This window comes from Lineus longissimus, chromosome 4 (genome assembly GCF_910592395.1).
Source record: "Lineus longissimus chromosome 4, tnLinLong1.2, whole genome shotgun sequence".
Taxonomy (NCBI): domain Eukaryota; kingdom Metazoa; phylum Nemertea; class Pilidiophora; order Heteronemertea; family Lineidae; genus Lineus; species Lineus longissimus.
Window position 1 is genome coordinate 6,116,823 of NC_088311.1, and position 1,120,895 is coordinate 7,237,717.

The 1,120,895-nt window shown below is 40.7% G+C and overlaps 62 protein-coding genes, 3 long non-coding RNA genes and 1 other non-coding gene across 100 annotated transcripts; 33 read left to right on the top strand and 33 right to left on the bottom strand.

Moving 5' to 3' along the window:
- Window positions 1-32,480: 32,480 nt before the first annotated feature.
- LOC135486197 (forkhead box protein D3-B-like) lies at window positions 32,481-35,744 on the bottom strand. The gene has a single exon (XM_064768842.1). It carries the CDS (start codon window positions 35,556-35,558, stop codon window positions 34,341-34,343), a length of 1,218 nt encoding a protein of 405 aa, XP_064624912.1. The 5' UTR covers window positions 35,559-35,744; the 3' UTR covers window positions 32,481-34,340.
- A 6,735-nt stretch (window positions 35,745-42,479) lies between these two features.
- Window positions 42,480-152,476, bottom strand: LOC135485861 (zinc-regulated GTPase metalloprotein activator 1-like). 3 transcript variants are annotated; one of them, XM_064768195.1, is made up of 13 exons: window positions 152,030-152,476; window positions 83,969-84,093; window positions 83,479-83,565; window positions 83,079-83,175; window positions 82,571-82,722; window positions 82,333-82,370; window positions 81,985-82,118; window positions 81,718-81,762; window positions 81,305-81,364; window positions 80,889-80,955; window positions 76,787-76,921; window positions 55,290-55,416; window positions 42,480-42,918 (listed from the first exon to the last, which is right to left on the bottom strand). In XM_064768195.1, the coding sequence occupies exons 2-13, from the start codon at window positions 84,072-84,074 to the stop codon at window positions 42,857-42,859; spliced, it is 1,110 nt and encodes a 369-aa protein (XP_064624265.1). In that variant the 5' UTR covers window positions 84,075-84,093; window positions 152,030-152,476; the 3' UTR covers window positions 42,480-42,856. The 3 variants fall into 3 exon arrangements, with proteins under 3 accessions (XP_064624265.1, XP_064624264.1, XP_064624263.1); XM_064768194.1 differs by lacking the exon at window positions 152,030-152,476 and adding an exon at window positions 84,613-84,698; XM_064768193.1 differs by lacking the exon at window positions 152,030-152,476 and adding an exon at window positions 84,658-84,745 and having other exon boundaries at window positions 42,481-42,918.
- On the bottom strand, window positions 71,210-71,281 carry Trnap-agg (transfer RNA proline (anticodon AGG)). The gene has a single exon. It is a non-coding gene; the product is annotated as a tRNA-Pro (tRNA).
- LOC135485998 (uncharacterized) lies at window positions 84,946-95,086 on the top strand. Its single transcript, XM_064768438.1, has 20 exons — window positions 84,946-85,033; window positions 88,051-88,161; window positions 88,388-88,491; window positions 88,749-88,871; window positions 89,006-89,140; window positions 89,445-89,571; window positions 89,671-89,780; window positions 90,156-90,342; window positions 90,647-90,739; window positions 90,998-91,146; window positions 91,439-91,594; window positions 91,878-92,036; window positions 92,237-92,321; window positions 92,622-92,809; window positions 92,898-92,981; window positions 93,251-93,588; window positions 93,777-93,914; window positions 94,127-94,208; window positions 94,433-94,553; window positions 94,752-95,086. Exons 1-20 carry the CDS (start codon window positions 84,946-84,948, stop codon window positions 94,964-94,966), a joined length of 2,793 nt encoding a protein of 930 aa, XP_064624508.1. The 3' UTR covers window positions 94,967-95,086.
- Window positions 95,367-97,756, top strand: LOC135486690 (nucleoside diphosphate kinase 6-like). The gene is made up of 5 exons (XM_064769726.1): window positions 95,367-95,560; window positions 95,803-95,905; window positions 96,202-96,241; window positions 96,816-96,976; window positions 97,317-97,756. The coding sequence occupies exons 1-5, from the start codon at window positions 95,492-95,494 to the stop codon at window positions 97,532-97,534; spliced, it is 591 nt and encodes a 196-aa protein (XP_064625796.1). The 5' UTR covers window positions 95,367-95,491; the 3' UTR covers window positions 97,535-97,756.
- Window positions 106,637-108,523, bottom strand: LOC135485866 (transmembrane protein 234-like). Its single transcript, XM_064768201.1, has 5 exons — window positions 108,357-108,523; window positions 108,020-108,171; window positions 107,720-107,786; window positions 107,486-107,578; window positions 106,637-107,278 (listed from the first exon to the last, which is right to left on the bottom strand). The coding sequence occupies exons 1-5, from the start codon at window positions 108,361-108,363 to the stop codon at window positions 107,202-107,204; spliced, it is 396 nt and encodes a 131-aa protein (XP_064624271.1). The 5' UTR covers window positions 108,364-108,523; the 3' UTR covers window positions 106,637-107,201.
- LOC135485864 (calmodulin-like) lies at window positions 109,267-112,967 on the top strand. Of its 2 annotated transcripts, none has more exons than XM_064768200.1 (5): window positions 109,267-109,420; window positions 111,083-111,122; window positions 111,377-111,520; window positions 111,842-112,084; window positions 112,367-112,967. In XM_064768200.1, the coding sequence occupies exons 1-5, from the start codon at window positions 109,409-109,411 to the stop codon at window positions 112,399-112,401; spliced, it is 474 nt and encodes a 157-aa protein (XP_064624270.1). In that variant the 5' UTR covers window positions 109,267-109,408; the 3' UTR covers window positions 112,402-112,967. The 2 variants fall into 2 exon arrangements, with proteins under 2 accessions (XP_064624270.1, XP_064624269.1); XM_064768199.1 differs by lacking the exon at window positions 109,267-109,420 and adding an exon at window positions 110,059-110,345.
- LOC135485862 (RNA/RNP complex-1-interacting phosphatase homolog) lies at window positions 113,515-117,631 on the top strand. Its single transcript, XM_064768196.1, has 8 exons — window positions 113,515-113,794; window positions 114,066-114,179; window positions 114,813-114,912; window positions 115,355-115,437; window positions 115,559-115,599; window positions 116,027-116,134; window positions 116,391-116,463; window positions 116,929-117,631. Exons 1-8 carry the CDS (start codon window positions 113,697-113,699, stop codon window positions 117,059-117,061), a joined length of 750 nt encoding a protein of 249 aa, XP_064624266.1. The 5' UTR covers window positions 113,515-113,696; the 3' UTR covers window positions 117,062-117,631.
- On the bottom strand, window positions 120,396-166,133 carry LOC135485863 (GTP-binding protein Di-Ras2-like). 2 transcript variants are annotated; one of them, XM_064768197.1, is made up of 2 exons: window positions 166,052-166,133; window positions 120,396-124,476 (listed from the first exon to the last, which is right to left on the bottom strand). In XM_064768197.1, the coding sequence occupies exons 1-2, from the start codon at window positions 166,121-166,123 to the stop codon at window positions 123,847-123,849; spliced, it is 702 nt and encodes a 233-aa protein (XP_064624267.1). In that variant the 5' UTR covers window positions 166,124-166,133; the 3' UTR covers window positions 120,396-123,846. The 2 variants fall into 2 exon arrangements, with proteins under 2 accessions (XP_064624267.1, XP_064624268.1); XM_064768198.1 differs by lacking the exon at window positions 166,052-166,133 and adding an exon at window positions 131,435-131,608.
- A 3,218-nt stretch (window positions 166,134-169,351) lies between these two features.
- On the top strand, window positions 169,352-173,315 carry LOC135486330 (uncharacterized). Its single transcript, XM_064769039.1, has 2 exons — window positions 169,352-170,390; window positions 171,550-173,315. The coding sequence occupies exons 1-2, from the start codon at window positions 169,461-169,463 to the stop codon at window positions 172,597-172,599; spliced, it is 1,980 nt and encodes a 659-aa protein (XP_064625109.1). The 5' UTR covers window positions 169,352-169,460; the 3' UTR covers window positions 172,600-173,315.
- Window positions 173,316-177,287: 3,972 nt separating this feature from the next.
- Window positions 177,288-178,886, top strand: LOC135485871 (uncharacterized). The gene is made up of 3 exons (XR_010446643.1): window positions 177,288-177,347; window positions 177,603-177,799; window positions 178,821-178,886. It is a non-coding gene; the product is annotated as an uncharacterized LOC135485871 (long non-coding RNA).
- Window positions 178,887-184,229: 5,343 nt separating this feature from the next.
- LOC135485922 (endoplasmic reticulum metallopeptidase 1-like) lies at window positions 184,230-200,518 on the bottom strand. The gene is made up of 14 exons (XM_064768309.1): window positions 199,945-200,518; window positions 199,415-199,542; window positions 198,975-199,080; window positions 198,430-198,576; window positions 197,372-197,464; window positions 196,723-196,935; window positions 196,023-196,252; window positions 195,516-195,699; window positions 194,905-195,095; window positions 194,507-194,662; window positions 193,793-193,989; window positions 193,431-193,552; window positions 192,288-192,472; window positions 184,230-186,734 (listed from the first exon to the last, which is right to left on the bottom strand). The coding sequence occupies exons 1-14, from the start codon at window positions 200,516-200,518 to the stop codon at window positions 186,567-186,569; spliced, it is 2,694 nt and encodes an 897-aa protein (XP_064624379.1). The 3' UTR covers window positions 184,230-186,566.
- On the bottom strand, window positions 200,374-207,821 carry LOC135485923 (mucin-2-like). Its single transcript, XM_064768310.1, has 10 exons — window positions 207,625-207,821; window positions 206,711-206,995; window positions 206,005-206,157; window positions 205,436-205,591; window positions 205,137-205,214; window positions 204,513-204,779; window positions 204,022-204,183; window positions 202,578-203,705; window positions 201,890-201,971; window positions 200,374-201,585 (listed from the first exon to the last, which is right to left on the bottom strand). Exons 1-10 carry the CDS (start codon window positions 207,698-207,700, stop codon window positions 201,459-201,461), a joined length of 2,514 nt encoding a protein of 837 aa, XP_064624380.1. The 5' UTR covers window positions 207,701-207,821; the 3' UTR covers window positions 200,374-201,458.
- Window positions 207,822-209,034: 1,213 nt separating this feature from the next.
- Window positions 209,035-221,873, top strand: LOC135486414 (dihydropyrimidine dehydrogenase [NADP(+)]-like). The gene is made up of 20 exons (XM_064769178.1): window positions 209,035-209,136; window positions 211,007-211,117; window positions 212,109-212,191; window positions 212,506-212,593; window positions 213,126-213,287; window positions 213,608-213,804; window positions 214,014-214,095; window positions 214,451-214,643; window positions 215,033-215,202; window positions 215,538-215,748; window positions 216,068-216,252; window positions 216,400-216,615; window positions 217,026-217,259; window positions 217,599-217,682; window positions 218,084-218,204; window positions 218,480-218,742; window positions 219,050-219,229; window positions 219,566-219,790; window positions 220,086-220,197; window positions 220,387-221,873. The coding sequence occupies exons 1-20, from the start codon at window positions 209,104-209,106 to the stop codon at window positions 220,539-220,541; spliced, it is 3,105 nt and encodes a 1,034-aa protein (XP_064625248.1). The 5' UTR covers window positions 209,035-209,103; the 3' UTR covers window positions 220,542-221,873.
- A 369-nt stretch (window positions 221,874-222,242) lies between these two features.
- On the bottom strand, window positions 222,243-224,289 carry LOC135486711 (MRG/MORF4L-binding protein-like). The gene is made up of 4 exons (XM_064769770.1): window positions 224,208-224,289; window positions 223,475-223,596; window positions 223,115-223,235; window positions 222,243-222,918 (listed from the first exon to the last, which is right to left on the bottom strand). The coding sequence occupies exons 1-4, from the start codon at window positions 224,287-224,289 to the stop codon at window positions 222,479-222,481; spliced, it is 765 nt and encodes a 254-aa protein (XP_064625840.1). The 3' UTR covers window positions 222,243-222,478.
- Window positions 224,290-224,482: 193 nt separating this feature from the next.
- Window positions 224,483-231,439, top strand: LOC135486143 (probable ATP-dependent RNA helicase DDX43). Its single transcript, XM_064768688.1, has 16 exons — window positions 224,483-224,937; window positions 225,217-225,376; window positions 225,693-225,748; window positions 226,056-226,302; window positions 226,594-226,756; window positions 227,046-227,146; window positions 227,465-227,639; window positions 227,833-227,943; window positions 228,207-228,348; window positions 228,784-228,884; window positions 229,177-229,264; window positions 229,421-229,551; window positions 229,650-229,823; window positions 229,966-230,040; window positions 230,314-230,401; window positions 230,595-231,439. The coding sequence occupies exons 1-16, from the start codon at window positions 224,575-224,577 to the stop codon at window positions 230,817-230,819; spliced, it is 2,400 nt and encodes a 799-aa protein (XP_064624758.1). The 5' UTR covers window positions 224,483-224,574; the 3' UTR covers window positions 230,820-231,439.
- Window positions 231,440-231,714: 275 nt separating this feature from the next.
- LOC135486109 (myosin regulatory light chain sqh-like) lies at window positions 231,715-236,497 on the top strand. The gene is made up of 5 exons (XM_064768637.1): window positions 231,715-231,792; window positions 232,302-232,502; window positions 233,564-233,725; window positions 233,980-234,047; window positions 234,338-236,497. The coding sequence occupies exons 2-5, from the start codon at window positions 232,322-232,324 to the stop codon at window positions 234,431-234,433; spliced, it is 507 nt and encodes a 168-aa protein (XP_064624707.1). The 5' UTR covers window positions 231,715-231,792; window positions 232,302-232,321; the 3' UTR covers window positions 234,434-236,497.
- Window positions 236,498-236,819: 322 nt separating this feature from the next.
- Window positions 236,820-238,918, bottom strand: LOC135486110 (uncharacterized). Of its 2 annotated transcripts, none has more exons than XM_064768639.1 (4): window positions 238,733-238,918; window positions 238,074-238,223; window positions 237,241-237,353; window positions 236,820-236,965 (listed from the first exon to the last, which is right to left on the bottom strand). In XM_064768639.1, the coding sequence occupies exons 1-4, from the start codon at window positions 238,849-238,851 to the stop codon at window positions 236,892-236,894; spliced, it is 456 nt and encodes a 151-aa protein (XP_064624709.1). In that variant the 5' UTR covers window positions 238,852-238,918; the 3' UTR covers window positions 236,820-236,891. The 2 variants fall into 2 exon arrangements, with proteins under 2 accessions (XP_064624709.1, XP_064624708.1); XM_064768638.1 differs by lacking the exon at window positions 238,074-238,223 and adding an exon at window positions 237,872-238,021 and having other exon boundaries at window positions 238,733-238,917.
- Window positions 238,919-239,866: 948 nt separating this feature from the next.
- On the bottom strand, window positions 239,867-246,683 carry LOC135486129 (GPI ethanolamine phosphate transferase 2-like). Its single transcript, XM_064768664.1, has 13 exons — window positions 246,628-246,683; window positions 245,775-246,174; window positions 245,190-245,399; window positions 244,717-244,905; window positions 244,461-244,608; window positions 243,920-244,129; window positions 243,543-243,763; window positions 242,808-243,077; window positions 242,076-242,539; window positions 241,708-241,896; window positions 241,226-241,562; window positions 240,770-240,954; window positions 239,867-240,535 (listed from the first exon to the last, which is right to left on the bottom strand). The coding sequence occupies exons 2-13, from the start codon at window positions 246,156-246,158 to the stop codon at window positions 240,349-240,351; spliced, it is 2,994 nt and encodes a 997-aa protein (XP_064624734.1). The 5' UTR covers window positions 246,159-246,174; window positions 246,628-246,683; the 3' UTR covers window positions 239,867-240,348.
- A 183-nt stretch (window positions 246,684-246,866) lies between these two features.
- On the top strand, window positions 246,867-252,765 carry LOC135486021 (fizzy-related protein homolog). The gene is made up of 13 exons (XM_064768474.1): window positions 246,867-246,939; window positions 247,272-247,458; window positions 247,650-247,757; window positions 248,128-248,262; window positions 248,536-248,595; window positions 248,901-249,002; window positions 249,258-249,413; window positions 249,619-249,684; window positions 249,911-250,013; window positions 250,148-250,269; window positions 250,425-250,721; window positions 250,979-251,083; window positions 251,498-252,765. Exons 2-13 carry the CDS (start codon window positions 247,375-247,377, stop codon window positions 251,630-251,632), a joined length of 1,473 nt encoding a protein of 490 aa, XP_064624544.1. The 5' UTR covers window positions 246,867-246,939; window positions 247,272-247,374; the 3' UTR covers window positions 251,633-252,765.
- Window positions 252,766-253,708: 943 nt separating this feature from the next.
- On the top strand, window positions 253,709-258,702 carry LOC135486351 (inositol hexakisphosphate kinase 1-like). Of its 2 annotated transcripts, none has more exons than XM_064769074.1 (6): window positions 253,709-254,052; window positions 255,754-256,020; window positions 256,330-256,498; window positions 256,737-256,843; window positions 257,067-257,242; window positions 257,588-258,702. In XM_064769074.1, the coding sequence occupies exons 2-6, from the start codon at window positions 255,786-255,788 to the stop codon at window positions 258,167-258,169; spliced, it is 1,269 nt and encodes a 422-aa protein (XP_064625144.1). In that variant the 5' UTR covers window positions 253,709-254,052; window positions 255,754-255,785; the 3' UTR covers window positions 258,170-258,702. The 2 variants fall into 2 exon arrangements, with proteins under 2 accessions (XP_064625144.1, XP_064625143.1); XM_064769073.1 differs by lacking the exon at window positions 253,709-254,052 and adding an exon at window positions 254,859-254,958.
- Window positions 258,703-260,493: 1,791 nt separating this feature from the next.
- On the bottom strand, window positions 260,494-265,713 carry LOC135486972 (inositol hexakisphosphate kinase 1-like). The gene is made up of 6 exons (XM_064770196.1): window positions 265,604-265,713; window positions 264,328-264,556; window positions 263,899-264,139; window positions 263,475-263,662; window positions 263,136-263,311; window positions 260,494-262,939 (listed from the first exon to the last, which is right to left on the bottom strand). The coding sequence occupies exons 2-6, from the start codon at window positions 264,503-264,505 to the stop codon at window positions 262,331-262,333; spliced, it is 1,392 nt and encodes a 463-aa protein (XP_064626266.1). The 5' UTR covers window positions 264,506-264,556; window positions 265,604-265,713; the 3' UTR covers window positions 260,494-262,330.
- An 83-nt stretch (window positions 265,714-265,796) lies between these two features.
- On the top strand, window positions 265,797-270,247 carry LOC135487308 (uncharacterized). Its single transcript, XM_064770930.1, has 8 exons — window positions 265,797-265,983; window positions 266,465-266,618; window positions 266,886-266,954; window positions 267,392-267,454; window positions 267,739-267,811; window positions 268,072-268,119; window positions 268,433-268,638; window positions 268,948-270,247. Exons 1-8 carry the CDS (start codon window positions 265,926-265,928, stop codon window positions 269,120-269,122), a joined length of 846 nt encoding a protein of 281 aa, XP_064627000.1. The 5' UTR covers window positions 265,797-265,925; the 3' UTR covers window positions 269,123-270,247.
- On the bottom strand, window positions 270,200-272,895 carry LOC135487307 (alpha-ketoglutarate-dependent taurine dioxygenase-like). Its single transcript, XM_064770928.1, has 5 exons — window positions 272,697-272,895; window positions 272,001-272,260; window positions 271,413-271,552; window positions 271,053-271,208; window positions 270,200-270,808 (listed from the first exon to the last, which is right to left on the bottom strand). The coding sequence occupies exons 1-5, from the start codon at window positions 272,822-272,824 to the stop codon at window positions 270,629-270,631; spliced, it is 864 nt and encodes a 287-aa protein (XP_064626998.1). The 5' UTR covers window positions 272,825-272,895; the 3' UTR covers window positions 270,200-270,628.
- A 497-nt stretch (window positions 272,896-273,392) lies between these two features.
- On the bottom strand, window positions 273,393-275,306 carry LOC135486849 (DNA polymerase epsilon subunit 4-like). Its single transcript, XM_064769953.1, has 4 exons — window positions 275,115-275,306; window positions 274,652-274,736; window positions 274,336-274,377; window positions 273,393-274,111 (listed from the first exon to the last, which is right to left on the bottom strand). The coding sequence occupies exons 1-4, from the start codon at window positions 275,304-275,306 to the stop codon at window positions 274,095-274,097; spliced, it is 336 nt and encodes a 111-aa protein (XP_064626023.1). The 3' UTR covers window positions 273,393-274,094.
- Window positions 275,307-275,987: 681 nt separating this feature from the next.
- LOC135487305 (uncharacterized) lies at window positions 275,988-286,805 on the top strand. Of its 3 annotated transcripts, none has more exons than XM_064770925.1 (12): window positions 275,988-276,088; window positions 276,526-278,046; window positions 278,331-278,439; window positions 278,642-278,820; window positions 279,131-279,185; window positions 279,606-279,690; window positions 279,852-279,920; window positions 280,241-280,300; window positions 280,509-280,676; window positions 281,182-281,286; window positions 281,620-281,729; window positions 282,065-286,805. In XM_064770925.1, the coding sequence occupies exons 2-12, from the start codon at window positions 276,531-276,533 to the stop codon at window positions 282,222-282,224; spliced, it is 2,616 nt and encodes an 871-aa protein (XP_064626995.1). In that variant the 5' UTR covers window positions 275,988-276,088; window positions 276,526-276,530; the 3' UTR covers window positions 282,225-286,805. The 3 variants fall into 3 exon arrangements, with proteins under 3 accessions (XP_064626995.1, XP_064626997.1, XP_064626996.1); XM_064770927.1 differs by having other exon boundaries at window positions 275,989-276,088; window positions 276,779-278,046; XM_064770926.1 differs by lacking the exon at window positions 275,988-276,088 and adding an exon at window positions 276,126-276,164.
- A 4,643-nt stretch (window positions 286,806-291,448) lies between these two features.
- On the bottom strand, window positions 291,449-298,316 carry LOC135486255 (serine/threonine-protein kinase RIO1-like). Its single transcript, XM_064768924.1, has 17 exons — window positions 298,195-298,316; window positions 297,831-297,886; window positions 297,405-297,569; window positions 297,257-297,300; window positions 296,744-296,840; window positions 296,326-296,404; window positions 295,727-295,913; window positions 295,243-295,304; window positions 295,037-295,117; window positions 294,620-294,706; window positions 294,123-294,260; window positions 293,695-293,798; window positions 293,266-293,438; window positions 292,884-292,976; window positions 292,613-292,666; window positions 292,132-292,308; window positions 291,449-291,898 (listed from the first exon to the last, which is right to left on the bottom strand). Exons 1-17 carry the CDS (start codon window positions 298,248-298,250, stop codon window positions 291,785-291,787), a joined length of 1,767 nt encoding a protein of 588 aa, XP_064624994.1. The 5' UTR covers window positions 298,251-298,316; the 3' UTR covers window positions 291,449-291,784.
- Window positions 298,317-301,223: 2,907 nt separating this feature from the next.
- On the bottom strand, window positions 301,224-319,335 carry LOC135485950 (uncharacterized). Of its 2 annotated transcripts, none has more exons than XM_064768378.1 (3): window positions 316,512-319,335; window positions 306,910-307,181; window positions 301,224-304,867 (listed from the first exon to the last, which is right to left on the bottom strand). In XM_064768378.1, exons 1-3 carry the CDS (start codon window positions 316,537-316,539, stop codon window positions 304,409-304,411), a joined length of 759 nt encoding a protein of 252 aa, XP_064624448.1. In that variant the 5' UTR covers window positions 316,540-319,335; the 3' UTR covers window positions 301,224-304,408. The 2 variants fall into 2 exon arrangements, with proteins under 2 accessions (XP_064624448.1, XP_064624447.1); XM_064768377.1 differs by lacking the exon at window positions 316,512-319,335 and adding an exon at window positions 312,205-312,385.
- A 792-nt stretch (window positions 319,336-320,127) lies between these two features.
- Window positions 320,128-328,130, top strand: LOC135486497 (uncharacterized). Of its 3 annotated transcripts, none has more exons than XM_064769316.1 (3): window positions 320,128-320,257; window positions 322,403-323,018; window positions 326,776-328,129. In XM_064769316.1, coding segments are annotated over exons 1-3 (1,050 nt in total). In that variant the 5' UTR covers window positions 320,128-320,256; the 3' UTR covers window positions 327,209-328,129. The 3 variants fall into 3 exon arrangements, with proteins under 3 accessions (XP_064625386.1, XP_064625385.1, XP_064625384.1); XM_064769315.1 differs by lacking the exon at window positions 320,128-320,257 and adding an exon at window positions 320,269-320,472 and having other exon boundaries at window positions 326,776-328,130; XM_064769314.1 differs by lacking the exon at window positions 320,128-320,257 and having other exon boundaries at window positions 322,048-323,018; window positions 326,776-328,128.
- A 7-nt stretch (window positions 328,131-328,137) lies between these two features.
- Window positions 328,138-330,690, top strand: LOC135486498 (thyrotropin-releasing hormone receptor-like). The gene is made up of 2 exons (XM_064769318.1): window positions 328,138-330,241; window positions 330,429-330,690. The coding sequence occupies exon 1, from the start codon at window positions 328,509-328,511 to the stop codon at window positions 329,553-329,555; it is 1,047 nt and encodes a 348-aa protein (XP_064625388.1). The 5' UTR covers window positions 328,138-328,508; the 3' UTR covers window positions 329,556-330,241; window positions 330,429-330,690.
- A 3,513-nt stretch (window positions 330,691-334,203) lies between these two features.
- Window positions 334,204-628,619, top strand: LOC135487302 (tyrosine-protein phosphatase Lar-like). Of its 8 annotated transcripts, XM_064770915.1 has the most exons (40): window positions 334,204-334,333; window positions 397,000-397,120; window positions 401,375-401,395; window positions 419,413-419,494; window positions 431,352-431,457; window positions 514,273-514,572; window positions 556,117-556,293; window positions 558,412-558,495; window positions 559,044-559,058; window positions 561,421-561,531; window positions 564,047-564,106; window positions 575,025-575,294; window positions 579,790-580,077; window positions 584,832-584,932; window positions 585,843-586,044; window positions 588,989-589,006; window positions 591,886-591,906; window positions 599,914-600,201; window positions 603,102-603,413; window positions 606,786-606,818; window positions 609,057-609,368; window positions 609,606-610,190; window positions 611,844-612,131; window positions 612,680-612,786; window positions 613,017-613,233; window positions 613,502-613,677; window positions 613,935-614,114; window positions 614,271-614,449; window positions 615,354-615,413; window positions 616,597-616,724; window positions 617,028-617,425; window positions 617,636-617,755; window positions 617,898-618,052; window positions 618,403-618,688; window positions 619,024-619,117; window positions 619,577-619,653; window positions 619,839-620,099; window positions 620,444-620,598; window positions 620,785-620,920; window positions 623,317-628,619. In XM_064770915.1, the coding sequence occupies exons 5-40, from the start codon at window positions 431,391-431,393 to the stop codon at window positions 623,386-623,388; spliced, it is 6,333 nt and encodes a 2,110-aa protein (XP_064626985.1). In that variant the 5' UTR covers window positions 334,204-334,333; window positions 397,000-397,120; window positions 401,375-401,395; window positions 419,413-419,494; window positions 431,352-431,390; the 3' UTR covers window positions 623,389-628,619. The 8 variants fall into 8 exon arrangements, with proteins under 8 accessions (XP_064626985.1, XP_064626981.1, XP_064626983.1 ...); XM_064770911.1 differs by lacking the exons at window positions 334,204-334,333; window positions 397,000-397,120; window positions 401,375-401,395; ... (1 more) ...; window positions 431,352-431,457; window positions 559,044-559,058 and adding an exon at window positions 478,764-479,228; XM_064770913.1 differs by lacking the exons at window positions 334,204-334,333; window positions 397,000-397,120; window positions 401,375-401,395; ... (2 more) ...; window positions 559,044-559,058; window positions 564,047-564,106 and adding an exon at window positions 478,765-479,228.
- LOC135486590 (uncharacterized) lies at window positions 435,773-438,914 on the bottom strand. The gene is made up of 5 exons (XM_064769508.1): window positions 438,782-438,914; window positions 438,244-438,437; window positions 437,901-438,051; window positions 437,430-437,557; window positions 435,773-436,859 (listed from the first exon to the last, which is right to left on the bottom strand). The coding sequence occupies exons 1-5, from the start codon at window positions 438,843-438,845 to the stop codon at window positions 436,545-436,547; spliced, it is 852 nt and encodes a 283-aa protein (XP_064625578.1). The 5' UTR covers window positions 438,846-438,914; the 3' UTR covers window positions 435,773-436,544.
- On the bottom strand, window positions 438,925-443,693 carry LOC135486591 (uncharacterized). The gene is made up of 4 exons (XM_064769509.1): window positions 439,923-443,693; window positions 439,513-439,661; window positions 439,141-439,225; window positions 438,925-438,941 (listed from the first exon to the last, which is right to left on the bottom strand). Exon 1 carries the CDS (start codon window positions 442,727-442,729, stop codon window positions 440,219-440,221), a length of 2,511 nt encoding a protein of 836 aa, XP_064625579.1. The 5' UTR covers window positions 442,730-443,693; the 3' UTR covers window positions 438,925-438,941; window positions 439,141-439,225; window positions 439,513-439,661; window positions 439,923-440,218.
- Window positions 628,620-636,893: 8,274 nt separating the features above from the next.
- Window positions 636,894-641,317, bottom strand: LOC135486565 (kelch-like protein 24a). 2 transcript variants are annotated; one of them, XM_064769440.1, is made up of 6 exons: window positions 640,932-641,317; window positions 639,736-640,490; window positions 639,227-639,416; window positions 638,380-638,489; window positions 637,895-638,015; window positions 636,894-637,601 (listed from the first exon to the last, which is right to left on the bottom strand). In XM_064769440.1, the coding sequence occupies exons 1-6, from the start codon at window positions 640,978-640,980 to the stop codon at window positions 637,144-637,146; spliced, it is 1,683 nt and encodes a 560-aa protein (XP_064625510.1). In that variant the 5' UTR covers window positions 640,981-641,317; the 3' UTR covers window positions 636,894-637,143. The 2 variants fall into 2 exon arrangements, with proteins under 2 accessions (XP_064625510.1, XP_064625509.1); XM_064769439.1 differs by having other exon boundaries at window positions 640,859-641,317.
- Window positions 641,318-641,386: 69 nt separating this feature from the next.
- LOC135486106 (poly [ADP-ribose] polymerase tankyrase-2-like) lies at window positions 641,387-650,571 on the top strand. The gene is made up of 2 exons (XM_064768632.1): window positions 641,387-641,468; window positions 645,773-650,571. The coding sequence occupies exon 2, from the start codon at window positions 645,781-645,783 to the stop codon at window positions 649,957-649,959; it is 4,179 nt and encodes a 1,392-aa protein (XP_064624702.1). The 5' UTR covers window positions 641,387-641,468; window positions 645,773-645,780; the 3' UTR covers window positions 649,960-650,571.
- Window positions 641,389-644,606, top strand: LOC135486107 (RNA-binding protein Ro60-like). Its single transcript, XM_064768634.1, has 2 exons — window positions 641,389-641,800; window positions 642,133-644,606. Exons 1-2 carry the CDS (start codon window positions 641,718-641,720, stop codon window positions 643,760-643,762), a joined length of 1,713 nt encoding a protein of 570 aa, XP_064624704.1. The 5' UTR covers window positions 641,389-641,717; the 3' UTR covers window positions 643,763-644,606.
- An 11,403-nt stretch (window positions 650,572-661,974) lies between the features above and the next one.
- Window positions 661,975-664,602, top strand: LOC135486390 (uncharacterized). The gene is made up of 5 exons (XM_064769153.1): window positions 661,975-662,084; window positions 662,717-663,060; window positions 663,371-663,524; window positions 663,927-664,225; window positions 664,363-664,602. The coding sequence occupies exons 1-5, from the start codon at window positions 662,033-662,035 to the stop codon at window positions 664,528-664,530; spliced, it is 1,017 nt and encodes a 338-aa protein (XP_064625223.1). The 5' UTR covers window positions 661,975-662,032; the 3' UTR covers window positions 664,531-664,602.
- Window positions 664,603-668,972: 4,370 nt separating this feature from the next.
- LOC135486218 (uncharacterized protein C6orf62 homolog) lies at window positions 668,973-675,139 on the top strand. The gene is made up of 5 exons (XM_064768876.1): window positions 668,973-669,473; window positions 669,687-669,773; window positions 670,233-670,448; window positions 670,724-670,918; window positions 671,282-675,139. The coding sequence occupies exons 1-5, from the start codon at window positions 669,336-669,338 to the stop codon at window positions 671,342-671,344; spliced, it is 699 nt and encodes a 232-aa protein (XP_064624946.1). The 5' UTR covers window positions 668,973-669,335; the 3' UTR covers window positions 671,345-675,139.
- Window positions 675,140-676,368: 1,229 nt separating this feature from the next.
- Window positions 676,369-680,695, bottom strand: LOC135486385 (ATM interactor-like). Of its 2 annotated transcripts, none has more exons than XM_064769147.1 (5): window positions 680,624-680,695; window positions 680,046-680,224; window positions 679,586-679,720; window positions 678,952-679,172; window positions 676,369-678,666 (listed from the first exon to the last, which is right to left on the bottom strand). In XM_064769147.1, the coding sequence occupies exons 2-5, from the start codon at window positions 680,217-680,219 to the stop codon at window positions 676,779-676,781; spliced, it is 2,418 nt and encodes an 805-aa protein (XP_064625217.1). In that variant the 5' UTR covers window positions 680,220-680,224; window positions 680,624-680,695; the 3' UTR covers window positions 676,369-676,778. The 2 variants fall into 2 exon arrangements, with proteins under 2 accessions (XP_064625217.1, XP_064625216.1); XM_064769146.1 differs by having other exon boundaries at window positions 680,046-680,261; window positions 680,624-680,686.
- A 192-nt stretch (window positions 680,696-680,887) lies between these two features.
- Window positions 680,888-683,814, top strand: LOC135486458 (eukaryotic translation elongation factor 1 epsilon-1-like). Its single transcript, XM_064769252.1, has 6 exons — window positions 680,888-680,979; window positions 681,161-681,251; window positions 681,536-681,639; window positions 681,806-681,901; window positions 682,252-682,311; window positions 682,656-683,814. Exons 1-6 carry the CDS (start codon window positions 680,893-680,895, stop codon window positions 682,740-682,742), a joined length of 525 nt encoding a protein of 174 aa, XP_064625322.1. The 5' UTR covers window positions 680,888-680,892; the 3' UTR covers window positions 682,743-683,814.
- Window positions 683,815-687,125: 3,311 nt separating this feature from the next.
- Window positions 687,126-695,829, bottom strand: LOC135486369 (transmembrane protein 65-like). 2 transcript variants are annotated; one of them, XM_064769116.1, is made up of 8 exons: window positions 695,486-695,829; window positions 694,692-694,778; window positions 693,177-693,227; window positions 691,391-691,458; window positions 691,110-691,164; window positions 690,780-690,822; window positions 690,522-690,627; window positions 687,126-689,751 (listed from the first exon to the last, which is right to left on the bottom strand). In XM_064769116.1, the coding sequence occupies exons 1-8, from the start codon at window positions 695,802-695,804 to the stop codon at window positions 689,611-689,613; spliced, it is 870 nt and encodes a 289-aa protein (XP_064625186.1). In that variant the 5' UTR covers window positions 695,805-695,829; the 3' UTR covers window positions 687,126-689,610. The 2 variants fall into 2 exon arrangements, with proteins under 2 accessions (XP_064625186.1, XP_064625187.1); XM_064769117.1 differs by lacking the exon at window positions 694,692-694,778.
- Window positions 695,830-696,046: 217 nt separating this feature from the next.
- Window positions 696,047-700,146, top strand: LOC135486039 (palmitoyl-protein thioesterase 1-like). Its single transcript, XM_064768503.1, has 10 exons — window positions 696,047-696,175; window positions 696,502-696,611; window positions 696,819-696,946; window positions 697,203-697,273; window positions 697,608-697,695; window positions 697,889-697,903; window positions 698,142-698,232; window positions 698,531-698,629; window positions 698,731-698,802; window positions 699,190-700,146. Exons 1-10 carry the CDS (start codon window positions 696,055-696,057, stop codon window positions 699,310-699,312), a joined length of 918 nt encoding a protein of 305 aa, XP_064624573.1. The 5' UTR covers window positions 696,047-696,054; the 3' UTR covers window positions 699,313-700,146.
- An 856-nt stretch (window positions 700,147-701,002) lies between these two features.
- Window positions 701,003-704,904, bottom strand: LOC135486403 (ribosome biogenesis protein BRX1 homolog). Its single transcript, XM_064769163.1, has 10 exons — window positions 704,761-704,904; window positions 704,204-704,315; window positions 703,942-703,985; window positions 703,629-703,699; window positions 703,330-703,379; window positions 703,033-703,106; window positions 702,687-702,737; window positions 702,316-702,451; window positions 701,917-702,011; window positions 701,003-701,544 (listed from the first exon to the last, which is right to left on the bottom strand). The coding sequence occupies exons 1-10, from the start codon at window positions 704,866-704,868 to the stop codon at window positions 701,413-701,415; spliced, it is 873 nt and encodes a 290-aa protein (XP_064625233.1). The 5' UTR covers window positions 704,869-704,904; the 3' UTR covers window positions 701,003-701,412.
- A 202-nt stretch (window positions 704,905-705,106) lies between these two features.
- On the top strand, window positions 705,107-715,715 carry LOC135486256 (polyadenylate-binding protein-interacting protein 1-like). 3 transcript variants are annotated; one of them, XM_064768928.1, is made up of 10 exons: window positions 705,107-705,501; window positions 706,638-706,870; window positions 710,820-711,056; window positions 711,253-711,371; window positions 711,783-711,885; window positions 712,064-712,186; window positions 712,476-712,588; window positions 712,914-713,037; window positions 713,424-713,581; window positions 713,920-715,715. In XM_064768928.1, exons 1-10 carry the CDS (start codon window positions 705,234-705,236, stop codon window positions 714,005-714,007), a joined length of 1,566 nt encoding a protein of 521 aa, XP_064624998.1. In that variant the 5' UTR covers window positions 705,107-705,233; the 3' UTR covers window positions 714,008-715,715. The 3 variants fall into 3 exon arrangements, with proteins under 3 accessions (XP_064624998.1, XP_064624996.1, XP_064624995.1); XM_064768926.1 differs by lacking the exons at window positions 705,107-705,501; window positions 706,638-706,870 and adding exons at window positions 708,255-708,500; window positions 708,818-710,267; XM_064768925.1 differs by lacking the exons at window positions 705,107-705,501; window positions 706,638-706,870 and adding an exon at window positions 708,528-710,267.
- A 3,616-nt stretch (window positions 715,716-719,331) lies between these two features.
- Window positions 719,332-723,958, bottom strand: LOC135486872 (leptin receptor gene-related protein-like). Its single transcript, XM_064769991.1, has 4 exons — window positions 723,204-723,958; window positions 722,788-722,862; window positions 722,129-722,327; window positions 719,332-721,725 (listed from the first exon to the last, which is right to left on the bottom strand). Exons 1-4 carry the CDS (start codon window positions 723,209-723,211, stop codon window positions 721,612-721,614), a joined length of 396 nt encoding a protein of 131 aa, XP_064626061.1. The 5' UTR covers window positions 723,212-723,958; the 3' UTR covers window positions 719,332-721,611.
- A 1,894-nt stretch (window positions 723,959-725,852) lies between these two features.
- On the top strand, window positions 725,853-764,843 carry LOC135486141 (protein patched homolog 1-like). 2 transcript variants are annotated; one of them, XM_064768686.1, is made up of 29 exons: window positions 725,853-726,091; window positions 727,172-727,282; window positions 728,874-729,066; window positions 734,440-734,626; window positions 735,400-735,469; window positions 735,687-735,784; window positions 739,912-740,020; window positions 740,316-740,408; window positions 740,738-740,859; window positions 741,031-741,178; window positions 741,784-741,924; window positions 742,124-742,282; window positions 746,371-746,469; window positions 748,165-748,290; window positions 748,462-748,580; window positions 750,540-750,739; window positions 750,953-751,134; window positions 751,559-751,732; window positions 752,005-752,143; window positions 752,277-752,422; window positions 752,632-752,803; window positions 753,084-753,367; window positions 753,642-753,779; window positions 754,145-754,287; window positions 759,701-759,800; window positions 760,141-760,395; window positions 760,633-760,735; window positions 760,997-761,103; window positions 761,324-764,843. In XM_064768686.1, exons 1-28 carry the CDS (start codon window positions 726,029-726,031, stop codon window positions 761,098-761,100), a joined length of 3,978 nt encoding a protein of 1,325 aa, XP_064624756.1. In that variant the 5' UTR covers window positions 725,853-726,028; the 3' UTR covers window positions 761,101-761,103; window positions 761,324-764,843. The 2 variants fall into 2 exon arrangements, with proteins under 2 accessions (XP_064624756.1, XP_064624757.1); XM_064768687.1 differs by lacking the exon at window positions 725,853-726,091 and adding an exon at window positions 726,894-727,011.
- Window positions 764,844-765,609: 766 nt separating this feature from the next.
- LOC135485999 (probable lysosomal cobalamin transporter) lies at window positions 765,610-771,945 on the bottom strand. The gene is made up of 14 exons (XM_064768439.1): window positions 771,870-771,945; window positions 771,361-771,537; window positions 771,079-771,142; window positions 770,862-770,956; window positions 770,572-770,639; window positions 770,100-770,194; window positions 769,675-769,748; window positions 769,380-769,505; window positions 768,821-769,041; window positions 768,311-768,518; window positions 768,015-768,158; window positions 767,564-767,594; window positions 767,146-767,249; window positions 765,610-766,641 (listed from the first exon to the last, which is right to left on the bottom strand). The coding sequence occupies exons 1-14, from the start codon at window positions 771,927-771,929 to the stop codon at window positions 766,528-766,530; spliced, it is 1,581 nt and encodes a 526-aa protein (XP_064624509.1). The 5' UTR covers window positions 771,930-771,945; the 3' UTR covers window positions 765,610-766,527.
- Window positions 771,946-772,244: 299 nt separating this feature from the next.
- Window positions 772,245-776,559, top strand: LOC135487104 (DNA primase large subunit-like). Its single transcript, XM_064770485.1, has 11 exons — window positions 772,245-772,464; window positions 772,897-773,018; window positions 773,321-773,418; window positions 773,530-773,650; window positions 773,808-773,903; window positions 774,170-774,307; window positions 774,689-774,832; window positions 775,090-775,278; window positions 775,470-775,679; window positions 775,986-776,139; window positions 776,352-776,559. The coding sequence occupies exons 1-11, from the start codon at window positions 772,302-772,304 to the stop codon at window positions 776,528-776,530; spliced, it is 1,614 nt and encodes a 537-aa protein (XP_064626555.1). The 5' UTR covers window positions 772,245-772,301; the 3' UTR covers window positions 776,531-776,559.
- Window positions 776,560-776,866: 307 nt separating this feature from the next.
- Window positions 776,867-790,485, bottom strand: LOC135487103 (uncharacterized). Its single transcript, XM_064770484.1, has 30 exons — window positions 790,348-790,485; window positions 789,852-789,997; window positions 789,432-789,556; window positions 788,882-789,013; window positions 788,404-788,727; window positions 786,981-787,072; window positions 786,523-786,757; window positions 786,079-786,225; window positions 785,555-785,875; window positions 785,181-785,266; window positions 784,851-785,067; window positions 784,601-784,704; window positions 784,202-784,379; window positions 783,729-783,864; window positions 783,377-783,441; window positions 782,941-783,095; window positions 782,430-782,517; window positions 782,086-782,159; window positions 781,698-781,832; window positions 780,895-781,014; window positions 780,314-780,468; window positions 779,985-780,120; window positions 779,691-779,840; window positions 779,221-779,275; window positions 778,983-779,011; window positions 778,574-778,696; window positions 778,310-778,405; window positions 777,856-778,004; window positions 777,541-777,679; window positions 776,867-777,289 (listed from the first exon to the last, which is right to left on the bottom strand). Exons 1-30 carry the CDS (start codon window positions 790,483-790,485, stop codon window positions 777,206-777,208), a joined length of 4,134 nt encoding a protein of 1,377 aa, XP_064626554.1. The 3' UTR covers window positions 776,867-777,205.
- A 2,308-nt stretch (window positions 790,486-792,793) lies between these two features.
- Window positions 792,794-803,702, top strand: LOC135486691 (RNA exonuclease 1 homolog). 2 transcript variants are annotated; one of them, XM_064769727.1, is made up of 14 exons: window positions 792,794-793,025; window positions 793,453-796,148; window positions 796,483-796,569; window positions 796,826-796,963; window positions 797,294-797,503; window positions 797,750-797,899; window positions 798,368-798,620; window positions 798,924-799,064; window positions 799,835-800,022; window positions 800,289-800,402; window positions 800,672-800,787; window positions 801,162-801,300; window positions 801,542-801,662; window positions 801,999-803,702. In XM_064769727.1, the coding sequence occupies exons 1-14, from the start codon at window positions 792,923-792,925 to the stop codon at window positions 802,088-802,090; spliced, it is 4,548 nt and encodes a 1,515-aa protein (XP_064625797.1). In that variant the 5' UTR covers window positions 792,794-792,922; the 3' UTR covers window positions 802,091-803,702. The 2 variants fall into 2 exon arrangements, with proteins under 2 accessions (XP_064625797.1, XP_064625798.1); XM_064769728.1 differs by having other exon boundaries at window positions 797,318-797,503.
- Window positions 803,703-815,635: 11,933 nt separating this feature from the next.
- Window positions 815,636-830,437, bottom strand: LOC135487231 (uncharacterized). The gene is made up of 6 exons (XM_064770733.1): window positions 827,867-830,437; window positions 819,167-819,364; window positions 818,317-818,418; window positions 817,590-817,919; window positions 817,191-817,274; window positions 815,636-816,897 (listed from the first exon to the last, which is right to left on the bottom strand). The coding sequence occupies exons 1-6, from the start codon at window positions 829,160-829,162 to the stop codon at window positions 816,634-816,636; spliced, it is 2,274 nt and encodes a 757-aa protein (XP_064626803.1). The 5' UTR covers window positions 829,163-830,437; the 3' UTR covers window positions 815,636-816,633.
- A 717-nt stretch (window positions 830,438-831,154) lies between these two features.
- LOC135487232 (thyrotropin-releasing hormone receptor-like) lies at window positions 831,155-837,741 on the bottom strand. 2 transcript variants are annotated; one of them, XM_064770735.1, is made up of 3 exons: window positions 837,532-837,741; window positions 832,239-832,444; window positions 831,155-831,977 (listed from the first exon to the last, which is right to left on the bottom strand). In XM_064770735.1, exons 1-3 carry the CDS (start codon window positions 837,636-837,638, stop codon window positions 831,478-831,480), a joined length of 813 nt encoding a protein of 270 aa, XP_064626805.1. In that variant the 5' UTR covers window positions 837,639-837,741; the 3' UTR covers window positions 831,155-831,477. The 2 variants fall into 2 exon arrangements, with proteins under 2 accessions (XP_064626805.1, XP_064626804.1); XM_064770734.1 differs by lacking the exon at window positions 837,532-837,741 and adding an exon at window positions 832,665-832,916.
- A 3,580-nt stretch (window positions 837,742-841,321) lies between these two features.
- LOC135486187 (trafficking protein particle complex subunit 13-like) lies at window positions 841,322-890,414 on the bottom strand. Of its 3 annotated transcripts, none has more exons than XM_064768827.1 (11): window positions 890,367-890,414; window positions 849,855-850,023; window positions 849,532-849,616; window positions 848,191-848,321; window positions 847,832-847,904; window positions 847,376-847,420; window positions 843,964-844,094; window positions 843,411-843,618; window positions 843,117-843,217; window positions 842,775-842,928; window positions 841,322-842,322 (listed from the first exon to the last, which is right to left on the bottom strand). In XM_064768827.1, the coding sequence occupies exons 1-11, from the start codon at window positions 890,407-890,409 to the stop codon at window positions 842,218-842,220; spliced, it is 1,245 nt and encodes a 414-aa protein (XP_064624897.1). In that variant the 5' UTR covers window positions 890,410-890,414; the 3' UTR covers window positions 841,322-842,217. The 3 variants fall into 3 exon arrangements, with proteins under 3 accessions (XP_064624897.1, XP_064624898.1, XP_064624896.1); XM_064768828.1 differs by lacking the exon at window positions 890,367-890,414 and adding an exon at window positions 854,394-854,531; XM_064768826.1 differs by lacking the exon at window positions 890,367-890,414 and adding an exon at window positions 850,534-850,744.
- LOC135486128 (sodium/bile acid cotransporter 4-like) lies at window positions 855,352-881,636 on the top strand. Its single transcript, XM_064768663.1, has 4 exons — window positions 855,352-855,608; window positions 869,071-869,984; window positions 872,522-872,693; window positions 873,332-881,636. Exons 2-4 carry the CDS (start codon window positions 869,223-869,225, stop codon window positions 874,045-874,047), a joined length of 1,650 nt encoding a protein of 549 aa, XP_064624733.1. The 5' UTR covers window positions 855,352-855,608; window positions 869,071-869,222; the 3' UTR covers window positions 874,048-881,636.
- Window positions 884,129-885,507, top strand: LOC135487304 (uncharacterized). Its single transcript, XM_064770924.1, has 2 exons — window positions 884,129-884,180; window positions 884,633-885,507. The coding sequence occupies exons 1-2, from the start codon at window positions 884,153-884,155 to the stop codon at window positions 885,373-885,375; spliced, it is 771 nt and encodes a 256-aa protein (XP_064626994.1). The 5' UTR covers window positions 884,129-884,152; the 3' UTR covers window positions 885,376-885,507.
- A 5,702-nt stretch (window positions 890,415-896,116) lies between the features above and the next one.
- LOC135486270 (uncharacterized) lies at window positions 896,117-938,767 on the bottom strand. Of its 3 annotated transcripts, none has more exons than XM_064768957.1 (2): window positions 936,416-938,767; window positions 896,117-901,111 (listed from the first exon to the last, which is right to left on the bottom strand). In XM_064768957.1, the coding sequence occupies exons 1-2, from the start codon at window positions 936,422-936,424 to the stop codon at window positions 900,089-900,091; spliced, it is 1,032 nt and encodes a 343-aa protein (XP_064625027.1). In that variant the 5' UTR covers window positions 936,425-938,767; the 3' UTR covers window positions 896,117-900,088. The 3 variants fall into 3 exon arrangements, with proteins under 3 accessions (XP_064625027.1, XP_064625028.1, XP_064625026.1); XM_064768958.1 differs by lacking the exon at window positions 936,416-938,767 and adding an exon at window positions 933,135-934,347; XM_064768956.1 differs by lacking the exon at window positions 936,416-938,767 and adding an exon at window positions 910,463-910,685.
- Window positions 938,768-957,639: 18,872 nt separating this feature from the next.
- Window positions 957,640-1,009,510, top strand: LOC135486396 (uncharacterized). Its single transcript, XR_010446691.1, has 5 exons — window positions 957,640-957,865; window positions 964,238-964,276; window positions 979,506-979,563; window positions 993,779-993,814; window positions 1,006,181-1,009,510. It is a non-coding gene; the product is annotated as an uncharacterized LOC135486396 (long non-coding RNA).
- Window positions 1,009,511-1,025,620: 16,110 nt separating this feature from the next.
- Window positions 1,025,621-1,030,407, bottom strand: LOC135486680 (uncharacterized). Of its 3 annotated transcripts, XM_064769687.1 has the most exons (8): window positions 1,030,030-1,030,247; window positions 1,029,181-1,029,258; window positions 1,028,851-1,028,931; window positions 1,028,585-1,028,665; window positions 1,027,972-1,028,045; window positions 1,027,626-1,027,725; window positions 1,026,890-1,026,976; window positions 1,025,621-1,026,480 (listed from the first exon to the last, which is right to left on the bottom strand). In XM_064769687.1, exons 1-8 carry the CDS (start codon window positions 1,030,220-1,030,222, stop codon window positions 1,026,476-1,026,478), a joined length of 699 nt encoding a protein of 232 aa, XP_064625757.1. In that variant the 5' UTR covers window positions 1,030,223-1,030,247; the 3' UTR covers window positions 1,025,621-1,026,475. The 3 variants fall into 3 exon arrangements, with proteins under 3 accessions (XP_064625757.1, XP_064625758.1, XP_064625756.1); XM_064769688.1 differs by lacking the exons at window positions 1,025,621-1,026,480; window positions 1,030,030-1,030,247 and adding an exon at window positions 1,030,254-1,030,407 and having other exon boundaries at window positions 1,026,879-1,026,976; XM_064769686.1 differs by lacking the exon at window positions 1,025,621-1,026,480 and having other exon boundaries at window positions 1,026,879-1,026,976; window positions 1,027,626-1,027,724; window positions 1,027,974-1,028,045.
- Window positions 1,030,408-1,045,931: 15,524 nt separating this feature from the next.
- On the top strand, window positions 1,045,932-1,046,624 carry LOC135486003 (class E basic helix-loop-helix protein 22-like). Its single transcript, XM_064768444.1, has one exon. It carries the CDS (start codon window positions 1,045,932-1,045,934, stop codon window positions 1,046,622-1,046,624), a length of 693 nt encoding a protein of 230 aa, XP_064624514.1.
- Window positions 1,046,625-1,052,538: 5,914 nt separating this feature from the next.
- On the top strand, window positions 1,052,539-1,053,733 carry LOC135487136 (uncharacterized). Its single transcript, XM_064770554.1, has 3 exons — window positions 1,052,539-1,052,671; window positions 1,053,126-1,053,260; window positions 1,053,537-1,053,733. The coding sequence occupies exons 1-3, from the start codon at window positions 1,052,587-1,052,589 to the stop codon at window positions 1,053,647-1,053,649; spliced, it is 333 nt and encodes a 110-aa protein (XP_064626624.1). The 5' UTR covers window positions 1,052,539-1,052,586; the 3' UTR covers window positions 1,053,650-1,053,733.
- Window positions 1,053,734-1,073,234: 19,501 nt separating this feature from the next.
- On the bottom strand, window positions 1,073,235-1,075,999 carry LOC135486004 (homeobox protein aristaless-like). The gene is made up of 4 exons (XM_064768446.1): window positions 1,075,904-1,075,999; window positions 1,075,401-1,075,535; window positions 1,073,953-1,074,251; window positions 1,073,235-1,073,541 (listed from the first exon to the last, which is right to left on the bottom strand). Exons 1-4 carry the CDS (start codon window positions 1,075,997-1,075,999, stop codon window positions 1,073,235-1,073,237), a joined length of 837 nt encoding a protein of 278 aa, XP_064624516.1.
- A 3,011-nt stretch (window positions 1,076,000-1,079,010) lies between these two features.
- Window positions 1,079,011-1,081,182, bottom strand: LOC135486452 (ankyrin repeat domain-containing protein 66-like). 2 transcript variants are annotated; one of them, XM_064769246.1, is made up of 4 exons: window positions 1,081,002-1,081,182; window positions 1,080,413-1,080,570; window positions 1,079,793-1,080,021; window positions 1,079,011-1,079,474 (listed from the first exon to the last, which is right to left on the bottom strand). In XM_064769246.1, exons 2-4 carry the CDS (start codon window positions 1,080,555-1,080,557, stop codon window positions 1,079,381-1,079,383), a joined length of 468 nt encoding a protein of 155 aa, XP_064625316.1. In that variant the 5' UTR covers window positions 1,080,558-1,080,570; window positions 1,081,002-1,081,182; the 3' UTR covers window positions 1,079,011-1,079,380. The 2 variants fall into 2 exon arrangements, with proteins under 2 accessions (XP_064625316.1, XP_064625315.1); XM_064769245.1 differs by having other exon boundaries at window positions 1,080,413-1,080,586; window positions 1,081,002-1,081,169.
- Window positions 1,081,183-1,082,936: 1,754 nt separating this feature from the next.
- Window positions 1,082,937-1,087,841, bottom strand: LOC135486201 (nuclear transcription factor Y subunit gamma-like). The gene is made up of 10 exons (XM_064768846.1): window positions 1,087,766-1,087,841; window positions 1,086,460-1,086,619; window positions 1,086,088-1,086,159; window positions 1,085,538-1,085,651; window positions 1,085,318-1,085,413; window positions 1,084,763-1,084,910; window positions 1,084,539-1,084,606; window positions 1,084,113-1,084,298; window positions 1,083,583-1,083,744; window positions 1,082,937-1,083,397 (listed from the first exon to the last, which is right to left on the bottom strand). The coding sequence occupies exons 2-10, from the start codon at window positions 1,086,490-1,086,492 to the stop codon at window positions 1,083,281-1,083,283; spliced, it is 996 nt and encodes a 331-aa protein (XP_064624916.1). The 5' UTR covers window positions 1,086,493-1,086,619; window positions 1,087,766-1,087,841; the 3' UTR covers window positions 1,082,937-1,083,280.
- Window positions 1,087,842-1,089,506: 1,665 nt separating this feature from the next.
- Window positions 1,089,507-1,103,527, top strand: LOC135485961 (uncharacterized). 2 transcript variants are annotated; one of them, XM_064768393.1, is made up of 18 exons: window positions 1,089,507-1,089,663; window positions 1,092,136-1,092,255; window positions 1,092,403-1,092,467; window positions 1,092,790-1,092,902; window positions 1,093,786-1,093,854; window positions 1,094,375-1,094,515; window positions 1,094,711-1,094,843; window positions 1,095,143-1,095,260; window positions 1,095,916-1,096,164; window positions 1,096,553-1,096,700; window positions 1,097,886-1,097,972; window positions 1,098,515-1,098,679; window positions 1,099,035-1,099,203; window positions 1,100,910-1,101,169; window positions 1,101,424-1,101,558; window positions 1,101,811-1,101,889; window positions 1,102,009-1,102,120; window positions 1,102,399-1,103,527. In XM_064768393.1, the coding sequence occupies exons 2-18, from the start codon at window positions 1,092,179-1,092,181 to the stop codon at window positions 1,102,466-1,102,468; spliced, it is 2,190 nt and encodes a 729-aa protein (XP_064624463.1). In that variant the 5' UTR covers window positions 1,089,507-1,089,663; window positions 1,092,136-1,092,178; the 3' UTR covers window positions 1,102,469-1,103,527. The 2 variants fall into 2 exon arrangements, with proteins under 2 accessions (XP_064624463.1, XP_064624462.1); XM_064768392.1 differs by lacking the exon at window positions 1,099,035-1,099,203 and adding an exon at window positions 1,099,297-1,099,471.
- A 605-nt stretch (window positions 1,103,528-1,104,132) lies between these two features.
- LOC135486407 (uncharacterized) lies at window positions 1,104,133-1,105,943 on the top strand. The gene is made up of 2 exons (XM_064769167.1): window positions 1,104,133-1,104,382; window positions 1,104,595-1,105,943. The coding sequence occupies exon 2, from the start codon at window positions 1,104,600-1,104,602 to the stop codon at window positions 1,105,713-1,105,715; it is 1,116 nt and encodes a 371-aa protein (XP_064625237.1). The 5' UTR covers window positions 1,104,133-1,104,382; window positions 1,104,595-1,104,599; the 3' UTR covers window positions 1,105,716-1,105,943.
- Window positions 1,105,944-1,109,507: 3,564 nt separating this feature from the next.
- LOC135486232 (uncharacterized) lies at window positions 1,109,508-1,120,179 on the bottom strand. The gene is made up of 8 exons (XR_010446674.1): window positions 1,120,089-1,120,179; window positions 1,117,718-1,117,785; window positions 1,117,514-1,117,582; window positions 1,115,935-1,116,621; window positions 1,115,230-1,115,359; window positions 1,114,407-1,114,529; window positions 1,112,462-1,112,833; window positions 1,109,508-1,109,838 (listed from the first exon to the last, which is right to left on the bottom strand). It is a non-coding gene; the product is annotated as an uncharacterized LOC135486232 (long non-coding RNA).
- Between the last annotated feature and the right edge of the window lie 716 nt (window positions 1,120,180-1,120,895).

Here is a 1,120,895-nt window from a genome sequence, read left to right on the forward strand (position 1 = left end):
GGATACAGTGAAGAATGTTTTGGTGCCTGAGGTCATGCCGAGTGGTTGCCGCTTCAGCAAGCTTTTCAATAAATGTCAGTGCGCCTCTCTTCTGCAGTGCCATATGGCAACGAATTCCAAGAGTGTCGAAGAAGAAGTAGAATCAGCGGGATGCCATGGTTCAACCGCATTTGAAACTGCTACAAATGTTGTGCACAGGTTGTCACAGAAAGCCTGCCTGTCCCATACGCCTCATGGTGTTGGATTATATTTGACTGAAAAGAATGAGCAACTCAAAATACCACCAACATAGGTGTCTTTTTAAATCGCCATGGTATACTCGGTTGTCCTTCTTGCCTTGTAAATACCACCAACATAGGTGTCTTTTTAAATCGCCATGGTATACTCGGTTGTCCTTCTTGCCTTGTAAATACCACCAACATAGGTGTCTTTTTAAATCGCCATGGTATACTCGGTTGTCCATCTTGCCTTGTAAAATGTAAGGGTTGAAGGGGAGAATCAATAACAGAGATCATTACAAAGTCAACTCGTTGGGGGAATTATATAGGTGAATGGCCAATTGATATGCCATCGGGGAAAATACATCTTGATCAGGTTACGCTGCATCATTAATTAACCATGCCATGTAGCAGAGTCGTGACCGTACCAGATTCCTTCCAGAACAACCAACATTGCTATTCAGAATAGAAACATTTAGGCTATATTGATGTTTGAGAGGGTTACGATCAGGAAATATATCATCTTCAAGGCTTTTGACCGAACTTGCACCCTTGTTTACATTTTTACCCCATGTGGCAGAAGATATGTAGGCTAACGAAAAACGGATATTGGATGTTTCTTAAGGTACCTAAAATATCAAGAGTTTTGGAGAAGGTGATGGTCCATCTCGGTATGACTCTTACAAGAAGAGTAACAGAAATGATTGCAGAGTCAACTCGTTGGGCGAATGATATCAGGTGAATGGCCCTTTGATATGCCATTGTGGAAAAGACGTCTTGATCAGGTTACGCTGCACTATTAATTAACAATGAGGCAGATTTGTGGCCGTTCAAGATTTCTTTCAGGACAACCAACATTGCCCTACGAAACGAAAACAGATCCGTTTACGCTGGAGAGAGGGCAACCATCAGCAAGAATTTCATCTACAGGGTTTTGTCACAAATAGATTACGCTGAAAGAAATTGAAGACATTGACTTGACAGCAGTTGTAGGGTAGCCCCTACGTCAGCTGCTCTGTGCATCGCCATCAGATGATTCGGTAAAGTAGTTACCAAACAAACCACAAGTCACAGGCTCAGCTCCCTGAAATCGCGGCAATTGTCTAAGACTTGACTTCTCTTCCCGAGTGCCACCAGAAGACAGTCATTGTCCTCGTAAATCTGGCCACTCAGATTTCTTGTCTCGCCTCTCATCGAGTCTTAAGACAAGTGTTACATCCTCACGCTGTATTAAACCCTAATGACTTCTCATCGCAGGCGCGTGGTGGCCTATTGTACACCGTATCCAATTCTGGTGGCGGTTTTGTTGCGGTGATATTACCAAATCATGGGAGATACTCGGCTCCTTTTGTCACACTCGAACTTCCTCTCAAGATGGGACGGGTAATTAACTCGTAATCTAAGACAATTGAGGTATTTTGTGTAACAAAGGTCTGCTACAGACGTGACAACATTAAATAATCATCTCAATTTCTGCGCAAGCAAAATTGGTCTATTATGTGATGGAGCTGACCGCAGTTCTTTGGAAAATAGAATCACGGATGTAACGGTTTGGTAGCGTTGATGGATTAGACCTAAATCACGTTCAGGATATTCCTGGTAAGAATTTGACATTAGGGCACTACTCAACTTACGTTGCCAACCCCAACAAAGGTACAATAGTCACAGGCGGAACCTATTGAGTGTAAAGATGCACTGTTCACAAAATTTGCCTTGCATTTGAGATTCAGTGTGGTTTGGGTACGTGTGGGGAAACACATGTTTTCTACAAGCGATATTTCTGCAGTTGACTGCAAAATAAAATGTTTGCTGCCCCTTTGTTTGTCACAACGGGGAGGATTTCAAGCGGTTGGAGGGTCATCGAAACTTCAGATATCAGGGGATGGCTCGGCCACACACAGTCTACACCCTCAGCCGTCAAGATCCAAACAATAAAATGCGAAAAGCAAGAGAGTATAAATTATATACAAAAACATGTCTGGTAGAAAGCAGCATACGGACACGATGAATCCATTGATGTCAGTACTTCGGTCAGAAGCTGACAGAAAATCTACCATTGACGCCAGACTATTGACAAGTTATGTTGACAGTTCCAGGACAATGTTGATTATCATTTGAAACATTTGAAACATGAAAATAATGAAGTGGCATCTACTTGATTTTCATTGTTAGCATATCGACACTGCCTCATTCAGCCTTTGTCAGATTTAAGTACAATGTAAGTCTGAGTGATGTTCCTCAATTTATGAAAAGCTGGATATATATTTCAGATTTCTTTGTTTCTCTACTTCCAACATTCGGAAATGACATTCGAAAAAACAGCTTGGCTCAAAGGTTTTTTGGCAGCTCAAAAAGAAAAAAACGGTATCTGTCAACTTCTAAAGAAAGAGAGGCCGTTTAAGATCTTGGCAGCTTAAATTTGAAATTTTACAAGTACATACATGCAATTACTGAAAGTAGTCATGCAAGATCTACATGTACTCTAATTGTTGTGATAAAGTAATTGTTACTTTGTGACAAAAAAGCTCTATGGATATCTATAGGTGTAGTTTTCTCACGACATTACGTAACAATGTCCAAACTATACATAATAAATTTGTCAATTTAACATTGTCTACACAATAACCAGCCAGGTGAAATGAATAGCAACTACATGTATATATTATTCGATTTTAGGTACCATATTATGATACTTCCTCCTCTACTAGAATAACATTATCGAAAACATAAAAATATCGGGAATAATTAATAGAAATTTTAGCTGTCTTCACAATAGTCAATACTTGTGGGGTATGAGTGAGCTAACTTTTGGCTTCCTATGAAAATTCTTCGCAGTCTGACTTTTTATTATGTGTGGATTATCGTGAATTATTCAAAAGCTTCATGACCTGTGTTTATGCTTCATCGGCTCTGTTTTTCCACTGACCAGCGTTTCTTGTAACTAGTTGACTTATTGGTTCCCCCTGTGCAGAGAAAGCACCTGCCTGCGCGACTAAACTGACTTTGTTAATCGGCGTGAGAATAGGCTGTAGTTTGAAACCTTGTTCGAAGCTGCCACTGTAACTGAACAGTGCAAACTCAAATATGCACCCCTAATAGAGGTTTTCATCAGCGAAAGGTTCTTGTTTCCAAAAACATCAAAATCTCTTCGCTGAACATTTTTCTTCGTTAATTGAAAAGTTTTTATTTCTAAGAGTATATATAATATCCTGTTTTTTTAAAGAAAAGTATAGAACCGCTTGATTGTTTACATGTATTTAAGCCACTGCTATCAGTTTTCATCATGTAAACCAAATGTCATATTGTCCATCCTTGATCCCTTTCATCGTAATGTTAGATACTAAAGGGAGAATGTCATCCATCTGTCTTGTCTTGTCTCTCGTCGAGTCCTCCCGGCGTGAGACCCCTCCCCAGCATTCCCCGCGCATGCCATCTCATGGAACTCCTGGTTACGGCTCAACGAACGGAATCCAAATATTGCCAATTTCAGGAACAAATTGATAAATACTGGCTTTTTATTTGCCTCAAATTGTTGGATACTGGGACTGTAGCGCAGCAAATGGGAAAATATTTTCTCTGAATGTATACTTAACTTGAATAATGACACTGACAATCGTAGAATGCGGATAGATCAAATTTGTCGCAATTAATTTCCCGTGGTGCGTTTAATCCGCGGGATTTTTGTACCAGGCGACAAACATTTGAGTAAATTAGCTAGGAAACCGCCTGTGATTGTCTAAACGCGCTAACCGTGGTTTGTAACAACATAAAAGACACTTGAAAATAGGCAAAATCGCACAAATAGACAATTTATTATGGGTAATCCGCATCAGTGCTTGGCAACGCCTGCATTATGGAATCCGCAATATCCTTTACCGGACGAGATAGGTATCCATTTAGTGTTGTCACACGACAATAATTGATTGGTTTCTTTGTCAGGTTTAATTTACCAAATACCTAATCGCCATTCGATAATAATTTGTATTAACGCACAAATCGCAGCCGCCGAGGAGAAGCGCTTTGAGATCGGGAAAGCTAATTCAATATGGACAGGAGATGTCGCATTAGCCAGTCATCAAGCAATGAAAAACGTTTTGAATTTCGTGGCGCGGATACTGCGGCAGATTATATCCCCGCAGATCCCCTTTCAAACTAGCAACTTGAGATAGACAACAAATGAAATTACCTGCGAATATAATTTAATAAGAGCGACAATATTTGTTGCGAGGGCCCCAGGCGCTCTACAATATAATCATAACGTGGATTGCCTGATAGGAAAAGTCTTGAAAGCCAGCGAACATACAATTTACTGAATTAAAGTCGGCGTTGGCATCTTCAAAGTTTAATTTACACTCAATTCACTCTATTATCTGGATAGCATTATGAGAGTGGTGGTAATGCCATTGTTATTAGGCAGATTGATCCGATTGGGCGCTTTTCATTGCTATTTAGCTGATATCGAGCTACTAGAGATAGGGGCGGTTCCGCTGTAGCATCATAACCAGAGGCTGAAGAGGAACGGCACAATACAGCCACTAGCTAACCAAGACAATTGTAGTCACTTTGGGCGATAATTTTGAGAAAAACCTGGCATTTGAGCGAATTTACCGCAAGTAATTGTAGCAATCTTGCGGTGTTATCGGCAAGAGTAGCAGAAAAGGAAACCAATTTCTGAATAATTGAGAACATTAATCTCAATATTGTTTCATTTTTGCCAAACAGCTGATGGATGCGGCTCTACTTAAAGGACAGCACTCGGCGAAGAAAGTCAAGCTTATTCATATTAGCCCAAAGTGCGGAGATGATGAATAACGTATCACGGATGCTGCGCGCGTGAAGAAATCTACCGTTGAAGATCCACGATGGAAGTCTGGTGCAAAAAAGGATGACAAGTCCGTCGCTTTTTTCCTCAAGAAATGGCTGTAACGTATGAATATAACGTTGAAGAGCGTTTTCTTTCCATACAATTTGAGTAGTTGGCCGACCTTGACCCATGCAGGAGCATCTTCTATCACTTTGGTCTCGAATCCTGGCTTGCACTTTTTGATGTACGGATGGAGACACATTGCCTTGCCAAACAGCATCATAATAAAAAAAATATTAAAAAAACCCATAATCCCAGTAATTACAGAGACGTGCTGCCTCCCCTGTTATTGCAGGCAAACTGTCACAAAATCTGAATCAAACATGAGAGATATAGCCCGGGGACATCTCACCGACAGGTCAACGAAAGAAAACTTTAATTTGTCACCTTTTCTTATCAGATACAAAGAGATTTCCGCTGTTCATTTGAACGTCAAAACTGTACGAAGACTACTATTCTGTCAATAGAAAAATTCGCGGTATTCATTGGACAATTTTTCTATTCAGCCCGGGACTGTCGTGATTTCAAGACCGGGTTGTTTTCAATTGGGTGCGATTATTAAGTTGACTCAATGTGAGAACCATACAATTCATGTTTACATAGGTTTGTTCAAAAATATCATGATTGTCATCGCAAATGTTATCGTTTTCGATTCACTAGTGTTGGAATTTAAATAGGCTTTATACAAACAAATTTCCGCATTTTTCAACTCATATCAATGGTGATATTGTCCTAAATGACCACGATGAAGTTACAGTCTATCAAACTACACGGTCCAGTTAGCCCGTAACATAAAGAATCGCAATCCTTTTCACCAGAATCTTTATAACAACTTGGCCGCGACGGCGGACTCGACTCTTTCCCCTCAGTAATGAAAGGCTTGGCAAACTCCTCATTGTCTCGTTATATCATGTCATTTTTGATGACGGTCAGTGAGAAAACCTGAATGAAACTAAACGAAATATTGAAATGAAACGGTTGAAATCTCCGAAATGACCCAAGAGTGAACCTCGCAACACGGTTATTATGATAAATACGCGTGGTAAAAGTGACAATCCCTAGCTCCCTCGAATTCCCTTCCTCACTAACATTATTTACTGTAGTGGACGATTCTACTTCAATTCGGATGAGTGCATGTCATTTCGTTTCGATCATTTCCTTCCGTGTTTTATCCCAAACCTCTCGATGACCCCCAGTCATTCTGATTGATATGTGTCATTTTCCCTCACTTTCTGGAGTGCTTGCAGCTGCTTTTCCTTTTGATTGTCCGATCCTTCCTGGGCCTCATTAACAAAATCTTCTCCTCCACAAGGTCAATGGAGTGGACATTAAAATAACATGACCTAAAAGTTTATCCCAAATTAAAAGGTGACCAAATTTCGCTACCTGGTAATTCACTGTTCGTTGGGAAGTCCTGTGGAAGTTCTTATTAAAGAGGAGGTTGGCGATGAAGAAGAAAATTACGATGTGGGCCTGGGCGCTCGACGTCATGAATGACATATTCTTAAATAATGCTTTGCAATGTCACCTCGGATTGAATGTTTTTGAACATTTTCGATGTGATATCACTACCCGTATCATCAACATTGAATTTAGCGACATTTAAATGACCAATAAACATGAAAGAGAGAGAGGAGGTTAGGGTGTCTGATGTCTTCATCGGGAGATCTTTGATGCTGGTTATAGGGAGGGCCGTTGTCATCTGATAAGGACGCCGGGTTCATCAAAGGTCCCTAAGTGCTGGGCGGCTAGCCCCCAATGACATGAATGAATATCGCACTGGTCTTTTCAAGGGTCTTTTTGTGAAGTTATCCGAAGAAACGCAAAGATGGGTCGTCTCCGGTTCAAATTGAGACTACTGGTATTGTGCTCCCCACAGTATGGGGCCTTTAGAATCTAATTGCAAAGATAAGTTATTATCGGAGTAAATAGTCGGTACATTACGGATCAGGGGACTGGGACGGGCTCGAAAAGAATGTAAAACTATTTGAGAGATGGATGACTTGAGAATACAACCCGCCCCTAAACGCGGCCCAAAGAATTGCGGTGTTCTGAAAAAGAACTCACAGGTGCCAGTGCAGTTCAGGAGCAAATCTAAAATTGAATTTCTATACGAATCGGCTCATTTTCGGTAGGCGGCCAAACTAAATCCTGGACAAACTTTTGGAACGTTTTAATGAGGATGTCTTCCAAATTTCGCTTTCAAAAGGTCGGTGGAAGTATTGTGACCTTTTACTAACAGTATTTGTTGAATTGAGATAATATTTTAGGAAGATGTTGTTATTTGAATAAAGGCGATTTCTTACCAATTGTAGGGAACCCAATTGCGAATAAAAACCGATTTCATTTCAATTCATATTGCTTCTCACGGTAATGTGCATTTCTTTAGACCACCATAGCACAAGAAAATGGCAAATAAAAGCACCTGGGTGCATTTTCTTGCGGGTCATCGGAGAAATATGAAGAAGGATATTGCACCAATTTAGCACTCAGTAACACCAAAGTTTCTAAAAAATAACATCAAAATTGACTGTCTGCTGCCAAATCATGATACCTTGTTTATTTTCACAAAACAAGCGCATCATCTCTAAAAAAACATTGTTTTGCTTGAAAGGAAAATCACACCATCAGTTGAGCGAACCAATCTCCAACCTGACAGTCAGATTGAACGCTTGTCATGCTGTTAGCCCGAGATGCGTTCATCACCGTTTGGAGCCTGCCAACATTTGACTCGCGCATGCTCACATTTTATATGTTTGATTTTCCCGTCAGCCACCCGGTATCGTTCAGGGGTGATGGGTAGGTAACATTTGGAAGCGATCAGAAATCAATGTCAAGGTCTGAAACGACAGCATATCTGTGTCTTCAGCTGTTCTAGACAGGGTTCAGCTGGATAGGTAGCATTTGAAAACAGAATCATCACATTACCCTGTCGGATACATGTTAGACTAACAAACCGTGGCCACACACCCGGCCGTAAGGTATCCACGGAATACCATCATACCGAACTGATAAACTAAACGCTCTCAATAACACGATAAGGTGTGAATGGGAGTAGCAATTTGGGTGAGGGGACGACAATGCCAAAGATGGTAAAGGCAAGAGCAACGACTTCTGCCAATGGTAAAAAGCAATGGCTGTGTGCGGGAATGACAATAGACAAAGGTAAAAAGCAATGGTTTTGATTGAAAGGTAGGACAATAGCCAATGGTAAAGAGCTCTATAGTTGTGTGCAGGAATGAGCAGAGCCAAGTGGTAAAAAGCAATAGATGTGTGCGGGAATGACGATAGTCAAAGGTAAAAAGCAATGGCCTTGCGAGGGAACGACCATTGCCAATGATAAAAGTAACGGTTCTGTAAAGGGAAGACAAGATATCAATGCTAAAAAGCAATGCTTCGGGGCAAGAATACGTTCCTGGTAAAAGGTTATTACAATTCATCAGTGCATGTTTGTGTTGCTGTCACTGATTTACGCTGGGTTTATGAACCTTTTACTAGTGTTACACGAGGAGATTAAAGGCTTCTAGAGACTTACCAATGTGTAGAAGAAGTAAAAACCATTGGTAAGTGAATACGTGTATTTACAACGGACCATCTGTCTTAGTGGTAGTGATGGCACATTGGGTCTTGGTTTCGCTTGGTCATTCCTGGAGCTAGAAAAATAGAATCAACCTTGATTCGTGTTTGCCATGATTGCATGTTTCGGAACTCCGAGTTATTTACCTCGTGGTTCATTCTGAAACTGGCGGGCATTGATGTATCTAGACATAACATTCTCTGTATCATATCGTTCCTGTAGAATGATAGAAATGAAACTGCGACGGATTACGACCTCCCGTGTGGATGGTATTGCTTCATAAAGCAAAAAAAAGCCAAAAGTTTACATAGCAATGTTGTTCATATCGCTCGCAGAGTAAAGAGAAATATAAGATGAAAATCCGAGCATATCTCTCCTCTCGAAAATCATACCCTTTACCTAGTGCAACTATTGAGAGAGAAAATACTACCACCAATCTTGATATTTTCATTTCGTGGTTAAAATAAACGTAACGGGTTCAATAAACAGTTGTAAAGAGCAATATTTTGAGTGTTCGATTTCGGAAACATCTGTAGAGTGAGGTGGTATCAGCCATTCGATAGGCCTATATCGATATCTTATGCTTACATCGAAAGCGCCGGTGGTGGTCCAGACTGTGAAATCAGGAGCTGATTTACGCCTATGGCCAAGTCCCGAGGATAAAGTATTCAGTTATGTACTTCCAAAATAAGAGCCTACATTTGCACCAGTTTTCAGTGCAGAGTTATTTCTTTGCCGCAAAATACTATCTTGGACTTTCCAGTGTAAATCGCAGAGGCCGCGAGTTCTTCGAGGAGCAACCAACTAAAATTAGCTTTACCATCCTAATTCATTCAATGTCACCGTCATCCTATCCGGCGCAATAGAAGCCGAGATGAAAGCAGGGATTCAGTTAATTCAACAGATGGATTTTTCACCAACAGTGACGAAAATGCAAAAAGTAGTTTCGTCTGAGTAAACAATGTTTGATTCAAACAGGTTCCACATCACTGGTACCATGACAACGGGAATGACAACGTTGAAGAAAGCACCACACTGGTGCAAGGACAGGTGCAATAGGCAAATAGATTACAATTGCTTAATTCATTGCGATTGGGGTGTTATTTTACTTTGAAACAAAAGCAATCCTTTGAAACGATAAAGGCAAACAGTCAAGGCATCCATTAGAGGGGAGAGACTCGACTCATATCACAAAAAAATCTTTCTGAGCAAAGAAATCGTCTCGGCTCGGTTGACAGATCAATGCAGATAGCAAAATTACAGAACGTAAAAAACAAATTTGGTGCAATTTACAATGTACAAATGTACATGTATAATGACTGATTAGGTCTAGTTATACTTGTACAGCGGAAGGATGATAGATAATGTCGAAGAGCCCACCAGTCCATTGTCATTGTCAAGTCGTTGTCACCACCGCTCCTTCCAGTCCCTGGAGCTGCCCCCTTCTGGCATTGTCTGGCAAGATTGCGTTGTGATAGGGACAGAAAAGTAACCTTTCGAGATATCCATCTGACTTGAAACGACTTGCTATCAGTGAGCCAAAGGCAAAATCATCGTATGGCAGCCAAACAAGTACAGCAACGGTGGAAGTTACGGGAAAATTGTTATCTACCCTGGGGCCCGGCCGAAGGAAAGGTCTATCCAATCGCTGCAAAGTGTTTAGACTGGAATGCGATAGAATCTGATGACAAGCGTTGCGAAGAGATATGTGATGAAGCCAAGGAAAGTCAAAGAGTTGACACTAATGTAAAGGAAGATGAGGAAAGTACCGCGATTAATGTGGTCCGGCCACGTGTCATCACCTGCAAAGATCTCTTGGTGTCATCGCCTTCTGAAGGAAAACATAATAGTTATTTGCCGTAACAGATATTTGAGATACCAGGATGTATTGTCAGCATCAAAAGTATAAATGGCTGCTGTTACTAGACGTATACCATTACTCTTTCTTCGTGAAGGTAATATTCGAATTTTGAGTAACACCATCTGCAGTGAGATAGAGTATAATAAAACAACGGTGATCCTTTATAACGCTTTCTTTGTGCAGTGTGCATTGTGTGTAATCCGATAAATGTTGTGCCACAACCGTGGACGATGACTGTACATCTCAGTATAAGGCTATCATGTCAAAGATGAGAAGAAGGGATTTCTAATCTTATCAATCAGTTGATGAGATGGCCGTTGTTGGATGACAATACGCTGAGGTTTGTAATTCAATAAGGTTTTATAATACGGCATTTTAATCATCTTGATGAAGAGGTGCTGTAATTAGCAGGCAAGGCGGGGACGACCATTTATGCGACTGATTAAAGATCAGTTGGGGTCCCCACCGCGGCAGAGAGATGCTGTACGCCTATAACACAATCGATGTCCTACAGTAATCCGCGTCTGTGGCTGAATTGTCTTAAGAAATCGATTTTGATAAACTTAGTGCCACCAATGAGCTTGATATCACCAAAAGGTTATCATGAGGATACATGTAGTTCGATTTTAAGGGCCGATGAATGAGCCACAACAATCGACATTTTCGCTTTGCGTGAGTTTGAGGTATTTTCAGAAATCGCATACTATCGGATTTAAGGGTTAAAATAGGCGTTTACTAGCTGTACCCGTATTCGGCATCAGGCAAGTCAGGGTGGTGCTTAGGTTGGACATCAACAAATATTCGGAGGGGTGGATAATCAGACTGACAGATGCCAGTCTAACAAATCAAGTGCTGGACTTGCCAATAGGACCAATCGTTGAGAACCTATCAACAAATTGTTCAGGACGATGTCAACCTGAGAGAAACAACAACGCTCTATTGTTGTCACTGCAATGCGTATATCAAAAAAAATGACACCTGAGTGGGAAAAGGTTTACATAGGCCCCTGTTTGTCATTTCGAGGACCATTCGAGCAATGTTTGGTACGGCCACTTCACAATATAAATGGTGACTTATTACAATGGCAAACCGATACATTGGTCTAACATCTGTTTGCTATTCCATAGGCGATATATCACCAATAGATTTAAATGTACTTCACTACTGTTTTTTTCTTCTCAATCTCGATGTATATAGTCGGCATCGGAACACTGTAAATGCATGTTTGCTCCAACAATATTACATTCAAAATACTACATTTTGTTCGTCTGTGTAATTCTTGATCACAGAAAATTAACAGTTAAGTCTTTAACACTGTGATAAACAAAAAAATCTCGCTCGACTGAAAATAATTCTTTCGACATGGATCTGTTGTCTGCGCTTATTTGATACAATAGGCACCTCTTCAAAAATGCAATCCCATTCTGCATGCCTTGTTTTGAGAATTGGAAGGAATCATTAGATGCACCCTCGGCTCCAAATTCTCACTATTCAAAACGTGGCTCCCATCTTCTTTGGAGTGAGAAAAAAACACACAAAATGTCCAGTTATGTTTAATAAATACAAGTTCAGTGTATTGTTAAGTTGAAGCATCGAGGAATACTCGACCTAGCTCCAAGATGGCCGCCGTTGGCCACACACGTCACTTTCTCTCCTCAACAAGTTACTAGGTAAACTCGCAATGGAAAACAAACATCTCATCGGTGTTTGCCGGCTGACATTGCGCCCCTTGAACGGTTCCCAGACCTGCCTGTCACCCCATTGCAACCACTCATGATACACAACTATAAGTGACTGGCTATTGTACGAGAGTAATAGAGAAAGCGATGTATGTGACATACAGGGCAATAGCTCTCCGTCATTGACCGTGTATGACGTGAGGAGACTGTAAACCCTGGCTTGTACTTTAGCGTCAAAACCAATGCTTTCAGCTCTATAGCACCCTTGATGGCACCTTGATACACCATCGACACACTAGGTTTCATTTCTGTGAACAGCCATTGAAGTCATGTGGTTTTTAAGGTCAATCAAAATGGACTCCGTATTGACAATTGCGCCAGAGCATTGATTTAGACTTACATTTATAAAAAGTAGTACAGTTCTATCAGTAAACATGTACATGTATATTCTGGGACGTGATTTATGATGCAGATACTTATCATGGCATCGAACTAGTACACACACACACACACACAATGAGAGTAAAGTAAACTGACTTCAGGAAGATACAATCTTAGCTCCTGTCGTCTGCCTTGGTCCATTGAGATCAATCAAGGCATATCATAGATTCCAATCGAGTGATTCTGCAACCAATGATGACTGTAGGGTGCTCAGTGAAGACCGATTAGGACAGCTCTTAGATTCCAACCTCGCTGCCGAGGAATTTCCTTCTCCGTGTTCTGTGTAGGAAGGCGGGAATCCACGAGGCAATTCGGGTTTCAGTTCGGCAAATGAAAAGAGAGTGCAAATCAATCCCAGGAAATCAGTATCTACGACCATTGACAGGTTTAGTAAGAAACCATTGCTCTACAAGTTTGTTAATCATCAATGACTTCTGAAAGGAGCAAACACAATGGCTGATATGAATAAAATCTAGCAAATGCTTTTACTTCAGTTTTGTACAGAAAGGCCTGGTGCAAATGTACATGGACTTTCAGATAAAAACATTTGCTAGTCTTTATTCATATCACCAAATATCTGCTAACTACATAAAGCAAAAGCGCGAGGTGACATTGTCCGAAATTAGGATGATGTTATCCGACAATCGATAAAACAACGTCATCTTGTTTACACGTATTTTCGAGGCCTGCTCCATTTAACTCTGGGAACGAGGTTGCCTGGATTCTTCTTGCGGCTCATCATCACACCGTAGTAAGATAATGACAAATATTAGCGCGGGGAAGAATAACAATTTTCCCATCTGCCTCTCATCCATCCAGATCGAAATGAGGAAACGATTGGAGGGGTTGATTCGCTTGTTCTATTCACTGAAGGAGCGCGTGTCAAATACCAAGGAATCTACTTGAGCCAGTGGGGGAGTGCTTTAAGCATCCACAATGGTCAGCGTAATATGACTAGTTATGTTGAAATTGATCGGGAGTTTGTACGACAGCAAGCAGATGGACTACTCATCTCGAATGAATCGCTTCTCCCTATGTTTGCTTGCCTCAAAGAAAACACCATCAACCCCTACCCAAAATGATAGCATACACTTGTTTTAAATATCTTCCTTTCTTTTATGCTGGATTAATTGCCTTTGGAAATCGTTTCGTGTCCAAAGAAGCCTCTTTTATATTTCCATAGTCTACTAACAAAGTACTTACTTTGAGCACAAACATAAAGAAGAAGTACTTTGCTATTAACGCCAGTTGACAAACCATTTTGAAGGAATATTACTACATGTATTTGTAATCCGACCCACAGATTCGTCCTCGGAGATTTACCCTCAGCAAACTTTTTACGGGCTGTCCCTATACGTTTCTTTCTTTTCTTAGGAATGCAAGTTAACTTTTTGGTTAATTGGCCATTTTTTATGACATCAGACCTTCATCCGAGATTTACAATGCATCCACCTATTGTACTGTAGAATCTTGTCCGGAATTAGGATGCATGACACAGTTTTGAGACTAAAAATCCAAATTTTACGATCCACTTCTCGCTTTCAGCCAATTATGAATAATACATAAGGAAATAACACCATCAATAAACTCTTCTTATCAACCGTTTAAAGCACCTTGCAGCTTAATCTTGTATTTTCTATGCAATAAAGGTTAACCTGGGGGACGCGGCACCGCAACTTAACCGCTTTCAACAGCATTTAATTGTTCTGAGACTAGCTTAATGACCAAGTTGATAAGACAATTTCTTCTCACTTTTCTCATCAGTATGACAAGCTGCGAATACCTTTCCCTCATCTGTTTAGATTTCTACAATAATATTATACCCTGTCAGCAATAATCCCAAAATCGCTTAATGACACTAAAGAATTCCCTGAACTGAGTTGCATCACCCCGACAACCACGTTGACAATACATCTGACTGGTAATTGATAGTCAAACTCTGTTGTAACACCTCGATATTGCTTCGAGATTTATGGACATTGAGGAAATAACTATGCGATGTAGTAGTTCTCATTACACATTCAAAATAATCTATCCTTAAGGGGTCATTAAACGTGGATTGCCTAAATGTTTTCAAATGAACACAGTCTCTATGGAGAACATGATACATCATACGAATCCGTATTACAAATTAATTTGTTAAGTTTGTGGAGCCTCATATGAAAGAGTTGAAAGTGGCATTTTTCTTAATAATATAAGTGTTTTCCAAAAGGAATCTTAAGAAGTGACTGCAAAAGTTCGAGATGTCTTTGGCTATCACATCGATCTACTTAATTCACGCATCCCATTTCCACCGAATTATAAAGTACAATTCATCTCAATCATGCACTGCAGCAAAGAATTCTGACACAATTTCAAATGCTGCTGGAGCTGAGAGAAGGCATTGGTAAAGACACCGTTTGGTTGGTATTCCTAAGGATTCCAACAGGCAAGCCGTATCTAGAAGTATTCAACACCAGAAAAACCCGACCAACGCCGTCCGATAGAGGCCGCCAGTGTAATCAGTCACGTGCCGCCATTGACGAATCAGCTCGCAGCAATCAATCACAATGGCAGCCTCAACGAGACGGGGTGTATTCAGAGAATTACCTTCTGTGTGAGGACACCTTTGAGAGAGGACAGCATTATTTGGTCCCTTGGTCTAAATTGATATCGTATTATACCGCGGAGACACAATGTACCTCAAAAGTACGGCTCGCAGTATGTTTTGGCTAAACGATCGTACGTCTTGTGTTCGAGGACACAGGTGATCATAATCAGGACACCTCTTTATTTAGGACAGCGTCCCTGATGTCCTTGTTTGTATGCTCCCACCTGATATGACTGTTCACCAGAGGATCTAACAAATTTGCAATCAAATTACTGGAATGCCTACATCAATTTCAAACCTGGATGCCAACAAGACCAACCTCCACCCCACCCCACCCCCACCCCACCCCCACCCCCAAGGTAGGAGAGGCCAAGACCACAGTACACCCCACACAAAATGCCCAACTTTTTTACATTAGACAATTAGATATAGGAAAGCTACCATCAGTAATAAACTTTGGGTGCAGGGAAACTGGACTCATGCAGTCATGATTAGCATGATCATCAAGTGAAAAATGAATTTTCAAACTTCATTTAAAATCTAGAGTGAAAAATTTAAATCTCAGTAGTATCAGAATGATGGTGTTTCACATTAGCATGAAACAAGCACGATTTAAAACTAGGTATATTGCATAGATCAACCCCCCAAGCTCCCTAGTGACCCCCTCGCAATGACCAATTCAATTTTTTGCTGTCACATCATTAAAACCTCCAATTTCGGCATGGAAGTGGACAAAGAAAAAAATGTTCCAAAACACCAGAAGCAGTGTTATTATGACTCTAGATGGTATTGCCCTCTCGCGGATCTATCGGCAACTAAAATATTATCGCTAGAAATGCCAGTTTTTGAGCCGTAAAAACGCCTCAAAGGCTTATTTTCCTGATTTTCCCTGTTTGAACTTCATCAATGCATGCAAAGCGGCGGTACAAAGGTGGACAAAGGATTTTTTTGACTAAATTCACTGAAATTTCGCACAGTATTAGCTAGACATTAGAGGAAACCAATGGGCTATCGGCAAAGTGCGTAATGCTCCCCACCGCCTGATTAACTCTTCTTTTTGAGATTGCCCTAAGCTAAGCGCACTACTGCGTTGATCGGCCGAGATGGTAATTAGTGCGCATGCGCAAGTTCGAGGTCGGGGATTTCTGGTATTGTCCAGTTAATCGAACTGGTGATGTACCGTCGATGCCATTTCCAATGTGTTGATGATGATGATGATGATGGTGATGATGATGATGTACAGGTGTATTTATGCTGCATCAATTACGTAGACTGGACTAATCAAATCGAGATGCAGAACCATCCTATGTAGCATTGGTTGTTTGTGGAAACGATTTAATAAAGTTCATTCAATTCAGGCACGTGCCATGTGGAGACTATACTCTGGGCAAGAAAGGAATGATTCCTCAACGAAAAACAACGTATTTGCAGGCCAATTTAATTTTCTTAATATGTTAGTCAGAAAAAGTTTTTTTGATAGTTAAACGAAATGATGCATCCTAATTTCGGACAAGGCATCCTAATTCCGGACATACTGTTTTGAATTTCAGGTATGATCCTTACTTCGGAGAGAGTGTCAAGTACAACAATTGTGTGACAAAAGCATAATCAGACATGACTACAGAAACAATCTACAGAAAGTCACTACAACTTCAAAGCCCCTCCATTATCGGACAGACTTTTAGGTATAGTGCCTGGCCTGCCAGTCATGCCAGTGCTACTGGCTACCAAAAGACTCCTGCTAGTCGTTTCTGGAAACGGTACATCGGGATACCGTTTTTTCTCGATATTTGTTTATTGCTACAGCAAATATCCAAAAAGCACTTCTTCTGCCATTTATTTTACCACCTCTTTCAATGATCTTCAAAACGATTGATGCGGCACCTTTGGCAAGTTTTTTTACGACGTAAACGAAGTGAACGTGAGGTGAGGCAAGTTTACATATTGCGGAATAACTCGGCTTATCTCACAAGAGCGCTAGTGTCTGACTGTTTACAAATTTGCCATGTCAATTGGTAAACTAGAGGCACTCTCTGTATATTTGCCATTTTGACCTCCGTCCGGCTTCTTCTTTGATGTGTGATGTGTCCAGGTCAGCTGAATTGATTTAATAATCGCACTTTCTATTTTTGCCAAAGATGATCGATGAAGCACTGCAACCTTTGTGATTCAGTCCCCCTCTCAGCAACCTCGCCACCAGAGGTCATGTGACCGGAATGTGCAGAAACTACCAATATAAATGGCTATCATCTCGTTGCTGTTGTAGTTGTCACCGGACTTTAGCGTTTGTGACAAACAGGGGAAGATGACTTCACAGTCTCGCTGGCGGCAAGGAACATGGATATACTATAACTTATAACTGGACCAACATAAGAATTAGAACAGCTAACAAGTGATTTCGAACTTTCGCCTCTTTCAAACCCTCTCCATGGCAGATTAACATCCATCATTTCAGACGCTGTTTAGCCTGCGGCTTCAAACAGCTTCATTCTCCATGAGATGCTCCTACTTATAACATTATAATATTAGATTTATTGAGACGCTAAATCAATTATTGTCTTAGCTAGATCTTGTTAGCGATGTCATTATGCGCGTATCGGCGGCTACTGGACCAATTTTACGCTCATTGAATAAATGTTTAGCTCTGATCCATCTCATGCGATCTATTTCATTAGGAATTTCGTGGATCATTTCAACCATCTGGGGACAGTCGGATATACCAATTGCTTCGTTTTTTCCCTCTTTGGTCCTCGCCGCGATTCTGGGCCGCAGCCGATTCTGAAGAAAAGACCTAAAATGGACGTTAATGTAAATTCGCTCAGGCGGATGTGAGCTAATGTAATAATTGTTTCAAGTGCATGAGAGGGCTACGGATAATATCGTTAATTATGACGGAAAATGAATCGGTTTCGATGGTACTGAGCCAATCATGGCGAGAATGATTGTATTATTTGAAGTGACACATCTTGGTTATTTTGAATTATCGTGAAGGGCCGAGGAGAGATGAAAAGTAGGAGGAAGTCATTTGCTGTGCGCCAATCAAAGCTAGACTTTCCTTGAGCACGGCAGTACGCATTTACTTTCTCATCCACCATAAATCCAGGAGTGCTGACAGTGTATAGATGGAACCAAATCTTACGTTACCGAAAACACGACGACCCTCTTCTCCCTGGAAAGAACGGCTTTGTTTCGCTTTGCTCGGAAAGTTCGAAGGTTGCGTACCCTTCTCATGAACAACAGTGCATCAATAATAACATTGTCAGCAACTGCAATCCCATACCAGGTTCCAAATCACTCCTGGGGACGAGATTTGCAGGAATACATGTAACGTCACGGACAGCAGACCGGCAATATCAATCAAAGCGAAAATATCAATAACCGTCGAATAAGATGCGTGCCCGATAGAAAAGGTCGGCTGTTTGTTTGCTCAAAATTACAAACTTTCCTTGCTACTGTAAACCAGTTTGTTTTGACAGCCAGTTTTAGGTGTTAGATGTTAGGAAACATGAGAAATTGCTTCAACAACTGTCATGGACATGTGGAGAGGATTCGATCTCATTAGAGAGCAGCTTGTGTTGCGAGGGGCAATTTACTAAGTTACCGTCCTTTGCGGTACCGAACATTTGCTTACAGCATTGCCAGGTATAGCCTAGTGCTACGGTATCGCTTGAATCAAAAGCCTAATAGACAGAGTTGTTTGCGCTTGCAAATGGTAACCGGAAAAACGCCGACCGACCGACCGACCGACCGACCTACTCGCCGACTCTGACAACCTCACTTACGGCATCCCATTCGCGCCTCATAGCCCGGTAACCGGAAAAACGCCGACCGACCGACCGACTGACCTGCCAACCTACCGTCATATGCAGTATCCCTTTCGCTTCTCTATAGCACATGTATCTGTGTAGTGCCCAGCGGAATGGACGTGATGGAGTCCGACGTGTCTGACAGCAGCATCACCAGTCAATTATACCGGGAAAACGAGCCCACGCGGTAAGGAACTGATAACGATACTCTAAAGATATGCTTTGTCTACATGGTCGGTGGATATAATGAATGATTTGGGCCTAATCTATGCACTGTAGTTTTTCTACTCGAGTGTCTCGACCGATGCAATGCATGAACTGCAACTTTGTTGTCATTTGACCAGCGCACGTGCGCTTGTTTACAATTTCATTTCACGTGACCTGCTATCGTGGATTGGATATATCACATTGACTTATGAGACCTGCGACTGAACTACGAAACTCCTTGGGTTGGTAGGTCGGAAGGTCGGTCGGTCAGTCGGTCGGTCGGTCGGCGTTTTTCCGGTTACCCTTGCAAATTACTCAATTGAGTCATGATTGAAAATATTATCCATTTTGCTTTTGCGGTGAAGGGCAATGTTTGTCTCAAAGAACCTCCTTGAGAGCCGCATATGCAGAAAGAGTTGGTTACAGCTCTTTCCTTGACCTCAGTACTTGACTTGAAACTTGTACTCCAAGTGGAGCATAGATCGTCAACAAGATTCCTGAAATTCCTCCAGTCTTCTTGTCATCTTTCTGGGACTACCTTTATAAATTCAAATGCCATCTTCAGATATTGAGCGGCGGATTGATATCAGCTATCCTTATTATCAAAATAATATCATATCGTGTCCGTATAGAAATGTATCCAAGTTAATAAGGAATGAAATAGATGTAATTTAGGAAGGTAAAGCGCCTGCCGGTTGAGCGGGCCAACCACTTAACTAGCGGAGGAAAGCAGCAAACTGGATTACCGCCACAAAGCAGTTGGATAATGAAGGCAAAATGACATTAGCTGGGTCGGCGAGGTTTCTTGGTTTCCCAGGCGGAAAATGGCCTACACTATTTGTTTGGGTGTGGACAAATACCAGAGCCGATTTTCACAGATTCTTTAGTTTGACTGACAAATAAAGACAATTAGAAGAGGATGAGTGGATTGATCATTTGGCCGCGGATAGGGTTCTTGATTAAGGAAATGAGGAAACAGATTCTATTTCCCTTGTCACTTGCCAGTGACAAAGAAAGGTAAAGTGATCGCAATTCGATTAGACCTACCATCAGGCTCCAAGGGTACCAAGTCGTGTCTTCAAGTTCTGCGCACCATAAAAAAATTCAGACGTAAACCCCGGCCGGCCGTTCTCTAGATTTCGGAATGAGATGATGCTGAACGACAAAGAACAACCCATATTTTCACGTCAAGAAACATTTCTGCATGAACACTGGCAAATAGTAAGACAGTTGATCATTGAAATCTTGGGAAAGATTTCGCGTTCTTTCAGAGAATTCTCTTTATCAAATCAACTTCTTCATCCGTCGTACTATTTCGTCACATTTCGCCATCATGAAGTCATCACTGCAGCTCGAGGCTTTCTAAACATTCCCCGCGCATGCCATGTGACCCCGACACGCACATGTTTCTTTCAAGATCAACCTAATGCAGGAGTCAAGTCATTCCCTAGAAAAAGGTCCACATGGACAAACAATCTGTTCGCCATTGTCTTTACTGATGACTGTCACATTTCTCATCGCTACGTGATGTTTTTGTGGTCATCATAATGACTCCCAGTCTCTGCCAGGTGCTTGCCAGCAAAATATATAGAAATATGACATAAAAACGTGCACTTATACATGTACATGTAGTAATGCACTTCAAGTCCGTGATTCCTGTAGGGCCAGAGACTACGTTGTAGCGCTTTGAAAATCGGGCATTAGCTCAGTACAGGTGTCATTGAAACCAGAAAACCCCGGGGGAATATGAAGACACCACCGCATAGGCATCCACACTTCATTCTTCAAAAGCCCACGCGAATATTTGAGATAATCTTTATCCTTTTAAAAAAAGAAATTTCAAATCCTGCCATATCGCTGATGCATACGATCTATCGTGTATAAATATTGCGAATTATACGGCTTTATAACCACAGGGGCAAAGCGGGAGAACAGTTTTATTAGAAACATTTCATAGTAAATGCTCTTGACCTGAAAAAGCGGGATCTTCTTAAATGGACATACTCGTACCATTTTGGTTCACCCTGTTACTTTTCCACTTTCTAATATGACCAACCTTGACATTAGTGCACTCTCACACTTGTTTTGAGGGGAAAACTCTCATGATTAAAGAGTGACGTACTTCACGTTGGCAGCCGTCATCAAGCGAAACTACAGTGTACATACAAATGTATTTACGGTATTCATAATGGACATTTTTTCCATCATCTCATTATTTTTTTATGAACACCGTGTTTTTTTGCATATCAATTCTGTAAAGAAATAAAATGTACAAAAAAGAAGTCCGTCGCTGTGTCAACACCATCAACAGTTGTTCAATACACCAAACCTAACAGTGAAGGCGTAAATGAATATAAAACTATACTCTTCACTGACCTCGACACTTTTCCAAGGTCACCAAAGCTCAATGTCATGTCTCCTTCAGGCGCCTGCAGTCTAGACATAGAAAACGATTTTTCCCCGAAATCGTGGCTGCGTAAATAAATACAGCGACAATTTCAATACAAAGCTCGCGTTTTTACTCGTTACCAGCTAAGACTCTCTTCAAAAATCGGAAACTAGCGGCTCAAAGTTTTTATCGTGCCAAATTTAATGAGATAGCTCTTATAGAAAAAATGAGAGTTGATAAGATTAAATGAGAAGAAAAAACGTCCAAGCAGTTTCATTCGCATATTTTTATCAAATTTTGTTGTTGATTACCCAGTATCTCTTATTGCTGTAACTTGCACGACTGGATGCGATTTGAGACATACGCGCGCTCAGATGTCAGAATAAACTGCATAGACAAATTAGTGCAAGTTTAGATGCCCCCCCCCCCCCAAAAAAAAAGATAAACTGTAGGTATACAACCCGAAACATGAGTATGTTGCCCACCAAATCATAATTGTAGGCGTGGTCTTCCCTTGATTGATATCTGTCGTGTCGATTGACATCTCCAAGTACATGGATGTCACCCAGTTGACCTTACATAAAGTTTATATCAACAGAACATAAAGATAACTAAACACGTTTCAATATGCCCTATTGTAATCAGGAGGAAAACATCTTAGTGATTATACACATCGGAATCCAGCTATCCTACGTATGCGCATGCGCGTACAAATCCTCCCGAACCCGATGATTTAACCACAAACTTATATAGGCTCGCGAATGTGACATGGGGACGAGAAGCTCATTGATGTTTTCATAAAGCAAGAATGAAAGATATGTGGTTCGAATCCCAGTCAAGGCAACTTAATTTGTCTAGGAAACGTGATTGGTCTTCAGTTCTTTCATTCTTATGTTGTATGAGCCGGCATCAGGCATTTCACGAAGTGCAGCTGTTGAAAGTGATGTATCTAAAACAACATTACACTGTACACGTACCTTCAACACTTTTTATCCACATCTGATAACACATGTAATTTGATGACTCGAATTTGATACTTTCGAATTTGAGTCATTAAAGTACAATTGGCCCCTCACCCAAGTAAGTTCAGATCCCGAGTGAAGGGTAGGTCACATGCCAAATTTTATTACTACAGAGTATTTGACCTTGTTTATATGGGTTGGCTCTCTCGGTCAAAACAATTTGGTCAAAGTGATAAGGCACAATAACGAATTTCATTGTTTCTCGTCTTACAGATAGAGGACCTGCTGTCACTTGCCATTTCAGTGAAAGGCAAGAATGGCATTGGGATATCAATACCAGCAAAGGATCGACCCAACCACGTTGGCCGAGGACAGCTTGAAAACACGGCTCATGTTCTGCCGGATCCTTGATACTTTTGATGAATCCAAACGTCCTGTACCGGCAGCATGCCCGACTGGTACAGGAAAGGATTTTTCATGCAAAAAGCTTGTTCAAACAAGTTAGGTGTTGCCTAATATGGCGTTAAATGTAACTTGACGCTATCTGCATGCAATGCAACAAGTACATTAGACCTAACGCCAAGACATGATAAAGTCACGATCGTGGCCAACTTCTTTTGAGCAACCGCGCCCGATTGGTTGAAAGGTTTGTGGCACAGTAAATTGTTTTCGAACGAGTTTGAAATCCTTTGAAATAAACTCAATTTTTAAATTTAATGGTCTTCGACATCGTAAAATCGTTAAATGGTTGGTTTATCTTGGTAATAAAAACATAAAAGATAAAGAAGCTATAAAGAAGATAAAAGAATAAGGTGTAACAGTACATCATTGTAATCATCAGATAATAGTTATTGCTACTTGTTTATTTAAACTCTAAAGGTATTTACTCTCTTGAAAATATCACTGAAACATCGAAGTGTTCAAAGTGCCAGCGGCGGCGATCCGAAGTCAGGTCATGCAGTATACTTTAAGAGATCACGTGCCTCTCATTATCTGTCCCGGTCTACCACCAGGCACTTTCAGGCAGGAATTATTGATAGAAGACCCACTCATTGATTAAATGGTGTATTTTCCCCTCATTCCGTCCCCGCCATTTAGTTTGCCCCGTACACAATGCGTACGCCAAGTCCATGTGTAGGAATTCGGTCGAATTACAGTCACCAGCAACAGTCCACCATTGAAAGGCCAATCGAGTCGCTCAAAGTAATGACGTCATTTCTACCTCAACCAATCAGATACCATCATATGGTGTTGTTTTGCTGCAGTCCCATCAGCAACTGGAAAGATACTAGTTTCGCTTTCTTACTTCTTCCCCGACCTCGAGGTTGGTTAGCCAGAGCACTGCGATTTTTTACACAAACGAGACCCATGAATGTCGTCTGCTTCCGCGCACTTTGTTTTATGATTGACATTCTGCGAATGAGAACTGTTGCCAGGATCCGCCACGGAAGAAAGATCGAACACTTGAATGGAGCAGCCATCGATTATGTCTGGAGGTCCTTGCACGTCTTCCAATGGTACATGTACAGCACGCTACGGCAATCTCCACTCAGACAGATTTCTTACTTGATTATTCTCTCTGCAACGGCTCTCTACTCCCAAGATGGCTGCCAACAGGTTAAGGTCGCTGCATCATTGTAGCAGCCAGATGCAACAAGTCGAGCATATTGATTGATCAGCATCATCGACGACTATAACGACAGAAAACAACAAATACAAACATAAACATGTTAAACATAATACAAACAACAACAACAACAACAATAACAATAACAACAACAACAACCAGAGATTGGTATGTATGAGATACAGAATGTCGTGTACAGTTCGAGTACATGAAACCTCGCCTCCCTGGTTTACAAGGAGAATAGCATTGGTTTAGACACTTGATTATCCTTCAATTCCAGGGACCTTGTTTTCTAAAATTTCAACAACCTATTCAACAACAGCTGATTGCCATCAGGCTCAATACATCCACAGAGCGTCTAAGAATGACACTTTGTATTTCAAATCAATTTTGTAATGAATAATTTGATCCTTGACTCAATAGTTCATGTTAACATTATTAACGCTGATCGGAGACTGGCGGTAATGCCAAATGCCAAATGCCAAAAAGTTACCTGAACCAGAGTCTAAAAAAGGCTCTGCCTGAACTTTCCACCATTTCATCATTGACACGTAGTCTCTGCCCAGCCAGGAAACATCAACCATTGTCCCCATTAACGCGCCCAGAAAAGGGGCTGCATGTAACTGTTGTGCTTAGAACATGTTTACCTCAAGGACAACGTTTAAAGCTATCCAGTTTGATGTCAGTAAACAGTAAATGTAATGTACGTTCCCCCTACCATTCTCTCTGCGACTATTGATTTCAGCTAATAACACGCTAAACCTGATACGATTCTATGCAGTACACCTTTCAAGTAAAATACGTCGGCTTCTCAATTACATTTGTAGATGAAAGGATTTACAGCTACAATACATGGCCAGTTCAAATATGATTTTATCAAGAGAGTTCCATTTAGTCTTTAAAGCTCTTCACAATCCTATCGCAAATACATAGTTTAAGTAAAATAAAGTTGTAAGTAAGTTACTTATAACTTTACTCTCCTTAAACTATCTATTTGCCATGGATTTCAAAGAATTCATTACTCCTCGAACCCATACACTTCTCACTTGATGACTTTTGTCAATATTGTCAATATTGAGTAGGTTTTCACGACTGAAGATGTTATTCATGCTTCGACTTTTAAATTGAATCTCACTTAAAATTCAAAATAAGTTCGGAGTAAACTATTCTTAATTGTGTGTTGATATTCTCAGTCATCTACATAGTAGTTTAGTTATGTACTCCCCATCCAGTTACAATAAAAAATATCGTATTTTACGCCAACTGTAGAGAGTAGCCTGAAGGGCCCGCTTTATGTATTTAATAGAATAGACGTGTCTGTGTCGATCTGAAAAGCTTTTTTTGAACGGAGAGGCACAAACACGACAAACATCATATACTCCAGTGACATTGTCCTGAATGGGACGGGAAACAGCTCGTTCGACAGTGTGGTAAAAAACACTAAACCACTTCACCATTGTCTCTGGCGAGGAGAAGCGTATTTACCGTTTGATACATACGGTGTGGCTTCTTTTTAACAACTTGATACTACAGAATACACATTTCAAATTTCACCTACCACACAGGGGTCATTGTAATCATATCAGCCATGAATACCCTCCCTTTTCGGACTGGAGCGGCAGCAGTAGCAGCAGCAACACTTTATGATCATCGCTCCCTCATCGGTTGTAAAGGAATGTAGTGAAGTATGCAATACTACATGAAGTATCAGCAGTGTATCATACATTGCTGGTAGTGTTTATAAGCAGAATACGACTACTTACCGAAACTACGCCAGCGATACCAGTGTTGCTTACATTCAGTGCCCTGTCTCAGGATGTAGTGACGTTCTGAACATCATCCGATGAATGTCCGGCAATACGCAGTGGGACATCTAACAAACACAGTTGTGAAAGTTGTTACAATTGACATTATCAAAAAGGATTTGAAACAACTGTTTATCCTCTTGCAAAAAGTGGTCAAGTGCCATTGTTTCCAATGGCTAATGAAAAATGCATTAGAGGAGCCAAGTTCAATGCTTTACACTGGGTTATTGGAGAAGGCTACGTTGCTATAAACATGGCAGTTGACCAACTTCTTGAATTGACTGTTATCGCCGTCCTCATGAGATCTCAGGATGATGTGTAACGATGCACAGTAGGACACTGTGTATCAGCAACAGTCGATTTGACTACACCTTTTATAGTAACAGAAAAGTTGATATGAAACACAATGATTGTCATCTCAATCAAATCGACAAAAGGGACTCGCATTTACTTGAATGAGTGTATCAATGGGGCTAGGTTTTGGCCACTGCATGGACCTTGTTGCATAGTAGAACGTGTACTAAGTACATTGTATCTACGCATCATCATCTTCATGGTGTGCAGCTTGTTGGTATGATGTTATCAGAGGAATACGCCCAATCTCGTGTGACCAGGAATGCTGTAGTTTCTTTTATACCATGAACAATGTGTAATGGTTCGCCCTCCCGCCACCCACATCCTCGACACCTTGTCCTCGAATACCTGGGTCAGTGTTATGCCCCTTCCCCTACACTAAATCTACTTCCGGCCAAGCAAAAGTGGTGAATCCGTGCACCTAACATGTGTTAGTGACAATCTTGGGATTGGTAGGTTGCCGCCACACGTGCCGGTTTGCACCCTTTCGTGGTGATCAAAATCAAAATTAGGAAAAATTAGATAATTAACTGGAGGAACCAATTTTGTCTGCCTGCTGGTTCTCCCCAGGTGATCCACGCTGGCCAGCCGCTACAGGGCAATCTGGTACACTGATGACAAAAAAATATATGAAAGCACGTTTTATAAATATGGACATAGAGTTATGAAATCATAAAGCACACGTGTTCACTATTATCATAACCATAGAACTGAAATTATGGAAAACTGACCAGGCGCAAAACAAATTGTTTATCCAATTCTGGGCCGTCATCAGGAATTCAACAAGTTCTGCGCAGCCTACAGTTTACCGATCTTAGGCCGGTTCTGAATATTTAATTCAAAGCACAAGATTGTTCATCGGCAGTTGGATACTGAGACAATTGAATGGTAACAACAAATAGTCCTGGTCATTATGCTGGGGTCCAGGCAGGCCCTTACTTCTGTTTCGTAGGAAATACTCAGCCGGTCTTAGGTCTGTAAAACAAGAGTAGATGCATTCTCCTCCCCGAAATAATTTGGAGAATGAAGCCGAAAAGACGGATTGAAAAACACGTCCAAAAGCATTCCTATCCCTCGTGATGAATAACATCCGCCGACTCCCATCGAGTTGAATGAATTGCCGTCATCATCAAGAACGCTTGTGTTATTGCTGGTATACAACTTTGGTCTTTATTTGATGAGTATATTCCTATTTCTGCTGCTGAAGAGTTTACGCCTAATAGGAAATAAGAAAAGTAAACATTATCTTAACAAATGAGAAAAGTATAATAACATGGAGTGTTTGCGTCTGTAGAGCGAGGTTTAGGTTAAATATGTCATTCGGTTATAAAAGTCAAGGTCAATGTATCATCGGTTGGTAGATCCCGGAATACGAATTCGAATATGGCAACAAAGGCAACGACTAATATGTACGATCGTATTCTAAGGTACATGTAAGATCCTTGAACAACAATGGAACAATAGGTGGAGACCTTGATTCCAGTGGGACTTTTTGTGCTGTCACACCGACATCGTCCAATTAAAAAGGAACACGTTCACAAAATTGGGATCAGTATTGAGCAGAGTGTGGTTACGACATCTGGATTCAGTCACAAACAGAGTCCCTGTAAAAAAATCGAGAGGCCGAGACCACCAGCCGGCCGAGATGGAGTACGGTCCCTTGCCCATCAACCGGGTGGCCTGTTCTTACTGCAGGATGAGGCAGGCGCTGGGCTCTTCTGATTGTGTATGTACACTACGTGACAATTGTATGTTCTATCGCGGCTTCCGACAGCTGAGAGGACGACTGGGCCCCTTCACGGGTTTGAAGAGGTCTATTTCGGGCGAGAGGTTTTGACCAATCGTGTTGTGCCCAAACATCGAGAAACACTTCGTGCTGGCACTGGCTCAAGGAGGCAATGATCATGAGGTCATAAACATAGTAGGCCTACGACAGAGATTCTGAAGGCATCGATAAAGTTAAATGACGAAAGGCACAGCAATTTATCCATCCTCCTTCCCATCCACCTTCCTTCAGGCCAGGGCATCAAATCTATTCACATACTGGTATGTTGTAACAACACCGTCACTATGTAGGGTATGATTCTGCCAACAATTTTTCCTCACTAAAGCTTTAGAAACGCATGTATCACGATATACATGAACAAAATGCTGTTCTAATGCATCAAATTAGCTGAGATGGTCGATATTTTAGCATGCAGATGTAGCACCTTGCAGTGAAGAAACTTGAGCAAAATTCCATCCCAACCTCTAGTTTATTTTTTAATGTAAATAATGTACTTTACCGGTAATTAAAACGATACTCTAATAATCGGCCTTGAGCCAGCGTGCCACCACAAAGGCCATCTCAATCGATCGCCCGGGCACTGCAACCCGATACCGTAATGTCGGAGTCATGGATGTGTTTTAGAACTGCAGGTACTGAATATGTGCGGGTAAAACTTCAATTTGCAGTATTTCAATTTGCAGTGTGCAGTTTTGATCGGTTTTTATGTTTTAGCACGAACCTAAATATACATAGGTGAGTGTTGTTAGTGGTATCTCACAAGTTAACATAATTTTACGAAGCGCATACTGTAAAAAATCGAGATACCGGTACCAGTCTGAATGATTCACTTGTGTATAGTCCGTGATTCAGGCAATCACCAAATCACGATCAGCTGTGGACACCCTATTGCCTATTCTCGGCTAAAAAAAATGACCAATGGCCGACAAACAACAGTTTCTCATGTCTGTTATATGTTATGAAAAAGCATTATAGTATCCCCAAAACACAAGCTGGTGGTTAGATTATCTCGGGTACTTTTGTCGCAGGTGCAACGATGAAATGCAGCTTAAACCAGGAAACGTGACATAATAATTACTACATGTCCACTTAGATGTAAATGTAGTTAGTAATTTCAATCAAGTGTACATTGTACTGGTAATTAAGTGTAATTATATCTATGGAAAAGTCTCGTTCCAAAAGTCTAACCCGCTGAGTGAAAATATAAACACAAGCTGGTCCAGAGTAACTTTAATCAAAATGTCTTCCAGGTGCAACTCTAATTCCTGGACTTAATTCCATCCTCGTGGCATTCTTTTGTAATGGTGCAGAGAGCGGCATGATTTAAAAACAATGAAAATAATGCACTGGTTGCTTCAGGTAGGCCTAGAAATTTTGATACCAATGAAGCGTCAACCTCGGACATGCAAGCTGGTAAATAATTCTGTCTAATTACGAGTAATCATTAAATAGACATGTAAGATGTTGGTACACTTATAGATAATCTTATTACAGAAAGGGGGTTTGTGGGACTTGCTTTCGGACGCAGTGGGGAGGGGCAGGTTTTCTTTACTGCGGAAGTGGAATATTAGGCGAAACCTGCAGATGTGGGGGTTAATCTCGTGCGGCTGTATGGGTTAATCTTCAGGTGTTGCCCGCTAGTGTGATGCCCGCTGCGATCGACCCCAGCTTGCGTGAGATTCCTCTAGTTTCCTCACCTCGAGGTCTTGGGTGGGGGCCGGGCACCAGCCAGTTCGTATACTAAAGGCCTCCGTCGCACGTGGGTGATGGAGGAAAGACGGATACTTTGCAGAGTGGGCGTTCTCTATCATAGATCGCGAAAACGAATTCGGTAATTTTTCATTTCAAATGAGAATCGTGCACATAATGGTCCAGTTAAACCAAAATTAACCTTAGGATGGATCGTGGACCCAGAAGGCTGGCGAAAAATTGTCAAACGATTCAAAATATAAATTTATGCCGGAAAAATTTAAATTACTTGGCATATTGACGGTTGTATAGAATATTAATAATTTTTTGGTAATACATGTACGTGACTGAGTTATCGTTAAGTTCGTATCTTCTTAGTATTAAGCCTTACGACAATCATATATTTATCTCAATTTGAGAGATTTTGTCAGAGTGCATTTTGCAAATCCTTTCCAAAAGCCGCGTCGATTTGCACTTTTAGATTCCCGGGGTTGGTGTAAAAAGATACACTGAACACGACTACATGCCGTAACAAAATTAATGCAGGATGGAACTTTAGGATTGCATTTTATTCAAATAATTCAAATAATAGAGAATGAATTGTGGTCTGCGTGAACGGGTTTAAACTCATGTCACTTTGTTCAGCATGAATTGACAATTCATTCAAATTTCTGTGCAGAAGCAGCGCTTTGTACGCGATAATCCGGTAATATTATAAAAGCTTTTGTGGAAACGCATGTTGGATTTATTTTATTTCTCATAATAGTTATTTTCAAATTTCATATAAAGAAATGGGAGGGCAAGAGAGAACTAGTTTGTAAATAACCATGGTTGTCAAGAACTCGCAATATCACTTACCAGTTTGCTGTGGATTAATCCAATCATTAATCCTTGAATTGGTCCATAGACGACGTTTTTGGACATATCAAAAACTGACGACTAGTGTTAAGGAGTGAACAATTACACCAGGTCCATGAATACATTTTACATGATAAAATGTTTCTTTGTAGCATTTTTAAAGCAACTATAAGCTTACATGTAGCAAGTTATCCTTTTCCTTTTCACGAAGATTCGTTATTTTTCATTTGGAGTTAATTGATGTAACGTACCTACTTTTCAGATAATTGGTGATCACAGTATGTAAAGATTGTACAAAACGTCGATTTGTTATTTTACGAGACAATTTACTGTCTTAGTTGTTTTCTTCAATTCAAACACCGCTCCGAGAATTTCACAAAGTTCGGGAGATATACAAAATACAGTTGAAAAATCTCACCCTGGGCACAACCACGGGTGCACCATCTGAATACTTGCAGCAATATTCTCCATGAGAAGTTTTGTAAGAACGCTTTTCTCTCCTGGAGTGATCTATCAACCATATCTTCAAAGAAATTCCCCCCTCCCAGCGCGTGCAGGTTGGTGAGAATCTCGCGACAATTAGCGATATCGCGGCCATTATCTGACGTTATCGTCTCAATCTGAATCCGCTTCCTGCGGCCGCCCCAAAGGCTGAAGGCCGTGTCGTGGTTATCGGGCACTGACATTAAACGCTAAGGTGACACTGATTGACTAATGATACAAATCGACGAGTGATAGACAGCTAGCTTTTAACACTTTCAGGCAAAGTAGGAGAAGACATGTACTTTTTCAGGAGTAAATGTGACTGTTTCGTGATAGTTGCATGTAGGTAGTCAAGACATAATAGGTCGATGAATTGACAATCTTCACAAATTCGCAATTATTACATTGATCACGTTACTTTATTTGTTATAACTAAATGACAAATAATCTATGATATGATGCCAAATTATTTGTCTTCAATAACTACCTTGTAAATAAGAATGTTTGAATCCATAGGAATGCTCAGAAATATTGTCTATTTCCCAATTTGATCAAATTTAATGCCGCGTCAGAAGCTTTTCGGATTGAATCAGTATCGGTTGAATCCCTACCGTATTTTCTTATAAGAAATATGCACATTTCTTCAAAAAGTTCCCATCTGTGACAAAAACTAAGCTGATGAACCACTTTGGAAGCTATGAAAATTAGAACATAGAATTGGTAACGCTTGGTTTCTCCGAGAGCTGCCGCCCATAATTGGTTGTATTACGACGGAATATATCTCCCTAAAGGTCAAAACCGTCCTCCGTGGCAGGGGTTAAAGCACCGTCAGTTCATCCTCATCTGTCCTTTTTATCCCAGCCTATGGGACATTGTCCTTGTGGGAGTTCAGGTCTCGGGGGGTGGGGGGGGGGGGGGGGGGGGGGGGGTGGGTGGGGAGGGGGCAAGGGCTTTATACACAGCTTTCAAAACATCTGGTTGAGTTTTACAATGAATAATTATCTTAAATGCGGATCCCAAACAGAGGAACGCGTATGAGATTAATTCTGATTTAAACATTTTGCAAACGCAATCATGTCAATTATCATGCGACATTATTCAAAAAAAATTACCAGCAGATGTTTTCAAGTTGTAAAACGCGAACGAAAACGTACAGCGAATTCAATTCTGGAAATACTAGCAATGGGGTCTAGCACTGGCCAGTCATTTTGCCGGGGTATCCATCTGAACTGTGTCTAAAATATCATGCAACAGTTTGAAATAAATACAACATCTAAAATTAAATTTCATAGACAAAATATATTTTACACGGCATCTTTACAATACACATTATATTATAATCCACATATACTTTACACCATACTGCGTCACATCACCAACAAGGATATGATCAAATTTTACACACAATAATTTTTGCAAAACCTTTTAAAAATCAAATCTGAGAATCGTCCTTTTTTCATACCCGGTAATAAGAGATTTACAGCAAACTTAAGAATATGGCAGCACATTCGGTCTGATCGGTCGAATAGTGTAGATGGGTCAATTAAAATGTTTTTCAAGGTTAAGGTAATTTATGAGAACAGTCGTCAAATGAGAGCAGCAACTGGGGTTGCTAAGATTATTAACTTGAAACAAATTGATATTTCCAAAACTAAGGGACAAGACTTTGGAAAAACACATTTGTTCTTTCTTGTGCAAGACAAATAATTTAATGCCCGAACTTCACCAGAAAGGGATCAACGCAATGACACCGGATACGGAGCAAGGTATATCAGGTTAGAAGAGTAAGAACTTATTTTCAGAAAATGACATTCTTCCCTTCAAAATGCAAAACCAAACATAACCGCAAAGTTACAAAATTTCAATTCAGACACAGGCTAATTTTAGAATACACAGTAAGTTGGTCACAAATAGTATGGTCACATCTTTATTATTATTTCTAGCACTAACGTCAACTGACACACTGTTCGTCAAAAGTATTCTTTTTAGTATGATTCGTGATCATACAGTCAAAATTCTCATAGTGAGATTGTTGTAACAACATTTATCATTAAATGATGGCAGTTATCACAAACTCAGTAAATGCCAGGACTAGTGTTGTTAAAACAATCAAACTAGAAGTGTGAAGTGTGGCAAACCCACCTCCAAGGTAATCAAATATAAATTATCAAATGTACAAATCTTACATATTGAACTGCACTATACGAAGACACAGGGTAATTTCATATTAATTCGAGGCAAGACTAAATGGTACATGTAAGTTGCTATAGTGTTGCTGCTAAAGTCGAGAATGCGATGGAACCGGTGAATTTGAAATGACTTTTATCAATATTTCCAAATCTGAAGCCCCAATACAATATTTTGAAGAAACGATTTGCTCTCTTTTGATAAGTAAGCTAATAATCCAAGGGCTACAACACAACATAATGATTTGGAATCGTTAGAACAACAAAAATGACAGCCCAACCTTTAGATTTAAAAGTACATACAGTGATGAAGAGGCGTATTAAACTTTCATAGGGGTATGTTTGTCATTGATTTAATTTTTAAATTCGCAACTCTGGGGAAGCATTTCATGAGCCTGTTTCATAGTACTGGCGTCCGACGTAATAATGCAGGACCTGAATCATGGTCAGAGGAAAATTCCTGAACGCACTGAACAGAGAAAGCAATGAAATTGAGATTGATATAAATGTCATCATGACGTGTGCAATATTGGTTTAAAAGCACATACATGTAGGGCCTAAAGTAAATAACCATTTATCATGTCATTACACACGGGAAGCTTTGCTTAGCTTTTGATTTTCACTTCATTGATGTAGAAAAGTACAAAATGCAAGAGACACGTCCGCAGTTCATCGTGGGTTCGACATCGTTTTTTGGTAGTGTCTCACCTAAGGGGCAAAGTTAGTGAAAGCTCATACCGGTATGATTCGACTATACCGTGAATTGAAAGTCCTGCATTTACCCACCTTCGATTAGGTTATTCCTATCTCTGCAAAGATTAAGATGGCATCGATTTACTGCTCACGAATGTATGTAAACACTGTACACGGAATGCTGTCCTCCATTGAAATGACTTTGTGACTTCATATAACACAGTTCATACACAGAGGGTCGACAATGGCCCGAGTCCGTGTTGCCCTACCGCGGCCATCCAGCAGCAGCCATGCTACAAGATTGCACATATTGCCGATATTTTTCCAAGTCCATTGCTGTAATCGCTGGCATCGTCATAGGGAATGGAGACGTAAAAGCACTGACACTACTGTTCGTGGGCCTCGTTAGATCCAGGCTGAGATAGGGCCTCAAGGAAGGAGGGAGACCCGTCGTCATTGCTGCTGTCACAGGGGGTCGAAATGATGGGATTGTTGATGTTTTTGGTTCACTGGACGTGCCAATGATAGAGTCTATGGAGAAGCCTCCGCGACTAGGAGTATTAGGAGTAGTTGTAGAACTAGATGATGATGATGATGATGATGATGATACTTGGGCTTGAGAAAGTCCGCCAAAACTTAACGGGTTTAAGGAGGTTACCCTACTGAGATCGTTCCCGTGACTGGGATGCAGAATGGGCAAGGGTGGCGGCATGGGTGCCATGTAAGGGTACGGCAGTGAGTGATGATGCGCAAGGTTGCCAAGAAGTCCATGATGACCGTACGGGTCGGCCATAAACGATACCTGCTGATGATGGGCAGCAGCCGCCGCCGCCATTTGTAATTCATGCATACGTTTGAAGCGCTTACGTCTCCGTAAGAAGCTTCCGTTATCGAACATATCCTCACTTGCGGGGTCAAGGGTCCAGTAGTTGCCCTTACCAGGGTTTCCAGGCTCACGGGGAATTTTTACAAAGCAGTCATTGAGCGACAGGTTGTGTCTAATACTGTTCTGCCACGCTGGGAATTTCTCTCGATAGTATGGGAATCTGCTCATGATAAACTCGCAAATTCCGCTAAGCGTCAGTCTCTTGTGCGGTGATTGTAAAATCGACATAGTAATCAAAGCAATGTAAGAATACGGAGGCTTTACGACACTGTTTTTGCCTTTCCCGGTCGAATGTTCATCCTCGTCAAGTTTATCACTGGAGTCCTCGAGATCCCGAGAGAGATCACCACTGCAGTCAGAGTCCGAATCGTCCCGAAGACAAACCTCCAACTTATCTAAGCGTCCCGTGTCCGATCGGATGCTATCCATTCCAGGATGATCATCGTCATCCTCTGTAACGTTCAATATATCGGGACTAGCTCGGTCCACCAGCTCCGTTTTGGGCGAACCAGCCATGAACTTCTTCTGGTCCTCGTAGTAGGATGCCGGTGCGGCTACCGTCTCGACGTAACTGCTCCCGTTTTCCATGTAACGCATTGTACTGATCCAAAAACAAAATCACAAGTAAACGTCCGGATAAATGTTAGCTCAGAGATTGAACCACATCTCACGTTAAGGTATAATGTTTGTCCTCTTTACACTTTAGTAGCAGCGAAAGTGTCTAAAATGTGTGTTTTCGGTGTACAAGTAGTGATGGCCACCCACGTTTGGTCTGTCGTTTGCAGCAACACCTCACCATATGACTTTCAAACCAAAGAACCTGTCAATAAGAACCCAAAGTGGTCACATGACCGGCGCGAGGCTGCCGTTCGCGGCATGTCATTTCCATATGAACACAGCTGTCAGTGAAATCCCGCCTCCCGATCTGAAGAGCTGGCGCGCACTCGTTCTATAAGCTCCGCCTCTAACAGTGTAAAAACATCATATTTTCCGCTTCTTGAACATCTTTGGAAAGAAAGGGAGAAAACTGAACAGCTTATTAAAAGGGGAACGAATAAATCGTCTCTCACGCTGTTGACGGGATTGTTCCCTGGCGTTCGTTAATTCGTTGCGCTCGATTAGGGGGGAGGCGCTCGATCAACTCAAGGCAGTTCGCTCTTAAGTGGCGCAGCGCTTGTTGTATATCACCGACAAATAGGGCTGGCCAACCAATATCATATCCGGTCATCAGAATAATGTGGTCTGATATTTACTAAATATTTCTCGTTGTTATGAATGAATAGAACGCTATAAATTTTTTTTTTCTATGAAAATATTCAGTTTTCATGGCGGTTCATCCAGCATGTCCGCCGGTGGATCTTATATGGTGTCAGGCGACAATCAAGTATTTACTTCACATGTACCAACCAAGGATTGCCAGTGGCTTTTTGTAACACTTCTTGAATATGATATGTCACACGTTGACGAAATAGTTTTCGCCGGCTGTATGGAGATCCACTGGAAGGTCTAGAGTAGCCCGGTGATGGACTGCCGTGTAGTTGGGCGTTATCAGAGGGTGTAAGTCCATGGCGTATATGTACGACGGACGAGAAAATGTCCAATGTCCGTGTGTAGCGAGTTCTACAATCCGGACTGTGCTCGAAATCGACCCCCGGCTCCTAACGGTCCAGTCCTTCTCTGTATATGAGACTTAGAATCCTCTCATCATCAATGCAATACTGTGTGAGAACACAGCATTGCATGAAGGAAAACCGATGATCTTTGGATCCCGGAGTATGCCGGTGTAACATCTGTGGTTGTTTCCCATGTGTCAGTGTTTCCAAACAATAGGCAGCTAGAGAGACCATGACTTTTTAATAGGGGCAAACACAGAAAAACTTGTCAATCTATCTTTTAGCGTTCCCAAACAATGAGGGGAAACACTCAAAAATAGAAACACTCAAAACCATTACACCGGGTTCCCACAGAAATGGGTGACATACAAATGTGCTGGTGAACTATACCCCTGGAAAACCTCACTTTTCCATTTAGATAACATTATTATAAATCATGATTCACACTCTGATTATACAAATGTCGCACCTGATATTATATGCATTTAGCGCATCACCCATACGTGTTCGGCGTAATGATGGGACGGAATAAAGAATTCTCCCAATATGATGTGATAACGTCTTGTGACAGCCAAGTGAGAATGCACCAATAATTATTTCAAATAGATAGGCAGGTGGAATGCAAGGACATCGGTTTCTATCACCAAACTCTGTTATTGGAAGGTTGGGTCTAAATAATGATGAAGTCGGCGAGCCTGTTTGAACCCACAAAAACAATAAATTGGACTAAAGGACGTGTAATGTCAAAGAAGTTAGAAACCTTAGTGCCAAAACCAAAAGATTAACCAAAGTTCTTTTAACTGCTAATTACCTTAACCAACCCTTTCTTAGGGGTCTTAGCCGTATATGCTTTTGTGTTGGTCGCATTTAAGGCCTCTGAGATTATGGGCTGTTTTGATGGGACTTCGGTCTGTTTAGAGTGGATTGGAGTTCGTCTCGGGTCTCCTCAAGACAGCCCCGTGAAACTCCGGAGTTCCTCATTTGTGATCAAGAGAATCACAGAATTCGTGTGGCAATTTTTCTCAAGATGTCTGTAAAACTCCCGAGTTCCTCATTTGTGATCAAGAGAATCACCGACCCTCCTTTATAGTACTAAATAATTTGTGACAGTAGTGATTATACTTAACAATAACGAAACAAAGAGAGTCAGGTCGTATCAAGCATAGATCACCCTCTTAATCAGTCTGTGCTTTTGCAATTGTACAATTAAGACGGAATTGTTAAAATTGTAAATTAAGATATGATGAGTGTTTCTGTCGTAAAAACCGTATTATCAAATACGCTATTACTAGTCCAAAAGTGGGTGGTATAGTGTACTTCCAGATAGTCTGTGAAACTCCAAAGTTCCTTTTCTCTTGTCAATTAGGAACCAAGCGATTAAAGACCTTTATTTTAGATGTAAATATTTATTTTGTTAGTCACCACGTCTGAAAATCCGCCATCACTTAACGACGTCTCTCATACGATGATAATTCACATACATGTAGCTCTCTGTACCACTCACGGTTCTGGTATCAAACATAATACAGGTCCACACGTGTCTGGGTCGGTGCGGCTTCTGTGTCATTGATCAGAAATCGAAGCAATAAATTATCCGTATCTTGTGTGAATACTGGGCGGTAGGCGAACCAAACGCATCCACCTCGAGAAATTCATCGAGACATCATCTGGTCAATGTATTGAAAGCAAATTGTGTTTACGTTTCTTACTCTACTTCCGTTATGATAATATAAATGTACAGGAAAAGGACTTTTTAAAGGTTTTTTTTTCTTCAAAATTGGAAGATAATATTAATATGTTTCTGGATGCTATAACAACCATTTTAGGTAATCTGTATATTTGGTCAAACAAACGTGTCCACTTCATGAGTTGTGATAGCCGCTCCCCGGCACGTCATCACCTGTCTGATCGAGTTCAAGAAAATTCGTTATTTTCAAAATTGCAAAAATAACAACAAGGATTGAAAAAGCATCAAAATAATCATGTTAAGAGTACATTTATGTATGCCCATTGAGGTGTAATCAGACAATATTAATCAGTTGTTGGTGAAGTTTAGTGTTAATACTATTGTGATTACAATAATTATATCAAGAAGTAATTTTGAAATAAATGTTGATAATTAATTTTAATTACACAAAATCACCACAAGAAATAATCCTGACACGAGCTGATCTCTAAATTTTTGATAAGAGTCGCAATAACTAATTTCATAAATTGCTGTTTTTATTAGAATACGCCAAGTTAACACCTCAACTTCCGACAAATTCCGGCATGTCCCGACAGCCTCTGGGCAGTTCCGTCAGTCGCAGAACAAACAGGAGACTCCAGCCGCCGTGAAATGCCCCTTCTCCAGGACAAAGTGATCCTCTAATAAAGCCACAATGCAATCTCACCCGGGGAAAATTGAAAATCATTTGGCTTGATTATAATGTATTAGCTAGACGCTTCTGATGATAATGCTCATCATATTGATATTGATAACATAATAGAAAGATAATTGTATGAAAAGGGCGGAGGGGTCTCCCTCCTGGGCACGGGAAAGGGTCAGCACTTGAGACTGACATCATGAAGTTATCAAAGGGCTCGGTCGCGTATCGCCGGGTGGCTCTCTACCAGCAATAAAAAGGCTGTTGTCCTTGTCCTGCTGGCGATTCAGCTTCATTATCTCTGGCTTGGTTGTCGAGGTGGTTTCTTAACCCCTTGGTCGAAGCTGGAGCTGGGACTGATTTTAGGGTCATGAAAATGAGCTTCCTGGCTATACCCAGCATAAGGTCTGGAATGGTTTAGGAATTGTTTCTACTGTTCATCTATCAACCGGGCTGAGTTTTGGTAAGACACACCAACCTTTTAAACTTATCCATCAGAATAAATTGTTGGTTTAAACTAGTAATTAACTTCTGCCGTCGAAAGCCTTCAAATCAGTGCGAAAACCTCGAATAAAAGACCCCTGGCCAGCGCTCTGTAATCACGCCGACGAGCTCACTCAGAAAGGAGCGAAAAAGGCGGGAAATTAGCCTACTATTATTGAAACATCTTGTCGATAATTCTTTAACAATCACTTAATTAGTACTCTTCAGAACGTCAAAGAAACCGCCTCGTACAAAAAGGTATTTTTTGGCCGGAAAACGTGTAATGCGGTGTTCCGTTTTAGTGTACCGTACATTGTGTAGCGTACACTCGATCATTGAACGGTGCATTCCGAGCGTCCACACCTCACCATTATGCCCTAAACAAGATCACCACGGGATATCTAAAGGGCCAAATAATTTCCCAAATTAGAAGGGTGCAAGGGATTCTGAAGCCGGGGTTTACGAAAACCTGATAGCTTAATGCGGCCAAAACGACAAACTGTTTATGTTTCACCTTTGTCTATAATGACTGTAAAATTGATACATATAAACCAAGATTATCCTTTCGGTGAAAAATCCCCCTGTCCTCTGATTTAGCTATAGAAATGTCTCTTATTACGACAGGCAATAATCACTGCGGGAATGCGAATCCCTACTGCGAGAGGTCTTTTTTTGTAAAGACCCTTAAAGCTTATTTTGGAATGAAGCTTTGTTAAACAAACCGGTTTAAATTAAAATATAAACAAGATTTACGGATCTGTTTTGGTTTTTTCGTACTTGTGTAGCAAGGGTCGTCATCAAGGGCGGGGTCTTTGTCCACACCTGCACCGGACGCGGGTACGGGTAAAGTCCCGGACCTTAGGTGCGTGGGACATTTCCGAAAAATCCAAAAATCAAAGGCAATCAAAATTCTCGAATATCAGGGATGGTGAATTTCATTATTTCACGGTGTACACCACCACAGCTACTGCCCACCTAAAAGACAAAATGCAAGGTTCTTGCGTGATATTTTGCTCAAATGTGAATAACCTTATATTACATCGCGCCGGCCGGAAACTTTGATTACACTATAGCATGGGCAGACACAGAGATTGCACTCTTTCCAAAATAACTAATAGGAGGATAGAATTAAATGTAGGAAAACTATTATTTCATCAGGCGTTCGAATACATTAAATACAATCATTACAAAATACAACCCAAGAAAAGATTTATTTGATCACATTAATCATTACTTTGAAGTTCTTTTTAAGCGCAGAATTATTCTTAGCCAATTAAGGTAAGCTTGGATTTGTCCAAGCCTTAAATCCGGATGCGTCTCCCGTAAAATAACGGAACAGCTGGTTTTCTAGCATTATGCTAGGTATGGCGGGTCGTATTGTATTCAGCTTTAAACCAGTTAATTCCTTCGGCCAGAACACTTATTTTGTTCTAAACGGCGGGATTTACAGAGGCAGGTGGATGCCGAAAAAATATACAATTCCGAGATTTTATCCTAGGACTTTAAACACCAAAAACTCATCTCGTATAAGCAAAGGCCGTCCTTGAAAGGGCTCATTACATAACATCTGAGATACGACCACATACACTTATTGTCTTTACATGTATCAAGATTTAGATTAAAAAAAAGTAAGGTAAGACATGAAAGAGACTCCCAATCACTGCCATCTTCGAGATAGTAATTCCATGCAAGTTGCCATTGATGCTATTCTGGTGGGAACGAAACACCGGAGAAACATCCGGACGGAACCTCGGGTCACTTGAATCGTAGCGAAAACCACCCGAAGAGCACTCGTCACTGGTGGTTTGCATTATATTTATGATGGTGCGCCCTGTCATACCGGACACCCTCCGCCCCCTCTCCAAGTTTAGTTGCGCGATACAGAAGGTTTGCTGACAACAACTTAGACATGTTTACATTATTGGATGAAAACATGTGGCAGTCGTTGAAAAATTGCACACCAAAGTGATCTAAACGGTGCCTTGCGAAGAGTCTTTACCAGAGGAGTTGCTAAAAAAATGCTTATGAGCCAATATTTTGGCTCCCGTGGTCTTGTCCTTTCCAATTGAATTTCGTTCATGTCTAACTTATTTTTATGTTCTTATTGTAGGGATACCCTCATTATAGCTTAGCCGTCCAATGATTGCAGACTTGGACGAGTATTGACGAAACTGTCCGCCGAAGATTCCCGGAGGGCCTCAGCCTCCACCCGACCCAGGTTGGTAGGACTGACAAAAGAAAGTATCTTAGGAATTCCTGGGTTCTCTAAATTGAACGACTTAGGGAACAAACTCGCATAGATGTCCATTAAATCAATTTAGTTTAAGCTTAATTCCATTATTTACCCATTGGAAGAATGACCCGCACAGAAATAAAACACGGGAAAAAGCCAGCTCAGCCCACTACAATAAATGTTGTTGTTTAACATTTCGGTGGAGAGAAAAATAACCAATTTTAGGTCCATAATCTCAGATTCCACCCAAATCATTAAGGTCCTTCATATCATAAGTGGATAAACCGTCACGTGCATTTTACAGGCAATAATCCCTTATTCTACCATTTAGGGCAAACTGTGTCGGACAATTGAAACCAATTTGGATTATGTCGCTGGGAATCAGGCGAATAGAGCCACCGACTGGAATGAGATTCTTGAGGGGATCGGTGGCCTGTGCCGCTTGGCAGATGGGTTGTCCCCGGACAAAGCACAGTGACCAGGGCGTTTGGAATGAGTTCACTTTCTACAGCAGTCGGACTTGGAAAGTGCCCTGGACAATGACAAGAAAGCAAACTTTCACTTTAATTAGGATACTACTCTAACTGAAGAGGTTAAGGTAAATCCATCTGGGGTTAGCGTCAAACGAACAAACCGTGTGATGAATGACATAGCGGTTCTTTAGTTATAACTGACCATTTGATATGACTTGCAATGGCCGGTACAAAAAAAGGAAATCGCCCAAGGAATGCTCATTTCGATACTTTTGTATTCGCAATCAAGATAAAGGCGCTAACGTGTTTACTGAAAATGGGCAGACTGGTCCGATTTTGGTAGTGCGACAGGAAAGGGTGAAATCAATATCGTAGGAAAACTATAAAAATATCTACATGTAATTAAATTAACCTTAATTCTTTATTAAATACATTACACGTTTTATAGTGTAGAAACACAAGTGGTCTTAACATGATACGTGTAAAAATTGATGGGCGCAGCAACCACGCCCCCACTCATGCATGCTTGACGGCAACCTTTTGATTACCATAGAGCAATGTCGCGTGATGCCACTGGCATTGTACGTTTTTGAATGATAAATATTTCGTGAAAGAACAGTGAGAGCGATTTACGAACTGATGCCTCTCATAAACTTCACTTCATCCAAGTTGCACAGGTCACAGTCAATTACCAAGTGAATTTCACACTGAAAATCTTCTTGTCGGTTCAAATGTCCGTCAAACATTTCTTGAATTCTTCATCGAGTCTGTTTCTATCCAAATATCGACCTGAAAGTACAAATGCAACTTTTCTTTAATGCAATAAAGTCGACACTGATTCTGAGCTCATATTTTCTGTGATTTACTTCTGACATTTTACGTTGTCATCATGAAGATTTCCAACAAGACAATACAGCCATAACTATATACAGAATATAAAGACAATTGCAATGCTTATATCTTTCATGTCTGTATCTGTATTGTATTTCGCTTAGTTTGCCAAATTACATTCGATCCATTCACAAGTAAGTAGCTCTGTCAATGAAACTATACCGAGAGAGCCGAGTACCTAGAGTAGCCTTAAATACGATGGGACATTCAAATAAACTCTTGAAAGCACTCAGACCGTTCCATGTCTTCCTAGTCCCGTTTTTTTACTGTTGATGTTTCAACAATATCAAATGCATACCCTGTAATAACAGTATGCAAACGCATCGATTTTCATGGATATCATACACATATCGCAAGAGAGTAGTCGAAAGGTCAAGGTCACTCAAATCTAGTTGTTATGACGTGAAATTTACAAATAAGGCCAGCGACTTGCTCGAAATATTGATGGTAACTTCCAATGGGAGTCAAAATTTTGCATTTTTTTAAAAGAACATGTTTTCGGAGATTCAACAGCGAGGTAAAAGTTAAATGTAACCGTAGAAAGTGTCTGCACGGTGACGGTTCTACAAGACCATGATCGTCAATATATCAGAGATTTACAGAATCATTTGTCTTAGGACATTTCAAACTTCACATCCGTACGAATAGGGCATGGATGCCTGCTTTGCTGTCGTGCCACGAAAGCTTCCGATAATTGCCGTGACGTTTCTAGTGAGTGAGAATGACGCATCAATGCAAATATTTACCGACAGAGTGTTTCTGCACACTTGAATGCAGAAGTATTGACTATACATGAACATGTCTGGCATATTATTGGGCAGTCAACTACATTTGACTCTAAATATGCAAACTCATTGTAAACTAATTTCGAGATATCAGTAACCTGGACGCCTGTTGGTGACGCATGAAAAGGAAACTCTGCAAGTGGTGACCCTGAACCTCGTCCAAAGTTGGACAACTGCATGTGGAAGGCGTTAATGTTCCGTGTTTTTCAGTGAATGTAACTTCATGCGATAAAACTAGCCAGAGTTATTTTGCTGAACATGGACAAATATAGGGCTGTAAGGCAAAACGACCATATGACCAGCGGCTGTTGATTCATTTCTGCATATGGTTAGGTCGTTTAACCTTGCAGCCAAGCCATTCTATAGACATTGAAGTGCAAATCACTTCGAAAGATAAAAACATCTCATAACAATGTCTTAAAAATGTATTTGTTTACGATTTGTGAACTTAATGAGGTTTAATGTGCTGATTATTCATTTATAACACACCATATCAATAAAGTTATTACTTGAACAAAAGATAACGAGTCCCATGATGATATCCTCGCAATGACCTCGATTTATTTCGGAAGCTGTAAAAACAAGTCAACAGGCAATAAAAAGGAAAAGCTAACTTCGATATGATAATGAAATTTTAATGACTATTCGATAGAGTAATTAATTTAAAGGTATAAATCTATATCGCAAATATATTTGGATATGTAAAATATTTCATTTGTAAGAGAAAGTAAAATTATGTAGAGCTTGCGCTCTTCAACGAAAAAACAAAGTTCCAAAAAATCGTTAAATTCAGTTGTCACTGACAATTTAGAATTGGAAATGACAGACAGTACTCCCCGGGAAGTAATATTTGACGGCTTTGACCAAAATGATAAGAGATGTAGGCCTGCTGCTAATATAGAACTCAATATTTCAAATCACATATCATTTTGAGAAAATCTGGAGTTACTAGAATGGTTAGTCGCAGTTAGGTTCAATATGTTTTCATAATCATTATTCACGTTTACTCTACTCACAAAGGCGCCAGGAAGTCGTAAATATTATTGAACTGCAGTCATATGATTATTACGGGAGTAAGTACATGCATTGTCATCCGAGAGGCCTATATTTTTTCAAGTGTTTATTTCCCGAAGCAGGTAATGACAACATGATTATTACACTGCCCCCGCAAATATAATTTATACAACAAATCTCATTCCATCTACATGTGACATGATTTTAGTTGAAGCAATTACTTTTACTCAAGCTTGGAACGAAGCACTAAAGAAAAGAATCATTCAAAATTCATAGCAACATACATGTCGGCCTTTTTTGTGGCACAATCGCAAAAGGCAAATATCAACTCTTTGCCACTCGGAGTTGCCCGCTGAAAATCATGAACTAACTGAATCAAATGATATTTCACACCCAGCGCTGTCACAACGGCTTATACCTTGGCAAACTTGACTGATTTCTGGGTATCATAAAATGGCTGATGGTCCCGGAAGGCGATGATAGTAGCCAACATACATTTTGGGTTTCCTCTTTGTATATAAATATTGAATGGGAAGGTGTGCTTATTTTTCAGCTGATCCCCAACAAAATGCTGCAAATAAATACTTAGGTCAGTTATGGGATCAGAAGATGCTAGAAATTAGCTATACACAAACATACTCGTAACAGAAACAAAATATGAAAACTTCCTAGTATCACTCTCAAAACAAGGCTTTATGAGAGCTGGAGGTTCGGAACTGAAGAGGTGTATATGTTAGGGTAAAGTCATGTTGCCAAGGATAATGTAAGATGAAATTCCGAGGGAATCCTAAAATTAGGTTAATTATCCCTAGCAGTATGCTGGGCAAAAATATTTAGAACATTTAATAGATAGGGGAGTTTGAGGTGTTTTCGGACATAAATATTGCATATAACATAATGTAAAATGCAATAAACCAAATGTAACCAAATCATTTGCTGAAGCACAAATGTTTCAGATCTGGTAATGGGTAGACCAGCATCCAACTTGGCCCGAAGTTGTTACGCGAGGGGTCTGGGATTGGAAATAATTACCACACAGTGCGATTTTCAAATGTGATAACCTGTGATATGATTGGAAGTCCCCCTTAGAAATAAATGTTTTTGAGCTTTTAAACTTAAAATTTTTTTCCGGCCAGCAAAAATGTGCACCCCGTGAGAGGTTTTTCGGCGAAATAAAAAAACTTAATGGTTTTTGACTGAAAAACCACCAAGTGCTTTTCATTGATACATGTGTACAAATCTTATGTGACCTATATCTAATATAAGTTGGCCACACGAAGGGCCCAAAATCTCACCTGTGGCACATTTAAGTACGACTACGTCCAATAAGAAAGATGTGTTGTAGCACCGAAATATAGTTTAAGAATGGAAATCGACGACAAATCCCTGAAACCCATACTGTTATCACTTTCGTTTGGAATGGGAAATAAGGGAATGAATGAATTAGTATTTGCAGAATCGTGCCTTCTCGGGGTGACAAGCAACATCAGGAATTTGATCATGGGCTTGCTTGTGTGGCGTTGTACTAAACTGGCTGCATTGAAACGAAAACGTGAAGTATTTCCAAACACACTTCTAGGTGACATCAACAAGTATATTTAATAAATCCTGTGGATTTTATTGTTACATCCAAGTGACAATGCATTGAGAAACAATATGTTTTACTGGCGGGACTTGACAACATACATGTAGTATGCCGGCGACTGGAAAAACACCCAGGGTGGGCCGGGTGAAGGACCCCAAGGTCTCCATTGCCTCAGACATGTCAGATGGTTAGCGCGCTCGAGAGGTCCTCGCCGCGCGACCTGACACAGCGTTGACGTGACATGATATTTGCAAACACCACTTATACTCAAATCTTTCTTTATCTCATTGAACAGTAAGGCGTGGATTGCAAGCAGAGCCGTTATATAGCACTACAAATTCTCGGAAAGCGGAGACGCCGTTTTCGCCGACCATCGACCCTTGGATCATGTATATAAACAAAAACCACAGCGACGCGGACAAAAGGAAACATCTTGAGAAAAACTAGTAGTATGTTTCCCGATCTCTCCAAGATCAACTTAATGGCACTTCTCATCAATCAAGCAGAAAAAAATCTCCGCGAGAGAACAACCCCACTGTGACTTTTCTCGTCTAAAAAAGACCTCTTCAGGTATACCAAGCGCAAACAAAAACCTGAAGCTTTTAGTGCAATCATTATGGCCCGCTACTTGAGATTTTCGAACATTTTCGAAATGTCCCCGATCTAAATTCGGACTCCAGGCCTTTTGCTCATCTTGAGGGCGGACCCTAGGAAAAAGGTCCAAATTAAGACTGGTCATGTGAAAAAAAGCTCTCTGGTGGGGCCCTGAGGTACAGTTGAGGTCAGAAGTTTACATACACCTGGGTCGAAAACATTCAACTCAAATTTTCAGAAGGTTTCATGGTACTTACAAAAACGATTTTGATGTGATAATATACCTCAGAGGTCTACTTTATTTTCTTACTGCATTCGTTTATTTCAGTTTCTTTATTTCAGAATTATTTGACATAGTTTGATATCTCTATTAAAGCCAGTGGGTCAAAAGTTTACATACACCAAGTGAAACTCTAAAAACACAACCTTGAATCATCAAGAAATTGACATCTATGGCCTCACAGATGATTTCACAGGCCATTGGCCACTACAGAAATTATGTAATAACCCAAGCATTCTTTAGGGGCTATATAAAAAGGCGTTTCTATAGTGTATAGCCCATTCCAGTGTTCACAAGCATTGAGACAAGATGGGTAAATCCAAAGAGCACAGCCAAGACCGTAGAAGACGTGTGGATGATCTTCACAAGGCAGGGTCCTCACAAGGCCACATTGCTAGGCAGTTGAATCTACCCAGGTCTTCCGTTCAGACCATCGTCAAGAAGTACAGGGACCTCGGGACCACATTAACCAAGCCAAGGAGTGGAAGAAAACGGAAACTGACCCTCAAAGATTGACAGACCGTGGTGCGCAAGGTGAAGATCAACCCCAGGTCAACAAAAAAGCAGATTTGCAAACATCTGCACGATGCAGGAGTGAGTGTCTCAGGATCCATAGTGAAGCGCATTCTTCATCGAGCTGGACTGAAGGGATATCGCCCCAGGAAGAAGCCACTGCTTAAAGATCGGCACCGAAAAGCAAGACAGGAGTTTGCAAAGAAACATCAATACAAACCGACAGCATTTTTGAGGAATGTTATGTGGTCTGATGAGACGAAAATGGAGCTGTTTGGTCATAATGACCAGCGGTACATATGGCGTGATTAGGGTGAAGCCTTCAACCCTAAAAACACCGTCCCAACCGTAAAGCATGGTGGTGGCAGCATTATGCTTTGGGGTTGCTTTGCTGCATCAGGAATGGGAAGACTCCAGAAAATAGATGGTATCATGAAAAACGAACACTACATCCAGATTCTTGATGACAATGTCAAGGCCTCTGCCCAAATGTTGAAGCTTGGTCGGGGTTAGAGTTTTCAGCAAGACAATGATACCAAGCATACGGCGAAAGTAGTCACCAAATGGTTTAAGGACAACAAGGTGAAGGTTTTAGAGTGGCCTTCACAAAGACCAGATTTAAATCCAATCGAAAATCCTCAGACTGAACTTAAGAAGCGGGTCAGAGCAAGGAAGCCAACAAATTTGACTGAATTACTTAACTTCTGCCAGGAGGAATGGCCCAAAATTCCCCAAGAGTATTGTATGAAACTTGTAAGTGGCTATCCCAAACGTCTGAGTCAGGTGATTGCTGTAAAAGGTAATGCTACCAAGTATTGAAGTATTACTGTATGTAAACTTTTGACCCACTGGTTTTAATAGAGATATCAAACTATGTCAAATAATTCTGAAATAAAGAAACTGAAATAAACGAATGCAGTAAGAAAATAAAGTAGACCTCTGAGGTATATTATCACATCAAAATCGTTTTTGTAAGTACAATGAAACCTTTTGAAAATTTGAGTTGAATGTTTTCGACCCAGGTGTATGTAAACTTCTGACCTCAACTGTATATCTGGCAGTGTTCGGAGCCTGCTTCATCTATAGTAAGCATCATCGGAGGGGTATATAGCGAAGGCATGCAATTGTTTCTTGGTTATCGCCGGTTGAAGCAAGGTCATAACGGAAGAGGAAAGATAAATAGGCACAGAGTCATCCCCTCCCCCACGGCAGTTATGTTTCAGTTAAACGGTATGAATATTCGGATAATGGCGCATGCAGCGCCGCCACTACATGTATGTACGTATGCCCCGGTAAAGGTTTACAATCGATTTTGAGTATTCGATGGAGACTTTCGAATGAAATTTGCATAATATTGAAATATGTGCCTACTTCAGGACTGTTTGTTTACAGCGAATCATATCGTAGCAAAATTTGATTAGGGGATATTTTCCCAGCATAAATTACATAGTATATGCACGGATCTGTACTTTATTCTGAGCGATTTATAGCACGCTCAGTGAAAAAATCCGAAATTGCATTACGTTGATGGCCTTGCCTTTTAAAAGTTCTACTTTAAGTTACATTTCCCTATACTAAGTTGCGGATGTTATTTCAGGATCTTTCCCAGAATCCAAACACACCAAACATTACATATACGAGAAGAGGAAAAACTGGTATGATTAAGGTGATGACCAATAGTCTCACTTATTAACAGCACTGTGTTCAGAGTAATTGTGGCTCTTCATATCGAAGAGTTTTAACTAGAAGATACACTGTTATTATTCAATATAATCTGTTTTTAAAGCAATCACTGAGACAGTTGCAACTTGGTTGCTACACAGCATGAGTGCGAACGAGCACTTATCATCTACTGGCCATCCTCGTTGAAAAAGCAATTCACGAGAACATCGAGCAAGGGTCGGATCACTGGAAATCTGCGAAGGACGATGGCGGACCAAAATACGTCTGTGCGTGATACCAGTATAGTGTAGGCCGGTAATACACTGCTGGTGATACATAAGTATAAGACAAAATTATATTTTCATCTGAAATGATAGAGACTATTTGATAGATTTCATCGCAAAGACATAATGACTATAGTAATATCTCAAATAGCAGATTTGTTCCTTCTAAATATATACATAATTTGAAGTGATAAAAGAACAAATGAATTATGTTTATATAAGTAGTGCAGAAAATTTGTTTTCGTTCGCCAAGTGTTTCCGATTGCCTGGCCAGAATTTATTGCTAAAAGATTTATGGTATCCACATCAGATGAATTTAGCATAGTGGCATCATGCAATCAACAAGCAGAATTTATTAATCCGCGCGTAATCTTGGTAGGGGTGAAGAGAAAAACATAAATTTACCACATTACGCGAAATTAACCAAGTTTGCAAACAGAGGCACGTGGGGTTATACTTCAGGAATCAATATTTATATACCTGGCTGCAAATCACCCCCAATTATCCATCATTGCAAATCAAACTCTCATTAAATCACGGAGTATCACGTGACGTAATCTCATTACGCCACTGGAAGGGCAAAGCTCTACACTAAAGCCTAATAAATAGGATGATTCCCCGCCTTAAAACAAACACGCGTAAACGGGGGTAAACGTTTAGAGATGGGTGTTTCTAAACATCATTTAGCTTCGTAATGCTACTCAAGTTGGATGAGGGGGTATCCTGGGGTTTATTAATGTTTGGAGGGTCTTAACACCTTGAAAATAACGATATCATAACATGTAAGGGCTCTCCGTAAAACTATTAAGGGCCATCGCCTTCTGTTGCCAAGTTCCAAGGCAGCGCTTCCCAGCATGCTTGCTCATGGTACAGCCAAAACACTTTCCAGCAGACCTGCACTGGACAGGGCCCATCACGCCTCCAACCAAGCTTCCGTGAGGCATTTTACAGGGAGCTGATTGTGGCAGTTTTAGTGTAATATATATGTAGAACTTTCATGTTTCGGTACATGGATGGTCCTAAAGTTGTGAATGCCCGAAGAGTACTATCCATCCTTCAAATAAAGCGATCCAAATTTTAAAATAGGCGCCCACCCAATGTAGTCTAAAATAATACAAAGCACAAAGATATCATATTGACAATAGTCGAAACAAACTCGAGAGCTCATCTTTTCGTGAGGGGTAAATTGCATGTTTGGTAGAGCCAACCTCTTGGTACAAGGGAGCAAAGTGCATGGCAGGCTCTAATTATCCACCGCTAGAATTTCGTGAAAATTCGAGTTTACCCAGGCGTTAAGCGCAACAGATACAAAACCTTCCAAAGAATGACGTGGTGAAAAAACAGCTCAAATAGCAGAAACTAAGATTTCACGGTACGGTACTGTTAACATGATCGCTGGGCCTTGGGGCGAACCGTTTATCTAAAACGTTTCAAATTGGGATGTCCAATTTCTTAATTTGATGGGGCAGATATGCACGCGATGTCATGCTGCTACCATGAACTGTTGATGGGGTCGAAATTGGTCTATGGCAGTTTGGCAAATACTATAATTAAGATGATACGGGTTGATAGGCTACAAATTACAGGCGGTGGCTGCTCAAAGTTGTGCCGAAGTGCGGTTCACTTTCAATGGGGAGGTCGGGGGACGATCAAGGCGCACTGACCGCAGTCAGTGCCCAGCATGGACTTCTGACCACTGACCACAGGGAGTCCAAGGGACGCCAAGTCAACAGAAATGGACACAACGGGTTTCCAATTTTAGATCATTGCATCCAGAACCTGGCAAGAAAGCAATGGCGATGTTGACATCCATGGAAGCGTTGCGCTGAACATAAAACAATCGTATTTAGGCTATGAACTCAAATGCTTGACGCCACCGCATCTGAAGACTGAATATGTATACATTAACACATTGATGGTAAGGATTGCCAGGAGGGTGTCTAGAGATGTGTCTGCCATTGCAGAATGCGTTATTGACTCAAAACTGAAAAACTTGGGAAAAGTCATTTTTCATATGAAAAGCTACATCATTTAACAGTACCATAATGTGACATGTAGAAAGAACACTTTAGTAAACTCCTTTTTACAATTACCATTCCTCTTTGGTTTTGAGAACCATTCGGGCCTCTTTGGTTCCATTCCTGACTGGTGCACATGGCCTATTCGGCATCATCAGCAAAAAGACGAGGGTCGGAATGTGCCGCAACAGCGTTACCCGATGACTTTCAAAGTGAGGGTACTGAGCCTGACAATGACCTGAAAGGGACAGTACATTACCTTTCCCTGCGTCTACCTTCAATAAAACGACGATACAAAGTAAATGTCAAATGGGACCACGACCTCCATGCGTGAAAGTGGAGCCTTTAAAGCTCCATATGTGTCGGGACCCTCCGCTGCGACCAGTCTGGCCACTTCATGGTCACAGTCACTTGCAGAATGTTCCCGTCCCAAAGTCGGTATCGTTATTAAAGGATGGGTAAACATTTTCCTACGGCGGGCTTGGTAGCAAACGGGCCGCTAATGGAGGGTTTACCGTCGTGCGCAAGTTAAAGGCAAAGGTTTACGCTGACTTCTTAGCTGTGATTGTTCGGGAAAGGTTAATTATGCTTTAAGTCGACTGGACATCGGGCATGCTCAGGAAGTGGAAAATCATCAGTTGGTGTTCGCTGCCTCATTTCGTTGTTTGACCGATGCCCGACTATAATTTCGTCTCTTGGTTAAGAGTAGTGTGCAGTGGGTCGAATGCAAAACGCTTTAGTGAAATCATCGCATTGTTCTCTTCATTGGAGCGGTAGTCTCCCTTGGTCCCGATCCGAACATCGGACAGGATAGGACGATACCGCTAAAAACCATGACATTTGTTGTCAACTTGAGACAAACGCGGCGCGATGAACAACAAGGGTGCTTCATTTAACAGAGGACAAAAGCAGAGTTGGCCGGATGACAAAAACAGATAAACTCTTGTCGGCATTACCGAAGAGCATGCAACCAGGAAAAACATGATTTGACAACCATAATTGACGAGTTTAAGGCTTCAGTAAATGATTTACTTTGTCGTGAAAGAGTTGAATTATTGACTGTCTCGATTCACTCGCTCGTTTAGACAAGACAAATTGGGAAATCTATTACATAATTCAAAACAAATTAATGACAGGACGATCTAGGAACATCTAAGCGTTTTATCAGGTCATAATGATAGGCTTGGGCAGTATTTAATTTCAGGTGCTTGCTCGATGGCAAAAACAAAATTTTTGGCAGAATACCTTTTCTTGTTGCCACGGCAGTTTAAAAGAGAAAGGTCATATATGTTAAAGCTATATTGTACAGCACATCTTTTGATACAACCAAAGCATGGTGTTGGGTGGGTGCAATCATAAGATTGGAAACCAGCGAACAGGAGTTCAACTTGCAGGTCAATACTACACTCCAGATGCTTTGTATCGGCCTCGTCAGCGGTCACATCTACATCTACATGTATATGGACCTCCTAATGGACCACTGCGTTGTTTGTGTTGTACAAATAGTTAGCACTTGGCTTACTGCCGCAGCTCATCATGTGGGCGTCACAGAACTAATGTAGGGAATATCTGAACAAAATTTGAAGTAATCCTACGACGGGTTCGTAAGCATCATGAACCAGTGACTTTGGAATCTCGGGTGGCCTAGGAAAATACACAAACGTGGCTGCGTAGCATTGCTATGCAGCTGTCTCAACAAGGCACAGCAAGGAAGAGAAAAGGTTGCCAACTTCAGCCGGGCAATTACCATTCCCAAGGAATACCAACTCCTGGAGTTGTTTCCAGGTCGGGGTAATGTGGCAGGAAACAAAAACAAACCCAGTTTAATTCCCATCTTTACGAAAATGCTTCGGAAACCGGTGCAACTCACGGTGTCACTGGGTACCCCGTCAAAATATTTGGCTTTTTTACATACCAACAAAAATTCAAAACAAATTCAATACCGTGTCGGATGTGCGGCCGAGTGTGTTTCCATTTACTGACATCTTGGCCACAGGTTTTCAAGATTCACAAGTTTACTTTGCGCACCATGAAAAAAGTAATGGTTTCCACCACTTTTCTGAAAGAGAGAGGTTAGAGCCCACCGAGTACGAAATGCACCCATTCACACCAACCCTATGTTTGTGTCTTTTATGATAAGACTTTTTGCAACACGAAGGAATGATAATGGGAACCTGCCAAAGCTTTTCCACAAGGATAGGAGTATCGTAGTCAATGTTTCAGACAAAAATTGTTTTTCTGGCAAAAGAACTGGGCTATCAACTCCTTGATGTTGGGTGCGGAATTTCGCGGAGAAAAAAAATGGTTCGCTTGTCGAGCAGACCTTAGCAAACTCCTGATGAGGGTTGACATTAGAGTCAGTGATCTTAGTTTCGACACGAAAGAAGAGTTTTCCCGACGTCCCCGTCATCTCCATTGTATTCGTACTCTAATCAACGGGCTCACATACAGTTGCAAGTCCACGCGGGCGCAATCCCGTTTATGGCACTACATGTTTCCGTAAACTGTTTGGGATGACAACCACACGCCTATAATATTACATCCACAGCTCCAATATCGACCTCTCATTAAAATTGGTAAAGCCTGCTCTCTAAACGAACAATAAAATTCACCAACAGATCATATCGAAAGCTAATTGATCCAGGCAACTAATGCATGTTTTGCCATACCGCAGGCAGTCAGGTATCAACTTCGCGGCTAAATGCGAAAAACAGACATGCCCGTTTCAGCAGCTGTGGCTTCAGCGTTACAGTAGGATGAAAGTTAGCAGAGCAAAAAACGAGTTAGGAAAAACGAGCCGGGTAGACAATTTGCTCGAGTAAACTTCAGGTAACTCAGTAAATTGCCAAGAAATATCCACAGCGTGGCATCTGTAAGAGCCATCACCTTCTCTCTGCCAATCTGGATGGGATCATCTCCAAACGAGAACTTGTAGATAAAGTTACAGTGTGTTTTTAAAGGATGCTACATTACAGTAGGTTTTAAAGGATGCTATATGTTTTACAAACGTACGTACATGTTTGTTGCTATCACCAACACTGCATTCGCTGTCACAAGTTGGTCATGTCAAGTTACACCATCGGGTTGTCCACGTAAAATATTCAACATTTATACAGTGTGTTCCCAAAATGATTCCCAGGTCTCACTTGGTTAATACTTACCTTGATGGCATGACGTTTGTAGTATAACCTATGCTCGAACAACGACACTTTTAATGAATCAAGCCTTGATGATCGAGGTTCGAAGATATGCGCCAAGGACAACACCACCCGCCGTGGACAGACAGCTTACAGCAGTTTTTTCCGGATACTTACCATATTGTGCGTACCATTACCAAGTGGTACTCCCCCCCCCCCATTAATTTCATCATTTTCATCATGAGATGAAATGATGCTGCGACCTTTTAGTAAATACGCGGTACTAAAGATCTATGAGTAATCGCACGAGGACGTGCAAAATAAATCATCATAGCATTTCCATCGTCAATAACACGGTTCACCGCCAAAACAAATCTTCCTCGATAGCTCAGCTTACCTATAAAAACCATTCTATTGAGGCGGGTGTTATCCTGCTCCCACGCAGTTGTGTCCTGTCGATCATAGAGTTCATGCACCGCTTGTAACAGGACTCGTCTTGGATTCCCGCGAACAGACACCACGCCCTAAAAAGAGAAGACAAATAAAAGATAGTTTTGTGTTTTTGGTTATTCCTTCCGATTTGACTACTAGTAATATGCAATAGCACAACGTTTCCCGTGCTTTTTTTACTAACTATGTTATCTGTACGTCATGCATTAGAATGCAATAAATAATGGTACTGAGTGGAAGCAGGCCAAATACTCCTTCGAAACCGTCCACATGGTAATTTTGGGTATCATCATACAAGCATGAAGAAACTGGGACCGAGGTTGAGTCGCGTCTGTTCGTTTCGTTCCGCAAAATATCATTCGCCCGCCAGTGACACTGGGAAGAAAATCCGTGTTTCCTTTGCGGGAAGCCACCGCTTACGATCAGGCGCAATTAGCCACCAGAGGGTTGACAAGCCTGCGAGACCTTGAAGGTCACATTGGATCCATTGAAAAACAAACCACCCAGGGTTCGGGATAAGGCAGCCTACAAGACAAATTGGTCGAGATAGCATCAGTCAACAGTCACCAACTCTCCACGTGGGGGACACACTCCAACCGGAACGTAAACTACGAATGTTGGGGGACAATCTCACCCCGTATTCTGAGCAAAGATTGCGACGGTTCAACTTTGCGCGATCCATATCTATACGTGAAGAGCTGTTGGGACTACCTAACTTGTTTTATCCGCACTGGCCACCCGGCTTGGCCTGGCGAGTCGAATAAGAACGAACCAATCAGGAAACGACCTCCCGTCGAAGGACCTCTGAAACGCCCCCGGCTCTCCGCTCAAAGTTTGCAGTGAGGACTTTATCGCAGATCGCGATCAAGCGATAACTGCAACGTAAACCGGTAACTTTCTTATCGACAATCGCCACAAATTGAAGAGTTAACTACGCGTGAAGTCATCCTGATAACATCGCGGCGAAACAACCGCAAACAGTTCAGAGCAGGTGGACCCAAACATCAGCGGAAGACGACACGATGAATTTTCCAGAGCGCCTCTCTTGGCAGAGATTGGTACTATTTCTATAGCTCGGCATCCTCGGTAGACCGATATTTGGAAAGCTCAGAACTCCTAACTTAACACCAGCTTTGTGGTGATCCCTGACCAAGGGGGATACATGGTGTACATTGACCACTGCAGTTTGGGCACTATTGACCATATAACTGTAGCAGAGGTAAAAACCTCTGGAACGGATTTGTCGAACAAATTCATTAACACATCAGGTTTCCTCCCTGGAGATTCAATACCTGGTAAAACCTTGTCATCACCGACAGGGTATCCATTAAATACCCCATCAGCATGGTGATAGACAAGTCGAAGAGATGATAAGCCCGACGAAGAAGCAACGGTGTTAAGTTTAAGAAAACATGTTTTGGATTCAAAGTCAACAGCCTGAGCCCAGGTGCGAGGAGTTGGCCACACCTGAGGAAGAGCAGTCTCACCTGAACGAAATTTGCAAGTGTCGGCCATATTGCGCGGGAATGTTTGGTAGGTGGCGGCCATATTGCGTGTTCAGGTGAAGTGTTCACTTTTTTACCACCAGGTGTCCCGTTTCACACAGTCGCACAACCAGAGGCGCTACCTTCTAGGTATTTGGGAACTAAACAAGTTGTCACTCGCCTGTGTGGTCGCTTTCTAACAAGAGAGCTGCGTCGAGGTCCGAGAGAAGGAGGAAACAACGGGACAAGAGAACCTTCTCAGTCAACACAAACCGCGTATGGGTCAGGGAGTTTTTTCGAGACTACAAAATCCTGTCACCAGCACAAAACCCAAAGCCCCAAATCAAATCAGAGCTGATCCATTGACCGCAAGTTTCGACAAGATGCCGGGATCGATGACTCAAGTGGTGGCATTTTATAAAAGGCCTTTACGGATCTTAGGTAAACTTACACGTCAAAAGCTTTTCAACAAAAACAACAAAATTAAAAGAAGATTTTTATCCTTTTTTCTATTTGACTTGAGCAATACAAACTGCCCTGTTGAGTAGTTTTTTCGCGATTTGACTCACTTTGTCTGTGCGCAGCGGTGGTCAGAAGACGTTACGCCGCTACGGCCAATTGACTTGGGTATGAGGGTGAAATGACAGGCCGCTACTCAAAGAAGTATTCCCTCTTGGTTTCACCTTTCGCCACGGTCTAGTCAAGATTATTGATAATGACAAGTCAGTGGACAGTCCCTTTGTTATTGACCCATCCACAAACATATTGGTCTGAAGAGCTGGTCGGCTATCTTAGTCTAAATTACTTCAGCGACATTTAAGGGCAATGGAGGAGAAACTAAATTCTTGAGTGTTTTATAAAGATTGATTCAAGAGGACAATAAAAAGACCCAAAGGGCCCTTAAACTGACTCGAAAGTGTGCTATCCATTTGTTTTGTTGGCATCAATGGATATTGGCACCTCTAAGTAAACGTTAAGTATATATTTATGTGGCATATCTTACTTAAATGGGCCCAAGGGAACATCGAAACCCTCCAAACCCCAGGCGGTGGGGCCTGATTTTCACTGATCATCACCAAACCACAATGGTCAACAACCCGAATGTCGTTAGAGCTGACCCAGTCGGTCTAGCGAAATCATCGAACAGACATGGGGATTTTCTTAGGTTAATCATACGAAAAATTGGTGATGAGACGACCTCCCACAAGTAACACTGAACTTGGCAAGCTGGACAAGGGTCAGTGCCTCACACTGGACAGTGGTCAGGAGAGAAAACCCCGGAATACCGGAACATCTTCGGTGGTCTTTGGTATGATCGTGACGATACGCATTTGATAACAAAATGAACGACTTCAATAAGGACACCTAAAATCAGCACCATGAGGGATGTCATTAGACTAAACTGACAAAAGAGACAGAAGGAAATCAAACAAGTCGGCGCGCAACTGCTTCAGTAGGCCGGGAATGTTCCTCACAAAAACACAAATATTGACCATCAAGGCCAAATATTACCAACACGAGTTGCTTCGGCAATGACATGATATCAATTAATCACTCGGCCAGGAACCATGTGATACACTGACCTACATGTACACTGACAAAAGGTAGGTCACACCGACCTAAATTGTGTAACCAATCAACTTTGATATTTTACCTTGTCTTTGCCGTCGGTAATGGAAAAAGGAGGAAAGAGTAATACCAGACAGCGCGTGAACAAACTTTTGACAGTTACATTCAAAATGCCATCAACCAATCTGCTATGACAGGCGCCATTTTTGAACATGAATATAAAAACAAATAGACTAAAAGTAATGCCATCAGCTGGGTCAGGACGGCAAGAAGCTAAGGGCACAGATTTTACCATTTATGAGGAACATCATGCTTTAGCTTTGATTGTCCTCCCAAACTTCACGACACACCTCATCATCATACGGAGGTTAGAATGCCTCGATGTCTCATCATTGATATGAATATGAATCTAACCATTACGCCAACACAATGGCGTCTTTGATTCCATCTTCTGGGGCCGAATCACCAGCGCCTCCTTTCTCGTTGAGAGAGATTAGCGCGGGGATAGTAGAAGAAAAGACAAATCACGCTTTGCTTGTTCCCTATTCATAAAAGCTATGATATAAAGCTAATTTAAATGAAATTTATTGAGAGGTTATTTGCAGTGCCGGGGGGCTGCTGCATTCAGTCGACACCACCATCTGTTAGCTGATACAATAAGCACCGGGCTTTATTCCTGGCCGTCTCAAGGGTCGCCAAATATAAAACACCCGTAACAATATCTATTACACGAACACTTTGTCGCGCTAGAGGACGCTCTTAGGGGGCGTCTCAAGTTACTAGAAATAGGGGAGGGGAGGTCCAGCAATCAGTCGGGGCCTTTTGGCAGTTTTCGTCTGTTTGCCGACATTGATCGGAGGGGGTTTACGTTATTGTATTTAATTTCAGTTTCAATGACAATTTTTAAGACTGTGATGAAGACGAACATGGGCACAAACCATGTGGCGATTCACGTGACAGACAACGTCTTGTAAGTTTTTCCGACACCGACTGAGCGAGCCCCCGCATAGATGGCCCCCAACTGGGCCGAGTCTTCCTATTCAATTGTGTCCATCATCACCGGCCATCATCCCTTCCATCCACAAAGCCAGCAGAAAATCAATTATAAAGGATTTACTTTCGAAATTGAGATATTTTCGTTAACCGGGTAATCATATTTGCGTTTCTCATATCGCGACAAAAGACGGAGTTTAGATATTTCATCTATTTGGAACAACGCGAAGTTACGCATGTTTGGCCGGCTAAATGCTACATCGAATAATACGGGAATTAAAAGGCCGGTCAAAGCGGGTATTTTGCCACGGGTCTCGAGGACACATGTGATGGAGGATTACGGCAAAGCAATGAATACCAGAATATTAAACATTGTTTACCATCCCATAGTGAATCGTTGTTAATATTCACACACGGCTAAAGCGGTGGGGGATTACGATGTTTTAATAAAACAAAATCGTTTTTATTGCTGGCATTCTGCCGGCGGGGAAAATGATGTTGCTCGTTCCGCCTTTTTACCAAGGACCGTCATGTCCCGGAAAAGGCAGCGTAGATGCGCAGACTGCTGGCAACGCTCAACGCGCGAAAATCAAACTGGTCAGGAGCGGCCGGGAGATGACCAATCTGTCGAGTCCAGGTAACGCCTCTTGCTTTGCGTTGAAACCTACCTCAGCTACGACAGGGCCACAACTGCAACCCTATTATCTGTAACCTTCGTGTTCCATCGAAATCTCACATTAATCACTGATGACCCTAACTTCAACCGGCTTGTGATCCTGCATTGAAATTCTCAGTGACCTTGATCCCTGCGAGAAGTCAACATATACCCCCAGAGATCAAGGATGGGAGGTATGCAATTATGCAACAGAATATTCAACGCAACATGAAAACGAAGTTCACGGTAATGAGGTGGCCGAGTAAACGAAGTGTTATCGGCACGAAGTCAAACAACTCAAATCACTGGGCGTGGCGGCCATGCTGAATTTCAGTCAAGGTCAAGGTCAGAATTGGGCGGCCATGTTTGTTGCAGAGATCTTAAACCAAACATGGATCACATTGAATACATTTATCGGCTTGTGGCACAATGGGTAATTATGGGTGGTTATTGGTATCAGTTACGGGTGATTTTGTGCCATGTGTTACAGAAGTCATCCAACATTGTCCACGGGGATTGGAAAGCCACTAAACCTGTCATTGGACACAAAACAAATGCCTCTACCCCATAACACGGCGCTATCAGATTCCCGGCCAGTAATGGCCGATATCCAATAACTGGCATCACAAAGATGACGTTATGAGTCCACTTTGGGCTGCAGATTATTTAACACCTAGCACGCGACCGAAAACATGAAAATTGAGATTTGTGGTAAGTTCCACGGATGTCTCCAACATGATTATTGTCAGATGATCCAAGAAAGGAAGGTCGGGTTGAGTCTTAAACGTGAGGGCGGAGACCGACCTCACAGCCACGCGTGTTTAGTGGTAATACGGAGGTCGAAAGTAAAAGTCAAATGAAAGTATCCTGCAAGATTGAAGTATCATGAATCGTGCAAGTGGATCGGACAACAGCAATTTTCAAACTGTAACTGCTTATTGACTTATAGAGATCACTAGTCCGGCCGAGACTGAGGAAGTCAGACAGCACTAACCCCTAATTATAGCTGAGCGCCCAATTCCATGCCAATAGCTTCACTCTCAGAGTGATGTACTAATTAATCACCAGCAGCAAATAAGCCTGTATGATCAGACATCAAAAGAAATTATCACAAGTTATTAAAGATCGTTTGCCCTTTGCGCGATCTAACGGCTTGAAAATTAGCAAATGTCACGAAGAAGTCATCAGAAGAATACTGAAAAGAATGGTCCATTCATTAGATTCTCTTTACATAAGACACAGACATAAATATCTAATTTGTAACAGCGCGACAAGGTTAATCAATTGTGTTTATGTTGTTCACGTGGCGGCATAATCGAACAAATATCAATGTTTTCATCTTGATAATAGGCTATTGTCAGTAAACGGCAATGTTCCGTCTTTCCATCTGATGGGACGCTTCCCAAAGCGACAAATATCAATGTTTACACCGAAAGATTACCCATTCTTGCCTATCCGCTGAGAGACAACCCGTGGATGTCCCGACATACCAACAAGGGCTAATGACTAAAAGCCAAGATTAATTTACCGCCCACGCCTCGATCCATCAACATGTCCGTGGAGTTGCAGCCAAGATAATTCAAATTGTCTTAATTGATGTTGGGTTACGGAATTAATTGCATTTCCCATGCCCGAAGCCAAATGAGTCGTCAGCCACCATTTCAGAGTCGATTTCGCCATGAAGACGATATGCCTGATGCACCATTGGCGTCGCAAATCTACACTTCAATCATTCTTCCAATGAAAGTAAAATGCGATACTTATACACTCTGTAGCATGACCATGTTTTCTTCATTTGAACAAAAGTGGCCACTTATGGCACACCAGGCGGGAGTAAGGGGATTATTTGTGCAGGGATTGGCAAATCATCGTGCACTAGATGCCACAGGGAACGCGTACCCTTTGGCAACAACTTCTTCATTTACCAACTCTCTCGCAGACAATCGGCTGCCCTTTTCTACCACTGCTGCATGTGACATCACCTTTACACAAGTCTCCCAAAGACTCGAACAAGCATTGGCAGTCAATCTCAAGTTTGATCCCCAAACAAAACATTATACCTAGAGAACTGCGAGTTGACAAAGCTAGTCAACCGCATTGATTGATCCCTTTGTTACTTTAAGTCTATGATATCACGTCATCGTAAACGGGCAACTTCGATTCCTCCTTGGGCGGGTGGTGTCCATTGTCTGATGAAGAGGACACTTCCAGGATGCTGCAGGCTGTTCAGGTGTGTGTGGCACCCTCAAAGGTTTATTTCGGCTCGTCCGCTTGGTCCAAACACTGACCTACAGCTCCATGGGAACACTTTTGTTGGCAATCGATTGGTTAAGGCAAAGTTATCCCAACGAGGAATATCTTTCTCAACATTGACATGGGGGCTACTTCCTTAGGCTGTGACTTACAAAATTGGCCATGAAGAGCCCGCCGTTTAACTTTCCTACTGATTAAAACATATAATTATGATAAAAACTTAATGACTGTGGCCGTGCACCGAGATTCGGTGGTTTTTCTGAATCGATAATGTCAATGGTCTATCTAGGACACAGACACAACCAGAATGGCAAGCAGTTTATTTTAACCGTATTAGTTGGTAGGTTTATACTGCTATACATGTGTATGAGCGAAACAGGGCACGACGCGATTCGGGCTCATCCGACAACATCTACAATTTCAGTCAGTTTAATGCAGCTTCGTGTCATCTTCCTAGTTTTACCAATTAGGTTAGCTATTGATCACATCACGATCGGCCGAGTCTGTCAACTGCCGCAGAGTAAGTGGTGGTTTAGCTTTATTGTAAACCAAAATATTATCAGTTACCCTCCTACATTTCACTGGAGTCGAAACAGCACGTATTGTTCTGTATTTGCACTACCTGATGAATTACTTTATTTATCAACTGATCAATAGAGGATGACTTGCCATATTGGTCAGAATCGCGAAAATGTGACAAATAACTGGATCGAGCTGAATATCACGCTTTACCATGGCACCAAATCCCCGAGAGTTCGATCTAGTGCAGACGCATGCATGTAGCTTTGTTTTAGAGGGACATAGCAGTGAGAAGGCCAAAATAATCGGACTGAGAATCTTCACCGATCTGTCGCATCTTCCCCGAGACAAACCTAGTAATTTCCAATAAAATTCCTTCTCGCTAACGCCTGTCACTATCTCGACTCATCCTCCTTTCAAAAAACTCGACAAAACCTGGCCATGTCCCCTTCCAGATGGCGTCTTATTACGACCCCCAGTTCTCTTGTACCTCGGGCGGCTATATCCCGAAGTTTCCGCCAGGATGCTCATACCTCCGCCCGGACAAACTCCGCAACAAACCAAGGGAAAAAACTCGGATTAGCAACCTCTCTGATGTGAATATGCCGAAACAATATTTTGAAAAGAGGCAACCGAAGCAATCATCCTTTATCGGCTAAAGTCCTTTGTTTGTCCTTGGGCAGCCCAGGTGGAAACTAAATTTATCTTCGCCCTAAAGGTTGGATATACTCCGGCACGAGTGTTAGGGTACCCCTAATCCGCTGGAATAACCAAAGGAAGTTGGAGACACTGTAAGAAAACCAATAGAACCATTGCTTTCTTTTCCAGAGAGGGACTTAATGTGGAAGTGGTTAGAGGCAATTCGGGACCTTGGTCATTGGATGTCAGGCAAAGGTAGGGCAGTCGAGTAGGGGAGTTTTCACCGGGCTTCATCGGGGTGGCCGCTTGGATCGTTTTAATACTATACCGCCCCGAAACCCCTGCGGCCACAACGACACTCAATTTTCTCCAAAATGAAAGAGGTTCCCCAATGATGTTATGGCCAATTAGAAACCCATTAGTAATCGCACATCCCACTTAAAAACCCGGGGAGACAGAAAATTGACGGATAAAGCATCGGTGGTAAGGATTGTATGGGATGCTTACGGACATTATCGGTGCCTTTGTAATGTGCTTATAGATTGTGAATGTATCTTGGGCGGGCTGCATCTTTCCCATCTGTGGTATGAACAGGAAGCAAGTCGTCCAGAAACAATTGGTGATCCACTCTAGAGCGGGGTGCTCAATGACAGGGGACACTCACGTTATGATAACTGTTATCTATGAATCTTCGTTTTCTACCTATCACTTGATGCCGACTGATTAAAGTGTTTCCCATTTGATCAGCGACAATCCACTTCGGGATTTAAATAATTGATTTGACCACTGTATCTTTTCATAGACCAGTCCGGTCATTTCAGGAAGGCTTCAACATAAATGCTTCCGACCACTTCCTGGCTTGGAAAGACAAGTATTTCACGGAAAGCTAGCCTGATGGAGGATGCTTCATTCACCCTCTCCGAGTGATTATTTAAGTGTGTAGTCATAGCCATTTTGAGGACCTGTGACGACAGAGCATGCCGTACAAGATCGCTTGCTCATTTTTGCCGACTATCTGAATCCTTTTGAGACACGATGTCAAAAGTTGGAAAATCACGTATTAGGTGGGCAGGCTTTTTTCAAATGATTAAAACCATCAGTAAATCATGAACGCGCTGGGTTCAAGAAGCTATAGCCCCCAGTGACTTGTTTCGTGATGCAGGCCTGTCAGGCGAGGCAGTTTCGCTGTCACATCCCGTCGCTTAGTGACGACAGGGCAGCTCCCACAAGACTTTCAGCGATTAAATGTTAATTTCTATAACACCAGCGACACTTGCAGAAGGTGTTTAACAAGAAAATTAATAGCTTTTGATCAGATTTCATCGAGGGCATATTTCAGAATTCATTAATTTCTAAATGAGGTGTCTATGGGTGTGAATTTATGGTCGTAAAAAGGGCAATGAAAGCCAACTGATTTTAGTCGCGACAGGTGCGGGCGTTTGCTTGCTACCCCCTTGTTTGCTCTGCGTCGCCGGAATGGTCCTTCCACGTGCTCCCCACTTGGGTACGGCTATAACGATGTAACCTTACAATAGCCTGAAACAAGGATCGGAAACAGAATGATCATATCGTTGACCAAACTACAATTTTAAGTTATGACCTGCACGTGCTCTCAAATAGCGGAGGTTGGATTTTATGAACTTTCAGTCGCCGCTCTTTAGGACAGGCCCTATCAAACAGCTATATCATCACCCGAGATGAAATGAAATGGAGGACATTTCTAAAGATTAAGATGGGCCATCTGTGATCAACCCGCCACTTTCTAATGTCTATGACCCTCTTAAGGAGATGGTCAGGAGCAGGGTTCAGGACCTTTGTAGCTGTATGATGTTGGCAGCTCCGACCCTATAATGTTTGGCCCCTTTGTCAGTGCCGCGTTTGCCAACAAAATCACCAACACCCAAATTGTACCATACAGTTAGAGAATCTTCAAAATCGTTGGCAGCAGCAGGAAGGACTGCAATTTTGACAGACTTGACTGTCATAGATACGCCATTATGAAGTTGAGCTTTTCAAACTTGTTTACATGTATCCCCGCGCCAGTCCATGCATCTTGAGACGACGGGAGAAATACACCCATACAATGCCTCAAGTGACTCAAGGTTGGCCAGTAAATGGATCACAGCATAACTGTGATTAAAAGACATTGTATCAATCCAGTTTTGATACCATTTCAAATTTGGTATAAAGGACGTGGCACTTCCTTCCAAACATCTGTGAAATTTCCAGAACGTCATTCACTGGCCTTAGCGTACGATCAATCTTCGAAGAAACACTCAAAAGACTGTCAGCCATTCAAAAATAATCATCTTGAAAACTTCCAAAGAATTTCAGTCAAAAGTTTTCAAAACGTCTCAAATATAAACTTTTAAATGGTACAGCATCGACTTGACAGGATCCCAACTCCCCGGGTGCAATATTAATATTATCAACTGCTAATTCTATCAGGGAATTTGCGACATCCCTAACAGTTATCTCATCAATCTAGTGTTTATAGCTAATAAACGAGCAAACGAGATAATAGCTACAAATATCATGGGGCACCAGTCACCCATCCATAATATTGAAATAACCTTTGTAGCTCTCTAAACGAGGAAGGTCATAAGAAACGCGGGTGAAAACAGCGCGAGGTGAGATGGTTTACGTCACCCGAGGTGCCCGATCTTTCACGATAACGACCGAGTATTCCCGAAGGTAATCTCGAATCGGTAAAGGGCAATCATGGCCCAGTAATATCATTTACCAGCTTCGCTAAAATAAAATGTGACTATTAATATTAATGAATTCGAAAGTGGCTTCAACCGGAATGGTTCTGATCCGTATTGGTCCCCTGGGCGCGACAACGAGCCGCGCTTTCTAAATTGCTGTTAAACACTTGTGAATCAGTGATCTTGGTCAATTTCTCAACGCTTGGAGGTAAGTGCCGGTTTGTCAAAGTCATAAACCTCTGATTCTGTGCGATATAGGGAGGGCCCCTGACGACATGTCAGGGAGCAATGTCCCCATACTACGCTTTACATCATTTCAACTCGGAACCCAGATGAAAAGCCAAGGAAAACGGGCCTCACGAACGCTCAGAGAAAAAAGATTTTCGGGAAATTTTGAAAGACAGCCGGGTTCATATTGGTCACTGATTCTATCACCATAACATCCTATACATATTCAACTCAGATTCGCAGCTCAATCAAGTAGCACAACAAAATAGAGAAATAAGTATACCGCGAGTGTCAGTAAGAAAATGGTTTCGTGCATGGAGAGCTTCAACTTAAAACAAATCACTCCTTTGGGTACATGAGGACTGAAAAATAAAACAACGAAATTAAAAAGAAATTAGAGGCGACAACTAATCGAGTGAAAGCAAATTACTCCTCGCAGGGTACACAATGACAGCTATGAAATTAAGCACCAAAAACTGAAATGACGATTCGAAAAAAGAACGTAGTAAAATTTGTTCCCAGTTGGCCTAATAAGTTAGGAGAGGGGATGCGGCAGATTACGCCATGTTTTGCATGACTGTTTGAATATAACGGGGCATTTCGACTAGTTTAATTAGTAGAATAGGATGTTGAATGGAGAGATGAGATGATGCTATACATTTTTCATCACAATGAAGAACACAGAGAGACTGGTCTCAGAGGATGGGTGGTATTGTATCCGATGATTGCTGCCGAGGATCTTCAGAAACATGCATGATTGAATGATCACCGCCCTTTGTCGCCAATAGATAATATTGGGGGAGTCTTCTCTAATGGCAAAAGCTAATCTTAGACTAAGACTTGGAACATTCTGATGAAGCTTGAATAAAAAGCCAACACTGTCCGATCGACAAAAGTTAAAGGCAGAAGAACCTCAGTGTCATGTTTTCGATAAACAACAGAAGGGCATCGCTGATTAGAGAATTACTGAATCCTCTTCAATGACCTACGAAGAAGTCTTGACATAACTGGTGTTCATATGACGCCATGATATGGCCGATGACCACACTTGGCCAGTCTCTCTTTGTGAAGCAGTCGCAAATCGTACAAAGTAGGTCAGTGCTTACTCATTTCATTTCCGACTAGACCCAAGACTCTTGCACGAACGTACAGAAAAGGCGATGCTCAACATGACCGCATGTCGAAAGCTGTCATGGCAAAACCCAAAAAGACTTTCGAATGTGGCCAAAGCACTTTTTAAGAGACCGTTACTCCATATATTGATCTTATGGGCAGTAAACGAAGTCAGTCACGACACTACTGAGAAATGGTCATTAATTATTTATCCATGATTCAGATTTCCGGGAGGTCGAGAGGTGACGAGATTAGCCATGGATTTTCATGCAGAAATATTTTCCCCTTGACGACAATAAGAAGCAAGATGCGTCAACTGAAACCAGATCTGACCAACACTGACCCTTAATCGGTCGCTGCAGCAACATCTATCCGAAATTGTTGTCCACTTGTGCTTATTTTGCAATGTTTTTTAACTATTGAGAAACCAGGCTATCAGACGATACTGCAAAAATGCGATTATGCCCATTGGAAAAGTGGCAATCTGCACAAATGTCAATTGTATCTGAAGTTTTGACATGCCATCACACTTCGGATTGATGCATACTTCATGTAATGTGATACTGCGTGAAGATGGTCAGCAAGCAGTGAGAAAAGGACATGTTTGTGATCACGGCAGTTTTGAGAAGCCATAACACTTATAACATCGATGAAGCAATACACATGTAACACGATACGGTGTGATGATGGGGCAGAGAAAAAAAGCAGAAATAAGAAACGATATTTGTGATCATTCGAAAGCGGTAATCTGAAGCGTATCCAAGCGTGGACATGCCATACTGAAAGTTGATGCAGTCAGGTGGAGAACAAAAACAGCAGCAATGTGAAAACGACATATTTTGTCATGAAGAAATTTGAGTCTCGGTGGCCAATGAGGATAGGCAATCAATTGAAGGAAAAGTCAAGAGGCAACACGAAATAACGTTGGTGCAATGCATTTCCAAATACAGATGAGTGGCATTCATTTGATACCGTTTTTCCATCTGCAAAACGTTTCAATACGAGTTTGGTGAAATAAGACACAGCAGTGATAAGGTTACCATCACCAATATCGCATTATCACCAACAATTCGTGACACGAAAATTGCACGAGCTTTGCAACATGACTAAAGATTTAGAGTTTTCGCTCATTTTGATGTAGAAATCATAAAATCGCTCAACAGGTTGGTGATATCATGATATGGTGTATCGGATCGTGCGACGATTTCCCTAAGGGACTTCTCACACCTGGGCCGCAGCAGCGGGGGAACCAAGTGACCGTCAACCACTCTAACAGTGCCCGATAGATCATGATCAATCGGCTAGAGCTTGTTTGCAGTGTATCACACAGGGAGATAGAAAGAGACGAAAGACGACACGCAGAGATCGACCAGTAGGGTCCAGGGCCTCAAGTCATGGCAGGGGAGTCCGCGAACTTCACTGCCCAACTGAGGAGGACCGCCCGGGAACTTGAATTATCCACCTATTTTCGTCCCCAGCGAGAATAGCGCACTCTGGGTTTGAGATGTTCCCCCTGGGTGTCGGACAACTGTGGTGAAGCACCCTTTGTGACGCAGGCGGTCGCCCCCTGTGGGCGACCTGAATCACCTAACTGGATGATGTGGTCATCACCAAACTCACACCTGTTTTTGTCACAATGAGTTTGTGAAAATTGAGCGCGGTTTCCACGAGAAATGGTCAGTTTGATAACCCGTGGCAATGGATTTATAAAAGAAAGTAAAAGATTTATTTAGGTCCTTTATCCCAGTACCACCTGTGCCAAAAGTGTTACCACGTTTAAACGGTAACCACATTCAGTAAAACAACATCCTTTAGTAGATAGTTAAGTTTAGAAGCGGGAGATTCACTAAGCAAGTTTGGTACAATAACAACTTAACCGTTATAACAGGACAGTTATGTTTAGAAACAAGGGGTAAGTTTAAGATATGATAGTTTTGGAATCTAAATGGAGAAGGTTGGTAAGCTCAACCTCTCCTGCCAAGCTTGCAACTTTCAAGAGGGTAGTGGAATCGCAGCAGATGAATCGAAGTAGCTTTCGAAATGAATACGAATCGACAAAGCCAAGGCAGGATCCTCGTGAATGGGTAGGTCGTGGTAAGCAAATGACTGGAACCTTGGCTATTTTTTTAAACAGTAAAGCTAATCAAAACATCAAACTAACTAGGGGAGCAGAAGCGACGTCTCGGAAGAGGATAAACCTCAACAGTTGGTCAGGATCAATAGAAGCCCCGGTCTAGTAGCTGCGCATCGCGTGCGCGAACTCTGTCCAAATTAGATCAAGAAAACAGAAATCATCACGCGAATGCAATGACAAAATATTCAAAGAACGCCATAAAAAGACGGGGGTAAAAAGCAGAAAATGTAATCACGGCGTGGGTCTTACCACGACAAAACGGCGTCACAATTTGAGAGATTTTTGTAAGCTTTTATCCGCGTTACATCGGCCGAATATCTATTTGATTAGGGGTGGTTCCGCACTTTATTGTAAATCGCCTGGAAAATGACACATGTTCCTTTTATTATTTTACGAAAACCGGGTCCATGATAAGATGGATGTGTCTTCCAGCTTACCCAAGTAGATTCGGGATTTGCTTATGAAGCTCGATGTTAGTGCATTCAATCATTCAGTTCATAGAATAACAAGGCTACGGAAAAACTGGGGGAAATAAGGACTTTGGCGTAAACCGCATTTTTAAATATCAAGTAGATTTCGTCCAACCATGCAACGGTTGCTTTACGTGACCAAGATGCACGGCCAAATCAAATTTCAAAATCTATTGACATAAAAAGTTATAGTCTGTGAGACTGTGCAGAGTAACTCTTCAACAGATCATAAAACACACCACCCGTATTTCACTAAATCAATGGAAAACTTGTGTTAATCCATTGCGCCACCCAGTCTCATTCTGCATGCACAAGGGCAGTAAATATTGTCAGAAATTTACAAAACAAACACAGTCATTGAATTACACCAAAGGAAACGGCTGACAGAGATTCTCAGCAAATACACCTAACAGGAGGTGAATGTGCTGAGGTCCTAAATTTGGCACGAATTGAGGAGTTGTTCTTCTAAATAGTTTGTTTAAGGTCCATAAGTCATGACCGGGATTAAACTAACAGTTACAGTTGTAGATTGAAGGCAAAGAGCAGAATTCGATAACTAACATCAAATCTGTGAAAAGAAGCAGAGAGACAGTTGATGCGCCCGCTGTGAGATTGGCAACAATCGAACAGCCCTTCATCACCTGGTCATGTTCTTACCCTGGGTAAATATTTTCACATCTCCGATGCAAAAAGCAAAGATATCATTCTAATAATCCCATATTTTTGCCGCAGTTTGTTTAGGACATCCGTAAATCACTCTGCTCAAATACCGGGTGTTTACCCTTGATTTGCCTGTCTACGCACGTCAGAAAGTGTCTCCGATGCATTTTTTTGTCGATTTCATATCAGGCGCTTGGTGTTCTTTGTATCAGGTCATTTTGCCTCCAATTCGACGTGCGAGTGTTGAAAGAAAGCTACTCGGAAATGTAGGGCCGGACAACTCCGGTATTATCAAACCAAAAACAGCCCTGAAGATTTCCCACATTCATTCGCAAAATACAGAATGATTCTGTAAAATCAAATGTTCCGATATGATGGCTTTCATACAAAAGCAGAAAATACGGCCGACAAAAAAAGGTACTTGTATGTGTATTTTTAAAAAGGGCCTGTCCGGGAGTTGAACCCGGGACCTCTCGCACCCTAAGCGAGAATCATGCCACTAGACCAACAGGCCAACCGTTCAAGACAGCGCCACGAGCTCATGTCACCAAAGTTTGTATCGATCCTTTGTGTCGATCACTTGTTAATCACGACTAATAGGTCCAAACCACACTGTTGGCAAGAAACAAAAAGAACTTCTCCTCTAATACTAACAGCATGATGATATTTTTCAGACAGATATATATGAATATTGGGAGGACGCTCAAGGGGCCAAGTATCGTCTGCAACAATAACAGTTGACTTGGGTCGCTAGGGGGTGATAGTTAGTCAACCTCCCTATTCAAGAAGAGACACTCAACACGATGTGATCAGAAATACGTTGGTTCACAGAGACAATCTGGGACCGAAAGAAGTCGAAAATGCTCTCGCTAATAGCAACTAATCCCTCTTGATCGTGCGAAAGAGCTAATGAGTCGTCTGCCCATCTCAGAGGACAATCAGCAGACGGATGAGTCTTTTTATCGACCGTGCCGCACTAATTGTCATTTATCCAGCAAAAATCCTCACGAGAACGTTTCTTCTATTCTGTTGACTTTATTTGGCAGACGGTTATCAATGGGTGAAGACCAACCAATCTTCATCCCCGCAGCTCGAGATCGCCCGTTTCTCATTTGAACGACTCCTAGAGGACTCGCCAAGCCTTTGAGTTTTCAGTCTAATATTCTCCTCTATACAAGTAAAGCCAATATTGAGAAATACCGGATTAATTCTGCTAATCTCTCCGGGATAAGGCTATACATCTTTTAGACGAAAAGCAGCCAAACTTGTCCATCTTTGACAAAAGAAACTGAATAAAAGAGATACAGTATGACGCATGAACGCCGAGTCAAGAACTCCGCAATCCCAAGTCCATCCTTGGAGAAATTCGAATTTTGTTACGAAATCTGTCACTCAGTCAGGTCTTTTTTGATGAAATGAGATCTTGCTGTGGATACATTCGTCCAGAAATAGATAGTCAATTCCATGTCGGACAACAATAAGACCAATAAGTATAACATCGTCGTCAGGACCGATGTATTAATCAACCCAATTGGTTCTTTTAGCAAGTTTTGCAGCAGTAATCGCAGGCGATAACCTATTCAAATTCAAAGCCGTATCTACAAGGATTTCAGAGAACTACCAGTTATCGATGCAAAAATAAAGGCTCCAGTTCCTGATAAGAAAATGGGACAGTCAGAATGAACGGTCCCCCGGGATGGGGCATAAGAATGCCAATATGACACAAGTTTTTAATCGGTGAAAGATGCCAAAATATAAAAGTCGAATTATCAAGAGTCTGAACAGGATCGCCAATGATCTTAGGCCTATACGTCTGATATTGGTCAACTCCAAAAAACTCGCGATTACACAACATTCGATTATATCAGGTGTGAGGTCGAGCAGCACATTCCAGGCTCATCATAATTTCCGCATCTGTATCACGACACATCATGATAAAACACTCGTCAACATCTCCAACCGTAAACAATGATCCCAAACAAAATCGGAAAACACTGCCAACATTCCTTGTCATTGTCAAAGCCCTGACGAACTGTCTTGTGGGTGTCATCTTACCCATCCTTCATGCCACTTGACAAGCCAAAATGAGAAGCGTTTTTACACGCCAGCGTAAACTTACACCATTTCAAGCGGGTTCGGTCCTCAAGTGTTCGTTTTGGATGTCCACGGACCAGCCCACCGAAGGAGAGGATCACACCTGAACGTTCCATTCACTGACGACATCTTCACACCGTCTTGACCACAAGTGTCTTCGACATGCCTAATTTGGAACCACTTGCCATTATCGTCAAATAGTTCATTTTAGAACTACAACTAAAGTTATTTTTTTCCTTGTGATTGTTTCTGTACGGTGTTGTGTTTTGAGTGGTTGGACGCTATGTGAGGTCGACCTCGTTATACGCCCAGCTGCAATCCCGCGGATTCATCCATGTCTGTCTAAAAATGATAGACTAATGGGTTAGAATATAATTGGTTGATCTATCATGAATTATATGGCAAACGGGAAACGAAAAAACAACAATTCGGTTAGTTGATACAATGCATTAGACTTCTCGAATATATAGACCACTGAGGTTGACAAGGAGACGGGACACTGTCGGATTTACGGTAGAGCCTCATAAACAAACAATCTGTCAGACTGATCCACATCACCACCTTCACGGACTGGACCAATGTTATTCCATCAGGTTTTGGTACACAACCCCAACAGTTCCATTTTTAGACAAACAACACTACAGATATCGACTAAAAACTCGAGATGAACGCATCTGCCAGAGGTTAATATTTAAACAAGGAAAACAATGGTTTTGAAAACGATGAAACTCCCAAGATGCGCACTCGGCAGTGTTTATTTTTCCATCTCTGAAAGCGACTACCCACGGTATCTAGTTGTGTGGTATCTTCTTCCTATTTACTTACAAAAAAGAACTATAAGAATTCCTGTCTATGACGCCAGGCAAATATACCAAACGGGCGTTATGAGGTTATTCATTCTGCGTTTTCTGGTCCTTTGGTTGAGGAGGAATATTAAAGCAAGCCAATTAACACAGAAACTAGACGTATTTGTATCCTCTGCCTTAAGTTCGGAGCAGCAAGAACTCTGCTGAAATGGGGTGAATCTCAAGCCCAGCAGTGATGTTTGATAGACCAGACTGTTGTCGGATGAAAGGTTGACTGACTTACTGGAAACATCTAAATGCAAATAACCGTTGTAACATCTGCGGCCGTTCCCAATATTTCAGCGTTTCCATATAAGAGATAGCGAGAGAGATCATCAATTATATCACGTACATGAATATCAATAAGGGAAAACACCGAAAAACGTGTCAATCTTTCATTCAGCGTTCCCGATTATTGAGGGCTCTGACGCATTGAACAAAAGTCAATGATAAATGTGGTGAAAATAACAAAATTGTAATCAACATGCATAACAGTAGGAAGGATTTGCATGCAGGAAACCATCATCAGATGTCGGAAACAAAAAAAGACTAGTAAAATAAAGCAATTAAAGGGACATTATCAGGGGTAATCGAAAAAGCTGGATCAGTGGACTGTTAGATTTACTGGATTGTGACTCATAGATCACCACCGCCTGAATCAATTGCCAAATTCCTAAATCCCTAACTTTTCCCACTATGTGCTTAAAGTGCACACACTGGCACTGCCGTTATGGATTCCTCTGTCTCAGACTCTTCACCAGGGAAATCGCTGGGCTATAACCCGCGATGCTACATCAACATGAACTACAAAGCTGACAGAAAGTTGCTTCCGAAGTCAATGCGTGAATGAATGATTATGTAGGCCTACTTTAGTCGGGGTATTTGATTCGACAGTTGTGATAATGACAGCATGAGGCTGGGAATTGCAACAGGCACGGTAGGCCTACCGGTATAATGCTACATACAGTGCATCATGCAGTGCCAGCTACATCAGCTGCGGCTGCGCATAAAAACATAGGCCCACATTGTACACTTTTGACATGTTTGAATGCATCAGTGCAAGTCGTTAGTTTTGTATCGACGAGGAACCAATCTATATACAGATGAATATCATATCCCATTTTCCTAACAATCCCCAATCCAGGTGGTGGTGATCCTTGAGTCACAATCCAGTGAATCTAGCAGTCCAGTGATCCAGCTTTTTCGAATACCCCATAATCAGGCTAATAAAATTCGGCAACAGGCAAGTTTACCTACACTGTCCCTTTAAAGGTGGACTACGGGAAGAGCTTGGCATGCAAGGGTTCCAATTCTTGATCTCAAGGTGACAAAGCTGAACAGTTATAGGATACAGATTTGGTTAGACTCTAGTGATAAATATATTTTGAAGCCTCCTTCAAGCACGAATATTGTGCTGTGAATGTATAGTGAGATTTATAGTAAATGAGTAGAGACAACTATCAGTGACTTCGTTAAACTTTATCTGGCCAACCCAACTTCTGCTTGTAATTTTTTCTTCAGGGAAACCTCAAAAATGTTAAAACAATCAAAGCGGTGATTAACAAATATAAATAAACCAGCAGTAACGAAAGTTATGTCATATACTTTTACGTCTTCAACCAAATTGTCTGAAATGAAAACGATGGAATGAGTATAAAGATGACGAATCAAATTGAGCATGATGTAAGACACTTTTGGGGCAAAGACTGACATAACATTACTCTCTCAAAATGATGAAAAACATGATAACCCTATGGTTTAGGCCTTATAACAGGGATGATGATGGAATAAGCTCTTCGCCAGGTACTCATTTGAGTGATGGACAGTGACACGTGTCTAAAAAATTAAGAGCTTTACTATGTAAAGAGAGTTGCACTGACTACAAAGACAACATTTTCATGATACCTGTGTTTATTTGCTTTGGCCTGGGGGGTTGTGCATACCTTCGGTGCCATATGGTTAAACCATTACTATCTCTGAGTTCCGCTCATCTTGATGATCCTGATGAAGTTTACCATGAACAGACCATAACTTTTTCATTGTTTGTTTTACAAAAATATTTGTGGGACACTTCTTCATACCTCAAAATGAAGACTATCGAGGTTCGGTCTTAACACACTCCCTTTATTATTGAATGGTCCTTTTGGGGATGCCAGAAATGATTAACAGGATTTGGGATGGAGGAAAAAATCATTTGGTTAGTCTTAACACACTATCTTCATCAAAAACTATTTTTTAAGCCACTTCTTCTTTTGAGTGACTGTGATAAGGTGCGTGAATGTGCTATACATAGGCCTAAAGGATGACAACTGGAACCTAACCATGCATGTAAAAATCTTTTAGGCAGTTGTAGTTGGTAGGGGCTGCTGACAACTAGCAATACCTGCAGTAAGATTAAAAAACATCTCAATGATTCACTGAGGGTAAAATGATGGTACCAGAGAGATATTACTACTAATTTATCATTGCTCTGGTAGCAGTGAACCTAGACTGTGAAACTCTAAGGCCTAGGAAGTGAACAGAAGGCACAGTTTCTTCGAACATTGCCCAAGGATATCTTGTTTATTTACTTATCTTGATTGGATACAAGAAAACGATGTTAAAAGGTGTTAAAAACCTGTGGGAGATCCAGGTGGGACGTCTGCTTGTTTCCTGTCAAGAGGAGCACTGCTTCCATCATGACCAGCTGTTCCTGGCACGTTTCTTAAAAACTGTCATGGCAACACAGGTGCTATGCTTTCAAAACGTCTTGCCCTTCATATTCAATATATTACACAGACCTACCATGTAAACTGTATCTGGAGAGTGTGAAGCAACTCAAAAGAGCAATTATAGAACAGTTACATAAACCAGATCATTCGTTCCTACTTCATTTTGGTTTCATTTCTTTATTTCTTGTTTAAGAGAATGCCAACCAGATCAGGCAGTCCTGCAAAATACCAGGTAAGTTAGTAGCAGAAAGTAGGGAGTAGGCGGGACATGCAATGAAAGTCAGGATGAGACAGTAATGGGAGTCTCTCATGACAGTTCTTCATGACAGGCATACGAGGAAAAGTTTACAGCTTGAAATGAGTCATTACCTTTAATCTGTAGATATTGATGGTATTCCCATCAGAGTCTTGTAACTCCTTTTCCCACAGGAGATTCTGTAGAAACATATCAAGCTTGTCTGGGTCCACATCACCTTCTGTTTCTAATGTTATTGTAGAGACTGTCTGAATAAAAAGAAGATCATGGTGTGATGACACACTGGGATGATTAGAATAAGACATATGTCCATGTTTCAATCAAGTGATTGAGAAACAACAAATATCACAAGATTTAAGGAGGGACTAACCCTACAGCACCAAAAGGGTATGGAACAGGAAGGCCTATAACTTGAGTATTAGTAAGAGCTTGACAGATCCCACTAAGAGTCAGGGATTGATCCAAGGCCTAAGGGCTGGGGAGGAGGGGGAGGGCAGCAGGTGAGCACCTCCCTCTAACTTAAGAAAAAATCACTGAAACTAAGGAGGGTTTTGAGTGTGAATAGCCAGGGCGCCCCCTCTTTCTCCGAATCCTGGAACCGCGGCCTGGGTGTAGACACGGATGTTTAGTTTGTGGGTCCATGGTGTCGACAAGAACACTCCCAGTGGATGACTAAAGAAGCAACTGTACATATCCAGGAAACCAAGTCAGCCTGAATCATGCTACTTTTACCACACAGTTGTTTTACTCATCAAAGCAGTTTGTTTAGCAAAAGCAGATGGGAGCAATTTCTCGAGTTTCATGGTCATAAATCGCCTTACTTACACTCATTACTGAGCAAATAGCTTTAACGAGGCAACTTCAACTTAAATTCTTGTTTCCCGTTACAACTACATGTATCACCAAACTAATGATGCTTTTAGAGGAACATATTGAAGGATTGGCAAGGGATGAGAGCAATGGAGTACAGAGAAGTTGACAATGTAGCAGCTTCTCCACTAATGAGGAGATTTCCACATTGAAGATATCCGGGTCACAGTGCCAAAAATCTATATAAAATATTCCCTCGGTTTAAAAAAGGACATAATGCAGGCACATATGCTGGCCTCCGGAAATCTTCTAGAAAATTCTCATTTGAAAAATGTCAAATTTCGGTGTAAACCAACAATTTGTTTCACCTCGCCACGTTAATAAATTGCAGAAGGGAAACATTTGTCAAACTTTTCACACCCATCTCACAGCTAAACAAAACATTGAGTCAAGATCAGTAAACTTCACCACATTTGTTTACAGTTGGAAAGGAAATGTTGCAGAAGGTAAAAGCAGATATTTGTGTCTTAATTTGACAGGGTCGGGTATGATAAATCATTTGTTGCTTATATACTTATCTGCAGCTGGTGGGAGGTAAACAGTCTTAGTATTTTTTCAATGTTTTTGCCCAATTTGTCACCAGTTTTCATAATTGATTCCATCAGTGATTTTTTTCCTGTCAGAAAGTCACTGGGTAATAACTCACACTACATACTATCATTTAGAACAAGGTTACCATCTCAAGTTATATTTCATTAACATTTGGATATATAGGCAATATTTCTGAATGGTTCATTTGCATTTTGGTTCATCTTAACAAAATTTGGGCGTTACTATGACAAAAATACCATTGCATACAAATGTACCTACAACTTTCTATTTGAAATCTACATAGGGTATGTGTCAACTTCAGGTAAAATGAACAAGGCAGCATGTGGGTCTGATCAGCGCTCGCCACATGGTGAAGAAGAACATGACATGAGGATTGTAACCCAAGTTATTGGTTCGTAATTGACTGTGTAGCGAGGTCAGGTGTTTGAAGTGGGTTATCATTACAGTTTCCCATAAATTCTGTCATCTTTGGCTAAATTTTGTGTGCTTTTCCAGTGTATCCTTAACTGGACCATATGTTTGGTTTCATCAGCATTGGCTGTTCTGACAGCTGTATCAGTAATCAATGAGGATACTTCTGAATATCTTTCAGGCCAATCTTATCCACATTTCCTAATCGCACCAAACAGTGAAGTACAAAGTGTGGAACGAAATCCTACAACTGGCAAAGGCATAGGCAGAGGCAAAGGCACTGGCAACTGGTGCTCCACATGATAATTTACAAAAGGGTGTATCCAGGAATTCAAGTTTTTTTTATGGTATTTGGTCAAATAACTTTGTTTCTCGAATATGAAAGAGTCTAAGTTTTCCTTTTTCCCCCAACAAAACAACCTCACAACTACCTCTCAAGTAGATGGTAGAAAATTTGAAATATTCCAAGTCATGGAATCAATTTGTAAAAGAAATATTTATTTATTTTACTTTGATAGAATAGGCCAATGCAGCCAACCTCCCAGAGGCAAAAAAGTGATGTTGAAGTATTTGAAAGATAAGTTCAGACCAATGAGGTTGAACATGTGTTCGCCCTCAAGTTTGGGATTCTTTACAGCTGGTGCTGAGGCTCAGGTTTGGCATGCTAATTTAGACCGGATCTTTCAGATGGTGGCCAGAGGTAGGAATATCATCAAGGGTGGGTCCAGGCATTTGAAAGAGGGGGCACCAAAGGTACTGCATGAAGAAAAACCTAAATCCCTTTTAAAGACAGGGGGAAGGGGCAGATGGTTAGTAGAAGTATCAAAAGGCCTGGTGAAAGGGAAGCAGATGACCAGCAAGATGACTAACTACTGTCTCTTTTAATTCTAACTCACCAAAATTTACATCAGCAAACCAGTTCCCTTAAAGTTGCCATTACTAAAAGAACGTCATGCGTCACCACAGAGCATGTTTGCATTTCTCAAATTTGTCAAAATACCACACAACAAAGCCTCCAGTCTTAAAACGGTTAACCATAACATATTAGTCTTTCGAAACATAACATTTTCCATATGACACCATGCCCCATGACAGCTGGGTTGACATGTCATGATCAAACCAACATAAACTTGACTAATAGTTAACACATTGAGTTTAGTGGCCCACACAGCATGCCCAGATGGTTGTCCTCATTGCCTACACCTGGTCACTATCTTGAAAAATCTCGATACATAACACATCTGGTTCTAGTTGTCATACTCTACATTTCTGAACAAGCGAATGAATATCATTTACTACTGTGTTACTAGGTACATTGTATACTAGTTTCAAGAATTTTTCTGTAGAACAGTCCAGAGTTTTTTAGGAAATAGTAGGAGCCTATCTGATAGAGGTAGAGAGAAACCCAATGTATGTTTTTTTAAAATACCTCCACAGCACTTCCCATCGGATAAACTTCTGGACAAGTGCATGAATATCATACCATTTACTACTGTGTTAATAGGTGCATTCATCAAGAAATAATAAAAAGTCTTGGTACAAGACTCAAAGTAAATTTAAACTATGCCAACTGCATTTACCAATGAACACACATCTATTCTATTCAGTGCGAAATTAACATATATTTGTACAGTTGTAAATGCTTCAGGTTTCTGAGAATCACTGATGAGATGGACCAATCCTAGAGAATTTGCTGTATATGTGTTTAATTACTAACAAGTGTTAAAACTTTAGGCCCGATATGTTTGTAAACAGAAAACTAAACTGCTCGAGAAGACAGGAGATAGGCTTAGTCCTTTAGGCTGTTTAAATAATACAATTTCTAATGATGTTCTTAGATTTTACCACACTCAAACTCAGATAATGATGCAAAATCGACAATTTGGCCAAGAAACTGTGTACACAGCTTAAAAATTAGTTATGAGGAAGTATTTACATCCTAACTTAGCAACTTTATGTAGTATTTGCGGACATTTTCAACAGATCTTTCAGCAGTGTCATCAATTTTCTTAAGTTGTTGCACCTGTTGTGAGGACCTGGTGAACAAAGATGGACTATTTAGCTTCAGAGGATGGATCTGGTTAATTGTGTTGCCATGCTGTCATCCTCAAAGGTGTCTGTCTCATGTGAGAGTTGCGGATTTGTTTACTAACCAATGGTATGCTTGAAACTCACGTCATACCAATGGATGGAAATTTGTCAAGCCCTGTTCTTCATATAAAGTTAATAAATGGCACTCAGCTGTTTAATTAGGAATATACTCATTTTGGACACTGTTTGACGAGAAATGTACTCATTTCTGAAGTACCATCCATCTCAGTATTTATCACACCTGCTCAAAGACGAAACAGAGCTGCTGGCAAATATGGATACAAAACTTACCTTATCAATGTGACTACCTTCTGCTTTTGATTCAACAAATGATGGCACTCTTACTATTTCATCATTGCTGAAGTTATGAAAAAGGTTTTCATTATCTTTATTTGTTGTAACAACAAAACGGAGACAAATCCCATTCCAAACATAAGGAATTTATTGTATTCCTTTGTAAACGATCTGATTTCTCTTGAAACCAATAACTAATCAGGTTCATCAGAAATATCTTTTGACTGGTTTAATTTCTAAAAATATTGAGTTGAGAGAGGATGCAAGCTCCAAGATTGCTCCTTTGCGGTTTATACAATATTTTTGTGATTGGTATTGCAGGAGGAAACCGGGCACCCAGAGGGACAACTATCATTCATTAGCGCAATAAACTTCTCATCCAATCCAACAAACAATGGATTCTGAATCCTCACCTTTCTTTAACAGTACCAGCAGCGTAAGCATTGAGGTCCAAAATTCTATCCAAATCAACCCTGAAAATGGAAACACAAATTTGAATAGACACATTTTTAAGGATATATTGATATAGGGGTATAGGACATGCCATGACTGAATTTTCTAGGGAGGTTTACTGATAGGATTGCAATGAAAAGGACTGTACTTCAACTGTATCATTGATGTGCACCCTCATAATAATTTGACAGATTTGTTTGCTTTGCGTACATTGACAAGGAGGTGGCAGCATCTTCGAGACATGCAAGAAAGTATCTTATTCATTTGCATCTGGTTAACAAGATGGCAGCACCTCCTGATAAGCTTCAGCGCGACAATAGGATTGACGATAACCCCATTTCAATAGACTACTTTACTGAATCATCATACGTACTTTGATTTTTCTGTCTTGATAAGAATTGCAGCACTATTGATTGATCTGAAATAAGACATCTTGTGGAGTAATAAAGATCATAAGATGAAAATATGTATTGAACAAACTAACTTGTGCAGGGTGTGCTACAAGTCACAGCATTAGCACTGCCATCTATCATTTGGTAATGCAACTGGTTATGGCACTCGGACGGTCTTTCCTCAGACAGGTCCTCCCATTACCACCCTCATTCAAAACTCAAATATGTCAAACGTGGGATCCCCTCACCTTATTTGTGATTCTAAATGACTGAGTTCCTCATTGGTGACCAGATCTAGTTTGTTGATGATCAGGACGTCGGCCAAAGCCACTTGTCTTGCACATTCATTCACTTCTCCATTCTCTTTCTTCTCATGAAGATGCTGAAGTAGTATGAAATAAAAACATTGTATGTCATCCACTTTTTTCAAAAGGGTACACTTTCCTAATGTTTGACTTTAAAACGCCAACCCAATAAACCAACATAGTGCCAATCATTGATTGGTAGTTGGGGACCAAAGGTCCAAAACCACGCTACTACAGCTGAATGATGATGATGATGATGATGATGACGATGATGAAAACGTTAACACTGACCTGCAGACAATATTTTGCATCAACCACTGTGATGATACCTGAAAGCAGAGATTTATAGAGACAGTAATGGGGACATTGCTGAGCATTTGCTGAATGATATCCTTGACATTGTGTCCTGTACATGTAACTGTAATGGAGCTCGAAAATAAGCAAAGTGCATAGCACATGACAGTAGGACAAACAGCAGTAGTAACTGCCGGCAGTAATAATGGAGTATAAACAAATGAATGAAGCGTACCATCAAGAAACAGATCACTGCACAACTCTTCATCCATCCAGAATATAGCTGCTATAGGTCCAGGGTCAGCCAGCCCTGTTGTTTCAAGTAAAATGTAGTCAAACCTTCCTTTCTTTGTCATCAGGTTCTCAATAGCCTTGACTCCATTATCCCTGAATTAGAAAAGGAGATACTATAATTTTGTCTATCTTGTGATGAAAGAAAAGCCAATTTCTTGCAGCTGTAAGGGTGTTTTCTTCATTTTGATTCACTCTCCTATGAGGACACGTATAAAGTCAAAATAGGATCCCAGTCAAGACAAAATTTGTTTTTTTCTGCATGTCTTGTAAAGAAATCAATGATAGTGGCACACCTTTGAAACTGTTGCACTCTCTCTGTCCATAATTGAGAGGTTACTTGATTAAAGTTGATGTAGATCAAGTTGAATTAACCCGTTGGAAGCTGAACCCATCATTGATTCCGATAGACAGTGAGATGTGTTCAATGCAGAGGTCTCCACTTTACTTACTTGACAGAGCAACAGAGGCATCCATTTCTGAGTTCCAACCATTCCTCAAACAGTTCTCCCTCTTGGCCCACAGACATGGACTTTTCCATAGCACTACCTGAAAGAAAGGTTTCAGAAAATAGGCAAAGAGGCAAATCACAACAGTGATAAGAGGCTTTAATGATGAAACCTTAAATCAGTTTCCTGGTCAGAAAATGAAATTTTGCCTTCAGCCATTGATTTTAGCTTCAGTTTTCTTATAGCTTAGTTGATTCACTGATTGATCCAAACTTAAAATCCTGATTTTCTTTCTTAAGAGGTTTAAATACCAAATGTCGCAGTATTATTCTGAAGAAGTTGAATAAATCAGCAAGAAGCCCACTTAGAAATTTAAAAATTTTTTTTTTAGAAATCTACAAACCTTCACCAAATTCATTCAATATCACTGCAATTTTCTTTCCATGCTGTTCAGTCAGGATGTAATTCAAGAGCGTTGTTTTGCCTGCTCCTGAAAATTGAAATTGAAAAGAGACTAAGAATTGGGATAATGAATTATAAGAGAATATCTGCTATTTACCAGCATCAGTTCATTTTTTCTTATCTGGGGCCAATGCAACAAGTGAGGTTGAGCTCGAAATTTACACTGATTTGGTCGAGGTGTTGCAAGCAATGAGTCCCCATACTGATGAGTTGAATTAGTACGACTGTCAAGCTACAAGTAAACTCTAAATGACAAATCTGGAAACAGAGTATACATGTAGCCCATTACATTGGGGGAGAGACATTAGTCACAGCCACAAGCCCATTTGGCAGATTGGTTTACCCTAGTTCTTGTTCACAGGAGAAGTACCTGGTAAGTCGACATTTACCCTAAATACCCAGCGTCACATCAGTCTTCATTGGATTCTTACCAAGAAATCCAGTGATGACTGTAACTGGCACCTTTGCCATTGGTTTAAGGATTTGATCATCAATAACTGGAACCAAATCTGGTATATCATCTTCACTGTCCGACATCTTGTTCCCAGATCTGAAACTGAATCAGGGTTAACATTTTTTATGACTAATACTAGGCCCTAGTACCAGATACGCCGGTACCACCTAGGATCAGACCAACAAACCGACTTTACAATAGATCTTCACGGTCAAGGACGCCAGACAATGCCTCTCGAGCCGTTGTCTGGCGTCTTTTACTGTGAAGATCTATTGTAAAGATGGTTTGATGGTCTGACCCTAGGTGGTACCGGCGTATCTGGAAAAGGACCTATGATTTGACCATAACAATCAACTTAACACCCACAAACTGGCTCTCAGGCATGACAGCGCTTGGGGGTCATCCGAAACAGAGCCCACCAATACCCACCAGCGTCCACCAGGTTTAAAGTCAGGTATAAAGTCATAAAAATAAAACTTAGTAGCCATAAACCTCATGACATAATACATGTTTGAGGAGTTTGTCCTAGACCTAGGGCCGGGGCCTACTTAAAGTTGTGACAGAGTCAGAAACAGGCTCTAAAAAATCAAGTGACAACACTGACCCCAGCAATGTAGATACCTTCTGAAACTACAAAAACTAATGATTCTAGCAATACCGTCTTACAGAACAATAGACAACCCAAAGTGCAGAAAGCAGTGTTAATTTAGAAGCCGAATTCGTGTTTGTTTACTTCTTGAAAACATGTGCAAATTACCGGAAGTGGTTGAACGGAGCGAATATTTGTGTTTATACTTTTGATTCTGATATCTAATACTAAATTAAAAACCATGAGTATATAGATCAAATATAGAAATTGTTTAAACATGACCGATATTATCCAATAGAGTTATGTTTGTATTTTTAATTCGTTTAAATCTTGAAGCCTTTACTGCAGTCCAGTTTGTAAACAACATGGCGGACGAATTCTCAAAGTTTTGGAAATTTGACAAGATATTTGCAAATGTTGCCCTTTTTAGTGCATTGATCTTGATAACAATTGGTAAATATTTAGTTTATGTTGGAGTTTAATATATGCTGCATAAGTAAATAGCAAGTTTTGGGACGAAACCTGCAAACAATCAACTGGTTACCCGAGTGACAGGCTTACCAGTCAGAACGGCCCCTGGTCAAAACGGCCCCCGCTTTAATAGAGTCAAAACGGCCCCGAGTCAAAACGGCCCCGGGTCGAAACGGCCCTGGGTCAAATGGGCACCTATAGCGGCGGAGTGTAGGGTATCGTGTGAAGTGGGCGGGTATAGTTGAGTGTATAGTTGAGGCGGTTTAGGGATAAGTATTTTTAGGGGTGGGAACTTCGATCCTGTGATCTAGACCTCAAGAATTTGTAGTCTTTATTCATTCTTAGTACTGTTTGCATGCTTGGCAATGTTTATTCAGAAGTACTTAGTAGATCGAGGGGCTTTTAATTTGTCTGGGCCACAGTCATGCATGCCGATCAACCGTCGTATATCCATACTTCTAAATGAGAAAGAAATGAGAAGACTTTAGGATCTATATGAACCGCCGGTTAGTCGGCATGCAGTCATGAATTGCATCATCATTCATAGTCAAATTGAAGACAAATCAATACGGAATACCTGTTTCGTTTTAACTCATACTTAGTAGTTTATTATCAATTATACCGGTAATGATAACATTTACATTCAGTCGTCACTGTTACAGTTCATCAAATCAAATCAAAACATATAAAATACAGCCAGAGAATAAAACCATATCACACTTGTTCATATGCACTTGTTATCTTAAAACAATATGTTTTTATTACCAAAATGTAACCATCATTCCATGACTTAGACGACAGAGTCTAGAGCAAGCGCATGAAAAAGTTCAAAGCACATTCCATTTGACCGTTTTACGTACTTGGGGCAACGAGATGTGAACACGTACGAGTTTTCCCTCGATTTGGCGGTATTGGGCTCGTTGCCTACGTTTCAGTTTGGCGGCACGCACAAGACGGACTTGGATCCCGACGAGACTTGCTTGTTCGTGGAGAAGCTTAACCAAAACGTAGAACGTGATATTTCCCCGACGTGCGTGTCGATTCAGGGCACCGTGCCAACCCTCGCAGTCGTTGTTAGTGCGAACGGGTTGGTTGAAGACACTCCACGTTTTAGGGGTCCATTGTGTCGTCTCAATCCAGTTTCTACGAATGTAGTCCACGAGCGTCGCCAGGGTTTCTGTTGTTGCACGTTTTGCCAGCTTTTCAAAGAGTGGGCGAATGTGTTCGTGGGGGAGGTAAGGCAAAGCGAGTAGTTCTTTGCAGAGTTGGTGCGTGACGTCATCGTGGAGGTATGCGGGTGCCAGACCGATCTCTTGAATCTTGCGCCAGATGCATTGGGCCCAGTGGAACGAACAACCTCGTATCTTGACCTCGGGTAGCACTGTTGGTATGGCTCTCCACATCGCGCTCTCGAAGTCAATGACGATTTTCTTGAGGGAATGATCTGGTGTCAGGCGCTCCGTCAGGGCTCCTTGACGACCTTGAATGTACCATCAATGTACCAAGTTTTCGACTCCGTCAGCAACTGGATCATCTGCGTTGTTGCGAAAATGATGTGCCGCTTTCCGTCTACTCGAATGATGATGACCCGTAACGTGGAAGTGTTTTGCAGTGACAATCGTGTGCTCTCGCCCTGGGGCTCCCCAACACTAAGGCGGCTGTAACTTCTTGCCTGACACCGTTGGCACCTCCAGCTGATCGCATTCCCCAGCTTGACAGCGGCACGGTACTCTTTCTGGCTGATACCCGTGTTGCAGATTCGGTGTTGCCACTGGTCACATCCTTCGCACTGGAGGCCATGTTGTCGTCTCTTCACTTGCTTGCGGCAGGAGATGCAGGGATCCTCTTCTGTCATAGTAAGGTGTTGATGAAAGTAGCGTCGAGTTGTAGCAGCAATGAAGTCTTGGAATAAACTGATGAAGATCTTGAGAATTCTGGGGGTTTATATAGTCATCGTGACGAGATGATAAAATGAACAGTACTCATTCTTGAATTAGGTTCCGTCTGTAATTAGTAATCGTTCCTTTATTGTTAATCGAAATATCAAAGAGACAGTGAATTCGCATCACCTTTGGCATGTGATTAGTGTTCGCAATCAGCTCTAATTAGCCGCAAGATCAAAGAGACAGTGAATTCGCATCACCTTTGGCATGTGATTAGTGTTCGCAATTAGCTCTAATTAGCCGCAATATCAAAGAGACAGTGAATTCGCATCACCTTTGGCATGTGATCACTGTTCACAATGAGCTCAGTCACAAGATTAAAGAGACAGTGCGACCCCTCTCCACTCTATATGTATTTGGTCAGATGTAAAATTATTGAACAAAATAGATGTCTAGAAGTTAAAGGTAAAAGGAACCTCAGCAAATATCACGAAAAGTAGCCTTGATTAATTCCCCTTGCTTAATTAATGATCTTATATTTTTCTGTGTGATCACGGACCTGAATAAAGTTCGATGGTGTAGACCTACATTAGCCCTACATATAGAGAATAATGTAGAGAAGATTAATAATAATAACAATAATATGGGCGAACAGGCCAAAAACCAGATAACGCAACTTCTAAGTTTTAAAAGTGCATAACATCTTCTTTCTTATCTCGTTACCACTGGTTACACGCACGCAGTAAAAAAAGTTATCTAGTTCAGATAGGTTACTACCACTAAACTACCAAGGGCCGTTTTGACCCAGGGCCGTTTTGACTCGGGGCCGTTTTGACTCTATTTAAAGCGGGGCCGTTTTGACCAGGGGCCGTTCTGACTGGATACCAGTGACAGATGTGAGAGGGTTTTCTGTGTCACTTACAGTGTGTGTCCCAAAAAATGTTTCCTGATGTCACTTTGTCAGATCAAACCCACCAGCTTGGTTGGCATTTGTAAATCACTGCATATGGGGCATTGGCAAGCACTGGTCAAGCTCTCCCTGAGCCTTACCGACAATGACATGAGAATGGCCTAATGTAAAGCCAAATAGTACCATTTACCATTTCTTCATTTCAGCACCTGGCATCGATTCTGCCCTAAAGGATCTACCACCTCAAGTTTTATTGAGGCACATCAAATCATCCAGGCATCTACCAATCTGTGTTTTGTTCAGAGGAGATGAAAAGGGTAAGCCTAAACCGTAATCTTGTTTCTTGACTAGATGCTGGATAATAAAGTTTCAATTATTTACAAGGAGATGCACTGTTGTCAGTGGTCACTACACCACAGTTCTTCAGATCCTGTTTAAGTAAAGGCATGATTTTGTTTCCATAAGATTTCATTTATCCATCATCACAGGCAGATCTACATGTACATGTACAGATGACATGTCATTCTATTCTTTCTCTTTCAGAAAAAGAAACAACCTTAGAACAGAAGCTCACAAAATTCTGGGGAAAAAGAAATAACACTGATTCATATCATTCCTGGCAAATAGGTTCCTTTAATTCCAAAAAGGTAACTTGAATTTCATGACAACTACTGCAGATTTTGATCATAATGTTTACTGCTGGTTGCAAGGGAGTTCAATGTGGGGATCACCGTTGTTTAGCTTTTTGAAGTAGGCTTACCGAAAGGTAGTGAAATACAGAAAGTTTGGAACCTCAATGCGCAGAATGTCCTCACATTCACAATCACTGTTATAAATCTGACTACAAAACTACTAATCCTGATCTCTATCCCCTTCTGACTACGTAATTTAACTTGTTTTCCAGTTTGTGCTTCCACAAATACCGTCCAGTCTTCCAATTGTGAGATGCTATCTTGGTTATGCCTCGCCGTTCGACTACACTGGAAAACCACTGCTAAAGTCATTCCAGAGATGGTTTGGAAAATTAGTAAGTATGACCCATTGATATGTACAAGCATGTAGGCTTTCTTCAGTGAGGGTTCAGTGTCAAATTAGTCATGTTTGCTTTCTACACCATATCTATTGGTTGTCATGTAAATCCTTGATGTTTTGTTCTTTCAGATGAAGGTTTATGGCAACCAGCTCAAAGAAGCCAGTGTTTCATTATTTGAACAAAAGCTTTCTACAAATAAATTAACCCTGGTTGGTTTCCCGGGACCTGATCAGCACTATGAAGTGGAGGAAATCTTCTACGAAGTAAGGACGGAAGATGCCTTCTGTCAGTTTTATAAGAGGAAACATTCACTTATTCTAGTTTAAGCTCTTTGGAAACTAATTGGAGCTAGGCTAAAGCATCAGGGCCAGGAAATGTGATTCAATCAATGTCAGCCATGATGAGGTCTCTTTATGACAGTTGCAGGAGAAGACTTCATAATTCCATCAGAAAAAGAATCATTATGAAAATCACTGCATCCTCTGCCAAAACTGTTTATCGGGCCCAAAGATGACCTGGAAAGGGAAACTGAATTAAATATTTATCCAACTTATTCTATCATTACAGGTCAGAAATCAATGGGAGAATGATATTGAAGTCCTGCTGGTGCATCCACATTCTCCTGAAGTCAAAGACTTGATGAAGTTGTTCATTTTGAGGCACCAGCCTGCTGTGATATTTGTCAAGGGGAAAGGTACATATAAGCTAGTTCAGTGATGAGGTTTTCGTAGATGTAAATTTGTTATTATTAGAATGACCATTCTTTAACCCTGTCCCCACCAAATTTTTCCAGATGAGGGAGGGTTCACCATAGTTAAGAAACTACTGCAACATGACGTGTCCAAGCTGAAAATGAACATGATCGTTGCAGCCAATCTAGTCCAAGCAGAGCATTTCAATCAGGTGAGTCAGTGAAGTTTCTCTCGGGAGCATTTTAGAAACTAGCAATTTGAGCCATCTGTATGGGCTGTGGTGTAGGGGGTCATATTGTACCAGTTTTTTGTATACATGGGGTAAGTGTTCCTGAAAATAAAAAAATGGGCCTACGTAATTGAAGTTTTTCTCCTACGGTAATTGCTTATGCTGATAATGTCCTTATTGATAGCATAGCTCAGCAACTTCTTCATTTGACCAGCTCCGGACTAGCATGCAATATGGCATTTGTTTGTGTCCCAGCTCAAAGTCCTACTCTTGCTCTGTCATGTTCACAACCAGAGAGACAACATTGTCATTCTATAAGTCTAGAGTATAACTTTATGGTCATTTGTGTATCTTCAGGTCACATTTGATGAGAAAGTCACCAACCCATACAGAAAGTATGTACCAGTTTTGATCTACATGTACACATTCTGGACTCCGCATGCTGTGAGTTATCTGACCATGTACCAACGTGCTGTTGCTCACCTGAAGAATACTGGTATCCAACTTCGCTTTGGTGTCATCGATGCATATGAAGAACAAAATAGTGAGTATCATTTTCCTGTTCCCCTTTAGGTTGGTTCATCAGTAAATAGACATTTTCAACATCAACAAGAGAATTGCCTTTTGGTCTTATTTCATCACCATATCCCTACCACGAAGCAAGACCCCAAGATGTTAGTAGGGATGTGAATTCAAAGGGGCCGAGTTCTTGCCATCCTGGACCAGCCTCATACTTAGAGTCATCAGGACGACAGACGACAGCATTCGTCATGGGAACAGGACTGTCCATTGAAGATGCAGAACGCAGAAGAAAAAAAGTAATATATCGTCTTCTCTATCTCTTTTAGTTCTCAACAAATATTTCGATGACACTTATGCCGCTGAGTTACCCCTGCTCATCCTCTACTATCCAATCAGGATGGCGCATAACAAGAACATAGGTAAGACTTGCATCTTCCTGTCCAATCAGGATGCAGCATCTTCCCATCCCATTGATGATTGATAGAAATATGTTCTTATAGAGTAGGTCACATCCATCGAATTTCACCCCTGTATTCCTGACTCCTCTCTATTGAGGACAGCACTCAGTAGCTCAAAGGACATCCTTAAGGTAGGGAATTGTTGCCTGGTGATGTCGTTCTACAAAGAATAATGATTACAATGTTGAAAAACAACGCCGCTTTTCTTCATCTTCACAGTCAAGGAACTCAAGAAAGTGATTGTCTCTGGGAAGAGGCCATCATCAACTACTGTCTCCGAGATGTTAAAGTCCTCTGGTTTAAACTTCACCAATATTGCTGGGAAAGATTTTGTCTTTGAGGAGGAGGAATGCCAAGTATCACTGGAGGTAAGTCATATGTCCTGATGAGAACTCTACGTCTCAAATCTCATGCCAGCCCCTGCATTTCAACCAATAACTCAAGTGCCTGGCCAAACACTGAATCACTTGGCCAGGTGATGTACCATTGGTTATGTAACATTGATACATGTAGTTTAGGTTATAAGTATGTTGGATCATAATGGAAATGTGAGTCTTTGATTTAGATTAGTGAGATGAACATAACCTTCATAGCAGCTGATCCTATCTCTAAAAATCATGTTGGCAAATTTTAAAATGATCTTAAAATGATTTTTTTCAGGTCTCCGCACTGTATGAGGGGCCGCATGGAACTATGTGTTCAGTTACATCCCACAATGAAACAGAAAATTACCCTGCTCCTCCGGTCATCTGGCGGTTACCTCCAAAAAAGATCCGAAAGAAAACTGAGAAGAAATGGGATGATTGGCATACACTTGTAAGTGAGATTTATAGTCAAGGACAAATGTAAAGAATAGAACTGAGTATGGGTTAGCATGGTTTTACTTTTTGTATTAGGCAATTTGGCTACGAGATTCAATGATAAAAATTACTGAGAATGGCTTGGAGCTAAAAGGAGATACCTGCCTTCATGGCCAAGGGTGATTTAAGAATGGGCCAAGACCAATGAATGTTGCTTACTTTCCTCTGAAATTTCTCTTTTTAATATTTGTGCTACAATGTCGTGGTGATAAGATGTTATAAACTTTGTGTTTCCGTAGCATGGTACAGAGAAGTTAGAGAAGAAGCTGAGGAAGTTGGATGGCATCCCCGTTGTTACCGACGCGACCTGGAAAGAGGTCATAGAACAGTCACACGCTCCTTTTCACCCGTTCGTCTCCAACAGCAAGTGGGCGGGTGAGGTCACCAAAACAAACCTTGTAAGTATGGTATCAGACAAGGAAGGTCTGTGGCTTAGTGGTTAGATTGCCAGGTCCATGATCAGGATGTCGTGGGTTCAGCACTCGGAAGGATCACCACTGTTTCGTCTCAGTGGCCTTGAGCATGATCCTCAATCCTGAACTACTTCGAGATCTTTGTATTATTTAGCGTATTTTACATCGCATATTTTCAATTTTAGGTTGTCTTCATCATGGCGGACTGTGGCAGTTGTCGGAGGAACATGGACACTTTCAAAAGACTTCATCAGTCCGTGAGCTTCATCAGTATGTACCCATTCCATTTGACAGTACAGGGGGAGACCAACTCAATGTGACTTAGTCTTGAGTCAATTCATAATACCCATAACAATTCTGGAATCTTCTCTCTGTACAAACTTGATCATGCACAGATACAGGGAGGAGTAAATCTTGTGGGGGTCCCTCTAATAATGGCGAAATATTTTGAAATTGACCGGTGATTTTGGGAAATTGACTTTAAAACTTGTTTACCAGAGTCCCCCTCAGACTCTTGGACCACCCCTGATGACGAAAAGCTGACTCAAACTCTCACCATTGTCATTTCAGCTGGTGGCTCTATGTACATCATGAACTGTACCAGAGACCAAATATTTTGTGAACAGAATGGAGTGACAGGCTTCCCCACGATACAGGCGTTTAGAGGGCTGGGGTGGTTGACAGGTGAACGGTGTGTCTCCACCAAGGCAGCTGCAGAACCCCAGTATGTTCGACTGGATTACCACGGTGTGATTCAGGTAAGAGGTCAAACATGATGACATATACTTCTAAATAAAATGACCAGGGCCAACAATAAAAACGTGTTCAATCTATTTTTCATTGTAGGTCAGTAACATCATGGAATGGTTTTCAACTGTTGCCTCCCCAGCTGTATCTAATGTCGGCTTCAAGGATCACAGTCTTGATAAGGTAAGCTGGTACTATTAGTGATAATGCTCTCATAGCATGATCCTCGCTTGCACAGGTTGTGATGTTGTCTCTAGGATGGGCTGATTGTGGTGTCCTCCAGGAAGGACATGTTGCACAAAATCCTGCAAATTTTGATACGAAATGCCCGGGTATATTTTATTGAAATAGAAGCATTCATGTGCTGCTTAGAAATTCCTTATGACAACGACTGAATTGATTTGCTTGAAAAAATACTGATAATATTCAAGTTATGTCATTTTTATTTGCAGGCTGATGTGCAGTTGCTGGCCACTTTGACGCCTAAAGCCTCCAACCTGCTCCCATATATCCCAAAGTCAAAGCTGGGGACAGAATTCTTCTATCCGTATGAGTGCTTCCGTCTGGCTTGCGAGCGTCTGTTTGGCCGTGTCTCTTGTAAATCTCGATACAGCCTGGACATCTCCATGACAGAGTTTGAGGATGAGGATCAAGACATGGTTGTAACGGAGGTGGTGATGGAGCGGGCTGATGGTGTTTCTGCAAAGGTGACAGAATTAATGAAGCCGTTGATGAAGACAATGCAAGATGAAGTTGATTCAGCCATTCATCAGTTCCACAAACCACACAGGTAGGCAGAAGAAAGAGAAATTTACATCTTAAATGTGCAACTGTGATGTGTTTGAACATAAGACAATGCTCTGTCTCCAAAAGTACTTTTCTAAGTCTTTTTGAATGAAATGATTGAATTCCATCATCGGGGATTATGATCTGATACCCCAGTATAAGGATAATGATGATGATGCGTTTCATTTTCAGATACAATCTGAACCCTGTCCAGCGATGTGAAGATGACCATGCCTTCTGTACTGACGTCATCACCGAGTTCTCCCTGGACCATGGGAGGCTTGCTGTCCAGCACATGAATGAAGCTTATTTTCACATGGGAAAGGGAAAGTGAGTCGTTCAAACTCTTTGCACACGTTTTGTAAACTGAATTTAAAGGGTCTTGTCTCCTCATTCAAGCATCCACTAAAGTGCCGTTTTGTGGTCTGTGAAAGTGTATAGATATTTCCGTCTTCTTCGATCCTCTTTCTCTCTCAGTCAATTGCGATGTGCCCCTGAAAACGTAATTCAAGTCATTGCAAACTTTCACTCTGCATTTTCAGTCTTCTAGTACCAGAGGAGTTGCCGGCACTGGTTGCTCTTGTTCACACAGCTAATGTTACACAGGAGGCTAGTTTAATGAAGGTGAATATAAAGATGCGTTACCTCTATGACTTGGGTAGGTGCAGTAATGGAAGAAAGTTTGGAGTAGCCTACATAGTTACCAGTAATGACCAATTATTCTGTATGATTTGACATCTAAACGACAACTTTGAGCACATGAACACCACACAGCCACCTTGTAATTTGGGAGCAATTTGGTACCTATGACTGCCCTCGTTTAACTCTCTGTTGGCCTTACATTTCAGACCCTTACTGATGTTGCCTTGAGTTTTTACAATGACATCTCCATAGTGACATTAGATGTGGACCAGTACCCATCATGGGTGGGTCAGTTTGTACCAAAGGATTTCAGAAAGATTGCCAGTTGTAAGTATGAACATTTTCTTTGAGGACTCTGCAATTCTTTCTTTCCCAAGGGAGGTTCGACTGGACTGCAATTAACTTGTAACTTTATGGGCATTCATACTCTAGAGCTTGGATGGAAAGTGACTAAATCAATTTTTTAAAATCTACCTCAAAAGACTTTTTTAAATGTGCAAGGGTCCCTCTCTCTTTTCTTTTCAGATCAGACAGACATCCCAGAACTTTACCACTACCCAAGATTATGCATCATCAGATGGGACGACCACCATCACGCTGCGTTCTATCCAAGTATTAACATCACATCGATGCAACCCGAGTCGTTACCATATGATTACACACAGGAGGAAATCATACACTTTATACGGCAATTTTTAAAGAAACCTGACGAGAGCATGATAGAAACAGAGACATTTTAACTCTTGAGATGAGGAAAGTTATCATTGTGTTACTGGGGGGGGGGGGGGGGGGTCCCGCAATATGATTACGTATTTTGATTGTTATATCAAACTAGTCTTATAATTGTGTAGAGACAATCAAGTAACAGTATTTTGTTCTCATCTAAGATCTTTTCGTCCGATATAATAAGGCTGGCTGGTCCAGCGGAAGCTGATATATACATATAGTTGTACTTCATTCATTCCAAATAAATTTATTTGTTTTTGATATTTTTTCTTAATTGTTTGTCCTCGCACTGACGATCCATTCTGTTGCAGAAATATTTTTTCAACACACTGAGTAAAGGACAATATTTTCTTTATTGCTATCAGAAAATGAGAAATCAGTTGTCAGGAGACCTTTAGTGGCCACGCCCACATCCCACCTTTTGGGGTTAAGCTGAACTAAAGCTCTCCACGTTGAAGGGTTGGAAATAAATTTCTGTTTATTTTCATGATTTTACTGCATACAACGTCCATAAATCATTGCTTAAGCTCAGTAAAATCATGGCGACATTACAGCTGACCCTTGCTATCCTCAAACCAGATATTGTTGCAAGACCACATGTTGTGAAAGTGAGTTTGAAAGACTTGCCACAATCCCACGAGTAGTGGACTGCAGGGACACTGTAAAAGCGGTCAGGAGCAGTTGCGACTCGATTCATTAGACAAAATGTGCTCAGGCTCGCTTTTGCATTGTTGTTTCGATTCATCTCAGATACTGAATCGATGTAACAATTAATTCGGTAGCCTATGACTCCAACTCTTACTGGCATGTTGGTTTATAGTCATAGAATTTTTTACTTGATCAATTTCAGGAAATCAAAGACATCATCCTTCAAAACAGGTTTCTGTTTGTGAGAAGCAAAGTGATGCATCTGAATAAAGAACAAGCAGGTAGCTTCTATGGAGAACATAAAGGTTTGTACCATTTTCATTTGTTCTCATCTTTTTGAAGAGAATTAACTTCTTTGCTCTGAAAATCATCCTGTGATGACGGAATATCTGTTGGATGTGACTTTTTCTTTAAGATCGTCATTGTCCTTAAATCTGTTGGGCACTGACCCTACTGTAAATGTCTGGCAGTTCATTTGATGTGACTGAGTCCTTTGGGCGTGTTGGTCCACTCTCCCTGCATTTGTTATACCAAATATCCAGATTTCAGCCTTCTGGTGGTAAATCTATTTCTAATATGAAACACATTTAATTTCTTACAGGAAAGTTCTTCCATAATCGACTTGTAACATATATGTCTGGGTAAGTATTACATTGTATTGTAATTAAGGGATAGTTGGATACAAAACGAATTCATGAGATTTATGTAGCACTAAATCCACTGGTTCAGTCTTTGAAAGTGCTGTACATTTTGGCCTGTACATCCTTGCTATAAGCTCCGTTAAAATCCTTGAGAAAGATGCCATCCCAGTGTCTAAAAGTAAAACTAATTGATCCATTTGAAGCCATTCTTCTCATCAGTTGACCATGTTGACATTGGAGTGAGTCTGATGGTTCAGTCATTCAAAGTGCTGTACATTTTGGCCTGTACATCCTTGCTATAAGCTCCGTTAAAATCATTGAGAAAGATGCCATCCCAGTGTCTAAAAGTAAAACTAATTGATCCATTTGAAGCCATTCTTCTCATCAGTTGACCATGTTGACATTGGAGTGAGTCTGATGGTTCAGTCATTCAAAGTGCTGTACATTTTGGCCTGTGCATCCTTGTTATAAGCTCCACTAAAATCCTTGAGAAAGATGCCATCCATTTGAAGCCATTCTTCTCATCAGTTGACCATGTTGACATTGGAGTGAGTCTGATCGTTGCTCGTTTCAGGGGACCGCTCAGTGCCCATATCTTAGCAAGGGAAGATGCTATAAAACACTGGAGGACACTAATGGGACCAACCAAGGTTTTTAAGACGATCCATGAAGCTCCTGATACCATTCGAGGACGATTTGGCCTGACTGATACAAGGAATTCCACACATGGCTCGGGTAGGTTGTGACCAAGGTGTCCTCCTTTTAAGGTCCTTGACAACTCCAGAGAACATCAAGGACAATGGGTGATATGAATAAAGTCTAGCAATTGCTTTTACTTCAGTTTTGTACAGAAAAGCCCAGTGTAAATGTACATGGAGTTTTAGATAAAAGCATTTGCTAGTCTTTATTCATATCATCCAATAACAGGTTGTTCTTTGTGATTCATCTGAACATTTGGAGCTCGTTGTTCGCTATAAGTTAGGTTTGAAAGGTTCGTTTTGAGATACTTGTTTATTTCTAATATGTTAAGTTTGGAAATCAGTTGTTGAAATATCTTAATTAATTGTCTTTTCAGATTCACCGGAGTCTGCCAAAAAGGAGATCAACTTTTTCTTTCCTGAGTTCTCATTCGATGGATGGCACCGTAACGAGGCATTGTTCCAGAATGCAAACTTTGATTTTGACGTTGAAAGAACAATCCATGTGCTTGATCGAGCCATTAATCTTGACGTTTCATTTGAGGAAAGATTTTGGCATAAAACGGACAAGTTACCAATGCCTCCTAACTCGTGATGGAGATCTATGGACATTTCCTTCTGAACTTAACTGTCTTCCTCTTGAGGAGTACGTGTGTCTCATTGTAGATGAATCTTCTGCTCTGTGGCTTATTCCTGCATTCTGATTGAGACGTTGTCCTCAAAATACCAATTTACTTACAACTGTTTACCATGGAATCTCTCGACAACAACTCTGAAACTGGAGAATAATGTGTAACCATTAAACTTAGTTTTCCAATGTATTTTTCGAGTTCTTTATTTGCTTGGTTGAGACATTCAGAACAGTGTGACGGCTGTGACAATTTCTTCAGTGTTTCAGAACAATGTGACGGTTGTGACGATGGGTGATATGAATAAAGACTAGCAAATGCTTTTATCTAAATCTCCATGTACATTTACACTAGGCTTTCCTGTACAAAACCGGAGTAAAAGCATTTGCTAGTATTTATTCATATCACCCAATGTCTGCAATGTTTGAGAACAACGGGATGGTTGTGACAATGTCTGCAATGTTTGAGAACAACGGGATGGTTGTGACAATGTCTGCAATGTTTGAGTACAACGGGATGGTTGTGACAATGCCTGCAATGTTTGAGTACAACGGGATGGTTGTGACAATGTCTGCGGTCATTTCAAAATTCTCTGTGAAAGAGCAGGCCACATCCTCCTGCTATACTGGCCACAGGTTGTGAAAGACGGGGACCTATTCCTCCTGCTACGTACACCAGTCACACGTTGTTCACAACGTGTGGCACACATTGTAAAAGACGGACTAAACCTTCTGCTGCACCGGCCACTAGTTGTGAAGGACAGGCAGGGGACCACCTCTTTCTACACCAGCCACACATTGTGAAAGACATGGGACTATACCTCCTGTTACACCACCCAAGGGTTGTGGGAGACCGGGGTCTATGTCTCCAGCTTCACCAGATAAATGTTGTACGGACTGGGGACCAAGTTGTGAAAGACAGGCCGGGGACTATTCCTACTGCTACACCTGCCGTATATTGTAGAAGACAGGTAGAACTATACTACTGGTTGCAAGAGATCGGAATTTTACCATCTGCTTTACTAGAGCAGGCCAGGGGACTGTTCCTCCTGCCACACCAGCAACAACATATGAAGGAAAGGGCACCTCCTCTTTCTACACCAGCCACACGCTTAACAAGGCAGGAGACTATACCAGCTGCAAATTGCTCACAACCTACGGCAGGTGTAGCCATCCTTTCGCTAAACCAACCACACACTGTGAAAAGACAGGGCACTATACCTCCTGTTACACCAGCCACGGGTTGTTGAAGACCTGGGCTAGTCGCCAGCTTCACCAGCTGCATGTTGTTAAAAGAACTGGGGACCACGTTTTAAAGACAGGCCTGAGGACTATTTCTCCTGCTGCACCATTGTGAAAGACGGGGTACACACTGTGAAAGACAGGCGACTATACCTCCTGTTACACCAGCCACAGGTTGTATATCTCTAGCTTCACCAGCTACATGCTGTACGGACTGGGGACCAAGAGGTGAAAAACAGGCCGGGGTACTATTCCTCCTGCTACACCAGCTGCATGTCGTGAAAGACGGGATAGTACTATACTACTGGTTGCGGAAGACCGGGATAATACATCATTCTACACCAGGTTGTAAAGGACAGGGGAATATTCTTCCTGCTACACCAGCTAAAGGTTATGAAGGACGGAGGACCTCTTCTTTCTAATTTGACTGTAAAATACCAGGAGACTATGCCTCCTGATTCTCTAGCTTCATGTTGTAAAAGGGATGGGGACCAAGATGTGAACGACTGAGGACTATTCCTCCTATTACACCAGCCACAAGTTGCGAAAGACATTGGGTGATATGAATAAAGACTAGCATTGCTTTTACTTCAGTTATGTACAGAACAGCCTAGTGTAAATGTACATGGAGTTTTAGATAAAAGCATTTGCTAGTCTTTATTCATATCACCCATTGGCTTTTCCAACGCCACCAGCTGCATGTTGACAAAGACAGTAGACCATTCCCCGTCCTATTCCCCAGCCAGTTGAAAGACACCGGATCCCAAGACAGCGATACGAATGGGTGGCCCATTTGAAGTTAATGACGAGCATCAGATGCATGCTGCCTGGGTAGGTTGTTCCATTGTCTAGCAATACAGGCTGTGACATTGTCGCATCTCAATGAACCACTGTTTCTGTTTTCCAGACGCATAAAGAAGAAAATATGGCCTAGGTGTGAGGCAGTGATAGCATGGTGGGGTGATGACAAAAACTGACTACGGATGGCTGTGGAATGTACCCAGAGGCATTTCAGCCTCTCAGATTCTAATTCCACTGACCTGTTGAAATCTGTTCGTTCGTTTACTTTAGTTAGAAATGCGAGTCATCTCGGTACATTGTAAAATCATATTTGTTTGTTCAAAATAACGCGGCCATCAGGATGGGTGGTTTATCAAATAACCCCTCCAGCGATGGTGAGCTTCATCTGTCACCGGGTTTCAAGATTGTCTACATTTTGTGTTGTGTCCGGTGCTGAGACGGAGGACAAGGGCCTGACTTGCACAATCAGCTGTTTTTATAACAAGAAGTGTTGTATATAAGAGGATAAGATAAGGCTTTAAGATGGGTTGATTTGTGTTGGGAAAATTGGCTGAACTAGCTCCGACGGAATCCTCGATCAGAAGACATCGCTGTTGTTTGGGCTTAGGAGGTCGTGAGAGGATTCTGATGCACATGGATGCGATTGATAGTGCACGGCAACTGTATGTGTATTTATACTATAATGAGGACAACAGGTAAACTCGCGATGTGATATGAAACTATTTCGAATCGGGTTGGAAGACACAATTATGATTAAAACGAGGATGTAATATGCCAACAAGACACAAATAATTCTTAACTGCCATTGAAGTTAACAAGGACGTAGACGTGGATGTGACAAGTATTAAGTCTTGCCAGAATATAGTCTTGTTGAATTTCCACCAAATTTCCACCAAAATGTCCAACCGGCCGCCAACACGGATGGGGAAGACAAAAGAGAAGCTATCCAAGATAAAGGACCTAGCAGGGGAGTATGCTGAAGACTCGAACGTGGCTGGGTTGAAGCAGATCTTCCAAGCTTCAACTATTGTCGCAAGGTTACCCACAATTTGCTCATTTGCTTACATTTTGTACCCAGTTGCGAAAATAAATCACCTCACTAGTCATCAGATCCTTTATGAATAAGTGAGTCCGAGCGAGACCATCAACTTGGTTGTGACATAGCCCGGGATATGGGACAGTTGCTCGCTTACGTCAAAGACAGTGACAACCGCCTCGGTTGTGACACTCAACGATTGCGTTGCTTATCACAGCATGATAAAGAAAAAGTCACATCGAGACGACGAACTTCGTGGTTGTGACAGCATCGGACAAAGGTTTTAAAACATACGCCAGGAAGCAGTCGAAGAACCATCACATCGGGGTGAAGACGAAATTGTTGGCCAATTGAAGGTACCCAGAGTGAGAGTAGTTGGGTCGCTTCGTCAGCTGAATATCCACTTTACATTTATCTACTTGCTTTATTTTCAGAGGGATCTGGTCACTGCTATTTATCATCTGTCTCGTTGGGTTCGTCTACCAGGTCTATGACCGAGTGCTGTACTTCATCACTTGGCCAGTAAGCGTCAACATCGAGGTCACAATCAACGAGACGGTAATCTTCCCCGCCATAACATTTTGCAACACTAACAGCTTCAGGTAAGCGCTTCAGAAACATTGAGACTGGACTATTTGCAGGGTATACTGTCGTCGTGATCAACGAATGCCACGCAATACAAAAGCAATGATATCTTCATTTACTTTCAGGATAACACAGGCAGAGAAGACTGGTCTCTTCAATAATCTGACAGCATTCTACGAGCACGGCATCACTAATGGTAGCGGTCCTGTCCTGATGTATCCGTCCATGTTTAAGATGATGGGGAAACTAGCGCACAGTAAATGGGATATGATATACTCGTAAGTTCTGGTTCCGGTTCTGGTTCTTCAGATGACGTGACAAGACAATAAAGTAAAAACGCACATATAGACTATTACGAAATAACCAGTGTAGAAGTATATTGTGTCATTTGTTGAAGTGTGGGTCTCCCGAGACAGCTTTACTAAGAATATTTCTTTCTCGACACTGTTACGGAGTAAGTTCGGCTGCTGAAGAGGAGGTTGAACAAAATGTGGGGGAAGTGTAAGGAGAAGGAGGATTTTTCTTACATTATCTATACATGGCCGTGTTTTATCATATTCTTCCCACCTGCTTTCAGATGTAGATGGTTGGACACGAAGTGTTCTGCTGAAAACTTCACTGAAATGATAACAGATTATGGGTTGTGCTATTCGTTCAACTTAGTACAAGATCCCGAGGCAAGACTGAATGTATCTGGCACTGGGTCCAAGTACGGCTTGGAATTGGTGTTAAATATCGAGCAGTATGAGTACATGGCGGGCCCGCACGATTCTGCTGGGGTACGGGTGCTGGTTCATGACCAACATGAGATACCTCGGGTGAAGGACTTGGCTTCCTCTGTACCGTCTTCGATGAACGCCTTCCTCGGGATACAGGTTACCAAGGTATGCAACACGGAGCTCCACTGAGTTCGTAAATGTCATCAACATGTCATGACTCTGCGTACAGCTCGTCTGATGAGAATGTTAAGAGGGGCGCCGTGTCAGCATGCTTGCAATTGTCAACTCTGGATCGAGTTGAGGATTCGAATCCCGGTCGAACCACGACGTCTACCAGTGCGAGGCTGGTTTCTCACTCTGACAGCCAAAGATTCCGTCACGGATCTCCATTTTCCTGCCCTGTGACTCTAGCAAAATTCGCAAATTCTCTATACGGAATTCTTTGAAAGAATGTCCTCCGCTGACTCAAATAAAACCATGTTCCCATCACTCCATCTTGTAGGTTCATAATCTTCCGCCGCCATTTGGTCCTTGCGCAAAAAAAGAACTGGAGCACCAACAGTTTTACTCCCAAAGTTTGTGTCAGGATATTTGCATTGGCAAGAAAGTGGCGGAAATATGTGGTTGTCGGGCCCCGCATATGAATTGGCGGGATGGAAATGGCACAAACCAAGTCCCAGTCTGTTCGGTCATGGGGTATTACTCCTGCGTCAAACCGCTCATCGGTAGGTACTGTATTTTTGGTGATAGAAGTCAGAACCGAATTATTTTATCACAGGGAAGCAGGCAGCTGGTTTTCTATCAACCGGGTGTGTGTGGAACATCTTAGAGTAGTCGTCTGTATGCTTCAGTACAACCTACCCATGGTCTTATGTGTCGGTTTTTTGGTTTCAGATCAGTCAGGCAGATGGAGGAATTGCACGAACATTCATACCTGTCCCATTAAGTGTCTCCAGACGGCCTACACAGCTCATGTGTCCTACACTGCAAGCTCTGATGCTGAACTCCACAAGAAAGTTAAGGTTCTTAAACAGAAAACAAACTTGTTACAAAAGTTCGTTCGTGCGCAAGTGGCTAGGCATAGGATTGTCCCAGAGTACTACCTAGAGGACCAGGCCATCATCGGCACCCTGTTCAACAGGAGTAGGCAGGTAATGTGGCAAATTGGCCAGTCACCTTCGCAAAGTCTTGTCCGCAAAGGAATCCATAGATTGAACTTCACGCTGAATGCGGAACTTTTACCAAAGGCATATGCGGATTTGGGAACTCTGTCAAAAGCTTTGGAGATCCTACGCAATAACTATACGGATCGTTTGAACACGGAAGCGTTGAACTACTATTTGCATGCGATGTCCTTTAACGTTAAAAGTCGTTCTATCGTTCGGTATACCAATATGACCACAATTGATTTGTTTCACCAGATCAAACTGCACGAGAAAATAAGGAAGAGGAGACGACGCAGCGCTGGTGGAAAACCGGGGGGTAGACAGAGACGGAGGGACAGGAAGGGAAAGAAGAAAAGAAGAAATAGAAAACAATGGAGAGGACAGAACCGGAAGAAACAGAATGGACAGAACGGGTATCCTCGTACTCATCCCCGGCAGAGTGTGAACACAACGCTGGAGATTTGGAGCGGTCAACATCGTTCCCGACGGAGTGTTGATACAACTACTCTAGACTTTGGTAGCGGCCGTCCTCCTCCTCGACAGAGTGTGGGTTCAACTCTAGACATCGGCAGCGGCCGTCCTCCTCCTCGGCAGAGTGCCGATGCAACTCTAGACATTGGCAGCGGCCGTCCTCCTCCTCGACGGCGTACGGATACAACTCTAGACAACGGCAGAGGTCGTCCTCGTCCTCGACGAGACGCGGACACAACTCTAGAGATCGGGAGCGGATTGGGGCCGAGGAGGGCGTCCTCCTCACCACCTCAATGGATGATCCCGATGTACGACAAAATTAGAAATAGAAACGGCAACCAAAGGCGACGTCCGAAGAAGAGAAGAGGGCGGAAGAAACAGAATTTTGGGTTTGGTGGTGGTGGGTGGTTGAAGGGACCGGATGACATGGGCGGTGGCACGGATGATTTTTCTATCGGCGAATCGGAGATTTCGGCTTATTCAAGACTTGCCCGCAGTCATAAAAGCCAAGGATTTGACTTTGGTGGCAGAGGAAAGAGGTCAAACCGACTGATGAACCCCAGGAGGGTTCGAATAAAACTCATGGTGCTGGCAAGGGCGTTCAGCGAATACAAGCTACCGCTGATCATGGTGGAGGAGATCCTACGTGACGCTATTACCCTGTATAAAATCAACAAGGACACAAATCTGGCTATTTTGAGGAATTCGGAGTTCAGTGGGCTCCCACTTGAACAGATGAGAAAGAAAGCCAATGAAGTGCTTGTGGAGTTAGAGAAATTTTTGACTGTCGTATCGTCATTCCAAGACAATATAACCGAATTTGAGGAGCTTATCAACAATGCCACTGGATGGTTTTGGCATCGAGATAAAACGATTGTGATGCCGAAATTATCGAGGGTGCAAAAAATACTTGTATACATTGGTGACTTGTTACCCAAGCTCCGAGGACGAGAAGTCACACGAATCCTCCAAAGCGTCTGTGATGACCTGAACCTAGGAATCAGACAGGTCATGGACACCAAAAGCGTCCTTGACCGCTATGGAGTGATAATCGCGCAAGGTCTCGGCACACTGGAGCGAGATATTGCCAAAGGGAGATATCACTTCAAGGACCTTTATCGTATAGCGGACACCTTCCATTATTCACTCAGCAACTGGGCTAAGTTTTCAAAAGAGGACCTGTTCTTTTTACTGGAATCAAATCAGACAATAGCATTTGACGTTTTCAGAAAATACGGCACCGCCACCTTGGACGGTTTAAAATCTATAAAGGATGAGTTAATTGATTTTGAAAAAGATGCGCTAAGTAAAACGAAAACTTTGAAACAGTCTAAACTTAATAGCATGGCGTATGCGAGTAATTCAAATGGGCTCTTGCTGCAGTTGGAGGATACGATGAACGATTTGACCGCAGCAATTAATGCCGTGGAGAAGCTGATTGTGCTGTATGAGGAGACATTTGGAGGTTTCAATGCAGCGTTCGTTGACCTTCGTCGGAGGGGACAACAGTTCAAGGACAGCTTGGAGATAAATGATCACTTCGTTAGGTATGTAGATATAATATGTGCGGTTAGTTTGTATATTACAACCAATAAGAGAGGAGACAGTCCAGTTTTAGAGGACGTTACGTCCGGAGACAGAGATATGTTTTGAGAGGACATTACGTCCGCAAGCCAGAATATCTCAATCTCGTCCAGTAATATTGGTACCTGAAAATATCAAGACCTGGTTTCAGCGGACCCTACGTCCAGGAGCCTTGGTTGCAGGAGACATTCTGTAGTTCCTGTGGCATGTGCACGTTTCATTTCAGGCGTAACTTCATGAAGGTGAACGTTTTCTACCAAAGGCTGAGTTATCAAGAGATCACGAAACAAGAGGCTTACCAGTGGTTTGCTTTGGTTTGTAAGTAAAAATACTACCACATACTGACATCCGCTGGTTAGTTTGCGTAGGGCCCGCCTAACCAATGAGAACGAACGGACAGTACAGTAAGACCGGACTTGAAAAGGACACTACGTCCTGTGACAAAGACCTGTTTGAGAGGACATTAGTTTTGTTGCACCAGAGACCTTATACCTCTACATTTCGACGAAGATTTGCAGTTTTTGATGTACTGTTTCTGTTGTTCTCTCTTTTCTAGGTGACATCGGTGGATCCGCCGGCCTTCTGCTTGGAGCTTCCCTTCTCACCGTTGCCGAGCTCGTTTACTTCGTCATCAACCAGTGCCAGGCCTCGAAGCCTAAGAACGACCAAGTGGACACCATCGACACGATAGTCATGCCCGTTTCATACCACCCGCAGCCTGAGCTCAAGCAAAAGAAGAACAAATGGGATGATGTCATGAATGCTTGGTGAAACTTTGACGGGAATGATCGAAGATTGTGTGTCGTTTAATAGCACGCGCTAGCTCGTGGTTGCTCATGGTTGGACCATCGTCAAAGCATCAAGGCTTATATACATGTCGGAGCCACAGTTATGTGCCAATGGTGTCACATTTTGTCAATGCATGTAGGCCTGTGATTGTGACATGTCTTCCGCTTGTTACTATTCCCTGGCTGATTGTGAAATTGTCTGCGAAATCCATTGTACTCATTCAAATGGTTGCGACAATGGGCGATATGGATAAAGACTACTAAATGCTTTTACTTCAATTTTGTACAGAAAGGCCTAGTGTAAATGTACGTGGAGTTATAGATAAAAGCATTTGCTAGTTTTAATTCATATCACCCATTGTCTTTGATTGTGCCAATCATCGTTTTGAAGTTAGATACAAGCCGGTTTTTCTGAACAGTGTCATCCATGCCGTTCACTTTCTTGATGGTTGTGACGATGCATTTGATTGGACAATATTGGTTGTGACAATGTCTTTGACTGTGTAAGCAATTGGTGTCATCCTTGGCTAATTGTGAAATATCTCTAAACGTAGTAGTCCCTCGCAGTTAACTTACTAGTACAGATGCACAGGTACATCTGATGGACTCAACTACGCAAAAATAAATATCAAGAATAGTGTGCTAATAAACAGTTTATTATCAAAATTGAATTGAATTTAACATAAATTAAGTCAATCAATTAGCCAAATGAGCTGAGTGATGGTATGGTCTTTGTCAGCCTTCCTGGTTAGGTAGGTAATCAGTTAAACTCGAAGGTACCATCTTAGCCTGTTGGCATATACAAATGCGAGTACACTACAGGCTACTATCAACATGTGCTGTCTTTAGTTGCCCGGCATAGACATCAGACACAACGGACTATGGCTTATATTGTCTTATCCAATCTGGACGGTGAAACACTCTTGAATAAATAACTTAATACAAAATCTGCACACAGGTTTAAAATGCCATTAACATACAGTGTGAATCTGATGCATTAGACATAGTGTAGTATTACTGCATACCAAGTCTTAATCCAAGTGCCAGATAAATTTTGTTATGGCAAGGTGCCATCCCAAATATTCACAAATTCTTAGGTAATACCTTCTGGCCGCTCTAGTTCTTTCACCAGACTAAAAGCCAATGTCACACACAAAAGCATGCGAGATATGGAAGCATATTGTTCTGAATGTCCTGCAAAAATCCATCAAGTCTTTGCATACACAACCACTATTGCATTCCTCATGATGATGCGGCGACATTCCCACACGCACATAAGGTCACGCCTCCCAGCACCAGTAACATTCCAACAAGCGTCTCTGAAAGATTGAAAGTAATGGTTCAATTCACCTATCCAAGTGGGTCTTTGTTGTGACATTGTCCTCATAAGACCGATTTTTGATGAATGGAAATTATTATCAAACTCAACGGAATCTCTCACAGTGCAACATAGTCATTCTAAGAATGAATGACAGACATGTATCAGTTGGTTTTAGTTGTTACATTTTGAGCTGAATAGATCTTACCTGTACTTATTTTTTCTTCTAAAATAACTTTGCCAGCCACGATAGTAAATATAAATGTCAGGGCATTGGTAATGGGGACTGCCATGGATAAATCTGCAAGGGAAACAATCATTGCAAGAGATCCATGTCTTGAAAACAAAGACATTCTACAAGCTTTTAGTATAGGGTTTTTTTAATAAGAAAACACAACCGTGTTGAAAGAGTAAAAATAGAGTGGCCTGAATGATTACTTACTGACTGATGCTAAACACAGGAAATATATAATGGATCCTGACTGATTTATAAGGAATGGGACCATGTACTGAAAAGAGGAAAGACACTTTCACAAGTATCTAAAGCTATATCACAATAAAGTGGAATCGACAAGTCGTTTTGTAGACCATTCTTGATTAAACTACTACTAAAATTTCCCACTGAAAAGAACCATAGAGTTTCATTAGTGAAAGTTATTGATTTACCCTTTCAAGAAAAGAGCAGATCAAAAGCTAATTTTGTGATTGCCGTGGATAACCTGTTAACATGAATCACCCTTACCTTCCAATTTGAGACCAAGAATTGCACCTCAGCAAAGAACTGGAGTAGGGCATTTCTTTTCTTGATGTTTTCAATACCTGCACCGCCTTGCTTGATCATTGGGTTGGTGAAGCCCCACAGGAATGCAACCAAGATCAGATACAGAGTTTCTCCTGTAAGAAACGCCAACAGGTATCAGTGACAGACAATGGACGAATGGATGGTCATGGATGCAAGTACTCTAGTACTCGGTAATCTATCTACCCAGGCCTATCAGGTAAATGACACCGAATTCTCAGCCCATGCAAGTTTTCTAATGACGTGGTCACAGACTGAACAATACAAATACGAAACGCACCTTCCATTTCGCAACTGGCATGAAATAATCGGTGTTTTTGATGAAAATGTGGTCAAGGAAAAACTCAAAATCCAGAGACGGCCATTTTGCTATATTCGAGTTCTGCTACTACCACAAGTACCATATCCAACCTCGAAAACAGGCCTTGCAAGACTTCCTGCAATCGAGTTTGAGGCGGGAATTTTAAATGGGCGCATGTTTGCGTTAAAATATGTGCATAGGCTACACTTGTGTTACCTGAATCTTTTTAATTTCTTTCCAGCCATCGTTGGTCCTACCAATGAGGCCCTACTCCTACTGTTTAGTGTGACAGATTAAAAACCATTTAGATTTGGTTTCGACGTCGAGGAGTAAAAACTGGTTCTAGTGGACATTGCAGCCTCGTGAACTTTGTTGTTTTGTACGAAGCATATATTATGCATTTTCAAAAAAATTAAGCACAGACCAATGTAGCGACGACCAAGCGATGTTGTATTCCTTTGGGGGAAGATTGTTCTTAGTAATCAACGATAAGTAATCAGAACCAGAACCAGTCAGACTCCCTCGGCAGCCCATTGCGGGCGTCATCCTAATTTGGGCTCCTTTTGGGTGAAGAACGAGGCCGGTCCACTGCGTCCGGAGTGTAGAAACCAGTGGGTTGTAAGTCGGACTACCCTACACTCCGGTACATTGTAGCAGTATCCAAAGCAGTGGCCAACAAAAGTATCCTCTATACATTTCTTTTAATCGCAGTTTAATATAATTTAATAATTTTAGTAGTGTAATGTCCGGCCAGCGAACGCGTCCCGCAACTATTCTTGTCGTCGCAGTGACCTCTCCTTTTGAAACTAACACAAAGCAGAGCATGGCGTTTAACTGCGATGATGTTCTCATCTTTTCAACTTATCTCGACAATGATGAGTATCTGGGTTATTTTATTATATGGATACAAAGAGACTGATTCAGTTGTAACGTGCCTTAAATGTTTATGACTCCATAAGACGCCTGCCTGCTGCAGTCTGTACAGTTTTAAAAGTCAATCTGTCGTTTTGGGTCCAGTTGTCTTGCTTAGAATGATGGAACCGGTAAGTAAATACACATGCAGTACGAGACTGTCTGTGGGTGACAGCCTGCGCACAACTATTGTCGCAAATTGGTACAAAAGGAGAGGTCAGATCAGACTATAAGATCTTAGTACATTCATTTTATAATGGATGTTACTCGTTCATGTATTGAAAAAGACCTCGCATGTAGTGTAAAATTCTCACGTTGCGCTATTTTGTCCCTACCTCCCAGCTATAAGGATTAAGACATTGTCCAATAAACGCTCCCTCCGCTCGTGCCTGGACCTAAAATCCCATTGTTCTGTATGGTCTTGTCAAATGGTCATCAGGGCAAATTTTATTTTAAACGCCAATGCAATTGAAATGTAGAAGTGTTTCATAAGCGTGTTATATCAGGGTCCAATATTATTGTGATACCCAGATGGCAGAGGCAATGAGCAAATGAGAGACCCTACACGTATCAAGTTCTCCGTAATAATTGATACCCGTTTTATCCCACGGACCCGTACATGTAGAACGTCCGTATACTGTAATACATACATGTACATGTAATAAATGTTGTTGTTTTTTCAATCCTGTAATAATGTTAACAAATTACATCCTCCATTGAACAAAGCATGCGTTCTGGCCAGCAGCTGATACAATATCAATGACTATCCATATAAAATAACCAATATAGCCATGAATTTAAATGACTCAATAAGTTGAATTCGCTTTGGCATATGTTGGTAGAAAATCGATAAACTCAGTGTTATTGCCAGTGGCTTAACAATAATAGCTACATTGAGACGCTTGTGAGACCCACGGCCACCTGTAGAGATGTATTTCCTTCCAATAGGATGCTGATATTGCTGTAAACATGGAGATCCTTCTTTGAAAAAAAATGTGCCTTTTGACAGAATTGTTCTTTTTCTGTAGCAATGATACCACCGAATATAGTGAGGAGGTAGGTCTGTAGGTCTGTGGCCCCTCCACCCCCCGTTTGACAACTGGGTGTGAGGGACTTGTTCTGCTATCCAACACCTTTTCTGCCTCAAGGCAGGGCCATTCCACGTCCGCCCGAGGGCATCCTTTCCAATGCTGTCCGCCCCAGGGCATCCCTGCCAATGCTGTCCGCCCCAGGGAATCCTTTTCAACGCGTCCCCCTCAGGGCATCTTCGGCTTTCAAACTGTTCACCCAGGGCATCCGTTCCAATGCTGTCTGTCACAGGGCATCCTTTCCAAAGCTGTCCGACCCGGGGCATCCTTTCAAATGCTGTCTCTCCCAGGACATCCGTTCAAATGCTCTCTGTTCCATCATTTTTAACGCTGTCCGCCCCAGGTCATCCTTTCCAATGCTATCCTTGCTAGCCAAGGACATCCGTTCCAATGCTATCTCTCCCATCCTGTCCAAAGCTGTCCGCCCCAGGGGATCCTTTCAAATGCTCTCCGTCCCAGGTCCAATGCTGCCATCCTTAGGGCATCCATCCGATCCTTTATAGTGCTGATCCTCATGATAAGTTCCTGTTATCACTGAGGCGTAGATGTGCGTCGATGGACTAATTGCGAGTATCTGCTCGATTCGAGCAAATCAGATGTATGTACTGTCTTAGTTTTGAGCCACAAGTTTCATTCAAAAGACCCACGTATAAACAATCTGGCGTCTTGGTGTTTTAACCATTCTATACTTCTTTTGTCTTTTAGAATGGTAATAGAGATTCACTTACAGAAGATCAGGTTGCAGGTATGCTAGGCCAAATATTCACGAAGTCCGTTTACTAGTAAACGTTATCATTAACTTAAGTGTAGTTCGACTGTCCTCTGGTAACAAACTGTGATCATTTATACATTGTATTCAGGCTGGTCAATGTAATGGCAAGAACACCAGTATATTCTCCCCCGTCATAAGAAAGGATTGCCCCCGACATCCCTACAGTTACCTACTTGTCATGTTGACGACATCTAGTGGATTATCCTGATTTCCTCCATCTCCTTCAGAGTTCAGAGAAGCTTTTGCTCTCTTCGACAAGAACGGCGATGGACAAATATCTGTGGGAGAGCTTGGTATAGTGATTCGGTCACTTGGACAGAACCCTACTGATAAGGACCTGCGTCAGATGATAAATGACGTCGATGCTGACAGTGAGTACCATGTGGTTCATCATGATCACTAAAGATCGTCTGATGCGGATCCTCGGATGATAACTTGTAGCTCCAATTGGTAGCGATTTGGTTGAAGACTGTAGCTTCAATCTACCGAGGCATCACCTTCATGGGCTTACACAACCGTTGGCCGTAATTAAAAGAGGTAGCCAGGAGCACCAGCTACTAGCCATTCTGTGGTTTATGCCGTCACATCCTTCCCAGAGAGTAATGGGGCAGCGATGTAAAGACCTTGTTGTAGGTCAAGATTGCTGACTACCAGCTCCATCAAATGATTCTGTATCTTGATCATACTTTTAGGTAGTGGTACTATAGACTTTTCCGAGTTCCTGGACATGATGGCCCGTAAGATGAAGGATACGGATTCTGACGAGGAACTCAAGGAAGCCTTCAAGGTGTTCGATGAGGACGGGGACGGAAGTATCAGCGCGGCGGAGCTCCGGCATGTTATGCTGAACCTCGGGGAGAAGATGAGTGACGAGGAGGTGACTGATATGATCAGGGAGGCCGATCTGGATGGTGACGGCCAGATTGATTATCAAGGTGTGTTGCCTCTGGTTGCGAGTGGCTGCGTTGGTGGGTGAAGGGGGTTCGGGCATGTCATAATGAATCTCGGGGAAAAGATGTGTTCAAGTGGTGAGTTGACAGAGATGAAGCCGATGAGACCGGAAAAGTCGATCGAGGATTAATACTGATAGAGCGAAGTGATGTCCTTGGTCCAAGGCATGCACCCGAGTTTCTTTCAACGCATGGTTAATAAGAGAACGTTGTAACGCGGCGTGCGTGACCAGTACTATAAATATGAACGATTTTTTTCCATTTCAGAATTTGTCAGTATGATGACGGGAAAGTTAAAATAGTGTTGTGGAAACCTGCACTCGGGATCGGAGGTGTCAACTCCAATGCTCATACTAGAAATACTGAGGATTACAAAACTCGTTTTACTCGAAAATTGATATCAGTCTTTGTTGCCAGATTCGTATGGCTTTTTAAAGTTCGACGATATGGAACGCGAGTGCCAACCTAGGAGTGTTATTTAGACGTTGATCCTCGGAGGTTTGACATTTGTAAGATCGAGGGAAACACTGCAGCAATGTTTTCTCGGATATTGAGTGAAATTCAATAGGCTATACCGCTCTCCCCTCCGTGTATTTTCGTGGGCTTACTGACCATTAGAATAGTCGACAATACTCGTGGGTTGCCTTTACTGTTGCCTCTAGTTTACCTTGTTGCAATTGACAGGGCGACAGGGATATTCATTGAGACGCGTTTGAAAGAAAATACCATTAATGAGACAAAATCAAAATGTCGTCAATGCGAATACGTATGCACCCGACCGGACTGCGCCCGGAATCTGACTGGAAAGTGTTGCTTGTTCATAATGTATGCATTTCACAATTGAAGAAAGAAAACCTCTGTAGACTGATGTTTGTCGATTCTTTCATCTATTCCTATCTATTCCTGGCGGCGCTCCTTTTGGTGGAAGTAAAAAAATCGGAGTCTCGATCTGTCGACAATTATTTGATAGTTAGGCCTGCTTACGCTGCCTACGCCGTCTGCACTGCCTATGCTGCCTCGGAATGGAGGACCCAGTTTCGATGATACTAGACTGGAATTTCCCAAGATTCGCAATTCAGCGAACACATACTGGAAAAACTCGAGGACAGATTGCACCTGCGGTACTGAGGCTGCAGCACACAGTATATATCATCATGAAACCAATCAAGTACGATTCTGTGTTAGTGTGCTGTCAATGATATAGTATGAAAAGTATAGGCCTACCTAAATACTATAGTATACATGTAACTGTCTACACTATTTCACTATCGTTAGGTTTTTAAAAATACTCGCACAATGTGAACTCACCAGATGATTGCCAGTTGGCAATCGGTCAACAGATATATCTGTCATGAAACCGAAAGTATCGGCCGGGGAAACCCGAGAATTTCAAAGAAGTGGTTCGCGTCTAGCCGTGCACGATATAAATCGCTGTATTGCGCCTTTGAGCTCAGATCAGACATTGGAAGTCGGGTTGTCAGCCACAGACGAGGTAAGGCGTCGTCCTTTACGTTGATTCCTGTATTTCCAACTTGCCAGTTTTGGTCGAAATTGATAGTTTCCGTCCGTTATCCCGGTTCCTTTGTTTTAATTCGGGATGAGTAACTATCGTGGAAGGGGTAGGCGTGGAAGAGGTGGCATTGGAGGAAACTGGCGCGGCGACCAACGAAGAGGACCAGGCCCTGTGCCAGCAAAGTAAGTCAATAATATATGGTGTTGTTTTTTATAATTAAGTGACTCTTGCCGGCTAATAAGCAACATTATCACAGAACAATCGGCTGCGGCGATGACACTGTTTCAAACATTATCAGATTTATAGTTGCAACTTCCATCACTATCGATAGCCTGTAGTTTTGGTTTCGAAGAGAAAGGCTATTTTCATGGAGTCAGGCTTCTCGATAAACCACGGTTAAGTTTTGAAGAAAGCGGATTGCACATTCTCCATCAAAGCGATTGCACTTTTCAGGTGGTTCGACTACAAGAAACTGGGCGAAAGGATGGAGGGATCCCAATTTATCATTTTCAAAACTCCCCTTAAGGATGACATCAACCGAGAAAATAATGTGCCAGAAGACCAAAGGTTTGCATTATCAATTTTTTGGAAGTGACTACTTGGCAAGCCCGGTGTAGAAGTTTAAAATGTCCTAGGATAAAATGTCCGGGAACAAAGGATTCTATTATGCCCTTCAATCTCTGAGCTATTGACTGTCAGTGTCTCTATAGAACCATATTGCAGAATACAATAGGGCCGGACACTTTTTCCAGGGGGGACACTTTTTACTTTTACACCGGCTTACCAAACAGCGACTTTTTCTTGTCCTGAATGGAGAGCCGAACTCATTAATATTAAAGTAAAGTCTCCAGCTCGACAAACATGGTAGATTTTTTACCTGTTTGGCAAGCCCGGCTGGCCGAACAGGGTGGCTTTTTAGTGCTGTTTTGCAAGCGGCTCTCCAAACAGGACAATAACAGATGCCTGTTCGGCGAGCGGCTTGCCAAATAGACCCGGCCTAAATTGTTATTCATCATCATCATCAAAACCATATTAGCTTCACGGTCCAGATTTAAGACGTGGCCATTTCCTGCAGCCTATCATGATACATGTAGTTTTAATTTGAAACTCTGGATGAATGTGAGCACTTAGTTTAATTTGATGAATTCTTGTCGCTTTCCCCTAGGTATAGTTTGATCAATTCGTGTCGCTTTTCTTCAGATTCACCCCATCTGACCTGCTGAGGATGGCCGCTGATAAAGGGTATGATTTAGGTCTCGTCATAGACATGACCAATACCAAAAGGTATTATCAGCCCACGGTGAGTAGAACAGTGTCTATATAGCTTCTACAGAGGATATTATTTCAGTCATAATCTGCCAGTTTCCCTTGGATTCAATACAGAAGTTACATTTATCAGTATTTCACTGTGGATGAAGGTATTACCTGGTATTTTGTCTCTGTGTAATTGTTTCCTCATTTCCTCTCAACGGTCAGCGCATATTTTTTAACAACCTACCAATGAGACGCGCTTCGTTTGCCTCCTAAACCGGAGGAGATCAAATGTACGCTAGTACACGGTGAAAGTATCACTTGGCAACCGTTACTAATGGCGAGACTAGAAGTTTGATTTTTTAAGGTAAACCGACACTATATCAGCATTTATGAGTAAACGCGAACGCTGGCAATACCGACCTGCAGAACCTATAAGACCTTACTCTAACTTTTTCCAAAAAAAGTGGTTTGTATTTTATCCTTAACAGGAATTCACAAGCAAGGGAGTAGAATATGAGAAGATGAAACTGGAGGGCCACGGAGTCGTTCCATCAGAGGAGGAAGTACAGAGGCAAGTTACACACGAAATTAAGATTTGTGATGCTGGTCCATTTTTCTTTGGTAATGCACTTATTTTCATTAGGGTGTTGTTTTATCTAATTCTAACAAATGTGTTTTTATGTCCGTTTTAGCTTTCGAATGACAGTGGATCGATTCCTCTGCAGGAAATACAGTAAGTACCATTATTAAGCACAATTACTACGATTTCGCTTATTGTGTCGCATATTCACTGCTAAAGCCTCATCAGATATCAGATTCATCTATAACATCTCTTTCAACCACTGCGTGGGAGGGTAGTGTCGCTCGTAAACATTGAATCGAAGCCAATGTTTTATAATCATCGTGGCTTTGTGGACCCATTAGTAAGCTTTTTCAACAGAAGCCTGAGGAGGTTTGCAAAGTTTCCCCTGCCATGCGTGCACGCTCTCGGAGACGCCTCAAATAGCAAGAACAACCGTGTGTTTGAACCATGAATCTATCAAACGCTTCATAATTTCTGTGTATACAGTGATTTTTTGCTCACGGCCACACCGTCTGTTCGCTCCTATATGTGCTTGGGATGATGATATTTTTGATAGAGACTTGGGAATTGTTTTCAGATAAGTTGATAGGCGTCCATGGCACAACCAGCACCAACCGCCCCGGCTATCTCATATGTAGATATCTTATGGAAAAACAGAATGTGGAACCATCAAAGGCAATTGAAGGTAAGGAAGATGACAACATTACCCATGCCCCACTGACAACTCCCCACAAAGATCGTAGCTCTCTGTTTAATAGCCTTAGAAATATCACCATGAAGTGTGCTTGTTCGGAAATTTCCAGTAAATTTCTACTCCTTGTTGTCATATTCATTTGTTCTGAGTGGTTATAATCCCCGGTGTGGAGTGAAAAGTCTACCGACCTTTTCTTGGACACGCAAACGGTTCTTGGGCATTGAAGATTTATCACCTCTCTTTGCAGACTTCAAAACGGCGAGAGGGCATCCCATTGATGAGCAGTCTTACATTGATGCGCTGATGTCCTTTGAACCTGTGTAAGTAATTATAACCAGATGTGGTTCATCATCTGATCAAACGCCAGAGCACAACCACGAAGACAGTTCCGAGGGACAACCTAGAGGACAGTTCTTGATCACCGAGGGAAAGCGTGCATGGCCAGAACACACATTATATATTTAAAAAAAAACTTATGTGGAGCAGATCTAGACACTTCATGTACGTCACACTGTCCATGCCATTGCTTGATACGAACACTGAGAGTCAAACTCGGATGAAGAAACCCAGCAGCCGACTGGCGACCGCTACTTCATACGTGTTTAATCATTTAACAGTCTTAGAACCTGACTGTCAGCACATGAATCCAACTTTTCATCACGAAGTCACCATTCTTACCCGTTTCAAATTATGCATTTGCATCGGGCTCTTAGTTTTCAATTTCGGTATTGTCCATTTACCGTTCTCATTTCACAGCAGCTTTGATTTATCTTGTATTTATTCAGCGGCAGAAAATCAAAAAGCAATGGCGATGAAGACGAAAATGTCCTTCACGGAATGGCAAGTGCATCCCTAAACAAACAAGATTGTGACGAGAGGAGACGAGACGGATTTACTGAGGATGATTACCGCTATTAGTACAGTAGACAAGTCAGAACTGTATGTGTTAGTCCACTGTGCAGACGGGGGTGCGTCTGATATTTTCTGCTAGGGCATTGAGGTTTGGTGACGTATGTGTTAAGAGATCAGGGGCCAACTTGCCTTCACCCGCATTGGACAAATTCCTTTCGGTTGACGATTGGTGACGACGACATACAAGAAGATATAATATACATGTACGATACCTCGCATAATGTCGGGGGCCAGTTCTCCGTGTTCTCCTGTTGAAAAGTCGTATTTCTAGCTCCAGTTATCTATTTCATTTAGACCATAGTGATGCAAATCGAACTTGCCTGGAAATTGCACGAACATTTTTCCACGTTTTCTTAAATCATACTTTTCCATGTTTTTTAATCATATCAAAATTTTATTTTAAAGAAAGTGTACACTCGGCGGTGTGCCGAATTTCATATATGTCGTTTGTTTCAAACTTTTATATGAGATTCCATGTATGGTCTTGCTCATAAGCTGATGCATAGTTTGCTATTGTTTCTCGAATGTACAATACAACAATTACAATGTGTCATTTTGAATACAAACTAAAGCTTTTTTAGTAGTTTTCGTTTTAGTCACTTACACGTCGTGTACCCTGAATATATGCCTCGATATAGTGACAATTTACTCCACTAACACAAGGGTCAATTTCGTTATATGTTGATTTCCGTGGTATCTTGGCCAAGATGATTACGTAAATTTCAATCAAGGCCTCACATGTTCACGTTAAACCAAAAACCAGCCAGATACTGACTGAGTTCCCTCTTCATTCCGCTTGCATACGGAACTCCCTATTGAAAGGGAGCCTATATATGGCACCGCGGTGTCTTACTGTCCTAAACATTCTCGGCATTCTGGCAACTGAAGGCAACTGAAGGCAAAATAAAGGATCGTGTTTAATTCAGCACTTCCTATACAAGCCTGATTTTGATATACTGTCAGATGGGACAGACCTCTATTAAGTGATATCATCTGTCAGGCTCTTGCCTAGAGTCTTCATTTAATGAACTAGCTGGTGCGATTTTTTAATGTTAAAAGGGTTGTTAACGTCAGTGTGCGCGTATAGAAACGCACACACAAAAACATCAGGGATCGGTTGTTCAAAAGCACAAACGTCACGTTATCCCTAACGGTTACGTTAAGTAACCTTAAGGACGTTATCACTTTCAGTTAAACCCATCAAAAATGTTCATGTTAAGACTTATCGGCGCCGTTTAAGCTAACGCGGTTTTGAACAAGAATGCTGCCTATGGTAACAGAAATGTTTCATGCTCTTCTTAGGACACCTCAATTCAAATAAAATCCTCAGCAAATTACACTGAAGACCAACCAAGCCATAGGCGGGGGAGGGGGGAGGGGCGGGGGGCATCGCCAATCAAATGATACTTGTATGTAACTAAAGCGCCGCGTAATTGAGGAATTTAAATACAAGCGACCTGCGAATATAGTTGCTGCTGTGTGTGACAGAAAGCTCGTATATGTGGGTAAAAACATCGGTTATTCCGCTGCAATCATCGCTTTTGGGCGCATGCACGTCCCCGCAATGACCAGCGCAAACGAGCATTTTTGCAGCACGCCTGTTTGCACGGCGATTAACTGTAAATGAATAAAGATAGAAATAAAAGACATTGCTACAAAAACATCGTTTATTCACTCATCTGATTATTTTATTTAAAAAAATAGATAGTAACGTTTGTAAATATATAAAAAATCTTTGTTGAAAAGATAACATAATTATAATCTGCAGCGTTCAGTTTAAAATTGCGCAAAATGTTTAGTCGCGACGGAGGAGTCTTTAGCGACTCCTTAGTTGGCGTCCTTGGCTTTTTCTGAGTCATGACGTAAGCATTATCGTTTACACAATTGATGTTAAAAGTTCGTAATAATAATGTTTCTTTATATACTGCGTCTATCCAGATTTGAAGAGCAAGATTGCGACTTGTCCCAAGTAGAAATAGATAAAGTGTTTCGTCTCGTGTGTGACGTAACTTCCGAAATTCCTACCCACAATGCAATGCCACGTGGGGTTGTACTTCTTGTCGAACTCCTTCTTTATGTAGGCAGCGATGTCTTTTTCGATGTTGAATTTCTCGAGGGCCTGAGTTGCGCAATCGATGGCGTCCTGCTGCATGTCCTCGGACATGTCAGCATTCTTAATGACCGCCTTCCTCTCAGACATATTGCTGGAAAGAGAAAAAAGCCTATGGTTAAAGGAGAAGTGTCTCGAAGATCAGAGAGAAATGAGTCAGACAAAATCGTTGGTGTAGATAGATTTGTAAAAGATTGTTATACTGTGTCGATGCAATAGTTTTCCGTTGCTCATACATCAATGAAGGTGACACACACATGAATGGGAACAGGCGAGGTCAAAGTCAAGTTCCGTCCTTCGCCCGGCGACTGCCTTTCGACAAAATTTGATTTGATATATATAACGGATATGACCGATTTTGCGTCAGCGTTTTCACGTGTACAAAAGTTGTGACGACGACCAACTCTGTCCAAAGGTCCTATCGTTAAAGCCTTTCCCAGTCACATTGCACTTTGACAGCACTTCACGCGGGATATCTCTCAGGGTCTTTGCAATTGGACAACGTAGCGTAAAAAGAATTGAAAGTTCACGGGCGATATGCACCGTCCTGCATTACATTTCAAAAACAAAGTTAGGATACGGCTGCTCTCTAGGAAAGAGGAGAATACGTACCGTTTTTACCTCAATGTCAAGATGAGTCGGACAGAAAATGTACTTGATGTATCACCGCCAAGAGCGAAATATCATGTGAATGTTTAATCTTCGTTGGTTGTTATGTTTGCCGACAAGATCATAGGAACCATCTGATACACTGACCCACGCAAGGTTTGATTGGTTACTTATGGCTGTGCCACAGTCACTTATCACAGTGAAATATATCACCCTATTGATTAGATATGCGATATATACACTGTCCGATGTCAATATTCAACAATCGACAGAATTTAAATGACCCGTTCCCCGATATCAAAATTTGAATATATATGAAGATCAACTGGTGATCATTCATGCTGTTTTGGAATGTTATTGTGGTTACTGTACATATAGGTCAACCAGCGAAACCGGTTTGTCTCCAGCATGTCAGGGGGACAATGAGCACGATTAATCGGTCATGGGTCAAGCGCACCCCGTACGCCATCCTTCCAGTGCGGAATTCTACCTCGTCGAGTAGTAATAGTGGGAAGAGCCTTCTCGGCCATTGGGAGAGATCGATATGTATTTCAATTCTGTCCTTCAATGAACGATGTATATAATGGATGACAAGAATGAACAAGAATTCAACCCAAATCGTTCAGTTTTAGAATATTTATTCAATATGATGATAATATACAGTAAACTTCCCGTGTCTGAGACCCATCCATATGACCAACGCACAGGCTGGTGCGAAAGACACTACATAATTGGGAGTATTGCTTATCAAAATGGGTGCTAATCTGTATAAATGCAGGAGTAAGACAATCATGTAGTCATGCGTGAATTAAGAGTATTCAAGAGGATCGTATTAACAAATTTGGGACACCCCACCACGAAGTGCAGCAATGGTCCTTGTAAAAACAGCCCAAAAAAACAGAAGGCAACAGTAATTATACATGTAAAGTGGTACAATTATAGCTTCGGTACAATTATAGCCTCTACTACAGTGTACAAATACCTCGAATTGATTACTTTACAAGATAGCACGAGCTGCTCTTCAGAGGCATTCTCCCTCAAAGACCAATTAAGTCCATCATTGACATGTCAGCTACATGTATGCAGAAATCATTACTGATTTAAAACAAGCAGGGCTTTTACAAAAAGAGATTGGTAAATAACGACAGTAACACACCCCGTAACAGACTTAATAGAATTGCTCGGTTAGTGTATTTCAATTCACCACATAGACACTATAAAGATGGCAGCACTACTTTTGGTATTGGTAGTCGTGCATATACTCTTGGCTGAATAATGTCTCCATCATCATTATTTTTAGCGATGCACAGAGTGTCCTTCACAACAAAACCAGGACAACGAGTCCCAGCAAAGAGTACAGATAGAGCGAATTGGGTATATACAATTCAAGAAAATTAGGCCTGCTGACTTGTTACGAAATCTGCCTTATGTTATAATTCAGTTAATTTTGATCACTTTCATTTGAATTCGCTTACTAAGTTATCTTTTGGCCTTCGAAACAAACATTTAAGTTCTAGTATACTTGGCTATTTTAATGATTCAGTGATCAATTGATGTAAACTTCTCTGTGGCCAGTGACAACTATGTCTACACTCAGGCTGGGATATTACACAACAAGCAAACTGAGTACAATGAATTCCGTTCTCCCCGCCACAAGGCATTACTTATTTATGATACTCCCACGATAGAAATGCTTTTACCGAAAGCCAGACAAGCAATGTACCAAGCCACACTAAGTTTGTACACAGATGAGATAAGGGGTTAGAAATTCAGGGCCATTCTCTGTACATAATTACAAGGCGCAATGTTGTGTACAAGGGGGCGTAAAAAGTCGATCATTTTTGTGTACATACAAAAACTAATGAATGATCCAAGATTTTAATTATCTACATGTGGAAATCTATCATTTAATGCACCAAAAATCACACGGTTATAAACAATACCAGAATTGACAAAATGAAATACGTTATCTGTAACGCATAAGCAGAATACTCCAGAATTCTGAGGTATCAATACATTTCACCCAAATCTGTACATCATCTTATCTCAAATCTGGCGTTTACATATAATTCACATTGTGCTTTTTCACGGTCACATGTCACCTGTCAAGTTCTCCAAGCTTGTTCGTTAATTGACTTAGGCTGGAACACGTGACATGACATGAAAAGATATCCTGAAGCACATGTACTCTCTCTCTGAAAATGACATGTTCGTTTTCGAAAGTGATAAGTTACACGTGACAAAGTGAACTCCATGTAACACCAGCCTAACATGGTATCTGCACCATGCATGCAGCGCAATAATTACATGATAGCAGTAAATCAAGTGTATATATTATTTTCATTATCCAATGTCATTAGATGATGAAAATTAAATAACACCTCCATACAGGTTTTTTTTAAAGTCTTAAGTTACTCTATTGTGTTCTTTATAAGCCTTAGCAGATATTCTTTGGAAATGGGGATAAGGAATTTAAAAGGATGTGGACGGCACTATTTCCATGCATGTTTTTGAAAATGCAACAACCTGTCTTTGGTTTCATTTACAAATTCTAAAAACCCAATGTCTCGCAAATTCGAAAAAGCTTCGACCTTAGAAATGAACTCGTAGTGTATTCCTTTACAAACGTTCTCACCGATTCTGAGAGTATGGAAAATTTCTGGTAAAATGGCCAATCCAAGCAATTACAATCATCGACTGCCCACGCGCAATATACAAACTTGTACATTTCAAAACTGAGTAGCAGTACTGCAGTACCCATCACGAGGAATTTCACCAGAGTTGATGTCAGTACCTTACAGTACAAGCTCTTGATAGATCTTGCAGTGAGAGCAATAGGCCTGATTTACATAGGATTCACGTTGCCGCTTGTCATGGTTCACGTGTGACATGTCATTTGTCATGAGCATGTTCTTTTATCGCCTTAAAACATGACATGATAGGACAAGAGCCTGCGAATTAACATTGTGAATCGTATGTAGCTCTTCGAAAATGGCTTGTTTGTTCTTAACGTGACACATTAGAAGTGACAAAGTGAACTCTATGTATACCCTGCCCAAGATGCGTTTCAGCACACTAATAACTGTTCTGTATATAATATGTAAAGAAGCTAATTAACATCAACAGCAAAACAAAAGCACATTTGCTTTGAATCGGGTTCTCCCTAAATAACGCCATTAAAAAGTGACCTATGGGAAAATCCAAAATAGGCAATTTTTGGCAACACTTGAGGAATTGCAGAAACAGTTTGCCGTGCAAATTCCCACTGCAGATGCATTACAAATACCACGACCACTGAGGACGCTCAACAGTTCGCTGCTTGCTCAACAATTCGCCTATTCGGGATTTCCTTCTTCAATAAATACTGTGACATTAAAAAATGTGACTTAAATTCACTCTCATATATGAAACAATATACCGTAGATATCATCTTAACTACCCTACCCAAAATTGAGTAACTTAGCGTAACAGTTGCAGAATGGCAACCATGCCATTGGCCAAACAGTATATTTCCATAACATGTTAGTTCTATCAAACAGTAGGGCTACAATCCAGCAGCAGACATTGTCATCGACAACTCCTTCCAACAGGAGACGTTGCCATCAAGAACTCCGTCCAACAGCAGATATCGCCATCAACAACTCCTTCCAACAACAGACGTTGCCGTCAACAACTCCATCCAACAACCGGCGTTGCCGCCAACAACACCATCCAACAACAGGCGTTGCCATCGACGATGCCATCAAACAACAGATGACGCAGTCCAATCATCAAATCACATTATTCCCTGTTTTATTCCTTGTAATCCTTCATCCTTCACCTTTCGAACAAAGTGAGTTGTGAATCCAACAGTATTTCCTTCCGACACATGATCGATTTCCTCTAGGATTCTAACAACCAAACAAGTATCCTCTAACTTCCATTTAGGATCCATCTGGACTGTTGCCAGCTGTCATCCACCATCATGGACACTGAAGACATCTTTGCATATCAGTATCCAAAACACACCGTATGACTTTTCCCATCTCGTTACCTTAAGAATAAACCACTTTAATTACACGTCATATGAAAATCACATTACCACGCACTTTCCCTTTAACTTCTCCTTCCGCTTCTGTGCTTTTGACTTTTTTGTTTCGAGCTGTAAACTCATTGTCCGCCGCTTTTCGAGCTGCAAAAGCTCCTGGAAGAGTTCTTTAACATTATGATTCGTCTTGGCAGAGGTCTCAAGAAAAGCACATGACCACTTTTTAGCTAACTCATTCCCCTCGCGCTCTGTAACTTCCCGCGCATTTTCATCACATTTATTGCCAACTAACATAATCGGAATACCGTCAACGTCGCCTTTGATTTCTAAAACCTCATTGTATATAGGTTTAAGCTCCTCCAAGGACTGCCGGCTGGTGATGGAAAACACCAATATGAACGCATGCCCTTTCGAGATAGATAGTCGTTGCATTGCTGGAAACTGATGACTCCCTGTTGTGTCCGTGATTTGTAACGTACAAACTTGCTTGTTGCAACTGATGACCTGCCGGTAGGTGTCCTCTATCGTTGGAATATAACTCTCCCGAAAAGTGCCGCGCACAAAACGCAGTACAAGCGAACTTTTTCCGACGCCTCCTGCTCCAAACACGACCACCCTGTAATCATTACTCTGTTCCGGCATCACTCGCAACCTGATCGACCGGTCCTTCTGGATCTGAAACGAGAAGAACAATACCAAGTTCATTAATATCAAGTGAAGGCAAAGATAGAACTTTGTTGTTATTAAGCATTGATTGCTAAAGTTATTGAAGTTCCAACCTATTCTTTTGGCAATTTGCGAACATTCCTGGAAAAAAATCACCTTTTTTGATTGGCAGCGTATTACGAAAATGTATTTCTTCAATCAAAGTACATTTTGGCGATTTTTGTTTGCGAATCGACTATACATGTAGTTGCATTCGCAAAATCAGTGAAAATAAAACACCCGCAAACGTTTGGCAGTTTATATTACTAACTGTACCTGCATTGCCTTCCTGAAACATATATCTTTCTTCATTATCATCGTCATAGGAGATTCCTATTTATGTAGCCCATTTTCAACAATTTCTATTAGTCATTTCTCTATCATCGTTACCATAATTATTCCTTCATAAATTTGATATGGCGGCATACGCCAATTGATTGTCGTGGAAAGCCTAAGCATGGATTGTAAGTGAGCATTGATTGGGAATGGAACCAATAAAACCACCAAACGGTCGGATTTAGTAAGGGCCACTCCCACCCAGCTTTATCTCCCTTGTCAAGAGAAAAGAGCAAACGAAAATAATCACTGTCACAAGAACATTATGAATAAAAAGGGGAGATCTGACTGATGTACCATATTTCCCCTCAAGATATCACCTGCCACTTGGAACCGTAAAAACTTAAACTCAGCCCCAATATAACATGCCAACATGCAACTGGATTTGTAAGCCCGTAGTGACAAATAAAAGATAACAGTGGAAACTGCGGTTGCTGCCTCGATTTCCTCAATTCTGTGATGTCAGCTGGCACCTGGATTAAAGAAACGCTACACCAATATCTACTAAGACACGTAACGGGCAACCAGCTTTCAGATGCAGTAACCAGTCAGCCACTAAGGTAAGAATCCCCGTTTAGTGACTTGTCGGCAATCCGCGGAGTTGTCGCCAATTTGGTGGGGATTGAATGTATTGGTGTAAGATGCATCACTCCACCGCCGAAATCCTTCTCTCATGCAGTTCTTCCCTAAAAACGACCAAATATTGAATAGAAGGAATACATGTAACTCCTTAACAATTGTCACTAGTCCTCTCAATAAAGGGTTAATAACAACTTCTGATTCTGGTATCAATGGAGCTTCATCAATTATCTTATTTTTCAAACATCACCAAGACGGTGCCATGAAATATAACTAAATGTAGTATCCACCCATCACATGCACTTCTCAAAAAAGTGCCTCCTACACCCCTTACCATCACCCAGGTACTAAAGATCATAACGAGTTTGTCCAACGTCTACTGATCAGCTTTCACAGAAATCTTTGCACTTTCACATTCAGATGAACTCTAACATTCAGAAATTCTGAGCCTTGGTCACATTGTATCGCTGGTTGATCTTATTTGTGAATTCGAAACACTGTCAAGGCTATCAAGTTCTTGCGTGGGTGGCATATGTTTCTGCCTCTCTTCCTCGGAGACAAGCACACAAAGGTAGAGTTAGTGTCATCTTACCACCAGAAAAGCAGCACTTGGAGCTTGACTACGCAATGAAAGAAAGAAAATCGAAGAATGAATGAGGGTCCTTTGACTTGGTATCTATCCATTATTGGAAAGTTCATTGTTCCACATCAATGACTACGACATAATATCTACCTTTTGTTGCAGTGAGATGACTAATTATTGATCATTAGTGTACGCCTGAAAGCAATATGCAACAAGAGGTTTTTACCTTTGACCTACTGATACTGATGACAGGTAACCTTAGGTGTCCTTACCGGGAGAGGTACTTTTTTCCGTTTTCCTTTTTCTGTGAAGTTGTTCTGTTGCACATAGCTCGATGTCTTTTTACCCCTGCCCCATACCTAACACTCTAAAGGAGCTGTAATGGTAGCATTTGCTACCACTGGACTTAGTGTTGAGTAACTGGGAGTGGTAATATTTGCTACCAACTATGATAAGTCGATTTACCAGTGTTGCGTAAATGAACACGCAGAGGGCTTGATGACACCACAACCCTTTGTATTTCGTTATTCGTAAGTGTTGCAAAACTTGCGTTATATCTTGGGTTCAGTCCTGGAGCGACTGTATAAACAATTCACTACCATTTCCTCAGCGTTGGTTTGTTCCACGAAATAAGAGGCATTTGTTATTAGAGTAAAATATGACAGTAACCCAGTCAGGCTAGAATTGGTCCTGTTATCCGAATTCCGAAAACGGACATAAAAATCACCATTTGCGAGGGCATTATACGATAACCCATCCCCAAGGTTGCATCCAACGAACATCCACGTTGATCAAAAAGCCCCAGTAGGACCCGTTCATTGCATTCCTTCCCTATCACTGCAACAAGCATAAGGCAAAGAGATCTCTCCTATTGATTTCCAAACCATATTGTCATGTGTGTGTTCATTACTAAGTCCATAAATTACAAGGAGGGTATAGCCATATAGACTACATGGGGATGTTGTTAATATTGACCGGGAAGCTGCTCTCTAGGTGATGGAGTGGGCGGTATAGCAACGTCAAGGCCAACAGAGGCCGAATGCTGTTGACATTGAATCCGAGTCGGACTCTTGAAATAGATGTTGCTGAGCCGTTCGAGTGAATCATTCGAGCATGATTTGGACAAGCTGACATGGCTGATGATCGAGTGCGTATGTGGGCGGGGGGGGGGGGGTCGTACAACATGGCCCAATGTTGAGAGTTAGCGCATTTTGTTTACTTCCGCTTAAAGTAGCAAGGCTTCACCTTAACCAGCAGGTGACTGACAAGTAAAACATGGCCAGATATCGTTTCGCTCGTACATTTCACAAGGGTGTTGTCCAGTTGGTGATGGAGTACAGTAGGTTAACAGTGGTGGGTATACTGTTTAGCTTTGCATTGGAAAATAGGTCTTGACAATGGTGTAGCTAAGCTCGGATAGCATGGCAATGGTTGACAGTGGCCGAACGTTGCTGAGCTAGGCTGAGAGCAACAGATCTTGACAAGAATGTTGCTCAGATGGTGAGTGGTTGGTAGACCATGTCCAAAGTTAACGGTGGCCAAACGCTGCCGAGCGTGGCCTAAGAGCACATTAGATCTTGACATGGATGTACTTCATTGAAATGGATGTGTCGTACGTAAATGTACTTCTCTCTTGGTAGAGTACTTTGGGTCGGGGGAAAACGAGGTTCGTGGCGTTGTCGACGAACTCAACATCACCTGGGCTTGCGGTATGTTGTTCTGATCAACCATGGCCTGTCATGGTGATGCAGAAAAATCAATGTAGCCTGGAATTAGTGTGTAGTGGATACGACGTGCATAGAGAGATTCTCGCGCGGATCAATCAAGGGGTATTGATCGGAATTCAGAGTGTACCGCTAGCATTAGGATGCCTTGTGGTACCACATCTGCAGGATGCCATTCATGAAGTGATAACGTCACTGCCATTGGCAGCCAAGTGCATCAGTGATAAAAGCAGCCATCATGTACAAAAGAGTGCTGTCTCATGAGACGTACCGACCAACGAAAAATAACTGGTGATTATGCGGTGGCAGCGGCAGTTAGTTCAAACAAAAAGTAAAAAAGGTGGTTAGTGACCATAAATCTGAGCCCTAAATAGACCAGGAAATGGGTTTTTGGTTTCTTCATGGAACCCATTAATAAACTACTCATATTGATGGCATTACGCCTACACACCAAGCAAGGGTTTGGTCAGTCTAATGGTTACAGCAGTCAAGAGGCGACAGAAGTCGTCACCGTAACATGAAGCCTCGGTGGTTCAGTGGGTAGAATGCTGGGCTTTCAATCTGGTGGTCACCGGTTCGACTCCTCTTCATTTTCCCTTTTTTCTCTCTTTATTTTGTTGTTATTCATGTACATATATTATTATTATTATTATCATTATTAGTATCATTGCCATTATTGTCTTGGAGAAAACCACGAACCCGAACTTTACAAACTCAGAAACAGGCCAAGTGCACGTAGTCATGACAGTAGGCACTGTGACATTTCCAGAGGCAACCAAATCCAATCAACTCTAATCATCAATTACACCACACTGCTGTTGTTGACCTCTCATGTATAATCGACTAACGCAGTCATCATTGCCACGGAAACAGAAACACAATGCCATCGAAATACCGTCTAAACGTTACAATTACGACCAGCAAGAAATTATTCGATACTGTATTTCATTTGACATTTTTCTTTTGCATAAGGAGGGTAAACTGATGACGCAATTCACTTTTTCTTTCGTCGTCGTGAAGGGCGTGGGAAATGCTGATTTTTCAGTCGAAAAGGCTTCCAACAGTGCCGTTACTTCTCCATATAAACGGTTAGCTCTGTATACACTGACAACATTTTCGGTAACATTTTCGGAAACATCTCGGCAACACACCTGGGCAACAAAAATTTGGCCCTGTATACACATGACAACATTCGACAACATGTTGGGCAACTTGTTATCGGATGTTTCTGAGAAAACGAGGATTTGGGGCGGAAATTCATAAACAATGGAAGATTCCAAGAGAAGAAGATGTATTGTCGGGGGCTCTGCCATAATTTTACGTGTCCTGATTGAAAGACGGCAAAGAAGACGTAAAGATGAGAAAAGAATGTGGACAAGACCATGGATATATATGAGAGACCAGCATGGGGCCTACCACTGTCTCCTGTCTACTGTCATCCCATAAACAGGCACAACTTTCCCATACTGCGATAAGTTGTTCCACTTCACTCAATAACCATTCCTTGCTGGAGGCTGCTATTTTGACTACATCACATGGCTTCAGGTAGATCATGTGATTTGTGGCCTATTTCTGATTGGATAAAACTCGACAACACTCGGCAGTAAAATTGATTTTGTATTATTTCGACAACATTTGAGCAACATTTGGCCAACATGTTACCGAATGTTTCCGAACTGTACACACCGCCAACATTTTCGATAACATAGCACCTGGACAACATGTTGGCCAACATGTTTCCCAAAATGTTGTCAGCGTGTACAGAGCTTAGACAGAAAGTCCACCATATCATTGTCTAATAGTAAGTAGAGCATTTCTTTACAAAGGGTGAGATAATTTTTTTTTGGAAGAAGTGGGATGATGTTTTAACACTTGTGTGTAAAAAAACGCTGAATTTAACGTTTAAGTTTTTCCTCAAGGCCTTATTCTGTAGATTAAAGTTCCTAAACCGAAAAAAAGGTCAAAGGTCAAAGGAAATACGGAGGCTCTCCGCCAACAAATCACTGATACTTTTTAATAACCTACGCAATGTTTGCTATTGGAAAAATGAGAAGAAGCACTCATTGTGTTATTGAAATGTTTTTATTTACTTAGCCTGGGGACCGTTACACCGCGACAGAATGCTACTGTTTTGATCGAAAACATATTCACGTGGGAAAATGTCAACGTAATGACATCACTAACAACAAAGAGTGATGTGTCGCAATTTATTTGCCAACAACCATACGAAGTGTACAAATGCCACCTAAGTGGGATGATGCCCACTTCCATTGTAATGTGGGCTTATCAATTATTCAGATACTGAAAGAAACATTTTTACTGATTGAATTTACTCTCTTGGAATCCACTTTTCATACTCGTACTTTGATATTTATTTGTTTATTTTTATCAAAGGTCAGATTAGCATTGACTTTCCGGAAGATGATGATGCCAAGAGCAGTATCTGAATATATGCCAAACTCCTATACATATCAGCAGAGAAAGAGTTAGAACAATAGCATTTTGGACATGCCATATTGTCGGTTTGGAAAACTTTACATATATATATATATAGCAGATAACAATTATCATTTTGGGCATGCCAAACCAGTCTTTTTTACATGATGTAACGTAACGTATACAATCACTAACATGCTATTGCGTGTACATATTGTTATATTTTACTTGTGTATTCATTACCAAGAACTCTGACGATGACACCATTAGTTGTATTATTATGATAATCATCCCTATCGCAATCACATCAATGATAGAATGGCTCGTTTTTTTTGCTCTTAGCTAGAAGTGGATGTTACATTGATCGCAAGATATTAGTATTGAGTATTAGGCGTTTCTCAAAATATTAGTACATCAACCTACTACTTATCGACTTTCGCAAAAATAGAAATATGTATACAATTCCTGATGCGATTGATGAGGATGGCGAAGGTGACAATGTTTGTATTCAATAGTTTCGGAAGGATAGCCAAGAATAAGGTGCCTATTCTGCAATTATAACTCCGAGATGTAAAAAGTATCTAAGCCATCTGACAGAATAAGTGATTTTCGTCTTCTTGTCATCTTTTTTATCCAGTCCTGTATCATTAATTCAGGGTAAATATAGGACCAGTAACAATCATTTGTATAGCAATGAATAAGGTAAGGTCGTACAATTATACGGTCATGTGTACACTACCATCGGTTTTCTACATGGTATGGGGTATAATTTTGTTTTACCAATTTACCTTAACTGCGCTACGACACAAATGATGCTGGGGCAAAAAAAAGCAATAACGGCACCAGACAGTCTCAGACTACCAGAGCCGAAGCGGAAGGAATTCGGATTATATAAATCTTAGTGTTTTATCGTAACGCGTCACTTTTTGGGTTAATCCTGTTTTATGGACTGTTTTGTGACAGACTGCCAAATCCCAAAGATGGACAAGATAGAGTATCATTCCCGATGTATTTTTGGCTTTCTATTGGTTGGCATTTTTTATACAGATATGACACTTTTGCTACTTATGCTACTTTTTTTCTGGGATCAGCGAAGATTTCTCTAAAAAATCACCAGATAACAAAAAAATGTTACGTACATTTTCTGATACGGCGGTTCACAGTAAATGTCTGTGTTACAGATTTACACAATATTCCTCAGTCGCATTATCCTGAAGCACGCAACTAGCATTAGTATAAGCGAAGCAAAAAAAGAGTACTACAACTATACCTTTAAAAGACTACTCATTGTATATCAATGGTATCCGTGTCACGTGAACAATTTGTGGTAATTCCTGATGCACAGCAAGAATCAAAGCGGAATGCGCGCGAGTTGCGCTACTCCTTCATGTCTCCGCTACGGATGGTACCAACTGTCTACTCTGCACCCACTTTCCACAGGCTATACAGAATTAGCTGGCGATAAATTATCTGAGTACAGGTCTGTCGTGCATGTAACCTATCTATCCACCGCTCGCCAATCAATAATTGGACAAATTTCTCCCACACACTACAGTTCCTAGCAACCGACGGTTGGAAACTGAATCTGATTGACAGCGATGGTATGCATGTACCAGCAGTATGTACTGATAGAGATATTTTTGGATTTAGATGCAAAAAACTTTAAAAGGAAATTGTCGGTTTGTAAAGAGAGCCTCAAATGGGTACGCGCCACTCGTATCTACTAGTGGGTCCGGAAAATATGCAGAATGCCGCCTAGTACAGTTATCAAAGTACACGTACTGTACATGTATGCAACTTTACTTCAACTTGAGATTAACAATACTGCTCCTCAGCGATGCTTACACCGAGCCCCATTTAAGGCAAAAGATGACAAGACGTATTTCCCGCCCGGTAAACGTGATATTTAAAAACTTTACGAAAGCATCGGCCTATTAGCGTTCATCAAAGACATTGCTAATGAAATATTTTCCTTCGCCTGAACGCCGCATCAAGGTGCAAAAGCTTTTGAACGTGTCCTGGACACCTGACACCGCCTCTTCCTTTGCTAGACAACCTAACTGAGAAATCCTCGAGACTGCACAGCTTCTAAAGAGTCTCCTCATTATTTTTGCCCATGCCACAGGGATGAACTTAATTTTCTTGTCAATTTTGGATTTAAAAGGCTGCAGTTCGGGTTGTCTGCAGGGCGAGTTTTTAAAGGTGACGTGGTTAAGTGGACCTGCGATGAACTAGTGTTTTATAAGAAAGTCATCATGGGCTACAGGGGTTGCAGATATCAATCTTTTTCACTATACGTCAGAGCATTTCTTGTAAAACACCATATTTGGCAATGAAGGAAGGAGACATCCGCCTTATTGGCCAAGAGTAAAGTGCCTACTTACTGAGGAGAAGTGCAAGTTTGGATAATTTTTTTGGTACTTTCTCTGCATCCTAGAACCCCTCTCGACAACAGAACATTAAATCCACGCGGCCCGCCAGCTGAACTGTTATTCCCATTTGCGGACACTAGCTGTTCTACGATCATCATGCTCAAGTATGTACTGATAGAGCGGGTACAATTTGGATATCGTTAGGGTGTATTTGGGTAGCACCAGCATGAGAGTATAGCCACCAACAGTGTTGGGATGCTGAGCCTTAAACAGTGGTACTGAAAAATATGATGTCAGGATCAATCCGGAACTATCGTGGGGAATTATTTTCGAGGTCAGGCAGTAACTCCGGTTTCGCTCTTTCTCCCTTCACTATAGCTCATACTTTAGGAAAATACGTAGAGATAACTGTCAGAGTAGTTCTGGTATGAGAATGTATGCTTACACAGGCGTAGCCAGAGCGCTGTCGGGGGAAAATCTTTGAAACCGACCAGGAACAACGCCCTAGCTGAAACTCCGTTCAAAAGTGACCATGACTTTCCCCTGTTTATGTCTGCAAAACAGCACGACCCTTCCTGGAGATCATGGCTAGTACGCCTACATGTTTTTCGCATGAACAGTCTTCATTGTTTATCCAGATGCCAGATCACGAACATGTTATGTAACACTGACTCCTATGGGACAAATTAGCTACAGCAAAAATAGTAACATCTTGTGATAAATGTCCTTAATAAGCCGCACATCAATCAATAACGACATCAACGGCAGAATAAAGCTGTAAGTATCAAGAAATAATGACATTACAATGCTTTTACGTCAAGATTTTGTAATGTGCGTGTTCTCTGCAAATCGAGTCGTCTAAAAGAGACGTTTGGGACGAATCGCTACAGAGATAATAACGGCGAGAACCTCTCTAGTGGCTGTGCATCTCACGCTGGAAGATGATATTCAAAATATGGAAACAAGTTCTTGGAAACGCCAACGCATCATCTTCTGCCGCCTCTTCGTTAATATAATGCTGATACCCCTCGTTCCTCGCCATGTTTGTTACTTGTCTTGCATTTTTCTTCAATCAATCGTTAAACATAGCCAAGATCTATCCGGTACATCGAACTCTATATAGAAGAAATAACGGTTACTGACCTTTTCAAAAACCTTTAATGGTTTTACTACTGCCACCTTGGACCACTCGAAAGGCAGACTGAAGCATTTTAGTGGCTGGTCTTCTATTTCAAACATTTCTATTCATAAATGCGAGAAAAAATCTGTCTTCCCAATTTCCTCGGCCTACGCTCAGTCTCAGTCTCCCAAGGGCAATTTCCATTCGAACTTGGTAAATGTATAAAAAAACGTAGTCATGATGGCGAGAAAGTAATTTGGCGACAGTGAACCCATATAGGTGGTTCATATCACATCTATAACGTTAGCTCTGAACCCCTCTGGCGGCTATTACATTCGCAAAAGCAACTTTCGAATGTTTGGAATTGAATGACTTCGGGAAAAAAAATCATGTTCCGAGTTCCGTCGTCTCTTTGGGATTGGAAATGATAAAATTTAGATGTAACTCCTGGTTCGTGACGAAATTAAATTTTTGTTCAGATTGACCCAGACGCAGCAGCGTAACCTTATATTGGATCTGGCGTGATGTTGTCACATTCGTTATTAGTAACATGATGTTCCTTCTTCGAACTGCGATCAGAAGATGCAAGCTATTATGCAGTGATTGCGCACTAATGACGTCACCCGCAGTTCAGTTGTGGTGAGATGACAGCGTAGTGGTAGAGTATAGGCTAATATAGATCGTGAGCAGAGGATTGCTGGGATCTGGAACTCGGTACATGTACAACAACAACCACAGTTTCTCTTCATCCTCTCAGAGGACAACAACTCCTAAGAGCGATCTCTGCCAATGTTTGGCAATATGTCTGGTTTGAAAAGTCAGTCGCGGTATAGCTCCAGCTCCCAGTCAGAAACGTTACAATGCTTTTCTGCCTATCCATCAGCCCAGAGATATTAAGTTTGCAAAAATAATCTGACTTTTAGGGGACAGCAAGGATGATAGTAATAATCTTTGATGATCCAGTCCCGTGACAGCTATATCCGTTGATAACGGCTATTACGCTAAAGATACGCCAAGAGAATGATTCTTCACACAAACAGTTCATGACAATAATTTGATGGGCCACGCCAACTGAAGCGGAATATCTCTTGAAATTACTTCGAAAGTGTAATACGAATGAAATGATAGTAACCGAAGCCAAAGTTTTGACCAGTTCTGCAAGTTATAAGCTTTTCTGTCTTTTCAACAGCTTTACATACTACTGAAATGAAACGAATTTATTTGCCAAACACAAGATTGTGTATGAGGCATAAGATCCTGTGCCCTAGTCTAAGTGGCTGCCCAAGGATGTATATAAAAGACATATTATGACCGATACAATAGCCTATTGTTTGGGCTTATTTGTATTTGACAATGGAACCTATTGGACAAAGGAACATCACTGACAATGGCCAGGAACCTATTTCACAATGAAACCTTTTTCACAATGGATCATCAATTTCTTTCACCATTGGGTTACCCATTATCAGTGGATCTGGATTATTCACGACGGCGTACGTCTGATTATATTAGCAGTATGTTGCGTATGCCTGATCGATTTCATGGATTGAGTGTTAAGAGTCAAGACAAAGGTGTTTCATCTCACATGTGGTAATTCCATCATAGTCCATTTTCGAGATAGCTGGTTATTCCTCTCCTGCCAATTAATTGGTTGGCTCCATTTCGTAATGACTTTCTATTTATAGTGGACATCTCAATATACTGTATTGATCAACTTGCCATCGAAGTACAGTTTACATTACCTGATGAAGACACCAACAGCAGCTGCTTGAAGTGGAGTGTTGAGTACCTCTTCTCCTTCTTCTTCTGCGTTCGAAATTTTTGAGATGCAGGCCAGACTCGGTCTGGTTTCCGTATACGAAGTGGGCTGTCCAGGAAGAGTCGCAACAGAGCCCCGCTGCCAGAGTTCTATGGTCAGGTTAATGCCATTTGCCCAGCATTCGGTACAAACCAAAATAGGACATGTCAACCTTAATATGACACATGGTCCTCGGTGTCCAACAAAATCAATCATTTGAACTTCTGTAATCAAGAGAATGCCGCCTTGAGTGAATACGGCGGAGAGACATCTATTTGAAGACACCAGGCCCCAAGACATAATATTTTCTTTGATTTAGTATACGACAATTCAAAGAAAGAAGACACCTGAAACAGACAGCTTTGACATTGCAAAGAGTCTCATTACATTCTTAAAGGGTCTTTTTGGACCCGAGATCAAAAACAAGTCGGTAAAATCATTAACAGCATCATTAGTTTTGGACAGAACACAGTCGCAGGAGGAAAAAAACAAGAAGAAAGGCGTATTGGGCGTATTGTTACATCCCTCTAAACGCTGTTAGAATGCACATATTTATTATCTTATGGCTGAAACCACATTCACCATCAATTCCGGGTATCAGTGTATCAGTACCATTAAAGTGACTAGGAGGGTGCTGGTCCATCAGGTTGTCCAGTTCGTGATTCCGTGTAGAAATCAAACAACTGCATGTCCTGTTCACTGAATCACACTCCTGAAAATTATGTAAACTGCTTTCAGCAAATGTCCATCGGATATGACTGCAGTGTCTGCTTAAGAATTCTATAATTTTTCCTACTTGGAAGTAACACTACCCGACACACTGCACAAGGCAAACTTACACCCCCTCGTGATATACATCGTATTCTGATATTGACAAATGAAGGCGTGAAGGAAGTATCTAGCAAAAAACAGTACAGCAACTGTTATGAATGGTTTCGGCCTTTGTATTTGAGCTTTGCTCTCTTGTATGAAAGTCATAAAGTCTCCAGGCAGAAAGTAAATGTCGTCTTGTATAGCGCTCATTCCAAGTGCACTGTCCTGCTGACAGGCCGTATAAGCTTTGTATCAGGAGAAAATGAAACAGAATAATCATTATAGTTCTCCCTGAACTAAAAAAATACAGGTTCCATGGATACTTGAAACAAACCTTTCCAACGCACTGTTCTGGCTAGCCCGCTTAAACTATGATTTTGATGGATTGCGTTCTCTAGTCGAGGAGGACTATTGATCGACATCGGGAGAGATCTCTCCGCGTAGAGCGATGTACAGCCGGGTCTGTAGAAGATGCTAATAATGACACTCCGGCACGAGAGGCACGTTCGTGGCCTGATCCATGGTAATGCTCTAAGCGTAGCTTATCGCTGGACGACGAGTGGTAGAATTCAAAACATTGGCAAATCAATGAGGGATGAAGACTTGGCTGTAGTAGCCACTGGTCATATCTCTCCGACATAGCGATGCACGGCCGGGGTCTGTTGAAGATGCTAATGATGACATTCGGATGCGTTAGGCACGTCCCAATCCTCAACAACATGACTCCTCGTTATGCCGCATGTTTCCAAATAAGGGAGTAAGTATGCCGTATCGAGTTAAATGGCCTGATATGTCAGGATGGCATATGGCCTGATCCATGTCAAATGCTGATGGCTCATGGCTAGACGGGTTTTCAAGCTTCTTGTAATCTAAATTAGAAAAGATTCTTACAAAAATCATGTAACGAATGTACACGCACATGATCCACAAAACTGAATAAGATCTTAACTAAGATTTTCGATCAGGTAAAGTTAACATCATTTTCATGATATCCTTCCTTCTCTTGCCTGCTCAGACCAATATCGTTAAAAATAATTACCACTGAAACAGCCCACTATTCTTCACAAACCATCAAACAATACCGATAAATGAACATGTTTACAACATCCAAAATACCAGTTAAAAATAAACAACATTAACATAAGGTCGCCTATAAAATGTCTTGCTCACACCTTAGGGATTCATAGAGTGTTATATTTTAGGGCAAACCATCAATAATGTAGCGGTACATCAAACAGAGAATGTCAACGCGCAAGATCAAAGGCACCGAATCAATGAGAAAATACGATAAGGCAAAACGAACTGCCTACATCTTATTTCTTTTACCATTCGGCATTTACTAAATTAACGCAAATGTGCAAATGCAACCTTGACGGTACATATGACCTTCTGGCAACATGCATGTTTTACAGAGATTTGGTCCTGTTAACCGGATTGGTTCATCATTTATTTTTGTATATAGGACTGATGTATTTTTCATCGACAAACCGTTTTAGCTCATATTTTTGGCATGTGTAATGATGAAATCGCGTGTTTTTACCACTAAGATCGCACGGCCCCGTGTATAAATTGAACGGGGGTTCCTATACTTTGAAATAACTGGTTATTGAGCAGAGATTGGTTAAGGGCGATACTGAAAATTGTCATGTATTGTCATAGCCTAATCATTGCTCAAAGACTGATATTGTTGGGCTTGAACCTCCCATTTCTGGTAAAAACCACATTAAAGGCCTAGGCCGTTTGTATACATTGGTGGTCGTTTCCTAGTTCAGAAAAACAGGTCAAAGGAATTCTCATTTAAGCAATACAATGTTCATGATTACGTATACTGAAGGATGAGTAGTAGTAAGATGTAGATAACGAAGAAGAAGATGCATGTAAGAAAAAACAGAAGAAGACACTAACTTTTCCTCAAAATATATACAAATAGCAACATAAACCATTGTTAGGAATATTTGGAATTGAGATATTACAAATGAATTGTGAAACGTGATAGGGTTATGCCAGTCTTTGCCATTCTTCTTGTTTACTATAATAGACAATAGGAGAGACCATAACGAATGAGTATTCAAAAATCTGGCAATATAATGAGCCGCCCACAAAGTCAGCCAATACAAGCGACATCCTAGAGTCTAAATTAGGACCATCAGGGGGATTGTGGAGACACAGATAAAACGCCGGAGATCTTTTTGTGACGGAGACGTATTTCCGCTATTTAGATATTTCGTCTGGATCAAACGACTACCATTGAGACCAGGAGATCATTAGAGCTGAAGTAATTCGGTTTTCATTGTGGTTATTGTAAGATACAGGGTATCAGGTCACAGTCGATTGTTCAGTTGTAACTATGTGTACTATCAATCACAACTAGGCAACTGCTTGGATATCAAAAGGATTTTGTTACCAGGGAAGTTATTTGGATGAATCGATAATTTTCACTTCAACAATTTCGATTATTTTATTCCAATTCACTTCGTTCCGGGTTCATCAGTTTGCCCCTATACACTATCAAGCAGAAGACAATCCCTTTCTGCGAAAGGTGCGTCACAAAGTAAGATCTGTCGCCATCCCTTCCACATTTTGATACTCTTAATCGTGATAGGTCAAACAGCCTGCCTTCAAAATGTCAATAAGTCGATCACTATCGACAACAAAAGAATGAGTTTTCTGCCGCAACCTTTAGCCAACCTTCAAGAGATATGACTAAAAACCGACCAATATTAGCGCGAGTTTTTTATTCGCGGATTTAACGAATGACCTCGATTCGCGAAAATAAACACCGCGCATTCCGTTTATTTGCGCTTGCCGATTTAGGCCTTTCGACGACCCTGAAAGGCGTTTCGAGGGGATCGATGTTATCCAGATTTGGTCTGATCACCCTCTGATAAGACTGTAGAATAACGGGAATTTAGGTGCGAGTGTCATACATCAGACTTTAGGTGACTTTTTAGGGGAATTCACTGCCCGGGTTTTATATCACTTTTCCTTCTCCTATAGGGAGGTATAATTTTGATCAACTGATTCAGGAAGAAAGGTTACCGAGGCATATTGGTAAGAGAGCTGTCTGATCTTCTAATTCATTTAGCTCAGGCAAGCGTGTAGGTGGAGATATTCTGCCTCTAGCCGAACTGCAATACCAGGATCAAACACTTCAAACATGGTGCGATGGAAATTCGATTAAGTGTATGTTTGGAGGGTTATTCACCGCCAGATGTTAACACAGTCAGCGAGAACTGCTTCAGGATTTACAGAAAAAAGATATAAAACGCACTCCCGAGGCTGTTTTAATAAAATCTTAAGTTAAATTTACTACTTTTTCTGCAGTGTAGAGTGGTTGCGGTAGAAAACGTAATATCATTTTCGAAGGCCAGAATAAAGTTATGCTTTTCAGTGTTTGCCCTGATTTAGTAAAAAAAAACGGCAATTTTTTACAAAAAATTAAAAGGTAATCCACTTTCTCCAATCATCTATTGAATACCTCAAGAGAAGAAGTGATGTGGAGTCGCCAACAACAGCTTTGCAACCCATTCCATTAAAGTAAAGCACAACTTTGCAACCATTTCCATTGAATAAGGTACAGTTTTGCACCCCATCTGATTGAAGAAAGAGTAACTTGCAATTTCAAGGGTTAAGGTCCCTGGATGAAAATTGAAAGGTCAGTCTAGTTTGTAACAAGTTTCATATTGAGTCTGTCTCATCTGACAACCAAGGGTTTTTGTGTGGGATGAGCTCGTGTCACGTATGAAAGGCTGTGACTCAAGAAGAAACCTCGATCTCCACACAGACAACATATTCATAGGAATTTGTTTTGTTCCCTGTGTTTTTGTTGAGTCCCGGTCATCATATGAAGTAGTAAATTTCATATTATCATGTTCATGTTTAAACCATCTGATTGGAAATGAAGTCGATTGTGGTTATTGTCGTTGAAGTTTTCCCACGTACACGTTCTCTCCTTCTGCGACATTTAAAGCTTATATGTGTTTGCCTTGATTGCCATTTATGCCTGACAATAGCAAATATCCCTCTGGCATTCACCGACATATTTTTACTTTGGATCTTATTATTAGCGATGTATCTCGCTTTATTTCTTCTGCTGGAAGAAGATGGTCTCTACTATGGATCAATTTTTCGATAAAGCTCCGATGTTAGTCATTTATTCCGAGTCCCATCAAATGAAAGTTTTCTTTAATCTATAAAAGTAATTTATATCAAGATCGTGATATTGGCGAGAATGCATGCATGAGATTTGGTATTGACATTTCGTTAAATGAAAAATAAATCGCTTAAGGTAGACTTACGACTCCCACTGCCTAAAGAGCAAGTTTATGTTATAACGGAGCCCGATTTCAAGATTGTCAGGAGGAAAAAAATCAATTTGCTTCGTACAAAAATTCCACTTCAACCTGGTCCTCTAGAAGCGATCTTTGGCCCTCAGTTGCCAGGAGAATCGCATTTAAGGTGTCTGTAACGACAAACATGACCTTGGTAGGAACCCCAAACCCGGCCAGGTATAGGGCTTGGTGTCATTTGCAGGTTTTCGCCCCTCCAACCCCGCCCGACACCACCATCACTCCATCTACTTGGGTCCAATGAATACGCTGGCAGAAGTCCTTATCCACAGCTAATACAACTGTGGACAATAATATTCAACTCTGCTTCATACTTGATACAGTGTACGCTACCAAAAAGTGGAAGTCGTCCATTTTGTTGCCAGGCAGTAAAATGATGCATGCAGACAGTGTTCTGTGATCAATACTCAGTGTGTGGGTAAGTGCATACAAGTTGATGGATTATTCTGTCTATCGTCCGATATCACACCACAGACGCCATACGCGGGCCAAACGACATCCATATAGTGCTCGCTATACGTTTAGCCTAGCGGGTTATTGAAGGGCAAATATATGGCAACTGCATGGCCAATAGGGCCAATGGCGATATTAAAGGGTAAACAAGATTGTTAAATGTATCAGGTAATAAAAGGAGGCAATAACGGTATTTACATGCTGTCTACAATTGTCCAACTTTTGAAATTTCTTAGGGCCAACGGGAATATGGTTTTCGTTGTGGAGAACTTTTTGGCGAATTCATGAATGAAGACAGAAAAAAATTGGAAAAATAAGAACTTTGCATACCGCTTTGTTATCATATCTTCTACAGGGAGCAAAATCCACGACCACAAGGTACTGTTTCTAATTTGAATATGCTCTAGTTTTGCACATTAGACATTTTCGTAAATCACACAAATGAGGAGGGGCGAATATTTGTCACTTTAAGTAATAATCACGGGAGGTGCGTGGCCGTTACTTTGCGTCTCCTTGTCCATTTGGCGAAATGAATGTGACAGGAAGCCTCACCAATAGCTCGATTGGTGACAATCAACTTATCATGCGGATTGCCATCTCCGATTGCCGATTGGGCAATAAGGAAGGATGTCTCACTAAGTGTCAATTCAGAGGAAATTGGTTACTGTTATACAAACTGACAAGATACCTGCAAGATGAATCATGATATACCCAGCCTACAGCCCCCGGCAATACATTCCAATAACCTAAAATGGACCTAATCTGAGGTACCCCACTCTGATTGAAATCTGAAACATAGAACTGACAAACCATTCTTGGCGCTCCATCCCTCAGGGCCACAGTCAGCTTTCGATCTGCTAGCATGCCCTTTACCCTCCAGCTTTTCCTTGACCTGGTTATGTTAGCAACACAAAGATGTGCATCTTAGAGGTTTTTCAGCCGATTAAAAACTTTCTAACGGTGTTCGATATTCTGAAAACCTTTTAGAAGTCTTCACTGGGCTGAACTACCTGTATGGGGATATATTTGTGAAGGTCAAAAAACCTCTTCAGCTTATTCATCAGCTCAGGAAAACATTACTTCCGAGAGGATGTAATCTATTTTCGTCTTCTCCCGGAGCCCTTCCTTCGAATAACAGATCATAACGGTATCATTTTCACCTCCTTCTTCACGTGGATCACAAGTACCCTCTCTTACGCACCGCTTGCCTTCTATTGTAATCTCCTATTACCAATAACCGTCACAGCCTTGCAATCAATGTCTCAGCTTCTTTTTTCACGGTGCAATAATGCAGTCAAAAGCTATGAGAGGATAAGCCACATTACCAGAGAGATTAGTAGCTGCAGGCTATGGCCAGGGATGCAGTTACACCGGGGAAAGAGATTGGTGTGAACGGCCGTGACTCTAGTGATTAAGATATGATTGCCTCTTTCACCAATGGCGAGAGTAATGCCCCAGGCTCCACTGCGGTATATCCGTATCAACTTTTATGTCTACTTCTTCTACTCTTAGAATGATGGCATTTTCGAAAGAGCATTTTAAAAATTGACTAATCTTAAAGGAAATATACTGGGTAATGAGAGGTTCCCGGAGACAATGAGCAAGGGATCACATACGATTCAGCTGAGAGGACCAATTAGCTCTAGAACAGATTGGCCAGAACTTTCATGACGTGGATGATTCAGACATCATGCCTATGTCATCTCTGCGTGATTGCAGTGGCTAAAGAACTTTTTCGGGATAATACCTCAATATTTTGTATTATAAAGTCATATGGTTTTGTTTTTGCTTTTAGAATGAGAACATTGCAGTGTAGAAAGGTCTACTACTATGAAGTCTTTATCGTGATCTGAAAATTAAGGTTCTAGATTACCATAGTTCATCATACTTTGTTGCTAATTTCAGATCCAGCTACAGATTAAGGAACTTATGGTTGCTTTGGTGGGAAAAAATTCCAGTGCATCACCAAATTAAATCCTATCGAATTCCTGCGGTATAGTAATAGCTAGGAGCCTCTCCTGCACTCAATTTCATTAAGATTAAGATTGATTATTATTGATTGCTTCCAAATGACATTCATTTACAACTAGGATAGGAATGAACTCATCTGTTTGATGCTGTTTGTGCGAATCCATTGGTGCTGAAACCAGTTAAACAAGTTTAATGGTGCACACACACAGAATCCTTAAAGTGTTCCAAATTCCTAAATTAATTGCTTTGCCATACAGAGCGGTGCAGCATGTCATCTTTAATACCCGCTCCCGAATCAAAATGAAAAATTGATGAAGCTTTTATCACACAGTACATGGAAATCTGAAGTAAGCGAAGTGACATCATAATATTTGAGCATGGCCAGGTGATGGATACACACTAGAACTACATTTTTACATAAATATTCCATATAATCGAGATTTATCATTTAGGTTAAAATCTCAAGCATTAAAAGTATTGTTTTACTGCGAGTTAAGAGATACATGTACATCCACAGTAATATCGAAATAGAATATCAGAAACAGATTTTTCATTTGTTTCATTTTCTAACTCCTTCTACAACTTTGACAACAACCCAAAGCGGCCAAGTAATCTGGTGATCAAAGAAAGAACATGTTAGACAAATTCAATTTGAAACTGAAACCAGCAGCTACTAATTTCCTATGGATGCTTTGTTGGGTTTTTTTGTTTCACCTTGAATAGAGTAATTGGATTCAGATATCTCCGGGATATATAACCATGCACAGCTACTTTGCTTGAAGGATTAATGTGGTCGCGGTACATGAATTAAAATTTTTAAATAGAATATTACAAAGGTACACATTAAAAGTACGTTCTGGACAGGAAGAATAGTGTTATCAAACTGTACGTTATTATCTGCACTGACGGATTGGGTGATTGGTGTGTAACTGAAAGACCTTAGCAGACTATGAACCTACCAGCTCTTATAAGCCAGTCCCACAAAGGTTACATCACAGTGGGCCATGATACTGCTAGCTCTTGTTTGCCAGTTCCCTAAAGGTTAAACTACGGTAGGCCATGAGATGGCTAGCTATTACAAGTCAGTCCTTCATATATACTTATATATACTTTAGTAACTAGCTCTTGGACGCCCCAAATGATATTAAAACCACAGTAGGCCATTTGACTGCCCGCTCAGCCCTAAGAAGCCAGTCCTTCCACGGTTAAACTAGAGCAGGCCATGATATAGCTAGCTCTCAGAAGCCATTCCTCCAGTGGTTAAACCACAGTAGGCTATAAGATTGCCAGCTCTTGGCAGCCATCAAGTAGCAATCAGTGGCCAATGCCCACAGGAATCAATGATGAATACAGACTGCGGCTGTGGTTGTCGGCTACAGCAACGAGACAGAATTCACAGCAGATAATACGTCTCTACAAGCTTGGCATAGCTGTGAAAATTGCAATGCATTAATCGAAGGGAGGCTGGTCAAGCCAGTGTTCCACAATTACTTATCACAAACAATATGAAAGGCAGATTCAACTGATGATCCGGCTTAGCCTATGTCATAGTGCACTGAACAGAGGATTTTAATGCTGAAGTAAAATCAACTGAAGCTGACTGAATTTGGATCTGACAACCATTCAATGATGAGCGTACACACCACTAAGAACGACTTCAAGTACATTACAATTAGACTGTGTCCTGATTTGTTTGTAGAAGAACTCATAATATTCATTAAATTACAAACTGCCTTCTTTTATCAAAATATCAAGAAATAAACTCGTTGACGTCGAAACAACTCAGTGTTTGGCCCCAAAGCTAAATCAGCAACATCGTAACACACAAATACAAAGAATACAAATCTAGCTTAGGCGTGTAAAATCAATTAGTTTCGAGTAACTATCGCCGATACCGATCAAATTGTTACAATACGAGGTAATGTTCTACAAATGTCACCAGGTGAGAAGAGTGGTGCGAAATGATTGAATAAAATACTCCAAATGTCAGGGTTCGACCTAGATCGGTCCTCGCTCCCGACACAACCTGATAAATGTATATGTCAAAATGGAACTGCCAGCTTTTCACGAGGCCACGGTCTTTTCACGAGGCCACGGTCCACCGTAAGATGGCTGGAACGGAGACTGAAAATTGTGTCTACGCGCGAAGTACTGAAGCAACTTCTTTCATAAGCATGTCATAATGTTCAATGCAGTGGCAGGAGGTGTAATTCAAATTGATCGAATAAAATAATGCAGATTATCAAGGTTTTAGATTAGGTGTTGGGAGGAATCAAAACTGCCACCGAGGTGCTCAAAAGCTAAAATACTGTTTGAAAAGCCAAGGCCGTGGGCATCATACATAGTGCAGCACTACTAAAACAATCACACGCCAACTATACATACCAGGTATGGACACAATATAAACTAAATGAGTCATGTAGCTAATCACCACGTGCAAGTAAGTAGCAGAGTGGTCACGTGACAGAAGTCATGTTACCAGCTGCAAGTAAGGAGCAGTATAAACACAGTCATGAGGCTTATGTCATGTTACCACCTGCAAGTATGTAGCAGAGTGAACACATGTGGCATTGTCATATGTTACCACGTGCAAGTACGTAACCGTATGAACACAGTCATGAGGCTTATGTCATGTTACCACTTGCAAGTATGTAGCAGAGTGAACACATGTGGCATTGTCATATGTTACCACGTGCAAGTACGTAACCGTATGAACACAGTCATGAGGCTTATGTCATGTTACCACTTGCAAGTTTGCAAGTATGTAGCAGAGTGAACACATGTGGCATTGTCATATGTTACCACGTGCAAGTACGTAACCGTATGATCACAGTCATGAGGCTTATGTCATGTTACCACTTGTAAATATGTAGCAGAGTGAACACATGTGGCATTGTCATATGTTACCACGTGCAAGTACGTAACCGTATGAACACAGTCATGAGGCTTATGTCATGTTACCACTTGCAAGTATGTAGCAGAGTGAACACATGTGGTATTGTCATATGTTACCACGTGCAAGTACGTAACCGTATGATCACAGTCATGAGGCTTATGTCATGTTACCACCTGCAAGTATGTAGCAGAGTGAACACATGTGGTATTGTCATATGTTACCACGTGCAAGTACGTAACCGTATGAACACAGTCATGAGGCTTATGTCATGTTACCACTTGCAAATATGTAGCAGAGTGAACACATGTGGTATTGTCATGTTACCACGTGCAAGTTAGTAGCATAAGTCGTGTAACTCAACTTGTCTGTCATGAAAAGAAATATAAGATTGCAGACATTGACGTAGCACAATAAATTAAAGATACTTGGAGACTTACACCACCTTGCGACCTAGCTTTCCAACATATCACTCACCTGAAACGACTGAAATAAGATAGGATCCAACATAATTTCTCGTAAACAAAAGTAAGTACTGTAAAAGTTGGAAAATAAGGAAGTTAGCGTTACCAGCATTGTATATAAACGTTTTAAAATGGATACTAACTTAACTGAAACTAAATTGCCGACTCGCAGCAGTACATTATATATAGCTAACCAAGCTGAAACTAACTGCCGTAAGGTAGATCAAGGTACTCGGTTTAAAAATATCACGTCAATGACCGTGAGGATCATGCGATGACATTAATCCTAGCTATGATCAATGTCTTTATCATGGACATCTGCCTATTGTCTCGCGGTCCTATAGCAACCACACCCTAGAAGATTATTCCTTCATCCTCTTATAAATAGGCTGTAGGTTGTTTCCAAGTACAGATTCGGGTCACTGAGTTATTTATACACCATCATGTTACTCCCGATGCATCATGTGCACGTGAGTCAATAAATGACGTTAAGGTTCTCTGATCAAATAGGAAAGTACTAAAATAAAGATATGGCCGAGATTACTAGGATGCAGGTGAATATGAAACTGATCATCAAAACAGTGCAGTCAATACCAACAGGTCAACAACAAACATTTATAACTGATCGCCCATTTTTCCTCAAAACAGTTAAAAACCTTCCGCAGCTCCTGTGTATGAAAACCTATGAAATATTCACTAAGTCTGATGGAAATGTGTTGTAAGCTAAAAAAAATAAGCTTATCTTATAGAATCGTCACCGTTAGCTTTACATTATTAATTTTAATTTCAATAAGCCCAGCCTACACAGGATCAGCACCGATTTATCAAAATGAAGTTTTAAATTGGTTATAAATTTCCAACTAAAAATATCAATGAGCCATTTTCATCTCAGGTAAAATGTTAAATCGTCAAACAGCGGCAATTAGTGAGCCTGATGCGTTGCGGTTTTTTTACAGAGCTATTTCTTCTATACGTTTTTTCATCCGCTTCTGTCTTCTTATCGTTACATTCTGAGCAGGTTGTTGCATTTTGTAAATGGTGGTAAGTCCATGTAGAACCCAAATCATGTTTTCAACGCTGCTTCCCCTATGTGTGGGATCATTTCCTTGTCCTACCACAAGAGACACCCAGGTACCGTACACGGGATCATCTTTTCGTCTAATTCAGCGGACGAAACAGTTGGTTTAAAATTACTTGCCAGGGGTATGAAACTCACTCTATTCAAATTACATGCAAAACAAGAACAGTCATACTGTTTTTCTATAAAAAAAGCCGATATCTTCTAGTTACCCACATACTCTGGTTTCATCGATATAAGACCGCTTTACTCATGACTAGGGAATCAATACAAAAGCCAAGCCAGAATGACGTTATGACCGTCGGTCAAATTGGTGCCGCAAACCCATTGCCAATCCAAATTAAAAATCTACCGTTACCCAAATATTAAGAGACGATCTTAGATCAGGGAAAGAAGAGGATTCGTCAAAGGTGTAGGTTTTTTTCCGAGTGTTTGAACAATACCCATATTTATTGCACTAAAAAACGTATTAATCAGAACCAACTGTAGAAAAATCAGAAAATCTACGGTGCAGCAATATTTTTGAATCGCCTCTAGCCAGGAGCTGCTCGACTATGGTTTAATAAGAAATGCCTGGCGTCTGATTCAAAGGAAAATCATATATTAATATTGGTATTGGATCATGACTGGAGTTGTCATGGTGATGACCCCCTTCGATGACACCAGGGAGCCGATTATCTAGATACGATCATTTGGTGATTCTCACCGAGGTATTATCACTGGTTGCGCGTTTAATAAGAAGTTGTTACGTGAATTCTTGTTAATGCAAAGACCAAAAGACCCGACTTCTTCAAAGAAGTACTGTCTTCAACATGTCAGCCACACATCCTTTAAAATGCTGTAATCAGCAGGCCGGACAAAAAAGTCTGGGTGTTCATCATCATTGTAGACGGAATGCCCCCAGCTCACAGTAATATCACTGCATTAATTTACTTTTTAAGTATCAAAGCCTAAGGCCAAGGTCCTTGCAAGAAAACATGTTCTGCCAATCTTCTGTTATTATCAGCAGGCCAGATAATAATATGAGTGGATCAAGAACATACTTAAGTAACCTTATGTATACAAACGATTTCATCATGACGAAAGTTTCAAAACACAAAAATGAATGTCTTTATTTCACCACAACGAGAAAAAAACGCCAATGCTACAAAAAAGCTTTAGTTCTTTGATAAGTATTAGGCCTATTCAAATTTGCCTATACTACCCTCGACATGAAAAACGTTCACCACGTCCATCGATTCCCCTCTCTCGATGCAACTTGAAAAGATATGATGCCTCCGAAAGAGTTTCTTCTTTTCTCCTCGGACAAAGCCAAACAGACATGACAGAGGCAACTCACAGGACAAGAGTAGGCCTCTCCGCTATACGCTAATATTCCTCATTTCTTTTGTAGTAACATTCAAACCTTGAAATGTTCTTGGCAGACTACCCCAGATCTGAAAATGTCACCCATCAGTTGACATGCAACCTGTCATAAGACATGTTCCTTTCTTCTCTTATTCCTGTCCCCGGACAAAGCCAACTCATGAAAGGGAATACGACTACCGTTGTACGCAAGATTCCGTCACGGCCATATCTTCCACACAAGAAACACAATGAGCTGCTCAGATACTGTATATCTGCCAGAGGTGATAAGCCGCTTATACCAACATCAGCACAGGAAGTGACACTGATCCTTTGATGGGGGACTTTCAAGCATCTTAGCTATAAATCATCCCATAAGCATTACATTCACCGATTGATATTATTGTGACAGGTTTGGCGGCTTCTTACTAAGGGATTTGGTGACAGATTTGATTTACGGTGATATATTTGTGTCAGAAAGAATGATATTCGGATTTGTGTTGCAAAATAACGATGACATGGCTCTGCGGGATATGACTTGTATAGTCTGAGGCTGGGGATATAGATTGATGCTTGCTTCCTGTACGGCGTAGCAATCTTTCATACCACAGAAAAGACATCTTAAAGAAATGATTAAATAAACAGATAAAGGCATGTCACTTGCCAGATCAGGAAGCAGTACCCACTGGAAACAAGTTCTACTTCCCTTGTCACCACAATCATGTGAGGTTGCTTTCATTCTGAGTCAAGTATTGGGCTCAACTTCGCCGTCTCGGGCTTCGTTATACCAAGTGTAGATTACATGGCCGTTTCTAACCTTTTGGTTCGGGGAGGGGGTATACAGTAGCCGTTCGATGGGAGGGGAGGGGGCAGAACGGCCCAAAACGAGGGCACCCCAACCCCCACTAAATATGACCCTGGATTAGAGATTCATTCCACACTTGGTTACACCAACATGGGGTGGAGAAGTCGGCTACGAAGTGGACTAGAATACCTGTGGAAGATCAGAATGCATTTTGACCAGAAACTAATGCATCAAGGAGCCGAGGAGACAGTCAGGTTGACCAAGCAATAAATCCACTTTTCTTTTAATGTCACACGGAAGACCTTCAAGTATGCCTGTTGTATGAAAAATATGTTGCTCCTAATTACTCCCAGAACATGAAAAGAGGCTGAGAACACCGCCAAAGTATTGTCCGTTGGCTCGTACATAAGTCGTCATGGATACTCATACATTAGCCCCTATGTAAGACGGAACGTTCATCACCATTCCTTTTCTTTCTTCAGAGTACATCATCCCTTGGCAGAACGGTGAAAATTGGTAGATTGGAAGCCTTAGAAACAAGACCAAGAAAGGAAGGCCTCTAAGTGTATCATTGTCACACACTGATTATTCTGCGTTCTCAAGCGATGGCTCACCATCAACAGGAGGAAATTCTTAAGATAAATACTTGTTCACGAATGAATAGCTGGGCAGGGTTTATGTGACAAGCTTCAGTTACATGGTTGGTTAGAGTCCCCTGTGCTACACCCATTCGGATATACGCCAATAGGAGTGGAAACTCTCAAATGAAATATATCGATTGTGCCCATATAGATATTTCGTTTGACTGTAAAAAGCTTTAAACGTCATAGATATCCATACATCTCTCTCTTTATCAGACATTAGTTTTATTCTTCCCCTTTTATCTTATTTTTTACCAGTTGTTTTGACCGACAATTCACCAATAAGGAACACATCGGTTAAGTGTTAATACCTTAGAAACAAGACTATCAGCCAAGGTCTCTATCGTACAACACAGTTTCATATTGGTAATCGTGTTGAGCGAGTTCTAAGGGTTTTTACAGCGGCCGTGGATATTCTTACAAGACACTACATGGTTTCTTTTGCAAGATATTTTCTTTCGCCATGCAGGTGGTTATTGCGTTTGGGCTTCAAAGAAGGAGGGTTGAACTGGACCACCACACACCAGGGATGATTTTAGAATAAATTTGTTGCCTGAAACTATCATAACATTTTGTGAAGATCAGCGCTTTCAACCCGGCCCTAATGGTTTCACACCATGTATATACTTTCATCGTCAGTCTTTGTGGCTGTGCCACAGTGATTAGGGCTCCACGGTAGGGCACTCTGTAGATAAAGGTATTGTCAAGATATTTTGCAGTTGTGTCACGATCAGAGTTGGTGATGGATGGAGAAACAATGGTGTTTTAAAGGGACGAAAGGGAACCTGCTTAATGGTTAACTGATGATAAAAAAACAGGCATTGGGTTAGACTGAGCATCTACATGTAGCTATTGTCTTAAATAAATATAAGGGCCGTCAGGTATTTGGCGGGGGAAAGGGGGCAATTCGTACCCCAGACATCTCCGAAAAACGTGTGCTTCATGCAGATTTTGGACGAAAGGTTTTCTGCACACCCACACCTCGGCCAAGGTCTGACAAGTTGATAAGATACGGCTCTGGTAGCAAAATATGGCGTGTTGAATACTTTATGTGATATAAGAGTATAAACTATCTAATTACATGTAAATGAAACACTGATATTAGTTGCAAAAAACAAAAAGCTGGAATACCATACATGGTTAACAATTATGTATACCACTGGCCTATATTACGATAGTTATTTAATATATCAATACTGTTCTAACATGTCTATTGTATATGTACTCAAACGCAATGACTTTCTCTCGGCCATCAATCGATCAAGCTACTGGCACCAACTCGTTAGTAAACAGTATAATTATCGATATGAAAATAACCCTTCCAGCAATAAATCAAGAATTGGCTTGGCTACACTTTTTTGATCCAGGGTACTATTATCTGGTAAGCACTTGGCCAAATGATGATACACCATTAGGCAGGATGACAAAGGTTATTAACAAATGTTTTCCTAGTGAGCCATTGAAATATTACCAAATGCTTCTGATCGAAACAGCTTATAAACACTACTATAGCACCACTTTGGTTTAGTACATTTGCTCCAAAGGCAAAACACTTATTACCTACTTCGCATCCATATATTTGCCAATATACCTTTTTTTATATCAGATGCCTTTCTCAAAGCAGTTTCACCATCTCTCAGTAATGTACGGTGCTTAAACACAAATATGGATTTCGCCGTCACTGCAGTAGAATCAGACTACATTAAACATAATAGTCTGCTCCCGTTGCCAGACAGACGATCAAGAGCAGACGATAAAACCTACCTTAAAATCTCCCAGATGGTCCGTCATGGTGACAGGTCAGCCTCCAGTATCAGTAAAACACGAGATAATCCTAGACTAGCATAGCCAGATAACACTGTCGGAATTTCTCCTCATCAGTATGGCTCAGTCGTCTTACATCACATTAACCAAATGAACTAACTAGAGTAATGAAACTCATTGACATCTCCATACGAATGCCACTGCCATCAAATAGCTAAAGCGACACAGCTCCAGTTCAATGACATATGTTGCTGCCGAGATACCAGCAAGCAGGCTAGCGGAGTGATGGGTACGATACGATGGGATGATCGCGAGAACATTCAATAGCACTTGGATCTTGAGCCTAGCGACCTCCCCCTTCGCTGTTCGACACGACAGGAATAATTGAAAAGCTTTGGCAGCGGATTCTCCTGGTACAGAGATGCTGAACGGGTTGGCTGGTGTATGTTTTCCCCCAGCAGCTCTCGTCTCTTCAATAATTCACTCACATTTGCATTGCGAGAGGAGTGATTACCTGTTTCCGTTCATTGCTCGTTTTACCATTAGTTTGTATATGATGGTGTACGTAATTGTGTATGTATTATAGGCAAATGAGGCTGGAACCAATTATCCTACATGTAATATTTAGTGGGTCAATACTACAACATCCGCTTGCCCAATTTTGACCACAATGATGATTGAACAACTACCTTGCAAACATTTGTATTGTCAGATTTGTAATTGCATAACATGAAAATAAGAGCAGTTATTTGGTGATGGTCTCATATTCGATATTGGTACCACAATGGGATTAACCATTTCAAGCTGGCCTTATATTCAAATGTTTGTTCTACTAACAAATCGGATCACTTATTTGGAAATCAATTTATCAAAGGTCATCATCGGCGTCCATATTTTTTGCACACACTTAGTCAGTAACTGGCGATATGCAGCAGCAAGAGTAAAGAGAAAGTATGATTCCTGCGCATCTTCCAAAAGCAACATTTTGCCCAAAATTACAAACATGCGCAGTGAACGGTTTTTGAGTGCGTAGAGTAATTGGCATGCAAAAGAACCATAAGGAAGAGAGAAATTATTGGCAGAAATCTAGCCAAAATCTGTCATCGCAGATAAAAAAGATGACAGATTCGCTTCACCATTTGACCAGCGTGAGATGTAACTTGAACTGCCTAGTACGAAATATAAAGTTTCATCAGTTCAAAGTTTCATGTGTTTGTTAAAACACATGTTTTCCACGACTTTACAGTGTCATCTTTCTGCCCTTCACATGTGATTGATGTTCAGCTATTTGATATTTCAGAATGTCAATTCTGCTAGTAAGAAAACGACCCCCAGCAAAAATCATTAACAACTGTGAGAAATATAGAGATAAACGAACAAGAAATATGATAGCCAGTCCAACAACAATTTCCTGGTCTTCTTGAACTTTTTTCCTGAGATGCAATGCAACTGAATGTCAAAACCACCCCCAACTGAGATCATAGGGAAATAATGATAAGCCTCACATAAAACATGAGGAAAAAGAGGATAAACCCAAAAGAAATTGATACCTTCTTCACGAGTGCCGATCTTTATACCATGATATTTCTGGACACAGATCGAGAAAGTGTGTTGCATTTCAATCAATATCATTCTGTCCAGTTAAGGTCATCATCGATCTTTCAGTTGATTAAATTTGCGGCCAATTTGAAAAGACTGATCAGAATACGGAGAGGTCGGTCGTGTCGATTCCAGAAGCTATGACGTCATCAGTACCGCACTCCATGTTATCCTCGTCAGTCACGCCTGATGGCCACGCCTGATGGCCACCTGATGTTGTTTGCTGTCATCGGCATTCTGTGAAAGAACAGCCACTGGTAAGTCATCGTGACGTCAGTACCTTGAGGGTCAAGGCCAAGGTCAAATTGATGGATAGGCTGAACTCTAAATAATCAATTGATCAGTAAGTCCCCGTCGTTAAACCAAGGTTCACTGGATCAACAGGTTAAACAATTTAATTGAATCAGAATCTAAAGGTCAATATCAAAATAGCCATTTTTCTGGCCGGTCTTAAGGCTGCATAAGGGCGATGGATAATCCTGATTACCCGTGGGACACGTGTAAAACAGTGTGCACGAGCGAACTGTTCCTTTAAAGTAGAAATGGTTGGCCAAGGCTCTAAATAGCTAGTTGAACTTGAGGTCATCTCAATGTCTTAACTATGATGGATCACATCTCTGAACAGGTGGTCGGCCATATATACCTTCCATCTGGTCCCTCAATAACCATCAAACAACAACTTGAGTCATTTACAAAACGAAGCACCGGAGTTCCTCCAATGACGGATCTCTGAGCCTTACTGAATAAAGGACTGTGATAAATTTTGCATAAGACGCAAGTTACTCCAAGTAAACTGCTCATATATTCATAGACCTGTTGGTTACAGTTAACGATGTTCGCCTTCGAGGCATATTAATAATCATGGTTCCATCGCCAATCGTTCATACACTTAGATTATTTTCTCATTCCCATCGTTGCTGGTAGACACCTCCGGCACTCATCCCAATTTGTCACATATTCTCTGACAATTAACGAGAACATGATCACAAGGGTGGCAAAGCTAGTTGGCCTCAAGAAAAGCAAGTCAAGAATCAATGGTTTTCCCTTTAATTGAGGGAAATAAGAGAGCATATGTTGAGAGGGAAAGAATGGTTCGTGTGGCACCTTTATACAAAACAGCTCCATGGGCCTATTGATGTAAAACTGATCAGCGAAGTTCTAGGTATCATTATATCAACTAATGTCAAGAGGAACAGCCGAGGAAATGAAACCGGACGAGGTACCAACGAAAAGGTCTATCATGCCGTTTCCATACCATTATTTGCCATAACCACCAAGAAACAAGCTGGATTCCGCCTGAAAATCGCCATCAATTGAAAATAACACATGTTCCACAGGGACGTGACCATGATAAGTACTCGTCCCAGTTCATCAAATATGCTTCAGCAATTAGCCGGGAACCTGATCACAGGATGGTATATCTAGCCTCAAGAAAACCAAGTGAAGAGTCAATGGCCTTCCCTTTAATTAGGTAAAATGAGAACAAATGTTGAGAGGGAACTTGAAGTAGATGGTCCGGAGGGCACTACTACGAAATGGCTCGGGCTCATTAAAGTTAAATTGAGTTGGACGACGAACTGTTTGTATGCCTAGGAGGAAAACCAAAAGCCCTCGGTGCATGGAGCCAGAGGAAGTAAACCTTACATAACCTATCTATATCTTTACTTTAAACGACGACAACAACGTGATGGGCGAGGCTCATTGCGCAATAACTGGCCAGTTGTTTTGGTAGACACTCTGCACTCGGCGGCACTCGTGAAAGTCCGGAAAGCCGAGTCAAACCTTACACAGTTGTTACCTCTACTATATGGAGAAAGGCAAATGACTGTCCAGTCCAATCATTACAATTACAACATCATTGACTGTAGCGAAGCACTCAGAATATGGTGAAAGCTTTCTTGGTAAAGTACATAATTCTATCAAACTGCCAAATACCATGTGGGTCCACACGATAATCTTGGCTACAAACAAAGTGCAGCCCATAAATTAGCCAAGTTAACCAAGCATCATTTCTGTCCATTTGAATGAAATCATTCAGCAAGCTTGGATGATGTTTATGGTAATTGAATGGCTAATTGTGGCGCATTGCATGAATTATGTACAGGACCAATATGATATGTACTAATTTAATCAGTCCAATAAACTGATCCATTAGTTTACATGTACATGTAGTTCAACATTTACGATCTTTATACTGATAATAATGAAATGATACCCAAACGGCAACTTTAACCTGAAACGCGGGCACGATTTCGGAGCAAAACAATTGTTGAAATTGTTGCGTAGTTCAGCCCGATCAGCCATGTCAACGCTGGTCTCTTCTACTCAGCAAGACGATTGTTTTAGAGCCTTCCATTATGACTGATTTTAGACAAGTATGTTCGATGGCTGATTGGTGTATCAACAGATTCATGTCAGATACTGTGGTGAAATACAGTCCAAATTGTATCAGAATGTTCAAATTGCATGACGAGGAGCATAATGTCAATCAGTCGCCTTGGCAACATGATAGTGTTCGATTATTTGATTTGCGACCATCGAAAACTTAATTTTGATGGGCTGGTGACTCAGTATTTGTAACAACAACAATGCCGGTAGTGCCGTCGCTTCCGTGATGACAGGCCAGGCTGCAATCTGGAGCAAGCTGTGCATTTGCCAAGGGGGGATTGCTATCGTGAATTAATACACTCCCTGGTACGATTAATAACCCACCACTCCTTATCAATATTTTGTATAGATGCTGGGTATGACACAGGAAATGAGTGTTAGTTGTCAATACTAGTATATCATTAGCAAGGTGTTCTTTAGGAATATTCGGATAGGAATAGAGGAAACGAGGCATAGTATCTCAAAAAGCACCAAGTCTTTTTTCACTCTACCGAAAAACTTCTACGGTGTGCATATTTGTGATGGCCGAAAAACCTTTGAACATGTTTCTGAGAATTCATACATCACCGGATAGATTCTCTCAAAGTCTGCTGAGTACAGGCGAATGCATGCACTGCCTTCGGACGTTCAACGACGCCTCGATCTATTCCAGAGGGAGGGATTTTCAATTTCTAGATCTGACAGACAAGAAGAGATAAGATGCAGTGATTGATGTATCTTTCCCAGGATGCCGTTCTGAATGATGGCACAAGTCATGCGGACTGAGGCAAAGCCGGATCATGGCACAGATATCTCCGCGTCCTTGCGAGGATCATCAACAACAAAATCTTGTCAACAAAGACGAGGTCAGTTGTTTTTCCACAAACACAACGTCATTGCTTTTCCATTTCACTCCATCAATATTTGGCCCTGTTTAAATAGTTGTATTCTGAGAGATTCATTCAAAGGTTTTAGCACTCATTTTGACTTCATGTATAATGGCATTGTGAAGTAGATAAGGCCAATATACTGCCTTAGAAATTTTGAGAATGAGCTCACGGCATGGCCACAAACGCCAACACCAACACAAATATTGAAAAGTAATAAATGTTTGTTACCGGTTTTTGAGCGTGTTTAAAACCCTTCAGGATGTGGTAATTTAAAATGCAACATTAATGTAGACTGTGGAGGTATTCAGTTCGTCCAGAAAAGCATCCGGCAGACATTCAGACAGTTATTTCCATAGCACCTATCATGAAAATTGTACCGTCTCTTCTACAACAAGAGATAATGGCAACGACCTCATTACGCCACCTATTGGACCCTAGGGAACATTCTTATGGCGCCCATATCCATAATTGCACACACGCCACATCCATCATTGGGATGACGTCAGATAGCATCAGGTGAAGAGCCCCTTGCCTCACTCAACAGATCGTGGCGCATGTGATGCTGACAGGATGCTGCGCAGTTTGGGAACGAAGGAAGCATTTTTCAAATTTAAACTAATACATGTCTTTCATAACCTGATTATACTCATCACACAAAACATTAAACATATTTCCCTTGATACATGTAACTGACAAAAGGCTCACATTTTTTGTCGTATCACCTTATACTCTAGGCTAAAGAGATCTCGGATGATCCATCGGCAGAATTTTACGACCTTGACCTACTTTAGTTTGAAATTAGGTCACGATGACTTTTGATCCAATTAAAACCTTGCTTCAGTTCCAAATTATCCACATTTGCAGGAGTCAGCACACTAGAATGTTCATATAATATCATTTTGTTGCATTATATTCAACGATATTATCTCGATACGGATTTTGCGCACGTTACAAAATGCCTGGGTAGGGATATTCCCGAAAGAAGTTGAGCACCAGACGGTGTAAAAAATCATAAACAAACCCTGTATTACTGCAAGAACATTTCTATCATAAAAAGGACTGAAATTCAAACCTGTGATTATACATCATTAAAAATATTCGTAAAGAGATCTAAAGACGGCGATCACACAAATAGTGCCTCTGGTACAGCAGCCAGAAAAACATCATATCTTATTTCAAATCAATACTCGAGGGTGCAGTTAACACTTTACTTCCCTTTTATGGCAGCTTTTGCCAACAATATGAGGTGGTCCTATGTACGCGCTGACAGTATGTGAATCGGGTTTACATTAATATTAAGGTCAGCGAGGCAGTACATGCAATGTAAAGGTAAAGTTTGTTTTAGGATGAATGTATTTCCAAAATAAGCCGGATGAACTGTCATCCTCTTTTTTATAGCCTAGCAATTAAGTACATGTATTTTTAAAAAAGCCATCGACCGTAATGGGTTTCACCGTTATCTACTGATGACGTCAAACGCGAGATGAATGTTCGACTCCGTGACTTATTCATGTGGACAAGCTATTTCTGATCGATCGCTCCAATCAATAGCGCGGTCATCTCCCCAGGGAGATCGGAGCCAATATCAAATCATCCTCAGGGTAGACCAGCCTCTTATTGGACATACACGTTAATATAATGGAGGTTTTCTGTTTGAAAAGCCGATGGGAACTCAGGAAGACTGGCTCAATATCCTGGTGGAGGGAGGACTTGGGTCTGCCTGCCTTATACGCAGCCAGCGGCGGTTGGGTTATCCATCACTCTACCCTTTCTTTCTTTCTCGACTAGAACATCTCTTATTTTAGCGTAACTATTTCTAGCATCTTGTATAGTGATGAATGGCTGGGTTCTTCCTTCTGCTGAATTAAAAAAATTCAGGAAGAATAAACAACTCCAATTTGTCAGACTTTTGGTTTGACTCAGGCAATTCGCTTACTGCGGCCTTTAAACCAACCTTTAACCGAAAAACATATGAGGAAGGCTTACAGACCTTCTTTTAAAAGTCATAATTCCCCTCTCCCTGTCTATGGTGATAATCATTTAGTCTGTTCAACATCCACTATTCCAGCAGCCCATTCCACGGGCTTGTCGCCCTGATTCCAACATCAGCGATACTCAATATTAAATCTATAACCAGGCAACTAATTCTAATCAATAGTCCCATAAATCAGTTCTGCATCGCCTGGTACAGAAAGGTTGTCAGCTAAAAGCAGTCCATGGATTGAGAATAGGTTTGTTTTTACAGTAAATGGTTTCAATCCTCACCATAAACTATTGAGACTCGGTTGAGATGCGATTAAAGGTTTGGCGCTTGTCGCAACTAACTACAGTGGTTGTGCATGGTTGTAGGTTTAATTCTTGTCTTGACAGTTTGCCTCTCTCTTCCGAGGGGTAGATGGGTAGAGAAGCAGGCTAGCAAGGCTAGTGAAGGACGGATCCAAGCGATCCCAAATATCGGACTATAGCTTCCTCGCTTATCCATTACTGGTGATCGACTCGGCCAGCCCAGCATCCAGTGGTTTGTCCTAACATACATTGTGGTCTTTTTTCTCTAATGGACAAATTACTTAATAACCTCATTGGGTAAATCAAGGCGACATTATACAAACATGAACGTTTGGTGCCCATAACCCATATACCCAGTATCAAACCAATCAGATTGACTGAGTGTTAATAAGTAAGGCAATTTGGTTAACCACTATTCACCATTAGGTTCACTTGACAATTTCAAAACGTTTCTGTGCAATTAATGATATGATTGATATGGTAAAATACTCGGAATGTGCACCGCACTACGGTGGCCCATTAGGGACATCATGTTTTTTTTTAGATTCAAATACGATTTTTTTTTCTCGAATTTTCTCCACGGAATTAAGTATTTTCTCCACGGAATTAAGTATTTTCTCCACGGAAATAAATACTTTTCTCCACGGAAATAACATTTATCTCCACGGAAATAACATTTATCTCCACGGAAATAAATACTTTTCTCCACGGAAATAAATACTTTTCTCCACGGAAATAACATTTATCTCCACGGAAATAAATACTTTTCTCCACGGAAATAAATACTTTTCTCCACGGAAATAACATTTATCTCCACGGAAATAACATTTATCTCCACGGAAATAAATACTTTTCTCCACGGAAATAAATACTTTTCTCCACGGAAATAACATTTATCTCCACGGAAATAACATTTATCTCCACGGAAATAAATACTTTTCTCCACGGAAATAAATATTTTTCTCCACGGAAATAACATTTATCTCCACGGAAATAAATACTTTTCTCCACGGAAATAAATACTTTTCTCCACGGAAATAACATTTATCTCCACGGAAATAAATACTTTTCTCCACGGAAATAAATACTTTTCTCCACGGAAATAACATTTATCTCCACGGAAATAAATACTTTTCTCCACGGAAATAAATACTTTTCTCCACGGAAATAACATTTATCTCCACGGAAATAAATACTTTTCTCCACGGAAATAAATACTTTTCTCCACGGAATTAAGTATTTTCTCCGCGGAAATAACATTTATCTCCACGGAAATAAATACTTTTCTCCACGGAAATAAATACTTTTCTCCACGGAATTAAGTATTTTCTCCGCGGAAATAAATAATTGATTCCGCTGATATGATTGGTCCTGCATTTTAGAGGACGAGGTCAAGGTGAAACTATTAACCCTTAAACCCCAACCTTGCGGTAGGCTCGGGAACCAAGCTGTACAGGCGCTGCCCGCTGGAACACGAGGCCGCTTGTCAATCCCGTTTGACATTGTCAGATCTGACTATACGTGTATAGTGTTGGCATGAAGACTGTGGAAGATGTAAGTAACACGATGATTGTCAGATTTGATACGTTTTGAATCATAAAAATGCAGTTGGTAGCATCTTTGTAGAGTGGCCTAGTATCAGTGAAGAAAACGGTACGTGGAGACCCACTGCCGATGTTATGTATAGCTAGCTATCGCGCGCAGTAGCTAGCTATACATAACATCGGCAGTGGGTCTCCACGTACCGTTTTCTTCACTGATACTAGGCCACTCTACAAAGATGCTACCAACTGCATTTTTATGATTCAAAACGTATCAAATCTGACAATCATCGTGTTACTTACATCTTCCACAGTCTTCATGCCAACACTATACACGTATAGTCAGATCTGACAATGTCAAACGGGATTGACAAGCGGCCTCGTGTTCCAGCGGGCAGCGCCTGTACAGCTTGGTTCCCGAGCCTACCGCAAGGTTGGGGTTTAAGGGTTAATAGTTTCACCTTGACCTCGTCCTCTAAAATGCAGGACCAATCATATCAGCGGAATCAATTATTTATTTCCGCGGAGAAAATACTTAATTCCGTGGAGAAAAGTATTTATTTCCGTGGAGAAAAGTATTTATTTCCGTGGAGATAAATGTTATTTCCGCGGAGAAAATACTTAATTCCGTGGAGAAAAGTATTTATTTCCGTGGAGAAAAGTATTTATTTCCGTGGAGATAAATGTTATTTCCGTGGAGATAAATGTTATTTCCGTGGAGAAAAGTATTTATTTCCGTGGAGAAAAGTATTTATTTCCGTGGAGATAAATGTTATTTCCGTGGAGATAAATGTTATTTCCGTGGAGAAAAGTATTTATTTCCGTGGAGAAAAGTATTTATTTCCGTGGAGATAAATGTTATTTCCGTGGAGATAAATGTTATTTCCGTGGAGAAAAGTATTTATTTCCGTGGAGAAAAGTATTTATTTCCGTGGAGATAAATGTTATTTCCGTGGAGAAAAATATTTATTTCCGTGGAGAAAAGTATTTATTTCCGTGGAGATAAATGTTATTTCCGTGGAGATAAATGTTATTTCCGTGGAGAAAAGTATTTATTTCCGTGGAGAAAAGTATTTATTTCCGTGGAGATAAATGTTATTTCCGTGGAGAAAAATATTTATTTCCGTGGAGAAAAGTATTTATTTCCGTGGAGATAAATGTTATTTCCGTGGAGATAAATGTTATTTCCGTGGAGAAAAGTATTTATTTCCGTGGAGAAAAGTATTTATTTCCGTGGAGATAAATGTTATTTCCGTGGAGAAAAATATTTATTTCCGTGGAGAAAAGTATTTATTTCCGTGGAGATAAATGTTATTTCCGTGGAGATAAATGTTATTTCCGTGGAGAAAAGTATTTATTTCCGTGGAGAAAAGTATTTATTTCCGTGGAGATAAATGTTATTTCCGTGGAGATAAATGTTATTTCCGTGGAGAAAAGTATTTATTTCCGTGGAGAAAATACTTAATTCCGTGGAGAAAATACTTAATTCCGTGGAGAAAATTCGAGAAAAAAAAATCGTATTTGAATCTAAAAAAAAACATGATGTCCCTAATGGGCCACCGTACCGCACTGAGGTAATTTGCCTTTATCTATTACCAATTCTGATGAGAGAAAAAAAGATGAATGCTGTTGTGCAGCGGTGGATTTTGCTTGCTTAAACGAATGAGTTGCAAATTGTGCATATACCCTTCGATGATGCGGGGCGGAGTAACTTTACAGAGGATAATGAATTTGAATGTCATCCTAAGGGAACTGGAAGATTCCCCTTCCACGGCAGGCCTTTGGAACGCTTCATGGGAGAGTGACAAGGCCGGCCCACTGCGTCCGGAGTATCACAAAGTTCCGAATGCTCATTTATTTTACAGAGAGATGAATAGTACAAACCACTGGGAGCCTGCATGGGTATCTCGAGCGTTGGTTATCAAGAGGAGCCAACTGCGCTCCGACAGCATCGTCAGTTCACAATGACAAGCAAAACGAACAGAGGCTGTCGTGTATATTCCTCCTAAAGAACAAGCCACTATTGTCTTATATCTTGCCTTGACATAATTCTATCATTAAATACCTCATATGGTAAATTAATGAACGCTATAGCTGTCAGACATGGCATTAAGGTTCCGGTGCTGCCATGACAAGGATTAGCCTCCGACTTCCCGCACGTAAATCATCACGTGATAATCGGCTGAAGACAGGAAATAAATTACATAAATGACATAAGATCATAGCATCGTATTGCAGCCCTTTACTTATACAATGTATAGAAGTTGAATCCTTAAAAACTCCGTTGCTCGACTGGAATAAATCAATACAGTGGGAAAGAACCGATTTTGTTTCCTAAATATTGGATGCAAGTGCTTTTAGGATACTGTGTTTTGGGTCACCCAAGGCTTGTTCAAGGGTAAGCAGTCATTGGCCTGTGGGGACAAATTTCCAAATTTTCTACTCCAGTATGCAGGAACTCCAGTATGCGCAAAATAGACAAGAAGCACTGAACTGCTAGAGACCACAACTCACTAGCCTGCAGTCACTTCTGTGACACAATAAAACCACAAAGAATAATAACATCCCGTCTGCAAATGTCAGTTGTCCTCATATGAGGATGAAGTAAACGTTAACCCGATAAAAACATAATTTTAACGCCTGAAAACAGCGCATGATTTAATAAAAACGAAACCATTCGCGTTCAGCCACCCACTCTCACCGTTATCTAACACAACTTCTTTTCTCATCCGCTAATTTAACAGTATCACCTGATTTTCTTTTCAAGGCGTTTGTCTTCTTTTGGTCGTATAAGATTACTAATGACTTTTGCGGCCGGATTTAAGCTTGCCAATTTTGAACAAAGGGGATGGCCTGAGAACTTAAAAGTTTGGAAAGGTGATAGACAGGCAATATTGAATAAGTTGTTAAATCCAGACGACCTTTTCAAAATCAGGATAGGAGGGCATGTATGTGGGTCATCAAAGTGACCGAAATGTCGTTCAATTTGAAATGTAGCTGTCGAGAAGAAGTCGCTATGATAAACCACCGAAGGCCGGCTTTTACATATGGTTCACGAGCATGTTACGCTTGAAAACATGACGTGATATAACACGATGATTAAATTGACTTCGTGAATCATATGTCGCCCGCTTTTTGGAAATTACTCGTTCGTTCTTAGAGTAACATCTTACAAGTGACAAGGTGAACCCATCTGTAATCCCAGCTTTCAACGTAAATATCTGATAGCACTCGGCTTAGATAGGCAATGATAAAATCAGCATACCAAGCAAGATACATTCTCGCTACTGAGGACAAGGCTGCTTATCAAATTCATGGAAACCCTCCTTGTTAGCATTGCAGATTCTATCTGGTATATCGGTTTATGGAGATTTAAGGCGTCGTCCATAATCATTATTTTCTCTAAAGTACATTCAGTGGATTCTTTGGATACTGTGTTTCATGCAGTCTACAACTGGGAGAAAAACTGACCTGACCAGTTTCAGCAATTTCTGCATTAGCAGTATACGCGCCGTATGACCATACGCCCTGCTTCTAACAGGCACCAAGGAACTTTAAAGGCGTTTCATCTTCAAAAGCTGTGACATGTAGTACCAAATAGACCAGGTACAAAGTACTTCTTTCTTGGTTTCACTAAAACGTACCGGCTTTTTGCTTTTTCTGACATTCACAGCCAAAGACGGCTAATCGACTGAGAAATACTAACGGTAAATACCTTTGATCGCCACGTGACAATTAGAGTGAGCACACTCTTGCTTACTTGACTGATATTTGAGTTGTTCCCAAAGTGTTCCACTAGCTTAAGGCAACACCTTTTTATCGCTCTACTATAAAACTAAATTCCTCTCTAACATTTCTGCTAGTTTCAAAACTGAGCTGCCTCAGATGATTTCGCGGCCATCTTGGCTATGGTTCTTTTATGTCCAAGGTGGGTTTATAAAGACTGTAATTGAAAGAGTCTCAAATACCTGAAGTCGGTATTTGAGGAAGTCGTACTTGCATGTCGTCGCGTATGCCGTCATCATTAGTTAATAAAGATATCCTGACATTTGAGATCTCTTGATTTAATGACCTCATTATACCTCGATTTAATCAGAAAACAGAGCAGTAGCGACACCTGGTATTATACAGGGAACAAGACTCAAATACAGTTACAACCATCTCAACCAGCACGCCATCCGTTCAGCAGACCAGTATTGATTGCCATAAAGCTTCTCGTGTTGGAACATTGGAAGGAGAGCTGCCATCTCATAAGAGAATACTGAACCAACGATTGTCTCCATTGCTACAATTGAAGCATGACTACAACCGCCACAGGAAATGATGGAGGGAGCGCCCCCCGGGTCGTCCCGGTGATTGGCATTGCCGAACTGACGAACATGCGCAAGAGAGAAATCTGTAGCGGGCGTTCTTGTCGGTGAGAAAAGATTGGTTAGAACCGACAATCACAAGTGGCCGCGGAATAAGATAGAATAACCACCGGTTCTTCAAGGGTGCCCGTGAAACGTTTTAGAGTGTTTCCGGTTATGAGTACTTCCACTCGCTGAAAGACAAATTTTCACGTCTTTCTGTGTTTCCCCTATATATACTGAAACGTTATGGCTTCTCTATTTCTCTATTGTATGGAAACACCGAGGTGTGTTGATCAACCAAAAACGTTACACCGGTTACCCTCGACATTACCCTCTTAAATAATGTGTAACCTCCTTTCACACACAACCAGATAAAAGAGAATTAGCTTACCTCATCATTGATGCGCTTGCCCGTCGCCTTGGAGTTGGACCGTGTAGACCTGCCCGATGCCATGATTGTAAAAACTTGAATTTAGTATCAATTTCCTCTTCTATTCAGTTTTAAGACATCCCGTATGATTTTGGTTTGAATCGAAATCGCCCGCATATTTTGAAGGAAAGGCCAAATCACTTTTACTATCATGTAACTTTTCCTGTCTGTATCGCCAGCCTGGTCGAGCTCCTGACCAGGGTTGGTTACTAGAAGCCTACCGACATGGAGCTCTGCCAAGACGAAGATACCCGTCACAGCCTCCCCAAGAATGGAAAAAGCGAGCATTGGATTAGAAAATAGAGCTGTCGGGCACTAACAAAACAGCTTAGTTTCTTAGCTGGCAGATGAAGTTGAATCTGATAGTGGCAGACCGCAGAGTTCGTTACAAATGAGGACAAATGAGGAAAAAGCTGCTTTTGATCATACACGAGTTTGTTACAACCGAGGATAAAGCTGGTACAAGTAGGAATAGACCATATCATCCCGTGAAGCCCCTTTCAGAGACCAGCTAACGATAATGACCGACACCAACAAGATAAAGGGAGTTGGCTTACCTGTATCTCAGCATTGATGCTCATCCCCGTCGTCTTGGAGTTCGACCGTCCAGACCTACCCGACGCCGCCATGATTACACTTCCCAGCACTGAAAAATCGCGATAACATGTTGTTAGTCACTGTCATCTTATGGCACCGACCCAGACTAAACATCGTCCCACGTGCATTCTCAAATTCCTAATAGCTCATCTCGATAGCCTTCGCCGCCTAAGCAGCCATCAGACATGATTTACGGGAGTCAATCTCGCGTGAATCAGTTCGTTCCGGAGGCACATTGGTCCACTGCGTAAGTTATTGACGGGAAAGGGTGAAAACAAAAAGAAACAATTATGAAATTACATCTTTTTTACGGTAAAGGACACTGAAGAAACTGGTACTGTTACACTGGAAAAGACACCAGCACTAAATACCAGTATAGAATGTTGGTAAAAACTATTTAGAAAACAATGGTAAAGACCATTGGAAAAGAACAAGACACTGGTAAAGAACATTTGGTATCCGGTAAAGAACGTTTGTAACTGGTAAAGAAACATAGGTAAATATTGTTTGTGTAACATTGGTAAAGAATGTTGGTAAAGCAAAAGACACTGGTAAAGAACATTTGGTATAGCTCGTAAGGAATATCGGTAAAATACAAAACATAAATGAAAATATGACACGGATGAAAAAAAATTGAAAGAGAGGGTAAGAAAAGTGATCCGTTGAAAAGAAGTTTGAAAGGAGATAAGGCGTACTGGTATACACCACGAATGTGCTAAAAGAAGATGCTTCAAGAAAACGGGAGGCAAACAAGGAACTGGTTAACAAAACGCTCAACCTGTACCGTTGAAGACACTGACTATAAAAGACACTGAGGCTATTTAGAAAGACTGTCGCATAGTTCCATTTTCTCTCTCGAATCCCGTCTCCTGTCGTCATCACTTACCACATGTGGTTCAGGGTCACGACGACATGAGCTAGCAATCTAAGCTATTTAATCCAAAAATTAATTGCCTTTCGCCCAGCAGACGGCTGTTCCGGAATATTGGTTGCCCTAGATCGCATGGCTTACAGTCATCTGTGGCAGCAGTGGGTCCCCCTATTGTCTGATCAGGGTTGACGGAGAAGCCGCTGGTGGTGTTACTGGTTATACAGTCACTTTTCTTATCATTCATGCCCCAAACACCCGTTTACCAGTACATATATATTGGGGCTTTTAGAGAAGGACCAACCTTGGAGACTTGTCGAGATGTGATAGAGAAATTAGACTTGATATAGACAGTGACATCATCAATTGCATATTCTAAAGAATGCCGGGGAGGCTGGAGAGTACTGTATTGCGTTGATATTCAAGAGGCAAGGTTTATTTTTCATGCACAGCAGTATATTTGCTGACAAGAACATCAGATTGGTATCCCTCGGATACCAATGACAATTTCAAGCTCCTGAGTCCAAGAGACTCTGTTACCTTGAGTTATCTTATTAATTTATAGAATTGCGCCGGTGTAACAGTAACAAATGCCCCCCTGCAAAAAGTGTCCGGCCCTATTGTATTCTGAAATATGGTTCTGTAGACCCTGACCATCAGTAGCTCAGAGATTGAAGCGCATAATAGAATCCTTTGTTTCCCGGGCATTCTATCCTAGGGCATTTTAAACTTCCACATCGGCCTTCTACGTCTTCTACGAGTCGCCCCCGTATAAAGGGGCTTTAGCAGTTGCAACCAAAGAAGACATACAGTACATTGCTTCATGATCAAACCTTACCTTGAAAGGTTCTTCACCTGCTTGCGATATCATAAAATAGCGATAAACGCCAAAATATAAAACATTACGGTTTATCACCGATAGACACATCTAGAGAGTAATTTGGGCAATCGTGATATGTGATATCCATCGGGTGCATGCATGGCTATGACAATTCGGGGGCAAATAATGTTATTCTCATTTTCCGTTGAAGCATTCTTGAAAGCTTATTTCAGAGACCTTGAGTTCAGGGCAACGGGAGTAAGAAAGTACCTTCAAACAGGTGTAAATGGGAATTCCATCCTCCGGTGAGAGTGTCGAGGAACAAAAGTAAAAAGTAAAAACGCATAAAGGTGCATTTGACCTTCTGTTCTCGCTGGTCTGGTAATGTACGTTGCTCACAAGTCTTTGTCTCTCGACCGTCCAGTAAACCTTTGTCCATCGGTTAATTTAGGAGAACTCATGAGGGGGACTCACTTCATCAACTTTTCCTAGGCTTATCGATAGTGTTCTTACCTTTAAATGGGAGTTACCATGCTATCTGTTGGCCTTTCGTCAGTCAACTCTTTTTCGTTCTCCTTCTTGTTTGTTTCCCCACTATATAGGACTGAAATATCCGGTTAACTTTTAATGAACTTGCTGGTCAAAATCATCCGCGTCTAGTATCCTGAACCCCGATTTCTGATTGAACTTTGGAGAAACGTCCAAATATTACGTCATTGGTACAGGTTTACTTGTACAATTTCTCCTAGTCTATTTGCTCGAATTACCCAATTCTGATATTTGTTTTGTTGCATATACATTATGCCTAACTAGGTTTCCAAACTTCTTCCGAATTGCACCGTCAGATCAATACCCAATCGTAAATAGTTAATGAATTATGTACTTAAGCCTTAGGGAAGCATGTTATGTTTTCGCGAGCGACCGACGGCCGAATCCAACAAAATGTTTCCGCAAAAATAGCTGCTCCTAAGCCAGATAAAATTGACGTTGAAACCCGAAAATACCTTCAACTGCTCTGAACCAAAGAAAACGTTTAGTTAATGAGTTGCCTCCTAGGTGGCAGGACTAAAGGGACCAGGTACGTCCCCCTAGGAGTGAAATGATGTACTCAAAAACGGCTCCCAGAGTTGCATGGTATGCTCATGATTTAGGTTTGTATGTCCGATTAAAGTGCCACTTTTTTGTGAGAATATATAATTATGCGATGTCACCACCTAATTCATTTTTACTTTGTCCCCTGAAATGTTGTGACGATTAACAGCTTTTTGGAAAGCCCACGGCCAGCCTCAGTTTCACCCGGGAAGAAACCCACGAAAAAGAAAATTGTCTTCAAAATAATTTAAGTGTAGAAAACAAAACGCATGTACATGTATCGGTCACTGCAGAAAATGGACTGCTCTCAGCGCAACAAGGTCAGGATATCAGTATATCAACCAATAGTAATGTATGTTTTGGGTTTTCCGTCGAGTCAAGGAGTCACAATGAGTTGACTTTGATATCGGTATGATCTGTTCATGTGCCATTGGTGAATGTCAATTAGGCCAGTTGTTGGACTATAACATGTCGGTATAGTTCAGTTCTGATAGTATTTGATATCTACGGCAGCGTCTTATCAATCAGCTGTGTCTGGCTTCGGGCAGGTTGGTCACACAGTGACACCTTGAAGACAAGAGTGGCGAAAATGGCGGGGGGACGGGATGTCCATCTTGTCCCGATGATGAACACGGATTTCAAGGAGTTGGAACGCAGGCATCTCAACCGCGTGAAGTTCTCACCAATGGAGGAAGAGTATCTCTCCAAGTACTTACTCTATGTGGACGAAACGCAGCGCGTGTCGCGTGAGAAGTGCGATCCGATTGTTGCCGCAGTCGAAAGGACCATGCTGTCGATGCAGGCCCGGCTACAGGAAACTCCCGCATTCTCCAACGGCTGGTTGACGGAGTGTGGTAGTTTCTTTGAGGACACGAAAGTCGGTGAGGCGAATGAGTTTGATTACATTTATTTGGTATCCCGACAGGATTTTGTGGCGGAAAATGTTCAAATCAAACTGACAAAGCCTGCAAAATCAGACATAACAGCAAAGGCGTTTTATAAACTCTACATGAACCACGGGCTGAATTCTGGTAGCTTTACGCGCAACGTGAGTGCTGTTGGTGGGCCACCTTCACCATTTTTAGCAGCTGCTGGGGCTCCGGTAGACGACACTGAGATCCACGCTTGGAAACTTCACCACGACTTCTACAAAGTAATTGAAGAAATTATCAGGGACATGTTTGACTTGAAAGACGACACGAGGACAGTGGTGTTAAAAAAGGCTGGACCTGCTGTGAAATTGGTTTTATTGATTCACGAAGGTGATAAAAAGAGCGAGATCAGCCCGAGGTTTGTAAAAATTGACATAAGCCTTGCCCTGGAAGCGAACGCAAGGAAGCTATTGGACGACAAGACTCTTCGTTCGTACGCCTCGTTCCTCCATTCAATGGACCAGCTGAAATGCCACTTCGTGCCCGCCCACGACTACTGGAAACTCTCCTTTGCCGCTATGGAGAGGGACCTCATGAACAAGACATCGGCCAAGGACTATAAGGGAGTTTGTTATCGTGCCATTAAGGTAAAATGTGTTGCTTTTCATTCTTATAGGGGGTATAGCCAGCTGGAGCTAGGTGGTCAGATTTGTAGTCCACAGTATGCTTAGCTAAGATGACTCGTATGCTCAGGGGCCTGGCCAGGGGTTTCGTTTGATTCTATACGCCGTATTATCATATTCCTCCCGCAAACGTAAATAGTTGCCGTGATGTACTGTAAGATAGGAGAGACCCCTATCTGTGACTTCTCAAAACTTGATTTGAACTACCTGGCTCGCACATAGTGTCTCTCTTTTAAACTAAATTTATGACAAAAATGAAATACTGCACATTGCCAAAATGACAACAACCAAACCCTACGATTTACATTGTATTTGGTGAAAATCACATTTTGTTAATTATGCATTACAAACAAAAATACGTGATATATATTGTAGGATCTCCTCCAAGTGTGACACACTTTGAGGAAATCACACGACACAAGTGGTAATTGGTTTTCCACTAATTGGCGTAGAATTAACAAACTTCCATCCTTTGTTTCTAGTCCATTGACCTGGTGTGCGGATCTCGGGTTTCCGAATGTCGCAATACAGTATTTTCGAACAGTATATGGTTGAGGCATATCTTGGCATATCCGTTCTTGGCTCTGGGCCACTCTCAGATCACCAGAAACCCTGATGATATCATGAGCAAAATGATCGTATGAGTTCTTATGTGTTCATTCACAATTGGGAAAGGGCAAATCAATGGTGGTCAAGATGAGTGAGACGTAAAACTGAGATCCCTTGCACCTGGTGTCTGTGCTAGAGGTCAGGCAAATTACCCCATGCAGGCGGAAAGTAGCTTGCTTGCGATTGACTCTTTCCTCTGCAATGGCCGGAACCGCGGTTGCACACGAAGACGTTCCGCCCGCCTTTGATGAGGAATTCTCTCTGCAGAAAACCTCCTCCAAGTGCAGAGCGAACGCTGAAGAATACACCAGGCTCAGAAAAGATACTGATGTGAAAGCAATGGATGTCTCAGTTACAGAATGCCTCTATAATATGCTAGCGGTTGGGTTAGTGATATCAGAAAATGCCATTGGATTGGGACCTGTCTGCAATCCTGGCTGACATGCGTTTCCGTCACATGCCTGGGAAATCATCGGCCGGGTCAAAATAACAATATTTCCGTTCATTTTTTTAGATTCTCCGGGACCAAGTTGACGTGAAGGATACACTGGGAGATGGCATCCTCTCCTCCTACCCTCTTAAAGTCACACACCTGAAGAAGACCCTCTCGGCGTATATCAAAGACGAAAAAGACACTTGGACCAGAGACAATATCGGGAGGAACGTTGTGGCAATCGCGCGCGCGGTTGACAAGGACGGCGAAAGAAACAAGCTGAGTGGCCTGTTCCTGCGTAACGACAACATCATCTCGGAATCTGATAGGTCGTACTTGGAGAGTAGGCGTATTTTGACAGAGTTGAAAAACTTGGCGACTGACTACAAAGTACATGGTTGTCTTCATACTGTTTCTTGGTTGATTCTGTTGTTGTGTTCTATTGGAATCATCAGTATTGAGACAGTGACTTGGAATGTGGTTGACTGGGATCAATTTCACAATGATTGCGAGGCGTACTGGCACAACAAAACTGACTTTGCGATAGTTCCTCACGATCCTATAGATGTAACCTTCCTCTTCGTCTACTCCATCCTTAGCTGGCTGTTACTCCTAACCAATCTTATCTCGCTAAGCTTGGTGCACATCTTGGCGTTCAAAATGGACAAACCTCTATTTAGAGTACTGCCAAACCTGAGGGCAATTTACGTCGTGACGACACTCGCAGCTGCAGCGCTGTGCGCATTCGACATTTTCATCATCATCGATTTCATCAAAGACAATGGATGCATCCACCTTGGAGAACCACTAACCTTGACGATTTCTGCTTGGACGATCCGCTTTCTTGCAAGCGTTCCCATTTTTCTGTTACTGATTTCTTTCGTTGTCAATGCGATATACTACAGAGACAGACGGACATGCACGGGCTATGATGTCATTTTCTTCTCGTGTCCATGCTGTGCGAAAGGAGGCTCCACCTGTACCAGCAGTGAAACTGACGCAAGAGAGGACCCTTACGTCGATGTGAATGGGAGATCCTTTCGGTCCCGCGCCTTTTCATTTCCTTCCATCCTCAATGTACATGTGATTCCCACCGATACACTTAATCCCCCTGACACGGACGAGGAGTGAGTGGGAGAAAAGAGGCACGTCCTCGGCTGTCGTGCCTATCACTCTGGGCTGGGTCGTTCTAAATAGTGTTAGTGCTAATGTCGGTGTACGTGTTAAATCTAGTGCTTTTAGTAAGTGTAACGACTTGGTAGATTGGTGACGAACAGTTCGACTCCACATTTTGAGCCTGGGTTCGTGGCAAGTTCAGCGCTTTTATAATAGACGGCGACTGTCGAAGTATTGAAGTGGTACTTCGTTAAGTGACGCGTGCATAACTGGGGGTGTGTAGCAAACCTCAGCCAAATCATTTAATAAAAAAATTTAAAGAAATAAGTACTCGGTCACCTCCCAGATTTTATTTCAAATGCTGAGCTGAAAAGACTCTTTGGGCTTAGGAGACCTCTGCCCGTTACATTAAATTGAGTCCTGTATCAAGATTTTTACAGTTTGGCATAAAATGACAAAACGGCGTATACATGTACTTCTTCATCAATGTCATCGGCATCATCGGAATCATCGTCATTAACCATACATCTTGTCATGAACCAAATATCGAATACCTTCCAATGCCAATTTATTATTGACGCTTGCACGGGAAGATTAGGCTTTGTGCATACCAACAGTAACCCGAACCTGAAAGCCTGCATTTTATGCAGTGAATGGTCCTCAAATATTGAAATACCCCAGTAAAGGAAATCTCAAAGTGTAAATCTGAGGATAGTTTACTTAGTTAATAAATATTGGCCATGGTGTTGTTCAAAATTTCGGCTATTCCACTGGCGCGGGTGTGTTGTGGTGTTCCTTCTGTATGTGCTCTGGCCTGGGACCTAGTCCAAGTTGTGTTCGATTTGGATGTACTTTGCAATCCTATCCGAGGAATTTTCATGAGTTCCTCAACCGAAATAGCAAACTAGGGAACCTTAAACTGCTTGTAGTTCAAGCTATGGTAGGTTAAAGATGCTGTCCTCTCGGTAGTTAAAGCGTTATCATCCCGCAATGCGAACATTACACCGTTGCCGCCATGTGGTCATTGCTACCTCCCACGAAGAGAGATTCTGAGGTGTTAGAGGCAAAACCGCGGCCTGCCAATTCTGCTCATCCACCTTACACGGTCACCAAGATCCAGCCAAGATATACGGGCATTTTATGCTGGTGATGATTCGAGGAAAGGTGCGGCCCCTTCCCATGCCGTACCCGACATGCATCTCACTTAACCATCTCTTGAAAGGTTTCAAGGACACTTTTACCTTCCCCTCAAAGTAAAATGATGTCAAGATGGTGCAGAATGGTCGGGCGGGGATATTGGGTACACACATCTCTGTGCATTTTGGCATCGCGTTTGAAAATACGTTACACATACATGTACATTATTCAAGTGTAGCGATTGGCACAGCCTGGTTTTTCAAGTCTAATAGCTGCCTGCGGGCTTATGCTCGGCCATCATGAAAGAATCCCCCATTTGCTTGAAAACGGCATGGCACCTGTCAGTGTGTCGAAGCAGCGGTCCTATGTCTTCGCAAGTAGTGTCTTAAGTCAGGATAACTCCTGATTTAGCCTGGGTTTCTCATCGCATCTTTTCTAAAGTACTTATTGTATGACACCCAACAATTCCAGGTTCTAACTTGATGAATTACAAATCTTCATTGCGCAATTGCATACATACTAAGTTCCCAGGTTAGATTGATTAACATCAATATTTATCCCGTTTGTTCATCTTTCTGACATGGATTTGCCCGAACCCTGATGGAACCTTGGCACGGGCCTTGACATCCTACCAATCAGCCTTCGACACGCCTTCATCCGCCGTGCGAGCGCTGCAGGCTACATCGATCCAACGGGAAATGAAGAACTATAGCCTACAATCTGATTTATCATACATTTACAGACCGATGATGCTTTAGGAAAGTTGCAAAAAGTAAGCCTATACAAAGCAGTCTGGGAGATTTGCTGTAATGATGCAGAATAGCCAAGAGGAGGGCGGAATGTGCGCTCCTTGATTTCAACAGAAAGATTTCTGAATTTGGATTTCCATGAAAAGGAGACCGAGTTTGATGCCTGATGGACCATTTGCCAGCAGATATGGTATTATAAGCCAGCCGTGCCTGCTTGAACTGTGATGTGCGCTTATTGGCATAACGAATCCACGGTTCTCACTCCTCTTGAACGATCTGCTTGCATTGCTAATCGAAAGCTAATAGAGAAGAGGCAATGTTTATTCACATTACAATAAGAACAGGCAATTTAATGCCTGCTAAATGATGCTCACTTTGTCCGAATTCATGTCGGGTAGATCCCTATTGTGGCGGGAACAAGAGGAGACATGAGACGGGATAATATCGCACGGCTCCGGGCAGGATGGGCGGACATTTTCCCAGTTCAGAACATCGGGACGCTTTCTGGTGTAGCCTGGTGTGGAGGAGACGAAGATACGCCCAAACAATTTTCTAGGAATAAATGCGGTGTTTGATTTTATTTTAAAGTATGGGTAAGTCCCATGGGGCGAGTCCCATGTTACCATTCTGCGTACATCAAAAACCTAATACCTCCGACAGTTGACATCATCATCAATCATTTCCAATAAAACACAAGCTTTGAAAGCAATATGTACATAGATACATGTATTGATCAAAGCGTTTCAAATCTTTGAAAAACAGTACCAATAATAATGTTAATTTGTCATCATGATACATGTGTCTAAGGAAGACTAGCCAGGTTGATAGCAACAAACTCAAATAACGGCCAAAATTTTGAAATCATTTGTACGTTTCCGATTCACAAATTTCAAGGGTTATCATTGAGGGTGAAGATGGTGATCACTAACAGTAACACCTCGGGAAAACTGGCTTTGTTGGCTATCAATTCGAGTGTCTGATCGACTCATTTGTTATGCTTTTAAAACAAACTATCGTCAACGATCAAACCATAGCCCCTTTTCTACTACTCACGAAACTTGGAACAGTTTTAGAATAATCAATCGAATTGATCAATACGCTTTATAAAAATACTATGAGGAGTAGAATATTCAAAACATCAAACGCTTTGAAGAATTAATCTACACAAAGCTTCTATCCACATAGGATGGGCTGAGTTACATCTAGGCCTAGACAAAGAGCCGGGAGCTACATGTAGGCATCGATTTTCACTTCAGAGTGAATGTTACAAAACCGAACACGTGGGGTGTGACACAAAATGGGGAATGCCGAAGATAATTTAATTTGGTGATACATGTATTTGTGTAATATTTGTGGTGATTGGATGAGACCGTTCCTAAATTTCAAAGTGGTTTGAAAATTAATTGCTGAAATGTCTTTTGGTATTTGAGTTTGTGTTTAAATCTATTTCATATAGATGAATCGTTTCTCTACTTGAACGATTTTACCAGGTGATATATAGTGTGTAGACCGACTGACCTTACTGAGAGCCATTACGAGCACTTTCGCAGGCCTATGGGAGACATTCACGCATCTGCACTGCGCATATCAAGAGCACTCCAAAATATGAACGACGGCCGCCATTTGAAAATAAATCTTGTACAAGATGGAGACTATGATGTGGAACTTGCCGGATGGTGGGTGGTAGGTTGAATTTGCACGGATACGGGTTACACAAAATATGCCAAAGGAAGATAGGCTACCGTAAAACGTGCTAATCTCTGCGGCTAAAAAGTTAACTTTGCCAACTCTTGAAATATCTCCAAAACGACTAGTATGTTTTGCGGTATGTAACGCCAAAGGGTTCACCCCTTACATCGAGCATTTCTGGAAAGATTCCTCAAACGGTTCTGAACTTAATGAAACAAAACGAACGCCATCAATTAGGAAAAAGCAACATCTAGTAACTGATACTAAAATAAGAAAATGTCGTCCGTTGTGCTTTGACCAATTACTTTACAATCTTCAATGAAAAATTACGTTATTCTAAGTGAGACCTTTATGTTTATTCCTGTATGGTACTGAGAAGGTAGGCTACTGGCGTATTTCTTCCACACTTTTTTATTTGCGAAAAGGCACGATTCTGTCTTGTGTAAGTATATACATGTACATGTAACTGCTGAAATAATTATTTCATACACCTATACATGCACACTCAGTGTTAAATTCTCGCGTCACATAATGTCAGGCCACTGTCACAACTACAAAAATACCTTTTACGTCAAAAGAACAACTATTGGAGTTACATATATGTATATTTTAGAGGTTACTGACAATTTACAACAAAGGACGCAATTTTAGAACAAACTGACTTGACCTCACTTAACATGCAGGTACAAGGAAAACTATGGCGACCCTGTCTCCTCCAAAGCGCCGCCTCTCATTATCATAAACGGTCGGCGTTCTCATTCGTCCTCAACCTCATTCAAATATTGATGCCAACTTGTTGAGCAACCATAACGAGGCTGGCATATACAAATAATACACCAATTATAATCAGTCTGGCCCCAAATTGTGATGTGTACGGACTTTCATTAGTACAACTACGTATGTAGTTTGAATATCAAGTTGTGTCTCTTCTCACTATCACGAAACCACCGATGGATATTGTCTCAGGTTGTGTAGGAATCTTGCATGAGCTGTTATTTGCGCATGCGCAGTTGTCTCCACTTACAGCGTTCCTGATTGAGATGGAGGTGTTCAAAATTAGCTGCATCATGCATTAATCTCAAACCTGGGTGAAACTACGTACGCAGCTCAGGATAAGGGTGTTACATTCAGAAGACGCATCAATCTGTCTCCACTAAAGACATCGAGAAAGACGGAGACGTTAGGAAGGTGACTGTTACAGTTGATTCTGTTATCAAACTCTTTTGTCTTCCACTCACCTGTTGCGAAAAATAGTGAAATGGTATCTAGAAGTTATCGTGATCTTTAAAATGGACTTGTAATGGATATACAAGGCAACGTTTTGTACGCTTTGCCATCTTTCTTGACATAGGAGAGATGTCCACGACGAAACTGAGAACGAAGACATTAGCATTCGTTTATAGGGGAAAATCCTCAGAATATTCTTTTTCTTTTTCTTCGCAGGCCGGGATATTTCAATGAAGGATGCTGCTCATTGGCGACCCAACTATGTAGGACCTTTCACCAAAACGGACCAACGGAGTATCTGACGTGACCGTCCTTCGACCAGGCGAGAGCTGCGGATAACGATGCAACGTATAGTGATATTCCGTTCCCAGAAGTCAAACAAATATCCAGACATTGCCTGTCTCAAGAGGGTGGTAAGTATGATAGCTTTCTAGCACAGACATGACAGAACCGCCAAACATATGGGCAACTCTAGAACCGGTCGCTAATACAGAAAGACGACCTGCGTAAGGACATTCGGGCGTTTCTCTAAAGTTACTTCTATATTGTAAAGTAATTCTGGACCCTACTGATGCCAATAATATTAAAGTTGATTACACCATTCAGTTCATTGCGGAATAGATCTTCGTAATGAACCGCGTCGTTCTTTATTTTTAAAATGGCTGCGCAATTTGATATATACGACGGTATATCTTCGCGTTTTTTCATCAACAATTACCAAAAATTTTATTTCAAACCAACATTCGTATTGCTTTAAAGATTCTTGATAATGCCAATACTATATGTCTTTTCGAGTAATGTTTCGTGTTTTACTGTGGAAGTCCACGGACAATACTGAAAGAAATGTTGTAATTCCTATTAATATAATGGAAGAACATGTAGTGGGGTATTTTGTTGACGGTATTTTGTCTTTATCCATTGGTCAGTCATGTTGTTGGTCTTCCCTACAGAACACGGCAACATTCCTCCGTACTGCGATTTGATGAGGGCTGCAAGTCCAGCAACACGTTTAAAGGCAATAAAGTGAATATTATCAAAAGGTCGAAATTCTGCCCTTAATGTCAATCTGATGGTTCAACGATCCTTGGTCGTTCGCCTTCTGAAAGCAACATAGCTTAGCCAGGTTGTATCATTTGAAATGCATCACAACCGCCTTTATTTTCAGAAAGCAATAATTGTGTACCTATGACTGTTTCTAGATATCATTTTGCAGTACAACCAAACTAATCAAAAGTAAAACCATTGGAACTACTAAGTACTGTTCGAGCCAAATATAAAAATCGGGTCTATTTCGTGTCTAGCCTATAAGTTATGATTGCACTAAATTGTTGTTTCTAATTACATTTTTGTACACTCAATCACAGTTCTGTCAGTCGATAGTTAGGTTGTGCTGCACAGATTATTCCTAAGGTTAACCATGAACTTTCATTACAGTTGGGGAAAAATGCAGGCAACGTGAATATACGGTATCGTATTCTAGCGCACGATTTTCGTTTTGAAACGGTTCTCAATTCAGGTCAGTTGATCTTACCATCATGTCTACATCAACGTCCATAACCATAGAAATAAAGGTTTTTAGCTTTTAAAAACATGCAAACCCATACAGGTATTTAGGTAAAACGAAAAACTCCGAATGGTTCTTGAGATGCCAAAAACTTCTTGGGGTTTTTCATTTTACTGGCTCTACCTACATGTAAGCTCAAAATTCTATTTAAAAGGTTTACACAAATTCTTTGTACGTTCATGGACCTTTCGTCAAAGTGAAGATTTCAAAATTATTTTAAAGTTGTAAAAAGGATAAAGTGCTTTAAACTAAAGCATTGATAATGGCAGCATGCGATATTCCAGCAACATTTGAGGTACACACACCGTATTTGGAAACCAGACTGATAGAAGTTAGTGACTTATTTTAGTTTTAATAGAACTGACTTTATTCCGAGGCTGGAAAAGTTAATTAGTACTTTGATTGAGCTTCCACACCAGTCATCACGTCAGTGTTGGAGGTGACTGTCCTATTTCTTAGAATGTTCACATTGAAATTCGTCGTAAATATCGTCATCTATCATTATGCTGTAACCTGGAAACGCTGAATAACAGAAATTCGCACAGAGACGGCGGTAGATGCTCTTATTGTGTTCCAAGTAATTTAAAAAAAGTAAATCTGTCAAACTGAAGGAAAAATGCATCGATTTGATATGAAAAAGTACATCGCATCGTATTCAATGTTTCGCACTCCCCAATATTTTCAACTATTCGCACTCTCAAATATTTATGGTGTACATGTATAAAACGCCATATATATATTTTTTAAAGAAATTTACAATACTGGATAAATACAGTAATCCAAGGGACAGGTGACTGGTCTTATTTGCTTTCAAGTGTACACTGGCTGTACAAGACTCCGTGGATTACACAGGCCTACATTGTCGAATGATGGCATGAATAAACTAGGCATTTGGTTGCCATGAAGACCATCTAGCCAAAGTTGTTGAAAGACAATCGATAATGGCGTATTTTTATAAAAATGTGTATTTGTGTCGTCGCCGTGCCGTAGGCCTTGTCATTGTCCTTGAATATACGGCTCACACTCGCACGCCCTGGGCACCTATATTGCAGTGTATATACAATGCCATTAAATTTACCCCTGAGTATCAGTGATGCACGGTTTGGAGACTAGACAAAAACCTAGAGTGGTGCGGACACAAGTCCCTTGTCTGCCATGTTGATCCTAACGCCGACCCGGACTTTTTGGGAGGCTACGGACTGAGCACGCGATAGTTCTGATTGTTGTCTCTGTCCTCATCCTCATCCAGGCTTGTGCATTCGGCGACACGAAACCCGATTTTTTTTTTACCACGAGATTTTCAAAAAGAGTCGCGGTACTACTGATGATAGAAATCACTTTCAATACAGTTGTTGACTTTCAAATGTTTTTGTGCATCGAACATATAGAATTTGCCTTGTGAAAGCCTGGATTCTTTTCTACCAGTAATAAAGGAAAATGTCGCCGTTTATAGTTTGGCGTTCACCAAGTAGCTGTTGTTATTGGCGTTGATTGCCATCGTTTAGCAGCGACCATAATCTGTGAAGACGAAAGTGTCATTGCGTTGCTGTTCATGAACAATTTGACCTCAGATGAAACAGAGTCTTTCAATAAAATTGGAAGACTCTGGATGAAATAAGAAAATTCCTTTTGTGGGTGGCGCTCAGAGAAACCTTTTTTGGATGGCTTAAGTGTAGGAGCTACACAATCGATACGTTTCTTTTACATTCCGCACGAAAGCTTCGAGCGAAATCACTGACTACGTGCAGACCTTCTCGACCCCTATCGTTAAGTTGACTGATACCAACGCCGACATTAGTGATAACAGTGTTTGGACAACTCTCTTTTGTGGTTGAGCCATTTCTTGACAATCCGTCACATATTTTTTTCAGATCTCAACCGGCCCTCAAAGCCATTTTGGAATATCTGCTCTCGACAAGCCTGGAGTTTGAGTGTCATTTATTCTGGACACGTCCGTACATAGTGAATAATACAGGAATATTTATGTAGAAGATAAGTAAACTATTTGAGACTATATTTGACCTGGGAATGGGCGTCGCCCGTGGCATGAGTTGTTACTAAGATACCGCGGTAATGGCACAGACGCCGTGCTTTAAAACCGGTGTGGCTCTGTTAGTTTTTGCCAATGGCGAATTCAAATGCGATCGTCTTGTTGGTTTGGGAGTGTTTGCCGAAACAATACGTCATGTACCATAACGATATCGAAATGGAAAAAAGCATTTTCGAGGTCTGTTTCTACTATTTAGGTGGTGAAGGCTGATGAAAAAAAGGATTTGTTGTTTATAGGATAGGCTTTACACGCATATGCGGGCGTCTCTTCTTTCCTCTTTTATTATACTTTTCAGGATAACTTACCGTCAATACCAAGCTACAAGTGTCCATCACAAGTGAGTTGTTTTTCGTAGGTCTTTGGCATCTCCAGGCTTAATTTCATTCGGGAGGGTATCAAAATTAACAAAAATACAGAAATTTCCTTTGATTTTGTAATACATGTATAAACTTCGTTCTCTCAGTAATCGTTTGTTGCGAAGCGAAACCTGAATATCATTGTCCAGGCAGTTTGTTGTAGTGGAGTGGATTCAGCAGCCTCTTCACGCCAGACCAGTCTGTCTTTGGTCGTGTTATCTGGCTTGCCACCTTCTGTTGTGAAAGCGCCAACGCCCAATAATTAGAATTGAGGGGCTGGGTGGGACGCGAGGAAACCTGTTCCACTTATTTGAAATTAAAATGAAGACTGAACATGTAAAGCCCTTATGTTTGCAGATGGATCAGCATGATATCTGACAACGTGGCATCCATGATTTGCTGCCATGTTGAATCTCGTTGACACGTGATTTCATAACTGAGCATTCGCGCCTTTTGTATGGTATCAGCCGGCGGGGCAACACGACATTCAAGTTGCTTCAGTGACCTTTCCTTTCCGATTTCAATTTGGATTTGAGCTGCTTTTCCTTTTCTTCTGTTTCTTAATGCTATTGGAATCGTTACTTTAGTAAATGGGATCGCTTTTGGGAGATCATCGTCGGAGATCATCCTCTAAAGGTTAGGTTGAGAAACTGTTAAGGTCTATCATACTGTTAAACATCATTTTTAATATTTTCGTCAGTAGAAAGCGTTATGAGTATAATGATAAAGTCCAAACTGCATCAACCATACGGCTGGTGTCATCTTTTGGTTAAGCATGCCAAGGTATCTTGATACCATAGGACGAGTCCTAAGTTGACTATAGTTTCGTCAATTTTGTGTCGCTCAAATGTGTAGAGCTTAAATGTCTCTATGTTGGGTTCATAAAGTTAGGAATGGGCTCTGTAGGCCTACACCCAAGCAATAGTAGTTGCAGGCAAAGAAGCGGCTGCTTTCACGTACACGGGCGTTAAGTGTTCGGTAGGTCCATGTCAGTTACTAGGTGCCCATGTAAGTTCTGGAAAGTACTGCCAAACAAACAGAATTTTACGAAGGAATAGTTTTTAGTTCGAATACTGTTGTGTCAGTTGGACTACAGGAACGTTGCGGCATCCGACTCTGCATTCTCGAAACCATCGCGGATAGGGATCTTTTAGCCGACATTTGGATAGGCCCTTTTTATCAAAGATTTAGGCAAGACTTGGCTACTTGGTAAACTGAATTTTCGAGGATGATATAGTTTGGACGGTTAATAGCTTAAAATTGTCACCAGACCACTTTCAAGTGAAGGATTATACTCCATATATATGAGCGTGATGGAGCTAAGAGAACAGTCGGGAACTCACGTCACCATAGCAGGAGGGCTGGTTCTCACTTGATGTAGGATTGCTGTGACCAGGACAGGAACGCAGTTGTAAAGGATTAGGGAAAGGAGCGCAACAACCTCAGCTACAAAACTTGTCAGTGAAGAAAAGGGATTCTCAGCCAAGATACGGTTATAATCAGAGACTGCTGTGCAACCCATCTCTCATTTACTTCCCAATACCAAACCAGGAAAAACTCGTTGGCTCCTTGTCACATGAACATATGCTTTATGACACTGCTGTGAAGCCCTTCCTTAGATGACGAAAAAGTTCAAATCACCATCAGACACCATGCTCCAGGAATAATTCACTCGCCGAAGGCAATGGAAGGCAAGAAAGCTGTCCACCCACTTCTGCCCACGGTTGCCGCTTTACCGTCATTCCGTTAGACATGAACTCAGATTAGGCAAGATGTTGGCATAGCTGAGCCGGTTTTCATAACCTCAGCTGTACCCCATATTGCCACCTTTGGGTTTATAAATTCAACATATAATTCCTCTCCACTGAAGCTTGAAGGGTCATCGTCTCACCAAGGAGGAAAGGATCGGAATACACCATGCTACCCTCATAACTTTGTGGCGGATTTTATGGATTTTCGTAATTCAGTAGACTGATATTTAGGCTTTAATGGAACACTTTATAGGGTGTTTTTTCTCTCAAAATACAAGCAGATACATAAGGCCCATAATCGTGATGACTTACAAGGCTTAAAGTGGTCTCGCTGTCCTCAGATCTCAGAAAGTGTAGGCCATTTTATCAATATTATAGAAGTCGATGTGTTTCTTTCTCGGTTGTAGACCAGATTCTGAACCAGGCTTTGGCCGGCGTGCAGGACTATATTATTGCAACTTCCATGTTCTCTGTCTTTTTCTGCCTGCAGAGACCACTTCGCAGATTCAGTCGATTGGAGAATCATTAGGCTGTATTTGAAGAGGCGGATGAAGGCCGTGTTATCGCCTAGCGACCACGAAACACAATATGGCTGTTCCTCTCGGAGCAAACATTTTGTGTTTTCCAAATTTGCACAGGGTTGAGTGTCCCTCTAAGCAACGTCTGCTAGGCTACATGTAGGCTCAAAACTCGGTTTTATGTTGAAGGTTACTTCAGTTTGTGAACAGAGCTCTGCATAATCAGCTAATGAAAGTGTGTCAGTCTTGTAAACTTAACCTGTCCAAAGTTGTTGCCTATGTGAAATGGCGCCGATACTCACCTCATTGTCCACGGTGACCTCCCAAGAATAATGTGCAATGATGACACCTTTAAATCCAGAGTGCATTTCAAAATACATGTATAATTTGCTAGATTATTGCTATAGTTATTGCAGGAATGAAAACGACCAAATCCCATCAGATACTAAGACTCAGTGACAGTAAAAGTCATTTGAAAATATCCTAAAAAACTTGGAGCAGTGTTGACTGTGAACATAATGAGACATACCGCTACTCTCACTCACAGTGCAACACAGTAAACAACAGAACTAAATGAAAAAGACTTAACACTTGTTTTACAAACATGAAGTTTAATTTGTCAGTGGAGTATGTAAAGGGAAGCAAAAAGTTGCAGAACAGGACAAGAGAAGAGTTTAGATGCAAAATGTTCAAACCACCAAAGGTAACATATTTAGGTTAACATCCCTTTCTGATTACTTTTTGTAAGTAACCAAAGTTATTTGAATTTCCACTTAAAGCAGACAAACATGTAAACCCACATTGGGGACACTTGAAAATATTACTTTTTTACAAAAGTCCAGAAGTCTGAATGGTTTGCTGCCCTTCTCAAAATTGTGCTATATGAATGTGTTGTTTATCATTTTTTATCATTATTGAGCATTTTGCATTTAATGTTCTCACCTCAACTGTGATGAGCATTTAGTTAGGAATAAGCCGCATAGTCACACACAGTGAACATCTAGAGAAATGTTGAAGGGACTCTTATGTCAGTCAGGCCATGAAATACTTTGCCTGACCAACTCCAGGGGTGCCAGAATCTTACCCAATATACAGAATGCAAATCACCCAACAACATTACGATAATTGTAAATCTATACCAGGTTAGATGCTTGTCTTGACATAAGAGTCCCTTTGAGACGAATTGTGTAATACTTTGTGTTATTAAAGAAAATACAGCATCATTTGTTTTATTTCACAAAAAATAGTGATCCTGAGTAACGAGTTCACATATAGTGTACCATGTTCACAACAACATGATTTTTCTTAGGTCAGGGGTCAATATTTATTCTAGAAAATGTCCGATAGTAAAAATGTGAAAAAGATTTCCATTAAAAAAGGCCAAATACACACATCTCACACATTTAAAATTCTTCTTTTACTTCACTAATATCATGATATAAATCAAATGAAAGAATCTGGCCCAAAAAACACCAAAATCAGAATTTGACAAACCAACACCTTAAAACAGACACTTTTCAATTGTTTTATTCATTTCAGTTCACTACACTAAATATCATTGCTCAAGGTAACCAGTCAGTCAGAACCTGCTGCAGTTTAACAAATGTTATTATGCATTTGATATAATGCAAAGAAATAAACTGAGATCATGAAATAAAACCAGTACAGCCTAAACCAAGTTAAAAAGTCTATGGTACTATTTCCTACCTTTTTTTTGACAGTGTGACACCAATACATCACCATGTATTTCAAGTTATTGTGTCTCTTTAATATGATCAAGACTGTACATGCAAGATATCAAAAACAATATCACAGACAGATATGAACATGTTTCTGGAATGATTGGGGATTGAATTTTAAAACACTTGCAGCCCTCATACACTATCTGCTTAATCACCTGTCAGTATATAGTACTTTTCTATATCTATCTATCAACTGTGAACCCTTCAATACTAATGGCCCTTAGTGTGGACCTTCATGTTAGTACCGGTAGTAATATAAGTCGTAAGCCCTCTAGCAAGAAATCATGAAAACAAATGAGTTTACAGTACCTGTTAATCTATCAATTCTTCATTATCAGTCTTCACCAAATACATGGCCAAAAATCAACTCTTTTTCAACACAATACAAATGCTTCGTTGATCCGAATAAAACATTTAAAACATAAAATAAAGCACATACATTAATACATTGTACAAAAAACTTACATTGTTCTTGGTTATCTCAAGGATTTCACATGCAGGCATACTCATGCTACAAGTCCTAGTTTACACAATGGGAATTGGAATATATTGAAGTTTACCTTCTGTGCATATAATTTACACAACTAAAATTTGTTCAAATTCAAATTCAAATTCAATTTTTTTTGACAAATGAAGTAGGCCTTAAAGAGATATAAGGGAAAGGAGTGAAACACCTTCAACTTATGGAGGTTTACTAACCTAATGCTGCCAGTCTCCATGAAGTGAGGCTAAAGTTTGGTTTTATGATGTCTAATGACGCAAGAAGTTGCTAACCCCTCTTACCTAATGACTACCGGGGTGACACATATGCATATATATGGAACCAGTGGACTTACTGCTAAAAGCACTCGGGAGTTCGGACTTAGGAAAGCTGTCTACCTGGATGTCAAATCGTCATGAAGTAACTCCTAACCATGGATAAATGATCACAGTAGTTATTATTTTCATCATAATTGTTTAATACTTTAAGAGTGAAACAGGCAGCCTTGGGAGTGTAACATTGTTCGTGCAAGAAGAAATGCAGAAATTCAGAAGTATGCCTAGTCAGGTGAATAATACTGTATACTTTAATATAAAAGTGTTCCTGAAATTCAGGTGTGAATTTTGCAACAATACGTCTAAAGTACTATAAACAGTCTAAGTATGATAAACTGGGGTGAAACTTTTCAATTGAAAATAAAATTGCCCCTTTTCCATGTCTAGTAGGTGTAAACATCATATGTTGAAGACCAGAACAATGGGCTGACCCATTTTGGAATTCGGTCTTCAAAGGTTTTGTGGAAGTCGGTCACCTCGTATTCACCGTGTAGGAATTGGCCAGAGAAAGATATCTCCATCACTGGTTCATCCTTGCTGCTTGATGTTGTCTGAAAAATACAAGAAACAAACCACATTTTCAAAAAAAAGTAGCTTTGACAGCCTGCATGACTGTTTTATACTTGGATGTTTCTTGCTTTGTGAAAGTAGTTCTTTGAACTTAGAGAATTTAGAGGGGGCAGGGAGGCGTGCCTGGTCCTCCAAACATCGCAGAAAAACTAGTTTCTCATGCAGATTTGGTACAAGAAATGGCCAACAGTTGCGTCCTCCCCACCACCAATGATCAAAATCCTATAAACCACCCTGATTAAATGACATCCACTAGATGAACCAACATTTTCTCTTCTGTGCGTGGGCGGGAAATATTTGAAGAGAAGTGTCTGAACTATGTTTGACCAGTGGTCCTGATGATTATATTCAACATACAACCCAAGTAGTTTTATTATAAGGCGAAATGAAAATTCAGTTTATAAGGAACCACACTCTAAGTATATCTGAGGAGAGGGATGAGAATTTTGAAAGGGGTCAGTTACATATACCTGTACATTTCATTTTGAACCTATTTTGGCATAAAGTGGGAGAGGGGGGAATGTGTGTCCGCCAGTGCCTGATGTACGACCCCGAACGAAAACCTAATCAGAGGCCCAAGACCCAATAAATCAAAGACTGAAAAGTTGAGCCTATAGCTTCTAGCAAAGGAACAGCAGTACAACTGACAATCAATAAAAATTGTGCAACAAAGTAAACTCTACTGTAGATTGGGTGTTTACTTTCAATTAGAAGCGAGTTTACAGAGCTGATGAATAATCCGACTCTGGAGTAGGGATTTTTACCAAATAATGCAGAACCATATACACGGATAAAGACTTCTAAGTTATCAGGAAGTCATAATTGACCAACTGATGCAGAAGTTAACTTGAGATCAGATTCGATTGCAATAACCATCAGGTGACTACAAACCACAAAACAATTTGTGTCATTTAGTTTGTCAATTGAGCCAAATTCAAGATGGCCGACAATGCCACCATTTGGATGCAGTACTGGTCATGAAAAATCCTCCTCTTGTTGAGCCAAATACTGCAGAATACCAAGGTGGACAGCAGAAACTAGTTCAAGTTGGCCATCATTTGTTTTGTCCCTGGCTGTCGCTTCTAGCAACTTCAAGGACAGAACTGATGTTAGCGCAGATTTGCAGTCGGCTCTATGACGAGACCAATGCTAGGAGTGCTCAAGAGGCTGTTGTACATACAGACGTTTGGGACAGACAGCAGAATACACAGCATAGGACATCCGACATGTCCAATGGTTGGCACGAGTTCAGATCAGTTCAAACCAACTCAAGGAGGAAGTCGTAGACACAATCAATATGCAAAAGTACAGACCCAACGCATGCACTTCTCTGATAAGTAGTTTTGAGTCAAGGCGACACAAGACTAGAGATACCAAAGGTCAAGACATGCAAGAACTTGGCGAAAATGCATCATGATGCTGATGATGATGGTTCAATGTGGTGCTATTGATGATGATGCCCTAGTGTGGAGAAAAGACATGGCCAAACTAGCAAACAGTTGTGAGTCAACTGGTGTCTCAATTTTGGCAATTTAGGGCCAATCCTACTTGCGAAAACCTTCAACTTTCAGAAGTTTGCCTTACTTATTTTTGGTTCTACCTTGCGATATCAATCATCTGATTGATCATTTTCGAAACCTTAATTTCCCTTCTTTAGCACCAGGTTAATCTATTGTTCTGCCCCACAGTATATCCCAGTGAAATGGTTACCCAGGCAACCCGATAAACATTCACTTCATTTTAAACATTCTATTTGTTAATGCCATTATTCTATATTCAGAACAGTTCTCAGCAAGAAATATGAAACTTGATAAATATTTATTATTCCTATATTCACTTTCACTGTCATGCATTTGATGAATGAACTGCGGGTATTTATACTCTCAGACAAAGCGAAGCTCAATCTTACTTCAATTGTGATCAGACTAATTCAATTTCTAATGTAACAGGCCAAGAAAACTTGTGACCCTGGGCATGTCACTTTGTCGATACCTGTGCCAGCCAGGGCAAGCCAGATGCATCTTAGTGAAAATGACTCCTCCTTTCTTGACGACTGGCCCGGGTCAAAGTTTCAGAAAAAGTCTATTATGGTAGTACAGGCCAAAAATAAGTCACACACAACTACAAATGAATGAAAAAGATAACTTTTTGGGTCTTAAATCGAGATTGCATGTGCTATCATTTTGGGATGAACTCTGAGTCTGACCCCTGAATAGGAGGGTCAGTGAGGCAAAAATCGCAATTGGCATCCTACTACTGGTATTTTGGCATGCAACACTGGGTGAATGCATTAGAAGAAGAATTAACCCCAACAAACATTTGCGCCATTTCCGATAAGATTTCATGCTAGTCGGCCTGATCCTTCATAGTGTACAGATAGGATCAAGTAGTATTATGGTTAAGGCAACCTCTTGGCCATGCCATCAAACCTTGCTGGACATGATTGATCATGTTGACTTACAATATTGACCTGAAGGTAACATCAACATTCTAATGCCTTGATCAGCAAGGAGTTGACAAGTGGATTTGCGCTTGCTGTTGCAGTGGTAATGGATTACTAGGCCCAAAAACTGCATTTCAGATGGTCAGCGTTTGTCCTGCCAACCTTTTCTCATGATACTTTTGGTCTAGTTTTTTTTTGTCCAATAACCTCCAGTTCAGATTACAAATCTGAAGAACAGGGTTGGCTCTACTGCCACGACATAACTGGCCAATTTCGAATTGGAAAATGATTTGGCTGCAATATTCAACTGGGAATTGTAAGAGAAATTATTACCAGAATCACTGTCACCAGAATTTTTCTTTTTTTCAAAGTGTTCTGACTTACATTGCACAAACCATGCAGGTTTTCTTCATAAAAAAATTGCCAATACTTCTTTCTCGAAAGAAAGTTTCAAAAAGGCACCAAATGTTCATTCTGGCCGACAGATTTCTGCAGTATGCTGGTAAAGGAACACCCCCCCTGGGGTGGTTTCAACTTTCCATTTAGGTCACCTCAATGAAGCGCAAACGAATATTCGGCAGATCCATATTTGTTCTCCGAAAATATCTTTTGTATAAGGTGGCTTGTTTACATTAGAGGAAAGTGATCTGCATTTTGATGAATTGGCTTGAAAGAGGCAGATATAGCGCAGAATAAGTGGGTTTGGGTATTTTAGGTTTTGAGAGAGCGAGGTCAGACTAAATAAATGTTGCATGTGAAGAGGGTCAAGCTGTATACAGTTGAGGTGGGAGGCCCTAATTGTATTGGAAGAGAGGACCAAGGTGCCTTCTCGAGTCCTTTCTCTGCTGATGTTAATAAGGCAAGGCAAGACAAGGCTGGACAAAAATGGTTTATAATCTCCTTTCTTTAGAGCTAAAATTGTTCCTTAATGACGCTCAACTCAATACTCAAAATATCTGTAAAAAGACCACGCCATAAGCGTAACTGCAAATTTATCATATTCATAATCAGAAACCCTTAAACATTTTGTTTAAGGTAAGTGTACATGTTTGTGCAATCGAGTTTCAGACACCTGGGGAATACTGCATTAATAAACGGCCTAAGTGGCCGATTGTCATGAATTCCAGCAATGCAGAGTCAATAGACAAAGCGAAATGCGTACATCCTAGAGTATACTCGACAAAATCTGTTCTCACTTGTCTCTACTCGAGCTGGCACTACTTCCAGCTTACCCCTATACCTGGGGCTCATTAAAGCTTACCAATTCAGGAATATGTACACGTTTCGCTCGGATGGTGCAGCTACAATCGTGAGTGGGCGCATGTAAATATTCAGGAACCCAGCACATCGATGAATCAATGCACATGTGCGACTGTCATTCTGATCCACCCATTTTCTTTGGATATTCCCGGCTTCAAAGTTACAAGACACTACATCTTTATAATATTCAGCACTTTGAAAAACGACATAAAGTGGTATTATCAGAATCTAATACGAAACAAATGCGGTTTTTTTTATTGTAGGAAGAAGCAGGACCCCCAGATTGGCTCACAGTGCCACCTACTATAGGAACCGAGCTTATGAGGAATACTATTTCAGCATAAATGAGGCGCTGCAGCTGCCCAAGTTTGCTTATGAATAGAACTGGAACTGGAACAATCTGGAATTGTCCTGAATGTTTGGGATAATTTTATATATGTCTGCTTGGCAACAGTAAACAGCAACATTGCGTATTCTGCACAGAAAGAAAAAAATCCATTATTCGTGTACTTTAAGATATCTTTTTCACACGTTATTTGCACTTTTTTTCAGATGAACTTTAACGTTCTGTTCGACTGCTGCAGTTTCTGCGTGAAATCACCAAAAATACGAGTGACATTTTCTCGTGAAAAAGACTATAGAAGAGGGGTGAAACGTTTTATTCATGCTATTATTAGTATTTTGGTCTATTTTCCAGCAGTGCAAATTGGACAACTGTAGTTCAAACTCTTTCACTTATGCGCACTGGAAAGCATTTACACTTTTTTAGGCCACATCAGAAATGGCAAATATTCAGGACCCATTTCAATAAAACGTAAAAATTGTAACACAAATTGAAATATCTGAATATGGTATGAAGTGGACCAATTGAGGCTAAGTGCAGCTTTTTAGCAACCTCATTTTCAAAACCACTTATTTGCATGCATAAGCAATGGAGACCGTCATTTAAAGACAACCCGAAGTTTCCATAAAATTGAAAAGATCAAACTGCATTCTTTTTGGGACACTCTCTACAGCATTTTGTCCCAAATGATGTAGAAATTATCAAACAGATGGAAAGCAGCATGTTATGAATCATTAGAATTCTTGTACGAGATGAACTCGCTGCATAACGACTAATTGAGAGGAGCTAATGAAGGGTCACCAAGCATACAAACACGAAAACAATAGCAATGGAATATTTTAATGACTAGTTGATGATTGGTGCACTGAGCTGAAGTTGTAATCGATACTTTTAGGGGGTTGGGGAACAATGCATTTGGTATCCCATGCACACTCTCTGCCAGATTTGCAGGTTCTTGGAGAATCCTAATGAGTTATTTGATGAACGCACGAAATGGAACTAACAGATCTCAAGTGCAATTTCCATGGTGATATTAACCCTACAGGTTGTAAGTCTGCCTTTTTTATCATCAAATATGGAATTTTCATTCTTCCAGATCTGGTGCAAATGCACAGTGGCTCAAACAGTATTGAAATTTATACCCTTCAATTACCCAATATTTTACGAAAGTACATGTAGATGGTGGAATTTCTGGACCACGATCGAGTAATTGCAGCTATGTACTAAACACTATGGAAGAAAGGTGATATTCTCAAGGGGTCTGGCTTACTCTCTGGAGTTCTTGTTAACATGCAATTACCCTTGTTTAACCTAACAGTTGCTGCGGTCGACCACCAACCATTTCATGATATTCTACATCTAGCAATCAGACAAGAATAGGCTGGGTTTGTAAGAGGCAAAATATTTCTGAACGAAACCTCATGACAACCAGGCATTGCCATTGAGCACTGTACTCGCCATAAATGGCCCCCACAATTTGCTTCTCACCTGCAGTTCGACCCAAAACTCCCAAGGTTTGGAGGGCTTCGTTCCATAGGAATAGTAAACCCAGTAGGTGTCTCTCTTGATCTCGGCAGGAACTTTGGTTGGATGCGGGTGGCCATTCCCGATAGACCACTTGGTGATATTCACGCCTTCTCTAACCTCGAAAACTATGCCGATGTGATCAGGGCCTGGAAGAAGACAAAATATGACAATGTCTTTATCAACTATTTGACCAACTATTATTTTTCTGTTAATAGGGGCTTTATCATATCAAATTACAAATGTGCTTAGTGTTGGGCTTGGTGTGATGATAGGTTGCATAGATTTTACCACTGAGCATACCTCAATAGATTCAGCTTAAGCAACCTGTCTCCAAAACTGCTCAGAATACGTGGCCAGTTACAGTATGGCTCACATTCAGGCTTTTCTGATGACTTGGTGCCACAAAAAGACCATTTGTGGAACCAAACTTCAGGACTCCTGCTAATTGAAACTCCCAGGTTCGCTGCATCAAGTGCACATGTGAGTGTGCAGATCTGTTACAAGATGACCCATTTTTTCTAATTTTTCCTTCAAGCACAACACACTTAGCTCATGCATCACACCGTATCGAGTACTGTATAGAACCTCTCTATTACAGACACCCATGGGACTAAATATGCTGTCCTTAAAGGAGGTGTCCTGATTACAGAGGTCAAATAGTATAGAAACAACCCATTTAGGACAGCCACAGTCTTTTTAATAGAGAAGGTGTCCTGCCAACAAAAGTGTCCGCCATTGGATGTTCAATTGTACCGCATGTACACTAACAGTGGCCGACAAGCCGAGAAGAATTAAAGTGGCACTACAACACACACGGGCGACATGTAAATTAATATCATAATAAATTTCGATTCCAAACGACAAGCATACTTGACAACGCTTGAAGATAGGCGTGAACGGAATGCGAAATTTACATATGATGACATGCACATATACTGCCATCTATTGTGTGTCGTAAAACTATATGTGTCGTCTGCGCTACCAGTATTCATTACTGAAGAGTGATTACGGACTACATCTATGAATCTGAATGGGAACTACACGTACACCTGTCGGATTGAAATGTCAGACATCAAAAATAACGTAGATGTTTATCCAACCTACCTGTAACTGCCAACTTGAGTAGCTGCTTATTGCCTTCCAAGAATTTTCTATCGGTGAGTTTGACAATAACGCGTTTTTCTGGAGGGATGGTTAATTTTGGACCAGGAACATACCAAGTTTTCCTAGAAAAAGAGAAATTCAATGTGAAAAACAAGAAGTGTAGAGTAAAGGAAAACAATAACAAGGATAAAACCTTCTTAAGTTATGTAATATACTATCACTCCAAAGCCTCTTCATCATTTTTTAAATCACCACAAGCATTATTGAATTCATAAAGGGTCATCAAAGGAAATGGTTGTTAATTTCTATTCTAAAAATGTTAATTGGGCATAGTCAATAACTTCAGAGGGATATGGACCTACCTCATCATTGTGAGCATTGGTAATAAATATGGCATTCCACAATAAGGGCCATCACATTCATGTGGTTTTGCACCCTCCAACTCTTTGAGGTATGGAATTAATGCCTCTGTGCCGACAGCATCAAACGGGATGAACCACATGCCCGAATCTGTCTTCGTCACCTCTCCTTCTTTGTTGTAGAAGTGACGTTCAATATGCTGAAAAATAAGAAAAGGACTGATAAACAATATAATAATAAATAAATTATTATTTGTAAAGCGCCTGTATCACTTGAAAACAAATGTTCACCGGCGCTGGTGAGCTCTATTGAAAAGAAGGGTCTTGAGTTCTTTGCGAAAGGTTGAGACATCCGATGTAGCTCTCAGGGTGGGGGAAAGAGAGTTCCACAGTTGAGGTGCTAAAGTGGCGAATGTTCGACCAAGGACTAAGGAGTTTGTTTCGAGAGATGTTTGAATATGACACAAGAGTTTGTTTAGATCATCTACATCCTATAGACATAGTTTCGGAAAGGAGGAGTTCCCTGCTAGTGGTGTTTCTAAGTTCTTATTGAAAGTCTACAATAGTCAGACCTATAAAGGCCCATGAGGTGCAAGCTCTACGAAGAGTAAATGAGGGCGTTTATGATGTGTGCTACAGTATGATAAACAAGCAATTGCAACGAAACCGGCCAGGTTTACCCACATAGAAACCCAACAGTGTGACCGTTATACTCACTGAAACAACATGTCGCTGGGTTGTTGGACCGGCCAGGTCGTACCGGTACGGAAAGCCCAACGGTGTGAATAAGACAACAATGAATGTTGCCAAGAAGATGCTACCAAGACACAAAAGGGTGCGCTTCATGGACCTTGTGACGTACACGACACTTGACTGGAAAAAATACATAATATGTTAATGAAAAAAAACCCTGAAAATAATACACCAGTCTACGAAAGTATGAGCTGATTAAAGGAGCTGAGCTGTTATTTTTTCTCTCCTACTTATTCTGGACGAATTTGGTTCCAGTCAGCTTTTAATCAAATTTTAGGGTTATATCATGTGTGCTGGTGCATCTAGTTTGGAGACAGTCACAACCCTGGAGAAACACCACAAAGAAAAACAGCTTTCCTTACCTGATAACTCATATGAATGATAACCACACCAGCATTGACCAACCCTATGAATATATCTGTGTTGATCTCTGTACCAACCCGACCCATCAGTGGGACAAATAACACATAGACATTATAGATGAGATATGAGATGGCGAGGCTTGGGAATGCTTGAGATAGGAGATGAATCACTATGTACATGACCCTTGCATCTGAAAATATAGATGAGACCAACTGAAAAGTGATGATAAGGACCCTGATTAGAGACTGTAATTTCAAAGTGCCAACAGAATCAAACTTATGTCTGAGATGAGTACCAATGCTGGATTCAAAATGTCAAAACGTAGTCCTAGAGAACTGCTTTATCATATATCAGCAGGTACACGTTCCACCAGAATGAAGAGAACCCCTATGATTGCAATAATCTGTTTCAAATTAATAGGTAAAGTATATTTCTAAGTTTTGTATTGGCAAAAATTTGAAAATTCAATCGATTCTGCAAAAGTGATGTCGCACATCTGTCAACAACATCTTGACTTATCATTTGATCAACAGTACCAAAGGACAAATCAAGGAAAATTTAGCGCAAAAGTTGCACAAGATGCCCTTAGTTAAGGCCTTAAAGTACCTACCCTGATATCGTAAACCCCAAATCTTGACACCCCTGTCTTTTATCATTAATGGAAGGAGTACAAGGAGAAGCACAAGAAAAGCTGAACCAATCTCTGCATATGTCATCACAGTCATTATGGTTGCCATGATCACCAAATTAGCATCGAAGTATAATCCCTCTATATGCCACATATTACCAAATCTCTGAAAGAAAATACATACACATGTAAAGGGCAATGATCTGTTCTCTATTACTTGCAATTGCAAAATATTTCTTAATTTTCAATTCTGAAAATATCATGTCACTTGTGACTATGAGCAGGTCACTTCACTGATAGGCAAAATCTGATTCTTTCCAACTGGGTCTGTGTAAAAACCAAAGCGTTCAACGGTTCAGGGAAAGCAAGTAAACCAAAGTGGGAAATGGATGCCTTAGGCCATAATTAGTACTTAAATGAAGTGATACCATCCAAGCCTAAAGCAGATGATGAAGAAGGTGACTAAAGCCTGAAGATAAAGTTTCTCACCTTATAAAGATATTTTTTGGCGACTATATGTACCGTGAGATTTGCCATGACAGCAGGGATGATGTACAGACCAATGACATTGAAAGTATGCGTATACCAAGACATTCGCCTCCCCATTGCGATCAGAAGTAGTGCCACCAAAACCACGCCAAGTAACGTAGCAATCCAAGCAATGAACATTACAACAACGGCTTTTACGAGATTGCTGAGGTACGTGGTTCCTGTCAGGCCTGGAGGAAAAGCAGACGGACAAAACAATCATTTGATGTTGATTGGAATACGAAATGTTTTCCTGATACAAAGACAAAATAATGGCACTTTATAGTATCCTTGATATCTCAATGATGGACTGATTGAAATCTAACAATGGAAAGTGATTTTCATTGAAAATAGAAGCAGATGTATTGATCAAAGATAAAAGAAGAGAAAGTAGATCCCATCATGAGTTTTTTTAATACTGTTTACCTATGAGACACCATCAAGATAAATTACAACTTGCCAAATTTATGTGCTGAAATATTGCCACATGAAATTCATCCGGCATTTAAATTGGCCGTTCAAGGGGTGAACATCTCGGCACCAAAAATCACCTCGGCCATGTTGGAAGAAATGATGTCACATTATGGGGAGATTTCTTCATCTGGGAAAAAAGGGTCTATACAGAAAACAGATTTGAATAAAAAAATTCAGCCACTCTTACCGTTTGTCCTAAATCCAGCTGTTTTTTTAGCAATGCCAATGAAAACGATGATCGCGGTGATGTAATTGACGAATCGGCCAACTCTGTCTGGGTACATAATGAGGAACTTGCCAAGGATATCATAGAACACCATATTTCCCTTTGCCTCATTTTTGGGGTCTTCCAGCTTGGGAGAGCTTGCAAGTCTTTTGACCAAAGCCAAGAGATTTTCACCTAAATAGAGAAAAGTGCAATGGAGTTTGTTTTTTGAAATATTTTGTTCACATGTCCCAAATGTGTGATTTGTGAGGTTCAGCATTGTTCCTCTAGTTCACAAATACAACAAAAATGGCTTGGTAGTACACACTACCATCATAATACTCTGTAACCATACAGAGAAAACTCGACTGGCATCAAGGCATACTGCCTGGTGTACATCATTTTAGAATAGAAGTAATGGCTTCATGACCCGATTGTGTCTTTTCCCAAATTTGCCTTTTCATGATTAAGGCTACAAATTTGGTCTCAATGCCAGTTAATTTTACCTGAGGCAAACCATCATAGAGAGGTTCTAATAAATGGTTGTGGAGATATAGCAGATTTAGTCGCAACTTCAAGGTGAACTCTAGTCTAAGTTTGAAAGATTAGTTATTGTTTCATTACTCTTTACCTCCTCGTTGAAGGCATCCTTTAGGAATCCTGTCAGCGGTATCGAATTCTGTATGATAAACATAACCATTGTTGATGTAGGCTATGTCAATACCTGTAATTATAAGGGCACTTTGAGCTGCTATCCAGTGGAAATGTATAACTGATGCTGAGCATTTACTGGTCACACTCAGTGCAGACACAAACTAACTGAGCTTCGTTGAGGAGTATACACTGTAGTGTATAGAACGGAAAATTTTCGCAGCATAAAATTTTCGAATGATATATATATATATCTGCGACAGAATATTTTTGCGAATCAAGAGATTTTCTTCTGATGAAATTTAAATTGTCTACATTGACATAGCGCTCTTAGTGAATAGGCGCTGTAGTGCATTGATGGCTATATCAGAATCCTCAAATCCACTGTCAACAGGTCTCCTTGTGACCAGTGATTGATTAGGCCATAGACTGACATCTGGGCAGTCATTGACGCATTGAGACATTTCAACTTCAAAAGCTATTTTTTTAGAGGTCCAAATCTGAGACGGTCATATATCACCCTCTAATAGAAATCCACCAGATTCTTATAAAAAGTGGCTCTTAACAAGTCATAAACATCATACAAGTCATGTATTTCAAAGAGTTGAATCACAAAACATATTCATCCTTTGGTTTATGGCTTCACATACAACCGGTCGATATATAGGCCTACTTGTTATTATCTCCAGTCACGAAGGCTGTCTACGGGAGATAAAACAGTCTTTCCTCCAATTTGTTTAATCGGATTCAGGAATGACCTCTTGTCCAACGGCAACGCTGACAGTTTCTCTGGAGGTACCAATCATTCAGTTTTACACTTTTGATAATCGTCTTTTGATTGAGACATGAATGAAACAGAATGTCCTCCAAGACTGAGAGTCAAGGCAAGAGCAGGGCAATGTTTCCATACATGTATGAGCTAAGTATGAAACCTGCAATGAACACAGAGACACCAGGCACCAAAAACGTCATAAGCCTTTAAAGTGGGTGCCAACAAGAAGAAATCACAGCTATGCATAAAAAGAACTCTACCCTCACCTGGAATGTTGCCAAAATCTCTATAGATTCTGAAGTCCGTATCGGAGGGGATGAAGCCACTCTGAAATATCTCCTGGCCAACGATTGAGGCATACGGATAGACGGCGGCTTCAGCATATGCTTTGACAAGCCAAGGGTTCTCTGGACCTTTAACAAGAGGATACACATTAAGAAGGATGAGCCAGGTTAAACACATACCCGGTATTATCAATATGATAACACAACATTTAATTTTGTTTAATTCTAGTTGGCAAAATCTAGCCACATTGAGACAGCAGATTTGAAGTTATCTATCATTATAGTAGGACTTCAGATGATTCAGGGCCGATCTTCATCCCATTTTGATGGATCACTCACTTATTACTTTGAATCGGCAGAAAATTCCAGATTTTATGTCTGGTTATGCATCCAATGAGAATCTGGGAATATATTTCATTTTCTGTTGATTGTGGTAATTTGAAGTCCTAAAACGAGCATGTGACACTGTCCTGATGGTATTCCCAGTGAGTCAATACAGGGATCGTTCACTTCTTCCTATCACTCACCAGTTTGAAAGACAAGTTCTCTGCCTCCTGACCCCGCAGAATCCAAATTAACAAAAGCCCTGATATTCTTAGCCCATTTGTGCTTGGTAATGAATCCATGGCTAGCCTGTCAGAATAAAGTAAAAAAATTATCATCAGGGAGACCCTCTCTTATAAAGACACCGCATTTCGTACCAATTTGGTCATTTCCAATGAATTTGACCTCTGTAATCTGGACAGCATGTGTCGTACATGAATTCAACATGAAGTCAGAAATCTTATTCTTACATGAAAAATGTGGATTTTTTATAGCACTTTTCAGAGTACACAGCCCAGTATGCCTCAATTCCTAGCCAGCTCAAAGCTTTTCATCCTTCACAATTTGTCCACTCTTATCCAGGACAATATGACTGCAAACGACGACATTCTACTCTAAGCACCAATCTGTAAATCATCATTACCTGCAATATATTTTCTTCCGCACCATTGAAATTAAAAACAATGTTATACTTGAATGGTCGCTCATCTTGAGATAATATCCGCAGTGCTTCTAGCATGAGTGCACAGCTAACAGCATCATCGCTGGCACCTGAAAAAAACAAGAGTGTCATTGTGTAGGTGGTTCCTGCAGCATGTCTTTGACTGTTCCCAGATTGTGATTCTACATGAGGTGTGTCTTATGCTGTAATCAACCAACAGACCTAACCAGGGAGTTGCTTTCAACTCTTGACATGATGATGTTCCTAATAAGTAAATTGGTGCCACACATGTCTTCCAGGCTTGGTTGTGACTGATGGTTGTGACCATCTTGATCATTTCAAGTTCATGAGTCTTCTGTAAACATGATATTTCACTGTATTACATGAGTTCTGTGGGCAAAGGCATGATTATAATCCCCCCCCCCCCAAACTGCAGATCTGCAGATCTGCAGAAGGAAATTATTTGGGCCAACTTCATTGGCCTCCCATCAAAATATATCAACTCAACTCACCTGGGCTTCCAACAATAGAATCAAAGTGACAACTGACAAGCAGGGCATGTTCAGCTCCAGTCTTTGGTCCAAACCTCACCACAACATTCTTAACCAGGTCATAATAACTAGAAAACTCGCCGAGGAACTGCAACGTGAACGTCCCTGAAACTGTCTGAAGATCGCTCTCAATCCAATGAACAGATTGTGCCTTTTTCTGAATATCGGCAATTTGGTCCATCAGGTACTTAACAGTGTTCTTTTCATTTGCAGGTGAGCCAACGATTCGTTTGCCCCATTTTGTGATGGCCAACAAATCTTGATATGCCCTCTCAGCAACAAACATGCCGGGTTTGGCGCTCCGTAGATCAAGTGGTTCGGGCAATTTTCCATTTTCGTGGTGCACTATGCAAAAAAGCATAGCAAAGAAGGCAAAGATAACGATCCACATATATTCCCTGACCAAAGCAGAATCCTTGGTCGCTTTCTTGCTGTCATTTGATTCATTTTGAGCTGACAGCCCATCGTCATGTTTAGGCAAATTCGGCCGGTGTCGAACAGTGGAGGCCATTTTTATGGGAAGCAGTATCAGCATAAAATCCTACGGCGATATCGCCTAATTGACCACGTGACGTCGATTTTATTACACGTGACCTTGTCAATCAGCGGGACTTTCAAATGGCAGATTTCTCAGTGACATCACGCCCAGTGTGAACTGGATGCTAATAAGTAGTTTTAAAAATACCAGATAGAGTGTCCACTCCTCTTATTCATAGTCCTACGATAAATCAAGTGTTTCGTAGAATACACACGTAACAAAGGCCAGATGCCAATCGTACATACACCGCGACATTCAAATTAGGGACGGACGGCACTGCTCGCTGTAGTATCAGTCATATTCGGGACGGCTCCTGGTTTTGCAGTAGTTAGCTAATTGAAAATGCGGCCCCGCGACCTTCGCATCAAGACAATCGTTTGCACTCTTGAGCCGTATGTTTTATTCGTGAAGAATATCGAAAACAAAACTGATGAAAACAATGTATTCTAAGTTAAGTCCATACGCACCCTGTGGTGAGGGGAGGGGATGGGGCTATTGTGAATCATTGAGAATAAATGATAAGGAGTAGGCCCTTGGATCGGGAGTGAAATCAAAATCACGATGATAGGTCTCATCACGACGCTCAAGGGTTGCGGAACCTGTCAATGACATAATATATACATGTAGACAGTAGTGGAACATGCGAATGCAAAAACAAACACGTGGAGACGCATCCGCAAAGTCTTTGACATTGCAAGTCTGCTCATACTGGGATCCCGGGACTGGGATATTAGCTATTACAAGCCACAGGGAGGACACGAGACGACAATAAAATCATTTTCGTAAAAATTACATTCGAAATCAAATCAAATCGAAATACAAAAACTGCCCCAAAATCCATACAGTCGGGGGAACTGCCATATAAGAGAAACAAACGCTTCACCGATCACCCAGAATTTAGGAATGTTTGTTAGAGTACCGGCTTTTAATTAGTGATTTAGCCTTCGTTGAAAAATTTCACCGGGTCATCTAATTCACCGTCCGCTGCGTCTACTGGGTCGTAACCAGCATTAGAGAATTCATTCGAATGATCGAGTCCCTCGTACTCCTTTTTCTGCAACATTCTGAAAAGTTCAAGAGTATACATAACGTATTAAGACAAACGATTGGAGACAGTGAGTTTTCTCCAAAATTACACACCAATATTGTGAGAGGTGCAGTGGTTAATAGTGTCCAGGTGGGGGAAGACTTGTGTTTGAACGTCAGTAGTGCCGCTCACGTTTGCTTCTCTCAAAATGATTTCGCCCCGAAATAAGAGATCCATATAACTGAGTATAGAAGTTACTGGGCCGAGAGGACAATATTGATTGTCCTATCAAAAACGAAAGTGGTGGCAGCAAGTGCGTGCAAAGTGGTTTTACAATTTACCTTCGCCTGACCATATAGATTACTGCAAACAGACCGACGGCAATCAGGAATATAACCAACACGGAGATACCAATTGTGACACCTGCAAGAATTATCATGTTCAAGAGCAATTCAATTCAATAAAAACCGGTTATCTTATCTCATTCTGGTGTAGTAGTAGAAAACGTCCCCCAATACACCGGCTTTTTCTTCTTAAAGGGACAATATAGGCAGTGCAGCTAAACAGGCAAGATAAAGTTACACAAAGTCACAAATAGGGGTCTCTCACATCTCACAGTACGTCGAAATGATTCACGATTGTGCGAGGAATATATTTAGTGCCGAGTCTGCATGGCCAAGGCCCTTTACTGTGTTTACTAGGCACTTGAAGATGGCCAAATTAGCCCCTCTGCTGCTGCCTATCTATAGTGCCCCTATGACTGAGACTGTCAAATAAGAAAAGAGCCAGGTGGGCGGCCGAGATTATGTTACTCTAAGTCGCCGGTGGGGGTCTCCACACCTCACGCTTGTTCCAGGAATATTTTCTGATTACTCTACTTCTTCACTACCGGACCCAGGTCTTTTTAAGTGTGCATAATTATAAGGTCATTAATTGGCCCATGACCCTGCCTCTGTTTCCATGCCAAAGTTATGTTCATATGCTACCCTTATGAACTTTACCTTAAAGCGGTCAATGATTTTACTTTACCTTGTGACAACAGCGCCTGCGGCTCATCAACGACAGTTCCGTTTGCGGGGGTTGTTTTAATTTGGAACGATCCATTCGTCGACCCTTGATCAGTTGGTGGCGTATGCGTCTGTGGTGTCATGGTTACACTGAATGTCGAACTGTCATTACCACCTTCTGTTTGGCTTGGAGTTACGCTTGCTGTTTGGCTTGGAAAGGTACTAGTAGCACTTCCTGTTGGAATACTTGCTGTCATGCTTGGAGTTAGAACACCAGTTGTATGGCCGGTTGAAGCTGCAGTACTCGGTGTTTGATTTGAAGTTGTAACACTTGGCGTTAGGCTTGACGTTTGACTTGGTGTAAGAGTTGGAGTTGTTATACCTTTCGTTTGGCTCGGAGTTTGAACAATATTGCTGCTTGGCCTTGTAGCACTTGGTTTCAGACTTGGACTCATTGCCGCACTTTGTGTTGCGCTTGAAGTTGTAGCACTACGACTGGGGGATGATTCACTTGAACCTTGGATAGCGCTTGGTGTTTGGACAAGAGTATGACTTGGTGTTTTGTCCAGAACTGCAACACTTGATATTTGGCTCGGTACTGTACCAATTATTGTTTGGCTCGGTGCAATGACACCTGTTGTTTGACTTTTGGTCGTGGCACTCGTGGTTAAAACACCCGGCGTTAGACTTGACGTTTGACTTGGGGTTAGACTTGGTGTAAGAGTTGGAGTTGTAATACCTTCCGTTTGGCTCGGAGTTTGAACAATATTGCTGCTTGGCCTTGTAGCGCTTAGTGTTTGGACAATAGTATGACTTGGTGTTTTGTCCAGAACTGTAACACTTGATATTTGGCTCGACACTGTACCAATTACTGTTTGGCTCGTTGTTATAATACCTGCCGTTTGACTTGTGGTCGTTGCACTCGTGGTTAAAATACCCGCCGGGGAGGACATCTCCGTACTCGCAACAACTGTCGGCGGCAGATTAGTAACATCTTTCTTCACAAACTCGCAAATATACCCTTTGGTATTGCCACAGTCCTGGTCATCCCATGTCCAGCTGGCGGGGGACCACAACAGCACACAGAATTCCGTGATATTGTGATCCTTTGATGGTTGGTCCGTTGCCCAAGCAGCAAACGGAAGTTGTCCTGAAAGCAGAGTCGTGACAACATGACTTGGTACCGAGTTGATGCCTTACTCATCACCAAGGTTGATATTTTGTAGTTTATACTGTAAAATTAGGGAGCATAAAACCAGGAGAGTCAGACGAGTGGATGTCTGTTCCACTAAAGAGAGATTTTCAAAGGGTATTCTTCGTATTTCTTTTCAAAGTTTTTGAGTTGTCACAACAAAGTTTTTTAGCTGTAACTAAAAGTTAATTTCTGTGCCTCCCAAAGCAATATGTTCGATTTGGTCAATCTTTGCCCAATATAATTTACGAAGACGAATATTTCATTCAGATACCGTTATTGACGCTGGGGTAGTAACACCAGGGTCCAGTTTCGTTTTTCGATAATGTCTTCCAGCAGCATCCTAGGTTTGTACAGCTCTGTTCGTCGGCATTGTCATGCTTATGACAGTCGACCCGCATGGTGCTGGCAAGATCTGGGCTGCACTGTGTTGGCCCTACAAGAAAGGCTGATAGTTGTAGCTTACATTCTACAAAGCGGACATAATATTCAATTCGTTGAATCGCCTCACAACACTATAATGTCACAGCACCGGAGTATGATAGATGTATGATATCTTAGCCTCGTTGGGCTATTTCCGACGGTGTTGTGCATAGACTCTCACAGTTAGTCACAACGAAACAATCTCCTTTAGTCGGATGACATTTCCACGGTGACACTTTTCGTGCAGTGGGCAAAAATGAGCTTTCGGGGTATTTTATTCATATGGTCGGATATCACAAGACAGCAGGACGAAAAGATGGAACGCTTAGTCGTCAGTCTTACCGTCTGCCCAAGTAAAGTATTCCTGCTCATGGTTGTACGGGTAGAGTCCAACCCAAAAGTCCGAGTTCTTAGCAGCGGGAATTGTACCAAGTTCTTGAACCAATGTCTTCTGCGTAATGTTGTCTTTTATGGCTACCAGACTTCCTCCTGCTGTCCGGCATTTCTCGTACGCGGCATTCCATGACAATGCATTGAGGACAACATCATAGCAGTATGATTTGCCTTCGATTACATCGACGGCCGTGGAGATTTGTTTCTCACATGAAACTGAAATAAACCGAAAAAAGGTTGGGATAAAGACAAGGAAGTGAGTTACATAATAGAGAGGTTCAGATTTTGATTCGAGAATGAGAATGCGAAAACGCAGGCATTTTGGCGATGGATATCGCGTTGCCTGAAATGATAACTTTGAAAAGATCAAATGATTTGAAATCGCTCAGAAGTTTTGTGTTCTACTCAAACGCTTAAGACGACGGCGACTCCCCACAGACGGACAATTTCTTTTCGCATTGATTCCATGAAACTTGCTGCTGTGCTCTTTTGTGGCGTCTGTGACAGTGATTGCGAATCAACACAAATACCATATCGGCATGACCAAAGATTTTTCACTGCCGGAAGACTTACCACCGGTCGTTGGTCTTGTCGTCGGAGAGACGGCCAGGGCAGTCGTTGTCTCCGCCGTCGAGATGGTGGGCGGAATAACTGCAAAGGTAAACCGAATCAAATTATTTTCACTGTTTTCTTGAAGCAACTTACAAAGTTTAGAGTTTTTACCAGCGAATCCGTTTATCGAGAAAAATCCTTCTTCCGAATCATGTCGCAGCATAAAGGGAATAAACATCTACTCATTAGGTGCCCAGAGGCTGTTCATGTTCAGCTGGGTAGAATGAAAAAAAAGTGTTAGTACTCCTGTTTTATCTTACCAAACTGGCAGATGTAGCCAATATCGCTGTGGAAATGTGCCACATCACAATTCTGATCATCCCACTTCCAACCATGGTCATGCCACAACAGAGCACATGAGTTTTCCGCGTCTCTACTGGGTTCATCGGGAGCCCAATCATCAAACGGGAGACGTCCTAGAAGTAAAGGTTGCAAGTCTTTCCTGTCACCATGGATTAGAAGCGGGTGTAAATTTCCTTCTGACAAAACCGTCTGCATACCCAGGTTCAAGTGTAAAAAGACTCGCAAGCACAAGTGCCATTGCGAAAGATCGGAGTGTGATATATCATGTGATGGGGGCAGACGAGGAGTAAACAAAAACTAAGGAAGATTCTCCTACAACTGGATAAACTTGTTAGCCATTGTCACATTTTTGTCATCAGGTGGCGCATTCACAAGAGGTTCCTAAATATTCGGTGGTGTTGCAATTGTGACTTTGCCTATACTTAGCGGTTGAGAGATACGTCAGAGAGGTTAATCTTGTGATGTGAGAAAAGACCAGTACGAGTGTGAAAGAGTATTCTGTCATCGTTGTCTTCGTTCCGCTCACCTCTCTCTACGGTCGGGTAGTAACACCAAGGTACGCCTTCAGTTTTCGATTCTTGATAGCAGCATCGTGAGGTGTTAGTGCAGTAAGCTTCGCCGTTGTCAGGTTCGCAGTCAACCTTCCGCGTATCTTGCAGCTTGAATGAACAATCGCCACCTGTGAAAATGAACTGTCGTTTTCAATGCACTGTCGTTTTCAATGTAGATATTGATAGGCGCAACCTTCCATGTTCGCTCGGACATGTCCATCCCATTTTTAAACCTTGATATTTGATAGGCACAACTTACCGTGTTCGCCTCGGACATGTCTATCGTATTTTTAAACCCTGATAACATACTACATGTATATAGTTAAAGTCTAGGCGTATGTGTGGGCTGTTTGAGGTCAGATTGACTCGTGGAAGGTTGTCTGGTTGATAAGTTTGATGGATCAATAATTTTCCCGTCAGTCACACCCAATCAAGACAGATTGACGATTGTGCTTGTAAATTGTACGATACGACTACTGATAAATCGGCTCTGACTGACTGAACTGCCAAAGACTGCATGATAGTCTGTCCACCCGCCATGTATAAATGTACAGACTGGTTATTGTTTAAGCTCGGATGTCGAGTGGATATAGGCATACCGCTGCAATTCATGTAATCAAACCACCAGATTTGGCAGTTGGTTGAGATATAGCCGAGTTTACAGCAATCGAATAGGCTTACCATCTACCCAAGTAAAGTGATTGTTGTCAGAAGATTGCTTTAAGGGGTAAAGCCCTATCCAGAAATTCCAGCTCGAAGCAGCATTGATGTTACCAAGTTGTCCTAACAGCATTGCCTGGGTACTGTTATCATGGATGGTTACCAAGTTCCCGCCGGCCACACGGCAGACAGAATGCGCAGTCTGCCATTTCGTCTTTTCCAGCACCGTGTTGTAACATAGAGATGAGCTTGAGAATGTATGGACGAGATCTGGTTTAGATGCAGTCAGGTAATTTGGACAAGGAGCTGAAAAAAGACGCGGGGCTGAAGTTGACAATGATAACGCTATTTGTTTTACTCACGATCCATCAGCGAAGACAATTGTGATTGAGTCACCACCTAGCGACACCCAGTCTTGTAATCAACCAAAACACTAAACTGAGCTACATAGCTTTTCCAACACGAACATGGAGCAAATGATCTGCTTGACACGAGAACGTGTGGACACGGTTTGGTGTTGTTTGTAGGTGATTTGGACTCGGAAGCAGACGTGAAGACGACAGATCTTACTTATGAAGAGTTGACAATGATAATGTGTTATTAACAACAGTTTTAAGTTTCCCCTTGAAAAGATACGTCTACTATCGAAGGGTGAAGGCTTATTGTATAATTCTAAAGAAACCCAAGACCTTCAATACCTCAGAGATTGAAAGTGTATTATAATAGAATCTCTTATAATATCCCAGGACATTCAAAACTGTTACACCGGTGTGCTGGAGACGTACAACTGTCTTATGATAGAGTGAAGCCTCATTTGAGTTCTACAGAAAGGTTCTCGCGATAGACCGCGGGTTAAGTTGTGAAGTCGAATGATAACCTTTGCCATATTTATATCAGACCATAAATTCCAATTCAAAATAGTGGGCAAGACATACCTGATGGGTCCGCAGCGGAAGAGACGCCGGCGAAGACAAGAAGAACGACGACATAACTCGGCATCATCATGGTCATTTTATTAAGTCTATCCTTTTACATTCTTTGCCAGCATTTTTTTGTTTAAAGTGCTCTCGATAACAGCCAGGGAAATCATTTTGAAAACGTACTTGACACAATGGCCTTCTTTCCAGTCACAATTGATTATTGCTCAAGTGGGATTTTCTGGTGATATCCATAATAAACATGAATAGGCCTATCTATCTTGGCAGAAGCGACAAGACCACAATTGATTTTTTAAGCCTTTTAGCAGTTAAATTGTCAATGTTTGACCGCGACGCATCAAAGAATGCGTGGTGTTGTGAATCTGAAATTTAGATTATGTTATTCCGGACAGTCGGGCAAGTAAATGGTGAAAAATAAACTGGTGATTGACCACGGAAATTTTTTGATAATCGACAATTAGACAGACTTTGATATTTCCACTCTTTTCAGCCAACTGACAGAAAAAACTCAAAACACGCCCCCTATTACCCAATTAGCAAAATTCGAAATTAATTTTTTCATCAAATAATTTCTTTATATCTGTAGACTTGCCACAACAAATATTTTTTCAATACCTCTCCAAATATGTACTTGAGAGTAAAAAAAATGCACTCGTCTAATAGATAGGCCTCCAACCTATGAATATTCATTAGTGGTCTTGTCTCAGAACAAAGACTGGTGTGGAGGACGACATGACGACCCTCACCCAGTGGTTGTGACATTGTCTTGTCCTGGAGGAGACACGGCCGGGGGCAAGGGCCACCCAGGAGTGCAGTTAGCTAGTCAGGGTGTCGGCTTACGATCAATGGTGGTGCTAACCTTGACAAATACCCTTTCTCACTTGGAGCTCAATTGGATAAGCCAGGCGGAAAACCGTATGTGCCGATGTAGAGGCAGAAAACTCCCCCTGGTAAAAGTGTCCGGTGTTGCAGTCGTAATCTTTCCCCTTGAAAAAGTGTCAGGCCCTATTGTATTCTGACGGATTATGGGTCATTGTTCTGTTGAGACCATGACCAGCATTACCTCAGAGAATAAAAGCGCATAATCCTTTGTTCCCCGGACATTTCAGACTTTTACGCCGATGCAGAAGTTTGAAATGTCCTAGGATAGGATGTGGGAAAAGGATTCTTACTATGAGCTTTGGTCTCTACTGAGGTACTGACGGGCCGGCATGGCCTCTCTGGAGCCATATCCCTTAGTCTGACAGATTACACCGGTTCTATAAAGAGGCCATAATGACTGTCAATAGCTCAGAGAATAAAGCGCCTGATAGAATCTTTTGTTCCCCGGACATTCTATCCTTGGACATTTTACACTGGGGACACCTGAGCTACTTGTCGTCATGATAGGTGGCAGCAGCGCACAGTACTCCGTTAGTCTATTGCGAGACGGTCCGATTGATAAGGTGATACCGATTTGTTAAGGTCGTGGCAGGCATGGCGCTCAGTAAAGATCTTCCCGATATAGAGGTACGTTGAGGGTTTTCTTTAAAAATCATTGGCTAGCACATACCGCAGCTGATTTAGAGCAGTGCATTATGCTGTAGCATGTATCATAATCATGGTCAGCACCAGGGACAGGGACCCGTGGGCCGTTAGCCCTACTCTAAGCAGAGACTGACGGTACTGGTCGATAGCGTTCTTTCTTGATATCTAATATACAAAGTCATTATATATGTGTCTTCATATATGCTACCATGTCAAACACGCTGGCTGTGTACGGGTGCATTTCGCGCTATAGGGCCTAGTAGGGCCGGGAAAGCACAAATGACTGATACGGTGCGATGACAAAATGATAACCAAATTCAAATTCAAATTCAAATTATTTATTTGCACAACTATCACAAGTACAGACAGTATGGCATAAACATGCATGAATATTACACAATAAAAGACATTACATTAAAACAGCTGGAAGAGTGGTAAGCCGGATGGATAAATGATAACCAACTGGAGGAGTTTTTGGTGACCTATTTTAGAAAAGATGTGTTTTATTGTCTCTTTGTAGCATAGATGGCTAGTATTTCGTGACTTGAATTAAAGGGTATAGCCTATAGGCCTAGGCATATTGCAAAGGGGCGGTTTTATTATCAAAAAGTGCCATTTTGCTCAACATTTTGACTAAGAGTAAGAGATGTGCTTATAATAGTATATACAGTAGAACCTCCCTTAGCGGACACCTCTCTATTAAGGACAACCTCTCTATTAAGGACAACCTCTCTATTAAGGACAACCTCTCTATTAAGGACAACCTCTCTATTAAGGACAACCTCTCTATTAAGGACAACCTCTCTATTAAGGACAACCTCTCTATTAAGGACAACCTCTCTATTAAGGACGTTAGTTTTGGTCCCAAATCGGTTGTTTCTATTAAATTTGACCTCTCTAATCACGACACCTCTCTATTAAGGACAACACTTGTCAGTCTCGAAGGTGTCCTTAATAGAGAGGTTCTACTGTTTTAGTTTTTAAGTCCCCCCACCCAAAGAAAAACCCAAATAGGTTTAAACTACATGTAAAGGTACTTAGAGGGCCTTAAAGTACCTCTATGCTTGGAAAGAGTACAATGTACTTTCCCCTTTAAGGACTGCAGGTCACAGGACATGGTGAAATAAGAACTGATTTCTAAACTTTGCTCAGCATTACATGAATGGTTATTTGCCACTTAGGATTATATGAATTTATTGGTTATTTGCCAAGTTCAGAAATTAGCTTCAAATAGTTTATGTTGAAAGAAAAAGTGTCTCCTTAAATTTGATAGAAGATGTGGTACAGTGGAACCTCCCTTAGGGGACACCTCTCTATTAAAGACACTAGTTTTGGTCCCAAATTGGTAGTTTCCTTTCAATTTGACCTCTCTAATCAAGACACCTCTCTATAAAGGACAGTACTTGTCAGTCCCGTGGGTGTCCTTAATAGAGAGGTTCTTCTGTACTTCTACTAGTGTCTCAGATTTGCTATGCCATGTGAACTGTACCAAAGCTCCACCTCCCCCCCCCACACAAATTCATTCTGACAATTTTGTAGTTGTTGTTGATGTTGTGGTGGTGTTGACGGGGGGGGCTTATACGTTCTTTTTCAAGACGCAAAGGTGATTCATCAATGTGAACGAGTTCTGGTACGCAGTTGATTTCAAGATATCACTAGATGACAGTAACTGATAATCAAAGGCAAGTCGGAGTCCGAGTAGTAAATTTCATCTTAACCTCAAAAATAGTTTCTTGTCATAAGAGGCTCATCTTCGTTTGAGGTGATATCTAATAATTTTTCTCTGTACTACAGTCCGAAATAAACATATATATATATAATAACCCTGACCTTGTCCCAACTATCTTTTCAGAATTTGCTTGCTCTAAACCCTAGGCCCCTGCAACATGCAAGCCTCGTTCCAACTGCCACGACTAAGAAAAGCAGGCAGCATTGGAAGAGAAATGCTGACAAAGGATGCTCGGTAAGAAAATTATGTCAGTCCTAATACATGATCCATAAACCTATTTATTTTTGCGAGCCTAATATTTTTTTGGAAAGGGGGTACAGTGGCAAACTTCTGGGGCGTGAATACCCTTTTTATCACAATTGTGCACAAATTCTGTTCATGCAGAATCTATGAACTGTATGAGTACAGTTGTGACTTACTCTAGCCTTGCTGAAAGCCTGATGGATTGGACTCTGTGAGTAGTAGTTGAACGAATATATTGTGTCCACTCCGATTGAACATATCTCACTGTCTCTGGCCTTTGAAAACCTTTACGCACACTTGGATAACAATGGCCATTGAATTGATTTTCGATAAGAACATTTGTAGAACTTGATAGAGTTGTAAAAGTACATGCCCATAAGCCCACTGGTTTAGTTATTGTTATGTTGACTTCTTCTTTTATGACAGCCTGAGCCCTTAATTATTCATTCTTTTGAATACTGCGAGATTTGCAATAGCCAATGTCACAAGATTGCTTTCATCTTTTTAAAAATATGAGCTCAACATCCAGGCCATAGTGGTGAAACCGTCCTTGGTAAATAGTTCTAATGGCTGATTGAAAAATTTCCATTGTGTTATATATGGGGTCAGCTGCTGTCTACAGCTGGGCCAGCTTTTAGTACATGTACCTGCATCTTGGATTTGCTCTTATTGTATCAGCAGTTTACATTATTACCTTCTCCAAACTGCTGGCCATGAACATTTACCCCCTTGACCTGGATTTGACTGGGCCAGTGTACTCATATGGTGGATGGTAAAAATATATGATGATAGTGTTCATGGTATTTATAATAATGATGATGATGATAATAGGACTTGAGGAATTTGAACAGTGGCCAATTGTCATAGCAGTTTGTTACGAAGGCCATCTCAAAGTGTTAACAGAGCTATTATAGGGCCAATAGCATTGTGCTAGTATTCAGTCTGAACAGTAAGTGAAATAAAAATAATCTTTATTTTTCAGACATGTGTACCAAAGGAGAAGAATTTCAGTGATATCAAACACACAACCCTAAGTGAGAGGGGTGCTTTGAAAGAGGCAGCTAGGTGGGTTGCTATGACAACGTTTAACTCTACATTAGTACAATGTACTCCTGCCTCATCAGCTACTCAGAATTAGATACTGTTCTGCTTGGTGAGAGCAGTGTTGACGGCCTTGATAAACGGTGTCTTTGAAGAGAGCTGTGGGAGAATCACTGTGTCCTTGTGCAAGACACCTAACCCTACATTACTTCTCTCCACCCTAGTGTATAAATAGGCACCAGGTATGCATTCATTGGAAGTTTGTTAACCTAAGATGGACCGGCACAGTAATCGCGTGGAATAAGCTTGTTCTATCATCATTGATTCATTGCTTTCAGGTGTTTGAAATGTGCCGATGCTCCCTGTCAGAAAAGTTGTCCAACGCAACTTGATATCAAGTCATTTATCACTAGCATTGCCAATAAGGTATGGAACAAAATCGAAAAAAACACTTCTGGTCCATCTGGTATTTGTATTCGTTTTGTTATATGGTTTGCCTTGTGTCTCGCCCTGGTATAATGAGATTCTGGATTATGTCTGACAAGGTAGTCAAGTGCCTTGTCAAAGATTACTTGTGAACTGGTCAGTGCTAGAATTTAACTCGCAACCTCGTAATCATATGACGGCTCACGTTATACTAGACAATGACGCACTTCAAAATTATGACCCTGCTACCGGCCTCATGGCATATTATATGAAATAGACTACATGTATGCTGGTATGAAACCGATGGAGTATACATGGTGACCTTCTGCTATCATTATCACATAACAAAAATTGCTTTCATATTACCCAACATGCAGTCATCAAAAAGGTTTATGAAATAGCTGAAAAACTGTTGGTACAAAGCCAATGTCCTACTTGGAAATGATCATCGGTCCTCGGTGGCCAGCTCCGCCGTTCGTTCAAAAAATTAAAAAAGTGAAGTCTTATAATCTTTTTGACTTGACTATTACAGAACTACTATGGTTCAGCAAAGGCAATCTTCTCCGACAATCCCCTGGGTCTCAGTTGTGGTATGGTGTGTCCAACCAGTGACCTGTGTATGGGAGGCTGCAACCTATATGCCTCTGAAGAAGGGCCTATTAACATTGGAGGACTACAGCAGTATGCTACAGAGGTAAAATTGTGTACAGTACAACATCTCTATCTGATTACAGAAGCCAAATTGCAATGAAGCAACCATTTCTGATAAAATATAAAGAAGAAGAAGAAACAACCGTTTCTTCTCAAACGTTTTCATCCATTTTCATCCATGTTTAAGAGGTTTTGATATACCTCCATGCATTAATACAGTGGGTGTCCTGTGTCTGTGGCTAAAAGTTTTATTTAAAAGCAATCCTGATTTACATGGGTCCAGCATGAAAATACATGTACAATGAAGTTCAATAAACTGACAGTTTACCTTCGTCATGTTAGTACATTTGCTGTTCCCTTTAGGTTTTCAAGACTATGAAAATCCCACAAATCAGGGACCCAAGTCTTCCATCGGTTAAAGACCTTCCCGAGAGCTACCAGGCAAGGATAGCCCTGCTTGGGTGTGGACCAGCCAGTATCAGTTGTGCCACGTTCCTGGCTAGGTTGGGCTACTCTGATGTCACCATCTTTGAAAGGGGCAAAATCATAGGTGGACTGAGGTAGGTTGGTTCACTTCCGGTAAGAGTTTGTATCCTCAAGTTACCTGTTCTCAGTTATGATCCAATATTACCATATTTGAGTTATGATAAAATATACAGCTTTATACTACCCAAATGCCAAATTGGTTTGATTCTTTTGTATTGGATATTTTGCCTAGTGGAAATTCTCGGCCATCCATCTCTCATGGCTAAGAGCACTTTCATTTCAGTTCTACTGAAATCCCACAATTTCGTCTGCCATATGAAGTGATCGATTTTGAAGTTGAACAGATGAGGGATCTTGGTGTCAAGGTAATGTCACTTCCCCATATAACTCTCAATAAAATTTAAAGCTTTAAAAGAATGGTATCCGCACTGGTCTTGCAAACACAGTTTTGTCTTGGTCTTGGCCTAGTGGAAAAGGTCCCAGCCTTTTGGTCGAAGGGTCATTGGTTTGATTCTTGGCTCTGCCGTTGGCAAACTAGAGCAATTTGATTTTGTAACATCAATTTCTTCATCCTAATACTCTCTGTAGAATAACTGAGTGCAGAGCAAACGCTGAAGATGGAGGAATTGAAAGTGACAGACCATTCAAGTTTGATAAAGTTCTTGGCAAAGTTATTGATTGGCAGCTGACACAAATGAAACTGATTGTTTCGCTTTCCAGATCCAACTTGACACAGCACTTGGTAAGGATGTCAGCTTAGAGTCACTGAAGAAGGATGGATATGAAGCAGTCTTCCTTGGGATTGGACTGCCCAGTGCCAAAAAGATCCCCATCTTTGAGGATCTCACTATGGAAATGGGCTTCTATACGTCTAAGGAGTACCTTCCCTTGGTAGCAAAGGCCAGTAAGCCAGGTGAGTGCTTTATTCATTGTAATAATAGTGGTCCATAGATAAACCTGTTTCTGAAAATGATGCAGGCATGGAGAAGTGCTCAAAGTCTGAGGTCTGACAGTTCTTTAGAAGCTCTCTGTCAAGGACACTCCTGGGGCTGAAAACACTGTAATGATTACACAGGTCACATCAAGTGGAAATGACCAGTTTGGGACCAGAATCGGTGTCTTTTATGGAGAAAGTGTCCTGCTATTAAACTGGCCACAAAGAGCCTTCTACTGCTGTATTCAGTGAATCTCTAAAATACTATTTTCCAACGTGGACACAGTTTTGCACCTCTCAGTACTTTTCTTTTGAAATAAAGGATCACAGTACCTATATTTCAAGATGCAAAATCTATTCTTTTTTAGGAATGTGTGCTTGCAAAGCTCAACTTCCATCGCTGAGGGGGAATGTAGTGGTCCTCGGAGCAGGAGACACGGCATTTGATTGTGCAACATCGGCATTGCGCTGTGGAGCGAAGAGAGTGTTCATCATCTTCAGGAAGGGTTTTACTACCATCCAGCCAGTACCGGAAGAGGTAGGTCTAATGTAACGACCGTATCTTGACCTTTGGGGTCATTGGTAGGAGCTGAACTGGATGTATCTATTAAGGACGTCTTAGTACATGTACTAAAGAAGATGACATTTTGAACATGTGAGGTAAAAAGACCTCCACCACCACCACCACCACAACAGTTCCTGTCTACCACCAAGTATGTTATTGAAGTCAGGAGTCAGTTCATCTGATTAGAACCTGATTGGGTCATTATCCCTCAAGTGTCTTGAACAACCTGCAATAACACCCAATGGTTTTTCTGATATTTTTTTATCTATGGTGACTCAAGGAACCCTGTTATTTGACTGTTGATACAGATGGACTTGGCTAAAGAAGAAAAGTGTGAATTCCTACCGTTTCTGTCTCCAAGTAAAGTGATTGTGAAGAACGGAAAAATCACCGCTATGGAGTTTTTCCGGACGGAGCAGGATGATGATGACAAGTGGATCATTGATGAGGAACAGCAGATCAGATTGAAGGTTGATTTCATCATCTCCGCATTTGGATCCGCTCTGAAGGACGATGTTGGTAGGTCTTGTCTTCCCGGCGTTGTCCAAACCAGTATCGGCGACCACACCCTGTTCCAAACTGTTCATGAAACAGGTTATGTATTTCTGCTTTGTCCAATGCTGGGCTGGGCCTCGGTCATGGTCACTGTGCCTTTTTGACACCCTGCTATTGCAGTGACATCACTTCCACGTAGGAGTAAGCATGGAAAGTGAAAAAACATACTGCCTTTCTCTTTGCTAAGTGTGTAGTGTCTGTTTATTTTGTCAGTGTTGGTGCTCAGTCCTTGGATCTAACGCAACACTTTTTTTCTCTCACCACTTTGTTGCTTAAATTTCAGTTCGCAAGGCAATGGAGCCTCTCAAATTCACCAACTTTGGACTACCAGAGTGTCACCCGGAAACCATGCAGTCGAGTGAGCCTTGGGTGTTCTGTGGTGGTGACCTTGGAGGTGTCGCCCAGACGACAGTTGAGTCAGTCAATGATGGCAAGCAGGCATCCTGGCACATGCATAGATACTTACAGGTAATTATCCAAAAAAAGTATGATACATTCCAAAATTAAGTCATTGCTTTGTCCTTGACAAACATTTCAAATAGCAGTTGTACTGATTTTGTTATGTATTAGTTTCTCTGTGTCACTGATTTGAGTTTACTCATCGATCCTTTCCAGTCACTCCATGGGCTTCCAGTCCCACCAGAACCTAAGCTCCCACAGTTCTTTACTCCAATCGACTTGGTTGATATCAGCGTTGAGCTCTGCGGACTTAAGTTTGAGAATCCGTTCGGCCTGGCCAGTGCCACTCCTACAACGTCTAGCCCAATGATAAGACGAGCATTTGAAGCTGGATGGGGTTTCTCATTGACCAAAACTTATTCTCTTGATAAGGTATGTGAAAGAGAAAAGGAAAGATGATATTTACATTGCAGTTCAGCAGTTCAATTCTAATTTTTTTATCATTCCCCAGTTTTCTGCTGTTTACCAGTGGTGTCTTATTTTGTCAAAGAATGATTGTCTTGCAGTGTCTCCTCCAGGGTTGTGAGTGACATGGAGACCGTCTTCTTATTAGATATGTCTCACAAATGTCTAATCAACAGACCTGACCGGAGCGTTACATGGGTCGGGGGACCCGACCACTTGGATGGTCCTTGACCACCAAAGCTGAGAGATCAGTCGATGCACCAAGGTTGATCAGATTGTAAAGGAAGCCCTTTACCTACACTGAAATGAAGAAAAATGACATAATCAGACACTCAACTTTCAGCAGTTTAGCGCTTGATTGATTTCTTGTCTTCCAGGACATCGTCACGAACGTCTCCCCACGTATCGTGCGTGGCACGACCTCGGGTCATATGTTTGGACCAGGACAAGGATCCTACCTCAACATAGAACTCATCAGTGAAAAGACGGCCGCGTACTGGTGCCAGAGCATCAGAGAACTGAAGAGGGACTTCCCGACCAAGATCGTCATTGCCAGCATCATGTGCGCTTACATTAAAGAGGACTGGGTAGAACTTGCTAAAATGTCTGAGGTGAGTGATTACAATCCTTGTATCGTGCAGGAGAGCAGATGCCTTGCCACATCTTTCAAAAAGTGCCTTCTGTCGAAGCACAAACTTGAGTAACAACTAACTACTGAACTTTAATGTTCTGATTACCAACTCATATATCTTATGAGCTTTAGGGTGTTATATATGAAATCTGATATTCTGATCATGACAGCTGTTGCAAATATCAAACTTCGAATAATTTTCAGGGTTTTGACATTGAACTAGTTAATTTTTTACTGGAAAGTTAGCTGTATTACTGTCTGTGTTTCACACCATAGTTTATGCCTGGAATGTCAACTCTGTACATTATGCTGCTTTCAGGATGCCGGGGCAGACGCCCTTGAACTGAACTTGTCTTGTCCTCACGGAATGGGAGAAAAGGGCATGGGCTTGGCGTGTGGCCAGGTAAGAAAGATACGTGGGGGCTTCTCTCTTGAACTACTTCATTAGGAATAACTCAAGCCAACTGGCTGCACTTGGTCTCAGTTGGCTTATACTTAGAAATAATAACAAACTAATCACTCAGGTTAGATAGCTCATGTTTCAAAGGTACTTTGAAAGCAGTTTTGTTGTACAAAAGTTTGGTTGTACACTTTAATTGATAGATAATTGGTCTATGTAGCCATGCATCTTGAATACATAGTCAGCTTGAACGATAGAATAGGACATTTTGTCCAAGGGACACTGATTCCTGTTACAAATGATAGAAAGACCCATGGCCATGTACATCAGTTTTGTTCAATAAGGTAATTTGTAGATCTAACCTTAGATATAATAACAATCCTTGGGGCCAATTTCTTTATTAGGATGCTGAACTAGTGCGAAACATTTGCCGCTGGGTGCGGGAGGCGGTAAAAATTCCATTCTTTGCAAAGCTTACGCCAAATGTAACCAACATAGCTGTCATTGCCAAGGCTGCTTATGAAGGTAAGAGTCAGATGTCCGCGGTCATGAAAACTATTTGTGGGATCTCAAGATTTCAGATATATCCATATGTCTATTTGATATTAATATGAAACTGAACAGGGTAGTCGAATCGCAGATAGGTTTTGCCAGGGTACCTAAATATGCAGAGGGACTGCAGTTGCGACAGTGTCACAACACTGAGGGAGGGGGTTAATCTATATATATATATATATATATATACGTAAAGGCACCAATTATTGAAGCGTTTTAAATTGAAAATGGTATTTTCTCTTCAGGAAAGGCAGATGGTGTGACAGCAACAAACACTGTGTCTGGTTTAATGGGCCTGAAGCCAAGCTCAGTAGCGTGGCCAGCTGTTGGCAAGAAGCAGTTGACTACGTATGGTGGCGTGTCTGGTAATGCCATTAGACCCATCGCTCTCCGGGCTGTGTCATGCATCGCTAAGGAGATACCAGACTTCCCAATCCTTGCAACTGGTGGCATAGATTCTGCTGAGGCTGGACTGCAGTTCCTCCATGCTGGGGCTTCGGTTCTCCAGGTCAGTGTAATGATCCATAGGATACCATACGATTTCCGTATACGTGTAGATTTAACAGTCCATGCTTTGAGCCAGAACTTGTGTCACTGTGGTGTCTCTTCGGTGCCAGAAGTAACCTGGGATTCAGCAGATGTTTTGAGATATTTGCGCTTAATGTCTAGAAATGTTTGTTGGTTTTTTCATTGTCACAGTTATCATCTGGTGACATCCCCAGTAATAGAGAATACCTGCATGACAACATAGCTGTGACAAGTCCCCGATCAGAATGACGAAGACCAATGTTCTACTTTCTCCTATTTCACTTCAGGTTTGCAGTGCAATTCACAACCAAGAATACACCATTGTTCAGGATTACATATCTGGTCTTAAGACTTTGCTGTACCTGCGAAGCGTCGAAGGACTGGAGGACTGGGATGGTCAGAGCCCTCCCACTGCTGCTCATCAGTTAGGGAAACCTGTCATCAGGGTGGCCGATATCATTGGAAAGGTAAGCTTAACTGTAGCCCAATGCAATTTTACAGACATGGGACTGACCAGTTGTCTCATCTGTTGCCCAGCTATTGAGTGGACAGTTTTATCCAGACAATTCGAGAATTCATCAGGGACCACCTATGTATGTAAATTTTTCACTGCAAGTTTTTGTGACTGTTATCTATTTGTGTTTGTATGAATCGCCCATTGAGACGATGTTCCCAGGTGTATCCACCAATGGGCCTACAGTGAGGGACAAAGTTTCTGACTCAATGTCTTGGTCAGTGTTGTATCTCAAATAGAAGTCTCGTGTTCTATGTCTACAGTGTAATGAAGTACTGATTCCTTTCAGAGCCTTCCTAACTTTGGACCATACAAAGAAGAGAGAAATGCCCTAATCAGCGAGAAGATTGTCTCCTCTGACCTGTTGGAGAAAAAGCTTGCCCCGGTCCGACCAGCCAACCCAGTCAAGAAGTCTGTGCCTGGAGTCAAGGACATGATTGGCCTAGCTGTGCCGCAGATCGGAGCTTATAATGATCTCAACAACAAGGAACAAGTGGTGGCTTTGATTGATGAGGTATTGTATCAAATGTTATCTTCAATAATTTTGAATACGGTTGACTATTCAGTGAAATGACATGACGTTTTAGGGAATAATGTGTTGCCAAAAGCCTACAGTACTTTTGGGTGGTTTTAGGACTTATCCTATTACTTGAGAGTTGTCAATTGGGACCTGTACTGTAACCTGCAGCGGAATGTTCTTGTGTGCGTCGACCCAATTGTTACTTTCAGGTCCTGTTGCTTGAAGCTCATTCAAACTCAAAACATTACGTTCAATATTTTGCTGAAATGTTGTTGTCTTTGTGTTCCAGGAGATGTGTATCAACTGCGGGAAATGTTACATGACATGTAATGATTCAGGATACCAGGCAATCACCTTCGACCCACAGACCCATCTTCCCCATGTCACAGAGGAATGCACTGGTATTTATCATTTTATCCGATGACTTTTTCGCCATGACGTCCCGAAAATCCTCTATTGTACTAACATTTCTGAACCAGGTTAAAGTGAACTTGGACATCTTTTCAGAATCCCCGTATATACAGCACCATACATTACCCACATTATGAAGGTTTGTCAAATTCTTGACTGTATCATCATCTTGTTTGCAGGTTGTACCCTCTGTGTGTCTGTCTGCCCCATCATTGATTGTATCAAGATGATTGATAGGACGACCCCTTATGTACCTAAGCGTGGTGTACCACTTGGTGTGACAGCTCAGGAGGCGTTGAGAAATAGGGCAAGTGCTGTAATGGTCATGCAGTAGGAAGGACACAAGGTCACAATTTGGCCTCAAGGATGTCAGTGAGATTGGTGGATCTACCTTAAACCTAGTCTGTATGTAGCTACATCAAGAAAATGGTCACAATCTGGCATCGTCTCATCGCATCGAACTGCTACAATTTCTTCCAGGATAGATACATGTCCATGCATTTGCTTGTCAATATGTTGAATTACAATGTTTGTACTCGCAGATTGGCATGCTAAAGATTTTTTGTTTTGTTTTACTGTAAACTCAGTTAAGAGTCATCATGACTTCCGAGGTGCAACACCACTGCCTCATAACAATTCCTTCTTAGATTACCTCAGGCACTGCCAGCAAGACAGGATGGCTCTTATCTGAGTTTACAGTAAGGATACACATTAAAGAAATGTCAAAATTTGTTGAAAGACAATTATCGGATTAACAGTTTTTGTTGTTGCAAAAACTAATGGGACCATAATACTACGAAATAATAAGATACTGTTTGATCCACAGATTAGTAGATGGTGAATTATAGACTATAATTGGATATATGTAGTGCAGTGTACTTAAAAGTATAGCTCCCATATAAATTATACTGTCAATCAGTTTGTATTGGAGGTGATGGGTCAGGTGGCTAAAGTCCAAAGACTGCAGTGATTGACTGTCGTTACGTTTTACTACTGAATTATTTCTATTACAAAATCAAAATTCCTGAGCAGTTCCCTTCCAGTCAAGTTTATCATAGGCATAGCCAGGCTTTCCAGAGAAGGGGTTGTTTTCGAAAACAGTTCATGGGTAGTTTTGAAAACTATTTTAAGCTCAAGGAAATGACCATTGTCTTAAAGTATGCTGTCATTGGTTGTAGGCTGTTGGATTACAACGCCGGTGTTAATTGACTGCCACATGATTAATGGAATGACAAGACTCATGATTGATGTGATAAATGTATGCTAAATATCAAGTACGCGGTAGATTAGAGATGCTTAAAATTTGTACATGTACAGTGGAATCTCCCTTCGCGGACACCTCTGTTTGCAGGATTCCCTCTATATAGAGTGATAGGCAGAGTGATTTTTGTCACAAATAGGTTGTTTCTATACTATTTGTTCTCCGTTATCAGGAGACCTCTCTTTTAGTCATTTGTTGGTGCCAGGGGTGTCCTTAATAGAGAGGTTCTACTGCAATAGCTTATATATTTGTTAATAAACTGTAGATTTAGATTTACGAAATCCAATCGGGGATGTTTTACAATGAGCATGGCATTCACTATGGCATGTAAAGAATCAAAATACATGTAGTCATAAAGCTATTTACAAATGTATGTATGAAATAAAAATATTTCTGTGTAGAAGATTTTGTTGTATGTGTTGCTTTGCAGTTTTCTTCTCCTGAACGTTCAAGGAAATATCCTCTGGATTTCATTTCCTTTGCCGTTTTTTAGAGTTTGAGATTGTTAATCCCCTTGAGAAGAGCGAGACCTTTCAACGTGCTTATACATTGTAGCAGTGCTCTTGCAGACTTGATCCCAACCAAGAAACACCTGACTGAGTGACATTTTCTTCTCTTCTGCACTGTTGTGAGTGACTTGGTCCCAAGTCTCAGCAGTGCTCTGGATAAGATGTCCCAATGACATCTTTTTCCACCTTGAGACAGTGCTTCAGTTGTTAACAGACAACGCACAAAAACAAAGTTATGACAAAATAGAACAAATTTATTTTATAAATGTTTGACATTACTGAAAGTGAAACATCTTGAGGAAATGAATACATTTGTGACATTTCCAAACACAACATGAAAATGTCATACAGAAATCAAGAAGGTTTGGAATCCAGCATCATGAGGAAATCGAGTATTTTAGGGCACCTCAATTTCACTGATTCAGACACTACAGTGTTATTACTGAATTTTCAACTTGGCCAATGTCTGTGGTTACAATAAAAATAATCGACATAACAAACTCAAATTCTCCGAGCCCTTTTGGGAGTTGGAGCACCTTCCTCTTTTAATTTTGGAACTGGCTCAGGGAGATTGCGGGTTCTTTTGCGTGATCCTTTAGGGGACGAATCCCGATCCCGCTCCCTTTTACTCTTAGAACTAGACCTCTCTCTGTGTCTGTCTCTGTCCTTTCTACTTTTCTTATCACTTTTTGCCGATTCCTTCTCTCTTTCATGTTTATCACGCAGAGATTCTCTCTCCTTATGTGAATCCCTGTCTTTTTCTTTGTGTGACTCCTTGTCCCTGTGACTGTCTTTATAAGTGTCTCTATCCTTTTCCCTGTGGCGGTCCTTATCTTTGATTGAATCTTTCTCTCTGTGACTATCCCTGTCTCGGTCCTTCTCCTTGTGACCCTCTCTCTCTTTCACTAGTTCTTTATCTTTTTGCTGGTCTTTAACATTCTCTGAAACAAACGTAACCAATTGATCAGACATATTCTGTTGACACTGGCTTACAGCTAAACCATGGACGGTATGTCCGTGATATAAGAGATAAGTCATTCACTGTGCAATTTTTCAACTTCATGGAAGTTTTAAAACTCTGGGAGAGGGGGGGGGGGGGTAAACATCCCGGCCATGCCCATTCATCATCATACTCACCATGACGTGCAACTGGATTCTTGTTGGATGAAACCACCTTGGTAATCAACATTGAAAACTCAGTTTCTGGAAGACTGAAATCTACTTGCTTGTTTGGGAATGGAGATATTTCAGATTCATTCTGAAAGTCAAACGATGTTTGCTAAAATTTTATGCCAACATAGATCAAGAATAAAGAACAAAATGCATTGCAATCAGCTTGAAATTTTTCCTCAACAATCAATGTTCATGACACAAAGTAGAATTATTAAAAAGTTTACAAACTACCAATAGTTTTAAAGGCCTTAGGCCTATCACTGCAAAGAAGCCTACTGGAGTCATGTAAAGAGCAGACCCACCCGGTCCAACCCACCGACTCACCAATGCCTGGAGATCATAGAGTGTGCTCAGTTTCTCCCAGATCTGTTTGCAGGTGATCCTTCTATTGATGGAACTGTTGAGAATACTGTAGATGAAGGCCATCTGAAAATGTCGATTTACACCTGAAATACACAAAATGAAATATTCTCATGACATAATCTACGTCATTCAACTTATCAAAGGGCCTGGTGCTAAATCAATTTCTCGTAAAACTATCAGTGATTGATGGTAACAGGTAAGGGCAGAGAGACTGATCATGTCGCAGTCTTGATCCTGGGTCTGGGTCGCATGATCATGATCAACTCAGGGTTGATTGGCTGTGCCATTGCGGCTTGCCTCTCTGCTCTAGGTAGGTGTAGCTATTTAGACATCAAACTCGAGAGCATATAGACGATAGACCCTTTTATTTTACACCACGCGGAGGAAGCCACTGTGCTGGCCCAAACAAACATAACTATAGGCACATCGAACGAAAGAACATGTGGTGTGCGACCATGCGGTCTTTTGTTTGCTGCTTGTTTGTTGTGGCCAGCAGTGGCTTCCTCTGCCTGGTGCAAGGGCCTCTATTCATTGTTTTGATGACAACTGAGCAGGAGGCGTATAGATGGCGCCACCGTGACAAGGTAGCGGTCAAGTCAAGAAAAGACGCTAGCTCGGCGGTTAATCAACAGCTTATAGTGAAGTTATAATTTTCGGATTCGTAAATATTTGAAGAATTAAGTAGTTTTCTTACCGACAGGTTTATGCTTTTTCATCGCATGAAAAAGGCTCACTTCTAAATCGACATTCCATGCAACTGGATCTTGATCCGCCATGTTTTCGGCTATTAATTAACAGCTCTCGATTCAATCTTGTCCTATCGCTTCTACTTGAAGTCTCATAAAATGTATCAGCCTAAGATTGTTTTTAAATAGTTTTCTTTTTATGAAAGAAATAGAATGGTTAAAAACGTCCGTTGCAGCATTTACATTAAATTCCGATCGCGAGCTTGTACTCTCGTCGCCAAATTTGATGCATGGCGTGCATGGGAGCCGGGAAAAATAACTTTCTTATTCGATTTATTGCACATTTTTCCATGCCAGTTTCTTCTTTTCTCAACAATGTCTTTCCAAATACCCTGCTCTGAAAATTGGGATGATGACGATCAATGTGTAGCACCTGTACATGTCCCCAGGCCGCCAATGAATGGTTATGACAGCGGGCAAAATAGCATACAAACTCAAGTTTTCCAAAACAGCTCGTCAGGTTTCGGTTTCGGTCGAGGACGAGGGTCGTGGGCCAAAGACTCTTCTGACAGTTTTAGGAGTGATAGTTCAGGGGGTAGGGGTAGTCGTTCCAGGGGCGCTGGAAGGAGAAACGACAGTAATGGCTTCAGGAACGATTCTTCAAATAGATCCAAGGGCGATAACTGGAGATCGCAAAATGATGATGCAGCGAGAGGAGGTGGTCGTGGAAACTTCGAGGTGTGTGTCATTTCGCCATTTAATTGTAGGGCCTATGTTGTTCAAATCGTCAACTTAAAGTGATGAAAACTGCTGAATGAAATAGAATTGCTGGCCGCTGAACATGTGTCCCACTAGAATTAGAAAGGGTTTTGCATGTTGTATGACCAGACCATAGACACTTCTACTTCCAGGCGCGCTGTTAGTGTTATGGGGTAGGCCTAGTATGTAAATTCAACGATATTTTGTGCATGTGGAGGTAGTTTTCTTTATCATATCATCTCCTTCTTTCCTTTGCAGGACTCTGACAACGGCTTTGGTGGCGGGCGAGGGCGTGGTGGCTTTGGACGAGGAAGACAAGGGGATTCAGGTTTTGGTGGCAACCGAAACAACTCGGGTGGAGGAGATGGAAATGCCACACGAATTCAAGTGCCAAGTGGAAAAGTTGGAAAAATCATAGGTCAGTTGAGTAATGGAATTGCCCAGATCAAAATAGTATATAGGGATTAGGACATGTTTTGATGTTATATGCCCCTTCAGATAAAAGTAAGCCTTATTCAGCATTGCTATCAACTGCTCCGCACATGAAGTGATGCAGTTAGTTTCTCTCATCTTTAAAATCTCGAACTCAAAATGAAAAATATGTTTTTTAACTTGGCACATGTCACATGTGATGTATTTGGTATATAAGATTATTTATCAGTCAAATCAAGCATTGATTAATGGGACATTGCCCTTTCCAATAATCTAATTGATGGAGATGGTCATTCTTTCAGGAAAAGGTGGTTCAAAGATACGAGAATTAGAAGAAAGTAGTAGTGCCTCCATAAAGGTATGTGTAATAAGTGATGATATTTTGTGCATTCGATTACTGGCTCTGCACTTGCAAAGCACTTGCAAAGCAACAGATGTCGCTCATAGAGGCACATGTCTAGTGTGGTATGGACACAAACTCTCTAGCCAGGCAAAATAAGGACTCTTATGTACGTGATAAGAATAGAATTTCTGTTGTTGAAACACTGAAATAAAAAGTATGTTACAAGTAAGTAAGTTGCGATTTCACGCAACCATTTAGTCCTTTAATTAAAATGGCCAACAATATTTCCAGACTTACAGTATCTAAACCTAATTTGTTTCAGGTAAAGAGCAGTGAAGCACAGGCTGATGAAACGCCTGTAGATATAAGTGGAACAGAGGAACAAATAGCAAAGGCTCAGGAACTTATCAACGAACTTCTGGAGGACTCAAGTTATCAAAGGAAGCCAAGGGATGGCGGGTTTGGTGGTGGTAATAGAGATGGTGGGTTCAGTGGCAATAGTGGATTTGGTAATAGTCGTCACAATGACAATGACAGCTTTCATGGCAGTAAAAGAGAAGAGAAAACAGGTATGAGAAATTTAACTCTTTACTACAGAAGCCATTTTTTGGCCTGTCCCAGGCTGTGCGCAGCAGTTGATAGCAATGCTTAACAAGGCTTTCTTTTATCTGAAGAGGTAAAGAACATCAAAACATGTCCTCATCCCTAATATTTTGATCAAAGTTATGTTTCCTTAATGTCTACAACCTGAGAGAGTAAATATGGCAACCAACTCTTACTTGTCTGAACAGGCATGCTCCCTCCCGCCATGCATTGCACCGAAACTGTTCCAAAATATATCCATGATGTGTTCTGTTCAGAATCCACGTATCAGCGTCCAAAGATCAACTGGGCTGAATTGTCTGCTCAAAATGAAGTGTTTACTGCGGAGAGATGGAATAATGCCATGCCTATGATCAAGGACTTCTACCACGAGGACCCAGAAGTCGCGAATATGCATCCAACACGGGTGGCTGAACTAAGGTTGGTAATTGAACATGAAATAGGTGCGACTTTCTTCAAATTAAAAGATAACTCCCCTAGGGGCCTATGCAGGCCACTTAGTTTGTCAATTATCCCAAAGACACACTGTTTAGAGGTGAGCACCCCTAAATTATGAGGCATCCAAATCCTTGAAGCGTTTCTGGGCATCAAATCTGCCCTCTTACTACCTTTTCAAAGTGACTTTACTAACTAATAAAGTCGGACACTTGATCATGCAAAATAATGTCCGATTTTGTGAAATCTTTTCTGAGTATGTTTGTCTTTTCAGAGCGGAGATGAACAACATATCAGTCAAGGCTTACGATGAAGGTTCCAAAACAAAAATACCAAACATACTCACAAGGTTTGATCAAGCATTTGTGAATTATCGTAAGTGTACCCTCATGTGTTTGGATAGAATTTTTCATGATATATGCTTTGCACCTACCGACAAAATAACTTGCCTAAAGTGAAATGTTTAATGTGTGCTTGCATAACATAAAAAAGGGGGGGGCAGGGGTTATCTAAGATTGCTCAGGTGGCAATTTTTGTCAGCTGGTGGTAACCACCATTTTGTCTGAGAGTGTATTGCTGTGATGGTTAGAAGATTAAAGAATTGTTATTTCACCATGATTTGCTACAGACCTTGTGCTGCACTGGGCTTATGTCCGAAGGAAAAAGTAAAGGTATCTGTGAATTCATTTTTAGCTGATATCATGGATGAAATAGAAAAGGCAGGGTTTACTCAACCGACACCAATCCAGTGCCAAGCCTGGCCTATCCTTCTCCAAGGCCTCGATCTGATTGGGATTGCTCAAACTGGTACAGGGAAAACTCTTGCCTTTTTGCTGCCTGCCATGATTCACATTGACAATCAACCAGTGTAAGTATGTTATTGTATGCAAGGTCTTGGTTAGCATGCTGAGACTGTTGCCCATTGAGTTGCTAACATTCAGGTCTTTGTGTCTAACTAACCTGTGGTTAAAAGGGGAACTTGAACGAGAGCTGGGGTGTTCGATTGGTGGTCATTTGCTTAAAAAGTCCTGACTCATGTTCTCTGTCTCTCCCACTTTCAGGCCAAGAGAAGAACGAGGTGGTGCTAATGTCCTTGTTTTGGCCCCTACCAGAGAGTTAGCTCTCCAGATAGAGAGAGAAGTGAAGAAGTATCATTACAAGGGAATCCGTAGGTAAGCAAAACATAGGAGTTACCAAGTCGACCACAGGTATTTTTGTGTGTCAGTCTACCATCCTGTTCTGCGTCAACCATCGTCAATGTCTTGTTGGCAAAACCATGATAATTTTAAAGATTGAAGGAATTGTGAGTTTCTGAATCTGACAAAAAATCACAAAGAAAATGGCATTTATTTCTGAAATTTCTCTGTGCATGCTTCTTCTTTAAAACTTTAGTAAATCTTTTTTAGTCTTGATTTTCCTATTTTGTATGTTTCAGTTGCTGTGTATATGGCGGTGGCAACAGACGCGAACAGATCGCAGCGGTCGAAAGAGGTGTAGAGATTATTATTGCGACACCAGGACGACTGAATGACCTTGTAATGAATGAGGTTGTTGATGTCAAGAGTATAACATACTTGGTAGGTATTAAGAAAAGATTGTAAGAAGTTTGTCAGCTTTTGTTGGTTATCTTTCTCATAGTCAGGTTACACAAAGTTGGATTATTTCTTGTATTTTGAAATATTTGTTGGGAGTTTTTGGCACGCCACACACTGATGACAAGTGGCTTTCCTCTAATACTGACATTAGCCATATATCAGCTGTAGACGCCTCCTAACCTTCATGACAAACAAGACAGGACTATTTCCAGTTGCCCTGTACAGAGTTTCCAAACACCTATGGTATGCAATGCTAACACTTGTGCTGTGAAAACTACAAGTCTAGCACTGTACAGATCTTTACTTGAAACAAAACGCCTAGCATTGGGTCGAATCAAAAAGATGATTGACTTACTTACGCCCCATTAAAAAGCTTTTGTATGACATGATTCATAGTAGGGTTTCTATTTTCCATAGGTGCTGGACGAAGCTGATCGTATGTTAGATATGGGTTTTGAGCCACAGATCATGAAAATCATGTTGGATATCCGACCAGATCGACAGACAGTTATGACAAGGTATGTTGCATTGTCATTGGTTGTGTGATTACGTTTTCCACTAGGGTGCCATTCGTGTGTCTTTATCTGACTTGCGGGTTGTATGCCTCAGCTGCATTAGCCTCCCCATGTGGGCCTCCGCTGTTCTTGGTTCCTTTTGCACTTTGGTGTCCAGTTCAGGGCAGTGCCAGTGCTGAAGATGCTGTATTGTTCTAGTTGGAGTACGTGTCCCAGCCATGAAGTCATCATAGCACATCCATTACATGTACTCCATATCGTTATTTTCTCTAAGACTTTAACTCTTTTTCTTTAGTGCGACTTGGCCAGAAGATGTCCGGAGATTGGCCAGGAGGTATATGAAAGATCCAATGATGGTTTATGTGGGAACACTCGACTTGGCTGTGAGTAAAGTTATGACATGACAACAAACTAATCATTTCAGTTGAAGTACATTTTGTTATGGATATCGAGGGTTGAGATGACATTTTTCACACATTTGTGCAGATAGTGATCCATTTTCAGCTGACTTTATCTAATTACAATCCTTTTGTTTTCAGGCGTGCCACACTGTGACCCAAATAGTAGAAGTGCTTCCAGAAGAGGACAAACGGGACCGATTGTACTATTTCATTGAGAATGAGATGGCTCCAGAAGAAAAGGTTCTCATCTTTGTTGGGAGAAAAACCACGTGAGTGAAGCAGTTTGGTGCTTGTTTCAGAATCATATTAGTGTCCCATATTTCTTTGTGCAATTTATATGAAAAAACTTTATTTTATGTTCTTCTAGCGCTGATGATCTGTCCAGTGACTTCGCCTTGAAGGATATTGTTTGCCAGTGCATCCATGGTGGACGAGAACAGTATGATAGGGAACAGGCTCTCCAGGATTTCAAGGACGGAACGGTGAAAATACTCATAGCAACAGATGTGGCATCCAGGGGTCTCGATATTGAAGATATCACGTGAGTTTCATTCTTTGTCTGTTTGTTATGTGGGTCAACAGTTGGAAATTATTTCTCTGTGACGACCTCCGAGGACTGTGACATTTAGCTCTGTATCACATTCATGTATACTTAAGATTATTATGTAATTGTAATATTTCAGATATGTGCTCAACTTCGACTTCCCACGTGATATGGAGGAGTATGTACACAGAGTCGGACGAACAGGAAGGGCTGGGTAAGTGGAGAGCTACATGCTTGATGGGGTAGCAGTTGCGCAGTAGATGACCATCGGCCACATTATCGAGAGGTTGCTGGTTCAACTCCCTGCCAAGTCATTCCCCTTCAATTGAGCGCTTTATAGCAGCATTTGAACCCCCGGATTCATGTCTGGGGAGGCTGGGATTGTCCTCTTTGCCCAAAAACACTAGTCCGTTAAAAGACAAGAGCACAAACTGCAGTCCCATTTCTATCACAAACTCTAGTCTTTTTCTTTATTGGATAATTTCAGAAAATCGGGCATCTCTCTTACGCTGGTCACAAGAGAATCTTGGAGGAATGCTCAGGCTCTTATTGACATTCTAGTTGAGGCGCATCAGGTTTGTACTTTGTAGAGTGTTTTGTTATACCTTATGGTGTCATAAAATGAGGTGTGAAGCAAATTGTGTACAACATTTCGATGGTACATTTCTGACCCTGATCTAAACCATATTGGAGAGCCTTAAACTTGTATTACAACGGTTAAGTGTATCTCTTACATGTATTTTATGCCTGCACTTATCTTGTATTTAGGAAGTTCCACCAGAGTTGGAGGAGATGGCTGAAAGATATGAAAAGATGAAGGAACGAAGGCGATTGGAGGGTCGAGATGATGGACCACGTCGTGGAGGTCGTGGAGGCTGTGGTGGTGGCCGTAGTTATGGAGGCGGTGGCGGTTTCGGAGGTGGCTTTGGGGGCGGAGGCAGGAGAGGTGATCGTGACTCTGGAGTCAGCAATTTCTTTGATGGAATTTGTTGAATTGGGGCCATAGAGATACTGCAATGACTGTGTTCAATTTTGGATCGAACTTAGCAGGATTAAATCAGTTTTTGGGGACTACAATGTAGAATGTATGTAGTTCACTTTCTGTTTGATCTGTTTACATGTGAGTCTACACTTGCAAAGGAAATGCCACTAGTTATGAACTTCATGTACTAAGGAGAGAAGCAGAACTTTGTGGAATGTTTTTCACATCAATAGCAATAACATGCAGGCTTCACTCTCTGGTTAAAATTTATAGAATACACTTAATTAGGTCTTAAGGGCATTGCTCTATTAAAGATTCAAGTGATAAGTACATTTCACATTGTATATAAAAAAAGAAATCCTGTGTTGAATACTTTCTAGTCAAAGATTTAAACAAAGGGAAGTCTTGATCTGGTTATCTTGCTTGTATGACTCATTATCGTTACTGACGTCAATAAGTAAAAAATCACTCTGCAGCAAAAGGGTTGTTAACCAAGTTTGTCATCGTAAAATATTTTGGCTCAATACTTGCTTGTAGGTCATGGAAAGTCTTCAAGATATTTAATGTTAAGTCAACTCATGGCTGGAAAATGCTTCTATTTTATTCAAATGAATAAAGAAATTTATTTGCATATTATTTGTTTTTCTCTGTGATGCACGTTTTGACAATATTCAAGACAATATAGTTCTGAGATATGCAGAAAGCTTCATTAAATGAGGATGTATATCATAAATAATTAGTTCAGGGACGTACAAGAGGACACAACAAGTTTCTGTGCTTGTTGCTGGAATGTGACAATCATGGAAGACTTTTTACCATACGTTTCAGTTCAAGTCACAACCTTGTGCTAGTCTGTCCTCGAGACGGACGTTAGACGGCTTTTACGCATGCGCAGAGTACGTATCCTGGTGAACTTCCGCCTGAGTCAGTTTGCAGCATTTCTAAGATTTCCCGTGTGATTTTCCTCTTTTTCTCCGTGATCAGGCAAGTATTTTCTAATTACTCCAGGTCAATTGAAATTTCATGTAGCATAGAGTTCATTGACGTCAGTGGTAATAGTTAATCGACGAAATTGTAAGGATTAGAGGTGGCGAAAGATGATTTTTCGTCCAACTCGGCACTCCCATTTCCTGATCAGTCATACAAAATGTACACGCGCGTACATGTATGCAGTGTATTTCACAGTTCTGACAGTGTAGAGTAATGATGACGCGTGTATCCTGTGTCGGTTAATATTGACTCATTGCATGATTGGTTTCTGGAGCTTGGATGTATCCTCTTTGCTCTTGTACTTAGTTGTAAACGATTATAGATGTTAGAATTTTTACAAGCAAATCATGAAATGACGCCTTGACAACCCAAAGGAAAGGCCAAAAATGGCAAAACGATCTCAGTCATCAGTTACCGTTGGGCACAGTTGAGTTGAATGATCCATATTTGTTTTCTTGTTCTAGTATTGTAGATCTAACCTTGTGATTACTGTTATCTTTCAGATCCCATAAAATCACCCAACATGTCTAGCCGTAAGACCAAGAAGATGGTAAAGAAGAGGGCCCAGCGTGCCACATCGAACGTGTTTGCCATGTTTGATCAGGCCCAGATCCAAGAATTCAAAGAAGCATTCAACATGATCGATCAGAATAGAGATGGTTTTATCAGCAAAGAAGATTTACTTGATATGTTGCATTCCTTAGGTGAGTTACAAATATAACTTACTTGGACGAAAAATCTTTACTTCTAGAGCAACCAGACCTAAGGAAGGATAGGATTTTAACAAAATTTAAGTCCAGTTCCCAAAAACCAATTGCAAATACTTGCATCTTTCTACATGTCGTTGAAGTATGTTTAAAATTGCAAGTCGAGAAAAGAATGTTCTAGATCCTTTTTTAAAAAGGTTTGCATTGATTGAGTCCCGCTATCTTCTACTACCACCGTATAATCAATTAAAGGAATGAAAATAATCGGCAGATTAGAAATTCCCGCTAGTCCTGTTAATCATCCTGTCTAGTCTATAAAATCAATATGACATGAGTCACGAGAGAGCTGACTGCAAAAATGATGGATGTTTCCTGGCTGAATTCACTTCAGAGATGAGAGCTATATAAGGCATGACTTGGAATGAATCTCATTCTCACCAGTAGAGAATTGCCTGGGTTGCTATTTCCAGCCAGGATTTTGGGAGGTTCCCCAAAATTAGGACATGCGTTTGGAAACAATATCAATTTTCTGTCTTAGTATTACATGTACTCTTAGTACTGATACATTTGAATGAATTGCATTCAAATGAACAAGAGTCAGAATGTCATAAAATGTGTCTGACCTACATACATCTCGTAGAAGTCATGGTACATGTAGTGATTGTGTATATACTGGTGTCTGTTTAGAGTTTTAGGCCTAATTACTGATCTCATTGTACATAACAAAATTGTGCTCTGTTTCTGTCATAGATAATTAGATAATTACCTTCTTGTCCTGATAGATTGTTGAACCAGTATTTGGATTGGAAATGACAGGCATTGGCTTATTTACAATCTCTGCTTCTGAATGATGTCAAGGACAGTTAGTTTGCTACATGTATTACTTGTAATGCTGGTTCTCCCTTATTATTAGTTAGTGAATCTCCTAGTCCTACCTTCAAATTTTTCTTCTCCTGCCACTGCAAGTAAAATAAAAGCCCCCAAGCTTCAAACTGTTACTGTTTACTATTCTGTACTTAGTGAAATCTTTAAAAAATTTCCCTCCTGTTAATGTTCAGGTAAAGAGCCAACAGATGATGAAATTGAAGGTATGATCTCTGAGGCAGCTGGACCTATCAACTTTACCATGTTCCTGACCATGTTTGGTGAGAAGTTGAATGGTACTGATCCTGAAGACGTGATAAAGAATGCATTTGGATGCTTTGATGAAGAGGGATCTGGTAGGTTGCTCCTTTAAACTTTAAAAGGTCCAATGGCATTATTAAGCCACTCTTTCATTTAAGATTATAATTTGCCTTCCCCCACCAGTGCAGATGGATTGATTGGCTACACTTTCAAGTTCCAAACATGTAGTTCTGTCACTCTGGATTTCAGTGCATGACTTAAGGATGTACTATGGCATTTGTAGTTGATTGAGGCCTTGAAAGACTTTACTTGATTCAACTTTAACCACCCCTTTCTTGTCATAATTCAGGACAGATAAATGAAGACAGATTACGAGAGCTGCTGATGACAATGGGGGATCGATTTACAGAAGATGAGGTGAGTGCAGTATATGATGGCAGGATTGATGTTATCAGGTGTTGAGTAACATCATTTTGGTCGCATTGTTACGGTACATGATAACATGTGTACTAATATTTTGATATAAAGAGGTAGATGGGCTGCTTGACATTTTCTATGGTGTAGACACAATATGTTTGTCATCGAAGTGTTCTGTAGTATTCTGCAAGTGTAACGAAAGTTGGCCATGAATTTGTAACTTTGAAATGTCTTGTTGCACCCAAGTGTACCATCTTACTTTATATACAATTTGTTCTCATTGGTTTCAGGTTGAGCTCATGTTCCGGGAAGCACCTATCAAGAACGGTAATTTTGACTACATCGAGTTCACTAGAATCCTCAAACACGGCAAGAAAGACGAATAATACGCCTGTCCGCTCTTGGTGCTAATTATAAACATGTATGCAACACTGACTGTCTCCTGGTTTGTTGGAAATGAAAAATCGCGAGTCGAGGACGAGGTGGACAGAAAATGGACGGTTTTGCAATGACATTTATTTCAAATGCCACATAATATAATATTCAGAAGGTACATAATGCAGTTTTAACAGAAGTCAATATTTAGTTGTTTTGGTCAATATTTTCCCGCAGCAGAACTTTGGGGCAGTGAGTTTGAGGGTGGAAGTCTTTTGTATATTTTGCTCTGTAAAAGTGTGATTTTCTTTCTAGAAAACATTCTAAATCAAAATATTCCGGATTTGATGTCATTTGATATGAAACAGTGTGATGTACTGTTCAGTTTTGAAAAGACAGTTTGGAACTGTCCTAACTGTACGAATTATATGTTTGCCATAGTTTACTCTGTGTACAAACAGAAGTGAAAATTCAAATATTTTTCAGTTGTCAGCCAGAGGTTTGAACCAAGGGAAAAATTCTGTGATACTTTCACTCTACTGGAAATGCTGTCTCTATGTTTCTGTATTCTGTGTTGAATACCCCTCTCCACCCATTATATCGTATAGAGTCTCATCATGCAGCATTCCATTTTGACAAATCCTGACAACTTTGACAGAATATGTTACATTTTCAAGGCCTATGAAGTTCTAAACATTTAGGTACAGTGAATATAGTACACATTCCATATTCATTTGTAATGCAGAGCTAACCAAATTTACAATAACTGTTTTAAGGATCATTTATATGATTTATATTTTTTTATGTTCCAATGTAAAGTTTGTGTCATTTCAGCATTCATGTGTAGTGTCGTGCATTGCATGAATGATCTTGCAGTAATCATGCGATGCAGTGAACTCCAGTGTTTGTTTTGAGTGCAGTTCATTTTTTTCCGTGGTGGTGCAACATTGCTGACTCCTTCAAGTAAGTCCAACTGTAGAAAATACACTTCTGAAATCATGTTGACCATTTACGTCACCTAGAGAGCCTTCAGCAATGAGCCAAGTTGAGGAAAATTTGAAAGCCCTGTCAATTTTTTCAAAATTATTGATTTGGCTAACATTTGATAATGGTGTTGGGTATGTCTAACTTAGAGTGTAAAGCGAGAATGAAATGGCATTTCATGGAGATAACTGCCTGGCCATGTGGCTGGCTGTCCACTGCATTGGTTTAATGAAACACTTTCTCCGGCCTCGAATTTGTTAAAAATTCTGAAGGCACCCATGGAGAGCCATTTTTTGGCCTTGGGTATTGGATAATGTGGAAAAAGGGTGTTCAGATTGTCTTCCGAATATTCCAATGCACTAATCCTTCTAGGACTGATAGTGGGTGTTTTTTTACAGCATGCCACCAGTTAAAGAGAGGTGGGTGCATTAAAATGTATGTTAGTATACCGGAAAAGTGGATTTTCAGTCAAGTTTTAAACTCTACACGCATCGTTTTGTTGCCAAAGGTCACCACCAGTCCTAGAAGGGTTAGTGCTTCTCATTCAATTATCATAATCGTATAATAAGTTGTATATAATTTAATCAATCAATATACTTAATGCTAAGCTTATTTCAGTTACATTTAATGATGGTTTACAATGTACTACAATAGTTCTGTGTGAATGGCCACTTGCACAAGTTAAAACAGGGCATTTTAACACATAAAACATATAAAACTTTCACCAAAAACTTAGGAAACCTCCTTGCCCCAACTCTCAATCCAGTTTTGTCCTTTTTTGGATTCTTTTGCATAGGCCCTACTACTTCACGAAAAATGTTCTATCGTTTTGTTGATGCAAGGTTTGTTTTTCCATGACGATATTACAGTAATAAATGAAAGGGAAACGAGCCTACTCCACTGATAATGGGGTTCCAGTTAAAACTGATTTTCTGGGATAAAAATGTTGCTCAGAATAAGTTGAAACTTCTCCACATTCCTTGATGAATGTTTGGCGCGTATTTTCCTGGAAAACTTCTTTTTACGCTTCACTTGTATTCCAATGTAGAATCTTATACTGTAAGTAAATAAATATTTTCAGGTAACCAAAATTATGTGTCCATTCTCATTATTAGTGTTCTTGCACTGGCGGAGTTATCTTGTGTGGTCAGTTGGGGTTGCAAAAAGCTCGTGCATGCTCTTTGCAGAGCTCCAGATGAAAAGCCCTCCTCTGGCAAACCCGGATAAACTTGCAGTTTGGACTTAAAAAGTGAAGGATTCCATTGCATGCTTGGGTTGTATCATGGTTATTGACTGGATATCAGTTTAACTACTGGTGCATCATAGTGGATTACTCTAACAATAACTATGATCTCTTTCTGCACAATACCAGCAGATGAGGCCAAGACAAAACAAGGTAGTAGACTTCTTTTTTTGTTGCATACTTTTATTTGAACGACCCATGAAATTTTATGTTTTGTTTCAACATTTCGAATGGAGAGCTGTTTAGTTCTCTTCCATCAGCTTGGACTTGATGAGCTCTTCGATAGTCATACCACTCATGGAGATTTCCTCCAAACCTGAAATCATGAACAGAAAAACCATAAAGTATTTGTTGCAGCATGTCAGGAATAACCAGATATTGCAGAAGCTAGGTACATATTCATATTGTCTACACTGCTGGTCTTGAGAGGAATGTTTCAATGATGAAGTGTCTTACTGGTCTTACTTAGAAGTGTTTCACATTGTTTGCTGCTGATCTCGGCCCCTATTTTACTGCTCTGTGGCTGCCCAGTCCCCAAAATATTGCTTGAAATTACCTTGGCACCACATGTTGTGACAAGAAAATACTTACTGAGACAGTTTCCAACGATGAGAAGGAATCCCTTACAGCATTTTACAGCTTCGTCAGGGCAGGCCTCCTTGTGAGGCACTGCGTAGTACTCTGTAGAAAACTGAGGCTCCGTCCTGCAAATACAGCAGCTTGTGAAGTTAAAAATGTCCTTGTATTGCACAGTTTTTCTGGGTGGAAAATTGAGGGTTTTTTCCATTGACAATACATGAGGTTGCTATGAATAAAACAGAGTTTCAATAGCACAAGATATTGGCACTGTACTCACATGAAGTACATGTCTGGAAGTAGATGAGAAATGCTCTGATAAGGACACCATTGTTGATGGAGATTGTCCTCAGTGTATGCTTTCAGGTGGTTCAAAGTCAAGTCAGTCATTGTTCCATCTGCATCATGAACTGCACCGTTGATTAGAATGCCATCATATTCGGTCCTTTGTCGCCTCACAAACACTTGAGATGAGTAATAAAATGCGAGATTCTGCCACCAACTATCTTCCGTTTTTCAAAGCTGAAGTTACACTTCTGCATCTTCACCCATCAAGTGTCACAATCACTCTGCCCATCAGATGGTGCTCTCCTAGAGCAGTCCCGGATGATACTGATTGCAAACCTTGATGGTAGAAGATGCATACCTGTATATCAACTCGTACTTCGTGCATGTAAAAAATATTTTACATGTTTCTGATCCTGTCTTGATCTGTTCCGTTACCTTTATCTGCTCAACTTTGGTGCGTGATCTTTTGATCATGTTCACAGGTGTGTCATCCTCACAACACCAATTGCTGTGGAGAAATAATCAAATCAGCCAAATACATGTCAACAATTCATACATACCTATAAACTTGCTCATAAACAGAACAAGTGCTCATTAATCTACAGGGTTGGACTCCAGTCTTTATTGTCTCAGACACCGTCACGTATTCAACTTTAGTGCGAGATCTTTTAATCATATCAACGGGCATTTCATTTTCACAACACCAGTGACTGCAGAAAAAATGATAAAAAAAATTGGAAAAACTGTGTTTGCGAAAGGTCCAACTGTATATTGCGTCAGAACCTAAATAATTCCCTTGAAAAATTTGTGATGTAAGAAAAAGGTGAACCCGAGAATCATGATGTGATCAAGGTGATCTACATATTAGCAGACACATCATTACTGCCACGTGATGATGACCATCTATCCTGTTGGTCCAATGGTTTTGGTGCCAGCAGAAACTGACACAATCCCTATAAGTCTTGATCTGGCTCAACACAGAAATGATTATGTGGCAAAACGATTTCCGCGGCTTTTCATCCCGACTCATATCCTGTCAGCTATAAAGCAGAGTTCCCCGTCCCACGAAGTTTTCTTAAGCCCATTTGGATGATGTAACAAGTTGTCAAGATGTGTAACAACATTGTCTTCTTGTCATATACTGCATACATTGGAGTGGTACACCTTCTTATTCAGGACCTTTTCGAAAATAAAAAACCTCGTCAATTAGAATATTTACCTGTTGTCCCCTGTCCTTCTTTGCCTATCAACGACCTCCTGAAGGGCTTTAGGGAGCTTATTCCCATGTATCATTACCACAAGAGCGGAGATGAACAGGACAATTATAAGATGCTCCATTTTCAAGAATTCAAAGACTGGAAGTCTGATAATTGTTGTTAATAAGCTCAAAATGGACGAGTTGAATTGCAAATGAGAGGGATATCCTCCGAAAATTTGATAAAATCTTGATTTAGGTTATCAAGATAATTTATTGCATTAATTGTGAATTTAATTTGAAATGTCTACATGCTCAGGCCATTGGAATGAATTCTTAGTTGGTGTTCATAAGGAGGTCATAATCTCTTTTGATGCCTTGGTATGAGCAAGCACAAGTTTCACCAACATTCAGTTTATGGAAAGTGTGGGGACAGATTCCAGAGTACAGTCATCAAGAGAACTGTTCTCTATTCCAGAGGTAAGGTGTACTGCCATTGATTTGAAACAAGGACATGAAGTTGGCCCGGTATCCTAACGCGAGTCCCTCACAACAGAACAGGACATCAGCGCATGGACAGAAGCAAAGAAAATAACAAGATATCTTCTCAAAGGGTGTTGTCCTTTCAAAAAAACCAACGAAATGATTTTGTTTGGCCAACAATTTTTGAATGGATGTGTTATCAGCAATACGACAGAAGCTGGACATCTGGGTAGGAAGGTATTTAGTAATGGATCCCCTGCCAGGAAATGGGCAGGAAGTGCTGATAAAAATATCTATACTGCTGTAACAGTCTGGATTCAGTTTAAGGACAAAATACTTTTGTCAGCGGGATCGAAGGGGTACAGCAGAATATTCCCCAGCAACATGGACAATAGATGTAGTTCACCACATCTGAGTAATTTTTAAGTCAGTTGGACTGCAGTAACAAGAGCTGGGACTAGGTCAAATTAGTCTCTTTGGCAAGTTGGTCTTCTTCTGCAAGTCAGTCTTGAGAAGTGGTATCTTAAGGCATTCTAGTGGAGTGGTCTCTTCTACGAAGTGGTCTCTTCTACGAGGTAGTCTCTTCTACAAGGTAGTCTCGTGAGGTTCATTGCAGGGCCCAAGTCCAGTATTGAGATTGCAAGGTAACGAAGATTGAACAAAGTAACAAAGATATAAAACAACAACATGTATTTGCACTTTGTCAAAAATGTTGAAAAGCATATACAACGTGTATAATAGTACAATTACAAGCAATCTGATGATACACTACAACATCAGTATCAGTATCAGTATTTTGGCGCAGTGTAGGCTACTGATGTTTTACATCAGTAAAAACAAGACAACACTTTTTTTTGTTTCCACCACTCTGATAGACAACAAAATCAATATGCAATACACAAAACATTCAGAAATAAATGTACATGACATACCTGAACAACAAAAATTTTCATATGAAATTGACAACTTTGTTTCGCGATGGCAGTTTTATTGAAGTGACATTTTAAGCATTACACAGTGTTCAGCCAATGGTACAATCCCAAAGGCTCTGTAACATTCGATTGTGATTACTGCTACATATCAATCCACCCGATTGTCAAAGATGGTCTCTTCAGAACTTGAAGTAACAGCTACTATAAATAGGAGCTACAATACGTTTATAAAAGAACAATGAAGATTATTGTGATTACTGAGCACATTCCTTCATACAACAGTTTGGGTGAGAAGACGCTCCACACAAACAGATGATAACGCAATGCTGCGGCCAAGACAGTGTAGATGGCTAGCGGCAGGGCGCGGCTCAAACCTAGCGTGAAACAGACGTCGTAAGTAGCGGCAATGTACCTGAAAATAGACGAATGGTGAAATACGTGAATAGGGTTGTCCAAGATTGCTGGAATACCTAGGGAACTGGTTTTTTTCTTAAAGAGGCTGTGTCCTGAAAGAATGGCTGCATTGTCTGAATCAGGTTTCACACATCCAAAACATATAGGCCAGAGAGCTGATTATCTAACAACTGAGACATCTTAACGACTGCCTCCGATCAGCTGGGGTACTGGATAAATTAATAACACCTACCTCTCCTCTCCATCCTGCATGCCGACATATTTCTCACAGAGCACCGATATCAGACCCACCAACCAAAATACCGGAGAAGCATACGTCGCGATGGCCATCAGCATCCCGATTATACCAGGGTTGTAACTATCCAAGCCGACATAACCAGCTGATACATCAACGGTTGCCAAGCTGTTTGAGTTTCCCTGCAAAGAGTTTGTGCGATTATTATCAGGCTAGAAAAATGTATTTGAGCCTGGTGAGATCAGTTTTTTGTCTTCACATTTGCATTGAGAGTTACATTTAAAATCTTGAGAAGTGTATCACCAAAGAATGAATTAAACAGAACAATCGATATTTTCACAAGAGTGACAACATTATGGGCTTCGTACATTTTCTTGATTCCAGTTTCCAAGATTATTAGATCATATTTTTTCTCCAAAAACATTCTGACAGCAAGGTCATAGATGGTCTTACCTGGAAGTAAAATCCTGCCTGTCCAAACCAAACGTAAAGCAGAGTCATAGCTGAGACACTGAGATTCATCCGAGGTACCAGGTGCATTGAAATGAAGTATTCCACCAGTACAATCATGGCAAATGCAACGATATTATGGGGTCTGACCAGCAGCATGATAACTAATGTCAATATGGAATGTACTCGTCTTGGCAATGTGCTGCTGAATGTCTTGAAGTATGCACCGTGCTCCGTGTTATCTTGATGTAGTGTCATTTTAACGTAGATGTACCAGAGGAATGTGTAGATTATCACCAGAGCAAAGAGGCCATAGACGGCTTGAGCTTCTTTTGCACCACTGAAATAAAGATATAAGCTTACTAGTATGAGTTGTAATTTGTATTGGTGGTGAAGTAAACCACATTGGCCAAGGACATGAAGGGTCCAAGATGCCAACACAATGATGATTACAAAAGTAGACTGAAATTATTTCTGAAACTTACTTGTTTGAGTTTTCATACATTCCAGAAACGTGAACAGCACCGTTTGCAGCTCGGAAGAAATACACCCCAATTGCAGCACCAGCCAACGCCACCCGGTAAAATTGGTCTTGATGGGTGATCCATTGGATGATAACGACCAACATTAAAGAGACAGCAACTAAGTATGACAACACCATCTTCTGCTCTGGCCTGAAAGCAGAAAAACCATACTACAAATACAATCAAATAGATAATGGAACTAACATCTACCAAGAGTCTCTTCACAAGCAAGAAGAGAAAGTACATGCAGTTTGGGTTTTGTTTTTTTTGTCAAACTTAATGGACAAATTGTGCAATCGTTTTACTTCACAATATTTTTCATCTCTTACCTGACAAGCCAGTCACCAACGTCAGGAAGATGAGCCCATTTGTCCCCTGTCTGATTCCATGACCTAAGAATCCGACACACACAAACACAAATGAAAGATAGCACCACGAATTTCCAAGGATTGACAGATTCGCATGAAGATTCACCAGATGTCTCAGGCGGGCATTCAGATGAGCTTGACTGTCGTAGCCGTCGTCTCCTCTCTCGATTAGAAAGGCCAGACCCACCGAACCCCTTCGAGGAATCCTCCGCCTTCTCCCAGGGCTTTTTCCGCCGAGAAGGATTATAGTAAGCATGGGCAGCTTCGGCAGAGTATTTGATGAGAATGATCAGGTTGATTGTCTGCATGAAGAAATACCACGTTTGGTGCTCCTCTTCTACGAAACTGCTCGACAGGAGGCTGAATGTGTGACCGACTGTTCCCAAGATAAGGAACAACTCCAGAGGTGTCTTTGAGGATAATGACTGAAATAGAAATAGTTTGGATCTACACCACAGTTATCATTCTTAACTACTCATTTGAGAACTTCGAATAAGTCGATGACATCAAGTATATAAAGTCTATGCTTGATGACATGGAGCTGACACAATTTCACTGCTTCTTAGTCTCACAGCAATGAGAAAGACACATCAATGCGCCCAGCTATCAATCCCCAATTCCCTGGTCACCAGAAACTAATTTGTTGAACAGAATTCCATGACTAGAACACAGACACAGACACTAATTCCTTACCTTATAGTACTGGACAATGGTTTTTCTAGACGTTGTGAAGATTATGAACCCAGTCAGAATGATAAGAGCAACGTAAGTTCCTAGCGAAAGGAAGACTCGTAACAAGTCGATACCACAGAGGAGATCACTTCTGTTGGGACCGGTACAAGTCACAAAATGTGCTGTGGGAAATCCAAAGCTAAATGCGATGAAGACTGCAAGTGATCCTGTACTGACTTCAAGTGACATGATATCTCTGTTGACATGGCAGTGAAGAAGTGAAAGCAGCACCTACATGGAGAAAAAAGTTGTTGGCATCAACACCATGCAACAATTCATTCAATTTGTTTTGGGATTTATTTTCCAAGAAATCATGGAACTATTCAGCTTGCCTGAGGAAGGATACACTGTAGGTTGTGAACCCATCTTCATCATCATGCTGCCTACCTAATCGCTGAATGAAAAGTCCTTTTCTAATCGCAGAACTGGTTGACAACAAAGGACAGGGCATTCATTGACCAAATGTCATTTGCACACCCCTCATATATAATTTTCAAGTCCACATTCACTAACTAATGTATCTTTAAGACTTATTCGCCGATGATATTTCCTTTGGCAGCAGTGTCCTGTCTTCAGCCTCTGGCTCAAGAAAACTTTCTAGAATGTGAATACTGACTTGCCCCGAGTTAAACATGTATTAGCAATCTTCCTCAGTTGATTCAAATCTAGCTGGGTAAATTTTGTTATAACACTTACCATCCAAAGAAGAAGGACACCAGTAACCAAAGCCTGTACATCATATTTCGAGAGTGAACTTGCTAACTTCCCTCTCATGCCAGTCATAGCCCTCAGATACTGGTTAGCCACCTTGTCTCCAAGATGCTTTGGATCGATCTCAACTTTTCCTTCATCAGCCAGCAGCCTCAACCATTCTGAGTGGGCACCAAGGGCCCGTTTGTACATAAGGTAATTGTCGTCTGAAAATAAGTTACCTAATATAAAATTTGTCACAAAACAAACTTATTTTGGACCAAGATCACAGTCACTTTAGAAAAACAATGCCACTCTTCGATGGCAGGGTTTAAATATCCTCCAATATCACCAAAACATATGTTGCACTTATGTTAACTTACCTGATTTGTAACTGGGTACATTCTGCCGGTAAACTTTTGCAAGTTGGTGTGTGTTAATCTGCATTGCATGGAGCTTCATTCGGATTGGCAAGCCGTGGAGTGCTCCTGGTGAGGCAGCCCCAAGACTGTTCTGGGGAATTGGCAAGCCAAGAAGAAGGGACAGTGTAGGAGCAATATCGATCTGGTAGATCTCTTCAATCTTCTCATAATCTGAAGAAATGAAATAGGATACATGGAGATTATATCGTAAAATGAAAGTAAATAGACTAATGTTTACCATGCTTGAACTGAGGAACCATATATTCGACTCTGTCACTCCTTCCAGCTGACCCTCAATTTAAAGTCTAACAGGCTCCCACTCATTGCCCACCAAAATGAATCGTTCTTGTTCTTTCATTTTCAAAGGAGACGACTCAGACATGTACTAGTTGTCTGAAAGCACAATTCAGTGGTACAAAACATCATATGGTACAGTCTTCCAAAGTAAGAGCAAACACCTGAACCTAAAGACCACATTGCCCCTCTCCTTCTAGCCACTCACCGATTCTCTTTTGTCCCTTGATCTGTGAGCTCAGCATAACGAGAGGAGTGACCGTCTCACTGATGGATGCACCTCCATGGCTGCCCTGGTCACTCATGCCATGGTCTCCACACAGGACAAACAAGCTGGGCTGCTCCTGATAAGCATCCTAGAATAAAAACCATGTGTTAACTAGGTTATTTTTAAAGCGACCAATAACAAACTACTTCAGTGAACCTAGAACTAGAAGATGAAAGATGGCGCACTGCATTCATACCTGTTTATTCAACGCTGTGTGTATTTTCTGGATAATCGCATCCATCTCTTTCAATTTCGGCTGAACCAACGGACTCCCTGGGCCAGCAAGATGTCCAATATGATCAAGACCCAGGTAATGGAGAATCATAACATCCCAGTCATTGTTAACCAACTCAGAATCAATGTGCCGACTCACATTGTAATCCACCTGGAAAATAACAATAAAGCTACTACCAGCAAATAATCTTTTGGTAAGCTTACAATCATGTAAGTAGCTTCAGCACATCAAGATGTGAATTTGACAAGTCAAGTTTGTAAGAGAACCCATTTCAAATAGCCCAAACCCAGGGTATTACGACAATACTTCTAGGAAAAGATTTGCAAAGGCTGCCAGCCTCTATTTGTGCTAGAAAATAGTTCACCCACTTGTGGCAACAAACTAGAAATATCAATATTTTGCACAAGAGTTATCATTCCACAAACATGACATACCTCCGTATAATCAGTCACAAAGAATGAAGTTGTTCCATCCGTCCTTTGGAAGTGATCTGGAAACAATCTAATCCACGTGTCATCACCGTAAAAGATGATCTTCCTTCCAGAGTGACGCAGCTGGGTAATGAGATTGTCCTCTTGCAGCTCACTGGAGTCAAAGTTTAGGACAACATCTACAAAACCTGGGATTCCACCTGTGGCAAGAGCCTGAAAATGGGAAGAAGTCTAAAATGAAAAAACAACCAAGCTACTCTTGATAATTTGCATTAGGGTGGCCCTTTTGCAGTTCAAAACTGAATTGCCAATGCATCACTCAATAAACTCAAGGCAAATTGAGAAAATGAAATGGTGTTCTTCTGTCAGCAATAACAACCGCTTCATTGATGAAAATACTTTCAGTTTTATTTGGCAAGTGGTTCCTAAACTGAAAGTGAGTTTCTCTACTAAACCCGATGGCTGTTCCTTGATTTTGTGAATGGACTTTGCTATGAATGATCAGACAAAGACTGGACAAATAGTACACTTTTGACACCACAGACTAAAGGGAATGAGTCTAGATCTATTTTGAACATCAATAATCACCTTGATGCGTGGCATTGTGACCGTAGGTGGATGAGCTTTGGCAATGAAGTTCAAGCTTTGTCCATTCTCTAGTAATCTCCTGGTGTACGGCATCCAACGACCAGCATCACCAAAGACAAAATCTGCCCTCAGCGCATCAATCAGCATGATCACAAGTCTCCCATATGTCGGTCCCAGACCAACTATACTTGAGGCGTTGTTTAGTTTTGTTCCATTTAGAAGGTCTTGTGTGTTGTCTGCTGATGGTTCTGGTGGGGCATCTTCCCCCACGGCAAAGCCTGGCACAACTTTTTTGACTGGGAAGTATCCATAGAGAAAGACAAGCAGTCCAACCACTTGTAAGAGCAGGCACAGGTAGAGAAATAAAGAAATGACGTTCTTCATTTGAACAGGGGTCAACCTGAAAAACAGGCATCATCATATCAATTATCCAGTCATGCATCACACCATCATCATTAGTAAAGCTAGCTATAGCCATCATCATACAACATAACATAACATAAGAGGAACGTAAAGTAAGTAAGTGTGGCATTCGCCCCCCCCCCCCAAAATGAGTCGTAGGCATGATGAAAGGAACACTTGAACAATTGGCTAAGTGAGATGAGATGTTCTCTCCGAAAAGAACCAAAGTTTGTGAGGGACCGAGTTTCGTCCGAAAATAGATAACTGTTTACACACAAATGCCGAAATGGCAATACAGGTACACGTCAACGGGTCATTGTCGGACGAAAGTTCGCCAAGAAAATCAAAGGAATTGAAGAATTCATTGAACTCATCAACACACCATTAGTTTTCAGTAAAGTCCAGCCTAGATCACTTTGGTATGTAGAGAGTAAGATTACGATTAACTCACGTGAAAGCTTCGGAAGTGGAGTTGTCAGATTGATTTGGGGCGCAATAACCTAGCGACCAATTAGTACACTAAGATTTCTGTGATATGACTTTTGAACACCCACTTTCACGGTTTTGCCGATGGAGGCGCCACTGTCTAAAAGGGAAAACGATGTATTTCCCGCGATACGGACTGACGCATGACGTCATCAAAAAACCATGCTGATGCAAATGGTAAAATCGCATGGTATTTCGAAGTTTGGGTAACTCGCTTGTGGACGTTGAGATTTTTGAAAATTTGTCTTCACAAAAATCAATTTTCATCTATATTCTGGTGAGTATTCTCTTTTTGACTAATAGTTATGGGATTTCAGATAACTTGCTCTAAACGCAAAGCGTATTACTATTTATTTAAAAGTCCGTGATTTTGAAATATTAGAGGTAAAACTCTGAACTGCCCTGTTTTTGTTTTTCTTGGCTTTTATGCACGTACGGGCAAGTACACACAGGACAATGCATGGTGCACTGACTGTTGTTTTGTCATGTTTGTTGTGAAAAATCAAAAAGGGCAGACCAGTTTGAGTTTGTCGTTTTGCTGACCCGTCATATGACTGTTATTGCTACAATTTGTCACATGGTGAAACATTCTTCATTAATTGCTTTCAGGTACCAGTTCATAATCTCATTATTATTGACATTAATCATTGTCAAGTATTTGTGAAGTCTTTTTGGGATCCCAACATTAACAAACAACAAGAAAAGCATCATCATGGATCCTGATTTTGAGAGAAGACTTCTCCGGCAACAGAATGGACAGACATCACCCTATGGATCAGTGTCACCATATGGTTCAGTAAGTTTATTCTTCCACTGCAGGTCGTGCTCTGGTGTCCAAATTATCCTGAATAAACCCAAAAGAAGAAATTATATTGTTTTGCAAATGCAACAGTGTCCTTTTTGTGTCACATACCATAAGTTTTGAGTGAAGAAAGTCACTTTTGTTCCCTTCACTGTCATGTAAAATTCCTGTTTCTTGTAATTCAGCCGATGCAGACAAGTCCAGCCTCATCTCCAGGCAAGGACAAGTATGGTGATCGATTCATTCCTAGCAGAGCCGGTGCTAACTGGAAGATACATTTCAACCTACCGCAGGTATGTCTCATCTTTATGGCTTCCTTTCTAATACTTAATAACCACCATAGATCAGGAACCAGCCAATCTGCAATTTCCTTAACCAATATTCACTTAAAAACCTTGATTGTACACATAATATCAATTCAATGAATGATCAGCATGATTTTAAGGTTCAAAGTGGTATTGAACAGATTGGTTAAAGTCAATTGCCTTTTAGTTTTAACAGTGTGTCTCACCACACCCATAGGCTGACAGTGGAAAAAATCAGTGCCTGTCACGTCCAAGGTCCCGGGTTTGATTCCTGGTCAGTCCTGATAGTGATATACTCAGGTGATGAGAAGGGGACTCTCTAAAAAACGTAGGTTTCACACACTCTTTTTATTTTTAGGATGGTTCAACGAGTCAGTCTCCAAGTCAGACAAGAAAAGCTAAAGAGCCCACTACTGATAACACCAAGGATGGCTTGGCTTACAACTGCTTGCTGAAGAATGAACTACTTGGCGCTGGAATTGAAGACATCAAGGTAAAACCATTGACAATTGAATTGATACTTGCATTGTCTAGCCATTTCTTTTAATGACATGAAGTGCATTGGTCTCCGCAACCACAAGTTTTGTGATGTAACCATGTTTTGATAAAATTTGGGTTGACTTTATTTTCATTTTGTCCAGGCTGGCAGCAAAATCAGTCAGTAGTATATTAGGATTTTGTTTTATTGGCTCATTGCTTGTTTTGATCAGGTCATCTTTTTTATGTTAGCTTGTTTCAGTACATGTATGTCGCATCGTATTTTCAGGATCAGCAACCCGACGAAAGGAGAATTCTTGTTCCAAAAGAAAGTAAAAATATGTTTACAGTAAGTACATGTGTACCTGCTCTGCCCTTCCAGGTTTTCACAATCGTCACAAAATTTGGTAGCAGTAAAAATTCTTATCTAATGCCTTCATCTGTTCCCTTGATTGCTGATTTCCCTGAACTAAGAAGGCCAACTTAGAAAGCTCTGTTATACTGTATATAAATATTGTCATGTCTCAGGTTCTGTTTTGAAGTGGTGTTGCTCAAGAAGTTTCTTACATTTATGAGCATATTATCCAGTGTTATACCTGGTAGTGATAATCATGAAGCCTGTTTTCAGAACAGTGACATCTTATATTTTTTCAGTACCGGGTACCGAGGAGAAGTTTAGAAAGTGGTGACACGTCTCCTTATTCCTTATCACCTGTCGGCAACAAGAGTCAGAAACTACTCCGCTCTCCGAGAAAGGTATTCTTCTGACTATTCATTCCATCGGAAGGACAAGCAATTCACCCCAATCAATTCCAAATATAACAATAGCTCTTGGGCTTCCATCAAGCAAAAAGTCTTTAGAGTTTACACTTTAGTCTACTATGCATGAGATTTTGAAACAGAAAAATTAGATGAATCTCTCTATTTTTCATAGTGGCTCGACTAATGATGTGTTGTTTGGTTCCTTTCACCCAATATGACACATTTTTTACACTGAAATCATGTTTTCAGGCAATTAGGAAAATCTCTAAGATTCCATTCAAAGTTCTTGATGCCCCCGAGTTACAAGATGATTTCTACCTTAACCTGGTGGACTGGTCATCCACAAATGTCCTCAGTGTTGGTTTAGGAACTTGTGTATATCTTTGGAGTGCTTGCACAAGTCAGGTTAGTATTCTAGATTTTCCTCTAGCTATTTGCTATGTTTTGTCTTCTCTTTTTCCTAGCATAAGCCTTTTCCCAAAATTCATATATCGTCTTGGATATGCTCATTCTCCTGCATACTGACAGTTTAGTGATTGTTAATCATGAGGAAACCCATTTCATATTGTGTTCAACTCGTCTCCTTCTTACATTGTACATTCTTTTTCAGGTTACCAGACTTTGCGACCTATCTGTTGATGGAGACTCGGTCACGTCCGTGTCATGGGCTGAGCGGGTGAGTTAATAATAGACATGTTACACACCCACTTCCAAATCCCTCTTGGACATCAAGTACCATGTTAAATTACACATGCACAACCTATGTGATTTGATATAACAAGGGGATCAAGAATGAAGCTAGAGTTTTGGGCATTTTCTATTCTTACCATTGCCCCTGCAGCTCTGAGGTTGGATGACCTCCTCCTACTATTCATGGCATCTGACTTATTGCTTTCATTCAGGGCCACTTGGTAGCTGTTGGAACACACAAGGGTGATGTCCAGATCTGGGACGTAGCAGCAGGCAAAAGAGTGTCCTTACTAGAGGGTCATTCAGCAAGAGTTGGTGAGTATCGTATACCTTTGTCTGTCGATTTTTCTTGTCCTTAATCTAGGAATGACCCGCAGCAAGGAGATCAACCACTGGTACTTTGTTGACGTCCCTATAGATGTTTGAATATATTGTCTTCTGTTTAAAAGGTGCTTTGGCATGGAATGCAGATATGTTGTCCTCTGGTAGCCGAGACCGCCTCATATTACAACGAGACATAAGAACGCCAACCTCAGTGACAGAGCGGAGACTCACTGGACACAGACAAGAGGTAAGAACATTCCTCCTCAATCATCAAGGTCATAAGACACGTAACTGGTGGTTGCTAAATCACCGATCGCTGTTGGTTACTTCGTCCTGTTAGCATTAGGTACCCCTTATAACAGCCTCAATCGACTAACTTTATTTACTGTAACTCTTCTTCAGGTGTGTGGTTTGAAATGGTCACCCGATCATCAGCATTTAGCGTCTGGTGGGAACGACAACAAACTCTTTGTTTGGAATATGACAAACCTTAGCCCGGTGCAGACGTACACAGAGCATTTAGCTGCTGTCAAAGCGATTGCCTGGTCACCACATCAACATGGACTTTTAGCAAGTGGTGGTGGCACGGCCGATCGGTGTATTAGGTTTTGGAATACGCTCACTGGACAGCCGTTACAGTGTGTTGATACCGGGTCTCAAGTGTGCAATCTAGCCTGGTCAAAACATGCCAATGAATTAGTAAGTGCTTAATTTGTTCTTCATTTGCTTCATTCAAGCGCTATTCAATACCTGTAGCACGGTGGCCTTGGTGTATTAATCTATAACTGAAATGCTTGCTTTTCATATTTGTATTCCAAAATTATGAAAATATTTCGAATGTGAACCTCTGAATGTCCGTGAATATGACATATTGGCAAGGTTAGGCAGTATTTTCAATAAATCTTGTATGTTCCACATATCTAAGTGATTCCTGATGGAAATTGTGCTCATTTCAGGTTAGTACACATGGTTATTCACAAAATCAGATCCTGGTCTGGAAGTACCCATCGCTAGCTCAAATTGCTAAATTAACAGGACATTCCTACAGAGTGCTATATTTGGTAAGTGAAGACTTATGGTGTTTATTCGTCTGAAGATGTTGGTCCAGTATTATGTAAACTACCCTAAAGATGGGAAGGTCTGCTAGAACAAATGTTCTGTGATGATGATAGCCCTCCGTAAATTCCGTCATTGGAACGATGAATGTTCATGAAAACTGAACTTGGGGACTTGTTTTATCAGAATTACCTGTTGGAATTGTTGGCAGCACCCCTCCTCATCTCTAGGAAAGTTGTTGCTCATGGGGAATGCAGTTGAAGAGTGTTGGACAATGCTCAGATTCAGAAGGTCGTTAGCCACTCTAGGAAATGGAGGGGTCGGAGACAGTTGCCTTTGTGTCCTCACCTTTTGCCTAGGTGCCTTTGAAATGTCTTCCGTCACTAGTTTTAACTCTCATATCTCTGTCTCTTATGCAGGCTATGTCCCCCGATGGTGAAGCAATAGTCACTGGTGCTGGAGATGAAACTTTGAGATTCTGGAACGTATTCAGTAAAACACGATCGACGAAGGAATCAAAGTCTGTGCTAAATCTCTTCACTCGGATTCGGTGAACAATTTCAGATCTTCCCACGTAACGGGTTAAAGACTTTTAGTACGTTTCATATTTTAAGGAAACTAGTCATGTTGGGAATGTACACTAAGACTAAAGAGTTTTTATGAAAAGGACAATGGAACCTCTCTATTAAGGACACTGATTTTGTCCCAAACTGGTCATTTTCATTCAGTTTGACCTCCGTGATCAGGACACCTCTCGTTAATGGACAGCAATTCCCAGTCCCAGGAGTGTGCGTTTTATGACAAAAATGACGAAAAATGTCAATTCTATTTTGCAAGATTTTTTATCTACACTTTGTTTTATTATACCAAATTACTCATTTACTAAAAACCAATCATGTAAAATTAAATAATATCAAGGATGTGTACACATTTCTTCATGAACCTCATTGGACAATTGGAGCCTCGTGTATATATTTTTATTGAGGAAAGTCATACAAATAAGGGCAATACATGTATGTTATGTCATTTCTCCTAATAGCCAATGTCCTACATATATAGCCAATTCAATTTGTTTCTGTTTGGGTGAGTTCTTTTAAGATCAGTTCAAGCTGTGTTGAACAGTTTTGTGTCTATTTTTAGTTTCCAGTGAAGACCAATGCACTACCCAGATATGTTGTCAGAAAGGTGTGGGAATATTTTCATTTGCTCGCATGGTTATATTTTTAATTCAATGTGAAGTCAGTTTTTATGTGAATCATGCATAGAATCTCATGTTCATGTAATGTTTTAGAAGGAAGAGGATGATCAAAGGGTTTTTTCCAAGGCTTGGGTAGATGAGATGGGCATTTTTTTTTGGGGGGGGGGGGGGTTAACTACATGTACAGGGATAAGATCAACGGGTGATCAGATGTATAGTAATTTTCAAATGTAAAGACATTTTTATTTTAGTGGTGCACACTGCAGTAAGATTGCCAGTGTGGGTGTGAGTGAGAATATTTATTTGTGCGTGTGAGATTCATTTTGTGTTGTGGTAAAATCATGTCGGAAATGACTGTATTCTGTAATTTTTTTAAGTTCTTGTAAAGAAAGGTATATCATGCTCTATTTGAGCATCTTATATAGAAAATCTAGTTATGTACATGTACATTTAGTTTATCATCGAGAAATAAAGAGGTCATGTAATTAATGAAGTCTTTTTTATGTTGCCTGTGTGAGCCCATGATCATGATGTTAGACCTGTGGAAGTAGACAAAGACAAGGTTGGAGAAATCGTGTTTATTTCGAAAAAGACACCACCTTAGCTGGGAAGAGCATTTAAAACTATAAGAAATAAGAGGCCTTAAAGGGACTACATATTACCCCAACAGTCATACATCTAGATCTGCGACAAGTACATGTATTGCACCCTTCCCATTTTGGCCTCCAGACCTTGCTGACTGACAAGACAACCGGTTGTGAGAGGATGGCCAGTTGTCAGTCTCAGCTGAAATGGACAGGATGGTCAGTTTGATGTAACAGATAGGCAGTGTGCAACACCAACTGAAACGAAATTATTCTGTGAAGTGCCATTGCAAAGCTCGAGGAGTATTGATTGGATTTGGATAAGGTAGTCATGCCCCTACCATCCAGATCTGTTCAGACGTCCTGGGAACTAGATTGTGATAAGCCCTGTGCCGTGGTGTCTGTTTTGTGACAGGTAAATTATGTCCTGTCTGGTCCCCAGATCTTAGCTCTCACAAGATTGTGATAAGGCCTTCTGCAGCTAGCTACAACAATATGGCAAAAGCAATCACATCTTCCTCGTCCATGACTAGCTACCACGAGATTGTGACGAAGTTGCCAGGCCTTGGTCTTTCGTACCAGCTTTCCAAAGATTGTGACGATCTTGGTATTCTGTGTCTGGCTGTCACGAGATGGTCCGATATCGGGCTAATTCGTTGAATATTAGTTGTCACAAGACTGTTATGGAGCATTAAGACATAACGTCCTTATTAATATGATAATGTGATTTGCAAGTAACTAAGGAATAGCATTCGATCGTCCCAGGTTTAGGATAATACAAGCCACGAGCCGCGCATTTCTATCGATCGATGACCACTGACCGCTGACCTATCGATAACTGGAACATTAACATGCAAGGTTGTGTCATTATTAGTTTACATCGAGAATTGCATGAATATCAATTTGCTAGCGTCAGAGGTGACATAAGCTCTAGCTCTGCCATTTTCGCGTCGTTTAGATTGGGCCAACTTCCAGCGGAGTTATTCGATATTTGCCCGACATAGGTTCGTCGTATACATGAGAGGCCTCTTGGTCGGACTTATGTGTGGAATACAACGGTTGGAAAAACCTAAACCTATATAGGCCTGTATTCGTCGCAGCTGTGCCCTTACATGTCCTCAAGTCCTACTACATGTGTAGAATATGCTCGTGGTAAATTTTCAAATGCAGGGCAACAGGTTTTAAATATCTGGTAAGTTCTACGTATTGTTTTCCATGAGATCTAGGTAATGATATTATTGGGCAGTTTAATTTGTATTTCATTTGAGGTGTGCCACGATATGACGAGGATTGTAAAACGGTCAGGGGCCGTTGTGACTGCCAATAAGTCTTATTTTCATGCTCCGACCTGTCCTTAAGGTTGTGACGGCACCTGGCTGAGTTTGCAGCATATTATTTTCATATTTTGTATATACATAATAGTTTTTGACTCTCTAGCCCAATAGGACACGTCAATAAAATACTCTGAATTTGATACAGATGATAAGGGATTGCGAGTAGCTGAAATTGATTTTTCTGGCCGGGGCCTCCAGTTCCTCAGCGAGGTGCTTTGCGGGCCGTCCGAACTCTGACTGGTCATGTGGTCTCCGAGTCTTGGGCTTTACGATAGGTTGTGACATAACTATGGATGGCCCACCGTCGACAAAAGTGTGTGTGTGTGTGTGGGGGGGGGGGGGGTGATGAATTCTGGGGATGTTGATGGACAGTGGATATCTCCTTAACCCCAATTTTAAGTCACCACCCGTGGTCGCCGTAAGTTTGAGATGAAAAAATTCTACCATCTTGATGGATGGTGAGAGACAATTGGCACTGCATGCCCCAGCTCGTCCTGTGGGTATACCCCTGCTGGTTACGCGTGTTGTCTCTGTTGGCTGACCTCATAAAGCTATATACAAACATAGTAGAGGCATTCTTTGTTCTGGCGTGACATGCCCAACGAATATCTGTGTAAACCATGGGCCGGGCATATAACTCATTCTCAGGACAACAGTCAAACAATAGGCTGTTTGAGAGTTTTTCGTATTCGGTCAACATGGCTGGCAAATATTGCCCCGTATAGCAATGGAAAGCATACTGACTGTGCTGATTTGATCCATAGGTGAGTTCAAATGCGGACAGTCTACGATACTGGTGGCCAACCATCTATAGACTCCCGGGGCAGTCTATTTCGTCATCCTGATCAACTCTTCTCCAACGGGCGACAGGACGGGTCCGGGAACCAATCTCTTGACCCGCTCGTACTTGGCTGGTGGTGAAATCTGGTTTTAGGTTAACTCTAACTTGCCGGGATCCGACATGGCTTGTCAATTCCTGTGCTCTCCCTTTAATTTAAAAACGTTTGTCCGGGGGTTGATGGTGCAGGGATATGGATCATTGCTGATTGGCTGTCAGAACGGACCATGCACTTTCATGTTGCTTGCCGGGGACGGTTAATGACTAAAGTTAAACAATCAATAGAGTTTCCATCCCTCGGTGAAATCCATTCGCTCGACGTATACACCGGAACCATTGAAAGATTCGGAACAAATGGCCTGACATTAAGCTCGCTCGGAAATCAAATTGTCGGCGCTTTCCAACGTGTTTATATACCGCCGGTTCTAGATATTAATGTACCAAACTTCATGATGTAGGCCTAGGACATGACCTTGTTCACCCTGATCAAAAACTGAAATTATGTACTTTGTCCACCTAATTCTCTCTGACACAGTTTCACATAATGAAGTGTTTGCTGTACACATTCAAGCAGAGCTCTATATGCACTCCCGAGGCAGTGGTCTATTCGTCATCCTGAAGATTTGACGCGAGGGGCGAAATTCACTGCGTTTCGAGGTTGGAAAGTAGCCTGTAGCTATATGGTCATCATTATAGTGGGTCAGAACGTTTGTGATTGCAGGTTGATAAAAGACACGTCCCCTCGATTCAAAAATGACGAATGGAACAGGCGACAACGATAGTGAAGGTGGCCCAGCATCCGATGTTCCAGTGTCTGATGAAACTGGTGGCCCGACGTCGTTGCAGCCATTCGTCCACCAAGTTGGAGGCCATTCTAACATGTTCACCTATGAAGGAAACACAATCTGTAAGCCCTTGTTCGAGAAGGAATACGACTTCTACCAAACCATGCCAGAAGAAATGAGACCGTTTACTCCAATTTGTAAAGGTAGGTTGACATGGGCGGATGACTGACCTTATTTGGTCCTCGGCAAGAATGGTCGCCATGATGACGAAATGGACTGCACGGGATTCTAAAGCGCTCTTGCTGCTGTTCACTTCTGAAGCAGTTATTCGTCATCTAAAATCTTTCCTACATGTGCAAGGGACCGGATGAGCGGCTATATTCATTTTTCCGTCGCTAACTAAATCTAGTTGGTCGGGTATCGTCATCGTGTCAGCATGATTGTCTCTCTCTAACGCCGACTGTCTCCTCGGGGAGAAGTTACAAGTCGACACTAATTTCCCCTTTATTTAGGTAATTTGGACGTTATGTTCCACAAAGACGCCAGCAGCCAAGTGCACATCAGTATCGTGTCTCCTGTCCGACCACTTCGAGGGGAAAATGGGATAATTTTAAAGACCGACGAAAGTGATGAGGAGCCCGAAAAGGAAGACCGTCAGCCGCTTGCGGACCAAACGGAAAGGTAATGAGAAAGTCGGGACTGTCCATGCAAGCAGACCGTGGGATGTCCTGAGTCTTATCCCAAAATGACTCGGGAGTTTGGACAGAATCGTCACTTACCCAAATAATATCCACGAAAGACGGCATTTGTATATTATACTGGCATCTTACCACAAAGGAAGGACGTGATAGAGTGACCTTCCTTCGCCGACCTTTCTCTTACCATGCTCATGCTTTTTCGATTCTGTATTGCTCTTCAGGTCTTCGGCTGTGATTTCAAACTCGAACTTCGAGAAGAATCCGTGGAGTGAGCGGTGTCACAAGAGGATGTTAGACCAGATGACATGTGAATCAGAGGGACCAATGAGTATCCTTGTCCCACTTAAGGAACGGAGTCAAAGAATGTTATGCCCGTCCCAAGAATCTTTTTTATGCAACTCTAAGGGCAGCTACTCATGTTAATCTGTGGATGGGGTTTCGTGTTTTGATTGGACTGCAGAAGGGTGGAGGTTTCTCTCGACTTTCTTGCTAAACGTGCTTTGCTAAACTTCTCTAACGTGCCTGACGAAATTCCTTAACAAATTAACCAGAATACATCATACTTGAGAACGCAGTCATTGGTTTCAAGATCCCGAGTATCCTCGATCTGAAAATGGGGACCAGGCAACACGGACTAGATGACAATGAGTTCAAGACAGATTTGAAGATATGTCGTTGTTTGTCGTCAACAACTTGTACCCTTGGGTTTAGAGTGGGCGGAATGCAGGTAAGACTGGTGATGCGGGTATTGGTGAACACGTACGAGTCCGGAGCACTACTGTCCGGAGAAGCCTTTATGCCTTGTTCTGACTTCGTCAGACCGTTGCATTGTCCTGAGCAGTCACACAGATCGTCGGCGGCCAACTGACGTGCCTCGCGCTCCAGACGCAGTGGACCGGCCTCGTCCTGTCGCTCGGAAGAGGACGGTCAGGACGAAATGGACTGCATAGGAGTCTAACGCTACCATGCAGAGTTCGACTTCAGTATTGTCTCCGATGCTGTCGGAGTATGAACTGTTTATTTCACTAATACAAGCCGATGTAATGATACCATAGCACTTCTACTTTTTCAGGTGTATCAAAAGGACACTGGTGAATTCCTCCGTTATAATAAATACTCGGTTGAAACAATCAACAGGGACACGATCCACGAACCAGTTTATAAATTTCTGTACAATGGTGTTAGATTAAGATTGGAACTGGTTGATTTGATAGTAGAAAAATTGCGAGCGATTTCTCTGGCGGTGGCGAAAAGGAATGACATTCGAATGTTCTCGAGCTCATTGATGGTTATGTATGAGAGTGTTGAGAACCCAAGTGCGACGGATGAGGATACCGCGCTTGACTGTGAGAAGAGTTGGGAAGGTAACTTGCAAATTGACAGCTCGGACTCGGTCTCGCAATCGCCGCTGTCCGCTACGAGTCATTCTATTGCCAATTCAAGTATGAACATCGCCTCAGGTTTAACGAACTCAAAGAATAAGGATGTCTCCGATTTGAAGGTTGATATTAAGATGATAGATTTCGCGCATTCATTCCACACAGCTTCAAGAACTGATGTTAAATTTGTCGGACCTGATGCTGGTTATATATTCGGCCTCGAGAATCTTATTAAGATTTTCCTTAACGTTAAAGAAAGGAATTCCGAATCTTGATGTTTAGGACGACGTTGCATGACTGCATGCCCTAAGTCAGTCGCTTTGGCGAAGAGACACTTAACTCACAATTTATTGAGAACATCAACGCTGTGTTCGTTTAGGTTCGGAAGGTGTCAAGTTCTCATGGGTGAACAATTTCCATCTGATCGATTGTAAGACAGACTGTTCGGGGGTGACAGAATACTATGCGCCGTTGTCCATAAACCTCCGTGGTGACATGCTTTCGACTACAAATGCTAGTGGGTGATGGAATAGCCTTCTTGCACTGGGATGGAAGCATTGCCGGAAATGTTCTTAAGTTTCACTGCTCTTGGTAACGACGCGCACACTTGGTTAATCTGCCCGTGTGATGTCGTGTGGCCGCAACGACAATGATACGCCGGGTATCATATTCTGTATAGGAGTATTTTGTATCGCCGTTTTCCGCTTGCAAGGTATTGGAAATAGGTTAATAGGCCTACTGCATGTATATACATGCATACGTACTAGTATCAAAAACATTAACATCCTATAACTATTTGAGTAATAAAAAATTTCTGTATGCAATATATATATAGATAATTGTTTTGGTATTTTTGGGTCTTCTATCCATCGCAATATGCGGCATCATGTTCAGATACTTTGAGGTTTTGACATTGCTCATTTGGGAGTTGCAACTATATAGCCAGCTGATAGCCGCCGAGCTCCTTCGCACTCCGGACGCAGTTGACCGGCCCGTCGCCCGGTGCATCGAGGAAGACGAGTAGGATGACGAAATGGACTGCACAGGAGTCTACTGTTGTATAGTAATTGTAAAACCTTTCTTATGAGTAGCACTGTAATGTGTAATTCTTGGAATTAAGTGTGCGAGATTATTGGAATTGGGTATCAGATAAGATACCTGTGAAAATTCCCACGGTCTACTTTTAATCCTCCATTCTCCCCAGCGTGATCAATTACGTCAGCATTGATGCGGCTCCTCATTGGATGGAGACGCATCAACGTTGCCCCCTGATTGGTGCAGACAAAGCTGCGCGTGAATACAAAACAGCTGTCCGCACGCTCTCGGCAGAGAGAGAGAGAGAGAGAGAGAGAGAGAAGAGAGCGATAGAGAGTTATTCCAGTCTCCCGAGTATTTTATAATCACGTGCACGAATCGTTTCAGAACTTATTACGTTTGTAACCTGTGCAAATACAACACTACCCCTCTTCGAATTCGATACTGGCCTCCGCACCACGTGTGAACGTTTGGCGCGCTCGCAGGCTGTACGCACTGGCAGACGACAGAGCCGGCGAACGTTACCAGAAATGTATTTCCGTTTGAATTCTTTAACGAAATAAATCGGTTATCAAAGTCTTTATCTCCGAGATGGGTATCCCCTGCTGCCGAATTATCTTCAAAATGGGAATCCTTCGTCGACATTAAAGATCTAAAGTCCTGCTTCCCAAATCAAAGATTCACCCCTACTTGTCCCATCCATGCATACGAATGGCCGGTCGCAGTGGGCGCACGTTTCGTCCCCGGGGTTTAGTCTAGCAATCCGACAAGACCGGCCTGGGCCGATCGGAGCCTATTTCAATGGGCTTTAATCCGACCAGCGTCCTTCCTCCGTCGTTGAAATACGCCGGGACAGTGACGACAACGTCCGTCACTTTCTGGTCCAAGAACGCCGAGGTCCACTTGATAGTCATGAACTGGCAAATGACCCTGGTATGCGAAAACAAACCTAATTTTCAATGTTCCGAAGCCCAAGGCTTGGCAGCCCTGCTATTCCCAAAATACCTCAAAGAGAAACCATTTCCCATTTCCTCCCGGACAAGCCAAAATTGATTCCTTTTACAAATAGAATTGAACAGCAGACTCATGATTCAATGGATCCTTGCCCACTGCGGCATTCCAGGAAACAACAGAGCTGATCTACTTGCCAAAGGTGGAAGCCAACAACATCAGGAAGAATCTGCTACCTCCTACAGGGAAGTGAAGCAGTCCTAAAACAGGCCAACCAACCACCTTGCAGGAGAGAAGAGGGGACCTTAAAAGCAACACGACAGAAGAGAGGCGACTACTACCTTCCGTCCTAGGGCAGGTCACTGCAGACGAAGAGGAGAAACATGGAAGTCTGGAAGGTGCCAGCGCTACGCACCACATTAGACACCAGAGGATGTGCTCAAGAACTTCCCACTGGGACGCAGAGAGATTGGTTACATGGCCAAACAATGCTTCAACAAGACAATACTCTAGGGGACAAGGGTGGAACAGGAGTCAATGGCCAGGTTTCTAAGAGACACAGGCCTGTTTAAAGAAAATCAAACACTTAGAATAATAATACTGGTAACAATAATTTCACAATTAGTTTTATTTTCCCAATGCAATGCTGACCTACCCAAAATTGCCACAAAGCATCTAACATTTCCAATAACGATATTTTAAACTGCATGTAAGCCATGAATGTATGTACCCACAGTTATTATACATTATACATTTTATCAAAGATAAGAATAGCTTAGTCAATTAGTAACTGTACCCACAGTTATTATACATTATACATTTTATCAAACATAAGAATAGCTTAGTCAATTAGTACATATGTAACTGTCAGAAGCATACTTTTTTGGGGGGTACGCACTATCGTATTTAATTGTGGGTCAGAAACAAAGAAATGTAGTACACATACACTGTTCAAATGCCCAGCTATCTGCATACAATGTGCCCATCCACACTGCCAAATACAGGCTTCCACTGCTGTACATGTTGGGTAACTATGGCAAACTAAATACAACAAGCCCTAACAATATAATTAAATTACTGATATAGTTGCATGTCGTGTTGTCTACTGTTAGTGCTATTGCATTGATGGTAGACCAATCACAAAACTTCTGATTTCTAATGCTATACATAAATTGCACCAACCTCGCGTTTTACTCGCAATACAAAAATCAGAGGATGGCCCGTACCAATATTGAACAATTGCAATAATTTAAAATCACATTAAAATTACAAACAACATAAATGAAATGCTTTTCCTATATATATCAGTAAGATTTCACACACCATATTTGTGGGGAAAAAGCCCCTTCTCGACTCATATTTAATTCTTGGTCAAGCTTCAATTTCCCATTAGAGGTCATCCAGTCAGTAAATGGATGTCATTTACTAGTATGTACCAAATGGATCCCCATGAAAAACGGTCCCATACCAATCTTGATAAATGAAAAAGCAAATACACTAAGCATATAAAGAACTTGGGTGGCGAATTTTGCGAATAACCTGGATTCACAAAAATAATAGTGAACAGTGGTTTTTTTACTGGAAAAAATTAAATGGTGCAGTTTCCAGTATAATTAAACAATTGATCACATAGAATAAACAAGTGCAGTAATACAAGTAGCTAAACTCCCTTTAGCTTACATATCCAATATTGACTTGGGCTAGATATCGACCTCAGTTCTTTACCTTTAGCCATGGAGAGAAACTTGATACAAATCTGGCTACTGTTATATGTTGTAACTACCACCACCACCACCACACCCCAGAAACATAGATTACCATGCCTCGCTTCTACACATTACTTTTTAAATCATCAAGATATAAAACGCACAGCTACAATATACAAACAATGGACATAGATATTTACAGATACCTTCAAGATTTAGTCTGGTAGAACCCAGCAATGAATTACATCACATAAACCCTTTCACTGCGACAGCCATCTTTCGGCCGGTACCACCCCAAGCAAAGCAGTGGATTCTAATGCTGTACAGTGTTTACTGCTACCTGAATGGGCAACTTATGTCAAAAGGTGTCGCCATGTATAAAATTTTCAATCTGACGAATGTTTCCTGAGCATGTTAGGCACATTTAGACTAGAGAGGCTGCAGACAAGTGCTGATGACTTAAGATAACAGTAGGCATGATGTGCTGTATGCGTCACCCTCACGTGCAATATGACGTACTATGCATGTCCCCTGCAGCAAAAGGGTTAACTTCTTAGGTGCCATTCACAATAAACTACATTTTTATAAGGGTACAAGAGATTTGTTTTTAAAGGGAAGGGGTGACAGGACTTTTTTGAAACCATATCCTACTTCATGAACACTTTGGTCCCAATATCGCCACATTTGCTTCAAAATCAGAATCTCTTGGCAATTTCATTAGGGGTAGGGAATAATGATGATATGCTAAGAGTTTTGATCTTTGATTTCCTCAAATATCTTGATGAGATTTGTCAATCCAAACAGATACCCTGTGTCTGGTCCGCTGCGTTGTCTGTCGTGATGGAACCCTTGATGTGTCGTATGAGCAAAGTCTATCATACGCACATCAACTAATCGATGATTAGTTTCTTGACGTGAATTCTTCCCAAGCGAGTCATGGCTTCGAGAATGATCTGGGCTGACATGTTTCACCGGATCACTGCGCTTCTCCGATGTCCGGGAGGTATGCGACCAGTCAAGATCCTCCGTGATATTTTTCTTCCACGTTTTCGCATTGCTTTCCTTATCATAAGCAGTAACACTTGCAGTTGGTGTCCTTGCATCTGTTGTTTTTCTCTCTTTTCCATCGTACATAATCAATAATGAACTTGAATAGAATCGAAACGAGTTCTGCTTAGAAAGCAGGGAATAAAGCTGTTTTAATCTCTCTAAAATCTGATCAATCAGGTCGGTACACAAACAAACACCATCATTGAGAAACTGATAGAGAGCATCTCGGATAGTTTCCGCAGACAGTTTTCTACCCGCATACTTGTTTTGACAAATAAACTGCCGAGTATCCCGCTGGTAGATCTGAAGAACAGAAAAAAATACGAATGGTTGTAATGGGAAAGCAGAAAACCACCTAGAAAATTGGACACAGACAACCGAGAGTGGCTGATTTTACTTCTACCTGCCGGACCAATTTATTACACCAATAAAAACTACACGGTTTCTCCCTTAAAACCTGCTACTCCTTCATCTTAATGATCTGTTGGTTACCCCATACCTGCATGCCACAAACTCTGAATCCAATGGATGAGGAAGTGGTCGTAAGGCAGCGTTTAATTTTTTTCTCCCGCTTTTCATCAGACTCATCATCACCATGCTGCCTTGTTCCCATCTTGAGGTCAAGAATACAGGGATAATGTAGCTGGGATACCACATTCTCCAACAGGATGAATTCTTGAGAAGTTAAGGAGGATAGCAAGACAACGAAGATTAGCTTGGGTTGGTTTGGCAACATTTGAACCATCAGCAGAAATCAGTAAAATAGTAAATTGGATAAGCTTATGCTAAAAGCTTTCAAAAGACACCAATCATTTCAAGTCTGTTGAAGAAAGGATACTTTTTGGTCCTAGTCCAGAACTTGCTTCCCGCATTTTATCCATCTCGCGCTTGTGAAGACGCATATGCCAAGGATTGGGCGAACATTTTGATTTGCTCTTGCAGGTTGATTTTGCTTCACCATCTTTCAGCTCAAAACTTGTTTGACCAGAGTCAATATGTTGTCTGCTTGATGTTGCTGCATGTACCCTACAAAAGAGAGAACTGGTTATTTTGTTGTTTTACACCAGGCAATACTGTGTACTGTATTGAAAAACCTACATGAATGGAACCTCCCTCACCAGACACATCTGTTAGCAAGACATCCTCTCTATATAAAAGGATACTCATTCTGTACCACAATTGGCCATTTCTGTTCAAATTGACCTCCCCTCAGCACACCTGGTGTCTATATTGAGAATATTATTTATAGATTGTTGACCTACCGAGAAGAATCATCACTTTTTGTAGCTGCCTCAGCTGCGACTCGTTTTGGACAGCAGTGATTAGAGTCGGAGTCGGAGTCGGACTCTTTACCTTCCCCTCCACTGGAACCTGGCGAATTCCCAGATTTGTTGAACACCTTCCTTTTTCCGTTCTTGCCATAGCTACCACCAGTGGGCGTGCCGGCTAGTGTTATGTTGTAGTAACCATCACTGTCCTCGACGAAGGCCACCTCCACAACACCTAGGAAATAATCACACCTCAAGTCATGCATGCTACTGAATTAGATACATCATAGTTTTTGTCTTCATCTATGTGGCATGCCTCAAGTTTAATCAATGACACAGATTAATTGGCAATACAATGACAGTGTAACCAAAGTGTTTTTTTCTTCTCTACTATGCCAACAAAATATTTATTCTTAAACTTACCTTTAAAGTCTGGCATAAATTCCTTCAGACATTCTGGTACAGTCTGATAGAAATGGTACTCGCGCTCGTTGAGAGGTTTACACACAGTTGTACTGTCGTATGAGAACATGTGTGAGCTGCCACCCACTTGATGAACAAATGGCTCGAGGCAAACCGGTTCACAACCGTATTTTTCCATTCTTCAGACACTTCTTCAGCCCATTGGAACAGCTTCCCATCTGTCACTCGACTGTAAAGAAGAAGAAATGAATCTCACAAATTAGCTATAAAAACTGTTCCATCATCCATTTGGTTGCATTTCTCATAAAATTTGCTTTCCATTGACACCACAGGTTCTAGTTTCATTAGAGAACAGTCAGGTGGTATTATGGGACCTAGCTTCAAGTGCTTCAAATCGAATAAAGAGACTGTTCTGTTAAGAAATCATTCCGCAGACTCATTTTTGGAACACTACATTTGCCGAGATATCAGACCTCTGAACGAGCGACAGCGATGGTCTCAAGATTGAGTTCAGTAAATGATAGCCAATCAACTTCAGTCGAAAATAGACTGCATATAAATGCATGCTATTGCTTTATTCTTTATCAAGGTCTTGACCCCGTGTTGTCTGGACATTAGCTGAACAGAGCAATATCAATACATTGAGGGTCAAGATGGTGCCAACTAGTGATAACACAGTTCACCACATATGTCATTGTCAGTATTGCCATGTTGGAGGGCAGAACAATTATTTGTCATGCCCGACTTAACTGAATTAGTGAATAAGTGAATCATGAGTGTGTCATGGTCATTTGGACTTGCTTTCTTTTGTCTGTCCCTCCAATATGGCAGGTGATGACCTCAATTAAACACTCTATAAGTCTATTGGCTATTTCTATTATCTTTACCCTGGGACAATAGGCCTATCTCATCTGATTCTGAATATGCCGGTGTAGGGCCTATGCCACTGTATTGCCTTGGTGAGAGGAACAGCGAGTGACAAACTAGGCCAGTGCTGGTTTTTTGTTTGTTTATCATTTGGCGTGAGGTTGAATTCCTTTGAATTGATATACCGCTGACATCTCCGAGGATACAGACTTTTTATCATGATATATCATTGCAAGACCAAGGGACGCCTGCAGCACTGCAGTGTATTCAGTAAGAGTGTATTAAGGGCAGTGGCAAGTGCACAAACCTAAATTATGAATATTGAAACCTTCACAAAATCAAATCCATAAGAAAATCAGACAACCGTGGTATCTAGTAATGTACTATCATGTTTGAATAAACATCTTACCGACTGAAAAATACCATTCAGCATCAATTTTATCGAATTTGGCGAGCGTTTGAACGCTAGAATAACCCAGATATATTTGAAGCAAATTGGGCCTTCATGCCCAAGGTCCCATAATCTAGCCTAATATCATTAGGCCCCGCGTGGTGGCGCTGAGGCGGCCACCCCTGGGCCACCCCTCCGATAGAACAGCCACCCTACCAGTGCCTCCAAATTATCAGCAGGATTTTCATGAATACTTATTTTGCCATTGTTTTTTTTATGCTGCTGTTGATGTTTTCTCTGCCCTAGGCCTTCGTTTCGAGGCCGTGGTGTCCCAGGTGTCATGACTCACAATGAAGAAAGGTCACATTGGGTAAAGGAAGGGACTATTGGGCTTGGAGGTATGCTGAGACCTTTCTACTTAAAGGGCTTGTGGCTGCATGCAGCATATGAATCAATCATATGGTAGACTAACTATACATACCAGGCCTACGTACATAGCCTACACTAAAAAACAACAACACTGGACATGTCACATACGGTACACCTTGGAAATCAGTAGTGGACTTGGACTGGTCCTTTGGCAACACACTTGTCTTGACTTTTATCCCATGTAACCCTCTATTGTAAACATGGGAGCAACTTCGACGTACTACCTCTTCCCAAAAAGAGAACCAGAGGTCAGTTTGAGAGACGCAACGAGCCTTTGCCTGTGGGGTGTTTTTTGTAATTAATATAAATCAGGCGATCGACCAACTGATATTTTTAAGCAACAGGCATGGACAGATTTTCAGAAATTGCTTCTTTGTACCAGACTGTTGATTGTCCTACCGTCATGACCGTTGTATACAGTTTGTAAGTTGGATTTCTGTTTGTCTTCAGTGGGAATTCTGTATGGCGTCACTAATGTCTGTGTGGGACATCCGTTCGATACAATCAAAACCAAGATGCAAGCTCAAGCTGGATTTGAGAGGAATGGTATGGCGCAGACCTTTTTGAAAACATTAAAAACCCAGGGCCCTGTTGGCCTTTACAGGTAAAGTACATGCCCTTTGTAAGCCTCTTTGTGTGTTTTAAGTAAAGTACTGACTGAGTCATTGCTCATAAGAAAAACCTAACACCATCTATTAAAAAGGCGAAGAAGATTCTTTTGAATGTAATGTTGGAAGGGACTCCAACTTCCAAGATGTGCCAAGATAAGACCCCCCCCCAACTCCCTAATGGTGAAATATTCCAAATAGATCTAGTTAGTGTACTGACTACTGGTGTTGAAATTTCAACATCTTCAAACATTCCATTTCAGAGGGTGTATTCCACCATTGTGGGGTTCAGGACTCTTTAGATCAGCCCAGTTTGCTGTGTTTGAAGGAGTGTAAGTATGGGACAAGGTTTATTTTACCAATCTGCACCTCCAGTAAAAACGTGAATATTCTTCAGCGAATACTAAAATAGCTGATAAAAACATATCATATTGTTAATGGTGTACATTGTCCCCGATTCTGTATCATTGAATTTGCTTCAAAAGGTCACAGTAGTCTTTGCTAGAAAAAGGGGTGCTTTTGCCAATTTTGAAAAAGGGCACATTTCAAATAAAAGTTAGTGAGGAAAAAGTTGCCTTCATGACGGAAGAAATTTCAAGGGCACCATAAGGCAAAGAGGGTGGGGACAAAGGCATTAATTTCCTCCATTGCTCCTGTGAATTTCAAGCCCTGATTGCGTTGAAGACAGGACTGAGCCCCGAGTTTCAGAACTGATTAGGTCATTGTAAAAAACTACAGCTGCTTCACAAAGTTTTCTCTTTCCTTTTAGGTACACTTATCTGGATAACAACTTTGGAAAGGCTGAGCTCCCCCTTACAGCTGGTTTACAAGTGTATGTATCATTAATTCATAATGTTGAAATTTGGAAACAATCAATGTGGGACATCAGCACAAAACAAATTCAAAACCAAATCTGGAGGTTTTTTCTATATTTTGAGAGTGAAGCACCTATTTTTCTGAGTCCTGGGCCCGCAGCTGTGTGGTATGATTAAACCTGAGGAGCATTATCTGATTTGCCTAAGGAGGCAGGCTTGTCTCGTAGCCAAAACCCTTGTTTGACCTTTTTTTTGGAAATTCTACTCTACTGTTGGTTATAATATTATCTTTTTACTTCAGCCGTGTGGTTCTTGGAGGAGCAATTGCATCGACATGTAGGGCTATAATTGAAACACCATTAGAATATGCCAAGGTGAGGCAGGGTTTGGCAAGGATTAAACTTAACGGTGGGACAAAAAATATTCAAATGAAATGTGGCCCGTCCAAATGGTCTAACTGGTGATTTGCTCATTGGCTGTTAAAAAGAGAGGGATTGGTTCAGTTATCATATTTCACAATATTCTTAACTTTTCTCTAACGTGAAGCAGTCCATAATAAAGCCATTGGAACAATATGTAGGCATTTTTTGTGTTGCTCTCCAAATTACTAACGTTTGATTGAATGTTCTTTCAGATTAGGAGACAGACACAGCAGAGTTGGAAGTTTAGAGCCCTGTATACGGTAGGTTGACAATGATGTTGGCATCTGTTGGGTCCTCAGGTTTATTAAAGATGTAGGCCTGGTTTTGTATTGTTTATAAATGTAAATCGAATGCCAAGAAGAAGAGTTGTAAATATCTTGGCACTGTTTTGTTGGAGATGACAGAAATAATTACTTGATGGAGAGTCCTGCCGAGCAATCAAACATGTGATTTGTTGATTTTCAATTGAATGGGAATTGGGATAGGTACACATTACGCCCTCTATGGAAATCTTCAGCAGCTTAATTTGTTATTGTTGCGACACATCAATACATGTGATCTTTCTCTTTACAGGGATTTGGAGTAACATGGTGTCGCACTATGGGTCTCATGGGAACCTATTTCATTCTACTGGACAGTAGTAGAAGACATTGCTCAGAACTATTCAAAAGACCACTCCTTGGTCCGTTTATGTTATCAGGAGTAGCAGCAACTCTGGCTTGGTGGATTGTGTGGCCACTAGAGTATATGAAATCACAAGTTCAAGGAAATTATGGAAAGTGAGTGACAATCACTAAGTAAGACCTCATCAGAAAGTGGCCAATGCTGCAGTTATGGCAGCACCTTCTTGCAGCATCCGGTTTAATCTCAAGAAGGGGGCTTTCCAAAATGTAAGACTGACAAACAACACTGACAAATCAGCATGACAAGATGTTGTCTATTTGAAAACTGATGTCTGGACAGATTAGATACATACCCCCTTACCCCTCAAACGGAGATATACTCCTGGCCCTTCCCCCCAGGTATGACCTAGCTGTCCTTCACCTTCAAACCAACACGTGTACATTGTTTATATTCTTCTGTTACAGAAACATTCCAGTGGTAAAGAGGATGCGGTTCGTCATCAAAGAAAAGGGAAGTTTCTTGGCGCTGTACCGCGGACTGTGGCCCGGAACGATACGCAGCTTCCTTGCAAATGGGACAAGTATGATTGTGATGCAATGGGCCCAGCGGAAGGTTTCAAAACTGGGTTTACGGGACTAAGAGGATTCAAAGCTCAATAGTTTGGTGATAGGTTTTAATTTCATTTTAGTTTTCTGCATACGAAATATTGCCACAGCTGGAATTCCAGGTACAATTTACAGCTTTCTTGCCATTTTGATACAAATTTTTGCATGAAGGAGGATACAAGAGGTGCATAATGGCCGAGTTCATATGGTGGATGAAGTGGTTGAACACCTAAAATTCATCACAATTTCTTCCTCGTGGAATGAATCGGCAAATAAGTTACGAGTAACATGCTTTATCATGCACTGAAGAAGCCTAAGCGAGTCACCTGCGATTATGTAATCACTAATACAAAGGGAGTTCATCCAGATCAGTGCAAGAACTGGTATTGTAGTAGTAGTGAACATTGTGACCCTTTGTAATTAGAAGACTCTGCAGTATGAAGCCAAGGTTACCCAAATTAGTCAATAGCATTCCGCGAAGTTACTATTTATAGCTCACAAGGTCATTTGCATAAGATATTGATGACGTTTTAGTCACGTGACAGTCGGACATTGACACTTATTTCTACGCATTTGAGCATATTTCAAAGTCAATTATCTTTGATCCTGCATTGTTTTTAGCATGAATGATACCATAGAGTCAGAGAGAGAAATATTCAGAACAATTATGTAGTATTTCCAACACTCGGACATGTGCCAGATTGAATCTAACTGCCCTAGTTAGAAAGCCTGAATCCATTACGAAACCGCATGTTTGTCCGACATTGCCTGTAATTCAGCGATGGGGAAATAGAGGGCAGCAGCTGCAGTGACGTCATCTTCGCGGAATGCTATTGGAAGGGGTGGAGCGCTGCAGACTTCACCGACACCATTTTGCTTTCACTTGCTTTTGTTAACTCTCTTAGTCTTTATGGAGGACTGTCTCAAAATATTGTAATGTCAGGCCAACACTGAAAAGTTAACATGAGCGTTCATGAGTAGAGTGTGGTTCTGTGATGTATCAGAAATTTTTTATAAACATCCTACAAAACGTTCATTGAAATATACCTATTGCAATATTTTACCACTGCTTTATCTCACAACACTTATAATAATAATAATGTCACTTGTATACATTCTATGCATTTCCTGTAAATAAAAGCACAAAAAAGTGGTTAGATTTACTTGTTAGTTTTTATTGAAGACAACAATCAGATAATCGAACTGATGACGATCAAACTTTGAAGAATCTGTCTAAAAGACAGAAGAACACCTACGTGCATATATGAGGAAGCTGGCACAAAATTGTCAATGTAATTTTGTTCAGCCCACATCCCAAATCTAAGCCCCCACTTGTTCTTGTTCATTTTGCGGTCAAGTTCTTTGAAGCATATGTCAGGTCTGGGACACGACTATCACAATGATTATATGGCATCTATTTATGTGAAAGTCTACCCTCGTACTTTCACCCATCACAACTCTACAGTGTACTGGTACACTTTCTCATTGCTAGCACCATAGCCATTTTCACACAAAGCTTTTAATTGTCGTTGTCTATGGTCTACAATTCTTCCTTTTCTCTTGGAGGCCAATCGTAGTCTTTCTTGGGAGCTCTTGTGCCCTTTATTGTCACTCTATGAAGTACCCTCAATCCAGCTTCCTCGCGTGGTAGTTGTGAGTGCGGACTGGCTTCGTGTGCCACTGCGAGGTTATCCGAGAAGATAAAGTCACCGGGTTTCCACTGAAAGTGAGATTGAACAATATTATACACTAAAGACTGGAATCTATGTCTTAGCCCTGTCCTCAAATTGCGGAGCCTTAAACCCATGACCTTCCGATCACAAGTAGGACGCTCCCGTCTGCTGTGCCACCATGCTTCGCTTTGTTCTGATAGGTTGAAACTTTGCAACAGGAAAATTGGTACTGATAAATCCTGAAATCAGACAATATACAGAATCAGAAAGTAGAAGTTTTTTTCTAAATACCTTATGTGAATACTGAATGGCTCCATTATCCTTGACAAATTCATGGTGAAGCTCCTTCAAAATCTGTATGGTCTCTTTTCGACTTGTGTATCTTTCACCATCCTTGCCATAATCGTAAACAAAGCCATCAATCATGCCAATATGGAAGCACAGGGTCTGAAAAACACGAATGAGCATGTGGAAACTACATAGATAGTATTTCCTTCCTAACCACAAGACAGGGACTGAAGTGAAAGACGATGTCACTTCCAAAGCCTGAATGTTGGAAAAGATACATAGCAGATATATAACTTTCCCTTATTGCCTATGTACTAAATGAACGTCCCCTTATCTTCACGTAAGAGCACTTATAAATCTCACCCTTTTTCTTGTTACTGGATGGGAGTAGATAAGAGGGTGAACGCTATTCTGTCTCCGATCACTCATCATCGAGAGACGTTCCCAATGATCACGTTTCTCTGGTGGTAATCCTTCAATTATCTCGTTCATTGGTGCAAACACTGAAAACACAAAATTGGCACATCTAGCTTCTCTGCAGACAAAATCAAGAGTACTTCACTTTGAAAGTACAGTAGGGCTTTTCTATGAACAGCCTTGGGATTGAAAAATATAAGTCATGTAAGTGAAAGGCTTCCTGATCTATACATGAGTCAATTTAATTGAATTGACTGACCACAAGTCTGTGAAGAATTGGCATGCTGTCCTTAACTGAGAGGTGTCCTCATTACAGAGGTCAAATTTAATGTAAAAGACCAATTTGGGACCAAATTCAGTGTCCTTTATAGAGAGGGTGTACTTAAAATGGAGAGGTGTCCGCTAAGGGAGGTTCCAATGCATATAATGTAATGCCAAGTTGTGGCGACTTCAGCCTGAGATATATTTGTCAAGTTTGATAAGACGGCTTTCTATTATTGTTTGATATCACAATCAGCATGAGATAGGCTTTACCTGTGTCTCCGGTCTTTGGAATTGCAACCATATGATACAAAGAATAGGCAAAAGGGGCTGGCTGGAAGCTGCCATCAATGTGCCATCCAGTCCGACCGACTCCTGTGCAGCCCTCGGCCTCATCGTTTGACACACGGAATACATCTGGATGTGGAGACTTGGGGTGCTTGTAAAAGGTTGACTCTGGCTCACCAAACCATCTACCTATTTCAACATGCCGACTCCCAGATAATATTCCTTGGTCTCTAAATACCATCAACCTAAGAATTGAAAAATTCTAGGTAAAATTTGTCTGATTCAATTGAACTTCCAGTTTCTACTGGATATCTACTGGACTTCTACTGGATATCTACTGGGCATCTGGGTGGCCCACTGGAAATTACGAAGACTTTCTCTAAGTGGCCATGGAAATAATAATAGATTTACAGAGGGTGGTCAATTATTGTGATGCATGATATTTACTGGGAGGCTGACTGAAAATGGTACTGGATTTCCACTGGGTGCCATATCATGATACCACATACAGAGTGGTCAATTTTAAAATCTACATGATTTAGATCACACGATATCACAACATAAATAACTTCAGTTGGTAGGCCTAGTGATATGACACTGTCCACAGGGGCTGTGGGGGACTATTGAGCTCTTATTTTCACGTGCCTGTGGGCTAAGTCTATTGAAGCCTACCTCACCTACCTGAAAGTATGCACATCTTTCTTCAGCTGCTCAATAACTTCATCAGGAACATCTTTTGAAAGATCTAGACCACGACATTCAACTCCTAACTTTAAAGGCTTGATGGTGTAATAATTATGAGATATCATCACGTTCCGAATCGGTGGGATTGACAATACAATTATGGAAAGTTTTAGCAGTCGACGAACTTTGTCCACCATAATCGGCAAAATGCTTATTCATCAAGTTGCATCGTCCTCAACTAGCCAGTAACAGTTCTATAAATAGAAGGTCAGCAAAAAGCCATCTGAACGGTAAATGGCAATTGGCGTCGAATGGCAAATGATGATTTCCAAATGAAATGGACTCTCAATTCTTTTCCACATTTGACCTCACCAGTAGGCATAATCTTTCATATGATTTGTCAATATTGTTTTACTCTTAAAAAGACAAAATACCGTGTTTCTGAAGCTTAGCAAATGAGATGGTATAGAAACACCATCCACATTTTTCATAGATTAACCCTAATGCTCTTATCAACTACATAAGTAAGCCTAACTCCACAAGTACCAACCAAAATCAACTATTTCGTCTCTATTCATATTTCTCCGTGCTGCAACTTTGAAGCCATCGATAACTCGCCAAGATGAACTAAGGATTGTCTGATAGTATTATATACACTGATCAGAGCAAACCTCATTACTATTTGGGAGTCTCTTTCCTTCTCCATCTTTTATTTCCTAGTTTTCTTGTTTATACATTTTGTACATACACATATAATATAGACAATACAACACAACAACAAATTTTCAGAATGGGTCCTGAAATAGCACATGTTGGTAATGACATCGACTGCCACTTCTTCAAACTCCTTTAGTCTCTCCTCATAATATCTAAAAGACTGGCAAAAGGTTAGGCAAGAACCCAGGGCGACAAATTATCAGAGGTATCAAATTCACAGGCAATTCCTTCAATATCCTCTTTGTTACCATGGTGCCCCGCAAAGCCGATCTTCCTCAGCAGGTTTTCTTCAATAATTTCAATGCGAAGGGTCCCCAATTCTTATTTTTTTAAAAGGGTGAAAGCGCCCTTTATGGCCCAAAGATGCATTGCCCCTCTGACAAAAGAGAGTTCTAGCCCTGTGTACAAGTACTTTTCAATCATTTATACCTGACTAAAGTTCAACAAGGAAGGGAGATGTACTACAATTTGTATACAATCAAATAACAAAGTTTTTCAATCTTAGATGTACTTCAATCCACAACGAAAACACTTGTGTTTCTTACACATTTTGTCCGATTATCGTACCTGATGAACATTTTAGAGAGAAATCAAGTACTTAAAGTATCTGTTTTTCTTTCTGCTCCAAATATCAATCTCATATAATCATAGCCAGTTTTATCAATTTCACTCAGATCTTCAGGTATCAATTGTTCCTGAAATGAATAATTCAGACATTTACTATACAACAGAGCCTTTGACACTTTGTTATTTATTCCATTTTTTACTTAATTCTCATCCATTGGGCATAAATGGGACATGCCATGACCAAGTGACTGTGTTGGACTGACTATATTGACTGGAGTCATTATGAATAGCACAGTTTGATGTGCTACAATGTCGCATAGTTTGGGGAAGAGAAGAGAATAAAATTGCATACCCTCTAGGAAAGCCAAGGCATCGATTCCTACTATTGCATTATCTGAAAAGAAAGACAAGCATCACTTTATCAATCGTCATTGTTATTTATGATTTATCACATTTTGAAAATTCGTGGGTTGCGCACTCTAAAGAAAAGTTATTTATACCGGCGAAGAGACGATGAGACAAAGATCCTGGAAGGCCACGATGCTGCCATGATGATCGAGATGACACGATGATGAATGGTTTATGATACACCAGAGCAAAAGATGGCATTTTTGCCGGTCTGCAGATTGTCATGAATTTATTGAAAGTTGGAACAGGACTCAACTTACCAACATCTTTTCGTTGCACAGTTTTCCTTTTACCTTGTGCAGTAAATGTATACGCCTCTTTTGCCATGTCATTGATAAAAATTTCCTGAAGAACAAGAAAATGAAGCTGGTTAGCCTGGTTTATGCAAACACTATACATACACAACCCTTATAGTTTTATACTGGTATTTATGTCTCTCCACAACATGAGTTAAGTTATGACTGGTCACTCGCTCTTTCGTTGACCGCTGACTTTCGTGTTAGTCTTTGAGTCTAATTTAGGGCCTATTTTTATGTCCAATAGCACAATTTTAATACTTGTCTGACAGCGTTCACAAAATGGGCGTACGTACTTATTCTAAGCACGAGCACATGCATTTTTTAGCAGTGCTCTATACCCGGACAACCTAGATACACACGATTGCCATTGGCTTCCTCAATACACAGACACTCATTTGTCGGACAAACAATTTAGTGAATTTACCGTCGCTTTTGCAATCAAAATAACTGCATCCTGGCTAGCAAGGGTAACATCAGGGTCCATTTTCATTATTGATTTGATCCTTGTAAGCGGTAGCTTCACTATTTTTTGGGATTTGTTACTTTCTTGGTCGTGATTATCATCATTTTGAGCAGTGGTTTCTGTTGTCGAATCAATGTCTGTATTTCCCGCCATCTTGTGAATTCATGAATGAATGACCGAATTTTCCATCCAGAGCTATACGTAGCACTGGTTAGCCGTATTTTCTGTTGGAAGAGCGGTCGGTCCTTGGCATGGGTCCTTGGGCAAATGGCCCGGAACGAAAGGTACTGGGTTGTGGGTGGGTAGTGGGTGGCGCATGGGTAGTGGGTAGTGCTTTAAGGGGGTGCCACTCCCTCGACAGTCCATTGCGTCATCCTAATTGGATCTCCCTAGGGTTAGGGACGAGACCGGACCACTGCGTCCGGAGTGTACTTCAGCTTCCTTGGGTAAGACACTTTGTTCTATGCAAGGTTCGGCCTACTTACTGTCTCTCCTTGGCTTTAGCCACGATGTATTGTGACATATTCAACCATTTACAATATCCCGTTTCAATTCGTTTGTGAAGTGCACTGTGTTTGGTACTCGATTACCAGGGTCAGTCTTATCTTAGAAGATAGAGTAACCAGACTTGTCTGGTTACTCTAAGGTCGTATCTCTCCTTCCCTCACACGTGACACGTCGAGCTCGGTCAAAGCCCTGAAGTTCAGTTCAGGATGCTTGCGATCTCCTGACGCCAAACGCCAGTTATTTTCTTAGTTTTGTCGCAACCTCAAGGTGCCCGCCGAATAGACTCGTTCTCTATCGTCCACGTACATTTTAGATGGTTGGCACGTTGGCAGATGGATAAATGTGCAAACAGGGACCAGGAATGTCTGTTGTGTTGCAGGTGTCATGGCCGACGAGGTTTAATTTAGACGGTTAGATCGTAAACAAAGGTAAAATTTACCTATTCTGCATTAAAATAGACGCCCAATCATGAATCATACTCTAAGAATAAATGTTTTCCTTTAGGTATTTAGTATTTATTTCGTAATATGATTTGTAGTATGGCTGTTTTGACCCTGGAAAATTTACCTGTCATTTCGGAAATATTCACAAATCTTGCATTGTAATACATACTGTTATAGTAATACAATGGCAATGCATTGAAATGCATATTGCGTGCATATATCATCATGTCGACATGTGTGATGAGTTGCATGAGTTGTCTGTCATGATGATGTGCACAGTGTTGAAGTTGTTAACAAAATAATGTTGTTGCTCAAAACCTGATCTCTCTTAAGTTTAAAGTTATTTATTTATGGGGGGGGGGGGGCTAGTAGTAGATAGTAGGCGGCATGCGGCAGGCCTATATTTTCTGCTTTCACTTCAGAAACTATGGATGATCGAGGCGGGGTGGAAGGTGCAGAAGACATGTCCCAGTTCTGCAACCCCAACTTAACCCTGGAGCAGCTGCTTGCAGGGGTCAAGCCCTCAGATCTAGATGGGGTTGATGGTGGCGAATACAGGACATCTGGAACTGGCACAGGTTATCAACCATGGTCAACCTACACCGATGACGACCCTCTCAATTTGTCCTGGGCACACTTGGGCGACTTCAACACTAATTCTTTCTCTGACTATAGCCACAGTGGTCATACTTCACCAACATTTTCAAGTGGACAAACATCCCCGACTAATTTTGCCAGTGGCGGAGGCCAGATACCAATGTTCCGTGACTTTGCTCCCCAGGTAGTTCCAGCCGATTCTAATTCCGAAAATGGTTCTGAGAACAACTCCGTGTTTGGAGGAAGGCATGATGGTTTTTCAGCTGGCATTGATTTTAATGATCCATTGAAGAGAGGCAATGTCTTCAGCAGTGTCATGAACAATAATAGCAGTCATAGTAACTGGACTGACTACATGCCGCAATACAATCCTTTTGGTACTTCGACCGTACTACAGGAATTGGAAAAGAACAGACCCGGACCTAAACCGAAACGCAGCTATTCGGATGTTGCCAAGAATAGGCCAAAGTCAACGAATGGTCAGGAAGAGCATGAGGGGCGGGAGAAACGAAGCAGTAGTTTATCTGAGGATCTGACATTGCCAGTTGGGCCGTCTGGGTTCAAAGGAAAGAAAAAGGCTCCAGTCAAGTCACGTGGATTCACCTCTAAAAGAGGACAATCAAAAGACAATTTATGTAGTAACATACTGCCTGATGCTAAGTATGGTCTGGATTCATTTGATGAGCCAGTATCCGGGGGGGATAGAGAGGGGTCTGAGAGAAGTGATTCTACTGACAATCTGAGTGAGACTGGGAAAACTAGCAGTACTGCCAGTGGAATTGATGAAATTCACCTTTCAACCAACATCAATGCTTATGGTGGATCTGGATCAGTGCGCATTGCAGGATCCCGATATGACCCAGTTCTTGGTGATATTGATGTTGAGCCCGAGGTGGTTCATAACGATGAGAGGAAACCTGAAACGAAAGCCTTCTTCGACCCGAAAAGAATCTTTGCTCCGAGACCAAACAATGCACCAACAAAGAAATCGACAAAGAATTCAATCCCGAATAACCGTGACAACAGCAAGTCCACCTATTCAAATGATGAAGAGTTCATCCTCAATAATGGGAAATGTCGTTCCAACTTCAACTCATCTACCGCTCCTAAAACTGCGAGTTACATCAACAATGATTTGCGGGACCGCTCTGAGCCACGGAAGCAGACCAATACTGAGGCGAAACTGAACCATGATCGCGTGAACAGCTCCTCGGGGAACCATGCCGATGGCAGTGCAAATTGTCGCGTGAATAAACAGAAGTCTCATGAAGGCCAGGAGAGGGTGAACCATGGTGAATCTCAGAGGGCAGCGAAACAGAAAAAAGTGCAGATGGGATTGGGCATTGGTAAGTTATTTATATAAAACTTGGTGAAAAATAAAGGTGAACTCATGGGTGGGGAAGTTTGAGCTGGGACAATTGAGTAACTGCAAACAAATTTAGTTTCAATGACAACATGATACATCTGATTAGTATACCTTTTTAAAGCATACCTGCCTCTTGTAGAGCCTGGGTGGTATAGGCCATATCAGGTGCATTTGGCCAGTGTCTTAGATACAAATACTATTGGGCACCTCTTGACAATAGACCTTTCATAAATTAAAATTCCTTTTCATTTTGCTTTGATACAGGGCGCCTATTGGAGATGATGTACCTTTGGATGAAATGGTGTGCTAAAGATGTGGTTGCGGCCATGTTTCTCTACGTAGTTGCAGTGACATGGAGGGTTGTAACACTTCTGTAAGTATACCTAAACTCATTTGAGCCCAGACAGGCCTCTCAATTGCATGCTCTTTTCACCCTTTATAAGCCTAAATTTGCAGTGTAAAATGGGATGTATGCTGACTATCAGAACTCATTGTTGGTTTCACTTTGTGTTAAAATGGATGTAGGGTGATCAATTCATGCCATTAGGATTTAACTTTTCTTTTCAACTTTGCAGGACTTCCATTGTGAAATTTTATACGGTATCAGTTTGTAGCTCGACATACTCATGGATTAAAAATCGGCTGCAGTCCCTTTTCCCGCAACGTTACAAAACTGGTAGGACTTGGTCTGGGATGCCTTCATATCAACAACAATCATATGGATTAGAAGAAAATATACCTTTGCCGTCTACAGGTGTGTATTGTTATTATTATATATTGTAAACGACACATATCTCCCTTTCCTTGAGGAAAACTGGTTGGTAGAGTACTTTGAGTAAACTTGTCTGTTCCAGCTCTTTCATAAAATCTAAATCACCAGTATTACAGGAGTGTACCAAGACGCGTACATGTGCTGGTATTCTTACTACTTGATAACTGTTATGTATCTGAGCCTCTTGGATTCACTCAAACATTCGTGTCTTGGTATAAATTCCATACTAATTTTGCTGCTGTTGATGAACTTGACCTTGTCCAATACATGTATGGTTCCTGTCTTCTTTTAGGGGATGAGGCCATGAAGCGATTACTGTCTTGTAGTAGAGGAAAAGACCCATACAGGTTGGTATTGTTACTGTGATATCAGATGCTCACATTAGTTTCTAACCTGGCGTCCTCTCTTCTCTTTGTGTGATCTAGTCAGTCGGACCCCTTTTTGTTGCATACTGTACACCATTTTTTAACAGCAGCATGTTTAGAGAGGCAAGTACATCATGTGCTGTGCACATCCTGGACCTGAGGGGATCATCCACAGCAAAAGGGTTTAACTTGATGCTTCAGAGTTCAATGGTACTGCTACTGGGTGGTGTTATTTATGGGGCTATCCGACCAACTTTAATCCAAAATTATGAAAAATCAAAGAGAATGGTTGAAGCACCTCCTGATCTTTCATCTGTAGAATTCTCGGGAAGTATCCTTTTAATTGGATATGCTTTCCAAAGATTCATACCTTTTTTAAAAACTTTAAATTTTAATTTACAGCATTTTAGGACTTCGATCTGACTGTTCAGATGATGATATAAAGCGGTATTATAGAAAGCAGGCTGTGTTAGTTCACCCTGACAAGGTTAGTATTATTAATGATTAATAAATTTGTGGCAAAAGTTAATTGTAGGAGATACACGACCTCTTGTTTGCCTTCGTGTGAGTGGTCTTTGCTGTGTGATGTTTCAACTTTCCATTGGGTTGGAGCACATTTCAATGTACTACATTACACTTCTTTTCTAGAACTCCCAACCCGGTGCTGAAGAGGCGTTCAAGATCTTAGGACATGCATTTGAATTGATCGGTAAACCAGTAAGTATCTCATTTGTGATCTCCGAAAACCAATGTGGAATGAGATGTTGACAACCTATGATAAGAAAATATCTGCTGTTTATTGCGGTCTTCTCCACTTGATTCCTATTGTCAGGTGGTAAGCTTAGATTTTGTTTACGTTGAAGTTTTCCCCAACTAGAGCTGGTGGTCTGAACAGTTTTATTGGAAAAAACCATTCGGCTTCAAAGATGATAATCTGGTGATGTGCTGTTATGGTATGGTTGTGGTGATTGTAAAATTCATTCAAGGGCAGCAGAGAACACTGGGTTATGTTTATAAGTATCCTTGTTCTTTTTCAGGAAAAACGACTAACATATGACCAACAGTGCAAGGAGACTCGTGCTGCTGAAGAGGCTATGGTGAGTTTAAACACTCAAAACCAAAACCAACATTTCAGACGTGGCCACAATTGTTGAGGCAAGATAAACCATGTCACAAGGTGCAACAGGGCTGTGACGGGAAAAAAGTTACATAAAATGGCTGTAAAATGTGTGTGAGATTTTAATCGACGATATTACGGATATTGTGAACCATGATTGGGTACAAACTCTCATCTTTAATTTGCAGCAAGAATTTGCTGATCTGCTGACGAAACTTCAGGAGAAGATGCAGGAGGCTGCCAATATGATGCGTTGTGATCACTGTGGCGGTAAACATCGCCGAATCCCTGTTGACCGTCCATGCTACAGTGCTAGACAGTGTGATAGGTGTAATACAAGGCACTCGGCTAAAGAGGTAAGTAATGTCGCCCTATTTCACTAATCCAAGTGAACCTGGCCTGTTGCTTGATATGAAATAAAATGGGTGTTATGTCTTTTTGGGTTTTTTTTATATACAGTAGAACCTCTCTATTAAGGACACCTTGGGAACTGACAAGTGTTGTCCTTAATAAAGAGGTGTCCTGATTAGAGAGGTCAAATTGAATAGAAACAACTAACTTGTGACCAAAACTAGTGTCCATAATAGAGAGGCTGTCCTTAACAGAGAGGTGTCCACTAAGGGAGGTTCCACTGTAGTTTCAACACATTTCCTAAGTTCCTAAAAGTGGGGTTTGGTGGCTTGATCCAGGGTGCGGATGGGCTTGGATTCCTATGGTATTACTATGCATCTATGGACAACAAGATCTTAAACATTACCCATGACCTCATTACCATTGGTGAGCAACGCGAGGCACAACATCACCACTGCTTCTCCTGTGTTATTGACAGTTATTTGATCGTCATTTCGTTTTCTTCTCCAGGGTGACGTATGGGCGGAGAGTTTAATGCTAGGATTCCTATGGTATTACTATGCATGTATGGATAACAAGATCTATGACATTACTGAATGGGCTGCCTGTCGTCAAGTATGTTATCTGAGCTGCCAGGTTTGCAGCAAATCACGTCACTTGTGATGTCTTACTTTGTTACATGTTGTGTGTGACATGATGAATGAAAAGTCATTTCCACGGATCAGGATTCAAGTTGTCACTTTTAACCGTCATGTTGTGTCATGTTTGTTCGTGACAAGTGGCATGAGAGCGTGAGCCATGACACGTGACAACAAGAATCATATGTAAACCCAGCCTAATACACCTATGGTGAAGACATGGGTATAAAAGTTACATGTATGATAGAACTTGAATGAATATTTCTAGCATATTTCTTTTCTAATTGTAATCGATGTGATCCTGTTCCAGGGCGACTACTTCAAACATATGTTGGCGAACTCTCATCATGTGATATACCGTATGGCTGTAAACAGCAATCGTCATCAACATCATCATCAGGGCAGGCAAGGTCAAGGAGGGTATGTCGATGTTGCGGAAATCATTTTCACAATTTATCAAAGTTTTGTTATAGTTGATAAAGTTTTGGGCTTATTTTTCCGATATCAGAAATGTGACTATCATTGCTTGTGTCTTCATCTCGGCCAACCTTAGCTTCAGTGCAGAGGGGTTTTTTTGTTTCAAAGTGATTGAATAGAAAGATGTCTGATAAACTTAAGCGAAAATCAGATGTGTGGGCTGTTTAACTGGTGTGTGGTGCAGTGATACAAATGCCCCCAGCAAGCACTGAAAACAATTACCTCATGGCTGGAAACACAATTGACTGATATCAATGCATTTTCTTTTTTCTATCCAGGAATGACGGTGATCTCGAGGACTTCATCAACCACCTGTTCACCAAATCTATGCAGAATGACCAAAAGGACGGTTTCAGCGGATCACAGCAACCCAGTCGCCCTGCATGGAACTCTGCCAACAAGACCAACAAGAAGCGAGGAAAAAAGAAGAAGCATTAAGGATCTTGTTTTAGGATGGCCATGTGGATGGAAATATGTATTTCATTGCTCAGTTGTGTCACGTGTTGTAGTTTTACCACACTCACTTTTTTGTCCGGAGTATCAAACTGATAATAATGAATTCACATCGGCCCTTCAGAGCTGTTGAGACACAGACTTGTATATTTTTGCTTCATTATGAAAATCATCATGATTACTTTTTGCGCTGCACTTGCCCATTCCTGGGTGGGGGGGTTAATGTTATGGTTTTTTTGTGAGTTTTTTTTCAGAAAAGCAAGATATTTCTACAAAAGATCACGAAGTAAACCTATTCACCTTTTTGATTGGGCTGGGGAAAAGTCTCAGTATTTTTTATTCGCCTGCCTTAAAACATTTTAAAAACCTGTTGTTCAACTCCCTTACAAGGCCAGTAAATTTTGATATGACCGTTGAATGAAGTCTGTCTGTTTAAAAATTCCAGGGCAATTAAGAAATAAACCTAAATTAAACCTTACAGACAGACATACAAGCAAATATAGATTATCTATGTGTCTAGATTTAATCTAAGCTTATAGATTAATCTATACTTGATACAAGTGTGGTGCTACAGATATAGAAACTAAAACAGTAAAAAAAATTTAATTGATGTGACTAAATGTGAAGTGGGCTGCTATGCAGTTCAATGGATTTTGCTTTTGGTGCTTTGAATGAGGTAACCAGTTCCTAGATTTGACACATTTGATGCTGGGTAAGAGAGTTCTCAAAGTCCAAGCAGATGTACAGAGGTTGTGAAGATAATTGCATCACAAAAAAAGCCGCCATTTTTGACATCAAATTCACGTCATGTGGCACATTTTGTCCCCTGTGTAACAGTATGCAGTGGTGAGGTTTGGCAACACGGTCATTGACATGGATTGTATCCAAAGTGGATGTAGCAATGATGTCCGTGCTCAATCTGTTAAGATGATTCCCAGGACGTAATGGAGGATATGACTTCTAAACACACGGGTGGGTCCCAGGCGATGGTCCATTCATGACGTCCGACAGGGAGAACTCTCATCAAAACTAGCCACACCAGCCAAATCACTGTGGCATTAAAACATGACTGTCGGCCTGGGAGTCCTCTATATGCTGTGTTGTACTTGTGGCGCAGTTAAATTTGTACTATGTTGAAGAATTTTCAATTGATAAGACAATCAATTCACAGTATGATGTGTTAAACGACTTAGACTGTTGGAGGGTGAGTGAGGAGTGCCACTTGTTCTACACTTCCAACTGGAACCTCTTGATTCAACCCTCATTGGCTTTGAAATGTTCTGCCAATGCCAAGTTGAAAACCTGGAAGGAAAAGGTGTTGACATTTGAGGTCTAAATCATGTAGCAGTTGGTATACTCAGTATTCAGACAAATAAATGTTCTATGTGATTTTCATCATTATTACTGATAGGTCTCAATTATTAGTTTGCGTATATGTAAATATGTGATGAGTTTGTTAGCTGTATCCACTGGCCTGAATATATAACGGTATTATATTGAATATTCATACTTAAATGTACTATACAGTGGGTCCAAATAAGTACAGTTACCCTTGCATCTATCAGACTCGACTGGACCAGTAATTTTTGTTTGTTATATATCGAAAATCTTTTTGCCATTTTGACTCGGGACTTGTTACTTGCAAAGATATGGTTAATGCGAGTCCGATATATGCAGTGTTTGCTTTATCTTGTTCAAGTGTCAGTGAGAAAACTATTGAATACAGCGTGGCAACATGTTTTCAAAGTAGTACTTTGTGGTCACATTTTCTCTCCTGATTACAACACCCTAACACCACTAGCCTGATTTTTTAGGATGACCGGACAAAATACCATTGTTGCAGCCCAGCCACGACACAGAACAAAGAAAACAATTGAAATTGGTTGAAACTGAACTTTGTTTAGAAAGAGTGTGTTAACTACAACCAAAGATGACCCAATAATCTTGTCTCAGTCATACAGTACTTTTCTCACTGATTTGGTTTTCATATAGGCTGGCTGTATTAGGGAACTCCTACACGTCCAAATGTACAAACTGGACCCTGGGTGGTTAACGTGCTTAGTGCTCATGTGCACGCCATAATTATGTATTCTCATGGCTGCGGAAACTGAAAATCAGATTGTATATGGATGTTTTTATGTTATCAGACCAGGTGAAGCATTTCATTTCGAACTGGTCGCTGTTTTTGTGGCTTCCTTCTTTACATCCTTCCGCCTTGTTCAGATTATGAACTTGCCTGGAACACGGCCCGTTTTTTTCCTGATGGCTATTTTGAGATGGATATCGAATAATGAGTAGAGTCCGAAGTCTGATATATTTGGTATTGTGAATTAAAGACGAATCATGCCAACCCATTCCTATCAATGAATATAGTTCCATCACACAAAAAATGAGGCGGACTTCAATTGCCATCTCAAGCTTCAAAATCTTGGTGAAGGTGTTGAGCTGTTTTTTGGAACACACTGTAGAGTGAAATTCCTGTTGGTTTGATATATAAATTTGTATAAGTTCAACTACTGGGCAATGTGCGACAATTTTGACATCCTGGTCATTGTTTCGGCATGGACTACATGTGTAACATTATGTCAAACTCCTCGCAGATGGGGGACATCAATATATATTTATGTACCGTAGTTGGGGCTTGTTGTTCATAACTGTTTGTTGGCTGTATGGGTATTAACGGAGAATGACTCTGGGTCTGTCTTCAGAGAAATTCTATAAAGCTGCTCAAGGTTATCTTCTCATATCGAGCTTTTGTCCCGAAAATATTAAAGGCCTATGTCATTCTTTTACAGTACTTTTCATCTTCTCTCTGTCCCTCAAATTAATTTAAAGAAACATTGCCAATATAGAGTAACCAGGCTTGTCAATGTGAGCTGTGAGGAGCGACCCACAATGAGAGTATTTCTATATCGTTGTACACATCTGCAATGTTAAAATTTGTATTCAGTATGTGTTTAGATGACAGATATCCCAAATTAAATTTCAAATTCAAATTTTGAATGAATGGCGAGGGCCTTTTCGGTACATGTAGGTGCTTAGGCCTGTGGTAGATTTTTAGTAACGTTCCTAAAATGACGTTGATATAGTTTCAGCTACTGAACTATTCATGGGGGGAGGGGGATCAACCTAATCATGAAACCAAATTGGGAAGAAGTTATGAGTGTCTTCTTGCAAGCTTAAGTTTGAAAGAAATAATGGTCACCCAAAATTTATATGGCTAAAAATGATGTTCAGATCAGTGTATGTTTCACTAAAAATTCTTTGATTTGCTGAAAAATGATATTCTATTTTGAGAATTCCATGTACCGGTGAGCGTAAATTGTTGGGGTGCAAAATGTTACTCACTCTACAAACTGAGCTAAAGGGAAATTTTTCAAAGCTGGGCTAGTAGGAATGATGCCGCCATTTTAGAAGATCAAAATAAAATTCCAAAGACGTTTTGCATTCTTGTTTGAGACGCAACAAGTAAGACCCATCCTACCAGTAGGCCTATGCGTTGTTCATGATGTTAAGACCACAAGCGGGACCGTTTCTAAAATATCAGGTTTTGCATTCTTGCCTGAAGCTGATCCCAGAGATATCTTGGTTTGCCATAACCAGCCAACCCACCTGAGTATATCAATGCGGACCCAGACATTATTATTGTCAGTGTTGTTCTACTTCTCTTTATTTCGACCAGGAAGTTCACCGAGAATTATAAAGATAACCTTTTCTGCGACCACCATGCCACGAAAAAAAAACCCCTTGAAAATTATGGGTTGTGTTATGGCAGGCAAACAATTAAGGTCAGTCAAACAACTCGAAGTTCTTAAAGCGCAATTATAACAGTATTCTTTACTGTATTATCAGACTTAAACTATTATTGTCTTCCAGACCTGGAAACTACAACGACTTTCAAATTGTGAAATTTTGTGAACTAAATCCCTTGTTCTGAGGTTGAAAAATCGCGAAACTTCCTCAGTAAATGTGTCATCAAGTGAAGGTGATAGACTTCACCGATTATGAATTAGCTCATCCCAACAATGAAGCTGTCCTCTACATGTTAATCATATGTTTACTACATTCTCGTACGATGTACTGTAAACTGCTTAGTTTTCACAGGCGTTTTATTTTTCACGAAAAACCCTAGATTTAGGGAGAAAAAAATAATGTTAATGGTAAAAAACGCAGGAAATTCTGTAATTTGCCCCCAAAAAACAATAATATTCGCAAATCACAAAAATGTAACTGTGCCAAAATTTTGCAGTTAACAGTGGGTTGAGTGGACTACATATCGCCCTTAAAGGGTTTCTATTGAACAGTCACTTCCTCTCAAAGGTAGTCAGGTATTTTTTGAGGTAAACCAATATCTTTATTCACCATCAGATGTAAATTGATTTTCTTCCTACACATGTAGTAGTAGTTGATTGCTTGTGTTAATTTTAGAGTAGTCGAAACTGGTATGATTCATGAACAGCCATATATAATTTTTCATATCATGTTCAGAGTACAGTTATGAAGTATGTGTTGACATTGTGTTAACTTCCAGAATGAAAAGCAAATAAAGTTATTTTGGCATTCTAATTCTGGTTTTCTATTAGCTCTTCCTATCCTCTACCCCGCCCCTCCTTCCTTTGATTCATTTCAGCTGCTATCGTGCCTTGACAACTTGTTTCAAGTTGTGAAAGACAGGGGACTACTGCTCCTGCTACACCAGCGGCAAGTTTTGAAAGACAGGGGGCCACTGCTCCTGCTTCAGCAGCAAGTTGTGAAAGACAGGGGCCACTGCTCTTGCTTCAGCAGCAAGTTGTGAAAGACAGGGGGCCACTGCTCCTGCTACACCAGCCGAAAGTTATGAAAGACAGGCCACAACTGTTCCTGCTACACCAGCCGCAAGTTGTGAAAGACAGGCTACAACTGCTCCTGCTACACCAGCCGCAGGTTGTGAAAGACAGGCTACAACTGCTCCTGCTACACCAGCCGCAAGTTGTGAAAGACAGGGGACAACTGCTCCTGCTACACCAGCCGCAGGTTGTGAAAGACAGGGGACTACTGCTTCTGCTACACCAGTCGCAAGTTGTGAAAGACAGGGGACAACTGCTCCTGCTACACCAGCCGCAGGTTGTGAAAGACAGGGGACAACTGCTCTTGCTACAGTCCGCCGCAAGAAGTGAAAGGCAGGAGGTGCCTGCTCCTGCTACACCAGTCGCAAGTTGTGAAAGACAGGGAACTAATGCTCCTGCTACACATGTCACAAGTTGTAAAAGACAGGAGGCAGCTGCCCCTGTCACAAGTTGTAAAAGACAGGAGGCAGCTGCCCCTGTTATACCAACTGCAGGTGTGGAAGACAGGCTACACCTGCTCCTGCTGCACCAGCCGCAAGTTTCGAAAGACAGGGGACAACTGCCCCTGCTACACCAACCGCAGGTTGTGAAAACAGGGGACAACTGCTTCTGCTACACCTGCCGCAAGAAGTGAAAGACAGGACGCTCCTGCTCCTGATACACCAGTCAAAAGTTGTGAAAGACAGGGACAACTGCTCTTGCTACAGTCAGCCGCAAGAAGTGAAAGGCAAGTGGTGCCTGCTCCTGCTACACCAGTCGCAAGTTGTTGAAGGTCGGAGGCTCCTGCTCCTGCTACACCAGTCGCAAGTTGTGAAAGACCAGGGGACTACTGCCCCTGCTACACCAGCCGCAAGTTGTGAAAGACAGGGGACTGATGCTCTTGCTACAGTCAGCCGCAAGAAGTGAAAGACAGGAGGCTCCTGCTCCTGCTACACTAGTCGCAAGTTGTGAAAGACCAGGTGACTAATGATCCTGACACACCAGCCTCAAGTAGTGAAAGACAGGGGACTACTGCTTCTGCTACACCACAGCAAGATGTGAAAGACAGCGGACTACTGATTCTGCTACACCAGCAGCAAGATGTGAAAGACAGGTGACAACTGCCACGGCTACACTAGCTGAAGTTGTGAAAGACAGGGGGCCACTGCTCAGAGTTGTGAAAAACCAAGGGACTACCTCTCCTGCTACACCAGCCGCAAGTTGTGAAATACAGGGGACTGATGCTCCTGCTACACCAGTCACAAGTTGTGAAAGACAAGGGACAACTGCTCTTGCTACAGTCAGCCGCAAGAAGTGAAAGGCAAGAGATGCCTGCTTCTGCTACACCAGTCGCAAGTAATGAAAGACAGGGGACTGCTGCTTCTGCTACACCAGTCACAAGTTGTGAAAGACAAGGGACAACTGCTCTTGCTACAGTCAGCCGCAAGAAGTGAAAGGCAAGAGATGCCTGCTTCTGCTACACCAGTCGCAAGTAATGAAAGACAGGGGGCTGCTGCTTCTGCTACACCAGTCACAAGTTGTGAAAGACACGGGACTACAGCTCCTGCTACACCAGCTGAAGTTGTGAAAGACATGGGGCCACTGCTCAGAGTTGTGAAAGACCAAGGGATTTACTGATCCTGCTACACCAGCCGCAAGTTGTGAAAGACAGGGAACAACTGCCCCTGTTACACCAGCCGCAAGTTGTGAAAGACAGGGGACAACTGCCCCTGTTACACCAGCCGCAGGTTGTGAAAACAGGGGACAACTGCTTCTGCTACACCTGCCGCAAGAAGTGAAAGACAGGAGACTCTTGCTCCTGCTTCACCAGTTACAAGTTGTGAAAGACAGGGACAACTACTCTTGCTACAGTCAGTCGCAAGAAGTGAAAGGCAGTAGGTGCCTGCTCCTGCTACACCAGTCGCAAGTTGTGAAAGACAGGGAACTAATGCTCCTGCTACACATGTCACAAGTTGTGAAAGACAGGGGACAACTACCCCTGTTACACCAGCCGCAGGTTGTGAAAGACAGGGGACAACTGCTCCTGCTACACCAGCCGCAGGTTGTGAAAGACAGGGGACAACTGCTTCTGCTACACCTGCCGCAAGAAGTGAAAGACAGGAGGTGCCTGCTCCTGCTACACCAGTCGCAAGTTGTGAAAGACAGGGGACTAATGCTCCTGCTACACCTGTCACAAGTTGTGAAAGACAGGGGACAACTACCCCTGTTACACCAGCCTCAGGTTGTGAAAGACAGGGGACAACTGCTTCTGCTACACCTGCCGCAAGTTGTGAAAGACTGGGGACTACTGCTTCTGCTACACTAGTCGCAAGTTGTGAAAGACAGGGGACTAATGCTCCTGCTACACCAGCCGCGAGGAGAACTGCTCCTGCTACACCATCTGCAGTTGTGAATGACAGGGGGCCACTGCTCGAAGTTGTGAAAGACCAAGGGACTAATGCTCCTGCTACACCAGCCATAAGTTGTTAAAGACAGGGCCCTCATGCTCCTGCTTCACCTGCCACAAGTTGTGAAAGACAGGGGACTACTGCTTCTGCTGCACAAGCCGTAGGTTGTGAAAGCCAGCGAACTAATGCTCCTGCTGCACCAGTCGCAAGTTGTAAAAGACAGGGGACTAATGCTCCTGCTACACCAGCCGCAAGTTGTGAAAGACAGGGGACTACTGCTTTTGCTACACCAGTCGCACGTTGTGGAAGACATTGGTTCACTGCTCCTGCTACAGCAGCTGTGCCTGTCTTCATATATCCACTGATATAGAAGCTCTACCAAAGGCTTCGGAAGGGTTGTAATGTTGTTCCAGGTACTTGAGCTACCTCAGATATGTGAGCTACTTCAAGTAAGCAAGCACAATCGTCCCTGAAATAGGCTATTTGAGTTGTCTCTAAGGTCAGGTTGTGCCAAGTCAAGTGTACAGTGAGACCCAAGCTCTACCAAGGCTGCAGAATGGTTTTGATGTTGTCCCAGGTACATGAGCTACCTCAGATACTTGAAATAAGCAAGCACAATCGTCCTTGAACTAGGCTCTTGTATCTCAATGATCAGGTTGTGCCTGTCTTCAAGTGTGCAGTGACGCAGAAGCTATACCAAAGGCTACAGAAGGGTTTTAATGTTGCTCAAGGTACATGAGCTACCTCAGATACATGAGCTACTTTAACTAAGCAAGGACAAACGTCCTTGAAGAAGGCCACTCGAGTTGTCGCAATGGTTAAAGTGTACAGCAAGGTAGAAGCTCTACCAAAGGCTTCAGAAGGGTTTTGATGTTGCTCAAGGTACATGAGCTACCTCAGATACGTGAGCTACTTTAACTAAGCAAGGACAAACGTCCTTGAAGAAGGCTACTCGAGTTGTCGCAATGGTTAAAATGTACAGCAAGGTAGAAGCTCTACCAAAGGCTTCAGAAGGGTTTTGATGTTGTTCTTGGTTCATGAGCTACCTCAAATATTTCGAATAGGCAAGCACAAACGTCCTTGAAGTAGGATGCTTGAGTTATCTCAATGCTCAGGTTGTACCAGTCTTGGAAGTGTGCAGCAAGACAGAACTTCAGAAGGGTTCTGATGTTGTTTCTGGTACATGAGCTTCAAGTTGGCAAGCAGGGGGCAGTTGTCCCGTCTATCACAACTTGTGACAGGTGTAACAGGGGCAGTTGTCCCCTGTCTTTCACAACTTGTGACAGGTGTAGCAGGAGGATCAGTCCCCTGTCTTTCACAACTTGCGGCTGGTGTAACAGGGGCAGTTGTCCCCTGTCTTTCACAACCTGCGGCTGGTGTAACAGGGGCAGTTGTCCCCTGTCTTTCACAACCTGCGGCTGGTGTAACAGGGGCAGTTGTCCCCTGTCTTTCACAACTTGTGACAGGTGTAGCAGGAGCAGTAGCCCCCTGTCTTTCACAACTTGCGGCTGGTGTAACAGGGGCAGTTGTCCCCTGTCTTTCACAACTTGTGACAGGTATAGCAGGAGTAGTAGTCCCCTGTCTTTCACAACTTGCGGCTGGTGTAACAGGGGCAGTTGTCCCCTGTCTTTCACAACTTGTGACATTTGTAGCAGGAGCAGTTGTCCCCTGTCTTTCACAACTTGTGACAGGTGTAGCAGGAGGATCAGTCCCCTGTCTTTCACAACTTGCGGCTGGTGTAACAGGGGCAGTTGTCCCCTGTCTTTCACAACCTGCGGCTGGTGTAGCAGGAGCAGGAGCCTCCTCACAAACGTCCATAAGTAGGTTACTTGAGTTGCCTCAATAGATTACTTTGGGTCTTGAAGTGTTCAGCAAGAGAGGAGCTCACTCCAGAGACACAACCTGGCAGTTTCGTATGTTGATAGTTGTCACACGATGACAGTTCAACCAATCAAGTCCACCAGAGGTGGTGTTAGTAAAATGAAGAAAAATGACCTTGTGTTTTTATCAAGATTTTTTTATTATAACCCAATATTGGCTATACTATTCAATCAGCATGATAACCTTTTATATATTACAGCGTAAATCCAAGGAAGACGAACAGTCAATACCAGCAATTTACTCAATATGTAAGAGAGCCCTATGACTACCATTCCTCCCAAACCTATCTCCAAAATACTGATTCGCGGAATTGAATATTCATTTGTACAACTCCATAAACAAGTCGGTATAAATCAGTTGAGTTAGCACCACAAAAACTGTCCATCAGCAGGAAGATGTCTCAAATGCAATGTAATCAACTTTTAACAGTCACTGAAATTGTCCACGACAATCACTTCTTTCCTTTTCCCGTTTTTGAAGTTTTCTCCTTCCTCTTCTTGACGTGTTTCGGCATCTTGTCCTTCCGCTTCTCTCGCTGGGCATCCTTCACTACTTTCTTGCGTTCCTATCGAGAGAAAAACACGTGCATCATAAGGGCAAAAATCACCATATCACAATAGCATCTCCAACTTATCTTTATATAGTTGTACATAATCTTTCCGGCAGACATACATGTAGTCATATTCATACTGTGCTGGATGTTAAGAAGTTAATATCTAGATCATAGAATCAGACCAACATTCTTCAGCCTTAATGAACTGGCTTCATGAGGGAGGGCACAAGTTACATTTTACTCACTCTTCTCGTATTTGGCGATTCCCCTCTGATTCGGGTATTGTTTGTTTTGGAGTTGTCTGAGTTCTCTTCCTCGCTGTCATCTTCACCTCCCGAATCCGACACTGACCACGCTTCACTTTTAGAATCTTCATCATCGCCCTCGCCTCCACCTGAAGATGCTTCCAGCAGAGCAGGCGCCTGAAATATTGATCACATAAATGAAGTTGTGGTGATTTGAATCTGCCAGGGGGCACAGTCACCAATGTAGCTTTTTAGTTCTCACAAGGAGGTTGGTTCTGAATTCCAGAAAAGAAATTAAGTATTAGGTGAGTTGATTTCAAGTTCTGTTGACCTAAGTATCTGACCTTGTTATAGCATAGAATTGGTTTCTAAACTGTGCTAGATAGTATCAACGTTGTTAAAATATCTCTTAGGGCTGGGGCCGAACTGTTTCTGAAACTTTCCAACGGTTGCAACGCTGAAAGAGAAAATATTTGCTTACCTCTTGGGTACCCGTTAAATTCTGTTTCATTCCAGTGACAGTGTGATATAGGATCTGGAAAAGAAAACCAAGCGCATCACAAAAGAACAGCTATCCACCTGATGCCCAGTGCCAACTAAACTACCAATACTTGCTGACTACCATTACCAAGGCAAAGGCTTGTAAAGAACAAGGATGCCAAAATGATCAAGCGGCCATGTCTCTCTAGACTCTTACAGCTGATAAACATGTTTGGATCAGGATTGATGACAGACACAGCATCAGTACTTACGTCTCCCATTTGACCTTTCTGTGCTCTCTTTAGGTCTCTTTCAATGTCCACAACATCATCAAGGGTACGGGGGATAAACGAATGCTTAAAAACCTGAAGATGACAAGAAAGACACATGGATTTGTATTGCTCCTGAATTGAGTTAGACCATAGTGAAAGGGCCTCCCGGTAACATTATTAGGAAGGTTATACTTCAGACAGGCTGAGCATACTTAAGCATAAACTCATCACTATACTTAAAATTCGTTCATTTTCGTTACCCTAGATATTAGCAAAAATGATCTTCTCAGACATGCAGTATTGCAAAACAGACTACAAGAAAGAATGAAGAGGTCAATAACAATTTTGCAACTGAAACATGGCAGTGACTAGATTTTCTTACCTCTTCATCAATTTTTTCCTGTTCAGTGATATCATCTATTGTTCTATGTGAGGTGACCTCCATGATTTTATCAAGATAGTCGTCAGCGTTATCAGTGGTTATACTAGGGTCGGTAATGTAGTCAAATAATTCTCTAACCGTCATTGTGGAGACACCGTTCTTTCTAAAATAATCTGAAAGGGAAGTATGCTTTGAGTGACTGATAGCTTACTCACTTTCAAGATACTAAGATCGCTCAGGCATGTCTTCCAAATTAAGCAAGAGAGCATCCAACGGACTGCCCCAAATGTGGGACGGACCCTTGACTGCCCAAAGGCCACATGTCAAAGGAACATGACAACTGATTAATCACACATAGACTAGTTCAATTTACAAACTGGCTACTATCAAATTAAGCCATGCCTGAAAAGAAATTGAGGATTGTCTTACCATTTATATTTGTGCAATCCTTCCTGAGAAATTCCAAGGCACATGGATGGTCGTGTTCCACCGACTGGGAGACATCTATCACATACAGTTTACCCTCATGATACCTGAAACAGACCAAGGAATGGTTATGTTCTTTTGAAAGGTGGAGCTGTATCATCAAACTCTAGCGGTTGAGTTGTCATACTATGATCCAAGCAATTGTGGTTCAATATGAGCACACGCCACCTATGATTGTGGTCAGATACGATTGCTCTTTAAAAGAGGCATTTTGCTTGTAGCCTCAGCCACAGAAAGCAAAGACCCCATCCAAGTAAGATTTATGAGCAGCTTATAACAAACTCCTCCTTCCTGATCTTAGACCAAAGATGAGGCCCAATTGCGCAAGAGTGTGGCAGTAGAGGTTCTCTTGAGGAAAGAGGGAAACTTACAACATGTTATATTCACTGAGATCCGCATGGACAAGTCGACATTCATGATACAAGGTCCTCATCATCTGAATACAGTCAAGATATAACTCCCTAGACTTTGACTCTGATATATCGACATCTTTTAGTAATGGAGCTGGCCTGTGAAGAAAAAAAGTGTCTAAGTGTTCATATCTTTAATTAGTGCACTGATTGCTGTATAAACGATGAGGCACATTTCTTAATGTCTGCTCTTTGCAAAGCCTTCTTTTGGAATGCTCACATTTCAAGGGAACCAAAAAGCTGTGGGAGTTGGAGCAGGGCACTTCCACTTTTCTGCGCTAACAAAGTCCTGGTTTGTCTCCTCACCACCAAACACTATGCTTAAAATCAGTGAGTAATCATGACTGATACTGATATATAGGTTGCAGTAAAAGGCTAGTGAGTGACATAATGTCGAATTACAAGCACCTGGGGAGGTGTCTGAGGGAGTGAGTTCCCCCATATCTACCGGTACTCACCAACCCTCAGTTCCTATAAAGTCCATAACAAGAACATGACTCCTCAGTATCACAGGCTCTGGACACAGTATGTGAGACTGGTGAATTCTGCAACGAAGAAAGAAACAATTCAACAATGATCCACCAAATCGCAACCCAGAGTCCATGATAAACTGCCGATGACACTTAGTGTAATTTATTGGTCAAGCTTTATCAGACCAGGCCCCGCAGACTGTTTCAGTGACGGCGGGCAAGAAACTGGTCAGTTGATTTTGCTTTCAAATCAGTAAAATATCCTGTGGGCTTCTTGACCCTCATGTTTTTTTACTCAATTACTGTACTTAGTCTCATACTTTGATAGGGGCTGTTCACATATGACATACACAAGAAAGGGGCAAGGTATATGTAAACTTTAGTTACTGAAGAAAACTTATTTACCTCATAAGATTCCGCATTTCCTTTTCTGCCCACGTTCGCACCATCTTCCGAGGGTTGTGCTTACAGTAACCATGTCGGAATCTGAAAACAAAACAGCCAAGTAACTAACACACCGAGCTTCGTTAGTGAATAATCCTTGTCATTTTGAAGCCCGACTTCCAGGGAGTGTAATAGATGTTGGTAGTAAGTGTAGAATGGCACATTACCTGAATTCACCGCTAACATATTTATCCCTGTCCTTGAAAACTAAAATGGAAGTCTTGTAAACCTGAAAGAAGAGACCGACTGAATGAATGTGACATCATACAGAACTCACAGGCTGTGTTATGCAGTTAACAGTCCCTCAACACGAGCTCCGGGTCCACACCATTTCTTTGCTGGTCCACATTTGACACTTAGGTCTGGCTGCAAAACACGTCCCCCTTTAACTCTTAATACATGTACTAATACAAAGGTCAGGAACCTCACTTTGCAGACACCTCTCTAAGGACTCCCTCTCCATCAAGGACACTAGTTTTGGTTCCAAATTAGTGGTCTCCATTTTAATTTGACCTCTCTAGTCAGGATATCTCTCTTTTAAGGATCGTACTCGTTAGTCCCAAGGGCGTCCTTTAAAGAGAAACACTACTGTACTCTTATAGTCACAACAGGACTTGGAAATTGCAACAAACTCGTAAAATGTAGACACACCTTGACAGCCCTGTCTTTCCCATCTTTAGAGGTAGCGTGATAAACGTTGGCCTCTTTCCCAGTACTTATACAACCATTGATTTCCGATATCACACCCCGGCTGATCAGTTTGAACAAGATCATTCTTGTCCTCGGGTCCATCACCTGTTCGACTGTGGCACGATCAGCCTTATCACGACTACGATACCTAGAAAGTAAGAATCGTTAGAGCTCTCTACTCTGCCTTTAGTCCGGGTGCAGCACCTGGAAACGCTGCATGGTTATAGACATTCATACAGTACAGGACTGGGCTAGTTCTCCTTCCTAGAAATACTTGTTTACTTTGGTATACAATGCTTCGATTCAAATGCAGTTAGTTATATTATGTTCCAGATACGGTTATTTCTACGTCAGAATTCCCTCTAGGGTTGTAGGCCAAATGACTGATTGCATTGCGAGGGTTTTTAATCACCGATGATCCTCAGGTACAGAGAATCTAAGTCATGAGTTTCATTCAATGGTCTGTGAAGAGCCAGGAATACCCAAACTACCAAGACACACCATAGTGACTACAATTACAAATCGCCAGCTATTTAAGGATAACAAAGACATTGCTGTACCTGTCAGCATCAGCTTTCTTTGAATTTTCAATAAGTTTACTCGAAGCAGAACTTGACATTGTAGGTCCAGCATACTTCTCTGGAAGATAAGATATACATGTAGGCGACACAAATAAATCTTCCAATTTCAGAAAAGAAGTACAATTTTACATTGGTATGGTAATAACATTGGTCTATATAGTTTAACAGTGGTTGTTAATGTTATTTCCCAGTGTGCCAGTAGACCTGCACTTTTGGCTTCATTCTTGTTCAAATGTAAAGGATGTTAGAACTTTGCACTACTTATGGTTCCCACAAGGACTCAACATGCTCAATTTGCATCAATTTTTCCAACAAATGATTTGTATCAAAAGTTTATTAAGAAGAAATGACAGCAATATAAAGGGGAATAATAGTTGGAATCAGAGTGGATACTCACCAACATTAATTTTTTGAGAGAACTTGCTAAAGGCTTTATCATTTGGCTGATACTTTATTGAAGACTTCTTAGACATGCCACGTGCTTGGGAATTAGGCTGCAATGAAATACGACAAGACTGTCTAGGTAAGTATGAAGAAAGTCAAACAACTGACAGGCCCCTATGCAGAGGTGTTCAAATCAGTCGAATTGCTATTCCTACACAACTGGTAGGATATTTAGGTCACTGGCCAGGCTTACGGTGACATCAGGTTTACTATGACAGGGCTATCAAAACTATCAGCAGTAGGTCACAGGCGGCAGGGGGCAAGCGGTCCTATATATTGTAACCTCCTACTTTGCCCATGGCATAATGGGAATCTATTTGAAATGCACTAGCAGGAGAGAGTGCCCTGTTACTTTGTCAAGAATCACCCCCACACCCTTAAAACATTTGTGACCCCTGCTGCGAGCATCACTCTAAACAAGTGTTACTAATTCTGTTACACTTTGATATTGCACAAAAAGCCTTACCTGTGGGGTATGTGAAACAGATGCATTGTATCTTTTTGTGAGATCTGAAATCGACAAAACAAATAAGAATAAATCAATAAAACCAATCCACACCCTAACAAATATAAGAAATTAAAACTTATTTAACTGAAAGAGAACACCGATTTACCTCCTGATCCTGACATGCCTGAAGTAATGTCCCAATCAAAATCATCATCGTCATCATCATCCAAGTCGTCACTACCTTCACTACCACTGATGTTACCACTTTCACCACCAACAGAATCAAACACTAAGCTGTCGCTGAAGTCCTCAGTAAGCGATGGCATGTCCCCTGGAAAGAAGATGGAAAATGAAAGGCGATTTGTGGCTAGAAATGCATGTAAACATGATCATGGTAATGTCACTTTTCATGTCTAATCCTCAAGTAAAAATTGAGTGGATACAGGACAATCACCTGAGTAGCTTCATGAGTTGCATCTGGTTAGAGTTACAGTTCCAACCAAGTCGCAAATTGAGCAGAGCTAAAGTTAGACCAGGTCCAGAGTACATGTAGGTAATTGCCTACTGTTAAGTTTTTTTTATTTGTGCTCACCATCATCTCCCTGTGGTGAATTGTAAACTGACACAAGTGCAGGTTTGGCAGTTGTCCTGAAAGAAAGAACAGCAAACATTTTTTAAATTTAAGCTACAAACATTCTTAATCGAATTCCAGGGAGTTGTATAGATAACATATATTGAGAAAAAAGCGCTAGTATACCATATCCCATGTAGGTCTCAATGATTTTGGCCTGCATGGAATGGTGTAGGGCATAGGCGTAAGCCTACATCATCGACCATGACATGTACAATGATTTTCTGGGACACCCTGTCTTAAGTTAATGTCTGTGAAGATTTGTATTTCACTAAATCAGGCCAAATTATAGCACATCATTACAATAATATCATTACACACGTACTTGTCATCATCAGCATCATCGAACTGGCCGGCTTCCAGTGGTCTGATCATTTCCATCGCTCCGAAATCAGATATTTAAACGCTTGTTTTGGTTCTTCTAGTTACACATGTTGGGCAAATTAGGATCAATTCATTGAATGACATGCAAAGCTCAACCAGAGTTGTTTCTGTTTTAGCCGCAGTTCCGTTTTGGCTCTTCCAACAGGCGATTTATTTTTCACACCAGGCGACGCAGTTTGGCACACGCGTCACGAATGAGGTTATGGGAATCCCCATTTCGTCGATCAGGGTTCGCCAGTCTACCTCTCTGGCTGGGCACCACCTCCACAGCTAGGAACCTCTCTGACCAGGCACCACGGATGCGCATGCTCCGTTTGGATCTATTCCGTTTCCGTTTTGATCACTTCCGGTAACGCAGGCGCATTGAAGTTGAGGAAAATATGGTGGTGCCTGGCTGTGGAGGTAACCTGCTATCGACCATTTCAGGAGAAAAGACTATGAAATGTTCTGTTATTAACACAGTTTACCCAATATTGAACAGACTCAAAGTTTTATTTGTTCAAGTAATCAAATGTATAAGGCCAGGGACACATGCAATGCTTTTTTCACTTGGTGGTGCCTGGCTGTGGAGGTAACCTGCTATCGACCATTTCAAGAGAAAAGACTATGAAATGTTCTGTTATTAACACAGTTTACCCAATATTGAACAGACTCAAGGTTTTATTTGTTCAAGTAATCAAATGTTTAAGGCCAGGGACACATGCAATGCTTTTTTCACTTGGTGGTGCCTGGCTGTGGAGGTAACCTGCTCTCTACCATTTCAAGAGAAATGACTATGTTATTGTTCGATTATTAAGGCAGTTTGCCCAATATTGAACAGATTCAAAGTTTTATTTATCAAAGTTATCAATTGTATAAGGCCAGGGACACATGCAATGCTTTTTTCACTTGGTGGTGCCTGGCTGTGGAGGTAACCTGCTTTCGACCATTTCAAGAGAAAAGACTATGAAATGTTCTGTTATTAACACAGTTTGCCCAATATTGAACAGATTGGGTTATTGATCAGTTTGGAAGAAACTTCTTTGAAACATTCAATATTGGGTGGATTGTGGTAATAACTTTATAGTCATTTTACTTAAAAAGTCAAGAGTGGTATTCATTGATTGTAGTCACAGTGTAAAATGTTCAATTCTCATCAGGTGGTTTTTATTAATAGATATGCGAATGTGTCCACTGAACAAAATTGTTGTAATTCAAATGATGTCTATTGATTGATTAATAAATACATCTTTAAAACTAAATCGTGTGGTCATTTCATTACTTGGACCCTTCAGCCTGGAAATTCTTCTTCTTTGTGTTCATTTCCATCTAACAGACTCTCCAGACTTACTAGTAATCAGAAGCGGAGTTGGTGTTCGTCAGCCGGTCAAGTCTCCCTCCTCAACGCTGCAAGCGTTGGGCATCTTCCCAGGATGTGCTCTACAGTCATTGGCTCGATCTGGGGGGTATCGCTATCTCCCTACTCCTAGACAGAAGCCTGGAACAAGCTGGACATCGGGCAGCAAACCCAATATTAATGTGCTCCGAACACTTCTCAAGTAATTAGTGTTTCAGAGTGATCTATAGCCTATACCTAATACAATAGTGATGGTTTCGGTCAGGGCTTAGATGAGGCTTAGAGTAACGAGACTAGTATATAGCAGGCCCGGGAAAGCAGGGGCGTAGGTAGCAGAGGGGGGGGGGGCAAATGCCCCCTCCCCCGAGGTCACCAAAATATGTGTTTTTGGCCAAAAGATTTCATAAAGGGTCATTTTGTCCCCCAGAGAGCCTTTTGCCCGCCCACCAGACCAAAAAGCTAGCTACTCCCCTGGCCCTGTAGGTGTATAGTATCATTTACTCTAAGTAAGGGCAGGGCAATAAGGAAAGGTGCTATGCTGCATGTAGGCCCTATTATATTCTATAACAAAGAAACCCAACATATGATTTAAAGGTGCCGGTGTAATAGAATCAGATGCCCCCTGATATTAAATGCCCTCAACAATAGAACACCGGCACCATTCAATAGGACTCTAAAGAGGCCAAGACCCTTCATCCGAAGAAGAACAATACAGGCGGGCATCAGGAAAGGGAGGGCATTTGATTCTATCACAGCGGAACAATATATCTCCCTTTTCCCACAAGAACTAATATTCCTCACAAAGGAATTCTAGACTGGACTTAGATTCATGGGGACCAGCATTTCTTTTACACCCGCAGGCGGAGCATGAGCTGAGCTACTACTGCACGCCAACATATCAACCAACAGCACCGCCATTTCTTCAAACGGTTGGAAATGATACTACCAGTCACGTGTGGTTCCTGGTCAGAGAGGTTCCTAGCTGTGGAGGTGGTGCCCAGCCAGAGAGGTAGGCTGGCGGAGGGTGTTGATTTCGTCTCGCATGTCTCAGTGAGTGCAAGCTTAGAGGCAACAGGCGAACGAGGTTGACAGAGATAATCAAGACTAGGTACCTTGTCTCCAGGTAGCCTACTTTAGCCAGCGTTCACACTGGATGACCTACTGGAGCGGTTCTTTTGTTTTAGCGCGCAATTTTTAGTAACATTTGTCCACCCGCTGCATCAAGCACATATTTAAGCCGTAGCGTCATTGCATGTAGAATGTACGTAGATCGAGGTCTTGTGAACGTCTCTTGTACGACTTTACAGCTTTTACATCAGTGCTGCCATCTGCTATAAGTCATGTAAACTATTGTATTGCAACATCATTATGCACCCATGCTATTCCGGTTCCGTTCGAGTATGCGCTCTGGTCTTCTTCTGATGAATAAAAACGTGTTGATCTCTGAACTTTATTGTTACATAAAATCCTTGATCATCTCTGGACAAGGTCCGCTCTGGTTGGCAATCCGGCTGTGTAATGAAAGACCGGAACAGTTTGCACCTCGTCGCTTGAACTTTCGCGGGCGGGCCTCCCATCACAAAATCCATTTGATATACTCTGCATCTTACGATAAAAGTAATCACGTACACATGTAAATTTGATAGAAATAGTTTATTTGCATGACAGACAATAAACTGTTATTACATGCTAATACATATGAATAATCTAAGTTCGTGACGAAATAAGAATCATGAATGTTTCAACGCCTTGATATAGCACATAGGGCCTACTGTATTTACATTGTAGTGGTTAACACTGCTGGCTACCACGCAATAGGGCGCGGGTTCGATCCCGCGTGGAGAGCACGTACATGGATTGTACTGGATGAACTGGCGTGGCTACGAGGGAACTGAAATTACTGGCTCTTCACAACACGTATACAATGTATAAAACAAGAGTCTATCGGATGAGACGAAAAGCTGTGGTCCCTTGAACCTGTCTGTCTATGCCAGGAAAAGTATAAGATCCCACCTACATGTATATGAAAAAATAAGAAATGGAAAGCTTTGATTTTTTTATCTCATGAATACACTGTTAAAGAGTAATGTAGTAAGAGTATACAGTACATGGAAATAACAAAATACTTATATTGTATACATGTTATGTTGTGCTCTGATAGCAAAAACGTTGGTGAATTTTTATGATTCTTAAAGGTTGAATTAATTTTTAAGTATCCATGATCAAAAGCACACTCAAGCCAGTGTTTGTTTTGTCAGCATGGTTGCTTTTGAGTTTGACTCGGCGTGAGGAGCCAGATTTTCACCTTTGCTGCTTCTTACTCATAATATGCAGCCTGTTGAACAGTTGAAACGGAAATATTATTTCGTTTGCTAACATCCCTCCCATGACTCATTTGATTAGCATCTGTTCTTGATGATCAAGCAACAGTATACACAGAAGAGCTCGCTACATTACTTTCTAAGCGGTAGACGGAGCAGACAGAACGTATAGAGCAGTATACATATATTCCTTTACTCCCCGTAAACGCCTTCCCGCGGCGTACATGTATATCGCACAAGTGGGGCGTATGTCCGCAGCCAACGAGACATGGCAAATGCTATCGATATACGTGGCACGAAAAACTTATGTTGATATTTTTTACAAATGAAGGTACCTAATATTAATAAGTTCAAGTCAAACCTTTTGTGAAATAAGATTTCATATTGAAGGTGCTTGAGGTACAGAATAAGATTTAAAGGCCTCGAAGACTTGAATAGTTTGTCAAAGATCGAAAGCTTGAAGTCAAAGATGAGGGTAGAATACCTCATCTGCACAGATTAATGAAAGAAAGCACCCCCAGCAAATGAAGTTTCCAGTGAAAAATGAAAAAAGGCTAAATGTGGCTAACCGGACCTATTACATGAACATGAAACTATGACTTGGTCAGCAGAAAGTTGATTGGATGATATTAGATACAAATTTATGTTGTTTTGAAAATGTTACTTCCTGGGTGTGTTCCTTCCTGATGTACATTTAGGTCTATGATGTATAGAAACAGGCCGGCGAACTCGACCCCAGCCTGAGGTATTATGCGCTTTGAGTCGTCTCATGACTTTATGATGCATGGTGAAGGTGAGGTATTTTTGATATGGAACAAGAGTGCCAAGTTTTTTTCAAATCACTAATGGACCCTTTTGTCTCAAGCTGAGGTAAAGAGATTTTGTTCTCTACGAAAAGGCGACAAAATGGTCATTGCAGAGCAACACTCAAGGCATGCACATGGGCTGTGAAATTAACCCTTTCCTTGGTGGCCAATTTGTCGACTGCACTGAAATATTTTGTTAGTGGGTTAGCAAGCCGAATATAACTGCATTAACTACCTATTCGTTTCGGACACTGGGAACTGTCACTCTCTTGTTTCTGAAACCTAATCATAATTTTCAGGTGTAGAAATTGACAATTACCATAATTATACCAACTCCTGTCTAAATTTGACCATCATGGACTTCAACGTGCATTTGACTGTTGTGGACCACAACGTTTGGTTTCTAAGCAAACATAGGGCCAATGTTTGTTGTTTCTAAATAGAGATAGTTGTAGCCAAAAATATCAAAGTTATAAAGAACGTGGCCAAATATTCCCGGTCCGAAATGAATAGCCGGAAGCAGTTTACGTCATAACTATCATGAATTATAGACATTAAATGTTATACCTCTATTTCTGTCCCTGTCAGGCTTATATCAACTATTTATTAGTACACGTAATTACTTTTAGTGATGATTGTACCATCACAGTTCCGTCATGGTGTTAAGTAGGCTATAGGCAAGATATATATTACTATATTCTTGGTAGAGGGGTAACCATCCTAATGTCAATTATACATTGCGTCAAAGAAAGTCGGACTATATGACTATATCCTTTTTATAGCACATGACTGTTTTAAAAATCGAGGAGGTGATCATGCACCTGACATCGGGGAAACTCATAAACCAATGTTTTTAAGACGCACTTGTGACATACTGATGCAAACAAAATGAAAATAGGAAATTTGCATTAAAATGTACAGGCGATCTTATCTAGTTTTTCCGTCATCTAACATTTCTACTTTTTAAATCGTCATTACAGCAGTCAATATTTACACTTGACACTGCTACAATCGTAACACGGATGTAGAGCCGTGATCGCAACTACAACTATATGCGCTTTTAACGCTTGTCGAAATAATTTATACGAAAGTGTAACATATTTATACAACCTTTGAAGCACTATCAGAAAATCGCGGTGAGGTGTTGATGACGAAACCAAATCGACGTATCGAAATATCTTGGTAAATGGGAAAGGGTGATACGTTTTTGCGAAATGCTTTTCCAACATGGTTTTATTTGTTCTATGAAGCTTTTTTATGAAATGTTGTCATCGAAAATGATTTTGTTCCTACCCAAATTATGTTCAACACATCACAGCGATTGATTCTACAATGTATATACTCTTCATATAGCAATTTCTCGAGTCTTTCACAATGACTGTTTTCAAAGAATGTCCTCAAATAAATACTGGAAACATCAGCTGTGTTGTCTGTCGAGCACGACATCTCGCCGAGGTGGCCACTGGTCTTTGGTCCATCACGCCACCGAAGCCGTCGTTCGAGGTGAAATAAGTAAAAGGACTCCCGGGTGGGCGTTAAAAAGATAAACAAAGCACTTGGACCTCATTGGTCTTTCCTCAGGTATACCTTGAGAGGTAATTGCACGTCCCACAATCATAATGAGATAGGGCCTATTAGACTGTTCCCATGAATAACAATCGTCATAAATTAGTCTCATGTCGCCCTGGACTCTCAAAACACCTCTTGGCATTGATAGTTTAAGTCCCCACAACCCGAGTCCAATGAATTCTGCGTGCTATGGTATCCTTTCTGGTCCACCATCACATTAGAAACAGTCAACAAGGGAACTAATTTGTCCATTTTCATTTGTACGACATTACATTCTTTTGATTTTTCCTTTGCGTCCTTTCCTTTTTGTTTCGGACACGTCTTGCACGTATTGTCAAATAAGATTTTCATATTGTCTACACTAGGGGCGCTTTCATACCCCGAAAGTCCGCTGTCCTCTGATGGTATAGAAACAGTACTGGAGGCGAGTGTACAGTTACTGTCAGTTAAGGATTCGCGTGAACACAGGGACATGGACATTGACATCGAAATAGGAGAAGACTGCCACTTGAGGTCTTGTATAGTGTCATTCATCTTAAGAAGCTGTTCCATCAAAGCTAAGTCACGTTCCATTAGACTGGCCTGTAACGAGAAAAATAACATATTTGATAAGTTTGCGGTTGCTGCATGGAATACACTACTTTAAAGGCACACTAAGTTTGACTTAGTTCTAGTGGCGGCTCAAGCTATCGATCTGTTGTCGAGAACATTGATAACCTGGGAACACTGAGCCATTATATAGGCCTATACACCGGTATGGTCGAGGCAAACGTTCAACTTGAAAATAGTTCTCCGGAAATAAGAGCTTCCTAATGTCATGGAATGATGAGTAGGCATCTTGGTCAAGTTACTGGTAACTAGTAACATATATACAGGTGCTTCAGCGTAAGGTCACGTTAAGAGTCATACATGTAGTTTGAAATATCGCTTGGAAGTTGATATGGTCAACATGCCCTTCTAGAAGTGTTTCTTTTCTCCCAGTCAACGATATCCGTCAAGATTTCATTACTCTCCATATTTTTGCATGGACCCTTGTACGAAAAGATATGTGATTGACAGTAGCCAAAAGGGGATATTTGGTGTTTATTTTGTTTCATTTGAAGAAGAAAAAAATTCTTCATATTTTTCATAAGCTTTGGTCAGTCTTTTCACAACCATAACCTCTCATGGTCAAGTCATCTGATTTATTCATCTTATCCAAGAAACTTGACTGAGTTCCGCTAACTCCGGATTTATCAAGTGCTTTCCCGGTTCAAGAAGTTGACAAACTTATGTGAAGCATGAACGGAAGGAACACGGTTGATGGTCAAGTGATACGAGTTAGTTAACCTAAAAACCATACGGCATGTCCGATATCAATTTATTTTGCAAAATACACTCTTCAGAGTCATTTTTTTCCTGCAAGCCTTGTACTCACATCTCAATGCTTCAACTGCAATAGAAGGTGTATCAAGTATCGTCCCTAAATGTTTTTCGAATTTTGTTCAATGGGTGATCAAGGCCGCTATACATCATTTCGGAAGGAACATTAACGACTGAGAATGGACTCGATACACCTCTCGGGTTTGTGATATATAACTTGTGCGTTGACCAAACTTGACCATTAATCTGTCTGGTAGTTGACGCAGGTTGATGATTCAAAGTTAAATATTCAGACAACAACACATTCCGAGCCGTCAATGACGTACCGGTATTTGGCGAAAGTGAAGTAATAAGTCCCAAACTCAAGATAACCGTTCCAAGGTCTGGATAAGTGCGCAATTCTCATATAAGTCATCATATATCATTTAGAGCATTGTCAATCCTATAGAGAAGAACGTCAATAATCGAAGTCAACGCGTGCACATCACAATAAGATATATATGATAATATTTCGTGTCATTTTTATCTGCATGGGTATTGTCACAAGAACTGGGCCATCCTTGATTGAACCCGTCTGCCAAGAACACTAGACCAAGAAGAGCCGTAAAACCAGCTCTTATATCAATCCCTGCAGACTATAGTATCACAACGAAATCTTCTATCACCAAGAATAGTATACCATGACGAAGTCATATCAAAACAAGGAAGTTAGATCAAAAATCGCTCCAAGGAAGTGAAATCTCTAAATTTCCAATTGCGTAACGATTTCCAGATCAAATATGTTAATGGCATTCGACGATTAATTTTGCCTTTCAGTCCCTAGCCAACTGTATTTAGTAGTTGTCACCCCATGAGACCCAGCTACTTCAATGGTTGTGGAATGCAGGTAATGTCAGAAATGTCGAGAACGCAGGGCAAACACCTTTCAAAAAGTTCGGGCATTTACCTCATTTGCAGAGACCGCCCTAAGCCTATGGGATATAAAGCAATAATGGCTTTTTCGCCCACTTTACATTGATTTACACTTCAATAAACACAAAATCTAATACCGAGGTACTTCCGATTGATAACACTGCATGATTCCAGGACCCTAATTTTCATACCATGCGTTTCTTTTAGGCACTACTGTAAAGTAGCCACCCCCATCTCTTGTATCCTATAAGCTTAAGAAAGGATCGGCGTTAACCTTCTTCAAACAAATTTAAAATCATTCAAATGTCGTGCAGTCCAGATTAAAATGAAATTACTTCTTTCACACTCACCATATCTTTTCGTAGGTCGGCCATCATGTCGTCGAGATTTGAATGTCTCACTGAGTTCCTGTCTTGTTGGTCTTCTCGCAGCCTCTCCTTAACCTCTTCCGCTCTCCGCCGCCGCGTGAGGTAAAACTCCCGGCATTCATTTGCTAAGTAATCGTCCATCATTTGGTTGTCTTCTGTTAGCACTGTTGTTGAAAGTGTCCGTCCTATTTGCCCTGTACTTCTGGCTTTCCACATGCCACGATAACTCTGTTTGGTAACCTGGGTATCAGGCACTGAAGATAGAAACAAAGAAGCTACATGAGACTTACATGTTTTGGGGACGGACGAAAAAAGAACTCTCTCTGTGACTGCCTCTTGGGCCAACATGTGATGCAATGGATACAATAGCAAGCGAAGCAATGGTTTTGGTCAACAACAGGCATGTATATGGGATGAATGGCTTCTATTGAAAATGCAAAGTAGAAGCTAGCAATACATGTATCCAACTTTCCAACCGCGAAATGATACGTTTGCATGGCAGTGCGCTGCTGAAAGAACGTACTCTGCAAACAAAGAAACGAGCAAGAAAGGTGGCATGCTGATACATCCTCTGCTACCATGACGTGGAACCAATGATTTAAAACATATCCGAGAAAGAGATTATAGCACAATTTGAAAAAGTAACCTTGATCCAAAAGCACACTGTACATTTTACCTTATAAAGAATTAGCTTTGGAAATATGTTGGCCAAAGAAATGACTGTAATCCAGTGTACTCCGCACGATATAACGGTTTCCGCCGATTCAGTGGCCGATGTAAGATGCCAAAATTTCAATATACAAGCAAGTAGATGAAGTCACGCATCGAAATGATGCTACTGATAAAATGACAAGCTATCCTTCTATGCATTTACATGTATCAACATACTTTCTATGACATGTCAATTAATGTTGACAATGACGCAGAAAACAAACTTTAGGTGTATTGATCGACTATCTGTCTAGATATGTTGGCAAGGAGGCTTGAAGTTTGCCGGAAGAGGTGCGACACGTAATGAGGTCGAGAATGACTCATGTTGGTTTTCCCTTATTTAATGTTGGTCTATTAACTGTAATTAAGATGTAATTGATATCGGCATCCGGGCATTGAATGTTTGTCTGTTCTTGACATTCACGACATCATCAAGTTAATGTACATTGGCCTTCTCTTTTGATATAAGAAGATGATGATATGTCTGCCAGGGCTTCATGTAGGCTCACGTTACCTAAGCTTTGTCAGGGTTTTTTCTGTCAGCATTTATACTGTTCATCTGCATTCCTATGTCCATTTATTCCAACAAAATCACATAACCGCAATAAAACCGCGATGAAAATAATCAATGGGGTAGGTCGGTTATCAAACCTCAAGTGTCATTTTCGTGGTCTTTTCAAAGAGATCTGCAGTAATTTCAAAGGGTACCAAAAAAGTGGTAAGTTCAATTGTCCTTGCATTGGTGGTAAAACATGGAGCTTTGTTAGACTTCGTTCCCCGAGCCAAATAGGCCTCTGTAAAGCCTTTCATCATCCTGGAGCCTTGCCAACGTTGTGTGGGTTTCAAACATAATGTTCAGTGTCTAATGTATGATCTGTCAGCGGTTGTATTCAAAATTATGAACTTAGGCGAATAAGACTAATAGCACTGCCTGAGCATCTTCAATGGCTGTATTATACAACTCAAATAATAGTATATGTCCTATGTAAGATGTATTTATAGGCCTGTGGCAAATAATGCACCTGTATGGACGTTCAATAGCAGTAGTGTGGAACCTCATTTAGCGGACACCTCGCTGTTAAGGGCACCCTCTCTATATTAAGGACACTGAATTGGAACCAGATTAGTTGTTTCCGTGCAGTTTGATCTCTCTAATCAAGAAACCTTTCTATTCTGGACATCACTTCTCGGTCCTGGTGTCCTCAATAGAGTGGTTCAGGTACTGTTTTTCATGGTGAAGGACGGGTGGCACCGTATGGAAATATTGATACGAATCGCATGTTTACAAACTAAATATTCCTCAGGTTGTAATTAAAGTTTTGAAAGGCCTAGGGGAGAGAAAATAAATGTGAAACAACTGTAATAGCCCGGGTTCCGTTAAGTTGTACTTGAAACTGCTGTTTTACAAATTTTGGCAATCTGAGATGGTGCATTGTAAAAGGCGTTGACCAAATGCTGGCCATACACCAAAATTTACAAATATCATAATCTACGCCAACTTTTCTTTTGATACTGGAGGAGCAGTCACCACGAAGTTTCATTATTATTCCTCAAAACCTTTCTGTAGGCTAATATGTCGAATATATTTCTTTGGTGTGGGCGAATAAAATAAGCAGACAATGATTCAAATGGGCGATGAAAATATACTTTGTACTTATAAGTTTATCATTGTCACCATTTCATAAAACGTATATACTGCATGCACAATGAACAATGAAGAATCAAATGTTATTTCCAGATCTTTAGAAATGAATTCAAAACCTGTCATTTACCTCTTGGTCAGCTGACAGATCAATCTTTATTACTATGATATTGAGCAAGTAGTGCCATTGGCATTTGGCAAGGGGCACATCTAATGGAAGTCACGTCGGGGTAAACGTCGGCGATAAAAAGGAATTGTAAAGTTTTCTAGTCCACAGATTAAAAACGCAAAATAGAATCCCTTGTTCCTGGACAATCTACCCTAGGACATTTCAGAGTTCTATATTGGCGTGAAAAATATGAAGTTTTGAATTTATTGTGACTATTGACTGTGAAATCGAATATCAAAGCTCAAGTACAATTTGATTTCGTGTGGATTATTCATTGGAAAGAGAGACTATCTTTCTCTTTAGAGAATTTTAACACAACATACAATATATCACAAAACATTATGTCGTATTTTTTAAAAGTGGTTAAACTGACGAAATTCGATTTTGTCATGATAGTGACATCTCGGCGACGGACACGTGTCGTTCTGATTACGGAAACTATGCCTTTTAAGTATTATTTTCATATATTTTTTAACAAAACAATGTATTTCAATGCAAGATGACAAATTAATATAACGCAATAAGAATGCTTAAATCACATCAAAAGTTTTTTAAATATTAATAATGTTTTATTCCATCCAATGTAATGAGTGGCTAGAACGTTCCAAATCTATGACGCCCTGGCGCCATATTGTGATCACCCCAAAGATGAATCATGTTGTTTATTTTGATTCCGTTTTATAAAGAGAAATACTCTATTTTTGTATACCACCCGTAAAAACGACTTTATACTTTGTACCACCTTTACAGGGCAGGCACACGACAGGATGCTGTCCGGCAGCACAGCTACAGAATAGAACAGAACACGGAGAGACACACTTCCCATTTTTAATGTTTACAAACGACCAAAACGGCGCCTAATGAAAGCAATTTCACGACGAGATGACTATGAACGAGTACTTCCCAAAATTGTTCCGTTCCACGGGGTGATTATGAACCCTGTCATATATTGGCTACTCTAATAAAATCTGCTTTCCGGAACATTTCAGGTCGTGGACTTCACAGAGGCCCAGAATTCAGGTCTATTTATTGTTTCCCCCCTGCTCTGTACGTAGGATGTATACCTGTGGCACCAACCAAGCAAAGGAAACGAGGCAATGACCAACCTGTCGTCGCAAATTGCAGTCGCAGGAAATAATAAATATAGGCTTGGCCAACATACCTTAAACCACTTAATATTCAAACCCATTATTGAATCATTAAGCACTTTGAGTGTCTTAATGCTACTCTATCTGATTGCCCGAACTTCATTCAGATATGTCTACAAATTGCTTTCGTTCAACCGCCAAGTTGTCCTGAATGGGGAATTCTTTTCCACTTGTTTTTTATGGTATATAAGTTCACTAAACATTACATTCATGATCAAGAGCGACTGTCAAACGAAAAGGTGAGCCTATCCCTGTTTTACCCTTTCAATGAAATTGATGAGAAGCGATGTGAGAAGGGCCATGGGATATCAGAGTTGCTGAGCGTGGCGGCTAACGGAGAGGTAACCAAAGTCCAAAAACGTCTGCTGGCCGGTGGGCGAGTAAAGCGATATATCAATTTGTGGAATAAAATAATGGTTTTGTATCACGGAATAAGCGCTCAGTTAGAATATATCTTCTTGCTTGCTCGTAATGACTGGTTCTAGTCTGACTGCCTCCGAACTTTTAGCCATTCACGAAGTCAGAAAGAAAAGAAAATATTCAATTTCCACAGTTAGGCCGTAATATTCCTCAAAACGTCCAGGAATGTTAGAACAACTATCAAGATTATGTGTAAGTAAATGTACAAACCATTTGTGAATACATAATTGTAAACAAAATGTCCTCTTCGCTTTTAAGTCTGTTTCATAGCAGTTGGGATAAAATGTTGTTCCTTAGGTATAGGAAACCGTACATAAATATATGGGACATTTTTGTCAATCTTGAAATGATACTACGGACACTAAAGCTCAGGACTTAACTGGCATTATGGAGGGCAAAGGCAGTAAATGCCTTTAACCCGCATAGCGCCTACCTGTTGATGTAACAGAAGCAACTATTTGTTTTTCCACTGGCGTCTTCAAAATGCAGATTTGTTGATATTGACTTTGAACTTTACTTAAATACTTGAAATCTGAAGTTATGTAATGTGTTTATTGCTCCAGGCAACAGAAAACATTCAACATGATTATTCATAATGATATCATAGATTTATTTGTCATTTCACGTTGGTCACTAAAGTTATGTGTTGCTTTTGAAAGGCAAAGCACTTATCTCCCACGAGAGATTTACCACTCACCGTGATGTCATTAGTGTTAGCGATATTTTTTTGAAATTTGATTACCTTCACACACATAACGACACAACTTAAAATATCCAGAACTCGAGTTTGTTATGTAATTCAACTTTAATGTCACTTAAAAATAGCGTTCTATACGTCGTAAAAAGAAAAACGATGATATTTTTCAAGAATAGTTGAAGAAACGAAAAATGAACGCTTTTTTTAGTTATACTTAAAACAGGCATGAATACCATGTCCGACACAAGACCAATTACAAGAATCTCATAATCGTATGCTTAGAACTACTGCTACCAAATACTCAGTTAAAAGCTTTCTTTTGAAGACAGACATTCTAACTCGTTTGACTATATATTCATTCATTGATACCATCAAAAAAAATTTCTTGGACTACAACTGTCCTGTGACGACAATCGCCCCCCTTTATCTTATAGTAAATGAAAAACCAAATGAAAATACGAGAAGGCTTTTTCAATCTCGATTGGCCTACCTGTCAAATACTGCTGATCATCATCTCTGTCTCTAGAGACACCCGCCTCATAACTTGAAGTCCCTTTTTGCAGACACGTACGACACATGTCCTTGTCAGTAGTAGTCACCAAGGTGGCAACGTTGTCCACACTAATCGGCGCCATAAGGCTATATTCTCTGCGGCTAGTCTCGTCCGCTGCGTCAAAAGCTTTGCCTAGGCCTTTGCTTAGCATGCTCATAAAAGCAGGTCGCGGTCTGTTTATCAATAATAGAAAGCTTTAGCCAATCAGGGCATTTCTTATGCACGTGGTTTTTCCCACTAGACTTGGGTGTTATAGTAATTTGCGTCTAAAACAGACGGTTGTGATATTGGTATAGATGGGACTGTTTTAGTCATTTCAATTAAATATGCCATCTTAAAAGAAATTGATATCTTAGGGCCGTTAGAAATTAGATATTTTTCTGGGATAGCTTGACTAGTCCATCGGATACTCCAGGATATTTCTAGGAGATGCACAATCCAACCTTGCGTCAGGAATTGGCGGAGGCGCAATGATTTGGGACGAGGCTGGGGCGGGGCAGTTCCACCGCCATCTACACCGGAAGTAATTTCGACAACAAGAAGAGCAGTCCACAGGTTACGTCATATCCCACCAGACCGAGGATTTTGACCGTGCCCTTCTAACTCCCCAACCAGTGTGAGCACCTTCTGGTTGAATAATATAGCAACTTGGTAACTCTATGCTGATCGTGTGGACGAAAACGACGATTAGAACAACAAATTCTAATCACCAATCAACTATTAAGATCCATGCAACTAAAATGCCACTGTAACGTAGACATAGTGATAAGGAATCTTGCATTCCAGTCATACCCGTTTAGTTTTAATCGCTAATCAAACGTTCTTCAAATTCGACATGTTTACCACCTCAAAATTAACTTTAACTTAAAATACTATACAGGTGTAGACAAAAATGAAACACATGTGACAAATATTGTTTTAGGCTAAATGGAGGTGGCGTTTGGTAAAAACAATTTAAAGCGGATTTGAAAAGCCACAGAAGTGAACATTTTCTCAATTTCAAACCGGAGGCCTGACATCCCTGGGAAAGTATTTTCGTAAGCGAACAACTACGACACGAAATTTCTTGGAAAGAATTACGTGAGTTGAAAGAATCATTGAAAATATGCCAACGATCTTAACGAAGCGGAATGGACTGATGCTTGTCCGCAAAACAACAAGTCCATGTTAAGACCTTGCGTATCGCTGACGAACCGCCCGGCCCGCGAATTTTTTTTCCTGAACCTTTTGGGCACAAAAGTGTACTTTTGTACAGGGACTTTCAGCCAATCAGATTTCGACAAATACATGGCTTCAGAAGTCTTAGAAACTTTAGAGCAATTGGTAGAGCGCTCGTCAGAAATGGCAGAATACGATGTTCAATCCAAAGGTCGCGAGTTCGAATCCGGTTGTGGACAACATTTTTCTTTTTCTTTTTTATTCTTTATATTTCCGACCTCCTTGAAGCATAACTGTTGATGAAGCTGAATGTCCGTAAACTCTTTTAATACCAGCCGGGACAGACGGGGTCCGCCTGTTTGTGTAAGCGGACAGGAGTGTTTCTCCTTGCGCAAGTAAACACTTGGTACTTTTTTATACCCCTAAGCCATCAATAATTTCATTGGACATACCTGCCTTATCCACATGTATCAGGAAAATCGCATTTAAATCATTTTAATAGCCAGCCAGTTTTAGAAGTTATCTACTGAATGCAGACATCATAAAACAAACACTGCTGAACGACCTGGGATGCTCAAGCGGAGTTTTGAACTTGCGAAACCGTGGCAAGCAGTTCAATTTATAGGTAGAAGTCTAGTCGTTGTTTGCCGGAATCTTCCGACTGTTTGAGAGTTCTCTGACACTGAACAGTAAAGGAAAAGGCCAAAGACCATTGACAGAGACAGTGACCGAAACAGCTGAGAAAGGACAACAACTCAATAAAGACTTTGCTGAAAATGCGCTGAGGGAAAAGGTATTTGAATTGTGACTGGTAGTAGTAGTAAGCTATATGATTGAAACATTTCACTCAAAAAACCAAGGATGAATTCTGGGCCTACCTATCAGAAGATTATGGCACTCGTTTATTCCGCCTCTTTCCTCACCAAGGGGTCGATCTCGGGAATTACCCGAGGACTAAACTTGAAAGGTCTCACCTTCCAAACCTTCTCAATCAATCGAATAAATATTGAAGGTGAGCCTGATTTGGTTCCAGATCGGGTTGACTGTCTTTCTTTGCATTTCCGTACGTACGATGCATATTCGATGCACAACACAGCGTAGTCAAGTAACGCTGAATTTAGCAGCAGGTGCTTCCTGTATTCCTGTCAAAAGAACTTGTTTACTTCACATTTTCTGACACCCGCGAAGCTCTCGTCTGCTGGCCTTAAGTTTCATGAAGATACGAACATATTCTCTACAATTCTGTTCTACCCAAGAACTTCATGCTATCGTACAGATTTATGAAAACGAGTACCTGTACATAGTCAGATGATCAACATTTCTTCGTTTGCCAGTTTCCTATCCATTAACCTGAAATGAACCTTCAACCCATCCACCCACACCGCAGTTAAATTTCTTTCTTCCAGCCAATCAACCCCTCTTCAGGCTGATTAGCCCGAACAACAGATGGCTCCTCCTCGCCAAGGTGTGATGTACGGTCTCTAATCACGTGGTTTAAATAATAAATTTAAGATTTTGGTTGAAACCGGTTTTTTTTCAAACGACATATGTTTCTGTACATGTAATTTCACCCCCAAAATGAGTACAAATCTGACTCCACGGCCATTTTATGCCATGTTATGTGCAGTGACCAATACAACATGGAAGCAAATGCTTTCGGAGAGGATATGCTTGAATATTATGTCTGCCTTGGAGAATGATGTCTTATGATGGGTTATCATTTATAAAAGCTACCCGGAACCCCTAATATACGTATACGAAGATTCAACGAAAATAAGGTTTATGCCTGTTTCGCCTATTCCTGTTTCGCCTATTCCTGTTTCGCCTACAAAATTCCTGTTTCGCCTATTCCTGATTCGCCTATTCCTGTTCCGCCTATTCCTGTTCCGCCTATTCCTTTTTCGCCTATTTCCTGTTTGGCCTATTTCCTGTTTGGCCTATTTCCTGTTTGGCCTATTCCTGTTTCGCCTACTTTCCAGTACCCCTACAATAAATCGACTCTCCCACGGGGAACCTGAGGGATGCATGTCCATTTTATGGGGAAAATGTGAGGGGACAATTGGATGATGTTAACGATGTGATGACAATTTGACTAACTTTGTTAACAAACCATGCCATGACCGTTTTGAAAGAGTCACCTTGAAAGCGGGGACAGTCCGGGACTTATTTGACCATAGGACCATAGGACCATACTGACACACAGTAAAAACTAATAGATTAAGTAGAGTAAAGCAGTCGTTTATTTTATGAAAACTGAATTCATGAGTTTTTGATAAAAATACATAATATTGTACATTCTCACAATTATTTGATCAAAATCAGCGGTAAAACCCATGTCATAATATACATGTAGGTACAGCACATATAAAGTCAAACAAGGTGGAAAATACATATCATGATATTATGTCAGACAAGGTAACTGATAGCATCAACGTAACTCATTATGTCCCTCTCTCCATTGACGTATTGTTCTTTGAGGCGTAACATGCGTTCGTCAATGCGTACATATGTGGCTCTCCTCGGGTTTGGTCGGTCAGTAAGGGACGGTTCATATTCCTACGTCTGTGGGGAGGTTAGCAATACATTTGAATAGGCGAAACAGGAATAGGCTAAACAGGAATTAGGCGAAACAGGAATAGGCGAAACAGGAATTAGGCGAAACAGGAATAGGCGAAACAAGAATTAGGCGAAACAGGAATTAGGCGAAACAGGAATAGGCGAAACAGGAATTAGGCGAAACAGGAATAGGCGAAACAGGAATACACCGAAAATAATAGTGTGACTTGGTGGATCACCCGGCGGATTATCAAAGGCGCTCTGTTGCTGAATGCATTCAATGGACATTTGGGGGAGGAAGAGAAACCACTAATTGGATTAACCCCCCCCCCCCCCCCAAAATGGTAGCAGGTTATTTGGAAAAACCATGAAAATGTATAACTTGAGGATATTTCGAAACCGAATAAAAAGCTTTGAAAATGCTTCCGGCTAACCCTATGATTTTAATCATGTAATCAGTGCTATTGTATATAATTTTATCTCTCGCCTTAATTTTCAGTGAAATTGGAAATATGAATTGCTTTACTTACATTTGGGTGGAGTGGAAGCCCAACGCATTCGCCTCTCAGCCAGTTGCCTTAAAGTGAGCAACTAGTTTGCTCAACACGGCATGACACTGACGGAGTGCGCCGTGCTAACCTTATCTTTTACCTGAATTGAGTAATTGATGCCCTGCAGCACGGTAGGCAGCTATTTACAAGAGAAATTTATATACATAGCACTGGTTGGTGAATAAGATCGAGCGCAAAAAAGAATTCCCATCGTGACGGACGAACGAAGCTCATCGCCAGGTATTTTGCGTATAAAAGCTTGCTCAAGCTTCAACATGGAGGAAGCATATGTAATGTACCACACAAGGTATTTGTATTTGGCGCCTGTTGCCAATCTACTTTTAGATACGCGGCAGGTCAGTGCTGCCGCCTGGTGTTTGTTGTGGTAGAATGTAGATAGTTTTTCAGAATAAAAGACGATCGAGATCCCCGTTTGTTTTTAACTTATTTGTGTGCAGATTACGAGGCCACGCGTAGACGCCGAGTTCTACGCAGCATAGAAATCATTGCTTTCGGTTTTGGTATCCGCTATCTTAGTGTACCTATACCAAAAGATTGACGGACTATTTAACCGTTTCGTCAAATGAAGGTTCTTGAATAAATGCTTTGTTACATGTCAGGGCTGCATAGAGAAACCAATCACCCCGTTTTCTAGCGTTCCCAGAATAATGAGGGCAAGCATTGCCACTGAGAAAAAGGAGTGCTCGGAAAAACTGCACGAAGCCCAGTCGTTGGCGGATTTCAGACGGCAGAACTGGTCTTACAATGATATGTATTTCATCGTTGGTGTTCGTGTGTGTGTTGTTGTTGTTGCTGTTTATTGTTGTTGCTGTTGTCCATAATCGCCAGTGCTGCCCTCTCGAATCGGGCATCAGAACACAAGAGACTCTGAACTTCAGCAAAATACAGAACACTAATAGTCGCGAAGCTAAGCTAACTGTAGGCCTACCCACTGATTTGGGCGCACGCATCGCAATGTATTTGTCAGTCGTGCAGACAACGCACTGCCGTAGTCGCGGTGAGTCTTGGCTGAAGATGGCTTTGAAGCTGGGGGTTGAGGCGAAAAAGTTCTGTCCTTTCGTTTAGTAGGCAGCATATCCGTAGTGTGGTAACTTGTCATAGGCAAGTGTTGATTTTTCCTACCCCCCATGTGATTTTCAACATCGTACATGTACACATCGGTTTGCTCTGCTGGCTTTTCCAAACACGCCTCTTGCTCGTCCTCTGTTGATTTGGTCACTTGCTAGGCTTCAAGGTCGTTACCCTCTGCGCTGTTTGACGCCCGACGTGCGGACCTCCCTGGTTGTTTACCGCGGGCGACTCCCGCACTCTCGTCTCTTGAATACAAGTGGTCCGTGATCATTACAGGTGATGCACACCGATCTAACCGATGACCAGATTCTGCCCTTGTTTTACGCGCCGGCGAGCTCCGACTTATCCCTAGACTGGATTCTGCCCTTCTTTCACATGCCGATGCGCTCCGACTTATCTGGGGACTTATCCCAAGACTGGATTCTGCCCTTCTTTCACATGCCGATGCGCTCCGGCTTATCTGGGGACTTATCCCAAGACTGGATTCTGCCCTTCTTTCACATGCCGATGCGCTCCGACATATCTGGGGTCTTATCCCAAGACTGGATTCTGCCCTTCTTTCACATGCCGATGCGCTCCGACTTATCTGGGGACTTATCCCAAGACTGGATTCTGCCCTTCTTTCACGTGCCGGCGCGCTCCGACTTACCCCAAGACTGGAATCTGCCTTTTTTTCACATGTTGCGATCCGGCTTATCCCAAGACCCGAGTCTGCCCTTCTTTCACGTGCCGGCGCGCTCCGGCTTATCCTGAGACCCGATTCCACCCTTTCTGCGCATGACATGCTCTTATTCGTGACTGTTTGACGTTTACGTTCCCTGACAATCTCAATTAACCTGCTGTGATCCCGCAAAAGAAGCCTCTGGTCGATCTTCATCTTATTCAGCATTTGCTTTTTCTCCCGTTCCATAGCTGATAACTTTTTTATCAACTCCCTTTGGTGGTTGACGTTTTTCACTTTAACGAAACGGAGTGTCTGTGTTCCAGTTATTGCGAGCATACTCGCTGGAAGTTCATAGTCTATATCGCGAATCTCCATGATTGCTGGACAGATTTGAATTACATTGCCATTATTCCATTCAACCTTCGAAAAGAAAATTCGCCGACTCCCCGAATAAGCCTTTGTGATGGCGCATTCCTAATGACGGCATCGGAGGATGATGCCGAATTAAACACTTTTGATTAGACAATGTCAGGTGGTTTGCTGTACTCCTCTCTTCCACTGCCTTTACGCCTCCACAACAAACTATTCAAAAAAGCTTCAAATCCTCTCTTTTTCTTGAGACAGAAACACGTAGAAACACACTCGGAAACCCCCGAAAGACGCTAGTTCCCGCAGGCCATATTCTCCAATGAAGAAAACAAAAACAATGTATTGCACTGGCCATTCGTCTACAGTGATTTTCAAGATTGGATTGTTACAAAGTATCACGAAAAGCAACAAGGGTGGTGTCCGGTAATCCGTATATACTTACACGATACTGTCGTACGATTTAATCAATGAATGAGACGTTAGATTAGGTGCTCTCGCTTGAAATAAAAGCTTTGGCGCCCCTGAGGTACAACAATACATGTCACCAACGTTTCTTCAGAGGTTTGCTGTATCCGCCAAAAATTTCTCAATGTCAATGAATCTCATGGATAGCCGGCGTCGAACAATAGCGAATGAAGAAGAATTTCAACCTTTGTCCGTAAATGTCACACGGTGCATGTACTGGGGAAGGAAGGCAATAGAACGTCCAGAACCGTGTCAGGCGTGTTACTTTCATATACACTAAAATATTGGTCAAACTCTGAGGACCACTTAAGATAAATGTACGCTCGATTTATGTCACCGCCTCTGACGTGATGGCCCATACTGATAAGACAACCTAGAGTTTCCATTGCTTATTTTTTGTTGACTAAATATACGTGGGACTGGTCGATATTCGTGAGGAAGATACACTTTCTTAAATGGCAAGTGATAATGATGCAATAAAAGGTGTATAATTTTATAGAAATAAGATCTGTAAGAAATCGTTTTATAGATGACTTGATATGGTATAGATGTCATGTCAGACGCTTCGGGAAATGGTAGTATGTACAAGTTGAACGACCCAAAATTAAACCAGCCAAACAAAACGAACTAAATAAACATTCCAAACATGAAATTGAAGATCACGTTTAGATGTATAACGATTGCAAGCTAATGTTTGCTATGGTGCACACGGTGCAATTTGTGAAGCCATTCGTTTAATCCATTTCATATAATTGTTATCATGTCTCTTGATAGATACATGCATCTGAATGTCTTAATATGGCTAACCACGCCTTCTTACCAATTGGAAAGATTTCATGATGGCCTTCTTAGCTTATGACACTTCTATTCTTAAAGTTTTCACAATTCATATATTTGTAATCATACCGACCACTAATTAAGTGATTATCCCTACTACATGTAGGTCAGGTTAAGCGGAGGATTAAATTCTGCAGTGAATGATCATCCGTGCATGTAAAGGATGATCCCTCAGATAGAAAGATCTAGCTAAGGTCTTACGGCAGATTGGTGTATGTCATTGGTCAATGCAGGAGAGTGAACCACTGACCTATCGTCAATTTCTGTATACTCAGCTGGGAAATAGGAGCACGATGAAGTAAATATATCTTCAAAATCCTATTTTTGATAGAAAATTGAACGTTTTTGTTGGCATCAGTGACATTTTGTCTTCTAAGTCATAGATAACACAAATGACATTCGGAGTGCCCCTATAGCTTAGGGATAGACTGTGGAGGAACATGTATCTTTTCCCGGCTTATAAAACCAGGAGGATGCAGACGATAGAGGAAGGACTTGTTTTTACATGTCGTGGTAAGTGGTCATCTTGTTTATCTGTATGTCCATCAATACCTTACCCGCTTCTTCCAATAATGCGACCATGCAGTTGAATTCTGATTATGTCCGTGTGACCTTAACGGGGTAGAAATAGTACCGGCGTATTTGCACAATTGAAAAAGAAACCTCTACTTGAAACGCACACAGTTCAGATGGTATTTTTCTTTCTTGCGCCGCGCATTGATGGGTGAACGGTTTACCTGTCAAAGATTCTTTTTCTTTTTCCTATAACTTAAATCCTCTTTAACTAGCAAATTAAACCACTTTTTTCTTCATTTATTATTATAACCTGTAGGCCTTTCGTCCCTAAGTAAGAACCTTTGCTTGTTGTCCAAAGCTAATCGGTGGTAAATTCGCTTAAAAATTCATAGGCGACTTCAGCGCTGGTCGGTCGAAAATGGATGGGTGAAACAAATGTTCAAAATTCCTTTTCAAAATATTTTTCGCTTTATGTAGTATTTTTCTATCCGGGAAATGTCCAACCTCAATTTTTATTCACAGTGTCACCAAATCTGAGAAACTGGTTAATCAGTAATGCCCGGAGCAATGGGTATAACTTGACATCAAACACAACCCGTTAACATATAGGTCCGTTCTAGCCCGGGGTTTTTGAGGACATTATTATCTGTTTAAACCAAGTAAATACATATTGAGATCTGTCGGATTAATGACATGGTACACACAAGCAAACACCTTGATCTATTTAATACAGAGGCTTTGTGAATTGATTAGAAATAGTCCAGTATGGTGATTTCTATTTAGATTAGTACACATCATTACGATATCGGCCTATACTTGGGGTTAAGCATTGTAAAATTTCCATGAAGGATGATCAAGGTATGGAGCAAGAAGGAATCGATGTAGCCGCATAGGGGTAAATCATTGAAATCAGCAGGGAAAGGCATGAAATCCAAGAAGTCATATTTAGGCTTCGTCCCGAAGATTATTTTACGACCTCATCCGTTCCCGTCGGATTAGTTACAATTTATTTTCCACCCTATGTATGAGTGAATGCAACAGGGATGCAATACACTGTGTAAACGCAGAAACAGTCTGTTCGAGCCTGCGGTCAAACACATTTCTTTCGATGTTTCGTTGACTTTGAAAATTACATGTATCTGAGCCGTTGAATTGACAAGAGTGTGCTATTGGTTAGCCCTGGTTGACGATGAACCGAGCCACGCAACATATCGTTGCTAGGGGTGACAGACGGATGTTTTCAGGTAGACCACATGACACATCACATGACAGCGAGCGAATCCCGTTCTCATTTGTATAGTGCGAGATCGGAGATCATTTGCAAGCAAAATCAATAGAGACAAATCAAATGATATGTTCCATTCGCAATCGGCGTTTATAACTGTGTAATGCATTGAAAGCTTAAATACTACGAAGCCACTGGGTGAGACGAGGTCAGTCGTGCTTGGATAATGTTAAACCTGTTAAGAAAGACCTTAGAATGGATCAGTGGCCACCAAACAAGTAACTTATAGGCCTATGCGAGTAAATCTTTACCTATTATATGAACACCACCTATTGGGTATATTAGCTCGTTGACAAGAAACGTCACAGATCTTGCCCGATTGAATCGACTCTCCATATTGATTAGGGATTATTTGCGAATAACATACATTGCCTTTGACAGGGAGACACCGTTCATTGTGTTACTGGAGTGTTAGCGACATATCATCATTTCATTTTTCTTAAACTGGACTTACTTCTGGATGTACACCCATTATGATACTTGAAGCCATGCGGACTAAAAGTCGTGAGAGACCGCCGAGCAGTTTGGCGATGTCTGCGAAAGAGCGATACGATCCCTTGCTTTGGCCAGAGCGTGCGAAGCCTGGTGATATTGAGACATGTGCTAGTAGGTTGAGTAATGTGACATTTCTCTCCCTTCCAGTGGGCAAGTGCCCTCTAGATGACTACCCCATGACCGTGGACCGCGGCCAGGTTACCAGGACCATGTGTGATGTACGCCGGTTGAAACGCAAGGATCAAAATAATCTGCTGAAAGCTTCCCAAGTGAGTGAGACTCTGTACCGGCACAGTCGACGGATGTTCAACTATGCGCTGAGTAGGGCTGGGGAAATTGACCAGGTGGATTCGCCCAATGCGAAAGCTACTCAAAGCCAGTGCTTCTCAGGCCCGACCAGGGCTGGTAGCCCTATATACTATAAAAGGATCCAGGTCATGAATGACATCAGAACCAGGCCCGTCACAGTGCCCCCTGATGCCAAGCGGTTGATGCATGAACGGGGCGGAAAGATGCTGCCAGTTATCAAACGAACATTGGCACGAAGCAACGAGGACTTCCGAGTTCAAATCATCCCCATGCCGCCGAGATCTGCATGTCCGAGCCAGATGTCTAGTCACCCAGATGTGCTGCTGGTGCCAAATGCATCAATGGTCGAGGACAGAGAACAAGAAGTTGCAGACGACATGAACGATGACGCCATGAAAGCTCCCGACTCCGTTGAGGAAGAACCTGAAGTGATTCCAGTTAAATCCAAAAAGAGGTGAGTGAGGCAGTATTTTTTTTATCCGACTGGAACAGTAGGCCATTAAAACTACTCATACGGCTTCTTTGTGGTCATCTCTACCTTGCAGAACCACTTGGTAACTTCTACAGGTGTATGGTGTTACAGAAAGAACCTTCGATTTCACTTACAGTTGACCACCAAAAACTATATTTTAGTATTTGATTAGCGCGACATCGTGAATAGTCCTCCAATGAGAATTTACGTGGCTTATTACTCGGATTTTTTGTGGCAAGGTTGCAATAACTCCAGAGATTTAGACTCTAAGTCCGTGAAAATAACGTACTGATCCGGGTGGATAATCGCGGGACTATATTTTTCGAAACCAATCTTATAACCAATTAAGGGTTTTGAAAAATGAAATTGATTATCTTCTTGCACATGCTGTGTAAAGAACAGAGAGCGCTTTCAAAAGTAAATGTATTTCCCAACAATGAATAATTAGCTAATTGTAAGTTAATTCAACTTTAAAACATACCATAATTTCTATATTTGTAACAAAATGAATACATACATGAAAACGAGAATATCGGAACTCATAGAATACTTTTAATAGTATGCTTTCAATATGCTCGAATGATGTATGACTATCATTTCGGACAATACATTTTAGGTCTATCCCTCGCCCAAATGAGATATGCCTTGCATGGCTGTTGATATTGTCGCTAATAATCTTATTGATATCGCCTTGAATGTCTCGCTTCACGTTACCTCTACCCAGGGGTTCTCCTTTAAGTCTTGTTCGCAAGTACGGATTCCATACCGTTTGATAGATATAATGGGCTCGAATTCAGCCCTTTTACAGTCACGCGGTTGGACCGAGCCCCTAACATAGACCATCAGAAGAATAGTAATATGATCAAATAATCCAATTAATGAATTCCTGGTCGTTTTGAAGGTTAGTATCAAGCTGTCTGAAGGCGTCACCATGTTGACAAATAAGTAAAATTCAATGTTAGAGTTTCTTTGACCACCAATCTCAACGTCAACACGACAGTACATGGACATCTCAGGGGTAAACATTGTCAATGCTGATAATTCACTGCTCTATCGTATACACCAATTTTAGTGCTGAACTCGCTATCCAAGGTAGGCGTCATATCTCTGTGCTTCACGGGAAGGGATAGTCCAACCTGCAAAATGAAAAATTTCAAATTTTTTAGGGCAGACTTCGTAATGTGAACTGTCGAAAGGCACATTTAGTAAAAATTTGGCCAGCAACGATGCAAACATGACGTGGCTCAGCTTAAGTTAACTTTTCTTCAAAACCCAACTTTTCACTGCAGTCACTGTTTTTAGAAACAACTTTAATAAACCACTTTTAAGTGTTCAATAATGAGCCCCAAGTGACTCACTGAGACCTTTAGTCAACACGCACAGCTTTGTTTCGCCCGCTGGCCTGATATGAGGTACCAGTTCATTTCTACTGACGCTTTCTCCTTCTTTCCATATCAATATTGGTCTCCACTTCCCAGGTAATTATATCGGTGCATACCTATAACGAGATCAATATTTGAATTCGGATATCAAGTTATGGCATAACTTCGCGCTGGTGTGTGTTCCCTGTCGGCCAGGTCCTACTTTCTTAATGGGTTGAAAGCAAACATGACGAATCGAGCCTCGAGCGTATGCGATCATGTAATTGGTGATAGAAACGGCGAATGGGTGTTTTGCCGTTGGTAGACTTCTTTTTAACCCAGTAGCTGTTTTCGTTCCCTAGGGGTTTCTCATTATATAATGTTAGTGCCTTGCAAATTCAAGGTATGTATTGTGTCGTACTCGTTTATGACATTCGCATCACCGTCGACACATCAGACATGGACAGCATGTCCTCTAGCTGCGTCACAGGCTTATGTCGGAGTATGTAAATTCTTCATGCGATAATCGTTTAGATATTTACAATCATTGTTAGTATCAAAATGATCAAATCAAATATTTGCATCTGGTGTAAGTTATGAACATTGAATTATTAACATTGATTCGCCGGGGTGATCATCGGATTGACATTTCCTTGCGCTGAGTATACAACTCTCTTAAATACATGAAATATTCGACTACCTACACCCTTTCTAAGTAGGCCTTCACCTGTTTATGATTGTCTGGATTGGCATTGTATGGTGTATATCTGCCCTACATCATTCAAGGGACTGTCTGTCCACCATGAAAGAATTCCATGGCCTCGTGCTCTGCCAGTGACGCGCTTGTTCTTTATTGACTAAACATCGTTTTAAAACCGCATGCATATATCAGATATATCATACTGCCAATAATCATATTGAAGTGAATTGTGCTGGCGCATAAATTTTTTATACGCAGGAGAATATTATTAGCATTACGCTTTCAGCTGAATTGAATGATGTTTCGACATTTGTTGACAACCCAACCGTCAGCTACCTAACCTGGGGGAATTTTACGATAGCCTGGAAGTGAGAAATCACTTTTAGCAGATAGTTAATTTTGCCTCGAAAGGGTTTCGGTACTGAGACAGTAAACAAGACCATTCTGATATCAGACACGTTTTCTTTGAGCTTTGTCTACGACCACAGTGCTCTCCACAATGATAACGAAGAAATTAGAAGTTACTTCCGGCGATACCAGAGTATGGTTGCCAGTCGCACACGTGATTTGAATGTTGTGGATTCTCATTGGTTGGGAAGCTGAAGCGCAGAATCTCATTGATTGGGCAACTGAAGGGCGAATTCTCATTCGTTGGGCAGCTGAAGGGCAGATTCTCATTGGTTGGGCAGCTAGTGGCGGATTCTTATTGGTTGGACAGCTGAAGGGTTGGTGTCTGGTTGGGCACAGTATTTTTAATGGTATTCAGAATCATTTGTTATACGAGTGAGAACTGAGAAGCACATGTGACAGCCTGCGCTCAGATACTCATTAGACCTGGTATCAAAGCTTAAACTTTCGCCAACTTGCGGGTAGATATCAGTTTAGGAACATGATTTGGCCTACAATCGGCTTAAAAAATAAAGTAAGCTCGAGATTTAAATAGGATCACGTATCGGACTATTCACATAATCCTTAACTGGCCCTGGTTTATGTTCAGAGATAACAATACAGTGTACGTTTTTTTATATGTTTTTTAATTCTCGTTTTATTTTATTTTTGCTGTGGGAATAAATCTTTCATTTTGGTTGAGAGCAAAATCTAGTAGACCAACAATTTGCGGCCCATGTAATAGGCTTTATGACCTGACCTAGGGCGACCATGTTTCTTAAAACTCTCTTCATTATTGATATATTAAACCAATGTTGACACAAAAAGAATTCAACTTGCAAACAATTAAACAAACCATAAACCGCGTTTAATGTCTAAACGACCCTTACCGCCCGTGGAGCTTAATAGTGACTCAGTTCTGGACCAAGGCAGAAAAGGTTTCGCGATAGGTTATTAATGGACGGAAACAACCAAAACCTGTTGGCAAACGTCCATCTGCATGTAAATAGTCCAAAGTTTGCCTTTGGGAAGAGTATAGGGTATACAACCAAGGACGGAGAAACAGTTATATTGTAGATCGATCAAAAGTTCCTTGGTATGAGCATTGTGAAGATCGATATACATACATGTATTGATAAATAAAGATCAATGCCGGTCAGTGATCTCTTAGTCGGATGTAATGTCCACTCAGAGCCCTGGTGACGCTCCCCGGCAGGTTCTATTGTCGGACCCTAAATCAGAGACCCCCGGTCAGAGGCATAGTTTACTATTTTCAATCCATTTTTTCCAGTTTGTCTACAAAACATGGCGGTGGCAAACGACGGGTAACCAAACATTGGGTTGATGAACTCACAGTGTCCAGTGATGGGTCAAATCGTGACCAGCAGGACCAAAAGACAGCAGGACAAACGACACAAAACCAAGGTCAAGGTCAAGAAAATGCAAATTCGGTCGAGAGAAAACTAAATGGGGAAGTCGAAAATGTGAACTTAGACAATGCGTTTCAGGTAAAAATGGGTGAGAATGGTGAAATAAGAAGTTCCGATGCACTGCCAGACAGGGATAATTTTATTCTGACTCTTCAAGAATTACAAGAGAAACAGTTGACCCTCCCAGAGTTCAAATGTCCCAGCTCCGAGGAGAAGTCGCGTGAATATGCTATTCGAGAATGGTTAAAACACACCTCGTTCACGATTGGAAATCGTAATGTGCCACTTTTTTAACCAATGATGTATATACGTATAACGTCAACTATTATTCATATCGAATTGGGAGGTTTATGGGGTAACTGATAAATCTCGAAATAAAATCATGGAAACGAAACGAAACGAAATCATTTTCTCTCCAATACGCTTGGATTCAGGGCTTTTTCGGAAATTTAAAAATTACCCGGCGGTGCGTTTTGATGACACTTCCCTTCAACCAAGATAAACTCGTTGTTTCCAAAATTTTAACTGTTAACATGGTGAATGCCGTAATTGATACTGAGATCAAAATGGGCAAAATGTTAACACTGGGGTCTCATATCTGTATCCATTGGCATTTGTCGAATTATCAGCTCATTCAATGATTACGAGGTTGACATTCTAATGCAAGCCTGAGGTGCACGTATAATGTTTCTAATTTCATAGAACTGCACGTAAATTGTACAGGACTCAATACGTTTGCACATACGTGCATGCCATAAACATATAAAATGTAACTACGCTAAAAATTATAATGTTTTTAAAAAATTGTAGTTCTTTTTTTGTTTTCTGGGTTCCTGTGTACAAATTGGAGTAAATTCTTTTTTCAGCCTAAAAGGTTTGGAGGATTGCAATTTCCTGTTAATCTGTCGTAGATATATTAGCTCGACACACATGCCACAAGTACATGGACATTTTACATGTATAGTAAATATCATTTGACAATTTTTACCCTTACCGGATAGAATGTAAAAATAGCTTTGTCGCCTCTCAATTCAGAAAAAAGCACGAATCTGATTACACCTCTCGAAATAAATAGCCAGCACATCATAGATCTTTAAAATAGAAAACTTAAATAAAGACACCCTTAAAACCTTTTTACATGAGTGGTTTGATATCCTAGTAATTAAAACAGGAATAATTTTGCTCTAGACATATTCTTAATGATTTAGTCTAGTACTTTATAGTTATACAAATGTACTGTATGTCATTTCTACAACTTAACTTTGAGGAAGATCCATGCGCTCACTTGGCTGAGCATTTCAACAGTCGAGACGACACCAGTCGTTGGGAACTTACAGTTTCAAGACGTTGGCTTGTTAAATAAGATCGTGTGAGCCGGCCTTAACGTAATATTACCATTCAGCCGTACAGTCGGAATAGTGTAAAACCAAAACTGGATTCTACGTTACTGCTAGAACACTTCGATGAAACTGATTAGAGGTCATCAAACAGCGGCAACGGATAACTGGGTGTACATTCGCTACACACGGATGTCCAGCTCCGTCATCCTGATGATATCAGTCGGCGGATTCTTGTCTCGCACCTATTACACGTCATGGACCGAATGGAAACAACAGAATCGTCTTCGGCGACAGGCCTGCCCGGGTCGGCGTATGCTGCTCTCATGCAGCAGATTCTTGATGTTACTCAAGGGTATGTAATGCTTGGTATCTATCTCATTGGTTTCTTCGGGAATACGCTCTCACTTGTGGTTTTCTTCAGGCTGAGGAGACGGGAAGATGCGTGTGTCCAGTATCTCAGTTGCCTCGCCGTCTCGGACAATGGCGTCATAATCTTCCTAGGAGTGAGTGACTGGATTGCTGTTGGACTGAAATTTCTTACTGATGGTGCAGTTTCGTTCAATTTTATGTCACACACAGGACTGACGTGCAAAATACAGCAGTTTGTATCACAATATTTCATGTGCGTTTCTGCTTGGACCATTGCTGCATTTTCTGCAGAGCGTGCGTTTGTAGTTTTGCATCCACTGAAGCGAGTGAATATTACGGCCACATTTCGACGAAAGGTTATCTGCCTGATATGGTTTTCCGCAGTCACAGCTGGTATCCACCATCTTGTTCTCATGAATACCATTCCAGGCACGCCGGTCCTATGTTACTATGATGCTGAACCTACCACGGCAGCTATTTTGTGGCTCATGGATACCATACTCTTCTGCTACGCCCCAAGTTTTTTAATATTTGTATCAAATATTCTAATTCTAGTTGCTATATTCAAATCGAGAAAGTCAAGTGGCCGGACAGCCCGCCAGACCCATCAAACATCGAATGAAGGGAGGTTACTGGTGTCACTAATGCTCGTCTCAACTCTCTTCATCATTTTTGTGTTGCCTGCCAATACGACATTTGCCTATCTAGCAGATATGCAAGAAAAACTCACCGAAGATGAAGCTCTCTTTCTTTATTATATTGTCAAATTCCTAACGCTAGTCGCCGTTCTCAACTACTGCATCAATTTCATTATTTACGGCTGTACAATGCCCGAGTACCGTCAGGATGTGTCCAAGATATTTTCCGGTGTAGCAAACTGCCTCATCAAAACTATATTCAGGCAATATCGAAACGATTCACACTCAGGCTGATAAAAATTGTGAAGTGGACTGCATGGCCCGATTCTACTAGAGTGGTTTGTTAAAAACCGCGCTTCGGAGCAACGGGAAACCGGAGCGGTTTCCCGCTGTGGTGGAATCAGTCCTTTCGGCTCAACAGTGACAACTGGTGGCCATGGCAGAGACAACCAACAACAGAATGAGGAGTTTTCCATGCTGTCGCACAACATATAGCAAATAGCAGCCTACCAGTATTTGGTGATAACATGCATTTCATGCTCGACGTATGGTTGCAAGGATCTCAGGAAATTGATATCATTGTATTAGCAAGTGGTCGTCGATACATTGTTTAAAGATCAAGTCTATTTTTCAAAATAAATGGTATGAAAAATACCTCATGCCAATTTTCAGATACTTATATCACGGCAGAGTAAAGATAAATTCGTACATCGCTTTAATCACCAAGCCACCATTCGAAAATAACCTTCTGCCTCAGATCGCGAACATGATCCTCCCATCATAAACCCTTTTTACGAATATTGTTATCACGGACAGCATAAATTTAGACGCTGCCACTATTCCTGATCGTTATTCTTGGTCACGACTTTTTTCTCGATGATTTCTATATATATTTGTGAATTGAACGTATCACTTCCGATTGGTTATGGAACAGATTGCTGGCTGCCTCCTTGTGTCGAAAATTCAGTCGGAAGGAATCTGTAAGTCATCATGGTATGCTTTTGGAACACTATACATGTACTTGTATAAACTTTCGGCTTAAAGACTGCGTATTGCATAATGCTGATCAGAGTGTACAACCTGCATCACCAAGTAGGCAAATCCTACAGGGTGTTGTTGCATTGTGCGTGTAAAGGTTTGTCATGTGTTATTACATTCCATATTTAGGGCGATGCCAAGTAATGGTATTATTTTAGCGATACACACGCCAATGGACGGACAGGAAGCAACATACATTCTTTCGACGACAAGCCAGGCAAGTTCGACGAATGCTGTTCTTATGCAGCAAATCCTCGATTTCACCCAAAGCTATGTAGTTCCTGGAGTTCTTTTTCTTGGTTTCTTTGGGAATACACTATCACTGGTGGTATTCTTCAGACTGAGGAGACGGGAAGATGCGTGTGTCCAGTATCTCAGTTGCCTCGCCATCTCGGACAATGGCGTCATACTCTTCCTAGGAGTGAGTGACTGGATCGCTGTTGGACTTAAATATCTCACTAATAGCGAAATCTCTTTTAATTTCATGACGTATACTGGACTGACGTGCAAAATACAGCAGTTCGCAACACAGTATTTCATGTGTATTTCTGCTTGGACAATTGCTGCATTTTCTGCGGAGCGTGCATTTGTAGTTTGGCGCCCACTAAAAAGAATCAATCTTACCACGGTCTTCCGTCGGAGGATAATTTGTTTGATATGGCTTTCTGCTATTACTGTTGGTATCCACCATCTTGTTATTATGAATACCATTCCAGGAAAGCCGATCCTATGTTACTATGACGTAGATCCTACGTCGGCTGCCATTCTGTGGCAGCTGGATACCATACTCTACAGTTACGCCCCCAGTGCGGTAATATTTGTATCAAATATCCTTATTCTGATTGCGATCTTTAAATCAAAGAACACAAGTGGGCGGACAGCTCGGCAGACCCATCAGACATCAAATGAAGGAAGGTTACTGGTGTCTTTAATGCTGGTTTCCGCCATTTTTCTCATCTTAGTCTTACCTATAAATGTCTGCTTTGCCTATCTTGCAGAAATGCAACCAAAACTCGGCGAGGACGATGCCTTGTTTCTTTTTTACATTATGAAGTTCCTCACGCTAGTTGCCGTTCTTAACTACTGCATCAACTTCATTATTTACGGCTGCACCATGCCTGAGTACCGGCTGCATGTGATCAAGATATTTTCTAGTGTAGCAAATAGAATATGTCATCAAAATACTAAACCATTCTCCAAACCATAGTTGCAAATGCACGTACGGTTATATATCTTGTGAAATAGGAAACAGTATTGAGTTAACATTTCCAAATGTGGAAGATCGTGAATTGTGTAGTATGAGGGCATTGCTTGATGTATTATTTCACTGCATAGCTGTGAATTTCAAAGCAGCAATTTCACTCCCTTGGTTTAATGTTTATCTTTGCGTTCAGTTTCCGGGACTGAAGGAAATAACGCCAGGTTAGAACAAAAACTAAGCTAGTGACTCAACTGAAGGAGATCACGCGCAAGAAAGCACACTAAAAACCAGATTAGTCGTTTACCAAGAGTTAATGGTCCTTCAACGTATTCTTATGGCAGCAACATGATGATAAATAATACCAAGAATATATAACTAAAAGTAGACAGCAATGAGATATTTCTGACCACTCTGACTTTGATGGATATGATACACTCAGTTGCAATAGGCCAGCCGCATGACGGGATCGTTGTTCTTATACTCAGCGTATTGTAGCAGCTACGGGTAGATCTATCATCTTTGCTTTTCGCTGGATAAACGTAACGACCAGAGAGGTAACCTGCTTGCATCTGGTTCAACCTGTTGTACTACAGAGCGCCACCAATTGTATATTTGCATCTGAGAGAAAGGAAGGATAATCCGGGTGTGATGTCAATCAAAACCGCTCGGAATAGATATACTCATCCGTCCAACATTTGTCCATCGCGTTGGTTCAATCATTAAAACATGGCCGTGTTACCTCAGTCAAGTGTCATGGAAGGATTAGAAACAACGACATACTTATCTCTACCAACAATTCTGGAAGGCTCCACATACGCTGTTCATATGCAACGGATTCTCGACTTCACACTTGGCTACATTATGCCAGGTGTCCTCTACCTTGGTTTCTTCGGGAATACGCTCTCACTTGTGGTTTTCTTCAGGCTGAGGAGACGGGAAGATGCGTGTATCCAGTATCTCAGTTGCCTCGCCATCTCGGACAATGGTGTCATAACCTTCCTTGGAGTGAATGACTGGATCGCTGTTGGACTTAAATATCTCACGAATGGTGAAATCTCGTTTGATTTTATGTTACACACAGGATTGACTTGCAAAATACAGCAGTTTGCAGTACAATATTTTCTCCGCGTTTCTGCTTGGACCATTGCTGCATTTTCTGCGGAGCGTGCGTTTGTAGTTTTGCATCCACTGAAGCGAGTAAATCTCACGGCCGCATTTCGACGAAAAGTTATCTCTCTGATATGGCTTTTCGCAGTCATAGTTGGAATCCACCATCTTGTAATTTTGAAAATCATTCCAGGAACGCCGGCCCTATGTTACTATGATGTTGAACCCTCGACAGCAGCCATTCTTTGGCAAGTTGATACAATACTCTACATATACGCTCCCAGCTTTTTAATATTTGTATCAAATATCCTCATTCTACTTGCAATTTTCAAATCGAGGAAGTCAGGTGGACGGACAGCTCGGCAGACCCATCAAACATCGAGCGAAGGCAGGTTACTGGTGTCGCTAATGCTTGTCTCAACTCTCTTCCTCATTTTGGTTCTGCCTGTCAATACGACATTTGCATATCTCGCGGTAATGCAAGCAAAACTTACCGACGATGAAGCTCTTTTTCTTTATTATTTAGTCAAGTTCCTAATACTAGTTGGAGTTCTCAACAACTGCATCAATTTCATTATTTACGGCTGTACAATGCCTGAGTACCGACAGGATGTGACCAAGATATTTTCCGGTGCAGCCAACTGCCTCAGGAAAATTATATTCAGGCAATATCCAAGCAAGTCACTCTCAGGCTGATAAGAATAGTATGATGATGAAAGTTTCTCCAAAATGTGAGAATAAATTGTCAGTTATATCGAAGTGAGGACACAAATGACACATACATATTGCCATTGGCATTATACAACACGTATATCTACTCGCATCAACCGGCAGCACACTATTACGGCTAAACAGCCTCACAATAATACGTTTTTCGGCCTCCGAATAATCAACAGTACGATTTCGTTCAGGGTTGTCCATGGCGCAGACTGTCACAAACTGGGCAGAACGGTGAACGTTTCAGCACTATACCATAGAATACCGCGCAATCCGTGCCCTCATATTTTCCTAGTTCCAAAACCTAAAAAGGAATTGAAATAGATCTCGTGGTGATGGATATTTATAGACCAACCTTGGTGCAAGGAAAGGGCCTACCGTACGTGGTAAAATCGTTACCGATAGCCTACCAGTGCCATGGACTACCGGCGCGCTAACAGCGTTTGGATTCGGCCACTTTACTAGCGCTGGTACACTATCTGGTTGATAGGCGTTGTTAAGGCCACTATCGTCGGCCTCACTATCGGAGTTTCGATTCGGTCGCCCCCAAGGCTAGCCCCTGGGCTTTTGTGCCCCCAACCCACTGTGGACAAAATGGTACAGTTGCTTTGTTACTGGAAGGAAGAGTCCTTTTACTGTGTCATTAGTTCTTTTTAGGGGCATCAAGAGCAAAAACTAACTTGGATAGAACATAACCGCTAACCCTGGACGAGTTGCGTTCTCATCTTCGTGCACCCAACCGCATTGCCACAAAAGCTGCTTAGCAATAGCAGTGCCCATGAACGGCAGCAGAGTGGTAGCACTCTCTAATGTTGGCAAGAGGAACTATTGATCTTGGTTTCAGCGCTAATGCTAGTGCCTGGTACATCTATCGCGACTAGCATCAGCTCCACGTAGGCGTTCTGGTTAGCTATAACGTTGAGTTCCAGGAGGATACATGTGCACTTGTTTAGGACTGTTGTGGATATCAACTCGTTTTGAAATCAGTAAGACGAATAAACGACTAAAGGTAGGAAATATTTTATCGTTACAAATTAAGAAGTAAGTTACACACGATGTTCTTCTGAAGGCGCACTGAGCACAGTCCCTGTGAGTGGCCTCTCTAACAAGACACCCACTGGTCTCGCTAGCCACATACCTTTCATTGACAGTTTAGCCTTCTGACATCGTTAAGGCCTCGTCGCAGCGGCCAATATCAATTCCAAGTCTGAAATTAATGAAATACACATGTCCATGTGAAAGGATGATATACTATCTTTCATGTTGTTATATGTAATACATAATGTTCGTGCCATCAAATATGACTACATCTGAGGAAATGTGACAATTCGTTATGTGTTGTAATGTCATCCGAGCAATTAACCCCAGTGGAATAGAATGATGTCAACAATTGAAGGGAAAGGTTTTCTGCAGTCTTTTTCGAAAGGATCTTTCGGCTGCATGCGACTTTCGGCTGGAACGAAGACTCATGTTCTGCTTCGACTACCCGTGAAGCAGCTAACCGACTGATGCCGTCGTGAGCGTTTCAATTAAATCATAAGTCATTGAGAAATAATAGCTTCTTTTAGTCATATTAAAATACATTATACCTTTTAATAATCTGACACAATTGATATGTTATTAAAACAAGCAGGCCCTGTAAGAGTGCATACTCAGCCTGAATCATGTTTCAATGGCATGACTCGATCTCGTACACTTATCTTTTCAGCCAGTTTCTCCAAGCACTTGTAAGAGAGATGCTGCCGGGGATGGTGTGTTTCCCGGGTGTGTTACTTATAGTAATATATAAAACCCTGGTCGGGATTTCCTTTAGAACCATGCTATCGGCAGTGAAACAATTATGAGGCATGGCCCATACACCAGAGCTACATTGTGTATACAGTTATTCTCCATTAAAACACGATAAAAACCTTTGCTCCATACCGTTGCTGCGCATATAAAATAGTAAAACTGCGGTAACCGTGCTGGGACTCGACGTAATTAAATGATCCCTCAACGGCGATAAATTAAATTTAGAGGTAAACTGCATTTAATTTTAATGCATTCGTAAAGCGGGTATTTTTGACAGATGATGATGAATGCGTGTATTTGTGAATATACATTGTATATGGTTGGACGTCAGGTTTTTTAATGATTTTGTAAAATATTTGGGTATGATAGGCCTAAAAATGCAACTGAAGTTCTTGTAAAACGCTGTTCCATAGACCAGCTCTCTGCCGCTCACTGCGCTGCCTCTCGAACTGCAAATGCTCTTATGAAAAGCCATGACTTAATTTGGCCTTCTCTCATACTTAGAGTAACCTACTCTAAGCCCCACGCAAATATTCCTTGCTTCTTCTTCGGCTTCTTCGCTTGGCTTAGAAGGAGCCCAATCCATTGTTGTAACGAAAAAGCATAATCTAGCTTCCTTATTAGAATCCGTTTGTTAAATCTTTTTCTTCTTCTTTGCGTTCGCTTGACAGTCACTTCCGATCTGTTGATAAATTCAGTCGTTCTTCGGAGAGCTATTTTTTTGTCCCCGCACATCTGGATATGGAAGACAATATTGACGGAAAACCGCCACTTTTGCAGTTTTTTTAGTAAGTTCCTTTGCATAGGAATACCTTCCTTCGTTTGGAAATTATATTCTTTAGAAAGCCAGTGCTATCGAGTATCGTCCACCCCTCGTTGGACTAACCGTCTCACTAACAAATGCGCTATTACTTTATATACATATCGATAAAGTGTAATAACGATATTCGATTATGGTTTATTGGTTTTTGATGTATTAGACATGTTTTGTTATCAGGTAGGCACAATGTCTATGGTTACCATTAGTTGGATTATATTACTGATAGTTAAGGTTACACCTCGATTTAAAAAAAAACCACTCATGAGAACCACATCGATCGATTTCGACGTAAACAGGTTAGAAATAGTACGAATGTGTAATTCAGCTGCCAAATTGTTTATTACAGCCTTCGGGGCTGTACTTTATAGCGACCTGAATGCTCATGTAATTCTGGTTGCATTCGAGTATTAGCGCGCAAAATTCTTGTTACGACGACTTTTTGATTATCACGGACCGATGCGAATGATGAGTTCCAATGCAAATGACTCGCGTCATCAGTTGATTTTAAAACTTTGAATAGACGCTGACCCACGCGATCTCACTATCATCATGTTACCAGAAGACGAAGTTGTGGTGTGAGTTGGTCTGCCGATTCCTTGGGACCGTATCAAATAATGCCCGTGATTGGATTGGACATTGGTGTGGTCTAGTATGTCAGATAGACGAGCCGAGAGATCCATTACGGCTAAATGTCTCCTGACCATTGCCGTTAATAGATTCTTTAGGCAGAGCTCAGTACCAAGATTTATTTACACATCTTTGCACCATTTTGACGCCAGGTGTTTAGGTGATTATGATGTTGCTCACTTTCTCCGTCGCGCAGCGATTCTATTGGCTGAAACAATTTGCAATCCAACACTTGGTTTATCCAATGATTCACTTCAAATGGTCGTAACCAAACCATGAGAAATCCAAAATATAATGCCGACTTTCAAAACAAGACTTACTCGGCACTCCGCCAAATTTATGCTTTTCAGCGGAAAAACCGAAAAACATCGTTAGAAATGTTCGCATATCGTAAAAATAAGTACTTGACCGTATACCCACTCTCCCTCCGAAAAAAATGGCCGTAATGAAACAAATAATACGTGTTTTGTGGCCTGCAGCACATTATCCGGTGACAGCTTTGGAACATATATTCACTGGTCTGTTGTCACACACTGCTAGCTTCCCGGCCTAGAGGGGATGGTAAATATTATGCTTTTAGTAGAGACATTTCATAAATATGGAGTTTTTAGAGCTTTTGTGCATAGGCAGCATCAAATACTGTGAAACGCTCATTATAGATGTTTTTGTTTATCGGTCCATTAGAATTCTCATTGTGAATATGTCATGACCGTGGCAACATCAGCAATATATTACCACGACTTAAAAACCGTGAACAGCACCGCGCAGATGAAGATGAAACAACAGAATAACACTACCGGATTCACCAGTTAATTTTGATTTTCATCATCAAGAAAAGGTTCTTATAAAACATTCAAATTAAACTTTCATTCTGCACTTGCACATTACTGAGGTAGAATAATCCACTTGCTCCCAAGAGGAACTGAAATATTTATTTCTTTGCACCTCTTATGACTTAGCGTCACCTCTATGGACCCATTTGGCAATATTCCTCATTTATTCGGTATGATGATATCGGGGAAGTGTTACTTTTATGTCAGCGGTGTATCACGCCTAAATGACATGGTGTAATCACAACGCCTGCCCAGCTCAACATGCCTAATTATGGATCATATTCAGACCATGTATTTCTCCCGCACTTCCTTTTGGCATCGGTTCAATATACTGCTTGTTGCTCTTCTAGAATATTCTATGAGAGAGTGCTACTGATATACGAGTTAGATTTTTGGACGGACCTTGTCGATGGTTGATGGTGCAACAGTTTGTATGACTGGTTTATCTTACATACTGTGATTCAGACTTTCAGACACTGTGTGTACCAAATCACGAGTACTAATTATGCTATATTGACCACTTTTCTCAAGAAGCAGTTTAATCATCCCAGAAAGTATGGTTTGAGTATCAAGCTCGTCTGAAAGCTTTATAAATGACCTCCAGATTTCCAAACATGCTGACTTAGGCAGTAACTGCGAGAAAGCTGTATATATATATTTGTTATTTCAAGCGGGGCACTATATAATAAATAAAGTTCATTGCCAACTTGGCTTTATCTGGTCTATATTCTAAGACCTTCTTGGCGGCACTTGAAAAATAGAGTGATGTTCGGTTTTATAAAGTTCAGGGACAATTGGGTCTAACTGGTCAATATTCTGAGAGATCTTCCTGACAGCAATTAAAAAATAAAATGCTGTTCGATTTTGCTTAAAAGGATGCATCTCCCCAGTGCCAGCAGTTCAATATCTTGGTCCGAGAAGACGCCCGGTATGACAGCAAGTGATCGATCACCTCCTAGATTAAATTGTCAAAAGATGGATAACTTCTTAGCCGTCTCTATGTGTGCCGCATCAGCTTCTTAGGACTGGCACTAGCTCTTGATACCAAAGATGGATAACTGCTTGGCCGTCTCTTTCAAGGCCGTATTAACTCTTTAGGACTTTCGCTAGCTCTTTATACCAAAGATGGATAGCTGCTTGGCCATCTATATCACTGCCATCACGGACGCCCATATAATACTATATAGAATGCAAAAAGGAATCACTTCGCACTCCGAGTCGGAGTCGGCTAATCCTGTCAATTATCAATTCCTCAGTTCTGCGTCATCTGATTGGTTCATTCCAAATCCGGGTTTTTTCAATACGGTCAAATCAAGTAGACTGAAGAGAGCAAATTGGTCATTGATTTGAGCGTTTGTCGGAACCTTATATTGTTATCATTGATTATTCGTGGAACTTGACAGAATTTGTCCACCGTCAGTACAATCCCATGGGTTGCATGAATCTCTGCGATGGAAGAGGCTCCCCACATTGCTTGTAAAATAGGGCAGCTTCGATATGTATACGGTTATCGACTGTAAAGGCAAAGCTATGGGTATGAACAGGAAGTGCATCTCTATAGGTTTATTAAAGCTTAGGGAAGATATCCTGAAGATCCTTACCTCTTGGCTCCCTACCCCAAAAACGTGATTTGAAAAACATTTTCATCATTCAAAAAATCTACAATATTTCAGCCAACATCTTTCTGTGGGGTTCTCGCCTAGCCTGTTGCGTTGGCAAACACTTTAAACATGCCCCGCGTGTGTTATTGATAGAAACGGATCAAAGCTAATCGGATTTGTCAATTGCAGCGATGTAGATGCCCACTTATTATTGAAGTTGATGCAATTGACAGCCTCTCAGTGCTGCGGGCGAAAAAGAAGTTCATTCGAAAGACAAGGCGTGGAGCAGTCGACTAGAAATAGATGTTTTAAAAATATAAAAATATTTACTTAATTTGTTTTAAAGCAGCAAGCAACAGTACATGCCGGAGCAAATTTATCAAGAAATCCCAATTTTGAATGAAAATTATGACATTTCTGTACATTTCCTTTAGAAACACGATTACATTTCCTCATGGTGAAACTTCTCTGTAGCGGTGTGCAAAGCCCAAAGAAAAACTTTTATCGTCCTCCATCACCTGTCTGATTGGTGCTGCTATCTTCTCCTTGGCTCTGAACTAACCAACCTTAAGACGGCGATTGAACAAGCATTGGTTGGATGAGCATCAAGTTGAGGCGATCATTCAACCAGAACTAATGGGCTTACACATTACAACAAGACTTCATCTTTCATGATTACCCCTACACTGTGACGGATAATACGGGACATCAAGTTCAGATTTCAACAACCACACAGTACTTGTACATTGATGACATGATATGCCATCCTGCATGAGGAACGGCGTTGCTGACAATTAACCCCATAGCAACTTCGTTCAGATCCTGACAGCCGCAAGACTTGCTGTTGCTTTATATCAGTTTTTCGGCGTTACATGATCTGTGAATGCATTCAGCGGTTAAACTTGGTGACTGTGTATAAGTCCCTCGATGACAATGTTCCAGGATATCCGATGCAATTTGATGTGTGATATCACTCATAACCGATACGAAACCTAAATGCTCTCGTCATGGGATGGTTGTTATTGAATAAACATGCGTGCATACGAAATGACTTGGGGCGATGTTAGACCGTCATCATATTTATTGGAATTGCCCGCCTCTTGAGTGGTATGAGAGTCATGTATGTAAATGACTGACGGGATACACTGTATTGAGTACAATATATGCATCCGCCCAACCCAGTATTCCGCTTTTGCAACTATAATATAATGCGGTACTTACTTCGAATGTGTTGGGTTTTTTTCTGGGACAAATAATGATAAATATCAAAATAATCCGCGCTTTTTTATTATCAGTAAAGCAAAGAGTGAAATACGATGCTCTAAAGTAAGTCAGTTTAGACAATGAGTGATCTGAATAAAGACGAGCAAATGCTTTTTTCTAAAACTCCACGTACATTTACACTAGGCTTTTCTGTACAAAATTGAAGTAAAAGCATTTGCTAGTCTTTATTGATATCACCCATTGGGCGAATGACGTTTCATTCTCCCGGCCTATTGATGTTGGCCGGCTTGACGAGTTCAGCGCTCGACTTCATAATCCTTTTCTGCCAAGATCATGGTGAAATATGTACAAGCTAATTTCTTCAGCATTGTTTTTTTTGGTCGACTCTCTACTAATTGTCAGAGGATGATATATTTTCGGCTAGTCAGTCCGGCCTGTAGCGTTGCTGTTCTTCATGTAGGCGATATCTGATAAAAACAGGAAGTCGAGTTGGAAATACGTACTTGATTGTCGAGAATGAATAGTCCAGGATGAATTATCATCCACTCATATTTTGGTGAATCATAATCCAAGATGATTGCAAAATTCCAGTTTGTTCAAAAAAATCAGCCAACCAATAGACCATGAGATACATTTTTACCCCGTCTGTCTTCGGCGAATGTCTCCAGCTCTCTTCCCGGGATGAACCCACGGCAAGCCTCCGCAAAACTGTTAGAGGTCGCGCAATTCCTTGTTGCGACCTCTAACAAGGTAACAATCTCTCCGAAGGGTCGCGAACGTGTGACAACACGAAATTTAGGTCAAATTTACGGCTGGACGTATCATGAATTATCCAGTATTCCCAATGCAATCTGCCGTTATATTCTGATAACATTGACTATCCGTTACTCAGTTGGATCAACCAAAGGGTTGATTAAATGAGATTGATATCATGCATAGTCATGCACTTTGTAGCAAGTCATTTAAATGAGCTTTGATATTTGAATGGCAAGTGGTCGATTTGAGTGAACCGGGGCTGCCATGGTGATGGGATGAGTTGCGGATTTCATGGAAAACCGCCTCGGATAATGTTGTTGCTAGCTTCACTGGTTAGGTTTCTGTTGGTCATCTCGATTCCCTCGTAGTATGGCCACTGTAATTCGACTAAGAGTCCCTTCATCGGGAAGAAATGCATATATCAGTATATTTTGTACAGTCACTAACGCCACAATAGAGTCTTTTGATTGGTTCATTTCTTATGAGCACGCCGGGACTGAAGAATTCGGTACTTTTGATTGGACTATCCACCGGAGTCACCTTTGATTGGACAGTACACCGGAACTATAGAAAACACAACTTGCTGTTTTTCGGCCAACGCAAATATGAAAAACGCTACAAGTTATTGTCAATTTATTTTGGCAGGCGTGAAAATCATTTCCAGCAATTCCAATGGAATTTAGGCGGGGTGGCTGATGCAATAACGATATATTCTAAACATCAAAAACAATGTGTGTTTTTTTAACATCCTTTTACGATCACGCGGAGTTAAAGAATGTAGGCCTACCCAGATTAATTTAGTAATGTCACTGGCATACTGAACAGCGACATAACTTAGCAATAGCCTCTGGACAAACACCTACCAGAAAGACTTGTTTAGACATGATACTTTGTTAACGTGGAAGCTTCCTTCGACTGTAAAACCATACCACACAGAGAAATGACTGGAGGGAATAAAATTGTGTTAAATTCAGCGGTTGTTTAATTTATCAAATGACTGATTTCAATTGGTTTTGGATTGCACATGGTCTCAGGCGCATTTCTGCGAAGTAAAATGGCTTTTTCAAATTTGAAGAAGAAAGCAGGGAATCTAAATGCACTGCGTCATATCAGATGGAGAAGTTTTGTGTTCTATTAAATGGGAGGGTGCGGGCTTTTCGGTCATACTCTCAGAAAATATTACGAGAATCAGAACCAGATTTTGGTGAGGCTCTAAATCCGTCGTGTTTCATGTTTTCCGGTCGTATTCTCAAAAGAAAATATTACGAGAATCCGACCAAGGTTCTAAATGCATTTTGTTTTCATGACTGTCTGACTAGATGGATAATGAACAATACTCGTGTCAGACTCTTTGCAGGACTTTCCTCATCAAACTCGTCAGCATCGGGTTGTTGATGAAATCACGTATGGTATAGTTCCAGGAATATTTGCCAAGCTAATTCTGTGGCGAGACTATGCGTGTATCTGGTGTCATTAGCCTCTGGCTTACTGATGGCCCAATTAGTCCACCAAGACAAAGGGAATCTTCACCATCTATTACGGGGCAATGAATGTGCACTGAATGGCAAATCCATTAACCCATCCATGATCAAGCCCAAGTCTACATATCCCAATTAATTTTTCGCACGGTTGGTGTTTACCCGGACGTTTTAAAAATGGCTGCACGGCATAACTGCGTTGGCTGAAAAACCTTTAAGGATTTTCAAAAGCTCAATGCAAAAACCTTCTTAAATATCTCAGAGTGCATGCATTTGTGTCCTCGACTCCCCGTGAAATCACTACATTTTTCTCTTCATTTTCCAGTTATTTATTCATTCATGTACATATAGTCCGAGCCCATCTCAGACGAAGTGTGTTCCTAACTTGTAGCCGAATTAAGTGAATTGGAAATAAACAGTTCTGCGTTCGATAATAATAGAACTTTGAGCAAGATCGAAGAAATTTGCAACTTTTTTCAATACACCCAGTATAGCACATGGCCCACACATCGAATATGTCACGTCACCGGAGTGATGTTTTGTAAATGGTATATACTTTGATCTACTGTAAGAAGAACGATCAGGTGATATCGGTGCTCGCTTAAAAATCGATGGTGACATTTTGTATTGTTCTTTATTTTCATTCATGTTATCATATACAAAGGGTATTTGATGGTAGGATATCAAAAAGAGGTTTGGTGAATTAAAGGTCCCATCGCAGGTTGAAAACAAGAACTAAATTTTCAGATAATAGGTAACATTAGACTGGCGCCAATTTTACGTGAATGGCATGGAAATTGGCTTAGTAGTCTCCGTTAGAATGTACATATATAATTGAAAATATCAAATTCAAACTATGTATTATGGTCAACCTTTAAGAAAGCAATGGATCGTTTATGCTTTCTCGGAACACCCTCCTGGGGTCAATATATGAACACCCGAGACGCTTGTGGCCAACACCTGACTCGCTTTGAAATAACTCTTCCATTGATACAGACAGTGCACTTCCATTAATCCCCTTACACGTATTGATCCGTCCAATTTTTTTCCAGCAACAGATCAACTACTGTTTCTGTGTAGTTTGTGATTATTTATGCTACAGGCAGTGGCAGTGTAGTATGAATATGATGACTGAGGGTATTTCTGGTGCAGATCAAATATTAAAACGTCATGTCGCCTTTATCGTGCCACAGCCTTGATTGTTTTTAGTTGTATATACCTCGGCCTGCTTTTAAATGTCAAGTGAATATCAGATCAGCTGACGCCCACTGACAGTTCCGCAATGGTTCTCGTTGATTGGAAGCTGTCGAAGTAGTCCCAAGACTTGCTGTTAGAATGCGAGAACAGTGTCGGGGCCAATGTGACCAAAATTTGAAGGAGAAAAAGTTTCATTTTGGTATGACAACTGCAATATAGGTGAAAAATCCCCTTTTTCTCCATTTATTTGGAAACTTGTGATATGTTAAATTCGAGGTCCATCTAACAGCGAATTGTGTAACTCTGCACTTGGAGCGCGACCAGTTAATCGAAACCTTCACCGTTTCTCGTCTGCGCTACTCGTCTACTGCAGCTCCTATCATGGCCTTCAAATCAAAGGAGTCAACATCTACCGTCTGCTGGCTGAGCTTTTCCGATCCGTATTATTTCAGCCTCCTGTGATCATATTGATGCAATCAGCAGGAGACATTGAGTCAAAGACCACATATCCGCCATTCATAAATAGCGCAATTACAAGCAAAGCAAAGCAAGATATTGACAACGGAGCACCATGATCCAAGGAAATTGTCCTTTCCCTGTGTTCGACCAGCCGCCAAAAACCGCAGGATATATGTTCAATTGCTGAGATAACAACCCTTGTCTTTGTGACAAATGATGGAGTTCGAGAAAGAGATCGTCAAGAGTAGCTTGTCCGTTGCCATGACGACTGAGATAAATTTCTGGTATGTTAGTTATCTACCCTTGGAGTTGAAACAACGCTTTTGTCTGGGAATGGTTCGGAAAATATCCCTCAGAGAAAGAGATGGCAAAATTCCTGAGAGAAGCTGTAAACATATTATGAATAGTTTCTCCGTTTGGTTGTTGTCCTAAGAGATAGAACCCTAAACATCTTCGATGAGATCGGCTTCGGCGGTTTCCTTATCAGAGCAAGAGAGCCGCCATCCTGAAGAAATCGCTCCTTTGTCCCAGTTCGTGTGCTGGGACAGAGCAGCATGCATTAACCCCCTGGAGTCCACAGAATGAAGATGTACGCGACCAAGACAACTCTCACGCAGGGCTTTGATGAAAGGAGATGTCGTGTCCTGTCTTAACTTTGAATCTTCATTATTTATGTCATGTTTTGAAAATACTGATAAAAAATTATTTTTCACTGTCGGCTGACTTTCAAATTGCGATGCTGATTTGTTGCTGAGAATATCAAGAGGTAACACTCAATTTATTTTTCGAGGATATCCATGATGTAGAACTAGAACCAAGACAGTCTAATCTGTTCATATGGCCGAGAACAGATCAAGTGGTATTCGAAAACGTCTGGCCTAATGTAGTAGATCCTTGCGGCGATTGAGGGGTTTAAAGTTCCATCATTGGGGGCTGCTGTTGGCGACAACCCAATCTTCATGCAAGAGAAGTCATTAGCGCCAAATTCTCGGTCACGTCTTCTCTGTGTATTCTTGAATATACATTGGCTTGCCTTGTCTCTTAGGCAGTCGGATATTGATCCCGATTGGGCAGACTAATGACACTCAAACATGCAAAGCGATGGACGCTGGGGCTGTCTTAGCTGCTCGGATTGCTTCGAAGGCAAGCTAATTTCAAGTAAATTCTCCAAAAGCCTGTTGTCTATTGGCTATTAGTAGGCTACACATGAAGACTTCTCTATTTAGGGCTTCTTTGGGTAGAATAGAATCAGTGCGCTATGTGATTGGAAAGGGCAAGAGACAGCGTTATGTCATCTCCCTCTTCCATTGAATGCTCTGCCATTTAATAATAGGCCTATAAATGTAAAGTTGTGTTCCATCACATTAGACTGGTTGGTAAAAAGTGGATACAAAAAGAAGCAGCCGCCATCAAATGGATCATCAATGAATGAACTCCCATCTCGGTCGTTTCTTGCAAGAGATATGCCCATTAATGGCAATCTGTCAATTCTGCTTCTTGCTTTCCAAGTTCTTTGAAAGCTTGTACATGAGGGAGACAAGAAGATGACACACATGTCCTTTGTACGCTTGTCACATATGCCAATATTATAGATCCAAGTTGGTTATACCCTAGCTATGATGTGAAGAGTCTCTGCGGCCTATGGAAAACCATCTTCTTCTTGATATAAAGAGCTCTTTGGTGCTTCAACAAAGTTGCTATTGATTTGTTTGGTATTCTGCCGGTCCTTTCCATAGCCAACATGTTTTGAATCTTGATAGCCGCCTATTTTCGAGTAGGACCAAGCTACACAGTACATGCATTAACAATATTTCCAACTCCAGCTTTTCTTTTATGAATGTTACCCGTCGTGGTTTGTACGGGAATTCACATCTGCACGTCGATTTTTTGTTATCAACACCACGATATGTGGCGGTAATTTGAGAAGAGTGAGTTTTCGCAAAGCCTCCAAAACGCCAACGCGAACATCGTTTGAAATCCTGGTCTCGTCTGGTACACACATTTGACGATAGAGGTGCTACACGCGATTCCGGAAGCAGTTACGTCATGTTTTACACAACAGATGACGAATCACAATGTTGAACAGTTGACATTTCGGGGCTTCGGGAAAACTCCTTATTGTAGTTTAACTAGGCAACCCTGGATCACTAATTGATGCCAGAAGACAAGCTGAAGGGGCAGTAATGAAAATGGACCAACCAGAAGGGGCTAGTATGCCAGTGTGATTGATAACAACCGGCAAAATAGTGAAACCTAGTGCAGATCGAATTCCTAACCTTTTACATGCACTATGAGATAGCGAGCCCTGTTCCTTGTTGTCTCCTTGGAAGCTGAATAGACGAGTCGACCTCAGTATCGACCTTGATGATACCACTCTTACAGGGGGTCAGGACACAAGTAATCAATCACTAAATCGAGAATCCCATGACCAGATAGATTACCAGTTAATCAATTACTCGATGGATGTGCAAAGTCTGATTTTCAAATAGCATTCTAGGTAATGTTTATGGGAATCGTTCTGGAAGTGGAAGATACGCGCAGATAATACCCTATCACGAAGACTAGGAAGATAGCATGCTTCTTCGTTAATGTCCTTGATCAATATCTCCGACCAGGAATAAGTCTTTTCTGCCAATTCGGACGGATGACGTTGTAGCCAAGCGACAGCCTTCATCTGTTTCACTTTCCTTTCCATCCTAGTTTCCAGTTCAACTATGTCCCAAAACCTCTCGAAATCGTGCTAAGCATAGCCGTTACTGATAGAATCAGCCCCAAATGGTGACCATCCAGTGGTGGCCGCTGACAGTTGTGCAGCGACATCCTTTGTCTGTCTCAGTTCCCGTTCCATCCTAATTTCAAGCTCAACCAAATGACCCAAAAGCACCCAAAATCTGACTGAGCTGAGCACTTACTGATATAATCAGCTCAAACTGGCTACCATACAATGATTGACTGGCTGTTCATACTGGTGTAGCAACATCCTTCATCCGTGTCTACTCTCCATGAATAAATAAAGAAACGTCGACACCAGCTCGGGCAGATTAATGACTTGTTCGGGATGTAACAGGGCGGGGTGGCATGTAGTAGGCTAGTTTACTGCGGGTATACGAGTTGTCACATAGCTAGTGTACCTGGAACTATTACAGGGTGGTGTTCAGGTCTTACGTGATTAGTTTTGGAGGTAAATTCGTTTATAATCAATCTAACTGTTTGGTTTTCATTACCATTAGGAGCTGCTGGCGATGAGTTTAATGGTCCAGGGACCATTTGTTCATTAATGCTCTCTTTCTGATTGATTCACAGTAACTCATTACCATCAAGTGAATTCACTATTAACGAGAAAGAGAGGTCTTGGTTTTTGCAGGATTGGTGTTGGCATTCTTCGAATTTAAGGTATGAAATCATTGAAGAACATTGAGCAACCGGCCATTGTTCGCGAGCTGATGATTATCACAACCTCGATGGTGTTGAAGAAAGCGCATCAGATATTGGCCAAAAAATCGCACAAAATGCTGCTCAAGAAACTTCAGAATCGTGTCACCATTCATAGTGGTTTTATCTCCTGCCTGTGAGAGACAGAAGCGGTTAATGAGGACCCGGCGGCCATATCTCTCAAGTGCAGCTCATCGTGCTCGTGAGAGTGAATGATCGCCGCCAAATGACACGAAAGAAAACAATAGTGCAAAAATCGGTGCCAAAGGACATGGATTTCTCCATTGAACTGCTGTTTAATGCGGTTCTGGTAGCAGCCAATTTCTCATTGACAATGAGTTAAAGACTGATTTGGATGCTGGATGTAGGATTCATTTGGCGACACTTTAGAGATATGTACATGTATATTCAGTTATATCTGAACCAATCACAAGCGCTAACTTCTGCATCACCGGTGTAGTCATTCAAAGTGACCCAATCACAAGACTTTCCTGAAAATATTCGGCACATTAAAAAAAAGGTGCATGTAAGTCCGAGAGGAAATGATTAAGTACGTTGTTTATATTTTTATGATGGTTTAAACGAACTACTTTTGTTGTTCCGGTTTGGCTCCCTGGTTATATTTCACAATCGCCGGGCAACTCTTTTTTAGCAACCTAATCAACGAAAATCCGTTCTTTTACAAAGTTCTTTGATCCTTCATCAAAGTCAAATTGGTGAATCTCATCTTCTGGCGGAAAATAGAGCATTATTATGTTCATAATAGCTGCGGGAAAAAGATCTAAGATTTGAGTGATAAAGGATGTTCTTGAGGTTTTTCCAAATAGTCCTTCTCTCTGATGAATTACCATTTGTCCCGGGAAGACATTGTCTTGTTTTGGAACATCTAAGCTAAATTCACAATATCCGACACATTAAAGGCAGTTAGGACAATGAAGAGTCGATGATGACACATTTCTCATTAATCGTGTGGTATTTTTAACTGGCGAGCAATGCCGTGCCTTGTATATTTTTTTGGACCAGCGGTGTCGATTTCATTGCGTATAGCGTGAACGGACTTAAAACATATTCATCATCCGTATGTTTCTTCCAAAAAAAGATGGATCTACCGGTAGTCTCGTGCGAAAAAATCTGTTTACAACGATGGTACGATGTCTCCGGCGGCTCTTTTTATATACCTACCTAAGCCCTTCGCTTCTCTGGAAGCATAGGCTGCCAGCACCTTTCCTCCAGGGCTTTTTTGTTTTCTGTGCCGAGAATGGTGTCTGTTTACGGGCATCAACGTTCTGGGCCGGTTTTCTCTCGGGGTGGGTGTCAACAGAATCTAAGCCCGTTTACCTTTGAAATTGGAGTGCTCTTGCAGCAACCATTGCCTGTCTATCTATTTTACACGTACATATTTAAAAGGATAACTCCTTATGATTTTGCCCTTGTGCGATAGTCTCTGCCGTTCACAGCATCACTATGATTGCCCTAAGAAACAACCCGTCGGGCTACCGGAACATACGTCATTCAAACCATAATTGGGCCTTGAGGCCGACTTCAACTATTTCTCCTAATGGCGGATTTTAAATCGACCTTATAAATGTCTTGTTGATATATCCCTGCAGGACGTCCCTGGCTCTTCCGCAATTAAGACTGTCTCCTACCACGCGTTGTCATTATTCCTTGATAGGCCAGGCTGTGTTGTTCCATTTTGCTTGAATTGGGGTTACAGTTGGGAGAATTCATGAGGCAATTGCCGTTCACGCTAGTATTTGCAGCATAGATATGAAAGTATTGAGTACAGATATCTCCTTACTATCCAGACCTGACATGAAAGGTAGAACAATAAAATCATGAACACATCATGTCTCCCGAGACCGCCCAATCTATCGGCAATTCGAATTTCGTTAAGACCTGAACGTCTGATAAGTGATTTCGTTAATTAAGTTAAGGTTTTTGGTCAGTAAGTTTCCACCAGCCGAACGGAATAAGCCTTATAAGAGAGTCCAAGTCAAAACAACATACTACAGTAAGACCAAGGCCGCTCATTGCGTCCCATCATCACAGAAATCCGTCTTCAAATGCACGAAGTTCACCGTACAGTGTTCATTTGACAGTTTCCGTTACCAATTTGTAACCCTATCTCTCCTGAACTTGCTCCACTCCGTCTCAACGATATTCCTCCATCTGATCTGAAAAACAGTAAAACCATTAAGTAAATCCGATGATGTACGGCGTTCCTTTGCTTTAAATGTTTAAACATAACCCGTCTTGATAAATGACGTTTTGCTACATTAACTTATGATTGCCAAAGATCTTTCCCCTCTGAGATATGAATCAGGCATGTTATCTTCATTGTAAGTAAAGGCTGGGATTACTAAAGTATCTTTCCTTCAATGGATTTTATACTAGGTGTCAGTTAAAACATGTCGTTCTTTTGATATTTTACACAGTGGCTCTTAGATGTGTTGGTGTCTTTGTGTGAAAACACAAAGGAGTTATTATGAATCAAAAGTATGACGTTTTTGTTGACACGCAGTAGCTACAAGTTTCCTAAGTTTCTTCTTAAGTTAACGGATACAATTGCTCAGGGTATTTTGTTGTTTGTACCATGGTTGTTACTCTTGGTACTATCAAAGGTTTGGATGGGAATGTATTGCTACAGGGAATCGGACATTTTCGAGACTAGATAACACACTTTAAACACGACGCTGCCTTTCAGAAGGAATCACAAAGGATTAATTGGGTGGAAGAAACAAAAACAGAACAAGAAGGGGAATTCTCCCTGATGGATCCAAAGTGTGTTTATCAAAATGTGTAGTGACAAAAGTATATAAGGTGAGCCGATATCTTTGTGGAATTGAGAATAATGTAAGTTGTTTACTTGGGTAGGACACACCAGCTTAAGGAGTATTTATTCCCCATATTGAAATATTCCACCGTGGCGTTAACGCGGGGGTTATCCGTAACACAATGTAACAAATGTTCAACAGCACAAAAAAACTCTAGTAAAAACTCACGCAATGCTTGTCAGTATTGAACATTAAAAATCGAAAAGGCATATATCAATTTTGCATTGTACGTGAATTGAATTTTCACATTTTTTTCGAGATAAGCTAGTTAGGCGTAACTTTTCACATTAGCGCTATTTGTAGTAGTAATAAGAGGTCAATAAAAACCACCGGGTTTAACTGCATGAGTAATCTCAATTAGCAAGAAGAAAGACCCCCTTCTGTATGTGAATAATGGATATTATATGTGGTATTACAGTTTAATTGGGTCTCCAGGGGGGTAGTGCAAGAAAGGATGGGCAAGCGGGGGTGTAAATATTTCATGATTGAAGATGGATAGCACGTAATATTGAAAGAGAATGAAATAATTGAAGCAGTAATTTGTAATTTGCTATCATTGATTCAAGAATAGCCTAGAAGAATTCAATGTGTGATTTTGATGCGTGTGGTTTTGGTCGCTGGTTGTTGCATTTTAATAGAACGTTCTTCTGCAACAACACCATGGAACCTTACAGGCAAACCTCTTCTTCCGCAACAGAAAGGACATTAGTGTTTACTAGCAAGCCAGCTATCCCCTACAACATCCAAGTCGTGTACTCCTTCATGATTCATCTATTATGTATCGTAGAAAGTGCTGAGACCATGTTTGTTTGATTCATCAGGAGAATGAATTTCAACATCCTGCCAGTAATTGGAACCATGGCAGTCTATCATGCAACAAGAGTGATGTAGATCTGCATTATTGAGGCACGCTGGCTAAATCCTCTCCGAGATTGGCGCTGCTGAGGAATGTAATCTCCTTTGTCAATGTCAGTGATTGACAACCCTGATTTCTGATCAGAGGCTGGGTATTGACTTTCAATGTCAGACTCAGCACTAGGATCTTATTTTTTCCGCCATTGTCATTTTAAAACGAACAAATATGGAAAATGGGGTGGATTTCGGGTGAGGCTGGAACTTAAAATGCGAGTTGTTTTTTGTAGCGACTGGAATGGCATGTTAGTGCAGAATGCCCCCTATCACCTCACACCAATCACGACCCCCATGGATCCCATTTTTTCCCGCCATTGTCATTTTAAAACGAACAAATAGGGCAAACTGGGATGGGTTTCGGGTGCGGCTGGGACTAAAAATGCGAGTTGTTTATTGTAGTGACTGAGACAAATCTAGTTTGATGTTCTGGATACGACCAATTGAGTTCAGTTACAAATTTCAAATTTCAAACGATATAGGCGATCGACAACACGGTGTCGAGAGTTTCTTTTGCGCATTGGTTGACATTTTATGTATGTCGCTTGTAGCAGGAATCTGAGTAGACTTGGTATATATATATCAGGAGAATACTGCCATAAGCTAGAAAATCATATCTGGCATTGACATTTCATGACATTCGTATGCCGCGTATTTAACATACACCGCATGACCTTTGCAGAAACGGGTGCGTATTCTAATACATTTTTAAACGGTGAATTTCTGCTAGATACTGTTAAAACACAAAATCAAAGTGTTCAAAATAACTTCTTTAGAAGTTTTATAATAACTGCGAAAGGAATTACATTGCACTTTGGACTGATCCATGGAAAGCTACTGTTTTATCATTTTCGGAAATAGCCAAACAATCGTACTGATGAAAACGTCACTGGTGCTTAGCGTTGCCTTTCCCCCAACAAAAACGGATGTCGAGTCAACTCTTTACGTTTCAAATCTTTCTCAGTTACTTGCTTGTACTCTAAGCCAGTTGTTGAATAGAGCTTGGTAACTATACATTCTGTTCGTTGTTATCAGATATAACCGGTAAAATACGCCTTATACAGTAGTTAAATTAAAGAGTATAGGCACCCCGCGGCCAGCTTAAATTCTTTCGTCAGTGTGAAATAGCCCCCAAATTTGTGAAATTTGTCTGCCTTAGTATAGAGGACAATCTAAAGTTATTTCGAGAAAAAAACGATGGTACACCATTTTCACTTTTACCAAGCGGTTGGTGCGATCATTCAAATTCATATTCCCTCGACTTATTTGCGGGAATGATGAAGGTTCCTACACATATAGAGTAGCACCTTACCCAGGAGAGTCATGGGAAGCCGCTGTAACTTGATTATTATGCCTACGTTGTGGATTAAGTTATTCCATTAGGTCTAATGTCATTTACGTTCAGACTACGTACACATTTTCATTTTGGTAATGGCGTTAATGTCCATTTAAGTTTTACGTCTATTCATCACCTGACATAAACACCTTCGGGCAACAAATGGCGGTACACTTGGCTAGGGCTGGCCATCGCAGCGCTGTGAACACCGTTCGTCGTGTGGTTGCTCCAATTATAATGGTTTTGGTGTCTCAGCCTCAGATAAAGACTAATTCCTTAAGTTTTTGTCCCACCTACCGGAGAGGTGCATACGCCCCCTTCCCACAAGCACACACAGGGTCATAACAGCCTAAACCTTTGAGTCCAACAATAGAATGTACTTCAAAATATTAAGGCGATATCTGGGAAATGCACAAAGAATAATGGGCAAGCAGTTAATTTTGATAATTACAGTACAGCCTATCACCCCCGTATATCATTGAAATTCATTTGTATGGTAATCTAACTATCAAATAGGTATTAAATCAAAGCTGCACGTATTCTTCCAGGAACTGTAAAACTGATTAAAAGTTTCCTTCTGGAAGGCAATCTTTCCGAACATGCACAAAAAGGACAGAAGAGATCAATTTCCTAAGTGCTTTTTGGGGGATCTTTTTTTGCTCATAAAGGAGAGAGAAAGTTAACCAACGTAAACCTGAACCAAAGAGGGGGTGCAGTGAATAGGTGAGAGCATCAAGGAAAGGGTTCTATCGACTTGTTGTTCTAAAGCGTTTCCCAGATTGACCATGAACTTTGAGGCTGAATTTAAGCTGCTCGGTTCTCTAAAGTACTCCTGCTCGAGGTGGATTCTGAGCTAGTTTCATGATTCAATGGTCTGGAACAGATTCATCCTGGTACACTTAGAGACGAATGCCGGAGCTTTGGTTGTACATACATCCTGAGAATATCTTAGGCAGATTCCAACCATTGATTTTCTCAAGGCCGTGACTGAGTCGACTCCCAAGGTGTAAGGATTGCTGTTAGCCGGGATGATGTAAGCCACAACGAGGGCTGGTTGGGTGGGCCGGCCAAGGGATGGTTCGGATGGGACTTGCCTTGTACTCTTGATGACTGGAAAGACAAAAGAGAATGACATGGGTTGTTTACCAATCTATACGATTTAATTTGATTTTTGTCAAGGGAGACACGTTCCTACATTGATTTTCATTAGGGCATAACTGATGAGGAGGTGAAAAGGATAACTGTTGGTTGGGATGCCTGATCTTAGAAATGAAAGTTTTCGAGCTTTCTTGAAAACCTGTAAGGGTACTCTGAGGAAAGGCAACCATCACACATTTATTGAGGTCTAACCGGAACTGTAAAAGGACATTGGTCATAACCACAGGCGAACCACAACTTCGCAGAATACTAACCAACCCTTTAGAAATATCGAATCCATTTCCATAGTCATCAGCATTGCAGACCGGCCTAATGGAAGAAGCAGCGAATTCATAATCGACCGCGACACTTTTGGTGCACGGCTTCCCCCGCGGGGAGGAAAGGCTTGACACGAGCGCGCGGAGGAAGCACAGGATACTATGCCAACCCTCCAGGATATTAATGACAGAAATCTTTATGGGAAACTTGTCGTATTATTGAAGATATGTGTTCAGGTAATGGTACAGTGCTTGCGGATTTGAATAATGGTGGATTGGCAAGTGTAATGCTGATGAATGTCTGAGAGAAATGTACTCTACATTTTGGCTGTGATACAGCCGTGTTGATTTATTAGTGTACGAGTACACATATACAGATATAAAATATTGATAGTCGTTTTCTTCCAAATATCGTGCGCTTTCGGTATTCTTTTAAAGCACAACTTAAGCAAGGTGTAAGCGTAGGCGTATCCTGTAAATGATGACAGTGTTTCGTAGGGGCGAGTTGGGACGATTAATCACAAATATTTGTTTATTTATGTGGCAAAGAAGGAACTTTTTAAATTGAGAAGATTGTGAATTGAATCAGCAGGCGTGATTAGCCTTCATCAACAAATCTTGTTTTCGTTTGTTTCATGAACCACGCGTAGTTCACTCGTAAACCAACAGTCAGTTATTGCTAAGATTACATCACCTTTGGGAGTAATGTCAGTCGCCTTTGATATCCAACAAAATTATTCAAAAAATAGGGTCTTGTGTTATCAATATAAAACAGCCCCAAAAGCATTGCTTTTTCCGAACTCATTTATACAAAACTTCTTTTCCTATCCTCTATCCAATTACCCTAATGCATCTGAGGTATATATCACCGTGTTTTTTATTTACTGAAAGTATCTGTTTTTTTTATCGAACCTAAGCAATCCAATTCGTGCGTGGATGTGTTGAGTATCATAATACTTGTCGGACTTGCTTACTGGTACGCTTTCGACAACTAACAAAAAAAGGAAATTGGTAAGTTTGAGAGTTTTATTTCTTGTACATACATGTACATGTACTTCTAATCGGCGTACAGATACCGACTCAGTATTTCTAATAAACCGCTCTCGACTCTCACTCTTGAGACACAAACCGATAACTCTGTTACAACCTGAGTGTAAAATCTATTGAGCACATGTTACGAACCGGGGTCCAACAGGGGTCAATGTTGGGACCGCTGCTGTTCAGCATCTTCTGGGGATCACATTTTTACGCTGATGATACCCCGCAGCTCTACATTAATGGTTTGGGCCAGGTGAAACGCTAGATGCTCTCGCTAAAAGTTAGTCTCTCTCCTAACCATCCAGAAATTCCTAACAGGAGTGTCATTTTGGCTTCTACATTTTTTTTGAAGCATTGGCCCGAAAATTTCAGGTGATTAAGAAGGCTCTGAACCCTCTCCCTTGCCTTTCACGTTATCATGTAGTATTTTTCAACTTCAGCACAGTTTGAGATGACCCCGCAGTGATGTTGGTAGAATCTCGTCTCTGAATCCGCCACCTAATTACGCAAGGAGACTGCGTTAACTTGCCAATAATTCTTTTAATCGCTCTAATGACACTCTTGCAATCTCGATAAAATCACTGCGTGCGCCCGGGTTTATTCCCCGAGCACTTCCAGTAGGTTTTTAAGGTTAGTGCACCAGAGTGTCGCTGATCGGAGTATTAGGAAAGGAATGGTGAAATTAATGGTGCAGTGATTGCCGCAACTATACACGTGTACAGAGACGTTCAGTTACGAGGCCACATGATTTCTTTTCGTCACTTCGGCGCAATTTATCGTTCGAATGGGGTGTTTGGGGTAGTAGGAGCATAATGTTATTTCAACCCTTTATAATATGGAAGATTCAGGAGATATGTGCAATCAGTTCATTTTATGATTGAAATGTTAATGCAAGTTCTTATACAGTCTTATAAAGCATTTTATATACGGTAAAATGTTCTGTCTCAAAGCGCTTCAGTTTGCATGTGACGATAATTTACGTGCCTCTAAAAATACCCCTTGTGATACAGTAAAGATGGGAGGGAATGATGTATATACATGTATACCAAATAAAACGGCTATTAATGAAATGGTCATGATGGGTTAAACACTCCTAATATGAAGATGAACTTATATCATATCCACTTTTGTCAATATTATTACATATCCAAGCGATTTTCCCTCTTGTTCTCAACATTTAGAGTCCACATAAACACCATTAGCCAGGCCATTCAATCCAAGTCCAATCCTACTTGTTCTGAAATTACAGGCGAAAAATGATGCGTTCCACTTGATCTGAGTGGGTGTGAATTGTTTGACATGCAATAGACAACAAGTATGTAAATGTATGCTGTTTGGAGATGGTACCGGGTGTAACAAAATAGTCTTGCTACTTTTAAGGTCGAGTAACGTTTTTAAAAGCATTTTTCTGTCTGAAACTGTTTCTTCTTATACTAAAATGGTATTTGAAAAAGCACATTTAATAAAACTAGCAAAACTATTTTTTACTTTTTTACGAATATCCCGATATATTGCACAACTACACGAGTAGCCTTTATAAACTTTTTTTTGCTTAAATTGCATTTTTCCTCACGTATGACCAAAGCTGTTTTTCCTCCACAATATCCCTGGACGTTCCAACTATCAACGGCATTCATTCCATGAAATGCACTTTCAGCATCGGGATGATTAACGCATTGTTCATCCGCCTGTAGTACCTATATCACTCTTCTTTCAAAGCTTTGAATGCTCGCAGACCAGCTTTGTCCAAGCCGCTTTGGAAATTTGTAAATAATGATATACCCGGTAGAGATTGACTTAGCTCTCTATTCTTTCATGTGAGAATCTACAGAAACCTGTTGCAAGCTGTTTGCATCTTCTACTTTGATCTTTTAAATCATCCGGTAAAATTTTTCCCGAGGTGACTTTCTCGTTGTATCAGCGGGCGAATCCGTTGTCTGCAGCGCTGAGAGCTTGAGTTAATATGTGTAATGGACATCGAGAAAGGGATGGAAATAAAGTCTTTGATACCGAGTTTTACAAATTACGCTACGCTCCTTCAGAGTTTGCTGGGGAGTAGATCCACTCGTGTCGAAGCATTTCCCACTGGGCACTAGATATTGGTCATAGCAAGTTTGATTAAGTCTAGTAATCAGCAAAATGGACGTTCTCTGCGGCGTTCATTTATCAAAAATGTTCATCCATCGTCTCAGTCATATCTTCTCATAGATCAGTCCCGCATTCTTCAAGAGGTATCGATTTCGACATCCTATTCTCCATGCTTCCTCGGCTGAAAATTGCAAACTGGCTATGTTTTTGATACGTTTGAAAGCAGTAATGATCTCTTTTCAATCGGCGATGGAACGGTGCACAATTCCTAAAGCATTTTCTGATATCTTTCTGGTGTGGTGGGGTGTCTCGGTCTCTTTTTGTTTGATGATGATGAGGGTGAAATGAAGACGTCTGACTGCAATTTTAGTGCAGTTACTGAGATTTAGAACGCAGAAGATGAACTCCAGTTGACTGCATTAATTAAGTGCATGTTACCACACACTTCTTTCAAATTAGTATTTGGTTAATAAGTAGGCCTCGAGGTATTTAGATCAAACGAACTGGAAATATAAACCAAATTATTCAAGATCAAAATTACATAATCTTTTTTGTGTCGCCTAGTAGATGAGTTTATAACGTTGCCGTCAACGACATTTCTATAACCTCTTCCAAAAGGATAACGTCCGACTTTCCTGAGCTCTGACGTACTGTATCTTTGTATTAAGGCGCAGTCTACCATTTCATGCCAAAGCTTTGGATCAGTTCTCCAGCTTATGATCGTAAATACTCCATTTGTTGACAAGATAAAAGGTGCTTATATTGTCAAAGTTAACAGAGCCCCTGACGTATTGCTAAGCAACCCGAAACCGTGTCGTATTACCAAGCAAACGATGAGCAACACAAAGGAAAATGATATCTTTCCTCCGAAGTATTTCTTCCGTTATTCAAGGTTTCCAAGTCGAGTCATCGGGTCTAGGCATGCTTGGCTGTGTAGCTAACGATGTTATATTACGACAGTTGCTTTCCTTGGAGAGCACACAGAAATGACCAGTAGCATAATTGATGTGGCTTCCAGGCCGGCAAATGATTCCACTGGGGTTTGCGGGGTTTTTTCTTCTGTATATTCGGGACAAAAGAAGATGAAAATGCCTTGGACAGATGGGCATATCTTTGTAATGAGGTCATCTCGTGGGTTTTTTATACGGCTTTGACAAAAGCGTTTTCAGAATTCGATGAGGTTTTTGGCCCCTGTGACGGACAACGAGCCGATGTTCATCAGATAATGTTGTTATGCTGTATCAAGAGTAGCAAGAATAAATAAAGCGGATCTTCTTTATCCATCAAAACCATTGTTTTAAGCGATAGATAACAAAGTACATGTACATGGTTATGCCGCGCGAAATGACATCCAATATCGTGTCTCCTTTCGCTGGTCTACGTGTTTTGTCGAGATGGAGCGGCCAAGATGGCGAAAGGCACTTGAATCCACTATCCAGGCAAACGAGTTTGGAGTTCGGTTGGCGCTATTTAGGCTAGCTTTCGCTTCTATTCGAAGGCTGGCGAAGCGCTTATCGCCTAGGTCAGGGTAGCTCCTTCACTTCCCAGCGACTGCGCATCATTCTCTCCTCCACAACATGATTTACTCAGTTCAGTTGATCAGAGGCTTGTGTGTCTAATTCACCATGTACTGAAGGATAGCTTAACCACCCAGGCAGAAGTCTTCGCTAATGCTAAAACTGTCCTAGTCTGATTCAATTCATCAGCCGAGCCTGGTTTATCGTCATTCTCGCTCTCCCTCTCTCTCGATGTCAGAACTGGAATATGAAATATTAGAAATGGGTCATTTTTGTCATTTCAGAGAATAGTTGAAAGCTTTACCACTTTAAATGAGTTCTCCATAAATGGTCACAGATTAAACGGTTAACTTCATGTCATACGTATACAAATATCAGCGGTGAAAAGCTAAGGTCTCTCTGTAAAATATCGCTTTTTCACCAAATGGGTCCACACTTAACAGTCACTGAGCACTGAAAAGGGCTGTATAAACTTGCATAATTCCTGAGGGGATTAAGACGACGAGGCTTTGCATCAACACGATTCCCAAGAATATTCGATAATAATAGACATACGAGAATAAGATTCTTACAAGAATACGATTCTTACATGAATAAGATTCTTACAAGAATAAGATTCGAACAAGAATAAGATTCGAACAAGAATAAGATTCGCACAAGAATAAGATACTTACAAGAATAAGATTCGCACAAGAATGAAGTTATTACAAAAATAACATTAGTATTAGTTTTGACCTGAATGATTGCGATGATATATATAAATGTTATCGGCAGTCGGATTATTCGACCGCTGAGCGAAATGGCTACCCTGAAGGGCCATTTGTATTCCACAGAAATGGCTAAATATCTAAACTGAATTGTAGATGAGCGTACTGGTAATATGATAGTCCATCATTGGGATAGCCCATCTAAAGAGTTGGCCCAGAAACAACCTAGGACCCTTTGTGTGGTGGCCATACCATGAAGACAAGTACTACGATTTGGGGAATGAAAATATCAATAATAAATGCAAAAAATCCCCTCCGATATCGGAATAAAGACATTACGGATATTTGCCCTTGCCGATTAAGGTGTTTCGTGGGGGTCGATGTCATCAAGATTTTTCTGATAACTATTTGAAAAGACGGTAGAACAATGGGAATTTAGGCCCAGGTGCGAGCGGGCTTTGTTTGAAGAAAATAGACCGTGCGTTGGACGAGGCATAAATTCTTTTAAGTGCGAGGTGAGGGGCAAAATAACGTAATGGGTGCATTTGTTTTTGCAATTGTCTGTTTGTGGTTTCCTCATTGTTGTTCATTGCTATTGTCGCGAGCAGACGATAGCAAGAACTTAGGCAATTTATCGCATCTTTATTCCAATTATTGGAGGCGACTATGCGCGGCATTTTATTGATATTTCACTTTTTCATATCATGGGTTTTGTATCACTATCAGAAGCGCACGCTGTTCCGTGCACGCAGCATACAATCATGCAGAATGAAAGGACAGTGCTGCATCTTTTATTGATTGCGATGATTCAGAGCGCGGGGGCTATACCCATCACTAGTTCGCCGCGGCAGCCGACTCTTATAGACAACAGCGTGTGCTTTGTATGTGATAGTGATAGCGCGGCTCGCCTGTCATAGCATCGGAGAAACTTGCCTGTCGTCTGCTCGTGTCGTCTGCGCTAATTATCAAGAAATATGAAGCAGTAATCGCATTAGCGAGAACAACGGTGTGTTTCCCTTTACGGATAGTGTAGTGCATAATCAATTTCTTTGTACGTTCTTCTATTTTAACGTTGTTCTCAAGAGGAGTATTCTTACATTATTCGAACATTTTATTCCTACATTATCTTCAAGAGGATACACTTATCTTCCCAGATTCTCATCTAGGGGTTATTGGAGCTGAGGATAGAATTTGAGTCTTGGAATATAGCGTTTTTGGAATCAGGTATTTTGTACTCTTTCAACTCTTTCATCTCTACAACAAAGGGCATTGTTTGCAGCAAAGCGCCTGCGCTCTTATAAAGTGTGAGACCTTAAACCTGTCTTAAACGTCGACATTTAAAGCAGGAGGGGACGTCCCCAGATTTGCTGATTGTTAGATATAGAATTGCATATATATTCAGGTCATGCCCATACACCTGCTCCTGAATATATCATCTTCTTTCTTTCCTTTTCTTTTTTACTTAAAGGATTTAAGGGATTGTTTGAAAATTTACTCAGCCTGTCTTGCAAAAGAAGTGAAAGGAAAGGGGGATGCCACTTTGTGGATCAACATTTGATTTCTCTCTTTATAGATTATATATATTAGAACTTGCACATGTCTAGGCAACTGTGTTTTGTTCACAATATCAGTCAGATCACAACTTTCTTAACCTACATCATGTTGCTTGTGTTTCATCTTGGAAAAACGGTAATGGTTTGACAGAATATTAAAGGGTGGAGTGGGGATGAAGACAGAAAGGCACAAAATCTCTCTTCATACACTGAACAGTCCCTAAGACCTTCCCTTGACTATGGTCATGATAAATTACCTCCTACCCATATTGATACCCTCTCTCTGTCAATAAAATCACGGTTCCTTCTGATGAGATTGTCCGCCACCCTGTCCCTGTTTCTTTGTTTTGCCTGTTGACAATGTCGCCCAAGGGTTTGCACAAAATATTACCTCCGGCAATGAAGAACGTGGTTGGTATTGCCAAGACCAGCAGGCGGTTGCCTAGTTTTTTATTGTTTGTCGGATGCCTAGTGGTTGTACCAGGTGTTTCAAATTCCTAATGATCAAATGTCCTATTCTAACACCTTAGTTACAATGTACAACTGTTCAAAGTGGTAATGCCCAAATTTTCAGTGGCAATGTTTAACTGTTTTCAACCAAATTAGATTCCAAGAGTGTTTGAGATTGTCCTCTGATCTAATTGTTATTCCTGTGAATTCTTTCGATTCCATGTCCAGACTCCCAATCACTGTTTCGCTTATTGACAAGGATGGCTCATCTCGAGGGGACGAGGTGGCGGAGAATTGTAATTACACCTTAGCCATGCAGATAATAAGTTCTAATTCACTAATCCGGCCATGCCAGGGTTAGCGCGAGCTTACAGTCATCTGGGTGTGACAGTGGTGGTTGATATATCTGATTTTTTGATTGGAAACAAATGATGTCCAATCAATACTTGAATTTGACACCAAGTCGTCTCAAGATCATGATTTCATGTTGTGGCTTTTATGTCTATTTCGTAGGAAGCAGTGAACCAATATGAAGATGGTCTATTTGGTTTCATAAATACCATAGTCACAAAGTAAAGTTAAAATGTGCATAGTTCGACGGAATAGTCGAAGATGGTTCAATTCTTAAGGAGGATAGGAGTACCACCTTGTTTTTATCAAATACCATCATAGCTACAGGACAAGAAAGTCGTCACAATTGGACTGAATCAATGCCAAAATGGAGGTCACAGAAACAAATGAAAACAGATGTACAATGCAACTGCAGCCAGAGTATATTTAAAGAAAATGATGATTTAAATTCAATTTGTACTTTAAAAGAAATAATTTTTTTCTAATTCGTAATACATTCCTCTCCCTGTAATAGTTAAATAGAAACTCTCTTCATCAAGAATCTCACAGCCACTAACCAAATTTGATAAAAATCTTTTCCATGAAATATTTTCAAGTCAAACAATTAACATGTAGAACTTTTAAAACTTTAGCAATTACAATCATTCCCCTTAATACTTCCTCCACAACTTAAAAATGCAATCTCACCTGACATAAGTCTATTACAATCTCAGTATCACCATCATTTAGACAATTTCGAAGGAGCGGTTGACATTTTGACTGCTTTTTAGCCGGAAGCAGCTGTCAACTCTTCTCTGGTGCTATGTCATTTTCTTGTCATTTAAGTAAATCGTATGTGATAAACTCTATGTTCTGATCATAGGTTTTTGATGGTTTTTACGACCCACTCCCTTAACTTTCAACTTTGTGGTAATTTTTTACATTTGGCAACTTTTCTAGATGTCAATTCTCTATTCTAACATTTATATCACATTTCAAGTACAGTTTCTTTGTTTTAAGTTGTGTCGTAAAAGATGTTCCCAAGAAAGTGTATACATCTATGAAGAGGAAAATAAACATTGAATTGTCTGTTCATGGTTGCATGATGTTATACTTCTGTCTATTCTTCCAGCCAATTCTACTGTGTTTACAATCCACTTCTCCTTACCCTCAGATTTATCTTTCTTCTCCATTTCATATACGACTCCTGGCAAAACAGTATTGACCGCAGGTCTAACAGCGGTTGGCAGGACACTCACAACGCCTCATCATCCATTCTGCCAACACGCAACCATGACGCTATTGGCGAGAATCTTGCCAGGACGTTGTATTGTCACCGGAGTAATTTCATTTGCCTGACTGGTGCCGGCTAATATGTCTGTCTATAACATCAATGTCCTAGATGATGACCAAATGCAAATCTAGCTATGGACCAATGAACTCTTTCTGCTCTTGTAGGACATAACAAGAGTGGCTGCAGATGTACATTTGTTTTCATTTGTTTCTGTGGCCTCCATTTTGGCATTGATTCAGTCCAATTGTGACGACTTTCTTGTCCTGCAGCTATGATGGTATTGGATAAAAACGAGACTCCTATCCTCCTTAAGAAATGAACCATCTTCGACTATTCTGTCGAACTATGCACATTTTAACTTTATCTTGTGACTATGGTATATAATATGAAACCAAAGAGGCCATCTTCATACTGTCATTGACAAGGGACCTGTCTTCATGAAAGTAACTGTTGTGGTGTTATCTTTTTCAATACAATTCGTCTAGCTATGTTTTTCTTCAAACTAAATACCACCAAACCATTCCCATATTCTCTCTGCAAAGAATAAGAATAGTGACTTGGATAAAATTGATGATATGAGGAACAAAGCGCAATTCAATTATTTGTCGAGTTCAGACAAAAGCAGGATGGAAAATGTGTCTCGGTTACCATGCCCACATCCACCACATTGTAGACAAGCAGTGGTCTGGCTTTGAATGAAATACATGTTTTATTCTCTTGTGATGGAATCATGCAAATTCTTCACCACAGAGTACACTATATTTCAATTATTTGCAGCTCTGCATTATATAACTTCTCCTAATCTTATTTTGTATATCATGAGATATTGCTGTACAGTGTCAGTATATAGTTGGTTAGATCGGTCATGCCCATTTCTGTCCATACAAGAGGGACAGGGTGTGCGGTTGATATAGAAGGTTTTCATTCACCGAGCAAAAACTAAACATATTTTTTTAGAAGAAATGAAATGAATAAAGTAAATGTTTTATCAATTGATGTCTTGTTTACGGGCTGCTTAAGACAAAAACAGCAGAACCATGTGACTAGAACGTGTTGTGTTCTTGACTAACTGTTTTCACCTGTGTGGCTCAGAGTAATTTGCGCCAACGGTGCATCCATTAGGACCGCCTGCGGTACAAAGCCTTGTGTTGGCGCACTCACACATTGAATTCATTTGCCCCATGATTTGCGAAGAAGACTAGAAAACTAAGCTCTGCCGAAAATACCTTTGGGCACCGCGGTGAGCAAATATCACTACATATTTTGTGTCATCCATTGTCGTCTTTCATTCATCTGTCGGTCATTCTCTGTCTGACATGCTTACCATTTCTATGGAAAACGTTATTCATGTGGAACTGGCCGCTGTCTACATGTATGTTGATCAAGATCATTGTGACCTACCTTTTAAGAAATAGGTCAAGGTCATAAATAGGTCAAAATCATGCTATGGTTAACATAACGACTACTCTTATACCGTTGGCGGTCATTTGGTTTTATGATGATCACCCTGGAGAACCAAATCCACAGCTTACGACGCACACATTCCCCATATCCAGGATAGGCTCCTCGGTTTTTTGGAAGCCTAGAAGTCTCCGTTGGGGAACTAATTCTTCAGGGTGATCCTGACAACATATTTTTTTTGACTACTGGTGTTTGTCAATAAAACTACTTTTATTATGTCTCAGACTTAGTTACATCCCAATATCCTGGCTGTAAGATTACACGAACCTCAACACCGGTATATATATATGATGTTGGTACATGACAATATACACGAATGGAACGGTAAACAAATACTCTGACAGACGGTAATGAAACCTATAGTCAACAACTCAACAACATATACTCAGACACTCATACTCTCAGAATCTTGATGAAATTTCGAATTTCTATCTCAGCTTTGAATATCGCCGCAGCAAAGCGGTGGTCTGATTCAAGTGAACTTGATGGAAACCTCTATGTGTCTTATACAGTTCTCTCCTACATTCAATATGCTTAATTACTCTCAATGTAGCTTGGTACGTCCCTCCAGACTGTTGAAATATTCATGAGTATGGTGTCAAGTGGAATGTTTGAATCTACAATTCGTATCGATCCAACGCGGAAATAAATGACATTCTTATAATTTGATAAGTATGCAGCTTGTTATTGATGAGGTGACTTTCCCTCGATTCTTGTAAACCTATTTTCATGACATTGCTTGACATGGCTGAATGTATGAATAAGTTATGTATCTTTGTTAAGATTGAAAATTGTAACTTGTGTCCCGAATATTTCAGACAGCGGTGGATTGACTTGGGACTCCAAGTTGTCAGAGTTGAGCCGATCGTCACCGCCCTTTTGACTAGTGAATGGTGAACCAGTCACTGATGTCACCAGAAAGCCTACAGAATAGGGCAGCACCTTGTAAACTTGTCTTGCCAACTTCTTCAAACCTGATACCATCTGTTTCATCTTTCAAGTTGATTTCTCCATATACCGTGTTCCTAGTGATTTACCTTGGATGAGTACACACAGGGGTATCATTGTCTGACACGTCCCATCATCAGTCTGAGGAGAAACTAGCAGTTTGAATACCTGTCTGATTGCAAGAAGTTTTTGCCTTTTTTTCGCTGTCTATCAGGCAAGGTGCTCTAAGCCAACATCTAATGATTGCTATAGACACAATTTTTTAAGATGGTTTTTTAAATTACATTCCCCTTCTGTTGTCCATCTTTCGATCTGACTCAGACAAAATCACTGATGTATAGATCTACGAGATGCTCAAGTGGACGCTGTAGCCCTTCAACCGGTGCTGATGTTGTCATCAATTAGCGTCCAATTAACACTATTGACAACCTGACGTCTGCCGGGCGTGGCCGTCACTGTGTGTTTTATTGTCTCACGTTAAAAACAAACACTCCCATACATAAAGTGTAAACCTAAACTCATAATTGCAGCTATTTCTTGCCTCTTAAAAAATGGAGTCGTCAGAACATGTTTGTTTTAGTATGACTGTTCATATTCGTTCTTTATCATAGACCACATGTATAGGGTGTGGCTTCCGTTCTTTCATTGTTCTCTTGTGATGGTAGGCATCCTGTTTTCCTCGAGTGGAATGATTTTTTAATTCAACTATTGTATTAAACCCTGAAACGTTCGCAAAGCTATATACATTGTAATTGGTGAATTTGCTCTTTTTAACAGTGGTAGACTAAATATCGTGTTCAGTGCTGCCTGTTTTTAGGGTCAAAATTGGACTTATCGGGGTAAAGTGCACAGTAGCCTTCTGAAACGGCCATGTGCTCGGTGTCTGTGTCGACCTTCAGAGTAGACCTACATGTACTTCAGAAACCAAACAACTGTGTTCAGATGTACTTCATGGACTTTCATGTGCATCCATTGTAATATCGAAAAGAAATGACTCAATGTTGGCAATTGCCGATAGCCTGGTAGATCACCTCCGTAACAGTAACATACCACATTGTTCTCGCCACTGAGAATGAGCAACTAACCAAAGACAAACATATGCAATATTAATGGTGTTTGTTCAGTAAAATTGGCATGTCAGTTGCTGTCAGCAGCTATTATTGAAGTCGGTACAGGAAAGAGAAGCAGGAAAATCTCGATAACCACCAATCGTGGTGGACGTGACTTATGAAAAATTAGCGAAAAGGTGATTATGCTGGACATATCATCTTTCAGGAACGAGATTTTCGATTGGAGTTTGCTACCATTTTAAAGAAATATCAATGACACTCGGCTGACAGTGTTAATTTCACTTTGATCTTAACAATGCCAGTGATGTTATTTACACATTTTGTCCCTTCCTTCCAATTCCTGACTTGGAATGTTTTTCTTGTAGTGGTAGAGGCTTTGTAAAACAATCCACCAAAAGAAGAAAACTTCACGTCTCTCTGAACATAACGTAACATAGCATAGAAATTAACAGTAATTATTTCAAATCAATCAAAATACTAACAATTAAGTGAAAGCTCACCAGAAAATACATCTTCCACTCTAACATATGAAAATAAAAATAAAATTAATTTCAAACCTTGCCAAAAAAACACCAGGTAGATTCTTGCAAAAAGTCTCAGATAGTTTGACCAGATTAATGAGCGGTGTCATCAGGTTTATATCTCCGGTGCGCTCCGTTTCCATGGAAATGCTGATTTATTTCTACCACTACCGTAAAAAACGTTGGCAAGTTGATGTTTTCCTGCTGGCGGAGATGAAGTTGCTCAGGTACAGATTTCTCTACCTTGGCATACGAGGTTGCCAAACTCCGCATGAATAGATGCAGTCTTGATGACTAAACGATGGAGAATTTCAACTCGGAAAAAGGATTGGAAAACAGTTGCTGTAGTGTGCGTGAATGCAAATGCTGCTCGTGGATGAAAGCTTGACTGTCTAGGGCCCGATTGCTCAATGAATTGGTGTTAGCAGTACACGACACTGAATATGAGTTACCCAAGAACCTTATCCAAATTTTCGAACTGGGACACCACCATTGACTTTCTCATTTCTTCGAAGCAAAAGAAACCTTCCATAATCTGTCAACAACAACATTAATCAATACTGCCAAGAATATTGGTTTCTTTGGTCAGTCGGGTGAAACAATAACACAGTGTATAACCATGTTTTCTCTGGAATGATTAGAGATCTAGTGGTTGGCGTACATACATTGAGCCGATTCAACCATAATTAGGAATCGCGTACGTGTATCTTTTTCGTAAGAGGAAATGAACTAGCAGTTACAAGGACCAATTTGAATCTTCATTGATTTTTCACGGAAGTGCTCCGCAGTGGTGGTCGGCAATACATATAAAGTGGATAGAACATGGCCATGGACATGAGGGAGCGTGGGGTCCTGTGGCGTGCAGACAGCTCTCAAAGTAAATTATGTATCATTCGGCCTCTTTATATTCTCCTTCAGTTGTTGGGTTCGACTGGGAAAAACTTGCCCGTTACAGAATGTTACCAAGTGTTGGAGTGGGGTTTTTTTCCGCGCCACAAAAGAGGTCAGTCACATTAAATGAAAAATGGAAAAAATCCATGCCGAAAGAAAAGGGTTTTTTTTAAATGCTAAGAATGGGAGTGTTAAAGGACGCATAACCAGGGTTAGTAATACCCTGTATAATGTCCAAAATCTGAGCAATAACGCATAGACAATCAGTTCTGATGAATTGTTTTTATTCACAACTGGTGTGAATAGAAACGATTCAATAGAACATCTCTGGATCTAGACGGTGTTCTACTAGATCTGGTTCATTTCTATTCTATTGTTTTTATTCACAACTGGTGTGAACAGAAACGATTGAATAGAACATCTCTGGATCTAGACGGTGTTCTACTAGATCTGGTTCATTTCTATTCTATTGTTTTTATTCACAACTGGTGTGAATAGAAACGATTGAATAGAACATCTCTGGATCTAGACGGTGTTCTACTAGATCTGGTTCATTTCTATTCCATTGTTTTTATTCACAACTGGTGTGAACAGAAACGATTGAATAGAACATCTCTGGATCTAGACGGTGTTCTACTAGATCTGGTTCATTTCTATTCTATTGTTTTTATTCACAACTGGTGTGAACAGAAACGATTGAATAGAACATCTCTGGATCTAGACGGTGTTCTACTAGATCTGGTTCATTTCTATTCTATTGTTTTTATTCACAACTGGTGTGAACAGAAACGATTGAATAGAACATCTCTGGATCTAGACGGTGTTCTACTAGACCTGGTTCATTTCTATTCAATTGTTTTTATTCACAATTGGTGTGAATAGAAACGATTCAATAGAACCTATCTGGATCTAGACGGTGTTCTACTAGATCTGGTTTATTTCTATTCAATTGTTTTTATTCACAACTGGTGTGAATAGAAACGATTGAATAGAACCTCTCTGGATCTAGACGGTGTTCTACTAGATCTGGTTCATTTCTAATCAATTGTTCTTGTTCACAACTGGTGTTCAATGCAAGGCAATACACATGATACTATTGCAATACTGTACAATTCAATATAGGATGCAGCATAATACTCATTTCATCAAATTGCCTTTCATTCTTTCTCTTGATACTTTGAAATTGCCCAGTAATGCATCACAGACAGTTTCATATAAGCGAACACTGTAGCAGTTCCCTTTCAGTAGAATCCCCATGTCCAATAAATTATCTCTACCGCTTTGATAATGCGTTATATTTGCGCTGTGCCCCATGACTAGGTATCTGTATAGATTACTTGCCGCTATTTGTCATCACATAATGCATCTGGTGATGGATTAACACAGAACCGACCTTAAGTGATTTGATTAGAGTGCCGCTTCTATGATTGTCTGTTCAAGCCGCACATCACATTGGCAATAATGGCTTGGCCAGGAGATTTCAAATGCCCATTTGATGTCAAAGGGATCTGATAAATGACATAATGAAAATGTTTCTTATCCTTTTAAAGGCAAAATATTTCCTTTATTCGCCCCATTTAAAAGGAGACTACATGTATAATGTAGGCAGGAGACTAGTTGGCCAGTTTAAGATACACAAATACATCAATAGGTGTCTACTATATCACAGTACATTCTTCATCTAAAGAAAAGAAACACTGTCATGAGGGCTGCCATGAGGCTTTGTCACATGTGTTGCCGAGCTAGGCGGTAAATTAAGATTAAGATTTCCCGAGGATGACTGACGCTGGTGGTTTGGGAGTTGATTTAATTGTCTGATGTTGAATGTTAGTTTCGAGACATGTCAGTCACTCCATATACATGTATCATTAGGGGAAAAATTATTTGAATATTCGTGATTTCGATATCGAAGAATTTAATCATGCATGTATTCTCGTGTTTATTTGAGAGACGTGGTCATGAATAGATCATAATTAGTGGTACTTGTTCTTTGGATCATAAACCTTCTGAAATTTGACCTGAAACTTCAGTTTAAAGTGAGCCCGCATCCTTGGTTCAGAAAACCATATTTAGTGTATATATTGTTATCTTGATGTGGATGTGATAATATATTGATTATGTATATTTTCATACTGGCGCAATCATCCTCGCAGAGTGACTTAATGTTTTAGTTATGTTTCCAAGAATATGCACCAACCAGCCATCCATATGGATTATATGAGTCTACATCACGGATATAGCAAGATTATGGGTAGCTGCCATTGCCATCACTGGTTTATGATCATTGTGCATGGATAGGTGTCATTTTTATAGTTACTGATCAGACATGCATGATCTTCTTTTTTCCCGAGTTTTTCCTTCCCTACAGTACACTCAGGAAAAGTCTGTTGATGTCTATTAGACATCATTTTGATAGATATTTAATAGACCACAAGCTGTATATATTTTTTTCATTTTTGAAAAACTGCCAAAATATTCATGATCCGCCAAAAAAAATCACGAAATTAAAAATGTGTTTACCTTATTTTCTGACTGAACGCCAATCACCCATTTCCAAAAAACAGAATTTGCCAGAATAATCCACTTTAGACCCTTTTTGATTGGCTGATTATAAATGAGTACCCGGGTGATGCAGATTTCGGCACATTTGATTGATCAATACCCCAAAACTAACCCAACTTTTTTGCTCATGGTATTCCTTGGATGATGAGCAACAACTGTCTAATGCTTGTCAGATAATGCCATTGATGTCATCCTCCTTCTACATTATTCATCATTTGCAGAAACTGTTCTTTTGTATGTCTCAGACCATCTCTTATACTATCACCACTCCCGGCATGGGGGCATTACTCAAAACTTTGTGCGTAATGTGTAATAGGATATGGAAGCATGGTGGCACAGTGAAGGGCATCCAACTTGTAATCGGAAAGTTTAGGGTTCAAGCGTTTAAAAAGGACTCTATCCAAAGGAACTGCAAACACCACCTATCCAAATTTTGAAAGAAGCCATTGATATCTAAAGTAGAATCTTGAAGGGGGTATTGGTAATGTTCAAAAAATAATTTTTGAAACAGATGGCTTGATGTCAGTTTGATCATGAACTATTCCAATGTTGTCAAACTGACACTGGCATATTGAGGATTGTTCAATTCCGTCTGTTAACAATCTTATGCCATTCTGTCTCATGTTTGAATAATGTCTGAATCTCTTAAGATGTCATCTCAGCGCCATGACATTTGTTTGCAGAACTCTTCATTCCTTGCTAATCTGCACTGTTAGACTCTTTACGATCTCTGAATGCACCTTTGCGACTGGATTTAGAATTTCTGGCTCATTTTCATGATTGATGTGCAAAACTGTACACAATTTCACCCCAATCAAAACATGTTTTTCACAATTTTTATTTTCACAAGTCGATGTCATTTGCCAAATCTCTGAAAATAAAATGCCACAAAAAATTTGGCTTTCTACGGTATCAGGCTTTGCCAAGCAATCATTGAATGTTGAAAGCTGTCACACTGCATTTGATCACTTGAGATGGCATCAGTAAGCAATTATGCAATGGGGAGTAAGGAAATGGCTCGATCTTTATTGATGATGTACTTTTTACAGCTAATAGTCAAACTTTGGCGACGGCTGTTGACAAATGGCAAGATTTGATGTTGACTTTTTTTGACGATCGTTATAAGGACATTCTGAAACTGTGTTGTTTTGTAAAGAAAGGTGTTGGTTTGGGAATTTCTCCTGTTTAGGTTTAGGGTCATTTTGGATACATGCTCATGAGACCACAGGTTCAGAAACTTACTTTAAAACCATACATATCAGAATCTGGTCGGATAAGATAGTCAGGGCTCTCAACATTAATTCCATTACTTTGGATGTTAGCTTTAGATGTTTCCAATATTATTTCTATATATCCTGTATTTCCGTCAAAATCAGAGATATTTCCGATATTCAACACCAAACACAATATAAATGTTAGTGTTCAGGATTATTTGGTACTTTCGACTTTAGGCACTATAAAATCATGCTTCATCTATCTATGCGGTATACATCACCACAAGATGACATTGAAATGCACTTGCCAATAAAGCATAACCAATTCCATTTTATGACTTGCAGTATTTACTCATAAAACATGTGCATTTTCATGCGATTTCCCTGGAGATGTCATGGATCAGTCATTATTATCAATCGATATTAAAATTTGTTCAAATCACATCAATATTCATGACAGTTAATTTGGAAACAGTATGTGATGGTATGAATATAGTCGAGTTGTGCATAAAACAATTTTGTTTATTTGCTGATATTATCAACATGAACAAAGGGTGAATTAAAAGTTTCTTAATTTTGTGAAGAAGCTTGATTCTAGTTATTTAAACTTAGTCATCCTCCCTCATGCCTTTTTGTATCATTCCTAAACACACTTATTTATGTGGACCATTGGGCGAGGGGAACAATCCAAAGGCCTTATGAGAGGATGAGTTTGGTCTGCTTTCAAGTCATTTGACTTTGAAACTTAGTACATTGACCCATATTTGATTTATTTTGCATCCCACATTTAAATGAAATATTGAAAAATTCCTTGTATCTGGTGCTGATACTGGATTACATAAACTGTTAAGTGCAAAACTGAAACTCTTTGTTTGTTTCGATCTTGTAGCTAGCGGACAAATATGATCACTCCACATAATGGTGACCATTGTCATATATTTGTAAGTCTGCTCGATCAATTGTACATGTTGGATGGAGTCAGACAGGTCAATAAACCGCTGAATATGTTTTATCAACAGAATAAAACACGACCAAAACCAACAGCAGAATGAAAAAGGATGGAAGGTCATCAATTAAGCTGTCATCTCGCAAATCAGAGTATTGATGTTCAACTTGTCACATTTCTATCCCAATATTTTCACTTTTTAGTCCAGAATGAGAACATTAGATTTGATAACAAAAACTAGTGGGTTTTATATTGACCAAGATACTGCGTGGTGCTTTCCTAACAATTATGGAATTGAAATGGGTTTTTGTTTGTTTTGAATTGTCAAAATATTCTCCATCATCGGATTCAATGTTTCCATTGATTTTTGGGGCATAATCTATAACACAGGTTACCATGGTTGAAAGTAAGCGTTGGTCGCCATGTGTTGATTTAATCTGGTTGCATTGATGAAATTGAGTGGAATCATTCTGTCGGCCCTCGCTGATAACTGGATGATGGTTTCTGGCATGCCATTGGTAGCCATGGGGAGTAAGGTTTGTATGGGTCCACCATATGTTGGTTTTAATACCGTATAGGCCGACACATTAGTGTACACTACATACTCAGAATAGATCATTGGGTGAGGTACACCCTACCGAGGCAGAAGACATATATAGATGACATAAATTTTTTCAGAGATATAAGAGAAGGTCATGGAGGGAATACCTCTTGAAGTTTTGAATGAGTGGAAATGGCTGAGCTTAGAACATTCTGATTCCCAGTCCGCTGCTCTACCACACCAACGTGGCCAAACATGCAAACACAACTATGTTTCCTGAAATTACTCTCAATTAACCACACCACCACATCCCTCTGAACAAGAACAGCCCTCATCCATTTCTAAAACCCAGATTACGAGAATTTGTGAACTGAGTTTACCACGTGGGAGTCGTAATTCACCGATAAGATTCAAATTGACAATGTTAATGCTAGACTGAGAGCAGCCATCGTACATCACGGATAAACATGGTTCGTTGCTTCAATCATGAAGGCTATGAAATCAATTTAGATGTTTTCGGCTCGGCAGAGAAGTTAAATTCTATTTTCAATTTGAAGAAGAAAAAAATCAGCGGTTTGGAAATATTTCGCATTTTGATTGAATTTTGTGTCAAAGTTTTCCTACCGAAAACTAATAATTTTCGCTGAGAATGTTCTTTAAATGCAGTTTTTGCATTATTTTCCAATTTTAGAAATTGCTCTGGCTGTCTTTTGGAATGCTAAATTTGAATGTCAGCTGTTGATTGGTAATGTTCCCTCGGGTTTAAAAGTGCAGGATGGAACAGTCGGGAAATGTATTTGGTGTAGGAAACTCCCAATTGCATTTTTCCAGATTATTTCGTCTGGTATTGAGAGTGGAATGATTGCATTGGACTCCCACCTGACCAGATTTATGATTGGTTTGAAGCATTAAAACACTTTTTCTGGAATACCTTTATCATGAATGCCTGTGGCTTTCTAGTCGTGTCAGCTAAAAAAGCTTTTCCCTGTAGATCAAATCAGTAGCTTATTACCCTCGAAGCCCCTGCACCAGATTATGTCAATTCCTACCAGTGTCACCACCAAGTCCTGACACTGCACCAGTGTATGTCAGAGTGTAACAGTGTTGCTGGCAGTCGGTGTTGACACTTCCCAAGCCTGTTTCTCCGTTCCTACAAATGCCAGTCCCAGTCCTTACAGTGCACCGAAGAGTGACAGTTTCTCTCTGTTTCACAGTGCAGCAGAACGTGTCATTGCCAAGTCTTGTTATTGAAGCAGAATGTGTCTCCGCCAATTCCTGACATTGAAGCACAATGTGTCAATGTTCTGACACAGCAGCCGAGTGTGTAAACTCCCACCAAATCATTTCCATTCCTGATTTTACCCCAAAGTATGTCATCTCCTGCCAAACCAGGTTATCGTAGTATCCCATTACGAGTCCTTGAGGGATTGTTTGCTGCTCTCCGTAAACCCATCAAGGTGATCTCCTTGTTTGCAGTCTCATCAGTTATAATTCCATTGAGGAAGACATCCTAATAAATGCTGGGTTATGTTTCTTTTATTGCATTTGTAGCAATGGGTTGTGGCTTAGGTTATGACAGTAGAAACTCTATTGGGATGATCATCTGAGCATTGGAAGCAGTCTGCATAATATTGTACTTTGGAAATTGCGATTTGTTGCTGTTGTGTTGGGTTGTGGCTGGTTTGTTGTTAATCATTATTTCTGTATTTTGCAAACATTCCTGAAAAAATCTAAGTGTATGAACGGAAATAAAACTGAGTCTGATAAACTGCTAAAGGGGCTCTTCAGTCAAAGAGGGGCTTCCATCACCAGGGAAGACAACAAGGTGAGATGGTTTAAACCTGTGACGAAATACATAAGTCTTGTCAGGTCATTTCTCGATTTTCTAAGCATTTCTTGATGTATTCCTTCAAGAGAGAATACAGATAAGAAAGCAGAGATGGACTCATTACGACTTGGTATAAAATGCTTAGTATGCTACGCCTCCTTCCAATACAAACTTCCCAGACAGAAAGCATCAAAACCGGAAATTGTGGTCTTAAAGTTGATCAAGGCCCCCAGATGATAAGGTTGGGTCCAAATGACAAAGTGACAGGAGAAGCTGGGAACCATAGCTGAGATCCACCCAAGGGAGATATAACAATCATGGAAGATGCTGTACGACTTACGGCTATTCTTTAGTTACAAAGCATTAGATGGCTTGTTTCCATTGCGACACATCCTCTATTTGGCCATTCTAATGTCACTGGACTGGACCACTTGGGGCAAAGATTAATGGAGCTCTGTCCTACCTAAGCAGGAATGAATCTTCTGTACAATTCACTCAGAAGGTCCACCTCTACAGTATGGGTATCTAAATGTGCCACAGACTGAGGGGCTAAAAGGGTAACTAAAGAAACGATATTTGAATGTCTAAATGTGACTGACATTCACTTTGTGGCAATAAGATAGTGCTCTCCCAACCTAAGATAGAATGAATATTCTTAACATTTGACTAAGCAGCTTCACCTCACCCTATTTGCAATTTCAGGCCAACTCTGCCTGAAATGAACTGAGGCACTAAAAGCAACAAGACAAAATTAGCTTGCCTGAATGAGAGTGAAAAATCGTTTGCCTGTTTATGAAAGTGTTCACACACAAAGGACATGTTTAACTTGGGTTTCGATGAGGTTCTTGACCCTGTCTCACCCTCCTAGCACCATCACAAGAACCAGGTTGACCTGGTGGTAATCTTTAGCCTTTCAACATGGCAATGTTGAAGCAGAAGTTTGCCCGACTGGGCCTTCGGGTCTGTCTCTCCCGTCATCCTCTATGGAAGAGAACAAGCGTGGAGCTCTGAATACAAATCTGAAGTTGGTCTATTGATCAACCAGTGTCGTGACTTATCTTTTTATGAATCTACGCACTACCAGTATGTCAAGAAATGTCAGTAATTGTATTTACACTATATGGAGACATACGAACTTGGTCCGTGACGAGAATTTGAGAAGCTGGCTTACCACAACATCAAATACAACGTGTGTTGTGCGATCATGCAGTGAACAGCCAAGGCAACGATATAGTCTCTCAATTCAATCTTTCTTTCTTATTCAATGCACACCCCACAGGGAGCAATAAAATAGCTAATTATTCTGCTGTGAAACCAACAAATAAAGACATGTTATTCTGGAACTATATACAAAAGTCGGCTCTTTTTAAAAACGTATTGCCTGAAGATTTACGGTCGAATTACGAACACCTGATGTAACTTTAACCTATTCATTGCTAAGGGCATTATGACATTCAACCATTGTTCGATTCCTCCTACTGACGAGAGACTCACTGTAGTAGTGTTAGATGTTCTGGGAAATAGACAACCTTTCGTTCTCATAGCTGATCCCTTTTTCCATGACTCTGGGATACGGCCCTGTCTCCTGAAAACCTGCACCATTTGTTGCCTCCTATTCTAAAACACTGATTACGGTGAACAACAGTTTGTTGTGTATACTGACCCATGCGCCCATGTGCCTTGTTCTGACAGCAGCAGTTGTGGTTAACTGCTTGAGTTGGTGAAAAAAACAGTCAATATCACACTTCGTTGTTTAGTGCTCCTCCTTGCTGACATGTAAATCATTGATCATGGAATAAAAATCAAATCAAGAAAGCTACTCTGTGTAGACCATAGATGAGAAAAAGTACCTTGGATAAATAAATAACCGAGAATGAATATTCCCTGAAAAACAGTTAAGAGCTTAATGCAGTATGATTAACATAGCTGACTTAACTACCAGTCATAGCAGGTAAATTATCCAAGGAAATGAGAAAGACCTTTACTGAATCTACACCAGGTGTACCTTGTACATGCACCAAGCTAGGCTATACACTCTTGGATACCTTCATCACGTATCTCCGATGTGATTTTCTGCTGTGGATACCCAGTAGAGGAAATTTTGTTCGAGATTCTTGGATGTTTATACCATTTTTCTAAACGGAGTGGATGATTTTTGAATAAATGTTATGGGTAAGTCTTTTTAAAGATATATTCATTTAAAGTTAATATTGTTATAATTGGAAGTTATCATTATATTCCATGCCAGTTAAGCATGATAGAAAGGATGATAGAAAGTTCTTAAGATTCTACAGTGTTTGACTGTACTGCAATCTAAAATGGCGGAGGGGTGTAACTAAAGGTATGGGTATTCCACCATTATCATTGGCCTGATGGTTCAGGAGTCTTATTTTTTCATGCCTGTGCTGGATGACCAAAGGAGTTTTTGTATACATATGAATACATCTTTGTTGCCTAATCAACACGTCTCAACACTGGGACTCTGACACGTGCTGTCCTTCAAGAGAGGTGTCCTGATCAGAGTGGTCAAATTGAATGGAAACAACCAATTTGGGTCCAAACTTGGGGTCCTTGATAGAGAAGTGTCTGATATTAGGAGGTAACACTGCACTTAATTTGATATTCGACACACACCAATAATCTCAGGAATCGTTTCAATCAAGCCAGACCTTCATGTGGCTAATGAGTTTCCTTACTTCTCGTCTGAAGGACCATTCATTCATTTTTGATGATGTCGACATTTTGCAATCCACTTCAAAGCCATTTCATGGTGTAACATTTCACTACGAATGTAAGCAATGCGGGATATTTTCTCTGGCACTCAGAGTGCACTCAGTTTTTTTTCAGGCCATTCCAACTATTTGGTGTGTACATTGCTACTCAGCTATGGAAGTCACAATTTGAAAAAGATTATATAGAAATATAGATATTTAGTGTAAAGCATCCTGGGTAAGCATAAACACAAGCCAAGGACAAGTTAACAATTTAACAATATATATATGAACATTCAAAAAAGAAAATGTCTCTTTCGCATGCAGCCAAGTTTCTTAAGTTGTTTTTTAGCAAATTAAATCATAACCTCAACTCAGTCGACCATACCTATGTACCAACTGAGACTGACCTTTACCACTAATTTTTGGATGAAATATGAATATGAATAAATATGTACCGTATTTGAATGACTTCCCACTGACAAATTGGGAGTTGCAATAAAGACATATACCACAAAGGAGTTCCTTACTTATTTACGTGCTCCTGCCCACAGCCAAGCTTCAGGAATCATTTTTGATACACTGTCACTCCTAAAACCCATTTATCATTGTAATGGGTGAACGATGTTGCAATATCAAACGCAGTCATACACCAGTGATATTAATATTTCATTCCCGAATCCAATCTGCAATGATACAATTTCTTCTGATGCGTGATTTCACCCAATTTAGGAAGGAGTTGCTTGTGAAGAGTTGGATTCTCTGATTAGAAATTGCTGCAAGACCATGAAAGAAGGGGATCAGTTTCCTGCAGATAATGTATTCTCGGATTAGAAATTGCTGCAAGACCATGAAAGAAGTGGATCAGTTTCCTGCAGATAATGTATTCTCGGATTAGAAATTGCTGCAAGACCATGAAAGAAGTGGATCAGTTTCCTGCAGATAATGGGTTCTTGAATTAGAAATTGCTGCAAGACCATGAAAGAAGGGGATCAGTTTCCTGCAGATAATGTATTCTCGGATTAGAAATTGCTGCAAGACCATGAAAGAAGTGGATCAGTTTCCTGCAGATAATGTATTCTCGGATTAGAAATTGCTGCAAGACCATGAAAGAAGTGGATCAGTTTCCTGCAGATAATGGGTTCTTGAATTAGAAATTGCTGCAAGACCATGAAAGAAGTGGATCAGTTTCCTACAGATAATGGGTTCTTGAATTAGAAATTGCTGCAAGACCATGAAAGAAGTGGATCAGTTTCCTGCAGATAATGGGTTCTTGGATTAGAAATTGCTGCAAGACCATGAAAGAAGTGGATCAGTTTCCTGCAGATAATGGGTTCTTGGATTAGAAATTGCTACAAGACCATGAAAGAAGTGGATCAGAGGATATTGCCACCGTATATTGTAAGATTTGAAATGTAGTTGCCTCACGTAGATCGCTATTGGAGAGCTTAGAAATGAAGCGATTAACCACCATACTTACAAATTTGGCTTTTGACTTAAACAATTATATTATTTGATGCATACATTGTGCCAACTGACAGCTTTGTAGTTGCATGCTTCATTAACAAAATGGTTTGCATTCTGTTTGACTGTTTTGAGAGCATTTTGTTTGAAAATCTATTTTTTCAACATCACCTTTTGACCTTCCCTTAAGTCTCCATCATTCTGATAAACCAACTCACCATCTTTATAAAATACCTCACGGATCTCCCAATCATCATTTGGCCTTTGATATTTCCAGATCAAAATAGCAAATAATAATCAGCCGGCTTACCTTTTCATAGCTCTGTCGCTCCAACGTCAAATCCCGTCTTATCCCTCTACTTGGCTTGATTTCCTACGGAAGACAATAAAGAGTTGACGATGAGATGCTTTGAAGTTTGTTTTGCTTTTAAGAGGTAAGCTGCTCGAAGAGACAGACGATGTTTTCTCGGGAACTCGGGAATGATAATGGCATATCAAAGCCGGAATGAACACGAAAATAAGATCTTTGAAAATGAGAGTTTTTCAATAAATCTGAAATACATCTTTCATACATCTTTTAATAATCTTGTTTTGTACCCAAACAAAGGGAAAATTGTTTTGCTCAAGAACTCTGTAAACATAAACATATGTCTAAGGTAGAATGAATTCGAAAAAAGATATGCCATATTCAAAACTTGGAATAATTCTTATCGATATGAGAAAGGTCATCTTTTCTCTATGTTCTTTGGTATGGCAATGCACCCAAACAAAACTTCTCGAGCCTAAAGAATCTGCAGTAAGCTTACATAGCATGTTTGTATATTCATGTGTCTACCATTCCCATGACCTGTGGAGGTTCAGCCATAATATGTTTAGATGTCAAAGAATCCTTCAACGGGGCCTTCTGTTCTGTAACCTGTACTGAAATAACATAGGAAATATAAAGGTGATACCTAGCATTGAGTAACACATAAACTATAGGCGGCCATCTTTTTACAAAATTTGCAAATAACATAAATCTGCACAAAAACTTTAAATCACGTAAAAGTGTTTTTTATATGAAAGACCAAAAGAAATTTCCAGACATTTTGGTAAATATTTCTCCACATTTACCATATTTAGATACACACATTTCAGTACAAAGCGTTGTCTGCAACAATTAGTGTATCATACTCCATGGTGTATGGGACGTCCAAACAACGTGAAATTTCACATCCCATTTCCAAGGTAAGCAACGTCTGAGGTGGTTAGCCGCTGGATGTGTGACTGAGACACATTGATGACATATGATGAATCTTAGGGCTTTTTCATAACAAGAGCTTCACGACTTAATTTGTAACTCCAAGCTTACAAAAGCAATGAAATATTTATTGTATTTTCTAGAGCTGTAGTTAACCCTTCATGGCTCCGAAAACTTGTGCATGGAAAGATCCTTTAAGTTAAGAATACCTGTATGTATAACTGAAGATCAGCTGGATGTATCACTCAGTAGAAACGGGTATGTCAGCCTGCAGGTGCATCCAGCCCATTCCCAACCGTTTACCTTACTGAAAGTTCCACAAGTGGTGCTTCCCTGGCTCAGTACCAGCCTCTCATCTTAATGGAATGCTGAGTTATTGATCCGTTATCTTTGTACAAGACCTTCTTTCATGATCAATCCTTGCACAAGATAAAAAAGTTTTTTTTAAATCATAACCTGTTTATAAGGAACCATCTCAGGTAGAAGCAGCAAAAGATGAAACTGTTTTTATCTTTCATCTTTCTCCATCTCTCTCCGGATATGCCAGACCCCCCCCCCGACAAAAAAAATATCAAGAAGTGGTAATTTTTCAAAAGAAAACTGTACAGTATTTTGACACTGTGGTCATCGTAGCCTCAGTGTATTAATGCTTATGAAACTGAATTACGTATAAAACTGTCTACATCGTTGAACACTCGGGGTTAAGCCAAAAAGTTAGATAGACATGAAACGACCGGTCACTTTTTTTTCCCCCCCCCCCCCCCCAAATGAAACCATTTTGTATTTTGTGGCAAGATATTTTGAGATTGTCTGTAACTAAAATCCAGCCCGGCCATTGGTACTCAAAGAGAGATGACTGTTAAATTCTTTTTACCGCTTGCAATTCTGAATATGTTATATATGATGGCAATTTCAACGTATTTGAAAGTGACTTTCCTCGAAACGTTGGGGTGTATTTTTACCGTCATCAATTTTATCTACAAGCTGACTAAACTACAATGTGCGTAGTAGCAATAAAGCACCTCCTACTTCCTACCTCTTTGTAAGTAACCCCATCCACCAGATCGGGTGTGGCTAGTACGTCAGGTGCGCTGGAAAACCTTATCATCTGATATGTTTCAGGATGAGAAAAAATGGCAGTTCTCCAATACCTCTTGTAGGCTGCATCTTATTTTCCATTCGCTTTGTTTTTGCTTCATTCAATCAGGATCTGTGCCGGAACTTACTGAAAACATTCAAAGTAGGCTGTAACCTTGGTTGCCACTTTGATGGAGGCCCTTTGCCAGCAATAAATTATAGTTGTTTTTAATCAAACGTTGCCATGGCTGGTTCCCACTCTTTTTTTGTGGGAATCCATGTCTTAATTACATTGTGCCAGCTTAAATAGGTGAGGAATCTGAAAGCACTTCCGCCAAGAAATTTGAAGGGAAAATCGTCACTAACATTGTGGGGCAGTTATGGATTGACAGGGAGGACCGAGGGTGTGCTCCTGCATCCTGACCCTGGATCTACCCCTCAATTGTACTCTTACCAATCAGTTATATTTTGGTAATTTCTGCAGCTAACAATCAAAAAGTGCTTGTGCTTCCCGAGAGAGCAAGCCATCTGCCCCAACCCCCAACAAAGTTTGCTATTCGGAACTGTTCACCACATTCAGCCTTAGGTGTCTTTTTTCAAGTAATTTTCCCTGCTGTCTTAATTTCATCCTGCTGTTGGCAAAGTGAGAGGAGCAGGTGTGTACGCAATATTGTGATTCATTAAATCAATGCATTATATCAAAATGCCTTTTCGCAGAGATTTGCGGAGCTTCTGCCAATATCATGGTCATGAAATATCAGATGATTCATGGAGTTTTATTGCTATGTTGGCTTGCTGTATGATGGATCGATGTGATTTAGTGCAAGTGGAGGAAAATTCTGCATTCATTCAGAAAATAGGTTTAAAATAGCTCAACTGATATTGATCAAAAACTGACTGTTTACACAGCCTGTTGTTTTCACCAATTTCTTAAAGTTTACATTCAGTTACAACGGCTGGACCATCTAAAAATCTGCAAACACTTGAATTCGCTGCTGTTTTATTTGATGACCAAATGCATTTACTTTCGAGTCATCTAATTCTGATTCTTATTTGACACTTTTACCGTTTTCTGTGGGTAAGCGAGATGAACTCTGTGAAAGTGATGTTCAAGGAAATCCCCTAAATCGGTTTCGAGCCTCAGCAAGAAATGCCATTGGGAAATGTGAAGCTGATTCTCTAGGGTCATGATTGAGAGGGCAGAACAGATCAAGTCAAGAACCCTTGTGTTATTGGACATTCTCATCACGTCTGAGAATTTCTTGGAAGCTGGTCGTATTTCATCAACATCTTTGCGACCCTTTTGACCATTGCTTTGTTTATCGGGAGCTTATCAGACAGTCGACTGCTCTGGTGGACCAGTTGTCCCAACTATTTTCGAGTATACATTAGGACACACAATGTGCTTTCACGTCTTTTAATGTTATGGCTGACATCGTGCTTTCAGCCTGATCCACCAGCTGATACTTGAGCTCATTCGAACCGATCAACAACAATAGGTTTCATCTTCAAAGCTCACCCATCATAATGTGACGAAAACCAAGTATACTTGCTATAACCAATGGGCAGTACCGCGAGACCCCTTCTATTACAAAATGATTCTGTCTCGCAGAGCCTGGACATTGGCTCAGATTACTTCTAGCTTGACCGAACCATGATTAGAATCCTGTTTCCATGATTGGTAACGTTAGCTTTGTTCTGATTAACTCTGTTAGTTCCCATCAGGGACTGCAAATCTGAGGCCCGATTTCAGACCATGGAGGAAACATTTCATTTGAAACATCACCCTCATGGTAAATACCAAGATGGATTTGTCAAAGGAATAAAAGACGACCAAAGCCAGTTTCTTGAGTAAGAGCTGGATAATGGCCAATTGGGCGCCTACCCATTTTGCTCCGCTATTCGAGGTTCAGTGTTGGAGTTTTCTGTTTGTAAGCTGAGGTCACAACTACAAAAAGCTTGCCCATAAATTCAGATACCAAAGATTGTTTTCTCATTGTGACAACGTGATGATGTCCAAGGAAAAAATTCAAGTACAGGCAACAAGTCGTGTGTTAGCCCATATATGCTGAGTCACCATGCCAAATTGGATGTGACAAGTGATTTGATTTTCCAGGCTAGATGTAGGTTGATAAACAGATCATGATATTTCAATAAGACTGATTGGCTAGGACTTCCACACTAAAGACAATAAGACCTAACACTTTGAAAGCACTCTTGGAAACTTTCTTGAGATTGCATTTTCTTCATCTTCATCAACCATGCAGACATAAACTATATCTTGATATCCTCTAGCAACTTTGCCTGACGCAAAACAAGTGTGCTTTCTCCATCCATCTGCTATCGTATCATGATTGAGATTTTTTTCCCTAGGAGAAACAAGTGCCAGACAAATATAACCAGGGTCTGTTTCATTTCATGTTGGGTAGAAATTGCTGTATATTGTATAATGTAACATGTGCATTTACATACTGTTGATTGGAGAAAACTCAAGTGAAACATACTAATTTAGGATAAAAGGAAGGTAGTTGAAGAACTTTGCCGTGATTCCCTTGCCAATTGTACAGTCAACTACAGATAAAAGTATTGGTGTTAAGTCAAGTTGAGATGGAATTTAATAAATCATTCCAATATAAGATGGATAGACTTCCCTCCACATTTTGGAGGGTTTTTGTTCAATCGGGTGAAGGAAGCCTCGGTATCCTTGAACTGAGACCAGCTATTGGTAAGTTTGTACCTGAGAACACCTGGGCTACATCATATGTTTGCCGAGGTTCCATTTTCCAATGGGAGATTGCAAGGGCTATGCTTTCAAAGCACAAAACAACTACAGAGGGACGTTGCCTTTAGAGTTTAGTGCAACTATGATAAAGCAGTAATGGCCTCATCTTCTCCACACAGAAATAGGAGAGAATCCTTAAAACTGTATGGCCGCAAAGGTATGTGAGTACAGAGAGTACGATGTAGAGCCACGTCACAATGATGAAATCAGCCATGTGTCACTGAGACCAACACAAAATTATTTAGGTGGTATAGGGATCACAGGGTTCCAGCATGTCCAATGCAATGACCGCCAGTCGGCCATTTTGGAAGCCACCAATATCAACCTTTGGTATTTGGTCACCAAAATTGTGCCAAACATTAAAATCTAGCCACCAACTATCCTGCAGACAGTTATGTTAGGAACACCAGGTCACCAAATGTAGTCCAGCATCAAATATAACCTTGACATAGGCAATATCTAGTCTTTCTTATGTGATGGAAACAGGTGATTACTTCACCCTCCTGCCCTCCTGTAAAATAGGTGGACAGTTATCAAATCATCGATCCAGGTTGACCACCAGGCATCTGATGGACTAAGGTTGTTTACGCATTTTCCTTTGGCGCTGTTAGCTTGGATGCATTGCAAGAAGGTTAGCCTAAGCTGTACATTCCCTACAGACAATGTACGTAATTGCATTTGGCCATGGTGAAATAATTGTTGGCAATATCATGAGCAAGTCAATCTCATATCGTTGCTTCAGGCAGGGTATTAAAGGGACCATATAGAATGGCAATTTGGCTGGGGGCACGTGTTGTCCACCTATCCTGATTGTGAGACTGGTGAACAAGAGCTGATCGCTATGGTTCGTGCAAAATAGGCAATGCTTGATGGGAGATTCGACATGCTTGAGGAAGCTACACAAAACCCTTGCCAGAATTTGTGGTACATGTCAAGATAAGCTGACCGTTTGTAAAAGATTTTCATCAAAAATGTTGTTGCATTAAAAAGAAGTCAAATGAGTCACGTTCTATTTTGGAACCATTTCAAACCAGCGAGGTGATGTTTTCAACCTGCCTGCTGTGTATGTTTCCTTAGAAATGGGCTGCACCTAGGAGAAACTACACCGTGAGTTTTTAAAAGCCATGAAATTCTGCACCTGCCATTATTTATGAAACGTAGGAGGCTCATTTAAAATTCAAATATGATAAAGATATCGAATCTCAAAATTAGATTTTTTTACTTTTCTTGCTGCTGCAAAGTTATTAGTTAACCATTTGTTCAAATCATCAAAAAAGGTTAATCAAATTGGATTCAGAAATTTTACATTTTTCAGCGTAGTTTAATCAACTAAATTTACGGTATGTCAAAAATGTGAACATGAAAATCAGGACTGAGAAGCTATCTTTCTTTCTTCAGCTGCATGAGGGGATGTAACTCAGCCAAACCTTACACCCTATACTGTGACATACTCATTTGACCTATAGTCTACATTGTGTTATTCCGACCCGCCTTTCTTGTATTCCTGATCAGTCATGAATAACGTAAAAATATTCTGATATCGGAGGAGGAATTTAAACTCACATTCATACAACACCCTACGAATCGACAAGTTTCTGCCTTACTCTTTAAGGTCACAGGAGTGAACTTCTGGAGGTGATGTCTGACTCATTTGGTGGATCAAAAATTGCCTTTAAAAGGTTCTTGCCTGTTTATCTTTAATGCACATTATTCTGACTGATTAAGGTAACCGGTGTACTCTTTAAGTCTCATAAGGCCACGTCAATTTGATACCCTGTGACCTTCTCTAGTACAACTGAAACCAACCAATCTCACAACACTCCATGACTGCATGTCGCCAGTACTTTAGTAGTCTTATTCAGAATACAGCCAGAGCAAACAAATCTCACAGGACACAATTATATTAGGGAATGCATTTTATCACCAGTATTGACCGGTGATATTCAATTTTGCACTCAACCATTTTATGAAAAGCGCTATGAAATACTAGCAAGTCTTGTGATGGCTGACATTGGCATATTGATGAAAGTCTTTCATAATAAAGAAGTGATATAGTTCTCAGCTTTTGGTGAGAGTGTTTACTCAGTTGATGGTGGTGGGCCGGGTGACCACTCACCATAGTATGGCTTTACATATCTGATGCCCTAAGAGAGGCATATATTGACTGAAACTTTTACATTATCAGGTAGCCATGTCTTAACGGGGGCCAATATGCATGAACTAGCAGGCAAGATTGTAGAGAGCCTCGATGGGAACCTTGTTGTAGTGCTAGCACAGAACTTGGTCAGTAAGTGCTGTATAAAAGTGGCCATCATTATTTCAAATCTGTTCACTGGACCTTAAACTAAAAAGAGGTCTATGTCTAAGTTGGGATATGCACATACAACTACATGTATCAGTCTGTAAGCGCAGCATCATTTCTGTCAGTCACAAACAAGTGCGAGATATGAAGACTTTCAAAAACATTAGACCATTTCCCAAAATAGCCTACAACAGTTCACTCGCCCCATTAGAAAGCTGATATCCCAATTCCACGAATAATCACGAATCAGTCCCAGTTGACGATGATATTTAATGGAAATGCCACTTTTTTTTGTTGAAGAAGATTAGAAAAACTGTCCTGGTGACAGGCCGGCTTCAGTTTCGTGACGAGAGGGGATTAGAATAAAGTTCCTACTGCCCACTCGTGAAAAACTGCTTAGCTCGTCTTTCTGAATGTACATGCGACACTTGCGAAATTTGACCGAAAAATTGTCAGGCTTCAGGGGGCGTTCATGTTTGAGGTGTACTTGATATGTGGTTACCATAGTAGCATCTACACTAAGGTGGTGACGGTTGGTTATGTCACATACCTCCCTCGCCACCGCTCACACACTACATGAGCCCGTAACTCACGAGCAACATGGGTCTCTGGGGTCACCGGGATGGCTGAACAACGAAAGGCTGGCTTACAGGAAGGATAATCCGATGTAAATTCTTGAGCATGTTCCAAATCTCTTCTCAAGGGACGTCTGATAAAGATGATGAATGCAAATGTAGTTCTTTTGTATTGTGATAGCCATGATGGATGTTGCCTTATGCGATAGAACGGCTGGGGTTGATGCAAACTAGTGTTGGCAAGTACATGACCTTTTTTGTCAGAGAGCATTTCAATATGAGCATAGTTTCAGTATGAGTCAGAATTCCTTGTAAGGTATCAATCAGAAAGGTCAGTAAAGGTGATCCTAGCCAAGACAGTCCTTTGCTATTGTCAAAAATATATAAGTTTTGTACTATTTGCTTGCGCATTTTTATTATCTCTTCGCTGTATGTCTGACCATTTCCTGACCTTCAATGAATGACACACTGTCCTCAGGAATATCATTTTGTTGTCATGGAAGCTACTGCCATTGGCAATGAGTTGATTAGCTAATGAGTTACACACATACGGATGAATGTGTCGCTGTCAATATCTTTTTGTTTTCAGGTAAAATGCATACAATTCTATCAGCGGGTGTAGTAAATCAACAAATGGTTCCAATGGTTACAAGTCGACATGGCAATGATTTTTTCTTGCCTACTTTGCTCTGAAACCAGGTTTTCATTGTCCTCTGTCATGCATCATGTGTCAAATGTCACTTGTCACGGGCACGTTCGTTAAGCGACTTCGGCTTGAAAACATGACATGAAATGGCATAAGGGTGAAAAATGACATCGATAATCCTATGTAACCCATGAATGCTGATGTTACAGATCACAATGTGAACTCTTTGTAAACCAAGCCTAACGTAGTCATCCTTTTCCCAACCAACATTTTGAGAAAAATCGTAGATGGAAAGTACGATCCTACAGTGGAAGAGCCTCTGAATTGTGATCAGAGGTCGTGGGTTCAAGCCTCGGCCGGTACTTTCAGCTGATCTGAAATGGCAATGGCCAAGGGAAGCATTGCTATTGGAAATGATAAGCCTCACATGTGATTGTTCTCGTTGCAAAATCAAATCTCACTGAGTCATTACCATTTGGTGTCGAGGTATTCTTGCATCTTATAGCATGCTAGCTTTTAGCGATAGCTTAAGCGTACAGTTAGCATTCATACGTCGATGATTGATGGCCTGGGATCAAAAATGGAGTCTTGAGCAATACATGATGGAGTGTTTTCCTGTATAGGGAGCTCAGAGCGATGAATGTATGCTGTGTGTGCTGAGATGTTTGTCATTCGGGGTGGAGATCTTGTGATGTGATATCAAATCAGATGGATTCTTGATTGCTTCATTTCTGGAGCATCTCTAGTGGCTTAGCCATCGGTAAGTCAGTTATGGGATCAAAGTCGAGATTATTTGATGTATCATTTAGTGGTCATAGTCAAAACATCCATATTCAAGCATTTGCCACTTGTTTGGTTTTGGGATGGAAGTAGTGTGCACTGATCATTAATCTGTATTTTTGAAAGTATTGCCTCGTTTTGGCCATAGCCGCGATATATCTTGATAAGATACAAAAACCTTAGAGGTCAAGATGGGGCGATTGGTTCACCACAATGCATGGATAAACTGATCTCCACATTGCGGGTAAAAACTGATCACTTCATTGCGCAGAAATCCTTGTTTGTTGCTGCGGTAGCTTTACCATAAACATGTTAAATACAGCTCATTGCAAACCCACCTTCCAGGCATTATAAACATTACTTGGAAAAACGACCTCTCCGCGGTTTCTAAACTAACGGTCATCAAACGTGCTCAGAATAACCATAACCATTTATGTCCGTGTGATTGATATTGTGTCAGTTTATTAAGAAATCCTGGTCAGTTCCAACAGGTTTTTATGTATTAATTTCCTGCCTGTTGCACTCGCTCTAATGAACTTCCTATTGGTTGGATTAGGACAAGAAAAACTTTTATAACCAATCTACACATAGTTTCATTATTAGTGGACAAATATGAGATCTAACCATGTATGAAAGCCCTCGTATAGCCAAAATTGATTGTCGTTTATTCATTTGTTGCGCCGGTTTGATCCCTGCGTCCGAGGTCCATCCATAGCTGCGGCAGGTATTAATCTGGAAGTTGTAATCCATTGGTAAGGTTATCCAAGGCTTTGACCCTGCCTCGTTTTGAGGTTGGATCACCGTCTCTGAACCCGTCAGATGGTCTACTGATGAAAATTCGGACGGTTGGACGTATTTTTATCACATGTAATTAACGAATCTGCATACATGCATACAATATCATTTGGACTCTACATAGCATATGATTGTCTTGAACAATAATTATGCCTGGCTGACTGGCATAGTTTGTCCTCGTGTTACTACACTGTATGCAAAGGCTTACTTGTGATACACGATATGGCAATTTGCGACAAAATCACATATATGATTATTGAAAATAACCTGCCGTTACCATTTCAATTCAGTACACGCCAGATTATTACGAGCGTCCTTTATGCGCAGCGATCAATACCTTATGTATAGCATTAAAACACTATTTGTTTTTATCATTACAGTCTGCTGGTTGTATAGGTATTTTTGCAAAATGTACGTGCATCATTATTATATAACAGAGATCTTATAACTTATGCATCGAGATATTTTCCCGACGGCATCTTGGTTATATTGTACCACACAATGGAGAATATGAGTGGTTGTGGACTGTATTGCACGTTGACTTGCGGTCCCCGCCTAATCAAAGTTACCTTTTCGAGTGCTTCTTGATGACTGACAGGTAAATGGGGGTTATTACATCGACAGAGTAGTGTCTATTTGCCTCTCAATTTAGCTGTAGGCGTAAACAGGAATACTCTGTTCAATGCAGCTTTTTCTTTGTCTTTTATTACTTGTTGTGTCTGGTGTCAAATTCTGGAACTCAGTATTGATGAATTAGTGGATGAGAGATAACTTAGTAAGTGCATATGGATCATTGCACAAGGAAACGCAATAGAGGGTACTTGCACTCTTAAAATATATGTTGCCGGTTAGAATTCAATGATGTTATCGTGTATTTGACGGCGTCAGAAATGAATAGTTTAGACCATGTCAACCAGGCCACCCAATTACTGGCCATTTTGTATGTTTATCGACTAATTAGTCAAATTTGTTGTGCGGTAAACGCTGCAATTTGTGATATATTGAAGTCTGTTAGGTTCATATCGCTAGCGGCCGTATGTGCATGGACATGGTGCATGAGAAGTAACAACTCAATAGGACAATTATCGAAAAGTTGCAGGAAAATATTCTCGAGTTTCGGTGTAATAATTTTCTGGAGTTCGGTATCGTACTGCTGGATTCTTGTGATTACTGATTACTAGTTGTAAACAGAATATGGCATTTACATTAGTCGTAAGTAACAAATGTGTTTAACTTAATAGACTACTGTTGTCACCTTTTGCATCCTAGCTTAAAGGCCTGTACTGTTCCTGCATTTATCTATCCACGAATTCACACCTAGCCCCTGCCTATAGTCTCCCTTTAAGGCAGTAGCTGTGTGGCGAGGGGCTCCTGGCTGAGCTTAGGCGACTGTATATTTTCCCCTTCATCTCCTTGATCCCATCTCCATCAAATTCATCACCAGATGATCACTAATGGCGGCCCAACACTTTAAGTGAAATTCTAGTGGTTAATTGAAACTGTGCTTTTACGTTATTATTTCCATCACTATCTTCAATGACCAATTAGCCGCTTTTAATAGCGCTTCAGCGCGCCGAATAGGAATCCATTTCATCCGGTATTGTCTCAACTCCACTTCAATCATGAAATCTTCTACAGAGTGGTATATTGGCACGGTATGCATTTCTTCATCAGATTGGGTGCGGGAAGGGAGACACTTTCATATGCATTGATACATGTATACATGTACTTGAATAGGGATGAGAATTCATATTTTCGATTAAAATCACGTTAAGATTGGATACCCTTTCGTCAAATTCTGTCCTTAATAGAATGGGTGTCCTTATTACAGAGGGTGTGGCTTTTTCGAGTTGTGTTTTCACTTAAATACCAAGTATGGGTTAAACTATCAAAAAGTATGCAAGTTTGCCTGATATATTTTTGATCTATCCTACATTTGCTAATACAGAAGTGCCAATGCCACTGAATGTCATGAGTATTCACATATAATGTGCTCCCATTTATTAACTGCCATGTCTCACATACTATATCATTGCCCAACATAAGCCAACTTTCCCTAGTATCGTTTTCCCTTATGTACAGTATAAACCAAGATAATCACAGACTAATGAGAAAATTGACTCGATGTATTTTACGGTATTTTTCTGCCAACAATGACGGCTTGATTGCTTCACCTTTGATCAGGCAATTGTTGTTGGCTGCCTATTGTTTTTTAGTGAACTTCTTGCATAATGTAATACAAGAATCATAAAGCAATAAGCAGGTTTTGCAAAATGGTAAATACCAGCCAAAATTGTCAATTACACCAAATTGTGACACGGGGCATCAGCAACCAACCCCAGTCAACGCTACTTGTTTGGACTGACTGAATAGACGATATCCCAAATAGGCGATAGTCGGTGGCACCCTGCATCTCAGTTCAGATCTGGTTTGTTGACCCTATGTAGATGGACTCTTTTTCTTCTTCTTTTCATCACACCTTGGAAGAACTGCTCTTGATATGAACGCGCAACAGAGACCAGGAAACTTTCAAAATCAACATTGTCTTGAATTTCAGGTTGAATAACAAGGCTTGAACAACTGCAAATAAGAAATAGATTACGTTTTTCAAAAGTTGCTTCTTCACTGCTTTCCATCACTGGCCTCTTACAAGACTTCCCCAGTGTAATCTTTGTGACCATTATAGTATCCCGTCCACATTACTCTGCATGTGTTCATGGCCAGGCTTGTGTGAAAGCAACAAGAAGAAAATGAAACGAAGATTAATTGCCTGATTTACCTGATGGTAATGTGTGCTTCATGCAGATAGTCTTTCTTCATCTAATATCATGTCTTGAATGAAGGATGTATGGTGTAATTTTCGACTTGGTCAGGTAAACTAGAATATATTCCCTGTATTTTGTCCTGAGAGGTCCTGGTACTGCTTGGGCCGATCTCTTGAGGTAAAATAAGGCAGTGATGGGAGTAGAAGTTATACTTTATGCAGGAAGATACACAGCAGCCTCGAATTTAGGGGATGGCCCATTGCCTCTGCTGTTTTCTGGATCCACTCCTGATCAATATACTTTGCCTCAAGGTTGTTGCAGCCTGCATATCTTGTGGCATTCCTGCATTTAATTCCGCTATAGTGATGCTTTTTGCCCATTAAGTTTCCTTCTTGTGGCAGATGTCATTAAGATTGTTGGTGGATAATGGTTTCTGGTTTGAGATTGAAATGTCTGGAATTTGCATTCCCTGCTTAAAAGAGCAATTAAACAAGGAATTTGATGCTCGCTCTCTCTCACTTTAATGTTTGATGCTAAATGACAATGGCTTTGGGTTGCTTTTTGCTATAATCCTGGCTTCCGGGTTAACAGTAAAGTTCAAGACCCGCTCTGACCCTACGGTAGAGTTGAAACGTTATCATTTATCACCAGCAAAGGTTAAACTATTCGAATCCAATGTCACTATGTTTCAAACAATTGATGGTTCACGTTGTCATCCAGATGCCCATCCAATTTTCAAATAACCTGACCAGTTTCCAGAAACGACTGTCATTGAAATTGTCAAATTGCAATGAACTAATTTTCTCACATTACTCAATGGGTAGAACTTGGCCTTAGACCTTAAATTGGCCTTGTGTACTCTTGTTATTAATGCCGAATGAAATAACGTACTGTTCTTTGAACAAAATGTAATCTGCAAACCTTTCTTCATCAAATTGTCCTAGGTCGGTCATTTTGCGCTGAAATTAGGCAATCATAATTTTAGTACATTGCGTCCTTTACTGCGGAATTGTGGCGAGTACCATTTTGCGAAAATTAGCAAGTCATTTATAATAATTTGGTCTGCGGCAAATCCTCACATGCTCATGGTAAAGTTGGATTTTATAGTCTGATATCAACATGGTGAACGTCTTCTTCTTTTTCTTTATCCTGAGTTGAGTTAGGCAGGTCAGACAGATACCTAGAGTCTCACGCTGACTTTGGGGTTCGAACCAGGGTCCTCTTTGCCGAGTCAGAGCCACTAGACCACATTGGCTTGTCTTCAGACCATTAGATGGGGGAGGGGGAAATGTTGGGGGAGGGGGAGGGGGAAATGTTGATGTTTCCTCGTGTCTGAGCAGATTATCTATGATTTACTTCTTTCCTGGGTCGAACATTGATTTGTACTGATTATACCATAGGTTAGCTTCGCCATCAGTGGCAAATGGACCAATCACTAATAGTTCTTATATCTCTTTAGATGTAATTACAGGTGAATGATGCATGCATAATCTAATATATCTCGTGGACACACTATATGTATAACTCCAATATCCTTCAGATTGGTTCATTAGGCTAATTTGTCATGCAGGTGTGATGGCTAATAAAACATGCTGATGAGGACGTCTTGAGAACCAATATTGACAGTCATTGTCCTAGTGATTTTGCCTTCTATGTTCTTGAGGTATACATGGGTCGGCATAATGTGCCACTTACATAGTCCTGGGGGACAATAGGAATTGACAACGATTGTGATTACTCGAAGTGTCCTTGATGTTGAATATTGGAGTTGCAGATGATAAGGCTATAGATAAATCAAGTTATATTGAACAGTTAGCAGACATTTTGACAATTCCAACAATGCAGTTTTTCCAATATTGAAAAAATTATTCCTTTTCGGGGCAGGCCAGCTCGCGACGTTGGAGGGTCTGGTTGATTCTCGGCAAGCTAGAGAAAAGATTCTCACACATTCTCCATTTCACCAAGATAATGGAAAGAGTTAAATCGGCTTAAACATCTGAGTAAATGACAAGATTTCATTCACCACCAGGCTTACATGGGTTATATAAAGGAACCATTAAGTCTACACACTTTCTCTAATCAGTCACCTTATTGGCACTTTCTCCAGCATCTTTCATTATCGACATTATTCTCCAATAAATGAGAGACCGCCTTGCTTAAAACACTCCGCACGTAGGCAATTATCCGAAGCCGTTTTCTGGCTTTTAGGGGCCACTATATTAACCTTCATAGATTTGCTGGTCTTGCTAATCCAAGGTCTTCATTAGCCAGGGGAAAACAACATTGATGCAATGAAGAAGATAGTGGTCATGCAGGGATTATAGTTATCATATTATATGATATGATATGTCACGATAATATGTGAGACACTATTCAAAAGAGGGCAATTTCTCTACTCGATCAAAGAAATAAAGCCGTTACGATACTGTCATTGGTGAATAGTAATGGTGAGCGATTAAGGTTTGACCAAAGGTACCACCATTTTGGCTAAAAGTTGAAATCCTAAAGCAATTAGAACTGCTTCAAAATGAAGTGAATGCCCATTTAAACGAGGGAGGCTGTTCTCTGAAAAAAAGACGAGACTCCCACCCTTTGAAATTGGCATTCACATCGTTTTGAAAGAGTTCGAATTGCCTTAGGATTTCATGTTGTTGTCAAAATGGCGGTACCTATGGTCAACACTTGACTCTTTCACTGCCGAACGCGTATGTCAAGCCTGCTGACTCCTCTTCGTCTCTGAAGTTGGTCCAATAGTTTGTTCACTCTGTTGCCGATTCCTATTCAAGACTTGTCTTACTCCTCCTTTGATCTCTAATTCTCGCTTCACCCCTCAGTAGTGAGTTTATAGAAGCCCACATTAACCTAATGGTCAACCACATGGGGCCAATATACAAAGTCACAGCCAGCTCTTGTCACAGTATCGATTCAAATTTGTCTACTTGAGAAATATACGGAGAAGTTATCTGCATAATTTTCTCGATAGTTGGTATATGGTGTTTGTACAGTGTTATTGGGAAACTGTGCGTAGCTTTAGCAACTCTAGCTAATGCGTAAACACTTCAAAGATTTCGACCTCAACTTGGACATCCGGTGCTTGTATAGAGTGTTTGAAAAGCTTCTTTTTGCCAAGAATAGGAAGCATTCTTTCTAAGGTTAGAGGTAATTTTGTCTGGAACTTTTCGTGAATCGTCAATGTGCTTTTGATATTGAAGGACGAAATCAGTCTCAGACTTACAAATCATGGCCATTTCACAATCTAATACTTGCCACTTTCGTTTGGACACACGGACAAGGGTAAACCTCTATTCCTTCAAAACTCGTTTGGTGGGATGATTATGTTTGCCTTAGATGACACTGTGCCTACAACCTAATGCAGTTGTGGTAATCCTATGCATTATGCCTCCCAGCTCCAACCACCTGATATGTCACATATAACTGTGATGGTGATGGTGATACCGCAAATGTAAGCAAAAGCCGTTGGTTCGCGCCATGAATGCCATTCCATTATGTGGTCATGGTCTTATAAATGAAACAGTTACTATAGCTAGCCTGCGGGAGGCCGCTGAACGATTGTGGTTGAGGAGAGATAGCCGGGATCCATGGCTTGATGATGGCAATGCTTTTGGTGGTTCGAGTGGAACCCTGCAATGAAATAGCTCATTCAACCATAGAGAGATAGCTGGGGTCCAAAGCTTGATGATGGTAATGCTTTTAATGGTTCAAGTGGAACCCGACCATTCAGAAGCTCTCTGAGAGGCTGGAATGTTCAGTTCGATATAAGTATGATACATGTTCATTAATACTGAGACCAGCAACGATGTTGGGCAGATGTGAGTCAACATCTGAATCGATATCTCAGATGATAGTCCATTTTCATGTAGCAGACCATGAGACAATCATTGAGCTGAAGGGCTCCCAGCCCCACTGCCAAAACTGATAATCGACACTGATATTGCAGCTGATTGCAAGTATGAGTGCTTGGCTGATATATAAACTCCTGGGGCAGTGGGGTGGAGTCCTATATAGTCTTTGCTCATTATCTCACTGCCCAAAATTGGTGGGTACTGCTGCTGATTTTGGCAAAGCAATTTCTGGCATCGTGATTAAATAAAGAGAAGGTCAAATTCACGATAGTTTTCCCTTTGGCACCTGTCCCGACAACTAAACCCTCTATTTGGATGGAATCTTGCCAAAGTTAATGAATCTGTACTTTGTTAAACCCTGTCTGCTTAAAATGCGATTTATTGGAAAAACTGCACATGGTGTAGTGTAATGTACTGCTGAAAATAGATACAGAGAATTTTCCAATGAAACTCATCATATCGTAAATGTCATTGTTAGTATTAAGTTACGTTAGCACTAGTATGAGAGTTTATAGATTAGCTCACACCTCCACTATTTGTACAACTCTGTATATCGTTGCGTGACGTGCAGCATTAAAGGTCCACGCATTCAAAAATTTGACATTTTTAATTGAAGTTGAAAGATTCCAATTGCCTTTAGACACACTGAATATAGATTTCAACATTGCCGTTGTGAGGACAGATATACAAATACTAGAAATACCAAGTTTTAGCAAATTTGCATGCATGATCTGGACTACGGCATTGTGTATAACTGCATTTACTTTTTCCTGAGTCACCAGTAAATTCAAACGGTGTAACCCGTTAAAGAAAACGTATGTCTCAAAATGTAACACAAATGTTTACATAGATAATTAGAAAACCTTTTCAGCTATTGAATTCCAGGTTGCCAATGGTTTCAGAAAAGTAAACGTTATTCTTTTTATTTATTTTCCTCTTTAGTGTATATTTTATTAACACGAAAACAGCTCTTAATGTTGAGTGTATTCATGTCTTTACAGATATGCTAACCTGGGTCGACTGAGACTCTTCTTAAAACTATCGAAGTTGGATTAACTAACATTTGTGATACAATACATTATTCATTTTGCAAGGAGCACTTGGAATATACACAGGAGCACAGTAAGTAAAACAGTTTCTAATCTCTATGCACATATCATGTATATTTAAGTTTCCTTAACGAGATTATGATGAGTTTTCAAGACCCTGCCCTCCTTATTACACAATCAGCCTGAATGCATATGGCACTGAAAATAGATACGGAGAATTGAAAGTCCCACCAGACCCAGTTCAAAGGGACTATATGGGCAGCAGCTAGGTAGGCAAGATAAAGTTACACAAAGTCGCCAATAGGGGTCTCTGCCGTCGCAAATTACGTTGAAACTATTCACGTTTGTACGAGGAATATATCAGGTGGTGAATCAAACACGACCCAGTGCCCCTACTGTGCCTTTTAATCACCCGAAGAAGGCCTATTTAACCCTCCCGCTCCTGCCTACTATCCCCCTTCAAACCGTGCATAATTGGACCCCTGGCTCCTACATGTACCTATTAGCCGAAAGAAACAATTCGATTGTTTTGACATCTTGGGGTCAAAGGGTTAACCTAGCCACCCCTGCAGCTAGCTACATGTAGCGTGCGTGTGATCACGGGGCCTTGACATAACACTGCCACGCATGTAGAGGTCTGGGAATATTGATCCCTCTTCTCGACAGAAATTTTGTAACATCGTTTCCATATTATATGAAATCAATAAGAAGTGTTCGGTGAAGACCGCGTCATCTTCTGTTACCGGATCATCTGCTCATGTTACTGACGCTTGTACAGTGGGGAAGGAGGTCCTTTGCCCAGGAAACCAAGAAATGTAACTCAAATAATCTCTCTGTGCAAATAGCGTCACTGAGCAATATGCTGGTATCAAGCGTAGATTAATCTATGCTTGTTGGTATGCATATGTTACAAGCTCTCTGCATAGCACTGCTGTTAGCCAAATCCTTTGCCAGGGAAATCATGAAATTATGACTGGCAGCAAATAAGGTCACTGAGCAATATGCTGCTATGCTCATTTACTATGGATTTTGTGTGTGTCTTGGTTGCCCCCATTGCCATCAGTTGATAAATCCTTGCCTTTATTCCGATGTGCTCATTTCCTTCTTCAGGCGGATGATACAAAGTACCAAATTGTTTTATAGTAATGTGATGATATCATCTTGAGGGTGTGTGATATGGGTCTAAGTGATGGTGAGAGATGAAATCGGTACACGCTTTCTTTGTGTGGTTATCCACAATTGTGTATTACATGAGTCTATTATGTAATGTTTTCATGTTATTGTCATAATATCAAAGAAATTTTTTCTCCTTGGTTTCGGTATATGAATGATTTATATATGCAGTTGTTGCTGTGGTTTGCTCCCCAGTTGTTTTTAACCCTTTCACAAGTCCACGGTATTGAAAATTCAACATCATGATTTTTTCCTCAACTGATCGCCAGGAACTCCCCAAGGATATCATTCAATTTTACATCAATCCTTGAACAAGGGTGTACAGAATTTCCTTTGACAGCTGCATCAGGTTGACCTATATAGCAGGAACGAAGCGGCAACCAGACCAGGGCCTTCGAACTAAAAGCCGATGTCCTCACCAGTTTACAATCGTGCTACAGGACAAGATCAATGCCTAGATCCTACGCTACACTAGCCATGTAGCCTGCCTGGCGATAAGAGATGATGGATAGGTCTGCTCCTACAACACCCCGTAGACTATTTGTATATCGACTGTTCCTCATAACTGATAAATCACAAAGATACAACTGGCGTACCAGCGGCTGTCGATATTCATGGCCCGGCCGCCATGGCTCTCACATCGAGTTCAGTCGCTAGTGTAAATTTACGTTACAAATTAATTTCATCTTGGGGTGTATTTGCTACAAGATAGTGCATCGCAGCTCTCTCCTCAGATTCGTCCAAGGTATTGATGAAATCTGGTCGAACCCCATCTTTCTGTCTCTATTAAGGGTTGAAGTCGTCCAACTTTCCAGATGGTTGGGTCATATGATGATTTCAATCATACAACTGTGTGGCCTCAAGTAAATGCACCCATTTTATCAAACGGAGAAAGTTGCCATTCCCATTAGTTGGTCCTGTTCAAGTTGAACACGCCCTTCATCCAGATCAGTTGATTGTGTGCCTTGTTGGTAAGATGTATGACTTCCTAAGCTGGTTAAGGCTAATTGAGTTGATTAGGCAGCTTGCCACATGTAGCGGCCAGGCTTTCCTCCAGCTATACACGGCCTGTCTCAACCTTATTCGGCATGACATCTCTGCCAATGGCAGCTCTATGGTTGCAGGGCTCGTTTGCTTGGCACATAGATCAAGATTGCAGCGCCATACGTGCAGGAATGTCAAGCGTGGAGATCCTGCTGTGGAGTTATTGAGTGGTAGGAGCATGGAAATGACTTGCAATAACTGTATATTGGCATCATGCTGCTTTCCTTGCCAATCCATCATTGGCAGAGGTTTCTTGGGGACAATGAGAGTAAAATAGAGATGTGGATGAAATTGACAGAGCTTGTTGCTTATAAGACAAAAATAGACAGAAATGTGAAAGAATATACATGTACATGTAACAGGATGTGCTGTCTCTCTGGCAAAGGTTTGGAAAAGACTAAGTGGAAACTGACAATGAAAGCTTTTCGTATCTTTTGAAATTTACAGAGATGTGAAGTGCTGATAGTAGCCTATACTTGACCTGATGTAGTTTGTATTTCGTTTGCCTCGGTTAAGGATTCTGAAGATAATCAGTTGGCTCAAAGCGAGGTTGGAGCTAGGCCAAAGCTGAGGCAACTAGCCAAGGTTTGGGGCGAAAAGACTGCTCCACCCAAGCACTGTCTTTAGGTAACAACACCCTCAGGGTCAGTGTGTCTGACAAGAAAATGGTGTGCTTGTGCTTACATACTTTTGTAGTACCATCAAAAGGATCTGCTTGCTTTCTTGCCCATTAGTGCAGGTAGCCAAATCCCCTGGCAGCTCTTAGGATAAAAGCACCACATCCATTCTGCTTTACTATCAGAATAGTAGTTTGCTTTCTTACCCAACTGCCGGCGCTGGCAGCCCGAACCCCCAGGTGACGTTCCCCTCCATTGGCACCAAACGCCTTAGTGATGTTAAGTCAAGCCATCAACTGCATCTTCCGCAACCTAAAAGCTTATCGTTCCTTGAAGAAAAAGTGTTGATCAAGGTAACATCATCTGTAACATGTTTACTTTGATCTCGTTGACTATAGTAGATAGGGCAAAAACAACAGCTACTCAGCTCTTCGTTGCCATGGGCGACCAAAAATCCTTTCTCAGCTTCATCTCACATGACTATCTTACTGATAGACAAGTGGCCTGCATGTATACGGAGATACTGTTTTGGCGTGATAGAATTACAAGATTAAAGGCATATATTTCATTCAAAGATCATCAACTTTGGTTAAAGAAATGTCAGATATTCTTGATGGGATCACTTCCTGCCTCACATTCGAAGGCCAGGTTCATAGAGAATTCACGTTCACATGTAAAACCGACACTTTTTACCCAAAAGTGACCTCTAGCCTGGGATTATGTTCCCAGAGATCTTTTGAAGGGGGCATAGGCAGCAGGAGCAAGGAGATCCGATGGGGTTCCCCAGGTGACTGGTAATTGTTTGGAACTGGGTCGTGTTTGACTTTCTGAAAATAAGAGTCCTCGTTTAAGCATGACTAGTTCTCATGTGCCGTGAGATGTAGAGACGCCTGCTGGCCTCTGATGTTTTATCAGGACCCAACAGCAGATATCCTATCTTTGATGTGACAACCTTGGTACTTAACACCGATAGTAACCTTCGCCTTATCATTGGCTCCTGCTTATATTCTTGCATTAAGATGAGGGAACCTCGATGAAATCCTTAGTGGTTGATGTGTAGGCCCTACTGTTCTATGAGTGTTCATGAGATGTTCTCTACATGTATTAGTGTTGTGCTCCACTGATTTCAAGAGACCGAGCTGTGATTCACAGCGATCAAGAGATCGATTTAAGACACCAAATATAATACGAAGATTCGGAGAAAATCCCACAAGAACGTTTTCATTACCGCCTTTATCGACAGGCTGCGAAATCAATGGGCCAACAATGATGTCATTACGTTCGTTTATGAACAGAGATGTCGAGAAATCGGAAAAGAAAATTGCAATCTACAAAAGACATATTTAGATAATGAAGCTCTTTAAAGATGATTGGGTTTTGTAATGGAGCGCCATGGGACTGATTAGCACCAGTTGTACCATTTAGATGACATCACGGTTTGTCCTTCCTTTCGATGAATTTCCGTTTTCTTACTAATAGCTTTTATTTTGTAGTCACTTGTGGGAGAAAGATTGGTGAGTACGTTGACATAGAAAATTGCCTATTTTAGTCAAAGGGATTATTTTCAAATTCTCGTTTTGTCTCAATCTGGATTTTTATGTCTGAGATTAGCTTCGTCTTTGTTGAAGTGTATTTCGAAAAATGGTGCAGATTTCACAAGACATCTTCGTGATGTGGTATGTACAACATTGGATTACCAGATGGGTGTCATGGTGCCTACGATCTTCCATCAAAATAAATGGAACCTTAAACTTTCAAAGTGGTTAGGTGTGCAACCTTTGTTCGGGGGGCGAGTCATAGTGAAAAAACATCTTAGATGTAACTTTTCACCTTTGGTGTACTTTCTTACAAATATGACGCAGATCGTACATAAAGGTTATGACGTACATGTTTCAGTTACCATTTATGCTGATTACCACTATCGGGCGCTTCCCGATAAGGGATAGAGGATATTGCCAATGTTACCTTCTTCTAGTCAGCCGATTACAAATGAAGACAATCTGATACTCTTTGATGCAGTTTTCGGTTGATCTGAAAGCAATCCACCAGTTTCTGTGAATCATATATTTTCCGGTGTACGATCCATAATCCGCACTGAAGCCAAATATGTGTTGTATGGTAATTGAGTTAGGCTGATGTCTCCGAATTAGGGGTGACATGGTTGGGCTTCTTGATCGCGGTATCTATATGTAACACTTCTGACAACACTACTGTAGCAGTAGTTTCTGTTTTCATCCCTAAAAGGGCATCGGCATCCAAATAGATGCCATTGATTTTAACTGAAAATGAAAACCAGTGCAGTTCCTGCAGCATCATTGTCATCAACAATGCCTGCGTCCAACCCTAAAATTTACCTTCATCTTTCAATTCAATTTGAGCACGAAAGCTACCTCCTTATACCAGGCATTGGCGTATGTTACCACGTAACTTGGATTCACATTACAGATCACGGGGTACATGTATTCATATGACCATGATGACAATGGCAAGCCTTCTGATTGTCATGTACCACCGTGGGAAGAGAGATCATACTCCATTACATTACGTTCAGCTTTTTATGAGCCGTATGTGTGTACGCATCTTATCGGCTTCGTGTAGGCATTTTAAGCTTGTGTATCCTTTGATGTTCTCAACGCTAACTTTTTCCATCCTTCTTTATAATTCCTTCCTTGTATTGTTGCGTAGGAGCTGATGCTTTAGTCACTGCTGGATATGAATATACATTCTTCACTTGAAATATCTTTCACCTTGTAGTATCTGCTTTTGTGTTTACGAACACTCAATCCGTGTATGGTGAAACAACCATTTTTTCGCGTAATGAAAAAGATGGTTGGAAAATCTATGGGTCGGCTCCGATTTCATCCTATAGGGTTCAGGTTCATTTATGCTCTTGGAAATTAATTACAATCTTTATATAAGGAAACACAATGAATTGTTGGTTGGGTAGGCGCTGTTTGTAATTTGATGCAGAACTGGTCTGACTGATGTTGTGTTTATTTTTTGGGAGTAACATAAAAGAAGCTTATGCCTCTGACAACAAGTTACAGTATTGAATTTGCGCAGAACACTACAGGCTGAACCAGTGGAATGGTAAAGTTACGATATGGTCAGATTTTGAACTGCAATCAATGTAAGATGCCAGAAGAACATTGTAGAGTCATAATAAGAGATCTTCATCGGAATTTGACTCATATTCTACTTCACTTGGCCACTGCGGAAAAGACTAGTTAGTTAAGGCAAACATTGACTTTGTTGAGTGTTCCACTTTATGTCATATTTCTTTTTGGGATATTGGTCAGGGCGATTTGCAGAGCATTTGTTGGCAGAGTAGATGGAAGAAATGCCACAGGAATGTAGTCAGTCAGTGTATGTTCCACAACCACTACTTTTGTTTGAACAAGCACACGTTGATAAACATCGGGCAGTGCCTGACTTATCGATTCAAGTGTTTTTAAACCATGTTGTACTGCCAATTCCCTTCAAGTCTAAATGCAATATGTGTTTCCAAACCTTGCCATCAATGCCAATTCCTTTCAAGTCTAAATGCAATAGGTGTCTCCAAACCTTGCCATCAATGCCAATTCCCTTCTAGCCTAAAATGCAATCTGTGTTTCCAAGCCTTGCCATCAATGCCAATTCCCTTCAAGCCTAAATGCCATCTGGCATCTGTGTTTCAAAACCTTTCCAACTTACTTTCAAGCCTGTCTTTTATGCCTGAATAGAACAATTGTTTCCAAATCCCAATATTTCTGCCAATTCTTTCAAATTACCATTAAAAAGGACCCAACAGTATAAATGCGATATATTTGCTGTATCGATTTATGAAACCCGGGATTAGAGAGTGTCAAATTAAAGGATTGCTTTGAAATCCCCTTGTGACAACATCTGAATAGATAATAGAGGAGTATAATATTCAACAGTCATAAATTGGCCCCCAAGTGTGAAAATCTTGAAGGTGACATTTCATTTAGCTTTTTATTGATGGAAACTGGTCATCTCCCCATGGAGATGGGTATGTTAGGTATCTTCTTTTGTCTTGTCTTTGACAGTTACATCTAATTTGATATGGACAGGACGGAACTGTGTCAATTGTGTATTTACGATGAGATGCAAGAAGTATCGGAAATTTTTTTGTCTTGGTTGTCATCTGTTCTCTCTTTGAAAGCAAACCTGATACTGAAAGAGAGGATTTATGTCAATTGCGAATCGTAGACGGAAGGAAATATCATGTGTCAACTGCTGCATTGACGCAATTTGCTTTAATCTCTTAAGAGCTTTTTATACAGCGTGTGCCAAAAAAGATGAAACAACCTATTTTGTATGATGAAAGATTATGCTGTGATCCTGTGGTGTGAAATGTGTACAAGGACTGTGGAAGTCACTTCGGGTGTGTGATTGAAACATGCTACACTGTTGCAAACTCGACACATGGTTCATCTCCGGGGCAGTGAAATTTTTCCGACTTCTCTGCACACACCGTACCCATTGCGCACGAACGTTCTTGTCTTTTGGAAAGGCAAGAGTCGATATTCCAAGACTCCAGTTTGTAACATTACAACCGCCAATAACGCAATAATTCGGCATTTCCTACAACTGAACTGTCTGACTTGCACACTGCGCATAGGAGAAAACAACGAAGATGGCGCGGGTCTCCCTGGAGTGACGTCACGGCCGAAGATTAACGAAGATTCCCGAATGCTTTCAAGGCATTTTAGTTTCGCAGCAGACGCCCGATTTTGCTCGAACAAAAAGCTCATTTAAAATTTAATGGGACTGAATTTTTATAAAGTGAACTTTGTTTGCCGACGTGTATTTACATTAAAATGCCTGTGTTAACCAGAACACTGCAATGAATAAGGACTTTAAGATTTAATGAGCAGAAAACAGCATTGGATGTTAGGCCGATTTCCGACCTGATATTACAATTTGATTTAAACGTCATATATCAGAGTTGACCCTTTATGGTTATTCCGTCATGATATCATCCCTGATAACCTCACAAATTGTCATGTATGTTTCCAATACATTTGCGGCATGATTCTATATCGCGGAGCAGAGTACTCTTGGCAATGGTACGGATCAATGAGAAGTAGATAGCAATGCATGTTTGGCTGATTTTCTGCCCGATATGACGAATTGATCTGAGTTTTTCTTCAGGGTGAATGGATGGCGCAACAATGTCGGAGAGCTCTCCAGATATCTACTCATCATGAAGTGCTGTTGCACCTTTTTTGCAGAAGATTGTCATTTAATGAGTTTATGGCTGTGCTTTGATTCTCTTTTTGACATCTCATGCATTGATGCAACATTTATTTTCTACTGATTATTAGCAATTTAAGCTTATTATGTTGCATCATTGTGGGGATTATAGAGCAAGCCAAACAAGCATTCTAAAGTTTAAAGAATAGGCATGGTATGTTTCTTTGTGCGTGACGCTTTTTTATTGTTAAATGGACTGTATCATAAAATGTATACAGAAATGACTATGGGCCAAATTCATAAAGGGTGTTTAGCTTAAAACAGCGTTTAACTACTGAATAGACAGATTCAGGTCCTTCATGTAAATCTTCACAGAATACGAATAGGCCCTGAAACTGATTAGAGAGAAGTTGTACACGTCTAACCCTTATATGTTTGTCTCAGTAGACAAACTAGTTGTGACCGGGGTCTACTCATTATTAGCAATTTAAGCTTGTTGTGTTGCGTCATTGTGGGGCTTATAGAGCAAGCCAAACAAGCATTCTGAAGTTTAAAGAATAGGCATGGTATGTTTCTTTGTGCATGATGCTTTTTTCATTATTAAATGTACTGTATCATACACTGTATACAGAAATGGATATCTGTTAGTCTCAGTAGACAAACTTGTTGTGTTTGGGGTCTGTCTAATTTATTATCTCGACAATTCAATCATCTAGTGGCCAGCTCAGCATAACAATATCGCCATCCATAATGCATCTTATCATTTAGGATAAATTATTTCATCTTCTGCTCGGACTCTCTCTATTTAGCCATGAAGCTGACACATCGGGGATAGCGCCCGTGGATGACTTTGGCGATGTTGCACAGCGGTAATTCGTCTGACGACGTTGATGAATATTCTGAGCCTAATATGTCGTGATTACTGGAGCTAGTATGTATATATTGGTCATCGGTGGACCATCAGTGTTGTTGTGTTGTGAATGTGAATCTAGAATCTATAGACGATATTAGGCAAAATTCTTAAATGATTATGCCTATCCTATGCCTATGCCTATTTAGCGGCAGCAGTTAATCACTTGAGTTGGTGCAAAATACAATACTGAGCTAATCAAAATCACATTTAGATATTTAGTTTGAGGTGTTTTAGAATAGAAATTTATGTTGGTTGGCTCACTTAATACTGCTCTGATGGAGCCGTCATTTAGCAAAAACCTTGACGAGGCACCTCAGTTTTGGCCCACATTTTAGCTCCACCGTTGCGGTGTTTGGCCAGACAACAGCTATAGCCCCGGTTTGGTATCCTGAAACATTGCAGATATTACGCGGTTTACAGTATATCCAATATTTGTCTTGACAGTGTCTGATTAGAGAACGGAGCAGATTGATGGATGAAGAGATGATGAATTATGCATACAGGAAACATATGATGGACGACAAGAGAAACAAAACAATCAATTGTCATTGTGCGAGCGACTACTGCACTGCTGTTGACTTGTGGAGCACAGGGTAGAGTGCTGTTGACTTGTAGAGCACACAAACGTGATGGATGCTGCAAATGAGAGAAAGCAAAAAAAGGAAATATCTTGCATATTATGTTGTCTCGTATTTTAATGTCACTGCTGTGAGGACCGATTAACCGGGCGCTGTGGCAGAAATAGATTTAACCATCTTTGACGTTTAGCAAGAGAATTGAATGAGAAGCATCTACATGTATCGGGTGGATGTCAATTTGAGAACAGAAAAGCACCACTGTATGTTAGCTGTAGCGGGTTAACAAGGATTTGCATCGGTACATATTAACCCAGGGTCGCAGCTGGAGAGGGAAGCAGAAAAAATGGCCCTCAAGGCGGGTCGATTTTTGCCTTTCTTGGGCAAAAAAGGCAAAGAGAAGTACATTGTATTTCTTTTATTCCCTCTATCACAAAAACATCAAAAGACCTGTTACCCCAGGAAAAAAGGAATAGCTTCTGTTTAAGGCTTACAAAATAGACGATGACGTGGTGAAGATTAGTGCTGCCCTCATTAGAACTTTCAACAACGAGAGCTATTGTCTTGCTCCGTGTCTTATGAGATGACAAGAATGATTGTCTAAGATATACTGTCTTGTCTTGTCATATTTATTCGGCTGGTCGGCACTAAAACAGACATGGATTATTAGTTTATGGGCGGACTGTACAAATACGAGGAAGTACCAAGTGGGTCATTTGTCTGTGTGGGTTTTGTGGTGGTTGGGCATTGCTGTTTGGGAAAGTGAATTAGGACAGAAGAGGTTTCATCTGAATAATTTGATGCTGAAAAAGGGGATAAGCCTATGCATCATCTTTAATTCTTTTTCTTCTGCATCCTGTACCAAGTTCAAACACACCCTACAAATGGCCCTCAAAGATGTCATATGCCAAATCAGCAGGTCCGAGGCTTTGGTATCACAGGGCAAAGTGTGCATCCAGGCCGCTTGGTCCATATTGGGTGTGGGCCAGGGGTACTCAGTAGTATCAAAACTCTGCAGTACCTGGTGTTAACCATAAATCACTTACATCATAGACTTAAAATAATGGTTTTTGCATAAATTTGTTCATGTCGGGACAATGAACATGAAGTTGTGGACATGCTATAGTACTACCATATAAAATGCAGACATGAGATGGTTACAGGACTAATTGTAATTAGAAACTAAATCAATTAGTTGTGAACTAATGAGATACAAACCGTCAGGAATAGAGGTTATGCCGTGGTCACTCTGTGACCAGTCACATACATTCATGTTGCCCATGACTGCAGTTAGCCTTGGGCTGGATATGGTTTGATTACTTTCCACAGGGTCTTATTTATTGAGCTATAGGGGAAGAGGTGCAGGGGGCTACTGGTCCAATCCAGCAGGTGGTGTCCTGCCCCCTCCCCCTCCCCCCCCCTTGGACAAAGAAGATCAGTAAATTTGACTAAAATGATTCAAAATGAGAGGCCTTGACCATTCAAATCTATTTTTATCACAGAGCAATTGCACTAGTTATTGCCGCAAAGTTATCTCAATCAGCCTCTTGACATGTCAGCTCAAAAAAGATTTCAATGTGTCATCACACTTATACTTTTGACCATGACCTGTTGACAGCAGTACCAAGTCCAATATCATGAATACGTGTTGAAATATTCCTTTGAGATTATCACAAAATGACACAATTCTTAACATACTAATTTTAGTGTGACAGACCTGTATGACCCCATAAACCTTTCTGAAAAAAATGTCTTGCTCAGAAATCTCGAGGCTGGTAGTGCTTGTTGACATGACTCAGTTTTATGTAAGTGTAGATTATTCTGCCGTTTTTCACCGTATTTTCCTAACATTTTGGATAAGTAACTTCTCCTAGATGGATATAAAGAGGTCAGCAGGTGTTATTGACAGAAAAAATATCATGTGGGATTATGCATACGTACTTGAATATATGATGTCTGATGAACCCCTGCATGGTATTTGCCAAGATCAGTCTGAACCCTGGTTATAAAAATCAATCAGGAAAAATTAATATTATATATTGTTAATTATTGATACCAAAGTGTTATGAATGACATCAAAGCCATTCAAAAGTCCTCCACACCGTTGAAATATCCATAAGATATAAATTGGAAATGAATACCCATATTCGAAAATGAGGTGAAATCGGTGTATTCCGATGAATATTTCATATTGTGTTTTGAAACAATGGAGCCACTGATAGTTAGCCGATGGTTCTTTTTAACAATGATCAAAATATCGTGAATGTAATGTTTGAATAAAACAGGAGCGAATTGCCGTGTGATAATCGATACAATCAAGGTACTCATATCGGGACTAGGATTTCTTATACAAAATTGATTGATTAATTTGGTTGAAGTTCAAAGCTTACAAATCCCTTCACGTCAGATATGTCAGTTTAACATCATGTCGTTATACTTTATCATGTCTGGTGGATTTCGTGGCATAACTCTATCATTGGTCATATAGTGCATATGTTACGAATGCCTGGGTTCGACCTGTTAGGTGCCTAGTACAAGGATAATGAAAAAAATAATACAGCTTTGCTTGAAACATTTAAAATTTTCCAAAGCAAGATCCAACTCTGAAAGGGCCCCCGCTTTAGCAAAATGTGTATGAATGTTTGGTATTCCTAGCGGTGCCATCTAGCTTGATAATGTAAACTATAAAGGACATTTAAGGCTATTGGGATGGAAGACATGATCGTACATGGTGCAGCACAAAACATTAGAACATTGGAAGAAACCAAGAGTAAAACACCAAATTTTCACGATACACGCATAGATAAAGATTTTCTATACTTACTAGCTACAAATCAGTCTCCTGACATAAAACAGACTAAGTGCATATTTTGATATCGCGCATTTATCGAGATGCTTGTCTGTTCAATATTTTTCCGAATTCTTTGTAGGAGTCAGTTGCAAGTATAATGGCAAGTTTCTTAGAATCAGGAAAACTGGACAAGCCCGCTTCCTGTTCATTTTGTTAAGGTTCTTTTTTTGGCCCCTCCGTGTTGTCAGCCAGGATGAAATTTCTTAGAATAGCCAAAACAACAAACAAGAACCAAGAACCAAAGATGAAAATTTGGAAAAACGAGAAAAAAGTCTGTCTCCAACTGAGAGAAGGGGAATGGGTAAGCGGACAATTGGTATTCAGTCATCTGAGACGAACCAAGCGTCATTGCTCTTGTTCTCTATTGGTCTTCAGCAGATGGCAGTTGAAAAAGAGATTTTGGGCCTTTTGTCGGCCACGATAATCATCGGATACCAAAAAATAAAAATGTGCGTTATTGCCATTATAACTGACAAGAGTTTTTGGTGTCAAGTTTTCATGCTATGCTCTGCTTGACAAATCCCAATTGAAATAAGGATGACTCTCCTTGCTGTTGAAATTAGTGTCTCAGTATGAAAAGCCAGTGAGTGAATTTCTTCCAAACACTTGGCGTTGGTGGAGTACACCAAGATTGAGCAGATTCGCCCAAAATATGCCATCAAAGAAGCTATCTTTGGTCTTGGAGTGGCTTTTCATGAAAAGGGAGTTGTTTCATCTGAAATAGAACCAAAACGCACATGCATCAAGGACAGTAGTTCGGCGAGTATCTCGGTGCAAAGAAGGATGGAACGAAAACCTGTTTGGGAATTTGAGCAAGAACGGCACCACAGGGAGAACGTGGCATTAATTTCTTTGGCAACACATTCAGATTGCATATCCCGCCGAATTCAATCAAATTATACCCAAAATACCCATGCAGGAATGTTATGAAATTTATTTGTGGAGGAATTTTATTTTGGGCAGGTAATAAAATAGTTGAGCAGTCAAAGGGCACATACTAATCTGGTGGTTCGCATTTCCTGTGCCATGAGGCAAAAGTTTTATTTTATCATTCGATAAATCATCTGCATTTAACTCCTTTTGGAGGAATTGGTTGGAAATATCCATGGAAACGTTGGTTTCGGAAAACACCACGCTTATAATATTTGGATTCGGAAGCGGGAGCAAAGACAAGTTTAAGACTGGAGACGTATCCTGCCTTCAAAATATGCCATTGGAACAAGGGTTTGCAATACCTCCCACTTCACTGAACCCAGGACCTTGGCCTACTGATTCACACGTCAGATGTTGGACTGTGGTGCCAAGTTCCCCAGCTCTAGTGTCTCCTGAGTCGGCGCTGAAAATCATAACATGTCTCACTCAGTTCCCCTTTAGATTGTAGAAAGGACATAAAATGCACCATACCTCATTACAGAATAACTACACAGTAAAAGCAATGGCTTGTGGTAAGCACACAATTTGTCAATTTTTTGTCGAGAATATCACCAATTTCCCACCATAAAAGTGGATAAATAAAAGAAAATTAGCTTCCACTTCTGACTGTTACTCTGATGGTCATTTATTCAGCAAATGATAAACAATGTGGTGTTTACTGAATAATTCCGTTCATTTGGTTGTCATCATTTATCATACTTAATCTATACTTGTTTGTATCTGTAGGTAACCCTTTAGGCCTCTTTGGTGCCTGGTCAAACCATTTTTTCCATATTGGGATGAGAAATTTAGAAATTCATGATGAGCCGTGAACTGATCCTATTGCACCAAAAGTCCGATATCATAAACAGCGCGGTGCTCCGTGAACTTATCGATATGTCCCATATTTTGGACATGGAGATGGGCCGTGAACTGATCCATATGTATCAGCATCCAATATAATAATACCACCACTTAGACAATGTTCCCAAACAAACGACCCATTAGAACTGGTATACGTGGTAATTATAGTGTGGACTGTCCTCATAATTGGTTGATAACGTGTACATGGGACTTACTGGTATTTGACAAACACTGAAAAGGATGTTTTAATTATTAATGGAGGCAGTAAGTATATGGGGGTCTTTGAGGAAATAATTCCATTTCCAAATTATTTCCTTGCCAAAATCATGCAACTTCCATCGATATACATGTATTTGACATTTAGGAGATCATCATGCCTGGTATAACTTGATGGGTAATATAGGTGACATGAATGAATTTCATATATTTTTCATATATTCTGAGATAATGTCCCAGTAGGCACAGTAGACCCCAGCCATTCTAACCATATTTTCAAAGTTCATGCAGGCAGATGGATACACATCCATAGCCTGGATATGGGTGGTTTGAATTTTTTCAAATACTCCAATTAGTTCATACTGTGCACCCAAATTGCTTGGCCACATGATACAAATTGGTCATTAGTTATTGTTTGTTTTTCTCTGCTTTTAACTGGCACAAGTAGCTCCTGTGATGCATTTGATGTGGCTGTATGCGATGTGATCAAACTGCCTTTTTCAGATTTGAGAAGTATGGTAGTATTATATGGGCTGTAAGTGCTGCATCCTCTCACATCAGGTCTTTGTGTGAGTCTATTCACTTTGTGTGAGTATATTTGAGAAACAATCAAAGGGTCTGCTATTGGACGTTTGAGTGGTGCAGTGCCACTGGTATTCGAAATAACACAAGCGCCTGTCACCGCTGAGGATGAAGGTTTGACTCCTGACAGTTCACATCTACATGTGGTCGAGAGTGCAACTCTCTCAACAGCGTAGGTTTCCAGTGAGCTCTCTGGTTTGCTCCTATATCTTAAATCGCCAATACATGTATGAACCTGGAGTGACTCCATTTTGAACAAGGCGCATACCATGTTTTATCGAACCCACTATCATCCTGACGTAACCAGTGATTTTCAATATAGGGGCCTACTCCCCTACTCCCCTACTCTCCTCTCGATATTTTTGTAAACGAGGTAGGAGTATAGCAAAAACCTGATCTCAGGATGGCCCGCTATAGGCATAATGTCTAGTTTACATCATGGGTGATATGAATAAAGACTAGCAAATGCTTTTATCTAAAACTCCATGTACATTTACACTAGGCCTTCCTGCACAAAACCGGAGTAAAAGCATTTGCTAGTCTTTATTCATATCACCCATTGGAACATAAACATTTTTTAATTTGATTGATAATGAAAACGCTGGCTTATTTGGTTGGAACAAGCAGCAAGCTCAAATTCATTAAATTGGGAGGCCGATACGTAATTGATAAGACGGCGATCTGGTCTTATATATACAAAGTATAACCAACGTAATACAGTAGACCTATTGTCTCTCTTGCGACGGAAAAGAAGAAGGAAAAGCTTGAAATTTATTTTTCGGATTACAAATTTTGGGCCGTATCCTGCTGGTATTATTATATAACCAGTGTGATAGCAGCAATGAAAAAGCCACATTACAAAGCCTAATTCTAACAAAATTAAGGCATTACTGCTGACCCGACAAATCATGTCATTTTCAATAATTACATTTATGGTGATACAGGCAAAATCTTAATTTTTGCATAATTTGCACAACAGGCATAAATCATTCATAACTCTTTGTTTGCAGTTCCTTTGTTGCTATTGTCCAGACTTTTGTCTCGAGTGTCTGCGATGACTCATTCTGTTGCTGAAGCAGAGCTTTTGACAAAAAGACATTTTTTTCCAAAACGTTCAGACTCTCCTGCTGCCTGACGGGTAGTCGCTCCTTTTGTCCATCGCACGGATGGCTGGTTTGGCGGAATTTCCAGGTATTGTGGGATATTGCGGGTCATGAATAGCCCTTCAAATTCGGCAGATCCCTTGAATAGGTCCCTTTACCTCCAGATGCACTTTGCCCCCAGAGAGGCTCCACATGGGAGGAGGAGGGCCGTTGGTTTATCATGCACAAAATCCTCACGGTGTTATGAGTTTTTAAAAAGAAAGACACTTTATGTGAAAACATGTGAAAGTACCCTTTGATTTGTACTTTTAAAAAATGGTAGAGCTTGAAATATGTAATTTCTTTAACCAGTCTGTCAGTATATTCTGTAGAATTAATGAGGAATTTCAGTGAGATTAGTAGCTCAAATTCACTGATTAACAACAACTAACCAATCAATTATTTGGACAGGTGATCCTTGCTGTTTGCTAGACATTGATTAAAGTGCTAATTACAGCCTAATAAATGGACAGGATTAATTAGACTTGTCCCCGTTAGGTGGATTACTGAATGCTTTGTTCACACCTGATCAGGACATATAGGCACAACCATGGCAAATAAACAGAAACAAAGACACAAGCGCTCATATAATGCGGACAGTAGTGAAAATGAAACTTTTATTTACTAGCAAAAGTATAATGTAACCAGGTTCGCCATAGGAACGATAGAGGCCCAAGTCCGAGTGCCTTTTAATAGAATCTTAGAATAACCAGACTATTATTCTGATAGAATGGTTTCCCTAGGACTGGGTAAGCATGTGTTGATTATACAGGTCTGGTTATTGCATTATTCCAAATAACCAGGATATCGAATTCTTGAAACGCACTGAATAATCATATTGACCCGCAATGTTTTGAAATCGCTAAATCACTCTATAGTGGTGACGCAAACGCATGGGAGAAATATTAACGAAGTGCCCCTCATGCCCCTCATTACCCACTGCTATAGTAGGTCACACTATGCTCTATGTGTAGCGCGCGTAGAACAGGCCAGATGGGAACTTGGCCAACTTATGATTACACGATCATTTAGGGAGCAAAAACATATCCTGGAACAATTTTATACCAATTTAATGCAGTGGTGAGTCAGTTGAACAGGTATACACTCTTAGGAAATAGTCAAATTTTCATGGATTAGCTCTGCATTTCAGGAATATGACTTGGAAAGTTTTTCCGTCGGTGAGTGTAGTGTATTGAGAGTCTTTTGTGTGTGAAGCATAGCAATGCTTTGTGTGTGTATTCCAATGACTGTGTGTAATGGGTTCACTTACGATTTATATAGTATAGCCTACGCGCGTAGTACACACTGACAGTAGAATCTCTCTATTAAGAGCACCCTTGGGACTGACAATTTCTGTCCTTAATACGAGAGAGGTGTCCTGATTGGAGAGGTCAAATTGAATGGAAACAACCAATTTGGACCAAAGCAAGTGGCCTTAATAGAGAGGTTGTTCTTACTAGACTAGAGAGGTGTCCACTGAGGGAGGTCCCACTGTCTACTATTGAGTTTTTTAAATTTGATTATTACATCAAATTAACTGTAGGCAAGAATTTTACAGCCCTATGGCGGGCATGCCGAAGTTTATGCGGTAGGCCTAAATGAGGGTGATAATTTGGCCTGGGCCCACCTACATTTACCCGACAATAGATACCCTACAAATACCTTGCAGTAACCTCCCTAGCCAAGGCACGGCAAGGGTTAATTTTTAGGCCGGGTCGGGGGTGGGGGGGGGGGTTGGGATAAAGGGGGTTCGTGTCGTGTACTTGAGCATGATTTTTTGGTCCTGCAGCCCTTTCCCTTGGTTGCTATATTATTATGCGAACAGCTCTTCATGACTTATGGATTATGACGTTAGTTTACTTGGTTGAGTCAGGCAGTGTGACTGGCCATTGTTTGCATTATCCAATTCCTAATATTTTTGCTATAAAACTGAATAATTTATCATGGGTTTACGTAATTCTTTTGTTATCTCAAGTATACACTGTAACCTAAGTGAATAATAAATGATTCTGGGTCTCTACGGAATCACAATCATTATAGCGATAATCGGCAAGATTGAAGATTATCTCTCGACCAATTTCTAAAATTGAAGTAGTGATAATTGCTGATGTCCCAAAGGTCAAAATGACTAAAATTGAGAGCATCAAAAAACGACCAAAATCACTGTCCCTAGTGTAAGCCACAAATATGACCAATTTAAAATGTGTGTACTAACAGTAGTAAAAGCATTTTTGGTGAGAGTAAGAACATAAAGAAACAAACCACTAATTATCTTTCACTGTCACAGATTATGGATGAGAAAAAAGACGATTTTTAAGAAGCCATGCACCAACAGCTTTAGAGCCATCAATTCCCTTGTTTTCCCATAGACATGATAGATGGCAACACCCTTGTTAATGGATGGTTTCAGCTTCAGCATCCAGTGCATTATTGACTTGATTTGATAATAATTTTGACATGCTCCCTTCTAAGTCAATGTTGAACATATTAAGGTCAACAATTATTAATAATTTCCTTCCCGGACATGCCATTGTACTTGTCTTCACAGATCTCTGTCTGTCCCAGTCTCTCGTATCCGATATCCAGCACCCTCTTTGTTGCAAGTTATATTATTATCCCATAGATGGCCACACTTGAGTTCCAGCATCCTGCCGACGTATAACATACTTTCACGATCAATGTGAATAATTTAATCGTACCGGTACTACATACCACTAAAATTATCACATTGATCTTGAAAGTCGTTTACATTCTGTGAGAATGAGAATACCGGGTACTGGTATGTCGATTTTGGTACAACACTGTCATAATCGGTTCAGAATAGTTGTGGGGCCTTCACTGCTTCTTTCCTCTGCCTGCTGCATCAGGTCCATTGATCAGTTGTGTTGAGATCTGATAGATGGCACTGCTAATGTTAATTTCACCATCTAGCCTGAGAGTTACAGTGTGTGGTTTGCCAGTTCTGATGTGCTGAAGAAATTGAAGGCGAGGGGGGTTGACCTGCTTGGTGGAAGGAATGGCATTGCCATCAAAGTACCGTGGAGATTTCTTAGTTGGAATTTTTTTAAAGAGAGTTTCTAAATCAATGTTTTTTTCAAATTCATCCTGGAACCATGTCCAAGGCTTCAATTTGATTAGTTTACAGAAACTAAATTTGTAGAAGGAATTTATCATTATTCGTTTTCTTTTGGTCATGCCTTCAGTTTGTATCCTTGGAGGTCAGTGGCGTAGTTCTCCCCAGGGATATGGGCTCAACCCAATAAAGGGAAAAATAAAAGTCGGCTCTGTGCAAACTAAGTCAAGGTCATTCGCTTGGCATGTCTGTATCTGGGGACCAATTGGTCAAATATCACTTAACACTTCAGCACTGGTCAAATTTGCCCTTCACAGGCAACGCTCAGGTGAGCTTGACATAAAATAAATCTACTCTTGGGCGAAGTTGATGATTTCGTCCCTTGACGATATTATTAGCATATATATTGGTGTTGTGTAGTCCGGCATGTTCATATTGATTTACTCTTCAAGAAATTGACAGGGTACATTCTCAACAAATCTCCAGTAATCGCATCTGATAGGTTGCTCTCAGTTTTAGTTTCATGGCAAACTTCTGTTATGAGACCAAAATAAAGGTTTCGTTTCCTGTCCCTGCCTGAAAAAAATTGAGTTTCGGTCGGACTCTCAGAATCAACATGACCAACAGAAGGTACACCGGTTTGGGAGTCGATGGAATGTCCATTTCCTCATCCTCCTCATAGCTGGTCTTTGGACTGTACCTGAAATACTTTCAATTTCATAGAAAGATGGAGTGTTTGTTACTTAAATGTTAGGAACGATTACAATTAAGGCCACCTCTGAGACTGGCAGGAAGGATGCCATTTCCTTGACTTTCACCAAACTCTATTTCACCATTAGAACTGATTAGAAGCTGATGTGAGTGGCAGATTTGACCTCTGAGAAGTCAAGGTCAGTGTCAGCGAATGTTGATCACATTGATTGATTGACAAGTATATTTGCCAATTAATCCTCCTCATTGTCATCAGACAGGCCATTTACATCAGGTAATTACTCGGTTTATTCGGCTCTGGCCGTAGATTGGCCGCCAGAATATTCATGACTTGAAACCATAATCGATATCGATGCAGAGCATCATGTCTGTTCCATTCAGTTTCCTATGATATCATTGACTGAAATAGAAATAAATTTGTGGTGTTTTAAAAATGGTCCGTTCTTACTTTTAGGTACATGTATCACCCCAAGTTAGGAAACAAGTCTGGTCAACTTTTGCTTAAAATAGTCTGATTAGTTATCAATACTCCACCACAGGAAGCTGTAAGTGTAAACCTTGAACATGTTATTGTTGAAGTTTTTGCGAAAGTTTTAAATTCGCTGATAGTGATATGCTGTCAGACATGTCAGAGTTATTTAAAATTCTTGCCTGAACTTTTCGTTATGACAATGACATTGTGGTCCCCAGTTCGGTGCTGGTCAGTACCCAACCCAGCACACTCTAAATACTCGCCTCATCCAATTTAAGTGATGATTTAGCGTAGCAAATGGCCACAGCGTTAACTGCATTCGTAGCAGATTGAAGGCTCTAAATATTGGTGATATTCCTGGGAAATTATCTATCCGATGGCGTAAATTTCCCAAAGGTATCATTGCTTATCATGACCGCTGTTGTTAGCACTACTTTAGGGTGGAATTACGATGTGGGATATGGAGTCTTCTGGGTGATGGAACATTATGAGCTCTTCTTCACTTGGCCAAAACAGCTTCCTTTGGAGACTGTGGTCAACGGTTGATCTTGTTGAACTCGGTCATTCAGCAGAAGGTGACCTTTCACATCGAGATGACTTTGTGACTCTCCTGGTCCCCCACCCCATTGCTAGGCCTGTGGTTGTCGACAGTACATCTATGCAGTATGTTTTCTGCTTGTGTATCCAGGCCAAGTGGTAGGTCTGTAAAAAACCTTTAGACAGTTCCTTTTACATGAGTACATATAAGTAAGCCAAAGCAAATATGCCCATGGAGAACTATACTCGTGACCTGTGCTTAACTGTGCCCTATTTTCTTTATTCTTTGTTGCCTAAAAAGCCATGCTTTTGAAAAGTGACATGATTGGAGTGACATTAGGTGATCAGATGTCAGGATATGAAATTTGAAGCACAGGCCTATAGGCTTTACAACGTCAACTGAGACAACCAATCTTTCCCTGTACCCCATGAGAGTCGATTCATATCAGTTAGATTTTGTCCCCAACTGTGACAGTGAATGGAAAAATAAACATCCGATTGATAGACGAGAGAAAGTAAACACCGACACTAATTTTCTTGTTTCTGTTGGTAGAAGTGGTGTTCCATGTTCTGGTAAATTTTAAAAATGTTGTCCTGAAATAACCTGTCTGCATCAGTATTTCCTGTATTATCATTTGGACCATCCGTTTTATAGGCAATAGTTGATATCCATTTTGGCAATGGCCTGAACCATGCAGTTCCTTGGATGAACTGGAATGTTTCGTGCTTGGGGCATTGAAACGTTGATCTGTCGTGGGGAGGTATTGCGGTTAATGTACTAGTGTCATGACTGCTGTAATTCAAGGGTACGAACACCGAAAACCATGTCAGTCTGGTGAGGCACCACTGAGCATTCTGAGCTGGGAAGTGGACAATGGTTCATAGGCCAATGTAGCAGACTCCAGTGTGCAAAAGTGATTAGCACGCATTAACTCCACCGCATGAACTTCGCTGCTGTTCATCCATCCTGCAGCCGTTTGTTGAAGTTTGTGGTCTGGTAACTTGATCTCAGGTCAGTCGGCTGTTGTACCTGAAAATAGGTCACACAGTAGTCGTGCACAAACCGCTTTACCTCACATACTCATCATCATGGAGTAGCGTTATCCTCTTGGAACAAAGAAACTGGAGGGAATTGTCAGGTTCGTTGCTATGTGCTGCGTTTTGATTTGATGGTTTGCAAAAGCTATGTTTCGTGACCATGTTGTAGGCCTCCTGGAAATGCCTGGGAGTCCTGCAACTCACACTCTGCCTTTTCTTGCTGTGAAACTGTGCAGGCTATGTGATTCATGGCGACCTGTAACCTTGACTAATTGTGGTATTCCAGAGTTTTAAAGAGAGCAGAGACAATCTTTCTATGTTTCAAATACACGTTTCCAATGTGTTGGCTGGAAAAAGCAACTTTCAATTGTTCATGCTTGTTTGTCCTTGCAGTGGTGCAGGTTTTTGGCCAAGATGTTCATCGTGTCTCACATTTTTCATTGCAGGCATCTTCATAATACTTCCAACGCACATAAGGGTCAAAATGTATCTCTGACCCATTAACCACCAAGCAAAAAAAACAAAGAAGTGAGTATGTTTTCTTGTTCTAACAATCCCACCGAATTCAAGAGTAGTTTTTACCGGTAATCACTTTTGTGGCAGTATTCAATGCCAAAGCCCAGAATCTGTTACCACTACCAGTATTTGATGCACGTGTTTGTTGTTTGTTGTCGACACTATTATTCATGTTATTTTGAAAAATGTTGCACCCAGATGAGATTACAACAGGTTCTGTCAAGTAGTGGCCTGTCATTAGACACATCTCTTGATTATAGACAAAGTAATCTTTTCTCCATTTATTTCCATAACTCACTTTAATTGACAAACACTCCCTTTGATTGACCAATGCTTCCATACCCCACTAGCAGTTATTACTGAAAAGGCGTCAGTCTGTTATCGGATAACCCTATGATATAAGAATTTTAGTAATTGATTTTCAATGATTTGCACGTTTTTCACGAGCCTTGTTTATATTTTGAAGCCATGACTATTGATGTAGGATGTTTATTTTCGATATATTGAATGATATTTGTTAGACAGTGGGTGTGGAATTGTTCCTCATTAGGCTACCATTGTCATGCTAGGTTAATTTCTAAATATCAAACCTGAATAAAAAAATCCGAGGTGGTATAGGATTAGGAAGGATAGGTTCTCTTCATGATGAAAGAACGCAACGTCAAAGAATTTTAAACTAAATTAAATTAAAAAAATTACTAGAATATATATGTATTTGAAGCAAAATGGCAATATATCTTGATTGAATTTGAATTGTTCCCAAAGGTATTTCAGTATCTCTGCTGTGAATATACAGTAAGGGTATGAAATAGGAACTGTGCGTTTATACAAAAATGTTTACACTTCATTAGAAATAACCTTAGTGTAGACATAACAGTATTGTGTTTACCAACTTTGGTATTTGTAAATTCCTTTCACCACAAAGAAATTCCTTTCATTTGCACAACGCTTGCCTACTCCATTGGGCCTATTCAATTAGTATTTCACTGAATGAGGCCCTTCTCATTGCCAGTGGGTGGTGATTACTTAGCGATAAGTGAACAAGTTTATATACCCTTAGTGGGAGGGGATTGTGCTGGTAAGGAATTGTTTGACATGTTTGGTCATGCAACAATTGAAAGGATTTTCAACATGTCACCAAAGGCACAGATTTCATATTAGCTTTACTTCCTCCTACTAGTTTTCGAAAACACTGCGTCTATTTCAGACCATTGTCATTGCCATGTAAGTTTTAAGATCGACAACAGCATACCCTTGCCTGGTATGCAAGATGAAGAAATCATGAAAAATATATGAAAAAGGTGAAAAAATCCTAAAAGTACATCATGACCTATAGAGCATAGGCTTATTTCAATGTCCTTGTCAGTTGTCTCAAGCTAGCCCTCCCTTGAAATTCTTTGGAGGCCTTATCCGTGAGACTCATCTTATTCTACACCTGGGGTCAGAGTTCTTTGATCCTCCTCAAAGAAACCACTCATGCAATATCTAAATATTTTCAATATAAAAGTTAAGTAGGCCTATACATGAAAACAGGTTTAAGTGTTTTGACTCATTGAACACCCCACTATCCGTCCTTTTCAAGATAGAATGCCTCTTAATACTTGCTGGGGTTGGTAACCATGTTGTTTCTATTCAGTATTTCTTGTATTTTGATTTGGGAAATAGTGTGAGGCTATTAACACGTGATATGGCATGCTCAACTTTCAAAAGAGATCGGAAGTGTTCTGTGACTAACCGAGGAGCTTCACAATCCGGAAAGATTGAACAATGTGATTGCTCAAGGCAGTTTTCTGTAATTGAAATAACTAATTGGTAATCGTCAAGCAAAGTCTGCCGTAATTTGGCAAACCAGATGGCAGTAATTGCTCTTTGAAGAGCAGACACCATATCGAAGTATTTTCGCTTTGCAAGATTCCTTGGCTGATCTTTAAAGAATTAGAAAACTTATTGAAAGAAAGGCTTTGTCTCCTAAAAAAAGCTTGACAAACTTTGCCCCGTCTTGACGCAGTGCATAATCATTTTAAAGTGAAGTCCATTCGAAAATTACTAAGAACATACTCAAATAGAATTGTCTGAAAAGGCAGAACCATTTCAAACTTCACACGAGGGGCTCATTTGATTTGAAACTTGGTGCTTTTAATTTCCTTGAGGACTTGATCCTGTGAAAGCTTTGAGGAGGAGAACATTAGCTTTGGGAAGAGTGTCAGTCTAATCAGTGGTACAGACCTATAATACTTGAATTAAACTGGGGATGCCGACCCTGTGCAATGGAGAGTGGGTAGAGACACGTAGGGAAACCTAGATGGAGAGTGGGGTAGGGACAGGAAGCGAAAACCTAGACAAAAAGGAGGTAGGGTAGAGACATTAAGTGGTATACAGACAGAATGGAGAATCACAAGGTCCTAAAGTTGTTGTCTTCTCAAGTTGCTAGTGGTCCAAAGAGTAAAGAAGTAGGTGTGATTGAAATTGACGAGCCCTGAATGTTCACACTGGTGACATCTAATGATAACTTCAGTCTTTATTCTTGAGAAAACCATGGCAATCGCGTCACTCACAGATGGACTATTCTAATATACCTTCGATAACCAATCACACCCAATTAAGTGTTCCAATAAAGTGATTCAGCTGATCAGATGGTTCCATTAAGGACAAAGTTGCGTATCCGGGTGTGCTTGTACGTCTCGGATAGCGCTGCAGGTTATAGGAAACAGTACGAGTGAATAGAACAAGAGCCTGCACTCGCTCACTCTCCATGGGTGACGAAGCAACATAACGACAAGAATATGAGAGAATACGGGCAGAGGTGAGAGCTGAGGTTACTATGGCCCCGTGTCTGCACTTGCTTTCTCTTCGTTGCACGACTCGGTTTATCTAGCAATAATTGTATATTATTCATTTATATCCAAACAGTGTTATTTGATGAATATGCTATTCTTGAGGGGTTGTATCAATAGGTGATTGGCTAATATAGCCTTCTGCATTATGGCAACAGAGAATATTGAAAAGTATCTTTTTATGTTCTACGGTGGATGGTAGTTCTTTATGTCAGATACTACATGACAGTTGACATGCAAGCACCTGATCCAAGCCGAGATTTAATTTTCCACCAGTGCCAGGTTTGGGCTACTATACAAATAGCACCATCCTGATAAATCACTGACCAAAATAAATGTGTGCACAACTCATAAATCTCACATGAGGATCTTGTTCTTGCCGAGTTAGCTTATAGTCTTAACTTTTCGACTAACCATGGTTGTTTCATTAGTTATGTTCTTTCTAACTTTTAAAATCATGTTCTTGTTGGCTCAAGTTCTAGTGGTGTGCCAACCTGCTGATGAGATCCAGGGTAGACTGCATGGGCCCATATAACACGTCTATGGACGAAACTAGTGACGACCACATGTGGGGATGTTAGAAATCATACCGGGAAAATATGAGTTGTATTGTAACATAAGTGATTGTACGATACGATACATAATTATACCAGTTTGAGATGCCAGACCTTCTTGGTTGTAGTAGTGGTCTTCACTAGTCCAGGTTATAAGATTATGAACATTGTTCAACTAGAAGATTTACATGTGTTTGCTGAAGGGACTGACATAACAATCAACTTCGAGATGGAAGGTTGAACGAGGAGATCTTTCCACGTGAAGATCTTGAAAGTTGGACAAAGACCAAGTATAAAAATGAGCAGAGTCTCCCTGATTCATTAAAAATTGATTGCCTAAAATTCATTTACAATGGATCTTGCGGTCAAATTATGTAATATTTAGTCCAACAGTTACTTTCGTGATCACAGCATTTATATTGAGATTCCTTAAAATGATGAGATGACTTGACACCTGAATCTCTGACCATCACACTGACTCAATTTATCCTTCTCTTTTTATGAATCATGTTTTCCAGGCATTCATCCTTTAACAGATGAAGATCTTCAGGTCTCCCATGAAAAGATCATGTCTGTTGTGGTATGTTTCCATGCCAGCTCGGTTGCATTATTGCAATTTGTTTAAAATTTGTAATGATTTTAAAAATCATTTATCAAATAAACTTAAGATACTTCATACAGCTTCTCTTTCCTTCCTTTTAACTGTGCTGGAGCAGCTTCAAGAAAGTATGCACCCCTGACCACTGTGTCCTTGGCAAGCTACATAAGGTGCAGAATCATCGCACAAGTGAATACAGGGACAAAGACAAGTAAACGCGAACATATTACCCCATTCTGAGAAGTCTCCACCAATCAGGTGGTTACCAATCAGAGTTCAAGACAATGCTACTCGATCATCTACAAAGCAAGAAATGGACTTGCCCCTGCTTACATCCAAGCTCCTCCCATCCTTCGACCCCGGGGGATCTCTGAGCTAGTCTGAAGACAGCTGTCCCTGAGGATCCCCAGGTATCACCTGGGACGTTTGGTGGCAGGAGCTTCCTTGTGCAGGCGGACAGACTTTGGAATGAACTTAGGCTTGCGCTAGGCGTGTCAACTGATGACAAATGCTGTCGAGTCAATCTGGCAAAAGTTCTCAACACAATAAATAATGGAAGTCAAAGCTTTCCAGCTTTAGAGTTGCTACTATCCCCAGGTTTGGAATGAACAAGTTTTTAATGATGTCGCAATTGTAAACTTGTCCGTTTCTTAGATACCTGTCCGTCATGTTTGATCCAAACTCAAAGCGTTGACGTATCATTGCGTCGCTTCAAACGTGTATCGTTCACTCAAAGCTGTTTACACTCCTTTGATATAGGAGTTTGGTCGTAACCCTTCGAGGTGAGAGAACTGAAGGGGCGGAGCAGGTCAGATGTCGGTGATGTCTCCCCCATTCTAAGTATGTTTAGATTTATGAATGTCAGATGATGATATAAGAAAGGCAGTCTCCTTCTCGTTTTAATGTTCACCTATGATAAAGTTGGTTCAACATCTTTTTAGCTGTAAACAATTTCTTTTTTTTTCTGTGAAAGGCAAACTGTTTTGATTTTATAAATCTGTGTGAAAGCTCAACCAGAGAGGCAACAGGAGTGCAATATCAAAGAAGAAGGCCAGCCCAAGTGAAGATACTGTGGACCTCACCTCCAACACTCGAAGTCCTATTCATGTAATCATCGAGGAAAGTAAACTCAACCGGCAATCACGAGTAAAAAGGTTGATGTCTACTCCATGCATATGACAATAAATCATACCACAAAACCATTTTCTGATAATTGCTACTCATTAATTAATGAAGAAATCGATTTTTTAATTGTCAATTACAAGTGTTCAATATGCACCAGGATATGACCGTTTATGATATCTGACATAAAGCACGATTTGAAAAAACAGATCAATAAAACGTGATCTCAAGTACGGTGAGGGAATAGCAGTGGCATGAGTAGTATTGAACGTGGTAAACAATTCAGAACCAATAGTTGATAAACAGACATTTGACATTTGAACAGACATTGACATTTGAACAGGCATTGACGCATGTCAATAGTAGTACCCTGAAGCCAACATCTTTTTGGCTATTTCTTCCAATGATGACAGTTGGCTCCCAGGCCATCCTGACAGGTTGCTCTGCGATAATTTGCTGCCGGCAATTTACCCACCTCTGGACAACACCTTGCCTTTGCTATCATCGGATCAAATGTGTCATAGAAGGTTAGCCATGCAATACGCAGAACAAGTATTTTGATGTCGCCCCCTTGGCTAATTTGTCTCCTGTGACACAGGTACCCATGGGGCAATATTCCATAGCTCTCTCCTTGGAAATTCTCTCCTGAAGAAGTAGCCCAAGTGTGCATCATCAATCAATCAGTAAGACAAGTTCACCCTTATGAGGACACCTTTCTGTGGTGGCACTAAGCTCAAAATGCCCCCCTCCACGAAGAATTGATCAGAGAAGAGAGTTTTGAACTGTTTCTTGTGCTTCGTCTCTGCCTGAGGCATCAGTTTAGGCGAAATTTTTTTCCAGAGGTAGGGGCTGAACCTTGAGAAGCCACCAAAAGTCACAATACCTTGTCCATCTGACCAAAAGACCTTGAAAGTTGCTGTTGTACATGCTCTTTCAGTTCATAAAAGGAGCATCTCCTCAATACTGACAATCCAAATTTTGTTGCTTTTGATATTCAGACAACCATGTCCAAATATCATAGCTCAGCCTGATGAGAAGACCTATCTATTGGTAGCTTGGTGAGATTATGTTGCCTTTTAGATGTGACAGATTTCTCTGCTCAAATAGATTTGCCCTCGAACAAAAAACAGCTTCTTTCACACACGTCTTTGAAGTGTAATGAAATGGTTAATCCTTAGCGGAAACTACACAGCAAACATCTCATCTTGTCTTACCGATATTGATCAATCATGTTGTGCACTCTCCCATGGTGTATTAGTCTAATCGCTGTTCATGGGGCAACAGAAAAAAAATCTTAATGCGAAAGTCGTCTGATATAATTTTTTTGGTGATTCTCTCTCTGAATGTTGCTGCAAGTGCCTGAAGTAATGTAGAATTCAAGTACCCAGTATAGAGAAAAAGAGCATTTTGTGTTGATTCCCCAGATTGTGTAAGGATTCTGGTCAGTCACGTAGAAGAAAAAATATATCGGACACAAGAACGTTGAAGAAGTTTGGGAGATCGTAGCCTTGAACGTGTCTTCTTGCCAAGATCAATCTACTCGGATTTACAGATATTGCGCTATATCGGAATTTTGTAAGTGACCTTCACTACATCACTCAACATTTAAAATGCTTGATATTGAAAATACAATTTTAGCACACAGCACACTTCAATTTGGATAGGATGTCTTAAAATTGTTTTGTCTAATTTGATAAGTACTGGAATGTATCACTTACTATTGTTCACAAATCATGCTGTTTTTCAAAACTTTTGAATTGGAGACTGCACTCTTCAATTTGGATACAATGTCTCATAATTGCTTTGTTTTTCATAATTAATTACTGGAATGTGTTGCAAGCAACTGTAGACAGAACATGTTCTTTTTCAAAACTGGAATTACCAATTTTTTTCTGTTCAGTGGACAGCAAAGTAAGTTGTCATTTAACTTTCAAAAGCAGTTGGAGAAGAAGTCAATGGATTGCATCAAAACACCTTATATATTTTTGATTGCATGTTGGATATGCAAGAAAAATGTGTCCCCTCATTCCTCTTCTTGACATAGTTGGTTTCTGCTGTGCATGGAAGTCGTGTCCAATAGCCTGGCATGAAGTTAGGTGATACAAGCCGTAGGCTGTGCATCCCAAATTATGCTATGAATATGAAATAGCAGAACCAGCATAACTTTTTTACAACATCGTCCGTTGGAATAAGATGTGCCTTAGATTTGGGGATACACAGAGCAGCGGTTGTTTAGATCTATTTCACGAATGTTGACCAATAATGGCAGAACCTGGCCTAAAATGTTTTTGATGAAAATGGACGATGACACTTGAAGGTATAATGGCAGTACCCTGTTTTTTTACCATCTTTCTCTGATATCAATTATCATGGAATGGTCTTTGAAATGTGGATTATAAAGTCATTTTACAGTAGAACCTCTCTATTAAGGACACCCTTGGGACTGACAAGTGCTATCCTTAACAGAGAAGTGTCCTGATAAGAGAGGTCAAATTGAATGGAAACGACCAAAACTGGTGTCCTTGATTGAGAGATGTCCGTTAAGGGAGGTTCCACTGTATAGAAATTGCATAACTTAAGCAAGCATCTTCCTGTTCCAATTCTGGCTACTAGCACAGTTGTTGCCCCATCAGATCCTCGGAGATCAGTCAATTGACCGCCTTCGGCAGCAACTTGTGCCCTAACCATAAATTTATAAACATACAAATAGGATGAGACCGTGTGAATATTCATATAGATTTCCTTTTGGCAATGTTCATACTCATCAATCAGTGAAGCAAATCAGCGACGGTGGGCTGTTGGCAAATGGCAGCGCTAGCGCCATAAGCCAGTCATTATATCATGGCATCACTGGTAGTTTAGATCAATTATTGAGGCAGCGCTCTTGTCACATATTGTTGATGATCTTTTGGCGGTGGCTTATTCGCCTGCCGCCGAGTTCAACTAACCAGTTTAATTGGGTGGTGAGATTTTCTTATAAATCACGGCGTTGCTGTAAGTCGCTGATGACGAGGATTATTGGTTAATGATGTCCCCGATATTTGCCGTCCACTATCTACGACATCATCCCGCATCACCGCGCTGGCATAATTCTCCACTCTGTGGAGGTAATAAAACCATCATACACACAATTAGATGCTATCGATGGTGTATGTCTATGGTTTATGATGGGTGGTTCAATTGTAGGATTATTTTTGGGGTAGGGTTAAAATGTGATGCTGTGACTTAAGAAATTGCTGTTGCTGCTTTCCTGAATATACAAGTTACTTGACCGCATGTTTTCTCCTCGAACTGGGCTGTTCATAAATAGAACGTAAAATACATGTTTGCATCACCGCATAGATTTTGATTAAATTGGGCCTAATCATGAAAATATAGTACAGGGTTTTATGAAATTTCAGCAATTCAATTTCTCCTCTTAACTATCGCAGTGACCTCAAGATATACTGCAAGGAGTTCCTACATGTATTCAATGCAAGTTAGAATAAAATACCCACACCTAAAAATGATGCTTCCCCTCATTGATAACGCCTTTGATCTCACCCAATCACCCAATCAGCCACCCCAACCCCACCTACCATGTGAGTTGTGACTTGGAACCTTATGCAATCCAACAAATATCCCATAATTGCAACAGATTCATCTGATCCTCCGAATTGGAAGTTTGCTGGGTGGGCTGATTTGATAATGAACATATTGATCAAAGATCACCCGAGTGAATTGAGGAAGAAGTATCACAGAAAAGATAATCACATTGGTGCTAACTAGGTTCACACGTTTTCTGTCAACTTGCACGTCAGGGAATCGTCATGTGTCATTTGGGTGGCACTTGTTCTGAGAATAAGTGAAGTTTTAATTAGAAGGTGAAGGTAATTAAATGTGTCTCATTAGTTTAAAATCAGCTTCATGGTTGACTTTTTTGATTTGGTGGGAAGGTTGATTAATATTCAGTCGAAATATGGGAAAGAGTCAAAATGCTGTACATGTAAGAAAAGCAATGTAAGAAGAAATGTACATGGTGAGAAAAGCAGTCTCAAAGATTTTTATCCCTCCTATTGTTGCTCTGATATAAAAAACCATAGTCAGAAATGCACACGTAGGTGAATTATTTACTCATGGAATACAGAAAACATTGTTCACATCCATCCCTAAAAGCGCTACCCCGCTCCTGGCAAGCCTAAAAAGCACATTAGATAATTGAAAAAGGTGCATTCAATTCTCACCCCTTTCAAAAAGTTAGGGAAAGGCATATTGAAACCTTGGAAACGTGTAGGCTTCAACTGCAGAACTTTTAAAACAATTCTTTTCCAGTTTGACTATTTACCATCAGATCAATGCTTTATAACATTTTGCGATGTTAATATTTAAAGGGGCAATTGTTATTTGTATTGCAACATGTATGGTGTGTTCTCCATTCAGCTTTGTAAAACAATAGTTTGAAAATATTTGATATGATAGCAAAATGATTAAAAAACAATGAAATGGGGTTACATTGTTGAAATGGCTTCAGGCAGGATCAGTGAACACTGATCTATATAGGGTGTCTCCAAAAAAAAGTATACCCACATTGAATGATCGCTTATATATATTTAAACTACTAAATTTTATTTTAAGTGTTGTATGTCATTAGAAAGAGCTGGATTTACTCTTTTAAATGATACCCTTAACTATACCTTTCTAATGACATACTACACTTACAATAAAATTTAGTAGTTTACATATGATCGATAATTCAAGGTGGGTATACTTTTATTTGAGCCAACATGTACACACAGTTCAAAATTGCAAGCAGATGTTTTCATAACCTCCAAACATAGAATATCTTGACGCATCCACCCCATCTGTGACTGAATTGATCGATATATATGCTTCTGGCATTATTTTCAGTCAACAACCCATATTTGTGTTTTTTCTGTCATGGATTTTTTAGTGATTTTGAAATTACAGCTCTTACAGATCTGCATACAGACTATATGAAAAGAAGATGATGCACAAAAAAAATTGACTACATTTGTAAATTTTGGTGAGACCCTAGGTAAATCTGGCAAGATATTTCTATAAAGGTCTCCACTGGGTTGCTGCAGCTGAGAACTCGTACACCTGTGACTATTATAAGGGAAGCAGTCATGCTTTACAAGAAGGGTGTGAAAAGGGATTTTAGACAGATGCCCAAAGACACGCTGATTTTATGCTTTGACGCTCCTTTTGAGGGAATGCTGATATATTTACAGCAGATGTGGTACATACGTCGTCCTTATTTCAGCTACAATTGTACTTAGTACATTTTGGACTGTATCGAGTAACAAAGATGATCCCATTTCTCGTGCCCAATTTGTTTTCAGGGCCTGGCTCATAGATTGAAGATTCACAAATCATCTATGAATGGTAGCACAAAATTTTGTTCTTAAAATTTAAGAAAAACATTATTTTCAGTCCCATATCGATTTAAATTGAGTAATGAATTGCTCTCTTAAATAAATGATTGTTGTGCATCTCATTCACAAAAAATCATTGATTTTAATTTCTTGGATGCTTCTGTTTTGACCGTTAGGTATCCATCTATCAATGCTAATTGGCCCAACCACCACTCAACTACATGTAAAAAGCCACCACTGTGGATAAAAGGATAAACTTTACTGACCATGAAAATTGACAGATACTAATGTTTAAGATTGTGCCAAATAGTACCTTTGCGATTTTATAACTCTTGTCTTGACCATGTGGTTTTGAAAGATACTATTTATACATAAAACAACTTTTAAAACGGCAAGATAAAAAAGTAAACGCAACACCTACCTAATGTCATGTGTGATGCAATCTCTTTCATCCAATATTCCTTCCACCAAAGTTCTGTGACACAATTGAATGTCTCATAGAAACCGATGAGTTTGTAACGTTGAATTTAGCATCCACGCACATGGCGTCCTCAGGGTCTCAAGCAGTCGCTAACAATACTACGAAAACATCACGATAACAGTTTTCTTAACGAGGTTCACAACTCCAGCGTTCTCAAAACTGTTGTTTCTGCCCATCGGAAACTCAGTCGTGGAAATTATTATTTCATTAGTATTTGGTATGAAGTATTATGCGACTGTCGTTCAATACACTCTGCAACATGCTTTGCCTACGCCGGAAGACTGAGTCGGCCAGAGATGCCCATTACGAGCTGTTGCTATTGGTTGAGCGTGCTCTCTGATTAATATTCATAGGTTTTCTGCTCTGTGTAGCACATACATTGCTCGTTCTGAGTAAAGACAACTCCTATGTTGAACAACTTTATTATTTCATTCCAACGTTTGTTCGTCAAATAACGACTGGAATCTGTTATTCATGGATTTAGACTGCTATGTGGAGTTGTGATTGTCAACGTTTCTCAGGCTCACTTGGATAACTTCATTCAATACCGGTTACTTGTTACTTCGCTTACTGAGTTCACATGGAAATGTACAGAATCTGTAATGTGTGATAACGTTTAATACTACTGTGATAACCTAACGCTCTACACTGTCGTACCTACGTCCTATTTTCTAACCGAGGAACATCTTAATCACATTTGAGGAAGATATTGAAACAAGAAATCTGACTTATCATCAGGTTTCCAGATTAACCCTATCTGTGACTTGGATACAGATAATCGGATCGTACCAAGGTGGATTCAAGGATCACATCAGTTCAACATTCCAGGCTAAGGTTTGATTAGACTGTAAAATATTTGTCGCCTGTCCATGTTTTCACCGTCTTTCCTCCTGTGTTTATTTTAGGTAAGATATTTGACGTATAGTTGCCATTTGTCTGCCAAAATGAAGCCCTCACTGCTGATCATCACCCCCCTGTTATTGGCTTTGGTCAGGAAGACACTGAGTGATGGTAAGTACATTAATCTAATTACTTTGTAGATTGTTAATTATCTCGTTAGCAATATTGGGTATCGGTTTGATGAGCATGATTTGTATGGTCTCAGTTATAAGCCAAGATAACACACCCCTATTGATCGTGACATCCGGCTCCTTTATCGGTCTGGGGGCCTTCAATTTATCATTGGTACAAATGATCAGACCTTCTCAGGTAGGCCTAATATGTGTAATAGTTGAATAATCCCTCCCCACTGATAAAGTAAGATGTTTTTTAAGAGGGATTGTAGTGTTGATGGTTCAAATGTTTCAAATATGGTGCTAGATATCTCCATCTTGGCCGCATCACATTAGCAGTGGGTTAACCACTTCACTATGATGGACCAATATTTTGGTCCAGAGTGTCCTTATGCAATGCTTATTGGCATTATATTATTATCAGCAGTGTATGACCGGTCATACTCTGCTGTTATTATCCTGAATGACACTGAAGAAAGTCATCTGAATAACTTATGGAACTTCCAATAGTGAAGTGGTTAAAAAACCTTCCCAATCCTCTTTCTTCAAGAAATTGTAAATATTTCAACTTTTAGGCTTCTGTTCAAATTGAAAACATTGGTGTCTCGATGCTGTGGTAATTGTCACTCAACTTCTCCCCTGATCTTGTAAAATAATGGGGATGAATACCTTTTTGAGCGGTCAGGTTATTGATGATCTCTGCTGCATCTTTTGAATGCCCACCAGGGACAACCTGCTCATTCATTATCGCCTTAATTACATACCTGATCAGAAAACTGAGAGTATGTTATGCTAATTGCCTCATTGATCCTGGTATTGATTCCTCATAAAGTGCTAAGAAAGTCACCTTGCGTGACTTTCCTGTTGGTACCATTCGCTTGGACTCTGAACGAATCTGACGATATACTGTCGACCACATTATTTTCATGGAAAGTTCAGTGAAACGGATGAATTCCCTCATAAAGATTCATTGACGCCCTAGAAACTGGTAAGGAGAGGCTTCTTAAAGCAAAATTCAAGCTTGTGGGAAATCACTCCCAAGTTTGCCTCTTTCCAATAAGGATAAGTTGACATGGTTGGCGAGCTGATTGCGAAGTCAAAATGTCTTCATGACATTCTTCAAATGAAGTCACTTTTTTTTTCGTAACTGGGCATGTGTGACCAACTCTGATGTAAAAATCACCATCAAGAAATAGTTAACGGTCACGTTATATAGCCTCAGCGAAGAATCTAACCTGATTGCTCAAATAGTTCTTGGCATATATAACAAGACAGAAATGCCTTCCCAGTGTTTGCAAAAGACAAATGCTGTCGACTATTTTCAGTAGAGAAGAAATTAAAATACCGGGCGTTACACCCAAGATGACCTTCAGTACAAAAGGTCACAATTGCTGTTTCAGCTTCATTAAGGCTAAACTTACGACATGCCATCCCATGTCGAAGTCAACGCCTTCATATACTTCACCAAGTCATTGACGTGTATAATCACCTGAAAGCTTTGGGCAGTTCTTACCCAAGCAGGCACACAATTGGTGATTTTTCCATGTGAATCCATCTCGTGATGAAACTTATATCTTGAGTAGGCATTCTTCAGTGGTCGAGTCAACAAAGCATCAGATAGAAAGGTTCCTATCTATAAATATGTGCCCACTTTCACATCTAGTAATGGATTTGCCACCCTCGTACTTGATGTTCGCGATTTTTGAGATGAGTATACGAGTAATGTTCTCTGATGTCTTTCACTATAGGATTTGACGATTTCTATAATACCAAGGTTACAGTACCAACTTGACCATAATCATATTTGTCATATCAAAGAATTAGAATTATGGGAATACAGTCCCTGATCACAGCCAAGAGAAGGTCTTCTGTTGATGGGGTTTATAGGGCCTTATGCTCTTAGTCTGGGTTTGGATCTGTGGATGCTGGTTGGTGTCTTTATTTCAATCTTCATCTGAAAGTTTGTAAAAAACTGAAGGTATCATCTTTCATGGATGCTATTTTTTATGTTCTCCTTTTACCCATCTTTGGTGTAGCCTAAGTCAAGGTTTCTGAGGCTATCAGACTAGGCCAATTGCTGGTGTTTTTTTCTCTCGTCAAAAACTGTCTCATTTCTCCTTGTTAGGTAATGTGTAGCTTATCTGGAAAGCTCCCATCATCATTTGACGGCCTTCGCTTCCCATCGTCTTAATCTTGACCTTGCTCCCTCATGATTTATTGAGCAATAAGAGAATAAAGATAATCCCTCATCACTTTGGAATTAACAATTTGCAACTTCAGAATATGTCACGATATCATCATCTTATATAACAACCAACTGACTCAAGTCAAAGTCATTTGAATGCAACCGAGACTACTGAATTCTCATCTCCTTCAAAAGTTATTCTATAACCAGAGCAGTAATTAGTCTGCAAAGGAAACACGAATGCCGCTGTGCCATAAAAAGTGGCCATTAAAGTTTGAAAATCCGGTGTTTATGGTGCATGGCCTCCATACTGTAGTATTGGAGTTGTTTAATCCTTCCCCTTCAGTGTGTCTATCGATCAAGTATCAAGGAGTAGACCATGTATATATCTGTGTACACATATTCCATCTGTCTAATCTTAACCTCTCTTCATCATGTTCATATCAGAATATCCTATTCAAGCAGCGTTCATCCCCAGACACCAACATTTTGCAATGGTCAACCAAGGTTTAAAAACTTGTTGAAAGTTTGAGGATATTCCCACCAAACTGTTGAGGATTAGACTGTGGTGGTTGAAGAGGGCTCTAGTCTATATGATAAGAAGATCAGCAGTTGGAGTGCCAACGCTGTGTCCTGCAAAGGATCACAACTGTGCATGTCCTTGAGCTGGACACCTCATCCCATGTTGCTTCTCTCTGCCCAGGAGTACAGAAGGTACCAGTCTTGATTGGAAATTAACCTGTACTGTACCAGCATCCCATCCAAGTCACTTCAGGGACTTCAACCAGATAAGGTTCCGGCAAATAAACAGCAGTCAGTGTGTAGGCAGTTCCAACTCTGGTCTCCATCATTTCATTGAAAAATGTTACTATTGGATATTGGTTAAAGATTCTGGTGAAGTCTGACAATAGATACAGTCCCCAGCGAGAATGGTGGATTGTTGTGTAAGCCTGCTATTGATGCTATTGATATATAAATAGAACTGGATACCGAGTAATTTTTTTGTGAGTTTCACAAATTGTTTCGTTACGAACAATAGAGATGCATGCTTTCAAACGGTTTTTCCATAAATTCGTGAATGTTTCCATGTCACATTGACAACAACTTTTTTCAGAAATGAATTTCGGGATTATGTTTGAACAGTTTTAGATCAGCCTTTTCATAACGAATGCACAGCGCTAACACATAGTTTTTTCTCTAGCTGAATATTTGTACCGATTCATTGAAATTGGTGTTCAAACGTATTTATACTTGTGAAGTACAAAGACTAGACACATTGCAGAGATTTTTGCACCGGTTTAGCATTCCTATTCATTGTAATAAAAAATGTATAAAATATGGATAGTGTCGAACGAGTTGAGATTGTTACGATTATAAGCTTTTGTTGCTGTGCTTCTGTGTCAAATGGCAAAGCTCGCAGGTTTGAACTTGTTACCTCCTGGCTTTGAGTTTGAGAGCTGGTTCTCCCTGCTGCTACTCGAGTTCAAGCTCTGCCAATATAGTTTTAGGGTTATTACTACCAGCTTTGTTTTAGAAATGACTGACTGTTACCACTTTGTTATGAGATCAAAACATTGATTTTGCTTGAACCATTGGCAGATATACACTCTTAAAATTAAGTTGTAAAAATAACTATTTATTAGTAAATTTTAACTAATTTCGATAGTTGCTATTGCACCGACTAAAACATTAGTTATTTTTACTAATTTGAAATAGTTAAAAAAACAACTAAGAAAAATAGTAAATTTTCAACCATTAATATAGTTATTTTCTACTACTTTTTTAACTACTTGTTAGTTTATCTGACGTAATAACTAATTTTGTCAGTAAGCTGGAGTGCAGCTGTTTCCTCTGTGTTTACTACTTTTTAACTATCAAAAATAGTAAATCAGCTAAAATAACTAATTTTCTCAGTAGACTGGAGATGTGCAGTTTAATCCTCCATACTTCCCGCCATTTTAGTTTTGGCAAAGACGATGATGACATAGCCAGTTTTGTCCATTTCCTGTCCATCAGATTCATAAGCTGAGAAGCACCTTATAAATCAAATGATCAAATCAAAGAGATGACATAATGGATGAAGGCAGTTTTTGCATAATTAACAAATTTATTCATAAAAAAACAGCAGAAAATGTTATTGAATAAATTATTTTGATTATGATACAGCAAATTGATTAAATACCAGCTTGCTCCCAGACTGCACAGGAGTCGCACAAAAATAGCGAGATTGCCCTACCCCTATCCATACAATTCTCTCTTTGTACAGAAAAAGATTCTTATAAACATGAACATGAACTGGTCTTTCTAAAAAGCAGGACTCATCATTACCAATTGCATGTTGTATTGCAAACTGAGCAACCTCTGTCAAATGTATCTATTTACAAGTCTTACTTTACACAAATTTGTTATATGAAAAGATTTGCCACCATTACGAGTGTATTTATCTCTTCCTTGGGAGCACGACAAGTTTCCATTATAATTTACAATTTACAATCATTACATACAAAATTATTCTATCATTTCATATTAACACAATCAAGGATCACAGATTCTTTGCTTTGTTAAACAATAACAATTAAATTTGAAAAGATCCCTCACTACTCGACGTTTTGATAAAAACATATGCACCCGATGGTCATGAACATCGAAGATACAGCTGGATATTGGTATATTGGTATATTTTACTTACCACATCAACACCGAAAGCATTGATCTGCAGCCGCCATTTTGATACCTGGCGAATAGTAAACCTCGTCGATAGATGACGTTATTGGGCGGGAATTTGAATTGACGAAAAATATTCTAAGGCACATTGCGCCCCCTCCTGATCAAAATTTCTACTTTTTAAAAAATTTATAATTATATAAAATTTTTATCATAATATTAAAGCATATTCTAGTTTACTGATCAAAATATCGCCTCAGAATAGCAACATTTTTGCTAATCTCTTGTCCCTTCCTAGCTCCAACCCGATAGAGAATGTCCTGTATGAACTCCCAAACAATCTGGCACGGTGCTGGAAACTGAACATCAAGAACATAAAAAAGTTTGAAGCAGCAGTCAACTGCTTTAAGAAGGGTTGTCTGCTCAATTGCATTCCTCTCAACAATGACAAAAGCCTGTGTCGGTGCGGTCCTCTCCCCTAGTGCCAGCACAAACGGTTGTACAATGCCTGCGGGCAGTGACCGTAGAAAGGCTGGTATATTCGTCGTGACCTAAAAAATTAAATGAAAAATATCATGTAACAGTATGATTCTGACCTGACTGTGTTGGAAACAGTGACAATGTGTCATATACATTCTGGCTAAAAGGATGACAATGGTACTGATTGTCCGACCAAAACTTTCAGTTTGCTATCAAGCGTGGTCTTTTCCAAGTAATGAGGCTTCTTCATATCACATCCCATTTCCAACTAGGACGGACTCATCTACAATATATAATTCTGTCATTTGATTTTCTCCTTTTATCCATAATGTTCATGTTTGACAGATGTTGTCTTATGGATGTGACAAAAATAATGACCAGGTACAGCGATGGGCACATCCATAGCCCCATCCTATGCCAACTTTTTTTTGGTTAATTGGGAAACTGACTTCTGCATCCTCAGACCCACAAGCCCCTTATGTCCGTCAGATTTATTGATGACATATTCGTGGTCTGGCTGCACGGTAGAACACACAATGGCAAAAACAGGTGCATGTACAACTACTAGCAGTAGCAGAGACACTGTCATTCCTCTAGTTACAACATACAATCCGTCTCAACATGTCTGCTCTCGTGTTTACCTGTTTGAACTGCAGAAAAGATAAAGATGACTCCAAATAGGAAGGGCGATGCATCTTCTTCCCATCTTTTGTGGGACGTGGAGGAAGTATCAGTGGCAGGACCTGGAGTGCGACTACACTTTCTTCATCTTAAATTGTGCAAAAGCATGCAATTAGTTTTTGACATAAAATGGATAGAAAACAAGTTTGCAGAGAGGCAAATGACTGATTGGATAACGACTCGAGGATGATAGAAAATAAGAGGATATTGAGTGAAAAAATATAATTTCCATAGTTTAACTTTGGTAGTCATTCTTCTTTTGATATCACAAAAAAAACATTCATTTTTGTACAGGTTTAGCCTGCATGCCTTTACAGTCAGCTGCTTACTAGTCTGACTTCGAATTCAGCATGGACTGTTACTGTCGAAGAAAACGTGGACAGATGCTCAGTCTCGTAAGGCCAAGAATGTTAAATGTAATACACATGTACCTTCATTTAAGACTGTTTTTACAGGCACAATATTTCGCCAATCTGGTTTGACACATGTGACATACTGAAGTACTTTCTTGACAAAGTTGCCATCCCACTTCTTAACCAGTTGGTCGCCAGTTTGGAACAAAACATTAAAATCCTGCTCAATCTGCAATGATACATGCAAAATTTATTAAAACAAGGGGTCGAATAAGATTTAACTAATTCTTCATTGGCATGGTGCTTTTTGAAAAAAGCTATATTCAGCATTGCCACAAAAGTTGAATAGCCTCCACAGACCCCACTGCCAAGTACCTCTGCAAGAAACAACATGTCTCATTAGACTCATAGTCATACATACCATTCCTCTCTCCAAAAGCCTTGGAAATGATGCCAAAATATCCTTCGCTTTCAACTCTTTGTTCTCACAGATCTCACGGTGACGATTTGTTGCGGTTTTAGCCATCAGGTCCGAAACTTTGGATGCCGGTTCAATGTTGTGTTTCAGCCATGCTGTCATTTCCTTATACTCTTTTTCGGGTAGAATCTGGCATTCTGATGAAGATAAACAGAGACTTGAATAAAAAAACACAAATATAATTGTTTGAGAAAAATTTGTTCTGGTGTAGTGGCTAGCAGATATCACCCTGGATGAAACTATGGCCTAACTGCACTTTTACTAGCAATGTTAACCACTGATTGTGAGGCTCCTAATCACCCCATATTGACTTGATTAAATCAGGACATGTATCCCTCATGTACACCTTAGGTACATGTAGATCTCAGTGACTAGCACCACCAACCGAACGAGGTGTGATGGTGATCTAAAACAACTTTTCTACATTAACCCACAAACAGGTCTCAAATATCAAAGCCTTGGGCAATATTATTGTGATTACCTGCAACAGACAACACCTCTTCAGCAGGGACTGTTTCAGGTAATTGGACCCTTTTCTTAACCATCTTCAGTTTTGCCTCCTCTTTGTGAACATTGTATATACGGTCATTGATAAAGCCCTTTGCAGGTCGACCACCTCGAACCCTTTGGTAAAATGCTTCCTGAAAGATGATGAAGAAAAAAAATGGCTTCATGCTGATACTTCTGCGGACACATTTTTTCTCCTCCCCAGGCGCTCCTCGGCTGTGATATCAAGAACCGCTGGTGCTGCGAAGAAAACTAGCAAACTTAGTTTTACATAGAAACCATGACACCTTGTGATCAAGGAATTGTTTGGTTGTGCCTCTCTGTCATACTTACAAAGCCCTGTCCATTCGGATTCCTCAGACACGGTATGACTGTGATAATCGCAATGGCAAGTTCCTCCTTGTCCTCTGTTTTGGGACTGGAAATTAAGCACACGAATTTCACTCCTTACATGTAAATGCAATACACCAACACACTACTTATACTTATTAGTAAGGAGATGATTCACACTGATACACTAAAAAATAAATGTAGTATCAAGGATGTATACATCCTTGGTAGTATGTTCTCTAAAATCACTTTAAGAACCCCCCCCTAATATCAGTTTTCGAAATAACAAAGTTTCGAAATAACAAGTGCTGCGGCTGCTGGCCTAGCCAAATCAAGCAAACACATACACATACACATTTTTTTAAGGATACGTACAATTTTCCGCATTTTTCAAATAAAAAACCAGTTGCTATTTTCACAAGTCTTTTCCTCAACACTGTTGGGGCGAACCCAAGCTTCTGTACATCCGCTAACAAAGATCTACCACCATTCTGGCTGCATAGGAAAGTCTTAAAATCATGAAACTGCAATAAAGATGGCAAAGCTCTTCTTAATTGAAAATATACATCTTATAATGATGATGAAATTTGTCTGTAATAAATACATAAGTCATTTAAACAAAACTGACATAATTTGTTGATTGGACAGTTGGAAATGCTGACCTGTTCAATTTATAATGTTACCCATACGCAACTTCTCATGGCAAATTATGTGTATCAATTGAAGAATGAACCTTGAAGCAGTACATTATACCTCCATGATTGAATTGAAATAAAAATATTCACCTTAGTTGATACTGAATGTGCACATATTTTACTGCCACTGGGAACTGAAGTTGAGCTAGATTCTATTGGGACGTGTATGTTATCATTTTCTGTGTCATCGCTGGTGCCAGTCATATCGGTTGGTGGAGATGCATCCTGAAAATAAATTTAAAGGTACAATAACATACAATAACTTCAGAAAACTTTGCATTTCACTTCAATACTTCACACCTTCAATGTGATAAATTGTTCTTGTATTTTCGAATTTTTTTTCTCGCAAGTACACACTAATGACTAAAATCTCTGAACATACCAACTTATCTATGCCTCGGAACAATGTAACGCAAACTGTCATGTTCATCAAACGACTTGATGAGGTGAAAGGGGTGATGGTCAAGCAATTCATTGACTGTGATGCACAGAAATTCGTCTCCTTCCCGAACAGCATAGGCATGATATCTGTCTTCAAACCACAGGGTTTCCCAGACTTGAATCAACAAATATACTAGAGTCTGGTCATCAATGAATACCTGCTCTATTTTTCCATAGAGAGGATTTCCTGATTCCTTATCACAGTCCACAGAAACCATCTCGTTGGCTCTGTACTCTATGCCATGGTACCTAGCGAATTTAGCAGAAAAGACTTCAGAGTCAACAGGACAGCCAATTGCCTCTGCTATTAGACTGTGATGGGGCTCAAAGTGATCCAGGGGCTGGAGCAAACCCTTCCCACTTTCCAATGGCTTGAACTCGAAAAGCTCCTTCCTCATGAGGGCATCAGACAACGTCATCTGATGGCGTCTGGCCATGGTTTTACAAATATTTTTAAAGTTGCAGGTAACTTGGGCAACTTGCTTGAAGAATGCATGTTTTCCCTCAAATCGCATTGATGAAAAGTGTTTAAGAGGTCCAATGGCTCGGATTACTGCAGGGTAATGTAACATATGATGGTGCTTTGGAAGGAGGTGATTGTCTGGGAAGGTTGTGAGGAAATGGTCATGGTGTTCTTGAATTAGTCGCTGGAGGTAGTAGGTCTCTTCTTCACTCACTTTTGGGGCAAAGATGATGTCCATGCAGGAAAGCAGGAGACGTATGACTTGCAGGTGATCATTACATGTATCTTCAGGAACAAGGTCGCCAATGAGAATCAGGAGATGCCTGATTAGAAAATAGGCCTGCTCTGCTTTTTGACCAGTTGCAGAAGTTGAACGATTCAGGCTTTGCTCAGTTATCACAGAGGGTTTGTTTGACGACTCAGGAAATCCATAATCAAATGACACTATTCGGTCGTTGATCACATCGAGAGTGAGCACACCTTCAGTGATGATCGCCTTCAAGACCAGTTTTACCTCTATTAGGCCAACCCCCTCAAGAATGTCATGCATAATGTCAAAGACATGGTTATCAGTGACATGATATCCTACTAAGTCATTCAGCGGACACATCCTCTTTACTCCGGTTCTACTAACATCATCAACGGCTATGTCTCTATCATATGTCTCAACTGTCCTAATCAGGGAGTCGTCTTCAGCAGTTGCAGTGTGAGCATCATCTCTCGGCATCGAACATCTGCGGCAAGGAAAGTTAGCTGTAAATCCCTCAGCAAAACCTAGCATGCCATGCAACCCCAAGTTATCACCTGTTGTCTGGCCTAAAACCACACGCACTTTTGTTCCATCATCACACAACAAACCCTCAGATTCTAGCACTTTCAGATCATCTACAATTGGATTCAATATTGCATTAAAACCATAATGCTTTATGTCTTTTGAGAGGGCAACAGCAAGCAAGAACATATTCTTTAAACTGGACTGGTGTACTGAGTGAACATCTTTCAGAGTGAAGTAGAACAAACCCAGTTTATGGGTGCCAGCTTTGGGAGAAAAAGGGTTTGTAGTTTCTAACTCATCAAAATACAGTAAAATATTTATGGTCTCAGGATCGCACAGGGCTGGGTTGGATTTGTAGTAACTGCCATCTTTAAAATCTTCAAGAATCCCAGGCTCATGTTCCCTGGTCTTGTACTGTCGGATAGCATCCAGCAAATCAGCATCAAGGACTTCTAGCAACAGGTCTCTGATAGGCACATACTCAAATGTGTCACGCTTTTGGCGTTGGAGGACAACACCAGAATGAGGGTCTGGCTGGGGATTAAAGGCAACTCCAAGCGGAACAGAAACTGGAGGAATGAAAGTGCCGAGGTTTAAAAAATATTTGTTTTGAAGCCATCCAGTTTCTAAACCGGTAAAAGGTCTCCGACTCTCTTCAAAATCATTCATTAGGTCTGCCAAATCATCATCATTCCTCATCCCATTCCCGAGGTCTTCCACTACCTTCTTCGTTTTCTCTTTCAATGCTTCAATAATTTCAGAAAACATTTCGGAAGTGCATTCAATGACAGTGTTCAACGTAGAGAGAGGCAGGTTTGCCTTGGCCTTCAGTTTACTAATGAACGATGAAGCTATTGACATAACATCAAGCTCAGCATGACGACTTTGTCCTGTAAAATCATTTACACCATCAATTTCAACATCATCTCCAGAATGCATCATGTCTTCATTTTCACTATTATAATCAAACACCTCTCCGGGCACATCATTTATAAATGTATCATTGTTGCTGTCTTGTTCAAGAACATGTTTTATCAAATGCCTTTTGTAAGGCCAAACAGACTGAAAGGTCCGTTGGCATCCATTCTGTGCACAAACAAAATAATTTCCAGCATAGGTTATTGCATGAATGGTCCTCAAATGAAAGAACAAGGAGTGGAAGTCCCCTTTAATGTTTTTGGAACAAACAAAACACATGAACTGCCTGGACTGCTCCATTACTACTGAATTATCCTTGACCTTTCCTTTAAACTCTTGCAGAATTAAGATGAATCTCACATCTTACCGATACAGCATTCCTGTTCAATAACAGCTTCTGTTTGAATCGAAGTCGTGTTCCAATCCTTGGAATTAACTCCTTCAAAGTATCCTCGTCCAAGAGATGAAAACATTCCTCGTCAATGCCATGTTCTGAAGGAAAAAAAGGAGCAGAGAAGCTTTTACTGATTGTGTCTAGAAAAATATTTTATTATACATGTATATTACAAAAACACTGATACGCCTATGTAAAAACACCTTTCATTAGACTTAGCGTGACAGCTCATCTCAAAAATAGTCATCCAGCACCCATTATACCAACATGTGACCATATGGTGAAATCTTCATTTTTTGGATACTTTTTTAGGCCTAATTTTTTTTTCAAAACAATTAAAAAAATAACCAATGGCTCTTTAGTACATGTAGTACATGGATGCCTGCGGGTATAATTCATTACCATTCACTTACCTGCACATGTCTGGAGAATGGAAAAACACAATTAAAAAAAAAAAGTCAATAGTGTGAGTTGTACACTCAATTCAAAGATAAAGTTGATTTTGGCAGGGCAAGGCAAGAAAATAGGACAATCACTCGAGTACAGTTACAGTAGCATTATTCATATGTCGTGAATGTAGGAAGGACAGGCAGCAACAAGTCAAAGGTTCACTGTGACACTGACAGTTCTACAGACTGTCATGACTGTTGCAGTCAAATCCCAATTTTACACCAAATTTTATTTTGATTGCAGAGCTAACAAAATTGGCCCTTTTAACATTTATCATTATTTCAAATCCAATTGTAAATCACTTATGGTCTGAGCGGCTTGAGAAATCTACTGGTACTGGTATTTAGATGCTCTAAAAAGTGAGCATATCTTCATTTCTAAAAGACAAGATTCTCTTTGTATGAGTGCCTAAAGTACAAAAAAACGTTACTGGTATACATGCTTCAAGTTTCATAACTATTCAGCAAGTCAGCTGATTGTCATGCATGTAGTTACATTCAAATTCCTGTTGCCAGGCCTAAAAAACAGGCCAAGGACCTTCTGTTCAGTGAACAATTACATTACCAGCCAAGCCTTTATCTACATGATTGACATCGAATCGAAATACATGAATACCACCTCAGTCGTCATTAAAACATGAAATATTTATCTGCTTTCCTTGATAGTCAACATAAAGTCACTAGTTTTCTAGCAAGGTCACGAAATTAGTTGCCACTGATGGTGCTGCAGACCAACTTCTACAAATCATACAACAAGACATGTATGACTGTAAAAATGACCTCTTTAGACTATAAAAAACATGCTGGAACATTTACATTGCTGTCGAGCACAAACCCAATGAACGACAAGAGTTGGGTTTTATGCTTCGTACACGCAATGTACACATTTCTCATAGTGACCAGACACCGACAGCCACATGTAGACCAAAGAGACATACTAGTATCATGTGTATGACAATCAATCACTAATCAGCAGAATGAGAATGATCAATCTCCAATGACAATGTCATTGATATTGATAATCGAATACATGCAAATATACACGCATTCGTCGAATTCGAATACGGTCATCCAGTTTCAACCAAGGAGTCAGTCAAAAAGGAAACTTTCTAGTGCTTCATAGCACCGTAGACTGAGTAATGTTCTTAATCCACTTTTATGCAGTAGAGATGTGGAAAAACAGCAGCAGTGACTTAGTCAGGAAGCAAAATCGGTTCACTCGTTGAGCCAGATGATGGCAGTCGCCATGATGGATCAACAAAATCAATAACGAACGATGCGCCACCTTTGTATAATTTTCAAGTAACATGGCGCGAATATTCAAAATAAGAAGATAAACTGGCATGCACGTGGACTAAATGTGCACCTTCTACCCAGTCGTACTTCTACACAGCTTCAGGCCTACGCTTTGATGCAACATGTTTCGCAGTCATTCCATGCAAAAAAAACCCCAGCAACTAAGTTATCTTCCCCCCGAAAAAACGGACACAGATTATAGCTGCGTCTGCGGAAAAACTGAGAGAAAGCGCAACTTCGAACAGAATTATAAACGTCGGCCTAGCCTATATTTCATGTATTTGAGGCCGAAAGTGATATAATTCAATAGCCTAATGCATTGCGGACTAAAGATTTATATTAGTTTCACTCTAAGAATGTGCATAGGCCTACATATCTTGATGAGAAAAAAGTGTACGTGATTCGGACGGCCTGTGGCTGTGGCATGTGTGGTGCGCGGCGCGGACGGCGGGCGTTCAGAGTGCGCCTACCAGAAAACGGCCTAAAATAACATTTTAAACTACGAAACGTAAAAAAATGGTAATCTAGTGGTGCTATGTGACTTACCGTTGAAGACTGATATTAATTCCTCCATACCCCACTCCTTCAGAATCACCTCGGTGAAGTTTTCCATTTTGCCCGGAATCAAGCTTCTAATTGAAGCGAGGATAAAATGGCCGCTGATCACTTTTATCGTCTGCCAAATTACGCGGTCCTGATTGGTGGACGGTTTTACTAATTAAATAGTTATTTCTAGATTGCGCACATCTGATTGGTAAGGCTTGTTAACTTATTATTTCAACTAACTTTATTTACTACTTTTCCCTCAGTACAACTAATTAATAGTTATGTTCACTACTTAAATGGTTATTTTGGCTTTACTAATCAAATTAGTTAAAAATTTACCACTTAATTTTAAGAGTGTATGGAACCAGTGACTCCAACTTAGAAAACAAAGAAAAAAAGGCACTGATTATTGATGCCATGTACTTGTGTGTTGTTTGTTGTTGTTGATCCTCTAATGTCTGTGCAAGCTTGAAACCCCTGAGGCCCAAAGTTTTTGAATATCCTGTGACCGTTGGCAAACCAATTTGCTGTAGTGATTTGTAACAGTATCAAAAGTTGGAAATGCTTGTGATATCAAACGTTGGTAAGTTTTAATTTGCAGTAGAAAAATTGAACAGCTTTTGCTGCCAACATCTGTTGGTTATGCATAAGAGTTGAAACTTATTAGTAAAAGTAATATGAATTCCATCATTTCAAAACATGCACACTTAGAACTAAATGCTTTCGCACCAGTGCTATGCCAATGTATGTATCATCTTTGTGCTACATAATACCACCGAAATGGAATTTGAAACTGATCCGAAGAGAGCCAAGACCATATCCTCCTTTGATCAATGACGCCTCGCCTCCAGTTCTTCACATGGATGACAAGTCCAACTTGACTTTCTATCCTCGGGTAAATTTGATACAGAAAGTGTAAGTTTGTAGATTGGTGGAAAAGGCTTTCATAGCGTGAAATGAAGCAATTCAGTTTTCCATTATAAGTTTACTTATGATATGTATTCAAATCTGAAAGGATTTGGGCCTGGTTTTATCGGTGATTCTGTCGTTGCTTTGGTGAGATACAACCAGGGTGTTCCCCTGGTGTCAATGTACCATAAGCCACTGCGATCATGTCACAAAGCTTGACATGCAATATCACATGACGGCTGGGTCCTATAATCTGGTGTGAATGTTTTTGAATGGTTGGAATTTTAAATGCCGTGGGGGTGTTTTAGTTGTGGCTGTCGAAATCGGTCAAGGGACTTCGATTTGGTCACATTGAGAGTTGGCCCTAACCATGCCGAGGATGAAAAATATGGATATCAAATGACAAAGAGTTAATGGAGTTGATGGGCTGTATTTGAGGACCGGAGGTGTTTGAAAAGGTCATCTTTTTATTGCTACCAGAATTTCAACTTTGCAATATAATATAGTTATTGATCATCCATAAACCTGTATGAAAGCCAGTAACCTCCAGATTAAGAAACACTGCCACTTCAATTGGTTGACATAAACATGATAGAGACGGGAAGTGTCACTCCAGACAAGGAAACCGGCAAATTTGGGGAATAGAACCGGGAGGAACTGTCATGCCAGACAGGACAGGAAACGAAGAACCATGAGTGATGAAGTACTTGGACAGGGAACACTAATGTGCCCCCCCAAACAAGCAGTTTTTGGTATCCAAATTGGTAGCACCATTTGTAAACTGCATTGGCTGCTGCTAGCTGTGGCAGTTCCACTGACCCACAGACAATAAACTAAACCAATAGCAAATTTCCCCTCTTAGGAACAATTAATAAAAATAATGAATAATTTTGTAATAGTAATATATTTGAAAAGTTAATCACATCTTCCCAAGCTTAAAACTAGTTTGTGATTTTCCTGTGGATTTTATCATTAGTCGGGGATGGAATTTGTAAAATTGATGTGACATCCTTTACACACTTGTTACATGGTATGAATATTTCAGTGGTTTATTTAAGTGACATGTCAGCTATCTAACTGGCGTGATGAGTACCTTCCTCATTAAACTTTAAAGATTCTCCTATAAACCTAGCAATGCCTAAATAGACTACATTCGTCTGCATTGATGTACAGTTTGACTGTCCATACAGTAAGTACAGTAGGATGGCCATGTTTAATTATCGGTCTGGGAAATGATCAATTTGAGTTACGTCGGCAATAGGTTCTCTTCTATCTTCTACTTGATGATAGCGCATGAAAAGGCCATTTGTTTTCGGAGGCAAATTGAGCATAAAGGATGGTGTTGGCTATTTCCAACTTGTCATTAGTATGTTCTGGAACTAAAGAGTAGTCTTTAGTAGAACTTTGTGGCAACAGAATGTACAAATGATTTCTTGAAAGTTGGGAGTCAATTTAGCTGTGGAATTTGTTATAATATGTAGAAGTGCGGTGTTACATGTAACTGCGTGGAATGGGATGAGTCAACTGATAGATTCTTTTATTAACACATCAAACTTTTTTTTCCTCATCACAGTGGTCTCTCCCACTGGGTGAGCCAAAAGAATCTTCAGCAGATGTAGCAGATTTCCTTGGGTTGACACACCTCCCGGGCAAGAAAACTGGAATGTGGCATGGCACCGTTCTGCAATATAAGGGAATATAGCCTGTATTATGAGATATTGTAATCTACCAACTTTGATTGACTGGGTAGTGGGGGCGGCAAAAATATTCTAATAGAAACCTATAATATTGGGAGTTTTTAGCCCTATTTTAGGCCACATCGAAGGTAGATGTTTTATTCTGTTGTCATTATCTCTTAATGGAAACAAAATGGCTGCAATATAGGTCCACTGCAGGTATTAAAGATTTCTTTTTGTGATCCTTTAAACGTCACCTATAAAAAGTTATTAGGAATGAAGAAAACGTTATATTGAATAAGTATAATTTGATATGAATGTATCGTTAGGCACTGGGTTGATTATCACTTGGGTTATAAGTGTGTGCGATGATCGAAGGATTTTAGATTGCAAATTGTGGTTAGTGCGCCCTCAGTGTTATTGACCATGGTAATAGCCATTAAATGCAAGATGTCTTTCACTAGTACAGAACTATTGGTACTTTATTGAATAACCCCTGCAATAATGCACTCTCAGAACATGTTGCCTGGTTGCGCTAGGATGTTTTTAGCATTGCACAAACAAGCGGTTTAAATTGCTTATTGTCACTGCTATTTGTGATAAAACAATCTCTCATCTGCAGAAGACTGTAAACCTTACACATAATTCACACTGAGTTCTATAAGGTACTGTACCTCAGTGTATGACGCAGAATCCAAGTTATGCTGGTGGTGTCTTGACCACTGAACTGTAGAGTGATCTGTATACAATCGTCTGAATAATTCATGCTTTCCCATAGTGCCGCGAGTCCAAAAAGGCGGCCTGTCCTTTCTTGCCATGATATGCAAGTTGTATGGTGTATGCAACTTCATAGTTTTCCAGTTCATATAATCTGATGATTTCTGATTGAACCGAAGGCATCTGTGACAAAAATGCACTGTCATTCATCGTATTTTGTGCCAGTTTGCTCGGCAACAGCAATCACTCTGTCGAAGCTTTCCAAGTAGGTTTTCTTGTGATCCTCAACTAAAGAGTTCTAAGGGTAAGAAATATCATAAATGGCATTGCTTCTGATGCAATTAGCCCCAGACGATGTCGTCGGCAGAGCAACATTCCTTCCTATAAAAGATGCGCTGAATCCTTAACGAGACTGTCTTCACACATGCCAGAGCGCTGTCGGCGATGGCCACAAATGAACTTATTCCGTCGATGGTGTGCGCACATGAATTCCATGGCTGAAGCACGCCCAGACGAGAAATGGGGTTAGTTAGTGAACAACTGGCCCTGTCAGCTGCTATTGGCAGGCTTCAATGAAGATTAATATGGTTGATCAGATCGGGGTGACACGATGTCTCAATATCCCATGATTACCTCTGGATTCACCTCAACGTCGACGCCGCTTTTAGAACCCATCTCCGGTGAGAGTCAAGCTTTGAACTTGGCTAACTAGTTTTGATGTGGTTTCGTAAACCAATCGAGTAAAGTGATGGATAACTTAGATATGACCCTGCCTCATGTATCAGGATGGTACTTATCACAGCGCCTGACCTCAAGAGGGTTTCGAAAATCTGATGTAGTGTCATTTTCATCTATCAGGGAATCGGGGTCACAAATCGACTTTTAAACCTCCTGCCGGGCACAACATTTAGGGTACTGGTAGTAAGGGAGTGAGAACTAAAAGTGAAAACATGTGATTGCTTTTAGTCGTGAGCATTTTCATGATTGGGTCCATTTCTATTTTATTGACAAACTGGGGATCAATTCAAATTCATGAATATTCGGTCATCTCCCAGATATCACCTCAAATGCTGAGATGCAGAGGAATGTTTCTGATTCATGAGAGTGTCAGACTTTCTTTATTTGTTGAAGACGTCACAAGTCTTTCCCTTCAGCCGTACCAAATAAGGCTTGATAGCGTAGGAATGCTGCACAGGAGCGACTGTTGAATGAGACTTCATTTCATCACTTTTTTGTCACTCCCTGTCCGTAGAAGATCTCCGTTTAGAATTTCAGACAAAATTGTCAGGTATGGCGGAACAGAATATGACTGACTTTCCAAATAGCCGATCAAGGGAACGGAATATCGTTGCAACGTAAGAATTCCCAGTGGGGTTGAAAAAGTGTATGGATTGGGCACCGGTTCTGAAATGGATACTTTCCTTGCGTGCCTGTTCTTTGCTCTGAATTCTGAATGTGCAGGCGTGCAGAATCTACAACAATGGAAAATAACAATTAGACGTCCTCTCGTATTAACGTGTCTGGTTTCAAAATATACTTGGGACAATCGTGCATGCTGTGACCAGTTCGTTGAGCTGCTTGGCCATCTACACGAATCACGCAAAAAATGCATAGAGTGGTATTAGATATCATTTTCTGGATATCATTGGTAAAAATGTAAAGAAAGTTGTCATGCTAACAGGCTGTTACAGATTGGAATATCGGGATGCAGTTTTCATTAGCCAAATAGGATATTCATATTGTAAGTGATAAAAAGCGATTGTGGCGTTAACCAATAGCCGCAGATTGTTGACTCGGGTTGCTGATGGTGTTGTAACTACATGTAGCTGTGTTTCTCCACCAAGTTGTTTGGTTGGTCGGTAGAGAAATCCATGATAGAAGTTGCGAAAGCCTTACTCCTCACTTTTGTTGGGACTGGCCCTAAGATGCCATGAAATAAACAGTAGATTTAGGAATACCTGAACCTACACAGGTCCTACCCTCATTCAAGTTTTCCTTGTTGAAAAACCTTACGGTTGTCAAAAAAACATCTGAAGTTAACATTTCAACAGTGACCAATGATAATGATTGGAACAAACAGTTTTTTTGCAATTGTTCCTAATGGTCCCAATGGTTGGTGTAGCCGTAATAGATAACTTACCTAGCTACCTTAAAAAGAGGATAAGTCAAAACATGTACAGGTCAGATTGGACTCGGTAGAATGTCTCTTTGGGGAGCTCTTCACCCTGCCTTCATAGTACCAATGTACAAAACAATCTTTTTAAAAAAGCAACAAGTCAAAATGTGGATGTGTTACGTTACTGCTGTGTCTTCTGGGAGCCTCTCACACCGCTGTCAAGACATATTGGATAAACTAGAAAAACACTTCCGATTGAGTTGCATAGGCCATCAATCCATTTCCACTGCTTCCCAATGCAATTTGTCCTCACCACTCCTCTGCATGTTCTAGTGGCTGGAGTTAGCTAAGTTAAAGAGGCGCGGTGTATGAAGCTAAGTTGCTGATACATGCGGTCCACTTGATCTGTTTCTTGGAGAATCTTGGTCACCAATCAATCGTGTTCTGCACATAGTTGTGGAGAGTGTATAAAGTTTATTTACAAAACCCATTGTACATTTCTGTCTATCTGTCGCTGATCTGTTGGAGAGACCATTTCCAAAATCGTGATGTCTATCTGTAATTATAGTCTTGCATGTTCTGAATTCGGAATAAACATGGATGTGTCATCCTTAAAATTAAACAGTTTATCGATGTGAATTTTTGCAGTTTTGCATGCCATTTCAAACAATTGGTCATTAGTCATGTTAGTGTTGGGTGACACCGAGTCCATCACTGAAATATACCCCTCTCATAAGCTTATTATACAGTGTGAACATGACAGCATGGTGTTTGTGAAGCCCAATCGTATCCAACTTTCATTGTTCGCCTCGGAAACCGAGATGAATAAATGATGATGCGTTGAGAGGTAACGATGTATGACATAGTTGGGTGCCGTTAATGCTAGTGTGAAAAATGCTGGCAATTTAATGCAGTGATCGGCACGAACCCTTATACCCCCTGGTTTGAGGTCGCCTCTAAATTAGTATTGAGAAACCATCTGTTAAACGCCCAAACACCAAAAAAGAAAAGTATGCGAGTATTTCCGATTCTTGGTTACTTTGTATGTGTGTACAAATCTGCACATTCAAACCTGCAAAATATCAAAATAATAATATCATAAATCACAGCACTTATCTTTTTTACAAGCCAAATGTTTCCTATTTCATAGAAACCAATACCATAATATGCTGTTATTGAGCTTCAGGCAAAATCAGCTAATCAGTCGAGAGAAAAAATAATCAACTTAAGTTACAAAGAGATTCGCAATTTTCATGAAACTAAATTTGTTACCAAAATGGTACTAATTACCTGTCATACAATACAGTTGATTATCTTGACAGTATCACTAACTCACCTGATGTATACTTTGTCTGGCTTTATACAATGCAGAGTATGTTGATGGTGAGTGGTGGGTATGAAGTAGGTATTTACACAATTCGAAATATTCAAATTCAAGTTTAATTTTCTAAAAAAATGCATGAATATTTATTTGCTCACCTCTGAGATAACTACTAAAATGCTGAGCTTTGACAATGAGTCCGCGTGTATAAAAACGACACTAATGATATTGACTTGAGTTACAAGGACACAGACAATGCACAGCGAGTTGGTCCCAGAGGGTTGGAACACTAAGTTAAAATTCAGTCTTAGCTTCAGGGACATATTTAGAATAAATGCGCCATTAAAATCCAATTAGAGCTGACAACCAATCCGTATGTTCAGCTTGTTTATGCTGAAAGACATGACTTTCATTTTCATAGAATATCAGCAGATTATGCTTCGTGAGTTCCTGGGTGATTGGGGCTATCATCTCATTTATGCATTGTCATTGTACATGTTACCAGTTGTCGGGCTATTATCGACTTCTGTCACGGGATAAAATATCTAAAAGGCTAGATATGTGCCTTTCAAAAGAAAATAATATTATGATATAGTGACAGAAGCATCATTGCATGGGCGCTAGTTACTCTAAATCAACACACTCAGCCAGCATTACAGCGCCCCAGACCCAAAGACTTCTTGTGAAGGTAGTCTGTATTTGAAAGATACTCTTCACACTAGGTATGAACTGGTAAATGAGACACAGGCCTCTCAATTACATGATTCCTACACAGTATAACGGTGTAGGCCGTACAGGATGTCCCCAAATTAGGTCTTTTTTTTTTCTTTTTTTTTTAAATAATATGACCCCCCTGAAGCGTTTTTTGACCCCTAACATAACCAAATCTCATCCAAATGGCCTAATTTTATAGTTTTACCCTAAAATTATGATTTTTCAGGTATATGTGGTGATATCAGTCACTAACTTTGATTTATGACGTCGCTGTTCAGGCAAATTGGCGCGATGAAATGTCCCCAAATTAAGCTAAAAAACATGTCCCCCAAAATAGGCTAAAAAAATAGAGGGTGTAGAGGTCTCCACGTAATTGAAAGGCCTGAGACCCAAAGACTTCTTGTGAAGTTTAGTCTGTATTTGAAAGATACTCTTCACAAAGGTATGAACTGGTAAATGAGCCATAGTCACTATGGCATTACGCAGCAAAAAAGTATCTCGTGAGATTTCAGTTGCCAAATTGCGATCATACATTAAGCTCTTTGAGTAATGGAAGTTAACAATAGAAGCTCCCGAAATTTGCTGAGGGAGAGGCTGTTACTTCACTGTAATGTATTTGATAAGTAGAGCCGTACTGATGCTCTCAAATCTTGTATTGCTCTACTGCCTGCCTATTTAGCTGTAAAATAAGAAAATTTAATAATTCATACCGACAGTGTCCCAAGCGTCTGCACATGGCAATTTTGAATTTGAAATAAACATTATTTACTTTGTTGTTTAGCATGTGAAATCATGAAGCCAACGATTCTGACTGAAATAGATTTGATTATCGATTAAAAGTAAAGCAATTGCTCCCTTGACTCGAAACAGAATGCTTGAAATTTGCATGATCCATCCATGAACATGTGCTTAAGAGTGAGCAGGCAGACTTTTGTAATACGGATTACACGAGGGAACAAAACACAGCATTTGCTAATTCCGACAAACCATTGGAATTAAAAATGAAAATATGTAAATTTTATCGTTTTGGGTGTATTTCTTGCATCTTTTTAGGGATGATGAGAATGATTGCTGGCAGGGTAAAATGAGAGTAATGAGGTTTAATTATAAGTCAAAAGATGCCATATGTTGTGTACAGTACCAATTGAACTTTCGTTCAAAAAGAACCTTTAACTAATCAATATGGCCACATGTCTGCGGAGAGAAACGTTTTGACAACAGTTGCACATCTTAGCAATAATAATATATCAATCAATGGTTGCTTTTGAATTGACAGCTTTCGCCCTAATTTCATGTACATATCTTGCATCTTGCATAACATTTCCAATACAATAACTGCCAGTGTCTTCCTTCTCAATCAATTACCGTTGTTTTCTGAATCAATTTTCCTCTAACGAGCCTGCTCAATTTGCCTCTGCACTTGTGACGATTCATTGATATTCATTAGAAATTTCTCTTTCCTTTGTTAGAAATACAGAAACAAGTGGCATACATGCACAATCATTTGAATTTACATTCGAATTGAAGAGTAATGTAATTAATGCTGATTACAGAGCTTACCAGTTCTTTGTATGAAACCTCACAAATTAGGATATCGTTCATTGAGCTACTGAAGTATAAATACAGTCAAATGAGCCAAATCATGAAATGATATCAGAAGTTATTGTAGCAGACTGAAGTACAGACGGTTTGAGCCTTCACCAGAGCAGTTGCTTCAGCTCTATCAACCAGGTTTGACTAAGAAAACGTTTCATGGTTTTCAGCTTGGGGGAGGGCATTGAGCTGTATTGCATTTTGTTAACGACACACAAAAATGACTAAATCCTGTTCAGAGAAAGGAGAGGGTTGTTCAGGAAATTGCTTCTGTCTGTCATCCCTGGACAAAATAACAATTTGTCTCGGGTTTGGCAGCAGGTCAATATCCAGCCATTTAGGAAAATTAGTGATAACATCCTGACGGTCCCCAAGGGAAATCTTCTTACCGCTACGCATCCATATAATAACCAGAGCCAATACTATGTATCTCCATTAAGTGGACTGTATGTTTAATGCAATGATGGGCACTGATCACCAGACATGGGAACCTGTCTGACATAACCTGGAAATGAGGAGCAAAAGACCTTGTGCGGTGCTGCCATGGCCAAAATAGCAATTATTGCTTTGTTTCTAAAGTTTTTTAGGACCATGTACCACCCCAACCAAAGTCAGTGAGAAGTGAACTTTTCAAATGCAAAAATTGAAATGTCAGATTAAGAGCTGGTCACTGAACCTTTAGAATATCCTGCACTCATTTGGCTTTGGGTGTGAGTAATTGAATATAAATACATAGAAATGTATCTCGAATAATACTTTTGATATTTGAGACTAATCTGTATGTGGTATCCGGTTATGCCCTTTGACATATGGTCAACATCTTCATTTCAAGTTTTGCATCAAAATTGGCCTGATACATAGGAGTGTAAAAGGAGATAGCTTTATCTATTTTGGGAAGTCATTCTTTAATAACATCAATAATATCTATCATATTGACCTCGGCAACTCTTTTTGAGGTTTTTTGTGTGTGCCTTTTAACTGGTGTTTGATGGTTAGAAATGACTCACTGCATTGGTGACCGATACATTATGCTGACATTTTTTACCATTGAACTTGATGAATACTGAACCCTCCTTCTTTCCCACCAACCTTTTGGCAGAACACAAATCTACTTCTCATCTAGCTTTGCAGAGATATCAACATCCTGATGGCCTCCCCCACTGTAATAACAATACTATATACATTTGATAAAAACTAAGCACCCCTTCTTTTGCACCTGCCTTGGGGCAAAACACAACCATAAATCAAAATTGTTTCATATCATCATGTTGTATTTGTAGCCAGTTGGCAACATAACAGACCTAGGGGCTATTTTTGTTGGTTTATTGAATTTGAATATGATTTAAGAAGGCAACAATTGATTTGATACCGTTCATTGTCATTCATATTCAAATTTTTCGTTGACTGAAGGTCCATTTGATGTTTAGTTTTTGATACATAGTTGTTTTAAAGTGAAATTATTCCCAAGTTGAAAAGTTGAAAAATCATGACTTTCTCATAACCTATTATTAAGCTATACCTTCGTTCTTGGGTTAGCAAAAGGTCTTTGTGGTTCATACAGAGTGAGTGTGTTTCCCATCATTTAGAGACAATGATATGACACAGAATACAATCCTAAAAAAAACATTGTCTTTTTATCAACACTGGCAAAGTGGGAGGTGATAGTTAAAGTTGACTACTTTAAGCTGACTTTGCATAGGGTAAAGCAAAGATCGATTACAGAGGCGCATGAAAACGGCTGATAATTCACTTTCTATAAACTGTTTCTGCATGAAGAAACATTGCTGTATAGATTTTTCAAGTTTCATTCCATCTCCAGCAAGATTGGAGTAATTTGTTTGTATCTCCTTGAGTCAGTCGTCAAGTATAATAAGGCAAGAGTGCGACAACTTATTATAAAGCTTTTGACGATCAAAAATCATTGTGTATATGTATGTAGCTGATCGTAAAATTGTTTCACCTTGTCTAAATACATCCTTCTACGACAGCAATGTTGAAATTTATATTCAGTATCTACGCAATTCGAAAATTTCATCTTTAGTTGCAAATTTTGAATCATTTTCGTACGGCGTAAGTCTTCAGTGTTCCGCAGGTTGGAACCACCACTGGAGATCACAGAAAGGTAGAGGCAGAAAACATGATTTTATTTTTTTACCATCCACAGCCCAGATAGTTTCTGAAAGGTTCAACTGACATTCTATCCTTGTGAAACCAGTATTCAAGTCTTGTCTGCGTGTAACATTATCCCCCGATCCTGCTACCATGTGTACGGCAATGATATGGGCAATTTAAGCAGAGGCGCAGGCAAGAGACTTTGTACGATATTCTCTAATTGGCGGTACATGGGCAGTGTGATCGGAATACCGAACGTCAGCGTTGGTCACGTGATTTTCTCGTTGGCGTGTCAGCCAGCGGCATTGCACGTAGGGAAGCCTGGAGCTATCATGTTGCCTAATTTGGAAACATGATGTCACCTGATTGGAAAGATGTAGCGTTTATTGGCTATCTAACCCGCGGAAGCTGTTGCGAGTGTGTCACATACAGTACCGACCAATTCTGACTGTCATCTACATAAGCTTGAAAAAAACTCAGAAAAAGCTTGAAAAAATTAGAGTCATGTGTTACTGACAGGACTGTTTGGTCAGTATAGATTGTTCGAAAGATGTTGTTGGCCAGAGTCATGGAATTTATTGCTTTTCGAAAGCGTTATTCCCTGAAAATCTTCACCCCCTTGTGGTTGTTCTGTTATGAAGAGTGCACCATTATCAATCAGAATTTAGGGATATTGATTCTGAACTGCAGCCAGGCTCCCCTTGGTTCCACCCTGGGTAGGGCCCTGGCCCTTTCCCATCACATTTGTTGTGGGAAAGCGCCCTGTTGGATCCTTGACCAAGCCCATTGACATTGCAATATAGCACTATATAGGCTAGTTATCATAATATTCCCATAAGTGGTGATATCCATCATAATGCATTTTGGATGATGTCACATTTTATAGATGATAGCTCCTGGTAAAACTGATCGAATTTAAAGTATCATCGATCACATTCCGATGCACAGTCGCTGGATGATGCCTCATTATAGAACAAATGGTAAAGATGTGTTGATGGGGAATGATACTCATGATAAATGATCATGACAGTAGGTGAGGGGTCACATATATTCTTATCACAGTGTTTTAGCGACTCTAAATTCAACAAACTCAAGGACGGTCATCAGTGGGATGTGTCCAGTTTTTCTGCACCATCAACACAGCTGTAATTTGACAATGTGTTGTTGTACAAGCAACTTACTGTCTTAAAGTTAAGAGTACAGTTGGTTACTTTTACTGCGTGACCTTTTGAACTGTGGTAAGATTTGAGAACGACCCAGCAGTTCATGAAAAGAAATGACCAACTGTTGCATGGTTTCTGCCCCTGATTGCCAATCAATTGTTCAGCACCATTCCAACTTGCTCCCGCTGATGAATTTTGTAGCTATGGGAATTAGGAGAAAGATGTGACGATCAACGTCAGCACACATCCAGGCCGATGAGCCAGACCTATGGGACATCTTCCATGGAATTGACCATAGCGAGTGGTGCACAGAGGAAGAGACAAAATTAGCTCTAACTAATTCTGTAAATCTCTCATCAGGAGAGGCCGAGCAGTCCAGTCTTCGCTGGTATCAATTGCGTCTTTGACATTTTCATCATTGCAGCCCGCATCATTGTGCAATCTATGAATGGCGATGACAAAGCAGTTCTTAGAAAGTGCAACTCGTTTTCAACTTGTCCTTGGTGTTGGTCCTGTCATTCAAAGGGCATGACCAAAGTTCACTGACAACACCTTCGAGTGTGACATGTGTTTTAAGTTGAAAGAACTTAGTTGGAGAAACGCATTTGGATTGCTTCCTTCCCATTATAGGATTCTAATCATCCTAATAACATCGTGTGATGTGTACAGGAGTTCACACAGACACTATATCAAAGCGAAAACCAGAAGCCTCGCCAGAAGCAAAATTTGGGCGCAATCGGTTCAGAATTGTCAATGTCATCACAGAGCCGTACCAAACTTCCTAATGCTTCTGTGATGATTAATTTCAGAATGCTCAGGGCATATGAAATTGAAACTTAAAAAGTTAAACTTGTTTCACACGATCTACTCTTTTGATTTTAGCAGAATGAAACTAATTTGATCATTTTTTACTGGAAACTTATCGAATTTGAAAGACTTCGCAGGAGCAGGTTTTTGGATGGGCATTTCTCTTTAGATTTGTTGCAAGTAAAAGGCAGTCAGATTCAAGCTTCATTGTAGAGAGTTAGTAGAATTTGCCTTGGATTTGAGAAAGTCTCCTACAAATGATGCAAAACCTCAACATACTGAACAGACTTATGTGGGTAAGAAAATTATCAAAAGTTTGAAAACAGTGATGCCATCGGGCCATTTCCATCTCTTCGTTTTGCACTTCACTAATCCAGGTGCCAATAGCCAACACATTACTTGCAGTACACAACTCAGAACACATACGCATCAAACTAATGTTTCCTGACAGAGTCCATTTCCCGTTCTCACACCAAAAGTGTTGTGTGCTCAGTAGAAACACGTAGATGGCATTCCCAGTGATTCCATCAGTGTAGATGAATTGTACTTCATTAGGGTTGATTGGTCTTGAGAGACATAATCTGCCACAGAGTGACCACTGATAATCAATCAGGGTATGTCTTGTATCTGGTCGGAACCTTGGGGTGACTTTTCGCCAACGATCTCATCATTGTCTTGTCTTCCAGAGCAAAGGTGTGTCGCTGATATCTGTCTGGTGAGATTGCAGATTCTCCATTGAGTAACTGGTACAAAAAAGGACAACAGCGTTTTTGCTCTGACTAATTGGTAGTGTTGATATTATCAAGCAGTGTTTAAAAATTGTGAAGAAAAACCAAACTGTCCAGGGGATGGTACATTTCAGTTAAGTCAAGATGCTTGGGTATTATGATGGAAGATTTCTCCTTTCCATCTCCCTGTCAGCAATCTGTCAGGGAAGGATGATGTCATCAATGTAAACAGTGTGATATGTGCAGAAAAGCTTGATACAGCATCTATGACTGTCCAGGGGTTGGTATCTGGTGTGATCACGCAAGACTTCCTGCTAACATCTGTTATGGAATGATGATTTCTCGAGGTAAAGCTGTGTCAATAATGCAGAAAAACTGGACACATTATTGGTGATTATCCATGGACAGCAAGATGGTTTGGCAACTGGTGAATTCACAGTCACAATCATGAAGCAATTTCTCCTTTCCTTCTCTATCGGCATCTGTTGGGGAATGATGATGTTGTCCAGATAAAGCAGCTAAGTAATGCAGAAAAACTGGACACATTAGTGATTGTCCATGGATTGGAAGATAGTTTGTATCTGGTGGAATCACACTTGCGCAAGATTTTTCCTTGTCGTCTCTCCCTCGGCACCTGTTATGGAACGCTGCCACTTGCTCGCAGGCTTTTCAATACATCACTTGCAGCCTCCAGCTGACCATTACCAATAAACATTAGCCCGCTAAATGCATTACTCATCTGTCTGGAAAGGTTTGATGATCACTTGTTCAAGGCTTACAGAGCATGTAAGTAAGAACTTGTCTCATTGACAGCAGCGGACACCGTGGTCGTCATAATCTCTTTAAAGCTTTTCAGTGCCAGTCATGCTTAGCTTTGTTGTTCAGCCTCTTGTAGAGCTCATTATATATGTTATGTAACTAATATAACTTTCTTTGATGAATCAGTTTGAGTGCGCAATCTGGTTAAATATTGACTGCTTGTCCAGAAGCTTAGAATATCTCGTTATCAAAGACATCTTTGGCAACGCAAATCTGCTGATGAGCTTTTGCTGTTATACGGGTTGTAACAAAAACGTGTTTCTCTGAAAGTGCCAGTGGTACTTATGAAATCAAGTAACAAAGAGTGATATGATTAGCTGGGTATCTGGGGAGCCTTTCAATTTGACATGATTACAAAAGTGGGGATATTATTTTTGGATTTTATTCATAAAACTGTTGAAATAGAAGAGTGTTGAAAATTCCAGTTTGGTCAGCTTCTAAATAGTGGTGTGACTTTACATGTAGTTCTAAAACAGCTATGGAACTAAATAATAATGGATCCTTGCATACCAAGTTTGCATGCATTAGCCAGTTGTTTGAAGTTCATGTCATCCGATTCCTGCCAGATAAGTACAGTTTTATAACCTTTCTGCAATGCTTCTGGTAAAGTATCACTTTCCCTTGCTAAACTTTTTGATGTCAGATTCTGTTGATCAAATAAAACAGAGATAGGAAGATATGAAGAAATGTGATAATTTCAAGGTGGATTAGAATTGGATCTGTTTGAAATCTTTCTGGTGTATTGTTTTTGAGAACCTTTTTTGGTGGTACACCAATTCTTGCCATTTCGATAGGCTCCCGGGCAAATGCCCTCATGTAAAGATGATAGGTCCTGCTCGGATGTCTTTAGGCTATAAATAAGATGCTGTTTGATGCCGTGATGTAACGTTGAAGCACAGAATGTGGTATAAGAGTAAGCAAGAATTCTCATCATATGCTTGAAAGTTTTTGATACTGTGTATTTAAAATTGAAATCCTTCCCAACTGATACATTCTAACCTTACCTACCGATAGAAACTTCAAACATGGTGCTTCAACTAGTTACTGACGGTCATTTCTTCATGTATTGCTCATTCCCGTAGATCAAAGGTATGTTTGATTGGTATCGCTGTAACCCTCTGCCAAATGAGGGAGCAATTATCATTCGATCGCATCTATCTGCTCCAAACTACTAAATCTGTGACAGATGAATGATTTAATGGTCTGCGTAATCACAGTTTTTAGTCGGGGAGTAAACTTAGAAAAATCTTCGAAAAGCTTCCCATTTCAAACGAAGGGAATATCTAAAAAGAAATCAATAATGAGTTCAGTGCTATGTGGAGTTGTAGTGTGAGAATGACACAGGAGGTCTAGCCTCTTTGCCTTCAAATATGAAACATCAGTCCCCTGATCAGATGTGATATTAGAGGATATTTTTTCCCATGCACTTTGGGCCTGATTACTAAATCATGTCACTTTGTCTGGCGTGCTTAGAGTGCCATTTGTTGCAAAACTGAACCTGGAAACATCGTCCCCTCGACCCATTTCATAGCTAATGATCCAGCTTCCATTAAGAAGGGATGACACCCAATTGAAAGAAGCAGATGTTGGATGAATGAAACGTTGAGGAAGGCACATCTTTCTTGGCAATGTCCCCTGGGATTGCCAGTCGTGCTGTTGCTAAGCTTTCTACAATAGATGGGTAAGCCAAAGTTGTCCTTGGAAGGAACTACAAAGAAAGTCACCATTACCTTTACCGTTATCATTTCCATGGTGGCTGTGTTTCTTCAAGAAAAGCAAGCCAGACACAAAGTGCTTGTTCCTGAAAGGAACTAAGAAGTTCTTTGTTTCTCGAAGGATAATTGAGATTGTACTTTTCCCTTAATTATCTAGACCAGCTGACCATCACTAGAGCACTCCACAAACGAGTGATTTAAATTGATGCGACCTGGAATCGTGATCGCTTGGGACAAAAAAAATCGTAGTTGCCTATGGCAAGACTGTGATTCCAGTGACCTCGGACCAAAGTCCTCGAAGGAGTATTCTGAAGTCATCGCCTCCTGACTTCACGAGTTGGGTTGGGCCGTCGGACAAATATGTATGCAGAGCCAGTTTAGTATCGTGTCATTTGCTAACAGCTAGATATGTTTTTCTTGCATGATTGTTCTCTGTTTCATAAGGCAAGTAGTCGATTGTATGTTGGCTTTCTTGTCATGGTCTTCAGGGTCTGAATAATCTACTGAATTACTTGTGGGAGCAATGGATTCGGAGAGGATGTCACTTTGGGAGAATATGTTACAGAAAACTTTACAATACTCTCAGAAACAATGAATAAATAGTGTCTTGCTTATGGCAGTTCTCATTCACGATGTGATAATAAGCGTAAGTCCATTGTAAGGTTCCGCTATGAAATCATGGCTGATGAGAATGGCCGCCAGATATTGCATTAGGGGAACTTGATTACTACGAGTCCTGTATGACTGAGCATATGCAGTTGGTGATGACCACCGAGACTGGCAAAGATGGAAATGATTGGGCATGGACTTGTACAAAAGGGTTTCAAGTTTGGGGAACTTGACGAGCTTTTATGTTCGTTGATGTGTAATCTGTCTTTACCACCAAGGTTTTGCATCTTATCGAGAAATACCCCAGCAACGTCAAAGGGAGTATAAGACCATGAGGTCAGGGGATGTGTGTAATCTTATTGGATGCATATCGAAATCGTCCCAACTTGGGATTTTGGTGTAGCGCTTTGAGTGCCAGACACCTGGGCAGTCATGGGTTCGAAACCCATTTCTGCAAATTAGTTATTTCAATGTCAGATTTAGAATTAGGTAATACCATGGAAACAGCACTTTCATCGATACTTCTTTCAGTATGGTTATTGGTGACATTTCAGATACAGCGGCATGAACTTTGGTATGAAAAAATGGTTGCTTCTCTATTGTTCAAGCTTAAACAAATTTGGTTGAAAGATGATATTCCTTCAATTCAATGCACACCAGGATATCCACACGTCAGTATTTGTTCAAAACAGCCCACGCGATATCAACAAACATTTCAATAGTTTCATTTCCATGTTCCTTTCACATTGTCTATTGTTATTATTTTTTGCTGTACATGATTGAGGGAAAAGTTGTGTCGATAGTGGAAAATATGGCAACAGAAATTGATTATCAGACTTGGCTGGGTAAACAATTTTTGTGGTCTCAACTTGGATATTGGAATCATGGAGGAAATGGAAAATACACTAGCATGTTTAGGTGGGTGTTTTGACATCCTTTGATATTTTCACACTGGTATCCTTATAAAAGATATGTAAACTGAAAAATTTTAAGCTTTCCACTCCCAAAGCGGGAAGCACAATGGTGGAACAGTATCTGACTTGTGATCGGTTGGTTGTGGATTTAAAACTCGGCCAGTACCACATTTTATGTACACTCCTTGGTTTTTACTGAAACATTTCTGGATTAGGCTGCGAATGAGTGTAAAGTACTTTTGGACAGAGCAGTTGTACCTTATAAAGCACTCTACATAAACCTATTTCATATCAAAGCAGTTGATTTGTTCCTATATCAACTTTGAAGACTTACAGCAAAGCATTTCCGCATGCTTTCATTTTCAAAGTATCATCACTTTCTGGCTGCATCTCGAGATTAAGACACACCCATCTATTTCATTCCATGACATGTTACTAATACTTTCTTGGCGTATAAACTGAGACCATATAAGTCATTCTTATTAATTAGATTAAGAGAATCTGTTAAAGTTTCAGCTATTTTAAGCCAGTTTAATCCATAACTGCTTGGAATTTAATTTCAAGTTATCAAGTTTAGGTAGCCAGTGTAGTGTAGGGTAGATTTTGTTGTCAGTGCCTTCATCTTAGGAAGTATTGGTACTGCCGCTACGATTGTGGTTGGAATGCTGCCTCGCATTACTTAAAATTGCAATCACTCATCATCTTGATGGACCCATTGCAGAGCCACTATCATTGCTGAATAATGCTGTGCTCAGAACATCAGGTTTTACTGTAGGTCGACTGTAGTTATTGCGATACAGAACCCTGAAGTCTCTGACCAGTGAACAAGAACTTTATTTCAAAACAGGTCTAAATTTTACACCGTCCATGATAGATAGCTCAATCCATGGACATTAGACTAGCCGAGGAGGCAACAAGGCTTTTCAATAGTTGCTTTAGATTTGATAGGATGTATCAATTCACTGACTTGCGGTTTTTTTTGTGGATTTCATGCTCTGTTCCATCCTTTTGTAGTGAATATGCCGGTCCTTTTTATGTGAATATTGTCAGTCTTTTTTACGAGACAAGCTGTAGGCTATTTGTAATCTGGGTTTAGATCCACCATATTTACTCGCCTACTCTTACAAAACAAACAACGTATTCATAAATGATATATCCGCTTTCCAATGTAAAGATCTGTTTGGTTTCATTGATAATATATTGAAAATATAACAGGATCTGTTGACATTTTCAGTAGCAAAGGAGTAAAGTGAAACTTGCATTATATTTAGTATCTAATGGCCATTAATTTCATCTGCCAATCACCCGGCCCATTGAAAAGCTTTCTAAGAAGTATTCACCTTCCCTTGCCGCCTATTATGGTCTATTTACCGCGGCTGGGCAGAAAAGTCGCCTGGTCAATAACGCTCTGAATACACCAGGATGAAGTCGATGCGATGAAACGTACTTGTGATCGATGCAGAAAAATGAAAGTGGAGGCTAGGGGCTTTATTAGTAAAACAAAAAATGCCGTCTGTGAAGCCAGGACTTGTCGCTTTCATTCAAGACCTGACATCAGCTTGAGGTTGCATTTCAAGGGCCAATTAACTCTTGATAAACCGATTGTTACATGACATCACGTTGTACATTTTATTTGGCAGTTAACTCAGGTTTTGTCTGTTGCCTGTCGTCAGAATTCAAAACCATCCCATCCAAATAGGGTGAAAGAGGTAACAAGGTGTCCAACAAGAGTTCGTTACCTGAAAAAAAGGTAAAATGTCTTGACCAAGGTTGCAAACGAATAGTTTGATGTTGGTATTGTTGAACCTGTAGTGTCCTAAATGCAGGGAATTGAGATCCGTAATTCCTAATAGCTGTGAGGAAATCATAGTCGACTTATTTAGCCTCCAGCGTGTTGCATGATGCAGCCAATACGATATTGCCATCCGTGGCAATCAACTTCTGACAGATTGAAAGTAGACAACGAGTTACCATTGGATTTAGCCAGTTAGGGGAAACGTCACAAGCCGGCAATAAATTGCTTCCAATGGCCAGACTCATTCAACCAACAGTTAGGTTTTCTGCTAGCTAATCTTGCATTGACTGGCCTAATGACAGATAAGAAAACAGTTTTGGGCTAAGGGCATTTCTTTTCGTTATGAAACAAGACTTTGCTATCTAAAAAGTTTGCTGTATTTTTGGGAAATAACCATACGTCAAGTGACCAGTAGCCAATACAGTAACCAATCAAGATATCTTTTTTTCCTTTTTAAAGTAGCGCCCTCTAATATTGATATTAAGTACTACTGAACTAGGAGTTTAAGTTGTACTTGCCGTAATATCAATATTATCAAGAAAGAAAAAGGGCTGCCATAACTGTGATAATTTGTTGAACTTGGTCAGCCCCCAGTATCCCATTGATTCCAACTTCCCAACTCGCCGTTTTGTGTTAGTGTAAATGGCGATAATTGCAGGAGGAAAGCAGATAAGGCGCAGTCATTAATGCTGTCACGGCCTGTTTTGAGAGAACACGATTCACTTCAGCTCCTCTTTAACCTACGGCGCCAAATCCGCTGGGTCATGCGATCGGCTTTACATGCTAAAAGATCAAGACATCGACATCAGGCCGGATTGTGAGGACCTGTGAATGGGGTTGATTGCATTGATTCTGCAGATCATAGAAAACTTGGAAAGGGGGTCTATCATTGGGTTGATGGTATGGACTTTACCAATATAGTTATAACTTGGAAAGAGGGTCTACCAATGGGTTGGAAGAGACACTACAGATAGCAACTTGGAATGGGGTCTATCAATGGGTTGGAAGAGACACTACAGATAGCAACTTGGAATGGGGTCTACCAATGGGTTGGAAGAGACACTACAGATAGCAACTTGGAATGGGGTCTATCAATGGGTTGGAAGAGACACTACAGATAGAAACTTGGAATGGGGTCTATCAATGGGTTGGAAGAGACACTACAGATAGCAACTTGGAATGGGGTCTATCAATGGGTTGGAAGAGACACTACAGATAGAAACTTGGAATGGGGTCTATCAATGGGTTGGAAGAGACACTACAGATAGCAACTTGGAATGGGGTCTATCAATGGGTTGATAGAATGGTTTCTTGGATAGAAACTTTAAAAGGAGGTATAACCAGTGGGGGTAATGGAATGAATTCTGCTGATAGAGATGGAAAATTAGATGGAGACATTTGCCCCTGGCCTGCGTAGACACCGGCAGGTACAAGGAACCAGCCACTACAACTCTATGAATTGCCTGAAGATTCTCCATCCCTTTCTGGCTGAACTAATTAGAGAGTAATTAATGTGGTTACAGGCCGTGGAAAACAAATCAATATGCGGATGTATGGCATGTATACGCTATTGATGGAAGTCTCCGATTTGGTGTCGATACTGTCTTCACCGGGGAGTTACCAGATGACCCTCTCGTATATACAAAGTATGATCTTGTGGAAGAAATCCTGTTGCTTCCCACGCTGACTGTCTATGCCGGGGTGTCAGCGATGTCAGTTTTTGTTACATCCTGGTCGGTTGCATAGACTGCCCATTGATTGGGTGTAAATAGCGTGAATTATCACAAAGGTAGCTGCCCGATGCCACTATAGGTTGGGCTGGGGCCATCTTTACTGTGAGGAGGGTTCAGGCTTTACTTCGGTTCTGAGATTCTAAAGAAGTCTTGATGTGCTTTCGATTAATATCATATTCACATGGCAGTTCTTAGGAACTAAATATCAATATGTTTTTATGCTTTGATCTATTTCTTTTGAATATGGAAAGTTTGGAACACATGGTTGTTATTTCAGTCTTGGTGGAAGAGCAAGTTCGTTGATTTGCAAGTTAACTATTTTACTTCACTGTCTAAATTACGTGTCCGTCATATCAGGCTTTTGCTGTTTTGGGAAGCGGAGTAAAAAAGCATTATGCCAGAAGTGGCAATTGAACCATTGCTAAAGAGATACCACATCTCTCGAGAAAGAAGCGAAATGCAAATCTGTCTTTAAAATCTAATGGAAGAAAGTGAAGGTGACAAATTTGTTTGAGGAGACTTTGCTGAGAGAGGTTGAGTTGTCCCTACTTAGGATCCATTCGGGTGGTAATGAGATTACGTATCGTAGTCGGCCTAATCTGATTAGCCCTGCTTGCATCTGAAAGGAAGTATGTCGAGCCGATCAGGTCTGTCTTGTAGTGCATCTTTTAGCTGCCCTTCTCTTTAGATGTTTGAGGCCCGCATGGGATGTCTTAAGAAATGTTCAGGGAAAAAATCAAGGGTACCATCAAAAAGAGCTCTTCAAGAGCTTTCCAGAGAATTTTCATAGGTTTTACCAACCTTTTGGCATATTGCCCTGTCTGCAGCATGAGCCAACAAATTTGGTCGCACTCCGTTAAAAGGGTTGGATGACTGCATAAACTGTAGTAATAGTCACATGCGATGTTTTATAAAACTTACGCCGTTTTCTAATCATCTCTTTTTATGTCATCATGGGGATGTTGGGGCTGATGAAAATCTTCAGCTGCGAAACATATTTGGAAGACTTTGTATGCTGCTTTGTTCTTTCTTCCCTATCGGGATGTAAAATCGTAGTAGTTAGCTTGTTAATTTGGCGAACGCTTTCTGGCCATTTCTTGCTGGGGTAAGTTTCTACATGCAGGGACCATCAATTACTACACAGATACTCCACGATCTTTCTGACGACAAATTAAGTTTTGTCTTCCTACGGATGAGTTGTTCTCAGTGACAGGGAATGTTTTATTAGAACAGTTTTCCAGTTATTTATAACCCATCGTGTCGCAGTGGTCATTTGCGGCTATAACAACTGTCAGCAAGAGTAGACCCTAGGTCAAGCAACGGGTGTTTTAATCCTGGGTTGTGTACTCCGCTGATCCATCGGTCATGTTGATTGCCACCGTCTAATTGAACCCGAGGGAATGTAGTCTGCATTTAATCACAGCAATTTTTTTCTCTGCAGCTTGATTGAAAAAGTGATGTCGCGTTTGATGGCAGTGTTTGTGACCGTAACAAATGTTGTCTTTTCCAAATGCGAAATATGTTAGTGTTAAAAAGGAATGACCAAATGATAGAAATACTCATAGTGTAATAGTAAGCTTATGTCTTTTTATGAGCTGATCATATTTGCATCAAAAAAGGGTATTTTCATGCATTATTAACACCATTCTCATAAACTTCTTCATCTCTGTTCTTTTTTAGGTAAGTTCAACTTCTTTATTTCCTCAAGCAGACGTCATCGTTTCCATCACAAGTACTGTAAGTTTATCCATCTGTTGCTTTCAAGTAGTACTTCAAATTACCATTTTCGTAATTTGTGAAAATCACATTCTTCAAGAGGAGAGCATCGTTTGCGACAGTGTTGATGGTATGATTTGTCTTATTTGTAAAAAAACAGATGATCAGGCAACAAATAAGACATGCTGGCAACTGGCCTAAAATTTTTCTGATGCATTCCTCAAGTGCAAGTTAAAAGCTTTCAGGTCTCTAAAAGTTTCTGTGCGTTTCGCCCAAAATGAAAAAGAAATTTGCATAATGTGATTGTCTGGGATGTCAAGGGTTTGGGAAAGTGATGGTGTAATGAGATTTCTTGGTATCCGTATTATAGTGAGAACTGGGTTCCAAATATATCGTCACTTTATCTGATCTGCTTGTTTACCTAGGTTATTATTGTTCACGATGAGGCACACTGGATTATGGATGAGCATGAGTAATCAATGATGGGTTAAAGTGCATAAGTATGCAGAGATTACACCCAACTCCTGCTAAGAAAACTCTATACGGGTTACCGTGAATTATTGCAATATCATTAACCGTGACTGATAACGAACCCACCCAATTAAAACTGGTATTAGTTTGGGATCCATCTTTCTCTCAGCGATACAGAGGGAATAACCGCTAACAGACAGCTGACCCGCGGTTGAGGATGGTAAAATTAACATCTATCATTTCCAGAAACTGTTGGATTATATTTTCGACGGTGTAATCCGTGGCAACTGATTAGTCTCTGATTACTCGTCAGTTTGCTGGGCCGTGATGTCAATACATCCGTTATTTCAGCACTATTCATTAGTCAGTTCCATTAACCACCTCATCTCACCCCCAATACTCTAGGCTTTAAGCTCTCTATTTTTTAAGACTTGTGACTTTCTCGAGAGGATCTTGTCGAGAATTTGATTTTCAATTTTCATTGCTGTTGGAACATTACCATATGGTAATGTTACAACATTTTAAGACTGGGTGTCTTTTTTGGAAAATTGTGAAAGAATGTAAAATATAAACCTCCCCTTCGCCACGAAGGACTATCATGGTTGAACAAGGCCCCCCCCCCCCCACTTTCCATGGTCACCAGCTATCCGTGTTGATTTTCACAATCAAGCTGCTCCTAATGTGATCAGTGTGGTGTCAAAAACATTATCAAAACACATTAGAATGTCGTCTCGGACAGAATACGCTGACCCTTGTCAAAGCGATGCAAAATTAATGAGTGTCCAATCACAGCGGTGTGAGTAGCACCAAATGACCACTCGCACTTTCCTCTCAACAATGGCTGTGTTTTCAATTGATATTAATTATTAAATCATAGAACAACAAAGTTATGCAGTCCTTTGCGTTCTCTCATTGTCGCTTTTGACTTGTTTGTAGAGGGTTACAATTGCTATTACGATGTTTAGCCTGGAGACTGGACTCCATGGTTGTGTGGCATCCAAGACGAGGTTGAAGTGTGTAATGGAATATGCCCTAAGTGACCAGGAGGAGCACTTCCCTGTGTTGGGATGCGAGTTCAACACCATGCTCAGGCTAACTGTCCCAGTCTTGGACATACTGTAGTGTGAGACTAGGTGTAATGAGACTAGGTGACTAGGAGTAGAACCTCCACTGTTGGGATGCTAGTTCGACCCCAGGCTAACTCAACTGTCCCAGTCCTTGTCCTACTGTAGTGTACTCAATGAGACTAGGTGACCAGCAGTGAAACTTCCCTGTTCACAGCATCATGCACAGGCTACTTTTCAAAGTGACCCCACTGACACTAGGTGACTAGGGGTAGCACTTCCCCTGTCCGGATACTGGTCCATCACCATAGACAGATGAGCTAATCTTCCTACTCAATGTGCTCCACTACTAACGGGGAAGACATTATTCCAAGCCAACCCCATTGCAACAATTCTCCCCAACATTATAGTGGAGATGGGTGCATGGAGAGGCAATAAATAATAATTGGAACATGATGAATTAGAGTTTGATTGGGCTATTGATGACAGCCCAAGTGCACCAGCGTCTAGAGTTGCATTATTTTCATCAGCATTGCAGGATATCCATAATTATCCCTGTGATGAGCTATAAAAAAGATCGCTTGTTGGCCAATTTGATATTTTTATGGCAGCGATGACAAGGCTTTCGAGTGTTGCCATTGGTGTACAACCATACTGATTGCCAGTAAAATCACATGTCGATCTTTCAAATAAAGTGTACCCTACCCTTCAAGTTCCCCATTGCCGTTTCAAGTCACCAAATCCTCGTAGTTTGCCACTGCAGGGCAAGTCCTCTGTCCTGCTAATCAATTATTATATTTATAAATTCACCTTTTCATTATCGCACTTGCGGCTCTGATGGTTAATTGTGCGAGAAAGTTCATAAAGTGGTCATATCGCGTCGTCAGTGTCATCGCCGGGTCTCCACAAAAGACTAATGACGTGAACGGGCAGAGAAGTTCAAGATATGCCGATGATAAATGATTTTGAATTTATTCCGTCATCGCAATTTGATGCCCCTAAGATTAGCCATGCAGAAGGCTCATTCAAGTGAACGGGTTTTCTGGTTGCGTGCTTTATAACCCGCCATTATCTGAGATATCAGCAAGATAGCGCGTCATCTCGCAGATCACCATGAGTGGCGTGAGATTGTTAGTCGTTGTACTTGGAAATCAGTTTCAAGTCGTCAGCTCATAAGATGATTGTTTTGTAAACGTGGACATAACTTTTTTCGAAAAGAACCCGGTCGGATCAAGCCAACGAGGGGAAGGGGAATGTAGAAATAGCTTATTGTCCAGACCAGTCCAAAATCCTCCTCCTTGAAAATGTAACCAGTCTTTTTCCTCAATTCTGTTCTGCATATAATTGTGGACCACTTCTTCAATCATTACACATCCCAGTGCATATTGATTACTGGCTGTAATTATAACGATATTATTATTCCTAAACCTAATTACTAGTTTTCAATGGCTGTATCAGCACAGGTTATTCAACTGAGATATTGCTAATATCTACCTGGGATTGGTTCTCATTAACTAGGCCTATAGTCTGTTCCGAGTAAAAAAGATACTTTGAATGTAGAACTCGACTATGGAATGGTATCCGATCACCCTGTCGGTTGAAAAAAGGCATCCTGAAATACCCTTGTTGGGATTGTGGGAAGTGTGAGTGCGTAACTCAGAATAGTTTTTTTGTGGGTGTAAATTTTTCCAACAATTTCCCTTGTCTGTTCACATGGGGCAACATTTTGAGAAGAAATAGTCTTAGGATGGTGTCAGATCACAAATAGGACTATATTTTGGTACTATGTTGCCTCTCTTGCCTATCAAATTGCTCAGATTCTTGGGTCTGTCAGACAATTCAAACCTGTCAAATTCACGATCACTTCATTATGATCATTCAGAGCATCTCATATGGTGGTTGAAAGTATCATCATCGTCTCTAATTTATTCACGGTCAGCCCTGGTGATCGTGATGTGTACGAGACAAAAGGCATCATGCACCACGTGCGTAAGATCGAGTCTCCTTTGAGACTTACAGTGCTGCCATGTATCTGACTGCCTTGGTACTGAATCTGTCTGGTTTTGTTCTCGAGCCACCAGACGATATTCGTCTGAGTACAAGTCGTTAGCGATTCTAGCACCAGCTGGCACGATGGTATCGGTAACTTGCATTGGTGATAGTAACGGCTATAATCAGATGGCAGCACCATCGATTTTCAATCATGGTCATTTTAGTCTCGGTCAAAGCGTACGATAGATGGCATTGTGTTTGTGTCAAAGAAATGTTTGAAGCGGTGGTAATATTATTGGCCCTGTATGTGCTAATGGTTGATCTTGCAAGACGTATGGTGGCAGCACCTGCTTCTCATCGAGGTCTGTATCCATGGCAATGTATTGGCGTATATAAGTATATCGTGGAAATGCATACAATCACAGGTATTATTGAAATATCAATCGGCTGACTAATACTATCGATCCTTGGTGGATCATGGTAAAAAGCAATGGGTGGAAATTGCGTACTTGTGTAAAACAATCTTGACGGAAGTTCTGATTATCTATAGATTATTCAGAATGTGTTGGTTGCCATGTTTTTGATGTCGTCTGAAAAGTTGAACTCTTAAGTCAGTTAATTGATTAGTTCAGGCGAGGGATTGGTTCAACTACTTGTTGAATAGAGAATCCGATGTTCAGTTAAGGGTCGTGTTTGTAACTTTATGTGTGAAATCTCGATAGGGAAAGAAAGGTACCTTGCTCTCAAATCAGTCTTGGCTTGGTTCCGTGACCTGTGTTCGAAAAAAGCTCAAAGCGCTATCACATCGAGATCCAGTGTCTGAGGAATTTCATCATAACAACCGATAAAGCCAATGTCAGTTCATTGATTTGCAGTAATTCAGCCCTTATCATCTTGGTAAAATGTCTTCATATCACGCAATCTTAAAATGATTTTGAGAGTACAATGTATATTTACCCCCATGATTATGGTTGTTTTCTCGTACAGCATTCGACGAAGTTGTGTTGATCGATATGGATTAATGATTTGCCTGCCCTTACAATTGTGAATTATCTTCATGTCACGCAATCTCAAAACTTTGAGTCCTTTGAACATATTGTACTATTCAATAAAAGTCTTGTTGTTTTTGTCTTCACTCGGACAACATTCGAGACAAACCCTGTTGCGACTGATTGATTCTCGTCAAAACTGTCAATTAGTGATTGGCTGTTTGATCATGTTGACTAATGGTCATTTGTGATCAAATGGAGCGATGTTGATGCTGTCAACGTTGCCAGTTATGAATAAATATCCATCGGTGGCAAATGTCTTAATTTATGGCTAAGTTGGCAATAATGGTATTGATTAGTTTTCTTTAGGAGAAGTTCTGTTATAGTGATATATCATATGATCCTTCTTTTCGCACTGTTAGTGTCTTTTTTCTGAGTTAGCTCTTGCGTGGTGGAATCATTCTCCTAGCGGTAGCACACTCAGGCACCCTGCGATTTAAATTGCTACAGCCTGAAATTTAAATTGCGACACACAACAAAAATCACACATTTGGGATGGGTGTTACATGCACTTGCAACAAAGCATTGTTTTGTGGCATGATACGTTTTCGAATTCATGCCAGGGTGAAAGGTTCATTCTGTACACAACATCTCTGCCTCAGAAAATTATTGTCATGTTGTCAACGAAAACTCTAGAATTACTTTGTGTTATTTTTCAATGTGGAAGATTTGAGATGGAAAGGCTCGTTATCTTGGCTGATTAATTATGGTGATTTAGCGCTCAAATCAAGCAACAGTCGTAATGAGTCAGTCAGGCTTAATTGATGGTTCACTCTAATTATTACCATTTGTTATTAAACTGGGGAGGATTGATTATAGTCACTGGGAGATGAATTGACATTTCACTGTAACCCTTGTGAAGCATTTTGTGCAGAAATGAATATTAGAATTTCATTACATGTACAACTGATGGAAATGGAGGAATTGAACAAAAGATTAGACTATATTGTAGTTGTGATAAAAAATTTGTTGAATTTGCTGAGAACTGGACAGTAGTTACACACTAAATCATTGTGAACTGCGATCACGATTGCATGCAACAAAAATTGCTTGTTTGCAGTGGTCATCATGGGTGCCTGCAACAAAGAATCGGTGATTGCTCAAATTTTATCGGGTTTCCAGGTCTCTATATTTTGTAGTAGCAGTAACCTCAATGATTTTGTCATCGGAATATGTGAAAATGATCGCCCAGACTCGTGACAAAGGAGAAGTTATAATGAATGATCACTGTCAAAGACATTACATCTTTGAGGCTGGAGGATTCAGCAATATTGTGCCATTCTTTGGTCGTGCCTGGGGCTGCATGATATGGTTTGAGTAATTAGACGAGATATTAATTTGCAGTTTATCAGTTAGTGCCGATTCATGCAAAGGAAAGAACTGATAGCTATAATGCCAGTGGGCAAAATCAAGATTATCAGATTTGTGAATGCTAAGACTGCATATGGTTGTTTTCAAATTGGCCTTCGAAAGAGCTAAGTTGGTGCTCAGACCTTAAATTTATGGTGTTTATTAACCATCCTGTACCTTTAACATGTTTAATCATATTGCAATGTCTCAGGGGCATAATGAGTTAATTGATCATACCGAGTAATTATATGTTAACCGATTAGTTGAAGAATTTAGTGGTTGCCGTAGCAACTGAATCTGAATCAGAAGCTAATCCCGTTTTGTCATCAAATGCCCGTATCAAGGGATCTTCTTAATTGTCTTTGTTTACAAAGGACATGAGGGGCACCATGTCAACACTGAGGTATCAGTTTAAAAATCAACCAGTCCAACAGCAGGAAAATAGAACAATACATGTTATCAACTTTTCAGCAATAAAAATGGTAATCAAACTTACCTTATTGGAAAAGCCCGTTCGTGACATTTTAATGATCACCTGTATTTTCGCTCCCACGGCTTTAATTTCCACGTGTAGTCCTCATTTCCGCACAACATATGACATTTCTCAAATCTGCCCAATGTTCTTGCTGTCGTGCCACCATATGGCAGCACCAGACATGATTCTCCATCAATTATGCTGATACGTAAGCTATCCAGCTTCATTTGCAGTCTCCTCGTCTGCGTTCACGCTCGTCTGAACGAGTCAATTGAGTCAGATATTACAGATTCAATAGCCTGATGGCTGGGGCCCGTATAAAGTCATTCTTGTCGCTAGAAGACTTTCTTGCATTTCGCTGCGAACTCTTGCCAGTGAATAGGGTTTTGAATCAAGTCAGTTTCCTATCAAGTTTAATACCCCATCGATTTGTTTGCGCATCAAAATCAGATATTATTGTCGACATTCCGTCATATCGATAAAGATGTGAGTCATCAAATATTTCCTAAAAATCCATAATCAATAATGATTGAAAAAATGCCACTAATTAGTTTCAAAACGTCTATTCTCTTTGAAAGCTAACCAGAATAGATTATTTGAAGTATACTTTCTAGAATTTTATTGGCTTTCTGTAGTCTGATCTTGTGGTTTGATCAATCTCGATAAACTGATGATATGGGAAGAGAGATAGCTTTTTGTGCTGATATTTAGAGCTTTCGCATAATTTCTAAAAAAGGCAGATATCTGACTATGGGGTGGTGAACTAAAAGTGACAGTGGATTGATAAAGTGAGCTGATCGATGTCTAATTTGGCACATTCCTTGGGTGACTGGAGGCCTTTGTATACTGGCACTGACCAGGAATCAAATTGGGAGCTCAGAGAAGACATGCACAGAAGTTGCACCACCCTGACAGCTCAATGACTTGTGTACTGGTGCTGAATGACTCGTTTCGTGGTTCTCAATGACTCGTTTACTCATACACAATGACTCGTTCCCAACAGCTCATTTACTTGTGCTGACATCATTTCCATCTGATGGTGTAGTGGTGAATTTTCGAGTTGCTCGTAGCCATTTAGCTCTCCCAATATTGTCGAGGCTATTTCCAGAATGGCCCATAATCATATGGAACTTGTTGGTATTATCAATGAATAGCCTCATACCTCAATCTGCCTCCTGCCTTGTCAAATTAACTGTTTTATCAATCTTTCATTAAAACTTGACAATCCATCAGTGTTTCCCTGCGCCAGTCCTAATTCTCACAATTTACGAGTGAGGCTATCACAATGTTCTGATTTACGTTTTGTCGCGAGAATAAAATGTTGATTACCTCGAGTAATAGTATGGAATGATATGTCAACATCGCGCCACGGTCTGAAAATGATCTCGGTGTTGGTGATGGTGACATTGTCCGGTCAACCGGTACAAATCACTCGGTGATTATAGCCTTTGTTCATCTGGTGGCTGTCATTGTGAAATAGAACATGAGCGTAATATGTTTGATTGATTATCGACCATATCGAGTCATATTCCCAACGTAATTTTTCACGCTGAATATTTTGCTCGTCCAGTCTGCGCTCGGGGACATTTGCTATCCCGAATGATTCAATTTAGGTGATTTATTGATAGATTTGATATTTTCTCAGCCCCACCCGCCCGTTTGATGATATTGAATTTCCCCGTTTGAGAATGTGTCACGAGTTTATAACAACTTTTTCCGCTGAGTTTTGTTCCAACTCTTAAGTTGTAAAACGACACCTGTTTGAATAACGGTTTTATGTTATGACTGAGAAAAATAGTAAATCGCTGTTTCTTGAAATCTCTCTTTGTACTTTCCCTGTGGCTTTATCGGAATGCCTAAACATGACAAAACAAGGTATCTCCAGTTAAAAAGTAACTTGCTGTGAGTGTTGTCTCTACCAAGGTTGTTTTAAACTCAGTACCATATTAAACGTGTGTTACCATTGACCTTTAAATTTTCGTCTATCCCAATTCAACTTTACAATAACTCCCAATGCATTACCAGCAAAATCCTAATACAGAAATCAAGAGAATTAATCCAATCACAGATGAAATAACTATCGCTCAGTTCACATTTAAATGACAGCAGCATTCCTTTGATTTTAAGATCGGCACTGCCACCCCCATTCAGTTCAATGGAGTAAGTGCTGGGGGCTGCCGTGGGATCTGACAAGTTTCTTCTCCAGCCTTTAGCAACTCTTTTAAAAGTCCTTTGAGTTTGTTTTTAGGGCCGGTTTGTTTGTACTGCTTGACACCGATGCTGTTCGATTGTTTTTCCCGCCAATGTGGGATGGTCGTATCGCGATGGTCCTATCAATTATGGATATATTGCTAGTGTCGGCGGATATTGTTGAAGTTGAGAAAATCTCAGCGCTTGGTTGCATCACATCACATAAAGTATGAAAATGTTGATGGGCAACATCATTTATATGTGTCAACTCAAATACTGCCTTCAAAATGATGAATATGGTGTGTAGATTTTGGTATTGAAGCTGGAGATGCTCATTGTGACTCTATGTAATAAATATGACTTGGCTGTAGCCATTTAGAGGTTAAATGATGATGTATCGGTGATGAGGCTGAGGGTATATTGGATGAGGCTGAGTGAGGGTATATTGGACAAGGCTGAGGGTATAGTGGACAAGGCTAAGGGTATATTGGATGTGGCTGAGGGTATATTAGTCGAGGCTGAGGGTATAGTGGACAAGGCTAAGGGTATATTGGATGTGGCTGAGGGTATATTGGATGTGGCTCAGGATACATTGGAATAGGCAGAGAGTACTTTTAGGTGTGCATATTGGCTGTTAACAGTTGAGAGAGTGATCTCGGCGCCCCTTTCTTGATCTACCTGGTGTCGTCTTCACCACTCGTATCGATCCCTCATTACTGCCTTGAGTCGTTCACCCCGCCATTGAGTTCCTTGGATTGACACTCTGTAGCTATTGATGCCTTGTAGCTTGTACCGTTTCCCATTCAGCCTCGTCTCATGAGGCATCCTATCTCTGATTCAATCAATGTCTTCCTGTCGACCTAATGTGCATGGCCCTTTGGGAATTCCACTGCCATCTTTTAAGCGCCATGAAAAGCTTGGTGCTGTCTGCTCATGAAAAAGTCCTGGGGACCTTTGATATAAGAAACTACATAACAAATATGTCAACTTCTGAAATTTATCGAATTTCGAAAAGTGACAGTACCTGGGATGATTGCTTCATTTTCAGGAACTATAAATTGAGTCTGTCAACCTGGTGTGTAAACTCTATTGTCAGAAGTCAGACATGTTTGGGGAAAAATAAATAAACAAAACTAGTTAGTAGCTATGTCGTTTTGACATAATGCATAAATTCTCATTTGCGATATAGATTATTGCATCCTCTATTCTCTATTTCGCTTTTCTGAAAATATCATTCAATCAATAAGCCAGTCCTTGATATCGAGGAAACCTGAACATTTCAAAAATTTCTAGAATAAATTACAACGGCATGACAAACACTGAACAACGTGGACAACCTGCGTAGGTATTTGAGAAAAGAGTGTATCAACTAATTGAAGATCTGTAACACATTTATTGATTATCAGTTATCAATACAATAGATTTACATATATGGTGTGAAAATGTATCTTTGACGTGCTAAAGTTCATATGATTTGCCTCCCGCTGCAGGTGAAGTAGGTTTCACGTAACGGAAACATCGACGTCGTTAGCACTAGCGTCACAGCTAACAACAACATATTGATGCATCATGTGTCATCTATTTGAACGCTTTTGATCAACCGCTGATGTGGATAGTTAAGATTTAACACCCACTGGAATATATTCTTGCCTTTTCTCTGCCTACATCTTGTATCAGACTGTTCCATATTAGCCAACGCTTCGCACGGTTATGTCACAATCCCGATAACTATTCTCATTGATTTCTTGTTCCACGCTATAGGCACTATTCACCGATACTGTTCAGTACCGTCCTTCAGCTTCCTCACTCTGCCTCTGCTAACCAATACGCATTCAGAACCAGTGAATGTGTCCTGCTTCGCGTACCACATAAGGTGTACTAAGTTATCAATAACTGTACGTCGCGGCTCTGTTTGACAAGCACTGTGGTGCGTGCTCTCTCTCGGTATCAGTACCAGCTACTCACACACTCGGCACACGCGCTCATTCCAGTTCAGTCTTAGCACACAATACAAGTGGATAACCGGGGACTCTCATTTCTAAAACTCAGATCCGGACTCAATAGGATTAGACTCGGGATTTAACGAGGATTTCTAAAGGAGGGATAAACGTAACATTATTGACTTTGAAGCATCTCTTCGTGATTTATGCTCCGATTTGCTTGAATGCAGCCATTTTTGGATTTACGGCGTTTGGATTTTCGGACGTCTGGGCCACAACTAGTTACATCTTTTGGATATCATGCGTTTGTTTGGATAATTCTCGTTAGTGGTGCTTTCTCAGGAATATTTCGTTGCCTTGTCATGGCATCCATTAACGATGCATTGCTTAAGCTGATAATGACTGAATGGGTGCTCCAAACGTTGGGTGAGTTCATTGTTGTTTGTTGAATTGTCAAGGTCTCAAAATCCAGCACTAAGTGTGAAATATCATTAAAGTTCACATTCAGGCAGAAAAGGGTATTTGACATCTCTCCACACTTTTACCCGAGTCAATCCTAAAACCTTTCAGTTGAACTTAGATGAGGTGCTCAGTCAGTGCCACAACCAGAGGGTTTCTGACCGGTACCCATTTATACAGGCTAGTAAGACAAAGACGCACACTGACTGTGAGGTTTGAACGAGGGAACTCTTAACTTCCAGCCGAGTGTCCATCACTAGTCCTCAGCGGTCCATGGTCCAATTGTAGAATCTATGAAAAAGTGTCTTGTCACTTCCTAACTTGTGGTTGATTGATTCAGTTCAAAGTGCATCCATTTTCTTAAAATTGACTGATAGGCTGGGCATGATCTTATTGAAATTCACTGCGAACATTTACCCAATGAGTTAGTTTTGGCATTCGGTATGCTTGGCTTGGCACTCACAGTAAGGATGACTGCCAATGTGCCTCTGGAGATGACAGTCGGTAGCTGGGAAAAAAACAGCAATGTTTTAGCTGTCACTCAAAGAATTGAAACATGTAGAGAAAGATCAAAGAGAGTCTGCATGCCGCTAACTCCCACATCAGCAGGAAGTCACAACCTTTCAGTTTTTGGTTTGAAAATGCCCCCACCAACTCCAAAATTCCTTAAACTGGCAATAAGAGAGTGTGTGGCCGGCGGGCGTTGTAATCTCAAAGACTTGTGTGTCTAGATGCTTTGTATCTTCAACCATTTATCAACCAACATCTGTAATCGCTAAACCACTGTGCCCTCAGCCACGGCAAATCCTGCTAAAGCTCGATATATTGTGGCCTCTGAAGATTGTTACAGGCCATTTCTCTGAGTGTTTCCACTCCAGTAAAGTGGATTTAAAATCAATAATTGAAATGATTGGTATTCTGTACCTGCCCGTTCAGGATTCGTTCTCAGGAGTTTGGCCCCACAGGAACAATATGTCATAAATTCTCATACCACCAGGATTCAAATTTCCTAATTTATCGTACTCTTTAAACGTACTTTGTGTTAGAACATCATGTACAGTTAACCCTTTGGAACTTGAATAGAATTCTTGAATAGAATTTGTATCAATGTACAATGTTTCGAGTCATCAACATCGATGTAAGAGTGCCTGCCGATGCTTGGTGTTGAAACTGTTCTGACCATGCACGTGGTGTCCTTGATCACCACTATACCCTGGAGCCAAAGACACTTCCCCGCAGGGACGCTGCCCGCCGGTAAATGGATGAAAATTCATCTATCACATTCTTCTCAGGATCTCTGTGGTAATGGACAAAGTAGCAAATGGGTAGAAATAGGAATAGTCCTCGATGCTACCAAAATAAGTGAGGCTATGTAGCTGTGTGGATTTCTCTGAGAATCTGCCATAATAGTGAAAAATTTAAAGTTGCTGTCTCTCAGGCTGTGAACCCAATATAAGCTGTGAGCAGCTGAGGCCAAGTGATATTGCTAAGGTGATTGGGGTCCCCGTGTGTACCAACTAGATAGATTCTACCAACTTGATAAATAACGCATCAACTCATCTTAGCTTTTATGTATTTTGAGCCGTGTACATAATTATCAAAAAGTATCAAATCAACCTAAAAGTCAACTGTAAGTTTATTTTCCCCAGTGTGATGGACGAGTGTCTCTGTAGCCAGAACCTAACCAGAACTTCACTTTGAGACCTCGTACATTAAAAATCATGTTATTGATTACCTTTTCTGCAGCTAATTTGCATATATTTCACGGATGCTGGCTGACGTTCAGCATGTGCTCTATCACTGACTCCATTGAATGTTGACTCGCCCATTTTCACACTTGCGCGCAACTTGTATCCGTGGCCAGGATTTCCCGTTTCGTTTACTAGATGTTATATTGAGGTGTCTAAGGGCAAGTAGAAATTAATACCTGTTTCTTGTCCCTGCTGGCCCCGATTTCGGCCTCTGCATCGACTCAAAACCACCGTCCCGAGATCTAAAAAGCAATTAGCTGTTTTATGGGGTCCTTCTAATATCTGTTTCCTATTTCCTCCTTTGAAGTCCGTGGGCCTATAAATGTTTTTAAGTTGGGTCCCAATATCCTTTTCTACTATTTGAGAAGAATTTCCCAGGTTTTGCGAAAATGAAAAAAAAAATTGAGTTCCAATTCCCTTTACCACCAGTTGGTTAATATGAAGTGGTTGTGTAGTGCCCAAATGATTGAGTTGGAACCAAGGGAGTGGGAGTCATTTCCTGCCACTACGCTAATAATCACTTTCCCAATTTAGAGCACCAGATACGGTCCAAAATGTTTGGCCGTTTCTTCATGATTGGCAGGACCTCAGTACTTTATCGATGCACCGTTTTCCAAGTTGATATCACTGTTGCTAGCTCTCCAAGTCGCCAGTTGGTATCTCATTTCGTCATTAAGTATCCTCCATCAAAAGTTCACACGAATCTTCCCAGCAATAAAAAAGTGAAAAAGTAATTATTATTTGCCTCGTAGTAACATAATTACAGTGGCTTTATTGCATTTCCTTTCTTTTACTAAAGCATTTACTCTAGATGTCAACTGGAGAGTTTCATTTGCCGATGGAACACTTCTGTGTTACTAATATATTTGTAAAGGAAATGATCTCGTCAATAAGGACTTGTTTTGTTGTTGTTGAAAGTAATGAAATCTTGCCTTTGGTGCAAGTGCGTTGAGTATCCTGATTTTGATCTGAGTGTGACAAGTTTTGAATTTGAATCGGCCAGATATTGTGTTGGTGATTTGATACGGCTGTTTTGGCTTGGTGGGTTCAGTGGCCATCAAGGGCCTTGGGTCATTTTTGCTTAGGGTGATGTAGATGACCTCTGTGAGGTCAAAGCTTCTTCTGTTGCTCAAGCTCTCTCTTCATTCAAATTCTAGGAAAATTATATTTTGAAGAGTTGATATTAGAGGGAGCACCATCACCTACTTTCAAGGTACCTAAAAGGCTTCCCACTCGGAACGTTTCTTTCTTTCGCACTCCAGCTGCCTGAATTGGTATCGTGAAGTTCACACATCTCGTATATCAATCGAGAAACCATCCAAGAAAGGATAATTGAATAACTTTGGTGTCATGAGAAGTGTCAGATCTCAAAACCACACTTTAGTATCCTCAAAAAGAGTTAGTGTTTCAAGTTAGGGAGTCAGATGCCTCTGTGCGTTGCTTTGTGAATTCCTTGTGGTGCTTTGTGAATACCTCTATGATATTTGAATCTTGTGTTTTTGGTGTTCAATAGGGGTTTGACATTTGATAAAACAAGATACGAGAAAATTAGCTCTAAAAGGAGTTGTGTATGAACGATATTCAAGTTTGTGTTTGTACAATAGTTGTGATGGGGCCGGGGTACACCAAATGGGCTGAAGGCGATGACTATGTGTTAAAGAGGCCAAATTGCCTTATTTCATCTGGGGAACAGTCAACCCTTTATTGACCCATGCAATTCATGTGAGTTGGAGCCATTCTGACGCACACTTCCGTATTACCAAATTTGGCGTTGCAACTGCACAGGTGGTTTTCCTGGCCGATGATATTTTGCATAATGTGCTTACCGAACAGGATGTAGAATACCGGACAGTAGTTACCAAAGCCCTAGGGCAAGATGATCTGTATATGGTACATGCTATCATAGTGATTCAATAAGTTTCATCTCCTAGCAACTTCTTTTCCCATGGTGTGGAGGTTCTGTGGCCGCTCTGCTTGACCTGATGAATTATTAGACCGGCGGTCATTGTGTGTTGTTAAGACCAAAACACGGGTCATCTTTACATGAAGGTACAACCAAAAAGGCCTCGCTAATCTGGTATTTTCTTAGCTTTGGCACGCCCAGTAGCTGAGTTTCCCTTAGCTAGATGTTCTTCCCTTCCCCTGGGGCTAAGTCTGTTCAAAGCAGTCAAAGGTTCTGTGTTTTCGTATTAGGGGTCTTGGTGGTCTTGGCAATACGAGGCCACAGTGTTTATGATGCTTCTTGAACTTTTAACATGGATGTGTTCCTTTGCAACTGACTACAGGGTTAAAACAAGATGTCTTCTCATCTATTTGTTTTTGGTTGCTGGTGGGATCTGGTTCTTTCAATGCCCTCTTCACTTGTAGAAGAGTCATTGATACCAGTATATGCTCAAGAGCACTGATTAAAGATTTTGGTGAGAGCAATACTGTGTACACACTCTTGCATCTATGCTGCATACCAGATCCCATGGTATCGTCATACCCGGTGCATATCTTACTGAATCCCGCATGTTATGAAATTATAAAATCCAATACCACTATTGGAGCCCATTGAGATACTTAATGTAGGTATATATCATGTTATTAAAGCTTGAAGGAGACTTGTTTGAGTTTGCCTGCATTCTCATTAGTAGACGATCACGATTTGATCCTCTGGGGGAAGGATCGGCTCGGTTTACAATCTGGATGAGAATTGCTATCACTCATTTGTTGTATCATTTTAAATATAACCTATGACACTTACCATTTTGTCTGTTGAGTTTCCAACAAAAAAATCATGTAAAAAATTGCGTGGAAAGGGTGGAAAGTGAACATGACTTCGAGGACTGGGTCTTTTAACTTCATGTACTTTGAGGCTCAAAATATGTTAAATAATTGGCCTGTGACATTCGTTGAGATGTCGTGATCCGATGCTGCTGATTGAAATTATGAAGTGTCAAAAAGTCAGCCGGACGTATACAAGAAAGTTACAAGTACTGATCAACATGATCTCTCTTTCACTTCTCTGTGTCGGTGAGGATCAACGCTATTCCACTTCCAGTCTCAAGGTCACCCATTATATTCAGACATATCTAGGGCAGTGCTCAGGAAAATGTCCGATATCAATACCACATTGAAAAATAGAGGCTTTGCTGTTTCAAAGAGGGTTTTTTGGACAGTTCGCATTTCATGCAAAAATTGTAATGTCATGTGTTGAGTCTTTCAAGCAATGTCTGATGTATGATATTTCAGCCTTTCCCTAAAGGTTTTTAGCATATCATAATATCATAATAAGATTTATAATTACATGAAAATATAGGCCTACATGTAATAATGGAAACTCAGAGGATAGAAAATGTTACTCCATGCGTCAGCAATATAATCGATAAGTCTCAGACTTAGGCAGTTTTGGCAGTCTGAAAAATATTCGCTGTACGGGACGGTTCATGGCGTTATTTCCCGAACAGTTAGATATTGCCTGACCAACCTATCGACCCTGGGCCGAGCCATTAATATGACACGCAATGTTCCTGAACCTGGTCAAGACCTATCAATAAAATGGGTGGTCAACACTTCACTCTGACAGGCAGGGCCCCTTTTATTGGAGCGGGCAATAACAGGCTCTTGTGTGACCCGTCAGCATAAGGCGGTTGTGTGTTAATTATTCATATTCCGGGCATTATTCATTGGTTTGTTAGAATGCTCAGTATGAATTAATTACTAATGGCTAATTAGGCGAAGGAAAAAACTTTTATTTATTGGGGCTTGGTAATGGGGGATTAATTAGCACAGTGCCTGAGGATGAGCATCTAGGCGAGCTCAGATTGATAAATAACCACCATCCGTCACAAGTAAGCCATCCTTTCTCTTATTGAAATATTTTTTCTTGTAGAAATGAAATATGAAAATAATGAAAAACATCAAGGAAATGACCAACAATTACTTCTTGATGAATGATGGCAGCCACTATCATAAATATGTTGTGTTTTCATTATCAAAATATCAATATTTCGGTCAATAAAGAGGGGAAAAAAATATTTCACACCATACTAATCATGTTTTTTCTTTCTATTCTTTTTTAGGTAAGTTCAAGTTCTTCGGTATAATGATACCGGCGTTATCATCAAAAGTACAGTAAGTCGATGTTCATCAATAGACAATCTGCTGGTGCTGAAAATGATGGATTGTGGCTACGAGAGGGCAAAAGTGATAAAAAGGGCTGTTTTCTCAATGACTTCTGTCATCTTATGAATTGTGCTGAGGCTAAGAGCCCCTCCTATCTACAGGAAAGGGTTCCAGCAGTCTTGTTTTGTTTTATGACACTTTGTTGTTGAAGACTTAAGATGAATCCTTCTGAAGCCAATAAAACAAATAGTTCATTTCTATTTAAATAAGATCTCTAAGACCACTGCAAAATGATCTTGCCGAATTTGACTTCTGTGTGCACCCAGCTTCAAATCCGTTTCCTTGCTAAGTTCATCAATTCCTTTCTCTGTTACATCCATTGCCACTAAAAAAGCTTCCATTCTTACCAGACGGTAATGCTGTCTCTTTACCGACCCTCCCATTCTATATACATGGAGAATTGTGAGGAGAATCATGATACAAATTACCCATTTCCACAGCGCTTTCTTCTAATATCACCACCAGCGTGGAATCTCTGACACATATTGGCCATTTCATCAACGCAACGGCAAACGAAGCCAGAAGCGATATCAATCGCATCTTATTCATTGGGCGGCATGTATTAGCATATAAAGAGAAGGTGTTTATGTGGCGGACTTTGCCATCGGTTCCATTAACTGCTTCGGTTGTGGCGGCGAGGGAGGCAGCAGTCACCCTGTGGTGAGCAATCTTCTTGATGACTAGATTAAGAGATTTTGAAGATGGTGCATCACAGTTTAAACTTATAGCTTCCTTAGTTGTGGCATACAGAGTAATGAATCGTGGCCATCGTGGCTTACCACTGCCCGTGTTTGGCTTACCTCTGCTTACATCATGCCTGCCAGGCAATCTCCATTTTGCCCTAATGATACCCAGTAGATTTTTCCTTACGGCCATTTTGTCATCGGCTTTAGAGATATTGTGCTCAATTCCAGGATGGATTCCCTCACCTTGAGCTCTTTGTTAACAATTGTCTTTGATGTCTGCAGAAATTTGAGGATGAAATCGGCTACTTTTTAGGCAATGTTCTACCAACTTGGTTCACACATGAAACTATGAGATTGGTATTGTACATTCACAGTATGCACTTCTTCACCATTTTCACCACATTTTGAATACTTTGAATTCGTAAGTGATGGCATTGATCTAATATTTGGTCTAGGATTCCACCAAGATATCAACTTTCCTATTGTGATAATTCTGTCAAATCCTCTTCCCGTCAGCTTGTGATGATTGAATCATTTGCCACACTCGAGTTAAGTTTATGTCCTGTGTGTGCAAATAATCCTTTAATATTCTCTTTTTGACTCAAACTTTCGATCCCTGTGGCCTAGAAAAGTCCAATTTAAATGGAAATTACTTTCAACAAGTTGAAAAGTTTTCACAAGGGACTCGCTGCACGCTTTCTTCTGATGATATTCAATACTTCTGGGACCAATTATAGTTCATGAAATATGGCGAACTCTTCTGATATTCCACAAGATGTAGTAAGAATTCTTTCAAGCGTTTTTTTGTACCAGGTTACCGACGCCCTTTCTTTAGATGTGAAATGCATCACTCTTGTTGGTCTGAACTTCACTTGAGCTTTTAGCTGACAGGAATCAGGAAATTCAAACTGAGTGCCAATAGGATGTCTATCTTCCGTGAATGTGACTTAGAAGTAAAAGATAGTCGCAATCACACCTAGAGGCGCTGATGGCAATGTAAACATTTCTACAGTGCCACTCTGTATGTCTCAGAATGGGCTAATCTGATCTCAGAATCCACCTTGACAACTGCTCGAGCAGGAATTTCACTTGTTGCTGCAAATGGTCTTGAAATCCATTATGCGCTTAAGTAGATGCTTATAACATTTTAAGTCGGTACAATTACAAGTGAAATCGACCGATTCCCGGCGAGACACATAAATTCACCCTAAATGTGTTACTATCGACAGTCTGAAATAGGTTGGAGGATTAATCCAGTCTTGAAGACTTCCAGAATGGATCACTCGCTTCTAATGTTTCCTGGCAGAACATCTAAGATCAAGTAGTCGAATGCTGCTGAGAGATGAGGGTGGAAGAGTCAGCCGCATTTCCAGAGGCAATTGAAACCACTCCAGTAATGTAAACAGTGATTTTATCGCAGAACAAGTCACAGTGCCTGCTAGCTTTGTTTTGTCTTCCAAAACATGTCATGACGCAAATGCTTTACATTTGCCCAACTTATGTAGATTTCTCTCAAAATAATCACTGCCTGGGGAGTATTATCCACATTGTTCTGATGGAATGGTAAAGTGAACTAGATATTGCCTCTGCTTCTATTCGTCACATCCATTCTCCCAATATACAAAAGCTTTACCTTTGCATCATGTGAGTTAGTAGATTTCTTCTGTCTTATTCACTGTCTGAAGGAAAGGAACAATCGCAATGGCTTGTAGAAGATTTGTGTCCATTCTTAATTTGGATGACAACCCAATTACCGTTGAACCTGATAGTGACTCAGCATCGTCCCTTGTCATCTGTTCCTTCATTGAAACTGCTTAGAGCGATTTTATGCTAGAATTGTAACCAAAGATGAACGTGTTCTTGAACATTATCACAATCGAATTTGAGACAATCGCATATGGACAATGGAATTGAATTGAATGAAAAATGGCATTTGCATTGCCAATTTCAGTTCAGAATGTGATGAGTAACGTACTGATTCTATACTGTCTTTATCACAGTTTATTTCATCTCTGTAATTGGCAGAAGGTGACAAATCCCTTTCAAAAGAAATCCAAATGTCAAGGATTCCGCATTTGTATACAAACCATGCTGCAGTCAGACAATGGCATGAATTAGATGTCCATTAACTCTGATTCTGCACCCTCCCTCGTGTTTGCCACATTCATTTCGTTATTCGTACGATTATGGCCGACACCAGCAGCATGTAAGGTGCAGCGTCCCATCATATTTGCCTCGTGAATCTTCATTTTCTCTTATTGGCTATTTACCATAATTTGTGGTCATCCAATTTTGCTCTGCGTCCCCTCTTATCGTGTATAATGTGCCTTGGATACAATGCAGTGGTTGAGCAAGACTTATGATGGTATCAGCTGGTCATGGGAACATTGATCATCAAAAAAACCTTATTAGGGTTGCTTTGATGCTGTAAAATTGTTAAAAATGGTTAACAAATTGAAGGATCATAATTGAGAAGACTGAAATCATTTTCGGTATGGTCTTGTCTTCTTGAATGTTTTGGTGTGAATACTACATACCAAAATGTGACCATGATGACATAGCAGTTTGATGGCGCGTTGAACTGTCACAAAGTGTATCCATTGCTTTCAGCATGTTTTGCCATTTTGAGCTTTGTCGTCATTGATGCAGTTGTTTCCCTTCATCATATCAAATACACGCAGTGATCCGGAAACCTTCCATTAATGAGTTACTAGGACAGCGAGCGACTTCCCGTGGTTGCTGGCGATGTTTGCGTTACAGGAAACAGGTCAACATGCCTGTTCTTTTCTTTGAGGTGCCTTCAGCGCCGTTGTCATTTCTGTTTGTCAGTTTGCCAGTTTCCCTTTCTGCCTTCATCGTTTTTGCAGTATCACATTCCATAGCATTGTTTCAAATGTAGCCTCAATGGTCATTGCTTGCTGGAGTGTATCTAATTTTTCGATTCAGGTATCTTCCTCAACCTTGAGCTATATGACAAGGATTTGTATTGCCACACCCAAAGTTGACCTGCACCACCTCCCCTAGATTGGCCATATTCGCTCAACCAAATATGTTCAGGTTGGGACCATCTCAAAACATGCCCTGTCTGAACCCTATACCCTGTGAGAGGTGAAAAATATATATGTTTACTGTCAAACAGAAAAAGATGATTTTGGGCTCAATTTTGACATCCCCCTCCCTCCCGCAGATTGACGGTTTTAGTATCATTTTGGCAATCGGCAGATTTTGTGACGCTCCCTATCAGCCAGGTGATTAATCCTGTTGCAATGAATAGTTGATGATGACATCAGCGACATTATTCCATATGGAACATTAAGCCCTTTCTGGCTGGTTGATGATTTGGAACGAAAATATGAACATGATGAAACTAATATACAATTTGATTGCATGAGATAATACCCCGGGGAGCCAGGTCGGGTTTTGCAGACAATAAGGATCATCGCTGACTTAGTTTACAACTTCATTGCTAATTAAGACCTCTCATCTGTCGTTCCCTGGGTAGTTTTAGGTCCGGTTTGCCCGTTCAAGGATAATTCACCGTAAGAATTGGGCACAGCGTCCCGTGAAATAATGGTGAGTTTGTCACGTCGCCAAATATCATCATCATAATAAAAATCTGATATATGACCTGCTATTGTTTTATTTTGGCCTAACTGCAGTCAGCAGGTTTGTGGAATTCGAATCAGATTCATGAATGCCAAAATTGAAAGTGCTAAATAGCATGGAAAATTTTTTAGCAGTTAGCATGTTTTGGGGCATCTCTTTCAAAATTGCTCAAAATCTCCAAAAAGATATGCTACAGGTCCAAACCACTCTTGCGTACCCTAGCAACCACTCATTCACCCATCTCATTTTCTTGTTCTGTTCCAAACAAATTGGCTGGCAGAGCCCAGCATAAACAATTACATCTACTTGTTTGATTCCCTTGTGGCGATTCACTTGATGAGCTAGGTTTTCTGGTGGCCGCACAAAGAAAATATGCTCAAAGATTTGTTACTCCTCAAGGACCAGCACAGTTAACATTATGTGGTGAGGTTTTCACTTCATTTGAGAGTACAGTTGATGTGGCTTGCACCCAGTTGCTAAGTCCCGCAGGTTTGCGGACTGGAACAAGAGGATCTTAGGTCATATTGATTGCCTGAATTCATCTAGTATGGCAAGGTCGCTTATAGAGCAAAGTTGAATTTCAGCAGGTTTGGTACTCTTCACAGATATTTTGAATCAGCTCATGTTACATTCAAAATCATTGTCATCAATGTTGATCACATTTAAAACCTTTTTGGAAATACTCGTTGAAATTTGAAAAAAACTGAATACAAAAGACCTCTCCATCACTATATATGTTTTACCATTTCATCAGGGCGGTTCGATATGAAATAGGTTATGTTCCGTTCAATACATTCCATAACCAATGTGATCAACCTTGATATAAAAACCTTTTGGAGATATGTGTTGAAATTTGAATATACCTGAGTACAAAGACCTTCTATCTCTATGTTTTACCATTTCATCAGCGCCGCTCGATACAAATCCATTTTCAATCCTGCATTAAATGCCACGAGGTGACGTTCCCTGTCAGCTTTGCGGGAAATTTCCGAATGAAACTTGAAGTAAACTACGCAATATCGATAAACGATCCCTACCTTTTCAGTGGTGCTTCGACCTGATTATCAAAGAACAACAATTATCGACAAATATAGACCAGTTTTGTATATGATTCACACAGCAGAGTCTGTGAATATTGGAGATATAGTTTTGAAATTCTCCACATGCCTCCGGAGGTCTTAGCGTCGCCTGAATTTCCAGTTCAAAAATTGGATTTAAGTTGTGTCTTGTTTGTAAGCAGCAGTATCATTTCTGATGCAGTTTCATTTCCAACTTTGATTGGGTGTGGTTTTTATCATGGAAGGTGTAAAGGTCGTTCTTCTGAAGTTCCTGTTTGATTACAAAGGTCAAGAAATCGAGGTATTTTTGTCGTTTTGTTGGGGAGGTGTGGGTGATTGCGCGAAGCTACTAATTGTGTTGTTGAAAGGCAGATGAAAGCGACAAAGTTAAAATTAAGATGAATTTCTCTGAATAAATCATGAGGTCGCCCATTCTGCGATATCTAGAGAAAGGCCAAGATGTTTTTGAACCGAATTTTAAACCTTGTAGCTGAACGGGTTCACCTGACATGCCTGATGAAGAATCCCTCTTCGTTTTCTTTAAAATTAGTTGACAAGAACCATTGGCATTTTGATTTGTGATGCATCATGTTTTATGTTTCAATGGCAAAACATGCCTAGGGAAGATATCAAAGTGGTACATTTGTCACTTTACATCCACCGCTGCCAGCTTCCCAGTCAGCGCCCACACAACCACTCCTCGTCTTTGATTAAGTCGCAACATCAGCGCCTTGTTGTCCTTCCTAACCCACATTCACCTGTCAATACCTATTTCACACCTAAACACCCAACCTGTCAGATCGCCGGGAGACCATTGTCCCGCCGGTCAATACTCTCAAACAGGTCTGATGATTTCATCTGATCTTACTCAAAGACATCGCTTAATTTAATTAGATATTTCTATATAGCCCGGAGACACTACAGCTTACTTTAATCTAGTTTCCAATGAGCCGTCTTTGACTATAATTGGAAACTTCATATTCCATGCCAAACTGACTTAGCCAACGATATATTAATTTATTGGTGGGTTTATTTTTGCGCGGGGCTGTTATCTTTGAGTTCGCTTGGTTGGTTCATCGGGTGTTCATCATTCATGAGGCTGATGGTAAAGAGAACGTTCGAGGAAAGATTCGTACAGTGGTCATAGGTCGATACGCTCTCGTATTGATCAAGCGGTATTTTTACGATAATGTGGCGTTTTTCATTGCATGCAAATATGATGGTGCTCGTATAAATCAATGTCTGGTAATCACTGGAATAATTGCACATAGTCACAATTCTAGGACTCCTTTATATACTGTGTCCGCATGTTTAAGTCAGTTTAGGGGCATCTGTACTAAATAGGCCTTTGGGCCTCCACTGGCTTAAACAGGTTGACAGTGTTTTTTGCAGACTGATTGCGTGAATATACAAACATGACAGAGGTTTATTGCTAACTATATTCTACAAAGTATTCATGGGAAAATGCTTTCTTTTAATCCAAGAAGATCTTGGTGGCATTCTCATTCCAAAAAGAAGTATCTTCTTCTTTAAGCTGAGATATGAAAAAAAACACTGTTCTTGTTGCAGCATTGGCTGTTTAGCCATAAGAGCTTGATAATGTCACAACATACCTTCTGTCAGGCAAGTACAAAAGCTTAGGTTTATCCGCTCGTTGAAGTAATATCTGGATGGCACATATGATTGTGGCTGGCATTATCCCCAGGAAGAGCGTGTATCAGGCTACACACATTGACGAGATTGGATGCTATCGCCTTGCACGTGGAAAAATAAAAGGTTACATGTAGAATAGTGAGGAAACAGGATGAATCGTTCTGACTTGATTGGTCAGTGTAAAAGCAAGTGATCAAGCGTTTTCCATTGAGAAAGTGTAATAGAAAAAAACATCACATTATCTCCCTCAGCCACTTTTCCTTCAAGGGGTTAAAAGTCTGACAATAGGTGATGATATATGAACTCAGTGTGGGGCTGATGTATGGATTAGGCAGTCATTGGTACGACGTCTACAGATGAGCTGCATTTGTGAAAATGATCTAGCGCTTTTGGTGGATTTGTGGTCAATGAAGACGAGAGGAGATGGAGCTTGGCGAGGCTTCAGGAGCTTTTTCTATTAGGTGCAGATAAAGATTGAAGCCTCGAGTTGTACGAGGTGTCAGCGGAGAATATAAAACGACCGGAAAAAGTCTTCTTCTTATGTCAGTGGGAGGAGGTTTGTTTATGAATTCTGATGATTTCATCTGATCTTACTCAAAGACATCGCTTAATTTAATTAGATATTTCTATATAGCCCGGAGACACTACAGCTTACTTTAATCTAGTTTCCAATGAGCCGTCTTTGACTATAATTGGAAACTTCATATTCCATGCCAAACTGACTTAGCCAACGATATATTAATTTATTGGTGGGTTTATTTTTGCGCGGGGCTGTTATCTTTGAGTTCGCTTGGTTGGTTCATCGGGTGTTCATCATTCATGAGGCTGATGGTAAAGAGAACGTTCGAGGAAAGATTCGTACAGTGGTCATAGGTCGATACGCTCTCGTATTGATCAAGCGGTATTTTTACGATAATGTGGCGTTTTTCATTGCATGCAAATATGATGGTGCTCGTATAAATCAGTGTCTGGTAATCACTGGAATAATTGCACATAGTCACAATTCTAGGACTCCTTTATATACTGTGTCCGCATGTTTAAGTCAGTTTAGGGGCATCTGTACTAAATAGGCCTTTGGGCCTCCACTGGCTTAAACAGGTTGACACAGTGTTTTTTGCAGACTGATTGCGTGAATATACAAACATGACAGAGGTTTATTGCTAACTATATTCTACAAAGTATTCATGGGAAAATGCTTTCTTTTAATCCAAGAAGATCTTGGTGGCATTCTCATTCCAAAGAAGTATCTTCTTCTTTAAGCTGAGATATGAAAAAAAACACTGTTCTTGTTGCAGCATTGGCTGTTTAGCCATAAGAGCTTGATAATGTCACAACATACCTTCTGTCAGGCAAGTACAAAAGCTTAGGTTTATCCGCTCGTTGAAGTAATATCTGGATGGCACATATGATTGTGGCTGGCATTATCCCCAGGAAGAGCGTGTATCAGGCTACACACATTGACGAGATTGGATGCTATCGCCTTGCACGTGGAAAAATAAAAGGTTACATGTAGAATAGTGAGGAAACAGGATGAATCGTTCTGACTTGATTGGTCAGTGTAAAAGCAAGTGATCAAGCGTTTTCCATTGAGAAAGTGTAATAGAAAAAAACATCACATTATCTCCCTCAGCCACTTTTCCTTCAAGGGGTTAAAAGTCTGACAATAGGTGATGATATATGAACTCAGTGTGGGGCTGATGTATGGATTAGGCAGTCATTGGTACGACGTCTACAGATGAGCTGCATTTGTGAAAATGATCTAGCGCTTTTGGTGGATTTGTGGTCAATGAAGACGAGAGGAGATGGAGCTTGGCGAGGCTTCAGGAGCTTTTTCTATTAGGTGCAGATAAAGATTGAAGCCTCGAGTTGTACGAGGTGTCAGCGGAGAATATAAAACGACCGGAAAAAGTCTTCTTCTTATGTCAGTGGGAGGAGGTTTGTTTATGAATTCGTAAAGGCCAACCATTGTGATATCTAACAGTTCATGAGTGAGATTTTTGTTGAGATTCTAGAACTAGGCAAAAGAATATGCCAACTTGTGGTGACATTTATACGAGAAGACCAGAAACTTCAAGTCTTATAATCTAAAACATGTAAAAGTGTAATAGTGTGTTATTGTGATATGAACACTATTGACATCATCATTTGATCTAACACGCTTTGAATTCAACAGACATTGTGCTATGTTTAGCCAACTTATCAAATAACCTCCGTCATGGAAATGTTATTGGTGTTCGATGACAAACAATCTTATTGAGAAGGTATCAGATTTTTTATTGTCAGTGGTGTTTAAGTCTTATATATTCGTAATAATGATATTGACTGGTGACAGGCATCAGCTCATGAAATATGATCAAAGTGTTTCAGGTTTATTCGTCTTGTGAGATTCGAAAATGCTTGGATTTTTTTGTAGTCATCGCGTTAAAGGTCGTATGAAGTCCTCATCACTGTCAGCCAGTGGTCAGAAAGAGACACCTTTACCCCACTTGTGATGAAGAGGAAAAAGCGAATCAAACATAATGATTGAGGTTAAATTGAAAGTTCCTTGTCCTTTGATTGGCTGAGAATGTAATCAACCTTTTGTGGTTGCGACCAAGGACAGGTGAGCGATAACTCAAGGAATAATCCATACCTATCGCTCTTTATAACCCCCACGAGACTCCATCATCTGTGTAGCTGACATTAAGCCAAACCTGCTTAGGAAACGGCACTTAGGTTAATGTCACAGAGTGTTGAGCGCGGCTTTGATTAAAACATGTTCCCTCGCAGTCGATGTGCTTCTCACTCAAATGAAGGGGACATGAATCTCGTGTGCGCATTCGTGGATGAAATTTGCCCACGGTATCCATAGAGCAGAGTCTATTGTGTATTGATGAGAGTGTTCACCTGGCCAGTTGAGTTCAGGTTTGCCCTTGGTGTGGCTTCCTGCAATTGGCTTTAGCTGCTCCTAAGGTTGGGAATCATCTTGTATTGTATTCTGGTCAGTAACAGGGCTGTGAGAGGCTGTAGTCCCTTTGGAGGAGCAGGCTGGGGGTGTTGTGGTATCAGAACGAAGGGTCAGGACCAATGCCTGCCTCCACAAGTCCAAAAGTCCCACTGAACTATCAGCAATGTCTAAGTTGGAGAGAGCAAACATTGCAGTCTCAGAGCCTATCAAGGCAAGATGATGTGTAGATCTGATTGTATGATTTCCAAACCATGGTTCATTGAGGTCTTCTTGGAAATCAAGGGTTGACGCCACATCACGAAATCATAGATGCCTTGCTGATACCAAGCAGGAGATGGATTATGAAGTTTGAATAATTAATGTTTAGCGAAGACTGACAGGGTTTCATATCAATGAACAAAGGAGAATTGATCGAAATTGAAAACAGCAGACTTTACAATGGATTACATGGTAACTCGATGTGGTGCGGAGTTGGATTCGATTGCCAGCATCAAACTTGACAATGACTAGCGTAATGCATTAGCTGACAGATGCAGCAACAATGAACGGGACGGGGATCAATAAGCTGGGTAAAAAGATGCTGGCAAGGTTAAATGCTGATTGAGTGAAGTCAGTGATATGTTCCTGATTATTTGGGAGGAGAAGCTATGCTTGAAGCAATTGATGGTGGTAATGGTTGATTTATCGTACATGTAAATCGTTTTATTGTTGCAGATTTCATAATAAGCTTGATTCACAAATGTAACATAAAAGTTCTCATGATAACAAGTTTGGGCTAGTACGATCGAGTGTAGCTGGTAGCCAACAAGAAATCGTCATATTTCTCAGAAGAATCATGTTGTGTTATAGTCCCATATTAGCAATCTCATATATTGAAATTATCACTTACTGGTATGGGGTAATGTAGATTGGTAATGAGCTTGCTTACTCTACCATTGTGTTATACGACTTGACCAGGCTATTATAGCCATATCGATTATGTGGCAAAGCTATTACTACTGATTTACTGGTGATGGATTCACTGATGGCCAAGTTCCACTCCCTTACAAATGAATTGACGATGAGTACTATCAGTTTAGTATGCTATGTATACTCAGAATCCTCATAATAGGAAAACCGTTCTTCTTCATTGATACATTAGAAAAGATACCATGAGCCATGACATATATTCCTATACGATCGGCGAAAAACTGATATATTGTGTAGCACTGTTACACGTGGGTGTTCCCCTATCTTAAAATTTCCCTGAGACCCCAGGTCGTTGAATATTCCAAGGGCAATGTTTTAAATCTCAAATCAGATTTAGTTCAACTAGGGCTGCAAACGTAAGTGTCAATATGTCAGACAAGATAATTGAATTTTTGTACCTATTGGCTTGTCTGTCTGGGTTTACTCTTGATTGGGAAAAATTAAATGAATATGAATTGCCCGAGACACTCCTTCAAACTATTTTTACAATTGAATACTAACACGCCTAAAGACAACTGTCGTAATTAAACATTTTCGATGTTTAAAAAGTACCATGTAGGCGTAGGATTTGCCTCGGGAATGTTGGTCTGAAAAATTAACCTTGTTGATGTGATGATCAATGACGAACTAACTTTATCTGGCATTGATGTCTATTTTAGTCTTGATTTATCATAACCTTCAATGGAACACGTGGTGGTATTATATAACGCAAGTAAAGGTTTTTGCCTAAATGTCTTTCATTAACACTTACTGTAAACTACAATTTTCGTAGATGTTTCATTCTTGTGGATTTCGCGGTCAACCTAGATTCGGTTTTGCATGTTAATGTATGTCAGGCTATCGGCGGAACCCCAAAAGCTAGCTCAACTCTCTGTGCTGATGACCATTGATTTTCATCAGACACCAACTATCACTTTCTTGTTTACCCCACTCTGTCCATGGTGTTCCTACGTCCTTGAGTACCCACTCATCTAGTGTATGTGTTCTTTTATTCAGCCTTGAATGGGTTAAGGTGACAAGAACATATCAACTTGCTCAACATTCTCAATGTCAGCTCAAAGGTCATCCAGGCGACCTTAAACTTAAAATCCCTGGAGAGACATGAAGAATACTTGTCGCGAACAACACTTTTTACCAAAGTCTGCTGTGATGTTTGTAACATTTTCAGATATTCAGTCCCCATCATTACTCATTATTCTCCGATTTCTAAGACTTATGCCATTTCTCTTGTTTCAAACCTCTCGCATTGTCTGATTTATTGAAAACATCCTACATGACCGCCCACTTCGCGCTATTTGGCATACGTAACGCATGAAATGATAACGTGCAATCAGCCCCCATTAAAGTTCCTCAGAAACCTGAAAATCGATATAAAGTATATCACTTCACAACACCATCTCGTGTTACTTATCGAGGACCATTTTACATTATTACATTATATTCAAAGTTTTTGTGTGACTGAAATCCTAATCCTTTGTATTTTGGGATTTCAAACATCCCCTTTCACCTTTATGTGTATCAGCTTTGTTGCTTTTATATGTAGTCACACCCATGATTCGTGACATCAACAATCGAAGACACAGCACATATGTTCAAGTCAAGGCCATGGCCATGGACATAAGTCAAGGCCATGGTCCCGGTGGCCAATCGTGTTGGATCATTGACTATTTATTTACAAGGTAAACTTATTGTTTTTGTTCGGTTATTGTTGCCAATGGCAAAGTCATTGAAAACGATCGATTTATTACTGTGAAACTATTATGATTGTTCTTGCAGAGGGATCTTGATTGTAGGGATATCCTTTTTCATGAACAGAAATGCTACCCTGTTATATATGTATCTGCTATCATGATTTCAGGTTGCTTTTCGATATCATATGCAATAACCAGTGAAAGAAGGGAGTTGCCTAAATATAAAAAAACTGAAATAATTTGAAAAAAATCCTATGGAAGATGTATTTTCAAGCTTGCATTGCAAGTCAAAGTCTACTCTATATATTACTTGTTTGGCAATTTAGCCATATGTAATATTGGAAAATACATGAAATATTAGCATAAAGACAACAAGGTTCCATCTTCTTTATAGTACAAAGGTACTTTCATCATGTTACAGGTGATAACACGGGCACGAAAGGCTCTTTAACGAAATCCAAGTAGCTACAAATGAATCTGTTTGAGGGAACGAGTGTCCTACTTGAGCTAGACTGGGCAAGATGGCTATGCATTTGGTTATGGAAATGAAGTGACTACTGCTCGACATTGCCTCTGTCGGTGATCAATAGGAAAAACAAGAGGGGAATACTAAGTTCAAGATCGTACGACGGTCAGATTGAGATTTATCTAACAGAAGCTAAGTAAGGGGTGGAACAAGAACCAACTTTCTTAATTGAACGCATATTTCTTTCAGTTTGAAAGAAGTCAGGTTGAAGAGGTTACATGCTTACTTGCAACAACAACACGGACTATTTTGAAAAAGTTCAGAAGTAAAGAAGTCTTCAGGTGAAGACTATCCAGAAGTACGTCTTTCATGCCACAAGTGTTAATTAAAACATAACATGGTGAATGAGAACTTTCAAATGATGTCAACTGATTCGGAGAATTCCTGACTTTCTGCGAAAAATTGTGTCCTGCAGTTGGTAACAGTAGTTGTTGCCATCAGGAGGAGGAGTTAAGTTTCACAGTTACGCTCTTACCATCGATAAAAAAGACAACGAAGTTGCTTTCCTTTGTCTCAGAAGCAAACTTGGCTACTGCCAAAAATAGCGGACACCATTGGGGACTTCGCCTATACCTCGAGGAACTTTCTTGGAGAACTAGTCCACTGCTATTGTTTGGAAATGGTGCCCATCCTCTATCATTGTGTTTATTTAGAAGTCATTCTTCCCTTTTCCTTCTCAATTCCGTGCTTATTGCTTCGAGACATGTTGCCCATCCTGCTTGTATGTTGACTGTGCTGTCAGACCCAAGTAACCTCTAGCCATACATCTCTAGCATCATACCAGATGCCAACACCCTTCCAGCTCAGAAAAAATCGTCCATCTATACTATCACGATTCTCTTTATTAGAAATTCTGTTTCAATATGTTCCGGTGCGTCTGAAATCACAAGCTTCTTCCACTCCATCTTCGAGCTGCCGTGTGGCCAGTGATGCATCTTTCGATGCAAGGAGTTGAATGGTAAAAAACTGCACGCCTCGCGCTTGCTTCGCTACAACGTCATGCCTGAGGGAATGCACTGAATATTCTGATTGCATAATTTCTGAAGCCTGATAAAGTTCTGATGGCATCGTGGAGATTTTAATAAAATGCTCCGTTTGAACATTGGTGCAAATCTTGTGTGACTCACCAGATCAAATGTTCGTCTCATCAGAACGTTTCCTGTTTCGAAATGTCATCTCATATCTTCTAATGACATTGTTTGCTGCATGCGAAGGGGTCTCAATCTCTTTGTTAAACCCTAATCTTGTTCATATCCTTCCTGTAATCCCTTTGGGCAATGCCAATCCCCGTAATAAAGACACATTGTACATGACAAATACACATCATACACCGCTGTAGGGAAATTGAAAATCTATTCTTGTCGAGAAACTTCTGACTTCTGTCATGTTTCATTTTAAATCTTGCTTATTTAATCTCACATTTAAGGAAAAACAAAGAAATCTTTCCTTGGGCGCAATTAACAATTCTCAGCTAGATTTGACAGCAGCTGCCTTGAGACTATTTGACCTTGCTGCAGTAATCTGATAGTAATCCTTGAGACATCTTTGACTTTCGTGAAGTAATCCGATTCAGACTCCAATATGGCAATAATCCCTGAAAGGAACTTGGTGCACAATTATCGTGATTTCTTATATCCTTTCTTTGCCATTGATAATCCAAGCCATTGATAATCTGCCAATCTCTTAACCCTAATTCATGATACTTGCATAGGAGAAGAATCAGTGTTGTCTCTGAGTTTTTCATCAGATGGGGGCTTACCACTCAAATGCGGCGTAGACCGTGGTATTTCAAAATGAATGCCTTCAATGAAAGCATTAGCCATTACTGTGACCTCACATCTGCCTGGAATATAGTAAATGTCAGCCGGCATAATAACTGGTGCCTGGCTTTTAGAGACACAACACTGGAAATTAAGGCACACAAAACAAAAACGGAGCCTGGAGGTGGATCTCTAAGAGAGCATGGGGGGAAACGAAGCAAGCTTTTTTCCATGCTTTCTGAACTTGTAGCTTTTCAAATTGCCACTTCTTACCTCTTTTTCATATTTTTGACGTGGCAATGCGATGAGATGCGACCAGCTTGGCTCATCCGGAAACAGGCATGGATGAAAAGTTTCTCAACTTTCGATCTTTTTATGGGCTGGAAAATCAAGCCATTCTCAAAGGAATACCTAGTTTATGTCATCGAACTATCTGATTGAACTGCAGATTGATAGCTATACCACATGATCTGTCAACACCTCCTGCCAACCTCTGGATCCTTCCTTTATATCATCTTGTCATAATCATATGATCCTATAATTGAAATGAACTCACCCCGGAATCATATTGCAACCAAGCCATCAGATTTTCAATAAAGCTCATGACATGGCTGACATTATCCCTTTTGAACACATTGATTATGGTGTATGTTGGCATATCTCTTGTCAAGAAGCCAGACGGCCGACTCCCTGGGTCACGTCTCGGTCCTACTGTAGGGCTATCGTATTGTGTCTATTTGTGTTGACGTGTTTGCCCGGCCCTTAGGGAGTGTAATAGCATCTGATCTAGTGACGTCTGACTGAAAGCAGTGGCAAGCATGTGTCCTGTTTCATCTGATACACTCTCTATCACCCTTGATTCGCTGGTCAGGACCGTCGCATATCTTTTTCTACAGTGTTACATTTGGCAGGTGAAGCATGTTCTTAGCTAAAAAATAGGTAAATTGATTCTTGTTATCCGCTTTGGCAGGTGTGGTTTTCCGTTAAAAACATTGCAAAGGCGGAGACATCTTCCCAAGTTGTATTCTCTGGTTGTCTCTTGTGGTGGCGATATTTAACTCCTCTGAGAGTGTCTTTTCTGTTAAGCAGAGTAAAAAGTGCGCTGCAAACAAGGTACTGTTGTGTTGTTGATTTGGGAAAGAATCTTTTTCTCTGGTCTTAAACTTCCTTCAGATCAGTTGGTAGTGGGATGAGAATTCATTGTGATGTCTTTAGGAATCTATGAATAGTTTTCTTCACTTCATTTAAAATTCATGAAAGTGTTTTCATACGTAACTTTTTGTGAGTAACCGCCCCAGAATCTGAGAAGGAATGAATGATAACACAATTTGAAAACATTTCCTCTGATGTCGTCAAACTTGGCGAGTAGGTGTTCAGAGAAAGTTGGTATCTTTGAGTTGGAGTTGTTCCAATACGAGTGGGTTGTTTCAGAGTTGGTGTTTATTCTCAGTTTGAAGGCAGCTTTTCATCGTAGATTTGATTGTCGATTTGCAGTTTCTTCCTGCTTTTGTTCCTTGTCAATATTCCATCCTCCCTTTTAGTCAGTTCTAGAGAATATATTATGTAAGTCAATCACCACTCCAAAAAGTGTTTATTACATTATGAAAAACAATTCTGCGCAATCATCACAGAAGATGCCATTGCACTTTAACTAATGTAGTCCTCTTCCTGTTAAACCCTGCCACTAACAGCCTGTTATGCTGATGGCAAATGTGGCCATCCCCAGATAGCCTCCCTCGGCATCACAAATTAAGTGACCATGTATCTTTGAATAGCTACTCCTTTTGAGAGGGGGGTTCTCGTGGACATTATCACCTGTGCCTTCCAGTGGCAATTGATTAAATCATCCATCACGTTATTGCCTTTGACAGGGGCTGTGGCGGCCGTGTGAATGCAGGTCGATAACGTTTTTTCATCACACAGAGAAAAAATATTTCCCTATCAACCTTGGCGCCCAGTTGGAATTCTCATCGGCATGATGAGAGCAAATTGCTCGGCGTGGTTGGGACAAACATCCATCCCATTATGAGATTGCGTAGTTGTACTTTGATACGTCGACAACTCTTGGTCGTCTCCACTCTCTTGGTTGTCGTGACAAAATGTTATTAATAATGTGTTATGAAGTAGTTTTCAAGCCAAGGTCGATCCCAACTTATTTTGGTGTTTCGAGGCTTGAGTTCTTCTGTTAATTGTATGTCAACATCTGGTCTGAACAACTTCCGAAGGACAACACTTTGTCCTTCAATTTGTTACACGGATAGAACTGGATAGTGGCTGAATTGCCAACTGGTACTGAATTGCAGGGTCACCTCTTTTCTCTATTAATTTGCAGTATTGGATTGAGATTTCATTATTTTGATGTTGACAAATCGAGTGCCTTTGGCTAGTTATCTCACCAGACATCGACCAGTCCTACTGGCGTCTAATGTAATAATAACAATGGAGACAACTCAAAGACACCGCTTTTTGCACCATCGTTAACAGCTTGCTGTAGGATGCAGACCAATTAACGTATTGAGCAAGCAGGTTTTATCATCCCCAAGAGAGCATGCTGGAAAGCATGGACTCGTTATGGGAAGTTGTTGTCTGTTTGTAGTGAGCAATGGTTTCGACTTTGAAACTGCAGCTGCCAAACAAATTAACCATTTAGAGTGTTTTTTTCAGATGACGGTTTTGTTTCCATTTAAGTGCTGAGGGCAATAAAGGCAATCTTGCTCAGAATAATGATGTCTGATACAGGCATGAATAACTGCAATGAACAGGTTTAGTTGCTCTCCCTCTCTCTGAAATGCGGTGGTATAATGCTTCAGGTTTACAGAAGCATTTATAGCATCATAACCCTGCCAGAAAAAGTAGCAATTCAAAGCCTACACAAGCTGTGTAGATTTCGTCCTCTGGATACCCCAGGCAGAATTTTTCCGTTTGGTAATCAGAACAAAGCTGGTACCAAATTCGGATTTGCCTCATCGTTCTTTTATTCTTGTGTTCTCAGTAGCAGAGTCTAATCTCGACATCATGGCTGCAGTGGTGATCAGAACTGGGCTGAGCTTTTGCAAATAGAAACAATGAAATTCTGTTTATTCATCACACAACTCAGTAATGGATAACTCCAGCGCTGGAGATTAACATAAATATGGTTGCGATTACGGATTGATTTTCCTCCGTTGTCCAAATACAATACCGTCTGCGTGACAAATTGACAATATGCTGTGCCTATTACAATCTATTTTTGAGGTGAAGTAATGTTGAAGCCATCCGACTCTATGACTGCCATGCTCAGCCCAAAATTGGATTTTCTCGTCTCTCCTTATGTAGGTTTGGTATACATCGAGAGACCATCAGTATTGACTATCTGTTTGACATAGCCAATGACCGCAAGAGTGACACTGACAGACTAGGTCAACAGATCCTTCAAACACAGGTTACCTCATATTTGTCCAATCACCAAAGAAGATGCCCCGAGTCATATTGACAAAGTTGGCAATTGCTTTCTTTGGCTGGACACATGAATAGTGTTTTAGGAGGAAACACTGTGGGTTATTCCGTGTGTTCCTTTCATCGAAGGAAATAAAAGATGAAGATCATGCACTTCATGGGTTCATCTCAATATTGGTGATGACTTCCTGTTCGTAACTTGCATCAGTTGTTGCCAAGTCAACGTCATGTCTCCCTTGTTCTCAGGGTGCAAGAATACTTATGGTGGAAATACTAGAGGCAATTTCTCCATAGAAACAATTGCGATATTTCCCAAGGGTCAGGGGATATATTAGTTTCTGATGGAATTACATGACAAAGTGTCTGTTTCCCCCAGAAAACATGAGTTCCAAGGAAAATAGGAAAAAACCTGGACAACATAATTGAGGCGGTCTGTTCCATGAGTAAAATTAGCAAGTAAGCATCAGCAGTATTCTTCAGTTTCACCCATCTAAGACCTCTTCATATACGGTACGTCTTCAAAATTGACAAAAAGGTCAAGGTCACTCATGACTTTTGGACAGCTTTGACTGTATTTCCCACCCAGTGTCTGTCCTGATTGAACATGTTGAAGAACGTTAAACAAACATACGCACGCTATCTTGCGAAGCTTATAGTTTGACCATTCAGAAGCAGTCTTTGATAATACTGGAGTATCTCTCTTGGGTCAAGCAATGCATGATTTCTCGATTCAATAAACGATGCCAAAATGTCGCGCTCATAATGTGAGGATCCTAAGTCATTTTCCTCAGTGGAAGATGGCCAGTATTCTTGTACAACGGTCGTGTAGTACACATTAAGCCTGGACAGATAATGGTGGATAATGTCCAGTAATGCTCCCTAATGTCTTGGCCATCAGCTCTAGCACTGTCCACACAAGCATCATAATCAGATGACCCATCCATGAGTGATATAATATCAGTATTAGGGGGTAACTCTGATAAATGAGCGGTGCTTGTTCCGTAGTTGACTTATCAAAGCTTCTTAGTCCGTGACATGTCACGATAGTCTTTGGGAGCTCTCTTGACGAGACTCAGTATCATTAGAAAGTTCAATCTGGTCACTGGATTGAAATTTACTGGAGATCATCTACAGTTTCACCACTGTTCACAATGGCTTCTTTAGGACATGTTCTTGTCGTCCCAACTCACAGCTTCCCTTGAACTGCGGCCAGTCTTCAGTTAATTCGAGTCCAGTGAACCGTTTAAACTTTCTATATGTTATTGAAAATCGCCAAGATGACTGGAAGCACACACAACAGCATCACGAGAATCAGTTGGTACTTTTAAAGTCCAGGTCATTTGGTTTAGTTCCAGCTTCTTCTTATGTTGTATTCTTTTACTTAAGACATTGAACAAATGCAAAGAAGATAGGTCTTCGAAGGAAATGTCACTTGGTGCAATATTTCAAGCAGTGTATCTATGTACCTATGGCCTTCAATGCAAAAGGGAGGAGCGTGACGGCTTACATGTTTTAATAGGATGGTGATTATAGTTTTGTGGAACAATCTGTTAAACACATGATGAGATTACAGCGGAGCCCCGGTAACACGACCACTCATGGGACCGAGGTTGAATGGTCTTGTTACCGTGGGTCTTGTAATGGTAATTAGAGAGGAAACCATTCGGAACCGGTGATTCTTGGTCGTCATAGCGGGTGGTCGCATTACCGGGGTGGTCGCCGACTGGGGTTCCACTGTGCTTCTTCAAACTTGAAACCAAAAGACTAGAGTACCATACGATAATGTCAGCGTATCCAGAGGCAGAGCTGTTAAGATGAAAACCAAGCTAATGTTGCTCAAAGACAACTTCAAAGAAATCTGTCAAATTAACTTATAGATTATGATTAAGTTTCAGATTTCGCTCTGTGGAGATCATTGAGGGTGATTGATCGGTAAACGCACACCCCAATGTGATGCAAATTTCGCCCGGTCTGTGTAAACAACCTGTAGATTAAGATCCTTCTAATGTGCGGGTTTTGTTCGATAATTCAATGTCGGTGAACTCACTTGGTATAATTCATGGAACAGATGAATTTGCTGTTAATTACTTGGTATATTTATTGGTGGGGTTCTGTTACTGTTTCTCGGTACGCCCATGGTCCTGACCTCATGATAAAGCGGTATTAGATCGGTGAAACTGGATTATTTTCAAAACCGTTCTAAAAGATGGTGAACCCAGATTCATTACCATACTTACTTCGGAAACAATAGGGCTGTCATGATAATATGAATAACACAATCAACAAAAACAGGAAAAAGACTATTTCATCCAAAGAATTCAGTCTTTCATATCGATGAGCTTGTATTCTCAGCATGTGTTTACTTTTCGCTGGTGTGGTTCCTGTAAAAGCTCATCATTACCAACATCCAACTGCTTTTGTTCTCTTTCCATGTTTCGGTTCCTGTTCAGGCACTTGATAAGGAAATCAATTTCTTTTAATTATCGAAGATATCCATGTGCCATTGTTGCACCATTTGTTTGAACCGGATGGATGGTGTTGAATGAGATTGTCAACATGAGAAAGCAATTCCCTCATTAGATTTTGTTTATTTCAGCAGTACATAAAGATTAGAATTGTTTCATAATTTTCTGTTTTCGGTTGTGCATTTATAGCTCAACAAGATGTGCATCATTGTTCGTGAAGGCCATGCTTGAAGAGAGGACATTTATTTTACTAATCAAATCATGCACTTTTCAGGTTTAGGTGAAGACATTGAGCAGTCCTTTCAGGATGAAAAATAATTACATACAATATAATTGATGCATTCAAATCACCTGACCTTAGAAAAGTGCATTTAGAGTATATCTGTGGCTGACTTCTAGCACAAATACTTATGTTCCCTTCAGACATTACCAAAGCCCCCTTGATGAATCGCTGGTGCCAACGAAATTGAAATTTTGTGACATGGCATGTGGACTCAAATATTTGACAAAAGGTTGCTTGGCACCTTAAATGCCATATACATGTACATGTAGAGTCAAATGTTGATGAACTGTTCAATTTGGTGTCATTTTGCTTTTCTCAGTTGTGAAGTGGTACTCTTGTCATATTTCTATTTGAAAATGCTGGCATAGTGTTTGACCAAGTTGCTCTTTTAGTGTTGATTTTAGTTATCTTGAGGAAGTAATTGAAATTCATCTCCGCTATATTGGGTGAAAATATTTGTCACTTTCTTAAAACAAACAATACTTCGTGAAAAATGATTCAGATTGCTTCGATCATATCTTTGTCAATGACCTACATAGATACCCCCTAAGTTTGTTGGCTTTTTCTGTTCTCAAAAGTGTAGGTGACAATGAATGATCTCAATGTCAAAGCTCTTGCTTCTTTCTAAATTCTTTCTAAAGATGAAGGCATTGATTTTATAGGATCTACCCTAGCGTCAGTGGAAAATCTTTAGCTAGCCATTAGCCATTAGCTAGTTATTCAGGTTTAGATTTCAAACCTATTGGAAAATGACTGAATGCTATTTATAGAGTAGAGTTGTGATGCAAAAATCTCACTTCTTGTGTGCATGTGTGTAAAAGGTAGAAGTTCTACTATTTGTGGGTGTGACTGTTTATGGAAACCTTTAATTTTAGAAGAAATTGAAAAAGTGGTGAATTTGAATGGATATGCTTGAATTTGGTGTCATGTTTATTCAAAAGCAGTCATGGGTTCATTTGAATGTAATTGGGGAAGTTGAACTATGTAGTATCATTTCCTATGTTTGGCAAAGCTAAGCTAAGTAGAGTAGCGTAGTCTAGGCCCAAACCCATGGTAATCGTCCTAACCAGGCTGACGTTCTTGACCCTAACAGGTTCTACTAATACTTCTGCTGTCCAGCTACAGAATAGCTACCTCTACATCCAGTACGTTACGCGTAAGTATGGGGACCAACGTCCCCTGGTGTTTAGAGAGCTGCTTTGTTTTGCCAGCCAATAAATTGTGCCTTCAAGATAAGGCATGGAAGAGTCTGGGTACCTGCGAAAGGAAGCTTTTAAAGCTCCAGATACTCGATAGAACCGGATCACGAAACCAAGGTTTAGAATTGTATCGTTACACCAGTGTAGGTGGGAAAAAATAGATATGAATAGTGCAGCAAAAAGGGTTAATGTAAGGCATATTCCCTTTTCCCAATAATCCTGAACCGAACATTCTACTCATATCTCACAGTCGGCAGTGAACATCTAAAAGCAATAAAGCCAAACCATTAATTTCAGAGGCATGTACTGTACAATAAAAGAAAATAAATTCATGCTTTTAACATGATAAAAGCCTCGGCAATGTTCGCGAGCAAATGGCACATTTGGTAGAAGTAAGCACGCGATGTTCTTGATGGTTGGAGTTGATGGATTCTTTCCTTGTGAGACGCAGTCGACCATGTCTGTTAGTCATCTAAGTATGTCTTATAGATGGCCGCTGCCAACATGTGACAAGAATGACGGCAAATTTATGACCCTGATATGGATATCATCGAGCAGGGATTATTGAGATGTTGCGCTGTCGCTAACTCCAGGTCATACGACCGCCAAGTCAAGGTGTATTATTAAAGTAAGTCAACAGGGAATAGTGAGTGGGATAATGCGTTTATTCCAGTCGCTTGAGGTCCCTTCCATACCTTCGTGATAACAGAGTTAAAAAAACTCTCAGTGTTGAAATTATATCTTCTTTTTCTTGTGCATAACAAGAGCTTATCCTGCCGGCGGTTTTTTCATCCCGTCTTGGAAAAATATCTGTTTTTAGCTGTCTGCGATATTACACCCACTGAATACAGGAGCCGTGAAATTAACAATAAGTCAAACCAAAGTTAATGTAGCGTACAATTTCACGCCTTGGTAAAAAAAACAATAGAAATAAGTCACCCGTGTTGATCCGACAATATGCTAGGAACGCTATCTGCTGGTTGAAAACTCCATCGCTGTTCTCATGGTGAATATGGCTGTGGTGGTGGTTGGTTTAGCGGTGACCAGCTGAGGTCGTCACCTCTTGGTGCCAGTTCACAGTAATGGCTCGCTATTAAATCTTCTTACGCAGCGTTAGGTCCTCCGTCCGTGTAAGCTCTGTAGATGACGCTTGGCTAATACAATCATTGTGTGGTTAATACAATCATTGCAACATCATGGCGGCATTTAATTTTTTCGCCTTTGTCTTGTGCGACGGCTCGAGTTAGAGTCGGTAAACGGTGATGCTTTTTGTGTCAAAGTCCCTGGAGGATGGTTAGAAATCTTATTGGGAGAAGAAAGATGTTGCAGTGAAAGCATCAGGTGATGTTGCATTTCTTTTAGCTCTGATGTTAGAGGATTATCTTTTGACTCGACACCTTTCTGCCCGAGATATTTTTTGGTGACACCAGGAAAAGTACCTTGTCAAAGAGGAGATGATTCTGCCATGCTGCCAGTTAGAACATGTCTAAGACATTGATTTACATCCTATCTTTGGGACCAAAAAGACACAAAAAAGTAATGGAAAAGAGTTTATTTCACGAAAGAGGTACAGATTCAACAATTACCTTGAAATTACTGTGACTACTCAAGTCATTTCTATAGAATAAACAAGAAGATGAATCTTTTACATAAAACTTACTAAAGGAAAATTTTGGCGCTTCACAATATCTTGTCAAACGTCCCCATCACCGTCTTCAACTTGAATAGCGAGTAATGAAACCCTTGATCATGTTACTAATGCGTCGATGGAGCAATCTTCCCCGCTGTTGCCTCCTCGGTAAATTTTCAATCAGAGACTTTTCTTCCCCGAGATGTATCAAGTCGTACTTCTCAATCCTTTGTCCTAAAGGCTTTGTAGCCATTTGAACAGTTCCATGTGGATTCCTCACTCATTTGAAGTTGACTTGACATTTCATTTTCGTGTTCTTGTCATCAATGACGGTTTCTTTTTGCCCGACTTCTATATTCGGTCCAAAATTCTTATCAATAGAGTAGAATCTAAGACTTACTGTTTTGATACAAATGAGATCAAAGGAGGATATAAGCCAAGAAAATGAGAAAGTTGTTCACAATTCCAAGTTTTGTGGGTTTAGTGTTGTGCTTGTGATATTTTTAGACCAAGTGTATGCCACTTTTTAACCGTAACTGAATTGATTCAACAAATAATGAACATTTTCCTTCCTTGCAACCAGTTTCTCAAATGTACCAGTCCACCTCAGTGTTTGGCCTTCTTTGTATCACATATTATTGGAAAATCTTTTGAAATATGAAAAAAAGCGACACACTTAATCCCGAACTCAATATTTTCATACGTACGACGTCAAGTTACATAGCTGTCTTTTCAATTTCATACTTATGCAAAGCATAGAACCACACTTCACCTAGAGTAACTAACCAAATGTTGAGAATTTTAAATAACGTGCCAAGTTCATCCTGTGCGAATGTGTTTTTACAAAGGTCCATAGAATTTGAAAAATGGTGTAATTTGTCTTAACCATCCATGGGTAAATGCATGAGTATTCATGTGATTTATGAAAAATTAATTCATTCTGTGTCAAGTGCGGATGTACATGTAGCGCTAGTTCGCTGGGATGTGAAAGCATAAGATATAATTTTATATAATGTGGGTATATACAACTCAACACACATGTAATAGTGCATTGATGCTCAGTAATACTACATCATGTCATCAATCACCAGCCTCCGTAAAACTCCAGACTTAGTGGTGAAAATTATTTTTCAAAGAGTGTTAAACAGAACGCATCAGAATATGTTCACTTTAAATGCATTTTAATAATGCCATCTAAAAGGCACTTAAGGCACGATATGTTACGAGTTATCCCCTTGGTACCAATTTTGATAAATTGATGCAAAATAGTGAGTCGAAGTGACAGCGAGCGCCCGCCTACCAGCAACAGCGCGGCAGTATATAGTTGCAGCGGACGAGAGACAACGAGGGGAGAATCACTTGCAGCGAGATCTTCAACGTATAATTTCCTCTGTGTCTAATCATGCAAGATTCGTTTCGAGTCTTAATGAGATCTTTACTGACGAAGCTGATCGTTGCACTCGTCAAACTTGGGCGCGGCTGATTACGTCAAAGTGTTTGCCACGTGTTGATAACTTGCATCAGAATATTCACGCACTACCAGTATCGTGTGTCAGATGATCATGGAACATCAAAATTAAAAATCTTGGATTTAAAAATCATGTATTGAACAATTGGTCAAAGTTCAAACATCTTCACGCAATCGACCAGTTTGATTACCATGAGCTAGCTAAGAAGTAGCTCTGCCACTGAGTCACCAGAGAGGTTAGCTTGACACCTTGATTGCGCCCGATAGCAATTGCCTCGAGTCTGTGGACAGAGGGTATATTTGCCGTCATCCACGAGGTGTATTGTCGGTCATTAAGATGCCAAAGCTCTACATCACTCCTCGGATATTGTCTTGTTAGAGTATGGAGCCGATATGACCCTTTATGGCAGACTGACTTATGACTATGAGAAGTGTCTTTATGACATGGGTATTGTTTGAATGACACTTGACTATTCAAGTGTCTTATATGTGTTTCAATAAGTTACATCTACAGCGAGGGCATAGAGCCCCTGCATCCATGCTTCTGGTGAAGATAAGCTTGACATCATGAATGTCATGTTTCCAATCCAGGAATCTTCCTAGTATGTTATTAACCATTGCATTTTGAGAGTTAAGCATCAAAACAGAAGTAGTGACTGGTAAATAGTTGCGATGTGGTTTCTCTAAAAAGCAGCAGTTTCACTTTCTTATATAGTGTTTAAACTTGAAGTTTGGGCCAGTTGTACTAGATTTTGTAAGTCAGATGATTCTAATCGCACTAACTCTAAATCAGCGACTTAAAATCACTTCGGATCATGTGGCCCAGACTGCTGAAATTGATGCTGATACAATGTAAATGTGTCTCATTTTCACCATGCTTTTATGATAGTGCATCTAACATCTTCTCTCTGAAACAGTGCAAATTGGATCAACCCGTATGCAATGCATTTGTAGATATTCCCCGCTACATTTGCATGTCTCACAAGTGTGGCTTTGGCATCGTAATTAAAATCAAGCGTATTGGGAACATGTCAAACTGGTGTTCATGCGTGAATAAAACCTCTCCCATTGGTGTTGGCGTTTATCAGACGGCGAGTGCATAGAATCGTATCTGTATGTAACCATGGCTCATTGGTCGATCATTTTCTTAAGCTACGCACTCTAAAACATAAAAAGCACCGCAGTTACATAAAGCTTTTTTATGGTAGCTTCACTTTATCTTTCTCCACAGTTCTGAATGCCATGACAGAGTGACTTAATTAATTCCCCTCGGAGTCATATCCTCCCTCATAAAAGCTTTTTTAAAACAAATTTAAAACAGTAATTTTAAAAGCATCTCTGTAACTTTGGCAAAGAAACCTTAGAAAAGAAATGTAAATGTTTAAATTTGATGATGAAAATAGGATATTTAATAACTTTTTTCTCGAAGCAAAAGAATACCGTTATGATAAAAAAAGATGCTGAAACATGTAAAAGGGTGTCAGCTTTTTAGTAAGTGCTGAGAGACAAATTTGATATTTAGCTGGTTTGAATAACTTGAAGATACTGCGGTTAGGGGGTAATAGTTTTAACTTGCATACTCAAAAAATAGTTGTGTGTCGCCAGGCTTTATTGTCAGTTTTGTCCCGAGCTTTCCCATTTTCAAAATGTTATCAAATTTTGCGATCTACATGTTCTCAAAAGCCTTCCTGCTTTCTGACATTAATCTCATGATATTCATAATTAATTTCCATTCCAAGAAATGTCTTTTATATATTATTTATTAAAAATGTCATGTGGTGCACCTAGCTAGGTTAGACTACTGGGGTGATTTATTGCTGGGCTCTGACAGTAAGTAGCATAATGTCATCGGACTCATGCTGCTACATGTTAAAAACAAGTAAAGTTGGACCAAGGAAATTCCCTATTGAAGGCCGCTCAGATTGCTCTTTCACGCCGGAAATGCCTTACTTAGCTATGTAATGAAGTTGTTGTCACACGCATGTGCATTTGTTTCATTTTTGGGTTGCAGTGCCGTTGGTTATAAGAATTTGTCATAAAACCACTAGAAACAAGTAAGCCGCAATTTGATGCTGTACTGGTATTAACAGGTTGTCAAGTTGCAAAGGAGAAATGTTATCATGTACACATGACTATTTCTTCCTCGAGTAAAGATGGCCATGTTATATCATGTTAACAATACAAATGTATATATCAAAAGCCAGAAATAAAAGGCATGTGTTCTGAAGTATTGTGTAGCCCGTTTTCTTCTTGGAGGCAGATTTCTAGAACAGATGGATATTCTGATGGCAGGAACATATCCAAGTTTACTTGCCAAGTTACCAGGGTAATTTATGACAGTGAAAAAGAAAATCTACTTGAAATTACTGTTATTGGGTTGTCAAAATGCCAAAAATGTCAAAAGTTGAAGTAGGCCAAACATATTATACAATTTCCATCATTGTCAACGATGCCCATAGCATCTTCATTCTTCTTTTTCTTAGTCAGGATTAAAACTACTGGTGTTTATGTTTCCCTTTTTGGTTGCACTGTTTCCAGGGAAACCCAGATAATTTCTTTGTTCTGAAAGGGGAAATTGCCCAAGATGATATTTTTCACAAACAATATGTTAGCCATTTTCGCCCGGATTGGGTTAGCTATAAGGATGCTGGAACTTTGTTGAAAATAGATTAAGTAGTGCATGTGAACACACACTATAGGCAAAGCAGTAGATTTTAATCATACTCTAGTTTCACCAATCTAAGACCAGTTGATTAATTACTATGAAATTAAAATGAAGGCCGAGTGAAAACATGATGTCATGATCATTCCCCATCCCACAGTCCATCCAAATTGAACATGTTGAATGGCATCAAACAATCTTGTGCATGATATATAGCTTGAATTGAATAGCTAGAACAGGTCTTAGAGCGGTGAATCTAGAGTTTGTTCTTGAATAAAAACCTGTTTCTGAGCCAGCTGACTTCATACATGCTTCCCTAAGAAAATTTTTTAGAAAAATGCTATGTCATCACCGGTTCATTAGTTAAGCTGATTCAGTTGCGCCTTGCTTTACCAATACTCATGCAGCCTTTGGACGAATAAATATCTGATATTGCCCGGTCTTCATATCATACACTGCAGGAAATTACATTTCAGTTTCATTTAGCATTTCGAAATTGGATTGAACAAGAGGCGCTATAGCAGAAACATATTTCCGTTTTATGAAACTAATGCGTGGAAATCTTGCCAAAGAGTCTTTCAAAGAAAGTTTTCTTAATCTGCCCGGAAATGCGCCCTGCAAAGTATTTTGGTTTTATCTCCACAGTTCTCCCTTTATTTTGGGTGTGGCTTCACCTCTCGTATGCAAAAAAATAGTTAGCATTTTACTCTCATGACAGATTTGACCTACTTTTGATTAGAAGGTGTTTGATTTGACCTACTTTGGTAGTCAAGCAACAGCTCCATTTGACGCATGTGCCTGGCAAAATTTCTCATTTGAACATACATTCATCTCTTTTACTTGGCTTTATCCTTCTTTGACATCATAATGACAGTCGCACAGAGAATATAACAGTTTGATGGCACATACAAAGGCCAGGTATTGGTGTGATGTTTGTATTTTTTCAACAGTCTCTTGTTGTCTCTACTTATGTTCAGTACAAAGGGTTTTAATCTTTTTTTCCTCTCTCTTGAAGATGATCAGTCACTTACTGGTGTCCTTTCTTATCTTTTCAGATGCACCCAGAATCACACTGGCTCCACGCGACCACAAGGTCATGGAAGGAGGCACTGTCAGTTTCTTCTGCAAGTCATCAGGAAATCCAGCGCCAGATATACACTGGTTAAAAAATGGAAAACGGGTGACGTCAAATCGTAATAGATTTCTAACATTTGACATGCCACATGGTTCGGTATTACGAATTGAACCAGTGAAGGCACAAAGAGATGACACTACGATATCATGTGTTGCACAAAATAGTATAGGAGAGCCAGCCCGGGCTTCAGCTAGTTTACAAGTTTATCCTCAGGATCAAGGTATGTCGAATTTCTTTTAACTTACCATGTTGATTAACCAAGTTGATAGAAATGAATATTCATGCTCAGAATGTAGCCCACATATCGAAGCAGACCCCAAACAGCCAGTTCACGGCATTGTGGCATTAAAAAGTATTCAATAGAGACAGCAAATGTGATTAATGCTCATCAAATTAAGAAATAAATTAGCTAATAATGAAGAATAACTGCCTCATTACCATATGCTACATGATGGTGGCCATTTCTTGTGGCCATTAAGTAATGAATTGCATCTACCCACTTGCTGTCTTTTGAATGAGGTCGGGGTCAAGGTCAAATGACCATTAACTTCCCTACGCTAGGAAAGCATCTTACATTCATTATGAGGTTGACATGAAGCATCAAGTCTGAATGATTCTGGTCATTCCTGATGCTGGCTTGCCTTGAATCTTTAAGTCTGAATGGCTTGAACTGTTGCTGAAGCTGGGGTGAGCGAAAAAATGTGCATGATTTTCAGAGTAGACACCTTCATTTCAGTGATATTTGGGATGGCATGGAAATTGTGTCTGTATTCAGCAAAGTTGAATATCTCAAATAGGGATGGGGAAGTCGAAACAGGTATCCCCTTCTCTCTCCCCTCTCCCCTCCCCCAACGCGATAGATATTTCTGAGACAAAGAGCAGAGATAATGATACAGACTTGTACCTTTGGATGCTGATCACGTTGTATACCCAGACCACCTGTGGCATCTGACACCTTCACCTTGTTTTATAGGCAAAGAACAATATCACTCGTTTCCAGACTAGTACAACGCCATTTTGGTGTTATATACATCCCCCTGGGGCACGGTTAAGTGCCTAGTTCACCAAGTGGCTGTGAACACCACAAGATATGGCCAGCCAATTTGGTTCTGAGTAGTCGAGTAGTCCCTCAGGTTTTAAGCCATTGCTGTTATTTGGAGAGAATGGTGTTTGTTGGAGAGGAGAGAAATTGATAAAAAAACCATGATGTATACTATCACGATTGCTGTTTTTGTGTGGTACTATTGAGACTTTACACCCTGGGTGTAATGAACGGCATAGTCAGAGATATTTATGAGGTGTTGTGTTGTGTCGCTGTGGGTCTTATTGTTGGCGGAAAAAATTCAAGAAAGTTGCTTGCTAAAGGTTTTTTGTGTGAAGAGATTAAACCTGTTAATGTAATGGCAAGTTTCAATTTCTTGCCAGATGCCAAGCAATCTCCAACTTTAGGCAGCGATTGTCTTTCCTAATTGAATCAAACCGAAAGTCCGGTATCATTGTGTCAAGAAAATCTATGCTGCATTATTTCGATACGGCCTGACCTGTACAGCAGTTTTCCAGTAATTGGTTTCTAATGAGAAGCCAGTTTCTTACCTAACATCCTATTTATCCTTCATTACAATAGAGGGGAGCTAAGGATCACTCTAAAGAAAGACGCATCACTTCAAACTCCTTGTTGTTCCTAAAGAAGCGATTGAAATTCTTCTCGCCTCTGAAATGCTGACTTGTAAATGATATTAGTGGGAATGCATTTGTTAATTGCGTAGTAATTGGTCGTCTTTTCAAGTTGATCTTGAGGGAATAGACTGAACAACGCTCATTGGGATCAATTTTATAAAGGATGGCTTCCTGACTTGAAAACAGAAACGAAACCAATTTAAATGATTGAGGCGGAAAAAAACCCTGCTTCGCTCGAGGAACATCTGTATGTCTCAGTTTAGTGTGCCTTGGGTAGCACTTTGTAGGAAGTGATCAATAGTCAGTGCTTGTGAAATGGCGGAGCCGTCTCATTCTCATGTACATGTAGGCTATAAACAGGTGCAAATTGATGTTCTCTTAACTGCCTTGTAAGCTAAATGCTAAGCTAAACCGAGTTATTGTATGAATCAGATAAAAATTGGACAGGCTGGGAAGTTCTCAACTTAATATCTTTTGATGCCCAACCATACTGTACCACCCAACAAATGCTAATGAGGGTGATTGCTACAGAAGAAGAAGTTCTCCAAATACATACCATAACATATCCTAATACCAACCTTAACTGTAAAGGACTCGATGCATCTTAGCTGCGCCTGCACTTAGACATCGCCCAACCACTCTCAGCCTCACATTACGACATCCTTCCTTTCCACTTACCTGCTTATCAATATTTACTTGGTATAATCAGTTGACACCAGTGTCCATGGGAACGTCTTTCTTTAGGTATCTTTGTGGTGATTGCTGGTCGGGTGTTTGGTAATGGCTAGAGGGATGACACTTTGAGCTTTGAGCATGGTTCAAGGTTCTAGAGCAAAAATCGGTTAGTGTAATTAGTTGACAGGAGTGCCCATCAAGTATCTTTCTTTAGGGGAATCGTGGTGGCGATTGCTAGTAGAGACTGGGGTGTTTGGTAATGGCTAGAGGGATGACCCTTGGAGATTCTAAGTCTTCTCAGTGGCAAAGACCCAATTCTGGGCCCTGGTGCCTTGATGATGAGAATGACGTTGGGTCTAGGGTCCGGAGCGAAAATCATTAGTCAGTTGGCACCAGTGTCCTAAGTATCTTTCTTTGGGGTATCTTGCCCTTGATTGCTAGCATATAGTTTTGTGGTTACATGGTCGGAAAAAATTTGTGGAATATCAACGCATAGGTTTGTCATGAAGCATGTGATAAAAATATCAGCAGACTGAATAAATGGTGAAAAGATCAAAGCCATGATTGGTTCAGATCTTGCCACTGTCATTGAAATACCATTCGATTTATCAATTTCACCAATCAATATCATAAATTGGCCTGCTCTTTTGAAAAAAGGTAAAAAACCCGCAAACGCATGAAACAATGCGCCATGCTTGATCCCCAAATTGAGTGGTTTGCTTCATTATATTTCCTCGGGCCACTCATTTGAACTGTGTACAGTGATTACACCCCGGCTTTGAAGTCAGCAGAAATCCATAGCAAACGAGTTCCGTGTTTGATTCGGCTGTCAGAAATGCATATGAGCCGACGGCCGTTCCCAAGGCCTGTAATTCTCTCTCTGGTGTCTAATAACGAGTCGATGGTTTCGGTGTTTGACAAACCACTCCGTATAAGTCATCAACATGTGAATTATAATGCGTCTTTGAGATATGGAAGATATTCGTAAATTGATTAATGCTTTTGTCTGTCGTTATGGCTTCACTTTGAGATTCTCGTGGGTTTCCGACCACTCTGCCTTTGCCTTGATGTTTGACAAGTCTCACATCTTTGAAGGGGCTGCTTGTCTCATCGGTTATTATCGGGCAATGAGCAAATGGCACTTGTCCAAGTTGGCGGGACTATGCTGCGAAAGGCAGGAAATATATTTGATATTTTAATGTTGGTTCGAAGTGCCTTTGACAAGATTGGTGTTCGCACTGACCGGTGATCAATATCAAACTCAGTGATGACCAGTTTTACCTGCAGACGAGTGATCTTTTTGTCGCACACGGTAGCAGTTATTATCACAGGTCACAGCAACAAAAATTGCTCTTTTGTGTAGCACTTAAAAGGTTACCTTTGTCTAATGGACATTAGTTGTCTCTGCAATGATGGCCAACACAATCCTGTTCTTAATGGTTCTATTGTGTGTGTACACATCATGTACATGTTCAAGAGAAGCGTCTTTATCCGAAGTTGGTCCTAACTATTCGCCTCCTCATCATGACCATTATACGGTGAATCAACACGGTTTCCCTCTCAGCCTTTGAGATGCGATCGCCAAATGAGATCAGTCATGATCAAGGTGGATCGCCCTTGCCATTTCTATAATGATGCAGCAAATCTACTCACTGACCGCCGATTGAATTCTGCTCCCATTGGAATTGTGGCAAATCGAAATGATGTAAAAATCATTGTGGGGTAACGTAACCTTTTTTGGTTGGCTGACTGAGGCACCATCTAAACACAAAGCTTGCATGAAAAACCGATGATCGTCACTATCTTCTGATTGAATTTTGCTCCTGTCAGAATCGTGGCCAACTCGAAATGATGTAAAAATTACGAGGTAAGGCGACTTTTTTAGCGTCGCTAATAACAAGGAGGAGAGGCACACATTCTGGTAAGGCTAGCATCAGTCGCACATCAACACCGTTGCTTTCTAAAGACAGTAAAAGGTTGTCTTTGAAAAAGCAGACTTGACTACTAAGGACTTATGGAAAGGAAAGTGCAGATTTTGGTCATGAAACAAGCAAAGACACTTTCGACAATCATTACTTTGAATATCCATTTGGAGTATGGCATGATGAGTCTGATTGGGATCTGATTGTATCTGTTCTACCTCTTTTAAACCTCAATAGCTCATCAGTACAGCATTAGACCAGCAATCTAAAGATCTGCTGCTTGAATCCCAGGCAGCTTGACTGTATTTCTGAAAATCTCTTGGGTACCTTTAATAAGTGTTTCCTACATATGTTAACAATAAAGATATAAATGACTTCTCACTAATTTTTGTTTAAGAATTAATTGATTGAAATGATCAAGTTTGGTGAGTAAATCAACATTGTTTCCTTCAATCAGAAGGTAAATTATTGAGCTGATTACGCCTGTGGGGCCCGACTGTTGAGACTGTAGTGTCAGCAGCTATCGTTCTATTCATATACGCCACACGGCCATCAAGGTTCGCATGTCCTTGAGCAGAAATTACCGCACTGCAAGCTGATGAGAAACAATCAAGGGTGAGGAACTGTTGATGATGGTTTCCTCAGATACTTAATGGCGGGCACCGTTGAATCTTGGAGACACTCATAATTTTGTGTCGTCATGATCTATATTGCCATATGATTGTATAGTGTGTTCATCAATGTGTTAGTTGGTTCAGGTTGTCTAAGGATGCTGTGTGGAAAGAAAGGCAGTTTGAATACCAAGAATATCAGTTTCTTTAGATATTCTGTAGGTCAAGGTGAGAAAGAGGACATTTTGTTGCTGCTCACCAACAGTTAGCATTGTTAACCGTTACTGACGAAAATTTAGGAACATATGAAAGATGTTTTGGCCGTATGTACTCACCATTTAAAGTGAAATCCATTAGTGTTCTGCCATTTTACAAAAAAATGCCCTGGACTTTCAGAAATCCTGGCCTTGAATTGAAAGGGTAAACTCTGTGTGTACGAACGGAAGTTGAACAAGCTCATCGTTCCATCATTTCTAATAGATTCAATGAATTTGCAACCAATTTCACCCGGGGGCGGTCTTCTCTCCCAATGTTGATCAATAAGCAGCCGTAGGTTTGCTCTGATCTGGCTGTGTTTGGCATGTCTTCATCTTGTTCAAACAACGGATCTTTCCTGCTTAAGTTCCCGAGGTGGAATTTCTAGTGTTTGGTGAAGATTAGTTGGAGAGTCTGTCGTGTTTTTGTTGTGAATACCAATAGTTGGGATGCTGGAGAAAGTAAAAATAGCTTTTATGTAAAAGGATTAGGCTGGTGTGATTTCGGATTATTGGTTAAAAGATCATTATTTCATCAATATGAAGTTGATAAGAAGTGCAACAAACTTGACTATACTCACATCTGGAAACTAGACTATTCTAACATCATACGTCAACTTAGTCTAGTGTGAAAATGTTGACGAAATAAATTTGGTTGCTGAAAACAAGCCATGTGAGTGTTAATTCTATCAAAAATCTGCTGGAAATTGTTCATTCTTTGAAACAAAGATGATAAGAAAGTTGAGTGTCCATCTCCTGTGGTGATAACATCTTCACCATTTCTTATCAGTTGGCTCTTTTCTGCAATGGTGAGACTGGTAGCGTTAAAGTCAGTGCCAATTTAATTTGAACTTTTAACCAACATCGGTGAGATTAAACTGAATAATTCATGTGTTCACAGCAGTATCTACAGTTGAATACTTTTTCATTAGAACACTCGTTCGAATGACTAACATACTATGCTCGTTACAACATTCACGAGGCAAACATGCACTCATCAAAGCTACATAATTGCTATGGTAATGGAATTCATATTGCTATGGTTTAGAACTATACCAGACAGGCGTGTTGATGGAGTATACATAAAAAGTGGTGCCAACTCCTTTATCAGCAAAGCAGCTTTAACATCTAATTAACTGAGTCAAGCTTACTGTAAAACCCTTTATCATCGTGGCCTTATATGTTCACCAAAATATCATTTCGGACATTCACCAGTGTTAAAACTATTAACTTAAACATTTCGTGACCCTGGAGTTGCTTTTTGGCTCACCTGTGAGCCTTTACCATCACGCAGTGTCCGTCGTCGTCGTCGTTAGACATGGGTGGCACGTTTTGTAACCGCTCAAGCTTTTGAATTCTAACTTGGTACACATGTACCCCTAGGTGACTGCTACTCAGAGACCGAATCGCGGCCTCATGATACAGGGTTTTGCCACCAGGGGGTCAGAGGTCAAAATGGAAAAATTGTGTTTTCTCCCTTATTACCGGTCCGAAAAATTTGAAAAAAATATGGTAGGTACTTCTACCAATGGGACATCATATATCCTCCGAGCTTTTGATTTGACCTACTTTTGAATGTATTTAGGACAGTCGAGATAGTTTCTACAAGTGTGTCATGTGTGCAATAGTAAGGGAGCATCTTCGTAAAGGAGCAAGGATATCTGGGTTCAAAAGCTGAATCGACACTGAATGTTAACACCTTGAGTGTATAGCGATGTACAGGGTGGCCCAGAATTATTTTCCCTCACACAATGGATACACAATAGAATTCTATTGGCCAAAGGAAAATAATTCTGGGCCTCCCTGTATATAGATCTATGTCTATTACACCCAACCATTCAGTGCCCAATGACGCTATTCTACGTTGTTGAACAGGGGTCCCATTGACTGCAGCAATCCTCTCCCTGAAACAATGTCAACTGCACAAGCAGCAACTGATGTGCTGGTCCTGAACCGAAGAAGTTCTTTATATCATCTTATCTAACGAAATGAATGTCGAGTCTATTATAGCAGTCAACAATGAAGGGGAAGAATGTCAATCCACCCCTGTCTTCTTTACTTTGTCTGGTGACAGCATCAAGAGGAATCAATGGAGAAATGAAATTTTGTCTCTTTCACAGTATCAGTCTGGGCGGCCGTACATCATGCCCAGATCCTTGATGCTCGCATTATTGCATTTCCTTATTTAACTATGATAATAATAATAATAATAATAATACTAATAACAATAGTAATAATATAATAATAATAATAAACTTTTATTAATGATTAAGGCCATCGGCCCCTTACAATAATACAAATTATCATATCAAGCAATACAACTCAAGATGACAAAACAAAGTAATACAATTAGAATTCGAGTCACCTACCCCTACTCTTGTATAGAAAAACTGACAAATTACACAAGGGATCTGCACACTAACTATTCATTGAGGAGACAAAGGAATACATCGTTGGCACGCAGAAAGATAACAATCTGGTACGAAGATATTGCAAAAATACACATACATTCGAAACATGAACTAGCTCTCAGCAAGAGCTTGCGGCGGTGAAGTGCAGGAAGCAAAAATGACAAGTTGGTGAAACGGGGAGGGTTTTTATGCACAGATTGAAAATGCATTGACTAAGTGAATGTTCAATGGAGTAAGGCATTTGATAGGAGAAGCTTCCCGTTCACTTCTACAGTAGAAACCATGAAATCAAAAAAGGAATGTCTGTGGAAAAAATCATTTGATGTTGGGAAAATAGATGTGTTTACATGGTTGAAGGGAAGTGAAGGAGCAGACTGCTCTATAGTGGAGTCTGTCATTCACAATAATCACTGGCACCCTGGCTACTGAACGATTGGAAGCTCATATCGCTACCAAGTGTGACATGACTGCGTATTCTAACTGTGAAGATGCTCCACCATAGATCTCATCTTTCTGATGAGACGTCCAGAAATAGAGCCAGGATCCTCACTGTCCATGTCATCTGTATCAGGTTTAAAAAAAAGTGGTACGTTTCTTAACTGCTAGGACTCTCCTGGTCAGGTGACCTCAGACACTGATTTCGGTCCGATCTGATTCTTGACTTGGCCATCAGCAGGCCAAAAGTGAAAACCTAAAAAGTGTGATATCTCTCTTTATAAGTGAATCGTTTTCAATAATATTTTTATGGTAGGTATTCCGAGGTGTAAATGGTGTAAATTGACTGTGAGTGTAAGTATGGCACATTTCTTAACCGCAAAAGTTATGAACCTGAAATTTGGTACACATGACTCCCTACGTCAGATAACCTCTGACAACGAATTCCAGTCAGGTCTGATTCTCGACTTCAAAACTGAAAAGGTAAAAAGTGCAATGTCTTATCAATTACTCGTTTTCAATAATATTGTGATGGTAGGTTCTCCTTCTTGCAACTGCACAGCAAATAATTCTTGACTAGGTCCCACAGTCTGTACAATACCGCAGTGTCCAGCGTCTGTCGCCCTAGTCATCATAGTCGCTGTAGTCGTCAGTCGTCAGTCATCAGTCATCAGTCATCGTCTGTCATCGTTCCTTGTCGCCTGTATCCTGTTTCAAAAACCGTGGCACATTTCTTAACTGCTACATGTAGTAAGCTACACAGGCCCCTCCAGGTCAGATGACCTCAGACACTTATTTCGGTCCAATCTAATTCTTGACTTACCCATCAGCAGGCAAAAAGTGAAAACCTAAAAAGTGTGATATCACTCTTATAAGTGAATCATTTTCGATAATAGTTCCTAGCAAGGATACATCACATATCATACGGGTTATTGATTTGACCTACTTTTCAAGGTCACGTAGGTCAAATGGTGTAAATTGGCTGTTTGAGTGTAAATATGGCACGTTTCTTAACCGCTAAAGCTATGAACCTGAAATTTGGTGCACATGACTCCCCACGTCAGATAACCTCGGACAATGAATTCCGGTCCGATCTGAATCTCGACTTCAAAACTGAAAAGGCAAAAAGTGCAATATCTCTGCATGAATCTTAACCACCAAATATCTAGCGAAATACAAATACTTGTGATGCATTACTGAAAAATGTGAAAAAGATTGAAAGAATCTCACTGAAAAGCTTTTGTGCAGCACTGAAATGGCCTGAAACGATTGACAAAGCCATCAGCTGCATTGTGACTGAGGTCAGGGGCAGGTTTGCTGTGTGACCATGGATATCATTTATCTTTCCTGTGTCCTTTCATGGTAGACTTCGTGCATTAATCTCGCTGTGTGGCTCCAGACTAGAAACCAATGATGCCGTTACTCCGTAACCCAGGCTGATAGACCAGTTTGCCACAATTTGAACCAAAAAACCTCATTCTCTCTTCGGTCTGAAGTGGTCGGCTGATGCTCTCAGAATTTGATTCTTGCCTGAAAAGAAGAGACAACAAATAAATACTCTTGTTTAGACATAACACCCATGACTTTCTTTAAATTGCTTCTTCAGCAGACATTTCCACCCTGGGCACAGCCCCAACAGTTTTATTCATCACCAACAATGGGTCAGGGCTTGAGTTAGAGTTTAATAATCGTGTTTAGAAAAGGGCCTAAAGTTTGATATGAGGCAACGCTACTAATCCACCTACGTGTATCAAATTGGCTCCAATGTCATCATCATTGTGTGGCATTGATTCCTCTCTCTTCAATGATATAGTTCTATGGGGTCCTGAACTCTTGCAAAATGTAGAGACTGGACCTGATCAACACTGCAGGAGTATAAATCAGTAAGTACAACTTTCAAACGGACTAAAACACTGGAAGATAAAAAACAAAGAATTATAATTTTTTACCAATTTGGTGGGAAAAGTGCATAATTCTACCTAAAAGAACAAAAGAAACATTTGTGTGAACTTTACAATCCCCGATTGACGTGACCCTGCAGAACAACTCAACATGTAGTAACAATAAACAAGCCTGCCAACCCCATTGGTTGATAGGTGACATTACACTGGAACTCGTTTTAGTCCATCGGTTGTCCTCATGGCTAGTTTTGAAGTTCCTACGTCTTACGGTTACAAAACGTGCACCAGGTTGACGGATGGAAGGACAGACACCATTCTGTGGTGATGGATGGAAGGACAGACACCATTCTGTGTTGACGGATGGAAGGACAGACACCATTCTGAATAGTTATCATGCTAAATTTTTTGTCAAGGTCATTTCTTTGGCTGTTCTTCCTCATTGCCAGATTTGCTGTGCCTGTCTCTTACAGTTTCAGAATGTGCACCATGTTGACGGATGGAAAGACAGACGCCATTCTGTGTTGACGGAATTCTGCGTTTGACGGAAAGCCTGATACCATTCTGAAAAGATATCGTGCTAAAGAGAAACATGCACCATGATGACGGATAAAAGGACAAACACCATTCTGAATAGTTATTGTGCTAAATTTTTTGTCAGGGTCGTTTCCTTGGCTGTTCCTCCTCATGGCAATATATGAAGTGCCTAGGCCCGTTGGTTGAAAGGCAACACGATTTCTTGCTTAATCAACACCTGAACTCATTTTAGTCCCTCTGACGTCACAATCCCGATTGCGGCCATACCGTATCGATCCTGCGAATAACTGGGACAATGGGCGATCAAGTGGGATATGGAGTTCCATTCCCAAAATTACCCAGTCCTGACAAGCTTATAGACAAAATGTATTAAGTGCAAAATACCAAGACCAAGGGTTTCCTCAAGAAACATGCAGTTAGACCCACATCGATCTTAAGTCAACAACGACAATAGAGTACTTCCTCTCCTGGAATATGCCCCAACACCTTGGTATCCCTACCACAAGAAAGACCTAGACTGTCCTGTGTCTGGACGTTATGCAGTGGACAAAAGCATAATCTGTTCTGATCAGAGGATTGCGGCTGCGTTTCCTGTATCAGACGGTGAAACCACATTCGACTCACTATCTGCTCTATTAGAGAACTGCTCTGGTTGCCAGACTGGCCCAGAGGACTGCGGCTGGGTTTCCTGTGTCAGATGGCGGAACCACATTCGACTCACTATCTGCTCTGTAAGAGAACTACTCTGATCAGACGATTAAAACCTGATCACTCGTGTCAGATGGCAACAAAGCATAGCATACATATTCTGACTAGAAAACTGACCATTAAAAACATTGATAAAGATTCGAAGTGCCTAGGCCCGGCAAAGACCTCCAAGACAAGGATCAAAGTCTTGTGTTGATAAGTTACCATTGTATGCCTTAGAGGTGGTGAAATGGTACTGTTTAGACAAGGAGTCTCTCCAAATGCCTCAAAGAAGCTGAGGGATTAAAATCTTGTCTTTATTGGCTAACAAGTGCTTACCCTTTCCAAAGACATCCTTTCGGGAATCATAATTCCCACGGGGTGACTGGCTCTTTCACCCTTCCCCCACTCCCCCCGTGCGAACGTATCATTAGATAAAGCCAGGTCCTTGAGATCGTGGTGGAATGTCAAAAAAAATTGCAAGCAAATGCCAAGGAGACCACTATCTGACATCCATAACAGCTTACCTCCCTCTTTAGCTAGTTACAGTCAGTGTGACACAACAGGCGAGTATAGTGGTTGCCATATTGATTGATTTATAACATCATTTGAAATATATCCCATCAAGAAAATATGACAAAATTTATGTCATATTACACACCGATGAAGGATGAGGCCGATAAAAACAATAGAGTGGGAACGAATCACTTTTGGCAGTTCATAAAAAGTTAAAGATAGGATGTATAAGGTATATCCCAAAATTACCAAGACCACGGGTTTCCTCTGCAGAAACATACAGTAAGACTCGCATCGATCTTAAGTCAACAACGACAAGAGAGTCCTTCCTCTCCTGGAATATGCCCCAACACCTTGGTATCCCTACCACAAGAAAGACCTAGACTGTCCTGTGTCTGGACGTTATGCAGTGGACAAAAGCATAATCTGTTCTGATCAGAGGATTGCGGCTGCGTTTCCTGTATCAGACGGTGAAACCACATTCGACTCACTATCTGCTCTATTAGAGAACTGCTCTGGTTGCCAGACTGGCCCAGAGGACTGCGGCTGGGTTTCCTGTGTCAGATGGCGGAACCACATTCGACTCACTATCTGCTCTGTAAGAGAACTACTCTGATCAGACGATTAAAACCTGATCACTCGTGTCAGATGGCAACAAAGCATAGCATACATATTCTGACTAGAAAACTGACCATTAAAAACATTGATAAAGATTCGAAGTGCCTAGGCCCGTCAAAGACCTCCAAGACAAGGATCAAAGTCTTGTGTTGATAAGTTACCATTGTATGCCTTAGAGGTGGCGAAATGGTACTGTTTAGACAAGGAGTCTCTCCAAATGCCTCAAAGAAGCTGAGGGATTAAAATCTTGTCTTTATTGGCTAACAAGTGCTTACCCTTTCCAAAGACATCCTTTCGGGAATCATAATTCCCACGGGGGTGACTGGCTCTTTCACCCTTCCCCCACTCCCCCCGTGCGAACGTATCATTAGATAAAGCCAGGTCCTTGAGATCGTGGTGGAATGTCAAAAAAAATTGCAAGCAAATGCCAAGGAGACCACTATCTGACATCCATAACAGCTTACCTCCCTCTTTAGCTAGTTACAGTCGGTGTGACACAACAGGCGAGTATAGTGGTTGCCATATTGATTGATTTATAACATCATTTGAAATATATCCCATCAAGAAAATATGACAAAATTTATGTCATATTACACACCGATGAAGGATGAGGCCGATAAAAACAATAGAGTGGGAACGAATCACTTTTGGCAGTTCATAAAAAGTTAAAGATAGGATGTATAAGGTATATCCCAAAATTACCAAGACCACGGGTTTCCTCTGCAGAAACATACAGTAAGACTCGCATCGATCTTAAGTCAACAACGACAAGAGAGTCCTTCCTCTCCTGGAATATGCCCCAACACCTTGGTATCCCTACCACAAGAAAGACCTAGACTGTCCTGTGTCTGGACGTTATGCAGTGGACAAAAGCATAATCTGTTCTGATCAGAGGATTGCGGCTGCGTTTCCTGTATCAGACGGTGAAACCACATTCGACTCACTATCTGCTCTATTAGAGAACTGCTCTGGTTGCCATACTGGCCCAGAGGACTGCGGCTGGGTTTCCTGTGTCAGATGGCGGAACCACATTCGACTCACTATCTGCTCTGTAAAAGAACTACTCTGATCAGACGATTAAAACCTGATCACTCGTGTCAGATGGCAACAAAGCATAGCATACATATTCTGACTAGAAAACTGACCATTAAAAACATTGATAAAGATTCGAAGTGCCTAGGCCCGTCAAAGACCTCCAAGACAAGGATCAAAGTCTTGTGTTGATAAGTTACCATTGTATGCCTTAGAGGTGGCGAAATGGTACTGTTCAGACAAGGAGTCTCTCCAAATGCCTCAAAGAAGCTGAGGGATTAAAATCTTGTCTTTATTGGCTAACAAGTGCTTACCCTTTCCAAAGACATCCTTTCGGGAATCATAATTCCCACGGGGGTGACTGGCTCTTTCACCCTTCCCCCACTCCCCCCGTGCGAACGTATCATTAGATAAAGCCAGGTCCTTGAGATCGTGGTGGAATGTCAAAAAAAATTGCAAGCAAATGCCAAGGAGACCACTATCTGACATCCATAACAGCTTACCTCCCTCTTTAGCTAGTTACAGTCGGTGTGACACAACAGGCGAGTATAGTGGTTGCCATATTGATTGATTTATAACATCATTTGAAATATATCCCATCAAGAAAATATGACAAAATTTATGTCATATTACACACCGATGAAGGATGAGGCCGATAAAAACAATAGAGTGGGAACGAATCACTTTTGGCAGTTCATAAAAAGTTAAAGATAGGATGTATAAGGTATATCCCAAAATTACCAAGACCACGGGTTTCCTCTGCAGAAACATACAGTAAGACTCGCATCGATCTTAAGTCAACAACGACAAGAGAGTCCTTCCTCTCCTGGAATATGCCCCAACACCTTGGTATCCCTACCACAAGAAAGACCTAGACTGTCCTGTGTCTGGACGTTATGCAGTGGACAAAAGCATAATCTGTTCTGATCAGAGGATTGCGGCTGCGTTTCCTGTATCAGACGGTGAAACCACATTCGACTCACTATCTGCTCTATTAGAGAACTGCTCTGGTTGCCAGACTGGCCCAGAGGACTGCGGCTGGGTTTCCTGTGTCAGATGGCGGAACCACATTCGACTCACTATCTGCTCTGTAAGAGAACTACTCTGATCAGACGATTAAAACCTGATCACTCGTGTCAGATGGCAACAAAGCATAGCATACATATTCTGACTAGAAAACTGACCATTGATAAAGATTCGAAGTGCCTAGGCCCGTCAAAGACCTCCAAGACAAGGATCAAAGTCTTGTGTTGATAAGTTACCATTGTATGCCTTAGAGGTGGCGAAATGGTACTGTTTAGACAAGGAGTCTCTCCAAATGCCTCAAAGAAGCTGAGGGATTAAAATCTTGTCTTTATTGGCTAACAAGTGCTTACCCTTTCCAAAGACATCCTTTCGGGAATCATAATTCCCACAGGGGTGACTGGCTCTTTCACCCTTCCCCCACTCCCCCCGTGCGAACGTATCATTAGATAAAGCCAGGTCCTTGAGATCGTGGTGGAATGTCAAAAAAAATTGCAAGCAAATGCCAAGGAGACCACTATCTGACATCCATAACAGCTTACCTCCCTCTTTAGCTAGTTACAGTCGGTGTGACACAACAGGCGAGTATAGTGGTTGCCATATTGATTGATTTATAACATCATTTGAAATATATCCCATCAAGAAAATATGACAAAATTTATGTCATATTACACACCGATGAAGGATGAGGCCGATAAAAACAATAGAGTGGGAACGAATCACTTTTGGCAGTTCATAAAAAGTTAAAGATAGGATGTATAAGGTATATCCCAAAATTACCAAGACCACGGGTTTCCTCTGCAGAAACATACAGTAAGACTCGCATCGATCTTAAGTCAACAACGACAAGAGAGTCCTTCCTCTCCTGGAATATGCCCCAACACCTTGGTATCCCTACCACAAGAAAGACCTAGACTGTCCTGTGTCTGGACGTTATGCAGTGGACAAAAGCATAATCTGTTCTGATCAGAGGATTGCGGCTGCGTTTCCTGTATCAGACGGTGAAACCACATTCGACTCACTATCTGCTCTATTAGAGAACTGCTCTGGTTGCCAGACTGGCCCAGAGGACTGCGGCTGGGTTTCCTGTGTCAGATGGCGGAACCACATTCGACTCACTATCTGCTCTGTAAGAGAACTACTCTGATCAGACGATTAAAACCTGATCACTCGTGTCAGATGGCAACAAAGCATAGCATACATATTCTGACTAGAAAACTGACCATTAAAAACATTGATAAAGATTCGAAGTGCCTAGGCCCGTCAAAGACCTCCAAGACAAGGATCAAAGTCTTGTGTTGATAAGTTACCATTGTATGCCTTAGAGGTGGCGAAATGGTACTGTTTAGACAAGGAGTCTCTCCAAATGCCTCAAAGAAGCTGAGGGATTAAAATCTTGTCTTTATTGGCTAACAAGTGCTTACCCTTTCCAAAGACATCCTTTCGGGAATCATAATTCCCACAGGGGTGACTGGCTCTTTCACCCTTCCCCCACTCCCCCCGTGCGAACGTATCATTAGATAAAGCCAGGTCCTTGAGATCGTGGTGGAATGTCAAAAAAAATTGCAAGCAAATGCCAAGGAGACCACTATCTGACATCCATAACAGCTTACCTCCCTCTTTAGCTAGTTACAGTCGGTGTGACACAACAGGCGAGTATAGTGGTTGCCATATTGATTGATTTATAACATCATTTGAAATATATCCCATCAAGAAAATATGACAAAATTTATGTCATATTACACACCGATGAAGGATGAGGCCGATAAAAACAATAGAGTGGGAACGAATCACTTTTGGCAGTTCATAAAAAGTTAAAGATAGGATGTATAAGGTATATCCCAAAATTACCAAGACCACGGGTTTCCTCTGCAGAAACATACAGTAAGACTCGCATCGATCTTAAGTCAACAACGACAAGAGAGTCCTTCCTCTCCTGGAATATGCCCCAACACCTTGGTATCCCTACCACAAGAAAGACCTAGACTGTCCTGTGTCTGGACGTTATGCAGTGGACAAAAGCATAATCTGTTCTGATCAGAGGATTGCGGCTGCGTTTCCTGTATCAGACGGTGAAACCACATTCGACTCACTATCTGCTCTATTAGAGAACTGCTCTGGTTGCCAGACTGGCCCAGAGGACTGCGGCTGGGTTTCCTGTGTCAGATGGCGGAACCACATTCGACTCACTATCTGCTCTGTAAGAGAACTACTCTGATCAGACGATTAAAACCTGATCACTCGTGTCAGATGGCAACAAAGCATAGCATACATATTCTGACTAGAAAACTGACCATTAAAAACATTGATAAAGATTCGAAGTGCCTAGGCCCGTCAAAGACCTCCAAGACAAGGATCAAAGTCTTGTGTTGATAAGTTACCATTGTATGCCTTAGAGGTGGCGAAATGGTACTGTTTAGACAAGGAGTCTCTCCAAATGCCTCAAAGAAGCTGAGGGATTAAAATCTTGTCTTTATTGGCTAACAAGTGCTTACCCTTTTCAAAGACATCCTTTCGGGAATCATAATTCCCACGGGGGTGACTGGCTCTTTCACCCTTCCCCCACTCCCCCCCGTGCGAACGTATCATTAGATAAAGCCAGGTCCTTGAGATCGTGGTGGAATGTCAAAAAAAATTGCAAGCAAATGCCAAGGAGACCACTATCTGACATCCATAACAGCTTACCTCCCTCTTTAGCTAGTTACAGTCGGTGTGACACAACAGGCGAGTATAGTGGTTGCCATATTGATTGATTTATAACATCATTTGAAATATATCCCATCAAGAAAATATGACAAAATTTATGTCATATTACACACCGATGAAGGATGAGGCCGATAAAAACAATAGAGTGGGAACGAATCACTTTTGGCAGTTCATAAAAAGTTAAAGATAGGATGTATGAGGTATATCCCAAAATTACCAAGACCACGGGTTTCCTCTGCAGAAACATACAGTAAGACTCGCATCGATCTTAAGTTAACAACGACAAGAGAGTCCTTCCTCTCCTGGAATATGCCCCAACACCTTGGTATCCCTACCACAAGAAAGACCGAGACTGTCCTGTGTCTGGACGTTATGCAGTGGACAAAAGCATAATCTGTTCTGATCAGAGGATTGCGGCTGCGTTTCCTGTATCAGACGGTGAAACCACATTCGACTCACTATCTGCTCTATTAGAGAACTGCTCTGGTTGCCAGACTGGCCCAGAGGACTGCGGCTGGGTTTCCTGTGTCAGATGGCGGAACCACATTCGACTCACTATCTGCTCTGTAAGAGAACTACTCTGATCAGACGATTAAAACCTGATCACTCGTGTCAGATGGCAACAAAGCATAGCATACATATTCTGACTAGAAAACTGACCATTAAAAACATTGATAAAGATTCGAAGTGCCTAGGCCCGTCAAAGACCTCCAAGACAAGGATCAAAGTCTTGTGTTGATAAGTTACCATTGTATGCCTTAGAGGTGGCGAAATGGTACTGTTTAGACAAGGAGTCTCTCCAAATGCCTCAAAGAAGCTGAGGGATTAAAATCTTGTCTTTATTGGCTAACAAGTGCTTACCCTTTCCAAAGACATCCTTTCGGGAATCATAATTCCCACGGGGGTGACTGGCTCTTTCACCCTTCCCCCACTCCCCCCGTGCGAACGTATCATTAGATAAAGCCAGGTCCTTGAGATCGTGGTGGAATGTCAAAAAAAATTGCAAGCAAATGCCAAGGAGACCACTATCTGACATCCATAACAGCTTACCTCCCTCTTTAGCTAGTTACAGTCGGTGTGACACAACAGGCGAGTATAGTGGTTGCCATATTGATTGATTTATAACATCATTTGAAATATATCCCATCAAGAAAATATGACAAAATTTATGTCATATTACACACCGATGAAGGATGAGGCCGATAAAAACAATAGAGTGGGAACGAATCACTTTTGGCAGTTCATAAAAAGTTAAAGATAGGATGTATAAGGTATATCCCAAAATTACCAAGACCACAGGTTTCCTCTGCAGAAACATACAGTAAGACTCGCATCGATCTTAAGTCAACAACGACAAGAGAGTCCTTCCTCTCCTGGAATATGCCCCAACACCTTGGTATCCCAACCACAAGAAAGACCTAGACTGTCCTGTGTCTGGACGTCATGCAGTGGACAAAAGCATAATCTGTTCTGATCAGAGGATTGCGGCTGCGTTTCCTGTATCAGACGGTGAAACCACATTCGACTCACTATCTGCTCTATTAGAGAACTGCTCTGGTTGCCAGACTGGCCCAGAGGATAGCAGCTGGGTTTCCTCTGTCAGATGGCAGAACCACATTCGACTCACTATCTGCTCTGTAAGAGAACTACTCTGATCAGACGATTAAAACCTGATCACTCGTGTCAGATGGCAACAAAGCATAGCATACATATTCTGACCAGAATACTGACCATTAAAAACATTTATATTGACTGTATTAAATCATGCTCTAGCAGAGACCAGGAAACTATTATGTCTTGAAATTTCTAAATCAGGAAAAAGGTTTCCAAATAAGGTAGTTACTAGACTCGGAACTTGGTGTGCGCTTGGCCATATGATCGCTGTCGACTATCACTTCAACTACCACTTCAGATTTCATGGAAATATAGTAAACAGGCATCTTGGTTTGTTGTATGTAGTTTTAGCTCAATCAGTAAGAGGCAGAATAGACTGTAAGACACCTTGATAGAAGAGAAATTATACTTGCTCCTTTTGTACAGCTGACTGGTGGACTGACATCTCTCTAGTCGATGATCAACTGAAAGTAAAAATTAGAGAAGGGAACAGAAATATTCAAGTGTTGAAATCCAGTTTGGGTTCCTGGCAATGCTGATTACACTTCAACTTCAAATAAATCTCAAATGTTTGACATAAATGTGATCTTGTAGCTCATAAATGTAAAACACTCACCTTTTCACACACACCTCAGCCCAGGCACAAGCTGTGTTCTGTCTGATTCCAAATGCACAAAGCAGTTAGAAGCGGTTCTGCTAATTAAGTCTATAAGCATGTGACCTAACCCCATTTCACTCCCCCCCAGAAAACTGGTTGAGCTAATTAGGTTATTTCACCCTCTTGGTCTTTTCATTCGCTGAGGCATGTCCTGATGACTGTATTGTTGAATCTAATCTAATCCCTTGTCCATTGTCCAGTGTCCATTGTCCTGGGGCCCAGTGAGCCATGCCACTATTTTATAATTCTTGTCCTTACAATGCCTTTCTTCTTGTAATAAAACTACTTTCATGGTTGATGATTAGATTAGTTTTCCTAAAGGAGGAATATGTTATCATTATTGCATCTTGACCATCAAGATTTTTGCACCTTGCTCTATTTGCATTTGGCTCTATACTATAGAGCATGAATTCTTAACCACCAAATATCTATATGGTGAGTGCAATGGCCCCTGGCCTTTTCATTGTTTCTAGAAGGGCTCATAGCGACCATTTGCGACCATTGGTTGCGACACCAAGGACCAATGCAATCAAACAGAGGCTTGATGTATTTTCTATGACAAAGATTGATATACCAAGCTATTAGAAAGGCAGGAAACCGTTCAGACTCTAACAGCAACATCAGTTCTCCCACAAGGACTGAATACTCTAGCTTAATACCATGAACACCTGTCATTAAGCTGATATAAGGGGATCCAGGCATGTTCCCTCCAAATGCCACAGTTTAATTCTCAGTATGATTCTCTCTCCTCGGGGCATTTCACAGCTCAGCAGATTGTCAGGCTTTGTTGGGTCACAGTCGTGACAATCAACGATTCGTAATCTGAGATTTGCTCGATGAAAATTCTTTGGCACGTCCGCTGTGGATGAAACGCCTTTTTGAGCTTCAGTGCTATGCTTATTTCTAATTGGTGAAGGTAAAAGCATCTTCTCCTGTTGAATTATCTGGTCCTCAAATTTTATGTTTTCATGGAGTTCAGCTGGAATGACCACAATATGTGGTATTGTCTATCCTATTTTTTGGGTGTCTAGGGAAAGCAGACAAGCCTGCTGGGTGTATTGTACTAGAGTAGACCTCGTGTCTCTCATCAGCTCTCCCTAACAAGCCCCGCATCCCTGGCCTGAAGCCTGCATGATCACGTCTTCAACCAGATGCTTCTGATAATTACGCTTGATGAATTTCATGTCTTGTCCAGTAGCCTTTTACAAAGATTAAGTGCCTATTGATTATATCGCCACGATTGATGGAGAAACTCTTGCCAGGCACAAATATGGATATCATTTCTTGGCGAGTGGTCAATATCCTCCAAATAGGGTCGGCTCGTGCTGGCCACGTTTCTAACAACGCCAATCATGACCAAGATGGAGGCTTGATTTCCATGACTTTCTCATAAAGTCTTAAGTGTAGAAGGTAAAAATGATTGAAAACCCTTCTTGCCTGTTGGATTCGCTATTGGTAATGATGGTGACCATGCATGATTATCTTTGTAATTACTGGTCTTTCTGCTTCAACACAAAAACACCTGAGATACGTACATGATGTACATGGGCTATGTGCAGCTTTCTTCACTCAGGGAAGATACTGTGTAATAAGGGTCAGAAGGTGAAAACCCTTGCCTATCAGGCTCAAGAAGTCTCACAGGCGAGTTGGAGTGGTCATCTTCCTCAGGAAGGTTCATGCACATGTAGCAATATTGTAATCCTATGTAGATGATACCCGATTCTCAAATTGGCACTGACTGTATCTTCTGGCAGCTTCTTCTCCTCATGGTCTATGCACATTGGAGTGCAGTCAGACGGCAGATGTGGGCGAAGAATGATGTTCCATTGGGCAAGCGATTGCCGGTATGAATAGTTATTGGCTGATACCCCAGCTGCGAAAATCACATCTGTCTGTCGCTTCTCTTACACTTGATGTGAATCAGCCCCCATGATCTATCTTATTAGGGAACATTAAGGTAATGAGTCGTGGATCCATCCATTGGCCTACGTCGTTGCACCACTGCCCTGTCTCTCCAACGCCTTCAGTTGATGACCTACACTTACACCTCTTTGGGGCCAACCTCTGGACAGGACGTGCTCCTACGTGTGAATCAACGTCGATGACAGCCCGTGATTGAATATTGCGATTACAATCTGACCTTTCTGTTGAAGGATGGCGGACCTAGTCACGCAGGCCATTTCTGATTAATGACAGTGTCATCTAAGATCGCGTTCAAATACTGTGACTGTGATACGGGTTAGTTTTCCATTAGGCTCACATCATGTCAAAGGTTGTGATTGAAGTAAACTGTGTCTATGTTCTTATGGTAATACCATTATAGATATATCGAGGATGTTGCCTGTTTGAATTGGTTCCTCTGGCATGTCATGCTGTTTTGTCTGCTGGCATTCGAGGACTCCAAGTTATCAAGTATCTCTTCTCAAAGCTGCTTGATGGGAGGTGACCGAATGGCTACGAAAAATCCCTTCAACAAACTGTTCAATGAACTCTCTCCTGATCTTCTGGTTAACATGGTCAGTTTTCACTTGACCTCCGGTCTCTCCTGCCAGCCCAGTGCTAAGTGATGTAATGGTCCCCCCCCCAATTTGTCCTGTTCTAGGAAAGCCAATCCTGTATTGATTAATCATTCATCGGTCCATCCTCATGATATTGACACATGTATCACACCTTGAATCACAATGTGGTGAGGAAAGAATGAGAAGTCTGATATTATTTTATCCTGCTATGAAATTTGTGATGTTGAAGATCAGAATGAAACAATGTTGTAGATTCATTGTCCTCCATTGCCTCTGGAACAAATGGACCTTAACTAATTAACTGACTTAGACTTAGAGTCACCAGCACTGACTCATTCTATAAGTGGACGCCAACTAATTAGGCATTAAAGATGATAATTTGTCATGGATTTAACTACGGTTGATTAAGCTAATGATTTTCCCTCTGGTTTGGTACTTTGTGATGATTTCTGAGAAACTGCACAGATACTTATTTATGTGTTTGGTAATCTGCCGCGGTGCTGTGGCTAAATAAAGACAACGGAAGGGCAGCTAAGGTCTTGCCAAGTCATCTTTTGCAGATGTAGGTGTGTGTGTGACGGTGAGGGGGGGGGGGTACTGGTATTCTTGTGTTCAGATCCAAAATTCATCCCCTGAGTTTCGATAAAGGCTTTCAAAGTTATGCTATCATGAGCGGTCTTTGAAATGTTCTCCGAATGTTTCAGCAAGAACAGAGTTGGGTGATGATCAGTGGACTTTGCCATTGTAGTCATGTTAGTGAAAAGGGCTCTCAAGTTAAGCCGAAATATTGGAGACGATTTTCAAATACTGCTTGTGATCGCATTACTTTACAGACTTCAACCTTAGATAGTTGATCATTAGGTTCTCCTCTAGACTGAGGGTCTCTCATTGTTGGAACTACTCTTGATTTCCTCCGAATCTCATTAGCTCCATCCATCTCAACTAGATATATACGAGTTCCTTCAAGTAAACAATAGGGCAGAGGAAGCTGAACCCAGCAGCAACTCATCTCTTCAAAAGAAGAATGATTGGGCATATCCTTTGTCACAAAGCGGACATATATGTAAAGTATGGGAGCTATTCTTACTTATGTGTCTCAAAGAAAGAAGCCAGATTCATATCGAGGTGTGGGTTTGATCGTTGTTGTGCGGGGGCACCTACGGAAGGAAGCAAGTGTAATTCAAAGCCCGGCCAGCCCTTATCCAACGGCAAGATCTGAAAGTTATATTAGAAAAGTGTTGGACTACAAGAAGGAGTATTAAAACGTAAAGAAGATAAAAAATGGCCAGTACCTGATGGGTAAAGGTTTGATATTTGGCAGTAGAGCAGTACTTCTTTTTCGTCTTCTTTACGAAATCTGACATTTTGACCTTTGTAAAGTCATTGTGTCTGAACTTTGATTTAGAGATATTCGTGTAAAGATAACAAAATTAACTTCCTATTGTTTGTCAACCATTTATCAGATCGTGAATAACAAATTAGTTTAATTTCAAGGTAGCATTAGTTGCGTTACCAGTATTAACAATCCCCAATAGTGTAACATTCGTTTTACTGGCTGTAATGTGGTCATTTATATGGATGTTCAGCTCATTTTGGTCAGGATAGATGCCCTATAACTCATGACTAAACCTTAATGCCTGATGACACTATATCACTGCTAAGGTAATCTGTGGTTAGGTCATAAAGACCAGTCAGATGGTTTGTCCCTATAGGAAGAAGGATGTCAGTTGGTGGTGAGGTAGTAAAGATTAGTCTAATGGTTTGACCTGTGGAAGAGGGATGTGGACTGGTGGTTAGGTAGTATCTACCAGTCTGGTTGTAAACTCTTTGGCAAAACAGTGTCATAATTTTCGCAGCCTGTTAAAAGAACAGTATCGACTATGGAGCCAGGAACTGCTCATTTACAAGTCTATGTAATGTGTACCTTTCTGCATACTGGTTGCTGGTTAATATTTAAAAAACTCCAAATGGGCTGAGCCTCAAAGCACTCGCGATAAAAGCCAATTATATAATAATCCATAAAACGCAAACATTCACTTAAGATTGCAAGCCGCTAATGTACAATTTGTGTATTAAATATGCAACAGGATCCCTATTGCTGTGTATAAAGAACACCCAAGCCGTACAGAAAGCGAGCATTTCTCGTGGAGATTGATGCCAGAAATCAATGAAATACGCTTCTAATCCTGTATGTGCTAAACTGCTTGTATATTGAGCCGGGTTGGCTGAAGATTTGGACGGTAAACTGTAAGATGGGATGGGCTACTGAATTCTCAGGTGGACTGTTCTGTTCCTTAAATGCAGTTTATGGTCTACTTTAAGCTGATTCTGGTCAGTGAATAGTTGGTTATGGGTGTAGGTTGTTGATGGTCAGAACACCTCCTTCGGGGCTGCTGTATTTCAGCTTCTTGACAGGGCAAGGTGAACCACCTTTGGCTCTTTTTTAAGCTACCACATGGACATGCCTGTGACGTTGAAATAGGCAATACTTCATTCACTGACTCGTTTGACCCTTGGCCATAGTGACATAGCTTTACTCGCGTGGCCCACAACCATGTTACCTATCCTTCTCATCATCTCAGTGAGTCGCATCTTTTTTTCGAGTGCCGTCATTTCATGATGACCAGCGCTCTATTTTGTTCCGAAACATCTCCGTTGATTGCTATAGTTTTTCCGTGTTATTACGGTGATGGCAATTCGTTGTACCATCTGGTGTAACATTGTGCCATTGTAGTGGTGACATGGAGATCCAATTTATGCTGGAAATGCCTGAGATGTGGTCACTAAGCCAGCTATTGCAAGAATCTCATGTCTGAGCTGATTTCAGTTAAATCAGTTACTCGAAATATGTTTCTTTTTCTTCTCACTAAAATCTTAATCAAGGCTTTTCATGTGCAGTTACTGTGTAGACGCTATTAAGCCGGTTGAATAACGCCTTTACCAAAGGCTTTATGTGAATCAGTCGCACCAAAACCAGCTAAATAGCGTCTACACAGTATGTTGATTGCTCGATAAAGACATTTCTAATGTCGACAGCAACAAGTAGAAAATGTGCTTAAAATTTACATCACGTTTAAAGCTTGAAAATAGCAACATTATTCCCATTAAGTGCACTCTAAAAATTGCAGTAATCAATTAAGCAACATAACTGATGTCACTTTACTTCAGCCTTTGACTGTACACATTGATTGATTGCCTTCCTGTACGAGTTCAAGCCATCCGACATTCAGTGCGATGATAGAATTCTTCCATTGTCCAAAAAGAAGAGATTCCCTATGATGCTGCCCATGCCGTTTGCAAACAGCCTGGAAAAACACGAGAGAACGGCTGGTACCGAGAAAACCTTGATGACACCATGATGACTTTTCTCAAAATAGAACACAAAATGAAAAGCTTTGGTCACTATCGTTAAACTTGAAAAAACTCGAGATGCACCAATCTAAGACCGTTTCTAAATATTCAAGGAATGGAAGATAATATGCAAATGGTCGTGTGGTACAGTGCATTCTCAAAAATAAAACAATCACGAAAATTTCATGGTTTGCTTGTGTGTTCTTCTTTCAGGTCCGACATAGTAACTGACTGTGTGCATAGAAGCAGTCAATGTTGATGAAAGTTTTTGCATTGCTTACTGCTCAACCAAGTGTAATTTAAAATTAGATTGAAACTTTACGGACTTTAATTCATTGAGTATGCTTAATTTTATGGCAGAATTCACGGGGAGCAGATGAGATTAATCTGTCGCCTCCAGGGTACTGTCATTCAACGAGTTGTACTAATTAGTTTGATGCTTTTTCTGCAAGTCGGGATGACATACGGCAAAAGTTTCCAAGGACCCCCAGCCAAGTAACTATGCTGCAAGTTAGTGCTGTGTGCCTGTATTATTGCTTGTGGATGTTGATTGCTAAGAGGAAGAGACGTCACATGGATGGTGATAGATTATCACAAGATTGATACCACACCGATGATTTTAACTTTGCTTGAGGTTGTATGAGGAGAGAAAAGCTGGTGATGATGATCAGTGATGAATAATGTTGATTGTTGAATAAGCTTTTTCATTGACCCTTTGGAGCCTTGATGGCCTAAAGATAATCTCATCCGCCCAAAAAGCTGTAGGTCCCGGGTTTGATCCTGGGCTCTTTACATTCAGTTACAATTTGAATGTGATAAAACTCTAATCAAGTTCCGATGACTCGGTGTCAAAGAGACATAGACGGTGGTGGTTTCTTTGAGAATGATGATGTTTGTTTCAAAGATAATGTCACCTGTTGTTTACCATCTCGTAGTTCCATTGCCAGCAGCCCTGATGTTTCATTGTATTGTTCTTTGGTATCTTTTGGTATCCGATTGTACCAGGGAGTAAGTTAGCTTGATTTACAACTGCCGGCTATAATGAATGAATGATAGATTTGAATGAGAAACATGATGTGCTAATGTGCCAATTCATTGATTGAAGAGATAAGCTGACAACATCAGCTTCAATGAATAATAGATCTAGTAGTTTGTGAGTAAACAGCCAGGTACCAGAAATGAATGAATGAAATAGATTACAATGGATTTATCATTGATGTAGTTCTCAGAATGTATTCATGGTAACCTTAGCCTTGTAAGAAAAAAATGATACAAGGGTACTTCACTGAGTTTTAAAATGATGTATCGCTCACGTAACAATCTATCAGATGGAACATAGCTGACCGGAGACAGCCTTGTCGCCGTTTTAAACAGTCATTTGGCTGAACAACTCCCTGCCTGGCATGTTTCCATTTTGGTACATTTCACTGAATTCTTTGGGGACCACCTTCCACGATATTTCATCCAGCCATTTTCCTAAGTTGCCAACGGTAATATAGCTATACCCAGGTTCTCACTATTTGGCATTTGGCTCTATGCTGTTCTTGCAAAAGCAAAAATGGTTAAAAAGTTACCATTTTCACTTTTGCATCCTATTTCGTCTTCTGTAAGAAATAAGACTTGGTAATTTGCCCCGTTGTTCGACTCTATTAACTAATTCAATTGTGAATGAGGCATACATCACAGTAGAGTCTCTACGTCCTGATCGATAGGAATTCCATCCTCCGCTGTTAAGTTGGTGTTCAGTGTGCAATGATGCTCCTTCATGTTCAGGCTAGAAGAAGCTGTTTAAATGCTTAATGAAATCCTTCTCGCGATGCCGTCTTATATTACTCGTTTGTTCTCGATGGATAGTTTTATCGCTCATAATCCAGAGCCACTTGTTTCGATGTGGTCTATAACAGTGCTGGCAATTTATAGAGTACTTAGTTGCTAAATGTAACTGGCTTATTGTCAGTACTTTAGCACTTCAAGTGGAAGTTATTGGTTATTTTGAGTCAGTTTAGATTCAGTACTTTAGGTGGATCAGTTGCTCAAGGGTTATCCTGTAATTTGGACAGGTTCATTATAATAGTCAATACGTTCAAAGAAATTATTTTTCAGGAGTTTTGGACCAACTTTCTGGAGAGATTTGAAGATAATTTGGCAGATCAAAAATGAAAATGCAACAGGATTTGTTTCTTTTAAATCTAAACTGATCTTTTATGGAGTTTCCGAATTCCGAATGTTCGATAACATCAAAATCCTGGACGACAACCCCCCTTCATACTGCTGGCTTTTGAGCTGTGCAATGTGTAAGACACTTGCGTCTTCTTGGTACAAGAGTTCATGAACGCACCCCGAGTTCAGCCCTGACTTCCCTGGGGGAATTATGCTTCATGCCATCCACATGGTCATTGATTATCACATCTAACAAGCTAGTAATGATTTCCTGGCATTGGTGGCGAACACTCCTCCAACTTCTCTCGATTTCGAAGCATGTAACAGAAGACGATCATTCGACTGAGTGGGCTTATTGTGCAAAATACCTCGAGGACTTTGATCCACCTCTCCTTGGCGATAATCGATACTGAACGATTGTTACATCTTGTATTTTAGATCGCTACACCCTATTGGTTAAAAGGACAGAGATGCCGCATTGATTTCCAATAGCGTTCATTCCAACCTAATCTGGTTGTAATCATCTCAAGATGGGTGCACTGTTTTGTGTAGATGGTACACTGGCGTGTTCGTATCGTTAGGGTGGATGAACTGTTAAAGTCCTGCTGAATGTCCATCTTGTACTTAGAGTGAACTGGAAAAATTAATCTGGTCCATTTGTCGCAGTGTCTCTAAGCTCTTCCAACACCTACGCTTGGCCATTCAAGTAGCTTCCGCTGTACTTTCTGAATGGTGCACTTTTTCCAACTGTAGCTGTTGTCAATGGTTCCTGCTCCGTGCAAACCCGGCATGCATATTTTTTTTTATGCTGTGAATATGGCAAATCTTATGTCAATACATGTAATATGAAGGTGTTTCATTCAAATTCTTAACTTGGCCGTACAACTGGCTAAAGCTTTTCAAGTTGTATTCATCTTTATGAAACCAGCTGGAATCCGCAACTGAATGTGGTTTCCACCCTGGTGCTGTCTCAAAATGTGGCATATTAAGTTCTCCTTATGAAACCAGCTGGAATCCGCAACCAAATGTGGTTTCCACCCTGGTGCTGTCTCAAGATGTGGCATATTCAGTTCTCCTTATGAAACCAACTGGCATCTGCAACTGAATGTGGTTTCCACCCTGGTGCTGTCTCAAGATGTGGCATATTCAGTTCTCCAAATTCTAGAAAATATCAGGATTTGTTTTTGACAGCTTACGAAATCGTTTGCCGATTCCACAAAAGAAAACATTCACGAAAATTTGGCAGCAGTAACTCATCCTGCTTCAACAAGTCAGACAAAAAAATTTCGGGAGAGTATTTATGGTACAGGGCCGTGTGATCGCATATTGCTTGTCAAAATGACCGTATATGAGATGCTCTCCTTGTCAGGGGTGATTTTAGGTGATTTCATCCACTCTGTATACCATCACAGCACTGACAGCCTCTGCTCGAACTATGAGTAATCGTAAACAAACCATAGTAACCAGAACAAATATCCAGGGGCAGTCTCTCAATATTCTAGGCAATTGTGTCATGTCTCCCATCCCAGTGGTCCTAATAGGAAAATCACCATAGTCTGTTTTATCAGTTGGAGGCTATTCACAATATTTTCATTATTAGTCCGGTGTTGCCTCTGTTGTTCAAGGTCAGTTGTCCAAACGTTTTTAACTGCTAAGACCATGCAGAGTTGCATTATAATACTAGAAGTACCATTCCAGCAGAAAAAATCCATCAGTTCTACAAATCCGCTAAATGTTATTGGACTTCCCAGCTCATGTTTTCGATTGTGTTCTGAAAAAAATAGAAGAAAACATGTATCTTGAACAGCATAACTTATTCGCTGAATGTTATTGGTGGACGCAGCTCATGTCTTAGATTGTGTTGTTGGAAAAACAGGAGGCCAGGAATTTAATCCCGACATTTTCAAGCAGGACTTATTCAGATATGATTGACCTTCAGACATCCGAAGGGCCAAGAATTCTTGATAGTCATGATAGTACCACTACAATTATTTGTGGAAAATGTAAAAGCAAGCTACGGGATCTAAACAGAATCATTTTCTGGCCTGAATAGCTATCAGCAGCCATTTCATATCAGACTTTCTTGACAAGGTGATGCCTACACACATCTTTACGGTATCGATTTATTGATGTGAAATCAAGATTATATTGAGTCGTGCCAATATCCATCTTCCTAGCTGCGACATCGATATATCTTTTTCACGCTACTTTCCATGTCAGGAGATGAATTTCCGCAGACGTGTGAGTTGTCTGTAGAGGACGGAGAGATAGTTCAATAAATATATCAATGATTACTATGAAGATTCCAGTAAAGGCATATCAAGTACATGATTCAATGGAACCAACTCACCAGGATTTGAAAAAACACATCAAATGTTCCATAGGGTTTAATCATAAGTGGCTTGATTGGTTATGCACTAACTGTATCCTAGTTAGTCCCAGGCCCTTCTTGCTCCAAGGCCACGAGAAACTTTTCAAGTAAGCTCAAATTGTGTAAGTTAGTCTTGATGATAAAATAAAAAGTTTATGAATCACATATTGAATAACTCGCGAGTCCTTGAGCCCAAACAGTTGACTCATCAACTGCTGAAGCTAAAAAGTTTTATTCCTTTGTTTCCACTTGATCTGAAATTGCTTGTCCTAAAAAGTGAAACAAGACAATGATGGAAAACCTGCCCCTGTAACGACCTTGCCGCATGGACGAGTTAGTGATATTATCGTTCCTGGGCGGGGTACATGGATTTTGAATAATCTTAATTGGAAATACGGCGTTGGTTCTATTAGGCGAGCTCCTGTTATTCAATTCAGACCTATTTAAAGTAAATTGCCTTGGAAATCAATTTCCATTCCCGTTTGACCGGCGAGTAAACATCGGAAATAGATGCACCTTATTTTCCGTGAGTTCGATCAAGCCGTAAGAGAATTATGCTAAGTTCTATTGCAATTTGCATGTCTTATCAGGAAAATTGATGGAGCTCTTCATCGATTTTCATTTCAGTTCTATGGCATTGTTGAAGTACTTTGAAAATTGATGTTTTTAGCATCTGAAGCTCTTTATGTTCTTGATTACTTTGTCTTCTTGCCTTTGATCCCTCTCTAAATTTCTAGCCCTGTTTCTTCGTTTAGTTGTATCCTCTAATGGACTGTTGATCACCGAAATGAAATCCGTCAAATGACTATGATCTGCTTCATCTTCTACCTCAAGATTCGGCACATTGAACTCGAGAAGATACAACCTTGTCCTTTCCAGTTCATTTATTCGTCTCAACATTGGATTGAGAGATTTCTTTAAGAAATTCTCCCTGATGAAGATGTTATTGAATTGACGTATGAAAAACCTGCCTGTGAAATTATTGCTTACAGTCTGAAATTGGCATATGCTGCGAGGTGTTAGATACGACTGCACCTATTCTGCGGCAATCTTTTTCTGTCGCATGACACTCATTTCTTGTGGCTAATCGGATGTGGCATCAACATATTATTGTCCGCTAATTTAGTCGATGGGTGATCAACTTCAATCGCTAGTTACCGTTAGCTTACAACCTCAGAACTTGACTAGTCAGGTGTTAGCATTCTGATTGGCTGCGTGTTTCCATGGCGACAACATGGTAACGAGTGTTTACCTTGCCAACTACCCCGTAAAGGACTGCTCACAAGTGTCCTTACACTGTAGATAAAGGTATTCCCTCATGTTTTGATGGGATTGAAATTTAATCTTCGTGCGTTGATTATCAAACGCTTCCATGTTAATGACCCGCGAATGTTGTAATAAAATAATGTGCATGGGGTGCTGAGCCTCCATCAAGGATATAATGGGTTGCATAATGGGATGTTTCATGGAGTGTATCATGGGGTGTGTCAAAGGGTGCATCATGGGGTGCATCATGGGGTGCATCATGGGGTTCATCATCGGGTGCATCATGGGGTGCATCATGGGGTGCATCATCGGGTGCATCATGGGGTGCATCATCGGGTGCATCATGGGGTGCATCATGGGGTGCATCATGGGGTGCATCATGGGATGTATCAAGGGATGCTTTGTGCTGTATGTTTGGGTGATTTGTTTGTATGTTGCAGAGGCAAGCGAGCATCTCCCGAAATTGTGAAAAAGATGTTAACCAATTATAAGTTTATTGGGAGTGCTTCCTACACTGTGTAGACATTATTGCCTTGAGACTTCTAAAGAGCAGCATATATTTCAATTGGCTATTAAAGTTGAGTAATTAGACCTGTTCATACGCTGATATTCCTACTTAGCTCGTGTAATATAATACAGCTTTGCAAGGAGCTAATGCAATGGCAAACAAAGCATTTAATGAGGTTCTGGAATATACCATTGGTTGTGTTTGTATGGGATAGTCTTTATTGACTTGGGTTTACTTCCAAGATCTGATGCATTAGTGTTTCTCTGTAATATCAGAAGTTTGACAAAAAGATAGATGCTCACATACAGATACAAGCTGTTGAAATGATGTGTCAATGGGTTTACGCAGGTTGAGAGGTGACTTTTCTAGCGAGGAAAATAGGTCTGTTTCACAGGCTTCCGACAACCTGGTTTAATCTGCCAATGCAGTATATCTATGTTTTGAGGAAAGTTACCTGGGAAGGGTTAGCTTGTAGCCCCATGTTACAGAGCTTCATGACAATATACACGTGCAATATCAGACTCGCGTGCCCCAAGCTACACTTTTGCAAAAATGAGATTACAGCAATGTTGAGCTAACCATAAAGGTTCCTCCATTAAGAAATTATTGAAAAGAAATGTTCCTTCCCATGATCTATTTTGACTTGAGTGCTTTTGCTTGGTGTTTTAAGAATAAGGTGGTAAATATTGTTAGAATACGTTTTAACCACATGCGAGGACAGAGCCCAATATTCAGTATATCTGCTGAAGAAAGAAAGACACTGCTTTTGGGCAAGATGTTGTTACCTCTATCATCCAAGATGTTCTCAAAGTTGCATTTCTGTGTTCAAAGTTTCAAGGCTTGTTCAGGTCAGGCAAATCGTGAAGTGTTTCCCCTTCGGTAACATGGTGCCCCTTCTATAAATACATAGTTGGTTGTCGACTAGTGTGTATTGTTATCTGCTTCTAAGAACAGTTGCATATCGGGAGCTTTTTGCTTCCGCCCCTGCAGCAGTTCCTGATAACAAATGCAGACCATGTCTTCTATTGTCTTTCTTGGCATATGAAAGAGTTCCAGTTATTCTTTTCATCTTCTTTACATCGTCTTATAGAGGAATGTATCCGGATTTGGGAGGAAGGCCTGTGTTGATCACCACCTCTTCGTTCCTCTTCGGTAGCCTTACCGACTTTCTGTTTCCTCAAGACAAATGTTTGTGCCTACCCTGCAATCAGAGAAAGAGTTTCCCCCTGGGCATTAAAATGTTATTTCCAAAATAAAATCACAGCCTAGACTGGTTCCCAGTGACAATAGAGAGGTTGTGCACTGTCATGACTCTCAGTTCAACTCCCAAGTTGAATTCGCTGCAGCTGTTTAATACAGCTCTCAGGATATATTTCCGTTGCCAGGTTTGTCAAATCGCATATCTTATGGTAGTTATTCTAGTGGTGTTCAGGTGCTTGTCAGCCCGATTATGTCCTGAGTAAAAAGTCTATCGCTTCAGCCCCTAAATGTAGAGGGGATCATAAATGACAGAAGTGATGATAGAGTGGCAAGTCTTCTAACTACCATTGGTGTTGGGAGTGTGTCTATCTTATGTTTTCAAGCCAAAACATAGAACATTTTAGGCCGTGAATATGAATATGAATGTGGCAGCATGTACGGTTGTGTGAGTCTGTGTGACTAATACCTTGCAACTAATATTGAGTTGAATAATTGATGCAAGTATGTATGGCTTGAAATAGAAGAGGAATTGGTCTAATGGAGTCCATGCTCGACAGCTTCACCGTGGTCTTAGCTGGGGAATTGTCTACTTCAGCATGGAACAGGTTTTCTGTCTCTGTTTTCTGTTACCGGTTTTGTGGCTGTGTTGCTCACTTTCAGGAACATCAGAGGAGGGTTTGGGAGTTGTTATAACCAGCCACAAACATGCAGTCCTGATTCTGACTCAAGTCAGATGTGGAAAAATGCGGTCTAACTCTTGGATATGAAAATACTTCCCCCAACTTGTGGTTGTGACGCAGGAGTTGTGTTACAAGAAAAGTAACTAATTCCCTATATGTCTGTTTGCAGTTGCAGAGAAAAATGTGTTCTCGTCATATTTTCCATTAAAAATCCTACTCATGTCAGCGATTTTATTACCAGCTTAAAATAGGTTGAACACATCTTAGTGTCCATGGGCGATATCTTAATATAGTAACCGAATCCGATGATTTCTTCTTCAGATTTATGACTCCATGAGCTTGTGCCCGTACTTTCAGCCATTGTGTGGCCATATTTCATTTATTTGAACTTTCATTGTTGCTTATATTGTTTCTTATCCTTTCGTTTTAGGTAAGATTCATTAGTGAGAAAGATGGGTAAGGTAGGAAATTTGTCTGCTTAAGATGGAGAGCAGCCAAGTGATCAAGTCTGGTCCAGAATCTTTGATTGAAACAGCTTATCATCGATTGAAAAAACTGATTCAGGGCCTGAATTGGTCTATTTAATAAATACTGCCAAAAGTCTTCATGAAATCTTCCTATTTGATGATTGCAACTTGCTACATGCTAAGTTTTTCTTCTAATTGAGACACCCTGTATTGCCATGAATCTTTCTGGTTGAAAATAACATACCACCTTCTACAATTTAAAATTCCTCTGGATTCAAGAAGCGTATTAACTCAACTAAAAAAATCTATTCGATTATTGATGAAAATTACGAAGCTCTCATGGATGGCCTCAGTTGGTCGAATCATGTCATGATGGACCCCATGGAATTCTGCATTCCATAGATTAAATCTGCTATTAGCTTGCTACTGCTGGCAATGTTGCTCGCTCGTGTGATGAAGGAATGATTTTTCGTGTGCGACTGGTTAATGATAAGGTGGAGGGTGAATTCATCTTACATCATCTAAAGACTCATGATATACCGTAAACTGACAAATATTTACGGGGAGCTACGCAGATAATCTCAATTTTCTGAAGGCAGTGTTGCCAAAATCGCAAAAAATTGTGTTTTTGGATTGGAAAACTGAAAAAAATTGTTGATGTCAGTCAGTGAGTCCGACAGTCTGTCAGTCCAGATATAAATCATGAAATATATTTTTCTCATTTTTTGCACAAAATGCCAAAGTGAGAGGCACGGAAATTTAGGGATTTGCGGTATCCAGGCACTACAATATCTGAATGAAATTTTGGTGCGATTTTACATCACCCAACATGTAACATTGAGAGCAAATGTCCTCTAATTCCTATTGTCTTGATAGGATTTAATGATGTTCAGTGACTGGAACATTAATGTGATATGGAAGCGCATAAACCTGCATTGCATATTTATTGACTGGTACTGGGTGTGTTAACTCAATTCAAGTTTCACTTCCCGCTGTTAAATGAAACATGAAAATGGCATTTTTGTGACAGTGGATTAGAATGAAACTTCAACATTGAAGGTTTATAGTGTGTGTTCTCTATCTACCCACACAGAAAAACTTGTGGTAGTTTCTGTGACATTTTACTAGTTGATGAACACCTTAACAGAATTTAGCACTTCTCTCTAACGTTTTAAATTCAATTTTGCCCTCATTTGCAACTTCAAAGACCGAGTGAAATTGGCTCTAAGATATAGCACTATCAGTTTTTGCTTCTCTTGCGCAATAAAAAACAACAGCATGTCATCCTTATTTGACAGGGAAATAATTGCTGTCACATTTCCGTGCTGATCAGTGTTTTCTGTCATGTAACTTCATGCGCATCTTCTCTTTAGCAATTTATTAGCAGTTAAAATGTGGACTTGTCTGCCATGGCTGCACTTCCTGTTCCTCTCCACTTTCCTCTCAGCTAGTTCCTGCTTTTCCGAGGTAATACCGCAAGAAAAACCTTTGAGGCAACTAGGTGTTGGAGGAATCTGGTTGCCTACCATATCTCACTTTTGAACACAACTGCCTGACTCAGCGGCTAAACTTTTATCCCCAACCGGATTTTCCAATATTGGATATTTAATCTGTTGCTAGAGGTACCTATCATTTAAAGCTTTCGGGCCAAAAAAATTAAACTTTGGTGGAACCTTATTGGTTGATGAGAGTTCCTGCCCTTGATTTTTTGCCCCATAGCCAGTATCGTCTTACTTTTCTCGCAGCATTCTTTCTTGAAATCTAAAGTCAGAATCATATTCCCCCAAGAACTATTCAAAGTTATTGGGTGAAATTGGAGATGGTACCAGGCCTGCTAAGAGGTGGCTCTGCGAGTATGCCAACTACTGAGTTAATTTTAGCTTGGAATTGAAAATAAAGTTGGAGAATGCATTTCAGCCAGAAATCTTTCCAAACTGTCCTTTAAATAACTTGCTACTGAGTCATTCATAATGTGTAATTATTTTCTGTTGATACTGGCAATGCCGTTGGCAGTGGTCATCTTTTCATCGCGGTCTCGTGGTGAGCCACAGCCTTGTCGAGTATCGACATGTGCGATCTTCAGGGGCCTCTGCTGACGTGTGGATCTCATTGATAAGCGCGGTGAATAATGCCGGTGGTTATCCCGGCTCGATTGCGGTGACATTGATGGCACCACTGCGCCAAGTTGTTGGCTATTTCATTTGGTGAGGACAGCGCTGGACAATTACCGTTATTGGGATGGTCAGCTAGTTACCCGAGTAACAAAAGCTGCTAATTACTGAACTAATGCGTAGTTGACGTTTCAAGACGGAATTCTAGATCCGTATCAACAAGTTAGCCTCGTTGGGTCAACTGGTCCGGTAATCCAGTATGTTAGACAATACAGTACACAGTAGCTTTGTCTTTTCCTCAAATGGCTCCAACCAAAGAGGGCCAACCAAAAAGCTCACAAGAGCCCAGCCACTCGGAGAAGAAGTATCATTATAGTCTCCTCTTATTGTAAGATCTTAGCTAACAATGAAACTTTGGACCATAATCAGTGCCCTAAAGAAAGCCACACAGATATATCACGTACATGTACACCCAAATGCATAAAATCACACTTTAAAGCACAAATAAAAAAGTTATTTTGTAAGTTTTCATGCATTAGGTGACTGTTACCTGACAGCATTCTCACAACCTTGTGTCTGCCACCTGTTTGCTTGATGTTTTTTATGCACCGAATGCCTTTGTGCCCCAGCGTTTAAAATCTGTTGACAAGACATTTGAGACTGTCACGTAAGGAGGAGTTGTGATCCATTAATTGATTTTAAAAGGATGTTGAAGGAAGTTTTCTTGATGTGGAGAGGAAGCTGAGTAACAGGTGAATAGCAAAAAGTGGAAGAGTGTCAGCCTTGTAAAATACTATCCTGTTTGTAACATGAACCTGTTAGCTCCACAGACAAGGCCAAGGGGAGATGGATTTCAAGATGTCATGAAATACGATCCATGCAAGTGCTCTTCGGCATGCAGTAGTCCACTCAGATCATTTATATGCAAGGCCCACTCAGCAGTTATACACCAGCCTTCATTCTATTCTCATCAATTCCGACGAAAATGTTCAAACATTGAACCATTCATGTGGTGTGTCTTGGTTCAGACATTTGACATCTTTGCCTCCTCCCATCCTCCTATGCTGGGTTATATCAGATTTGCCAAAATTGATTTTCTTTCCGCGTCTTCAGTTTCGTTTTGATGATATTTGGAGTGGTGAACTGGTATATTGCATGTGGCATGGTCTTTGAGGACCATATGGAGCATGGTGGTGCAGTCACTCCATATTTCTATTTAAAAGTCAACCAAGTATACCAGTTACTGCCTGTTCAGACTCTAAATGACAACCAGGTATACCAACTACTGCCTGTTCAGACTCTAAATGTCAGCCAGGTGTACCAGCCTCTGCCAATTCCAACACTGAAAGAGCCATGCACTGCCCATTGCCACTGTAAAAGTCAACCAAGCAGGCACCTGCAACCATCTAACATGTCTAATGCTGCTCTATCAGACTGGTCCTTCAGGCTAGACACGATTGATGAGGTTTTGCTCTCCTGAAAGCTTTCAATTTGGCCTCGGGCAGAAAAATAATGATCTAATCCCGATGTGGCGCATCAGGAAATTTGCGTCACATTTTATTACATTATCTGATATGGTGTCCCTTGTACTTAATTGGTGATTTTATGGATCCTATGTGCTAATGGCAAAGTTTGAGTAGTGCCTCTTTCAACTGGTTTCTGATCTCTCTTGAAGGTTGACTTTCAACTGATAATGGACTTATGACCTGACTGGTGACTTTATTTTTTGCGTCCCTTTTTTGGAACTAAGCAAATTCTTTTCAGTCGTTTTCATATTGCCCTTAGGGAAAGAACAAAAATAGGAACTCAGTGTAAGAAGGAGGTGTAAGAGGTTAAAACTGTATTCTCTACATGTGGCCAGTGGCCTTCCAGTAGATGGTGTGTCTGGACCACTAAGCTTGAAACGTGTCATGAATTTCGAGACAAGATTCAGATGACTCCTCGATATAGAGATAGGATTTGTGGCCGAGAGAGCAGATTCTGCGGAAGATACTATTGACAGGTTAGCAAAGATCTGCAGATTGTTGCCTGTGTGACTTGTGACCTAGGGTGGTTTTCTCTGATGTGTTGTTGGAAGATGAAGGAACTAAAGGTGATGATAATGTGAGAAGCTGACTTGAATTATGGTTTGGGATACCATTGATGGTATAGTCGTGAGGAGACTGATCGGTCGATAGGAAAAGGTACCTAGCCGATTGCCTGATCAGGTTTTAGCTCGTATATATCAAGCTTGATCTGATTGGTTCTGTGGCAATCAACAATCATTTGGACTTCCATGAGAGGCTGGTTCAATATTTTATCAAAAATGGCAGACTTCAGAAGTCTTAGGCAATTGCAAAGAAAAGAAGAAGAAGAATCAATGAATAACTTTGAACACATTGGGTACGTTCTGTTCCGCAGTGCTTCTGGTATGAAATACAGCTTTGAAGTTGAAGTGCTGTGTTCACTGCCAGTGCATTTATCATTACCCTAAAACAATATCCTACAGGAAGAGTCGTCCCCTCCTTGTAAATAACTATGTAGCGTGTACAGAAGCGCTGTCTTAATTGGCTTTGCTCGCTGACATATCTCTGACATGCTAGCTATTTATGTAACCTTCTAGGTCGCGTGACGACCCTTGAAAGCAATGATATTGTGTGTGTCAATTTTCCTCCAACATGCTAGGCTATCTCTGTATCATTATAGCATGCAATGTCTCATCATGCGCAAAATGAAAACGGCGCCAATAGACTTGTGTGTATGACAAACCAATTTGGTGGCAAATTTTATTTTTTGATGATGTACATGTAGAAGGAGGGCTGAAAATGTGAAAGTTAAGGTATGACGTACGAACAGCTGATGGTACATTGAAAATTGTTTGATATATCCATTAAAAAACAAATTCATGTGGTTTTCTAATGAACGTAGACTTTTTTTCATCACCAGCACTCAGCTAAATTTTTAGCACTGATGTTTTTAGCATGTTCAATTTAATTCAATTTCATCATGAAGACAAACGATGAAGACCTTGAAGGCGTAAAATATGCATGGTTATTTTTAATCGGTATTTTTGAATGTTAGTCGATAAAGCCTTACAATTGAAACGTGTCATTTTAAAAGATATATATAGGCGCCTTGGTATTACATCAGAAATATTGGCCTTCACAGAAAACAGGAGTGGTACATCAAAGAATCATGAAGGGGAAGGTCAAGTTGATATCAACTAGATTGGTCAAAATCTCATGTACATTTGTGCTTACCTCTTGTACAAATCTACATTGTTCTCAGACAATGTCAGAATATCATAGGGTGAAACGAAATCTATCAATAAGAAAGTTTGTTTCAGTATAGGTTGGACACCACCACTTTCACATCAGTGCTAATCTCCTGTACAAATGTACGCAACCCTCCAGAAAATCCATGGTGAAATATAATCTGAAATTGATTTTGGCATAGGTTGAACGCAATCTCATGTACATCAGTGCAAGTCTCCTGCACGAAATGTAAATTGTTCTGCAGAAATTGTAGGTGAAAGAAACGATTGATGTAATGAAGAAACCCATAATCAAGTGATTGATTAATGATTTTGTGATACATGTAGGTATCAGCTTTTCTTGCGCAGATTCGATAGATTCCCGAAAGCCTATGGGCACAATTTTAACGGAAATGTTGCTGCTTTTGATCAGGTATTTTCAATTTTATTTCACCTCATGATGATTGCAGCAAATAATGGTTCGTTGTCTGATAGGTATGATGAAATTATATGTGTCGTTTCTTGACATTAGAGAAAGGGTGAGGTTTAAGGTGATTTTGATAGTAATATGACTCCAACACTTATAAAATGCTGGTAGCTTTCTTTTTCAAATTTGGATATAAACGAAAATGTTGTTGTAATATAACATATTATTGACTTTCGGAAATTCTGCTGCATCGATTGGTTAGGATCTCAATAGTTTCTATGAAATTTGTTTTGACCTTTTTAGGCTTATTTGACATTTCTACAATGAAGTATTCAGGGATATTTGTTTGTGTGTTTCCATCCATGTTGGTGATATCTGGATGGGCATGGCACAGGTGACAGCCAGTTCAGTAACTGTCTCCTGAGCGAGCTATAAATATGTACTTTAATGTTGCCCCCGCACAATAAACTAACAAACCACCTGTTGATATCATATTGGAAATAGATGGTAAGAAACTTCAAATTGATGTCCTAAAGGTTGGATTACAACATCCTCACCAGTAGGTTTTCAAAACATAGCATGTTTTCCAAGGGGGAGAAAGGCCTGTGGTTGTTACAAGGTTTCCAGTCTTCTTTTAGGTATCACAAAAATTACGTAGGCTGAGATTCCTTTCTGAGTTTCGCTTAAGCTATAGTGAAGAAAAGGGTGTGACTGGTACTTTTGAACCCAGGGTTAATGTCAGAAGTGGGAAAACATGGATTTTGTAGCTCCCCCTAATCCAAGCACAAAGTTAATATCTATTGGTTTTCTCTAGTCTAATGTCTTTTAAGATTTAGATCCGGGTATGGCCAAGTGCTAACCAAGTACGGAAGATCTATAAAGACAATGGCATTAGAGACCAGTATGTCTCATTTAGGACCTCATAAATCGTGTTTAGAGCATGTTATAGCCCATTCTTCATTGGAAACTATATTCATGACAGAAATCCGGCTGAGAAAGGCAATAGCCAATATCGGTGATGTATTTGTGGTGTTTGCGACATTAAGACGAACAGGCATTATCAGTGAGATCATCTGGAGCCTGTATATATTCATAGCCGATACACCTGCCGTCGGGTCATTAACGCTTCGGCTGAGATCCGCCATTGATTTTATGTGTGGCCAATAAGTCACGTCGCGCAGACTGTTGGTAAGAGTGCCCGGCTTAAAGTTAAAGTTTTGAGTCTCAAACTGTTAAAGATTAACATCCAACTAGACACTTTAAACATAATCTTACCTAAAAACGTGTCAGTACTGGTAGTCTTGCACATCAAACTCATGCGTGGTATCGGTAATAAAGCTAGCCTTGACATTTTATCTTTGTGAAAATCCCCGTTTCTCATCAATATTGACAAGCAGGCATTTCCTAAAAGCTTTCCAATTTGTAATTTCTCTACTTATTATTCGCTGAATGATTAATGTTGCAGGTAAAAATGTCTCTAAACGTTTTCCGCCCCAAGGGCAGCAACCGGCTCACACAGTCCAACAAGGCGCTTTTTGATGACATTAATGCATTTATGATGTTCTAGAACCTTTTATGTGTTCTCCCAAAGAGAATCTTAATGTTTGATAATCTTCATAACACGAGTTCATGATCTAGGTTCTTCCTTTGGAATATTCTCGAATACGAGTATGCCTGTCTCTTTAGTATGTCTGTGGATGCAAATATTGAAATGAGTTTTGGTGGAAATGCAAGGTGATTAGCTTGTTACCATTATCTATTATTTACATATTGCCGCAGGGTACAATATGCGGAACTACCAATATATTTTATCGAATTTTGCTCTCTCTAAGAGTGGTTTGTCAGCAACTAAGCCGTTTCAGCATGCAAAGTGTTAGCTGTGAACTTTGACCTAAAGAAACGACTGCTCCTGATTGAAACTCATGATTCTTGCGTGTGATTTTGCATTTTCAGACTAAGCCACCAAATAATGATGATATCTTTAGTTGTGCTGAAAGGGTGGATGTCATCCTGGGTGCCGACAAATGGCACCCAGGATGACATCCACGGCACCCAGGACGACATCCACCCTTTCAGCTTTAGTTGTGTTTAACATTGCCTTTCCTTTCACAACAGCTTCGACCCTATTATTTAAATGAGAGTAATATGATATTGAAGAAGCTGTCACTTTAACTCTTCTATCTTTCTTCTCATTACAGCGCCACCAAGTGGCTATCCTAGAATTACGGAGAATCCAACGCTAAAAGCTGTTGAGAAGGACCGTAACACGGTAATGTTGTGTGCCGCCACAGGAAATCCCGATCCGACTATAACATGGCTGAAGGATTTTATACCAGTGGATATGAGTGATCCGCGGCTGACCCTTCTCAGTTCTGGTGAGTATGGCTATCAAACGTGGCCATCAAGATCTAAAGACGTAAGGGCCACTGGAGCAGATGTCTGTAGAACTCCAGGGGACACGTCTGATGGAGAGTTATGAGTTGTTTCCCAAGGTGTACCATTCCCTTTTGCCATGGAATTTTCAATCCTTGTGAGAGGTGTCTCAGGAGTGTTCGCTAATCAATTTAGTGGCAGTCACTTTTATGATGTTGTCCATCATGTTCGTGTACTCTACTTCAGAGTTCAGCCATATTATTTGTTCAGAAACCTGCCTGCTATATGTGGTAATTGCATTCGGGGGCATAAAAGTTCAAACGACATGCTTGTTCTCTCAGACAATTCTGTTCCACTGGTCCTTTATTTTACCTCCTAATATCTCTTTAACAATGTAATAAGTTAATTCTGTAGCTCAATGACACTTTGTACTTATTTTTTCTCCAGTTCTTTCAATATCTTTCACTTCCATCACATTAGATGTTGTTGAATTCTTGACTAGCACAGCGTGTGATATTTGTGGACAAAAGTTGCATATTATGTTTGGTTTGCATGATGTTTGACCATTTCAGTTTCAGCCCCCCCCCCCCCCCACACACGCAAATAGTTGCAGAAAGTTAAGAACTGTCAAAAGAGTCCCTGATATTAGCAGGTCCCAGTGACAGTGATAGTGACAGTGACAGTTGTTTTCTGTTGTAATGGTCAACCTTAAGTATTACAAAAAGAAACACCCTACCCACATCTTCCTGCATGATTTTAGTAATTATTTATACTAACTACTAAAAAGGGTTCAGTTAAATTAGATATTCGTGTTACTGAAACTCATATCAATACCATTCGTTGTCAACTATCTTGAATAAAGATTCTTGGAACATCGTCCTAACATTACTGATTTACCGTTACTATCACTGCAACAAGTGATGCAAATTGCCTTCATTGAATCAATGCAAGAAGCAGAAATAGTCAAATGCATTGCCTGAATTAACCTGGGAGAAAAAGATTAATGTCGAATTGATTGGGTGGGCATATTCCAACCCAACAGCCGATTGGTCAGCTCCCCTGAATGGAGAATGCTTGCCACATATCTGCAAACTGTGTTAAGGAGATTGCGCCCTGACCAAACGAGGCGTTCCCTATGGGGACTTACACGACAACTTTGTCATTGTTACCATGGCAACAATAGGTGGCTAATCGAGCAGAGATTTCATGTGTACCCGACATGAATTTGAAACATTTATCCATCCCTCGATAAGGCCACTCCGGCAACGATTGATCAGAGCCAATGTTCAGTGGGTGTTCTCAAATCCCCCTGGTTGCGGCCTTTGATAGAACAGATCAATCGTCTTCTATACCAGTGATATTCCAGGGTCTCTGCCAATGGATACGTCGGGTACACACCCTAAAAGATCAGTTCCTCAAAAGATTGGCTCCAACATCCATGCAGTCACTATATAGCATTTGAATAACTGAGTTAGTTTAGTTGCATTTGTATAAACTTACTCAAAAGTTCTTCAGTTGTAAAAAAAATCATTGGAATACATTGTCCCATTTCCCACAGGAAAATCAAAGCTAATGTTCTTCACTAACTGCCCTGTAGACTAGTGTATTTGCAACTAATATGGAATGAGTTACTGCAATTGAAAATATGATGACATGAAATAAAATATAGATCCTCATTAAAAGCATGATGGTCAATAGTGGATGTTGACGAGAAATGTTCAGGATTTTCCGTTTTCTTGCACTGGTCAAACTGAATGATTTTCAGGCGCTATACACAACCTACATTGAATGCTGATGAATATATCCAACATGTGTGTCCTCTTTAGCATGTAGATGTACAGTGGGACCCCAGTAACACAACCACTCATGGGACCGAGGTTGAATGGTCGCGTTACCGGGGTGGTCGTGTTAGTGAAGTTGAAAATCTGGGGACAAAATGCATGATTAAGATTTCCTGCCAAAGAACCCTCATGTTGTATTCTTTATTTAACCATATTTTTAACGTTTTTATCCCCTCCCTCTTAAAGATTTAGTTTCAGCATCTGACGTGTTATTTTGAGTACATTCTAATGGACAATTTCATTTCCTTTCAACTGAATCTTTTATGTTTGTAATGTCAGGCAATGATACAAAAAACATGAGCTCTGACGTAACTGCCCTCAAAGTAACAAAAGACCCGCATTCGGCCCGAATCGCCATCGACGGTAAGATGCAACAAGAATGGTGACGGGACTATTGCTTCAGTTGCATGACATTTCTGCTGCATTATAAGCTGGAAGCACACAATCTTGAAAATATCTCTGTGTGCTCCCAACTTTACTAGCGGTTTATAAGAAGATTGGTAATGGGATGAAGCCGTGTAACGCGGAAAGATCGCGATATTTAAAAACATTTTATCCAATTCGCTGTTAATTTCTGGATTTTTTTCCCTTCCCAAATACATCTCAGTTTTCCTGTTTGACAGATTTCACAATCTTTTTGGATGGGTTCATCGCCATACCCACAGAAATCTTTAAAACTTTTTTTATGAAGACGCATAAAAAACCCCTCTGTTGTAATTGTGAGCGAAGGCACTGTTGTGTATTGTAGTGCAGTTGTAGTAATTTTGTGTTCAGCTTCATCTGTAATAATAGATAAAGGCTTGTGAGTGCTCAAAAGCCTGATACACACAAGCAACTAACTCTAGGGCAACTTCCCACATGGCAACTATTCTTGCGATTGGTTTTAAACTCATTGGCACCTCTGATTTCAGTTGCATCAGTCTACAGTGAGTATGTGTGAACAACTGCAGCTGTGATCATTTGCGCAGCTATAAGTCATACTTCAGCTTGGATTTTGCTTTGACATTTCTTGCAATCTCAGCTTGCTGAGTTGCCTTGTAGATTTCAGGGCTCTAGGACCAGCTATCTAAGGGTTATCGGCAGATTGGTGCAGCGACAACTTTTGCTATTCCTGTGGTTCCCCAAGCTACTGCTTCAGGCGTTAAAGCTCCTTGAGCTGGTGCTCCCACCTTGGTTCGTTGCTTTTACTTCTTCATTCAATCGCAACTTCCTTAATTGCTTCTGAGATTTAGTATGAAGACCAAACTCCCTGTAGGTTGAAGTGGTGGCAGTACTGGTTTTCCTGGTGTTTCTCTTCATCGAAATATGGTGTGGCCAGCAGGTTTGGTGTGATAATCTCCTCTTGTGTCAGTTGTAGGTTGGAGTTTGATTCATTGTTGCTGTGGTCTAGCGTGGCATAGACTCGCAGCTAGCGGTCAAGGGTTCCCTCATTCTAACCTCACAGTCGGTGTGAGACTCTAAACAGGTCTCTTTGTCTACTTGCCATACTCCTCCCAGGAGTATAAATGGGTACAAGTCAGATGTGCACAGGTTGTAGCACTGATTGAGCAGCTAATCTTATCTCGTCCTTAGTGATGTCAGACCAGATACCCAAATATTTTGCTTCTGATTATGTCTTTCTCTGTCAGCATCAATAGTGAATTGAACATTTTGTGAAGATACATGTACAGCACCTCTATATAATGTTGGGTCTGTTGTGTCCAAGGCTGTTGCATCACTACTACATGTCTAACTTCTGAAAAGCTGCTTTTGGACCTGTTCTTAAGGAAGGATACATTTTCTTGTGAGCCAGGTTTCTTGTAAGGGTCTCCCATTTGTTCCGATTCTTTTTGGGAGAGTTGGGTGCAATGCAAATTGCTTTTGGATACTGCTTACTGTGACTGTGAACCAAGGGGTTTGTGTACGCCTGCATTCTTGTTGCTACTGCTATAGTCTCGTCTCATCATTAGCACTTGTTTTGACCATTTCCTCGCTACATGGGGTGGTGTACGCCCTTCTGGTCAACTTAGATGGGGATTCGGTGGTTCAGGTGATTACTGGTGAATGTTAGTCTGCTCTGGTTGAGTTGCTTTTGATTTAGTTGTGCGTGTGCAGAAGGCTTACTATGCTTTTATCGTACTGCACTATAATACATGGCATCTCAGTGCAGTTTTGTTTGATGCATTTTACAGCAGCTAAAACCTGTGTCACTGTGTGTCAGGCTTGACCCCTCCCCAAAATGAATGCAGTACGTCCCACAGACATTGATCCGAATTAGAAATTTGCCAGAAATATTTAGACCTAGAGTAAAACACTAGCTTACAGTATCATTTAGAGTGTTCAACCACTGTTAGAATAGTATCTATGTTTTGTGGTCTTTGTCTTTGTACCTCTAGTCTTCCACAGCAAATGTATGTTCTACAATGTACTACGCTTATCGTAGATGAGTGTTGTAGTCTGTACAACGACTAATTTGATATTTTACAAGAATCTTTGTTAAGTGCGGAACATTGTCATAGCCAATGGTTTGTATTCTTCTCTAGTTTTTATTAGAAGAACAAAATAAGTCTAAAGTTTTCTTGATATTTCTGTGCTTGATACTGTGTGAACATGTTTCAGCCAGTTGAAGTCACCCCTCAACTTACCTCAACTGGTCAACACAGTCTTTATTCTCTCTGTGCGACTTACCTTGGCTGTCCATGATATGCCAGTTTTCCAATTGTCTTATCATTTGTTCTGCATGTTTTAGCACCTGTTTATATATTCTGTTGTCCGCTTGTACTCTCCACTAGTGCACCCATTTGAATTTCAAGCTAAACATCAAATAAGCTTATTTCTATCAAAGTTTGATGAAAAACTAGCATGCTATGGCAATGAAACTGCACACTACACAATGTGAAAGTTATCTGACATGTCTAAAAACTACATTGAAATGATGATAATTGCATGAACCACGTATTGCTTGGCTAATACAACATACCCCCATCTTTATTTTTGATTCCAGATTTCATGCCTATGTAGCCTGTCCTTTGGAAATTACTTGTTTGTTCTTCTTTATGTAAGATGTAACATGTAAAGATGAAATTTTGTACTCTCTGTAACCCCAGGCTAAGGTATACACCAAAACCTGAATCGGCATCCCTGACAAAGAATCGACAACTTTCATGAGATTACGATTCATTTGAAACAAATACAAAGGCAACTATGAATTGAAGCTGAACTGCCATATCACCATGTGTGTTCCTATCACAGGTTTATGGACGTTGTCGGCTGGTCACATCTACTAAAATCACACTCTTCTTTTTCCAGGCTCGTTGCAGATCGAGAAAAGTCAAGAATCGGACGAAGGCCGTTATGAGTGCGTAGCGGAGAATAACGCAGGTGTCTCATATTCATACGTGGCTAACCTTTACGTTCGAGGTAGGTGTCCCTCTGGTCACATGACTTGGCTGATGGATTTTCGTCATTTTTTGTCTTCAATGTTTTTCTATTCTTTCTACGAGCACCTCTTGTATCAACCTCTGCAGAAGGAAATTTGTCTCAACCTTGTCCCTGGCGATTGTGTGTCTCAGCTAATACTGGATGCAAGTTTGGATTTCAGCTACATGTACAATCGTAAACCTCAATTCTTTGTCCATGATTCTCTCAAAACCATTACTTAAACTTCGTGGTACCAAGGCTATTATGTTTTAGCATTTCCACATGCAGTGTTACTCCAGTTTGGTTTACTGACAGAACAGTAATCACCAGCCGTGAGAAAAAAACCCATTTCATACAGAGCTGGTATTGCAAACAGTTCTACTTTTGTGAAATATGAGTTACTGAAACCCATAGCAATTTTTTCTAGGTGTTTACCAGCAAAAGCCATTATCCAGCAAGAATCACACCGAAATATCCTTAACTGAGCGTTCCCCCGATAATCTGCAAAAATATTTTTGGCTCTCTTGGCTCTTAATAAACAATAGTTTTCCATTATTAAACAAAAGGAAAATTGATTAAATGTTCTTTTCATTGTATTCTCAAATGTATTACTTGTGGATATCATATTGCTGAGAAATTTCGTTGAGCGCCCACAAATCTGTTTTATCACTGGCTTTCAGCATCTTCTGCTCCGAAGCATGTATATAACATTTCTTATTTATTCCATTTTTAAAAAGATGATTATTGCATTTGTGAAGCGTCTGCTAATAGTTGTTAAGAATCGATGTGTTCCACAATAAGCTTGCCAGTTTTCCATTATAAATTTTCCCTTTGTGCTAGTGCTAGTGCTAGTGCTAGTGGTTCATATTTGTAACACAACCAGTGAAGGCTTTCCCCTTGAATATCGTATTTTTCTCTATGAACAAGATATCTCGTTCTGCAGAGGTTGGTCTTTCACTGTGATTATAAATGTTAAATGTTCTTAAATTCACTCTTTTACATTCTGTCCTGCCATTGACAGTTCCAGCAATTCATTTTCAGTGCACTTTTCACTGAATTTTTTTAATCTTGATTGCTTTCAAGCTTCGTATATGCAGCTTCGCCAAGGCTGATAAGTCTCAGAGACACAATTTAGATGAAGAAAAAAAAGTGCCATACTCAACTTAATTTGAAAATAACTCTGTATTGGAATCCGTCTTCAATCCTATTTGCAGAAGTTTGCCAGAATATTCTCCTTCTTCTTATAAACTGCCCTCTTCGGCATTTTCTTGTAAATTTCACCCAAAGGGGTGCTGTTTAAAACATATGGAAACCGAATCATATTTTTTGATTTCTTGCACCTTGATATCGGTCATAGTGACAACTTTCATCTGTTATTCACTCCTTTCAAAATGGCGTCAATGGTCCCTCCACAGTGGCCCTTCTTTTATTTACAACCTGATTTTAAGTACAAACCAAAGACCACACCCTAATGGTTTGGGCTGTACATTTTCCCACTGTCGTCACCATGGGCTGAATACCTTAACGGGAAGTCTTTCCATACTTTAGTTAAGCAGCCATCTTTGGTCCTCATTTGACAGCAGAGACACATGTATCTTTAAAACTATTATACAAATTTATTTGCTTTAACTGTCAATTTATTGCAGGAAGTGCATAGTGTCTAAATGTTTGATATTTGTACAACTTTTATATGTGCTCATTGTCGTTTATTGCATTCTTACTTGTTTGCTGGTGAAAAGCAAAACCCTTGAAACGACTAGGTAAAGTGGTACAATTATAGCCAATACAGACAACAGCTGGCAGTACACTATAACAGTGTACATTAATGCACAGAGAGTGAGTACTGTGGCTAAATTTGTACCACATTACCTTATCCTGGGATGAAAAAGTATATCAGGGATACCTGATAAATTCGTTAAAGATTTTATGCATCCAAGATTCTTTCTTGGATGTATTTGTTTACCTAGGGTATTGGTGTTTTACTGGCATTGTATAGTAATTGTCTATTGTTTGGTTTTGAACAGCACACACTGAAACGTCTCTCGTTCTCCCTGGTATAACCCTTCTGTTCCCTTCTTTTCCTCTTTGAAGTTAAAGCTTAAAATCAATCTCAAACTGGTTTTTGTTAAATTCTGTCAAATTTTCAAAATGGTCATTGCTTTTAACAACTTAGGTTTCTCTATGAACATTTGCTGTATCCAAGTTTGGTTTAATTGGTTATTGCTTATAAGAAATCTTCAATATGGTTATTGCTTCAAAAGATTTGGTCAGGATTGTCTGATCTTAGGTTAATATGGAAATTGGTATTCCTTATACCAAATTCCCTTGGAGAGATTTGCTTCCAAACTCTCAAGTTTGATCAAATTAGGAGTAGAGGATGTAACAAAAACTACTGTGTCTTTCTCGACGAGTTCTTCTATCTATACTGAACTGGTTCCTTTCTCTAACCAGCACATTTCACAGCCAAGCTGTGTCCATGTCTCTCCTCTGACTTGCATATTTCTTTCTTTTCTAGACAAACCCGTTATCTTCAAACCAATTATTAGATATTTACGATTAAAAAGAGAAAAAGATGGTAAAAATTCCATAAGTGTTTAGAGGGCATTGGAAATAAACCTGATCTTTAATAGACTGCACCAAGCTAACCTTTGCACCCTTAGGTAACGTAATGGGTAAATCTAATATGTGTAATGGAAGAGGCCATTTCAAGGTTGAAGGGGTGACCTCTAACAGTAATATGGTAGCTCTGCTGACTCTCACACCAAGGTGTCTGCTCTGCCGATATGTAACTTTATGTCCTATTGCTGCCCTTGCTGTTGTTGCCATGGCAACTGTTGAAACGACCAATAGAAATGCATGATTATGACCTTTGAACTGACTTTCACCGAATGTATTTGATATCTCACTTATTGTGAGATCTTTATAGAGAAACGCATATGAAAACAGTTTTCAAGAGTTTGTGAAAAGGAACACCAGCTATAAGTTTGGCCATATATCAACACCAGTATATCATAACATTTGTCATACTCAGTCATGTTAGACTCCTCAAACACAGAGCCACATATTTTTTGTTTGAGTTGTCTTTTACCATCAAAAAAGGCTTTATCATGCATTTCTGCTTGGCCGAACGAGTCAACAGTCACTGCTATCGCTTATAATCGCCTTGATTGATGAACGTGGAATTATGGGTATAAATCATCTCATCAGGAATTCTGAATATAATATAAACATTAAGAGAATTAGGCTCAAGAAAATGGTTATCAAAAAAAAAGTTAGGAAGTTTTTTCCACCAAAGGAATTGTGTCTGTTGATTTCATTTGGTATTAGATAGATATAAAGTAGTTTTAATCAAATTCAAAAGTGTTAAGTTACCCAAAACAAAAAATGTTTCGTGTCAATGTGAAATGCAACTGAACTGGTCCAATCCGGTTTTCCCTCAGTAAAACTTTCAAAAACCTTCAACTTTCTGAAAGGTTTCATTATTTGTAGGAAAGTAGTGTAGACCACGGCAGAAATTTAACTACAATACTCTTTGAGATGTTGGACCATTTTACCGCCATGCGATTTAAGGAATTGATATCGAACCTGGGTTATTGGTTGTCTCACCAAACATTGAAATGGTGGAGCTAAAATGTTGGTCAAAACCAAGGCGGCAGTTGAGGTTTGGGGTGGACGACAGCTTCAACTGAGTCCTGTTTGGTCTGACAACCAATACCACGAATGAGGTATCAATTCCTATTCTGAAACACCTAATACTGGATATATTTTTGGCGTGATCTGACGAGAATGTGCTTTTGACTCATTTTATACCAACCCAAGAGGTTATCAAACCTCTGTTGTCAAAACGAGGCTAACAAATAATCTACTATGAAAATGAAACATTGTATCACCAAGGTGTTTCAGAATTCACAACCTTCTTTCGCTGCTGCTTCATAGTAACACACTAGCAAACGCTTTGTTTCAAAGATCAGTGTCTTTAAAGAATTTACCTTTCTAGGTTGCATTTGGCCCATCATTTGTTCCTTTAAGGAGTTTTCCACTCCTTTTAGGTTACTTTTCAACTTATTTCAATCAGGCTGTGAAATGTGCTAGGTAAACTGTTGGTCGTCTTATGAACCTTTCTCTACTTATGTTAGAAAGAATTATAACTAAATTCAGCAAATAACAGCCATTTGATGTTAAAAGTAGGTTTTGACCAAAAGCAAATGATGTTTTCTCACAGTCTTTTTGCCCATAATTCCATTGGTGACAGGGTTAATTTCGAAGTGTCCAGATTTTAATATATTAACCTAGCTTTGGTTTAATAGGTTTTAGCTTGCCCCCAGCACTAATGCTTTGAGATAATGCATTTTCTCAAAACACACGCTGATGTGCTGTACATAGACACTGTAACACACACACTTTGGCGACGATGCCTTGCAGCAAGCAGACACCCTAAATCTTCCCCAACAAAAACACATTCTTGTCAAAAGTAAAGTCCCTTGCAGTGTGCAACCTCCATGTTACGCTTCATATGCATTTCGGCTGTCACACAGTTCACAAGCTTAGGCCGAGGTTCTTCAACACAGATCTGCTATTATTGTTTTTTTTTCGAAGATACTTATGAATCTAGCACAGGAGACAGCTGCTTATTAGGTTGGAACTGTGAAAAGTGCAGAAGACAGGCCTATGTAAAAGTGTCTTATTTCATAATCATTGCTTTAAACACAAAACAAGTACTCTAAACATGATTCCTTGTCAGCACAAAAGTCCAAGATGATGATTTCTTGCCAGTATCATTACACATTAATTGGCTGAATTTGCAAATGCATCAACACTTTGGTTGTGGGCCAGAAACGTGAACCAAGTCCAAAACGAACTGAGCATGTTGCTTAAAAGAGAAGACCTGGTCCCATCTTTGAGGTTACTAGTATGACATGGTAATGAACCCCTCTCATTACCTCTGCCCCGGACTCATTAAGTCTAATCTAGCCGATCTGTTATATGGCACGCCTGATTGCATCACTGGGGCCAGGAGATACTCCATACACGACCAGCTCCTTAATTGTCGTATGATTGATTCGACTGATCTCTCCACAGTAGCCATCTTGGGTCCACAGATCGATACCTGGTATCAGAAAACTGCCATTTTTCGGCTGTATGGCTCTGGTCCCTTTCACTCTATTTGACATCAGGAAATTAAAGATCAAGTTATGGGGTCATTAATCGTAAACTTAATCTGAATTTTGGATGCGAGTCTTTGTCGGTTCTGGGATGCGAGCATGGTCTCTGTTCTTGTAACTGCCCAAGCAGAAAATGGAATCGCTATTTTATGGCGGGTAGTGTCAGTGAGGTGACTTGGGACACAACATTAGGCAAACGTCCAAGCATTCTAGAATATCTTCATGTTCCCACAAATTGAAATTGACTCGATATCAGTCTAGTAAGTCATATTCAAAGTGTGTTACTGGCAAAGAAGTAATATGGAGATGGGCATTTAAACCTTGCAAACGAGTGTGACTTGTTATGGTAAACACTTGTCAATTTACACAGACTTGTACACCAAGAGGCTAGGTTAAAATGCATGTTATTATAGCGAGGCTTTGCTGCATCACTTGGCAATGCAACAGTCCTGTACCCCAAGGGATAAACAGCTGATATGCATGTTTATCACATCAAACAAGAATTTGATCCACCACAAATCTTTGAAACCACCAACTTTTCAAAACTTAACAATTGAATGAAACAGCTCATGACACTGGTAGGTCAATTCATTAGACACAACAACATACATGCTACCATAAGTTCATACATTCTTTAACGATACTCTTCAATTGATAATTATTAATTGTAAATTTATCAATTTTTTGGTGAAGGGTATATTCCTGGTCCAGGTGATGTCAATCAAAGTAAATATAACCTTCTCTTATTAAGCGGCATGTTTTCAACCTTGAGGCGGGCGGTTTTCATTGGCTGATTTTAAATTCAAATATTGCTCGGAATGATCCGAATGGCTTACAAACTATCTTGTAATAAATGTACAGTTGCTGCAAAACATGTCCTCAAACGAGAAGTTTGTAAAATATGATATTGACTTGTAAAATAATTCTTGAAAAGTTCTGTGTACATAACTTGTCTCATAATGTAGGGGAAGGGGATTGTGCATCATCAAGGGGCTTGCTACAACCAATATGGCCGTCTTATAGCGACCATCTTGGAATCTGCGAATCTTAAATTTGCATTTGGAACTTATGCAAGTTAGTACGGCAATTCATGTCATACATTTTAGTTCAGGATCAGCGCTATATCATTCCGTATCTAAATATCTGTTCCCTTATTGGCTGCCTTGACTTTGAAAACTAAAACTTGATAAACAGGAGGGGTTACTTATAAAACACAACTATCATACTACATCATACAACAAGAAGGTAATACAAGAAGTGATTAAGGTTTAATTTCAAATAATCCTTGCTGTAAATTGGCACTGGACACAAATCATGGCTATTTCTTGCATGCAGCTGGTAAAAAATGGACATTGATTTTACGTTTCACATGGATGTTTCAACCAGGTCAGGAAGTTTCTCAGTCAATTTCCAGGTAACAAGATCCTTGTTGATTTTTCGAAGGTTAAACTCTTGATATAAAAGCATAACTTTACTTCTCTATCATGAATCAAAGGTGAAATAACCAAAGCTCAATTGCGAAAATGGAAAAATAAACATAAAAAGATGCGTGGTAAAGTAGGGCGAGGTAAGTCCTCCAATTTCGACCTTGACCTTTATAGAATGGGTGCTGCACACGGCTGAAAGAAGTCTTCTTTGTTAGACTTGAAAGCCAAAAATCGATGCTTTTGTTCATTAATATTTTTTTGGCCGATAAGTTTCCAAATCCAACAATTGACTGGTTTTCTTTGCGTTTTCAATGAATTATCAATTAGCTAAATGCAATTGTATATAAGATGATTTAAAATCATTTGTTAACGAATGAAGTGTATAAGAAGTAGTTATCAAATTATTGGATTTGGTGGGTCTATGACATGTGCAAGTCTGATTTGAATGGTTTTAGTAGAATTACATCTCAAAACCATTAATTGAATCAAATTGTTTGAGCATGGCATCATCCCTTTTATAAACCTCTTAATTGACATGTCCCCAGTTAATGCAAAGTCGACTTTGCCAATCATGAACAAACGACCCAAATTAAACATTTGCCTTGAAAGTTGCATGACTTGAAATTCCTTTTTTGACTACATTGTATAAAGAATTTTTCAGTATATTTGGTTAAACTTACTACCTTAAAAGATAGCATGCGATGTTGGAAGAGAATCACACTTTTTTTGTTATAAACTGCATGAGAGGTCTCCATCATACCTAGCTCTTTGCTGCGGAAAAACCCCACGAACTTATTGTAAAAATCAAATGAGCAAGATGAGCAATTCTTCGAATGTATGAAAATGATAAACGCCAATAAAATCTCAAATCATTAAATGTAAATTCAATCAAAAGATCAGTAAAACTATGTAACATCTTTGCACTGCAGGTCCTATTAAACCCTTCACACTGTTTTCTTCACCATCCACGAAACCTCTGTTCAATGAAATTTGTCGCTACAAAGACAAAAGATGATTTGATGGACTCTCTCTCTATTCTTGCCCATTCAACAGCCCTTATTTCTCTTTCTTTAACTTCTTCTGGAATATCCAACGCCCAATACCCGGGCGCTGACACCCCTGATTGTACTGTTATGAAATGTATGGCAATTCATGATATGTTATTGAACGATCATTTGGTTTCCTTCGTTTACTTTTTAGACAAAAAACAAATTTCTTTGTACTGGCATCTCATGACAGGTAACCGGCTTGCATCTGTATGAGCGTGTCTCCACCGAATTCAAGTTCAATTTGCAATGTCCCGGCATGCGTTATAATTGACCCCATAGTATAACACACAGCGTAGAAATAGCAGAAAGCGTACTAACTTTTTTTGGTGGTCGTTTCGGATACAAATGGGCAATGTTGGGATTAACAAGTGTTCTTTCAATGCTTAGCTGGATATCTTGATTGAAAGAAATCAACTTATAATGATGGGAAATACGTTTGATGTCCTTTCCTTTATTACTTACTATTCGTTGTAAGGTTTCATTAAAACCATAATAATACCATTGCCCCTAGCAATCAACGTTCCCGTTTGTGTCCAAAATGCATCCACTAATTATTTCCCTCACATATCCAGCAACAGAACAAAGGCGATATTATCCTATGGTACTACGCTTTTCAAATGACCATATGCAGTTCCTCTTGAGATGTAGCAACTAGATAAGGGTTGTTGAATTTGGAGTGAACAGCAATGTGTTAAAGAAACTGTTTTGACGAGAAAATAATTCAATAATGTTATCAGGGTGAATGTAAAGAAGAAAACGTGGCTTCACGATGGAATGACTGACATTTTGTGGATTTTTAATGGAATGACAGACATTTTGTTAGCATTTGGCAGTTAGGGGGGCCCCTTCCTGAAGATTTTTGCGGAGACACGTGATAGTTGATATTTCACTGGAGCCACGACTCTTTAGCACAATCAGTAGCCTTGGTCACCTTGCAGCTGACTTCCTCTCAATTTTGGCTATCATAGTGCGTGGGTCCACTTGGTGCCAACACCGGCTGCCCTATGGCGACATGTGTCCGGGGAATAGCCTACTGATCTGATTGATTATTAATGGGTTTTGCCATTTCTCCTGGATCAATTAAGCAAAGTGGATTGACATTCCATCTTGTGCCAGCCCTAAAAAGGGGGCCACCTCATTTGGTATCTGATGAACGCCAAAACATTGTAATAACTGTTCTTTGAGCAGGTGACCGAGGCTGAGTATAATCGATGTCCATTTACCATAAAGGTGAATCCAAAGACACTCCTCTCACTTCACATTGGTTGATCCACCTTCTCCCTTGACTGTAGTTGACTGACCCAGGGCCCTTTTTTGCTGATTTAAGTCAAAGTATCTTCAGTAGAAATTTTGTGAATCGATAATGGAGATAAAGTCTTATTGTTAGAGCAGTTGGTGTTAGGGTTCACATTTGACTTGAGACACTCCTCAAGAAGATAGAATAATTTCTGGTGCAAGGGCATGATTGGGAAATCCATGTTAGATTGCACTGCACTGTGGTCTTGAAAGATTTTTGTACACTCTCAACAACTGGAACTAAAGTGAGTTTGTGACACTTAAAAAGCTAAAAATGTAACATGTTTTCTCATTTTTCTACTGAATTGCAACAAAAACCTTGATTTAACTGATTCAGTGTGTGCCTGGACTGACATTCATCCGTTGTGGTTTACCACATCTGGAAACGGAGGTCTGGTTGTTCATTTTGCATGAGATGTCATTGTCTTCGTGGACTTAGGGCCACAAATGGAACCCGAGGTCGAGATGTTTGTCTGGCCTGAAGGCGAGATCCTGCCTTGAAGGTATCAGTTATCACGCTTTTACCACTATTCCTTTGGAAACAGATATCTTTAATGTAAAACTGGCTGAAATGTGACTTCTGTCTGGACGGCGCTTTGAAGTCATCCATTGTTGATGATGACTCGTTACCAACTGCCGGAATAGTGTTTGTCTGTAATTCAGGCGAGTTGAGGTCATTTTGCTATAATGAAATATTTCCTCATCCCTGATGTTTAACTTGTCTGTCCGTTACCAGTGAGATCAGTTTATATATTGATCTCCAGGAAATTTAAAGTCCTGTCAGTGTTAGTTTAGTCAACAACAATCTTGAAATTTAATGGCCTTTTACTCTAGTGAGTACAAAGCTTTTGCATGGGCATGGTGTGTCAAACAAAATATCAAAGCAGCAATGCTAAAATGTCTACTAATATAGGCTTGCATGTGAAATATGATTGAATTAAACTTAGGATTAGAAATAGTGATGGAACATGGAAGTCCTCTTATGAAGCTAGGTATCCATGGTGGGCTGAGATGAAACAACTCAGTTCTACATACTGCTTCCCAATAGTAGTAATTCTCATTCATGGAGATTCCCTTCAGCAAAAGACAAATGGAACAAGTTTAGTCGATAAGCGATGATTTCATAACCATACCATAACAGTGACTTCGCATGTTGTGTCCTCTTGCTTATGACTTGGTCAATTCCAGTGATTTAATTTGCTGACTTGCTAAATTTGTTCTGCTGTTGCCTTTTTTGTCATCGCTGGGTAAAATCTTTCCAATCTACCTAATTGTTGTCAAGAGTGTATATTTGGTGTCAGTATACATACATTTTAGCTGACCTGGTGTGTAATATGTCCATGATTTTTCCACATTTAGGGAACTTTACGAGAGAAACACAGAACCTTGCCCTGATATTTGAGTGTAGACTAATGTCCTGTTCTAACCCATCTTATCGAGGAACCACGGGATGAAGCAAATTCTGACAAGTAACTCAAAACAGGTTATGAGGAGCATAAACTATTCAGTAGAGAATATATAAGTTAATCTGATTGGTATTGGAGTACTATTTACAGCTGGTATTAGCACTCTCTACAACTTCTCACTTGTGTCAAAGAGTGTTTCGTCAGACTCGAGCAAGATTACTTGAAAATGTTTCCACTTACTCGACCGAGGTTATATTCCTACAGAAACTTTTCATTGATATCACGATGTAGCCACCTCACTGGTAGAAATATGTTCCACTAAGGTTTTCATTCAAGGCATCCCAGATTCATAATAACTTGTCCACGTTTACAAATTTAATCAAAAGCCCTAGAATCTGTCTTGTGTTTAATGTCGAGTTCAATCCAATTTCTTACATGCACTTGTTCATCCTCTTGCTGGTGGATTAGACTAACCCACAATAATTTCAAACGTACGTGTAGATGAACAATTTCATTATGTCTGTGGTTTAGTAGATTTTGATGCTGTAGGTGTAGACAGATTCAAAATTAACCAACTTTGTCCTATTTGGTTTTTGCACATTTTGCATCTTTGTCCAAATCATGCAGAACCAAAATGATATAATCTCAGCAATTGTCAATGTTGGTGCTTCTGGATAATATTCTGTTAAGTCAACTCCATCAGAAGTGGCACTAGTAATTTGGCCAACGATAGCTGAATGTTTCCGTAATCAGGTTTTAAGTTAGGGGGGTGCGATGACTCGAGGAAGATTTTTTGGCCTAACTGGAGTAATATCCTCGGATTTGCGAAAACTGCATGGTCATTGTTGGTCAATTTTGAATTTGTTTAAAGATCCTCTCTAATATTACAGATCCCATAAGATGGACTCCTGGTAAAACAAACACAAACTTTGCATATACATATATATATATATGATTATACTTTATTAAAAACACTTCAAAAACAGATATTCTGCAGTCATTATTTGAGTTCGATTTTCAGTTATTTTTTTGTTACGTAACGTGAATTTACGTAAATTTTCATTACCTATGCTTCCTTTCCAAGAAAAAACTGTTCAATATTTATTCTACCATACCTGCATGTGACTGTTCCCACCTTCAAATTCCACGTGTTTAGCTGATTTATCAATTTAGCATGGCTTTTTTCCGTTGCCGATTTTATGCCAGTTTTCATTTGCAGCTGGCAGTGCTTTGAGTGTCCTCACCCGTGCTTTCACTGACACAGTTCGTTAGCATGGCTTTGACTGAACACTACTACAGACACTAACATAGTGTATGGGAATGCTCATTCCGTCACATGCTATATTCACAAAGAAATGGCACTGCAGAGTTTTTGGTCATGCTTAGTCTGATTGTGACAAAGTATCAAGTACTTCCAGATACTTTGGAATCGGAAGTTTCTGATAAATTATGACTCTTTGTTCAAATGTTGCATTTTCGATGCAAAGTTACCAAAAATGTCTGCGCCATTTCCTTCTGAAAAGCAGTATAGTTTGAGAACCACCAAATTTGTTGGATGATAGTACACCTGGTATTACCTTTATACATGTCATGGAGTAAATTGTCACTGTTGCCATGACGAGTGAAGTTGTTGACTTCATAATAAGCCATTTTGGCAAGCTTAAGCTTTCTTCGTTTTTCAAGGCTCTAGTTATTTTTACCAAATAGCCTTGTAATCAATACAGCTACCAATGTTAGATTCCACATTATTGAAAATTTCTTCAAAAACTTGATACTACTACTATTACTAGAAAATCAAATTCTGGTGAAATCTCAGTGGTCTTTCTCTTATAAATGCTACAGTAATATTTCAGTTCATAGTGGGGCAAACTTTTTTGTACGTAAAGTTGTCTGCATGTTACTTTACAGTCTTCTCCAACGTTGATCAAGGTTGTGACTATGTCTTTTAATCTGATTTATACCCTCAAAGGCATATTATGCTTGTGAAAAGTTGGAGAAGGCTGTAGTCAAAGTTAATGATATTATCATTATTATTAGTAACTTGTCATCACTTGTTTGGATTTGGTATTGAAAGCCAACATTAAAAAATATTTGACATTCAGAGCATTATATCATAATAAAACAGTATGGTGCCTTGGAAAATTCTATAACATATGGTGATAGGGGGATACTCAAGAGGAAAGGAAATTTCATGTCACCAACAGGTTTTAGTCTAAAAGAGAGATCAGCGTGGACTGAATTTCATTCAGGGTGTTGAATGATTGATATGAAATTACAAGTGCATGATACTAAAATTCTACTAATGACCAAATTGACTAAAATTATGCTGAAGGCTACTTGCATGTATGTACTAAACAATGAATTGGTTTGATCTCTATTAAAGTAGATGTTATACTTGAAGTAATGTTTAGTGTTAAAAGGGTAAAACTGTCAATTTGTAAGTTATGGACATCTAAAGGTAATCTGCATGTTGAAAGTGTTGAAACTGCATGATTGTTCCCCTTATCTACACATCAAGATCTGATGTAAAAGCCGTTAAATACAAAAGCTATACGTAGTATGGAATGCAAAGCTATATGTCACATTGAATACAAAGCTATACGTCACCTATGAGGAATGGCTAAGACTAATGCCATTTGCATGACAATTCCTTAACACTTTACCATTCCTCATGTGGAGCAATATATCAGTGTCTTCCTTTAAAATCCCTTTGAGTTCTCACTTAATGTTATCCCAATTAAGTATGCCTACCTTGTCGTAAATTTTCAATGTGGTTGGCAAAGATTTTAGTTTACAGAATTTTTTTTCGAAATGGAATGTATTTTTTTAATTTCACTGTATACACAGACACACACTTCCACATGAACATATGTTACAAAAATTTAACTGTCCACACAAACATTATTACATCCTGATTTCTCACTTAGTTTATGGTAAAAGTTCAAAAAGGAGACTTCGTGTTGGCTACAGGACTTCTTGGAACCATCCAAAATGGTGTTCATCTGTAATCAAAGTATCTTGATGCTGACTTTGACGGACCAAGCATATTTTGTAGTCTCCTTCCTTTGAACTTCAACCAGCTAGCCTTGTTGATATTGTTCATTACTTTCCAGCCAACAGCCTGAATCATTAGTCTCCATTTTGTTTTTTCAGTGCGGAGAGTTCCACCTCACTTTTCAATCCCTCCGGAAAGCAGTGAAGTCCTGCCAGGCGGATCAGTCAATCTCACATGTGTTGCTGTCGGCTCGCCAATGCCATATGTAAAATGGCGGAAGGGGGCGCAGGAACTTACACCAGAGGAGAACATACCGATCGGAAAGAATGTCTTGATGTTGACGAATGTGCGGGAATCTGCTAATTACACTTGCGTTGCGTCTAGCGACCTTGGTAATATAGAAGCAGTAGCCCAAGTCAAGGTTAAAGGTAATGATTGTGATGTAGCGCTTCTCGTTTCTCTAATGCCGCAAACTCACTATATGCGACTCAGTAAAGTAATTCAAATAAGTTAGGTTAAGTTAGAATCGGCCGAAATTGATCAATTGATATTTATCTTATTCTGGTTAGATTTTAAAAGAAAGATGATAAAATCGAAACTTTGAGTACTGGTTTGAATATCAGGTAAGTCAAAATATAAAAATTACTGATCAGATAGTAAAATAAGCACAATTTGGATATTCGCTCATTAAAATCAAAGCTTCTTCGAGTTCTGATTTTGCTTTGAGAACGTTATGTGTGCTACCGATTTGTTCACATTGGATTCAAAATTTTCTTAAAAAACACAAAAATCATGATGATATTTTTTGTATCAACCGACCAGAATATCATAAATGTCTTTGTTACTTACAATTTTTGTGCCGTAGTTGCCAACTGCTCTAGTAAATTAGAGTTCCATGTGCTCTCCTCAGAGGGCGCCAACTATCAAGTAGTGTCTCAACAGTAATGAGTGTGTGCATTAGGCAACTAGGCTATCAATGAGTGTTAGACTATAATCTATCAGATATGGTGTCTGCTGTCAACAAATATAAGTTCGATGTTGTCATAGATGTCATAGCAGAAAAATCATCGAAAAACTCAAAAGAAAATGGTGTGTGATTTTGTCATACGATTTGTGGTTTCGATGGTCAAGTTATGAATTGCCACGATGAAAACTTTCTGTATATGTTAGATGTTTGTTGTGAAGGTACCAGCCGTCTGCTTCAAGCATTCACGGCAGACGTATCAACCAAAACAAAACAAAGCATACAAAGAGATAAGTTGCTTCAACAGCCAAGACAGCCATTCTCCAATAGCATAGATTGGTGTCTTTTATGCCGTATGTAGTTACACTGAGGACCTTGTTGTTGAAGATTTAAGAAGCTTTGCAGCTGAAGTTTTTGGATTCGGTACAAATTCCCTTGAGTAAGATAGAAACTGGCAGTCTGTGCTATTGGAGAATGTTCGTGTACTGCAAATGCATTGATTGTCTCATTGTAGCACAACTAATCAGCCATTTCATTACAGTAACTGTGACACTCTAGTGCTGCATTTATCCTGATATCTGCAAAAAAGCAATTTGATTCAACCTACCCTCCTGTATCCATTACACACAATCCCGATAATTTTATTTTGAACCCTCGTTAAGTTAAACAAAACAACTGATATCTGATTTGCTTCAAGTAATTTAGGATGATTCCTATGTCCTAGATTAGTAACCGCATCCGGTTAAAGGGCATGTGAGAATACGTTCAAAACTGGGTCACATGTTGAGTTCTCCTCAAGAAATAAGTCTTGCACACATGCATGTTCCTTTTTCTCTCCCTTTCTCTTTTCGAAAATTTGAAATGTGAATGCGAGCGGATTGCTGCATATTGGCATGAATGTCATGGAGAATGATGCCCAGCACAGGGACACTTCGCCAATCTACAGCCTCTCATTCTTCAACTGTATTTTTCACACCTCAGACATGCAAACATCAAGCCGATGCGTCTTCCCCAAGAAGACTGCGTCAAGCATGTGCTCAAATGGTGCATGTTGTCTAGATGTTGTGGCCATTCGTTCTTGTTAAGTTTATTGTATATATGAATATTTTGTACAGTTTCTCATCCATTTTCTTGCAATTATTCATGGCCATGACTTGTATTGCCGTAGCTTTTGTCATTGGTGCTGAGATGATAGGGGTCCGTTTGACGTTGCTCCCTGCCTAACGAGTTTAGCCCCCCAAAATATTCCCAAATTTAGATAAAAGCAAATAAAGTTGGCCATATACCTACCTACCTATACATTATTATACCGTCAAATCGTAGTTCCTGATATAAAGCAGTCAACAGGTCTTAACCAAACCCAAACTATGAAAGAAATGAAAGCTAGCAGTGTTTGTGATGTCATCCTGAGAACCACTATCTTCAAGACTCCAACTGTTAGTTGTGGAAAAGATGGGCTAATTCGACCTAAATCCCAGATCCAAAATAATTGTAACATTGACTTGTATTGGGGAAGATTAAAGCATTAGTGGTATTAGGTTGGCAGTGTTACTTTTATTAATGAAGCCTCCTCGCAATGATGTAATCATTTGCCAAGAAGGTAATGCAGTCAGCCAACTCCAGTAATGAATAAAAGGATGAACAGTACTGTCTTGTGGCAGAATAAAACGTTATTGTGAGTCGGTCTGCTCCTGTCCTGCACCCCCAACCCACAGCAACCTAATCCAAATGGTAGTAATAGTGAATAAAGTATCAAAGTGAAAGAAATTCCTCCCCACCCATCCCCAGATTCAGGTGTATTATTGGAGCTCTAAGTTCACATTGCCCTGTAATGAATTGCGTTGACCAAGTTGCTGTCTATGGCACACGTCGGTCACCTTGACATCTAACACTAGCATAAAAGGTAAGCTTTCATCTCACCACCGGTTAGTCTCGTACGCCCTATGACACATGTGTCTCGGGGTCATTATAATCTTACTGTGGAGGTGGTGGTCTCTAACACTAATACACTCTTTCCGTACCACTAATCTGATTAGGTATGGGGGCACCAAGGGGATGGGTCCAAAAGATTCACAATACATGTAAGAATGGTCAATTCGCCAAAGAACAAATCGGATTCTGAGGAAAAAACACTGTCGCTCCCCATGTTCAGGTAAAGAAATGTCAGAGGACTTAAATTGGAAACAAAAAGGCTAATATTGTTTGTTGGTCTTAAAACGTTGAAGTATGATTTAGATAAAAAAGATGTGTGGTTTAATCTCAATAGTTATTCAAAATAGATGGATGTATAAGATTCAGATAAAAAAGTCTTTGTTTATAAGCCTCAATCGTTAATTGCAATAAATCGATGAATCTGATTTAGATAAAAATGAGGTTAGGTTTATCGATGGCCATAAATCTATTTATATAATTCAGATAGAAAAGAGATATGGTTTAGCCTCAATGATTAATGGCAATAAATTGATGTATAAGATTTAGATCAAAAACAGCCTCAATGCTTAATGGCAATAAATCAATGAATATGATTTAGATAAAGAAAAGAGGCCTAGTTTAGCCTCAATGATCAATGGCGATAAATCAATGAATATGATTTAGATAAAGAAAAGAGGCCTAGTTTAGCCTCAATGATCAATGGCGATAAATCAATGTATAAGATTTAGCTGAACAAGAGGCCTAGTTTAGCCTCAATGATCAATGGCGATAAATCCATGTATAAGATTTACATGAAGAAGAGGCCTAGTTTAGCCTCAATGATCAATGGCGATAAATCAATGTATAAGATTTTGATGAAAAAGAGGTATGGTTTAGCCTCAATGCTTAAAGACAATAAATCAATGTATGATTTAGGTAAAACGGGAATTTTAAGTGTTCGAGTGTTTCACTTTATTTGTTTCCTCCTCTATATGAAAACTTATGATGTTATTCCAAGCTTCAAACCATAATGATTTACATCCCTCAAACCAGAATGGTGTTTACATACATGTAATGATTTGATTGACCATTCTTAGATTGTTGTCCTTCTTTAGTGTGTCTCTTATGCAAAGCAGTTGTTTCTTCATGACTTCTGATGAAACCATTTTTCTCAAAATACCAGCGTTCAATTTGTAAATATTATTCTTTTACAGTTTTCTTAAGCTGTGCCAAACTATCAACATAAAAATACCTGTTTTGTCGGAATATCCGACCATAAGCAATTCTTCTGCTTGTCAAGTTTTCTAGGTACCGTGTTGAAAACAAGCGGAAACTTGGAATACGTATAAAAATGGCTGTGTTAGTGCAAATGGACATGGAGTGTTATTGAAGTAATTGCCATGACTTCAAATTTGATTGATACCTTTTATTTGGTAATGGCTGGAATTTTTTTGTCAATTTGCGTCCTTAGCAGATGTAATAGTTGCTGAGTGATGCAGGCAATTTGATGGCCATTTGCTAAGTTGGACAGTCTGAGCAACATTAGCGTGCCTGAATTGACAACAGAAGAACAAAACACGCTGTGTTTGTCGATCTGGTCTAAAAAGTTAGAGAAATGTTAGTATTTTGGCCTTCAAGTCCATTTCTAAATGATCAAATGTGCTTTGTGCTTCGATTGGTTGTTTAGACCGATTCCTGTCTGCTATCCAGATTTTCCCAATTCCTCACCCAAGAGTTCACTTCTCAGTGTGTTTTGTGGGACATGGTTCACAGAGTTTCTGTCAATACATCCAATAAAACCACTTTCAGTTCACCCGTCTAAAATATCAGTGGGTTACTGACAATATTTTAGAATATTTTGATGATTTGAACCGAGTTGGGAAAAAATTAATCAAAAATGTTTGAAATTCTAAATTTTCATCAGCGCTTCTAACGTGGTAAAGACTTTGCAAATGGATGGCTCTGCCCCCTGGTGCCCTAATAGGAAGCATGCCTATAGGACCGTCAACTGATAACAACCTATGGCCATAACTCTTCTTCTGCTTCAGCTTTGCCAAAACCGCCCATAAATCTAGTTACTTCTGAAGTCACCCCAACTTCTGTCAAACTGACCTGGAGTTCCGGGAACACTGATCCTGTGGAGAGTTTTATTATCGAATACAAGCGCAAGTATAAAGAGGGAGCCACTTATACTCAGGTGTCGAATATCCAAGACATGGAGTACGTTATTCGGCAGTTGCAAGCGTACACTGTCTATGAGTTGCGGGTTGTTGCCGTCAATAACATCGGTCGTGGCATCGAAAGTAGCCCAACTGAAGTAACAACTGGAGAAATGCGTTAGTACCCTGTAGAATTGTCTTGTGTTGTCCCCTACATGTAAATGCTAAATAATGTGTGCAGTTCGTTCACTGGCAAAGGCAAATGAAATAATATAGGAATGTCGAAAAAAAATTGAGGGGGTCCAAAATCATCAAAATTCATTCATGTCATACCATGTGTAATGTTGTATTCTGTCACCTATGTACCATTGTCATGTTTTGTCTGGACGCAGTGTACCTTTAAGTGTATATATACTTCCTCAATGTCCTTAAGCAATCTGTGCAACATATACTGAAACTATATAAATCTGTCTGACTGCCTGAGACTATATCGAGCTTTTCGAGTCCTTCTCTCTCGGTCTGTCTTACTTCAATAGATTACGTCGTCCTGTGCGATCGATCGAATCTCCTTCTTCTCTCCTCCTACTTCTTCCTATTCTCTGTCCGACAATATCAAACTGCAGTATGTAAGCTTAAGTCCAATGTTGTGCATCATGTTTTTGCTTCATTCAGAATTTCTCATTTGCTTTTGCCAATCCCATAGTAACACTTTTTCCGTGGGGTGTATAATTAAGTTTTGAGGATTAATGAGTTTTTGGTCTGCGAAATTAATGAATTTTTATTTGATAAGTGTTGAAAAATATGAGTCCTCCAGGATCAAGATATTCTCTTGTCTCTCTGTACAAGTAATGTTTCCATAACAAACTGATAATCGTAACAATGAGCTGTAACAATATCTTCTTTTCTGACTTACCGAACTTAATTCGTAACACAGAATAACTTGATTAAGATATAACTTTTTCGTAATTTTTTTGTTTAACATTTACGTAATTTTTTACATGACATGTGCATAATTTTTAATGTCTTTTCGTATGTGTGTACGTATATAATTAATGGTGTGGGTAAAAATTGTTGGTCTGGGTTATCTTTGATTTCTACATTGTAGACATTCATTTTTCGTTGCATTGTGTGGTGAATTTGTAAAGTATTGTGCTTCATCAGCTATAGCTTTATGGGGTCTGCAAAACGCACCGTTTTCGTCCAACAAAGACACCACACACCAACATAGACAATTACACAGCCGACACACACACATCAACATCTCCTCTTTTGCTACTATCCCCACAGCGCCTAACCCGATTCTGATGTATCCCCAAAAGTTACAGCAGCAAGTCACAGTCACAATTTCCAATGCTCGCACCTGATAGTGATTCACTGTAGAGCACTTTCGCACTGAAACATTTAGGGCCATATTTTGGTGGTTCACTCAGAAATTATGTACAGTAGACACACGTAACTATTGCTCTTTGAGACTGCAAGGATGGAAAATGATTTGGTTTCTTAGTATGGATCATTACCATTGAAATTAAACCATTTTGAAGAGTGTTTTTTTCTCACTCAGTTTTAGGACAAATTTAAGATTGACAAAAGGTTTATGGACCACAGTAAATCTCGGGAAGAACCTCAAGCAATACACATCTTTGGTACTCGGGACACAAGCGAAGTTAACTTGCAACCCATTACTCCTGCATTTTCGCTGATAAGTGGTGCAGGTGAAAGAAGGAATTGGTATTGCAGGTAGTGGAAATCATTTAAACAGCTGTGAGGGCTAATCGCACTGTTTGGGCTTGGAAGAAGCTTGCCAGAATAGCATGAACATCTCATGGAAAAAAGATATTTTGACCACCATGGATAAAGGAAATATATTTCGTATTTCCCGCTATATACTGTGTACAGTCAACATATCAACAGCCAGAAAAGTCTGCCAATACTACCTTTAATAATTTGCTTGATAACTCATGGGCCTTTTAGTGGTAAATGTCATGTGTCAGTTCAAGTAACAGCCTTTCCGTTTGACGCAGCATTTTACTAGAGAAGATGACTTTCATTGTAACAGACAAACGCTCTGAATTATTTTCATGACAGTCTTGTTGGGTAGGATTTACGTTAATGAAATGGTCATGCAACAGGAAATGGACTTCTCTTTTTATGGCTGCAGTGTGTCACTTATTACAAATTGTATGGGAAGTTTCAAACCCCTGTGCCCGAGGGGTTATCCTGATATAAGTTTCTTATTAGCACAAACTGAAAGCACAATTTTCTGCAGTTGAGAAAACTGGATGGGTTTACAGCTAGGGCAATTTGTCATCATATTGCACAGCAAGCACAGATAGGTGACTGAAGGATTAATATCAGCTTAGCTTTGTTATCATGCACCATTTAGCATTCCACCCATAGTGGTAGAGAGCATTATACACCTTAGATGCTTTCAAGAGGAAGAATTCAATAGATGATCACAAGAGATGACAGAAGACCAAGAGGAATGCGTTCCACTTGGCTACTGAGACCTATTGCTTTGCAACACAGTTGATGTACTGTATTTTTTATGTTGTTTAAAGAAACACCACTTCTCTCCCCAGCAATGAAAAGCACAAAATAAAGAGGAAAAGTAAAGTGCTGGACCACATCTTTATCATGAATGATCTGTTTACAACCACTTTGAAGGAATTTTCAATGTAATTCTATAAATCTGTCAAACATTGGTTAACTGGAGTATTCGAATTTCGCATAAATGTTCCGATCATCATTGCGTTTAAGATATTTGAATCTCGCATAAATTTTCCGATTATCGTGGTGTTTCACAAGATCATCCGAATAGTCCTACTAGAGATTTACGTTTAAACTTTGAATTCCGAGGAGATTTTCTGATTATCGAGACATTTAACGAGGTCATGATGAAAGTCCTTCTTTGAGATTTGAATTGAACCGCTGAAGTGGAAGGAGTCCATTTGTTGTTGTGGTAATGATTATTATTATCAGCAATCTAAAATGTTCACAAGTCAGCACAAATGAGCTTCTTGTAAGTGAGATATTGTCGCTTAGACCTGTCTTTCTAAGAACTCTTGGCTGTTGCAACATATATTTTAACTCTCTTACATAATACATGTGGTGTAAACTCAGTGTGGCTTGCTGTCCCCTTAAAGTTCTCATCAGAGTGTGTGTCGACTGTCCGTCTGTCCGTCGGTAAAATCGTCAGCAAATTACGCTTACATTTTTATTAAGTTGTGCAGCTGTATGGGGGTCACATGACCTACATGTCCGTCCACCATGTCGCGTTCATTCTGTACTTGTCCTGTGATGTACATCAGGTCTTGTACGTTTTTCATAGGGGAAATAAACATTACATTTTGTGAAATATTGCCCCCTTTCTGAAAAGAAGATTTTAATTAGGATCCATTGATGGATTTCAAAAAATCATTCCTACCTTTCCGTAATTGTCATTATTTTTTAAAAAGCCTGGAACATTATTTCATTTGCTGAAACAGTCCTATTAAACGTATTATTACCCAATGGAATCATATTAATACTAACTTGATCAATAAAATAAATATCATATTCATGGGATGAATTTATATCTGAAAGACATTGATAATGTTTTCTTCTGTGAAGCGCAATTTTTTTCTTTGTGATTTTTAACCACTTTGAGTACAGTGGCTGATTATGGAATTATAAAACCGATGTCGAGAAACAGAAACCTTTGGCAGACAGATGAAAGATCACAATAGAAAAAGAGACGATTTGTAGTGTGGATTTAATCTAAATTTCTCAGTCAGAGACCACTGTTATATTGGGTTCAGTTGAAATGTTTGAGTAAGTCTATAGACTGATGACCTTTCCATGCTCAATTCATATTGAACTCCTTAATATGGAAAAGATGAGAAAACTGCAACAAAAAGAAATTTTCATCCATCAAATTTAAACCAGTTATAAAGACAAAAACTAATATTCTGGTCGATTTGTTGTTGTTATATTTTTCCATAGTCAGCTATTGAGTTTCAATTCAATTTGGTGGTTGGTGAACAACTTCTTCTAATATTTGGCAAAGGCTTTTGGGAATTTACTTGCTGCAATTTAATTGAATAACGGCTTATAACATCAACTTCAGTCACTAAGTATTATTCAATACGAGAACAACCATCCCCGAGGTAAAAAATTGAGTAAATATTTATGTGTAACAGTGTTGACCTTAATTTGGTAACCAATTTCAATCTGTTGCAATATAAATTGAAAAAAACCTCATAATCTCAAAATTCAAAAGTCTTTCTGATAATAACACCGTGGGGTCCTTGGGGAAACAATGCTTCCTTTGCAAAATTAGATACCAGTCCTAAAGGTGAAGACAATATTTCCATTCTTTCAACTAAATGTCCGTTGGTTTGGGCATCCGTTTGTGGGCGTTAACCAAAAAGTGAAACAAAAAAAACCAGATTTGCTAAAAATATGTTTTGGTGTTTTGCGGGTTAAAGGGTCACCGTGTTGTGGTCGTGGTTTTTGCACTCAGCTCACTCAAGTTCATTCCACCCTAGTTGCCTGTACATTTTGCACTAGGAATGCACATGAATGTACAAGTCAAGCTCAAGGTGAAATGAAATGAGGTCTTTTTCACTCTGGTTGGCTAGGTCATTGGTACATTATATGCAGGCAACTGTAGATAGATGTACAGGTGTTTCAAGCCAACTTGGAGGTGAAATAGAGAATAGTTTTAAGCGTGTTTTTGTATCTTTGGGATGGTTGTGCTCATTCGGTGAAGGGATAGCTTATAGCCTTTATGTATTGGCTTAATCTATGCAAAATGAGATGATCTAATTATAATTATAATCAAATTATAATTATAATCAAATTATAATTATCATATGTCATAATCGTAATGATTTCTTTCAGGTTATTTCTGTCAGTTTCAGGTTACTAAAAATATTTTGCCGATCTTTCAGCGCCGGGTAGCCCGCCCCAGAATGTACGTGCGCGGCCACTCAGCTCCAGTACTGTACTGGTGCAGTGGAATGAGCCCGATATACCCAATGGAGTAATCAGGGTAAGTCGTGTCCTGCAAGGTTGTATCCCACAAAACCCTCATTTTCCCCACGTCTTCTTTGCAAAATATGTAGGCAGCATTGAAAGAACCTTATGAATGGTACAGTAATAACTAACAAGGCCTGTTGTTGATAAAATTGTCAGGTCGTGGGGGCAGTTCTAAGATAAAGGCTTGTTTTTGATGAAATTGTCAGGTCGTGGGGCAGTTCTAAGATAAAGGCTTGTTGTTGATAAAATTGTCAGGTCGTGGGGGCAGTTCTAAGATAAAGGCTTGTTTTTGATGAAATTGTCAGGTCGTGGGGCAATTCTAAGATAAAGGCTTGTTGTTGATGAAATTGTCAGGTCGTGGGGGCAGTTCTAAGATAAAGGCTTGTTGTTGATGAAATTGTCAGGTCGTGGGGCAATTCTAAGATAAAGGCTTGTTGTTGATGAAATTGTCAGGTCGTGGGGCAATTCTAAGATAAAGGCTTGTTGTTGATGAAATTGTCAGGTCGTGGGGCAATTCTATGATAAAGGCTTGTTGTTGATGAAATTGTCAGGTCGTTGGGGCAGTTCTAAGATAAGGGCTTCTTGTCGATGAAATTGTTAGGTCGTGGGGGCAGTTCTAAGATAAAGGCTTGTTGTTGATAAAATTGTCAGGTCGTTGGGGCAGTTCTAAGATAAGGGCTTCTTGTTGATGAAATTGTCTGATTGTGGGGCAGTTCTAAGATAAAGGCTTGTTGTTGATGAAATTGTCAGGTCGTGGGGGCAGTTCTAAGATAAAGGCTTGTTGTTGATGAAATTGTCAGGTCGTGGGGCAATTCTAAGATAAAGGCTTCTTGTTAGTGAAATTGTCTGATTGTGGGCAGTTCTAAGATAATGGCTTTCTGTGGGTCCGCGGGGCAGCTCTAACATTAATGTTATTGTTTCAGGGCTACAAGGTGTTCTACACCCTCCAGCCAAACCTTCCCATCAGTACATGGACCGTGATCACTGTGGACAACAACAACCTACGCCTAGCGACCCTGAGCAACCTACAGATCAACAAAACCTACACCATCTGTGTGTTAGCATTCACCGGTGTTGGCGATGGACCTTTATCCGAGCCGATACAGGTCAAGACCCAGCAAGGAGGTAACATCTTTTTCTCCTTTTTAGTTAGCATGGCATGAACTGAATGCAGATTAGATATAGACATAGCTGTAGTTGATTTCGAAAGGAATGCCTTAACTTTTGTATTACAGGAATGAGGTGTTTATATGTACATCCTCTGTTATATATCGCCCAGACACTAGGGACCATAATTTCATAATTAGTCTCGAGATAAAATAAAAACTTGTTAGAATTGATTCGACATAACAGTTTTGTAAAATAACACGTGCTTACGTTTAAACATTACCATCGTTTCTTGGTGGTTATATTATATATGATAATAAAAAAATATTCCACCATTTGCTTGGTAAATATTTCAAAGTTGATATCAGATAATCTGATTTAATTATAGTGTAGCAAAAATTAAAAAGCATATTTTTTTTCTTGTAACACAAGGCAAGCGACAGTTTAAAGTTGTTTCGCTCAAAAAATTAAGGGAAAAAATTGGAATTCACCTATGTTGTAGAAACTAACAACTATGTAACACCTACATGTTACATCTTATGACTTTTGTCTTTGTTGACGTTTTTTTAAATTTTTTTATTGCACACTGAATTGTCAAATATAATTCAAGTACATTGAATTATTTCTTATTTTTACCGAGCACTTCTCATGAATTGATTAAAAAACCTGTTTTCCTGCACTATCCAAATAGCCCCTGATCGACCTTGCTCCCATATTCTTATCCTTCAGCAGGATGAAATATCATGTCTCACATATGAATAAATGGTTCCTTCAAATTTAATGGAAATTTGACTTAAATTGGGACTCATCAATTGGTTCTTTTTGACTGCCGATGTCTGTATACACAACAAACTTTTATACGAATGAAAGTGCTTGGGCCTCATCAGCTTAGCTCCAAATCATGTAACCACTCACAATTTTATACATTTCATAGAAACCTATCCATTTAAAATAAATAGAGCTCACAGAATTAAAATGTTATGCCTATCTATTTCTCCTGCTTCAGCATTGAACAGACTTATTGTCAGAACGTCTTCAGCATCAGTTTAAAGAATATGTTCTCCGAAAAATAAAACGATAACAAAGATGGAACATTTCGTGGCCTGATAAAAATCTTCTGATGGGATATTTAGTTTTTCTTTTTGTAACGTGTGCACACATTGACGAACATAATACAGCTATTGTACCAAATAACAACGGGGTATCACATCTCTGATGTAGCATTAATGACAAACAGTTATAGCATTCAAATATTTCTCGAACGGTTTTTCTCTCCATTTCACTGCGAGGAGAATAATACCTTCATACTTTCGCCCTTAGCTATTGTTCGTAATAGTTTGTACATCCCACATGCCTCATAGTTACACATGTCATTGAACACTGCATTCATACATGTACATATATTCATGTACACATTAGCACATTCACACAGTACATTGCATATTTCAGTCATGCCCGTTAAGTATTGCGCCCCGCCCTACTCCGAGGAAATGAGGGCCAACTTCTCTGTGGGGTCACCATGTTTTATGCAAGGTCTCTTTCGGTGGATCTTAGTCGAATGCAAAAATGGATGTTTCGTAATATTGAGAATAATTTAAACTTGGCCTTTATTTCCTGCCCCCCCCCTCCCCACCAACATGCCCCCTACCCTGTGATAAGTGGACTCTATGTCCAGTGAGGGAGGGTGTTGTCCCTATTTGCCGGTCTTCTATATGTTAAGGTGATTCATGTTACAGAGGACACACGCTATATTACCTGGCCGGGTTACCAAGGTATGCCAACACAATCCTTCATGCTGGTTGTTTTAATTCATGTGGTCCCACATCATTTTTGATAACTTATATGCCCTATGTATGAAATTAAAGAGGTTTAGAGACAATTGGTTAAGGTATAAGCCTATGCTGGTTATGTCATTTTCATACGTGGTGGAATTATCAGTTATTTAGAAATGTGGTAGGACTAATTGATAACATCCAGTATATCCATATGTAATGCATGGTGTTAAATATGCTTTCCAAAGTATCAAGTTTCCCTTCGTTCTACCAAAAGTCTGTGACGTAAAAGTTGGTGTTTTTTTTCTCATAAAGATATAAATGGACCTTTTTGTCTGAAGTGTGTATCGTATCATGAACAATGCTATTGTCATCACTGATAAATATTCTGGCTGGCCTCCCAGCTCAGGGTTTGTTCAGTGTAATGGCTTTTGTGAAGTATGATGAGAATTTTGAATTAGTTTATGCTGTCAACAATGTTCAGATAAAGTCAACGTGAGTTGCTTTTAACATCATTTCATTTAATGAATATCAAGTTATGTGGTCTTTTTCACTGGTTCACTGGTTGTTGGCCTGAGATTTCTTTTCACTCGAGATGTATTTTACGTGTATTGTTCACGTGACATTGAGTTTAATGTGTAAGAAATCCTTGCATACGTGACAGACGGATGACCAAAGAGAGAAGTCACAATAAAAAAAGAGTGGTCGCCAATTTGAGATTTACCTTGACCTGTTTTTGATTCATTCCTTCTCCTTTCATGTGCACCTCCTCATTCCCTGACCATTTCCCAACCTCACATCAAACCCCAGTTTATCCCACTCCATCCTCCACCACATCTACCTCCACAAAACATCCTACCCAAACAGTCCTCACTATCTTCAAATCAACTGCATGTTTCAAACAGTCATTTTAATCAAAGTCTTTTTCAATTTAATAAAATTCTTAAGGTACACGTCTTAAATGTTACTGGTACCTGGTTTATAGTTTCAGTACCCCTACCTAACTAACAAATCCCCCCTTTTATATGGTTAGACATTTAAAAGTCACTTGTTGGAATAAAAAGTGTTTCATGTTATGACTTCCGATGTGTTTTTCTCAACATTGTCTTGCCTCCCATTTGTGGTCACTCATCCCCTCCCTCTTGCAAGTTCACAAGTCTTAACTTGTTTCTTACAATTTCACCTTGCAGATAAAACAAGAAGCAGTAGTGAGTGTCTGAATGTATTTTGTGTTGAATGCCAACTCAGAACTTTTGGTTTAAGGGGTCGATCATAGAATAGTGGTGAAAGGTGATTGAAGCCTGTTATGGTCAGATTATTTGTTCTTCTAGTCCAGCATGTTTCTCCAGGAATTCATAATAGATTGACGGCAGACATCTTTTAAGGGTTTGTTCTAATAACCTTAAGTCAGATAGTAAGGCATGCTCTGTATACTACTGATGTGGTTAGTTAGTAAACTTCTGTGTAGCAACGGTTTACAGCGAGTAGAGGTTGACCGTCTCTATCAGAAAATGATGAAATTATGGAATGTTTCATTGGTGAAGGTTGCATGTGAGAGTCTTGGGTTACAGGGTATTGCACCTGATGAGCATGCCAGGACCTCTCTATTTCAAGTTTTAATAACATTCATGCATTGGTTTACATATATGAATTATAAATCATGCAAAAATTGGATGTTTACTTTTCATAACCCAGATCTCACCTGGGCTTAAATTGCTTATTGATAACTATAGCATGGAAATTAATCATGTGCTTCAAATTTTTGCCGTGTCTCTGAATTACTTCATGTTTTATTGACAAAAACATCCAAAGGAGACTTGAGAGATCCTTCTTGTTGGTTATATGGCAAGATGAAAGCAAAAATTCCTTTTTTGTGAGAAACTGGAATATACAAGAAGCTTATACAAAAAAACGGAAGCAAAAAGAAGAAAAAGGAATTGCCTGGTGTTTAAAACTAAAGTAAGTGGAACATCTTACAAGTATTTGCAAGGACAGATGGGGGAAGAAAAAGAAAATTGAAGGAAAAGGAAATGAATGTACCTTGGAATAATTTGCATATGCGAGACAAAAACCAATAGTTTACCCTGGCAGGACTGTTGTCTGCTCGAACGGGTGGTTTGTCTGATTGCGTCTGCCCGATGTTGTCTGGACTGTCTGATGGCGTTTGTTATCTGCGGAACTTATTCACTACAGTAACTGTGTTGTACCTGTGGCATGACAGTCCACCATTCTGTATTAACGTCTGCCACTGTGAGTTTCTGTGGGTGTTCGAACACAATCTTGTTGGTGGTGAAAAGAATTTCAGATAGGATTTGGTTATGTGTGAATTAAGACTTTGTCCTTGTTGAGGGATTCAGACATCAATATCGGACATAGTTTCCAACCCTGTGTTTGATGCCTTTCTTTTATTCTGTTGTTTTGTAGTGTCACAACGTAACTGAAAGGTTGAAGCATGAAGACAAGAGTCTCTCTAGTTTGCTGGAGGCATAGAGAAGAAATAGTCTGCTTTCTAGTCATAAAGCTGAGGTCAAGGTCAAAGTCAAGGTCACTAAATGATGTTGATTATCCTATGATGGACCCATCTTCACTGGCAGTGTTCTATATCAAGTCATTCTTCCGTGATACAAGGAGGCATTTTCAAAGCATTGTCATAATCTATGGAGTCGAGATGCCATTGCCCCTGCTATCGCCAACTGGCTGTTGCTTATCAACAAGATTCTTATCATAAAACTGAAGACAGAGTTATGTGATAGTGAACACCATGGGACCTCTGCCTTTGTCAAATGCAGCTTGCTGTTCAGTTCATTTCTGATTCAGACTTGAATTAGTTTCCTTGTTGGTCCTACAGTCTTGAATTTATTTCCTCGTTGGTCCTACAGACTCGAATTTGTTTCCTCGTTGGTCCTACAGAGTTGAATTTGTTTCCTCGTTGGTCCAACAGAGTTGAATTTGTTTCCTAGTTGGTCCTACAGAGTTGAATTTGTTTCCTAGTTGGTCCTACAGACTCGAATTTGTTTCCTCGTTGGTCCTACAGAGTTGAATTTGTTTCCTAGTTGGTCCTACAGACTCGAATTTGTTTCCTCCTTGGTCCTACAGAGTTGAATTTGTTTCCTAGTTGGTCCTACAGACTCGAATTTGTTTCCTCGTTGGTCCTACAGAGTTGAATTTGTTTCCTAGTTGGTCCTACATACTTGAATTTGTTTCCTTGTTGGTCCTACAGAGTTGAATTTGTTTCCTCGTTGGTCCTACAGACTTCAATTTGTTTCCTCATTGGTCCTACAGAGTTGAACTTGTTTCCTAGTTGGTCCTACAGACTTCAATCTGTTTCCTCATTGGTCCTACAGAGTTGAACTTGTTTCCTAGTTGGTCCTACAGACTTCAATTTGTTTCCTCATTGGTCCTACAGAGTTGAACTTGTTTCCTAGTTGGTCCTACAGACTTCAATCTGTTTCCTCATTGGTCCTGCAGGATTTCCTTGTTGGTCCAAACACCCTTTAATCAGTTTCCTTGTTGGTCCTACAGACTTGAATTCGTTTCCTCCTTCGTCCTACAAACCTGAAGTCGTTTCCTCGTTGGTTTTAGAATATTTTCTTCACTGGTTTTACAGACTTGCCAAGTAAGTATTTTCGAGATTGACAGACTAGGTTGGCAACTGCATTATTATTTGAGTGTTGTCGGCTTGAATATGTTATGGTATTCTGTGGATGGTGTTTCCTTGTCGTCATCTTGAAAATATCAAGTGAAGCTCTTTTACATTGGATGAGGATTGAACACCATGAAGACCAGAGAGTGGTTTGATATCTCTGCAGATAAACTTGGCATCGGTTTAAATTGCTTTATGACTTTTAACATGTTTAAAGAAACTCAACAGACTCAATCAATCTTGTTAATGTAGAACATGAAGAACTGCAGTTGATGTTCTTGATCTGTCTTGTTTGAGATATGCAAAGTCGATAGATTTGATAGTACACCATTCCTTTTTAATTTGGTAAACTGTTCACATCTCGTTCGTCACATTATTCCAAATCCTGCACATGTCGCTATAACCTCGTGATATCATACCTTATTCTATATTCCCTCTCACCAGCCCCTGGCAAAAAAGGAGGAGGTAAAGATAGTTCCAATATCCTTACAATCCACCCTCACTATAGCTTGCTCCAGCACACTACCATTTAGATTCAAACATTATATATACAATTTTCAGATAAATCCCATGCCCAAGCACTCCTGGGCAAAATCCTACCATCCCAATATTTTTTACACCAGATCTGATATTTTCTCAACTCCCCAATTTTTGATTTGTCTACGATTATGAATTTGACTTCATCTTTTCCTGAACTGTGCTCCCATTTTAAACATGTTTCCCTCCTTTCAAATTTATCCCACCCCAAATTTTCATATCAAAGTATAGAAAATACACTTTTTGGACGCATTATTTACCTTGCCCCTGTTTTAACATGCGTTCCATTTCCTTTACGATTTTCAAATTTTTAATCTTGTACTGCCGTTTGGAGATGGTCCCTAGTATCGGGCATATTGCTGGAGAGGTTTATGCATCGTATTGTACATCATGCATACTTTTCTTCACTTTCTCATTCTCTGAGGCATGTTTAAGTGTTTTATCTTGCTCACTCTCTGCTTCCATCCATGTTTTAATGAAGAGATAACGTTCATGTACAGTTCTGGATGAAAGCAAATCTTGAAAGTGCTTGTGTTAGTGATGGAAAGATAAAAAAACTCAGAACGTTTGGCAGACATTCTGCTGAAATATTTTGGTTGACATTCAACTGAATGAAAAGAGTAAGCTCTTTGCTCTTACCAATACTCTACCCGGGTTTAGCAAGAAAGGTCAGCAGTCCTAATGTTGCTGGTTGTAGAATTGTCGAAAACAGACAGTGAAGAGTAATAATGACTGTTGTCTTAATTGCAAAACTGAATTCTAGGTTCAGGATCCGTTGGTTCCTGCACAGCATAAGGGTCGAGGGAATTTTAGAGTATCAGTTTGATTAATCTGATTGAAAGAGAAATAAACAGCTTGGCCTGATGGTATAATGAGATAAGATGCCATACAACTAGTATTCACTGATCAACATAATATTCTCCAACTAGTATTCACAGATCACAGGAGCTATTTGCAACAAATAGGTCCTGTGATCTGTGAATTTGTTTCTTGTTGCTTGTAGCAAAGCTTGGTGCATGCCATTTATGTTCTACACCCGCGCACATAAGACACGTTAACATCTTTTTAAACTGTTTTCTCAAACTGGCATTGTCTCACAAAAGTCGATGGACATTGTCAGTATTGCATGCAATATTTTTACTGTTTTTTATTGACATTGCATGAAACTTGAAGATGTCCTACTGTACATAATTTGTGTAAAGGATCCCTTTATAATGATTGTCATTGCATGGTATATTTTATTCATTTCTGTAGGGCTTTATAGGTTTCGTCAAAAAGCCCGCAGTTTACTTTTGTATAATTTACAACATTTTAGTTGCTTTCAAGTGTGCATCTCTGGGCATTGGTTTGGTGAAGACTATAAAAAGTCAATCAAAAGGGTTTGAAAAAGGCATTGGCAGAAAGTGAGATGTCACCACTTGAAGTCGGCTTCTTGGGAGTTGAGTGAGGGATAGACAGGTCCTTTGAAGTCTACTGAGGTATACAAAAAAGGGCGAGACCGTGCTTGATAAGATTTCTTGATATTGAGAATGATATAACCAAACCATTACTCCTCCTATCTACCTCTGCATGACTTGATAAGCACTAGTTTTCATTTTGAACCGAGAAAACCTTCTTTTAGCTTGCCATGTTGTCCATTTAACCCCACAGTTGCATGGTGATTATACTAACATGTTTTTTAATTTTGTCGGGTAACAGATAAATTGAACTCGCATATTTTTGATCGTAAGTAAACGAAATGTATGCTATATCACATGACTGATCATGTGACCTGCTGATGTGCTGTCAATCTCCAGTTTTTACGGACGTCCAATTTTCTCGTGATTAATATTTTTGCATGCATGATTTATAAAGCTATCTTACTTCCTGACTCTTGTCCTTTCAATTTATACAGGGTGGCCCAATGTTGAAAAGCATATGTCTACCACCCTCAGACTTAAAGCACTAGTACTGGCATATGGAAGATCTTCTTGGGGGGAAAATGAAGATTTGTTCCAGTAGTTTTGCTTCAGAGTCAATTTTTCTGAATTGGGCCAACTGTAAAATTACACACGACTTCCCAAAAGACAAAGAAGCTCTGGAGCTAAAACTACTGGTCTAAATATCATTTTTCTCCTGAAAAAGATAATCCACTGGTACTGGTGGATTGGGCCTCTGGTTGATGGAAGTATGGTTGTCTGGTATTTTTGGGCCATCCTGTATAGCGATGAGCAGTAGTTGAGCAGATTTATCTTGAGGCGATCTTTTCATGGCATTTATGTCAGAAAAAGCACTGTTACAGTACCAGTGTACCACACGTCAAAGGTGGAATACACTGCCTTTATTGCTGCAGAGCTTTGGCTATGGTTGCGGAGATTATTTTGTTTCATAGATGTGCCACAGCAGTATGTCCTCATCAGTTCTGAGCCATTGAAATAATGCCTTCATGATAAAATGGTAGACTCTCTCACTTCTTCTGATTCTAAGAGTAAATTCCTGGACCTGGAAATTCCGATGGAATGCCCCTGTAGAATTCCTTTGAACTTCCAGTACAATACCTGTGTCATTCCCACAATTTCACCAGATTCTGTTACAATTTTATGAAATTCCAGTTGAGTCATAGTAAAATTGCAGCTAAATTCAGTGGTATTCTAGTGATACTTGGAGGACCATCTGGGCTAGGAATTTACTCTGATGCGATCATTTGACATTGTCAAAATATGGCCGATTCTTGCAGCTTCTCCGTCAGTCATTGTTGAGACTGTGGTGTGATTCTAAAAGAGGAGTACATCATAAGAATCGCGTCCATGGTCTCCTTTTGCTTTTAGCCACGTAGTTTAACGAACAGACTCTGGCCTGCTGTATTGTGAGTCGAGAAGACAGCCACAGGTGCTGTACCTTGAAGTGCATTTCCTGCCATAGTCTGCGTAGAGCTGCATGTGACTTCAGAAAGTGCTAGAAAGTACAGTGCTCTGCATTCGATTCACAATTACACTATGTCAAAGTCCTCATTCCATTTCAAACTTGTTGGACACTTTCTGCATAGGAACGACAAAAACTGTGCATGTGTTGAAGTGAATTTTTTTCAATCACAATTGATTGAAAAACGAAGAAAATGTTATATCTTGTCAAAAAAATTGTTTTTTTGGTTGTGGAAACTGTCAGTTATTTGATCGTGAATGAAAGTGAATCCGCAAATTAAAATGCGGTCAAAAGCTGATTGGTTCCCCACGAACACAGCTACATTGGAAATATAGTGCATTTATCCCAAATTGTTGGAAGACATAATATTTTCTATGAAATCCAAATTTACACGTTGTGGATGGAATTTCATCAATGATGTATTTTGAAGAAGACTTTGTTTGTAAATTGTTCAAATGGTTAATTCAAATGTAAAACATGATGTGAAATATTGACATGGATAGCACCACAAATGTCTTGATACATTGTAGCATGCTATTTGTTGGATTTTGGTGAGATTCTGTGTGCTGTCAAAGCCTGAATTAGCAATCAATTCTGGCTGTTCATTTTAAAAGAAGATACTTACCAAAAATTTGGCAAGTTCTGCTGTGCTTACTTGCTTTGTCCAACAACTTCGTTGGTATAACAACTTAGATTGTACATGTAGAACAGAACTTGATAGTCTAGGTACAAATCTAAGCAATGCTTCAATTTGAGAAAACATGAGTTGGAGACAGCACCATGAGATCAGAAAGAATTGTAAAGAAACATTGATGGTTATTGTAAGCAACAGAAGGACCGTGTAATATACTAAGTAACTTCTGAAAAACAAGATCTGTTTTTCTGCTGTAATTTTTTCCACCTTACCTCCTATGTACATTTGTGGTCCATCTTACTATGCACAGTTTAGTTTGAAGATATTGGTTCAAAAAACACTCTTTATGCAAACCAGCCCGAAAAAAAAGCAGTTCAAGTAGAAATATTTAATAGTAGTGTTGTGCTATCAGAATTCAAATCACTGACTCCAATGTTGGACTGATGATAGCACCCTATATTGGAATTGAAATTTCAGTTGTATGCAGACTGGTTTAAGGTGTTTTCGAACCAACTCTTCAGTTATCGGTCACAACATGTTAAGCTTTTTTTCAGGTGCCGATTTTAAAATTAATACGTAACTTGTAATTAACGGATTATTGACCGTATCATGGCATAAGGAATTTGTGCTTGTCAGCCATTTCTACCAGAGATGATGTCAATAGCTAAGAAGACTTAACGGAAACAGCATCACCAGGTTTTGAACAGTTCAAATTGGTACTCGCCTATTGCAAAGTCAGCATTATTCTCACCAGTAATTGCCAGTTTTTGATATTCACCAATCACTATAGTGGTATCGAGCAATGACTTGTGGGGATATCGCATTCTATAGTCATTTTTGGCAGTGCTTATTACCAAGTTAAACTGAGCAGAATTTGGATTCAAGTGACATATATTTTGAAGTAACATCATATAACAAGCAAGCAATTTGTGACAAGCAGCTTGATTTGTATCATTGCATTCACATTCACTTTTGGAGATGCCATCAGCTAAATCTTGAAGATATTAATTTTTTGTTCACTTATGAACCAGTCTCGTTTTGGAATATCAAACGCGAAGATTATTTTCACAACACATGAAATAATCGAGCAATCCATACCCACAATATCGAATACTTCATTTATGCTTTAAACTTTTTCCCTAACAAAATTAATGTCAACTTGTGGTTGTAAGTCATGTTGAAATGTTGAAGTTAAATTGGCCAATGTGAGAGTAAGAAGTGGGATGGTCTTCATTGGTGGTGAAAATTCAGTTTGTGCTATCTGTGTTGGCCAAGCTCCTGAAATAATATGCCCTACCCGTTAAAAGAATAAACTCAACACAGTACTGGTTCCCAATGTAGCTGACCTTAGCAATTCCATTGCATTAAGTTTACATGATTTCTTGAATGGTCATGCATTTGATGATAACAAGAAGGTGAACTTTAGGTGTCCTACAAACCAGTGATTTTAGTTGCTGCAACGTGACGATTGTTGTTGGAAAGCATCAGCCGATTGGTTAAATTGCGGTCACTCGTCATGTTGCAAATGTTCCGTTGCAGGGACTCAAATCGCTCATTTGCGAGCTTTACACATTGTCAAGACCATGTTCATGTGAAACGTACAACTGGTCTGATGACAGCTTGCTAAAATATTGCCAACCTCTATCATTTGTAACCCGAAAGCTGCAATGAACTAAACTTGATAGATTTTAATTTGGATTAGTTCTCTTTTATGTTTTTTTTCTTCAAATATTTATTTCTATACTAACCAAAATGTCTCCATGACTTACAACCTGATCCAGCTCTAACTCCACACTGTCACCAGTCTCCAGTTTCCCCCCGTTTATAACCCTACTGACATTCTTCATCATGCACTAAACCAGTTCCCCATTTTCTTTGCTTTTCCACATGCTAGTCGAAGCAGGTGAGATAGAAGTTGCGGCGTGCGCTCATGTCCTTTGTCCATTTTCTTGTTCCTGTTGGGCTGCCCTTAAAATAATATGCTGGTTTGCGGTAACACGACCCTTGTCTTGACCTCCAAACGATTTTAACACTACGTCTTCAATATGATGCAAGTATGAGGGGTACAAATCACTAGGTAGCTTTATCATTTATAGAAAAGCTTTGAAGTGGAGAAAAGTTGTGAAGTTTCATTTTAAACTTTTTGTAAAAATATGAAACGTAGATGGGTTTTTGTGAAAAAAAGTCTTTAACATGGCCATTAAGTGTTTCAGCAGGGTTGATAAACCTTTTTGATAGGGAAAAATAATTGATGATTAAAAGGGGCAGGGAGTGTTGAAACAGGGTTGTTAGGTTACCGGAAAACGAACAGAATATTTTGGGCGGCCGTGTCCGACGTCTCTGATTCAATTCATAACATGTTTCTTCCAGTCCAGTCTCGTGCCGTGCATTCCACGTCTTTGTCTGCCTTTGATATTACCGCACCACTAGCACCGAGAACTTGATAACACACAACTGAGAATGTTACAACAGCAGGAACTATAACACGCAGGCCTGAATTAGGTCTACACACCAATTCACACACGCACACATCTATCAAATTTGGAATTGTTTAACTTCCAACATGAAAATTCATGGAATTTGATTCGCTGAACTTAAATCATTTGACCAATATCATGTAATTTACTGGTCCAATTGCCATCACATGCCCAAAATCGTGTAATTCATTGGTCAAATCACCATGATGCGCCAAAAGTCATGTATCATTAGTTCAATTGTCCTCATGTGACCCGAATCAAGTTATTTATTGGTCCTGTTGCCAATCACGTTACCGAAAATTATGGCTTTAATTGGTCCAACTGCCCTATCGTGTGACCAAAATTATGGAATTTTGCTGGTCCAATTTACCAAAATCATAGAATTTTCTTATCTTATTGAACCATGTTGTGTTTTAGATGGTGATGCTGGCATGGGTAACTGTCAACTTTCTCTTTTTACCTTTACTAACGTTACATTTTCTGAATTATTCCCATTTTACACAAATTTATACACAATTTCAAAACACACACGTTATACTGGCAATGAATCTAAAATGCTAAAGACCTATCTGTCAATAGGCTTGTCCCTTATAGGGGGCATTGCCACTTATACACATTCACATCCACACCATACTGCTTTTGTACTGTGTGACGAGTAACTTTGGCCAGTCACTTTACTGGCAATTTTCTACTTGTGTCATCATTTGACAAACACATTCTAAGCTATCACTAAAACATCAACATGTGAAGCATTAGTACGGGCTTGAGTGGGTACAGTATGTTACCAAAAGTGGTCATCCTCCATCCTTGGTTGGGTGAACGCATCCCACCCTGATGAAGTGAGTCGAGAAGTTAGCCCTGTCCACACAGCAGCAAAACTGTAGAATATAAAATCTTGCTGAAACAGCCAACTAGCAGATAAAACAAACACACAGTAACTTATATGATATGTTTGGAGAGTCTGTTGTGATGGTTCGACATTACAAAGCTTGAATAAAAATACTTTTCCAAGTCAAGATCGGAAAAGTGATGACTTCTAGATCAACATGTGCGTGTGCTTTATATAACGTCTCGGCGTTTTTGACTTCCAGTGTCCAAGAGTTTAATAATTTTGCTCTTTTTTCTAGTAACATGTCTTCGTCCACGAGAGTTTTCATATTTCATTCGTGCGATTTTAATATTTTTGTATAATTATTATGATTTATGTGTGTCATTTTGAGCCTCTTATGATTTCACACCGGTATTGAGTCCATTTGTATAAGTGTTCAAAGCTACATGTACATGTACAGGTTTTTGTGCTTTGCACTTTATTATGCCTTTTCGTGTACATTTTGTGTGTTTTCAAAAAGGGAGCCACCAATGAGGTGGCGCTAGGTATACTTAAAAGAATTTTGTGAGCTTTAGAGGTTCCTTTAAGCTGATATGTTGTACCTTCGTACATAGTTCGTAGTGGAAAGATTCATATTTGAAAGCCATAGGTCTTTTGTAGCAAAAAAACTTTTGACAGCGCTCTTTAAAAGGTTGTGTTTGTTTCACCCTGTAGGCTAGCCTGCAAAACTGAGTCACCTTATCAAAAATTCTATCGGTATTCGAATCGGTACGTGTATGTATAGTTTCACGTCAATTGGTGATATCACAAGATTATTGAATATGAGGTGTATTTTTGCAATGTGAATGAAATATTAATTTCTGTGAAATATCAGTGCTCATGTTAAGAAATCTACTCAATTGAATTCCTTCTAGACTATGCTGTCTGATATGTATTTTTTAACATTTATCTAATAGGAACCCAGTTTAACATTGGATTCTGGCCTATTTGGATAAATTGGTACATTCATCCTAGTCCCTCCAAACACAAGGGTGACCCTTCTACTACTCCAACCTGAGATGTCGATGTCCATATTCTCCTTTATTTCCTTCCAGTTCCCACCCAGTCGAAAAATCTCCAAGGTGTGGCGATATCGCCGAACAGCATCCAACTGTCATGGGAGAGACCGGAAGATTCGGGGGAGAGTATCATCAGTTACGAGCTATACTACAACGACTCCCACTTCCGTCAGAATGTCCGGATAACAATAACACCGCCAGTGGAGAACTTCTTGTTAGAGGATTTGACGCCGGATACATTGTATAATATCCGGGTCGCTGCAAAATCCGACCGAGGAGAAGGGGCCAGTACACCAATTGTCCAAGTGAAGACGGAGCCATATTGTAAGGGCCTAATCTTAACTTTGTTCTATACATTGTTCTTGCACAACACAAGTGAACTTCTATCTGTTTACTATCTTCTTTAAACTTCACTTTCAGATTTGTACATATTTTTTGACTCGACATGCTAAAAACTAGCCTTCTCAAACATCTCAATTAAAACACTTTATCATCATTAAAATGTGATGCTGCTGTACACAGAAAGTTGATGATTCCTGAGAAGGGTCGATGATACCCGAACATCATGCAAAACAATTTGGGCATTAACATTGGAGAATTGTGCGCTCTTACAGAATGTTTCCAATATGGCTCTGGATATTGAAAGGAAAGGAGTGAAATGTTCCCGTGGTTCTATCTGTGAACACACGAGCAAAGGGTTCCGTAAACGTGCAATTTCTGTGCGCAGAGCATTTACAATTATGCATTGCTCTATTGAATGACAAAGTAATGTGCAGTGTTCATCCATGTATCTGTCTGTAGATAAAGTGACGATTGGCCACACTTTGCCCCACAACCCGAATATTACGTCATTTCTGATAAATGTGATTTTGTTAATCTGTGTTCTGTTCAAAGAATATTTTACCTTCTCGATACTGAAAATCTATATCCTTGTGATGTTTTTGCGTCGATAAGTGTCTGGTGTCTTGTCACTAGGAGTCTATCTCTTTCAAATCTATTTGATACCAACACGTATCGACTGTATAATGGTCCTTTTAACTGAGCTTTGTCCAAAAATCAATTCATTAGGGAGGGGGGACTTCGTAAAAGTTAAAAATCTTTGTATTCAACTTATCTAATTTCAGTCGGTAATTTCTGAAACTTGTTTCAGTCTAAAACACCATGGTTACCATGATCAATCAGAAGTGAATTTTATGGGTGGTAATTTATGACTAAAGATGCTAGACACGAATGTTCTGAAATTGCAAATCCAGCCAGATTTATTTCTTGGTATTTTTTTTAAAGAAAAAGTTGCGGCATGTTAAAACAAAGACGACATTTGCAACGTGTTTAGCTCCTGCATGGTTGTTGGACTACGTTAGCTGTGTATGTCAGTGTGGTTCTTGGAGTGCTACTTGTGTCGTTTATCAGTTACTCGTTGATTCACAGCAAGACATATGTTATATGCTAGTTATCATGGTCAGAACTAAGGTAATGTGTGACAATTATAGCCTTGGTGCAGTTATATCCTGCCCTCACCGAAAAGCAGTGTGATATCAGTCAGGATTCAGTCAGGTTGCAGTGTTACCTCACATTGTTATGGCAGTGTTGAAATCAGTGGAAAGCAGTCATAGGAAGTGTTTTTCAGTCACGTGTTACCAAAGCATACAGTTATACAGCAATCAAAAATAGAGGTTAGGGAGTCATAAGCAGTGGTAAGACAGTCAAAATCAGTGGTAAAGGCAGTCAAAAGCACACAGTAAAAAGATGACAAATTCACGTCCTTGACCTACGTCATTGCAAACTTTGTCATAATGACAGTGGTCAGATGGGGTTACTATAGACAATTGAAACAACACATGGCACATAGCTACTGTCAGTGGTGATGTCAGGGATTGAAGCTAGATCAAATTGATGTCCAAATAAAGTAACTGCACGCGGCCTGTAGAATAATGATCTAACAGACTGATTGATGTGTATTGAGCTCCTATGCAGATATCTTGCAGTGTATGCATACATTACAACACCTATAGGGCCTACAGCCTTCTTGATTTGCTGAAAATACAACTTCAGTGTCTGTCTAGATTACCCTTTTTGCATTCATTGGCTCCTTATTTGTTCCAATTCAAACTGACTAAAACTCCCCTCTTCTCATATTGAAATTCGGGTAAATATCGAGAAATATGAAGAGCTACCATGATTTCTTGAATGTTTGACTATCAAATTCAAACTTGCTAGCTTCCTGTCTCAGGTTGCATTATGGGTGATATTTAACACTGAATTTGACTGCAATTACCACTGCTTTACACTGCCATCAAGTCTTAATCTCAACAGTCATAAAGCAGTGGTTTTCAGTCATGTTGAAAATGCCACGGGTTTCGATCAGAGTTGGAGAAGTGGAAATCAGTGGTCTTTCAGTCATAGGCAGTGTTTTTGAAATACGTCGTTCATAATGATATGCAAGTGGCAGTGCTTTGCAGTGGTCTTTCAGTCAAAATCAGTGGTTTTAAAACATTAAGAAAAAATGATATGCCTAAGACAGTCATATGCAGTGGGGGTTTCAGTCAAAAGCAGTGTGATGCAGTCATTTTCAGTGCACTGCCTTTCGGTGAGGGTGTGCATGTGTACTTCCAGTTGTAATCTATACTGTAGGGGCTGTGCCTTGGCTATAATTGTAACACTTTCCCTTACGAGATATCTTGAAGCACGTATGTCATCATCCCTGAATGTGTCTCTCTTATTCTTGCCGCCGCTCATAATCAAGCTTCATAATTTTTTTCATTTTGAACTTGGTATTTGTATTAGACGTTGTGAATATCGCAAGAACCTTTGGCTATTGTCTCATCCGCATATCCATGGATGTGACCTTGTTTATGTCGACCAAAACTTATAAGAATCGACTTCTAAAAATGTACATTGTTGGCAAGGAAAAGAGTGTAAATAGGTCTAGCGCCTGGAAATAAGATGTATAGGACCATAACAGTCTTGAGCGAGACTTTTCAAGCTGTCTTCCCCACCGTCTATATGGTTACGCCAATCTTGTTTAAAGGCTGTCCTCATAGTGATATCCGGGGTTGACAGGCTGACAAAGTCAATTTTTCATCATTTTTTCATCCATTAATTTTTGCAGTTTTTCGTAATCTTTTTTGAAATGAACTATCCATCGTCATATTGCATGTTTTGCTGTCATCGCTGTCTCTTTCGTTTTAATTCACCTTGTTTATTTTTTCTCCTCGTGCCCTTAGTTCCAAGTGCCCCTCCACAGGATGTACACGCGTCTGCTCTTGACTCCACAAGCATACAGGTCACATGGAAACCACCGCCTGAAAAAGATCAAAACGGCGTGATAACCAGTTATACAATCTTGTATAGCGAGGCTAAAAGTGGCGGTGGTGTCAATGACGCCATGCGGGCGGTCACCGAGGCCTCAGACCGCACCTATATCATCCGTTATGGTCTGAGACGGTGGACTATGTATAAAATCTGGATGTTAGCTAGTACCCGAGTAGGGGATGGCCCCACGTCTGATCCCATCATGATCCGCACCGATGAGTCCGGTATGTATCATTCTATAAACCAATTGAACCTTGGGGAACTAACTTTCACCTGTTTGAATGGATAGTTTCAGTTCGTGGTGCACAAGTTCATTGTATGTCTTGTGCATTCGTATACCAGTGGTATGCTGTCATGTTTTTATGCTTGATGTAAGGCATCCATTACTATAACTACTACAGGGTGTCCCAAAAAGCAATTATATCTCACTGGATCATTTTCTATTACTTTTAAAAGCTTTTTTTTATTGTGAGAAATGTACTTTTCGAGCAAAGTGGCAGAGATGTGCCAGAAACACGTAATGAAAAAAAGGAATAATGTAACTGAACTGGCCTTATATGTAATATGAACTAATACAGTTTCACTCAAAGTAAATTTTGTTACCTTTGGGGGGGGGGGGGGTGTAGAAAAATCCTTCTACAAAACATTTCATATTCTCTGAAGTGGTGACCAATTAACAACCCAAATGCACGGAAAACTATAAATAAAGACAAGGGATATTCTTGCTCAACTCAACCCGCAAGCTCTAAATTGCTTCACTCATTTCTGCCGAGATCAATTATCGGATTGCTTGAGAGTAGTCCATAAACCATGCCTAGTAATGGTTGCTTAGTAACAAGTCTTTGAGTGTCTGCTCGTCTGCTCAGTGAGTTTCGTCGTGCAGTCATCTGTCAACTTGCATTTGGCTTGCTGAGCTAGTGGTTCACATTGTCATGGTGGTGGTCTGTCTTGTACGGTGCCTATGATGAAGTGATGTAACAAACTAGTTAGACTCCTTCGTCGAGCATGCTTTATATTCACAATGCTGCTCACCTTCTGGTGGGCAAGGCCGTGTCATTTCAAGGTCAGAATACATAAGTCTCAAGGTCAGATCCCTAAATTCAAGTAATTATGTTGACAATCATGTCACGAGGTAATTGTGTTCAATTCATCTATAGCAGTGATGAATCTAAGCCAGAATATGCTCAAAGTTACATTTGGTCTTTGTTCTTTGGAATATGATGTGGAAATATAAGTTTGAACCCTTGATTTGAGCTGAGCTTTGAAGTTGGCACACCCCTTTTGCAGAGTTATCATGTTAGAGCCAGTGTGCTGGCCTGTTATAGTGGTATTGATTGATAATAATTCAAATTTTGGACAAAGTGCTTAACTGCTCAAAATACGAAGGGTCCCAACAGAGATTTGAATTACACTTGGGAGTATATCGGGATATAAGTTACAGTCGAGATATTAGTCAAAATATGTGATTTCATTGACAGTTACTAATGAGAAATTAAGATAGTGACGGCATGTTATATATGTACATGTATGACTGAAATGTTTGTTTCAACCACATGCTCGATGCTACGTGTAGCAATTCATAGCACTATATTGCTTAATTTCTAACTTCGGTCCTTCTGTTCTAACGCACCAAATGCATCGAAAGCGCACATATGTGGTCGTGAGTTTGTGGTTTTATGTGAAAGAAGTTCCCCGCTCACTGGTGATGGGTTTATTGTATTGTCATAGCACAAAAGTGTTCGATTGTAATCACTGTTTCTAGCAAAAATTATTTCGAAATTGAAGCAAGAATCACAATGCATAATCTGTGTGTATTTGATGATTCAGTTCATCTGCGTCTTGGAAAACCACATGTCATGACCCGTTCTGTGTGTTGGTACTATCTGTATCGCTGCATAAAATGTAGAAGACAATGTCCTGTTAAAAAGCTTGCTCTTTCTATAGATGAGCATGTCAGATGGTAGATTGTTATGGGGAAACAAAATAGCTGACTTATGGGATCACCTTTGGTCTTTTTGACATCAGAGTGATCAACACGCGCTGCTAGAAGCACTCAGCTGAAAAGATGTCAACTGCCCACTTTGCCACAGACTTCTTTAAAAATTGGGAGTCCATGGTGTTCACCAGGCATGGTGTAATAGCTTAACTGATAGAAAGACTACCGTTTGCAAAGGTCTTGACATGAAGATTTCCATGACATTGATGACCTCTGCTCTCTCTTGCCGATTGCTTTTTCCGATTATTTACATATTTTGTAATCAATATGACTGATGCTACAGTGTACAGTGGCAGACATGCATTCCGTATGTCATTCTGCCTCAAGAACGCTTCATTCACAAGATGTCTTAAAATGACACTTCTGTTTAATCATGTGACAACTTAAGAAAAAGTAAAATTCTGCTCTTAAAGCATATCATAAAAAGTTATATTTCAACATAATGGTTCTTCAAGCATAAAAATCATCTGAAACTATCCATTTTGCCCAGTTCTATCTAACTAGTTGAGGGTATAGAGCTTCTATCAACAAACAGCAGAGTTATCATGAATCATTTCCACAAATTTTTTCACCGGTGTAAAGTTTTCCAACATCCCTGACCCTCAGTGAGCCTTTCAGTTGCTGCCTGTCGTGCAAAAGGTTGATAAGATAAGTTTGCTTTGTGTATACAATATACATGGACTGATCTATGTTCTGTGTTTACAATGGAGAAGTTACCTGAAGTAACAAAGCAGATGAGACAGAGTAAGATGAAGATTTTCCTTCTACAGTTGAACTTCTCTGTAAGGGACAATTCTTTTCTGAATGGAAAGCTGTGTCTATAAAAGAAATTGAACAGAAAAGACCAAATTGGGATCAACATCAGTGTCCCCAATAGAGGGGGTGCCCTGCTGTAAATTGTGGTTCTGGTATGGGAGGTTCCAATGTACTTCGATACAAATTTCAAAAATGGGATATTCTTGTATGGAATAACACAGGCAGTGACTTTGAAACTGGCTCCATTATACACGTGGTCTTCAACACCTAAGGTGTCGTAGCCCTTTCTTTCCCCTACACTAACTCCATTTGTATAAACAGTGGATGATGGCCAAGCATGTGCCGACTACTAACACCACCTCCCTCTCCTTTGAAACATACTCAGACAGCACACAATCACATCCTACCATGACAAAGGATAATTAAATATCTCTTAAGAATTTCAGCTAAATCAATCTCATGTTGCATTGGAACAAAGAAACTCCGCTACAAGCATTTCAAAATTTCTTCAGTCATGATAAGGACTGGACATTTTTTCCATTCAGCAAACGTTTCTTTCTTCAACCAGGATCTTTCAATGACTCGTCGCAATCACTGTTGCATATATGATGCATTCTTCATAGCCATGCGCAGCACTCAGCAACAGTGCATACCATAGCGACCAGTGCAGCTCATAGCAACTACCCTAGTGACCATATGCAGTGCCTAGCAACCACCATAGCGACCATTGCGCAAGCACCCACAGGTCATTACACTGCATCCTGAGGCCATATGCGAACATTTTATTCCATACGTTGTTGATTTTCTTGTGTAAATTAAGTTATTCTATGTATTTCTATATTAGCTGATGTGGTGCATCTGGCGATAGCAACAGGTTGTAAGTCCATGGATGGTCTTATACATTGTCAAATATCCAACGCACACACTTGGATTATAGTGGTGTTCAACATTATGTTCAATCAGTTTTACATTACAGTCTGTTACAAATTTCGAATCAAAATATACCTTGTTCCACCTCTTATTGATGAAATTATTGACATGTGCTTAACATTCCAGAAAGGAACAACGGTAAGTTTCATCACAGCCTCAAATATAAGTTACAATGACATATACATAGCTGCACATGGCGAGGCTGTTATAATCGTCACATTTGGATCAGAATTAAGCAAAACAAAAATACTATCTTCTGGATGATGAATAACTCTAACTTTTGAAACAATGTCATATTCAGTGACTGCCTCTTGGTGCAAGAGATTTGAGAAATGGCCATTCTTCTCAATATTCTGGTTCTATTTTTGAACAGATTGTAATATAATCAGTGTCAATAAGTCTAGATGTTTCATCCTATCATCTATTGTCATCAATTTGATTTTTTTCGACCATTTTCTTGCATGCACACATGTTTGCTTGCACAGATTTATGTGTAGTTTCGTATGAATTTCCCCTCTGTTTGCCTAACCCCACTACATTTACATACATTCCTTTAGACCGTCGCATGCACTGCCTGAAAAGGAAAAAATCTCATCTCATTGAAGTCTCCTTTTGTACATTACCTTCCAGTTAATATATTCAGTTTTCAATTTATAAATATTAGAATGTTTACACCCAATTTGACATGTTATTTGCATGCTACGGCATTTGATAAATTTCCAGGTACCAATGATTGCATAAAAGAGTTTGATGTTGATCTGATGCATCCGATCCAGCTTGATAGATCTGTGTGAATTAAACACTTTTACAAAAAAACCTGATGTATAGAATATCGGGGAACAATACTGTTGATATCATTTTAGGTCACATCTGAAATCAATGATACAGTAATTGGATGCCTTTGGGCGGTTAAATTGGTTGTTTTGTCAGAAGAAAAAAATGAGATTGCATCACCACATATCATCACAACAATACAAATACTAGGAGTATTGGAGTTATCCCGAGTCTGTGACCATTTTTAAAAACAAGACTTTATGTCAAAATGTTGTAATTGTCATACTTTTGGTGTTACATTTTGATCAGCCTCGAAATTCAACCTAATTTTCCCATTGGCTAAATATAAATGCTTCCTCGGGATATTTCAAAAACTCAAATTGTTTTAGTTTGGCGTTTCTAGTTAAATGTTGTTGATGGGTAAAATTGGTCGACACACAAATTGGTCATCACTACACACTCGTCTGTGATTGTATATAATTCACGATATGATACGAAATGGGTTTTGGAAGAAACACCGAAGAAGTAAAGTGATGAGCCTGAGAAAAGTATGAACCTTTCGGCTTGTTTGGGAGGCCCTGGTATGGCTGATATGACAAAATAAACTGTCAACGCAAGCCTCATTGAAGTAACAATGTGCCTTCATGCTGGACATGATTTTGAAATCATTTTGCCTCTAAAAGGAAATGCATATGGTGCACTCTTTCCTGTGACGGCATGTGCTGTAATGGATTTATGTTTGAACAGTGTGTGGCAAGTTGTTCTATCCTGGTCAAATTGTTCCGAACCAGCATGGTCAGGAGATAAAACTTTCTCTATGTTGTCTGTAAGCACTTCAGTATCAAAGTTGAATTTTGTACAACAACTTAGTATAATGGCACTCAAGTTTCAGAATAAGTACATCACCTTAAAGATTACCAAGGGAGATATTATACTGCAAGGTGCAAGCAGTGCTTCCTAAATTCAGCTGAATCTTCATATATATTTATATTTAAAACTCATCACAACGATCTGTTCATAATAGCAGTAAGCAATAATGCCTTTGCAACTGTATTCATTATTGAAAATATTCTAGAATACAAATGATAGTCATGAATTGAAATTCAGAATCTGTAGTTACAGTAGAATCGGAGGATGTTATGAATCCAATTAGGCCAAGTGTTTGTGATGATATCACGCCGGGAAATTTAGAGGGTTTTACCAGTGCTTTTCAGGGACAGTTTAAATGGTCAAAACATTTTGATTGAATCAAGAAATGTGTGCTGGTGATTGTCGAAAGGAATTTTTCAATTCTATGGAAATTTTCAGGGTATCGAATTTCATAGAGCGAGTACATACATTTGTATCTTTGCGTGATATATACTGTGACAAGTTCATAAAGCTACTACATTGCACCTTATCAATATTTCAGTACCGGGAGAGCCACGGAAGGTCAAACTGAAAGTCGAGAATTCCACGGCGGTGAAAGTGTCATGGCGGCCACCACATTCCGAGGAACAAAACGGTATCATCCGCGGCTACCTGATCCATTATGTGGCCATCAATGAAAATGATGAACCTACCAGTAATCCAAATATCTTCAATGTTGTCGGTGGTGACAAGGCTGAGATGACGATTATTAACCTCGAGCCGGACACTTGGTACCAATTCCAGGTGAATGGTTACACAAGGAAGGGGGATGGCCAGAGGAGCCGCGGCAGGAAGGTCAAGACAAAGGGAGCAGGTGAGGTGCTGGATAATGTCACATCCAGTGTTGAGACACTGTGGACAATGTCACAACCTGGTAATGTCACAACCAGTTTAGAGACACTGTAGACAATGTCACAACCTATAAATGCCACAGCAAGTTTAGGGACACTTTAGACAATGTCACAGTCAGTTTAGAGACATTGCAGACAAGCTAACTGCCTTTACATTGCCTTGTTCTGAATTGAAATATATTGAATGGTTTTCATTGCAGTTTCTGGTCCACCACAAAGTCTGCGACTTGTTTTAGTCGCTGAAGATCCGCCTGTTATTCGAGCGACATGGGAGCGCCCTCTAATGACCCATGGAGTAGTTGACGGATTCCGGCTCCGATACGGCAAGAAAGGCGATGAACATCTCACTGAGAAACTTTTGGTCGGGAACACGTTCTCATACTCTACGTCGTTCCTCGATCGCGGTGTCACGTATGAGTTCCGTGTCGCAGCAAAGAATACAGTCGATTATGGTGAAGATGCCGTAGCGACGTTGAAGACACCTGATGGAATTCCAGGGGGCCCACCCAAAAATATCAGTATCTTCGGCATTAGTATCAATGCCATTCGGCTTCAGTGGGATCTACCAGCAAAGAATATGCGTAATGGTGACGTTGTGATGTACCAGGTGTCCTACTTTAAGGGTAGTGATCCCATCACCACATTTGATCTCAACACGACCGAGGCGTACATGATTATTGACAACCTAGAGAAGAACACAGACTATGTTTTCCAAGTGAAAGCTTTCACAAGTATCGGAGCTGGACCTTGGAGTGACAAGATGCATTTCCGGACTTATGGAGAACGTAAGTTAAACTACCAATCTAGTTTGAGAATATGCCAGACGTGGTCTCGGCAGGGGTGATCTTTGAGTTACTATCTCTTCACAGGTTAATGTGCAGGACATTCATTTTATGTGTTTCTTCCTGTACATATTTCCTTTACCATGGACATCCAAATGATATAGAAGTCATACACACATGAAATAGATGTCCATCACATAGGGAGGATCTTGTAGGGGAGCACTGTCTGGCATTGACATTCTGCTGTCTTAGTCCTATTCGTTTAACAGGCCCACACAGGCTGTAGTGGGCTTTTAACTGGTACTTTTCTCTAGAGAGAAAAAGTAAACATGCTTTTCTGGTTCAAAACAGGTAATCTATTTACCTTACTGAAGTGCAGAATTAGTCAAACTATCCGATCGTTGTTGTAATATATATTTACTTACAGCAGAAAAAACTACGTCTGTTCAGTACAGACGTTACCCAAAAAAAAAATATAGAAAGCCTGGTGAGTTGGTGCTTATGATTTATGCAGGTCATGCAGCGAGCACTGTTTGCAAGTTTGGATCAGAAAATAAAGTTCAAACAAGACAATTTTCCAATCTTGTATGTCTTGACTCATCAAGTTTAAGCATTCACGAATTATCTGCTCATTTCCATTTGGTGAAGAATAGTCTTTATCATTTCTTGGTAATGTGCACATCAGAATTGTATGAATTTTAACTCTTTAAGATTCAAGACGATTTTTCTCGCCTTTAATGCCTAAAAATTGGCCAGTTAGAGTCTGTCAATCATCACATGGTCTACTTATACCCTGAATCCAGAACTTTAGATGTTCTTGCATAAAGATATTTTCTGATCTAACTCCAATCAAACTTCTTCTTGATTTTGTTTTCTTGCAAACTTCGCCAGCACATGATGCATTGAAATACATGAAGCATTAAAGCCAGGTTTTTCCGGAATGTTTCACTTTTCTACAATGCCATGTTTATGTCGGAAACAGGACTACCATGCATATCTTACTGTGGTATTAAGGTCTATGAATGTGTTATCTTCATCGATGAACTGAGCATGTAGGTAAAATTGAGAAAACTTTCAAAATGTATCAATGAATAATTTCGTAACAGACATATTGTACTGCAGGTTATCTTCAGCTTGATCAGTCAAAGTGAATAATGAGACCTGGTGTCAGGGCTCAACCAGTGCTAAACTAAGCCTAGTTCTTATGGATATCAACGTGATACGGTCATTCAGACTCGAATTTGATGTATTATTGCATCACCTTTCTTATGATTGTTGGTCTTAATAGGCATGATGTTATGATTTCAGCTTGACATTTTTCATCTTGAATGTGTATTTACTGGTGATGGGTGATTTTATCAATTTTATTGCTTGTCCAGAGATTTGTTTTCATCTTGAGGAGAATGAGATGATATTAGAGCAAATTGAATAATGACATTGTAATGCTGATACACACAAATTGTAGGTTTTCCCGGATAGCCAGTATTTTACAGAATCTAATGAGAGAATTTTCATCTTTCAAAATAATTTTCGGCTTTACCATCAAAACTCTAAGGTTTAAAGAGACCGAAAATAATCATATCCCCCAAAAAGATTTTTTGTGTTTTTGCAGATTTTTGCCCTGCATGCTTTAATCATCATTACCTTTGATTGCAGTACCCCCAGCTCCGAAGAATGTACGGATAAAACGACTTAACCCAACTGCTCTCGAAGTCGCCTGGGATTCGCCTGATTTCCCTGTTGCTGGCTACAGGATATTCTATAACAAGTATGCAGTGCCAAACATGGCGGAGTGGCACCACATGGATATCGGTCCGTTCACTGTCGTTGAGATCACTGGTTTAGAAGAACATAGTGTTTATGCCGTCCGGGTGCAGGCAAGGGCTGTTGACAACCGCTACGGAAATCTATCGGATCCTGCGATCTCCAATGATATACCAAAAGGTATGTATGAATATACAAACTGCCGATCAATGCAAAGTCGTGCTTAGACAAGTGACATGAGATTTAAAATGGTGACTTTCTGTACCTGAGTACCTATGCCAGGGAAGAGTTGGCTAAATACATGTGCAAATGTGTAACCTGATGTGGACTATCAATTCCTCTAAAAATATCGCTGAGATCCTATGTGATGAGAGAACCTCAAACCTGGAGAAAAAGAATGATGATGAATATGTATATCCTTGTCTGTTGTCAAAGGAAGATTTAATTGACTATGGCAGCTCGGTAGAGACGTTTCATCTTATCAACAATTAAAGTGTTTTGTACCATAACCGTATTAATTCTTACATTTCAGCCAAGCAAGATCAAGTTGTACCATAACCTTATTAATTCTTACATTTCAGCCAAGCAAGATCAAGTTGTACCATAACCTTATTAATTCTTACATTTCAGCCAAGCAAGATCAAGTTGTACCATAACCTTATTAATTCTTACATTTCAGCCAAGCAAGATCAAGTTGTACCATAACCTTATTAATTCTTACATTTCAGCCAAGCAAGATCAAGTTGCAAACTTCAGAGATCAAGACAAGAGAGCTACAACCATTGTCCTTGTCTGGAATAAGCCCAAGAGAATCACGGGAGTCCTCTTCTACAGGGTGAGTCAGAATCAAATTTCATTGTTGACTGAAAAGAAATGAAAGGCAAAGAGAGTTGGAATTTAAGCTCATATTGGTTCGAAGTGTGTTTCTGGCTGTTCGCTATTGTGACTCTCGTTACTCAGTTTGCCTCTTTCGAGATGAGCGCCCCTGGTGGAGATCTGTCGTGGGCAAACAAAATGGCCAACTTGATATAGGGTCAGTGTTGAATTCTCATTTTCTGTCTTCAGTTGGACTACCGTGGTGAGCTGAGCTATCGTGACCGCTTCGGTAACATTCAGAAGCAGGTCGACAACCTCAAGACGCGTGACATCGCCAAGGACCAGACACACTTCGTCGTGGAGAAGCTGCAGCCGTCGATGACTTATACGTTCAACATGACCACGTACTACGGCAATGACGTCAAGAGTGACCCCTACACAATTCACGTACAGACTTTACCCGATGGTGAGTGGGTTCAATCCTGAGGAATCATTGTCCTCCCTAGAATGAACATCACAAATTTAAGGAATCCTAATGCATTGCAAAAGGTGCTTAGCTGTGATTTTAGAAATTAACATTATGGAGAAAAGAAATGATGAAAAACGCTATGTGGTGAAGTCCACTTGCTCTTCCTGTTGTATTTTAACTGGGTCTTTTAACGATTCCGAAAATTGATGTTTTGATGTGATCTAAGGTTGCCCGTCTTCAATGATTTTTTGCTTCGTCCTCTTAGCACCGCCATCTATTGAGCAACCTAAGGTGAAGAGTGTACAGCAAGATGCTGGGACCATCACGCTGGCATTGCCTAAAGCATCGGGCAAACATGGACCAATAGGCTACTATTTCATTGTGGTCGTTCCTGACAAATTGGCGGAAAATATGCACCCGGATCAGGTTCCAATAGATGAGGTAGGAAATGAATTGATAGTAAATTTGTGTAATTTATAGTTTGATCTCATTTCTAGCATACTCCTATGAGCTATTTTGAGTACAAGACATCGTCAATACACAGCGTCCTATGCCACTGTCGCGATTATTATAAACTGAAACTTCTGCACACGTTTTATTTTTACCAATGGAGAATGAAGAATTTTAGAATTAAAGACCTTCTAAATATCATCATCTCTTGAACTCATCTAAACTGACTTCAATCCAATCTCTTTCAGTCGTTGCTGCGACGTTTTGCACGTGACACAGTGGATAAGATATACATTGCTGCCCGATTCGAGAGGGACCTGCCGTCATTCTTTGTTCTTGGTGATGGTCAGACGTATGGTGGATACGAAAACAAGCCATTGCCACCAGATGGACTGTACCGCGTGTTCGTTCGTGCGTACACGGATTCGGTACGTATGTTTTCATTCTGCAGCATCACGTCCGAAGCGCATATCTATACTTGATGTTATGAATACATTTCTCATTGGAAAAAGGAAGACCAACTCTGGCTTAGAGTCGTTTGTTGCAAACAATGTCTATACTATGTGTTCGATTTGTTTCAGAAGCTGTACACCTCAAGTCATTTCTCGGATAGTCTCGGCCTCAGTAAAGCACCGTCGACTGATGGCGTCCAGAACCAGAAGCCCAAGTCCAACCTGATGATCATCATCCTCGCCCCCATCTGTATTGGCATAGTCGTCATAGTCCTCATCATACTGGTCACGCTCTTCTTCTGCAAAAACAAGTAAGTGTATTTCTCAATTGACGTAATTCAGCGAGGTCCTGACCAAAACTTGTGGCAATTGAAGAGCATGTCACAATGATTCGACAGAAGCAAAGCTAGAGCGGCACAAAATTCGACAGAAGCAAAGCTAGAGCGGCACAAAATTTCAATTGCTAACATTAAAGACAATTAGAAGCAAGTTTGTGGGGTTATTAGTTATTATTTTTGGCGCGATGACGTCTTGGTGCATGAAAAATAGTCACATATGTGTCATAACCAACAGAGTGTTCCTCTGATGAATATCTGACTCACGGTCTGTTTTACAGGAAGTCTTTTAGCAAGGAAACCCTTTTGTGACACTTTCTTCAGTTGCATCAAGTTTATGGTGTATTTGTTACAAGTATACCATGAGCTTCCACCCTTCAATCTTCACTCATTTTTGTGGAAAAGATGCAGAATACCCCACTAACTATGACATACTAACTATTCCACTTAAAGGGACTCTGTCTTATTCACTTACAGTACACATGAGATACAGTTTTGCAATGACTATATCAACTAATAGGTTGTTCTTTGGCCTTGTATCGTTGGCCTTGTATCATGTCTTGCTAAGATGTAACCACCTCTTCTGATAATCCCTTATTCTCTGCGCTGATCACAGCTGGTTAGACGTGAGACTAGAGTCCCTTTAAATTTGTTGGTTCCCCACTGATAATATCATTTCATATTCTCAGACCTCCCATCTTGCTTTCCCACCTCTTAAGTTCTGTTCCTCTGCCAAATCGAGCGACTTCAGTCAGAGTGTTTTACTACCAATGAATCCAGTGTCCTCAGTCAGAGAATTTTTCTACGACTTTAAAATTCATGTGGTATGTGAACATTTTATGACGAAAGTCATTGATTCACGCGTTTTTTCCTTATCTAGGAAGATATCGTGGCGAGCACTACCTACAATAGGACGCCCGAACTACACTTTAACCTGTTGGTATGCATTAATCAGTGTCGGTCGTGTGAGTCGAAGTTGTAAGGAGATATGTGAAATATATTGTAATCTGTTGCGGTATAGCTTGATGGAACATTACACTCAATCATTCGGCATTTCATGAGATGTGATCAGGGTAAAGTGGTAGAACTAAAGTAGAAGTGGTTTATCAGGATGTTGTCCACTTTACTTGGAATGTTTTCCCTGTGTCACTTCTCTATGAAATATGGTTTTGTTCTCGTCAACTTATTCTGAAACAGAGTGTTTTCTGTATTCTCACTTTGTACTGTATGCTATCGTTCACTGACGACCTCAAATGATGCAAAAATTATTCCAGGTATACATTTAGAATGGTCACATTATTCAATGGTTTTATTTATGTCTCAAGTCCACAAGCATCTGAGATTTCAGATCTATTTGGCTCTCCTTAGATACTCCATCACGTAGACTTTATATAGAGTTTACTGTATCAGTTTTCTTTTCTTAAACAAAATATGTTGTACTTTGACTTCTTTGCACCAGTATAGTCGAGTAGCGCCAGCCTACAGCATGAGTAAAAGCACAACTATTTGAGACCATTGCAAAGAAAATTGTCATATTTGGTGAAAAGGACAGGGCTTTACCTGTCATACAAGTTACAATATGGATATATTCATAAGGAATTGAGCTCCATGTCTGGGTCTTGTGAATGCAGGACATGCGATGTAAGAATTTGGATCAGGTTTATTCACCACCCTGGGTCTCACTTTTGCAATACCAGGACTTGTTTTGATGAGGTTGTCATGTCAGCAATTTCACCCCCAATGTAGTGAAATAACTGGTGACCGACAATATTTCTGTTGCGATGGTCATTTCAGGAGAAGGTGCAGTAGTACCATAATCCTTCTCGACATGACCTAACATCAAAACAAAATATATAAGGCGAGCTTATATATTTTGCTAACACCAGTATTCTAATACATTAACACATTAACACATTAGCAAATACCTTCATGCAGTTTCTCTGTTTACAGGCTAGGATTAGTGCACAATGAAATTCTGTTTTCATGATCCTTTTGACAAAAAGTCGAGAAGGTGGAAACTGATTGCCTCTTAATGGAAATGATAGTACATTGAGGGTGGCATTTACATTTACGAAGTGTTCCGTTATTTTCTAACCTGTGTCTACCTGCACTTGTTTCTACAGGAGAAGAAGGAAAGTCCGCAGGAAGGAACCCGGCCGAGGCCAGGCTGAGCCGACCAAGTTGTTTGTTGACCCACCAGCACATCCAACTGATCCAGTTGAGATGAGGCGTCTCAACCACCAGACTCCAGGTAAGAAAACGTATCATATTGGTCTGAATCAAGTTTTTTGTCATAGTTGGTGACAAAGTTTCTTGTTTGTTGGACTCGGGATCAAGGGGTTGGGTGTTTGAATCCCTGCCTTAACTACTCTGTTGCCTCCATATCAGAGTTGATCAGAGGTTAGTGAGATGTTTAGAGATGCGCCTTAGTACCCTGAGAAGACTTTAGGACGATGAAATCCTTCGAGAAATCATCAAGATTTGTCTCATTTATTTACTTTTGATATCATTTTCGACCACAAGTCTCAACTTCAGTGCTATGTTTCTCTTTCAGCTATGATGAACCATCCGCCCATACCATTCTTGGAGTTACAGGAACACGTCGAACGCCTTAAAGCAAACGATAATTTGAAATTCTCGCAAGAGTATGAGTCGATTGAGCCAGGACAGCAGTTCACTTGGGATAACTCCAACTTGGAGGTCAATAAACCCAAGAACCGCTACGCGAACGTCATCGCGTATGACCACTCACGTGTCCTACTTCAGCCAATAGAGGGCATCCCTGGTAGTGATTATATCAACGCCAACTACATGGACGGCTACAGGAAGCAGAATGCTTACATTGCTACTCAGGGACCGTTGCCAGAAACGTTTGGAGATTTCTGGCGGATGATCTGGGAGCAGCGCACTGCTACTGTTGTCATGATGACAAAACTGGAAGAGAGGACAAGGGTAGGTGAAGTCTTGGTCTTGGTCTTCTTGAAAATTTTGTTTGGAGTTTGTTATGTTGTTGCTGAAGGTACCAGCATCTCAGCCCTTTGTAGTGCTTTTTCCTGAGAGAGTTAACCAGAATAGACTGATGCCTTCAACAAGTGTGTGGGGGCTGGGTGAAGTGTCTTGTGGAGGAAATCCATTTGATTATCTTATTCATTCTGTTTGCAGATCAAATGTGACCAGTACTGGCCAAACCGAGGAACCGATACGTTCGGCTTCATCCATGTGACCATCATGGATGTAATGGAGCTTGCCACCTATACCATTAGAACTTTCCAAATCCAAAGGGTAAGGGTCAACATAGGTTTTGTACGATTTCTTGAATTGTCAACTCTGTCATACGAATGTCCCACTCCAGCAATAAGGCTTTTTGTCCGAAGGCAATTACATGATGTGTCTAGAATATAATCAACACTTGATATCTTTGCAGCATGGTTTCCCCGAGAAACGTGAAGTGCGCCAGTTCCAGTTCACCGCCTGGCCAGATCACGGTGTGCCCGACCACCCAACGCCATTGCTAATGTTCATGAGGCGGGTGAAAACCGTCAATCCTCCTGACGCAGGACCCTTGATAACACACTGCAGGTAAGGAATGATTATCCCAGACACATTAAACCTTTATGAGGCTTTTTAAGGATACAACTAGAATCTATCATGTACTTCAGATCTGCTCACTTATGAGGCCAACTTTGTTACCGAAAATGGATTGACTGTCTAGTGTACATGTCAAAAATTCCGAATGCTGAAGAAGAAGAATCTCTCCCGACCCAAAGGGTGACATCAGAAAGGGGTCATCCAGAGCTTTTTGCCCTAAGACCATGAAAATGTATGTAAATGCTGATTTTTTTATATTCTCAGTTGAACCTCTTTCTTGTTACAGCGCTGAACCTCTTTCTTGTTTTTATATTCTCAGTTGAACCTCTTTCTTGTTACAGTGCTGGAGTAGGACGAACTGGTGCTTTTATCGTGATCGATTCCATGTTGGAACGAATCAAACACGAGAAGACTGTTGACATCTACGGTCACGTGACCTGTCTGCGCGCTCAACGTAACTACATGGTCCAGACAGAGGACCAATACATTTTCATTCACGACGCACTCATCGAGGCGATACAGGGTGGCAACACCGAAGTGCCCGCACGGAATCTATTTGCACATATACAGAAACTCACACAACCAGATCAAGGGGAAACGGTCACAGGAATGGAAGTTGAATTTAAGGTAAGTATGTGACAGGTTTTCCCTTTTCTTCTCCAGTTCATTTTTAGTTCTACAATGACGTTATCTATGATCTTACTAAACTATTCGCAGCATATGTTTCTGAGTTTGATAATTGCTGAGTATACTCTAAATATACTGTTGATGCCAAAACACAATCTCTTATTCGGTGTTTCAGAGGGAGGAGGATTCAAGAAAGGGATGAACAGAGTCAGATTTTTAGCTTCAAGATAATTTTGACATGCTCTCTATGGCATAGCATATCTCAATACTTCCACTGCTTGGTACGTTAAGGCTAACTATTTAGATAACATGGTTGTCACTTCTTCCCATTTCAGAAATTAGCCAGTATTAAAGCCAACCCATCAAGATTCGTGAGTGCCAGTCTTGCAGTCAATAAATTCAAAAATAGACTGGTCAATATATTACCATGTAAGTACATGTGTCATACTTTCTCACCCCTTATATGTCGGCAATTCAGCAGAAGGACCCACTAGCCCAGCGTGTCTACCTCCTTAAACTGATACAATAAAGCACCACTTCAATGAGTATTGGCGCTTTGTCCAAAATGTAATTGCTTCTTCCTCTGCATTTGATATAAAGTTGATTGCTATTTCGTTGCATCTTCAGCCCTGTGATTGCCGCAGATTTGGCTATCTTCTCATTAGGTGGTCCTTGTTACTTCATAGCTTGTCAGCCAGTGCCTCTCCACCTAAACAGTTAGCCTCTCACTTGGCCTGGAAACTTGATATTCCTACAAGATATGGGATGCGGTTAGGTCAGCATGTGATGGTGAATTTCAAGGTGGTACAGATAAATGTTTTAGACTATCAATTGTTATCAGATTTGTCCTATGTAAATAGATTTTATCACATTTTTCCTCCTTTTCAGATGAATCCACAAGAGTATGTCTTCAACCTATACGGGGCGTCGATGGTTCTGATTATATCAATGCTAGTTTTATTGATGTAAGTTTATCAAGTTGACAAAACTGACATTAATTTGCTTGCTTCCAAGTTGTTTGGTCAAGGATATGTCACTGTATGACCTCTTAGTATGTTCTTCCAACAACTGAAATCTAAAAAAAAGCTGCCCTTGGAAGCTAACTAATGACATGGAGATGTTTAAAATGAAACCCAATTTCCTCCTTCAGGGCTACCGATACAGAACTGCCTATATTGCCACCCAAGGGCCTCTTGCTGAAACCACTGAGGACTTCTGGCGAATGCTGTGGGAACACAATTCGACGATAGTAGTCATGTTGACAAAACTGCGAGAAATGGGTCGCGAGAAGTGCCATCAGTACTGGCCAAGTGAGAGATCTGCACGGTATCAGTACTTCGTGGTGGACCCGATGGCTGAATATAATATGCCGCAATACATCCTGAGAGAGTTCAAGGTCACAGATGCAAGGGTAAGTTAGACGCGTAGTTTTTCGTGCTTTCAGAGTGGCTCCTGGCTGGTGCCACTCGTGGATGCTGCATGCTCTCTATGGAGCTATGAGTTCATGGTGATGTCTTAGGGTGCTTTTGTACAACAGTGCAAAGCAGAGAGGTAAATGTATAGTCTGCCTGGTGTATCATGCTAGGAGCTGCTCAAGCGGTGAATCACTTTCAACCACACCAAAGGAATGGATTATGGATTCGGCAGCAAGTTCTTGGTCAAGTCTGACTCATTTCTCGCAACAATACGTACTTAGGTTTTCCTGAACACAAACCATTATTGACATGCTCATGGCTCGTCTATAACAATTTTCAGGATGGCCAGTCCCGGACAGTTCGACAGTTCCAGTTCACTGATTGGCCAGAACAAGGAGTGCCAAAATCGGGCGAGGGCTTCATCGACTTCATTGGTCAAGTGCACAAAACGAAGGAACAGTTCGGTCAGGACGGACCAATTACAGTGCATTGCAGGTAATGACTTTAAACTGAACTTGTGCTTGGCGGACCACCCAACTACTTATCACATGTGCATATGAGAAGAGTTCAAGAAGCCTTTGAGAGCACTATAGCATTATTTTGAGAACTAAATGTAGTCATGGCTGATTTTGTTTGGCTCTAAGGAAATGTACCATCATGGGAGTTTCCTTTGTATTTCAGTGCTGGTGTGGGTAGGACGGGCGTCTTCATCTCTCTAAGTATAGTCTTGGAGAGAATGCGGTACGAGGGAGTCGTGGATATGTTCCAAACTGTCAAAATGCTGAGAACACAGAGACCAGCCATGGTTCAAACAGAGGTACGTATTGTGGGCTCAGAGGCTGATTAGCAAATTACAATAAAATTACAATAAAAAGCTGATGAATACAACAAGTTGACTGTATACAATTTGCAATCAGTGTCAGTGGGGCATGTGAGAAAACATCTTGGCTAAAGATTTCTGATGTGCAGTCCCATTGACTATGAAAGCTAAAATGTTCCTGGGGGGCGGGGGACTTTGGTCAGTTCAGAGTTGGAGATAAAAGAACTATCATGACTATAGTGAAAGAGGGGAAAGATTATTCATGATGACAGGAGACAAATAAAGGTTGGGTTGTTCTTCCTGATACTAAATAACCACTTTGTTGCCCAGGGGAGAATATTCCGATGATAACGACTCCTATGGTCTTCACAGGGTGTTTGGGTGGCATGGAGCAGATGAATGAGTTTGAAGATAAAGATTCCAGGGGTTATTTAGTATATTCCTTTGAGGACTTTGCATGACCGCCGCAGTTGGCAGAAGTTGGGACAACATTTTCAGATTTTGTATCCGGTTATGCATGCACATGAATATGTATAGTCGGTTACTGCTTGGTTACCTTGGTTACTTATCAATGTGCATGCATAACCAATGCGGAAATTTTGATCTGACCTATGCATGCATACGTGGTGTTGATTCAGTATCCTCAAAGTATTTCATGACGAGTATAGTGTGTGACAGACAGCCATTAGCATTGTGTCATATTGACATGAGTGATTTGTTTCAACGTTGTCTTCACATTTTGGTGATTTTTTGTCTTCATTTGAACTTTACAGACCAAAGTTGGTTTTCATTCTGAGAAACACGCAAAGTTAGCAAAGTCACAGCTTATAGAAACATCTGCTTGTCTTGGACAAACAAGAAGCTGTTATCTCAGCTATATGTTTAAATGTCCTGGGATAGAATGTCCGGGGAGAAAGGATTCTGTTATGCCCCTTACTCAAAGTTCTTAATCTACGGTACTGCTCTTGGGCTGGGGACCAGCTGCTTGATTTTTTCCGTTGAAGAAATTTTGCTAAAGTGCTGTAGACTCGAGCAGTAACTTAACCCTTATAAATTCCAAATTCGGTCTGTGAATGTTTTCCGTGCTAACGTCTTTATTTCACCTTTCAGTTTTATCATCCGATTTTCCAGTGTTGTAGTTTTCCGCAGCCAATGTTGTACATAATCACTAGCTTCTGTTTCCTTTAGGTATTTTCCTCTTCATGTGCGCACCATGGTGTTATCCTACGTTGTACTGCGGTAAAAAACCCTTCCCCATTTTACCATTGTAAATACCCACCCCATCGTACATCTGAACTTCACCTTTTCTCAGGCAGTTTTGAAGAATTTGTTGAATAAGCTGGGAACTTTGATAAAATTTTAGGGGAGGGGGAGGTGTCATATTTGACAGTAAAATTGGAAAATTGTGAATAAGTTGAGGAAAGGTGGGAAATTTGGGAAATGTCAAGGAAAAGTGAGAAAAAAGTTGGAAATTTTGCTCTATTTAAAGATTATTTTCATTATTAATTACTAACCAACACTTCAGTCTTGTTCAAAATGTTCTCTATTATTTTTCGTTATTTCAAATTTTCTTGGTGAAATTCACAATAAAAGATTTTGAAATTCTACTCAAGTTTTCATTTCAAGACATATTTCGCTTTAAATTCTACATCTGCTCAGTAACTAATACATGTACAGTATGGAAAATATTGTGAAAATTTTGAAGCAATTGTTGAAAACTTCAAATCGTGTTGTGTCCTTGTTCCTGCTTTAGTAATGTCCATGCTCCATCCAGCTTCCCTTGGTCATCTTATTTTGACACACGTCATAGGCATCGCCAGCCAAAGGGTCAGGTCCAACCCTACCAATGCTTCGGTGAAAGAAATCCACACCAAATGTCAATGCTTAATATCCCACCCAAGTCATCTCATAAACAATGGGTGATATGAATAAAGGCTAGCAAATGCTTTTACTTCAATTTTGTACAGAAAGGCCAAGTGTAAATGTACATAGAGTTTTAGATAAAAGCATTTACTACTCTTTATTCATATCACCCATTGTCACGTAGCCCACGAAAATGCACTTTTGTGGAAAATTTGAATGTGGGGCTGAAGACCGTTCAGGGCTGATATTGATTGCAGTAGTCAGAACATCTGATTTTCAATAGCCCATCCTTATGGTTTGGGTAAATGAGAGGATAGAATAATGGATTGTCTTTGAAGCACAAATTAAAATATGAAAAAATGGGAGAATTTCAGAAAAAGTTTGGTCCTGGTGACGCCTATGCACAATGTCATTTCTTTGTTGATTTCAGCGCACTCTGCACTCAGTATACAATGGATGTCTGACACACCTCGGCAGCTGTCGCCATGGTGATCTGTACCTAACTGCCATGCTCTTTGCTTCCCTTTCAGGCCGAGTATGGATTTTGTTACGTGTCAACGCTAGAATACCTCGGTTCGTTTGACCACTACTACACATCGTGAGGCGACGTTTTAGGTCACGTGCCGTGACGAGACTTTTAGGTCACGTCTGTTTGAGTGACGTGCTGTCACGCATTCGGAGGTGACGTTATGGTGTGACCAGCATGGGGTGATTTTGCGGTGTCACATAGAGGTGGCTCATTGAGTCGCATGTTTGGGCGACGTTAGGGTGTCACTTTAGCCTCTCTTTCATTACAGGACCAGTACCAGTTCTGTTACCGGGCTGCATTGGAATATCTCGGATCTTTCGATCACTATGCAAATTGAAACAACATCTATTGCCTTGGGTCAACTATGCAGCCTGTGGGAGGCCGCAGATGCTGACCAATCTGATTGTAAGATATTCCCCAGTATTATTGGATGCTGAATGAACAATAATCAGTACGAACATTGGATAAAATCGGATGAGTCTGGGAGGTATTCAGCATGACACTGCCGATATTTGGACGATATGAAGTAGCGAGGGATACCCGCAGGGGCCTCAAACAGATAAGCGTAGATGATGCTTAATCACGAATAAACAAAATGCGGAAGGAACGAATCCACAGACTATGGGACAAAAATAAGTGATACATAAGGACGTGGTCCACCGAAAAACTTGATGAAACGACCGTGTATCGCAATTGGGTGCTTAATGTCTGCAAAAGACATGAACAATCTTTTAACAAGTTTCTCCAGATTAAAATAATGATAGACAACTATCCTTCCAAGATAAAGTTTAAACGATTTGTGTGTGCATACTCAGTAGACAACTGTCTTTATCATTATCACCCAGCTTGTATTTATGGACTTAGATGGTATATGGATATTATCAGTAGTTTGTTAAAGGCAGTATTCATCCCTCTTGACCTGCAGATTTGCTTTGAGTTGCGCTGTCAATGGTCAACCTCATTGGATACTCATATACCCCACTCGGTTGATCTCTGTGCATCGTGCAGTGCTTGCATAATCAAGCACCATCTAATTCATCTGAAACCTGAGAGAACCAGCTGAATAGATGTAATACTATCCTAAGGCTTGCGATCATAAGGATGTTTGTGGTGATAGGCCAGTTGAATACTGCCGCTCATAAACTGCTGTTATCATGTAATCCCTTATCTGGCCGAAATATAGGTCCTCTCCATGGACTTTGTGTATCTTAGATGCCTCTAACGATGAACATAGATGTTGACGTGTACTGTGTGCTAGCCAACTCTGCTAGTTGTATCCAGAAATATTTTTCTATGGGTGTTTGTAAAACTGGAACTTCTACAATAGAATATCAAAGTTCACTTCGTTGTATGTAAAATGTTAACAAAACTAAGCCACTTGTGCATGGCAATCCTGTTTTATTTAAATAGGACGACTGGTAAATGGTACGAATGTGTTGACGTAGCAGATTAATATAAGTCGATACGCTGTTGATAGACTCAATCGCCGTCAGAAATGGGACATGCAATACTCGGACAGCTTTCATGTGAAGCTGCATGTTTATACTCTAGTTTGGGGAAAATGCCATGTGTACCAACGGACAAATGATACTTGCAGATTGCTGAGAAACGTATTGACGTTTGTCCGTGCATGCATCAGGCGTCTGACCTACATGATAGAATGTGCTTGCAATATACGACTTGGGGGTCATTCGCCAAACTACTGTGTGAACTCGGCTTTAAGCTGTTTGATGTTATAAGTACAACGCTTCCAGCACCTGTATTGTAGTTATTGTACATTCTCTCTTGACCTTTTAGGATTGATTTTATGGCAGGCCCCATAGACTGTAAATTAGGATTGAATGTAAATGAGACGTCAGAGGGGAAGTAGTTGTAATCTAGTCGATATCCTAACAGATTGGTTATGATGAGCACAACTGGAAATTGTCTTCAAATGCATTGTAACTCTTACTCAGCTGATGGTATTCCCAAGATTTTTCCTCCTCAAATACTCTTGGGCGGAAGAAGTGCAAAAAATGTATTGAGTTTAATTGATTACTTGTATCATATTTGAAGGTTTTTTTCTCCATAATTTGTATCTTTCTTGTAAATAGATTGTTCAGGTTAGAAAATCTTTAGGCCAGGCATTGCATGACGATGCATGTTTAGATGTTTCATTGGGCCAAAAATTGTTTGGAGCAAACTATTCATATAATAGTTAGCGAGCTAATTTGCTATGAAATTTTTGTAACTGCTCTATGTGTAACTATATCAAATCTATAAATGCTGCTCTGATACTGTGGTTGCTTGATTAAATGAGCCGTTGACCCTACACCTATCTCATCGACCATCATATGGCTCATTTAATTAAACAGTCACAGTCTGGCTTAGATGAGGAACGCTGTCTCTGTCTGCATTGCTTAGGCCTGCTTTGGAAATTATATGGGCATGTCAGATTTATCATAAAAGTGTTTACAGTGATGAGCAATGCTAATTTCCTCTTATTGTCATTCTAATATTGGTGTTGACTCACACTGGTTGTATGTAATAGTTTTAGCTTCTGGAGGTAACACCAGTGTCAAGACAACACCAACTTTAGCAACCAACATTGGGGAGACAGAGTTAGGCTAAGTTTCTCTGTGTGGACCTTAGTTTAAAGGAGGACACTGACCGGAATGGATTGCAGCAAACTAAATAACAAGGCGTTCTGAAATTCTTTTTGGGTACATGATGGATAGTTCACTCATTCGGTACTCTAATTTTCACATTCTCTCGATATTACTGTACCCTCAAGATGTCTGATAGATACTGGTAGCACTGTGGTGGGGTAAGGGAAGGGGGGGGGGGTTCTTTTCATGATCCCTAAAGACACTCATGTAAAATTTTCACTGCAAATGAAATAATAGTCACATTAGCGTCAATGTCAGACTTCTAAAGCCTTTAATGCTTTAACACAAAGAAACTTTACACTTTTTCAAACAGTTAATCACCTGGACTCTTCTGTGTCTTCCAATTACAATACAGAAAATAGCTGGCAACTGTTCCAAATAAATTTGATATGAACAATTGATCAAATCAGTGCAAAAGTGAATAGAGCATAGTTCAACCAGTCACTATAGGCATACATTAAATGTATATCTTGATATTTCTTGGAGCAGATTGTAGCCTTTTTTACCAGTCAATTATAAATGTGTACTGAATGATGAGGGCTGAAATATGTGGTGTATTTGTATTTGCAATCCATCGTACTTATGAGAGATTTAGGGAGTCAGGACAAAACTAGATGTGTAGTAAAATCACTTTAGACATAGGCAGTTACCCATGTCTAATATGTAAATGCATTCATCAATATAACACAGTTTCACTTATGCTGCTGTTAATTCGTGCCTACTTATCTAATTGATATTACTTCTCACGGTATCCCACATCGCCTATCGCCAGGTGACGTTCGTGTTGCAATGAAAATGTGGCGTTGAGAATGCGTCATGATGCAGTGAGAAGTAAAGATAGTGAACTAAGAAAGATGCTCTAAATTGCATAAATACGCCGGACAGGACACCAGTTTCGATTTGGTCTCGTTAGTTTCTCACCACCACTGTTGCATTTTGAATGTATCATGTTAGGTTAGCTGTGTTACATTAAGGTATAATCGTGTGAACGGCCATCCTGCAAATAATATCGATATGCTGCTTTCATGCAGCCAACTTCAGGATGAAAAACACCCATCTCAATGATCGTTTTTAAACTTGCATGTAAATGTATCTTTTAACCCAAGTTCTATCTAGAAAACCAATCATAGGAAATTAGGCATATAATTCTTTAGGTTCCTTGTTAAATACTCTATTGTCATCTTTGTAAGCAACATTGGCCAAGTTATAATACCTTGTCTTACAATGGTGGTCATTGAGTAAGCATACATGTAGCTTTCCTTAGAAATGCCGGTAGTAAGTACTGAAGCATCAATGAGGTGTCTGTTGTCTGGTAAGTCTAGACCTTTCTGAGAAGTGCACGCATCATTGGCCGCTCAATGACGACTGAATTCTCTATATGGCAAAAGTTATATAATAGAACCTTGCTATTAAGGACACCCTCAGGACTGTTAAGTGCTGTCCTCAATAGGGAGGTGTCCTGATAAGAGAGGTCAAAATGAATGAAGAGAACCAACTTGGGACCAAAACAAGTGTCGTTAATAGAGAGGTGTATGCTAGGGGAGAATTCACTGTATGTCATGAGTAGATCCCAACAAAAAAGCACCTCAAGGCACCTTAAGGATGTAACAGTACAGAGAATGTCATGATGTCCTTTTTTCACTGTCTCCTTCATGATACATCTTTGCTGGGTCATTTTATGTTTTTGTAATGCAACGTTTTATATTGAGATTTTATTTAGCATGAAGCATGTATAGTGGAATTTTTACGACTCGTATGTATGGCAATCAAATGTTATATCTAGCTATCTATATCTTATCATTGTATACTACTAGGTATATTATTGAAGTATCTGTAAATTGCCCAAAATAACTGTTTAGAGTTGTCTTAAAATCATAATATTTGCTAATTGAAGCTGCCTGCATCCCAATGACACCAAGCATTAGAATCAAGAATATGTTGTTTGCAGGAATGTACTGAAAATGTATCTGTCGGTTTTACCTGTAATAAAAATTGCCCATGACACTTTTTGAAGTTTGGCCTATACTATTTGACCATTTCTTGACCTCTTGTCTCTGTGAGTGTCATCCTGAAGGGTATTGATAGATAACAATAATACTGCTTTAAGACATCTCAGAAGATAAATTTTGTATCCTCCATATCGATCCAATGTTATCTCAACAGGCATTTCTTTGTAATAAGTACTGAGGTGCAAGATTGAAAACTATCACGATTGGAAAATTGTGATGAAAGATGGTTTAATGGCTGGTGTTAAGAAGAATTGTGAAGATAAGATTGACAGTTATTCAAATGAAATGAACAATTGATTGTTTACGACAAAGGTTGGCGGCCACCTGACATGATTCAATTTACCCTAACAAAAGCTGGATGTAAGCTTAGTAGCCAACTATTTACCCCAGCAACTTCAAGCCACTTTCAGAAGCTTTATTCCTGCTGTCAGTCAAAATCGTGTGTAATGTGGCTTACCAGTTACTGGTCCAATTTGACAAAGATTTTTACGCGAGATGTGGCGTTGACGTATTTATTTATGGGGGAGGGGGGTACGCTTAGTATGACTGAGACTGTACAGACCATGTATATTATTAATATTAATGTATCCAAACTGCACTGTAGTGGCCATTATTACTTGGTTAATTTAAAAAAATAATGTGTGAAATTTTTCGTTTTGTTTTATTTTATATGAACGCGAGGCTGCACCAAGTAAGTGCAGGCTGCAGGTCATATCATACATATTTGCTATGATCTTTCGGTGCATTTGCTGCTGTTAGCTCTTAACACTATTCTGAGGCTGTCAAACACTTCACATGAGCTACAAAAATGAGAAATGAGAAAACTTATGGTAACTCTACAAAACAATACATCTGAAAGAAAACAATTTCCAGTCAGTAGTTCTGGTATTTCTTATTCATAGGTCTCCAAAATTGTGCCAGCTTCTTCAAAATTGCACCAGTTTCTTTTATTTGCAGCCATGTAACTCCTTCAAGCCCATTATAATGTCATGAGAGCATAATCTGCAGAACTTGCACATTGCAATTATGGCTTACTTAAAAACATTAGCCAAGAAAAGTAACATTTCTCTTGTCTTATAAACCTTCATGTCTTTAATTTGGAATTATCACAATTTGTCAGATTGTCAAATTTGACTGAATAATTTCTGCGTTTGATTAAATTTCACTGGATGTAGATGTTGTGAGAGGGAAAAAATAGAAATTTCTCAAATCTGAAATTCAATGTCATTTTCCTTCTTTAAAGAGGCAGGCACAACCTGCATCAAGACAAGCAAGAAGTTACTTTTCAAGGTTGGCTGTGAATAAAGCTCGTTTTAATTTTGGACACACGTAAACTGATGAGTGACGTAGCTGACTTGATAAAACGCATTCATTTCTTATGGCAACTCGAGTAGCCCCCTTGATGAAACCTGTATACCTCAGGCAGTTCATGGACATGACAGATACCTTGTGGCCATGATGACCCGTCCCTGGAAGACCTTGCATCTCACTGTGCCCATCAAGGCAGGTCCAGGTACACTTCTTAAACAACTCAAGTATATGTAGCCTACTTAAAGATGCTGATGTACATGTAGCTCATACAGATGGGGACAACCTTGACTATCTAGTATTGGACAAATCATGTCGAAGACTATCAGAGCCACATTCCCTAGCAGTGGCTCTAGTAGGGTGGAATCAGTTGTGACTTGCATCTAGGATGTTCCTCTGATGACAAATGAACTTTGTCAAGTGGTGTGACTTGTACCTTAGGTGCTCCTCTGGGGACGCATCATGAACATTGTCATATAAGTGTCCCTGACAGGGTGGATTCGGTTGTGACTTGTACCTCGTATGTTCCTCTGATTACACATCATGAACTGTGTCATAACAGTGTCCCCAGCAGGATGGAATCGGTTGTGACTTGTACCTCGGATGTTCCTCTGATTACACATCATGAACTGTGTCATAACAGTGTCCCCAGCAGGATGGATTCGGTTGTGACTTGTACCTCGGATGTTCCTCTGATTACACATCATGAACTGTGTCATAACAGTGTCCCCAGCAGGGTGGAATCGGTTGTGACTTGTACCTTGGATGTTCCTCTGATTACACATCATGAACTGTGTCATAGCAGTGTCCCCAGCAGGATGGAATCGGTTGTGACTTGTACCTTGGATGTTCCTCTGATTACACATCATGAACTGTGTCATAGCAGTGTCCCCAGCAGGATGGAATCGGTTGTGACTTGTACCTTGGATGTTCCTCTGATTACACATCATGAACTGTGTCATAGCAGTGTCCCCAGCAGGATGGAATCAGTTGTGACTTGTACCTCGGATGTTCCTCTGATTACACATCATGAACTGTGTCATAGCAGTGTCCCCAGCAGGATGGAATCGGTTGTGACTTGTACCTCGGATGTTCCTCTGATTACACATCATGAACTGTGTCATAGCAGTGTCCCCAGCAGGATGGAATCGGTTGTGACTTGTACCTTTTAGGTGCTCCTCTGGGGACGCATCATGAACATTGTCATATAAGTGTCCCCAGCAGGGTGGAATCGGTTGTGACTTGTACCTCGGATGTTCCTCTGATTACACATCATGAACTGTGTCATAGCAGGATGGAATCGGTTGTGACTTGTACCTTATATAGATGTTCCTCTGATTACACATCATGAACATTGTCATAGCAGTGTCCCCAACAGGATGGAATCGGTTGTGACTTGTACCTCGGATGTTCCTCTGATTACACATCATGAACTGTGTCATAGCAGTGTCCCCAACAGGATGGAATCGGTTGTGACTTGTACCTCGGATGTTCCTCTGATTACACATCATGAACATTGTCATAACAGTGTCCCCAGCAGGGTGGAATCGGTTGTGACTTGTACCTCGGATGTTCCTCTGATTACACATCATGAACTGTGTCATAGCAGTGTCCCCAGCAGGATGGAATCGGTTGTGACTTGTACCTCGGATGTTCCTCTGTTTACACATCATGAACTGTGTCATAGCAGTGTCCCCAGCAGGATGGAATCGGTTGTGACTTGTACCTCGGATGTTCCTCTGTTTACACATCATGAACTGTGTCATAGCAGTGTCCCCAGCAGGGTGGAATCGGTTGTGACTTGTACCTCGGATGTTCCTCTGATTACACATCATGAACTGTGTCATAGCAGGATGGAATCGGTTGTGACTTGTACCTTATATAGATGTTCCTCTGATTACACATCATGAACATTGTCATAGCAGTGTCCCCAACAGGATGGAATCGGTTGTGACTTGTACCTCGGATGTTCCTCTGATTACACATCATGAACTGTGTCATAGCAGTGTCCCCAACAGGATGGAATCGGTTGTGACTTGTACCTCGGATGTTCCTCTGATTACACATCATTAACTGTGTCATAGCAGTGTCCCCAGCAGGATGGAATCGGTTGTGACTTGTACCTTGGATGTTCCTCTGATTACACATCATGAACTGTGTCACAGCAGTGTCCCCAGCAGGATGGAATCGGTTGTGACTTGTACCTCGGATGTTCCTCTGATTACACATCATGAACTGTGTCATAACAGTGTCCCCAGCAGGATGGAATCGGTTGTGACTTGTACCTCGGATGTTCCTCTGATTACACATCATGAACTGTGTCATAGCAGTGTCCCCAGCAGGATGGAATCGGTTGTGACTTTTACCTCGGATGTTCCTCTGATTACACATCATGAACTGTGTCATAGCAGTGTCCCCAGCAGGATGGAATCGGTTGTGACTTGTACCTCGGATGTTCCTCTGTTTACACATCATGAACATTGTCATAACAGTGTCCCCAGCAGGGTGGAATCGGTTGTGACTTGTACCTTATATAGATGTTCCTCTGATGACATATATAGAACTGTGTCATAGCAGTGTCCCTTGCATAGTGGAATCGGTTGTGACTTTTAGCTTGAATATTGCTATGGAGACTAGTTATGAACTGTCATATCGGTGTCAGTAGCAGATGGAATCGGTTGTGACTTGTGCTTTACATGTTCCTCTGGGATGAACAATGTGATAGCTATGTCGCTATTAAGTGCATCGAACCTGGGTATCCCTGAAGACATGTATCTTGTATGTGGACGCATCTGCGAGTCGCAATCGACCAACTCGTATACGGGAGAAAGACCAGGCGTAGCTTTTCGGTTTTGGGGACAAAAGGCTCTAGGGGGGGGGGGCACTTTATCAATTTTTGGTTCGGCCAAAATCAAAGTCCTAAACACATTATTGGTGTTAACTTTTGGGAGGGGGAGGGCATCTGCTCCCATGGCCTCCGCTAGCTACGCCCCTGAAGACAATGCCATACACTGCTTTCCGTGGCTCATGCCGTACATTAGCGAATTACGCGAGAAAAGCAATCTTCTGCGCCACCACTATCATACCAGACATAAACTAGTCGCCGAGAGAAAAACAATTGACGCCATATATCCGCATGCACCGCGGTACAGTGGTCACGAAACTACGCCTAAACAAATGTAGCACTGTATTCCTACGGGAGAAAAAACACTGCAGTTTTCGGCTCTTTTTGTGCCCTCAAATCATGAAATATGAGAACATTATTATGGTTATTGTATTCATACTAGGGAAATACCATCTACCCATAAACACGTGGTTCGCTGTCCTTTTAGAACTCTCTGCTGTCAGAAACACCCGTTTCGATTAAATGAGTTTTTTTTTAAATTATCAAATGTACGTGGGCAAGGTAGTTACTCATTCTTTATATACATGTATGCTTCAACTTAAGAAATTTAAAATAAATTGATCAAATTTATACGCGGTCAAGGTCTTATCGGCAGTGAATGTCAATCCTAAAGTTACGGTATCATGAGAACTTCCAGGCCAGTTGGCAACGATGTTTATGAATTGGTATCGTGAGTCAATCACAACCAGGGTATTGATTGAATAATAATTTTTTCGGTTGATAAACCGCCATTCATGTTCTGTTGGTCCTAGAATCCACGCATGAGTTCCATCGACTACGCCCACAACACCGGGGAAATTAGATATGTCATGAAATTCGGCAACAATGTTGGGAATTTCTGGCCGATTTGGGAATGTCACAATTCTTGAAAGCAGAGGCAGGAGAGCATGGGTTACTTGCCTTGGGTTACTTGAGAAATAACCCTGCACATCGTGGGTTGCGAGACATTCACAGTTTTTCATGACACTGTCCCACCAGACATTTGGAGACGTCTCGACAACCGTCATGGAGACACTGCAATAAGTCATAACCAGACATATTACACATAGTGACACAGTCACAACCAGACAGTTAGAGACATTGCGACAACCAGTCATAGAAAGACTACAACAAGTCACAACCACACATGACGACACTGTCAATACGAGACAAAGGGACACTGCCAGACAACAAGCAGACATGGATACACTGTGCCGCCTAGACATGGAGACACTGTAACAAGTCAAACCTCGGAGATGACATTCGCATTCAGAGGTGGCAGAAGATGTATTTTGGTTGGTTAAGATGATCAGTTGGGTCAAAATACGTGGAGACATTCTTGGAGACCTAATCGGACATGGCTACTCCATCTTCATTGTACGATGCGATAGGTGGGACAGTCACAACCAGAACGAGCCAAGGCTCGGTTTGTGGCTGGCTCAACTCTCCGACATAAGACAGCCAAAAAATTATACTTACATGAAATTATTCCTCTCTACAAGTTTGCTGTCCCCTGAAGATACCATTCGTCGAGATTGAGATGATTTTGATAAAGGATTACCGTGATAGAATCGGATTGAATTGGCACCAGAAATCATTTTGCCTGTTTGACCTGTTGCTGGCCGCACGAAAAGGGCCTAGGATGTGACGAGTAGGACATGTAACAATCCCACATGGCCCAGCGTATGTAGGCCCCGATGAAAGGGCGGGATAATTCAAAGGCAAATGCTCCCTTCTGGTTCTCGAGTCCCTCCATTTCCCGCAGCAAACCGACGCGGCCGGAGATAGTGAAGATAGCGAGCGTTTGACGAAAAACCGGCCTAACATTCACATCCATCATTTTGAGCAGTGGTTTAGGAGAGCGAATTGTTCCTGGCAGCTCCTCAATTTTGCCCACACGATGCGAGAGATGAGACAGTCACAGCCATGCGGACCGAATTGACAACGACAGCTTCACCGTGTTGCGGACACGATGAGAGTGATGAGACCGTTACGAACAGACCAAAACGGACATGGCTGCTCCATCGTATCAATGGACCTATGAGAGCGATGTGGCATCCACAACCCGACCTAATCGGACATGGCTGCTTCATCTTGATTATACGATGTGATATGTGGGACAGTCACAACCAGAACGAGCCAAGCCTCGGTTTGTGGCTGTCTCAAGTCTCACCACGTCGGGACGAATATGAGACAGGTTGGTCCAATTCGGTCTGCTTGTGACTATCGTTCCTTTTCTCACAGTGTTGGCACGGCGGTGGGGATGCATGGCGTGATTTAGTCTGATTGTGACTGTCCTAACTCTCCAACCAAGGAAATGCGAGGTTCCGAACCGACCTGCTTGTGTTCGTCGCACCTCGTTCATCGTGTCGGGAAGACCGTGGAGCAACAAGGTCCATTCATGTTCATTCTGATTGTGACTGTCTCATCTCTCACCGTATTGACAGGACAGTGGAGCTGCCAGGTATATGATCTTGTCTGTTCCTGGGAGTCCAGTCCGCTGAACTACCTGGGTCAAATCCATCTGGCTGTGTCTGTCGTATCTCTCGTAACCGTGATGGCAAGACAGTAGAGCTGGTTGTGGCCAATCAGGCCGTACTTGGTATGGAGATCATCACGAAGGTTTGAATGTCTTAAGAATGTGTTGGTTTCTTTCTCTTCAGATCGCCACACCACTGACCATCTGTGACAGGCCTTGTCCATTACTAAAATGATGTGATAGGACAAATACAGAGGCAATCGCGTTCGGAGGCGACAGAAGACGTCCCAAGATAGCCGGAGGTGTAGGAATAGAGAGTTGATGGAGGACGTAGATCTGTTTGCGTTAAGAGGTGACAGAAGACGTTTTGAGCTGGGTTAAGAAGCCTGAGATGTTGGGAGGTGACTTAGGACAGGAGAAGACATTCGCATTCAGAGGTGGCAGAAGATGTTTTTTGGTTGGTTAAGATGATCAGTTGGGACAAAATACGTGGAGACATTCGCATTCAGAGGCGACAGATGATGACCAGAGACGTTCTGAGATGTTGGGAAGTGACTAAGGACAGGAGAAGACATTCGCATTGAGAGGTGGCAGAAGATGTTTTTTGGTTGGTTAAAATGATCAGTTGGGACAAAATACGTGGAGACATTCGCATTCAGAGGCGACAGATGATGACCAGAGACATTCTGAGATGTTGGGAGGTGACTAAGGACAGGAGAAGACATTCGCATTGAGAGGTGGCAGAAGATGTTTTTTGGTTGGTTAAAATAATCAGTTGGGACAAAATACGTGGAGACATTCGCATTCAGAGGCGACAGATGATGACCAGAGACATTCTGAGATGTTGGGAGGTGACTAAGGACAGGAGAAGACATTCGCATTGAGAGGTGGCAGAAGATGTTTTTTGGTTGGTTAAAATGATCAGTTGGGACAAAATACGTGGAGACATTCGCATTCAGAGGCGACAGATGATGACCAGAGACATTCTGAGATGTTGGGAGGTGACTAAGGACAGGAGAAGACATTCGCATTGAGAGGTGGCAGAAGATGTTTTTTGGTTGGTTAAAATAATCAGTTGGGACAAAATACGTGGAGACATTCGCATTCAGAGGCGACAGATGATGACCAGAGACATTCTGAGATGTTGGGAGGTGACTAAGGACAGGAGAAGACATTCGCATTGAGAGGTGGCAGAAGATGTTTTTTGGTTGGTTAAAATAATCAGTTGGGACAAAATACGTGGAGACATTCGCATTCAGAGGCGACAGATGATGACTAGAGACATTCTGAGATGTTGGGAGGTGACTAAGGACAGGAGAAGACATTCGCATTGAGAGGTGGCAGAAGATGTTTTTTGGTTGGTTAAAATAATCAGTTGGGACAAAATACGTGGAGACATTCGCATTCAGAGGCGACAGATGATGACTAGAGACATTCTGAGATGTTGGGAGGTGACTAAGGACAGGAGAAGACATTCGCATTGAGAGGTGCCAGAAGATGTTTTTTGGTTGGTTAAAATAATCAGTTGGGACAAAATACGTGGAGACATTCGCATTCAGAGGCGACAGATGATGACTAGAGACATTCTGAGATGTTGGGAGATGACTAAGGACAGGAGCGGTGACATAAGACAGTAATTGAATTTGAGGGTGACAGAGGACGTTTTTGGGTGGCCTACAATGAACAAATTGGACGGAAGACATGGAGACATTTGCATTCAGAGGCGACAAAAGATGATCAGAGACGTCCTGCCAACTTGGCAAAAGGGATGAGACAGTCACAACCAGACAAATATGGACTTTGCTGGCCCACAGTCCAGTCAACATGTTAAAAGTGATAAAATAGTCACAATCAGACTGATTTGAGGACAGCTCCACTGTCACAGCGCAAGAGTTGAGACAATCACAACCAGATGGAAAAGGACATTGCTGCAGCCGTCATGCCAACATCATCAGTGACGAGACAGTCATAACCAAGCTTTTTGACCGGGACAGCTTCACGGTCTTGCCAACAGAGTGTGAGAGATGAGACAGTCACAATCAGGCTTGGTTTATCCACTGTACTGCTGACACAGTAAGAGAGATGAGAGAGTAAAATTAAATATGGCTGCTCGATCGTCTCTTCTACATTGGCAAGAGAAATTAGATTGAACCTCCTCCTCCTCTAAAAGGACTTAGAAAACAGAAAGCTAAAGCTAAAGCATCACAGGTTATTGTCGATGTTCAATTTTAATCCAAAAGTAGCACTTCTTTGAGCTTACAAGTCTTTCAATAACATGGAGTTGGCAGTGTTTAACTTTATCTTAGACACCCCCAAATTAGAGGGATCAAAATCTTTGGTAAGTGTTTTTAACCTAAATGCACAGACTTACCATCAGAAGGGCAACATTTAAAACTGTGGCAGAAAAGTCCATGCATCATTGAAAGAGGCTGGGTCACAATAAGAGCCAAAAAGATACAGGGTGTGGCAAAATTCACGTTATTCAAAGCCCCCCAATGAATCAGGATGCCCTTAACCAAAAAGGCAATGCCAGGCATGCATGATTTGCTATGGCAGCCTCAAATTTAGCCACAGTCTTGGTCACTGTCTGAAAACATTCCACACAGGCCGACTCGTCCATGTCAGAACCACCCACGATATAGAACACCCCATCAACAAAACAGCCCGATCCACAAGCTTCCTTGAACGTTGCTATCTCTTCCACTATCTGTCCAGTACGTGTGTCAAATTCGAGCAATTTCCCCGAGAATTCGGCGACCATTATCAGTTTGTGGCCAAAACTATGCAGTGAATGTATTTTGCTACTGTATGGTAGTGGTGGATTGATCAGACTCCATGAATCCGTCGCCTTGGTGTAGATTTGAATGATCGACTTTATGACGTATATTCGTTCGTTATCGCAGGCACAGGTGGCAGAAAATTCTGGACGTGGTAATGGAGGTAGACTGGACCACTCTCCTGAAAAATGACAACTTGATAAGATGAGGCAAAAGACAAAATGATGACGAACTAGGTCGCAACACTGCAGACAGCCAGTGGGACAGTTTTGATAAAAACCCGGGGGGAATTTCTCAATATTATCACTGTCAATATTACTGAGGACCACAGATCTCTATTCATCCAAAATAGGTCTTATGAGGACAAAGTCAAAACCATGCAGCAGGCCAAAAAAGGATACACAGTCTTAATACATGGTCTTATGAGGACAAATTCACAACCATGCAGTGAACCTCTAAAGGGGAAGTTCTTACCAGTGTTAACATTGTAGACATCAGTCGTATCCAGGATGTATCTGTAGCTCCCAAAACCTCCCATCAGATACATGTTCTCCCCATCCGTGCATACGCAATGGTGGCGTCTTGGCCCAGGCAGCTGATTTAAAGTAAATCTTATGGAAATTAGCCAATGCTAAAGGACTCTCTATGGCTGATTGACGGGAAGGATGAGCTCTTTCTATCTACTACCAGTATTAGAATTGTGAATTATTGACGGCTATCCCCAATGGCCAACAGAAGACTACCATTTCTCCTGATAAAACAGCTTGATCAACATGAAATATCAGGGTTAGTATCAAAGTAACTGTCTTTGTGAAAAGATAAACTTTATTTCCAGGACTCCGATGGCCAGTGAAAACACAAGCTTTTGGCAGTTGAGATCAATCTCTAGCATTCCCATTGGTGGCTATTTTTACCATTTTGTTTCTTTTAGGAGCGGTGGTGCAAAAGTCCAAACATACCTCTGTTGGGACATCCCAGACATCTTCAAACGGATTGTATCTCCAGACATCACGGCACCATTGGTTTCTCCCTCGGTTCTTCTCACCACCAGTTATGTATAGATCTTTGCCTGGAGGAAAAGAGTGTTAAACATTCACTTTTTTTTCCTGCCATGTCTTTTTTGTGGGCTGTGAAAGTAACAGACCCGCCTGCCAGTCTTTCAATAATAGCAAGATATACAAGTAAGCTGCTACAGCCCTGTCTCCCCTTTTGGAACGGAATACTGGTCAGACTTTCCAGACTTACCGACAATACCCCATGTGACAGGCTACTCTTCCCTCTTGGGACTGAATACTGGTCACTGAGGATTTACAGACTTGACTACAACAAAGCGCTAGTACCCCATGCTGCAGGCCAGTCTCCCCTCTAGGAACAGAATATTGGTCAGGCATTTCAGACTTACCTACAACAAAGCATTTGTACCCCATGCTGCAGGCCAGTCTCCCCTCTAGGAACAGAGTATTGGTCAGGCATTTTAGACTTACCTACAACAAAGCAATAGTACCCCATACTGCAGGCCAGTCTCCCCTCTAGGAACAGATATTGGTCAGGCATTTCAGACTTACCTACAACAAAGCAATAGTACCCCATACTGCAGGCCAGTCTCCCCTCTAGGAACAGATATTGGTCAGGCATTTTAGACTTACCTACAACAAAGCAATAGTACCCCATACTGCAGGCCAGTCTCCCCTCTAGGAACAGATATTGGTCAGGCATTTCAGACTTACCTACAACAAAGCACTAGTACCCCATGCTGCAGGCCAGTCTCCCCTCTAACAGAACATTGGTCAGGCGTTTTAGACTTACCTACAACACAACATTTGTACCCCATGCTACAGGCGGGTCTCCCCTCTTGGAATGGAATATTGGTCAGGGTTTTCAGATTTTGCGTCTCAGGGTCCAAGTAACTGATCTTTGTGTTGGGAAGTTTACTATCATGGAACAAGAGGTCACCTCCAACAACTAGGAGAACTCTTGGGAAGGATGGTCTGCGGAACTGAAAGAAATGAACTACATTATTACAAGGGACTGCGAACTGGTTCAGAACTGTCTATAAATTATCTAATGCCGACAATTTTGTGAAACTTAGAATCCTTCAGACCTCCCTTTGAACATCGAAAACAACACTAATCACATCATAATTCTGGGACTTCCCTTATTTCCTTCAGACAAAATGATGCAAACATTCTAAGTAAATGAGTAAGGAACGAGCTTACATCATCTGGTAATTCACTTGGATAATCAACAAATGCTACATTAGTCTTACAGTCAATGCAGTCTGTTTGCTCAAAGGTCAACTGCATCGTCACACTTACACAATAGGAAGACATTTCATCCAAACTCTTAAGCCTCTCTCTTATTTCCTTCAAACTAAGTTTCGACAGCTCCTCTGCATTCTGAACAACATCGTTGATGCAACTGACATCATCACCATGGCAGAAAATTGCAAGGAGAGATGTGAGATCTTCCGCGGAGCATCTAGAATTTGGACCAGTAGCCCAAGCCCATTTCAAAATGGCATACACAGCATCTGCTTTGAGTTCTAGATTCAACGCGCCACTGCCAAGGTACAATGATAGTTCAGCAAATGTTTGCATAGAATACTCCTCACTTTCGACCACTTCAAGGAGGTTCCACATAGCAATTCTCTTTGCTTTGTTGTGAACTAGTTGTAAGGATTGCTGTTCCGCAAATTTCATAACACTAAGGCAATTCGATGGATCGGTCATCTCCAGAAGATATTCACAACATTTTTCACAAAGATGTTTTAATTGCAGCATTGTTGCTGCAGACGTTACTGACAATATATTTTGTTTGTTAAGACCTGGCTGCTTTTCTTCGATGAAGTCTCTGATCACTTCCATATCTGACACAGATATGTAATTTAGTTCAACTTGCCGCGTAATACATTCTTTCATACATGACGTGTAGAACATGGCATCGAAGTAGTCACTCTTGTCTGCAAGCTGTTTTCCACTGAAGACGAATCTTTCTCCGTCAACAGTGATAGTGACCTCATCATTGTTTGTTGTCTCGGTACCTTCCCGACATTCATCCATCTTATCTTTACCTGAAAAGGAATTTTACAGTAAGATGGTACAAGCATAGACCCAGTACAATTATAGCTCACACAACTGTGTTAGTAGTAACGTGTACACAAACAGAAAATGTGAACAAAAGGCATCGTAAACCTCTCATTTCCCGCCAAAATTTAATGGTCATCCAATCACCTAGAAAAGGCCTGGACACAATAGATTCATCACCTAGTATCAAGAATAAAAAAGACTAATTAAGTGAAACAACATTCTTGTCTCAATGAAAATATTCTGAGATGGCCCCCAACAGCGCATTGTTTTATCAGGGTCAGCATGCGCATTGGCCCTGTAAGACAACAACCACTAAATAGTGTATAGTGATGCTACCAGTGGTCAGGAATACCTTCTTGTTTTCCTTCCTTGGCCTCCAAGAGGGCTTTGTTCCATCGTGTTCCTCTGTAATAATGTTTCCCTACCTCGCCCAACTTTACTTTTGTCATCAGTGGCGGCCTCTCCTCTTGGCATCTCAAAAGAGTTGAGAAGAACATGAGAACCATCAATGTCTTATGCAATCTTAGAGTGGAGAGTTCAAGTCACAGCATAGCCAGTCGTAAGTTACAATCCAGCAAAATCTTTGAAAATTTCTATTTTTGAGATGCCCCCTCCAAATCCTGAGTTTCACGAGTTCACATTTATTTCGCATTTGCTCTATGCATGAGGAGACATAACATAAAATCACTGATCCATTACTTTGAACAATCACGAATGATGAATTCAAATGAGTTTTTAGTTGTTTTATCATCAGCAGTATGAAGAAAACAGGCTTTTTATTGTCGAAAAATGAAAAAAAAATTCGATACATTCGTGAACAGCTGAATGTAGTACCTTTTTGAGTTCAGATTTTTCTCGTCAGGTGCCGTCGCGGCTTTGGAATGTTGAGACTCGATTTCATAATCATATTGCAACCCAATTTTGCTGTCTAAGCACAAAAAAGGCTGAATTTGCAAGATGTGGTAAGTTAGAAGATGCTAACGTTCAGGATACGTATTTTTCAGCTATAAAGGCTCGATTTCGCCACAGAGCTGTCACTTTTGGGCCGGTCACTTGCCTGAGGACAGTTGCTAGTGAGTTACATTTACTAAGGCAATACATTGTTGCCAACTCTTGTGGAAGTTAAGTGGGGCCAGCTAATAAAGAGGATCTCCTTCGTTTGTGGTGCTTTCCAAGTCGTCTAGGTGTGAACCATCATCTTTGACACCACCATGTTGAGAAACTTCAAAGACGGTGTTATGTCCTTCCTGGGCGCGTCGAGCGAGGCTGATGGGACAAAATCTGGGAGTGACAGGTAAATAATCGATTCTCTAACAACGGTTAATGGTCATACCCCCTTTTCTAAAACAACTGGGTTTAGAATGAAATGCACATGATGCGCCAGTGAGGCCTCATTTTGAATTCAGCGGTGAGTTCATGTTTAAGGAAATAATACGTCACTGCTGGTATTGGTTGTCTCACCAAAACCGCTAATTAAAAGCAATTGGCCCCATCATTTTCCTAGTTGAGGGCAATTTGCGTTCTTTCAAGATAATTTGTCTTTTTGTTTGTTTCCCCATGTTTCTCATTTTTTAGGATCTGATCGAATTTATGCATTTTCCTAATCTCTTGATTGTCTTTCTTCAGTGACTCAGCCATGGAGCCTGTACCCCAGTCCGAGCCCACGGAAGCATCCCAGGTTCCTAACAGTGCTGGCGGCTTCTCTTGGCAGGTTAGCGATTTGGACCAGCTCCGTCGATTTCTTGTCCTTGGATGCGAGGGTGGGACGTACTATGCCTGTGAAAAGGACCTGAAGGATATGAACGTTGCTGTGATCGACAAAATGATAAAAGAAAATCGTGGCATTGAAGTTGTAGGGTTGGTCAAACAGTACAGTGTTGAGGGTAGGACCGCTAAGCAGGACTCTATATTGCTTGCCCTTGCTATATGTACGCGCCAAGATGACAAGGCGACGAAGTCTGCCGCATATGCTGCCTTGCCCGAGATCTGTCGCATCCCGACACATCTGTTTCAGTTCATAGAGTATGCAGAGAAAAAGAGTAAAGATGGTACAGGATGGGGGCGTGCACATCGCAAAGCAATCTGCAAATGGTACAACAGCTTTAAAAAGAATCCCAAACGTCTTGCTATGCATGTCACTAAGTATCGTAACAGGAATGGTTGGACGCACAGAGACGTATTCCGTCTTTCCCACCCAAAACCAGAATCTGATGCAATAGGCTCTATCGTCAAATACGTCATCAAGGGCCTAGAAACTGCCAAAAAGGACTATTCTAGTGATACCAGTGCTGAGGATACCATTGCTGTACTAGAATTCCTCAGTGCTGTTGAGAAGGCCAAAGATTCAAATTCTGAAGATGAGGTAGTTGAACTGATCAAAAAGTTTGGACTTGTACGAGAACATGTTCCCACAGCATTGTTGAATTCTGTCAGTGTGTGGGGTGCCTTATTGAAGGACATGCCCATGACAGCTTTGATTAGAAACCTCAATAAAATGACTGCTGTCGGTTTAGTCGGTATTGGCAGGGAGGAGACTAAATTGGTAACAGACAAGCTTCTCAACCAGGATCTGTTGAAGAAGGCCAGAATTCATCCTCTCAATGTGTTGGTTGCAATGAATACATACAAAAGGGGGAGTGGGGAGAAGGGCAAACTAACATGGTTACCTGATCAAAGTATTGTAAGCTCATTAGAAGAAGCTTTCTATCTGTCCTTCAAGTTTGTCGAGCCAACAAACAAGCGCCATCTACTGGCTGTTGATGTGAGTGGGTCGATGAGTTGTGCAATCTCGGGAACTGTCGGCATTTCATGTGCCACTGCCTCCGCATGTCTTTCGATGGTCACTGCTCGCACCGAGTCCAACTTTGAGGTTGTTGCCTTCTCTCATAAGCTGACAAGCGTCAACATAACACAACGCATGACCCTGAACCAGGTGACAAAAACATTTAATAGAATACGGATGGGGGGAACAGACTGTGCCCTTCCGATGACTTGGGCTGCACAAAATAAGAAGAAGTTCGATGTGTTTGTAGTCTACACTGATAGTGAGACTTGGTTTGGGAATATCCACCCAGCAGAGGCTCTGCGCCAGTACCGCATCAAGAGTGGGATTTGGGATGCAAAGTTGATTGTTTGTGGCATGGCGGCTAATCAATTCACAATCGCTGATCCTTCTGACCCAGGTATGCTTGACATGGTCGGGTTCGACTCTGCTGGCCCAGAGATTATGCGCAACTTCACACTTGGCCAATTGTAAGTGCAGTTGAGAAGAAAACTTGACTGATGTAGTCATATGATGAACTATTAAAAGCACAATGTATCTACTTAAACTATTACTAATGTGATGCGAGGGCATGTATGTAAATTCTTGCTGTTCACACTTGGGTAGTAATAACCAGTTGTAAATACATGTATGATCCCAAAACAATGTATGTAGCAATAGCCTGTGCTGCCACATGTAGTTGTACAAGTCGATATTGTATTAATTTGTAACTTTTATAATATTAATTAAACAATTAGTTACTGCTAGAGCCATCTGGAAGCTTATACTCACGCATGTGTTGACACTTTATTGACTGAGGACTGATCCTTCCTATTGTTTTTTTTAGTCCTATACGTTTTCATGTTATTATCATTATATTGGTAGACAGTACTGTAACCTACATGGTATTTAGAGTGTTAAAATGTCTCAATGATATACATGTATATGCATGGTGTTGAAGTTGAAGTAAACTTCTGTTTTCATGCATTGATGTGCACCCCAGTCCATCAACAGCAGTCTCAAATTTTAAATACATTTATGCAACTTATACATATAAAAAAAGAGGTATGTTGCTTGATTATTGTATAAGGGGATGTATTAAAAGATTTAAAATAAGGGAGTTGAAGGTGCTTTTTTAGTATAATTTTGCAATTTTTACTCCTTGTAGTGTGAGTAATACGATTATACAGTATATAAACACTGTAGTGTGATATTCTAGAAATGTATTTATTTTACAGTTTTTACATTGTGTTGTGTATGTAACATTCTCTTGTAGTTATATTTGCATGAGAATGATTTGAAATCCCAGATCAATAATAAACCAGTTCGTAGATTATAATTCTGTCTTCTCTGTTTCTTGTACCACTAAATGATGCAAGGGCTGAATCTGAGATGCAACTACCTGGTCATAAGACCTGCAGCTTGTGGGTAAGCTGCGATACAACACAGTGGTGATGTGTTGCACGAGTATGCCACAGTTCCCAAGTGTAGCATCTTGGTTTGGATTCTTCAAAGTCATGAGGCCAAACACTGGCACAAATTTGGGTGGTGATGCCCCAGCCTGTGCTATCACTAGACTGGTCCACGAGACTACTCACAGAGACTAGGTTGTGACACCGTCTCGACTAACATGTCTGAAAGACTTCCATTTCGTATGGTACTGGCAAGAACTAATTCTTGGTACTGGTTGTGGCGCAGTCTCCAGGGGAGCAATCGCAGTCAATCCATCATTTGATTGACAAATTGAGGGATCAATATTGCAATGCATGATTATTCAGTCACCTCCAAGCTATTGTCTCAAATGCCGAGCTAGCATATGTATCTTGAACCTATACTCGTAAATGAGCCAAGGTTGTGATGCAGTCTTGACAACTGTATTCACAATGTTTCATAAGACATGAGCAGCACCCCAGTTTCAGTGCTTCCTCCATAGTATTATAATCAGACAGGAGAGCGATATGACAAACTAATGCCACTGCAAATGTTTGAAATGTCCTGGGATTGAGTATCTCGAGGACAAGGTATTCTATGATGCCCTTTAAAGCTATGAGGTATTGAAGATCATGCAATAAGAAAAGACATACACTTTTCGACAGGTGACATTAAGACTGCAAAACCCCTGTCTCATATTCTCTGTCTTAGTTTAAGATTACGTCGAGATGGCTCCTGGCTGCGTTTACAGCAAATATCATGGCTGTATATTATTTCCATTCTCTTCGACTCCGCAACGATTGTCGCATGCGATCATGATCGCATGTTGAAACGATTTTAATCACTTGTTTGCGGGGCGCCTCAGGTAGACTTTTCACCTTCATTCTCTGGTTGTGACTTTGTCCTCACCACGGAATCTCTCCATGCAACGCAACAGTGATAAGGATGAATTGTCTTGCCTTTTTGAAACAACAGGGGCCTGCCGAAGGAGCAGGAAATCACAGGTCACTGGCCATGAAAAGTTACTTTTAATTGCGTGGCAGAGAAGGCTAAATCTCTTCTTCTTTATTCCAGCTTTGAGAATGCTTGAGAAACGTCTTCGCGGTGCTGCCAAGTCTGGTCGGCTGGCCCTGGTCAAAGGTCTCCTTCCGGTTGTCCGGGACGTGAACAGTAGAGATGAAAATGGGAGGTCCGCCCTGTGGTGGGCAGCAAGAAACGGACACTCAAATGTTGTGACGTCATTGGTGAGAAAAGGAGCAGACGTCAATGCAAAAGATACAGACAAGTGGTCGCCATTGTTCGCAGCAATTGATGCCAGACATCTTGATGTTGTGAAAATATTGGTAGGTTACGGGGCGGATTTGGAAGCTGAAGATGACGGGGACAATTCTGCGGCTAACTTTGCTGCAGGACACGGCCTTTCAGATATATTGGAGTTTCTCCTCACTGCTGGCGCTAATCTGGAGCATTCGAATAGTACGTTGGACACGCCCTTGATATGTGCTGCGATAGATGGTCATAGAGATGTGGTCAATATGCTGTTGAATATGAAGGCTAATATCAAAGCCCAGAACCAAAATGGATACAGCTGTTTGCATTGCGCAGTGACTAAATCGCATTGTGATGTTGTTTCTCTGCTAATCGCAAAAGGAGCTGATATAGAATGTAAAGACAATGGTTTGTGTACACCTTTGGGACTTGCTAGTCTCATGGGAAACACGGGGCTAGCTCGCATCTTACTCGAAGCTGGATGTTACGTAAATAGCGATGACGTGGACGGCAACACTGTTTTGGGTAAAGCAGTGATCGAAGGACATAAAGACTTGGTTGAATTACTCCTTCAATTTGGCGCTGATTTCGCAGAACGGAACATGGATGGTTACCGGAGCTTGCATTTAGCGGCGATTCAAGGTTACAGGGAGATTGCAGAGATTTTGATCGACGCAGGGGCGGATTTCGATGGTCTTGATCCGCGTGATCGAAGTCCATTGATGTGCGCGTCAATGAATGGACATCATGATGTGATGAAATTGTTGATGGACCTGGGTGCACATCTAGACCACAGGGACGAACACGGCAACGCTTCTCTGCACTATGCCGCTTTGAATGGACTACCTGAAATTGCCAAAACATTGATAGGTGCTGGGGCCGACATCGAGACAGGAAATATGATGGGAAGCTCTCCCCTCTGCTGTGCAGCAATTTGTGGGGAGACAGCTGTTGCAGAAGTGCTAATCGAAGCTAGGGCCTGCTTAGAACATCGGGACAGAAGTGTGACGGCATATCCAATCGAATGCCCCGACTCTCATGAACTAACATCCGAATATGTAGGGGGCACAACTCCCCTTGCCTCTGCCGCCTTTGGTGGACACGTCGACGTATGTAAGCTCCTCCTAGAGGCAGGTGCGAATGTTACCAAAGTGGACGAGTTCGGACATTTCCCTTTAGAGCTTTCTATCCGAGGTGGAAAGATAGAAACTATCGAACTACTCCTGAATGTTGCTCTGGACCAATGTAGTCGTGATACGCCTTTTGAATTTCAAAGGCTGGTAAACGAGGCAGTGAAATACGGTTATAAAAATGTCCTGGAGCTGTTGGTACAGAAAGGAGCTGATGTTGAGTTGAAGGATCAGGTGAATCAGTCAATACTAAATCTTTCCTCTGTCCAAGGTCACGTCAACATTGCAGAGTACCTTATTGACATCGGCGCTGACATTAGCACAAGGGATCTCTTAGACAATACTCCCTTGTTGCATGCCTCTTTTTTCGGACACCTTTCAGTTGTGGAGTTACTTACCAGCAAAGGTGCGGACACGAACGCCGTAAATAAAGAAGGGAGAGACGCCCTTTTCTGTGCTGCTCAAAATGGCCATTCCGACGTTGTCAGATTTCTAGCGCAATTGGGAATGAACGTGAACAAAACTGATAATGTGGGTTGGTGTCCGTTAGGAGCTGCGGTGGGGCGCGGTCATCTCGAATGCGTCAAGGAGCTAGTGCAACTCGGGGCCAGACTTGACTTTAGGACGACGGACGATATAAACAGTGGACTCCTGCACGTTGCGGCTTATGCAGGTTTGGTAGACATCTATCAGTTCTTACGAATTGTCGGTCTCAAACAGGAGAAAGATTCCGAAGGAAGGCTACCAGTAGACTGTTTCCCGTTTCATGACATCATTGACTATTCTGTTTTAGATGTCGACGAATCTGACCTATCAGTATTCCAATTTGGGAGAAGTGACTCAGAGGCGTCATTTCGTCATATAATTCCAGAAGTGAACTTGTCCGATTTAGCAAACCTAAGAGGTATCGGCAATGTCACATCCATTCCGATTGGCGCCACCGAGAAGGTCAATACATTCGTTGATAACTTTGTTGGGGAACGAGAGGATATCCATCAAAGGTGCGGCAGCTCCGCAGAAGGGACTAAGGTTGGCCTGCCAGACGAGGTAGATTATATGTTAAAGGATTGCATAGCAACTGTGGAAGCTAACTGTCTGATTGAATATGGCGATGGGTATGTGGGCATCGATTTGGAGCGCGGACAAAACCGAGTGAAGACAAATTCCAAGTACTCTGGCGACGATCTTGACCTGCTCTCCATTGAGTCCGAACACGAAACCGATTGGAATGACTATGTTGTAGAAACTGCAGACGAATTTGATCTCGATATGCAAAACCAAGGGAAGAAAAAATCTAAATACTCTTGTGACCTGCTCTCCAGTGAGTCTAGACACGAAACCGATTGGAATGACTATGCTGTAGAAACTGTAGACGAAATTGATCTCGATACTCAAGACCAAGGGAAGACAAAATCGAAATACTCTTGCGACGCTGATGGACTGCTGTCCTGCGAGTCCAAGCAAGAAACCCATAGCAATGACTATGCTGTAGATACTGGAGAAGAAATTGATCTACGGAAACAAAACGAAGGAAAGACAAAGTCTAAGCACTCTCCCAGGGCACTTGGAATGCTCTCCAGTAAGTCCAGGCACGTAATGCATCCGAATGACTTTGTTGTAGAGACTGGGAAAGTATCTAACACCGGCCTCAATCCGAACGAGATGGATCTTTCAAGACAAAATCAAGGAAAGACAAAATCTAAGTACCCTATCAGCGCACTTGGATGTCTCTTTAGAAAGTCCAGACACGAAAACCGTTCTAATTACTTTGCTGTTCCGAACGAGGCGGATCTTGCGAGACATGACGAACTGATAAAATCTTGGCACCCCATGTACTCTTGCAGTGTACTTGGACTGCTCTCCAGTAAGTCCAGACATGAGACCCATTGGAATGACTTTATTGATCGGATGTATAACGAGGAAGTTGTGGTGTCCTTACCTCGAGCTGTCCTGGGTGGCGGTAATGCCAGTACGCCCATGTCGATTCGTTGGCAGCAAAGTCCGCCTCGGACTGGAAGTATCATCGTTTCCATTGACTTGGTACCAGTTCTCTCTATTTCTGATTGGCCTAACGATTTCATTCAGAAAACATGGCTGATGAACAGCCGGACTCTGCGTGGAAGCGGTTACAAGGTTGTCATGAAGCCCCCACATGAGGAGAGTGATATGGGGAAGCGTCTAGGGGAGGAGTTGCGGGTGCAGCTCTGGCGGATTTCGTTTCCTCATTTGGAAGTCGCTCATATCTCAAGTTTGGAGTCTCGGGTCAAGGATGTATACGTCACAGCCAAGTGCTTGAGAAACCCCGCCGTATGCCGCATTGTTCTCAGAGACAGCGATGGCAAACTACAATTTGTCAATAAGTATCTCACGAGTTACATGTTGAAAACTGTCTTTATGCACAACGTGGAGGCGTTCCTAAGCAAGAATTTGAGTCTAGCAGAAATGCTGATGGTATTGTTCAGTCAGTTGGAGGATCATTTATCAAAGAGGTTCATTCCTCTGTTCTGGGTTCCTAGGATCAACCTTTTGGAAGGTCTGAACATCGATGTTGAAAAAGCACACCAAGTGGCAAAACTCATGACGTCATTTGTGCGAGAAATGGTTTTGAGAGATGGGAAATATCCACGAATAACCGATGACGCCAGTCGGCTGAAGGATCTTGGGCGGACTCTGAAAGTCTTGACGAAGCAGATCGAGTTTATTGATAAGCAAATTGCTGATGCGTCAGCACAAAATCAAAGCGAAGAAGATCAGATGCAACTTATTAAGATGAAGGAGATGTCCACTGAATGTAAGGCGACGGCGATCCAACTGAAGCAAGAGGTTGATAGTGCGGAGAAGCAAGGAACAACGCCGGTGTAACCGATAAACAAGTCCCAAAGAACTCGTGTCATCACCGCCATACAGTTTTGTTTGCGTCCATAATTATTACCGTGAAAAACTGAAGACATTTCCTTTGCAATTAAAGTATTACCTGTCTGCCCAAAGACATTTTCTTATCCTCCTCTAAAGTTCCCGCAAACGAGTAATTTCTATCGCGGCGACGAAATAAACAAAGCTTATTGGACGTATCCATAACAGTGGTTACATAATCAATAGTCATTTGCTCATGGCTTCGTGGCAGGTCGCAGCGATAGTAATCGCTTCAGCGACGGAATTTCGTTCAGGGAACTTCAACGCACGTTGGTCGTCTCAGTCTCCTATCTGATACGAACATTCAGTTGAATTAGGTGTGCACCGTAAGACAAAAATACGCGCGGCTTATGCGATTGACACATTAGAGAGTTTTTGCAAATCCCCGAAACGCAAACGTGAACGCCTATTTCATTGTTGACTTCCTGATAATGAAGACGAACAATGGGATATACGTTCACTTTGACATTTCGGGGGCTTTGCGAAAGCTTCCTAACTCCCCGTAATCTCAAAACATAACATGTTCATTTCTTCTTGCGTGATAAATGAACAAAATAAAAGACTGAGTAAATTCATTTTATGTTTTTCAAATATATTATTGGTGTTAATAAATAAATATTTTCTGATTCTATACGACTCGTTCTTATACATATTACTTATCTGTATTTGGGCCCAAGGATTATCACAACGTTGACCACATCAGGAAGGTTTGTAGTGCCCCACCCCGCACACTACAAACGCACGCACTCATGGCTACGTGGCAGTCGCAGTGATAGTACACGTAATCGTATGTTTGCGGATCGCTTAAACGACGACAGAACAGATACACTTCATTATATAAGGGTAAGGCAGGTTTAGACTGTGCCTGACGGAACTTACCATAAGACGAACATTACAAAATTGCATAACGTTGACGCCAAACTTCACATTCGTCCGTCGCTATAGCGCATGACGGACAAGGCCTTCGTTGGTAACGCAGCGCAAGATAACGATATTGTGAACGAGCGCATTGATGAGATCATCCTATAACCAATGCGGTGAAAAATATGGGTGCCTATCGATGAGGCTGGAAGGGTTTAGGCGGCCCGTTTGGCATTCTTGGTGGATAGTGGAACCGATTACCATGTTCGCGCTGGTTGTTACCCTGTACTGGACGCTGGGGAGGTGGCCCGTTGAATCTATAGACGTTTTGGAATCCCGGGGGTGGTGGCCCTCTGCTCCAAGAGTTCGGGTGTCTCATCTGTGGCGGCGGAGGTCGTGCTGGTGGCCCCTGCATTAGGGGCTTGTTCATGTTGGGAGGTGCCACTGACACGTCGCACGGAATCCTTGGCGTTGTTGGTCTTAACGCGCCGAATGCACTCGGTCTTTCATTTTTTGTTATAGACTGTCTTTGTTGTTCCTCATTCTGACCTTGGTTTGGCAACTGCCACTTGTTCGGACGTCCATTGAATACGTTGCTCTGACGAAACGTGTGGTTGTCTGGATGTCCAGCATCTAGGGAAGGTACATTATGTAACGTCGGTCTCACATCTTGTAGCCTTGGAGTTGAAGTTCTCAAGAATGAAGTATGTTTGTTGTCCACGCTGCTATCATTAGGCACATTGGGTGTTGTTTTTGATACGTATTTGCCGTTCTTAAGTATGAATATTTCTCCTAGGGTTCCTCCACTTGCTGTATTTGATACCTTAGCGTCACTGATCTTGTTTTGTTTTGCTTGACTTGGATTGGGTATGTCCGTTGTGTTCATTCTAGCAGTCGTGACGTATCTCGCTCCAGTGTCATTCCCCCAAGCCATTGGGCTCGTACCGTTTACAATATTGCTGTACGTAATCTTCTCTTGAACCGCCTTACGGTCATCTTTGACACGACTTGCTTCTACAGCTTCTTTTCGTTGAAGTTCCATCGCTTCCTTTTCCGAAGGCTTGTCCAATTCATTGCAGCAAATAATCCTCTCCGAGTTTTTGTTGTCTCCGGGCACCACTGTCTCCTCTGTCGGCTCGACAGTCCGCGACTCCTCATTTCTTTCATCAACCACTGTCCACCTCTCCTTCTCCACATCGACCATCTCCACGTCATCATCGCCATTTTGATCACCTTCGTTGTTCCAATCTCTGTAATTTGCGCTATACCACTTGAACTTATTTCGGACACCCCTCTTCCAATGGAATGGGCGCCTGTTATTGTACTCCGTCTCAAGACACGCCCTCCGGTAAGTGTAAGACCCTCTTCCCCTGGGTGCCGGACCACCTCGAACAAACGCCCTGCCCACAAAACGTCTACCGCGGTAGCCGCAACGTCCTTGGTAGGGCGATGTCTCATGTTCATCCTCTTGTTTCACTTCGGCCGCAAGCTGATGTACCATGTACTTGAAGTGGTCAGCAGGGGTGTAGTGACCGTGAACCTTGACCGGGGCTGCGTTGCCCGACTGGCCAGATCCAGTAGATTCGGTGTCCTTACTATCATGTCGCTGTCGCTGGTTAGAATTTGGTAATGGAGCCTTGACAAAGTTGACAGTCTCTTTCCAGAACCTTTGCCGATCCTCACGCATGTTGTGTCTTTCGTCCCTCTTGTTCGCGTCGTCCCGCGCTTCGGTCGGGGCGTATTCCTGTTTCGACACTTCCGTCCTGACTGGCGGCGGTCGGGCCTTTTTATGAAAAAAAGAAGGTGTACATCCACGTATTTAGATATCTTCGAGTGAATAATACTTGCTTCAAATATCGGCTTTGCCGATGAGGAAACGCCGACATAAAAGGAACGTGGTGCTGTTCACTCCGGTAGTGAAACGGGCAACGGTATTTCGGAAAATCATTTGAGAAAATTGAGGGCCAGGTCGCGGAGTGGTTTAGACATCCGACGTTCTCCTATAAATGTCTCTGTCCCCCTCTTTGGATGAGCAACGCAATATCTGTCGAGCTGCGGAATTGAACCTACCGTACCCTGACATGGTCATGCATTTGATGATCAGGATCAGGATCAACAGACGTTCACCGATCGGGCGGCCCGTTAGCTCTATACCGGTTATGCCAGTAGACTCATTTTATACCCGATTTTGCGTTTGCATTTAAACAGCACTTGACAGCGGGGTGTACTGTGATGACGTCACGAGTACAAGGTTACCTTTTGTTTGCTTGGCAGCCTCTGGTCACTTGTAACTCGGGATGGAATGACGTGGATGTCTGTCGAAGCGGCGCTGCAAAGATAATTCAAGCACATTGTCATGTGCTTGGTCTCTCTAGCCACTCTCTAATAGGGTTCCTCTTGCAAGCCTAACTATGGTCCCTTTAACAAAATGGTTGTTTTTTCCGAGGAACAGGCAACTTCGAGGAAAAGGCAACACATCGCACAAATAGATAACTATTGCGATAGAGACCAGAAACCAACCACAGGACGCCATCCAAGGAGACGAATCCAATTATTGCCTGCTCAAAAGGCGGACGGTCAAAGCGTCAAGCGTCAAGCGTAAATACGATTTTACTCACCTTTCTTTGCTGGACCGCTTTCCATCTCGAGACGATGAGGAGGACGTCGCCCGCATTTTTGCCGTCTGTGAACTGGAACTAGAGAATCAAAGTTGTGAGTGCGGCTGTGGCCGGGAGCGACTGTATGTATTTGGTCAACAATCAAACGTTTACCGTGAACCGCCTATACCAGTATAAGTTCTTAGCCGACAGTATACTCACCAGGTTGTCCGAATAGTCCGAAATCGAAGAGGGCGATGGCATGTTACTCATGGCGGATGGATTGGTGGGTGTATACCGACGCTATAATTCGCCACATAGACACATCATACAATAATGTAACCGCCTCATCACACTATACTCTGGGTCCGTCGCTGCCGGGATGGATCTATTCTTCTGAACTTAAAATGACTTTTTACCCAAAGCTCTTAGCGTCAACGACCTACCAGTAAAGATCTGGATCCGATGCCGACTTCCATGCTGGGGCATCCATGTTCGGTATCCAGTTGTAAGTGTCCTTCCATTTAGTCCTGGCCTCGTCCAACTCGAGATCCGCGCAGGCCGCCAAAGTATCGGTCAACTGGGAGCCCGTCGGCGTGTCTGACATCAGCGGGGACTGATTTGGCGTGGGGTTTCTATTTGCGGTTATAGTGTGATTCAAAGGCGTATCCGTCCTTGGTGGCCACATTCGCCTTGTTGGTGGGCCGATAGGACCTGGTCCGTTTTGTCTTGCCGTCTGCTCCCTCTCCTGATCTAAGTGTATCGTCTGCTCTCTTTGATCAAACAGCCAAAGAAACTTCACCTCATCCCGCAGTAATGGCGCCACAATTCTCTCCATCTTTTTATCATTTTCATCATAGTGAAGCGGCAGGTTCTCTAACCTTGAGAGGTCAAGGCCATACCCGTGACCTTGACCTTTGACGTCAGACCAGTGATGGAGAGGATTCGAGTGTTGACGAGATTGAAGAGCGCGAAGGAAGAGTCGATACTGTAGAGTGTGCTGCTCCAACATACCGCTGATGTCGCTGGTGGCCAAAAAGAGATTATCATCTGTGAACCGCCGCTTCTCAGTGCTAACGCTCTTCTTCTCTCGCCAGGATTGTAATCCGTCGAAACCTCTGGGTACGAACAAGAGTAAAGCCGGTGTACATGTAAAAGTTTTAAATGTCCCAGGATAGAGTGTCGGGGGGGGCACAGAAATCTATAGTGCGTTGTTATATAGTCACTGGCCCACAATAATCGGGGCCACTTTAATCACTTAGGGATTTAAGGCTGAGATTTTGTGATACAACTTTACTTACATTCTTGGATCAAATGGGTTGTTGTAGTAGAAATTTGCCTCCGGTCTGCCGCGCTTCCTCGCTGGTCCGATGCATCTGACGTCATCCAAGTAAGCGCTAGAAATCTACCAGTGGTACAGTCGTATTTTCAATTTTGAAAAAAACGTGAATCAGTCAATACGAGGCATGAAGCCCACGACTGCGACATACATGTATGATCATAATCAATGCACTGAGCGGCAAAAAGATACTTTCCCCTAAATTTTGGTAGCACAGCATATTTGTTAAACTGTGGTTTCAAACAACCTATAATTTGTTCCATTATGACAGACCACTCTAAAATACCTTACGAGATGCTATTGCGAGAAGTGTAAAGTAACATATGACGTTGCTAAAACTCACCTTGTCCTGATCCGGATGGAGATGTTGATGAGGCGGAGAATCGGCGAAGTAAAACGGAGAACAAAATTCTTCACTGAATAGGAAATGATTACATGCATAAAGTCAAAATGGTATTTGATAGGAATGAACAGAAACAAATAAACCATCAAACCGGCCAGAAAAGCTTCAAGTAGCACGTATTAATTTTTTTCGATTCGCGAAAATTATATATTAAAAATTACGATATTCACGATATTTATTTGGCCGCGGCTATTCTTACGACGATCCCTAATGCATTTTACATACAAATTACTGGTTATTCTTACGACGATCATTTTCACCTTTTTGGGCCTTAATCCTAACCCTGACGCTCACCCTGACCCTCCTAGCGCCAACCCTAACCCTAACCCTTACTTTACACTAGTCTTATCTCCCTAGATCCTCAGTTTAATCTCTGAAATCGCATAAATCCTAAGTTACGACTAGTCGTAAGAATAGCCACTTTGTATTTATTTTGGCGGACTACGAAGTTTCTTTTGGTTTTTCCAATCAAATAGCCGTAAATTTTCACGAGCGTTTTATTTACAGATTTCGCAAATAACCTGTTCGTTGTATAATACTCACTCCAAAACTTCTCTGATCTTATGGTAAATACTTTCGCCCTCTTTATCCGACCTTGATTTCTCGTCATGCTCATCCTTCATTTTCGTCTTGATAAAATCCATGTACGCATCAACCCCTGGGAGCAGAAACGTTTCGATTTCAGACGATTCTGAGTTCTTTCTTCCATTCTTGCCGTTAACATGATTGAGTTGACAATCAATTTCCTTTGTCCTTGATAAAATTTTGGAAATGACCATGTCCAGTCGGTCCGGGTTGTTCCATTTCCAATATTTATTATCCGCAAGGTAAACCAACTTTTCCAAGGGATCTTCGAAAGGTTCATTTCGAAAATTACAAAAGCGATTTGCAAAGTCTGCGTATTGTGGAACATCCTCCATTAATAAAGCAGCCATTCTTCAACAAAAACCTGTGATTCATCCTAATTTATAAGGTTGAAAAGTCCTCGAGATGTCTTCAAAGACCACGTGTCGATTTTCTTCTCATCAGCTGTCAGACGTCACGACGTCATCAGCAGTTTATTATTGCGCTTGAATCTGTGTTGACCAACCACGCCCACCAATTACGTCACGCCAGGCAACGTGGTCTTTACGCGCCAAACCGCGTACCGGGGAATGAAGGTAATGGGTTCTATTCAATAAAAAATACACTTCTTCACGGACGGGAGGGAGGAAGGGAGGTTCAGACCGAGCATACCAATGTAACAACTCAGTCGGGCTTTGTACAACAGACAAAGATAGAATGCTACAGGATAAAAATTCAACAAAATTTGCGCGGCTGTCGTTGTCTGTCCTTTCGCGTTGTTTATAACTTTTCTGAAAGATGCAGCGTTGGATGTTTCTGACAACCCTGCGTAGCCAACAAAGCTGACCAACGAGTAAAACGAGTAAACGTTTAATAACACGAAATAATGCAAGAGTGCACCTGCTGCTGAGCCAACCTGGCTGAGCACACAGACGGATGTCCATTGGCTTAAGAAGGTGCCTCGCAGTAAGGCATGGAAGGGTCTAACCGCGGTCGTCATCGGGATGCAGGAGCTGCGCCAGTTCAGCAGCCGTTGGGCGACATGTCGGATCCGCACTCGCGCACCGAAGGACCACATGATCCAATCCAAGGTTAAATGCCTTGTTCAATTTCTCGAGCAATCTCCCTAAAGCATAAACGTCTGTCTTAAACGAGACCGGTTGTCCCATGACCTTCTCTGGAGCGTACTGAGGATAGCGTTGTTTAAAGTCCTCCATCATATTCAAAGGCAAGGTCATTGGAAAAAAGTTATTCTTCGGGCAGCAAGCAATGCCAAAATCTATGTAAATAGGCTGCCAGTGCCCCCTTCCCTCGTCGTAATGCAAGAGAACATTGTCACTTTTTATATCATTAAGAATGATACCTCTCTCATGGACCCAGCTGAGTGATCTGGCTAGATGGTATGGCAGTGTCTTCCAATCCTTACGTCTTATCAAACACGGGTCGCCCTTGGAAATGTTGTACTTATCCACCGATACAGTATCACCAAATCGACTCCGGGTCCTTCTCAATCCAGGGTTTGAGATGTATTCCATGACTAACCCAGTCTCGTGGAAAATATGATTCGACTGAAGCAGACAGACGCCAAGAAATCCAGGTGTGGCATGCGTACAGCTCAAGTGGTTCAGAACCTGACATTCTTTGGCTACATCGCCACAATTTAGGTACTTTTTCAGGAACAGCTTCACTGCAACTGGGGTTTCGCCGTGCAGGAGGCCAACGAACACAACTCCGAATGCCCCCTGTCCGATCTTAATGCACTGAGTACTATCCTCATACGTGGCGAACAGTAAGTCACTCCCACAGATAAGGGCGTCAGACCACGAAACATTGGCAAAGTCTCTGGATGCATTTTTGGTAAGGAGGTTCACTAACTCGTTTCGATCTCTGTTGCAAAGTGTCTCTATTGGCGGTGGGTTAGAGTGAGAGAATAAAAGCATTGGCAGGTTGAACTTGTTCCGCAATGCAGGATTGTATTCAATAGCTTGCACTTCCGAATTCCCCACAGCGGTATCATCACATGGCTGTTGGGTGGTTGTTCCTTTTAGCTTCTTAGCCGTAGATCGTTTGGCTTTGAATCGTCTACTTTTGGTTCCTGGAAGAGGTATAAGCGGTGACTCATATATTTCCTTTGGGGTCTGTGTCTCCAGATCTCCCAGTATAACATTATCTGTTACCCGTGGCTGTTGTTGATTCCCTGAAAGGTCTGCCTTGATGCGATCCACTGCTGTTGCTGTTGAGTAGATTCCTGTACGACTGGTTGCATTTGCAGCGACTAGATGAGGTGGTCGTTGTGAAGACACTGCAGCAGATGATACTTGGATACAACGTGGAGAACACGGTGCAGAATGTTGTCTTTTGAGTGCAGTAATTGGCAACTGGGTCGCCCTGGGGTTTCGTTTCTTTGGCGGCAAATTATGTCCTCGAAAGTTAACATTATCACTGGAACTCTGAGAGGAAGCTATGGATTTTTCGGTTTTCGATTTCCTTATAACGGTGGATGAATGAGGTCGACAGTTCTTTGGTTCCGCACATCGTAAATTTTTTCTTTTCGCGGAGGCGTTCTGAAGGCCATCCTGGGCTTTCATGATGGTGTCATCGTTGTAGCTGACAGGTTTGGAAGCGGGCAATACGTGAACAATATTGGCAATGGTAGCTTGGGCGGGCAATACGTGAACAATATTGACACTGGTAGTTTGGGCGGGCAATACGTGAACAATATTGGCACTGGTAGTTTGGGTGACAGCTCCGAGACTGGAGAAAGGCTCTTGGTGACTGCTCTCTTCCGTCCATGCTTCTATCTCGCACGTTATTGGAGGCGTTTGCGGAAGGGCATCAGGAGGAGCGAACTCCATCATCGGTTCGGTTTCGCAAGCATCACGAAATTCACTTGGGGAAGATGCAACATGTGATCCGCTGCGTGAAGTTTCGGTGGCTTGATCGTCTGCGACGGGAAGAACAGACTCCCCACTAAAAAAATCACCAGGCTCTCCAGTGCATGACGTAGCTGATTTTGAATTACTGAAGTCCAGGGGACTACTGTCCATCATGGAGTCAACAGATGGATCGAACCCAAGGCTGATAGACGTTTGTGATGAAACACTTTCAAACATTGTCCTATCGGCGTTGGCTGGACTCTTTTCTTGTTTTTGTGGCAGCTCGATAACGTAGACGGAAGTGATGACGTCATCGTTGTTGTTCAAAGTTGGATGACTGAAACCAGCGGCTGGAGGTGTTTCACCTGAGAGTAAAAAAATATATTCAGCGCAAAAGATGGCATAGAGCTTCATTTTGACCAGAGAAAAACTCGTACTTATTCCGGATATAAATATATCTAGCCATGAATAGGTCAAGAATGATCAACTTTCAAGATTTAGTTAATCAAAACCGATCGCTTTGTTTTGATGGCATTCAGGTACCCGTCTTATTCCTGACACGCCCAGAGAGGTTGAGCATCCTTCGGACTCTCACTCCGAGTTCATTTTCGAGGCACCACCGTGCTCATGTCGATGCATAGCACCAAGGACGTCGACCTAAGCGGTTATAAGCATAAACAAAGCAGCAGGATCTTTGCGTTTCTGGTGTACTTTTTGAAGAAGTTCCAGTTTCAATTACCTTTGTAAAAGACGCCGGAGAACAAGTTATTGTTGGTGTCAAATGAAGATTTTGATCTACATCTATTGATGATTCCTGCAACAGAAAAAAAACATTATAGTGCGATAAATCAAGAATATTTGGAGAACAAAGTTGTTTCCTTCTTCTGCGTGATTATTGGCCATCAAGTTTTAATTAAATAAAGAGAGTATCATAACCATGAGAGCCAGGATGTTTTTGCGTGTGGCATCGTCATCCCTAAAGTCACTTGGATCTCAGTGTCTTAGCTGAGCATGGAGCCAAAACTAACCTCGATTTGAGAAAGTTTGGGACAGAGCGTAAACGGCATGAACCGTTGAGGCATTCCGAGGTCACAGTTCGAACTCGAACGACCACCTTACAACACTTTACAGCAACTTGAAGGATCGTTTAACCAAACACCTTCAGGGGCAAGAGATCGCCTTACTTTCAGTGGGTCTTACCTTTCAAAAATTGCCGGATTCCTGACCAACATCCGAAACAGCAGATCGCATCCTCATACTCATCATCGGCGTCACGGACATGGCACTGGCCCGCAGATTCCTGAAGTGGTACGAAGGTATTAGTTTTGTGGCATTTTGATAAATAAAAAGATTGGCCTAATACACAAAGACAAAAAGCAACGGCTATTATGCCGATGTAGAAGTAGAAAATGTCACTCAGGAAAAAGTGTCCGGCCCTATGGTATTCTGACAGATTATGGTACCGGTATACGGTTCTAGTATAAAGACCATGACAGTCAGTAGCTCAGAGATTTAAACGGATAATATAGTAGTCCTTTTGTTCCCCGGACATTCTATCAAGTGATAATTCGATCTTCCACACCGGCACTTAGTAATGAAGTCACGTAACCTCAGGCTGAGCTACTCCGAAAAATCCACAGTTGAACAGAAGGTGCATTACAACTCCAAAATTGTTACTGCCTCCGGCAACTGCCAAGTGTTTTAGATCTTACATTGCTAACGTAGACACAGGGAACATCAACACAACATAATGACATAGTCCACTTATTGATATTGAAGAACAAATGGTGTATTGCACGAAATGTGCTAAACACAGTCATTCACACTTTGTCGAGCACGCGTGGGGTGTCATCATTCTTGGTGACGACCGTATTGCGTTTCCGCAATATATTGGCGTGATAAATAACAAAAAGACAATGCTTTTCTCTTATTAGCAAACAAAATCGTGCATAAAACTATGCTACGTTCTATAATAATACTGCATTCTGGTTCAATAGTTTTAATGGCAAAAAATAGCGTTTGGATCAGTCTTCTTTTCGTCATCAGTGGCAGATTCATAGGAAGGGATACTCTGATAAGGAGAACGTCCGAACACCCCACATTTAAATAAAATAGAGTAAAAAAATAAAGTAGAGTAAGAGTATTAATGTTCCTTAGTCAAGAGTTGGTCCCGTCAGAATCCTCCAAGATAAAACCAGCAGAAAGTCACGACAAAAAATTGAAAATGTTGCTAATGCCCCGAACCTACCTGAGTCCAGGTATTTATGCCTCGGAAGAAAGAGCCTCCGGATTCCCCCTCAGAGTCGTTATCTGACATAATGTTGATAAAAAGCAAGATTTATTACGATTTAGAACAGGCTTGTATTCAAACGTGGATATTTCCAGCGACGAAAAAATACGATTGATGATTTCCCTCGCAACGTCTATGACATCTCACAATCGCGCAGTCCTCCACAAATCTAATGACGTCACGCCGCCACTCTAGAACGTCCACCAAACTGATGACGTCATCGAGTTTTCCAAAATAACGTTGTTTCGAAGTAAAGAATGATGTCATGATGTTTTTTTCGGACAGGTAGAATCCTTCTTAAAACGTTCAGAGGACCGCGCCGAAATGCAGTGGGCTTCTGACTGCGCGCCTTTGTTTTATGCAGCTGCATGGTTTGCACTGAAATTCTGTCCTCACATTTGCCATCGCCTTCTTTCCGAGGATCGGTTATAAACGAATCTTCTTTATGTTTACATGACCTCAAAGGGACGTGTATGTATCATCATGTTTCGTCATTATGTGTAGCTGACAAACAATGTATCGCAATGATATTGATATTTATTTATTTTCATTGCTAGGCCTAATTAATGTCCAAGTTTCAAATATTGTACATGTATTCTGTTAGCACTCATGTAGGTATAAGTAATATACCAACACACAGTATCAAATGTGTCACAGTGGTATTTCGGATATCGTCAATGGAATTAACAGAAATACAGAAAAACTACAGAAACATTATCTATACGTTTAACAGTTAGGAAGTTGAGGATTTCAACCTCTCCACCGTTTTTGTCGAATTCAGATCCTAAAATGGTCCCTCTCGCAGTCTCTATCTCCATATGTGATATATATTCTTATAACAATATTTACAGATACTCGGAGGAAGACAGCTGGGAATATGATACCAATGAGATAAATCAAGGCAACATGACTCATCAATTTCTGATGTCCAAAAATTAGTTTTGAACGATATCTATGAACAGATAACTCCGTTGTTAATCATCGACAGATAGTTAGAATCATCAATTTCGCACGAAATAGACCTAGTTGTGTGTGTACCAATCATAAAGCAGGTATCTCGTCCTCTGCCGTATCAAAAACTGCTTGCTCGCCATGGCATTCGGATGGTTTCTTGTCCTTGTGTTCGTCTCGTCGACATTTGCGGGTACGTAATGCGGAAAATATATCGAATGTTATCCTTCCCCCCCCCCCCCCTTATTCCGTGAACGCATCATTGCTTGCACTTTCGGCTAAAGTCAATCTTTTAGGTTTTATGATGCCGAACCGTTCTATCAAATTCATAAGGCAATGAACCGCTCATCTTTGGTTAGGATCATTAAGTGTGATCGTTCATTTCGTTCCATCGGTGTCTTTTTAAGCTGAGACACCAAAATATTTCAGCCAGGAACCTATCATCATATACACCCATATTTTTTTAATTGAACACGAATGGTACATAAAAAAGAAAACCATACCGGTTCTGTAGTTGGTTCACGGAGATTGTACTAGTAATTTTGTATTGGGGATGCCCTATAGTGTGAGAACAAGACTCTATCGCAGGCAGCATCCAAACGAGTAAACATCTGTCCTTCAAAGCAAACTGTGTTATCTTTATCTGGAGAAATATATTGCTTTGCCATCATCAGCTGCCATTTTCATTGATTCGCAAACAAAGAAGAACAAGCTCGGTAAGTTTCATGGCTCTGAAGCTTAGGATGTGGATCCTGTGGCGGGATTGGAGAATGATTTCTCCTGGCAAATGCGAACATCACTTCTATATTTATTTTTCACCATAAGGACAAGTATGTGAATACGGATTCGTGCGCTACATTGGTCCACTGGAGGAAGATGGTGAAGAGTTCGGTGTCCCGGATCTGGTGACGTCATCCATCCGTTTGCAGAATGTTGACGGGGGTAAAGCAATTCCAAATGATTTGCTGGTCGCTGGTCGGAGATTGACCTTTACCCAAGAGGATTGGAAAGCAGCCGGGAATTATGCCTCCTTCGTCTTCAAAATTTATCGTGAGACTGACGAGATCAGCGCGGTCAAGGCCGTCAGGGTGAGAGTGGGAACTCCTCAAGAGCAAGAGTTCACAATCTCTATCAGTGAGGATGGCGTCTCTTGGGAAAGAATCGAGGTAGTAAGTACAAAAACGTGTGGGGCAGCCTCTTTCAACTAAGGAAACGAACCTATAAACAACCTGTTACCTTACAGCCATAACTTGTTTAACATCTCCAACGCCTAATAACCTGTAATCCGTTCCTGGTGAAACACTCAGAAATTGAAATGCCCCAAAGCGTTTACAAGGGACGGTGCCACGTTTTTGAGTGTTTCCGCTGTCTTAAGATAGAGATGGCGGATAGACATAAATTAGTTGATGACGTCTAGTAGATGCCTATCATCAAACAAGATCAGATCTTAACCTCATCACATTTCTTATGATTTCTCAGTTTTCTGACAGCGTGAGGCTACGCTTAGCTACCGGCTGCGGCAATTTTCGTACATGTGACGGTCGAGCTGGGCGGTACATTAAATTGGAAGTGAAGGGAGAGAAAGTGCCAGTCATTGAAAGCGTCGGTATCCTAGCCTGTCAGGCATTTAAAGGTAAGACAACACTTTCGAGCGATCACGAGCATAGCATAGTTTCTTGCCGTCGATTGACCTGTCCAAGTACAATCGATCCCGTAAGCTGTCATGAAACGATATGTCCAAGTGTAATCGATCCCGTCGGCTGACCTGAAACGATATATCCAAGTGTAATGGATACCGTCGTTTGACTTGAAACGATATGTCCAAGTGCAATCGATCCCGTAAGCTGTAATGAAACGATATGTCCAAGTGCAATCGATCCCGTCGGCTGACCTGAAACGATATATCCAAGTGTAATGGATACTGTCGTTTGACTTGAAACGATATGTCCAAGTGCAATCGATCCCAGAGACGATATCCAACTGCATTCTGAAGCGTTCCCAGGAAGAAATAATGATTACATTATCTTATGTTCAGGTGCACTGAGTCCAACCATATGGGGTACCTGCCGCTTTTACCGCCCCGCACCCAATGACGTCAAACTCTCCACCAATGTCAAGTTGAGTACAGGTTCCATCAGTGACATCATGCGGCATGGAACCGTCACCTTTGACCCGAAGAACTGGGAGGTCAAGAAAGGTGACGCCTACATAGAGTTCCATTTCGCGCGGCAGCTCTTACTGAGGATCATAAGCGTACATACCACTGGGGTGAAGTATGCCACGCTTTACGCCAAGGATATGGAGGGTGATGAGTATGTCAAGTCTATACGTCAGGTAAGTAAGTGTAAATTAAAGGGACATCTGGTTTTTCCTACAAATAGTCTTCCAGGAGGACCGTGACTTCTTCAAACAGTCTAATTGAAGAAGAAAAAACTATTTTGTTGATTAATCAGAACTTTGCCTCGTTTCAGCCGTTTACAACCTGGGATGGAGGTATCGCCATCCGCCTACCTGATGCCGACATGAAGGATGTGCAATGTTCAGGTTTAGCCGGGAGGTACTTCAAGCTAGAGCTTCACGGGGAAGAAGGCACAGTACCGACTGTTGGTAAAGCCTCCCTCAAGGTAGCGAGACCATAGGTGGTCTATCTTGTGAATTAGCTGTACCAGTAGACAACAATGACAAATAAAGCAAAGTAGATTCTGATTGTACCATTGTGTTGTTTTATCCTTGCTACAAGTACTTTACACATAAATCATCACAATATTCACAATAAATCATCGAAAAAATAACTTGAAGTTAAACGAAAATAAATGTAATACTTGCTGTGTTCATATATATATACACTCACTGTTATCGACCTGTTTCGACCTGTTTTAAATAGGGAAGCTGACTAGCTTTGGTACAGTAACCTTGACTGCTAGTCCAGGCGACATCCCGAGACCCCTCAGTGTCACATGGTACTGTACAGGTCACCTAAAAAGCCCGGTATGTTACTCTAAGAGGTTCACACTTCCTCAATCGCCAAGCCTTGACATGGGTAACGGTTACCGAGTGATACTTGCAACACCGTGTGTGCTACCTCGGACTAGATAACTTTTGCTCCGCAGCAAATGTTAGCGGCTATCCTCTCATTGGGAGGATTGACACTTCATATCTCAGGATGGGTCGTCTCTATCTATCGATACTCAAAAATTAAGTTATCTCTATTTTCCTTTCCATATGAATTTAGTCCTGGGTTGTTTGCAAATTGACAACACCACTTACCAATACTGCTTTTGAAGTCGGCGCGACGAGACCATGCTTATTACATGTATATACTCTATGCTGCTTTATCTTCTGAACACACAGCACATTCTAAAAACTTCCAACGAGTCCTGACGAAACTTTCTCCCTCCACCTAAGAAATATATGTAGAAATTAATTCCAAAATTAAAATTCCACAGCTCGGAAAACAGCCACCATTCAAACCAGTAGCGCGTGTACCAATAGCTGTCATTCATATCATATTTGATGAACAGATCACCAACTCTCTTTGGAATAGAGCAGATAAGATAGGCGAGTGACGTCATAAGAAGCAACACAGTCAAATTGGCCTCGGCGGGTTTTTTGACCGGCTTCCTTTCCATTTTCTTTCGTGCGGTCGCCGCCCGACGAACGTTGACAACAATGATTGTATTGCAGACGATAAGAATTACAAATGGCCCGGCTGTACCGACGATAAGTTGATAAACATCCAACAGAGTCTCCACCCACTTTGCTCCTGGCGTATCCCGCAGAAGGTTACCATTCGGGGGATCAGGGAGTTTGTAGCTGAAGAACTTCTGGACGTTGATGATGACCTGCGACAGGCCCGTGACAACAATGACCTTGACCGCCCGCGAGGCCGTACAGAGGGTGGTCGCCTTGAGCGGGTAGGTGACCGCAATGGCACGATCTATGCTCATCTCGGCCAGGAACAGACCAGAGGTCAGCGCGAATGTGTCCGTCCCATACCAAATAAAACTAGAATGGGAAAATATGTGTTGAAGTGCAGAGACTTTGTACAGGTGTTGACAGAACGACTTTAACGTGTCGAGGAAATACGTCAGCTTTAAGGCCCGTGTACACTAGCAAAATATTAGCAACATTTTTACATTTGTACACGTGTAGATCATAGGTAATTTCAAACCAAGTGTCAAGGCCAACGCTTAATACGTTAACTTAATTTGGCGTTCGTCTCTTTCAATCCTCAGTTAAGTTAACGTCAGCGTTAGTGACAAAACTTGTTTTTTGAACAATCGGTTGTTCAAAGCCTGATTAGTTTAGTCACCGCTCCTAAACTTAGAGCGGAACCCTTGGGGTCACTCCGCTTAAACTTGGCGGCACCCCATTACGAAACCAAACTTATGTCGCGCTAACTTAGCGGTGACATTTTAGCGGCACCTTATCATCATTAGGATAACGGTTGAACAACCGGGCCCTGAGACTACCAAGCGCCCTATAGTTGGTTAGCACGGACTTCTCTTTGGTGTATAAGCCAGTCGTAGTGTAGCTCAACACCGATATCACAGCCCTGCAGTTTACAGAAAATCTACAGAAAGCAGTGTGCAGTGCTTGCCCACCTTAAAAATCCTAAGTTTGCTACGAGTCCTTTTCCGAGTCCATGAAACACCAGTACTTTATAGGCCATAATCGTGATGAGGACGAAAGAGTCCACAACGGCCAAGCCAGCCATGTAGATACACGTTCCGATTCGACGATTCCCCTTCTTCAGCGTGACAAACAGAGACATGATATTCCCCGGGATGCCGATGACCATGGTAAAGATCTGAAACCACTTGGTCAAGACCTCAGTCCCCAATTGCATCCAGGCATAGGACTGGTCGTCCAGTGGCGTGAAGATGATTTCTAACGGCTCCGTAGATGATTGAGACTCTCCGGAAAAATTTTTGTTGTACATGTACATCTTTCAAAGTTTCCTAGTGGTAAACAGTGATGACACTAGAAATAGGGGAGTATATTCAAGTGCCAATACCTGTCAATTCACGTTGGCATAATGAATCGACTAAAATCAGCACCTGAAATGCTCTTCCTAAACTTGAACTTTTAGGGGCGATCGCAACTACGAGATCATGAGATGGCACATCTGGCCGGCGGTATCTTCTTTAAATGCCGCTATTTAGAGAGCGTTTGACGCACAAGGCCTTTGCTATTTTATGGCGCTGCCAAAGAACAGAGGTCTTGGGCGTCGCACTCTATATAACGGTTGTCTTTTTTTACCGTTGTCCAGTTTTTTACTTGTTATCATTTTTACCTGTTGCCATTTTACCTGTAGCTTTTATCCCTTGTTGCCTGTTTTACCCGCCGGGCCTTTCTTTACCGTATATTAGTAACCTCTTTTACCGTCGCCTTGTTCACCTAGGATCACTGGCAAAACCCAGGAGCAATTGATGAACATCCAAGTACCGCAGTTCCTGAACTGCTGGCTCTCTGTTTCCCCGGCAACAGCGAAACTGTTGTCGATATATACATGCATGCATGTTTATAAGAGCAGCCACCACTGACCAATTTCATTGGCTTGTTTGCTCGGTGTCATTTGATAGGCATATAGGCTATAAATGTACCAGAAGTTTCGTATCTATCAAATTTCAAACTAGTAATTGTAATGGTGATTTGTAATGATATACACATTATATACGTCGTGTTAGCTTTCCTTTTTGTAGCACCCACTCCATTATTGTCGCGCTCTTCACGATGATGTTTTTCTTCTTCCTGATTCAATACTGAATGACATACGAGACGAAGCATTTTTCTTGGAGAATATGGCGTCGCCAACTGAGGCCGGTTCTTGTGGAAATGATTGACGCTTGTACGAGGAATACATTTAGTGCTGAATCTGACTTGCCCAAGGGGCCCTTACTGTGTATATTAGTCACCTGAAGATGGCCAAATTAGCCCATCTGCTCCTGCCAATGGTCCCCATTTAACCCCTCTTCTGAACTCAACATTCAATCCAATGCACGCACAATGCACGCACAATGCACATGATCAGGGCCACTGAGGCATTGTATTCCGTTCTCGCCTATCATTTATTTGGTGCACGTTTTTCAATCGAAAAAAACGCTCAAATTATTTATAAAATCTAGTTCACCAGACGCAGAAATACGAATAGAACACAAATATCTGAATCAGGCAACTCGACTAGGATGCTGGAACTCCCAATCGACATTTTTTGGGAGGAGAGGAACGCCCATTTGTCAGAAATGTGGGCGCCATGACAATTTTTTGCGCACTGCACAAAAATCTTGAAATACTGCATCAAAAGTGAAATAAACGGGTCAAAATATATGTATGTTTGAGCTATGATATCTTATCTATCAACATACCGTCCAAAAAGACTTTACTTGCGAAAAGAAACGTGTAAAATCTATTTTGTTTTAGGAGAAATTTTGAAGCTCCGCTCAGTGAATCTACCACCTGGCAGACGATTGTGTGATGACGTCATGTCGGAGAAATAGACTCTTTCACCAGTCTCCGCCATTCGCTCATTATAGAGACTGGTACTTGACGGCAAGTCACTCGTCATGAAGTCGATTTGGGGCGTACGGTGACCGGTCACTTGTTTTTCTGTAGGATGGGTAGCCTCGATCCAAGTGAATAATCTGCAATACCAGAGCGCTCGGTATGACAGTCCATCCACTGTGAGCACTGAAAATGTATGGCTCGCCTCGGGTAAATCATGGAGGTATTATTAAGAAATCAACCACTGAACCAGGCTTCCTCGACCCTCCGCTGCAGTGAGATCAATTCTAAACGTGGAAACGATGTGATTTTGACTGACTAAAGGCTTTGGATTAAAGGTGAATTACTACACTACCGGGACAGAGGATTGCGTCATCCTAATTTGATTTCCTTGCGGTGAGGAACTAGGCTGCCGATGTACAGCGTAGCGGATCGAGGCTATTATGATGGGCTATAGGAAGGTCCAATGCATCGGGCGTGTAGTACAATACTTGCTTGATTGGCGCTCTTTATATTTTTCGCCACGAGCGCTCTTCTTTAGAATTTCTCCTTATTATGTTCGAAATCGAGGCTGCAGATCAATTTTGCGATTTTGTGTAGAAGCCAGAGCTGAAGATTCGTGTTTTAAATTCGCTTTTATGCGGATACAGGTGCAGAAATAAGCAATAAAATGTATTGGACAGAAATACCAAATCCCCATTTATCATGCAGTATGAGGTGCTTACGATTGACCGTGCTGACTTATACCTAATTACACATATCGGATCAAGCACTTCCTTATCCTGTCGCCCTGGCCTTGCCACACAAGCGATTTTGTATCTGGGTCATCGTCACAATCATGGGGAATTCGACGTGGATATGATCTTTCCTGCTTCCATAGTTATCTAGAACTTTGCCTTGCTTGTTGCCATCTTGGGGTAGTACCCTTTAGCCACCCAGAATGAGCGATCCGCACAGCCGGAAGGCCCAGGCTGTCAGTCGTTTGAGACACCAGTTGCGTAAGAAGAGAGAATCGTTGGCTGACCAATTCGACTTCAAAATGTTTGTTGTCTTTCACTTCAAAAGAAATAATGAAAAGGTACTTGTTTGTTATAAGAATTTTTTTTAAAATAATTAATTTTAACTTGCTATTGATTTTCCTATGCTATTGTCCTTAAAAATATATTGTGCAAATTTGTTGGGACCAGTGATCAGTGATGATACAGGGCAAGGGTTCAAGTATGCCAAAGTCACAAGGAGGAGCATTTCTTTATTGATTGCAGTTATTTTTTCATTGTTTGTCTGTTTTCAGAAGAAACCATGTGCTGTATATGAAATTGAGGAGGTTTTTCCTGTCATGACAAACAATTATGAAGATAGCATACTCAAAGGTGTCAAGGTACGCAGAGAAATGCTCAATGCACACGTTCTTAATAAACAAGTTTAAGTTGCAAAAATTACTGGCAGTGAGGTAGTGGAGGATCCTGAGCATTTATCCAGCCCATAAAAAGAGAAAAAGAGTGCATGTGCTCACTTGTAAAAGTATAAAAGAACTTGTGCAAAAAAATTCAATCCTATAGTCGGGATCATGTAATTGTCCAACTAGGCCTACACATTTCTTTTGTGAGTTGAACATTGAGTGGTACTTCAGCCTCAAATTCAAATGAAATGTGAACTGATGTCGTCCATCTTGCATGTGTTGGCCTCTGCTGTAATGTTGTTATTTGCTCAAATCTGATCAATCTGCAACATTTGAGAATCAAAGTAAAATAGTTCATAGTAAATGTTTATCAAAAATATTTAAAATTGGGATTATGTAATTTTTGTCTACATTTCATCCATTTCTCTTCTCTTCTAGGAGGAAGCCTATACATACGAAAGTTCATTAGAATTACTTGAGAAAGATGTGGTTCAGTTTCATGCGCCAAGATGGCAGTCAATGCGGAAAGATGTGATCGGATGTACCACCGAGATGGACTTCTTCTTGTGGCCTCGCCATGACATTGATTCGATTGAATGTCTGCTCTTCTCCCGATGGAAAAATAGTGCTGACGAACCTTATAAACCAATCAAGGTGAGTGAGGCAGGCATTCACGTTTGAAGGGAGTAATCACATTCAAGCCCCACCACAATGGCCCAGTACTCTGGTTTTTGCACAGTGGCCCAAAAGGATGTTGACATTAAAATCTGAAGCAGACTATTGTCATCTATTGTACATGCAGTACTGCTAATGTATTTACTTGTATGCCTTGTGCAAGAGAACTGAGTTGTAGTCTAGCTGGATGTGTACCTGCATGAACTGACCCCACCATATACATCAACTCCATTAATCATGTATCGCTTTTTTAGGCTGAATACAGCTTCCAATGCAAAGACTACGAGAAACAACTACTACGCCTCATCCCGAAACGCGATAAAAGCGGACTGATCATTAACAACCCGACGCAATCCATGTTTCTCTTTGTGGATAAACAAGATGTCCAGACTGCAAACAAGCGAGTCATCATGTTCAAATTGACTAGCGCTTGTTTGTATCTTCCACAGGTTAGTAGTACAGTAGAACCTCTATTACGGACACCATGGGGACTGACAAGTGATGTCCCTTATAGAGAGGTGTCCTCATTAGAGAGGTCAACTTCAATTGAAACAACCGGTTTCGGACCGGCGTTAGTGTCCTTGATAGAGAGTTTGTCCATCAAGGGAGGTAGGCAGAGGATGACAAGAATGGTATTTTAAATCAGGGAGCCTATCCAGTATGATTATGACTTTCTACTCTCAGTAGTATTTCTCTTTGCACAAGGAAAACGAGGCTTGGCTAACACCTCATATTCACCCAGCAGATCGAATGATATTTTCTCTGCCAACACAGACTACCATTACATCATGTCACCATGCCTTATTTTTCAGGACCAATTGATGATTTGGGGCCCAGGAACAGTGGACGAAATCATGGAGCCATATCTTTACTGAACTGCTGGTATCTTCTAGCGGCAGCAAGCTTGAGGGTGAAGACAGTACTGAACGCATTTCTCCGTTATGGCATTTTTTATCACGATTCTTTTGTTTTGTTTGAAAGTTATTTGTGGAACTGTTTTGTTTTGTGCGGAAGCTTGGATGAAATCTAAGCTGTTCTCAATGATGCTACAGGCCTGCATCACTTTTGTTTTTGAACTCTGTGTTGGCAAACGGTGTAGCTGGTATTGGCTGGAACATATCGCAGTGTTCTCCAATTAGTTTTTTTCTTGGTGAAAGTCAGAAAATATTCAGTCTTGTGACGAAGTAATGTGAGGGACTCCAGTGTTTCTTACTCTACTAGTTGAGCACCAACCATTCTCTAAACTTTCTTGGAGTTGCACTCCCGAGTTGAGCAGAATTGCTAACAATATTAAAACTTTCTTAGCTTTGCGTGCACCGTGTCGGCAAAATGGCAGAAGTTTAATAATTTATCTTCTCTGATTATATCTGTCCAGTGATGTTCACTCCATAATCCTTCGGGCCACCTTTATGTTATCTCAAAGGTAGGATAATTTTGGGAAATAGGCAAATTTTGAGGGGCATTTTTCATCTTCTGTGAAAATCTTGTATATTTTTGTTGGGTATTTACTGTACTTAGCTTAGGATTATATTTTATTAAGAGGGCATGTCAGGAAAATGGAGTACCAACTGAATCAACTCATATTGAATGCCCCGGGTGGGTTGGTGGGTTTTACGGGTTAAAATTCCATTGCTGCACATTTTCCGTCGTGTACCTTCCCTTGATATTCAGAGTTGGTGGATACCCATGATCACGATTGTGTTGACATAAGTGATTGCAGCAAAGTCTTCATCTTTTGTTGCGAATTATGTAAAGCAACTGTAAATATATGCCTTTTCTCACTCTGAAGTGGTTAAAAACTTACAATAGTTATAATTCCTCCTAGGTAGATTAGATTAGGAATTATCATTTGGTTGGTTTATATATGCATTCAAACTTCTGCCTCCTGTAGATTCACTTAAAGAAACCTTTTCCTAACCAGCTACCCCCTAGTGTGAGTGTTGTCGTTTTGCTGTGCCCTACATGTCCACGAATTGGTAGACTTGCAGAAAATTTCATGCAGAAAATTAGATTTTCAACCTTTTTGTTGAATCGGTGATGGCCATACAGTGTTTGTTTACAAAGGTTAAGTAAGACTTAAGTTGTACTCTCATTCCGTGTATGATCTTGACTGGAGACGAGCACTGCATACAGGTTCAAATGTATTGTAAATTTGTAAAAGGTTGGTGAATAGACTGAGTGCTGATGTACAGAGAATTCTTGTCAATAATATATACCAATCATAATGCTCTATAGTAATAATTTGTTGATTTTTCTAAGAAAAAGAAATGAATTGGGGGGCAAAATATCAACTTCGATTTTAGATTTGAATTTTGTACAAACCACCCTTCAGTTATGATTGGGTGTGTCTTATTGACAAGCATCTTCAGTTTTTAGTTATATGATGTACAGGAATATTGTTGTATATACAATACAATTGACTACCTATGATATGAGGATTGCTATGTAGAAATACTCCGTATTTCACAAAGTCCTTTATTTTCTAGCGAATTTCGAATAGATGATTTCCTTCATAAAATAAGGAGGGCAATTTATGTACATGTACATTGTTTCTATGTACATTTACTGGTATATATTGTGTCATTTCAAAGTGTGCCATGGGAATTATGAGGACTCTAGTATCTAAGTTAGACCATTGGTTCTGCATGGTTTTGGTGTTCAAGACGGTGCAAAGAACCAGTTTGTATCATTGCTAGACAAAGCATCCTTATATAATTTGATATTACATTGCTTTTATCATTGCAAATGTGCAACATGTATATTTTGATAATCGCCCAGTTGCTTAAGGCATGGGAATGTCCTCGAGTTTTAGGGGTTCAATTCAGGCAGGACCATCTCCATATGACAAGGCTACAGGATGTTACAGGCTTCCGATTTCTTCTTTGGTACTGATCGTTTCAATGGACTTCTTCTTCTATTTATTCAAGGTTCAATGTATTCAGGACAAAGTATTGCGTGTATTAGGACACAGACAGTGACAAAGATGATTCCTTGGGTGAAATGCTGTCTTTTATTGTTTGAATACGTGAACAGTTGTCCTTGATAGCGGAACACATGTTTACCCTTGATGGGTCCAAGCGATTAAAATAGGAACAAATCAAATGCTTTATTGTACCTAATTTAATCTTTTTCCTGTAAAAAGAATTGTAAATAGGTTTTATTGTTTTGTACATTTACTTTTTTCAATGCTGGTTTACAAGGGATTCTGATGGAAACAAAGCACAAGAGTGCCCTCAGCCATTTTAACACAGGGCAGTTGGTTGAGAAACACTTACACCATTTCAGAACTGTTGATATTTTGCCACTAAAATAGCTTAAACATTAATCAGCCTCATTTGAATTTATACTGGAGCCATATTGAATGTTTAACAAGTTTAAAAATAGGCACTATAATGAATGAAATTCGAAGCCCAATAATTTTTTTCGCAAAGCGAGTTTATTTACAGTAATAGGTCTATTCGGATTTCTTTACTTTAGAATGGTAATAGATTATATAAATACTTGTAAATAGCTGGATAGATAGATAGATAGAATAAATCAAAGTGGCTATGTGAGGTTCCTCATTTCTTAACATGTATATAGAGCAATAGGAATCTTAATTGTAAATAGAGTAGGTTCTGACATATGCTCCTGCTTTTAAAGCGGTTGTGAGATTTTGTGCTTCATCCTCGATCATCATTGCTGTGAGAGACATGGACCGTGACTTTCAAAACATGATCCCTGAAAACTTAAGTTGTGGGCCAGCTTTAAATTGACAACCGTGACAAAAGTCAGAAATCCGAAATCATTAAAGAGCAAAGTGAGTTGCATAGTGGTGCTATGGGTGAAGATCTTTGGTATTGTCTTCGGTCCCACTAAATCTCACACCCTTCTTTTACCTGAAAGGGGGACTATTGGCAAGAGCTCGGGGGGGTCAATTTGGTATTGTTCAAGCAACTAGTAAGTCACGAACGGCAAACGCCTTTGAGTTTCATAAGCCAGTTTAAGTTGTACACCACTCAGACAAGCAATACCAATTTGAATGTTTGGTTTTGATATTTTGAAACATTGAGATAGTTGAGAGCATCTTATCTGTAAGGATATTCAGTTGAACACCATCGTCATGAGAGTTGCTGTCCTTACGAGGGAGGTGTCCTGATCAGAGAGGTAAAATTAAATCAAAGTTAGTCGGAACCAAAATCAGTGTCTGACTTGGAGCTCTTCAGCTGCACTTTATAGTAATGGTAAGGTGCTGTTATCTTAAAAGACCTGATGGTTCTGGACAATTTTACAGTATTGTTGATATCAGGAGTGGGTCCTAAACTGAAGGATCACCAGCTTTGGGTACCATCATATTTGCCAGTGGGCACATCAAGCATTTTACACTTTATAACAGTTCAAAAAGGATTTTCAAAGCACTGTAATCAGCTATGTCCTGCCCACTGGAAGAACTTTAAAATGTATAGCTTCTGCTTAAAATATAGCATTGTTGACGTCTGAATGATCAGCACAGCTACATGTATCCACTGGCAAATATGGTAATAGCCTTTTGGCGATTCATTTTCTCAAGTTCTGTATCAAAGGTGTTTGTAATTATTGTAAATTTTACCTTGATACTCGAGAGGAAAGTAGAATTTTTATTGTCACATGCCTCTTGCGTTAAAATATAATGGAATATCAAAAAATAAACTATTTTTGTGTACATAGTTAGTTTTCTTCATGTCTTGCTTTCAACAGTTTTCACAATTGTGCCTCAGATTGAGTAACTGGTTGTAAGCAATGGGAGATATATTTGAGTACATTTTCCAAGGGATCCAAGAGAGGTTTCACCCCTAAATTGCTATGAAAGGATTCCGGCTCGTCCACTGTGGCCTGTAACATTGATATTCATTGCAGCACCAGACATTGTGTCGATGGTCTTGGCACAACCTGTCGTATTCCCAGTGTCTTTGGCATAAAAATGGCATATTTACTGTGGTTAAGATTAAAATGTGACCTGCGGCAGCAAAACCAGCACAGAAGAAATGCCTAAATGACACCAGGAGATGGAAGAAACTGATCTTCTCAAACTTCACAAAAGGCAGACAATGGTGAAATGAAGAACCACTCCATCTCAACCTGCAAAGCTTGGAACAACATACACCTTTGTTTTGCTGAGATGGGTCATAGATGTACAGCATGGCAAGACCAATTCGTTTATTTGGGGCATGAACAACTAACTTTGTGTCCCTAATCCAAAACAGGTCCTCCCACTGGCGGTGGGCAAAAGGGACCAACACAGGGAAAGGACCAATACACCATTCACTGACATGAAGGCTGCTATTGTTTGAGCCACTCCCTGGAATTAGACCAGATAGGAAATAGGACTCGTTTGAGATTCGACAAGATAAATGCTCTGCCGCCTGATGAGAAGGAGTGCCCGGGCTTCAACTTGATCATCCTGACATAACCAGTGGTTTTCAATATACTCTGCCTGTTGATGACGTAGGAGTAAAAAAAAAGCCTGATCTCGGGATGAAACTTGATAGCTGCATAATAAGAGGCATCTGCCTAAGCTTACTATTTCCTTTCCTAACTTTTTGGTCCTGTGGGGCAACAGGTTGCCTGGGAGCACCACTTTTCATCCCAAACCAGCATGAAAAACATGTTTTTCAGAGATGCCTAAGGGGACTCCTCAGCTATATCAGCCCTGATTTTGATGACCAGAGAGAAACTAGGTGTTCAGAAAGACATCAGATCTATCAGACAAGATACTCTTCAGGTGGATCCATCAGACACATTTGAGCTATAAAATAGGGTAGATGTAGAATGCTGATGCGACACTCTGGAATTTGGGAGGCATAACACTGATGATAAACCAGCAAAACAGAACACTTATATATATACTATCAAAATAATTTATTTTATATGACATCGACAAGAAGCATTAGATACTATAGTGAGGAAATAAATATACATGTACAATGAATGTAATACATTTCCAATGTACATGTGTGTAAGCATAGGACACAACACAATCTAAGCAATCTAAATCTGGTAAAGGACCAGAGTGGTTCAAACATGCTTTTTGGCAAATGATTACTCGCTTGCTAACTCAATCGCAAAACGATGCGTAGATTCGATCCCCAAAATATTTTAACTCGATACTAACCTCATAGGCAGATCCACGAGAAATTAAAACTTAAATCGTCCACCTCTTCCAGCATTATTGATTACTGGACAATTACAGTCATGACTGTACAAACAAAAAACCTTAATGATATTTAACAAGCCGGGTTAACATCTGGAAAAATGAGTTGCCAGGCAAGGTATCTACTAGACAAGAATACCTTAGAGATTCATGAACTTTTCAAGATCAGCCAAACTCGTCTGAGTATGTGAATCAGTTAACGTTAGGTTAGGAAAGAGTGTTTGAGTTTCCGTATCAATAGATTGAACGTTATTTGTATTTGATGCAGAAACATGCAGTGCGGTCTGCGTCTCGACATTAGCCTGCGATTCAATCAGGTCAAGATCGAATGGCGTTTGGGTTTGATTATCCGCGAAGCCCAATTCCAATAACGGTAGATCGTCACTGGTCTGTGTCTCCATGTTGCTCAGTAATTGAGAGAACATGGTGTCAATGGTTTGTGTCTGGATGGCAGTGGAGACCTCTGTTGTTTGTGCACTTGCATCATAGAGGGAGCCTCCAGGGTTGAGGACGTTCATCACAGGCTGCAGTTGTTGAGGTGGGAGTTCCATTGAAAGACTGGCATCAGGGAGCCTCACAGGGTTCTCAAGAGTCAGAGTGTGATCAAATGAAGGGATCGATGGGGTCTGAACCCCACTGTCTTGATGATCATTTGAGCCGTCTGCAGTGTTCAGGAAATTCAAGAGGCTGAATCCTTCTGTCGTATCAACTCCAGTGTCTACACTTAATGTCTGCGTTTCTATAGTCTGCATAGGGAGAGGTGGCTGTGGCATCACCGGCTCGGCAAGTGGATTTGCTAGGTAACTTTCCCTCGTCTGTGTGGAGGTACTGGCAGCCAATGATGCCTCCAACTCTTCAATCAAGGCCATAGTCTGCGTCTCACAATCGGAAAACCCGAAGTCAAGCAGATCGGGCATAGGAAATGCCGGGCTCGTCGCTTGTGAAACTGTCGAGGACGTACTGGCTGAAGCCGCATCGCTCGCTTTTGGCAGTTTCTTTCGTCGCTTACGCCGCAGAATGGGATGAGCATCTGTTCCAGTCTGTACGCTGGTCGAGGTCATCTGGGTAGGAAGGGTTCGTTTGACTCCTCGAACCCTAGCCCTCGGGGATACCTGTGCGCCTCTTGATTCCTTCTGAATCGGTATGTTGGCCGACTGCATAGCTTTCATCAAAACATAGTCTCCAGTTGTCTGAGTTTCGGCAGACGTTCGATCAATTGTGTACTCCGACGTTTGGACAACTGATGATGTTTTCGAACTAACCGGACCATTATTTGACATTCTTAAGCCGGTCTCCTGCTTTTGGTTAACTACAGTAACAGGACTGGGCTGTGGAGGTTTGGGCAAGATAGACACAAGTCTGGAGTCGGAGAGAGGCTGCTTCCTAGATTGCTCCATGGAAGACTTACCATCAGTGTTAACGTTAATCACAAAAAGGTTAATGACTGGCTGAACAGAAGTTTCCGCTATTGATTTGGTAGCCGACTTGAAATTATTCTTGCCATGCCCTATGTTAACCCCTAATGAAGCAGGTGACAGATCAGGTAAAATATTTTGTTTGTCAGCAGGACTATTTACCTGGCAACCAGTAGTAGTTGTAGTAACACACTGACAATTAGCTCCTACAACATCATACATGCAGTTGTCATCATTGGTAAAGTTTGAATTAGCGTCTTTGGCATTGTTGTTTTGGCAGCTTGAGGCCATGTTTTGTGTCTCATTATTCACATCCATTGGACTCCCTACGATCAAACTACAGTGACTTCCAGTAGCTCTACTACAAGTAAGTGTCTGATTCTCCATATCAGTGTTCCGTTTGGCATTTGGAGCTAATGCTACACGTCTTTGTTCATTGTTTACAAAGTTGTCTTGTTCGACACTGTCACCTGCTCGAAGTTGATTAAATGAAGCAGTAACGCATCCAGAATCTATGGCCATACTTTCGAACTGAGAATCAACTGTCTTTGTATCTACAATTGCTGCAACAGCAACGTTTTCATGTGAATCTTGTACCTGTGCTGGTGCTGATCTGCAAAGTAAGAATAAGGAGGTAAACATCTAGAATTAGAGAATGTCATTTGGGTCAACTGACTCTTGGGTTAATAAGTTTGAATCTAAACTATTTTCTCTATCATTAATACATTACTGGATGCTACTGGACGCTGTTTAGGATAAATGCATGTATGTCAATTCATAAGACTAATCATCCTCTTGCAAACAGGGCCTACAACACACCAGGAAGTAAGTATGTATCAAGTGAAATGGCCTGATATTGTCAGGATAAAGACTAAGAGGAATATGAAGATATATTTACATCATATTTGTAATTTTCGTATGATTTTCAGGAACAATGTGCTGTTTTCTCTTGCAGTGTGTTAGAAGAGCCTCTCTAGTTGCATAAGGACATCCACACGTTCCACATTTGAAGATTACACCGCATGTGTTCTTATGTCTTTTCATGGCACTCTCTACTCCGAACTTAAAACCACAGAAGTCGCAGATGAACTTCTTTTCCTTGTGGACAACCTTGAAGTGCTATAAAATTAGAAAGTATTATAAAAAATAAACATAAATTTCCTACTTAATTTTATACAGAGACCTTTAAATATCAAGGGTAACTCAACTGCTTTTAACGATTACTTAATCCCCTCGAGAAAGATAAAGGCAAAAAACTAGTTTGTTTCGACTCGAGTTACATTGTAAGAAACCTTTGCCACCATCAACGCAAAGACCTTCAGATGAGTATAACTTAACCGTGGTAAGAATGATGACATACATGGTGCATTAGTGCTTCAGCTCGAAATCTGTGAGGTTGGGGTTGATATTAAAAGGCACAGTCACAAAAAGGCAAGGATTACTGGTGTGCAAACCCAAACATGAGCTTATTTCCCATTAAAATAACGACACTAGGTTCAGAGGATTTTCATGAAAGAATGTCACAACCATACCTGTTTGAGTGTTGCATACGAATTGAAGTATCTTTCCGCACCCATTTGGTATTTGCAGCCAGCCACAGGACAGTGATAAGCACATGGCGGATTCTTTGTTTTAAATCTATGGAAAAATGCATTGTCCTTTTCATCCTGAAAATAGATTCTGAAGTCAGATCACAATAACAAAGTGGACAAGCTTTTAAAAACTCTTTGAAAAGTTATATGTTTTTATCCATGAAATTACCCTTGCACTGTTCTCTAAAATGCTGAGATTGATAGACAGGTCGACTCAAAGGCAGCCATCTACACTTCAAGTTATTAGGGCAGGCTACACATAAAGAAGGAATGTGAGTTGAATTAAATGTCCAACATGTCCAAGCTTGTCAAATTGTTGAGAACAAATTACAGACTATGATATTGTTTTTCTATCTGTCATTGTATTATCAAACATTATCTTTTCAAATTATCAACCTACCTGAAATATTTTGTGAGTCTTGATAACGTGCATTCTAAGTGCATTGTCATGGTTAAAGGTCCTTTCACAGCCAGTGACAGGACATGGTACATTTTTCTTCATTTCTGATGAGAGATCTTCAATGGTAGGGCACACTTCAAGGGTTGCTGTTTTACCATTCAGTAAATTTGCCATGGTTCCTCAAAATGCAAAAGGATGAAAGCTTCTAACAAGACCCTGTAATAACAAGAAATTCAGCAGTGTCCTATGCAGTCGAGCTGCTGGAGGTACTAGAAGGATGTAACTCATAAACTTGTATGATATGACTATGAGGCCTCAACCCCGCAAACAACCTTGCTCTTCTCCAAGGTCAGTAACGTGTGCGAGGGGAGGAGCATACAACTGACCGACCAAGGACAGACATTTTGAATTAACACCACTTTGGCACCCCATATAAACTAATGTGTCAGATTCCGGTCTTTTTGAAGGCTTGAAATAAGGCAAAAGCTTTCTCCAAACAGCAGGAGTTAATGCATTTATCTCTTCAGCAAGATATCATATATTCGAATTTGCTGTTAAACAGCTGAAATTATTCTTACTATTTCAAGAAATCGACAAAAAGTAACAGATTTCTCAACAATTTTATTTTTATTTGGCTTCTGCTGTCCACCGAGAAATTGTCTGGCTGAAAAAAGAGGCACAATGTTTTCATTGCAAACAAATATTTTTAAAACAATGTATGGATATTTGGACAGTTGGTTATTCATTTCAGATAATTACAGTTTTGAAGCTGTTAGGATAAAAATATGAGATGAAAATATAATGGTGCGAAATCAAGTGCGAATGCAGCGCCACCTACAACATAGGCATGGCTGTACAAAATCCAGAATTCGAAGCTTTATCCCAGTTTTTGGGTGTCAATCTCAAAAAATACAAATTAAAATACAATGATAAGGTTTGTGGGTCATGCGCTAATGATAAGTCAACGGCCAGACGTGAAATTTTTGCCATCGGCTGTGTAAATGACTGGAAATGCGAGGTCAATCTGTCTCGGGTCTGCAAGTGCAAGCTAAAATTATTCATTTCAAATTCACATTCTAAATTTCTACTTTCTATTTAATTTCATTCTCTTTCAGGTCCCACAAATCAGTGCCAACAAAAACTCAATCAATGGCCATGGGACAGTATGCAAATATCTGGCGAGTGCATCAAATAAAAATCTTCTAGGTAAGTGCATGAATTAACAAGTGATTGACATTATGAATGATGGTGCTGAGAGATAGGCCTATGATTGAATGGCAGCGAATGGGTTCGGCAGTTAGAAATGAGATAAAGATGGGAGTCTTCACGAAAAGCTTATTTTTAGATCTTGTCATGGGAGGAGGACTAGAGCAGCAGCTATTATCATTACTCCTCCACTGGTAAAGGTGAATCCTAAGAACGATAGCCAAAGACTGTTAACATAGGCTATTTGCCATTGACTTTCATTGATTATTTGATTGATATTTTAGGATCATCGATTGAAGAAGAGGCAGCAATTAGTCAGTGGATTGAATATCGACTGACACAGGTTGATAGGTCATCAAAAGAGCAAGACGTGTTGGTCGTACTCAAAGTAAGTAAGAAGAAATCAGGCCCGGAGTCAAAAATAAGTACAGTTAAGTTAATTGCTCAGTGCAAATGAGTCACTGAGCAATGAACTGCAGTCACTAAAAGACGAAAAGTCTGCTCTACTTAGCAAGTCAGTTTCCATTGTCTAACTTTAATATTATTTTTTTCAGGAATTAAATGACTACCTAGGTGATAAAGTGTATCTTGTTGGACACAGATTATCGCTAGCCGATATTCTCCTTTATTATGGAATGCATAGCATTATGGTAAGTAATTGCTTGTCAAAATAAGATGCTGCATACTATGACATCATATTGACTGGAGTGCATTTCCAATACATGTAATGTAGATTATGTTAAACTGAGATATTCAGACAGCATAGAACTAGATAGTGAGCAGAGTCCTGAACAAAGATGTTTATTCAAGTTTATTATGAGCTACCTTGTCCTACGTCATATTATCCCTGAAAAAGTGAGAATGTCTGAGATTGCAATGTGTTTTGACCTATACTAGGGCTTGCTTGAAAAGCATCGCATAAAAAAAGTGTTGCATATAAAAGTGTCATGAATACTGTGCTTCAACTTTTACCTTAGTCTTATAATTATTTCTCTTTCAGTCCAATTTAACATTTTATGACAAGGAAAAATATATGAATTTATCGAGGTGGTTTGACCAGGTAATTATTTTAGTTTATACTTAAGTTTTTGTCCCAGTATCCTGAAGTACATAGATGAAATGTATTTTCAATCACAGAGGTCATTGCACCTCCGTGCTTCTTACACTTATGGCTTCAATCGCCACATCATTTAAATGTTATGTGAAAAAGAGATTCATTGTGACCTGACTTTCTATGTCAGGCCTGGCAAAAGATGCCTCCTAGTGTAGCTTGCTTTTGAAAACTCTCAGCTTAAGACCAAATAACCTGTCACTGCAGTGATCAGTAAAAGTGCCCAATGATAGCACATGGTTTTACTTGAGAAATTTCTGTTGCTTTTATTCACTACGTGATCTTTTCTGTAGGTTCAACACATAGAAGGAGTGCGGCCACATGATCTACCCCTCGTAGTATTCCAGAAGAGTCGACTTTACACCATGGATTTGTCATGAATGTCTACTTTGTGATTGGTGTCGTGGTGACTTGCGTATGAAATGGAATAAACGAGAAACATATCGATGTGTTTGAATTCGAATGTCACTGCACAAACCTTCTCTTAGGCCGAAGTTACATAGACCTCATTCGTTCATTTCCCAGGACTCATTTTCCCCTTTTGCTTTCGTTCCCCTGTAAAAGCACGGCCTTGTGGCGTGCATTCACCGAGGAATGAAAGAAAAACCCGGAAAGTGACTCGTGGTAAATGAATGAATGAGGTCTATGTAACTTCGGCCTTAGGTACTCGACACAGGTTGTATTCACAAACAATGACTCTTTTCTCAAAAACACTGCACGTTTGACACAGGGTTATAAGCCTTTGTCCTGTTGTAAGCCAAGATGTGGACAATAGGGCATGTGGCTTGTTGAAAAAGTTAAATCAGGAAAAGACATTTTACAAAATCATGACTGCAATCCCAGAATAGATAATAAAATGCAGATAAAGTTAATACTTACTAAAGTGCTTAACACATTCCGACTTGGAGGTCCACGATATCTGATGAAAATCAAGATCTGCACATCATTGTAAAATTACTTGTGGTCTACTGTTGTAGTGTTGTAGCCTTTGTGCTTTTAGTCAATGCACTGCCATTCCCTCACTTGCGGGAAATATTGCCCGAAGCTTGTCTCTGTATAGAACACAACTAAATTTCTTAACTGTCATGTGCGACCCTGGAGGATTTCCATTTTTTCCCCTCCTGAAAATGGTTTAATTTGACAGCAGAAACGAAAAGAAATATGCTTTAGCTCTCTGTATAACCTCAAACTTTCCAAGCGAGGGCAGTCCTAAGGACAACATTTCACATGGAAAATGTTTCAGTTTTTTGCTTTTGCCACTGTCACTCCCCTGAATATTCCTCATGAACTAATATCTGAATATTTCTCATGAACTGATATGTGTGTAATATCAGTGTTTCGTTTTGCAATCAAAATATTGTTAAAATCAAATCCCTGACACTGGTTGTTTTAGAGATTATGTAGAGGGCACCGTTCATCATTTTGTATTATATGTGATGGAATTAACTTATGAATAAATGTCTTTTATACACATTTGTGTCCTGTTGGTCTCTTGTTGGGAGGGACTCTTATCATGAATAAAATGACATGTCTCGGAAGGGATTTTCCCTTGCTGGGCAACACTAAGGTGTCAAGATTCATGTAACGTAACAACCAGTAACTTGAGGACCTCATTCCTGCTGGGACACTAGTGACTAATGCATTAAGATTCATGTCGCACCAGTCTCTGAAGTGTCTGATTAATGAAAGATTTTGAAAGTAACAACGACGCTGGAGAGAGACCTGTCTGTACTTCTTTAGATTAATGTCTGGTGTCTGGATGGACTCCATAGTGCTGGTTGGCACTTGGGTGTGTAGATTCACAAGTCACAACCAGTCACCAGAAGGACACTTCATGTTTATTGGGACTTAGGTGTAAAGCTCCATCCATCAGATACTGGAGGGACGTATACTGATTGGCTCCGAGGCAGTAAGATTCAAGACACAACCAGTCTTTGGTGAGTGCTAAATTCATGCCACAACCAGTCACTGGAGGGGCTCATTCATGCTGCGAGGCACTGAGGTGTCGGGATTTATGTCACAACCTGTCATTGAGGGACTCATTCGTGCTGCTTGGGACTGAGGTGTTGGGATTCAAGTCACAGCCAGTCTCTGAGGGACTCATTCATGCTGCTTGGCACTGTGGTGTCGGGATTCAAGTCACAACCTGCCTCTGAGGGACTCAATCGTGCTGCTTGTCACCGAGGTGTCGGGATTCAAGCCAAAACCAGTCTCTGATGGACTCATTTGTGCTGCTTGGCACTGAGGTGTCGTGATTTAAGCCACAACCAGTGTCTGAGGGACTCATTCGTGCTGCTTGGCACTGTATTGTTGAGATTCATGCCAGAGCCAGTCTCCGATGGACTCATTCGTGCTGCGTGGCACTGAGGTGTTTGGATTCATGCCAGAGCCAGTCTCTGATGGACTCATTCGAGCTGCTTGGCACTGAGTTGTTGAGATTCATGCCAGAGCCAGTCTCTGAGGGACTCATTCGTGCTTCTTGGCACTGAGTTCTTGGGATTCAAGTCACAGCCAGTCTCTGAGGGACTCATTCGTGCTGCTTGGCACTGTGGTGTTGAGATTCACGCCAGAGCCAGTCTCTGATGGACTCATTCGTGCTGCTTGGCACTGAGGTGATGGGATTCCAGACACAATCTGTCTCTGAAGGACTCATTCGTGCTGCTTCGCACTGAGGTGTCGGTATTCAAGCCACAACCAGTCCTTGAGGGACTCATTCGTGCTGCTTGGCACTGAGGTGTCGGGATTCAAGCCACAACCAGTCTCTGAGGAACTCATTCGTGCTGCTTGGCACTGTGGTATTGAGATTCATGCCAGAGCAAGTCTCTGATGGACTCAATCGTGCTGCTTGGCGCTGAGTGTGTTGGAATTCAAGTCACAACCAGTCTCTGAGGGACTCATTCGTGCTGCTTGGCACTGTGATGTTGAGATTCATGCCAGAGCCAGTCTCTGATGGACTCATTCGTGCTGCTTGGCACTGTGGTGTTGAGATTCAAGTCACAGCCAGTCTCTGAGGGACTCATTCGTGCTGCTTGGCACTGTGGTGTTGAGATTCATGCCAGAGCCAGTCTCTGATGGACTCATTTGTGCTGCTTGGCACTGAGTTCTTGGGATTCAAGTCACAGCCAGTCTCTGAGGGACTCATTCGTTTTGCTTGGCACTGTGTTGTTGAGATTCATGCCAGAGCCAGTCTCTGATGGATTTATTCGTGCTGCTTGGCACTGAGGTGTTGGAATTCAAGTCACAGCCAGTCTCTGAGGGACTCATTCGTGCTGCTTGGCACTGTGGTGTTGAGATTCATGCCAGAGCCAGTCTCTGATGGACTCATTTGTGCTGCTTGGCACTGAGTTCTTGGGATTCAAGTCACAGCCAGTCTCTGAGGGACTCATTCGTTTTGCTTGGCACTGTGTTGTTGAGATTCATGCCAGAGCCAGTCTCTGATGGATTTATTCGTGCTTCTTGGCACTGAGGTGTTGGAATTCAAGTCACAGCCAGTCTCTGAGGGACTCATTCGTGCTGTTTGGCACTGAGATGTTGGGATTTAAGTCACAACCAGTCTCTGAGGGACTCATTCGTGCTGCTTGGCTCTGTGGTGTTGAGATTCATGCCAGAGCCAGTCTCTGATGGACTCATTCGTGCTGCTTGGCACTGTGGTGTTGGGATTCAACCCACAACCTGTCTCTGAGGGACTCATTCGTTTTGCTTGGCACTGTGTTGTTGGGATTCAACCCACAACCTGTCTCTGAGGGACTCATTCGTTTTGCTTGGCACTGTGTTGTTGGGATTCAAGCCACAACCAGTCTCTGAGGGACTCATTCGTGCTGCTTGGCTCTGTGGTGTTGAGATTCATGCCAGAGCCAGTCTCTGATGGACTCATTCGTGCTGCTTGGCACTGTGGTGTTGGGATTCAACCCACAACCTGTCTCTGAGGGACTCATTCGTGCTGCTTGGCACTGTGTTGTTGGGATTCAACCCACAACCTGTCTCTGAGGGACTCATTCGTTTTGCTTGGCACTGTGTTGTTGGGATTCAAGCCACAACCAGTCTCTGAGGGACTCATTCGTGCTGCTTGGCTCTGTGGTGTTGAGATTCATGCCAGAGCCAGTCTCTGATGGACTCATTCGTGCTGCTTGGCACTGTGGTGTTGGGATTCAACCCACAACCTGTCTCTGATGGACTCATTCGTGCTGCTTGGCACTGTGTTGTTGGGATTCAACCCACAACCTGTCTCTGAGGGACTCATTCGTGCTGCTTGGCACTGAGGTGTTGGAATTTAAGTCACAACCACTCTCTAAGGGACTCATTCATGCTGCTTGGCACTGTGTTGTTGAGATTCACGCCAGAGCCAGTCTCTGATGGACTCATTCGTGCTGCTTGGCACTAAAGTATTGGGATTCAAGTCACAACCTGTTTCTGAGGGACTCATTTGTGCTGCTTGGCACTGAGGTGTTGAAATTTAAGTCACAACCACTCTCTAAGGGACTCATTCATGCTGCTTGGCACTGTGTTGTTGAGATTCACGCCAGAGCCAGTCTCTGATGGACTCATTCGTGCTGCTTGGCACTGAAGTATTGGGATTCAAGTCACAACCAGTCTCTGAGGGACTCATTTGTGCTGCTAGTCACTGAGGTGTCAGGTTTCAAGTCACAACCAGTCTCTGAGGGACTCATTCGTGCTGCTTGGCACTGAGGTGTTGGGATTCAAGTCACAACTAGTCTCTGAGGGACCTTATTCGTGCTGGTTTGAAAAACAACTGGAAAAATATCTTCAGTAACATATCATGGTTTTATTAAAATCAATTTTCATGATCATATTGATTTTGCATAATACAATTAAATATGTGAATATATACAATAGAAATTCATAATCCTATACAAATAAAACTATAGATGGTAGAAAATGACTTCCAGTGAAGATAATTTCAATTGGCATTGGACATGAACCTGACACGGTACTATTATCATTATCATCACGGTGACAGATCACCAGTGTGATTAAGCCGATTCTGGTGAAATAAATGCCATTTGGCTAGCACAATGAATTGAGAAGCTTTTTTCTAACTTATCCTTTTCATTTCTATGATAATATATGTCTCATTTGCCGAATATAGCCACTTCACCGAAACACAAAAATCACCAGCCATCATAACGTCCAATATTAAGCCCTACTTTGCAATTTATTCACCTGTTTTTGTACTATACTGGTCAACTTTCTTGTACTTGTTGACGACATAGGTGAAAAGATGTTATGAGGTAGACATCTGTCTATGGCAGGGTAACATAAAGATACTAGTAGTTCTAAAGACCTATTGACGCAGACCAAAAATGCCTTCCGCACCAAAAGAATGTAACATATGTTCAGGACTTAGTTATTCACTACAAAGAGTATTTTTATAGTCATGGCATACAACCACTGCAGGTCCACACACAATCTCTCTATATTTACAATAAACGACAATCATGTCATTAGGAAAACACTATGCCTATTCTTTTATGGACTGAAATAGGAGACCATCCTACCTTTGTATCCTTTGAAAAGTTGACAAAGAACAGGACTTTAATTGTCCCCAAATCTGAATGTATGAATTGAAAAAGGATTTCGCTGACATCTCTTCAGGTGAACAATAAACCTTTTAACCTCATGTAATTTTCACAGGTTTGTTGATTTTTTTCTCTCTAATGTTTTCAAATATAAGAACAAGCATAGTGTTTTCCAATGATCAAACAGCTGATATATATTTTACTTTTTGACACCGGTTTACGTTACATCTTTCCCCCCACCCCTCTGAATTATGCTACATGTACTTTCTAATATTCTCTGAGCATGAGTGTATGGCACATCCAAACAAGATCCTTCAGATCCTTTTCAGAAATATATAAACCAAAACTACTTTATTTCGGACAGTGATTCTCGATACAGTAGAAATTCTCTCTTAACAACACCGTCAAGACTGATAAGTTCTGGCCTTAATGGTGAGGTATCCTGATTAGAGCGATCGAATTGAATGAAAACAACCAATATGGGACCAAAACTAGTGTCCTTAATTAAACAAGTGTCAATCACCAGATATAAGTACAATACATGTACATTTGTACATATTCAACTACAACTAAAACCCGACAGTTATTGACAGATTTGAACACATTAAAATCTACAATTATTTGAACACCCTTAAACAATTTATACGGATGATGATTATGAAATAAAGCCAATTTACTCATGTAAAATTGTATAGTAATGCATGTCTAAGCTTCCCAAGGCTGAAGCAATGCATTGGTAATAACAGGCCTAGAAATAGATGTAGTGCTTTTATCAGCATTCTTTTCCCGCCCCTTGAACTTAAATGACCAAACACGAAAGCAATTAGCTTTGCAAGAATCTAGAGAGCTAGCTTCAGCATTGCCCAAGCTGTATCATCTGAATGCACATCAATATCTTACGCAGATTTAACAAGTCAACACAGAAGAAGGTTTAACACACAGTTTGCAAATAAAGATAGGCTTAAATCTAGATAACAAATTTAAACTCAAAAAATGGATTCTGCATTGAAAGGGTTAACCTTGGAGGGATTCTACTGTACAAAAGTTAACAGATGATGGGTGAACTATAATGAAATAACTAGAAAACATTGTTCTCATTGACAACCAAGCACAGTTGACCAGTATAAGGCTGCCTTTCCATAGGCTGTGGTATTGGGCAATTGTAATGAAAGTAGGAGGAAACCTACGCTGTCAGAATAAGAGGGAACAATCCTTGGATATGCAGCCTTATGTACCAAGTGGGCTCAGAAGTCAGTTGACGGACTAGATCTAGATCTATGGAAGAAAATGTATACCTTAATACATTCTACAGCTAATAAAGCCTCTACTACCTTGGCCTTCACTGTATTTTCAAGCCATAAGTCCTTTCTTCAATTTTCTTTCCAAACTTTTGATATTTGTATACTAATCTGACCAGGACATTTGGTGAAATCAATAGCAAGATTGTCGTCTTTCCCATCCAGATAAACTGACCTCAGGTCATCAAACAATCCTACTGAATACATAGAGTATCAAGCTGTTATATTCTCAGGGGATGGCCAACTTGACTGACCAAACATGATATCAAATACCAAATAGACATCAAAGACCCTCTCTACCAAATTTTATCAGGTTGAGTGATGATACACGAGTATTTCATATTGAACGGCCTAAATCCACCAGAATGAAAACTTTCCACCAAAGTTCTGAATATTCAATAGTTTCCCTAATATCATTTTTCTGTCCTTTCCGGATTTGATTCCTCCGACTTCTCTTCTGCTTCAGTATCTTCCTCCTCATCGTCATCTCGACTGATCAGTAAAAGTGGCGCCATCCCGATGGTACAGCCGATAGCAACACCTATCATTCGACCCTGCAATCACAGAAAAACATAGTTGATGAAATATTTAGTGAATCTTTTTGTCAGAAAAAAGCTTTCTGCTGTAGCCTCATCTTTATTTTGGGATTTTCATGTTTGGCACCCTAGAGGCCAAAATTTGAACTAATGATGCCCATCACAGAACTTATCCGAGATACTGACCTCTGAAAAAGTTCCCATCGGCTGAGTCTTTTGTGTCCTTATTGTCAAAGTGATCATGCAAGCAGTGAATGGACATTTTCAAGTCCACCTCTGAAACGCAGCACTGCCAAATCCCCACTGGCAATTCTTTTGATTAGTATGATAGCACAGTGGTATTCCTCTGAAGATGATTATCAAACGATCAAGAATAGCCACAACTCAATTATCAATCATAAGATGTAATTATCAAGTTGGATAGCCACACCTTTGAACATCATCTAAATAAAGTACCGTAGCAACAACAAGACTGGCCTGGGTAACTTCAAAGAGTACTTCAATGAGTCAATAATGTTTGACTTTTTGATACTTATGAGATTACTTACAGGTCTGAGCAGCAGCAACTCAGTGCTCAGGACTGACATTCATATTTGCCATCTCTGCCAACCAGGTACCTAATTACCTCTGGATTGAGAGAGGTAAGTCAGGCCAAGTGTCTTGCCCAAGGCCAAGGACACCAAGATAACAGTGTCAGTCCTGTAAGGCTTGAACCCATGGCTTCCTGGGTCAATCATCAGCCCGGCACTCTTACCACCAGTCAACTGATCTCTAATCGCAACACTTACCAAGGTGGATATGAGCTTTGTTGTTTTGAGGTCCACTTGCTCTGGAGATAACTCAGGAGGTAAGATTCCTATTTTACTCGCCATCTCCTCCACATAGCCGGCAGTCCTGTGATGGAGAAATTGAGTGAAATAACAGGAAATAGGCCATGGGCTAAAGGTTACTCCCTATTTGCTCTTTTTTTTTAAAAAGTTGACTCATGAGGAATATTTAGAAAAAACAGAAATGAGTAAGTGTCATGAAAGCACAACAGTACTTACCCTATTCCAGCTACATCTGACACCATATTCCCGAGGGCAGCAGCTGAAAAGATTGGACACTGATTACATCTGAGTGCACAACAAGTTAGATGTTAACTGGTCTTGTCACTTCATGAAGAATTCACTATAATATTTTTGCCATTACATCTGAAGAATCTGACGAAGGGCTCTCAACGAGTAGGGGAGTTATAAGATATTTGACAATATTCCATACTGTCAGATTTGACGAAAATTCTAACACACCTTAGTATTCAAACTACCTGGTGCCTTATTTTGGCAGCAGCGGTACCGACCGTGCAGTGCTTATTCCTCATGACACACATATCTTACCTGCCATTGTTGAAAGGCCCAGGAAAGCACCAAAAGTATTATCGATATATTCACCCTATAATGAAAGATGTAAGATGTAACGAATGGCTGCTTAAGTGGTCACTGGAAATAAAATTTTGTTAAAATAACTTTTTGTGCCTATTTGACTAATATTGTTTGATTACAGCTGTTATCCTTGCCCTTTCTTCCTGAAGTCTTCCAACTGAACAGTTTTGAGACGACGACGACAAAGATGACATCAAATGCTGGATTGAAAAAGTTTGCAAAAAAAGTCAACTTACGGCAGTTATCATCACAATGTTATCTAACGTTCCGAAACCAACAAATGGAAGACCGCAGAATATGGCAACTGAAATGATATGAAGTTAGGTATAACACGAACAGAAACTGAACATAAAAATGCTTGTCAGAGATGATACAGGTACAATCCAAGGGCCAGGGCCAGCTCATTTTGAAAGCTCACATAAAAATCTTTCAAAATTTAAAAGTTCTCTTAAGAATTAGAATTTGCACTGATGTAGAATTTGTTGTCTGGTTACATCACTTGACAAAACCACCACAACCGAGTGAAAGCCAACACCATGTAGCGGCAGTGGAAGTTTGGCTGGTAGCCCATTGATGAATAGTTAATGGCAAAATAGTATGGTCAATGGTAAATGTATCTTTCATCAATATTAGTGCAGGCAGACATAAAGCATTGATTAAATGTTTGGAATGTGAGTCATGTACTGATTAGAGATGGATCTGTACCACATTCTACAAAGTGCTTGGAGGTGACCTTCAATCATGTCAATACTGAGTTTATACTAGGTATTTGTTCACAGCAATTTGAGGATTCTCAGAGTCTGTGAAGCAAGCACTGAAAAGTGTCTGGGCAAACTACCAGTACCACTGGCAGCCTTCAGCAATGAGACAGGTCATCCATTTTGCCTAGGAGACTTCTAATTCCCAAACCCACCTATCCAATGAAGAGGTTCATTCATCATCGTTAAGCCAAGGTTAGAAGAGCAGCTTCACCTTCAGTATATAAATGCTACCTCACTGCATGGTACATGTCAGCTCAGATGTCAGGAACACACATCAATTCAACCTGTTCCTTTCTGTTCAGCATCTTGGGATACAGACAGACAGACAACATTGGGAGAAAAATCACAGCAAAGTTGAGCATGTTCAGGTATGTCCAACGAAGTGAAGCCTTGGTTTTATTTCCCCGGGAGGCCAACCTCTTTCTTTAAAGTGAGCTATGAGAGAACGCATAGTCTAGACAGTAATCTTTCCTTTTATCATCAAAAGTAGATAAATAAACGTACTTTACAGTTACATGTACTTTACATGATAACTTACTAAACAAAAAAATGATCAATTAGTGCTTCTTATTAATAACACGAATTGATAACTAGACTAATTCTTGGTTACATACAAACATTAGACCCACCCCTGCACAAATGACCAATAAGTAATGCTCATAGTCATAACCATCAAAGCAAATTCCACACAAATGACCAATTAGTACTTCTCATAATCGTAGGTAATCCATCTATAATTCAAGACAATAAATCAATACAACAACATCCTCAAAGGAAAATAACAAAGACAATGCAGGACGCCAATAATAGCCTCAGCCAGCTTTCTTTCTGTCAAAAGCGGAAAACTAATCTGGATCTCAATCTGAATCTGATATAATACCGTAATGTACATGATTCTGTGCAGTATGCAGTTGTCTATCTATTCTGACACTCAGTCCTGACACTCTGTCTTTGAGTATGACAGTGACAACTCGGACATGATACAGTTAGATCTGATCAGAGGTTTGTATTCTGGACAATGTAGTGAGATGCTTTCCTTGCAACTGAAAGTCACCAAAGTTTCTTGTTTTGTTGCCTAGCGCTTCAAGGGGTCAGTAACTGAGCATGTAAAGAGTGTGTCGTATTGTCATGAAAACCACCAACACATTTAACTCAATTTACAGAAAGTAAAGAAAAGATATGTAAAACAAGGATAGAATGCAAATTAATCGCAACAAAAATGAAGTTAGGAAGAAAGAAAGAATGCTTTTATATAACTTACGTTGACGCTTTTGTGAAAATGAGAGTTTTGGGACGATTATTGGTTCCACTTCTGAAAGTGAAAACAAAAGACAAATTATTATTATTTATTTACATTTGGAATCAGCAACAGGGACTGACTGATTGCTGAGAATGTTTGTCTTTTACATCATGAAACATCTACAAATGTAATAAGATGAACAAATCCTTTGTCTGCACTATAGAAAGCAATAACCATTAGGCCATCGTGGCTTTCTGATGAAAAAAATTAAAAAATTAGTCGACATGCAGTGGATTAAACAAATAGAGAAAGAAATTCGAAATCAAAACATGCCCCAGTTTGCAATGGACTGTTGTCTGCACTGGAGGACATCTAATAGCATAAAGATATGAACCAACACCTGAGCCTCATGCTAAGCGATGAACTTTAAAATCAGCCCACACCCCCGGCCTCAAAATTCAACTTTTTAAAGGGTAGCTAAATAAAACTATTGAAATGATTTCATAATGTTAGAGAAGATTGATATTTTGTTGCGTACAAAGCTGGGATGGGGTATGGGCAACTTTTCATGCCATCATGGTGATACTAAGAAAGCACAGCAGCAAGTACAGCGATTGAGGGTTCGAGACACGCAGTGCCACTCGGTTACTGGCCTGAAATGGAATAAAAGCAGTATGTGCCCTCCTTGGTTTCAACACAAAGTTGTCTGGATTAGGCTGGGAAGAATGTTTTAAAGCGCAGTAAGTACAGTCAGTTGGTAGTACAGTCAGAGAACTTATGTTTTATATTTTCAAAGTGGCTATTCTTACGACTAGTCGTAACTTAGGATTTATGCGATTTTAGAGATTAAACTGAGGATCTAGGGAGATAAGACTAGTGTAAAGGAAGGGTTAGGGTTAGGGTTGGCGCTAGGAGTAGGTGTTACTGTTAGGGTCAGGGTGAGCGTCAGGGTTAGGATTAAGGCCCAAAAAGGTGAAAATGATCGTCGTAAGAATAACCAGTAGTTTGTATGTAAAATGCATTAGGGATCGTCGTAAGAATAGCCGCGGCCTTATATTTTCACCAGATGACAACGACTGACGATGATTTATCGGCACTCAGCCTCCACGGAGGAACTTGCAGAAATAGGAAAGATGGTATTACGTGCATTATGGTGATTGTTTAAACGGCAAGTCTGTGCAATCATTGATTTGAAAAGGTTAAGTAGATTTATTAGAGCTGTGGTATTATCGTGATGCATGTCCACATGCAGGTATGCCTCATGCCAGTATAGTATGATCACAAACTGAATCTATCCTATCATTTTCTCATTATTCACCTTTGGCTTTATATCAAAATTGACATGATTGAGAAGAATAGAAAAAGTCCCAATAACTAGGTTCCCAAACAAACAGTTTCTGTAATTGCTACACTAAAGGATTCTATCAGGATAATAAGTGATGACCAAAGTCATGATATTGAAGGACAGATTTTAAGCCACTTCAAGACTGCAAGGGTTGTTAGGTGTTTTGAAAATAATGAAACCACATTTTATACCCTTTTTAAAAATCTCTCGAACTTCTAATTTGTGGGATGCATCACTACCATCATGACCAGAGAATATACCTTGAGGTTGCAAAGATTCTGAAATACAAGTCATTCATCATAAAGGCTAATTAAAAGCAATACAAATAAAGTACAGCATGCACAAAGCTCTGACCTGAATTTACTAGTAGCCAACAACAAACATTCGTGCAATACTCTGTGCCTTTATAATAATAAATAGCTGTAAGGGAGGGGAGTCTCTCTCATGTTCTTCTTAACTAAAAGTAGTAAAAAAATGTACATGCTTTTCACTATCACTTATCAGTCAGAGCCAACCAATCCTATTCCTAAAATTACACACACAACTCACCAACTACTACATGTAATTCTGAAGCGAAAGGGGCAGAATAAACATTCGGGTAATGATACTGTTGACACTTTTAGAACACCAGATAAATGGATTCTCTACAGTAGTACTGGTACAGAACATTTCTCGGACATATCACCATTGCCGGAAGTAAGGTTCGACAGAGACAAGCAACAGAGAAGAATGAAGACAGGAAGAAGAGGCCGTCCCATGACTTAGACTGATGTCAGCGTCAGTGATGATGCCCACTTCACTGACAGAATTGTGTTTCTTCTCAGACAGTAGGCCTACTGCTGACAGCCTTATGTATGACGGACGTAACACATTTTGTATCCGTTGAGACGGCTAGCTGCATCACCATATCGGGAGTTGATCTAAGCCTAGGGCTAGGCTAACCCGATCGCCATAAACGAACAACAAACATCTTGCTCATACATACCCTGTGCATTTCTTTTTTCTTTTGCCTTCTCGAATTCTGATAATTCATTCATTAGCTTCATTCTCTGTTTGGAATCTAAACTATAGATCAAATCCTTGGCCCAGTTGTCGTGCCGCGGTTTATGATGCTGATGTTCACCGAGGCCTGGGGCCTTTACCTTTTCCTGGTCCGATTTACTTGAACATTTTCTACATATAGTTACAATTGGCACTCTTATTGATTGGTATTTACATTCTGATTTTGATTTCTGAACGAAAGTCCAAGAAAAAGTCCTTGAAACATAGCCAAAACGACGAAAATAGGACAAGCTTGTTGCCATTTTCAGTCACGACTTTCTAGCAGCCGTCCTTGGTAATAACTCAGACCAGTTGTAACAGGTAAAAGAACATCTGATTAACTGACTTAAAACTAAATTACTCCCTAAAATATTACCTTAACTATACAACTATGGTACTTTTTAAAACGTTGTATGTATTTTCAAGTGATAAAAGTAATCTTATTTGATAAAAAAATTACAGTTTTATTCAATTTCTGGTGTAGATCATGTGACAGTCACGCCACCGGCCAAGATGGCGGATGAGCAAAAGATGAATTTTCTGTTGGGAATTTTCCATCTTCTGGCAGTTTCTGCCGTCTGTTTCGGTTCGGCAAATACTGAAACTGTCCCTCTTGTTATATGGCATGGCATGGGTTTGTAAAAATACTTTTTAGCCACTGAAACTTCTGTAATCCTTTGATTTCAAAATTCAGATCTCAAATCTGTCTGATCATGTGATCTTGAGACCTGACCCTTGACTCATGACCAACTACAAACCAGCATTTTCTCAGTGCATTTTATATTCATATGCATGTAATTGTGCACGATCACAATTTTCATCATGGTCCAGAGGCCACCCCCTCCCCCCCCCCCCCCATGCCCTCTCCCCATGACGATCATTAGACGCTGGGCTGCAGTTGTAAAATTGTACGTCATTGCCACACTGATAAAGCTAAAAGTTCTGTTCTTGTCTATTTAGGCGATAGCTGTTGTAATCCCATGAGTATGGGGTCAATAAAAAATCTTGTTGAGAAACAAGTCCCTGGAATCTATGTCAGATCTCTTGAGGTTGGAGGTAATGTGGCCGAGGTAAGACGATCTTTTGCACACTTTTCATCCTGAACAGCTTCCTCATCCAAATAAAATTTAGTAGTCATATAAAACAACATTGAACTCATTTCCTGGATATTTCATGACATGTAGGTTGTGTCAAATATTGTAAAATTACGAAGTAAGTATTCCATATTGTATGTTTGCTACCTGTGCGGATTAAATTGTTGGTCGTTTTCTCTCTAGGACACATACAATGGGTTCTTTATGAATGCCAATAAACAAGTCACCATGGTTTGTGATAAGATCAAATCTGACCCCAAACTTCAGAATGGTTACAACTCAATGGGATTTTCACAAGGAGGACAATTTTTGTAAGTTACTTGGAGGGATTATTTCTTTAGCAATGTCTAGAGTTAAGAGTGATGAACCTCAAGGTGAACAGTCTTAATACCAATTACACGTAGTTCATGTTTGGAGTAGTATTCTCCTCTTTCATCATAGCGTTAAACAACAGAAGTGCTGCCATGTCATACTATATAATGCGTAATCTGCCTGTTTGATTTGGGGAATTTATATTCAGTGTGTATCTACATATCCATCCTCTCATTATGTTATCCTTTTCTGCAGGCGAGCTGTGGCACAACGTTGTCCGTCCCCGCCAATGTTGAACTTGATATCAATTGGAGGTCAACATCAAGGTGAGGAAACTTCACCGTGACCTAATTACTCTGGACTGCCCCTGATTTGTCCAGTTTGAATGCCAAAATAAAAATACACAGTTCTAAAAAAGTATTTGACCACCAGAGTAATTGTTGAAAGCAAGACATTTTTGAAATCTTTTGACATGACCCTGCATTTGAAAGATGGTGTACTTCCAGTGCCCAGATTACTTTTTTGGGGTATATTAGACATTTAAAATGTAGAGTGCTGTTGTGAGAAGCGATTTGGGTTACTAAACCTCTAAATCAAAGTTGAAACCTGATAGTTCCTTGTTCCTTTATCATGAATTTTTACATCCTATATTTTGTCTAGGTGTGTACGGCTTTCCAAGATGTCCTGGAGATAACATAACTATCTGTGATTACATAAGAAGACTGCTCAATGAGGGTGCCTACAACAGGTAGGGGAAAAATCAGCCAAAGCGTATATCTTTGTTAACAGGACCCCCTCTCTATTTGGGACAGTGATTTAAAATTGGTTCACAAATGAGTGGCTTCCTAACAGTAAGAGCATTTCATGATTATTCTTTAAAGTTGTAGGTGTAAATATTTGAAATACTGTCCACCTCTCACCTTTTCCATTCTTCTTTGCAGCTATGTCCAAGATTTGTAAGTATATTTACTCTTATTACATATTACCTTGTTGATACTAAAATATACCTACAGACATTTAGGGTTCTATGATTTAGCTGTCCTTCTTTGTGACACCAAGTACCGCTGTGGTCAAATCCTGGCTCAATGTATTTTCCACATTGCTATCTATAACCAAGGTCTTTTAGGAAACTATGTTAATGTCAATGGCTGTGACTCATTTTCATTTTATATTGTTCATGCTCTTTGATTTCAGTCTTGTTCAAGCGGAGTACTGGCATGATCCTTTGAATGAAGCCATGTACAAGAATTACAGTGTCTTCCTAGCAGAAATCAACAATGAAAATGTAAGTGCTTTGAAGGAAGTACCTCTTACTTGTGTTTCTTTTACTCAGTTGATTTTACACATTAGTTTCATCCTAATAGAAGAGATAGTGAAACTTAGTTTTGTTCTAATAGAATAGATAGGGGTGATAGGGTTAAACTTGTTATTACCGCTAGATGGTCAGGCAGTACCATGCCAAAAGCCAAAGTATAGGCTTTAAAGTGTTTGCCTCAGTGATGGGAAGATTCCTTTATAATATCCAGTGCCAATCAGATGAATTGATGTTGCAGTGGCTTTACTTGACCCTGTTTACCTTTCAGGTTAAAAATTCTTCTTACAAAACGAATTTGATGAAGCTTAAGAACTTTGTAATGGTGAAGTTTCTGAAGGACACAATGGTTGATCCAAGAGCATCAGAGGTATGTATGAGTGAACTTCATTTTGGGGAGAAGGTTGGTGTAATATTATCCATCCGGGTTTTTATCATGAGTATGTTACAACATCAATTTTTTGATTTCAGTGGTTTGGATTCTATAAACCTGGTCAAGGGAAGAACCTTTACACGCTGCAGGAAAGTCCACTTTATAAAGAAGTAAGTGCTTGCTTAACATAGATTGTTGTCATGGGCCATACAAATCCTGTCACCGCCATGGTTCCACTCCCAGACGATGCTCATATTAATAAACTTAGGCCTCCTACCAGACTTGATGCCGTGCAGGTTTCTCCAATGATTAGACCAATCTAACCAGCTCTTGTCCGCATATGACACTAAAAGCCCACCAGCCCACCAGGTCTAGAAGTTAACCTTAAAGTCACATTACCATGTAGATTAGTAACTCTTGGTACATCCAGTATCCATGTATTTCGATGCAGGCCAATAGTACCCCTCAGATTATCTTATAAGAAAATATCTTTTTGTATATTTGATTATATATTTTAGAAAATACATGTAATGTAATTTATTTTTCAATGTTTTTAGGACTGGCTTGGATTACAGGAAATGGACAAACAAGGCAAGCTTCACTTTCTTGGGGCAGACGGCGACCATCTTCGATTCACGGATACCTGGTTCATACAGAATATTGTCCCATTCCTCAAGTAGTCGATGAATTCAGTAATTCTCCACAGTTGTATCATTTATTCAAGCCTTCCAGAGGTTTTTCCTAGAGGTTCCTGTGATTTGATTGGACATATGTGTTGTTGATAATGTTGTGCTTTGCGGATTTATTTAGATCAAGGTCTGGTTGTTCGAATGATATATGGACACTAAATCCTGTCATAGGTGTTGGGATGCATTTGCTGAAGGAGCTAACCATCCATACCGAGAAAACAGACTTTGGACCTGACTTTTAAATTCTAAAGGCACGTCAGTAACTTAATTATGAAAATGTTGCAATTAGTGTCAGTTCATGTAAATGTATAATTGCCCCTTGCGGTATGAAAAGATGAAATGTAAGGATGTATATTTGTATGAAAATTGTTTAGCTCCGACTCATGACAACCTTAGCCACCTTCATCAGAATTTCATGGGAGTATAAGGTCACACTTTGGCATAAACGTGTTTGTTTTGCTTCAGAACTTTTACGTCTGTGATATCTTTATGTGCAGTTTTGTAATATTTGGTTTCATTGTAAAAGTAGTATGCAACGTAAGTCAATATCATTGAAGGGTATGAATACACGTAGGAATTTTTTTGGTAAACTTGTTTTTTCCATGGCTTCTTTGTATTCATTTGGATTTGTGATTTTTTGAACAAAAAGGAGTTTGACTTACAAATTGAGAAAGGGCCCAGAGAAGGCCAGGAACAGAAAAGACAGAAATTCATATCAACAGGAAAAAAAGATAGCAGATAATGTAAAAAGATCAAAATCTAGTCTTGGAGACGATACTCAGTAAATTTTTGTAAGTTTAGTAGAATAAAAAGATATCGTTCTTAGAGATGTGTCAGTTTTATTTGTAATTGAAGCATTCAAAGTTTCTAATGTGCTAGTATACTCCTCTCAGTACATGTACCAGTTCCATGTTCCTCTGTGTTCATCTAGCTGAGCTTTTACGTTGTTCAAAGAAAGGTGACATGAATGGGATTCCTTGTACCTGGTGACTCTACCAACTTGGGCAAGCAAAGGCCCAGTTCTAGTGGACAGTAGCTTGTGAAGGACTCTTCCCTGGCCAGAGATGCTCACCCGGCAAATAAACTTATACTGTCAGCCAACCGCAGTGGCACATTCTCCAGTGTCTTTGAGGAAATATCTGAAGACTGAGCAAAACGCTGAAGGAAGTGTTGTCTTCCATATTCACTTTTTCTGGGTGTGTTTCTAGGACTGTTGGGATGTCTATGGTCTTCCTGTGGCTGTCTACGAACAACCACAGAATGTGCCCAATCTACATGTATGTCTGTTTTTGACAGATCTCCTTGGCAACTCCAGACCACTTTTCCAAACTTGGTGCAGACCTATCTGGAAAGGAGTTCATCACACATTTTCCACCCGTGAAGGAAGTGAAACATGGGGAGAGATTACATGCAGTACATACGGCAGGATTTTCAAATTCTCACGACCATAGGAAGACAAGAACACCCCTTCCAGTAAGACATGGACAAGCCTTCCAGGAAGTCCAATGCGAATCCATGAACTCTTCGTCAGAAATCTGCAGGAAGCGAAACATTTGTGCCACTGCAGTATCCAGCAAAACTCTGCAGGTGTCTATCATCATCAGCAATGTTATTTACATTTAGCTACCATGGAGAGTCGGGTGGAGGATTTTTAAACACAATACAACTTAATTTTGAAATATATCAGGATTTATTGTATTCTTACAGGTACAAACTGGCAATGAACAGCTCAAGCCATTTAGAAAAGAATCATTTTTCACTCACTTGGGGAGTCTGCATGTACATGTATGACACAGCGCTGAAATATTTCAAAAAAGGGCTGACATCACTTCTACAGTCAAAGCAGAAGTGAAAAATTTCCAAGCATGTTGGAATTTATCTCCTTAATTTCACATCACGACTTGCACACCCTGTTTAGGCAATGGCAATGAATGATGACAAAATAGCTATAAGAGTCTGGATCAGAAATAGTCCTGAATGGCTGTGTCTTTGTTGACTTTACAATTGAAGATTGAATATCCACATACAGGGACTTCATTATAATTCAGAAAAGTCTTTCATCTGTCCAAGTATTTAGTTTCCTCCTCACCATCAAGTTTGAAATATGTCATCTGTCGGATCAAGTTTGTACGTTTTATCAGTCTTTCTGCTCTCTCGTGATTTCTTGGCACTGATCCGGGCCACATATTTGTGAGCGGACTGTCGTTTGAGTAATCGCCGATGCTGAAAACGTTAAAATCCTTTATTAATCAAAACATGTAGACAGGGGAATGTCACTTTGAAAGTGTAAAACCTTCGGCTCTCACAAAATATGAAACTGAATCAAACCTGGTTTGAGGAATTTTAATCCGTAAAGCATGTCAACAGGTTTTCTTAGACTGAACTGAGGTCCTTGGTTGCAATATTAAGACAACTTGAAATTCTGTGTCCATGGCCAAACCCGAGAAATTTAAGTCAACCAATGCATCATTTTAAGATGTCACAGCGAACAGTTTCCACAAAGGGTTACAGTTCTTGCTTGATGATTTTTTCATACTGATCATGCACAGGGTTTGACCTCCGATACCAGAAGTCGCAAAAATGCCGATAACTTACCTCATTTGGTGAAACGTATTGGGGATTCTGGTACAGTGTGGGACCTCCAAAACTGCCTTTAAAAATCCTGATGGGGTTCAAGACAAACCGAGGACCTGAAGAAATAGGGTGTACAATTCATTTCCAGGTGACTCAGAAATTAAAAAGATTAAGCATAAGCCTTTTCCATGATGTACTTTTGGACCTCCCAGTGATGGAGACCAAACCAGAGTACATCTACATTGCATGACCAGTACAGAGTATTGGAACTTTCGACGAATCTTTACTCCACAACAATGATGACCTTCAGCGGAATAAAATGAAGTAAATGATAAATTCATTACAACTTGGAACATATCTCTAAATTATTAATGCAACAAACGCTGTCAATATAAGATTTAGGGTTGACTATGTACTCACCAATTTCTGCCAATGAGCCATCTTCTTCTAAGATTTGATAATTTCTGAACCATATCCGATTATCAAGGACAGTAAACGACAACACATGATCAATGAATGGCTGGCTCTTTGGGTGCTGGTTTGGGGTTCCAAATATCTAAAGATTCAATACAACATGACAATTGACATTATTTGCAATTGCATACATTGTTCACATCTATACAATAGTATTTACTCTTACTATGACTGAGGAATTCCCTGCCCTTGTCTCCTGTCAATTGAAAAAGAGCAAATTTGTTTACTTTTAGCTCGTTGGACCTTTCATAAAATCATTGTATACAGCTATCGGTTATTGCTTCCAGGTTTGCAGTACAGAATTTTTAGCCACTCACCTGGATGAAGAGTTCTTTCAGTAACATCCACTGGGGTACTTCATCAAATTGCTATAAAAAGAAGAAAACTTTAAATGTAACAAGGAAATGACTTGATAAAGTTTCCCACAGATGATCTTCACTAAACTGGCCCTATGACACTGGTAACTGCTCTCGAACATGGATGACAGCTCGTGCTGTGACTTGGGGAAAATGTCTTAGAGTGCCACAAAGAGTCAAACATCAGTCCTTCCAAGTGCTGGGCCTCTTGCATGAAGCTGCTGTCAAGCTGTAACTATAAGGCAGAACACCAAACTACTAAGACAAACAGAGTTTCAGAATGGTGCAAAGATATCATTGCACTTACTTTATCAAATGACAGCAGGGGCCTACTTCCTTTCAAGCAATTTCCAGTCATTTTCAATTCCATCATCGTGTGAACTGAAAAACAAAGCACAAAGTGATCAGCAAGGAAGAAATATATAATCATTTAGGAGTGTGAAAACGAAGAAGAGAGGGCCAGCTAAAGAGGCACAAAGTCAGTCGAGTAAGCTGAGCCTGTGTGCAAAGTCTAGGGATTTGATTTCCTTTTGGGGATGCCCTCCTCTTCAACCTCATCATTGGTGTACTTACAGTTCACAAAATAATTAGAAGACATACATACCATTTTGTACATGAAACTTTGCAGATGGTCCTCGAGGCGTGTTGGATAACCTGTGAATAGTAAGATTAAAATTAGTCTTTGATCAGTATTATGTCTCCAAAATGAATCTTTTTTGTTGGTAAATTTTACCGACAGCAACTAACTGCCCAACGATCATAAGAAAATGGCAACGGAGAGACCGGACTGCACCAACTTTCAGTGAGGCATGCTTAGCCAGCTGAGGGGAGTAAGAGTAATCAAGTTCACTCCTGCTACCCAATAACAGCAGCTTGGCCTAGTATGACGTGCAGGATACATACCATAAATACAGATCTTGCTTCTTCTTCATTTCAAAGAAGATACACTTATTGCAGTTCTTCATTTCACAGACCTGAAATAAACCAAAACTATGTTGAAACATCGATGCCTATTGCAGCAAGCGATGCCAGATATTCTTAACTGATTTGTTTATCTTTGACCAGTGACATTGCATTTCCTATTCTCCGTCTTCCTTGAATTACAAGAGCAGCAACTGCTGGGTCATGTTTCTTATTGCTCAAGAAAATATAGAACTTTTACTTTGAAAAGACACAGCACAAACAAATGCTTTGGTCATGCAATAAGGAAACTCACCTCATTGACAACAAAGAGTTGATCTTTCTTATCTAATTTTGTATCTGAAAGTATAAAGACAATGGAATGACATATCATTAGTAGTCCTCCTGTGAAAAAAGTTATTGGGTAAAAAAATGGAATGTTTTAGGATTTTTACTGCAGGCACTGCTGTGATGGCATCAAATTTTTTCATAGGATGATAATGACACAACTCTGGAAGACATTAGACCGAGGATCACTTGCGATGTAAACAAAGGTGACGAATTTCAAAACTTTGTACCTGACTTCGCTTGTGGCATAAGTGTCCGTAAATCCTGCATCAAATGACGGGCTTGGAAAGTGATACCTCTTGATGAAAACACCAACACTCTCTGTCGATTTGTCCATTTTGTCTGAAAAAGGAAGTACATGTTCATGTAGGACAGCCTCAGAAACCAGTTGAGTCAGCCAAACAGAAAGGAGGCCGATAGTCTGCAATATCCAGGGTAAGTCAGTCTATATAAGCCAAGTGAAGTCTAGCACCATCGGTATCGATTGGAGAGGTCTATCTAATCATCATTATTCAGAATCGACATCAAGAAGATGTTGATGATGATGATGATAATTACCATGACAACATATCATCAAGCATGTTGAATTGAAAGCACTATAGCCAGCCCAAGCCATGTTGATGTGCATGTTATAGTATAGAAGAGATATGACATGATGATGTACAATCATGTACTCATACTGTAGACTAGTGCATCTCATCATCAAAACAGCTGATCACAGTTTTTGCAACGCGATTTCTCAACGAAAGTACACCTGTGGATCAAATTTCGCCAAAATGGGCTTAACCTTTTTTGAAACTGGTTCATCTGATACACGGGCAGTGGGGAGGATGACTTCATCGTTTTTCTTCGCCTTTACTGGCTTCTCAACAGCAACACGTTTTCGTTTTCCCATGCTGATTTTAGTTCGACCGACTGGTGCGAGATGGCGCTGTTCAACAAAAGCTAGCCCGCCGCATTTTCAATAAAAATAAAAATTCTAATTCCTCCAGAGTTCTATGCTAAAGAAATCTACTTTTGTTCTTGATGGTATGAATTAGTTAATTTTATTGAATATAACAGAAAACAATTTTTTATTATGTCCTTTAGCAATTTTTGATGACTAAGAGCTAGTATTGCGACATTTTCGTATCTTCAAATTCCCAATTTCCAAAACAAATGCACTGTTGTTCTTCCTATCTTTATAGATTCCTCCTCTCAGAATCAAGATTTGGTTCAATTGAACTGTGGGCTTAAAAGTATTGTTTTCGAAGTCTAGCTATGGCAGACAGAGGAGCTGGGGAGGGGTCTATGCCATCTCCAATTGGTCGTGGGAGAGGAAGAGGAGGTGGTGGGCCAGCAGGGGGGCCGGGTGGAAATCCTATACTGGCAACAGGGATCGTGCCCCCACCTCGACCAGGCATGCAAACAAATGCTTCTCCCTCTTCTGTGGTAGTGGGAAGTGTACAGTCGCCTGGTGGAAAAAGTGAAGGAGGTTTGAGACGGCCTAATATAAAAACACAAGAACGATTACTGGGACCAGGAGGAGGTAAACAAAATGATATTGATACTGATACTTAGATTAGATACATAGATGGCCCCACATTGCCACTTGTTATCGCACCAATTTACCTTCAGATCTCATCTCGTAATCACCAGATATTTTATTGAACATCTCGTCAGTGTTGTGAAGTCGTGACTTGGCGTTGATGGGAGCTGTACTTGATAAAACGGGGAAAACTGGTTGCCAAGTATGAACGCAATGAAAGATGGGATGACATACTCGAGGGACGTGGGTATCAGGCTGTTTCGCTACATTGCCAGTTCGCTACAAGTTGTTTCGCTACATGTGGCGGTCGTTTCGCAACATGTTAGGTCGTTTCGCTACATGGGTGGAGTCGTTTCGCTACATGGATGTAGTCATTATTTTTACTCTATTTTACCCTACTATAATTCCCGGTGGTGACTACAAATTTATTATAGCACAGTTTGCCGGTAAAAAAAATTATACGGTTTAATGGCGCGCAAGGGGTTCTTGTCGTTTGTTCGCACTTGAATGGACCAGTAACCTCATAGACATCCATTCGCGTTGGCTCGCTCAATTACGTACTTATTATTGATTGACAGGGGTCATTCAACCGCACTTCAACGCAGATTTGGAGGCCTTTGCAAGGCCTTCGCGTTGGCTCGCTCAACCGTCTGTATCCGTGTATACGTACTTATTATTGATTGACAGGGGTCGTTCAAACGCACTCCAACGCAGATTTGGAGGCCTTTGCAAGGCCTTCGCGTTGGCTCGCTCGTCTCACCCATGTACTATGTAGCGAAACGTCCTCCATGTAGCGAAACGACCATACCCATCATGTAGCGAAACGACTCCACACATGTAGCGAAACGACCTACCATGTAGCGAAACGACCGCCACATGTAGCGAAACGGCTTGTAGCGAACTGGCAATGTAGCGAAACGACAGTAATTCGGGACGTGTATACCCAGGATATTGAGTTAAGGCCAGACCTGATAGTGATAAAGGGGAGTTCAAATCAATGGAGTGGTTTCATTGCCAGGGCGGTCCGGGGACAGGAAACAAGGCATTTATTCTGTTGGTGTTAGGCCTCCATTTGTAAACTTTTGTTGAAGTCCTTTACAGTTACTGACCAGGATGAACTGTCTTTATCATTGCAGATGCTTGTCCTCCAACACAAAAGCCCCAATTCACCAACAACAATGTCCAAGTCCAAAAGACGGAGCTAGTTCCTCAAGCACCCATTTCCAAAGCTTCCAGTGACCTGAATGTCAATGCTGCAGAATTCGTCAGCAAGAGCACCTTAAATGTCACTGCAAAGGAATTTGTTCCAAGAAATGTCACAAGTAACCCTCAACCACAGTCTCAGCCACAACAAATGCCACAGCCATCAGTAAGTATGATAAACTCTTTAATGGCAGGGAAATGGGTTGGGGTAGGGGGAGACAAGTTCATTCATGCAGCTTATTATGTATAGTACCATAATGCATAAGGCTGATTCACTATGAAGTATGAGAACCTCCACCTGTGGTGCTCAATGAGTGAATATGTGGCTATCTATACTCGGCCTCCTTTTATAGATGCCTGGAGTCATTAAAGTGCCCTGTTGTGCCCTCCCTCTGTGCAAGGCTAGTAAAAAAATCCCTACTAGTACTAGGTGGTAAAAATATAACCTGCTGTTGGCTTGTAACAAAATCCAAATAAGGGTTAGAAGGCTCAGTAATGATTGATTGATTGATCACAATGCAGAACAACACCACAGAACAAGAGTTGTATATTGACAAGTAGTATCCATCTACTCAAGTAGAACCACTAACAGTGTACATTAGATAGCGGTTTTACTAATTCCCGACCTACCCCGACATTTACCGACTTGCGGAAAATGCTGCCAAAATATAGTGTATTAATCATCAGAATATTTATATTTGTACTGTTTACATACATATACAGCACGTCTGTTAATTTCAAGACTTTTGAACGATGCTAAGTTGAGCAAATCAACTCCAATAATTACATCTATTTACCGACCGCAAGGCCGAACACGAGCATATGCATACATGTACAGTTTACAAGAAGCGACAACCACAACTAACAAAGATTACCGACCTGCAACACGAGCATATGCATGTACAGTTTACAAGAAGCGACAACCACAACTAACAAAGATTACCGACCTGCAGAAAATAATTGCGGTCGGTAAATAGATGTAATTATTGGAGTTGATTTGCTCAACTTAGCATCGTTCAAAAGTCTTGAAATTAACAGACGTGCTGTATATGTATGTAAACAGTACAAATATAAATATTCTGATGATTAATACACTATATTTTGGCAGCATTTTCCGCAAGTCGGTAAATGTCGGGAAAAGTCGGGGTAGGTCGGGAATTAGTATGACCCTTAGAACCTCTCTATCAAGAACACTGTTGAGAGTGACTAAAATAGAGATCAGATTAAATGAAAAATGACCAGCAGGTATTTGTTTAGGATCAGCATCAGTTTCCTTTTAATAGTGAGGGTGTTCTGCAACAAGAGGTTTTACTGTCTTTATGAGTTTGTTACATTGCCCATCAATATAGTGACCTAGATTATAATCATTGTGCCATTAGGCCTATCTATGCACATGATCCACTTCCCTGTATTGATTCATTGAATCTCTCAAAAGGAATATCAACCCTGGATTTTCATGTTTTTCTCATTAATCTTGTCAAGAAGTGTAGTTCAGTAGAACATCTCTGTCAAGGACACCATCGAAAATGACAAAATAGAGGTTAAATTTAATGGAATTGAGCAGCAGACAAGTTAATTTTTGGTACCAGTATCACTGTCAGTTACCTAGAGGTTTCAGTGTCAATGGGAATTGCGACAATGAGTAAAGTGACCTAGATTCGGTCCGCACCTGAATCAATTCCCTGTATGGATTCGCTGAATCACCTTGAGAAGATTATCTACCCTGGACTTTTATTAGTTTTTCCTGATATCATTACGTGTACAGCTCCCCAAGATACTGGATCATGAACTCTTAGGTGAGTGGCCTATGATTCTTTGTTGATGTGTACTTCTGCTGAGTGAATTGTTATTAATTGGTGGCTTCATAGGGCTACGTGTTGACATTAAGGCTCAGTCATCCTGGTAGTGGTGCAAATTCAATTTCTTGGGAAAGCTAAACTTGTTGATATTTCAGTTGGTGATTTTGAAACCAAACTTTCACTAGTACTGTAAAGACTCATCTGTTGAATTGAATTAAGAGATTCGATTAAACTAAAGTTCATTTATCCGGAGTTTCAAGTTACAAAATGAACAGCAATTCTGTTTACTCAACTCACCATTGTCCCATTCACAGGCAATTAAGAAGAATAACACAGCAGAAGACGGGCATGGCATCCATGAAAACAGAACACAGCATGATTTGTGTGATTTGCTTTGAGGAACGAGACAAGCTGAAGACGGTCGGTGAATGCAAGCACAACTTCTGTTTCTCGTGCCTATTTAAACACATAGTGAAACATTGCAACGGGCAGATGTTCCCTTGCCCATCTTGCCAGGAAAACTGTCTTCTTCCCAGGGATGAGCTGAATGGCCTAGCTGATTTCACAGGAGAAGAAGAAGATGTGTACTTTGACTGTACCACCACACATGGTGAACCTTGTGAAGAAGGTGATTTTGTGAGAGAACCAAGTGAGAACAGTGGTGCAGTAAGGGAACTTGGTGAAGCATGTGCTGCAGTGGAGGAACTTGATGTGGACATTGGTGCAGTGAGGAATTGTAGTGAGGAATGTGGTGCAGTGATGGAACTTGATCCAAAAAGTGGTGCAGAGAGGGAAATTGATGTGGACAGTGGTGCAGTAAAGGAACTTGTTGAGAAATTTGGTGCAGTGATGGAACTTGGTGCAGAATGTGGTGCATTAAAGGAAGTTGAAAGCACCGAACCAGTCACAGACCTTACCGATACCGTTGGGATGAACTGCCAGATATGTCGCCACGTTGGCAAGACTGCACGAGCTGCCAATCTCTGTCCTGAGTGTGACCAGTTATATCTTTGCCAAAAATGTGCCCGACTCCATGGAAGTAACCCAGCCACCAAAATGCATGCTGTGGTTCAGCTGAAGAGGGACTTGATGTGCGATGAACACAAAGCCCCATTGACAAGCTACTGTTGTACTTGTAGTAAAGCGGTTTGTAAGATATGTGTCATGATGAATCATGGACATCATCATGTTGAGAAATTGGGCAACTTGATCCTGTGGAAGGTAGAGGAGGTGAATGTTGCATTACGGGAACGAGAAAAGGACCTGGAAAGGCTGCGACTCCAAGAGGCACAGTTAGTGGCATTAAAAGTTGATGCCCTAGCTCTTGATAAGCAAGTTGCTCTAATCGAAGCGATTGAAAGCCATGCTGAAAAATGCATTCATGAGATCGTCACATGGAAGGAGATCCTGAAAGCAGAAGTCAAGAGGGATTTTAAAGTTATAAAGGAGGTCCCCGAAGTATTGAAGGATGTGTCCGACTCGGTCACAAATTTGCGGTGGGGTGTATCAAGTGTTTCAGAAAAGCTTTCGAAAGTTAATCAACAGGCTTCAGTCCTAGATACACTAACTTCTATGCATCATGACTTGGACATGATGCAGGCTGTGCCACAGGCCCATGAAGGAGTGGTTGACACGGTCCTTTGCGGGTTGTATCAAACACCAGACTATTTCATTCCATCGGAAATGCCATCAACCATAGGTCAACTGTTCCAAAGTGCGACTGACATCAGCAAAGCATCATTACCTGTCCTTGTCCAAGTGGAGGTAACTTCGCCTTCGTGAAGCGGGTCTTTGTAAAATAGATGACTAATGTCATGAGAGTTACATTATGCCTTTGATGCATCTTTAATTTCCAAAACCGCGTAAATAAATACTGCTTGGCAGGTGCTGAGTCTGAGTTTTCTTTCGACTTGAGTGCCTCGCAAACAAGAGATTTGTATCGCTGCAACGAGCAGTTTTAAAATTGCTGCTGGTGCAACAAAATGATCTCTAATCTGCGTGTAAAACAGGTTATTGCTGGGTTTTGCGAATTACAGGGATCACCAACCATTGTAGCTGGCAGCTTCGCAGGTAGTGATTTTTGGCTGCAGCACTTTTCTGCCCCCAGATACGCTACCAGGGACCTACAATTCTTGAAATGTACATGATGTATCATAAGACCACTCATTTATGGAGACGTAAGGATGTGTGCCCTGCCTATAGCATCCACATAGTCCTTTAAGTTGCACACATTGTATCAAGTATACTTGATTGTATACACATATACATTGTAGTCTGGCTATAATTTGCTTACCGTCTCCTCTTGTCTTATTTCAGCAAAAAACCGACCTGTCTGGACGCCTGGAATCAATGTCATCATGGGCATCCGTCCCTACTGTATTGACGACACCAACAAACAATTATGCAGTAGATCGCGTCAAGCAAGTCGTCTTTCGACTAACCGTGGCTCCAGGAAACATGGAAGAATTTATGATCCCTTTAGTTGGTGATTTAAATGATGAACAAGTTGACTTAACCACAGTGATAGATATGATAAATGTTATATTCGAACAAGTGAGTGTAAACAATTTTCTGAGGTAGGATCTTACACATTACTTGTTTCAAAAATATATTTCATCAAAATTGAAACTTTGATTAAAATTGTTCAGCAGATGACTTGAGAAGAATGACTCTCTGTAAAAATGTAACCTTGATAATCATTCGAAAATGTTTTGATGCTCATCAGCTGTTCCTGTTTTTTTTATTCAAGGCTATCGCGGAATCCAATTTTACATACACAGGTGCCAGGATGTGTGACTGGTTTGTCCGTGATTACAAACCAAAAACAAACGGAGAGCCCATCAAGTTTCTAGGCCTGTTAATGAAAAGGTACGGACAAGAACAGAAAACTATTGAAAATTATATTTAAGCTTCTTCATCAGTCTTTGTGTCAAATTACTTGGTTCACAAATGGGTGAATTTGTGTGAAGTATTATATATTATTTCTCCAATGGATGATATAGTTGTTCATTATAGGCCTTCGTGAGGTTCTCGTGTTTGCATCAGTAGATAAGCAAAGTTGGGCATAATTTTGTCAACGACATACAAATAGAAGTGGACCTGATTACATTTGTTGTGTGTCAAACTCTTTTCTTGCTGAAACGATATGTTATGCAAGCTTAATTATGATAATAAGCAGCATTGATTAAAAGGTGCTTGTTATAAGGTACTAAGCCGGTTGGGAAAACAGTTGACACTCTTCTACCATAATCACAACTTTTATGTGACATTCCTTTTCAGATGTCAAGTTGAGCAAGAGAAAAGCCAAATCTTAGCTCAAGAGAACCCAACTCGGTTACAAGGGTTTACTTTATTTATGGCAGAGCTTTTCCAAAATGTAAAGGTAAGATTCCAAGGTGGACTGGGCTTGTTCTTGTCATGACAATGATTTTCTGACTTGGTCTGTGCTACTCAATATGAAGTTGTTTGGCTGATATGTTCACCGCCCGAGAAATGGTAAAAAGTAGGCTGAATCGCTGGTTGTACGAAATCCGCTTTAATGCCTTCACTTGTGTTTACAGATTGTAGCCCAAGGAGGAGAGGAACGGATTGAAGTGTTGGGAAAGAAATTGAGAGAACTTGTGAGGACACTTCTTACACATCCATCAGATTCCAATCTCAAATGTGTCGTTAGAATTCTAAAGGTAAAAGTCACTTTTTATCACATGAAGGCTACTCCCTTATTTGACCCTTGTAATAGCTATGAGAGATATCTGATGAAATACCAACATTTTCCTATCTGACCAGTTTTGCCACCGAATATCTATCTCTAGATTGATTGCAGAAGTAGTTACACCCGCGGTGTGTTTGATAAGTCACCAACTGCTCCAGTTTGGTGTCAATTCCTTAAACTATAGTGGTAAGCAAGAAACATAAAGACTTTTTGAAGAAGTCACTGATTTACAGGTAACATTGGTGTTTTGTCTTTTACAGTGTACAGGTGCGGTGTTGGAAGACACGGAACGATTACTAACAGGCCAGGCTCTCGACATGGATAATTTGATCACTTTTTGTTTGCAGCAGGCCATGTCTCCTCATGCTTCAGAGTAAGTAGACGTGTACTGCGAAACCTCCCTCAGCGGACACCTCTGTCAACAGGTCATCCTAACCATTAAGGATACTAATTTTCGTCCCAAATAAATCATTTCAATTAAGTCAGATCTCTGTGATAAGGAGAGCATTTGTCTGTTCCAAGGGTGTTCTTATAGGTAGTTGTTTCCATGTATTCATTTGGAAAATAGGAGAGAAAAACTACTTCTGACCATTATTCAATGACGACATTATGCATGCACTAAAATTAATGAAGTGCACTGAGAGTACCTACCATAGTGTTGTTCACTTTTCAAAAAATTGTTTAAAAAACATTTGTAGGTCAGCGCGAGCCATGTTGAAGAAGGTCGCAGATATCCGATCAACAAATTGGGGTCGTATAGAAAGTGCACCTGTCCAAGTGGTGGCACCACCACAACCAAGAGCACCATCACCATTCACTCAGGTAAAGCGTGAAGGACATGTACAATGTACAACTTTGTTGGTGCATCATTTCGAGTGGTGTCGACGTAAGAAGCAGGAAAACTCTGATTTGAAATCCCAGCAGTCGGGCTCGTTGGCCTTGCCAGGGAATCTAGGGGCTGGGTCGTCTGAAGAAAAAATCCCTCTCAGAGACCGAGAGAAGCAAACTATATGTTCTCCTATGTATGCAATCAACGATGAAATGGCCGCTGATAGTGCATATTTTGCTGTGAAGTGGCTCTACTTGTAAAATTCCTTTTTGCTGCTGATTTTGTTGTGAAGTGCATTGATTGCTTTGCGCACAGACACATCTCAAGCTTCTTTTTCATTGTCCAAATTTATCTGAAAATGTTCCTGTCCATGTTTCAGTCTGATCCAGTGTTCTTCGACCCTTATGGTCGGATGATTACGAGAGAAGAAGCGGGCTTTGCCGAAGGTGAATTAGAATATTCGTTTGGCGATGGATACCCGGACGAGTGGTCATCGCAGGATTTGCAGTATCAGGAGCAAGAATTTGACCCTTCATTGTGAGTACCCAACCGTGTCCTTGAGAAACAGCACCACATTTCCTGAGGGAATTCCTCTGATCGAGGTCAGATTTCCTGGAAATGTCATCCCTTTTGCCCGAGGTCATCCATATCGCACTAACACACAGAAAATTCTAATGTTTAGCAACAAAATCACAATTAAATGGCAGTGTTCTCACTACAAACGGCTCTTACAGTTACTTCATATCTGCCAACACTTGAATTCGATAAAGTTTTTTTAGAATTGCCAATTTCTGAAAATTCTTACTTTTTGCGTTGCCCCCTACATCCTGCTTGTTTGTGTTGTTGGTATTGACAGTCTTCTTCCTCTTTTTCAGTGATAATGGATATCTTGATACGGAAATTGACTCAGAAATCGCAGATGCTTTCGAGCAGTTCTTGATTGAGACACAACAAGCAATCTAGAATACCTAAACACAGACAACACTACCTACTCTATCTACGCTCCATACAGGAGCCTTCATGCATTTAGCTCATATTTTCTTGCTTTGGTGCCATTTTTCACTGTCTTTACATCATTCATACTCAGATGGTCTGAATGTATGGCAGAACTATCAGTTTCGTGCTAGTCGCATGGCAACAATGTGGCTTAAATTCAGGGTGCTTTGGGTAGGCAAAAGGAATGCTTTTGAAAAAGGCAGTTTTGACACCATTTATGGTCATTTCAATTTGACTGTACTTGTGGCAAATATTTTTGAACCTAAATGCCATCAACAAAATATGAATTTTTTGAGCCAGCAGATTATTAGTAGTATTCCCAGTACTTCATTTTGGCCAAGTTATATACCATTTTGGCATGCATGTTTGTTTATTTGCTTTTAAACTACCAACATTTTCAAGTTCAAGGAACTGATAGGCCTGCCTGGGGCTTGAGTTTCTGACTAGGCAACTAGCTGCACTTGTCACAATACATGGTCAGTTGGAAAGCCCCAATTTGAATATACAGGAAGCCCCTGCACTTGTTTTTTTTTTGCAGTTTCTGGGTTGTATACGGTTTCTCTTGCATCAATGAAGCATTTTGTTTTTTAAATACAATCCTTTAAAGGTGAAGCTGAGAATTATGTGCTAAAATTCTGAATAATCGTCGGTGTCGCGTCACTTTGGCCCTTGCTCTTTGACAAGGACCAGAATGACGCAACACTGACGATAATTCGCTATATGCATAAATACTACAGACATGACAGACAACGTTTGTTCAAGATCGAGCCAACAGGCTCGTACATGCTGCTGTCTTATTATTTATTGGAAATGTAATTTGAATTGAAATAGAATTTGAATTAGATAGATGTGCTGTAAAAAATTTTGTGGTAAAATGTGCTTTGAAGTTGTTTTTACAATGGAAACTTTACCGAGGATGTATAAAAGCAACTTGCGTTTATCATTAGCCATATCAAGATAGGCTGAGATAGAAATTCACATGTGTTATTGGCTACTTGAGAACTAGTATTTGCACTGCCTCACTTAACTGTAAGTTACTGTAAAGTAAAACTAAAAAACACTATGAATTATGTTAGAGTCTTATATCTTCAAAATAGAAGGACCTGATTGCCAGAAGAGATACAAGTGTAGTATTTCATGTCTACTTTATTTAAGTTATTCATTCAAGACTTTCACATTGAATGGTAGGGATGGTAGGAAAATCCTCCACAAGCTTGCAACTTTTGACGGGGTCAAGCAACTTTACACATATGATGTCGCACAAATCTAGTAATGATGTCTGATGCAAAAAAACGTTACACCTGATTGTTTCGTGGAGCATGATGGAAAGATTTCGTGACGTCTTGCGGATGATATTATAAAAAGGTGTAAATATGTATAGTCTATGATGAAAATGGGAGCAATAGTTGTGTTATATGCGGTATATTGCTCTTTTTTGTAAGTTCATTGCAATTGAAGTTCAAAAGCAATGTTATTTTTGCATATCTACTTCTTGAGTAACGAAGAAAGACATTTGAATCTGATCTAGCCTCAACTTCATCAAAATCTCGCAAAAAAGGACTGGTGATTTTGAGTGGGAACTGATCCTATGATCTGATCCCATGCTCGATATCATTTTCGGGATTTTACTGTCGACAATGATGGTCAATCGGGTTTACTCACCTTTGATGAAAAATTTATAAAAAATATAAAAAAATCCCATTTGTCCTGTTAAACTGAATAAATGTTTTGTGGTTACATTCACAGAGATTCAGTTATTGTTCTCCACTTTATTTGCATCGCATGAATAAACCATGAAAATCGATCAGTGACTGGACCTATATTCAATCAGAGGGAACAAGGAAGGCCTCATATATTAAGCAACTGACAAGATCAATGGAGGGGACACCGAACAAGCGCCTGTGCCTGTCACCGATGAAATTCTCGTCCACTGTCGTTGATCCCATCAGAGAATCGTATCTACTGTCGTTTGTGTGGGAAGATGGCTTGTGGCTGTCCTGAACCTGTTTTGACAACTAAATCAAGTCATTGTCTCCCTCAGTCTGACACTGATTCCTTCCAAAGGCATGAACACCGATCAATTGCAGGACCCACAGTATATTTGCTAAGGCGACAGTGGCGCTGTTTCGTGGCAGAAAATAGAACTGAAATCTTCGTCCAAAACTCTTAGTTCGTCTTTATACCGCTAGAAAACACCACCGTCGCCATGTTTTTAAGCCTTTTGCATAAAGAGATTTTTTGGTATTGCCAATGACATAAGACACAGGGTGGGGCCCTTTAGCTGTATTTGCATGTACTAGTCTTGCAAATAACCTCGACGGCTCTATCATTTCTATTGATTTTATTCATGTCTTGGACAAAGAGATTCTAGAGCCAAACAAGGCTAGGGACTCCAATACAGTCCCTTTCGTCATCCTGATTGTCCTTCCTCTATGCACCAGGCGATAAGACAAGGCCTGTCCATTGCGTCTGGAGTGTAAATGGGGCATCTGAAGCTTATAATTAGATTTAAGTACTCCAAGCAAGTGGATTTACTAGCTCTTCTACTGGATTAGAGGGAACTGAGGGCTCCACTTCCCTCAAAGGGATGATGTCACATCCTACTCAACACCAGCTTGAGCATGGGATAACCACAGGTTGTGACATTATCCCTATCAACCTGTTTGCAGCATGGTGACAGAGGGCTACTTATTGAGTATGTGCATTCCAGTGGGGATCAAGGTTTAATTTCACCATTGTCAAGACAGCCAGGCATAATCACCGGTTGTGACATTGTCCCCGTGGCATATACCACACCATTTTCTACTCTGTGCAAATCTTCACGTCACAACCAAAAAAGAATCTGAATCAGATTCATTTGTGTCCATTACAGGTTGTGACATTGTCCCAGTCATGCCATCAGATCCATGGGTTCTTCGCCTGCTCATTGACCGAGGCATGGTGACCTGGAGACAGTGACCGGGTTAGCACTAGCTGGTCGAAGGACATATTCACAGAGCGTCAATTCGCAACTTCTCATCTTTTTAAGGTACCGCCTATTCACGTGGACCAAGTCTTACCGAGAAACCTCTCCCTACGTAGCGTGGGGTACGAACCCACCGCAGATTCAGGAGATGTGTGCGTGGTTTCCGAATATCCTACACCCAATTCCGCCTGATCCCCGATACATGCCTGATGTATCGTGAGACGGAAAACGCACCCAGCGTGCGTAAACACAGGTCTAATAATCGCCCATTCGCAATATGTTTAACCGCCATCATGCCCCTTTGACATCACCATTTCTCCGCCATCGGGACACAGGCCGCAAACTGAGGGATGGACAGTAATGATAATTTCAGACCGTTCAGAGTGTCACAAGTTTAGAGCAAAATCACCTGACAGTTTATTATGGAGTTACACCAAAATGCCGACACACGTGGGTCAGACGAGCGTGTGATTACGTCATTATCATCAGGCGGATGGGCAATCTCCCGGTCTTCGGTCCGTCTATCTAATTCTTACCTACAGTAGGTCGAGTGAGACTGTGGCGATGATGATCACCATTGACGACGCTTGGAGAATAGCGGATGGGGCGACCATGCTGAGCAATTTTTCGGCGACAATTATAAAAATCCCGTGTATTACTTAGACCCTAACAAATTTCTTTCCCTGGTAATTTTTCTCTGTCAGCTTTCCGAATTCTGGGTATTCCGAAAAAAACTTTTAGAACGTCTTTCACCGTCATTCATCAATGAATAGCGGGACGAATAGTTGGTTGTGACAATGTCTTTCATGACGGGCCTAAGCCTTGTCCCGCCATTAAAAAATCTGACTGTGTTTACTACGAAGGCGCCCGTTCTTGATTAATTCTCTCCGAGCCCGCCCAGTTCTTCTCCATAAGTCAACATTAGAGACACAGTCCAACTGTCAGACAGAGTTTGCGTTGAGTTTTGCAGCTGAGCCCCAGACATTAAGCCTCTTGTTCTTTCTTCATTCACTGATGGATTTGGTGAGTCCCGTGTGGACGTGTGGTGAAAGTAAAGGTTTTATTTTTGTTTGTTGTCCTATGTCAACTACATTAGAGGTTAATCATCCAACTTCACATTTTAGCCTTAGTCTGTCCTTAAACCTTTTAGAACTTGGATGAACTCCGATGGCTGCTCACTCAGTGCAACAACCTGAGCGCTTCTGACCCATGCCCATTACATCTTGCCCCAATAAGTCCAATCCCCACCGAAGTGACAGGCAGTCTCGTGGAGCTTGTTGAGGGACTTTGCGATCTCCGACCCTTGTTTATTGTCAGGATGGACCTATACACCTGGATGGAGTTTGACAAAAATACCTGTCCAGAGTTGTATGCTGCCTGGTGGGTGGCCCTCTTGACTTCTATACTTGAAAAGTGCTTCTTGGTGCTGACACTACCATGATCACAGTGCAAGGGAGCTGCTCCCAACAGGATATTCATAACACCGCCGCAGTCACCTTGGAATCTGTTCGGTCTCGTGTTTCAGTAGACACGACCTTAGAGACTGCAATGACACATCGCCTTGCAAAGTCTTGCATTTCAGTTGTCACATTGTGAAAGACACCTCCATTATACTGCCTATTGTCTTGAACAGAGGTCACATCATGTAAAATTGCCATGACATGTCGCATTCCATGTCCCAAATTGTAGATGTCTCATCGTGAGAAATGGCTATGATATTTCACCTTGCCATGTTTTGAATTGCAGTTGTGAGAGTTTTCACGAATTATAGTTGTCACATCAAGAGTATGGTCATGACATGTCACCTTTCCATATTTCGAGCTATACCTAGTTGTATTGCTATAGCTCATTTGTAAGAGACAGCTCTGACAGGTCACCTTGCCATGTCTCAAATGACAGTCATCACATTGTGGGTGAGGGCTTGAGGGACACCAATGACATGATGCTTTGCATGTCTCAAATTATCAGTTGTCACATCATAAGTAATGGCCATGGCATGTCGCCTTGATGACGTAGAGATGGTCAAGTAGGGTCTCCAAATATAGTTGTCACATCATATGAGACGGCGCTGACCCGTCACACTGCCATGTCTCCAGTTGGAAGTCGTCACATCGTAAGAGACAGCTTTCCCACGATTGTCTGAGTTATAGTTGTTGTCACATAAGGGACTGCTTTGACATGCCACTGTTCCAAGTCTTATAGTTGTTACATCGACAGATGGCTATGACAGTTTGCCTTGCCATGACGAGGCATTGATTGAATGCCAGCTCCAACAGTCATGACAAGTTGTGTGTAATGAAGAAAAAAATAATAATGCAAGGTAATATTTAGGAACCATGTACAAAATTTTTATTTACAAGTACCATTTTTGTAGCATGATCCAAAGTTTATACACAAGAGACAAACCTCTTAATGAATACTGTAACCCTGAAATTTTTTTCTAAATTTAAATTTCAGCAATTTCCCTACCCTTCAAATTACTATGGTACAGTCTTGACACACCACTGACAGACAAATCATCTGCGTGCCTTCTTTCACGGCCGACCGCGTAGATCTACGAGGACCAAACTCCCTCTTCCAGCAGGTTATCCCTGCTTTGAAGGCTTCAAATGCCATCTCCAGGGAAAGATAGGAGCTGAAACCAGTTCTTGATGAAACCAAAAGCGAGTCCGACTTCAGGAATATTTTGGGGGTGCTGAAAAGGGTGTAATTTTTCGACATTTTCTCCATTGAATTGGGACGCTTTGCTCATGGAGAAGCTATTACATAAGAACTTAGAATTAGTCCAGCCCTAGGGGTGTTACTTTCATATCAGTCAGAGTTTCAGTATTCACATAGCACATAAGTGACAGGTGACAATCCGGCACATCAGGTAGAACGGGTTATTTGAATTCAGCTCTTTTGTCTAAGCCGAGGATGATTCAAACTTCTAAGGAAATACTTCAATAAAAGGTTCATAATGTTCTTCATATCTAGTCATGATTTCCAACATCATGCAACAAGAAATCTATACATCATGCACAAATATAATTTAGAGTTTAGACGACACACAAAGCATTTTCTCATTACTCTGCCCAAACATTCCAGTTGGTCTCACCTTGATGGTCGGTGCAAGTACAAATGTATTTTGTATCGATGAAATGATCAGGCAAGTATATTATACAGCGTACAAGTACCTAAAAGAATTTACAATATTATGACGTAGTTCGTGGCACAAAAATGTGACCCACCACGACAAAATGAGTCGCATGTCGCACAGAAGATGAGCCTAAAATGACACCAGGACATAATAGAAGAAATTGATGTACTCAGATGTCACAAAAGGCTGACAACAGTGAAATGAATGACCAGTCCGTCTCAACCTGTCAAGCTCGGAAAGACATGCGATTTCGTCATGGCGGGTCACAAATATCATCAGTTAACTCATTCCACAACATTGTCCTATAATCAGGCCTTGTTTAAAACAGTCCCAAGGTAGTAATAACTGGGCACCATGGCTTGGTCATAGACAATGGCTGAACCGTCGGACTGAAGCAATTCCAGCCACATCATCGCATGCCATTCTCAGCAAGTACATATGATACATTTGTACAACTAAATGACTGAAATTCAGTGCAGTGGCTATCATTTTTGTTGAAGCTGTGAATGCGATGCTTCTTGATTCTCCTCAGTTTTTGATTATGTAGAAAGGGAGGTCTAAGTGTCATTCTCAAAAAAAATAGACGTCCAACTATCCACTTGGTTGGTTTATATCCTTCCATTTGCTGGAAGAGCGGCAATAGTTCCAAATATAGCTAGTTATCCATGAGCACAATCATGTACAAATGGAATAATTTTATGTTCCAAATAACAATTGTGGTTTTCGCATCCCAAACATAACGTAAATCACACCTTAAAAACGTGTTCAACTAAGTGAAGATTTGGTCTGTACTAACTAATTCATTTGCAAACACTTAGTGATATTGATCAACTGAATTTTGGTTCCTTTGAGGTTCAAAATCACAACAATCAATATAGCCCTTATTTCTTCCCAACCTAACTTTCCATGTCAGCAAAAACCCAGCAATATAACCTACAACACATGATAACAACGAACATTCATACATTGATCGGCAATGTAAAAATAACCCACTTGTTCTTTTCCAAATAAATATTGCAATTCATACAATTATGACATGAATTATGAGCCTACTGCAGACAGGCAGCAAATATTAGGCTTCTTTTACAACTGCATTCACCAGAAACGACCTATGATCAACAGAAGCTTAGATAATGCAAGGAAGTTGATTTGAAGTCAATTTGTAGAGAAACAACCAGTTTGGGACCAAAACCACTGTCCTTGACAGAAAAGGGTGTCCTGCTGACAGAGGTGTTCACAAAGTGAGGTTCTACTGTATGTTCATCCACAGTGGAATCCCTCAAGAAAAAAATTACCACACAAGTAATTCCTGCATGGAAAAGGTAAAAAAATATCATAAGTATTATTGATATACTGCTCCATTTTGGTATTGCTCTGGAGCAGACGGGCCACTGCCTGACAGACAGTAAAAAACTGTCCGATTGTCATCCAATGAGTATTCCACTTCAAGTTGTTAACCTAGACACGTCACCACATTGAGTAGTCAAAGTCCTCGTTGCCAAACGTGTAGAAATATCCTAATATCGTTATGAATACAACAGTGTTTCCTGCCATGACGAGGCCCATCGCGCCCCACTGGATCTGTAAGTAGAAGACTAGTTCTTAGTTGAAAGAATTATGAAAGTAATCTAGGTTTTCCCGATGGTCATTTGACAGGTTTTAAGCAGCACTGCAAGTTCTTAACGGCCTTAACTCGTTAACTTGAAGGATTTTAGCAACCCAAGTTTTGAGTGGACCATGGAGTAAGGCAATTTAGACATGCTAGACAAAGAGACCTGCCTAGAGTCTGACACAGACTATGGGTTTGAACCAGGGACCTTTTGACTGCTAGACAAGCTACAAGACTGCAGCGACTCCTTCATGAATGATAGTATTCATATGCCACAATTTCGATGAAGATGACAATGATAATGATTATTATGATGGTTATTACCATGTACCTTTATCAAAAGTAAGGTAATAACCAACACACGAAACCACTTACCACAGGCATTGCTAATGGGGTATGTGCTAATACAACCGGCAAGCCATATGCTGATACGACAATACCGGTTGTCATAAATATGTTAAATTCCACAAGGGCACTGCTCGCCGAGTCCAAGCTGCCTGCATAACGTCTTGATATAATTGTTGGGACCGGTGAAAGTGCGTAGAAGATCAGCACAAACATGGGCCACCAGTTGCTGCAATCAAAAAGGAAAGAATGAGAAAAATTTAGATACATGTACAGTTTTTTGGCCACCTCCCCAAATGTTTTGAACCCCCATCTGGGGTGTAAAAGGTCATCCTATCACTTGCTACTTCAGCAGCAAGTGAAAGGTTCCATAGCACATATATCATGCATTGTGGTACTACATGTATGCCTATACGTGTAATACTATGTACATGCTTATACATGTTACCAGCTTGAAATGGAACTGTTTTCCTTTACATGTTATCATTGTCTTTTTGTCAGAGTCTTCAATTACACGAGAGTAAAAAACTGCTACATTACTGAGCAGAATAGCAGGCTTAGAGCACTCACATTGATTGCAACAAACTCCTTTGTATTTGTGAGGCCTAAGCTCTATAGATAATTATAAGTGGCTAGATTTAACTCTTTCGATGGTATAATTTAACTAGTATGTTCATTGATATACTTACTTGAATTGTGGTAAAGCACATCCCAGTACCAACAGTGTGATGCCAATGGCAGCTGAGAAAGCCAGGAGGACGAGGCTGCAAGTCATAGTTAGAACTATGTCAACAAAAGACAAACAAACCAATCCTAATTTACCCAAAACTTTAAGTTCTGTTCCAAACTATAGCTAAAGAACTCTGTTCTAAAACCCTCTAGTTTTATGGCTCGATAGCAGTGACACTGACAGTATAATTCTAACAGAAAGGTCAGACATTTTTAAGTACTGATCCATGATCTATAGCTTCATTGCGTTACTATACGAGATTATACAATGGATATGTACATTTTCTCTGCTTTTATAACATGGGTTTTATGATTGTATTTTTACACGTTAAGAGCTTCATTAGTTTTGTGTAACACTCAACAGGGTAATACTTACGCTGACATTCCAATGAGAAGAAAGAAGATGTCGAAATGAAAAAGAAACAAAATCAAAGCGATTAGAACTTGTATCAGGAAATATGCAATACCCAATATCAATATCACAGAACTCCTTTTTATTACTGAATCAATAATAAATATTCACTAGTTAGGTCCACACTGTGAAACTGAAAGCAACTGAAGTTTACCATGTCCATATAGGCCTATGATGTTGTGTGTAGGCCTATATATATATATACAGTAGAACCTCTCTATTAAGGACACCCTCGGGACTGACAAATGCTGTCCTTAATAGAGAGGTGTCCTGATTAGAGAGGTCAAATTGAATGGAAATTTCCAATTTGGGACCAAAATTAGTGTCCTTAAATAATAGAGAGGTTGTCCTTAATAGAGAGGCGTCCGCAAAGGGAGGTTCTACTGTACATACAAAGGGAAAACCTATACATGATTAAAAAGTGTATGATATTACTGGTATGATAGTGTTTACCGAGAGTGAAAATCACATGACACAGTTAAACGAAATGACGATGACATGCATCATTGATTTTCATCAATATGAATATCATGAAAAGATAGGTAAAAATGACACGAGCTGGGTGTTTCCATCTCGTTTACCTTCCTTGATCAAGCAACCCCTACAACTTTTGACTGTAACATTTGAGCATCAAATAGGCATACATTATGCCAAATCTGATCACGATCCAACATCTGTGACTAATAAAAACCGGTGATTTTATTCACCAACTTGGAAAAATTACCTCTGATGCCCGCCATCTTGACAGCTTGAATGACGTCAGTGTTAGTGGGAAGATTTGTCCACAGATGGCGAGAGTGCATAAATGTAGTCGTACTGGTGAAGAGCGGCAAATTCAAATGCAATGCAATGGTGCTCTTAGTGACTACTATTCAGATCTTGGACATTGTAGCCGCTACTGTCATCAGTTTGGTTGCGACATCTCTACAGGGAAACATACAAGACATATGCCTTCCCAAATCAAATAATTGCTTGATGTGAATTTAAACTATTTTTGTAATCGCTCGCTGATAAATGATCGAGATATTAATTGCAAGAGCAGAAATAAAAATGTGGAAAATATTAGCTTTCATAAGAAGATTGATTGCATTCAGGGAGAATGGGGAACAAGCAACCTTCCCTCCCCAGATCGATCCCCTGCAGTGTAAAGTTGATAGGGCCTACAACAGGTAGCAGCACAGACGTTTGGCCAACAAAAGGGCTTGCCCGGGAGTTGAACCCGGAACCTCTCGCATCTAAAGCGAGAATCGTACCACTGGACCAACGAGCGGTTCTATCGGCATCATTTGTTACTGGTGCATTAATACATGTTTAAATGTATCAACCAGCTTTCACGCGCTGAAATGCAGTCGTGGTGTGTTCGTAAAGGAGCCAAGAACATCCCTTCACGACGGTTGAACATAGCGATGCGTTTAGCGTGTGCCCGAGAGAATGTCCGTCTCCGAGACCGCTGGGAAAAAAACATAGATGTGGAAGAATTGCTGGCCGTTCTCAGTTAGTTAATAGTAAGTCGTGATTTAGCGAGTGAATATCATCTTTTCTGAATGTGTGAATATTATTTAGGCAAACACTCTCAATGAACCACTTTGTACTTTGAACTTACTAATACTTTACTCTATACGTTCAGATAACGTCATCGGGATAAAACCGCAGTAGTAATGCTGAGAGAATCGGTACTGCATAAATAGGCTGTGGTATGTAAGTTAAGTTCAGATAAGCTGTGATCTAAGGGTCAACAGAGGCATATTTGGGGTTCAAGCTGTAAATCGTCCCCGCCCTAAAAACGGGCGTGATTTTTTTATTTCATGCAAAGCCTAGTTCCAATGTCTTAGCTCAGATGGCAGCACTTGATAGTGACGGACTCGTAAAGATGTGGCAAGTGTCATACGGCTTTATATATATATCGATAAGGCAGACTGAGAAACATGATGTTGATCGGGGCATACTATTAAAATTAATATAGGCCTACGCGGAATGTACAAAACTACGACTCGCACGAAAGTGCAAGTTTAAAAGTTTGCAATGTCCTCGGCCTACTGACGGTCATAGTCTCTTTAGAACCATACCATAATCCAATACAATATAATTGGGCCGAACACGTTTTCCAGGGGGACATTTTGTGCTTAACCACTTTTTCCCCATCGGTACAAAACCACTCCGACGCGCAAGAACATACCGGTGTAAACGTTTGAAATGTCCTCGGATAAAATGTCCGGATAACGTGTGCGAGGGGAGGAGCATACGACTGACTCTGGTGCTCGAGGATTAGTTCAACCAAAAGTCGACGAAATGACACAGTGCCGGTCGGAGTTGACAACAACGTAAAGTATAAGATCGGACTTTTTGAGTACTTTAACCCCTGGTGAACGATGGTGATCTAGAATGAGTTGGCAACCGCTTATATACAAGCCTTCCTGCCCAGTTGCTCCCGGGTATATACACATCGCCTGTAAACACTAAAGAGCGACCACCCAAGTTAACATACGCAGAGGAATTTTGTCACAAATATACCTTCAGCTTAGGATAATATCCCCCGTCCAGATTCATAAGCAACAGAGGTTTATAACCTGAGAATTGGCGAGGTTTCTCCAGACTGCAGAGAGGATCTAGCCGTCGTCCTCGCAATATCAAATTTTAAATGCTCTTATGGATAACATGCTTAATTGCCACAGTGTCATTGAATGAACTCGAAGGATTAATGCGGATGATGTATTTCTCAATTGTGTCTATCACGATATTTTAGCCTTTGGATTAAAAGTTGTCCCAGACTGAAGGATAATTTCAACAGGATGCTGTCAATTTCACTCAGAAGTGTAAAATTTGAAGAAAACAAGTGTTATTGGGAAAAAGATGTAAGTTGATTGATAGGATTTTAAAATCATCATTATCTTTCTTCTAGGTACTAGATAGGCCTATATAAGCCCCTGCTGTACGTCATTCGTGCTAGCGTCTTTTGCGTGGCATACGGTTGGGCACATATTGGAATAGACACATGGGCCAACAATATTGTGTCCCATGGGAATGATCCGGTTTACCGTCCGACAGAATCAAAAAGATGATGAGGCTTTTTTTCATTTTTCATTTTTCATTATCATTATTCATTATCGGTTTACAGCCGAGCATGATTCACTGGTCAAAACACGTGATTCGGCAAGTTCCAGTAAATGGAAATCGGGTCAGTTATCAACATATGTGGCATTGAAAAAAATGTCTTTACTATGGTGAAGACCCTACCCTATCAAGTTTTTTTTTGGTGCTTTTCAATCAGTTTAGGTAAAGATGAACCACTGGAAAGACTGTTTGCATCAAAAATATAATGGCAACAGTAAAATAAATAGCTTTTTCCAAAAATAGTGAAAAAAATTGACGTTCGCTCTGAACCCATGTGGGAGGTGGACGGTAAACCGGATTAATAATTCCCATGGCCTAATAAGAAGTAGTATATATTTGTTCCGTTACTGGTTCATCTTTAGGCAACCTGTGTGGTCTTAATACCAAGGTGAGCCGTTGCCTGGCGACAAATGTAAGACCGCTGTTACATGAGCAATCGCTCCTCTCAGCCAATCAGAGGTGTGTACGGGAGAACTCCATCAATCAAAGCGCGCTCAGTCTTGGGGAGGAGCGTGTATGTTAAGAGAGCGTTTAGTTGAACAAGCTTCAGGTAGTGTGTTCGGATGTGCGCTTATACTTTTGGGATTTCTAGCATTATTCTACAGATTTTGAGTATGAGATCATGGATAACTGTATTCACCCTGCCTTCAGACCTTCGGGGGTAAGTATAGTGGTTTAAATCCGGTGTTTTGACGTCTGAATTCGGATAAACGCTTAACGTGGAGTTTCGACCTTAAGAACATGGCCTTTAAGCCTTGTGCTTGTTATTGGCCACCCAGCAGTTCCCACGTTTTCTTCACGACCTTCTATTTACGTTACAGGGCTCCGCGATGACATCGGGCCGAACGGATTCTTCAGTATCAGAGGATGAGGACTTACTAACACGGACTAGTTGGGTGAACGCTAAAGTCGCCTACAGACAGATAGAAAAGGTACAAGAAGTTTCTATAGCGTATCCTCGTAGTGTAATGTGGGAACCTAGTTTCCAGGCTATGTGTAATTCCTGCTGCAGTGGCTGGGCTGCTGTGCTGAGTGAACACCGTGGGACGGGGTCCCCGGCATGACAGTTCTGTGTGATTGCCGGCGAATTTGTTTTGTGTCCTCCAAGGTCATAATTGCTGCCTCAGTTCTTTCCCTTGATTAATTTGGCACTTATTTTGAAGAATATTCTTTCAAAATTCTGTCTGTTTCTAAATGATCCCGGACTAGGCCATTTTCTGTAGCCGGAACGAAGTTCTAACGTGTACTCTACTATAGCTCGCACAGATGCGAGATCAGGCCGTCACCACGGAAATTGGCTGCTCGCAGCAGTGCGAGTATGGCAAGCCAAAGCGGAATTTATTCAAGACTTTAGAATTACCATTCAAGAAGTTAAATATAAGTTCAAGAAGGAAATATATGTTCAAGACTAAAATATGTTCAACCTTGAATCAAATGTTTTCAACCTTGAATAAAATGTGTTCAACCTTGAATAAAATATGTTCAACCTTGAATAAAATATGTCCAACCTTGAACAAAATATATTCAACCTTGAACAAAATATATTCAAGACTCAAGTGACCATATTCAAGACGCACGTGACCACAAAATTGATGACGTAGAGCGTAGAATCTGTGGTACTTCTGATGCGTTCTGTTTCACGACATGATTGATTGCCTGTATAGCCTAAACACTCAAACATGTCAAAAGACAACGAGAATCCGATACAGTGGTGTCGGCCTTAAGAATGAAAGGTGAGAGGCATTGCGCATTTTGAACCTATAATTTGCCTGATATGTCTGTGAAACATGTATCGACTCTGACATTCACTCGGCATCCATGTCATGATGTGTAGGATTACAGTACATGTCAGGTGTAGGCGGCTAGGTACGTGTACAACCATGTGTCAAAACCTCGTGCGAACAATTCGAGCTCCGAAACGCAACACAAGTACCATGGGTTCGGGAAAGTCCGGACGCGGGTTCGGGAAAGTCCGTAAAGCATCAAAACATGAGCAACTACGTCATCAATTTTGTGGTCACGTGCGTCTTGAATATGGTCACGTGAGTCTTGAATATATTTTGTTCAAGGTTGAATATATTTTGTTCAAGGTTGAACATATTTTAGTCTTGAACATATATTTCCTTCTTGAACTTATATTTAACTTCTTGAATGGTAATTCTAAAGTCTTGAATAAATTCCGCTTTGGCTTGCCATATGCGAGACTAGGCATTTCCATCATGCGCTTCTATTCTGTGTGTTTGTGACCTTGGGCAAGTCACTTTCTTGCAATGTGCAAATTTCCAAAGTTTGATGGCATTATTTGGGTAAATACATGACGGGCTAACCTTTATTGGTGTGTCTTATATTATCAGTTGTGTAGCTTCTATTCTGTGTGTTTGTGACCTTGGGCAAGTCACTTTCTTGCAATGTGCAAATTTCCAAAGTTTGATGGCATTATTTGGGTAAATACATGACGGGCTAACCTTTATTGGTGTGTCTTATATCATCATTTGTGTATTTTCATTCTGTATTCTCTTACAGGGCAGAGCAACAGGGAATACTTGTGCACTAAAACTCAGGGCGATATTGCAACGACACTTGTTCAATTTAGGATGTTTTGTGCAAAGACACTGTGGGAAAGTTCTTTTTGTGGGATTATTAGTGTTAGCATTATGCGCTGTTGGATTAAAGACAGCTGACATTGAAGAGGATCTGGAGAGATTATGGGTGGAAGGTAAGCATGGATACCTTTATTCTCAATTTCCATTTTTATATACTTTTCAACTTTCGATTATCAATGTCATTTCGGATATTTCTATCGTTTTATTGTTGAAATAGTGATATAGTAGGCCTATAATATTTTCAGTTGAAGATATTTCACTTTGACTTTTGAAGACATACACTCAGATGTCTCATTTATTTTTTGCAAAGGAACACTGTGTATAATGATGTGATGTATAATTTCTTTGTAAGTTATAGCAGACCTTTTAAGTGCCTGGTTTTCTGATAGCTAATGCTTATTTGAGGAAGTTAAATGAAACTTTGAATCGGCCAGTTACAGTGGAACCTCCCTTAGTGGACACCTCTCTATTAAGGACAACCTCTCTATTGAGGACACTACGTTTGATCCAAAATTGGTTATTTACATTCAATTTGACCTCTCTAATCAGGACACCTCTCTATTAAGAACAACACTTGTCAGTCCCAAGGTGTCCTCAATAGAGAGGTTCTACTGTGTTTGCTATGCCTCCATGGTGTCGTAATTTACTTCATGTATTTTTAAAGCGAGTTAAGGAACTGTGCCTGGTATTTACTTTCTCAGAACCGTGACCCATGATTTTCTACCTCATCGATCCAATACCACCATGCCCGGAGCACAGTCTGATGAAAAACAGCTAAGACAAACAGAATACCGCCAAGTCAAGTTAACCCTTCCGCAGAATCAAAAGTTTTTATATAGATCATGTTTTACAGTAGCCTACATAACAGGTTCGCATGTTCATTGCAAAATGCATAAAGTGTTTCCAGCTTCTCCTGCATGTTTGCAATAGGTAAATACAATGGTTGATGAGGTTGTCTGCCTCAAGAAGTAGCTTGGCGGCCATTTTGACCTGGCTGGCTGGCGGGCCTGCGTGTGGTCCTAATGCAGGGAAGGCTGATAACATTCCCCGTGGGATACTCAATTGTTGTATGGTTGTATGTGAACATTTCCCTGCTATTACTAGGTTTAGGAAGTTGATAAAAGTTTTAATAGGCTTGGTTATAGTCTGATGTCAGCTATGGTAGATGTTATCATCCTGTTCACACTTCAAACTTTAAACTCTGGTCAATGGTGAAACCTTTCAGTGGTTAACCTCTCATATTCATTTACCTTAGCCTTAGCCGAATAGGAAAGTTAGACAAAGATGTCCACCTACAGTCTCACATCGACTCGGGGGCTCGAACCAGTGTTAGAACCATTTGACTGAAGAGGCTTACGTGTAGAACCATTATTCTGGCTTCATCTACTGCCTAAACTTGTCCAGAGGTCAGTCTTAGAAATAGAATAAGATGAACAGGAGGGTAAAGGCATGATGATGAAGTTTCTTGCTAAATTGTATGAGAGTAATTCCTTTACAAAGGTGTGGCTGGTGGTTCACATAGATGCGACGACTAGCCATGGACACAGACTTTAACCTCGGTGAATGTTCTACCTAAACTTTCACCTTGATTCATGGAGTCGATGCTTCTTAGAAATAGGTCAGATTCCAATTCATGGCCACACACTCGCCTGTACAGTGGGCTGGCCGGAAACAGATCCCTTGAGCGTATTGTGAATAGGGAGCTATTTTTTGTCACCAGGGTATTGTGCTGGTTCTTGACCATGTTACTCTCTGGACACTTGTCATTCTGAATTAGGTCCAGTTTGCTCACAAATTCATCTGTGGAGGTCTTCAGAATAATGGTCTTCAGCAGGAGACACGAAGCTTTAGTTCATGTGTTGTCTGTCATGTCCTGGTCCATCAGTGGTTTATTTCAGGAAGCCGAAGGAAACTGATTTGAAATGGGGACATCTTGGATGATTTGAAATGATGATATCACAGATGTCACTATGCTTTCAGAAAGAATGGGCTATCGTGCTGTTCTTACTCTTAGGAGAAAGCCATAATACTTTCTTAAAAAGCCATATTTAATTCACCATTTTGCAGATGATCTGCTGCAGGCCAGTTTTCAGACTGCTCCAAGATACAACCAACATCCACGAATGGGTTTCGGACGGACAAATATTCTTATTCCTTGAAGAGCAATGATCTGCATGGTAATGCCACCCCTCAAGGACAGTACTTCAGAGTACACTTCCATGTGTACTGATACTGCTTCGAGGGGGCAATCCCAAACTAAAGAAGGCCAACAGTTTGGCCTATTGTGGATGGAGATTGTTGAAGTCTTTCTATAATTGAAAGACTATTGTGTGCACAGTTCTTTAGATTGACAATGGTCAGATTCCATCTCATGGTGGGCCCAAGGCTCCTATAGAATGTGATACAATCCTTGTTTACATTCAGTCTTCAGTGGACTGAATCTCTCCATATTTGATGTACCAGGAATAGATAATGCACAGGAGTGACATGAGGTGGGCTTAATGCATCTTTTGCTGTGTCATCTTCTGTCCATCTCTCCATCATATAAGAAGCGCAGAATGATGAGATGACAGTGTCATATTGAAAAGCTGCTGGAAAATGTGAGAAATCAGGACCAGGATATTCCTCAACAGAGTGGATGGTTTAAGTGTAACTCCTCCAACTGTAGAGCCTACAAAAAGAACCTTTGGAATGTGGCAAGATTTTTGGACTCCAAGGTTAACACTTAATAATTCCGCTTGCTAATGGCTTGTTTCATCAATCATATACTCTGAAGTGCAAAATATATTATCTGTCTTAGGAGTTGATTTTTGACCACCCAAGTTGATGAGAAAAACCCACCCACTGAGCTTTATATTGCCTATTGTGTTGTCCGACACTTGGGTGCATGTTCATCTTCAAGTTCTATTCTCTATGATTATGGTCCCATTGATACAGATCTTGAACCCAGTAATTGTTCAGGGCATGCACAACTATTGTGAGATACTATCAGGATATGGGTATTGGGACAATATTTGACTTAATTTTTAGTTCATCATTGATGGAATGGCACCATAGGAATGAGAAATTTTTGTCAAAATTCCAAAACCAGTGTATGTTTTTTCTCAGTGAAGAGTAATGTTGACACTCAGCAAGTAGAAAAATTCAATGAACTGTTGTTAGTTGGTAGGCTGTAAATCTCCGGAATGCCAGTACTAGGTTTATGTTTTGGGTGTTGGTAAAATAGATGATCGACTTCTTCGTGATCTGCATTCAGCCAACCATATGTATCAATGTGAGTAGGTGCCCAATACACAGGCTGTACCCTGCAAACTTAGTGGATTTTTACTGGCATTTTACTATCTATAGGTTTTATATCTGAGTAATCTTTCTCCTAAACTGGTTGCGTCTAAACGGCCCTAATAAGGCTAAGGAGGCCAGTCTCCCCCCAAGGAATTAATAAAATATTTGGGAGTATGTTGATGACAGCTGGTAGGAACCAGTCTGCTCACAGTTAGCATCAACTTCTTGATATAATGGTACATTTCTTGTTAGGAAAGCAGTTCCTAAACGTCCTAACACCTCAACAAATCAGATGTGTCAAACTGGACTATTTTGTTTGTTGATATGGTATAATGTCCTCCAACAGATTGATGAATAATTGGAAAATTAGCCCTTCAATGAAGTGTTCCTATTATAAAGCGACAATTATCATCTCGTTAGCTGCTGATTTAGTGTAATTACTCAATGAAGAGAGCTTGTGACGATTTGACTGAGACCTCAAGGCAGGAGTCGGCTGGTTTGCATTTTGGCTTTTGGTCAAGATCCTTGTTCATTTTGTGGGAAAATCATTGATGAGGTGTTCACTTGGCTTTGATTAGCATTATAATTGGCTGATGAGTGTTTAATTCCTTGGATTGCTTCCGAGAAAGATATTTTCGCCATTTGAAATAGTGGCGCAGTCTGTTCTGGTCACAGTTTTATGACAGTATATAAGGGGCTGTAATTGTTAGATCCTGAGGTCAGTCAGAGGCAGTATTTGCGGTTTGGCTTTTGGTCAACTCTGTCATTGATTTTTGTGGGAAAATCATTTTGGCAAATTCACTTGGTTGTTGATAAAATGATTGGTTCCTGAACATATAATTTCTTTTGCTTGCTTCCTGGAAAGAGACTTAGCCCAGTTATTTGCAAAGCTGTTCGTAGTAGCTTTTTGCAGTGAAAGGTTTTAAAAAGATGTGAGGGCGAACACAGCGATGAATTGAAAAGTCGGGAGATTGAAATATACAATCTGTGGAAGGAGTATATTATCAGAAATTGGGTTCTTTCGTAATCATGGTCTGCACCAGAGATCAAGGTGGATAGCATTGTCGAGTTGATGTGATAAACAAAGAGCTATTCTAACCTATCTTTGAAATAGTACACACATACCGCCAGAATGGTTGCCTACAACCTGCTGCTGCCGACTTCACATTAGAGCCAACCATATCCTACAAATTATCCATAGAGCACTCGTGGGGAAATTGGACACCCAACTATGTTCCAATTTAAGTTTTTCTCATTGAATTCTTTCCATCTCGCAGGAAACTTCAGTCTTCACCTTCTCCTGGGTGGGATGCAAATGCTCCAAGGTATACCATTTTCATTGAACAGTGTGTCTGTGGGCAACCGTATGCTGAACAAACGTTGCTTGATGTTGAGTATCAATACTCCTACACACATCTTACCTTCTTAAGTCGGTAAAGTTCTGATAGCCGAAGAATTGACCTGTTTTCTAAAATAATTGATATAATTACCCCAAAATCGATGATGATTTTTAACACCTTCATCATTTTAGTTAGCATACTGCAGGTAGGAAGTCGAATCACTCACTGGCATTCCAAAGTATTTGTTCTTTCCAATGTACTTTTCCACGAAACTAACCATGATGGGGGAAAACAATGATGGCTCTGCCGAGATAAGGGTGTTGAACCTTCACATTGCTAATGGAGGAATAATGACCACCACATGCAAGTCAACACGCAATTTGTTAGGTTTAGGAGTGAAGGCTTGTGTCATGCTGTGTAGTGTTCCAATTATTGGATGCCAAAAAAACCAAAGTTGTTGGAACATCCTTCATATACTGATATGTGTCCTAGGGCAAGACACTAAGCCTGTCCGTTGCTTCTCTCAACCCAGGAGTATTCATAGGTTATACTGGTTGGGTCAAAAGGTTTAAGTGTTGGTCCGTGAGTTCCCTGGAAAGTTTCAGTAGAGAATAGGTAATCAGTAGATATGCAGTTTTAAATCTATGTTTCTCTATCTTTGCTACGTAAAGGCTGAGGAAAGTTGACTTGGCAGATCCTGACAAAGAAAACATCTCATATTCTTTTCTAGTTTCGACCTGTAAAACTATGTCTGACCCATGTGGCTCCTGCCTTATTCTCCCTTTAAAGTATGTTTTTTTAAAGAGGTGGAACTTATTAGCTGTGATATGATTTCTTAGGCGTTCCTTTTGTTTCTCGTTGCAGATGGTGGCCGGTTACAGACAGAATTAGCTTATACAAAAAAAGTTTTAGGGGAAGGGAGCGGGACGACGAGTGAAATAGTCATACAAACTCCAAGCATAGGATCTAATTTATTGTCGAAGGAATCTTTTCTCTTACATTTAAACACAGTTTTAGAAGCAACAAAAATAAAAGTAGAAATGTTTGATAGGTAAGTTCAATAAATTTCCTTTTCTTACGATTCCCCAAGGGACCAATCATTAAAAGAGTAAACCACAAATTTGAAATGTTGAAGATGTTATTCTAGCTATGGTGAGTGTCCGTTCGTTGCTTGTCCGGGTTATCCAGGGGAAAAAGAACGCAAGACAGGATTGAGTTTCTTGGTAGGTTTCGTCTGGAGGCGCTGGCGTCCTTCTACATAAATGAGGAGTCTGATTGTTCCTTGCAAGTTGGCCCAATATTGGCAATAAACGTCATCAAAGTACACTGAATCTTTCACATCAGAGTGTACTGACTGCTAAATGGCTAAGAAAACAGTGTTCCATTCTGTATCCGTTTATTATGCTGGAATGATTTTCTTTGCCACATGCAGTAGTCAAGGTCACTCAAGATTCCTTCAATTAAGACACTTTATTAATTTGTTTTGGGTTAAGCGAGAGATAATGTGATGGAGGCGTGTTGTAGTGTGTGTGGTACACTTTACGTAGTCAGTAACAACACTCGTGGATTCCTCACTTCTTCTGCAGACATAGTTAACCTTACCTTAGGAAGAACTCTCCAAGAATGTAGTTGCAGTACGTGTTGACGAGGGTTGGTTGGCCTTCGGTAGATAATAGTATAGTCTTCGTGGTATCCGGTGCTGCGCTGAGGTGGTCTAAGAATCGTGGAACTGAACCATATTCTATTGTTGTTGCTAACCCTTTCTGTACTGATTCCATCTTGATGTTATAAATTGTTTGATAAAAACAGAACCTTTTGTTTCAGAACGTGGAAATTCAGAGATTTGTGTTATATGGCGGGCTTCCCAAGTTTTGATACACCTCTTTTAGATAAGGTAAGTTTGTTTAGGTAGTGTCGAACATTGGCGAATAGTGATGCCTATAGTTGACAGCAGAATATGTAAAAAAAGAATGGTCTGAATGTTCAATCCTGTAGTACTCCAGTCATGATTATGGTAGTAGTAAAATATGTTCTTTGGGTTCATTCCCAGTCCTAAGCTGAAATTCTCAGCAAGTGATATGCTGACATTTTGTTCAATTTGTTCATTTCAGATTGTTGATGATGTTTTACCATGCGTCATTATCACACCTTTAGATTGTTTTTGGGAAGGATCAAAATTACTTGGGCCAGACCATCCAATTTATGTGCCGTAAGTACATGAACTTTCTTCATTATCCTCAGCTGCATGACTGCATTGCTAGTGTTCATGGTGACAGATATTTTCTCGTGTCTTGACTGTTTTTGCTGTACCACATTCTTAGAGGAAGGGTTTTGTAACTCCTATGTCACGTATCTTTGGTGCTAATAGAGAATTGTCACTGTGTGGAATGTGTAGGGGGAAAAGTGATGTTATTTACACCTTTTCCCCATCAAGTTCAAGTTTAAATGGCGGGCCCTTCTTCTAACCAGAGGGTACCTGTACCCATGTCCCCGTTGCACTGGCAGAAAAAGTGTCGGTTATCAAAGATGGCTGTCAACACTGCCATCCTAATGTTGTCCAGAGAGAATTGTAGATGTGAAGTTTCATGCAGTTCCTGTAGTGTTTTGTAAAGAATTGGCCAAGTCTTCCTTCTGAATGGAATTCTGCTTCCAGCTGTTTTCGTCCTATCTCCAAATGCAGGATATGGAGGTACAGAAGCTGTGCCACTTTTTTCATTTGGTCGCACTCCAGGCCATGAACATAATAGAAATGTGAAAAAAAGCATTTGATAGCGTGATGTCCGCCTAATAATGGCTCATTCAGTTGGAAGAAAGTGGGTGTTTATGTGGTAGTGGTCCATAGCCCAGATTCCTTTCAGGAGAACGACCTTGGCTGATTTGGACCTCAGTGTTGACAACGATGGCCTAATTTAGTTGAAAATGATTTATTAAAAAATGTAGTGTTGTTACCTCTGCCAACTGAGTCTAAATGCACTAATATATCTATTAATTGGTGTTAGAAGAGGTCCACCTATGATCCTGGTCAGAAGTATGAAAATATTTTTTACATCAGCATTTCATTCTAAAGTTATGAACTGCTGTACCCCATGGACAACTAGGGCGACAAGTCCAGTTGTCACCCTCTCAACAGACTCCTCCCACCTCTACAGTGCCTTGCTCTTTCTTCTCCTCAATGAATGAAGCAATTCGCTATACTACCATTTGCTCACACTTTCGACTCAACTTTCTACAGTAACATCCAGCCAGGTAACTGAGCTCAAAGGTCAAGGTGACTGGTGTATATTTTTCTATCTTCCATTACTGTTGAATGCTAATGGCCACCCTAGGGTTCCTGAGGCAGAGGATAGGTGGTCCAACTCTTTGTTGACACTGAAGTTTCCCTAGGCTAAATGAAGTACAATATTTGCCGTGGGGTTGTTAAACTCAGCGAGTAGCATCTTATGACCATTTGTAGGCTTACGTGTTTGTTTCTTGATAGCTTTAAACTCTTTCGATGAAGGAATCAGTAGGTCTATCCCAATCACTAAATTTCCCTTTCAGTACGGTGGGTTGATGTTGCAGCTCACAAGCTCCAAAATTCAAATAACTTAAGAAACATATCGCTACTGCATACATGTAGCTTTAATTGACAACTATCAGAAGCTACACTGATACACACTGGTATGAAAACTTCAAGGATATCAACATTCTACCTGATATTCTAGTCTAGATGCACTGCTCCCCCCTCTTACAACCTGGTTGTTGGCATTGTGGAACCAAAAGTTATTATCATGTCTCGGCCAGACCTCCTCCATTCTGCCTCTAGTGCCAGCCATAAAAACGGGTGTTTCCTCTCACAATATTGTCCATTAGGAGAACTTCTTAGAAATCGCCAGACTCTCAGCTTCAATGATAATGGAGGGTCCCAATATAGATGGGCAAGTAGATAGCGAGACAAGAACCATTTTGGTGCCCCTTTTATGCCTTTTGTGAATGGTTGCATCTCTGTGTTCACTTGTCGCTCATTCTCGCCCAGTTTATTGGAATGGCAGTTGGTAAAGGGAGGCAGCAGGTTCTGGCTCCTTGGTGTCTTGGTCTGATTGCGCTGCAGGGTTTGCTGGTCTCGTAAACTCGTTATGAAATCGTGAGATTGCTGTAAAAGGTAATAAAGCCCTTAAACTTGGAACAAACTTCTCGGATGAAAGGGATTTTACTGTTGGGAAGCGGCTTTTCTTTGTCTGCAAGTTTTTCAGTCAAACAAAAAAATGCCTCCATACCATCAGGTTCTTGCTGGACTGGAACATCACCAAAATTGCTTTAAGTTAGTTGCTTATGTCAGTGCCAGTGGTGGCACATATAAGAGTCAGAACTTGACTTGAGTATAAGTATACCTTGCTTTGAGTATAAGTATTTGATCTTCAGGGCTGAGGAGCAGGCCATCCAACGTGCAGAAAGGAGCAATGTTAAAGCCTTGAAATAACTTTGTGATACCGGAACAGAAAGTCTTGACCATCACTTGACACGTGTTACCGTATACCGCCCAAAATCTAGAGAAACTGGCATTGCAAATGATGCTATGCAATGGCACGATGCATTGCTGACCTACGGACAATGGGTGTCCACTTCAGCCTGGCGGGGCCACACACATATTTCGGGGCTTTCAACCCGCTCACAATGCCAGGTCACTTCTTATAATAGAGTCTGCCCCTTGGCCAGTTCTGCAGGAGTAGTATTATTCAATTTAGGCTATACCACCATGGACGCGGGTAGTGATGCCATGCATATTGATTTGCAAAAGCTTGAGGAGTTGCTATTTGAACAAGTGTACTGCTTTTGAAGTTAGCTGACTGCTCATTGACCTCAGGGTCTGAGCCAGACGGTTACGACTTAAGCAGTAAACTTCCCTCAATTTGTTTCATTGAAGTAATCCTTGGAACATCTGTTTCTAAAGGCCTCAAACTGGATATGTTGTAACCTTAAAGGTGCTTTTCTGTCAAGTGATGACAGGTTAGATTAGATGCAGTTTTTTGTGGAGCTTCTTTAATGTAGATACTTACGAGGTCATAAGTTCATTCAGAAGCGAACTGCAGTTTAAGACCAGTATAAGGAATAATATTTAGGCTTCATTGATGATTTAGTATAATATCATGACTTCTTACCAATCTTGAAGTCACTTGATTGCTTTCTCAAGTAAGGTACAAGTAGGCCTATCATCCAAAAAGGAGGAGAATGTGAATGACCTTCGTATGGGCCGATGTCTACTGTGTATGTCTTTACCCTGCTAGCTGTTCCGTGATCAAATGATCAGATGATTTTTCATCATCTCCACCATTTAAGGGTGAGCATTGACTTCTTATTGTAGTAAAACTCTGAGGCGTTTCGAAGCAGGTATTTGAGAAGCCAAGAACTCTATTTGTTGGCCATGGCCCAGCTCACCTTGGTGGATGTTTTAGCTCATCGAGCTGGAGGTCCTCAGGTAGACTGTCAGCATGTGGCTGGCTTTACTGCCTTATTCTTTTCATACTGTAAGAAGGCTGACATGCCCTTGGCTGTGTAGCATGGGTATATTCATTTGTTTCAGTTTCACCCTTGAGTTTCACCCTGAATCGGCCATATGGCTTGGCAGACCCATCTTTTCGAAACAAAGGCAGTCCCTCCTGTCCGGTTCACAATCTTTCAACTCTTTCCTCACCCAAATCAATTACCCCTGTCTGCGGTTGCCAAGTCACACAGATAGATAGGCCTACCTTGTGTACTGTGCATTAGGCAGCTGAGACCCAAGTCACAGCTTTGTCTGAGGTAGGACTTTTTCTGATATTCACTGGCACCATTGTGAGATGCTGTTGACCTGCCATGCCTGACTTCTAAAAAGGCTCAACACAGTGCCTTGCTCAAGTTTGGGGAGAGCATGATCACTTATGATATTGGCCTGCCAGTGTACTTTCCAGCATATATCATGAGGCTTTCTCTTCATATCTATGTGGAGCACTAAAGCATGGCTTGATATATCTCCATGTACTCCAAACAACATCCGTGCATCTGGGTGGTCTCACTTGGCTGATGTAAACACTAGTCTCGTATGTCTTGTGGGTAGATTGTAGCCTATATGATTACTCTGGCTCAATGAAGTGCTTTGCTTATCCTAGGTGAAATATAAAGGGACCACATCATGATGAGAATTAAAGGAACACTCTCACACTTGTCACCCAATCAGGAAATATAGAGGATGAATCTGAACTGATTGGGTTGGCTGTGGATGTCTCATCCAGGTAGCTCCATCTCTGATAGTGCACTGTACAATAATGCAGCATATCTTGTCTATCTATTAACATGTACGTGTTTATCCTATCTTTGCAGGGGTCACAGTGGTCAGATTTGGTGGACCAACTTAAATCCAATGAAGATATTGGCTGGTTTAAAAACCTTTAACTTTCCTTTCAGTCAGTTTGAGGAATTAATGAATAGAGTAAGTATGTTATTGGATCTGAATTATTTACCAACATTAAAATGAAAGTTGTCTGCATGTATCTCTTGCCACCTTGGAAATAATGGAAGAGAATGTAGCATATAGCGTAATACTCCTGGAGCATCAAAATGCATCAGATATCATTTCATTTAAGTTGTCTTTTAACAGCACACATTCTCTACCTTGGATCTTAGGGTTGCTCTATGGTAAAATCTTAAACTTGCACCTGAAAATTCCCTTCATCTTTATCTTTGTGGATGTGCCAAAGCTAAACCTCCTTTCGAATTGATTTCAGGCGGGTATTGACAGTGCTTATCAGGAAAAACCTTGTATAGATCCACATGATGTCATGTGTCCTGTTACGGCACCTAATTTTCAAACAAAAAAGGTAAGCAGTTTCTGTTCATCTGAATCGAATATAAAAAATGTTGCAGTTACCAAGATGATCAGCAATCCAAATGTCTGTGGTTCGAATCCCAGTCAAGGCAACTTGGATTTCCTGTAGGTAAGTTGAAAATGAAATCAATTTGCGCAACATGGCTGCCTTACTGGAAATCATAGTATTACAGGCAGCTATAAGATAAAATGTTTATCCAAAGTGGAGACTAGATTAAAGGGTCAAAAGTAAATTAAAAGACATTGCGATATCCTCCAGAAATTGACTGTAAAACCATTTGTTTTCGTATTTGTTTCATTGTTTCCATGTCTTCTCTTCAGGTTCCTGATATTGGTGCTGAATTAACAAACGGGTGCACAGGGTTTGCCTCCAAGTATTTACGATGGAACGAAGACCTTATTGTTGGAGGGATAGAGAAAAATAGAACCGGGCACATAGTCAGGTAAGTAAATCATGCCTGTAGGTGTCATCAAAATGGTAAGAATGGATGAATATGAGATGTAAAAAAAGTAGCATTTTCATGATGAGTGATATGAAAAAGGGACTTTCTAACTTTCATCATTTAATCCTGATTTTGTTATGAAAACTTACCAATCTTCTCACGATTTTCCAGGGTTGAGGCGTTACAGAGTATTATACAGTTGATGGGTGAGCGAGAAATGTACAACTTCTACAGAGATCGATATAAAGTACATAACCTTGAATGGACACAAGAAAAAGCCAAGCAGATTCTAGAGGCTTGGCAAAGAAAATTCTCTCAAGTAAGTTGGCGGGAAATCAGACTGAAATGCTGGAGCCATCTGAACCAATCAGGCAATGTTTTTTTTGCTGATGCTGGCATTGTCTTCCCAGAGCTAACTTGATGCCTTTAAGCAGCACATGTTTGGATTTGAAGCAACATTCGTGCAAACTTTGCCCGGCATACAAAATTTTGCATGGATTCAAGCATAAAAGATGTTTGGAGTGGATTGGCTGAAACTCATCTTGTAGTGATCCCCTTCTTGCCGCGAATCTGTGACCATACAGTTTTCACCACTAGTATCTAAAAGTGGAAGCAATTCCATTAAATGTATCCTTTTATGTGAAATGTACAGTATATAAGAATGTGTTTAGTCTGAAGGGCTACTAAAGTACAGGTATGCTCTGTATGTAGTCTCTGGTATCCCAAGCATCGAGGAGATTTATTCCTATCTAGTTTCCTCATCACTTTTGGGTTGGCACATTAAATTTACTTTTGCAGACCAAATAAGAGATGATTTTCAGAGGTACTGGATTAGTTAGCTGACTCAAACTCTGCCACAGTACCCTACCACTTGTGGAAAACCTTGTATTGAACTTTCAAAAATCCATGTATGTACTCTTCCAGATTGTCTCTAATGTTATCAATGAGACGACAGCCGCAGACCATGATAACATATACGCCTTCTCCCAAACATCGCTATATGACATCATCAAGGACTTTTCCAAAGTCAGTCCGGTTCGAGTCGTCCTTGGATACGTACTCATGGTAAGCTTGTTGAAGACGTTTCCCGACTTCGTTCGGACAAAACTGTATCAGTTCATGTTTCATTTAATGAGGGCTGAAAACTTTATCGTTGGGCACCTACGAGTTTCTTAAACCACGGAATAGGTCACTTGGAAAGATGGTACCGTTGCGTTAAACTATTTTCAGACTTTTTACTCTTGAAAATGATTTGTGTTTTCAGCTTGTGTATGCATGTGTGTCGTTACTACGATGGACTGATCCCGTGTCCTCCCAGAGTGGTATTGGTATGGCTGGCGTCATGCTTGTGGCTCTCTCCGTGGCGGCGGGGCTTGGAATATGCTGTGTCCTTGGCATCGAATTCAACGCGGCTACAACACAGGTAAGGATCTATTTTATGTATGAGTTCTTGATTTCGCTGTGTCCTTGGCTGATCAATAGCTGTGTCCAACTGACAGTGCTATGCCTGTAATGATTTGCTCCATCCATGGAGGTATTATTAAGACCTCCATGCTCCATCCCAAGGCAGATACTGATCAGCTCTAAATTACAAGGTTTGTAGTTATGATGGTTCTGTTTTATACTGTATAAAGTCAGTCAGGTGCTGCTGTTGCCATTTTTGGCTCGTTGGCCTGACATGCCTGATGCCGGGGTGTAATGGAAGTGTTGTGCTGCTGTCGAAAAAGACCGCGAATTGAAAGGAGAAATCTGCAGGGTATCAAACAGGAGCATGTTGATAATTTGATAGTTTGAAAACAGCCTATGCTTCTGGAATGGTTCATAAATGATATTCTATGAGTGACCGATGAATTAACTTCAAATTAAGGTTGAACTATGTGTTCAGAGGAAAAAGGTTTCCGGGGCAACTTCCGGCTATTATCAGTGCTGGAAAAATCTGACTGCTTGCGGCAGTTTTTATAGAAAAATCCATGCAATTTTGTTACGCCTAAATATTTTGCAAAGCACAAGCTTTTTTTGGCAGATGTCTAATTTAACTCCCCAAAAATAGCGACATATTGACTTTCAATGAAGCCTGATTTATGATGGCACTACTTTTTATTATGATTGCATGAAAAATTGATCAGTTATAAAGTGTTACAAATGTGCAGAAGCACTTTTTCAGGTCAGCCTTAATACCAGTAGTTTATACACACTTTTAATGTTTGTTGCGATATCTGCAGTTTCTATCTCAAGATTGCATCTTGGCCGTGGTTGATGTAAACTGTGTATAAGAGCTGCCTACCGCAGACAAAGTTTTTGCAAGTGATTTCGTGTTTACGAAGATTCTTTGCCAGCAGGCGATGGCTTGTTTTTATCTTAGAAAAAATAAACAAAGCAGAAAAATAATTTCTTTGTTCAGGAAGTGGAAGGCCTCTGCAGCACTACTTTTCGCTCTGCCTTGTAAATTGGAGTTGGTAAATTTGTCAGATTCGTTGGGATCTATCTTCATTGGGATCTATCTTCATTTAAAGGTTTTGCGTTTGTGCATGTAGGCTTGTAAATAATAAAAAAGGGAAGAAGCAATTTGGATAATCAGTTCATGGTGGCCTGGCTAAGAGCTCTGATTTCCCAATTGGTCATGTCTTGCATCTGAAAAAAATCATGGTTGAATTTCTGTCATAAAATGCCCAGATTGCTGATCAAGAACCAATGTATTTTATACAACAACATCTTTACGATTTTATTAGTTTCTCTCATTTTGTGATGCTCTGAGGTCAATTAGGTGCGATCATGGTGGGTGGGCTGTGTCACCCACTGACCAGCTAATCTTCCAGTTTCCTGGGATCATGGGAGGTCTTTTAGCGTTTTTATGCTTTTGTTCTTGTCTTTAGAAAAGCTAACAGGTTCACCATGTTATGTCTTTTACCTTTGTCAGTGTGGTGTGGCGAATTTACACCTACTTGTGGAATTCCTAGAAACGTGACTTTTTCTGAAAACCTGACAGTTTAGAACCGCCTGGGAAAGATGGTGTGAATTCTCTCAGCAGTTTAAAAAAGTTGTAATTCTAAAGGAATTAATTCTTTGGAACTGCATGGTCTGTAACATGATACATACACATGTAGCCAGGCGTGATTTCATTTTGCTCCATTGTAGATTGTTTGAGCTTGACACATGTTTAGCCAGACTTGTAGTTTCGAAAATGTTCTGGATATGTCTATTAATTGGCAGTCTATTGCTCGCATAGCATTCTACAGCATCTAGGTAGGACTTTGGGTGGCAGCAAGTTTAGAACTGGTGTGCTGCGTTTGATCACTCTTCACACTTTGCACAAACACGCCACAAGATGTTTTTCGGCAAAGCTTTCAAGTCTGTTCGAAACATGATTTAATTTTCTCACGTTATGCCGAGACTGGCAGTCATCTAAACAGTGGTTGATGCTTTGGTTGATGGGCCTTCAGGTTGGTGGCAGTTTTGCAGGCAAATCTCGCCTGCAGCTCTTCTGGGACACGGATAAATATTTATGCCTTTGAATGTGTAGATTGTTTATAAGGACTGTCAGTAAATGGTAACAGAATCCTTTGTTTATAAACAGTGAATAAACAGTGGGATGATTGGTATAGAAGTAGGCCTTTTTTGACCTGATCAGTGCGTCAATATCTAGGCTGTGTAGGATGGTGTAGATGCTGCTAAAGTAAGATGATGCTAAATCTGATTGGACTGTTGCTGCTGCATCTCATATGGTTGGCCCAGTAGCCCCATTAATGTTGTGGGGACTTCACAACTGCAGCCTCAATTTTCTCCCCAGATTTCCTATGGCTGCACTGCCCGATATCCTCTGGATACTGACATCAGATAGAAAACTTCAAGTTAATTTTGAAGCCTCATTTTGAGTATGATGTGAACTTGACTTTTAGCAAGTTGAAAAATATCCAGCTGGTCTCCTTCTCTCTATAATCTGGGGATAGGTGCTAAGTTCAATGAATTGGTCTATAGATCATATATACAGGAAATCAAGCCTGATGAAGAAAAAAAACATAGAAAAAAGACGTCAGAGAGTCTAATTGGTGAAAAAAAGCAGCTGGGGTGATACTGAATTGAATATCTTATGTTTCATGCATGTTAATTAGGAAGAGGTAGTGTAAACCTCGATAGCCTTTTAGATTTTACTAATTATCTTGGTTAATATGTCACTCTACCCAAAACTGGAGTAGCCTACACTCTCTGTCATATACTCATTGGAAACTGGCTAATTTTTGATAACATGGACATGAACATGAAGAAACTTTCAATGTCAACAGCATTAAAGTTAATTTTGTGTAAAAGGGTTAAACTCTCTTTACCTGTAGTGTCCTAGGGGGCCAGCAAAAACCAACTGTACAAATGTATAATGTTTACACTGTGGTAGCCTATACTGGAGCAGTGCCTGAACCTGGGTGGTCTTACAGCTGAATTCAGGCCACTATCTCCAGTATCTACGAGCTACCCTGTAGTTATGCAGGTAAAGCATACCTGAGGCTCCTACTGGATAAAAACACCTGAAAACTTATTATGCAATTCCGGCAGGTTTTTTCTGCATGGGTAGATAGAATACTCAATTTGGCATATCGACTCTTCAGAATTCTTGCCTCGTACTCCTTTCTTTGAAGTTTGAAAAGATATTAACCCTTCTGGTCTGGGAAGTAAAATAATAGTGTAGGAAATGTTAATGTTTGATCAACAACATATGTCTCCGAAGGATGAACCCAACTTTTCTATTGTTCTTTAGCTCGACTAAAAGTCAGTCATCTTCCCTGTAGTGATTGTTTTATTCTGCTGGCTTGTAGCTACTCGTTTCCTGCAACTCGTTTCCTATCAGTTTACTGGTATATCATGAAGTCTTTTTGTCAGCCGAGAGTGTCAAGTGGGTTTGACATTTTTAAAAAGAGGTTTGCCCGAAATTCAGTCAAGGGCAAACTGGCAGCAAATGTCAATTGTCTCTTAACTGACTTCTAAACAAGAGAATAATACTTGGTAGCATTTGAGCATTTATCATGAAGAGTCTTAAAGTCTGTATAACCCTCAAATGATAATTTTGCATAGTTAGGATGTCAGATCACCCTATTGTTGTTGCTCCTTCGTTTTGTACATGGCCCACCCAAGTTTTTGTTTACCGGGGTGTAGCGGTATTCCGCTTTGTCTGCAGAAATGCTCCTGGCTGAATACCCCGTTGATTAAATGTAAATCTGCTTCAGTGATTAATTTGAGAAATGCAGCATTTTTCTGGCAAAAAGATCTATCAGTGGGTGTGTTTGGTTCAATCTTGCGTACAAACCTTGTGATTTGGACGAACTGATCTTTGTAAATATCGTAAGTGTCGTGATGAAACACTTAACATATTAGCTGCAGTGTATTATGTGATAACAATTTCAAGATTTATCAATAAAAGCTTATCCTGATTTTCAGTTTTGACACATATCATTTTAGACATATTGTCCCTCATACAATCTACATACTTTATAAAACAACTCTTTTGGTTACCTATCTTTTCAGATCATCCCATTCCTGGCGTTAGGATTAGGAGTCGATGATATGTTCCTCATGGTGCATGCATTTGGTGAACACACTTACAAGAAGGACATACCTTACATGGTGAGTACACTTTCTTAGATAATTTGAAGAATGTCCCTTTCAGGGGATTGCCATTGTCTATTGTTGCTTTCGATTACAAGGTAAGGGACGATACTGGCATCGATGAAACATCGGTCGCTAGTATCAACTTTTATGATGTTGTTAGTGACCGGTATACATATCATGAGTCTTGATAGTAAGATTAGTTGACTCTCACAGTCAGATTTGTTTGAAGATATACTTGGCCCTTTTTAAAAGATGATGGTCAAGACCGGTTTACTTTCTTGTCAGAGTTGGGTTAAATGCTGAAGCTTTTCCGATCGAAAGGCGACAAAATCCCTCTTGCCTGTCAAATGCCAAAATATATCTGAAGTGCCCTTGTTCTAGTTTCCTTTTGTTCAATTCATCTGCTCACTTGCCCACCAGGAGTCTGAGGTCAGCATCTGCGGTGGGCCGCCACCCAACGGCTGACCATCAGCTCAAGTTTCCTGACCATCTATAAGCGGAACTTTCCGCAAATCCGCCACAGGAGGAACTATTGATGACTGGCATATGCAGGGGAACTGGAGAATAACTAAAAGATATTGAACTTATACTGCTGAGTTATTTTGTTTGCTTTCTACTTCACGGCGGTCTTTATATTGACTTGAAGTGCTGTTGACTGATAATTGAATATTTGGTCTGCCGTTTTGATACTACACTCAAAATTCCTCCAGCGAAGGCCAAACAAGCACTCTGATTTGATGTGTGGAGGTGGGGAATTGCTGAACTCGAAATGCCGATCCCAATTTTATGCATCGCTTTGTGATCAGTCAGTATTATGGCGTGCCCTGTACTAAGTCAGTAGAATCTCCTTGTAGTTCTCTGCCTGTCAGAGGAGACTTTGGTACTTTGAAGGAACTATAGGCAGGAGTAGATTCGGCTAGATTTACATACTCAAAGTCACCAAAGGTCTCTACTATCTAACATTACACTCGCTTTTACATGAAATATTTTTCTCATCAGTCGATCAGATCTCTCTAACTGTTCATATTATTGACATGGAAAACAAAGACTTGACTCCCTAGCTCCTGCCCTTGGTCTCCCTTAAGGTATACCTGTACCTTGGAAACATCTGTGTTTCATCTGAGATTGTGGGCATCCATAAAGTTAGTTGGCCCTATATCTTCTACCTATCATTGTATCAAGTGACGGCCGTCAGTTCCTTTGTCATTGGCCACAGAGTATCTGCAAACTACCGTGTAACTTGTCACTTTTCTAATGGCTGCCTGCTGGTTTTGGGTTTATTTTAAATGTTGACCATAAGTTCTTCTGTATGATTTCAATTTCTTTGTCTTATTGACTTTTATTGATTGGTAATATTATCTATTTTGCTGCTCAGGCAACCCTGTGAGTATTCATGTTGTGCCTTTTTCCTTTCTAACTTAAGGAAGGGATTACCATTTGATGTGCTTCAATTGTTGTTGATGATTATTTTATTTATTGTTTGTTTGTTGTACCATTTTCTGTATGTTAGTTAATCCCCATCATGTCAACTCAAGTACCGACTCAAGGCCGTCAGGTCATTTTCTCAAACCAAGGTCATCGAGAGGGGGCTAAATACACAGAAGGGGAATCAAAGTCGGGACATTATGCAACTGTTTTATAGTATTGTTACCCATTTCATACTGATTAATCTGTCAACAGTCCTTATAACATTCCCCCTGTATATTTCAGGAGCAGACTGGTGAGGTGCTGAAGAGGACAGGGGTCAGCATCCTTCTGACATCACTCTGCAACATGTTTGCTTTCTTCCTGGCAGCTATCATTCCTATCCCAGCACTTCGGGTCTTCACACTTCAGGTGAGACTTTTGAAGCATTTCTTTCATGCCACTACAGTTGGTCACGATTGGTGTATTGGAGTAATGATCGACATGGTCCTAGCTTTGCTTTGACTTCATTGATGTGCATTATTTTTTATGAACCATATGCAAAAGAAGAATATGTTGTTTACATATTTCTGACCTTTTCAGGCGGGTATCTTGATTCTGTTCAACATGGGCTCGATCCTGTTGGTCTTCCCAGCAATCGTGAGTCTGGATCTTATACGTCGTGAGAACAAACATGTCGATGTGTTTTGCTGTTTTACTGGGTAAGTTTATCATGGGGGCGTATATTCGTTAGGGAGACAGGGTTAGTGCATGTAAGACAGTTCCTTTCTGTGAATAGTTTGAAAATTTTATTAAAAAGAACCACATGTCTAATGCCAGAATTACTATATGAGCATACATCTCATTTGTGTCAAGTATAGTCCCTTTAAATCTTTGAGTCAGCTCAAGAGGTGTGCTTTAGTATCATATTTGATATTATCAGCAACCTTGTCATGTATTTATTGTTTCTTTTCAACATTAGAACCTTACACCTGCCTAACGAATCTTTATTAGCCTATCCTCCTCAAGAAAAGGAGAAGTTGACATGTTTCAGATTTAACCTGATACATGGATACTCTGGAATGTGTATCCGATTTTATTGTTGCTTTCAAGCTTCAGATGAAACACCTGTGGTGAAAACATGACACAGTTCTTGTTGGCTCACCGTAAGGGGAGTCTATATGATAGCGCTGTGTCCGTCGTCGTCGTCGTCGTCGTCGTCGTCGTCGTCGTCGTCGTCGTCGTCGTATCCTAACAGTGGCACGTTTCTTAACTGCTAGGGCTATGAATTTGAAACTTTGTACACAGTATGCCCTAGGTCAGCTGACCTCTGACACTGATTTTCGGTCCGATCTGATTCTCTGTTTGGCCACCAGGGGGCCAAATGTCGATATCTAAAAAGTGTGATATCTCGCTTATTAGTGACTTGTTTTCGATGAAACTTTTGTTGTAGGTACTCATAGCAAATATACATCTTATATCATACGGGTTTTTAATTTGACCTACTTTTCAAGGTCACAGAGGTCATATGGCGTAAATTGGTCATTAGAGTGTAAACTATGGCACGTTTCTTAACCACTAAAGCTATGAACTTGAAACTTGGTACGTATAACCCCCTATATCACATAGCCTTTGGTGCTGAATTTCAGTTTGATCTGATTCTCAACTTTGCCACCAGGGGGCCAAAAGTGGAAATCTAAAAAGTCTGATATCTCGCTTATAAGTGACTTGTTTTCGATAAGATTTTTATGGTAGGTACTCTTAGGAAGAATACATCACATACCTTACGGGTTTTCAATTTGACCTACTTTTCAAGGTCACAGAGGTCATATGGCGTAAATTGGCCGTTAGAGTGTAAACTATGGCACATTTCTTAACCAGTAAAGCTATGAACTTGAAACTTGGTGCATATAACCCCCTACATCAGATAACCTTTGATGCCGAATTTTGGCCCGATCTGATTCTTTATTCGGCCACCAGGGGGCCATAATGGAAAAAGTAAGAAGTGCAATATCTTGCTTATTTTTAGTGATTCGTTTTCAATAACATTTTTATGGTAGGTTCTCCTAGCAAGGATACATCACATATCATATGAGTTTTTGATCTGACCTGCTTTTCAAGGTCACAGAGGTCAAATGGCGTAAATTGGTCGTTTGATTGTAACTATGGCACATTTCTTAACCACTAAAGCTTTGAACTTGAAATTTTTTACACATGACTCCCTACGTCATGTAACCTCGGACACGGAATTTCGATCTGATCTGGTACTCAACTCGACCACCAGGAGGCCAAAACTAAAATAGGTAAAAAGTGCAATATCTCGTTTATTAGTGACTTGTTTTTGATGATATTCTTATGGTACTTACCCCAAGCAACGATACATCACATGTCATACCGACTTTGGTTTGACCTATATACTATACATGTTCAATGTTTCTTAATTTGGATGAATTCCAAAGCACCAAATATCTATACGGTGAGCACAATGGCCCCTGGCCGTTTCATTTTTTTTAATATGATAGTTTATAGTGAGATTTTGTAGCTGATTCATATTGTGGTTTCAAAGTTTTACTGGAGTTCATCCGGACTTTAGGTTCTGACTCTGTTTGAAACCGGTACATTACGATTCACAACTCCACTCTCCAGATGATACTTTGATCTTTGATATCTTCCCTTTTCAGTTCCATTGCCAACCAAGTGATAGAGCTGCGACCTCCAATACCAGAGCAGTCGCCAGTGTTCGTGCGGAGAGAGAGTCCGCCCCCTCCGTACACCCTTCACCAGACAATCACACGCACAGACCCCACAGGGCAGCAGCCAGTCACCGTGTTAGCTCCTGATGCAGTGTCAACGATATCACATAGCCCTTCCTTTCAGTCAGGTAAGTATGGCACCACTGCTGGAAAGATCGGTTTGTCCCCTTCCTGTCAGTTTTGCCAGGAATTTAACTCACTTGAAAACATAGCAAAGCTTGTAAACATAGTAAAGCCATTTTCTCTAAAGAACCTAAAAAAATCTATCAACTTGCCTCATAATGATCATTATGAAAAGTGTTGATATCTTGGCTGATTTCTTTCTCAATTCATTATTTCAGTTCCCCCTCCCTCCTCTTTACCTCCGTCTGCCAGCAACTCGCGCCAGTGCCTGACAGGAGATGGTTCGCCGATGACATGTAAAGAGCGCTGCGGCCAGGCCCAGCAAGAGTGCTGTAGATGGTCCCTAACAGCATTCGCGCACAGAATTTATGGACCTCTTCTGGAGAAAACTCCAATCAAGGTAAAGTGATCATCTCTGGGTCATCTTGTCTTTGTGACATCTGTTTGGCAGGAAATTTGCTTCTCCTATACCTGCTGACTATGATATTTAGCTGCTTGGAGAATATTCAGCTGTTAAACTATTGTGTCATAGATCTTGTGCACTGATATTAGCAGCCACATCATGACCATCATGACATCGCCTTGCTCCCGCATGTCTACCAAGCTCATTGGGATAGGTGGACAAGATTTGATGACATTAGTGTTAAAATCTTAACATGTTTTGCCATCAACTTATAAGAACAGGATCTCTTAGCAAAGACATGTATGTCAACCAAAACAAAGCAGTTGATTTTGTTTGTGAAAATGTTTGATCTAAAAGTTTGGTTGGGTTTGATTTTAACTCTCGTGAACAAACTAATGCAAGATCTTTCCTGTTCTTTCAGATTCTAGTCATTGTAATCTTTAGCCTAGTGTTTGGTATTGGTGTGTGGGGAACGACGCAAGTCAAGGACGGCCTTGACCTTACTGACGTCGTCCCAAGGGGGACGAGCGAATACAGTTTTTTAGAAGCGCAGTCCAAGTACTTCGGATTCTTTCACTTCTATGCTGTTACTCAGGTAAGTCTTCAAAATCTCCATCACTTTGCCCTGTTTTGTTCCAAAAATAAGTGTTTGACCAAGTATCTGTCAAAAAAAGATGCCAAGTAAAAATAAATCAAGGCTTATATCATGCAGAAGGCCATGACGTGGAAAGAGACTGTGAACATTTGTCCTCAAAGATTACAAATTTTTGAGTTTCTTTGCACAGTTCAGACCTTCAAGTTTTAGTCTGGGATATGAAACCTGTATCAATCATTTCTCATACGGATTTCTCTTTTGATCTTTTTCAGGGAGATTTTGATTATCCAAATAATCAAGAACTTTTGTACAAATACCACCGGGCGTTTCAGAAGGTGGACAACATCATCAAAGAGAAAGACGGGACTCTCCCTGATTTCTGGCTTGGGCTTTTCTGCGACTGGTTACTGGGTGAGTAGCACTTTAAACGCAATTGCACCTTCAGCCACCCCAACTTGAAACCAATTGTTCAAGTGAGTTTATCCATTGTATAGTAGGCTTTTGCAGATGGAATCATTATTACATTCAATCTTCTGATTTTCAGGTCTTCAAAAAGCCTTTGATAAAGATGTCGCCAAAAATTACATCACGAAGAATGGCTGGTCTACCAATGCTTCTGATGATGGTATCCTCGGATACAAGCTCCTGGTACAAACGGGTGATATTGATAGCCCGATTGACAAGGAACAAGTAAGTAAAATTCCCCATCAGCCTTACGAAAACAAAGACATGTACATTTATTGAAGGGACTCTGTTGGTCACAAAACGAATGGAATCAAGGATGTCAAGCAAATAGAAAAAGTCAAAACAGCTATAGCAAGGCACATATCTTTAATCAGTTAATCATTTCTTTAATCAGATAATCATGGTTTTCTGATTAAACTATTTTCACGTTTCAGGTAATGACCAATCGTCTAGTCTCAAAAAACAACATTATAAACCCTAATGCATTTTACACGTACCTCACCGCTTGGCATTCGAATGACGCCATGGCATACGATGCGTCACAAGCACTCCTCCATCCGATCCCAAAGCAGTATTACCATGAGCCGGATGATCACAATCTATTGAGTAAGTTGCCTGTGTTTTAGGTGGAAATTGTGCATTGAAGGTCTTTGCCAAAATGTGACAGTGGTCGTTATTGCTGTGGTTGTGATGGGTTAAAAGATAAACGAACTAGATCATGTGGAGAAAGTCTATCTCGATCTTTGAAGAAAACAAACCTGAGTTTTTCAAAAGTGCAGATCTAAAAGTTCTTATTCTGTCTCATTTGGATGATGAAGGCACAAAAGCAGAGTGACGAAGTTCAAATGTAGCATTTGATTTCACCTTAGTTATTTTCTATTTTCAGTTGAAAAGTCATCATTGTTGACGTATACTCAACTGGCTTTCTACCTAAAGGATATGGTGGACATGACGGAGGATGCCGTGGACATCATCAAGGAGATTCGAGCCATTTGCGACGAGTTCTCCGATCAGGGCTTGCCAAATTACCCAAGTGGTTATCCGTTCATGTTTTGGGAGCAGTATATCAACTTACGGTTCTACCTCATGTTGTCTCTCGTTTGCATACTGCTTATTATATTCTTCACCCTGGCTGTTGTTCTCATCAACCCCTGGGCCGCTTTTGTTGTTGTAAGTATAATTTTCTTTAGATTCTGTTTTATAATTGAACATTTTGAGTACCGGTAGATCATGGGTTCTTTTCCCACAAGCCAAAGTTAGATGACTTAGAAGGTGTGTGATTCCATGGTGTTTGATTCCAGTTTCAATTCATCTCAAATCTATCTTATTAGGACAACGTCTCAACCACAATTATCGTCTTGCAGATTTCTTAACAGAAATTAATTCAAGGTAGATTTTGAACTCCTTGTATTTAATTTGTATATCTCTTTCCTTTCCTTTACAGGTGATTGTTTTGTCCATGACTGTTGTTGAATTGTTTGGCTTCATGGGACTTGCGGGAATCAAACTCAGCGCCGTTCCCGCTGTTATTCTTATCGTTTCTGTGGGCATTGGAGTGGAATTCACTGTACATATTTTATTGGTAAGTGGTTGTAACTGATACATATTCTTAATATCCCCCTAAAATCAAAGTCTCATTCAAAATGGCTTAGACAGGCAGTGTTCATTGTTGATTTGAAATATTGGATTGGCTATGTTCCAAAGTTGAACGTGTAAGGTTGTTTATTGGGAGGTTTTCGTAACTAAATAAGCCCTGCATAGCTCAGTTGGACTATTCTGCCTTTAAGCTCGATGGTAGCCCTCAAAGCTATTGCATCAGTTAGCCGGAGTTTAGAAGCGGTCCAGAAGTTGGTATCTAACCAGGACTAGCCCAAATTGTTAGGTAGGCCCTAGTATCCATTTTGTTCGCAAAGCATAACATTAACAAACGTCGCTTTCCATTTTCAGGGGTTTTTGACGTCGATTGGTAGTCGCGATCGGCGGATGAGGATGGCATTGGATCATATGTTTGCTCCTGTGATAAATGGAGCTGTCTCTACGTTACTGGGGGTCATCATGCTCGTAGGAGCCGAGTTTGACTTCATTGTTAGGTAAGAGACATTTCAAAAATCCTTGTCCAATATCTATTCCTTTTCCTAGCTTTGCTGTAAATTCCTATTCCTGAATACACTTGAATATAGGGTGTCAGAGCCTTTCTGCAATGGGTGACATTGAGAAATGCTGAATTGTGACCACCACTGACAATTTCCTATTTATTTCAAAATCCCTTCCCAGGTTTATGGTGTTGATTACGATTTATTGCGCCTTTGATGTTGATGTAAGATCATGCAATTCTTTGTTGATCATCTGCAGTGTTTTCAAAATGTGCCCGCCAACTTAGGGGCCAAACCAAGTGGATACACCTGCCTGTCCTTGAAGTGGCTTTTCCTGCCCGCCAGGGCCAAATTAGGACTGCAGTAAAAGGTTACCGGTCAAGCATGACTCCCTAAAGTTAGTCCAATTCTTTGGTTGTCTGTTTAGTTCTTACCTCAACTGAATAGATCCCTGGGAAGAACCCTTGTTGGGTGGCATTATCTTTGTTGAGAGGGACTAAAGGATGTGTCTGGACCCTTTAATTTGAATTGTCTGAAATGCTGGCTCAGCATTTGGCGTTAGGGGTATTCAGACATCGTCCAGGGTATTATTGGTTTTCAAGCCCCTCTTCTTAATGAAAATCAGGAACAGGAATGATGAAAAAGGTGGAGGTGTATATAGGTATACTGATGGACCCTGATACAGTTATGTAACTGTCTGATATGGATGATGACGATGTTAAACAATTTCATTAAAACTGGAAACGACTTGAGATAAATAGTATTGTAGCCAGATCAATAACAGTTGTGATTTTTTGAAAGAGACTTGTTGTTGCGCAGCATGGCATGGCTGCCAATCACATCCAGTTGATCAGTCAGAACTAACAACCTCAATAGAAAATAGATGGATTAATTTAACTGGCTCCAATCTCACAAAAATACACTCAATTCTTTATGCAAATAGTTATGCATGTGCCCAACACAAGCTTGAATCCCTCCCGAAGCATTTGTGTAATCTTTGGATAATGGTACCCCTGCCGGCCATTGTGTCCCCCCCAGTGTACTTGACCCCTGAGCCAGGTTTGTAAGGGAAGACCACCCAGTCGGGACATTGTCCTCTGGACAGGAATTGTGTTGGGCAGCATTCAATGGCAGGCTGGCTGTCACTGTCACCCGATTTGATTCCAAGTGACAAAATACCAGATTTATTGTGTATTTTTCTCAAAAATCGGTATATTAATCTGTATCATCTCAGGTACCGTTAGGGTGGAAACACGTCTGTCATCTCTACAATGCTTCAATTGGAAAATATCAAATTTGCTGTACAGTCTGCATTGGAATGTGTGGGGATTATGATCCAACTTGGGCTGGAAATCTCACTGTCATCTCACAACTTTGTTCCAATCAAAGATGGCTGCACATTCTACACGTTTAAGTGAAGACATTTTGACAACATAAGGTGGAACTGAATTGATAAAACACTGTCCATAAAAGTATGGGGCGGGGGTAAACAGCGAGAGAAAGGGTTTCTGAGAATGGCATTTTGATTGATACATGGGAATAGAAGTTGAATGTACATGTCCTAGTGTTGGGGACAAAATTTTGTTTGCGTATTGTGCAATATTTAGGGTTTATTACATGATATCCGTACGATATGTCACCTATTTATACCGAATTGTTGATTTTCCAAGGAAACAGCCAGCAAAGAGTTAATTTGAGTGTGTGCCTGCTCTCTGTTGGCGAAGTTGTTGAAAGTTTAAGGTTAGGTTTTTGTGAATATATAAAGCCTTGGGAAACATGATGGTGGGCAGCATTATAATATAATATATCACAAACAAATGCTGATTTAGACATTCTTTGAATAACGATAAAAAATGATATTGTTGTTCATTGCATGAATGCATTGAATTACCAGAAAATGATTACAAAACTCTGCTTGAGATCTGATAGAGAACATTCCATGTGATTTAATTGTTTAAAACTGATAACAAACACATTTAACCCTATCTCATTCTGATGGAGGGAGTTCGACGCTACGAAATCCAATTAAGCACCAAGAAAATGGTCTAGAATCTTCTTTCAAAGATGGCTATGATCTTTTTTTCCGTAATTGAAAGAAATGGCTGACCTGCAGCTACAGTCATGGTAGCCTGTAGTTTTTGCCAATACCACTTCCAAAGATTGGAGAGAACCATGTTGTTTTAACCAAAGGTGGTATACCCATTGACGAGCAGTGCACCAACCTTCTGTTGAGAGATGAGTCAAACTCACGGGAGCTCCATTTTGTCTAAAAACATACTGTACACTCTCTCCTGAGATGTATTCATGGTGGTCCACTCGCTCTTTGGGAAAAACACTTGGCAGATTTACTCTATTATTGAGTTGGACCTACATCGTTGATGTTGTTGTTTAGAGAGAGGGGGTAAACTCTGCTTCTGACAACTGATTCCAAAGGAAATTCACTTGCCACATAGATACATGAGGAGAAAGGAACCCAGCTTCTTATTTTAGTTCTTGAAGCAAAAAATACCTCACAGTAAGCTACTGACTGTTACAACATTAGAAAAAATATGCCTATTTAAGGGGTAAAATATGTGACATGTAATCAGACCCTTGTATCCATTGAGCCTGTGGTTTAGACAAGATGTTGGGGGGGGGGGTCTTTCTGGGTATGAGCAAATAGTGGGAATTTGAAGTGTTTTGGGGAATTATGGTGACTGTTCAATATCTATGACAGGGAGAGGGGTGGTCTCCTAGTTCCAGAGGGGTCAGGTGGTATTTAATAAAGGGTTTCTTAGTTGGTCAATCAAAGCTAGCTGTGTGGTCCTTTGGAGTGCTATTGTTAAGTGAATATTTCAGACAATTGATGGGTAATTGTCATTCCAATGTAATTGATTTTGGCCCTGAATAAGGGAGGTTTCAGGAAAACTTGTATTCTATCTTGATTGTTATCATCATGAGCAGTGAACTGGGGAGGTAAGTTTTAAAGGGGAATATTACTTTATAAGGCGGGAGTTAAGAGGCCCAACTGGTGGATGTGCACAGCAAGGGAAATGTATTTTAGAGAAAAAACCCTGAATTGGAACCACGGCTGGTTAACCCAAGAAATCGGGGAAAACACTGAAAACTATCGGCCATGAAAAAGTCCATATGGTAGGAAATACTGGTTGTAGAGGCAGATTTATAGGGTTCTCAATGAACTTTACCGCTCTCAGAGAGGGGCTGTACTTTCTGTGTAAATCAGAACGTTGTGAATGAATCATTCTGATAAATTACCATGTCCATCATCGCCGGTGATGCAGGGGAGCGCTGCTGAGGATAAACATGCAAACTGTGTGGTCTGGAATTTACGAATGCCCAGAGGAACACTTCACAAACCTCAGCGCCATTGTGCGCTGATAAGAACACTCTCTTCAAATAACCGAGTATGTTGTAAAAAAAGCCCCGGCAAATCCCTGCTCAGTCCTACAGGGTGATTACTTGGGAACTAAACTCTCCACTTTGGCTGCTCAGTATCGAATTCTCTAGTGTTTTTTTCTTGATATTCATGGGAAGATTGTTTATGCGCCATCTTCAGATTCAACATTTTTGTTGGGGGCTGGCAGTGTACCTTTTTGGCCGCTGTGTTGGGCTTATTGGACTTTGAGGAAGGAAATGAAACCAAGGAAATGGGAAGTAGGTCCATTAATTGTACAGTCAGAGTGTATCTCATTGATCGTATAGATCTATAAAAGCCTTTTCCCCCCACTCCTTGTGCCTCGTTAAAAGACATGAGGGGATGAGGGAAGGCGTCTCAAATTCAAGAAAAATAATCTTTGGTACCAATTTGTTGTTTTCGTTTTGTTGCTCAAAGTCCAGTAACCCGCAGTTTTCTAAACCTCTGAGATTGACCTGTGTTGAAAGCCACCCATGTCATACATTGATGTAAAAGTACATCTGAACCAGAGCAATTTAAGTCATGCCCTTTCATTTTACTTCATAAACAGTTTGTGCTCATAAATTTTGAAGATCTAGCCCCATTCTGCTCAGATCGTAGGTATCTGTCATCATTTTCTGGTGTTAATGTCCTGAGGTGGTATAAATTTGGGAAATCAGAATGAGTTGCTTAGGTTAGGGTAGGCCGGGTACTAAGAAAAACCTATTATCGGCCTCTTCTGCTTCTAAACTGCGAGAGTTAATCGTTCTCTTAGCATACTTAGCTTCAGAACCTAACCACAAAAGACATGTTCAATATGTGTATTTCTTGAGTGGACTCCTCTGGCACTTGTTTATGTGCAAAAGAAACAGAATTCCTCCTCGGCTGTTAGGGGATAACCTCACTATCTTGGCCTCCCGGCCATACCAGCATCTCTCAAGAGTTCATCTTATACAAATACCTGTGAATAGCTCCCAAGGTGGGGGGCCCCAGAAATCTTTGTTTGTAATTTCTCTTGTTACCATTTTCTATTGTTTCAACTTTCTTTCCGAGTCATGTTGTTACCGTTCTTGCATAGTTTATTTCGTTTCCACCGGGAGGCAGCAACTGCTGTTCCCATAGAATATGTTTTTAGTCAACCATACCAGAAAAGCAGGCACTTGGTCATGTCATTGCTAACTTCATGGAGGTCTATGTCAAAGTGAGGAACTAGTGTCAACGAGTTCTGCCTGATTTGGCTGGTACTTTCACTGCAGGGAGAGGGTGGTTTGTACCCTACGATAATGTATTTAACTCGCAACTAACTGGCATCCTGCATCGGAAGGAGCTATCAATAGGTCTCGAACCTTTGGCGTCCTGAGTCAATAAGCTGATGCCTTAGCCACCAGGCAATTTGGATCTGTTGGCTCATCCAACACAACAATTAAAACACTGATCTCTAAAAGCTATTTTCAGAGGCTTAATCTCATCTGCTATTTGTAAAATTTTATCTATGTGTCATGTTATTGAGTATTTAGGTATACTCCTCATCAGTTGGGAATCTGGCCAACAAGCCCGGTGGTCCATATTCACCATGTTTACCTTTCTTCTTGCACAGCCTCTCCTGGTCAAGTGGGGGAACAGCTAGTGATTGCTCATTCAGCATACCTGAGTTTTAAATTCTGTTACAAACTGCTGGAAACATCATAGCTGCTGGCATTTTGTTTTCTGTGTAGGCCTATGTCTTGTGTTTGCTCATTGCAGATAAATTCTCTGTACAGCCCAGAGAGCCAAATAAATTTAATGTTATCTGTCTATTGTTTCCTGCAAGAAACATGAATCGGATAGCAACAACAACTAAAATAATATTTGATGAAGTTATTCTGCCTTTAACGTACCGGTACTTTACATTTTCATTGAACTTTAGGTTATAGGTAGTTTTGGTAAAGACTGGCAAACTTCTATTAAGTTTTTGTTCCGACCTTCACTATTATGACTCTAGAATATTAATGTTTGTTGAAAAATTGTATCTTGCAGGTACTTCTTCAATGTCCTGACAGCACTTGTGATAATCGGCCTGTTCAATGGCCTCGTACTCCTGCCAGTACTGCTCTCCATGCTAGGACCCCAAGGAGAGGTAAGAATGCACACTACACTCGACTGTCAACTCTGGCAAGACGCTTTGCCACAACTGTTGAACTAGGCCAACATGGGATTCTGACAATAGAGAGTGCAGATTAAAACCTTAAATGAGACACCCTGATATCCAAAAACATTGGCCAAGTCATTTTACTCTACTTGCCTGAACGGTTGAGGAGAACTACCGTTAACTAAAGAGGTCATAAAAGACTTGCCTTCTAAGGTCTCCATCTGCATCAAGGGCCAAATAGACCTCTGCACACAGGGCAACTTGGGACAAGCAAATGCTTTGCTTTAAGAGATTCTGATATCATGACATCTTCAATTTTCTTCTCCAGGTTGTCCCCATGGATAAGTCCGACAGGATTGCAGCACCGAGCCCTGAGCCCTCACCCCCGCCCCCAGGCCGACCACAGAGGTCAACACGACGGGTGTACCCAAGAATGCCCTCTGATCTATCCTTATCTACGATAACGGAGGAACCAACGCAATATTCATCTCATGAAATAATCGTTCATCCCGAGATTGTTGTTGAGACGACGACGGTACCGGGCTCACAGAGCGGATCGAGTAGTCGGAGTGGCAGTCGAAATGTAAGCATTCATAAACTGAGAACTTATATCTGATATTGTAGCAGCCTTCTTTCATTAAAACATCTTCTTCAAGATTAATTTCTGCAATTTGGTGATTTTTTTGGGGATAAGATTTAACAGCAATTATAATCACAGGTTGTGGTGATTTAAATCACTGGTGTGCGTGAGGACATTTCAAAGTGATGAGGAACCTTATGTTTTTCGTGTAACTGACTGAACGTGACTTTCTTTTTGCAGACGACGCCTTCCTCCTCGAGACAGTCCACGCCACCCATGAGACATGTCACAACAGTCAAGGCAACAGCCAAAGTAAAAGTAGAAGTGCAGACGCCTTTGCCAGGTAAATGACAATTCATCAAAAAACTTACCACATTTGGGCAATAGTAATGAAATCAAAGTTTTTTCAGGCCTACTTTCTGCAGATTGCTTACAAATTGTAAATTGTTATCACGGCATTGAGGCAATGAAGACCGGTAGTGATCATTCAGAAGATGATGATGATGATGATGATGATGATGATGATGATGCTGATGATGATGATGATGATGATGATGATGATGATGATGATGATGATAATGATGAACTTACTTCTTAATTTTAGGTGCAGTGGACCAAGACCACAAGCGCCAACGGCGGAAATGCCGAGAATTGGAAGGAAATAGTTCGAGTAGTGATTCTTCAGACTCTTCTTATGGCAAGTCATGAAATGTACGAAGCTTTCAGGTTTATATAGGTCTAAATTTCAAAGTGAGCTTATTGTCATTGAGTCATTCAAGAGTTATTAGGACATCCTTAGTTGCCACAAATAAAAACAAACAAGCAAATGAAGAAAGAAACTCCTGAAGTCGTATATACTGTGAATCTTATACCATGTGCAGGTCAACAAAGGAGACCCTTTTTTGATAATTTAATTTTTTGTCTTTTTCAGATTAATGAAGACTTTGCGACTTAGATGGTGCTAGCCAGTTTGCAATAAGTGTAATATAATGGACCGAGCATGTTAAATTATGTAAAATATCTACTGTAATATGTTGTAAATTAAGATGAGTATATATGGGAGTATGAATTTTGTTTACTTCTGGACATTTCTGTAAATTTTATCGACTTAGAAATCACAGTTTTGTGCTATTTTATGGGTCAAGTTTTGATTTACCTGCTCTGTCGTAAAGTTATGTAGGGTACTCATTTGAGGACATTGAGTCTGTGACATGATTGACAGAAGTTGGAATAAAATCTTATACAGTTACTTTTGTTTCAAAGTTAGTCAATCGATGCACTGATTTAAACTTCTCAACGGAGTAGGCCTATACTCATCAACATATTAGTTTTCAAGTTAGGGGAGGAAAAATTATAAGAAATTCGCAAAATTTTCCCGTGATTTCTTCAGACTTCCTTTCTGGAAGATGCATTCAGTTTGGGGTTAATGAGATCCTTAGGGAAGTGCAAAAAGTATCTCTCCTCGCATTTAATAGCATTTGTTTGTTTATGGACTCCTTATTTGTATATAATGTCAAGCTAACTTGATCAAACTCGCCAATGCCTAAACTGTACTGTGTCTATGTAATGCATTAGTGAATTCGGTAAAATTGGCTGAATCCAATATTGTTTGTAAATCGGGTATTTGTAAATATTGTAATACTAGTCTAAAATCTTTTTTTGGGAAAATAGGGTCTCCATATTTTCTGTTGTATTCATTTCTGATAAGTTATTGGTTGATTTAAGCTGGTTGATGATTTGTACATTGACTGAATCAAAATAATTGTTATAATTCATTATACTGTAAGCCCCTTTATTATCGCGAGCGTAGTGTTTCTGCAAATTTTGCATGATAAGGGGGGTCAAAACACCAACATTAATGGTGTAAAAACTAATAATCTAAGGATATATATCATTGAAAAACCCATCCATTTGCAGAATCTAATGGTAGTCAAATGTGAAAAGACATTTTCGCTAAAGTTTGGAGCCACGGGAATAAAGAGAATTACAGTAATTCATTTTTACTACACGTGTGGAGGCGCATCATTTACGACTCCCATTCCGACAAGGTGGAATATCACTATAGGTACATTGTCAGTTATTTTGAACAAATGTATCGCTAAATGATCCGGGTGGTAGTTGGAAGGGTGCGCACACTTTTTGATATCCTCTTATATCCTTAGTCAGTAATGGATGCAGTCTATCCAGTTTCCACTTCATGTAATGTCAGTATTTGGTGACAATTACTTGATTTGCAACAAAAATCGAAGAATATTATGAGGGTGGGTCTGCGATGAGGTACGTCATCCAGGCCTTCCTACTTGTACACTACTTTTTGGTCAGTGACATCAAATTTTAGTGATATACACCAATATTGTCTAAAGAAATACTTAATAATCATGCATTGATTTCCAAAGTAACCAAATTGTACACCACTTGTGGCAATTTTTTTCTTAACTTTTACATTGACTGTAGATATCTGAAGATTACGCGGCCGGTAACCAGTATAGTCATTTGAATCACCACACTGATTATACATCATCTGGGCTGTATTTATTTCTTGGTGTTGCTTTCTTTGAATTTATTAGTAATTGTCTGTTAGTTGTTGTATGAAGTGCCAAAATATTTCTATACGATTTTTTGGTTGGTGTTGACTGCTGGTGCGTGAAGGTAATGGCAAATTTGTAAATATTTCTCAGGGTTGTGTGTATTTAATGGTTCCTATCATGTTTTTCAGTTTCATAACTCTTACATAACATTTCTGTCAACTTTCCTTCAAAACAAAAGGGCTTCGACTACATTTGCAAGTAAAAGTTCAAGATCATTGAGATATGTCTGCATCCTGAATTATAACAGTCTGCTCATGATACTCTTTTCAGTGTTGTTTTTCCTTAAAACTTCACTTTTCATGTGCCATTCTTCCAGTATCACGTGTCCCTTTCCATTGGTGACACATAAAAATCAATTCAGAACAACATGCTCTCATTCTTTCTAATGTGAATATGCACGTGATACAACATGAAAGGGAATTTCTTCGGAAACAACAGCAAAAAATAGTGGAATCAATTATTGGAGCACGATGAGAACAAAAACGCTGATGGTTCAGAATGATAATCTTGAAAAACTGATCTTTTAAGACCTTCACGTGCAAAGTTGAAGCCCTGTAAATGTAGAATTTATCCCAATCCTTCATAATAGACATCAGACAATGAAAATGGCTATGCTCTGTGAGAGCAAGGTCATTTCCAGCTGTGTGTGTGTGATCCTAATACATGTAGCAAGAGAGTCGGGATACGTAGGTCTGAGCAGGTCGCAAGTCGTAAAATACCCTCTGTGAGGTTGACATCTGATGATAAGGTACTTTATGCAGTTCATGTATCATGTTATTGTGAAGTTAAACTAACTTCATGACTTGGTTGTTAATATTTTAATGAAATGGCCAGTTTTGTGTACAACCCAGCAGTGATTGGGTTTTTGGGTACTGGATACTGTTCCAGGTTATTTTCCAAAGCCACAGGTTGCTAAGTCTGGAACCAGACTGGGAAGTATGTGATTGCATTTAGATGCATTTACCCTTTTGAATTCCTTCTGCTGAGGTGTTGTAAGAATTTTAAAAAATCAAAAAATGTTTGAATGTTTTTTATTGTAACCTTGAATGTTTTCCTTACTTCTTCACTGACGAATGGAGTTCTCTTCAACTCTTTTTATTTGGTTGAAGATATTGTAAAATGAATATGAAAAACTACCTAATACCAGTACTGGCTTTTAATTTGTGTGGATTTACAACCTCAAAGTGTGAATATTTTTGTCTTCATTGTGTATGATATTATTTCCGAAATACGAGTATTTGTATATTTTGCTTTTGATAATGATTTTTGAAACATGACAATCTCTGGGTTATGACTTTGCAGTTTTAAATGAAATGATGTTGAGGGGAAGTTTGCATTTTTTCAACTCTGGGGCCTTCTGTGAGAAATAAATGGGAATCCTTGACAAGTGTACTTCTATTCCTTTCAATTGTTAGTTTTTCTTACATTCATGAACGGTACTGTCTATTTTCTCTGCTGCCCTCGCTGGCATTGAAAGAAGTGCTAACGCGTTCCTTTCAAAACAATGTTGCGGGCCTAAAGTCTATTCCCCGGGAGTTGATAGAATATGATGCTGACTTCCTTTGTGGAGCAGTTGCCGCCATCAACTCCCGGGGAATAGACTTTAGACGCCTGAGACGGTGCAGATTTGCGTTCCACGAAACAGGGTGGGTGGGTCGGGTTGGAAGGCCCCAGCAAACCATGGCATTCTGTAAATAAAAATCTTGTACAAACTGTTGTAAATTATGCACAAATGTTAAAGTGTCTTTATGGATACGATGTACTGTGATGGTTTGATAAGTTTGGAGGTGAGAAATACATAGATATGTCTTCATCCATTTCTATCATGAATTGGTTGCAAAATAAATTTTTTATAGAAAATAATTCTGATTGTCTGTTGAGTTTGTTCATATGATCTGCAGGCGGAGTAAATAGACTGGTGAGAGTTGAATTGCCCTTAATGGATGACTCTGCCAGAAGGATCATTCCTTTATCAAATGACCCTTTAGAAAGTCAATTTCACTCAAACTCATCTAAATGGTGGTTGGAGACCTCTTGTGAGCATTGAGGCACTCTTGAAGAATGGATGGAAGCCTCTGGGACAGTTCACTTCTTCAGTCTAGTCAATCGAAACCGCCTTGGGTGCAGTGAGGCACTCAAGTTGAATGGATCAAACCCTCCCAGGTGCAGTTCAGCTCTCTAGCCTAGTCCATGGAAGGTCCTGGGTATAGTTAGACACTCTAGTAGAAAGGATGGAACCCTCCCAGGAGCAGTTTAGTCCTCTAGCCCAGTCCATGGAAGGCCTTGGGTGTAGATAGACACTCTAGTAGAATGGATGGAACCCTCCCAGGAACAGTTCAGTTCTCTAGCCTAGTCCATGGAAGGCCTTGGGTGTAGATAGACACTCGTGGATGGAACCCTCCCAGGAGTAGTTCAGCTCTCTAGTCCATGGAAACCCCTTGGGTGCAGCGAGGCACTGATGGAACCCTCCCAGGAGCAGTTCAGTCATAGTCTAGATCATGGAGTCTGTAGACAAGGCGCAAATGGCAGGCAACCTATTCCCCGCCTTGTATTATGGTCATCTGTAATTGCTATTGAAAGACACTGTCCGACAAAAAAAGGAAAGAGATGATCTACATTGTATCTTTAACACAACACTTTATTTTACAACACTTACATTAAACTTGTAATAGAAACACTTACAGAAATTTACAAAACAAATAAATAAGAACTGGGTGCCAAAATCATTATTCACATCAGAATACGACACTTCAGAAGTTGGCCTGGAGGTCGAAATTCAAAAGTTTCAGTTGGTGATCGCACAACATGATAAGCAGAGAGATACTTGATGCGATATAGGGTTACATTTAAAGCATATTTATCCGTATCCCCCCCTCCCCCCCCATTGAAATATTCCACAAAACTGTGTTTTCCTGGGCTGTGAAAATGTATGAAACTGCTTCATGTTCCTTCAACAAAAGAGGCCTAACCAGACCCAATGACAACTGTTGTAATGTATTAACCATCCTTATCTCATATCATACTCTTTTCCAATTCCAGATCACAATAAAAAGTCCAAAACTCTAACTCTGTACAAAAATAGAAGCAAGTTAATTTATAACACAACTATTACGCTGGACAGATTCTTACGAACACCAAGGGTAACAAACCTTATCTCCAGTGCTATGGCATCAGGAAAATATCAAGTCCATGCAGCCTTCTTCTTCATGATAAATGCCAAACTTAAACTATTTACAACATCAGGCAACTATAGTATCTTTCCTACATTTTTGCTTATCAACCAAAAGTTAGGGACAATGATGACCAAGTCATAGCCAATGTGTTACAGCAAGATGCAAAGTTAATTTAGACTAGTCATTGAGTGTCGGTCCATGCATGGTGACTTCAGCATCTGTCACCTAAAAACTAGGAAAGCACTCCCCTGCTTCAGAATTGAAATCACTTAGCTTTCCCTCAGCCTTTTAGAGCAGGGATAACCAGCTGGAAGAGGGTTTTTTAGGTCCATAGATCAAGTGGTTCGGCTGTGAAATGTTTAAGTTTCTCATATTTAAGCTCTGAGAAGTTGGTCATCATCACTGTCGTCAATATCATCGTCTTCCACTTGGCCATCAATAGCAGAACGTTTCTTGCACAATCCGACAGGGATACCAATTAGGAATACCTGAAAACAAGATCAAATTTTATCAATCTTTTTGTGGGGGAATGAATGGAAAAAACTATACCTGAGGTGGAATTAAGGAACTGACACTGAATTGGAGGTATTGGTTGTCTCACCAAACACCACAAGGGTGATGCTAAAAGTGCAAAATCCGAGGCGGCAGCCAAGGTTTGGGGTGAAATGACAGCCAAATCATCCGACGGATTGGTACCAGGCTTGCCTTCGAAATTACCCTGCGATTAACAAACATCCTATAGGGGAGTGATACTCCTACTCCCGTGTTGTCACAGAAACTGGGAAAAGATCTGGCCTGATGAGCTGCTCAGTCTCGAGCCATAGCAAAGCAGACAAGTCCTCTCTTTCATTTACAACAAAACGATCGAAACATTTTTAACAATATTCAAGGTTTGCGTCTTGATCTTGTGGAATGCATGGACCTAAAAGTGAGCCGAGCGCTTGATTGTTCCACATCCCAACCATGAAAAGCTATGGATAAACCTGACGTACCCCAAGGAATGCCCAGGATCCCCAGTAGTAACATGCTCCGAAGAACCAGACTTTGTAGAAATACGTCGTGAGAATCATCGTCATCCTTGTCATAATGCACTCATCTACAAGACAAAATATTATCAAATTATAGACCACTTGAAAAAAATTCACCTCCCAGTTTAGGATTTATCAACTAAAAAGCCTCAGTCCCTCGTACCCGAGTGTCTCTTCAAGGGCAAGTAAAATATCCCACATGGGGGGAAAAGTGTACCCCACACTGGACTATCAGATCACCGGCAAAGCTCAAATACATGTCAGTGTATTAAAGAAGCTATAAATAATTAATTGCCTGATTGATTGTTTGATTGATTGATTGATTGATTGATTGATTGATTTTGCATCATTTACAAAACAATTCAGTTCCAGAACATCTCACCTGGTGGTGCAAGGGTATCACATGGCTTCAGCTTTCATACAACATTTGTTTCATTTCCATCAACCTCTGTGGAATTTGCCTGAAATAGACAGACATACAGAGGAATATGACAATCCTGGTTTCGGTGGAAAGCCATACCAGAATATACATCACTTTTCTATGAGGCTTTTCTGTTTGATGTGCACTTTATAGACAATATTCAAGTTTTTGATGTGCATGCATACCCAGGCTTTCCTAACACAGACTCTTGTCTAAAATGTTTTCCCTAAGACAACATCGACGACCTTCACAGGCCAGGGTTGATGCAACTGTGCTCTTTCCCCATTTTTCTGTACCCACACAATAGCAAGATCAAACTTTTGGTCATTCTTGACTTGTTATGGACACTCACCAAGCATACTAGGAGTGTGGTCCGAGCCTTTCACAAACTTGTCTAAGATAAATAACTCACCATGTAGTGTTGGCTGCCATAGACAGAATACTGTGGCGCAATCTGGTAAATGATGATATTGATGGCCAGAGTAATGAACATCATGATCATACACATGAAGAGGAGGCCTTGTGGCACGGTGCGTCTCACGCGGATCTTGAACATCTAGAAATTAAAAGGATGAAATGAGCTTGAAAATGAGAAAGGGAATTCTACAGGAAAGAACACTCAATGGAGTTATTGCAGTGAGAAAGAGAGATAGTCGGATGCTTTCATTCTCCCAGGTTGATGACTAGAAATCTGAGCTAATGACTTACCCGGATCCACAGAAACCAGACGCCCATATTCTGGATCCCGGACATTGAACAAAAGAAGAAATACATGATGATTCCGATCATCAGGATGTAATCGAGGGGAAACACTTGCTGTGCAAAGACCAGTGTGATGTCAATGGGATTGGGGAGTGATCTCTTTGGCAGAGCGTATCCAAGCTTGGGTCCAAGAGAGTGCATGGCCTTGTCAATGCTGAAAGTGAAGCGAGATCAACATCAGTTATTCAGGTGTTTGATTGGAAATTTACAGGAAAGGCATAATTGAACTGCACACATCAGGCAACCTCAAATGATATGACTATGCTCAGTGAAAACAATTCATATCAATGAATAACCTAATTGGGAATTTCCATTCTCAAAGAAGTAATCATTGGCTGCTGAAAAACTGTTGCTTTCCAGCGAAAGGGGTGGTGTGTATCTCATGCTCCCCTCTACATGTACATTTGGTACAGGTTTTACTGAGTTCCCATTCTGAACTTTTTTTAAGAAACTTACTTTGTCAACAACAAAGAGACAAATATCAGCGCAGCAATCAAGATGAAGACGATGCCAAACAGAACTTGGAATGGACGGCATAGAATAAAACATTTGTTCAGGCAGCTTTTCTCTGCAGCCACAAGATGGCGCTCTCTCCTTCCCATGACAGCCTCCTCTTCCTCCAGGCGGTCAACTTCACGACGGTCTTGGGCACTCATTCGCCTTCGCCCGCCAAAATACTGTAATGGAAATTGTGTCATGAATCAAACTAACACTTCAGATTAAACAAAAATCTCGGTATATAATACCTATAAATTTGTCTTCTGCAAAAATAAACTCGTCTGGATGTGAATTGATAGTCCAAGATCCTACATACTGCAGTTCTAACATCATCATCATAAACACCAGTGCCAAAATAAGGGGGATGGGGCATGAGGTGTGCGCCCCTTTTTGCGACCACAGTGCAAGTATAACGTCTCTCCAGTGCAGAGAGTAAAAAATCACATGGGATTGAAACCCATTACTTGGAGCATGCATCATTTAAGTATGCATGCACCTTGTACACTGCTATTCTCACCTTGTCTTTGAGTGTCTGTAGCCTACTTTGGTTCTGGGACCTAGAGTCTGTCACTTCTAATCTCTCCGATTTGGCACTGCGGTTGCCAAGTATTAGTCCCAATGGCCAGGCTGACATTCCATAAGCCTAAAGTGAAGTTATAGATCTAAGAAAGTATTTACTGGTAAGTCAAATCATGCTTAAAAGTGATAAACCGCTTGGCCAGTATGTTGATTGTGACAGGGGTCACAATAATAAACACAAACAAAAGAGAATATTTTCTTAAAATAGTCCTGTATGTTACTTCAATACTTACTGTATAGAAAATAAGAGTTAAGAATCCAACTAGTGTCAGGCAGCTGATGGCGAAGGAGACTGCATCCTCTCCATCTAAAATTTGGAGAGAAAAATCATTATCAAGCAACAGAATCGTTCAAGGTAACCAATCTATGGGCTGTGAAGACAGAGTACAGACTGAAAACCAATGCCCGAGATGTGGATAAAACATTTTGGAACGGGTGAAGCTAGTCGGGTTGAGTAGACTTAGTATTGTAGAGATACACCACATCTTTAAATGAATAATTTCCATTGATGATGACAAGTAGGAACTCTCTGGTCTAGAAGAACACTGTAGAAGCTTTGAAATGAACAACAATCATAATCATTTCATAATAAAGGCAGGACAGAATAGGTATAAACTAGAAACTATTATGCGAAACGATTGGAAGCAAAAGTTCTTACTGTTCTCTCCCAGCTCCTTGAAGAGAAAGGCAATCCTGTCCCAATCGGATGTACTGTTTGCATCTGGTATCTTTGTCTTCATTGGCGCAAATGCACTGAAATAGGGTATGTTTGTTTGAACTAGATATGCAACTGGTCCTACATTGCATACACTCTTAATACTTCTACTACTTTGTTTCAAACAAGAAATAGAGAAACGTTTACAAATCCAGTACCAGTTGCAGTAAAGTGCAAGACTGTGATGAACATCTTAAGCTCATTAAAACCACATCCACAATTTGCAACTCAGTCATCTGTTGCTGGCTAAATAGGTCTTGGTTTTGGTCCATTTGATATAAATCCGGAAAAATATAACTCAGGGTTGAACTACCAAGCTGAAATTTAACACAAAAACCTAACTTTCCTGTGTCTTGAAATTAATTCACAGAAAATTCTAACAATTCTGACATTTTATCACGATCCTAATACTCACCCTACAATCAACAGAACAGCAGCAAAGATCACAAAACCAATGGTGAACTTAAATGCCGAACAACAGCGCTGAAAGACAAAATGTACTGTTCAAAGTATCGTTATTTATTTATCAGAGGATCAGTTTTTTACTGCCAATTATACATGTATCAGATCAAAGCAAATGTTTGAAATGAAATCCAGTCAAAGCAAATAACTGAAATGAAATCCGAAGTTGGCGGACTTGCATAGTAAGTTGGAAAAGGGTCTTCTGAAACAAAGTTGATGTTAGTTTAACTACAATATACTCACAGCTTTTTGAGGCTGGTCGTCATCTTTCTCCTCATAATAGAAATACACAAAGGGCAGGATAAAGAACATGAAGACCATCACAAGGATGTAGAGAGCTGCAAGGATACATAAAAATTTGTAGAACTATTGACTTTCTGCAGAGAACCAATCATCAATAATAATCAGATAAGAAAGTTGTTATATTGTTATGAGGGTCTTGATCCTGATTTATACTCACAGTAATATGCATACAGGACGGTGTCCTCCATTGAATCTCTATCCTCTGAGATGTTGGCCCAGGGCTGAAATAGCGAAAGTGACTGAATTTATATGCTCTTCTCATGTTTTCTGAAATATGTTTCAAGTATGCTCAGTTGTTTGAAAAGATACAGGGATAAGGGAAGTGTTCAAAACCCAAATACAGCATGAGGCTGAGACCACAGCTATTCATGCAGCTATCAGAGTTGAGGGGAAATGGACAATCATCTACCATTGGACATTTCTGCATATAAATTCTCACCTTAAATGTTCCATTTCTGTTCTTCATAAAAGAGACTAGGAAAATGTCCACTGGAACCAAAGCTGATGTGAAAAGTGCCACCGCCAAGGCAAAGATTGACACAATAGTGGAGCTGAGTTCACTGTCATACTTGCTTTGGAAGTATCGGATGTAGATGAAGGAAAAGAAAAGAATAAGCTGAAATAAGAAAAAAATGAATTTGTACTACGTTGTGCCGATAGTTTGGTTTGTTTAGGCTTGGCTATTTGCAACAACATTGTACACACCATCCATAATCCACACATATTTCATGACTTGACAATGGATTGGTACTGGATTACTTTCATTTTGGGACATCCAGTACAGTTCATGTACTACATGTATACATGCATGCATGTAGAATGTTGTTGACTTTAGGACTACTTTGGTCACTTTTATCATTTGTTCTTCGAATCAGTCTGATACTTTATTTGATCTTTCTGATATGTAGAACAAGGATATGTCGAAAAAAATCAAGAATTATCACTTACAAGCAGCACAACAGTGAAAGGAATCCATCCTACAGCAAGGACAGAACTTGGCACAGCCATTTTGTATGTTTTTATTTTGGATCACGTGAGGGCGACTTCTTGGATCTGGTACCTCGTTACCAGGATATTGCATGGGAGGCTAAAAGTTTAATCATGCCCTTCTTTGAATGTGTAAAGCAACCAAAGGGTTAGAAACTCATATTGAATTCTATAATTTGTCTTGTGAAACCATTAACCGGGAAAAAAGATAACTTTTATAGCCATAGTTTGGAGAAATATGCATACATAGCAAATGTTGGAAACCAGGTTGGAAGCAGTGACCTTCACCTTGGCGCGAATCTCAAAATTTTGATATTTTTCATTCTCTCATAAAATCCTGATTTGTCGTGATCTGAATCAATAAAACTCCATAAAAGTGTAATCAATCTAAATATGGAGTATGCATCTAATGCAAGAAGGCGTAAAAAAGCCATCAAAATATCAAATGGCGTTGATTTTGCCCTATATCCACACCGCCTACAACTCTACACACTTCCTCCTGTAGAAAATATCACTCTCCAGGAATTTGAAGATTTTGCAGTTGAAAGATTGAAAGGTACATCCAAGGCTATACCCAGTCTGCTGTGGATGTATAGACATGTTTGACAAAGTTTGTTGAGGCACTGACCGGTCATGTTCTTCACCAGAACAGGGTCACGCTCCGGTGGTTGGTTTAAAGTTTATGTCTACTCTATGAGTGACTACGGACGAATTCGAAGAAGTTTGTTTTGGCGCTTTTCATCTTCTTCGAAAAGGGCTATTTACTTTCAGTAGGTCTATCTCTGATCTGACTAATCCACTGTAGACCTACAATTATTGTATGTCCAACTCCAACCATTTGAAGTTGTCTTCATCTTCTGTCATGAGTGATATCTGTTCAGCCTCATCATCTTCATCAGCCATTGGTTGGGCGCATTGATTACTGCGAATGCATAACCAAGTGTGGGGTTGCACCTATGCAGACGTTATCCTCTTTTCTATCTTTTAGTGCTCAAGGCAGTTGAGACCATTGGGATCCGACATCTGAAGACCAGCACAGAGTATGCTGAAAATATGGAGAAGGAACTTCGCAATTTGAATATGAAAAGTTTACTCCGACCCAAAAATGTGGTAAGTTTGTTGGTGCAGAGTAGCCCCTATAGTATTTCGAATGACTTGATGTAAAGTTTATGAAAATTGATAACATGAGCTAGAAGTAGGCCTACAGTGTATTTGTATGTGAAGAATGTGATGACAGGTAACATATTCTTTGGATAAAAGTGCCGTCTTTCCAGCTAAACTGATCAAATTGTATTAAGAGTATGAGTGAAGCCCCCCCACCCATTCCAGTTGGTGATTTGCAAGTTGATAACTCTCTGTTTCATTTTCAAAATTGAAATTACTTTTTAATGTTCTTTTTCTTCTTTTTTTAGTCTGCAGATAGTGAAGATATTGATTTGGAAAAAGAATTCAATGAGAGAAGGAAGGAGCATGTATCTCATTTCATTCTTAGGCTTGCTTATTCAAGATCGTAAGTATGTTGAAGACATTGTTTCATGCAAATTACATGTGTGTATCATGTTGAATATAATCGGATAAGACTTATGAACCGTTAGTTGACGTAGTGTAATTTTTCTTTCAGTGAAGATTTGAAACGTTGGTTCCTGGCGCAAGAGATTGATCTGTTCAAGTACCGTTTCACACAGGAGACACTAGGTAGTGTCAAAGAGTTTTTGGATGTCAATAACCTTAATTATAGCCCTGTAAGTAGACCACATTTATCACACAAGTAATTAGGACCTGCACAATTAATATATTAACTGCAAATTACTCATCAGGTGCTGTGTTGTGACATCTTCTGTTTCATCAAATGATAACATCACATCCCCTTGTGTTTTAGCGTGTGTTTGGTTCTTTCAGATTCCGGACAAGGAGAAAAATGAGATGCGACAGTCACTGATCGATTCCACATATGATATGACAAGCTCAAAGCTCGAAACGACAGATTATTTTAAAGTTAGTATAGTAGATGTGCCTTCTTATACTGCTGTCTCCTTCTTGTAGTAGGTTTTGAAGACATTATCAAAAAGATCTGTGGACGTTAGGAATAATGCTGTAATAAAATGAAGTCCTGTATACTATGGTTGCAAGGTGTCTGCTCTGCTCAGTTCTTCAGTAAAGATGATAAAGCCAAGAAACATTACAGAATCTACATGCATTTTTTGTATATTGTTGTATATACATGTATCATTCATTTCATTTTACATTCCTACTCATTTTAGGTCCCATTCACTGAAGTGCTGGACTTGGTGAGGGGAAGGAAGGTGTTCCTCAACAAGGGCCAGGCCTATGTTCCTAGGACAGAATTGGCGTCAGTTATCCAGAGTGTGTTCCGAACTAATTTATCTCACTCATTGGCTGTAAGTTCAACTTCCTGCCAAGAAATATAAAAAAGTTCAAAAGACGTCATCAAATCTTGGCAATCCTTGAGGAAGGGATGACTTGAAGTTGATAGTTTGAATGAGGTCAGGCCTGATCATATTTAGGAATTCAGAAAGCTAGTTTACTGAGCACTCTGTAACCTTTTCCCTGACAGTCATTGGCCTGCTGGAAGTGCTGTAGAGCATTGAAAAAACACCACCATTACTAAATCTCATGCCTGTATACTTGATTTAAGATACTCTTTTCTTCTTGTGGGTCAGTAATCAGGTTAAATATGAGGTTCTTACTTCTTTTTGATTCATGCTGATACTCATTTATACTGATTCTGATTTCATTAATCTTTTCCCCCACTTATGCAGGTTACTTCAAGAGCATTGCCAAACCTTGAGGAAGATGAACGTCTGATCCCAATGCTTAGTGGGTTGAGTAAAGCTTATATTGGTGAAGATTATTCAAATAAAAAAACGCCTACGGGAGTGGTAACTGCCGATATGATAGATGAGGTAATTTTTTGTTCTGTCAGAATCATTGGTGTCATCTTCCAAACCTTGAAACAGAAGCTGATGACTAAGAGCAAGTTGCTAGATGCAGAAATTTCTCCAAAATGTATTGTCAAGCCTATTGACACGATCATTCCTTCAGGTGCAGAGCAGCGATTTCTGAGTGGTCAAACAATTTCAATCATGAACTTGAGTGTACATTATTTGCAATTTTGCCCATTTCTTGATTAGGTCAAAAGATGTGCTCGTCTCTCTTTCAGCTGTCAAAGAAGTCATTCCCACTGTGCATGCAACAGCTTCACCAGGGTCTGAAGCAGAACCATCACCTGAAGCACGGAGGCCGAATGCAGTATGGTCTCTTCCTCAAGGGCATTGGCCTGTCACTGGAGGAGGCCATGAAGTTCTGGAGGGCAGAATTCTCACGGAACACGGGGATGGATAGCGACAAGGTTGGTTTTCTTTCAGGAATGGTAGATCTACTTCCTTACACTTATTTTTTGTACATATCAAGGACCTGCACGCTTGAGACCTGAAGGAAACAGTTTCAAGTGGCTTTGCTTTTACAGGTCGGCTCCAAAATAAACAGATATTCATCTTATCTTCAGCCCAAATGTCAATATTATTTTCTTATCATCTTCAGTTTGAGAAACAGTATGCCTACAATATTCGTCACAACTACGGTAAAGAGGGGAAGAGGGCTAATTATACTCCCTACAGCTGCATGAAGATCATTATGTCGAATGCGCCCGGCCCTGGTGACAGTCACGGCTGTCCGTTCAGACACACAGACAGCAACATGCTGCGTCAGAAACTCCAGGGAATGAAGATATCAAAAGATGGTGTAGATCAGGTAGGGCTAGTGGAAAGGTCTTCCTCTTGGCTTTCGAAGATAGGATCCAATTCTTAGTTCTGTGAATGTGCCTCTGTCCCCATAGTATTGTCAAGGCGTCAAGTTCCTCTGGACAGGTCATGGTGCAACAGCGTGGACTGTCTCGAGGCCAGAGTTGCCCCTTTGCAAAGAGAGATTGATGACTTCAACAGAGAGTTTGCATTTGCTAACCCGTTGCTCAGTTGTATGAGCTTGGGCCCAGGCTGTCTGTACTTGTAAATTTCTTCAGCTTTATTTCTCAAAATGATTATTATCACCATCATTTAGGTGATCGACTTGGTGAAGGGCGGTCATTACCAAGTGGCCTGTGCAAGGTACTTTGAGTTGACCCACATATCGGAAGAGCAAGGCCTTGGTATAAACCATCCCAACCAATACTTTGATGAAAGCCAGAGGATTTTAAAGGGTGGAAAGCGAGAGGGTAAGTCTTAATCCTAAAATACAAAATCCATGACATATTTCTGTAGGGTCCCACTTTCATAGGGTCGTAACGTTTTCATCATTTCCTCAACATGGGTAAGAGTTACAGGACTTGAAACAGTTGTCATAGTCGTCATCTGGATCACGTTTGTGCACACCAAGTTTATTCAATTTGTCCTTCTAACAATAGTTCCTCTTGTGCCTTGTTTTCAGTTCAGAGTGTCCAAATTGTTGGCACACCAAAGACTCCCCGACCCAGCCAGGGCTCACAGGGCCAACATTCGACACAAAGTGCTCCCAAAACTGACCTGAAACCTCAGAAACTTCAAGACGAATTTGAGGACTTCCCTGATGATGACTTAGATAGTGTAATGAAAGATTATGTTACATAAAGCTTGAACAAGGTTGTTGTTTGGGTGATAAATATTTCTTGTTTATTTCAACAGCTACATGTACGATATCATCTATCATTACAAAATAAAGTACATGAATGAAACAGGCAAATTGTGTATTCGTCACTACCTGTATCTCTTTATAATGAGGCACTGAAGCCTGTATGGCAACCACTTTATAAATCGTCACATAAGGCTGCTCAGAGTATGGAAAATTAAATGGCAAGAAGTGACCCATATTCATTGAAGCACATTGGATTAGGAAAAGTCCGTGTAGACCAAGGTTACCAAGCTGTGAACACCTCATTTCCAAACAAAGATCATTTTCTTAAACCGTATGGCACACATTTTGAATAAATATCATGGATATATACATGTACATGTAACATGAATAAATAATTTTGTAAACCTATATTCAATAAATATTAAGTTTGACATTATCACAATTTCTTCTTGAATGCTGTTTTGGATTTGCTGCATGTATTTTATCAAGGTGTCTTGCTGGGCAGATTCGGAAGGAGCACACTGGGTACATGCTCCCCTCTCATTGGAGAAAATTCGCTGAAATTGACTGTGATTTTTTGGAAATTGACATAGAAACCATTTTCAGACATAATGAGCACCTTTCTCAGACTCCTAGATCCACGCCTAATCTTGTAAGGTATTGTTGCACAGTTAGGCAACCTTTTGAAAATTTGAATAAATTGAGAACTTCGCCAGACATTCCTTGACCAGTTCATGCAGATGGATGTATTGCTCCTGAAATGAAAAAAAACCAAAACATTGAAACATTGCAGATTTTTGAAAATCATTGATGTTTTCGGATCCCAAAACTGATGAAAATTAGTGCTTTCCTTAGATTATTCAAAATGATTATTGGCCTTGGCCTATCACCGGTTGCACTTAAGTCCTTTGTGCTCCCAAGCCCTTCAGCGGTTTTACAGAGCTGATGAGTCCTTTTTGACCCAAGGCCCACAACACAATAAAAACATATCTGACAGAATTCTTACCAGATTCTCGATGAAGGCCGGTTGGGAATACTTAATGGAGCGTATAGCTTGGTAGATATTGACCTCTCCAGGAACTTTCTGTATTCTCTTATAGATTACATATGCTGCACAGAACAGGCCACATCTGGTTGTACCATTTCTGAAAGAATGGTTTCATCGGTTACTACCTTATTTTTGTGATTCCGCGGACGTATAGAAAAAACTTTTCAAGTTTGATGGATTTTGAAATTTCTTTCTGTTTTCTCTAGTTATGTATACATGTAGTAGTCATCACATGCCTGACACATCATTGCAACTGCTTGGCTTGTGACTTACTTGCAGTGGACAATGACATTGGCAACCTCGTGATCTCCGATCTGACTCTGAACTGTCTCAAGGAATGATGTAAGTACCGGTACAGCAGGGAGTCCATTTTCTATGCCCCAAGCCTTGAAGTAGACCTGATGTATTTTCCTTGCTTTACCCTGTAATAAAATAACAACCGAGTTAAATTCTGGCATCTTAACAAATGAGTAAAGTAGGCCTACCTGAATCCATATTGACTATCCCCTCCTCGTCAACATTGCACATAACTTGGTGGAAAATAACCTACATTTTGGAGCAGTGAGTATTTGATGACCGCAGTAAATTTCAGTATGCTCATCAACTCGTAAAAAGTTTCATTGGAACTTGAGGAAAGCACTTCCAAAAGGACAGTTTTTGATAATCGGGTGGGACCAAGGTGCAGTATTGTCTCTCTTCTTTTCAAAAGACTTTCACACAGACTTACTCTTTCCCAGAAGTCGAACTCTCTAATCCTACAGTCCTCCAAATTGTCCGTGGAGATCATTTTCAGACAGTCGTCACTCCAGTAGTTTTCACTATTCTGAAATAAAATTTGACAAGGTGTCACAATCCACTTCTCCTTGGCATGTGTAGTATTCAAAGAAACTAACAGATCTTTAAGTATTTGAAACAAAATTTTCAGCAGTAAAAGGGCGTGTTCAGAGGATCATTGTACAAATTCTGAATGTCAGTTTGGAATCGTACTCGCCTCTTTGTACTCTAATGTCACGATCACTTTCACGGCATACTGTCTAATCAGGTCGAGAAACTCCTCCCTGGTCTCCTCCGATGGCGACTGTATTGCTATGAACGTCAATTTGGACTTGGTGCTCTGTCAAAGAACCAAACATAGTACATTCTACTATTTTGCCAATGAAGGGTTTCGTGGACAAACTTTTGCCAACCTTTTTAAGGTAGCGAGGTGCTCCAACCTAGATTTCATTTTCTTCTGATCATCTGGTGACATTTCTAGTGCAGACTTATATTTGTTTCCGTTTTGTAGTTTAAGTGCCGTGTAAAAGAGCGATGTTGGTCAATGTGACCTGCGATTATAATCAGTGCTGTGTGCGACAAAAAATCTCTTGTCTTGTTCGAAAATTGAGGAAATCTATACGTACTGGAATAAACACAGGGTGGAGATGATCGTCTGCAAGAAAAAAGATGTTAGAAGTTTGAAATAAAATGGTTTAAAAACAATGATTGAGCTATTTCCTGATGAATTCTGGTAGTGCACTGAGCAAAATTTGAAGTACATTGATTTTCAAACTTCAGTTTTTATCACACTGCCTGTGGACAACCAAGCTAATGGACCTACTCGGGTCCCTCATGAGTGTATTTGATGAAATGTTCATCTACCTGCTAGGTTTTCTATGCTTTTGAGGAAGTCTTCTCTTATTGAAAGTTGTAACACCTACAAAAAGAAAATAACCTTACACACACATCACTGACAACATGTAATTTAAATATGATCTGCTTCATATCATTTAGACTAATTCAATTAGTGCCAGGGTGTGGTGTACTGGGGTACTAATTCTAAGTTCATTTTGCGTTTTCCATGATAAGCTTTCGTCATCGCACTATCTTTTCTGAATGGGATTTTGTCTTGGCGTGGTCTTTCCTGAATGAATTGATGGTTTCTCAAAAAAATCCTGCTAATTTTTCATATGAGCTCAGAATAAGTGATGCACTGTGTCTATGCTGCGTCAAATGGTATTCTGCCCATCAGTTGGGAAACTACGCCACGCCATGTCACCTCACCTTGACAAAACACTTCCGCCAATCAGGCTGACCCTTTATTGCAGTAAACACCTCCGAGGATTCCTTACCTCAAATTGGAGTTCTAGTTGAGTTGCTCCCATCTCTTGTCGCCTGGTGACGAGGCTGTCTAAGGTTTGTGAGTAGTCCGGCGTGAGGATGCTGGTGTCGCCCAGAAGCAGGTGTTCAAGCACTGCGAAGTGTACAAAGATATATTGATTCTGAAAATAAAGATGATCCTAATATTATCAGGTAGCATCTTAAGGTCTGATTCGCCTCAGTGAAACAATATGGAATTAATCTGCGTCTCTTGCAAAAAATTTATAAGAGGACATGGCTTACAGGACCATCTGTGTCTTCCTTACCAGATTCTGTATCATCTTAACCCTTGCATCTCTGAGATTTCTCGTACATTCGATGAAGTTGAGCTCGCCGGTTGCCTCTGCCTGTGTGATGAGGTAGTCAATGGCGATGTAGGTCCCCGTTCTCCCAACACCAGCACTTAAAAGATGATGTTGTATGTAAAGCATTGTTCCTTAGCTATTTGGTGTAGGCAAACAGCTTTCTTGTGGTGTTAATTATTCCCTTATCGCAAAATCCTTGAAAACATTTAAATATAGGAAGCGGTTTATTAATTGAAGTCCGTGGTGATTGTGTGGTGTGGTATGATATGTTTAGATGTCCAGCCTAGTACCTGCAGTGTACAACGATTGGTCCGTCCAGGCCCTCTTCTGATTTTGTCCTGTTGACAGCTTCTCTGAGATGTAGTATGGCTGCTGGGTGACAGGGCACACCATGATCTGGCCAGGCAGTGAAATGAAAATGGTGAATGTGCCGGCGAATTTTACCCTGTTGAAAAATCAGGATTGGAAGAGTTATGTGCACTGTTAGCATGCTCTGGTATTAAACGATTGCATGAATAACCCACTCTGATGACAGGAGGCTCTTAAGGGTAAAATTCTTGTTTCCTCTCACTTCCCCCTTTTCTTCCCTTTCCCTTTTTTGTGACATCTGCCTGTCTGAGCGGTTCACATTTGTGAAAGGGGGTGAAAATCTCCCTCAGGTCTGGGTCTGTGCCTGTTCAACTTGGATGTCATTTCCTATAGGGTTAGTAGCCTTGCCTGATTATGATGAGCTTGGCACTTAAACCACTGTGCCAATGATCTCCCTCTTTACAATTAACCGGACAGAAGTACCGAAAGATTTGATCAGCTATCCTTGGTGGTCAGTTGTATTTCTCTCCTTGGTTGCTTTAATAATTCCTGAGACATTTACCTTAATGACTTGCATAGTCTTGATCTCGAACCCTTGTTCTTTGATGGTTTCTAGCACTCGCACACTGATATCACGGTACAAATGAGTTCCTTCGGGTTCGAAATATCTGCTGCACTTTTCCTACAAAAATCAGAAGAATTCAGATGCAGTCGGTCTTCAACGAGGATTAAGAAGCATTTTTTGTTCATGTTGTCCCTAACATGCGAAGTCTCCCTCACTACTCTGTGGGAAACCCCTTGCAGAGGTCAGAGATCCAACCCACCTGATTCTGTTAGACTTTCTTTATGTGATGTAAAAGTTAGCACAATTGACCCTACAACCTAGGTTTCTGATGCACAAGTTAGCACAATTGACCCTACAACCTAGGTTTCTGATGCACAAGTTAGCACAATTGACCCTACAGCCTAGGTTTCTGATGCACAAGTTAGCACAATTGACCCTACAACCTAGGTTTCTGATGCACAAGTTAGCACAATTGACCCTACAACCTAGGTTTCTGATGCACAAGTTAGCACAATTGACCCTACAACCTAGGTTTCTGATGCACAAGTTAGCACAATTGACCCTACAACCTAGGTTTCTGATGCACAAGTTAGCCCTTGACCCTACAACCTAGGTTTCTGATGCACAAATTAGCAAAATTGACCCTACAACCTAGGTTTCTGATGCACAAGTTAGCACAATTGACCCTACAACCTAGGTTTCTGATGCACAAGTTAGCACAATTGACCCTACAACCTAGGTTTCTGATGCACAAGTTAGCACAATTGACCCTACAGCCTAGGTTTCTGTTTTAAACCTACCTTTGAGCTCTCCCAGAAGCCGGTCAACATTACCACTTTTGCCACCTTTTCCTGCCAAATCATCTCCCACATGTCTGCTACACTAGCTGGCACTGGCCCTTGACTTGCTATGTATGCCAATGACTTGTCATAACTCTAGAAAGGAACACAACATTTTGACCACATTTAAGCTCTCAAGACCAGATCTCCAAATCAGTATTACTAGAATACATAAAAACAACACCTATTTACAAGTATAAGTTGACCTATTTACAAGTATAAGTTGTCAACTTCCTGTTTTGTTTTACAAAAGTATTTTTGCAATCCTCTGTGATATTTTAGTTATGTCGAGAACAATTGTTGTTAAAAACAATGCTACAAAAAATTTCAATCACAGATTTTGGATTACCTTGATGTATGAAGCATTGATATAGTCTGTAACTCCAGGTGAAATGTTACTCAGAATCACTCGACTATGGTCATCTGAAGGAAAGAAAGCTAAACTGTCATTTGGGTTCTGGTCAAACAGAAAGGTAAATTCTTGAGTTCTCTTACAGTAGGGAGATTCTGACCTTGACCAAATGTGTAATTGGAAGACTCTGACAAAAAGACATGATTCAGTGAAAGTCCATAACAAGCTAATAACCACAGGTATTGAAGTATAGGTTATACTTGATGGCATGTCTTAAGGCATATATCAGTCACGCAGATGTAACACACATCCGGTTTCCTACTTTGAGTGACCTGACTTACATGCACAAACATTCTTGAATCTGTTCTTCAGGCTATTCTGCGGTTGACTTGCGACCTCATGTTCGTGTTGCAGATCATACCGGAAGCTCTGTCCAAAGAAAAAACATGAATCTGCGTGCCGAAATTTCAGTTTTTAACGACAAAAAAGATGAATGAAAAAAATCGAAACTCCTGCCCATAACCACTTTTTAAAACTGATAATTTCCTTTTTGGCAAGTTTATCCCCATTTCATATTTGTCTTTTAAAGGTCATAAGATTGATATCGATAACTCATTTTTGCAGTTGTATCAGTATATGGTCTCCGATCGCATCTTAAATTGTCTCAACTGCAAATACCTTCTTTCAATATGAGCTAATAAAAGATCTACTCTCCATTAAAGAACTTGATATTTAAGTTACTGAAGTATATTGATATCAAATAATGAAGACAATTGCAGTTAAAAATCTCACTTCTCTAGAGAAATAGAAGGCAATTTGCCAGGCAATTTGCCATGTAAAAACCCATCCAACCTGAAACTCGGCTTTAAAGCTCTTTTCCTGTACCCGCTTCCTGATGTACTCAATCACCTCCGAGATCATCAGTTGCTCACTTTCTGGCCTGAGTCGTACAGCATCATTGTTGATATAAATAGGTTCGTCAATTGTGTCAAGGGAGGCTAAACTTCCTGTGACAAAAAAAAGACTAAATTTGTCATGTTTGTCTGAGATTGGCTGACATTTCCCCTTTCTCACTGAGTGCTCTGGCCGACCTCATGACTTAATTGTGATCATATGATCCGAAGATGTGACCTCACAGAATACCCAACATGAGCTTCCCCACTTATCTGTCAATGGTATGCGGTTCTGAGCCGTGCAGTAACAATGGAATGTATTGTCTTGATGACTTCATGACTTGTCATCGTTAACAGTATTTGACAGCTGACTCGTGCCTTTGTTGTAGTCTTACCAGCAAAAGATGCTCTCTCCTGCCAAAATGTTGCCAGATCCATGTCATGTATGCACACTTCATATCTGAAATTATGATCAACACAACATGAAATTGACAATGTTGTTTGAAACGAAAGTTTTTACGGATTTTGCATGTTTAATAGGAAAAAACGAAAAGAACTTTTCGATATCCGTCAAAATAAAAATCATAAAAATTACGGTCTTTCTCTGAAGATTTGACGAATCACACAAGTAAAAAGTCATGAAAATTTGGCAAAATACGTTTCACTGTGCTGTATTGTGACCTTTGCTTTCATAAATGACACCAAAAGAGTGTTTGATATTCAAAACTAGATTTGAGAGCACCTTACTGGGGCACGCCGCTCTTCTGTCTCTTCTTTCTGCATCTGACCACTAGGATCACCAGAATGATGATCAATAGGAGAGCAGCAGAGGCACCCGCCCCAATGATGATAGTCAGCATCGGTGCTTTGATCAAACCTTTCGCTGAAGAAAAGAATATGAGTGTGTGCTGGACCTGATATACAAATTTCTTTACAAAGAATACAAAAAAGTGATTTGCAGTGATAACTGCCACTGGAGACAAGATTCAGGTTGGTTGCCTATGTCATTGCAACCAATTTGGTAATGTTAAGAGGTACAAGAGTGTATAGTACCCCCAGGTATATGGCACGGCTTTACCCGCCGGCCATGAGGGAATTCCTTTATGACCCAGTGGTTCACTGGCGCGTTGATCCCAGAGTGGAAGTTATACCATACAAAGAGATCTTTTGATGTATCAGGGATATGTCACACCCAATCCTGAGATAATAAGATGTCTAACCTGCCTCAGTTCGGAATGTGATCTGGTCACTTTTCCCATCATCATTGATGTTACACTTGTATGCGGTTTCCGGCACAAGATCCTTAATTTGAAAGAGGAAGGGATACTCCGGTTTTAACTCTGGGTGGACCTCTTTCGTGGCAATAAGTCCACTGGGCTCCACTGGGTGACAGGAGACCTTAAAATCACAAAACATTACATGTATTTAGGTGCTACTCATTAGGTTTGGATGCAACAGAGATATCACTTTAAAACACCAAAAGGGCTAAGTATCATTGCGACCAAAATTTTAAAACTGTAGATCCTTATTATTTTTCAAATTATCATAATATCTTCCATAAAAGAAAAGGTTATGTAAAAATGCAAAAAGTAAAAGATACTTCAGGTTCTGATACCAACCAAATAATGCTCCCTGGCCCACATAGTCCTCCTTGGCAGCCAGTTTAGTTTGGCAGTTGTGCTACTGTGGGAAATCTCTCTAAAGTCCGATGATTGGTTTAAGCCTAAAATTAATCAAAATGTAGAAATAGTTACCATCCTTTGGAAGATGATGACTCCATTCTTGAGCAAGCAATGGTACAAGAGAATAGTTGAACACTTAGTTATCAGCTCACCCAAGGTAACGAGAAAAGAAATGCCAGCAACTAACCTTGAGAATATATCCAATAGGTGGGGCTAAGAGAGCTCATATTATCCTTGTTGAATACCTCTAGTTTGATTGCGTAATTGTGATGGGCTTCCAAGGTGAGCTTATGCCAAATGTCCGACCCTACGCTATTTCTTCCCTCTTCTTGGTCATGAGCGTTTATTTTGTGGTAACGAACCACGTAGCGGGTGACGGTATCGCAAACTCCAGGGCCCTCTGCCTGGAAAGAAATAGACGGAATGGGATTCACCAAAGTTCACCTGCAAAAAATTGGTTTCTTGCTGATATACGAATGCATAGTTGTTGAGGATAGCATCAAGGTCCAAGGCTTACCTGATATTTTATAGTCAGATTCACTATTGAACTTCCGACTTCTGGGATCGGCACAATGACTGACATGTTCAGTGGCCTCGGTGGAGCTGGATTAAAAGAAAGAAATCATGAGCAAGAAAATGAATCAGTTTGTAATCGACAATGATTTTTCTGGTCACTTGATAGACCGACTCCATTGGCTCAAAAATTTGCAATTGAATTCGATAAATTTGCGTGCGTAACTGCTTCGCAGCAATTTTTATTTCTGTTTACCTGAGCCACAAATCAAAACAATGTGCATGAGTAGGGTATGCCTTTAAGGTGGGATTCATGTAGAATCGAGCTCTTGATGAATTGGCTCACGATTCATTAAAAGTCTGTGATGTGTTCCTCACCATGACAGACAGTCCTAAACTTCTCAGAAGGTCTGCATCGCCAACCCTCCATGCGATCTCGAAAAAGATTAATGCAGGCTGAATAATTCGAATTTGACTCCAGCCCCTCCACGATGTGTTCAAGGTCATCATTGGCTGTCGGCGGAAGAATCTTATCCTCCATTTTGAAGAGAGTGTCGCTTCCCTTTATCTTGATTCCGTAACTTATTTCTGCTGGGCCATTGTCGGAGTTCAGGTTTTCGGTCCACCTTTTCCATCTGATGGTCACCGATGTGTCGGAGACATGACTTATGATTATCGCTTTTGCTGGATATCTCAATACTGAATTAGAAAATGGTCATATGAACCGAGGAGTATTGCATCACCAAAGTCATCTTATTCATGAAAAAACTTTGAAATTGACTATGAAATTAAAAAAAACCCAGGTATTTTAATGAGAAATGCAGTGCTCTTCTTTTTCTGGCTCCTGGATCCACCCCTGATCCTTTGATAGAGAAGTTCGATTCCGCACTTCATTTACCTACCCGTGCTGCAGTTAAAGCCAATATAATCCTTCTGGCAGCCCTCACTGCAGTTCCCATAGTACTTGTTACATGCTCCATCATTGAGACATCGACACAATGTGCAGTTCTTCCCTGTTGTTTCCATATCGGTGTGACGGAGGAAACATTCTGAAAAGGGAGAGCATCTCCGTTATCAATGCCATTTTGGAATGAAAAAGCAACAGCAGATCACACAGCATACTGTTCATATCAAAATTTGCACTGGTGGCACTTCTGAGTTGAAAACTGAATTTTTGCTGCGATTTTGACCTCTTGCCGGGCCAAGTTGGAATGCAAAAACGGACCCTTTGGTATCTGTTGGGGGGGGGGGGGGGCGTCTGTTGTATCTGTATCTGTCGTATGAGAAATCGGTGAGGCATTTAGAATGCACATGTTACTTTGTACATATGTCTGTAGTAGACTGACCTTTAGGTTCAATGTAGTGGTCAGACGTAGCATTCGAATTTGCGAGGTTTTCATCTGTGTCCACAGCTTGTGCCATAAAGTCATAAGATCCATTTATCCTGAGGGTCAATTCTCCTTGGTGCAGTGAAGAATTGACGTGGCTGTGATATCTCCAGTCTGATGTCGGCGTTGCTTCCCTTGAGAATAGTCTGAAGATATCAACCTGAGGGCAGGAATCTTTTGGTGTCTCAGACACCTGAAGAACAAGACAATTTATTTACTGTTCGTGTAAACTGCCAAACTTTCGCGTCTTATTTTTTACGATGCACGAAGGGTTTTTGAGTGAACTGACATTGGCTCAGGGTCATCACTATGATAACCCAACTTGGATAGTCCGAGGTCTTCACACTTATAAAAGTTGCTTCTAATCTGCAAACACTTGAAATTTAATTTCCTTATCAAATCTATGAATCTCGTACCTGCCATGATAGCTTGACCTTAACAAACCCAAGCTCAGTAGAACTGTCACGGTTCAGGACTGCTACTTGTAAGTCCACTGGTGGTGGTGGGGCTGAAAAGAACATGATAGCAGGTTGCAGCATGATTTAGTAATAATACTATTCTGTTAGATTTTGGAAATAGCAAAGATATGTACTAACTTCAAGGGGAGGGATGGCAGGTTTGAGGACGGGAATCAGTTATGATGTCTTGTTTAATTGGGTCATGTGTATTAAGTAAGTAAAGTGCAGTGGTTAGATTAACGGATTTGGGAAAAGCATGAGGCATGATCAAAGGTGCTGACACATGGGGTGCTATCAAAGAAAAAGAGAAACTCAAAGGTGCTGACACATGGGGTGCTTTCAAAGAAAAAAAGAAATTCCCAGGTGCTGACACATGGGTTGCTATCAAAGAAAAAAAGAAACTCAAAGGTGCTGATCCACATGGGGTGCTATCAAAGAAAAAAAGAAATTCAAAGGTGCTGACACATGGGGCGCTATCAAAGAAAAAAAGAAATTCAAAGGTGCTGACACATGGGGTGCTATCAAAGAAAAAAAGAAACTCAAAGGTGCTGACACATGGGGTGCTATCAAAGAAAAAAAGAAACTCAGGTGCTGACACATGGGGTGCTATCAAAGAAAAAAAGAAACTCAAAGGTACTGACACATGGGGTGCTATCAAAGAAAAAAAGAATAAACTCAAAGGTGCTGACACATGGGGTGCTAATCAAAGAAAAAAAGAAATTCAAAGGTGCTGACACATGGGGTGCTATCAAAGAAAAAAAGAAACTCAAAGGTGCTGATCCACATGGGGTGCTATCAAGGAAAAAAAGAAACTCAAAGGTGCTGACACATGGGGTGCTATCAAAGAAAAAAAGAAATTCAAAGGTGCTGACAAATGGGGTGCTTTCAAAGAAAAAAAGAAATTCCAAGGTGCTGACACATGGGGTGCTATCAAAGAAAAAAAGGAACTCAAAGGTGCTGACACATGGGGTGCTATCAAAGAAAAAAAGAAACTCAAAGGTGCTGACACATGGGGTGCTATCAAAGAAAAAAAGAAACTCAAAGGTGCTGACACATGGGGTGCTATCAAAGAAAAAAAGAAACTCAAAGGTGCTGACACATGGGGTGCTATCAAAGAAAAAAAGAAACTCAAAGGTGCTGACACATGGGGTGCTATCAAAGAAAAAAAGAAACTCAAAGGTGCTGACACATGGGGTGCTATCAAAGAAAAAAAGAAACTCAAAGGTGCTGACACATGGGGTGCTTTCAAAGAAAAAAAGAAATTCAAAGGTGCTGACACAAGGGGTGCTATCAAAGAAAAAAAGAAACTCAGAGGTGCTGACACATGGGGTGCTATCAAAGAAAAAAAGAAATTAGCAATAGCAATACCCAATTGACTCACCTTGGCAAAGTGTTCTAAAGTGCACCAACTCCTGCTCACTGCAATTGACTTTCAAGTTATCGTGAAACACTTTTACGCAGAGCGTGTAGTTTGTTGCAGGACTTAGACCTTTAATCGTCCTCTTCATTATTGTCTTATCCTTCTTATCTGGCTGTTTTGCAGTGTTAAATTTTGGGTTAGCACCATTGACACTCGTGACGCTGTACTGGTATCTAATATTGGCTAGCCCTGCTGAGTTGATGGTTGTACCTCTCCACACTGGCCATCGCAAAACTGCACTGACATCTGTTTGGTTTAAGACTTTAGGCTTGCCAATTTGCAGTACTGCAAAAGAAAGTCACATGTACAATGTACATTTACAGAAAGTGAATTATTCAAAGAGGGAGAAACAGATATTGGTGACATGTGTTTCTGAACACGGTGATAAAATGTAATATGAAAACTGGAATTTTTGGTGTAAGATGAATGTGGGATTCACCTGTACTACAGTTGAATCCAAGATGTTGGGCATCACAACCATTAGAACAGTTTCCATAATGAGGATCGCAGACTTTGTTGTCACGACAGTGACACTTGGAACATCCCTCTTCTCCAGTTTGCGTGAAACAGCCTGGGGAAAATGAAAGGAAATGAGAGTCTCATGACAGTGCAACAGGATGCACCCACATTAAAGTATATTTATTGTCAGCAGTGTGGTCCAAAAAACAGTACAGGAATTTAGTAATTGCATTAACCGTCATCTCAGAAATACGTTTGCATACATGTACATCTTACAATTTCTGATGTATACCAACAGCGCCGTCTATACAGGAACTCAATAACTATCATAAGAGCTGGATTATTATAGGCATTGTCTCGAGACACTCCTTCTTTAAGTTTTTGCTGCATCACTTAATGATAATAAGTAAGCTACACCCAAGTCAGAAAGAGTGTAATTTTATTCCGCACAACTGCACGATACCGAGATACATTTTCACAACAGAGTTTATTGATACTTGGTTTGCAAGATATACCCTATCCAATCTTACCTTTGGCCTTTTTACAAATGAACTTGATTTTTTTACTACAGTCATTGTCATTGAATGTTCCCTGGCCAGTTATCTCACCACATGACTCATCTTGACCCTTGTTAGGCTCATTTGGTGCCCATGTACTGAAAACAACCAAAACAACTGAAGGGTTGACCAAAGGCATCACCATTTTGGCTAGAACTTGAAATGCTAAGCAATTGGAACTCTTTCAAAATGGAGTGAATGCCAATTTCAAGCGTAGGAGTCTGAAAAACCAAGAACTGACTCCACCCTTGATATTGGTATTCACTTTCAAATGAATTAGATAGTAACGACCAATTTTGGACCAGACCAAAACTGGTATCCTTAATCGAGATGTCCTGGTGTCTGCATGCTGAGGAGGTTTCACTGATTTTTTAGGTGTCTCTTAATACTTACATGAACTCCTCCGGATCATCGGGGAGAGATCCGTCAGTCCATGCAAATGTCTGGTTGATTACACCATTCTCCATTATGTCCTTGCGTATCAGGCCAGTCCAGTAGCTTGTGCCTTGATCTATCAGCAATGTGGCATTGATCCAATCCTATGGGAAATTTCCCGAAAAAATAACAATTCTTCATTGCTGTGCAGTTTTGAATTCACCAATGAGTTTTAAAAAAGGAATGTACATGTATGAATGGAACAGTATATAGATCAATATAATATCGGCAATCAAATGGTACTTCACCAGCCAATCACATCTAACAACTGGTTTTTTAGTTCCTTGTAATTTACCCCAGCTTCACATTCAAATGAGGAGTACACAGAATGGACCACTTTCCTATGCATGCTGTATTTGCCTCAGGCTTACTTATTATTGCACAGAACATGGTAAAAATGTTGAAGGAGAAGTGTAACAAAACTTCAACATTTGAACAAGACTCACAAACTTACATTTTCGTCCTGACTGTTGATGGCTAGGAGTTTGGCTTTACTGTCCTCACAATGTCTTTCAGCGTCTGCCTCCCGAGCTTCGTATTGGGACACATCATAGCAGTAAAGCTTGTGTTCTTTCCAGTTCTCTGGGCACATAGGTTGTGAGGCAGAAGCTGAAACGCAATGACGCTGCAAGTCAAAGGCAGAGCTCGTACCACTCACAGATGGATACCTTGACACAACCAGGTGGAGATCTGAACAGCAATTGTCACAATCTCTTCAGTGTGTTAAGCCACGCAAAATCTATTAGTAAAAACAACTAGTTTGGAAGTTCCAGTTGCACCAACTGTGAAATTAGTGGCCCTAGCTTTAAAGTAGTAAAAATTAAGCATTAGTCAAAGCGATAGTTAAATCAATTAATTTCACAGGCGGTGTAGTAGGAACTACCAGAATAGTAAAAATTACGATTCAAATAGTTATCATTACTCATCAAATTTAAGAGTGTACAGTGGCGAGGGTAAGAAACACTGACGAAGATGGATGAAACCATCACCTTGGAGCTGTGAGAAATAGTATGGGACCATGCAATCATGATAGAATGATGTCAATTTCTTATCTTCAAGTTGGTGTTAGGAAGTAATCATTCCAAAGATATAAACTTTGGTGGTTCAGATGTCACCCAAGTTGCTCCATTGGAAAGCTCTTATGTCTTGAGCGACTGCCAATGCACTTGTTGAGAGAGAAAGGAGAATTATTGAGTCGGCTAGTAAATGTGTGGCAGGCAATTTGCTCAGGTCAGAGACAATCGTTTGAAGCAGTTTAAAAGACTAGTTCAACTTTGTGGTTGTGCCATTTCACCTGTGGTGAAGAAGGCTATCTGCTGGGTGGAGACGAGGACAACTAAAGTAAGGCCACTTAAAGATAGAAACTACGGAAACTTGAGTAGGGCCATTTCCTAAGTGATCATGCTATGAGAGAAGCAATTTTGAGATGGTCCCTAGCCTGTTTCAGAGATGAGAGATTAAGAATCGCAGGGAACAAATAAAAGAACTTTGATAGAGGTTTAGAAAGCCACAGGGACATGAATACAACCTGGGTTGGGCTACCTCTGAATTCAGGGATGATAACCTTAAATATCTTAAATAATTTAGAGACTATGGAGTTTAGAATTACAACTTGGGAAGGGACAAAGAGCAATCTCCAAGCTAGGACACAAATGCAAGAGTGAGATTGGTTTCGAAATGATGGTTGCATTTCCAGCTAGATAGGTCACAACTAGTTAATGAGGACAGGAATTTGAATTACTTTCAAGATGGTGGAGAAGAAACAGAAGATAAAAAATTTGCAGAAGTGGATGGAGGTCTTGGAGGATCATGGTGCACTTACCATTTAAACCAAAGAGTCCTAGAAAAAACACAATTTTTAGAAAAGCCTCATCCATTATGCTTCATGATTCAGGAACAAAATCAGTATGTCACATTCCCCCTCTTGGATTGTGCTTTAATGAAAATCGAGGCCAACCAGGAAATCACTCACTAGTAAGGACAATTAATCATGAGCTCATAACGTAAAGACAACACGAGTTATGATGTATGCAGTACGATGAGAATATGTTTATCTTTTGTGCCGTCGGCAGCTAAATTGTACATTGTACAATCATGCCAATCCTAGGATATTTCTACGATACATGTGAAAATGGCCATAATGAAATGGCCTTAATTTTCTATCATTGCGGGTATTACCGCCTATGAAATCATTATTGATCATAAGTTTGCTCCATTGATGCTTCCATGGGACATTTCTGAAACTGCAAAATAGTACACATCAAGGCCATTTTTTATCTTATATTTTGTCGCTTACCCTAAAACCCAGCGCTATGCCAACCTTTCAATTGGTGTCTTGGTGAAGCATTGCAAGAACCAAGAAAAGGCCAGTAAGCTGCATTGCCAACAATCCACACCAGACCTATAAGCAGCTTTGCCTTAAACCCTAATTGAGATCCAGCCTAATTATGGGATGAGAAGCATCTGGGACTATGCAAGGGGAGGGGCATGTGAATGACTCTGCTATTCAAGGATGGGTAAGAAGTGCTATGAGAAAATGGTGGTCAAGAACCCACACCTGGCCATAAGTGGCTTGCCCAAGAGCCCATATAAGATAAATTGATAAGTGGCTTGCCCAAGAAGAATGGGCCTTCACCAGCTGGTTATGGAATCACATGTCCACCTCTTTCAGCTGGTTATCAAATCTTGCCTCTTCCAGCTGGTTATCCAGCCGTCCTCAGAAAATTAACTTTGCGTTATAATCCAAATTAAAATATTTGAAACGGATAAGTACCCATATATCTTTTGATTTCATGAGAATGAAAACCCCGAAATAATTTAATACTTGCTAAAAAAGGAATATTTGCGGCTTATTACGACAATGTAATCTATTGCCACTTTATGATAAACATGGTTGTCGCTGGAAAAAAATTTCTGAAAATTGCACAAAAAGCCAGTTTTTTCCAAAATTTGAGATACAAAAGCATCACACTGCAAAGTCAAAATGTTAAAACAATAGATTATACAATAAGAAATTGAAAAAAAACAAAATGTTCCCATCTACAGGGTATTTCAAGGCCGTTACTTGCCCTTTCTTTGCCAGTGGTCTTTGTGAGCGTCAGTACTGTCACTTTCGGCATGTCAAACCGACTGGTAAGTCATGAATGAATGTTGTTGTAGAGACTTCTGTTAGATTTCGGGCAGTTGAAAAATTTTAGGAAATTTAAGTGGGACGCTGGAAATGAAATGAATGCGCGTGTACGACAACACCTAGTTTGGGCATTTGTTTTCTTTCGGCTCTGGTTTATCTTTATCTTATATAAAATGTCTGTTGATTGAATGTTTGCGTGTGGGACAGACTGCTTTGCCTGAATGGATTGAAAATGTTGAAATTTCACTAGTCATGCCATTGCCAGTCGGGTGTGACCGTTCAGAGCCGAAAAGAACCTAATAGGCACATCGAACAATAGAACATGCCGACTTACAATATACAAATAGACTTGGCCTTTTTCATTGTTTGCAACAGCATTCAATGGATTCTTCAATTTGATCAGAATAGATTTCAAACATTTTCTTTCAGAACCCCCTCCTCCACCAAAGGATCTAGCCTCATCTGAAGCCAGTGTGTCCAATACCTCACAGAATGGTCAGTCTTTGCTCAGTATGGTCGGCAAGGCCGTACAGCATTTCCAGAAAGACTTGGAAAAAAATATTGGTAATGTGCCAAAAAAGAAAAGAAAGGAAACAAGTGATGTTGATCCCAAGATGAATAAGTATCTTGCCCTAATTGCTGGTAACGACAAATACAAAATGCCTGAAACCATCTCGATTCCTAAGGCATCTGTGGACCCATCTCCGCGAGCAGTTGATCCCAGTGTACCTCAGTATAGACCCACTCCGATCAGCCAGTTGAAGAAGAAGAGGCATGAACCCAAATATGTGATCCCTTACATGGAGGAGGATGCGTCGGAATCAGAATACGACCCCGCCACAAACTATAGTACCGAACAAAGAACAAAGTCACCACCAGAGTTTGAATATAAGCCTACTCCACTGAATAAAAAGACAAAGATTTTTGCTGAACAGGTAGCTGAGGATGGATATGATCCCGTTGCTGAATATGACCCCACTTCAGAATATGAACCCTCAGGTGAATATGATCCAACGGCTGTATACATACCCACAGAGTTGGACATTTGTAGTGAACCCGAGGGGAATTTTAGTGACGATAATGACGGTGCTACTGCTGCACAAAAATTGCAAAAGGGTAAAAAAACAGGAAGCTCAAAAACAGAAATAGGTGCGGGGAAAAAAGTTAAAGAAAAAGTTGTGGAAGATGATCTTGTTTCGCAGATTATATTTGCATCGGAAACTACCAACTCGATGAGTATGAGCCAGGTTAAAAAATATTCCGATGGGTCAATAGATTTTGTCAATGAAAAGCAAATCAAGAAAAAGACAATAAAAAGTTCAAAGGAGAAAGTGACTGAGCAGAAATCTGAAAAGGGACTATTCGATTTGTTTAAGTCTGAGAAAAAGGCTGTAGTAAAGCCCACCGTCTCTGATAAAGCAAAGAAATGTAGTGATGGTGTAAAAACAAAGGTTTTAGAAAGAAAAGACAGTGGTTCTCGAAAGCATGGAGATGACAGGAAGAAAGTTAAAAGTGTTGAAGGTGTTGCAAAGTCTCAGTCTTTAAAATCAGAAAGCAAAGATAAACTTATCATTGAAAAACACCACAAGAAACATTCAACTCATTCTGACAGTCCCAAGTCACAAGAAAAGGATAAGCGTAAGTTATCAACCGATAATGCAAACTCCAGTGATAAGAATAAGAGTAAGACCCAAACAACATCTGATCATTCTGGTAAGAGTCGTCACTCCCACCATCGTACAGATCCTCATTCTCCAAAGCCACACAGTTCAAAATCGTCTAAGGAGATGGAAAATGGTGCTAAGAAACTTGTATCTTCCAAGCATTGTGGTCATGGAAGTTCGTCTAGTAAAGCTAAAGGAAGCAAAAATTCCGAACATCACAAGGAAAATTTGAACTCTCCAAAAGTGAAGCATAGGAGCGAATCAACGGGAAGTTATTCACATCATCAAAGGGAAAATAAATCCGGGTCGAGTGAATCGAATCATTCCACATCAAAAGTTCAATCACCAGGTTCCTATTTTGGTTTTGCCACAGACTCTGCTGAGACTGCCCCACAAACAAAATCTGAATCTCGTAAATCTCACAATATAACGAAAACTCTTTCCCATAGTGATTGGAATGGGAGTATGAATGAAACTTTCGGTTTTGATTTTCACTCTGATTTTCATGAAACTCGTCTTGACACAAAAGTTGAAAAGCTCGGAAATAGGGTTGATAAGCATAGGAAAAGTTCCACTTCTGTTAAAAGTGAGAGCAGTTCCAAGTCAAAACATCGATTATCTGGTGGAGAGACGCATACATTTAAAAGCAAGCACAGTTGTTCAACCCCTACAGAGCGACTGGGAAGTTCTAAAGAAATAAAGTATTCTATTTCAAGAAGAGATTCAGGTACAGGGGTTGACTTGGATGAATCGGGAGGTTCTGATACACTTGGTGAGGAAGAGCTCCCCACTCTTCAAATCGGCTTGGATTCTCCATATAAAAAGTTTAGTTGGGATGACATCGGCACTTGTGCTACTACTAGTCATGAAAAACAATATCAGGGTTCGAAAGGAAAATCAAACAAGTCGGGAAAACCTCGCACGAAGTCTGTATCGGAATCGAAAGACGAGTTTATCATATTGTCATCAGATGACGAGTCGCCAAAAAAACCTGTAAAAAGACCACGGACGATGAGTTCTGGTTCCGGGTCAAAATCAGGGAAAGGTAGCATCAGCACGTTTGATTTATTTGGAGATGACAGCGACAACAGTTCTGATGAAAGTGTAAACTTGAATGCCAGGCAGAGGTCAAGGAGTTCTGAAACTATTACTTATCTTAGAGGAAGTCATGCCAGTGGTGATAGCCGTACGGGTCTTTCAAAGAGTGCAAAACGGAGAAAAACAGTCGAACAATCCAGTAGTGATAGCGACGGGGATAACTTTATGTCCTTGGGCAATGATCAGTTTGATGTTCAGAATAATTCCGATGGTAGTGAAGCGTCCGATGCGAGGTATGCAGGAAGTAACGGAGACGGCCTTGAACTTGACCTGGATGATGATGATGACGGTGAAGACCTGTATGATGAGTGTCTGAAGATCTTCAATGAATCGCCGAAAAGTAAAAAGCATCAAGTCGGAAAGGTACGTATGGTTACGGCTCAGTGGGGTCTCCTCGTCAAACTTGTAGCGAAAATGACTTGAAGGCCTTAAAGTCGTAGTCGATGTCTCACTTGACCCAGTGATAAGTCCTATTGCATCATTATTTTGAAATCCTTGCATCATTCGTCCATCAATGTCTGTTTTTAGACGTATCCATGATACCATGTCACAAAAAGTAATGTCATTTTGAGTCGGTTCTTGTGGGTCTAGCCTGCTTTTGGACAACACAAGTTTGGAAATCACAGCTGTGTGCAACCTCTCTATTTTCTTACGTCGGCACTTTGTTTCAATACTATCATTTGTTTCATTTGTCCAGCACGGTATGAAAAGAAAGCCACAGGAAGAACAGGCGCATTCAGTCAGTAAAGCCAATAGAACTGCCCATGCTGGAGCTGAGAAAGTAGTGAGTACACTTTAACTTCAAGGTGTCTTGTGTTTTGATTTATACCAGAATTGACATGACTGTCTAAAATCAGTTTAAAAGCAATCAGTTGTTTTGTTCGACAATTACACTCGAACAAAGCATCGATTTTGAGGTTTAGAACATAATAAAGCGTCAGTAGGTATCCTGTATAACCCCTCCCTTCCATGGGCTAAGCTATCAAGCTATCTTTAACAAATATCATCACCATCAGTATTCTTTTCATCCATTTTCACAGGTTAAGAAAAAGTTCCAACGGACCCACGTTTTGTCTCCAGCTGCGGTGATGCATAACAGATTCGTTGAGATGCAGAAAAAGCTTGAAGAGGCCAGGGAAAAGCGCATGGACTTGATGAAGGACAAAAAGTCTGTAGAGGTGAGATATGAAGAACTGCAGATAAGAACTTTAAGAAAGATCTTTAGTCATGGGGAAGAGTGGTTGATGTGTCTTGATTTCTGATTAGAAGTTAGTCGGTTTGATACCCAATTGGGATGCATTACTTGTGGCCTCAGACATGTCACTTTAATTTTGTTAGCCTGAAGAATCGGCTCCCCAGCTTGCTGTGAATCGGGCAGGCCTTACAATCCAAAGTGGTGCACTGCTGTAAATTGGGCACAAAAGATTCTTATAAGAATGAAAACTGGAGAAGAAGTAGAGTGAGGTATCTCGCTGGTAGGTGTGTTCTTCAAGAAGATCTCATCCCAGCTTTCTGTCATTTTCTGCATTCAGAGTCCCGGCGCAAGAAAAGTTGAGGAGAGGCGAGGAAGCTCCTTGCTGCGAAAGTCCTCTCAGTCATCGCCGGTTGTCCGGAGGGTGTCACGAGATATTCCTCATCCTGATGAACCAGAAGGTCCAACTCGGATCCAGACAATTAAATCGGTGAAATCAGGGCAAAGGAAGGCTCATGTTCCAAAGGTTTGTCCTGGATTTTGCTGTTAAAGATCCAACTCGCAAGTAGAAATATGTGTACCTGAGTTGCCCCCCCTGGAAAAAATGGCTGGGAAACTACGCAGCGTTCACAGGCGTGTAATTAATTACTATGTATGTTATTGGCTCTGTAAATGTAACTGACCATAAAGCCTATGAAATTGGTAAACCATGGCAGTGGAGTTTGGTCCTTATCTGGTATTTTTTTAACTGATGTGAACTCTTCTTTTCTAGCTTGAACATGTCGTTGAGACCATGAAGAGGCCAACCATACCGCCCGACTTGGGTGGCAAGGTACCCACAAATGTTCGACAGCGCTATCTTAACCTATTCGTCGACGAGTGCTTGAAAATTTACGATTCTCAGAAAGATGCATTTGAAAGGGTAAGCATCAAGTTCACTGAATGATGTGGGACCTGAGTACCTCAGTGACCTCCTTCTGGAAACAGAAGGTCGCACTCGGTCAGTTACCTCCAAGGCCCTTCAGGTCAAACGTACCAGATCGAGGTACAGTGATCGCAGCTTTTCAAGGTACCTCTAGAATAAACTTCAAATCGAACTAAGATCCCAGCCGGAAAAAACATTTAAAAGACAATTAAAAACTCTGCTCTTCGAACGAGCCTAGGGTGAGGTGGCGCCTTGAGCGTGGTGCAACCACGGAAAGGTGCCTTGATACAAATGTAACTTGATTGATTGATTGATAAGCATCCATAACACTGTGAAGGGTTATTCTTATGCCTTTGAAAGATGACTGGTGCTTTGTACATCACCATCATCACTAAAAAAATGTTTACCTCGACAGAGCTGTCAATGAAAACCATCATGAACCCTTTTGGATTTTTGTTTTTCAAGGCTTTGAGCGAAGAAAAGGCAGTCTACACTCGAAGCGGCTCAAAAAATGTCTACCTCAATGTTGCCGTCAATGCAATCAAGAAGCTGAGAAATGAGAGTCAGGCCAGTGGTGAGCCGGTCTGCTCTTCCCCTGCCAAAACAAGCAGAGCGCTGATACATGAGTACAACCTTGGTGGGAGGAAGGCAATGGAAACCAGTTACACGCTGCATAGGTCATCGGCAGCGAAACCAAAACAAGTGGAATCATTCTCAGGTTTGGTTTAAGTCCTTTAATTCCCTTGGTTTATTTAAAGTATACTACAAAATGTTATATTTGACCAGCCTGAAAGAAACTTTTTACCATTTACATGTGTTGCGACTGTCCTAAAGACATCATCACAGAAAAGAGGCCATTTTGGAATTTCACCTGAGGGATATTCCCTGGTTTCGTGTTGCGTGGAAGAATAGTTTTAACTGAACTTTATCTTGAGGCAATAGTTGTTACATAGTGAAGATTTGATTTTGTAATAATCATTTCAAACAATGGAACTTCAAACCAACTTTAAATCTTTTCCAGCATCTCATCTTTACCATCGATTAAAGCCATACATTCTCACCGAGGAGCAACTGCAAGAGAATGGGTTTCCACGCGTTGATGAAGACAGCTTTAATCTTATCAAGTTTTATAATACACCGCGAAAGAAATCAACTGGCAAAGGTATGTGTAAACTTCCCATGTGTTCAGTCATTGTGATGATAATTAAACTTCCCATGTGTTCAGTCATAGTGTTGATAAGTAAACTTCCCATGTGTTCAGTCATAGTGTTGATAAGTAAACTTCCAACGTGTTCAGTCATAGTGTTGATAAGTAAACTTCCCATGTGTTCAGTCATAGTGTTGATAAGTAAACTTCCCATGTGTTCAGTCATAGTGTTGATAAGTAAACTTCCCATGTGTTCAGTCATAGTGTTGATAAGTAAACTTCCAACGTGTTCAGTCATAGTGTTGATAAGTAAACTTCCCATGTGTTCAGTCATAGTGTTGATAAGTAAACTTTCCATGTGGTCAGTCATAGTGATGATAAGTAAACTTCCCATGTGTTCAGTCATAGTGTTGATAAGTAAACTTCCCATGTGGTCAGTCATAGTGTTGATAAGTAAACTTCCCATGTGGTCAGTCATAGTGTTGATAAGTAAACTTCCCATGTGGTCAGTCATAGTGTTGATAAGTAAACTTCCCATGTGGTCAGTCATAGTGTTGATAAGTAAACTTCCCACGTGTTCAGTCATAGTGTTGATAAGTAAACTTCCCATGTGTTCAGTCATAGTGTTGATAAGTAAACTTCCCATGTGTTCAGTCATAGTGATGATAAGTAAACTTCCCATGTGTTCAGTCATAGCTACTAGACATAAAGAAAGCCCACAGACAGGAGACATTGATTTGAAAATAGGCAAAAATTTATGATGATTGTTTTGCCTTTCCTTTCAGCTCTTGAAAAGGCGTGCACTCGATGCGGCAAGAGGTTTTACATCGACCCAAGTGGAGAGTGGCAAACTCTGGATGAGTGCATTTACCACTGGGGCCGAGCATTTAAGAAGCGGCTGTGTGGCAGCATCGAGTCTCGTTACAACTGCTGTGATAGTGATCTCACATCGAGGGGTTGCCAAGTGGCCAAGGTGAGTTAAAGTAATTGATCACAGTCAAGGAAAAGTTACATAGTGGTCATTTAACCCTGCGATTTATTTTGAACTGCAGTGACATTGTTAGGAAGGTAACATACCGTGAAGGGATGTCAGAGTAATGTTATTTTCTGCTGTAAATACACGTAGCAGTACTGAAAATTGATTTTTTTCAAAAAAGGGTCTTGTTGATGCAAAACCCAGATGAATGCAGAGCGTTTTCTTCAGACATCAACACATGTTCCTGTCTCTTTTTTCTTTAGTTACATGTCTATGACTCCAATGTGCGTGAAGTGTTGTCGGGATATATGAAAACACTGCCATGTTCCCCACAGTATGATGAAGACTATGGTGTATATGCTCTGGACTGTGAAATGGTATGTCATTCTTTAAACAGTTGTACATGTATCTGTATCATTTTCTCCTCCTTGTCAGGGTTTAATTTACCAGCAGAAATGGAGGGTTCTATGCCTGAGCTCTCTGTAAAACTTCAAATTTTTGAAATCAGAGTGAAAATAAGCATTTTCAAGGCAAATTTTTGCAAGTCATGGCAGTTCTTAGGACAATATTTTCACGTGAAGTTTTTTCAATTTTTCCTCCAGCCCTGTTGAAAACTTTTAAAATTATCTCATTGTCAATTTTAAAGATTTACACAACAAAAGGTCAAGAACTTGCCCGGGTGACGGTGGTAGACCACAGGAGTGAGACGGTTTATGAAGCACTCGTTCAACCAGAGGGTGATGTCATCGACTATAATACAAGGTACTTGTGCGTTCCAATAAAGAAATCTACGCGAGTATGTTTGTCTGCTGGCAAAACCTGGTTTGATGCATATTGACCAAGAAATCCAGATCTGCAGCCCTCAGCAACATTCATTTGCACCAGATGGAAATTCTACAATATTTCGTTCAATTCTGATAGTGCCAGTTTCATTCCTGGATGACTATTACCCTGTTGGACCACTCATTGACTTCTTGATGATTTTCCTTGCAAGGATTTAGGCAAGAAGTGGTAAAAAAGCCTCCTTGGGTGAAAAATTGCTTTTGATTGCTAAAACTGAAAGAAATCTCGTGACAGGCCAAAACGAAAATTGAAAAAATCTTCAGTCATTTCTACAATTGTGCGTCTTGTCACAGGTTCAGCGGTATAACTGAAGACGATTTGAAAGATGTCACAACAAATCTTCATGATGTGCAGGCCGTGCTGCTGAGTTTGTTCAATCACAAAAGTATACTGATGGGTCACAGTTTAGAAAGCGATTTGTGTGCTTTGAAGGTGGGTAAGAGGTTTGATTTTTGCTTCCACGTCACAGATTAGTGTTAATTTCAATCTGCCTGGAAATGATTTTTTGGCAGCTCTGTGTCTTCTAGGTTAAAGTTGTGTTGACAACTTCATTGCCACGAGTAGCAGGAATGTACTAGCAGACCAATGCAATGCTGATTTTTTCAGTAAGAAATCAACGTAGGACCAGTAGCTCCACTCTTGTCTTTCAATATTTCATCTGCTTTCTCTTCAGCTTATTCATTCCACAGTCGTGGACACCTCTGTCGTGTTCCCCCACTGGCTAGGCCCGCCCTACAAGAGGGCCCTCCGACACCTTGCTGGCGAAATACTTAACAAAATTATACAGAATGATGGTAAGACTGGAGTTTTGTTGACCCTCTAGCTAATAGTGATGCACATTTGTAACAGCCCCCCCTTCCGAATTAGGTACCCTTTAATACAGTACTTTGAAGCGGCATAAAGGCAGTCTGAAAGCTGCATCTACAGTAGAACTAAACCAGATCTCAGGTTATTATAACTACAAACAAGTAAATGAGACAAGCTTTCAAATGTTAATTGAGTCAAAAGCGTATATAAAAAAGAGTATTTTCTCGAAGACATCTGGACACTAGAGAGTTCATATTTCTCAGCATTTTTGTGTAGAATTTGTTTGTTTACATTATTGCTGACGTCTGCTGGCTCTCTTCCAGTTGGCGGCCATGATAGTCGAGAGGATGCTGTGTCGTGCCTGGAGCTGATGCTGTGGAAAGTCAGAGATGACATTAAGAAGGAGAGCCGCTGATGTGATTGGACAGCAATTTGATAAATGATACACGAGAATATGAACTGCTCAAGATTATTCTGTATTGGTGCAAAATACTCAGTGATATTATTTTTTGTTTGGATGCTGAATTTAGTTGTATACCACTTCTACTGTCTCATTCACCATGATTCCTGATCAAAGGGAAAGTAAAAGTTGACTAATCTGAGGAATAAATTCAAACCGGAATACAACCTGTTAACTGCATGGTTTGTACCTTGTGGTAGAATACTACAAAATAAGTCTCAAGCAAACGGGAAATGCTGTTTTGATGACAGCTTGATTGAATTTCCAATAGAGGTGGATAATGGTGGAATGAATGAATCATCTGACGTTACCTAAACTTTGGAAAGAGGTTCTCACAACTAAATTCCTCGTCCAACGACTGCATTTTCCTTCATAGAGCTCAAGACATATCTCTGTAATAATGTCATTGTACTTGGTGTAAATGTAATGTTGTCTCTGGATTGAGTAGTCTTGTGTAATTTCACTTTGATTTGATATGGTATGATGTTGTTAGGAGAAGGAAACGCTCAACTTTGTCATTGATTTTGTCAAAGTTGGCAGTATTGATGCTCCCTAGAAAAATTTTCGGGCAAATCTCTGGATGAACTGATGGATTAAGGTAGAGGAAACTTACCTTAAAGAAATGAAAAGAGGGTATGGATTTCCATGTTGCTGCTGTATGTAGGGAGAGCTGTAGCCAATGGGTGCCAATTATTTCCTCAGTTCGAAGGCCGATGAGGCAGGGTAATGTGTAACATTTGACATGTCACTCATGTCCACACAGATGAACTAGTAATGAACTAAAATAGGAACAAACTCAGCTTTCATTACTTGGAATTTCAAGAGTATAATTACAGGTACTAGATAACCAAGGTCACATCCTGAATAATGTTACTTTTTTTACCAGAGAATGGTGTGTCTTTATGTTTTTGTTTTGACTATTACTCTTGTTTTTGTTGTCGCATTTATTTTGTAGTATTCTTCGACTGTTGATGAAATAATATTGTCTGTAATTGATTTAAACTAACATACACCCGAGTATCATTTCTTTTCTAAATATTGTCAGATGTGGTGTTAAGTCTCTTGCTAAGTACTAAGTACGATCTGCAGTTAATTAGAGGCAGAAGGTTTCTGATTTCTGTTAAAAAACGTGATACAGCAGTCATAGAATGCATCATAAACCATCCAGGTATGACCATGTACAAGTGGAACCTCTAGAAGAGGCGATCGGGACTGATTATGGTTGTCATTAGTGGAGAAATGAAGTGATGTCTGCATTTCAGAAGCAAAATTTAACAGATTTCTTGACTTCAATCAATGTCCGACTGACACACAAGTGTCCGCTATTTTGAGTTACATTGTTCTTGGTATCATACATGTATGAACTTGTATCACCTTTTCTATATTCTTGCGTTTTCTTATGTTCAGGTGTGGAATGATGCTCATGTCATAATATCATGTACTTGACAAGAAAGAGTTTGTCCTATGCCAGAAAGGCAACCACAGCAAATAATGTAAATCCTTTATTTATTTCCTTATCTCACAACCAGCTGAGTGAAAAAGAACAAAGTGAATAAAGAAAATTGTCTTGCCTGTAAACATGTGTGACTTCCTTACTATTCTTTTACAAAGTCAATGCATGGGGTCAGTTCAGTCTGTCTGTCTTTATTCCATCTCAGATCCCAGTTCAGAGGATGTCTTTGTCCAATTCCTTGTCCAAGGATGAGTTCCAAGGGTGTCCTGCCTCTCTCTTTTCATGACATGAGAACAGTTCAGATGATGTTCTGTCATATAGAACCAGTTCAGAGAATGATCTGTCTCCATTCCATCTCATATGACTAGTTCAGAGGATATAATAATTATCTATTGGATGCCATCAACCAGTCCTGATCGATGCCTTATCTCTATTCATGTCATAAGACTGGTAAATTCAGATTATGTCCTGTTTCCATTCAATGTCATAAAAACCAGTTCTGAAGATGTCTTGTCTGTATTCCATGTCATGAGACCAGTTCAGAGTACATGTTCTGTGTCTATTCTATATAATAATACCAGTTCTGAAGACGAGAAAGTTCAGATTATGTCCCGTTTCCATTCCACGCCATAAGACCAGTTCAGAGGATGTTCTGTCTCTGGTGTATTTCATAAGACCAATGCTGAAGATATCTAGTCTCTGTTCTATGTCATAAGACCAGTAAGTTCAGAGGATGTTCTGTCTGTATTCCATGCCACAAGACCAGTTCAGATTCTGTCCTGTCTCTATGTCTATTCCATGTCATAAGACTAGTAAGTTCAGATTATGTCCTGTTTCCATTCAATGTCATAAAAACCAGTTCTGAAGATGTCTTGTCTGTATTCCATGTCATGAGACCAGTTCAGAGTATGTTATGTGTCTATTCAATATAATAAGACCAGTTCTGAAGACGAGAAAGTTCAGATTATGTCCCGTTTCCATTCCACGCCATAAGACCAGTTCAGAGGATGTTCTGTCTCTGGTGTATTTCATAAGACCAATGCTGAAGATATCTAGTCTCTGTTCCATGTCATAAGACCAGTAAGTTCAGAGGATGTTCTGTCTCTGGTGTATTTCATAAGACCAATGCTGAAGATATCTAGTCTCTGTTCCATGTCATAAGACCAGTAAGTTCAGAGGATGTTCTGTCTGTATTCCATGCCACAAGACCAGTTCAGATTCTGTCCTGTCTCTATGTCTATTCCATGTCATAAGACTAGTAAATTCAGATTATGTCCTGTTTCCATTCAATGTCATAAAAACCAGTTCTGAAGATGTCTTGTCTGTATTCCATGTCATGAGACCAGTTCAGAGTACATGTTCTGTGTCTAATCAATATAATAAGACCAGTTCTGAAGACGAGAAAGTTCAGATTATGTCCCGTTTCCATTCCACGCCATAAGACCAGTTCAGAGGATGTTCTGTCTCTGGTGTATTTCATAAGACCAATGCTGAAGATATCTAGTCTCTGTTCCATGTCATAAGACCAGTAAGTTCAGAGGATGTTCTGTCTCTGGTGTATTTCAAGACCAATGCTGAAGATATCTAGTCTCTGTTCCATGTCATAAGACCAGTAAGTTCAGAGGATGTTCTGTCTGTATTCCATGCCACAAGACCAGTTCAGATTCTGTCCTGTCTCTTGTGCATCTCATATGACTAATTCAGAGGATGTGTTGTCTCCATTCCATACCATAAAGACCAGTCCTGACGATGTCTTGTCTATTCCATGTCATAAGACTATTAAGTTCAGATTATGTCCTGTTTCCATTCAATGTAATAAAGACCAGTTCTGAAGATGTCTTGTCTGTATTCCATGTCATGAGACCAGTTCAGAGTACATGTTCTGTGTCTATTCAACATAATAAGACCAGTTCTGAAGACGAGAAAGTTCAGATTATGTCCCGTTTCCATTCCACGCCATAAAAGACCAGTTCAGAGGATGTTCTGTCTCTGGTGTATTTCATAAGACCAATGCTGAAGACATCTAGTCTCTGTTCCATGTCATAAGACCAGTAAGTTCAGAGGATGTTCTGTCTGTATTCCATGCCACAAGACCAGTTCAGATTCTGTCCTGTCTCTTGCGCATCTCATATGACTAATTCAGAGGATGTGTTGTCTCCATTCCATACCATAAAGACCAGTCCTGACGATGTCTTGTCTATTCCATGTCATAAGACTATTAAGTTCAGATTAAGTTCAAATTCTTTTCCATATCAAGACCAGTTCAGAGGATGTCCTGTCCCTAGTGCATCTCATATGACTAATTCAGAGGATGTCCATTATTCATCTGGCCTATGCCGCGATATTTTGAAATGTAAGCTCTGAGAAAAAACCTCTTAATCGCCGGTTCATACATGTATGCAAATGAATGGCCATGCGGAGCAAATCCTTACATCAGTCATGGCAGTTGAGTCGGATGGCCGAAAATATGCCAGCTGTCGTATAAGTTCAGAAGATGTCTTGTCCCTAGTGCATCTCATATGATCAGTTCAGTGTATATGTATGTCCCCTAACCCATATTTTAAGAACACACACTTGTTGAAATAATAAATGGCCGAATGGCCCAAAATGAGTTTTGTTGATCCCGCTTGTGATCAGACATCATGATTGAGAGGTTTTTTTCCCGCAGTATAGCTTCAGAAGAGGATTTTAAACACTGCACCTGGACAATTCAAGTGCTAAAAAGTTTAAATCAATTTCAGTGTGTATGTTCATCTGGTCGATGGCACGATATTTTGAAATGTAAGCTCCGAAAGGAAACCTCTTAATCGCCGCTCCATATGTAAATGAATGGCAATGCGGGGCGAATCCTTACATCAGTCATGTCAGTAACTCAGTTGAGTCGGATGGCCGAAAATATGCATGGCAATATACACACGCGGGTCATGAGAAAGGTTCTTTAATAGATAACGTTGGAACATTCGTGATGAAAAGTCAAGGAGATAGCAGCGCTTCTCGGAAAAGTCCAGGAGATACTGGCGCTTCTCGGAAAAGTTTCAGAGAAAATATGCACGACTTCATGAAGGATTACACGGAGAATACGAGTTTTCACGGTCTTAGGTATACCTTCGAAGCCGCCACATGTTTCGGCCGGTAAGTTTGATAAATTAATTCTACAGAGTTCAATCACAAAAAATATTCGCTCCCAAGGGAGGATTTTTCACGGATGTGGAGCTTGATATTTATTAAGATCATATTGTCTTTCACATTGGTCTTCTAAAAATTGTCTCATCTCCGGTAATTTGTGAATGCTACACAAGGAATGCATTCCTTCATGTACATATATCTCTTCGGAATTGACATCGATTGGGGCATAAGCTATTAATTGGGATAGACACTTTAAAAAAACATCTTGTCGTTGTAATATGTCTTCAAAACACGCACGTTCAAAATTAATTTAAAGGGAAAGGGTTAAGCAATCAATATCATATTTTGTCGATCAATGCTGGTGCTGTATAATTAGGACGAAATATTTGACAGTAATTGGATTGAAACTCTTCAGAATGTTTTAAGATTTTTGAGAGGATTGCTCCTCCAAAACTGAAAAAGTGAGGTAAATTGATTTGTGTAGACCTAAACACGTCTCTCATTGGTACTATTAAATATTTTATATGTTGTGCGCCAACTCAAGAGAGTTACCATCCCTTAACAGTGCTGCACCCGCGACCAAGAAGTTTTAGAATAATTCGATTCCTGGTTGTATCCCGTCCAATCAATGTTAATATTTTCATGTATTAGGTAACTTTCTTTTTCTCTCAGGTTTGCGTGGTTGGTCGTCGTTATCGGCTTCTTCGCATGGTTCTGCATTCAGACCATAGATAGGGTTATGTACTTCTACAAATACCCCGTCATTATAGACATGAATGTCGCCTACAACGAAACTCTGAGATTCCCAGCCATCGCCATTTGTAACACTAACCAGTTCAGGTAAGAAAATTCGAAAATACATTTAGCATTTTGGTTAAGAAAAATATGATCATGCGGGATATGCATACTAATGTCCAGCGGTACTCAACTAAGAATTATCGACTGCTTTCACCAAATTTCATTTACAATTTTTCACCAGACATCAACGTTACACCGATTGAGCGACCGGGCCATGAAAAGGAAAAACGCATAAGAAACTACTGTTAAGGCCTGATTCCCGCTGCGGTCATTGCCATGGCAACACAAACTAGTTCATCCCAGCGGGTATTTAAAACAGTTTGCAAATAAATTATCATACGTGGTTTTAAAGAAATATCCGCTTGGGCTGAGTTTCTCTTAATTGCTGCGGTCGCGGCAATGGCTGTGGCAGACCGGCGTCAGTGGAACCAAACCCTTTTTTTTCATGACTAATTGGAAGAATTGACGAAAGCCTCTTTGGATATTGACTGCACGCATTATGAATTCATCTTTCCGTTACAGTTATATTTGAATGGCTCTCTGCATCTCAAATTCACTTTATTCCAGGTGCTTTCTCTCAGAAATGCCACACTCTAGAAAATTGAAGCATTGTCGACAATTGGTCGGTTCGCAGAATGAGCAGTGATTATATATTGGCAAAACACTTATGTTTTGCATTTTGAATATATAGGCAAAGGATGAAGTCCACTGTGTAAATGTCACAAAAACAGGGGCGGATCCAGCTTCGCTATACGGGGGGGACGGGGTCTGCGGGCCCTCCCCAGAAAAATCTTTGAGATTTAAGTGCCTTACATGCATTTTCCTCGTGTCTGAAGCCTGTCTAATAGCCTGAAACAAATGATTGTTTTCTAACACGGGTTTTTGCTATATTTGTTTTTATTGATAGAAACAAAGCGTGCTTTTTCTTGAATCTGAAGCTAGATTCATATAAGGGAAAGTGAACTTTCGTTTTTCCGCCATGATACCGGGCTGAGATATCAACCTGAGCGAGAGGGGACGCTGGGGCGGAGCCTTTAGGACGCAGGAAAGTATTATAAGAGCACGTAGACGCAAACGTATAACCAGACGCACAGTGGTTCATGCAGGGCGTGGTATTAACTGGTTTTGAGACACGGAAGGTATACCGGGGGTTACCCTATTGACTATAAATAATTGCGCATTTGAACGATGCGGCGAACGTATTCGGCGAACGTATTTTTTGAAGACCAAAATATTAGGGGGGGGGGGCGTGCGGCCGGTGCGCCCCCCCCCTCATGGATCCGCGCCTGAAAAAAAGATGATATACATGTATACAACTCCAATAATTTTGGTTCACCTGGTGAGGGACCATTATAATCATCTCTGAATGCATCGGATGAAGTATTGTATAGCAGATTGCTAGGCAATAGCATTCCGCGAAGTTACTATTTATAGCTCACAAGGTCATTTGCATAAGATATTGATGACGTTTTAGTCACGTGACAGTCGGACATCGACACTTATTTCTACGCATTTGAGCTTATTTCAAAGTCAATTATCTTTGACCCTGCATTGTTTTAAGCATGAATGATACCATAGAGTCAGAGAGAGAAATATTCAGAACAATTATGTAGTATTTCCAACACTCGGACATGTGCCAGATTGAATCTAACTGCCCTAGTTAGAAAGCCTGAATCCATTACGAAACCGCATGTTTGTCCGACATTGCCTGTAATTCAGCGATGGGGAAATAGAGGGCAGCAGCTGAAGTGACGTCATCTTCGCGGAATGCTATTGCATAACGAAAAGCACCGATGAAGATGCGTTGCTGGAGATGGCTAGTTGTGTCTCGTGAAATTATAAGTACCAAGAAATAGTGGTTTTCACAATTTTTGGGTTCGGGCCTCGCAAGACCGAGTAAGCTTGCGGTATTTTGCAACATAATATCAGCTTAGCCTCATCTCTCTTTTAAACGACAACAGCACAAATGAAAGGAGTACCGGCAAGGACTCGTCATGATAAAGTTATAGATATCTCATCATCTCATATTGCATTTTAGAATGACTAAAGCGGTGGAAGCTGGCATCTACAAAGAACTGGAACAATTCTACGGGAGTGATAGGGGTAGTAGGCGGTATGCGACTATGCTGGACGGCCATGATATGTGGAAGACAATGTGGGAAATGGCACACAGGAAGAAGGACATGATAAAACGGTATGCATGCAGTATATTGGGTTTCGTAGTACGGCCGTAGGCTGGACTATTCCTAAAACTGCATATATTTAAGACACAATCCACCTTCTTCCGATATTTCTCCTGTTAGTCAGTCAAAAAAAGGAATGAACTAAGCAAATTTTGGGAGCCCTCCTTAATGTTTACTAGACTGAACTGCGAAGCAGCGAAAATCAACTCGTCCAGAAACTTTATTGAATTACGACTTCATGCTATACCAATTCTGAATAAAGCCTTTTCGCCTAATATTTGCAGGTGCAGCTGGCAAGGGCAACCGTGCAGCTATCTTAATTTCACAACAGAGATGACAGAATTCGGTGTTTGCTACTTATTCAACAATGTTAAAAACCACACTAGTGACGTTATGGATCTCAAAGTCCACAATACCGGTAAGCTGGCAAACTTGGATACTGAACTTCCAGCGATATTGCCTTCGTAGCCTCCGCCCGCGCGTTTCTTGAAGCTGAGCAATGTCGATACATTGAGGGTCAAGACGGCACTACTTGGGGAACGTTCAAAACTTCGTAATCTTACTCGCTCATCGATGTCTGTACACCAATGCCAATTCTAAAACACTGAGTTGTTGCAATGCAGTTTGTTTTCAGTGCCTAATACATTGCGCCCCGTTGTGGCAGTAACAGTTTTTATGTCATTACAAACATGGTTGGTAAAAAGTTACAGAAGCAGTAAACAAAATCCTTTTTCGGTGTACATAGAAGTTTGAGGTGTTGTAGAATAGAAATCGATTCCGGACTGGAGTATGACTAGTTGTTTCATCAAAGACCCGCTGCGGGTGCCTCTGTCATTTCGCCCTATTTGGGCTTCATTGCACCTCTACTGTTGCGATGTTTGGTGAGACAACCAAATCATCTGGTTGGATTTCAATTTCTAAATAAGAGTTTGTTTCAGGCGCCTCATACGGTCTAGAGTTGGTTCTTAACGCTGAAGTGTACGAACTCTCCCCGGGCCATCAACTATCTTCAGGAATCCAAGTGTTGGTATTCGACGGTAATGACCGTCCCAGGGTGTCAGACTTGGGACAGGCCATTCCAGTCTTCGCTGATTCTAGGATGGCTGTACAGATGACCAGTGTGAGTACATGCTAGAAATGAGTTTCCTGCAGACAGCCTGTATGAATGTTCTGCAATCAGAGAAGGATTCAACGCCAGGGAGACATCCAGCAGCCTAAATCACACACCGGCAATACTAAGAGATGGACGTGATCCACACCACGGCATTTTCTCAAGCGAAGTTCTTTTTGTGCCAACCACTGGTACTCCGATGATAATATATACTGTGATAACATTCCAGCTTTGTATTTCAAAGGTTTTTGCCGACAATAGTCACTGGCGCTCCGGTATAATGTGGACTGTGATACCATTAGAGCTTTGTATTTCAAAGGTTTTTTCCGACAATAGTCACTTCCGGTATAATGTGGACTGGGATACCATTAGAGCTTTGTATTTCAAAGGTTTTTGCCGACAATAGTCACTTCCGGTATAATGTGGACTTGGATACCATTAGAGCTTTGTATTTCAAAGGTTTTTGCCGACAATAGTCACTGGCGCTCCGGTAGGCTATAATGTGGACTGGGATACCATTAGAGCTTTGTATTTCAAAGGTTTTTGCCGACAGTGGTCACTGGCGGTTCGGTATAATGTGGACTGGCATGACATTACAGCATTTCAAAACGCGCTGATGACTCTGACCACGCAAAACCATTTCTCTTCAGATGACGCGGTTAGGAACTCCATACGGAACCTGCTCCTCCGCCACCTTGCGAGACTACAGGACGTACGCTTTCCAGGCCTGCTTGGGCGAGGCATACACCAACAAGACGGCGGAAACGTGTGGGTGCATTGGCTTCGGACAGCGATGGAATGGCCCTGACAAGCCACCATATTGCAATTTCTCCACGATGTACGGCTGCTATGACGACGTCAGTAAGTCAATGTTTCTCTTTCCATGTTTAATTTCATGATAGGAAGGTTTCTGAAGCCGATGTAGAGTTGTTTATATTTAACCTCTCATCCTGGAACTGACTAGTTCATGATATACAAAAAATATGGCTGGCCTTCAGAAATTTTGAGGTAAGAATCACATAACACTTAATAAACTGGATCCAGTCACTACAGAAGAGCAGATACTATCATCTTTACATGTACCATTATGATAACATTGATAATAACATTTTATCTGCAGAGTCGCGCCCAATCGCTAACAGCTGCACACAACCCTGCTCATCGAAGGACTACTCGACCTCTCTTTCAAACACCGATCTCTCCGTAAAAAGTGTTAACGCATTCCTGGGCCGCCTAAAAGAAGACCCGGACCTATCGCCTCAGTACAGAAAGGCGTTACTCTTCCGAGAACTGGTATATGATACAAAAGTCCATCACGATATCTGGATGTTAAGGCGCGTACAAAAGCATAAAACTGCCTTAGACTTTACTCAAACAACGATAAGGACGAAAATGACAACTTTAACCCAAGTATTAGGAACCGCATTGCCAGCAATTGACAAATTGGAACTTCTGGTTGAATCGATAAGTATGGTTGCGATTACGAATTATAAAGAGGTGTTCCATGTTGGCGCTCTCGAGTCTTACTTAAAGAGGTTGAATAGCGCCTCCAGAAGCAAGCAACAGCGCCACTCGTAGCAGAAATAAGAACTGCTTAGTGACGTCATGGTTTCCATATACGGCATCTCATTTGCATATTTTTACAACCTTATTTACTACGAGTTATAAATATGCCAGTAGCACGTGGATCATGCCGGGCGGCGCTGTCAGGTGTTTCCACTATGGGTTACATAATCAAAGAGGCCAGTGTTCTAGTAAATGAAGTTAGCAATGATAGCGAAAGAATGTTAGTGTATGTTACGCAGTCAATAGCGATAGTAGTGAGTTGGAGAGAGGAGAAAATGGAAAATGGAGAGAATAGTAGTATGGATTTCGAGTCCCAAGAAGAAACTTTGCAAAGTTTTCATCAAACTGATAATCATATTCCTTCCTTCTCTGTCTCCAACAATTAAAAGTTGCTGCAGTCAATCTGATGCGTTTATCCGCGAGCGAATCGACGAGACGAAGCATTTTTCAAGCATCCGAATGGTTCCTTACAGATCCGCAAGGGGCGCGTTACCGAAAATGTTGCAAAAATCAATAACGTGATCGTAAATATTGTCATATTTTTCAAAATGAGAGTAAGTAAATGATACGCAGACGGTAAACCAATGAAAGGCCAGTATCTATTGAACCTTACAAGTGATTTGGGGGCCTTGAAACTCCTTATATTTATCAATGAAACCTTATTCCCGCCTAAGGTTTTGACCGGGCCGTCCAAAACTCCCCATTTTTTGACGGGCCATTCCCTTTAATACCAGAGTTGATTCGTCTTGGGATGCAGGGCTTGAACCTCTTTGAGCAGATCCTACCTCACAGCTTGAAAGAAAACATGTTTGAGGCAGACGAAAAGTCAAAATACGTAACCGAAAGGTTGATTAAGGCATTGCCTAGGTTTTATTCCAAAGACATTGAAGTAGTCTCTTCAGTCTCTTCATTATTTGGCGGGTATGTCAAGACGATATTGAATGAAAACAAGAAGGTCTATTTCGGTCTTACAGTCCCGAGAGAACTTATTGATACTAAAAAGAATGCTATCCTTACTGCAGTTGAACCCTTCAATGAGGCGGCAAACACAATCATAGTCAAGATGGAGGAATTTCAGGCCAATGCTTCGACCCTGAAGCCAACAATGACTCACAGTGAGTTTAATACCTTGTATGCCAAGCTTGAAAAGACAGCCACAAGGGTGTTTGAACTGCATAAAAACCTGAAGCACACCACACATGACTTGTACAAAGCAATGAACGATGTTACCGTCGATATAACGGAAACATTTCAGGACTTTCACCTGACTTTAAAAGAAACAAGAGTGTTGCTAAAAGTCCTGTCTACAAGTATGAACTTCTACGGAAAAGTAATGAAAAGATTCGGTGTTCCCGTGTCGGAGAGTTACTTTGCTAATTTAACGCGGGAAACATTCAGCTTGGTTGCCGAATGGAGAAACATAACCAAACAAAAACTCATTGATATTTTTACGCCTCCCACAGCCGTGAAAAGGAATATTACCCGATATATGCGCGGAAGTCAGAAGTTAATGGATGTGTTACATACAATTGAAGAAACAAAATATAGCGTGCCACTGTTTAGGAGGTTCGAGTCTGCTGTAAATCAAATACCAGCATTGGGGAAAATATCTACCCTGCCGCTCTTATCGGATTTAAGCAAAGTGAACAGCGCCTGTAGAGCGCTGTATCTACCTATCGCACAAATCCAGACCAAGATTGATCAGTTTCTGAATGCGGTCAACGAGCTCCTTGCTGAAACAGTGGCATTTAATCAAACCCTGGAAGTCGACGAAAGAATGATAAAGTAAGTGTACTACTGGTAATAGCCACGTTTTAATTTCATGGACTCGAGTCCGATTTAGTGAAGGCTCACAATCTATTCTCAACAGCAGCGTGGTGATGGAAACACCTATTGCTTTTAGCAATCTGATGTCTTTTGTGCATTTCGTTCTTGAGACCTAGACCTGGATAGAAGTAGACTTCGGAGACTGCTTCTATGAGTGCTCGTTTCTTTGATGTGCTTCCTCGCATTGTATATGTAGGTCCGTGATATGGGGTACAACCAGGAGCCAATAACTCCTTGTTCCATCCAATGTCCAGTTCCATTATATAATGTCCAGTTCCATTATATAATGTCCAGTTCCATTATACAATGTGAAGATCCATTATACAATGTCAAGTTCCATTTAATCAATGTCAATCAGTGTTTTCCAATGAATTTTAGGAAGAATATCTTGTCACTTCAAGTCTTCTACAATAGTCTGAGCTATACTGATGTGACGAAGAAAGCAGCGTACGATTGGTTTTCGTTGTTATGTAAGTATACCATACAAAATGTGTAAAAAATGTATAAGACGATGATTCCAAGATCAAAACACTATGCCTTTGAAATTGGTGCATGAAGGTCCTTACATGGCAAGTTTTACTGATTCACCCTAAAGATGTAACCAAGGAAAGCGAAATGATTCTCCTTCTTCTTGTTCTGAACGCCGAGGATCTTTGTCTGACTGGTGGAGTCTCCTACCGAGTCACACCAAAAGAGTAATTACTTTTTTCTGATTTCCATAGCTGATCCTTCGCAATGGCAAAGGTCCAATTCTGGACCAAGAAGCCTAACTGATGATGATGGTGATGAATGGTCATCATCAGATCACTTTGGCACTACCTCGAAAATAATGTACCAGCTGGAAGCTAACATCATTATTCGATCGCTGTCTCAATTTCCGGGAGACATTGGTGACAGAGCTGACCTATTCCTGGTCGGTTCCTTCCCATCACTATCTTAGCGGTGCGTGATACTGTGTCGAATCTATTTCGCCGGCTAACACGCGCCTGTTACGCATTGGCCTATTACATGTGTAAGATAGACCTTTTGACTTGGCGCCTCTTAACCGGCCAAATAGCGTCGACACCGTTGTAACGTTCCAAAATGGACAATCTCTATTTCCAGGTGACATTGGTGGCACAGCTGGCCTATTCCTCGGCGGTTCATTCATCACCATCTTAGAGCTTCTCTATCATATCGGCAGGAGGATAAATGTATCGAACGAGAAGAAGAAGAAGAAGAAAAGCGTTTCGTTGAAACGGGACAGGTCAAATGGCCAGCTGAAAGGACGTGAAAATAGTGTTTTTTCACTGACGTAACTGACGCCCAAATTTGAGAGAAACAGTGGTAGTAGCCTATACTGTAACTAGATGCAGCAGCGTGATGAATCTGATGCGATTTTGGTAGTAGCTGCTGCGATTTTTCGAAGTTACTGATGACATTAGTATAATGGTTTTAGGTCATGGCGAAATGAAAGAAAGGAATCAACATATTTCGGTTCAGAACGATTTATTATCAGCCGTATAGTGTGTTGAATATCACAATTAAAGACTGGAGTTTTAATAAACAGTGTACATCAGAAATTATATATATACTAGGTAGAAACTAGCAGTCCAAATGTTGTTTTTCAAATGACTTATATAATAAACTTCACAGTTTTGGAAATGGGTCTCCTTGATTTTATGTGGTAAAGATATTCTTTTCTCGTCAAGGTGTCTTCGTCGAAGAGTGGTTGACGTAAGTGGCTACACAACTATCGAAAACTTTGTAAAAGTTAATCTGGCCCATTTTGCTTCTGCCTATAATGGTCGCCATTTAAGTTGGTGATTTCACTACACTTTTTTCCCGATTGGAGCATCGTCGTCCGTATGATCATTTCTATCACTTGCACATGTAACACTCTTGGAGTCTGGCATTTTGGCAGCATGCAGATGGTAGGTCATTATGACGCTCTTGAACGTCAGGTAATCGGCAAAGCTTCCCCCAACACTCAAAAATCGCCCGTCCTGATAAAAACGAGTACTGTACACTACTAAATATGGAATTGTACAATTATTCAAAGGGCTAAACATGTATACAAATTGCAAACAAGTTATCATATAGATCTTCACCACATTCAGTAACAATCTGAATACCATTATTGCAAAAAACAGTACTTTCCAAATTTCATGTAAAAAAATGCAATGCTGGGCTGGAGCATTCGAAACTCGTAACATTACATGGAATAACTTGAAGATAAGGATTGTTATCGGATTAAAGTGGCTGCAGTGATTATCATTTTTCAGGAGGCTGGTAATCCCTCCCACATCAGCACAATGTAACACAAAGCTACCTTTATGAGGAGGCAACTCCCAATTTCATTGTTAGAGTATGGTAAATGGCCTCCATGGACACATTGAAGTCACTCTGGTTAGCAAGTAATCTATGACGGAGCACATTCTTCTCTGATTCCAGATCATAGAATCACACATGCCCCACTCTTAGCATCCGACAGTTTAACAGCAGATGGTAGATCATTGACGCTCTTGGACGTCGGGTCATTCCGTAGCCCATCGGCCAGGCTCCCCCCAGTCCCTCCAACAGGTGCTGACTTAAGGCTCACTGCGCCCGACGACGACGATGTCCTCGGCTGCGAACTGTCGCTAAAGCTTGTGTTTGGCCTCCCGATTATATTTTCTACCAGCATTTCGGCACGCCTTTCGAATCGCAGTCTTGCTTTCTGAAAATTATTTAGAATAGACGGATCATTAGTACAATTTGTTACCACTGGGATTCGCTTCTGATTTGCTATGAAGAAAGCTGGGCAGAGGAACTCCATGCTGTCCTCATTTTTTACGTTATGCCCCGGCGATATGCCAATTAAATGCGGTTTCTGAAGGTGTTCCATGGCTTGGACAGTGTTAGCAAATGCCCCCAAGGAAAGACTTTAGATAAATAGTCATTTGGGCCTTAAACTTTTTCTCCCAACCTTTTTCAACCAAGTGTTGGCGAAAATTCAAGCCATTAACTTACGTGCTTCTTGATGAGCTTAATGAGGTCAAACATGTCCCTTTTTTCAGCAGCATGTTCCAAATTCATCATGTGATCATCCACAACCTGGAAGGAAATGATGTCGTCTGAGTATGAAAGTGTGAAATATCGCATACTCTTCGCGCAGTGATATAGTAGTGCGCTGGAGAATGTAGATAAAGAGAATGTAGATATCGAGGTGGGCCATTCCTCCGGGAGCCAATCAGAATCGAGGAATCTGTGTCTGTGTCAGTTGCGGAATCATGAATACGCCACCCGCCTCGATATTCTGGTGACCTCTGAACCAAGCATCGGAAAGGTCAGGGCGAGTCAGGCCGGGTGCTGATGGCTGCATTCATAGACTAGCTGCAAGTCAGGCCGGGTGGGGTAATATCAACTCACCTCTTCAATTATCGGATTCGCCCCTTCGTGCACCAGGTAAATTGCAATGTCCTCCCTCTTCTTGTCAATGCACTGAAACAATAGGTTCCGGTACCTAATCCGCTCGCGCATCTCAGGCGAAATCCGCTCAAGGTCATTGAAGGTCAAGTCATCAAACATTGAGTCTTTCAGTCGCATTAGCTTTTCTTTGAATCCTTTTTCGATGTTCTCACTGAACTGGAAGTACCTCTCGACTAGGTAGAGTTCTATGCCATAGTCCTTTCCCCTCTCTCGCTCTATGTAGTCTGTCTCCAATGGTTCAGTTTTGTAATCAGCAGGGGTTTTGCCCATCTGGAATTAGACGTCTGCGGTTTGAAATCTTGATGGGCACATTATTTTTACTTCTGCTAGAAAATTTTCTGGCTGCCTTAATCTTCTCACACCCATCATAGAGAGAGGCTACCGACGAAAGTGTTTTTTTTACAATCATGCGAAATCTCGTGGTCTCTTTTCACCAGAGGATGTCCACTAATGGAATCACGTCATTCGAGTTCATGTCAGCTTGTCAATGGCCATTGCCTGCCTTGGAGTTAGTATATGCATGTACGGCGATCGCACTGATCGGCTTTCCATGCAACATATCAGCCGTTGCCATGAAAAGTAAAGCTCTCGGTTGTGATCTATCACATTATTTTTATTTTTCATCCTCCCAATTGGCTACGAAAGCTGAATTTACATTATAGCTTACCACATCAGTGATGTTAGGGTCAGCACCAGCTTGCAGCAGTACACCCTCAAAGTCTGTCCCATCTACCAGCATGCAGGCATAATGAAAAGCTGTTCTCCCAAACTGAAAAGGAAGGCTTTCTCGATTACCGCCTGTTTTGAGGTGGAAACATATCAGAAAAACAATGACCAATCTTTTTATTGCGATATAATCAGCAAAACAACAGAATTTTCATGACTAACTATCATAAGACACTCGTTGTTGGTAACGAATGTCTGACGTACCGCCAACAGTACATGTACATGTAGATGATTTCGTTTCCAGGAAATCGTCTTTTCAATTCATCATACAATAACAATAATATTTTTTTTACGTACTCATCTCAAAGCGTTGATAAAGCCACGTAGTCATAGAAACAAAGACATTTGAGAAAACAGAATAGCCAGCGTAGACAGGGCCTGTGTAGCAGCTATTGGATCTGTAGAGTATGGGCATGGTTGGATTAGCCTACTTGTGTTTCCAGTACAACCAGAAATAGATAGATGTGTTTTTTTAATCCATCTAAGGCTATTTTGCAACAATTCATCCCAAAGCTTGTTCAGAGACCATTCAGTCATCACTAGCTAATTACATCTACTACGCATATTATATGGGTTGGATGGTAGATAAGCGAAGAACCCTAAAAACAAAACAACATTCAGAAAACGTATGTTCTCAGTCTGGGCACTTTAATATCTCGTCAATATATGGATGCAGGAACTAAACGTGTTAAGATGACGCTAACATTTGGTGTCAACGCCGAGTGTACATATCCGGCAATAAAGCGTTGCGTAGGTTGAGAACGTGATTTCGTGTGGTCCAGCTCACTCACCAAGTCAACCAAGTTAATCAGGGATGGGTATTGCTTCAGCAAATAGTTTACAATGAATCTTCTTTCGAATAGCACGGTTCTGTGAAGGATGGTACGGCCTGCCTTGTCTCTCACATCGGCTATGGCGTCGTGGCAAACCTCCTTGACCCGTGACAAGTTCCCCAGTTCAATTGCCTTGCGAACACAGCGCACGTCTTTCTGTAAACAAAAGAACATATTTTCAGGAGAGGTTCGTCAAGGGATTGTATTAATTTAACGACAATAGAATGAAGAAATTGCGTCTTCACACGGCTTGTTGCACTCTCATCTTGGGCGCAGTGTGGCAGCCATGTCCTTTGTTTTAGTCTGGTTGTTGCAGCCTTGCAGTACTGCGTATAATAGCGACACACTTCCACCATCCTCCATGGTCATGTCCATTGTTACATCAATTAAAAGCAATCGATTCAATGAAATGTAATAATCTCACAATTATATTGTTTCACGGTAGCTAAACGTCCTAATGGCTCAAACTGTTAATAATAAATGGGTCATTGGGAAACGGGCTAGCAACAAACAACACAGTGTGGGCAACGTGATGATGCCGCCCATTGACGCAATCGCAAGTATTAAATGCACTTCGGTATAGATGGTACTTTTAGCGATGAGAAAGATTTGTTTGAATTTGTAGGGACCCTGTGTACTTCGAAAACGTCTTTTTTAAACGAGGATGCTGTCTAACGAATTTTCATCCTTAAAACCTGAAAACGACGACTGATTTTAGTCCATATTTATACACAATTGACATTGTGACACGCCCTCCAATACAACCACTGCTCGATGACAGTAGCTGCTACAATGTCCCAGATCAGAATGAACTAATGACAGAAATGAGGTGAAATTAAGACAATGCCCTCCTGCAAGGCCGCTACTGATGACGTAAATGAAGTGAACTTGTGACACTGCCCACCTGCAAGGCCGCTACTGATGACGTCAATGAAGTGAACTTGTGACACTGCCCACCTGCAAGGCCGCTACTGATGACGTAATGAAGTAAACCTGTGACACTGCCCACCTGCAAGGCCGCTACTGATGACGTAATGAAGTAAACCTGTGACACTGCCCACCTGCAAGGCCGCTACTGATGACGTCAATGAAGTAAACCTGTGACACTGCCCGCCTGCAAGGCCGCTATACCAATGACGTATCAAATGAAACCGGGAAACGATAAACGATTCCGGAAATGGGCGGAAGTCATCTACTCAACGCAGCTCACTTGCAAACCCATTAGCCTATTTCCTTCTAAAAATGCTATCGATAGCCATTAGCTCACCAATGATATATACATGTGTAATTACAGTGATACCTGTTTAATTATGTGTTAATAATGCGCGGCGTGTCCTCAGGCAAAGCACAGATCGCAGCAAAGTATGGCCATCATGAAGCAGATTGTAGAAGAGGATAGCAATTTTGAAGTAGACCGCAGCAGGTGATAGCAATTATGAAGCAGAAGAATGGGATGGCTATTATGAAGCATTGGGAGAATGGCTATTTTGAAGCAGATTGTATAGAAGAGGACATGTCAGCTATTATCAAACAGACCTCAGCAATGATATTATAGTAGAGGACGGCTATTTTGCAACAGATAGTAGGGCGGTCATTATAAGGCAGCTCATAGCAGGGGATGATCATTTTGATACAGATCGTTGTAGAGGATGGTTATCATAAACCTGATCGAAGTAGACGATGGTCATTATAATGGAGATTGTAGTAGAGGATGGTCTTTATAACATATCGTAGTAGCAGAGGATGGTCATCATAAACTGATTTTAGTAGACGAACGCAGCAAAAGAAAGCTTTTATCAAACATGTAGTAGCAAATACAGGATGGTAATTAAACAACAGATGGCAACAAAGGATGAATATTATGGAACAGATCATAGCAGAGGATATAATTTATGGAACGGGTTGCCGCAAAGCATTTCCAGGATGTAGCAAGAACCGTTTCCCCAAGTTGTTGACAAGACACTCGGCGAATATCTGCGTAATATGGTTGCGAATTGTTCATGACTTCACAGTGCTATCACCGCTCTAATACTAATGGTGTTTCAGTGTTCTGGTTCCGGCGTGGTTAGATTTAGAGGCGGTTATAAACTTGAAACAAGGTAAATCAATAAAGCCTGTGATGTAAAAAGCACGGCAGTATGGTGATCGCGATGTAACAAGTGTCCAGACAACATGATATATTGCCGGGTTGCCCAGCTGCCAATTTTTCCCCCATTTAATTTCAATATATCCGTTATGGTCGAACACAAACAGGAAGTCAGCCATTTGAAATTCATCTTAAAACCGGACGACGGTCATAGTTAACTGACATTACATTCCTGATATGGAAAATAGCAGTTTGTTGACCTGGGCGTGTCCCAGTTTAATCAAATATTAATCAGTTATGGGTAAATAAAAGATCCTTTTATCCTGTTTGGCGACTGTCCCAATACAACTGTCGTCGGCCTAGAGTAAATTAGTGCGAATCTCTTGTTTGATTTCGTTTCAACTCACAGCGGTCATTGTTGATTCGTTGCTAAGTGACTGTCAATGATTGTAAAAAGCTATTCTGGCGTAAGATTATCTGGTTTAATTAAATCATGTCAAAATATAATTGAGTATTAGTGTGATATGAAGACATAACTGCAAACTGATGAAAACGAGATAAATCCGATGAATATCTGTCCCAGTTTGCATGTTTTAACGTATAGATTGTAGCAACCTTGGACCCTCTGTGCAGTGGTCAGTCTTTAAGACAATACATGTACATCTATACATGCGCTAGCTACGGTATTGTCAAGATGTGGCATTTTCTGATTTCAAATAGCATATGTGACCGTGACAAAATATGCAATAAATAGTATAATGATTCTGAAGGCGATTCCAGACCGAATATCCCTGCTGGCCCATTTAGCTCCGGAATTATCACCAGAACCGGCTTTGGAACGTCTATTACATGCAGATTTGCATCAAAAGTGCAATTCTGCCCGAACCCCCATGATCAAAAAGCTCAGCGGCCTTGCTCCCTGCCCACTGAGTGACGAAAGCCGAACAAAACAGTCTGATATGCCCGGGGAGGTTTGCATCTTTAAGAGAGAGAGGGAGAGAGGGAGAGAGAGCTTCAGCGTTAGTTAAATAGCTTCTGACTCTAACCAACAGTTAGAATATGTTGCCGAATGTAGAAAATCATAATTTCAACCACCTTATTAAAAATGACTTTCTTCCTGCAGTTGCCCACTGCATGGAAGCCGCTCAAAGATGTTGAACAAAGATTACACACAAATGTTTGCACATTCTATAAAGGCGTATAAAACGACAGCCATTTCAAGCCGCCCAGTGGCCTTGAGGATAAGAGTGTTGGCAAATAAAACCAGAGGTCTCGAGTTCGAGTCCTGATGAGAGGGCCTTTTTATTTTTTTCCTTCCAGAATTCTCTGCAAAGGTCCGCATCTTCCCACGGCTTGCTGGTTTGTGAAATCAAGCGCGTCGCAGCATTGGAGGTCTATCATGTTTTAGGCCGTATTCAGAAGGGCCTTTCGGTCATTTGCATTTCTTACTATTGCCGCATGGGGTGCTCTGGTTTTGTGCATGCAGTTCAGCTTTAATCTGCACTCGCGTCCATTTTAAAGTGAACTAGGTGCACCCACGAGTTTTCAAACCATAGCAACAGGAGTGTCACAACATTGATCGATTCAACCTTGGGAACGAGTGAATTGCTTAAAAGCCTAATGTACGAATCACCTCTCTTTTAATTAGCTTCTTGGTGGCATTAAAAGCAATCGACCAACTAATAAAATGACGAGAGCGTAGCATCTCGGTTACCTCTCAACTCGCTATGGTAACTTTTGTAGCGTGTGTCGGAGCTTGTTTACGAGTGAATTCAACAGGTCGATAATGCTGTTGGCGCGGAGTCCCGTCCTTCCATCAGGGGTGGTCGGTTTATGCCTGATGCTATGGCGCTCAGTTGTGGCCGATTTCGGGCTGAAGTTATACGCAGACCTATTCTACCATATTGGTTATGGTCGATTCGTACCTGATGCTGACGGGGATCAGTCCTACCATATAAGCTGTGGCCGATTAATGCTGCTGGTATATGGAGCTCAATCGTACCATATCACTACCTGTGGCTGATTTCGGGCTAAAGCTACGGCGTCCAATCCTACCAAATAAGCTGTGGCCGATTAATGCTGCTGGGACGGGGCTCAATCCTACCATATCACTACCTGTGGCTGATTTCGGGCTAAAGCTACGGCGTCCAATCCTACCACATCAGCTGTGGCCGATTAATGTTGCTGGTACGAAGCTCAATCCTACCAACGGCAGTGGCCGATTTCAGGTTAAAGCTACGGCGGCCAATCCTACCGCTACGGAGTCAGATCCTCACGATAGCAGTCGTGGCCGACTTGCGGCTGATGCTATGGAGACCAACCCTATATCATATTAGCTCTGGCCGGTTAGAATGAATGGCTGAAACCACTTTCTAAAGAGTAAGCATTATTCAACGAAATCAAAAACATTCTGACCGAATCGGTGATCATTGTGTCCTTGGCCAATTCCTTTAACTATGACTCAGGCTGGTATTTCGAAAATCATTTGGAGCCCAAAAAAGATAGCATGATAGTAGTTACAAGCGAATGACGTAAATCGTATGGCAATATATCTTAATATTTACCATTAAAAAAGCAGCCTGCATGACCAGTTAACGTCAGTATTTTACGAGTGCCTAAATGGACAACCGAAGTACCAATTATGTCTGATATTTTGCATATAAAATGTTCATCAACGTTTAGTTACAGCTACTTGATTGGATAGATATATGTAACATACGCTGAATGAGGCGAAATGATGGGACCCAACATGTGACATGAATAATAAACTCTCTTTTAAAGACACTATAGAAAGATTCTAAAATTCTTATAGACCGCCAATCTGACTTCATTCTGCAGTTTTCACATCGGCCAAGTTGTTTTTCTGAACCATTATAATTCAAAAAAACATCTCTCTGGTATCGCCGCTTGGGTTATAATGTATATCGTGGGTCGAATTGAAAAAAGACATGTATACGGAATGTTTGTTTTATGAGTGCCATCAATATCATCGCTGCTCTCTACGAAGAAATCTGCATGTATTCTTGAGATAAGGTAGAGGTGCTTAGTGTTCGTGCAGAGAATATAATGATGTAAACCCACTGTTACAAACATGCTGGATGACAAAGATTTTGATTTGCATGTGACTTATACGTTTTCAGCAAATTTCAACAGTTTAAAACTGATGAAGTGATATAATACACTTAAAAAGTCAGACTTTCAACTCATTTTAGAGTCAGCAACTCGTATAGTCATGGCATACGTATATAGATCATATATACATAGGCTGCCAATCTCCATGACAACTGCCGTGTGGCGAAAAACCTGTTTTAGGCTGTTTACGCCGTATTGACCACTTTGCCACAGACTACGTTGCGTACGGGTGCATGTAAATGTATAAGTTGGTGAGACAAAAGGTCATATTCTGAATTTTTAAAGCAGTGTTGGCTGTAGCTTTTTTGTACCAAACCTTATCTGCCACATTATTCAGTCGTTGATGTATGCATATGCGGTTTGTGTAGCAACCACGACCCCCCCCCCCCTCCCCTCCACGCACCCATTATCAAATCAGCATGATTAATGAATGAAAAAGAATGGTAGATCGATAATATGGTAGACAATTCGGAGGAGATATTAATCAATGTAGGTTTTCCACTTAAGGAATCAACTGGTACTTCTGAGCAATTTCATTATAACCATGGCATTTGGTGTTCAGCCTACCATGTTGTAAATGGCTCGTATTCTAACGATGGGTAGCCTGTAGATTCTAGTTCTAACTCCCAGATTTTTTCTCTACCTTCTTAATTAAATCAGAAGTAACCAATATCAAGTACTTGCCGTTATGCAATATACGCACAACGACGGTGGATCGGCATGGAACTCAAATGTTTTAGACGAAATTTAGATTTCATGCCAACCATGACCAACCGACTCACCATCGTGTCATATATCATGGTTAGGTTTCCCACGACCATATTGCTGATAATTAGGCCTGTGCTAGACAGCAGTAGAATGTTACAATCAACTACATCCGAGAAAGATATTTTGCGGATTACGATTCTAATCATTGTTTATGGTAGCTATTTGGAGTTGTTCTGGCATGATGTGGAGGAAAGGTTGACTCTTCTTTGACAAATTGGAACTCTTTTTATAGGCTCTATTGAAACCCGTCCTTTCACAGTATATGCTTCAAGAGAAGGTCCGCGTTGAACGAAAAAAGCCGCGGAATTGCTTGTCAGTTTTTATTAGCGTTTGGATTAAAATTGATCGTTTTGGGTGATGCGGCGTTCGAATTCGACAACGCGGATATCTTCAAATACTTTGAATTAGATCTGTCACACGAATAAAGACGTTTCGTTTAACTGAGCACTTCCACGGCGTGGAATCGCTGAAAAAAATCGAAGGTCAGGTTTTTCATGAAATGAACTACAATGCAAAGTATACATGTAGTACATCCTTGTCGATGCTCAGCTCCTAAGCAATCATTTAAACACATTTGCTTGTTAATGAGTTTACTCGGCAGCTTAGACGATGTGCATGGCATAAACATCCCTATTGATCTTGCTATCAGGTGGTCAAGAGTTGCGCCACTTGACTGAAATAGAATAAGCTGTAGCCAGCATTAATCAATCAATGGAGTTCAGGAACTGAAACCAATGGAGGCATTGGTTGTCTCTCACCAACATCGAGAATCTGGGTTTAAAATGAGGCCAAAACCGAGGCGTCTCCTGAAGTCTGTTTTGAGTTTGACAATCAAAAGTTATGTAGTGGTTCATTCCGCTCCTTGTATTGACGTTTTCCTTGAATCTATTATACATGTGAAAGGTACGTTGATATCATTAGCCAGTTTTAGCCTACTCATATTGATGGGCAGATGCAACTTGTTATTTTTGTCAAAATGTACTTTATATACCCGCCCCGGTCGATATAGCAGTCGCCACTTTAGTGGCATTTTTTATAGTGACTGTCTATACAAGGATAGCAAACGCATTATCCAACCTTTGTAAAAGTACACTACTCATAAGCTGAAAAAAAATCCGCAGCAGGCGACATTTCAGAAGAAGTACTGACCTTTCTACGCTGAAATTATCAATATATCTTATCAAAACATCATAAATGTGTGTTTTTGTGTCCAGGTAATTTCGAAACCCATTTTGCTCTTTATAGCGTGAAACAGCTTCGGGTGTATCTTCAGCATAGGGATAGGGATCGGTGATCGGTGATCGGTCATTTCTAATAAACCGCCGCTGATCTGCATGAAAAATACGTTTTTCGGCGATATCTGGGAGGGGCAGTCTGCCGTATATACATATGCCTATGCATCGAATATGTTGCTTTGCCGTGGTCATGATGGTCGCGTTTCAGTCAAGTTAAAGGGAGAAAGTTTAATGGTGTGGAAGTAACTTTGGCATTATCGACTTTCTGTCATGCTTTAAGTTGGGTGCAGGACATACGTTTTTAAAGAAGTATCGAGTGCTTTTGCATCCGCTCTGGAGTCTGCATGGATGTCAATTTAACCGTCTGCGTATGCTGCTAAATAATGCATGATTTCAAGAGTCGTGTCTCAGTCATTTTCTGTAATGGATGCAAAAGCATTGTTGCTGCTATCAATTCTGTTGCGAATACGTGAAGGTATTATAGAGACCAATTACATCTAAGTTGGGGAACAAAATTTCCAGCTATGTTTTCGGTTACGCATGCGCATGAATGATAACTATACGTTGCCTATGCATCAGCCCGCACAAAGATGATCGCAGCACGGATGGTTCTGTCGGAATTAAAATCAGAATAACGGGATAATTCAGTCAGATTTAGACTTTTTCCATTTTATCAGTGAGTGTGCAATTAGATGATTGGAACTAGAGTGGAAGGTGACTGGGCCGCCGACAGCTTGGTAATAATGTCCACTCACTGCTGCGTCTTTTCCACAAGAATGCCTGGAATATATATATTGATAATTCGATGCATGATAGCGTCCAGTTGTTTACGATTATCAATATATATTCCATCGATTGGCGTCCCCAAAGATAGATCATCTCAGATCAATATGACAATTGCTTCGCGTCTGAAAATGGTTCATTCATTAAGGAGGGTGACGAATCTACTTAATAAGCAGGACCAAGGCATTTCCCGGCGGACTCCATGGTTTCTGTAGGCGCCAGGATTAATTGATGCAAGAGTTGGGTTACCAATTGATTCAGACACGAGACACGAGCGTGTATAAAGGGTAGTCCGCATGGTTTAATTTAATCTTGAATAATATTCATGACGTATCAAATTAATCATCACTACAATAACAAAGGCTCTAAATGGTTAATAGTGGGTTTAGTGGCCGGTGGACCCCCCCCCCCCCCCCCCATCTTGACCCTCAATATATCGACATTGCTCAGCTTCCAGACAACGGGCAGTGGATACGGAGGCAACAACGCTGGAAGTTCAGTATGGTGGACCCCCAGGCTGACATGTCGCTTACCTTCCACAGCACGGGGAGGAGGAGGGAGACTGGCGATGTATCTGAAAGCCCGGTGTGTACTTCAGCGGCGTAGGCCAAAAACTTTTTAGGAGTGTGCACTACAGCCATAATTTGGACCTACCTGCAATGCAGGGAGTGCCTCTAAGAATGACACCATGTCAGCTTGGCTGGCCTTCCGAGCCACTGATAAAGAATTCCTCCCCTGGGGGTTCTCAATCAGGATGTGTTCATAACCATCATGAAAGAGTTTCTTTATACTCTCCAAGTTACCGCTCTCCACTAGGCCCAGCAGGTGTTGGTCAACGTAGTGTAGGTTATTTTTCCTAGTACGTGTGTCACAAGTAAGGGAATCCATCAGTACCCTATCTCTTAGAGTGTAGAAGGCGGCGTCCTTCACGTTAAGGCTAATACCATCCTGTACGTATTTCCCTAAGATCTCATCGGGGAATCTTTCGTTCCATAACCGATACAAAAACTCAATACTAATGTTCCCATTAAGTAATGATACATCGGCCATTTTCATCACCAGTGCCAATGTCTCTTGTCTTTTTGGAGGACACGTGCTGGCGAAATATTGGAAAAAAGGACCAGAACTTTCATTACGAAAACTGAATTCCATATTAACATTGACCTTTTTCTTTATAAGAAACTTGACCGCTTCGACTAAGTTCATATTGATTGCTTCAATTAGTAAAGGTATTGCTCTGGTGTCTCCTTTGGAATTGATGTAGGAATGGTCCTCCACGTTCACGTCAACCACGTCCTTCTTGTAGGTTGTCCGCATCCGTGGTCTGTCCCCTCCAAGGGTCGCGTGAATGAAAGCAGTTTTCTCCATGCCTTGCTTGAGCAAGTTTGAGAAGTCCTTTTCGTCGTCAACAACATCTTCTGAGTCAACAATCCCCTCATCAGCCAAAACATTTTTTGAATAGCACCAGCACTTTATCAATTGTTCAAGTTTTGTTATGTTTTTGTCTCTGACAACAACAGGAAGTCCAGGGGAGAACATCTCAAACGTTTTCAAGGTCATAGGATTATGGCACATTTCGACGGGGGTCAGCCCATCCGAGTTACTCAAGTTCATATCTGAACCGATTTTCAAAAGGACATTGACGACACGTTCTAAAACATTGTTTGTCACAGCGAAATGGAGGGCCGTATTCCCGTTATCGTTTTGAGCATTCACGTTAACGCCAGCGTTAGCTAACTGGTACATTAGTGGAACGTAGACAGCAGGGCTGGTTTCGTTCAGCTCAGAGTTGCCGCAAAGAAGGTGAAGGTAGCCATTGCCGCACTCGTCTGTCATGTTTACGTCCACGCCACCCGTGATCGCCTCCAACGACTTGGTCGGCGCCTCTTCCTCCAACAGGCAAATGATCTCGAAGAGTTTGGAAGTTTCGAATGCACCTGGCTCAGTCATGGTCAATTAGGATGACTTTATTGCTTGCCGAAAAAATCTATCCCAATTTACCCAAGAATTTACCGAAAATGCTATCACCAAGTTATCCAACACAACGATTTGAATAAATTCCGATCCTCTGAAAAGACTGCATTTGGAGTAAACGATATTTACTGAACGTTTTTCAACAGGAGACGTCATTTCACCACACCTACATTGTGCATGTACATTGTAATCACGAAAATGTCGGCAAACAGCCGTTTTTACCATGCGTTGTTTCTGTGTTGTTAATCCATGAACTTCTTCGAAAACTCAGTACATGTATATTCCAAGCTTTAGTAAACCCATCAATTGTGTAACTGAAAATAGTACATTTCGTCTGCCTACATGTAGCTATCGATTGCACACCACACAGAGAGGCAAATTATTTTTCAGGAGTAGCTCTCGTCTGCTCGGTTCGTGACCAGCGCGGGACTTGCATCGATTGTTGGCGCGGAGAGGGGCATCCTTCGTGTGGAGCTCGGCAACGCAATATTGCTGAGTAACCATGGCATAGAGCCGATCAAATGAAGGATCCTGTGCGTACAGCTCATTACCGTAATAAAACAATACGATTTTCTTAAATGCCCATTTTACGCATGATAACTATAGACCACTCGCGAAATATATGTCCCTTGTGCATCGTTTCGGAATCTACGCGGAACAAACATTGTGTGTGCATTTAATTGAAAATAGTCATGAGCTGAATAATTACGATAATTTGCCATGATAAAAACCTGCTGTAAAATGATGAATTTCACCTGTAAGTGTAGAGATCACCATTCATTGTATATTTCAGACTCTGCGGATAATGACATTTGGCAGATTTCGCAACCCTTCCCAACCTCGCCATTGCGCGGTCATAAACGGCCGGATGCACTAACCCCTGGTTAGATCTGAAAAAAGCAGTATGATTCGTTAACGACAAATTTACTTGGAGAACGAGAGCTGAACAAGAAAGATTAAAGTTCGCCAAGGCGAAAAACAGAAAGAAGTCTGGCCTTAAGTCCCAAGAGGTGAAGAGCCTCTAACATAATGGGCGCGACAGCACATTGATTTAATGGGTGATTAATGTTGCTAACCTTCCCTGATATGTTCGACGATTGATCATTCTTTTTTCATTCTGTTCATTCCGACGAAAATATGATAGTATAATGCACTGGCTTGCCCGAAACTGAGCTGTGTCTGATCATTAGGACTCATCAGGTTGTCCATTAAAACGACTCGGGTGCCATCTTTCCGCTGTTGCATGGACATCCGCGTGCGCTCGAGCGCTTCAATGCGACAACGCTCAAACCGGCCAAAAACAAACATTCAGAATCTTCCTCTATGTCTCAGCAAATCCTCTCTTCTAATACCATTTTCTTCCAAAAAAAGTAGCTTTCACCAAACTTAGCCGTCACGCTCTTGGCGTGGACATGACACAGCCGTTGGTGATCGCCCAATAAATTGGTCAAAACACCCTTTTGCTATTACCATTTGACCAAGCATTTGGAATGATAAACACCGCCTGCTTTTATCAACATCAACATGGCCATTCCTTCATCTTCCTTCAGGTGGTGACCGACAGTTACGTCACGAAACTCAGTATTTTTCTGTCTCCAGGTCTACCAGGTCACGCATCTGTATTAAACCAATCAGCTCGCGGTTGTACAGGAGAATGGTTCAGTTGAATAGGCCAGTTGCCATTAAAAATATAATTCTTCTTTAACTGTGAATTAGGCGGGTGTGTTTGAAATGATGAAAATGTTGAAGTTTCAGTCCAATTGGCTTACTTATGTGGTTTTGAGGCTCCAGTTAACACGTCGTGGTGAAAACTGACGCGTGGATTAAAAGCCGTCAAAAATCACCGCCCTAACTTCAGACCCCCAAGCCCTGAAATTGCCATGCATAACGTACAACGAAAAAATCAAGGTTTGACAAGCTAGGATAGGTCTAGTTGGCTGTGAAAGCGTTCCTCCTTGGGTACGTCTCGTAAAAAGTTATGAGCATTGTAGAAAGTAACATTTTAAAGGGAAAAAGGCTAACGACTTCAGGTGCGTGACCACACTCGAATGTACGCGACGTGCGCGTCCTCTCATTGGGAGATTGCAGAGTTCCATATGTTATCATTTTTCGCGCGTACGTTCCAGTGGTGGCAGAAGTGGGAAGTTAATTGGAAGTTACGATCAAACTGACAGAAAACTTCTCCCTCCGTCATCATCATTATTAATAGCATATCGGTTTGTTGGGCCTTTAGGATTTTTGCCTCCTCTTCGCGTGTCTGAGAAACTTTCTTCTTTTTGATATTACACAGATTATTTATTCAATCGAAGTAGTTTTTTAACCATTTTCTTGACATCATTTCTGTACTTCGATCCACCGCCGACGCAGTAAAGATAAAAGTTGATCCCGTAATTTGAAACCCAAAGATTCGAAAATAACCAATATTGGGCAGTGTAGCGGAGATTCCAGTATGTCTCGTTCATGTCATAAAGATCGACAAGTTCGGGAACACCCTCCATGAATACTACATATAATCTATACGGTATCGTCGTCACCACATAGGCAACGCAGACGGTAACTAACATCCGAGTCAGATGACTCGTCTCGCGAGATTTCTGTCCGCCATTGTTAACTGTCGTTTTGTTCGTCTGCTTTCTCCATTTTGCAGAATTCTTCAGGGTGACGATGATCCAAATATTGCAGACGACGATGACGGCAAATGGCAGTACCGTACCGATAAAAAGATGATATTGGAGAACCAAAGTCTGTAAAACATGGTGACCAGGGATGACCACATTGAGCATTAGCGGACCTGAAGAAACAAAAATGGCAGATGGAAGTGAAGACTCAGCAGCTTTATCATGGCAGACATATTGCTTTTTGTCTCGTTTTTCTCGGTAAACGTAGAAAAACAGGACAAAGCGGCAAACATGCAAATATGAAAAAAACATGTGGAATAACACACTGAAAACATGTTCTTCGTCAAAACGACAAACTTTTGTTCATCGTGCGATCACCATTATTTTCGTCATGTCAATAAATAAAAGGGTTGCTCTCAGTTGACTTTCCTAACCTTCTTTCTTATAGACAAAGAAGACGTGCAGGTTCAAGGTGATGATGGTGGTGTACGTGATGGCTACTGTCCTCTTGGTCCTGCCTGTGGTACACAGCTGGATGGCACGCAGGGGGAAACGGACCGCAATGAGGCGATCGATGGACATCTGGGCAAGGGACAGTCCTGATAGCGTGCCGAATGTGTAGACGGAATACCAACAGCATCTGATGACAAAAAGAAACACAATTATGATAAGGTTTGTACAACAAGCCAACTCTTACCAAATACTCGGTCGTGGTGTGATTGGTCGTCCATCTTGAAGAATATTTTAATGAAGAAGCAGGGCCCGATCGCGACTGGAAAAGCATAGTTGAGGGATCCTTCAGGGCCTGCGAACGCTGCCCAGGGATGCGTTGAATGTTACGTGTTTAAACATATACATACTGCAATGGAACCTCACGGAGGCTTTCCCCAACGATCCAAAACATCAAAGTATAACAAGATCCGGAGGTAACAAGGACTAGAAAGTCTGCCGTGGCAATTGCAGCCATGTAAAGACACGCAGCAATCGCCCGGTTTGACCTCTGAACTGATACGACCACGGTGATGACGTTCCCTGGTACACCAAAGGTGACCAGGAAAATCCAGAAGTATTTCGTGCACGCCTCAACGATTGATGCGAATATGCGCATGGTGAAGTGGTCCCGTATTGTCGGAGTCAAGAATGTAGATATTGCTTTCGAGTCTAGTTCCATTCTGAAGGAACTTGCGCCCTGGCTGGTAAGATTGGGTGCTGCAGTCAGCCGCGCGAATTCATCCGAATTGGCTGAACACAACGTGCGGACTCGATCTCATTGGTGCTGGGTATGATCAAACTGACACAGACTATTTCTGTTCTCCGGCATCCCTTGGTGTACAGTAACTGAGGAGTGATTGGCAAGACTAAATTATGTTCATTCGATATTTTAATTGCGACAATGCGGAATGGGGTTATTAGCTGATATGAAGGGACGAACGCAGCGCGGTTAGATTTCCTGATGCGCAAAAAATAATCCGAAATTGGAGAATGACTGGTAGTTACAGAAATTATAGAACAAATAACATGTATATAAACTATACAATGGAAGGGGGGGGGGGGCTGGTGGTTTCATCAAAGTGATGATGCGAACGTATTGAGGTTCAATGCTAGTTTATGTTGATATTAGTAAAGAAAGAAAATAAAGTCCTATTCATAAATTCTCCCTGATACAAAGATATTCTGCCTGATACGAGGAGTTACGCCCCTGATTGACCACGGTGTATACTTACTGTAAAGGAAATTCCCCAACACTTTCCCCAACGATCCAGGATGTTACCGTGCGACAACAGATATCTGTGACAAGAACAAGAGAGTCTGCTATCGCAACTGCAGCCATGTAAAGACACGCAGCTATCGCCCTGTTTGACCTTTGAACTGATACAATCACGGTGATGACATTCCCTGGTATCCCAAAGACGAAAATGAAAATCCACACATATTTCGTGCATGCCTCCACAATTGATGCGAATATATGCACGGCGATGCCGTCTTCATTCGGCAGAGTCAGAATAGTGAACATATTCGTAGCTTCTTCCATCCCAGGCGATGGAGTTCTGCCAGTGACCACAAGTAGGCCTATACAAGTGTAGAACTATCATTTGATGTATAATATGAAACCTGCGATGCCAGACTCATCCTGGGGAAATCAGGGGTTAATGTTCTCTACGTGCGCGGCTGGAGAAGCGAACATAAACCCCTGATTTCCTCAGAATGTCTAAGAGAGTTGCCCTCTCTTCATAGCTTGCCGACTTACCGGCGGTGAACATCAATCCTAAAGTGCAAAGTACGCACAACGACGGTAGTTCGGCATGCTTGATAGTTCGACAAAAGTGTTTTCCCGTTTTGGTCGCGGCGGCGACACGACTTGCTATAGCGGTTGGTAAGAGTTGCCCGCAGGTGCGGATGGCGTCTTGATGATACTTCCGCTCCCCGCGAACTGCGCTGACATCGGGAAATTCTTTAATATATCAAATACCCGCATAGTCCAAGTGACGTGTTGTTTCGTAAAAAAAAGTTGGACTAGGGTGACCGACCGGTGACCATGATGACAGGCACCATCCCCGCCAATTGGAATATTGCTGTGCGGCATATTTCATCCCATGGTCTTCTTCACTGCGCTGCACGAGTGTACGTACAGTCACCTTCACTCAGTAATGTTCTCGCAACTCCGCACTCGAAGAATGAGCGAAACGCAAGTGGAATACGACCCCTCACTCCACCCAGCAAATGAATAAAATAATGCGCGAACGCGGCGCAGTAAGATTTCCTATTGCGGGAAATATAATCCGAAATTGGAGAATAACTGGTAGTTACACAAATTACAGAACAAATTACATGTATATAAACTATACAATGGAAGGGAGGCGGGGGGGGGGGCTGGTGGTTTCATCAAAGTGTTGAGGCGAACGTATTGAGGTTCAAAGCTAGTTTATGTTGATATTAGTAAAGCAAGAAAGAAAATCCTATTCATAAATTCTCCCTGATACAAAGATATTCTGCCTGATACGAGGAATGGGGTGGGGGGGGGGGGGGAGGGGCGTTTCCGAAAGTTACGCCCCTGACTAACCACGGTTTATACTTACTGTAAAGGAAATTCCCCAACGCTTTCCCCAACGATCCAGAATGTAACCGTGTGACAACAGATATCTGTGACCAGAACAAGAGAGTCTGCTATCGCAACTGCAACCATGTAAAGACACGCAGCTATCGCCCTGTTTGACCTTTGAACTGATACAATCACGGTGATGACATTCCCTGGTATCCCAAAGACGAAAATGAAAATCCACACATATTTCGTGAGTGCCTCCACAATTGATGCGAATATATGCACGGCGATGCCGTCTTCATTCGGCAGAGTCAGAATGGTGAACTTGTTCGTAGCTTCTTCCATTCTTCGCGATGGAGTTCTGCCAGTGACCACAAGTAGACCAATACAAGTGTCGAACTATCATATGGTGTATAATATGAAACCTGCGATGCAGGACACATCCTGAGGAAATCAGGGGTTAATGCTCGCTACGTGCGCGGCCGAGGAAGCGAACGTGAACCCCTGATTTAATCAGAATGTCTAAGAGAGTTGCCCTCTCTTAAAAGCTTGCCGACTTACCGGCGGTGAACATCAATCCTAAAGTAGAAAATACGCACAACGACGGTAGTTCGGCATGCTTGATAGTTCGACAAAAGTGTTTTCCCGTTTTGGTCGCGGCGGCGGCACGACTTGCTCCAGCAGTTGGTAAGAGTTGCCCGCAGGTGCGGATGGCGCCTTGATGATACTTCCGCTTCCCGCGAACTGCGCTGGCATCGGGAAATTCTTTAATATATCAAATACCCGCATAGTCCAAGTGACGTGTTGTTTCGTAAAAAAAAGTTGGACTAGGGTGACCGACCGGTGATATTGTTTTTTATCCCAGGGTCTTCTTCACTGCGCTACACGAGTGTACGTACAGTCACCTTCACTCAGTAATGTTCTCGCAGCCCCGCACTCGAAGAATGAGCGAAATGCAAGTGGAATACGACCCCTCACTCCGCTCAGCAAATGAATGAAATAATGACACGAACGGGGCGCAGTAAGATTTCCTATTGCGGGAAATATAATCCGAAATTGGAGAATGACTGGAAAGTTACACAAATTACAGAACAAATTACATGTATATAAACTATACAATGGAATGGGGGCTGGTGGTTTCATCAAAGTGTTGAGGCGAACGTATTGAGGTTCAAAGCTAGTTTATGTTGATATTAGTATAGAAAGCAAAGATAATCCTATTCATATATTTACCAGCGGATGCAAAGATATTTTGCCTGATACGAGGAATTGGGGGTGGGGGGGGGGGGGGGGGGGGTGGGGAGGGGGTATTTCCGAAAGTTACGCCCCTGACTAACCACGGTTTATACTCACTGTAAAGGAAATTCCCCAACGCTTTCCTCAACGATCCAAGATGTGCGACAGCAGATATCTGTGACAAGAACAAGAGAGTCTGCTGTCGCAACTGCAGCCATGTAAAGACAGGCAGCTATCGCCCTGTTTGACCTCTGAACTGAAACAATCACGGTGATGACGTTCCCTGGTATCCCAAAGACGAAAATGAAAATCCACACATATTTCGTGAATGCCTCCACAATTGATGCGAATATATGCACGGCGATGCTGTCTTCATTCGGCAGAGTCAGAATGGTGAACGTGTTCGTAACTTCTTCCATCCTTCGCGATGGGGTTCTGCCAGTGACCACAAGTAGGCCAGTACAAGTGTCGAACTATCATATGGTGTATAATATGAAACCTGCGATGCAGGACACATCCTGAGGATATCAGGGGTTAATGTTCGCTAATTGCGCGGCCGGAGAAGCGAACATGATCCCCCGATTTCCTCAGAATGTCTAAGAGAGTTGCCCTCTCTTAAAAGCTTGCCGACTTACCGGCGGTGAACATCAATCCTAAAGTAGAAAATACGCACAACGACGGTAGTTCGGCATGCTTGATAGTTCGACAAAAGTGTTTTCCCGTTTTGGTCGCGGCGGCGGCACGACTTGCTCCAGCGGTTGGTAAGAGTTGCCTGCAGGTGTGGATTGCGCCTTGAAGATACTTCCGCTCCCCGCGAACTGCGCTGGCATCGGGAAATTCTTTAATATATCAAATACCCGCATGATCCAAGCGCCGTGTTGTTTCGTGAAAAAGAAGTTGGACGAGGATGACCGACCGGTTACCATGATGACAGGCACCATCCCGCCAATTGGAATATTGCTGTGCGGCATATTGTTTTATCCCGGGGTCTTCTTCACTGCGCTACACGAGTGTACGTACAGTCACCTTCACTCAGTAATGTTCTCGCAGCCCCGCACTCGAAGAATGAGCGAAACGCAAGTGGAATACGACCCCTCACTCCGCCAAGCAAATCAATGAAATAATGCGCGAACGCGGCGCAGTTAGATTTCCTGATGCAGGAAATATAATCCGAAATTGGAGAATGACTGGTAGTTACACAAATTACAGAACAAATTACATGTACATAAACTATATAATGGAAGGGGGGGGGGCTGGTGGTTTCATCAAAGTGTTGAGGCGTATTGAGGTTCAAAGCTAGTTTATGTTGATATTAGTAAAGCAAGAAAGAAAATCCTATTCATAAATTCTCCCTGATACAAAGATATTCTGCTTTATACGAGGAATGGGGTGGGGGGGGGGGGGGGGGGTTCCGAAAGTTACGCCCCTGACTAACCACGGTTTATACTTACTGTAAAGGAAATTCCCCAACGCTTTCCCCAACGATCCAGGATGTAACCGTGCGACAACAGACAGCTGAGAAAAGGACAAGAGAGTCCGCCGTGGCAACTGCAGCCATGTAAAGACACGCAGCTATCGCCCTGTTTGACCTATGAACTGATACAATCACGGTGATGACGTTCCCTGGTATCCCAAAGACGAAAATGAAAATCCAGACATATTTCGTGCATGCCTCCACAATTGATGCGAATATATGCACGGCGATGCTGTCTTCATGTGCCAGAGTCTGAATGGTGAACGTGTTCGTAGCTTCTTCCATCCTTCGTGGCGGAGTTTTGCCAGTGAACCACCGGTGTACAAGTATCGAACTGTGATGTATAAAAAGGAAATCTGTGATGCCATGCAGACCCATCCTGAGGAAATCAGGGGTTAATGTTCGCTTCTCCGACCCTGCATGTGCACGGCGGCTGAAGAAGCGACCATGAACCCCTAATTACTCAGAGTGTCGAAGAGAGTTGCCCTCTCTGAATAGCATGTCGACTTAATACCGGCGGTGAACATCAATCCTAATATGCACAACGACGGTAGATCGGCATGCTCGATGCTCCACAAGAGTGTTGTCCCGTTTTGGTCGCGGCGCAGCGGCATGACAACACTTGTTCCAGCGGTTATTTTTATCCCGGGGTCTTCTTCACTGCGCTACACTCACGAGTGAACGAAGTCAGCCCCGCACTCGAGTGCGAAGTATGAGCGAAACGCAAATGGAATACGACCCCTCACTCCGCCCAGGACGTCCAACCTCCGCCGCGGCGCAGGGTCGGCGCGGTTATTGCTTGAAATGGTCGCTCAAAGAAATTCCTGAGAGGAGGAAGTTACAGCACTTGGGGAAATGCAAGTTCTAAAACGGCATATTTTACTCCTTTCAGATGCTGGTTACATCAAAGAATGGATAATATACTGACGGCGCTATAGTCTAGAGTTACACTGAATGCTCACGATTGAATGGCTTTGTTAATGAAAACTGAAACCCCACCCAGTCCACTTTACTTCGCTGTGTTTTATTTCATATCGTAAGGTGAACGCAGTCCACTTCCATGCCTACATCATACTACGTAACTAAAAATCAACTTTTCACACCGAAAAAGGTCAGACATACAATGGCAAACACTGATAATTGCCTTATCGTCATTTCCATTCATCCAAAAATAGTCACAACCAGTGGGACGAGACCGATCAAGCACTGCAGTTCGCAATGTTTACGCCATGAGCACTTGACGACAAGGTCACAATCTGACCACATTAAGGACACGCATTGACTTCATTCTTCATGCAATACACTCGCACATACTGTAGCGAGCAACATTGGTAGTTCCGGACACCCCAATGTGCAAAAACAAGGCAAATGACCCGACTCGCAAAGTGTGCGAGAAGTATACTGACTCCAAATGATAACTCTCCAAAGATTAATTGAAGTTGTGACATGACTATTGTTTCTTCAGACAACTGCCTATAAGTTGAACAGACGATCGCGAGGTTGTGACATTACCACAGTGTTTCCAGACAACTCTCCATAATATCACTGCTGTACAGTCTGTGATCATATTATTGCCTATTTTGTCATACGTCGTAGTCTAGTGGTTGTATAGTCTCTATGCATGGCTCTTGAAGGGTCTGTTTTTGTATTGTCCGGCGGTGACATTGTCTTCGTGCGTGGTTGTGACTTGATATTCAGCTCGCTCTTTGTAAACAGCTTGATAGATCTATCAAACCCATTCTTCTCCGAAAAGAAGACAGTTCACGAATGCTCTCGTGGCCTTTTCAATGCCATTTTGGTTGTGATCATATTATTGCCTATTTTGTCATACGTCGTAGTCTAGTGGTTGTGGTGTCTCCATGCATGGCTCTTGAAGGGTCTGTTTTTGTATTGTCTGGCGGTGACATTGTCTTCGTGCGTGGTTGTGACTTGATATTCAGCTCGTCCTTTGTGAACAGCTCGCTAGATCTATCAAACCCATTCTTCTCCGAAAAGAAGACAGTTCACGAATGCTCTCTTGGCCTTTTCAATGCCATTTTGGTTGTGATCATATTATTGCCTATTTTGTCATACGTCGTAGTCTAGTAGTTGTGGTGTCTCCATGCATGGCTCTTGAAGGGTCTGTTTTTGTATTGTCCGGCGGTGACATTGTCTTCGTGCGTGGTTGTGACTTGATGTTCAGCTCGTCCTTTGTGAACAGCTCGCTAGATCTATCAAACCCATTCTTCTCCGAAAAGAAGACCGTTCACGAATGCTCTCTTGGCCTTTTCAATGCCATTTTGGTTTTGATCATATTATTGCCTATTTTGTCATACGTCGTAGTCTAGTGGTTGTGGTGTCTCCATGCATGGCTCTTGAAGGGTCTGTTTTTGTATTGTCTGGCGGTGACATTGTCTTCGTTGGTGGTTGTGACTTGATGTTCAGCTCGTCCTTTGTGAACAGCTCGATAGAATTATCAAACCCATTCTTCTCCGAAAAGAAGACAGTTCTGGAATGCTCTCTTGGCCTTTTCAATGCCATTTTGGTTGTGATCATATTATTGCTTTTTTTGTCATGCGTGGTAGTCTAGTGGTTGTGGTGTCTCCATGCCTGGCTCTTGAAGGGTCTGTTTTTGTATTGTCCGGCGGTGACATTGTCTTCGTGCGTGGTTGTGACTTGATATTCAGCTCGTCCTTTGTGAATAGCTCGCTAGATCTATCAAACCCATTCTTCTCCGAAAAGAAGACAGTTCTGGAATGCTCTCTTGGCCTTTTCAATGCCATTTTGGTTGTGATCATATTATTGCCTATTTTGTCAGATGTCGTAGTCTAGAGGTTGTGGTGTCTCCATGCATAGCTCTTGAAGGGTCTGTTTTTGTATAGTCCGGCGGTGACATTGTCTTCGTGGGTGGTTGTGACTTGATATTCAGCTCGTCCTTATTGCCTATTTTGTCATATGTCGTAGTCTAGTGGTTGTGGTGTCTCCATGCATGGCTCTTGAAGGGTCTGTTTTTGTATTGTCCGGCGGTGACATTGTCTTCGTGGGTGGTTGTGACTTGATATTCAGCTCGTCCTTTGTGAAAAGCTCGTTAGATCTATCAAATCCATTCTTCTCCGAAAAGAAGACGGTTCACGAATGCTCTCTTGGCCTTTTCAATGCTATTTTGGTTGTGATCATATTATTGCCTATTTTGTCATACGTCGTAGTCTAGTGGTTGTGGTGTCTCCATTAATGGCTCTGGAAGGGTCGGCGGTGACATTGTCTTCGTGAGTGGTTGTGACTTGATATTCAGCTCGTCCTTTGTGAACAGCTCGCTAGATCTATCAAACCCATTTCCCTTCCGAAAAGAAGACAGTTCACGAATATTCTCTTGGCCTTTTCAATGCCATTTTGGTTGTGATCATATTATTGCCTATTTTGTCATACGTCGTAGTCTAGTGGTTGTGGTGTCTCCATGCATGGCTCTTGAAGGGTCTGTTTTTGTATTGTCCGGCGGTGACATTGTCTTCGTCCGTGGTTGTGACTTGATATTCAGCTCGTCCTTTGTGAACAGCTCAATAGATCCATCAAACCCATTCTTTTCCGAAAAGAAGACAGTTCACGAATGCTCTCTTGGCCTTTTCAATGCCATTTTGGTTGATTTGCTGTCTTTTCCAACAAGTAAATTCGATATATTGTCTTCAGAAGCAGCTGCAAGTCTTGACTGAGCCATTTTGGCAGCGACCAAAGGCAGATAACAAGTGTAGCAACAAACAACAGGCACAAATAAATACATACACAAGATAAGATTCAATTACAATTTTACTGATTTTATTACATTACATCTTTATTTTAAACATGTAGCGTTGAAAATTCGGGAAATTCATCGTCTAGTCGCCAGGAAAATTCGTTATGATGAATCGCCAGGACACACACAGGTCAACAACCCAGCTGCTACGTTCCTTACTGCCCAAACCACTAGCGTTTCAGTGTGTCTTCATCTTGGTCCTGCCGTTGTTTCAGTACATAGTTCCCCCGACAGTTTCTTTGGCCCCGGACCGAGACAGAAGTTGTTTATAGGTAGCAGAGATGTGGCTACAAAGATCCGACAACGTGACTCTGCCGGGAGACACGGCCAAATGTCGACCGGCTGGAGCGGGCAACATTGCGAATACCACACGATCACGTGACGTGTCTCAGCCAATCATATTCACAGAATCTCACTTGAGGTATGAGACTTTTGAATATCATTTGACTGCTCAGATAGCTGTTGCCACTCTTCAACATTTATCCACTGCTCGGCACTGGTTGATGCAGGGTGATAATAACTTCAGTAGCGAAAGGGTTAATACACTTCCTCATGGAAAGTTAGGGTATACAACCAACCTCCAATTGCATGGGTCACTAGTTAAAGCTGAAGTGTCAAATATGTGCCCCATCACACCAACAGACAATGAGTCATTGCCAAATTCTTCAATGAACAACATTGTGCACTGTTTATGAATAATGTCAGTGCCATTCTCGGCGTGAAGAGAATTGCTACCAGAGAATTCCTTTAATCCAATTGGTGGCAGAAGCCTTTAGACAGCACAGGAAACTTGTAAAAACAAAGTGAACATTTTTGGAAAGTTCTACACATTGGCACATAAAGTTCTACTATGTTGGCACAAAGTGATCGAGGTCCTTTTTCCTCAGGAATCACACTTCAACCACTGTTGCTGTTCGATGAGTAGATAAATATTTGGGCAATTTCGTCATGTTCGTAGGTTCTCTTCAGGAATGTATCTGTTAATTTCAGACCCGATATCGTCTGAAAATATAAAGATTTGAAAATTATAATGAGATAGATACAGTCTTGTTGCAGCATGAAGACTATTCAGGTTAAATTTATGGTCATTAATATAATCCTTAGCTCATTGACTGGGCAGTTATACTGCAGCAGCATCAGGAATCACTAGGCCTAGGACTTTGTACCATATACCTAGCCTACTGTAGCATAGCATCACAATGACCAAATACATCCATCAAGTGTACATCAAGTGTACATCAATTACACACAGAGTGGTGGAATAATATCTGCTATAAACAAGTGATTTTCAAGTCTTCTGCATGCCAGGAGTTCAACCTAATTCCACCTGAGTAAGATCTCCACCAAAGACTTTTGTTTTCAGTCCCAATGATGTCCTTAACCCAGATGTTTTACTGCAGCTTCAAAATATGCAGTTATTCCTTAAGTAAATTGTACCCCCTCTGTACGCTTACCTGTAATCCTTGGCAAATGCCAATCAAACCAAGATTGAGTTTCTTGCTTTCGCTTGGCCCTAGCTTCCCCAGCTGCCGCCCGGACAATCCTGACCAGAGCAGACCACAACCCCTGGTGTTCTCTAGGGCCAGGGTCAAGTCCATGGTACGATCACTAGAAAAGGAAGAACAGGTCAAATTTCGTACCCACGATGAGGAAGTAGAATTTTGATATAACCGTGCAGATGGCACAGTGGGTCACATGCTTTTTCATGGTGTATGAAAACATCGTGGTTTTTTTTGGTCGATATCAGTATTCAGACCATAAAGCTTCTTTTTCCCCTCATTCCCAACTTGACTTACCTACAGTTTGTGACCTTGTAAGTCACATTAAATGGCTTCTCCACTGGAATGGCATCTGGCATGTACTCCACCGTCAATCTGATGTCACCATAGCCTGGTGCCTGAAGGGAAGAAACTTAATGGTTATTTTCGTTTTCCTACACCTCTTGAAATCCTGCCTGGAATGCCATTCAAACATTGGACCCGTCACTGACACTCTTCCCAACTGTTGTGAAAGCAAATGTTAGAAACGGCCATGTTGTGGATACATTTATCTCTGTTTACAATTTGTGCTGGATTCCATCGTCAACTCACCACTCTCTGCAGTGGACTTGTCTGTAGGCGCCCTTTTTCGCCCATGCTCGTCTTCCAGACGATATCAAGCTTGCCGATATTGGTGACCCCCTTGATGATCTTACTCTCTCCGTACAGCTCAGGCTTCGGTGTCAGGCAGTAGAGGTATTGCCGCGTATCCATTGGATTCAACACGTTCACCTTCCCGTAGACAAGCTTTTTCTCCTTCCTGAAAAGTGAAATCCTCCCATAGTGAAATATTCAACAAAAAGATGGCTCTGCTGTTTTCTCACCTAATGTTTCTCCAACTTGTTTTTTCTTCTCAATGATTTCACATCTGTAGTCTTACCACGCTATCTCATCTACCTGACTAAGTAAGATATGGTCTGAGTGCCCGATTCAAAATAGTCTAACATGCTATACTTAATGATGTACATGTAACCTGCTTTTGGTCAGAGTCGGATTCCAACGACGATCCTCTATTAGTGGATTTAGTCCCCAGCGTGGGTATAATGTGTTAGTTCCCAATTTATAGTCTAGCTCCCCCCCCCCAAACAATCTCGAATATGCTCACCCATTTTCAGATGGCACTTGATTCAATTCATTCGCCACGTATTCTGGAGATGGGTCCATTGAGACAGTTTCTAAGTAGATTGGACTAGGGGTTGTATTCTGGATCTGCGCTTCCAAATAGACTTCATCGGACTATAAAAGAGAAGGTATCAAGAATCAGAACACGCTATCTGGAGAGATTCTGCATTACGATGTTGGAAGCAATTGGATGCATGTTCCAATAAAAAGAACATGAAGTCCAACATTTTCGCACCCTAAGTCTGGTCTGTACTTGCAACCTGACATGAAAATGTTCGAGAAATGCCTGGAATACAACAGACACTGCTCAAGAGACGGCCATTATTCAAAATCCAATGTCTGAAAATGTCACCGTCTCCTTTTATTCATATTCATGTATTCAATTTTTTTATCCCCAAAGGGCAAATTTATTCATCTCTACAAATGCATGAGCACATTCAAACCGACAGGGGCAAATGGCCACCACATCCATACTGGAGAAATGGTACAGATGTACACATATAGCAGGCAGAAACGCCAGCATTTCTGAACGGCAGGGATCATTGGTTGTAGGAGGTGTGGAGCGGTAAAAGGCCAGTTACACTTGACTGTAATCAAGTTTTTTGGGGGGCATAAGGTTTGTTGGGTAAATGTTAATGAGCCAGACAAAAAGATATAGAAGAAAAAAGATACTGACACAGAAGTACACCATTATCTTGAATGTGTTTTGAGTTTAAGGTATTCTTTAATATAGCAAGGTATATTTTTTGCCACACAACGACTCTCTTTTACCCAAAAGTTCCGCTCTCCTTCTTGTTCATCACCAAAGAAAGAATCTTTCATGTCAAGTTATCCCATTTGGCCCGACAGGCGATATTGACTTTCAGCCGTTGGGATGATCGTACGGGAATCAATAAGTAATATATTCAATTATTCATGCATGTACAACTTGACTGGGGTCGCGATATGTCAATCTCGGTACTGATTTCTCTCACTTCTGGTATCGGAAAGCAAGGCCGGGTATTGAACGCCTCATGCAGCACTGGATGTAACCATTTATGTTGCCTCTTAGGCTTGTCACTTTTAATACCACTGTGATGGCAAAAACGGACAGTCCAAGAAAGTCTTAAGAAGAGAAGGACTAGATGAGAAAGCAAAGAGGAAGTAGAATTGGTGCACGATGACTAAACTCGTGAAAGAAATAGCCAGGGGACCTGTTGACAACTGAAGAAACGAACTGCCAACATTTCTGATGACTGCAATATAGGTCAAGAGGTGGCTCATCATTCCAGCTAGATGACAGTGGCAGACTAAACCAAAGTTGCCCGATTCAGCCAAGATCTGTGCACATCCCCGCTGTTCTCTATCTTCTCTGTCGCCGTTACTAGTCGGCTAGTTGGTTGTTTGGCAAAGTGCCGCAGAATCTAGATGCGACATCACAGGGGTATAAAGAAACGCTGTGGTACTTCTCCTGTAGGCGCAGCACAAGTAACCACACGCGCTATTTTTTGTCCATTAAAAAGCATGTGCTACCACCTTGAAAGCTGTACAGCTCCTGACTGAGTTGAAGTATAAACTATGTGTACTGGCTATACAGAAACGATAGAGGGAAAACAAAGCAAGCCATTATCCTGTCTATCATAGCAGAGAGCTGGCGGGGTACAAAAGCGGGATTGGGATTCTACTACTACAGCAGTCAAATTAAGTGGCAAAATCAGATAGCTCACATTGACTAACACCATTAAAATGAAAATTCATTAACCATGAGAAAAAAACATTGAAGCCCCTGAGAAGACCAAAGCCAATATGAATAAACATTCGGACCTCAAAATTAAAATCAGGGAGCACATATATAGAACTTGTCTGACAAACACTGAAAGTCCACGCACTTCAGACACTGGAGAAAGGCTTGTTTCATGTACAGCAGTAAGTCTGGGAATCTGCACTGGGCTGTTTTCACAGGTTTTGCAGTACAAAGTCAGTAGATTACATCTAAATCGTTTGAAATACAACTGTTACCTGTGAGGCACCAGCAAGATAACTGACCAAAAAAGTTTCAGTGCGAGGTTAGTCAGGATGATCCATCACCTCTACTGAGAAGTCGATATCCAATTGTAGTTGTAGTTGCTCAGTGATTTCAATTTTTTGGTTTGTATTAGCTAAACCTCGAGTGTTTAATACAGCTGGTTGTGTTTCAAATTTCATGTGGATTTCATGTGCCGTTTGGTGTGCTGATTCCTATTGAGTTAGCGGTGAAATCTACATGGAATTTACACAAAGTTGCTAGTATCATGTAAACATAGAATAAACACTGACGATACGATTACAAATGCATGAACTTACAATAAAATCCTAAGAAGAGAAGCATGATATGTAGTTAATAAATGATATGAAAACAACATGGCAAACTTTGGCAAATTATTAGATTGAACCTGAGATCTGTGATTGCCTGAAGAGCATAATACAAGACTGGTGAAAACGGGCATACAGTTTGTATCAACTCAAAGCACATATGTGACCCATCACAGCAAAACCAGGCGCATGTCGCTCTGATCTTGACAGGTTGAGACGGACTGTCTGTTCATTTCTCTATTGTTTGCCTTTTGTGAAATATGAGCACATCAATTACTTCCATTATCTCCTGGTGTCATTTAGGCTCATCTTCTGTGCGACAAGCGCCTGGTCTTGCTGTGACGGGTCACATATCATAGGTCTCAGTGGGTCCAGAAAATGTTCAAATAAGTTTAGGAGCAACATATCTTAGCCAAATTATCTGGAACATACCACACACAAATAGATCTGAAATGAACACACTGAATTTTAAGCATGCTTTGTTTGGTATTGTTGATTCCTTTGTTCCACGATTTCTTGTTGAAGAAATGTTTTGTTTACAAATGACAACACTTGATGGACGCCATTCAGATACATAACATGAATGTTAAACCACACAAAAGTGAATACATGGATTTATTCCCAACTGTCTGGGCAATGGATATGAGGCAATTAGTAATCAGACCTATTTTATTATGAGATGGAATAGAATGCCACATCTACTGCTCAGACGAAGCACAAATGTCATCATGCAGGATCACCTGCAGTTGCTTTTTTACCATCTAGGGCTGTCATGCATTGTCTGAACCCCTCTCCTTCTGAAGAACGGGTGTTTGCACCAGTGCACAATAAGGATAATCATCATAGAGAGTCTTTCTGACTGGTTTAGTGACATGACTGTCTGAGACTTGCGGTATCACAGCTGGATGTTATGGGTACATGATGAATACACTTCCAGTTGAGATAAGAATCCTATTACATGCCTAATGGTCGTTGACTTGGGACACATTTTAGCCATGCTGCAGCATTAGGTGATGACATTAGCTCAGAAACAAAATGAAAGATGAAATAATTACAAGCCTCACCTCAGCATTGTAGAATTTTGGTTTCAAATCCAATGGTTTCAGCACCTGGAAAAAAGAGAATTGTCGACATTCATTTTAGGGAAAATGACTGAGGCCAACCGGTATCATTTTGTCATATTGGTTTGTCTTTCACACGATTCTCCACACTTCAGACAGCCAAGGTCAATTTAGGAGTACCTCAAGAGATGATGTCGACACATGTTATGTAATGAGGGCTCCCAAAATGATAGTTTTCTAGTTTAACAATACCAATCATCATATTTAGCAAGTGTACAACCAGTGATCCTAGACATGGCAATTTAGCCAAGGCCTGAGCCCAGAAATGCATCCTTGCCATACCGGGGAACACACTTTTCAACTACTGGTAGCTGTCACTTTTGGATGCCTGCACTCAGTTCTCTTTCTGGGATATCTTCTCAATTGTTTTCAGTTCAAGTCAAATAATTGTAACGTTACCTGAAATTTGAAGAACTTTCTGAAGTACATCTTTTCACCACTGGCAGTTGTATAAGTGACTGCACACACCAATCTGCAAAAAGAAACCGAAGTGAAATACATCCCCCTTTATTCCAATGTTTATATTACATCAGTCAAAGAAGATATCAAACTATTCGGTAGTTTCATCTTGGACTGGCTTTAGGTTTCAAGCATACTGGCTGACGTCATTAAGTTAAAAGTTAACATTGAGTTTTATAGTCTGATATCAACTGTAATAGAGCTTATCATCCAACTTCACACTTTAAGCTGGGTCTATCCTGCAACAGCTGGCTCTATCCTGCAACATCATTCCCTCAACTGCAAAGCCCCTTACTTACATATGCGTGCCCAGTTCCTTGACTTCATGGTGGATGACATCATCAATGCTGGTGTTTGGAGGCAGCTCAGGAACGGGTTCATTGCTCGCTCCTGAGAGAGAAAGGCGTTGGAGACTTGTCTGTAGGTCTGCCTAGAAGTATGGAAATCAGATTTAACATCTTAGTAACATGGCGTGATAGACATCTCTCTCAGCCAATCCTTTAGGCAGACCCACTTGGCTGACAACACTGTCGAGGCAACTACATCCGGCCCTGTGGGCTCGCGTCAATACACCAGCTTCTCAAGATAGTGGTGAATCAAAAACATAGAGTGTAAGCAGCAGCAGAAGAAGCTATAGCCACATTCCATTACCTTTTTTTCGAGTTTGCCATGAGGGCTGCTCAGTAACAGTCTACAATGTGTGAAGAACTATAAGAAGCATTCTGCACCAAAGGAGTTAGGATGTTCTAAGCCCTACGAATTGAGCCTGTAGGCAGTGATAGAATGATCGACCAAGCTAGCTATAAATTTACATTAAAAGATGACTAATACGTTCGATTAGATTATTCTACTCTCGTGACTGCTTCCATTTCTTGATCCTATTATTGGCATTAGCGGCGGTGCTGTCTTCATGAACCTTCCCCAACCTGATACAACGTTGAGGGATAGGACCTAATGACAATACCACACTAGTGTTGCCATGACTTGCCATATCAAACTTGGGTGTCACCATTGCGGTGTAATTGATCTGGCCACATCATGAGCTTGGAACAATGACATGATGTTGCAACCATGCCAACTTGTTGCCACTTCAGGCGGCTTCAGCTTCTCAGTCTTTCAATGCCATGTAGCTCTGATGAATAGCATGTTGATCAAAATATATCACCATTATCACATCACCGTTATCTCTCCAGCGGGTTGTTTTTGCCACAACGTCAGCACAAACCCCATCATCAAACGCAGTACAACCATCTCTCTGCTGGAGAAACTGATGCAATCGTAGTTTTTCTGCCGCCAATTCTGCAGACTGTTCCATTTATCATACAACAGTTGCAACTCTGACGAATATTCACAAGGGAACGACGATTTGGCCGCAGGTTTTTTATGCTGTCAAACAATTGGGTTTTTGGTTAGGCTGACTCAATGCGAGTGACTTTGCCATAGCCAATATTCGTTTGTAAGAATGCAACACTTTTATAAGGAATAGAATGACTTCACACGCATGACGCCACACATATTCAGTCATGATGTCTGATGTAAAAAACAAATAAATGGGATTGTTTCCTGCTTCTTGACACAGAGATTACATCACTAAATGCCAATTTGATAAAATCATGAAATTTTGAACATTGGTTTCTTACCTTGACCATCACATCCCGACAAATCTGCGAACTGTCATTATGGACACTGATATAACTGGAGAACGTCTCGCCAAGGAAGATGTTCCTGAGGAAAAGAAATAGAAAACTGAGCAGACATAGCAGGAGGTGTGGTGATGTAGTGGCACGGGTCTCTCACTTGCGGTCAAGAGGTTCCTGGTTTGAACCCCACTGTCAGCGTAAGACTCCAGGCATATCTCCTTGCTTCACATGCCTCACTCCTTACTTATTATTGGCTTCTGTTTGTTTTTGGAATTTTTGAAAATTTCCAAAAAATAAATTTTCCCGATATTTCATCAACTCACCCAAAGTTTTGAGGCAGTGTCATGAGTTCCCCAATGCCCAAATTGGGAGCATCTTGCACTGTTGTTAGGTCATTCTTTAAGACGTGGTTGAACGAGTCCTTAGGCAGGTCACTTGTGTCGCATGTGATTGGGTGATTTAGAGTGAGAGCCGGCTTGGTCAGGCGCATCACTGTAAAGAGAGAATGAGAAGAAAGTTTTAGAACGAAAGTAGTTCAAAGTGTTTTTTCGTAATTTAAATCACAAAGCTGATAAAAATCACTGTCCGCGAAGAGCTGCAGGGACCTTTGAAGGTTAAACTTAAACAGGAAAGTAATAGTGTCATCATCCCTGTCAGGCTGTAGGAACATGTCACCAAATCTGAAAAGAAGAACCCTTAACTGCCAGAAACATTTTGACAATCAAACATACTTCAGAGTTACCGAGTACAGAGCTGAAACAACTTAAAATTCAAATTCAAATCGAAACAAAAAACGAGCCAATGGGCACTTTAAGAGATCCACACCATGATGAAAATAAGCATCCATCCTTGTCATGTTGCTTAAACATGTCACCGCCTACCGATGCACTCTTAATCAACGACAACGAGGATCTGATGGGATTTCCTATTAAAGGTGAGGACATGTCCTCAAAGAACATAGAGATTCATCAAGTCAAAATCACGGCAAAGCGATTTCCCTACCTCGAATGCACAACGCATCTCGTTGCAATTGCGGCCGTGGATTCTCTGGAGGAAATGTAACATGTGTATACCTCCCCTCAGCCATCTTGAGTCGGAATTACTCAAGCTGGGCTAGGTAGTAACATTCCTTTAGCACAAGCCACAGATCTTGGTGAAAGCAACGGCAAGCAAAGAAGCGTGGTATTGGTATAAGGCAACCTCAACCAATAACGTTGTGTACACAATAGAAGGTACTGGAAGTCAGCTGACTGACGGGTCAGATCCATCACTGGGATGACGATATTGGCATATCAAACATGAAATTTGCGATGAAATTATTGCCGTGTTTAACCCCTTAGGACTGATTGTGACTTTTCATAATAATACAATTGATTGCCAGAGTTTCTTGCTTGGCGGTATCCATGGAATGAATATTAGAATATATTGATTAACTCTCAAGTATCCATGGTAAGAAAATATAGCTAGTCGTTCTTGTATGGGTCGTATTATTTCTATATTGGCAAATCCAGAAAGCTGAGATGCTACATTATACATGTTGAGAAAAAAAGCGAATTCCTCAAAGACTTTTCACATTTCCTTTGTCATTCAGACTGGCGCGAAAAGTTGAGCAAGAGAGTTGTGGGTACTAAGTATTAATGAATAACTCGTTTTTTTACTATGAGTGAATCCACCTTGTCCTTTAATGTAAAAGGTGTCCCTTTTGAGTGGTTCTGGGTGCCAGTCTGATGACCTTTGTTTTTTTAAAAATGATATGCCAAGTACTAGAGCACTAGATTTTTTGAGAAGTTAATCAATATATTTACTTTTTTAGAGAAGAAAATGAGGTAATATTTTCATTACCTACACTGTAGAACAAAACATGGTCAGTACAGTGTCATAATCATATGATAATTGTCCAATTATTTTTATTGACCAGGAATATATAGTTCCATCAGCTCGCATCCATCACATTAACCCGATAATGACTAAGTGTTCGATGTAACGTTATTTCGCATTCATGGCAAGTTATTTTAACCCAAGTTTAACCAAATCAATGCAGAGGTCATCAATATCGATGATGAATGGGTTACGGTCCAACGATTTTGGGATTGGTTTCGTGGATGGCAAGTCTTGAGTTTATTTCTCCATCTAGTCGGCAAAACACAGAAATTCATTTCATAGTAAGCATTGCGTATATCACAAAAACATCGAGTTTCGAATTACTATGAGGATGAGGCTGACCCTTGTACCCACTAAACATGTGCATCAAGCAGGGAATAGTAGCACAAGAAACTCTAAAGATAATGAAATGATGAACAATCACAAGCTAACTCAAACCTGTATGTACTTTGTGGGCGATGATACGAATCCCGCTTTAAGCTCAGAGTGGTGTAAGAGTAAATTGGTGTTGGGTTACCAGCCCATAAGGCAATTGCTTATGACTTCTGGGGTTGCAGGTTTGATTCTCCTTGATATACTTGCTTTGCTCCTATACTTTTCAGTATTGGGTCTGAAGAACGAACAATGTCAAAGTTGACCATTAGCTCCCAACTCAGGACAATTTCTTTTGAAAGAAGGGAGGAAGAAATGAAACAGTTGGAGAATAATTTCAGGTTTTCAGACACAGAAGTCGACCAATCATGATGTCATAAAACCTGAATGCAACTCGGATCTTGTTCAAGTATCACCATTATTTTAGCCGTTACTATTCCCATAACTCTGGCATCGATCTAATGAAGTGCACCCATAGGACTTTTTCAGAGCCTTGATGATAGATCCATTTTGAACGTCCACAGGAATTTGCTTGTCAATTAATCATGTCGTGTCAGTTTGGACAATGTATGATGTAAGTTATGGCCGCCCCAAGGGGAAATAACAATTTCGTAACTTTGCAATTGGTGTCTATTTTGATGCTGGATGTTAATCCAAGCATGGATCGACTGGTGGCAGCATAGTTGGCCACTTGATGCCAGTGGGAAACTGAGCAGAGATGGGATTAGATGAGTACAGATCGACTACTAAAACAATCTAAAGCAGAATTCAAAATCCAACAACAATCTTGTTTAAACAAAACTGGACTAACCCTTCTACAATTAACTGGCATCCGATTGTGAAATGGTGCGGAGACATCCGACGATCGATCATCCATCACCCCATCCTATTGATTAGCATGATGATATGCACCAAATCATAGCGGAGTGATCTGTCCTGATTGTCCCTGGGGATCTGCTGGGGAATGCAGACAAGATACAGATGAATGACTCAACCAAATTAAAATTTGGATGCAACCTTGGTTGACGATAGATGACCTTGGATGGCAAAACTTTGTTTTACTGATGACATGATGACCGTGGATGCCAAAACTTGGCTTAACTGATGACCTTGGATGGCAAAACTTAGTTTTACTGATGACATGATGACCGTGGATGGCAAAACTTGGCTTAACTGATGACCTTGGATGGCAAAACTTTGTTTTACTAATGACATGGTGACAGTGGATGGCACAACTTGGCTTAACTAATGACCTTGGATGGCAAAACTTTGTTTTACTGATGACATGGTGACCGTGGATGGCACAACTTGGCTTAACTGATGACCTTGGATGGCAAAACTTGGATTCATTTGTGGAACATCAGTTACTGAAAATTGTCCTATTTAAAGCTTTTCATAAACAGCACCTTAAAATGAAGGTTGTGGGAACACATTCCCACAGATTGTTCAATGGAAATAGCCAGCTAATGGTTAATTTGCCCTCCATCCTAAGAAGAATAAATTAGACTGTCAGACACAGCGAGAGAATCCAACAGAGCCGGCTCTGTTGACACGACGTGATATTTTTTAATAATGTTTCAGTCGCTTTTAATCAACCTCTTGTCAGAGGGAACTAATTTCACTGCGACATTGAAACTCAAATGAGACCAGTTCATTTCAAATTTTATGGATTGAAATTCTATCCACCAGCAGTTCAGCCAAGAAATTCACGAGAATTTCATGTAGCCAAGATCTATCAAACCGACGTTTTTACATTCCGTGATCATGATTTAAAGGTCATGCATGTGATGACAGAAATTGAATTAGTTCATTTTGAAGTATTGATTTTTCGAAAGGTTGAATCGGTATGCAAAAACTGACACATCTGCTCAGGCATGATTCTCAATAAATCGTTGCTAGAATCTTGATGAACTGAAATAGACCTACATATAACACTGTTAACCACTGCAGGGGAGCCAATACTTTAGGTGGTAATCTGCTTTGCACAATACATGTCTCGATAACCACATCATCCTCATTTCAATTGAAGTCCCTGGTTCAAGGTGAAAGTTATGTCATTTGGCCTTGGAATATGACAGGTCAAGGTCAGAGTTATATATCAAAATGGGCTTGGAATAAGACGTCTGCTTTGTCCTTACCCTGGATCAAGTTCAGAGGTATGTAAAAAGGCCTTGGAATATGACACCCTCATGACCCTTCTGACAAATTCCTGGTTCAAGGTCAGAGATATGTCAACATGGCCTTGACACACCTGGACTTTTCACAAGTTCCTGGGTCTAGGTCAGAGTAACATCAAAATGGCCTTGGAATATGACACCCAGACTTCTGACAAATTACTAGGTCAAGGTCGGAGTCATGTCAAAATAGGCTAATAGAGAATGACACACCTTTGACCCTGACGAGTCCTTGGATCAAGGTCAGGAGGTGTCAAAGTGGGCTAGCATTTGGCCTAGGAATGAGGAGACATCCATATTTAAGGGATGCAGGTAAAAGTAGACCAACACCTCAAACCACAGACACTTTGGGGTTGGTTTTTACACCACTCCACCACCAAAATTATGTACGAATCTAGATACAATTTAGATCTCACTTGTTGGAATTTCAGTTACCTTTCACCTTTAACGGGTTCATCGTCAGCTAGTCCAGGCTGAACGGTCTTCGGTTGAGGCCATGTGGCTATTTCAAAGCCATGAAAGCCGAACATACAGTGAGAAAATGACTATGACCCTCATACATGATACACGTTTATGATGTTCAAACAGATCACCCCATATACATCAATCCACCTGATGTCATCCAATTGAGAACATCTGTAATCTCAAAGCCACATTATCGCTTATAGAGAAACAGAATTATGCATACTCAGCACTGGCGGTGTGTTCAGAAGCTGATGTGACAGCCGCTGTTTATACATGATAAGGTCATCAAAATGCTGAAACTTATTGAAATATCTCTATAGTCAAGATAGTTGCTTCAAACAAATGCAATTTGCACTATACACCCCCATTCATATTTTAAATCTCCCCCCTGCAACATTTATTTGAACATGTTGAATGTAAGATTGTAACCCTTCACCGTTTTTTAAGTAAGATTACAACTTTTCAGACAGCGCCAAGGAATATTTCAAAACAATTTTTGAAATAACAAAGTTTTAAACCTCAAGCTTGGACAAAAAACTATTCGCTTTGATCTATGTTGCCGGTTCAACTTTCAACGAAATTGTCAACATCCCTGACATTTAACTCACAATATAAACATTACAGAGTGCTCCGAGCAACATTTCTATTTAAATATCAAGGTTTTAAACTCCAAAATGGATAAAACAACAACTTTTTTATCTTGCGTTGGTTGATAAAATTGTCAACATCCTTGAAATTTTTCAGTGCCAAGTTGAAGTAGCCATGACAAGCCACTTATACAACCGACACAACCAACCCTTCACGACACATTATGTTTATTCAGCAGTGCCATCTATATCTTTGTCTCATCAACCACTCATTGTCCAAACATGCTTTTCATTAGTCGAGAGCGTTGCTGGTGGCTCATTGTCACCGAAGCTGTGACAGCCACATCGATCAATACATGCAGCTTCGACCATGTAGTACCATCAATATAAACGTACGCGCTTAATCTGCCAACACCATTCTATTAGGCCTATTAACATATTATCGCCATCGTACACTATTGGATCATTTCATTAATAATTCACAGGGAGTCAGTAGTTTGACGTTTATCTGACCAAAGATGTGCTTTACCTCAAACCAGAGCAAGGTGAGCTTCAGGGACGTGAACGCACTGGATTATGCTGCTTTTACACAGAAGAGGTAGGTCTGCATTTCTAATCATCTGATCCAGAATTCCCTTTGCTTTCTCATGATTTCCATCAATGGTGCCACTGTCCTCCCTTTGAGAAGAGTTACGTGTCCAGATTGTAGATTTAACATATCTAGCGACGGTTTAACAGTCGGCTCGAATGCGCCATCGCTCGTGTACGGAGAGCGACCATTCGTATTTGCGGAGACAGGATCAATAGTCGGTACAGGACATAATGTTCATAGCAATGGATGCACGCTACATGGCAACCATACAATGCTGTCAGATAGAGGATCACTGGGGTGTCTTGGAATGCTGGGGGACGTCTGGTTGCAGCAACATTGCCATGTTGGCTTGTAACAAACTCCTTATGAATTGATTAAAACTCACAGATGAGGTTTCGGGTAGCCCTATACTGCTGAACGTTACAGAAAACGAGGTCGTGTCAATTCAAGACGCTGCTAAGCAAACAGGTGGAGAGGATCACTGAGGAGTCTTGAAATGCTAAGAGATGCCTTGTGGCAGATGCTCGGCTTCTTTGAGTATCCTCACTCATGATTTCATTAAAACACTGGCAAGGTTTTGAAAAGTTTTGAGTGGAACTCTTGATGGATCCCCGCTGCTACATGGCAACCATGCATACAAAAGAGTTAAGAGGAGCATCAGGGCGTTGTCGTGGAATATTCGGAGGTTGTCTGGCCACAGCTGGTCTTGCCAGAAAATGGAGTGTCGAGGTTTCTGTATGGCAATGATTCTAGACTCTAGACGTGGAAACTGAGCCACAGCCAGTGCTCAGCAATGCATCCCGACTAGGCTTTAGTCTGTTGATGCATGGTAGAGTTGCCTCTGAAACTTTCCCAAGTCATGGTTACAGATTCTAGTATTGAACAAATAATGTTGTGCATAAGAGGCAAAGTTTTTCATGGCGAAATAAACAAATGATATATTGCATATTTTGCCTGTGAGGAGGCCCATGATATCTATTTTGAGGAAGGCTCGGCGGCAATTTTGCTCATGATTACCCACATAATGGGCATAACATTTGTCCAATTCCTCCTTCAGATGGGTTTGGCAAATAATGGGCAATAAACAGTCACATCAGCCGGTATTTTGCAATGGCCAGTAGCACAGTACTGCAAAACGTGAAATGTTCCCGAAACTAGTTGGCAAATTTGATTATTTTTTATAATTGGCGATCACTGGTGCCAATTTTTGGTCAACAGTGCATACAAATACAGTTTTTTGTCTCGAAATGACAACAGTTTTTGCAGGCACGCAGTTCATTGCCCTCAAACTCTCGCAGATAATCTAACCAGATACTTGGTGTAGTTGGTTGATTGGCAGCAACGCCTACCTCCATCTCTGCCTCATCAGGCGGACGTGTCAACGAGGATGACATTTATTACTTAGTTGCTTTATGTTAATATCTAGATTGGATGATTATTGTTCCCACTACTCAAACTAAATGACACACGATTATGATGTTCTGTGGTTTACAAGCTAGAAATATCATAAATATGTATTCATTTTATCATAATCAGCCTGAAGGATGGGTGTGCAGGATTGAGTTTCTTGCCCCCACAGACACCAAATCTAGATATTTAACAATGCAACATGGTTTTCTTCACTTTTCACCTCCACTATATTGTGCTTTTATCCAACCCACATCAACACATTATATTTCATATTGTCAGACTGCCAAATCATTGCCACTCTTTATTTTTGCGAATTGCAAAAATTTATGAAAGCAGTAAAATTTTCATGGTTTTTATAAATGGCTGATTACAACATGAAATTTCTTCTGTTTTGAAAAAAATGTTGTGGTGAATTGAGAGGTTATTTTGCAAGGTCAATTAAGTCAAAAAACAAAGCCCAAATGACGTCAATGCATGATGGCCTCTTAGCATGCTTAGTGGAAATAGGATGGGACACTAAACCATTTTCTGACATAAACCACTTTTCTCCCCATAAAAGGTCAACTTTTCCACTGATACTTTCTATCAATATTTTTTTCACACGGATGTCATCAGTAATGTACTAGTAGATAATGAGGAAGCTAGTGGACTGTTAAATAACTGTAAGATTTATGTAACCCAACGAGAGTAATTTTTGTTGCAGGTGATCATAATCGCATGAAGAAGTGATTTAAATATCACCTGAGGGGGCGTCTTAACACTTCAAGGGTTACATGGGGGAATTGCGCAGTTTCAAGCCTGACTAGAAAGCCAATCTCTGTGGAATATCTAATGATTAATTCAGCTGATAAAACTGAGAGGCTCAAACGTTCGAAAATAGATTTTAACAACTCGAGTCTAATCCATTCAGTCCCAAATCGAACAGGGATTGTCTGTAACATGAATAATGGAATAATCCATTTGAGTTGGTTCCATTTCAAGAAGGATCAGGATTTCTGTACAGGTATGAAAAAGTGTGAGTAATGTGTACAGGCGAAAGTGATATACATGGATTGAAATCAATCACGGGAGCACTCCGATTGTAACGGAGGTAGCATGGTTGGTGGGACCAGTTCATTTTGAATGCCACACCAATTCGAAAGCAATATGATTGAAAATAATTTGGTACTTGAATATTATTTGTACAAGTTCAATGCACACCTGACACCACCCCTGGTCAGGGTACACCAATTTTCACAAGGGGGGGGGGGCATGGTTCACATTGACTGCTGCACTGCTGGAGCAGTTGCTTTTTAGAAACGCTCAGATAGCACTCACAGTAAAGGGAACTTTGTGCAGTACCCTATCACATGAGAGGCCTGCTCTGCCACATTTTTTATTGAAGACTTTTTTCTTCTTCTTGACTTTCTCCTTTTTTCTACTTTTCTCCTACTTTTGCCGGAGCAGGGGACAAAGTTACATATCACATGACTAGACAGCCCCCCACTATAGCAAATACCGACAACACTCATCACAAAATGGATGTTGCTCGATCCAAACCACCCGACACTGATGAACTACTGAATCCAATAAAGTCATATTCCAGCATTCAAACAATCAATGAAAAATCCAAGGAGTTGTAGACAACTGGAATTACTGTCAATACTATCTGGCCAAAATATGATAACAAATTTCCGATAAATATCTCGTGTTCTGCTAATAGCTTGCAAGCCCCTCAGGGACGAATCTAAAGAAGACAAGCGGGACAGTAATTCAAACAACCTGTGGCATTTCATGTCAGGCGTGCTTTCAGAGGAATGTCTACCAAACTCCGACTTCATCAATTTCACGCGGGGGGGGAGTTATTTTGCAAAATTGAGGCCTGAGAGGCTTCAAAGTGGAGATTGGTCTCAGTACCCAGGGTGTGGCATTAGAGACTGACTGTGGCGTACAACTGCTGTATCCCATTTCGGTGCATATATTCATCATTCAATGTCTTGATGATATCATCACCTATACATGAAGTTCTCGGTCATGTCAACCTGCTCATTACCACACAACATGAGATGGCTTATCCTGATATGATGTTTGAACAGGTCTCCACCAATCTCCAAATATTTACTTAATTGAGTGGCAGACATTTAAAGGCAAATTGCAATCTGGGTGACAAATATTGAGCATTGGCGATAAACGCCATTTCAGAAGTGCACAAATGTAGTGCCGGTGCGTCAAATTCCAATCAACATTGGCCGCTTTCCACAAGAGCAACAAATGTGGATGCAAAGAGCAACAAAGTTACAACTCGCTACTTGGAATTCTCTTAAGACTTACTGCTCAAGTCTTACTTCCCCAAGGGGCCCTGTCACCGCCAGTGATTGGGAACTGAATATCTGATTATCAGAAACACAATCTAACGCGGTAATCGCAGCTTGTTGCCAGACTTATATCCACAATGGTAATTCTTGAAGTGGTTTCTTCTCGAGCTCTACTAAATTATACATGACCTGCCTTTGGTCAATCTTTCGCTGAAATGTTCTGATTCACAGTAAATCTTGCATGCAAAAAGTTACTGGAATGAATAAATGGATAGATTGGGCAACGATGCGGCAAGGTTTGCCAACATTCCTTTTAACTGCATCATTTGTATTGATTATAAAAGAGAACCACCTAAAGCTTTTTGATTCCATGAAACTGGTGGAATATTATGCATGGAAAAGCCAAATGATCCGACATCAGTGGCACCTGCCTCCTCTGGAGCCATCACTGGTTGGTCTCGCAGCTTATGTGATAGAAGAGGTGACCCATTCTTACAGTGAAATTTTCTTACAGGGGGAGGGGGCTCAGTCCTCAGGGTCAACCTACGTGTGCTACAAGCTCAGGTAGATTTTCTTCCGTTTCCAAACTGAGAATGAACTCCCCCGCATTTCGACAGACTTCACATCCCATAAATCATCTGAACGACATTTCTAATCCTCGGCTTAAGTGTATTTATAGCTCACCATTGCACATGCCTAGGATTCACTCAACATATCGGCAGTATTACTTTTTCATTTTGTATGTACTTGACCACATGGTGTATCGACACCAGATGCAGTGACGTCAGATTGGCCTGAAACTTTATTCATTTCTTGCACAGATCAATAAAAACATTTTGTTTGCTCTATAAATAAAACAATTGTCATTCCATGTCTAGTTTGTGTTAATATATTAATGGTGCATGAATCTGTCCAAAACGACATATGCTATCACATGTGATTTTGACAGGTTTTTGCCATACTCTGATTAAGGATTGGCAATGTGATATGATTGGCAACCTTTCCACAACATCGCCATTTGATAATTTAGAATACAATAACAAATATCGATTAATGAATAAAATAAATAACGCAGTTGGTGAATAATGAAAATGAAAACACATCCGCAAGGGTGTGCGGCAATGAGACAACAACAGTAATATTTACATTAGCACACAACATTTTGCCAGAAAGCAGTTTGTCCTGAGGCATGCAGTAAATAACAAAGTATTTTGCATGAGAAATTACAATGACATTGCACCCCACCCACCAAACACTTATTACACTACAGCACTGCACCAAAACAGCTAAAGGTACCAATGAGCTATAGTTGGTTTGACCTCATCACAGCATGTCTTCAGTCAATTGTTCATCGATTTTTATGATTAATCGTCAAGAATGACTGGTAGGGCCAGCTTTGTGGAGGTGGGTTATCGATTCTAAGCAGCATAATTATTTGTGATATTCTGAGCTATCACACTGGAGCCTGAATGGGTCTACAGACTTCACTCAGTTAGGAAAATTGCCTTCATAAGTGCAAATGCTGCCTTCATCAAAACAAATTCCACCTTCACCAATGCATATTCTGCCTTCATCAATACAAATTCTGACTTCATCAATACAAATTCCACCTTCACCAATACATATTCTGCCTTCATCAATACATATTCTGCCTTCATCAATACAAATTCTGACTTCATCAATACAAATTCCACCTTCACCAATACAAATTCCACCTTCACCAATACATATTCTGCCTTCATCAATACATATTCTGCCTTCATCAATACAAATTCTGACTTCATCAATACAAATTCCACCTTCACCAATACAAATTCTGCCTTCATCAATACAAATTCTGACTTCATCAATACAAATTCCACCTTCACCAATACAAATTCCACCTTCACCAATACAAATTCCACCTTCACCAATACATATTCTGCCTTCATCAATACAAATTCCACCTTCACCAATACATATTCTGCCTTCATCAATACATATTCTGCCTTCATCAATACATATTCTGCCTTCATCAATACAAATTCCACCTTCACCAATACAAATTCTGCCTTCATCAATACAAATTCCACCTTCACCAATACAAATTCTGCCTTCATCAATACAAATTCCACCTTCACCAATACATATTCTGCCTTCATCAATACAAATTCCACCTTCAACAATACATATTCTGCCTTCATCAATACAAATTCCACCTTCAACAATACATATTCTGCCTTCATCAATACAAATTCTGACTTCATCAATACAAATTCATCAAACCAGCACCAGGATCTGCATCAAATAACCTTATAGTGCCTGCAAGGTGAGGAAACAAAATAACATTGAAGCCATGAAGAAAACAACCAAGGTTCTTCAAAACAACATCCTGGTCTCAGTTGATAAGGTAAATAGGGCATTAGGAGCCCATCATGTAGCTAGGTGGTTTCAAGAAGCAGAAGCATTCTTAAATGCAAGGCCTCCAGGTTACACGTTATCGTGAGCTCCCATGTGCATTGGATACATACAGACTCCTTCACTTTGATTTTCAATAAATATTGAGCTGCATCCATCACATTTGTATGCCATGATGACAAGAGCGACATACAACATATCCTTGGACTTGGAATAATATGATTCCACGACGATGCCAATCATGTTATTCCCTCGCAGACTTTCACCAAAGGTCATTACAAGAACACATTCTCGAGCAAATGTCATTGCGAAACATGACATATGGACAGTTAGGTCAGCTAGGCTATCCAGTCTTTCATAACCAAAGCTACATGTATGTGTCATCTACAAAGAGCAAAAACTGTTGAGTCAGGGCCAAATATCAATATTACAATGGCTAGTCGACATCCTCTCTGTATTCAAATGCATAGCTATGTGTCATCCTCAAACACCACAATCTGTTGACAGTCATGGCCAAATATCACAATATATGGCATTCTGATGGATAACATGAATAACCATGCTACATAATTCCGTAGAGATTGAATATTGACCCGCGTTTGGATTGTCGATACCCGATAACTCATTATGCCGCGATCAATGCCGGCTCTCGGCTCAAATCATCAGCCGTGATTCTTCAATCCTTACTAAATATACAGTGTATCTCGCTGTAATTGGCTTGGACCCCATGGTTTCCGAGGAATCGTAAGTCACTTTAGCCACGTACCACCAGAATTCTTTTTTCGTTGCGCGGCACCGCTGCGCTCATTACAGAGCTGGTGGGAAAGGTAATGCCATTTTGCTTGGGACCCAAAATTCGTCTGGGGGAGGGGGTCATCAGTTTTACCATCAAAACTTTATGTTTTTCAAATATTGAGGCTTGACTAAATTCTTGCACTCAATGCTCAGCTTTCTTGTTTTCAAAGATTACAGTGTCACCAACCGTAACCATGTTCAAGGTTGACAGATGTATTCTACAGATGTAACAGGGATCAAGGGGAGACTAATAAATTGAGTTGTTTTGGTCTTCAATCTGTATTGAGATGCTCCCTCACTTCCCCGCCGAAATCGACCGCCCTTCATTTCCATCCTTGATGACTCCCTCAGCAGAGTGAGGATGCACTGGATGCGGAATACTCTTACCCAAATGGGTGAGTGTCATCAGGAGCCGATAAATACAAGGGAAGCTCTGCCTTATGAACCATGAACACCGTTATCAAGCACTTCGAAGTTAACGAAGCATTTTGAACAAGAGATGTCGGAATCGGTCGAACTGGAGCATTCGTAATCAAACTGGCAAATACATGTACGTGGAAAGTCGTGTCAAAACGTTCAACTGTCTATTACCACATCCGGTCGGATAGAGGGACCTCGTGGCAGTCCAATTTTGGAAAGAGGCGGTCAAATTCTGTTCAAAATTTTGAGATGGTGGTGAATCTGATTTGACCAGCGGAAACACAAGTGGATTGGTTTTTTCAGACTATAGCTTGACAATTTTTTAAAGAAAGGAATCTACCAGAACTAGACTTGAGAAAGGGAAACACTGACGAGTTGACCGCAATGAACTCACCTACAAAATATCAAGATGATAAGTGATATTAATTTTAGAATAAACACCACTGATGAATGTGAACAGAATGGAAAAAGAGTGGTGGTAACAGAGAAGGTAATCCAAAACCTTTGCAGAAAAGGTCAAATGGTTGTAAGTGGTCAGCACCAATTTCTTAAAAGCTGCAAGAATATTTATTAATAATCACAACAACATTTACAGAACACAAACAAACGCATTAATTTCGATCTTCTCCTTTTCTAGAATAAGACACACAATATTACACCTACACATATCTCACAACAAGTTCAGATACATTGCATATTTCTTGCTTTTTTTTCCAAAAAACTTCTATTGCCAGTATTAACCTTTAAGATTCTCCCACAAAAGCTTCTTCCAAACAAGATACTTTAAGAGAAAGACTAGCAATTCCTTGAGTATCATTTTGACATTTCAATAATCTAGATATAAACAATTTTTTTCGGACATATTTCACAATACAGTCGCCAGAGTACTGCAATAACAATGCAACAATCCAATGATGGATTGATATTTTTATGTACTAATGCCTTCTTGATAAACCCCCGATTGACCTTTCATTTTAGCACAAAAGCTCTGTCGGTCAAAAACCAGAAATACTGGTCAATTCGAATAATTTTTTTTTTCAAGAGATGCATTATCATTATTGCCACAATGCCAAATGTAAAACACGTAAAACATCGCGAAACTTGGGGTTGACAGGGTTCTGTCATTATACAAACAGATTTTTCAATAATACTATCAACATAAATCAAAATAAATGAATTAGTTCATAATAAAGAATATTCAGTAGAATTCTTTGAAATATAGTGCATTATGTCCATAACCGCACACATGTGGTTAGTACTGTCATAGCAACAGTCACCATGGTAACCACCAATTTGAGTCCCGGGAGTTGCTATACTTTCATCAGATTGACGAGTATAATGACTCCCTGGTTGCGGCTTATGCCAAATTATAGCTAACTAGCGGCAAGCCGCTCAAGGGCTATCGTGACACTGCCAGGGTGGAATACACACACAGATAAATAGGCCTACCACTCAAGGAAATTGTCCTATTTGCCAATTTGTCATCAGCAGCGGCAAGAAGTGTTGCCGAGCTCCAATAATGTGACTCGATACAAAGAATCCAATAAGTCTCTAGCTAGGAGGAAGAGGAAATCGGGGGCAAGATTCAACGAGTCCAATCGCCACCTAGTATCAGACAGTCCAATTCATGCACTCAAAATCATCACTGATACCATTTCTAGGTCACCTTAGTCAACTCGAAGGATGCACAGGGCAGAGACGCCAGCTTTTTCAGCCCTGAAGCAATGGATAGGCTTGACATTTCCCTAATGAGGAAAAATATAGTTTAATGAGCTGGTAATCCGTATTTTGTGCTAAAAACCAGCTCGTTAATAAAAGTGAAACTAATATCATTAGATTTTATTGGAACACGTTGAGGTGAAGGGTTAATTAATCACCAATCAGCGAAAAAGCAATCATTTCAACACCATTCTATCAAACAGCTGACAACCATCAGGAAACAAAGACAGTGAAAATACAAGGATCCATTAACAAATTATATAGAATATTGTTAGACGATTCTCGAGCATGCTCAAAGGTGGCATGTGTCCATTTTATATAGGTGTACAAGGGGGTTCGCTATTAACGAGGCTAGTTTTGCCAGTTCCTCATTACACTCGAGGCTCTTGCCGTAATGAAGTGCAAACATGAGTTATTCCAAGATCACTTTCTTGCCAATTCGAGGAAAATTAGGAGGATGAAAATCGGGCCAGAGGTCCTGTTTCTTGACATTTGTTTCTGATATTTCTGTCCCCCACATTAGCTAAGGCGAGAAGATCTATCGATTTCTCAGGAGATGCAAATGATTTGTACTCTCAGATGAACATGTCTATTCATATCATCCTAACTCATATGATTTCATACTGCCTTTAAATATATTAATGAGATGAAAAAACCTTGGTAGTCAAGATATCATTAAAAGCGCCCCCTGGAGATATACGTCAACCAACTGATGGTGTGTACCACTGCTTAAGTCAATAACCGATGAAATTGATTTGAACTGATAACTTCATTAATCAAACAAAGGAAAGAATTGCCAAAATCTGTGTCCAAATCTAATCGCAATATACAAAGCTGACAATACAAACATACTTTTATTTGTTTGTGTATCAAAATTAGGGGAGTAATGGACATACATATAGTTACACAACAATCCGTGTGCAGTGTGGCGCTAGTGAAACATTCAGGATTCTCTGACTTTTGCAAAGAATGTCTACACATCGACCTGAACCACAGTAAGCGTGAACCCTGGTGTGGACGTTGAAATTTACTCTGATATTTGGCACTAAACATAAATTTGCTGGAGACAAGTACAGTAGTCCACCGGCCCTCTAGTAATTGGATGAAAAGTTGAATAATGCATCAACTGGCTATATCGCCGGTACTTAGCTGCTGGTATCATGATGATCATCTAGACGAGCTAAATGAACAGCCTGTGGACTATCTGTCTTCTCATTTAGCTTTTTTTGAAAGGAATTAAGCAGTCACAAGATAAAGTGATTAAGATATTTGATAGCTTTTTTCACTTAGTTGATGAAATTAACCAGTTCCACTCCCCCAGCACAGCTTTACTGTAATTCTGTTACCGTGCATAAATTTGCAAGAACATTAACCTGTTGCTGGTATAAACATTGTAAAAATATTAGTTATAAAATGATATGTTATGTTATATTAATAGAAAGAAATGAAGCGCCTAAAGTCACAATGTGATTTGATTCCGTGTTAACAGCGTAAAGAAACTAGGTATAGTTTAAAGGTCAAACGAACCCACAATTCGATCGTCAATCGTCACGCCTACTGTAAGTCAACCTCATGTTACTGGTTGCCTTAAGGTGTCATGTTCCCAGCAAAAGGGTGAATGAATCAAACTCCGAATGCTAGTAGCACACACAGTACAATAGAGCCAGACTCCTGATTGGAGCTGTGCAAAATCGATTGAGCTTACCCAGCAACAGAAAAAAGAGGAATAATATTACTCGTTCATTCATGAGATTGCGTACATGTAAGTACTTTTATACAACATAAATTGTTTTTTCTCTTTGATTTTGGTTAAAGTGACCTTCTTTTCCAAATGATGGTGCACTCTCACTAAGTCTAAATGTTTAAAGTCTACATGATTTTACAAGACTTCAGGAAGAGGACTTAGTCCCTTTAATGCCTTGCACTTGAATTGAGTAGAACAGAAGAGAGCCAGAAAATGTGGAGGAGTGTCAGTGATAATTTTCTCCAATGGGCTAAAATTGGAGTGACGTCATTAGAAATTAATCCAGCAGTGTTGAGATCACACGACTCCAATTTTTGCCTGTTTTCTAATTTTCTAATTAGGAAAATGGATTGAGTGTTAGTAACACTTACTCATTTTCCTAATTAGTAAGTATCTAATTAAGATAAAACCTTTTTGATTGGGGAAAAATGTCACCTGATACGTTGGCCCCAGGAGACGTTCAGTTCGATTATCCAAATATTCTCTAAAGCAGTTCCGCCCCTCGATCGATTTTTATGATGGTCTGACATTTACGCCAAAACTGTGTTATTGGACTGACATGAAGCCAGGGCAACAAGGATTTCCCACGTGGCTTTTCTGACCTGTTTCGGCTGGATCGACCAAAGCTCATAATATGCTAGATTGGATATAGGAACTTTTAATAATGCAATCACTCAAACCTTTTTCAAAATATATGAATAAAAATTAAAAATTGATTTTGAATATTATATTCAAATGCAAATTCAATTGTAGTATTTCTTTATCTAGTTACCTGTGACATCTCCTACTCATAATCTCAAGGCAGAGGATCAAGCACCGGTCCATACAACTGAAAGGTTTTCCCCTTGGTATGCAGATCCTTTTTTTAATGAAACCAGGCTTCAGCATTACTTCAGGGAACTATAGTTCAAGGCAGTATCTTTCCGCAATACTTTACAGCCCTGCCAGAGTAAGTTGGTGTACCTGCTTGAGGTGTTATTTTACATCAAAACATGGCTTTACCAACCAAGGTGTATAAAATATTGCTGTTACGAGCTGCATAGGGTAGGCCTACCGGTACGTTATCTTCAATGAACTCTTTCAATTCATCTCACAGAGGTTTCAACCATATTATCAGTGTCAAATTTATTCAAACTTGTTAAATAATCTTTATCACTTATTATAGGCCTGTGATAGTTTTAGCATACATGTGCATTTACCTGTATTGTAAATGAACATTTTATGATAATTAACAGTGTGATGCAGCCATTGCAGAAAAATGATATTCCAATCAGTCCTTTGTGTTTCTTTTTGTCCACCTGGCGTTATCAATAGCACATTGACACAGGCAAAGTGTTCTAACTAACACTCCCTAATCCAAAATGCAAGCCAGATGGACCTACAGTAAATATATAAATACATTTTGTATTATTCTAAATGAATATCGCATTTCCAAAAAATTTTAATGATATATAAACTCTGAAATGGATATGGATATATCAGTACAATGATTTCCTGTGCATGAACTTCTCATGGATAAAGCCTAAAGGCCTCAGGTGATCATATTCCCTGAGCCTGATATAGGAAAATCAATCGGGCAATATTAGGTTATAGACAAACTGTCTACGTAACACATTTCATAACTGATTGACCGTTGCTAAATGTGTCTTTTGCTTATTAGTGTAACTTGATCAAGGACACGACTATTGATTATATATGAAGTACATGTGCTTATAGTCATGAAATCTTCCATGTTCCATCAGAATCACTTTGAGACCTTAGTCCTATACTGAACAAGCCTAACTCAGTATTGGATGCATTGGACGATTAGAATTTGCCGTCATATTCTAGCGAAGTATGAATGCAGCCATTGATGATTTTATAGATGGCACGTAAAACAACGAAACTCTTTGCCATTAATCAACGGCACCATAGTGGAATCAAAATGGCTACGTACAAATGCATCAAACTCATCCCTAGGGCGCTGTTTCCTGAATGGACTGCATTCAACATGACGCAGATCAAAATGCCATAAATAAATTCAATAACATCAGTACAAAAATAACAACATGGACCATCAAATGACCAAGAACACCAAATAGACCACTTTCATTGCTTCCGGGGCCACCATTTAAAAAAAAGCTTTCAGGGGAAAAGATGTGGCATTTGAAGAGATCTAATATCTAATTTCGTGTGGGAATTCGCATGACACGAAGCAAACAGGGCTTTAGGAAAGACAATCCAGTCGTTTCATATTTTCAACACTCTTTCTGATGCTAAGTAAACCTGGTATCTCTCAGTATAAATAGCCCGCAGACTACCTGGTGTGTTGACACTGGGTTCATCGCTGACAGGGGGTTAAACATGTACCTTCTTCTGCAATCTATCACCTGAGTTGCTTGCAGAGAAATAAAGGCTAGGTATGCCTATGCATGTACTTGCTACGAAACTGGCTTGAAAAGCGTTACCCACCTGTCTTAAGCAACCAGCTAACATTCCAAATACACGCTATATTTTACTTGTCCGAACCGTTCATTCAATCATCGCAGAAATCTACACATTTGCACGGCAAAGTTACGATGAAACGCAATCAATCCAATTTCATCATTAATTTTCAGGGTTATCTATGTAGTTTGCGTTTAATGCACACAGGAATGCACATGCCTGCCTTTCAACTTATGCTGATGTGGACTTTATTTTCTCTTTACAGGTTACCAGAAGGAAGGAGCTATCATAAGAGCAGTGCCAGAGCAGAGAGGAGGAATATGTGTCTAGTTCACGAGGAATATTGCCTATAACTCGGGATTCAGGGATTCTGTGCATTCAGGAGTCGAGCCAATTGCGTAAATAGGAATTTTTACCATGGAGCTGCGACGAAATTTACACAATAAGTTTTATCTCTACACGTATTACTTAGTTTTAATTTCTTTGAATGCCTTACATATCTATGCATACACGAACGCGGGAGAAGCCTTGCCGGAGGATAAAATCAAGACGACGATTGAAACAAACGCGCAACCATGCATGTTGAAGTTTGACCCGCCAAACCGGTCTCCCACACAAGTGAACGACTATGCTCATATTTGCTTCAACGTGACATGCAATGAGGACGTCGAGAGGCCAAAAGACAACAACACATACTTCCGTTTCACAATCACAACCGAAAACATCGCCAAAGCTATACCTAAACACTTAGATGATCACAGGCGATGCGATCTTCCACACGTGAATTGTGAGAGTATAGCCTTGTGGTCAACAGACGAGGAACAAATGCAACACTTCCGCATTGAAGCCCTCCACGTGGGGAGATTACAAATATTTTTCAGAATGGATTTAGTCAAATTGAAACCTGAAGGAGAGGAGATCGAAGAACCCGAACCTACAGCGAACATGACAACAAAAGACCGTGATGTACAACTAATAGCTGAATTGGATTATATCCTCATTGCCAGACGAAAGCGACGGATGGTGGACATAGCGTTCGAAGTTATGATTGCAGGATTAGCCATGATTAATAGCTTTGGCGTCGGTTGCATGTGCAACAAAGAATCTCTCCAAATGTATTCCAAAAAACCCATGGCCCTCGCGGCGACACTTGTCTGTCAACTCATCTTTATGCCTATAGTAAGTATCACTTCAGTTGACTTTTCTTCGTGCGTCCACATCTAGTAAGATTCTTGAGCGGCCAACACTGGCTAGTAGCCATCTTCCAGTCGCTTCTTGTTTACCAGAGCATGCGAATCATGCCGTATGTTACTTTCCAAGGGGGAAGTGATCACCTCATAACTTATACCAGCTAGTTAAACTATTTTGAGCGAGAATGCTTCCCATAGCTCTTTCCTGGCCTGGCAGAGCAAATACAAGTAGTAATCTGACATGTTGCTTTCCAAGAGAAATGTGTTGGCCTGTTACTGAACAGCGAAAAAGTCAGAGTTCATGGTAAGAAGGATAAAGGTTTGTTGACCAAGTCTATCAAACTGGGCTGGTTCTCAGATGTAGCCATTTTTACTATCACCCGTGAACCCAGTACACAGTAAGCAAATAATCTGGTTTGTAGCATTTCAAAAGAAGTGAAGCACTTTACCAGCCATTCACTGATGTGGTACTGGTAATCTGTAGCAGTGTAGGATAACAGAAGAAGTAGTGTCTGCTATGGAAATAGCAAAGTCAATGCTGATCTGGCCTGTTTCTTCTCCCTTGCTGTAATTTTCTAGGATCGAAGAAAGCTAGGAATCACTCTAGTGTTGCTTACCAAGAGTAGTGGTGGCCTTGAGATAAAGGCCATGAGCCATGTTTACTGGCTTGCTACTTGGAAACTGTAAACGGCAGAAATCAAATGGTATCACCACCACCACCACCAAACGAGCTGCAAATAAATGTTGATATGGCCTGTGTTCACTCTCTCCCTGTACTCTTCTTGCACACAGCATGCAATCAACATTGCTTTCCAAGAGAAGTGATGGCCTTGCGATAAAGCTCATTACCAGCAGTTATTACTGGTGTGGTACTTGTTCATGGAGAGGATCAAGTACCTGAATCCACCAAGTGTTAAAGGCTGCAAGCGACTTTGAGTTTCGATTCCACTTCTTCTCGACACAGCATATCTAAGAATGGCAAGCGAAATTACCATCTAACCACATCATACCAGCAAGGAAAGAATGTGCTGTGCACATGGTTCCATCAACAGCATACTCAGTAAAATTACCAAGTGAAGTGGCGATGAGGTGTTGGGTTGTATCAGCGTAAACCAGCTATGCCATGTACATGTACAATGTGCACTTGTTCATGTACTCACTGCTAAAGGTAGGATTGGAGTAGTTGCCTTTGGCTAGCATGTTGAAGGTTACAACAGATGTAGGTTAGTCTTGAAATATGAACCACTACCTCTCCTCTCGGCCTGTCAGAGTGAATTGAACGAATGGGAACCAAGGTAGCATTTGTACACAAAATGTTCACGACCGTTTGAACCCCCCCTTTGACATTTCTTGTGTGTTTGTTTTGGTATCCTGACATAACAGGCAAATTCACTCAATACTACTCCCTTATGGAAACATACATACGAACTGAGTCATGTTGTTGACCCTCCTTACAGGATGAGCAGTTGTTTTGGAGACAACTAAATATTGTTTACGCCCAAACTACATCCAGACTACCACTTTTACTTGGCACTTCCATTATTTCCACATCTGCCTCGGAAAGGCCAGGAGGAAGAGCCATATGACTTATAAGATTGGCAGATGACAATGTTCCAGCCAAGGAACTATAGACAGCTGAATTACCAACAGCGATATATCATATCAGACACCCACAGAAAGATAATGAGCACTCTAGACTCATGAAAAAGCAATGAAGTTTGGCGGCTCTAGCAGAGATGTGTCTCATCAAGATATCATTAGTGATATCATTGATGTGTTTAGTATCATTCTTAAAAAATCACTTTACAGCTGAGCTTTTGCCATGACATTTTCGTTTAAGGAGTTGATAATGAACTGGAGGTATACAACGAAGGTTGTTTCACTGAACACTGAAAGGGTGCAGCTAAAATGTAGGCCAGAATCAGAGTCGGCAATTGATCCCCACAGTCAGTGTGAGGCAGGTCTCTTAGCCTAACTTGCCTTGGTCCACCTATAGGTGTAATAAGCTTTTGGTACCAGTCAGAAATGCTCTAGTTGTACAGCACTGATTCAGCAGCTCATCTGAGGTCTACGAAAGGTTTTAGGATAGACTAGGGTTAAAATGAGAAATTGGATGATAACCTATACTAGTGTAGTTGATTCTAAGTTTAATTTCATGCACCACAGCAGTGATTTAGTATCTAAATGACAATATCTGAATAAGGGACTAACCAATTCATTATTTGAAAATGAGGAACCTCCTACAATATTTCAGACATCACGACGGCGGCAGCCAAGTCGTGGAATTAAAACATTCTAATCAATCTTATATGATTGATTAGTGCTACCGAAACCATTGAATTGGATAAGAACCAGATTATGACTTGATGGAACTGGCGACTTAATTGAACTCTGAAATTTACTTTTACGCAAGGTGCACATGGCTGTATTTGCTGTCTTTCATAGGGCATTCGATGAAAGGTGGACCACCTTGCTGACTAAAAGTAATAAGCAATTGCAAATATTTTTCAAATTTTTTAATTTCAGGTTGCCTATGCATTAGCCATGCCACTGAAGCTGAGTCCAGAACTCGCCCTTAGCCTGATATTAATGGCATGCATCCCCGGTGGGGGCATGGGACACATCCACACCCTCATGCTGAGTGGAGAACAAAATCTTTCTCGGGCAGCAAACGTATTTTCTGCTGTAATATCACTGGGTAAGTAGCAGTTAGCAAAAGAAACAGAAAAAGTTTTATTATATTGATAGTGGGCAATTGACTGCACTGCCAATACTATACAGCAAATTCAATCTACCTGTATGTAAACCACACGCTGATGATTGCTACAAGGATATCCGCTAATGTTTACCAAGCAGAGAATGTGATTGACAGTTGACCGCTTGGGCAACTCTCACCATGTAGGAATCCACCACTTAAGAAATCGCCAACACCTTGCCATTGATTGTTCTTGTCAATAGTTTCGTCAGCGGAATGCATCGACTTGTCGAAATAGCACAAGGAAGCATTTCAAAATTACATGTAGCTGTATAGAAGCCAAAAAAATCGAACACTGATTGTCTGGAGGGAGGGGCAATAACTACCAGAATAAATGGGAATTTCGATCGAGAAAAAGATCCCCCGTATGGCAGGTACAATTGAAAAAAAGGAAAATGTACTGCGTTGGATGAACATGTAGCCTGCTTTGAAATGGCCAGCATGGTTTTCCACTCAATCAAATCAATGATAAAATACCTGTAAGTAGATATCATTGATGATTTTTTACCTGAAAGTAGATATCATTGATGATTTTTTAACGTGATGAAAAATCTTTTGATTGATTTTGTTTTGTTTTCCAGGCACTGCTCCCCTGTGGATTTACGCCACCAGCCAGTACCTCATACCAAATGGCCCGGAGATTTTATTCCTCCCACTAGGAAAACTTGAGATTTGGCTCGCCACCGTGGTTGGCCCCCTACTCATCGGAGCCGTCATCTGTTACTTTAGAGAGTCTTCCGCAGAAGCACTACTGAATTGGATTATCAAACCCTTACTGCTGCTCGCTAGCATCCTGTTTGGCACTCTGGGCATTCACATCAACATGTACATGTTTAACGTCATTGACGTCAGCGCGGCTCTAGCGTCATTCCTGCTTCCGTTGAGTGGGTTCGTACTCGGCGGCCTGGCTGGTATCATCACTGTCCAAGGCACTGCGACAACAAAAGCAATGGCAGGCGAGGCATGTTGCACAAACTGTATGATCTGCGTGGTGATCTTGCGCTTTGCGGTACCTCAACCTGACGCTGACATTGCATCAGTTCTGCCTATCTGGGGCATCTTTCTAACACCGATCCCATCCTTCATTTTGTTCCTCCTTTACAAAGTGTACAGGACTGCTACCGACGCCATTCAGCAGCGAAAGGAGAAGGTCGGGGACTTTAGTATAGCTTCAAGTCTTGCCCAAGTCACACAGGTCTCTGCTCTATCAACTCCTTTCTTGGTCGAAGACGGTGATAGCGACGAAGAAGAAGGACATGCTTTCCGTGACCACGACGAAAAAGTCACCGTGCTCTAGTAGTCACAACAAGATTACTCCTGGTATTACTTCTCAGTCTCGCAGTGCGTTGATACACTGCTGGCAGCATGACACGCATGCCACAGTGTGAGTTACCATGGCAATTAGATTTTCTTCGCTCTTGCTATGGATAAAGGAGGTTGGAAAGCATCAAGTCTGTGATCCATTGAGCATCGCCTAGGCTCCTCAGAAAAGGTGCCAATGAGGTTTTCATATGCAAATAACAGTATTGAGGTGGCGCTTTGAGATTTACGTCTCCGCATCTTGACGTCTTTGTGGACACCTGAATGTGATAACTAAAAGAGCATATGGGATTACAGGATGAGAGTCAGAAAGGATAAAGGAAGGATAAACTTGGAAGTCTCACGAGAGAATCAGTGAAGATTTCTGAATACGAAAAAAGTGACCTTTCCTTTTTATTACACTGTATTACATAGACGTATGAAGTGGATATCTACACATTTTATAGCCATTTTTCATCTGTGTTGTCAAGCATTGAAAAATGTGAGTTTTTCACCATTCAAAAGGTTGTTTATGTGTGCATTTTATTACTGTCCGCAAACCAGAATGTTTCGAATGACCAAAACGGATCATTATGAAAGTATATGACCAGTTGCATCAACTTCGTATGCGGATTAGTATGAATACTGTGACCTGCATGTCTGACATTTACATGTGGAAAGCAGACAACAAAAAGCTCAAAGTCGCATGGAAAAACTGAGAAAACACCAAGATAGCTGTGGATTATTTCACTGTACATGTATATTATATATCTATCGGAGTTTGTGCACAGAGAACCTGAATTGGCCACCAAGTTCTTAACATTTCCCAGGTCTGGGGATTGTAGTTTAAAGGGACAACTTGGGCATGCGATATGTAGGGTTTTCATATTCATAATGGCTTCCAGCAGTACCGTCATTTCTCTTAAAACAGGTTCATTGAAAAATTAATAAACAGTGCACAAGAACAAAGTGTGACCGTAGGCCCATCGGCACCATATCCAAAGAAGCACTTGCGAGGATCATTAAATGTGCCCAAGTTGTCCCTTTAAGGATTGTAAATGTACAGGCAAGTTCAAAGGAGTTTAGAGGGATCAAAAGCAGACCCCAAAAGGTATTAAAGGGAGACTATATACAGGAGCAAGGTGGGCGAATATTTGTATATATGCCTACACAACAGCCTATTTGAAATTTATATACAGTACGAAGGTACAAAATTGGAAATTTTCTAACTCAAATTCAATTTTCAAATTAAAAAAAAACAGAGTTGGCCTTTGACATCTTACTGGACTTCCACACTACTCATATAAACCAGGGCTATTTCTATCACAAGTAAACGAAAACCCAGGTCCCAAAGGTGCATATTATAGTTATCTGGAAACGTCCAACTCGACCCCCTTGCTCTTGACTATCGTCCTCCTTCATAGGATAGCTGCAGGATTTCATAGAGACTGTCCGTGTGATATCTGTAATTTTGATACAGAAAACTAGAATTAAGCATAATACTCAAGGATGAAAGAGAAAAAAAATGTGTGTGCCTCAGTTTTGTTGTTTATTTGATGAGGCAGTGGCGTGAATGTAAAATTATGACTAAAATGCTTTTTTTCTCAATGTTAGATTCGGTGTCAAACAGACAAAAGTATATACAGTGTACCCATATTTTGACATCCACATGTCATTCAAAAAGTTAATTGTTGATGAACTTGTTAGAATTATCACTGTGCCCCCTCAAAACAACCCCCCCCCCTCATGGCATATTAGGTGTAAGGGACATGAATGGCCCAGTATGGACTAGTTCCTCCAAATCGATTTATTCATTTGTCGATGCTGAAACTTCGTCAAAGCTTTGGCCGACTTCAGTCCTCATCCCTGTATGCTTAGTCATTGTCAGTGACTGGATTTTATACCAAGATGACCAATCAATTCTTAGCCAGAAGGTTGATATGTTGATCAAGCAAACTGATGGGTACAGAATGGAATGATTTTCATTTTGTTTATGCAAATCTGTAGCAATAACCTATGAAATTTGTAAAACCACAAGAAAGGTCACAGGTCAAGGGGAAGGGGTGGTACTGTCGACATTCCACTTTATGAATGGCTGAGCCTGATCCAAAAGGCTATTTCATCTGAAGACAGACCTCCTCTATAGGGTGTCCAACGAATAATGACAGTGATTTTTTTTTAATTGAAAGAGCATCATGAAAAACGTACCATTCTCCCGAGCCAAAAAAGCCATTTTTATGGGGTTAAGGGGGCAGCTTGTAGAACTGGTGACAAGAACATCTGAAGCCAAAACTATCATCCAGGGAAAACATGAACAGAAGACCCATAAAATATTTTAGAATTAGAAACGATTATGTGTTATTTTGCAAGCAAATGATTGATTGCTCTTGGTAGAAGAATATATGATATGTATTGTTAAGTTGAGAGAAATTAGATTAGCTTGATGAAGCGTGTTGGAAGGGCAAATTATTCCTGTATAGGTTTCATCCAAAATATAAAGAAATCTTTAATAACGCTCACATTTCTCAGATTTCTGTTGGATTTTCATGAAAAATGAATCTTTGCATCCAGTCGATCATCCAAAACTTCAACCGAACCACCAACGTCAACTTCCACAGAAAAGGCCTCATGGGCCAAGTTTATTATTGCTAGCCATGGCCTGTCATCAATGACGTCAATTCGAATCTATCATTGGTGTTTCGGTTGCTTCATACAAAAATTTTGAAATTGAAACTGTAGAAATGAGAGGATATTAAAAATTTCTGATCATGAATTGAATATAAAATCAATCGCTATCTTATCGAAGCAAAGTTTGTATAGGTTAGTTTTTAATATAACCTGTCACACTGTCAATGTCTGTCCTGTCTCTCCCACTGTAGTGTATTCAGCTTCTTTAAAAATGATAATATAGAGTTTCGTAGGCTATATTCTCAAAATTATTTTTAGACACGACATCCAACTGTCTATAGATTATTGGAAGGAGAGCACCTATTTGGATCTATAAGATTCAGATATAGTTTTGTCGAGCGACATATTATGCTACAGTTTTGTTTTATACAGGATAAATCTATATTCAGAAATACCAGGGGGTCGAATGGCTATACACTGAGATGTGAAGTACTTGATATATGAAAAGCCTGAGAAAACCCATCTTTAGATGCAAAACAAAAATATCAAATTGCATAATATCTTCTTAAACACAGTGCAATACATGTTGTTATGAGAGTTACATTGCATAGCACTCTACTTACATTGTGTCCCAAAACATTGATCTGTTTATGGTACCTCATTCCCAGTGGCCTATTCCCTTCATTGCCAATGCATCAGAAGTCTCACAATGAAATAATTTGGGACAATCAAGATACTGAAATGATCTCTTACATGTACTGTGTAAAGTAATGTGTATTTTTTTCTGAGGAAGGTGGCAGTTATACTAGATATTCTTTTACAAAAAAAATCTTGATGTTACAGAAATATAGTTTCTCTTGAAAGGTATTTCAAAATAGACTGTGTTATTTTAGAGAAATGCATGTCACACAATGCGCTATTTAATTTTAAGAAATGCTATAATTTTAGAGTAAAATAGAGTATCGTTTGGAATGTTTTGAGACTATCTAAATGTGTCTATAACTCTTAAACCTTTTTGGTTCACAGTACTGTAAAGCTATATAGTCTTAGGAGTAGGCGTAAATAAGTCAAGTTAAATCTTTGCCTATTCTGGTCTCCACACTTCTGCAGATGGTTTCTGAAGTTTTTCTTAGGATGATGAATTTCATTCTATTTCTTCAAGATTTGAAGTGATATCATGAAAATCTAAGTCAAAGTGATATCATGAAAATTGCATGAGACAAGAAACTTTCCCAGTTTTACAGTACATTGACGGTACAGTTAACACCGCCACCTATACACTATGTACAATTATTTTTGGATTGAAATAGTAATACTAATTGCTACAAACTTTGTTCAACTACAACCCAGATATTTTAAGAAAAAGTGTAATTTATGTCCATATACATACATGTAGCTGCACAACCATAGTTGCTCAACCATGACAACTTCAGCTATTGCTTTCTTCCAATGAATATTGCAAACCATATTGCACATACAGTTATGGTCTGAAGTAACATCCTTTTCAGGCCTGACTAGTCCAGTCTTTACTAGTTTGTATCAAATCTTGGTGTCATGCAGAGTACAGGTGATGTGTAGAAAGCTTAGCCAATCCTTTAAGGTGGTTTGAATCTTGACAAAATGCTTTAGCTACGGTTCTTCTTCACAAAAGTCGTATAACTTGTATAAGAAGGTGAATGTTATTCTAAAAACAATACCGCTAAGTTTTTTTTCTCCAAAACCACAACGATAAATCGTAGCGAAATGTTATTGGAGCATGGAATGATCACCTGTTTCCAAGAAAAGGGAAAACTCCATGATTATGTGAATAACGGTAGAATAACAATCAATCAAAAGCAAGCATGATTATTTGGAACCCAGCATTTTAAGATTATGCAAACCCCAATTAAATTTTATGCAAATCATTGTAAATTTACATTATATATGTAATTATTGTAAATGTATGAGTACTGTAAATATTTTTTTCAATCAAAGTCTTAGCTATCTAAATATGTATATAATGTAAAATAGAGTTTTAAAAATTTTGAGCAATACCTTTAACCCGGTTGTGTTTTAAAAAAACAAGCGCTATGAATTTAAAGCTGAACTATCTCTTGCCAATACGTCGTTTACTGAGTGGAATAATAAAGTAAAATCTTTTCTTTGATGCCCTGAAACATCAAGCAGTGCAACTGTGATGCACGCACGGGCAAAGGCCCGGTGGGTTGGGATGCGAAGTTGAAAAGGAAGAAATTCGCATGCTGAGGCGAAAATAGAATTTTTAGGCTACACACACTGGCAATAAAGAGCTTACACTACAGAGCCAGGGATTGCACCGGCCCACTAGGGTGGGTCAGGATATCATTAGTGTACTAGGATTCTTTCCCAGGGGCATAAGAATGAGAGTATTTCCAGAAGAGGTCCACATCAAATGGCTTTATATAGTTCAGCTTTTAATTATGTAGCATGGTACATACATTGTAAAAGTGTTGATGAAGGTTTGTAACCAAAGTTAAGTGTCCCGACTGCACCTTCGACTTTAAAGGCAAAACAAGTGATGTTTCCAATGGAAAGATTGGTGCAAATTCTCCAATTAGACCCATTGTTGTAAGATGCAGAGACACATCATAAAGTTGTTCTCAATTGTAACACTTGATACAAGTTTTTGCTCCTGCTACAAATTGAGTCGGATGTAAAAAAACCAACAATTTTGCAAGACAGGAAGCGAAGTCCCTGCTACAATGCAGACAGTGCGTAATTCAAACTGAATTGAAAATGTTTTCATACCCCATTTTGATGGTTTTGACCATGCCTTCATCTTGCTATTGCTTACCCAGGAAAAAACAAATTGAACAGGGGTTGGAGAACTATGTATTACATAGCACCAACAGCTCAATAGAGGTATTAGAAATATAAGATAAAAGTATAAATATAGCACATTTTCTTCTAAAATATCGTATGATAGTTCAATTCATCATGCCAATGAATCAGCATTGGATCATCAGTCGAAAAAAGTCTCACCAATCACTTATGGTGGAAAATCTGTTGAAATCTCTCGGTCTTACGGTTACAAAATGTGCACCATGTTGACGGATGGACAGACTCTTGATCTAAATCAGACATCAAGTTGAAATCCCTTGGTCTTACGGTTACAGAACATGCACCATGTTGACGGACGGACAGACTCTTGATCTAAATTAGACATCAAGTTGAAATCTCTTGGTCTTACGGTTACAAAATGTGAAACTTGTTGACGGATGGACAGACTCTTGATCTAAATTAGACATCAAGTTGAAATCCCACGGTCTTACAGTTACAAAACATTCACCATGTTGACGGATGGACAGACTCTTGATCTAAATCAGACATCAAGCTGAAATCCCTCGCGGTCTTACGGTTACAGAACTTGCACCCATGTTGACGGATGGACAGACTCTTGATCCAAATCAGACATCAAGTTGATATCTCTAGGTCCTACAGTTACAAAACATGCACCATGTTGACGGATGGACAGACTCTTGATCTAAATCAGACATCAAGTTGAAATCCCTCGGTCTAACGGTTACAAAACTTGCACCACGTTGACGGATGGACAGACTCTTGATCTAAATCAGACATCAAGTTGAAATCCCTCGGTCTAACGGTTACAGAACTTGCACCCATGTTGACGGATGGAGGGACACCATTCTGAATAGTTATTTTACCAGCTCTGCTGACTTTCGTCAGCTGAGCAAAAAGAGACATACACACAACGTATTCAGAGTTCAGCATTAATTTTTTTTTGACCTGAAATTTAATTTTCGAGGATATCATATGTAAAAACATTTTCCCAGACATGGGGGGACAATTTGGCCGTTCTGATGGCCGATCATGTGGATCATAACAACGGTGAACGAGGAGACTTAAGAACTGATGAACAACACTGATAATTCGGCATGCAATTTATAGGTCAATGTCGTTGTTTATTGTCAGCCAGTTTAGGAAATAAATTTGTTTGATATAAGCTCATTTAGATTGAAAACACCCCGTCACTGGGATGTCAACCAGACTTCAAGCAACACTAAGTTTGTAGGACATCATTTGATCATATTTCAAATGATTTGGTCAGTCTTTTAAAACACAGCATGCACGATAGCACTTTTCAAAAAGCGAGTGATGGACAAGGTTCTGGATGATTCAAATGAAATCGTTTGATGCTTCTTTGAATTGAAAAATTGTAGTTTTATCAAAGTGTGATGTGATGGTCACATCCTCCCATAGCGGGCCCTTTGATTGTTTCTAAATCCCACAAAGTGTATTTGAGGAAAAGATACAAGGTTCTTCTGTGTGGGAGGATAGATGGCCATTGACATTTTCAACTGAAGAACACATTTTTATCAGTCAACTGCTCGGCAATTAGGATATACCTCCCGACTTCAAACTGGGAGAGGACTTACTGCGAGGCCATCTGGTGAAAAATGAAATCACCCGATAAAGCTACCACGAGTCGGTTTACAACAAAAAATGAAAACTTTAGTGATACCACTGATTTGGATGTTTCCAGTGACAAACGTCAGATACAAAACAAACATTTTATTCTGTGATTGTTCAAAATTAATTCAGTATTTAAACTCGATCACCAAAAATGTTAACCTGTAAACTAAGATTTGAACACGACAATCGTATGTAAAAGTAAATTGTGTCACTATCCCTGAATTTAAAATATATCATCCTCGCTACGTCAAAAAGCAACCACGCCTAACCCGTCTGCCAAATTTTTGCCATAGTTAGTACATTGATGTTACTTTGAAGAACCAGTCAATTTTTTTCTCAATGGCCTGTTCATTACCTATGTAAATAGGCACCATGTAGGGATTTTTATTGATGCAATACATTTTCTTTCTTACCAAGTGACAATGTGTACCATGCAATTGCATTTTACCATTTCTCGATAATTGATTTTTATCAAGGAGTTAAAAAGTAATAAACTCTTCATGAAAAGGAGATGAAAGGTGTGTTGTTTTACTTTATTTTGCATTGAATTATGTTAGACATCTTATCATGTGCCTCAATAAATATTTGTGTCCTTGAGCAAGGCATCTAAACCTACATTGCTGCTGACCTACCTTGAGTATAAATGTTTGCTTATGTGCCCTGTGATTGCACATTAGGTTTGGTGCCTTACCCAAGGACACAGAGATGAAAGAGTGGTGTTACCAAGTGCCCACCTGTCCAATGAGCACTGAACACGAAGGCTCTGATCACTTGAAAACCAAGAAGGCTCTGATCACTTGAAAAGTAAAGGGCATTTCAAGATATATCAAAACAAATGGAAAGAATGGTGCAAATTCTATGACTTTGTATTGTAAGCACAATTGAGCATGGCAATAAAGACCCTTAATCTTTGAGTAATTCTAATAATGAAATATCAGAAGAAACACCATCAACGCTGACAAAGGTTTCAGCTCTTGGGTAGACTGCCAGCTGACTCAATTATGTGAGTAATAAAGGGAGTTGGCTCATTAAGCTGTTAAGATCCTAATGGGTGGTTCGGAGAACAAAGTTTTAGACAAGTTCTCGCTGGTACATTATTAATCCTAACCACAACAAAAAATATTTATGTAATTCATGAGTAGAATTATCGGTAAAATGTGACCGGAGCTCATTTCGAGGCCAGAAGAATTTGGTGAAATTTTTCTCATCAATGTTCACTTCGTTATAGGAATAAGTGACAATGAATAACTATTTTTATATTTGAGAGTTCTATGCTCATGTTTTTTCATATTTAAGAACTATATGGCCATGTTAAAGGTTACATACTCGAACACACTGCACGAGAATATAACGTTGCATGAAAAGAAACACAGAAAAACTTCTAAGTTTTTGATGCATATCCTTGGAGAGGTACAACGAAACTCTCATTCCCTTAACCTTGCTGAAAATCCAAAAGTAGTAGGTGTTACAAACTTTTAAGCCGCAGTGTTGGGGGTACGCATAGCGTAACATGAAAGCTTAGCCAGTACCCCTACTGGGCTGTAGGGAGTTATTTCAGGACAAAGGACAATCATTAGGACCCAGAAAGGGAGATAGAAAAGGAATTCTTGTTGCTTGGCGTGCTTGACCTAGGGTGGGTCACAGTGACTAAGAATAGGCAGGACCAAAGATAAGGATAACACAGGGATGATTGGTTAAATTTTCGCTTAATTTTCGAGGACTAAATCGGGACGGTTATTTTTAACACTCCTGAGAACTTTAAAAGGAACCACCCAGTCCTTTTGTTTAGTTTTAGAATTCTTTTCCTGCATTCCACGGAAGTTACTCTAAGAGGAGGATGCAACATTGACTTCAAAGAGGAAGGATACCCATATCTTGTGACTTCTGACCATATCTTAGCATCTATTCGAAAGTGAACTTTACACAAGGGTTTTCATCACTTCAATAGAACTTCTCGGCCTGTATCTTTTATATTCAACAATCAAAATTTTCAGTTTGAAGAATGTATTTTTCAAAGATGATTCTCACAACTCTGCTTTTGGGCTGTATAGTCCAGGCTAATGCCCTAACACAGACCATAGAAAATCGAAATTCGACAGAGTGTGGACCGCATAGGTTAAGTCTGGAGGGCCTTACAGAGATTTCCATTCCTCACGGCAAAACAATTGAGGCCTCCTTTCGCTTAGACGTCTTTGCAGATAAAGGATGTTCGATTGAAATATTCAGCACCTACTCAGATGCCGTCAAATTGGCTGTTCCTCAGCAAGACTTAACATTCGAGGAATCAATCGTGTTCTCAGCTCAATCTGGCGATTTCAAGTTTCTCATCTCGGGGGATGTTGTGGGCATGTCAACGTTGATATATCGAGTGAAGTCTGCGCAGAATGAAGCATTATCGGGAGAGTTATCAAGTACCGTCAAAGTTGTCCGGCCAACAACGACACTTTTGACTGCATTCACCTATTTTGTCGGGGTTATGGCAATCTTCAACATGTTCGTATTGGGATGCCGATCAAACCTAGTCAAGATGAGAGAGTTCATACCAAAGAATAAGAGAGCTGTTGTCCTGGGAGTGTTCTGCCCGATGTTCTACCTGCCACTGGTAAGAAAGATATGAATTTACTCTCTTGATATTATAATTACTTTTCATTCACAAGGTCAGCAAATATTCATTCAGAACAAACTAACCATTGAAACTGACTTGCTTGATTCATGATAATATAGAGTTCTTTAATCACAAGCAATCAGAATCAGAATCTGCACTGTATCGATAATTTGAGACAACCTAAAGGAAACAAAAAATGGTCAATTTGAGTCAATTTGTTGAAAAGGATTTTATTTTGTCACTTCAGACAGCTATGTGCTTCATCCTTGGATTCACCTTTGGACTAGAAGGCAGCATCAATGCCTTCCTACCCATAGAATCTTTGATGCTGATCACCATAGCAGCGCTCCCTGGAGGCGGACTGGCCACACCATGGATCATACTGACCGGCGGGTGCACCGTCCTTGACTACACGAGCATGATGATTATCACACTTCTTTCATTAGGTGGGTATTAAAGTAATCTCCCTGCAAAGCAGTTTTTTGAACGTGAGACAGCTCATGCATATGTCATACTGGATGGTCTATGAAACCAAAGCAGAATACAACACATCGGGTCTTACGTTCGATTAAAACGCCCCGGTGCAAATGAGCAATTTTAGTCGCTGCGACCTGTAATTATCACCACATGCAACATAAATCACTTGTTGGTAGTCATTTCAAGAATCAGTGATCACAGCTACCTGTGATCAATGTCAGACCCAGTGATTTTTGGTTTAGAGATCTTATAATTGCAGGTTGCAGCAACAAATAATTGCTCAACTGCACTCTGCTCCTGAACCCCTAAAAAGTCAGTCAAGACAGAGAATAACGAATAGGTGGTAATGAACCTGACTCAAAGATCGGATCCAAACTGCATTAAGCTATAATCTTACAATGATTTTCATCTCCTATTTCAGGTTCGACCCCACTCCTCTACTTCCTGCTCGGCCTGATCTGGCACCTGGACAATATCCCGTTCTTGCAATACCACGCGACCCGATTGGCTGTTTGGCAAGTCATCCTAATCGCTGCCTACACGATGGGACTCATTCTACGCTACTTCAACCTCAAAGGTGTCTGGAGGATGGTCAAGTTTTTCCTCTTTCCATTATCAGTTTGTTTTGTTTTGGCACTTTTGGCTTTCGGAATTTACACTAACGTGTATATGTTCTTCATCCGCCGAGGTTGGCTGGCACTTTCGGCACTTCTGTTCCCGTGGGCGGCATATTTCTTTGGCTTACTGAGCGCCTTTGCCTTCAGGTTGCCACTGAATCAAATCAAAACCATCGCTATGAATTCCGGAGTCTGCCAGCCTGTTTTGGCTATGGCGATATTCCTCTGGGGTCTCCCTAATCCAGAGGCTGATCTAGGTCTCTACATGGCATTTATCGTCCTACTTGCATCCTATTTGCCACTGATCGTATTTTCGATCGTTAGCGTCAGCATGCGCTTCTGTTGTGGCAGAAAGACCAAGGAGGACACCGAGAAGTGTCTGCCTACTGAAAATGGCGACACCAATGGTCAAACTGGGAGTGACAACTGGGGGATGGGGGTGGAAGAGGGTACAAGCGAAAGTGAGGTTAACCTTGAGTTGCATTCCGAGGCAACGACGGCAGTAATCGAAGACAAAGATTCTGCAGAATACAAGGAAGACCTCTGAGCTGCACTGATAGAATGATAACATATCATACAGTGTAGCAATCTGCAGAAAAAAGCGGTAAAACTGTGTTTGGAAGTGGACAACAATTCCCAATGTAAGTCCACAAAAAACTGTTTGGTTTTTTAAATCGATTGTTGCTGTTTGATGTGTATTTTAAAGCATTAGCAAGTTTTTGTATCATTGGATTTTTTAGAAATAAAGTTCAACAATTTAAATTCAAAAGTTGTTATATCATAGTTTTTTTGACACAGCGAACCTCTTTTAGTGGACACCTCTGTAACTTTTAGCAGGACACCCTCTACATGATTAAACGACAATGTGGGGGTAATATTGCCAATAATTCCTCTCAAAATATTACGAAGTCTCCAAGCTAGGAATAGAACAAACCTGCTAAATAATATGAACTTATGACCAAAGATTACTGGTGTTTTACAAAAGCAGTCAATCAAAGAGAAAATTAGCGTCTGAACAAAGGAAGCAAAACACACTCTCTCACAGGCCTATTGCAAAGGGCCTAAAACAGGCCTAAACCCAATCTCACTCGTAGGAGCGATTTAAAAACTTAAGGACTAGTCATGAGAATGGATTATTTTAGCTGAGTGCTTAGTCGGAATTCACAATTGTTCAAGGATACAGGACAATATCTCAATATTGTGACTGTTTGCTTTCGAATTAAACAAGTTTCCACTTTGAATCACTTCTCCAACATATTCATATTCTGCGGCACATTTTCGAAACCGCACATATTCAAGTTAAACAAAGTTACATGTAAAATCAGAAGAGGACAATTCATCCTACAGCTCAGTAATCGATAAACGTTTGACTTATTCCAAGTTGAGTCCGAGGGACAACATTTGACAGCTGGATTTGAGGACGTTAGGCCAATTTGAACATTTTCTCTCTTGAAAACTTCAGAATTGAAATGAAACAACCTGGAATTTCGAAATTTTGTCTTTTTACTTTGCCACTATGTGGGTTCCTTTCATTCGTGCCAGCAACAAAAGGAACACTAAATGACACTGACCTCTACATGCTGGTAGCAACACTACTAGAGGAGGAACACTTCAAAAATCCTGAATGGCCATCAGTGGAGAATTTCTCAGAGATAACAGTGGATCCTCAAGAATTGAAAATCGTGGAAGGTGAACTTAGGAATATTTCGATAAACTTCCAAGCAGATTTAAAAGATGAAGTTATTCTTGTAGCCAAGTCGAGAACAGAATATGTTGCAGCAGTTTTGCCTTACAATGGTTATGTCGAGGCTTTCATTTCATCAGACGTGTCAGAGGAGGGAACTAGAACAGGAAACATCAAGGCAACCGCTAGAACTAAATACAAGATATTGCCATCTGACAAAAGGACGCCAGGTATAAAACACAACAACAGTCTGAGGAATTACAAAACGAAACAGAAAAACCTTTTCATTAACACAGAAATATCGAACAGCACCAAATTATACATTAAAGGACATATGTTGGGTCATTCAATTTTGGAGATCTACATGTTTCACTATAACAGGACAGCCAGTGTTAAACAGTTTAAACTTTTGACATATCATGAGGAGCCCGTGGCAGTAATTCGGCCGCACTCAGATTTGGGGGAAATGTTTAATGTCCTGATTACGATAATGGTCGGTATCAACATGTTCAGTGTCGGATGCCGTATGGAAACCAAGGCAGTGTGGAAGTATCTAAAGATGGAAGTCCATGGACTTGTCTTGGCATTGCTCTGCCAGTTCATTGTGATGCCAATGGTAAGATTTTGATCATTTATACCAAAATATTTAGTGATGATGTCCTGCTATTAAACAAGAATATGGTGTTCATGTTTCAGTAGAGCCATCAATCATTCAATGTTTCGAAAAACTTCAGGATTTTCTATCGATTCGGTACAGACAGAACATTGATCTTCTGAAACTTATAGTTTTCTGGGGCGATGCTTTACGCTGTATTCCTGGTATCAGATTTCTTGTTTAATCATTGATTTTGTAAAGAAAACCTTCATTTTTATTTTTATACAGATTGCTTTCGGATGTTGTTGGCTTCTTGGTCCCCTGCACCATGGGTTTAAGATTGGGCTGTGGACAGTGGCAACGTTACCAGGGGGAGGCACCGGTACATTCTGGATCCAGAGTTGCGATGGAGACATGATACTTCATGCCACAACAATCCTGTTCACTGCATTCCTCACAATAGGTTAGTAAGAAATACAGTAGAACCTCCCTTTGTGGAGACCTCTCTATTAATGACACCCTCTCTATTAAGGACACTAGTTTTGGTCCAAAATTGGTTGTTTCCATTCAATTTGACATATCTAATCAGGATACCTCTTAAGGTCAAATTCATGGTATCTTACATTTCTTAATGTAAGGAGGTAAAACACCCCTTCTGAGCCTTTTATGCGTAATGTAAAAAAGGATCTCCGCACAAGGTTTTTAAAGTACATGTACACATAAAATTTGACTGTCTCTTCTAAATTCTACAGCCTTGCTCTAAAAAAATTGTTTTTTTCAGTGATGACACCAATTTCCATATTCTGCTTCATAACGTTCTACCTTCACAAGACCTCCATGATCCCCTGCCTCATCCAGCAGGTGGCGATGTGGCAGGCCATCTCCGTCACTCTCTTAAGCACGGGTGCCGTGCTGCACCACTACTTCAAAGCCAAGACAATGAGCCTACACAAATTCATACTAATGCCGATACAATTTGTTTCAATGCTAGGCCTGATTGGGATGGGGATATACTGTAATTTTTACATGCTGAAGTACCCTTGGTCTATTGTGCAGGTCACAACTTTCATACTACCATGGGCGGGGTATATTTTCAGTGGAATTACTGCTGCGATTTTTCAACAACCAAAAACTAAAATCAAGACAATTGCTATAAATACTGGTATGTGTCATGCACTGTTTGCATTTGCTCTTCTGCAATGGTCACTCCCGCAGCCTTATGCGGATGAATCATCACACATCCCGCTCATGATGATGATCACGGCGCCCCTACCTCTTATTCTCTACTCTCTGTATCTTACGATTTGTCCGGCACCAAAACGGAACAACACTGACAGTACAACAGAGCAAGATAGAAAGAAGTCAATCATCAATCAAACCAATCATGACAGCTCGGATAACGAAATACCTGATTTCATTCGTCATGCAAATTCACGAGACAACAGATCAAACGGTACAAGCACTTGTCAATCGAATCAGAACCAGTATTGCTACATTTTCTTGCAAAAACTCAAAAATGTTTACCGTATTCTAAGCAGTCGTATTCCAGATGTGGATTCAATAAGAAAAGCTAAAAGACTGCGTGATGATTCTCGCAGAGGAAGCCTATACTCGATATCTTCGTGGAGGTACCACAGTGAGAGAATACCGATGCCAACCATTGTCGAGCAGGATGACGAAATGCCTCCTAGTTCCCCACACAATGAATCAAGCTGCGAAACATTTGAATTAGTAACTGTTTCTAACAATAACATCGCTATGAAGCAAGAATTGGGGAAAAAGATGTAATCTCTAGAAAATAAAGAATTTTGAACTTAAAACAGAGCTTTTCAAAAGTCTTTTCAGTGCACTTGACTTGTACTGTAAACCTGAACATTTTGCACTCTGGCAAAACATGACTCTTATGGCTTACCAGTTAAAACGTCCCCACTCCAAAACGTCCCCTTACCAAAACGTCCCCGGGTACGGGAAAACGTCCTCGGACCAAAACGTCCCCGCCTTCATTATAAATGGTTAAGGCCTATGCCTGTATGGCAAGTGTTCTGGATAGCTGGATAGTACTATAAAATAGGGGAAGGGAGTACACTCACTTATTGTGCGTAAGCACGTGGAAATAGGGTTCGGATAAAGAAGGAATCAACGAAGTGTGTACTGTAAATTCTAAATGCTATCTGACTACTTTATTGAACAAGGAAGTTACATGGGTCACGTGGACCTGGGAATAATAATGAGATGGCGGCAAGGATCTAAGCTAATCAGAAGTATCAGGATGGGCGGTCCCAGACAACGGACTATCAATGCAGGCTGTCCGCGACACTTATGGAATAATCCTCAGGATGGGCGCAACTTAAAAGCGAACAACTCAAGAAATAGCCTACTTTGATGTCTCTTTATTATCAAGTGAAAGCGAGGACGTTTTTGACACGAGGACGTTTTGGTACCTTGAAAGCGAGGACGTTTTGGCATGGGGACGTTTTCACTGGATACCCTCTTATGCCTTTCTACAATCCTAGAAGTCCAGGAGCAGGAAGCAAACTCAAGCATCACTTGAACAGGCTGGAACTTGCTATGGCGGTCATGGCAAATAGCACTTGACTGCACCATGACCAAAGAATTCCGTAGTCCATTCGAGTCGTAACCAACAAATAATCTTTTGCGGTCAACACAAACAGCATCCACCAATGGGAGGTAGCCCTTCAGAGCCAAAACAAACCTAAATATATGAGATGACTAAAGGAACGCGTGGTATGGTATGCGACCATGTGGCGTTTTGTTTACTGTTGGTTTGTCAAGGATCTCCAGGGCTTCCTCCGACTGGTGCATAGTATGCTACGTCATGACATGTAGGAGCATAGCCATTGGCTAGGGCCTAGAGCAAGGCCAAGGGTAGGCCCACAGTCTCTGTAGTGTATAGTCATAGTGTACGTTGTGATGATGACGTGTGTTACTCACTACTGTGTGATTGTGAATAAAATGTGACACCGACAATCTATGTGGAGCTGAAACTAAAAGGCACCATGGCCAATGCAGTGCATGCACAAATGGATTGGATGGGGTGGGAAGCGTCAAGGCGGAGATTGACAGAATTCGAAAAAGCGGAAGTGAAGTATGTAGGAGGATCGTAAACACTGTCAATTTCCACCAAATCCATAGAAATTTTGCTCATAAAACCTGTGATTTTCTGAAAGCTCTAGAAAATATCTTTCAGATAAATGGCATGAATAATGTTCAAAATGAACTGGATAGGAGAAATACTCACCTTTTAAGGCCAAAAGCTGCTCTCTTTCTCGAGTGGCCTCCATACTTGTTTTGAAAGGACCGCACTAATCCTAAAACGAGAACAACTCATCAAGAAAATAATTCTTGTCATTGAAAAAAATTAAAAATATATAAATAGAAACATGATATGGAAATCATTTAAAAGATCTAATTTTTGAATTTATTGCGGAAAATATACATAATTTCAGCCAATCAGTGAATCGCAAAATCAACAACTGGTTTAATTGTAAACTGTTACTCGGCAGATGTAACAGCCGATAGCACACCCGATGAAACGAATTGAAATGGGACTGTTACATCTCTTAATTGTCAAAAACCAGGAGAAAAGCTTGTAGAAGCCTAGCTTATTGATTGAATGAAATAAATTATGCTAGAGGAAGGCAAACAAATACAGTACCACGGAGTGAAAGTGAATTTAGTCCTCCCTGGACTGGTTCTTTTATTCAAGCTTCCTGCCCTGGTTCTAGATCACCATCCAATAAAGGAGGTATTTTAAAAAGTTACCCCTGCCAGCGCTTATGTCTCAGACTATATCCTTTCATTGTTGGACCCGTGGGCGGACCAATTTCAGGAGCTGAAAGCAACTGATGAGGAAAGGCCTACTGCTGGATGATAATTTACTTGTCTCTCAAATGCAAATGGAATGTGACCTGATCTCCAACTTGTGTCAGTCTGCTTGTGCGGTGACTTATCATCAGCCCAAGCCTTGAGTAGTCCTCTGTATTTGAGAGACGATTTTGAGAACACCCCTGTAGCAGAACAAAATGCGACATCTTTTTCTTTTTGTTTAAAAAAGCTATTGTTTCCCTGGCGACATAATTCCATCTCACTTTCGATCAAATACTTTCTCCTGGAGCGTAGCCATTCACTGTTTCTTCATCTCCATGCCACTTTAAATACAAGCTTTTGTGTCCATCTGGCTCCAAGATAGCCCCATGAAGGGCACGATTCTCCATGTGCTTCAAGGCTATGGCATGTTTTTTGTAGCAAAATTCGATTTGAGCAACATTGCAATTAAAATTTGATTTTTGTGCCTATCTATTCGATTTTATTCAACTTTGTTCGATTCTTCCCTCAATCATTTGATTTTTTTGCATATTCATTCGATTTTTTTCAAACATTTATCAACAAAAAATACTGTTCTTGTTGTATATCAAATCAAACACTATAAATTCATAATCGAATATAACTTAGAAAAAATCAAAAGGTGAAAGAAATAGATCAAAATCAGATTCAAATATATCGCATTAACTGGTCAAAAAACGAAGCATTTTCGATTTTAATTACACCAAATCTTTCAATTTAATCAAAGTATATTCAATTTCAGAATCAAATAAGAAGTATATACGATTTTGAAATCGAATACTCATTCGATTTAAATCGAATAGGTCATTCGATTTAAAATCGAATAGACCATTCGATTTAAAATTGAATATGTCATTCGATTTTTGTAGATTTCTATTCGATTTTGATTGGTCAATCGTAGTCACGTGACAAACTAGCAACCAATTAGAATCGAATGGAATAGGAGCAGAATCGAATAGACCATTCGATTTAAAACCGAATAGGTCATTCGATTTTGTGTAGATTTCTATTCGATTTTGATTGGTCAATCATAGTCACGTGACAAACTAGCAACCAATTAGAATCGAATGGAATAGGAGCAGAATCGAATAGACCATTCGATTTAAAACCGAATAGGTCATTCGATTTTGTTTAGATTTCTATTCGATTTTGATTGGTCAATCATAGTCACGTGACAAACTAGCAACCAATTAGAATCGAATGGAATAGGAGCAGAATCGAATAGACCATTCGATTTAAAACCGAATAGGTCATTCGATTTTGTTTAGATTTCTATTCGATTTTGATTGGTCAATCATAGTCACGTGACAAACTAGCAACCAATTAGAATCGAATGGAATAGGAGCAGAATCGAATGAGACCATTTGATTTAGAAATCGAATACTCATTCGATTTAAATCGAATAGGTCATTCGATTTAAATCAAATAGACCATTTGATTTTTAAATCGAATATTGCTTTTCATTTGATATGGAATCGAATGAACATTCATTCTTAAAATCAAATTATCATTCAGTTTTTTGTAAGAACTATTTGATTATATCGAAATGTACTTTAATCTATATGACGAATTATGCGATTAATATTGAATAGGTGATTTGTAAGAATCGAATGAGATTGTTTGATCTCGGTCTTGATATTTTAAACTCTTTCCAATACATTTTTGATAAAACAACCTATCATTCGATTCGATTGACAATTTATTTGATATATTTTTCACTAAAGAAACTATTCATTCGATTTCTGACTGAAATATTGAATGAATCAGTGAATCGCATAGTGCAACACATAACAGGCCATTCAAGGCATTGGGGCCTTGGGGTCAACCGTCGTCTTCCTTCTGGATTCAATCAGAGGATAAGCTCTCTACTTGCTGGATTCCTTAGACTACGTTCTGGAAGACAACATTTGGCGAGTGTGACAAGTGATACTGTGACTCAATGGTCCTGCGTCCGACCCTTATTGTTGAACACTAATGTTTAGTTATAGCGACCCTCTCTGAAGCATTGCTGAGCTAACTCCATCGCCGGTTACTCAGTCAGCGCAGGAGAGGAAGGAGGAGGAGGAGGAGAGGAATAGATACATTTGACACCTGCTAGGACAATCATCAACGTAATGAGCTCGTCTTGCGTCAGCCGTCGATCAGCAGTTATAAGAAGGGCCTGAAGACAGCAGCACCGTAGCTTGTTTGACGACGGGACGGGAAAGTACATGAAGAGAGCTGCGAATCAGTTTTTCTCAATGAAAAACCGCGATAGAAAAAACTACGATAGCAAAAAGTGTATGCATGAGTGAATTCTTCACGGTCTGGTAAACCATAGAGAGCCACCACGAGTGGAATATCACTGCGTTTCAGTTCAATGTAGTCAACAATTGTATGTCATCGGTATTGCTGACCGCCAAGTGCTGGCCTCTCTCCACGTCTCTCTCCGCCCACCCACTCTTAATTACTGATTGATTTTATTGGTCCTGCCTGGCCATTGTTGCCGACTACTCCAGTCAGTGAAGTACCCAGCATGTCTTTATTCCCAAAACAACTTCTCCCGTTGCCCTGTACCGAGATCTGGGTTTCATCCCCGGTCAACTTTGGACTGCTGTCTTCAGCAAAGGTGACGACTCTCAGCCAGTCCCTTAATTACTCAATTGATTTCATTTGACATGCCGTGCCATTATTACGACTCCTTCAGTTAGTGAGTGAACCCTGAACAGTGAACAGTGAACAGGCTGTTGAAAAAACGGGCGAACAATTTTCTGCGGGTGATCAAAATCTCGTGCTTTGCAGCTATTGATATCTGTGGATATTTGGCGATTCCTATTGTTCGTACATATACAATCATGTAGGCCTATACAATATTTGTCTGATATCTACGTCAAACACCCGGTCAAACTGACCGGATAAGATCTTCAGACGGGCCCATTTCAATCCTCTGAAGAATGGCTTTGACTTTTGAAGTGCGACGCAGAATATCCCAACAATAAGAAAGCTTTGTCAAGAATTGTCGGCATTGGAATTTAGATGTTCAAGTGATAAAGGAAAAAGTAGATTAGAGTGCGTTATTCAAGGTGTAACATATGTATGTATAAACTATATTGTCATAATATCATGAATGGTGACCCCAAGTTGACAGAGACCAATCCCATAGACCAGGCTACTTGGCTTTGAGGCGAATTTACATATACTTATACAGTGACATAAAACGCGCTACCCAAACCCATTTAGTTTTTAGAAAATTGATTCTGAAAATTCGTGCCCATGAAAACAATCCGGTCGCTCGCTTATTACGATATTTCCCTGGAACTGGCCGATTACTAGAGATTTCCTGAAAAGTGAACCAAATTGACTCGAAACACTTGCGCTGGACAGCGTTCTCCGATCGAACAATTCCAAATCCATAGCGTCTGCTGGTTAAGAGAGCTTAGTCAGCGGCGGGTAATTCAAGACGCGAATGGTTTCCCCTCGGTCAGCAGTTGATGAGAATATCGACCCCGAGCAATCAGTGCCTGTTGTTGGATGGCCCTGCGCCATATGTCTTTCTTGATGGGTGACGCTGAAGCCATTCTTCGACCCAAGTCCCCCCATTATCACCCGAGATGAGCCGTCCTAATTGATCATTGACCAAGGCTTCCGAACGATTGTTTTATACCTTCGGATGGGCTGGATGACGTCATTACATTCGCTGTCACTTTGCAAATCTCTTTCATCATCTTCAGGGAGTCTGGAGGTTGATATGTTGGCACGGGCGTTTGGCCTGACGCGTCTAGTGGCATATTCTTCGACATTGCTGAGGGCGATTTCTTCACCCAGGTCGCTGTATATTGATGATAAACACGATAAATCTCCCTATAAATCGATGATTATGCAGATGGGGATGACATTTCTGATGAGGTGGTATAGGCTGTCGGGTTTGGCCGAGCCCAACAGGCCCAAGCAACTGCATGGTGAACACAAACCAGCACGCTTGGATACGATTGGTGATTGGTGGGGGATAATGATTTAGGGATCGGATTTGTCTGGGACATAAGAGATCGATGGTATTTCTTGTTTTAAAACTATACCGGGTTATGATGAATAGGAGCTGATAATGACTTCGTCTGCAAACTTCATCGCATTCTCTTTGTGGACGTCATGCCATCTCTCTATGGAATCAAGCCAGTCTCCTGCGCAGTCGGCTGTATTCCCGATAGCCCCTCGCCTGTCATCTCGGATTAACCCCAGACATGCCGATCTTGGAGCTCGTACGCCAGGCGCATATATGCCTCAGTTACACCACAACCTTTCTACTCTCCGATCGGGGTTCGGACTGCCCGATCAATGGAAGTCAGGTTTTGGAACTTACTATGTATTTTTTGCGGCCAAGAGATTAAAGAAAAGGCATGCTGCTTTCCTAATGCATTACGACACCTACGATACAAGACCGGTTGATTAATTACTACAAATCAAATAAATGCAACATGCCGTCATAACGTTGGACAAATTGCTGTCGCTATCCCGTCTTTGTCTATCAAAATTTAACTCACTAAATGGCATTGAAGGACTGCTCTTAACTAGGGAAACAAGAGTATATCTGTACACATGATTGTGAAGAGGTTGCTCCATTATTGTCATCAACTACGAAACAAGGAAGAGGAGACATTCGGCAGCAATCTTATATATAAGTCTACCTTATTAGACAGAAGGTTTCCCGTGAGTTTCTTAGGTTTCTTCTTGTTCCCTGTGGCCCTAGACATGATATCATCAAAGACATACGCGCTCAGACAAAGCACGAAGCCCTTCTGTGGTCACTAACGAAATCAAAGGGTAGATTTCCACCGAATGCCATTTTGCTTGAATCGACAAGCGCATGCAAATTTGCAAAACAATAGTTTGTTTGTTCGGTTCGAGTGCAGTCATCCTGGAGAATCAGCACCACATTTCTCGAGGGTAATCTTAGGTTGGACTCGGATCGAAGTAGGATTTCATCACTATTCTCGAGATATAGGTATGAAATAGCATTCTAAAATGCATTCTGAAATATTTCCGGTCGGATTGGCCCATCAGAAACCCTGCTGACGTCGGGAAATAACTTAGTCGAGAGTCGGCTGGAATCAAGCATTCATCCTAGAAAGTATAGAACCCGGGAACCGCTTTACTAACGATAAAGAGTAGTTGTTTTCTTCATTTGATTTATTATTTTCATTTTCGATGAAAGACAGCTCGACGGATTTCGAAATACATAATACATACTTTCATGAGGTTTCAAACCAGCATGTATTTGGCTTCAGTCGGTTTGTTGTCGCACAAAAGCAAATCACACCACAGGCTGTACTCAAGAAGTTGTCTCAGAATCACGAGATATAGAATGTATTTCTTGTGATTTGTTGTATATCTTCGCTTCATGCCGTTGTTCGACATCAAACTTTTCAAAGTCATTATACTGCTTACTGCTTATGCCCGGCACAAATACATTTTACTTTCAGAAAGAAATTGTGATTTGGTTCCAAAACCAGCTTAAACCTACTCCCAACATCTTAAAGAATTTCATGGCCAGCGAACAGTGCGAATGATACATAATATCTTATGTTTCATCGTACGACGAAATTATAATCACTGCAATCACGAATGTAGAGCTATGCGCTATACATCCGTACTGCAATGTGCTATAGAAAATGATACATAATATCGTATGTTTCATCGTACGACGAAATTATAATCACTGCAATCACGGATGTAGAGCTATGCGCTATACATCCGTACTGCAATGTGCTATAGAAAGATCTCTCGTCTGCGGGTAAAACTGGCAATCACTGGGTTTGATGATGATTGGAAGTCCACGTTATTTGCGGGGTGCTTAAATCCTCGTCTCCTCACCACTTATCTTTAGCATTCCACAAACGAGCAAGTATACCGTTGCAACGTGCGATCATGTTCGCACTGCGACAAAATGTGCGCACATTTATGGTGGTAATCGCAGGCATGCTTGCGACAAGAATTGGTGATTGCTGCGACCTACCTGTTCATCAAACCCACCGGCGAATATCGGTTTTACTTGCGAACATGCGATCAATTTTCGCTTGGTATGCATGGATAATTTTCAAAGGTTGCAGCAAATAAGATCGCACATATGTGGGGCGCTTTGGAGCCTATCCATAATTCTGCTTTTGAGTGAATCGCCGTCTCAACCAGGAATTATGTTTTTAATCATAAATTAACAATAGAATTGTAGTAATGGGAATGACATCATGTACATAAACGGAACTAGTTCTTAGGATCAGAACGATGAACGCCAATTAGTAAATACATATTTATGAAATGCAGCGTTCATTTCGATTTATCTTATTTCCAATAAAAGGGCCATCAGGCTATCAAAAACGAGTGTTCCCGGGCAAGGGGTATTCCGAAAGAGTCATAGTTCTCATGATATCGAAATAGATGAGTACTCATTCTCAAAGGTATGAATTTTGTCGTCGAGGCCAATGGATCGTCGTCGAGAAGGTATGAATTTCGTCGTCGAGGCCAATGGAACTACCTACCACTGGCCAATGGTTCGTATCCCTCGATCCTAGAAAGGATTTCACGCTATGTATTTAGATCTGTACACACGGATACCTTCCAGAAACGAGTCGGTCCTTTATGGTCGAAGTATGACTAACATGTATCATGAATTGATGACAATGATGTTAAGAATGGATAAATGTTCAGCTGCAAAGCCAGCGCCGATTCAAGTTTATAATACAACATAATGTTTGGATGTCAAGTCCAAACGTTCACATTGACTTTTAACAAGGTTTTGATACATACAGATATTAAGAGGCCGTCGAAGTACAGGTAGGGTACATGTATGGACATGAAGCAAAGTGAATTAACCTTATGGTTTCGAAACAGGTCCTAGGGACATCGTGCTGACATGACTTACACCTGAAAAGTAAGTGACATTTTTGCCCTAAATCTTGATCAACAGGTCGAGATGTCAACATGTCGAGATGCCGTCAGTTTGTCAACCAGAGTATCGTTGACAAACAGACGAAGACAGATGACATAAACGACGTTGTGACATTAGCTCATCCATCTTAGCTGAACATGCTGTTGGTCGTCAATTTTTCCTTTTCCCGAGGAAAGAAACAACCTGAAAGCCCGCACAGCTTTCGCAGATAATTCTGCGCACTTCCTGTAAAACGGACAGGTCGAATGTGAAATAATGTACCCGACCTATACTTTAACAACTTTGGACTGGATACCGTCTTCTTCTTTCACTTTACATGTATTACCCCTGCGATCACCGCCACGACAAAACTACTTTCAGTCCCAGCAGTTATTTGATAATCAAAAACTAGTGTTTTGGCATGTTCTGATGATACTTGCCTTACCCACCAACTGTAATAGCCGATGATTTAAATTTAAATTTCCAAATAATCTCTGGGACCAAAAGTAATTTTGCCGCGGTTGTGATCGCTATGGCAAACACTCTACGGGAAGCAGTCTTTAACTTTCCGCTACTTAACGAGTTCAAAGACAATCCAGTTAATTGACAGTGGAGCTCAAAGTTACCAGTTTGGTAGCACCCTAGAACAACGTCTGTTGTTACCCATTTTGCATTTATCAGCTTTCTGCCGAGGTATATACGTCACGTGTAAATAGGACGTCTTAGCGTGATATGAAAGGAATTGGCGAAGACAGAATCCAGTCGTAGTAACAAATAACGCTCAACTGTACATAACTTAACTGTACATAACCCAACATTTTGTATGAAAATGCCTTAAATCGTAGAGGCAATATATTTTACACGTACAGATTTTTACAAGCCAACTCGGCACCAAAGGGCCACATTTCTTGGTCAACCTTTGATAACAACCATATCAACATTCCATATCTACATGTTCCGTTTTTATATATTTTGATATAAATAGATTTGACGTCAGTTAATTAAATAAAGGAATATGCATATATGTATAATATCTGCAACGTCAAAATGATAGACACAATGTTTTGTGTCCGTAATAACACCTCCATACACTACCCGCGTTAACGACAAATTTGATAAAATCAAGCAAATACTAGTAAGTCACAAGGCAGTGTTAGAACAAACCTCGCCCCAATCAAATATCAATCATGGAGACGAGGTTATCTTGTGCGATCCAGTCCCATTCAATTATCAGAGTTTGTAACCGAAGTACGCGTCCATTTGCCGGGGCAATCATTGGAAATGATCACCCAGCGGCCTTCATGTTCACAAAGATCGCCAGCACAGGGATATCACTTCTCAACCATTAGCTGACATCGCAGTAACTTTTGACGAAAACTCGTCCTGAATTATGCATTGGCCGATCGATGTCGGCAGTCTCCTTTCAGCGCGATGACAATGGCTTCTTTCTATTACTGTTGCCTCTCGGGGGACAATGCGAGACGATTGGAACATTCCTCATCGATTTTGGTGAATTGCTTTGGCCAGAGCTCAGGTTAAGTGCAGCCGTGGAATTCCACATATTGAGTGAAGGCCAACATTCACCAGCGTTGCTTGTTCCTCTTTAGAAGCTGTAACACAAGTCATCACCGCAGAGAGACAGCGTCCTTGCTCATCGATATGAAATATGATTTAGATACTGGCCATTTCATCACTCGAAAATCTCGCGTTGAACCAGTCATCGCGTGATAACAGAACCGTTCGAATCGGATTCGTACGGGCGCAAATAGCGCATACAGTGTTGGTAGTCACGTAAGGAACATTCAAATATCTTCAGACTTACGCGTTCGAGTTCTGCTAGAGATGTTTGGTGACGGAAAACGTAATTTCTGTCTGAAACGAAAGCACCCAATGTTCATCATCACCAAACATTTCGAACAGTTTATTTATCAACAGTTCACCCGTAAATACTGATGTTGTCTCGAACCAGTTCTCTCCATTGCTAGGACTGAGCTGCGCGTGCCCGTCAACAAAGGAAGTCGAACGTCACTTCTTGTTTGTAAAATGCCAGGAGTAAATATAACACTTTGGATGATAGATATACCACAAACAAACGCCGACGATGATTCCTGGTCCCCTTTCATTGAACCTTGCTCACATAATGGTGACCAAACCATTTTATGATGAACACTTTCCGATTAGGATGGGTCACTCCACACTCAAGGAGGAATGAAGATCCCTCATTCCACACCGATTCCGGCGAAACCTTTATTTTTGTTTTTGTTTTTATTTTTGTTTTTGCGCCGGCTCTTTTGTCGGCCAAATTGTCTTGACCGGCTACACTCACAGCATATGGTGATTTTATACTTAGCGAAGTCCCATGCCTCCTCGTACGTGGTATTGACGCCAAGTACGGGGAGGGGATTGCACTGTTCGGGGTTGCGTCTCAGCACGCGTATCACATAATGCTTAGGCTTACACTGGTACATACCAAACATGCAGTTAGACTGTTCACAGCGCCCCGTTTGCACATATGGCGGGAAATACCCAGTGGGCATGCGTACCCATTCAGTCTTCAGTTCACAATGCCAAGGGGGTTCCTCGAGGTTTGTCTTTCCAATCCCGGTTCTATCCCTCCCTTTATGTCTGTTGGCGCGTCGCCGTTCACGAGGCGGTGTAGCCTTTCGACGCGTTCGTTGTAAAAGACGCCGTTTTGTGAACTTTTGAGTCGTACGTTCATCCCCACCCCCTCTTTCTGCGCTATCTGAACTAGAAACTCGTTTAAGATTATCTACTTCGTCAATCTGTGATGGTAAACTCACAGTGAAGTCCTGTAAATTGATTGTGGGCGAGTCTTTGTCGCCGACAGGATATTTAAAGTCTACGGTTTCATGTGAATAAAGTGAATCCTCGCTTACAGTCCGTAGGCCTTCCGTTGGCCCCCGATCGTCATTGTAGATATGTCGTGACGTCCTGCCTGCTCGCGATGTCGGTTTACTCGTCAACCCCAATTCCCTTCCGGGCCCCCGCGGTAGCTTCGTCGCCATTTTGTTTGACATGAAATGGCTGTCCATCAGCCGCACTAAGTCATCCTCGCTCCGAGGTAGACACTGCCTATCTTTGTAGTTCATAAGCGTCCGATTAGATTTGCTGCTTAGCCCAATATCTATATTGTTCCATCGTTTGGGTGTAGCCACGCCAAATGCCAACGCTATCATGATGTATGTACATACATGTGGCCCCCGCAGAAATATAGGTCTAATCTGAAACGACAGAAGGAAAAGCATGTTTTAGTTTGGATGCATTTGAGTTAACACCATGAGGTAAAATCTGAAACGTGACAAGAAAAGCATGTGTCAGTTCGAATACATCTCAATCCACAACTACGTGAGATTGGTCTGATCGTGAAACGTGAAAACGCAAGCCGAGTCAGATATGTCTTAATCATTCTGTTAACCTTTAAGTTGCCACATTGCCGGTGTAGAGGTAGAAAATGTCCGCCTGGAAAAAGTGCCCGGCCCTTTTGTTTCTTGACGGATTAGGGCACTTCAATATGGCCGTCAATTACTCAGAGCTTAAAGGGCACAATATAATCCATTGTTCTCTCTATATCATAGACATTTCAAACTTCTACACCGCTGTTTGAATTGGTTACCACTTGACTTTATGTGACCAACACTGGAAAGGTCGATGTCGTATACAGGGAACCGCCTCTCTTTGGGTAAATCATTGCGAAATACCACCTTTTTTTCCCGAACGTACAAAAAGATTTTCAGCCGCGTTATAGCTTCGTTGTGACCACGACGTGACACCAGTTGTCTCTCCATGGATTTCCATCACAATACGGTGTACCCCAGTGGTATGGTATTTTACTGGCCTTCTCAGCCAAGAAAACATCATTATCCCAATTACTGCTCGATGCTGTTATTCTCGAAAGGTCGAAGGAACATTATATAGCTAGTTAAGTGTGATTTGCAGTGTGGGTTTGACAAATGAGAGGCAGACCCAATCAAGTACCACAATTTGAACATTTTTTAATTCGACAGTGCATTCCTGTGGAAGACATATATTAGCAGAAGAGTCCAGTCCACCCCAAGTTAGACATAACCGACTATGCAAATTACATAAGACGCTGTACAATGGTCCTTTTTGCGTTCAGGCCGAACGTGAGGTGAAGCGAACCTTTGGCGAGGTCAGTCGGAACTGGTGTACGAGGACCATATATCCGCTGAAAATGTCTCCTGGTGTATTGTTCGATGACGAATTAATCTGCGAGAGTATTGAGACAGCTGAGTTTAGATTAAAATCGTTTGTTGCGCAGAAACTCTACCTAGGGACAGACTATCGATTCACTTTTTTGGCTTAGTGATGTGGGAACGTACAACGCTTCATTTGGCGTCGCCAAATTATCAAACGCCCGCCGTCACGTTTTGCTATTGCAGGGTTATAGTTTAGCGTGGTGCACTATCTGTAGATACTGATTATATAAATCGTTTTCCTAAAGCTGAAGTCGATCTTTACGTTATCATGGTCATGTCGACCGAAATGATATAAACCAGCTGGTCGCAATAACGGCCAAGCGATTTGGACCGTTCCCGTATATATCATGTCATGCCAAAAACACCCAATGTTCCGCAATATGGAAAAATCCTAATGATCTATGTTGGTGAGTGTTGTGAAGACTAGCCAATCAAGTCAGCAGCCCTGAGAGGCATCCATCACTCATAAGAACTTTATCCGTTGCTCCGGGGGAATGTCACCACTTAGAGATTGCCCAGTGATCGAGTGAAGTGGTTCGTGTTGTGCTCGACAGGGGACACGAGGCCCTCAGCACAGCAGTCGGCAGATGTTCAAACAACATTTCCAAATTTTGCGTCCGGTTATGCGCAGTAATAATTTTCCCTCGTACGGCTTGGTTACCAGATGCACAATCTGGAACTTTTGTCCCGACATCATCTGCCGACCAAAGGCCTCGAGGAGTAGGCCTGACCAGTCGCTACTCAAAGCAGTAAACGGACTGCCTCGTTTTGCTATTAGAACTAGCAATTTCACACAATCTCCACTCGCGAAGTTGCAATGGCGCCTTTGGACATATATATGCTTGGATAGTGCAAATGCAACTCACATTCCTGTCGACCCTTCAATAAACCTTGTCCGCAGACTGCGTATTGCAGACAAAGATATCAACCGGAAGAGACATGGCTGAAAAACAGAACAGAAGCTAATTTTCCTGACCCAGGATGCGGGGGATGATGACTACGCCGTATATACCTTTGTTGCACATTTTTTACGATACTTTACCAGTACATATATAATGATTTATAGTCCGAAGGCCAGCACGGTTAGTCAATGCGGCGGCAATTAACACAGACCACTAATGAGTCTCGGCTCGGCTTTTTGAAATACATTGTAACCTACTGTTAGTTTTTCATCTTCGGTTAAGCAATGAGCCTCATAAAATGACACTGCGGTTTCGAATAAACGAGTGTGTCCCCAATAAAGGAACCCACGCGTGCAACGAGCAGCAGTACAGTGTGAAACAACCATGACAAATTGATATGATGATAATATTAGCTAAAGAGCAGTTGTTAGAGACAAATATGTATGGCAAGCGGCAAAAGCATCCGCAAAAAATGCGCGTAAATACGCATCCTCGAATTCCAGACTGAACTTCCAGCGGTATTGCCTCTTGACACGCGTTGTCTGGAAGCTGAGCCGCAATGGCAATACATTGATGGTGAAGTTGGACTGTCTGGACCATTAAGGCACTTGAGGATGGTCTAATAATCCCTGCATGCAGGTGCCATAGAACCTTTAAATGTCAGTTGGAAAGGTCACTTAAGACACATAATTTGTCACCAATTCAAAGGCAAGGAGGCACAGTGAAGATTTCCCTGATAAAAGACGTGTTGAGCAATTTATAACTCGTCAGACGGACATGATAGCCGATTTGACAAGTGAGGCGGGTGATTTCTTAGGAAGCAAATGGTGGATTTCTTTCTACAGTGGAAGCTTGCATTACTCTTAGCGACCAAGGTTCGTCGAGTTTTCGTCCTTCATTGAAAAAACTGCATTTCCTTCGTGACATACAGTGAACTCTGATCGAAAACTAGTCCCCGCGTCCTGGCTTGCAATGACACGTCGATCTTTCTCGGCGCATACATTTGTTTATCGAGTGAAACAGCTTACGACCATGCTGTGTTCATCTGACAGAAGCCTCATTGGCGAGAAAGGCATCTGAATCAGAGATGACCAGACGGTTTCAAGAGAGCGATCCCTCCTCTCCCGCACGTTAACAAAAAGCCCAAGTACAGAACATAACAAAACATAATAAATCAAGAATGATATCCATTTTGATTTACTAATTTAAATTTGCTCAAATCAACTTATATTCTTCCATTAAATGGAAGCGACATTCTCTTCCCACAAAATATACAATGACATTAGAAAAAAAACTACCAGTAACTTTAATTGCATCAGCCTGTTTCCATTTGTAAATTAGCCGAACTAAAATTTAGATTGGAAACAATTATTCACTCCGTGTGATGTATTTCGTCGATCTTTTGCCATGGTGGTGAATCGGCGGAATTTCCATTTTCGGCTAAGGATGGCTTTGTGTGAAAAGTGTAAAATTTTGACTCTCACCAAAGTTAAGACGTATTCCTATTTCATAACAAGGATGTTAGTAAAAACGGAGCTGAGCCAAACGAGTGTAAAATAGATTTCAGGCAAACTGTTAGCTCAAATCTGGCAAAAGTCATATCGCCCTTTAAAAAAAAACTAACTTAGATGATTTGATGATTTACATTTCGTCGTAAAGATAAATGATTACCTTTCACAAAGCAGTGCATCTGCGACCAGTGGTTCAAACAATTAAAAGCCCAGCATATGGGTATCCAGAATCGGAGTCAATTTTGAAATGGATAAAAGAAAAATATCATCCATTGAAGTCAACGTGACACCTGACATTAACATTCGTGCCTATGTTGTAAACTTTAAATATAAATTCTCATTGTACTGAGCAGATTGAGCAGTTGACATAGATATGAAAGCATTACAATGCCTTTGTAATTGACGCCGCAAATTGAAAAGTACACTGAAATAAGGAGCGTTTACGCGTCTGGACTGTGACCACAGCTTGTGTGACGCGTGCATCCAAATGTACAACCGGCCTGGCCCGCCCTGCTACAAGAGATGTGAAGTGGATCGGAGCCTATTTCACTGAGCTAACTGAAAGGTAGACTCTTCTCTGATAGGAGGAATAACTGTCATCCCGGACGAAATCTTTGCTTCATTTCGATTGGATTAAAACCTTTGAGGGCGCTCGTCACGACCTTTCCTGGATCCGCTATTTCTCTTCTGGATCGAATACGATGATGTGATCACCTAAAATCACAATCGAATAATGTCATACGGCAATAACATTTGCTTGCAATATTATGTAACTACATTTTGTGAAATGAAGGTTGCATCGGCATCTCACAAAAACCGAAGGTATCATATAAAACGCGGACTCGAAATTCGTACGTCAGACTAACCAACTTTTTGAGGTATATACTTTCCCAGTCCCCCAGTACGGCAATGCCGTGTTGATATTGTCCAAACATTAGTGTTATTACCAACGAACCTACACAGTGCAGCCGCAAGCCCGATGATATAGTATAATCGCAGATTGTCGCAGTAGATTACTTTTGCGGTCAATACATGCCGATATCATATTTGATATTCGGACGGATTAAAAGGCGCACTCGACTGACGACCAATGGCATGATATGAAAGTCGTGATTGATGTATTAAAAGACATATTATTTCACACCCCGCTGCGAACGAGAGCAAGATAATATTCTTTACAAACCGATGTTCAATTGATGGTTTACTGAGAATCAACAATAAAAGCATTATCATGTAAGGCACGCATCAGCAAGCAAGCTAGAATACACCACGGCAGATAATATCTTGATAGTATCAATATACCAGAAGTCATGTAAATAATGGTAAAAGGTCCTGACCCAGAGAAAACCCCCACACTAAGATTCAATATAGGGTCTGACCAAAATCGCTTGCTCTAAAATACAATGTAGTCCTTGCTGACACCACGGGCTTATAAGACATGTGCATGTATCCTGTATAAAAGTCCGTGCTAAGCTCAAAGACCACGTACTGTTATGACATGTATGATGGAGATCACAAAACTTTAAATTAACCTCACATTTGTCTGGTGACAAGGTGAGGACGAAGTCACACCAATATTCATTATTATAATTGTAATTCCTTCACGCTTGGTGTTGACCAAATTTAGGTGATGGCACTTTCGAAAAACGCTGAAAGGGGAGGATCATGGTCTCAGATGGTCTTATTGACGGCATCAGTATTTTTTTAATAAATTGCTGTAGGCAAGTGGGTCGAGTAACACTAGTGAGACACTACGGAAAAAACGTTGAGGAATACCTCAAGGTACACTCCATGAAATACAAAAAATACACTAGAAACAGGCGACTGTCTGCGGTCGAAAATACATGAAATATAGCCTAGTCTTCAAAACCATTTGTTCGGCACAGTAGGCCGGTGGTAAATTTCTTCGCGGTCACGGCTACTTAAAACCCCAGGTAGAAGGACGGACTATTTAACAGACAAGATCAGTCAAAATATACGTAGATACCAGCGGCATGGCCGGTCATACACTTCGGTAGATGATTTTGCTAAATATTTTAAGAATAATCTCAGCAGGGAACACATCGTTTTTACCTTGGAAAGGTATGACGTTAAGGTGCTTATGACTTGATTAAGCTTAATTACGTTTTTGTACTGACTTCCGTGACTTGTGCGATATCCAGCTTTAACTCAGCTAATAACTGAAAACAAAATGTACGTTTAATATTCATATGAACTTTTGATTGGCACAAGGTGCCACCGGTTTCATTTTGATCGCTCACACACGATATCCCCATAACAAAATATCGACGTATTATACCTGAATAAAATTGACCACAGACAAATGTCATAGGATCTATTGGATAGTGGAACAGCTTACCACCATATTGTTATTATCTGACACGAGCCCTTGCCAATGAAAGGTATCTGAATAAGAGATCACCACACGGTATCAAATGCAATCCCTCATCCTCCCGCACGTGTCACCACGAGAGTCGCACAATGAGGGGCATAGATTGTCTAGCCCCTTCAATGAAGGATATAATTCTCCAAAAACGTTCATCGGTTCAGTTAAATCAAAGGTGTCATGAGACGACCGTAATTTACTCTCAGGGTTGAAGTCGGGGTTGTAAATGATGCGCAACCTATGTACTATCGTGAGCGGTCCAAGTAACTGGTCCTCCCGAGATCAATAAAACAGCTGTGTATGTCGCCATATGTTACGAAACGGACGGGGCGAGAAGTTCAAGTATATACAACGTACTACAACAACTCGTAAACATCTCGAGATGCCCAGGTTGTTGTTGAGGGTGTACGCAACGTTTTTCAATGTCACATTTTCGTGTACTCGATACTGCATCTTGACCCTCAATGTATTGACATTGCGCGTCGTCCAGACAAAGCGCGTATGGGCGGAAGCTACATGTAGACATATACGGAGGTTGGACCACGCCTAGAATCTTGACATCAGATAAACATGGCCGAACTTCTATATAAAAACGGAACTATATGTGTGTTATATCAAATATTGTAATGCAACAATGAGAAAACTTGAATGTGTACACGCGCCTAATACATTCAGCAAAATGTACCACAAATTGTACTGCGGCTCCATAATCAAACAATTACCTTCACGTAGATCACCCTAGACCATTTAGAGAAGGTTTTGAGGAGAGATTTAGGAGGGTGCCTATTAAATTGGAACAACTTGTCTACACGGAACTTTCGTATCCTGGTGACCCTCACAATTTTACCCTATGGATTAGACACAGATTGATCACCCACGTGAGGCACCGTAAAGGGCATTGGCTATCTACGTAAACAAGCTCTGAATCCTTTCGCAAAAACGTTCTTCAGTGTACTTTAGGCACAACAAAATGTACTCACTATTTCTCTAATGACTTATCCTAACCAATGTGTACAACAAAGAGTGTACTCTTGACGCCTTATTGTTGGTATCATACCGTCCTAAAACTAGGTATCAACTACCTTTTTATATCATTCATGTCTAACAATAATGAGCTTTGGTATTCGACTACCAAATTAGAGCGACGATCTATCAACCGGCAACGACCCCTGAACGAAAGAAAAGTAGATATATTGTTACAGTGATGTTCCAATCTAAATGAAGACGAGTGCTTTTACGGCGCTTATCGCGAAATACACAAGAGCACGTCAAATTGTTGACAAACGGACGAAGGACAAGACGCGATAACATAAACTCACCCATGTGGCGGCTAAAAATTAGACCACCGTCTTGAGAAAGCGTTCTGTGAGACTCTTTCAATGCCTTATTTTACTTTTTCAGCAATTAGTTGGTAAACGTGGCTGCCACTAAAAGTAGCGGCATAATTGTTTACTTAAAGGTCAATAAATTGGCAACCTCTCGTCGACGCCACATTCTAAAGAACATCATCGAACGCTTTCTTAATAGTTTCTCAGGTCGAATTCTCGAGACACCATTGAAACGTTTTATAATTACCGACCAAAAAACAACTTCATTGGAGTCAAGGAGGGAACTGTATGCAGTGCGGGCGAGGAAGTGAAGAAAGATTGGATATGGCGGGACGGGGATATCAACTGAAAAACCAGGGTTGGCAAGATCGACAAATGCGTGAAGTACCTCTCGACCAACTGCACAAAAATGAAGGTGAAATTATAACTGATGCGTGTTTGTTCAATTCAGCAGCCTAACTATTGGATCTAGTTGTATCAGTTGTAACGATGGTTAGGTTTCTTAAGACCCTCACGAAGAGCTAGGAACGACGAAGTACAAATCAATTTATCCACGATTAAAAAAATATTACGGAATCCTCCCACAACTAAGTATAAAAATGACTATAAGCAATTAGCACATGACTCGATGACACCAGAGACTTCCGTACTTCGTCGAAACTTGACGTTAACTAGAGCATCGTCTTCAGGTCACATCGCGAACGTAATGAAAACCGACACGTGAGATGCCTAGTTATGTTACAACAAAAACACCGATATTTCACTCGAAGGGTTTCTTCAAGAAACAATAGGAAAGGTTAATGAAACAATTGATCCATTCATAATGCCAAAAGAAACCGTATCGGTGGTGCTGGAAAGTCAAGGAATGTTGCCAGAAACTAAAGAACACGAGGTGCTCGGAATCATTTCTCCGGTGTCATATGATATCAAAAGGTTTCTCGCTAGGTTTACATTTTTGATCGTGCAAATACTCGAACATTCGGGGAACTACAAAACCGGTTTTAGGGGATACGCGTGTATAGGTGCATTAACGGCTGTGACGGGCAGGTCACAATCAACAACCAGCACCACCAATTTTTCCTCAGTTGAACGTGAATGCGGTAGGCATTTAAATCCACGATCCTCCATAACAGTTCAAGAATCACTAATGAACCTAATTTGAAGCGACTTATTGCATATGCATTTTTTCTGAGTGCAGGATTGAGCAACGATTCACTGTCATCATTTCTATACTTTGTATTGGATGTCTTCTTTAAGGTGAAAGCGTCCCGGCGGGCGACACTTCTTAAATCAACGATGGGGAAAATTGTAGGTTCTTGTTCAAGAGATATATTTAATGAATCATGCCCGAGTACCCCCTTAATAAGGTCAGGACGTTCGAATTATGCTTGTACGCCTAAGAAGCATACACCTATACATAAACTGGTCATTTGACACCATGCCCACGAGCTGAATATGGGGCTTAAAGGCGTTCTGCCGATTCGTTTCGCAATATGTTTCAGAGACCAAGTATCCCCTATCAATTCTAGAATAACATGCCTTATAGAGAGGTGTCAGGTTTGCTGAAAAGCGAACCAACTTTCTCTTTTAGCATGATGAGGAGGGTATAATTGCAGTTGGTCACAAAGCTAGCCATCATCAAGCTATAGCCTACATGTAGTTACATGATAATCCATAAATCTGGACCATCGGCGTGTGCAAACGATTTTCCTCTGATCTAACAACTTGAATGACCAAAGGCAGGAATATGGACGTGCTGTTGTAGATACATGAGGCGTCCGCCCGGAAATTTAGAATGGACGCAGCTTATTGGCAACGAATCGGCAGATTTCACAAAAACCAAAATATGACTTGGACAACATACATCATTTTGCTTAAACGAAGATCAGGCACATTTCCCAGATACATAACAAGTAAAGGTCGACCTCTTAACTAATCATAGAGCAAAATGAACGATACTGCTCGTAAAGAAGTCACTGACACTTGCAAACATAGTGGATCGAACGCAACTAAAGCACTTTGCTTAATACTCTAGATGTAACTAAAGCACTTTGCCTTACTCTAGATGTAAACTGAATTTCATCTGCAACACTTGTCAAAATCAACATCTATTAGTTCTAAAAAGTGCCTAACTATCCTCATCATCTTGATACATGATCAAATGATCAATTGCCACTGTCTAAATGATCACTACTAACAAAAGCGAATCTTCTTGGACGTCAACTCACCCCTACTGGTGCGTTCATCTAGGCGCCTACCATATCCGGCGGACTAACCGATTTTCCGATCCAATCCAGTCACGAATAGGTGCTAGTATCACGCAATGATATTCCGAGACACTGACAACAAGTCATAGCCTAAGGTCTATCCAGCAACACGCGAATTTAAACGGTTAAGTTCCAGCGTACATATGTTACCAGAGTCGAACATTGTCACGAGGTCCGTCTGTTGGCGAGACCGCCGAGTCGAATGAACTGCGGAGTGCAAACAAGGATCTTAATTGTATGCACCAGCGACACGACAGCAGTGAGCGATTCATATGACACCAGATTAATGTTTTTGTAAATTATTAATCATCACATCGTAGACGAGGGGAATTAACGGGACAGATGGAATCATTCTTATATTGCTTCTTTCGTCAGCTCGAATTGCTGTGTTACGTGGGGACTTGGCGCAACCTTGTAATGTACAATTAGCAATAGCCTAAACATGGCAAGGCACCATGTAACATGTTGTTTTAAAACACTTAACAGTTGGTTTCCGTATAATAAATCAATCTATCGAGTTGCTTTTACTAGTAAAACACTTTATGATTAGTTCGACACTCGCTTATCATTCCAACAGTTGCTTTCAGCATTAAAAGACTTATCGATTGGTCTAACAGTTGCTTTTAGCAGAAAAACACTTTGTGGTTCTTCAAAAAGTTGCTTTTAGCAGTAAAATAATTCATGATTCGTCCAACATTTGTGTTTTAGAAAAAATCAATTTGATGGGTCCAACGGTGCTTTGGCCCTTCACAAAAAAATTGTGTTAAGGGACGGAGAAGCGAACATTAACCCCTGATTTCCCCCATTTCCCAATGTAGGCCTACAATATTACTCGTAAACAAGTCACTGACACTCGCAAACGCAACTTAAGCACTTTGCTTTACTCTACCTGTAAACTGAATTTTATCTGTGACACTTGTAGATTTTATGCATATAGTATTTCAAGTACCAATGTACCAATTTAACAGCAACAGGACCTCGCTCTGTGACACCTTATTTATTCATAATGACAACTTCGGCCATTCAGCTATCACTTTGTGTACATTACATGTAACAGCTGATTATTATGAATAAAATGATATCGAGATTGAAGGCAGAGCAGTGACAAGCCAGACAGGTAAGGTAAGGTCAAAACGAATTTTCGCAAATGTTAAACCCTGTTCAGGTAAATCAATGGCATGCATTTGATGATCTGACAATAAAATATTTCTTGAAATTTATGAGCCACAAAGTTTTCTACGACACTGACGTGAAAAGCAGGGAATCCGACGATGGACGACGTCCACGGTAAGCTGCCCTAAAGGCGAGGCTGTATGGTCAAGCACAGACTTTCATACGCCCGGGGCATACGTCCAGCCCCTCAGACTCAAACCATTGCACGGGACTCAAATCCGCGAGCCTCCGCTTGTCAAGCGTCAATTTCTGTTCTTGAGTAACTGAAACTAAACACTGAAATGCGTTGCTCCAGTACTGCTGCGGCGCAACGTACATGTACGTTTTAATCAGTATCGCATCACAACCTGGTGTTTTCACATTTTTATTATCTCAAGGTCAATGTCTTTTCAAAGTTTGATTCGTACAACGTCTAGACTGTTCGTTGACAATTTACATAGACATGGTATACTAAATATCATGCTGACCATGGACTTCTACATGGTGTACCGGAACGCCACACTGACCTTAAGCACACACAAAGCCACCATGGCGCCAAACTATGTTTGGTGTTGTGCTACTTCGGCGTATGACGCCAAGTTGACAAAAAATCAACCTCGTGTAACACCAATATACAAATTTAATTTTGATTTCAAATTTCCCTTGAGCGTTGGTCTCACTCTAGCTGAAGAGGGTACCCCTAGAGCAGATGTACGTCCTATGTTACTCCGCTGCTGAATGACAAGCTACACTGATGCCATACGAGTAACCTTCTCAAAGCGATGTCGCGTCTACATTTAGATTGGCATTATGACTCCGACGCCTTAAAACTTAATCGCTTGTAATCACTCGTTAATTGGAGTTTAATTAGAGTTTAATTGGAAACTTTAAGAGGAACAGGATCGTTTTTTATATCCAACGTACAAAAGGTCATTCGATAATGGATTTTTATTGCCAAGGAATTGATACTTATTAAAAAGCTGCGGCAACTGATTTGAAGGTTTGTGACGAGGACAGTGATTTCGGTCTCAGGTAAGATACCATCACATAATATGTCGTCTGTGGGAGGTTGTTATACCACTCAGTAGACAGGTCAGATTATACTTGATAGGAATATGGTCTTAAATCAGTTTTACCAAAGTGTAACTTGTGCACTTTCAGTACTCGTGCTTTACTGGCCTCACTGACAGAAGACGCCAGAGTAATCACGTAGCTAATATTAGTGTTGTTTGCCTAGACATGTTCGAATTAGTCACTACCGAATGGAACAACATCACGCCTTGTCAAGGCGGAACTTCTTAGAAAAGCCACAGTATCTCATGGAAAGCTGCAATAGGAAGGTTTCGCAACCCTTAAGAACGAATTACAAAGCTGTATGGTTTCATCATTCGACCTTCGTAAATCGGTTCTAATAATATATAGTATCACTGGGAATTAGGAAACTCTTCAAAAACTGTCGGCAATTAAATACATTTACAAACTTCGTAATTGGACGTCCGTAGCTCTTCGTAAGGGTTGTGAAACCTGCCTATTATCTCATTTATTACGGCTGCGGCGAATAAGACAGTAGGTCACGACCTATCCGTCTATGTAATTAGAAAGGATCTCCACCACCGGCTCTGCGGTAATGAGGCCATTACAAAGAAGCTTAGGGCTTCACCTTCCTTGAGCTCATCGAGAGAGCTAGAGAACGGAAGACATCATGGTGCTTTGTCGTCATCGACTCGGGGTCACATCAGAATAGTGGGGGTTGAACGCCCGTAGCGTGGTCGTCTTGGAGTTTGGGTGGCGGGGAGGAGTCGAACTCGGAAAACACCGCTCATCTGGTGGAGCAGCTATTTCGCTCAACAACCCCGGCGAGACGCTTCGAATTTGGCCTACCCGTCAGCTTCATTCTAATGGTGTTTCGAAAGACAACCGCCAGGCCAGTTCCAATTTTTCTAAATACTTGTAACAGAACATTCACGTAAGTAGAAAATGTTACAGCAAAGGTAATTACTTATAGGAAAGCTGCTGTCTTCTGTAATATGATAATTGCGTATTTCATCTCCAAACTATTTCTAAAATGAAACTGAACGTTTCTCTGATTTTTTTCATTTAATACTGCGGAACATTGGTAACGTTTCGTTGTGCATTATATGCGACATGGCATTGGAGAAAAAAAGATGTATTAACACAACGGACATTACCGCTGTGTTACAGTACAAGCAAACATTTGTGACCCATTTCCCTAGATGTTTTTCACTATTTTCAGGACAAATACCGCTTATATAGTAGTCCGCTTACACATAAACCGTATACTTACATATATATCCTAAGTTTAGCAACCATTGCCCATAGCCGCCAGGATGACGCGACACTCTGCCCCAGAGTGGCCAACGTCTTTACAACCTAGCGCAGTCTACTGCATGCTTAACATCCCTCTTGGCTTCGGTTCGTTAGGTGTACTTCCCCTATTAATTTCCTTTTGACACATTGGAATGAGTGGATGATGTACGTACCCTTGTTTACTATGCTATCTTTTACAATCACGATCTGGCAAATGTCTTGTTTTATAGCATACTGATAGAGGATGGCGACAGCCGTAAATCTGAGGTAAGTGCGGTGTTGGTCCGCGGCAAGGTCATCGCTACGACCGTACGGCCGATAATGCACCACCACAATTCAGTGCAGCAGGTTAAGTTCCATCCGGCCAGCCCGTCCACTGATGATGATCACCTGCCAGGCACAGTAAAATGCCAGGAGTGCCGAGTCAACGAGGCGTTTACACATCTTAATTGAGGCTTTGCGTCTGAGGTGGGTTGAAACTTCTCTCTCTTTCACGCCTGCGATGCCAGGGAATATTTCAGGTTGATACTTCTCAATTTCAGGTCGACATTCACTCTTTTTCAGTGTTAACCGGAAGGGGAAGTCTCCCCGAATGGAAAGGCACCTCATGACTGTGACCAGTACCGGTGATGCAGAATATAATTGGAGGACAACATCAAAAGCTGAATATTCATTTGAACTTGAGCATCGTCGGCCTTACAAAATCGAGCCATCATAAGATTTATCAAACTGTATTTTGATAGCAAACCGTGCTGATAGCCTGCTTCATGGATGGATTCTTCCATGTTTTGCTAGAATTCACTCACAGTACAGTTAGGGGGTCCAGGGTGTAATGACGCGGGTGGAATCAACATATGCCGCTCTCAGGCCGAATCTCATGCTTCAGCTCAGGCATTCTTTTCTACGATCCACCGATTAGCATGCTGCGGTGCTTCTGAGATGGCGTGAAGAACACTCGACCTGTTTGGCTGATACAGGATCAATACGCGAGAAAGGAAAAGGCTGTTGCTTTATTTACATTGGGAACAACTAGAGTGTGTGGACAGCAGAAAGACTAGACGAGCTCTTCGGTGAACTGTACGCGGTACGTAAGCCACTGACATGGTGAGGATGCTTTGAATGAAATGACCGTGCCGAATTCGTTTTTGGACCGTTTCGAACACGACAGCAATGCGCTACCCACAGAAACGGTCGACTCAATTTATTCCCGAGATTTGTTGAAACAGCGTTTTCAACGCAATGTTCTGAATGTGATTCGTCACACCAATGGAAGGTGAGGATGATTGTTTCATTTTCGGATGCAACCATACGAATACAATTGTAAGACTTTACTGGGACACCCTGTGGGCTGCTGTCGTTCACTGCACCACCTTTATTCGTTACCAAGCTATTTCTGTAAATTCGCACTCTTCTTAATCTCATCTTACGCGTGACGTTGCTGCAAATTGCTAAAGAACTGCAATTTATCAACCGCTGTCGCAAACAGCTGCTAACCAGGCGAAAAACCAACGTTAATTTTAAATTGCTTTGATTAAGTGGTGACCACATTTGGGAGACAATTACTGAGTAGTGGCTATATTTTGCCCGGTCGTGATGACCATGACGAGAGAATGCGGCCAAGGGATCATCTCAAAAGAGATCGAAGCTGCAAAACATTGCGATGAGGTTTGTTGTTGAAATGATTCGAAGATAGTCTGAAAATCAGAATTATGAGGTGGTACAATGCATGTACCAGTTTACAATTACACCCATACAATTAGGAGAAGCATTCAAAATGTCTGTTTGTGCCTACTTTAACACGTGCGTGAGGACTTGAATGGTATCATGGCGAGTTCAAAATAATAGCTTTCAAGCAGGCTCACTTTTTCTGTGTCATCTTTAGGGATATAAAAGTCATAACTGCACATTGTCGTATTCTAACTCTTTTTACATCTTATCAAGACACACCCCGCTACGTTTAGGTAAAATGCATGTACAGTGAGGTTCAGGAGCACACTTTGTGGCCGAACGAAACCTAAAAATGATTGCTCTCGATCAGACAGTGGTGAATTCGACTACCAAATCGTCTTCTGAGCTTCAATCCACGCTGAGACAACCCCCATCTCCATGATCTAAACTATGTTACCCCCAAAGCGGGATAACGAAGAGGACCGTGATAAATAGAGATCAAACGCTCACGATAAATTGTTGTTTGTCCGGTATATTAACGAGAGAATCTGCCTGGAATGCCAATGCGATTCGGGACGGCTTCTTTATCGATTCGGGGCATTTGCTTTTTTGATAATTGAAACCAGCTTTGAGATCTGTAAATATACGAGAATGCAATGTTCAGTGTGATCGGGATGGCTGCTTTCGGTTCGAAGCTTTTTTGATGATTGGTAACACATGTAGGTTTAAAGAGAACTCCGATACGATTGAAATGAATATCAATGTGTTCGAGATTGCTGCTGACTCGAATTGGCGGCAATCGCTCTACAAGGTGCACATTTCTTGGGGCAAAAAACCGTTAAAGTCTTTCAAAAGCTCAAAAACCTTTATTTCTAAGAGTCATTACGTTACTTTGTCCCTAACCTCGCAGTTCCAAGAAGTCTGGCCTAGCCCATTGTATTTAAACAAAGCCCGCTCGCACCCTGGCCTAACCTGCCATTGTTCTACTCTCTTATCAAAGGTTTATAAGGGCAAATCTTGATAGCGTCGACCCCACGAGACGGCTTCCACGGGGGCCGATACGCCAAACTGACATGGGCAAAAAACGTAATGGTGTAGAATGTTTCCAGACAGCGTGGAATGAAATTAGTCCACAGGAGGGATTAATCTCGTGTGTTTACCAGGAAATAGTACAAAAGCAAGAGTAACTGGCTTTTATCCGTTCAAGACCTCATCATACATACAACAACGAGATACATTTAAAAGTACGTTTTCTAAAGAACATGGAAGGAATCGTTAGGCTGTCGTCAGCGCAGGAGGGGACAAGTGGGACTCATCTATCTCTTCGACTGAGAAAAAGAAATAATTAGACTACTAAATTACTACTGCGGGTAATTAGTGTGGACTAACCACATAAAACTCCTCTGCGCCAGGACTACAGGCATTGCAACGAAATCAGGCCCTGCTGGTGGGTTAAGACGCGCAGCAGGTGCGTCCGACACATCATCCCTTAAAGGGGAACTTGTGTGGAAGATGTCGTCTTTGTTGTGACGGTTGAATCATTATTGTTGTTATTGTTGTGTGCATATATAAGTAAAAAAAAGTACCCGGCTAGATTCTAAGACCGGTTCTAAATTTTCAATTTAAGTAGACACTATGCACATGGACTGCCAACTAGTGGACACCACTTTTCGCGGGACATAATAATCTTTTATTAGAAAAGATTCCTTCTAATTCTTCAGTGAAATATCGCAACAGTTGGGAAACACCAGTAGACATCAGTTTTAGGGAATACCACTTCATGTAGTATATTTTCTGCATTGTCAATATCATGATCGTCTTCCTAAACTGATAGAGAGGATTGATATACAAAGATACTATGATATAAATCACTTTGAGCACATTAGTCTGGACACTAGTGCCTGTCTAATGGAACCATCAATAATCACAAACATATCAGAAATGGCTTAAAGACCTTTAGAAATCGCACTAAGTGAAATTCGTGGATTTGCCGTGGTCCAGGCACCAAGCTACCCAAACCAAATGCTTCTCCGTTATTTGGAGCGTTAAGGCCAAGCCGATATGAAAGTTGTTTCTGATCAGACAAATTTCTGTCGAATGTCTTCAAAGTCTCAGTAGTGTCACCAACAAATTCTCAACGATGCACCAGAAACGTAAGAGCGTCCTTAATATATCGTTTGTTTTATACAAAATACATCTCCAAAAACTTGAGGATTGGCAGGTAGGCAAGTAATGTTTTCATCAAAAACAAGAGAAAAGTTTTCCAGAAATCTCTCCAGACCCCTCAAATTGAAGTAAAAAATTGCGTATATTTCATTGGAAGAAATGAACAATTTCTGGCAAATTTTTTCGAAAACAGTCCAAGAAACCTCACTCCCAATGTAATCTGACACAAACAGTCTAAAAATCATCACTTGTTGGCTTTTTTCCTTTATCATTCTGATTTTTCTGGCAAGTGGGAATTAGCAACGTTGATGCGAGTTGATGGAAAAACAATAATATTTTTAAGAAGTTACTTTTTATCGTTTTAATATTTCCTGACTATTGTAATGATGACCTCCTGGGTCTTGTCAGTTGCACGTGAAATGAGAAAGCCAGACGGCATAATTATATCTTCCGGTATCTACAAGTACATTCAGGCCTCTCGTTATAAGGGCAACGACTTCGTGGACCACGGCGGCATACTGGTTTTAGTGCCTTCTGTTCATGCTTGTACGAGGTATGATTTTAACACGTACACGTAAAGTCAAACCAGACCATGGGTAATAGACACCATGAGCCCACAAACCCCCCCTTTTAGCTGCTATCTATAGTCCCCTTAATATGACTTCTCACACCCGTTATAACAATCCGTTTTCTCAGAAGCAAACCAAACTCAACTGAGAGAGTGGAAATGTCAATAGCAACTATTGATTGTAATTAATGAGAACGGAAATTTAATATGGAGTGTCATAACCAGAGATCGGGCACTGGGGAGTTGGTGAAGGAGCGGTGAAAACTATTAGTAAAGAATTCCTGTAAAATGAAACTCGCTGCGGGAGAGTGAAGCCATTTCTTCGGATACGCTGTTTAAGTGTGGCGGACTCCTGATACTTCATATTTCATACGTGTCGCATCGGTTCCGTGCGATCTTCTTCGAGACAGACCTAATGCAGCGGTCAATGTAAACCCTGTATCTTCCCTGGCCAGGGTTCATCGCTAAGTTAGTCAGTGTCGATTGTAATCGAGTTCTGAGCGAACAACTTGAATATTTTTCTACCCGTTAAAGTTCTGTCACGGTTTTTGCTCTATACATCCGTGATGTGACTTATTGTCGATCGCTTTACGCAAAGTGTGCAAGTGAGGTTAAAGGATTTAAAGGTCAACATGTCTAGCAATGCAAACGCATCCTGGATCGCTCTACTCCACCAGGAGATGGCCTACCTGTCCTGTTATAAATCGGTAAATCATGCATCATTTCTTAGATTTTATCTTCTTCAAGCACCTTCACTGAATAGACATTTTTATTACTACAGCGATGACATGTCATTGAGTGCACGTTCGTCAGTGAATGAAAATTGTCATAGATCAGAGATGTTATTGACACAACGGCATATCCATTGCTTATATCATTACTATTACCTTTCTCATAAGAAATACCTAGAATATATTCAATAAACTATTGGTCCGGAGACATTAGAGGTGAGGTTTCGGTAGCCGACCCGATTTACCGTTGAAACCATCCAGTTGTTTGGCTAGTTCAAATAGCTAGTATGCCACAACCTTGAGAATATATATCCTGCGAGAGACACAATCGGGCCGGGACCTGCGACGTATCTGCGATTAATCGCTACTATGAGCGACCGAACATTTCTCATCTGCGGGTGATCGTAGGTCGCTGCGATCGCCGATTCTTGTCGCAGGTGAACCATGACCACCGCAAACGAGGTCAAACGTCTATCGTCGGATGCGATTCACATCTCAGGTGGCAGCGGTTTAAATCACTCGTTTTTAACTAAACTCGGAAGACACCAATCGTGTTTTGACTATAAAAAAGCAATAAACCGTCTGGTTTTATGACTGAAAGTCACATTATCTAGTAATGGTCCGCTGAGTTCATTCTGAAACTGAATACTGATGGCCTTGAAAACTGCTCGGTATATATCGCCAAGTGAAAAAAGGCCAACCATAATTCAGTAACGATGATCATAAAACCTTTAAACTTATCAGATCTATATGAAAGGTATGAAATGATAGGTTTATGCCCATAAACTCTAATGTTTATTGATATTAACGTCAGTATTGTAACCTAAAAATCATCATGTCATCCACATGCCGTTCAGTGCGTCCAGCAACCAGTTTTTAACATGGTTAGTTTCATATAACATTTTCCTAAATTTCTGCATTGATTGTAAAAGGCAATTTGTTAGACAAAAATTGAATGTTTTTCTTTGCAAAAATCCTTTTCTAGAAAAGGTAAGCTCATTCTATTTCTGTGAAAAACCACTGAAAATCCACTGAAAAACCTTTTGAGTGTGGTGAATCAATCACCGACTTCGTAACTAGTTGTTTTTTCGACAATCATTCAGCAAATAATTAGTCAAAGCCAACGAAATCAGTCGGGACGAACAATGAAACAAGATAACGCACAAATTATCATTGAGCTTAATTGAACATAATTGTACCACGAGTCAACAATATAGAGGTAACCGTGATCAATGGCAGAAAATTTGATTCATCCGAGGTCAGAATCATAAGAGACCCCATGAGGATCATGCCTGGCAGTGTCATCGTAACACAATGACAGCGCCCCAAGGCCTTCACGTGACTAACAGCCAGCGATGATGCCATTTGGTTCAAGAATTGTTTTAAAAACAAGGCATCATTTTTTTATTGTGGGCTAAATGTCACCTGGATCTGAAGGTTGTGTGTGACAAATCGTTGTACATTCTACAATGATGTGGTTTTTGTATCAGAGAAACAATAAATGGCAACAATTACATGTAGTTGTTATTGCATCAAGGATAGTAGTCAATGCAAGAAACAAAAACATACATTCATGTGACTGTTTTGCTCATGTTGTGCTGTGGTGCTGCTATAGTTATTATTCATTAATTGGAGGCCAAAAGCACCAACCCATCAAGGAATCCTACAAAATGTCCTGCGTCGATGTTGAGGGGGTTTCAGGTTAACTCATAAGCACACGTAAGCTAAAGTTGAAGTGTTGAATCGATCACCTTTTGATGGGCTGCGAAGCCATCGTACATACGTCTCCATTACAAATATCTCACACCAAAAAGCCTGAAAAAGATTTGCTCATTCAAGCACCTACATTAAACGTCTTTACAATGCCCAAACAGTCAAGTACATGTATTTTGTATTAACTAAACACAGTGGCTATAAATGAATTTAACTTGAAGAGCACATATTTCATTTCCTGATATTATCAATAACCAGAGGTAAACCAAAGCATGAATGAGACGGTACTACCTGTGTATTATCCTTTCGGTTTCTCACGGTTTATTTCCATTATCAAAGGCAGAACACACGTTCTATTGCAGGTCGAGGGTCAGACCTGTCCCAGGGATGATTTTGGCTTGCAAGATATTCTTTTCATATAACATAAATTATTTTATATGGCGACTCTTTCAAATAGGTATCGCCAGCGACAGTTCGTGTGTACTGTCTGAGGGCCATCCACGGGCCATTTGCCTTTTACAAAACATGCAGGAAATACAATCAACATACACACTATACATATAAAAGCAACTAAAAGTAAAAAAGGGCTACTTACAATATAATGCTAAGCGGAAAATTTCAAGGCATATTGCTGATTTTATTTTTAGAAAAGAAAATTCTCAAGTCTTTTCATTCATAAATAAATCTCAGATCACCCATGAAGTCTATAGGTTTAAGTCGGCCATGCAGGCATAAAGTAGACTTAAGCTTTGAATTTGATTATCTCGATCTAAGATAATTTCCCAATTCATTTGCTGACCTACATGTACTTGAATGTAAAGATGCACTTTAAAGGTTTTTTAGTCGACACAAACATGTACCCCGCAGAGGTCTTTCAGCGAAAAAGACCCCCCCCAAAAAAAAAAAACATTTTTTCAGAAGTACAAAAATTGATTCTTCATTTTACCGAAAAACCTCCATGAGGTGCATTTCATAAAAACCTTATAACCTCAAAAGCTCAAAAAAATGTTTTGTATGCAATCTCTTGTAGTGATTGTTCGACCTGAACCTTTATACATGTAGTGCATGTATGTATGAGGATACTTTCACGACCAGCTGTTTTATACCATCTCAGCATTGGTAGCAGTCTGAGATGATAGTGCTGTACCAAAAGCAAATGGTCGATTTTTGTTTATCTTCCAACCTGTCTGAAATGAGGTTAGTCCAGAAGTGCTCTCAGGTAGCCATGAGCTGCCAAAAGTCAAGAATAAGTTCAAATTCATTAGTCAATGCGTTGCGATGACCCAGACAGTGGCTACCCTGTACTAAATTTTAAAAATTCAAATTCAATTCAATTTTTTTGCCAATGATTAATAGCATCCCCATTTAGCATCAAACAATCTAAATCACAATCAACAACCTCGATGTCTGGCATGGCAAATGTCAGTGACTATTAGATATGGTTTTGTTTGCAAATCATAGCGCTATAGTGCTCATAAGTTCAGTGATCGAGGTACGTAATCCCAAAACATCAGGGGAATATTTTACACCAGAGACAACGAATTTTGCAAACAGGAGCAATTGTTTAACCGCTAGTTAAACACACACTTGTTGTGATGGGACGTAGTACTGTACGCACAGATTTCCCAGTGTATCGACTTATCCTCGTGTGAATTTGAAAGCATCTACATTCCCCTGTCATGGTTTAAAGTACACTGCCAACTCGACAATGTTGAAGCTCTTGTTTTATGACTGCAATATAAGCTCGGTAGTACAGTAGGACCTCTCTATTAAGGACATCCTTGGGCCTGTAAATGCTGTCATTGATAGAGGGGTGTCCTGATCACAGATGACATATTGAATGGAAATGTCCAATTTGAGACCAAAGCCAGTGTCCTTTATAGAGAGAGTGTCCGGTTAACAGAGGTGCCCGTTAGAGGAGGTTCCACAGTATGTTATTGCTCAAGAATACTTATGTGCAGCCTACGTCCGCAATCAGGAGCAAAAGTCAAAAATCAAACCCAAACCACCTCAGTACAGGGACGGGTTTCTGCCTCTTCGAATGACATCAAGTGAAATAAGAAGTGATTTTAAAACATTGCTATGGGGCTTAGCGGGCTGTTCTACAATGGGGCGAATGACAAGTGTATATGTAGTTTGGTGAGAGAAAAAAAGAGCGCAAACAAAATCTGAAAGCATTTCAGTACAGCCAAAATATGTTTAATGCCGTCAACCAATGCATCAGGTCATGTATGAACGCAATATCATCATCAACAATGACGAGTCAATAAAAAGGCTCACGATATGCAGCCCGATTTCGTCATCGATTTATCAAACTTCCTCTTCCTCTTGGAGGAGAGACGAGGCCAATCCTCCTTCTTGCGCATGACCGGAACTCTCTATTTCTCGATAGCGTCGTTCCGCCCCATTTTGAATTGGCCGCCAATTTCTATGGCGGTGACTACTTTCACAGTCCCACTGCACTGCGAGTTTACAGCGACTTTCGAACATGGACGCTAATACTAGCAGAGAAAATATGCTTGAATATTATGTCTGCCTCGGACAATGTCGGCCATAACCCCTGCATACGGATTGTATCAACAACGGGCCAGAAAAAAATCGAGGGATCATTACCGACAGCAACAAATACTACGATGCGAGCAAACCCTGATAGTGATAATCTGGGGAATTTGAAATAAATCCCATTGTCAATTCAGCGCCTCATAATTGATGGGAATGATAATCATAGAGTGGTAGCCAGACACATGACAATCAAATCGTCCTTCACACACTCTCTGGAGCGATATTAAAGATCGCTGACATGACAACCTCACGTCCGGCTACTGATGAGTGATGCCAGTGTTGACAGAGACCGGATTAATGAGAGCGGTGTTGGAACAAAACATCATGAAAAAACTCAATAAAAACATATTTATTATGGTAGTGCTAACACGTGATTACCATGGTCATATATGAATAGGCGCTGGCGTTTAATGATAGATTTTCCATGGACGGCTACAAATCTTGGATGGAAAATAAATTGATCCGCAGACGAAAATTGTAACGACCATATATTTCATTGTGGCGTCGTGTTCGGTCCCAAAACTGAGAGCATGTGGGTTGGAATCCCATCCCCATTTCTTAGCAACTGGAAGAAGTTGTGATGCCACAGCAGGCAGCATGGTGAAAAAATGCTCAATAAAAGGCCAGTGTGTTTCAGGATGACCCTGGTTTCGAATACAACTGTCAAAATCCTCCACTGCACTCACAGTGTTGATTGTAGTAACGGTGTTAAATCCAGTTTACAAAACACCGATGCAGACTTCCTCTCGACGTCCATAACAGAAAATGTTCAAACAATAGAATTGACAAAGGAGTAAATATCAACCCGGAGGTTTCAAATAACATCGGAACTAATAATACGACCATTTTGACTCGAGGCGGGGATTTTAAGAAAAGGTGTCATTTGATACGTACGTTATTCTTAAGGCATATTTCGCCTGGCGACAAAATATCTCCATTTCTACACCGCCTAGTCGCATCGTGTTTCAACACTGATTATCCTCTTTAGCACCTTCGTTAAAATTGACAATTACATGTAGTAACCGAGTGAAGAAGACTCGATTGACATGATTAAGCGCCTTCAGCCAATATTTTCTCCATACTTTTGTGATATGCATTCTAACCAGTGGAATAACGTTACTTATTGAATTGGTCGTAGAAAAAAAACAATTCGTATTATGAAAGCGGCAAAATTCAACTCATTTGCCAAATGCCAGATCCTTCATCCTTGATTCACAAATATCCGCTCAATGAAACCCTATGAAATTCTATGAATGAAATTTCTGTCATATCTCATTCATATCCGTCAAGAACTCCCACAGTTTGCAAAGTTGGGTTGAAAACATATTGTTGAGGGATAGTACTATATCGTATAGGGGGTCATATACGTGTACATTATATCACCAATTATGGCCCGCTTACAATTTTCGGACTTATAAATGACTGCCCACCACCCCACCCCACCCCACCCATGCATGATTCTATTTGTATTAACAAAACCCGAGAGGGACGACCATGGACCAGGACCAGAAATAGCTCGAGAAAGTCAGGTCGCCATACTAAACCCAAAAACGTTTTATATCAAACAACAGCAAAATGTAGAGTAAAAATCTTGAAGCAAATACTAAAAATTTACCCCAGTGAAGAAATTCTGAGATAGAAACGGATAACAGAAAACATTCTCAAGTGTAACGCTTTGAACAGACGAAGAGATTACCATGGCGACGCTGATTAAATTTCCGGAGCAGGGTAATTAATTTACAGAACATTTATTCGGTGAGGTTTTTCCACTTTGGACCAATTTCAATGAATTAATAATGACCAAAAATAATTTTTATACCGAAGTCGCCGTTCACCAAAATTTTGACCATACCAAGCGCATTTAGTCTAAAACCCCGTCTGAACACTTTTATCCATTACTGCTCTCTTCTTGGAGTCAATGAGCTATTTCCACTCTCGGTAGAGGGTTTATTGCATCCATTAGACATAACGAGAAGATGAAGCTCCTGGGGATTACACTGTGGGCAGAATGGGCAATAGCCGTGGCCAGAACTGTGCAGTGCGATGCACAGGTTTGACTCTCCGCGTCCCACAAGTGCATACACTGACTATTTTGCTAGTCTGCGATAGTTTCTGTATTAAACGCATAATAACTGTTTTCAAAACCGCTTTGATGTGAATGAGCATAGCGGCAAAATCTCCAGCCGACGACCTGGTATATAAGTTATCTTCATGAATTCGAACAAGAGAAATAAAGGAAGGCCAAGAGTTTTGATTATGATTCATAGAAAGAGCGGGAAGAAACTTTTGTATTCACCTCTTGCCCCCTGTTTCCGGTGTAGGTGAAAATCTCAATACCCTTTTGACAAGATCTAAAGCGGCATTAAATAGAACATACCAGTTTGTTAACTCATTGATTGAGAGCTAGTGATTTGCGGATGTCAATTGATCTATACCTTTTGTATGTACATAAGTTTATGTACCCTTCCATTTTATTAAGCGTTCACTATGTTTTTTAAAGGGGTACGCCGTTCGTTTTCATTCTACATGCATATTCTTCTGACTGAGGGTCATTAGACATAAACAGTGTGCATGGTGTAGTGCAGTATATATCATCCACACGAAATTGCTGAAACTTGACAATTTACAGTAGATCAGTCTACAAAACAATATTGCTGAAATTCACATTAAGTACCTCTTCACACATTGGGATATTTATAGAATCAATTTCAAATTTCAAATTTTGAACGAACGGCGTAGCCTTTAAGTCACTTTCCAATGGCCAAAAGCCAACTTTCGAACTAAAGGACATATCAAAATAAGGTTTGATCGAAGTTAAACCATTATGTTCTGCCAAGGCGATGTCGCGATATTAAATCATATACATACCTTTCCAGGGCAATCTATATATTTCTGGCACGTTTGACGTTATATCGCCTTGATGCACGTGGCGCTATGTATGTACCAACAATATGCACTATACCACTGGACAACGAATTAATCAGTACCAATGACGCACAAGACAATATTGGTGAACTAACTTTGACATTTCACTATCAATGTTTCGTTGATTCGTTCAAGAAAATACGGCTTCCTTCTCTTTAAGGGCTATTCAGGCAGAAAGGGTTACTTGTCTTCCGGAGAGCGCCTCTCCTGCATGCTGACAATAGCAACGCAAACTCAATTGTGTGGCAGTCTACTGGAGCCTGCCCTACATGGAAGCCTAATAACCCCGGGCTGTACAACCCATCATTCCAATCTGATAAACTGGCTCAATCAAAGACATGCTAAACGATAGAATCTCGTCAATGATGTCACTAGAATCTTAATTAATCTAATCAGAGCTTTCGTGAAGGATACTCGCCGTGGCTCTATTGGAGTTAGTCTAGGATGCGGCGGTATGCCACTAATGGGTTGCTTGTTCAGCAAAAAGATATATCTTCACCGTTCTAGATTACTTCGTTTCCTTCCCTTTGCGGAAAATAGTTCTCCGCCATTACCTGGGAGCAATTAACTAATTAACAATTAATCGCTGCGACCTTCATGACCACGGCAAATGAGCGATTATCGTCGCATGCGATTTAAATCGCAGGCGCAACGATTTAAGTCGCTCGTTTGTGGCCAATCGACCTTCCAAAAGGACAGATCAGTCAGTACATGAACTGTGAGTACCTTTGACGAGACACGAATTTCGACTTGAACTGATATTAGCCTCTGACCAAACCAAAAAAAAAATTCTGTTTGTCTATAGAGTTTATGTTTTGTCTATACTTGCAGAAAAAGATGTACGAAAACGCATAATTCTTCTTAATCTTGACTCATTTTTCCACTACGATGCCTAGTTATTTTCTTTCTTGTGTTCTGATCATACCAGGCTTTGCGAGCCGACTTAAAGTGAATATCGCCTGCTCAAAGCAATGCCCCTTAGATTTCACGTGCCGCAGTTGGTATCAAAGGGAGGATGAATGAAACAGTCCTCGATGGACGCATGAGGTATTACTATGAAATTCCACAACAATAGCTTCTAAATAGAACGCAACCATATCAGGAGTTCAGCAGACGGAATCCATTTAACTGAGAAAAATAACAGGTACATTTTCGTGGCTGGTTAAAATGAAAAAAGTAGGCTAAAAAGCTGGACGTGCCAAGTTCACTTTGGGTCTGGGAAAAAACGGTATACACATGTATGCTAAAAAATAGCGTAGAGCGTTGAGCATAATAGCTTGAAGCCAATTTTAACGTCAACTTTAAGTAGCGAACAGTTTAACATCAAAAAATGCTATAAAACACCCAATTACGATAATTTGGGATCGTAATTTTGAGTGTTGATCTTGACCTTGACTTAAACTTGACTTTTCAATCCTGTTTTTAGATCTATAGCACAGGCCAAACCTTTTAGTAGAAACCCATAGTTCTTTTGATTCTAAATTATAAGCCTATACTAAAACGTCATACACTGCTTGTACTAGGTCACACAAAAGTGATTACATACTACTGACTTTGAATAACTCTCAAACTGCTGATCAGACTACATGTAATACCAAATTTCTTCCAAAATGAAGCTGAGATTAAAAAATTTTGTTTCCAGTTTATTTGATCTCCATATCTACACGAATTTATGGTAAATAGTCATCTACATTTTTCAACACTTCTGCACCCGTGCATTGATTGGGTGTCATTGACACAGGTCAAACTGTCAGACTACAGTAATAATGTATCAAATCCATGTTTGTGTTGAGGTAGGTGGTGTATCATCAAGGTCTTAGTTGAAAAGGTAGTCAAACGTCAACTAACACCACCCTCAGACATTTTTAAAAAACCATCTGGAGTGGATCATACCTGTCAGTGGTCTGAGGGTGTGATTGGTGTTCATTGACACACGGCCAACCTGACGGGTGAAGTTGTCTCGAAAAATGCTAATACTTCCTGCGCAATAACCAAAAGTAGGTAATGAGGTCCAACAAGTAATCCGTTGGTAGTTATTCAAAATCAAAAGTTCATGCTCTTTTTTGTGTCACCTAGTACATGTACATACCTTTCAAAGAGGTCAATGATCAGCCATATGACTTACTGACCTATTTGAATGGATTTTAAAGTTTATACCATCATTTTAAGGACCGTTTGTCTGTTCCACTACTCCTTCCTTGTCCCTGGCCCGTTTGCCACGAAACTTTAAATGCTTATGTACTTTGAACCATAGATTGTCCTCAGCAGGTCGACGAGGTCAAAGGTCAAGGTCATATGGCTGGAATCACGCGCACGACATATTCCCAACAAACTAATGAACCGATTTCACCCAAACTTGGTAGGTTAAGACAGGTCGATAATACTAGTGTGTCATTTCAATTGCGCTGTACTTCAGTTTCGTGTCCAGAACAGTTTTAGCGGTTGCTCTGGGTTGCAGTTAAATTTGATGGAACATTTATGGATTGCATCACCTCATTCGATGTTAGAGAGACATTATAACGAAAAAATATGATTTTCAGGCTGATACTTTTTGTCAGGACTTTACTTTAGCTATTCCATAGCCTCTTGGCATTTATATTTTATCTGTTTTCTTTAACATACCATTTGAAAAATAGCGACCCGTGGATAATGACTGTGAACATGTTTTCTCAACCCAGATTAAATAGTTGATAGAAACGGACAGTTGGTAATACCAAAGGAGTATGCATATAGTTACATATAGATCAAGTATTTATTTGCTTCTGCCTGTCCTTTGGTTAATCAAAAATGTATAAGCGAGCCATGCAGTTGATGTAAGGACAGAGAATTAAATGGTGGATGAAAGGGTAATTTAGTTTATGACTGTATGCTGAAAGATGTATATCACACATGTATACTCTGTACATAGACTACAAATCACCGTCTAGGGATGAGTAAGGCCATATCACTATCTAGTGACCATTGCATATATAAATATATACTGATTGAAATCATCATCCGGGGCAGTGTTTTGTTGATATACATGTATAATAAGTCCTGGTCATGCGACTTGATTTGAGAAGAAACGCAAGCAGTTTACCCCACATTTTCGTGTAGCACATACCTTATATAAATATTCATCCCCACATCATTAACAGCACATACCTGCTATGAATCATTAACAGCACATACTTGATATAAATATTCATCCCACATCAATAACAGCACATCATACCTAATATAAATATTCATCCCCACATCATCACCAGCAACACAAGACAATTAAAAAAATCGTTTTTGACACCCATTCTTAAAACAGTGGAGCTCAGCGATGCATAATCGGAAGATTATAACTTAGAGTAACCAGCCTAGGTTTAGGTTGGTTAGTCTAAGATTATAATCAAGGTGTCAGTGGTTTAGTTGATCCTATTTTGTTGTTCAACTATTATATTAACCCTTTTCTTTTGGATCACTTTTTGACAGACTCTCCCATTCGTTCCATGTGATCTTTCAGTTATCACTCTCAAAAGTTCGACCAGGTCATGTCACTGACCTATACCATATCAATGTAAGGATCATGGACTGGATTATAACAAAGACGGATGTGTCGTTCACACGGATAGGACGAAAAGGTAATTTGTTAGCTCTCACAATATACTGCCATGAAAAGTTATGTTGAAGTAACCGGTGTCTTGTACTTATCAGGCGGGACAACTGTAGATGTATACATGACGCTACAAAGACCTTGACGTGAAGTGAAGAAGCTAAAGTGTGAGAGCTCAATAGACCTCCTTCTGAATTGAAAAAGACAGATTGTCAAGGCCTCTCCCACTGTGAGAGTCGATGATCTATGATCCATCAATGGTCAGGTCATTCCTCTACGTAGGTAGCATTCAACGACCGGCATCTGTGGGCTTGAAGAACGAATATCACTTCTTAGTAAGGGTTGAACATAGGCACCACCATTTTGGCTAGACTTTGAAATTCTAAAGAAATTAGAACTCCTTCAAAATGAAGTGAATGCCCATTTCAAGGCCGGGGGTCCAGACAACAAGAGCCTCCCATGTTTTGACTGGGCATTCACCTCATTTTGAAAGAGTTCTGATAGCTTTAGGATTTTAAGATCTAGCCAGAATGACGGTACCTATAGTCGACCACGTCAGAACCATCATATTATGTCCACAAACAATGACTGAGCGCCGACATTGACCTGTCTGCCAAGGTATTGGGTATCGCACCCTGAAGTCAGCCACGAACATCTCATTGAACAAAACACGTCCGTGTTTCAGCCAAGGACTGGCTAACATGCTGCCAGCATCGTGTCATCAATGCATTGTGACAACTCTGCACAGCTGAAACTGTTAATGTCGTCCTGGGTGTAGCTTAATGTTACCCAGGATCACCCTGAGTGCGAAATTAAGGCAATATGGCCTCTGATGACTGTGACGACCACGAGGAATCGGGAGATGAACCAGATATTAGACGAATCGGCAACACGAGTGTCGCGGTGGCAATTTCGCATGTTGTGGGTTTGAGTTTTTCGTGTTCAGCTATCACGCAATCTGTGCTGTCCAGAATGATTTGGTCTTGATTTTTGTTGAAAATATCTTACATGTAGTACAAATGGTATTTCGAAGTTGACAGCAGTTGTGGACGTGCCCCACTCTTAACGTCATAAAGATTTACATGCATCTTCAAGCCACTAACCACTCTATCACTAAAGCACAAAACGTGCATACCCTCAAAGGCCCCCAAGCAACATTGACATCGAAGTGAGCCATAATTTTCGCGCCAGAATATTGAGAAGACTCGAGGGACATCAAAGATGACAAAACTGTATTGTTCACCGGGCAACAACTGTGCCATTTCTGAATGATTATACAAGAACGACAATATTATATTGAAAAATTAAAATGACTTTTGTTGAATGGCGGGACATCGGTTTGTCCATTAGAGTACGAGCCTGCTTGATATCGCCGAGTGTTTAGAATGGAAATTCAGGGGTTGACCCACGAGGCTAGACATCAATGAGAGAGTAATAAAGGCGAGTTAATAACCAAGTGACACTGCCGTGATCTGTGTTATTATACCAGAACCGGTACTAAGTATTGTGCACATTTAAATGGGGGTTTTGAAAGAAGTATAATATGGCTGATATTAATACAAACTTAAATGGGTTACTTAAATGTACCGGGTAACATATGGTTGTATTTATTCAGTAGTTTTGTAGTTTTGCGTTTTCGATGAGTATTACAATGGACGGAAATGTGCTTAATAAAAGATCCGTGTACCATGATCCGAAAGCAACGTTCCATCATAAAGTAAAAAAAAAATTCCTGAACACTTAAATCGGAATCAACAAAACAAGTACAAGTATATTCAGAATTTGGGATTTTGTTGTCTAGTTAAATGAGGACGAAGTTCTAAAGACGTATTGAGTATTACCAGTTCATTTAAAAATGTATGTTGTGACGTGTTTTTCTACGTTATTTTAGCAGAAAGAACCATATTTGGAAAGGTGATGCTTAAAGTCAGTGAAAGAAGAAGAGAAAGATATAAAATACGAAGAAGAAGAAGTAGAAGAAAAGACTCAGCATATCTCCTTTAAGTATGATCAAACAGTCACAGTAACCGAAGTGCTGAACAGTTGCATCATGTAACCTTTAACGGGTCGATTTTACTACTGTAGAGTGCCTCAAAGTCAAACTCCTGTCAGGGGAAACACATTGTACATTGTGCAAACCACTCGAAATATACAATAGTGCTTTAGCCTAATCATTTGAGCGCTAGCACTGAATGCATCCTTGCATATTCTATTGAAACACACGCCAAAATATTCATGGTTGGTGCAAGATTCCGGATTCTTCTCAGAATTCGAAGTTATGCGCACACTTTACACCCTAAAGCTAGTGACCCTCTGCGGCGATTTCTGCCTGCGACAGGATTGCGATTTGGGACCATAACATATTCTTAAGAAAGTTTTCAAAAATAGAATTAGGTATTGTGAAGCATGCTATGTACCTTTAAACCTGTTTCAGATACTAAATACTAACACTTATTAGATTTACATGATAATTATCACACTGACCTTGCCAGACAGCGGGAAAACATTAATCACTAATACATGTAAGAGGATACAATAGGTATTTACCCATCCTTGTCATAATCATAAAATGATACAACGATATACTATTTGTTTTCATTTACACATCGACTGTCTTCGGGCGAATTTACTTATTTTTGATAAAGATTACTTTCCTGGTGATCGATAGATTTTCTAGATCCAACTAAAAACTGTAAAAGGAGAAGGAATGATCAGTTATTGCCGATAAGCGAGAAATACTGGAAGGCCAAACACGTTAAATCGCTGTCCTATTAAAGCGTATAATTTTTTTCAGCTGAAATCTTGCGTCAGCATTTTTATCAACCTGTAAGCCTACTGTCACTTGGCTGTCTACTAAAGAATATTAGTACTCTTGTAAAGTTCGTAACCAGCCTGGAAATCTGATGTGAGCACAGTGTACAGTCATGTTCTTGCAACTTATGAAGTTATGAAGTCATGGAAGTAGTGTTATTGTAGTTTTTGTAGGTTGCAACAAGAATTGGTGTCATGTTGTATTATGCGATGGCGATATTGTGCACTTAAGGGGTGAATCCTTCATGCAAGATGCAATGTAATACCCCGGTGTAATTTCATGCAGTATACATGTAATACAGGACCATTTGTGACTAGTTTAATATGCAATGTATTCGTGACGGATGTTATATAATACCAGTATATCGAAATGCGTACGATGTAACTGTTATGCAATGACGAATTCTGCTTAAGGGTGCATCCTACCTGCATGATGCTGTTGTCTCCTACTTAAGTCACGGGCAGTCATGGCAACACTGACCACGTCGTTATTTAATCCAGAATCTTAATACTGCATGATAAAAGCCACGTTCGAGCATCGAATAAATGATAATAGAGTGGTGGCTCAAGACTCGGCCAGAGTCTTCGCCCCACCTGATCGTCTCGCGATGACGATATCTTATCACACACATGCACGAACTACACTATCGATCCTTATAGCTGATGTGCCAAAGATACCATATCCTTTAGAGATAATCCGGAGAGCACGCAGACCACAGCACATGTAGTTTGCAAAGAAAGCCCTTGAAGCGCCTCTATTCCTAAGGGCGCAGCATCCCTGAATCCTTCAATTGTACTGACTAGAAATACGCTATCATCCGCCGTCAAATGGTTATCAATTGAAAGGCTGCAGCACAGAGACGAGCAAGCGAACCGCAGTGGTTTTACTGTCCTGGGTGTATTGATGGCACGTAACGGCCGACTGACTCGGTTTACTGGGTTCCGACCGTGGACAGGCGACAGCCGCTTATTAATTCGCGATGGCACACCGCGGCCATTAATAGTAGCGAATACTGATTAGGACACATTGGGTCGGGTCCAGTTCTTACAACTGTAACTCTTGACTATTCCGCTTATTCATATCTCTGATAGGTTACTGCTTCTGGTCTAGTGATCCGGGCCTTTGACATCCACGGAGTCTCACCAATTTTCCCAATGGCTTTTCTCAACGCCCTCTGCCCGAAGCCATCGACAAGTTAACAATTCCGCACCAAAGAATACCTTTCAAGTTTGGGACCATTTCTTTGGGCGCTTCTTCGCGTGCAAAGGCGATGCAGGACATCCGTAGTAGAACCAACCGTAGCAGATTACTAGTATCGCTAACACCATTGCATTCTGTGTTCAATTTGTCAAGCATCTGCCGCTTTGGCTGTCCGTTCATGATCGTGGTCCAGGACCCACCGTCCTTGCTCGGGAATAACGGATAATAGTCAAGGCTTCCCACTGACCTTAAGAGGAAAGGGAACAATCTTATCAATTGATCCCGGGAGAATTTCCCGACGGGACTCCGTGGATTTCCACATGATCAAAGGCATTAATAAAATGTCTCTTCTCTGTTCCTTGGGTACGATATCACACGATTTCTGAAATAACAGCCCATAGTCCATATTTTTACAATCCTCCGTTATACCGACTTTGGTGGGAAAGCATTCTCGGAGATGGACATAAAGGCTAGTGACCTTTCGTCACGCCTCCCTTGCCATCAATGAATTCACGACGACTGAAAGCCGTGCGAAGAGAGCGATGAGAAATTCGATAAGAGAGAAATTGTAATGATTTTATTTCATGCAAAGGTGAGGACGTATAGATGCCACAATGCAGTTTACTATATGCAGGTTCCTTAAATTTCATGAAAGCAACTATTGTAAACTTGCAAAAGAAAATGTCCGTTGCACTTGTCATTTACTTGTCTATTTAAGAATGCTGGACATTGTGAATTCAGTCCACTGGCACCAAACGTTGCACTTTGAGCTGAAACAGTGAGGTGAGAAAGTGTCCAACTGACTTCACATTCTGGACAGGTACAGTTTGTGCTTCCAAATGGATTAATATACATGTACCAGTGTATTACCGCCATGACTTCAATGGTGTTTAAGTCAGTTGCAGGGTATAAAAAACGACCAGGGCCCGGTTGTTCAAAAGCACAACTGCCACGTTAGCCCTAACGGTTATGTTAAGTATCCTCAAGGACGTTATCTCTTTCAGTAAATCCCGTTAAGACTTAACGTCTCCATTAAAGCTAACGTTGTTTTGAACTAGTCAGCCCAGGCTATCATCGGGAGAGGGGGGGGGGGGGGGGGTGTCAGGTGGATTGCGTGAACACCAGTGCAAGTGAATTAAACACATTGATCTATCAACATTTTGCTATTTCAGAGTAAACATAATCTTGGAATGTACCAAAAACAATCGATCGTACACCTCAGGTAACTGACACGAAATGATTAAAGTCATGCGATTAATCAATTTATGACTTGTAGTTTATGGGAAAGGTCAGGGGTTAGAAGAGCCATTTCAGCCGCATAACTACCTGCTTCAAAGGGTGTATTTAAAGACATGGTTAATGAGCTATGACGGAAATATCGAAGGTTGAACGGACGAGCCCCTTGAGAAAGGGAAGCAGGATATTAAGGGGAAGCCAGGCTGTGCCGGATGTTTACGACTGGAGACCAGGGTGTGGTTTCGATTGCCGTTCGACTTGCAAACATGACCGCACTTTTGAAAGCACTGAATGATTTTTTCTGGCGCAGCAAGAAGGATTTTTCAGGTGAAGCTGATCTGCTTCTAGTTGTTAACCCATTCAACGCAAGATGTGTAGATGCTTGGCGACCTTTAGCAACAGCACACTCAAAGCTCTAGGATAGTCTCACTTGCTGCGTGATTGAGACGCTTTACAAGCAACCATTCTCTTCCAGCACGATGTCCCTAATGTGATGAATGTCTCTTCTTTATCAAAAAATTTTGACATCGAATAAAATGTGCATCAGTGAAAACATTCATAAAGTAATTTTATGGAAAACGGGATTAGAACCACTCCCCGGACCCCGTACACCAACTTGCCCTCCAGCTTTGGATCCACTTAGCCTCCCCGGACTCCGGGTGTGGATGGAGTACCTCTGATGGTTCAGAATAATATATAGTTGTTAACAGCATAGTGTACTTTCTAAAAACTCATTTTAACCATTCCACGGCTTGGAAACGACTTCGTAAATGGCTCGCTATCGATGATTGTTTCAAATCTTCAAGGACAGATATACTGTATGGGCTTTCATAGTGTGGTCATTTTCCTAAATTAACCTTAAGAAAATCTCTCTTCGAACCACTGTAGCACCACTTTAAGTTTATGTCGTCCTCGTTTCCTTAGTATACAGTTCGGTTGTAGAACAGAGACGAACAATGTCAAGTATATGCAAGTATACGTAGCATACACTGTGTATACGCGTATACTCGCGTTCCGTTCCGGTGCCGTAAACGTTCTATTCTGCTATTCTGATATTTACAAACGGCTTCAGTTCAGAAGGAAGCAGGAACGTACGCATACCACGTAAAAAGGTATCGGGGTGAATGTGAATTTGGCCGTTGAAATGTATTTTGTTCACTGCCATTAGGTTTCGTCAGTCTACCCGATAAGCGGATAGAACCAAGTTGCAGAAATGGAAGTATGGCCTAAAGTAGAAAAAGAACATTAAGAACAAATAAGGACTACCTACCTGGGTCATCTTCTGAACTCTGACTGGTAAGTTGACCGTTCATCTATCTGGCTTTATTGAAGTAACATACCGTCAAAGCCGTTCGTACCACTGTCCTGTGTTACTAATATCTAACGCCCCCGGCACGAAAATATATGTATATATGCCGCTAAATAGACGCGGTTCTTCTGCCTCTCCATCTCGGGTCTCAAGAGGACCCTTTTTGGTGCTGTTTGACATTCGCTTTAGCGTACTTTGCACTCAATTATAGTGCATTATTATGATGTATTAACACTGGCGGCTTTGTAGAGTGCTAGCCTATTATATACAGGAAGGTCCAGCGGGAATCTTGCCAGTGTGCGTGGGACGATCACACCATTACTAACGACATACTTTTTGCAATACGGTTGTGCAATCCTGGACTGAACAGTACTTATAACTACTCTCGACAGCGACAGCAAAAACGGATGCGTTCAAAACAGATCTTGATATCCATTGTTTCAGATCGGGCAGATATCCAAAGCTATCCGGTCAAACGCGTCCCCCTGAAGAACCGAAACCTATGAATTCAAAACTTCAGAATAATACTTTTCTCGGTAAAGTAGACTACATCTATATTTCATCACGCATTTGAAATTCTGTGATGTCTGAACTAATTGTTTATATAATTAAGTCACAGTGCGTAGGAGGGACCATGAGTGGTTGATGTAGTTTCCTGTAAAACTTAAATTATGACCCAAATATCCCCCGATTTACCGATGGTCCAAAAGTTACTATTCCTCGAGATGTATGGACATGGTGTTGGTGAAGTGTCGAGTGGTCAGGCTTCCTCTATATGACTGCTTCCGTGTTGACAATTGTACATGCAGTAATATATGTGTCACGTTGCAAGAAGCAATATTCCTCTGACTGGGAGAGGAGAGCAGGACAATTTTATCAAACGTCCATTCTCGCTCATCACAATAGTGCAGTATAGAAGGGAAACTGTTTTCTTTCTCATATAGATATAACGATATTCCTATAAATACAACAGGTATCATTCCCTATAAAATAAACACACAAGGGATTATTATTATGAACTATTGAGATACATTATTTGTATTATATAAAGAATTCTAAGACTAATTTTTTCTCATGTATTCAGCTAAAAAACTCTCCTTCCCAAGGTTCCTGATTAATAATGTAACCACCAGTGACATTGGATCCGGGGATATTTCATTTCCGCAGGCAGAAACTGTTATGAAGAGAAACCGTCATATACTCGGTGACTGACATTATATCCCTATTACAGTAAATAAGTCTGGAATACGATCACCATAAATTAATTACCACCAAAAATGTATTCACGGCATCACGCATTTGAAGACTTTAAACATTTCTGCTCCCGAGGTATAAATTATTCCTTAGCACTGCAAAGAACTTTAAATGGGGTCAGTTTGGTTGTCCTCAAATTGCGATATACGAAACCATTGGTCGATAACGAATCCTAGAATATTGATGGAATGCATAATGTATTTCCACTGTGATGACCCCCGAGAAATTCAGAATGAAAGACAGTTTAAAATATCCTCGCGAAGGTTACGAAATCCAACTTCGTCTTACTTCCAGAATATTTCTGAAAGAAAACACTTGAGTTGTGGTCGAGACGCCTTTAATTTCCCAGCGGCGAATTAGAAGAGCCATTAAGTGAAATCCACTTCTTCTTTAAGTTCAAAAACCTCGTAAACTGTGAACGAAAACATCTTAACCTTTCATATATGTTTTAGCAGCAAAATTTATTGACATTATCACACGAGAGAAGAATCCGGAGAAACAGCAATACCTAACTCGACCAGGTTAATTCTCCTTTCAGGACATCGTCGAATCAGCCCTCGTGCGAATGTATTCGACGTACGGGTTAAAAGCTACCTCTCATCCTTGACGGTGCGCCCGGGCCTTATCGTACTTCTTACTCACAATCATGGTGCCTGGACGATTTCCCATTACCATGCATAATATCCCTGAGATTCCAACACCTCAATACTCCAGCGAAGACGACAGCATGTGAGCCGCAGCGTTTGCGACTAGCATCGTTGCGTACATTGCACTGAAATTAACACAGAATAACCATTGTGCAACTCAATTAAGACGCACTCGCCATTAATAAGAAATTCTACGTGGCAGTTCTTAGCTTACTGTGTGACGCACGGTTAATGGAAATATCCTACAGGAAGTAGCACGCTGGAGCTAATCGATAGAATCCCGACCCAATCTGGCGATTACTATTCCGATCTCTAACGGAGTGAGGTGTTCGAACACGGTCCGTATGATTAAATACCAAACCTTAAATAGCACGCCTGATTAAGTATTGTCTACGTATCCTAGCCCGCTATACGGATGCCAATGCTAGGCTATGCATAACGCCGTAGTTTATTTCTCCATCAATCACAAAGATGGAATAATAAACGAAAGCAAAACAGCCTACAATAAACTGCGCTCTTCGATTCATGTCAACTTGTCATGGCTCATTCATCAACACTCCCCTGAAGCAATCTATTTGGTAAACAATACAGCAAATCTACCTGGTTTCTATATGATTCGATTGATTCGTTTCCGATAAATTGCTGCCACAATGTACTTATTGTGATCGCCGGCTCGGGTTAATGTATCAAGAAAACTCGGGCAGTGAGCCAGCGTAATGCTGAAGAAACCTTAATCATATCGGGGCAATAATTCAGTCAACTGGTTACCTGGCTTCTATCTCATTTTCTCGAGTATAAGCACTTGTAAATCAATGTTTGCAATCGCTTCCGGTGCGATATTGGCCAGTGGTGATATCGCTTCCAAGATCAAAATTAAATATGATTTTCTACCTTAAGAGGAAAAATAAAGATGATTTTCGAACCAAGTGCGAAAAGGACTCAGAACAGATGAACAGAGAGGAACTGTTGAACCAAAAACGCTTCCCTACCCAAGAGAAAACAAAACTGTTTTGCTACTAAGATGTTTTTTCTACCGGCCGCTATATCCAATAAAGCAAAAGGCCGCCTTTCTACCCAAGAAAAATACCAAAGATGCTTTACAAGAGTAATGTGGCCTAATAAAATATGTTACTCTTGTTTTCTACTAACCAGAACATTTTCTACACAAGAGAAACGATGTGTTTTCTACACAAGAGCAAGTAGAAAGAAAGTAAGGTCAGTAATGGCACACCCCATGCATTCTTGTCCAGGAAAATGTCACAATCGTGCTGCCAACCCTCTCGCCTGATGAATTCGATGATCGAATCCGGTACGCGTCATTAGACTCGGAGCGACGGCGGCCATCTGGAAAAGGACAACGGTGCGATATTTATAGACAATGGACATGTTTGTCTTCCATCTCGCAGACGTGTCAGAGCCCAGAAGAATCGAAGTACATGTCGGGCGGCACGAAAGTAGAAAGATGGTGCAGAACGAGATTGGCTTGAACTCCGTGATACGGAAATTTTTTAAAAGTTTGTTTTTGAAAATGTCAAGATTGAGATAGCCCATATATCTGTCTTGTAAAATCTAAAAGATCAAATCGGTAATAGCGCACTGGCGGGCCACTCGCAAAGTCGTATTCGATTCGAGCCGAAACTTGTTTTTCGGCTTATAGGCAATGTCTTCTTCATAACTCACTGGTGGATTATTCACATTCAAATGGTCAGTTATTTACTTCCAGATTAATTTAAGCTATCAGAAAAATACGTGACTACCTGAAGAGGAAATGACTACACAAAAGAAACATACAAAAGATTAGTTCATTTTGAGGGGCGTAAGGCCCGCATTTATTATTCTAATCCGACTGTACCCCTCTTACACTGTAATAGAAGGGCCTTGTTTCTATTGTGTTGCAAAGGTAAACCAATACCTTTACCCACGGTAGTATGGAAACACCAAAATACGAGGAAGAACGAAAAAACGTTATACCAGAAGCCATGTTCTCCGTTCGCCGCTGGTTACATGTAGATATTGTAAAATGATATCGGCCAGGGTATAGGAAGAAGAACTTGACTTTGTTTGTTACTTTGAAAAGCATCAGCAGACACAGCTTTCTTGTATGCATATGCAGCCATATTTTTCTTTCGGGTTTCAGTCGAACTGAATTATTTACTTTCTTACTTTGAATGTAGAGAATGGTTTTAATTAGATTTGCTAGGATGACTTTTATATTTGTGAATGGGCTCAAAGTCTGCACTTTGATGAATGGGCGACTCACATAAGTGAATTCCGCTGATAGGAAATGCGTAGGCGAAGATCTTATTGGATTAAATAGGTTTTAAGCTCAACTATGAATGGACCATTAGGGCTAACTTATTAAATTAAACATCAGTAGATCATCTTACATTCAAACAAATTGGCTGCCAAGTTGTCTAAGAGGCGGGCGAGTTATGAAGGGATTTTTTGATAAAATTACAGAAACAACGCGTTTAGTGCGAAGAGGCTTAGAGGTGAATTACATGATGTGGCGTTAAAAAACTCATACATAAATACATACATGTATACGCACATAATAAGGCCATCCCGACCCGTCCTTCACCATATATACATCCTGTTACAGTGGTGCTACTGGATAACTTTGTTAAAAGGATGTTGCAAGTTGCTCTGGTAGTGGCGGAGTTCTGCATGGGGGCAGGGTTACAGCGACCGATGCATAAGCTTTCAGTGAAACTGCTTCCAAATCTGTCCCCCTTCGTGATTGCTAATCAAAAGGAAAAAAACCGCACCGAAAACGAGACAATTTTGACAAGGTCAGAAGATCACATCAAATTACATGTAGTAATAATAAGATATGCCGTTTCTCTATGATGTTTATATCATGGACTTCTAATTGTCCACGTCTATACAACAACCTGTCATATGACTGGACGATGGATTCACTGTTGTATTGAAATAGAAAAACTAATAAAACACTTTCGTGTCTGTCTGGTATGATCAGCCCTTATTCACATGTAACAATATATCGTAACCCTCTCGTTTTCAGATAGCTTCCAAAGAAAAATAGCCAAAACCTCACAGCAGCTAAATATATTCTGTAATCTGTTTTTGCCTTGCGATTTTCATGTGCGATGCGATACAGTCGGCCACTGTGCCAACTCCGCCACCCACGCCCGAAGCGAGTGACGCATTAGACTTTTCGCGACTGGTTCTTACGGTAGATTAATCAATCTGCGGTTAATAAGCTGTAATATTTAGGATAGTCCTCAGGCGAACTCGAGAAGTTGATATAAGAAATGCGCCTTCGTGATGAGGAAATTGCTTCACGAGGAAAGTAAATTAGCACAGGGTTCGAAATTACGTCACGTTGGTAATAATATCACGATCGCGGGGGCGTGAACTGAATCATTACACGTAACTATGTATTGATACCCACCCAAGAGGGTGTTAATATGGACTTTTTTTCAAGACCCTATTTTGGTCTCGCGAAATTACTTTTTAAAAATGAATTTTTTCGATGTGTTTTTACGATTTTTTCATGAATTTCAAAGAAAGAAAAATCGTGAATCGAGATTAAACTTCGCGGAAATGTCGTGGTTTACTGTAGAATCCTCTGTCGGAAGTCGGGTCCAATATTAAGTTCTCTTTTTTCGTCGAGCAATCAGAAAACACTGGATTATGGTCGTTATTTCATTGCCAAGGTGGTGATGGTAAATTTATCATGCATTTTTGTCACCGATATCAAGTCCATCTATCTTTCTCAAGTGAAACTGAAAAGCTGAGAAGCAGCTGCGGCTCACTTCCGAAAGGATTGATGACCGTCCGATCAAATAAAAGGTCATTACGTACATGCCGTGGGAATGAAATAAAATACGCAAGGACGGGCAAAATTACATGTACGTGAGCTACAAGAAGGAGAAGAACAATTCAAGAAGTAGACGAAGATGAAGAAAAGAAGACTAGCGCAGATGCTATTGATACTTTCACACCATCATGTCTGATGGAAAGTCACTGGGTCCATCTGGTGTTAGCTTCCATAGCAACTATGACTCAGAGCGTATTTTATAGCAGAATCTTTCAGTCTAGTGTGATTAGCATTAGGCATTCACGACAGTGATGGTGGATGTGACCTAATGAGTTGATGTGTCCTCAACGTAATCTAACACTCTACTTTTCAGCAGGAATCGCCGGACAACGCGGGAACCGGGCGCTTGGTTTTCGCACCATCCTGAAGCTCACACACTATCGACCGAGCTCATATGCCTTGAATAAACCCACAAACTTCCAGCGGGATTGTCGGCTATTTACTGATAACAGTAGGGTGGGTTTTCACAGGCGTTGGATTAACTTCTATGCTGGTTATTGGCTTGGTAATTGTAACGAACTCCAAAGCCTGTGAAACGCGCGCCGAAAAAATGATATTCGGGTCTGCGGACTTCTGTTTTCCTTGCCATCAACGTCATTTGTTGGTGTTATACACCCCGCCACTGGTAGGGCCTAGCCAACTTGCATCCAGCGAAATCTGAATTCTGAATTCCGCAAGCATCATGTGAAAATGATTAAGCGGAGCTGAAACCCTATCACCATCCTCTGCAGTAACAAGTTGAATTATTTGAAGGAGTGCTAAATGACTGAGGCGTTGCATGTCTGATGGACGTGGCGCGTCGTTGGAGCAACGAGAATATGAAATCAAATAACCCTCGGCCAGCAATTGCAGTCTCAAACGTATATTTTAACCACATCAAGTTTGCCATCGCGCCTCCGTATCATTCGCCGGAAACGTAGCCCTGCAAGAGTCACTTATGGAGACATTCGTTTTATACTTTTATGGTATCCATCCTCGTCATGATATTCGGTGAATAGTTTGTCAACTACTCCAGAACAGGAGTCGCTGGTAATACATCCAGTTCGAGGGCGAGTACACATTTTCTCTATACCATTGAAATGCGACCGACAGAGTCCAAGGACAGAGTCCGTAAATGTGCTCTGTCATTTTTTAGTAGGACCACTTTAATGCAGGTGACAGCACTTCTACTTTCTTTGTTAATCTCAGGCCACGCCCGACAACGCGGGAACCGGGCGCTTGGTTTTCGCACCATCCTGAAGCTCACGGCACTATCGACCGAGCTCATATGCCCTGAATAAACCCACAAACTTCCAGCGGGATTGTCGGCTTTTTACTGATAACAGTAGGGTGGGTTTTCACAGGCGTTGGATTAACTTCTATGCTGGTTATTGGCTTGGTAATTGTAACGAACTCCAAAGCCTGTGAAACGCGCGCCGAAAAAATGATATTCGGGTCTGCGGACTTCTGTTTTCCTTGCCATCAACGTCATTTGTTGGTGTTATACACCCCGCCACTGGTAGGGCCTAGCCAACTTGCATCCAGCGAAATCTGAATTCTGAATTCCGCAAGCATCATGTGAAAATGATTAAGCGGAGCTGAAACCCTATCACCATCCTCTGCAGTAACAAGTTGAATTATTTGAAGGAGCGCAAAATGACTGAGGCGTTGCATGTCTGATGGACGTGGCGCGTCGTTGGAGCTACGAGAATATGAAATCAAATAACCCTCGGCCAGCAATTGCAGTCTCAAACGTATACATGTATTTTAACCACATCAAGTTTGCCATCGCGCCTCCGTATCATTCGCCGGAAACGAAGCCCTGCAAGAGTCACTTATGGAGACATTCGTTTTATACTTTTATGTTACCATTACTTGTCTTTCCTCGTCATGATATTCGGTGAATAGTTGGTCAACTACTCCAGAACAAGAGTCGCTGGTAACACCTCCGGTTCGAGGGCGAGTACACATTTTCTCTACAGAGTCCGTAAATGTGCTCTGTCATTTTTTAGTAGGACCACTTTAATGCAGGTGACAGCACTTCTACTTTCTTTGTTCATCTCAGGCCACGCCCGAGCGAATGAGTTACCATTAGATTCCGAAGGAATGCTCCTTCAGCTTCACAGCATGAGATACCGAATGAACGCGGACGGTAATAACTTACCATTTGCATTAGAAGGTACTTGAAAAACTGTATACGAGGCACCATATGAATAGAAATGGGGGTACTTTTTACGAATATTACCATTTACTTGGAAGGTTCTCTTGATGTCTTTATGATGAGACGACCTCTAGTGAATATAGTTGCCATTTAAATTGAAAGGTACTTCTGTTGTCTATCACGAGTCAGCCAAGAGAACAGTTACCATTTAGGTTAGGACGGTTTTTCTGTTGTTCACCTTGACGCCCAAGTAATTTGTTACCATGTACAATCAGAGAGTGGATGACTGCTCTTCTGTTGTTTACCTTAAGACTCCCAAGCAAGCAAATCAGCAAATATCTTGTAGTGATGATGAGCGCAGTCTGTTACGTAAATACATGTACATGTATTTTGGCATAAAGGTTCGGGTGGGGGGTAATGTGTTAGGTATTCTTCAAAATGTGTTTAATCAAGAGATCTGACGAACGTTTCTTCGTTCGCCGAACTCGGCTCCTCATTAATCCTCCACTCATTCTCATCCAAACCCGCCTCGCGTGCTGAACCAACAAGATTTCCTTTATAGCCGGTTAGCCATCATTTCTTATTATTTCCAAGGTCACCATTGAATCATAGGGTCAATAATTCAAGCTTTGCGTTAGCATAATGATACTTAAACTTATCAGGAGTGGAGCAGCAACCAGCTCAGGAAAGCCGCATGCCGAAGGTCGTGGTAGGCAACTTAAAGCTGACAGGATATTGGGTAAACCTCTTTCTCGACTATTAGCATAACTATTGGCCGTTTTGCGCGGAGCGACCAAGTCACTTAGTGGATAAGGAATGAGTCTCGTAAAGAGATCGAGTAAGCCGCCAGACACGATGAGGTGCTTTCTGGCGGATCAATGGGCCATAGAAGTTTATCAACAACACCATGCACCAGTAAGCAGCGCGTGGATAACGATTTGAAACCAGGATCAATGCACTGGAATCTTCATCGCGCTGTTCAGTTTTCTATCGCTTTGGTTCAATAATGGCTGTTCGCCAATTTATTTGTTGTTTTCAAAATCCCAAAATTAAGTGATTTGGGAATCAACTGGCGAATTGGAGAAGTGAATCCGGTGTGCAAATCTGCAACATAAAGAGCTGTCAACAAGCACACCAACGTCTGTCACAGCGGCGCTACAGTCGCTATATGGTTTTTGAAAGGCATTATGATTTCTGGCGTGAGACAATCCTGCATGACACGTGTTCACTGGCTTCGTTGCAGCGTGGCGCCAGCGAAAAGTCTTCGAGCCTTCTTGGATTTTCCCGCAGAATTGTTACAGGGGTTGTTTCCCATCAAAAACCAAACTGCAACTACCTCGCCGCTGTGACAGAGGTTGAAAAGCTTACTTTAAAGGCGCTGGAGTTGCAGTCAAACAGAAGAAAGATCTCACCGGCCAGTGTCTGCAAACTAAATCACAGCCCCGGGTGCTCTGAAATGGCGAGTGAATGCACCATAGCAGGATTGGTTGTTTTAAGCGCCGCAATTACCATCGCTCGAAGATACAGCGATGGGCGGTTTTGATAACTTCTGACCAATAATCCGAAGTAATTTTCTCCTTGATCAACCACACAGCGAAAATAAGCAACCATAATAATTTTCATGTCACAAATAATTGTCCCGCGGCTATTTGCAGACTGATGCTCAGTGCTGGCGTCTGATTGGTTTTGGAATATTTTCTTCCGGACAAACAACATCATTGCTGGGTGGTGTCATTCGTGGACCTTTTTTACGGCCGGAAAGAATCTGAATGATGAGCAACCTTGCCAAACTGTGAAAAAAAGTCTGATGTATTCTGAATTGGCAAATATTCTTCGAAAGAACAACAGTGCCGAGCTTGCGAAAGCGATGATATACAAAGACATGGACAAAAATCAATGTGTCCGAGAATAGATGCTTTTATCTGATAATTGCATTGGCATTTTCTGCGAACGCTTGTCTAAACTGAAAGGCCTTTTTCTTCTCCAAGAACACATGTAGTGGCAAAACACGGTACTGTCACGCCGGCGTTTTCGAAAATCATTCCAATATCGAATACTTTCTTAAATTCCGTATTTACCACAACTAAGAAATTTGTAAGCCTCCTATTTATCTTGTGGTTAATCTATCACAATCGGGTTCCGCTGATAGCGTTGCTATGGTAACGAAATGTCTCGCGAAGTTTTATAAAATTTGATTTACAACAACCACAAATTCAATCACTGCCGATTCGTTATTTAACTTCACGGTTGAAATACGATTTAGTGTTCAATCACTATAATTTTTATTTACTTTAACATACTGGTAACGCGCATGTTTTTTAAATAGTTAACTTCTACAAGATAAAATTGGGCATTTAGAACAATCTGGCATAGACTATTCATTACGGAGTTATTGCAAACAGTTTCATGTACATGTATGAACTAGAATTTGAATTAACTTCAGTGCAAGTCAACTAAAACAGAGCTGTTGGCCACACCAGTGTTCGTAATAACATTACATGTATGTATCTCTGTTATTGTTCTATAAACATACAATGTATCGTCATATTTGAAACAAATCTGATAAGTCTGCGCAAAAAAACACATATACAGTGAATTCAGATATCGCCTTGCGTACAGTTTCTTTGAATTGATGTTATAACGTTGCGTGCTAGGCCATATCGTTCATGAACATAACGTAGCGTGTCCGTCCCATGAAAATGCCAGCTCAGACTGAGACCTGCAGGTGGCAACAGTGATTAATAACAGAACCAGTACGCATACATGCGCAGTGCAAGGAGTTACCGAATAGTTACCACTACTGCCGCCCACTGGCCTATCTTCACCTAGCATTTTCAGCAGGCCACATTTACACAATATAGCAGACAGACGACGGACCCTGCACAGACGACGGACCCTGATTACCACGGCTTACCGTAAAGGCCTTTCAATTGTGGATAACGGAGACTATCAAAGCAAGACACGTCACCATCACCGCAACAACCTGTATGAGCCATCGTTCCCGGTCGAGTTTTTTCATGATGCGGCCGCCTCGCCTCCTCGCACTGACCCTTCAGCTAGCCCGATAAACGAACCGATGCGAGATCACCCAACACGATCACGGCAGCGCTGTACGCCCTGTGAGCACGGCGTTCATTAGAAAATATCATGGAAATTTAGCCTGTTCCCATTAGGCCGCAATAAATGTCACACTTGCCCGAATCAATCAAAAATATTTTCCGGTACGCTGAGGATCCTGGTATATTTTGCCTCGCCTGAGAGGTACTTAGCCTGAAGTCAGTGAAGCTGTCTTCCCAAGGAGAAGATCGTTCATCAATCTCAGAAAGTGACAATGATATAATAAAGTATGCCTAAGGTTCATCCCTCCGCTGGTTTTTACTTAGTTTCAGGAGGGTGTTAGTGGAGAACAGAAGCAGGAATGAGAGAGTTGTTTGGGGTTTGAGATGGGGATATGTCAGGGTAGGGTCTCTTCCGAACATTCTTGCTCCTGAATAATCAGCGCATAAAACGCTTAAAACGGTTTTTGCAGACCGAAACACACGCGAGTAAACGTGGGATCCGGGGAACATTAAAGAAACCCTCTTTATAGGGGGAAGCACAAGCCCGCAGACCTTCGGAGGCTGTGTTGCCTACAAGAGACATGTACCTGACGTTAGTATATGTATATCAGCTGACTACGTGTAATTACTAAAGATAAATAACAATGATAGAACGTACCTAGTGGAACATTTCACGAATGTTTCGTGACTTGTCACATACATTTTCCCCTGGCAGTTGGAATGATGGGTTGTCGGGCGGGGAAACTCAGCTCGTTACTTACGCTAATGACAGAGTAACGCAAGACAAACACAAAAGAAACAAAGAAAAATATACGCTGATATGTTTATCAATATTCCCCAACTAGGAAGGGTATCCATCATGAGTATGAGATTTCAACACATAATGTATAAGAAATGTGCTCGAAAGTACATGTAAACTTAGGTTGAAGCTATTTCATATACAACAATGTCCGTTACCACTATCGCCATGGTAACTGGTGGCAATGTTTGGTTGCCATGGTAATCGATTATCCAATAATAATCGTTATGAATAAGTGACTTCGTGCGTCGCTAGCTGTCTAAATTACTGATTTGATCGCCAGTGTCGCCAGTAATTCTGTAATCATCTCGGAAAATGGGACCAATTTCGTCCAATGCAACGTATCAGTGTTTCAGCTGAAGTTTCCTGCATTGCGAAGATGAGATTGGCAACCGAGAATAAGTCGTCTGTTTTGATATAGTGTTGTAATAGGTATGGCCTTTTTCCAAATGCCAACTCCGTTTTTATAAAAAGCCCCGCAATTCAAATTCCCCCAAAAAAATTTCAACCAGGTTTGTCATCCGCAACATTCGGGTGAACTCTGCAAAGGTTGACCTGAATATCACAAGGAAGCCTGCCTGGGACACTCTTGACCCACTAACTATTTCTAAGTGATGCTACTTTATATCATGATCTAACCATCATTACATGGCGTAAAATGTTGTCTTGTGGAACATAGAGTGAACGGAACGAAGACGTCATGTTTGGCGGTACTTTTTTTATCGGCCGTAACATAAGTGACAAATCAGCGCAGTCTTTTCAACTGACACTGCCTTTGGATCACGGGGCCCACTCGAGATTAAATTATGCATGAATCCTCAATCATCCGCTATAGTCCCAGTCGGCTAATGACGATAATAGGAAAATGAAATGAGTGGAGTGCTTGAAAATTACGGCAAATTTGATATAGTTCATAACTGAACCGATAGGATTAATCATATGAAGGCAAAGGATTAAATTGGACGGTCGTTAATGAGATGAGGTCTGTCAGATTGTATCAGCTATTGGCACAATTACCAATTAAAAACTTAATTGACTGTCTTAATGTGGCGAGCTAATATAGCGTGCATAAGATAGTCGATCCGAGGGAGGATGCGGCCACGATTTTCTTCATTATTGATAGCCTTTGAAGATGGACGTTGTTCTTTGAATGTCACGTTGTGTTTTCAAATTTACCCCCTTAAGGACTTGCGATTAAAATTAAAGTTACCGCGACCAGGAGAGAAAGATTGTTTCATGACAGTCGCTATATTTTAACAACTACTCCACTCTTTAAGACTTTTTTGCATTTTTTTCCAAACTTGATGAAACAAGTTTGCACATTTTCAACATCAATTGAACATTATGCATCCTGAGATATTGTGAATTATGCTAAATCGCACTCAAGAGTATTTTGGAAAAGGCTTTAGTCCCATAAAAAGTTCATATCATTTTGTGTACTGCACAATATAGGGCAACGTAACTCACTAATATTAACTTTATCGACTTTCGGATGCAGTAATAGTGAATAGAATCCTTCAGTTAATTATCTTAGCTAGATTATGCCTATCTTGTTTCATAATTGCGACAAAATGAAGTAATTAACGATTGGAACGAACAAACCACGCGTGGCAAACCACTGATTAAGCCAAATCATTTATTCGATATATGGCTAACAAAGATACCATTCGTTCAAGCCTATAAGGCGCTTTGTGAAACGAAAATCTTTTGCAGAATCTTTCAGAAGCCACATTCAGCTCTCACAAATATCGACCAGCGGTTTTTCTGAGAGTTAATTAGCTCCTCTAAAGCGGTTTTACCTATCTCGGCCCCACAGGCGGACGTATTCAACTGCGTATTGTTGTCAACAGTTGACGTGATACGAAAGCTAAATATCTAGAATAGAGGACGCATATGCAATAATCCTGCAAATAGTGGTGATGGCTTATCTACGATTTAAAGAATTGTAAACTTCACTCCAGATTGAATAAATCCACTTAAATTGCTAAGGATTTCAATCGATTTAGATACTATAAAAAGTAATTAATTTTGCATTGATCGAATCGTATTAAAATGTGCGTTTGAAAACGAAATCTGATGTATATTTGTAACATGCAAAACACTTACTGGTTTGGAGAAATTTAAAAAAAGAATCTCTTACATGTTTTACGGCAACTACATTAAATGCAATTATCATTGAACAAGCTGAGTTATAGTCGAGGTCAAAGGAGTAGTTTTTGGGGCCAATGAGATCATCAACGGCGGGTTTGTAAAAATGTTCGCATTCTCTGAATCGAGTCAACATGTCGAGGATGAAATTCCCTCAAGAGAGCCAGAAGTTGGAAGTCAGTAGATCGCATTTTGACCGTGGAGTCAACTACCCCACATGGTTCAATACCACCACGTCCTCCCGATTTAGTAGGACCATCTCAATCTGTGCCTTGGGCATTTTTTCTCCCTTCAGAAGCACGTATAGTCAGTCATACAGATTCAAATATCGCAATACTCATCACAGTCTCCCAAAGGCAATACTACAGAACCTGCTAGAAATGAATTACATTCATCTTTCCAGTCAAAGCCATGCCGTATTTCCTTCAAATTGTCACCTTTGATGCTAAACCTATCACGAAATACAATTTCAATATATAAATCTGTTCTTCACCAAACCAGCGCAAAGCGAATTTGTGTGTCCTACCCTCAAAGGCTATAGCGCATTCGGTTTCCTTGTCAAAGACACATTTGCCATGGTTAACGATTATTGCGCTCCTGTCTCCCTACAGACATAAGAGTATATTCGTACAGAGGAGTCGGAGGTGCTCGGAGCATAAGAAGTTGACACTACGCGATTAATCTTGAAATATTGCTCACTGTGGGTGTTAGATTTGGTGGTCTCACCCCCTCAACACCACGATGAAGGTTATGCTAAGGAATAAGCGGTAGACGCTCAAAGACCAAGGGTATATTTGATGTTCAGTGCGGTTTAAATGCAATTTACACTGGTAACTGTGGAGGACATCCATTTTCTGTGGCTCAACATTTTTTTATCATTGGACTTCCAGGAGCCTTTTCACAGAACCTATACGTTCAATGTATGTACATGCGTAAGGAAGTAATATACAAGAAGAGACAAAAAAGATTTATGTCCTGCATGATATTGCTTTTGTAATACGCTCGTTGGATCTGTGCTTCTCTTCAGTTGTATAACATGACAAGTCGGGCAAATTGGCAATCGGCAAGAACAGTCACTGATGGTATTTGTAACCAGCGACCGCGAAGAAAGTAAAAATGGTAGCTGCACTAACCAGGAGGCAAGCAAATAGGATCTTTGCAAAACAAACCGAAAGAAATGTTGCACCCAAGAGGAAAGCAGAGCTGGCTGCTAATTAAGACAGAAAACACCAAACTGGTCAGTTGTTAAAACAGAATAGTAAGCAAGACTTGCTCTTGCAGCCATAGCTGAGCAACGTATATGCAACTAGAAAACAAGGCTCTTATTGGATGTCGTAAAAACAATTGACTGAAATCAAGGGATTCGGTGAGACTTGTTTATATCTGAATGTGCTCCAACGTGGCAGAGGGAGTCTTCGTATTAGGTGGATTCTCACATCAGGGATCAGAGACAGCGATCTGCGGTCATATTGGACCACCACCCGATGATCGAACAAGTCGATATTCCCGGTCTTCAAATATTGCCTCTCCAAGGTAAAGCTTGTTATATCCTCTGACCAGAGCTGGGGGACAATGATGATATCGGGACATATCAAATGACTTGTCAAGGCCAGAGGTATTGGATGCGTACTTAGCCTGGTGGCTTGATGAAGAAATGAAGAAAAATACGTCCATGTGAAGTATGTTCAAGAAAGAGCCAGCTGTATATTCTACACTATTCGAACCCTGCGGTGCAGTTCTTTAATAACACACGCATTTCTCCCACGGACTTCTATGTGCTCGATCCGGGTCTCGCCATAGGGTCATGTGACGGGTTCAACCAATTAAATTCAATTTTTTTTGTATTTTCTTCAAAAGAAAAGTGTCATTGTCATTGGTATGGAGGATAACCAAGTTGAAAAGAGTCTTGACATGTCACGTTGACAAGAAATTTACTGATCGAGTATCATTTTACCAAGCTTCAGACTCTGCTCTATTGAATGGTCCATTGCTCGACAACGCCAACTATTCCACAGAAACACCAGGTGATTAAGCCAAGGAGTGGCGGCAATGCTCTGGGCTGGGCGCGTGCTGTGAATTACATGTCCTTTCCCAGTAACTTGCTTCAATCTATCATGCTGCCCGAAGTAAGCTATTAGGATACGGAAGATTCGTGCTAGACGATGACACTAGTGGCTTCTCAGGTGATTGAAGAGGGGGTTGGCTCACTTGACGAAGACAATGAATGGTCTGGAGAGACGACACGCTGGATCGGTGAAAGCTGTAATGATGCACTCGGTTCCTACTCAAAGATTGATATTAGCATTCGGCTGATCTACGCTAGATTTTGTACAAAGTTGAATGAAGAGAAATCAAAATGAGTAATGAGAAATAAAGGCAGGTCAAATAAAAGAGGTTTTGCACCGAAGGAGTCCCCCCCCCCTCCATTCATTTCGTATTATTTAATTCATAGTGGCGAGAGGGTGTGTCCTGGCGGCCACTCCGCCTGACCATGTCCTGGCGCAGTGCATGCGACCTATGAGTTATCAATCATTCAATCTAATGACGAAGAGATATCGAAACCTTTGTAATGGTGCACGAATCCCCGATAACAGAATAATAATCATACAGTTCATACAGTTTTCATTTGATGACTCCGAGGTCATGCCGTGGCTACCATGTGTCGTAGTCATCCCCCGGACGGACAGTAGCGCGAGTATCAGTGGGTGGGGTCAGTTTCTAGTTCACCTCGGCTGGTGTGTTTTTCGTGGTGGAAAACGCACCAGTTCATGAATCAAGTTTTCAATCAGAAGCAATTTCAGGAACACAGGTCAAAAGTTTGTAAGAATACCGATGTATAGCACAGTACTATACATCCGTGTTTCTTACGACGTAATGCACAACCGTTGTGGATTGTGGCAGGATACACTTCAACCAAACCAAAACTACTCTCGATCGTAAAGATCGACGAGTTCGAGCCAAAGCTACTCTCGAACGTAAAGAGGATTTCCTAGCGTTTTGAATTCACTACCCAAGAGTATCCAACCATGCCTGGGCCACGCAGCGCGACATTAGCGAATGAACTATAGGGTGATGGGACCATTCGCCGTTGGGAAAAACCAGACCATACATCAAATATGAAATCAACGAAGCGGCATGGTAAACTAATTGGATGACTTTCTTACTTACTAAATATGATCTATGTATATTAATAAAATTTGATGAGCTAATCTCATCATGGGTAAACGATTGGTAGATCTGGTAATGGGTTTTTAAATGACTGTAATTATCCGAAACATCATCGGTGGAGTCTTGGCCGCGCTCGCGTAATTTATCAGGGAATCAGTGACTGTGAAAGAAGATGGCATTGCCTGATGGTTTGAGGGGACCTGGGGCTGCAATCAGGGATCAGGGATAGTCAGGAAGATAGCGTGCGATGACTGCATTTGCAGAGCTGCAATGATACGTGAAGGAGCGATAGCAGGATCGCATTCTGGTGAGGAACGTGCTGGCCGGGTTTGTTATTTTCAAGGCCAAATTTTGGGTACAAACCGGACGCAGTGCAATCAGCAACGATGCCGAATGTACATGCACTGCCTTTTTTTTACTCATACGAGATGACATTCCGATAATTTAACCTGTTGTTGTTGTGCTCCTTTAACACGCGGTACTGCATTATTCTATAAAATGATAGATATAACACCGGAAGATGACATTGCTCTTCTTCAAAACGGGAGACCACATGGAAAATATTGAAATCTTCGATACCTTAAGATGCACAGAACTCCAATTTACAAAAAAGCTTGTTTCGAATCATTTATAAGTAATGTAATGCTAAATATGAGTATTGCCTTCTTTGAGATTCAGTCTAATGCTATGGCCACCGACATCAGTGTATTGTTCTGCGTTTCCATGTTTTCGGCAAAATGTATTCCCTATGCTCACAAATTGTTCGTGTTTGTATGTGCATCCATTATTTATTCATGATAGTCTTCGCGTTCTCACCATAGATAACAATGCTGTGTATCCCCAGTTAGCTCGATGCAACCACGAATGCTTTCATGTTCCAAACATACGAAGAGGGGAAAAATACGCCTATTGCATGCAATAACGAATCTTTTATGGAAGTGACTATTTGGCAAGCCCGGCTTACCAAACAGCGACTTTTCCTTGTCCTGAATGGAGAGCCGAACTCATTAATATTAAAGTAAAGTCTCCAGCTCGCCAAACAGGGTAGATTTTTTACCTGTTTGGCAAGCCCGGCTGGCCGAACAGGGTGGCTTTTTAGTGCTGTTTGGCAAGCGGCTCTCCAAACAGGACAAAAAAAGATGCCTGTTCGGCGAGCGGCTTGCCAAATTGACCGGCCATCTTTTATATATGTTCATAAATAATAGCTACATTGTAACTTCTCGGAATTTCTTTTCGAAAAATTGTCAGTTGATAGTATATAACTGCAGTGTCATGCTATTGAAAAAGGGTGCGGTCGGCAAGTCAATCAAAGAATAAAGGACAATGTCCATACTGCAACATAAAGTATGTTTTGTTTCAGTCAGTTACACTTCCCAATGCCTGATCGCATATACCAAAAGGTGAACTTAAAAACGTTTTCTTTTTATGATGTAAGCTGATTTGGATTCCAAAACTTGCCTAAGTATCGTTTTCCAGGAAGATGATTTTAGGATCTATTTCATTACGCACGTGCAAGGAGATGCAAACGTCAGTCACGTGACGGGCGAATCTGAAGCCTCAATGCTGGTTTGAATCAACTTGCCTCCAAACTTCTCATGTATATCTTCTAACGTGTCACGTGGCTATGTACAGCAACCCGAATAATGTAATATCAAGGAACCAGCCATAGCTGCGCCAGGAAGATAAGCCAAGAACGAGGCTAAATCACGGATATCCAGCGCTCATCAGCCGTGAGGTTTCACAGCGGCACACCGCTGTCGGTCGGAGGCAAATTACCGCCGTACCATTGATAATGGTCTATATATTGTGGCAGACGACTGACTTATTATCAGCGTCACGTAGAACACAGTCAGTCATTAGTGTTCACGAGGTTCGATTCTGTTGCTTTTTTGTTGGCAAAATGTTAAGATTCGATTCCGAGCGTGCCCATAATTTATAAACTTATAAGACATATCACGTGTGGGGAGTCATCACGTGAGAGGAAGATTCCTTAATTCGAAAACGTACATATTGCATTGTTAACTACAGTAGTAGGGCGAAACTCGTCGGTACGATACCCGACACTTATCACTCACGATATCAGCAGGCAAGTCACTTGCCCACGAATACCTCTTCCTTAGCGACATCGTTAAACCGAATGTCTTTGTGCCAAGTCCCCATCAGTGCTAAGGCAAGCAATAACCTGTAATTCAAGTGGGAATGGACTCCCTATCAAGCGAGAAACGACGCCAATGGCGATTGGCACACAACCATAGGGGCTGAAGAGCGCACGCCGAAGAAGAAGATGTACAGCGTTCAATGAACATGTATGATAGCTTCACATTTGGGGGCTTCCACACATATATACGCGAGTAGTAAATACCGCTATGATACTCAGCTAATTTTTTGTTAACAAGTACATGTACATGTAATTAGAGTCAAGCTTTGTGTCGTATCACGATAACTACATGTACTTCGTAATATTTGTATGAGGAACAGAATTCGTCCACAAGATTAGGATTTTGGGCTATTTTTTTCGCTAGGTCAATATCGTCAGTACAAGCAGATCCAGTACCGCGAAACTCCATTACACTCAGGATCGTTCGAGGGGAATTGAATCAGGGGCATCTAGCTTCAATTTCCGATCAATCAACGAATTTCGAATGGCAAATTCGGTCCATTGCCTATTGGAGACAATACAGGCTCACTCCTCTACCACCTTCAACTTTCCTACTTAAATGAATACAGAAAGATTCCTCGCCTTAAGTGACTTAAGTGATAAATGATTTTTACTAATTTTTTCCGCCTTCCCTACTTATTCAGTTATCAGATTATTTCCTCCCGAAATGCGTCATCAATATCGTTAGTTTTCCTCATGTTTGATTTCGATTACTTATATGTTTAAAATTGAAAAGCGTCGTCCGTCCTAGAGTGTTCAATGCGACTTAAGTTAATTTCTTTCTAACAATGTCACCTGCCTGCTTTGCGCAGATATGACGAGAGAGAGACCGCCTGGTGGTACGGGGCGTTTCTTTCAAAGAGTGCATCTATTCTGACGATGTCAGTGCGAATGGGTCTGCTTGGGCTATCGAATTGAGCACCGTGGGCTGGTAAGCCAGACAGGTGGTCAATTAGATACGATGAGCACCCAGTAATGCAGGACGTTATAGTGTCTCGGCCATGACTGAAAGCAGGGACATTTGTACTTTAAGCTGATCATTTCAGACGACGCCCACAGAATAATGCCAGTTAGAAAAACAATTGCGATAAGCAAGCCGAGTATCAAATGAGACGAGCCATATCTACCCACCCAAGCACCTCTGAGTCACAATAAAACGTTTGCAAGCGAAAGGCCTACTCTGAGGTGGTAAAAACAGGCCGTATTCTCACATATCGTTACGCCACTGTGATCAGGTTCAACAGTACGGTTTTACGGGCGAAATATTGCGGCCCTGTTGACAAATCGGTCGACAATGTCGCAGACTGCAATAATGCAATGGTCAAAATCAGGATTTTCATTGTCATTATTGCTTTTTGCAAAAGGCATGATTTATAATTTTTACTAAAATTGCGATTATCTTTCAATTTGCTATTCAAAAGTTCGATTTTAAATAACCCCTTAGCCTCTCAGTCTTACCTCAATTCAAAAGGTGTACATGTAGTTTCGTGCAGAGAAAGAGGTATCATTTTTTTTCGCACCAACCCATTTCTGTTATGTATCAAACCATGCCAAGTCATGACTCTCGTGGTATGCATCCATGAGTGTATCTCTCAACTTCCACAAACAGCCTCCTCTAAAAAAGCTTCTGTGGTTTCGACTTAATACACGTATATCCAAATTTGGATCAATATATGAAGAAACAGCTACTTCACTCGTGAATGCCGTATTATTCTTCCCAATGCATTATTCATGAATAAACTCACGGCCTAAATTCACATCAAACTGCAATAAATTGCTACAGTAATCGCGCAGCATCTTTTAAATATGCAAAGGTATCAAAGTTAATTAGCCACTCTGCTCATATATAGAAAGTCGATACTTCCTCCGCCAATCAGAGGCTGCGTTGCAGTGTCACGTGATCTCATGAAAGTGATGTAAGGATATGCGGGAGAAGACATAGCGTTATTGTCTCGGAGGATCAATGGAGGTTGGGAGCCGACGATAGATGAGCCAGCCATTATCGTCTGGTTCCGTACGGCAGACGATGCGCAGGGGAGATGCTCACAATGCTGTGGCTGAATTCAGTATTGCGGGTGACGGGATGCCGTTGATTTGACCGGGATCGGGCTTCAACGACGCATGGGAATACATGACGTGATGATCGTATTCGCCGGTAGCTCACCAAACCCGACATTATGCCGCTAATCGAAAGGTAGGAATTTTTAATCACACATATTCATTATATTTATCTTAACGTTACACTTGCTTTTTTCATCTTAACGTTAAGCATGTCTTTATTATAAATCAATCGTGTGTTCCAAGTAGGCCTGCTGAAACCATCATGTGTCCTAAGATGTACAGAAATCAGTAAGTTCAACCATTCTCGTTGCATTCGTCGTTATAACTGTTTATCTATTGTCTGGTCCCTGAAATGCTAGCAAACTGACTCGATACACGAGAGACGAGAGACCCGTACACGTCAAGCTTTTCAGTGAATTACACTGCAAGATATCGATTTGATATCGAGGATAATTACACCCTCCCTGTAGAGTTCTTAAATCATACCCAAGTTCGTCTGACGACATTTGCAAACAGCAGCTACGAAAGTAGTCATGCATATTTTCCAATCTTAGTGAAGACCTTTACGGCTTATGGGACAGTTCATTTGTTTAAAAGGGATAATGTGGGCGTGGTATTCGGGTGGCCAGGAGGATAATGTGCCAATTCGCCACCAGGTGCCAACCACATGATTGTATAATGTCACTCTGGTGATGTTGGTGTTTCGAGGTGGTTTTGGACTTGACTTGCAAATTTCAGGTACACCTATGGTTGCATTCCGTTCCAGTGAAGTGTTCAGTGGTGTTTAATGTTTTGTTATGATCCTGTTTGGAGAAGTCGCGGTTCTGCTGGAAGCCATTTTGCATGAATACCAACAAATCTAAGGCACTTGCCCTGGCGGTCCCTTAAAGTATTAATATATACATCACGAAACGCAGAACGTTCGCGCTAATTATATTGATCCAAACGCCTCAATATTGCATTCTTCTCAATTGTTCTCTGTAGCAGATGTCTGTAAGAACAATATCACGGCATTTAAAACAAAAATGCGCTATTTATAACCATTAATGAATTGTTTCTAAAAAAGTCGAAATTGGTATTTGCAACATTGATGACGATGCAGCCAGAAGGCATAAATTTCTTTCGCAAATGATATATTCAGTGTATTTGTACTAACATTCCAGCACGATTTACAAAGACGAGTCGATTTTTTTCTGGAGAAATCAATGGTTTACAATAATATGCACCGCCAAACATTACCATGTCTTTATCGGATTTTTAGGAAATTACTGAGTTTTTCATGCATTGTTTCCTATGAGGACTCGGGTGTTATGCCTTATTGCTTCCTGTCTGAAGAGTACAGAGTAGGTGTGAAGTAACAGTAGAGTGTTACATTACGGGCCTACAATTGTACATTAACACGTGCAAATATTGATGTTTAGGCGAGACAGCTTCCATTTTGCATTTCGAGTTGGTCAACGGTCACCCGATCATTCTCTTTCTGCAACTAATGAGGCCATTCTCATTTGATCGGATAAACCCTGTCCAGTTATAAAGACAATTCAGCAAACTACTCTTTCTTGAAAGAACAGCCAAAGTACTCCTGTATCACGGCCCTTAATCATATTCTTGGATGAAAAAAAACCACATGACAAAGTGGCCACTGAATATTTGTCGCTTTTGACTGCATAATACCAAGGCTGTTCCCTTGTAAACTTGAGGCGCTGTCCATGCTATTTCTATGCGGCTTTAAATTTTCATTACTAACTTGTAGTTGCCGTCTTCATTTCCATGAAATGTATACTGTATATCAAGTAAACATTGTAGAAATAAGTCATTATTCTAAATTGCATGGTCTGACATCGATCACGTACATGTCATCCGTCTTCCCACTTCCTATGACATGTATCCGTTTGTCGGACGTCCATCATTTGGGTTGACGTCACTTCCGTATTTGCCCATACTATTCGTAAGGGAACAAGGACTACAAATGAGCTGCTGATTGTCTTAAATTGTTGAGCATGATATCACTGGAGTTTAGAGGCACATTGTCAATGTGGCCGCTACGCCGAAACCTTTCAAAGTACACGTCCTGTTTGATTGCAAGGCTGATCCCCTTCAACTCAGCATTCCAACATGCTATGGGTCTAGAAACTGTCAGTGTCTCTTTATTCTTTGATTTTGAAGGGGTGATGTTTGCGTCAGTCGGTAATAATGATGATGATGATAATAATATATGTACATGTATGAATAAATAAAAACAAAAATTAAGTGCCCACGTGAATAGACCATGCAAAATCTGCCAAAAGTGTTAAGCTGGGGATCAGCGGATTTGACTGAAACTTTTACCATTTGTTGGTCTTAGGACAGGATTATCACTGGTGGAGTATTTTTTAGAAAAAATAATTAGGACAGGATCGGGGCGCAAAAGAAGTCGCTTGAAATGCATAGTGTCTTGCATTCACATTCACATGCAACAGTCTATCTGAAATGTAAAAGGGGAAAATATATCTCGGACCAAAACTGTCGTCTTCTGCGGATCCCGCTCTCGGTAACTAATGATCCCCCTCTCAGATCATAATTGCAATCCACCGTGACTAATTGATTAATTACAACGCCGTCATATCCTATTCAAACTGGTAATCAATTCACCATAACTAATTAATTTTCATCTTCTATATTATATAACTATTGGCATGAATTAATCATGATGACTGAACACAAAATGGGGGTGCGCGGTGCAGAAAATTAATGCAAAATTGATGAGATTATAAAACGGAGCAAATGAAGAGAAATTAGCTATAACTGACTCACAAATTCTTACCAAGGCGCGTCATCTTAACCTAGAGCACACTGCCTGTAGGTTTCGGTAACTAGTCAATAGCAGTAACCTAAGATGATGCATTACAAATGTACATTTAGGAAACACATTAGCTCTATATTGTATCTAACCCTTCAACATAGTCTTATCCCACAAAGGTCATCCAAGGTCGTCTTAGGCTTCGAGTAACAGGAATAGTGTAGTTCCTAATGTATAGTCTATAATGAAAATTGTGCCCATCAATAATGTTGCGGAAAAGATCGACTCTCATATATTGCGCTAAAAGGAAACCGACACATAAATAATATGTAATACAAAAGTTACAATTATACTATATTTTGCTGATTGGCTATCGATGCAACAGCCTATTGTTTGGACATTATTTGAATCTGATATCCAGATATCGCACCAATCCTGAAATATCAGCAGCAGATAGAAGACCTGTTTGAGAGCGATACTCTCCACAGGTGCGGCGACCACGCCCAGGCCGCTATGTTATCTTCTCCGGCCTTCTAGCGTCCTCAAGACCGCGAGGTTATTGGATGATTATTGTGTAAAGTACTTTCCCTTAGAGCTGTTTTCTTTCTTGTTTTGTTATTGCGTTTACTTCGTCTGCTTCAAAGCGGACTGTCTCATATTTCGTGATATAGAAAGGCTTGTAAGTCCTATATTTAGCTTGATGCTATCACGGTAGAGAATACGGGGATGGGGCCGGGGTTGAGATGTCCTGCCCTTCTAGGCAGAATTGTTCGTGCACATTTTGCGATGCTGTCGACTTGAAGGGAGATCTGAACGTATGGGTCTCAACAGTGCACTAATCTAACTTACAGAAAATGCTGCCGTTACTATTCGAACTAAAAACGACTGCGACCACTTAATCTTTATTTCTACACAATAATGCAAATGGAAAGTTGTTTTTGAACGCTGACACACCCTGCTGCGCAATGTTCATGTTTTTCAATCCATTCCAATCTGGCCTCCAGAGATGTTCACCATGATTCTATGTAGCCACAAAAGGCACTTAGGCGCGACACCGTAGCGCTAATGCGCCATTCTCGCTAAGTTCTCGCTGACGCTTTTTCGGTTGTCACGTCTTGTTTGATATCACAAAGTGACGGGGACAACTGCATAGGCACTTTATCGATCGAAAGATTTGCACTGCGTCGATAATTAAATCTCGTCTGGTGCATACAGAACGCATTGCCTCAAACCGCGCTGAAATCTTACACGCCTTTGTCATCTCGAACAAGATTACCTCGAAATGTATGGAACCACGCTTTGCAGATTCTGGATTTTAAAAAAATGCATGTACCTCATTAGAACGGCAATGTCGGCGTAAATATAACCAAAACGTGTCGTAGAAAACTCTCCACTCGCCTGGCTAATTATCTAAGCTTCGCTAATGAGGGAAGTGAATATGTTATTTGGGGTTCAAGGACCATCGAGGAAAACTGGATGCAATGCCACCCCCTTTTCATTTCGAGCTATAGGCGTAATTACATCACATATCCTATGCACTCGTTTAATTATCCTGCGCGCCGTCCAAGACTGCGATCAACATCGATTTTCTTAAAACGGAGCCACACGTGAGAGAAAAACTCTTTTTCTAATGATGGCGGCGTGGGGATGAGAGTCGTAGCTGAAAGAAACCGACTCTCAGAATTAAGGGCGGCTATCATTGTTGTAGTTACACGTTTTTTTTAAAAAAGATAGTCTTGGGGGAGGGGGGGGGTCATTCTTTGAAAGAGCTCTACTGCATGGAGTCTACAAATCAGGAATGGGTTCTTCGAAACCATACGTAAGCTTTAACTGTGTCGTTATTAAGTCTTAATATAAATTTTTTTTCCGCATCTCCATTCGCATAGTGAACATTCACTTAGACAAGGACTTGACTTTTAAGATCATCCTTAGAGACTCCATGACCGCCCGCAGTTCCTCTTTGATAGCTTCAATCTCTTGATCGATAATTACCCTTTTAGATGAGCGCAACATGAAATATCAATTTAGGTTCGAAGTAACCTTGTTGATAAATGGATTAAATATTGAAGTAGTCAAATGGCAATTTATTGCAGTACGTCAACACGGCACGGCCGGGCAGAAGTGGGTTTCTTCTTTAAGTCTAAAGGTTGAAACTGTGAATCCTTCGCCATCGGCCTTCCTCCCACACCAACGTTTTACAGATGCCACGTATCACGCGCAATGCCTTTTTCACGTTCGCCAGTGGACAAAATGGTGCAAATGCCTTGTTATTTGTATGCGGCGTGACCAGTCAGTGCATGCGGAGACAGGAAGCCCACCTCGTTGACGACAGCGACGGGAAAGTGTCCAATGCAAGCTGTGCCTGAGCACACATCTGGCGCGCCATTCGTAAATGAATCAAACAGCGCCCAAATGCATCCAATCCCGGCCTCAATCGTTGAATACCACCCCCGGGGACGCGCCCGTCCCCCATTGATACAGAGCTGACTGTAATACGGGGATCGGACCCGCGCTCTTGGGAGAGAAACGCACCTAATCAATAACTGAAGTTGTAGAAACTGTAACGCACGGATCTCATCCAAAGCCCAACCCTTCAATCTAATGTCGGCTCTATTTACTTAGTTTCAATAGCTATTGTCACTGGGAACGTCAATTGCACTAATCTTGTCGCGAATGTTTTCTCTGAGGACTCGGAATCATTATCCACGCTGTGACCAGTAATGAGGAGCTGCCAGCGATGATTGTAAATGCAAAATTTCCTTTAACCCTATAACTGGTTCATTACTCTCACTGAGATGTCGGTCTTGGGCATTCATATTGGCATCGTCCGTCATCACGCAACTGGAAATCTCAATAACGCCATTGATCAACCCTTTAAGTTCATTAGCGGGTTGCATGATATTGATAGTGGCGCAGTTAGAGAATACACAGTAAGTGTGTATAACGTTTCAGTAAATGAAGTATATTAAAAATGTAAAAAATGGACAACACCAAGTGTGAATTATATAATCCTTTAGATATGCATCTTTCACCAAGCACTAAGTCTTATTTTTTTACCTCAAATCCGTATGACTCATAGATACGCCACACGAGGAAAGACAAAACATGTCATAGTATCCATTCCTAAGTGTGTCTCGATTTTGTCTGTCCGAGACGGATTGTGGTATTTCGTTTCTCATGAACACAATAGCAACATTGGCTAGTAAATGAAGATTAATGATAATCGTTTGCCGAACTTTGAGCAAGAGGATATCAAGTCGCAGACAAAATCATTGTATTTCTCATCACCTAGGCAACCAGCTACATAAAAAAAATCGCCAGCATAAGTATCAATTTATGTCGTGGCATTACCGTTTCCCGATGGAACGAAGCGTCCCGTGTAGCCACAATTCAATCCAGAATATTGACAGATAACAGTAATCTAAATCTTTATATGGGGTAATAGTATTTTTTATTGGGGTGGGTTCTCCTTTACGGTGCCCTGGTCATATACCATCATTATCCTTTAGCGGATCTGACAGCTGAAACTGGTTTGGACTTGTAGCTGCTTCATCAGCGGTGGAGGCTATGTACTTCTCGGGTGTGGTGGGTCTGACTTCTTCGGTGTTGCCGTACATGTATGTATAAATATCTTCTAAAGGACAAAAGTAAAGGAGTTGTTAACTTAATTGCCGTGCACGCTGCTGTGAATTTGTTCCTTCAAATCGATGTCTTCTTTACTTTCAGATATAAACACCATCAAAACCCCGAAGACAAGAAATAAAGGTAATTGCTTTATTTTTCCCAGCATTTGCTTTATTTTTCCCAGCATTCTGTCATATCCTTCATTTCTAGACCAGAGCACATTTGCAAACACAGCGCGTCACCAATTAGACCTGGTAGGCGATGAAAGGTTTAAAGCCGTCTATAGGGGCAAGCCATACGACACGAGAAGGATTGATGGTCATCTGGGGACTCTCCTAGACGTTGTTCACTCAGTAAAAGCTAATGGACAATGGAACTGTAGACTGTTCATTTGGTCTGGTTACTTGAATAGGAGCTTGTATATGCATTAGTACATTAGCAGCTTGCGTTATATCTTGCTCTCTGTCTGTTGATAATAATTTGCTATTTCACTGGTGTACCTCAGTATGGAAAGAGAAGGATATTAAGGTCATGCCACCGACCTAAAGATATAATGATTATAATGGTTATATTAGATACTAGTAATGATAATAATAATCTTTTGTATAGCATTTCCTTTATAGCATTTGGGAACGAGACTGCGAATGTCACTTCCGACCTTTTGTTGGCCGAGGGACGAAATAGTGTCGGGATATATAACTAAGTTTGACTTATTTTACCCAAAAAGTGTACAAACTATAAGTCTTTATCTTATGCATTGTCCATCTATTTCTATCGTTCCGTCACCATCAGCAATTCCGCCATCAGCAGTTCCATGTCCGCATTCGGTGTGCCACCATCGAGACTAACTGAGAGAGCCTTTCCCTAATAAGTCAAATCAAGCGTGATCGATCAAGAATCTCAAGCATCATGCTTGTTGGTCTCAGTCGACGTGCCGGTTCAGTGCGAGGTCATTCCACGCTTTGTATGCACCCACGACAGGCAATCACGAAAAAGTAGTAAAACATTACTGTCATTAGTTCTCCCTAATGCATTGTTAACACAAAGGCAGACCATTATTGGTTTCTGCGAGTACAGCAGCCCACTGACCGGAGGTTTATTACGCGGTAGCCAAATATCACCGTTCCGGTCATGAATCACTGAACGAGTGATTACATGAAATTCCTCAGCGCAAGGACAAAAATCATACACGTCAGTTATTGCACGTGTAACCCATATGATTTTGAAATTACTGCCTCCGCTCTGGCAGGATGGCGTATTGATATGTTTAATCTTTACCCCATGGTCACGCGAAAAAAGGCAGTCGTTTCCCATCGCGTGATGATGTCTAATGTGGATGACAAACCAGTTTCTCGCAGATTAGATGAATAGGCTGCAGTGAACTTGATACATTTGCAAGAAAAGTATATATCTTCTGTAACATGACTAGTCTTGTCATCGTACGAGTCTAACTGATGACGATAGAAATCAGATCCAACGAAATGAAATTAAGATCCACGAATCAAATTACAGAATGAAATAAAAATGACTTACGGGATGTAACAATCTATTGACTAATAAATGACAAATCCTGACATCAACTTGAATCATTTCTACCCGATCCATGAATCACGTCAGTGACATCAAAATAGCACGATCATCAACACATTTTTTTAAAGATGTTTGCAAATGTAATCCAAGGTATCATATGCCTCTTTCGATTACAGGTGAACATGAGCCCGAGTTTAAAGGCGTTACACCACCTTCATTAAGCCGAATCATTCTTGACTGAAGAAGCTACTCTACAAGCAACACCCTGCCTACCTTTCTCGTCCGTCTATTATTTACTTTCTCCCCTAGTAGCTTGGAAGCTTCTCCCGTGCTGCTAGTTTGGCGCTCAAGATCATGAAAATGCCACCCCTTGTCTCCAACTTCTCGTCGAATCGCATAAAAACGTCACGGGTGTTGTTGAAATTTCCGCCAGTCAGGCGCCTGTTTCAGAAAGAAGCCCCGGGCTCATTATAAAGGCTCCCAACATTAACATCGTAATCTCACATAAAAAAGGTCTAAAAGTAAGTAACGGTAATTTAAACGTCGTTGTCGAGCATGGCTGAAAAGGCTGTCTTGCTTGACATTTGTTTAAAAAAGTCCCTGTTATCTTGACGAAGTCTCCTTATAAACGAGAAATGATACTACTTGATTACTGTTACGAAGACACTGTGTCCATTCTATCATCATAAGGAGGTAAGGCCTTTAGAGTAATTATCAAAACCTGCCACCAGACGGTCGCCATATTGGTTTTTACGAGAACCTGGTTGCGAATTGCAGATAGATGGGAATTTGTACATTGTTGAATTTTCTTCGTGGCAACAAACATGGCTGTCAGCCGTTGGATTTGATAGATAAACATGCTTTTTTGTTATACAACCGACTTGCTTCTAAGCGAAATTGTCCTCACTTGTTTCGCAAGCGACGCCATGATACAACACGTTCATAGGAGCTCTACTTAGCCCCTCAAATCCCCCACCATCTGAACTTTCCTGATAAAAATGTTCCATCAGACGTACTGCGCAGGCGTGGCCCAATGGGGATATCAATAACATGATTTATGGTCCCCGGGTTGCCGCACGTGTGTAGGCTCTATGACTTGGCGTGTCCTAGCATATTAACCTTTGCTATATCAGGCCAGAGGGAATACGAAGCTGCTTCCTTTAACTAAATTCCCTTCGAGCCATTGCCTAATGTCGACCGGAGGTTTCTGATATACGAATGAATGAACAAGGTATCGAGATACCACTTTCGACAAAGATTCAGTTGTTGAATATGGAAATTCTGATAAGTAAAAGAACTTTCATTTTTTGGGATCTTATTGTCTTGACCAGCTTACAAAACTACAAAATAAAACCTAAACAACAAAAGGAATCGAGAAAAAGGCCGTTAAAAACTAAAAACACTCATTTTTCAGATTTGCTAAAGTGCATGGTCTACTCCTGGATGGGATTATCTTTTGCTTATGAGTTATCAATAATGGATGAGCAAGCGAAATATTTAGAGTTACACATTCTTGTCGACGATATTGGAAAACAATGAATGTCGGTTCATATTCAGCTCCGAAGTTGACCGATCAGCGAGGAAGGGAAAATATCGTTGTTTCTTCCTCATTTGCTATATCCTCATCCCTTCTATCGTTTCCTTATTCATTGAACGTACATCTAGTTGGTATCGTAATTAAGACTAGAAACTCATCTCCCGAATATATCGTATCAAAAGCGATAGCCTAGCACGTTAATAGATGGTAAAGGACCACCGTCAGTTAAGCAGGAAATGGAACTCTAACCGGAAGCCACCATAACTGAACGTGTGGCTGCGCATGACAATCACGCATCGCGGCGATCAGGCGAATTGTCGTAATGAAAACTGATGCGTTCGCTCAGTCTATTGGTATTATTCGCAATTTCTATCCGTCCATTTGCGTGGCGGCCAAATCTAATATGCGTCTTCATTTGTAATGCTTATTACCTGATGAAGGCGCTGTATGAAGTCAAAATTAAATCACTGGGCAATAACGGAGGTAAAATGTCGTAGGCTCCGAGCAGTGAGGGGTGATGTACAATGGCCGATAATGAGGTGCCAGCTCGTACGAGCCGCGGGACCCATTGAAAACACTCTAACATCGGATTCTATTTGATTAGACTCGACTCCCGTGTGCGAAGATGGCGTTTTCATATTCTCAGTTGGTATTGTATTGTGCTGGGTACATAAAAGAACTAACATTATTATCAGATTTAACTTTTTTTGTCGACGAGGGTCGTCTTTCATACTTTTTAGACGGTAATTACAGCTTTGTCAATCAATTCTTTTTTTATTCGCTTATAGGATGTTATCAAATCCTCACGACGTTAGGAGGGATATGCGTTACTCAATTCTAAACGCACTGTTCGTAATACGTAAAGATGAAATGCAAAAGGACTACTACATAAGTATTGACTAATCGCTAAGGTCGTTTTCCTCAAATGCCCACAATCAATTCACCAAGCAAATTTAAATTCGGCAATTTTATTAGCAAGCTATCGCAGCAACTGTTTGAGAGCGTTAAGAAGCAATGCTTTTTTGTACCATACCTCTTGTTATATAGGATCAGTTGAGTTTTCGGCACCAAGTATTGCATCAACCACAGCTTCACAAGCCTGATTGATTCATTCATCACAAATGGATGACTTTGATCTGACCAAATAAAAGTGCAAAGAGAGTGCGCCCATCATCAATCACAAAATGATTAACGTATTCTTATGTGGAAAGTCAACAAAGCAGTTGCGTGACACAGCAAAACATACGATGACTAGGCATGCGCGTGACTGCTTTACGATGTCGTAAACGGAAAGTTCCATCATTCGATGCCACGGATGAGCGGATACAATGATCTTTCCTTAACTTTTAATCTTGTGATTTTTAATACCGCGCATTAATTCGGGTGGTTGCGTGTTCTTAGGAAATCTAATCTATTTACTTCGTGTTTAGAAAACAGTACAAAATGATTGTTAATTTTTTTGGGAAATGTTTTTTCATTACATTAAATGTCATTTCATGTCATTTCAAGTATTGTTCAGTGGTTGAACACTTTTTCATCAATGACTCGCCGTTCATATTAAGTCCATAAAATCTTATCCAAGATGCAAGAAGACTTTAAAAGAGAAGGTGCATTACTTAGCTTAAGTCCAGAGAAATCAATCAAAACGCTTTGTTATATTCAAGCAACCGTTCCTATCTCGCGCCGAGGCCTCAATCGCCATCGACGAAGTTGAATGAAAGTCCAGAATTGATGCATGAGTCACCAACTATGAGCATTAATTGATAGAAGCCAGCACGTGTACAGAAGATCGAATCAAGCTCATTGAGAATACTCTACGCTACTGGTTGGAGCTTTAAAAACGTACATGTAAACAGGATATTGAATGGTCCGTTTTGAAAAGTAGCCTAAAGCGCTCACTGGGTTGAAATCACTCTTTTGTAATATTGATATGAGTCATTTCATTTTGCTTCATATACTTTCTCATAACATACACTGCAGACAAATATAAATATATAAAATATTCTCTGAAAAAGGCTGAAATGCAGAAAACATTGGGACGAAATGTGAGCAAATGTACAGCAAATTTAATGGATTTTTCCACAGATTCATGCAGTGCATTCAATCACTGACATTCGGGATCGCATCATGCATCTTTGATTCCGACAAAGAAGTGCACAATAACGCTTGCATTGTGTTTGTCACGTTTACGAACGACATAAAGCTTCTATTTGAGAGCACTTCACTTGGCTTCAGTTGCATTAATACCACTCCATTTCTGGTGTAGTTTTTCAATATCACTCCAATCCTCTTTTATGACGAATTTAAATCACATCAGTGTTTGATGCAGCTTTAGAGATTAGACAATCGGCAGGCGAGGCGTGCTATTGAACTTATGTCAATGGAGTTGACAGTTGCAATAGACGTTCGCCGTGCTGTTGCTCCGAGGCACAACTTATGCGATTTCCTTTTGCATACGCTGAGTTGTGAATAAATAAGCGAAAGTCATCAATGCACTTTTCGTTTTTTGTAATATTTTGCCATTTTCAGGAAATACCTCAGCTTTTTGATCGGAACTGGAAGAGCACGTCAAAATATGCCTGTATCGGACAATTGCATTATATCACGTGGGCTTACCTGTCAGGCCAATTTTAAGACCAATTGTCAGAGTAAACTGGTAGTTCATCGATGAAATCAACAACGACCGAAAATATTTCAGATCACACTGCTCGATTAACTATTAACAACGCATACATCGACATACGACTTTGAGATGAGGGGCTCAGTCGATTCTGCCAGTGTGAAGGGCGAAACTCCCCGAATTGCATGGCAACAACTCGCAAAGTGGGTATTCGTGCCTGACTGTTTGCCAATTTCCATTTGCAATGATTAACATGATCTTTGGTCCCCTGGGTCGAGTTAGAAGCCATCAACCATAATTGAACACAAACACATGCCAAAGTACATACATGGTGTTTAGTGCATCAACGACGAAACACAGACATAGTCACCGGCAAGAAAGCCATAAGTTAGAATTAAGGACTACATGTATTATGATAGAATCCGGGGTATGTACGATGTAATGTACGAGAAATGTCTAAATAAATGATTATTGAAAGATTCTGGTGCGAGTAATCGAATAGGTGGATCACATCAGCAATGGCTTATATAAGACTACAACTCCGCGCATTACGCCATAACTCGCCAAAACGAAAACGCAAGCGAACAAACAACTTGATGCTTGCCGTACCAAACAAACAACGCACATCTCCTTTTGGGCAAAACACAGTCATTACGTCTCACGGATCACAGGGAGTCTGACAGTTAACTAATGAGAATGATAATGTAAACCACTTTTTTATGAACAAATTTGCCAATCTTTCTTAACAGATGTGCGCAGAAGTAGCGCGAAATCGGAAAGCGAAACGCCTGTAGTTATCAACTTTTTACAGAAACTGTACTTTTCTCGATTGCGTCATGAAATCTGGATTTCGTTTAGTTTCCTGGAGCAACGTGATGGATAATCACTCATCGCGCCTTTGATTCATTGAGAGGTTTATCATCCAAGTTCTTATTTAACAACTGAATCGAATAATCTCTTAGTTTAGAATATTAAGTGAGCGCTGATTAGTTTCAAAGCTAAAGGAAAAACAGGATGTAGAGTTTGCCCTTCGCGACAGCTCGTTGAACCTGTTTCAAGATAATGTATCGCCTTTGTAAAGTGACATCCGGTGTCATGGTTATATTGTTGTCATTTTCAAAATTCCCATGTACGTGACATGCGTATTTACCGCCAGCAAAATAGTCAAACGAAAAAAAGTCTCCTTATCATTGTCTCAATATGGATTTGTAATGTTAAAGGTGCACCACGAATGCAGGTGATACCATAAATCCGTATTTCTCTTTCACAAGATGCGTAGTGCTCCGTGATCATACTTTAGATTCGATCACTTAAAAAGTCCTGCCAACTTACCAGACTAATTTGATGTTTGTGTTACCAGAGCCTTTATTTGAAAGACTCTGGTGTTATCTTCTGCAAGAATGATTTTTCACTCCGTCTATTCTTTATCCATTACATTTTCTCTCTTCCGATTAAGATGGCTGCCTGATTATATTTTAACGTTAATATCCATCTATTGTGCTATTCAGAGATGAGGTCCGTGTAGTTTTTCCCCTGCTAATTGGCAGCAAGATCCAATCAATGGCATCATCGATTTTAAGTCGAACCCACGGGGATGGTGCGTGACTGGTACGTGACATGATTGACACATGTAGCAAAAATCATCTTGAGGACACAAAAGCTGCGGGAGTTTACGGTCTCGTGAGATTTGCTACCGTGTTGCGTCGATTTATGTAGGGGCATTATGAGAAGAAAAAGTCTTTTGACCTATGGGTGAGGTTGCCTGGCAACATCCTCTGTGGATTGATTTAGTTCTGATACAGTGAATGGGATAAAGAATGTATTCTCAGTCGCGGATACAGAAACCTCCGGTTTGGTGGTTGGTATAAATCGGCTTCATTTCTCAGGGCACGCTCTCCTTGTTATCTGTCTTTGCGTGCAGACACGGGGTGGTGTTCTTATCGTTTCAAGTGTAGCTGATTTATAGTGGAGAATTGTTCAAAGCTTGTACAAGCACTGCAACGTGATTGAGTGAGCAATCTGCACACGGAAGAAGAATAACGTCATCTTATTTTTCAACAGACTTTCGAATGGTAACGTTTGATAATGCGATGTTGGGTTGTCATCAAGAAGTATTCGATAGAGCGTTAGTCATTCTTCCCCAGTTTACGTTCTGCGCGTTCAAGTCTAAGGAAAATAAATTGGTTCAGTGTGATTGAGTGTGAATCCATGTCGTTGATTCGGAATAATGCAACCCATTTTACTTACCGTCCTCTAAAACGTGACGCCATTAGCACTCGAAACTAGATTACCATATCATTCAAACGAGCTAAGTTCTCCACTGCAAAAAGACGTGAAAGAACGCGTAGAAAGGCTGAGAGCTGTCATGCCTTGTTTTTCACTCTCTCGTGATTTCGTCGAGTTTTCTTCTCGAATAAGCATGATTGGCTCATAATCGACTGAATTTGTCAAAGCTTCAGGCGTCTTTTCTATGTTGGTTTTCGCTCTTTTAAAAAAAGGGTCTTCAGTCTGTACAAATTCCTGATAATAAGTATGGATGTGCAGCGTCATGGATATAGTTGTTGAAGTGGTAAGAACGCTTTGCTTCAGTTGATTCTCGCAAGGAGGCAACCGGCCAAGCATGAGATATAGTTTCCGGTACATGATGATTTGGAGATGCATAATTCATAAGGTGGTACGGAAAATGGTCCTTCACGGCAACACAAGGGTGAAAGTGTTACACAGCAATATGATGGATGTTACTATATTCATCAAATGGGTGCTCAGATTGACGGAAAAGTATCAGACCGTATTTAGACTCGATGTTCAGATCTACATCAGTTATTCACAAGTTGCGCCTTTTTCTTCTTAGGGAAATAAATAATTTGTAATAAATGTAAATAAAGTAGTGTGCTATAGCAATCCAGGGCAAAGAACCGACAAATAAATGAAATCGCAACATGTATGTTCCAAATTCTCGAAATTATGACGCTTAACCTCTCAGCTGGCCTGCATTCGTGAAAACGTTTTCTCCGCGCCCCGTCGTATATTATGAATAGCTCCACAAATAGCGGAGAATTCATTAATATTAGCAGAGTCTTTCAAATAATTTATTTGAAAGACTCTGATATTAGCAACCCGACTGTGCTCTAGCGGGGCACATTTTCTTCATTTATAATGCAATCGCACGGGTTCGTGCTTTTGGCAAAACATTTAGCGAATATTCTTAGCAGAAATAAATGAGTCGCAACATTTCATCTCTTGCTTTAGGCAGTTACTACAGTCAAGTATATCAAGCATTTACGTATATTTATGCACATCGATGCACTGCGCTGTTCATCAAGCGTTTGCGTACATTTATGCACTCCGGTGCACTGCGTCGGTTGTTCATCAAGCATTCGCGTACACGTATGCACTCCAATGCTGCAATGCGCTGTTTACCCTGTCAAATATTGGTTAGAATGGAAAGCTCCGGAGCTTATTGATCGTCAACTAAAAGACACGTCAAATGAGTAATTCTTCTTAAAAGTGTTTGCCAAGTTGCTGTATATAAAATGCCACGATATAGCAGGTTGCTCTTATCGATCTCACTTCAAGCGTTTCCAAATGCATTTTAATTTGCCACCCTACGTCTGCTCTGACTACAGAGAGATGCACCAAGCAATAGTCGATGCTGACACGGCATCTTCTTTCCCGCTTTTCTCTGGCGCCCATCATTTCTGCTTGGACGAGTTTACCGTGTATGCACAGCAGAAGAAAATGTAATTAAGTAGAATATCATAAGTGGATTGAACGTTCCGTAAAGTACTACAGTGGTAGCGATGGCGATGACTCTTTGACACCTCACCGAATATTATGTCGGCTGATTTCGTGAAACCTCGGGTTGCCATAGCTACGAATAGCTTCTGGTCTCCATTATAAATGACTGGGGGGGGGGGGGGGCATGCGGTTTCTGATCTACATTCCACCCCTTCAAACTAAATATGCCACTTCTCAGAGCGATTAAATTGCCTCTCTTGCCAAATCCATTATCTTTAGTAGGTTAATTGGCATATCAGGGCCGTTAACTCGGAAAGAGATGACGGTGAACACACCTTGAAAAATATGATCTTCCAAATGGTTACCTTAAATCTTGGTATGACGTGACAATTTGAAAGAGATAATTACTTTTTCAATATATGTTATTTTCTGTTAAAAGTGACCAACATTGCGAAAACATTCGAGGATTTTGTCAGCTCTAGCAGTTGGTAAGAACCTGGTTTTGAGTTCGATCGTTGTCACACTTAAAAGTTTATACTTGAAGATTAAACACTGCATATGATTTCACAATCGGAGGAGCTCCATGAATTTCTTAAAAAATTGTCATCAGACTGTTTTTATGTGTGTCGGATGACCTCCAGTCATCTCCCTCAAGACTGAAAAAACCGCCGTGGAATTATCATGATCGTGGCGTCGACGTCAAGCGTGGGAGTAAGATGTTTGCATACGAAGTCGATCAGTAACAACGACCATATTTCAAGATTTGCGCCGGTTCGTTTCAGTCTACATTTACACGAAATCCCACCATTCTGTATCTACAGGCAATTACCCGTGGCCATAACTTTCCTAATTCACGAGCGAGGCTTAGAAATAATTCATGTCTTAGACGAGTTCTGGCGATGGTTTGTCAGTCGGAGTATGAGGCAGATATTAGATTTGTTCCCCCGGGATAGGTTTAAACATCTTTCTTTCATTTATGTTAGCCATTATAGGGGGACGTTGCCCATGATGTCTTGTGATCGAGTCACATAGTGGCAATGTATCACCTGTAGTCGGCCAGTGGTAATAATCCTTGCCAGGTAATGCAAGACTGCTGATGAAATCATTCTCTTATATGGGTTGTGTTCCCATCAATGGCGCCAGTCGCATTAGCTGAAATGACAAGCGTAAGAATGGTGACTGGAAAGGACTGTGAATATATTTTTTTGAGTACATAGTGGGTGTGCTTGATTAGCACCTTCTAAACATCTGTTAAAAAAGTGCAATGATCATATTGCCATTTCAAACATATTAGTCGGCCTGTGGTAATGATCTTGCCAGACTGCTGATGAAATTCTTCCCTCGTATAGGCTGTGTTCCCATCACTGGCGCCAGTTACATTAGCCATAATGACAAACATAGATTTGCACTATCAAAAAATCTGCAATAAACGTACAATAAAGTACATGTACAACAATAGTGTCGGTATATTTTTGGATAATTCCCAAACAATCTCCTCAACTTTCAACCCGTCGAGCCTTTTGCAAGCATACATGTACAATAACATGTGAATGTATTATATACTCTTAAGATTTTGATGTGATCCTCAGGATGTCTTTATTTTGCACGACACGGTTGTTTAAGATATGGACCTCAGCATCAATTACTTCGACGTCGTCATTTCCGGCTGATAACGACACACCGAGCGGCTTGCGCAATTGACAAATACATTTTCGGATTGAAACTTCTTATTATGTTGCTCATGTTATCATTGCATGAACATGTACTGTACACCAACCTACATGTAAAAACTTTTGAAAATGCCAGTTCACCTTTTAAAACACCTCACGCCTTTCGTTATCATCCACCAAAACATTCCACGACTGCGTCATTGCGGAAATGTTTTTACCACGGTGGCTGGTGGCCAGAAAAAACTGTCAAACGAAATTGGTCGGGATGTTGTGCGGTTTTATGATGAAAAAGCTGCTTAATCTCACTTTTCTGCGGTATGTTTAGTGCATGGTGTTCCCGAGAAATATCCGATCTGGTCGTTAAGAAAGATGAATAAATCCTATAAAACACCTACGTGACTTCGCGCCTGGTTTGTAATCTCAGGGCAAGTTGCTCGCTGTGTCCACACAAGAACAAATTCAGAGAATGCGAGAGTCTTAATCAGACGAGACGGAGTCTGTTGTTATTGCTGACTTTTTGGATGCATCGCCAGTGCTGAGGGGCTTGAGAACTGCTGACGCTGCGTAGTTTTGTACGTCCTAATCGCAAGGAATTTCGAATAAAAGGAATAAAAGAATGTTTAGAGAAAGCAAGAGCCATCCCCCAGGCCACTTAACACGGTGAACATGTTTGCTCTAAAGACCTCGATCGATATTTTGGATTCTTGGACTCGACGAGGCTCCAGGAGTTGTGCGAAATTCATGGAATTTTCACTTTAACGCATCTTTGAAATTGCCAAGATGGCGAATTCGGTATCGGTTAGAAATACAATGGGCCACATTCCATCAGTGGTTGGCCAATTTGACCCGCTTTAAATTGCAGTTCACCTTCTTCTTCTATATCTGCCATCAGCAATACCAGTGTAGCAGTCGAAAATGCCCCCACTAGAAAGTGTCGAGCCCTATTGTATTCTGACGGATTATGTTGTATAAGCATGGTTCGAAAAAGACAATTACTGCGTGCCGTCAATACCCAAATATCATAAGCGCATAAGAGAATCTTTCTTTCCCCTGACATATTCTATCATAGGATATTTCAAACCTATTCACCGGCAAAACATCTTGGTTACACGTTGGTATTTTTTTCTCGTAAAGTGCTGAAAATGTTGAAAAAACATGAACAACGCCAAGAGACGGCACGTAGCCATGGAGTAATGTAATATTCACGAAGATGCAGAAAGCAATAACCGCGCAATATGGAAAGATAATTTATTGTGACTGCTGCGCTTCCCCGTGTTTGCCGTCAGGCACACCATCCATGACAAGCAAATAATTCCCCATATGAGGAAAACGCACTGAAGGCACTTCCATGGTAAGGAATGGGCGCAAAGGAGGCAATTTATGATCTTGGCGTATGATGCTGTGTGCTCCTCACATATAATGTTCCGCTGGCGTTATAGATCAAATAACCGATACATTCCTGACCATATATTAGAGGAGCTTCTCTGTTGACGCCTGCAAGACCTTACGGGAGCCGAAAGATTCATTAGTGTCAAAAGACGTTCTGTGAAAGCCAGCTTGACGGAGCGCTGGCATATTAGATGGTGAATAGTATCAGTAATAACTAAGGAGTTCATGAAGACTCGAATGACTAGTTGAAAGGTCAAGGTGAAAGAAAAACATGGCTGAAACTTCAAAAAAGACCTAGAGCGGATATTGTAGAGGTTTGAAAAAATTATGTAAACACCTCTTGTGTCAAATATCATTGCGAACAAAAATCCCTTGCCAACAGTGATGCAAAACTATGAGGTTTTGCCATTGTTTTGTTGCATGAGAACGCGACAAGGAATGACATCGCGACGTGATTACGAACTCAAATACAGACAAATGATATTTGGAAAATAATCTTACACGAGACGTGATTCTTTCGAACGATTTCAAGGTCGACAATATTGTCGCAGATTTTTTTTTCAACTTCATTATTTTACTCGTGGAAATGCCAAAAGCATCATCGAAAAATCCTTAAGAAATTTAAATGAACTAGACTAGTTTTTCGTGTCATTTGATTAGAATGGAAAAAAAACAGCGGCAAATCTCGCCCGCGCCGTAACATAGGCACGTGATCAAATTAGGCCGCCATGTTTCTACGTTTGCTCGTTAGTTTCTTTTTCGTACAATGATATGTATCATGTAGGAGCCAGTTTTCGCGGGTCTTATCACTAAGTGCAGATTTACTAGCTTCCAGCGATTCCATACACGCAAAAGCTTATTTATTACGAAATTTGAGATCAATAACGAAATATCTGGGGTGCTGCGTGGATGTTTTAAGCGTGAATTAATCTTGAAATCGCTCACTGAAAGATCGATGCAGACCAAAACAAATCCGAAGCGGCTCCCCCATTTTCGCGGGTATTGCGCATGCGCGACTGATTGTTGTGTTTCTGTGTCGTGTGCATGATCCTAGGTATTGACCCAGTGTTTTGAACGTAATTAGAGAATTGCTTGCCTGTTTAGGACGCATTTTGGGCGCTTTCTTTGCGGAACGAAATGAAAATCAAAAATCAGAAAATTTCTTCTCTGGAAACGAAGTGACGCGCGAGAAAACGGGAAAAAACGGGTTTTCGCGAAATTGGGGATGACTCGAAATTGGGGAGCAGCACCATATATCAAGCGCAAACCAGATAAAAACGGTATGTAGATAATTGTGTGAATAGCGTATTTTGGTTCGCGTACTGTACACTATAATGATACTTTTATGATTTTGTTCTGTTATGCCCTTCATGAAAAAAATCGTTCTTCTTCTGTGTCAAACGGTAGCATCAACCACTTCGCTTTGTATTGTGTTCGTTCAAAAATTGGAAAATTGAACTTGAATTGGAACATTTACAATTGTGTAAATATATCCTTGATATCAATCTCAACAATGCCTTTGTATGAATGATGAACAAATACATGTACAATTAATGCAAAGTATCCGCGAATTGGCGGAACTGCAAAAAGGCAAAGTTTTTTTTCTATGTGCCCGAGCCTTAAGAAATATATTGAAACGACGTGTGTTTTCAACTGTATTGATATTTGGGTTCATCATCTAGAAAGGTTTCTCAGGAAGTGTGCCATTTTTCCCAACTTCCTTCTTCCTTACTTCCTGATGATACAAAAAATGACATCGCTACATTATGTCTTATGCGAAGTGCGTTATCTATGTAAGGATTCGTCTCAAGGTTGCGAGACAGCTGGGGTACAGCGACTCCTCATTCTTCTGCCCATAGGCATGTAATTATTCTTGCGTTGATGAGTCTATCTATTCTGAGACATGTATGCCATTAGGACAGGGAAGAAAACATGACAGTAACGATTTGCTTTATATAGTGTGGCGCAGAAAACGGCTAATGTTCTAAGGTATCGCGTCACTTTGTGCAAATTGCATTCCGGAGAAAATTCTTCGGCAATGGTTCTCAGAATCGCAGCAACTCTTTGTAAACGAATAAGTTCCTCTTTATAGTCTAAACTATACCATTAAACGCAAGTGGTTTTGAATCTTAAAACCCAGAAGCATATGTCCACATGGTTTTATTTTCGAAATCATCACATTACCACAGCAACTTTGATTATCCCGACAAACGTGAACAACAACATTGTTTTCAAGGGACCCCTTAAAGTACGATGTCACCCACCACAAAAATAAGTACATTGCCAAAGCGAGTTCTTCACGAAGACGACATGTACTGTTACCTTTGATCGTCTCACCACAAAGCAGGCAAAGCCAGAACTAACTCGACTCAAAGCGACGTAGCAGATTTTAATCAAATCGTTTCTCATGAAACCGCGGCCACTCGAGAGACAGTCGCTTGGTACAAGTGTCATATTCTTAACAATATTGTATGGAAATGTGGTGATATGGAAGATGTATATGAGACAGTACATATCGCGCCATCAAACTTATGACGTACTTATCGAATAATTTGCATGTCTCACCATGTAGGTTTCCCCTTTCTCGATTGAACACATTCGGCTCATTTGAAACCCTCGAAGATCTGCTGGAGAAATACATGTAGAGGTCAGATTTGCATTATATAAACCGCCCTTCTTTACGGCTTGTTTGGTTGGCCGCCATCATCTCTCTTCTTTAAGCCATGGAGAAGGTTTTATCTCTCTGCCTCAAGTCATAGGCAGGTTTATTGCAGTTTAATTGCTAAAAAAGACAACTAACCTTGTATTATTGCCAGATCAGTTATTCACTTATCATTTATCAATAATTAGAATATCAGCTGAATATTGTTGTTTTTATCTTTACAGATAATCTGCCTGGTGCGATCAGCATGATATCGCGAGTTCGATTGCTCAAGTTCTGAAGGTAAGCACACTCGATTTCGAGATTAGCATCGTCGGCCTTCATCATTGTCATCAACGTCATCACCATCGACATATAAAGCTGACCCAAATATCTCCTGCAAATAGTTACCCTTTTCAATTTAGCGTCAAACTCATGTTTCACTTAACTGCTGCAGCTGAATCAAATTATAATCACTACAAAAAAAGAATATTTTTTGTACGAAATACTTTGAGAAATAAGATGAGGCCTAGAAATATTCCATCTACATCTTTTGTATAGAAGAGAATCCAATGAATTCATTTCATCTTCAAAAGCGCCTTTGTTGAGCTGATGCAAATCTATCTGATGCATTTCTATACTTGTATATTCATGAGCAGTTTTCACACCCCACGGAACATTCAAATAGGAATTCATGAAGAATAAATTCAAACTCTCAAGCACCGCTGGCACAGTTTACGAACCAATGCTTTTTCTCCATATATTTCGTATTCATAACGTACGCCTTCGTCGAACCGCTAAAGTAGTTTGGAGGCATTCGGGGAGATTTTATTCGGCCGCCCGTGACTACCAACGTTGTGTGAGCCAAGTCGTATATCATTGCGACATTTCCTCAACGACGCAATGCCAAGTCAGTGGAAGAGCTTATCTCGAAGAACATTGGCTGGGGAATTTAGGTAGCGATTTTTTCGCGGTCGATGTTTCTTATCATCTCAGACTGTCAAGATTTATAGATTGGAGAACGTATAGGAATTTATGGTTTGTGAAAAATGTTGTGTTTATTCGACCGAATAGCCACGCAAATATGAAATTAAGAATAGCTGCCATCTTTGTTTTTAAAGTGCACTTTGTCAGTGGGCTCCTGAGCGATATCGAATGTCGATTCGGGTCAGAAAGGTATTACGTGCATTTTTGTACCAAACGCTAAAGTAACTGCTGATGCAACATGAACAGATGATATGCACGACTTGTGGAAAAAAGGCGCCATCTTGGTTATCACCTACTTCAATAACACTGTTAGTTTTATTAAGGGGGATCGAAATGTCGAGAAAATCAAAGATTTCTGCATCGATTTCCACGGTTACCGAGAAGAGGCTTACTCTAGCGTGAAAGTCTAGTGTGTGCAAAGTGCCTTTGTGTATTGCTCAGAGGAAAACGCCATTACGCGTCTTATATTCATCAACTCATTAACCTTAGTTTTCGGGATGAAATGATTCCTTTCTCACGCCGTCTTCGAAATGTTGTAGCCTCTCGACCGTTAAGTAATGGTTAATGACCATATGCCCGGTACAGTGATCTTGAAAATGCCATCCCTTTTATTTAGGCATTCAGCGACAACTCTTGTGAGATGTCTTGGAGGAGAGCGTACACAGTGGTATCAATAGCATAGGATCAAATCGATACACTTGTAATACCATGTGCGTCTCCCGGAATACTTATTCAAACCAATACCCATTGCAGCATGAGAGTGTCCGCCCGTGATACAATATCATATTGAAGCCGGGAAAGCCTGGCCAGACTCCTGATTACAGCACATTGGACTAGAAAGGCTTCATTCCCCTTGAATGTCGCGGGTATGCTGCCCGAATCATTCGTGTCAACGGGGCCGTAGAAATGTTCCCTGAGCCGTACATGGTCGAGAGTAATACTCATTTCGTTGCGAAGATCACGAAAGCTATTGAAGGAGACATTTACTCGTGTTCTCAGTAAGCGTACAGTGCACGAGATTAGTGCACGCCCTGTTCCTAAGTAACTGTATGGCTGCTATGCCATGCTATGCTAAGCCAAAAAGACATAACTAAATATGCTTGCTATCTTAAAGTAAAGGACTTGTTAAGAGAAAAGCAACGCCCTAGACATGGTGATTAAGTCACAGAATCATGGCCTGTTTCTGACAGGATATCTTGCAAAAGGTTCCCAAACAGGTTGATATTTTGAAACGTTATACCTCGAAAGGTTTCGGCTTGCCTTGCGAAGGTGCTCCAGTTACAGCACAACAGACCTGATACCATGAGATGTAACCAGATGACAAACCATTTCCTTGATCCGTTAACACTTGATCTCCCTCGTATGGCAGCTGCCTGGGGGCGAATGTGGGTAGCAGGGATCACAGTCAACCATTCGAGTTCCTTAAAATCAGAGCCCAAGACGATATAAATATGCCCTATCCGCGGCAATGAGAATTATGCTTTGATCCCCTGGTGATGTGGCCTCGGGTCAGTGCCAACACTTACGGCGATCAAGGGTCGTGTAACCACGCAACCGTCGTATAAAATCGGCAGCCGGCACCTCAGATCAAAGTTAGATGCGTTGTATGATGTAACTGTCGTAGATTCTCGAACGGACACAGCCCTCGTGCTTCCAGAAAACGGCTGACTGACAACACCTTCGTAAAATGATGATATTTGCTAACACTGTGATTCAAGATGGCTCCCCAGTTAGTCAGTTGCTCAACTTTGCCATTTCTCAACCCAATAATCTCTGCCGATGTCTAACAAATGTCGTTACTTCTAACCACGGATGTATAGCACTTGGAATTGTGATGCACGACTACGTGCTTCAAGTTTTGTGCATGATACAACGCAATAATGCAATTTGCTACCTCGCATTTATGAAACTGCATGATGAACGAGGCAGCATTTCTTCGAGTTCAAATGTCGTTCCTCATATAAATGCCAGTGACTGTTGACCTTTTTCGATATCCTGGACCGAAAATGATAGGGAGCCTGCTGCTCAGTTCCATACTTTTCTGCGGAATCATCAAGTTACAGGCAACTTCATGTCACGAAAAATCGGTCAAAAGAGGTTTCCAATCTGATACGTTAGCACTTACGCCACTTCAAGGGGAATACGAGTCGATGTTGAGTGCGCTGGCCCGGCTATTCGGCACCATTCTATACATGTACGATGAATAAATAATTAGGTTATCGCTTACACCACGAAATGACAGTGTAGACGAAAATGATATCAGCCTTATTTCACCCATACCAATGTTTTACTTGCATCACACTGTACAACAATAGATGAATAAAATGCATGCTAAGATGCAAACGGACATCAGCCTAGTTCGCCCATTTTGAATTTCGTTTCGTTTTCTTGCGTGGTACTAATTGTGTCTAATGTAGAATGGCCTGTTTAGCAAGGATGCTGATAGCTATTGTTAAATCCCGTATGCTTGATCATAGATAATGCAAATCTGATAACTGTTCTAGTGGATAGAGACTGTCATTGCACATTCGGTGAACGTACGTAGTGTTGATTGTTAGTTACCTAATGTTTACGGCTGAAGCCAATACTGGTTAAGAATTTTTGATTTCCCTCCAGACCTCAGATGGTGTATTTGGAACAGAACACATTTCAATATAATATACAATCCCCAGATGACAGTACGTATTGTAGCTGATTTTTCATCACGACTCATTGTTACAGACTCAACTTATTTAAAAAAATATTAAGTCGAGAAGACGAGTATTGGCTCTTAAGACCATATTTCGGCAAGATGTATTGTAGAAGAAAACCGGGCAACCCGGAGGAATCCTGCGGTTGCCCTCCTCGCGATCACATGAGTACACTGAGTAACTTTATTGCCATTCATGCCACTAAAAAACATTTGGCAACCCTCTCTGCGGCTTTTTTCTCTTCGCTATACCTTATATGTACCATCTGCAAATGAACATTATGTGCTGTCTCCATAAAAGTGTTGTTACCAAATACTGGATATGGTAATTCAAATTCAAATCTCCTGTTTCAGCCTTGATATATGACATGTTTTGATCTGAAATTCAGAAGATTACGTGAACACCGCCGACTTTTCTAATCAATAGTTTCCAGTTCGTTCCCTGTTTAATTATTTTCCCCCGTTTCTCAATAATCATCCGGCTCCCTATCCTGCAATATTAACTCCGGTGCCAGGTTTAGATTTTCATTAAAGACGCGGCCGCCGCGGATAAGCTCCAGTAACACTCATTGTAATGGGAGAGGGGTTCATCACGAGATCTAATATGCACGAGCTTTTTACGATTTTCGACCTAATCAACTTAAATCCATGCCTTAATTAAGGTAAACGAGATTCATAGAAATCAAGGTGAGGTATCTGTTCAAAGAGGCAATCGAAACCCGGGGTCGAAACATTGTGAATAATGCTGCTGGATCTTATGGCATGAAATAAAATCGGTGCTTTTGATACTTCGTGTCAGTTGACAATTCGAAAAGAAAGTATTTCTGCAGATGTACTAACTCTTCTTGAGGGACGTTGACGAAAGAAAGACCAGTATATCAGTGCACATACCAGTACTAACAATGTTGCTATTCACATCTGGCCTGATGCTAAGTCTTGCGTCATTTCAGCTCATTGATAGTTAAGCTATACTGAATTGGAGTTTAGATTACTAGTAATTTATAATAAAATGTTAAAAATATTCGGAAATTCAAAATAAACCAAATTTAACTAGAAGCTCACTGGCCCTCGCACTTGTCAAAGGCGAGCGCCTTTTTCCATCTCATAAATGGGAAAATGACGTGTTCGCTAAATCATTCTATATATTTGGAAAATAAACACTATTAATCACCGAAATAGTTGCCTACCCATTCGCCTGTTGACAGACTCATCATTTTCCTGGTCACCTGCGGTAATGAGGACCTGGACTATCTTAGTCTATTTCCTATCAGACACTCCCCAGGCCCACTGTAATTTTCCAGTTCAGTGAGACACTCCTAACACATCAACATCAATCATGATCATTTCGACTTAGACCAACCTTCAGTTGGGATCCCTATTTGTGTATATAATGCTCAGGCAAATGATCCTAAGATATACGCATTACCATTAATCTTTATAGCGATGGATAGTTCATCAATTATTGACCTTTGCGCACGATGATGAGGTGCCACGGCCATTTGTCTCAGGTTACTTCTAATGTATCTATCAAGAGCCCAGCCCTGGGAATGGAGTCTTCGCCGGGTCGTTCGCAGTTCGCGGTGAACATGAGTAGACTGGCAAAGTACTCATCAAATGACACCGGTCATGCCAAGCCACGGTGCTGGTTGGAGGCTGCTTGTGGTGCCCTCAAACGAGAAGAACAATGCCAAAGCAGCCTTTGAAGCACCTTGGAGCTGAGCGCTCGAAAAAAAGGTTTGATCTGGTCGTCCCAGCTTTACTGACATCCGTGGACTGATAATGCATCCATTCCATCGGATAGATAGACCACGTGATTCCAAGGGATCCTGCGTGCCACATGTAACTTTACATGTTTATAAAAAAAATTCAGAGTCGTTTTGTCTGATGGTTCTTTTTTTGTTGGCAAAAGATTTTTCGTTCGCAAGTATCGAGAAAAGATTCACGAAATCTATTGGTTTATCTCATCCTTCGTCTTCTCCATTTAATGAGAGGTAGATATATCGGTAAATCGCGTCTTGCTGATATCCCGAATCAATCCGCGGCAGCCGCCATTACTGGCTGATCGCGTGATCTTAGATCTTTCCTTCTCCACCAAGCTATGATCTTGTTACGGCTGATAAGAGGGGATCATTACTGATCTAATTTCAAACCAACTTGGAGTATAGTAGGAAATGTCCCCATTAAAGGATGATTTCTGTGACTTGGTATATGTGCGCATCATTGCTATGTTCTGTACCGTAGCTCATCTTTTAGAGTGCACCAACAACTTTCATCAAATGAACAAATAAACAGAATAATTCGCAATACTGCCAAAGCCGCCGGGCAAATATCGGGGAGCAACGTCTGGATCCTCCAGCACTGACGTCACTGAAGAGTTATGACCCATCGTTACAGAATCAGTAACCGACGTCATCCTTTAAGATTCGTGCCTGCTCAGTATTTTGGGTAGTGAGACTGCCAGTGATTATCATAGATAACGACGTCAGTCCATATTCGGGGAAATCGATAGATGGAACGTAGGGACAGTGCTGGAATATAAACCGAACATGGAATTTGTTAGCGTCTGAAAAAGATGTCAAAACTCATGATTATTAGCACACTTCGCCTACACTGAACATCTTCATAAAACTAACATAGCTCAATTAAAAATTCTATCCGTAACCACAGCGTCACTACGAAACACTAGAAATTGTTAATTTACGAGCCAATTTCGTAACATTGCAAAAAAAACTGGTAAGATCCTGAGGAGTTCGCGTTTAAAATTTATGTTGCCTTAGCTCTGATTAGCTGAGATTACGCTAGCAGAAACCAAGTGCAATCTATCGAAGAGATTCCCGTTAAATTACGTTATTTTATTGTGCCTCTTATCTTAACGGCTTCTCTATTTTGATGTTTTTTAATGAGTCTTGGAGCTGGCGAGTAAAGAGTGTGATAGCAATACCGTCAGATTTAGCAGAATGATATTGTGAGTGCTCTATCACAATGGTGTTGGAAACGTTAGATGCAGAGCTGTGATATTTAGCCGTTAGTGCTATTGATGCATGCACACCATCGTGATTCGCTTCGCCAATATCGCAACTTGGTCATTTCTATCAAATATATTGTTGCACTGGCAAAAATGATAAAGATTGTTACTTGTCCGTTAGCAGTGTAATCTCTTGATACCCCGTAATGACAAATGCTTTGTTTTAATACTGGGCATCCAGATTAGCGATCTCCAAGCCTCGACATTGGTACTTTTGCTCCGGGGCAAATGCTAGCTATCCTCTCATTGGGTGATTGCCAGATGAGGAAACCAAAAATGCCATTTTAATGTCGAACTGTACTTGAGGATTGGCCTTCCGCCGTCAAGCCGGTGACCGACATTGAGTCAGCCTTGAGGGCGAAGGATACGAGATGCGGCGCAAAAACCACTTGGCAATTTAAGTAAAATGCGCACCATCATGATGAATCGATCGAAAGGCAAACTCCAAATGCCAGTGCATGAAAATATTCATTGGCAGTTTAATCTCCACGCAACAGAGACTCCAAATGATCTTTTTTCCATTTATTTATTTGCCGCGGCACTGATTAGCCTGCCGCGGCCGACTACGCACGATTTAAGTTTTTTAATCTTCTCACTTTAAGACAAAACACGTCATTTAATTTGCTGGCGCCGCTTCGATGAGGTAGCAGCGGTATTTGCAAGTAAAATGCATCTCGGAGATGATAAATCAAAGTGGTTTAACCCCTGGCATGATGGAGGAGGAAATGATTCAAAGTTTGTGACTTTGAAGTATTGATGCGAAAGGGGTCAAGGCGGCAACATAATAGTCTCCTTCGGCAATATAACTGAGTGCTCGTTCCCGACGCATTTCCATGATACTTGAATCAACATTGCCCTATGGGTAAGAAGTAGTGAAGTATAGAAGTTATCGGTATCAACTCCCTTGAATTTTACAATTTGAGCAAAATAGTCGTCACTTGTGTGGACAAATTTGATGTTTTGCCTTTTGCATATCATAAAGGAACAAACAGGACCTTTACGGGGAAAACCATACAGATTACACAGAGACAAATTTCGATGAAGTATAGCTGTGGAGATAGGTGTCTTTTTCAAATGCCCTCAACAACTCGGCGGCATTCTTCTTTCCGTCCTTAAAACCCCCTTATTGATGGCAAATCTCGACAGAAACCAACCAATTGAGTGTTGAGTAGCGACCAATTCTTTCTTCATACTCAGGATTACTGCGGGATCTTGCGGGAACGTTTCGAGCAGTGGCGTACGAAATAATGAAATAGAACCGATGTTTTTGCCGGCCAAAAAGATCCCTGTGGCTTATAGCAAGGGAATAAGCGATGGTGGTGGATATCGTCTAATCTTGTCGGGAAACAATCAGTGAAACGTGTAATAGGCTGGGATCCCTTTAAAGCTAAGGATAGCGTGTCTTCTTGCGCCAGGCATATCGAAATTGCCTTTGGTAGTCAAAACATTCGACCAGACTCTTTCAGAGGCGCCTCGAACCAACTGAGAACGTGTCCCAGTGGTAGAGGCATGTGTAATGACAATGCCGCGGCAATTATATAGGGTTGGGTCGGGTCAGCAATTTTTGCGTACAGTGCCCGTCACTCCTGAAATAGGCTCTGTTCCGAGGGCTTCTGTTGCGCCCATCTCTCACTCTCTCCTCCAGTGCTATTTGGGTGTATCTGACTCCTCTCTCGATCACTATCGCCGATCATAAGTGCAACCCGGGGAGAGTGTAACCAAATGTGATGGAATCTCGAGTTGCTATGACAACTGGAGGCTTGCACGAGAAGCAGGCAGACTCATGTAGTGTTGTCTGCTTTTTCACACCATTTTCAGACATTCTCACTATTAGAAAATTCTATGCTGATTTGAAAATCTTGAGTGCGTCGTTCAAATTGCGAGCATTTTGAAATCGATTCGTTATTTGAAGTATGATGAAGATAACCAGTCATCGCAACCCCTGCCGAACACTGAAGAACATCTGGGAGTTTTATGTGTAAGTACGCAACCTCTTCACAGATTCTTTTCGTTCACACCTATATACAGAAAAACCTAATTTAAAACGAAGAGAGTTTGAAATTGCTTTTGCGCAAATGAAATAAGGCAGCCCACCCGTTGCCCGGAGGAGCCAAATGGACATCGTCAATCTCGACAATCGGGAATCGTTTGAATAATAACAAGCCATCCAGACACCGTAAAAAGTTAGGTGAGACGTTCCAAAATTCAATTTCCATTCGGCTGCAGGTCGGTTAGCAGGGTGACAGCCAATCAGCCATGATGGATGGAATAACCGCGCCAGATATGCAAATATTCACTTCATCTCCGCGCACAATCAATCGATCACGTGACTCGGGTTCCGCTCTCTGCGGTGTTGCATTTAGCCCCGATCGTTCTTAATCAGCCAGGCTGTGGATGTAAAGTGTAGGACGTCGGAAGATTCGTCTCACTGAAGACAAGAGATTGTTTATAGTTGTTAGATACTGGTTTCATTCATTTGCTGTTCCGATACATTGTTTTTGTCAGTACCCGCATTAACACCATGCCGCGTCAACAGGATGAACATTGGCCTGTGGTCGGGGGACAATGTGCATTTAAATAATGTTTAAACTCTTATTCAATTTCAAATTTCAATTTTAAAGGAATGGCGTCGGATCATTTCATAACCAATCGGAAGTAAAGAAATCGAAACTCGACGTGACATTATTCTTCATGAACATTATCATGCCTCTAATTCTTGCTTAACAATATCATACCTCTAATCAAGAAATGATAAATACTATATTATTCCTCTCAATAAAAACGCTATGCTTAAGAAACAATTAATCACTTCCCGATATCAGTTGCATAGCTTATAGTTACATTTTGTTTGAATCCATAATTCGTCCGTAAGAACGAACCAGACGCTAATACATTACGGGGATTTTTTTAAATACGCAAGTGTACAAGAGGATTTTGCTTCTCCCAGTTGTGCGTCGATGTGTACATTTTGTATAGCATGACATTTGAGAATAATCATCAGCTGCAGCAGGTGCAATTTAGAGTAAAGTGCTCATGGAAGACCTAAAAAAAGACTGTCTCCTCTGTCGCGTTTTTGAAATAACACTTTTTAGATTATTTTATTTCGGCGCAGTGGTGAATTTATTGCTCATCAAAAACATGTTCTTGTCTAATTTATTGACGCATTTTAACTTTGATGATTGTATGGTAAATTTTTCTTTTTATTTGGCTGATTCAGTTCTCCAATGGGGATTGGATATTCATCATAATCTTCTGTTCGTAGAACATTCAGCGATGGCAGACATGGCTGCGCGGAACCCATCTTTAGGACACACTAGACCACGTATAATGCTACTCATTATAGGAGAAACTCGGCAGACCAGAGTCACGGCCAATAACATGACCACCGCCGATATCTAACCTTAAACGCGATGCCCCACCCAATAACCACTCAAAATTGCCTATTATCGTAAAAATCACTTTTGCAATCCCTGTCAAAGCAATCCACGGTCATGCCTTTGACGAGGCCGACATCGCCGTTCGTTTTAATTGGTAAAATTAAGGAGCTAACCTCTGGTCCATTGCAACCTCTCAACCCTCTTGTACAGCTTGGCTGATCAGGCAGAAAATTAGTGGATTTTGGTAGACGAGCGGTCGCCGAGATCAGAATTATCCAAGTGGATAGGATCCATATCATTAACCGGCTTTCGATCAAACACAGGCACGCGGGCTGAACACGACATTCTAATGGCTATATGGACCTGGTCAACATTGATTATTATTTGAACAGATCGGCAGATCGTCTGCTTCTTGATGTCATTCATTTCAAAGCTTCCAAGGGGACCAGTGACATCCGCTTATTGAAAAGCACAGGAGTTATGAACCCAGAAGGTCAAATGTTGAGGCCAAATCAGTATACTGATGGAATATCACTCTAGTCATCAGCGTGCTGACGTTACTGATAATAACTTTGGTCGTGATATCGAGCTGAATATGACAATTTACAATTTATAGGGACTCGGTCGCCGTGATTATTATCGTGTACGTTGAAATTAGGCTATGCATGTATTATTAACCTGGTGTACATTTTGTCATCATTGTACTGTATCATGTACAACACTGAGTAACTTCTGGAACTCCTGGTGGTGGTGGTGAAGCGCACTTTTTCTTGCGACATTTGCGTCCCTTTTAAGGTGTCTCCCTTCTGCAGGGGTGGTAGATATAGCCATTAATTGGTTTTACTTTTTGGATAAATGAATCAGTACTTGCTGAAGTTGCACGTAGAACATGATAATTCAGATCAAAACTGTAATCTTTGTTAAAACCTATACTTCCCTTCTTTGGAAGGCTACCATGTGGTACAAGTACGTAAGACTCAAGTTGCCCAGCGAAGAAGCCTCGCTAGTTTGGTTGTTTATTGTTGTTTGCTTGCGCACTTGGTGAGACACAAGTATGGCCGGTGCGCTCCGTCTTGGGTCATGTTTTCTCTTGGAGTTTCCGTCTCCTAGTCTGGTTGTCATTTCCGGCTGACGAGCCCAGACTACCCGGTGCGACTTCGGAATGTTCTCTCCTAGACTGGCTGCCTACCAGGGCTGAGGAGTCCAGTCTCCCCCGGAAGCCTCGCTATGAAATTCAATTAATTCCTCGGCGCTGTCATTTCAAACTGAACTCGAACGAAAATTGATTGAACACCAAAATGTCTCAAACAAAATTCATAAACTACCCGTCGTTTCAAAGTGATGATTAAAATTCATCTACATGGCCAATTTGCTCCGAGCTAACTCATCAGAGAAGTTCATTGTAAGCGAAAATTGAGTACTGTCAGAGAATGGTTGTGATTAATGAGGGACTTCAATCCCTCTATCTAGACACTTGGAAGGGGGGGCAAACACCTCTCCAAGGGCAGATTCTTTGTTTTGTCAGAATCTTCAGAAGATCCTGGTTTTGTGACATTGGTCAATGTAGTGTAGATGTTATGACTTTAATGTAATTTGATGGTGTTACATGTAATTTTTTTCAAGTTTCTTTGCTGGTTCATGGTTTGTTCATTTCAATCGCAGAATTCAATTACTAAAATAAATGCTAACCATCCCACTTTAATAACACTTGGCAAATTTCCTCCCTACATGTAGCACCATAAAATCACCAAAAATGATTTCGCTAAACTTTGTATGTTCGATGTCAACTTTATGTCAGAAATAATGACACCGCATGAATAAGAAATGTTATATCATGATAACGAAAATAACTATCATAATCGATAAACTCCCAATTATTGGCTTTGCGAAGGACAGGATTCTGGGGTCGTTCATTCAGTTTTTATATAAGATCGTTGATGACTCTCTGATTGGTCACATCAAAGCACCCGCTGTGATTTAATTAGAGACTCTCCATGGTGTGTAATGGACAGAGCGAATCCCGAGTCAAAGCCATTGACAGGCTCTTGAGGAATATGATTAGACTAATGTTACATGGCGATGTGTGAGGATGCAGTTCCAAGTTCCGTTGTCGTCTTTAGGAATGTATTGCATATGTTGATGTGACCTTCGTTCGGCGTTCGTCAGATTTCTGATGACTTCTGTAAATCAAGTCCAGTCAACGGTGAGGCGAAAAGGCTGCAATGAACTGCACTATGTGATGCATTATTGGCTCTATTGTTGGAGTCTATTCAAACACAAAAACACTTTTAGCAGCGTTTCGATGATAAAAATAGAAATCAACTTGAGCTCAATATTTTTAATAACAGATTGCAGTGCGAGGTATCAAATCACGTGGTCGTGGCGAGGAGAGTTACTCCTTGTTTATTTGGATTCTCGTACTGCCTGCAATCAGTTTGTCGTTTGACAGAGAAAGTCTCGCAGCCATCTCGCGTCACGCAGTTAATCATTGTTTGACATATATGTATTCAATCTGATACTTGTAACACACCACACTTCCCCAATAACAATTCTGCCCATCACCACTTGAAGCGATACGTTCAGAGCGATTGTGGCGCGGATTAATTCCCCTCATGACCACCATTACACTTTCCAATTTGCTCAGCTTTCATGTGCTATGAAATTAAACAACAGCCATTCATCATTTTAGTACTTTCGCTCGTCATACGCGGTGGGGAGAGCGCTCGTGATAAATTGAATCTCGGAGATGGTTAGTTCTGGTGGCAGGTCGTCGCCTCAGAATATTGGCCGAGTGAGTTTTTACATCTCCAGGACGAGACCCGTTACAGATACATGTATATGCATAAAGGCCAGACGATACCATCATATGATGCAGTAATTTGTCTAACATTTGAAGATTTTCATTTTCTCTGAGCGGACGGATACTGGGCCTCTTCTATATTGTGATTTTATCAATCATTAAGCAACAATATTTTTCACGGCATTTGTTTTTAAAAATACTGCAGTAAACGTTTCAAAAATGGAAAATGTATGGTTTCATATTTTCTGGTGTTGGTTTGTTGCAGAGTAATGGCTTGTTTCATGTACCATCGAGATGATTGAGTCCACCTGGGGCTTTCCTGTTGTATCATCACAAGATATCACCTGGGCAATGAACAACGCATTCGCTGTAATATTCGAGTCACCCCACCCACTATAACCCATGTCGCTCTAATGACCAGAACTAGTAGAAGGTTAAAAATCCGTTTCTGCGAGAATATTCCTGATTCAAAGCAATCTTGTAGAGCCTGAAACATCAAAGAATAACGAGAGTTTGGCCATTAAGCAACATCCAGTGTTTTCTTGCCGAGCAAAATAAACCATTGTAATTCCTTATCACATTTGCTGTCGTTCCTTGATTGCCTATCCGGTGACTCGCCATTAGGTTGGACTATAAAAGATGGTGAAAATTGGTGTACTTTGTCGCGCGAAATGAACGTGGGAGCTAGGTAAAGTTGTAGTGAGGTGGACGTCTTGTCTCGGCTACAGGCGTATTCTTCCGCTAGGTGACGACCATTTTGCCTTAGCTTCCTAATCTTTGACTTGCAGCTTATCCCAGTTTCACTAGCAAAGCAGTGTAGATTGCTTAGCTGCTTAAGATTGTGGGTACGATACCAGTCTATCCTTGGCTTACATGCTTTATCGGTTCAGTTTACTTTCATTTTAACGTACATATCGGTGTACATTTTTCAATATAATGGTTAATTTCAAAGCCCGGCCAATTTAAAAAAAAACACGTTTTGTCTGCTTTTGAATGAATTTCATCAACAAAATATTCCTCACAGACTCGGCAGTTACTGCGGGTAGCTGATAACAAATTGAATAGTTTATAGGTCCTTAAGGAGCTAAGTAACGTCCTGACTGGCGTCTACCTAATTTGGCCTTATTCAAGTGTTTGGCAGGTGCCGAGGAGATAGGAAGGATAATGACTCCATCTGTTCGTTCTTCTGGACCTCGGAAACACGCTATTGGGCCTGGTGCCGCTGGCTGGTGCTAATACCGAATTACTAATCTATGGGTTCTAAACACCACCTGTGGACTTGGTCTGACCATGTTGTGGCGAATGCGTGTGGTGTACATGTGTGGACGGATCATTAGTTCGAGAAGGACATGTAACCTTCAACAAGGTGCTGTCATTAAACCGTGCCAAGTGAGCTACAGAGACGGACAAATGCACAGTCAGTTTGTTCACTAGTATTTTAAAAAAAAACACGAATGAGGTTATAGTAAACATTTTCAAAACCACATCCCAGTGAAACCCGGCGGCAACACACAATTTACGCTCTACATTATAGGCTCTATCTCCTATTACATGTAGATCAAAACGAAAACTGTGCTTTCCAAGTTGATGTAAAGATATTTACTCTTTTTGTAACGTTCTTCTTCTCTTTGTCATTACAGGACGAATGATGGTCACCCAAATGGTTCTTTTCCATGGTGAGTAACGGCTCTTCTTAACCGACCGGGATATAAGTATCGTAAGAGGCCGACGTGTTCTCGTTGCGTTACTGAGTTCTGAGTCAGGTTGTTTTGATAAACACCTGACGAGAGAGATATATATTTCATTATGTATACATGCATTTATTAATAATATGCGTAGGAAGGAAAAAAGACGTATGTTTATATCTTTTTTCATACTCTTAGAGAGAAAGAAAGATTTGTGCTCAGTGTACCAATCTGTCAAATTACAATAGCCAACGTCGTAATGTATATCTCCATGCCATTGCGCGTTACAAGGCATCATTACTCTGTATTCATAGCCAGCATGAATAGGTCCCTGAAGACAGTTTTCAATCCATACTTCACAGCAAGTGTAGATTACCTATAATAAACTACCCTATTAGAGGTCGCCTTTCGGACTTGATATTCTTTGTACAGGGATCCAGCTATCTTTGTATTAGCCGGCCAGGTCGTAAATTCTATGGTTTGTATTCACAAATGGATAGTTTGCAATAAAGCCCTACACTCATTTACGCCGTATGTCCAAGAGCCATAGTCATTCTCACCTCGTAGCGAAAGACCATAAAATAACCCATAACCAAACAAGCCAGGAAAAGCAATGACGTCAGCGAAACCTGTCGCTATAGTAATGACCGTGACCTTGCAGCCATGATGATAATGGGGATGGCCGGCTAATGTGCCCGTTGCTGCGACTGAACGTATTCTTCTTTGCGCTAAAATGAACATTTTCCGTTTGAGCGCACGAACGAAATCAGTCGTTTCACATGACGTCTCATACGCGGCAAAAGCAATATAATTTTTGATTATCTCCATTGACTACAACTTTATTAGTAAAGCTAATAAGAGGAGCGAATATGCCTTTAGAAATACATAGTTTGTAGTTAATTTCGACGAATATCATGAAAGACAGCGACCAACAGCGGAAGATGGACGTGTTCGAATCAGAAATTCGGCAAGCAGTTCTTGATGTTGGCGTGGTTTCCTATTCTTTGGCTTAGTGTGTCCAATTGAGGATGCTAATACGTGAAGTTTTCTAGCTTTGTAGTAATATAGAGCCGAAGTGTCGAATACTCGAAGCTTAGGCTCTATACACCTTTCCAGAAATGGGCGCTGATTGTCCGAAATAGTGATGTCATAAGGGGAAACTAGGCCTTATGGTGGAGGGACAAATGAGATAGTCATGGTTGACCAACACACTTGAATGCCTTTAATGACGGACAAGGGGGAAAAGTTAGTTTCAATGCAAGCCACCAATTTCGGGAAGCATGTATATAATGCGTTCAACACTTAGACGGTTGAATTGAGTTTGCTTGAGAGAGCTTTCCAAAGATCACCTCGAAAGCAGTGAATATCATCATCACTGTTCAAGCACGCTCTAATCCAGTATAAGAGCTTTCAGTGATCTTTAAATGCAAGCAGTTTAACATACGGCTGCGCCTTCAAACTTCGGTTTCCATTAGAGTTGATCATTAAAGGGTGATCCGTCTAGACGCGGATGAATCCTCTTGATGGTGATCAGCTGTTTTGGTCTCAACCTGGTACACAGATACTAATGGCGCAGACTAAAGGTGACTTAGCATACCGTTATGGCTATTTGGTGTTATCATGAAATATTGAACGCTGTATAGGTGTTCATGAAAATACAAGAATTCGTGGTTTTCAGTATCGTCCAACGCCTTTTTAGCGCCCTCAGGCCGATCTTTGACATTTTGTTGGCTGAATGCGCGGATATCTACATTGGGTTCTAGATTTTACCGGTAGACCAGGACTCAGTGTTGTTCTTTATCAGTCCCTACAGAGCCTTCATCATTTAAAAAAGTTGGGAAGGATGAAAAAATCACATCCTTATACATGTTGCTCACGTTAATGACCTGTTTTTTTTAACACCAAAAGCTTGCCTCTGTCGTGTTCATCGATTTCCGAAACCCCGCAAAAGCTTGCGCTTTATCTTTTGAGAAATCGGGAGTAAAAACGTCAGCTAATGATGCACTGTTACATTGGCCGCAGCCACTTATTGGATCGCACTGGTGGAATCGGCTGAGCTGGGAGCTAGAGATGACTCTTTGACATATGTGTCTGATAGTGCGCACTCTAGCTCGCGGCTGTGGCATGGCCACTACAATGCTGACCTGTCGTCAGCAGACCTCGTCTCGGGGCAACGGTACGCTGGAGAGTGTCCCTGAGCAACGGAGATGAACCAAATTTTACCAACATGTCACGGTAAACGTATCATTTTGTCTTGTATGCTTTCCAAATGATACTTTTAGACAACATGGCCGCCATCTTGACTTGGACACTGTTTCCGCTTCACAGCCACACAGCGTGGCCGCTGAAAAAGAAGATTCCAAGTCATGTTATGTTAAGGTCAAATTTTTGTTACTCCGGAAGCAGGCAAAACAAGAATTGGCGGAGTTGAAGCAAGAATAGGCGGAGAAGAAATAGGGAAAGCACGAAATAGGTTCGATCTTGGTGGGTTAAAAGCATTTTCATTTGCTAACCTCCGTAAATGATGCTGAAGATTAATGTAGGAACTAGATACTTACATTGCTTGTCAATAGGATCAGGTTTGGCTCAGATTAGTCATATTGGAAAAATGTCCATGTGTAAGTATACACGTACACGACCAACATGAATATTGACTTGAAGAGGGATCCGGTTTTCGCATCTAATCCTGGAGTAACATTAGGTATACCCTCCATACAATGAGAATGCGACAGTATCAAGCTACATGTAGGATGTTAAGCCATATATGTATTCCTTTATTACACATTTCTATGATATCTATATATTTTTCGTATAAAACTCGAGCGAGTTTTGTTATTGGAGTATTGGTGTTAGGCGATTTTGAAATGCCATTGGGTTGTGGCATGTGTTTCTGCCAATAGGCCTACATCATTATCAGATGACAAAAGGGACACTTTAGGAACGCCATTCTACCCGCCTACATTAGTGTGTGATCGGACGAAAGAATATTCCAAGTATCGTATGTTATCCAATACTGTACCGTCTACCAACATTTAGATCTACGAAGCATTTCTTGGAATACTATTTGCTAAATGTTTGCTTCTGACCCACGCGCGGTGCAGGTTTTCCTTATTCCAAGCAAACGATTTCCCCCACTAGGAGGGGGCAGGATTTTCCTCTCTCACATAAGGAGGCAAAAGGTCGCGCACATCCTGGCTTGATTTGGCTCAACATAATGGTTTTCTAAAGAACTTGGCAGAGTAACTGCCAAAAGCGTACAAAGTTCATCATTTAACCACCCGACCTTTTTCCTCGAGGTGCTTGTAGCACTGCAGTAAAACTTGTGCACAACTCCTCCATATCATGGCACCATTAAGGAAAGAGGGTTTACCTGCTTGGAATTAATTCAGGCTGGACAATTTTGATCTGGCCAATCTGCTGCGTGGTGTATTCCTTTCCCTTAATGTTGCCATCAGAAAATCATCAAAACTGAAAGACCGATATCGACCACTTCTTGTCTTATATAAAACTAAAACATATTGCTGGTTCCCTCGTAGTCGACTCCTACACCGTTCCCACCCAATACATATTGTTTTCCGATAGTGTGTCTAGCCGGATACATTTAATTGTTAATTTCCATGGAATATAGAGTCAAAATTAACATGAGAGCATGTTCGAAAATAGCGACGAGTACGAAAAACTAATCAATTTTGATATAGATGGTGACTAACACTGAGAAAGTTTAATAAAAGAAATTGAAGCAGAATATCAGACAGGCAGAAAAATCTCAACCGCATCGATACATTTGATAATAATGCGTTGGTGCCGACAGACGCGGATGTTAGACAGACATTTCATTTCAACATGTCTCCTCTAAATGTACTCTAGTTCAAGTCAGGATAATGGCATTACAGCTGCATGTCCCTATCCATTAGAGAGGATTACAGCTTTGATTTTACTCGTGGGAAGTTTGCGAGTGGTCTTATGCACAATGAACCCCGTACGTGTAAAACTACCTTGCTTTGAGGTGAAAATATAGTGATTCCATTTTGCCAATCTAAGCAAAACTCATCCAAAATCCACAATTGGGTAAAATGCACGGCCTCCTAACAATATCTTGACTGATTTTTGGTGTTTCACCTTAACATGGCAGTAACTAGTAACACGCTTAAAACACGTTTTTGTGGGGTGGGTTGCTTACCAGCTTTGCAACGTTTCATTTCTTTCCTTCTTTCAAGCAGAAGAAATGTTTTCCTATTAAAACATTCCTCCTCGACATGCCTTCAAAGAAACGATGATAATATGGCTGTACCATGATAATACGGGCGCCGAATAGAAATCACGAAACATCACATTCTGATTTATAATGTCATAATATTTCAAGGCAGATTAATACACAGTATATGATGGGAATCAGATTAAGATGGATTCGTCCTTGAATGTCAGCATTATATTTGTTTTACGCCAATGGCTAAGGCAACGTGACATGTTACTGCTAATGGAATATTGACGGGCTTACTTGCTTGCTTATTTGGCCCGGCTTGAAGCTATGCCAACAGTGCGAAAACCGCCGCCAAAAATTGGACCACTAATCTGATTTGCTCGAAATTAATTTAGCCAAATCAAATTAAACCATTTCGTCTTGGCGTGGTATGTACTTCGCTTCGTTTGACTCCGAGATACAGGAACAATCTCCACGTACAGAGTTCTCGTTAATGCATTTAATACTCGCGTGTGTGCAAATTCAAGGCTGCCATAATTGGCGAGTGTTGACTGCACTCCATTTTACGATGTTAAATCTATGGAAGAGTATAAGGATATATGATATCTAAGGTATATTCTGAAAGCAATATCGTGTAGTTTTGACGTGTATAAACATTTACAGATGATACTGCGGGGCGTTGGGCGCACCAACCTTTGAATGAGTTTATGAACCAATGGTACTTATTGTAGAAGCAATGAAAGGCACCATCACGAAGACAAGGAAAGTGAAAATGAGAAAAATTCCAAACAAGATTCTGTTATTGCAAGGAATTCAATCTTTTCGAACCGTATTTCCATGAATGAAAAATACCATTATATGCACTAAGTTGGTGCAGGGCACACTGATATAACGGTCCGTGGGATCGAACGCGTAATCGACACACGTGTACAGGGATCGTATTATTACATGATGTGAACCTGTGAACCTATTATGACATAAATTTGTGACTATGACAGTTACAGCGGTTCATCTAGAATCTGTTTAAATGCTGAAGTGCCTCTTCAGCAATGTCCAATATCAAATTGTGTAACCTGCTTACTATCACTCCAGAGCGACCACTATGGAGGGCCGCCCTGTGACCGAAAGAATCTCTAAGGTGATCACGACCTTGTTCGCATAATCCTCCGATAGAACCATCATGTGTGTCATACCTTTCCTTGCTTAGTCATGTTATTTGATGCACGAATTAGCGGCGCTAATTAACGGTATTAGCAGGACACGCCTCTCACCAAATCAGTAGTAGAGGTCATCGCGTACTGGAGTAAAACGACGAATGTGCAACTCTTAAAGGTTTTCTCGGAAAATGAAAACCACTTGATATTTTTCAGCAGTTTCAGCAGGAATTCGGAATTCGGATAAAGGTTCAAATGTAGTTGAGGCCGACTACCATTGCGATCAATCATGTTGGTATCCATCAGAGAATCAACAGAGAGATATTGACACCGATTTACGTGTGATCTGCTGGGTTTACTGATGGGCTCCCCTGAGAAACTTCACCAATTACCTCGCTGACATGTGATGAATGGGGTATCACGAGACCCTTGATGACTCGACTTCTATCCAGTGCATTGATGTCATCACCTGTTAAAACTACCATTAAAGAGTCGTTTTAAAATCGGATGTGCGATAAAGGTCTCCGAATCTGGCACATTCTGTTTTCTTATAATCCTTGTTAGTAACCTGTGGCAGGAGAAATCTTCGGAAAACTGCATGGCATGGTCATATTTGAGAAATTTATGGCGAAATGAAGATGATCAGGTATTTTCTGAACCACCTTGTATACCATAAGAAAATAAGTGGTGCTATCTGAAAATGTTCATCGAGTGATTTCCAACGGATTAGTCAGGTTTTTACGATTTCTAATGCAGTGACTGTTTAATGTCGTCATTAAAGGTTATATTTAAGTTGACGTTATCATGGAACATAGAGAGTCTTCTCGTCAGTATGGGATAAACTTGACTTGATATGAAACAAAGGTCACAATAAGATCAACATTCGCTTTAGAGTGCAAATCTTTTTCTTCTTTTTTCCTTCCCTTGACGGAAATAATCTCAGGGCAGACATCGAGAGAATGTCAACATCAGATTGATGATGAACAAACCAACCTCTAATAGTGCGGGTGTAGTGTTGTTCGAGCGAGCAAAGTATAATCTAACTTATACTTGAGCGTGTTTGCACTGGGAACGGGCATAATGGTACTTGCCTCTTTCTGCCTTGTGTAAATATAGGGGAAACCGATCGTAGATGAGCCTGGGCACACATGTCTGTGTTCACCTCCTTCCGCTTCAGAGAAAGATAGGGGTGTCAAACGTTCTTTTCAACGTATTTTGTCATTTCCTGCTTGAAGAAGATGTCAATATGATTGTGCAGAGTAGTGTGATATCAATAATAGTACTCCAAAAATGAATTCAACTAGTAAATGGTTGCTGCCAAAAAAAGTTTTATCTGTCAGTTTTGGGAGCGGGATCTTACACTAAAAAAGTCCGTGGAAGTGTGTTGACATTTCGAGGGTAAGGCCAACTGACGATTTGACTTGTCAGCCAACATATTTTAGATAGATTCGATTTGCGCCAGCCAAGACACTAAAAGCTTGACGAGAAGTCCCTGCAGATAGACGAGCAGAGATAGGTCGTTTCCTGCCCTGTCGTCTGACTCTTACCAAACCTGTCTGGCTTCCCCAGTTTGATCGATCATCTTTACATTAGCATGATATATGGGTCTTTGACCTTATTCTCACCAGATCAATATCACCAGGGAACACGGAACAGGGTAAAAGATCATACACTCAGATGGTTTTGTCAGCTCTTCAGCCGCCTGTCATGCCTGTACTCGCCAGTGGATTGTGGTAGAGAAATTGTTGACAAAAATGGCTACTCTGCATTAATCATTACTGGCTGCACTTGGAATGTCAATAGAAATATAAGTCAAATGACAAAAGAAGAGTTTCACAAACGTTTGCATGTACGTACGAAAAAAAACGTCGAAATCATTCATTTCCTGGATACCGCAAGACCGTTATCTCTCAAGAGGTAAAACAATGCAAGTAGATGTGTCGTTGGAGAATGCCAACTCACTTACATAAGTTTTTCACCTGCCATGAGGCAATTATAAGCTACTAAGAGTCATTTACGATAAACGAGCTTTTGTCATGTTTACAAAACATTAAACTAAGAACGATCGGCATCTCTAAATCCCCTATTTCTTGTGTCCCTGAGAATGACAGAACTACCCTCTAATTATACATTCTCCTTCTGCAAATGTATTTTTTTGGGGTAATTCTACCAGAGATTCACATCGCGTGGGTTGGTGTTCTTATGCCGGGCTTATGCTATCATTAACGCTGGAGAAGCAAAGAAAATCAGTCTTACCCGATTTGATTTCAGCGCAGTTGTAGAAGTAATATGGAACTGCAACGAAAGAACGAAGCTAACTGGTAGCCTATGCCTTGTCGCCTTGTCACCAACAGAACAGCTTCATATAATACAGGTGACCTTTTTTCCTGATGCTTAACCAAGTCGGTTTTTGTTGTCACTAGCCGCCAGTTTTGTCTATATTGCTCCGCTAATGACAATAATGGGTTTCTTGAAACACATCGTTTGTCACCGTATCTGGACGAAGGCGATGCATATGGCCTTGCTTGCAATGACGTCAGTGGGGCGGGGCGCACGCACCATGCACAAACGAGCGGTAGATCAAGAAGAGACAATTTGCCATCACTCCTCCTCGACGAGATCTCGCTCGCGAACCTTATCCCAATCATGTGCGCTGTAGTGAGCCATTCATTAGCCCCACATCCCATCAGAAGAAGACTAACGTCGTTAGGAAGAGGACGGTGAAGTCATGACGAGCTAAGAAGCCAGCGTCGTATGGTAATTACTTTACGCCGGAGGACGACCAGCTGCAGTCACCTAGTCCGTGGCTTGGCTTCTTCCAAAAGGTGATACGAGTCGTTTTTCACGTGGAGTTGCCAAGGAAACAAATGCGTTCTTGCAATGCAATTTCCGTGTTTTCATTTTCACAAACCGAGAACCGTCGATTAATTTTGCCATTTACCAGTTTTGGTTGAAGTAAATTTGTCAGGGATTGATGTTGAAAATTCCATTACATCTTTTGCGAGAATTTGTCACCGTAGATGGCATTTGCTATAAACAAGAACACGAGGACCCGGAGGGAATGAATTAAATTTGGTAAAAAGCAAACCAGCAGCTTGTTTTATTCTCTGTGGGTGACTTGTCGATCGAAAATGTTCCACACCGACGCCAAAAACACAATCATACATATTACCGTTCAGCAAATTTGTAACGTACTTTTTCCGATGTTTCTCTCAGAGCCAATTTTTCAAATGCTACTCATCAACCTAAACGAGCGATGAATGGTGAAGATGTTTAACAAAATGACATTGAGAAAAAAATAGAAATAAATCCACCACTTTGTAAAAGCAAAACTGGCTGAAAAATGAAGATGAACCCTGTGTGGTTGGTCTTTCCTTATGTCCAATTTCAGTTGCTGTGCAGAATTAAGCACTGATTAGACAATGTGACCGGAAACCTAACGTGCTTTATTTGGAAGTCTCTGAAAAGATCTAAAATGATCCACACAATATGATTGGGACATAGCCAGCAGCTAGTAGGCAAAACCTTCTCATGTCTGAATGTAATATCCGGTGCTACCACTCATTAGAACAGAAACATGTTTTTCTTCTTGCAATGTTACCACCAACCTCTTGAAACTACAGTATTATATGAAAACGTATGAGATAAAGGAATGCAATATTCTATGTAATCATGGAAAAAACGCAGGACCATAGGAAAAGGAGTCATACGACCGTCCAATGATTTATTTGCCGACTGCGTGGTATCGTAGTCTGAAGGTAGTGGTGAACACCTATCAGGCCGGGCGCGCCTCCACGTAGGAGGATAAAATCAGTCTGACAGACGCCGCTGTCTTCATTCCTGTCCTAGCAACGGAGCTGTGACGGTCTCCGGGATATTGTGCGAGGTGGGATCAATGCGGCGTTGGCATGTGTATCGGAGTGCATTGCAGTATTGACGGGCTTGCTTCCTCATAGATCAGGATACACTGCAGAGTGCGAAATCGAACAGGGTAGTTCTACCATGGAATATTCATCGCCTTGACTAGAACAATGACGACTATCTTGATTCTGCTTATCCTATTCGACATGTGGATGGGATTTTGGATTTTTAGCATCTGAATTAATTGTATGGTAGTAATATCCTTTGGGAGTTTCGCAATTTTGTTCTTGTCATTCGGCAGTCTGTTTTGAATGGTGTTTACGGAGGAGGACCATCAAGCGCTGCCTACATCTTCTTTACGTTGTCACTGAGAGGAAGAACACGTCTGCTTTCATGGATATTCCACTTCTAGCTGTCACTCCGGCAAACAGATTTGGATCGCTTTCATTAAGATGGTGGTGTACTGCAGATTTGTCACGCTTTCCTTTTGAAGCATGCTAAATAATTCCTCTCCTGATTTTGCAGGCACGTGCTCTGTGAAATCAAAACGCCACACTCGACACTTGGTAGTTCGAGTAAAAGCTGTTAAATTGAGTTAAGAGTGAATCTGTTTCGCCGACCTGCGTCTAAACGTAACATGTAGATGTTGGACTAGCAATTGAGTCTGAAGAGATTGATGTAGGTATAAGTTTCTTCCCTCTGCTTGGCCAGGCTGGTAAATAAGTCTAGGCAAAGTGTTGTCCATGTTTCTATGTCCTCAAGCTGAGACGATGCTACCATTCTAAGCAGCCTTTTACGTTTCAATTATGTACATCTGTAATTTCTATGCCTCCATCTTGGCAAGACGCTATCCGCGTTGATTGTTTTACCAATGGGTTTAGTTAGAAAGAATTGTGTTTCTTCTGCTCAAAGCTGGTCCATAAAGTGAAAGAATGTCGAGGCCTGATGTCGATCCGCGACTGATAATCCATCAATGCAAGCACTGTTCTGAAAACTCCCAATTCGAAAAGCCCCTTTCATACATTTATATGTGAATTACTCTCTCGGTTTTGCTGGACAACGATGAAAGATATGCCCAGACCTCAAACAAAGTGTCTAGAGCCAATACCACTAAACACTCCCATGCCACCTAGCCGTAAGACCAGTGTTACGTCAACCATTACACTTGCAATTTCTAGGAAACTGTCCTTTTCCAAAAAATCCGCGCTGAGCCTGGCTTCTTTCCTGACGTCCTTCGACTAATGTGCATTTGGTTTCTACTTAAAAAATCGATTGACATTCAAGGTCTATCGGCAGAAGCTGTAACTGACGTCAGAGATCAGTGCGACTTCAAATGGGGCTCAGTGTTGCGAAAGAAAGTGGTGGCGCTAAATCAGATGAATCGGTTTTGCTGAACTAAGCCCGGATAGGAAATGACTCGTAATGAGATGTTAGGCCCGAGAGGTACCATGGTAACCTTGGAAAGGAAATTCTCGTATTTTACAGTCAGCTTAAATTAGAAGCACTATTGCAAAATCATGACCTGGCCGGGTTTATTTTCATTCTTATATATGATATCTTCGCCTCCCCCCTGCAAAGAAAATATAATGCTAACTCGCCCTGCAGCAACGAACGAATTATTTCCACAAAAGCTGTGTCAACGGCGAAGACAAGTTACGTTAGTGAATACAACTGAATAAAACGAGTCGTTGGTTGGTTCATTGAAATATGGAAATGAAATGTAATTGCTTCGGCACTCGTGGGGTTTAACGACCACGTTCATTTCTTGAAACGAAAACGTAGGCGTTTTGATACGGTAGACTAATGTAGCGCGAAACTTACTACACTAATTGTGTTGATGAATATTATATCCAGACATCTCAAGTGGAAAGGTTCATTGTATACGACATTTGCTTGCAGGACCGCCTAAAGAGGAAAAAAAACATCGCCGCGCGGAGGTTGGCCGAGTCAAACGGAATAAAAACAAATCCTTCTTGCTACGCGATTCCTTCATGTATGCTGCATTGGACTGTTTTCTGATTGTGGTGAGGAAGACGCCTTTTTAAATGCAGCCTTTTGATTAAACTTATCACATCTGTAATTTCTATGTCTTCAAGCGCGGATGTTAAATGAAACTCACACCTTTTCTCTCCGTTGAGGGAAGGCTATGATTTATGGTACCAAAGGGACCATTACTTGTCTGCCAAATCCAGCTATGGGATACATATATCGTCGGCGCTAAATTGGCCATTGCCGGAGCGGAATGGCGTGATAAGGCAGTTTGCCAGGCGGTTGAGGTGCGCTCGAGTCGTTTAACTTTGCATAATGATATAGATAGAGTGAGGTCATTTTGTCTTGATTTTGATGCAAATATGCTTGTATTTTGCATAATGATATAGATTGAGAGAGGTATTTCATTTGTCTCTGCATTGATATTTGCTGACACATTTTTTTCTTTGGATGATGACATCGATTAAAGGCCATTTGGTTCATTTCGGTCTTGTCGGCATTATAAGTTGGCTATTCACATTATTAAGTAGATTAGCATTCTCCTTTATAGTGCAACCTCTCATAAAAATGAAGCTTTCGCAAGCATTATTGTAATTTGTCGGTTTTAGCGTTAACCCGCGTTGACTTCATGTTGTAGCTGAGACATCATCTAAAAGCTGCATACTCCCTTGTTTGTATTGTGATCCAAGGAGTAGAGTGTTCTTGCAATTGGATTACGCGAGAGAATGTGGAAAGCTGTTAAAAAGTGCTTATTGTGTCTTAATAGAGGCTATGTTGTCAGATATTTCCATATGCTGAGCAGTTTCACTTCTGTTGGTGGCCAACTTCTTGTATGACAAATCCGTTAATTTCATTGTCTGTGTGGTGTCATCAAGTTATGTGCTATATTATTTATGCGACACTCATAAATCATCATTTATACGTTGATTGAGGAGGAATCCGTATAAGTTTGCGAAAGCTGCCTAATGGCAGCTCCAGCGACTTAACCATAATGCAGCCTTCATCATCTCCCTTTCCGCCAGAATTCTACCTTCTTAACAACAAAACACGTTCCACCTCTTGCCTGGGTGATCAGCGAGCCCTTCACAATATCCGATTTTCTGGAGTAAACACGCACGCACCATATAACGATGGGTCCATTATATTTTGCAGGTTGTGCCTACACGTCTGCGAGATGAGCCAGAATCGATACTGGCGTGTTCGGGATTAGAAGACATCCCTTAAGACACCCTGATCTTTTACAGTGGCAAGTGACTCAACCGATATTTGGTACACATAATAAGAATAACTGCTTGGTTTATTCGACAGATAGTAAGTAGGTGGGAGTATTAACTAATGCGTTTTCGGGTTTCTCTTGCTAATTAGTGGCTTTTTGCACCGTGTGATACCGTAGTACAATACTGTGAAAGACTCCGTAATTATTAGACGTGTCGGGCCGTCATTTTCTAAACACTAATAACAACTTTTTGAAAGCTTGAACGAACTGTTAACATTAGATTCATTCACTCATTTCAATTCATTGTTAGTTTCTAGGTATTCGACTTTATCATTGCATGTTATATGCGACTTGTTCATTTCATCAACGCGCATACATCTCAAATGCTCGAAGGGCGTTAAGATGGTTTCTATTAGCACCACTCTAAAAGCCAACGCACATTAGAGGTTCCCTTAGAAATAGCGATAATCAGCACTTCAGCTTGACGTGTTTCATATAGCAATATTGTGGCTGTGATCCTTAATCTCGTAGCATGCCGAGTGATATTAAGGAACCACAGAGTTATTACTTTGCTTTGACAAGGCATCTTTGACAGGTTACTGCAATAACATGAAAAGAATAGGTTGCTGTTTCTCCGCGTAGTGGAAGGAAGTCGCTTTTAATCATGAACTGAACAAAGGTGGAAGTCCCGCTGTCCTCGTCGCCATAGCTATGCCGTGGAACCGGCTCTCTCTATGCGTTCACTGTGGGCGCCTTGGTGTGCGTTAGAAACAATTAAGGCACGCGGTGAATGCCAAGGGAAGGCACAAATTTCAACAAGAGTAGTTTCTATGGCAGGTCCGATTATCAAAACACAGAGTGCGTCTTTCGATTGAACTTTCATCGGCATTGAAAATTGCGGATTTCTGCTTGGTTTCCATCAGCGAGGATCAAGGACCACCGTGACGATATTTTCAAACATTACTTTGTTATGAAAACTGTACGTCGGATGTCATCGGGACACGCGTGGCACGAACACACGGAAAATCAATTAGGGATTAGAGGATGTTGGATCCATCATGGTTTCACTGTATGGCGTACATTGTAATATCGACCTTGGACGTGTTCACGCAAGTCAGTGGCTGGTATTAGTGGTTAATCTTGACTGGCGTGTTGAGGGTCGCTTGCCTCTGTCCGAGTTGCCGTATGCTGTTCGGACAAGTTTCATCACGGAGTGCTATAGGTCCGTGTTTTTACAGCTTTAAACTTTATTGTTCGGACTTCCAGTGCGAGTCTTTTGTTGATTACACGTCACAGTTCATGCCGTAGTTAGGAATTATGTAGTATTTCTGGTCCATCATCAGAGAAAGAAGTCAACTTGATAACATATATGCACCCTTAGAGATAACGGGTTTTTGATAGGTTTTCGACAACTCAAAAAACTTTATTTCCTTATTTCTGTGTTAGTAATTCTCATATATAACATCAATAGGTCTGTTTTTGTTTACGAACTAAAGTGTGTGATATGCTTCCATGACTTGAACGACATTTGTCTGTGGTTTAACGAAATTAGGCTATCTGCAATTTGCTGAGAACAGCCCCATTTGCTTGCCACGTCCTTATACGATTATGTAGCCAGTGAATCCAATGAATACTAAAAGAGTCCCAACTTGTTACAAGTGCACGCGTCTTCGCCCAAATCAATTTCCTATTATCGGCACATCTTTTTACGATGCCTCGCATAATTGCAACTGGTTATTAACTTATCGGGTTTTACATATTTCGCTTGATATGTTTACATTACATCCAGAGCAGTCTTCAAATTTATAGAAGCACATTTTTTACAAATATGAATTCATCTAACGTTCTTCCATCTTGACGCCAAGGTCGACCATCTGACTGAAATGAATAAAAATCACTTTTTTGAGTATGCGGTACTTTTTTTGTTACAGGAAGGAAGAGTCCATTGAATATGTTTTTTGTTGTGTAGGGTAGCAAGTTCACATACTGATGTCGCCCAGATATAAACGTACTGAGGGTGGACAGATTCCTTGACGGTTGGATTTATTCTCTCCAAATAACAAAGAATGTGGTCCGTGGACTCGTCTTTCCTGCAGAATAACAAGTCCCCCAACAACCAAGCCAGTGAAACCTCTCGTGGTGCGCCTGACCGTTGTTGGTCGATAAGAAAACAAATTTACCAAATATCCCAAAATAGTATGCTTTCGGTCGGTCCAGGTAAATGTAATTCAGCTTTGATAGTCAATGTGGTGGCAAAACTTTCATTTTTGGTGTTAATTTGTCGCCTTTTCTTCAATCGCTACCTTCTTTGAGCAGCTATGTTGGACTTCCGGTCGTATTTGACCAATCGGAGCCGTCTACCTGAGTATGGCGATACTTTCAGCACCAAGGATGATATCTCATTGATCGGCCAATACCGACTGGAATTCCCAAATCGCTGCTTGAGAAATGTGAGGAATGACAAATGGGGACATTACAATACTCCAGTCCAGTTTAACCTCAACCTATAATCGTATTTGCCACTTTCCCCAAGCAGAATCTTTCACACTTCCGGTTGTATTGGTCAATCAGATGCCCTCAATACGCCCTCAATCCTGATCCGGCTTCACCATTCAACCAATCACAAGGAAGTACGGTCGTATTGTAACTGCGCAAGACTTCTGGTGATTTTCGCAGAGAATGATTGCACGGTAGAAGCACACCGGAACTAAACTGTAATCGGAACCTGGTTTTAGAGAAAAGGCGGTTCCAACGCCAGCTCATGTGGTCGCCATTTTGCACCAAGTCCCCGGCTTGCCCTGTATACACATCTCGTGTTGCACCCAGCGAATTGGTAAATAATGAATCTTCATTTCTGTAATGTACCCAAGGGGTCGCACAATGATGGCTTGGTCACGCGAGGATTGCGAACTAGCCGAGACGGGTCGGGGATTGGTCCATTTTCCCCACCACAATGTGGTTATCAAAGATTTATATGTTATATCTTGTTTCTTGTTCCGTTGGGAAAAAAATCCTCAATAGGCTGCATGTTTGCCAAGAATTAGCGGCAAGGACATGACGTGTAGAGCATTTAGGTTGATGGCTTGGACCTTGTCAGACGAGCCTCCTACTGTTTTGATGTAAGGGAGTTAATTAGAAAAACATCGGTTATAAAATATTCAGGGAAACCTTGAACTGGAACTTAGATTTTTTTGCGAGACGTCTCGCAAATATTGAATGAAACTAAGAGTATATTATAGAACCTGTCTCGTCGCGTTATGTATTTTTACCGATGTATGTTTGTGATAATAAATACCCTTACCAGACTATTTCGCTTGTTTTTTTTTTTTACATCGATGTTCTGCGCCAATAAAGAGAGAAGTTCCAGCGGCACGATTTTTCTTTATGGCGTACGCAGTCCTAGTCGACCACACCAGAGACTTTCAAATAGATTTATTTGAAAGTTATTTGAAAGTCTCTAGCCACACCAAGTTATAGCAAGGTTGTGGCTGTCCTCTCTTTTCGATTCTTCATCTTTAGTTTGCAAATACGCTGACTTGGCGTGTTTTTGCCGCAGTCATCACGCTGAACCATCAACACAGACGTTATTGAGCGCCAACCCTTTCTGAAAACTCGCCACCCTTTTGTACATTTGTGCGCCTAACATTTGAGAAAGAAAAGAAACACTGCCTAACCTCGGGCCATGTCTGCGTTTGACAGCAAATCGAAGCCCTTCAACAGAAACTGTATAGAAGGGGGCTATTGAGAGGAGAATTTCCATATTCACGTGCTGAATGATATGCCCTCTGGAGTGTTCTGGCGGTATGCCGCCGGCGATATGTCAGAGTCTGGCATTTCAAGTTCTTCTCAGGTGCGCCCCTTCTGTACGAGACAACCGAAGCCATCCAATCGATCCAGGACCCAAGCAACATCCAGTTGTGGTCAGATTCTATCATAGTTTTTCCTAAATTGGTCAAAGCCACGGCCGTGATATGGACTTTCTTAAAAAGTTACCTTAGATAGACAGCAATGGCAAGTATGGTGGCACTTCAAACGGAACCATGGTAATAGTTTGGATGCATGCACTTGAATTGTCAATTATCTCAAAGAGCTGTCAATGCCAAAGTTGGAATATCCTGACATAACAAGTAAAACTAAATTTGGCAACCACCCCAATATCATAAAAGCCAATTATCTAGGATTGAGTATCAAACGGGACTCCCTACTCCAACGACGAAATTCTAAGTCAAATTTCCTGAGACACCCTGTATATCCATTCACACTCTTCAATTTACATTGACCCTTTCCTTCAAATACGAGCAGACGATGTAAATTTCAAATCAAGACTAATCATTTCTTCTTAAGACTGCTCTACGCTACAAAGGAAACTGATTGAAATCCAAGGGCAAAAGGTGATTGAAAGGTCTGCCTTTATTCCAGTCGGCTGATGAATCAAAGCCGTGTCGAGTCTGCGTATCCGGAGAGGGAATTATATGATATTGGAATAGCGACAACTAAGTAAAGTAGTTTTCAAGGAGGCACATAATGTAAGCTGAGGCCACTTCATCATTATTACATTAACTCAGTGGATGTGGCTTCTTGTGGCAAAAATGAAATACCTTTCAATTTGTTATTAATCATCTTATACTGTCCGAAGTGGCCATTTGTACCTATAAAAGTGGGGGTTCACTTGCATCTACTATTGTAAAAGGCGATTTTCATTGAGCCAGAATAGGATCGAAGTAATCCACAACCGATACTTTTGACTAATTCGTTGTCTGGCCGGAAGGAGCTGTTTCATAGTTTTCGGCTATTCTCATCACATTGCCACAATAATTCGCTTAAGCTCAAAGAAGTTCATTCGAAACTTGTGCTTTGACGTGGGCGTTTCGAACGATGTAGGCAATATCAAGAAAGTAAAGGTTCAGATGAACCAAAAATCTCGTATGCTTTCCCAAGACGCCATCAATGCCATCTCGAGCCAATACATCATCAGTAGGCTATAAAACAAATTTTCTCTTCAGTTTTCAAGACTATCAGGTCTTTGACTTGGCCCGATCTTACGTTAAAGCAAGGAAATATATATGTTTTGCGTTCATCATCTTCATCGCATGTTCATATATCTCTCACTTTGTGGTGATCAAGTCACGTCACAAGGCAAAAGTGCGCAGTACCTCGATGCAATATAAGAAACCCCTCTCAGTTTTCAATGGTGGTATATTTTGAATCTGACGACGTCTGCGGCGCGTGTAGTTGTGTGCGCGCAGCTTTTATTAGACAGCAGCCGTCATTCTGATGGAAAATCTAGCTCATTTGAAAGTCTTAGAGAAGCTGAAATAGCAGATAAGGAGATATCTAATGACGTTCATGAAAAAGTTCTCAAGATATTCAATATTGTTATCAATTTGATACTGCCGTGAAGTGTGTGAGTTAGCGCCGTAGCTATGACAACCACATGATGATACTCGCGCGAAATTAAACACGCGTTTCCGATTCCCAATGATACTTCACCGTGATTTCATAGCATTGGTAAACTTCAACCTTTCGAGAGTGGTCCCACACATTTTAGCAGTACATGCATAAGTGGTCTAACATTAAGTGTGAGATTCAAATTTACCATATTAAGATTCATATCACGGGATGTCTGAGGAACTCACATGTAAACTTTAATTCATGCAGATTGAAGTCGCTTACGTGCATATGTTTTACAATATGTACAGGTTTTGATCACCTGTAAATCGCGTGTTGTACATAGCGGTCATACACTGCTGGTAATAGTAGTATCTTAACGTAAATGTACTTCAGTCGTAGCAGCAGAATTAAAAACTGCTACAGGAAGGTGGAATTATTTAAGCGAAGACACCATAGCAATGGCATGCCCTCACACAACTCAATACAATGACGCATGCTTTCGAGCCAGTGAAAAACTCTCATACAGGTGGGTGTGGAGGCATCAGTCATGCCAGTGCTAATTGCGTCTGCGGGTAATCCCCGCAAGAGCATTACTAAATCATCTTTGTCTACTTTGGTGACGACTTCTCGCAAAAACATCTCGGTTGATACACGAATGGCCAACATGCCATGTGAAATAGTGGGAATCAATCTTGTTCATCTTAACACTACCAGGTCTGAGTGTAATGACGTTATCAATTCGAAATGACAGCAAGATGTGATATACAGTGAAAGGTTACATTTTACGGGATTTAAATGCAGGTAGTTTCGCAAGCCTTATGAAGAGCTGCGAACGACAGAGTACAAAGTATGTAAGTTGCAATGCATTTTATCGAAGTGGTATGTATTTCATCTATCACATAAGCGCAGATGTACCTTCATTACTGTTCGCAGGAACTCATCTCCATTGCTTCTGTTTAAGAAACGAGAGAACGAATTCATGTATGTGTTTTGTTAACGTATCTTGTGCGTAAGTAACACGAGGAATTCTCGGGGTTCTTTGTACGAGAAACCTGAGCAAGAAACAGGAGGTTACGTGCCTGTGCGTATTGCTCGAAATATGGTACGATGAGTAGTTGTAACCATATCTTGTGGTATGAGATGTCATGACGTGCTGTTGTCAGCGAATGTAATGTTGGAGTAGGATTTGGTGTAAATCGTTGACATTCTGAGAGATCAATAAAGAACATGCGTATCCAGCACCTTCTATCGTTTATACACACTCGTGAAAAGAGAACCTGCGCACGTTGCTCAAAATATACGATGAGCAGTGAACAGGTGAGTGGTAATTGCTTGTGATTCTAAACCTTGCATCAAAATAGCCAAACGACCGTTCCAGAATGCTTTTGACGCTCGCCATCTTGTGATGTGTGATGTTGCTGATGCCAGATGCTGCTACACGAAGGCCTGCCCATTAATTGGGAGTTGCCATTAACGTCCTGACTGACCTGTTAATCAAATGCCTCTCCTTCAATTTCGGTCAGCACACAGGCAAAAAGGGGTCATTGCTGCATATTGCTCGAAAAAATATAACTTTGAGTAGTTCCGGGTAACCTTTCTTGTGATTCGTGATGTCATGACGTCAGAGATACGTGATGATAGAAGCAAACAGAATGTTCGATAGAGGCAATTGCTTTTTGCATCAAGAGACATCTACATATGAAATGATGGTGGTGATTCCCAATATGTATTCGATTTTCGCGGAACAGGGGTGGCATGTATAATCATCATCAACCTACCTTGTTTGAAGTTTTGTTTATATTTCCGAAACAACAGACACATCCATCCTGTTTGTCTATTTTTAGCAGAAGACATTATGCAGACGACAATATCATGGCGTAGACGGCGGTTTTTTCCCTTTGATATGATAAAGAAAGCAAGAGAAGGCTCTTATAGCTATAGGGATAGTTCTTAATGTGATTATGATTACTGGTATTTTGTGAAGGAAAACAATGAATCCTAGCACAATCCCTACTGAAATGCGAATTAGCATGCTCTCCCACTCGTATCAACGCACAAAATTAGGGAGAGACAGAAAAGGCACTTTGTGAGGCGATTGTCCACGGCCATTCGTGAACTTGGAAGGGACTATTCCTTGGACGCGAACGCCAAATACTTAGCAACGGCAAAGACTGTAAAGCCACGGAAATCTCACGTGAGTTACCTGTAGATGAAGGGAGGCAACAGAAGCCACCTAAGATTCAAGCCATCTAGAGCAAATTTCTTCCACATGAACCCTCGAACATTTTATCATTTGATTATATCGGGTGATTTGATTCAAAATTTGCCGCGAAATAACTTTTGAGCAGGATTGCTTTAGGTTCTCGTGAAGTATTACTGCTTTAGGTTCTCGTGAAGTATTACTTTGTAATACTTCACGAGAACCTAAAGCAATCCTGCTCAAAAGCTGGCAAAGGCTGGCAAAAGTTACCGTTCTACCATGGGCTAGCAAATATTCTATGTTGGAATCGCGTACGCGTGTGCGCGGATATGAGTATGTGCAAAATACATTAAAAGAGGAGTAATGGCGGAAAATGCGCATTGGGTCTGTCCAATATCAGACACCTGACGGGCGGACTCTTTATACGTTCACAAGAAGGGTTTGTCGAGGGTAGAAAAACAGATTAGGCTATGTGTGTTTGTGGATAAAACCATGCCAAGATCCGGAAGTTGATATGAAAGATGCATAGATGCTGGATGCTATGTCATTCTGCATTAATACAAATGTATTCCTTTGGCTAAGGATGTTATACCACCTGCTCTCCGATTAATATGAGAAGCCATGGCGGTATTGGCCTCCAGCGAAAGACTGTGTTTACTTTCTGATCTATGTGCCTCGTAAATATGTCTCGTCTGACTCAGACGACTTTCCCAAGATTTTTCCCGCGGGGTTGTGTCTTGAACTCTTAATGGCAGAGATGGTAAATAAGAAAATATTTATTAAGTAGAATGATATGCTGACGCTACTCATGGGCAGGCTTCACCGGTCAGTAAGAAGACAATTGAACGGAAATAGCTTACATGACGCCCCCGACATTTTTATTTGAACCTCCATTATAACAGCTGACTCTGCAGCGATCGCCTATATTTTAGTTATTACTTGAAGGATTTTTATGAAACAAAAACTATTGGATTTGGATGACCTTCCCATGAATTGAAGGTCTGATGAGATGTCATTCAAACTTCCTCTTTACCCAGTTCCTGTTTTACAGAATTTCACAAGGAAAACTGCATTCTATAATGACTGCCCTCGAATAGTTCTCTATCAGCATCTGTCCTTTTTCAAAGATGGCATTGGCCGGCCTATTATTCATCAATTTTTGATTTGAGCCTTGATTTCAAGGGGAAAACGCCATAAAAATGTTGTGAATTTACTTCCTATTCAGACAGTACGACTGTACGAAGGAGCTATCTAAAGCTTTTCACTTGGTAATTGGTCGAAATTGGTTTTTCTGGTAATTTCTATTTGGAAGGTTTAGGGCGCTCAAAACTTATTCGGATAAAACCATTAAGGTGAAGTATGATGTCTTTAACAATTCACTTTGGGAAAAGTGTTCGGATCAGTGAGCATAACCCGTGGAAGAGCAGTTCATGGACCTTGAGAAGAGTAAACGAAGCATATTGTTGCGATCAGTCTTTTTGAGTTTTGCAGCCTCCTCCTTCAGCCGTTTGTTGAATTATGCACGAAACGACACTATCATTTAATTGAATATTCACGAGTTGCGAGGGAACCAGTATCTTTTTTGCTTTATGAGTCTTTTATTTGGACTTGTATTGGACAAAAACTCCTTGGGGTATATATCCTGATGAATCTTTTTGAAAATAATTCATTTTTTATACGGCCAGGAGGCGGTGTATCAGTTGAAGCATTTTTAGCGAAACCTAAAATGTAGTTGCAACGTGTCCTATCTGTAGCAGTTACATCTTACAATGTCGTGGCACGGGAGTGGCTTGACGAGTGAAGCGCTGTGATGGTAGCGCTCGAATTAACGGTCCATCTTCACGCCAATCCTTCCCAGGTCGTCATCCGAGTGAGTATGAAATTATACTCCGAGTTTTATATATCATTGTGAATAACGTGCGGGATGTCCCTAGAGGATCTAGAGCTAATGGACTTGGCATTTTTCTTGAAGATGTATAGTTCGGCCTTAGAATTTAGTGCCATCGTTGAGAAATTCAATTTATTTTGACAGCTTTCTGATGAAGTCAATCAAGGCTACGTTAGACAGACAGTTTCGGTGGCAACAGTCTATATGAGTTCAATTTCGCCTGAATATAGCAAACTGAAAGCCAATTTTGTGCATTTATATCAATTTACGAGCCATCTCAGTGCCGGTTGAATAGGTTAACCGTAAGGTTGCGGGAATTTTGTTGAGTAAATCTGACGCTATGGAGTGGTCGTGCTTTTTTCGAGCTTGTTTCATGTCTATTTGTCTGTACCTGTTCTTCTTAAGTCCATCGCCACGTTATTGATAGCATCCCGACTCGTGCGCTTGCGTCACCACTATCGGGATCAACAGGTCAAGGATAAGGATGAGTAACTTGGCGATCACAAAATCTTGTTGGTCCAGATGTATTAGTAGGTATTGGTCAGGTTCTTCTTAGTATATTGGCTCGTGACAAGTCGGGCAAAAATCATGGATGGGCAGGTCGTAGTCCGCCATGAAAATATCGTCTGCCGATCATCATGTATCAGTCCCGAATCCGTTAGCTTGACCAGGGTCCCTTGACCAGCGACTAACTCTTGATCAACCTTGGCCGCATCGAAAAAGGCGGCGTTTGTGAATTCAATGAAGAATTCCTAATTCGGTGAGTTAACTGGTGTAAAACCGCGTGAAAATGGCGACGGCAATGGCGATGATCGATGACGATGTTAACGGCGACGCTGAAAATGATGATGTTGATGACGATGAACAGCGCTGGTATATCAATTATATCAATAACCGGTCTGCATCGAGGCCGAAGGGCTCATAGGGGTGTCCAGGAGTGGCGGCCAGCTGACATTGTCATGGGGATTCAGTCACCGGATAGCGACGAACGCGTTCACCCAAAAACAATAACCATGAAATTGGTTGGAAATGATAACGAGAGATGATCACGCACTTGTCGGTTGGACGCAACATCCATTATGCAGCCATAATGGAACTAAGATGGTGATATATGATAGGACATGGTAGATGTGTGATTGGATAAGCTGTTTGGGCATCCGCAGGATGCAGGGTCCAGCAGTGATTTATTTCGCAATATTATCCTCGGATGACTGAGAACGATGCTTAAGACTCGTATTATAGCGTGTAATACAATGTACACTGTGTACCTAATTTTTTTTTTTTCAGGAAATGTCTCGATCGATGGACTTATTATCTCGAGCGAACGAGATAAATAATTCGGGCGATCGAGAAAATATCTCGGGTGATCGAGTTATTTCCTGAAAAAAAATTTCATGTTGAAAAAAACACATGTGATGTCTTTTCCCAGCCACCGTACACAATACATGTACATGTAACAAACGACGAAAACGCACATAAGCATGACATTAACTGCACGTAGTGTTCGCACTTTCTCTCCCAAGACAGAGAACTCCACTGTGAAATTAATTTTCCCGTTATTCGGCCTGGGAACGTCAGTTTTTCCGTCGTCATTAAGCTCCCCATTTACTTAATGTCAATATTAGCGAAAAGATGATAGAGATCTAGGCAGCCTGAGCTGTTGTAAAAAGCAACATCTTGATATTGCCATAATATCAAAGACACTTTTTAAGTTGGTATAACAGGCGATCAGTCAAGCCGGGCTGCGGTTTATTCAAGAAAATGTGAGAAGTCAGTCAATGGTAGAAATTAATATTACCAACATGTACTCGATGCATTATCCGGAAGACTTCGCAGTAGTTGTATTGAGCAAGATGCTTTTCATTATTTGCTGACACTGCAGTTTTGCGGCGGTAACTAAAAAATGAGATAGAAAAGGGCAACGCGAAAGTAGAAATGGTCGATATGCAATGGTGGTACCACTTCTCGCCGAAGCATTAAGGAAAGAGGTAGGTATGCACTTAGGAAAGATTTGGACGCCGACACTGGATACATGAAGGCGTACTCAACATTTACGATATTTAAAGCGATTTTTACATCGCGCAGCTACCACCTATAGAAGTCTAACGGAAAAGAGAAGTTGCTTCGACTGAAAGCCATTTTGCAAAAACGTAGAATCAACAAAGAATTCCTCAGACAAACACATTTTTCATATTTCTGTACTTGAAAGATTTCCAGTAAAGGTCGATGTCGATTCATCAGATAACTTCACCCTTGCACCGAGGACCAGCATCCCTCGCTTCTCATCCCAAAGAGAATAGCGAGATGGTAGGGTTTATAAGTAAACAAGTGTATGGACAGTTATTATTTTCAGTCCATCTCGTGATTTCGATTTCTTCTCACCCAAAGGGAATGATCAATTATCGCTAGTCTTGATCGTATCGCCCGTATAACCGATAATAGATTTACCAACGTCACTTGCAGCCCGTCACGCCGTAGTAATAAATGTCAATAAAATTTGATAACATTTTTTGTGCGCATATTACCCTCACGGAGCACAGTGATGCTATCAAAGAAACGGATCTGCCTGGATTTTCTCGGAGTCAAACCTGGCCAGTGGGCAAACAGAAAAAGAGAGGAAAACGGAGAAAGAATTGGCTATTATGCTGAGAATTCCATTTCTCTCCTTTCCCAAAGCAAAACTGATATAGACCCAGAAAAAATACCGTGACGCCATGGCTGCATGGCAAGGCTCTGTCACCACTTTTCGAAATTACTATTATCATAAAGCGCACAGTGCTTTACATACTGGAGGAAAAGTTCACTGATCATATTCCTTTGTTAATGAAGTGTATGTAAGTACCACGTTTTAAGGGGCGATAGGGTTGAAAAGCACTCTTGATCAGTGCTTTCAGACCAAACTGGCCTAACTTTAGATTGTAACACTAATACCCTTCTACATGCACGTAAACTCCTACTCTAAAGAGTGCTTGAGATCAAATCCAACGACAACAGATCTTCGACAGAATGACCTTTCCTCCAGGTCCCTGCAACTACCATTTCCACTCCACCAATAGAAATATCTTAACACAGAACGCAGACGGCTGAAAGCGCCAAATGAGAAACATTTTACATTTCGTCATTTTTCTGGTATGTCATATTTCCTTCCATTACGCCTGCCCGTGGCAAGAAATTGTAGCGTAATTGAGGCTGATATTGGCTCGGCGGTGGCTCATACACTCAGGCGGAATTTGCTTTTGGTAGAAGAATTGGGATGGAGAGCGCGTAATGAATTCTTCAAGCTCGGCAGCTGATGCCAGTGGGGTAGCACTCTTCAAACGCTTATTAATTATGGGCATTAGATATTAACGATGCAGTGACTTGGTTGGCCGCCGTATAGTAGACGAAATCGATTAATAGCATTGCATATTTGAAATATAAATCTGAGCGGTCAAAGCAGTCAAAGTCCATTCTCCAAAGAAGACATAATATTCAAGCATATTCTCCTTCCTAGTATTGGCTTCAAAGTGACAAATTCCTTTCCAGAAACCATGAAAACAGCCCAATAAGTGCACGGAGAACAAAAACCACCAGATCTTGTTCTTTTATTCGGTCATATCCCAGGGCCACATCGTATCTTAGCATTGCGAATATGGACGCGATACCATTTTGGAAAATAAGGAAAGAAAGAGGTGGAAACTCATTCCTTGGTGTCCCTTTTTATGCACCTTACCTTTCCTTTCCTCGTTGTCAAGGCAACAAACAAGAATGAAGGTCGGCAAAGGGGATTCCTGCAGACCATCTCAATTGGACCAGCGGCTGCGCACTTAGCGGCGACGAGCACAATACATTCTTTCGTCGTGGGAGGAAAAAAGAGTTTTACTTCTCGCTCTTGGCCTTGTACAAAAACAAGCCCCTCGGTGAGACAGACGCAGATGGTATATATAAAAAAGTTGGAACAAAAAGCAAGGACATCCAGAAGCCACATATCTCCTGTGCCTGACCTTGAAGGGAACTTCCAAGACTCGGCGGAAGTGGACACATACGATGTCTATATTACAGTTGTGTTTATTCAGTTTCAGTTTCATTCGACATAAGCTCACCCAGATGAGCTAAAAACGGCGGGCGAGCTTCTGGCTCTCATCATGTTGTTTTCTATTGCCGCAAATGGTACTTGGTAAAATTCTTGTCATCCGCAAGATTTTATCGGCCATTTATATGACAATGTATGTCTTCGAAGCCGGGGGATTTCCTCGTGGACAATAGGCTATGGAGATATGACCTATCGAAAGAGCTTAATACAAGTTTATGAGCCATTTATATGGTGGGCCCGTTGTCAGTAACATCGGATACATCAAACGACCTGTCTCAAAAACACCACTATCTATGGCATTCATATCGCATCATTTTGGCTTCACGAAATCACAGGAGTTGCAAAATGGTTTCTGCAGATCCGAAAAAAAGAAATACTTCGCGTGGTATATACTATGCCCAACCTTTCAGTCTCGCAGACGGGTGAACTTAAGAAATCGATAGCCAGACAGAGTGGGATAAGAATAAAAGTTGCTTTGTAATTTGACGATATCTGTGGTAGTGAGACCTGCTGTTGGCTGTCGTGGTACATCCCCGAAATGAGGTTTTTGAGCTTTAGAAGCTTTACCCTTTTTCGGCCAACGGATATAATATGCACCCTCTAAATGTGCTTATTTTGTGCCGAGCCCTTGAAGACTTCTTAAAAGCACCAAAACATTTACATTGTATATCGAGGAGTGTAGGCTACCGAAAGAAATGCAGCTGAACGTGTGAGGGATAACGCGGTGATCCGAGATTGAGGTTCGAGTTGCTTCTTAGTCCGACATCTTCATCAGAGTCCACTTCAACTTGTGTTATACATGTAATCGCACGGATGATATTCCTCTGAAACAACTCAACTTGCTCATTGTTCCTCCATCAGCAACAACACTCTTGTCCATCCATCCAAACACACAAGCCTTTAGCTCTAATCTAAATGAAAACTACGCTCTTTGTATGCCATCCTAGCTGCCTAATGTGTCTCACATTCATATCAATAAATCATGAACGTCAAGAAAAGATACTAGAATTTCTAATCCTGGCGACGAACCAGCTTTCATGTGTCGCAGGATCGTGTGTCGTATTGAAATCCGTTGTGACGTTGGTTCACGTCACTTCCGCAACAAAAATATACTATAGTCCACAGACAATGCAATATACAGTATTGGGTAAACAATTTTCCATCGGATTTATAGCACTATGAGTGATAGTGCATGCAGTGTCTACATTGCATGCTTCTAATCCTGGCGACGAATCATCAGAAGCCTGCGTCATTTTGAAATCCTCTGTTTACGTTGTTCGTGTCACTTCCTCATAAAAATGGTATCAAAACTGTATAAGAGGAGCTTATATATTTTCGATAGTATATACATGTATCATGTAGTGAATAGAATTACAATCGACAATGACTTTCGTCCTCAGTGTTGACATTTGTCTCCGGTTCACAACGAGACAGGAAACAGCGACGCCTTTTGTGAGATGATTAGACCATGCTACATAAAATGTTAGAAGGAAGAGACACGTGGAAGGGGAAATTCGGACGAACGACGGATGTACAAAAAGACTAACTCTCTGAAATATGTTTTTACATTTTCCAGTCGAAATATCTATTGGTTGGTCATTGGTATAGCTAATAGTTGTAATACAACATTAAGTTGTGCGGACTAATTACAAAACTGTGTTCTTTAAAAAAAAAAAAATTTTTCCGAAGGTCCTGCATATGGGCTTGGAAACAGTGTCCAACCAACAAGAAGTGTCATTGGCCAGGTTCAATCGAGGCTCAACACATATTTCTCATGGAAAATGCATTTAGAGCCATCAGAGTGAGTTCCCGGCCATGTAAAGCGTTTGTGAGAGTTAGTTGTTCCTAAAAGCATTCAGTACTGGGCACTAAGTGAGGACGTCAGACCCATGCAGTCTTAGCCCTGGCCAACAAACAAGGATTCGATTTATAAATTCCTTAAACAACAATTTGGATAATACGAATTGCTAAGGGGGCTAAATTTACTTTCACACCGGGCACCACTCGCTCTTACGCCTGCAAGCTGCACTTACAGTTGCACTTCCACATAATATTACGCTGATCACCGAACCAGTCGAAGGAACCATTATTGCCAAATTGTACCATACATCAGCGAGACGATTCCAAGTGTCATTCGAAAACTCCCTTAAGTCATTCAAAAGCATTAGGCGTCACGCACGACAACATTTCAAACAGTTATCACTGAGAGAATCAATTCCATTTCGCTTTCAACCTCCGGCAAAGAAAAGAGCACGGAACCCTGTCATCATCGTAAAACCGTGCCTATAGGCATTAATGAAGTCCGACTCGCATTTGGCAGAAATGTTAGTTTCATTTACCATTTTAGAGACAATCAATGATAAATGCTGAAATAGAAAATCTGTGGATACGGGGTTTGTGAGAAAGGTGTATAATGATAGACAGTGTAGTGTATTGAAACTCTTTTTGACTCTAAATCGTAAAATAGTTTTCAGTGCCCGTTACTGTTACATACGGGCGAAAGAACGAATACCTGAGATGATGCCAAGTCAGCACTGCTGAATACAGAGTTCTACATTATTCAGAGGAGAGTAATTCTGGCGGGAGGTAAAACATGAACTCTACAGCATTTGAAAATTGGCTATCGTATTATGCAGTATGCCAACGTTGCACCAGAGGCTGATGATACAGCACAATGGCAGTCAGCTTTAACCTTAACAGTAAACTCTTGACGCCGACTACCGCCCCTAACCGCTCGCTCTTTATGGAACAGTTTATAGCCCACTCCCGCTGACAGTCTGCTACATTGGGTGCTTCTGATCCTTAAATATGTGAAATAAAGACGACATTTCGGTAAGAAGAAAGGTTCTTCAAATTACCCGAATACATCGCAGAATATCTTGGATCTGCCTCTTTGCAAGCGCTTACGTTCAGAATCATTGGTGTTGCGAGACGCGCATTATCCTCACTCAACGGACGCTGAATAATTTGTCGAAGTATAGTGCTGGGAATTACACGAGCTGTGGACAGAATGAAGCATCAACGATCATTTGACCTTCATCAGCGCAGGTCAAGTCTAATTCCTGCGGACGGGAGCCAGCCAGCAATGCTCTCAAGGTGGGGGTTTGCTCTCTTAAGATTGCGTTACACAGGCGAGGAATTCTGCGTAAGGATCTGCCACAATCTAATCAGGAGCTCCTTCAGTATGCCTGATTGGTATTGAGCGTCCTTTGATGATGCACTATATTCAATTGGTCCACTTGGCGCTTAATCATGTCTTTATATATTCCTTGATGAACTCACTCTCTTAGTTGTGGCTGGTGAGGCTGGGGCAGAAAATCATCCTCCATTGTCTTCGTTGGCGTGGACATTGTCACGTAGAGTGTCGCATATCTGATTTGATAGCGGAACATATACCATTAAGATTTGGAGTTACAGAAGCAGGATTTGAATATCAACCTCTTCAGTACTGCGAATTTGTAAGCGGTAAACTCTAGACTTTAGTTCTTTTTCATTTCCTCTTGGTTTCCAGTCAAACGTACTAATTATAAAGCGAGATACGAGCAATATGCCAGAGGAAGGATTAGGTCTATAACCAACCTGGTTCATTCAACCACACATACAGGTCGTGTTGGCGGCCGAGTGGCCAGTCTCTCTTGCCAAGATGATCACCAGTTATCGCGTCGTGAAGATTACTTTGAAGATGAATTATGGAGCAATCAACCGCACGAAATGTCGCCCTTTCTCGCTAGGATGACGCCGGGAAAATGTTCAGTTATTCATTGAGGGTGGGTAATTTGGTAATAGAATGGCTCGTGAGAGATAAAAAGAGAATGAGATTGGTCGAGAAATTGAGAGAGGCCATTCGGACACGGACTAAGAGTCTGCAGTACCGATTACTGTACCATCAGTCATGCTCAATGTGCTGGTTCGTTACCATTCTGCATGTCTGGCTATGGTATCGTATCAGTGAAGTGGTCAGGAGATTGCCTGGGCAAAAATACTCCTCCAGGCAGGTCGGTCTATGGAACTATATCAGGTAATAGGACAGTACTGAGGAGACTGCCTGGACGAGAGTACTCCTCCAGACAGGTCTGGCTTAGGGCCGTATCACGAGAGGACAGGAGATTACCAGGACAAGAATACTTCTTTATCTTGGGTACTGTTGACCATGACCCAAACACAGAGAGACCACAATATTATTCAACTGCGTTTAAAGATCATTGATATTGTGTAACGGCTTGAGATGACCAGTGGTGCCACTCCGCGAATGACAACCGAAATTCGTACGAAATAACAGATTTTGCAACTTTAAGCTCACTCAGTTCCCAAGTTATGGACAAGAGACCAGACTATTCAATACAAATTATATACTGGTAGTCGTATAGGCGTTCAAGTTATCTAATGTAGACCCAGCTCATACTTTATTGCTTAGATCCGAGATTTACAAATTTATTGGCAAGGGATCGCAGTCAGCTGGAAATAATCGAAGAAGTTCACAACCTTGTCAAATATGTGACATATTTTTTATCACTCTAGATCTCACTTAAACGATGTGTATCTCGATGGGTGAAATTGACCCTTCTTATCTTCGTTCTCGCAGCCCCTCGACTCCGCACGTCAGTTCCTTTCATTATTGTGGGTAATGCCATTTATATGTACCGTGGTCGGGTGGTATCCGGGAAGGCCCCGGGAAGACCTGTCAACAAGGCGAATTCGCAGCCAACACAGCTAGAAAATGGTTCCTAATGAGCGTCCCTCCGGACAAAAAAGGGAGACAAGTTGGAATATTAGAAATATACGTGACTACGTGACCGTTTGAATTCGCTTTCAACGCATAGAGTACAAAGAATGACAAACAGGCTGATCATCTAAATCTAATAACCTTGCTGGATGAGGCTTATTTCACATCTTGCACGATTATATATCCACGTTATTACATACTTTATATAACTAGAATTGGCACTTGGATCGAGGTCGTGTCTAAAACTATGGTAATAATCACTTCATCCAATGAGGGCAGATAGTTCACCTCGTATCGATTATCTGCCGTTGGCAACTTATCAGCACCTTGAGTAGACCGTAACCAAATTGGCTTTCAAGACCTTCAAGAACGCCTGGACTCTGGATCAGACGAAGTGCCACATTCCAGACGCGAATGAAAACAGTCGGCGAAGTCTCAAGGATCTGATGTACGGTAAAATCGGTCAGGAGCTACCGCGTTGCTCGACTGAATAAATGTAGATACATGCCGGTGTAGAAGTTTAAAATGTCCTAGGATAAAATGTCCAAAGGAACAAAGGATTCTATTATGCGCTTCAATCTCTGAGCTATTGACGGTCAGGGTCTCTATAGAACCATATTGCAGAATACAATAGGGCCGGACACTTTTTCCAGGGGGGACACTTTTTACTTTTACACCGGCTGGTGATCGAGAGAGGGGTTCGACAGTACAGAGACTAGGCCAACCACTGCAGATGGCGCCAAGGGGAGTGCTAGAACTGCAGCCATATTCATCCCAATTACTGTGAACAGGGCCGTATTTTGGCTTCACTCGTTTTAGGGAGGGGAGGGTCAAGCCCAAACTAATGTGCTAAAATCTCCCGACCTTGGACAGATCAAGCCCATTTCACATCCCCGATTGTTCCCACTGGTGGAAGAGTGGGGAAAAGGTTCCAATAAGGGGTTTCAGCACAACAGGGGGTCATTTCTGACCCACAACAGCCTATTACTCAAGAGAAAGTAGGGGATCATTTTTCATTTTCACCACCACCACCTCAAATAGACAGCCGACAATCATCAGGGACAGCCAATTGCAAGCAGGAAAAAACAAGTGAGAGATGAAGTAGAATATTGAATGAATATTGATACTTTTAATCCATAACTCTGCTACCGTTTTCCAACATTTAATACAATTTTTTTTAAGCGAACCATGGCCATGATGGCTGGGCAACAACCATCAACCAATCTGAATAATTTCAGTTGCCTGAATCTGTTCGCTCACTCCGTCTTGAACAAGATAAATGGCAGTAAAAAAGTGAATATGGCAAATTTACTTCCTTACAACGACTACATATTTCCATAGAAAAGTGTTTACCTTATATTACAGAAGATATGTACTTTTACACCTCTCGCGCGTCAATCCAGTAAAAAAATATACATGAACACACAATCATGTACTCTTCAAATATGATATAAGGGAGTGGAAAGCACAAAAGACCATGAATACAAAAGAAATTTGAATGGCAGTTAATGACTCTAATTTCCAGATAAACCAACTCATTTACAAAATCTCCACCAATCAATATTACTCATGACCTTTAGTATAGTTCAAATGTGCTTTTACCAATGTAGCAACCTCCAAACCAACTCACTTCGCCTCCTAGAATCTTCTCAATTTACAATATTTTGTGTCATCTCCTGCGAGACAACAATAGTTCAATGTTTTTACCATGCTCTTATATTGCATCCGACACAAGTTCGTATCTGTGCCAAGATGGTATATTCAGACTACAAGTTTAATGATGAAACAAACGCAATTTTGGTAATCGTCTGATAATGGCAGCAGGCCACACCAGTTTCCATTCTACTATATTTTTATGAACTCAACATGGCCCAGTCTTGGGAGCAAGCCTAAGTCACCTCTATACGACCAATTCCTATGTGGACGAACGTCGTTCTAAAGGTCTGGAATGGACACTCTAATCTAAAAACAGAGAAATCAGAAAAAATCAATTCAAAATTAATGGTATTGCTGGCGTTTTGGGAATCCATACTCCATACATGTATGCGACATATTGTGACAGCAGCTGCCAGCCATGTGTACACAAGTACCAGCTCAGCACAGGGGAGAGGGGAGAGGCACCTTTCAGGAACTGGATAGACTACAAGAGATTCCTCATTCCTCAACATATCTTTGGATTTTTCACATGCACCTCCTTCATAAAAAGTTGTTCCTACTCACACTGCGCACCTTCACTACTTGTACCAATATTTCGTATACAATATTCACAGGTAGAGTATATAATTGTGGAAATCTTGAAGAAAACAACTGAATATCCTGGCCTTACGTAAGGAAATTTGAGCGAATAGGTTTCCTCCAGACTAAGACTTACCCTCTTCATCTGGACAGGCACGGGCCATATGCCCAGGCTTTCCACACCGATAGCAGTTGCCGCCGCCGCCACCGCCTCCACTGCCACCTGCAGAAAACATAAATTAACTGGTATTGAGATAACAACTTCAAATTGGATAGACTACAATATACCACTCAATTCCTCAATTTTCAATATTGTACACTTGTAAGTACATTTCCCTGCACAGAGTGCAACTAATATCTAGTTTTTTCAATATTGTACACTGGTATGTACATTTCCCTGCACAGAGTGCGATTGATACCTAGTTTTTTCAATTGTACACTTGTATGTACATTTCCCTGCACAGAGTGCGATTGATACCTAGTTTTTTCAATATTGTACACTTGTATGTACATTTCCCTGCACAGAGTGCGATTATACCTAGTTTTTTTCAATTGTACACTTGTATGTACATTTCCTTGCACAGAGCGCAATTGATACCTAGTTTTCCAACGCGACCTTTAACAGCTGTGGTACTTGCACTCTGTTTTTCACAATGTAACATGGGATTTTTCCCATGCACCTCCTCCATAAAATGCTGTTCATACCAGCACTGCACACAAGACACGTACAAGAAACTACTAGTACCAATAGTTCGAAAACAATATTCATAGCTAGTATATAATTGTGGAAATCTTGAAGAAAGTAACTGAATTACTCCTGGCTTGACATGAAGAAATTTGAGCCAATAGGTTTCCTGCAGACTGAGACTTACCGGTACCCTCTTCACTTGTACAGTCACGGGCCATATGCCCAACTATTCCACACCGATAGCACTTGCCGCTGCTACCACCATGACCACCACCACCACCACCTGCAGAAGACATACATTTACTTATATAAGAGAGAGAACAACTTCAAACTTAGACCTTGAAAATGAAATTTCTCCATTGTATTGTGGTAATCAATTAATGGAAAACATCTGTAGCAATCTCGCTCAAATTACATTGAAATTGCTGAAATACTTTCAGAGACATCATTGGCAATAGGTGTTGATGACATTAGCTAAGCTTGTTGTGACTAGCATTCGTGGAATGACAATAGACTTCTATCCGATACGTACCTTGGGCAGATTCGCACTCCCGAGCAAAATGACCAGTTCTGTTACAGTTGTAACACACTATATTTTTGTTACCTGAAGAAGAACAAATTTATCATTACCAAGTCAAAATAACAAACAGGCATAATGTGGCATGATCTAATTTAAAGTAATAAAGATTAAAAGCATTCCGCGAAGATGACGTCACTGCAGCTGCTGCGCTCTATTTCCCCATAGCTGAATTACAGGCAATGTCGGACAAACATGCGGTTTCGTTATGGATTCAGGCTTTCTAACTAGGGCAGTTAGATTCAACCTGGCACATGTCCGTGTGTTGGAAATACTACATAATTGTTCTGAATATTTCTCTCTCTGACTCTTATGGTATCATTCATGCTAAAAACAATGCAGGGTCAAAGATAATTGACTTTGAAATAAGCTCAAATGCGCAGAAATAAGTGTCGATGTCTGACTGTCACGTGACTAAAACGTCATGAATATCTTATTCAAATGACCTTGTGAGCTATAAATAGTAACGTCGCGGAATGCTATTGGCATGGCATTCAAGATATCCAAAGAAGTGTACCGTATGAACCCTGTACATAGTCTATAAAAGTATGACATAGAATACATACCTGAACCTTGCTTTGGTAAGCTGCAGTCTCGGCTGATGTGACCTACTTCGCCACAGTTGTAACATTCTTTTGAATTGCCGTCTGAAAAGGGAAATAACAATTTGAAGTTTCATTCAAAATGAAACGGCCGAGAGCCAATGTGCACACTGGATGAACTTAGGACAAAAGATTTTCTAGCAATGATTACTTAAGTCAAGGAGCCAAGTTGTGTCACTTGACATTGACTTCTACAGTGCATGATTATCAGTAACACAGTAGATACTTACAACTCCCTCCACCGGATTCGTTCATAGTGGGGCAATTACGCTTCACGTGCCCTGGTTCGCCACAGCCGAAACATTTCTGTTCTGGAAGATAACAAGCATAATATTCCATTAGATGATTGAGGTCTAGATTTTATTCTGAATTTAATTTCAAATGTTGTTCAACTTGCAGAAAATCACGTCCGCGTTAAAGGTGAAGAGATACTGCGGGAATTTTACAATTAGTGTAAACCTAATTCATAAAATAGAAAATGAAAATTGCTGCGGAGAGAGAACCTTGATTTCATTAGGCTTTTCACACCTCATCTCCTCAAGAAAATCTCAAAATCTTACCTCTCCTGTTGGTACAATCTTTGGCCATATGCCCTTTTCCACCACAGTTGTAGCAATCACCACCACCACCGCCGCCTCCTGTAAAAAAACCAAAAAAAACAAACTATCAGTCATGTCACCAACTGACACAAATTCGAATTCAATTTATTGCACAACTATCAAAGGATAAGACAGTATGGCAGATCGCAAGAAATTCCATCAAAATTTGACATCGGTTCCCTCTTTAAAAAAATTGGGCTTCTTGGAAGTTTTAAGTGTTGGGTTATGTTCTTTCCTATACTAATTGTCCGATACACAGCATTTTCATGTATATTTTGGATTTTTATCCTATCTGTTTGGGGGGGGGGGATTAAATGTACTTGGATATGGATATCACAGATCGAAACATGAATTATGAATATTCACAAAGTTGCAACTGTCATTAGTGTCAACCTCATGCCAGTGCCACTGCCATAAGGCCGTATACAAATGTTGGCCAACTGGTTTTGACACCCAGTCCGGCCAGTGTACATTCGCCTGTGTATCGACCGAGCATTTGTATGTTAATATTACCTTGCAGCATAGGCTGATCAAATGTTGTCTATACCGGAGGAGTAGGCCTAGTATACGACACAGTCAAGCTGAGAAAATTTCAAGATTCTATTTATTCTCGTTATTTCAGGTAATTTTAGATTATAGAAGTGTAGGAGATGATTTCAAGCATGTCAAGCAACGCCTTGATGTACCCACGTGGTGATCTATAAATAGTGCACGATGACGTCATCGTGTCATCTCATGGCGCATCTTCCACACGCCGACCTCTTTCTCTCTCCCTCTCTCCGTCAAAATGACAAAACGAATATTATTTACCATTTAATCTTTGTACTTCAACACGTGGATAACTTGGCCAGTTGTTTACGGAGCCGAGTTTGTCAGAGAAACCATCGCCAACCAGTGACCAGTACGTCGAAAGACTCGGGCCGGCCGGGTAGCCATGCTTGCTGTGAACCACATGTATTTTGCACGTGTGTGAAATTCGTGCCGACCAGCCGGGAAAGTTCATCGGTTTTCACCGTGTTCCGGCCCATACTCACTTCGGCCCTGACCACCACCGCCTTGACTACAGTCTCGGCTCAAATGACCCGTGCTCCCACAATTATAACATGTCCGCGATGACATTTTCAGTTCGAAAATGACCCAAAATCGTCAAAACACAAAATGGACTCGAGCTGCGGAATCGGAAAAGGAGGAATGAGCGTGTTGCGAGCGGTGTGCAAAGCTTATCGGAAATCAAAGTGCCGTGTGCAAAATCAGACGGCTTTTCCCTTTTCATAGTTCCACTGATGCTCGGTAATAGGTGCTGCTGTCAGAATAAGAATTTAAAGGGGCAATATAGTGTCGGCGCTCCCGTCTTCAATTTATATTTGCCGCCAGTCGGTCTTACTTCCTACGTCACTTTCTCAGTTCAAGGCTCGTGGCCTTTGGCATTATTCGCCATCTTACGTCTACTTGTTTTTCTGTCCCTCTGCAAAAAAACCCTTTACACTAGATACTACCGTAAACTTTACTATGTGCCGCTTTTTCTTATTTGTAAATGTCCCGGTTACCCGGCACGATGTTATTTAGGCAGGCATGATAAAGTTACACGAAGTCGCCATTAGGGGTCTCTCACATCTCAAAGTACATCGAAATGATTTACGCTTTTACGAGGAATACATTTAGTGCTGAATCTGACATGACCCAGGGCCCTTACTGTGTAGGCCCAGATGTATAAGTCACCGGAGGATGGCCAAATAAGCCCCTCTGCTCCTGCCTATACATGTAGTCCCCTTTTAAAGGGATAATGCCCCTGCTTGACACCATGCGTTCTCACTTGTAGTATCACACTCATTCAGATCTCTGATAATGATTTTCACCAGTGTTTTGGACATGCTTGCGAAATACAAGATGGGCAGTGCGCTCAGGGCACTTGGCAGGCGGATTCTATAAAATCACTAAGAGGCTCGGTCGCGCCATCTAAAGTGGACCCCAAAGTTCAGATGTTCATCACAATCACCAGATAGCACTACCAGTCGCCACTACATCTTTGATACTCCTGCATCGTTTAAAATATCGAGAGGCGGCGGATTAGATTTAAAACCACTGAATACGTCAGGATGTCGCCACTACAGCCCACGATTTTCTTCTCGCCGAATAGCCAACTTCTACTAATTCCACCAAGGTCAGAATTGAGTAGTGGCCTGACTGCATTGTTTTTTCTTAGTGCCGTACTGCCTTGGGAGGGAGGCAGCAGTTTTCCAGTGGCATTAAAATGCCAGTGCCCTCAGTATTGCCTGCCCTCAGACCACATTTTACTCTGGCAACAACTTATTGTACCTAATTCGCAAATCAGCTCTCGCTCCCATCTTTCAAGGTCGGGTTTCGACAATACTGATACGCTGGGTTTGGTTGTGCCTTATGTTGGGCCCTTGTCCAGGGACAGATAAATGGTCCTCGGGTCCGTCTCTGAATGCCTTGACACGAGGTCATCACATCCCAATCAATTTATGAAACGTTTTATCCTAAGGGCGCATGATTTCCGCCCTTGTCCTCTCCTGCTGCCCACGCTGCAAAATGACACGCGGAATGGGGAGCTTTGTTTTCATCAAAAGACGATATTCATCAGATTAACTGCTGTGTTTTCTAATTTAAGCGTTAAATTTCGAGATGTGCTATCTCTGGAGCCGAGCCACCCACTCGTGACTTGTCCTAAACAAAAGAATCCACGTGCCCAAGGCAATATGGTCCACCTAAAATCAGAATTTACGGGCTTTTTAACAGCCTGATGATATTGAAGGCGAATTCGCAGCGGCTGTGATGTGACGGTGGCACGAGACGCGGGCCTGGCGCACGTCATACTAAACCTAATCCTACACCACAACTCTTTACTTTCTTTTTCCTCTTAACAATTTAAATGATGATGAATACTTTTCTTGGTGACAGCAAATATTGTCCCACCGTATGCTCTGACGCCAGAGCACATGCCCAGGTTGTTGGCCATCTTTCGAAACGCCGAGCTCCCTGCATGTCGAGACGTCATTCTATAACATTCTCGATTTCGAGTTTTGAGTTCTAATCTATTCGATACTTTGTGTCAAGAGTGAAATGGTTTTCATATTGCCGTAGCCTGACATTGCGGTCGGCGGGGGGGGGTCTATTTTTGTGATGAAAATTAAACGACTTTCGTGACCTTGATGGATGTCGTTTAAAACTTTGTCAAAAATCTTTAAAAATCTTTCGCTATTGTTTTGATTATTTACCAGATGTTAGCCAATTAATGTCCAGTCGTAAGCATTTTTTTTTAAATTTGCGACAAAAAAGAACGTAATTCAAATTCGTAACTAATGACATGGACGTGGAGATCAATTTGAAAAGAGGGCGTTTTTTTATGAATTATTTACTAAACATTTAAATGCGTGGCCAATATGACCTTGACTCAACAAGGGCAACGAATAAAAAGTTTGTGACCGGCTGTCGCGGCCGCAATCATATTTTAATATCATGCAAACTATAATGAATACCCTTTTGTCTCCGCGATTAAGCTAAAGCTAAATAAGTTCAAGGTTATATTTTTTACTGCAAAACAGACGCTCGAATGTTGTTGGGGATAGTGTACAAAATAAAAACATTATGAAATCAATTAAGATGAACGAGGTGTCTGGTACGTTGTCTCACCATACCGCGAGGGTGGAGCTAATGCGGGCCAAAACTGACCGAGACGGGCGGTGTTTGGTGTGACAACCAATACCGACAGTCAGTTATCAATTTCTATTCTAAAACACGTCGTGAAACTTATATATTTTGGCATAATCTAAGGAGAATCCCCAAGAGGGTGTGGTTGTGGTTTAGAGATGGGACTTAGTTTTCTCACAGATGGCCTGATAATGTGATAACGCCGGAGAGACGTGTGATGCCTAGATTTTTAATGAAGATTTTGTATCCCCTTTTATTGGTAAAGCCTTCCTACACGTCAAGGAATACTATTTTACGCAAATAACTATTTTAACTATATATCTATATAACTGAGGGTCCGATATTGAGAGGCATGATATCATGGGTAATCAGCTGGTCAGGACGCGGCACAATCACAAACACATTTAAAACCTCCTTAGTTAGGAGAGTGTCACAAATCACGGCCCGGGGCTTCTTCTTCCTTTAGGGACACAATGGCCAAATTTTCTCCACAATGCTCCCGGAGAACGTCCATTTTCTGCTCCAACACCTCTCTATTGGTGATCCAGGATACAAGCGACTAGTCACTCGGTGAACAAACACAACCGCATTTGACGTGGTTAGTGTTTTGTTCCATGTGTAACGAAAAGAGGCTGCGATTAGCATACGCCATATGTTGGCCTGGCTCACAGGGACCCAAGTGGCAACCCCCAGACGCACAAACTTACTAATTTGTTGATAGAAAATACTACAATTTTTTATGTCTTCGTGTTTTATTTGCTCGAAAAAAAGCCATATAGTTACGCATGTTGGGATGGTATAACGTGACAGGCTTACTCTTGTTGATATGACACGGATGATTCTGTCCCTACTTCGCCGGTTATTTTTGTTATCTCTACCCAAATGTATATCACCGAGTACTATTTTCGAAGTTTCATGTGGTGTATTAAGGCCGATGAAGTGTGATTTCTCGTCAGCCACTTTCAAGAAAAGAGTGAGGGTTTTCTTTAAATTTCTATCTTACGTCATCAAAACCCTTGATAATCCTGGTGAAAAACAAATATTGATTGAAATAAGTCCATCAGCCAGAAAACTGAACAATCTATGAAGCTTTGGAAAATTGTCATTATCCCAGGCGTCCCTTATTAGCGCCTTGGTGTCCTAATCTGTTGAAAAAAGAACAGTTGGGGGTCGACATCAGTTTTGGGAGGGCCAGGGAGGCGAATACCCCGCCCAGCAGACTCGGGGGTGAAGCAACCCACTTACCAAACTCTCGTCGGGAAATTACGTTTCTAGGCGTGAGTTTATTACATCAGTCAGCCAGTATTGTTCGTGCAAAGCCTTTCTGGCTCGGAATAACTGTTTGGGTATTAAAACGCATCCTAAAATATCGCCATCTTGGCGCATAAGTCCCGGACGCGAGTTTCGAACACTAGGCGCATTTGAGCGGAAAACGCCCGTATAATTGTGGTCAAGTGGCGTGGAAGAAATCAAGATATATTATGCCGTAGTTGAAAATGCAGCGTCTTAGATTGTGCCGGTCTGTCACCGTCATATAGCCCGGCAGATGGACCGGGGTGTTGACCCACACATCTGAACCACCCGAGTAAACCTAATTCCCAAATCGCTTATCCCCGATTCTGTCGCGGGTAAATAAGATCACCTCAATCGCAACAGGGACGTATCCGATGAGAAGTTAGCCTAATCTATCTTAAGAAGTTCATTAAAATGCAATAGCACGTCTTCCTTTTGTCCTTTGCGCATAGAAGTCCAAGATCTTAGGAGAAAGCGTCTTGAAGAAAGCCCGCACCCACAGGACATAACACGTTAACATATGGCAAATTGCGTTTTGATTTTTTTCCGCCGAAGTGCGCCTAATTTTTGCCATTAAACTCCATTATCTCGGATCGTGCGTATGCCACTTTGTCCTCCGTTCCTGGCCTGCTTTACAAAACATGCCCATTGAAACCCGTATCAAAAAGTGATTCAGTTCGCATTACAGCCGTAGGTCTCAAGGGCCATAGAGAGCGAAATCTCTGCCTTTTGAAAGGAACAACCATGCTGTTGGGCTCGCTGCGGCGCCCCACCGGGTTTGGTTCGCATTTTGCCTTCATGCCCAAGTTTGACAAAATTAAGCCTTTTTATCGTGCGTTAGCCATTTAGAGTAAATTAGCCAAGATTGACAAAGATAGGCAGAAATATTCTGAAATCTGACCTGATAAAAGAGAAATAATACTTGTCGAGTTTTGTTCGCGGAAGTTTATCTGAGATTCTGCGCGGCGTCTTTTATAGAATTTGTAAATGGTACGAGCGCGGATGAAAAAGACCGTCATCTGGCGGCCCGGATTTGCCTAAGATACCATCAACATTTGACGGCTCTTTTTTTCTTCAATCACGCCTGAATTTGGCAAACAATATTGGCCATTTGGTCAACAAAGCATTCCTTTGCAATACTATCCGTTGACGAAAAGTAAAATGAGCAAAGTAACATTTGATTGCGGAGGAGACCGTCTGTTAGATTGTTTCCAAGTAAAAAATAATAATTTTAGGAAAAACATTATTTTCCGTTATCACTTCCTGAAGTGAGGAATGTTCACAGAAGTCAACGAGTGATGGTGAGTAGATACTGTAGGACGCTCCATTCAACTGCTTCCTCCTTCCTGTTGACTTGGCTACCAAATGACAAGGCAGCTCCGGCAAGAAGAGTCAACGAATGAAACAATGAATAAGATATGTACATATACATCAAAACAGTGCCACTGTGTTATTGACGAACCTCAGTTGATCATATTTTAAATGGCTATTACGCCTGACGTTTCAAGCAAACAAGAGTGACCTTTTTGAAGAATCTTTCCAGACTGCTCTCTCATTGATACATGAACTTTAACAACACGATACACGGGAAGTGACTCTTGATACTTAACACCATACATAATCCAAACAGGCAGCAGCTCGATGCGGCCTCTCATAAGGGTCTTGGTTAATATCCCACTGTCAATTCACGTTTGACCAGAGGTTATGCCATGTCAGTATCGTGTCGTCTCGTCTTCTTAGCCGCATGTCAATTACCTCCAATTTAATAATCTTCATGGGGCATGCCAACGTCATCTTCAATTGGAAGATAATTTCCTGCTGCGAAGCTACTCAATGACGATCTTTCTAGAGAATGACACTAAATTGGCTCCAAATATTATTTGTGGTTTGTGCATGACCACGTCGGTGGAAGAGTTTAAGAATAATACCATGACCTCAACCGAGTCCTTCTGTCCACGATTGCTTTGGCCAAGATGACGGACTCCCATCTTCTTCTTCTCATTACTAGAATCAGATACACTTGTCCAAGTATTTCAAGAGTACATCTATTCTCATATATATAATATCTCAATATAGAAACCTGTCCGAAACCATCGTCGTCAACTGCGATTATTACCGACCAGAAAATTTGATTCGTCGCTGTTACTTTTTTCTGATAGATGAAATTAATGATGACTGTATTTTAGCTCAGTTGATGGACATTGAGATTGATCCGAGTCTTAAACCTAATAAACCTACTTGACCGCGTAAACGTCAGGGAAGATTTGGTTGGACATGTCGGGGCTAAATCTCATCACGGCTGGATATAGACGGACTTCGAAGTCTTGGACGATGTAATAGACGGTGCATCCGATATTCTGGTAATATGATCAAATCTAATAGACTGACATAGTTTTTTTACATTTCTATACTGCTTCAGATTATATGAAGCTGTACAAAAAGCGCATACCAGCTTAAGCTGCGGTGTTTTGAGGAAGTTCAGTTCAGACTATAATGCATTCTGCTTTACTGACCTGGATGCACCTGCTGTACAAAATGTACACCTACTCGACGACGCACAGTGATGACAAAATGTAGGTTTGATTGCCAGAGATGGAGGTCTATGAAAGTGTCCCTATCCTATCACCAATTAGTCATTATTTCCTCGCCGGGAGTTGTCATGCTCAATGGTCAACGCGACTATTGGGACCAGATTCTACACGGTTCTAATGAATCTGTCTTGCGGTTAACAAGCTAATCTGCTTGATCCAATAGTTTGATTATTTCATCCTCCCGAGACAGGACCATAATCAGCCTAATCATATCTTGTCTTGTTTTAGTCCCATATTAATCTTACCATGCAATATTGAGATGGCTGAATGGCTCTGATGAGTGTCAAGGTCATATCCGGGTAAAGTCTTCTCTCATTCCTCAGTTTCGTGGGTAGATCTTTGCTCATCCATTGGGTCCAAACGCGCCTTCACCAATCCAAGAGCAAAATTGACCCGAAGTAAATGATACTCCTTGGTAATTGACTCAATTCTGAAGACAGGTTGAAGCCTGGCGATTGGTCAATGCGAAGGGAAATCAATTAAAATGCTACTTTCGGAAATCAACAAAGTAAGGAATGTACAAACCGTTCTTACAAAAATATTACTCATGTGGACTCTAGTGGAAAAAAAGTCAATGGAAAAAGATTTCCTTGTTTTCAAATTAGATGCCCAATATTTGATACACCTAAATGACTGATGGATAATGCTGGCGAGAACAACATTCGAAGGCCTTTCGAAACACATTTTGCATATTCAAGGAATCAATGCTTCTTTTTTTCAAACAGCATTGCTTTTAGTAATCCTTCTCAAAATTTTTCAAGCCATCAAACTTCTACTCACTTCCGCCATTTCCAGAGTTGTCACTTTGTAACGCCAGAATTGACATTTAGGGATTTTATTACATTTAACTTTATTTCTCCGTTGACTAAAGCATCAAAATTGAATTTTCTTGGCGGCAGTGTTTGGCAAGTTAGCTCAGATTTAAGTGGCGCCGACACGACAATCAATCAAGACTGCTGCTTAACTGACAGGATTTTTACCAAGCTGACATCGCCATTCATAGAGGCCTCTCAAAGTTGACTTGTCACCACTCGAAGATGAAATGGGTTTATCTGTGCTGGGAAGGACAGCTGTCAACTCCGAGCCCCTTTTGGAAGAGCAGTTACATGATTCGAGTAAACCCATGCGTGGACCTCTGTTCTTATGGATAGGTGCAGCGATTTCTACAGATAATTTCACATTTACAGCCCCCCCCCCGCCAACACCAAGCCGGCGATCACAAATATTTTCTTCTTGAGCAGAGGCAACACCGCTACAACGCTATCCTGATGTTATGAAATCAAATTCCTTCACACGTGATGCCAAGTCGCGTCATCCATTGCCCATCTGGACATTCAAGACATTCAAGACAAGGCCATCCAACGCAAACAAGACCTCATCTAGCGTAACTTAGATCAATCCCTTCTTCAGAATGATCAACAAAGTGTCCCAAACGAATGAAATCGCCATTTTCCGGAATGAAATGCTCCAAACGCTGCATTGTCTGGTGACGGTGCTAAGCATTCCGTGAATAGGACTCGTCTTTCTCTAGTGCTTTTGTCCACAAAGTTGCCATCTTGACGCTTTCGCTGAGAAAGCTTTAGACGAAGGTGTGAGAGTCTATTTTGGCTTCTATCGAACTTTTCACCTGTGATGTGGGTGCGGGTCCCGCAGCAGCTGCTTGCGGCATGTTCATGTCAAATCATTTGTTGGGCACATATGGGTTTCTTTTGAGTTTTTTGGCAAGACTTTGGAGTCATATTTCTCTAAATCTGAACTAAGGAGCTTGTCAATATTGCCCTTAATAATCCAAGGAAGGTGGAAGGTGAGAAACTGAATTTCCGATCTGGAATTGCTCAATGAAAAGACAAAATTCTCCTTGTCTTCGTCTAATGAGCGACTTATTACTGGCAATCAAGAGTTCAGTCCACTCCGCCGACCCTCTTTGTATCTTTTGGTGATGTACCCTCAAACCGCCAACGGCTAGGACATTAAGTAGAATTGTGGCAGTGACATTCGAAATCGAGTGGCCAATTTTATATGATTCACTTTTAGACCATTTTCTCCTAGAGGCGTAAACATGGTAAACGCACATCTCTATAATTCTGTCGGGACTGACAAGGCGAAACCGCGGCAGAAATAATGCTTTATTGAATTCATATTTCAATCAATTCCCTGCGGAATTGAGTCGACCGATAGCCGGGTATCTTGCTAAATGACGTTGCCTCGTGGTGATAAAAACTATCTTTTACCAATAATGCGGATTGGAAATGGAGGTTTCTTGCACGAAGATGTAATGGTCTGATTTCAGAGCTCGGCTCCGGTGCATGGGTCAACACAACTGTCAGAGAGCTTCGCGACACCCCCAAGTGCAACGGACATGTTCTTTAATTAGACGGTAAAACAGTTAAATGATCTTTGAGTCAGCTATTTGTCCAACGGATTTCCTATATCTGTGTCCTCATCTTCAAACGTATCATTAAGATTAAAAGTTTTAGTCAGGAAGGCAAGGGGATTATAATCAATTTTCCAGTAAAATTTTACCATGACCCTCAGAACAAATCATACGATGGTTCTAATCGACGAGCGGAATTGAATATTATAACATTCACGATTTAGTAAATGCGTATTTCAAAATAAGAAACGCTTCTTTAAACGCCCTCAAGTCCGCGCCCCGATAATGCAATTTATGTTATAAATGAATCTCCACTTCGCGTCTGTGATTTGGCAACTACTAGTTCCGATGTTGGCGGGTAAGGAGAATCTTCGCCAATCAACGCCTCCCCCGGGGCCCGGCGTTGTCATTTTGTCCGCTCATCTAATATATTACATTAGCTTCGACTGATTTCATTTGAAATTATCTGACCCGATAACAAGCAAGTCTATAGTAAGGTTATCGATTTCTTCATTGACTCAAGGGACGCCAAGGCAGGAGAGGATAAATCAATACAGTCCGCCAAGCAATTGCAGTCAGACCGCGAAGCGACGCTATTCGAATACGAAAATCCATCTTCTTCAAGTACATGTAGTCATGGACCCTTGTGAAGGTTCCAGGTCTTTTGCGGCCTTCCAAAATGTCAGATATGTGAGCTTTTGGTTACGTGCTTGGATTTTTCGTGATATGAATGAAATTGTCAAATTCATCGCTCTTCACTAGACAGGGTAATCAGATGCAGAGGGGCGGTCTTACGTCTCGCCCGGTTTGTCATCCGCGAATATGTGATGTTGCGATATATATAATAGATGCGGTAAAGGACGACAGCCATTTGTTGGATTTCTTGTCAATTCATCAAATAGCAAATCGGACTCTAGATATTTACTTCATTTTATATGTACAGTGTAGATACTTACATCAACAGAATATGATGCTGACGTCGTGGGCTATAGAGAAAGAAAGGGACGTGGAGCGGTAAAGCCACAAAATCCCTCTTCGATTTCCCTTTTGGTTATAGCAAAGTTGAATAAATATTGCATGATCCCTCAGTTGCAGAGCAATAACTAAAAATAAACAGTGAAGACCTGTGTAATTTTGCATTGTTGGTTGAAGTAATTAACGTCGTCGTCACGAAATATATTAGTTTATCGCAAAACTTGCCAACAGTAATCAAAACAGACAGATGTATATTAAATGCTGAGAACTGTTCTGCGTTTTCGCTAATAATTAATAAGGTCATCCAAAGTTTCACATAGCTTACAGTGATCATTCAAAAAGGGTTAATTAATTTTAAGCTAGATCGATAAATCTAAGCCATAGAGTTGTACTCCAAAATGCCAATTGGTCAATTGGGAGCAGTTCTTATAAAATGGCATCGTAAATTACAGTGATATCGTGAGTTCAAATCTACTACTGACGTGGATTAAAGACGCCCTCGAGCATCTGAGTGATTTTTAACGCGATTTAGGTGGTTGCAGTAAAGTTTTGATGGATGGTGGAGTCTCTGATTGAGGGATAGGCCATTTGTCATCATCTTATCTGTGCAGCCTCTGGTGACTCCAGACTCAGGGCTACGTACTTGTTGTTATCAGATCAACGATGAATCGCTGCAAATTAAGCTCCCGAGTAGATTTTGTAATTTTCGGGTCGATTTTTTAGTATTTTGTTCTTCTGATTTCATCTATAAAATCAACATTAGTGATATTTTAGTTTGTGTTTACGATGCGCGTACATGGATTCTCTGGTACCTGGCAGTTGGCATACAAGTACTACTAAACTACATTATAAAACGCCAAGAGAATATGAACGATAGTATATCGTATGTTTCGCTGGACTGTTCTCGAATACTGTTCCGCCCGCAAACTTTCAAAAACAACCATGTATGTTGGTCGATATTTGGTACTGAAAATGGCCTATGCTTTTTCTGAATATTGCATGTACATGTATGCGTTTATTTCCGAATTCCCTCTTCCAAAACATACTTCATTTTCACAATCTGAACATGTCTGGCTGATCGACTTTAATTAAACTCCGATCTTGAATACCGTCTCCGCACTGAATATTTCTCCTGGCAAATATGCACTTCCCACGTTAATAAAAAAGCGTCCCCAGGTTCTTTTTCGCATTACTTTGTACCAACAACCACCCGTTATCTTATGAAATGGTAATCTTGGCAAGTAAGCTTCCGCAATCGCGAAGTGATGGAGGTTAATAAACAGCCAAAATTGATTCAGATGAAAGTTCTATTGATTGGTTTACGGCGCTGAAACACGGCGATAATGAAATGACGGGCAGGAAAAATAGATTTTGTAAGAAGCGTGAGTTTGATCAAGATAGATTCCTTTATTAATTGGTGATTTGTCGAGATCTTACAACCGAGAACGTCATAGGCAGACAGAAGATGATTTTGCAGAAGATGAGAGTTTGTTTGAGAACCAAATGGATCTAACGCCAGTTAATTTTACGGCGACCATTTTTTATCGTGGCTGCTAACTTTTGATTTTTTTAAAAGTCTCCATTTGCTTCTAATTTTGAGGACCTTGACTACAACAAACCACAATTTACAGTGTGCAATGCACAGGCACCCACTGTGCCTCATCTTAACTGTTTTAGAAAAATATTTAAATGTGCCTCAAAATGTAAACATGGTAAAGGATTTAGCGGTTTCCTTTGCAATTAAGAATTGATTTGTCTTTAAGCAAACCACTGCAGCCATTCTTTTCAGGTGCCTTCTGTGGTCTGGCGGAACAATCTGATACCAGTTAAATCACCGAAAGTAACATGTGCAGCAAATCAAAAGAAAACATTACCAGCCTCTCTACAAAAAGACGTGAAATAAATGAACGGGTAAAATCACGAAATACGCTTTGTTCGAAGACGAAGGTAGGGGTATCCAACCGCGCTAATGACGCCCTAATGATGCTTCAAACAGTGTTGACACAAAGCGGGTTTATTCTAGCTTCGTTAATGGTACCCCATTTTCTCGGTTGGGTGTATCCGTAGCCTAGTGAGTTGCCCTGACACAACCCCAACAGGCCTGCCCCAAAACCTGCAGGAATACTTCTGCCACTTTTACCTATACTGCCGTTCCCCGGGCAATGAATCTCTTTATTAAAGGATACTTTCCTTTGGTGACGAGTTGCTATGAAATTAGTACGACCGTTGAATATGCTACGAAAAAAGCGTAGGTGCTCTTTTCTATATTTGTTAATAATGCGTTTGATATTCTTTATATTGAATAATTAGAAATATTGTTGCTAGTGTAATTAACAGATGCCTTGCCAAGTGATCCGTATTTTCACACATGTCAGATGGAAATCAGTGAATGAAGATTCCCTCGACATCATATTTACGTTCTCTTTCATTTAATATTGATGTTAGTTCTTATAAAATGTTAATTTTAATTGTTACTTTGCCTTTGCTTACATTGAAATATAATTTTCATCATGTACATATGTAAGTGCATACGTGAACGATTGCTTTTTCTTTGCGATGAAATGAAATAGTTTGCCCATCTGTTTCATTTATAGGGACAGATATACATCTGCCTTTTAGCAGTGAACGGCAGTTGTCTATTGAAATATACCTCGAAGAGTACACTGAGCGATGCAACTCGTCGTCGAAGAATACTCTATGGAGCTAGACGAGGTTTCATACAAATGCTCGCCATTCACTCCCGCATCAAACCATTTCACTTTCGCCATGTGTCTCACTTGAAAACGGTTATCTTAAAGTAAGCAATTCTTGGTGAGACAAAGTCATGACGCAACCGAAGGTCATGAAAAAGTCGCCATCCAGCTATAAGTGTTTTCTTATAATTTCGTTCATCATGCCACATTAGACAATTTCCTTTACGCCATGTGTGACACGTAACCTTGGGAAACCGATGTATCGCTGATATCATATCCAACTATTAAGTTTCACTTTTGAACAGGCAGTTTTCAAAAGATCTTAATAAGGAAAAGGGTCTCAGCATGTTTCTTAAAAGAGTCGTTTGTTCTCAAGTTCCCCTTTTTAAAACCCTCTTTTAAACAGATTTTCAGAATCGTGTTTCGGTGCATGCACAAATAAAAGACGTTTCATGATGTCGAAGGTTGGCAGTTGTCGTGGGGTTGATCGATGCTGCTGACTGAGTATTCTGCTCGTGTTACTTCCGTTGTCCAACACCACGTTCCTCTTTCGCCGAGTCCCTTATTTGGCCGAGTCCCTTTTTTGGCTTGATCACAGACTTAGAAGTCCCGTGGCTGAGGGAAAATTCTCCACCACCACCAGCCCAGCAAGTGCCGCTATTAACAGCTAGCACTACCAGACACTAGCACCTCAGCTGCAGAAGGGCAAAAAGAGATATTTTCGTTCTTGATACATTTTGTCCTTTTAGTAATACCGTCACTTGACGAACAAATGTGTGTAATTTGAAAGCGAGAACCGCCAACGAAATTCCAGTGCTCTGCAGATGACAAAAAAGATGTCATGCAGGCAACAACACATCGGATCATTCTCTTGACGAGCATTCCCTTCAATGGTAAGGACATTCCAACTGAAATTGTCCCGGGAACTGTCTCTTCTCGCCCGACTAAACATTTCCATTACCAAAGGCTTTTTTCTTGCGTCTGATACAGCCGAGTTCTCCGGTTTCGGTGAGCGGTCTCCCATGATATTTATTGATGGGTTCTGATTGTATTGTACTGATGATTGCCCAGTTCCATAACTGGACACAGATCCCTGCATATCTAAGAACGTATGAATAACTTTATTACATTCTCTATATCACACCCTACTTGGATCAATAAGAGGTAATTACATGCCATTGTAGAATGTCCAGTGGTCCAGAGAGAGCTGATACGGATGAGGGAGAAATCTTCACATCTCCACTTACTACTAATGTACGACTAGTCGAGGAGGTGCGGTGTCAGGCAAGTTATCCAGGAAATTACTATGACTCTGAGTTTTTCAGTCCTCATGTAATAAATAGAATCAGTGTGAAGGAAGACAATTTTGATGAGGGGATGTATTGGCACGTATGTACACTTATGGCGATGTCTTTATGTTAAATGAAAATTAACGGGAGCCAACACAAAATGCACCCCGGACATGTTTTTCACCAACATAAAATACCTTAATAATCTATCTTCGCTGAAAAAAAAACGCTAATGGCTGTGGATTCGTGTGTTTACAAGCGAAACATTCCAAAAGCATGTTCTCCATTTAAACGATATTAAAAATGAACCACATGCACGCACGTTTAGTCGACTTCACTCCAGAGCAAGAAGTGTAACTACTAAAAGAGCAACGCGTTGCCTCTAATAGGAAAAGGTCATCATTAGAAGTTACAACAAGGAGCAACATATCTCAATTCGACACTCTGTACCTCCATGACAATTGTCATTCAGACAAGTGTGAAATATCCTGACCCCATGGAGAGAAACAACTTTTGCGATGATGCCTTCCGTGTGACCTCACCAACCTTTCGTTATTCTCCACTTTGTTGGATGTGCAGCCCCATTCAGAAAGAAACAGGGTGCGACATTCAAAGGAGCACGTATTCCAATTTAACTTTCGTGGCTGATATTTGGATGTTCTCCCAGGTCAATCGTAGCCCATATTGTGTTTTGATATAGTCTGGTTGTTACCATATCCGGCACCCTGTCTCCCCGTTGTCCTTGTCACGGTCTATGAGCTTTGTGACGACGGGCAAATAATGACGTTATTTTATGAAACTCTTCTCTTTCATGGCGATAACTCATCATCATAATGCCTGGCTCTTTAAGAGTTCGCCGTGATTTTTGTCGCCATACGGTCAGTGTAAAAAAAGTCGAACAACCATGATTTTCCTCCCCTCTTCAAGAGAAACAAGTAACCATGCTTTGTTCTCCTTTCCAAATGAACTAAGCCACCATGTGGTTTTGTTCCTTTTCCGTGGAACCATGCATCCACGATGCATTGGAATCGTATAACAAATCATCCTCACTATTGCTGTGGTGCACAGAAGGTTATTCCGAGGTGTTTCATCAAATCTTAAAAGAAAAGAATTGAGGAAATCGGCGCTCTTGCTAAATTCGAGCTGTTTATCTTCATGCGCATGACCAACAGTACAACTGAACTATTCCTATAGTTACTTCAAACTCTCTGTTTGGATCAATGATGCTGTTCTTTGAGCCCAATGATATTTTTGCTTTGTAATTAGCGGTAGGGTTATCAAGAGTGCGTCCTCACAGAAAATAATCATTACTTGTATCAGCTTAACCAGTGGAATTTGAGATTTTCGCGAAACCTAATATGCTCAAGAGACGTGGAAGAAATTATTTAGATTATCTGATGAGCCCGGGAGTGCGGCGAGCCACGGTGTTATCAGAATCAGCGGAGCTAACGCCTGCAGCGGGTGGAGCTACGCGCTGTCCCCTTGGTAGCGAGGTTGCTGAAGAATCCATTGACTGCCTTAACCAATAACACGCGCTCTCTATTGTAAGCGGAGTAATCCTTTCAATTAATTTGTTAATATGATTGCCGGGAAGCTGGTCTGTTGAGATAGATAACTCCACCGGCGGGTCGGTACGGATCGGACGTTTAGAGATGACAATATGCTGAGGCATGCCGTTTAGGTGAAGTGATCTAAGTCGAGGAAAGTGTCAGGCGAAGATAAGAGATTTATCATTATCCTAACGAGTCGGTGAATTCGCAGACGTAAAGCAGCGCTTGTCTACGGCTGGTTTAATATTTCTCTGGGACATTTCGTAGCGGAAATGATGGAGGAGTATCGTACGTTGGCTTTAACAGGTAGCATGGCTGACCGTGTTGACCGTGAGCAGGAGATGTATAGGAACATGGCCCTCATGCATCATCACAAGGAGGGTGGTGCACATCAGGACCAGGGGCACGGCGACCCTCCCATTGATGTGACAAGTATACAAGTCGGTGGGTCGCCCCGTGGGAATGATGATGGCAATTTCAGTGACGGCAGTTCGGCCAGTTCGCGAAATGACATGGAGAGATTCGGTGAAGAATACGAGGATAGGAATTTGGACATAAGACCTGGCAAGAAACATAAAGGAGAGAAAGTTGTTAGATTGAACATTAACGCCCGCGAACGCCGTAGGATGCATGATTTAAACGACGCTCTGGACGAACTAAGGTCCGTGATTCCATATGCACATAGTCCTTCTGTGAGGAAACTTTCAAAAATAGCCACCTTACTTTTGGCGAAAAATTATATATTGATGCAAGCGAATGCTCTTGATGAAATGAGGCGATTGGTGACTTACATGAATCAGTCACACGCAAGTACTCTGCCGCAACCGTGTTACGACCTTTCTGCTTACTCCGGCAGGTTGCCCCCTTCAGCTATTCCGGGACACTTGGACAAAATGCCATCTCTATACCCGCCTCCTAGGCCTGTGTCGCCGAACATTCGAGGTAACAGTCCTAATGACAACTCGTGAAATTATGATATAAGACAGTGAGATCCTGCTTGATATAAACTTTCGGATAGAATGGACTGGCTATACCGGTATATATTATACGTTCTGGTACGAAGGTAAGAGTGTGTGTTCTAGCTTAGTTGTATAAGTCATAATCAATTAGCTAGGAAGAGACATGTGTTCTCAGAGGCGTACATTTCTCGTCCAAGGAAAGATTACCTTCCACAGGAAATTGTTGTGAAAGATAGGTGTGTTACTTTAAGATCACAACTAAAATGATTCGTCGCCACGCAAAGGAACTATTGGTGGAGCAACAGCTTACTTCATTTTGCATATTCATGTCAGTATTCCCAATCAAAGGAAACTATGATAAAAAAACTGAAGAGTTTAAAACTCTGTTTTTCACTCCTCCCTAAAGTGGAGAAACGAGTATCGTCAGGTACGAACAGTACGAACTACGAACAGTGTTCTTAATGGTAAACCGAGTCCATTAACGGCAAGCATGGACAGTATTCCATCAACAAGTCCATTACCGGCAAGTTCGGATAGTGTTGCCGAACTGGAACGACGTCAACGAAGGCATGGCCCAGCATTTACATCTTAAGTGGAATGGAATCTAAGGTAATCGAATGAGTCATGACCGGTTCTTCCTGTGAACCACTAAGACTAGATCTGTGAGCCTATTTACTTGGAAATGTATTTTGTTTTATGAAATATCTTGACTAGATCGAAAGCCTTTCGTTGCTTGTAATTCGGACGTAAAACGCGTACATTTGCTGTTTGGTGATATGAATACGAAATGTTCATACAACCCCAAGAATCTATGAGGGAAACAGAATTACATGTTTCAATACCGTAAAAAGTAGAGATTGTGGACGGACGTATTCTATGACTTCTATGGAAAAGCATATACCATGATGACTCACAGGAATATGACAATTTTCATGATTTCAAAATGAACAATTGTGAACAAGAGTGGTGAAAGATTTAATGGTTTAAGCTATTTTCCACCGGTATTTTACATATCACATTTTGAAAACTTATTAATAAAGGCCCCTGTTTGAAGGGACATATTGAGTATCTTATTCCAAAGCGGGTTATCGTTACCAAACCCGGTGGCACTTACAGCCAGCGGCGCACCACGGCATGCTGCTGGGTCCCTGGACTGGATGCAAGAAGTTGTTACTGCGACCAAGAAATGGTCGAGATTGTCTTTACTTGCACGTGGCTCGGATTGTTCACCATTGTGTGCCCGTGTTGTTGATGGTTATTTATACCGGGCAACAAATCTGGCCGCACAAACTGGCGTACTTCCTTTGGCCAGACATGGCGTTTTGGTAAGATGTTTTGCGATCATTAAAAAGGTGTTTTATTCGAAAAGAGTAACTTTTCCGTTAAAATTTAAAGTCATGTTTCATTTGAAACATTTTCACGAAGTTTGTTTTCTGTAAATTCTGAGGTGATAACATGTACATGTATATACATCAATGAACGCCCTTTCAACGTAACAACAAACTTAACTTGACGACATCATCATCATACGCAAATTAAAAACCTAACAATATATTCGTTGTTGGTTTAGAGACTGGCGATATCGATTGACGATTAATTTAGAAGAGAACGGACAAATTTTTCAGAAACTCTTTCTAATATCGTTCAACTTTGTCATATCGGTTGCCCCTTAAAATCTTGCTAGAATCATAAAAAAGTTCCAAAAAAGAAACGCTTACTTTCTTTTTTCGATATTTCTCGATAGTTTTTTTTTCATTTCTTAATTTCAATCATCGTGGCAAATCGCATCTTGGCAGAGAGTCGTTTACACTTCTTTCAATATTGTTTTATTCATTGTTCTTACACAGATAAACAGGCCCGAAAATTCGTCAGTCAGATGGTCCAGTTTGGACACCATCAGCACCTTTTAAAAAATTGTTAGCTTAGTCATTGCTGATTCACAGCCCAAAATATCAAAGGAAACCTTTTCAGACTTCGAGACTTAAGGAAATCGTAGAAGGTGTCAAATTTTAACAAACTGCATCATCTAAATTTGCACGGGGGCCACTTCAGCAAATATCGCCCAGATGTCCAAACCAGCATTTCTTTTCATTTTAAAATTTTAAAGCTTTTTCTTAACACTCTTTTGTTAGATTGACAATGGGATGTAAACAATCAAATTTCCCGTAACTTTCATTCCACCTTTGAGAAAAAGTAGAGGTGGCGATTTAAGGCTGGCGTGATGGGTTTTCTGTTTCTGCTTTCTGGTTAGAGAATGGCTACTAATGACTAGGTTACGAAAGACGATTCGGTCATTTAGTCATTTTGGTAGTCGGTGGCATACAATTTAGCCTCTGTAATCAGGACACTTCCCTAATAAGGATAGTATTTTATCAGTTACAAGAAGCGTGTTCATAGAAATAGGCTCTAAACTGAATTATTTTTAGTGTCATATTCAGTACATTTGATATGGGCATTGGATGAAAAAGATTCGTATTTTTTCTTTTTCACAACCTCCTCGTCATTGCACGCATACAAAAACAGAAAAAAATTGTCTTGCCTCATTTGGACAATTTCGGGTTCCATAAAAAGTGCAAGAAAAAGTGAACGCTGGCATCATTTTCCAGACGCAGTAACCATCATTAAAATTCTATTCAAAACTAATTTAATTCCTTCGCTGCCGTGTTCAATCGGGTGCTATTTTTGCACGTTTTTGTCTTGACTGATTAAAAGATTAAAATCTGTAACTTTTCATCCGATGACGTGGCGCATTGTCATGTTTAAGATCTGAGGATTAACCCTCTTCCACTCGATGATAATCACTGTGTTGGAAAAGATTGTTATCTGGAACATCTTAATTGGGCCGATGTATCAACTGGACAGGCTCATTTTAAAACTAAAACAAAACGTTTACTTGCATATCGACCCTTATGAAAACTGTTTCGTGGGGGTTGATGTTATCAAGATAAGCCCTGATTTTGAGTATGAAGTTCAGATTTTGAGCATGAAACATTTATATCAAACGATGTGTAATAGTGCTTAAGCGAACTTTACCAAGTTAACACACATTCAAGCCGTGTGGTCCATACGTTTTCTTTACGTCGCGACGCTAAAGATGTATTTTTGAACTTGAGTGGCTTTTGAGAGATAACCTTTATCAAAGTTCACCCGTATTAAGTCCCACTTCACAGCCTTGTTATCGAAAGCAGTAAATCAAATTTTATGGTTCACATCAACTTCAAGAAGCCGCACGAGAAAAACCGAAAAGACTTTACAACCCGTTTAGAACCATTCTTTATTTCATATCAGGAAGACCTATTGTGATGTATCTTTTGGTTGATCGATCTTAAAATTGCTCCAAACCTTATCAACTCAGCCATGAACTTACCTCATTTACTTGACGAGGCAACCCAGCGATAGTATCTTGTAAGTTATTAGCGACAAGAGCAATGCATCCCGAACACTGGGTGATGGTATCTGGCCTAGCGGGGTTCATATTGTCCCAAGCCCATCAACAATATGTCGGGTCACACCATCATAGTGTTCGGCCCTAACTATTCGCTGTAAAGACGTTTCGAAGAGTTCCGCTCTTTGGGGTATTGTTTGCTGGCAGTGCTTAAAAATTGCTGAAGGCGAAATTTGTCGGACCAGGTGTTGGCTCTGTGCCGCCCGGGGTCTCCCGGGGTGTCCCATCTACCGACACCAGATGGTGGCCTATACGGATCCTCCCGTGCCTGTTTGCTTGTTTACGCCTTGTTTAGAAAACAGGGCGCTGGTTTTCAAATTCAAAGTGAACAATATCGACCATAGTGTGCCCGTGATTATCTTGGGAGAAAATACATGTACATGTTTTAGCCAGGTCGATGGGTGGTGCTTCCTTTCAGATGTGATGCGTCCTTCCTCCATGCATAATTTTGTTGGCGAACAAACTGATGTTAACCCGCTAAGGTCTAAGATTCGTATTTTTTCCTCACTTGTTGTTTATTAGCCTGTTCAGGATGCCTGTATACATGTAGGTACATCTACATGTATCAAGAAGTCAAAAAATAAACGATATCGTGCAGGTATTAACGTCACAGTGCAAATTACGAGGCTCTGCACATGTTTAATGTATAAAGTAGAACGAGACGACTTAGCTTCCTCCTTGAGTCAAACATTGTGTACAATACTCAGTGGCGCATGTACATGTAGTATCCATTTGTAAGTGTATATATCATGAAATGGTTGTATTATTGAAACATGCAATAAATACAATAGATAACATTATTGATTTTTAAATTCACGCCGTGTGTTTTCTTATTATGGGCCCAGTTGCTCAGTCGGTGTTAGAGATAAACGCCAGCGTTAGCTTAAAAAGGCGTTACCTCCTTCAGCAATGTATATTAGTAGGACTTGAGGGTAACGTTACTGCTAACGCTGATGAGCAACCAGATCCTGTTTTATCAATCGTTGGATCGATTTCTTATAGATGTCCTTACGTTAGTGATATCCTATATACTGAAACTGGTAAAATTAACATCCAGATGCGACCGTGGATGGACAAAGACGAGCAAATATGGCAATGGTGAAATCGGAGATTTTTTTAAATGTGCATTTTTCGTCCTTAAAAGCAACCAATGGTGGTTAGATTTACAACCTGCGCGTGCACTCGTAACAGATTGATATTTCATGGTCCATTGGTTACGCATTCTTCAGCCACAACCAAAGAAATCCACATTGTATTACGTTTGAAAGTCAATGGCAACACCCAACAAAAGAGCTAACCTAAGTTAATCAGAGAGCTGAGTCAGCAGATATTAAATTTGCTGCGTGTCTTTGACCATTAACAAGGAGATTTCGGTCACTTATCTGGTCTTTAATACGCTTGTGGTTGGCGGCGTGTGAAATGATACGCAGCCGAGAGGACCGCACTATAAGCGATGAGCAGGGATGACCAGGGCCGTATTTGGCGGGCGGAGGGGGGGGGGCAGCGGAAACTCCCCCCCCCCGCGCCAACATACAGAAACTACATGCAGAGTTCATTTCTGACTCCATTTCTAGACACGTAGGTTTCTCCATTATGAGAACCAAATCAATCACCATCAAGCTACATCACGTACTATTGTTTACCTCGTGTCAAATCTGTCCTCACTGATTACACAAAATCGTCAGAAATTCAATTTGTCCGGCATGATCAGTCCATAGATAAGAGAAATATACATATTGATTTTAACTTTTTATATTATTAAAAATTTTCCATTTTCTTTTTCCAAGTGGGGCTGTGTCATAAGGACTCATCCTGGCATCCTGAAAATCAGGCCAACTCTACTGACACATACATTTACTTACTCCCTAACGGAAGGATGCGTTAGGATGGAGTCATGCTGTAAACCCTGTTTGCAAGAGGGTGGAAGGACTAAACAGTCAAGCATCCGACAAGAGAAACCGTGATACAAATCATCCATTCATGATCTGACAGAGTCCAGCCCATTTCATTCCATTCACCTCATTCAATCTGCAGAATTCTTTCTCGGAAGACCCTTTGATTACATGACCTTAAGATGTTACAATGAGATCCGCTGAATATGAGGATTCTATAATATACATACAACTTCTCTGCACCTGATTTTCTTATGATTCCTTTAGGGGGCCTGTAAACAAGGGCCATGTGGACCAGGAAAAGTTACACAATTCGCCGAAAGGTGTCTCTGCTATCGCACTGTGCATTTGCACTATTCATGCTGTACATGAACAAGGAATAGTAATTCAGACTTAGCAGACCTCACGTCTGTGCATGTAAGTCACCAACTGTGCATGTAAGTCACCTGAAGACCAAAAAAAAATCCAATGGCCAAATTTGGACAAAATATATCGCAAATCAGCCTTTCGTATTTTTCTGGTTGCGGAGACGGCCCTCCCCTTTCCTTCAGAACTTCCTCCTCTGACCACATAAATTGAGACGCGTATTGCCTTCCCTCACTCTGATCTGAAGATCGGCTGTAGATATATCAAGATGAAGATCTGCTTGATTCTCGTTTTCGCCCTGATCGCCTTTGCGCTCGCTGAGTATTACGATACGGAGAATGTAAAAGATCCAGGTAAGACTATATATTCTTGAGGTTTCTAGCTGGCGCCAGTTGTGGTCAAACGTCCCAGTTTCTTCTCCAAGTTCGCTCGATCTGCATCTATGACCTAGACGGGGTATTCCCTATGGAGTATTCAAGGTGGAAGAAGTGCGGGCTAGCACCAATTGGAGTTACAGGTATGAGCCTAAAGACTTCGACTTCGGCCGAAGAAGTGCCCATTTGGATGGGTTCGTGCTTGCCCTTACATTGGTACGAGGAACCTCGCCTTTAGACCTACGCCTTATTCTAAGGACGAAGCAGTCGAAGCGAAGCAACCCATGCTCAAGGTTGCAAACGAACTTGTCAGTGATCGACCCAAGGCCCTTAAACCACTTCTCGTGTGTGGCCAAACGACTGGTATATATATTTCACACATCAGCGCAATTCAAAGATTTCTTTGCTATTATCCCAGTTTGTTCTTTTTTAGACGGCTGGCAATGTGGCACCACGGTAGACAACAGTGGTAAGGAAGTCTACGTAAGCTCCATGTACGTGATACGGGACGGACTAATGATCTTCGTACGGAAGTTGGGATGTCTTGAGAACAAGAGAGAGGGGACGCGTAAGTAGAGCTCAGTTTAATAGAGACTCCCTCCCCCAGAGTCCGTATCGTTCTCGTCGTCAGAAGTCCACTGCCGCGCCACTGTGAAGTTGAGATGGAACGGTGTGAAATTGACGGTGAAAATATGTCACTTCGGGACTCGTTATCCGGGACTGATGTTCCGAAGTGACGTAAAACGCTACTAAAGCTGAATTTTTCATTTCTGGGCAGTTACAAAGGTTTTGAAAAATAATCACCGAAATGATGTGTTTTTATGGATTTGTCTTTCTTCTTCAGCTACCGGAAGTGATTTCCAAGAAGGTGGTGTTGGTTCCCCTACAATCAGGTGGCATACATGCAGCGACCCAAGTGGAATCTGTACCGGCGAAATCTGGGAGATGAATCAATAAACAGATATCATATAATCATTGGAGAACTTGCATGTACTTTCTGCCAAATAAATATGTAAGTTTCTCAACGCTGATCGCATGTAATACTGGCTTTCGTCTTTGATTTTCTTGGGAATTATTTTCGCTTTTTACTTTTTTCTCTATCCCTATGAGCGCAGCAGAACTACGATAGAATATCGAGTCCAAGGAAATAACGCAGTGGCACAGTGAGACATATACTGTACATGTTTGACTAAAAAATCAGCAAATTTCGCCGGCTGATCATCTGCGAGATTGACGCCCCGAAGCGGTGGGCAAACTTAATCGTCCATCCCGATATTGGTCCATCCTATACTTAAATAAGGCTTTGTCCCAAATCTAATCAAGTGTCGAATCTTTGTCGTGGCCAATAAAGAACCAGATTGACGCGGCCGGATCGACCTTTTTGACCGGCATGTGCGTGGAGGTACTTGGCCAGCCCAAGACGCAACTGCAATGTCCCAGTGTGACTTTTTTGTAAAGCGGGTTCGAGGTGCGGGGAGAGCCTGCGGCGGTTACAGACCACGGCCTGGCCGCAAATAAGGCTAGCGTAATGACTCTTTTGTGGCGTACATGAGTCCCAAAAAACGACTTGCTTTCGCATAATTTGCAGGCGCCGTGACTCATCTTGAGTTGGAGGGAGCTACAGTCCATTCCTCGAGAGTGGAAGTTGTGAAAAAGATGGGGAACCGAGCTGAACACGGCTGAACACGGCTCCATGATCAACTTGGGAGTATTGGACCGATTTTATGCCAGAATGAAATGATACAAGGTCAATAGCTATTAACATGAAGATACGTCCCTTTGTAACATCGGTGCGCGCAGACGCTTCTCAATCACCAGAAAGTATGATTCACATCGTATAACCTTTACTATGTTTTGGTCAAGAGTGCTTCTGTTGGAACCAATTTTCACTCTCGCCCACATAAAAATACCCCTTCAATAGATTCATACCCAACTATCTGGCAAAACACAGCCAAGATGATGCAGCTTTTCCGTGTTGAGACGATAAGTAGACGTTCAATGAAATTGTTGGGGCATTCCCAGTTTCCCAAATTCCCAGTTCGCCCTTAAACTCATCTAAACAATGGTGTCAGTCATACAGCATCCGAAGATTATCTTCACAACCCCTCAATCAGCTTTTCACCCGCTGACAATGGGTACCCCATCCGCACGTGCCGCTGTAATGTTATCCTTGCATCACCTTTGTTCCCGGTAAAAATGATTTGGAACCCTCTGGGACATGATAAAAGAGCATCATCAGATTTCACTGACTGGGTTTTCGCAACATTGTGAAATCGTCGCGGACGAATTTACAAGTGACTGCCACGGTTCCGAGCTATATAGATCCGCGTTGACTGCGCAAATGGGAATGCTGCCTCTGACTTTTTCCGGACGGTGTGGAAGTTGATTTAGCCCCCTTAAAAAATTGTCAGGCGATCCATGTTCGACGATTGGTTAAGGAGTATGGCTGCTGTAGCCAATGGCCTAGGATAACGACACACGAGAATCTTTCATCCCGAGTTCCCTTTTCACTCTAGAGTAGTCCAAAATCGAGTCTAAACTATCTTAGATCGCAGAGATGAAGTCTGGAGGCATTTATTGACGGAACAATCATTATCTGGCAAGGAGCTGAAATTAATCAAAGTATCGATTAGGTACGACCAGAAAATGCATTTTAAAAGTGAACGCATTATTTCAGTGAGGCAAGTCCTCTGTTGCAATGCATTACCATCATAACTAATTCCTTCCACATCAAGCCATCAATGCAAATCAAACAACTCAAAAGCAACCATAATTAACCAATTTCTCTTTCAATATTTACACACCGAGGACTCCGTGAAACCGCATTTGTGATCACAAAGCGCGTGGAGCAAGAACGCGCATCCAAACAGACAATCCGCCACGTTTTCTAATTACGGAGTCGCAGTTTAACCAGAACTATAACGCGATACGCCGGGCAGGTCCCTTTGGCCCAGCGCGACAGAAGGTGGCCATCTTGCTGGTGAATTATCAAGTCTAATTCGATTTGGCAGAAGAAATCCACTTTCAGCATGTCTTCTGACATCAGGGATTGACTCCGAGGATAACGAGATGCGGAGTGGAAATTCATTGTTTTAGAATGCGGACAAAGACTTGGCGAGATCAGAGACATCTTCCAACATTCTTCTGGGTTTTTTAATATAGAGATGGTGGCAAGACAAGAAGCATTCAAAATATCCCCTCTCAGAATATCTCTCACTGCATGCAGATTCGTTGTTTTAGAATGCGGACAAAGATCTCGTGGGTGAGGAAAGATCGAAACCGTGGCCATATCTCGCTCATCCCCTCAAAAAGGCAATTTTCTGATTAGACTTGCGCTCCAAAATTCGAGCAGTAGATTTAACACTCCCCTCATATCACACGACTCAGAGTTCCGAATCAACGTTCAGTATATGGATGCGATTCTGTTATTCTGAGGTAGATGAGATTACTAATGAGAATTTCTTACAACTGCTAAATTCTAAATGAATTTCAATTGCCCACGCAGTAAAGGTTCGAGTCCGAGGACACTCGGCGCCGTGAGGAGTCAGACATTTATCATTTCATCAGTCGGACATCCACGGTTTATGCCCTTCCTTCAAAGTCAAAACATATGTCTTCTTGTCAGGTACAAAGACGGACCCTCTTCTCCACCAACAATTAATTATCTGAAAGAAAAGAGCGACCACGCATCACGGGATCAAAGGATCGGCAGAATTTGGGGCAAAATAAACGGCAGTTGGCAGGGTTCCATTTGGCCCGACGTTGGAACAATACAATGACGAATCGCCCCGGTCTGTATGGGCGTGGGAACAAGAGCGGTGAGAGCCTGGGTGCAGTACCTATATGGCTAAGAAACCCTTTTGAAGTTTCCCCATCACTCTGACGAGAAGCAGGAAATGTAAGGCGATTTGAAAGCAGTTGTGATTAATTGTATCTCCGAATGAACTTCTTGGGTGCCTGCACGGTGATCTGTCTTATTACCTCAAGTGGCTGTAGAACGTGCAGGCGACTGGTTTTCAACACATGTTCCCCGGAATTATGAGTGGGAGTCTTGTCAGATGATTTATATTTTCTGTCCGCTGCAGATCATCGGGATGCATATTTGTGTTGGGCGAAAACCCTTTAAGCTTTTTCAGAAGCTCACTACATGCCTTTATTTCAAAGAGTGTACAAACGCCACCCATGTTCAAAATTGAGAACGCGGTGGCATCTTGAATAATCTCAGCTGAGACATATAGTTGCACATGCCGTGCTTTCTCTTGCATTTGTCAATATTTTCTTGAGACTTGAATTTAACAGAACAACCCGTGTCAGGTGTTGTGATTCAAATCCTTTCCTGGCACACATTGTCGAAAGCAACGTTCATTACATCACAATTCCTCGGGATGATTCCCTAACCATTCCAATTGCATCAACCAGGAAAAACGTACTAGTCTAAGAAGCGCAGATTCTCATTACGCCGTGGCAATCCACCATGAGTTATCCCCGTAAAACATTCATTTAAAAAACTCATTTTCTCATAAGGCCAATTTGTGGGGAAATATTTACGAATCAAATATAAAAAAACTACCGCTAACTGAGCATTCATCTTAGGAAGGAGACAATATCAGCTACATGAATATTGTTAGCCCATCGATGTCATCTTGGTGGCGCATATCCCATTTTCAATTACACTGCCTATATTTTCATTAAAGGCGTTTATTCGACGTCGAAATGACAGAGACGGAGGGCTTTATCCGTGTTTAACCAGATAACCAGCGGCTCATCGTTCACGGTCGCGATGCTAGATTATTGGTAAGAGTGTTTCAATAGAGTTAGGGGCAACTCGAGCGGTTAGATAGCTCCTGGAGATCCATTTCCGCGGTCAAGCCGAATGTTTTACGGATGGCTGTGCGCCCAGTGGAGATAGTGGCCCGATATCTCAGTCCTGCGCGGCTGGTATCCTTGATGCGAAACGCTGGAGCTGGTACTGGTGATGCTGCATCTATTTGCAGGTTCGATTTCTGCGCTCGTCGCAACCGGCAGAGGTTCGACAGAACTTGAGGTTTGGCAGAACTTGGCTGAGGTTTGGCAGAACTTGGTGGTGGTTAGACAGAACATGGCATATACTTGGATGCAGAAATCAATAGAACTTGGCAAGAGTTAGACAGAACTTGGCTGAGGTTTGGCACAAATTGACAGATAGTTATAGGCAGAACATATCACAGTACTTGTTTCAAAATTCAAAGTGTAAGTTAAGGCCCCTTAAGTGGCGCCTAGACATTTGAAGAAAATTGACCAGGGATATGATATTATTCACAAAGTTAGTTTGACCATCAAAGATGCATGCAACATCTCTCGAGCCGCAGAATGCCCCAATCTATCCGGTGAGGCTGCATCTACTTCACACGTGAGTACCTTCAGCCAATTATCTGCCCTTAATCCATAGACGACAGCCCGTCCCCAGGTACCTTCACGTCCGTTATAAGTGTCGTTGCTTGTGTTTGACAAGTACTCCACCAAGGAACGAGGTCGAATAATGGACACTTTATTCCCGCAGTAAGAAAAACACAACCATTTATTAGCGATATTCCCAAGAAATTTATGATTCACTGCCATTTTCTATCACCGAAATAATCATATTTTAGTCCGGCTTGTATTATTCCGTTGGGAGTATGTTTCAATCTTTGCAATGTGGCTCCCATCTGTTCGGGTATATTTGGTTTCTCTCCCTCTTAGTCCCCGTTTGTCTCCCGCGAGGAGAAGGCATAGCCCCAGGACCAGGGCGCCATCCCGAGCATCCATTTAACTGTCATTTGCGACGGCTAGAGCGATTAAGCTGCAATTCTGATCGGGTCATTTGGGTGTATTGTTTAATGTCTAAACCACTTGAATGTGATCAAGACGTTGATTGGGCCATTATAACGTCTTTATGGATTTGATTGTCTTGTTAGTGCTCTTCTTGTAACACGTGATCTATTAAAAAGGTTTGCGATGTTCCCTCTGAATGGAACTAACTACATGTATTTCGTTTACGTACATGGTTATGTACATGTAATGTAATGTTGCATATTCCTGTCAACATCAGCAACGAAGAATTGAAAAATGATAAAAATGTGATCGGTTCTGGCTGTCCTAAGGATGTCTTCGAATGCACTGCACAACATTCGGCTGATGTCAGCTGACAGACTATCTGTGTGCCTACCGGAAAAAAACCATCAGATGTCGTTGACACCGTCTCGTTTATTCCCGACCGCACCTCTTAAATCAAATCGCACAATCTGTCAATCCAAACATTCATTTGACTCCTAGTTTATTGTAGCATTAAGACTCCTGTTTATATTCAACACTTTCTTTATTTGACCAAGTCCCGTCGTCAGCTGTTCACAAACCAGTGCTATTTTAGCTTAAATATTCTCTAAAGAGGCTAAAATGGAGCCAGTGTTGACCCCCGCCACATTTTAACAAAGTGCGCAGTTCTCCAATTCACCGCGCGATGGGTCGGGTTACTGCGGGTCGGTTGGCGCACAAAGGTGGCCCGCTGCGAAAACCCATCACCCTGGTTTTAGCAATCGTTTGCAAACTGCTAAGGAAAGTCTTAAATTGCCTGCTGCTTTGTCGTCATGTTCTGGTGCCAAATATACGGTAATACTAACCGCTGAGCTGGTTTATCCAGCCCATTGTCACCCAACCTGTCCATCGAATCACCTAGCGTAATAATTTCGCTGCAAATGGCGTGATGGGTTTGTCTTCGGGAGAGTCAAAGTTTTCTTACTGACCCAGAGTCGCAAAACAGGGGGGGGGGGCGTTGGGTTGCGGATGGACTGTACTGGTCTTTACCGACCCCTTCTTTTGGTGATGATTATCATATTCTCAAATATAAGGACACTTTGTTATCGTATTCTCATATATTGGGAAGTGTTTATCAGCTCTCTAAATCTACATGTACTTGTAGAAACTTTCGGGCGGCTACCAATCTTGGCGATTATGATATTGTATATTTTCAGTGCATTGTATTGCCTTTGTTGACGGATTCTGGCACCCATCTCGAAACAATGTTAGTCTAAATCGAGTTCGACACAGCAGAAACTCACCGTCTGGCAAAAACGTCAGCTCAGCAATATGACAAAGCAGCATATCCTACGAAATTCGATTTACATGGACAAACCGATCCAGGCAGAAAATGACGTCCTTCCTTTCAAATTCAATTCAAATGGCGATCATTAAAAACATATGAATCTTTACACTAGATTCGCTAAGATGATTCGATCGTTCGCGATACCCACGCGACCCGTCAAAGATGATGGGTTACCCCTACATATCAGTATCCCAACAAGGCGTTATGTGTATGGTCATGTAACTTGAAATGATTTTGAACACATACATGTCTTAATGGGATTTTTCCTCATGATACTGTACTCTGATTTGAGTTATGACCAGAAGTATCGTAAGCGACGTCCGGATATTTGACTGACTCAAACCGAATTTGTAAAGTTTTCTTCAAGATAATAATGATAATGATAATGATGATAGTAATAATAATAACAATAATAATACTATATATGAGCATGAATAGATAAATATCAAACATGAAAATGAAGAGAAAAAAAGAGAAAAAATAAGCGGAATCTGAGGGAGTCGAACCCGTGACCACCAGATCGAAAGACCTGCATTCTAACCGTTGAACCACCACGGCTTTCATGTTAGGATGGTGAATTTCGTCGCTTCTTATTGCCAGGCTATGGCGATCTGAACCTTGTGTGAAATGGAGCGAAATTTTATTTCACCCAAGGTTCAGAACTTTGGAGTGGTTGCCACTCTGATGAATGGCCTATGTCAGCAATAAATTAAGTGTAAGTTACATAGAGTATTGAAAGGAAAAAGTTTATTAAGAACCTGAGTGCAGCCGTGGCAGTATTTTGGCAGTATTTATTTGGGTTTTTTAATTCACTTTTCACTCCTTCCCAAATTAGGAGTGGCTTTTCTAATGTTGAATCGTAACCAATTTGACGCAGTTCTCGTTCCACAACCATATTTAAATATCGTGAGAGCAATGATAACACTAATTAATTGGGCTACGACCCCAGCACGTAACGACGATCAGTAGCAAACGCACATCATTGCTCCGATAATTTCCGATTCACATTTTTATTCGGGCAATTTAAAGGATGTTTACTCTGACTATTATTCACTTACTCCAATCAAAATGCTGCGAATAAATTAAAGTTCGCCGTAATCTTTGATGTTTACGATGTGGCATCGCAAGGCGTAAATCGCGTCATTTACCGCGCCACAAATGGCTATTTCCGATCTTTCTCTGACACGTAAAATTGATCATGCCGGAATAAGCGACGGATTTGAAAATAAAGTACGTGTTTTAGTAGGTAGTAGCGCCGACTAAAATTATAATTTGAGAGTTTGCCAGTAAATATATTTCGTCTGCGGACCCACTGCAGGTTAAAGAGGAAATTGGGCTATAATGACCATTTTTATCTATCGTTATTAAGGGCATATTCTACTATAAGAACTGTGTCCAATCTCAACAGAGGATGTCCCACTCTTCACTTTTTATTGAGAAATTGGCCGGGTGTCAACTCGTATTGTCCCGTTGCTGTTAATTGATACCCTGCAAATGCCAAATGCAAACACGGAATTCCTGTTGACAGCTGGTCTAATTGGTAAAGAAACTTTATCAAAAACCTGGGTAAAACATTCAGAGGGTGTCTTTTATTCACTGATTCTTAAAAGATTCGTGATAAGACGGCCGTGTCCGATCAATGGATTGGATGAACCACTTTTTCGATGTCCAAACCATTCGGCGTTTAATCTCACTCCACAGGTTTACAAGCAAAGGGAATAAGTGCATCATGATTGCATTTCACTCGCCTGCTGAAACCTTTTCCTCGTTTCGATGCCGGTCAATAATCAGTCATGACGACGGATGGAACACTCGTCGAAAACATGCTCGCCTATAGTGGCAATGACACTCTGGTCAAAGGCGTCTTTATCACGCTCAAGTGAAGTTTCACGTTATACATGTACAGGGACATACATGTACACGTACATTACCATTCATGGACGTAAACCACTTTACCGTACACCCCTCGCCTAATGATGCTTCTTCGCGGCTTTCGACCATAGCTTCACTGGGCGAATTCTTTGTCAGAAATGTCACCAAGTTGTTAGGATGAGTTATTAACTCAAATCTAATCACCATCAGCCCCGCCCCCAGGCCTGCTCAAGACGTCTCAATCTGAACAACGACTATTTACTGTATGCACACAAGAAATCTGAGAAAACTTTAATTATCGCCCAAAGAGAATTAATTCGCCGATTGTAGATAAAGGAATCTGGCCAGTTTTGTTTGTGAAAAAGAATTTTCTAATTCGTACTGTAAACAAGAGGCACACGCCGCATATCTTTAGATCACAAAAGCTGCATATGCCGCCCAAGACATTCAGTGATTTCAGGAGAGACTCAGGGTCGAAAGTCTGGTCCAAACGAGAGCAAGACATCGTCTTTCCTTGCCGAAAGGCTGTGTGATGAACGTAGTATACGCCATTTACTCGGAATCCATTCCCATATCTTGCAGTACCGGTTGATAAGTGTAGCACCACAATCAAATTACTCCAGTCCTAACACAAACTGTTAAGTTGAAAGTTCCCCGCTATATACTAAATTGTGAACATATGTCATGTAATAGCTATTGCAATGGAATAGCCTTTTTGTCGGGGCTAAATTCGTGTCACATGTGGCGACAAAGTACAAAATTCTCAAATCATCAACCAAGCTAACTGGTCCAAGGAGATGCATTGATCGCCCTGTCGATAGACAACTTTGTAATAGCGCGTTATCATCCTGTGAAGGTCACCAAAAGAACCACTCGTGTCTCCCAGCTTTCATCGCCAATTTGGTGTCATACCTTCTACAGATTCAAAAGCGTTGACCGATATTTTATTGTCGAAAATTACTATTTAACTCCGGGCAAATGGTATCAAATGCGTAAGTAATTAACGGCTAATATTCTGCGCGGAGATTCTTGAAAAGTTGAAAGATGGCGAACAGAGATTCTGCCAGACCCTATCCCATTTGCCCGAGTGCCTAAGTGGATTTTATCACGTTTTATATTGTCCCTAAGACGTGCTATCGCGTTATCGAATTTCTTGCCCGGGGCCCAAGTCCCCTCCAACATACGGTGCGTCCTGAACGAAAAACGTGGGCGCCATATTGCCAGCAAGCGGCCCGTTGTCGCACACATGGCAAAGTTGACACCTCGATCCGAATAGTGATTATGACATCATCGAAATGTTACACAGCATATGTACACCTTTATCTTTTATGCAAATTTATCGCAAATGAAAATTTTGAAAACTTTACGAAATTATACTGAGCAGTCCATTATGAATGCCCGCAATTCCCTATCGTCGTATTTTTCAGCCCACGTTAAAGCTACGGCAAAAAGATCCACCCTTTTTGGATTAACATTTGGCAGAAACACGACTTGTCTGTTTTTGATAATGCACTGTGACAGATTTCAGCGCGATATCAAAATGCTAAGGTATGAAAGCAGATGGGGTAACATGTTTACTTTGCACTCTTCTCTCCGACACGTGGGTTTTCTTTTCTTTCTTTTTTCAAATTGACTCAAACCCCCTTTCAGTTTAGTTGTCCAGTTTACCTCCAAAACCTTTCATTTGTTGCCTTATTTCATTGAAATGTTAAGCAAGGGAAGGCCAAGGTAACTGTGTCACAGAATATAAATTGTTATTCCTAAATTAATCGGAATATTTCATGACCAATGCATTACAGAGCGGAATATTCATTACCACTGCACAATATTGAGACTTGAGCAAAAAAAACTTTTAGTACAACTTCTCAAGTGTGTTTTAAGTTCACCGCCCCTTTACTGAAACAGGAAAAACGAGAGAAATGATTATGGTTAAGTCTTCATCTCTCGCGGAAGAAATATAGAATCGCCATCATTAGGTCGGTGCAACATCCCAGATGGCACACTAAATAGAGAAAGACACCGCTTCAATGCCGAACAACCCTCCCAATGTAACTGTATCGCATTTTTATACAATCTATGACATGCCTGTAATTACGAGATGGCATCCAACAACTATAGGTGAAACCGCGGAACAGTTTCTAAGTTAACCCCTCTGAGTTTCGACAAACACCAACCCCTTTCACCCCTTCTAATAACTAAACGGTTCCTGTTACCTATTATTTGGAAACTTGCGGGTAACTACCGCCGGTCTTGTTTGAAAATGGATACTTTTTGATAAAGAGTGTCCAATGGGTTCTCGAGAGGGATACGCCGGAATTTGCGGACAATGCGTAACGTGATAGCGGCCATTTTCGGAACTCTTTTGTGTTGGAGGTGCATTCATGTGGAAAGAGTTGAATTAATGCGCTTCCACTTGGAGGATGATTCTCCGTCACATCGGAGAGGACAACCATATGCGATGGTATCGGACCGAGCCAAATCTGTCCACTCACTTGAGAAGTGGTTTTTGCACACAATGCGAAAATTTTGTTCAAGGAATCATATCATAATTCAGCATTTGTGAGAATTAATATGCAAATTTTAGCTACCGGGTACTTTAGATGTCAGTACTCATCGTTCAATAAGCTTCCATTTTCCATTTCTATTTTCAATAAGCTTCAACCACTACATGTACATGTATTTTCTTCAAGATCCACCATCGCTTCTGTTGTTACCACTGACCATGTCTAACGCTCCTTGGTCACCGCCGTCTTCGTAAAGCTTGCAGCACACTGGACGCCAACTTCGGCGGCAAGGCGCGTCAGACTGAACGCGACTGAACGCCGCTCGACGCCAGAGTTGGCGGCAGTGGATCGCGCTCATAGCACACCTACTCAGAATTGGCGTCCAGTAGCGTCTTTTCCGCCACTTTCAAGAATCGTGGGGGCTGCCATTTTGATATCATGTGACGTCAAGACGCAAGCTGATTGGCCAAAGCCTCGCCGTTGACGCTGGTTGACGCCAACTCTGGCGGCGATCCGTAGCACACCTGGATTCTTCTTGCGTTCACTGGCGTTCAGACGCCGCTCCAGGTGTCAAAAATCAAACATGCTAGATATCTGGCGGCAAGTGGCGGCAAGTGGCGGCAAGTGGCGTTTGCCTAACGCCGTCCGTAGCACACTACGGATTTTTCAGGCGTTCAGGACTCTTGCGGCAAAAAACGCACCTTGCCGCCGGAGTTGGCGTCCAGTGTGCTGCAAGCTTAAGTCAACGTTATCGCTCCCCTATTGTCCATCACCCGAAACTGACGCCAAGACCAGAACATTAATTCTGATTAGGCTGACAAAATGTTGCTGATCTTTTCGATACCTCGGATAATGTCAACAAATTTTATATGCGTCATCGTGACCTGGACCTGAGACGTTTCGTCAAGCAGAAAGCCCATCAGAGTCTGCCCCATTTGTTGAGGATTAGAGTAATAAAACTGACAGAGGATGATTTCAGTTGATTTGTTACTCTAAATTGTACGAATTCTGCATATCATTTGAAGGAATTCCTTGAACCCTTTCAGCCCTCCAACTTGAAAGATATCTCTTTCTGTCTACATTCGTCAGGAACTTTTCGAGGAAGGAATTCACATGACAAGATTCGTTACTCTCTCATCGAAGGAATCAGAGAGAGTCATTACCAGGATCGTAACTTTTATTACCTGTCCTGTCTGATTTGTAACACCATCGGAATAACTACATGTACATGTATATAACGACATTTTTGGCCTAATACAGCGTCGCTTTCACAGTCCGGTGATGAAAACGATGTCCATTTGCGGGTCGTTAGGAGAGATCACGTCGCGTCATAGCCGCAAGGATGAATCCATGGTGACAAAGGACGTAATCAGGTCTAAGGCAATGGCATTCTAACGAAGTTAATCCGGTTATAATGTTGTGGAATAAGAAATTGTAAAATTCTTGAACGGGTGCTATTTCGACAGCTTGCCCGGTTTATTGCCATATTGGGGCTGCTGGCTGCGGGGCGGTACTCGAACCTGATGACTTCGAATGATGCTCATCATCATAAAGACGAGGATGATGCTTTAAAGGATGATGCTTGGTCAATCGGCCGCTGGCATAAATTTTGACCATGATGAGTCGTTAAAGGTTGTATAATTGTTCAGTGGTATGACGTCTTGTATAGCGAATTGCTTTATGATGGGTTGTCAGGTTGTACGATTAGGGATTAGAGTAAGCCAAGTCATTAAATACATGTCATAGCAACTTTTATATCATTTTCAAGAGTATGTTTGTTTTCATGACAGTTATTGGTTAGCGAACGCAAAGAAAAACAAGTTTGCATCATAAAAGTTGTTCTGTATCTCTACCATCAGTAACTCCTTATGTTAGGAATAGACGCAAGATAAGGATGAAAAAAGACTAGTCTTTATTTATTCTTGGTGAAAGTAATATTATGCAAACGAGGTTGAGAAACGCCTCAAAGTTGCGCTTGACATAATGGTCCGGACATAGTCAACTCCGGTAATTCATGTTGGCATTAGTCGAAGATTGGGGACAGCCAAGTTGCTCTGTTCTCAAAAGACAGGGGAAGAATCTTTTCTTTACAGTGTACGGAGACGGTATTGGAGCGTCGATCTGACGTCACACTCGTATACTGAGACGAAACCCATCTTGTATTGATACTGTTTCCATGCACTCAGATTGGTCACTGTCCGATGGCAGGTGACAACGGTCCTCACCCTGTCGATCTTCTTTTTATTGGCGGCATGACACCAGATTTCTATTCAACCATTTTAGAGAAGGTTCTATCAAATGGTGCAGTAGGTTTCACCCTTGAAGTCATCGGCAGTGTAAAGGACGGTCAGCGACAAGGCAAAGAGAGGGACAGGTGCGGACCTTTGGTGATTGCATTACGACTGTCTCAAACCCGAAAGCAAGGGGACAATTTTGAAGGACACTTTCATCCTGGTCCGCATATACTATACACGTACGTGATACAAGGTTACATTTTAGTATTCGGTGACATGTTCTCAAAGAAAGCGGTTACGTATGCAGCTAACTTTCAAAAAGTTATTTTGCATATACATGTAGTAATGATGTGCATCCCATGACCCCTATTTTACAATTTCCCGACATTTTTCACTTCATCGAAAAATTATAATTTCGTTTTTTGCATACGAACGTCCGCTTCAGTTTTATTACCGTGGTGAAAGCGGAACTTTCGCTATACCTTCGGTCATATCGTTCCTTTTTTTTAGGAAACTTCAATTACCACGAAACTCTTCTAATCCTCATTTATGTCGGACCCTCGCCAGGGGCTAGTACTGCTTCGTGCCTCGTGTTTCACAAAACAGGAATTATATTTTAATTAACGTGGTAAGATCGAATTTTTACAGCGGATGATGCCGAATCGCTTGGGAATTTATGAGTACTATTACACAAACCGGAGAAGCATCAAATCCTTTTGTAAGTTGAGATAAACGATGTTGTCTTTTGATGTCGCTAATGGGTGATTACTAAGTATACTAAGCGATGAAATTTGTATCTTTTCCAGAAGAGCGGGTGTAGGGCACATTGAGTATCGTAATCGTACACGAATCTTTGCTTAGGTCTCCGAGAAGCCTGATACAGTGTCAATGGTTTTAGAATACGCGTTTGGAGAGAGTTGAATTCGCGGCTTAAGAAAACGTATCTCATAATTAATCATGAAAATAAACGAGATATAACAATATGGAGAGACATACTGGGATAAGCGAAGTGTGGTGTAGGGAGCGAGTCATTGCTGGCGTAGTAATCCATCCGCGTAAAAAGCTACCAGAAAGGGATTGACGCCGGGGGAGATTTACGCAAAGAGTTGGACAATGTAACAACAGAATGTTGTGCTTAGAACTTGAACATGCACTGAGAATAACGAATGAATCTTTAATTTCCATAGAAAAGCATTAAGTTTTGTTTTCTCTATTTGATCATTGGAAATTGAAGTTCAATACCGTGCTCAAGTTATCCGCCACTTCAGCAATCTAATTTCATTTCTCAACAAACATTCATCAATCTATCATTACATCACGAGATTCAAATTCCTGACAAGGAATTTGATAGGTAGATTAAGAGGTCGTGCTAAAACAGGGACTCGGCGCGAACAACCATCAGCGGAACGGCGAAATTAGATAATCATGGATAAAAATAAATACCGACACGGCAAACGTTATACAAATTAAAATTGGCTTTTGATGGGATAATGTTGTTCTCCGCTGAAGGGCCAGTTTGGATGTGCGATGCTTTTGTGTGGCAGTCTTCCGTTCGTTCGGAACCTGGATTAGGAGGGGTCAGCAGGAATTTCATTTGCTAAATGGAAAATCAATGGAATTTGATGCATAATTAATGGATGGAGAAGTGTATGATCTGTAAACATCTTGAAGCTGGGGACATCAGTCAGAAAGCTCTTGGAGTTTGACGCTGATTGCGATTATATTTGAGGACTTGTCTCCACAGGTGTGGTCTGGCCGCTTGGCCAAGGGCGAATGTCCCACAAATCCGTTGGATAATCATAAAATATTTAAAGGCGATTCAGATCAGCACGACTCGTTTGAAGGAAAATTGTGGTTCTTCCTTAGTAACTTTTTTCACTGCTGACAGCAGTCCGTATAAACTCGTGTATGATAATGAGTATCGTGAATCTTTCTCTTTGAATGTCAAGTTAACTTTTCGCCTTTTGTCTATCGGATATCTGAATATCTGTCCGAGAATGTTTTTTTACTGTTACGTATAAGGCAGCTGATGAGGATATACCTATATTTAATTCACGAATAGATTCATTTATTCTTGATAACGCCGGCCAAGATTTAGTTTGGAACGGAAAAGATCAAAACAAGCTACCGTATTACATGTTACTGTTACAACGTTTTCTTGCGGGATCTCATGTTGAGGCAGCTCTTAATATAGCAACTATGTGGCGTCACTGACCACATCGTTGGACCAAACCCATCGACAACGCCCGGACTAACTGACCGCGTTCAATTCGCGTGAATATGATAATTCAATCAAGCGAATCCAATATCTCGGCCTCTATCAAGTCATCAGGCTCTGGGGACCCGTTGTGGTCGGCAAATAAACCATAATATCCATCTCAGTTTCGCACCAATAACAGACGAAACATTAACAGCAATCTTGTCTTGTCACTACAACAAATGTGTTTTGATATCGGACAGGACTTTTTCAGACGGAAGAATAAAGTCATCCAGAGAGTACCAGGAATGCAGAGACATGTTTTTTACCTAAAGTTCCAGTCCTTTCAGAATAGGTTGACTAATTGGTCCTTTTACTTTACAACATGTACACCGACCCCACCTTCTAGGCAGCTGTTAGTCTCACGTGTATAGGGTATGCACATACCTATATACATGTTAATTACATACTAGAACGATTGTCTTATGGGATCAACTAGTAAAACAGAAAATGTTACAAAATTCAATTTTGAGCGATGATAGTCCTTTGATTTTTGGGGTGATTCTCTGCTACAAGGCGTTACGAAACACTTTCGCCTTCTTAGAATCCCGATGTTTAGAGCAGAACTCATCCATGATCATGATGACATAAAGACATCATAGCAGATACTTCATTTGCATATTATGATAGGTTGGGTACACAGTGTAACCAAGCGTTCTTCTCCTAATTAGCCAAAAGGGATGAGGTCTGACCCCTGGTCACAGGCAGGGTATCAATCATCCCGCGAACGCTGAACATGGAGATATCAGCTAACAGAAATTATCGACCGGTAAATTGTCAAGTGAGAATGTTTGCGAGCGTTCTTTAAGATTGACGAGGCCCATGATGTTCATCTTTTAAACTGCTGAGGTTTGTTCTAGTCCAGTGTATACGGTCTGTTGCTACATGGCGACGCGCTTGTTATTATCATTAGAACATCAGCTGTCGCCTGTCGTGCAGTATACATTTATGCTTGTCGTGCGCTGAATGACAACAAAGCTCAACCGGAAAGCTAGGAGTTGGGAGATGATGAAGCATATATATAGATGCAGGCAGGGAAAAGAGAGACCTGTCCGCATTCCTGAATATGCATGTAGCATAAACGACAAAGGCTAGTAAAATTATTAAATTCTTACCGAATGAAGACCGTTTACCATTTGATTGAGATTTGTAGTAATACTCAACATTTTTCGGTGGAGCCCGAGGCCCCTCCCTGCCGATGCTGCTGCCGGCTGCCCCGGCGGCGAAATCGCTTCACGACCGCATCCCTCTTCAATTGGCTTGTTCCGCTGGCACCACGACAGCATAACACAAGCAATTACCTCGCAAGAACGACATAGTTCATCATACTACTCCTTGTTTCCTTCTGAAGTCAATATATTCATAGAATGCGATGAATCAGTCAGATTATCGTCTCCAGGACGCTCGATTCGACCAAATTAATTTTGCTCTTCTCTGATGTACGGCGACCTCCTAACCCCAGTTTCTTACTGAAATTATGACGATTTAGCTCTTGTGAGCCCACGAGACTTAGCTGGCATTTTCCATTTAGATAGGGAAACTTACATTGTGCGCGTTAATAGATAAATCAGCATATAAAGATATTAGACAAATTAGAAACCGCGGCTGGTGACGTCTTTGTTTACTGTTGATAGGTCTGGTAATCGATTCAAAGAATTGATACAGAACTGGAGGTATCACCAAACACCGTAATTGCCACAATTTTCATATGACTTACGCAATATTACAGCCTGAGATAGGCAAAATGATTGTCAGAATCAGTGATTTAGGCGTTGTTCACCCCTTTGTCAAAGTAACTCAATTCATTTGTGATACAGTGAATAAACTGCAAAAATGCTAAATTTGCTGTTGATAAAGGGTATCACACTCATTGCTAGTAACAATGGTAATTGAGGCACGAGGCACACTGTCAAGAAATTGGAACTTGCTCAAATTGCCTCTGCCAGGTAAAATTGCCTAACTCACATTCAATGTTACACCAATATACATGTATTCCCAATGAGATAGGCATTTTTACAGAAGGTGTATCACATGGTTGGAAGTTCAGATAGGCAGATATCTAACTTTCCACAAAAACGAAGTTAGGCAATCTGTTCAGGAGCATGACGATAAGTGATGTTGATAAACTCCCAGAGTCGCCTGGTGTCCGACACTCACACTATAAATCAAGTCGCCAGTCTGATCAAGACGACAGGACACGAGAGCTTTCAACCGTCATTTGAGGTTAATGCGTATTTTATACACAAGTGTTATGATAGCTATAGCAATCAATCAAGCAGTACACCCAATGCAATACCTATCTAAAATTCATCATATCATCGTTTTCTTTTCCAAATCTGATTGGCCCCGGGTAAATTGTATTAAGGAAGCGACCGAGAGAAGCCACTGGGCCATTGAAGATAAGAAGAATGCAACTTCACTCGAGTGTTTCCCAGACGAATGCGATTTGTGATCAGTTATGTTACTATTTGATCCTTTGATATTCTTTAGAGATTGCTTTTGCATCTTTGCCCAAAGTCAGTGGATGTTTATTATTGTACAGTATCATATACACATGCATGTACATGTACTCGTAAAGCGTTGCCTAAAATATATCATGTGATGGGAAAGCAAAACAAGGGAGGCGACTGTGAGCAGACACTTGGCCATTCATGGAGATAAGAAATAACCACACTCGTGTCCAAGACGAATGTAATTTGTGATAAAGCGTCTTTGAAATTCATCAGAGAATGGCTACATTTGTACCCTTATAGGCCGAGTTCGATCGCACTTGGGTTTTTTCTGCATCATAAAAACCCACACTGTCCCATGTTTTCTTTTTCAATCCGGTAAAGTGAGATAAAAGAAATTGAAGATTTCCTTCATTCCAATGTGGCTTTTTGCTCGGTTTTTAATTCCCATTCAGCCCTGAACGGCTCAGTAACGGATTCGAAGTCAAAGCCTTCGGTGCACCCACGGATAAACGCAATTTAACAGATGTATGGGTCGTGAGATAAAGTTTCTGAAAAAAAACTTCCCCACAGGAGAGTTTTTATCGACGTACACATGTATACATGGTATACATGCGTGAGGGTGTCATTCAGTCTTATCGCAGGAACACAGGATTCATATCTGTAAAATACGGTAATTCCGCCAAGAAAGAAGCGAGCAACGCAAAAGATACAATATAAATACTATATTTTCAACATACTCGTACACAATATTTGGAAGATTTGGAAGGATTATTATAGGAGGCAATGCCAATTATGAATCGATTGTCAAGTTTGAATCTTTGAAGTCTTTGTAGTCTTTATTAATAAAAAAATACATCGCTTGAATAGAATTCTCCTGTCTTCGCCTACAGCGACAGCTACATATATGTACATTTCACTGCTCTTTGTTTCTTTTCAGAAGCTCAAAAACATCTAACTACAAGATGTTGATTTCGTCAACTGATACAGTCACGGTTTCATTTCTCATATGGCCGACAAAGCAAAAGGATATCGTAAGAAAGAATGCTTTTCATCGCCTTCGAATTCCTTAGCCTGCGAGGACGGGTACACCATCTCCATCTTTCGCGATGGATGCAAACAAACTTTCGAAGGAGATGGTCAAAGGTGCAAGATGGTATAACCGAAATTCACCGCAAAACAATTTTGAACTTCAGAAAGTACAAAAAGCTGTTTTTAAAAAAGATGATGATTATATTGTGCTTATTTCGAATGGATAATTTGCCATACAGAAACAAAATTTAGGATATACATGTACATGTATATGCATACTTAAGGTACACGGTCCCTCAATGCCCAAATTGGGCACGTCGGATCGTCGATTGTCGTTCGCCGGATTTCCTTGGATAACAATAGATCCACATAATATCATAAATACATGTAGCTACTTCATATACAGCATGTTACAAAAAAGTATCATTATTGAGGGAACAGTGCATTGCACAATATGCATGTGTATACTGCTGCAAAATCTGTCTATGTCATGGGCATATTTAATTGCCACTCACCTGAATGAATGCACAACATCAACCTATGGTCTAACAGCAAACCTCATCATTGCAACAAAAACATCCACTACATTTTGATTGTCTTTTGCTCAACTTATCGCCGTCTTTAACAGTGTACCAATAACGAACTACATGTACGAATGTTTCATCACTACATACATCCATGATTCTACATGTACATTTACTTCAAAAATTTTATAGTTGATAAACACCACTGAAGACATTTGCAGTAAACAATCTCTAAATAAGGTGACAACTGGCAAGTCTTTTTTGTTATTTTTTTGCATTAAGTCTGCGTATGGTAAGACAAAGGACTAGTAGTATTTCATTATAAACGTGTATGCATCTTGACGGACTTACATTGTAAAACATTTAAAAATCACTGCTTTAACTGAATTTGAATTGATCTTACTTGGAGAAGAAAAAAACTCCCATATACATGTATACGTAATAATGAAATATACATCAAATTTTAATTGCTCTTTCTTCACATCTATTTCGTCGCTAAAATACACAAATTTGACAACGTATTTCATCCAACGAGTGGTACCGAACCCTTCCTTAGATACAATCGCCCGAATCCACGTCATCATTTGTGATTGTGCAGGCGGCCGCCTTATGAGGCTCGTGCGAAGAGATGGCGTCGCTCGAGTTGGACGACTTCCTTGAGAGCCGTGAATTAGGCTCATCTTGGCCTCTGAAGAGACTGGTCGGCCGTAGATCGTCGACACCCTTCTCCCCGTGTCTCAGGGACTGTGCTGTCATGGAAATTGACTGTGAGATATTGGCGCTTTCGCTGGTATCAGTTGATGACACGCCCATTGGGAAGCGACCGCGGTTTAGGAGATTTCCAGGCGACAAGGCCAACCTGTAAACGAAAATGGGCATTAATTGTTGACTTTTCCTTGCATTCTATTGCAGAGTGTTTTTAATTGCCTATGGACAATCTTTTGGAAAGAGAACGAGGTAATCAACAAAACCTTTTAAACCTAAAAAAGAGCACCGCCTCGAATTTCCTATTACTTCCACTGGACAATGCTGAAGGCGAACGTATGCACAATGCACTTTTCCCAATTACAAAGTCGGCAAAATATACCGGAAGTCGCGTGCGACTACGTCAAGTTGTGGTTGTGAAATTTGGCTTCTGACTGGTCGATTCTACATACTGGTCGAGGCAAGTGGTGCATAGATAAGTCTCGTACCTAGTCCCGCTAGAGAAAAACTGATTCGTGTTCACACACCTTGAACATACATAATTATACGAAGGTAAAAGTCCTACCTATTACTGAAGTAGCTCTGCTCCAGATTCATTCTGCTCTCGGACATCCTGTCCGTCTCGGGGTACATCATCGAAGTGGAGAAGACAGGCCGGCCCTGGGCGTTAGCCTGGACCGCAGCCACTGAGCAGTGAGCCAATGGGAGGATGGGCTGGTGAGTGGAGGTCACTAGGGGCCATGGGTGTGGCTGCTGGGGGAGCATGGACACCCCTAGTTGATCTGGTCGGCTATTCAGAGCATCCCTGCCAAGACGTAAACGGGCATTTTTCCGCCATTTTGCTCGCCTATTCTGGAACCACACCTGTAAGTCAAGGAAGTGCAATATCAATTCTTTTTTTGGTTGATCCCGGCCCGAGAGGTCTGGATCGTCATTTTGGGATGGTACCTATCGTATTCTCTTCGTAAATGGCCTCTAAGATGGTAGTTGATAAAGCTTGGAATCAGTGAAACCTTGGAACCAGTGATAAACCTTGGAATCAGTCCTAAAAATGCATAAAAACATGAAATAATGCCATTCGAACCTAACGTGGTTACGAATCAACATTTGGAGCTTATTCTTACATGATCAGATCGGAATTTTATGGTAATTTAGAAATCTGTCGCATATCCGATTCAATAGTCTATATTTTAGAACAACTCAGTTGTACCTCGCCTCCAGTGTACAGTACTGATCTCCCAAATATGGGAAGACACGCCCACCACACACCCATAATATGAACCAATAGCGCTCCGCTTATAAATACGCCACCACCACGCGGGGCCTATTTGAACTACGGATCGGTCTGTTCATACAGGGTGATACAGAGAAAATTGGGGGCCTGTCATGCATTATGCATGGATAAGGTTGACGACTATGTCTAGGCCTAATTGTCTATGATTGACTGATATTTTATAACAAACGATGAATAAAAGAAGCCTAGTCATGTATGTTTATTACCGAAGTTTGCGGATGAAAATTTCCTTCGCCGTGAGCGATTTCTTACATCTTCCAGTACGCATCGAGGGATGCAGAGATCTTTGTGACGTCACCAGTTCTAAGCGGTTTTTTTATTCACGTGTGTGTTTGTCCTATGATCTCGTGCATCTAGTACCGAGCATAATACTTTATCGTCTATGGAATACAAAACAATCATAAAAACTAATTTTTGCTTCCATTGAAGAGAAATATAATATTTTAACGACCACAGCGCATTGCCAATTGATGACGTCATCCTCCACATTAAAAATGTTGGCTTCTGAACTAACTGGCAAATTGCTATCAATAAAGTCAGCTGGGACGAGACTGTCAGTTGGGAGGGTATAAATCGTGGAAGGAACGCACCCGATTTCCCGCGCTATTTGCACAGTGATTCCATGGTTTACATTGAATATTCCAAGGTTTATCAGTGTTTCCAAGGTTTCACTGATTCCAAGCTTTATCAACTACCCTCTAAGATTGTATAATAAGTACCTGAACTCTGGCTTCGGTGAGGCTGATCCGATTGGCTAGTTCCTCTCGGACGAACACATCAGGATAATGGGTCCGTGAAAATAGTTCCTCCAGTGCGGATAATTGTTGAGGTGTGAAGGTTGTTCTGTTTCTTCTCTAAAATAAAGATTTATCATGTTATCAATTAACATGTATAGAAAATGATTTCCCTGGCGCCGTCTTCCAAAGAGTGAAGTCATGTGTATCAAATTACCACATGTTGAAGATCAATTACCGTGAGAGCGACTTACTGGCGCCGTCTTCCAAAGAACACACATGTAGTCACGTATATCAAATGACCATTTTGATAGAAAATGACGATAGGCCTACTGGCGCCGTCTTCCAAAAAATGTACCATGCAGTCGTGGGTATCAAATTACCTTTTTGAAGATGAATCACCTGGCGCCCTAGAAAATGACTTACTGGCGCCGTGTTCCAGAGAACGTAGTCATGTATATCAAATTACCATTTAGAAAATGACTTACCTGGCGCCGTCTTCCAAAGAAGTAGTCTTCAATGGGGAAGTCACCTAGTTTGCCAGTCGGTGTAAAAGGACCCGGAAAGAAATGACGCGATGCCATTTGCGTTTAGAAAGTGATCGATATGTAAAGTCCGAAAATTCCGTGAAACTAAATACCTTCCTCTGATGCTCTTTTTCTCCTCTCGGATTTAACTATTGTCAGGATTTCCAATTATTTACGCAAATTTGTAATCCTAAGCATAAATGACTGATAAAAAATAACTTGTCCTCTCGTTAAACAAATTACGAAAACTTCAATATCGTTCGTTCAAATCAAGGGCTGGCTTGGTGTCCATATCCCAAAAACAAAAGCTGGTGTAATTTTGCCAGAAAATTTAATCACTGTGCTAAATCCTTGAGATTTGAAAGAATCAGAAAATGTGGTGTAGGCCTACTTATCGACCAGCTTCTTCGTGATTGCTCGCTAAACTACATGTATCACGTTTTGTTCTTCATGTGTGTTTGATTAATTGCCAACACGAGGCATCAATGCATGATGGCTTCACTTCAAGATGACTTCAGGAGAACTCCTCGACACCTCATGTTGTGGAACTTTTATATAGGCCGGGTTAATGAAATGAACAAGGAATAGGGTTACATGATGAATAAAATTCACCCTTTCCTAATAAACCCACGGCAAAGTTAACATTACCTAAAATGTTGACCATATCAATAGCGGGAAGTGCTTTCGAATTATGACAATATGAATGCACTGTCATTGTAATTGATGCGGCACGCATGTTAGTTAAACGTGATTGCTTATTTTTGTTCAATTTCTACGCGAGAGGGTTAGGCCTTTGGTCGTGATCTTTGGGAATATTATCCATCTCAACTGTATCTTGTGAATCCATTAGGTGTATTAGATTAGTGTTATCAATCAGAACCATAGCGTAAGAAGGCTGTCAGTGAGGATGGTATAGCTGTTATATGCGTGGGTTACCGTTCTCTCACAGGTAAAAATAGCCACAGTGACATCTTCGGCGTGATGATTAAATCGCATAAAGGAGCAAAAATTTGGAATTATTTCGTTGTGAACCTCTGAAACTGAGCAATGTTGCAACAAGCAATAAATGAAGATAGGGCATTTGCTCAAAGTTGCAAAAGAAGCCACTAAGAAGCGCAGAAACCAGTTGAGAGCACAATGACCATTGTTGTGACGGAAGGACACAACAGATAAACCTTGCTGTCGTGTTGCGCGGAAAGAGATTCCGTTATATTCAATGATAATTTCCATTTGGCTCAAATTGTCTTTAGAGGACAAAGTCACAGCCATAGTGTATGGTTTAAGTTCACTTGAACATCGAGTAAAAGTACGATCGGTTAGCAAGGGGGAGGAAGAAGATAGAAGACGGTTTTATGGAAAAGTGAGGAGTGTGGTGAGTAAATCTCACATTCTCAGCCGGGTGGATGATAGAAAAGAAGCACTGTCTTAGAATGATCAACATGTCCGTATTATGTTTCACGCAATTCACTTACCGATCGTGATGTTTTTTCCCTTCGTGTAATTTCCGTTCCGCGCCCCGGGGTAATAAATGACGTCAATATCTAAAAAATGTCGAAGGGTCTTGGAAATGTCAAAGCTCTGAACAAATATTTGATACAACTCAGTTGGTTTTGGTAAAGCTATATGAGTAATGATTATTATCAGAAAATGTATCTCCTTAAGGACAATTCGGGGAAAGTCGTTTATTATCCTCATCAACATCATCATACTCATAATCATCATTATCGTCGTCAATTATCATCCACGAAGATGGCCTATAAACAGCGTCTTAAAAGTCGTGACCAAAGGCGAACAATTTCGGTCCGGTTCCATTATGCAAGACCTGTCAATCTCTAGTAATAGATAATTTCCTGTTGAAGCTGGGTGGTGCGCAGAACCTTGCGTTCGCTGGACTTTTTCTCCAGGTTTCTAAGATCTCTGTCACACCCTTGTTAAATCCGCGAACAAGCAACACATTAGTTAATTAGATCAAATTACGCCGCTTCATTCGCGAGCAGGATTTGAGCCAAATCGGAAATTTCCCTGCTAGTTGTTCCGATGGCGGTCGAGTGTATCACAACCACCCCAGGCTATCTCTGTAGCGTACAATCTTGCACCAAAGGAAAAGGACAACCCTGTTTACTGTTAATCTTCCACAAAACATTATCCTTCTTCAGGCTTCAGCAGATTCAGGCCGCGTTGTCAGAGCCGTAGATCGGGGGGGGGGGCATGTAGGGGGCACCAAAACGCGTGTTCGCTGAAGAAACATCTAAGGGGTGCATACTAACATCATTTGTTTTGACCGAAAAAGCTCAAAAACTTTGTTTCTAAGTGCTTAGAGGAGACAACATGTAATCCTCTCACTAAATGAGAAACGAAGCAATTAGAAGTTGCTTTCGATCATCATTCTCTGTCATGAACTTCACAACAAACACTCCTTCTCATCTCGTGGATTCGAAATATCAGCTTTGTTTTTCGAATTCTTTAACTGTTTCAGCGTTGTTTTTTTAAGACTTGTCGAGATTCGTGCAATCTTTTAATTTACTTCTTCTTTTCTCCAAAAACTTGAGCATCCGGAACATTCAAATGCAGGATGTGTTCAGATTACCCGCTCCGCATGGACCCCGAAGGCATAAGGATTCGACATGCACGAACCGCCTCCAGCCATGTCACGCGCCTTCAGCGTTCATGAAAAAATATACTGCATGTGACACTTAAAGGGGGACTACAGGCAGGAGCTAGGGAGTCAAATTGGTACTCTTCATGTGATCAATATCTCAGCAGCGTTCGAGGACTGGGTCGGGATTAACTCAGCGCCGAATATATTCGATGTATAAGTGTGAATAGTTTGGTGTTAACATCAGATGGAAGAGACCCCAACTGGCGAATTCGTGTGACTTAATTTGACCTACCTAGAGTTTCCCCTTAACACATAAAGAGGACGATATATGGCCAAGTTGGGGTTGGGTTGGGCTGCAGACAGGCCACGGCCGTCAATAGGTCAGAGATTATTGCGCATATGATAGAAACCTTTGTTCCACTAAGTCATTTACAACTTCAACATGAGAAAATGAAACTAACTCTTTGGTTGTTTTATGGCAAAAGCGAATAACATAGGTTTATTCAACACAACTAAAGTATGTCATATATTTACACAGCGTAGCTGATTGACCAAGAATTCACAAACAATACATCATTGGACTGGATCGATGGTTCAGCGGTGTGGTAGTGAAATATACAATCCATGAGACATATTCCTTATCACACTCCTCTTGTATTTCTTTAGAGAAAACAAATAAAAACAATGAAAGATGGCACAGACATTAGAAAACAACTATGTTATACCAAAGGCGTCTTTAATGGCGTCTTCACTCGTCATATTTGGAAAGACAACACTTAAATGTCTGAAGAGTGTACTTAAAAAACACTGTAGATTCAAACACGACGGTAGATCCATGGTCATGCCAGTTCGTCAGGTGGTTCGATATCGGAGTCATCAGATTCTGGGGGTAGATCTTTGGTAGATCGCCGACGTATCTCCTCTTCCTCCGCCCTGAAACGATAGAACAAGATCTCGGGATAGTTAGATAAAGCTAGACCTTGTTAACCACGAAATTTTCATTTGACATGAGAGTATAGAATACTACATCCTCATGTTATAGCCAAGGTCATAACAATTAATGGTCACTTCACTAGTTTCTCTAAATATAAAAACCTTCTATTAGTTTGCACAGTCATGTACGACCGTGTTATTCCATCTAATCCTTCTTGTGAGCGATATAAAAGATTTGGTGGTCATGATTCGTTCTCACCAGTAGAATTGGCATTTCAAAAAGGCTAGCCATATCTAAGCAGGGACAGCCGCACTTACGCTAGCAGATACTTGACACACTCAACATGTCCATAAGTCTCTGCGATATGCCTGGGCCTCTCTCCAAACTTGTCCTTCTTCATGATCGAGACATGAGCATTGTGAAGGGCTCGCAGCACCGTCAACCGGCCGGCCTCCGCAGCGCAGTGCGCTGGGGTCCATCCGCCAGACATCCGCGCTGTGCCATTGGCACCGTAGTCCAGGAGTAACCGGATGCATTCAACAAAGCCTGGAAGAAGTGATGAGATTGTTATGCTGAGGGAATGGAAGTCATACACAACGGGCCTGGTGGGGTCTTTTCCGCTACGGTACATATTCATTATTCATAAGGGCAACTTTCCCGGGTCTTACATTTCATCAGCCGAAAAACGCAGTGGGAATGCTTCTACATACGCCTTTTTTTCACATCAGCGGCAGTATGGGAAACAGTTAGCGCTTAAAGGTGTCAGTATAGTCAAAGGGTCGTGGAATCGGACCCCATGCAGTCTGACCGCCGCTTTGTTTTCTTCTGCAGTTAGTACTCTGACAAGGGATGCTTACTACCTACTACTTGGAGCAGGTCCGACCTGGATATCACAGCGTTCCTCCGTGGAACATTCGGGCATCATATCTCAACTCACCTTTGGTCGCAGCCCAGTGTAAGGCTGTGCGACTCCCCCACTCTACGTCACGAAGATTGGCGTCAAATTTGCCACTCCTCAAGTACTGCTCCAAGGAATCCTGGTCCCCTACCGCTGCTGCTTCGTGTAACTCTAGTCCAGCCATGCTGGTCGTTGCTCTAGAACAACATCAAACTGAAAATAAGAGCTGTGATGTATCTGGACAATGTTCAGTCCAAAACTTAAGGATGAAAGTGTCAGCCTTATTTCATGAAATCGTGTCAAATGATATCTACTTGTAGTAAACGTTATGCGACAATACCTGGAATGCCAAGCCGTTTTTAGAGTGCTTGGAGAACCCCAAAGGGACTTGCAAAATGGTTTGTTCCCGGGAGCCGTTAATCCACAGGCCTACGTTTAGCCTGTAGTGCAATGTGTGTATTGGCCTCCAACTATTGACAAGCCTTGTCGCAGGACTAACCGTTGATCTGTCACCAAGCATAGTGGAAAAGGGGGAACAGGACTTTTTATGGAGGGAGAAACCCTTGGGCATTAGCTCGGTAACAAGACCTGAAACCAATCAATATATCATAATATAGAAATCACATACCTGAAATTTTCCCTCGTTCGTTCATAGCAAATGAATGGTTTGTATCTGCGCCATTATGCTATTGATTGTGTGTACATGACTAGTGAATAAGTAAGACCCACGGCCTTTCGTTTCACAAAAGCGGTTATTTATGACGTCTACTATTGATAAGCTTCATGGAAACGTACAGTTATCAGAGATTTTACATTGGAAATTCTCTTAGGCACGGTTATTTCATGGCAATGTGCTCGATTCCCTTATCTATTAATTGAACAGTTGACATGTGCCACGTTTATGTTGCTAGGTTGCCATGGAGAGCTAATCGTTAAAATGATTTGATTAGTACGCGGAAGATGGCGCCTATACGAAAGTGCCAAGTAGCAGATTCGCGATGATAGGCATTTTGTCAGTTTGTTGATGGAACAAGGGAAAAAGACCATGTTTTAAGTACGGACTTTTGAGAATTAAGTTAAATCACTTGGAACAAATGGTAGACCGGTTGTCTTCTGTTGTTTAAGAATTCTGGTCTATTGTAATGGGGCTCACGTTCGATGTTTGACTTGAATTACTATCACACCGGCTTAAGGATCTATCCATAGTGGAATAAAATAAACTCATTTTACGGTCACATCCCCGCTGTGCGCACCGGGACAACCAAAGGAATAGCCCATTCTTATGGGGATAAAGCCCAATTTATTGGCAGTAGACTACACAGGCCTATGTCCCAGCTTATTCAGACGACTATTATTCCAATAAATCCAATATTGCTAAACCATGTCCTCACTTTTCAATTCCCTCAGGTCATGTGTCATAGACCGCGAGATGTATCACAGGTTTTATCTCAAGACATCTCCAGGCCAATTGACGTTTTAAACGTGAGGACAACTCCAGACAATTAAAGACATTTTAGAACTTCGAACACTTCCGAACTGGACGTCTTATGACTTAGCACAACTTTATCTCAACAGAATTTGGGACACTTCCAGACAGCAGATCACAAAACACTTGGCAACTAGTTGTAGAACTTGCGACACAACCAGACGTTTTCAGACTTCCTACACCACTATATATTAAAGACAGCATTACAGATCTGGAGAATACCTCCTACAAAGACGTTTCAGCACAAGAAAACAGACAATACGTTTCTGAGTTATTGGAGAATACTTCCAGACATTCCAGAACTGGGCACACCTGAAGATACGAGCCACCATATAAGCCAGCGTTACAGATCTAGAGAACACCTCCTGTCAAGACGTTTCAGAACTCTAGGACATTCCCAGACAATGCATTTCAGGGCTGGAGAATACCTCCAGACATTTCAGAACTGGAGACACCTCTAGACAGGACATTGGGACACTTCCAGACATTCTAGGACTGGGGACAGTCCCAGACAATGCATTTCAGGGCTGGAGAATACCTCCAGATCTTTCAGAACTGGAGATACCTCCAGACAGGAGAGTTGGTGATATGAATAAAGACTAGCATATGCTTTTACTTCAATTTTGTACAGAAAGGCCTAGTGTAAATGTACATGGAGTTTTAGATAAAAGCATTCGCTAGTCTTTATTCACATCACCCATTGGGACACTTGCAGACATTCCATAACTGGGGACAGTGCCAGACACTAGGCGTTTCAGAACGGGGAACAACGACATTCCATAACTGGGGACGATGCTAGACAAGGCATTTGAAGAGTGGGAACACCTCTAAACAAGACATTGCAGAACTAGAAGACAACTCGAGACGTTTAAGAACCTTAGACACCGCCAGATATGTTTCAGAAGAGGACACAGCCACATGGTTCAAGACTGGGGACACCTCCAGACAATATGTTACAGAACTAGGTACACAAACAGACAAAACAATGTAACATAACTAAATTTTTTAAAATAATAATGTGAAGACAAATCAAGATGAGTAATAGCAAAATATAGCAATTCAATGCAAAAAAACAAGTCTTTAAAAAAAAGTTTATTGTGTATAAATACGACCGAATAGTACAATTTTCAAAATACAAAATGCACTTGAAAACATACATGAGATATTTACATAATGGTGAAACAGGCAAAGTTTGGTTCTGAAGATTTTTTACCAGGCACAACACAAACAAACAAGAAATGTTGAAACTTTCCTTTCCTCTTCTCTCCGGTAGCGAAATAAACTGGCCACTAATCAACATTCAGTAAAACGGACGAAACAGTTCGTTCTGCATTCTACAACCCTGAATAAATGAATTCCAAGTGGCGCATGCCCTTTTGAGTTCTTCTTGTCTTCACTTCTGCTTTGTCTGTCTCCTCATGTTATTGCGGAGCCTCCTGTTCCACCCCTGACTGTTCTTCCTCTCCCACTTGCTGTATGTAGATCTGCTGGCCAGTCTGCTGACTCATGGTGGTAGGCATCTGGATCTGGTAGACAGGCTGAAGACAAAATAAGAGATTTATCATTTAACGGCTTGATCCAAAAATGTATTTAAAAGGGGGTATAACACCAAGTAAAAACCGACCTCTTCATGGTTATGTACAAACCCGAAAATACGCATGTCAAAGTGAGCGCCATAGATCCCTGCCAACTGAAAGAACTATATTACAAAACATGTTCGAACCTGCTGTTGCTGGAACTGCTGTAATGCTTGTTCTGTCTGTTGCTGTTGTGCCACTGAGACCGTCTGCTGCTGGTTGCCTGCCTGTAATATAATCGGCTGATTGGTTCCCTTCCCCTGCATGTGCAGTTGGATGGCCTGCAGCTGGGATGGCGTCAACTGGATCTGAAACACCAGGAATTACTGGAATAGTTTTGCTTGATTTATTAAAAGCTATCCTGTGACGCCCAGGTGCCTCAGTTATCTCAAAGCTGGAGCAGGGCACATCTATAGGCCCGCTTGGCTATGCAGACGTCATGATACTATTGTAGCTCAAGACACGCCTGTGTTGATAGAGTGGAAAGGGCATTTCAAGGTGAATCAAGACATCTTGATCTCATTTTTCGTCTTGATTTTATTCATCGACGAGTACAGGTGCTTTGGGTCTCTTGGTGGTCAAATTATAGTCATCCATGTTTTTTGGTCAACCTGTATAAGAAATCAAAACTTAGTGGAGAATGCTTAGTGGTGCACTTCACATGTGTCTCACTTACAGGTATATTTTGTACTTCTCCAGTACTCGAGACAACCTGCTGAAACACTGGTGCACTTGCTTGCTGCTGGGCCACAGTTTGAGTTGGCTGCGTAACCTGTGTTGTCTGGGCCTGCGAAACCTGCTGTTGGGGTGCCTGAATCTGAATCACCTGGGGCTGCTGTTGCTGGGCGTCACCGCCAGCAGGCTGTGAGAAGGAAGACGGAATAGGTTAAAATAGCTGCCAACACTAAATAAAATACCCTTAATAGTAATTTCTAACCAATGTCACCTAAAAAACAGTAGTTTTCAAAGCATTTCACTATTTTACAATTAATTATCTGTGGTCTAAAATTCAGTCACAATATCAAAGTGCTACAGTTACATTTTGACTGACTTCTTATTCACATCGAAAAAAAATTCAGGTTGGGACTTTTTTAAAACTTACATTAGCTAAAGTTATGGCTTGCGGTACCTGACCAGCCACCTGTATCGGAACTTGGAAATTAGGCTGTCCTGAAATGAAGAGAAGATGGCATGTCATCTCTGAAATTCTTTGGGCTCGAAAGAAGTTGTTTTTTGTGCCAGTGACATCATCAACAGCAGGTTTGCACAAAAGTTTGGGTTGGGTCTCTTGGAATCGATTCAAAGATTTGTCTTATCCTTGTGTACCTTGGACCTGTATAGCCTGTTGTGTTGGCTGCTGTGTCGTTGCTGTAGTGGCAGTGGTCTGTTGTTGCTGGGCAGCCTGGTGCTGTTGGGCAAGTTGGAAGTAATATTGCACTTGTTCTGGGAGCATTGCCGCACGCGGTGCCTCCTCCTAGGCAAAATAGGAAAAAGGAGCTATACAATAAAATCTTGAGACGTTACAATATTTGACTGCATCCATGCATCACTGATTTATGAGCTGCAACAAAATCTTACAGTACACACCCTATGGAATCAGCAGCAGCCTCTCCCAAGCATCTCCCACACCTCTGAGCAAATCCATTCTCAGACTAAAGGCCACCCCTAAGCAAGGCCCTAGTAAGAACCATCAATCCAACTTAAAGCTTCCTCACTGTGGTGACGTGAGGCTATGCCAGGACACCCAAGGAGTTATGTTCATGCTTTCAAACCAATGCCGCATCATTATTCTTCTCTTTCCTGGTACGCACCTATAGCTGTCAAATCTAGGCAATGTGTTATGCTTATATAACACATATGTTTTGGAATCTAAAAACTTACTGCTCTTTTTGGAGGTTTCAATTCATCTCGTGGCACAATGTCGATGAGGAAATCAAACTGATCGTATTTTGTGATGGCCATGGCAATGTCGTTTCTCTGTAAATATAGAATTATTTGTAGTTGAGCTTTAATTTCAAAATATGATTGAATTCGTACAATATTTCACTCCTCTTTGCCTCTTATGGAACGAAATTACTAAATGGGAAAAACAGAACAGTACCTGTAACGTCCGGCGTTTGTTGTCTTCCGTATGCACCCATGCCCGCAGTGATAACTCGCTGATGAATATTTCGGCTGCCTTTGCAAACAGTACTGGAGCCTCTGCGCTTATCATCTGAAAATAACAATGGCAACATGAACAGTTGAAAGGTTCACAACAAAAACATTTCACAAATAAATCTGAGGAGAGTTTCAAAAGCTTGTCAATGGTGCATAAAAATCAAGAACCTAGTCCAGTTTATTTTCAGGCATGCTTTATGCAGCAGTCAATGTGAATTCTTCCCCCCTCCCCCTGCCATCAGTCAGGGGTCAATTTCAAATTGATAGTGCCCTGAGGTGCTGCATATTTTTCCTCTGTTGATTTCCTGGCAACCTTGCAGAAAGATATGAACAGTTTGCGGAAAATTTTGATGGCCTTCCGAGCATGACTGACGGATCAGTGCAAATTGATTATTAATATTAAACCACTATGGCACTAAATCATAAAATTACGGCACTATTCATATACATAAAATTTGACATTTTTCTAGCCAAGATTAATTTATACACACCTTCACATCTTCATCCAGTTTCATGATCTTTTTTATGCGGGCAAGCGGCAATTCCTGGGTCTTGAAGTCACCCTAAAAACAGCGCAGATAGAAACAAATCTTTTACTATTGCACGATTCAACTACTGTACTCTTTTCCAATGGGGTGTCTGGCTTAATGCACTGGGCACAAGAATCAAGAAACCTCAACTTTACGTCTCATTCGAAGGATGAAGCAGTTTAAGTGTCTTCCTCAAAGACACTGAGACAAAAAAGCAGTGATCCTTCCGAGAGACGAAACCCCTGACCGTCTCCTGATTATGATTATTGGGCTCTAGTCTAACTCTAACTTAAATTCACTGTGCCACTGATTTTCCCTGGACAAACTACTTACAGTTTGTAACTTTCTGATCTCCTCTGTCACCATTGGCCAGAACGAATTGAGTAGCTGTGCTGCCTCAGATGGTTGGGCCGCCACCGCAGTCGCTCCTACTGGTGGCGGAAAGCTTGGGTCAGCCTGTAACCCCTCCAGTTTGAATGTCTGTTACTCACACCTGGAAAGAGCAGAGGGTACGTTTTTTACTCGATCGATGTGATACTGATAGCCAACAAGTGGTAACGGGTAGCCTTTTTAAAACTAAGACTAAGTTATTGTATTTATCATGGTACAGTAACTAACTTCAACACAGAATATGGCACAGGCGCTTAATTTTAATTTTTAAGGGGGGCGCACTATGACCAAGTCCTTGAGTGAAGCCTTGACTTTTCATATTACTAATACCGTATTTTGCTGCGTATAAAACGCACCGGGGTATAAAGCGCACCCATTGAGTCCGTAGACAAAATCCAGACATAAGGCGCACCTACGTATAACACGCAGTACATTTTACATACTACAGGTATACACAATGTACCGGGTATACTGAGCCTCGCTTTGATGTTAAATCATGGCGGCACACGATCAGCTGATTTATCGATTTGGATTTATCTCGCATCTACGCTCTGAATATTGCCGCTAAGGACCCTCAAAAACATTTATAGAAGTAACTGAAATGATAATGAGGATACTAATATGTATTGCATACAGAACAGGCGAGTTAGCATCGGTGAACTATGCAAAGTGCATCGATATTCCCGATTTTTCTTTCGTGCAAAAATATAAAATGCGCCGACTTGGTTGCGAGCCAAAAAAGCCGTCAAAAGAAATGAGTTGATGGAAAAAATCTTGTGATCATTCGGTGGCTTCCTAGGGCTAGGCCATAGATAACACGCACCTTCGTATAACGCGCACCCCCCGATTTTAGGGCTTTCTTGGGTCAAAAAGCTGCGCCTTATACGCAGCAAAATACGGTAGTCTTTTTTCATCATTGAGTATTGACAACTAACTGTTGATAGGCCTACCGACGTACAACATACATAACATGGTTGGTATGGTATCCCAATTTGACATCTAGACATGTCATCTCGACATGTCAGAAGTAGATAACTGGAAACAGAGTAACAATTTTCACGACTTTCCTGATCAACCATGCACCAGCTTACATGGCAATTCTCAAAACCACCAATGAGAACAAAATAGCGAAACACAACAATGTACACGCATTTTTCGCACAATCTGGTCTTAAATTGGCTAGCAAGACTATCTTCGTTGCAGAACGTAGATAACACAGTCCGGGGGTTGACGACAACTCATAGTTTACCTCATAAAATAGCAAAACAAAGCGGAAAAATGTCAAAAATTAAGGAAATGGCGGTGCTCCCTTAATTGAAATCGGGAAATACAGCAGAACATTACCGAGGTTTGCCGAGTGAATCAATTGCAAGCCCTTCGGCGAATATTCGTGCATCTTCACCCACAATGTATGCACTGCAAATGTATGACTGCGCCGCGGATAGGGTCTAGGTTCTACCAGGATAGATAAACTTTTTTACAATTGCATTACATGTATTTCAAACATTCTACAAAGAAGAATATAATTTTAGAAGGTTTATTGCGGGGAACAAACAACATTTTATATATACATACAATATATATGTCAGTTCAAGATTGGGAAGTTTTTGTTATCACTTCTGCTACATTCTTGTATAAATTTAAGAAAGCCTTAATATGAAAAGTCAAAGACTTAGTGCCCCCCCCCCCCCTTTAGAGACTAAGTATTTTAAATGGACCATTGTACTGTACTCTACCTACTACTCGCTCCCTTTTCCATTAATTTGAACTCAAGTGTTGTAAATAGCGATATTGTTGTATATTGCATGATGTATATAAATTTCAGCACATCGTGATGTTTTATTGCATCTTATATATTATTTCGGAGTTGTGGTATTTTGTAGCGCTAACTCCGACTTTATTAAGGGTCTGACTGTTATCATATGTGGCATGTATATTGCCAATGAGTGCCAAATCTGGACGGTACAATAAAATCTGCTGAAAATGTTTGGGAAAATGTGTTTTTGGAGGCAGATTTATTTGACCGTTAGCTACCGTTATTGACATCGTAGTTCTAACCAATTTTAAGAGGTGGCAGCACCGCTCATCAAGGACAGCGTTGGCAGTTAATAGTTCATGGGCCACACACGTTTAATCATGTTGACGAACGTTGTTGACTGACAAACAAAAACAAAACTCAAAATTTATGCACCAGATGTTTAGCCTCAACTGAAATTTTTTACCACTTCAATGGTAATGAAAGTTGCAGCTGAAATTGAAATGCTTTCTGAATAACTTTATGCGTCATTGTAGTGCACTTAACTCCTATGTTGGTTTGCTGTAACCCGACCCTAGGTTTTGAGACAGGGTAGGCAGGTAGTCAAATATTTTTTTTTATCAACAGCCAAAAAAAACACCTCAAAAACCTCAAAGACCCTTCAAAAATCAATAAAAACTTTTAAAAAAATTTTTTGTTGTTGAAAAAACCTTTCGAGTCGGATGTAAATTTACCATTCATTTTGGAGAGAACCCAATTCCCACTTCGCATCTGCTACTGCATGACAATCAACAAAGCGCAAGGCCAGACGTTCGACAAAGTTGGAGTGTATCTTCCTCAACCTGTCTTCAGCCATGGACAGCTTTATGTTGCTTTTTCCCGAGCTCGCCGCTTCTCCAGCATCACCGTTCAAATCACACCAACATCAAAACAAGGCTACCATAACAACAATGCCATAACCCAAAACATTGTGTATCAACAAGTACTATAAACAGAAAATACCCAATACCTAATACGGACAAACAGACATTTACATCTGACCATAGACATATGTACACTACATCATTAGATGACTCACAAGGAAGACATACTCCAGGGACTTTTTCCTAACATTGATTTCTACCCTCACACTTTTCAAATATCCAGGTAAATGGCAAGTTGCCTGAAGGGAAACATATGGGATAAACCAGCTCACCCTCCATGCGCGCGGAGCGCGGGTTATGCTAGTCCTGTAATATTTCTGTAGTGGCGGGAAAATAGCATTGAAAGTGACGCCTTTGTCATGTCACAATGGGGACGGGGTTCTTATAGTTCCACTGACCTGCTGCGCGAACGTGTCGGTGTCAGACGACACCAGACCAGCTAACCGTGGAGTACTTGTCTATTCGCCGGTACGTACCATATATTCGATAGTAGTCCGACATAATCTGATAATAGAGAAATGTTATGTTGTCGATCAATAATTTACTAATTTTTTTCAGTCGTCAACTTTGCTAATTTGGTCGGGTGCACCACAAATTACATCGTCCCGATCCCACTTTGCAGAGTTATATATATAAGTTGAGGATGTGCCAGTGTAGAAATTTGAAATGTCCTATGACGAAGGATTCTATTATGACCAATTGACGGTCATCGCCTCTAGAAACAGGGCGAGACACTTTCGGGTTCAGGGCGCGCGGCCGGTGCTGTCCGGTTAGCCTTTAGTCGATAATTATCGAGTTGCACTCATGATATAGAAGACAGGTTGAAAACATGGGGACGTCTAACCTGAACGATATCAGTATTTGTTCTTTCAGAAATTCGAATCATGATTCAGCAATTTCAATAGATAAAAATTTGTTCAGGCACAGTATATTTGAATTTCGGCAGCGTCATTGTGTAGACTGATATGAATGCTAAAACTGCCTATTAATGATGTCAGTGAGACAGGTTTTCATATTCATTGTGTCAAAGAAATTTCATGAATTCACATTCTGCATTGCAAATGCATTACAGTGACTGGCGTTAATTGTCATACCATCTGCTGGAGGTACGCCTTCCATATGTATTTATGTCATATCATATTCTGATATTGTCTTTGAAATGACGATACACACCAATACCCCATCTTCGCAAGAACTTGAATTCCTAAAGCAACTAGAGCTCTTTCAAAACAAAGTGAGTGCCAATTTCTTTTTCACTACTTCTTTATTAGCAGGAATTCCCCAATAAAAATTACATCCTCAGGTTCGACTCATGAAGGCCTTTCGTAATATATCCAGTTTTTGAAATAATTCTAACTAGAAATGTGGTTTTTGGCCACTTTTACGGTAATGATTTTTACCCCACTGGAGACACCTTTGACATAGTCCCATTAAACCACTGTCAACTCCAAATGAAGTGAAGTGGTTGTGAATGAATGCCAATTGTCTTGTATTGTGATCTGTCTGTTTCACAATGACTAGGCACAAGCCCAACGATTATGGTCAGGTCCATTAGGTACTATCAGGTCTGGTCAGATTACTAATCTGGGAATTCCAACACAATTATTCAAGTGACATGAAATGGCCTAAATGACCACAAGATACTTCTTAAAAGCATTCAAATTGATCACCAACCCATCACAATAATAATTGAATAGGCCTGTCAATATTCAAATTTAGATAATAATGTCCACCTTTTGTAAAAGGCCTGTTGACCACCCTGCCATGAAAAACACAATGCCCACTCATTCACTCAAAAGGTCTGTTCAAGAGATAAGGAGGGACCATGTCGTAGATGTGTCAAGCATGATCCAAATCATTACCGTAAAAGTGGCCAAAACCACATTTCTAGTTTGAATTATTTCAAAAACTGGATATATTATGAAAGGCCTTCATGAGTCGAACATGAGGATGTAATTTTTATTGGGGAATTTCTGCTAATAAAGAAGTAGTGAAAAAGAGACATTTACCAACTTTCTCCTATCAAAGGCAAAACTAAACAGATTTTTAAAATTTTAGCATTATTCAATAGCCAAGATCATTTGCTACAATCGGTGTTAGGTGAATGTGTCTGCTTAGCCTAGTTTTTGAGAAATTCAAGAAAAACTGGTGTCCATTTACTTTTGACCATGAGTGTACGTATATCTGTGTTCTCAAAGGTAATGTTGAAATTGATTATCAGGATGTATTTACACAACTAAAAAATTTCAAGTCTACATGTAGCTTTTAAAACCCAAGCTTAAACCTATTATTAAAACTTTAATTCTTATATCCCTGACCAGGTGTACAAGGGATAGTAGTCCTAGGTCTGATAGTCCGTGTAACAATAGCCCGCATTGCTAAATGTTTTGGTTAGGGTTGCGGTACAATAGATCATGCTGCTTAATTGATCAAATACAATGCTACCGGACTATGACTCCAGGGGGGCTATATCCGCTGTCACACCGGTCCTAGTGGATAGGCCTATTATATAAAATAATAACGTAGGCCTATATATAAATGCTGTTATCTAAGCAGACGAGAATTTGTTGTTTTCACTTATCTATATCCGTGGTTATACAAACATTTAGTTAGCGTGAATTGAAATTATCACGCTAACTGTTTTAGAACTAAAATTTGTTTTTTTTATCAATGTATAAACACACTGAATATGAATACTATAAATGAATGCTGTTGTGAACACCGATTGTCCATTTTTATCACTTTGACATTACTATACAGCACGGTTATTGGTACATGTATGTACATGAACATTAGCCATTACTTGTGGCAAATACTGAAGATGACGAAAGCCTGATTAAGGCGGTCGTATTGGTATGTTTCCAGGAGCCATTTTGAATGGATATTAAAAGTAGTCCCCTGATGCAGAGGTTGATTTCTGGTCTCATTTTGGTATTTTAGCCCTGCCTGCTGGTCTCTGAGGTGCGTTTCAAACCAACCCATCATGGCATCGCAAGTGCTGACTGGCGAGCTGACCTTCAAATCTCTCCCGCCTCTTGATTTATCCGTCTGCACAAAAGAGTAAGTTATTTCATGGCCGGGTCATTTTTTGCAACAATCATTTCTTTTATTTCTTTTATTTTGATAATTTAATTATTTGTTATTTCTCCGCACACCACGATGTTGGAAAATTATTGATCCCATATGCTGGTTTCTTCCCCCTTTCAGGCAAATCAAGGAATATTTCATCAACAGTTACGAGCTGAATGACAGTTTGTTTGCAACACTGAAAGGTAAGTACATCGATGTGAACGGTACCATGTGAAAATGGGGAACCACTGCTTATAACGAAGAGGTTATCTTCCTTGCTATTATCAGCAATCATCACCCGCGACGAATCAATGTCGCATTATCCGCCGAAACGCCGTCTCCCCGCGGAGACAACGGCACTTGTTTCTTAGGTGATTTAGCTCGTCATCTTCGTCAACCAACTCTTATCGGCTTGACAGCCACACCCACCAATATAGTTGCAATTTCATCGTCATGTCGAAAGAAAAACTTCCCAAATATTCAGTCTCGGGAATACACGTACAGCACGACATTATTTTGTTCCAGATGACTCGGTATTCCTCAAGTACCCTGATGTCTTACGTCTGCCACTCATTTTCTACTATGGACACACCGCGGCCGTTTTCGTCAACAAGTTGGTACTGGCTGGACTACTGGAAGTACGTATGGGAATGGGGATCTGTCCATCACTGATCAGGTCTTTAGTGGACATTTTCTCCGTCTACACCGGTTTTGATCTAATGAATTCGTAATCAGTGCGCAAGCCAGCCATAAATGTTGAATAAATTCACGAATGACAGGATATATAGTCGCGTTTGTACACTATTTTGTCTCCAACCTGTACACCAGACCCAGTCTTTCTTGAGACATCCCGCCGCTGAGGGGAAGGTGCTGATTCTACTAATGTAGAAACCGGCGGTATGCTTTAATTATATTTGGTGTATAAAGACGGGTTAAACCCACCCATCCACATCATGGTGAAACCCACATGTCCTCTCAACGAGTCCGACCCAATTGATTAATTTCAACGTATATACGCCTAATAACCAGTCATATCATCAACGACATAAATTACTGGTATTTTGTTGCCAAAAAAATTCAGTAAATCAACATTTACCTGAAAAAAGTTCATGCACATGTAAATAGAAATGCAAGGATATAGAGAGCGCAGGGAGTTTTATAACGTTTTGCACGAAAATTAGCCTGGCAATTGGAGTTTTTTCAACACAAAGAAACATTTGTTCAGATGAATGCATGGCAAAAGGAACGTAATAAATAAAACCGCGGAGTGGTTTTCGAACTAAGTGACCAACAGCTACGTTAAGTCTGCGGCTCAGCTCAGTTTTTGCCGGAATGGCATAGAGCGTTTCGCATCAAAGCTCCATAGGCCTATAATATATTACGCTCTTCTTTCAACCGACCTGCTGTTTCTCGTCTCAAGCGAAAAATTTGAAGAGAATTCGAGAAACAGAAGCTTGACACATTCAGAGACACGTCTTTGGTTCGGATCCCCTGCATGGACATGCCTTTCTACTTTTGCAGGAGAGAATAAATCTGAACTTTGAGACTCTGTTTGAAACCGGTGTGGATGAAATGCCTTGGGATGATACGGTGAGTTGTTTTCTGTAAGATATAGCATTGGTGTGCCTCAAAAGTTTAGATAATTATTTGTTATATATATTTATGTACAAGGATTGTAAACGATGAATGAGATGTTGTTGGGGTTTTTGTTGCTTTTTTGAAACGACCCCAAATGTTCTGAGCTTTTTGAACTTCCGGTACTATTTTTCATTAGTTTAACAAAAGAATAAATGAGCCGAATCGGTTGATAATAAAAATAATCGAACACATGTTGCCATTTTTGTCGTTTTTTCTTCTTCAACTATGATGTATATAGATGTGCGTACGGTCCCGATTTTTAGCCACAGAAGGGTTGCCGTGGACCCTGCCGACTCCGGTGGACATTTAAGGCATTTACCTCCCGAAGTTTTCCTTCTTCTATACTGGATGTCGTCCAAAGCTAATCCCGCAGGCCAGTCTCCACTCAAAACATGGTATGGCTGCCTTATTTCATCATTTTTGGATAGCTGGCCAAGTTACGTCATCCACACCGTTCTTTCTTCCAACCCAGGAGAACTTCCGTATGGGAGGCACCATCGACTGGCCAAGCGTTCAGGAGGTGTACGAATATCGATGTCAGGTCCGAGAAAAGATACTTGAGTTAATTGACGAGACTACACTGGAACTGCCAATCAAGTTTGAAGACCCATTCGTGAGTCGCCCATCAGAATCAAAGTATTTTCAATATCCTCTGATTGTTGCATTGCCAACTCTCGTCTGACTGTCGATCTAATACGAAGATTTTTCGAGGTCTGTCCTTCATCTTAGTCCAACGGCTTCCATAACATCAGCATCAGCCGTATCTGATACTACAAATTACGAAGTTAATTGTACTTTTTCATTACAGTGGGCGCTTGTAATGGGCTTCGAACACGAACGGATTCACGTCGAGACTTCGTCCGTTCTTATTCGACAATTACCATTAGACATGGTCATAAAACCGGAAGGTTTTGCCAACACTTACGCGCCAGCTACTCATGGTAGGTACACTCGAACATTCTCTGGGAGCGTACCTATGGACGGAAAAAAGCCGCAAGAATAGGTCGAATAGGTCAAAATGTTGTTGTTGAAAATGTCACAATAAGTCCTTATCCTAGTGCAACATAATCATTACATCTCATTCCGGTTGTTATCAGGCCTCCCTGGTGACCCATCGAATGATTGTGATATTAACATCGACCGATAAATTGATATATTAACCTTTTGAGGGATGACTTTGCTAAATCTGTGCGTGTGTATTATACGTAATCAGTTCGTACCGGCCCATCTGAATTTTCAGGGGATGGTGTTGAAGAGAATCGCATGGTCAAAGTTGAAGGCTGCGATGTGACCTTGGGCAAGCCAATTGACTTCCCCTCTTATGGCTGGGACAACGAATATGGAAAACTGGACTACAGGTATAAAGCACTTTTCAACAAAAAGCCGATGTCAACAAAATTCGCTACAAAAAACAATAAAAAATAAGTGATTCCAGGTACTTTGTCATTTTTGGCTGCAAGAAGATGTCGATGACGCACTGGACAATTTACACAATACAGAAAACTCAATACAGAAAAACCCCATGCGGCATTATATTTGCTCAAACCATTCCAGAGATCACAGACATCCAGAAGTGTGCAGAAATTCATGTATGGTTGACAACTGGAGACACTAAAGCCCGTAGCACACTAGCCGCCAACTTCGGCGTTCACAGGCGTTTTTTGCCAACTTCGGCGTCGAGAGGCGTCAGCTGAACGCTTCTTGTCGCCAAAGTTGGCGGCTAGTGTGCTGCGCGGGCTTAACCAAGTTGGCAACTTGCGTGTTAGTGCAAGGCGGCGGTTTCGCCAGAATCAGCGATGTAGATCAGGCTTGCCCTTCTTGAGAGGATTAAAATCCACAAAAATCCTATCATAAAAATTGATGGTCGGGCCTTCCCGCATATCCCGGCCACCACAAAGCTCTGGCGTAGATGGAGTAAGGCACCTTTCATGAAATACACGGCTTGCTGTAATATCTCGCCAGTGACTCAGTTTTTTCAAGCAATCAATATATGAATTACGAATCTACTTCCAGTGTTCCGCCGTTTGAGGCAACAGAATTCAAAGTCACCAACCGAGAGTTCTTAAAATTTGTTGAGGCAGGCTGTTACGAAGACAAGTCATTGTGGTCAAAGGAAGCTTGGAGCTGGTTGGCGTACAAGAAGGCCAAGCACCCAACGTTCTGGGTCTGTGATGAAGGATGCAAGTCCGGCTGCGGCCGTGACCTTGACGGTTACACCCATTGTAATCTACCGAAACAGGATGGTGACAAGAAAGAGTTCAAGTAGGAAATTCCAATCCCAATTTTGCTTTATCTTCACCTCTCAATGGGTACTCAACTATGTATCATTCAGATGTCAGATAAAGGCTACAATGTCAACTTTCGATAATGTTAGGTCATGGTCTCTAAGGTGTATTGATTGAATCACTCAATCAAAAGTCTTTATGATTAAGGTCAGTGCAAGATGTCCGTTTAGGTTTGATAATTAGAAAAATATAATCTGGAAGATAGGCTACTCGTTTTTGTGGCCCACCCAATGTTACATATATACGTCTGTGAAGCAAGCGAATCCAATAGAAACAATTCTGATATACTGGTCGTTCTTCTTATCCATACTATGAAAGGTGAAGTCATTTATTTGGCTAAACAGATAATACTTCGTCAATTTTAGATTACGTCTGATGTTCGATTTGGTTGACCTGCCAATGGATTGGCCAGTCGTTGTAAACTACCACGAAGCCAAAGCCTATTGTGCGTGGAAGGGTCCTGAATACAGACTCCCTACTGAGGCTGAACATCATGCAATGAGAGGCACAATGGTAAGAAAGCTAGAAAGGTATTTTGCTTTGAAGATCGACCTCTTTGGTGTAGATTCAAGCCAACAGCACCTGACAATAAAAAAAAACGATACCAAATATATGCTATTAACAAACGTTCATGTTTTCTTTTAGAATTTTTATCAAGTGTTCAGTAATAGATAATAACGAAAGGATACTATAGAGACAGGTAACTCCAAACTACGCACATGGTTTTCTGTCACATATAACGGTTCTAAATACACTTGTTTTTATCGTTCGTAAGCCCGACTCTTGATGATATCAGATATCAGCAACTACATGTATATCCTTGTATATCAATTTCAGTCTAAACAGGTTGAAAATTATGATATATAAGGGGTTGAGAATTGCCGTTGTTATCATAATGTTCTGTAAGGTTTTTAAGTCTACTACATAACTCCGATTATTATTAACCATGGACTTTGTCTCGTACTCCAACCAAACACAAACAATGATATTATGAAAACACTTTGTTCAACTGAGTTTCGCTGTGACAACTTTGCCATTACTGCTTGGACGTCAGTCAGCTGGTTCGATGTGCGTCTGTCACGCTACAGGTACTGAGTAGGCCAACATAATGTAGGCTGAAGCAAAATGATAGTCGAAACCAGAACATACCGGCAGTCAGTAATCAGGCCAGGCCAATGACTAGCATGTCAATCATAGGCTTGATTATTGACCTATTATATTGATTTTACGAGATGTAGGAAATGCCATTAGGACTATTGTCATTGGACACTTTTTCTCCTTTATCCAGTTAGTGGTAGTTGTTTCAGAAGATCGAATGAAACCGAGGTTTTTAGGGGTTAGCTATACTTCGAGGTGTTGACCATAGCATTACAAAAAATGTATTTAATACTTCTTACCTGTCTTTTTGACAATTACGTCAGTGGTAATGCTTTTGTCGCAGCATCGACCAGTGCCAATAAAATATCAATTAAATTAAGAATAAAAGACTATCATAATCATATAATTATGACACTAGACCGGCCTTGTCTTTCCCAATGCTGCGATCAATGAAATCCTCGTACCCTCTTGTTTTCACTGACCCCTGAACAAGTATGAATGAAGAAATGATTGTCCCGAAAGTATACTCCACTCACAGTTTGTCTATGCATATAATTTCCAACCAATTATATACATGTACATGTACATATTCATTTTCAGAAACCTGTGTCTGAGGGCACATCCAGTGATCCGATATATCAAGATGACCACGACTTCAACATGAATCTACGATACTTTTCATCTACAGTAAGTCCAATTAGTTTAGGCTACTTTTATTCTCAAAATGGCCTTGGTATTACGGGTCAATTTGTTTCTTCGTTATTCGTATTTCAAGTCATACGGTAGAAATTGCATGAAGAGAAACGTACACACCTATCGTTTAAGGTATATATAAAAATGTACGTTCGTTTTAAAAAAACGCCATGAAACGCGTTACCCATTCTTGCAGATTGATACGAAATTTATGAAATATTACATTGGCAACAAAAATGTAACCCTTTATGTGCCTTTCCGAACTGAAACCAATGGTCATAATATTGTTGAAATGTGTAAATATATACAGTACGTATGTAGACAAATTCAATTGTCAAACATGTGAACGAACGGAGAATAGCCAGTGAAAGAAGATATATAGATGTTTGTTCATAACTACCAATGTATACAATTACATAAAAAGAAACTCAGGGCTATTGCTTGCAAGCATCAGCAGCCCTCAAGAAAATGATTCCTATCTGAAAATGATTAATTTGTCGGCTTTTTTCGTCAACCTATTTATTTTTATCCTCCAGCCTGTCAATATGTTTCCTCCTACGGACGCCGGCTTCTACGATGTGTTCGGCAACGTGTGGGAGTGGATAGAGGACCACTTCAACGGCCTACCCGGTTTTAAATCTACCTACTTGTACGATGACTTTTCAATTCCTTCCATGGCCGGTGACCATACTCTCATAATGGTATGTTCCATCTCAGTACCTCCCGAAAACAAGTGTGTACAATTGCATACCGTTCAAAATCAGATAACCAGCAACCCAATTCACCCGTCTCCTGGCAGGCGCACTTGTTGCGATTTCTTTTTTTTATGGTGATCGTGGTTACTGAGAAAATCGCAGTGTGAGTGGTGGACACTGCCCTTGCCTTTTCCGTCCGTCTGTTGATGAAAAACAGATGTCGTACTAAAGTCGAGGCCACTATATCACAGGCCTCACCTCAAAAGTACAAGTAAGTGGCAATCACGTAAGTGAGGTGATTCGCAAGGCTCAGTCTCTAAGGTCTAGTGAGAGGTTTCATTTGCTTTCATTTCATTTGCAGGGCAGTAGTTGGTACACACTAGGTAGTTACTGTTCTAGGTTTGTAAGAAGCTACTTCCGGCGCCACTTTTTTCAATTCAGTGGCTTTCGGTTATGCAGAAGTGTTATGCCTCTTGCGGTGCCTATGCCTGTGGCTCTCATTGAGAGACAAACCTGGCAGAATGAAGAAGGTAGGGTATAAAATAACATCACTGTACAGCATTTGTACTTTTTTTGTCCGGGAATGCTCCCATGCTCCCTTGTAAGAACCTCAATTCTTCCAGGGTGGATCCTGGATCTCTACGGGCGACGAAGCTTCTCGGTTTGCGCGATACGAGTTTAGGAGGCATTTCTTCCAGCATTGTGGCTTCCGACTGGCCAAATCGTCGGATTCAACCGTACCAATCCAGCTTCCAGTCCGGTTAATTTTAAACACTGCCCTTTATCCGCTCCGAGAAGGTTAGTTAGTCGTACTTGCAGCATTTCTTGACCAATCAAGCCTTTGAATGAAAAGGGAAAACAAGTGAATGTACTTTGTAAAAGAAACTCGATCTTTTTGGTATTCAATCATGAACAATAAATGTGTCTGAATTAGAAAAGAGCGCCTTACTCCGAAGTTATTCTATCTCTAAGAACAAGATCGTGATTATACCACAACATTTTTTATTATTTTCACCATCAACTCGTGAACTTCAAGAACGGATTGGTCGACTGAAAATCTACTAACCTTTTGAAACACTATGTATAGACTCGTTAGGTAATGTAATGTAATGTAATGTAATGTAACATTTATATAGAGCGCCTGTAAGGCTGATGTTACATAGGAATGAGCTACTCACGCCACATTTTTCATCGACTCACGGCTCATTTTCACGTGTCACTCCTCATTTGTCACGAGTGACCGCGGCGGTTTACATACAGATCATTTTTCGCTCGTTCATTTGTCACTTGGATTTTCTCGGCGACGCACATGGACTCAGAAGAAGAAGAGATGGCAGCCATGCTGCTCCTGAATGAGAATAGAAAACGAAAGCGGAGGCGACGGACGAGAACAATGTGGTACATAAAAGTGCTGCATGTTTGCATTTTTTGTTTCTCATTTCCAATCGAAATTAGCTATTGTATTAATGTGTAAACTAATGAAAATGCCGAAAAGTAGCTATACTCACAGTTTCGAAGGCGATATCACTACAAATGCACATGGACGTCCACTTTCTTTGCCAGCTCATTTCACAAAGAATGAACATGTCCATTCATCGCCTCACGCGTGAAATGACATGAAATGACGTGAGGCGACGAATGCGGGCAAAACTTACAAAATTCACTTCAATGAAAACAGGTCAATAGGTTTTCCAATGTCCATTCATCAGCTCACGAATGACAAGTGACAAATGAGTCGTGAGTCGATGAAACGTGAGGTCTATGTAACTTCAGCCTAACTTATGCCTTACTTTGTGTGAAAGTACTAATATGACATATAGACCTAATATTCACCGGGAACCAGCCTTTATCCTTTCAGTAACATTGTAAATCTCTTGCTTATTTTAATGTGAAATAAAACAAGATCATTCTAGATTGCTTCCATGCTAATGGACATATACGTCATGTACGTGGTTGTCGGTCGCTTGGACCAGCGTCGTTTGTTAATGCATGTTCACGGTTTTTTAACAAGGTGTTATTGCCAGAAGTTGCCAAGAGCTTCACTATGATAATTGGTCATTTCCAGCTTTGTTGTTTTTACATCTGACCGGAAGAAAGTTGTAAAAGTTTGGCACTTGAACAAGTTTTTGTACATATATTCAGTTGAAAAAGGGGTTTTCATAAAGCATACCGCGAAGAGTTCCACAACATCCCCTCAATAATGTAATGCTGAATTCCTTTTTACGCCTTTCTCCAGGTGTTGAATCGCCCCTCGACCTTGAAAAGTACAACATCAAGCGAGTAAAGAGTTCCAATACCCAATTCTCTGAGGAAAGCTACGAATACCTCCTGAAAACGATAGAGAGCGAATACAAGGCAGATGTTGTTGACGTGGTGGAGGTGATTGAGGAGTGTCAGCAGAAGATTAAAGAGGCCGGAGTCTCTACTGAACGGGTGATACATCTTGGTTGTAAGACTGGCCGAGGAAGCTTTGAGCTCTCGAAGTACTTTGACAAGGTAAGCACGTTTTAACGTTGTTAACGGGCGATACGTCATGGCAGCAAGACTGGCCGGGGGGGGGGCTTGGAGCTCTCAAGTACTTTGACAAGGTCAGCAAGTTAAAGAGGTTAAATGCCGCGATATAGCGATGATCAGTGGGGGCAAATTCTATCATATGATCGTGATTCACTAACGAAATGGCGGTGTTTGACAACGAAATTGATGGCATTTCTAACGCAAAAAGTTTAATTGGCGCTTTTAACTGATTGAAGGTACTTGGAATTGATTTCTGTGGTTCTTACATCAACGCCTGTCAGAAGTTACAGAAGAAGAGGACCATTCGCCTGAATGGATTGAGTGCTGACCTACCGAAAGGAGCCAAACCGTCAAGGGTGCTCTTCAAGCAGGTACGATCAAAGGAAGGAGTGAAAGAAATGTTCTGTAAATCGACGGATATCGGCGGTTTTCGAAATATGTCGACCGTCTTGAAAGACTAAATCTAACAAAAGATTACATCGCAAATTTAGAAATGGTCTTAGCTGTTGGAGATGTTTGTAAAAAAGATGTAGAGCGAATTGCTAATTTTGCATCTGGAACATACTGTACATTTTCCAAAGTCTGCTATAAAATTCATATGACTTTCTTATGACTTTTTTCAGTTGACGTGGCTTCCAAATGAAGTTGATAACAGCGAATTTGTTTTACTGAGCTGCATTGATCGTGCACTGAATCCGAAATGTAAGTAATTCATGGTCACTGAGGACAATTGTTATACTACCGGAAAGAAGAGTAATATGGTCTTCATTTACTTTTGCAATGGTACATCTTTTATCATCAAGTGTGTATTTTTCTTTCAGCTTGGACTTGCCGCTTGAAAGAGATGGTTAAACGAAATGGGCTTTTGGCCGTTACATCAGCAGACGGATGGGATGAGACGAAACTTCTCCACCCAGACTATTTGGGACTAAGGTGAAATACTTTTCCTGTATTTGGGGCGAAAGTCATGTTAATTATCAACAGTCTAGACATATACCGGACATTCCACTTTCGTTCAAAGGTCCGTACTAGTGAAAGAGAAGAGAGGGGACATAACAATATTGACCATTTTTGCTACGTGGTTCGCTGCCCACAGTAATGACAAAGCAAATATTACATTGTAAGTCTGATACATTATTATAGTTTCAAATCGTCTTCATGTGGCCGGCCTGTAAGAACATCAACTGTATGTTTTTTTACTTGGCTTTCAGATTCCAAGTAGCTTTCAGCCCAGTTGAGCTGCCATCAGGGACCGTCATCACATTCTACAAACACCGATAGTGTCAGAAACGGATAATCTGCACGTGAAAAAGAGGCTCAGCTGAGAAAGCCCCAAGACGAGTATTTACAGTGAACCACATAGTCCCTGAAGATTCCTGGTATACTGTATAAAACTGCCAAAAAGATAGAATTTTCAGTTATTTCGTCGGAATTCAAAATCGGCTTAGTTTTTTTCACTTAAAAACACACTTTCTAATTTTCATTTTTGCAAAAATCTCCCTTATTCGCTAAATTTTGCATGCTTTGAAGTGAGCAATGGATGTTAGACCATTGCCATTTCATATATATGAGACCTACGATGTCGACTTTTTTGACATATTTGTGGATAATACATGTATTTTTTCTTTTTTGTCAATGAATCATTCCAAGCATTACCTTATACTATTTATGATCTTTTGATTTTTCCTCTTCATGTATTCAATTTGAGGAAGTCGTTTGACATTTGTTGATTGTTGGTGTAGTTAACGATGTATCTTATGCAATATTAAAAATTCGTAGCTATAGATTTTTTGCCATAACAAGCAAACTACTGTATCGAATCACTATATTAGTGACTTCACAGCGACAGTGCTTCTGAATGCTGTTCCCCACACCAAAATTGATTCCGGTTTCAAAGAATCATCAGATCTTTGAGCGAGAGGGCATTATTGGTGTCCAAAATTTGAAGCTTGTATATGGTACGTGGGGAACTGATTATCGATGTGTATAACCATTATGTGATTGTAGTTGAGAGTTAATTACGGTATGAATAATATCGCCTGAAGTGTAGGCATTTAGAGAGTACTGCTTTGCCTCTTTTGCCTTTTACCAGCAGCAAAAGGATTTTTCTAGAACCAGTTAAGATTTCTCTTACAGGAAAAGTGCAATCCGAACTAATGACACCTGCCAAATACTTTCCTGCGCCGAAATACTGTGAAAAAGGAATGCATTGTGTAAATATGCACTTTATCTTTTAAAACATCAAGCCCAACAGTTAAACCTTTGGGTACTGCATGCGTAAAGGACATATAAGCGAATGTATATTATTCAAGAATCAAGAAATAAATACAACTTGAATTATTGCTGTCTGCTTTTATTCTGTTGGTATCTTTTTGTTCTTCTTCAAAATCTTACTGGAACTCCACATAACAGAGTCTGAGGACAGGGAACATTTAGCCATGTTAGACACACCCAACATCGCAGTCACTCGCATTCTGTCAAGGATACCAAACGTATTGTCCAACGTTTGATGATTTATTTCTCATTAGCTAAAGCGATATTCGCAGCAGACGGCTTTTCAGAACGTTTGCGCCATCTTGATCGCCACCAAGTCTTTGCCATCGCAAGAAAGCCTTTGGGCCCAGACAAACTCTGTCTGACAGGTGAACTGTGCCGTGTCATCCGGGAGCCATTCAAATCCTCGGTTATACATGTAGCGACAAGAACCTCCCAGGGGACAATACGAATAAGACAGCAATACGTCACGCCTGGCGGGATGAGCAGCGACTTTTCAATGGCCCCGTCCTTTGCTAATGAATGCCTTATAACAATATTCACATTATGAATTCTTAATGGGCCATATTTGCCATAAATCAATGGTGTATGCGCGTAATGTGGTAGTCGTCTATTTAATGTATGCAATTCACAATTCATTTAAACTGTCCCGAGAATACCATGATATATAATAATGTATTCAAAACGCTGTTCGCAGTTTGTGTGTTCCATCTGATATTTAATCAAAGCCCCTATTGGGAGAAGCTTTTCGTATTCAGACGTAGTGCCGAGTATATGAGATATAATGGACGCGGTATATAACGCAGCAAAGTCGAAATTCTCATCTGAGTTAGGATCCATGCAATGAAGTACATCGACAAAAGAAAAGGAAATTCTTGAGAACAAATTCCGTTATTTGTCTTGCACAGAGCTGAGAGCATCGTAAGTAACTTTGTACTCGAATGTTATTACTGATATATGTCGTATACAAAATATCGAGAGACGGATTATATTGAAAACAACTGGTACCAGGATGTATAATTATCACCAGCGCAATATACAGCGCCCATTCATAATTTTGTTGCTGTGATACAACATTATTAGTGGAGTATCCGCGTAAAAAAGAAATATCAACCTAAATCTATTTCTTTTAGGTCAGATGGAGTCACATCTGCGGACCGTGATGTCGTTTTGTCCAGAGACGCCGCGCCAGCGGATCAAATTAATTCTTGGTCTAGTTTTCCTGAGTCTTTTCTTCGTCATGGTGCACAACGGGTTCAACAGCCATGAAAGGAGAGCCATGGAAAAGATCAGGCGTAATAAGGAGAATACGTTCCGTGGCGCTTGGAAGAGAAACCGAAATGACAAGTCTCCACGACAGAATATATACGCCGATGAGAGAGCGCAGTTTAAAAATCTAGTGGGTGCGCACGGAGAGGAATTAACCAAAGAAGCGAAGAATGCTTTAGTTACTTATAGACTGAGCCCGCAGTATTCGCATCTAAGAACCCAAGCAGCTGACTTACTTACACAAGTGCACAATGTGGGCCAGAAGCGGCGACTGAATTATTTCCTTTACGGAGAATCTCTCCTCGGCTCTTGGTGGCATCATGACATGCTTTGGGGCGACACTACGGTGGTCGTCTTCATCGGATCACGGACAAGGACAGAATTTCGACAGGGGTTGCAAGCGCTTCCCGGCTACACCATCACCGATCGAGGGATATACTTCGAGTTCAAAGTCAAACCACCAAAGACATACGTAAAGCTAATCCGTAACCATGAGAGGCTAACGAATGCAAGACTTCGCATAGAATTCTATAATGAAAATATTACACATATCAGAGAGTCAGTTGGACGCCACCCTATTTCCTTTAAGAAGACTCTGTTCTTTCCAAACCACAAGCGTCCATTTTGTGGTGTAAACGCCATCGTGCCACGGGACACCATGGCTGTCCTCCAGATATTATTCGGTCACAATGACCTCTATCCACAACCCCCGCTAGGACATCGAGATGAAATTATCCCTCAAGATCATCTCTTGAAGAATGGTGTGAAAGTGAAATGCAAATCTTTAATCGGGGTGGTTCCTTTCGTTGATCGAGTCATGACGCTTTACAATAATGTGACGATGGTAAGGGAGGTGCTAAAGATTGATCGTGTGGCATTCTTGAATTCAGTTGAGCTGTCCGCACGAGGCGTTTGTCTCATCCCCGTCCGACATGCCTTGAAGTGTTATCGTACTGAAAAAAAGGATCACGGGGCTATCGTGTAGGGGATAAGTTGAAGTTGCCAGTCACAAAACAATTACCCGGATTGAATGCAGGTTCAATGTGTGCCGTTTACACAGATGTTTTGGACCCGATGTCGCTTTTTTAGCTCGTGTTGCGGCAATGTTATTGATTGTTCTAAATGCTTGGTTGTGACTAGGCGAACGGTCCTTAGGTCACAGGATAACTTACCTTGTGTACACGATGAATGATATCAATAAATATATAGGTCTTATAGATATTCAGGCGTGTCCCTCTTAAATCGGCCTTCAGTAACCATCCTGAAGATATCAGGGGCTAATGATCGCTTCTCCGGCCCTCTCAACTGACACATGTATGTAAGGATGTACAGTACTGCAGTGTCTGACGTTTGTCTTTGGAGACAAGGGCGTCACAAGCATACCCTGCTATACACATAGCAAGAGCAGTCAAATGGTAACGTCATTTGGTATTTAGGGTGTACAAGGGCACATTCCCAGTATAAAAACAGACCGATCCTTTTAAGATGCTGATCAGAGAACTGGACCTCAGCTCCTGTAGAACACAGCACCTAGTAGGATGTTGAGAATGACTACACTCGGCCACCTCTCCTGGACGTGGAATTGGTACCAAACTGCATGTACAAAATTGAAGTAAAAACATTTGCTAGGCCTATGGCTTAGACTGTGAAGCCAGCCAGGTGCTGTTCATTTTGCTTTAAACCCTGAGTTGTCAACAAATACTTGAGCTGGGTTGTGACAAGGAGCTATTTTTGTGACTTCTCCATCTGGTCAGCTGGGCTATCTGTAGTTGTGCCATTGTTTAAAGTACACTTCTCAACTGACACATGTATGTAAGGATGTACAGTAGTGCAGTGTCTGACGTTTGTCTTTGGAGACAAGGGCGTCGTCACAAGCATACCCTGCTGTACACACAGCAAGAGCAGTCAAATGGTAACGTCATTTGGTATTTAGGGTGTACAAGGGCACATTCCCAGTATAAAAACAGACCGATCCTTTTAAGATGCTGATCAGAGAACTGGACCTCAGCTCCTGTAGAACACAGCACCTAGTAGGATGTTGATTATTACTACACTCGGCCACCTCTCCTGGCCGTGGAATTGGTACTGAACTGCATGTACAAAATTGAAGTAAAAACATTTGCTAGGCCAATGGCTTAGACCTACTGTGAAGCCAGCCAGGTGCTGTTCATTTTGCTTTAAAACCCAAGATGTCAACAAATAAGGAGCACATTTCACCGTTTGTACAGTAGTGCAGTGTCTGACGTTTGTCTTTGGAGACAAGGGTGTCGTCACAAGCATACCCTGCTGTACACACAGCAAGAGCAGTCAAATGGTAACGTCATTTGGTATTTAGGGTGTACAAGGGCACATTCCCAGTATAAAAACAGACCGATCCTTTTAAGATGCTGATCAGAGAACTGGACCTCAGCTCCTGTAGAACACAGCACCTAGTAGGATGTTGATTATTACTACACTCGGCCACCTCTCCTGGCCGTGGAATTGGTACTGAACTGCATGTACAAAATTGAAGTAAAAACATTTGCTAGGCCAATGGCTTAGACCTACTGTGAAGCCAGCCAGGTGCTGTTCATTTTGCTTTAAAACCCAAGATGTCAACAAATAAGGAGCACATTTCACCGTTTGTACAGTAGTGCAGTGTCTGACGTTTGTCTTTGGAGACAAGGGCATCACAAGTATACCCTGCTATACACACAGCAAGAACAGTCAAATGGTAACGTCATTTGATATTTAGGGTGTACAAGGGCACATTCCCAGTTTGAAAACAGCTCGAGTGTTGTGTGGTAGTGAACTATCCTGCATAACAAAGATTATGATCAATGGACCCTTCTACTTGGGGTGCAAAGGTCAGTACACGGTCTTGTAGTCAAACATAGAGGTTATGGTCGTTGCAACTTTATGCATAATCCCACTAGGTAAGATGACCTCAGGGGTGACTGTAACTGATAACACTAAAAGTGTTTCATTTCCAACTTCCACTGGGGTGCAAGTCATAGGAAGGGTTTTTTTATTTGATCTATTTTTCAAGGTCAAAACATGATAAGCACAATGGCTCCGGTGAAAAGTTCCGATTAGATTAGTGATGGTGTCCAAAGAGGCGAGTCAATAAGAAAAACACTGTTTCTCTTTCAAAAGAACTTTATTGTTGTACATTCCAAGGAAGAAGCATGACGAATTAGAATGTCGTGTAGGAGGAAACCCGCATTCCGGGAGAAAACCTACGCAATCGGAGGGAGTCGCCATCTCCATCACACAGGTGACAGGTGCTTATGTTTAAAATGACTTCATACATTGTACATTAGTCAATGATTGTAGTCAATCATTTTTTTGCTGCACCACTCCGAAAGCCCAATACAAGATGAGGACCAGGAGATAGGATAGTAGCAATATCCCCCTAAGACATGGTCAACATCTTTACAAAATGTCACAGAGAAACACTGATATTGATAAGTGTCCTTGCAACACAATGCTAAATTGAGATCAAACACAATAGACTCAACTACTCCACCACAATGGTTTGAGTTAACAGTAAACCTCTCCAAGCATTCATCATGTTTATCATACATGAAGAGCTATTGTATTAAAACCTATTGTTCATGCCTTCCGGGTGAGCCATGTTAGCTGACAATAGGTTTGGTCACTGCTATTGACTTGCAGGACCCAATTTGAATAACAAAAGAACCACCTTTTTCATGGGCACTGGACAGAGCTTGCTGCCACTTAGCATGACAAAAGGAGCAATTCTGACATGTTATTTGCATGACAAAAGAGGTGACCTTGACAGGGCAAAGATTAAAAGTTGGCTTTGCCCTATTTTTTGCCAAGTCATGGAGTCTAGATCTCATTTAGACATTTTACAAATAATTAGTTTACATATAGGATTTACAAATACATTCATACAGGACAAAAATGTTTAAAAACGTTTAAAAGTGACGTTTTTAAATTACGCTTTTCTCGATCATTTCAGTATCAAGTCCAACCAAAATTGTCATGACTGGTTTAGAAGATTAACTTTCCCAACCTGCAGAACATGACAATGCCCTTGCAATGAAAGGTCTTTTGAATAAAAATTAAAAAAGACTGAACTTTGTTCCTGTATAACCACTCGGGTAGGATCAGTCTTGTTTATCAACTTTTCAAAACTTTTCATCATAAGAATAGCAAAAATCCAAACTTTTGATATTCTGGCAAGTTTCATTTTCAATAAAACAGTGAGAGTTTAACTGTTTCAGTTCAATTGTAAAGATGTATTTCAAGATTTTTTGGTACTGGGTATTGCCCGGGTAGGAAATTATGGGGAGGAAATTCATATTCAACATATCACTGTTGGTCAGTTGTCTCGAGCATGAAGGTACACGTACTGAGCAACTGATCCAGCCAGTGTGATATTGCATCCAGGGCATCGGAGCCCAGGCCATGTCAGTTGATTCTGTGGTACTGATGAGATCGAGAAACAGTATGAAAGGCCTACGGTTCCACCAGACACATGTGTTCTTGTTTCGTGGGGTCAGCGAAACAAGAACACATGGACCCCATGTCTAAAGTGATGGATATAATCAAATGAATATCTGATGAATTCGGTGATTTTTTAAGCAGAAAAATAGGTTTTGCTTGAAAGAAATTTCAAGGTTCAGATGTGCCCAAGGCAGATGTTGGCTCCTCAGGTAGCCACAAACAACCCTCCCCATTCTTCCTTCTTACCTTAAGCACAAAAGTTTGCTTAAAAATTATTTTGTTTCGGTTCTGGCTTGCCTTATTGGCTCCCTTGTAACCCAACCCAATTCCCCCTCCCCCATAATGATAATTTCAATTCCTTTTTTCGATAAGTGTAAGATTTTGAACCATGGCATAAGTCATGGTCATAACCAAGCACAGATTAAAAGAATCTTTGCTTGTCATAAGCGAGGTAAATATTTGCCTTCTCACCATCAGAAAATTTTGAATTTTCATTAAATCACCTTTCAATCAGATATTTTGAAAAAATGATAAGGCCTACGGTGACAAAATACAATCTAACCGTCGTACTGTTACTTGACGGCGATGGGAGCATGGTTGGGATGTGCTGGGTCAACAACATCCTTCTCCCTTCTGTGGGATGGCTCATCATGCTGAAAAGAAGAAGACAACATGAAATTAAGGTTGTACATGTAGGTGCACATGCTCAAGTTTATAATTCAATGTCAAGGGGCCATGGTGCTGACCGTATAGATATCTTGTAGTTAGCAGACAATTCATGCTGGTTAAGAAATGTGCACCTTCATTCAGGACTCTCACTCTGAGCGCTGCTTTGGATTAGCAAGAGACACAAATCTGTGTTCCTCCTTGACATCTCTGATGTCATTACAATGACGAATTCTATCCGTCAAAAGGGCGGTTCGGTTAAGGAACATTTTCCAAGTCATTTTGGGGATTTTGGAATTGATACCAAACTGGAGGTTTTAGGTTGTCTCGCCAAAACCCCGAGGGTGCAGCAAAAATGTAGACCAAAATAAAGGCGGAGCCGAGGTTAAGCTCTACCATTGCGGTTTTAACTAGTCAATCAATACCGACGCTGCATCAACCCAAGCGGCCTAGCCATAACCGCTGAACTCAAAACGAGGCTTTGTTGGCACATGGTGCATTTACACTGTAAAGCGCGGTTCATTCTAAATCAAGGTGTTTTAGAAGACTAGTTACAACGCAATTTTCATCAGAATTGCACAGATGATAGTTTTAACCATTCTTTATATTTAGTGCAAAAAAAGGTGTCGCCATGATACTGCTTATATTAAAATGTAGTAAAACAACACACTTTTTTACATCTTTCTGTACTGGGAACTGATAAAGCACCTATCTGGATGCATGCAAGATTTACAATCCTTAAAGGTTCCACTTTACTCCAGAAAAGTATAATGTCCCTCTAAAACCATGTGACCATGAAATTCCTCAAGATTATATGATAGAATTTTGTTAGCTCAAGAAAAGCTTAACTGCATGGAGTTTGATTGATGGTCATTTGAATAAACCCGCATCTCACTATTCTGAATGAAGTCTTGCAACCTGAGTTATGATGAATTCCCATCGAAGATATAGTAATTGGAACCATTTGAGGGAAGTCGACTGAGGTCAAAGAGGTTCCATTGGCATTACAAGGACTGATGAAAGGGCAAAGGGGTACTCCTCAACATAAAATACGTTCTATGATTTTGGCCTACCCTGTATTGATATTTGGTTGGTGCACGAGGACATATAGAAAGTCCTTCAATTCACGATCTATAATCTAGTGAGTAGCACTATCGACTGGTGTTGAATTGGGCAGACATAAGAGTTGAAAATGTCCCCCTGGAAGAGGCATGGCCAGCCCTTTTGTTTTTGTACAGATTATGGTGTGTGGTTCTATGAAGATCCTGACCGTCACTAGCTTAAAGGGACCACTACCGAATCTTCAGCTGTTGTTTATCAGTAGCCGTTGATATTCATGCTCATTACAAATAAGTGCCCGGGAAGTTTTCCAAAGAGAGGGAATCAAAAGGCAGCCGCCAGGTAGGCAAGATAAAGTTACACAAAGTCACCCATAGGGGTCCCTCACATCTCACAGTATGTCGAAACTATTCACGCTGTGTGATATATTTAGTGCTGAATCTAACCTGACCCAGTGTTCTAATACATTGCATATTAGACACCTGAAGATGGCCAATCTAACCCCCTCCTCCTGCCCGTAGTCCCCCTTTAACGCGATTCAAGCTCTCGATGTCATTCCTTTGACTTTGTAAGTACATAACTAACTTATCCTGTTTACAACCTAGCAGTCTAATCTGCTTAAAGATCAGAGATGCTCTGCTCTTCATTACTGTAATCACTTTGAGCAGTTTAAAACAAGCCAGAAACTCCTCAGCGGATATCAGGTAACAAAAGGCTACGTATGACTCCTTTAATTCAATACTATGTAGGACATTTTTCCACGTGGACATTTAAAAATGCTACAGCGGCTTAGGCTTTAGCATTACCCTAGTTTTGTTGTTCTAAGACCAATTCTGAATAATCAGAATTTTTATGCGCAAGGTTGTTCGACACCATGATACATGTTCAACTTGGATAATAAGCTAAACTGAGTTGGCCGTTTGGCCATTACGTCACTGTTCCAGCTTGGCCTTTGTTTTGATTTAGTAATAATATATCGACCAAATCTTCGAATTGTGACCCTTCGTTTGTTTGCTTAATACATAAACTGAAGTCGGAGATCACACCTCCTTATCACTGTCCCGCTGCCACAATGGCGTTCTTACGAGAAAAGGCGGACCTCAGTACTACATAATAGGCAATACACCAAGAGAAAGAAAAAATTGGTACTGTTAAATATACTGTGAACATAATGAGGCGGTTCCTTTGCCCTCCCAGTCCCATTTGTGTAGAATCTAGAAAGTACGACAGTTTTCATGTTTTCAAAGTATTTTTCCTTGTAAAAACCATATTTCTGAATGATGCACTCACATGGAAGAACAAGCTTTAATAAATGTGTAGATTATGTAACAGATATTATTAACATTCCTTATTGTCTAGTTCTTTTTGCAACATTACATTGTTTTACTTATTAAGATTGGTCAAAACTATCATCACCGTGAGTTTGATGAAAATCGCACTGTAATTGTCACAAAAACAACGCTGGATAATTGTTCCTCAACCTCTAAATCGGGCTAATCGTTACACCTATCGAGGACATTTGAAAAACTGAAATTGATTTGTTTATATTACCATGTGATGGCATCCTTCCGAAGGTATGAGATAGGCTGTCCTCATGGTGGCTGCAGGATATCATGTCTGGGCTCTATGTCCATAGTTTTCCCTAAGTCCAGAGAGTCCCTTCGGAGTTGGAATGTCAGTATAGTCTATCAGAGCATTGTCATTATAGTCTATTAGAATGACAGACATTCAAGTGTGCAATTCATCCACACAACAAACACGTTCCCTTCCTGATCTTAGCGAAGGTTCTCCTTGAATTGGTCTGTCAAGGCATCGTTTGCTGAACTGTGGTTCGTCACTCCTGTACATTGATATCCCACACCGCAACCATTCGATCCACTGAATCCACTCGACTCTCAGTTGTCTGCCCGTATCTGTGAGCGACTGGAAAACAAAAATTTAAGGTTACTCCATTGTTCTACCATGATTAGGGAGCATCCATTAAGTACTAAGCACTGAGGGGGGAGGGGGGTCTATGAAATCCGTACACTATGCGTACAGGGGGGGGGGGGGGGAGGTTAATGGTCTTGCGTACGTACGCAACCCAAGAACCATTTTTTGAACAAATAAAAAATAAATATTATCATAATAATTTTCTCCTCTTTCTTATTCTTATTTGGATAATCATACTTGTTTTTCACAAGATGTGTGAACTCGTACGCTTCTGGGTTCGGATGTTAACCGACTACAATGTTTTAGCAATTTCCCGGTAATGCGTGTAGCCGTCGGAGAAAAATTGCGCAGTCGACTTGCCAATACGACGCCAATCCGATTGTGGCGCCACAATGTAGCAAAATTTGGTACTATGTCTGTTCGTCTGCTAGGGAATTTAAGGTTCTATAGGCGTACGCTCGTACAGGGGGGGAGGGGGGTATGAGGCAATGCGTACAAGGTGCATACAGGGGGGAGGGGGGTCTCAAAATTGGCATTTTCGTGCATACGTACTTAATGGACGCTCCCTTAATGTACTTGTGCCATAGGGCCTTTCATTCAGTTTCATCAAATTTACCAAAGTAGTTTGTGATAGAATCACAACCCTTAAATCCTACACCTTTCATTAAAAAGGTGAAGTTTCTAATTGACTTTGAAATTTCCAATTGCACAAATATGTACTAGATATAGATTTCAACACTGGCACTGCCGTTGTATAGAAATACAAATACCAGAAGCACCCAGCTTTAATAGCTGCTCAATTAGCACTACAACCCGAGAATTTTCAACCGATGAGCCCGGGAGCTCACGACCGCTTGTCAGAGACCCAAACCACTGCACAACTGTGGCTCTTTTACTTTTATTTTGGACACAGTTTGTATTTAGTCAGGAGCATTGCAGTGACAAAACCATTGATGGAAAAAATGTAATAGCCTGTCTATTTTCAGTGCAGCCGCAGAACATATGGAATATTTATTGGCATACCCTTGTAAATACACTTAAGGGCTGAGTTCGTTGGGTTTTAAGAGTAGTGTCAGTATATGCAGGTCCGAGGTTTCCCAATCGACGTGCGAAATCTCCCTGAAGTTGCTAAGTCTTCAAGCAATATCTGGGGGTATCGTTACCATGGCGCATCTCTACCCGAATAATCGGGTCGATCGAAACAAGGTGGCTGAAGTGGGTTTTCAAAATCATCGCTTTCAACCGTCCCATAAGCTAGCCTCCTTTGACATGTACAACCTGGTTTTCGATCCCCTATCGCCTTGCAATCTCTATCATGCAACGCAAGTTTCTGGAAGGGGTTGAATGTTATTTAAGAAATGTGTTCTTGTCTTAATTTTCTAAACGCCTTTACCAATAACCACACCGCTGTACTACTTTACACTTGATTTGCAATTCAATTCCAAACTGAGGTTGCTTGTGCAGTTTGAAGATAAAATCCACCATTTTGCGACTCCTACTTTACTCCGGTGATGAAGCGAACTCAGCCCATGTGGCTGATCACCCATATACTGTTTATATTTACCATATATGCTTTGGATTCCTTCGTCATCCAAAATCTTTGAGAGTCATCTACCATAGCACGAATTGTAGATCTTGGTTGAGTGGTTGGGTCTTCTCGACAGCCATCATCTCAATCTGCAGAGGGCTAGATAACAGGAAAAATACATTCAAGGACCTATCTCAAAATGAATAGATTGAAACCAAAAGATTTTTTTCTTTTCATTTGGGTGAGATTGTTGTTTCTGGCTTTAAGGATTCGATTCCAAATGTGCCACCAGGGGGCACAGGTTAAAAAAATCATCAATGAAGTCAAAAGCACCCATCATATCCAAGTCCATTTTTGTTCCATGCGGACAGGTGAGCACAATGGCCCTGGCCATTTCATTTTATAAAGTGGCACTGCTGGAAAGATGCTTACGGGCCTTTTTCTGGAGCAAGTGGAGTGAAGATGTCTTTGGTTGGCAGCATTTTCTTGTGGAAAAATGTTGTTTGGTTACACTCTTTGCTCCATTCACTGCTTCAATCCATGCCCTAGTGGTATTATTCCTCAGGCCAAACTGCCTTGGATTTTTATATCCATGCTTACGTCTGATATTACTAATAACCATACATAAAATGTAACTCATGATTTGTCCAACTAATCAAGATCATCGAGGTCATGTTGCCCATTTGGCTGTTAACTTGAGCACTCTCGGTCAGGTGGTCTCACTCGGGGATAAAAGTTCATGACTTGGCCAGTGCGGGTTTGGAGACATGAAATATGATTTTTTTCCCTCCTGGTTGGACAGTTACGAAGTTTGTTTCATGAGTAGATATAATATCAACCAGGACTAAGTGATGCTCACCCTGTAGACTGCAACATTGTCTTTTGTGTCCCTTGTCCTCGTGTCCCTTGTCCTTGTGTCCCTTGTCCTAGTTTACCTGTCCTTGAGGCCCTGGACCTTGTGGCCCTTGTACAATGTTGGGTTGGGCTGCCTAAAAAGAATCATATTTTCGGTTGAGGGGTTTATCCTTTTTCTGAGCATTTCTACAGATGCTACTTTCACACTGAATCCGATTTAAAACTGTTTTCTAGAGAGCACTCTCTAATACGAATTGGCTACACCAGTTTCGAAACGGCTGCACCACACTTGGTCTAATGCGCATGCAATTCGATTTGAAAATTGCAACTCTTGCCACGTATTGTAGTAACGTGTGCCTTTCGCGGACGAATGTCCCTACCCTTTGTTGTAATTAGAAGATAATCAAGACAGGAACAAGCTAGTGTGCATGCCCTCTGCCAACAGACTGTTTTAATACGTATTAATGCCCACACTACACGTTTCAATGAGAATCAGTTAATGCGAATTCAATGAAGCACATTCAATTGTATTCTGGAACCAAATTTGTTGAAGCGGTTTTAAAACAGTATGAACAGAATTGAGTGTGGCACCCCAGTACGTATAAAAGTTGAAATTGTACGTCAGATTGATACTTTTTTCTGAGTTATTTTAATTTCTTTGTAATGTTTCTTTCAATCCAGACGTAACTGAGGACTAAGTGATGCTTACCCTGTATGGCTCCAACATTGGCAGCAACATATCCTTGTGTCCTTCCAGTGTCTTCTCGGCTGACAAGCTGGAGGCTGGCTCTCCTTCTTCATCGCCGTCTTGTCGATTTCAGTGGGTGTATTTTATTAGCTTTGTGAGGCACAAGGAGGTCGAGAACCATGTTGTACTCCAAAGAGCCCAATGTCTTTGTCATATGTACTAAACTGGTTTAGCACAAGTTCCACACGGACACGCCTGACATATCGTCCGACGAAATTCCGCAGGCTAACAACAGGCCTCAAACCCCAGTCATTCCATCCCCCTCGAGATCAGGTAGGGGATCGCTGGCCAGCTATTGCTTACTATTGTTAACAGTCGTAAGACTTATCCCGCCAACACTCTAAAACAAGGGGACCAATTGAATGACTAGCGACACGCAACCGTTAATTGCCCCCATCAATCAACCACAATGACTCAAGAGGAACACGTACTTTGAACCTAAGTCCATGTCATCACCGTCGAAACTTAGATGAGGACCGTGGAACAAAGTGGCAAGCATGCCTGGGACCCAGCCACCGCGCTTTGGAAATGAGATGAGATAGACTCAAGTCGCCAGTCACGATAACCAAATACACCAAGCGTATAGCTTGAATCGAACCCGATCTATCATCGTCATTGGTCACCTGGCCTAGCCTGGACAACTGAAAGCTGAATAGGTTAAAATAGATGATAAGCAGGAAACAAAAGAATAACAACTATAATAGCTAGATAACTACGATAACTACGATAACTACTCTAACAACTAGAATAACAACAATAGCTACAAAATGAGCAAGTCAGTGATCAGACACACTTCCAACTCTCACACCGGTCACCATACCCCCCCCCACCCTCTACATGACCTCCCGCACCCTTTTCCTATCCCTTCTCAAACACACGCACACACACATCATATACTGTGGTTACGACTTTTGAAAATCCACTCGCATGAATTGTTGATGGAGGCGTCACTGTCAATCTATATAACATGTTCAAAACTTGGTGTACATTGTAGCAGTGGCTTTATTTGTGCACTGCATAAAAAAATTATTCTTGGGATAAAAAATGGCAAAATATAGACAAGATAGTTTTGAAGCCTTGATCTCTCAGGAAAGTGCACATGAAAAGGTTCTTGCAATTGGGATAAAAGTTGTATGTGATTTGTGATATTTTTTAAATTTCAGTATTAGTTCATATATCTCATTGATAAGGCTTGGTCTATGACAAGTGTTTGACCTGCTTATCGGTTAGTGATATCTTTCACTAGTCATACTTCAAATACTCAATTCTCAGTGCGTGGCTTCTATCAGTTTTCACCACGTGATATTACTTTGAAACCGAAGCACTGAATGCAGGCAAATCTGACATCAGCGTTGTCAGTTAGTTCTTTAGCTTGCTGGCAGATTGCTGTAACTAAGAATGACACATTTGGGGAGTGACTTTTCACTTGTGGCTTTCAATAGCGTTGTTTTACTATTTTATTCTAATAACGGTAAAAAAAATTGACAGTGGCAACTCAATCAACAATTTGGGCAAGTTGTCACTTGATATTGATGCATACCCTTCATCTGATCATTTTGTGGTTCATCCAAAAATCTTCGGTTGCAATTGCGGACAAGGTTTGTGGCATCTGTAATGATAAATTGGAAAAAATTCAAATTCATTGGAACAAGTTTTACTATTTTATTCTAATAACGGTAAAAAAATTTACAGCGGCAGCTCGATCAACCATTTGGGCAAGTTGTTACTTGATTTTGATGCATACCCTTCATCCGATCATCTTGCAGTCATTCAAAAATCTTCGGTTGCAATTGCAGACAAGGTTTGTGGCATCTGTAATGATAAATTGGAACAAATTCATAATGCACTATTACAGCAATTCTAGTGATTTTAGTCATGAAATTACTGCCAAAATATGATGTTGAAATACATCGTTTCCTTCATGGAATTGATGGAATTTATTCCTTTTCTTTCATACAAACTTGCCATTCTTATGACTAGTTATAACAAGAATTTATGCAATTTTGGGAATTAGGGAGTTGAGATTGGTGAGGGTCAACCGATGACCTTTTTTTGGGGCCTTGAAACTCGTTCGAAATAGGTTATTTTTGTTTTCACACAAACCCTGGAGGCTGTTCTCCGGAAAACAAAGAACAGACTCCAGCCCTTGAAATGAGGGCACCACTGCAGAATCGCTTACAAAATGACCATCACTTCCAAAATGTTCTATAGCTAACCCTAACCAAAACCTCTCTTTGAAGCATTTGTCAGGGATTCTGCAATCAAGCCGAAATGAGCATTCACTACGTAAATTGCTTTAGGATTTGGAGGTCTTGCCAAAATGGCGATACCTAAGGTCAACCCTTAAAATGGTTCTTAAAGGTAGGGAACGAGTTTAGAATCCCCGATCACACCCCAAAAAAAGGTCATCGGTTGACTAACCAAGCACCACTGTTCAATGGATTTATAGTTGAATGCGATCAAACTACGTCATTTCCGATCGGGGATTCTAATCTAAAGTTTAGCCAAAGGTAGATTCTTTCTCTTCAATACAAGGAGAAAATACAAAGACAAGTTGCCCTCTTCAAAAATCCATTGGGCCTACAAAAATAAAACCTGAATAACATCAAGATTCAGTTAGACAAAAGGTGATACGCACCTTGTAAAAGATTTGTGCCAAACACAAGTAATTTTGGTATTTCTGATGTTGAAATAAGTCAAAATTCGAGCAAAACCATGTGCAGCTTGTTGGACAGCCTGCACAGCCTGCACTCCACAGTTGAAGCCAAAGTAAGCATTGGAAGGCATAAAATGTGACAGGTAGTGGTTTTATGTAACACTCCCACACATTCTTTCAAGGTTGGTAATGTCTTTTGTCGCTCCAAACAATCAAACAAAGGGGTCAATTAGCCAAGGCTAATCCAAGTTGGTAATATGATTGGCCATAAGGAATAAATTAGTGACCAGTTTGATTTGGGGAGGACTGATTTGTGGAAATTGTATAGTGTGTTAACCAATAGTGTTGCTAGTTGTAATGTTGAATATTTTTTCATTATAATTGGGGTTTTCCTGAAAAAGTTCTTGCAGTTAATAAAAACTAAAAGCAAAAAATTGTGAAAACCTCAATGACGATACTAACCATTCATTCACAATTTTCATTGCCAAACTTCTTTTTGAAAGAATTAAAACTAATAAAAGTCAAAAAAGATTTATTCAACTTTAAAACTAGCAGTACTACTCGATTAACACCCTGTAGTAAGTCATGATGTGGTTGGTTTGATTTGTTTGTTTTCAACCAGATACAGCTTTTGTTAATACCGTTAAAGGCTCTTTTGGGGATGAATATCTTGGATTAAAAAATCTCATGAACAATTTAGAATAGCAAGTCCAAACAAAAAGAGAATACATGTGTGCAGACATTTCACTTGATTTTCTTGATTGGGAGTAAAATAATGCCCGAGAAATTTATGAAAATTGGGGGGGGGGGGGCGTAATGCAAAATGACATCCGGACTGGGATAAAATCTATGGTCTCTCTAATAAATAATAGGAGACAGAAAATGGTGATAGCAATAGCATGTGATTTATTTCAGGGATCAAATTTCAGTCAAATCTCATTCATTGGTCTCCATTTTAAGGCAGTAAAATAATATAATCAAGAGACACAGAAAGAACAGGAAATTAACCTTTATTAAACTTGAGCAAACCCAAAACTGTGTTGAAGGCCTACAGTACACCTGATTTATTCAAATTCAATGTAAACTGGAGTTAAATAATGTGATCATCTGACTCTGAGGGATATGGATTTTATGACAAGTCAATGACATACTGGAGGTAAACTCAAGTTGGAGATAAATTGTAGTTCACATTGACTAGTTTAACTAGCATGAATCCATCAATCCTCTGATGACTCACTGAACAAACTCGAGTTCCCATTGAATGGTTTATCACCAGTATGAATCCAATGTTGTGCTTGCATGTACATCATGCGCATGCATCAATCATCATGTGCATTGTTCCACAAAGAAAAACCAAAATACATGTATGTTTGACACCCATTTTGCAAGAAGTACACGGCTGAATTCAACCAAACTTTCAGGGAGTGTGGAATTATATATGATGAACATTTTGACATACCTGGCGTCTCAAATGTCTCCATCTTCTGCTGAGGAAAAGGGGCTTAACCTCTACCACGACCGCGACCTCGACCACCACCGGTCCGCCATCTTGGATAATGGACTGGCCGCGAAATTTTTTTCTGCAGGATACTTCTGCCACAGTGTACATCTGACAGCCAATCACAATTGGCGCGATCTTTGACGTCACACTGTTTATTTATGCATGATAATGCAAATACAATGGACGATACCGAGTCGCATGCCGAGTGCCACTTCAACTGTGAATGTGACAATAGTTCATTGTCTGATCCCAATTATGCTCAACTCAAGGTTTGTGTCGTAGTGTTTAGGAATGAATTGCACAGATTCATTGTAAAATTGATGATATTATGCGTACAAAAGAGGCATCAGCTGATCTGATCGCTACATTGCAGTGCATGCATTGATTTGTGAAATTTTAAGGGGTAGTGACACTGACAGTGTTGCCCATGTTGATAATTATTAAAGGGACAGTGTATCCGATGTCTCGCGATTTTGCCGAGCACAGTGCGCCTTTAACAGACAAGTCCAATAAATACAGTCCACTCGACATTGACGACAATGAAAATACATGTTAAGATACTGCAAATAAATATATTTTAGCTAATATACTCCTCTAACCATTTGCTAACTTGTTCTTTCCAAGATTATCAGAACACGTGGCATTGTTGACATTATGCGCCATGTGGAAAGATGATGTCAACAAAGACACGTGCTTGCCTTGAATTCTGATTGGCTGTCAGATGTACACTATGGCAGAAGTATCCTGCAGAAAAAAATTTCGCGG

Bases quoted from the DNA above. Each gene is read 5' to 3' on its own strand.
- LOC135486197 (XM_064768842.1), bottom strand. From the start codon at position 35,558: ATGCGTTACATGGAAAACGGGAGCAGTTACGTCGAGACGGTAGCCGCA.
- LOC135485861 (XM_064768195.1), bottom strand. From the start codon at position 84,074: ATGTCGGACAGTGAAGATGATATACCAGATTTGGTTCCAGTTATTGAT. The intron at 83,176-83,478 runs GTTTGTAGATTT...CCTTTCTTTCAG, and splicing joins ATTGAATGAATTTGGTGAAG to GTAGTGCTATGGAAAAGTCC. The intron at 82,723-83,078 runs GTAAGTAAAGTG...TTTCTAATTCAG, and splicing joins TGCCTCTGTTGCTCTGTCAA to GGATAATGGAGTCAAGGCTA.
- LOC135485998 (XM_064768438.1), top strand. From the start codon at position 84,946: ATGGCGGACGAATTCTCAAAGTTTTGGAAATTTGACAAGATATTTGCA. The intron at 90,343-90,646 runs GTGAGTATCATT...TATCTCTTTTAG, and splicing joins TGCATATGAAGAACAAAATA to TTCTCAACAAATATTTCGAT. The intron at 94,554-94,751 runs GTAAGTATGAAC...TTTTCTTTTCAG, and splicing joins TTTCAGAAAGATTGCCAGTT to ATCAGACAGACATCCCAGAA.
- LOC135486690 (XM_064769726.1), top strand. From the start codon at position 95,492: ATGGCGACATTACAGCTGACCCTTGCTATCCTCAAACCAGATATTGTT. The intron at 95,906-96,201 runs GTTTGTACCATT...AATTTCTTACAG, and splicing joins CTTCTATGGAGAACATAAAG to GAAAGTTCTTCCATAATCGA. The intron at 96,242-96,815 runs GTAAGTATTACA...TGCTCGTTTCAG, and splicing joins CTTGTAACATATATGTCTGG to GGGACCGCTCAGTGCCCATA.
- LOC135485866 (XM_064768201.1), bottom strand. The intron at 107,787-108,019 runs GTAAGGGTGATT...TCCTCTTTTCAG, and splicing joins TCTTGGTCTCAAATTGGAAG to TACATGGTCCCATTCCTTAT. The intron at 107,579-107,719 runs GTAAGTAATCAT...TTTCCCTTGCAG, and splicing joins CCTGTGTTTAGCATCAGTCA to ATTTATCCATGGCAGTCCCC.
- LOC135485864 (XM_064768199.1), top strand. From the start codon at position 110,283: ATGTGCCTTTTGACAGAATTGTTCTTTTTCTGTAGCAATGATACCACC. The intron at 111,123-111,376 runs GTATGCTAGGCC...CATCTCCTTCAG, and splicing joins TACAGAAGATCAGGTTGCAG to AGTTCAGAGAAGCTTTTGCT. The intron at 112,085-112,366 runs GTGTGTTGCCTC...TTTCCATTTCAG, and splicing joins CGGCCAGATTGATTATCAAG to AATTTGTCAGTATGATGACG.
- LOC135485862 (XM_064768196.1), top strand. From the start codon at position 113,697: ATGAGTAACTATCGTGGAAGGGGTAGGCGTGGAAGAGGTGGCATTGGA. The intron at 113,795-114,065 runs GTAAGTCAATAA...TGCACTTTTCAG, and splicing joins CCAGGCCCTGTGCCAGCAAA to GTGGTTCGACTACAAGAAAC. The intron at 116,135-116,390 runs GTAAGGAAGATG...CTCTCTTTGCAG, and splicing joins ACCATCAAAGGCAATTGAAG to ACTTCAAAACGGCGAGAGGG.
- LOC135485863 (XM_064768197.1), bottom strand. From the start codon at position 166,123: ATGGCGGCGTCGGGTAGGTCTGGACGGTCGAACTCCAAGACGACGGGG. The intron at 124,477-166,051 runs GTAAGCCAACTC...TTCTCGTTTCAG, and splicing joins GCATCAATGCTGAGATACAG to ATCCAGAAGGACCGGTCGAT.
- LOC135486330 (XM_064769039.1), top strand. From the start codon at position 169,461: ATGGCGGGGGGACGGGATGTCCATCTTGTCCCGATGATGAACACGGAT. The intron at 170,391-171,549 runs GTAAAATGTGTT...TCATTTTTTTAG, and splicing joins TTTGTTATCGTGCCATTAAG to ATTCTCCGGGACCAAGTTGA.
- LOC135485922 (XM_064768309.1), bottom strand. From the start codon at position 200,518: ATGCTGATACTGCTTCCCATAAAAATGGCCTCCACTGTTCGACACCGG. The intron at 196,936-197,371 runs GTAAAGAGTAAT...TTCTCTATTTAG, and splicing joins AGGATGCCTTCAACGAGGAG to GTGAAAATCTCTTGGCTTTG. The intron at 194,663-194,904 runs GTAAGGAAAGCT...TATTTTTTCCAG, and splicing joins TCATTCATATGAGTTATCAG to TCAAGTGTCGTGTACGTCAC.
- LOC135485923 (XM_064768310.1), bottom strand. From the start codon at position 207,700: ATGACCATGATGATGCCGAGTTATGTCGTCGTTCTTCTTGTCTTCGCC. The intron at 205,215-205,435 runs GTAAGATAAAAC...TTACCTTTGCAG, and splicing joins TGGCTACATCTGCCAGTTTG to TTATTCCGCCCACCATCTCG. The intron at 204,184-204,512 runs GTAAGACTGACG...CCTTTCTTGTAG, and splicing joins ATACTTTACTTGGGCAGACG to GGCCAACACAGTGCAGCCCA.
- LOC135486414 (XM_064769178.1), top strand. From the start codon at position 209,104: ATGGCGCTCAGTAAAGATCTTCCCGATATAGAG. The intron at 212,192-212,505 runs GTGGGTTGCTAT...CATTGCTTTCAG, and splicing joins GCTTTGAAAGAGGCAGCTAG to GTGTTTGAAATGTGCCGATG. The intron at 213,288-213,607 runs GTAAAATTGTGT...TGTTCCCTTTAG, and splicing joins TACAGCAGTATGCTACAGAG to GTTTTCAAGACTATGAAAAT.
- LOC135486711 (XM_064769770.1), bottom strand. From the start codon at position 224,289: ATGGCGGATCAAGATCCAGTTGCATGGAATGTCGATTTAGAAGTGAGC. The intron at 223,597-224,207 runs GTAAGAAAACTA...TGTGTATTTCAG, and splicing joins GAAAAAGCATAAACCTGTCG to GTGTAAATCGACATTTTCAG. The intron at 222,919-223,114 runs GTGAGTATGATG...CGTTTGTTTCAG, and splicing joins GAATCCAGTTGCACGTCATG to AGAATGTTAAAGACCAGCAA.
- LOC135486143 (XM_064768688.1), top strand. From the start codon at position 224,575: ATGTCTTTCCAAATACCCTGCTCTGAAAATTGGGATGATGACGATCAA. The intron at 224,938-225,216 runs GTGTGTGTCATT...TTTCCTTTGCAG, and splicing joins GTGGTCGTGGAAACTTCGAG to GACTCTGACAACGGCTTTGG. The intron at 226,303-226,593 runs GTATGAGAAATT...TGTTCTGTTCAG, and splicing joins TAAAAGAGAAGAGAAAACAG to AATCCACGTATCAGCGTCCA.
- LOC135486109 (XM_064768637.1), top strand. From the start codon at position 232,322: ATGTCTAGCCGTAAGACCAAGAAGATGGTAAAGAAGAGGGCCCAGCGT. The intron at 232,503-233,563 runs GTGAGTTACAAA...GTTAATGTTCAG, and splicing joins TGATATGTTGCATTCCTTAG to GTAAAGAGCCAACAGATGAT. The intron at 234,048-234,337 runs GTGAGTGCAGTA...CATTGGTTTCAG, and splicing joins ATCGATTTACAGAAGATGAG to GTTGAGCTCATGTTCCGGGA.
- LOC135486110 (XM_064768639.1), bottom strand. From the start codon at position 238,851: ATGGAGCATCTTATAATTGTCCTGTTCATCTCCGCTCTTGTGGTAATG. The intron at 238,224-238,732 runs GTAAATATTCTA...TTTTTTCTGCAG, and splicing joins AGAAGGACAGGGGACAACAG to TCACTGGTGTTGTGAAAATG. The intron at 236,966-237,240 runs GTAAGTATTTTC...TCATGATTTCAG, and splicing joins CATCGTTGGAAACTGTCTCA to GTTTGGAGGAAATCTCCATG.
- LOC135486129 (XM_064768664.1), bottom strand. From the start codon at position 246,158: ATGAAGAACGTCATTTCTTTATTTCTCTACCTGTGCCTGCTCTTACAA. The intron at 245,400-245,774 runs GTGATTATTGAT...TCCCATTTTCAG, and splicing joins TCACAATGCCACGCATCAAG to GCTCTTGCCACAGGTGGAAT. The intron at 243,764-243,919 runs GTAAGTTAACAT...ACTTATTTTCAG, and splicing joins TGTACCCAGTTACAAATCAG to ACGACAATTACCTTATGTAC.
- LOC135486021 (XM_064768474.1), top strand. From the start codon at position 247,375: ATGGATCCTGATTTTGAGAGAAGACTTCTCCGGCAACAGAATGGACAG. The intron at 247,459-247,649 runs GTAAGTTTATTC...CTTGTAATTCAG, and splicing joins CAGTGTCACCATATGGTTCA to CCGATGCAGACAAGTCCAGC. The intron at 251,084-251,497 runs GTAAGTGAAGAC...TCTCTTATGCAG, and splicing joins CCTACAGAGTGCTATATTTG to GCTATGTCCCCCGATGGTGA.
- LOC135486351 (XM_064769074.1), top strand. From the start codon at position 255,786: ATGACGAATGGAACAGGCGACAACGATAGTGAAGGTGGCCCAGCATCC. The intron at 256,499-256,736 runs GTAATGAGAAAG...ATTGCTCTTCAG, and splicing joins CTTGCGGACCAAACGGAAAG to GTCTTCGGCTGTGATTTCAA. The intron at 256,844-257,066 runs GTATCCTTGTCC...CAAATTAACCAG, and splicing joins TGAATCAGAGGGACCAATGA to AATACATCATACTTGAGAAC.
- LOC135486972 (XM_064770196.1), bottom strand. From the start codon at position 264,505: ATGGAAAAATACGGTTGTGAACCGGTTTGCCTCGAGCCATTTGTTCAT. The intron at 264,140-264,327 runs GTAAGTTTAAGA...ATTATTTCCTAG, and splicing joins ATTTATGCCAGACTTTAAAG to GTGTTGTGGAGGTGGCCTTC. The intron at 263,663-263,898 runs GTAGGTCAACAA...TCTCTTTTGTAG, and splicing joins AAAAGTGATGATTCTTCTCG to GGTACATGCAGCAACATCAA.
- LOC135487308 (XM_064770930.1), top strand. From the start codon at position 265,926: ATGACTCACAATGAAGAAAGGTCACATTGGGTAAAGGAAGGGACTATT. The intron at 267,455-267,738 runs GTATGTATCATT...TTTTTACTTCAG, and splicing joins CTTACAGCTGGTTTACAAGT to CCGTGTGGTTCTTGGAGGAG. The intron at 268,120-268,432 runs GTAGGTTGACAA...TTCTCTTTACAG, and splicing joins AGTTTAGAGCCCTGTATACG to GGATTTGGAGTAACATGGTG.
- LOC135487307 (XM_064770928.1), bottom strand. From the start codon at position 272,824: ATGATATCTCATAATTATTACACCATCAAGCCTTTAAAGTTAGGAGTT. The intron at 272,261-272,696 runs GTAGGTGAGGTA...TTCAATTCTTAG, and splicing joins AAAGATGTGCATACTTTCAG to GTTGATGGTATTTAGAGACC. The intron at 271,209-271,412 runs GTGAGATTTATA...CGTGTTTTTCAG, and splicing joins ATCCAGTAACAAGAAAAAGG to ACCCTGTGCTTCCATATTGG.
- LOC135486849 (XM_064769953.1), bottom strand. From the start codon at position 275,306: ATGGCGGGAAATACAGACATTGATTCGACAACAGAAACCACTGCTCAA. The intron at 274,737-275,114 runs GTAAATTCACTA...CTTGTTCTTCAG, and splicing joins TTTTGATTGCAAAAGCGACG to GAAATTTTTATCAATGACAT. The intron at 274,378-274,651 runs GTAAGTTGAGTC...CTTTCTTTTCAG, and splicing joins TGTGCAACGAAAAGATGTTG to ATAATGCAATAGTAGGAATC.
- LOC135487305 (XM_064770925.1), top strand. From the start codon at position 276,531: ATGGATGATCGAGGCGGGGTGGAAGGTGCAGAAGACATGTCCCAGTTC. The intron at 278,440-278,641 runs GTAAGTATACCT...TCAACTTTGCAG, and splicing joins TGGAGGGTTGTAACACTTCT to GACTTCCATTGTGAAATTTT. The intron at 280,301-280,508 runs GTGAGTTTAAAC...TTTAATTTGCAG, and splicing joins GTGCTGCTGAAGAGGCTATG to CAAGAATTTGCTGATCTGCT.
- LOC135486255 (XM_064768924.1), bottom strand. From the start codon at position 298,250: ATGGAAATGATCAGACCACTGGAAGCCGGCCAGTTCGATGATGCTGAT. The intron at 296,841-297,256 runs GTAAGGCTTTTT...ATTTCATTGCAG, and splicing joins CTGTTTCACATACCCCACAG to CCTAATTCCCAAGCACGTGG. The intron at 291,899-292,131 runs GTGAGTAAAATG...TTCTCTCGATAG, and splicing joins AATCGCCAAATACGAGAAGA to GAACGCAAGAAAGTAGTGAA.
- LOC135485950 (XM_064768377.1), bottom strand. From the start codon at position 312,349: ATGGCGCCGATTAGTGTGGACAACGTTGCCACCTTGGTGACTACTACT. The intron at 307,182-312,204 runs GTAGGCCAATCG...TTCTATCTTCAG, and splicing joins TGATCAGCAGTATTTGACAG to TGCCTGATACCCAGGTTACC. The intron at 304,868-306,909 runs GTGAGTGTGAAA...TTCTCGTTACAG, and splicing joins CCGACCTACGAAAAGATATG to GCCAGTCTAATGGAACGTGA.
- LOC135486497 (XM_064769314.1), top strand. From the start codon at position 322,234: ATGATACTTGAAGCCATGCGGACTAAAAGTCGTGAGAGACCGCCGAGC. The intron at 323,019-326,775 runs GTGAGTGAGGCA...CATTTTTTCCAG, and splicing joins CCAGTTAAATCCAAAAAGAG to TTTGTCTACAAAACATGGCG.
- LOC135486498 (XM_064769318.1), top strand. From the start codon at position 328,509: ATGGACCGAATGGAAACAACAGAATCGTCTTCGGCGACAGGCCTGCCC.
- LOC135486590 (XM_064769508.1), bottom strand. From the start codon at position 438,845: ATGGTTAAGAAAAGGGTCCAATTACCTGAAACAGTCCCTGCTGAAGAG. The intron at 438,052-438,243 runs GTATGTATGACT...GTATCATTGCAG, and splicing joins GGCTTTTGGAGAGAGGAATG to ATTGAGCAGGATTTTAATGT. The intron at 437,558-437,900 runs GTACATGTGTAT...GCACAATTTAAG, and splicing joins AAAAACAGTCTTAAATGAAG to ATGAAGAAAGTGTAGTCGCA.
- LOC135486591 (XM_064769509.1), bottom strand. From the start codon at position 442,729: ATGGAGCAGTCCAGGCAGTTCATGTGTTTTGTTTGTTCCAAAAACATT.
- LOC135487302 (XM_064770911.1), top strand. From the start codon at position 479,027: ATGCAGCCATTTTTGGATTTACGGCGTTTGGATTTTCGGACGTCTGGG. The intron at 514,573-556,116 runs GTATGTCGAATT...TTCTCATTACAG, and splicing joins AGTTTATCCTCAGGATCAAG to CGCCACCAAGTGGCTATCCT. The intron at 620,599-620,784 runs GTAATGACTTTA...TTTGTATTTCAG, and splicing joins CCAATTACAGTGCATTGCAG to TGCTGGTGTGGGTAGGACGG.
- LOC135486565 (XM_064769439.1), bottom strand. From the start codon at position 641,012: ATGGTTCTCATGTTCTTCTCAACTCTTTTGAGATGCCAAGAGGAGAGG. The intron at 639,417-639,735 runs GTAAGTGTGACG...CATTTCTTTCAG, and splicing joins ATGAAATGTCTTCCTATTGT to TTCCGCAGACCATCCTTCCC. The intron at 638,016-638,379 runs GTATGTTTGGAC...ACTTTAAATCAG, and splicing joins TCTGGGATGTCCCAACAGAG to CTGCCTGGGCCAAGACGCCA.
- LOC135486107 (XM_064768634.1), top strand. From the start codon at position 641,718: ATGTTGAGAAACTTCAAAGACGGTGTTATGTCCTTCCTGGGCGCGTCG. The intron at 641,801-642,132 runs GTAAATAATCGA...GTCTTTCTTCAG, and splicing joins ACAAAATCTGGGAGTGACAG to TGACTCAGCCATGGAGCCTG.
- LOC135486106 (XM_064768632.1), top strand. From the start codon at position 645,781: ATGCTTGAGAAACGTCTTCGCGGTGCTGCCAAGTCTGGTCGGCTGGCC.
- LOC135486390 (XM_064769153.1), top strand. From the start codon at position 662,033: ATGGCATTCGGATGGTTTCTTGTCCTTGTGTTCGTCTCGTCGACATTT. The intron at 662,085-662,716 runs GTACGTAATGCG...TTTCACCATAAG, and splicing joins CGTCTCGTCGACATTTGCGG to GACAAGTATGTGAATACGGA. The intron at 663,061-663,370 runs GTAAGTACAAAA...ATGATTTCTCAG, and splicing joins CTTGGGAAAGAATCGAGGTA to TTTTCTGACAGCGTGAGGCT.
- LOC135486218 (XM_064768876.1), top strand. From the start codon at position 669,336: ATGAGCGATCCGCACAGCCGGAAGGCCCAGGCTGTCAGTCGTTTGAGA. The intron at 669,774-670,232 runs GTACGCAGAGAA...CTTCTCTTCTAG, and splicing joins GCATACTCAAAGGTGTCAAG to GAGGAAGCCTATACATACGA. The intron at 670,919-671,281 runs GTTAGTAGTACA...CTTATTTTTCAG, and splicing joins CTTGTTTGTATCTTCCACAG to GACCAATTGATGATTTGGGG.
- LOC135486385 (XM_064769147.1), bottom strand. From the start codon at position 680,219: ATGGCAAATTTACTGAATGGTAAAACAGCAACCCTTGAAGTGTGCCCT. The intron at 679,721-680,045 runs GTAGGTTGATAA...ATCTATTTTCAG, and splicing joins AGACTCACAAAATATTTCAG to GATGAAAAGGACAATGCATT. The intron at 678,667-678,951 runs GTAAATATATCT...CTTACTTTGCAG, and splicing joins ACGAAAATTACAAATATGAT to ATCAGCACCAGCACAGGTAC.
- LOC135486458 (XM_064769252.1), top strand. From the start codon at position 680,893: ATGGCTGTACAAAATCCAGAATTCGAAGCTTTATCCCAGTTTTTGGGT. The intron at 680,980-681,160 runs GTTTGTGGGTCA...ATTCTCTTTCAG, and splicing joins AATTAAAATACAATGATAAG to GTCCCACAAATCAGTGCCAA. The intron at 681,640-681,805 runs GTAAGTAAGAAG...TATTTTTTTCAG, and splicing joins ACGTGTTGGTCGTACTCAAA to GAATTAAATGACTACCTAGG.
- LOC135486369 (XM_064769116.1), bottom strand. From the start codon at position 695,804: ATGGCAACAAGCTTGTCCTATTTTCGTCGTTTTGGCTATGTTTCAAGG. The intron at 693,228-694,691 runs GTATAAAATGTG...TTTCACTTTCAG, and splicing joins TCGAGAGATTTTTAAAAAGG to AAGTGGAACCAATAATCGTC. The intron at 690,823-691,109 runs GTAAGATATGTG...CAATCTTTTCAG, and splicing joins GGGCCTTTCAACAATGGCAG to CTGCTGCCCTCGGGAATATG.
- LOC135486039 (XM_064768503.1), top strand. From the start codon at position 696,055: ATGGCGGATGAGCAAAAGATGAATTTTCTGTTGGGAATTTTCCATCTT. The intron at 696,947-697,202 runs GTAAGTTACTTG...CCTTTTCTGCAG, and splicing joins TCACAAGGAGGACAATTTTT to GCGAGCTGTGGCACAACGTT. The intron at 697,274-697,607 runs GTGAGGAAACTT...TATTTTGTCTAG, and splicing joins AATTGGAGGTCAACATCAAG to GTGTGTACGGCTTTCCAAGA.
- LOC135486403 (XM_064769163.1), bottom strand. From the start codon at position 704,868: ATGGGAAAACGAAAACGTGTTGCTGTTGAGAAGCCAGTAAAGGCGAAG. The intron at 703,986-704,203 runs GTACAAAGTTTT...TTATACTTTCAG, and splicing joins TATGCCACAAGCGAAGTCAG to ATACAAAATTAGATAAGAAA. The intron at 702,738-703,032 runs GTAAGTGCAATG...TTCTTTTTATAG, and splicing joins CCCTGCTGTCATTTGATAAA to CAATTTGATGAAGTACCCCA.
- LOC135486256 (XM_064768925.1), top strand. From the start codon at position 708,771: ATGAACAGCAATTCTGTTTACTCAACTCACCATTGTCCCATTCACAGG. The intron at 711,886-712,063 runs GTAAGATTCCAA...TTGTGTTTACAG, and splicing joins AGCTTTTCCAAAATGTAAAG to ATTGTAGCCCAAGGAGGAGA. The intron at 713,582-713,919 runs GTGAGTACCCAA...CCTCTTTTTCAG, and splicing joins CAAGAATTTGACCCTTCATT to TGATAATGGATATCTTGATA.
- LOC135486872 (XM_064769991.1), bottom strand. The intron at 722,328-722,787 runs GTAAGTATATCA...TTTTGATTGCAG, and splicing joins TGTGCTTTACCACAATTCAA to CAACTGGTGGCCCATGTTTG. The intron at 721,726-722,128 runs GTAAGTGGTTTC...TTCTACTTACAG, and splicing joins CCCCATTAGCAATGCCTGTG to ATCCAGTGGGGCGCGATGGG.
- LOC135486141 (XM_064768686.1), top strand. From the start codon at position 726,029: ATGCTGTCAATTTCACTCAGAAGTGTAAAATTTGAAGAAAACAAGTGT. The intron at 727,283-728,873 runs GTACAAGAAGTT...ATTCTCTTACAG, and splicing joins CCTACAGACAGATAGAAAAG to GGCAGAGCAACAGGGAATAC. The intron at 746,470-748,164 runs GTGAGTACACTT...TGTATATTTCAG, and splicing joins AGAAGGACATACCTTACATG to GAGCAGACTGGTGAGGTGCT.
- LOC135485999 (XM_064768439.1), bottom strand. From the start codon at position 771,929: ATGGCTGTGCCAAGTTCTGTCCTTGCTGTAGGATGGATTCCTTTCACT. The intron at 771,538-771,869 runs GTAAGTGATAAT...TTCTTATTTCAG, and splicing joins CTTTCACTGTTGTGCTGCTT to CTTATTCTTTTCTTTTCCTT. The intron at 767,595-768,014 runs GTGAGTTATTTA...GTTGTATGAAAG, and splicing joins ATGGCAGCCAACACTACATG to CTGAAGCCATGTGATACCCT.
- LOC135487104 (XM_064770485.1), top strand. From the start codon at position 772,302: ATGGAGTATGCATCTAATGCAAGAAGGCGTAAAAAAGCCATCAAAATA. The intron at 773,651-773,807 runs GTAAGTAGACCA...TGGTTCTTTCAG, and splicing joins ATAACCTTAATTATAGCCCT to ATTCCGGACAAGGAGAAAAA. The intron at 774,833-775,089 runs GTAATTTTTTGT...TCTCTCTTTCAG, and splicing joins CTGCCGATATGATAGATGAG to CTGTCAAAGAAGTCATTCCC.
- LOC135487103 (XM_064770484.1), bottom strand. From the start codon at position 790,485: ATGTGCCCAGAGAACTGGAAAGAACACAAGCTTTACTGCTATGATGTG. The intron at 789,014-789,431 runs GTAAGATTGGAT...CATTTTCCCCAG, and splicing joins CATTTGTAAAAAGGCCAAAG to GCTGTTTCACGCAAACTGGA. The intron at 787,073-788,403 runs GTGAGTCAATTG...TGTTCTTTTCAG, and splicing joins CTTTAGAACACTTTGCCAAG to CCCCACCACCACCAGTGGAC.
- LOC135486691 (XM_064769727.1), top strand. From the start codon at position 792,923: ATGTTCCCATCTACAGGGTATTTCAAGGCCGTTACTTGCCCTTTCTTT. The intron at 793,026-793,452 runs GTAAGTCATGAA...ATTTTCTTTCAG, and splicing joins TCGGCATGTCAAACCGACTG to AACCCCCTCCTCCACCAAAG. The intron at 798,621-798,923 runs GTTTGGTTTAAG...AATCTTTTCCAG, and splicing joins ACAAGTGGAATCATTCTCAG to CATCTCATCTTTACCATCGA.
- LOC135487231 (XM_064770733.1), bottom strand. From the start codon at position 829,162: ATGACTGAGCCAGGTGCATTCGAAACTTCCAAACTCTTCGAGATCATT. The intron at 819,365-827,866 runs GTAGGTCCAAAT...TTTTGTTTACAG, and splicing joins AGGCACTCCCTGCATTGCAG to AAAGACGTGCGCTGTGTTCG. The intron at 817,275-817,589 runs GTGAGTTGATAT...ATTTCCTTCCAG, and splicing joins CGAATCCGATAATTGAAGAG to GTTGTGGATGATCACATGAT.
- LOC135487232 (XM_064770734.1), bottom strand. From the start codon at position 832,912: ATGCGCATATTCGCATCAATCGTTGAGGCGTGCACGAAATACTTCTGG. The intron at 832,445-832,664 runs GTATGTATATGT...TTTTGTCATCAG, and splicing joins CTCCGTGAGGTTCCATTGCA to ATGCTGTTGGTATTCCGTCT. The intron at 831,978-832,238 runs GTTAGGAAAGTC...TTGTTTCTTCAG, and splicing joins CTTTGTCTATAAGAAAGAAG to GTCCGCTAATGCTCAATGTG.
- LOC135486187 (XM_064768826.1), bottom strand. From the start codon at position 850,618: ATGGCTGAGGGGAGGTATACACATGTTACATTTCCTCCAGAGAATCCA. The intron at 847,421-847,831 runs GTAACGTTACAA...TCTTTTTTCCAG, and splicing joins GAAAGTTCTTCAAATTTCAG to GTGCTGAAACCATTGGATTT. The intron at 843,218-843,410 runs GTGAGTTGACGA...TCTTCCCTTCAG, and splicing joins CAAGTCCACTGCAGAGAGTG to GCACCAGGCTATGGTGACAT.
- LOC135486128 (XM_064768663.1), top strand. From the start codon at position 869,223: ATGGAGCTGCGACGAAATTTACACAATAAGTTTTATCTCTACACGTAT. The intron at 869,985-872,521 runs GTAAGTATCACT...TTTTAATTTCAG, and splicing joins AACTCATCTTTATGCCTATA to GTTGCCTATGCATTAGCCAT. The intron at 872,694-873,331 runs GTAAGTAGCAGT...TTTGTTTTCCAG, and splicing joins TTCTGCTGTAATATCACTGG to GCACTGCTCCCCTGTGGATT.
- LOC135487304 (XM_064770924.1), top strand. From the start codon at position 884,153: ATGATGATTATCACACTTCTTTCATTAG. The intron at 884,181-884,632 runs GTGGGTATTAAA...CTCCTATTTCAG, and splicing joins TATCACACTTCTTTCATTAG to GTTCGACCCCACTCCTCTAC.
- LOC135486680 (XM_064769686.1), bottom strand. From the start codon at position 1,030,222: ATGAACTTTCCCGGCTGGTCGGCACGAATTTCACACACGTGCAAAATA. The intron at 1,028,666-1,028,850 runs GTAAGTATCTAC...TTCCCTTTTCAG, and splicing joins CGAATCCGGTGGAGGGAGTT to ACGGCAATTCAAAAGAATGT. The intron at 1,027,725-1,027,973 runs GTACGTATCGGA...TGTCTTCTGCAG, and splicing joins GGAGTGCGAATCTGCCCAAG to GTGGTGGTGGTGGTGGTCAT.
- LOC135486003 (XM_064768444.1), top strand. From the start codon at position 1,045,932: ATGGAGGAGTATCGTACGTTGGCTTTAACAGGTAGCATGGCTGACCGT.
- LOC135487136 (XM_064770554.1), top strand. From the start codon at position 1,052,587: ATGAAGATCTGCTTGATTCTCGTTTTCGCCCTGATCGCCTTTGCGCTC. The intron at 1,052,672-1,053,125 runs GTAAGACTATAT...GTTCTTTTTTAG, and splicing joins GGAGAATGTAAAAGATCCAG to ACGGCTGGCAATGTGGCACC. The intron at 1,053,261-1,053,536 runs GTAAGTAGAGCT...TTTCTTCTTCAG, and splicing joins GAACAAGAGAGAGGGGACGC to CTACCGGAAGTGATTTCCAA.
- LOC135486004 (XM_064768446.1), bottom strand. From the start codon at position 1,075,999: ATGGCATCGCGTCATTTCTTTCCGGGTCCTTTTACACCGACTGGCAAA. The intron at 1,075,536-1,075,903 runs GTAAGTCATTTT...TCTTTATTTTAG, and splicing joins TCTTTGGAAGACGGCGCCAG to AGAAGAAACAGAACAACCTT. The intron at 1,073,542-1,073,952 runs GTAGGACTTTTA...TTTCGTTTACAG, and splicing joins CAGAGCTACTTCAGTAATAG to GTTGGCCTTGTCGCCTGGAA.
- LOC135486452 (XM_064769246.1), bottom strand. From the start codon at position 1,080,557: ATGGCTGGACTAGAGTTACACGAAGCAGCAGCGGTAGGGGACCAGGAT. The intron at 1,080,022-1,080,412 runs GTGAGTTGAGAT...CACTTCTTCCAG, and splicing joins ACACTGGGCTGCGACCAAAG to GCTTTGTTGAATGCATCCGG. The intron at 1,079,475-1,079,792 runs GTAAGTGCGGCT...CTATCGTTTCAG, and splicing joins TGTGTCAAGTATCTGCTAGC to GGCGGAGGAAGAGGAGATAC.
- LOC135486201 (XM_064768846.1), bottom strand. From the start codon at position 1,086,492: ATGGTGACAGAGGAGATCAGAAAGTTACAAACT. The intron at 1,085,414-1,085,537 runs GTACTGTTCTGT...CTATATTTACAG, and splicing joins ACAAACGCCGGACGTTACAG to AGAAACGACATTGCCATGGC. The intron at 1,084,299-1,084,538 runs GTAAGTTTTAAA...TCCTTCTCACAG, and splicing joins AAGCCATAACTTTAGCTAAT to CCTGCTGGCGGTGACGCCCA.
- LOC135485961 (XM_064768392.1), top strand. From the start codon at position 1,092,179: ATGGCATCGCAAGTGCTGACTGGCGAGCTGACCTTCAAATCTCTCCCG. The intron at 1,095,261-1,095,915 runs GTATAAAGCACT...ATCTACTTCCAG, and splicing joins TATGGAAAACTGGACTACAG to TGTTCCGCCGTTTGAGGCAA. The intron at 1,096,165-1,096,552 runs GTAGGAAATTCC...CGTCAATTTTAG, and splicing joins GGTGACAAGAAAGAGTTCAA to ATTACGTCTGATGTTCGATT.
- LOC135486407 (XM_064769167.1), top strand. From the start codon at position 1,104,600: ATGGAGTCACATCTGCGGACCGTGATGTCGTTTTGTCCAGAGACGCCG.